This window comes from Ovis aries, chromosome 19, assembly GCF_016772045.2.
Source record: "Ovis aries strain OAR_USU_Benz2616 breed Rambouillet chromosome 19, ARS-UI_Ramb_v3.0, whole genome shotgun sequence".
Classification (NCBI taxonomy): Eukaryota; Metazoa; Chordata; class Mammalia; order Artiodactyla; family Bovidae; genus Ovis; species Ovis aries.
In genome coordinates this window covers 39070924-40182706 of record NC_056072.1, presented here as the reverse complement: position 1 = coordinate 40182706, position 1111783 = coordinate 39070924, and the positions used below count along the sequence as shown (strand labels likewise).

General features: G+C 41.6%; 2 protein-coding genes and 1 non-coding gene across 10 annotated transcripts; 2 read left to right on the top strand and 1 right to left on the bottom strand.

The window, feature by feature from the left end:
* The first annotated feature begins 252169 nt into the window (after positions 1-252169).
* Positions 252170-1026900, top strand: PTPRG (protein tyrosine phosphatase receptor type G). Of its 4 annotated transcripts, none has more exons than XM_027958231.2 (30): positions 252170-252968; positions 453558-453668; positions 692423-692602; positions 708629-708777; positions 788853-788948; positions 847292-847358; positions 869616-869773; positions 883357-883549; positions 910412-910596; positions 913545-913653; positions 918501-918550; positions 920353-921115; positions 934915-935044; positions 945813-945899; positions 963342-963433; positions 977387-977478; positions 986124-986220; positions 992067-992149; positions 992339-992473; positions 994007-994141; positions 996287-996459; positions 998496-998631; positions 999115-999261; positions 1001142-1001235; positions 1002124-1002200; positions 1002687-1002815; positions 1006720-1006866; positions 1007827-1007969; positions 1021649-1021784; positions 1022346-1026900. In XM_027958231.2, the coding sequence occupies exons 1-30, from the start codon at positions 252884-252886 to the stop codon at positions 1022490-1022492; spliced, it is 4326 nt and encodes a 1441-aa protein (XP_027814032.1). In that variant the 5' UTR covers positions 252170-252883; the 3' UTR covers positions 1022493-1026900. The 4 variants fall into 4 exon arrangements, with proteins under 4 accessions (XP_027814032.1, XP_027814031.1, XP_060258256.1 ...); XM_027958230.2 differs by having other exon boundaries at positions 934912-935044; XM_060402273.1 differs by lacking the exon at positions 945813-945899.
* On the bottom strand, positions 565109-565181 carry TRNAE-UUC (transfer RNA glutamic acid (anticodon UUC)). The gene has a single exon. It is a non-coding gene; the product is annotated as a tRNA-Glu (tRNA).
* Positions 1026901-1069999: 43099 nt separating the features above from the next.
* On the top strand, positions 1070000-1084882 carry CEP15 (centrosomal protein 15). 5 transcript variants are annotated; one of them, XM_012099764.4, is made up of 5 exons: positions 1070000-1070044; positions 1071439-1071520; positions 1072875-1072998; positions 1082353-1082427; positions 1084477-1084882. In XM_012099764.4, exons 2-5 carry the CDS (start codon positions 1071468-1071470, stop codon positions 1084609-1084611), a joined length of 387 nt encoding a protein of 128 aa, XP_011955154.2. In that variant the 5' UTR covers positions 1070000-1070044; positions 1071439-1071467; the 3' UTR covers positions 1084612-1084882. The 5 variants fall into 5 exon arrangements, with proteins under 5 accessions (XP_011955154.2, XP_011955152.2, XP_027814030.2 ...); XM_012099762.4 differs by having other exon boundaries at positions 1070000-1070350; XM_027958229.2 differs by having other exon boundaries at positions 1070000-1070350; positions 1071436-1071520.
* Positions 1084883-1111783: the final 26901 nt, after the last annotated feature.

The window sequence follows — 1111783 nt, the reverse complement described above, 5'->3', positions numbered from 1 at the left end:
AATATATATATACATTTTTTTTCTTTCATTTCAAATACCAAATCTCAACTGATCCAGAATGGCAGACTTCTTACTATTTTTGTGCTCTCTGTATGTCTTTCTCTTGTGTTTCACACTCAAGTCAAATTGAGGGAAAAAGTTTGAAATTATATAATTCTTTAAAGTCATAAAATTGAATCTTTTTTCCTTAGAATGTCTTTTTCTCCCTTTCCAGATTTCCCCCTAGTGTTTATCTCCTTGGTATGCTTATGCTTATGAAATGTTGTTTCCTTCTTTTTGGCTGCACTGGATCTTCATTGCTGTGCGTAGGCCTTCTCTAGTTGCGGCCATCAGGGGCTGCTCTCTCTAGTTGTGGTGCTCAGGAGTCTCATTGCAGTGGCTCCCCGTGTTGCAGAGCACAGGCTCTAGAGCTTGGACTCAGTAGTTTGGGACCGTGACCCAGTTGCTCCGCGGCATGTGAGAATCTTCCCAGACCAGAGATCAAACCTGTGTCCCCTTCATTGGCTGGCAGACTCTCAACCTCTGGACCACCAGGGAAGTCCCTGGAATGTTGTTCCTTGATGTCAAAACATTTTGCAGCTTCGATCCTACATATATCACTACCTTTCTTGACCAGCCATAACTGACAGAAAATAAAATAAGACAAGTGCAGATCCAAAAGGCTGGCTTCCCTTTGGGCTACAGTGCGCCCACCCATTTCTACCCCAGGCCCCTTAATCCACACATAACCAGGGAAATCAACCTTCTAATAATAATTCCAGAATACATTTCAAACAAGAAAAGAACTGTGAATTCTCTAAATTTTAATATCTAGGGCCAAATGGGAAAAAAAATGGGGATAATCCAAATACTCTCAGTTGGCACAGCTAATCAATATTTGATTTATATTTCTTTGAGACATTTAAACCATAGATTTTCTTCCCTTCCTTTGAGATTTCTCAACAAACTCTGCAAAACTACCCTATGTGTGACAAATAATCTCAACTATTTCTCCTGGATGGATGGTCTAAGCTTCACTAGTTCTCATTTAACTGTTTTCAGTTTATTTTTTAGATCAATAATTAAGGAATACCTTTCTCATCAAAATTGGCTTATTAATATTTGTGAGTGAATAAATAGCTGATTGATTCTCTAAACTTAAGAGACTGAAAGCTTAGTAGTTTTCACAAATTGAGACTCTAATCCTTACCCTCACCTGATTTCCCTCCTACACTAGAAGTAACTCTTGCCTGCTCTACTAGACTCTCATTGCCCTTTAAACCATATCTCAATTTACACATTAGTTGCATGTCACAATAATAGTAAACTAAGAAAGAAAACATAGAATCAAAGTACGATTTCCATAGTCTGTTGTAGTTTTTAAATATGTTCATAATGTTTCAATTGGGATGGACTTGTGACTCACTTTCAACAAAGAAAATATGCACAGGTGTCTGCGTGTGACTTTCTAGATCAGGTCATGAAAGTCATTGCCACTTCCACCCTGGATTACTTCCTTGGGAAGAGCCCAGTTGCCATGGCATAAAGTCACTCAAGCAGCCATGAAGAGTATTCCAAATGACAAGGAACCAAAGCTTCTTATGAACAGCCATGTAAATGCTCCATCTTGGAAATGAATCTTCCAGCCCCAGTCAAGCTTTCTAATGGCTGCAGCTCTGGCCAGTGCCTGCATTGCACCATAATGAGAGACCGTGAGCCAGAACCACCCAGCAAAGCTGCTCCCTAATTTCTATCCCATAGAAACTATGAGATGATAAATATTTATTGTTTTAAGCTGATAAGTTTTGGGATAATTTGTTGTGCAGCAGTAGATAACTAATATACTGATTATTTCACTGATGCATTACCTCTTCCCTATTTGTTCATACATTCAGTTCAGTTCAGGTCAATTCAGTCGCTCACTCGTGTCCAACTCTTTGCAACCCCATGGACTGCAGTATGCCAGGCCTCCCTGACCATCACCAACTCCCGGAGCTTGCTCAAACTCATGTCCATCGAGTCTGTGATGCCATCCAACCATCTCATCCTCTGTCGTCCCCTTCTCCTGCCTTCAATCTTTCCCAGCATCAGGGTCTTTTCCAATGAGTTAGTTTTTTGCATCAGGTGGCCAAAGTATTGGAGTTTCAGCTTCAGCATCAGTCCTTCCAATGAATATTCAGGACTGATTTCCTTTAGGATGGACTGGCTGGATCTCCTTGCTGTCCAAAGAACTCTCAAGAGTCTTCTCCAACACCACAGTTCAAAAGCATCAATTCTTCAGTGCTTAGCTTTCTTTATCGTCCAACTCTTATATCCGTGCATCTTATACTTACCTTTCTATAAGCTCCTCTAGTCATGACAGTTGACTATGGCACAGAATATCTGTGCAGCATTTAATTGATTCAAAAATATATGAAAATCTGTATATTTGTCAAATTAGAAAAATATCTTTTAAAATATCTATTTGGCTGTGCCAGGTTTTAGTTGTGGCACCCAGGATCTTTGATCTTCCTCGTGGCATGCAGGATCTTTAGTAGTGGCATGCAAACTCTGAGTTGCAGCTTATGGGATCTAGTTCCCCCACCAGAGATTGAACCCAGGCCCCCTGCATTGGGAGTGCAGAGTCTTAGCCAGTGAACCACTAGGGAAGTCCCCTAAAATATTTTTTACTTATCATCTCTCTGATAGAAAATCCTAATAATAATTATTGTTGTTCAGTAGCTCAGACGTGTCCAACTCTTTGCAACCCTATGGACTGTGGCAAGCCAGCTATTGGCTATCAATGTGTCTGAGGCAATTATGTTATATTTATAAATACTATATAATTATACATTAGAAACTACATTATAATTTTATGTTATATGTTATTAAACTGTTATAAAATTATTTCATTTCACACTCATCACAGCCTTTGCAATTGGCGTCTTTATCCACATTTTATAGAGGAGAAAATTAAGTCTCGGAGAAGTTGAGAAACTCAACTGCTTAATAAATGACAAAGTTGGAACTCAAAATCATATCTTGGAAGACCACATTTTGTGCTCTTTTTTATGACCACCTGAAGATTCCTACTTTAAAATCTCCACCTGATGAAAGAGTAACCCATTACATATATGTGATTTTGAATTTAAACACATACCTTATCAGACAAGGTTACTCACAGTCTTACAACAACACAATGATCAAGAGCCTAAATTATTATGTTATTGTCTTCATCCAATTAGATTAGATTTTGCCTCCTTGTTAAAGAGTTTGAAAATATCAAACGAATATAGGAACTGTTCCTCTTAGCTGCCCCCAAATTTACCTCTTGCAGGAAGGAAAATTCTTTTATACTTTAATGAGCTTACTGGTACCACTGTTAACCAATTTCATTTTCTATTATTCTCACATAGACTATAAAAATATTAGCAAGTTGTTGGGAAAAATTAATTCAAACATCTATATCATGAATGGTAAAATAATGTTTCTTTAGAAATCTATCTCAATTTCTGAAATAAGCTATATGGAAATGCACTAGAATATATGGATGTTTTTTCACCATCAAAATGATCCTTCAGTTAATGCTGCTCAAAACAAGAATAAAAGTTGAGATGCTGGTTAGAATATTTTTTTCTCAAACTACTCTATTTTTTTCACATCAAGACTGACAATTAGCAATGATTTCCTACGTTCACCATGTTCACTCGTGAATTGTTTTCTACCATTTCTAAAAGAAGTAACCCCAAATGAAGTATTTCTAGAGAGCTGTATTATTGTGTTTGTTTTTCTAACTTCACATTTTTTAAATTGAATCAAAGACTAAAGGGATTTTTAAATTTTTTAACAATGGATCTCATTGTCTTACATTTTTATTCATGCAGTTCTTCATACTAGCAGATTTTTTTCCTTTCATATTTTCAGTTTGACACTCCAGACTGTTCAATTTGTTGAAAGACAGAAGATTAAGAAACACGTTCATCTGTTTTTCTGAAACTGTGGCGCTCCTATAGTCTCCTTCTAAAATATGCATAATAAAAAGTACATTAGTATTTCTGGGAAATAAAAAAAATTTCCAAGTTTAGCTATTAGAAAGTTTCTTCTGCATTTCTCAGTACAGAAAAAAAAAAAAATTTAGTAACTGGAAGATCAAACTAGGAAAACCCAGTTATTGTACAGTAAATCCCTCTACCATTTTACTTGCAACTGATCATTTAAGGACATGTACCATCTTACATCTTGCTCTGGATTATTTATATAAATGTCTATTTTCTTCTCCAGAACATTATAATCAGTGTATAAGCAGGGCTCTTCTTTCAGAAGTTTGGATTTTCTTTAGCTCCTAACTGATATGTAAAATTAAATATCTCTCAAATTAAAAAGATCTTTTTTAGACATTTAGCCCTGTAGGATTTCAGATGCAATGTTAACCAAAAAAAGAAACGGAATTGGTCTCTATGTGAAACTTTTGAAATTTGTTACTTACTCACCCATTCTTCAAAAGTCTCTATGGTAGATTAAATTATTGGTTCCAGTTCTTCACTCTCCTGTGATAGAATTAACCACATAAGTGTACATTTCTCTTGTGTACATTTCTCTCCCACTGTGAGTGAAGCATGATTCTCTGCCGTGTTGATATTACATTTGGGTCATTGGCATACTTGCTTTTGCCAGCAAAATGTTAGTGGGGGTCATAAATGTGGTCCCATAAAATTGGTTTGCTTCTTGCTATCCATCCATCATGTGAGGAACATTCTAGGGGTAGATTCTGTTTCAGATGAGGAGAAGAGAAATGTGGAGTAAATTTGCACCCAATATGTAGATTGGAACCAAGGTCAGCTAACGCTGACCAAGCACAGCAGAACCTTAGCCAAATGTCAGTCCATGAGCAAAACAAAATTAAATGCTTCTAGTATAATCCCTGAGATTTGGGATTGCTTGTTTCACAGCACTATTATAGCAATAACTGTCTGTTATAGTATCATCCCATTAGTTATACTGTCTTCATTGAAAAGATTAATAAGTTAATACATTTCAAAGCCCTCAGTAAGTATTGTTTGCTGTTATTCTGTCTAGCCCTAATACGAGTATAAGCAGTAAATTAAAAGACACCAAACCCCAAATGTGCAAAAGTATATTGCCTGCTGCGCTGCCCAAGTAGTACTATCCACTCATACTCATAATATGATGTAGTGCATGGCACAGCTAATATCAGAGACAAATGAATTTTATTACAGGAAAATTGAGATGTAGTACAGAAAACAAAAATCTAAGTACAACCTCAACTACTGAGAAGCGACTTTCTTAAAATCACAAGCAAAAACATTTTGTAAGGGAAATAGAGTTAAAAAGTGGACATTGATATGACTTCATCTAAATATCAATTCAGCTTCAACAATCTGTCTACGATAAAGCAAAGAGTTAATTTCTACTCCTGCTGTGCCCAAAGATTTATCTCTATAGTTATCTCAGCATTATTTTAAAAGTGAAAATGTTGGAAACAACATAAATGTACAATAGGAAATTAATTAAATAAATTTTGATATAGATACAGAATGGTATAGTACAAAGCCTATTGTAGAAAAATGTTGCATAATATAGAAGCATACCCATTAATATTGCTTAAGTGAAAAAAAACTATAAAATGTTATTTGTGGTTTGATTCCAAATTTTTAAAAAGCATATACTCAAAATGTGAAAAAAATGCTCAAGTTCATGCCTTTATGAAAAATGCAAATTATAACCAAAGAACAATTTTCACTTATTGGATTTCCAAAGATCCAGCGGTCAATAACATATTATGTAAAAGGTTAAGGGAGATGGTATGTTCATCCATTGCTCATGAGAGCTATAAATTGCTACAGTTTTTATAGAGGATAACTTGGCAATATCTGTAAAAACTACAAGCATACCTAACCTTTGATTGAACTATCTGAATTCTAGAAATTTGTCCCTGAATACACTTTTATTATGTGCAAAGTGATATATACAACAGGTATTATAGGTTGAATTGTGTCCCTCTCAAATTTTTCATATTAAAGTCCTAAATACACTACCTCAGAACATGACCTTATTTGGAGATAGGGTCCTTAGAAGGTAATGAAGTTAAAATGAGATAATTAAGGTGGGTCCTAATTCATTATGGTGCACCCTTGGTGGCTCAGATGGTAAAGAATCTGCCTGCAGTGTGGGAAATTAGGGTTCAATCCCTGGGTTGAAAAGATCTTCTGGAGAAGGGAATGGCTACCCACTCCAGTATTCTTGTCTGGAGAACTACATGGAATAGAGGAGCCTGGCGGACTACAGTTCATGGGGTTGCAAAGAGTCAGACATGATTGAGCGATGAACACTAATCCATTATGACTGGTGCAAAAAGAGGAAATTTGAACACAGAGGCACAAATAGAAGGAGGATGATGTGCAGAGACATAGGGAAAGATGGGTATCTACCAGCCAAGGAGAGAGGCATGGAGCTAGATCCTTCTCTCAGAGCCTTCAGAAGGAACCAATACTGCCAGCACTTCAATTTTAGATTTCGAGTCTCAAAACTCTGAGATAATAGATTTCTATTGATAAGCCACCCAGTTCATGGTGCTTTGACCCAGCAGCCCTAGTAAGCTAATACACAAGATCACTCATTGTAGAATTACAAAAACAGAAGATTGGAAACAAATAACCATTAATAGGGAACTGATTAAATAAATTATATATCTGCATTATATATTGAATCCTATACATTTTAAACAGAAGACATATTGTATTAATATGGAAATATCTCTAAGATAGATTATAAAATGAAAAAAAAACAAGGCACAGGACAATCTGAATATTAAGCTACTATTTGGGTTGGGAAGAAGAAAAATATATACATAAAGTTATTTAAATCTGCTTAAAGTATCTCTGTAAGAAGAAAGAACAGAGAACATTGGAGCCTCCATGGAAAGGAGCTAGAGAACTGAGGTTCTGAAGGAGGAAGATTTTAATTTTCTAACATTTTTATCTTTTGAATTTTGATCCATGAAACTGATTCAGATATAATCCATGTGTATGTGGGCATGTGTATACTAGAGAAATTAATTGAAACATACAAGCATATAATCTTGAGACAGTGAGATACAAAGGTTTTTAAAATTCTTTTTTTAATATGAATTTATTTATTTTAATTGGAGGTTAATTACTTTACAATATTGTATTGGTTTTGCCATACATCAACATGAATCCACCACAGGTATACACGTGTTCCCCAACCTGAACCCCCGTCCCTCCTCCCTCCCCATACCATCCCTCTGGGTTGTCTCAGTGCACCAGCCCCAAGCATCCAGTATCATGCATCGAACCTGGACTGGCTATTTGTTTCATATATGATATTATACATGTTTCAATCCCATTCTCCAAAATTCTTGTCTTCTTTTTACTTAAAGTACTACCCTGGCAATTAGATAAATGACCATATTTTTAAAATACTATGTCACTTAAAAATAGGAACATAGAAACAATAAGAAGAAGACTGTTTTGTTTTGCTTTGCTTTTTAATCAATATGGTAGCTGGAAGTACACTAATATATGTACTTTAGGAAAAAACCTCCCAGCCATATTTTGGCTTGAGAAACAGAAAACAAAAACAAGATTAAATAATTGTCATGGTTATTATAAATTCTACTTGTACTAAATCAAGGAGAATCCTTTTTTTTTCAATAGATACAAATACAACAACATAGCTTAATTCATTTGCTCAAAATACATAAAGCGAAAGTTGCTCAGTTGTATCCAACTCTTTACAACCCCATGGACTATACAGTCCATGGAATTCTCCAGGCCAGAATACTGAAGTGGGTAGCCTTTCCCCTCTTAGGGGATCTTCCCAACCCAGGTCTCCTGCATTGTGGGCAGATTCTTTATCAACTGAGCCACCAGAGAAGCCCAAGAATACTGGAGTGGGTAGCCTATCCCTTCTCCAGCGGATCTTCTCAAGCCTGGAATCAAACTGGGGTCTCCTGCATTGCAAGCAGATAAACCATTATTCATTAGGATGCCACTAAAATAAAGCTGACATGCATATACTCTGTAATTTAGTCTACTTAGCACTACTTTTAACCTAATACTACAAGTGTAGTAGTAGTGAGAGTTGGACTATAAAGAAAGCTGAGTGCTGAAGAATTGATGCTTTTGAACTGTGGTATTGGGAAGACTCTTGAGAGTCCTTTGGACTGCAAGGAGATCCAACCAGTCAATCCTAAAGGAAATCCATCCTAAATATTCATTGGAAGGACTGATGCTGAAGCTGAAAACTCCAATGCTTTGGCCACCTGATGCAAAGAACTGATTAATTGGAAAAGACCCTGATGCTGGGAAAGATTGAAGGCAGGAGGAGAAGGGGACGACAGAGGATGAGTTGGTTGGATGGTGCCACTGACTCGATGGACATGAGTTTGAGCAAGCTCCAGAAGTTGGTGACGGACTGGCGTGCTGGAATCCATGGGGTCACAAAGAGTCAGACACGACTGAGTGACTGAACTGACTGACTACAAGTGTGAAGAAATAGAAGTCTTACCTTATGTAAAATATGTTAACAAACTGTATCATATCTGAAAGATTGTCTCTCAGAAGAAAGAAATAAAATTGAGGGCAGGTAGTTGAGCCCTTATCAGTTCATTAATGAACTAGCAAACTCTTCTGTATAATAGATAACATCACAGGGCCCACAGAGCTAAAGCCAGCAGTGATACTATTGTACATGGAGCAAAACAGCTCCCACAGGCACGCTCTAAGATAAACCATGAAAAAGAAAACTCTGAATAATGTGAATTTTAATGTTGACTTTGAAAAGATTTCATTTTTCTATAGGATAATCTAGGTCAGCAATAGATCTTTACAGTTTTGCTAGTATTAAAGGTCTATAGAAGGAAACTGCTTATAAAAAAAAAAAGACAGCACAATGTGTATTCTCTTGATTTTACAAAGCAGACAACATATCATTCATGGCCTCATATTTATCTTTAATATGCAGCTATTCAAAAATGAGGTAGTCCAAATGGGTTAGAAATAAAATCTTGTCAAACCCAGTAGAGAATTTACGAACACTAGGTAAGATTGGTTTTGCATTACAGGTAGACTTAACATCCCAGTTTCTTGAGGCAGATCCAAATGCTTCTCAGTTCTTCTTGTCCCCCTATAGCAACTGGAATAAAACTTTTGGCTGTGTTTCAAACGAGAAGACACTTTCAGTGCCCTTTGTCATGGTTTTAAAACATGTGTACAACTCTTTTGACACTCTTCCCTTAAGAGATGAGGCTCTGGGTCCCCTCCTCCGAATCTGCACTGCTCTTAGTGATGTTGTACCCACAAGAATCCTGGGGAAATAGTGCTGCACAATTCTGAGGCTAGGTCGAAAAGGCCACACAACTTCTGCTTTGTTTTCTTAGGATGCTCATTCTGGGAAAGTCAAGTGCCTTGTAAGAAATCTGACTACCTCTGAGATCACCATGCAGATGCCATGTGTAGGCAAACAAGGTAGACAAACTTGCTGAGCTCCCAGGCAGTAGTCAACATCAACCGCAGCTGGGTGAATGAACCATCTTGGATGTCCTGCCCAGATATCTCTGTCCCAGCCAACACCTGATGTAATTACATGAGAGATCCCCCAAAAATAGTTGCCCAACTCAACCCTTCCCTATTTCCTGACTCACCCGGTAAATGAGCAAAATAAAATGATTGTTTTACGCTATTCAGTTTGGGGGAAATTTATTACAAGGCTGTAACAGTCAGTACTGCTTTACAAAAACTATGAAAAAAATAGATAATGGTTCAGCCTTTTGGTATATATAAAATCTAGGATCTGTAATCAACCTTCATTCTCTAAAAAGCAGTTGTGTCTTTCCAGCTCTGATACACCTGAGTTCTCAATATTCCATTGGTACTCAAATCTAGAGTTTAGACTGGACTAGAAAGGATTGGGCTGAGATGCCAATAACTTCAAGAACAATTGTTGGTCTCATTTACCAGCCAATAAAATCGATCATTCATGAAAGCTGAACAAATGCTACTTTTGCAAGAAATCAGCACAGAGGAAGCCATCGTTCAGGATATGCTCAAGGGTCTAAGAATATTGACTAGCTACAAATACCTCACTTGAGCAGAGACATTACTCTCATGTCTTTTCTTATCTCTTAACATTTTCCATTCTCTATCTATATTATTCAAGGTCAGAATAAAGTTGGGAGGTTTTTTATTGGCCCCAAAGTATAGCCATTTCGAAGTATACAGGGCACATCTAGAGATGGCAGAGTTCATGATAAAATTTAGGTAATGGCCCATGGTTCATCCATATAACTGATTGTTGAAGGACATTTAAAGCCCCAAACCTAGATTTATCCTGCATAAAAGTGGGATGGTTAGATAGATTCAGTGAGCTTCACTTCTCACTTGATTTGCCAATGAAGCTAAGAACTTCCGGAGATGGGTGAGCATTTTTAAATGATAAATGACAACGCACCTTGGCCACATCCATTTAGATAACCTCTATACAGCGCTAGAATGAACTTGGGCAAAATGGACTGAATTTTACAGTTCTGGGTCCAGTTCACTTATGACATTTGGCTCATCATAATGATAAATTTTCAAGCAGATAAGCAGAGGAGCCAAACCTGTGTCTCGGCTACAAAGCGATTTTAAGAACCTTCCCTGAGTTGTAATATTCTGTATGAATGATGTACTGCTTCAAAGATGTTCTGTTGCAAAGAAAATTCAGATTTCTTCTTTACAGACATGTTAATGATTTTCAATCACATAACCTCTTTTTTAGATCACTTTCTCTACATATAATATGAAATTCAAGGTATTGGTTAAAGAGCTTATTCAAAGTTATTCAAAAAAAGAGGTTAAAATTACAAATCAGTTTGAGTAGTTTCAGTTTAGGAAACTTTCAGATTAAGAGCCCTGTGTGATAGATGCTAAGTCGCTTCAGTTGTGTCTGACTCACTATAGACTGTAGCCCACCAGGCTCCTCTGTCCATGGGTTCTTCCAGGCAAGAATACTGGAGTGGAATACATGCCCTCCTCCAGAGGATCTTCACAACCCAAGGATCAAAACTGTGTTTCTTTCATCTCCTGCATTGGCAGGCAGGTTCTTTAGCACTGAGAGCGCCACCTGAAAAACCAGGTGATGTGATATTTATTACCTGCTTACTGCCCTTAATAACTCATTTATTGATTGCCTATTGGATGTCCTTGATAACTGATGAAAGATGGACATATACTGTGTTTTCCTGACCTGCATTCACCTCTCCTTATACTGGCAACAGAACCCTTATTTTCACTGGGGGAAATTACCCTTTCTTCATCCATATGCCATACATTTTGCATGGCGTAGACCCGGCTCCATCCCCTCCATTTCCACATGTAGACATGTATATGAGCCAAGGCTTGCCAATCAGAATTTTGGGAGTAGTGAGGGTATCACAAGTGGTGAGTGATGAATAAACAGTTCCTTCAGAGGGATAGATGCAGGTGAACACAGGAACTCCATGGAGTCTGGAATTCAGGTGGGGGGTGTGGAAAAAGGTAAAGGATGGTGGCCTTGGCTGTCTGCTGAGGAATTTGGAATATGTTCTGGGAGCCATATGACAGCTTTCGACAGGGAAGATAGGAGATGGTAGATGTGTTTTTGTAAAGTAACTTAGTCTGCATTGTGGAGAATGATTTTTAGGGGCCCAAGATAGAATCAGGGCAACAGTTGGGGAGATAGCTGTAGTTGTCTCAGATGTGATCATTATGTGCTGAACCAAGGTTCTGATAATGGGGAGGAAGAGAAGAAATGTTAAGGCAGGAAGAGCCGGCTGTGATTGACTGAGGAGAGGGGTGAGGGGAGGAAGAAGTACACACAGGCTGCTTAGTTACAAATCTTGAATTTGTTGTCAATCTCTTGGGGTGGGACTCATGTGTGGTTCTTTTCAGTATCTCTCATTAAGGAAGGGCTTGTTTGAATCCAATATAATGGGGTACTTAGGAGCCCAGATTCCCAAGCCAAACAGCCTGTGCTTGAATCCTAGCTCTGCCAGTTACTGACTGTGTGACTTATGCCTTTGATGCTTCAGTTTCCTCATCTGCAAAATGGAGGAGATATCAGTAGCTACTTCACAGAGTAATTGGGCATATTGAAAGAGCTATTCCATGTGTAATACTTAGGACAGTTCTGGAACATAGCAAGTACTCTACGAGTATTACAGTTATTATTAATATAGTGTACTTATAATATGTGACTCAGTGGTAAAGAATCCACCTGCCAAGCAGGAGACATATATTTGATCCCTGGGTTGGGAAGATCCCCTGGAGAAGTAAATGACAAGCTACTTCTGTATTCTTGCCTGGTAAATTCCATGGACAGAGGAGCCTGGTGGAGTATAGTCCATGGGGTCACAGAGTCAGACACGACTTAGTGACTAAACAGCAGCAGCATATTTTCAATAAATATTATAGTAACCAATTGACATTCTCCCCAAACACATATATTCCAGGGGAAAATAAAAAGATGTCTTTTGACATGATGTTTATCTTGGTTATCTGTTTCTTGGTGCTGAAAGTTACAAGTTACTTTCTGCATATATATGTATATATCTATTATTATTATTTTAACAAGAAAAAAATGACAGAATGAAAAAATAGCTGCTAACAGGCCAGAGTCAAATTGGGAAAAGCAAGAAGCCAGAAGGCAAAAGCTGAAGCACAAGCTATTTAATATCTTTATTAATGATCTGAAGCACAAAGTAAATTGTACATTATTCTTATTTGCAGAAAATCATAAACAGTGAAAAATAGATCAACAGTACAGAATAATCTAAAGACCTTGGAGAGGCACACATGTTTAACTGTGATGAGTTCAATTTACAAAAACATAAAACAATACACTTTGGGGAAAATACAATGAAGCACAGACATAAACTGAGAATTCTTCTAAAGAGCAAAAAGGCTTAAGAGGATTTGGGATGAGAGTTGATAACAAATTCACAAGAGCTTACAATGTGCTGCTAGTAGCAGAAGAAAAAGGCAGGGGAGGTAAATAGCAGAGGAACAGTGTGAAATTACTGAAACTGAGAGAACAGAATAATACTATGCAATAATCTAAGTTATTCCAAATCTCCCCATGATTTTCCAATTTCTGGTTTAGAAAAGTTCCTAGCAATATATCCCTCACTATGAAAATGTATGTCTTCATCTCTGTATTCCTGAAATAGCAAGGGAACATAAAAAATAAGCCTGAGCAAATGGAAATAAACAAGACTCTTTTCATAGTGGAAATAGGGCTTCCAGACAGTAATAAAACTTGTCCTTTACTTTAAGGAATTTGGATGAAAAATAATGTAGCACTATTAGAAGCTAGTTAGTGTCTATAAAGATGTAATTATTGCAGACATTGGGTTTTGCCATCATTATCTGTAAGGGAAAAATACATTGCCTTCATTTATTTATGCGGTCAGCAAATTTTATTGAGAAATAATATAAATTATCATGAAGCCAGCTGTTGTACAGTGCACAGAGATCAAAAATGAATGAGATATAGTTCTTCTGCAAGAACCATGCCTTTCAAGCTGTTCATCGTAATCCCATGTGGTGAATCTACTGACAGACATACAGACAGGAATAAAGCTTTCAAACTGCATGGTGGGGACAGCAGCACGAAGCAAAGGTGGGAAATGCTCTAAGCAGCAGCAGGTCTGGGCTGAGAGATGTGAGAAGTCACACTGAAGAACCATCAGGTCCTTAAGGAGTCACCGAAGAGTGTTAAGCCAGGAAGGATAAGAGGCAGTTTGGGGTTTTATGGGGGTCACTCTGCAGCCAGCTCGGAGGCTGAATTTGAGAGAAACAGGTTTGGAGATAAATGACATCTAAGATCCCATGTATCAGGTGTTACAAGTAACATCTGGTGTTTTTACCTGTGCTGTGACCATGAGTCGACACCTTCCTTTGGTAAGAGCTGTTGGATTTCCCTTGGGGAAGATCCTTCCCCAGTGGCTTCAGGCTTGATGAGGAACTGTGGGTGGAAGACTCAGTCTAGGCTGACCATACTCATCCTTTCTCTCCAGAATTTGAATCATGAGGCAAGGGACAAATGAACTGAAAACAAAGGGAATTTCTTTACCCCTACAGCAATGTCCTCACGAAACTGGGTTTTTTTTTTTCCTCCTATTTCCCCTGCACCCCCTTACTGCCTTTCTGTGCCCTTGCTGGCCCCTCCATAGGCCTCAGCTTTTCCCCCCGGATTCTGAGACCCACTTCTTTTAAGCTTTTAGTTTCAGTTAGCCAAATTCCCATTATGTTACCTGCAACTAAAGGAGACAAACTAATAAAGGTGTGAGAAATAGTTAAAATAACCAGGGCACAGGGGCTCCCCTGGGGGCTCAGCGGTGAAGAATTTGCCTGCCAATCTCTGACCTGGGAAGATTCCACGTGCCATGGAGCAAGTAAGCCTGTGTGCCGCAGCTACTGAGCCTGCACTCTGGAGCCTCGCAGCTGCAGCTCCTGGGCCCTTATGCCACAACTGCTGAAGCTCGTGTGCCTAGAGCCTGTGCTCTACAGCAAGAGAAACCGCCGCAACGAGAAGCCTGCACGTGGCAACTAGAGACTAGCCCCTGCTTGCTGCAACTGCAAAAAGCCTGTGAAGCAATGAAGAGCCAGTGTAGGCAAACTTAAATAAACAAATAAAATTATTAAAAAAGGAAAAATAAGCAGGCCATAGTTTCTATGTTTTAAACTATTCTTTATTAAGAAGTATGGCTAGGAATATATATATTGTACATACATAGTTTTATATATATATATACATATATACTGAAGAAGGAAATAGCAATCCACTCCAGTATACTGCCTGGAAAATCCCATGGACAGAGGAGCCTGGAAGGCTACAGTCCATGGGGTCGCAAAGAGTCGGACACGACTGAACGACTTCACTTCACTTCATACATATATATATAGCTATATATAGAGTCTAAAAGAGTATGTACAGTTTCTAAAAGAGTATATATATATATATATATATATATATATTTCTTTTTTTAATTTCTGAAAGAGTATATACCAAATTGCAAACATTACAAAGTTCTACAACTGGCAAAAAAAATAGCAAGCATTCATAAACTATTTCAAATGCATCATTCCAAAAAATTATTTGTGAAATTCCTGTTTTTAAGGCACAAAGTAATTTAACTTTCAAAGATATGGGTTTTCCCAGCTAGCATTGGAAAATGTTTAAAGCTCTACTCCAAATGCCTTAAAAGCATATTGAAGGGACATGTAAAATCAAGTCATGATATTAAAACTATTGAACAGTGGGCTCCCCAAGCATTTTCCCTTAGGAAAAATAGGTAGAGTACTTAAAATTATTTTTTCCATTAGGTATAGAAATGAATGAATTTGAAATTATTGAGTACCCAACATTGCAGCACAGAGGAATAATGTTCCGGAAGTCTTACTTAAATTACTGACATCAGATATTTGAAAATGAATGACTATGAAATCTGCCTACAGGTAAGACACCATGTATGCAATTATTCGTTCAATTTCAACTAGAGAGACGTGCTTTTAAAAGCTTAAAATGAAAAGTTTTTTATATTACATTAGCCATTGTAGGTATAATTGTACAATCATGGACACAGGGCCCTTCTCTTTCTCTAATAATTGGATATTGTAAAGTGAGAATCACCCCCATCCAGGAGTTAAGTACCAGCAAAATATGTAACATCTGGCTATGCTCTTGTTTAAAAATCTTTAAGGATTCTCCATTTCCCTCAGAACTAGTTCACGCTCTTTATATGTAACTTTCAAGGATGTCTGTCAATTGACAAAATCTTTCAAATTTTGAGCTGAGGCATTGACCAAAATGTGCTCAATCCTACTCTACTCTCTTGCCCCAGGATCCCTTTCTTGTGTGCTCTTCCCCCACTGCCACTGTTTCCATCTGTCTGTCTGCATAAAGCCAGTCAGTCCTTTAAAGATCACCTTAGAGTTCATCTCCTCTAAAAAAGATCATTGCAGCCATCAAACCACTCTGATTTATTTTTCTTTAAGCTCTTCTTACCAATCACTGGCATGGATCAAACATCATTTTATGTCACTATTTTTTCTTTTTTTCTTTGATCATATCATGTGACATGTAGGAACTTACTTCCCCCAACCAGGGATCGAACTGCTTTTGAGCACAGCATCTTAACCACTGGACTACCAGGGAAGTCTGCTATCTTTCTTGGTACATGTTCACCTATCACTTCCATGACTAGAGCATTTATTCATTCATCAAATATTGCCTGAATTCCTACTCTGTGCAGACGTGGTCCTTCATACAGAGAATCCAACAGTGAGCAAATGAGATATAGATACATATAATCTGGTTGGGGAGAGAGATGGGAATTGATCTTTTTTATTAAATAACCAAACAGTTGAGAAAGAATTTTATTGTACCCATGAAGATAACTCTAGCTTCAAGTGACAAAATCTTCACCTCAAATTGGCAAAAACAGTTTGGACGTTTGCCACCTCTCAGGGGACATTTGACAGTAGGGTGACTCCACCTGCTTGCAGATGTCTCAGTGCTGCCTGCCTCTTTCTGTGGTCTCCATCCACAAGCTGGCAGGACAGCACGAGAGCAGAAGCTGTTGGAGGCAGCTCATTCTGGTCAGCAGAGGCAGAAAGATACTGTTTCCTCCTGAGTCCTCTCCTTAACAGCAAGAAACACTCCCTGCAGCCACCTGGCACACATCGCTTTCTGTTTCATGGTCCAAAACCTGGCTATGCACCCATTCCTTAACGAATCCTTGTCAAGGAGATTCACTACGAGATGGAAATAAGGTCCTACTCACCTGAGTCACATAGGGAAGGGCAGATAGCTGAACAAAATTCAGGCTTTTTACTAAGGAAAAAGTTTGGTGATTAATGAATGGTGATTAGGCACCTATCTGTGCCTGATGCAACTATCTACCAACCACGACTCGGTGCCATGACAGGAGGAAACACGATGTCATGAGAATAGCACAGGAACAGGACACAGACTGCAGGACTGTGGAGTGAAGTTTCAGATTCGCGAGAGATTCAGGAGGTGAAGTTGACAGGCCTCAGTGAATCGGACACGGTGGTAAGAAGGATAGCAGCTCCAGAGAAGATGACCTCCAGTCTTCCGGCTTGCATCTACCTTGAATAAGTCAGATAGAACTGGGGCCGTTTCCCAAGCTAGAAAACACTAGAAGGAGACCAAGTTTGGAAAATAACTTTATTATTTTGTTGCATGTGTGTGCTTTATTATCCTTTGAGACATCCAGGAAATAATGTTCACGAAGCAGTCGGGTGTATGGGTTTGGAGTTAGGGGAGTGATCAGGCTGAAGAGGTAAATTTGTGAAACATCTGTTTGTAAGAGGTCACTGAAGCTGTGGGCATGAGTAAGATTTTCCAGACAAATAAAGTGAAGAGAGTAAAGGAGGTGACTCAGGACTGAGTGCTGAGGAGCCTCAACATTTAATGTCCAGAAACAAAAACAGCTGAAAGGGGGATAGAGAAGGAACTGCTGGAAGGTAATGCCCTACATACCCTACACAGTACACGTATATCGTATTTCTTGATTGACTATGGTTACTCTTTCCATTTAAACTCAATTAATGATCATCACAATTAGCACCTTTGAAAAGTACTGTTATTCTCAAATTATCTCCAGTGTACAATTTAGCACTTCATTTTCCCGTATGCATTACAACTGTGTAGAACTGCACATCTCCTGCATGCTTCTGTTTATTTCCCAGCCAGACAGTAAGCTCTCCATTGGCAGTGACCAGCTCTTATATTTTATTTCCTTTGCTCTCAAGATCATAACACAATTTTCTTCCCACAGAAGACATTCAACAGATAATTAAATTAATTCTAACACATCCCGTACGTTTATTTTTATTTTATTTTTTTTGGCCATGCTGCACAGCAGGCAGAATCTTAGTTCTCCAACCAGAGATGAAAACTGTGCCCCATGCAGTGGAAGCGTGGGGTCTTAACCACTGGACCACCAGGGAAGTCCCTCTCGTACATTTATAACGTCCTTCATTCTAGGCTATGGAAAAGGCTTACTCTTCTTGTTCTGAGTTTAGTACCAGGCCTACCTGATGGTACAGTATAAAGAACTAAGATAAGGAACCAACCAGTCTATTTCTAATCCATACCCATCACATTCCCAATATCAAGATTATCAAAAGGCATTTTTTTTTACTAACTATGCCTTTGCCATTTAATCTGCAGCTTCTCATTATTTTTCTAATAGAATGGTTAATAATTTACAAAGTACAAAAATGAAGATTGTGACTTCCAAGAAACATGACCCCTCCCTTTTTTAACTAGATAAGAATTGCTAATAACATTCGACTGCTGTCACTATTCTAATTTTATGCTCCTAAAATGCGTTAGAACTCATTTCTTCTCTGTCCCTTCAATGGCCAACTTTTCAAATTAATTTTAGAAACTCGATGCATAATGACTGTAGGCCATCCCACTGTTAAGAAGCTTGGTCTTAAACACAACCTGTGGTCATTCAGTCAACATCTGTCCACTTTGGCATCTCCAGTGGAGATATAACAAAAGCAGTTGTCTCAGGAACCTTGGAATCATTTTAAGTAAAGCAACAGGAAAATCCCTATTCAAATGGGCAACATAAAAACATTAAAATGTCACTGTCTGAAGAGGGAAATTAAGAGGGAAATATTTTCACTCCAATCATCAGGAAAACAGAGGAGACATGGTAAGGTCAGCAGTGAAGAAGAGTTAGTGACCACCGCTAACAGTTTCTTGCCATGAAAATAGCCAAGCCAGAAACTCCAGAAGAGTTCTTCCCAAGTCTGTTGAAATTCCATAGCAATATCTCTGACAGTTTAAAGTAGGGGAAAAAAACAAAACAAAACTGCCCCACATTTTCATCATTTGTAAGGACACAAACACAGAAGTGCAGGGTGTGTTATAGATGCGTTGTTGTTGTTCACTCCCCAAGCCATGTCTCACTTTTGCACCAGGCTACAGCACACCAGGCTCCTCTGACCTTCATTATCTCCCAGAGTTTGCTCAAATTCATGTCCATTGAGTCTGTGATGCCACCCAACCATCTCATCCTCTGCCATCCCCTTCTCCTTTCACCTTCAATCTTTCCCAGCATCAGAGTCTTTCCCAATGAGTCAGCTCTTTGCATTATGTGACCAAAGTATTGGAACTTCAGCATCAGCCCTTCCAATGAATATTCAGGATTGCCTTCCTGAATATAGACTGGTTTGATCTCCTTGCTGTCCAAGGAACTCTCAAGAGTCTTCTCGAGCACTACAATTCAAAAGCATCAATTCTTTGGCACTCAGCCTTCTTTATAGTTCAACTCTCACATCTATACACGACTACTGGAAAAACCATAGCTTTGACTACATCAGCCTTTGGTGGCAAAGTAGTGTCTCTGCTATTTAATACACAAAGTTTGTCATAGCTTTTCTTCCAGGAAGCCAGCGTCTTTTAATTTCATGAATGCTTTGTACCAACCTGTACATTTACCTGCTTCGTATCCTAAAGCTCTGTGCCCAGTAGGCCATCAGTTAGGCTGTCAATCAATCTGCACACCAATATTGAGAGCCTTCTGAAAGTCCATGTGGAGAGGAGGGAGGTGAGGCTGTGGAAGCAAGTTTTCCAATCTGGCGCCTTTCATTAAATTCCAGAGTCACTTGTCTTTGTCTCTGTATTAAAAGAAATGATTTCACGTCCAGTCCCTCCTTGAAAAAGTGACAGAATTCAACTATGCAGTATTCATTAGCTCTTTTTGGCAATCCCATTAAGCTAATGGAAAATCAGGTACATTTATATGCAATTATTAGATATTGAAAAATTAGAAAATGTCCAACGTCTCTTTTTATAGCACACACATATTTCCAGGTTTCCCTCTATGGTTGTGAAATAAACACATGCAGCTGAGACATATCTGTAACCCGCTGTAGAACTGGTAGGTTTTCAGTTTGCTGCATTTACCTGCCATGTGACAAGCAGTCAGTTAGAACTGCTTTTGTTGGTTTAACTTTCCTGTACTTTTTCAAGCAAAGCTATGCAATTACCAACCCCAAATTTACCCAAAGTAGGAGAAGGTTTGAGGGGTCACCTGAAGTGGGAAACTGTGTTCCATTTCTATACTTCTTGTCATGGCCACCAAAAGGGCAGTGATTGAGAGACAGGTCTGCATTAGTGGTTAACAGTGCTCACCCTGGAGACACCTAGGGTCACCCAGGTGACTTAGAGGCATCTGCTTCATGTGTCTGAGCCTCAGCCTCTTTATCTGTAAAATGAAAATAATATTAGTGTGAAAGCCAGGCACATTAGCCTCAGGAACAAAAGTTAAGAGGATGCCCAAAACTCAGACATCAAGGAAAACCACATTTTAATCCAATACTTTAAGAAATCAAATTGAAAATCTACAACCACCTATTTTTTTTTTACTTTATTTATTTTAATAGAAAGATAATCTCTTTACAATATTGTGTACAGCCACCTGTTTTGGTACATAAAGTTTTATTGAAACAAAGGCCAGCATTAGAGTCTAGCAAGTGAGTCAGGGTCATACAAGTCCAGACTCAGTTCTGTCTTTATTTAAAATGTTGACATTTTGTTTAGCATGATTTGTAGACATGGATTATGGGATTTTAAAATACTGTCTTAAAATATGATTTATCTCAGTTACTGTCTTTCGACAGTCACTCACTTGACTGTAGCCCCAGTTGTCACTAGTACCCATAGCCTGGTGTTACTGGAAAGACTGAGTGAGACAGTGCCTCTAGATATTAGCTGTTGGCCGCTCTTGTGACCCCATCATTCTGTCCACCCCCTCACTCCCAGTCCTCTTGGTCCACCCCAGCTACAGTGCACAGGGTTCAGATGTGCTGACAACTCCCCACCTCAGGTGCCCGGTCTCTCTCCTTCTCTATCTGAGGCTTCTCTCCCACAACAGGGGTGCTTACATAGCCTTGAGTGAGACATTCAGAGATGCCAGAAATTTAATGCCTCTGAAGGGAACCCTCAACCAATGAGAACAGTTGGTTGGTGGACAAATAGGCCATGGGGACTTCCCTAACAGTTCAGTGGTTAAGACTCCATCCACATTTCCAATGCAGGGGGTGCTCGCTTGATCCCTGGCCAGGGAGCTAAGATTCCACATGCTGTAAAACATGGCCAAAAACAAAAAAATAGGTCCTTCGTTATACGGAGGTTTCTTCCTACAGGCTGTTGACAAGCAGGACTAGGATGAAACAAGTGAGGCACTCTCTGAGGAGCAAACGTTAAGGGGGTACCCCAAAACTCAGTGTCAGGATAGAGATTTTCTTTTTTTTTATTGTTATAATTGACATATTAGTTTCCGGTATATAAATAATCATTCAGTATTTGTACACATCACAAAGTGATCACCGTAAGTCTAATTAATATCCCTCACCATGCATAGTTACAAAAAATTTTTTTCTTGTGATGAAAAGTTTTAAGACCTACTCTCCTAGCAACTTTCAATATGCCTTGCAGTGTTACTAACTGTACTATGCAGGACATTATATTCTCTGTCTTATGTTATAATTGGAAGTTTGTACCTTTTGACAGCTCTTCACTCTTTTTTCCCATCGCTCACCATCTCTGACAACCAACAATCTGTTCTCTGTGTCTATGAGCTTGATTTTGTTTGTTTGTGGTGGTGGTGGTGGTGGTTTAGATTCTATATAAAAGTGAGATCATATCATATTTGTTTTTCTCTGTCTGACTTATTTCACTTAGCATAATGTCTTCAAGTTTCATCCATTAACACAAATGGTGAGATTTTGTTTTTATGACTGAATAATATTCCATTGTATGAATATACCACAACTTCTTTATCCATTCACCCACTGATGGACCCTTAGATTGTGTTCATGTCTTGGGTACTTGCCAATTATGCAGCAATGAACATGGAAATATATATACCTTTATAAGTTAATGTTTTTGTTTTCTTTGGACAAATGGAAATTGTCCCAGAAATGGAATTGCTGCTTCCCAGGTGGCACTCGTGGTAAAGAACCCAGCTACCAATTCAGGAGACTTAAGAGACACTGGTTCGATCCCTGGGTCGAGAAGCTCCCTTGGTGGGGCAACCCACTCCCTTATTCCTGCCTGGAGAATCCTATGGACAGAAGAGCCTGGAGGGCTACACTCCATGGAGTCGCAAAAAGTTGGACATGACTGAAGCAACTTGCCACGTCCCATGGTAGTTCTATTTTTAACTTTTTGAGGAAACTCCATATTTTCCATAGTGACCGTGAGAATTCACAATCCTACCAATAGTACACAAAGTTTCCCTTTTTTCCACATCCTTGCCAACACTTGGTATTTTCTTTTTGATAATAGCCATTCTAACGGGTGTAAAGTGATATTTCATCATGGTTTTGACTTGCATTTCCCTGATTATTAGTAATGTTGAAAATATTTTCATTACCTATGTGTCTTCTTTGAAGAAGTTTAAAAGATATTTGTTTATTTGGCTGTGCCAGGTCTTACTTGCAACATGCAGGATCTTTAGATGCAGCACACAAAATCTCACTTGGGGCATGTTAGATCTAGTTCCCTGGCCAGGGATCGAACCCAGGCCCCCTGCATTGGCAACTCAGAGTCTTAGACACTGGACCACCAGGAAAGTCCCCTTGAATAGAGTTTAATGCAATATTTTAAAAATAATGAACCATAATATTTAAGAACAGAAACTAAGATTGATTTGAGGTTGGTACAAGTCTTACACTCCACATCCTTTCATCTCAATCCTGAAAGTAGAGCTAGAAATTTAGAGTTTCGGAATTAATATAAGAAAGAAATGGGGAGAAATAATGAGAGAAAAACTAAGCTCCAACATGCCAGGGATTCTCTTCATTTTCCATTCCCAACATCATAACACATTTCCCTAACAACAAACTACTCATTACATATGAAAATTATGACTGCAGTGTTTTTGCAAAGCAGACAATGAGGTGTGATCAAACACATTTGGCCCCAAAAGCAATTTTTCCCTTCAGCCAAAAATCCTTTTTTTTACTTCCTTGATAAGAGAAGAAAACAAATTCACATACGTGAAGCAAATGAAAGGTCTCCATGTGTGTTTTAATTACTTAGTTTCTCCAATTCAACCTAGTTTTTAAAGAGAAGCCAAGTAGAGCCTGTCAAGAGCACGTATGGTTTGCCTAGTTCAGTGGATGTTGAAAGCTAACTCTTTTCTTGTTTATACTCAATGCCTGACAACTTAAGAAAATCTAAACATAAGACTTTCCTCTCCACAATCCTTCACAGTGGCACAGGATTTTAATATTTTTCTTGTTCTCACCAGTTTTACCTCACTCTGACATGGAGCCAAGTGCTTGGGAAAATCAGTGCTTTTGCTGCCAAGGGGCATTGGAAGGGCTGTCTGGAACAGAGATGCATGGGAAATGTAGTTTGTTTTATATTTACCTCTAAGATTTCCATAAAAAAACATGTTATCTTAAATAATCCTAGAGGGCTTGGAATGTAAAACATATGTCTTTGCTCTGTCAGAAGTGCAGCATCTTCGATGTCTTCTTGATCTTGGCACAATTTCCTGGGAGAACCTACATTCATTCATGTAACACCTCACTGAGCTCTTTCTATTCAACCTAAGACATAATCTTGCTTGCTTCTCCACTTGTTTTCCACTGCTGCTGCCTCTATGATTATGTCACAACCAGCCAGCATTTCTTTCAACTCAGGATATTAGCTTCATCCTATTTGCATCTAAAATCTGAAGACGCATTCCTGGGAGAATCCATGCAGAAAGCACTGATGAAAGTCAATAATAAATAAGACTAGCTGTGATGGCCCACTAAATTCAGCAGTCCTCTGGTAAACTTCCTGAAAATAAATGCAGGTTGTAAAGGGGTGGTTTTTTTCCCAAATAAATTTCAAAGTATTTTAGTCAAACACTCAATAAGATATTAAAAGATGAGCAAGATTTGGTTTTCCTTCTTCAGCAAATATCATATCCTATTAAGCTACATTAACTTGGTATAAAATGAATCCTATTTTAATACAAGTTAGATATCAAAAACAAATCTTTTTTTTTTAAGGAACTAGGAAATATGTTAACTAAAGTGCTAACCACACTGTGAAACACTCAAGTAAATGGGTGTCATATTGTCAAAATGCATAAAAGTTCAACACGCTTACCTAAACACAAATGTTGCCTCTGAAGAAAATATTAAACAATTATACACCTTGAAATCTAAGCTATTCTAGTGTAGTTGGAGTCATTTGTGGAGAAAACCAGTTGGAAAATTAGTCTTAAAAGCAAGTGTTAAATTAGTGTTATAAAAGTAAAATCTGAAACTGAAGAAATTGGCTAGATTTTTTTAGAAGATTGAACAAACATGATCATATTGGAAAAACTTGTATTGGTTGCTTAGTTTTTGTCCTGTCAAAATTAGAATTTCCTTTAAACACTCTTGAAGTCTCTTGTGAATATTTTTCAAAATATATTAAGGGTGAATCAATCATATGGCTTCAGGAATGCTATATTCTGGTTAACTTAACCAGAAAATCTTTTTGCTCCAACCCTTACTGTTGAAATTCTTACTGAAACGCCTTTTTAAGGAAAGTGTACTAAGTTTCACCTTCCCTTGAGAATCTATCATCTTGGATGACTAAGCACCACACACAGCTCAGAAAGTAAAGCAAAGATTTGGTTGCACAGGTACAGATATCAGGGTCTATTTGGGGTTGAGGGGTGATGGTATAAGCCACTTATGCCCCCTACTCTCCCTCACCTTATTGAGATTTTAAAAGCCTGCCTGACCTATTTGCAGTCAGATTTTTTAAAGGCGGAAGTGGAGGGAGTACTGTATTAGTCAGGGTTCTCTAGAGAAACAGAACCAATAGAGAATGAACAGATGTAGTCTAAAAAAATTGGCTCCCATGGTTTTGAAGGCTGGCAAGTCCAAAATCTACATGGTAGTTAAGCAGGTTAGAGGCTCAGGGAAGAGCTGAAGTTGAAGCTTGAGTCTGGAGGCAGATTTCTGTCAAGGGAGATCAGTCGATTTTAGGTAGGGCCCTCCCACAGTGCAAAGGGTAACCTGCTTTACTCAGTGTCTACTGGTGTAATTGTTAATCTCATCTAAAAATAACTTCAGGGCAATCTCTAGATTAGGGTTGGACCAAATACACTTGACCCTTGAACAACATAGGTTTGGACTGCATGGGTCCAGTTACATGCAGAAATTTTTTCAGTAAATATGCAGAGTTCTAGATAATCAAAGATTTGTTGAATCTGTGAATAGTATGCAGATTAGCCAAGGGTTTTGTTTTTGTTTTCTTTTAATTAGCTGGTTTAACTATCTCTTTACAAGCCACAAAGCATTATGTGCATGGTGAGTGTTCTAATGTTCCATAGTTTTGCTCTGGAAATTTTGTGAGACATCTGGGAAGTGGTAGAAAGATATCCTGGTGCATAATAATAATTAGTAATAATTGAGTACTAAGATAATGCTGTGAAAGTGCTGCACTCCATATGCCAGCAGATTTGGAAAACTCAGCCATGGCCACAGGACTGGAAAAGGTCAGTTTTCATTCCAATCCCTAAAAAAGGCAATGTCAAAGAATGCTCAAACTACTGCACAATTGCACTCATCTCACACGCTAGTAAGGTAATGCTCAAAATTCTCCAAGCCAGGCTTCAACTGTGCGTGAACCATGAAATTCCAGATGTTCAAGGTGGATTTACAAAAGGCAGAGAAACCAGAGATCAAATTGCCAACATCCGTTGGATCATTGGATCATAGAAAAAGCAGGAGTTCCAGTAAAACATCTACTTCTGCTTTATTGACTATGACAAAGCCTTTGACCGTGTGGATCACAACAAACTGGAAAATTCTTAAAGAGATGGCAATACCAGACCACCTGACCTGCCTCTTGAGAAATCTGTATGCAGGTCAAGAAGCAACAGTTAGAACTGGACATGGAACAACAGACTGGTTCCAAATAGGAAAAGGAGTACGTCAAGGCTGTATATTGTCACCCTGCTTATTTAACTTATACGCGGAGTACATCATGAAAAACGCTGGGCTGGATGAAGCACAAGATGGAATCAAGATTGCTGGGAGAAATATCAATAACCTCAGATATGCAGATGACACCGCCCTTATGGCAGAAAGCGAAGAAGAACTAAAGAGCCTCTTGATGAAAGTGAAAGAGGAGAGTGAAAAAGTTGGCTTAAAGCTCAACATTCAGAAAACTAGGATCATGGCATCCGGTCCCATCAGTTCATGGCAAATAGATGGGGAAACAATGGAAACAGTGACAGACTTTATTTTGGGGGGCTCCGAAATCACTGCAGATAGTGACATTACTTTGCTGACAAAGATCCATCTAGTCAAAGCTATGGTTTTTTCAGTAGTCATGGATGGATGTGAGAGATGGACTATAAAGAAAGCTGAGCACCGAAGAACTGATGCTTCTTAACTGCAGTGTTAGAGAAGACTCTTGAGAGTCCCTTGGACTGCAAGGAGATCCAACCAATCAATCCTAAAGGAAATCAGTACTGAATATTCATTGGAAGGACTGATGCTGAAGCTGAAACTCCAATACTTTAGCCACCTGATGCAAAGAACCGACTCTTTGGAAAAGACCCTGATGCTGGGAAAGATTGAACGTGGGAGGAGAAGGGGATGACAGAGAATGAGATGGTTAGATGGCATCACTGTCTCGATGGACATGAGTTTGAGCAAGCTTCGGGAGTTGGTAATGGGCAGGGAAGCCTGGCGTGCTGCAGTCCATGGGGTCGCAAAGAGTCAGACACGACTGAGTGACTGAACTGAACTGAATTCAGTACCCTAGGCACCTTCTGTGCATTGCCTCATTTTATCTTTCTAACAACTCTCTGAAGTAGATAGTACTATATTTTCATTTCACAGATGAGAAAAGTAAGAACTAGGGAGGGAAAGATACCAGCCCAAGCTCATCCAACAAGGAAGGGGCAGAACAGTGAGTCACAGTCAGGTCCACAGAATAGCAAAGTCCACGTTCTTATATACTGTACTCAATTGCATCTCTGTTTTCCTTCATTAATTCTCAAGTAGGTATCGATGGTGAACTATAAATAAACTGTGTGCTATTTGGACTACAAATAAATAGGAAATGACAAGCTGAGAAGTATTGCTGCTCTGTTCCCTTCCCCTCTCTCTTCTGCTTTCCCACTTAAGAAACCCAGCCAGGCCATCTACTGCATGCCGATTGTGTTGTCACTCCCTCATATATTTCCTTGAATGGTTGCTGGAAAGTAAAATGAAATCATCATTCGGGCACAGAAAGGCAATTTAAGTATAAACAGCCCAAATAGGCAATACTGATCAAGGGAGCTAAATGTAACATGTATAACATGAAATACTGTACATGGGAGGGTTCAAAAGATGAAAAGCCATCATCCAAAGTCTAACTTGCACACAAACGCAAATCATTCTACTCCTTAAGTGTTCATGGAAGAGTGGATCAAGGAAATAATGCATTTATGCTCTCAAGAAGCTCAGACTCTTGTTGGAGAAATAAAAGTCTCCTGGATTAAACTGTTAAGGGAAAAAAAAATCATTCAGTCATAGTTCAGTACCAATAATAAGTGTTTCAGAGGCCTCTGGGTAAGAAAGGAAATGTGGTTAATAATTGGCCTCAGTCTTCTAGTTTCTCCAAGACAACCTTAAGTAAAGCTGGACTCCCACCAAGAGGTGATGGAAATCAGTTTGCTTTCAAAAGTGGCATATCTCTGCCAGAAACTTCAGGTCAATAAAGCACTGAGAACATCCTGCTGTGACTCTCCAAATGGTTGTCTTCTCAAGATTTGCCTCCACAAGTGGCACCCAAGGAAATAAAAGCAACCATGAGTGTCATCAACGTTAAATAATAATATGGCCAGGTTGGTGGTGGCGCTGGCTCTGGTCTCCAGGACCTGTGGGATTTGGACATAGACCAGGGCATCCTGCCACAGCTTCTAGATGGCCCATGAAGGCAGGGTCTGTGTCTGGTGCGCTCCTCTGCCCCCAGTGCCAGAGGCATTGCCTGGCATGCAGGGAGCTCTCAATAAATCAACCAAATGAATGAAGCTACCCAATCCAGTGGAAAACTAAAGACTAGTTTGGGGACAGTATTCACTTCTGTAGATTCTTCCTATGTCTTTATGATTCTCATTTCAAGCAGAGAGCCAGACTTTGGGCTTTCTTGTCTCAGGGGAGATCTGATGGCAGCAGCAATTCCTGTCTTGTGTGGAAACCCAAAGTCACTGAAATGATTATTGTGGGTTTTCTGGAATTGGTGGAGAAGAGAGGGAAGCATTTCTCAGAGAAGATGGGGAACAGGACAAATGTTGGGGATCCTTTGTTTAGTTGGGATATAAAGCCTAACCATGACAGCATTCTGGGAGCACTAAGATCTCAGAGAGTCCTACTCTGAGGTGCTTAAGCAGGCTGGAAGCCAGGTGCCCAGGTTCCACCTCTGCCCCAACTCTGGTGGCTTAGCCTGAGAAGGCCCTGCAGCATAACAGAATGGTACCCCATGCTCTCTTTAAGACCATGGGAGACCTTTGCACAGCATCCTTGGTACAGGGTGGTGGGAGGGAATAGGAGGAAAAAAAGTGTTCTGGTAATAACTGAGGCTGAAATTGGACTAACTATGGCAAGATGAGAAAGCTTAAGCAAAGATTTAAGAAAATCATGAAATGCAATCATTCTTCCACATGTGAGATTGTAGGCGGCAAGTCATGACTGACATAGTCACTTGGTATACAAATTGCAAGCATGTGTAAAGTCCCCAACTGCTGATGTACTTATCACTTGGTGAAGCCTGACAAGTTGATGAATATCACTTAGTAGGAAGCGCATCCATGCAGAACTGTGCTGGGGCGTGGGGATGCCAACGTCAACTCTACTGTGGGACAAGACTGACAGAGGGGCCTGGCTTCAGTCACACAGGGCTCCAGTTTGGAGCCTCAGGGCAGGATACTCCACAGGAGGCCAAATCCAGCAGTTTCTTCAGCCCCTTCTTGCCTGACTACTCAAATTGTACATCAACTCCCAAGGATTTAGATGTTCATTTTGGTGCTGGAATTTATGCTTCAGCATTGCAGCCATTCCACTGCCTAATGATTGGCACCTAATTAATGCTAATAATGAGGCTTCCTAGGCCCCTCAGTGGTAAAGAATCCACCTGCCAATGCAGGAGACACAGATTTGATTCTTGGGTTGGGAAGAGCCCCTGGAGAAGCAAATGGAACCCACTCCAATATTCTTGCCTAGAAAATCCCATGGACAGGGGAGCCTGGCAGGCTACAGTCCATGGGGTCTCAAAGAGTTGGACACGACTTAGCAACTAAACAACAACAATAACAATTAGTGCTAGTAATAGCAACACAACCAACAACAATGATAAAAGTAACAAAAACAATAGTGATAATATTGCTGAATTCATGCTATTGCCAGGGAATGTACTCATCTCTTTACATGATCAGTCAGGTGAAACACAAACAACAAAAACCCCTCTTACATTACCATTTTACAAAGGAGAGGATTAGTTTTATCTCCACTTTGAAGACCAAGAAATGGAGACTTTGAACTGCTTAAACTCCCCCAAGGTCCCAAATTAGCAGATAGTAAAGGCAGGATTATGATCCAGGCAATCTGATTCCAGAGCTCCTGGTTTTAGTTACTACAGAAGATGCCTTTGCTTTAGTATGCAGTAATTAACAAATAAATAAATGCTAATGCTCAGAGATGACCCCAGGTTCAGGGTAACGTACTTTGCAAACTACAAAGATTGACACAGGCCAAACATGTCGTGTCCCCTGATTCCCCAGTTTCCCATGAAATGCTGGCAAGAAGGCAATCACTATCCACCTTATCTCCCTGCCTCCAGGTAAACTTCCTTTTGTCTAAAGGAATACTATTCTCCATCCAGACATACACTGCAGCAACCAAGGGGGCATTCTTCCTCCCATGACCCAGACCACTCAGCTTTAGACATTTCCAAGAGGGGCTGGCGTGTGGGCTTGGGGTAGCTCCCCTGGGAAGATATATCACATCTGCAGGAAGGAGGTAGTTTAAAGTGCAAAATATAACATTTTATATTAAAATATAAAAACTTCAATATTATTTATTTATAAAAATATTTTTTGAAAAGCACAAATCACATACTGTTTTATAACATATCCTATGTGAAAGACCCTATGGAAAAGACTCTAATGCTGGGAAAGATTGAAGGCAAGAGGAGAAAGGGGTGGCAGAGAATAAGATGGTTAAATAATACGTCCATTCAATGGACATGAATTTGAGCAGACTCTGGGAGATAGTGGAGGACAGAGGAGCCTGGTGTGCTGCGCTGCGGTCCATGGGGTCACAAAGTTAGTGACTAAACAACAACAAAAACAACAAGAGCTAACACCTCTGTGAGAGGAGCCCTTATCTTAGTTTGGGTTTCCAAAGTAAGAATTTGTGCGAAAGTAAAGGAAATGGCAACCCAATCCAGTATTCTTTCCTGGGAAATCCCATGGACAGAGGAGCCTGCCGGGACAGAGTCCATGGGGTCACAAACTGAGTCAACTCAGTTGGATGCAACTAAGCAACTAAACAACAAGGGAAGAGGAACCCTTATTTTAATTTGGGTTCCCAAGCTCAGAATTTCTGTGAAAGTGTTAAAGTGTTCCATGACTAGTAGGTGTGGAGAGAGAAATGAGAAAGCAGAGTAGGGAAGGGAAGAAGAGGGAAGAAGATTGCTATATAAGCAAAGCCTCCACTCAAAGAGGTGGTTCACCCCTCAGAGGAGCTCTGGAGATCATGTATGTCAGTGATTATCAAAGCGTGGTCCCCAGACCAGCAGCATCACCCAGAAATTTGTTAGAAGGGCAAATTCTCAGGTCTGCACCCCAGACCTGCTAAATGAGAAACCCTGAGGTAGGACCAGTATGTTGGACTTTACCAAGCCCTCCTGAGATTGTGATGTAGGACACCTCAGAGTTGTCCTGATCAGGCAAGGGAGCCAAGAGTGTTTAGACTCCACAGCTGTCCATAATTAGTTCTGTGCTGGGTGGCCAGAGTGGAGGGAATGTTTAGTGGGAGAGAAAACCCACAAGCAGCAGGTGGCAAGAGATTCCAGAGAGACTCGGGGTGGGGGAGGTCCCTTCTTTTCAAATTGGTCAGTGAGGCAGTGTGACTTGCCCAAGGCCACACAGTTGATCAGTGCCAAAGTCAAGATTCACGTCTACTTCCATCTGACATAAGAACCAGTCTTTTAATCAAAACACCACAGTGCTTTCAGAGGGCATGAATGAAAAAATTGATGGGCAGATACCACCGCATCAGCTCAGGGGCCCCTCCTCTTCTCTCCCCCACTCCACCCCCACCTCTAGCTCTTTTCCTCAAGTAAACACTCTCTATGAATGAATCTGTCACTTAGGTTTAAACTATCAATGAAGTAAGTAAGTAAGAGTATCTACCTGCCTATCAGCAATAAAGCTGCGTTCCTTATTTAGAGTCTGCCATGGTCTGTACCCTAACAAATCGGTGAAGGCAGAAGAATTTTTTTCTTAGTTTGGGAGTGTGAAAAAGACATTCTAAATACAATACCAGAAATAGAAAGGCTTGCCTTCTAGTCCTACCTGTAGTGGGACCTATTTATATCCTGATGAGAGGAAACATGTAAAATGAAGATTATATAAATTGGTTTTGCAAGTAATCCAATATAACTGCTTGGAAACAATCATGATCTGTGGAAGATTTTCTAAATAATAACTTTTATAGTGCTAATGTAGCAACAACCAAGGAAACTGGGAGAAGAGTTACTTCATAAATGTGGATTATTGATTGATTGACAAACTGCCATGTAACATGTACTGCGATTTTTCTCAATTTGGGTTTCATAGGCACCCCAAGAGTTCATAGACTTTACATTGCAGTTCACATGTTACACAAGTATTTTATATTTTCACCTAAATTATGATCTAAATTGCAGTGATATTTCCTAAATGAAAGACAGTTTAATAGAATTAAATTCCAGTTTATTCGTGGTGTTTCTGTAGGCAGCGTCCCAAGATGCCCACCTCTATTTTCTAAACAGAGTCCATATAACACTCAAACATGGGAATCACTGTGTAGTAGCTTAAACAATTGCTTCTCAAACTGTGGTCCCCAGATCATCAGCATTGGCATCTCTAGGGGATGATTAGGTATGTAGAACTCAAGGCTCCCTCCTGCATCCACGAATCAGAATCTGTACTGTGTTCCAACCCAGACAGTGCAGGGGTTAGATCCCAGCTCCAGCACTTTACAAAATTTTATTTAACCTTTTTCAGCCTGAGGCTGTAACTGAAGATAATAATGTAAAACCCTATTTCATAGGTTTGCTATGGGGACTAAATGAAAGAATGAACATAAAAGTGTCACTCATACAGTATAACCCAATACTCTCAATAAATACTAGCTATTGTATTTTCATCAAAACAATAAGAAAGAATAGAAAAATACTTTATCAGAAAAGCGACTTTCTATTTCAGCCAATAAAATGACGCATCTCCAACAATGCTTGTGGCTGACATTGCCTTCAGTGTTCAAAGAAGAAATGCTCACATTTCCTACTAATTTGTTAATGGATGATAGACTCAATATTGATTTGCTTAATGGCAACATGAAACCTAATAGCTTATCAAATTCTTTGTGTAGTGAAAGTAGATTTCCAGAAACAGCATTTAAGCTCTGCTTCATAGAATGCTCTTGTTTGATGGAGAAATGAAGATAGTAAATTGGAAGCTCTCTTACTGGCAAAGTCACATTCACATGAAAACTCAGTCCAGACAATTCGTGTTTACATCTTTGCTTCAAAACCCCTAACCCTAACCTTAAAATAAGATAAAATATTGACTCATTTTAAAATATGACGTCAAGTCGGATTCAGTGTGACTGAAACTGAGCCACACAGACAGCCTCACCATGTCGTTATGGCAACTTCTCACACAACTTGTCCTTGTAGTCATTGAACAATTGCTCATTTCCTTGCTTTGTGAGGAAGCCTGTCTTGCTTTCTCAGAAGGCTCATCCTGGTAACAAAGGAAATTCTGTATGATGGTGATAGAAATGGTCACAATAGTAACTTTTGTAAGAATAGTATTTCATTTTTAGTCACACTTTGCATTTAAATTTATTTTCTTCTTCAGCATGCCATTTGTGTTGGCGTTGGCTTCCAATAGCTCAGCTGACTTCAGCAGTAAAGGGCTTGGTTAGAACTTTGCTTCCTTTTCTAAAACCCAGGGTGATAAGAAAAAAAAAAAAAACATGAGAATATCTCTAACTAAAAAAGGATTTTAGATGAGTCTGTGATTAGAAGCTGAGCATCTTCAAAGCTGAGAGAGAAGCTTTCTCTTCTTTATATCCTTCAATCTAACCACCATGTTTACTGGATGAACAATGGAGAATCAGTGAAATTCTAGGTGCATGGGCTTTCCAGGTGGTGTAGTGGTGAAGAATCTGCCTGCCAATGCAGGAAATTCTAAGTGTATTTTGACATTATTTCCATCTTTTTCAGAGTGCATAACGATTATTTTAATATTTTACTTTTGCAGGGTTCCAGGGGAATAATTCACTAAACAAATTGGAAATGCTGAATGTAAAGGTGAAGATGTTTAACACAAACATCTTTACTCATCAAACACTAAAAAGTCTAAGGGTTTGTTCTAGATTAAAAGAAACCAAAGAGACATGATAACTAAATATACTGTGGGATCTTCAGTTAAATCCTGGATTGGAAAAAAAAAAAAATGGTGGGGGGTGGGGGTTATGACCCAGAAAGGATATGACTGGGACAACTGGACAAATCTGCATATGTGCAAAATACTAGATGGTCTTAAATTAAGGTTAAATGTCCCAAATATATAGTCATTGCATATTGTCCATTATGGAGGAAAATTTCCTTGTTCTCAGAATATGACTGTTAAAGGATTTGTTACAATGTCTGCAGCCAATTCTCAAATGGTTCAGAAAAATTATGTATATATACATATATACCTTACACATACACACATGCACACACATTTACACAAAGATGTATTACAGAAAAACAAAGACAGGAAACGTGGCAAGGTGTTAACAACTGATGAATTTAGGTGAATAGGATAAAGTTGATTGTTCTACTATACTTACAGATTTTCTCTTAGAAACAAAAGGTAAGGGTGGGAAGTCCTTGATGGTGAAAAGCTTCAAATCTGTAGGGAGAGAAATGACCAAAAAAAAAAAAGATCTGGTAATTGGGTAACAGTAGAATATGATGATCTGAAAGTATAAGAAATCATACAAAAAATTTGTGGAGACCAAAAGCATCCATATAAGATGAGTCTCCATAGAGACTACATTAGATCCTAAATATATAGATTTTATTACAGAGATAAAAACACCTTAAAAATAACAGAACTAAAGTGACATAATCTAAGACTTCTTATCGAAGCACCAGAAATAGCCATATAGTCATTAAAGTCAAGAGAGACGAATAGATATCTTGGACTTGTTTTCTTAGATAAGGAGTCCATAGACAGAGGACTGGCAAAGCCTTCAACCACTCATGTCAAGTGACTGACATCAATTGCATAACCTCTTGCAAAAATGCCTGCTGCTGCTGCTGCTGCTGCTGCTAAGTCGCTTCAGTCGTGTCTGACTCTGTGCAACCCCATAGACGGCAGCCCACCAGGCTCCCCCGTCCCCGGGATTCTCCAGGCAAGAACACTGGAGTGGGTTGCCATTTCCTTCTCCAATGCATAAAGGTGAAAAGAGAAAGTGAAGTCGCTCAGTCATGTCTGACTCTTAGCGACCCAATGGACTGCAGCCTACCAGGCTCCTCCATCCATGGGATTTTCCAGGCAAGAGTACTGGAGTGGGGTGCCATTGCCTTCTCCGGCAAAAATGCCTAGTCCCATGCAATCACTAAACTTATGAGCTCATAAGCTTTCTAAACAGAAGATCCAATAAACCAATATCATTTCTCAAATTCATCTTAATAATGGATGTAAATCTGACAAATGCTTCTTCTATACATGTCTGTTCTTGTAAATTGTTTTCAGATTTAAAAAAATGATCAGTCTATTTCTTCTTTCAGTTACATTTTTCAAAAATCATTAATATGTAATATAATAGACTGGTAAAAGGTATGGGCTCTGAAGCCAGGCTATCAGAGGTTGAAATTTACTAGCTATCAGATCTTTTAACCTGAATCTTCACGTCTTCATCTGTAAAATGGGAAAGAGAAATACTTGGAATCTCACAGACTTCCTGTGCTAATTTAAATTGATGCTTTGAGGACTTCTCTGGTGGCCCACTGGTTAAGAATCCACCTGCTAATACAGGAGACATGGGTTCAAACCCTGGTCCAGGAAGGTTCTGCATGCTCCAGGCATCTGAGCCGGGGTGCCACAACTCCTGAGCCTGCACTCTAGAGCCTACAAGCCACAACTACCAAAGCCCAATGGTGTGGACTATAGGCTTTAGGAAGTGTGCTAGCCTCAGCTAGCATTTATAACTCATTTCAGTGTATCTACATTCACATATTTTCTAAACCAAAAGACAGGAATATTTAAGGGCTACACAGGGACCCTGGTGGTCCAGTGGTAAAGAATCTGCCTTCCAGTGCAGGGAACTTGAGTTCGATTCCTGGTCAGGGAACTAAAATCCCACATGCCTCAGGGCAACTAAGCCTGTGCACCACAGCTAGGGAAGCCTACAAGATGCAACAAAGAGCCTGCACATTGCAATGAAGACCTAACAGGGAAAGAAAATAATGCTACGCATAGCAGAATACCTTGCCTGTAGTAAAAAAAGACTAATAAGAATACTAATTCATAATTATCTACCTGGCTGCCATATAGAGTGGGAGAAACTACATAGGCTTTGGAGTTTTAGAAACCTGAGTTTAAATCTCTAATTGCTTCTCTTTAGCTATGTGTTCTCTGGCAACTACTTAAGATCTTTCTGGTTCCATCTCCTCACCTGGAAAATAGGAATAATATCACCTTCCCTATACTGAGATGACAAACTATACATACAATGCCTGTCCCACTGCAGGCAATCAAGAAATAGAAACCATGATCATTCTCATTCTACCAGCCTACTAAGCAGAAAAGCTTATCCAGTAACAAGCATACCAAATTTTAATAATAAAAATATATCAGATAGTCTCAGATATAGTCCATAGCGACTGCAAGTGTTTATTAAAGATTTTAGTAACTGACTTTGTAAACACTGTAATTGTTTTGTTTCGCTTGGGCCGATTTTTTAAGGGTACTCATCACAAGGGTATAGCTTGATCTACTTTTATAGAATGCATACATACACATCCATATACCCAACACCCAGGATCTTCATCCTATAGAAAACATTCAGGATCTTCAGGACCTTTCCACTCATCCCCAGGGGTAACCACTACTCTGACTTCTGTCTCCACAGTTCAGTTTAGCCTATTCTTGAAACACATAAATGTAATGGTACAATGTGTGCACTTTTTTTGTGGTAAACAGTATGTACCCTTTTGAAAAACATATTCGAATTCCCAGCATGTTTCTAATGAGGTATATTCCTGGGCTCTTCTCCTTTGTATTTTTATTTTTTTTTACTCGTAATTGGAAACCCCTTGTCTTTCACTTGCTGTTTACTTTCAGATCAATTTTCTGGACATGCTTTGAAATTAATGGAATGCATCCAACCATCTTTCAGGAACTAAATGATAACTACTTGTGTTGTTCTGTTGAAAGGAACAACATGGGTGTGGGCATTCAAGTACATCCTCTAGAAAAAGAACACACAAGTGGCTGGTGGGTGCTATTATATAACCAACAGGCATATTCTGTTACACAAGGTTTAAAGAATAAATGTTTCCTTTCAGGGAAAGAAAAGCAAAAATTCGGTTGTGTAGAGTTTGGGAAAAAGGATACACAATATGAAGAAGATATAATTCCAGGAGATGGCTGAAAGGAGATGACTTAGAGATGTAAAAGAAGCAAGAAATTATAGCAACGCCTTCTAAATATAAAATAGGATGTTATGCCCAAGAAAAACATAAAAGGCTACTTTTGTGAAACCAAGGTTGAGAGCATATTATGAAAGATGCAAAGAATAGTGAATATGGAACTACTCTCTTGTCTCTGCCTTTAACACAAAGAATGAAGGACGTAGGAGCTCGGCAAGATAAATATTAATGAGTCTCTGGGAGTATCAAGAAACGGAATTAATAAGAGGCAGGTAAAAGAATACTTATACAATTTAAATATTTATAAATCAGCAGAGCTGGATGAGATTCATTTGAACACATTCAACAAACTGGCTAAGGCAGGACATACCTACAGGACTAGTCTTTGTCATGGAGACTTATGTACCAGGGAAATTTAAGCAGGCTGATTTAGTGTTGGAGATAAAGCAGCCAACAGCAGATCCGGGAAAAGGCGGGCTAGTTAACGTATCCAAACTACCAGTCAAAACCTTAAATGAAACCATAAATCAGTCCACGAGCACCTTGAGGAAAATAACATAGTAAGTAATAGCCAGAGAGGTTCATAAAAAATAAAGCCTGCCAAAGCAACTTAATCCAGTTTTGGATATGCTAAGAAATTTGGGGAAGGTAATGGATGTTACAGACGTCGTTTAGGGAGGCCCTGCAGATACCACCAGACCATTCATTTTGGACCCATATCGTTGATGCCATCGCTGTTGTTCTCACACTTCTCAGCAGTGAAAGGCAGTTTTCCTTGCACATTTAATAGGTGGGGATAGGACTGTCATTTATTCCCTGTGACACCCCAGCATGGAATTTAGTTATTGGGTAAATGCAGTCTGTACCTAGAAGTACAAAGTAAATGCTACCTAAATGAGAATGAGAGATAGAGATAATACTGGGACAAAATGGACTGACATCTTTTGGAAGAATTGTGTGTTGGTGGGGAGGAGGGGTGTGGTGTGTGGTGTGTGTCTGCAATTATCAGCATAACTGAGGCAAAACCAAATGTTTTTCTTTGAATTCTCATATCATTATAAAAAATATAAAAGAACTGTGGAGAAAAGGCTCTGTTAAAAAATGTGCAGATCTGATCATTATCAGCAGGTCCTGCTGAAACCAAACACTGACTTCCCATTTCTCTTAGACCAAAATGCTTAGCCTGCCCAAAAGGTCTGCCTAGCTGGCCTGTACTTACCTCTCAGCCTTCCTCATTTCCCACTCCTCCTCCCCATCCTCCTCCTCCTCCTTCTGGGCTAGCCAGTTTCCCTGGCCATCTTTCAGTTCTTCCAAGGCAACATGTTATTCTTGCCTCTGGGTCTTTGCACAGGGTATCCCTTCTTTCATTTACTTATTCATTCTTCAGCTTTCTACCCAAATCTCACTTGGTGGAGTGGGAAACTTTTTTAACCTCTCAGACCATATGGTTCCCATTGTATTTTGCTCTGATAAAATTATATATCCTTCCCAGAAGTGGTGTTTTTTTGGGGAATGTTAATTTAATACTTATTTTCAATAATTAATATAGTCCTTCCCCACTAGACTATAAGCCCCACAAGAGGAGGGACTGACTAGAAGCTTTTTTCAAAATTGTATCCCCAAGACCTAGTATAGTATCAAGCACAGTATCTGTGATCTCATAAAAGAAAAAAAAAAAACTAAAAATATATACACAGAGGAGTTCCCTTCATAAAGAGTTAACTAGAAAGAACATCTCTCCATCCTGAATATTATAATATTCTCCAGTCTTCTTTTCAAGTAGAATAATGGGGTAAAGTCTTTAATGAGGGTCTTGTTGACAGAGGTGTAAAAACACGAGGCCGTGAAAACTCAAATTGTTGAATTCTACATTTGCACATTATATTTCCCTCTGATGTGTTCCAAAATTTCATTTCATGGTGATAATGAATCTGTGGGAAATTAGCATTCTATCGCTCTTCACATAAGAGTGTTAGTGAAGGTTTTCCAAGCCCCGTATCATGCAGGAAACGAAATACTTTTCGGGTAACTAACTTTGTAACACATCCTTGCTGCTTCAACAGTCTTCATCTTTACACCTGGGAGGGATGGAAACCTAGAATTAGAGAGAGCCATCAAGTCGGAGACAACACTTTGTTCTAAAATCAATCACTGATGGGGAATTTTCTCTTTTTAAAATAACGCTTGGATTTGAGATTTTTTAAAAATATGAATTTGTAAGTTCATAAGTAATCAAATGACTGTATGAGGTTTTGATATAGTCAAGGTCGCACAGAAATTAGTGATCCAGAGGAGACTAGAATTCAGCCTTCTAGATTCAGTCTATTGTTCTTTCACGAGTTCCTTCCTTCATTCAGCAAATGAGACCTGAAGGGCTCCCATGAGTCTGGCACTGTGCTAAGCACTGTGGAAACAGAGATGAAGGATCTTTCCTTGTAGAATTCAGTACTCTATGGGAGAAAGCAGGCAAGAAGGAATGATTTCGTACCGACGGCTGTGATAAATGCTGCTTGTAGCTGCATCGGCTGGAGCCCCAGGCTGAATGCTCTCAGGGCTTCTCTGACTTCAGCTGCGACTGTGGTGGACAGCTCCAAGCCTGCTGGTGGCTTCCTGAGCAGGATCTCGCTTAGCAGGGAGGGATGTGACCGCCCTGAAGGGCAGCCCTCAAACAGAGGATGCTGCAAGTTGGTGGATATATGTCCCATCCTTCAGAAGGAAAAATCTGAGAGGCATTCTACGCAGTGCTTCAGAGTCCCCTGGAGACTGAGCCTCAGAGTCCACAGCAATAACCAGTTCAATAATGTGCCTTTTCTGGCTTTTTGTCCATCCGTGGCTTGCTCTCTCCACTCCTGCTTCCCTAGATCACCTTCCAAACAAGCTCCCTGCACCCAAGCCTTTGTTTCAGGCTCTGCTTTTAGAGGAGTGGATACCACCTCATAGTAACAGTGAATGAGCATGTGAACAAGTTAGTGAATGCAGAGGAGTCACTAGGGCCAAGGTTGCAAACTGCAGCGTCTTTTGTTGGCTGTCCACAAGGTCACTGTCCACAGTGCATTGGTGTGTGTGTGTGTGTGTGTGTTTGTGTAAACCTCCTTGAAGATCATGTTGTTTAAGTGTTGGGTGTGGGGATGTACGATTGGAGCATCCAGGTCAGAAGTGAATTGCTCTCCTAAAGAAATAGATACGTATGTGTGGGAGGAAGAAGATTCAGGAGCAAAGAAGGCTAGGCTGGCTCACCAGTGGCCGAGATAGGAAATGGATGGAGACAGAAACAGTGAGCAGAGGAGAGGGTATAAAAGATCTGGGTACTGAGGATTGCTTTTGGTAGCAGTGTTGTGGTATAAAATCCCCTGACCTCTCCCCAGGCATAGACTGGACACTGTGTGCCCCTGAAACTGCTGGGACCAGGCACACAGGACAGGGTTGCAGAGTCACTTCTGTGACTCCACTCTGAGCTTGTGGGAATTACTGTTGCTTACAAGAATCCCTACCAAACAAAGGACACTGAATGAGAAATCAGAGGACAAAGGTGGAATAAAATGTCTGGTGAGGGCTAGCATTCCTTAGGCTTTTTTGTGAAAACTAGTGCTTATTTGCAAGTCATGCCTTACAGGACTGGAATAAAGATTTAGCCTCAGGGAAGTACTCCCAATCAACTGAAACTGGATCTGGTCATTCCCCTATGATGCTTTCTGTCATATTGAGATGCTATCTGCATTGGTGCCCCAGCACCCAGCATAGTACCTGGCACACAGTGGTACTCAATATATATGTTTATGAAACACAACTGGAAGAAAAGGAGGAAGGGAAAGAATCAGTAGTTAAACAATTAATGTATCATAAATCAAAAGATTGATGGAACACTGGTGGAAACTCAGGAAACTCAGGATTGATGCACTGAACCCAGGAAATCAAATCCTCTGAGGACAAAGGCAATAACATAACTAAGGATCTCCTTGAACCCTGCAGTTGGAGATGGCTATGGGGACTGAGGAGTCGGTGGAGGAAACACTGTTCCTGTGAAGAAGGTAGAAAAGGTGATTTTTTTTTTTCATTCAGAAAACATCAGTGGATAAAATGATGCTCTCTTATTGGTAATGAGACATGGGCTTCTTTCCAGAGAGTGACAGAGATCCTTCCAGCAAATCTTGTTGTCTTTGATGTGAGCTCTGCAGAGAAAATACCTTCCGCTGAGCAAGGATGGGAGAGAAATTTGAAGAAGGTGTTTTATGTTCTCCTTGCGTCTTTGATGTACACAAAGGATTTAGTCTTGGAAGATGAAGACTTTATCCATTTTCTTCTTGCTAAGGAGAGCTTTGTTCCATGTTTCCCTGTTAGGTATGATCCTGGTGAGCAGGTGACAGATAATTATAGGATTTTCTCATTATCTAAGGAACCATTACACAAGTCCCCACAGGCAACAGGTTGCATAGAAAAGCAAAAGTTATTGTAACACAAAAATATTTACTAATAAACTTATCATTTATAATAATACCTCTGACTAAAATATGCCCTGTCAATTACAAATATCCATGTCAAACTATAAATTCAAAGCAAATCAACAATGAAGACAATCTCAAACTCTTTTAAAAGATACAGTTTCATAAAGTCAATCAAGTGATCTGGGAGAAGCACTCCAAGTACAGGCAAAGCTTTTGTCAAACAACACATCAGCCTACTTAAACTAGTTACCATCTGGCAGGGGGAGGGGGGCGGGGGGGGGGAATAAAGGGGATGACACAATAGCACTTCAAAAAGAAAATAATTGAACAGCAGAAAACGATACCCTTGGGGAAACTGACAAACCCCAGTATGTACCCAAGATGATCTCCATTATAAACTTATTGCACAACTTAAACATGAAGTGAGAGATGTCATTGAACTGTTTTATAAAATTTGTGTTGAAAATTATGCCCTCTACACTCCTGATTTATTCACCTTAAGCATTAGTTCATACTTGTGATTATAAACTTTAAAATTACTTGACATATTAAAGTGGGTTTTAAAAAATTGTTTATTTATTTATTGGGCTGTGCCAGGTCTTAGTTGCGGCATGTGGGATCTAGTTCCCTGGTCTGGAAACTAGATTCCAGAAACCCCTTCTTCCTCCTGTAATGTGACCTCCTTAATCAAGTCCGCCATTGTTTCTCACTTGGATTATTATTAATACAATCACCTCCTATCGCTCCTGCCTCCTGGCTTGCCCTTCTCCAGTTCTTCCTCCTAGTTGTAGCCGGATGGCGGTTTCTAAAATACAAACATGAGGATGTCTCTCCTCTACTTGCAGTCCTTTTAGGTGGCCCATCTACCCACTGTGTGCATGTGTCTTAGCATATCTTGCAACGCCTTCATCCATCTCTTTCCAGCATCCTCAGCCCTTGTTCCAGTGCTGCTCTGCTCTTCATTTCAGCTTCTCATCATCTCTAATGGACTGCTGTGCCACAGATCTGGCCATTCACAAGCCTAATGCCTACTTGGAGAAGGCAATGGCACCCCACTCCAGTACTCTTGCCTGGAAAATCCCATGGACGGAGGAGCCTGGTAGGCTGCAGTCCATGGGGTTGCTAAAAGTCGGACACGACTGAGTGACTTCACTTTCACTTTTCACTTTCATGCATTGGAGAAGGAAATGGCGACCCACTCCAGTGTTCTCGCCTGGAGAACCCCAGGGATGGGGGAGCCTGGTGGGCTGCCATCTATGGGGTCGCACAGAGTTGGACATGACTGAAGTGACTTAGCAGCAGTAGCAATGCCTACTCAGCTTTCAGTTCTCACCTTAGAGATCAGTTCCTCCAGAAAGCCTTCCCAGATCACTTGGGTCCGATGTGTCTCCCTTGTGGTCAGTCCCACAGCATCCTGCACTAACTGTACCAAAGCTCTTATGAAACAATATTACTGTCAGTAATGGATGAGGGCACTGGAACTGATACTTCAAGAATCTACAGCTCAGCGTCTGGCCCAGAGTACACACCTTAGTCCTTGTGTGTGTGTGTGTGTGTGTGTGTGTGTGTGTGTGTGTGTTGCCCAGTTGTATCCGATTCTTTGTGACCCCATGCACTGGAGCTCACCAGGCTCCTATGTCCATGGAATTCTCCAGGCAAGAATACTGGAATGGGTTGTCATTCTCTTCTCCTGGGGATCTTTCCGAACCAGGAATCAGACTCTGCCACATTGCAAGCAGATTCTTTACCATCTGAGCCACCAGAGAAGCCCACTTTAGTCCTTAGTATATGCTTAATTAAAGGAATCAATGAATAAGTGTAGCACCGAGCAAAGCAAAACCAAATTAACAGTGTCATGAAAGCAGTAAAGCCTTCCAATTAAACTGAGACATTTCCAAGTCTGGTAGGTAAATAATATGAAAGTTAAGACATCAAAACTCTTCCCAGAGGTCATTTCTGGGGAGTGTGACTGAGATAGCGCAAAAAGGGAATTTTGCCTTTTTACTTTATATACCTAACAGTTGATATTGCTATAAGAATGCATTACCAGTATAACAGTTTTTTTAAATAAATGCCCATAACCAAGTATTTACTGTTAGTTATTAAATAGCCTCTGATCTTCTTGTCGGACATGACTTAGAGACTAAACAACAACAACAAAATCTTCTTCTTGTTTTTTTGATTTTATTAGAGCTGATTCACAATGTTGTGTTAATTTCAGGTGTACAGCCAAGTGATTCAGTTATACATATAAATGTATTCGCTCTTTTTCAGATTTTTATTTTCTTGTATGGGTTATCACAGAATATTGAATAGAATTCCCTGTGCTTTACAGTAGGTCCTTGTTGGTTATTTTATATATGATAGTGTGTGTTCATTTATAAGTCTGTTTCTGTTTTTTAAATAAAAATTCATTTGTGTCATTGTTAAATTAGATTCCACATATAAGTGAGATCACAGGACATTTGCCTTTCTCTAACTTACTCCACTTAGTGTGATCATCTCTAGGTCCTTCTGTGTTGCTGCAAATGACTTTCATTTTTTATGGTTGAGTAATATTCCATTGTATATATATATAACACATCTTCTTTATCAATTCCTTATCAATTCCTCCGTCAATGGACATTTAGGCTTCCATGTCTTGGCTATTGTAAAAATAGTGCTGCAATGAACATTGGGGCACACATATCTTTTCAGATTATGGTTTTCTCTAGATATATGTCCAGGAGTGGAATTGATGGATCGTACAGTAGCTTTTAGTGTTTTAGAGAACCTCTCTACTGTTCTTCACAGTGGCTGTACTGATTTGCATTCCCACCACCTGTGTAGTAGGGGTCCCTTTTCTCCATACCCTCTCCAGCATTTATGTTTGTAGACTTTTTGATGATGGCCTCCTCTTCTTAATTTGGATAGTTCCATTTGTTAAGCTTTTTTCTACAAAAAAAAAAAAAAAAAAAAAAAACCTTTAAAATGAAAGCTACCCTAAAGAAATGAAATGTTCTGAACAATTTTAGCTTACCTGTATAAGATGTTTATATAAAATCTTCACAATTTCTGCTTGTCATAGAAAGTTTTAGGATGTTCTGAATAATTATGTGTAATGAGAATATAATCTTGTTTCTTCAAGAGAGTGCAATTGACTTAGGGGGAAGAATATACATTTGGAGGGAAGGAACTTTTACTTTTCACTGTATTATTATTCTGTACCATTATTCATTATTATCATCATTCTCTACTATTCAAAAACTTTCTAAGAAGCTCCTATTACCTTTATAATAAAACAAAAACTAATTAAAAATTTTAAAGTGAAAGCATTTTATGAAGCTTTTAAAAAATACATTAATATTCTTGGCAACTTTGCAAGGTAGATATAATCATCATTTTAAAGATGAAGAAACTGAGACTACAAGAAGGTCTGTGACTTGTTTAAGGTCAAAGTGGTAATAAGGGGCAAACTGAGGACTCAATCCCAAATCTAATTTTAACGCCAAGATATAATTCTTTAAAAATGTAATAGACTCTGTTTTCTTGTTTTATTAAACAAGTAAATAGTAGTTTGCTAGAGGATAAGTGTATTACTTTAGGGATGGAGAGAGATTTATTTCCTTAGTTTAAGGCAGTAGTAACGCTTAGGGATTCAAAATAAATGCTTTCCTTGACCAAGGTACCAAAGAGAAATCATATTAGCTGCCAAATTGAAAACAAATTTCCTCCTAACATTCTTATTAGTATCTTAAACCTTATCATATTTCCTAAATATTCTTTCTCATCTTTACCAATAACAAAGCCTTAGACATAAAGCCTTAAATAGAGGAAGCAATCAATATTGACTTCAAATTTGTTCAAGGATAAATGTGTGTGTTTTTATGCACATATATGTGTGAATGTTTTCATACAAGTGTGTATTTGTATAGTGTAGAAAATACATATACCAGATGTTAACTGTTGTTATACTTGACTATTGAAATCATAAATGTTTTAATTTCTCTGGAATTTCCTGTATCTGTTAATTTGTCTAAAAACGGACAGTTTACTAATTTGTAATAAGAAGGAAAAAGAGTGGGGATTGTTACACAAGATAATGAGATTAATTATAGAGTCATAGTAACCATGTATACTGGCTCAGGAATAGACCAACTGACCAAAGAAACACAATACAAAGTGTAAAAATACACATAGAAATTTGATATATGAGAGGTGATATGGTAGCCATGTGGGATCAAAGGAGGAGGCAAGATCATTCAATACATTGAACTGGAAAAAAAAAAAAAACAGTTATCCATAATAGAAAAATATGATTTTGGATCCCTAACTCAAATCATACTCAAAAGTCAATTACAGATAGAGTAAGGACTTAAACACCAGAGGGAAACAGAAAAGACTGAGAGAAATTCTTAAATTAGATATAAAGAGTGCTAATCATAAAAGAAAAGACTGATAAGCTCAATTCCATTGAAACTAAGAACTTATGCTAAGATACCCTAAAGAAAGTGAAGAGACAAGTTATAAGCAGGGAGAAAATATCTGAAAGGATACAAATACCATATTAGTCAGGGTCCTCCAAGAAAAAGGAGATGTGTGTACATATAAGGAGATTTATGACAGGAATTGGCTCACACGATTATGGCAGCTCAGAAGTCTCACAATCTGCCTTCTGCAAGCTGGAGACTCAGAAAGGCTGGTGATGTAATTCAGTCTGTTCCTGAGGGCCTGAGTACCAGGAACTCAGATGTCTGAGAGCAGGAAATGATGGATGTCCCAACGCAAACAGAGAGCAAATTTTCTCTTTACATTTTTATTCTATCTAGTCCCTCAAAGGATTATGTGATGTTCATCCACCCAAAGAGGGTGATCTTATACTCAGTGTATGCATTCACATGCTAATCTCTTACAAAAACACCCTCACAGACACACCCAGAAATATTTTATCAGCTATCCGTGAATCCTTTGGCCCAGTCAAGTTGACACATAAAATTAACTATTTTAACGACCAACAGATTAGAGTAAAATACATACATATATATATATATACATATATATATATATCAAGTACTTCTCTACAAACCAATAGGAAAAAGCAAACAAATCAATAGAAAAGCAAGAGACATGAACAGACATCTCACAGAAAAGGAGACACTCATGGCCAATTAATACAAAAAGAGGCCATCAACCTTATTAGCAATCAGAAAATACAGATCAAGATCAAAATACTATTTTATACCTAATAGCTTAAGAAAGGGGCTTCCCTGGTGGCTGCAGTGGTAGAGAACCTGCTTGCAATGCAGGAGACCCAGTTTCAATCCCTGGATGGGGAAGATCTCCTGGAGAAGGAAATTGCTTTAAAAAAAAGAAAACAAGAATACCAAGAGTAGGGGAGGATGCAAGTCAACAGGAAAGCTTACACATTCTGGTGGGAGTATACATTATTACAGTCACTTTGGAGAATAATTTCATATTATTTGGTAAAGCTACACATTCATTTATCTCCAATCCAGCATTTCTACTCCTGAGTGTGAACTCCTGAGAGAAAATCCTCTTTATGTGCCCACGAAGATGTGTTTGAGAGGTCCACAAGAGAAGAACTCTTCATAAGAGCAAAAAAAAAAAAAAAAAAGAAAGAAAGAAAGAAAGGAAATGACTAAATTGCACACTGAGAAGAGAACAGGTAAAAGTAAGTATCTAACATAGCCATCTGGCACATAATAAACAATCAACAAATGGTGGCCTTTACCATTAGCCCTGAGTATCAGTTTCATCATGCTAAATACAGCAATAATAATACCTATTTTACAGTAACATATAAAGAATTAAATGAGAAACAGATGTAAATCCTTGGCACACAGATAGCATTTGACAAATGTTACTGCCTCCTTATGGATCTGGGTGAAGTTCGGGAGCTATCAGCTTGGTAATGGAAGAGTGTGTATATGTGATGCTGCCCGGCAAGGCCTCCCCTTAGCAGGCTTCCAAGGCTGGCTGTTTTTGTCTTGAAGAAACATAGAGTATGCCTACTCCATGTCTGGAAAGCACCTTCTGACACGGTATTTTATACTATTGTTTCCATTGCACGGAGCCTTGAGCAGTAAGATGACTTGCCTCAGGTCATCCAGCTCAGAAGCAGATATGGATTTGAACTCACACTATCTGATCCTCAATACCAGCACCCTCTGTGTACTAAGTCACTTCAGCCGTGTCTGACTCTGTGTGACCCTATGGTCTGTAGCCCGCCAGCTGTCCATGAGATTCTCCAGGCAAGACTATTGGAGGGAATTGCCATTTCCTTCTCCAGGGGATCTTCCCAACCCAGGGATTGAACCAAAATCTCTTACTTCTTCTCCTGCATTAGCAGGCAGGTTCTTTACCCCTAGTGCCACCTGGGGAGCCCATCAACACCCTCTACTGCTTTCCAAATGCTACCAGATCTCAACATCACCTCTAACAGAAAGGCAACATAATCTCAACTGGCAGGGATTCCAGAACCCTTCTTCCAGTTCCAGTTCCTGTCTCCACCTGAGGGGGAGAGTGTGTGTGTGTCTGTGTTTGTGTGTCTGTGTGTATGTGTGTGTGTGTGTGTGTGTGTGTGTCTGTCTGTCTGTCTGTCTATCTGTGTTGGGAAAGGGAGAAGACCCAGTCTTGACAACCAATGGGTGACCCTGGAGCAAATGTCAGCTTGGAAGAGCAGAGGCCACAAATGGTTAATGGCATATTCCCCGAAGGGCACCAGAAAGTCAAGTAAACCATTCTTGACCTTTCAGAAGCTATTATGAGGAAAACATAAAGAAACAATTCTGCGGGCTTAATGAAGGGATGCTGTGAAAAGTGTAATGGGCTATTTGTGAACATCTCAAAAGCATCATATAATTTGCCACAATTGGCAGTCTATTCTCCAGCAAGGCCAAGCAGTGTGTTGCTACTTTAGGCCCAAAGTGCCTTGGCAAAGCCAGGACCCCACCTCCATCCCTTCTCTAAAGCCCAGGGTGTCTATGATTTAATTTCCAAGGCTTAAACAGCAGCTGCTGAAATGAAATGTGGCACTGGCTCATTCATTTTCCCCAAGTGCTAAAATATGTTTTTTTGCTTCAAAATATGAGCCCTATTCTGGTTTTGGTATTTTTTTCCCACTACACACGCAGAGTTCTTCTTCTTTTTAAAGTTACATTTTCAAGCAATTAGTTTATTCTATTGACTCAGCTCTTCATGACTTTGGTGGGGGTTGGTAGAAGAGTGAGGTGGTAGAGTACTTCATTATTTTTAAAAATGGTTATTGGCCATGCTTGGCTCTCATATTTCATTTCCAATTTCATAAGGGCATTTAGTATGCAGAGTCTCTGAGTAAGACCATCAGCTGCCACATTAGCACAATGGCTCTTTGGAGTCATAACAGTCTACCACAGAAATGATCCGCGGATTATATAAGCCTATAAGGTCCAATACACTTACAGTTTTTAACCCTTCTCCATTATTTATTCCTCGTTAGGCTTCCCCCTCCCTTTTTTCTGCTCTTAAATACAAATGCAAAATTTACATGCGAAACCAGGAAGAGATACACCCAAAGTATGTTTAACTAGAGCTGCTGCTGCTGCTGCTAAGTCGCTTTAGTCGTGTCCAACTCTGTGCGACCCCATAGACAGCAGCCCACCAGGGTCCCCCGTCCCTGGGATTCTCCAGGCAAGAACACTGGAGTGGGTTGCCATTTCCTTCTCCAATGCATGAAAGTGAAAAGTGAAAGTGAAGTCACTCAGTCGTGCCCGATTCTTCGCAACCCCATGGACTGCAGCCTACCAGGCTCCTCCGTCCATGGGATTTTCCAGGCAAGAGTACTGGAGTGGGGTGCCATTGCCTTCTCCGTAACTAGAGCTAAGAGAAGGCTAAGAAAATGATTCTACAAAAGCAATAATTTTCAGTTAACCCTGACCTTCAGCCTATGTTATGTCCCAGCAGAGTTTCTGTTCACATTTCATATTGCCTCCCAAATAGAGGAATAGGTGACTTTGGATGCCAGGGTTTCTAGCTTTTTGTAGTCTGTTCCACAGTCTGGGGAACTGTTGTGTGACTTCAATAGCGTTCTTAAGTTGACTGTGAAAGATTTGAGTCTATTTCAGATTCCCAGCTGTTCTAAAACTGAGTGATAAAGGTAAGAAGCAAAACTGGTAACTGTGTATTCCGATAACATGGGCATTTGTAATCAACTTACTTAAAAGGTTAAAAATGGTTATTGGCCGTGTTCAGTTTCCAGATAGAAAACTTGGTCTTAAGATGCCAGAGATCAGTGGGCAGAGAGCAAATTGAAATATTCTCAGTGACTCGAGCTGGGCCAGGACTAGAGTCCAGGTTTTCTGAAGCCATAAACAAAGGCAACAAAGCGAATTTAATAACAGAAACATGTCCTGGACAACTGTCACTGCTCATATTTGATTTAGATAATTCTTTACCAGTGGTAAAGCCTTGCCCTTCACTTCTGACACCAGAGAATAGATTGTTTTCTTAGAAACAGAATATTCAAGTGAAAGATATTTTTAGACATCTGTAGAAGTGCATCCACCAGGAACAGAGGGTTGACCATCAGCATTTATCATCTCTCCCTGTCAAAATCCAATAAATGATAGCGAAAGAATGAACCCATAACCAAGACAAGCACAGAAAGGAGGCCATCAATGAATAAGGCACCTGGACAAATTTCTGATGGATGGGTTGAGGGTAGGAGGCTGTCGATGGATGAAGAAGGCACAAGGGAGTCGCTACAGAGTTTGCCGGAAGAGACTCCGGAGAAAGGAGACATGACTTAGGTGAGCGCTAAAGAAAACACAGTCAGGATGGGCTGAGTCAGCAGAGGCTGGGAATGAGAAAGAGGTTGACTAAAAAGGAGATCCAACCAGTCCATTCTGAAGGAGATCAACCCTGGGATTTCTTTGGAAGGAATGATGCTAAAGCTGAAACTCCAGTACTTTGGCCACCTCATGTGAAGAGTTGACTCATTGGAAAAGACTCTGATGCTGGGAGGGATTGGGGGCAGGAAGAGAAGGGGATGACAGAGGATGAGATGGCTGGATGGCATTACGGACTCAATGGACGTGAGTCTGAGTGAACTCCGGGAGATGGTGATGGACAGGGAGGCCTGGCGTGCTGCGATTCATGGGGTCGCAAAGAGTCGGACATGCCTGAGCGACTGAACTGAACTGAAAAGTATTTTTGGAAGGACTGTTCCCATCGGCTCCCTCTCTCACTTTCCCCCTTCCCAATCCTGCTGCAAACAGAGCAGCACTAGGTTGATGGAGCAACTGTGGCTCCCACACTCCCCTCCAAGTCCTCCCGTCCCCAAGCAAGCTCAGTGTTGCCCTCCTGCTGCCACTTTCCAACTGCAGTACTTTGCCCCCAGGCTGAAAAACTAGAGATTCTTATCTAAAGAAGCTGAATAACTGCCTAGAGAGGAAGAGATGCTTGGGCAGATGGAGGTCCTACAGTACAAAAGTTCCCTTTGACATTTGAGAACCTTAATTAGCATCCACGCCCACACTGCTGAATTCACTCTCTCCCTGAAGTGAAATCAGCCCAGCAAGAATCCTTGCCCTTATCCTCAGAGCTTCCAGGAAGCTTGTCCATTCAAAGGCTAACAGTACAGAGACCTACCCAGGCCACAGTCAGTAGTCATCCCTGAGGTCATCATCAGTGTCATCACCACCATCAAACACTTATTCAACACTGACATCACTCTAAGATCAAAGTGTTAGTCACTCAGTCATGTCCGACTCTTCGAAACCCCACGGACTATGGGAGCCCACCAGGTTCCTGCGCATAAGATTCTCCAGGCAAGACTACTGGAGTGGGTTGCCATGCCCTCCTTCAGAGGAATTTCCTGACTCAGGGATCGCACCCAGGTCGCCTGCATTGCAGGCAGATTCTTTACTGCTGAGCCACTGGAGAAGCCCAATAGAACTGTGGCAGTGTTTTTTGTTTTTTTTTTTTTTTAATGTGTGTTCCCTTAAAAAAATTAAACACAGAATTATCAAATGATCCAGCAACTGCACTTCTGAGCATATACCCAAAGGAACTGAAAGGAGGGGCTCGGGCAGATATTGGCACAGCCACGTTCACAGCAGCATTACTCACGATGGCTAAAGAGCAGAAACAATCCAAGTACTCATTGTCTGAAGAATGGAAAAATAGAATATGGTATACACATACAGTGGAATATTACTCAGCCTGAAAAAGGCAGGACATTCTGGCATATGCTACAACCAGGATGAACGTTAAAAACATTACACTAATAACCAGTCACAAAAGGACAAATATTGTATGACTCTACTCCCGTAAGGTACTAGTCAAATTCATATGCGCAAAAGGTAGAATGGTGTTTGGCAGCGGCTGAGGGGTTGGGGGAATAAGGAGTCATTGTTTAATGGGTACGGAGTTTCATCTGGAGAAGATGAAGTTCTGGAGATGGATGGTGGTAATGCTTGAACAGCACTGTGAGTGTATTTAACACTACTGAATCATATAACTAAAAATGGTAAGAATGGCAAATTTTATGTTATATGTATTTTACCAATAAGAAACCTAACAACGAACCTACCCAAAATAATACAATTATTGAAATGTGAACTCGTCTGTTAAATATGAGGTATTGCTTTAAAATCATGTGGTGAGGGGAGAGGCTGAGGAATGTAAGGGAAATAGAGGGTGAGGGGTGGGAAGCTGACACAAGACTCTCCAAATACAAAATCAGTGTTAACTGTGATGGTATATATGGGTGCGTGATATGTGTATACTACTTTGCATATGCTTGAAGTTTTCCATGAAAGGAAAAAACAGTTCATTTCATTTGACACACTGTACGGTTTGCAGGATCGTAAGTTTCCTGATCACAGACTGAATTCACACCTTTGGTAGTTAAAGCTCAGAATTCTAACCACTGGACAACCAGGGAATTCCCTTGAAAAATCTCATCCCAGTAGATAACAGGACAGTAGCTGTCATCGTATTTATTAAACTTTCAAAAAGAGACAGGGCCACGGAAGGAAGCTTTCCTCTCAGCCCATTCCACGATGCTCCTGAGAACATACCCAACTGCTCACCAGTAAGGATTTCACCCTCAGAGTCCCTTAGAGAACTCTCAGAACCTTTACTATCAGCAGCTGCCCACCCAAGGTGATTTCAAGGGTTGGGAGAAATAAAAAGTATTTCCTTCTAGTGAACTACCATGTACAGAAAACTGTTTCATCCTGTAATACAAAAAGGAAAATGTCAGAGAAGGTCCACATCAAGAATCTTACCTAAAAGGTACATCTGCTTCATGTCATGGGACTCATCAATTCAACAACAACAAAAAAACATATTTTAAACTATAAAATAAGGAATCCAGGTCGCTGTGAATGTATTTTTTCTGAGCTTTCTTTCATACACACACACGCACGCCATCTGCCTTGACCAAGCAATCACAATGAGTTGGGAACTGGTCACATAAGCAAATAGTGAACACTCTACTCATTGCTTCCTTTATTCATGTTTTAACAAGTATTTGCTGAGTACCATTGGTAATTAAGGCATAGTATCAATACTGGGTGCTAGATGATGTGTAGACCCACTCAGACCCTCAGAGTTGATATGAAGATCAATTGAACTAAAGACATTTGAGATTGAACAGATCCAGAAAGAAGCCTTCATTTGTTTAGCTGTGCCCAGTCTTAGTTGTGGCATGAGGGATCTTTAGCTGTGGTATGCAAACTCTTGGTTGCAGCATGTAGGATCCAGTTCCCTGACTGGGATAAGACCCAGAGCTTGAAGGTGGTGTCTTAGCCACTAGACAGACCACCAGGCAAGTCCCCAGAAAGAAACCTGTTTTGGAGCCTCACTTACCTGATTAAAGGCAGACACTCCTGGAAATGAGGCTGTCATAAATACCCTTTGGGGCAGCTTCACTCTGAAGAAGGAAACAGAGCAGAATTGCCACAAATCTTCTCTTGGGGTGGTTTTTACTAACTACAAAGAAGTGGGAGGTGAGTACTTGCACCCACGTTAACAAACATAATCACAAATTTTCTATCTCCCATTTTGTTCTCCTAAAAGCCCATCTGTCTTTCCTAAAGAAAACTCATTTGTTCTTCCCATTAAATCTTTTGTCTCCCCTCCCTTTCCCATTATTCAGTAAATATATAAGCCCCTATCTTCGGCTGTTTGTTGAGTCACATTTTTTCTGTTAACTCCCATATCTATAAGTGAATAAAAATCTGTCGCTTCTAATACTAATCTCTGTCAGTTTAATTCACAGGCCCTCAACCACTGAATTTAAGAGGGCAGAGGAAAAGTTTTTCCTCCCTGACAGTGACAAAGAGAAAAATTCTGGCTCTCATGGAAACAGCATTCCATCAGGGAATATACACAGAAAGAGCAAATGCACAAATATTTATTTACATTTTGTCATTATTGCCTGATCAAATAATGGGTCAGTTAAGAGTTGGATTCACCAGTTCTAATGAGGTGGATGAAACTGGAGCCTATTATACAAAGTGAAGTAAGCCAGAAAGAAAAATACCAATAACAGTATACTAACATATATATGTGGAATTTAGAAAGATGGTAACGATAACCCTGTATGCAAGACAGCAAAAGAGACACAGATGTATAGAACAGTCTTTTGGACTCTGTGGGAGAGGGTAAGGGTGAGATGATTTGGGAGAATTACATTGAAACATGTATAATATCATATGTGAAACAAATCGCCAGTCCAGGTTCGATGCATGATACAGAATGCTCGGGGCTGGTACAGTGGGATGACCCAGAGGGATGGGATGGGGAGGGTGTTGGGAGGGGGGTTCATGGTGAGGAACACATGTACACCCGTGGCAGATTCATGTCAATGTATGGCAAAACCAATACAATATTGTAAAGTAAAGATAAAATAAAATAAAAAATGAAATCAGAAAAAAAAAGAGTTGGATGCACCTGGTTAGCCTCAGTACAAGAAAACAATGTTAATACTGGAGTCTCTTCTGATCCGTTGGATATATGTACATCATCACACTAGGTGGTCTAGAAAAGCCTCTCCAAGAAATGATACTTAGACTGAGTCCAAAAGCATGAAGAAAAAACAGTATTAGGAGACGTGAAGGGGAGCATCCCGAACAAAGGGAGGAAGGGAAACATCACACAAGACATGGCAGTGTTTGTGTGTGTGGAGGAGTTCAGAATTTGTGAGGGTTACCACCGAAATCATGATTCTCTGTGATGGATGAGGGATAGAGGGTGGGAGAAACTCACACTTACAGACAAGTAAAGAGAGATTTAAAGTTAAATTGAGAGTAAAGATGACAGAGAATATCCAAGATTAGAAGATCAAGTTAAGTATTAAACAGTAAATTCAACAAAAAAGACCTGATGGTAGCTACAGACATCAATTAGAAAGTAGGGGACTTCCCTGATGGTCCAGTGATTAAGACTCCACGCTTCCAATGCAGGAGTTGTAAATTCGATCCCCTTACACCACCTAAGCGGGGACTAAGATCCCACATGACCTGTGGTGCAGCATAAAAAAAATAGAGGTGGAAGCTATCTCACCCCATAGAAACTAGGGAGGGTTGAGAGTCTAGCAGGCAGGGAAGAGTCCTTATAATTGTTTTGGCCACTTCATCCCAAGGCCTTACAATTTCATCCTATAGTTGGCTTGAATCCTAAGGAGGGGCCAGATGAAGCTGAATCCACAGGCAGAAATATAAAGATCAGGTGCATTTATCAAGCCATGCAATATGGTTCGCAAATATTTCACCCACTGTTGTGTTTCGGTTTTACTTTATAGGAAGAATATAGAAAGGCAGATTCACACATTAACATCAGTACTCTAGAAAAATAATACTAAAAAGTAAAGTTTCATCAAATAAAATCCTGATTTCCCCTGGAGACAGGCCCTAGAACCCTAGACTGTGGGCAGGGCTGCTTTATGCCATATATTTACATGCAGCATTGGAGGAAAGAGTCCACAAGAACACAACTCCATTGTTCCTAAAATCCTGTTTATAGTTGTTCAGTGAAGACCTGGGCTTACTTTTTTCTAAAGGAGAATGAATTTTATGTCATCCTCCAGGAAATGCAATATTTAAAGTTAACCTTATCACAGGAGGAATTCCTGGAAAAATATAATAAAATCCAACAGTTGGTGGATTCAAGCTGGAGGTCACCCTAATTAACACAGTAAAGAGTAAATGGAATGCAAACAATCCTATTTCACACTAAACAATTCAGCGTGGGGAATCATCTTAACATAATGACTCAAGGGTAGATTACATTCCCCCTTGCATAGGTACAGCCCCCATTGCCTACCAGCGAAGACACTGATGCATATCCAGAAACAGTTTGAGACCTAGAGGCTGGTGAAATAAATTGTGTGAATCAATTTTAAATGCAGCCAGATGTTTTTTTTTACTCCAAAAATGAAAAGACAGGGGTGGAATGGGGGTGGGACTCCACAGAGCCCACAAGTCAGAAGACTGTGGAATACCCAGTTTTAAAGTCAGCCATAAATTTGTGAACTTGACCTCTTTTCCTATCTTGCTATCTTTTTATTCTGTTTAAGGAAGAAAGCATACCAATAAACTATTTCATTTTTAAGCATTTTGGGAGGCCTCTTAATTTTAAAGCACTCTGAGGAAAACAGAGATGGACTGACCTGAATGCTGATGTCAAGAAGTTCAAAACTTGGCTAGTAAGTGAAATGATCTGTATGTGTACAAGATTAAACAGGGAAACATTCAGAAAATAGTCACAGATGTGTGAATAAAGTTGCCTACGGGGATTTCATGGAAGCCATTATTGTAGTGAAAAACTACTCAGTAGAGAGTAGTTAAGAGTCATACTTTTTTAATCACTCCCTATTACCTTTTCTTTAGGCTGCACTGCCTGGCATGCAGGATCTTAGTTCCCGAGCCAGGGATTGAACCCTTACATCCGGTAGTGGAAGCACAGAATCTTAGTTGGCAGCTATTATATTAACGTAGGAAAAAACATTTAAGGACTGGAACACTGTTGATGAAATATTAAGTTTAAAAATAACTAACCAAATACTATGTACACTGTACTCCATTTTTTAAAGAAAAAAATATTTTTGTTGACGCAGTCCAAACACAGGTTGGAAAAGAATTTCCAGACGCATAGCATTTCAGAAGGGAGTGAGTTTATTAAAAACAAAGAGCAATGATAAGGTGGGCACTTCGAGCACAGTGGGCCAACTTCCTCACAGACCAGGGAGAGTCGACTGTTTTCGTGAGTTAATAGCCAATTTTTATAGCCTCAAAACAAAGAAAATTCCTCCTGGAAGTGAGGCATTAGGTGATTGGTTAGGGGGCTATAGCATGTTCACTGGAGTGGGCATCTTTGCCTAATTTGGAGTCAGGAAGCTTATTAGGGATGATCAGGGGCTTTTGGCAACAGTTACAAAGGGACTCAGCTTCAGAGGTAACTTTGGTTCTGGGCTCCACTTCTGTGGTCTTGGTACAAGGCTTCACACCTTGGCCTGGGGAAGGACTCAACAATTTTTACATTGATTTCTTTGTACAAGGAAGAAACAAGTATTTATTTAGAGAATATTAACAATGTGTATCTTTTGGTGGTACCACTGAGTAGTTGTTTACTTTCTTTTTACTTTTTCATAAAATCATCTCTATTTTCTGCAATAAAAATACATTATTTTTGATAACCAAAAAAGAAAAATCAGAGTTATAGGGACAGAAATACAACACAGAGGAATTTACAAGAGGGAGAAAATGTCAGTGTGTTTCAACAAGGATCGTCCCTAGTGGAGTTGCTTGAGCCAATAGAACGAGACCTAAGTTCAGTTCAGAAGAAAAGGTAAGTTCCAGTCTTAGATCAAAGAATGAAGAGGGGCGAGCTCTGGTCTAGAGCACACGCAGGTAGGGCTGCTTTATAGAGTTCTTGTTCCTCAGGACGGGGCAAACTTCTTGTGGCTCGGCGCAGAGGAGGACACAGGCAGGCACCGCTGTGCTGCTTGTGGTCCAGGTCCCAGTGCTGGGTGCAGCGTCTCTGCACACAGCCTGCTGCCGCCCTCTTGAATTGAGCGGCCTGTGGCTTCTGCACACAGCCGTCAGCTGAGGGGTCAGCACAGCCATTAAGCGCCAGGAGCTCTGGTCTGAAGTGCTGGGGCAACAAGGCCTCTGCATGTGGCCCCCTATGAGCTAGTGAAACTAGACTAAGCACAAAGGAAAAGTAAGAGGAAAAAATGTCAGATTTTATTTTGTTACCCAGATTCTACTTTTATTCCCCGGAAATTGTTAATAGGCTTTGCCAGTGACACATCCCTCATCTGGCTTTCCTCCTGCTCCTCATTCTTGAGGGGCTCTGAAGGGGAGTGGTCTTCTGTAGCTGCTTCCTGCAGTCAAATTTTCCCTCAAGACTCTGGTATCTAGATCTATAGCATGTCTGCAGAGCACTCTGACGCTATGTTCACTGCCAGGCCCTTTATCTCCTGGTCACATCTCTGCTGTTTTCCAGAAGAGAAGCTTCAGATTAGAGAGAGGTTCGCAGAAGCAGTTAGTCAAGGGTGTCCGTTGTTGCCCAAGGTTCTCTCTCTGGAGTTTGGTGCTTGGTGGTGGGGGGGCAGGCAGGGTTGTCTCTTCACTTAAGTGCTATGTCCCCATGAGCGAACCCCAGCAGCTTCAGGACAGAACGGGTGATGGGATCACAAGTGGAGCCCATTCCATTCAGGAGTGAGCGGGTCTTGCCGGCTGATGGTTTGTCAGATTTTTAGGTCTCAGGCTGGAAGCCATGTGGGGCCAGACTGGTGGGTGCCGGAGCACCTGGTGACCGTATTCCGTGAGAGCTTCCATGGTTTCTTCTACCTGGAGGATATTCCTGAGTTGTTCCATTGCAACGGCTGTTCCTTCTCTTGGGCTTGGGTAATGGGCCTGCCACACAGGAGTTCAGAATATCATCCACCTACTGATCTCTTAGGTCTTTTGCTTAAGCTTCCCCAAAGATAGTGTGGGAATTTTTGAATACTTGAGACAGGACTCTCCAGCAGTAGTTGTTTTCCTGTGTGTCTGACTCTTGCCTTTCAAAGGCCAAAATGTCTTGTCACTCTGGGCTAATGGAATACAGATAAGGTTTTTTTTACTTATTTTCGGCTATGCTGGGTCTTCATGACTGCAAGAGGGCTTTCTCAAATTGTGGGCTTCTCATTGCGGTGGCTTCTCTTGTTGTGTGGCACAGGCTGTAGGCACTTGGTCTTCAGTAGTTGTGGTACGTAGGCTCTGGAGCACAGGTTCAGTAGTTGTGGCACATGGGCTTAGTTGCTCCATAGCGTGTGAGATTTTATCGGATGAGTGAACCCGTGTCCCCTGCATTGATAGGTAGATTCTTAACCACTGGACCACCAAGGAAGCCCACAAAGGCATTTTTAAAATGTAACACAGAATACCAGGCCCCTGTGGACAGCAGAGCACCCTGTAGGGTGTAGATTGGATGTATATCCTCAGTGGCTTTCAGTACCATTCAGTATTCCCCACTGGGTTTCCCTACAGGGAGAATAAGGATATTACAGGCTGAGTGCCATGGTCTGATAAGACCCTAATAGGGGCAGTGCCCAGCAAAGCCTCCTGATGGAGAAGGTACTGTTTTTCATTGGATCATGTATGTACTTCTCCAGTTACACAGATCAGAAGTGGTAAGTGGGATATGTACCTAGGTAAGCCCTCCTTCTTCATTGGGAACCTGCCTCAAAAGGAGGTAGGTCCTTTGTACTTTCCCTGGTGGGTGTTGGACCCTGGCTGGTAATTAGTCCCACTTTGTGTAGTTGATTAACTGGGCTATGGCAGAGGAGACTTGTATGGAGGGAATCCCTGGGGCCTAGGGCCTAGGTTGGGACACAGGAAGGAAGAGGGTAGGAAGGGAAGAGTAGGAGAAGGATTAATGAAGATGTCAAGAAGATTCTCAGGGGGAGGGTCAAGAACCAGTATTATTGCAGTGGAGGAGAGCCCACATCCCTTTGGAATTTTTATTTATTTATTTTTTTTGGTGTGCTGCACAGCATGTGGAATTTTAGTTCCCCAGGCAAGGATTGAACTCACAGCCCTTCCTTGCACTGGAAGTGTGGAGTCCTAATCACTGGGTTACCAGGGATGTCTGAGAAGGCCACTGTTCTAAGGCCATAAAAAAAGACAGACATAGGGAATTTCATCCCATTTTTTGTCTTTGGCATAGCAGATCCAACTGAAAACCGGTGTTTATTAAAGACCCATTAATGGATCAACTTTCTCCATCTCCAAGCCCCATACCAGGGCCAACTGGTAAAACATAGGAAGATAAAATGTTTTAGGATTGAGGATAATACTATAAAAACTTCAGTTCTGCAGGATACACCCCAAGGGGCTATCCTTTGGTATTGTAGACATTTGGTTTCCCATACCTTAGATGTTCTATTTTTGATATGTTTCCAACTACTGGTTGAGAGTGGGGGAAGCAAACATCGTAAGATTTGGCCCAAATAAGAATTCAGGTTTGGGAAATTTGGAACCAGCACCAAACTGTTAATGGATTCCTTGAAAGACCAATATAGGAAGCATCCAAATGTCAGGAACTCTGATGTAACTGGGGTCTTTCTTGAATGTATAATGGCATATGCTTGAGATAGGCAGAATGTCCCACAGGAGGTGAGACAGAACTGCCTCTTGGCCAGAGCAGCTTAGCCACGTTAGTCCCTAATCTACTTGGTCTGTTAGTGGGTGGCACACATGTCAGAAATGGGGGTCTTCTCTTTCCTCCTTTTAGCCAAAAAGGAGGAGTTCATAGACTTCCCTGCGGTGAGAGCTGAAAGTATAAGGAATTCCCATGCAACATTCACCAGATCACTGGGGCAGCTGGTATTCTGTGTTGATAATGGGAGAGGTACCTGGGGAACTTTAACTGATAAAGAAAGGATCATTCCAGATAGGGAGAAGAGGTCAGACGGTGGATGTTTCCTGGTCTTGCCAGCAGCTCACAGTGTTCCTGGATGATGGGGTTCCTGGTCTTGCAACCAGCTCACAGGGCTCCCCAGCTCACTTCAGAGAAACCAACCTGACCAGAAGAGGTCAAGTCACGGGCAAACCTACCTTGGGAACATTTTGCATTCAAGTGTCCCTGGTGCCTTTTCTTCAACTCAAAGCCAGTGTCCTTGTTTTGTCAGGCGGTCTTAATTACCTGGGATTTTCCCAGTCATCTCCTAGCTCACAGGTCTGGCCACTTTCCTTTACCAAACTGAAAGTGACTATGGAGAATGCTATTGTTGGCTCCTGGAGGTCTGCAAGGTGGGCAACAGGCCCTGACATGGCAACTAGTGCCTTGTACAGAGGACAGCACTATTGGTGAGGCAGGAGCAACACTGCCATGGCTCCCTCACATCCATAGGTCCCGTCATCCCCAGATCTTTTATCACTGGAAGGCCAGCCAGAGGCGGCAGGGAGACATGCTCGAGTTTCAGTCTCTGATCCCCAATGATGCCACAGTATGATCATCTCAAGGGAGTGCAGTCGAGATGACTCTGGGGGCTATGCTGTATGAGAACCACCAGGTATCAGGTTGCTGGGCAGAGTTGTTCTGAATTTGGCTAAAGACTGTTGCTGTTCTCACCTGTCAGAGTATACTCAAAGACCAGAGGCAGTCATTCCCAAGTGAACCTTCAAAGCCTACACCATCCATGGACTGGAGCCCTGAGCTCTAATGAGCCCAGAGCTAAGTGAATCGGTACAGATGAAAAAGCCATCTGGGTTGCCAAAAGTTGATCCTTTTGAGTCAGGTCCCAGGGTCCTCCTGCCTGGTGTCATTTGAGCCAATAAAACGAGTCCAAGTTCATTCAGAAGCAAAGCAAACTTTTATTCTTTGATGATCAAATCGAGAAGTGCAAGCTTGGGCTCAAGAGTACATGTTTTTTCCAAACGGCCGTTGGCAGGGCTGCTTCTTGTGCTGCTGCTCATGGCTCTAGATCCAAATGCTAGGTGCAGCACCTCTGCGCTGGTCTGCCATTGCCATCTTAAAGTGCTGTGCACAGCGTTTCTGCACATAGTACCCCAAGTTTAAGTGTCAGGCGCAGCCATTTTGCATGAGGAACTCTGGTCAGAGGTGCTGGGTGCAGGCACCCTGTGAGTTAAGTGAAACTAGCTTAAGCACAAAGGAAAAGAAAGAAAAAAAGGTTAGACTGAATTTGATTTCCCAGATTCTATTTTAATTTCCTGGAAATCATTCAAGACCTTTGCCAGTGACAAGCTGAAATGGAACTGGGAATCAGGGGTGGAATTGAAGGATGTCATGTTGGAGCTGGTCAATGAAGCAGAGACAGAACTGAAGGCAGAATGTCCAAAGTTGATTTCTCTCACCAAATTTCCAGCCACTCCTGTTTTGTGGCCTTACTATAGCAGTAAGTAGGCAGGGCCACCGTGCCACAACCATTAGAGAGCGCCATCTACGCTGAGTCCATGTACATACTCTTCGAGTTGTACAACCTATATAGCCCAGTGGAAAAATTGGCTCCTTTTAGAAGTTACCGTCCTTGCTCTTACATACAAGCAAAAAGCAAAAGAAATCCAGCCAGCCAGCCAGGGAAATTCCAGTCACTTTATTGGTCTAGATCTATAGAGACTAGGAATCCACTAAGATGCCTCATGGGCATCAGGCAGAGACAGGCTTACTGGGTAGAATTCTGGACTAGTCTCCCCCAACCCCACTTCCATAGCCAGCTACATAGGCTGCAGGGTTCTGAGCAAAATGAAATGTGAAATCCCTTCCCTTTCCAAAAAGCAGGGGGGAAATGCAAGTTATTTGAAAAGACTCAGAATCTACCACTGTAGCATAAATATAACTTTGAGCTGCAAACATCTGAGAATCAACAGATGCAGGAAGAGGTTTTGTTTGTGCTCTCATTTTCTGTCTAAAACAGAGGTTTCCAAAAAAACTCAACTGCCAAAAACCCCCCTCCAAGGGACATGTCCTGTATCGGGGCAAACAGTGACTCCTGTCGACTTTAAGGAAAAATGCACGTCGTCGAAGTTGTGAGTTTAACTTTTCTGCAGGGACCTTACTGACAGCTATCACCTGGGAAACAGTCCCCCAGTCGCTCTGCTCCAAAGAGGCAGGGGAACAACCAGCTTACCTATGATTCTGGGCTAGTGAAAACATGCAGTCAAGCATTTTTCTCTGTAAAAGATTATGGCCAGTTACAAAAAACAGACATCTCAAGTTAATGATTTTAGTACTTTTGTACATATGGCAAGATGCACAAATCTGGGTTCATTAAAAATACTTCCTGAGATACACATCTAACTTTGTAAGGGACTGGTCTTCCAAAACACAGAGCACCTCATCCTGTTTTTCATCCTAAATTCCTCTCAAGGGGCATTGTTGGTCAGCAACAGCAGTATATGATAACGTAATCCTGTAGAACTGGGTACAAGCAACCAGAACTCTTTTTTCTTCTTTGGTCTTCTCACCTCCTGTCACCAGGTGAGAAAGATGGCACTGGAGTAAGAAATTGTATAAGTAGGCTTTACAAAAGCAAAGCTTACCTTCTATTAATTTTCCCCCCTCCATATATTTCTCTATGCCTACCATTTACTGTCCGTTGAAATCCTAACCCTTTTCCTTGTAAAGATGGTATATATACCCCAAATTCTAACCATTTCTTCATCATAGTTTTCTGTGCACTGTTGTGTATGTATATGAATAAAGATCTGTCTTTCCTTTTGCTAGGTTAACCTGTCTTTTGTCAGTTTAATTTGCAGGCCTCCAAGCATTGAAGCTAACAGGGAAGATGAAAAGTTTTCCTCCCTCCCAACAATATTAAAATATAAAACTCTTTCTTTCTTCTTTGGCTTCTCTTTTGCTTTGTCAGAGTGTCTTTAGTTGCTATTTAGTGCTACTTTATATAAAGAAATTTAAAATTTAAATTATTAACATAAATTGTACCATTTACCTTTATATTGTACAGTGTAGTTTTAAGTGCAAATATAAGCGCATTTGTGCAAAAATCACTGAAATTATACAATTTATATCTTGTAGCTCATTCATGCATATGTATTTTATTCTTATAAGAACAATGGAAGAGCTGCACAAAACTAACTCAACTGTTTTATATTTTACTTCTTGATTTTACATATTCTATTAATACCAATACTCTCTTCCATGACTTACGGATGACTAAGGCAGGACTGCTAAGAAAAACAACTATGGATTGCTCATCTTTCCCTTTCTTTTTCTGTAATTTTCAGTATAAGTGGTTGGCTGATACAGAGAAGTAACAAGAAAGGATATGTTAGGGTTCCTTGGTCACTTAGGTCTCTTAGAATGCCACAGCCTTCTTTCTCTGTCAGAAGCAAGTTCTGTTTGAATGAAAAATGTGGCTTCAGCCTCTACTTAGTCATAGATGTAAACCACTCACCTTGTAATGGCTTTGAGTCTCACTGAACTCCCACACATCTCTGGTTCCTCAGAATTCTGTGTTCATGTGGCATCGTCTGACATTATATGCAAATGCATGGCAAGAAACTGAGGACCGTATACTGTACCTGTCTCCTCTGCTCATGTGTGCACCGTGCTGTCCCCGTGGACTTCACCTACAAAACATAAATTCAAATGTAAAATTATTAAGAATTTTCAGGGTGATTTCAGGGCCCAAGACATTTAAACCACGGGCCCCTTTTGAACAGGGCACCCTCTATAACTGCACAACTACATGTGGCTAGTAGTTACCGTGTTAGATAGTACAGGTCTACAATACGTAAGGAATTCTTTCAATTCAATAACTCCTATTAGGTTCAATACCTGCGTTGGGAAGATCCTCTAGAGGAGGAAATGGCCACCCACTCCAATGTTCCTGAAGGGATAATCCCATGGACAGAGGAGCCTGACAGGCTACAGTTCATGGGGTTCCAAAGAGTTGGACATGAATGAGTGACTGAGCATGCACACAATGTCAATTCCCATAGGAAAATGTGTAAAGGATATGAATAGGCAATTTACATGAGAGAAAGTACTACTAAGATACAAAAAGATGTTCAAAATTATTACTAAATTCAAAAAATCAAATTAAATCCATGAGCCCAGAAAAACCACAAAGTTGGACAATGCTAAGGGTTGGTGGGGGTACAGGTATAAGGTGTCGTCATTTGCTGGGGGTAGGGGAGGATGGACAAGTGCATACATTATGAACAGTGACTTAGTCAAACTAAATACATGAGAGCAATTAATTCTGCTGCTAGCTATTTATCCTAAAAAACAGATATTTCTTTTTGTGTTGATTGTCTTCTCCACTTGACTGTAAGCTCCACTGAGAGCAGGGACTTTATTTAGGTCATCCAGCTCAAGTGGTAAAGAATATGCCTGCAATACAGGAGACACAGGAGACTAGGGTTCGATCCCTGGGTCAGGAGGATCCCCTGGAGGAGGAAATGCCAACCCACTCCAGTATTCTTGCCTGGGAAATCCCATGGACAGGAGAGCCTGGCAGGCTACAGGCCATGGTGTCACAAAGAGCTGGACATGACTGTGTGATTGAGCACACACACACTGTCAAGTCCAATGTAGAGATTAGGGCTGGCACACAGTAGATGCTCAATAAGTCCTTGCAAAATGAATGAATGAATGCTGTAGTCATTACAGAAACCCAATGAAGCATGTGCTTTACAAATGAAGAAAATGAAGCTCAGAGCTACCGTCATGATTCCAACATCATATGTCCAGTTGGAGGCAGAGCTGGCATTAGCAGAAGGTCCCAAAGGCCTGCTCCCAGGCATCATGCATTCATTATTTCAACATTTCTTACTGCGTTTCTCAGGGAAAATCAGCCTACAAGTAACTGGAGAGAGCAACTGCACAATCACAATTTCAGGGTTTAAATTTGAGCCTATCTCAATATAGAAAGAGTCTACTATGTCAGGCTTCCCTCTAATGCCTTCCTGAGTTCTTGAGTGGTGCCTTTTCCAAGAGTTGCTACTTTTTTAAAAAGAAGAAAAAGGGATACAAGGAAAGGGAAAGATAGAAAGCTATATAATAGACTTAAGGTTTTAATTTTATTGCACATATTCAGCCGTTCAGAAACAAAACAGGCAGTCTCAGACAGAACCAATTCACAGCTTTATGTTACAGCTTTAATGTTAAAAAGGGTTAACATTTACCCACCAGCTTGTTTGCTTTTTGCCTTTCACTTTCTCTCTGTAGTTTTGATGAGTTATCTTTTGAAAATAGTTTGAGTACTTGCTTCAGTTCTCAGCTCTTTTTGGCCATCCTTCCCTTGGCAGGTCGCACCTTATTTGGGTCTAAGTACTCGCTCTACACCTTCTCTCCACCCGCTATTTCATGAATCAAGTGTTAACTAAGTTTGTAGCAAAACAAATCCATCTGGAAATTGGCATTTATACGATGTGTTCCTAAAACTGCCGTTTATTATTCCTGGCGTGTGCGCGTGTGTAAAAAAACTCAGAATAATTTAAAGCAGGAAGCGCTGAAACGGCTGGGTGTGCGTTTAGAAGCTGGAATGCATGCCAGAAGGGGAGGGCATACGCTGACAGCTCTAAAGGTTGAATGACTTCCGTTGGTATCAGGCATGCTAAATATTTGACCATTTTAACTAAACGCTGTTAGTCTGAACATGTTCTATCTTCTCTATTTACTAAAGGATTATTTTCCAATTGCAAAAAGGATTACAGTTATACCAAGTCAAAATACATAGCCTCTTTTCTTCATTAGTTAATTTATTTATACCCAGCCCTGCTTATGGCAAGAGGATTTGAAGTAGCTCAAACATGGTGTGATGGACTGGATTATCTGGGGAAGCATTCTTTTCCTATGCTGATTCCTTCTTCCAAGTGGACAGTAGCAGTAAAATTAATAACAAAATAATGATTCAGAATCACTAATATCTTCTGAGTGCCTATCATGTGCCAGGCTCTTTGCCAAGTACTTCCCATATATTTTCTCATGCAGTCCTCACAATGAACCAGGAGTAGACACTACTTTTGACTTCATTTCATTGATAATAAAATGAGGTTTAGAGAAACAGAGTAAACAACAGCATTTATTATAATGCAAGTGATGAAGATGGGAATGAATGCAAGCCTGTTCCAGGAGGTTTCCTCCTTACCAGCCCTATTCAGTACAGTCCTGGTGGAAGATGTCCTGGCTGGAGGAGAAGTTCATAATCATTCACTTGAATCCGGGGGACCCTTCCTGGCAGGTCAGAGGAAAAGGACAACTAAGGCTGGAGGCACAGAGACAAACTGTGTGGTTACCTCAACTTGCTCATATCCAGCGGGAGGAATGTAACAAGTTCCCCAGGGCACCTCTCTGAGATTTTGAATAGTGAGCCCATCTATTATACTGACCAGTCTATCCCCTGGAACATTTGTGTTCAATAGGTATTTGTTAAATGAATGACTATACCACTGGGTTCACCAACTCAGAAAAGAAACCTTCTTAGGAGGTGAATTAATACCTTCAAGAATTAAAGAATGGAGCAGGAAGACAAGTGAATTTTCCTCTCGTAGACAGCTTCTAAGAATAAATGTTTCATATTTCAGTTTCTGTGGGTCAGAAGCATCCAACTAATGCCTGTATTCCAGACTCACAGAGAGTGTGAAATATGAAACATTTATTGTTTCAAACAGATAGGTTTCAGTATAATTTGTCATGCAGCAAAAAATAACTAACACTTTTCCTGATAACTTCGACAGTAAAGAATCTGCTTGCAGTGTAGGAGACGAGACCCAGGTTCAATCCCTGAGTCAGGAAGATCTGCTGGATATTTGCTGGAGAAGGGAATGGCAACCCACTCCAGTATTCTTGCCTACAGAATCCCATGGATAGAGGAGCCTGGTGGGCTTCCCCAAGCATGGGCTTCCCTGGTGGCTCAGATGATAAAGAGCCTGCCTGCAGTGTGGGAGATCTGGGTTTGGTCCCTGGGTTGGGAAGATCCCTGGGAGAAGGAAATGGCAATCCACTCCAGTATCCTTGCCTGGAAAATTCCATGGATGGAGGAGCCTGGTGTATAGTCATGGAGTCGTAAAGAGTTAGACATGACTGAGCGACTTCACTTTCACTTTCCAATGTAACAGGACTATAAAAAGGAATTGAAGCTATGAAAATGGTATAAGACCATTTATAACTGACCTGTTTATTATTTCCTGGTTGATTTACCCAGAATAATTATCTGTAAACATCCTTACAACAGAAAGGGACAATGTACTTATTTTAAGAGGCAACAAACGGGAGGGGAGGCCTCAGGACCCTCAGTCCCATTCCACAGCCAGTCCTAGGAAGAAAGGACCCTTAAGAAAATGAACATGTCATCATAGCTTTGGAAAAGAAAGAGAGCCAGGCATAGGGAGTATGTCCAAGAGTAACAATTGCTCTATGGAAAAATTCATCCCGGTTTCCAAATACTCTTTAACACTGAAGTTGGGTGACATATCAACTGGATTAGGTTCAGCTATGTAAAACAGAAAGCTCTCAAGTAGCACAGGAAAATGAGCTTGCTTCTCAGTTACCTAGAATTCTCACATAGGACGAGGTCATTTGCAGACTGGTCTAGCAGCTCTGTGATGTCATGCAGGTCCAGTCTCCTCCCACTCATCCCCTGAGGAGGTGCCTAGATGGCAGCCCCACTCTCCCAGTCCAACATGGCTGTTTGATTTTTGTGTGTACACCATTGTTCTTACAACAGGATGGAGGAAAGGGCAAGGAAGAGTATACTCATCCATTTCAACAGACCTCCTAGAGTCCCACATGACTCTTCTGTTTATTTCTTATTGGCCAGAACTTACTCATGTGGACGCAGACAGCTGTAAAGGAGGCAGTGAAATGAGTCCAGATAAACATCAAGATTCTCTTACTAAAAGCAAGGGGAGGCAAGCAGTAACCTTTGCTACAGGTAACAGGACTGTCAGAGCAGCAGATGGCCTGTTACTCTAAGATTTCTAGGATTTGACCCATCTCACATTTTCAGTTCTATCTCTCACCTTTAATTCTATTAAACAAGACTAGACACTACTCTCTTTGCCTTTCCCTCTTCATACTTCTGCCTTTGCTGGTGCTGCTGCTGGAGTCCCAGTCCCCACCATCCATATTCATCCAGCTCCACTGTCACTTCTCCTGTGATTCTTTTCTCAATCCTCTCCTGCTTCTGAAAACTCACAGCACTGATTTGTACTTTTACCCACTTACTAGAGGAAATGAGTATTACCATGTGCTTTTCAACTACTAGATATTCTGTTAGGAATGCAAATATGAATTAGGTAAGGACCCCACCATTGAGAGAATGTCTAATAGTCAATTGATAAATGTTTGCTAAATAACAAATGACTAATCTGCTTTGAAGCCTCATACTAAGACTTGATTATGTATGGTTTTCATAGTCATATGCATTATGAAGGATGAAGTGTGGCCCATGTAGGTCTAATTGAATAGGATTTCTTTAATACCTTCTATGCGTTTGGTACTGTGTTTTGCACGTGACTCATCCACCCTACACTCACATGTTTAATAACAATGTGGCTGACATTGTGCAAGGTGCTTGGCATAAGAAGAAATGCCTGATCCTTTTCCTTTAGAAACTCAGAAAAAAGACGAATAAACAGATTATTACAATCTGCTGCAATAAAGAACTAGGCTGGAGACACCTATGGAGTGATAACAATATGAAACCTAGCCTACAAGGGGCAGAAAGCCCCAATAAGAAAGTGGCATTTAAATCTGAAAGATAACTAGAAAGTGGCCACACTCAGAAGAAAGGGGTTGAGGTTGAACCCTCACTGCAGGGTTGAGGGAGCATCTCCTCCAAAGGCCCGTGGTGAACAACAGAACATGGAGCATTTATGGTACAGTAGCATGGCCCCAAATCAGGATTCCAGGCTGGGAACAATAGGAGATGAAGCTGGAGGTGTGTTAGGTAGACAGCTGTATAAAATCAGTAACGAACTGTATTTGATCTGAATAACAGTCACCCAAAGTGTGTCTTAAACAAAAAACTATATTTTTTCTATTTGATTGTTTACTTTCTCTAGCTTTATTGAGGTATAACTGACAAATAATTCATATTTAAGGTATACAATGTGATGTTTTGATATACATATATTATGTGAAATGTTTACTAAAATCAAGTTAAATAACATATTCAACACCTTACACAGTCACCCTGGTTTTTGTTTTTTCTTTTTGGGGAGAGGAATTAAGATATACAATGCTGGTAAATTTCAAACATACAATAAATACATTATTATCGACTATAATCACTCTGTTGTACATAAGATCCCCAGAACTTACTATCCTGCATATCCGAAGTTTCATATCCTTTGGCCAACTTTAAAAGTTTCGATTTTTTTCCCCCTAGTACAATGACTCCCAGGTTAGGCAGTTTAGGACTGGTTTAGAAGCATAATGGTGCCACAAGGGACTCAGGGCCCTTCTGTCACTCAGCACAGCAACCTTAGGACATACTTGACCCTTGTGGTCACAAGATGGCCATTCCACCTTCAGCATCTCCTCAACCACCAGAAACTAGGCGAGAAGCATGAAGCAATACCCCCTCAGAGCTCCCAGAAGGAACCAAGCTTGCTGACAGCTTGACTTTGGACTTCTAAATTCCTGAAACGTGAGAGAATAAAGTTCTGCTGGCTGGACCACTGAGTTTGCGGTAATCTGTTACAGCAGCTAATACAAGACTTAAAGAAATGTTAAAGAGACTAAATCAATAAGACTGAGCGGGCATGGAAAAAGATTCCCTGCTTTCTGGTTTGGCCAACTAGACAAATGGTGGTGCTTTGCTGAGGTGAGAAACACAAGAGGAAGGTCAGAATCGGAAGCACAAAAAAAGGTTCAGCCATAGACAAGTTGCTTTGGAGATGCCTAAGGGACATGGAGGCGACAGGTCTGGGATGGGGACTAGACGCAGCACACCTGAAGCCATTAGAGCAGATCTTGCCTGCAAGCTGCCTGATACTTTCCCAGAGGGAACAGACTTTCACATGTGAGGTGATTCAGGAGCACCCGAGACAGTGTGTACTAAAATGCCCAAATGTGGAGCATAACCATTTCAGGAGGCCTGAATTAGGGAAAATTAATGTAAGGTGGAAAAAATGGCCCATGATTCTATACTAATGAGCAAGGTTGTTCCATTTTTATTATTAATTGGCACAAACGCACATTAGCCTCTGACCAAACAGGCTGTACTGACTCAAGAGGTTGGTTTTCATCACACGTGTGGATGCTCGCAGAATGTGAGAACCAGAGATGACACATGCTGTTCACCCTCCTCCCCTCACAGATGGAAAAGCAGAGACTCAAGGAAAAGCACGTGCCAAAGTCAGTAAAGAGGATCAGATGAGATCCCAGCACAGGCTTGACCTCCACCCTGAAACTCACTTTAGAAAACGAATCATGAAAAACTTTATCTGAAGGAAAATGATGCATGGTTTGATGTATAAAAGTCGAATGAGGAGGAAAATGAGCAGATGAAAATATTGTCAGGCTCCAGAGCCAAAAAGACCTGGTTTCAAACCCAAATGTAATCAGGGCCTATCTGTAAGAATGCTTTTGGTTTTGTTTGTTTTTTTTTAATCACAAAGATAAGATGATTATTGGTTGGCACAACTAAATAAGCCCAGTGGCAGGGAAGACTTTGAGTGTGGTTTAAGCAGGGCTCCAATTTTGTTTCTGCTGCAAAGTTTTTCTCTGGCCTTTGCAGTTTCACTCTCAGACTAGTTTCCCACTGCAGCTGTACCTGACTGCATCTCACCACCCAGAGCACACAGCAACTGTACAGTGGTACACTGAGAGCAGAGAGCAGGGGTGGTCCACACATTAACTGTAGACAATTTTAAAACAGCAATAAAACCAATGAAATTGGATCTATTATTATCATTACAGTACAGAGGCACTTTAAGACAAGGTCAGTGATGAAATGTTCCTCCCACCTAAGCCAGCTGCAACCACACCCAATGCATGGCACCCCAGTGTATCTGTGCCCCAGAATTTCCAACACAAATCAAGAGAGCCATACTCACCTGTCTAGATTAAACCACCTGCCTACTCCTAAACCCAACCATGGCCAATGAAAGTATGGGATGTGCTGACTGGTCTAGTGTAAGTTATAAGCTGATTCCTGAGATGGAATCAGCTTTCTCAAACTCCTAAAAGTTCCCAGTTGAAACCTGGAATGGGTGAGATAGGGAAAGATGAACAAAGGCTGGTGAAGAAGCCATCAGAAGTTCACTACACCTTGTGACCTTAAGAACGGTTACGAGTCTCAAATATGTGCTAGATACTATCTTGAGAGCTGCACATGTAGGTATCAATACATTCTAACCCAGGAGATAGCTATTCTGATTATCTGCATGTATCAATCAGAAGCCTAACAGAAAGCAAACAACAAGCTTAAGTTAAAGCACTTTGACAAGGGCTTATTTGCAAAGACTATTTACAAAGGTGTAGGCTGCGTGTGATCACGATGGTGTGATCACTCACCTAGAGCCAGACATTCTGGAATGAGAAGTCAAGTGGGCCTAAGGAAGCATCACTACGAACAAAGCTAGTGGAGGGGATGGAATTCCAGTTGAGCTATTTCATATCCTAAAAGATGATGCTGTGAAAGTGCTGCACTCAATATGCCAGCATATCTGGGAAACACTGCAGTGGCCACAGGACTGGAAAAGGTCAGTTTCCATTCCAATCCCAAAGAAAGGCAATGCCAAAGAATGCTCAAACTACTGCAAAATTGCACTCATCTCACATGCTAGCAGAGTAATGCTCAAAATTCTCCAAGCCAGGCTTTAGCAGTACGTGAACCGTGAACTTCCTGATGTTCATGCTGATTTTAGAAAAGGCAGAGGAACCAGAGATCAAATTGCCAACATCTGCTGCATCATGGAAAAAGCAAGCAAGTTCCAGAAAAACATCTACTGATTTATTGACTATGCCAAAGCCTTTGACTGTGTGGATCACAACAAACTGTGGAAAATTCTGAAAGAGATGGGAATACTAAATCACCTGACATGCCTCCAGAGAAATCTGTATGCATGTCAAGAAGCAACAGTTAGAACTGGACATGAAACAATAGACTGGTTCCAAATCGGGAAAGGAGTGCGTCAAGGCTGTATATTGTCACCCTGCTTATTTAAATTATATGCAGAGTACATCATGACAAATGCTGGACTGGATGAAGCACAAGCTGGAATCAAGATTGCTTGGAGAAATATCAGCAACCTCAGATATGCAGATGACACCACCCTTCAGAAAGCAAAGAGGCAGAAAGCAAAGAACTAAAGAGCCTCTTGATGAAAGTGAAAGAGGAGAGTGAAAACGTTGGCTTAAAACATTCAGAAAACTAAGATCACCGCATCCGGTCCCATCACTTCATGGCAAATAGATGGGGAAACAGTGGAAACAGTGACAGGGTTTATTTTGGGGGGCTCCAAAATCACTGCAGATGGTGACTGCAGCCATGAAATTTAAAAGCTGCTTGCTCCTTGGACGAAAAGTTATGCCAACCAAGACAGCATATTAAAAAGCAGAGACATTACTTTGCTGACAAAGGTCTGCCTAGTTAAAGCTATGGTTTTTCCAGGAGTCATGTATGGATGTGAGAGCTGAACTATAAAGAAAGCTGAGTGCTGAAGAATTGATGCTTTTGAACTGAGGTGTTGGAGCAGTCCCTTGGACAGCAAGGAGATCCAACCAGTCCATCCTAAAGGAAGTTAGTTCTGAATGTTCATTGGAAGGACTGATATTGAAGCTGAAACTCCAATACTTTGGCCACCTGATGTGAAGAACTGACTCCTTGAAAAAGACCCTGATGCTTGGAAAGACTGAAGGTGGGAGGAGAAGGGGACGACAGAGGATGAGATGGTTGGATGGATCACCGACTCAATGGACATGAGTCTGAGTAAACTCTGGGAGATGGTGATGGACAGGGAAGCCTAGCGTGCTACAGTCCATGGGGTCGCAAAGAGTCGAACACGGCTGAGCGACTTAACTGAACTGAATTGAGGCTGTGTGTTAGACAAGGAAATGGCAACCCACTCCAGTATTCTTGCCTGGGAGATCCCTAGGACAGAGGAGCCTGGTGGGCTACAATGCATGGAGTCACAAGAGTCAGACATGGTTTAGCGACTAAACAACAAAAACAGCAAGTTGAGTGTAGAAAACTATGAAGGGGCAAGCAGGGACCTAAGAATAGGAGCAACAGAGTTGTCACCACCCTTAGGCCTACAGGAACAAGGGGAGGGAGGAGCTACCGGAAGCTGAAAGAGAGAGTAAGATGTAAAGAGATGGTCTCACAAACTTGACAGAAGCCATGGCATTTGGCTAAGAAGACGGTTAACCCAAGGCAGGTTCACAGCAAGAGAACCTGGGAAAAGAATACGCTCACCTCACTCCTCTTCCTCCCAGCTACGGTGGAGGCTGTGTGCTGGTCAATCTGAGCAGGAAGCATAGGGTGCCACAGCCTGCTGATGACAGCAGACAGTCTCCTGGAGTGGAAATCAGAGTAGAAAGGGTGGAGAGTAGATTTGGAGGGATAGAGGAAAAAACATCCAACCCATTCCATTTTACAAATGAGGAAACTGAGACTGTTTAAGTTACTTTTTGTGGTCCAGAGCATATCCTTTTTTTTTTCTTTTTTCTAGCTTTACTGAGGAATACCTAACAAAGAAGAGCATATTCTTTTAATCACTATGCTACGTAATCTCTCTGAGCAAGTAAAAATCCAGGCAGAGTGCCATATACATAAAACATGCTTCACAGATGTTATTTTTCCACTTCATTTTAGCCTCCACTGGCAAAGAGAAACCACTGATAAAGTCAGAGTGTCCAGATCTTCCGTACGCAGGGTGCTCCCCCCAGCAAACGAACTAAAGCTCCCTCCTAGGGAGTCAGCCCACATCTCGCAGTCCACACAGTCCCAAAGCACCAGGGAGGCCACAATATAAATTTAAAAGACATGCTGCTTTTCGCTCTGCATTTCTAAACTAACTTGAACCACTGGCTGTACCACAAAAATAAATCAAAATGTGAGAGTTTGTGAACAGTTGCCATTCAAGGTGCAATTGATTTGTTACACAATGCACACAGTAACCAGAGGCACACAGACCAAGCAAACAGGGTGTCTGACAATGTGTGCAGACTCTGGCAAGCAGCGCCTGCACAGGCCCTCTCTAAGAAAATCAAAGCACTTGACTGGATTCTTCTTAATCCAATTCATGCTCTTGCTTCACTCTTGTCAGGAAGGTGGGTGGCAGACATTATTTATCATTCCAGTGTCACTAGTGGGCTCAGAGAGTGACATGATTTACCTATCGTCAAAGGAGTTTTCAAAACAGCCTAACTCCATTTGACACATTCTTTTCAGCAAGCGAAATATGCTGTCGGTCCATACCTTGAATGTGTCAGTATTATTTGTAAGTGACACCCACATCCCCATCCCATGTGATAGAGTTAGGTTAGTCACTTGAAAGAGTTGATAGGGAGGTTATTCAGAAAAGAGGAATGCTGGAAAATTTGTACTTTGGGGGCTATGCATCACACGGATGAGAGACTGATAATTATAATGCTGATACGTACAGGAGATGGCTGCAGGCAGGGAACCTCAAGTAAGTGTGTGTACGACCTCACTTAAGGCTCAAAAGCACCACAGGAAGGGTTATTACTGTCTGTATCATTTTACAGAACAGGAACATGAGTCCAGAGAGATTAAGTAACTTGCCTGGAGACAGGGTTGGATTCTTGGAGATGCAACTTTAGAAGGGCTCTACTATAGACATCATGAAATTCCTAATAATTTCTAAACAAGGGGACCTGCATTTTTGTTTTGACCTGCATTGTATTTACCAGGCCCTGCAAATAATGTAGCAGGCTCTGCTTGGAGATATCTATCCTATAAATACCTACAAGTTGTCCCAGGAAGAGGGGAATGACGCGGTGTTCAGGTCCCTGGCCTCACAAAGTTGCCATTCCAGCTTAAGATAACAAAGGAACAGCAAGATAATGACAGACGGTGATGACTGCTAAAAAGAAAGTAAATAGGAGGGTGAGATAAAGTAAACGTTTGGGTAGGTGCTACTTTATATAGGGTGATCACCTTTGAACAGGTAACACTTAATGAGACCTGAGACTGAGAAGGAGCTAGCCTGTCAGGACCCAGAGACAGGCTCAGAACAAGGAAGTGTAAACAAGGGTAAAGGACCAAAGGAGGCAGGAGTGGGACACGTGTGGAGGGGTCCAGGAAGAGTCCTCAGGTACTTCTCTTGTGTGATGGGAGCTGAAGTGTGGATAGGGAGAGGAGAGGTGCAAGCTGAAGTTAAGGATTAGGCAGAAATCATACCACAGGGGGCTTTTTAGGACAAGATTAGGAACTAGGATTTGAAGCTCCTGCATGTGAGGTTAGCAAAGCATATATTAATCAAGGGCATGAGACAAGGTGATGCAATTTTAAGATCACGCAGGCTATTACGTGGAGAACAGATTGGAAGAGGGCAGGAAACACAGGAGTAAATCACAGCTGTAACCCACCACCACACATCATGGCTTCCAACAGAACCAGTCAGAAAGCACGGGAGGATTTCAGCAAGGGCTCCAGAGAATCTACATGAAACTGAGTCACACTTCATGTGCATCTGTGTGTACTTGCTCTCACACATGCACACTTATAAGGCATCTGGAGAGTCCGTGTATAACTGATTCACATTTCATGTGTATAAAGATAAATTTTAAATAAAATGTTAAAAAACCAAAATATACACAAATATATCATATTCCAAATTTACATTCATTAATTTGTGAAGCTGGATTAACTCAAATTTGTATATAAACCTGAGATTTAAAATTCCTTTGCTATCTCTGCTTAGTAGAAGAGTCTCCTAAGATTACATGATGAGATAATTAACACCATCACTATTTAAAAACATTATTAAGTGCTCCCTAATACTGTACAACCAGAACAAAATAAATAGGATTCTGCTGGGACCAACAGAAAATTGTATTTCTTATCCAAAGTTCGCAATTTCACATTTGGTGATCCCGAGCTTATCACTGGCTATTTTTAAAGAAAGGAAGATGCTATGTATTTAAAGGCATATACTTGTTTTGTATTCTTTTTTGTTTGTTTGTTTTATTTTGTGTTCTTAAAGAATGATTTCTCTATTTAATGTTGACATAGCAAATGATAATGAATACTGACTCGTAAGGCAGGTCCATTCCTAAAGTTGTACATATATTCACTCATATAACCCGAAAATAGCGGAAAGATTCTATTATTAGCCCCCTTTTGACAGATGAAGAAATTGAACTATAGAGAACTTAACTCTTCATATTAATAACTGAATACAATGCTGCATGTGTGTGCTCCGTCGCTCAAGTGTATCCAACTCTTTGTGACCCCGTGGACTGTAGCCTGACAGGCTCCTCTGTCCATGGTATGTTCAAGCAAGAATACTGAAGTGGGCTGCCTTTTCCTCCTCCAGGGGATCTTCCCGACCCAAGGATTAAATCTACATCTTCTGTGGCTACGACATTGGCAGGTGGATTCTTTACCACTGAGCCACCTGTGAAGCCCCAAATAACAAGGCTGCACTGCTTATAAGCAGCAGTTTCAGAAGAAACACCCAGGTAGTCCAGTTGTAGAGTTCATGCTGTAAAGTACAGGTTGGAAGATATGGGTGGTAAACTACAGCCCATAGGCCAAATCTGGTCCTCTGTTTTTGTAAATAAAGTCTTATTGGAACAGCCACACTCACTGCTTTACAGGTTGTTCAAGCCTGTTGTAGCAAACCTGATTTCACTACACCAGCAGAGTTGGACTGTCACAGCAAAGATCATATGGTCCAAAAACCCTAAAATATTTACTACCTGGTCCTTTACAAGAAAAGTTTACTGAACCCTGCTCCAAACTACTGCATGTACTACTTGTCAGGCACTGTTCTAGTACCAGGGATGACACGCACATGGAACAAATGAGACTCCTGTTCTCATGGTGCTTATAATTATATAACGGATTTTGTAAGATTGTATGTGTGGGTGTGTGTGCAGGGGAGCAAGAGTCTGCTGCTATAAATTTTGACCATCCAAATACAGATGATCCCTTACATTTTATGCCTTTGTTTTTTTAAAAAAAAATCTCATTTTATGCCTTTGTTTTAAAAAAAAAATCTAGTAGTAGCAGAGCCTTGGGTGTCTTAGAATTGCTTTGAAAGGGAAAACAATTGATATCATTCTAGGGCCTTCTGTCACAGGCAAGTTACAAAGAGCATGGCTCTGACACAGCAGAGTAATTCTCATGTATAAAATACACCTGCCTATTAGAACTGTACAGCTGCCTTGTTCTTGACAAGTATGCCAATAAAAGGCTAATTAATAAAAACAAAGATTGCTAAAACTGATAAATGTTTATAATAACCAAATCTGAGCTTGCAACTGAAAATGAAACCTGGCTAGTACTGTAGGAATGAAAATATTTCTCAATCAAAACTCTACCTGCAATATTTATTTTTTCCTTACACCCTTAGTAGACGCTATTAAGATTTTGTGATTGTCAACATTACCATGGCAACCTGTTTGAGAAGGGATGCAAAAAGATGCACTTAAGGCATCTCTATAGCTGATACTCACCAATAGTGCTCATCTTTGATTAAAACGCTGAAGTACAAATTCTTGATGTAACCAGCATCCTATGCCAAAGAACTTGCTCTTTTTTTTTGGCAGATTATCAGATAATTAAGAAATTCATTGAATTCCTAATACAAGCTGAATCCTGGTAAAATTTCATACTTGTAATCAAAGTGTGGTGAAAATCCATCGTTAAAGAATAGTTTGCTGATCATATTATCATAATTGTTGATTGATAGATGACATTAACAATCTAAACACAGATTTTCTTCTCTCTTTAAAAATGCATTCTTAATTCTAACATGTGGCCTTACCTCATGAATTTTGAAACCACTCATCTAGAATTTGTGATTCAAATTCAATCAGAATGCATTGAGTTCCTACCAGGTGCCTTCACAAGCGTCTTTTATTGAATTCTCTCAGCTACACAACCATTCTTGGAAGTAGACATTATCATATCTATTTTGTAGATGAGTAAATAGAAGCTCAGAGAGGCTAAGTAACGTGCTGAAGGTCACCCAGTGAGAGAAGGACACAGCCAAGAGTCAAATACTACTCTGTTTATGATACTTTCAGGCCCAAGCTAATGTCTATCATTCCTTAGCAATGTTTTCTTAACAGACTGTAGATTATATATAGGACAGAGGAAAGGGCAATTTTAAAATAAGTGAGACAATTATTTTCAAGAATCTCAAGCTCTTTAATATCTAACACCAATATTCAAATCCCTACATGTTTGATGATTATAAATAGTTCTCTTATTAAACCTTGAAACAAACTGCTGAATATTCTCCAGTCATCCCTTCAGACACACCCTCCTTCATTTTCCACCCTATTTCATGCTATGGGAGGCCTTTGTTACCCTCTAGCTTTCTTGTAGGTTCAGTCAATGGACAGCACCACAGAAGAGCAAAGGACAGAAAGCAAGGGGTATTTATTCCCCTACCTTCCTACAAGTAGGCAGTGGCTTCATTCCTTTGATAAATGTCAAGCACCTCCCAGGCCGCTTTATCCTAGAGCTGTAGTTCTCACCAGATTTCAGCAGAAACTGTCTGCTTCTGTGCCTCCAGGCCTACAGGGTGACAGTACTTTCTTACCACTGCTATCCTGGGGTGCTTCACCACACCATCCCTTGTGAGTTTCCTTTAACCCAGCCTTTTATCAATAGTCCCTTCACTGAGTGCTATTCAATCAAGGCTCTTCAGGTGAGACCTTCGATTACTCATTTAAGATCTTTCCTCTTTTCTAAAATAAGCATTAATGCTATAAATTGTCCTCTCAGCACTGCTTTTGCTGTGTCCTACAAATTTGATATGAATTCTTTTATTCAGTTCAATGTTTTATTTCCCTTGAGGCATTCTTTTTCAACCACAGATTATTTTAAAGTGTGGTGGTTTAGTTTAAAATTGTTGGGAGATTTTTCTGTTATCTCTCTGATACTAGTTTTCTGTTCCATTTCTGGTCAAATACATTCCACATGGTTTCGGTGCTTTTAAATTTATTGAGGTTTGTTTCATGGCCCACATATAGTTTGTATTAGTATATGTACCTTGAGCACTCAAAAACAATGTGTATTTTGCTTCATTGGGTAGAGTGTTCTGTGTATGTCAGTTAGATTACTGGTGAGTGGTGATGATGAGTTCTTCATTCTTGCTGATTTTCTGTCAAGTTGCTCTATCAATTTTCAGTTATAATCATGGATTTGTCCATTTCATGTCTCAGCTCTGTCATTTTTGTTTTGCTTATTGTGCAGCTCTGTTGCTCTGGCACCTCATTTATCACCTGGTGAGGATGGGGCTCAGTCCCTCAGTCCATCTTCGTAGGTGGGAATAAGGGTAGGACAGTAATTTTTTTCTGTACAGCAGCTGTTTTCTGAAAGTTTTTTGTCTTGCTAGGCTGCCCTTTTCCAGTCTTTTGGGTAAAGAAAGCAGGCTTTTGTTGGGGTTCATTTTGCCTGGACCCATTGGTCATTTCAAGTTGCCAGTTTCTTTGGCAGCCTGTCTGGGATGTGGGAGACAGAACAAACAAATAGACAAAACCCAGGAGGCTCACTGCCATGTTACTATTTGGGTCCTGAGGGCTCTAGTCAGTCTGGGTTTCACAGTATTCTTATATATTCTTTGTATTTGTAACATAATGCATGAGAATAATGACTATACATATATGTAATTGATAATACATGTAGTTAGTATTTCTATAAATGCTAAATTACATTATTTCTAGGGTTTTTAGTTATACTAAGCAGAAGGAATAGGACAAAATATGTCTATTCCATCTTCCCTGAAGCAGAAGTCTTCAGGTCAGGTAGTTTGAAACAGAAAAGTTAATACAGGAAACTAATTACAAAAGGTTGGATGAACTGAAAAGCTAAACAGTGAATAAGGAGACCACCCAAAGATTTGCAACAGCAGAAAGTGGCTTCTACCCTAGGACTAACAGTACACACACAGTACATGTTGTAATCAGAGCCTAAAAGTTGGAGCTGCCCAATGGGAGACTGGACCACAGATGGGAAGGACTGTCCAACAGAGAGTCTGAAGGAGCTGGAGACTAGTTATGGACTACCCCCAACCTGAGAAAGAGACAGACGGTGAAAAAATACATTGGCTTCTCCCCTGATATCTCTTCCTCAGTCCCCTTCCAGTGCCTCCCAACGGCCAAAACAGCTGGAAGCCCCATGTCAGAGGAAATGTCATTTACAGAAGTTAGAAATCTTGGACACTGAGTAGAGAAGGGTGAGGCAGGGAGCAAATATGGAGGCAATAGATGCCTGGCAAAAAGATGAATAGTTATTTTAGAGCTGCCTTGGATCTGAAGTCAACAATTCTTAAGAGAAGTATGTGCTAATGGCAAGAACATAGTAAATATCTCAGAAGCTACAAGAATGTATTATTGGGTAGCCTGTGTGTGTCTGGAGGAGGAGGAAAACCAGCCTAACATACCCTAAAACAGCCAGATGATTTCCTTAAAATCCATCCACTTTACTCTGGCTATAATGTCGTAGCCTGAAAGATAACCACAAATATTTATTCTTGTGACCATGCTGTCTTTAGACTCTGGTGTTCTGATAACTGGGGAAAAATAAGCACAAAGGTATTGCTGTGCCCACCTCAGTAATTATTCTTTATTGGGCTAGAAGTCTCGTGATGTGTTTTGTTTTTTCCATTCATTAGTGAAACTAACTACCTGCATGGTAGTTTCCATGCACTGAGATGATCTGAGAAGCTGGCTATGTTCCCCTTTCAGATGGATACATGAACTTGAAAAGAGCACTAGAAAATGTTCTGTTTGAACAGGGAAAAGTTTAACAAATAGATGTTCCATGCCTATGAGTAGATCAACCCACAGGGGAGACCAACAGATTTTAGACGGACAACTACCAGTGCATCAGTGGTGTCAATTTGGTGACAATCCATGTGAGATGTCTTGGAAAGGTTCTGGTAGAAAGTTTAATTCAGCACAGCCTATAAAGTTAGCAATGAAGAATGATGAGTGGGAGAACTTAAGCCAAATGTTGTAAAGAATGCATTCGAAGAACCCATTTTAATGAACAACTACTCTATCCATCTAAATTCTTATCCTTTCACTATATTTTGAGAATATATTTCTAAACCTGGAAGACTAAATCAACATTTCTATACAATTATTTTATAGCTCAGACTTGTTATACTCCTCTCAACAGTGTATGTATGTGGAAGGGTTATGTAAAAGAACTTATGTATAGGACAAATAAGCTATCTCTGCTCTCACAAATGAGTAATTGCCTTGACTGTTTTTTCCCAATTAGTATAGCAACCTAGAGCTGACTGTACTGGTGTTAGAAGACCAGTACATAAATTATCCTTCAACTGTCATTCAAAACAAATATCAAGACAGAACTAAATATCAGGCAGGGGGGAAAAAAGCATGGTATGCATGGTTTAATAATAACATACAAGGATAGCCAGCACAGTACTTGAATAAGATGGAGGTGACAAGAGTCAATTAAAATCTTGGGACAGTTTTTGAGATTTGGAATATTAATTAGCAAAAGCAACAACAGAATACCGGCATACACAGGCTCCTATTTTGAAATCTTGTGTGTAGTTCAAGAAGCCATTTTTTAAAGAGCACTTGAGAGACTGAAAAGATGCATCCAGAAAAGAAAGCAATTAAAATAATTCAGAACTGGAAGACTTTAGGTCAGCCTGGCGCACGTAATACAAAAGGATATGGTGGTCAGCAGGGCATGACAGGGAAACTACTAGGACAGCTATTTCTGTGGGACCCTGTAGTGTTTATTTTTTTCTGGCAAAAGCCACTTTAAAAACACAAATGTGAGAAAGTCCGTTACAAGCCTATAGTGTCGTAAACCATTATGAATTGCCTCCTTCAAGCATAAGTGAAAGAAAGGCCATTTCTGCTCTGGTTAAGCAAATCATATTTGTCCACAATAGGATTAGAGATGCCACAGACCGGGTAGTTTGGCTCTATTTCTGTGACAGGATGTCTACCCTGCAAAAATAAAAATAACTAACATCTTTCAAGAGCCTTCTGTATACCAGGAACTACAGTAAGCTTCTAAATGTGTCAGTCCTTCCAAAATGTAAACTACAGGAAGGCAGGGAAACTTGCTTCTTTTAAACATTATTTCACTCTTACAACCAGCACATAGTAGGAACTCAATATATATTTTATCAATGAATGGTGTTTTTTTCAACAGTTAGATTTTTATGTGTTTATCACTTCTTTAATCAGGAAAAAATAAATTGTGGTTTACTACCTCTTGATAGCAGCCATGAAATCAAAAGACACTTACTCCTTGGAAGTTATGACCAACCTAGATAGCATATTCAAAAGCAGAGACTTAATTTTGTCAACAAACGTCCGTCTAGTCAAGGGGCTATGGTTTTTCTTGTGGTCATGTATGGATGTGAGAGTTGGACTGTGAAGAAGGCTGAGCGCCGAAGAATTGATGCTTTTGAACTGTGGTGTTGGAGAAGACTCTTGAGAGTCCCTTGGACTGCAAGGAGATCCAGCCAGTCCATCCTAAAGGAGATCAGTCCTGGGTGTTCATTGGAAGGACTGATGCTGAGGTTGAAACTCCAATACTTTGGCCACCTGATGCAAAGAGTTGACTCATTGGAAAAGACCCTGATGCTGGGAGGGATTGGGGGCAGGAGGAGAAGGGGACGGCAGAGGATGAGATGGCTGGATGGCATCACAGACTCGATGCACGACAGAGGATGAGATGGCTGAATGGCATCACTGACTTGATGCACACGAGTTTGGGTGAACTCCAGGAGTTGGTGATGGACAGGGAGGCCTGGCGTGCTGCGATTCTTGGGGTCGCAAAGAGTCGGACACGACTGAGCGACTGAACTGAACTGACCTCTTGATAGTCATGCCTTTGTGTAAGTCCCTCTCCTTGAGGGTGGGCTGGATCAACTGGCTCACTTTTAACAAGAATACAATGAAAGTAATGGAATGTCACTTCTGAGATTAGCTTAGAAAATGACTCTGATTTCTGTCTTGTCCTTGACTGCTCTTTGACTTGCTTATTCTGATGGAAGCCAGCTGCCATGCTGTGAGTCACCCTACCAAAGGGTCCATGTGACAAGGAGCTGAGGAAGGCCCCGCCAACAGCCAGTGAGAAAATGAGGCCATTAGTCCAGGGGCTCATGAGGAACTGGATTCTGTCACCAATGACATGGGAGAACTTGGAAGTAGACTCTCCAGCCTAAGTTGAGTCTAGAGATGACTGCAATGCTGGCCATGAAATCTTGTGAGACCCTGAGCCACAGTTACCCACCCAATCCATCCCTGAATACCTGAAACACAGAAACTATGAGATAAAAAGCACTTGTTTTGAGCTGATAAGAATGCATTATTTATTACATAGCCATAGACAGCTAATACATAAATCTATAGAAAAACATCTTCTGTCACATTTTTCATCCCCCCTCCCCAAGGCATTGTCATTATCTACTTTCTGCTCTTCATAAAATTACTTTTGTCTCTTAAAAATTAACCTGGCAATGTGATAACAGCTGCTCCTTCCATGACCATGGAGGCTGTATTACAACTGAATGTTTTCTTATTTTAATATGGTACCCTAGCATATTTACAAAGGGAGTTTTAAACAGTTCCTGGAAAATTATAATTAAATCAAAGTTTAGAAGCTACTTTAAAATCCATTAAGTTTATTCATTAAAACACTGTACATATCACAATGATACTAAGTGTTAAAATTGATCTTCAGCCTCCTTCCTATTGAAGTTAAAATGGGTTCTCCCTATCTAGTTCCATCTATGGTATAATGACATCCATCTGTTTTCTTTCTAATAGCCAGACAACAGCTGTACAAAAGAGTCCTAAGGATTCACACCAATTCACCATTCCATTCTAAATATAGTTAACACTCTCTTGTCTGGCCCCCAAATTCCAATAATATGTACACTTTACAGCTTGCTTGTGCATTGGCAATGTATAACCCCTTAAATTCTGTAAGATACATCTAATACTAAAATGAAATCATAGTAATATAACCTTTGAAACTGGAAGGGTCTTATGAGTTGTCATTACGAATAGAAATGAAATGAAATAGTTGCCATTATGAATAGAAATAAAATAGAAATTATTTTATTTCACTAATGTGGGTCTCTTATAATGTAGCTTTATCACAGGACTTTTGCTTATCTCCCCGGACTGTACATATTCTGTTTTATCCCCCAGGGACTACCTGATATACAGTAGAAACTCAGAAATATATGCCTAATGATTTAATACATGAACTCCACCATCATATCTTCATATCTTCATTTCAGCATGGTCTTAGCTCTCAATAATTGACAAGAAAGAGGAGGAAATACACAAATAACAATGATGTACTGAATAAAGCAGTAATAAGAACTGCTTTGGAAAGTATTCAAAATGATATTAGGAATTTATTAAAAACACAGAAATCCCTGGACCCCAGCCTCCAAGTGAATATCTAATTTCATATGTGAGGGAGTTGCAAGCAAATTTTTATTTCCTTTTTTTTTTTCCTAATGTTTATTTATTTGTTTGGCTTCATTGTGGGATCTTCAATCTTTGTTGTGGCATGTGGGCTCAAGTTCTCTGACCAGGGATAAAACCTGGGGCCCCCTGCATTGGGAAGGTGGGGTCTTAGCCACTGGCAAACTTTTTCTATAAAACAGCCATAGAGTAAGTATTTGAGGCCTTGCCAGCCATATATTTCTGCTGCAGCTAATCAACGCTACTACTCTAGCGTGAAAATATCTGTAGACAACAGATAAGGGAACAAACATGGCCAGATTCCAATAAAACATTATATGTAGACACTGAAATCTGAATTTCAGAAATTTTTCACATCATATTGTTCTTTAATTTTTTTTAACCATTAAAAAAATATAATAACCATTCTTTGCTCCCGGACTATACAAAAACAGACAGCTGGCCATATTTGGCCTGCAGGCCGTAGTGGCAAACCCTTGGCACAGATGAAAGAGCACAAACTCTGGAATCTTTGTGACCTAAGTTAGTATTCCAGCTCTGCGCCTTTCTAGCAGAGGACTTGGGCAAGCTACTTCCCCATATGCACTTGTCTCTTCACCTGAGAGATGAGAGACTTTAGTAATATCTACTTCATCCATAGGATGACAAGAAACTTGAAGACCAAAAAAAAAAAAAAGAAAAGAGGCTAAAAGGCCTGTCTGCTAAAACAACAACTGTGCTACTTGAATTATCATAGTAAACATGTTTTCTTTTAACATGCCAATCAGAGAACTAATTTGGACACGGGATTTAATTAAATGCAGTTGGCTGCATCACTAATAAACTCCTCTCTCTTCATCACATTCTATTACACAGTAGTCACTTCTTTCTGGCATTTGTTATTGTAATGTGATGAGACCTCACCATAGCGTGTCATGGAGTGCACCAGGCAGCATCTTTTATTTTTATATGACTAGGTTTTAATGGGATTTTACAATTTAGCTCTAGGATGTCTAGCTTGCCAAATCATTCAGCAAATGCTAAGGAAATTGTCTTAACTAGCATACTGCAAGTAAATGGTTCAATTTAATACATCATAAAAATAATAAAAAGAGGAAAATAAAATGGATAGGAAAAAAAATCATTTTGGAGAAAAGCCTAGTTTCCTACTGAATTAAGATGTTAAGAAACAAAGTTTATCTTTTATTTCTTCCATTTATAGAGGGAAAAGCATTATAGCTACTGTGATCACGATTCCCTGCAAACCCCTCCCCTCCCAAAAGACACGTTCTTAGTATAATCACATTTACTTTACACCAGGCCTGACAAGTAGTCAGTCATCCAGCCTCTTTTCACAATCTTTCCCTGATAAAGAGAAGTCTTAAAGGAATGCTTTAACTCAAGAAAATGAATATCTAAATAACAGAACATTATGCATTAGACTACAAGCAAGTATGCAGTGGTGAGGGTAATGAGACAGTACAGTTACAGTTAGAAAATAAGCCCACCTCTGTTATTTGTGGGACCCAGGGAAGGAGCACAAATGGAGAACACATAGCATGTTGAAATATTTAGAAATTATAAATCAAGCAGCATCTCACCCAAAGTACTAGGCCCAGTATCTAGGACTTGCCCTCCAGCCTGGATGTTAAAAGCCTGCTGGACTGTGTAATAGCATAGATATGCTGGGCAAGACAGGATGGAACCTAGACTTTGGTTCCCACCTTGGACTTCTGAGTGGTAACTGGACTTAAACACCATTAGAACTGATGATCAGGTTCAGCAAGGTCGCAGGATACAAGATCAATGTGTAAAAACCAACGATATTTTGAGACACTAGCAATGAAAAATACAAAGCCAAAATTAAGAAAGCAATTCCATTCACAGTAGCATCAAAGATAAAATACTTAGACATAAACTTAATAAGTATCAAGTGTATACTCTTTAGGAAACATTTTTCAAAGAAATTAAAGAAGACCTAAATAAATGGAAAAGACATTCTATATTCAAGTATTAGTAAAGTAAATACTGTTAACTTGTAAAGTTAACTGTAAAGTAATACTGTCTAACTTGAACAGATTCAATGCTATCCATATCAAAATCTCAGCTGGCCTTTTTGCAGAAATTGACAACTTGGTCCTACATTTCCCATGGAAATGAAAGGAACTCAGAATAGCTAAACCACCTTTGAAAAAAGAAGAGCAAACTTGGAAGACTCAATTCTCAATTTCAAAACTAACTATATAGCTGTAGTAATCAAGACACTGGTAACAGATGGACAGATGTATAAATCAATAAAATAGACTTAAAAATCCACAAGTGTAACCTCAATTGATTTATGGTCAGTTGATTTTTCACAAGAGTACCAAGACAATTCAATGGGGGATATACTTGTCTTCTCAACAAATGGTTTGGGGATAGTCACAAAGTAAAGAGGTTTAATCCCCACGATCTAGAAAATGTGACTCAAAGCAGATCACAGAACTAAATGTAAGAGGTATACTATGAAACTTTTAGAAGAAAATATAGAAGTAAATCTTTATGACTGTGTTAGGCAAAGCCCTCTGAGATATTACATCAAAAGCACAAACAACAGAAGAAAAAAACAGATAAATTGACTTCATAAAAGATTAAGACCATTTGTACTTCAAAGGACACCATCAAGAAAATGATAAAACATGGACTGAGAAAAAAATACTTGCAAATCATATATCTGATAAAGGACTTGTGTTTAGAATATATAAAGAGCACTTACAAATCAATAATTGAAAAGTAACCCAATTTAGAAATGGGCAAAGATTTTGAAGAGAAATTTCTCCCAAGAAAGTATACAAATGGCCGGTAAGCATTTGGAAAAATGCCCAATATCATTATTCATTAGGGAAATACAAATCAAAGCCACAATGAGATACCATTTCACACCCGCTAGAATGGCTATAACCAGAAGACAGAAGAAAGATAATGTTGGAACCCTCAGACATTTCTGGTGTGAATATAAAATAATGCAACCACCATGGAAAATATTTGGCACTTCCTCAAAAAGTTAAACATGGAGTTATCATGTGATGCAGAAATTCTACTCCAAGGAAGCCAAGAGAAGTAAAAATACATGGACACACAAAAACTTGTACATAAACATTCACAGCAACATTATTGTTAATAGCCAAAAGGTGGAAACAACCCACATGTCCATTAACTGAAGAATGGACAATGGAGTATATGCCAATAAAAAGGAGTGACATAGCTGTATGTGCTATGACATGATGAGCCTTGAAAACACTACGTTAAGTGAAAGCAGTCACAAGATACCATATATTGTATGATTCCTGAAATTGGCAAAGCTCTAAGGACAGATACTACACTAGAGACTGTCTACTGCTGAGGTGGTTGGGAGGAAACGGGGAGTGGCTGCTAATAGATACAGGTTTTGTTTTGGTGTGATGAAAATATTCTAAAATCAGTTGTTGTGTTAGAAATTCGTGTTCCGTTGTGTACTTGTATAAAGGAACTCCAAATGGATGAGTTGTATGATATGTGACTATATCTCAAAAAGTTGTTTTAAAAAAGCCCAAAATTATACCACCCGGTTATCTGAGGAACATGGTCCATCTAGATACCTGCTTATTTATGTATTCATTTGATCTTCAGATGTTTATGATTGCCCACTATGTACAAAGTATGAGACTGGGACTTTGTGGGCAGGAAACTCTGGTCTTACTCACCCCTGTCCCTGGTGTCTAGAACTGTGCCCAGTACAGAGACTGTGACTTTCTCCCAGCCCTCACCTCCCACACTTGCAAGATTTCAGTCTTGCATCCTCAAAGGTCATTCTCTTCCTTAGCTTCCATACATTCAACTGTTTACTCAACTTTCTTACAGGAGTGAAAAGAAAAAACAATCTTGGTGCCTGGATATTTGTCATATGTGGGATCATTTAAAATTTGGTTCTTCTCTTGCTTGTGTCTAACAGTGGAAAACCATCAGAAACTTTGGGGATGCCCACTACAGCACATGGGCAAGGCAGTCAAAAAGTTACTGGACACTCAATAAACTTCTCTTTGTTTCTCAGAGAATGTGAAGGACTGGTAATGTCCTCCTCTCATTGGAAGGCTGAGCATCACCAAGTAGATTAGTTCACTTGACCCCCACACTACTCACCCAGGCCCATGAGTCAAGATCTCAGTGTTCTTTAACTTAAATCCAAAGACAATCTAACCGATCTATGGTAGAAACCAGAAAACTTTTTTCTTAAAAGGACAGACATCACATATTTTAATCTTGAGGGACACATATCTAGTCTGGCTGCTTTTCACTACAACATAACCTAAACAAATGGGCATGGCTGTGCTCCAATAAAATTGTATTTATAAAATCAAGCAAAGGCCCTAGAAGCCTAGCTTGCCAATTCTTGGTCTTGGGGAGCTCTGCACTATGTTAAAACCAATAGTTCTAATGTGACAAGGTACACAGGTTCAGAAATCATCTGTAAACCACCATGGTATTTTTCTCCTAACCTCCCTGGAGTGGAGGCAAGGCTTTGTATTTTGGAGAACTCAGGGCTGAAATCTTTGTTTTTAAAAACCTTCATATCACACAGCAATATAATGATGCTTATAATAATAGCTGATATTTACTAAGTGCCAGGCACAATGGAAAGTAATCTTTAAGACAAATTAACTCATCCTCACCACAACCTTACGCAGTAGGATTTATTATCATTTCCATTAGCTAGGAAACTTAGGCTTAGGAAGGTCCAAGGCAAAATAGCTCTGGAAAAAAGTTGACAATTTCAGCCTGGGCAGAGCCTATGATTTTAACTACTACACATACTGGAATGCGAGAACCTCACTGTGGCCCAGACATAGCTTTTCAAAAACTGAAGGGAAGGAAAGTAGCCTGATCCCTTTAGATAGCTGGATCCTCCTAAAATCAGGGAAATGGAAGGGCGCATTAAAGATAAAGATGCCCCATATCCACACAAACCCATGGGTAAGCAAAAGCTTTGATGGGGTGAGTATACAGGACTGAGCATCAAGCTTTATGGTATTGAAAGATGGTATGAGGCTCCAATCGCTAAGTCTGGCGTGGCAAAAGGGGATCTTCAGAGCTACCCTCCCTCAAATGAACCCAGGTTAGGGAAAAGTAGAACAGTCACTACTAACTGGTTTTTCTGGACACTCAAGTGCCTGGGACCATTTTCAATCGCTGCGAAGAGGGCTGAAAACAATGCTGATTAGACATCATGCCAACTAGATTGCTGAGGTCTGAGTTAGACCCAGTGTAGTTGGGCAAACTACAGAAATATGTTTCCTTATAATGAAGGATCACAGAACAAATGCCCACTACCAAGTTTGGGGGTCATGAAGAGGAACAATAAAGAGATGTTATCTTGTGACTGAACAAAAGGTAGAAGGTTTAAGTTTCTTACATGAAGGAGTCGAGTAGGTCACTGGAGGAATTAGCTTTGAGAGATGAGGTAAGGAGGTGATGTGAATAACCTATTTCAATCTTCGTGAATCACACCAAGAAGTAACTCAACACTGTCCTTAGCACTCAGACTAAACTCGATTTCTGCTTCTGTGCTAGACAATATTAGAACCAAACTATAAATAAATCATTTGCTCCAACAAATACCTGCTCCTGGGAGATACGACTCAAGTAACTTACCAAGTCAAACATCGTGCTCATCAACATTTGCTTTAAAATTTCACCTTGTGCCCACCAACCCAAAATAAGTATCCCACAAAACTCAGCCCAATTCCAATCAGTTTCCACCTTGCAAGTCTTGCCTTAAAATCATCCAGAGCTCTATAAAATAGTCTTCTCTGACCTTACCTTTCTAAGAAACTGGTAAGATTCTATGACAGTGTTCTCCCTACTACAGTAATTATAATTACTGTTAGTTAATTTTGCTTGGTCAACAGATATTTCTGGTGGTCTGCTGAATCTTCAGTCAACAATCCAAAATGGATAACTTAAACAGTTGTAGGAAATGAATGTTGTTATATTTAGATATGGCTTCCCTGATAGCTCAATTGGTAAAGACTCTGCCTGCAATAAGAGACACCAGCTCCATTCCTAAGTCAGGAAGATCCACTGCAAAAGGGACAGGCCACCCACTCCAGTATTCCTGGGCCTCCCTTGTGGATCAGGGGTAAAGAATCTGCTTCAAATGTGGGAGACCTTGGTTCAATCCCTGGGCTGGAAGGATCCCCTGGAGAAGGGAAAGGCTACCCACTCCAGTATTCTGGCTTGGAGAATTCCATGGACCATATAGGACATGGGGTCCCAAAGAGTCAGACACAACTGAGAGACTTTCACTTCACTTTCATATTTAGATATATTGAAGTAATCACTTAAAAACAGAAATGGCTAAAAGAGTAGTGAGGAAGAGCAGAGGAGGGGACAACTGCATTTCAAGTTCAGTCTTTGACTTTTGAATTTGTTTCAACACGTGTGCATATTACTCTGATTGCTGTTGTTCAGTCACTTAGTTGTGTCCGACTCTTTACAACCCCATGGACTGCAGCACGCCAGGCTTCCCTATCCTTCACCATCTCCGGAGTTTGCTCAAACTCATGTCTCTTGAGTAGGTGACGTCATCCGAACATCTCGTTCTCTGTCATCCCCTTCTCCTCTTGCCTTCAATCTTTCCCAGCAACAGGGTCTTTTCTGGTGAGTTGGCTCTTCACATCAGATAGCCAAAGTTTTGTAGCTTCAGCTCCAGCATCAGTCCTTCCAATGAATATTCAGGGCTGATTTCCTTTAGGATTGACTGGTTTGATCTCTCTGCAGTCCAAGGGACTCTCAAGAGTCTTCTCCAACACCACATTTCGAAAACATCAATTCCTCAGTGCTCAGCCTTCTTTACGGTCCAACTCTCACATCCATACATGACTACTGGAAAAATCATCGTTTTGATTATATGGACCTTAGGAGGCAAAGTAGTATCTCTTTTTGATAATATGCTGTCTAGGTTGGTTACAGCTTTTCTTCCAAGGAGCAAGCGTCTTTTAATTTCATGGCTGTGACTTTGGAGCACAAGAAAATAAAGTCTGTCACTGTTTCCATTGTTTCCCCATTCTATTCTGGACCAGATGCCATGATCTTCACTCTTTGAATGTTAAATTTTAAGCCAGCTTTTTCACTCTCCTCTTTCACCTTCAACAAGAGGCTCTTTAGTTCCTCTTCACTTTCTGCCATAAGGGTGGTGTCATCTGCATATCTGAGGTTATTGATATTTCTCCCAGCAATCTTGATTACACCTTGAGCTTCATACAGCCTAGCATTTTGCATGAGGTACTCTGCATATACGCTAAATAAGCAGGGTGACAATATACAGCCTTGACACACTCCTTTCCCGATTTGGAACCAGTCCATTGTTCCATGTCCAGGTCTAACTGTTGCTTCAGTTATTGTTGCTCCATACAGGTTTCGCAGGAGGCAGGTAAGGTAGTCTGGTATTCCCATCTCTTGAAGAATTTTCCACAGTGTGTTGTGATCCACAGAGTCAAAGGCTTGCGCATAGTCAGTGAAGCAGTAGTAGATGTTTTTCTGGAATTCTCTTGCTTTTTCTATGATCCAACGGATCTTGGCAATTTGATCTCTCATTCCTCTGCCTTTTCTAAATCTAGCTTATACACCTGTAATTTCTCAGTTCACATACTGTTGAAGCCTAGCTTGAAGGATTCTGAGAATTACCTTGCTATCATTAGCATGTGAATGAGTGCAATTGTGCAGCAGTTTGAACATTCTTTGGCATTGCCCTTCTTTGAGACTGGAATGAAAACTGAACTTTTCTAGTCCTGTGGCCACTGCTGAGTTTTCCAAATTTGCTGGCATATTGAATGAAATCTTTTCACAGCATCATCCTTTAGGATCTGAAATACCTCAGCTGGAGTTCCATCACCTTCACTAGCTTTATTTGTAGTAATGCTTCCTTAAGGCTCACTTGACTTCACACCCCAGGATGTCTGGCTCTAGGTGAGTGATTACACCATCATGGTTGTCAGAGAAACTGTATAGTTTCTCTGTGTATTCTTCCCACCTCTTCTTAATATCATCTGCTTCTGTCAGGTCCATACCATTTCTGTCCTTTATTGTGTCCATCTTTCCATGAAAATTCCCTTGGTATCTCTAATTTTCTTTAAGAGATCTCTAGTCTTTTCCATTCTCTCGTTTTCCTCTATTCTTTACATTGTTCACTTAGGAAGGCTTTCTTATCTCTCCTTGCTATTCTTTGAAACTCTGCGTTCAGATGGGTATATCTTTCCCTTTTTCCTTTGCCTTTCACTTCTTTTCTCAGCTATTTGTAAAGGCTCCTCACACAACCATTTTGCCTCTGCATTTCTTTTTCTTGGGGATGGTTTTGGTCACTGCCTCCTATAAAATGTTACAAATCTCAAGCCATGGTTCTTCAGGCACTCTATGTATCAGATCTAATCCTATGAATCTATTTGTCACTTCCACTGTATAATTATAAGGGATTTGATTTAGATCATACCAGAATGGTCTAGTGGTTTTCCCTACTTTCTTCAATTTAAGTCTGAATTTTGCAATAAGGAGTTCATGATCTGAGCCACAGTCAACTCCCGGTCTTGTTTTTCCTGACTATAGAGTTTCTCCATCTCCAGCTGCAAAGAATATAATCAATGTGATTTCAGTATTGACCGTCTAGTGATGTCCATGTGTAGAGTCTTCTCTTGTGTTGTTGAAAGAGGGTGTTTGCTATGACCGTGTGTTCTCTTGTAAAAATTCTTTTAGTCTTTGTCCTGCTTCATTTTGTACTCCAAGGACAAACTTGCCTGTAACCCCAGGTATCTCTTGACTTCCTACTTTTGCATTCCAGTCCCCTATGAGAAGACATCATTTTGTCAACAAAGGTCCATCTAGTCAAGGCTATGGTTTTTCCTGTGGTCATGTATGGATGTGAGCGTTGGACTGTGAAGAAAGCTGAGTGCCGAAGAATTGATGCTTTTGAACTATGGTGTTGGAGAAGACTCTTGAGAGTCCCTTGGACTGCAAGGAGATCCAACCAATCCATCCTAAAGGAGATCAGTCTTGGGTATTCATTGGAAGGACTGATGTTGAAGCTGAAACTCCAATACTCTGGCCACCTGATGTGAAGAGCTGACTCATTTGAAAAGACCCTATGCTGGGAAGGATTGAGGGCAAGGGGAGAAGGGGACGACAGAGGATGAGATGGTTTGATGGCCAACTCAATGGACATGGGTTTAGATGGACTCCAGGAGTTGGTGATGGACAGGGAGGCCTGATGTGCTGCAGTTCATGGGGTCGCAAAGAGTTGGACATGACTGAGTGGATGAACTGATGATGAAAAGGACATCTTTTTTTTTGGTGTTAGTTCTAGAAGCTCTTGTAGGTCTTCAAAGAATCATCAATTTCCACACTTCAGCATTAGGGGTTGGAGCATAGACTTGGATTACTTTGATATTGAATAGTTTGCCTCAGAAATGAACCAAGATCATTCCGTCATTTTTGAGGTTGCACTCAAGTACTGCATTTGGGACTCTTGTTGACTATGAGGGCTACTCCATTTCTTCTAAGGGATTCTTGCCCATAGTTGTAGATATAATGGTCATCTGAATTAAATTCACCCATTCAAGTCTATCTTGGAGAAGGCAATGGCACCCCACTCCAGTACTCTTGCCTGGAAACTCCTATGGACGGAGGAGCCTGGTAGGCTGCAGTCCATGGGGTCGCTGAGAGTTGGACACAACTCAGTGACTTCACTTTCACTTTTCACTTTCATGCATTGGAGAAGGAAATGGCAACCTACTCCAGTGTTCTTGCCTGGAGAATCCCAGGGATGGCAGAGCCTGGTGGGCTGCCATCTATGGGGTCGCACAAAGTCGGACACAACTGAAGCAACTTAGCAGCAGCAGTAGCAGTAGCAGTCTATCTTAGTTAGCTGATTCCTAAAATGTCAATGTTCACTCTTGCCATCTCCTGTTTGACCACTTCCAATTTACCTTGATTCATTGAGCTAACATTCCAGGTTCCTATGCAATTTTGTTCTTCACAGCATCGGACTTTACCTTCACCACCAGACACATCCACAACTGGGTGTTGTTTCCACTTTGGCTCAGCCTCTTCATTCCTTCTGGAGCTATATCTTTGCTCTTCTCCAACAGCATATTGGGCACCTACCAACCTGGAGAATTCATCTTTCAATGTCATATCTCTTTACCTTCTCATACTGTTCATGGGGTTCTCAAGGCAAGAATGCTGAAATGGTTTGCCATTTCCTTCTCCAGTGGACCACATTTTGTCAGAACTCTCCACTATGACCCATCTGTCTTGGCTGGCCCTACAGGGCATGGCTCACAGTTTCACTGAGTTAGATAAGACTGTGATCCACGTGATCAGTTTGGTTAGTTTTCTGTGATTGCGGTTTTTATTCTGTCTGCCCTCTGATGGATGAGCATCAGAAGCTTGTAGAAACTTCCTGATGGAAAGGACTGGTTGTGGGGAAAACCAGGTCTTGCTCTGGTAGGCAAGGCCATACTCAGTAAATCTTTAATCGAATTTTCTGTTGATTGGGTGGGGCTGTGTTCCCTCCCTGTAGTTTGGCCCTAGCATAAACTATGGTAGGGGTAATTATATATAAAAATATATAAAACCATTTAAAAATATTAGTAAACAGTAAAGCAGTGACTAAGAGGCAATTTCCCTAACTTTTGTATAATATCAGGAGAGCTGGCATTCTTTGTTCTGAATTCAGCCCTGAAAACATAATACTGAGCTAACAAATAAACATTACTAGTTTACACAAACATAAAAGTCAAATAAACATTACCTGTTACACAAACATAAAAGTCACAGTATGATAGGCATGTTTTACAGGCAGAGATGAGGCCAAGAAAATTGAAAAAGATAACTGAAAGAGTCCATATTACTCTTCATCTCTTGCAGTAGGACTTCCTAGGTATTATGTCTTATGAACTGACCTAAACAAGTTTGGGGCTGAGTCCCTCTTTGCCTGCCTGCTCTCAACAAGAAAATATCACAAAGGAAAAAGTCCTTTTTCTTGTAGGACAGACCATTTTCCTGAGCCCCAATTATTTTTTAATCTTAAACCTGAGAGAGGAAATTACCTTTTTAGATTGGAAACTGCAATTTCTGCCTAGCTCCACTTTGAGTTTACATATGAAGTACATACTCTGCTATGAGATGGTATTGGGAAGGCTGATGGGAGAACTGAGAGGGAGTTATGGAAGTCATTTAAGTGATCTCAGCAGACCAAATGCAAATACATTACAGTTCAAAGAATAAATATGTGTGTGAAAAACTTCAAATTCCCTGCTACAAAAAGTCTCAATCTAGTACTTCACACAGAGTGGACACATCATAAATATTTGATGATTAAGTGGATCAACAAAATGTTTTAGAAGTTTAAGTCAAAAGATAATAAAATCACACTTAAGCATTAGAGTTTTCTAATCCTTTTAAAATTTATTTTTAAAGCTGGGAAAATATTCATTTCTGAGAAGTATCATAACACTATCTTAGAGAGATACAAACTCCACACACAATTTTATTTAAATATACACACACACACACATATATATATCTCACTCCATAAGAAGGAAAAATCTCTAATGCAACAATCCAAAATATTAACTGTAATTTCCTTTAGGATTAGACAGTATTGGTTTTTATATTTTTACTTTTCCATCTTTTAATTTTTCTATACTAAGCATACATTCTTTGAATAAGAAGGGAAAACTATTTTAAAAAGAAAAACACTTCTATCATAACTCTTCACTTAGCAATGGAACTAAAACCTGCAGAAACATACTGGATTGACAACTTTGCCTATCACCAATATGCTCAACACCACAAGACAACTTTTTTTCCCTCAAATTTTTTCTCTCCGTGGTGAGGAAGTTCCTAATTCATAGAAAAGGAACTTGCAACTCTTCCTCCTAGAAGAAACCAGAAAAGAAAAAAGCTCCATAGCACAGAATCCAGAAAACAATGAGGAGGTTGTCTAAGGCAGCAGATGCCTGACAGAAGGGAGCTCTTCACACTCACACAGGGTTGACAACACTGTCAAATGATCTCTTGTTATTTTTATTTCATCTGTTCCCTAACTCATGAAACTCATAGTAGTATATTTCATACCCAGTTTCTATAAAAAGAAACTTTCTTGAAAACATAAATGGTAGGTATCACAGAATAAACAGACGAGTGGGGTGCCATTGCCTTCTCCATTAGCAGCAGCAGCAGCAACAGTTACAAGAATAGCTAATGTTTCTGTGTGCCTGCTATGTTCCAGGCACCATGCCATCTACCGTGCACACCATGCATGCATTATTTCATTTAATCCTCGGTGCCATGAAATAGGTACTGTTATCTATCACATCTGGAGATGAGGAAACACACAATGAGGAACTCATGCCAGATCACAATGCTGCATGAAGAGGAGTCTTCAAACCCAGGTCTAAGTCCATCTCATATTCCTAATGATTAAGAGTCTTAGTTATTTACTATTATTTTTCTCTTCTTGTACCACAAAAAAAATTTCAGAACATGATATTAGACATTTCTTTCCAAAAACTGAGAAGAAACACAAGGTTTAAGCATTTAGCAACCTCTGTTGATCCGTTTATCCATGTTTTCTTCATTTTTTTTTTCCAAGAAAGTGATTCTTTGAGGGAAGGAAACATGCTAAAATTATTTTTTTTAATCTGAAAAAGTTAGCTGTAAAATGATACGTGATCATTTCCACATCATTTTTTGTCTTGTATTTTTTAATGAAAAAAATACATGCCTTGGTATTTCCACCATTCTCAAGGCATCCGATATAGAAAACTGTGTAGGCAGAAAAATACTCCTTCTGATGAATTTACTGCTTCAACGTAACATTTAGAATGTAACAGAAAGAATCAATAGGCATATACTCTTCTTGGGAGTCATAAACATTTATTTAAACAAACTCAATGTTCCTTTTGTGTATATTCAACACATAAACAGCTTGAAATTGACTAGAAAAGGAACTATACTCTTAAAAATCTCAGATGAAATACTAGTGAATGGGAGAACGGTATGACAAGAGTAGCGTATATACACTGCAGGAGCATGAGCCTTTTCTATCACCTGATATTTGTACAAATGTGGTAGGTCAGTTTTGGATAAAATGTTAGAGCAAAGAGCAGTAGTTCATAACCTCAGGGCCCTAAAGAAAAATTGAAACTCATTACCTCACATTTCAGGGAGTCTGCCTGCTCTGGCATCTGACAATCTATACTTGACAGGTGTCCCCCGGGATGGGGATGCAGGTGGCACATGATTCATACTTCCAGAAATACTGCTATGAATAAGAGCAAAATAAGAGCGTGGGCTCCAGAGGCAACTGTATCAGTCTGAACCATGGCTCCCCAGTCAGGCACAGAGTGTCCTTAGTCAAGCAGCTTAATCTCTCTAAACCTCAGTTTCTTCATCTGTGAAATGTGAGAACAGCAAGAGTATCTTCCATAGTTGTGAGAATTTTTTAAAAGATTGCACAATATCTTTATGTATCTATCTGTCTTGAGATACACACACACACAAAGAGAGACAGTGAAGGGAAGAAATTTCCCATATTGCACAACAAAAAGTAAATGTTCAAGAACTGTATCGTGTTGATATTAAATTACTGTTTTAAAAGACAAAGCCCCAAAGCTCTAAAACCTCTCTTGTCATGCTCTTTACATTTCTCAATCTCTTCTCAGGGATTCTGAGTCCCCTTCATATTTTCTCTTAGTTAACTCTTCCATGAGTATTTGATTGTGAGGTGCCGGCATTTTGTAAAAGCACCATTAAGCATTTAAACAGTTCTTTCCATATTTCAAAATATTAGAACATCAGGACAATCTATGGCCCAATTTGGCCTTAGTTGGTACAATAATTGCAACTGGTCTCCCTGGATCCAATTATGCTATGAAAGTGAAAAATGAAAGTGAAATGAAGTTGCTCAGTTGTGTCCGACTCTTTGCGACCCCGTGGACTGTAGCCTACCAGGCTCCTCTGTCCATGGGATTTTCCAGGCAATAGTACTGGAGTGGATAGCCATTTCCTTCTCCATGGGACCTTCCAGACCCAGGGATCGAACCCGGGTCTTCTGCATTGTAGACAGATGCTTTACCGTCTGAGCCACCAGGGAAATCCCAATTATGCTATGAATAAAATAAATCCCAGAGCACGGAAAATTGATTAACTAGTTATCAAAGTACTGTGCAGATATTTTCTACCAAGATTATTCTATATATTGTTTGATTTGTAAAGGATACACATATGTGCACAAGAATAGACACTCAACTGTTTCTTTCCATTATCTTTGCATAATACAACAGCTGCACTTTCCATTTCTAAATCTTATAGAATTTTTGCCTAAAACATTTTGTTATAATTTGTATTATTCAGCAGAGAGGGTAAAAATATGTTTTAATTTTTATTGAAATTCAGGTTTCTGGGGGAATTTGTTTTTGACCTTTTTATTGATAATATTCATGCAATTAAATGCACAAATCTTAAGGGCACTGCTCAATGGATTCTAACCAAGTTAACACATTCCTGTAACCACTAGCGAGGCTGAGATTTAGAAAACCAACACTTCAGAAAGCTCCCTCTTACTTCTCTAAATCACTACCTTCCCCACAGTTCAGTTCAGTCGCTCAGTGGTGTCCGACTCTTTGCGACCCCATGGACTGCAGTATGCCAGGCTTCCCTGTCCATCACCAACACCCAGAGCTTGCTCAAACTCATGTCCATCCTGTACCTTCCCCATAGGTAACCACTATTCTGACCTCCATCACCAATGATCAATTTCATTTGCTTTGGAACTTCAAACAAATGGAATCAGAGAGTGTGCATTTCCTCTGCAACATGAAGTCTGTGAAATTCATTCATATTTTTGCTTCTAACAGTAGTTCATATTTTTATCATCAATATCTAGTGGTTCATTGTGTAGCTGTGTCACAAGTTATCTATGGACATTTCTGTGTGGGGCTACTATGAGTAAAGGACTCTGAACATTCCTGTCCATGTTTATTTAGCACACATGTGTACTGAAACTGCTGGGTGGTAAGTTGGCTTACCTGCAGTCCTAGCTTACACTGTCAAAAAAAAGTTTACAATGATGATCTTAACAATTGATACTCCCACTGACAGAATATGAGATTCCATTCACTCAGCCAATTTTGCTATTGTCTGTCCTTTCCATTTTAGTTATGTTGGAGGATGTGTAGTGGTACTGCATTGAGGTTTTAATTTGTATTTTTCTCGTAAGTGATTATATTGATCATCTTTTCTTGTCTGTATTGGACATTTCGATATTAGCTTTTTTTAAGTTCCAAGTTTTTGCTTATGTTTGTACTAAGTTGTCTACCTCTTTTTATTTTTAGTAAGTTTTGGGGCAGTAAGGACAGCTTCAGATTTACAGAAAAGCTGATATGAGAAAGATGGAAAGTTATAGGATATGCAAACACTAACTAAAAGAAAGGTGTTTACCTGTAGCAGTGGTAGACAAAGTTTGATCCAAGAACTACTACCAGAGATAAAAAGGATCATTTCATAATGATTAAGAGACAATTCAAAAGGAGGATATAACAATGTCAAATTTGTTACAGCTAATGTCATAGACTCAAATATACAAAAATGAAAACAGATATAAATAAAAGGAAAAATAGACAAATCCATAGAGAGTTTAATACATTTTTCTCAGAGAATTTAGTAGAGATATAAAATATTTGAGTAATACAATTAACAAACTTGCCTGTGTGTGTATGTGTGTGTTGTATACCATGCACCAAACAAATGCAAATATACACATTCTTTTTCAGGTGTACATGGAGAGGGCAATGGCACCCCACTCCAGTACTCTTGCCTGGAAAATCTCATGGACGGAGGAGCCTGGGAGGCTGCAGTCCATGGGGTTGCTAAGAGTCGGACACGACTGAGCGACTTCACTTTCACTTTTCACTTTCATGCACTGGAGAAGGAAATGGCAACCCACCCCAGTGTTCTTGCCTTGAGAATCCCAGGGATGGGGGAGCCTGGTGAGCTGCCGTCTATGGGGTCGCACAGAGTCGGACACGACTGAAGCAACTTAGCAGTAGCAGCAGCATGGAACATTTATTAAAATAAACCATCCACTAAGTCATAAAGCAAGTATTAACAAATGTCAGATTATTCCTTCTAAGACCCATAATCTCTATCCAATCATAAGGAAATTATCAAACTGAAATTCAGGGACCTTCTACAAAATACCAACAGATACTTCTCAAAACTGTGAAAGTTATAAAACCAAACAAAGAGGACTGAAAAATTGTATGGACCAGGGGAGACTAATGAGACATAATGACTAATTACAGTATGTTAGCCTGGTTTGGATGATGGAAGAGAAAAACAATAGTATAGTTCTTACATTTAAGGCATGTCTCTTGTAAGCAGTATATAGTGTTATTTTTTAAATCCAATCTGACAATCTTTGCTTTTAAAAATGTCTCACTTACTTACAGTTGGCCAAAACGTTCATTTGGGTTCTTCTGTAAACTGAAATGAAGTCGCTCAGTCGTGTCCGACTCTTTGTGACCCCACGGACTGTAGCCTGCCAGGCTCCTCTGTCCATGGGATTTTCCAGGCAATAGTACTGGAGTGGATTGCCATTTCCTTCTCCATGGGATCTTCCTGTCCCAGGGATCGAACCCGGGTCTCCTGCATTGTAGACAGACGCTTTACCGTCTGAGCCACCAGGGAAGTCCGTTCTTCTGTAAGGTGGTACAGAAAATGATAAAAATTTGGGAAAACCCAAACGAACGTTTTGGCCAACTCAATATCTGCATTTAAATCTACTGCCTTACTATTTGCTTTCCATTTGTCCCATCTCTTTTGTGTTCCTTTTTTTCTGCTTTCTTGCGTACTTTCTGATTATGCGAGTAATTTTTATCATTCCATTTTATTTTTTTAATCAGATTGTTATACATTTTTTTTTGTTTATTTAGTATTTACCCTAGATATTGCAACATATATCCAGGACTTATTAATCAACCTTAAATTAGTAACCATACCACTTCCTAGATAATGCAAGAATCTTACAACACTTCAATGACTAATACTCTTCTCCTACCTTTTGTGCTATCGTTGTCATGCATTTTAATTCTGCACATAGTTTAAAGCCAGTGGACCTTATTGTTTTATAAAGTCAACATTTAGACTTTTAAATATGTATTTACTTATTTAGATATATTTATCTTTGCTGTTGCTCTTCATTCCTTACATTTCCATCTGAGATCATTAACTTTCTGCCAAAAAATACCTAGCTTGTAGTGATTATTTTAGTGTGGGTTTTCTAGTAACAATTTCTCTCCATTTTTATTTGAATGAAAATGTCTTTATTTTACCTTCATTTTTGAAGGATATTTTCACTGGGCATAGAATTTTTCTTTGGCAGTTATTTTCTTTCCGTTGTATATATATACATCATTTTTTATCCACCAGCTTTCATCATTTCTTTTGAAAGGTCAATTGTCACTTTACTGTTGCTTTTTTAAAGGGAATTTATCTTAGATTTTCTCTTTATAGGTGTCATTACATTTTGCTATGATACTTTGTATTTATTTTATTTGAGGTTTATAGGGCTTGGTCAATTTGCAGTTTGTTATCTTTTTTTAGTTTTGAAAGATTTTGGCAAGTTTATCTTCAAAGATTTCTTCAGCTCCATTGCCCCTCTCTTTTATTATCCATTCATTTTTATTCTCTGCACTCCTAATTTAGTATTTTCTATTTATTTATTTTCAGCTCACTAATTCTCTATTCTGCTGTGTCTAATCTGCAGTTAAACACATCTTTTGACTTTTAATTATTTCTGCTTTAGAACTTTCATTTGGTAATACTTCCACAGATGCTAATTTTATGGTGGCAGTCTCTATTCTTTATCTACTTTCTTTAACTTAATAATCATATTTATTTCAAAATTTTATTTTTATTAACCACAATATCTGTATTACATATAGGCCTATTTTTCTTGTTATTTCTGTATTGTTTTTGTTTGTTTTTCTTGGCTGTGCCCTTGGCAATGAAAGCACAGAGTTCTAACCACTGGACCACCAGAGAATTCCATAAAAGCCTATTTCTACTGTCAATTTTTTTCTCTTAGCTTTTGTCATTTGGTCTTATTTCCTGGCATAGCTGGTAATTTTTGATTGAATGCTGACATTAAGCATGAGTGATTTCAGAGACTATGGATGATGTTATATTTCTCCAGAGAATATTTTATTTTCTTCTGCCTGACAGGCAGGCAACCTTAATCCAATCAGAAACTGAAATAATTGGAGGTGGTGTTTAAGACTTTGTGAGGCCTCATCTATTAATTTACCTCTATCATCAGCTGTAATACTTCAGAGGGCTGTTTTAAAAGCTTGAGGAATTTACTGGGATATATTCTCCTTGGCAGTTTCTAAATTGTAATGTTTGTCTCTCCTTAGAATTAAAAGCTAAGATGGCCAAAAGTTGTGATTATTTTTCTAGTCCCTAGCAACTACTTTTTGGTGTTTCTTAGCCTCTCACTCCACTTATGCCCAGCTTAGGAATTAGCTAATTCCTTGAAGGGAAATTGCATAGAGAATTCTGGATCACTTCTCTGAAGTTCCCATTTCTTCAGATTTTTGGCTCCTTAAGTCTTGGCTATTTAAATAGCCCTGAAGTTAAGTTTGAGGTTCCCCATTCTAGTAATATTGCTATCTCTGCTTTCCCTATTTTGGTTTCCAAGTCCTGCAAGGCAAATAAACACAGGTTCTAAAGGTAAAACATCAGTATATGTAGGACTCACCTTATGCTTTTCCCTTCTCTTTGAGATAATCACCCTTCAAGTTTTAGGCACCTTTATTGTCTGATGGCTTCAAACAGCTGTTATTTTGAATTTTACTGAGATTTTATCACTGTTCTCAGTGGGAAGGGCAAACTAATGCTAGAGAATTTGGTTTCAGTTTACCTTACAACTAGCTCAACCACTAACAAAACTGAAGCCAACCTTTGAATAGGGTGATATCATATCCCAGTTTGTATGGGATGGTTCTGATTCATGGCTTTTATTCTGGAACAATGATTACTAGTGCCCCCTTTCATGTTCAAAAGTGTCCAGTATGTGCAGTAAACTATATGATCACTTTACCTTCAAAGGTGATTTTTATCCGTTTTCCTGCCTCCATTAAAATAACTATTAATTACTTATAAAAGAATGCCATATGACTAAACAATTAAAAATAGAGATTTCATATGCATTGTTTGTATGTATCTTAGAATTAGCATTTCTTCTATTTACTTGTATGTCTGACACATCATTCTGAAGCCAAACAAACAAACAAAATGAATTTTTATTTTTAAAGATCAAGGAGATTTCCATAGACTGCATAATCAATCCCAATGTCTAAAACCATAACATCATGCATATAAACATAAACATGCATATAAATACAATGTGTTCCTTTGGAAAAATCAACTCTTTTCCTGTATGTATAATTTTCATGGTCTTTCAGGACTAGAAGAAACCTCAAGATGACTGAACTCTGCCATATATTCCTTTTACAGAAAAAGACCCTGAGGTCCCAAAAGTTAGTTTGGGATGACCTAAATGATTTATCCAGCATCACAGGTATATTCTGAACTGTCTTGGCTCCTAATTCAAAGTAGTTCTCTATATATACACTACTTAACCCAGTGTTTGTGTATCAGCAGAATCTTTCTGCTCCTATAACAACCAATACCTCCCGTTCCTATATACTAGTATATAAGGATAAAAGGACTTGGGAATCCTTCCATGTTGGGATATAAAGGGCAATATGTGGACCTTTAATACTAGAATGTAAAGGGCAAAAGCTCTTTCTGTGAATTTTATAAAGTAATCATTTACATTTTATTCACTTAATATTTGCCAGATTACCTACTGAGTAGTCCCCAAGGATTTGGAGTTGCAGATGGTTCATTAGGATTCTTCCTTTATTTCAAATAGAAGAATTCACAGAGTACATGATTTATTAGATAGCTGCAGCAGACACATCTGGTGCCCTGAGTCACATCCACTTAGACTTATGCCTGATTTTAGCCAGGTTGGAGTAGGTAATTCAATGCAAGCTTAGATCTGTTTCCCTGCTAGCATCTCACCTACAGCCAAGACTGAGTATCCTTACTTTCTGTCCTATGACCCTCGTGGATGTTGGTGGGAGTTTTTGTACATGCGTGGAAACAGCAGGGGCAAACTTGACCAATGAACAGGAGTTAGTGAAGACTTAGTAAATAAACACTCCTGCCTGCGAACTATTGTAGACAATTCTGAGACTCATTCTTCTTAGGATGTTCATGTGCTTCCTAGGATGTTTCCGTGGAATTAAGCCCTGTTGCCCAAATATCACCCTAATGTTTCTTTTTTCTTCTCTCCAATCTCATTCTTCCCGCTCCCTCATTCTTGCCCCCCTTCCTCAACATCACCTCTCAAATATGTTCACCCACACGTCTTTGTGTCAAAGCATGCTTTTGAAGGAACCCAAAATACATCATGTTCACACTCTATAAATTCTTCCACTTACAAAATCTCCCAATTTCAAACCCCTCTCAACTTCAGACTCACATGTGAAGACTTCTCCTTAGCTCCTATTGCTATGCCACGTCTTCCTAGACAGTAAAGGATAACTATAATGAATGTGTTCTATTACACTGCCATCTAGTGGCAAGGATGAATCAAAACTCATGGCATCTAAGTGACCATCCTGTAAATATTAGACTTAAACTGGTAAATTCACATTATACAGGAAAGATAGATGTATTAAAGAGCAGGCAATCTTACAGTTCCATTGAAGGTCAAAAAGATAAATGTTTGTGACAGGGTATTAAAAGGTTGGGATAATTTTATGATATGTATATAACACAAGCTAAAACACTGATAAAGATAATCAAATCTCATGCGTGAAAAGGCAAAAGCTAATCGCCAGCAAGGTCAGGTAGAGGTTTACCTCTGTGTTTTGATTTAGCTGAGCACAAAGCCATATTAAACATACAAAGTTGGTTCACACAGCATAGAAATCTGCCCCAACAGGCAGTGCTTAAGAGATCTCAGGACAGAAATGAGAAGTAACGCTAAATAATAATTACAATAATAACAATAAGAACAACAGCTACCATTTACGGAGTACTTACTATGTTCCAGGCCCTATGCGAAACATTTAATCCATGTGGGCTCATTTAATTTTTACAACAGCCCTATAAGGTAGGTACTACTGATACCTTCATTTTTTAGATAAAGAAAAGTAGGCTCAGCAAATTGGTGAAGTTCTCAAGGTCACATACCCAATAAAGAGCAGAAGGAGATTCAAACCTACTTGTGCCTGGCTACAAGGTCTGTTATTTTATCCAGTTCACATTTCACGCTGCGTCAGAAATGGTGACCAATTTTATGCCAAGTACATTGTGAGTGATTGTTATCAGTAACAACCCCCCCATTTTACAGATAGAGTGATGAAACAGTCATGGTTAAATATGTTGCCTTAGGCCACCTGGAAATCAGTGACCTGCCTGAATTAAGATTCTTTGGTCATTAGACTCCAGTCAAAACATATATTCTTTCTCTTGACTGACTTCTGTCAGCAATTAATTTATATCCCTAAGCAAAAGATCTGATTGCTTTATCTTACATTGTGTAACTGAAAATGCTATTATTAGATAAGATACTCTACAGAACTATGGGAAAAAAATCTGTCCTAGAGAATTTAATTGTGTGCCATCTTCTGACAGTGAGTTTCATAGTTCAACTAAATTTTGGTAAATTAGAACTCAGTGGTTACGATTTATGGTCCCAGTAATTCATCCTAACACAAGAATCAGGGATAAGATGGACTTATCATCAAAGGGCATATGGACCTTGATCATGACCGAAAATAGAATCTTCTTAGTTATATAGGCATGACTCACCAAAGAAAGAAGAAATATGCTTTTGGATTCTACTGAACAATCATTAGTAGTACAACCTTGGGTAAGATATTTAACCTTTTGGGGCCTTAGTTTTTCTTCTTTGAAGAAGAAAAATGAAACTAGCTTCACAGAGTAGTGGCGGTGGTAAGGATTCAATCAAGAATAACATATGATACATGGTAAAATTTAAATAGTTTTTCTCTCCATCCTTTCTTTGTTTCATAAGTATGTTTAAGTTGCTTATGAAAATAGTCTCAAAAAATGTTTTCTCTCTTCTTCCTTCCTCTGGTTCAAAGAAGAAAAGTTCTTCCAGCAATCTGAATAGTGTAAGGACCTAATAAATAAATACTTCTGAAATACTTGGACTTGCCAGTGGAGGAAAATTTAGCAATATCTAACAACTTATAAATGCAAATACTATTTGATCTAGCAGTTCTACCTGTAGGAATCTATCCTACACATAAATGGTTTATGTGCAAGGCTATTCACTGAAGCATTAATTTAAACAGCAAAATATTTGTTAAAATCTGAATGTCTATCAACAGAAGATTGCTTACATAAATTATGATACATGGTACATCAATACAGAGTACAGTATGCAACTGGAAAAATATTACAGGATATATTTTTAAGTAAGAAAGCAAGGTATAGAACATTATGCATAATAATTTACTACTGTATAAAAAGAGAAAATAAATACAAATTAGTATTTGTTTGCATGTGCACAAATTCTAAAAACACACCCCAAAAATTGTGGTTTCTAGTAAGCAAGGTGCAAGAAAACTGGATCCAAGTATAGAAAGAAAGATTTCACTGTATTTCACCTTTTTAAATCAGTGGCAAAAATTTAATAAATTAACTACATTTAAAACATGTTTTGTTGGGCTTGTACCCACTTCCAAAAGCTAGTAAGATCTTAAAGTCTGCCTCCTTATCTCACATAGTTTATAATAGACAAATGAATAAACTGAGCCATAAACTACCAGATTTCCCCATAGTTTTTTTAAAAATGAGAATTTAGCAAGATTATAGAACATAAGGTCAATATGTAAAAATTAATTGCATTATTCTATATTAGTGACAATTAAAATTTAAAATACCACTTGTAATAGCATAATAAACATAAACACTTATGAGTTTAAGGGAAAAAAAGTACAACCTATACACTGAAAACAATACAACATTGCTGAGAGAAATTAAAGGCATAAATAAATGAAGAGGCATACCATTTTCATGGATTAGAAGATTCGGTATTACTAAAATGCCAGTTCTCTTTAAATGAATCTAGATGCAACAATCCTGATCAAAATCTTACCAGGATTTCTCTTGTAGAAATAGACAAAGTAATTCTAACATTTATTTGGAATTTCAGAGTTTAGAATACATCTGTAAAAAGACTCAATTTAAGACTCTCATCTGATTTTAAGACTTACTGTAAACCTACTGTCATTAAGACAAAAATAGCAACATAATTCAATGGGGAGAAAAAGGAGTTGTTTCAATCAGCTGTGCTGGATCAAAAGTATACTGTATGCGAAAAAAATGAAACTCGACATCTGCCTCACACTATATACAAAATTTACTTGAATTTACTTGAAATGAAAGATAGACCTAAACATAAAACTAAATGATGATACTTCTAGAAAAAAAATGTAGAATACCTTCACAAATACCTCATCTTTTGTGGTAGGCAAATATTTCTTAGATAAGATAATGGAAAAGCATTAATCATAAAAGAAAATTAGTGAACTAAGCTATAACAAAATTTAAAACATAGCTCTCCAAAAGATCGTGGAGAGAAACTGAAGCGGCAAACCTCAGATTGAGTGAAAATATTTAATAAAGATCTCAAATGAATAATAAAGTTATCAATGAACTGCATACTTTACTAAAATGATAAATTGTATGTTATGAATATTTTAACAATAAAAATGGCAAAACAAGGAGAATATATACAGCACTCTTAAATCGCAATAATAAAAAGATGCTCAACTTTATTAGTGACCAAGAAGATGTACATTAAAAATCACAAAAAAAATGCTATTCTACTCCTCACAGGATGGTTAAAATTAAAAAGATTGACATTACCAAGAGTTGGCAAGGATACAGAACAACTGGTACTTTCATACCTTGTTGCTGGGAATGCAAAATTGTTCAATTTCATTATAAAAGAGTTTAGATGTCTCCTTAAATTTTAAATATATACCTAAACCAAGTTTTCTCAGCCTCAACACTACTGAGATTTTGGGTCAGATGGTTCTTTGCTATGGGAGCTGTCCTGTGCCTTCCAAAATGTTTTGAAGTATTCCTGGCCTCTACTTGTCTGATGCTACTAGCACATCCACATTCATGACAAAAATGTCCCCAAACACTGTCAAATGTCCTCCAGAGTGCAAAATTGTCCCCAGCTGAAAACCATTTAGCTATTCTACGGCCAAGCCACTGAACAACTAGTTACTTACTGAAAAAAAACATACATCCAAAAAGAGACTTGTGCATAAAAATCCATATCATGTTTTCTCTTAATAACTAAAAAAATACAGAAATAATCCAAATGTCCCTTAACAGGTAAATGGATAAGCAAATTGTAATACATTCATTCATACAGTAGACTAATTCATGAATAATGTTGCTATGAACATTGGTATACAAGTATCTGTTTGAGACTGTATTCTTAATTCTTTGGGGTGTGTACTTGGAAGTGGAATTGCTAGGTTACACAGCAATTCTTTAACTTTTTGAGAAGTCTGCAATAATTTTCAAGAGCATAAAGGGATCTGAGATTTTTTAAAAGTTGAGAACTGATGTCTTAGAACATTCCAGCTTTCCCTGAATAATTTCTGCTTGTATATTCAACATAAAGACAGGTATCATTTTCTGTGTTATGAGGCCCTCCTATGTGTAGCTTATGCATACCTTCATCTTGGCTCTTGGTATGCTATATTTTAATCACCTGTTGGCTCCACTTTCCCCTTTCTAAACTATATACTCTTTAAGGCTGAGATTCAGGTCTTTTCTATTTGTGTATATACCCAATGTCTGGAATGTAATAATGCACAAGAAGTATTTGCAACATATTTTGGAAGGAAATTAAAGATAATTATTTGAAATGTTCTATAGAAGAGGATTGATAAAGATTTCACTCATATGTCATCTCTAATTGCCTAGTAATGGCTGCCTGCAGGTCTGTTGAAAAGGATCCTGGGGTCATCTACAGGCTTAGCAGGAAGGAATGCAGAGACTAATTAGCAACGTTACGGAGATGTGGAAAAATTCATACTTACACTAGATGCTAAATCCCCTCTCAGTTCTAACATTCGATGCAGGAAAAGCAATTATTTTTGCCTTCAAATCTCATCCTTATTAATTTAGTCTAAAAATCTGATACCTCTTTTATTAGTAAATTAAATGTGACAATGTTGCAAAATCCACTAGATAAGAAACACAAATATTCCCTCTTCAGTCTGCATCCCTACCCCTGGATCCTGTCAAGATCAAAAGCCCCTTATAGAATTCTTCATAGATTTTTACAAATACATCAACACAATTTTATGATAATATGAGGTTGTTAGATTTGAAATGACTCATACTGCTTTCATCTGGGGACTCATTCCTTACCCAAGTAGCATTTGGAGAAAAATATATACAGCCTACATTTTCATTTTATTTCTAGTTTCATGTCTTTGGTTTTATTTATAAAAAGCTACACATTGCTAGAAAATGAAAATCATTCCACTGTATTATTACATTATTTCTTCAATCTCTTTTTGCAGATGGACAGCTATTTGAGTTAAAGAAATTACTGGCTAAGATTAAAAAAAATAATTATGACTTAGAAAGACTAAGAAGATACATTTGAATGGGGAGTCTGAAATCGTTATGGCCTCCATTTCAGGAAAAAAAGGCGGGGGGAGAAACCTATAAATTAAGTGTGGGTATATTATTATTCACATAGGTGACATGTGGATATATCACGGTATTAATTTAATGACACTGACCCAAAGATGTTACTCCCAGAAAGATCCTTTCATTTGTGCTGTTTAGATTTGTGCAAAGATGACTAGGCCTCAGAGAATGAGCAATGTACTTGTCTTAAACTCACCCTGTATGGTGCAGAAACACTAAATGAGGAATTGAGAATTTCATGACAGTCTAAATGATGCTACCTTCATAAAGGAACAGAAAATTTTCTAGTTTCTTGAGGATAGAGAAAGAGCAGCAGGAATGCTTTTTCCATATGCATATGTGTGCAGAAGAGCTAATAAACTATGACTGTGATACAAAACAATTTTGCAGCCAAGACACAAAACAATACTACCTTGAATTTTACAGCACTTTTTGCTTTTTAAAAACATGCTCACATCCATTCTTTCATTTGATCCTCCCAAGAAACCTGTGAGGTAGGTAAGCCAAGTTTCATTATCTCCTAGATTTATCTAACACTCGTGCCACTACTACTTTATGATAGGGTTCATGCATCCAGAGAGAAGTAGTCCTTGCATTGCAGCCATATTAAGTGACTCAGAAGAATCAGAGAAATTAAGTAACAAGTATGAACATTATAAGGGACAGGGATGCTTTCTTAACTTGGGAGTTGACTTTCCCTTATAAATATTCTGCCAGCAAAAATTAGCAATAAATACATTTGTTCTGGTGTATTGCAGTGGGGATTTCCACGCAAACCACAGGTGACTTGCCAGCACAGCACAGGGTGATAACTATATAAAAAGTAACCCCCCATGACTATATGCAACAAAAGCACTGGCTATTTATTTCTTATCCCCTTTCTCTTTTTTCTTACTTAACCTTCTTTCTGGCCTTTAAAAGATCAAAATCTAAGAGAAGGAGCATTTTAGGTAAGACAATGCGGTGAATAAAAATTGCCATCGTGTAGACAGAGCCCATGATTCTATTTAATGTAAAACTACTATATGTATTATTTAGTCCATGCTTTATTAGAAATACAAATGAACAGCACTTATTTAATGCTAATACTATAGCAGGCAGAGTTAAGAAATTTGCTTATAAAAACACTACCTAAAAGTTTGTTCTTCTATCACAGTGAAGAAAAGCATTTCTTTAGGAGTTGGAATAAAAAGAGATTTTGGTCAGCTGTGCTTATCAATATAGCCCATTCACTTGTTTATCTCCAAAGCATTTCATCTCTGTGTGTAAAGTAGAGGGGGGCCACTGCATCCAGAGGTCTCTGCTCTAGACCCCTAGGCTCTGACCCCACAACTCCCTCTCAGCAAGTTCATATCCGAGATGAACGTGGCTAAGAGACTGTCCTCTATACTGGGTCTTAGAACCAAACTCAGTTTTTCCACTGATGGCTTATATTTTTTGGAGGCAATGAGAATGGTATGCAATCATATTATATAGTAAGACACAAAGTTAAATTTGACAATATTCCAGGAAGCCTTCATGAACTGTTGTTTTTACCTATAGGTGAAAATATCTAGCCAAAAGGTTTTCTGCTCCTCCATTATCTCCATCAGCTCAGGATGGTTAGACAATGCTGTCTGGATACTGCAGCTAGAACTTTGTCCTTGTTGGCAGCAATTCACCCCTAAACAATGAGAGGGGAATGCTACTTTCTGTCCCTTCCTCACCCTGGCTATGCCTGGGATTTGTGTTCCAGCACCTCTCCTTTCTGACTTTAGAAAATAATTTATGTGGGCATGAGTTTCCTGATCTGTAAATGAGGATTCTGAAAGGCCCTGCCTCACAGGGGGTTGTGAAAATAAAATGAGGTCATCCTTAGGGCAGAGTGCCCAGAATGGTGTAAGTGCTCAATGTTAGAAGGGTACATTTACATAGTTTAAAACATAGTTTTTCTCGATCCTGACAGCAGGCAACCCTAGGAGAGGTGAAACTTATTGTTGTTCAGTCACCTAGTCGTGTCCAACTCTTTACGACCCCATGAACTGTAGCATGCCAATCCGCACTGTCCCTCACCATCTCCCACAGTTTGCCCAAGTTCATGTTCATTGCATTGGTGATGCCGTCCAGTCATCTCATCCTCTGCCACCCTCTTCTCCTTCTGCCCTCAATCTTTCCCAGCATCAGGGACTTATTTTCTGACACCTTTTCAGACAGGGCCCAAGGTGGGTATGTATCTATAGTGTTGACTTCTGAAACCATGCTAAAATATAACACTGCTTTTTTACACCTTATGTAATAAATTCTTTCCTATTTCAATTTTCCATTGTACCTCACATTCGCCTATATATCATTCTACATAACTGTCCTGTTCATTATTTTGTCCTATCTCAGAGAATGGGCATGTGAAGAATGGAGATATTTTACTTAATGTTAGTTTCTGCTACTCTACCCCCACAGAAGTTCTTACACTGATTGCCTAAGATTTCCATGGTGCCCATAACCAAAATATTTTTAGTCCTGATTTTTCTGGATCTATTTCTCCATTGTACCCAACCGACTACTTAGGGTTTCTTGAAACCTTCAAGAAGCTACTTTTAGCTAATACTCTTCTTCCCTCCCTCCCTATTTTTTCTCCTCCTTCTCTGCCCAACCACCAAATATTAGTATTACCACTGGGTAGCAGCTTAAAAGGAGGAAGTAGTTCTGTTTGTGCTGATGTAGATAAATTTCTAAAGTATCGCACAAACTTTTAAAAAGAGATATTTTCATTTATCATTAGCTTTCTATGTTTATTTTTATATAACCCAACCATGTATATTAGTTTTGTGGGGCTGTTATGACAAAGAACCATAAATTGGGTGGATCCGCAATACACACATTTATTTTCTCATAGTTCTGGAGGCTGGAAGTCTGAGAGCAAGGTGTCAGCAGAGCTGGTTCCTTTGGGGAGGCTCTGGGGGAGAATCTCTTGCTCGCCATCTTCCTAGCTTCCAGCCTTGCTGTCAGTTCTTAGCATTCTTTGCCTTGTACATCCAACACCCCAGTTTCTGCCTCTGTTGTCACATGGCATTCACCTCTGTGTGTGTCTGTGTCCAAATTTTTCCTTATCTTACAAAGAAACCTGTGACTGTATTAGGATCTTCCCCGTCTGATCCCATATGAATACATCCTAACTTGATTACACCTGCAGAGAACCTATTTCCGATTAAAATCACATTCACAGGTCCTGGGGGTTAGGATTTCAATGTATCTTTCTGAAGAAAACAGTTCAACCCACAACGCTATGCTTAACTTTTAACTGGTTTAAAATGTTAACAGAGGTAATCCAAGCAGTGGGTTTCTACAACTCATTTTCTTTTCTTCTGTGTCTTGTGTATTTTTGTTAATCTAACAAATATTACATATATACACACAAATATTGATACCTACATATGCATGCATATATATTGACATAAAATAATTAGTACCTTGTAACTTTCTATCCTTGGGTCACCTGGGTCTCCATTCTTGGGTCAACTTCCTTTCTTTCTATTCACTCAGCAGTTTCATCCATTCTCATGAATTTAGTTCTGGCCTAAAAGACGCTTACTCCTTGGAAGGAAAGTTATGACCAACCGAGACAGCATATTAAAAAGCAGAGACATTACTTTGTCAACAAAGGTCCGTCTAGTCAGGGCTATGGTTTTTCCTGTGGTCATGTATGGATGTGAGAGCTGGACTGTGAAGAAGGCTGAGCGCCGAAGAATTGATGCTTTTGGACTGTGGTGTTGGAGAAGACTCTTGAGAGTCCCTTGGACTGCAAGGAGATCCAACCAGTCCATCCTAAAGGAGATCAGTCTTGGGTGTTCATTGGAAGGACTGATGTTGAAGCTGAAACTCCAATACTCTGGCCACCTGATGCAAAGAGCTGACTCATTTGAAAAGACCCTGATGCTGGGAAAGATTGAGGGCAGGAGGAGAAGGGGACAACAGGGGATTAGATGGTTGGATGGCATCACTGACTCAATGGACATGGGTTTGCGCAGACTCCGGGAGTTGGTGATGGACAGGGAGTCCTAGCGTGCTGTGGTTCATGGGGTCGCAAAGAGTTGGACATAACTGAGAGACTGAACTGAACTGATGCACTAAAGACTCCCAAATCAATGTCTAGCGTTAAGAGTTTCAAATATGTATCATTTAATATGTCGACAACAAAATTATCACTGGCTTTTCCTTTCCCGTCCTCATTCTGCCCACAGACACCAGTGAGTCCTTCCTGAGGCCTCCTTCTCCCTCAGCTTTCACATCCAATCGAGCACCACTCTGCTGGTCCTTTTTCACTGACATCTCTCAATCCAAGAGATCCTCTCCATCCAACTGCCATTGCCTAAGTCCAGGCGCTCATGATCTCTTACCTGGACTATGAAATAGCTTACTAACTGCTTCCCCTGCATCCAATTTTAACCCTTTAAAGCCATCACTGTCAGGGTAGGCAGAGTTAGCTGTACATGTGTGTATCAGGTGCTCAGTCGTCTGGCTAACTGCAACTCCTTGGTCTGTAGCCTGCCAGTCTCCTCTGTCCATGGGATTCTCCAGGGAAGAATACTGGAGTGGATAGCCATGCCCTTCTCCAGGGACTCTTCCTGACCCAGGGGCTGAACCTGGGTTTCCTGCACTGCAGGCAGATTCTGTACCATTTGAGCTACCCGGGAAGCGCCAGAGTTAGATATTTGAGATGCAACTTAGACTATATTGCTTTGCTGCTTAAAACCTGTGTCCTCTAGTTCCTGAGTCTGCACACAAGACTCTCCATCACTGTCCTACCTATCCCTTCAGTCTTGTCTCTTGCTTCTCCTTGCTTTCAACCCTCACTACTAACATCAGATAGCTTGCTAATTCTGCTTCACACTTCTCCTCTGCTGTGCTAGTCCCTCTGACAATAAAGTCCATTCTTTCTCTTTAGGATGCATTCCAGGTATATCATGTCTTCTGAGAAGCCTCTTTGAAACCCAGGTAAAGGAGTATTCTTAGTATGTATGACCAGACCACCCTGTGACATTGCTCTTTTAACCTTTCCCATATGTATTAAATGCCAAATTTTATGACTGTCTCTCTGACTGTAAGCAGAACAGTAAATGTCAATTATTTTCACCAAGTGTCTACAGTGCCTAGTCCAGTGCCTGGAATGAAGGAGAGGCTAAAGAAATGCTGGTTTAGTGAACAAAGGAAGGCATTTTACTATTCGCGAATTTCCATAAACTTGATTAACAAAGGAATAAATTACCATTTAGTTTTATGTTAATAACATCTCAAAACACTTAATTTATACACAACAGGGTCTCTTAACCTTGGTACTAGTGACATTTGGCTGGATAATACTTTGTTTTAAGAACTGTCCTAAGCATCACAGAATGTTTAGCGGAATCACTGGCCTCTACACACTAGATACCCGTAGCTCCCCAATTCCTAGTTATAACTATTAAAAACTATCCCCTAATATCCCCTGGTGGGAAAGGAGGGACAGAATTACCCCAGCTAAGAAGAACTAGTATAGATTGATATTTAGTATAGATTTTAAATTTTATAACATCTGTGAAGGCAGGATTTCCCATAACATTTTATTTGATCCCAAGGGATATTAATTATTCTTTGTAAGAGGAAATCTGCCATTGTTTATTATATGTTTTAAAAGGCATTAAATCAACTCTATGTAAAACTTGAAAGCACTTTTCCAATATAATTACAATGTAAAAAGATGAGATCATATCACTTATTGTTCTATAAAAATATAGGTTTGCTTTCAAAAAAAACATATATATGTGCTAATTCTCATTTGGAAAGGAAAGATGCTATCCTCTGGCTGTGAGAGAAGGAAGGAGAGAGAGAGAAAATGTATAAGGGAGAAGGTGAGGGAGAGGCTCGTTTTAATTCAAAATTCAGGGTTTTTTTTTTAATGTTAACTCCCAATTTCCTTTGCTCTCTGCATGATTCTAACCCACTGTTATTGACCAGTGTGGTCAACATTAAACAAAGAACAGTGAACTCGATTACACAGCCTAGTCAGGCAAAGGTCAATCCAATATTCCAATTGACAGAGTTTCCAATATTCAGAGTATTCTACTATTCATAAACATGAAAACTGAACATGAAAACTATATGAAAATAGTTTAGAAATTCTTTGAGGCAAGGGGAGCACCTCCTATGCCCAGGAACTATAGATTTTTTTTTAATGAGTCACAGATATGAGCTCTCTTCTCTGAAAGTTTATTGTCTAGTAGGTGGATATAAAAGTTAATGAAACAGTCACAATGATGGGGGTATAATTAGAAACTGAAAAAGTGCTATGAAGGAAAATAATTGAAGAACATGACCTGAACTTAAGGAAGTGACACAAGATCTAAAGAAGGAATCAAAGGAATTAACTAAAAGTGACAGAAGACAACCAGCTGCAGGTGGAGGGGAGAGCATGAGTAGCTGCCCTTGGCAGCAGGGAGCATTTTAGAATGCAAAAGAACAGAGGAGCCCGAGGGAGCTGGGGAGCTGGGCCAGGGCAGCCAGGTAGGGCCTACTGGGCCATGTTGAGGGTAGATAAGATGCAAAGGCCATCAACTGACGTAGATGAAACAAATCATTCTGCTGTGGTGTAGAGAATGTATTGGTAAAGCAGAGCGGAGAGGATGTGTGGAGACTAGCACCAGCATCTTACCAAATCACTATTTCTTAAAAGCTCAGGCAAAAAGAGTTCCAGTTTTACAGCATGGATGAGCCTTGAAAACATGATGCTGGACTTCCTTGGGGGTCCAGTGGATAGGAATCCGCCTGCCAATGCAGGGGCCGCGGGTTCAGTTCCTGGTCTGGGAGGATTCCACATGCCTCAGAGCAGCTAAGCCCACGCACCAAGAGGCTGTGCTCCGCAGCAGGGAAAGCCACCGCAGAGAGAAGCTGACGCTCTGCAACAAAGAGTAGCCCCTGCTGGCCATGAGAGAAAGCCTGCACACAGCAACAGAGACCCAGTGCCAGCAAAAATCAAGAAAACACAATGCTAAGTGAAGAAAGCCAGTCACAAAAGGCCACACGCTGAATGACTCCATCTACACGAAATGTCTGCAATAGGTAAATCCATAGAGACGGAAAGATCAGTGGTTGTCAGGGGCTGGGGTGAGAAGGGACTAGAGCAGAATGCTAGTGGGTACCGAGTTTCTTTATGGGAAGATAAAAAATGTTTTAGAAATAGATAGTAACAATGGCTTCACAACTTTGCTGATATACTGAAAACCAATGAACTGAACATTTCATAAGGGTGAATTTTATGGCATGTGAATTATATCTCAAAGCTGTTACCAAAAATTAAAAAAAAAAAAGCCCCTCTTATTATGTCATGGGAGAAAACAACTTCTATCTAAATCTCTAAGCAAAAACAAGGTAAAGAACTGACTTTTAAAAGTCTTTAATTTTAAAAGCATGTTTTTTAAAATGCTTCTTGCGTTCTAAAATTCAATGAGCCAAAATTTAACAATTATATTGAAAAAGGCATTTAAACAAGAATAGCTGATCAATGATTTAGAGAGAGAGCCCTGTAATTCCCAAATAATAGTTTTTGTTTTTTTAATCTAAAAGCACCAGCCACTGGGAATCAAATCAACTGGAATTTTACTATTTTGTCAATTCAGTCAAATAGTGGATTTTAACTTTTAGCACGATTTTAATTTTCTACCCAGACAGCCACTTAGCAAATATGTGATATCAATCCTGATTTCCAACTTCAGCTTTCTGTATGAATTTAATGGGGGAAATAATTGTGCAAGAATGTGTTTTAAAACACAAATCTCAACTACCCTATTATTACATTTACAGCTGATTACCATGTGAATTGCTTTTATGCTATGCTAGAATATCACTAATACTGTTCTTTTAAGAAGTACAGTATGAATTAAAGATGTATGCAACAGCCTCTAACAACGATGACACTGGCTAACACTTAGTTTTAAATTCACATTTACATTAAAATTATTATCTAGGAAAAAGTAATGTGTGGGGCATTTTCTACATCAGGCCTCTTTTTGGTATATGTGAAAATCCAACTCAAAACAATACAGTGGAAATACAATACACTGCCTTTCTTAACTGCAAAGTTCAGTGGTGATGCTTCCATCACCACCAGCACAGCTGGATTCAGAGCTCCCAGGCTGGTTTTCTGACAGACTGGTTTCATTTTCAGACCCAAAGGTTTTCCCTCCTGATGACAGGATGGGAGCAGCAGCTCCTCCCGACACTCTCTCGCATTTGTAAGAAAAGACTCACTGTGGCTGCCAGGTTCTAACTGAACCCTATCTTCAGTCTTGGACCAACACAGCAGGATGGAGTATGTTGACTGATTCAGGCCTGGGTCACACACACAGCCCTGCAGGACAGACTGACAATAGGGGAAGAATGAATCCTCTGTGGTGGGGCAGGGGAGACAGCAAGTATTGTTGCTAGAAAAAAAGGACAATGGAGATTGGAACAGAAAATAACAAATGTCCCCTTAAAAGATGGGGACATTTCCAGTTAAAGATGGGCCAGCAGATAGGGCATGGGGAGGCAAACTGACAATGAGTTGGGAAGTACAGTGGACCCTTCTGAGGATATCTTCTCATTGGTGTCCCTCTCTGAGAATTTTTCCGTTTGCCTCATGGTTTGAACCAGATTCTTCTATTTGCCCCTCCAGAGCCACGCTGCCTCCTTCAAGCCCTGCTTTCTATTGCAGAAGCTTGAACTGAAAGGATGACAGAAAGAGTTTCTGGACCCTCTCTCTGACTTTTGGTTGGGGTTGGTAAGTGGGGAACACCCGCAAAAGATCTGGAAGGGGTCCTTTCAGTCTTGTTCTAACCTTCAACCAACCATCATAGCTCCTCCCCACCCCTATCTTCACGGAGATATAACTGAAACGCGACACTATGTAAGTTTAAGACGGACATGATGGTATGACACACACATTTATATATCAAAATAATTACAATAAGGTTAGTTAACATATCCCTCACCTGACATAATTACCTTTGTGGTCCTGGTAGTGGTACTGAGAACATTTAAGATCTACTTTCAAGTATACAATATGGTATTATTAAACACTGCCACCTTGCTGTACATTTCATCCCCTTTTATGACTGCCCTCTATACTGAAACTTTTCTTCCTAGATCTGGTAACCACTCCCCAGGTTGTCCTTTTAGGCCTCGACATGATCAGGACTTCTAGAGTACTACATTATTCTTTATGAGTTTTCCTAAACCGTGCCCAAAGCTTTGAAAATTGTCCCATAATTAAACCCTCTTTGAATTATCACATTTGAGTGCACCATCTGTTTCCTGCTGGGACCCTGACAGATAAGTAATAAACATTGCAGCCATATTCTTTAATGCATGACCTCAATTTACATATTATTCTGAATTCTCACATTTGTTCAGTGAAATAGGCATTCTTAATCCTATTTGATCTATAACGGAACAGAGGCTCAGAGAGGTTAAGTACCTTGACCAAGATCCCAAAGCTACTAAGGGACCCAACAGACACTAGTCTAATTTCTCATTCTGTATGTCCAAGATACATCATCTCTGGCCTGGATCATGACTTCCACTCTTTCCTTCTTATAGTCTTTCTCCTCACAGTAGCCAAACACCACCCATTAGATCTGCCAAGGTTGTTATCAAATGTCAATGAAATAACAAGCAATAACAGTAAAGTGCCTTACAGATTTAATAAATTAGCTCACTGAATATATATGTATTTGTGCGGGGGTATATATGTATGAGTGTGTGTGTGTGTGTGTGTGTGTGTGTGTGTGTGTGTGTGAATGAGAGATTGATCCTCCGATCACTTTCAGAATCAGACTCCTTGAAGATGGAGGATGTGGAGGAGACTTTGGAGGAACTGATTCTAGGGATCCAATCCTTCTATACTCAGCTCACCCATCATCTTCTCTTGGAAGTCTTTCTGATACCCCAGGAAGGGTAAGATATCCACTCTATGCTCCCATAGTATTTATCCTACCCCAGCATTTATCCCATGTTAAATAATTATTATTTGTTTTCCTTCTTTTATCCCACATTCTGCTCCATTATAATTGCCCATGTGTTTCTCTCTTTCCAGAGTACAAATTTCTAGAAGGCAAGAGCCATATCTATTATTTCTGTATCCCTAATGTCTGATATATACCTTTAGCTAGGTGCTAAATAGGTATCTGTTAAATGAGTGACAATATACTTCTGAATAAAACCCATGAGAAGGAGTTCCCCAAGATCGTCTGTCAGGGACAATATTGAAGGGATTCCCTCAAGAGGAAGAAGAGAAACTGTGACTGCTGAGATAACATCTAAACTCTAAAATTACATGATTCTGGATAATAGAGCTCCACAAATTACAGGAAACATGTTTCTTTCAAGGGGTAACAGTTAATAATTTTAAAACCACCTCATGCCATTTTTGCTAACATTGATCAAATAACAAAAGATAACTGTAAATAATAAAATCTAGTTTTTCACTGTTGAAGAAAAAGACTATAATGAAAAATCTGATGGAATTTTAATAAGATCTTTAATGTAGTTAACAGTATAACACCAATGTTAATTTCCTGGTTCTGATCACTACATTACAGTTATACAAGGTATTAACATTAAGAGAAGCTGGGTGAGGGATAATGAAAACTTTTTAAAATTTTCTAAAAAAAATTTAATTTATTTTTGACTGCACTAGGTCTTTGTTGCTGCACGTAGGCTTTCTCTAGTTCTGGAAAGCAGGGGCTACTCTCTAGTTGGGGTGCTCAAGCTTCTCACTGTGGTGGCTTCTCTTGCTGCAGAACACAAGCTCTGAGGCATGGATTTCAGTAGTTGCAGTTCAGTGGGCCTAGAGAGTAGGCTCAGTAGTTGAGGCACACGGGCTTCGTTGCCCTGGGGCAGGTGGAATCTTCCCAGACCAGGGATTGAACTATGTCCCTTGCATTGGCAGGCAGATTTTTAACCACCACTGGACCACCAGGGAAGTCCGAAACTTTTTTTGAACTATTCACAAAACTTTTCTCTAAGTCTAAAATAAGTTCAAAATTCAACTGTCTATGGTACATTCTTTCAAAGTCATACTCTAAGAATCTAACAAAGGTGATAAAATTTCACCAAGAAGTACATGGGGGTATAACACCTTAATAGCTTTCTGTGTTACTCAGAATGACAGAATTTTACAGTTTAAAATAAATCTTGGCAGTCCCAGTCCATTATTCTACTCTTGAGGGAACCCCCTCATTACTATCCCTGACAGCCTAAAGCCTTTGCTAAGATGTCTCCAAGGACAGCAGTGTGCCTCTATCCTAAAAATGAGTTACTGGAAGCACAGCTTGAATTGTTAGAAAGAGCCTCCTCCTTTTACCCATCAAGGTGAAATTAGCCTCATGTTGATTCTCTGGACCCCACATGGTGATGACCAGATTCATGAAAACAGTCAGCATCATTCCACCTGTGGTTTTTCTTCTTCAAGTAAAACACCCCCAATCCCTCTCCAGATGATATAATGATGCTTTAACAGGGGCCACTGATGCTTTGATGCAGTCATTTCTAAACTTTTTCCTCAGCCACAGAACTCCTCATCAAAGAAATTCTCAGGTAGAAGTGAAAGTTGCTCAGTCATGTCCAACTCCTTGCAACCCCATGGACTGTAGCCTGCCAGGCTCTTTTGTCCATGGAATTCTCTAAGCAAGCCCCTCATGTAGAAGTCAGTATGTAAAACAGATAAAACTTCTCTGCTGAAGGTAGTAGGTGAGAAGACCAAGGGTTATCTGATCCTCTCACCCCTTCCCTTCCCTAGTGGTCCTTGAAGCACAACTGTTGGAACGTTTAAAACTTCCAGAATACATAACAAACTCTTCCTTAAACCAAAGGCATGAAAGAGCATGGGCACCTCAGAAACCAAGGCAGGTGTGTAGGGAAGATGTTTTGAGTACATGCTTTCTATCGTCTCCAAGTTATACCCTGACTTACCTGTTGGGCCACAAGTGGTAATGATCATGATAATAAGAACTAAAAGTTTATATGTATTAACTGAAGAATCCTATGATGCAGATCTTAGGCATATCCCATGTTATAAATGAGAAAACAAAGGCATGACATAGGTAAACCAACTTACTCAGTAGAAGCGGTAGAACTGGATTTATAACCCATATCTCTCTGACTCTGAACTACGCGCTTAACTGCTGTATTCTCCTGCCTCTCCGGAACAGAAATCTAAAAGGATTATGGGACTCCAGCCTACTCATCTAGCATCCTCACCTATACAGTAGTCACTTTACAACCTGGAAGCATCTTGGAGTGGATTCACTAGGGAATCCATTGTAAACACTCTACTCCTGACACCAAGCCTCTACAATATAATTCGTCTCCCTTGCTTCGGACATATTTCAGTTCTCAATTTAACAATATCACCTTGGAATCTGAGGTCTTGAGGATTAAGCATTTTGGAATGGTCGGTCCATACGTAAGGAAGGGTCATCTATAGATACTCTTAGACTAATGCCCAACAGAGAAATGGTTTGCAAGGAACCCAAGCACCCCGTGTAGTTCTGACCTATGGCTGTTTTATGCTTTTACACAGAGCAGATGCTTGGTGAGCCTCAGTATGCAGCCTTTCCTCCCCAAGTAAGAGCTGGGATGATGTTCATTTGTTGTAAATGCCTTCCTGTGTTTCCTTTCGGTGGAAACCCCCTACCTTAACACTTCAGCATTTGGCGTTTGCATCATCAGACCTCACTTTCCAAGTTCCACCCCAGAGCACATAGTTGCCTGAGCCCAGATAATTAGCATACTAACAGTTCCATGTGATCCTAGCTAGACCAATAAGACTGAATATCAAGATGTGGGAACCATTGGAAAAACATGTCTTTTCCCTAGGACCTCTGAGTGAAGAGACTGCAAATCCAGCAGCCATCTTGTTACTGGGAGACCACCAGCTCAATGTTGAAACCAAAGAGAAGAAAGCAAAGTCAAGATATGAAACAGATTTCAGAAATCTTCACTTCAGACACCACATCCAGCTGTGCTTAGGGATGGACTCATTATACTTATGTGAACTAATAAATGCCCTTTGTAGCATAACCCATTCCAGTTGGAAGTATGACCTTTGAATTCTCTATAAGCCTCTCCTGCTCATCCTTTATAAAATCATAACCTTCACCATACTGTGGTGCTCCCTAAACCCCTTCCTACACTTATCTTTTTTCCTAAGCACTTATCTAATACACTACAAGCTTTACTTATTTGCCTCATATATTTTCTGTCTCCCCAACTAAACTCCATAAAGGCAGAGCTTAGGCCTTCTTGTTCATAGCTTACCTTGAATGGAATGATCCCAGAATATAGCAGGTACTCAATAAATATCAATGTTTGTGAAATGAGTGAGTGAGAGAACTTGGAAATCAGATAGTTCTAAATGGTTTATATGGAAATTCTCTTTGAGCATTATAAAGTCAGGATGGAAGCTTCCTCTGTGACCGAACATGAGGCAATTTCTCTTCTAATTTCAAATATATGTTTAATAAGCACGTACTGAGCACCTATCTAGCTCATCACTGTGCTAAAGTGAAGTCGCTCAGTCGTGTCCAACTCTTTGCGATCCCATGGGCTGTAGCCTATCAGGCTCCTCTGTCCGTGAGATTTTCCAGGCAATAGAACTGGAGTGGATTGCCATTTCCTTCTCCAGGGGATCTTCCCAACCCAGGGATTGAATCCCGGTCTCCCGCAGACAGACGCTTTACCCTCTGAGCCACCAGGGAAGTCCACAAAGATAAATACAGTCCTCGCCCTCCAGTAGCTTTCAAAGTGATGCTACTGTCTTGCACAACAGCCAGCTGGAGAAGCACCAGCTTTCAAGTATGAACATCCTTCCAGGGGAAGGCAAGGTAGTCTCTGGCCTGCTCCTTCTCCCTCTCCTATGTTTATAGGGTGATCTACGAACTCAAAGTGAAGACTCACATATACCCTAGTCTGGAAACTGTGAGACAAGCACAAAAGGCAAAGATACAGCTTAATTAAGGAGAGAAGAGGAGAAATAATAATAATAGAATCTTATCAAGAACAGTGGAACTGACTGTCGCTCCTCGTGAGGACTGAACCGGACTCCTCTGGGATCTAAGACACCTTAGCCATCTGGTTATCTTGTGGTTTCCTCAGCGCCCCCTAGAGTTCTGCTGTTGGCATAACTCAGCCTTTCTTGGTCAGTCTTTGTTTCTCTTGGTTTGCTTGCTCTCACATTCACGCCCTCTTTCCCCTCTTCTTCCCTCCTCTTTTCTTGCCTCATTTGCTTCCTTTCTTCCCTTCCTCCTCCCTCTCACTCTCTTTTTCTTCCTTCCTTCCTTCACTTCACTGAGTTATAACTGACATATTTAAAATTCACTTTGCTGAATTTTTATATATACACACATCTGTGAATTTATCATCACAATTAAAAGTGAACATATCTGTCATTCCCCAAATTTCCTAAATCTTTGCTTAATCCTCTTTGCCTCTCTCTACTTCTTCTCGCCACCCCCATGCAATTGCTCACATGCAGTTTAGGTTGTAGTTTCTGAACTTTCTTATAAAAAGAATCATGCAGTATGTACTCATTTGTCTGGTTTCTTTTACTCAGCATACTTATTCTGAGATTCATCCATGACATTGCCTATAGCAATATTCCATTTTTTTTTCCCTGTGGCCTGACAGTATTCCACTACAGGGACATACCACAGTTTTTTCATCCATTTACCTATTGACAGCTATTTGTATTGTTTTTAGTTATTTGACTAGTAATGAATAAGATTTCTATGAATATTTGTGTACAATCTCTGTAGAACACACATTTTCGTTGTGATTCAGTAAATACCTGGGATTGGTACAGCTGGGTCTCATAGGAAGTGCATATTTAAACTGCTAAGAAACTGCTGCTGAACTCTTTTCCAAAATGGTTGTACCATTTTACATTCCCACCCAATGTATGGGAGTTCTAGTTGTTCCACACCCCCACCAACACTTGTTATGTCAATCTTTTCTTAACTTTAGCCATTCTAATCAGTGCAATGCTCCTTACTTGTGGTTTTAATTTGCATTCTCTAGTGAATAATAATGTTGAGTATCTTTTCATGTGCTTAATTGCCATCTGTACATCTTCATTGCTGAAGTACACATTCAAATCTTTTGCCCACTTTATTAGATTATTTGTTTACTTGCTGTGCTTTGAGAATTCTTTAGTTATTCTGGATATAAATTCTTTCCCATGTATGTGATTAGTTAATATTCTCTCCCACTCTGTGGTTTACTTTCTCATTCCTTTAAAATAGAAAAAAAATCATAATTTGATGAAGTCCAATATATTAATTTTATTATGGTTCATGCTTTTGATGTTATATCTAAAACATACACTGAACTCAAGGTCACAAGGTCCTCCTGCTTTCTCATAGAAATTTTACAGTTTTTGGTTTTACATTTAGATCTGTGGATCATTTTCAGTCAATTTTTTTTAATTTTTATTTTTACTTTATTTTACTTCATATACAGTCAATTTTTGTATGTAGTATGAGGTATGGATTGAGGTTTATTTTGTGGCACATGGATATACAATTGCTCTGCAACAATTTGTTGGAAAAACTGTTCTTTCTCCATTGAACTGCCTTTTGAGGGGCCTTTGTCAGAAAGTCTATTAATCAGATATGCTTGGGTCAATTTCTAGAGTCTGTATTCTACTTCATTAATCTATTTATCTACCTTGGCTTCAATACCATACTGTCTTGATTATTATAGCTTTATAGTAAATCTTACAATCAGGTATGTTAGTTTAATTCTATTTTTTTTTTATTTCTTTTGGCTTTTAAAACAATCTGCTGGAATTTCAAATGGGATTACAAAGACTATAGTTTAATTTGGGGAGAATCAGCACTTTAATAATGAATCTTCCAATTCATGTAATGGATTCTCTCTTCATTTTGTGTATCACCTGTAGTTGCTCTCAGCAATGTTCTATAGTTTTCAGTATACAGATCTGGAACATCTTTTGTCAAATTTATCCCCTAAGTATTTTATTTTTCCAATGCTGTGTAAATAGCATTTTTTTTGTAATTTTAATTTCCAGTTGTTTTTTGCTAGAAGAGTTTCTTTTTGCTTCTTTTCTATTTAAAGCAGATCTTATAAAACCAAGCCATTTCTTAAGGCACTGGCCCAAGTTGTTGTCTGAGATGTGGAATGAACCCAGTCTAGTCAGCTACAGCTAAGAGCGCAGAGTCATATGGTACAGATCAGGTACATATCTTTGCTCACCTCAGGGATGGCCCAGGGTCACTGACCCTCAGCAGGATTGGCCCTTGATGAACCCATTCTATACCCTGTGTTAAATGATCACGAACAAATCAGTAAAATGATGAGATCTAAATGTTAATTCTGTCCTTTTAAATTTTGCACAGGAAACTTATATGGCTGTTTGGGAGGGCCAGCAAAAAAAAAGAATCTTGCATTGGAAGTCAAGTATTTATTTCTGTTGGCAACTCTAAATACAACCATATGGTCCTAGAGGCCAGAATGTTACAAATTCCACCTACTACAGGAAGATCTAAATTCCTAGGAGACCATATGTCTAATGATGTATCCCAGCCCCTTAATTTACACTCTCTTTTACCATAAACTCTGCTTTCACTGGTCTGCTAAGCTTAGAAGGCAGCAGTCCAAGGGATGCCCAGGGTAAATAGCAGGACTTAGAACTTGGTGACCATACGACTGGCCACTAAAAAAGGATATCTTGAGCCAAATACAATTTTAAAGGAAGGCATTTTTAAGCCCAGTTTTCTTAGTGAATTATGTTTTTCAGCACATGCTTATGCCTTTTTTTTTAATTCTCATGCATTCATTCATTTTTTCATTCAGCAGTTGTCCATGTAAAGCTAATGTGGATCTCAATGCTACAGTGGTGGTAGGGGTGGGACGTAACACCAAGATTCATAATGCAGGATTCCTGTTCCTAGGTAGGAAAACACACAGACCAGTACAACATGAATAAAGATACAAAGTGGAATATTTGGCACTGTGATTTGTAAAATATAAGGCAGTATTCCAATGTCTGTTATTTCATAGCTCAGAAGCAAAGACAGCACTGTAGAGAGTTGAGAAAGGCCTTCTAGAGAATGAAGGGAGACATGATCTGGTTTAACAGATGCAGAGGAATTCCTTAACCAGGTGAGAGGAAAATGTCTACCCATTTCTCCAAAAGAGCTCAGTGTATTGTGCTGGAGGAACACTGAGAAGAGAATGTGATAGAGGAATGTGATCAATCACATTTTCCAAAGATGGCCACACTCCTCATCATGAGACAGAATCTAATTCTCTCCTTGAATGTGAGTGGGCTTTTGTGACTGTTTCAACCAGTAGCAAATGGCAGACACAATACTACTTGGAAGATTCAGTCATAAAATTTCACATCTGCCCTTTTCACCAGAACACTCTTCCTAGAGCCCTGAGCTACTGGGGGAGAACTCCCACAGCCCTGAAGGTGCCATGCTATGAGGAGGCCCAGTCTACTTGATCCACAGACTGCATGGAGAAACCCTGAGAAAGAAATGTCTAGCTGGCCCTCAGATGCTCCAGTCCCAGTCATCTCTGACTGCAACTGCATGAAACACTCTAAGCCAAACTGCCTAGCTGGGCCTTTCCCAAAGTACTGACCCCGAGAAACCATGACAAATAAAGAAACAGCTACTCTTGTTTTAAGCCACTAACTTTCAGGGTGATTAGTTACACTCAGTAGTAGATGATCAGAACAAGGAAGTAAGAAATGACGTGGCTGCTTTTATTTTTTCTCCTTTCATATCAGATTTGGGCTGACTGGGACTTGATAACAAGTCTGATTCCATAGTGCAAAAGAGGTAGTTAGAATACACGCAAGAGTAGAAGCAGTATCTAGATAACTGGTCAACAAGATGGTAGAGAAACAGGCTCTACAAAGCTTTGGGGACAAGACAGAACTAACACGGAAGCAGGTTGCTAAACTGAGAACCACAAGAGGGTCTCACGCAGGAGGCAAAGGCAGAGACTCCACTACCCAAACCCATGACAAGATTACATGAAAATAAGCAAGTGAAGCTGGAAGAAGTAGATCTAGTTACCAGTTTCTCCCAGCAAGGGATACAGAATGATCTCAGAGCCTGGAGTGAGATGGGATCTTTGATACCACCTGTGTGGATTAGATGGGAGTCAGATCAGGGGAGGTGCCAATCATCTTATTTTGTTTCCAGTCAGCCCAGTTTAACTGCCTATCCCACTCTACCCTACTTCTCTACTTGGAGAAGGAAATGGCAACCCACCCACTCCAGTATTCTTGCCTGGAGAATCTCCATGGACAAAGGTGTCTGGAGGGTTACAGTCCATGGGGTCACAAAGAGTTGGACATGACTGAGTAACTAAGCATCACTCTACCCATCCTCCAGCAAAAGGAAAAAAAGAGGCCAGAAGACCAAGTAAGAAAGTCAGTCTAAGAAAAAAAAGAAGGTAATATGCAAAAGGGGGAGATATTACGGATGGCATTCTGGTATAGTACATATCCAACAAAAAATCAAATTAGGGAACCTATATTAATTTGGCAACATGCATCAAAACATTTCAGGCAACATGCCTGAAAACATTTTTAAAAGACAGAATAGAATGCAAACATTTAAGTAATTGAAGAATGATCAATTTGATCAAATGTTTACAACAGCTACATTCACACCTAAAAGGGGAACATCCAACAATCTAATTGTCCAAGAGATTAGCTAAATTGCAGAATAGTATGCAGTCTGTTTTGAAAATTATGTTATACAACATGAAAAAACACTACCAAAATATTGTTTAGTGTAAAATTTTTCCTAAATAGCATGTTCTAGGCCTGTTCCTTTAAAGATGCTTGTAAAAATTCCTCATACCAGTTGATACTCAAGAAATATTGGTTCCCTAAATGAATTCTATAATTTTCAGTACTGACCTATTACATGCCAGGCATGGTTTTATGTTCCCTCCACATGTAGATCTCTTTCACCTCCACATAATCCTAGGAAGTAGATACTATCACCAACCCTGTTTTGAATGGGTGAAAACAGTGGCAGAAGATTAAGAAATGTGCCCAGTAAACGGTAACACTGGGGCAGCTAGGGACACACAGTCTGGGTCCAAAATACAGTACTGTCTCTTAAGCTAGACAACTCCTAAAATAAGTGATCTTTGAAAAACTAAAATTTAGTTTTGTCCCCATCAAGACTTTACCCTCAATCATCAAGGAAAAAAAGTAATCATATTCACTAGGTCTCATGATTATTGGCAACAAATCTTTCAGAACTAAGGGCAGAGGGAATGGTAACCAAGATTCCCGCATTAAGAAGGAGAAGGTGGAGGGATCCAAGTATATTCATTATTTACTTTTTTTTTTTTTCATTTTCTTCACTGGCCTGGGGAAATAGAGAAAGCAGAAGGAGGGAGGATAAAAAGGAAAGCAAATCTGTTACTAGGTACTTTGGAACCATTATACGGGAAAGATGTCAGTAAAAACATTTTAAATGCATTATCTTGGGGTCTTCTAGTTGCAGATTCATTTTATCTCCCTACTTATCTGTATGCATTTGTTTCAGCACCGATTACACTGGCGTAGACTGCCATAAATTAATTTCGGTCTGTTCAGGAAATGTTAAAAATCTTACCACCAAGAATTAAGATGAAATGAGAATAAAGAATCAGCTGATCACTGTCCCCTCAAGAGACTATCTCATGCTGTTTCTCAGTTGTTTCTAGACTCAGGTTAAGACCCCCAGCTGGAAAACAGGATTAGTGCTACATGCACATTTGCTGCTTGAAATGGGGATGGCGCCAGCAAGTCGCTATTTCCCTCTCACACCTCCCCATTTCTCTGTCAGCATTGGGAATTGGGACTGACTTGAAGTGTGGGTGGTGGAGTGGGAAGCGTTAACCAAAATTTCCCCTCCCTCAACTTCGGCATGGCACTCACGCATGTATTATGCCACCCTAACGCTCTCCATATTGTCCAAGGCGAGAGCATATGGAGCCTCGCAATATATTTTATTTCATTTCTCCCTTCATTCTCACACTCAGAAAGAAACGGGTAAGGTTAGATAAAATTGCTACTTAATAAGGTGTTACTGAGTGTGTAATTGCTCCCAGAGTGTTTTTAGAGTGATATTCCGCCGGTCGGAGCCAAGCTTGCTATAAAGAATCTCACTAAACTGCCCAACGACTGCAATTCCATTCATTTGGCGTTGAGGAACACACCAAAGATTAAGCAGTATCTTTTACTAAAATACTTTTCCTCCCACCTCATTTCAAACAGGTCAGCAAATTCAGAAGTTCAAGGTTTCAGTCCTTGAGTTGTGAGGGTACAGGTTCTGAAGTTAGTGCTAGAGTGACTTCAGAACCTTCTTGCAAGCAGCAGAAATTTACTAGCAAGCACATGTGATCTTCAACGGGGCTGCAGACAGAATCAAGGCACTCTATAATTTTTTCAGAGGTTAAGAAATCTTAAAGATCATGATTGCGTTCAAGTGCCCTATTTCACAAAGTAGATCACCCAGATGGAAGCGGATGTTAGTTCTGCTGTTAACTTACTCCTCTTCCTATTTTCTCCCCAACAGAGGCACGGCAGACCAGGAACAATGTCGTGGTGGGCCGAGGGATGGGCATAGTCTGACTTGGCAGGTAGGCTTCTGATTAAATTGACACAATTCTCACTCGGTATTAATGTTGCTCTTGATGAAAACCGTGCCAATTTTAGAACCTCAGAAATGTTTTTAGCCCTTCCCCACCCCCACCACCACCCCCTTGTAGCTTTCAAGCCTTGTAGCTTTCAAGGCTTTCCTTCAAAGCTCTGTCTGGAGGGTGCCCGGTGGGGAGTGTTCAGGGCTCCCCATTCTCCTGTTGGACAATCTTGGCGGTAGCGTAGAGCGACCCTAGAATCCATGAGTTTTCGTTTCCTCTTGAATGTGTCTAAATTGCAGAGCTCACATCAAGGCGTTATTTGGAGAAGCACCGCCTGGGAAATGGTGGCTGTTTCCTCACTTCCGGTCATGGGACTTTCACTTCCACAGGAGATAATGTTAGCTATTCACGTCACGTTCACTTGCTTTCCCAGTGTCCTTTTCAGAGTGCTTTGGTCAGGAGTGCAGCAAAAGCAAGGAAACACACTGGTTTACCTGCATGTCCAAGTTACGGAGTCTATGAGAAGCCTCAGCTTTTGTAGACTCCTGTCAATTTCTGGAGAGTCAGCTAGATTTAGAAATGGGGACTACACCCCTGCCCCCCACAATTTTTCCAATCACTCTAAAGTCTTGGAGGAGCTATTTTTTTTCTGCTTTGGGAGTTTTCTCCAGAGCCTCCACTCTGTGGATTTTATTACTTTCATTTAACCTCCTTTGTTCTGTTGCTTTAGGTGAATTATTTTTGCTTATTTTTACAGTGTTACTCCAGGCTATCAGGTCAGTTCAGTTCAGTCGATCAGTCGGATACGACTCTTTGTGACCCCATGAACCGCAGCATGCCAGGCCTCCCTGTCCATCATCTACTCCCGGAGTTCACTCGAACTCCTGTCCATCAAGTAGATGATGCCATCCATCCAGCCATCTCATCTTCTGTCGTCCCCTCCTCCTCCTGCCCCCAATCCCTCCCAGCATCAGAGTCTTTTCCAAAGAGTCAACTCTTCGCATGAGGTGGCCAAAGTATTGGAGTTTCAGGTTTAGCATCAGTCCTTCCAATGAACAACCAGGACTGGTCTCCTTTAGGGTGGACTGGTTGGATCTCCTTGCAGTCCAAGGGACTCTCAAGAGTCTTCTCCAACACCACAGTTCAAAAGCATCCATTCATCAGCACTCGGCTTTCTTCAAAGTCCAACTCTCACATCCATACATGATTACTGGAAAAACCATAGCCTTGACTAGATGGACCTTTGTTGGCAAAGTAATGTCTCTGTTTTTGAATATGCTATATAGGTTGATGATAACTTTCCTTCCAAGGAGTAAGCGTCTTTTAATTTCATGGCTGCAATCACCATCTGCAGTGATTTTGGAGCCCAAAAAATAAAGTCTGACACTGTTTCCACTGTTTCCCCATCTATTTCCCATGAAGTGATGGGACCAGATGCCATGATCTTCGTTTTCTGAATGTTGAGCTTTAAGCGAACTTTTTCACTCTCCTCTTTCACTTTCATCAAGAGGCTTTTTAGTTCCTCTTCACTTTCTGCCATAAGGGTGGTGTCATCTGCATATCTGATATTTCTCCCAGCAATCTTGATTCCAGCTTGTGCTTCTTCCAGCCCAGCGTTTCTTATGATGCACTCTGCATATCAGTTAAATAAGCAGGGTGACAATATACAGCCTTGACGTACTCCTTTTCCTAAAAGAAGCAGAAGATATTAAGAAGAGGTGGCAAGAATACACAGAAGAACTGTACAAAAAAGATCTTCATGACCAAGATAATCACGATGGTATGATCACTCACCTAGAGCCAGACATCCTGGAATGTGAATTCAAGTGGGCCTTAGCATCACTATGAACAAAGCTAGTGGAGGTGATGGAATTCCTATTGAGCTATTTCAAACCCTGAAAGATGATGCTGTGAAAGTGCTGCACTCAATATGCCAGCAAATTTGGAAAACTCAGCTATGGCCACGGGACTGGACAAGGGCAGTTTTCATTCCAATCCCAAAGAAAGGTAATGCCAAAGAATGCTCAAACTACCGCACAATTGCGCTCATCTCACATGCTAGTAAAGTAATGCTCAAAATTCTCCAAGCTAGGCTTCAGCAATACGTGAACTGTGAACTTCCAGATGTTCAAGCTGGTTTTAGAAAGGGCAGAGGAAACAGAGACCAAATTGCCAACATCTGCTGAATCATGGAAAAAGCAAGAGAGTTCCAGAAAAACATCTATTTCTGCTTTATTGACTATGCCAAAGCCTTTGACTGTGTGGATCACAATAAACTGTGGAAAATTCTGAAAGAGATGGGAATACAGACCACCTGACCTGCCTCTTGAGAAACCTATATGCAGGTCAGGAAGCAACAGTTAGAACTGGACATGGAACAACAGACTGGTTCCACATAGGAAAAGGAGTACGTCAAGGCTGTATATTGTCACCCTGCATATTTAACTTATATGCAGAGTACATCATGAGAAATGCTAGACTGGAAGAAGCACAAGCCAGAATCAAGATTGCCGAGAGAAATATCAATAACCTCAGATATGCAGATGACACCACCCTTATGGCAGAAAGTGAAGAGGAACTAAAAAGCCTCTTGATGAAAGTGAAAGAGCAGAGTGAAAAAGTTCGCTTAAAGTTCAACATTCAGAAAACGAAGATCATGGCATCTGGTCCAATCACTTCATGGAAATATATGGGGAAACAGTGGAAACAGTGTCAGACTTTATTTTTTGGGCTCCAAAGTCGCTGCAGATGGTGACTGCAGCCATGAAATTAAAAGACGCTTACTCCTTGGAAGGAAAGTTATGACCAACCTAGATAGTATATTCAAAAGCAGAGACATTACTTTGCCAACAAAGGTCTGTCTAGTCAAGGCTATGGTTTTTCCAGTAATCATGTATGGATGTGAGAGTTGGACTTTGAAGAAAGCCGAGTGCCGATGAATGGATGCTTTTGAACTGTGGTGTTGGAGAAGACTCTTGAGAGTCCCTTGGACTGCAAGGAGATCCAACCAGTCCATTCTGAAGGCGATCAGCCCTGGGTGTTCTTTGGAAGGAATGATGCTAAAGCTGAAACTCCAGTACTTTGGCCACCTCATGTGAAGAGTTGACTCTTTGGAAAAGACTCTGATGCTGGGAGGGATTGGAGGCAGGAGGAGAAGGGGACGACAGAGGATGAGATGGCTGGATGGCATCACCGACTCGATGGACATGACTTTGGGTGAACTCCGGGAGTTGGTGGTGATGGACAGGGAGGCCTGATGTGCTGCAATTCATGGGATCGCAAAGAGTCAGACACGACTGAGCAACTAAATTGAACTGAAGCTTTTTTTAAAATCCATGGAACAAAAATTGGCCATATAGGTTCTGTAAGATAAAGCCCTTTGGGTAATCCTTAATTTTTTTTTTTTCTGTTTTCTGAATGGTCTTACACCCAGTCCTCTGCTGATTTCACATCTTCTTATAGTATAGCTTGTACAGAAAGAATCCTAGCACAATCAGAGTGGACAAACTGGTTTGAGTGGACAAACCATTCATTTCAGGCTGTAAAGAATAATGAAATTGTGTTGAGATAAAATCACCAACTAAAGCTAAGATAGTATTTTTGATTGGAATATAACTGCTTTACAATGTTGTGTTAGTTTCTGGTGTTACAACAAAGTAAATGTGCATACGTATGTCAGCAATGTGCATACGTATATCCCCTCCCTCTTGAACCTTCTTCCACCCACCCACATTGACTGTGGTAGCTTCTTCTTCATCTGCATGGCCCAGATGACCAGTGACATCTTTCCCCACAGTATAAATAATTTATTCATCTGGGGAGGTATTTTACCCACACTGTTATTATAAGGACCATTTCCTTGCTCCACAAAGTAGAACCAGCTGGTCATTTCAAGCATCCATAGAAACTATAATGTAATTGCCTAATACAGAATGCCACATTATTGTATAGAGAATGTACGTTACATTCTTCACTAATATATATCATAATGCTTCTATAATATCTTTAACATAAATAATCTTTCCATGTAGAAGGGGTTAAGCCTGAAAATGACATAAAGATATGAAAGTGAAAGCCACTCAGTTGTGTCCAGCTCTTTGCAACCCCATGGAATATACAATCCATGTAACTCTCCAAGCCAGAATACTGGAGTAGGTAGCCGTTTCCTTCTCCAGGGGATCTTCCCAAAGCAGGGACTGAACCCAGGTCTCCCCCATTGCAAGTGGATTCTTTACCGGCTGAGCCACCAAGGACATAAAGATGTGGAAATAATCAAAATATTAATCAGTCACCACTCATTTCCTGAGTGGTAAAGGAAGATGATGTTGATACTGATTTTAAAAATAGCAATATCACGTCTAGATATTTTATAGATACTTTTATAATTCAATTTTTAAAATTACTCTTATACATTCAGTTGACCATAACTCCAATCTTGCAACTCAAACAGTGCTTGAATACATGATTTGAAAGTAAGGAATTATTCAACTGTTCTATTCTTTCTACCCTTTGCCATGGAGTGTTGTGCTCTAAATTTTTTTTAAGTTTTTTCCAATTTCATGGATAAATCATAAATTATGCCAGGTATGATATAAAGAATATTGACCTTTTTTTTTTTTGGTCACAACACACAGCTTGCTGAATCTTAGTTCCCCTGATCAGGAATTGAACTTGGACCACGGCAGTGAAAATACCAATTCCTAACCACTGAACCATCAGAAAATTCCCTAAAACTGACTTTAAAAGTAAAATATTTTGTGAATGCCCTAAACAAGTTGATTAGTTGGGTTTTAAAAAATTTAATGTATATGTAAGTATGCATATATAAATATGCCTTCAATGTGTATGTTTGTATGGTCTTTACTCAACTGCTCCAGATAGTATGATATGGGTCCCTCTAAGATTTTTCTCTCTGATGATCAAATTGAGCCAGTAAATGTTTGATTAATTCCTATGGTGATCCCCATAAAGGGCAGTCACAGATAGACAGGATAGTTAAGGAGGGAACTGCTAGTTAAGGAGATTTTTTAAGGCTTAGAGTAGAGTCTGGAGTGAAAAAGAAAAGAAAAGGATTAGGATCAAAAGAGAGTGAAAACCCAAAAGTACTGGTCTCAGTCTCTAGACTTGCACAACAAAAATTCCCCCAAAAAACAAAAAAAAAAAACAAGAGTTGAAAATTCTTAAATGCAAAGACAAATAATAAAATGTTTCTTAATTACAGAGTAGCTTGAATATATTATAACTTAGGAAAATAATGAACTTATACGTCATAAATCAAACAGAACATGTTCCTTAAGGCATGATGGATGGAAAACAATGGAATGAACTTATTAAAAAGTTCATTACAAAAACAAAAGTATTTCAATGGTAAACTGATTATACTTCCTGTTTATCACGTGATCTTCCCAAATGAAATAGATCTTGAAACACATTTTTCAAACGCTGAGATACTGATCTTCCTACATTAATGGAAAATGAAAAAAGAAAATATATCAATCAAGCCAAAACATTACATGACTTAATGTCTTAGGGACATAATGGAATTAGAAATAAGTCTGAAATTGAGGTGTCTGTCTTTAAGGGTTAGTATGCAAGATATTTATCTTTATCTTATTGTGTTTAAAAGATACCTGAGTTTAAAATTAAAGAGTTGGAAATAATCACATTTTTTGAAAATGGAAACTGCTTTTAAACAGTTTGGGAATGGAGGAATATGTATTTGAGAGTTTATATACTATAAAATCAGAGAAGGCAATGGCAACCCACTCCAGTACTCTTGCCTGGAAAATCCCGTGGGCGGAGGAGCCTGGTAGGCTGCAGTCCATGGGGTTGCTAGGAGTTGGACACCACTGAGAGACTTCACTTTCACTTTTCACTGTCATGCATTGGAGAAGGAAATGGCAACCCACTCCAATGTTCTTGCCTGGAGAATCCCAGGGATGGGGGAGCCTGGTGGGCTGCCGTCTATGGGGTCTCACGGAGTCGGACGCAACTGAAGCGACTTGGCAGCAGCAGCAGCATACTATAAAATGGCACTAATTTGGATTAATGAGTATAAAGCTGGTCTAAATTAGTAAAATGTAACAGGAAAATATTTGAAAAGAAAATAAATGCTTTTCTAGTACATGCCCTTGAAATGAAAAAAATGGCTAACAAAGTACTGGGCCTGATATTAGAGCTAGTTTAATTGGTATATGAGACATGTTTGTAAATGTGCATTAATTGCTTCTTTTCACCTGTATTAATCAAGTTTTTACTAAGGTCCTTACTCAATGCCCACAAAATGCTGGGAAAGACATCAGTAAAATGTAAGAGAACTTTGTAAATCTGGCTTTCTTAGGGATGATTTATTGAGTAGCCCACCCAATCAGAGGGTCAAGTATTTACAAAATAGTCACAGACCCTCCCCCAATATTAAAAAGAAGCTATTTCATAAGCTAATAAGATAATCATTGGCATTTGTTGCACGTGTACTACCATTCAGTGGGACTTACAAGAACTGTTAAGGAGCAAACAGTCCCTGAAATATTTTCAGTCACTTGATGTCTTGGTGTCTTCTTCAACTACTGCTTGTATGCCTTTAGGAACAACCCTGCTCCATTCTAATTTACTGCTTACACTTTCCATTGTAATGGAAAACTGCATAGTTTCCCATTTTATTTCCATCTGAGTCATTTTCATTACTTTAATCAAATCATGATTTAATTATTTACTGATAAGTTTGTTTTTATTTTATTTATTTTCAAAGTAATAATTATAATGATAACAACAGATATTCCTATATGATGCCAGCCTCTGTGTTAACCTTCTCTGACGAACATCTGACTTTTGTCTACAGGCATCCATTTCCTTTTCTTTTGAAAACAGCATCTAGATTTCACTTTGCTTGATTTAGGTGAGTGGGCTTGTGATACAGGTTGGCCTTCTCAAAATATTCCATTTCCCCGATTATGGTCATTAGTCAGGGCTGAGCCAGATTGATCCAAGAGAATTGCTCCCTGTTTTGATGGAACTTTCTGGAGGGAGATGATCTCCTTCTACTATGATGACTAGCTATAAGAATAATAATGAAAACTGGGAAAGTTCTTTTGAAAGTGAAGCCAACACAGAAGAAAGCAAAAGCTAGATATGGAAAAAGAGGCTGAATCATGACAACATTAAGTCCCCTGGATTCAGCTATACCTGAAATCCACTCCTAGAGTTTTCAGTTATATGAGCCATTATAACCTCCTTTGGGCTTATGCCATTTTGGGTTCTGTTTCTGACTCTTGCAGTTATAAATACCTGCTTAATAGACATTCTCTATTTCATTTGTTCTCTCATTGTCAGGAGAAGATGTTGTATCAATAATTCTCTGTATTTTAGGTGCCTCACAGAGATTAGGAATTTTGCCCAGTGACCCAGCCATTAAGTGATTAGTCATTGCTGCTGCTGCTGCTGCTGCTGCTAAGTTACTTCAATCGTGTCTGACTCTGTGCGACCCCAGAGACGGCAGCCCACCAGGCTCCCCCGTCCCTGGGATTCTCCAGGCAAGAACACTGGAGTGGGTTGCCATTTCCTTCTCCAATGCATGAAAGTGAAAAGTGAAAGTGAAGTCGCTCAATCGTGTCCGACTCTTCGAGACCCCATGGACTACAGTGTACCAGGCTCCTCCGCCCACGGGATTTTCCAGGCAAGAGTACTGGAGTGGGTTGCCATTGCCTTCTCTGGATATAGTCGTTAGACAGACTCAAATTCATGAGTCATTAGGTAGACTCAAATCCATGTCTATCTAACACCAGTGTCCATGCTCTTAACCCCTGCAGCCATCTGCCTTCATGCTTCATTTATCTGTCTCTCCAGCATTTAACACAAGTTCTGACATATACTCAATGTTTTGTCAATGTTTTATAAGCTAGTTGGCATTAGAGGAAAGAGGAACAGACTTTCCTGACTAATGGACAAAGACATATAATAAAATAGCATGAAAGAAGGTAAATTGGAGAGTGGAAGATTTGAAGGAGTGGGAAATGTAAAAAGACAGATTAGACTATAGCAAAAAGTTTGGGAGAATTCCTGGAAACTGGCCCAGTTAAATCCTTAAAAAACAATTGATTCTCAAAAGTGTTTAAACGTTTACCCAAATTAGCTTATTTATCTGACTCATTTACTTTATAACCCCATATTTCATAGATAGTACAAAAACACAATGGTTATATTTGCCCAAATTCCTAACAAGTAAAATCAACATATTCTTCTCCATATTTAAGATAAGCATTCCACTCTGTTACTGTGTTTTGACATAGCTTTTTTTTTTTAACCCACACTAGTTAATGATCTTGAAAGAACTTACTTTTTGCTCATGTTCCAAAGGCTGTGATGCTTATCTGAGAGCAGATCTCTCACAGAGTTGAAAGGGAACTCATCCCTCAGATATGCTCTGTGGAATTGTGTAGCAAGATAAGAACAACCTCTTAAATGAACATGTAGACAGGTCTGTCCTAATTAAATAATACCCCATGTAGCCTCTGGCTTGATCATATCACCAAATGCACCACAAATATCACTTGCCCCAACATCAAGACAGATATTTGAGGACCAGCACTGTGACACGACGGAAGAATGTACAGTGTGAGAATGGCTGCTAAATTATATCCATGTCATGGATCTCTGCCAAGGATGGCTGACAAGCCTCACCTGTCTGGTTCACTCATCCTTTGCAGGTCTGAGTCCATTAGGCAGATGATGGGGGAGTGAGACTAAAGCAAACTGAAGATATTAAGGGTCCATACATCCATGAAAATGGATAATTGCATGGAGATTCCATCCCAAATGATAGCCTGGGAGGCAAAGAACTCTTTGAAAAACCCCATAAATTGTCCTTATTATTTAGCATATGTAAAATATATGAGATCATACTAGTAGTTTCAGCTCACTGAAGCTTGCTGTAGTCAAGCACTTTGCTAAGCATCCTGCATTCCTTATCCCACCCTCATGACTGTCCAAGGGTTTGTTGCTGCTGTTAATCATGCAGATTCCAGAGCTAGGGAGGGTGAGGCTTAGTGAAGTCAGTAACTTATCCAAGGTCACACATTTCATAAGTGACGGGGTTAAGGTTCAATCTTACGGCTGGCTGTCTCTAGAATGAGGATACTTATTCATCGAATTATACAGCTCCTATGAGAGACTGCACAGAACATTGAAGATATCCTCTGGAATGTAATTTGCTTCAGTTGCATTCCTTTTACTTTTTTTTGTTGTGGGTAAAATATATATAACCGATGCCTTATGTGTCTAGAACATGAATCGTCAAACTTAACATTTGAAGGCCAAATCCAGCCCTCTACCTGTTTTTGTATGGCCTATGAGCTAAGTACGGCGTTTGCATTTTTATATGGTTGTAGAAAATTCAAGGGAATACTATTTCATGACACATGAAAATTATATGAAATTTTTATATAGTGTCCATAAATAAAATTTTGCTAGGAAGCAGCCACACTCACTCATTTACATCTTGTCTGTGGCTTCTTTCATGCTTCACCTGGAGAACTGAATAGCTGTGACAGAGACCATCACACACGCAAAGCAGAAAATATTACTGTCTAGTATTTACAGAAAAGTTCACCGATTCCTGCTATAAAGTCAGATCACCGCCAGCCTTGAACTGTTATAGGAGCCCCTCAAATTTAAGCTAATGGGAGTTCGATCTCTATTGCTTTCAACAGTGTTTCCCAAAAAATATCCTCTTGATGTGAAGGATGAGAAATATGTAAGTTAGAAGGACAAAGTGACTGGCTTGGTCATATAGTTGGTGGCAGAACTGAACCTGTACCCTCTTAGCCCACTGCTGTATAGGCTGGCCTCGTGGTATACACCTGTACAGTTGCCCAGGGTCCTCACTCTATCTCGCTGAGACAGTTCTGCACTTGGATTAGTGTGCTGTTATCTTTTTAATTAATTGATTAAATTGGCTGGCTCAGGTCTTAGTTGTTGCATGTGTGACCTTAGTTGCAAAGGATGGGCTTAATTGCCATGCAGCATGTGGGATCTTATTTCCCCCACTAGGGATCAAACCCACGTTCCCTGCACTGGAAGGTGGATTCTTAACCACTAGACTGCAAGATGTCCCCATGTTGTTGTCTTGATCTTGAGGTTCTTAATACATTTCAAATGAGGAGTCTTGCATTTTCACACTTTATACTGGGCCTACAGATCATGTCATAATGCCACCCACACAGCCTTCCAAACCCTACAGATCTTACTATTTCCTAATCCTAGTCTACATCCACAGTATAATTTTCAATCACCTGAGCACATTCAAATTAGAGGAAGTCACAGTGTAATGCCTCTATGTTTTAATGCCAACATAGTTTATATATAGTTGAAAAAGCACATTTTCCTACCTTTATAAACCAAATTATATTTCTCCAGGATTCAAGTAAAATAGCTATACTATGATTTTTCATGTGATTTAGTCATTCTCATCACCATCATTGTTTTGTATTTATTTTTGTATTTCACTTATACTCTGGGAGTGGTATGGCCCAAGAAATGGATTCAGTGATTCTACAAGTTCATAAACTGTAAATACGATTTCAAAAATCATGCCTGTTACAGAAGCATCTGTCTGCAGTGATACTTAAAACATTTATAAAGTGCTTAGATATCTCTGTAGCAGAGCAATGTGTGGGTCAAGGATTTTATAGCACAGGGCAAATCACAATGTTTATTTGCCTAGTCAAACCTAAATCCCTTGTCCAAAACAATTGGGGCCACACACACACACACACACAAAATGAACCTAAGAAATATAAGAGAAAGAACAAGTTAAATTACACAGTACTATATTGTCCTCCATCTTTTCAAACATTGGCCTATTCAGGCTATGTTAGGTTTTTATGTTTCTCTTTCTCTCTCTCTCTCTCCTTTCTTTCTTTTCTTATCACTTTTGCAACTTTTACTTTATCAAAGTAATGTAGGATATTCTTTAAGTAAAGGTAAGGAAAAATAAGAACATAAAACCACCCATGGTCTTACTATCCAGAATAGCCATGGCTAACATCAACTTTTCCATTGCCAATGTTTAGAAGATGTCCTTTCTAATCAACTTTCTATATACACATAAAACTTTAGAAAATGAAATCTCACTGTATACACTATTAAGAATGGGCTTGTGAGCATTTCCCGATGTCTTCATTCTTCTTCTTCATTGCCGTTTTAATGACTACACTGTACATCACTGTGATGGTTAATTTTATGTGTTAGCCTGTCTGGGCTAAGGGGATGCCCAGAGAGCTGGCAAAATATTATTTCTGGGCCGGTCTGTGAGAGTGCTTCTGGAAGAAATTAGCATTTGCGTCAATAGGGTGAGTAAAGATCTGTGCTCTCCAGTGTGGTGGGCAACCATGCAATCTTCGAGGGCTCAGATAGAACAAAAAGATGGAACAAGGGCAGATTTTCTCTTTCTCTTCTGAAGCTGACGCATCCATCGTCCCCTGCCCTCAGACATCAGAGCTCCCGCATCCAGGGCTTTCAGCCTTGGATTGGGAGTTACATCATCCGCTCCCCTGGTTCCCAAACATTCTCCTTCAGACTAAATTATACCACCAGCCTTCCTGATTATGCAGCTTGAGATAACATATCATGGGGCTTCTCAGCCTCCATAACCCTGTGAGGCAAATCTGACAATAAGCTGCCTCTTACATATCCATATATACCCTATTGGTTCTGTTTCCCTGGAGAATCCTATTACAATCACTTATTTAACAAATACCCAATTGATGGGCGTTAGGGTTGTTTCCAATTTTCAGCCATTCGAAACAGGACTGCAGTGTTTAGTACAGCACTAATAGCTATATTGATAACTACACCCATGTTTCCTTTTTCATTTCATTTCATGTGCTGTGCTGTGCTAAGTCGCTTCAGTCGTCTCTGATTCTTTGCGACCCAATGTGCTGTCACTCACCGGGTTTCTCTGTCCATGGGATTCTCCAGGCAAGAATATTGCAGTGTGTTGCCATGCCCTCCTGCAGGAGATCTTCCCAACCTAGAGACCGAATCTGCATCTCTTATGTCTCTAGTGCTACCTGGGAAGCCCCTTTGAAAGGTGAAGTTGCTCAGTTGTGTCCGACTCTGCGACCCCATGGACTGTAGCCTACCAGGCTCCTCTGTCCACCAGGGAAGCCCCTTTGTTTCATACTAAAGGCTGAAAGAAATGATCCTTAATCTATATAATCAAACAAGTTTTATTTTGGCAACACTATTGACAAAGTAGCTTGGATGAAAGTATATATTAATATAATACTAAACAGTTGCATAACATAGTGCCTACCTATAGTATTTGCTCAACAAATGGTGGCTGTTAAGAATACCAAGGTGGAATTTCCTGGTGATCCAGTGGTTTAGGACTCCACCCTTCCACTGCAGGGGCTGAGGAACTGAGATCCTGTTCCCTGGTCTGGGAACTGAGATCCTGTATGCAGTATGGTGCGTCAAAAAAAAAAGCTCCAAAAATGAGTAACGTTTCTGACATCAAACTCAAAGAGCCACTTTCCTCAGCTGTCATATAAACTTTGACATAGCATTTTTTTTAAAGCAATTTGAATGGTTGTGTTAAATCATTCTTCAGGAAACAGGTTCCATTAATTTAGTACTTATATGAAAAAAAGATTTCCTTTGCCCAACCTATATTTCAGTATCCCCCTCCTCCTGGTATTTCAAGATTAAGATGAATTTATTCTTAACTCAAAGTACATATAAAACTTGCAAACTTACGGGGACATATTATATGCAAAACAGAGTTCACTATTGCTTTTCTTTTAAATGGATTGTGATACTTTTAGAAAGAAAAATCCACTCACATCAATAGAAATTAATAAATGAGACTTAGGACTTTCACTTTTAGTGTGAAATATATCTAAAATATTTTATTATAACTAACAGATAACTTTAATTTTTTAATTGGATTAAGTATTGTTAGTAAGAGGGCTAAATGTCTTCCCTATGTGGTTCAATACCTTACAAAGGACTAGTGTCATTTAGACTTTCAAGTAACCAGGCTTTCAACTTGGCAAATCTTCATTTAGATGTCAGCAAAGATTTTCTATAATCACAGGTTTTTGATGAATGTCTAAAATAATCATCACTTTAGGCACAATAAGGACTAGTTTGGAGAGTACTACAGCTTAGTGCTCAGCTTGTGTGTGTGCATGCTAAGTTGCTTTAGTTGTGTTCAGCTCTTTGCAACCCCATGGACTATAGCTCACCAGGCTCCTCTGTCCATGGGATTCTTGAGGCAAGAATACTAGAGTGGGTTGCCATGCCCTCCTCCAGGGGATCTTCCTGACCCAGAGATCAAACCCACGTCCCTTATGTCTCCTGCATTGGCAGGCAGGTTTTTACCACTAGAGCCACCTGGGAAGCCCAGTAGTGCTCAGCTTAGGGCCTGGTATGTAGGTAACAGTTAAATTTTTATTAATGAATGAATGAGTGAGTCTATGTCACCAGGTAATGCCCTTGACCACTAACATCCAGGAAAGTTTTTATTCCTTCTCTTTATTTATCATCACCATTGATTCATAACTTCCCTTGGTTCTCTCATCTATAAAATGGGAATAGTAATAGTGCTTTGCATAAATGTTGTGGGCATTCAGTCATGTCGTACATGTGAAGCACCTGCAGCAAGCTAGGTACTTGATAAGCCCTCAACAAATATTAGCTGTGTTACATTAACAGTAGGACAGTCATCATCATTATCATTAACAGCAGCATCATCATCATTCTGGAATGCAAATGCCATCTGTCCTGCTCTCTCTTCAAGCAGGCTTGAGTCTTATTTTCTCTCTGAGAAGAAGGTTATTAGACTACAGTGGAGCTTCCAATACCTTCCCCACCTAAGGGCATGATGTGGAAGAGAGTCAGAATGTGAGAGCTGAAGGAGAAAGGGAGCCCATTATCTGGGGAAAAGCAACAAGTTCCAGAAAATCTTGGCCTAGTGTATGGGGAAAATGAACTTAGTAATTACAACTGTTATGAAACTTTCTGTTTTATAGAGCTACAGGCTAGAAGTATACAATAAAACAACTCTGAAATATCAAAACATCACTTTGGGTGGACTGCCAAAGGATTATAGACATGACTTTTATATTGAGAGAGATTGTCTGGCATTGAATCGGAAGAACTATATGGTTTGAGCAGCAGGATATCAGTAGCTAGTTTAGGCTTAAATTTTAAAAAAATCGAAAGTGGCAAGTCAGTACAGCGTAAGCAAAACCTAAGAGATTTGTTATGTACAGTGTAAAGTAAGAGAGAGTTCTATAAACATCCAACTCTGGAGGAAAATGCTGGAGATTTTTATTTAAGCTATTTCTTTCAGCACACTGAAACTTTTCAAGGACTTAATTGATTTTTAGGGAGACATTTACCATTACAATCTGTAGGGGAATGTTCATCAAGTTAATTTAGCAGGGAATTTATCATAAAAGCTCATTTTTCTAATTATTGAGGGGAGAGTAAAAAAAGATTGCAGGTTGGAAAGAGACATGGCAGAGCCCAGTTAAAAAAAAAAAAAAAAGAATCTCTGCAGTTTCCTAACACAAAAGGAGAAAGAAAGTGCAGAATTGTTCTTCATTGAAAGCCACACGTGTGAAAATTAATGAGCACATAAAGTTGTTATGTCTGTGAACTACTGATATTTGATAACACCTAGTTCAAAATGGAAATAAAACCATGCACAAGTTTTAGCCCATATTTGGGCAGCTTCCAGAATTTAGCTTGCTGCTCCCTCTCCTCAAGACAGTCTACTAAAAGAAAAAAAAAAAAAAGACAGTCTACTGATCCACTTGCCATTCAAGTTCTAAATTCATATTTGCAGCAACCATGGCCATTTCTTATCCACAAGAATGAAACATATACCAAATATACAGTAGGGTGGCGAAATGGAGTTATGTCTTGGGATTCTTAGAAGCCAAGTGTTTTGTTTTGTCAGGTAAATTATGAAACAAAGGAGGTTATTAGTACTAAAACTGAACACAAACAATCCATCATTTCTCCCTGGAAATTTTCAAAATGGCTTTTGGCAATGAGTTACTCTATTCTAACAAAGAAGAGAGTCCTGGGCCTTGTAAATGATGTTATACCTATATACAGCCATCTTCAAGAAACAGACTTTTATAATATTAGCACATTTGAAATGTTATGATTGGAGCCTAGTCCACCTAGGGTGTTAAAAATAGACAGCTTTTTATGTTACAATCTTGTATACTAAAATGTCCTACAACCAAACCTGTTTGACTGGAGATTCAGACATTGACTTCCCAGTCTTTCCAGAATGTCTGAATGACTGCTTGATTGCAGCTAATTAGCTCAGCTTCAGCCAGTACATATACACGTTTCCAGCCTAGACTCTTCTATCAGTGTTGGGGAGAAAAGAAGAATTCTCTTTTTAAACTCTGACTAATCTTGCTGTCACCAACCTTACCTCCTTGTATCAATCCTACACAGTGCCTTTAGAGATACCTTTCTAAACTATAAATCTGATATTGTCAGGACTCTGTTTTAAAAATCTTTAGCGGCAAACCACTTTCTTACTGGATTAAGTCCAAAATCCTTATAATAACCATTTGTAAAAACCTATATTCTGGGCATTTTATAAACATTTCATTTAATAGCATAACAATTGCTGTATTTTTATAAACTACTAAGCAATGGTTTTTTTTAATTTCTCTTAAATGATGTGCCCTGTGGCTTTTCATCTAATGAGTAAACGGCTTTGGTTTTTCACGAGTGGAGCAGATACAGAGTAGAGCAGTGGTTTTCAACCAGGGATAATTCATCCCCCAGAGAATATGTAATGTTCAGACATTTTTGATCACCACAGCTGGGAAGGGGTGACTCGTCTCTAGTGAGTGGAGACTAAGGATGCTGCTCAATGTGCTACAATGCATAGGACAGCCTCCCACCCCTACCCCAACAAAGTATTGCCCAGTGCAAAATGTGGTTAGTGTTGAGGCTGAGAAACCCTGGGCTAAAACAATAAAATATACTGCTCAGCTATGACCATGAAACTTGGGTTTGGAGTTTCATGCTACAAGGGTGGACCTTAGAGGCTGATGGGTGGATCCCTCTGGGAATTTCCCTTTGCTTCATTCAGCATGACAATGAACACCAAGGAAGGATTTGGGACTATATTGCACCACTACATATGGCACACCTGGTGGGTCAGAATCTCCAGATAAGTCAGGCAGGAAAAGAGGTCAGTGTGCCTGCCTGTTCAGTCCCTCAGATGTGTCTGACTTTTTGCGACCCCATAGACTGTAGCCCACCAGGTTCCTCTGTCCATGGAATTTTTCAGGCAAGAATACTGGAGTGGGATGCTGTTTCCTTCTCCAGGGAAAGAGGTCAGAAGAGTTAGAAAAAATTAGAATGGCAACGGAGCATCTATATGGGGGAGACTCCTCACTTAGCACAGTTAGGAGCATTCATTGCTGTAGGCTCTTATGAAGAACTTGGGGGAACTGAGAAGCCATCCCTCTGAGAGCATGCAGTGACAAATTCTGCTCTAGCTAATGGTCTGCTTCTACATTCTTTGCCATTTAAGATTCTTACATCATCCAACTTCATCTGTTGGTGTTTCCATTAATCACCATCTCTTTAGGACATGACGCACCAGTGAAACAATGATTTTTGTAAGCTAGGCTGAGTTGAGAAGGAAAAGGCAGTTCTAAAATCTCCTTTTAATGTATCAAAGATTAAGCTTTAACATCAGACTACACATTTTTAACACAAGCTATAGGAACCTGGAAATTATGATATGACATAAGGAAATTTCCCAGCAGCCCAGAGAGGCAATGAGAGTATTTTCATAATAGGGGAATCTGGAACTAATGTGGAGAAAGAGGAATGGAGGCCAGTGGTCAGGCACAAGGGTGACTTCCCTTCACGATCAAGAGCTTAGATGGTTTGAGGGAAAGGCTGTAAAAATGCCAGATATGGGGTCGCGAAGAGTCGGACACGACTGAGCGACCTCACTTTCACTTTTCATTTTCATGCATTGGAGAAGGAAATGGCAACCCACTCCAGTGTTCTCGCCTGGAGAATCCCAGGGACAGCGGAGCCTGGTGGGCTGTCGTCTACGGGGTCGCACAGAGTTGGACATGACTGAGGCGACTTAGCAGCAACAGCAGCAGCATTAGGTGGGAGCTGAAAGTTTCAGGGATTTGCAACCCACTTCCGTCTTGTCATTCTGGAAGGAGATCATTTTCAGCATTCTTCTGACGAATGTACACCAGTGGAAGAGAAGAAGAAAAGCATGGCAAGGTGGTGGCAGAGATGGCATGGGAGGAATCCAGATGTGTCGTAGGCACCTGGTGAGGAATACAAAAGGATAACTAGATTATCCCTCCAGGTTGAGACACAGCAGTTCAACGAGAGTTGACTTTATAGAAGAGGCTAGGAGCGGACAACCAGACCAGGCACTCAGATGCAGGATGTTGCTGAGGTTCAGGGGATCTGCATCAAGAAAGCCCACATCAGCATAGGAAGAGAGGAACACACACCAAAGAAAACTAACCAAGAAAATAAGACACAAGTTTTACCATCTCTCAACTTCAATGACGGTTACCAAGTAGGACCAAGGAAATCTTCACAAACCCAACAAAGTCCTGGAAGGACCAGCCTTGTGGATTTGCAATCCAGGAGTCTGTCCATGGCAATGCATGTGATACATATACACAGGCACCAGCTTAGGAGAAAGAGGAAGGAAGGTAACGTTTTGAGAGAATCAGAACTGAAAATCTACCCAAATGTCTAAGCAAAGGTAAGCAAATGGGCACTCAATTTTAGATAAATTATGGGAAATAAAGGAGCTATTTTCTTGGTATATATAAATTATAGTAGTTAAAATGTTGATACTCATTTCAGTAGAAAGCTCTACAGATAGAATCATGAGGAAACTAGAGCACAAAAAAATAACCTAACTTGCCCCAGTTCACAGAACCGGTATGTGGAGGAGCTCTAACTCCAAAACAAAGGATATTTCCACTGTGCCCCCCTTTAACATAGCATCTCAGCAGACCCTTGGCAGTCTGGCCTCATTTACCTCTACAATCTTCATAGCCCCTTTGTTTCAGTCATGGGATTATTTTCCAAAAAATGGCATGCATTTTCCTGCTTCATGCTTTTAAATAAGTTTTCCCTGCTGCTTTAATGGACTTCCAAGCTACCTTTTTTTTTCCTTCCCCCTGTTGATTTTTTCTTCCATACAACTTGACACCTTTTGGTAGGCTTGAACCCTCTTTGTTGGCGAAAGGTGAAAAGTATTGAGAAACCTAGACGGCATATTAAACAGCAGAGACATCACTTTGCCGACAAAGTTCTGTCTAGTCAAAGCTATGGTTTTTCCAGTAGTCATGTGTGGATGTGAGAGTTGAACCATAAAGAAAGATGAGCTCTGAAGAACTGATGCTTTTGAACTGTGATGTTGGAGAAGACTCTTGAGATCAAAGCAGTCAATAAATCATAAAGGAAATCAGTCCTGAATATTCATTGGGAGGACTGATGCTGAAGCTGTGAAGCTGCAAAACTTTGGCCACCTGATGCAAAGAGCTGACTCACTGGAAAAGATCCTGATGCTGGGAAATATTGAAGGCAGGAGGAGAAAGGGAGGACAGAGGATGAAATGGTTGGATGGGATCACCGACTCAGTGGACACGAGTGTGAGCAAGCTCCGGGAGTTGGTGATGGACAGGGAAGCCTGGCGTGCTGCAGTCCATGGGCTCACAAAGAGTCAGACACGACTGAGCGACTGAACTGAACTGATTGAGAAACAAGCTGGCAAAACTTAGTTACCCAAGTCAGTTCCCAGAGAGGGCTGCTGTCTCACCCAGTTCAGTTTCCTCTGGGCAGAGGCTGCCATGTCAGCAGACAAGACCACCCACCTTGTTTTCAGCAGCTTCTGCCATATCAGCAGAGTCTGCAGACCTGGTGAGTTCTCAAGCTCAAAGAGGCGGATCAGTCATCCTGCTTAAAGCCCCACCGTTCCTTTGACATTCATCCTTCTTCTGGATCACATGCCCCCTCAATTTCTCCCCTCCCCAGCTTTCCTTCACCATGAAACCAGCCAGCCCACCAACAATTCCTGTTTATCTGTTTGCACATGGCCTTTCTCCTTACAGTGTCACTACTATGACATGAAAACCCCTCCAATCAGGCAATCAGAAGTGTGTCAGTCAAATCCTCTGCTTTACTTGGTTTATCTCCATCTGGCTTGTCTCACTCTCATGGTCACAAGAATCTAAACACCCCACGACCTCTTCTCCTACTGACCTTCATGAGGTCTTCCTACAGCTACTTTGATCAACTTTTGTTCTGCTAAAGCCAATTAGGTCAGTACAACACTTTCCAATAGAACTTGCTATGGTGATGGAAAATTTTGTGTCTGAACTGTCCAGTATGGGACCCACTAGCCATATGTGGCCACTGAGCCTTTGAAATATGGCTACTGTTATCAGAAAACTTATTTTTTTTTACATTTTAATTAACTAGAAATGTAAATAGCCATCTGCAGCTGATGACTACAAGACTGGACAAACACAAGATTGGAACATTCCTCTTTGACCAATGTAATGTAAAAAATATTTCCCAGCATATATTCAAAGCACTCATGATATATTTACATAGGCACTAACCAAATATATCTTACCTACTTAATACTTAACCTAAAATATTTTCCTTCCTCTGATACAGTAGATTTTCCTTTTCTTCAAAGATAGCTATCAGCTATTCAGTTCAGTTCAGTCGCTCAGTCATGTCCGACTCTTTGTGACCCATGGACTGCAACACGCCAGGCCTCCCTGTCCATCACCAACTCCCGGAGTTTACCCAATCTCATGTCTATCAAGTCAGTGATGCCATCCAACCATCTTATCCTCTGTCGTCCCCTTCTCCTCCCACCTTCAAACTTTCCCAGCATCAGGGTCTTTTCAAATGAGTCAGCTCTTCCCATCAGGGGGCCAAAGTATTGGAGTTTCAGGTTCAACATCAGTCCTTCCGATGAACACCCAGGACTGATCTCCTTTAGGATGGACTGGTTGGATCTCCTTGCAGTCCAAGGGACTCTCAAAAGTCTTCTCCAACACCACAGTTCAAAAGCATCAATTCTTTGGCACTTAGCTTTCTTTCTAATCCAACTCTCACATCCATATGTTCAATTCAGCTCAGTTCAGTTCAGTCGCTCAGTCGTGTCTGACTCTTTGCAACCTCATGAATCGCAGCACGCCAGGCCTCCCTGTCCATCACCAACTCCCGGAGTTCACTCAGACTCGCGTCCATCGAGTCAGTGATGCCATCCAGCCATCTCATCCTCGGTCATCCCCTTCTCCTCCTGCCCCCAATCCCTCCCAGCATCAAAGTCTTTTCCAGTGAGTCAACTCTGCATCAAGTGGCCAAAGCACTGGAGTTTCAGCTTTAGCATCATTCCTTCCAAAGAAATCCCAGAGTCGATCTCCTTCAGAATGGACTGGTTGGATCTCCTTGCAGTCCAAGGGACTCTCAAGAGTCTTCTCCAACACCACAGTTCAAAAGCATCAATTCTTCGGCGCTCAGCCTTCTTCACAGTCCGACTCTCACATCCTTACATGACTACTGGAAAAACCATAGCCTTGACTAGACGGACCTTAGTCGGCAAAGTAATGTTTCTGCTTTTTAATATGCTGTCTAGGTTGGTCATAACTTTCCTTCTAAGGAGTAAGCGTCTTTTAATTTCATGGCTATTATAAATAAGCAAAAATTATCCCCTAAGCAAAGCTTCCCTGTCACCACTATAGAAGCAGTCATCACTCTAATACTCACACATCATTTTATGTGTACATATCTATCACAGAACCCACCACAGTGTGTTAGATCAGTGTTTACATTTTGATTCCCCCCATCTCTAACAGAATGTAAGCAATGACCTAATATGCTGTCCCATCCCTCTTGTTATAGGGCTTCCCTAGTGGTTCAGTGGTAAAGAATCCGATTACTAATGCAGGAAACAATGGATTCGATCCCTGGGTCGGGAAGATCCCCTAGAGAAGGAAATGCCAACCCCCTCCAGTATTCATTCTTGACAGAGGAGCCTGGCGGGCTGCAGTCCATGGAGTCACAAAAGAGTCAGACAAGGCTTAGCAAGCAAACAACTCCTGTTAGAATGTGTTCTCTCAGAAAGAGGGGAGATGCTCTTTTATTCCTCTTGGATACACCAATACCTAGAGCAAGAGTGGACATAGGAAACATAAACCATCTGATGAGTAAATGAATGAAAAATAACTAAAGGCAAGATTGGTAGAAAGGTTACAACTATTTTTTTTGAATGAACACAAGAAGGATAAAATCTTGCTGGGGCAGAGATAATTAAAGTATCATCTGTTTTATGTCTTTTTTTCTTCCACATTTCTTTTTATGGGAGTCACTGTGATCTATTTGAGAGATGATGTAGAATTCTAATTGCCAATGAGAGCTCTGTGGAGGCCAGCATTAAACAGTATTTGAGTTGTCACTTAGCAAATGTTGGTAATAGATGGGAGACAACATGCCTGGTGGAACAGTTCTCACCACAGTTGTCATCTGCTACACACACCAACCCAAGACATTTCTCTGCAGACTTCTGAGTCACAGTTAATATACTGGAGTGTTGCCATCACTCCAGCCCCCTCTAATCCTTTTTTCGACACCACGTCGGTGGTCTTTTAAATGCAAGTGATAGTGGGTCATGTCCGTGGTTAAAATCTACCGCTGCCCAAACTCCTTCACATGAGTTGCAAAACCCTGTGTGATCTGATACCCAACTCAGCTCTCTACCACTCTAGCCTTTTTTAGCCTCTCTTTGCCGAGTTCTTCTGGCCTCAGAGCATGTGATATTTCAGTTCACGTTCCCTAGAATTCTTTTCACTCTCTTTTTTGCCTAGTTATTGTCAGCTCAGACATCACATTCCTTGATGCCTGGACAAGGCTTATCATAAATCACACTTAGCTCTCCATATTAAAAACACTCATCACTGATGGTTTTACATTTATTTGTGAGTATTTGATACAAGTCAGTCTCTACCCCCAAATGCTTAGATCCACAGAGACACGAGTATGTTTACTTTTGTGACCATGTAACTGTCTCTCTCCTAACACTGCCTAGCACAAAGTAGACACTCAGTAAATGTCTGTTTGATGAATTAATGAATGATTGATACAAAAAAACTCCCTCAAGAGCATAAACCCAACAACTAAATATTGTTAAAGATCACGACTCAACTGCCTAAAGATCACAAAGTTAGGTCCCTGATAAAGAAAAATAAATACCAATCGTGGCCTGACTTTTTTCTAGTAAAAGACAGTAATGACTCTCAGGCAAAGGATAAGGTTCCAAGATCACTTAACAGATTCTATCTTATTCCAGGAAGTGACTCACCTGGGTGTGCATGCTAAGTCACTTCATTCGTGTCCGACTTTTTGTGACCCCATGAACTGTAGCCCACCCAGCTCCTCTGTCCATGGAATTTTCCAGGTAAGAATACTGGAGTAGGTTGCCATTTCCTACTCCAGGGGAGCTTCCCCACCCAGGGACTGAACCCGCTTCTCTTCTGTCTCCTTCATTGGCAGACAGGTTCTTTACCACTAGTGACACCTGGAAGCTCTCACCTAGAGGTCACAAAATCAGCACACCACATCACCATCTACAGTGACCAGACAGATGCTTCCAGGGATAACTAGAAGCACTGATGTGAAAATATCCACAAATTTCCATTATGGAATTTACTTCAGGGGTCAAGGATATGGACCTTTTAGCTTAAATGTTTCCTGATCGTTAAAACATGAGAAATGGCAAATCCCACTCTTCACATTTTGCATCTGGTTTTGGATATACTATGAATTTTGTAAACATACAGTAAAACACATTGATTACATACTGACAGTCACTCATTCACTCACTCATCAACTATTCAATGACTCATTAGTATTACCCAGCCGTGGTAGACACATAGGGACACTGTGTCTGGTCTCATGGTGCCTACACTCCAGTGGATGATAACAGCTAACATTTATTGGGCGAATGCTCTCATTCCAAGCACTGTGCTAAGAGCTTTACATGCATTACCTCATCTTAATGTTTCTGCAAATCATGTAAGTTAATATAATAGGCATTTTGTTTGTTTGTTTGTTTGAAGACTGCCTAGAATCCACAGTTCTTAACAGCCACTGTTTCTCTTGAGAAATTATTCTTCCCAGAGACATTCTCTAGTTGGGACCATTAGACAAAGGCGCCACCCGCCTCAGCCAAGTGTCAAAATGTAACCCAGGCAAGTGCTCTAAACCAAGCAAGTGCTCCCTCCCTGGAATCTGAATATTGGGCAGGGAGAGAATGAGATGGAAATGGGCTGCATTCAAACCAGACTTCTCTGATCAAGACATAATTTGGGCTTCCTTCTTCTTAATGTCCTGTGCATGCTGCCTTTAAATCCATGATATCATCATAATTAACTATTTTTTCGTAAGTTAGAGCCAGTTTCTGTTGCTTATAACTCAAGAACATTAGTTATCACTGAAAAGATGACAAGATGGGTTGAGAAATGTATCCAAGGTCACACAGCTGGAAAATGGTGGGGTTAGAAGGCAATGGCACCCCACTCCAGTACTCTTGCCTGGAAAATCCCATGGACGGAGGAGCCTGGTAGGCTGCAGTCCATGGGGTCGCTGAGAGTTGGACATGACCCAGTGACTTCCCTTTCACTTTTCACTCTCATGCATTGGAGAAGGAAATGGCAACCGACTCCAGTGTTCTTGCCTGGAGAATCCCAGGGACGGCAGAGCCTGGTGGGCTGCCATCTCTGGGGTCACACAGAGTCGGACACGACTGAAGCAACTTAGCAGCAGCAGCAGCAGGACAGAAATAGAACGAGAACTCATGCAGACTGATTCTAGACTCATTCTTACTGGAAATGAAGATGCTGTCCATAGGTGCCATGGTTCGTAAGGTAAGTTCCAACAGTTTCTATGCTGTCCTGTCTTGATCGAGGTTTTATGAATGTACCACCATCAGCTCATAGTGAAGTCCCTGCCTCACATCCTTGTTTGAGTGTTTGAAGGGATTTCTAGAGCAGAACATGGAGGTTTCCTCTATGCAGTAGACTGGTGGACATTTGTGAACAGAACTAGCCAGAGTCTCCAAGACACCGACTCCTATCACTTCAAACTGGACCCAGCGGCAGATGAGCTGGCCACTGGCAGTTGGTAGTTTCCTCTGCATAGCACCCAAAGTGACCTTGGAACAGAATCAGCTACAGGTCTAAATGGAGCCTCCCTCTCCTTTCCCCTGTCCCCTAGCCAGAGGTTTATCAAGTTCTAGGGAGGAGAGAAACTCAACTCCAAAAACATGCACCTAAAATCTTTGAGCCAGAAGTCTCTCTCTCTGAGTATTAAAGTCTTTGCTGCAGCTTCCAAAGTGAGTGAGTCAAGCCTGTGGGAAGAAAAAAGCCTTGGAGAACCAGCAAGGAGGCACAGGGGGAGGAATACCACCAAGCCAGGGTTATAATCCTGCCCCATGACCTTAAGGACCTTGTCAACTCATGAGAGGAGGAAACACATATAAATACATTGTTGGAGTCCAGTGAAGAATCCAGGAGAATTTCTTTGGCTGTGTTGGTTGTGATTTCTCATGCATACAATAACAAGTTTCTGGCTTCCCTGGCACATATGCTTGAGCAATGTGTTGCTGTGTCTCTGACAGTTGGTGACATTTCCTTTGCAGTCAGTCAGCAAGATTCGTACAGAGGCTGTGTGTCCAATGAAGAAATCAACATCCTGAGTCCCATATTGGCTGTTAGTCATCATTTATACCTCCATCCAAAACACATTTATTGAACACCTACTGTGTGCTCAGCCTAGGGAAAACAAAGATGGATCTGAAGCAGTTCCTGCTCCCTCACGGAGATGACACATGTACTTAACTATATGACACAGTGATGTTATTAACTAGAAAAACTGCAATTAACATTTAATTGTGCCAAGAACTACTCTAAAATATTTTGCATGCAATATTTCTTTTAACCTTCACAGTAGTTATGCTATTATACCATTTTATAGATGAGAAGTATGGAGACAATGTGTAATTTCCCCAAGATCACACTAGTACAAAAAGAACAGGGGCAAAGTACTTCTGGATTACAGGGCAAAGATGTTAGTCACATAGAAGAGTAACAGGAAGATTTTGTAGTGAAGACAGTGTGTGAACTGGTCCTGAAACTCTATCATCTATTAAGCTGATCTTAAGGAAACATGATCATATTTCTATTGTGATTCTTACCCTCAAGAATCATTGTTAACCTACATTCTGCATCTGAGAATTTCTTTTAAATCTGGTGGTACTGACAACAGACTTAACATGAAGGCTTTAGACTTATATTGATCTCTTTTTCAAAGCTTGAAAAAGTTCATTTTATTGTTCTGCTGTGTTTGAGATCTGAGAAGTCAGTAAATTGATTAAAAAATTAACACAGAGTTAGAGGATCAATTGAAAACCTGATACTTTGATGGATTTATCAGTTGGCCACAAGGCCATTCAATAATGAGAATCTTTCCACCGGGTGAGACTCTGGACATAAACCAATCCATCACTTCCAATTTAAAAATGAAAGAATGAAGACACATAGAAGTAAAAGAGACTTGTCCAAGGGTACACTCAGACTTTGTATAAGAGCCAGAGCTGGCACCCTTGCCTTCTGATTTTTAATCCAGCATTCTTTTTTATTAAAAACAGTAGCTTAATTTACTGAAGTATAATTGAAAGACACAAAATCATATATTTTAAAGTGTACAATTTGATCCATTTTGACATGTGTATAACCTCTGAAACCATCACTAGAACAGACATAAATATTTTCATTGTCTTCAAAATTTTCCTTATGCCTCTTTATCCCTCCCTGTACCTCCATTCCCAGGCAACCACTGATCTACTCTCTATCACTGTAAGTTTTCTTTTTTGGGAATTTTATATACATGGAACTATAAACTATGTACTTTTTTTTTTTGGCTGGCTTCTTTTACATACATGGTTACTCTGAAATCCTTCCACACTGTGTGTGTGTCCATAGCTCATTCCTTTTCAGTGCCGAATAATATTCTATTATGTGACTATAATGCAATTGTTCAGCCATTCACCTGTTAATGTACACTTGGGTTGTTTTTGATTATGAGCTGTTGTAAATAAATTCATGGTAAATATTCCTGTACTTACATTCCTACAAGTGTTTGTACGGACAGATGCAGTTATTTCTCTTGGACAAACACCTAGGAGTACGGTGGTTGAATCGTATGATAGCTGTATGTTTACCTTGTTCAGAAACTACCCAACTGCTTTCCAAAGTTGTACCATTTTACGTCCCCACCAACACTGCATGTGAGTTCTACTTGCTCCCCATCCTCTCCAACATGTAGTACCAATTTTCTCTTCAGTATTATTTTTGCTAGCTGATATTGATTCCCATCACAGCTGATTAGTAAAGTCTTTAATGCTGCTCAAGTAGAGGAATACCTTTCAGTGTCTGAGTTCTGATGTGATTTTCTTACCCCCTCGCCCTTTTCTTTTCTCTCCTCATTGGTTTTGGTAGGATAGCCTTTGCTCAAGATGAGAAAAAAAGAGTAGCTTTTTTTAGAGGAAAGGTCAATGTAAAAAAAAAGAAAGCTCTGACCTTCTTAGAGGTGTTCCCCTTTGGTGAATATGAAAGCTTGCTCACTCAGCACACAGGAAGAACTTTCCATTACCATCAGACTAGAGCTAGGAAAAACTCACTGACCTGAGGCTAGGAGCCTAAAGGGTCCAGTGAAGGGGAAAAAAAAGCAGGGAGACCAATGAGAAAGCTCTCCATATCCCAGTCTGGTAGGATCTTTACAGACCAAAAGGTAACCACCTCTTTCCTTCTGGACGTCTTCTCTTGGTTACCCCCGTAAGAAATCCGTAAATACCTAGCATTAGTTATTAAACCATAATAACTACTACTAAATTAGCAGGGACCTCATGTCAGGAGCTGTACTAAGAATTTCTTTCTCAGAACAACCATGTGAGGTTGGTACTCCAAATCTTATTTGACATACGAGGAAAGTGAAACAGAGATGTTAAGTGACTTGTCCGTGACCGTCAACCTAGTAACTGAATAGAATTTGAACCTAGTTCTGACTGATTTCAGAACCCAAGTGCCTAACCACTCAACCACCTTTTTCAATGACTGAATATGGATGTTGTGAACATAAGTGAATAGTAAATGAGTATGACCCCCCACTTCCAAGTCTAACCCTCAATGAGTTTATTCTGCAGTGTCATGGATTGATTGCAGGCATTGCATGCCAAATATTCAAGGAATTTCTGCAATCCTTAAATGTTTGCCAAGAATAGGTCCTTCATGCTTTCTGAAAAATTCTGGAGGGAAGGGAAAATCCATATTTAGAACTTCGGTGACTAGCGGCATCGATCTTTTCTGCCTACTCATTCAAGCTCATATTTCAGAGATTGCTGTAGTTTTTTCCGCTCTGAGTACCCCTGCCCACAATGTTCAGTGATTCTCCACTTTTTATATACGTGTCTCACCTCGGGAGCTCGTTAGAAACAAAAATGTCAGGGCTTCACATTCTGAGATTCTCATTCCATAAGACAGGTTTTGAACACAGCATCAGTAGTTTCAACAAGCATCCTACCTAAAGAGAGAGGCAATTGTTACTTTGTAGCTGCCATTATCCATTTCCTAACCTAAAATCAACCCAATTTTATTTGCAAGGATTACTTCTATGCTGGGCTTGATCCCAGTGGGAGGGTAAATCCAGGCACTCATTCTCATAGAAGCCAAACCTCTTTTCCCATCGGTTGGTTTTGCTAAGGAATTTTCAGGTAAACTAAGGTTAGCCAATCGTGTGGAGTCTCGCAAGACTTTGCATTTTCAGGGAAGAAAAAAAAAAGGAAGCTCAACAAAGATGTCCTACTCCATCCAAGAGTTTCCTTGGACCCAACTTGTCCTTCATCATACTTGCCCAAATATCTTTTCAACAAATATTTCCTGTTCAAGTTACCCAATCAGTTTCTGATGCTTGCAACTAAAGTGGTACTCTGTTAGTATCACAACTTTCACAATGCAGGTTGTGAAAGAATTCATAGAAATATTGGCAAGAGGAGAAAAGAGAGTTTTTATTCACTTTCCAAGAGAAGAAAGGGACGAGACTCATAGAGTGGCATTTGCGCTGAAAGAGGGGTTTGAGTCTTGTATTGAGCTTCAGAGGGCAAAATGCAGAAAAGGGGGTGGGTTCATTTCTATTTTGGTCCACAGTAGTACTCAACCTTGCTGTGTCTCTATAGCATGTCGTTTTTTGGAGAATAGACTTGCAGTCTTCAGTAATTTTCTAGTCCATGAATGCCTGAAAGAGGCTTGATAGTGACTCTTGTGCTGTTCTATTTTGAACAATGTTAGATGCGTTGACATGTGGTGTTAGTCACTCAGTCTTGTCCAGCTCTTTGCAACCCCATGGACTGCAGCCCTCCAGGCCCGCTCTGTCCATGGGATTTTCCGGGCAAGAATACTGGAGTAGATTGCTGTTTCTTTCTCCAGAGGGTTTTTCTGATCCAGGGATTGAACCCAGGTCTCCTACACTGGATGCAGATTCTTTCCCATTTGAGCCACCAGGGAAGCCCAGGGGTCTGCATATTCCATGATAACTCTGGAAAGGGATCCAAAGACACTTTGAGAAACAGGGCCTTTAATTTTTAGTACTTCTCTACTTGGTCATTTTGGAAAAGGGCCTGTAATCAGTTCTAGCTATCTCTAGCCATCATTCCCACGTGAGTAAACTTGTCAAATCTTTTCAAAAACAAAAGGATACCCGGTGTTCACAATATTTTAATCTTTTTCTTTTGTTGTCTCTGTATATAGTGAGGGTCCTTTTTTTTCCTTTTGTCCTGTTCACTATTAAATAAGAACTCCAACATGCTGTTCTTAGGCTGACAAACTCACAATTACTCTTACTAGCTTTTCTCTGTTTGTGCACATCAGGAGCTGCTATTATCCTATAAGTAGAGAAACCGAGTGGACATCTGACAAGCCACTAATTAGGTGGCTGGTGGTGTGTTGATGTAGGCCATGACCTCTAGGAACTGACTGCAACGTGAAGATCCATAGGAAAGCATGGAAAACCAAAGGAGTCATGTTATTAGCAACTCTTCATGAAATGATGACATTCCAGTGATAACAATAGATGCTAATTGTTCCCCCAAAGGAAGTTTCTATGGTAATGAGCACATGGTCACAGATTTTTGGCTAAAGAGTTAGTCATTGCAGAACAAATTGTAGCTGAAAAGAGTAAGGACTGTGACCCTCATTTCCCCCAGCTAAGGCGATCTTATGTACGTTTGTGTCATGTACTGTTGTTAACAAACTAGTTCCGGATGCCACAGTTATCTTGCTCTTCAGGAGAATGAGCTTCTAGTGGGTTGTGGACCTCTGGGGTTTTAGCGAGGGGCAGGCAGGATGTAATATTTCTTTATTTGGTAGTGCCAGGCCTTAGTTGCAGCACTGGAGATCTTCGATCTTCATTGTGGCATGTGGGATCTTTAGCTGTTAGTTCTGGCATGTGGGATCTAGTTTTCTGTTCAGGGATCTAACCCCCCCCCCAACCCCTGCATTGGGAGCACAGAATCTTAGCCACTGGACCACCAAGAAAGGCCCCTCTGGGGTTTTTGACTGGCCAACATCTTTATTTTTCCCCTTCTCTGAAAGTGACATCCAAATATGCTTCTGGGAGACTACCATTTGCCCATCATAGTCTGTATATGTTCAATGAGGGTAACACCACCTCATCATTTCCAAGAATGGGAATAGAACCTAGGCCTGGCTAGTCAGGGCATTCCATTTCCCTGGCCAGAGTGACTGATCCAAGCTAGACAGTAAGGCACAAGACAGACCATTCCTTTGGGAAATGGTGCTTTCAGCTGAGTTCATTAAGCTAGTTAGACCCAGGCCATTTTTGCCATCAGGAAGGGAGAAGCAATATCAGAATCAAATCAACTCAGAGAAAAGAGGAACCAGGAGACTGAGAAAGACCTATTCCTGGTATCATTGTAGGAATCATTGAATCCAGCCATGACCGAAGTAGCTCTACCACTTGGAGTTTTCAACTATACCAGCCACCAAATTCCTTTTTAATTTTGCTTAAGTTATTTTTTGAATTGGGTTTCTGTCACTTTCAACTACAAAAATCTTGAGTAATTCACATGAGAAACAATATTTTGACGCCGCCCCCCCCCCCCCCCCCCCCCCCCCCCCCCCCCCCCCCCCCCCCCCCCCCCACCGCCCAACTTTCTGAACTACTCTTTGGTCTAGGAGGAAAAGTAGCATAGGCATACGGGAAGGACAGGAAGCTCTTATAATTGAATTCTCCTGCTACAAACACGTTCCCACACATTTCCTAAGCTCTTCAGCAAAATCTTGTTTCCTTGCCTTCCTTCTGCACAATGTTTTCAAATTCAGAACATATGCTGAAACATTCCAAATGAACTTGACTTCTGCTGTTTCTCTCTCTTAATGAAAGCATTTCATTTTGTGTGAATGACTGGCCTCCTCGTCACCTGATGCCTTTCTTCCGCTTGTGTTTTTCCGTAAGAAGCAAGAACAGCTTCCTATGAGGCCAAGGTCATTAAACCCACCATGGCCACCCAATACTTCAGGCAAAGTCTCCATCAGAGTGAGTCACAGAGAGAAGACTCAGAGAACACAGCTCAGGGTCACCTCCTTGTATCCATGCTAATGTGCACACTCCACTTCTTAATGCATTCACACCCTAGTGAGGGACACTAGATCTCTGATATATAATGGCTTTTCTGATGTGATGAGATGAACTAGTGAGTAGTCCAACATGCCTCATTAGTATAAAGTTATAAAGTCAGTTTGCAGCTTATCACCATTCTTGACCCCTCACAAGTAATTTATAGCCAGACCCTGTGATTTCTGTCAAGAAACTTAAAAGAGAAGCTCAGAATGTTTAAATGAAAACACAAGGGGACTTTCCTGGTAGTTGAGCGGCTAAGACTCCTCGGTCCCAATGCAGGGGGACTTGGGTTCAATCCCTGGTCAGGGAACTAGAACCCACCTGCAGCAAAACAAAGATCAAAGATCCTACACCTGCAACTAAGACCCAAATCAGTCAAGTAAAGAGATAAATATTAAAAAGAAAAAAGAAAAGAAAAAGAAAACACAGGGGATTTCCATACCACTGGACCCTAGTTTACTTGGCCCAAAGAGCCTCTGCTTTACATCAGATCAGATCAGATCAGATCAGTCGCTCAGTTGTGTCTGATTCTTTGCAACCCTATGAATCGCACCACACCAGGCCTCCCTGTCCACCACCAACTCCCGGAGTTCACTCAGACTCATGTCCATCAAGTTGGTGATGCCATCCAGCCATCTCATCCTCTGTCGTCCCCTTCTCTTCCTGCCCCCAATCCCTCCCAGCACCAGAGTCTTTTCCAATGAGTCAACTCTTCACATGAGGTGGCCAAAGTACTGGAGTTTCAGCTTTAGCATCATTCCTTCCAAAGAACACCCAGGGCTGATCTCCTTTAGAATGGACTGGTTGGATCTCCTTGCATTCCAACGGACTCTCAAGAGTCCTCTTCAAGACCACAGTTCAACAGCATCAATTCTTCGACTCTCAGCTTTCTTCATAGTCCAACTCTCACATCCATACATGACCACTGCTCTGCATACATAACAAAAATAAAATCTAAAACCTTACGGAGAATGACTACAGATGAAGAAAAGATTGGGGGAATGTGAAAGAAAAAATAGTAAAATCTGGCAAAAACTGGACTGGGAATACAAAGAAAAAGACAAATTAGAAATCGTTCTGGAGTTTGTTGCTTAGGAAGCTAGACATAAAGTAGAAAATAGCCATAAATTAGAGCTCACAAATTTAAAAGTATTGCTTTCATTTCTTTTACAAAAAGAATGCTGTTTAATTGTAGAAATAGAAATTCCCTATAATCACACTGCCCAAAGACAAACACAATTAAAACTTTAGTGCATTTCTTTTTTTTTTTTAATTGGGGTTTAATTACTTTACGATGTTGTATTCGTTTCTGCTGTACAACCATGTGAACCATCCATATGTATACATATATCCCCTCCCTCTGGAACCTCCCTCCCTCACCTCCCTCCATCCTTCCCCTCTAGGTCATCACGCAGCACCGAGCTGAGCTCTCTGTGCTATAGAGCAGCTTCCCACTACTTAACTGTTTTATACATTGGGTAGTACATTTCTTTTATAACCAAACATACACACTGATTTAGAAAGCTATGATTATGTTAGCAGTATTTATTACAACCTGTTTGTTTAAACATAATATTTTATGATCATTATTCCACATCATTAAAAATTCTAAATGCTACTTTTAAATTTTATTTTTTCAGCTAATTATTCAACATCTCAGATATTTGAAGAGGCATAAGGAACAATACCATGAGCACCCTATACCCACTCCCCAGCTTAAGAAATTAATTATTACAGACTCAGTTGAAGCTTTCTGTATAAACTTCTAGAGTAACATTCCTATCTTCTCTCCACTAAGTAGGGAGTTTTTCTGGGTGCATAATGTTCCCTCATAGAAATGTATCATAATCTATACATAATCAATGTATCATAATTAACCGTTATTTTTCTTTAAAAGTTTTTAACTTTTTATTTTGTATTTGGGTATAGCTGATAAACACTGCTGTGATAGATTTAGATGAACAGTGAAGGGACTCAGCCATGTGTACATATTTAGCCATCCTCCCCCAAACTCCCTTCCTATCCAGGCAGCTACATAACCTCGAGCAGAGCGTAATGTGCTGCACAGTAGGTCCTTGTTGATTATCCATTTTAAATATAGCAATGTGTAATGTCCATTCCATGGACGAACCTAGAGATTGTCATATTGAGTGAAGTAAGTCATACAGAAAAGGAGAAATATTGTATGACATCCCTTATATGCAGACTCCAGAAAGAAATGATACAAATGAACTTATAAAACAAAAACAAACCCACAGTCGTAGAGAATGAATTTATGGTTGCTACTGCTAGAGAAAGAATGGGGGTAAGGGACAGTTAGGGAGTTTAGAATTAACCAGTTTTTTTATTGCTGTTTTTCACAATTATGTATATTAGTGCAATGAACATCATTAAATATACATTTTTTACATACACATATCTCGTTATTTCAGAGTTCTCAGGTGGCACTAGTGGTAAAGAACCCACCTGCCGATGTAGGAGACATAAGAGATGCGAGTTCAATCCCTGGGTTAAGAGGATCCCCTGGAAGAGGGCATGGCGACCCACTCCAGTATTCTTGCCTGGAGAACCCCATGGACAGAGGAGCCTGGTGGGCTACAGTCCGTGGGGTCACAGAGTCGAACACGACTGAAGTGACTTAGCACGCACACGAGTGTGATTATTTCCTTAGGAAAAATTTCTAGAAGTAAAATTGCTTTTGCCCAATAGTAAGAACATTTTGCTCCATATTGTTAAGTTGCCACCAAAAAAAGTTCAGACTAAGTACACCCCATCTCACCTGAGCATTGTATGAAAGAGCTTATGAGACAGCTGCACATGGAATATTGAGTAAGCATCATAAATTTTGTTTCTATACCGTCTTTTTACCTGGTCTACAAAGTGTCTGTTTCTGGCCACAGATTCTATATGCAGGACTGGAGATACAGAAGTCAATAAAGGTCTATCCGTTTAGCAGGGAACGGCACTGGAGTGCGAGGCAGTTGTGGATGCTGGAGAGGCAGCCCAGCAAAGTGATTAGAACACTACTTTGGCAGCCAGGCTTCCCACTTGGGCAAGTTATTCAGCTTCTCTGTGTCTCAGTTTACTTATCTATGAAATATAGGGACAACAAATCAAACCTGTCCAGTATAACCCATAAATCTAAGTCTGTAAGTGAAAGGGAGAGTCATTTTGTCGTGTCCGACTCTTGATGATCCCATGGACTATACTATACAGTCCATGGAATTCTCCAGGCCAGAATACTGAAGTGAGTAGCCTTTCCCTTCTCTGGGAATCTTCCCAACCCAGGGATTGAACCCAGATCCCAACATTGCAGGTGGATTCTTTACCAACTAAGCTACAAGGGAAGTCCAAGAATACGGAAGTGGGTAACCTATCCCTTCTCCAGCGGATCTTCCCAACCCGGGAAGATCAACCCGGGAGTCAAACCAGAGTCTCCTGCCTTGCAGGTGGATTCTTTACCAATTGAGCTCTGAGAGAAGCCCCAATCTAAGTTTAGAAAGACACAATGCACAGTACCACTTGATTGAAATGCAGGGTTACTAATTCACGTACGGGGGTTTCCTGGGTGGTGCGGTAGTAGAGAATATGCCTATCAGTGTAGGAGACATGGGTTCTTCCCTGGGTCAGGAAGAGCCCCTGGCGTAGGAAATAGCAACCCACTCCAGTATTCTTGCCTGGAAAATCTATGGACAGAGGAGCCTGGTGGGCTACAGTCCATGGAGTCCCAAAGAATTGGACACGACTGAGTGACTGAGCACACATGTACACAACTCACCTACATGCACAGCATCTTAGGAAAACGTAAGGGATTGAAAGGAAGGGCAGAGAAGCAAGTCAGAAAATAAAAACAAAGGGAAAAACAAGGTTTCTGCCCACGGCACAAAAACTCCCTTACTCTCCTAAGTAAGGGGGCCCAGGAAATGCCCCACAACAGTTCTCCTGGGTCCCTGCCTGTGTGTCACCCCCAAAGCAGATTAGCTAAATGCTTCATGACTGTGATCCACTCTGCCTGCCTGAGGCTTCCTCTGAGCCGTGCAGAGGCAAGTTACTATAAGGGCTTTGGCTGCCATGAAGAGGAGTGTATACTCTGCTGACAAGAAGAAAGGAAAATATGCCCTCTCATTGCACGTCCAGTGTAATCTCCCACATATCATCACATAGAAAGAAAGCATGCTGAAGACAATATGCTGCATGTGATCCCATGTATATACATATGAAACTATTATTCATTTATTCACACAGTAATTCATTCAACAGTCTTTATTGAGGCCTTGTTATGTGCCAGGCCCTGTGCTCCCTGCAGAATATGGCCATTGTTGTAGGGGAGTTTCCATTCCAGTGGCTGAAACTGACATCAATATCTTATATACTTGAGACCACTTGATTTTTTTAAGTAACAATTAGGTATTACTGGACTAATGCAAACAATTTTTTTTTCCACTTTTGGAATATGAATGGTCTGCAGCAGCTATTAAGACAGAGATAGAAGAAACAAAGGAAAGCACAAAACAAAGCAAGAAATAAACCAGATCATGGGGGTGAGAGAGAGGTTCAAGAGGGAGGGGACATTTGTATACCTGTGGCTGATTCGTGTTGACATATGGCAGAAACCAACACAATACTGTAAAACAATTATCCTCCAACTGAAAATAAATAAAAATAACTAAATTTAAATAAATAAATAAACCAGGTCAAAGAATACTAGGAAAAACCCCACAGTTGAAAGGAAAGCAGGCAGTTTAGGAAGGACAGGGAATTAAAATGAATCTGTTGTTCGAAAGAGTCTTGTTTAGTGATCTATTCTAGACCAGCAGTCAGTAAACTTTTTCTTTAAGGGGCTTGATAGTAAATATTTTAAGCTTTTCAGGCTACCCAGTTCTTGCTGAACTATTAATACTGTACTCAACTCTGTCATGGAAGGGTTGAAGCCAGTCAGCAACAATACATTGATGGATTGGCTTGGCTATGTTCCAAAAAATCTTTATGAATGAACATAGTGATTTGAATTTCATATGATTTTCACATGTCCTGAGACATATTTCTTTGAATTTTTTAACCATTTAAAACTACAAAAAATCTTTCTTAATTCCTGAGGCAGATTTGGTCTATGGGCCATAGATTGTCATCTGCTGATTTAAACAATAGCCCATTCCATGGGTACTCCAAAATACTTTGACCAGATCCCCAGCTGGTGACATCTAGATCATTTCCATTTTTTCCCTATTACATGCAGTGCTAGGATGAGCATCCTTATACATGTACCTTTTGCATCCTTGAGTGTGTAAATAACTATCTTCTGTCTCTGAATCCATGCCTGTGTCCCCAGCAGGAGCCCATTTGAAAAAATTATATGGGAGGGGTTCTTAGTAAGAATTAAAGATTTTAAAATTTAAAAAAATAAAATTAAATTAAAAAAAAAAAAAAAAAGACAGTCCTGCTGAGCTCCAAATGCTAAGGCTCATAATGGCTCTTTTATTCACTAACCTAATAATTCCATTTTTAAAGGGCTGTCAAACTGCCCAACATGAGTTATTTCCTGTGAAAACTGCTGCTCGTTTTCAGAAATCCATCGTCCTCAGTGTTTGCAGAATTGTCAAAATGGCCTGCACAGTTTTCTCCAGGAGGCCGTCAGAAACTTCCTATGTCTACTCCCCAGTCCTCTCTGCCTCACTGAGAGACCCTCTGCACCCTCTCTCCCCAGGCTCCTCACCCTGCCTTCGTTTTAAACGTTCAGTCAGTTTGACACGCGATTACCCTCCCACTTGCACTGTGACTCAAACACTTGGATAGGTGTTTGGTACATTTGTAGATTTCCCCCCCCCAACGATCCTCAACTTCTACTTATATATACACAGCAATCTCCATCGTGTCTACACAGTTTTCCATTTTTTTCCCTTTGTTTAAATCACTTCCTTTTTTTTTCCAAAAAGGTATATTTTAAAATTATTTTTGCAAAAGGAATACCAGCTTGTTGTAAGAAAAATAAATGCAAGCTCATTAAACTTCATAAAAGTGTTAGTCGCTCAGTTGTGTCCAACTCTTTGTGACCCCATGGACTGTAGCCCACCAGGTCCATGGAATTCTCTAGGCAAGAGTACTGGAGTGGGTTGCTATTCCCTTCTCCAGGGGATCTTCTGGACACAGGGATTGAACCTGGGTCTCCTGCACTGCAGGCAGATTCTTTACCATTAGAGCCACCAAGGAAGCGCTCACCTTCATAAAATGGAATGTAAAATTTTTCCCTTCTCTGTCCCACCAATAACTCCCAACCCCAGAGGCAGCCATGATTCTCAGACAAACTGGGGCTTTAGCTGCATAACTCCTTAGCTTTGTGAACTCAGACAAGTCACTTAACTTCTCTGAATCTTAAGGTCTTCATTTGTAAAATAGGAGTGATAATTCCTATTAGCACAGATGTGAATCATACTTGTGAAGTTTAACCCATAGCACAGTGCCTGACTATAGAGAATGCTCAGGAAACAGTAGCTATATTAGTATTCTTGATAGTTACAGCCTTACATTATCATTCCTCTGCAAATGTGGTCATAATTTTTCAACAGCATCTGGTTTTTAATGCAGATGGTATCATTCTGTGTGTGTGTTTAAAAAATTGTCAGTTAATTTATCTGGGACATCTATCTTTATTTTGGCTGCATCAGGTCTTAGATGAGGCTCGCGGGATCGTTCTTTGCAATGCCTGAACTCTCTAGTTGTGGCCCGCAGCCTCAGCATTCTCGGTGCTTGGGCTTAGTTGCTCTGCAGCACGTGGGATCTTAGTTTCCCAACCAGGGATCACCCCAGCGTCCCCTGTATTGCAAGGTAGATTCTTAACCACTGGGACCACTAGGGAAGTTCCCTGGGACACCTGTCTTAATCTTTTTAATACATTCTAGAATACCAATGCCTTGATATTCCATTACTTGCTTAATCATTCCATTATTGACAGTTATTTAGGCTTTCAAATTAGGTTCTCAGTGCTGAAAGGAACATTCTTGAACACAGAGGTTTGAGTTTCTATGGGAGTGTTTTCTCAGTGGAATCTCAAAAACGGAATTGTTGTGTCCATTTTGAATTTTAATAGTTATGACCCAAGGCAGTCATCTGTTTCGCTCCCAGAATATTTCCAGCTTTCTGCCTTCCAAGGCCTCATGGGGGCTGCAGCTTCTGGTCCCTTAGCCAGTAGAAAGGCTATGCGACTTGATCAGTAAACTGTGAGTACAAGGGACACGTGTCATCACCATTCTATTGCCAGTCTGAAGCCTTGCAGGCATCCTTTATCTTCTGCCACAGTGACCAGCAATGTTCCAGATAGTGGCTGCTTCACCAGCCTGAGTCCTGTAGTGAGGACAGTGTGAACCAAAGCCTCAGCTCACTCACCAAGAACACACAGGATCAGTGAGGATAAACATGTGTTGTTTCAAACCACCAGCATTTCGACTGTTGGTTACTGTGTCATTATTTGATTGACACACTGCCAAATTTCTCTCTGGAAAAGTTTTTTTTTTCCAATTTACACTCATACATAAAGTAAGTAAAATAGTCTCATTACCATGTACTCCTTGTGCAATTTTTCTTAATTTTGCCAATTTTTTCTTTTTGATTAGTCTTATTAGATATGAACCAAAAAAGGGGGGGGTGGTTAATGCCTTAGGCACTTACCAAAGCTTTATTAATTTCACCCCCTCCTTATTTGTTAGCAAATCCCATTTTTCTTTTCAAAACTACCCTACATGCTAATATGCAGCTAAAATTCCTTTTCGTACACTTTAATTCCCTTTTCCCTCCACATTGCCTAATTTCCTTTCTGTCAGCCTCATCTTACATTTGCTAGCCTTAACAAGTGCATATCCCATCCATATCTCTCCCTCACTACCTTGATTTTCACATGATGTTTTTCCCCCATAGAGAACTGAGGAGTCACTCTGTTTTATATGTGACTGTCTTGAATGGTCCTTTTGAAAAATTCACTCTAACTCCATACCTCTTACCTTTATTCTTCATTAGTTCAGTTCAGTTCAGTTCAGTCGCTTAGTCGTGTCTGACTCTTTGTGACCCCATGAATCGTAGCATACCAGGCCTCCCTGTCCATCACCAACTCCCGGAGTTCACCCAAACTCCTGTCCATCGAGTCGGTGATGCCATCCAGCCATCTCATCCTCTGTCGTCCCGTTCTCCTCCTGCCCCCAATCGCTCCCAGCATCAGAGTCTTTTCCAATGAGTCAACTATGCTTCATAAGGCGGAACAAATGTTAAGTGTGTATCCAGGCCCTGGCCACTCTTTAAGAACCAGCTCAAATGCCACCTACTTCTTTAAGCCTCTTCTCTATCATCCCCAGCTCAAGGCAAGGACTCTCTCCTCGAAACACCCGTGATTTTTCTATATCTCTTTCAGGTCACTCACTTTGTTGAACTGCAATTAGAAAAGTCTGCTGTGCGAACTGACCCTTCCTGTGTCCCTTTTGAAGCACATCATTCACTTACATGTAGCGTATTTTGCTATCACTGCATTACAAAGTGGCTTCATTAAGTAGCAGCTCTCACCGGGAGAGAGGGAAGCAAGTAATCAAGACACAAGTGTGAAGCCAAGGTCTTCCAGAGAGGTATTTGGGAAAAGCCTAAAACTTTAAAATATGAATGCTCTCGCAAACTTCCAGGACGTTCTTGTATTCGTCTCATGGAAATTGTTCTACTGATAAAATCCAGGAAGAGAAGAAACATAGGGTGTATTTTATAACCATTGGTGTCGAGACAAAAGTCTCCTCTGGGATGTGTCTATCTCTGGCTTGGGAGTATATAGTAACGGTGTGAACTTACTCAGGTCAATTTGCTTAAGTACAAACTACTAGGTTTATTTAATAGAATATAAGTTCCAGGAAGGAACATAATAGTTGTTCAGTAAGTGATTTTTTAATTAGAGTATAATTGCTTTACAATAGTGTGTTCGTTTCTGCTGTACAGCAAAGTGAATCAGCTATGAGTATATACATATTTCCTCTTTCTTGTACCTCCCTACCTTGCTATCACACTCCTCTAGGTCTTTGCAGAGCTTTGAGCTGAGCTCCATTTGCTATATAGCAGGTTCCCGCTAGATGCCTGTTTTACACGTGGTAGTGTGCATATGACAATCCCACTCTCCCAATTTACCCTCTCCTTCCTGCACTGTGTCCATGTATCCATTCTTTACGTCTGTATCTCTATTCCTGCCCCGCAAACAGGCTCATCTGTACCATCTTTCTAGATTCCTTACATATGCATTAATATACAATATCTGTTTTTCTCTTCCTGACTTCACTCTGTATGACAGACTCTAGGTCCATCCCCATCACTACAAGTGACCCAATTTCCTTCCTTTTTATGGTGGAGTAACATTCCATAGTATGTGTACCACATCTTCTTTATCTGTCTATCTGTTGGTGGACATTTAGGTTGCTTCAGTATGTCTTTTAATAGTTAGAGGTAGGTAAGTATAAACTGCCTCCCCCAAACCTTGCTGCAACAAAAGTATATCCATTACTATGCTCAATCCCGCAGACATTTGTTAGATAAGTATTTATCAGCAAAGAGGCACAAAACGGTCAAATAATCTCTAACCTTGATAACATCCCTGCTCTCTGTTCTTTAATGTGTTCCAATCATTCTTTGCATGACAAATTATCTTGAGAGAAACACAACGTTCTCGAGGAAAGATTCAGTAAGCTTCCTAGAATCATCAGGCAAGCAGAATCATCTCACTTAGTGGATGGAGATAGGACCACATTAGAGTCAAACCACAGGCATCGTTTTGAAAGTTGGAGGATAAAAGACTCACTAGAGTTGTATGGCTTCTTCATTTAAGATTGAGAAATGTCTCTAAAACATTTTAGCCAATCTACAGATCTTGAGCACCAGTCATTTTACTAGTGAAGACCCACTTCTAACATTGTTATACTAATTAATGAGACCTTTGGTATTGGTCAAGGATAAATATAGTTAAAGCACTTGTGATTAAATTCATCTGGAGTGCGGTCTTATGAAGAAATGAAAACTGGCCATCTCTGGAACACATTCCCAATCAGAGACTGACTGCCCCTAGGATGTAGCTTAAACTAATCAACCACATGCTTAGATCATGCTATTTCAGCTGACATAATGTAAAATCAATTACAGGCACCAAAACACAAGGGGTCACTCATGTCAGATTCTCAAGCACAGAAATTAGAGTGTTTAAACTCAGCTTCTGAAACCAGGAGGAGATGAACAATAGGCTCAGTAGGTACCTCTCTGTTTGTCTCTGGTCATATTAGCTTTTGTAACTGTGAAATAAAAAGGAGAATTTGATACACCAGGAGGACAGTTCTCCTGATAAATTGACTGTATATAATAGAAACAGCTAAGAGTGAGCCTCAGCTCTCCAGATTTCTCAGACTCTATCCCATATGTTTCTTCCCACCCCCACCACCCCATCTCATCGCAAACTCTGGAAGATTCTAACACACAGCTCTAAAACTGGGGATACAGGGCACTAGATGCTTTATTCCATCTTTGTTTTCTGTGAGAAGGATATAAAGGAGAAAAAAACCTTCTCTTGGCCCTTCACCAACCTGCTCCTTCTCACCCATGTGCATCTCCTCTCCCCAGTACAGATGTGAAGTTGATGTGGAAGAAGTGGCTCTGGACAACCCTTACTCTCCTCCTCTCCCCTCATCACCCCTCATAGTGAAGGATATACTCTTTATTTCCATGGTATTTTGTGCAACATCTTACTGTACCCCTAAAATTCCTCCACCAAGCCAAAGCTCAACATTTTAAGGTGCAAATGATTGCACATGGCCTTTTATTTTTCCTTCAGTATTTACATAATGCCTTTTAAGTGTTTTTAAAATGTGTTTTAGGTCAGTGTTAATGGATAATAAAGTGTTGAGTGGTAAGGCTCTGAGCATGTGTCTAGATTTTTTACAATTCTTATGGAAATAATTTCCCATTATAAATCTTTGCACTGTGAGTTGCATTTTTCCCAAGATACAGCCTTGACATGTGATACAAACTCCCTGTCTTCTCAGGCAAGTCTTCTCTCCCCATCAGAGCATAACAAGAGCAGAATCCACACCTCGTTTTAGCTTTGTGTGTCCAGCTTCTAGATCACTGTAGTGTAACACAGTAGGCCTTCAAGATGAATTTCTGGGCTTCCCTGGTGGCTCAGTGGTAAAGAATCCGCCTGCCAATGCAAGAGACTCAGATTCGAACCCTGATCCGGGAAGTTCCCACGGTGCCGTGGGGCAACAAAGCCCGTGCACCACAACCTGTGCTCGGGAACCCAGGAGCTGCAACTGAAGAAGCCTGTGGGCCTAGAGCCCATGCTCTGCAACAAGAGAAGCCGCTGCAACGAGGAGCCCCAGTCCCTGCTCTCCACAAGTAGAGCAAAGCCCATGCAGCAACAAAGATCCAGTACAGCCAAAAATAAATTAATAAAATAGATAAAATTCCAAAAAATATGAATTTCTTGAGTAGGTGGATGGATACTTCCGTGATCATGAGCAATTGAGGGCTGTTTGTGCTTAGCTGGACTGTGATTCTGCGTATAGACTTACCTTTGTTCTGAAATTATTTTCATAGTTCAACATGTTTAACTGTATCCTAAGTGCACATAGAAGTTTAGAAGTGTGGTTTATTTTCTTTTTCTCCAATATTAATTCTACATTTTTATAGAAGTATGATAGGCATTATGCCAACCCTACATTATTTTTGCATAAAATTAATTCAGTGTAGTTGCCATTTTTTAAAAAGACTCCAAACTGTGAGGAGAATTGGTAGCTAAGCAATTTTATAACTAGAGGAAACCTTGGAGATTATTTAGTAATACTGGTTTACATCTATTGTGTACTGACTATAGTAGAAGGCTTTGTGCTAAATACCTTACAAGCAGGGTCTGATTTAATCCTTTTTCTTTTTGCCTCAGACTCCAAAACAGCACTATTACTGATAATATCCTTATTGAAAATGTTCATGATAAACTTTTGCATTACCTTTGGTTTTTAAAATATGGTATTAAACCATTATTTATCTTGACTGCTGAGTGTTTGGCATCCCCTTACATTTTGCACTCTATTCTTGGCAACAGCCTTAGAAGGTGAGGACTATTATTTCTCCCTTTAGAAATGAGAACCCTGGAAATCAGGCTAGTTACACTCGCCCAAGGGTTACAGGTGCCAGTAATCGTGGAACCAAGATTGGAATCCACATGATCGAGACATAACAGCTTTCAGCCACATAATTTCACAGATGGGAAAACTGAGAAGCAGAGAGACATAAGAATGCTTGGAGTCACTTGACAGCTCTGCCGTAGAGCTAAACTAGAGCCCAGAGTTCCTCATCTGTCACTGAAATATAGCATCATGAGCCATTCATTGCGGATGCATTGTACTTATTCTCTAGGCTGCACCAGGCTGTACAATTTATTCTCTCAGTAACTGTTTACTAAGCATCTCCTAGTTGCTGCACACTATTTACATGGTATAATGATGGCTGACTTCCTGGGCAAAGAAGCTAGGAAAAGGAAGTCTTGGAAGGTTTTGCCCATTACTAGGAAAAAGAAGTCTTAGAAGGCATTCATTTATTCATTCACTCTACTGTGTGATATACAGTGGAGTAAGATTCAAAATGGTCATTGACAAAGGACACAGATATACAACTGAAAATTTGGCATAAAGTTTGATGGCATCACCAACTCAACGGACATGACTTTGGGCAAAGTCTCGGAGATAGTGAAGGACAGGGAAGCCTCATGCGCTGCAATCCTGGGGTCGCAGATTCGGACATAACTTAGCAACTCAACAACAACAAAATGATAGGGGCAACCGTGGGAGGGTTCAAAAGTGCAGATTCTGTCCAGAATCTGCAGTTGAATAGCTTTAGTAAGTATCTTCAGAATTTAAAACACTGTGCTAATAAGACTAAGAGATTTACAGTTGACTTGAAGAAAAAGATCATATGTACACGTGTCCTGTATGTACCTGATCTCTAGTTGACACTTCTAAGAATTCTTGTAGTTTATAGCACTTGCCTGTCATGCAGTCATTCTTTCCTTCATTCATTAAGAATGTATAAATTAAAAAAAAAAGAATGTATAGTGTGCCTACCTGTGCCAGCCATTTCTTTAGGTACTGGGGATACAAGCATGAATCAAATGGGCAGAGCCTCTGTTCTCAAGAAGTTTTATAAACAAAGAAACTAGCTTTGTATAACAATGAATACCCAGGGACTACCCTGATGGTCCAGTGGTTTAGAATCCACCTTCCAATGCACGGGACATGGGTTCAATCCCTGGTCTGGGAACTATGATCCCGCACACCACGGGGCCCCTAAGCCCAAGCTTCACAACGAGAGAGCCCTTGCACTGCAACCACTGGACGTGCATGCTCTAGAGCCTGTGTGCCGTAACTAGGGAGAAGCCTCTGCACCGCACTGAAAGATCTTGCACGCCACGACCAAGACCCAGTGCAGCCATATTTAAAAAAAAAAAAAAAAAAGTAATAAATACCTAAAATAAGGCAAAGAGACAGTGTGGTCAAGGAAGTCTTCTCCAGGCGTTGATGATTGAGCTGAGGCCCAAATAATAAGAAAGATGCATTCAGTGGTGATGTGGAGTAAGAGCGGAGGAAGCAGCAGATACAAAGACTAAGTAAGAATGAGCATGGCTATGCTAGCAGGAGGATGTGAGTCGCTTGGTCAAGTGCAAATCTTTGTGACCCCAGGGACTGTGGCCCACCAGGCTCCTCTGTCCAAGGGATTCTCCAGGCAAGAATCCTGGAATGGGTTGCCATTTCCCTCTCCAGCAAATCTTTCCGACCCAGGGATTGAACCCAGGTCTCCTGCATTGCAGGCGGATTCTTTACCGCCTGAGCCACCAAGGAAGCCCTTGGTAAGAGCAAGGAGGAAGGCTGAAGATAAGGTAAAAAGATAGACAAGGACCAGACCACATGAGGCCTCATAGGCCACAGTAAGGACTTAAGATTTTGGTCAAATTTATCCATCTTATAACTATTCAACATCTACCCTCCAAACCAGAAAGTAAGATCCCTGAGGACAGGGCTTTGTTCCTTTTGTTCTCCATGACATTCTCAACACTCAGAGCAAGAAATGGATAGAACTGGTACTCAATGCTTCTTTGGGGACTAAGGGAGAATAAGCAGAAGTAAATCATTTAGAAATTGTGTCATTCTGATTGAAATTGTAGACACATATTCCACCCCCCGACTTCAAATGTTTCTTTTGACTAATTTATTTTTAGCATTTTTTTCTGCCCCTCAAATGCCAACTTGAATCATCATCTGTGTCTCCATGTGCAAAAATGATACAAGATAGATGATAGTAGAGTAAATGTTCTCACTGAAAAGTCTAAGCCTTAGCATTTGACTTAAGTAAGAAGATGTATGGTCTGCTCCAACATGAGGTTTTAAGAATCTAGTAAATATTCAACCCTAGGTATAAAGGCTGGGCTGTTTGAGCCTAATGCAGTATGCGTGATAGTCAATACTCACCTTAGAATTCCCCACCAGGCTGGATGAAAACTGCGTGGGAATCTTCTGCCTTTTACCTGTCCTGAGTCTTCCTCCTTTTTTTCACAGTTTTGATCCCCAGCAAACATCTTGTATGCAAAGCTCTATCTTAGCATCTGCTTCTGGAGAACCCAACTGATGACATATTCCAGATGCTTGGGCCACTTCCTAGTACATGGATCATAAGCATTCAAAAACATTATTATTATTATTGTTATTGGCCCTAATGAAGGCAAGAATAAAACTGCTTGCTTATACTCAATATGATTTTCTACAACTGTACTGAGATTAAATTTTTTCAGTGGCGTTACCAGGAATTTTGAATCTAATTCATCTTCGCTCTCTCTCTTTCTCAGAGTGCATGTGGATTCATTTATTTATTCTAAACCATGACTGACTACTATGGGCCACCCTCTGAGCTATGCCAGAAATGAGAATAATACAACCAGCCTTGCAAAGCATTTTAATTGGCCTCAACTAGACACTAAGGTGAGTGTGGGACTTACTGCCCTCAGTAAGTGATCTTGTAAATGTTGTTTATCCCTGAAACGTGGACCCCAATGAGGAGTGGAAAGGAAGCAGGGGCTCCACAGAATGTGAGAACAGTGAATTTTCTACCTCTGTTGACACAAAGAGGAAAGTTACCGTCAGCCAAGATAGATGCATCTTTTACTACCTCCCTTGGTTTTCTCTCAAGTTTATGCATAGAGGAAGCACATAATTCCCCAAGCAGATGGAAACTCTGGTTTCAACTATGGCCAAACTGATGAAGAATAACATGGAAATAGGCAAGAATATAGAAACACAGTGGGAAAAAAAAAAAAAAAACTCTTCAAAGACAACCAATTATTTCATTCGATCATTTCATAAGCATTTCAAAGGCCAGCTATGATGCTGGGTGTAAGAGGCACAGAAATAAGTAAGACAGCTCTTAGCCTCAAGAAACTCAAGGCTCTTAAGTAGACACTGAGACCTATACAGACTTACACTGTCGAGAATAGAGCATTTCTAATGGGTGTTTGTGTGAGAGCATCACATATGCATGAATATAAGGTAGCTTTTAATTTTCTCAAATGTTTATCCACCAAAATGAAGAGAGTTGACATGTATTTGAGTCCTTATCAAGTCTCTCAATATAGAACATGTGCTCAAATATTTCAATTTGAAGAACAAATTATTAAAACAGAACCAACTTCAACAATGTTGGTTTGGGTTGATTATGGAGGTCACCTGATAATGTTTTTTAAAACAAATTAAAAGAGAAATTTAAGACAGATTTAGAAAGTATTCCTAAGTGTATAACTTCACAAATCCAAGAGTTATATTATTTATAAACAAGTCTTTGAGAGACCATTTTAGAAACTAATTCAGGACTTTGATTTCAGCAGGGCAGACACTAAATAAACAACACTGCTGAATGAAACGAGTAAAAAGCTGGATTAAAAATATAAAAACCATCTGTTTAAGTGCTTCGCTGGACTGGAATGGAAAGACAGATTCTCCAGAGGCCAAGAACAGAAAAGCAGGGTGCCTGGGAGACGTTCTTCTAAGACTATAGACACTGATTTTTGGCAATGAAAACAGTTCAGAGTGAGTTCCTGAGGGGATGGGGCTGGGGGTATAGCGGGGTGCTAATTTGGTGTACCAGGTGAAGGTGTATAAAGTAGAGACCCAAACAGGCTGTACTTTCAGGGCAAGGAGCAAGGAGAGATAAACCTGTGTACTGCAAGGAATACAGAAGAAAACAGCTCTGGGTGAACAGGGAAAAAAGTTCCCCTGAGAATCTGTAACTACAAGCCAGACTTCACCTGGGTTTGCAGTCTGAATTCTACCTGTGTGATCCAACAACACTTTCAGAATAAAATTTAACACAAAATAGGACAGGATAATTTAACAGCTGTGTCTTTTCATCCTTAAAACTACAATAATTTTTTAAAAAACATTCATTTTTATTACACAGGTACACTTAACAATCATATTTTTTAAAACAGAAAATGCAAAAAGAAAAAAAAAACCATATGAACAGTTTTCAGGAAAAGCTATGCATTCATCTGAATGAATAAGAAATCATAGAGAGTTTTAAGGACAGCAGCCAAAGGTAGCTATGACAGCAAAATGTCGAAAAGTAGCTTAACATGAAAAATGACTGAACTATTTTCCTAACTCTCTTTTTTACTTTTTTTTTTTTCCCCTTTCATGTGACAAAAATGAGATAAAACTTTTGGGGATATTTTGGAGCAAAGTGAAATGATGCTTCTTGTTAATTTGCTAAATTAATAAGAGTTCATACTTTTCTTTAATTATATCAATATTCAGGCTCACCAGAAATAATAATAGACTTATCTGGGCACTGGGGAAGCATTTAACACCAGGAATATCTCAAAAGCTTGTATAAGACAAATGAAGAACAGGAAAAGAAGTTAGATCCCTACATGTATTCAGGTCACCAGGGATAATTAGTATAAAGGGAATAATTACCTTGACATATCCGTGTTTTCCTCTGATAATTGCACACTTTCAGATGTTCAAATTTGCTTTATTTGTTCAAAGAGAACCAGTGAAGGCCACAAAGCACATCATTTAAATAATCAGGCCCTGAATTTCATCCAAATGGATTTTTTTTTTTGCCTCTATTACATGTTTTGCCCACCCTTCAACATTTTTTTACAGACATTCCTAATATATATAATTTCAAGTAATTCAGGCATCACCATAAATTTATCTATTGATGGACAATGAAATGAGGCTAATGTTCACCATTGCCTAAGTAATTAGTAGCTCTATTCTGAGGACATAGTTTGGAAGTCTGGATGGAACTGTTTTAAATCCAAAATCAAGAGTCTCAGCATGATTCCATTCAAACTATAAAAACAGGTCTGTGCAGCATTTCATTAAACATAAAGATAGTTCTTTAATGAATTAATATTAATCTTATCTTTCTGATGGATGTCTTCAATAGGAAAAGCTAGAGCCCACCCTCTTAATTGGACTCTTTGTGTGTTTGCTCATTCATGTAGAACTGTTTGCGACCCCATGAGCCCACCAGGCTCCTCTGTTCATGAGATTCTCCAGGCAAGAATACTGGAGTGGATTGGCATTTCCTCTTCCAGGGGATCTTGCCGACCCAGGGATTGAACCCTCGTCTCCTGCATCTCCTGCATTAGCAGGTAGATTCCTTACTATGAGCACCACCTGGGAAGCCCTTTATCTCTAAGGCAGTCTAAAATAGGTTGGTGGATGACTGCTTTCTAACAAAAGCCAGACATCTGACCACACTCACCAAAACTTGCCAAAAGGTGTATTGCACTGCAGTCTAGGGAAGACCATGAAATGAACATGCCTTGAAACAGAGGCAGTTTGGAGAGAACATATTTTGGTTGCCTCATCCACGTACCTTCTAGGCTTTTCTCTTTAAAAACAAAAACAAACCCACAAACTTCTCAGTCATGAGATTTGGCTGGAATTGAACTCTCCTAAGAATCTAAAGACAGGCTGTTCAACCTGTGCTTGCTTCTCCTAGCTGGGGTGACTGTTTGTTTGTTTGTTTGTTTGTTTTTGGAGGAATTCTGAGAAAGAAGTGTCCTCTCTTTTCTGGAGAAGCTACTAAAATAATTTTTTCTCCTCTCTGCTAAAACAGAAGAGTGTGGGCTATATCCCTGCTTCCAGCCTTTTGTGGACATCTTTAAATGAAAAGACTTCCCTGGTGGGCCAGTGGTTAAGACTCTGTACTTCAGTGCAAAGGATCATGGGTTCAATCCCTGGTCTGGGGACTAAGATCCCACATGCCGTGTGTCACGGCCAAGGAAATATGAAAGAAAAAGGGGGGAGCAGAAAGAAAGTGAAGATGGGAAGGACAATATGGAGAAACAAAAAGAAACTAGGCCCCTAGTGACATGAGGGAACTACTAGATCAATCTATACCTGAAGTTTGCACCACTACTTAATTTTTCAGTTAAATAAGCTGGTAAATTCCCTTTATTGTTTAAGCTAATGCAAATTGGGCTTTCTGTTACTTGCAACCAAATAAATGCAAGTAACAGATACTTGTAATTTAGCTAATTATTAACAGAAGCTGAAACCAGATTAGAAGAACCTTAAAAACCCACAGAGTTGAATAAAATTATCCAGATTCAAAGCTTAGACAGTGTAGGGTATTTGACTTAACAAGCAAATGTAGCCTGATTTTTAGAAAAGTTTACTTTATTACAATGAAAAGATTTTAACACTAGCATGTAGAAAAGTCTATTGTTGCTTATAAAATGGCACATTTTGTTAAAACATTTTAGTTCACTGTGAAAAAAAGAGCTGAGGCTAATACCTCAGTCCATCACTATGCACGGGCTGTGAAGAAGAAAAAGAACAAGCGTATAATTTCCTCTATCATCTCCATGGCAATTTGCAGTCTCCTTCATGAAATGTTTAATCCAAGAACACTATTTTGTTTTGTTTTTAAGAAGAAAGATAAGAATTCACAGAGATATTCTTTGAATAACCAAGATAAAACAAAGACTGTTTTGTTTTTTTGGGTTTTTTGTCTGCTTCGTTTTTCCCTTTTCCTATTGAATACCACCAAAAAGTAGCACATTTAAAGGTTTCTTTGACATATCATATACCAGATTGTCTGGCCAACATCTACCACCTGACCCCTTTTCTCTATCCACATGGTTACCACGCTGGATTCCTGGCAGCTGTGGTTAGCCCTGCCCACTCTTGTTCAGTCACTCTGTCACATCCAGCTCTTTGCAACTCCATGCACTGCAGCAAGCCAGGCTTCCCTGTCCTTCCCCATCTCCCGGAGTTTGCTCAAACTCATATCCAGTGAATTGGTGATGCCATCCAACCATCTTCATCCTCTGTTGTCCCCTTGCTCTCCTGCCTTCAATCTTTCCCAGCATCAGGGTCTTTTCCAGTGAGTCAGCTCTTCGCATCAGGTGGCAAAAGTATTGGAGCTTCAGCTTCGTCATAAGTCCTTCCAATGAATAGTCAGGGTTGATTTCCTTTAGGATTGGCTGTTTGATCTCCTTGCAGTCTAAGGGACTCTCAAGAGTCTTCTCCAACACTACAGTTCAAAAGCATCAATTCTTCAGCACTCAGCCTTCTTTATGGTCCAGCTCTCACATCTGTATGTGACTACTGGAGAAACCATAGCTTTCACTATACAAACCTTTGGGTTTAGTTTATTAGGCCTGAAATGCATGTCCATTGCAACAAGTCAAGGGCTTACCTTTAGAAATTTGACTTTGGAACTAAGAGAATGTCAAGTTAATTTCTTCCCTGTGACTAATGAATAAACCTATAAAATCAGTAGGACTGAGTGGTCATTCTTAACTATACAAACTGGAAAGTTAAGAAATCAAGTCTGCAGTCACATGCTGTATTAAGAAGAATTCAAAGAACAAACAGTTGCTGAGTGCTTAGTAAGTAGCAGGCTTTTTGATAAGTCCTTCACGTGCATCACTGCTTACTGCTAAGAATCATCTTTGAGGAAGCTGCTATTATGTCCATTTTGCAGGTGAGCTCACTGACTTAAGTAAACAGTTCAAGATCAGAGCTGTGTCAGAGCAAAGATTCAAACTCAATCTGTCAGAGCATTTCCTTTAAACCACCACATCCCTTCTCTCGTTCCCTTTTGTCCGTTTTGGATGTGTCGCTCTCTTTGCATGCTATAAGAGTCACTCAGTATTTCTGTCATAAACTCTCCTATTTTCTTTAGTTTAACGTGGCTTCTGTTTTATGCAGCCAAAAATGTCTTAAGGAGCACATTAGTGATAATCAGATGTCAAACATTTGTAGTTCCTAAGAAGTTGATAAACAGTGAGTAAACAGATAAATGAGCAAATTAATGTCTTATTACCAGAAATCCCCCTTAGCTGCAGGCTACTGGACGTTGTAATTTGTAACAACTTCAGACTCAGATTCTCTGATCAGAGCTTCTTATTTGTGCCCTGTACAGAACAGATGCTCCATCCCTGGGCATTTTGGTAGTAGGTGGATAATTTCCTGGAATTTAATCAAGTTCTTCATGTTTTTAAGAGGTGGCAGAGATGATGCCCTCCTCTGCAGTCTTGGCATTTTGAAGGACAGATGCAGGATTCAGTCAGTAGTTAGGATCCAGGAGGAAAAGACAGTTAGGTTAAATGTTTTAAAAATAAAACCATATTACTTATGGCAAGGTTAACTCAAAGCTGAGAACTGAGCTTTGGAGGCAAGCAATTCTGATTATGAACTCCCACCATCTCCACCCCTAGGAGCTTTCTGACATTAGATAACTTTCTTAATGTTTCTCTAACTTTTCTGCATTTTTAACTATTGCTTTGGGAATTTAAAAAGTACCCCAAAAAAGAACAAAGAAAGAAATAATAATGAGCAATACTTACCCCAGAACTAATTGCCATTACATCTTGGCTTGGGGCTTCCCAGGTGGTGCTCGTGGTAAAGAACCTGCCTTCTCATCCAGGAGATGCAAGAAATGGGGGTTTGATCCCTGGGTCGAAAAGATCCTCTAGAGTAGGAAATGGCAACCAAGTCCAGTATTCTGGCCTGGAAAATTCCATGGCCAGAGGAGCCTGATGGGCTACAGTCCATAGGGTCGCAGAGAGTCAGACATAACTCAGCACATACACAAACAATCACACACGTCTTGGCTTACTTGCCCCCATTTTCCATGTTTGCTTTCTAGGTTAGTTGGTTGACTCAAGAAAAATCACAAAATGATGTTCACAAAGAATGATATGTGTTCAATATAAAGAATCCAAACAATGCAGGAAAAAAAGAAGAAAGTTTATTTTAATTACACTAAATTTCACCATCTAGAAATCATTATTATTTACATCAGGTGAACAATATTATGGAAATTTTTCTATGTGTGTACACTGAAAGGTTGGCTATATAGATAAATCATTTGAGAAATACTTTATTAAAATCAGATAGTTTCAATAGTTTTTAAATAAAATATTTGATTTTATTTGACTTCAATAGATAAAATAAACTAAGGGGACATTAGAGGAATTATTCTTATAATTTTTAACTTCTAATTTTCTTAGCTTAAAAGCCTCAAATTCCAGCTGATGCTTATGTAAATATCTCTACACTCCCTCACATTTACGTTTCCTAAATTTCAGAAGAAATAAGACCTTCAGATTGTCCCATGGTATTTTTTTTTTAATTATGGCAAACTGTACATACCATTAAACTTACCATTTAAACCACTTTAAAGTATACAATTCAGTGGTATTTAATATAGTCACAATGTTGTACAACCACCACCTCTTTCTAGTTATAAAATATTTTTATTACCTCAAAAAGAAAATCCTACAACCATTAAACATCCACTCCCCACCCACCTCCCTCTAGGAGGAAGGGTAGGCTCTCCGCAAAATATCTCCTCAAAATAGTCATGGACACAGGAAAGTACAGGAGCCCCTTTCCTCAATATTACTGGTTAATAGGTAATTTAATAATTCAATCTGACAAATATTAACTCATTTGCTAAGTGGTCATTGTGAGCCAGGCACTGACTCTGCATTTCACACAGTTCTCCTTGAATCCTCACCGTAACCCTACAGTTCAGTAGGCGCTATTATCATCCCTTTCAGCTTAGAAAACTGAGGCTCAGAATGGGCTTGCTTCTTCTCAGCAGGTGGCATAAGTAGTGTTTAAATACATCCTCAGTCTGATGCCAAACTCATGCTGAACTTCCCGAAAAAGCAAGTTTTCAAACACAATACAAACATGAGTTCAGGAGAAGACGCCTCTGAGAAACTAATTTGAGTGTATTGACAAGGAAGAAGTGAAATGAAATGTCGTTAACCCTGATACACCCAACCCATGAGCTTCACCAGAAGTTAGATGGTGCAGGTCAAATTGCATTATCTCCAAATACATAATACATGACATAACAGTGTTCAATCTCATCTCTTTCCAACATGTTTCAACATAAATAAAAACAGATGTAATCATGCTATCTTTTAATCATTCAAGCCACATTCATGGACCGCTACTCTGTGCCAAGCACTGTGCTGGGCAGGTGACCCTTTTAAATCTGTTGAAAGATGATTTATCCCACATATTTAACTACTAGATATGCAGTAAGTCTCAGGAAGACCAGTTGTAAGGAGGACCACTGAATGTGCTGTAGTCACAGCTTTCTTTTGAGGGGCTTGGTAATTAGATACTAGGAATGAAATTAAAGAGGAATTTGAGTAAGTATTTAAAACTTTTCTCAGTATCTCCATCAATATTATTGTAATTTGATTAATCTTTATCCCTTTTCTAATGCGAAAATTAAATGTCAGCTAAGCCTAAGACTTTCACATAAAAAAAAAAATCAAGTCAATATGGAACAATTCAAGCATGTTATCAGAATGAGACTACACGTACAAGTTCTTACATCCTTGTTGTGGAAGGCAGAATAACAGCTCCCAAAGATGTCCACATGCTAGTCTGTGGAACCTGCATATATGCTATTTTGCATGGCAGAAAGGACTTTGCAAATGCGATTAAGGGTCTTGAAATGGAAAGATTCTCCTGAATTATTCAGGTGGGCCCATAGTAATCACAAGTGTCTTCATTAAGAAGGAGACAGGCAAGTCAAAGAGAAAAGTACATAAGATGAGAAAAAGAGAGTTCCAAGTGATAAAGGGTCATAATTCAAGGAAGCACACAGCCTCTAGAAACTGGAAAAGACAAGGAGGTGGATTCTCCCCTATATTCTCCAGAAGGAAGGTAGCCCTGCCAACACCTGATTTTAGTACGCTGAGACTGACTGTGGATCTCCATATCTGTACTGTTTTAACTCACTTAGTTTGTAGTAGTTTGTTGCAGCACCACTAAAAAACTTGCAGACATACCTTTCTGAATCATATGACGGCTAGCTTTTTGCTGACTGCAGTATAGTTGCTTTACCATGTTGAGTTCATTCCTATTGTACAGTAAAGTAAATCGGCTATGCAAATACGTGTACCCCCTCTTTTTTGGATTTCCTTCCCATCTAGGTCACTACAGAGCACTGAGTAGCGTTCCCTGTGCTATGCAGTAGGTTTTCATTAGTTATCTATTTTAGACGTAATAGTAAGTATGTATGTCAGGCCCAATCTCCCAATTCATCCCAACCCACCTTTGTCTCCCTTTGGTATCCATAAGTTTGTTCTCTATTTTTGCTTTGCAAATAGGTCCTTCTGTACCATTTTTCTAGATTCCGTAACATGCATTAACATATGATATTTGTTTTTCTCTTCGACTTACTTCACTTTGTATGACAATCTGTAGGTCCATCCATGTCTCTGCAAATGGCACAGCTTCATTCCTTTTTGTATATTCCACTCTATATATGTAGGGGTGGTTAGATGTTAAATTACATCTGAATGTAAGATCATCATTTAAATAAAGAAAAAAAGGTGTCTTTTCATACTAGTCTTTTTGAAATCTTGAGAAAATGAAATGTTCCTTTTGTGAAGGCAAAGGGAAGAGGAAGGCAGCATGGCACGAGGGGAAGTCTTACCTTTCAGAGAGCTCAGGACATTGTCTATAAAAATGGGGATACTATGAATTTAAAAGACTGCTATGAGTGTAACTCATACAAAATCTACACAAACCCCTACTATCTGGTCCAGTTTCAACACAGACTCATATTCAAAGAAACACAGATAAAAATCACAATTCAGAGCAACTAAAATCGTGATGCAAATTTTCAAGTAGATTATAAAGGAGAAAATTTATTAATAACTTCTCAAAAATCTATTCAAAAATCTGTAGCAGTGGCTCAAAAAATTCTCCTTTTTCTCTTCTACCCCCTAAAATTGTCCTCATCACCACTCTATCGCCTGGTGACGCTCCCTCTCCCCTCCAGGTCTCAGTCCTTAAACACATACATGTGTATTTCTCAAGTAGGGACTGGGGTGCCACTAAACCCCTATGATGCATAGGACAGCCTCCAAAACAAAGAACTATTTGGCACAAGACATCAAGGTGTCAAGGATGTAGATGAGTCTCTCCATTTCTTGATTTTCTTTTCATTTTGGAACACCTGGACCCTGCACCACAGAGGTAGCTCCCTAACCAATGCAGCAGCCTTCCTCTTTTAGAAACAGGGGAAGGAAATCACCCACAACCTCTTATCATTCAATGTATTTTCTTTATCCCTATCCTGTAAGAATAAATATAAAGTTCCCAGCATGGTTGTTCAAACCATGGATGGTAATGGGTGCTCAAAAATTATTAGTTCCCAACCCTTTTCCAGAAGGGAATGGAGGATCCAATTTATTCTTAATATGGTGTCCCCAACATAATAGCATCTCCCTACTGTGTCCTCCCACCACAAAGTCACCTCAGATTTTTGAATATTTAAATTATAGACACTGTTCATCTGCTAAAAAGGAGTAATACATTCCCCAGGAGAATTATGTTTTAGAAATAAGAACATCAGAAAAACAGCAGAGAAGAGGATTACTGAAATCCGGTGTTCGGCTGCTGAATACCGAAGGCTTCAGTTAATATGTTTCGATATTTAAAATAAACAAAAATTTTATCAAGTTACAGTCAGAATGCATAAGAAGGGAAATGATTTATACCTGTTTTCAAAAATGTCTCATTTTTATTGTGATGACCATGAAGCTCTTAAAATTTGTCTGAATGTATAGAATTTCAATTTGTATAGATTTTTTTACATTGAAATCATATACCATTGTAACTATTTTCCAGTGTACAGTGTAGTGGCATTGTGTGCAATCACATCATTGGGTGAACATCAACATCATCTATGCTCAGAACTTTTTTCATCTTATAAAACTGAAACAATAAATCCCTACTTCCCCTCCCCCAGTCCTGGCAGTTACCATCCCATTTTCTGTCTCTATAAATTTCATTATTCTAGGTACCTCCTATAAATTGAATCATACAGTGTTTGTCCTTTTATGACTGGTTTAATTTCACTTAATGTCCTCAAGTTTTATCTATGTTGTAGCACGTGACAGGATTGCATGTATCTACTACATTTTGTTTACCTATTCATTCATCAGTGGACACTTGGGTTGCTTCCACCTTTTGTCTATTGTGAATTATACTGCTAGGAATATGGCATATTTTTTAAATGCATGTCACAACGATTGTGTTTATATTTATACATGTTTAAGGAAAGTTAAGGAAAGTTATGACCAACCTAGACAGCATAATCAAAAGCAGAGACATTACTTTGCCAACAAAGGTCCGTCTAGTCAAGGCTATGATTCTTCCAGTAGTCATGTATGGATGTGAATATTCAGTCGTGAATATTCAGTCCTGAATATTCATTGGAAGAACTGATGCTGAAGCTGAAACTCCTGATGCGAAGAGCTGACTCATTTGAAAAGATCCTGATGCTTGGAAAGATTGAAGGTAGGAGGAGAAGGGGATGACAGAGGATGAGAGGTTGGATGGCATCACCGACTCAATGGACATGAGTTTGGATGAACTCCGGGAGGTGGTGATGGACAGGGAGGCCTGGCATGCTGCGGTTCATGGGGTCACAAAGAATCGGACACGACTGAGCAACTGAACTGAAACTGAAAACATGAAATTCAAGTTTTACTTTTACTGGCTGGTCAAATATTGCAACGAGTTAAGTTTTTTGAAACAAAATTAAATAAAACAGCGTCAACTAGAGATGACATAAGTACAGTAAAGTCAAGAATATCTGTACAGTATTTTAAGGGTTAAAAGGATGTTGCTCTTTAGTGAGTATGGCCACATACAACTCTGGGTGAGTAACTTCATCTTCCAATAATAGTTTTCACTTTTTATTGAGTAGTTACTAAACAGAAGATTTTTTCCAGAGTTTGTTGTGGTCCACACAATCAAAGGCTTTAGTATAGTCAATAAAGCAGAAGTAGATGTTTTTCTGGAACTCTCTTGCTTTTTTGATGAGCCAACGGATGTTGGCAATTTGATCTCTGCTTCCTCTGCCTTTTCTAAATCCAGCTTGAACATCTGGAAGTTCATGGTTCACGTACAGTTGAAGCCTAACTTGGAGAATTTTGAACATTACTTTACTAGCATGCGAGATGAGTGCAATTGTATGGTAGTTTGAGCGTTCTTTGGCATTGCCTTTCTTTGGGATGGGAATGAAAACTGCCCTTTTCCAGTCCTGTGGCCACTGATGAGTTTTCCGAATTTGCTGGCATATTGAATGCAGCACTTTCACAGCATCAACTTTTAGGATTTAAAATACTCAATTGGAATTCCATCACCTCCACTACTTTAGTTTGTAGTGATGCTTCCTAAGGCCTACTTGACTTCGCATTCCAGAATGTCTTAGCTCTAGGTTGGTGATCATACTATGGTGATTATCTGGGTCGTGAAGGTCTTTTCTGTATAGTTCTGTGTATTCTTGCCACCTCTTCTTAGTATCTTCTGCTTCTGTTAGGTCCATACCATTTCTGTCCTTTACTGCGCCCATCTTTGCATGAAATATTCCCTTGGTTTCTCTAATTTTCTTGAAGAGATCTCTAGACTTTCCCATTCTATTGTTTTCCTTTATTTCTTTGCACGGGTTGCTGAGGAAAGCTTTCTTATCTCTCGTTGATATTCTTTGGAACTCTACATTCAAATGGGTATATCTTTCCTTTTCTCATTTGCCTTTCGCTTCTCTTCAATTTACAGCTATTTGTAAAGCCTTCGCAGACAACCGTTTTGCCTTTTTGCATTTCTTTTTCTTGGGGATGGTCTTGATCCCTGCCTCCTGTACAATGCCATGAACCTCCATACATAGTTGGCTTAAAGCTCAACATTCAGAAAACTAAGATCATGGCATCTGGTCCCATCACTTCATGGCAAATAGATGGGGCAACAGTGGAAACAGTGACAGACTTTATTTTCTGTCTGAAATCACTGCAGATGGTGACTGCAGCCCTGAAATTAAAAGATGGTTGCTTCTTGGAAGAAAAGTTACAACCAACCTAAATAGCATATTAAAAAGCAGAGACATTACTTTGCTAACAAAGCTCTCAAGGCTATTGTTTTTCTAGTAGTCATGTGGATGTGAGAGTTGGACTATAAAGAAATTTGAGCACCAAAGAATTGATGCGTTTGAACTGTGGTGTTGGAGAAGACTCTTGAGAGTCCCTTGGAGTGCAAGGAGATCCAACCAGTCCATCCTAAAGGAAATCAATCCTGAATATTCATTAGAAGGACTGATGCTGAAGCTGAAACTCCAATCCTTTGGCTACCTGATGTGAAAAACTGACTCATTTGAAAAGATCCTGATGCTGGGAAAGATTGAAGGTAGGAGGAGAAGGGGATGACAGAGGATGAGATGGTTGGATGGCATCACTAACTCAATGGACATGAGTTTGAGTAAACTCCAGGAGCTGGTGATGGACAGGGAGGCCTGGCATCCTGCAGTCCATGGGGTCACAAAGAGTCTGACATGACTGAGCGACTGAACTAAACTGAAACAGCAGATGTTGAAATAGACACTGACATGCATTAACTCTTGAAATGATCATAACAGTGCTATGAGAAATACAGCATTATTATCCCCATTGTACTAAGCCTAGCAGTTGAGATAAGTAGAGCCATACTGCCTAGGTCTAAATCATAACTCCTTTACCTACCAGCTATAAAACCCTGGTTAAGGTAATTAACTGTGCACTAACATCCTCAAAGGTAAGATAGAAATGATATTATCTACTTTAATATGCTGTTATAAGGACTGAAACAATGCATGTGAATTCTTGTTTCAGGACCTTGCATATATTTAGTACTCAATATATATCACATGTTAATATTTGCATCTACTCTTCATAGAGTGAATATAGTATTTGCACCCTACTCTTAATTTAGCTTAACCCAAACATAATTAAGAAATTTTGGGATTCTCAAGGTTGATATTTATGTCAAGCATCGGTCATCAAAGCTCTATGAAATTATATTTTTGGAAAGCTCTATACCTTTGGATCTAACCTAACAAGGTTAGGTTTCATCAAACAATATCATGCCCTAATTCCCTCAACCCCATTCAACAGAAAGGAAACATGACCAGTGTATGTGTGCAGTGTTAGTCGCTAAGTCATGTCCAACTCTTTGCAACCCCATGGACTGTAGCCTGCCAGGCTCCTCTGTGCATGTAATTCTCTAGGCAAGAATACTGGAGTGGGTAGCCATTCCCTTCTTCAGAAGACCTTCCTGACCCAGGGATCAGACCCAGGGATCAAACTCAGGTCTCCCACATTGAAGCAGCTTCCTTATTGTCTGAATCAACTGATTGGATACATGTGCAAGATAAAACCTTTTCATAAGGATTATTTTCTGCTGAGTTAGTAAGCTACTCTTTGAAAAATAATTTCCACTCCCTCCAGCAAGAAATCCCTAGACACTTCCCTGGTGGTCCAGTGTCTAAGACTCCATGCTCCCAAAGCAGGGGTACTGGGTTCGATCTCTGGTCAGGTAACTAGATCCAACTTGCCACGACTAAGACCAGGCACAGCCAAATAAATTATTTGATTTTTTTTTTTAAAGAAATCCCTAGATGGCCTCTGTACAGAGATGACTCTTGGTCAAGTGTATCAATGGTCAAATGCTTCCTATCTCTTCACCATTATGAATGAAAGAGCTGGCATATTGAAGTTTTGCTCACCAGAAGAGCATGCACAAAGCCTGCGACAGACGGATTTAACACCCTCTGACTTCCCGAATTCTAGGCCTTTTCATGTGCCATTTCATCCACCAGGCATATCCTTCCTTGCCGTGGAACTACTATCCATCTTTCAAGGCCCAGTTCCAACACCATGTTCCTCCATGAAATCTTCTAAAGCCTAGCAATTTGTAGGGTTCTTTCTCTGTTCAGCTGCAATAGTATTAATTCATGCATATCTATTGATCTTTATCATATACTTCCTTGCTTGATTTGCATATGTCTGTCTAGGAAACTTGCCTTTTTCATCTCCAGAATCCTCCTAGTGCTTAACTCGGCATGGTACAGATGCTCAACAAACATTGACTGGTGGATGCTATCTACAGACCATCTGCAGCTAGGTACTACCTGTGAAATTGAATCTGGTAATTTAATGCGTTTATCCCATTCATATACCCCACAATCACCCTCCGAGTCACCGTTAGATTGATTTATTTTGAACAGATTATTTATTTTGGATTATTTTCACGCTGTTTGAACCTCCTTGGTCAGAAAAATGTGAAAATGAGAAACGCAGAAAATCAGGAGCATCTTTGTTTCCCCAGATGGAAAAATCTTCTCACATTTGATTCAGTGCTATTTTTAATGACTTAAAGAATAGAAAAACAGACATCGACTGGATGACTTCAATAGTATGCTGTGAAGCTTCCTGAAGATAAATAATCAAAAAACAGATGATTTCAAAAGTCATTATGAATAATCTCAGTGGACGCTGAACTGGGCCAGATGTCATTGCAAATAAACAAGTTTGCATAGGAAGACTGGTTGGAGATACTCAAACATGGACCAATACCAATTTGCAACTTCTGTGAAGAGAAAGTGGATGGCCTTTTGGATTTATCAAAGCTATTTATAAAGTCCATGAGGCTATGAATTAAGCATAAAGAATTAGAGAATTGGCAAGATATGAAAATCCATTGGCTGATGCTACCCAGAACTGAGGAGCTCACCTTAAGTGTTGAAAGGTATCCCTCTACTTTACCTTGAAGGACTAAGTGATACATAATACTCAAGGAAGAAAGTCACACACAATCAAAGATGGGAATCATCAGCTTCACTATAAACCAAGATGTCAATTGGCAAGCAATATTTGTCATGAATAATTAAATCTAGAATTGGCTGAAGTCAGATTCCAAGTAATTCCTCAATGTAAAATCAAATTCACTGAATAACCTCCAGGGAACTTCCCCATGTGTTAGATGGAAATCAGAGTCCCAGGGTTTTGGACATGGCTCTTGGAAAGAAAACAAGCTGGCTACATTTCTGATGTTATCACCATAGAGTCCTGCCCACAATCTCAGTGGGTTAGATGCCCAATATTTCTATTTTTCTCAAGTTGAAATCGTATAAGTATCAAATGATCATTGTACTTTAACCAGTTCAGCATATTCTATTAAAGACATTTGTACTGGAACAGCTCATACAACTCAGCAACAACAACAAACAGATAACTGGGTTTCCCTGGTGGTCTAGTGGTTAAGAACCCACCTGCCAATGCATAGGACATGGGCTTGATCCCTAGTCCAGGATTATTCCACGTGCTGCGAGGCAACTAAGCCCAGGCAACTAGTGAGCCTGTGAGCCCCAGCTGCTAGGCCTGCTTGCTGCAACTACTGAAGCCTGTGCACTCTGCAGCCTGTGCGTCACAACAAGAGAAGCCACTGCAATGAGAAGCCTCCCCACTACAACTAGAGAGTAGCCCCCACTTGCCACAATTAGAGAAAGCCTGAACACAGCACGGAAGACCCGGAATAGCCAAAAATAAATAAATAAATACAATTAAAGTGGGCAGATTCTAAAAGAGATTTCTCCAGTACATCCTCATTTAATTTAAATACTATTGTCAATTCCTATTAAAAAGAAGACAAATTTAAACTGGGATCATGTTGAATTTATAGATAGAGTGGTATGAATTGACATCCTAATAATATTTAATGTTACAACCCATGAACATGGTATTTGTATATCCATTTATTTAGGTCTTTAAAATATCAGCAATATTTTCATTGCAAAAGTCTTGGATAGCGTTAGCAGATTTCCAAGAAGTTTGTGTTTAGGAGCACTACTGTACATGGAATTTAAATTTTATTTTTTATTTGCAACCCTGGTGGCTCAGATGGTAAAGAATCTGCCTGCAAAGCAGCAGACCCATATTTGATCCATGAGTTGGGAAGATCCCCTAAAGAAGGAATTGGCTACCCACTCAAGCATTCTTGCCTGGAGAATCCTCATGGACAGAGGAGCCTGGCACAGTCTACTGGGTCGCAAAGAGTTGGATACAACTGAGTGACTAACATTTTCACTTCAGCATATAAATGCCCCATTTGGTCATGATATCTGATCCTTTTTATATTGTTGCATTCAATTTGCTTATTTTTGGATAACAATTTTTGCATCAACACTTCTGAGGGATATTGATCTGTAACTTTTTTTTAGTAATGTCTTTCTCGGGTTTGGGTATTAAGGTTATGCTGACCTCATAAAATGAGTAAGGATGTATTCTCTCCTCTCTTTCTTGAGAGAGATTGTGTAATAGTGGTTTTATATCTTCCCTAAGTGTTTGATACCATTCACCAGTGAAATCATCTGGGCTTAGGGAGTGTTTTATTTGTGGGAAGAACTTTGATAATATATTTCATTTCTCTAAGAGAAATAAAACTATCAAGATTTTCTGTTTTGTCTTGTACTAGTTTAGGTAAATTGTATTTTTCATAAAATTATCAGTTTCATCCAGCCTGTTGAATTTGTTGGCATAAAGTTTTTTATAATATTATATTATCCTTTTATTGCCTGTGGGATCTGTAACAAAAATATCTATTTAAATCCTGATGTTGGTGATTTGTGTTTTGTTTTTCCATTGATCATGCTAGCTAGGGCGTCATCAATTTTGTTGATCAATTTCAAGACTCAACTTCTTGATTGGTTAATTCTCCTTATTCTTTATCTGTTTTTATTTTACTGATCCCTTATCTTTTATTTTCCCCCTTTTGTAGTGTGTGTGTGTGCATGCGTGTGTTAGTCAGTCACGTCCAACTCTTTGTGACCCCATTGTCTGTCCATGGAATTCTCCAGGCAAGAATAATGGAGTGGGTTGCCATTCCCTTCTCCAGGGGATCTTCCTGACCCAGAGATTGAACCCAGATCTCCTGCATTGCAAGAAGATTCGTTACTAACTGAGATACCAAGGAAGATCCCCCTTTTTTCTTTAGTCTAGCTACTTGTAAATATATGATTTTTGGTCACTGATGAAAAGTGAAAGTGAAAGTCATATCCAACTCTGCAACCCCATGAACTGCACAGTCCGTAGAATTATCCACGCCAGAATACTGGAGTGGTAGCTTTTCCCTTCTCCAAGGGATCTTCCCAACCCAGGGATCAAACCTAGGTCTCCCACATCACAGGCAGATTCTTTACCAGCTGAACCACAAGGGAAACACAAGAATGCTGGAATGGGTAGCCTATCCCTTATACAGGGGATCTTCCCAACCCAGGAATCAAACCACGGTCTCCTAAATTGCAGGCAGATTCTTTACCAACTGAGCTATGAGGGAAGCCCTTTGGTCACTGATATAAACATTTAAAGTTTTATCTTTTCACCTAAATGCTGTTTTGGCTTCATCCTACAAATACCTGTTCAGTTCAGTTCAGTCGCTCAGTCATGTTCGACTCTTTGTGACACCATGGACTGCAGCATGCCAGGCTTCCTTGTCCATCACCAACTCCTGGAGCTTACTCAAATTCATGTCCATTGAGTCGGTGATGCCATCCAACCATCTCATCCTCTGTCGTCCCCTTCTCCTCCTACCTTCAATCTTTCCCAGCATCAGGGTCTTTTCCAATGAGTCAGTTCTTTGCATAGGAGGCCGAAGTATTGGAGTTTCAGCTTCAGCATCAGTCCTTTAATGAATATTAAGGACTGATTTCCTTTAGGATGGACTGGTTGGATCTCCTTGCAATCCAAGGGACTTTCAAAAGTCTTCTCCACACCACAGTTCAAAAGTATCAGTTCTTCGGCGCTCAGCTTTCTTTATAGTCCAACTCTCACATCCATACATGACTACTGGAAAAACCATAGCTTTGACTATACAGACCTTGGTCGGCAAAGTAATGTCTCTGCTTTTTAATATGCTGTCTAGGTTGGCCATAGCTTTTCTTTTAAGAAGCAAGCATCTTTTAATTTCAGGGCTGCAGTTACCATCTGCAGTGATTTTGTGCCCAGGAAAATAATGTCTCTCACTGTTTCCATTGTTTCCCCATCTATTTGCCATAAAGTGATGGGACTGGATGCCATGATCTTAGTTTTCTGAATGTTGAGTTTTAAGCCAACTTTTTCACTCTCTTCTTTCACTTTCATCAAGAGGGTCTTTAGTTCTTTGCTTTCTGCCATAAGTGTGGTGTCATCTGCATATCTGAGGTTATTGATATTTCTCCTGGCAATCTTGATTCCAGCTTGTGCTTCATCCAGACAGTAACAAATACCTGTTACATGTTCTTTATCATATAGTTCAAAATATTTTCTACTTTTCTCTGTAATTTCTTCCTTGACTCATGAATTATTTAGAAGTATGCTGTTTAATTTTTGAATATTCAATATTTTCCTGATATTCTATTGTTATTAATTTTAAAATTAATTCCTCTGCAGTCAGAAAACATCTTTGCATGATTTAATTTCCTATACACTTATTGAGACTTGTTTTATGACCTAGCTTATGGTCTATTTTTAAGAAAGTATAGTGAGACCTTGAAAAGAATGTGTACTCAGCATTTCCTTGTATATTCCTATTATTAATCAGACCAAGGTGGTTGGTAGTGTTGTTACTCTACATCTTTATTAAATATTTTGGTCTAGTTTTTGTTTCAATTCTTGTGATAGAGTATTAAAAATTAGACCTATAGCTGTAAAATTATCTTTCTCCCTTTAATTCTGTCCTTGTTTCCTCATGTATTTTGAGGCATAGAAATAAGAAACAGCAGGATATAGTTAGGAAATCTTCATTCAAAGCTGGGTAAGGCTGGGCATGGAGCAATGTTAGAGCTATTAATTTTCATCTTTATTAAATAATGGTTGCATGGGTAGCAATAACAACATTATCATGCTGTTCCCAGCTCAGCCTGTAAAACTTTATTACAATAAAAATAGTGTTATCAGGAGAATCTGCAGGCACTTCTGGAACAAAATAACATTAGATGGAGTTTAAATGAGATTCTTTATAGAAGATTATCTTAAAATGTATAAACACAAGTAGGAGTTATAATCATCATCATCATTATAAAATCATAGTCCTCTTCTATCCAATTCCATCCTAAAAAGGTTATGTTCTATCAAGACTTTAGTATTCTTAAAGTTTATTAGAGCCATTTTTAAAACTCTTTAAAGAGTCATTATGGTGTTAGTCAAGAGGAGTTCTTTTCTATGAAAAAAAAGGGGAGTGGAAGATAAAAATATTCTGAAAATTGCAAAAGGTACATTATATGAATATATTTGATAATAAATTAAATAAGTTTATACATAAGCATATGGAAAGCTGAGTAGGATATACTGGTAAATTTTTAAAAAACAGTTGTAGAACAATACATAATGTTGTTTTCTAAAAATTCATGTCTATAAATGCATATTTATATTTGTATAGGCCTAGATCAAGAATTAGGCTTTCCTGGTAGGTCAGCTGGTAGAGAATCCACCTGCAATGTGGCAGACCTGGGTTCGATCCCTGGGTTGGGAAGATCCCCTGGAGAAGGGAAAGTCTGCCCACTCCAGCATTCTGGAGAATTCCATGGACTGTATAGTTGGACATGACTGACTGACTTGCACAGATCAAAAATTAAGTTATTAATTGTGGGCAGCTCTGTGAAGGGGTCTTTTAGGATGGAAAACTGGCTGGGGTGCAAGGGATGCGAATGAGAGAGGGGCACTTTTCCTTTTAACTTTGTGTCGTTTTATATTATTTGTATTCTTTCTTACAGTGAACATGCATTGTTAAACAATATTTTTTTATTTAAAGATTTGAACAAATCTTTATCCTGTGTCTCTCGCTGACCACTCCATCCAACTAAGTCCTGATTCAATGTTGCTCTGACTAGGGAGCCCCATGTGTCTTCCTCCATTATGCTTCTGTAGAACTTGTGACCCCCCTGAGCCAATTTAATTTAATTAATCTAATAAATGACAGCACAGGAGAAGGTTCTTTTAACAATTTAATTTAAATGGACCTAGGTTCTTTCCATCTTTCTGCTCTGCCATTTCCAGTGTATCAGTGAAAGGTATAAGAAAGCTGCTACAGTAGCAAAAAAGCGACAGTGTCAAAAAGCAGGAAGAAAGATTTCTTTCAATCATTTCTTTCTTCATCCCAGAAACTATCCCCAGAAAAAAATAATTTAATTTAAGCCATTTTTTATTTGCACAAATAACAATTGATCAAAAAGGTGGAAAATATGCAAACATAAGTTAAATTTTCTAATACTAGGACAGAGCAGAATCTTGAATAAAAACAAAGAGGAATTCTTCAGTGAATTTACCTCTAAATTCCAAGGCTAGATAAGATTACTGGAGTATTTTTTTCAGAAGTACATGAAAATAATCTGGTCTGAAATTAATGATAATTATACCTTATAACCTGTTTGTTTTATTGAATTTTTAATCAAACTTAAAAAAAAATAAGCAAACACAGAGCTACCTCCTGAGCATTGCAGCAGAAAAGCAACCTTCTCCTGTGCTGTCATTTATTAGATTAATTAAATTAAATTGGCTCAAGGGGGTCACAAATTCTACAGAAGCATAAAGGAGGACGACACATAGGGCTCCCTAGTCAGAGCAACATTGAATCAGGATTTAGTTGGATGGAGTGGTCAGTGAAAGACACAGGATTTGCTTGCAGACTGTAGCATCTTTAAGCAAATTCATTTTATCCCAATAAGCTATGCCAGCCTGCTCAAGTGTGGTCTATTAAAATGTAAAGTGATTAGATAACAAAAAGTGCAATTACCACTGGGTCAAAAAACAGACAGTTTTAGTTGCCGACCTAACAGCCATTTTCCTACACTCTTTCTTGCCGGCAGAGCCTTCCTGTATTCCAAAGGAAGCTGAAAATCCAGATGTGTAATATCAGAGCCTCCTTGAAGTTAAGGTATATTGTGACTTAGGCCCGTCCAGTAAGACTGAAAGGGCAATATTTTCTGAGATGAGGAAAGAAATGATTGAAATAAATCTTTCTTCCTGCTTTTTGACACTGTCGCTTTTTGCTACTGTAACAGCTTTCTTATACCTTTCACTGATACACTGGAAACGGCAGAGCAGAAAGATGGGAAGAACCTAGGTCCATAAATCAGCTAGAGAACGCCATCTTGAAATCACGTACTTCCATACTTCTATTTTGCTTTGGGAGATAGAGTAGTCTGTGGTCAGATCAGGTGTTGACCAGAAATTGGGGGCAAATAGGAAAGGTCAGGTGTTCTCCACCTCTTTGACACAGCTTAGAAAATGGCTACATTGTTGCAGCAGAGGTATCAGATATGTGAACAGGGAAAGCTCCTGAGTCATCCATTGCAGTCTAGGAAGGTACTGGAGACAAGCCAGCTGGAAATGGCAAATGAAATCCCCACGGGGCAGCCGGCTTCCCATCCCAAGACAGGGTTGCATTTACAAGGAGGAATTGCATCTGTCAGGCCAATCAGGAATGAGATAAAACCTACTTACCTGGTTGTTTAAAGCAGATGCCGGATCCATCCAATCTACCTCTGTGCAAGTCATTCTCTGTGCAGAATTTCTCACTGTTGTCGTCAAGATCACACATCCTCCATGGTTTCACTAAGAATCCTCACAGCCTTCTTCTATGATCCCAAAGAGGTAACTCTGTACCTCACTGTTACTCCAGCTGATGGCTCTAACTCCTGGGCAATAATAATATAATAATGAAATAGCTAGCGTTTATGGAGCACTCATTCCATGCCAGGTGATATTTTAAGTGCTTTACCGTGTGTGTCTGTGTGTGTATGTTCAGTCTCTCAGTCATGTCCGACTCTTTGCGACCCTATGGACCATAGCCCCCCAGGCTTCTCTGTCCCTGGATTTTCCAGGTGAGATCACTGGAGTAGGTTGCCATTTCCTTCTCCAGAGGATCTTCCCAACGCAGGGACTGAACTCGCATCTCTTGCATCTCCTGCATTGGCTGGCGGATTATTTACCAGCTCACAACAATTCAATAAAAAGGATTCTATACAGGTGAGGAAATTAAGGTGCTGAGTAACCTGCCCAGCTCATATGTAAGGGGTAGCAGAGCAGAGCTACAATCCCTGGCAGTTTGGCTCCAATGCCTGCATATCCAGCCCCTACACAAAACTGCCTCATAGAAATAAGCCTGCTTCAGAAGGAAGAGGCGGAAATGAGGAATTAGTCCAAAGAACAGATGTGTAGAAGTGACAGTGTAGGAAGTCAGAGAGGCTCTAAGTGTAAGAAATAACACTGGGAAAAATGACTAACAATGTGAGAGATTTTCCCCGTGTCACCAAATCATTCTAAGCGCAATCCTCCATATTTCCACTTTTTTCTGAAAAAGCAGAGCAGGCACCACTGTAGTCAAAATATCTCCTTCACCAGCCTGCCAAGGTCACCAACCTCTTCTCCCGAAACTCCTACTTTTATGCTGTCCGTTCCTTCATTACTCTTTGTTTAATCATGTATTTATCATCTGATAGACTTCAGGTGTAGGTTGAGGTTTTACTTATTGTTTTTGAGACACTAGACTGTGTCAAGGACTTGGTTTTAGTTTTCTTAAACACAAAGGAGCCACAACAGTGAGAAGATATATAAGAAATGTCCCTTTTTCCTAGTGTTTGTCTCACCTAAGCTCACAGTCAACATAACACTAGTCCCCAAACATTAACTCTCTCCAGCAACACCCACTCACATCCACTTTTCCTGAAGCACCAAAGAGACTATATCAGAAGTGGTTTCAGTAGAACTTCCCTTAAGATAGTGATTGTCAGCACCAAGTACTGTTAGGATCACCTGGGGAGCTTAAAAAAAAAAGGACAAATAGAGTGGATGCCAGTCCCAGGTCAATCACATCAGAATCTTTGGAGGAGGAACCAAATAAAAAGAGAGTCCAGCGATAAATAAGGATAGAATTGAACAAGCCTATACATTTCTAGTCAATTGATTTTTGACAAAGGTGCTGCTGCTGCTACTGCTGCTGCTAAGTCACTTCAGTTGTGTCCGATTCTGTGTGACCCCATAGACGTCAGCCCACCAGGCTCCCCCGTCCCTGGGATTCTCCAGGCAAGAACACTGGAGTGGGCTGCCATTTCCTTCTCCAATGCATGAAAGTGAAAAGCGAAAGGGAAGTTGCTCAGTCATGTCTGACTCTTTGCGACCCCATGGACCGCAGCCTACCAGGCTCCTCTGTCCATGGGATTTTCCAGGCAAGAGTACTGGAGTGGGGTGCCATCGCGTTCTCCAGACAAAGGTGCTAAGACCATTCACTGAAGAAAGAATAGTCTCTTCAAAAATTGATCCTGGTAAAACTGATTACCCACATGCAAAAGAATTAAGTTGGACTTTTGACTCATACCATATACAAAAATGAACTCAAAATGAGTCAAAGACCTAAAGAGCTAAAACTATAAAACCTAGAAGAAAACATAGGAGTAAATCTTGATGACTTTGACAATGTTTTCTTAGATATGACACCAAAAGCACAAGCAACAAAAATAACCAAAAATAAACTGAACTTTATCAAAAGAGTTGAGAAGACAGCCCACAAAATGGGAGAAAATATTTGAAGATCATATATGTGACAGGAGTTTATTTAATGTCCAGAATATATAAAGAATACTTATAAACTCAACAACAGAAGGACAAACAACCCAATTTAAAAATAGCAAAGGACTTGAAAAGATGTCTTCAAAGAAGACATACAAATGGCCAACAAGCACATAAAAAAATGCTCAGTGTCATTAGTCATTAAAGAAATACAAATTAACACCACAATGAGATCACATCCACTAGGTTGGTCACAACCCTTAGAAAAGGAAAATAAATGTTGACAGGAATATGAGGAAATTGGAACACCTGTGCATTGTCACTGGGAATGTAAAATGCTATAGCCACTATGGAAACCAGTTTGGTGCTTCCTCAGAAACTTAAACATAAAATTGCTACATGATCTAGCATTTCCAGTCCAAGGTATATACCCAAAGGAATTAAACACAGATATTCAAACTAATAGGAGAAGGCAATGGCAACCCACTCCAGTACTCTTGCCTGGAAAATCCCATGGACAGAGGAGCCTGGTAGGCTGCAGTCTATGGGGTCTCTAGGAGTTGGACACGACTGAGAGACTTCACTCTCACTTTTCACTTTCATCAGTTGGAGAAGGAAATGGCAACCCACTCCAGTGTTCTTGCCTGGAGAATCCCAGGGACGGGGGAGCCTGGTGGGCTGCCATCTATGGGGTCGTACAGAGTCGGACACGACTGAAGCGACTTAGCAGCAGCAGCATTCAAACTAATACTTGTATGAGAATGATCACAGTACCACTGTTCAATGCAGCCAAAAGGTGGAACGAACCCAATGTTCATCAACAGATGAATGGACAAACAAAATGTGAGCTAAATGTTCAGTGGAATATTACCCAGTTACAGAAAGGCATGAAGTACTGATACATGCTACAACATAGGTAATCTCAAAAACGTACTAAATGAAAGAAGCTAGACACAAAGGAAATATCCAGAGTAAGCAACTCCATAGAGACAGAGAGCAGATCAGTGGTTGACAGGAGCTGGGAATATGGTGGAATGGGGATTAACTGTTTAACGGGTACAGAGTTTCCTTCTGGGGTGATGAAAATGTTCTAGAACTAGATAGAGGAGACTGTTGCACAAGATTCTGAACATACTAAATTTGACTAAATTGCACACTTTAAAATAGTTAATGGTTAACTTTCTGTTGTATAAATTTTACCTCAATTTTTTTTTGCAGAATTGATTAATGTCCAACAAAATTATAAAGTATACCCTTAATGGTCTTCTGTTCTACCAGATAGAGTTTAATTTCATCTGGCTAAATCCTATCAGATAAAAATATACAAAATCTCTGCCTCCTATGAGTGATGAAATGTCCCTGACAGTGTAAAGTCAGTTTAAAACTGAAATAAACAACATTTAGGAACACCTTTCCTATTTCTAAATTTGAGATATTTTTTTGTTGACTTACATGTAGAGTTCATATTATCAGTTCAGACTTCACCTTAATGAGAGTTATTTTCACCTTTGGAAAGGGGTGCCTTTTTTTTTTTTTTTTACTCAACTGGCCTCATTCGGGGCCTCCCCAATCAGTTAGAAATGTTGAACATACTGAAACTTGGAAGGGAAAATATTAGTATCCGGATAATTTTCCTCCCTAATTGCACTCATCTCACACGCCAGTGAAGTAATGCTCAAAATTCTCCAAGCCAGGCTTCAGCAGTACGTGAACCGTGAACTTCCTGATGTTCAAGCTGGTGTTAGAAAAGGCAGAGGAACCAGAGATCAAACTGCCAACATCCACTGAATCATGGAAAAAGCAAGAGTTCCATCTGTAAATAAAAACATCTGTTTCTGCTTTATTGACTATGCCAAAGCCTTTGACTGTGTGGATCACAGTAAACTGTGGAAAATTCTGAAAGAGATGGGAATACAGACCACCTGACCTGCCTCTTGAGAAACCTATATGCAGGTCAGGAAGCAACAGTTAGAACTGGACATGGAACAGAGTAGTTCCAAACAGGAAAAGGAGTACGTCAAGGCTGTATATTGTCACCCTGCTTATTTAACTTATATGCAGAGTACATCATGAGAAACGCTGGGCTGGAAGAAGCACAAGCTGGAATCAAGATCGCCGGGAGAAATATCAATACCCTCAGATATGCAGATGACACCACCGTTATGGCAGAAAGTGAAGAAGAACTAAAGAGCCTCTTGATGAAAGTGAAAGAGGAGAGTGAAAAAGTTAGCTTAAACTTCAACATTCAGGAAACGAAGATCATGACATCTGGTCCCATCACTTCATGGGAAACAGATGGGGAAACAGTGGAAACAGTGTCAGACTTTATTTTGGGGGGCTCCAAAATCACTGCAGATGGTGATTGCAGCCATGAAATTAAAAGACGCTTATTCCTTGGAAGGAAAGTTATGACCAACCTAGATAGTATATTCAAAAGCAGAGACATTCCTTTGCCAACAAAGGTCCGTCTAGTCAAGGCTATGGTTTTTCTTGTGGTCATGTATGGATGTGAGAGTTGGACTGTGAAGAAGGCTGAGCGCTGAAGAATTGATGCTTTTGAACTGTGGTGTTGGAGAAGACTCTTGAGAGTCCCTTGGACTGCAAGGAGATCCAACCAGTCCATTCTGAAGGAGATCAGCCCTGGGATTTCTTTGGAAGGAATGATGCTGAAGCTGAAACTCCAGTACTTTGGCCACCTCATGCGAAAAGTTGAATCATTGGAAAAGACTCTGATGCTGAGAGGGATTGAGGGCAGGAGGAGAAGGGGACAACCGAGGATGAGATGGCTGGATGGCATCACCGACTCAATGGACGTGAGTTTGAGGGAACTCCGGGAGATGGTGATGGACAGGGAGGCCTGGTATGCTGTGGTTCATGGGGTCGCAAAGAGTCAACACGACTGAGCGACTGAACTGAACTGAACTGAACTGAAGGATTTTTTCATCATCTTTGGCTGCAAAGAATATAATCAATCTGATTTCGGTGTTGACCATCTGGTGATGTCCATGTGTAGAGTCTTCTCTTGTGTTGTTGGAAGAGGGTGTTTGCTATGACCAGTGCATTCTCTTGGCAAAACTCTGTTAGCCTTTGACCTGCTTTGTTTTGTACTCCAAGGCCAAATTTGGCTGTTACTTCAGTTATCTCTTGACTTCCTACTTTTGCATTCCAGTCCCCTATAATGAAAAGGACATCTTTTTCTGGTGTTAGTTCTAGAAGGTCTTGCAGGTCTTCCTAGACCTGTTCAATTTCAGCTTCTTCAGCTTTACTGATCGGGGCATAGACTTGAATTACTGTAATATTGAATGGTTTGCCTTGGAAATGAACAGTGATCATTCTATCATTTTTGAAACTGAATCCTAGTACTGCATTTCAGGCTCTCTTCTTGACTATGAGGGCTACTCCATTTCTTCTAAGGGATTTTTGCCCACAGTAGTAGATATAATGGTCATCTGAGTTAAATTCACCCATTCCAGTCCATCTTAGTTCACCGATTCCTAGAATGTCGATGTTCACTCTTGTCAACTCCTGTTTGACCACTTCCAATTTGCCTTGATTCATGGACCTAACATTCCAGGTTCCTATGCAATATTGCTCTTTACAGCATTGAACCTTGGTTCTATCACCAGTCCCATCCGCAACTCCATGTACACATAAACACCAAACTTTGCAGACTTTTTCTAAATTTCAGATGGCTTTATACTTCCAGAAAGGCATCCAGATAAAGAATTCCTCTTTTGGCTGCCCCCAAGCCATCAGGAGTGGCCAAATAACCATTTTTAAATGTTCTGTGTGATCTGCCAAACTCATCTGTGAACAAAACCTTCAATATTTATCTTTCATCTTTTTGCAAAGATCTACAGAATGTATAAAATTGCTCTCTTTATTTGTAGATTCCTGAAATGAGGAAATAAAATTGTGAATGGGCAGGAGGAAGCATGAAAGAGGAAAACTTCATAGACTCACTTTTTGGAGCTGTTTCATTATTTTAACTAATAGCCAACTACTGTTAAAAGACATTTATTTTTAAAAACTTATACATTTTGCTCCACAACATTTATTCGCTCAGTGTCACTCTTATGTACATAGATTACTGGTTAATGGAGTCTGGAACAGCTTTATTCAGCACGCATTTTAGTTTTAAGCTGAAAACTCAGTGAGCTCTCTAGATCAACTTCTAACTGAAATTAATCTTCACTTTTTTCTTAGGTTGAGTACATTTATAGCCTTCTCTTCCCCTCCCACTTACAAACTCATTATTTTCATCTGCTAATTTACTTTTTAATTACTTATTTCTACCATACTATACAATTAGATTGAATGGTCCTTGACTTAGTAAACGTTGGACTATTTCAGGAAAAAAAAAAGTAAGAATGGTATATTTTCTTTTTGAGTCTAAAATTAAAAATAAGATTTACTTTGCATGCACCATTAAAGGTGATAAATTTTCCAGCTTCAGTTAAGAACATAGCGGCATCAAATGTCATAGAAATTCTTTCTTTATGCCACTTATTTCATTTTGAAATTTAAAGTAGAAGTTAAGATCTTTTTAAAAAGGTCATGGAGTTGATGAACATAGCTTCTGGAAAGATAAGGAAAGCTACAAAACCAGGGCTAGTAATCAGCTGCCATGCACCAGTACCCAGTGTGGGGTTTCACATAAGGTATCCCTTCTCTTCGGGCTTCCCAGGTGGCTGAGAGGTAACAAATCTGCCTGCCAACACAGGAGACGAAGGTTCGATCCTGGGTAGGGAAGATCCCCTGGAAAAGGAAACGGCAACTCACTCTGGTATTCTTGCCTGGGTAATTCCATGGACAGAGGAACCTGGCGGGCTATAGTCCGTGGGGTTGTAAAGAGTTGGACATGACTGAAGCAACTGAGCAGGCACACATCCCTTCTCTTTGGGCAGGTGTCCATTCTAATTGATTAGGCATCTCCAGTTTCAATGCTGAAAATCCAACATCCTGGAAACCCTTTTAGTTCTGGGGAAACTGGGACAACTGTCACCCTAATGAACCATTTCAGCAAAACTCAACATTATTAATTTAAAAGCATCTCAAGTCAACATTTTGTTTAAACAATTGACCCTCTTCAGGTTTGTAATACACCCCAGAGATTTCTTTTTTAATACCAAAGACATATTTAAGACAAGAATGGAAATCACATGAGTATCATGTCAGAGAAGCCTGGTAGCAGAAAGACTAATTTGCATTGGCATTTGTAATGGAGAAAATTTACATATTATTTGTGAAATTAAAAATAAAGATTGTTTTCAGAGACAGATTTGGAAATACGCCTAAAAGTTGTTAATCTGTGAGGAGTATAGAATAGAATTTCTTCTGAAGCTGAGATGTGTTATTGTTTTAAAATTTGAATTGTATTGATTGGAGTAGATGTAAATTTACGTAGCACAAAAGTTCAAAGGAACAAACAGAAAATGAGCAATGAAGCATCTTTCCTCCCACCCTTGTTTCCCAGCCATTCCACTGCCTAAACAATTGTTATTAGTGTCTAATAATTGTCCAGAGATATTTTGTGCAAATATAAACAAGGAAATAGAATTTTTAGAGCATAAAATAATTACTGAAGATGAGATCAGAGCAGTGCAGAGATGCTGAGTTTGGAGTTGAAGGATAGGAGTTAGCCAAGCCGAAAAAGGCAAAGAAGAGCAAAAGAACAGCATGTGTGAAGGGATAGAGTATGAAGTATCTTGGAGCACTTAGGGAACTGCAAGCCTTCAGGTGAGAGCTAAGGTGCAAAAACAGGGGCAGCACTGAGAGATTAATCTGGAGAGCCTGCAAAGCTAACACAATTTTTTCATGATGAAAATATCATTTTCATTTTCAATGAATAAGAACCAAAGAAAAGCAGCTTAAGTCTTCAAGGCGGTGAGGGTGAGGGTCTTGATAGGCAGTTCTCCAAGTCCATTTTGTACAAACCTCTGGATGATATTTTAGATAGTTTGGAGGGGAAGGATATCTACGTTCAAGACCAAACTGAGTTTCTTCCGAGGCTGATATCCATCTCTGTTAAGCGAACCACCAGCAAAGCTTTGGCAACGGTAGACATCAGAGGGAATCATTTCAGCAAGGGCCCCTACTTATATGCAGAGTGCCTTGACAAACACTGTATATCCTTAAGAGTGTTGGAAAGTGCTGCTTTATGCAGCTCCCATGAGCCCTGCCTCCCACAATCTTAGCTCAACAGATGTCATAGCTGTGATCTTCTACAAGGTGTTCTCTGTGACTGAAAGTCTCCATTTGAGAAGCTTAGGGGACACTATCCTCACTTGTGCCTTCCCTCTGCATGTCAATAGACTTCTGGCAACTGGAAACATGTTCCCAGTTACTGAGCCAACAAATAGGGACTCCTGTTCTAGAGAGAATGACTGGCACCATTGCATGGTAATTTCTAAGAAAAAAGAGAGTTGCCACAATGCAATGCCGGAATTCCTTAACCTGGCTCTTGAAAGTTAAAAGCACACAACACACAAACCCATAATTCAGAAAATTAAAAACACAACACGCGCAAACCCATAATTCAGGGCACCAACTTTGATGTCAGAATGGAGAATGCGTAGTAAGTGCGTATTTTTAAAAGAGCACCCCAGAGATTATAATGATCAGTCAGATTTGGGAGACTCCATCTATTAATTCAAAATGGGACAGTCCTCAAACACTCTTTTGTTATCTTGGACTCATTCCAAACGAGCCTGATTGCACTGAGGGTGTTGAAAGGTATTTAATCACTTAGATTGTGAGACTTAACTTCTTGGCAATTTGGTAGTCTCCACAGCAGAGGAAATGGCCAGTGGAGAAAAACCCACTGGTGATGGGTCATTGAACTGTATTGGTGTACCTTAATACAGTAAATGTGTTCCAGAAAAAACAGTGTATGAATCAAATTTTTATAAGTGGAATTTTTTTCAAGTGTACCACTACAAGACCTAAAGATTTAAAGGGATCATGTGGGGGCATTTTTCAAGTCAGTATTTTATTTTAAATGTAATACATGCTCATTTAAAATAAAACAAAACAAAACAAAACAAAACAAAAAAACCTCCCACTTACAGGAGAGAGGAAAATAATATGAAAAATAATATCACCCCTTTCTCTTCTTATTCTTCACAGTCAGTTTTAACACTTTCTTGTTTTCTAGCCACTTTTGCTGCATATTTCAGTATGATTTTATAGAATACTTGCTTTTTAAAATTCACCTGTATGTGATAAACCCCACTCCATGTTAAGACATAGAGAACCCCCTCATTCTTTCAACTGCTGAATGGATGTACCATGTACAATCTATGTGAGTATTGCTCTACCTAGGGAAATTTGGGTGATTTTCCCTCTTTCTCCTCTCTCTTTCTCTGTCTTTCTCTCTCTCTCTCTCTCACACACACACACATACACACAGAGCAATGCTCCAATAAATAGCCTTGCCCACATGTGCAAGTATGTCTCTAGGATAATTACCAAGTAAAACTGCTGAGTGAAAGAGCATGTACATTTTACATTTGGTAAATGTTTTCAAAATATATTCTTCAAAAGAATACACTCACTTCCCCTGCCATCAGCAGTGTATGGGTCCCTATGCTCCCCCTTCCTCTCCATTTTATCAAATAGTTTCATCTAGGTCATTTCATTGGTGAAAAATAGTATCTCATTCTTACTTTACTAGTATTTATTTTAGTATGAGGGAAGATGAGTGTTTCTTCCTATTTTTACTGGCCACTTAGATCTCCCCCCAATCTTGGCCCCAGTCTATTGAGAATTCTTTTGCAAAGACTCATTTTTCAAAGTGATCCTTCAAGCACCATGATTTATTTCGTTTTAAGTTTCAGTCATCACAAATCAGCTTGAATAAGTCTTTTCCAATGGATAACTGCACACAGGTCACTCTTATTTTGAAAAAGCCATTATTTGATCCTATTCACATCCCATTTCTCTCCTTTGCTTTGCTACCAAGAGGCTGGTTCTTATGTCCTCTCCATCAGTACCTTCCTCAGTCCCCAAGATCTGGTGGCTCTCCCCACCACTCTATTGAACGAGCTCTCTGGAAGTCACCAAGGGCTTCCTTATTGCTAAACCCACAAACTCTGCTCTATAATCATCCTCCTTCATTTGTAGAGGCATGTGGGTACTTCTCTGCTCCTTAACCTCTCTGGACCTCAAATTCCTCAAGAGATACTGATAATACCCTTTCTGTCTTGGGTTTATTCAGAGGTTGAAATGAAAACATATGAATGTGCTTCATAAGCTATACAAAAACTACATAAATAAAAATTGCCGTTATTGTTTGCCTGTGCCCCTGTGTTTTCCTTCATAGGCTTAGATGTTAAGAGAAGTCAGTCTACTGAGGCCCTCCCCTAGATCCCTCTCCTGTTCCCCTCCTCCCTCTGATAAAGTGACTTTTATTAAGCACCTACTGTGTGCCAGGCAGCATGCAGGGTGCTGTGGAAACAGCACTAACCACTTATGGGAAACGTTCGGTTAAGTATTGACAATGTGCCAGTGCAGTTCTTAGAAGCCCATAGGGATAACAATGCTTAGTCCTTATATTAAGACTCAGAGTCAAGTATTATTTTACCTTTTTAAAAAATTTTTTTAAAGATTTGTATTTCTTTCTTTATTTTTGGCTGTGCAGGATCTTTCTTGCTGCGAGGCCTTTCTCTCGTTGTGGGGAGTGTTGGCTACTCTAGCGGCCGTGCATGGCCTTCTCACTATAGTGCAGGCTCTAGGGAGTGTGTGCTCAGTAGTTGCAGCTGTGTGGACTCTAAAGCTCGTGCTTCAGTAGTTGTGGTGCACGGACTTAACGACACATTGCTCTGTGGGACCTTCCCAGATCAGGGATCGAACACATGTCCCCTGCACTGGCAGGCAGATTTACTGCACCACCAAGGAAGGCTCCTTACCTCTGTTTGAAAGTTAGGAGTCTGAGACCCAGAGAGGTTAAGCAACTTATCTGAAGCTACACAGCTAGTAAGTAGGGAAGTAAGGATTTAAATGCAAATCTCTATGGCTGCTCCGTATAACGGCCATTACCCTGCATCCTATCTTATGTGGCTATAGGTGGGTGAGATCATGTAGGTGTTTAATGAGATGATGTAGATGGGAATGAGATGTTGTTGTTCTTCAGTCATTAAATCGTGTCCAACTCTGTGACCCCATGAACTGCAGCACACCAGGCTCCCCTGTCTCACTATCTCCTGGAGTTTGCTCTAACTCATGTCCATTGAGTTGGTGATGCTATCAAACCATCCCATCTTCTGCTGCCCTCTTCTCCTTTTGCCTTCAATCTTTCCCAGCATAAGGGTCTTTTCAGATAAGTCAGTTCTTCCCATCAGGTGGCCAAAATATTGGAACTTCAGCTTCAGCATCAGTCCTTCCAATGAATATTCAGTGTTGATTTCTTTTAGTATTGTTTGATCTCCTTGCAGTTCAAGGGACTCTCAAGAGTCTTCTTCAGTACCACAATTTGAAAACATCAGTTTTTTGACACTCAGCCTTCTTGATGGTCCAGCTCTTACATCTGTACCTGACGACTGGAAAAACCATAACTTAATTATATGGACCTTCGTTGACAATGTGATGTCTCTACTTTTTAATATGCTGTCTAGGTTTGCCATAGCTTTTCTTCCAAGGAGCAAGCATCTTTTAATTTCGTGGCTGCAGTCGCCATCAGCAGTGGTTTTGGAGCCCAAGAAAACAAAATCTGTCACTACTTCCACTTTTTCCCCATCTGTTAATATTTGCCATGAAATGATGGGACCAGATGCCATTATCTTAGTTTGTTGAATGCTGAGTTTTAAGCCAGCTTTTTCACTTTTCTCTTTCACCCTCATCAAGAGGCTCTTTAGCTCCTCTTCACTTTCTGCCATTAGAGTGGTATCATCTGCCTATCTGAGGTTGTTGATATTTCTCCTGGTAATCTTGATTCCAGCTTGTGATTCATCCAGCCTGGCATTTCACATGATGCACTCTGCATACAAGTTAAATATCAGGGTGACAATATACAGCCTTGTCATATTCCTTTCCCAATTTTGAAACAGTCCGTTGTTCCATGTCTGGTTCTAACTGTTGCTTCTTGACCTGCATACAGATTTCTCAGGAGGCAGGTAAGGTGGTCTGGTATTCCCAGCTCTTTCAGAATTTTCCACAGTTTGTTGTGATCCAACAGTCAAAGGCTTTGTTGTTATTCAGTTGCTCAGTCTCATCCGACTCTTTGCGACCCCATGGACTGCAGCACATCAGGCTTCTCTGTCTGCTTTAGCACAGTCAATGAAGCAGAAGTAGATGTTTTTCTGGTATTCTCTTGCTTTCCCTATAGTCCAACGAATGTTGGCCCTTGATCTCTGGTTCCTCTGCCTATTCTAAACCCAGCTTGTACATCTGGAAGTTCTCAATTCACGTACTGCTGAAGCCTAGCTTGAAGGATTTTGAGCATAACCTTACTAGTATGCAAAATGAGCACAATTGTATGGTAGTTTGAACATTCTTTGGCATGGCCCTTCTTGGGGATTGGAATGAAAACTGACCTTTTCCAGTAGGTGCTAATGAAGGTAGACTCTTCCTAGCAAGAATGTCTACACGGTTAATTCAAGGAAGAGCAGATCCCAGACAAGATTGACAGAGGTGGTGTACAGGCCTGGAGTGGTTGGAGGGGAACTTTGACATTCCAGATGAGCATAGCAGCAGCACTGCATGAAGACCAGCTTGGGCCACAGCCGTCACCTGTTTCCTTCTCTGCCACAGGAGTCCACGGCGATTCTGTCTCGTCCACTCATGTATTGGCCTCTCACTGGAGGGAACAACAAAGGGATCAGATGTCACACCACAGTCCCAAGTCCCAAGACAGGCTTTTGAATTTAGGTGCCGGCAAGCAGAGAGAGCAGCCTGCTTTTTCGGGGGAGAAACTTGAGCACGTTTTGTGTGGATAATATTCTTTTGAAGCAGGCACTCAGAACTAGGGACTCTGGGTCATTCTGCAGACTCATCTGCTAGGTCAAAGAGAGACAAAATTCACTGGCCAGCCTCCACTCCAAACAATGAAAAAACTACCTAGACATTGCTATACGGTTCTACCAAGGATACACAAGTCCTGTGGCACGGTAATCTGGGTGCGATTATGACAGTGACGGCTGTAGCCATTTCTCATTCAACCCTAAAACAGCATGAATTGTACAGCATGCTACTTTTTAATGCACCACCAAGAAAAAGGGCTTCCCAGGAGGCTTAGTGGTAAAGAATCTACCTACCATTGCAGGAGACACAGGAGATGTGAGTTCTATCCTTGGGTCAGGAAGATCCCCTGGAAAAGGAAATGGCAACCTAGTCCAGTATTCTTACCTGGAGAATCCCATGGACAGAGGAGTCTGGTGGGCTGCAGTCCTTGGGGTCCCAAAGAGTTGGATACAACTGAGCATGCATGTCACAACTCAACAACCAAGAAAAAGCACTACTACTTAACCTGTTGTGTGCCACCGATTGTGAGACGCAGCCACATTTCTGAAAAGGTTAAAAATGGGGAAAAAAACAATGTACGTCTAAGAACTGACAAAACTGGTAATAGTAAAAACAGCTAAAATGTTAGCAGGCATTCTGGCTGGGGAGTCTGGCAGGTGCTTTGGATAACTTATGTTATTGAATCTTCAGAAGCTTGTGAGGGAGGCCTTACACTTCCCCTTTCACAGGTGAGGACATCCTGTGAGGCTTGGAAACACCCACTGCACACACACCAGAACACAGCCATGGCGGAACCCAGACCCGTCCACACCCAGGCACTCTTTCCGTTACCTCCCTCTGCCGGTTTGGAAAAGGTCAGTGCGTCCTTTGCAATGCCCAGCGGGCAACGTAGCATCTCTGAGACCAAGTTGGAGAATGAGCGGTGATGGGAACAGTGCCCAGAGCTGCCACCTGCCAAATGAGCCTGGGATGTGTGGCAGACGACACATGTGGCTTCCTGAATAGTTTCCCCAAGGTCGTCTAACACGAGAAAAGTTCCAGATGAGTTCTGCAATGTAGTTTACTAACAGGCCATGATTAATCTCAAGCAGTGACATAGTGAGGGCGACGGCAAGCACTATGGGCGGAAGGGACTCAGCCCCTCCTAATTTCACTTAGTGTAGTTGAATTCTGGAAGGCTAGGAGCATCCACAGACAAGCCGGGCTGGTCAGATAAAAAACAGAAGGAAGCACGCTCCTTTTGAACATGTTCTCTGAGACACTTCGAATGAATACCCTAAAAACAGTTAGCTATAATTGTGTTTGTCTCTATTATTAAATCTCCTACAAACTGATATTTTTGAATTGTGGTGCTGGAAAAGACTCTTGAGAGTCCATCCCTTGGACCACAAGGGGATCAAACCAGTCAATCCTAAAAAAAATCAACCCTGAATATTCACTGGAAAGACTGATACTGAAGCTGAAGCTCCAATAGTTTGGCCACCTGATGTGAAGAACTGACTCATCGAAAAAGACCCTGATGCTGGGAGAGATTGTGAGCAGGAGGAGAAGGGGGCAACAGAGGATGAGATGGTTGGATAGCATCACTGACTCAATGGACATGAGTTTGAGCAAACTCTGGGAGATCGCGGAGGACAGGGAAGCCTGGTGTGCTGCAGTCCATGGGGCTGCAGTCAGTCATGACTTACCGAGTAAACAACAACAACAACATTCTGAGTTCAACCTCTCCACATCCTTGCATGGAGCCCCTCATCCTCACTGTTATAGCTGAGGAAATGGACAAGAACAAAGTCATCTAAATAGCGGTCAATGGGAACTAAAAATCAGTTCCCCGGCTGCCCAGTCCCATTCAAGCCTGTTGGTCTCTAGAGAAAAAAGAAAAAAAAAAAAAAATGGCTGGATATTTTTGCAAGGGAAATCAGTTCCGTGATTAATAAGGGGCAGGAAGGCCCTCAGGCAACTCTCCCAACAGACCTAATCTTAGGGGTCCCCTGGGCAATCTCATTTAAATTGCTGGTGCTTGCACCCTCTCCTCCCCTGTGCTCTAAATCAAATTATCTAAGAATAGATCCAAAATTTGTATTTTTTTTTAAAAAGTGCCCTTGGTGATTCTTCTGAGCTGGATAGGTTGGAAAACCTTGCCCCGAGGGCAGTTCTTGTTTCAATAGTTGGCGGGTCATTGGAGCAGGGTTACCCTGGGTGGGCGAATAGATGGAATGCATACCAGTCCTCTGGACAAATGGAAAATGGGAAGCTGTTGATTCTTTTTTTTTTTCCAGTTTTATTTACTGTTGTATTTTTGGCTGTGCTGGGCCTTTGTGGCTGTGTGTGGCTTTCTCTAGTTGCAGCGAGCAAGGTCTACTGTAGTTGCAGCGCACGGGCTTCTCAGGGCTGTGGGTTCCTTTGTTGCGGAGCACAGGTTCCAGGCACATGGGCTTCAGCTCACGGGCTCTGGAGCGTGGGCTCAGCCGTTGCGGCACACAGGCTTAGTTGCCCCGCACCATGTGGGATCTTCCTAGACCAGGAATTGAACCCATGTCCCCCGCATTGGCAGATGGATTCTTTACCACTAGACCACCAGGGGAAAATCCAGCTTGTTGGTTTTTTACCATTATTTTCTCTTAAAAAAAAGTCTTCCAGCCAATAACCTGGACATGGGTGAGGATGAGTTGTACCCTTAAGTGGCTACAACACAAAAAGAATATTCAAGACTGTGAATCAGGGACTGTTTTACTGGCTACCGTTACTCTTCATGAAAACACTTGGTAGTTGGTATGTTCTGTTATCCTTCCAATTTTACAGATGAGAATTCCAAAGCCCAAAGAGCCTCCTGGTGAGGAGTCAAGTGCGAACGAAGGAAATGGAAGCTGAAGAGACAGGAAGGAGTCTAAGCTTGAAACTGTCATTCAAATAAATCCAGTTTCTGCTTGGAAATCTTATCTCAGGCTTTTTAAAAATCACTGGGCTTTGAGTTAAGAGGCATAAACCCTACTCTAAAGTAAATTAGCGTCCAACATGTCCTGCCATTTTAATTCACTTGAAAAAAAGTGACCAAAGCCCCAACATGACCAAATATTCTAAATTTTCTCCAGGTGTCACCTGATAATTTTTTTAATTCGCCCACTGCCTTATCATCCTTATTAATAAGGATGGAGAAGATATTCATTGCACTTCATCTGTACCCATTTGTGTTTCTAATTGCAAACTTACAAGAAAACACTTCAACTTCCACACAAAGAACTTTAACTTCTATCCAGACAAGACTACTCCATCCTTCTGAGTGTTGTTAAAATAATTCCTTAGTTCTGTTGATTGAAATTCAGTGTGCAGAAGAATCCTTGTGCAGTTTGTCTAAAATGCACATTCCTAGACCCCAGATCCTGCACTTTTAATTCAATAGGTTAGGTTTCCAGTGAAGCCCAGAAATGTAATAATCAACTGCCCAGTTGAATCTCACAGTGAAGTGAAAAGTGAAAGTGTTAGTAACTCAGTGGTAACTGACTCTTTGCAGTTCCATAACTATAGCACACCAGGCTCCTCTGTCCATGGAATTCTCCAGGCAAGAATACTGGGAGTAGGTTGCCATTCCCTTCTCCAGGGGATCTACCTTACCCAGAGATCAAACCTGGGTCTCCGCATTGTGGGCAGACTCTACCATCTGAGCCACCAGGGAAGCCCACAGTGAGGGCCCATTTATGAGAGTCTGTGTTAGTAAAACTTGTTTGTAAGTGCTTTCTACGCTTACTGTTTTCTTTCACTGCAAGGAAGCCTCTTTTTACATTCAACTCACAACATGTCAGAGGTGGCATGAGTTTGAAGAACAGGTGAATCACCAGCAGAGTGATTTATGAAGTGAAATAACTCCCTCATTTAGGCAAATCAGCTCCCCCTTGTGGAATGTGTTCTGTGGAGGTTCAGGCCTCATAAAGGAACCATAGGTCCTGGTTCTGAGTTGATCCATACAATTCAACCACCAATATTCTTATGGTGATCGGACCTGGAATTCTGGGAAAGCCATTTGGTTTCCAGTGTCCTGTTCCAGCAGGACACTGGACTTCTTGCATCTGAGTTGATGCTTAGAGTTCCTGTTTCACTGATGGCATGAATAGAAATGAACTGAATTAGCCAGTCTCCAGTTTTCATTTGCACAGATTCACTTTGAATTTAATTCTGCAATGTCTGCCTTCCTCAGAGCCCTCTCTTTTTAGAGGTATAATCCCTAGATAAACCACCAACAAAAAGGTTTTCCCCTTGGCTATTCCCAAAGATAGATAAGCTAAAAGAATTTCATACAATAGGTTCCATCATTTCTCAAACCAGTATTTTTTTTCTAAAATCTCTTAATTCTATGATAATCTCTTGTAATGTGTGTTTGCTGTATTATTTAAGATTATTCAATTCTGCAATGGAAAGTAAGAGAAGCAAATAGGGAGAAGAGATGAAACTAAACAGAGAAGCAAGTATTTTATGAGCTACATTAGACGTAGATAAACGAAGTAGAGGAATATACATGCTAAACATAGACAGGAAGCGAGAGGAAAAATTGAGAGGCACCAGATATTCCTGCTATACACATAAGGACAAGATTTTTTTTAAGGGTATTGTGTAGGAAATGACACTGATGCAGTTGCCTCCAGGTACATGAATCATGCACTATTCAATCTGTGAGGTCTTAATTGCTTCCTATTAATGACACTCATCCTGGTTCCAGGGTTTCTGTCCCAAAATAGGCTTTCTGCTCATCTGATTTTCTGGAGTACAGATGTTGACCAGGGGTACTTGCAGGCACCTCAGAGCAAGTGTGTGGCTTGTCCCTGGTACCTTTCATTTTAGGGTATTTTATTCAAACCTCACTTCTAGTTCTCATAAACACACCATTGCCAGGAAGACTGCTGTGGCAGAGACAGAGAGAGAAGGAGAGCGAGAGTAAGAGAGAAGGAACACGCAAACGTGGTTTGAAACTTTCAGCTCTTGGGTTCCCTATATTATTATGTTAGTCCGTCCCATCTTGTCCCCCTTGCTTTGCAATGTGTTTTTTTTAATCTTTATTTTTACTTCTTTATTTATTTCGCTGCACTGGGTCTTAGTTGAGGCACAATGGGATCTTCGGTCTTCGCTGCAGCAGGTGGGATCTTTCAGCTGTGGCATGCAAACTCATTAGTTGCGTGTGGTATGCAAACTCTTGGTTGGGGCATGTGGGATCTAGTTCCCTGACAAGGGATCAAACCCAGGCCCCCTCCACTGGGAGCTCGGAATCTTAGCCCCTGGACCACTGGGGGAGACCGTGCAAAGTGTGTTTTAAATTGCTTCAATAAGCCACATGATTTGAACATCTTACTTGGTATATGAGGCTTTTAGTTAAGTACTCTCTGAGTTAGCTTGCCTGGCAGTTTCTTTGGAGACTATCATTGCATCCAGGTAATTTCCCACAAACATCTATTATTTTTATATTGTAACTTGTTTCCAAACATGTCAGTAGAGATATTTAAGAGACATAAAGACAAAGGGGACTTCCCGGTCAGTCCATTGGTTAAGACTTCACCTTCCAATGCAGGAGGTGTGGGTTCAATCCCTGGTGGAGGAACTAAGATCCCACATGACTCAGGGCCAAAAAACCAAAAACATAAAGCAGACACAATACTGTAACAAGTCCAGTAAAGACTTAAAAAAGACAAAAAAGTGTATGTGTTATCTATGTGCATTGCCCAAGGTGTGGTGAATTACCATACAAAGTACAGTAAGCAAGAATCCACACTCACTTGGCAATGAAGGATCTTAATCAGGAAGCAACACACTGGAAAAACCCCTTCACCCAGAGCTTCAAATATCCCTAACTGAATCCACACCAGAAGTTTCATTAATTAACATAGGAGATGTTAAAAATAAGTTCTTGTGTGTGAAATGATGTGAAGTTGGCAGGAAATTTTGTACAGGCAATTCATTCTGGCGTGGATGAGGTATAATTATCTGGTGAGCCCAGAAGCCTACCGCCCCCTGAGTGACACCTGAAGTTTATAACTCAGTTCAGTTTTGTGTCACCCAGACTGACTTTCTGGAGGATTCTTTCATCCAATTCAGCTAGAAGGTTAGTCGATCCTGCCATTGCAACAAAGTCACATTTATCTCGGAATAAACCTTTCACGTGAAATGCTATTAATATCAATGGGCCTAAAATGACAAAGGACGGGGACTTTATTGAGTTCAGAAGGCTCAATGTGTGATTATTTTGTTTCTACTTGTCTCCACCACAGAATTAGATCTGAGGTTAGCCATCGTTTTCTTGTTCAGTCATATTGTCAGAAAGAATTAGAGCCCTCACCTACTCTAATTATTGAAGGTTACCAATATCCATCAAAAAGAACACATGAATTGTGAACAACCAAATTGACTTAGGTTAATTTGAGGCATGTATTAGGGTGGCAGAGGATGAGATGGTTAGGTAGCATCACCAACTTGAATTTGCACACGAATTTGAGCAAACTCTGAGAGAGAGTGGAGGATGGAGGAGTCTGGCTTGCCACAGTCCCTGGCTCGCAGAGAGTCGGACACGTCTTGAACAATTGAACACCAACAAATTAGTTATCTAGTGCTATGTAACAAATTACCTCAAAACTTAGTGGCTTAAGAAAATAAGCCTTTTATATCTTTCCATTTCCACGGGTCAGGAATTCAAGAGTGGCTTAGCTGGGCAGTCTTGGCTCAGAGTCTCTTACTGAGGTTGTTTTCAAGATGTCAGTTAAAACTGCAGTCACCTGGCTGAGTTTGGCAGGTCTGCTTCCAAGGTGGCTCACTCACATGCCTGGAAGGATGGGACTAGACGGTGGCCTCTCTCCGTAGGAATCCTCAAGTGTCCTCAGGATATTGAGGAGGCCTCTCCCAGAGTGGATGAGCCAAAAGACAGCAAGGTGACAATGACAATATCTCATACAATACAGACGTAGGAATCACACATACGGCCACTACCACATTCTGTTCATTAGAAGTAAGTGATTAATGGTGCAGCACAGGGAACTCTACTCAGTGCTCTGTAGAACCTAAATGGGAAAGAAATCCAATAGAGAGGGGATGTATGTACACAGATAGCAGATTCACTTTGATGTACAGTAGAAATGGACACGGCAGTGTAAAGCAACTATTTCCCAATTTAAAAAAGAAGTAAGTCTGTCCCACACTCAAGGGGAGGAGAATTCGTTTCTACCATTTATAGGGAGAAGTGCGAATTAAATTATAGACTTATTTGAAAACCTCCACAAGGCACTTACTTGATCTTCATCTTTGCAAGTCTGATAGTGTTTGTTCTATCCATGTTCATACAATAAATATTTATCAAGCAATTACTGTGTGCCAGGTTTTGCCTTAGAAATTTGGAATACATCTCTAAACAAAACAGATGAGGTAGGAGGTGGAGCAGGGTGGAGGAGACCACAAACCCATGTTTAAGGAAAGGGAGGTGACAAGTATCAGTTCAGTTCAGTTCATTTCAGTCTTTCAGTCGTGTCCGACTCTTTGCAACCCCATGAATCGCAGCACACCAGGCTTCCCTGTCCATCACCAACTCCCGGACTTCACTCAGACTCAGATAAGAATATGTAATAGTTGTTGTTCAGTCACTCAGTCATGTCTGACTTTTGTGACCCCACGGAATGCAGCATGCCAGGCTTCCGTGACCTTCACCATCTCCCGGAGCTTGCTCAGACTCATGTCCCTCAAGTCGGTGATGCCATCCAACCATCTGGTCCTCTATCATCCTCTTCTCCTCCTGCCCTCAATCTTTCCCAGGATCAGGGCCTTTGCAAATGAGTCGGCTCTTCGCATCAGGTGGTTAAATTATTGGAGTTTCAGCTTCAGCATCCATCTTTCCAATGAATATTCAGGATTGATTTCCTTTTGGATTGATTGGCTTGATCTCCTTGCAGTCCAAGGGACTCTTAAGAATCTTCTCCAACACCACAGTTCAAAAGCATCAGGTTTTGGCACTCAGCTTTCTTTATGGTTGAACTCTCACATCCATACCTGACTACTGGATAAACCATAGCTTTGACTATATAGACTTGGCCAGCAAAGTAATATCTCTGCTTTAGTATGCTGACTGGGTTGGTCATAGCTTTTCTTCCAAGGAGCAAGTGTTTTTTAATATCATGGCTGCAGTCACCATCTGCAGTGATTTTGTGCCCAAGAAAATAATGTCTCTCACTGTTTCCATTGTTTCCCCATCTATTTGCCATGAAGTGATAGACTGGATGCCATGATCTCAGTTTTTTAAATGTTGAGTTTTAAGCCAGCTTTTTCACTTTTCTCTTTCACCTCCATCAAGAGGCTCTTTAGTTCCTCTTGATTTTCTGCCATAAGTGTGGTGTCATCTGAATATCCGAGGTTATTGATGTTTCTCCCGGCAATCTTGATTCCAGCTTGTGCTTCATCCAGCCTGGCATTTCACATGATGTACTTTGCATCTAAGTTAAATAAGTAATCAGCATGACAACATATACCCTTGATATATTCCTTTCCCAGTTTTGAACCAGGTGATTGTTCCATGTCTAGTTCTAATGATTGCTTCTTTACTTGCATACAGATTTCTCAGGAGACAGGTAAGGTGGTCTGGTATTCCCATGTCTTTAAGAATTTTCCACAGTTTGTTGTGAGCCACACAGTCAAAGGCTTTAGTATAGTCAGTGAAGCAAAAGTAGATGTTTTTCTGGTATTCTCTTTAATCTGATTCTGCTTTCTCTATGATCCAGTGGGTGTTGGCGATTTGATCTCTGGTTCCTCTGCCTTTTCTCAATCCAGTTTGAACATCTGAAAGTTTTCAGTTTACATACTGTTGAAGCCTAGCTTGAAGGATTTTGAGTATTACTTTGCTAGCAAGTGAAATGAGTGCAATTGTGTGGTAGTTTTAACATTCTTTGGCGTTGCATTTCTTTGGGATTGGAATAAAAGCTGACCTTTTCCAGTCCTGTGACCACTGCTGAGTTTTCCAAATTTGCTCGCATATTGAGTGCAGCACTTTCACAGCATCATCTTTAAAGACTTGAAATAGCTCAGCTAGCATTTCATTGCCCTCACTAGCTTTTTCATAGTGATGCTTCCTAATGCCCACTTGACTTCACACTCCAAGATGTCTGGTTTTAGGTGAGTGATCACACCATCGAGGTTATCTGAGTCATGAAAATCATTTTTGTATAGTTCTTCTGTGTATTCTTGCCACCTCTTCTTGATATCTTCTGCTTCTGTTAGGTCCATACCATTTCTGTCCTTTATTGTGCTCATCTTTGCATGAAATGTTCCCTTGGTATCTCTAATTTTAGTGAAGAGATCTCTAATTTTCGTGAAGAGATCTCTAGGCTTTCCCTTTCTATTGTTTTCCTCTATTTATTTGCATTGTTCACTTAGGAAGTCTTTCTTATCTCTCCTTGCCATTCTTTGGAACTTTGCATTCAGATGGGTATATCTTTTCTTTTCTCCTTTGCCTTTCACTTCTCTTCTCTTCTCTCTTTTCTATTTATAAGGCCTCCTCAGACAACCATTTTGCCTTCTTGTATTTATTTTTCTTGGGGATGGTTTTGATCACTGTCTTCTGTACAATGTTATAAACCTCCATCCATAGTTCTTCAGACACTCTATCAGATCTAATCCTTTGAATCTATTTGTCACTTCCAGTGTATATCGTAAGGGATTTGATTTAGGTCATACCTGAATGGTCTAGTGATTTTTCCCTTTCTTCAGTAAATTCTGAATTTTGCAATAAGGAGTTCATGATCTGAGCCACAGTCAGCTCCTGGTCTTATATTTTGACCATTTAGAGCGTCTCTGTCTTTAGCTGCAAAGAATATAATCAGTCTGATTTTGGTGTCGACCATCTGGTGATGTCCATGTGTAGAGTCATCTTTTGTATTGTTGGAAGAGAGTGTTCACTATGACTAGTGTGTTCTCTTGACAAAACTCTGTTAGCTTTTGCCCTGCTTCATTTTGTACTCCCTGGCCTAACTTGCCTGTAACTCCAGGTATCTCTATTTCTGCATTCCAGTCCCCTATGATGAAAAGGGCATGCTTTTTTGGTGTTAGTTCTAAAAGGTCTTGTAGGTCTTCATAGAACCATTCAACTTCAGCTTCTTCAGCGTTACTGGTTGAGGCATAGACTTGGATTACTCAGATACTGAATGGTTTGCCTTGGAAAAAAACCAAAGTCATCCTGTTGTTTTTGAGATTGCACCCAAGTACTGCATTTTGGACTCTTTTGTTGACTATGAGGGCTACTCCATTTCTTCAAAGGGATTCCTGCCCACAGTAGTAGACATAATGGTCATCTGAATTAAATTTGCCCATTCCCATCCATTTCAGTTCACTGATTCCCAAAATATCGATGTTCAGTCTTGCCATCTCCTGTTTGACCACTTCCAATTGACCTTCATGAACCTAACATTCTAGGTTCCTAATCAATATTGTTCTTTACAGCATCGGACTTTACCTTCTCCACCAGACACATCCACACCTGGGCATTGTTTTCCCTTTGACTCAGCTTCTTCATTCCTTCCATAGCTATTTCTCCACCCTTCTCCAGTAGCACATTAGGCACCTACTGACCTGAGGAGTTCATCTTTCAGTGTCATATCCTTTTCATACTATTCATGGGGTTTCAAGGCAAGGATGCTGAAGTAGCTTGCCATTCCCTTATCCAGTGAATAACATTTTTTCATAACTCTCCACCATGACCCATCTGTCTCGGGTGCCCCTACATGTAGTATAATAATAGGGATGGGTGAAATGGAGAATATGTAACCTATTAACAGAAGGCATTCTCTACCAAGTCACATGGGACAATATGTGCTCAGTCTACCCAGATCTTCTGATTTTTCAAGAAACAGTGCAAAATAAAGACCTGTGTATGAAATTTCCAGAGTTTTAATGTTAGTAAATCGTTCAAATGTTATCAGAACACTCTGAAGGACAAAAGTCAATGGACCTAATTCAACCACAGTTTGCCATTATACAATGTCTAAATGTTTACTAGAAAACAAAATTTCTGGATGACAGGAGCAAAAGTAGGGATATGATACTGTTGCTGTTTAATCACTAAGTCATGTCCAACTGCTTTGTGACTCCATGAACTGCAGCCCACCAGGATCCTCTGTCCATGGGATCTCCCAGGCAAGAATAGTGGAGTGTGTTGTCATTCCTCCTCCAGGGGATCTTCCTAAACCTGGCATATGGTAATTGCTTGATAGATTTTTATTGTATGAATGTGTATAGAACAAGTACCATTAGACTTGCGAACATGAAGATCAAGCAAGAAAGGACATGATAAGCAAGGTCTAAATGATAAAGCAACACTTTAGCTAAGGTGGGGAAAGATGAGATGTTCATATATAAATCTCAGATAGACAGAAGTATTCACAGAAAGCTCTGCTGTCATCTTAGTGTTACTAATGAGCTTGTACACTAATAGATGCCTATATTTTTTAATGTTATAATGTTTTTAAGGCTTGCCACAAAAGTCTTCGAGAAATAGAGTAGAAAAAAATGGTATCTGGAAGAAATTGAAATCTTCTGCATTTCAATAATGTGAATTTACAATCAACTTTGCAATATTCTGGATAATTTTTGCCCTTTCCTTTTATTGAAAATAAAGCAATTATTTTATTTTTTAGAAACAGATGGAAATAGGGACTTCCCTGGTGGTCCAGTGGTTAATTGCTTCCAATGCTGGGGTTGAGGCTTCAGTCCCTCGTTTGGGAACTAAGATCCCTGGTTTGGGAACTATGATCCCATGTGACTTGCAGCATGACCAAAAGTCAACAACAACAATAATAAAATATACCCCATGTATGTCAGCTGGAAGCAAGGACCATATTATACATTTCTCTGGTACTAGTTCTGAGTATAATATGTAGTATTTCAATGAATAATAGATGAACAAGTGAAAACTGCCCTTTAAAAATAGATGAAATTAGAAGTAGATAAAGATATAGAGATACAGATATGTCCTAAACTCAGATTCTTGATTTTGGTGATTTAAATATGAGAGCTACTGGAAATTCTCTGGTGGTCCAGCGGTTAGGACTTAGCTGGGGGGTGGTTCAATCCCTAAGATCCCAGAAGCCACAAGACATGGCTGAAAAAAATAAAAGAAATAAAAATAAGAGCCATTAATACTCTTGCATGATCAATGTCCTTGTCATTCTCTTCATCTCCAAAATTTATTCTGTTCTAAAATGCAGCTTACAATTAAGAAATAGAAATAATGATGTAGGATGTCTTGCTTTAACAATGTGAACTATGGAGCCAGTAAGATTTAATCTACCAGGATTTCAAATTTAAATAAGAAATCATTATGACTGACAGTCTGTAAATGAATCAGAGTGGGTGTGGATATTTGGTTTAGAAGGTGAAAGACATCTGCAGATATAATCACAGGATTAAAATCACGAGGGTATCAGTTAGAATTTGAGTTTTTAGCTGCAGTTTCTTGGTTCAATTTTAACCTTTAGGCAGATTGTTATATCTCTGTAAGTTTTTTATTTTTTAATTTGTAAAATGGAGATAATAAGGTGCACAATTCATCCCATTGGAGAGACAATGAGGTCAAGCAAGTAAAGTTCTGCCCATACTATCAATGTTCAAAAAGTGCTAGCTATGGCTATTGCTGGACTGTTTGTCTTCCAGATGGCCGCCTCCTGGGAAGGAAATCAACCTGCCTTGTATAGCTCTTCCTTACCCTCAAAATCCACAGGATTCATTGTAGGCCTCAATTTGGGCCAACAGCTGCTTTCTTCAAAGGCAGTTTAACATCACCAGGTGGGTGTTTGTTAAGCCCCTGAAAAATTGCCTTAATGGTCCTTGTACAGGTTCAAATCCTTGGAATTCTGTCTGTGACCTCTTCTCTCAGAAAGGGTAAATCACTTAAATTCTCAGCTTGTTTGCCTGGAGAAAAGAATAAAAAGTCACTTCCCCAACTGTGATATTAATTAGTAGAAGTAAAGTGTTTTGGAAATGCAGAATATGGTTAATTTTTAAAGGGTAAAACATAAATGTTAAGTCCAAAGGAATTTTATCATACTGTGGAAGGAATGTAACTGTTTTAACACTTTTTTTTTTTTTTTCAGCAAAACATGGATGGCAATGATAATGCTTTACTTTTGGGAGTCAGGATTCACTTTGAGCAGAGCCAAGAAGAGCTTTGGAAGATGAGGCAAGTTTTTTTTAATTTATTAATTTCTTTGGCTGGGTTGGGTCTTAGTTACTGCACGCAAATGGATCTTCATTGCATCATCTGAGATATTTCCTTGTGGCACATGGACTCTCTAGCTGTGGCCCTCAGGCTTAGTAGCTGTGGCGAATGGGCTTAGTTTCTCCAAGGCATGTGGGATCTCAGTTCCCTGACCAGGGATTGAACTTTTATCCCCTGCATTGCAAGATGGATTCTTAACCGCTGGACCACCAGAGAAGTCTCAGGAGGCAAGTTTTTAAAAATTGGAGGGGAAAAAAAAAAGCACTAGGAATTTTACATGATTGCTTTCTCCATGAGATCCCTTTTGTAAAAGTGATTTTTTTTTTCCAGTTTCCAAAGATTCCCAGTACTGAATACCGCTAGTTTTTAATATGGGCATAATAGCACTCAAATTTCCTCTTTGTCACAAAGAGGCTCTCTGTTGAGTATTAAATTGCTCATTTTACTTGTGGAAGTGAGAGTCCCTGAGTCACCAAGTCAATGTAATATATTTTACGATCTGGTTTAGATTGGTGAGGTGTTCCAGAATAATGAATTGCTTAAAGAACTCTTTAGCCTTTCAAAATGGAGGCATTATCCATTCGACCAATAAAGTGCACAAAGAAATCCCGAATGAGGGAATCGTTGCCACGGCCAATGTAAAATAACTGTTGCTTATGAGCAAGAAAACTCATCTTTTTTATTTTTTATTATACCAGCCTTTAAAAATCCCCTGTGGAATACAGGAGCAATATTGTCCCCATTGACTGGAGGAAATCAGGGCTGTTGGGCCTGGTGACTTTTCCTGAGTCTGTGATGGGAGCTAATGAAAGAGCCAAAATTAGAATCACTAAGTTCCTGCACATTCTCCTTAGGCTGTCTCTCCTGAACCCCCACCACTCCTGGCAAAAGCACTTCACTTTACTGTTTCCTGTTGGGTTTTGGAGGAGTTCAGCCCCTCCCTGTTCTTTCTCCTTTTGTCTGACCTTCCTAAGACAGGAACATTCATCAAAATCCTCTCTCCGAATGATCTGGTTGGCACTAACCACTTTCAGATTTACCATGAAGAACAGGCTGGGGGCACCCCAGTACTTGGTGGATTTGTTTCAGAGGGACAGTGTGCCTCCAAAAAGGGACAGATCATGATGAGAAGGGGTAGGGAATGGGTTCTATGAGAGACGAATGAAATTAGTTGAGGAAAGGAAAATAAAATCTAAAGAAAGCCTGGAAGAGGAAGTATTAAGGAAAAAGAAACATAGTAACTGATGTTCTCTAGGGACTGGGAACAGAGCTGGAAATCAAAAGATTTAAATTGCAGGAAAGAGGTTAAAAGAGTAGGAAATGTTTGCTTTCCTGGCTCAGGGAAGAAAGCTGGATAACTTGAAGACAATAATGCCCTCATTAGGACTCAGAGAATTTGAATGCAATGCTGCCTGGGGCAAGGGGGCAGACTAAGTGGGTCTGTGGGGTTTGGTTAAGCCACAGGGTTTCAGGCAGTGCAAAAAGTTGAAAGACGAAAGTTGAGAGGCAAGCAGAGGCACAAGGATCTTGGTCAAATGCAGAGTCTGGTTTAGTACCCCTGAATGGGGCTTAAGCTTACATTTCTTTTTCTTTTGATTTGTTATTATTTATTTACTCGGCTGTGCCGGGTCTTATTTGTGGCACTGCAAGATCTTCAGTCTTCGTTGTAGCTTGCGGGATCCTTAGTGGCAGCATGTGAACTGTTAGTTTTGGTATGTGGGATCCAGTTCCCAAACCAGAGATCGAAGCCAGAATCCCTGTATTGGGAGTGTAAAGTCTTAACCACTGGACCATCAGGGAAGTCCCCAAGCCCACATTTCTAACAAGCTTCCAGAAGATGCTGTTGCTATGGGTCAGTGGGTCACATTTTGAATAGCAAAGCCCCAGGCTACACTGTTATATGGAAATATAATGGGAACCACGTATGTAATTTATGGTATTCTAGTAGCTATCTTACAAAAATAAAACAAATTAATATATTTTATTTAACCAAATTTATTAAAAATATATTTTAACATGAACTCAATATAAAATTATGACTTTTTTTCTCTATTAAGTCTTTGGAACCTGATATATATTTCACATTGACAGAACATCTCAATTTGGACCAGCCACATATGCTGATGGCTTCTGTTTGGAGCAGTGCGGGTCTAGCCAACCTTAGCAAAAACTTAGCCAGTCCAAAAGCTGAGAAAAACTGTGCTTTCACCACCGGAACCCACTTAAGTAGGATCCAAGAATTCCCAGAGCCTTAATGAATTCCCTGCTATGGAACAGAAGTCCTCAAAATATGATTATTCCACAGGACAAGGTTAAAATACAGATTCTTTGGCTTTACCTCCAATTATTTTTTAAAAATCTTTTTATTATAAAAATGTTAACGGGATTCCCTGGCAGCCCAGTGGTTATCCTGCGCTTCCATTGCAGGGGATATGGGTTGGATCCCTGGTTGGGAGACTAAGATCTCCCATGCCACAGGGTATGGCCAAAAATTTTTTTCTTAAATATGAGCATCTGTACCCTGAAACAGAGAAACTGGAGTATCAGATGTCTTCCGCCTTTGTAATGCCACTGATGTGTCTGTTAGAGAAACTGGGTTGCCACTCCTCCTTGACTTGGAGGGTTGCTTCCCTATGGCGTTATTTCGCTTGTCTTTCTATTACCCTCATTTCCTGAAAGCTGGCTTTCATTGCTGAAGAATTCATGAGATGTAGGTCCCAGAGATTCTAACTGGGGCAGAGGTTCTCACTCCTGGCTCCACATGGGAAACAACACAGAGCTTAAAAAATGTCATGTGCCAGGATCCCTCACCTAGAGCTTCTAATGTAATTGGTATGGGGTATGGTCTGCACATAAGGCTTTTAAAAAGCTTCTGATGGTTTTAGTAGAGAAAGGGTGGAGAACCACTAGATGAGACTAAGTGGCTTGAAAAAGAGTCAAGGGCTCTGTAAAGATCTGGAAACAGGCCTTCTCTCCCTTTTCACTCACCTAAACAGCCTTGCAAGGTTAGCCTCAGAGACTGCTCAATGCTAAGAATTAGAGTCACCTGGGGAACTGAAACTACTCTGAATGTCCAGATTCTATGACCAGAGAATCTGATATAATTGTTCTAGGATGGGCTCTGGTATCTTTCAGGTATCCCTACTTTAATGGTGATTTAATGTATAGCAAGCATTTAATTTAAATATCTCCCAGGATTTAATGGTTTTTCTAATATATAGCAAGGTTTGAGATCTGAGACAGTGCTCCAGTTGTAATGAGCATATCAATCAACTGAGGATTATGTTAAAATACAGATTCTGATTTTGCAAGTTTGGATGGATACCCAGGTTCTTCATTACTATTGAACCCCCAGGTTGTGTTGATGCTGCTGGGACCGGTTTGAGGAGCAAGGGTGTAGATGGAAAATGTCTACTATAGAACCAGAAAAAACTGGCTTTGAACTCTGCTTTTGCAGCTTACTGTCTTGTGTGGCTTTTTAGTACTTCACCTCTGTGAGCCTTTTTCCTCATCTACGAAATAGGGCTCTATAATGATACCTACATTTACCCATCCCGTGCCAGGTGTTCAGGAAACAGGACTCTCTTATACTGGCTGATTGATATCAGTAGCACAGACCCTAGCTGGATGTTGAGTCTTTTTCCAAGCTCCTCTGTCCGTGGGATTCTTCAGGCATGAGTACTGGAGTGGATTGCCATTCCCTTCTCCGGGGGGATCTTCCGACCCAGTGATTGAACCCGGGTCTCCTGAACTGCATGCAGAAGTTCTTTACCATCTGAGCCACCAAGGAAGTTTCATGGACAGAGGAGCCTGGCAGGCTGCAGTCCACGGAGCTGCAACAGGATCTGATATGTCAGAGTGACTGAGCAAAGGGCTCGTATGAGGCCAGCATCCGCATTCCTCTCCTTGTTGCCAGGGTTTCTGCCTGGCAAAGTGGAATTTCAGGTTATCCATCGCCTGTCTCTTCACTTCTAGTCCTCCTTACCTTGGATTGGTTTCCCTCCCACTCTGCTTTCCCCAGCACTCTGGATGAATTGTCTTTATGTCACTATAAATCACAGCCAGCACCACTTATTTCTATGACTATGCTGAAAGAAAACCCCTTTTCTCACCATCTGCCTGACTTGCTCCCACGTTTGAATCTCAGCGGGTTCTTCATGCCACGATTTTCAGGGCTCAGAACACATGCCAAAAGGAAGGCATCTATCCTGAGTTTGAGGGAGAAAGCCTCCTATTAACATCTTATGAACTACGAGTTCAGATCCTCTATTTTTAGCCCCATGGAACAATTTGGAACCCCATTAATGACATGACCATGTAAACTAAAGTAAAACCACCTCTTTCTCACACTTAGAAAAAAGTTTATACTTTTTTTCTGTTTTCTAAAGTTGACAGACCAGAAAATAAAAGTTTGCTGTGGCTTTCTGACTTTACAAATCTGTCTTCCAGAGGCTTTCAACATTGTTCTGAGTGTTAACAGTTCCCAGTGGAAACTGATTAACACCATTAATAGTCTTCCAGTTCAACAGCCCTCTCCTGTCTGAATGACTTTTAATATTTGTTTCTTTCCATGTGCTCCCCACTCAGGAGCCTGACTTCCTCTCAGTTTCAAGTTTTCATTGTGCCTTTTGGGGGATCAAATAAATTAAAAGACTTCTTATTTGTTTCCCAGTAGAGATGTCCTATGCTAAGTAAAGTGACTGAACATGCATTTTCTTTTCAAATTAGAGGGGGAGAAAAAAATACCCTCCCTATCAGTATTTTCAAAGCAAACTATTTATTCACTGATTCAGTAAGCAATTATTGGATGTTTGCTGTGTTAAGAATGCTGTGCTGAGTGCTAGGGAGGGCACCTACAGAGATGAAAATAATGACAATAAAGTCTGTCTTGAAGGACCTGAAAATCTAGGAAGGGAGAGAAATCTACATATATGAGCACCTATAATATGAGCACAAAGTGAAAGATGTTTCTCAAAGCGTTCCGAAGTCCCCTGAGATCTTCCGTGTACACTCTGTTCACAATGTAAATGTTAACCGCTGCGTTAGTTTTGTTTTGGTTTTAAGGGAGCCCTCCTACACTGGGTGTGGGAATGTAAGTTGGTGCAGCCACTATGGAAGAGAGTATGGAAGTTCCTCAGAAAACTAAACATGGAACTACCATATGATCCAGCAATCCCACTCCTGGGCGTATACTTGGACAAAACTATAATTCAGAAAGATACTTGCCTCTCTGTATTAATAGGAGCACTGTTCACAATGGCCAAGACTTGGAAACAAGCTAAATGTCCCCTGGCAGGTGAATGGGAAACCACTGTGATTTAAGCACTTCCCTAACCTATGTCTCGGAGAAGGCAATGGCACCCCACTTGCCTGGAAAATCCCACGAATGGAGGAGCCTGGAAGTCTGCAGTCCAAGGGGTCGCTGAGGGTCGGACACGACTGAGCGACTTCACTTTCACTTTTCACTTGCATGCCTTGGAGAAGGAAATGGCAACCCACTCCAGTGTTCTTGCCTGCAGAATCCCAGGGATGGCGGAGCCTGGTGGGCTGCCATCTATGGAGTCGCACAGAGTCGGACACAACTGAAGCGACTTAGCAGCAGCAGCAGCAACCTATGTCTCCTTGGCAGGGCTGTAAGGACTCTGAGGTCACAAGTCTTATTTCACTACCTCTCTGGTTTAAGCAGATTCTAAGGTGCTGGATGAAAGAACGGGGTGGGGGAGGAGGGGCGGGGAGGAGAGAGCGTGCGCTAATGGCAGAGCGGGGACCTTAAGGGTAAGAAGTTGTTCCTGGGCTCCAGACATTCAAAGCTTCTCTGAAGAGGGAGGTAAAATTGAAGTCAGATTTTCAAGTCTGGGAAGAATAAAACTGGCTAAAAATGAGGGAAAAGACACTCAGGCTTAAGAAATGATATGAGGAGAAGAACGGAGGCAGGAAAGTCAGGACTCATCTGAGGAATAATTCCTGTTTGCTGCTCCTATTAAACTCAAGATAGAGACATTAAGAAATGTTAAGAGAGTGATTAAGAAGCAGAAACCCTCAGTAGCGGAAATGCCAGTGATTGAGCTGGTAAAAAGCCTGGTGGCTATCCCTCTTTCATTCATTAACCCAACATGTTTAATTGTACACATTGAGCCCTAATTATATGCATGTTGTAGTCCATGTTCTGAGGGCTCAGCGGTGATCGATTCAGATTTGTGAGTTTCCTGCCTGCATAGGACTCATGCTCCACTGGAGTAAATAAACCAACAAAACCAGACACATATATCATGCGCTAATTTACTGTGAAAGAGATAGTGTGCAGCTACAGAAAGAGACCAGTTTGATACGGTGGTCAGGGAATGACACTTTAGCAATGCTTAACCTGGACCCCACAGCTGTTGTAAATTATGATTTTGGGTGGATAAAGTATTTCTTTTAATAACTTCAAAAAAACCCAAGTCATTGTTTTTGGTTGCTTTTCCCAGCTCTCTGCTATTCCAATAACAGAGCAAAAAACTCTCTCTTCTGAGAGCTTGAAGAAAAAAATGTCCAAACAATTGGCCCGTTCATTCTGTGGATCAACAAAATTCCTGTAGTGAAGAGGAATCCAGAAAATGGAATCTTGTTTAACCTTGTTTAATCCAGTTCTTCACTCTTCTGTCATGTATCTTTATGGCTCTTTTGCCCACCCAAACTGCTAATGTGGGAAGAAAGACACCTTCATTACTGAGAACTCAGACATGATGGATGATGATGTAATGATTGATTTGCCGTTGCTGGAAAACTGAGCTGTACATGTTAAAACCTCACTGGAGAGAAGCAAGATTAAACAAGAATGTGGCTATTAATGTGGTTCAGAGAAACATGAAATAATGTGCCTTTAGAGGCTTTTAATGCACAAACGTATAGTTTTATAAACATACTCATAAATACTTAGTTATCAGTCGTTCTATCACTCATGTATGCTACAAATACTACTGAGCACCTACTAAGTTGAGAAAAAAATGTGTATGATGTTGGAATATAAAAAGAAAAACAAGACAGTAAGAACTTGGTTTCAAAGAATGCATGGCTTATAACTGAGGTATGGCATAGACCCAGCAGTCCCCAACCTTTTTGGTAGCAGGATCCAGCTTCATGGAAGACAATTTTTCCATGGACCAGTGGGCAGTGTGTGTTGCGGGGGGGAGGGGGGCACGCGTGTTGGGGAAGTGGTTTCCGGATGGCTCAAGTGTATTGCATTTATTGTATACTTTATTTTTATTATTGTTATATCAGTTCCACCTCAGATCATCAGGCATTACATCTTGGAGGCTGGGGACCCCTGACATAGACAACAGTGTATAATATAATCCAAAATTAAAGAAATGCTGGATGGAAGACAGGTATCTAATTTCTGCCTGTCTAGCATATATTCTCTTTCTTTTAGTAACAGCAAGTTGAATTTTCTTCAGAGAGCAACAGCCCCCACATCCTCCGTCCATGTGGACTGGATCAGTTTGGCTCTCACTTATCCTTATGCCCCTCATTATTGTCGTCTCTCATTCTGATAGCAGTAGGCACATGACCTGGCTGAGCCAGTCAGCATATTCCATCTTTTGGCTGAAGGGTGGCTTGGTCCAAAAGTCCGGGAAGACAATGGACTCAAGTTGGTCAAATGCTAGTCACTTCCATCAAAGGGAAGGCCAAGCTTAGAATAAATCCAGCCTAGAATAAGAGAGACAAAAGCTGGAGAGTTCAGTTCAGTTCAGTCGTTCAGTCGTGTCCGACTCTTTGTGACCCCATGAATCGCAGCACGCCAGGCCTCCCTGTCCATCACGGCCTCCCTGTCCATGACTAACTCCCGAAGTCCACCCAAACCCATGTCTGTTGAGTCGGTGATTGACTTTCACTTTCTTTTCTTTGCTTGCATGGGAAATGAACACAGGTGTATGGTAGTTTGAACATTCTTTGGCATTGCCCTTCTTTGGGACTGGAATGAAAACTACTCTTTTCAGTCCTCTGGCCACTGCTGAGTTTTCCAAATTTGCTGACATATTGAGTGCAGCCTTTTAGGATTTTAAATAGCTCACCTGGAATTCCATCATCTCCACTAGCTTTTTCATAGTAATGTTTTCCAAGGCTCACTTGACTTCATATTCTAGGATGTCAGGCTCTAGGTGAGTGACCGCACCATTGTGGTTATCGTGGTCATTACGAACTTTTTTGTATAATTCTTCTGTGTGTTGTAACACCTCCTCTTAATATCTTCTGCTTCTGTTAGGTCCTTACCATTTCTGTCCTTTATTTGGCCCATCTTTGCATGAAATGGTCCCTTAATATCTCTGATTTTTTTTGAAGAGTCCTCTAGTCTTTGCCATTCTGTTGTTTTCATCTACTTCTTTGCATCGTTCATTTAAGAAGGTCTTCTTATCTCTCCTTGCTATTCTCTGAAACTCTTCATTCAGTTGGGTATATCTTTCCCTTTCTCCCTTATTTTCTCTTCTCTTCTTTTCTCACATATTTGTACAGCCCCCTCAGACAACACTTTGCCTTCCTGCATTTCTTTTTCTTGCAGTCGGTTTTGGTCACCATCTCCTATACAATGTTGCGAACCTCTGTCCATTGTTCTTCAGGCACTTTTCTACCAGATCTAATTCTTTGAACCTGTTCATCACCTCCACTGTATAATCATAAGAAATTTGATTTAGGTCATACCTGAACGGCCTAGTGGTTTTCCCAAGTTTCTTCAATTGAAGTCTGAACTTTGCAATTAGGAGCTAATGATCTGAGTCACAGTCAGCTCCAGGTCCTGTTTTTGCTGACTGTATAGAGCTTCTCCATCTTCGGCTGCAAAGAATATAATCAATCTGATTTCGGTATTGATCATCTGGAATGGCAACCCACTCCCATACCGTTGCCCGGAAAATCCCATGGACGGAGGAACCTGGTAGGCTACAGTCCATGGGGTCGCAGAGTCGGGCACTACTGAGCGATTTCACTTTTTCACTATGTGTAGAGTCATCTCTTGTATTATTGGAAGAGCGATTTGCTATGACCAGTGTGTTCTCTTGACAAAACTCTGTTAACTTTTGCCCTGCTTCATTTTTGTACTCCAAGGCCAAATGTGTCTGTGACTCCAGGTATCACTTGACTTTGTACTTTTGCATTCCAGTCCCTACCAGCAACAGATGAGAGTTTCGTACGCCAGGCATCCTACCCACTACTAGGTACTGTCAATCTTTTTTTTCTTAAAGTCATTTTGATAAGTATACAGTGATACCTTATTATAACTTAATTTTCATTTTCATAATGGATTATAGTGTTGAACAGCTTTTCACATGTTTACTTGTCATGTATATATCCTCTTTGGTGAAATGTCTATTCATTTGTTTTGCTCATTTCTGCTTGTTTCCTTGTTGAGTTTTGAGAATTCTTTAAAAATCCTAGATACAAGTGTTTTGTTGGATATGTAATTTGCAAATATTTTCTCAGAATCTTTAGCTTGACTTTTCATCCTCTTAACAGTATCTTTTTTATCTTGATGACAAGTTTTTTATCTTGATAAAGTCTTAGTAACCATTTTTTCCTTTTTATGGACTGTGTTTTGGTGTCTTATTGAAGAACTCTTTGTCTAACTCAAGATGGAAAAGATTCTGACCTCTAAATTTTTTATTATTTTATGTTTTACCTATAGTTTTATAACCCATTTTATTATTTTATTTTTTAATTCAAGTTTAGTTGATTTACAGTGCTGTGTTAATTACTTCTGTAATCAGCAAAGTGATTCAGTTATACATGGATACACTTTTTCTTTTTTTATATGCTTTTCCATTACAGTTTTTCATAGAATATTAAATATAGTTCTCTGTGCTAGGCAGTAGACCTTGTTGTTTATCTATCCTATATTAAAAGCATACATCTACTAACCCCAATCTTCCACTCTAGCCCTCCCCTGATTTCCCCCCTCCCCACAACAACCACCATTCTGTATTTATAAACCATTTTGAGTTAATTGTTGGTTAAGGTGTCAGGTTTAGACTGATGACTTTTTTTTTATGCATATGGTTGTCCAGTAGTTTCATTTCATCTGTTGAAAAAATTGTCTTTACTACTGACATTATAGTCTATGCAGTTCTGTGAAAATCAATTTGCCATGCCGATGTTAGTCTATTTCTGGGATCTCTTTTCTATATATTTTACTCTTCTATGTATATAGACCTCTACTGATATCATATTGCCTTGATTAGTGTAGTTTTATAGTATATCTAACAATCAAGCAATGTGTGAACTTCCAACTTTATTCTTTTTATAGTTACTTGCTTATTCTATTTCATTTTTTCCCCCATAAATTTAGAGCCACCTTGTCTGTATTTACAAAAAGTCCTGCTTGGATTTTGATTGGAGATGCATTAAATTAGTAGTTTGGGATTAAAATATACACACTACTATACATAAAACAGCTAACCAACAATGACCTATTGTATAGCATAGGGAGCTATACTCAGTGTCTTGTAGTAACCTATAATGGAAGAGAATGTAAAAATGAGAATACATATATGTAAAACATAACTGAATCTCTTTGCTGTACACTTGAAACTATCACAGTATTATCAATCAACTATAATTCAATAAAATGTTTTTAAAAATAAAAAATGTTAAAGAAATGCATTAAATTTATAGATTTGTTGAAAATTTGCATCTTAACTGTAATGACTGTTTCAGTCCATGAACATGATGTGTCTCTCATTTATTCAGTTCTACTTTGATATCTTCCATCGTCGGTTATTTTTCAGCATACTAATCTTGCACATTTTGTTAGATTTATACCAAGGTATTTCATTTTCTTAGATGTATTGTAAATAAGTTTTTGAATATCAGTTTTCAGTTATTCACTGCTTATGTGAAAACATAAAAGTTAATTTTGTAGGTTGACCTTGTATCCTAGAACCTTTATAAATTGATTAATTAGCACCAGAAATTTTGTTGTAGACTCCTTGGGCTTCCCAGGTGGTGCCGGTGATAAAGAATCCGCTTGCCAATTCAGGAGACATAAATGACTCAGGTTCGATCCCTGGGTTGGGAAGATCCCCTGGAGGAGGGCGTGGAAACCCACCCCAATACTCTTGCCTGGAGAATCCTGTGGATAGAAGAGCCTGGCAGGCTCAGTCCTTAGGTTCTCAAAGAGCCAGATACGACTGAAGCAAATTAGCACGCACAGGGGACCCCTATATAGACAACTGCTGCTGCTAAGTCGCTTCAGTTGTGTCCGGCTCTGTGCGACCCCATAGACGGCAGCCCACCAGGCTCCCCCATCGCTGGGATTCTCCAGGCAAGAACAAACATGTCATCATCAAAATAGGGGAAGTTTTATTTCTTGCTTTCTCCTTTTTTGCACTGTCTAAGGTGTCTAGGATAATGGTGAATAAGAGCGATGAGAGTGGATATCCTTGCCTTGCTGTGTGCCTTGAGGGCAAAGAATTTAGTCTCTTACAATTTATTCATACAAAGTATGACTTTAGTTGTTGATTTTTTGGTTGATGCTCTTTATCAGATTAAGGAGTTTCCCTTTTTCCCTAGTTTTATAAGAGATTTTTTTTTTTTTTATCATGAATGGTTGTTGAATTTTGTCAAATCCTATTTCTGCTTTAATTAATATCACCATGTAGTCTTCTTTAGTCTGTTAATAAGATGAAATATAATGACTGATTTTTCAAATATTGAATCAGTCTTGTATTCCTGGGATAAATTATACTTGAAAATGGTATATTATTCTTATTATACATTGCTGGACTCAATTTGCCAATAGTTTGAGTAAAGTCCCATTTTTTTGTTTAAGCCAGTTTGAGTTGGGTTTCTGTAACTTATGAGTCCTGACTAGTATTTATAGTTTCAAACAAGTACTGTGACAATTCCTAAGAAAGCACAATAATTTCTGAATGTTGTGAATAAGAAAGCTTACACAAAAGAGAAAAGTTCTCTCCTATTTCACAAGCAGTGAATATAGAAATTATACAGTAAAATTAAATCCCTGTGTAAGTTTCTACAGTTGTTTTAGTAAATATTCCTAGACTTATATCACAGTAGTAAATTGTTTCTAAAGTTTAGAAATAGCTTTATTTTTGAGATTATAGGTGTAGTATATACAAGTTATAAGAAATTTAAACAGCAAAATGTAAAAAATAGTATATATAAATTACTTGCAATATTATTAGTTTATTATATTATCACATAACCACATTAGTAAAATTTTGTATGTACTGTCTATAATGGTATTTATCAAACATTGCTGCAAATTAGAATCACCTAGGAAGTTTTGAAAATATTGACGTCTGTGATCTACCTGTAAAGATCAGGGCTGTTACTTCTGACTCAAGATTTTTGAAAACTCTTTCAGTGACTCTAATATGCAGCCAAGTTTGGCAAACACTGCTCTAGAACTTAGTTCTTATGTGTACCCAGTAACATATGCACGTGCTTGTTACTGTCTAAAAATGGAATCAGATATTCTTTAATGTTTGCAACTTATTTTTTAACAATTAAACATTATTTTCAGATAATTGTATACTGATACATAGTTATAACAAATAACAGAATTCCTCAAAGTATAAAACATAGTTTTACAGTATGACCCAACAATTCCATTCATTAATATATACCCAAGGGAATGAAAACATATGTCCACACAAAAATCTGTGTACAAATGCTCATGATAGCATTATTCATAATAGCTGAAAAGTAGAAATGACCCAAATAGTCATCAACTGATGACTGGATAATCAACCAATGAATGGATACAATATGGTATATCAAGAGAATGAAATAATATTCAGCCATAAAGAGAAACGAAGTACTGATATATGCTATAAGGCAGATGACCCTTAAAAACTTTATGCGAAGTGAAAAAGGCCACACACAAAAGGTCACATAGTGTATGGTTCCATTTATATGAAATAACCACAGCAGACAAATTCACAAGACAGAAAGCCCGTTGGGGCTTGCAAGAAGCTAGAGAAGATAAGGTGATGGGGGATAGGGAGTAAGTGCTTAATAGGTATAGGGTTTCTTCTGAGGTTGATGAAAATCTTCTGGAATTAGATAGGAGTGATGGTTGAACAATCTTGCGAGTATACTAAAAGCCACTGAAGGTGACTTGCACATTTCGAATTTAAAAATTTATGATATGTGAATTATATCTCAATAAAGCTGCTGTTAAAAAGTAAAACAGAAAAATAATAATGTGAGGTCTCAGATACCCTTTACCCAGTTTCTCCCAATGGTAACATCTACTAAAACTATAATAATATAATATTAGAACCAGGATACTGATGGTGATACAGTCAGGATACAGAAAAATTCCATTTGCTATCTCTATATTCTCTTGGGTGAAATGTCTCTTCATTGCTTTTGTTCATTTTCTAATTGGTTTATTTGTTTTTACTCTGGAGTTTTGAGACACCTTTAAATATTTTAGATACTAGAGCTCTGTTGGATATATGGCGTGTAAATATTTTCTCTCACTCTGTACCCATCTTCTCAATCTCGTCTTATGAGTTTTCAGAGAGAAAAAGTTTTAAATTTTTGATGAGGTCAAATTTAATCAACGTCTTTTTTTTTTTTTTTGGGGGGGGATTTGGCTGTTGGTGTTGTTTCTAATAACTCTTTCCTTAGCCCTGAACTCTGAAGGTTTTCTCATTTTTCCTCTAAAATTTTATACTTTTATATTTCACACTTAAATCTATGATCCATTTTAATTAATTAATTTTTGCAAATTGTAAAGCTTAAGCATAGGTTTATTCTTTTTATAGATATATATAATTTTTTAATGGAGGTATAATTGATTCACAATCAGTGTGTGAATCAACTGGTATGTAGCAAAGTGATTCAGTTATACAGTAACTACATTCTTTTTCAATATTGTGTTCCATTATGTTTATCACAGGATATTGAATATAGTTCCCTGGGCTATACAGTAGGATGTTGCTATTCACCCATTCTATATATGTTAGTTTTTATCCACTAACCCCAAACTCCCACTCCACCCCTCCCTACCTCCCCCTTGGTAAACACAAGTCCATTCTCCGTGTCTGCAAGTCTGTGTCTTTGTTACTGGATAAGTTCATTTGTGTCCTACGTTAGTTATATTTACAATTAAATTAAATTTCTTGACTTTAAATTTAATATTATATATATATATATATATATATATATATATATGATTAAACTGTGGATACACAACTGCTCCAGCCTTTTGTTGAAAAGACTGTCCTTCCTCCGTTGAATCACTTCTGCACATTTGTTAAATATATCCTAGTCTAACCCAGTAGAACTTTCTGCAATGATGGAAATGTTCTACATCTGTACTCTACATTACAGTATATTCTATGTGTGTCTTCTAAGTCAATTTGGCTGAAAGAATGGTTCAAGTCTAATATTTCATTGTTGATTTTCTGTGTGGATGATCTGTCCATTGGTGACGGGGTAAATTGAAGTTTCCTACTATTATTGTATTACGTGTTTCTCCCTTGAAATCTGTTAATATTTGCTCAACATATTTAGGTATGCTGATATTGGTTGTGTATATCTTTATGGTGGTTATTTCTCTTAATAAGTTGACCCCTTTGTAACTATATAATGCTCCTCTTTGTCTCTAATTACCATTTTTTTGGCTTAAAGTCTGTGTTGTCTCAGTATAGCTACCTCTGCTTTCTTTTGATTTCCACTTGCATAAAATATCTTTTTCCATCCACTTACTTTGAGCCTATGTGTTTCCTTAAAGCTGCAGTGAGTCTTTTGTAAGTAGTACATAAACAGGTCTGCTTTTTTTTTTTTTTTTAATTCATTAATCCAGTCTTTAGATTGGTGAATCCAATTCATTTACATTTATAGCAATTACTGATAAGTAAGGGTTTCCCTCATAGCTCGGTTGGTAAAGAATCTGCCTGAAATGCAGGAAACCCAGGTTCAATTCCTGGGTCAGGAAGATCCCCTGGAGAAGGAAATGGCAACCCACTCTGGTATTCTTGCCTGGAGAATCCCATGGACAGAGGAGCCTGGCAGGCTATAGTTCATGCGGTCTCAAGAGTTGGACACGACTTAGTGACTAAACCACCATACCAAGGAGTTACTGCTTCCTGGAGAGATCAGCAGGTAAAGAATTAGCCTGCGACACAGGAGATGCAGGATTGACCCCTGGGTCGGGAGGATCCTCTGGAGGAGGGCATGGCAACCCACTCCAGCATTCTTGCCTGGGAAATCCCTTGGACAGAGAAGCCTGGTGGGCTATGCTTCATGGGGTCACAAAGAGTTAGAGGCGACTGAAGCAGCTGAGCATAGCACCTAGTCCTAATACCTAATCCTAGTATAAGGATTCTCTTCTCTTTACTGTTTTTGAATGTATTGCAGATTTTTGCTTTGTATAGTTACTGTGAAGCTTCCATGAAATATCCCATAGCTGTAATATATCTATTACACACTGGTAAGTACTTAATTTCAAACACATACAAAGACTCTACCCTTTTATTCCCTTGCCTTTTATTGTTTTTATTTTTTTGGTTTGGGGGTTAAGTTTATTTCATTTTTATGTCAAAATTTATTTATTTATGTATTGTATATTCATGAAAAAATTATTGTAGCTATGATCATATTTAATACTCTTTTCCTTTAACCTTTATACTAGGACTAATTGGTTAACACTTCAGCAGATTGTAATATGATAGTATTCTGAATTTGACTGTATACTTACCTTTATCAGTATATTGTATATTTTCATGTAACTAATTATCACCTTTCCATTTCAGCTTAAAGAATTTCCTGCAGCATTTCTCTTAAGGCAGATCTAGTGTTCTTGCCTGCAGAATCCCAGGGACGGGGGAGCCTGGTGGGCTGCTGTCTATGGGGTCGCACAGAGTTGGACACGACTGAAGCGACTTAGCAGCAGTGGTGGTGAATTCTCTTAGCTTTAGTTTGTCTAAGAAAATCTTTCTGTCTTCTTTATCTCTGAAGGACAGCTTTGCTCAGTTAAGTACTCTTGGTTGTTTTTTTTTTATTTTTTTCTTTCAAAACTTTAAATATATCAACTCACTCTGTTTCGATGTATAAGATTTATGTTGAGAAATCTGCTGGTAACCTTATGGGGGATCACTTTAAATTACAAGATTTTTTTTCTCTTACTGCTTTAAAGATTCTTTTTAAAAAATATTTTACAGTTTTATTATAATGTGTCTTGGACAAGTTCTCTTCAAATTGATTTTGTTTGGTTTATTTGGTGACTTATGAAGTCCGTGAAGTTAGATATCCAAATCTCTGCCCAGATTTGGAAAACTCTCAGCCATTATTTCTTTAGGTAAGTTTTCTTTCTCCCTTTCCATCTGGAACTTCAATAATTTGCAGTTTGCTTCTTTTGCTAGTATCCCACATGTCATATAGGCGTTCTTCATTCTTTTTCATTTTCCCCTCCTTGCCTCTCAGTGATTGGATAATGTCAACGTTCCTGTCTTCTGCCTCAGAGTCTTTATCCTGGCTTGATCTATTCTGATATTGACGCACTCTGTCACAGTTTGAAGTTTTATTCATTCTATTCTTCAGCCCTGGAATTTCTATTTGATTCTTCTTCTTCTTTTTTTTTTTTTTTTACAATTCCTATCTCTTTACTTCATTATTGTTTTTCTGACTTCAGTGAATTATCTTTCTGTATTTCCTTGTAGCTCACTGAGTTTCTCTAAAATACCTATTTGAATTCTTTATCCAGTACCTTTCTGATCTCCATGTCTATGGCTTTGGTTATAAAAAAGATTATTGTGATTCTTTGAAGATTTCATGTTTCCTTGATCCTTCCAAGTTCCCTAATGTTTTTGTTTCTGTCTTTGCATTTCTAGTGGAAATGGCAACCCACTCCAGTACTCTTGCCTGGAAAAATCCCAGGGATGGAGAAGTCTGGTAGGCTACAGTCCATGGGGTTGCAAAGAGTTGGACATGACTGAGCGAATTCACTTTGGCATTTCTAGCAGGAGACACCTTCTCCAGTCTTTATTAATTACCCATTCCAGTGTGCAGCACATATATATATATATATATATATATATATATATATTTTTTTTTTTTCCTCCAATGGTATGCTGTAATTTCTCCTCTGGAAGCATGAACTCTCATATAGGCTCTGTCATTCATGGGAGATTTTCCAAGTGTTTTCCAGGGGTTCCCAAATGTCACTGAGAGGGGCTGGGGCGTGTTCACAGGCTACTTCAGTCACAGTCAGGATTGAGGCTGGACTATGTATTACCCAGTGCATGGCACCTGCCAGGTGCCTTGGTGTATAGTGCTGGATCCCACAACCCTTTTGTGGATGAATGCCAAATTTTTGTTGTTTCGGGGGACAAAAATGAGGGATATCTTATGTTGCCACTACAAATGTTTCTGTTTTTAAAAAATAAGTTTCTCATAGAAAAGTGCAAATATGTTAGAAATGTAAAGAAGAAAATAAAAATCAGTGGTAATTTTACCAATCTAAGATAAACATTTAAAAGGTTGCAGTGTATTTTCTCCCAATCATTTTATGTATATAAAGTGTCTTTGTAAACATCATTTAAATGGCTGTGCAGTAATCTATAGTAGGTGTTTCAACATACTGTTATATACAGCTTGGATTATAAGTATTTTTGCAAAGGATATCTTTGTAAATATTTTTGAGGCATTTATGGTTATCTCTGATTGTGTGTGTGTGTGTGTGTGTGTGTTTGAGTGTGTGCACTTTGTCACTCAGTCATGTCCAACTCTTTGCAACCCCATGAGCTGTAGCCTTCCAGGTTTCTCTGTCCATGGTATTCTTCAGGCAAGAGTACTGGAACCAGTTGCCATTTCCTACTCTAGGGAATCTTCTCGACCCAAGGATCTAACCAGAATCTCTTGCGTCTCTTGCATTGGCCAGCATCTTCTTTACCACTGAGCCACCTGGGAAACCCTGTCTCTGATTATCTCTGTTTTAAGTGTTAGTTAGTTAGTTGCTCAGTCGTGCCCAACTCTTTGCGACCTGATGGACTGCAGCCCACCAGGGTTGCATGAGATTTGTCCATGAGATTTTCCAGGCAAGGATACTGGAGTGAGTTGCCATTTCCTTCTCCAGGGGATCTTCCCAACCCAGGGATCAAACCTCGGTCTCCTGCACTGCAGGCAGATTCTTTACTGACTGAGCTACCCTTGTAGCTCAGTCTGTTTTAAGTGTACTAAGTTTAATTTGGGGTCAAATAATATGAATGTTTTTGAGGCTTTTGATACACACTGACCATTTGTCTTTCAGAACATCTACAATTTGTCTTCCACTGATATATAGGAGTACCCTTTTCACTGCATCTTAGCAAAATTTAGTATTATTAAGGAATATCTTATTTAAGAGCTCCCCTGGTGGCTCAGCAGTAAAGAATCTGCCAGCAATGCAGGAAATGCAGATTCGATCCCTGGGTCAGAAAGGTCTGCTGGAGGAGGGCATGGCATCCCACTCCAGTATTCTTGCCTGGAGAATCCCATGAACAGAAGAGCCTGGCAGGCTACAGTCCATGGGATAGCAAAGAGTCCTATCCGACTAAATAGACTGAACACGTACACACACACCTTTTTTAGACAAATGTTTGCTTATTTATTTGGCTGCACCAGGCCTTAGTTGCAGCAAGTGGGATCTTGTTGCAGTCTGAGGGATCTAGTTCCCTGATCAGAATTGAACCCAGGTCCCTTGCCTTGGGAACCAGGAGTCTTACACTACTGGACCACTAGGGAAGTCCCAGGAACACTTTATATGTCAATTTTCTTCCTTGTTTGCTTTTTTAAGAAGTTGGGTTGCCAAGACATTTTATAGGTCTGAAAAATCAGCCATTTCAGAAAAAAATAGGGATTCTTCTTCACTAATGGAAAAATATTAAACAGAAAAAACTAAACGCACGGCTTTCCCATTATTTCATATTTTTTTCTGAAATTGTCAACAAGATTATTACAGCTGTATGAAAAATATTTTAGCGTTTAACACTTTCAATGTCAAAGCATTATTGTGAATAGCAGCATAATATTCCACTAAACAGGGAAATAATTATTTAATTGACCCCCCTCCACAGTTGAACATTAATTTTTTTCTACTCTTTACCTGGAAATACTGTGATGAGGCTTCTTGTTCATGAATTGTTATCACCATCTCTGATTACTCTGGATCTATGATGTTTGTGAGTCATGTTATTATGATTTTTGGCTCTGACTCCTTTAGCATTTAGGTCTGGTAACTAGGTTTCAGAACTTATATCTGAGCCTAAGTTACTCCAGTGACCGAACTGCTTTAATCCCCAGCTCCTTGTTAGCCTCACATTAAAGTACCTAACCTCTCAATCCTTTACTTTTCATCTATAATTATTCCCATTGTTCCCTTAAAACAGGGATAATAATCTTTCCAATCTGAAAAGACTGTTGTCAAGAAGTTTCTTTTCTGACTATCCTTCTTTGTTCTTCTAATGTGATGGAAATCAAAAGGGAGCCCTGCCTCCTCCATCACCAGGCTGGTCAAGTCCAGTACTTTGGTCCAGGCAGTTATGGGACCCAAGAGAGAGATATCAAAATATATCCAGGGGAATCAGTATCGACACTGGGGAAGATCCTTTTTTGAGAACAGGAGTCACAGGAACCAGTTAAGGAAATCAAAGTAAGGGAAAGCAGAACCAAGAGATCTTAAGCAGGTGCATGGAGGCATCACTGGAGCCCATGCATCCAGTCTAATCCAAAGTCTTGAGTTTGCAAGCAGTGTCAAATCGATAATTTCCTTTCTTGGCTCCAATTGACTTGTTTTAGGCTTCCTACTAATTAAAAAAAAAAAGAGCCTCATCAGTCATGTTTGCTGTTAGTATGAAACTGACTTCTGAAATAGTGTATTAAACTAGCCCCACTACTCGTTTACTCTGTTTAGGCAGCTGGATATAGAGTTTTATGTAATAATGGATATCATTATTATTAGAGGACTTTGAGGTTTTTCTTTGTCAGGTTTTTCAGAATAAGCAGTTATGCTAAGTCTAAATTTCTTTTCTCCTGAAATAAAACATTACCTCAAAATGCAAAGTCAGAATGACTAGAATAGGTTTTCTGTAGTTTTGCAAACATTCATTTGTGAGGTGGAAAATATGGTCACCACTGTGATTTGTCTACACATGAAAATCATTTAAGGGCTCTGTTTAGAGTTGCTGTAACAAAGCACCACAAATTGGGTTGCTTAAAATAACACAAATGTATTGTCTCAAAGTTCAGGAGGCTTGGAGTCCAATCAAAGTTTCGGCAGGGCCATGCTCCCTCTGAAACATGGAGGGGAAATCTTTCTTACCTCTTCCTAGTTTCTGGTATTTGCCATCAATCCTTGGTGTTCCTCAGCTTGTAGATGCCTCCCTCCAGTCACATGGCCATCTTCTTCCCATGTGTTTGCACATCATTTTCCCTCTGTGCCTATCTGTTGCTGTTGCTCAGTCGTGTGCGACTCTTTGGGACCCCATGGACTGTAGCCCGCCAGGCTCCTCTGGCCATGGGATTTACCAGGCAAGAATACTGGATTGGGTAGTCATTCCCTTCTCCAGGGGATCTTCCCAACTCAGGGGTCGAACCCCCATCTCCTATGTCTCCTGCATTGGCAGGCAGATTCTTGACCACTGTGCCACCTGGGAAGCCTACTCCCCTCAAGGACTAGGGCCTGTTTCCACCTTCCCCTGCATCTGGGCTTTTAGACTTGCTTTAACCAACAAAATGCTCTGGAAGGGACTTCCCTAGTGGTCCAGTGGCTAAGACTCTGCGCTCCCAATGCGGGGAGCCTAGGTTCAATCCCTGGACAGGGAATTAAATTCCTCATACCGCAAGTAAGACCCAGCACAGCCAACTAAATAAATATTTTAAAAAAAAATGCTGTGGAAGTGATGTAATGCCACTGCTAAGTCTAGATCTCAAGATGCCTTGCAGCTTCCACCTTCTGTCCTACTGGCCCGAGAGTTCTGTGTGAATAAGTCTGAGAGAGGTTACTGAAGAAGTAAGTCATTGGCTGAGATCTGAGGGGCCTCAGCCAACAGCCACCACCAGTTGGCAGGCATGTGACTGAGGCTATCTTGTCCTGTGCAGACCTAGTTGAGCCTCTGGAAGCTGGTGCCATAGCTGCATGTGTGACCTCAGACAAAACTAGCAGAGCTGCCTAGCTGAGCTCAGCCCAAATTACTGGCCTACAGAATCAAGAACCAACAGAATGGCTATTGTTTCAAGTGACTAAATTTTGGACTGATTTTTTTACACAAGAAAGACATGATTGCTACTATAGGTTGGGTGTCAGAAGCTCGAGTCTTCTGTTGTTTACTATCTCAATCACCTCAGGTAAATTACTTAATTCTAAGAGCTCCTGCTTCTTTCTTTATTAAAAAAATATAAAATGTGGATATTTCACTAATCTTTCGCCATGACTCCCAGGTTTCAACTTTTTAGTTCCAATTGAATAAAAACCCAAATTAAATAGGTAAAAAGAATAAAATGAATTTAGCAGCTTAAGAAACTGAAAAGTCCAGCATCTGACCTGGGTTTAAGTAAGATTAACCCAAAGACACAAGTGATGATATCAGAGGTTTGTTGGCCCCTAGCACTCCCACACCCCACCCCACTTCCCTCTGTGTGTCAGCTTCACCCCAAGCAGGTTCTTCTCAAGCCTCCTTGCTTCTCGAGGCTGAAGTTCATCCAGCTTGGATAAACCCAGGAGGAAATTTGACTTTCATTGGACCAGGTAGAAACACGTAGCCATATCTAAGTCAGTCAGGCCAGAAGGTTGAGATGGTCTAAACAGTCAAGCTGGGACAGGTGACGTGAGCCAGTGAGGTGGAGAGGCAGCGGGTAGAGATGTGGGGAAGAAGGGGTCAGGCTTCCCAAGACCATATAGGAGATTAGCACAAAGGAAGCTGGAATGCATTTTTTAGAAGAAAAGAAATGGCAGCTGAGCAGGTAAAAAAATAACAAATGTTCACTCCTATTTTTAAAGCTTATTAAGAAGATAACAGTAATAGTTTATGTTTATTAATTGCTTATTAGGAACCTGGCACTGCTCTAATTACTTTGTTCTGTTTAACTCCTTCTAATCTTCTCGATTTAAGTGTAGGTGTAGTTTTTATTCCCTGTTGACACATGAGGAAACTGAGGCACTCAAGTGATGAAAAGTTAAGTGGTTAAGTTGCCCACAGTCAAGCAGATGTGAGCATTAGAACCCAAACAGACTGGCTTGGGAGCTGTTGCCTTTAACTATCAGTCTGTACTCAAAACAGGGGCTTTCCAAGTGCTCCGGTGGTAAAGAATCCAGCTGCCAAGGCAGAAGACACAAGAGATGAGGATTCGATCCCTGGGTCAGGAGGATCGTTTGGAGGAGGAAATGGCAACGCACTCCAGTATGCTTGCCTGGAAAATCCCATGGACAGAGGAGCTTGGAAGGTTACAGTCTGTGGGGTCGCAAAGAGTTGGACACAACTTGGTGACTGAAGATGCAATACTCAAAAGAGATCAACAGCACTATGATAGGGAGAATTCTAAGATGATCCTCAAGATTCTTACCCTTGGTATATAATCATCTTCTTATATGGGTGAGACCTGTGACTGTGAAAGGATAGTCACTCCTTAATTAGGTCACAAAGAGTTTGACAGGAGTAAACAACAGCAACAAATACTAATTCTGTTTTCAATTTTTTAAAGGAACCTCCATACGGTTCTCAGTAGTGGCTGTATCAATTTACATTTTCACCAACAGTGCAAGAGGGTTCCTTTTTCTCCACACCCTTTCCAGCGTTTATTGTTTGTAGATTTTTTAACTAGTTCTGATAGGTGTGAGGTGATACCTCATTGTAGTTTTGATTTCCATTTCTAATGCAAATTGGTTAGTTGAGCATCTTTTGATGTATTTAGTTGGTCATCTTTTCATGCGTTGGTTGGTCATCTGAACATCTTCGAAGAAATGTCTATTTAGGTCTTTCACCCATTTTTTGATTGGGTTGTTTGCTTTTTTGATATTGAGCTGCATGAGCTGTCTGTACATTTTGGAGGTTAATCCTCTATCAGTCGCTTCATTTGCAAATATTTTCTCCCATTATGAGGGTTGTCTTCTCATTTTGTTTATGGTTTCCTTTACTGTACAAAAGCTTTAAAGTTTAATTAGGCCCCATTTGATTATTTTTGTTTTTATTTTAATTTCTCTAGGAGGTGGGTCAAAAAATATTTTGCTGCGATTTATGTCAAAGGGTATCCTGCCTATGTTTTCCTGTAGGAGGTTTATATATAGTGTTTTACATTCCGGTATTTGATCCATTTTATTTTGGGGTTTGGTGTTAGGGAGTGTTCTAATTTCATTCTTTCACATGCAGCTGTCTAGTTTTCCCAGCACCACTTATTAAAGACACTGTCTTTTCTTTATTGTCCTGTTGGTTTTAAACAGGTAAGATATTACATTGTTAGGGGGCCATGTGGCTGGGACCAGAATGCAGCTTCTAGCTGAGACATACTTCTAGCCAATAGCCAGCAAGAAAATAGGGACCTCTAAACAACTCAAGTCATAAAATGAAAGCAAGAAACTGAAATCTGTAAATAATGTGAATGAGTTTCGAAGAGGATCTGAGCTCCAGAAGAGAACCCCTGGCCAACATCTTGATTTTAGCCTAGGGAGACCTGGAACAGAGGCACCCAGTTACGCTGTGGCCCAGCTTCTGATCTACAGAGCTGTGAGAATAATAAATGGATGCTAGATTGTTTTAAGCCACTAAGTTTGGGAATAATTTATTACCCAAACCAGCACCTTCTCTCTTGCAGCCTTATTTTCACATGGGATTGATAAGCACTCCCAGGGCTGTTCACACCTTTGTTGGCACTCACAGGATCCTTCATACCAACCATCCTGGAGTGCTCACTGTGTGATGCAGCCCCTATCATCACCTAGGGGGAGGGGGTCGTAATCAGCAGGTGAGACTATTGTCAGGTCCACTGCCTGTCATTTTGTGCCGCTAACACTTGATAGAATATCTGGTGTGTAGTTGGTTGTAGAATGAATGAAAAGGCTTCTCATGTGGTATGCCTGTAACATTCTATTTTATTATGGAAACTGATGGGGCCTGGGTTGTGGGCTGGTGCTTCCAAGAGCACTTTTTGGTATACTTCATCCTAGGGCCACCATAGGCATCAGCCCTGACCTAATTAAATGTTAATTTTGATTGTGGGCCTTCTATATTGTAACAGTAGTGGTAATTCACTCTCCAAACCCATGGGAAGTTTTCCCTACTCCAGAGTCATTCCTCCTCATCCCACATTTCAGTGTCTTCTCAAACCATCATTTCTTTGCCTTTTCACACCTATGGAGGCAGACAGACCTGAATATCTTAGCTTTGCTTCTCCCTAGCTGAGAAGGCAATGGTGACCCACTCCAGTACTCTTGCCTGGAAAATCCTATGAACTGAGGGGCCTGTTTGTTAGGCTGCAGTCCCTGGGGTCCCTACGAGTCAGACTTGACTGAGTGACTTCACTTTCACTTTTCACTTTCATGCACTGAAGGAAATGGCAACCCACTCCAGTGTTCTTGCCTGGAGAACCCCAGGGACAGGGGAGCCTGGTGGGCTGCCATCTATGGGGTCACACAGCGTCAGACACGACTGAAGCGACTTAGCAGCAGCAGCAGCAGCAGCTGGGGATCTGTTATTTTACTCCCCTGTGCATGGTTCCTTGTCTACAGTGGGGAGAATAATTCTAACTGCTGTAAGAACTGTTGTAGGGTTGTGAGGGAGTGAATCCTTACTTTGGAAGGTCCACACAGGTCATGGACCTCCTCTTTTTGTTCATGGGTGTGTCCCCTTCCCTTCCTCAATAATTGCTCAATGAATTTATAGAATGAACAATTTAGAGAAAGAATTTCGCACAGTAGCTGGTAGATAGTAAGCATTCCACAACCGGCAGTTTTTATTGTTATTTTGCAGAGGAAAGTCACTTGGGTATGTCTATTCAGGTGTTCTGTCCTGATTCAAATTCCAGAGATTTCCCCATTTTATCACTCAGTTTTTAACGAGCTAGTCAGACACCCAGGGGTCCTATGCACCTCTCTGAAAACTCCTACTAACCAGTGGACATCCCTTAAATACACTCCCAAGAAAACTGACCCTCTCCGAGCATTTATGGGGGAGTAGGATTCGAACAAAACCAGGAAGGACCAAATGCCAAAGCAAACAAACGACTGATTCTCCACCCTGGGGGAGAGTGTTCACCCCCGTTTTGCTAAAGATAGAGCGCGGGCCCTCCCCGGGAACTTCCTGGTTTTTATTAGTTCGTAATCCCAAATGCAACTTTTCAAAGGTTTTTCTTCTGGAAGTGTGGGTGTGAAAGTGCTTCCCTAATAACATCTTGGGGGAGGCTCTGGAACATCTGTACATTTGAAAACCGAGCATCCGGCTGGGCTGTTTGGTTGGGTGGGGGACCCTGCGGGGTGGGCTGAAGCAGCAGGGGCAAGTTAAAAACAAGTCTAGATGGCGTTTAAACAGAGGCAAAAAAATTAGGCAAAAATTACAAATGGCTAATTACTTTGGCTCAGTTACACGTTTAATCAAAAGCCCGCCTCCCCCACTTTAGCACCGGCGTTAAGAGGGGAAAATAGGGCGCTTAGAAGTCTAAGCGATAAAGATCTTTCTCTCCACGAACTAAAGGACAAAACTCATTACAGATAAGCCCTGTTCTCCCATTTCCCTCGGACGCCTCTCCACGATTGCTAAAGAGGTTGCCGCTCCCCGCGTAGCTGCCAGGAAATCGGTCCAGCCCCGGGGCGCAGCTTTCACCCAGCGAGGGGTAAGAGGCGCACTTCCTGCGGCCTCCCCGCCACCAGGCTGGAGTGCGGGAACCTTCCCTCCTCCCGTGGAGCGGCGAGTTGGGAAATCTCGGCCACTGATCAGCCGTGCCGTGGGGAAAGGGGGCGTGGGACTCGAAAGGGCTGGATCTTGCAAGCCTAGGATCGGTATTCCTCCCCTCCCCCACCCCTCCCCAGCCGGGAACAAGGCCAATGGAAGCCCGAAAAGGGGGGAAAAAAATTAAATCGCAAAGCGGAGCCGGAGTGCAAAGGCCGCTCGGCTTTGTTTCCTGGCGGGGAATTCATCGGGCTGGGGGCTCGAGCAGGGGACGAGCAGGGCGCGCCCCGCCGTGGCGCTGCCAGTGCGAAGAAACCCAGCATGAAACCTTGCAGCCTTATAAACGCAGCCGGCCGCCCCTTCCTCTCCTCAGACCCGAGCCGGGGTCCCCCCGACTCTCGCCATCCGCGAGCAACGCAGACGGGGGCGGGGGGAGACCGAGCCAAGCCCGCTCAAACAGTGGCGTCTTTAAGAGCTCGAAAGACGGGAAACAGGCAAAGACTCGCCAGCCCGCGAAAGCAGTCGCCCTCCTCCCTCTCTCCGAGACCCGACCAGAGCGGGTCCCCAGTCCCGAAACTGCCCCGGCCGGCTCAGCAGCGCGCGGGGAGAACCTAGCTGTGGGACGCCCGAGGCGGGAGCCCCGCGCTGCAGCTTTAAGAGCTCGCGGCGCGCGCGCCCGCGACCGGCAGCCCGGCTGCGCGTCCCCGCGGTCGCCGCGCGCCCACTGCTCGCGCGCCACCGCCGCCGCCGCGCGTCCCCGGCTCGCTCGCTCGCCGGCTTTAAAGTCTCTGCCAGGATCCATGCTCACATGTTACTTCCTGTATGGAGGCATGGCTAGTTTCCAGCCCCGCGCTCCCCGATCCTCCCCAGCTCGCGCCAGAGCCACAACTTTCAGGAGCATGGACTGAAGGCGCCCTCGCCCTTGCGCCCCTCTGAGAGCCTTTGTGTTTTCCTCGGTTTCCTCCGGCTGTTCTATTTTGGGGGCTCTTCGCTCTCCCCCCGCCTCTACCCTCCCCTTCCCCGCTTGCAAACATGCCTCCTTCCTTCCCTGGGCCCTGGAAGGAGCTGCCTGCCTGAAGCCCGGAGACGCCGCGCCGCGCTCAGCCCCGCCGCCGCCCGCCGGCTCTCGGGCTCCGCTGCCGACTCAAGTTGGGGATCTTCGGCTACTCGCCGCCGCCGCCGGCGGTCTCTGCCTGCCCGGGGCTCCGGGCATCGCCGCCGCCCGCCGACTCCTCGCCCTGCCCGCTCGACTCGCTCCTTTTTGAACATAAAGCAGCTCTTCTCCGCCGAGGATCGTCCCCAGCGTGGCTCCGCGTTCTCGGCCACTTTTTGAGATTTTCTGGGGGGCGCTCGGCGGCTTCCCAGATTCCAGAGGGGGACTCGGGCGGCCGAGCGCGGGGGCCCCGTAAAGCAGGCGAGCAGGCGAAGAGCCGGGGCTTAGCGGAGGCTCACACCGAGGCAAGAACTTATTCAACAAGTTTACCCCCCCCTGCCTTCCTCTTTTCGATGTGCGTTTTCGGACATGCGGAGGTTACTGGAACCGTGTTGGTGGATTTTGTTCCTGAAAATCACCAGTTCCGTGCTCCATTATGTCGTGTGCTTCCCCGGTGAGTGCTGACCGCCGAGGGGACGCGGCCCTGGCCAGCGCGCGAGGGGGAAGCGGAGTTGCCGCCGGGGCATGGAGCTCAGGCGCCCGTCCCAGGGACCCCGGAGAGGGTTAAGTGGGGGTCGAGCACCCGGGGAGGAGAGAGGGATCCGCTCCGCTGACTCTGGCGGCGTAATTTAGGGAGGCTTGTGGTTGGGGAGGGTGGAAGCAAAGAGCTGGCCGGGGAGAGGAACGGGAGCCGCAGGGGTCTATTTCTCGCTCGGCTTTGGGGGCCTGGGGGATCCGGAGTCGGGAGAAGACTCGTTCCGCTGCTCCGCCGCTGTGCAGGAGAGCTAGAGCTCTGAGGCTGTTGGGGACAGTGGGGCTATGGGGAGGATGCCTCTGTGGGTTTGTGGGGGCCCTGGGTGCGTTCCCCGCTCAGGCGAGGATTGAAGGAGCTCAGAAGGGGGGATTGGATTTGTTGCTCCGCGACTCTTTGGAGGGGCTGATGTTCGTGGAGTGGAAGCTCGAGGTTGGCCGTGGAGGATTGGGGATGTCTGGAGCAGCCTGCGTTCGGGTCTCGGGGGTCAGGGACGACCTCAGCTCGGGGCTGGGGCGCGGGCTGCGCTTCGGTGCCGGCGCGAGGGAACCTTCCTGGCTCGGGGACCTGGGCGCGGTGGGAGAGCAGGGAGCAGGAGGTTTAAGGAGATCCGTGACTCCCCCATCCCGGGCCCGCGGCCCCCTTTGCTTGGCTGGGCTGCTCGGGTGGGGGGCGGGCGCGGGTCGGCGGCTGGGTTGCTGTTCGCTCCCGGGCGGATTTTTTTTCTGTCTCGCGCCCTGCCTACCTGCATCTTTGCCTTTTTGCAGGCTGTTAGCAGCTGGCGGACCCACACCCTCACCTTTCTGGTCGGGTTAAGATAGGAACACTGTTGACCACTGATGAAGATAATAAATCACCACACGCAGGGTGTGCGGCTCAGCGATCCTCCGCTTCCAGCCCTCCATCGGCCGACCCGCCGCCTTCTTTCTGCTAGGGGAGGGCAGAGGCCAGCTGCCTCCCTCTTCCCTCTTGCAGCCCCCTTTACACCAGGCTGCAGCCTCGAGCTCCCTTGAATCTGTCCGACCCCCCTCTCCCTGGTGGAGGCTACGTCCCCTCTCCTAGTCGGGGAGAGGGTGGGAAGAAGGGGACCATTCATTTTTAATTCTTTGCTCTCCTAAGGACAAGGAAGCCCCCGTTTTTCTGTCTTTTCATCCACCAGCTCCTGGATATTCAGAGGTGGGGGTTATCCAGGAAAAAGGAACGTGCCCTCCCATGTTTATGCTCCCGCTGGTCACAGCCGCCTGTCCCCTGGTGGCCCGAGCGCAGATTTTGGTGCAGCGGGTCCCCCAGCTGCGTCGTGCGCCCTGGAGCAGGGTGCGGGCGCTCTTGCTTGCTCTCGGGGATTGGCAGCGAGGGTCCCCTTTGCAGGCAAGTGGGTGCCTCGAGGGGTAGAGAGGCAAAGCATGGTCTTGTTTCGGCACCCCGCTTTTCCCTTTGCGCATCCTCCTGTCCCTGGAACCGCACAGAACTCCTGCAACAGTCCTGAATCCCAGCTCGGATGCGGAGCCAGGACGTGTGTCCACACTCGACCCGAGGCCTGGGTTTGTCCACCAGGCTCCTGCCTCCACCGGGGGCTGGAGGCGGTTTTGACATTTACTCCTAAACATTCTCTCCACCACTCCTCAGCATTTGTGTTAACTGTTTGCCCCTTCTAGATTCTTCTTTGCCTTGGACTTGCCGGCAGAGTGGACTCAGGCGCACACACACTGGGGCTTAGCTTTGTAAGGGTCACGCTTAAAGGGGGGCAGTGGGAAGCAGCCGGAGAGCAGCCTAGCAGCCTTGCGAAATACAAGGAATTTCTGATTCCACTTCTGGCGTTTACTTTACACTCGGGTGTACAATCAGTGGGCCAGGCGGGATTTTTCTTTTTCCTGATGTCTGAGGAAGCCTAAAATCCAAAATTGGACCGCCAGTGATGCCGCCTGTTTCGAGCTGGGACAGTTTTCGTCTTCCACATTTCCTATGCCTGCCCTCGCTGCGAGGTAAACAAAGAGCCCATTCCGTAGTCCGGGAGTCAAAGGGTGTCTAAAAGGGAAAGGGCAGCGGTGCCCGGGGAAGGAGGGTTGTGGTTTGGAAGAGTGCCGCCGGAGAGGGTGCAGCGGCAGGCTTTGCAACCAAAGTTAAAATGTCAGAGCCGGAGACGTCGGCTTTGGGGTTTCCGAAAGTGCCGCGACGCCGCTGGACCTCAGGGGGCGCCCCCGAGCCGCTTGTCAGGCTCCCGCCACCTCCGCCCGTCGGACTCGGCCGCCTCGGTGCGGTTGGGGCCGCGGTGGGAATGGGGCTGGGGCGCTCGGCTGGCAGCTGCAGACGCGCCTGGGAGCGGAGACGCGGTCTCAGCTCCGCCCTGCTGCTCCTGGGTGGCTCTAAACCGCCTAGGAGCGGTGGGGACCTGAGTTCGCTTTGGGACGCCCCCCTCAAACCTGGAAAGCGTTTGTCTGGTTGGTACCAGGGATAAAGATGCTTCTGGTTTGAGTTAGGGTCCTCCTTGTGACATGTTAACCAAAATCCCTTGTTATTTTGTGTTCCCTCTCAGAATCGCGCCAACTTTTCTGATAACGTTTTGTTCTCAGCTCCTGTTCAGGATACAGGGTAGCTGTGATTTGAAAAGGTTTTGGAAACATCGTTCTGGCGTGAGTGTTTCTCCAGAAGAGGGGAAACAACGGTGTGGGAGCTGTGGGATCCGCATCACCCTTAGTGTTTCAAGTGATGTTTTCCACTTTGCGGAGCATAAGGGTTATTTACATGATGTAGTGCATAGTATCTTGTTTTCTGACATCTTAAAAAAAATACTGATATGGAAAATTTTATGAAAATGGAGAAACTTAAGGGGCCCCTGAGAATCCTCTGTCCAGCTGTAACAATTACAACTCAATTTTTGCTCTTCCATTACCCACCTCCCCAAAACCCCATTATTTCAAATCTTATCCATAGTTCATATAGGCATTTGGTATATATGTCTAATCATTGGGAATTTAAGTTCATCTTACAGCATATACATTGTTACTTGGAAGGGTTAACATTTTGTGTATTTTATATTCTTAAGCTTTCAAAAGAAGCTTACAAAAAAATTTCTTCTAAATTGATTTTTCTTTCCACCCTCAGAGAGAAATCCTTCTCTATGATTCTGGTATGTTTTGTAGGATAATTACATCTAGGAGGCTGATATTGGAAATGTTTTAGATGGATAAGCTCTGCTGTGCACCTTGGATGTGTCAGAATCAGAGGGCCTGTGATTGATGTCTCTAGAGTCTCCCTCTGAGCTGGCTCTTGGTATATTTGCATGTACATGCTTTGGTCCTGGTGGCCATCCTTCATGACCTTATTAGAAAGACACATAAGTAATATAAGTCAGCAGTCTTACTCTTGAGGGATGGAGTGAGAAGTCACGCACCTCCAACTCCTTTCCTAAAGTGTCTTGTTTGAAAACGAAGGATCTTTGTCTAGTCTTGAAACTGGGTCCCTTTGATGCCGTGATGGAATAAACTCTTTTGTTTGCTTCTAAACCGTGTTCATGTCACAGAGTTGATGAAGTTGGAGGATTAGTACAAATAGACATGACAGAAAGAAGTAGGGAAGTTGCTCTTGGGGGAGGCAGAAGGGTTATTGGGAAGGTTGGCTGAAATGAGAAAAAAAAACTAACCAATTGTGAAGCTCTGGGCAATTCCCCTTAATTATGGACCCATTTTCACAGAATAAAAGATAATGTTGTTTAGATGAGGCAGTACAGGGAATGCTGATATTTTAGCACAGCTAAATAAAACAAAAACCCTTTCTGATTTCATCTTTCTATTTCTGTTCTGAAAAACTCCCAAGTTTATGTGGTATAATCAGTTACATATCAGTGCACTAATTGAAATGAACCTTCTCGCCTCTCATGAAAGAGCATTTAAGATGCCCCAGAGCAATTGCTGTTAGAGATCTCCTCCTACTTCCTTACTTTTCCTCCTCATTTTCCTAGAAACTTCTGGATCACAAGGACAATTTGGACACGTCAGCCAGACCTAGGGTGAGGAAAGAAATTAAATGTTGCTGGTGCTTTGTTGCTTTTCCTATTTTCTTTTATGGTAAAATTAAAAAAGAAAACCTGAATATATAACATTCAACATTTTAGTTATAGCATGCAGGACAAAGCAGTGTCATTTCTAAGCAGGATAAAGTGGTAATAGGGGTGTGCTTTCCGAGTTGCAAAACTGAAAAAAATTGTGATTAACACTTTAATCCTAGGGCATATCTTTCTTAGAGTCACATTTCAAAAATTAGTTTATGTAAGCTCTTGCTATGCTTTGGTTATAGGTTGAGCATTATTAGGTGATGGGTGGTAATGACCTGAAACTTCATTTTTGTTTGTCTGTGTAGAGAATGTGCCCTGCCTGCACTTCTTAGTTCTCTGTCTGAGCTTAATTTAGGCAAAGCTGGTAACTACTCAGGGAGGGCCTCGGCAAAGTGAGACTGTTCTTCTGAGAAGAGCCTGCCCCCAACAGGCAGTGAGAGCTGCTTGTGGAATTCTGCGGCTGTTGCGGAACCAGAATGAGGTTGCCTGGGCACACATTAGGCCCTCAGTAAGTAATCCCAGATGATTAAATGATCTGATACCTTTGTTTGCTTGAGAAATGGGAGTGATTCTCTTGCTTGTTTAAGGTCCAGGCCCAGAACTATGGCAGTGTTCTGTGCCCTCAGATCAGATGCACATGTGAAAACCAGTTACCTGTTACAGACTGTGCTTTGACTCCTGAATGTTTTAGTTTCCATGGAGGTGAGCACACATTCTTCTGCTCCACCGTCTTGAACCACTCTTATTTTTGTGCAGTTGTAACCTAAAAATCACTTGAAAAATGATATATATTTTAAATACCCTGTTTACTTCTCCCTGCTTTTTTCCCTACAATTCCTTTTTAATCTAAAATTTTCAAGACCAAGGATTTGTTTATGTCTTAAAAAAAAAAAAAGAAAAAGGTCTGAAGGTAATGTAGGTGGATTTCATTTTCAAAAGTCTGTGATGACCGAAATATATAACAGGTAAGTTTGTGGGTTTTCTCCTCTGATGAGAAGGGCAGTGAGGTTTATCACCGATGGATGTGCAAGACTGCTTGAGGTAGCTAGACGGCTCCATGTGCAAGTCTCCTCCTGTAAGGACACCTCTAATCGGAAAGGCCATTTCCTTGGTATCATTCATAGCAAAATGTTTGGTGTTTTGACAGAAAAAAATTTTTATGTGAGTTGGCTTGTCGGGCCGTTGCAGGCTCAAAATTTCTTAGGACTACATACAGCACTTGATATGACTACTTTAAAAAACATTGTGAAAAGTGTTTTGAGGGCTGGTTAGGAGAGTGCTAGTGAGCTCACCAGGTTCTAGATGTGCCTGAGTTCTCTTTTCGAAGCCCTCTTAACTGAATTGGGTAGTGTTCCTGCTGTACTGCCCACTCCAGTATTCTTGGGCTTCCCTTGTGGCTGAGCTGGTAAAGAATCCGCCTGCAGTGTGGGAGACCTGGGTTCTATCCCTGGGTTGGGAAAATCCCCTGGAGAAGGGAAAGGCTACCCACTCCAGTATTCTGGCCTGGAGAATTCCATACATAGACTATACAGTCCATGGGATTGCAACAGAGTTAGTCCCAACTGAGTGACTTTCCCTTTCCCTTTCATTTGGCTGCTGTTCTTTGGGTAGACAGTGGGAGGCAAGTTCCACATTGCAGGAGAATCACCGTGCTGTTTTATCTGCTTATGGAAAGGAGAAATCCCAGTTCAGTTGCTTAGTTGTGTCCGACTCTTTGCGAACCCATGGACTGAAGCACGCCAGGCTTCCCTGTCCATCACCCAACTCCTGGATCTTGCTCAAACTCATGTCCATTGAGTTGGTGATGCCATCCAACCATCTCATTCTCTGTCATCCCCTTCTCCTCCTGCCTTCAATTTTTCCCAGCATCAGGATCTTTTCCAGTGAGCTGGCTTGTCATATCAGGTGGTTAAAGTATTGGAGCTTTAGCTTCAGCATCAGTCCTTCCAATGACTATTCAGGACTGATTTTCTTTAGAATGGACTGGTTGGATCTCCTTGCTGTCCAAGGGACTCTCAAGAGTCTTCTCCAACACCACAGTTCAAAAGCATCAATTGTTTGATGCTCAGCTTTCTTTATGGTTCCATTCTCATATCCATACATGACTCCTGGAAAAACCATACCTTTGACCAAACAGACCTTTGTTGGCAAAGTAATGTCTCTGCTTTTTAATATGCTGTCTAGGTTGGTCATAACTTTTCTTCCAGGGAGCAAGCGTCTTTTAATCTCATGGCTGGAGTCACTATCTGCAGTGATTTTGGAGCCCTCCAAAATAAAGTCTGTCACTGTTTCCATTGTTTCCCCATGTATTGGCCATGAAGTGATGGGACCGGATACCATGATCTTAACTTTTTGAATGTTGTTAATACTGTTTCTTTCCTTTCTAAACCAGGTAGCTATGGAAAGTTATTCAAAATACATCAGAATATCATCTCAAGCCAGTTGGTCTGTGCCATTACTGGCTGTACTGCTTTAGATGAGTCACTTAACCTCTGTACCTTGCTTTTCTCCCCCTCTCTTCTCTGCAAAATGGCATCGTGTGAGGACCCTGAATTCCAAGGTCTTCATGAGGCTTGGAATGAGCATGCTTGCCAAAGGACTTAGCTCTGTGCATGGTGAACAGCAAGTGCCCAATAAAGTAACCACGTTTATTTTTTGTGTATCAAAGAGAGTTGAGTAGGAATATAAATAAAGGAGAAAACAACTAAAAAAAACAATGTATGTAAAAACAAAAACATTTTCAAAAATTTATACAAACTTGCATGATAAGTTTTGTGCCTGGATTTGCTCTTGAGGGCAAGCTAGGCTGGCACAGGGACATTTCATGTATAATTAGTAAAATAGTTAATGTTTTGAGGTTTAAAGAAATGAGACCGCCTCTGTGAGGTCTAAGATACCTCCTTACTTCCACCTCAAAGGAGGTCTGTTCTTTGCCTGCTTAAAGATGAGAAATGGTATCTGCAGGCTTAAACTGTACCATGTGAATCTTCCAGGTCCTTGTGTGGTGTTACGCATTGTAGAAAGTGCTGCTCGGTCTTGTACCCTGGAATGCCCATTCCCCCTTTAAGGCCTCTGTGCTGTGTGGTATTTAAGGAGAATGGATCTACCTGTGACTGTCATTTCTGAACTTTAGCTGTGTGCCACTACCGGAAAGCAAGCAGTCGTCTTTGGGTGTTGCTTTTATTTTGTATTTGAATGACACTTGATTCATGCCCTTGTCTCCATATCTTCATGGATTCAGACTTGCACATGCACTGTGTGTGCAAAACTCCTGCCCTCTAATCAGGTTTTTTCAGACAAATCAGCATGATGGTTTTCTGACCAAACAACAGAATACAATTTAAACTACTCAACTTAGCTATTCCAGGGCTGCAGCAAAGTGACACAGTTGGCTGCTGAAATTTAGCAACTAAGAAGGAAGCAATGAAAGCATAGTTCATGGAATATGTAACACTTCCATGTAAGAAAATAGAACAACTGGTCTTATTTTTGGGTCTGTGATACTGTTTTCTTAACGAGGAGGAGGAAACAGGTTGCCAACTGATACTGCAGTGGGTATCCTTTTGAGGAATCCATATGAGCTATTAGATGAATCCAAGAGGTATTTGATTTCTGACACCATTTCAGCCACATGAATTTCACAGTGTACTTAAATCAGATAAACTCATCAGTGTAGAATAATTTGGATAGGAGACATAGCTGTTAGCCATTTACCAAATATAAAAGCATAATCCAGATTAATGAGGAAATGTCATTGGCTTTTCAAGAGTCAAGTTAGTCACGAGTCATCAAAAGGATTTATTTTCAAAGCCATAGTTATTTATAACAAATGAGTTCTGTTCTTTTTCTTTTTTTAAATATCACTTTTCCTGAAGTGTTTTGATTCAACGAATGTGAAGGTTAAGAGCTGGCCATGGCCTTGGCTATGTCACTGGTTAGCTGGCATGTCACTATGCCACTGGGCAAATTCCTCAACATCCTGTTGAAGTGGGGTTGGGTGGTAGTGGGGATGTGTGAGTCCCAGTTATACACACCTCTTCTTCAGGAAACTACACTAGGACCTCAGAGGTCCAGGTTGAAATTCTATGTTAATTCTATGTTATGTTGAGAAAATCGCCTCATTTTTTTTAATCTCTAAAGTGGTGACATTGGTTATAACAGCCCACACTCACCAAGCACTTGCTGCTGTGTGTGAGTTTTTTGTATTCCTTCAATCCCCTCTGGAAGAAACCATGAATATCCTCACTTAAAGATAAGGCAACTGAAACCAAAAGGAAGTTGTCCCTTGTTCAAGGTTACCTTTGTTCTTAGTGAGAGTAGCTAAAATATGTCTCTAATTGTCTCTCAGGATTATTTTGAATCAGAATGGTTTCTGTTCATTTGGAAGATGTTTTTCCTAATTCCACAGGAAGGCAGATTAAAAGACCCAGCCTTTTGTATTTCATGCTACTGCTTTTCCTATAGAAGCCAAGTACCAGAAACACTGGGTGAAATAAAGGTGTCTTCCTGTATTTGCTACAATTAAATAAGGAAGTAATGCAATTAGTATAGGATTTTATTTGGTTACATTGAAGAGATGACCTTTCAGCAAATTACTTTAGCTTCTGAATAAGCTGATAATAACTGTGGATAGAGTGAGTTTGTTGGTGTTTTTTCTGACTCCTCTTCAAAAGGATCTAAATTGGTTTAGTTTATAATTCAAGAACTTTTGTTTGGGGTGTTAAAGATGGTTATGTTATAATAATGGGGTATTATTATTATCATCCCATCTATCATTTAAATGTGGGCTGCAGGCTCAAGTTATGACTTCAGGAAAATGTCTAAGGGAAGTTGTACTTGGCTGGAGAAAGTTTGGGTTCTGGATTTTTCCTCTGGAGTTGAGAACTCACCATGGAAGCCTGCCAAGCCAGCTGTGGAATCTGGGCAAGACCCTAGGTTTCTTTGGGGTCGTCTTCCTCACCCTTAAAGAAACATTCTTCTGGAATTTTAGGGATTGTTGATTCCACACTGGATGGTTTCAGAGGTTGTGACTTCTGTGCTACGCTCAAGTCCAGTGCCCAGTCCATATTATAATGTGATTTGTCAGGGGTCCTTCTGGTTAGTTTTACTCTGACAGTTGGCTTTTTTTAAGGCACTAAGAACCCTTTCATTATTTTTCAAACTCTGCTGCAGAATGTCCTGAGGGAATTAGCAAATGGGATAGTGAGTGGATCTTGGTTAATGAAATGCCTGTAAGCTGTGTTTTTTTTTTTTTTTTTGAACAGGAAACCTCATTTCTCCTGGAGTCCTTGTTTTAAAAAAAAGATCGGAAGTTTGCTCATGCCGATGAAGTTATGCCTGGCTTTTAAAATTTACTGAATGTGATTTAGGATTGGGAGAGTGGTGGCAGGGTTCTTTATCTAAAATGAACCACCCAACCTAGTTCCAGAACGTGCTCTGGAAAAGAGAAGCGGAGAAGGGACAGTCATTCGGGTTATCTGGAGCTCTGGCAGGGGGCATCTGGCATTTTTGGCTGTACTGTGTTAAGAAAAGGTTGAATTAAAAATTGGAGCATTTCTCATTTATGTCATCAACAAGTGTGTCCTGAATACCTGCAGCACACCAGGCACTGGGGAGATAGTGGTGACGAAAACAAATGGAGAGTCCTGCCTTCATCGTGAAAAAATCTAGGTCAGTTCAGTTCAGTCGCTCAGTCGTGTCCGACTCTTTGCGACCCCGTGAATCGCAGCACGCCAGGCCTCCCTGTCTATCACCATCTCCCGGAGTTCACTCAGACTCGCGTCCATCGAGTCAGTGATGCCATCCAGCTATCTCATCCTTGGTCGTCCCCTTCTTCTCCTGTCCCCAATCCCTCCCAGTATCAGTCTTTTTCAATGAGTCAACTCTTCACATGAGGTGGCCAAAGTACTGGAGTTTCAGCTTTAGCATCATTCCTTCCAAAGAAATCCCAGGGTTGATCTCCTTCAGAATGGACTGGTTGGATCTCCTTGCAGTCCAAGGGACTCTCAAGAGTCTTCGCAGTTCAAAACCATCAATTCTTCGGTGCTCAGCCTTCTTCACAGTCCAACTCTCACATCCATACATGACCACTGGAAAAACCGTAGCCTTGACTAGACGGACCTTAGTCGGCAAAGTAATGTCTCTGCTTTTGAATAACGCCTGGAAAATCGGCAAGTATAGCAGCCTAGGGCACGTGTCTTCCTTCGAGACAGTAGTAAGCTGGAATTAAATAGTGGCTGCCCCGTGAGAGAGGGGCACTCACCTGGCCCGCAGTGGTTATTTACAATACTCAAATGATCCCTGGAGGTGTTTGCCACCAGCATGCCTGATTTCTAGATTTCTACCCGAGGGACACTTTTCTTCAAAAAAAATCTTACTGCTGTTGCTTGTTTGGGGTTTTATATTGCCCAGATTGGCTGTGTGTAAATATGTATGTGTGCGCATGTGCTAGCGCGACGGAGCCCATCATTGGCTGAAGCCGTGCGTCATTCCTGTCTGCCTGAAGTTCAGCCGTCCCGGGTCTGTCCTTTTTTGGCTCTGCACGTAGGCTGCTACTTGGATGCTTCATCGTAATGTGGCAGATTTCCTGCTGATCTAAATCGCAGTTGGCTTGTTCAATTTAAAAAAAGTTACTTTTTTTTTTTTTTTAAACAAAAGTTTCACTTTGAAGAACTAGGGCCCTTGATCGCTTTGTTGTGACCAAACTACCCAAGACGGGGATGATATGGGAAGGCCAGTGACCACTACAGTGGAATATGAGTAAAGTAATATTGGAGATGCCCCCTTCCCAAGGAGCTTAATTTTTTCGCATAAAATCCCTGACCCAGTAATATTTTCACGTGTGACACCTATGTATGGATTTCTGATACATGACAGAAATATCAGGAATCTTAATTTTTCCAACAGCAACATAGGAAAACCTAGACTTTGGATGGAGTAGTGTGTGATGCTCTTGATGTGAGCAGTTGGAAGGTTGAGGAGGTGATTTCTTCACCCTAATTCCAGCTCCTTTTGTCATTATAATATGCCATCTATGTGAATTGTTCTCTTATGATTTAGAGCCTGATTAGATTCTACTGTTTGCCCTCTGAGGGCAGGACTGACATCCTTCCTCTATCTACTGAATCCTCAGTGTCTAGCTGGTGGTAGTCATATTTAACTACTGATAAAAAAAAGTGAAAGTGTTAGTCACTCAGTCGTGTTCAACTCTTTGTGATCCCATGGACTGTATGGTCGTCTGACCATGGAATTTTCAAGGCAAGAATCCAGGAGTGGGTAGCACTCCAGGGCATCTTCCCAACCCAGCGACTGAACCTGGTTCTCCTATGTTGTGGGTGGATTCTTTACCATTTGAGCCATCAGGGAAACTGAACAAAATTACAAAAATTAGAAAAATTGCAAAATTACAGGACGGTGTATAAGACAGTGACATCCTTGTATGTGCTTTCTAAAAATGTCACATTGTATCCTCTTAAAAGACACATTACTCAAAGTCAGCATCTTTATTAAGAGAATTCGGAATGTATATAATATATGTTGTCGTGGTGTTTGAAGTCCATCTTTGAAAACAAGCTAAATGTGTGCTTTCTGTTACTCATCACCAAGGTATATTTATTGCTGAAAATGACATATTCTAATTAAAGGTCAAATGTCTTACGTGGCAGCAGGACTAGGTTTTGATGGTCACAGATCTTTGGTTTTCTTCTCTTATGGAATAATTGAGGCCAAATTCTGTGAATCTGGTGTTCGTTTGCATCAGAAATGCCCTTGGCTGTAGGGTTGACCCAGAAGAATTAGGCAGTCTCGTTTCTGCTTGGGTTGTCCTGCAGACAGTGACCCTAGATCTGTGGAGGACAGCAGAGCTTCCCAGAGCTGAGTGTAATCTGTTGCTTGGGAATGGCTTTGGGCAGATTGATCTAGGAGAAGGACCAAACATGACCACTTGGGCTTGCTTGACAGGTACTGCTTGACAATCCTGTCAGTTACCCTTAATTAATCAGATGTTGACTGTGCATCATGTCATTCCAAATATGCTTAGGCAGAAGTTAAGTTTTCTAGAACACATTGCCAGTCGATGCCTGCCTTCTTTCATTCCTCTCCCAACTAGTTGTTTTCTCTTCTAAAACTAGTCATTTTCTCAGCTTACATGTGTGCAAGGGGCCATATGTGGAGGGTGTGGAAAATCACTTGACAGTTTCAGGCATCAGCCCCTCATTTTCTCAATTGGTCAATTTGTGCAGAAGCTGCTGAAATTGTTTTATGTGATGGAGGGTGGCTAAGTCTGGCAGGAGAGTTCTTCCTGAACACTTTTTAGGATGTGCTCTTTAAAAGAAAAACACCTCAGTTACTGCAGTGAATTAACCGACTTGAGGGAGCTGCTGGCTCCGGAGGTTTCTGCCTTCGCTCGAGATGCTGAGCGGAGGGAAAATTGATTTTTGGAGAATCTGGGGGAACTGTAAGCACTCTGACCAGATAAACAAAGCAGTTTGTGGAAATAACTCTCAGATGCCTGGGGACCTTTAATAGGATTTTGAGAAAATGAGACTTGAGATGGGTGGATTCAGATGAAAGAAGCCAGTGGCAAATGCATGTTCTTAGAATTGCACAGATCGGTCAGTCGGGTTAACTGGCTCAAGTTAGTGAATCTTAGTTTCGGCCTGCACTAACTTGGCCCTGAACCTACCTGATTGGTTTTCTCATCTGTAGAATGGGGATAATGAGAGTTTAAGTCTCCCAGAGTCCTTGTGAAGATGGAATGAAATTCTGTATGCAAAGCACCAGGAAAGCATTAAGCACATAGGACAGTGTCAGTGGTACCTTCTTTTAGTAGCTGTTCGTTAAGATTTGTGAAAGAAGGACTTGCATAACTATACTGTCAGTTAACCCCACGCAACCCTGAGAAAAGATAGGAGGGCTGGAGCTCGGGGAGAACAGAGATCCCCAGTTAATGAAGTAGCGCAACAGAATTGAACTTGGCTTTCTGGATGATATCATGTTCCTTCTCTGCTAGCAGAGTACGCAGTGGATGAATTAAGGTACACGTGGCCACTCAGGAGCATTGTCTGTTGACAATCTCTGTTAGCTAGCATCTCTGTTAGCGTAGGCTGTTCACATCCGTGGGTAGGATGTACATACCTTGTGTATCTCTGTTAGTATGAGGCTATTCACATCCCTTGTGTGCATACAGATGGAAACATTCTGTGGCAGTCTGTAATGTACCATGTTTGTTTTTCTCTTTGCTGCCCTTGTGTTATTTTGTAGTTTTTTCTACACAGGGATTGCAAATTGACATGTGAGGCCCTTTATCTTTACTTGTAGCCATGGCAGATACTGCTCATTGATCACAGAACTCTTTTTTGCCTTTGCAAGGTTTGAACTGGAGGAGGACTTTAGTGCCGTCCCTGTGTTATACCGAGACATGTTAGCCAACCTGTGAAAGTAGTATAAGGAAAGGCAGATCTAGGGAGCTTTTACATCCTTGCAAATATGTTTGCTGCTATATAAGCAATTTTAAAGCTATATAGCTGTTTTGAAATTGACCCAAAAGAGCAGGTATTGATAGCAAGTACCTTGTGCAAAGGTTTTCTGATCCATGAAATTGATTTGGGCTTGTATTTGACTCACATTCATTTATTCAGGGGAAAGGAAGTCCAATCTCTAGGCGGTGGTTACATCATATTCTAATGGCAAGCCTTACTAATGGAGATTTGGGGATCTAAAATTAGTTGCTTATTTTTCCTTTCTTCAAACCCAGAGGTTTTGCATCATATTATGGCTTTTGTAGGACTGTTTATATTCCAAAGCAACACCTTTCTGAATTCTTAGTTATTTAAGTAAGTGTTAAGTATGGCTTGGTGACAGCAGCTTTTAAAACTGTGACTGAATAAATGGATCCTTTCCCTCTGTTGTTTATACCTGGTAAAGTGTCTTGTATTTACTGTGAATACATTTATTGTTTCCTTTAGGGTAGCTTGTTTCTCAAAATTTGAGTGGTCCTCTGATCAGTATTGTTTCTGATAAGGAAATTGGAGATTTAGGATAAAAGGCAAAAGGAATTCTTTTGTGAAGCTGACATCAGATAACTTTATGGTGTTCTGAATGCACCAAGTATTAATACTTGGGTGACCCCAGGTGAGCCCGTATTTGTTTCCTGGGTGTGGATCTCCTCCCCAGAGATCCCTTCCAGTATTTAGTTGCACAGTCATGTCCAAGTCTTTTGCCACCCCTTTGGGCTGTAGCCCTCCAGGCTCATCTGTCCATGGGATTATCATTTCCTTCTCCAGGAGATCTTTCAGATGCAGGGATCAAACCTGCATCTCCCGCATTGGCAGATGGATTCTTTACCACTAAACCACTTGGGAAGCCTTCTACTGTTGTACAGCTCAGTTAAGTCATATCCGACTCTTTGTGAGCCCATGGACTGCAGCACGCCAGGCCTCCCTGTCCATCACCAACTCCCAGAGCTCACTCAGACTCATGTCCATCGAGTCGGTGATGCCATCCAACCATCTCAGCTTCTGTCATCCCCTTCTCCTCCTGCCTTCAGTCTTTCCCAGCATCAGGGTCTTTTCCAATGAGTCAGTTCTTTGCATCAGGTGGCCAAAGTATTGGAGCTTCAGCATCAGTCCTGCAAATGAACACTCAGGATTGATTTCCTTTAGGATGGACTGGTTGGATCTCCTTGCAGTCCAAAGGACTCTCAAGAGTCTTCTCCAACACCACAGTTCAAAAGCATCAGTTCTTTGGCGCTCAGCTTTCTTTATAGTGCAACTCTCAACATCCATATAAGACTACTGGAAAAATCATAGCCTTGACTAAATGGACCTTTGTTGGCAAAGTAAAGTCTCTGCCCTTTAATATGCTGTCTAGGTTGGTCATAGCTTTTCTTCCAAGGAGCAAGCATCTTCTAATTTCATGGTCAACATCTGCAGTGATTTGGGAGCCCAGGAAAATAAAGTCTGTCACTGTACCCATTGTTTCCCCATCTATTTGCCATGAAGTGATGGGACCGGATGCCATGATCTTAGTTTTCTGAGTGTTGAGTTTTAAGCCAACTTTTTCACTCTCCTCTTTCACTTTCATGAAGAGGCTCTTCAGTTCTTCTTCGCTTTCTGCCCTAAGGGTGGTGTCATCTGCGTAATCTGAGGTTATTGATAGATCTCCCGGCAATCTTGATTCCAGCTTGCACTTCATCCAGCCCGGCATTTCTCATGATGTACTCTGCATTATAAGTTAAATAAGCAGGGTGACAATATACAGCCTTGATATACTCCTTTCCCGATTTGGAACCAGTCTGTTGTTCCGTGTCCAGTTCTAACTGTTGCTTTTTGACCTGCATACAGATTTCTCAGGAGGCAGGTCAGGTGGTCTGGTATTTCTGTCTCGAAGAATTTTCCACAGTTTGTTGTGATCCACACGGTCAAAAGCTTTGGTGTAGTCAATAAAGCAAAAGTAGACGTTTTTCTGGAACTCTTGCTTTTCGATGATCCAGTGGATGTTGGCAATTTGATCTCTGGTTTCTCTGCCTTTTCTAAATCCAGCTTGAACATCTGGAAGTTCACGGTTCACATACTGTTGAAGCCTGACTTGGAGGATTTTGAACATTACTTTCCTAGCGTGTGAGATGAGTGCAATTGTGCGTTGTACTGTTGATCCTTAGCTAATTTAACAGTCTGTACGATTGAGCCTTCGCTGATTTACTGTGAAATGTCTGTGAAGCTGTGCCGTCCAGTATGGGGACCCCCCCCAGTCACATGTGGCCATCAAGCACTTGAAATGTGACTTGTCCAAATTGAGATGTGCTTTAAGTATAAAATACACCTTGCATTTCAAAGATACATGAAACAAATAGGTGTGTGGTTAGTTGCTCAGTCTTTGTGGGTCACGAAGATCCCCTGGAGAAGGGAACAACAACCCACTCCGATATTCTTGCCTGGAGAATCCCCATGGATGGAGGAGTCTGGCAAGCTGTAGTTTATGTGATCCCATGGATTGTAGCCTGGCAGGCTCGTCTGTCCATGGGATTCTTCAGGCAAGATACTGGAGTGGGTTGTGTTTCCCTTCTCCAGGGGATCTTCCCAACCTAGAAATTGAACCTGGGTCTCCAGCATTGCAGATGGATTTTTTACCATCTGAACCACCAGGGAATCCCTGAAACAAGTATGTGTAATATTAAAATTTTACATTGTCTATTGAATGTTTTAGATATCACTGCCTTTTTATTGTTTCACATGACTATCACAAAATTTAAAATAATATATGTGGCTCCCATTCGTGGCTTGCACTGTGTCTTCATTGGATAGTGCTGGTCTAGGGTGCTCCTTCAGACTTTTCCTGACCTTTCACAAGAGCATTTCATAGCTGTAGTCCCTGTGTGACAGCAGTCACATCTTCTGTTCCTGCCCCTTGAAGCCACAGGACCAAGAGAGACCTTTGTCATTGATAGAGCGTTTCCTTCTGAAAAGCACTGTCACTAGGAAGCACTGGAGCCTGGGTGGTATCAGGATAGAGGGCTGGGGCTTTGTTTGCCTGACTGTGAAAGGGGGTAATAGTCCCTGCTCCGTGAGGTTGTTGGAGTAATTGAGGTAAGTCACGGAATGCATTTAACACAGGCCTAGCAAACACAAAGCACTTGAAAATAATAGCCATTATCGTTTTAGCTCCTGAGTGGGTATTTAGCAGAGCTCCAGACTTCTGTGTCTCCCCTTTCTGGTTTCTAGCTGGTGATGCCCTGAGGGACCTGTGGAGGGTTACAAACAGGCCTGAATGCTTTTAAGATGCCAGCCTCTGCTACGGAGGAAATCTAGGACTGTATAGAGTTGAGCATTCTGATTGCATGCTTGCTCAGCAGTTCAAAAAGCAGAGGGGACCTTAGAGATCTCTGGAGATTGCAGGGGTCTGCAGAAACTCCCTGACAAGACTGCTAATGGGTCATAGTGCCCATTCTCTTCTGCTGGTTGGAGAAGCCATAGAATGCTTCCTCACACAGCCTCCCAGGCTCTTGCATTTACTCTCCTGGGTGTTTGGATTTACTGTGGCCCCAGTTCCCATTTTTAGCCAATCTCGTACCAGATCCAAACACTGAATTCTGCATATTACCAGGGAGCGATCCAAGCTTTAACACAACTGTGGAATTGTTGAGGTGGATTGGGTGGTGTCTCTGCATTAGTACAGTGTAGAGACTTCCTAAACATCCCTAGGGCTTGTTTGATTCCTTCTTCCAACAGACTGTTAAAATGAGAGGCTCATATATGGATATGAGAGATGGACCATAAAAAAGGCTGAGCACCAAAGAATTGATGCTTTTGAGCTGTGGTTCTGGACACGACTCCTGAGAGTCCCTTGGACTGCAAGGAGGTCAAACAAGTCGATCCTAAAGGAAAACAACCTTTAATATTCATTGGAAGGATTGATGGCCGAAGCTGAATTTCCAATATTTTGGCCACCTGATGCCAAGAGCTGACTCATTGGAAAAGACCCTGATGCTGGGAAAGGCTGAGGGCAGCAGGAGAAGAGGATGACAAAGGATGTGATGGTTGGATGGCATAATCGACTCAATGGACATGAGTTTTTGCAAACTTTGGGAGACAGTGAAGGACAGAAGCCTGGTGTGCTGCAGTCCATGGAGTCATAAAGAGTAGGACATGACTGAGCTACTCTGAAGAAAAACAAATTTGCCAACCTACTGCTTTATTTCGATGTGGAAAATAGGGTGAATGCAAGAAACTAACATACTTGTATCAGAAAGCTCAGGTCTGCCTACAACGGTTTCTAGCCAGGGTCCTGCATGTCCCTGCACATCTCCAGGACAAGAATTTGGGCAGGAGATGCTGCTGCTGGGGAGCAGAGCAAGCAGTGAGCTGGCTGGGAAAATCCATCTCCGTTTAACTGTTCTTTCAGGTTGTGGATGGGGCCACTTCCTTCCCAGGGGACAATGGGCATGGTGGACACATACCCTTTGGTACAGCTGATAAGAACCTGGGCTTCAGTTGTAAGTTTGTTTGCGAGGGATAACCAAGGATGTTGAAGTCTTCAAGCTAGGGTATTGAAGGGGTGTCAGTGGCTCCTCGGCCCCCACCCCCACCCCCTGCCCTGAGCTTGCCTTGGAAACCCAGGGGAGAGATGAGAGCAGCTGTATGTACCCACTGGGGAAGTGGAAGACAAGGAGCTCCCTATGGACCTTTTCAGTCTCTTCAGCAGAGCCAGATTTCAGGGTGACTCTTAAAGGCAAATAGCCCTCCAGGCCTTTCTGTCCACAGAGAGCTTTAGTGTTTCCCTTGCTGAATTAAGGCAAGTCCGTCCCTTTTCAGGGATGGTGTGATCGCCCGTGTGTGCTGCTGCTGACAGCTACCCACTTCCTTGTCCTTTCCCTGGGTCTGGGAGTTTTATTCCTGGGTAGTATTTCCTGCTTCAAACCCTGATTTATTTTCTCTCTTTGTTTTTTGGCTGTGCTGGGTCTTTGTTGCTGCGCGGGCTTTTCTCTAGCTGGGGAGAGGGGGGCCACTCTTTGTTGCAGTGCTTGGCTTCTCCTTGCGGTGGCTTCTCTTGTTGCAGAGCATCGGCTCCAGGGCGCGTGGGCTTCAGCAGTTGTGGCCCCGCGGCTCTAGAGCACAGGCTTAACAGTTGTGGTGCACGGGCCTAGGTGGCTCTTCAGCATGCGTGATCTGCCTGGATCAGGGGTTGAACCCATGTCTCTTGCATTGGCAGGTGGATTCTTTACCAGTGATCCCTCAGTCAAGCCCCAGGCCCTGATTTCTAGCATGAACACCCTTGTGCCCAGCCAGTTTTCCAGGAAAGAGGGAGGGTATCTTGAAATTCTGCTATTACTCCTGCAGATGTGTTTACTGTATTGTTGAGGTGCTAAGTAATGTCCGACTCTTTGCATCCCCGTGGGCTGGAGCATACCGGGCTTCCCTGTCCTTCGCCATCTCCTGGAGCTTGCTCAGACTCATGTCCATTGAGTCAGTGATGCTGAGTGTGGTACGGCCATTTATTGGGCAGCTGCTGCCAGCATGGTGAGCATCATGCTGGGGGCTGGACCCATCTAATTTCAAATTCATCCTTGTCCTTCCCAGATGAACACATGGAAGTTTTGCTTAATTAAGAATCTTACCCAGCATCAGATACCTTTGAAAGTGGTGGAACCAGACTTCTGCCTCCAGAGCTAGCGATGTTTTTCCTAACAACCTGTTACTGATACTTAGATGGTAAAGAATCTGCCTGCAGTGTAGGAAATCCAGGTTCGATCTGTGGGTCAGGAAGATCCCTTGGAGAAGGGAAGAGCAACCCACTCCAGTATTCTTGCCTGGAGAATTCCATGGACAGAGGAGGCTGGTGGGCTTCAGACCATGGAGTTGCAAAGAGTCGGATATGATTGAGGGACTAACACTTTCATTTCCACTGTTATTGATACTTTTTCATACATAGAGGAGTACCTCCATGCATATGAATTGCACTTACTGGATTGAACTCTGTAGTTTGAGATGGATATCTGAGTTCTGAAAAGGGGAAAGGCCAGGTGAGTGAGAACTGAAGGTCAAGTTGGACAGATGTCTTCATTCTGTCATTCTTGGCCACTGTATGGAATCCACTCTGTGTGTATTCTCACGGAAGGTGGATGAAATGCTACATGGCATTTTAAACTCAATAAATGATAATGTGTGTTAATAGAAGTAAGGAAAAAAAGCCTTACTGGGTAAGTGTATTTTATTCCTATGGCTAAGAATAAAAAAATAAAAGGACTTAAAGACTGTTCTTTTGGCCGCAGAAACCTTTCAGGAGTTCTTGGTAAGTTACCTTGGGTAACAGGATATAATTATACTTTCCATCTGCGGAGGGCATGTTTGCAAGTTAGTGTGTGATTTGTACTTAGTTTCTGGAGGTTTCTGAGTAGTTAGAAAAGTATTGTCTTTGATGGAGGTAAAGTATTTGTGCTTCCTTCATCGTTGTCTTACCCCAGAGCCTGGCAAACACATGTTCTCATCCTCGATTGCTCCTGGGCTTCAGACTTCTGCTCAAATGTTTTTGTCCAGGATGTTTGGGGCACCATCTGTAGTCAAGGGAACCATCATTTAGGTGGGGATGAAGTCTTAACTTTTGCTTCTTGGCGGTGGGTCCTTTAAAAGACTGAATAGGTGGACTCTGTGAATAATGAACTCGCCTCACTGAGTTTTCTGCCAGTTCTGTCCTAAAGGAGCTGTTGTAAATCTAGGCTCATCAATTCCCTGAGAGAAAGTTGCCAGGGTTTGTTTTTTCCCTGCTTTCTTTCTTGCCACACCTGTTAATTAGTTCCAGACACTAGCTAATCAGCAGGCAAGCGTGAAAGCTCAGGGGTGAGAAGGAAGGTCAGATCAGCTTTGTCTCCTTACCACCAAAGCCCTTGTTTTAATAGAAAGGTTTTTCAGTCTCCTTTTTCCTCTGCTCCTGCCTCGGTGTTTGAGTCATTTCTGAGTGCAGGGCTACAGACAGCTGTGGGGCTTTTTCCGCTGTAATGTAAGATTTGTGCTTAGCAGTTTGGGAGCATGTGGCCACAAGAATGTGAGCGGGAGAGAGCAGTGGCGAAGAATGCAAAGGGTAAATGAGAGCACCCAAAATCGTGTCTTCTATCTTGGCGGTTGCTGTGTGCCTATCTTTTTAACTGGGAATTCTATTGAATATATAAAATACTCAGGTATATTACAATATATGTATGTATGTGTGCGTGCTCAGTCATGTCCGACTCTTTGCGATACCCGCCAGGCTTCACTGTCTATGGAATTCTCTAGGCAAAAATCCTGGAGTAGGTTGCCATTTCCTCCTCCAAGGGATCTTCCTGACCCAGGGATGAAACCTGCATTCCCTGCATCTCCTGCATTGTAGGCAGATGCTTTCACATTGAGCCGCAAGGGAAGCCTATATTATAGTATATCAGTGTTAAAAACCACAAGGGTATCAGTAGATTTAGGCAGAGAGATAAATTTTTTTTCAATACATTCTCTCTCATCGCATTGGAATGACTCTGAGATGGATACTCCTTGTTTTGGAGGTCAGAGAGACAATAAGAGATGGATCCATTTGCCCACGAAGGGAAAATGCAGCCAGGAAGTAGCATAATTTGAACCCAGCCAGCGTTTTCCTATGTTTGACAAGAATGGGATCAGTGTCGAATTAAACCATGTACTCCTGTGTCACTGAGATGCTGAGAAACAGAGGATGACCAGGCTCACTCTTGGGTGAAATCAGTGACTTCTGGACTTTACTGTTTTGAGTCCATAGATAAAAAAACGAAGGCCTGAGCTGTTCAGTGGGGCAGTATGTTTTTTAATTTCAGAAGGGGGGCATCCTCTTGCATGGTATTGCAAGGAAAGTTACAGGTTCAAGTCAAATGTAAATGGAAACTTCACATGTATAGATGTGCTTGGTGTTACGGGGGTTCTAAAAATGTGTGTGCAAATTGGGAAAATAAAGTGAAAGCCGCTGAATCCATATAATAGAGCTCCGGAATACTGATTCAGTCCCTTAGTGTTCAGGAGCAATAGAGTAATGAGAATGATACCTTCCTGGTAGTAGGTACTTGAAAGCTTGGATGCTATTTTATATATATACCAAGGGAACTGGTGAGCAGAGGCAGTAATGAGCTGGTGAAGGTGGTTGACTAGTGGGCAAAGTAACGCAGTTCTGGCACTCGGACTGGTTCTACCTTGTATCTTAGCTACTTCCTTACGGCATAGAACCATTAGTGACTGTCATCTTCATTGTGGACACTGTTGCGATTTGAGAGGCTCTCAATGTTGGATGCATTGACTGGACTTTGAATGCCAGGCTTAGGCATTTGGGCTTGAATTTGGTGGTGCTAGTGCTAACGAATCCACGTGCTAATGCAGGAGACCCAAGAGATGTGGGTTTGTTCCTTGAGTTGGAGAGATCTCCCAGATTAGGAAATGGCAACCTGCTCCAGTATTCTTGCTGTGAAGATTCCATGGACAGAGGAGCCTGGTGGGCTACAGTTTTTGCGGCCACGAAGAGTTGGATACAACTGAGTGACTGAACAAACACCCATTGTTGTCTGGAGACCGTAAGTTAGCACGTGGAACAGCTGAATGACTTTCTACGGTGGTCCTGTGTACTGAGACTGCAGTGTCATCTTGCTTTGTCATGGACTGTCTTTGTGTCCTTTAGCCCCTGTCTCTCCTTCTCCAAGGTAGAATAATGATTGCTGTCTCATAGAGTTGATGTGAAAATTAAATGAGAATATAAGGCTCTGATCCTAGCAAGCACATGACTGTCATTAATTGTTATTTATCTATTTGTTTTTGTAGCGAAACACGTAAAGTATTTATTAGGAAGACAGAGTACATGTGGGTAGACACAAGGGCTGGCTCAGAGAGAGAGAGTCGCTTTATTATTATTGTGCCCTTGTTTTTGCCTGCCCAGTATCCCTTTACCATTTCTTTCCCTCCTCTTTGGTTATTGATTCCTCCTCCATTGTCTTGAGGGGACCTTTTGCACATCAGGGAAATCCTGGATTTCCCTGGTGGCTCAGATAGTAAAGTGTCTGCCTACAATGTGGGAGACCCGGCTTCGATCCCTGGGTCGGGAAGATCCTCTGGAGAAAGAAATGGCAACCCACTCTAGTACTCTTGCCTGGAAAATCCCATGGACAGAGGAGCCTGGTAGGCTACAGTCCATGGGGTCACAAAGAGTCAGATACAACTGAGCGACTTCACTTTTGCACTTCAAGGGGCTCTTTTGAGGTCCAGAAGCCAGGCTAGGCCAGTCATACCTTCTCTTCCTGGAATTGGACCTTGAGGCAAGTGACATGAAGATCTCTCTCTCAGTTCCTCCTGCCTGAATCCCCTGAGCTACTCTGTTCCTTGCCTTTCAGAAGCTGAATTATTTGATGGTTGATTGGATTCTTTGAGATGTCCACTTCAGTTCAGTTCAGTTGCTTAGTCGTGTCCTACTCTTTGCGACCCCATGGATTGCAGCACAGCAGGCTTCCCTGTCCATCACCAACTCCCAGAGCTCACTCAGACTCATGTCTATTGAGTCGGTGATGCCATCCAACCATCTCATCCTCTGTTGTCCCCTTCTCCTGCCTTCAATCCCTCCCAGCATCAGGGTCTTTTCCAATGAGTCAATTCTTCATATCAGGTGGCCAAAGTATTGGAGTTTCAGCCTTAGCGTCAGTCCTTCCAATGAATATTCAGGACTGATTTCCTTTAGGACTGACTGATTTGATCTCCTTGCAGTCCAAGGGACTCTTGAGAGTCTTTTCCAGCACCACAGTTCAAAAGCATCAAATCCAACACCACAGTTCAAAACCATCAATTCTTTGGTGCTCAGCTTTCTTTATAGCCCAACTCTCACATCTGTATGAGACTACTGGAAAAACCATAGCCTTGACTAAATGGACCTTTGTTGGCAAAGTAAAGTCTCTGCCTTTTAATATGCTGTCTAGGTTGGTCATAGCTTTTCTTCCAAGGAGCAAGCATCTTTTAATTTCATGGCTTCAGTCAACATCTGCAGTGATTTGGGAGCCCAGGAAAATAAAGTCTGTCACTGTATCCATTGTTTCCCCATCTATTTGCCATGAAGTGATGGGACCGGATGCCATGATCTTAGTTTTCTGAATGTTGAATTTTAAGCCAACTTTTTCACTTTTCTCTTTGACTTTCACGAAGAGGCTCTTTAGTTCTTCTTTGCTTTCTGGCCTAAGGGTGGTGTCATCTATGTATCTGAGGTTATTGATAGATCTCCCGGCAATCTTGATACCAGCTTGCACTTCATCCAGCCCGGCATTTCTCATGATGTACTCTGCATATAAGTTAAATAAGCAGGGTGACAATATACAGCCTTGATATACTCCTTTCCCGATTTGGAACCAGTCTGTTGTTCCATGTCCAGTTCTAACTGTTGCTTCTTGACCTGCATACAGATTTCTCAGGAGGCAGGTCAGGTGGTCTAGTATTCCCATCTCTTGAAGAATTTTCCACAGTTTATTGTGATCCACACAGTCAAAGGCTTTGGCATAGTCAATAAAGCAGAAGTAGATGTTTTTCTGAAACTGATTTGCTTTTTCGATGATCCAGTGGATATTGGCCAATTGATCTCTGGTTTCTCTGCCTTTTCTAAATCCAGCTTGAACATCTGGAAGTGGACGGTTCATATGTTGCTGAAGCCTGGCTTGGAGAATTTTGAGCATTACTTTCCTAGTGTGTGAGATGAGTGCAATTGTGCGGTAGTTTGAGCATTCTTTGGCATTGCCTTTCTTTGGGATTGGAATGAAAACTGATCTTTTCCAGTCCTGTGGCCACTGCTGAGTTTTCCAAATTTGCTGGCATATTGAGTGCAGCACTTTCACAGCATCATCTTTCAGGATTTGAAAGAGCTAAACTGGAATTCCATCACCTCCGCTAGCTTTGTTTGTAGTGATGCACCTAAGGCCCACCAGACTTCACATTCCAGAATGTCTGGCTCTAGGTGAGTGATCACACCATCGTGGTTATCTGGGTCATGAAGATCTTTTATGTATAGTTTTTCTGTGTATTCTTGCCATCTGTTCTTGATATCTTCTGCTTCTGTTAGGTCCATACCATTTCTGTCCTTTATTGTGCCCATCTTTGCATAAAATGTTCCCTGGTATCTCTAATTTTCTTGAAGAGATCTCTAGTCTTTCCCATTCTGTTTTCCTCTATTTCTTTGCACTGATCACTGAGGAAGGCTTTCTTATCTCTCCTTGCTATTCTCTGGAACTCTGCATTCAGACAGGTATATCTTTCCTTTTCTCCTTTGCCTTTTTCATCTTTTCTTTTCTCAGCTATTTGTAAGGAGATGTCCAAGAATCTTTCCATACATTGTTTTTCTGCTTATGTTAACCAAAGATTAATTTGGGTCATTTTCAATCAAAGAACACCAGGATCAGCTAGAAAGTACATCAAAGGGAAGGTAACTAGGTGCATTGAGAAGGACAGGAACCATCTCCCTTGCCTGCCAAAAATAGTCCTTTCATAATGGCTTCATTTCTCCCTTTGATTTTTCGAGTTCATTCATTTTGAGCTTTTTATCTCCAGGAATAGGAGGACTTTTATTTTGATGCAGAGGACAGCCTCTCTTGAGGAGACACGCTGATAACACTTAGCCTTAACTGCGTCTCTTGATTTTATTTGTAAATGAGAATCCTAAGGATCTGTAAGGAAATGAGTAAAACTTAATTGAACAACATTTAGAGCTGGAATTTAAAAAAATAATAAAAAGAGTCCATAATGGTAAGAGGCCCTGGAGGATGAGATGAATGGAAAACGGTGCATCTGGGTGTCTGTTCTGCCCGCACCTAATCCTGTCCATCACGTTTTAACTACAGCTGACACCGGAGGTCAGCCGAGTATCTGATGGCCTCTAGAGTTTGTCTCCTTTATCATATCTTGTCCTCACTCACGGTTTCCTTTGCTGGCGTTATTGGACAGCAAGTGTTCCAGCCTAAATTAAAATCAATAGGAAGCAATTTCATTTGTTTTTAACTATGGAGACAAGCGCTTCCAGCAGAGTACTGTACTTCCAAGTAAAGTCCAGTTGTGTTTTGGTTTGTTTTTTTTTGCTTCTTTCTGGCTGGAGCCCAAAAGGCATTCCTTTTTCAGTGTGGGCTTTGCTAGTGTTGCCCTGCTTTGATTTAAGGCCTTGTTACCATCATCGTCTCTTTAAAACTGGGATTGTTGGCATCTGAATTACTTTTGTGTTTTATAGAGTCTTGGCAATCAAAGTGCCATTGGGTTTGTCCAGCTATTGCGTGGGAGCTTGTTAGAAATGTCAGTCTTCACCCTCACCCTAGACTAATGGAACTGGAATTTGTCTTTCAGAAAGACCTGCAGGTGACTGGGGAGCACCTTGGAGTTTAAAGACTGCTCTCTGTTTGAATGAGAATGTTATTTTCATCTACTTGGTTTTCATTTTTTTTTTTCTTTAATAGAAATGTAATAAATGTTCATCATAGAAAATAGAGGAATTCGTAAAGGCACGTAGAGAAAAAAAAATCATTTGTAACTTCAACACATTTATTTAGTTGTTGGTCTACAGCCTTTTGGTGGGTTGTTGGTGTCATTTTGTGAAAGATATTAAAACATAATAAATTCAGCATAAAGCTTAATTCTTAGAAAATGAAAGATGAAGGTCCAAGTTCTCCTTTGGTCAAGGACAGGAGATTCTTAGTGAGAAAGAGCTTCTCCCTGCTGCTGCTGGTGCTAAGTCGCATCAGTCGTGTCCGACTCTGTGTGACCCCATAGACGGCGGCCTACCAGGCTCCCCCGTCCCTGGGATTCTCCAGGCAAGAACACTGGAGTGGGTTGCCATTTCCTTCTCCAGTGCAGGAAAGTGAAAAGTGAAAGTGAAGTCGCTAAGTCGTGTCCGACTCTTAGCGACCCCATGGACTGCAGCCTAGCAGGCTCCTCTGCCCACGGGATTTTCCAGGCAAGAGTACTGGAGTGGGGTGTCATTGCCTTCTCCATCTCTCCTCCCTAACCTGTATCATTTGTTAGGGATCTGCTATGTGCCAAATACTGCTACCTGCCTGTGGGACCCATATGTGGGTAGTCAGAGAGTAAGATGACAATTAAGACACTGACTGGGCTTTTGAACCCTATCGTGCATTTTCTGGACAGTTGAGACCAAGGGAATTATTAATAAGGCTTGCTTTTTGCTTCACTTTCCTCCTTTTAATTTTTTTTTGTCTTGTTTTGCTGCTGTGGATTTTGAATTATTTGCCAGTTTAATTGCATTCATTAGGTGATAGATTCCTCTGATTGAGCAGACCTTTCCATCCGAAAATATCTAGGATTTGAAACTTAAGGTCAGGAAGGACAACTTCTCCAACGGGGGAGGGGGAAAAAAAGGGTGGTTGTCTTGGCAGCGGAAGCTTGCTAATTACACTGCCAGTTGTAGTATCTATTTATGATGGAGGCACTGGAGACCCAATTAGCAGGTCATTCTCAGGTGAGGGTTTTGGAATTGAACTCGGTGTATGAAGATGGTATGGCAACCAGTGTGCAACTTCTCAGTGCTGGGGAATTGGGGATGGTTTCAGATCCTGTTGCCTGGGATTGCCGCAGGTCACTGATAGGAAACAGAAGCTCTGCTGTTCCTTCTGTCTCTCTGAACCCACAGGTTCTAAAGTTGGGTTGTCTGCAGGGCCGCTAGTGTGAAAAAGATACTACTCTTGAGAGAGGCTGCCTTCCCGGAAAGGAACTGGCCATGTGATGAGAGGAGGCCAGGAGAGTCGTGAGAATCAACAGACTGGAATTAAAGGAACGGGACCTGCTGGGGGACAGTCCTTCGGACTGGGTTCCCATTTGTCTTGGGTGGGGTGGGGGTGGTAAGGGAAGGAGACTCCCTTCCCTGGAAGGAATCTACCGGGATTCTTTGACTAGTGTTATTAGGTAAATGGCAGGACATCAAGAGACAAGACTGGGTAACCTTTTTCTCTCCTTGTTTATTCCTTTATCATTTATGGGGCTAGGTATCCCCCAGGTAAGTCTGCTAGCTTCCACTCCTCCGCCAACAGGAGGGGTGTAGAAGGAATGAGACTGACCTGGTGGGTGCCCCGGGCACAGCGGTTGTCTCTGATGGCCTCACTGTTAGGGCTTGAGGATATTTTGACTTGTTCTTAGTCTTGTGAAGGGCTTCCCTGATAGCTTTGTTGGTAAAGAATCCGGCTGCAATGCAGGAGATCCTGATTCATTTCCTGGGTTGGGACCATCCCCTGGAGAAAGGAAAGGCTACCCACTCCAGTCTTCTGGCCTGGAGAATTCCATGGACTGTATAGTCCATGGGGTTGCAAAGAGTCGGACACGACTGAGCAACTTTCACTTCACTTCAGTCTTGTGAAGACATGAGACACCGTCTTGATTTTAGCTGACTTATAGTTGTTAGCTGATTTATAGGAGTTGGTGATGGACAGGGAAGCCTGGCGTACTGCAGTCCATGGGGTCGCAAAGAGTCAGACACGACTGAGTGACTGAACTGAACTGATAGCCGTTTTTTGTTGTTGTTTAGTCACTAAGTCATGTCCAACTCTGTGACTCCATGGACTGCAGCATGCCTCGCTTCCCTGTCCTTCACTGTCTCCCGGAGTTTGCTCCAGTTCATGTCCATTGAGTCGGTGATGCTCTCTAACCATTTCATTCTTTGACGTCTTTTTCTCCTTTTGCCTTCAGTCTTTCCCAGCATCAGAGTCTTTTCCAGTGAGTCAGCTTTTTGCATCAAATGGCCAAAGTATTTTTTTACAGTATTTAATAAGTAAAAAAAATTGCAGTATCAATGGCAAATGTCACCTTCCAAAGGCAAGTTTTTGCCTTCTATTTTGTGAAATAGAAACAACAGAAAGCAAGTAAGCATGCTCTTTATATAAGGTCTTTAGACAGAGAACTTGCTGGAATCATTTATTCTTAGTCTTTAGATTTTTAAATTTTGAAATGATTTCAGATTTCCCAAGAAGGTGCAAAAATAGTACAAGGAATTTCTGTATCCCCTCTGCCCAGAGTATCCAAACATTAAATTTACCACATGTACTTTCTCTTTATTTTCTTCTGGACAATTTGAGAGGAAATGGCAGATACATATTTATTTATATATATGTGTATATACACATACATGTATATGCATACATATGTGTCTGTGAATGCTTAGTTGTTCTGTTTTTTTTTTTTTTTCCTTCAAGTAGCCCAGTGCTGGAGACTCCTGCAACATCTAGCAGTTAACAGTCGTTTAGTTGCAAAGTTGTGTCCGACTCTATTGTAACCCCACTGACCATAGCTCATCAGGCTCCTCTGTCCATGGAATTCTCCAGGCAAGAATATTGGAGTGGGTTGCCATTTCCTCCTCTGGGGGATCTTCCCAACCAAGGGATCCAACCCGAGTCTCCTGCGTTGTCAGGCCAGTTCTTTCCTGCTGAGCTGCCAGGGAAGCTAGTTACATCTCTACAGACAGGAAAAACTTGTTACATGATGGGAGTCTCTCTACTTCGTAGGATTTCTTCTAATACAGGAGTCAGCAAACTGTAGACTGGGCCCGAATCACACCTGCTCTTTGTTTTTGCCCAAGCCAGTGTGCTAAGAATGTTATTTTACATTTTTGAACTGTTGAAAAAAATTAAAAAGATAATTTGAGACCTGAAAATACGTCATTCACATTAGAGGTTGGTAATTCATGTTTTATTGCAGCGTAACCACACTTGTGTGCTTACAAGCAGGAGCGTACTGTCTGACCTGCAGGCTTAAACTATTTCATGTGTATAATATATAAACTATGACCCATTAAAGCAAAAGTTTGCCAGCTCCTCCCATAACACCACGTTATTAACGAAACTACCACTTGCTGAATGATATGTTCTGGGTCATGAACTTAGAGCTCTGCAGGTATTAATTTAACCCTCACCACAACCCCATGAGGGAGAGGTCGCCTAAGATACCTCCTTCCAGGATATTATGTCCATCTAAAAATGAGAACCTTGGAGCTTTGAAGAGAGCAAAATTTTCCCCAGTTACATAGTGAGGTGAAGGGGCTGGGGTTTTGAAAGCAGCTGTTCTGCACCTTAGCCATTGGTGGTTCAGGCTCAGTTTGGACTTGGAGAATTTGGGTGATTACTGGGATGGGTTGGGTGTGGATGCAGGTAGCCTGGGCCACTAGACTGGTCTGTGCGGTCAGGATAGTCTTCCCCATTGCTGTGTCTTTGGCATGCTGGGCGTGGGGCAGCTGCTCGGTGTGAAAGGATGGATGAATGGATGGAGAGATGACGCCCAAACACAGTCTGGAAAGCGGAAGTGGAATACGGGGCTATGGTCAGGGTCAAGTCTTTAGACCAGCCAAGAACAGCCACTCTGCGGCGGGCTAGATGAGCGTCTCATAGCCTTAGGACATCTGAGGCAGGAAGTTGAGGAGGTAGTGAGAGATGAGGCTGGAGGCACCCAGGGTGTCAGACCTAAGGTTTCCTGCATATTCGAGTGAGTGGTGACCGAGGACAGCACAGTCCTTTGCTAATGCCTGGGTGTAGTCTCTGTTTCAAGGACTGGTTCTTTCTCAGGATGCTGACATCTTATGTTTCTGATAGAAATAATGGGCCAGGAACATGGAGCATCTACTGTTGGCTGTTGACACCCCTGTCCTTTATTTTTTTCTTAAAAAAAATTGCATATAATAACATGTTCTTTCTTAGAACATTTCAGCCAAATCTAATCTCTTGACTACTTCTTATCCTGCCTTCCCAGAGTGTGAAGCTATTTTAATAGATTTACATATAGTTATAAAAATATATGGGCTTCCCAGGTGGCGCTAGTGGTAAAGAACCCGCCTACCAGTGCAGGAGACATGAGAGACTTGGGTTTGATCCCTGGGTTGGGAAGATCCTCTGGGGGAGGGCATGGCAACCACTCCAGTATTGTTGCCTGGAGAATCCTCTGGACAGAGGAGCTTGGCGGGCTGCAGTCATTTGGGTCACACAGAGTTGGACATGACTGAAATGACTTAGCATGCAGTCACACATGCAAGAATCTGCCTGTGATCCAGGAGAACCAAGTTCAGTCCCTGGGTTGGGAAGATCCCCTGGAGAAGGGAATGACAACCCACTCCAGTTCTCTTGCCTGGAGAATTCCATGGACAGAGGAGCCTGGCAGGCTACAATCCATGGGGTCACAAAGAGTCACACACGACTGAGCAACTAACCCTTTCACACACACTTACAAATATATAGATTCTTTTTACATAAATAATATATTGTATATATCATGCTGCTGCTTTTTGGAGGGATTCAGCAATGATTTAAAAAAAATTTTTCATGGATGATGCCTGATAATTTTAACACCGTCCTGTTACTTGCAGTGTGGGATTCCATTGTTAAGAATGGGCTGCAGAGGTAATGAGGTACTTTCTTGCTGGTGGTCCCTGAAGTCACTTGACACAGAATAGGCTTTATGGATATCTCTTTGTGCACATGTGTCAGTATTGGCTTATGGTCAACACGGAGAATTGGAAGTGCTGGGTCATAGGTTCGTAGAAATGCAAGTCTTGGTAAGTTCGTCCCTCCCCCTGGTCTTGGCCACCCTAGGGTATGATTCTGTTTCTTTTTCTTTGTGGAGGTTGAGAGGGCAGGAAGATAAGCTTGCTGTGGTGTTTGCAGGCCAAGTGCCCCCTGTACTCCGTCATTGGCCTCTTGATGGGTTTTCTTCCCTCGGTTTGTTGTGTTACACAGGTGCGTTACATTTGCCTGGGCGTCCTTGCCTTCATGCCGACCTGTCTTAGCAAGAGGGGCCCAGAGGTGTCCACCTCCACGTCAGTGGTGTGGAAACTAGCTGAAGAGGCAGTTGAAAGAGGGGGAGGCCAGTGAGGGGTGTGGAGGAGCTAGAAAGAAGCTGCAGGGGACAGGTTTTGAACGCATGATCTGTTCCTCTTTAGAAATGCTGTGCCCGCTAAAGCACCAGGATACAATTGTTGGTTGGGAGTGGTATATAGGCTTTGGAAATGGGTATCAGATTTTGTTTGAATCCTTTTTTTATGTTTAACCAGCTAAGGTAGTCATCCTGCTCTGAACCCGAGTTTCTGTGAGGATCCTTGAGAATTATTCCCCGAGGGTGAGATTCCAAAAGATAATGGATGTGAAGGGCCACGCACAGTTGCCTAACATTTACTAAGTGCTAACTGTTAATTCTGTGCTCAGTCCCAGTTACAGAGCTCGGTGCTGAGGTTAGAAAGGGTCACTAAGACTTGGAACTAACGGAGCATATGCGAAGTTTTAAAAAAAATAGTGAAGGTGTTAGTCCCTTAGTTCTATCTGACTGTTTGCGACCCCATGGACTGTAGCCTGCCAGACTTCTCTGTCCATGGGATTCTCCAGGCAAGAATACTGGAGTGGGTAGCCAGTCCCTTCTCAAGGGAATCTTCCTGACCCAGATTGAACCCAGGTCTCCTTCATTGCAGGTGGATTCTTTACTGTCTGACTCACCACAGTGAGCTCAGAAGAGGCAGAGAAACTGCTTGGAGTCCTCTGTTAAGAGGCACTGGAGAGAAAAAACAAAACAAAACATGACTGAATCTTCTCTCTCTCTGCAGCTTAAACTGTGGTAAAGCCAGTGGTTTCTGCAGCATACCAGTTTCTTTTTTTTTTTTTTTAATGTGAAGCTTATACCTAACCAAAATGATTTTAAATTATTTTCTTAGTCATTGTAAGAAACACCCCTCTTGGGGGAAAGGAGATGGATCTGTCCCCTCTTGTGAACTGGGTACACAGGTTGTCTTTGAAAATCGCCTTCTCTCTGTCGGTACACCCCAATAAAGCTTCGGGGGGTGGTGGAGGAAAAGAAACCACCCTCTTACATCTTCTTGAAGTCTGATTGGTTCGCTGTAGTCCCACAGTAGATGCTGGGCAGGCAGAACCAATATAGGATAGTTATTCTAGACAGTTCTAAATCTTAAGAGCCAAAGTGGTTTGGTGGTGTTTGACCAGCACCATCAACATCACCCAGGAACTTGCTAGAAATGCAGATTCTTAACAGTCTCAGCCTCCACTCTGGATCTGTTCTTAGCACAACTGCCCAAGTGATTCCTTAGCACATGGAAAGTTTGGAGAAGACGGGCCACCTGGCCCCCATCTGTATATTCCTTCTCTGCAGCATTTCCCCACATAACCATAGGCGCCTCTGTCCCCCATCAGGACAGACACCCTTGAGATCCTAAAACTGTGTGTGTGTGCCAGGAAAGGCCCAACTGGGCTGAACTACTTTTAGGAAGCCCTGTACTTTCCTTCACTTTCCAAGGTGGCCCAATGGTAAAGAACTCATCTACCAATACAGGAGACGTAGGTTCAATCCTTGGGTTGAGAATGTTCCCTAGAGGAGGAAATGGCAACCCACAGCAGTAATCTTGCTTGGAGAATTTCATGGACAGAGAAGCCTGACAGTGTGTGGCCACAGTCCGTGAGGTCACAAATGAGTCAGACACAACTCAATGACCAAACAACAGCAATACGTTCCTCCAGCCCAGGAATCAGCATTTCCTTTGTCGACTAGATAAAAATAATTAAATTACCAAAAAAGGACAAAAGGTGGTCCTAACTGTTAAAAGAGCTGTAGTGGCATAGGTTGCAATCACTGCTTCAGACTTAAAAGTCTACTCCTTAAAGGTAAGCTGTGTAACTGTGTAACTGTATATATATATACAGTTGTCTTTCTTAGCTAAACAATGAAATGGGATTTTGAAAATTGGGGATAGATGAGTGAGGTCTTTATAATAGTCACTTGCATTTATTTAATCACTTGCATTTACTCTTCAGTTCTTGTTCTTGCTCTCTTTATTTCCTTTCAGATGGAAGCATTTTTAATGAGATAAATTGGAAAAAGGGGGTCAGGGAAATGAAAAGACAGAAAAATTCTGCTGAGCTTGGTAGCTGTTCTCAGTTCTTAAAGTGCTTGAAAAGTAATATTTTGTTGCTACTAAATCTAATTAATAGCTAGCTGGTACTCATCAAGACCTCATTTCTTTCAACCTGGAAGGCAGTTGGAAAGATACACAGATCTGAGTATTATCACAGCAAACGAAGTCTCTCTTTTTCCCTTAATGACTTAGAGCTTCGGCAGCGGATAGACAGCTGAGTTTAAAAAATAGAATGCATCTCAGGGTGTTCACTGTGGCATGTAATAAAATGAGTATTGATAGAATTACTTAAAAAAAAAAAAAAGGTTTCGAAATTGGAATCTAAACTGTGTACCAGGAGCCCTGATTCTCGACTGAGTCTCCAACCTGAATATTTGGATCAACAAGTCTTTGGGAGCCTATTCTCTGCCCAGCGCCGACTAATCAGAATGCTGTGGACCAAAATGGATTTAAACACAAAGAGAGGGTGAAAATGCTCATCCGGGAGAGGGGGGGAAGGCAGGGATTACAGTGCACAGCCCTGCATCTCTACCGGTGTGGGGTGCAGCTGTGGGCTGTTAGTGGCGAGAGCATCTCCTCCATTCTGAGCAGACCAAGTATGAATTTACTGGGTTAGCTGATGTGAGGCTGGCTCAAGTAAAGCAGCTCAGGCCCTAATGGTAGCGGTCAGACATGGGGAGTCCAGGCAGAAGGGAAGGGGCAGCAATTGCAAATGCTGCTTATTTCAAGGGCCAGAGCTGCTTCCGAGGGCTGCCTGAGCACCCTTCTTCATTCACCACCTCCCTCATCCGAATCAATTATTTCTGTTAAAGCACACCCAGGAGTGGATGATGTTTCATATTTGTCAGGTGGAGTGTTCCTCAGTTTGGCAAGTATTTGTTAAGTATCTACTTTGTGCTAGGTCCTTGGTGTAGCAGTTTAAGCCTCAGATCCACCATTTGGTTTGTCACGAGAGCACAGCCAACATCCATCAGCGCTTTGCATGCCTGTAATTTATACTATGGTAATAATCTGGCAGCCCTGCTTTCAAGCCCGACTCTTTATCAATAAAGCATGACAGAGAAATCTGCACAGTGTGTTTGGGGAAATAGCTTACAGGAAGAAACATGATGTTATAGCAAAATTGGCCTGATCCAAGCATAGCTAAGGTCTGACATGGACAGGGAATGGTTACAGTTAATTAAATTTTTTTTTGTCGTTGTTAAATCATTTTTAATCTGTTGTGGGAAAATGGACGTTTTCCTTAATCCAGATGAAAAGTGAGAAAGTCTGTCAGTTTGCAGATGTTTGTCATTTAGTTCAAACACACAGATGATAGTCTGCAGATTTTGGTTTCCATCTGGACATGCTCCGTGTGCCTGAGTGCAGAGCACAGTGGTAACTTCCCACCTCCCTGGACAGAACTGAGCAAGGCGTCGGGTATTTCCTTTGTAGCCTGAACGTGCTTTGCCATCTGTGTTACGGTGGACGTTGGGATCAGCACAGTCATTAACATGTGAAGAATTGTATTCATTGTTTTCTTACCTTTTGCCTATAGGGAGAACAGTCTGATTATACTGTTACTGCTCAAAGAAATTAACTGAGTAAAACCATGGAAACTCTATCATGTCTTTCCTTACAATTGGGAGTGTGGCCTTAAAGTCTGGGTGTTCTCCATGCTAGGTCAACAATGTTGCAGGTCCAGGAAGGGGACCAGAACCTTTGGTAAATGGATATTTCTTATTGCTACTTGAGGGAACGTGTAAGAGAATTTCATTTATAACTTGGTAGTTTGGCCCTAGACCTTGACCCTTCTACTAAATGAAGTAATATCATATTCATAAGCTATTCAGTAGAAGGCAGAGCCCCATTTATATACACATACCAGCTCTGTAGCTCTTGGTGGACCTGTATTTGAAGATTTCTGTATAGAATTAGATCTGAGTTTTAGTCTTGTATCAGTTTTATAGGTTTGGGTAGCTGGCTTATATAATGAATAAGAAGTCTAGTTAATATTCGCCTCAAGGTAAAGGTTAGAAAATTTATTTAGTACCATTATATTCTTTAGCACAATCTGAAAATTAAAATATTTTTTAAAAGAAAGCATCTTTTCTTTTAATTTATGCACCTTCAAGGCAAAACCTAGGCAGGTGGACGATTCGTTTTGAAAACAAATCTGAACACTCTTCATCCGAATTGAGTATCAGCAGGTATGGCAAAAGGTATGATTTTTAGAACAATTTTCAGTAACTCTGGCCAAGAAACATCTCAAGACAAAGTTTTCTTCAAAAGTTAGTGTGAAATGCTTGGGTTAAGGCAAAACTTCATCTCTGGTCTCTTCTTTCTTGAATTCCCCTAAAATTAATTTCAGCTTTGTTTTTTCTCTGTATGTGAAGACACTGGATACCACATTTAGCTTAAAAATAAGCGGAATCTTGAAGTTCACATTACTTGTGTGATTGTGAAACAATATACACATTCATTTCTACAAGTTACTTTTGAAAAAAACTGAACTTACCAGTGGGTTTCCAACTTTTTTTTTAAGCATAGAATGCTTCCTTCAAATCTTATTGTCCTTGTTAAAGCACAGAATGTGAAACGCATAAAATGCCTTATTTATTTGGCTCATTTGGGAGGCTGCTCATGAGACCCTTGCCATCTTAGAGTTTACAATAGGTACTGCTTTTTTTTTTTTTCTTTCTTTTTGACTGCATGGGTTTTCCTTTCTCTAGTTGTGGTGCGTGGGGGCTACTCTTCGTTGTGATATGCAGGCTTAGTTCCTCATGGCATATGAAATCTTCCCAGACCAGGGATCGAACCTGTGTCCCCTACATTGGCAGGTGGGTTCTCATCTACCACCAGGCAAGTCCCAGTATTTGTTTGTTTTTTTTTTTTTTTTTCCAGTATTTGTTTTTGATATAGGCCAGCCCTTCCCTGTGCCCCGCCCCCGCCTTTTTTTTTGACGAGGATAGTGAGGTCTGAGGTGTCCGAGACTCATTCAGATTAGTGAGTGAGTGGTAGAGGTGGGTTTGAACCTCACAGCTCTTAGTTGCTATTCCTGATTATTTCCTCTTTGACAGATAGAAAGGATGATGAACAAAAATGATAATTGGACACATACAATTTCAGAGTCTCAGCTGTTTTTCAGAATTGAATAATTTTCTCAAGGGTTTTATGCCATTTAACTCAACTTTTAGTAACTATATAAGTGATTGATGTAAATGGTATAGAACATTTAATGTCAGTTCTCACTTTTTCCCTGGTCTTTTAGTGGTATGTTATTGCCAACTGCCCACCTTGTCTAAAGCAGCCAAGTTCATTTGTTAAAAGGTTTGATTTACTCTTTTCACCATGTCAAATCTGGTATTAGGTCATTGTCTTGAATTTAGAAAACTTAACAGCCTATGTGTTGTTTGCTTATAGCATGTTTATTTAAAAGTATTAAAATGGACACATTTGCAAGGGCATTGAAGATCCTGTATGTCTTTGATAAATTTGCGAGCCATTTAATTGTTTTATTTTAGCCTTATAGTGATATTTATGTCAACATGCATAGACAGAGTGCTTTGTGTTAGTAATTAGAGTCATTCTCCTAATATGAAACTTATCCCCTTAAAGCCTTTGGAACCATTATCTTGGAATATAAAACATAAAACATTATTCTAGCATGGGAAATCCACTTAACGGGCACAGTTATTGCCATCGTTTGTTTTTCTTTACCAACTAAGATAGGCCTTTGGAACCAAGGGACATTGGCTATGGGAAGGACCACTGGCATGCAGTGAATAGAAATTTTGCACATGCTTGTTTTGAAACTAGGCTACTTCTGTTCAAGGTTGACTGGTCTCAGTGGTAACAAGCTTAAAATGAAATAATGCCTTTTTACCAACACCATCTTGATTCTTCTTGTATGGACTTCTTGAGCCAATGTAACACATAATGTAGAGCAAAACAAGGAATCGATAAAGCCATTAAGCGGCTCACTGTCTGGCCAGGAATGTTGATGAATGGGTTTTCATTTCCCCTTGGGTGTTTTTATTCACCACGGGAAGAAAAGGAGCAGGCCAGCAAAGTAGAGAAATTGAGAATGGCTTTCCTTGCGTGAGGGGCCAGTGCAGCTCGCGTCTCTGTCAGTCCCCTCGGAGACTCCTTTCTCTTACCTGTGAGCCAGGATATGGGTTGCTCGTCGTGTGCTGCCTCCTTCCTGTCCCTGACTTTAAGGTTTATCAGCGGATGATAGACTGGAGTTGTCAGACACACTCCGTAACTCGTGAATCAGTTAAATTGGTAACTCCGCTCAGAGTCATAAGACCAGGGCCCAAGAGCTTGGGTGCAATGGCCTGTCATGGGACCACGGGAGAAAATGTCAGTTCGGTTGTCGTATTCGTTTGCTTGGGCTGTAGTAAACAGTATGGACGGCTTACACAGTAGAAATGTGTTGTCTCATTGGCTCGAAGTCCAAGATCAAAGGGTGGACGGCATTGGCTCATTTTGAGGGCTGTGAGAAGAATCTGTTTCCTGCCTCTCTCCTACCTTCTGGTGGTTTGCTGGCAGTCTGACATTCCTTGGCTTGTAGGAGCATCATCCCTGACCTCTCCCTTCGTGTTCGCATAGTGGTCTCCCTGTGTGGACAGTTCCCCTTTTTTATAAGGGTGATAATTGTATTGGATTAGGGTCCACCTAATGACTTCATATTTTAAAAAAGTTAATTTCTTTATCTTTAATTATTTTTGGTTGTGCTGGGACTTTGTGTCATGGACTTGGTTGCTCCGGCATGTGAGGTGTTCCTGGACCAGGGATTGACCTGGTGTCCCCTGCATTGCAAGGTGAGTTTCTTAACCACTGGATCACCAGGGTAGCGCAATGACTTCATCTTTAATTACTTCTGTGATGACTCTGTTTCTAGCTGAGCCCATATTCTGAGGTACTGGGGAATTCGGTCCTGGGGTTGGAATGTATGAGTTTGGGGAACGCAGTTCAAGTGGTAACATGGCTGGTTTTATGTCTTTAAAATTTCAAGTCAGAGTGGTTTCAGTCAAGCCATCTACAGATTGAAAATGAGTAAGCATACACTGTATTTCATGTTTTTTTCTAGGAAAAAAAAAAAACAGGTTTCACATAACCTGTGTTCCTTACTATAGCAAACAAATATATTCATGCATATGAAGCTAGTACAGACTTCATAATGGAATAGAATTCAGTAAACCCTGTAGATGAGCAGGAACTCTCTAGAATCTTCCCATCTGTTTTTTCTGGGTATCAAAAAGCATAATAGTTTGCATGAAGACTTTGATTTATTCATGCTCAGTAGGGGGGACAAATGTTGGTGTTATGCAATACGTGTACAATATTATAACATGAAAACATGCTCTGCACTTTCTGGGTGATTTCAAGGAAATTGACAAGGATACTTCTGACTCTTGTTGAAACCTTGTACACTGACTTTTGAATGTAACCTCACTACCCTATCTGGTAATCCATGCTAATTAAGTGAAAGTTTGATCATGATGGGTGTTTTTTTGATTGGGGGTGCAAAAAATAGTCTTAAGGTCGAGTGTTTTCAAGTCTGCCATTAGCATTGGAACTTACTTTGCAAATAGGACAGGCAGCTCACTTGCCTGCATAATCCTGTTTGTGTCCCACAGTAGCCTCGTGAGGGTAGATACTGTCATGATTAAGCTGAGGCTTAAGCTGTCCAGGAGTTTCCCTGGTGGCTTAATGGTAAACAATCTGCCAGCAGTGTGGGAGATTCAGGTTCGATCCCTGGGTCAGGAAGATTGCCTGGAAAAGGAAATGGCAACCCACTCCAGTATTCTCCATGGAGAATCCCATGGACAGAGGAGCTTGGCAGGCTACTGTCTGTGGGGTCAAAGAAAGTTGGATACGACTGAGCGCCTAAGCATGCCTGCATGCTGTCCAAGATCAAGGGCCTTGGCAACAATGGTGGGATTCCAGCCAGGGGTGCAAGATGCACCAGGCTCATTGAACCCATGTCCCTCTGTGACTGTGTTAATGGGACATTCTTAGGCCTCTGTTTCAGGCCCCCCTCGCCTTTCGCCAGCCTGTGTGTGCCAGAGGGTCTGAAGCTGTATCCATCTTGCTCACTCATCAGAGCGTGTAGCTCGTAGCTGCTTTGGTGATGGATCACGGTGTTCAGAGCAGGGGAAGACCGGCTTCCTCATGGTGGCTTCAGTCAGGCATGCAGCTGTGTGGTAGAATCCTGGAGCATGCTCGGCTGGGGCTCGCGGCGGCTGCCTCACATACACGGGCTTCTGATTTTCTCTGTGGGTCGAACTAAATAGTCCATTGTTCATCAAGGAGAGGGGAAATTGATTTCGAATTACTCCTGTATTGGTTAAAACCCAAACTGCCATGAATGCTTTATGGGATCAGGGAGAAGATAGGCCCTGGGTTTTAGCGGCACTAAAACCTGCTTAATTAACCGAACACTGTGTATTACCATCCGACAGCAAGTGTGACTACTCTTCTGCAGAAGGGCTTGAATTAGAAGACCGAACTTCCGAGGGCCAGGAGTGGCTGAGGCCTGTGCGGGCGGAGGATTGATGCTTTGTGTGCTTCCCTTCTGCTCTGTGCCTCCTAGGCCTGGCGTCAGGAAGCTGCTTCTGCAACCTGGGGAGAACTGGTGCTGAAGGTCTCGGGAACTTTGTGAGCTCGTTATTAAACACAGTCTTATAAAGCAAAACATTATGTGAAATTTACAACCAAAGCATATTTACGAAGTAAAAAATACTGCTCAATTCATTATTTCAGTTTAAAATTGTATTTATTTATATTTTTTATTTTTGGCCGGGTTGGGTTGCTGTGAGGGTTTTTCCTCCAGCTGTGGAGGGCAGGGGCTACTCTAGCTGCGGTGCATGGGCTTCTCATTGCCATGTCTTCTCTTGTTGTGGAGCGTAGGCTCTAGGACACGAGGGCTTCAGTCGTTGAGGCTGCTGGGCTCTAGAGCACAGGCTCAGTAGTTGTGGTGCAGGGGCTGAGTTTTCCTGTGGCACGCGGCATCTGCCCGGATCAGGAATCGAACCTGAGCCTCCCTCATTGGCAGGCGAATTCTTTACCGCTGAACCGCGCGCGAAGCCCCCTAAGTGTTTGAACGCGTTTTACTGTTGTCTGTGCTCTTGAGCTGCTGCCTGGTGTATCTGTAGGTAGAGATGCTGTCTGATGATTGCTGCTGTAGGTCTCTTTCCTCTTCACATTTAATGCTGCCACGTGAGCAGGGTGAAATGAGCTGTGGCGGGAATGTTTACATGATGGTCATCAGCACATGCTACAGGGAACACTATTGACACTATTGACAGCTGGAAAGGAAAGAAAATTGACACGAAGTAGCTCAAGTGGATAGAAGAACGTATTGATGCCATACTGTAAGGGTATACCAGGTTCAGGCAAGGCTGGGTTCAGGTCCTCCACCCATGTATCAGGTCTCTCTTTTCCTTTTTAAACTACCCTTTTGGGGCAGTTCTTTTGATGTTGATAAATGGCCACCTTCAATCCCCCAACATCCACAGACTTTGTTGACATAGTGCTCCATATTGCTTTTTTTTTTTTTCCCAACGACGACAACAACAAAATTTTGTCCATGCTGCTTGTCATGTGAGATCCTAGTTCCCCAGCCACTGCCCCCTACATTAGAAGCATGGAGTCTTAACTACCGGACCACCAGGGAGATCTCCTCTCTCTCTTTTTTTAAATTAATTAATTTTTTTTATTGACGGATAATTGCTTTATAGACTTTTGTTTTCTGTCAAACTCAACATGAATCAGCCATAGGTATACATGTATCCTCTCCCTTTTGAACTTCCCTCCCATCTCTCTCCCCATCCCACCCCTCTAGGTTGATACAGAGCCCCTGTTTGAGTTTCCTGAGCCATACAGCGAATTCCCTTGGGCTATTTATTTTACATATGGTAAGTAGTCATGTATGGATGTGAGAGTTGGACTGTGAAGAAAGCTGAGCGCTGAAGAATTGATGCTTTTGAACTGTGGTGTTGGAGAAGACTTTTGAGAGACCCTTGGACTGCAGGGAGATCCAACCAGTCCATTCTGAAGGAGATCAGTCCTGGGTGTTCTTTGGAAGGAATGATGCAGAAGCTGAAACTCCAGTACTTGGGCCACCTCATGCGAAGAGTTGACTCACTGGAAAAGACTCTGATGCTGGGAGGGATTGGGGGCAGGAGGAGAAGGGGACGACCCAGGATGAGATGGCTGGATGGCATCACCAACTCGATGGATGTGAGTTTGAGTGAAATCCTGGAGATGGTGATGGACAGGGAGGCCTGGCATGCTGCAGTTCATGGGGTTGCAAAGAGTCGGACACGACTGAGCGACTGAACTGAACTGAACTGAAGTTTCCATGGTACTCTTTCCATGCGTCTCACCCTCTCCTCCCCTCGCCCCATGTCCGTCAGTCTATTCTCTTTTCTTCACTGCTGCCCTGTAAGGGAATTCTTCAGCACCATTTTTCTAGATTCTGTATGTGTTAGAATACTATATTTATTTATCTTTTTCTGACTTACTTCTCTCTGTATAATAGGTTCTAGGTTCATCCGCCTCATTAGAACTGACTGAAAGGTGTTCCTTTTTATGGCTGAGTAATAATCCATTGTGTATAGATACTGCAGCTTCTTTATGCATTTGTCTGTTGATGACCATCTGTGTTGCTTCCGTGTTCTAGCTACTGTAAATAGTGCTGCAGTGAACAATGGATACATGTGTCTTTTTGAATCTTCTCCATATTTTTACAGAGAAGAAATCTTCCTGAGCCTAGATACCATGTCTTACTCTTAATTATCAAGACCTGGGTCACATTTGGCTGGACTAATAACTGGACAGGCTCAGATAATGTCCTCACCACTGTGACTGAGGTAAAAGGTAACGCCCCTACCTTAGCCTGTTGGAATGGGTTTCCCTTAGAAAAGATGGGTCTTTACCAGTGGAAGAGAGAAGGAGCATTGAACAAGTGAAAGTTCTTCTTTGGACCCTGGAGTAACAGACACATCCTGAGTGAATGCCCCTGATAAAATTTCAGGGGTCTGGGCATGGAATTCTTTATCACTCCTTCCTTAGCACCTTTGCCAGTGAAACAGAAATGGTTTGGACAGCTGCCTGTGAAATACAAGCTTTGAGTAACGGGCAGTCCCTGGTAGATTTTTATTTTTGTGTAAATCCTCCATCTACTTGACATGGGCCTCCTTTAAAGACTTATAAACACTGTCCTGAGAAAATGCCACATGAATTCAGAAGTCGGATCAAGCTATGTTCTTTGGGATTCATTAAAGCTGAAATGCCTGGGGCCAAATCCTAGCCAGATGGATCAAACGTTGCACCAAATCTGAGGCTGTACAGAGTGAGGCACACTGACATGCTTGTTTTATAGGACTTTTCTTTGCCATGAAAGGGCAGCTCCACAAACTCTTCAAATCTTACATGACTTTGTTTTCAGGGGGTCTGAGAATGTAGCTGGACATTTTTGATTAGGAACTTCTCTCTCATGCTTCTCCTCAGAATTAAATTCCCCGAGAGTCAGCCTGTCAGTTCAGTCGCTCAGTTGTTTCCAACTCTTTGCAACCCCATGGACTGCAGCACACCAGGCTTCCCTGTCCATCACCAACTCCCAGAGCTTGCTCAAACTCATGTCCATTGAGTTGGTGATGCCATCCAACCATCTCATCCTCTGTCGTCCCATTCTTCTCCTACCTTCAGTCTTTGTCAGCATCAGGGTCTTTTCTGGTGAGTCAGTTCTTTGCATCAGGTGGCCAAAGTATTGGAGTGTCAGTTTCAGCATCAGTCCTTCCAGTGAATATTTAGGACTGATTTCCTTTCAGATGGACTGGTTTGATCTCCTTGCAGTCCAAGGGACTCTGAAGAGTCTTCTCCAACACCACAGTTCCAAAGCATCAATTCTTTGGTGCTCAGGTTTCTTTACAGTCCAGCTCTCAGTCAGTCAGTTAGTTCAGTCACTCAGTCATGTCTGATTCTTTGCGACCCCGTGAACCGCAGGATGTCCAGCTCTCATATCCATATATATCAGCCTAGAGGCGGACATTATTCCCCTTGATGAAGTCACATTTGAGGAGGGCCAACCTGGAAAGGAAGGGAAGAAGCTGGATTCTTGCTGATGTCTTTGAGCTGCTGAATCTACCTGAGGCCTGCCCTTCCAGTGGACTTTATATGACATAATAAATTCTTCATTGTTAAATCAGTGCTGGTCAGGCTGAGAAGTTGACCAGGGAGAGGGCCTTAGTCCATTTGTAGACCCAGTGAACTGATGGTGATAAAGTAGGGCTCTAAGCACCCCCACCATCTTCCATGATGCTGGGCTGCGCTGTCAGTGATGGAGGGTTAGGTGCTAAAAGAATGTCTTATACCTTTACTGTGATCCCTTGTTATTGGTTGCCTGGCTCTGTCTAGTGTTATCGAAATGATACTGCATTCTTTTGTTGAGAAGGATGAACTCTATGGGGAAGGGGGGCTTTGTCAGTTACACCCACCAGGGGGGAAGGAGGTTCAGAGTGAGAAGTGGGGAGCAACACTGTATGTTGGCCATGTGGTCAGATTCAGCCTGAACACGTTACTGAGGTCTTTGGCCTCTGTAGAGGGTTTCATATAGATTAATATAATGAAACTATGACCTTTTCCACTTATGACAATTATTCTTGAGGTTTATAAGCCTTCATGATGGAAAGAGCCTCACTCTTTATGAACCCATGGACTATAGTCCATGTTCTTCAGGCAACAATATTGGAGTGGGTTGCCATTTCCTTCTCCAGGGGATCTTCCTGACCCAAGCATCAAACCTGGGTGTCCTGAATTGCAGGCAGATTCTTTACTGTCTGAGCCACTGCTGCCTCTATACCCAAGGAATGACTGAGTTGTGTTTAATGTAATCTAGAAAGTTTCAGGCTCTTGGAACAGTGCAAAACAGAAAGAGGTCCCTATCTGACCTTTACTGTGAAGGAAAATTGGCTGGAAGCGTCCCCACCATCTCTAAACAGTTCAGATGTTTCTTGTTCCTTTTTCAAATAAATAACATTGCATTTTATTTATTTATTTTTAAAAATACTTATTCATTTATTTGGCTGCACCACGTCCTTGTTGCCGCATGCAAAACCTGGGCTCCCTGCATTGGGAATTCAGAGTCTTAGCCACTGGATTACCAGGAAAGTCCCTAACACTGTGTTTTAGAGAAAATGTTTTCTTATTTTTATCAGTTTATGTAGGTTATTCTCACAGTCTATTTCTAATTAGTTAAAAACTAAAGATAGTCCTTATCCTCGTAATAAAACAGGTACGCCTGGTTATGCGCCGTGGATTTTCACATTTAAATGTTTTGTTCTGACCTGATGTGGAACTGCAGTGAGGTGTCCACTCCCATCTGTACTACCTGGTTTTGAATTCCGGTTCTGCCACCTGCTGGCTGTGGGAGCTTCGCAAATTGCTTAATTTCTTTTTGCCTCAGTTTCCTGATCCGTAAAATAAACGCAATTATAGTGCTGACCTTGTAGGGGTGTGCAGATTAACAGTTTAATACCTGAGCCCATTTAAAGTGCTTGGACCAGTGCCTGGGACACTGTCAGTGCTCTGTGTATTTGGTACTAGCCATCATCACAATGATGATAATAAAATCTGCAAGACTGCTGCTACTGGCTCATCAGGTTTCGTTAAGAGATTTTGAAAGACCTGAATCACTTGGTAGATGTAGTGTCGCTGTTTCTTAGATTACGAGTGATTTATCGCTGGATATAAAACATTGCCCTGGGAAACAAGCATGGGAGAAAGAGTCCCCATAGGGCAGGGATGCTGGTCCACAGCCAGCAGTCCTCATAGCAGATGGATAAAGAGATTATGTACTGTGTTTGCCTAGATGGATTTGGCTGTACTCAGGGTGATGGTAAGTACAGGAACTGATTGTTACTTAAGAGCTCAACACTAAAGCATGCAGCATTTAATAAAACAAACATTTGTCTGTTAAATGGCTGTTCCTTTCAAAGGTAGCTCATTCTCTCATTTTATTCACTTAAATGTTACTTATTCTCTTACCTTCTCATTCATTTTCTCTGGATGGCAAAAGCAGTATGAGTTTTTGAACAGAAATCCTAGTCACCTTGTAATAGTTAAAACGTATGGGGTTGAGAGCTGACAAAACCTGGGTTCCAGGTCTAAAGACACATATTCTGCCATGATCTTGTGAGGACATTAGACAGCCTCTCCTGGGCTCAGTCTCCTCATCTGTAAAATGGGGATAACCTGTCCTCAGAACCTTGATGTGCTCGTCAAATGGAATCCTGTATGTAAAGAGACTAGCACAGTGCCTTCCTTGTTAATTTTTTTTTTTGAGCAAATAATTTTTATTTAATTTTTTTTCCCCAAATACACTGAAGAATCATTCAATGCTGCAGGCATTTGATGGCAATCCTGGGCTACAAGTCTGCCCATTCCTTTTTAACTGGTCCTGTGATGGCAGAACCGGTCATCTCACCTTTATTGTTTACTACGACCTCTGCGTTATCTTCAAAATAAAGGACCACACCGTCTGTCTTTTCTCTAGTCTGACCTCTGTTGTCACATTACCACTGCTGGATGTACCTTCTTTCTGAGCTCTGGTTTGCCTTTCTTGAGCGTGACCATCACCATGTCACCCACACCAGCAGCAGGAAGTCTGTTCAGTGTCCCTTGATCCCCTTCACAGAGATAATACACAGATTCTGGCTTCTGTGTTGTCAGCACAATTGATCATGGCCCCAGCCGGAAGACAGAAAAGTGTTGGTTGCTCAGTTGTGTCCGACTCTTTGTGACACCATGGATGATAGCCCTCCAGGCTCCTCTGTCCATGAGATTTTCCAGGCAAGAATACTGGAGTGGGTAGCCATTCCCTTCTCCAGGAGATCTTCCTGACCCAGAGGTCAAACCCAGGTCTCCTACATTGCAGGAAATTCTTTACCTGCAATGACAAACACTGGTCCACTGTCTCCTTTCTCACTGTCTTCAAGCTAAGAATTATTATATTTTTTTAATGGTTAGGAAAAAGTCAAAAGAATAATATCTTGTAACACAGGACAGGTTTACGTAGTTAAAATTTCAGTGTCTGTAAATAACATCTCATTGGAACCCTGTCATGCCTGATCACTGATGTATCTTCCCTGGTTACTTTCAAGCTACACAGGAATGAGTAGGTACAGTTGCGATGCGCAGCCTAGAGAGTAAAAAATCTCTACGTGGCTCGAGTTTGCAGATGCCTGCCGTCTGAGCCACCAGGAAAGCCCCGAGGAAATTGGGAATTTTGCACCAGAGGACTCACCATCTCCTTGCTTTGACGTCTTGAATGCCAGCAAGGGACAGAAAGTTTCCTTATCATTTAAAAATTTTATCTTTTCTGCCGCTTTATTTCAAACCACTGTCTTGTTACCCAATCAGCAAACTTGAAAGCTTTTCTGGTCATTTTATGTACACTATGCCATATTTTGCTAAGTCTTTTGAGAAGGGAGCCTAGTTAGTGGGTAAAGAGCAGTTTTTCTTTCATATTTTTCTAGTTTGAAGCTGTTTTCCTCAAATCTGTGGGTGAATTACGGCAGGCATCCATAAACTCTGTCAAGAGCCAGGTAGAGGTTTTTGACTTTCTAGGTAGCGCAACGCAACTGTATCCACTCATTTCCTTTGTAGCTTGAAAGTAACCAGGGAAGATACGGATACGTCAGTGATGAGGCATGACAGGGTTCCAATGAGATGTTATTTACAAACACTGAAGTTTGAATTCTGTAAACTTTTCCTGTGTTACAAGATGTTATTCTTTTGACTTTAACCATTAAAAAAATATAAAAACCATTCTTAGCTTGAAGACTATGAGAAAGGAGACAGTGAATCAGTGTTTGTTGACTCTAGCATTAAAGTTTTGATAAATCATTTTATAATGTATGCAGTGATGAGGGCTCTAGAGCTTGTCTGGCCAGCGTCTTGGAATCTGAAGCATCTTTCAGTAACATTCATGGCGATTCTGCAGTTTGATCACTATTTTCTCCGATGGCCTTGGTCCAGAGTGAGGTGCCCGCCTGCTTCTGGTTCAGGGTACATGTGGCCTATTTCCAGTTAGGAAAGTTAGTGCTATGAGCCTGGGTAGCTGCTGGGGATGAATTGCTTGATTGCCTGCCTGAAAAGTTGTTAACTTCTCCACTGCTTTTGAAAGGAACTTCAGCTTTACGCATTCTCCAGCCTGTTTTGTTCCTTGTTTTTTTTTTTTTTTTCCCCCTCCTGTCTTCTCCACATTAAAGGTGCATTAGTGTATTCTCAGTGCAACACTTTAGAATTCTTGGAATGGGCAGTGAGCAGTTATATCCCATAATAGCAGGATAATCAATGGAAAGAGATAGATTGCCAGGTTGTAAATGATGTGAGAGAATTTGATGATATCAGCTTTGGGGGGAATGGGATCTTATTACTTGTTCTGAATTCTCTGGTTCCTGGAATTAATTTTTTTCTTTTTCTTTTGTATCTGTAATCATTTGATGGAACAGCCTTTGCTGTGAACCAGAGAATGACAAAGAACAGGTCAGCTGTCCTGCACGCGCTCTCCTTTTCTCTCTATCTGCGCTTACCCTGTTATAATTTCAGATCTGGAATGTGGAATGCTGTTACTATAGCCATGGTCGGCACTGCAGAGTGGAATAGACTTAGGCTGTCAGAATTGAAAGAACATTTATTCCTCCATATTCAAAAGTGAAGAAAATCACACCCTTCACACTAGGACACTCAAAAAATCTAGCAGCATTCTAGCAAATGCAGTTAACCAGCAATAGAAAGCAAAGGACTTTTTTTTTTTTCCTCTCTCCCCGTTTTTAAGAGCAGTAGACTGTGTCTTTTACTTTTTGACTTAAAGCAGAGAGATAAAAAATGCTAAAGATATATATATTTTAAGGCCTAAACCAGAGGCATTTTGGAGTCTTTTCATCTAGCAAATCCAACTTCCCTCTTTAAAGCAGAGCATCAGGATTGCTTCAATATTTAGGTATTAATATTCCCTTGTGGCTCAGTCAGCTCTTTGAAAATGAATTTCTCGGCAGTGCTGTCACAATTAAGGAAGACATGCTGAGGTGAAAGGGAATTTGTGTGTTTCTTAGATTGGAAGGATGTGTTGAGTCAAATGAACATTCTTTCAAGGTTAAATTATCTATTTAAAACCCTCCCAATTACAGTGCCAGGTATAATCTTTGATGAGATTCAAGCAGAACAGATGACTTAATCTGTGGGAGAGAGATTCTCTTTGTAAGGAAGAAAGCTGTGAAATCATAATGAAGTGGACATTGTTTATGATCAGGGGAAATAGTTGCATAGATTGAGCATGGTGTAGTCTCGGTAAACCATGCGCCATTATTGGATCACTGAAGGCCTCATAATACAAAAGGTGGGATGGGTTCTTTGTCCTGTTTTTTCTTTTTTTTTTTTTCTTTTAAGAATTAGGACATGATCATTGTCAGAAAAGCACCAGCAGTATACTGTGACCTGTATGCACTCTGACCCAAGGAACCAGGATGGTATATACAGTTTTGTTTAGAAGGTGGACTCATAACCTGGCTTTCTAGAACAATTATCCAAGTCCTACTGGCTTTACCTCAAAAATAAGTCTGGCTAGAGCTCTCTGTCTCGCTATGATATTGACTTGGTCTCGGCCACCATCCTGCCTAGGAGTCAGCCTTCTAAGTGGTTGCCCTACTTTAGAAGCATCTTCTGTGACACATGATAAACCCAGATTCTCACCTTTGTTCCTGCTTTCCCTTACATCATCTTGTACTCATCCTCATTCACTCCCTCCCTCCCTTCTTCCAGTTTTGTGGCTAGGATGGTCCCAAAGTTCTGGCTCCTTCCTGTCTCTGCATCTTGGCAGTTAAGTTGCCTGGGGTTGCCTTCATGGTGTAATACTTAAGTATAGACCTTGGAGCCACACTGATAGGTTCAGATCCTGGTTGTGCTACTAACTAACCTAGATGAGTTACTGAAACCTTTGTCACAGCTTCCTCATCTTTAAGTTGGGTGTAACACTAATTCTACTTGAAATACTTAATAAAAATTCTACATAAGGTTGTTGTGAGGAACAAATGAGTTAAAATGTGGAAAGCACTTAGCCCATTGCTTTGCACTCAGTAAGACTGCATAAGAGTTAGATGATGATACCATTTTCTTGTACAGTCAGCGTCATAATTGTCTTCTCTACCCCTACGATTTTTTTTGTGTTTGGTCCTTTCATGTATATCTCAGCACAAATGTCCTTTTTGAGTGACCTTCCCTATTCACTTTCTGAAAGTGCTCATGCCTTCCATAGCCACCTTGCAGTCTACCCATTACAGTTAAAAAATTTTTTTCAACCATAGAAGAAAAGACAACCTATGGGATGGGAGAAAATATTTGCAAACAATGTAACTGTTAAGGGGTTAATTTGCAAAATATACAAACAAGTTACATAACTCAATATGAAAAAGCAAGCAGAGACTTGCCTGTTGGTGCAGTGAGTAAGAATCCGCCTGCCAGTGCAGGGGACATGGGTTCGCTCTTTGGTTCTGAATGATTCCATGTGCCACAGAGCAGCTAAGCCAGTGTGTCATGATTTCTGAGTCCACACTCTGGAGCTCCCGAGCCACAATTGCTGAAGCCCACGTGCTCTAGAGTCTGCTCTGCAACAAGACAAACCACTGCAATGAGAAGCTTGCATACCACAATGAAGAGTAGCCCTCCACTCCTTGTTCCATGTAACCAGAGAAAGCGGGAGCAACAGTGAAGACCCAGCATAGCCAAAAATAAATAAACAATTAAATAAAAAACAGAATTCTAGTTAAAAAGTGGACAGAAGATCTCAGTAGACATTTCTCCGAAGAAGGATTAAAGGTAGTCAAGAGGCAGATGAAAAGATGCTCAACATCACTAATTATTAGAGAAATGCATAGCAACGGTCAGAATGTCTACAAACACTTGTTTATAGAATTTACTGTCTAGAAACAATAAATGCTGGAGAGAGTGTGGACAAAAGGGAACTCTCCTACACTGTTGGTGGGAAAGTAAATTGGTGCAAGCACTATGGAAAACAATGTAAAAGGTCTTTTAAAAACTAAAAAGAGAGCTACCATGTGATCCAGCAATCCAATTCCTGGGCATCTATCTGTAAAAGACAAAAACTCTCATCCAAAAAGATGCATACACCCCAGTGTTCATAGCCACACGGACGACTAAGACTTGGAAGCAACCTAAATGTCCATCAACAGAAGAATGGATACAGAAGAAATGGTACATCTAAACAGTGGACTATTACTCAGCCATTAAAAGAATCAAATCTTGCCATTTGTAGCAGCGTGATGCACCCAGAGAATATCATACTGAGTGGAATGAGTCAGACAAAGACAAATACTGTGTGATAGCATTTAAATGTGGAATTGTAAAATAATACAAATGCATTTACTTACAAAATGAATGGCCTCATAGACATAGAAAACAAACTTAAGGTTACCAAAGGGAAGAGGGAGTCATGGGGGACATAGAGGATTAGTAGATAACACACTCTGTATGAAATAGATAAACAATGAGGATTTACTGTATAGCTCTGGGAACGATATTCAATATGTTATAGTAACTTCAGTTGGAAAATCTGAAACAGTGTATAAATAAGTTTGCTGTACACTTGAAACTAACACAATACTGTAAATTAATTGTGAAGTGAAGTGAAGTTGCTCAGTTGTGTCCCACTCTTTGCGACCCTGTGGACTGTAGCCTATCAGGCTCCTCTGTCCATGGGATTTTCCAGGCAAGAATGCTGGAGTGGGGTGCCATTTCCTTCTCCAGGGGATCTTCCCATCCCAGGAATCGAACCTAGGTCTCCCGCATTGCAGGCAGACGCTTTACCATCTGAGCCACCAGCAAAGTCCCCAAATTAATTATACTATAATTAAAAAAAAAGAAGGGCTTCCCTGGTAGTTCAGTGGTGAAGAGACACGGGTTCAATCTGTGATCCGGGAAGATCCCACGTGCTGTGCAGCAACTTAGCCTGTGAGTTACAGCTATTGAGCCTGTGCTCTCCAGAGCCCAGAAGCTGCAACTACTGAAGCCTGAGTGCCTAGAGCCTTTGCTCTGCAACAAGGGAAGGCACCGCAGTGAGAAGCCCACAGACCACAACTAGAGCGTAGCCCCTGTTCTCCACAACTAGAGAGTAGCCCCCACTCGCTAAAACTAGAGAAAAGGCCTCGCAGCAATGAAGACCTAGCATAGCCAAAAATAAATAAATACAAAATTAAAAAAAAAACAAATTGCAACGAATAAACCAGTTTGAATTTATTGCCAACCTCGTGCCCTGTCATCTCTGAATACTTGTATATATTTCCTAGATACAGGGATACTCTCTTGTAGTGCCACACTATGTCGATCACCACTGAGAAATTAACTTTGATACAGCATTGTCATTTAAATATCGGGCCTCATTCAAATGTGCCCAGATTCTCCCAATTAATAACAGAGCCATTTGAGATCATGTGCCAGCGTCCTTTATTTCTGGAAGATTCCTCAGGCTTTCTTGGACTTTCATGATCACTGTTTTGAAGTTAACAAACCACTAGTTCTGTAGACTGTCCATCAATTTGGGTTTATCTGAGGACTCTTCACCAGTAAATTTGGTTTTATGTGTCAGGGCAGAAATACCACTGAAGTAATGCTGTGTTCCTTTCATCCAATCTTAATCAGGTGGCATGTGATTTCCTTATGTCCCTTTGCTGGTGATGTTGATAAAGACAACATCTTCCAGGCTTCTCTGTTGTAAAGTTACTCCCCCCTGCCTTTAAAGTCTTTTTTAAATTTATTACAGAATTGCTTCTGTTTTACATTTTGGTTCTTTCACTTCGAGGCATGTGGGATCTGAGTTTCCTGACCAGAGAGTGAACCCATACCTCCTGCATTGGAAGGCAAAGCCCCAGCCACTGACCACCAGAGAAGTCTCTTTCCCCCACTTGAAGGCCATTCTCTTTTTAAACTTTCATACTGTTTTTTTTATACATCAGTTGGAAATCATGAATTTCTGTTTCACTTAATGGGTTATAATCTGTTACTATCCTTATTCTGATGCTCACAATCCCCCCACATTTAGGTAGTGGGTGTTGTTCCTAGCCAGTTCCTGTGTCCTTTTGACATGTGTTGCTATCATTATTTCAGTGCTTCCTTACTTTCTGGAACAAGAAGTTCTAGGTTTCTTTTGTTTGGCCAAGGTGTTGAGGAGCCATGGAGCTCTGATTCCTTTTAGAGGAGAATGAAATTGAGAAACCAAGAACTGGGCATTATATGGAAGTTCATTGCTCCTGAAATGTTACAGTTCCCAGACCCTCTTAGTGGACACAAATAGGGATTGTATAAGTCTGTGTATGTGGGGCTTCCCCCTTAGCACTAGTGGTAAAGAACCTCCCTGCCAATGCATCAGACATAAGAGATACGGGTTTGATCCTTGGGTCAGGAAGGGCATGGCAACCCACTCCAGTATTCTTGCCTGGAGAATCCCATGGGCAGAGGAGCCTTGTGGGCTACAGTCCATAGGGTCACAAAGAGTCAGACATGACTGAAGCAATTTAGCATGCATGCACAGTAGTCTTATCCATTCACACACACATTTATATCTATGTATTACTGGGTTTTTTTATGTATTAGGAATCACAAGTTCACTACCTCCAATTCCATTTTGACACCACATGGTTCAATTTAGTTTTCTCCTTTCTGTAACTCCCCTTCTCTGGCAGTGAGAAACTCAGACTAACTTGACTATTGTTAGTTATTCAGTGACTTGCTCCCTCTGTTGGGCCACTGTTCCACACAAACATCCTTTTTAACTCTCAGATATCAATAGCCCATCCAAGTCCTTCACCCTACCACTTTCGCTCACTCCCCTCTATCCTGCAGACCCAGAAGCCGCCTTCACTATACTTGGGCAGCCCTTGTGAACAGATGGTGCTTTTATGGAAAGAAAATGGTAGCTCTATCTCCTGGCAGGGAGCAGCCCTGTGCCGAGGTACTCAGCTTGGCACATGGAGGATGTGGGCTGCGTTTCACTACTCTAAACTGACCTTTGTCTTGTACATCGAGTATCCAAGTTTATGTGGCTCTTGATGAGTCTCCTGCTGGGCTACACTGGATTGATCGATGGTGGGCTCCTAACCCACTGCTGCTATTCTCAGAGATTCGCTGCTGTGTTGAACCAAGGAGATTTGAGTATTGGAGGATGTTGGCTATTTGAGAAAGGAGTTTACTGGTAGCTGACTTCTTGCCTTTGGCCCTGGAAGACAAGAAATTGGTTGGACAGACAAAAAAGAAAGTTGATGCAAAGAGAGAACGTGGAGATGAAGGACTTTTGGAGGCTTCCTAGAGGAACTGAGTGCCTGATCTCGTTTGTGTCTGAGGCTAGCTGCATCCCTGTTTTGGTATTGAGTGACAGCCCCATGTTCTTACACTAAATTCACTCTTGAAGTTAAATTACCTCAATGCAAGTCTTACGTCGAAGCCCCAAGTTAATGGACAGAGAAGTTCTCTGAAACTGCACAGACTGGCAAAGAACCTGGATGCAGGGGTGAACCATCCAGCCCACCATGAAGAGGTCAAATTGTTCGCCAAAGGCTAACCCATTAATAAGTGGCAGAGCTAGGAATCAAATGAGGTCTGTCCAATTAGGACGTTGGCATTTAATCACTTTTGTATTGCTTCTGGATATGAAAGTCAGGGACTTGATTTGCATGTGGGTTTATCAGTGTGTGCAGGCAGTTTAAAAGGGGATTCCTCTCCTTGCTCTCTCCTGCTCTGTTGTTTGTAGGAAGTTTACTTTCAAGAAGATAGCGTTAGTCAGATACAGACCTTCTTCCAAGAACCAGATGGCCTTCATTTCTTTCTTCCTGATTAGCTATAGAAAGCTAATTGTCCAACTGAGAGAGGCTTAATTTTACAGGCTTACATGGGAGGCGTGTTTACCGATTACAGCTTTTCACCCCTCTCTTGCCTTCCTTGCCTGAGGCTCTGCTCCAGCAGGGAAACCTGAAGCTAGTGTTAACGAATTTTGGAAGTTGGATTTTTAGAAAGAATCATCGCATGCTGGATAGATATGAGAGCACTTCTCTTTAATTCTGTGTGTTAAAACCTGGCACGTGTTCTTCTGAGGGTGTCCATTCTGTATCTTCTTTCATTTGTCTCATTTTAAGTGGCTTCGACCGATGGCTGGAGTTTGTGAGGTGGTTTTCAGATAGTGTCTGCATGAATGTTCTGTAGAGAGAAGGTTGATTGTACTGGAGACCATATTAAGGAGTTTTAATATAAAAATTACACCAAATTATAAACATGCAGGGGCACATTATTATAACTAATTGCTAAGCTTACAAAGAGGCCAAGTGGTGCTTGGTAAATCTTATTATTTAGCGTGGTGGAAAAACTTTTCCATCAGTGGAAATATTATACTGAAACATTATGCCTTTTATGCAGAGTAAAGATAGTAGTGGCTGGAATGCAGGATCAGCCATGTGCTGTGTGAAAGATGACAGGCTTAGAAAAACTATTTGTATTTCTGGCAAATTGTCTTAACATAATCCTTATGCCTTTCTAGTTTAAAATATGAAAGTTAAAGTTAATACTGAAGTTAATACATTAAGAAACTGGTAAACAGTTAAGTCTCCCAAGCCTAGAATCTAGTGTGGGGCGTGTGTGTGTGTGTGCGTTGCTCACATAGGTATTGTGAATTCACATTGCATTCCCTTGTAAGGATTTGCCGTTTTTAATTAAGACTAAGACATGATGGGGTATTCTAAATGAGGCTTGATTATAATTGTAGATAGCAATTGAGCTTTTGGAAGCTGGTTTCTTTAACAGTTAAATAAAAATTGTCTTTTTTAGTGTTGGTTTGTAGAAGTTCAGCAGTGGTTGTTTGGGGAGAAAGAAGGCAACACTTTTACAAAACTCTTCATTTCCATTAAACTGAATCTCACAGTATATCCATCTTCTGTTAAGTGGGTTTGACTCTGAAAAAATTTTTCTGAGGGCTTTTCTTGAGAATTGATTAAATAAAAATTTTTGGCCCATAAAACTGTACTTTACGGGGATTTTCTGTTGTTGAATATGAAGAACTGTGACAGATATTTTCCAAGTGTTCTTCTCTGGATAGTTATTGATCCAGTGCAGTAATAAAGTGGCAGGTTTTTTTTTTTTTTTAATTTTAAGATAAAGAGAATCTTTCACTATTTGTTGACCTTTCAGTTCAGTTCAGTTCAGTTCAGTTCAGTCGCTGAATAGTGTCCGACTCTTTGCAACCCCATGAATTGCAGCACGCCAGGCCTCCCTGTCCATCACCGTCTCCCAGAGTTCACTCAAACTCACGTCCATCGAGTTGGTGATGCCATCCAGCCATCTCATCCTCTGTCGTCCCCTTCTCCTCCTGCCCCCAATCCCTCCCAGCATCAGAGTCTTTTCCAGTGAGTCAACTCTTCTCATGAGGTGGCCAAAGTACTGGAGTTTCAGCTTGAGCATCATTCCTTCCAAAGAAATCCCAGGGTTGATCTCCTTCAGAATGGACTAGTTGGATCTCCTTGCAGTAAGTACAAGGGACTCTCAAGAGTCTTCTCCAACACCACAGTTCAAAAGCATCAATTCTTTGGCCCTCAGCCTTCTTCACAGTCCAACTCTCACATCCATACATGACCACAGGAAAAACCATAGCCTTGACTAGACTGACCTTTGTTGGCAAAGTAATGTCTGCTTTTGACTGTGCTATCTAGGTTGGTCATAACTTTCCTTCCAAGGAGTAAGCGTCTTTTAATTTCATGGCTGCAGTCATCATCTGCAGTGATTTTGGAGCCCCCCAAAATAAAGTCTGACACTGTTTCTACTGTTTCCCCATCTATTTCCCATGAAGTGATGGGACCAGATGCCATGATCTTCGTTTTCTGAATGTTGAGTTTTAAGCCAGCCTTTTCACTCTCCACTTTCACTTTCATCAAGAGGCTTTTTAGTTCCTCTTCACTTTCTGCCATAAGGGTGGTGTTATCTGCATATCTGAGGTTATTGATATTTTTTCCCGGCAATCTTGATTCCAGCTTGTGCTTCTTCCAGCCCAGCGTTTCTCATGAGATACTCTGCATAGAAGTTAAATAAGCAGGGTGACAATATACAGCCTTGACGTACTCCTTTTCCTATTTGGAACCAGTCTGTTGTTCCATGTCCAGTTCTAACTGTTGCTTCCTGACCTGCATATAGGTTTCTCAAGAGGCAGGTCAGGTGGTCTGTATTCCCATCTCTTTCAGAATTTTCCACAGTTTATTGTGATCCACACAGTCAAAGGCTTTGGCATAGTCAATAAAGCAAAAGTAGATGTTTTTCTGGAACTCTCTTGCTTTTCCATGATCCAGCGGATGTTGGCAATTTGATCTCTGTTTCCTCTGCCTTTTCTAAAACAAGCTTGAACATCTGGAAGTTCACGGTTCACATAATGCTGAAGCCTGGCTTGGAGAATTTTGAGCATTACTTTACTAGCGTGTGAGATGAGTGCAGTTGTGCGGCAGTTTGAGCATTCTTTGGCATTTCCTTTCTTTGGGATTGGATTGAAAACTGCCCTTTTCCAGTCCTGTGGCCACTGCTGAGTTTTCCAAATGTGCTGGCATATTGAGTGCAGCACTTTCACAGCATCATCTTTCAGGATTTGAAATAGCTCCACTGGAATTCTATCACCTCCACTAGCTTTGTTTGTAGTGATGCTTTTTAAGGCCCACTTGACTTCACATTCCAGGATGTCTGGCTCTCGCTGACCTTTACTGATAAAAATTAGCTTAAGCTTCTTCTATTTGGTAGGCAAACTTGACATTGTTCAGTGTCCCAGAAAGGTTTTATAGTTGTGATAGACATTGCTTGAGTATGTAGTGGATTTTCATTTCTGGTTCCCAGTGTAACCAGGCATTCACAGTTTTGTACCCCCCCCACCCTCCACCTTTTTCAAGGGGACGTTTGGTAATGCCTGGAAACGTTTTCAGTTGTCAGAACTGGGAGGTAGTGATACTGTCTTTTGCTTGGTTGAGGCTCAGGAGCTGCTAAAGGTCCTGCAGTGTACAGGCCGGCCTCCCACAGGGAAGAATTATCTGGTGTAAAATGTTAGTAATGAGCACTAAGCAGAAAACTTATCCTGCCTTTGTTCCCCACTGTCAAAATGGGTATGGATTTTCCATGGACCAGCTTTCCTGGTGGCTCAGATGGTAAAGAAGTTGGCTTCAACCAATGCAGGTGACCCCGGTTCAGTCCCTGGTTTGGCAGGATCCCCTGGAGAAGGGAATGTCAACTCACTCCAGTATTCTTGGCTGGAGAATCCCATGGACAGAGGAGCCTGGGGGGCTGCAGTCCACGGGGTCACAAAGAGTTGGACACGACTGAGACACTCACACACACACTCCATCTTAACCTCCCAGTGCGGTGCCCGTGGGTAGTGCGGTAAAGTAAAGATGAATTGTTAAGAAATAGTATTTTCTGGAAGAATTCAGCGAGGAAGTTGATGGGAGTGATGAACCAGGTATGTGTGGCTTGGAGACAGCCAGAGTTTGTGTAACCAGCCTTGGGGGCAGTGGATTGCTTTTGTCTCCTCTTGGAAGTCTCCCTATATTAAAGTAGATGTCACCCTTAAGTATTAACTTATACATGGTAGATTCATCAAAAGTTGATGATGAAAACATCCTAATAAACAACATTACACAACTGTGTTCCTCCTTCACAATGAATTCTGCCTAATGAAGATTGGCTGTGTACAGCCACCACTGCTTAATTTTGTTACATGTTGTGTACACAGCTCAGAAAATTAAGAGACCAGAGAACTAGTCTTGAGCAGAATAATAACAAGACTTTCTTGAATGGCGGCACTTTTGATGTGTTTTTTTTCCTACCCCTGACATACGTGACTGGAGGAATAAGTGAGGACGATGTCATGGGACTTATAAACAGCTGATAACAACAGGCTTCATTTACATTTTGTAGCTTGCCTAGCCCCCCCCCTGCTCCTTCAAGCACATGTGTAGGGAATTGAAATTGCAGTTTGCCTATTATGTGTTGGCAGTAATCTTTCCAAAAAAATTTTATGTTTCAAAATTAGGCAGCCAACAGCAGTAGCCAGTGATATATGGAGCTATTGATGTGAATTGAGTTTGCAGAGGGAAAATGGGATTTGGTTGCAGTATGAACTCGTAATGAGGGGGCCGCACAGATCTGTAATGGTCAGCCATTGCTTGTGCCCAGAATCAGCTAGGAATCAAATACCTTTCAAAGGAAGACTGAAATAAAACTTGAGTTCTCTCTCTGTCTCTCTTTTTAAAACTAGCTAATGGAGTGGTTCCGAAGTGATGTCACTTAGTTTGGCTCTTGAGGGCACAGGAAGTTAAGAAATTACCCTTTTAATAATAAGCATGTGGACCAGTGGTCTTCAGTGATCTCCTTCATTGTCTTGTAAGAAAAAAAAATTGGACCCTTGCCCTCATTATATGCATATTCATTTTTCTCATTTATGTATATGTGTTGTTGCACTAAAACATTATATAAGTTACAAAATGTGAAACACTATAACACATGAAGTAAAAACATTTATGGGAAAAGGTTGCATTTTTCTTATCCCCGAGGAATCATCTTACGTACCCCTGGGTGGCTGGCGCTGGAAACGAGAAGCGCTGGTATCGCCTTAGGTGGCATTTTCAGTACTGGAGAAGATTGGGCTGCCTTCCTTCCATATTGCAGGCGTCTCGTTAAAATAAGTGACTTAATCTTGAAACTTTACTGTGATTGTGTGGTGTGAACTGCAGATGAAATTGGATTAATATTAAAGATTCAGAAGTGGTTCGCCTCCCCAGTTGCAAAGTGTGGAACAGAAATAGCTAAAGCTGACCTCATGTTTTATCTGAATTTTGTGCCTTAGAAGTTTACCTCCTGATTTATCTCAGTTATTTTCCTTTTTTTTTCCTTTTGGTCCCTACCTCCCTAACTTCTTTCCTTTCTTTCCACCCCCCCCCCTTTTTTTTTTTGGTGCTAGGGGAAACTGGGACACAGTAATTCCAAATATATTTCTTCTCCGAGAATCAATTAGATTTTGTAGGTTAAGAGTAGAGGGTTTGGGACTTCACGGGTGATCCAGTGGTTAAGACTGTGCACTCCACTGCACAGGACGTGGGTTCAACCCCTGGTCAGGGAACTAAGATCCTGGATGCTGTGGATGCGGACAAAAAAAAAAAAAAAGAAATAGGAGATTTCAAGTTAAATAATTACAGCCAATGAATAGTGGATGTAAGAATTAATAGATTTACCCCTTAGTGAAAACTATGTTGCTTCGATGATTTTGGTGGGCAGGCTGGTAAATTCCTCTGATTCTCTGTTTCTTTATCTGTGAAGTGGGGATCACGGCTAACTCCTGTAGTTTTTTGTAGTGTTAAGTGAGGTGTGTGTGAAATAGCCAGCACAGGGCCTGGCATTAAGTAAATGCCCATTTATTTATGGTGTAATTATTCTCAGCAGTTCCTATTCTTTTGGACTTCTTGGAAGTATTTCTCGAACGTCTTCACTCACTCTGACTAACACTGATTTCCCCGACCTCTATCTGAGCTGTTAGACACCAAAATGACTAGTGCTACAGTGTAGCCGGGCACAGTTATCACATCATTCACGGAGGTGTTCTTTTCCTTTCCTTCTCCCCAGGTAAATTCAGTTTCTGGAGGGTGGAGACTAAGTCTTCACTTCACCTTTTCTTGCCTCCCTCCCCAGCACCAGGCTGAGTGAGTGATCTAGGAACTAGGAACTGTTAATTGTGAGGTGAAAAGGCATGTGTGGAGTCAAGAGACCTTGCTTTTGTTTTTATCAGAAGACCTGCTTTGGAATTAGAGAAAGTGAATGAGTTGTGGGGAGCCGAAAGAAGGATTTTGGAAAGGAGATTTTGCTAATTGCAATTAGTGCTGAGCAGAAGTTGGTACACTTCTGTAGTTCCTGTTGTCAATCACTTTGGATGATAAATTTTTTTTTTTTGCTATTATTTTTAAGTGACAGATTGCAGTACATATTTTAGGACCTGCCACCCATTTTGATGTGGAAGATTATGTTGTTAGAATTTTAGACAGTGCAGGTAAAGACCTCATTTTACTAAATAACAGGGACTTGAGAATCTTGTAAATTGCTTTCCTCTTGCCACGGAAAGTGTTTTTCTCTGATTTATTATGCAAATTATGGCAAACCCTAGAACTGAGCAAAGTAAAAACTTTTCATGTCTTTTAGACTCTGTTTTCTGGTTTTGTTTGTTCTGTGACAGTCTTACCTTCATAGGCAAGAAGTATAAACTGTGTGGACTACTGAACAAAGATAAAGGACAGTATATTTTGGTTATGTCCACTTAGCAACCAGCCTCTTAATGAATCAGATTAAGTGCCTCAGTCACTTCCTCTTTTACAAGTTGTCTTTAGGAAGGCGCATTTGTACCCTACGTGGAAGGTGCATTTTTACCCTATGTACAATAAAACCAAATTAGCATTTTGCTACTTTTACGAAAAGTGGTAATATTGTTCCCCTGTTAAAGAATTTCAGGCATCACCCCCCTGAAGCTGAGGAAGAGGCTAATTTTCCATGATGTATCTTAATATCAGGGAAATATCTCACATACATATCAAACTGATAGAAGGAGGTTTTCCTGATTGCCAGTAATGGGATGGATTCTGAAGGACTTAGTCAAAATTTGGCTTTGGAAGGGCACTACGGGTGTATTCTCAGGATGAAGGAAAAATGCAATCACTGACTTGGGAACAGCTGGAACCAGGACAGGGAGCTGATAACCAATGGGTCTTGGAAAGAATCGGCCCCTCCTGTGTCTTGTTTTTAGGGAAGATGCTCTGCTCAAGATTAAGATCCATTTCTCGGAGAGGTTCTGGTTCCCTTGGCTGGGCAGGACAGAATGCCTGCATGGATATTGCAGAGGAAAATTAGGGGATCATGGCAAATAGAAGGGGAAAAAGTAGAAACAATGATGGATTTTATTTTCTTGGGTTCCAAAATCACTGTGGACGGTGCCTGCAGCCATGAAATTATTAGGAAAATTAATAGAAGATAGTTACTCTTTGAAAGGAAAGCTATGACAAACGTAGACAAGCATATTAAAAAGCAGAGACATCACTTTGCTGGCAAAGGTCCATATAATACAGGCTATAGTTTATCCAGTGATCATGTATGGATATGAGAGTTGGATCATAAACAAGGCTGAGTGTTGAACAATTGATGCTTTTGAATTGTGGTGCTGGAGAAGACTCTTGAAGAGTCCCTTGGACTGTAAGGAGATCCAACCAGTCCATCCTAAAGGAAATCAGTCCTGAATATTCGTTGGAAGGACTGATGCTGAAGCTGAAACTCCAGTATTTTGGTCATCTGATGCAAAGAGCTGACTCATTGGGAAAGACCCTGATGTTGGGAAAGCTTGAGGGCAGGAGGAGAAGGGGGCAACAGAGGATGAGAAAGTTAGATAGCATCACTGACTCAATGGACATGAATCTGAGCAGGAGATAGTGAAGGACAGGGGAGCCTGGTGTACTGAACTCCGTGGGGTTGCAAAGAGTCAGACACGTTGAGCTACTGAACAACAGCCTGGACAAGTGAGTGGAAAGGACCATGAGGTTAACTACAGCCTGAGATGTCTTTCTCTTAAGGTTATCCTCACCGTGGCTCCGGTCAGAGTGGATTGATTACCTTTGCATCTAGCGTCAGGCTAAAGAATGTAGTTCCTGAGTAATGTTATCTAACATTGGGGAAGAAAACCTCTTTGAGTTAGCAGAGATTGACAAGGAAAGTGGATGGGATGCCTATAAATGCAAGCCTTCTATGATTGGAAAGGTGCAGTTAAAGAAGATGTGAAGAAAACTTCCAGTTACTGTTTGTAGAAGCCAAGAAGCCAAGTAAAGGACTACCTGCGAAAAGCTTCACCTGTTTGAGGATTATAAATATTACTTGACTAAACAAACATCCAAGGGATTAGTAGCCGGCAGGGTAGGTGTATTCCTAGATTTTACTGCCAAGCACTGAATGAAGCCTCTAGTATCGGGTAGGCCAAAAGTTAACTTGGGTTTTTCCGTAATGCGCGAGCAAACTTTTTTGCCAACCCGGTATTTATGCAGAAAACACTGATGTTTGAGGGCACATCTGAGGGACTCTTGGCCCTACGGCTTTCTTGGATACTCAGGAGTTCTCACTTTACCCAGAAACTCAAAAGGAGAGGTCGCTGTGCTCAGGAGCCACTTCTGGGATCCTCAAGTGACTCTTAACTCTTTCTCAGTTAGGACTACCCTTTCATAAGGTTTTGGGTTTTTGGAGAGTTGCGGTATAGCATGGTGGTTCCAGGGATGGTGCCACTTAATGCTTGTGAACTTGGGCAAATTTCTAAGCTGCTAGGGCCTCTGATAGATTTGCTTAATCAAGATTCATTCTCTCCTTCCTTCTGATGGAATCTTTGTACCATTGGGGAATGCAGCAGACCTAATAAGAACCCTTCATTTCTTACCTTCCCCTGCCAGTAAGGATGGTTGAATTACAAGTGGAAGTTATTTTTTGGGGTTTCCAGGAAAGTTGTTCTGAAGGGATTCATTCATTTGGGAAGTGTGTGCTTTTTGATATTTCATAGTTTGCATTCCTAATGTGAAATACAGATGTGATAGCTTGGAGCTGCAGCATCCGTTTTAAGACCATGAGGGAAAGGCCAAGGGAATTGCAGAGACTGAGATATCTTTCCCTGCAGGCCCCTACCTCCAGACTTGTTATATGAAATGACTCTAGTGGGTCTCTGATAGTAGCATCAGAATATAGTTCCTGCCTACTACACTGTGAGAATGTAAATTGGTGCAGACGCTATGGAAAACTGTATGGAGGTTCCTCCAAAACTAAAAAATAAGAGTAGCTGTATGATCCTGCAGTGCTTTCTGGGCATATATCCAGCGAAAGCTGTATTTTGAAAAGATACATGCACCCCAGTGTTCATTGCAGCACTATTTACATAGCCGAGACATGTAAACAACCTTAATGTCCATTAACATAACAACATGGTACATGTATACAAAGGAATACTATTCAACCATAAAAAGAATGAAATAATGCCATTTGCAGCAATATCTGTGGACCTAGAGATTACCATACTAAGTCAGAAAGAGAAAGACAAATAGCATATGATATCACTTACATGTAGCATCTAAGATACGACACAAATGAGCTTATCTATGAAATAGAAACAGAGTCACAGTTCTCCTTGACTAGGAGATGGCTGTCTTCTCTCTGTATGCATGTCTGTGTACAGATACCCCCCTTTTTTTTTATATAGACACCAGTCATAATGGATTAGGGCACTCTAAAGAACTCATTGTAACTTGATCACCTCTATAAAGATGCTGTCTCCAAATAAGGTCATTTTGTTAGGGACTGAGGATATATCCAGTATATCCTTTGTAGGGTGGGCATAATTCAGCTTATAACAGTACATGTGTAACGTGTTACCAGTGAGGTTTACAGTTTCTCACCCTTTTTCTGATAACAAAAACTCTTCAGCAAAAAAAATCAGATGTTATTTATGAGAAATTAACCCCAAGTGTCCTTTTTTTGCTAATGACTTTAACTTACTTATTTCTAGATCCTGGAATCAGCAAGGGCTTCCAAATTCATTGTCGGTTTTGGGCAGTCGTTTGTTCTTTGGAGAAGGACATGGCACCCCACTCCAGTACTCTTGCCTGGAGAATCCCATGGACAGAGGAGCTTGGTGGGCTACACTCCACGGGTCGCAAAGAATCGGACACGACTGAGCGACTTCACTTTCACTTGTTTGTTCTTACAACTTTCCTGGATTTGGGTGTTCTCTTGGGTAGGTTGCAAGCTCATTACTGAGAAATACAGTAGTCTACTGTGCATCAGTCCAGAGATTTTGGAATTCCTTAGAATATTTAATTTTTAAATGTTTTCTTTCTTTATGTGGCTACACTGTGTCTTTGGTGCTGTGTGCAAGCTTTCTCTAGTTAGAGCCAGGAGGGGCTACTCTTTAGTTGCTGTGCCTGGGCTTCTCATTGTGGTGGCTTCTCTTGTTGCTGAGCTTGGGCTTCAGTAGCTGTGGTGCATGGGCTTAGTTGCCCCGTAGCGTGTGGGATCTTCCCTGACTGGGAATTGAACCCATGTCCCCCTGCACTGGATTCTCAACCACTGGACCACCAGGCAAGTCCTAGAATAGAGTATTGATGGGGCTACAGTCATACACGTGGGCTGTTAGCGCTCTCGGTGAATTCATGTGACTGAGATGTCCCAGAGTGTCACCTACTGTGTTTCAAAGTCTTGATGCCTCAGGCTACAGCATCTGTAACAATGCCCATGAACAACTCAGATTATGGTGAGTTCAGCAACAGAGGACCTGTTTAAATCCCATTTTGAGCATAATTATTTAAAAATGCTGACATTTCCACCACTGGAGAATTTCCTCAACTCTCTTTAAATCTGGAAGTAAGTTAAGCTAGTGTTCTCACAGCTGCTTTCTTTTCCTTTGCAAATATTTTAAGCATTTACCTCTGGAGTGAAGCAGAGTACTTTATGCGTTACATAAATAATTTTCCTGTCCCAACAGGGTTTTTCTTTGAAGCTCACTTTTAGGTGACTTTACGTGTTTGGAGAGGGTTGTCTTCAAATAAAAGGCATAACTGAGCACAGCTGAATAGGAATCTAGAGTGGGATTCAAATATAAGGTAAAATTGATGACATCCATTATTGTTTTATAGATGTTACTTTTACGGTGGCCTAGTTCTTCCTAAGGGCCTCCCAGGTGACTCAATGGTAAAGAGTCCACCTGCCAGTGCAGGAGACGCAGGTTTGATCCCTGGGTCTGGAAGGTCCCCTGGAGAAGGAAATGGCAACCCACTCTAGTATTCCTGCCTGGGAGATCCCATCAACAAAGGAGCCTGGTGGACTACAGTCCATGCGGCTGCAAAGAGTTGGACACATCTTAGCAACTAAACCGCAAGAGCAAAGTTCTCAATAAAGCCTTTTTAAAAAACGCAAAGTGCATTTTTCAATACTCTAATTGTCCATCCTGACAGCAGCCCCAAAGAAGGGCTGCTCTTGTCCCCTTCCTTACCATTTACAGTAGACGTTGCTTATTTCTTGAAAATCTATTTTTGCCTTCTGATTTGCCATTAAAAAGGGATTTTGTAACCTGAATTCCATTTTTAAAAATTTAACATAAAGTGTTACATTTTCCGTATTGGCAGATTGTGGAATAGGTAGGTGACTTGAATGTGGTCTTTTTTTCATTCGGTGTTACTGTTCAAAATCTATGTGTGCAAGGAACTGGGAAGGGTTTACGTGTGAGCAGGAAGGTGATGATACTGGGGTTAGTTCTTGGCATCCCCCCAGTTACCAAGCTTCTCATACTAGGGAGCTCAGCCCGGGGAGGAAGACCGCCCCTCTTCAACTGATGTGCTATGTTTTGCTGCTGGGTGCCAATGTTCCAGCAATGTGAGGAGTAAAGACTTGGTGGAGGGGAGGAAGTCAGATTGACGAGACATTAAATTGTCAGTTTAATTTATATGATCCATCTCACCACTTACGATGTATTTTTGGAAAAAAAAAGAGTAAATGGAATCAGATCAAGCTTCTCCATCAGATGCTGAAGATAGAGCATGATGTAAAAGGGCAGACCTGGCATGCCATCAGCAAAACTCAGAATGAGGGAAATTTTATACTTTAAACCACCCACCTTCGTTCAGCAGATTCTGGGTTGGCCAAAAAGTTCGTTCTGGTTCTCCTGTAAGGTGTTAAAAAAAAAACCTGAACAACCCTTTTATCTAATTCAATATATTGAACAGTTTAGAGAGAACCTTTGGATTAAAAGAGCTTAAAGGGACGTAGCAACCAAATGCAGTCTGTGAACTTTGGAAGTTAGATCCTGACATGATCAAATCAATGTTAAACTTTTTCTTTTTTTGTTTTTTTTAAGATGGGGAAATTTGAATTAGATATTATCCTTATCATTTAGTGATAGATACTGAATTAGTTATGGGGGAAATTATGATATCTGGTACTTTGGCCACCTCATGCGAGGAGTTGACTCATTGGAAAAGACTCTGATGCTGGGAGGGATTGGGGGCAGGAGGAGAAGGGGACGACCGAGGATGAGATGGCTGGATGGCATCACCGACTCGGTGGACGTGAGTCTGAGTGAACTCCGGGAGATGGTGATGGACAGGGAGGCCTGGCGTGCTGCGATTCATGGGGTCGCAAAGAGTCGGACACGACTGAGCGACTGAACTGAACTGAACTGATGATGTCTGGAATTTGCTTCAAGTTTATCCACTTGGAGCAGGGAGTGGATCGAGGTAACAAGAAATAGGATTTTCAATATATGATAATTGTTGAAGGTAGGAGATAGGTATGTGGGGACTCTAATATTTTTGAATGTTTGAAATTTTCATAGCAAATAATTGAATCGTATGAATGACCTACCTGTCTTCTATTCTTCATGATGGCTGTTGACTTGATAAGACCTACTTCTTTTTAAGTTTTCTTGGGATAATGAATATTTTAATATATAACCTTTTCCCTCAAAGTAATCCAGATATAAATATGGTCACTAACTGCGGCAGCCCAGCCTCCAAAAATTGTCAGGTTTTGCTTAATGACCCATTTTCCTTCATTTGAACTCAGCCCTGTGGAATAACAGGAATGTTTTATTCATCAGACTTCACTTTTTATAAATTTTCAGATGGCTTGGTAGGAATTAGCAGGTGTTTAATTATCAATGGGAGGATTCTTTATTTGCTGAATGCAGTGGAAGGTCATTAAAAGAAGTTTGAAATATGGAAGAATCAAATGGGAGAACTTGGTGGGGGTAGGGGCTGAATAAATGTTCTCTTGCGTCCTGGGTTTATTAAGGTCAAATGAGGTGCGGCTTAATGTTTTGCAGCTTCATTGTAAACTGAGCCAAAAGGAAAGTTTTTCTGCCCTTTGGTCCAGCATTCCTGTGTGAAGAGAACAACAGCTGCCATGGAACACTGCCAAAGTTTTTTTTTCCCCCTCGTGTCATACCTTAGACCTTACGTTAAGATGGTTGAGATAAGCTGGGATTTATGTACAGATTTATTCCCTCTCTCAGTGTTGAGGCATTATTTCCATTTTTCCATTTTCTTTCATGCTAAGTGGTTTTTTTTTTGTCGTTGTTGTTGTTGCTCTTTTGTGTGTGTGTGAAGTACCCGCTGTGTAATCAGCTCTGGGCTAGGCACTGAAGAACAAAACAAACTGAAGTTAGAGTTTTTTGCTCTTTTGTCTTAAGTTGGTTGTAAACTGTCTTTTGCGCCTTCTCATCTCTCCCCATTGCCATCGCCCCCATTCTCTTGTCTTTGTTACTTTTCTCTTTTTCTGGCAACATTGCCCCTTCAGTTTGTAATGACTAAGTTTGTAATCCCTTATCTCAGTTTGTAATCCCCAAGGTGATGCTCAATTATTTGGATCTGGGATAAAGGCGTGATTAAGTTGAAGCAGTTTAGAGTTGGGTGGGGAGCTAACATGTATGCGCTCTGACCCTGTAGCAGGTACTGTCCAAAGAAATACCTCCTTTGTGCCATCCCCAAATCCTGCAAGGTTAAGAATCACTTGTTTTACAAGGAAGGAGAGGAAGCCTGAGTGACTTGACCAGTCCTCATGACTCCTGAGTATCTCTGTTGGTTAGTGTGGCCTTGTCCGTGCAAAACGGTGCTTTTAACCAACTCACCGTGTACATTTCCCAGGGTGAAGGTGATGAGGGCAGTTTTTCAGTGAAACCTCAGCCTTTCGTTTTCTCTATGATGTTCCTTCGTATTGATTCCGTATGAGAAGTTGAACGGCAGGGAGAGGGGTCAGGCTTCTGTGCTTTCACTTTGGACACCTGCATGAATTTCAGGTTGGCCTAAATTTGATGTTTAACTGAAATACCTTCTGGACAGAACAGGGGCACAGGAAGGACAGACAGACACCGGTGACTTGGTTACTGTAAAATAGATGGGCTAGCTGCTTGTTTGCAGCACTGCTTTGTCTCAACCAGAGAGTTGAAAGGGTCTCCATAATGAGATCTTTGTGAACATAGATGCTTATGAGCCTTAGGCATCGCAGAATAGCAGTATCTTCTTTTCAAAGAATTTTTAAAAATTATGCACTTTTAAGTTTCTTGGCTGCACCATGTAGCATGTGGGGCCTTAATTCACCAGCCAGGGATCGAATCCATGTCTCCTGCATTCGAAGCACTGAATTTTAACCACTGGACCACCGGGAAAGTCCAACAGTATCTTCTTAAGGCTTGCAACTGGTGATAAATTTTGTGGTCTCTGGTAAGAAGGAGATAAAAAGAGTAAAGCTTCCTGGAGATTGTTTTGAAGGCCTGGGGTGTTGTGAAGTGTAGTAAACAAATTCTAGTTGATCTAGAAGCTTTCTACATTAACCAGTGTTGTGAGTGTGCCATCTTCAACTTTGGGCTCCTTTTGCCTTCAAGACCTCTTCTGTCAGGCTGGTGAGGAGCATCGTGCCAGGAACGAAGCCTGGTGTTGGAGCAGAACGTTTGGAAACAGTTAGATGGAGACCAGCAATTTCAAGTAATGGACACTAAATCATCAAATTGGAGAAGTTACTCTAGCTGGGATGCTGTGCCCGAAGATGCCAAGCACAGGCTGATGACGGAGACGGGCACTTAAGTAGTGTTTCTTGGCCACGGGGCAGCAGGAATTGGTCAGCTGGATGTGTGCTTTAAATGGATGGTGTTATTAAGGAAATAAAATGATGGGGAGAGAACTGGAGGCTTGCTTTCTGGACTTTACTCCAAATCTGTTCGATGGAGTTGTTGGCTGGAGCAGATTTTGAGAAAGTACTCATTTAGATAAAGAGGTTGTCATGCTCCTAGTCTGAAAGAGTTTACTTGAGCTAAGTCACTTAATATGAACAGATTCCACTGTGCTGGTAGTCCACGTTCCTATATGAATTAAAAAGCCACAGAGAAATAAAACTAACCTCTCTTCAGTGTTTTAGGTATTAACCTGCAGGATGTCTCTTTAGGACTATAGTATTCCATGCTTTCCTATGGTAGTGACTTTTTTCCCCAAGTCAAAGATTCTTTGTCTTGTCATCCACCCCCAGTCACAAAAAGAAGTTACTGTCTTGATTTTTTTTTTGGAGAGTTCTTTGCGGGGGGGTTGGTGGGGGGGAGAGTCTTTTAAAAGACCGATTCAGCGGAAGAAATTTTCCAACTCAGTTGACATTTTTTGCAATGTGTTTGTAGTTTGTCATGGTTGAAAATATGTATCCTGTCAAGTTTCTTCAACAACAAGGGTAGAAAGAAATATAGTGTGCTTTCCCCAAAGTGCTCTAGTAATTGTCCACTACTCAAGAAATGTATCTTTAACGTGAGAAGAGGACATCTTGCCATTTGTGATGACATAGATGGGCGGACCTTGAGTGCATTATGCCAAGGGAGATAAGTCAAGCAGAAAGGACAAGGACTGTGTGATATCTACCTGTATGTGGAATCTAAAAAAGCCCAAGTTAAAAAAACAAAGATATCTGTCTAAAGGGAATTCCCTGGTGGTCTAGTGGTCGGGTTCTGTGCTTTCGCCGCTGTGACCCAGGTTCAATCCCTGGAGAGGGAATTGATATCCTGAAAGCCATGTGGTCAAAAAAAAAAAAATCAGTAAAAACTCAAATTCTTTATCTCAGTTAGTAATCCCCTAAAGCAATAGTCTTGTGATATGGAGAAGGAAATGGCAACCCACTCCAGTGTTCTTGCTTGGGAAATCCCACGGACTGAGGAGCCTGGCGTGGGCTACAGTGTGAAAAAGAGACACAACTAAGCGACTAAGCATGCGTACATAGAAGTACCTGTATCTCAACTTACATGCAAGAAACCTAACTCACAGAAATGAAGCAAGTTGCTTGTGGACACAGAAGTACTAATTATACTCAGGTGTTAAGAACCAAGGACACAGAAACTGTTTGTGTCAGTTCTTTCTCTGACTGAAATCTCCAACCACTGTGTTATCCTCCTGTTTGATAGATTCTGGCTTCCTTGTATTGTCTGGTTTCTAGACATTCCCCAGTGTTTCCTTTAGACTGGCTAAGTACTTGACTGTGAAATAAGTTATGAACATCAGATCAGGGACTTTAGCGAAGATTTAAAACATCAGCTGCCACAAACTTTTTGCCTCTTTATAGTCTAAATTCAAATCTAATGATTCTAGTTTTCTCTATCTAGAATGCTTGTTTCACTTGTTTCTTTTGGAAATTTGTTAAAAGTTTTAATTGAAGCATAGCCTCCTCTGTGGATTCTTTTATGCTACCCTAAGATAAACAAGTTCTTATCCCCCATTGCGCATGACTTCACTGAAACATAATTGTTCTAACAATTATTTTCCTGAAGTTTGTAAGTTCTGTGGAGTGTGAGAGGCCCTTTTTAATTTGCATAGCACTGTGGTTCTCAAACTTCAATATGCATCAGAATTATCCGGGATTCTTTAAACACAGATTGCTCACTCCCCCCATTCTCCCCACTCCTCTCCCGCACCCCCGAGATTCTAACTCTGTAGGTCCCAGGTGGGATGGTGTTTCTCATATCACTGTTGTTGTCTCTAGGCTGGTCTGGAATTTGAGAACTGCTCACCTACCAGCAGATACATAAAACCGTGTGAGATGAACACCTGGCTGTAGTGGATATTTATTCCTCATGTTGCCAATAACTTTTCAGTATGAAAAGGATGAGCTATTAATAGTATTGATCAGGCATGAAACTGATTCCTGCCCAGCGAGAAGGGACCTCAGGAGAGACTGTGGACGTTCACTGAGTTTCATCTTCATCTCCAGTCTTCCTGCCCCGCTCTTTCCAACTGAATAGAAAGTGTCCGACTCCTTGCAACCCAATGGACTGTAGCCCATCAGAGTCCTCTGTCCATGGGATTTCCCAGGCAAAAACACTGGAATCGGTTGCCATTTTCTTCTCCAGGGGATCTTCCTGACCCAGAGGTCGAACCTGTGTCTCTTGTGTCTTCTGCATTGACAGGCAGATTCTTTACCACTAGCTCTACCTGGAAAGCCCAAGAAAGCAGAAAGATAGACTCCTAACTTAGAAAAGAGGAGCTTCAGCTTTCTGTGTCTTCTGCTTTGTGTCTGTAGGTACTTTGATGCGTCTGTCTGTTTGCAAAATTTTGGTGGGGTGGATATCACTCAATAGGAACTGGATTTTAAACATTTTTTGGAAATCAGTAGATTTAAAATAATTGTGCCTACATGAAATCAAGTTAATTATTTGGTGTTTTTCAATAAAATAACTTACATTTTGTATTATTAAAAAAATAAGTATAAAAACCAAACTCATAAAAACAGAAGAACAGTGGTTACCAGGAGATGAAGGTGGGGGGATAAGACAGATGTTTAAGTATACAAGCTTACAATAAGTAATAAATAAGCCCTAGGGATCTAATGTACTCTAGTGACTATAGACAGTATTTTGCTTAATCAACAAACTTGCCAAGATACTAGAACTTAATTATTCCTAAGATACTAGAACTTAATTATTCCAGCCACTAAAGAAGAGATAATTATGTAATGTGGTAGAGGTGTTAATTAGCACTGCAATGATAGTCATATTACAACATATGTGTAACAAATTTATGTTTGTTCTACACCTTAAATTCACACAATGTTATATATCAAGTATGTTACAATAAAAAAAGATTATATCTTTAAGGTTAACTGAAATCCAAATCTTGAAACTGGGGGTAAGGCCTATTATTGTCATTGAGGAATCAGAGCTAATGGTTCTTGTTTTACTAACTTGGAATTGAACAGTTATTAAAAAAGGGTAAATGAATAGTCGCTAGCAACTTTTAGTTCTCAGATTTGTTAAGTGAGTATATTATTTTTAAAAAATTATGTTTGCTGTACAGACAGATGTTGCCAAAGTTTTCAAAGTGCCCCCTTGTAAACATTTTTGTTTGGTTGGTTGTGCTGGGTTTTAGTTTCAATATGTGAGATCTAGTTCCCTGAGCAGGGATACAACCCAGGCCTCCTGCATTGGGAGCTCAGGGTCTTAACCTCTGGACCACCAAGGAAACCCTTTGTTTTTATAAACAGATTACTATCAGAGTCTTTATTCTACTAACATGTGACGCTTATTCAATAGAGAAAAGGAATATTGTAGACATATGGAAAGGATACCCTTGGTTTTTCAGTGATATAGTTAGTGGTGGCATAGCTTTGAACAAGACATGAATCTGTCCTTGAAACGATTCATAGTCTGGTGACAAAGAAAGACAGGTAAATAATCAATTGCAATAAAATGATACAGATGCTCTGCTTGTAGTCTAGAGTAGAAGCAGTAGAAATCAGTAATAGGGAGTTATCAATTCTGCCAAAGTGAGATTTGAGTCAACAATCTGACATCTAGAAGAGGTGATAAGATACATAGATAACACTTACAATATTGAAAAAAAGGTGATATGTTAAAAGAGGTAGACGATTAAAGTGCTCTGTGTTTTTCGAGAAAGAAAGTACTTTTGTTTTAGAGTAAGGATGCTTCAGTATGATTAATGATAATTTTGCTGTACTGTGCAGCAAATTTCAGTTGGTACCGAACTTTCAAAGTACTGCATTAGACAAAAAGTTCATTCAGATTTTTCTGTACCATTGTATGGAAAAACCCAAATGAACTGTTTGGGCAATCCAATATATCATCAGCTAGCTCCACAGAAAATCTGGGAGGCAGTTGAGATATATTAGATATTGGCCCAGAGAGGTAGGGTGACATACCGAGGGGTCACACAGCAGGTGATTACACAAGCCTGTGTTTGAGTTTAGCATTTCTGACCTTTATTCCACAAAGAACCAGAGTTAGCACATCATGACTTCCATTGTTCTCCTCTCCCCTCCTTGCCCAGCGCTTCAGCGGATGAAGCTTTCACTCTGGATCTTGGCCTGTAAGGCTCCATATGATGTGCTCCTATTTTCTACTAGGACTAGCCTCGGACAAGTTCCCGAGGCCCTCCCCCTGCCCCTTCCCACCCCGACCCTGTGTTCTGGCTGTTTCAGGAACATACCAGGCTTGTTTCCACCACTGCGTTCTTTTTTATTTATTTATTTTTGGCTGTGCTGGGTCTTCTTGCTGCTAGGGCTTTTTTCTGCTTGCGACACGCAGGGGCAACTTTCTAATTGCATTGGGGCGGGCTTCTCATTGTGGAGCACGGACTCTAGGGTGGGGGGCTTCAGTTCTTGTGTCTCGTAGGCTCAGGAGTTTTTACTCCAGGGCTCTAAGCAGTTGTGGTGCACGGGCTTAGTTGCTCTGCAGCGTGTGGAATCTTCCGGGACCAGGGATGGAACCGACATCTCTTGCATTGTAAGGCAGATCCTTTACCACTGAGCCACTAGGGAAGCCCCACCCCAGCATTCTTACACATGATTTTCTAGTTGCTTTGAAAACCAACTACAACTGCCTTCTTGCTTTGGTTTGTTGTTAAAAAACCTCAGGGAGACTTCCTTGACCTCTGCATTTTAAAGCTCCCCCCAGCTTCTCATCAGCCTCCCTTTCTGTTTTCTGAGCTACTTTTGTGACACTTAGCACTATCAGAAGTTTCAGTTTTCTGTTCATCTGTTGAATGTCTTGTATTCCCAACTGGAATGTAAATTTCACAAAGTAGGGTGGCAGATATTTTTTTGTTTTGTTTTGTTTACTGATGTTTCCCTTGTGGCTGGGATATAGGAAATACTTGGTAAGTGTTTACTGAATAAACAAGTCTTTCACTGCTTAAGGTATGATTGGAATAGTTTTCCAAGAGCCAGAAATGAATAGCACTGAAGTGACTTTATAATTTTCTGGTTATAGATTGGAAATCTGGAGTTTAATCAGGATAAGTTAGATGTGAAACACAAACTTTTAATTTTCGATTGTTCATTACTAATGTATAGAACTGTGATTGATTTTTGCATATTCATCTTGTATCCTCCCACCTTGTGGAACAGTTAGCTCTGCTAGGTTTTTTTTGGTGGATTCCTTAGAATTTTCTGTATGCAGGATCATGACACCTGCAAACAGATAGTTTTGCTTCTTCCTTTCAAGTCTTGAAGCCTTTTTGTTTCTTTCTCTTGCCTAATTGCCCTGCTTAACACCTCCGTTGCAGAAGTGAATCACAGTGGCCCCTGGAATAGAAGTGGTGTGGGAGCAGACACTCTTACCTTGTTAGCACTGGTGGAAAAGCCCACAGTTTTTGGAATATGATGTTCTCCGTGGGTTTTCCATAGACTTCCTGTATCAGTTTGAGGACGTTCCCTTTTATTCCTCTTTTTGCCAAGTGCTTTTATTATGGAAGGGTGTTGGATTTTGTCCTATGATTTTTCTGCAGAGAATTAAACTTTCAGACTACAGCACTTCTTTTTAAAGCACCGCTTGTAAGATGCTTTCTTGACCCCCACTCAGCAGAGGTTTAGGAGTTTTCCACGTTTCCTCCCGTGAGCGCCCTGTCTGGAACATCGTTTGTCACGGGCTGCACTGTCTGAGAATGATGCCTTGTGTTGCCCTCTGGGAGCAGTGCTAGTGATGAGATGTTTCCCTATATGTCTGGGAAACAAACTGCTGGACTGTGATGCCATATCCGATGTGCACACGCTGCCACGTTTGTTTCGCAGGTGTGATACTGTCAAAGCGCTGTTGAGTGAGTGGATTCCGAGCTGTTGATATAGTTCAGACCTTGGCAGTTCTCTAATCTCCTTGAAGCTTTAGTGTTTGATTGTATTCGTTTGCCCTGCAAATAGTCAACGGTGTAAGTGATCTCAGAGAGAGAATATATCTAAAGCCTGTATTTATAATAGACAAGGTTCGACGGAGAGTGCAGACCTTGTAAAACACACAGATGGACTTCCTGAACGAGTAATAAAGACAACTTCTACTTGATAGAGCCTGTCAAACAGCCATATTACAGGCGTGATTGGGTTGCATGAGACTTCAATTCGTGATGGTAAAATAACATCCAGGAAAGTGAGTTGGTGAAAAAAAACGAGCTGTCAAGCCTGAGCAAGAAGGAAAAAGGAGGATATCTGTATAACTGTGTCATGTTAATTTAGTAAGATCAATAGTTTGACATTAGTATTTTTGTTGGGAACATTCTACTGTCCAATATGATACTGTGTCTTCATTGCAGTATTAAGAAAGCACTAATATTTTTTAGAACTTTTGGATATATATTGGAAAAATATGTATATGTTGGGATCTCTGTTTAGGAGAGGGTCCCATCCCTTTTAATTAGTGAATGCTATTGGGTGGTGTTTTTATTTTAGTTAGAAATTGTTATGTAGTTGATGTGGTGGTACTAAAAATATTGAGAGGTTATGGTGATGGCTCATAAGGTTAAAGTTAAGTGAGATGCTCTGGGAAAAGCCTCATCATCATGTTGTTGGTTTTTACCAACTGTCCAGTCTTGATTTATGTTTTTATTGACTCCATTTTTTTCCCCCATGGAAGATATAGTTTCAGCTTGAATCCATTCTTTTAAAAATCAACTTAAAAAAATTTTATATTTTAATTGAAGAAAATCTATTTTATAAAACAAAAAACTGAGTTTTGAGCTGATTGCTTCAGTAAGGTCATACTGTTAAATGGTGGAGTATGGGTGTGATTCCAGGCAGCTCCCTCGTGGCCCAGTGATAAAGAACCCATTTACCAGTGCAGGAGATGCAAGAGACTTGGGTTTGACTCCTGGGTCAAGAAGATTCCTGGAGAAGGAAATGGCAGCCCACTGCAGTGTTCTAAAATCCCATGGACAGAGGAACCTGGAGGGCTGCGTACAGTCCAGGGGGTATCAAAGAGTCAGACGTGACTGAGGGCATGCACACACACACACACACACACACACACACACACACACACACACACACACACACACACAGCTTACCTCCACATTTAGTACTTAAAACAATTGTTTTTGTTGAAATATAGTTGATTTACAATGTTGTGTTAGTTACAGATATACAGCAAAATAACTCAGTTATACATATATAAATATATTTTTAACATTCTCTTTTATTAGAGCTTTTTACAAGATAATGAGTATGGTTCCCTGTGTCATACAGTAGGTTGTTGTTAGTTACCTGTTTTATATATAATAGTGTATGTATTTTAATCTCAAACTCCTCATTTATCTTCTTCCCCTTCCCCTTTGGTAACCATAAGTTTGTTTTCTATATGTGTGGCTCTTATTTCTTTTTTGTAAATAAGTTCATTTGTATCATTTTATCAGTTTTTTCAATTCCACATAAAGGCAAAATCATACTATTTGTCTCTCTGCCTAACTTAGTTAATCAATACGATAATCTCGAGGTCCATCCTTGTTGCCGCAAGTGGTATTCATTTTTTACAGCTGTATATGATATCCCTCTGTGTGTGTGTGTATGCGCGCCCACGTCTTCCTTATCCTTTCATCCACGTGCAAAACTAAACTGAAAATGGATGAAACATTCAAATGTAAAACTGGACGCTATAAAACTCCTGCATGTTTTGTACTTAAACATTCTTAATTCAGTGTCTAATTCTGCAATCACGTAGGTGTCATCCATGACAAATATTAGAATTTTAGTATTGTAGAGACAGTTTCTTCCGGCTTTCAGCCCGCAGTTGAAATAAATACCTTTGGCTGTAGTCGGACTGAAATGTCCAGTAGTCCCTGCTTAAATTCTTTCAGTGCTGAACTCACTACAGCATGTCGGTGATCTTTTTCACTGTTGTGTAAGCTCTTTCTTACTCTGAGCCAATCTGAGGGTCAAGTTAGCTTCCTTAACAATTATAATCTATTGCTGTCTCTAAATTTATAGGCACCTAAATACTCCAGATTTTTGTTTTTTTGGAGAGGGGTGTAGTTCAGCTATATTGACACAGAATTTATATGCCATGAAATTCACCCATCTAAACTGTTTTTCTTATATTTACACAGTTGTGTCACCGCTGTTCCTTTTTTATTTTAGTTGCTCAGTCATGTCTGACTCTTTGTGACCCCGTGGACTGTAGTCTGCCAGGCTCCTCTGTCCATGGAATTTTCCAGGCAAATGTACAGCAAAATGATTCAGGTATACATATATACATATAATCAGAGAAGGCAATGGCACCCCACTCCAGTACTCTTGCCTGGAAAATCCCATGGATGGAGGAGCCTGGTGGGCCGTAGTCCATGGGTCCCTAAGAGTTGGGCACAACTGAGCGACTTCACTTTCACTTTTCACTTTCATGCATTGGAGAAGGAAATGGCAACCCACTCCAGTGTTCTTGCCTGGAGAATCCCAGGGACGGGGGAGCCTGGTGGGCTACCGTCTGTGGGGTCGCACAGAGTCAGACACGACTGAAGTGACTTACCAGCATACATATATAAATATATGTGTATTTTTAACATTCTCTTATATTATAGTTTGTTACAAGGTAATGAGTATAGTTCCCTGTGTCATATAGTAGGTCCTTGTTACTTAGCTATTTTATATATAGTACTGTATAAAATACTACTGTAGCCATTCCATTCTCCAGGGGGTCTTCCTGACCCAGGGATGGAACCTTGGTCTCCCACATGGCTGCCCTGCCAGGGAAGCCACCACTACAAGGTTCAATTTAAGAACATTTTCATCACCCTCAAAAGAAACCTTTCTTTTCATGTTTTCTGTCATCCCATCCTCATTTTCCCTTAATCCCTCCTAGCTCTAGGCAGCTCCTGATCTATTGTATTTTTATAAATTTGCCTATTCCAGACACTTCCTAAAAATGAAATCATAAATATGTGGCCTTTTGTCCCTGACTTTTTTCACATAGTAGAACGCTTTTCAGGGTTCATCTGTCTTGTTGCATGTATCGGAACTTTATTCCTTTCTACGGACAAATAATAGTCCACTCACGAATATACCATGTTATGTTTATCCATTCATCACTTGATGGGCATTTGAGTAGTTTTCACTGTTTGGCTGTTAAGAATCATGCCGGTATTAACGTTTGTTCCAGATGCTTTTTTGACTGAACTGTTCAGTCAAAAGTCTGGTCTCTTTATGTTTCTGGACTGCATTACTTATTGATCAATCTGAATACAGTATTTTATATGGTTAAAATCTCCTATTGTTGGTTTTTAGTCAGGTTCTACTTTGCTGGATTCTTTGACATTTTGGTTCTTTGATTGATTGTGTGATCTGTTCATTTCAACCTTGTATACTGTCTGTTCTTTAAATTTCCAGCCTCTGGCTTCATCCAAATTGTAGATCAAAATACTGTTCAGTGTGGGGTGGCTTCTCAGTCACGTGACTTGTTACTGTGGAGGAGGTAACATCTCCAGCTACTGGTCTGTGTGCAAATAGGAAACAAAAAAAATTATCTAGAAGAGTATTTATTTTTTAGTGGCATTGCACAACACATAGGATCTTACTTTCCCGATCTTTATCGAACCTGGACCCCCTGCTTTGGAAGCATGGAGTCCTGACCACTGGACCACTATGGAAGTTATGGAACTGGTATTCTTTTATGCTAATATGAAGTATTTAAGGCTGTAAAAATATCCTTTTATTTTTTCCAGCACCAAGTTGTTCTGATATGACAGGGTTATCTGTGCCAATTTCTTATATAGAGTTGTTTCCTATTCCAGCTCAGATGAGAATCTGAACCCTGACTCTGGCACCATTTATTATCAGAATGACCTTGGGCAGGTTCCCTGAAGTTTACTTTGGTTTATTTTCTCATCTGGAAAGTGAGGCCAATAGGAGCACTTATTTTACAAGGTTACTGAATAAACTGCATGAAAGGATCCTTACCAGCTGTTCAGTGTGTGGGGGGCACGTTGGTAAGGGCTGTATTTCAGGGAAGAAGATGGAGGGTAGAGAACTTTCTGTGGCTGTCCCAGTGTCAGAGCTGGAGCCACACAGATTAGGCAGGTCCTGTGGCTTGGGAACCTCTTTCCCTTAGGGCTTTGGCTTCTGAAGGAAATGAAGCTGTTGGTGATTGTGGAGCACACACCTGTAGGCCTTCTGATTTCCTGGGAGTTGCTCAGATTCCAAGGCTTCCCAGGTGACTCAGTGGAAAAGAATCAGCCTGCCAATGCAGGAGACATGGGTTTGATCTGTGGGTTGGGGAGTTTCCCCTGGAGGAGGGCATGGCACCCCTCTCCAATATCTTGCCTAGAGGATCCCCATGGACAGAGGCGCCTGGCGGGCTGCAGTCCATGTGGTCACAAAGAGTTGAACATGCATGCACGCAATCCCGGTTTCCAGTGCTGTCCAGCATTTTCGTGTGTGTGTTTATCATTGTTGCCCTTGTGCTGCAAAGACGTCAGTCACATCTGAAACTCAGCTGGTCGCTATGTCCAGAAAAGTCCTGCACTAGAACACAGTCCAGGTTTGACTGAGGATCTTATCTGCTTGTGATGAGGATAAACCAGGATAGCCACTTTATCATTCAAATCTGAAGTTGTTATTTATTCACACTGGAATAATCTTGTTAAGAAAACTGTATATAATCTGTGCATTATAATTGGATTTCAGTTATCACTTGGAGCTCTGACTCAGTCTTGTGAAATTTTAAGGACATAATTTAAAGAAGACATTCCTGGTTGCCTTTTAAAACGCAGTTTCTTGTCCTGAGATTTGTGAAACCTTCAGCTGTAGTTTTGTGGTCCTAAATTACCATTTGTAGGTATTCATGTAGCCTGGTCCTTTGAGGACTTAGAAAAACCAAAAAGCCTGAGGGAAGAGAGGCATCTTTTTACTGATTCTCTTTAGATACTGTCATAGAAATGATTCTGAGTGTTTTTTTTTTTTTTTTTGGTATCGAACATTAAGATTATTTAAATTAATGTCTGTATGTAGATGATTTCTTTCTGTTCAGTGAAATGTCAAAACTGTACAGAGAGTAGTATTTCTCAGATTTATATACAGACCCCTTATCAAAGGGGGAAATACTTTGCAAGAACCCTGTGAATTTATCCAAGCCCCACAAACAGAAGATGCTTGTTTTACGGCATTGAAATGTCTTTTGACTGCCATTTATCAGAGTTCTTGCTTGGTTTGGTGTTCATAAATAGGGTTGCTTGTTTTTTCTTGATTATCGTAGAACTAAAAATCCTTGAACTTGTTTTGAAAATATCCCAGTGGTCTTTTGACCCCATTTTGAGAAACCTTGGCCCAGAGATGTGCCTTTTGATAGAAAATGAGGGATCTGATTGTTTCCGGGAGATTGCAGGCTGTACATCCATGAAACTCTGGTTATAAGATGTATTTTCTGTGATTTTGTAAACCAGAGGTTTTCAAGTTTGCAGGTAATTAAAACATAATTAAATGCATATATGTGTGTGTATAATATAAATAGGTATTTATCAATCTCAAATATCCGTCTTATCCACAACCAGCATCCATGTTTTCTTTGAGTTCAGTTCAGTCGTTCAGTCGTGTCTGACTATTTTTGACCCCATGGACTGCAGCACAACAGGCTTCCCTGTCCATCACCGACTCCCAGAGCTTGCTCAAACTCATATGCATCGAGTCGGTGATACCATCCAACCATCTCATCCTCTGTCATCCCCTTCTCCTGCCTTCAATCTTTCCCAGCTTCAGAGTCTTTTCTTTACATACCTGATGGTCCTGTTGTACCATCCTTGGATTCTTTCCTGGCCCTTTGAGCTGCCCTGTTGCTCTGTTGCTTTCTGACACAGCTCTTTCCTTCGTACTTGCCTGGTTGAACTTGTGACTTTGAGGCTAATTGAGAGGAAAGAAACGGTGACTCAGCTCTGTGACCTTGTGTATTTACCGGTGAATGAGGTAACTGTTTTAGTTTCTTAGGGCACACCTATTCTCTCACAGATCTGGAAATGTGAAGTCAAAAGTCAAGGGGGCGGCAAGGTTCTGCTCTCTCTGAAGGGTCTCGAGGACAGTCTGTTGTTGGCCTCTTTCAGCTGCTGGTGGTTGTTGCATCCCTTGACTTGTTGCTACATCTCTGTCTCTGTGATCCTCCCCTGCCTTGGCTTCACTCTTGCAAGATTACTTGTTAGGGCATTTAGGGCCCACCTGGATAATCTAGGATAAATACCTCTTCTCAAAATCCTTAATCACGTCATTTGCTAAGTAAAGTGATATTTACTCTTTGACCATGTAAGGTGACATTCCCAGGTTCTGGGCGTTACTATGTGGATTTATCTTCTTGGTGGTGGGATAGTACTATTCAGTCCACTTCTGTAAACCTGAAGCATTGGATTGTTTCTAGCTGACAAAAGCCACCACTGGTGTATATAATGAGTAAAGTGAAAGTGAAGTCGCTCAGTCGTGTCCGACTCTTTGCAACCCCATGGACTGTAGCCTACCAGGCTCCTCTGTCCATGGGATTTTCCAGGCAAGAGTACTGGAGTGGATTCCATTGCCTTCTCCAGGGAATCTTCCCGACCCAGGGATTGAACCCACGTCTCCCACATTGCAGGCGGACTCTTTACCCTCTAAGCACCAGGGAAACCCTATATAATGAGTAACCTGAAAGGATATTTTATACAGCAATATAGTCAGTATTTTATAGTAACTATCAATAGTGCAGAAACTTTAAAAATTGTGAATCACTATGCTGTATACCCGTAGCTTACATAATTTTGTACATAAACTATATTGCAATTAAAAAATAAAACAGCAAAAAAAAAAAAAAAGGATCAGTGTACATTACTGGATGCTCAGTGGAAGAATATCACTCACTCTTGAGAGCTGCCACTTTTCTTTCCATGGATCAGGGTGATGTGTTGGTTTCCTGTTGCATCATTTTCTGTTTTTTTGTTCAGTAAAAATAGCATATACCAGGCTCGAGGGTAGGCATGGGGGGATGCCCTTCCAAGCTTTCGAGATGCTATGCCTGTCTTTAATTGGACCTGTATTCCTCTGGAGATGCTCAGTGTGTTGCCTCCTACCACTTGCCAGCCTTCTAGACGTTTCTCTCACCCTGTCTTCCCTCTCAGAGTGTCCTGCCCACAGTCCACGATTGACAGCCTCATTTCCCGGTTGAGCGCTTCACGTGAACATAAAAATTCATAGCAGCCTTAAGGGAGGAAATGAAGCTGAAGCGGTTGGTGGGCAAGGGACAGCCATCACTGTCTTGTCTTTCCCCAGAATGAAAGCTACCCTCTGGAGAAATCAAGAGTTGGACGCGGGGTATATAACCTGGATGTTTCCAGCACTAAACACAGGCCCTCTCCCTAGTGTGTGAGAGAGATGCGCTCGTCGTCTTCATCCTCATTGTCATCTTCCTCATGTTCATTATTCTCTTCCTCCTGCTGAACACAGCTTGCTGAGCATGTGTTGGGGTCAGACTCTGTTCTTTTTGTACAGTTTCGTATTTAATCCTCATATGACCCTGCAAAGGGGCTACTGTTACCCCATTTAACTGAGGAGGCAGACAAGGCTTAGAGGAAAGAAGTCGCCTGTTGATGCTGCTTGTGATGTGTGTGTCTGCATTGTTCGCTTCACAGCCTGAGTTTTATCATTATACAGTCCTCCTTTTTGCTCATTTTGGATTTCAGGTTTTTAGGAAATGAATCTTAACACAGAAATAGGGCCTCCGTCTTTGGAGCTCCTTTCCTCTTCCTTCAGTGCTTTAAGAGGGAAGGTGTTTGCAGGTCAGAGAAGCTGATGGGTTGCATGGTGCCCCTTCGCTGTGGCGGGGGCCTCTGAAGAAGATAGTGTGGAGATTGTCAGGAGATCGGAGGAAAGCTCTGCCAACTTCAGCTGGAGAAGGTCCAGGCAGGTTTTCTGATTTCATGAAAATGAAGACTTATTTGCAGAGAGGACTCTGAAGCTTAGCTCTTTGGCCATCTCCTTGGAGTATCCTGTTAGCTCTGAAATACCCCTGATTCTAGTGAAATGGATAAAATTCCTGTCTCCCTTCTTCATTTCCCTACCTTTTCTCACATATGTAGAGAACACCCACCATAAAGCTTTTATTCCTGCAACTGAGATAGGACAATGAATAGAGGCAGATGGAAACCTTTGCCCCTTTTGAGTGCTTATGTGAACGTGTGTGTATGCTCAGTCCTGTCCAGCTCTTTGCGACCCCCTGGACTGTAGCCTGCCAGGTTTCTCTGTCCATGGGATTTTCCAGGCAAGAAAACTGGAGTGGGTTGCCTTGTCCTACTCCAGGGGATCTCCCTGACCCAGGGATCCAACCTGGGTCTCTTGTGTCTCCTGCATTGGCAGGCTGATTCTTTGCCACTGTGCCACTTGTGAGCTGCCTTTATGTGCATGGTACAAAATGAAAACCTCAGGAGAGCAGGAAGCCACAGCACGTGGCTATCCTGTGGAAGTCAGGTGCGTTGTGAGTGGTTGGTTAGCTAATAATTACGTATATTAATTTGACGAAGAGAGATCTTGCGAATGTTTATTCCTCTTTGCTTTCTTCTGTGCCACCCTTTTTCTTAATTTTTGAAGGAAAAGCACTGAGTTTGTTCTGACTTTCATTTAGGTAAATGTTTCCAGCTCATTTAAGGCTTACCATCGTTTCTGTTTTGACCTGCTCCAGATAGGCTTGTGGTTCTTGTTTAAAAGGATGGTACTTTAGTATTTATATAGAAACTTAATCTGGTTTAGGAGTGTCAGCAGATGCCCCCTGAAATCTGACAGTGATTAAGAAAAAAAACCCATTTCTTTGTTTGGTTTGGGAGGAGTGGAGCCCAAATCTAGAGGCATACTCCTGGGCTATTAGAATTTTGTTGCTTATGCCTCTTAGAAAAATTAAAAGCAGGAAGTAAATTCTGCCTGCTGCAAAGAGCTGGGATTTAGGATGGATGGGTCTAATGTTTTGCATTTATATTTAATGGCTCGGGCCCCTTCCTGTGGGCTGGTGTACATGTAGCTAATGAATGCTTTCTGAGGAGACCTGGTGGACAGTACGGAGGTCATGGCCAGCCTCCCCATGGAAGCCCGAGAGAGGGATCCTGTGGGCTGGCCGCGGAAGCCAAGCTAGGCCTTACCTGTGGTGGTGTTTTCATGCTCCCCACTCGCCTGTATTGTTAGTTTATAGAAATCAAAGGAGCAAGGCAGAAGCCCGTGTGCTGACCCTGAGTTATTAAGTCTGCTCCTCTGGCCATGTTTCACAGCCTTGGAGCTGCCCTGCAGCCGCAGAACCTGACCCAGTGGCGGGGTGTGCATCGTTCTTGCCTCGGGCCCGCCAGCCTCTCGATTTGTAAAGCCGTCGTTAAATTGCGTTGCGACCGTGGATTCCATTTTTCTCATGTACAGTTTGTCACTTCTCTCTGCTCTGTTGCCCTCCTGCGAGGACTTTTCTCTGCTGGCCTCTGGGGATTTTCTGTGAGGTTCGTGATGCTTGTTTCCGATTCGGGGTGTAGCCCAGGGTCCTCTGAGGGTTCTGGCAGAGCCATGGAGGAGTGGGCTGTTTCCCAGAGCTGGACTCAGCTGGGCCCATGTCGGGGAGAGGTGGCCCCCCCATCCCTCGCACACGTCTGCACTGTGCTGCCGGGCACTGCGGAGAGTGAGTTCCATGTGGACTCCATGTGTGTGCCCTAGGCTGCCCTTTGTGCTGTGTGTAACCCTGCAGGACCCGCTGAGGCCGTCCTGGGACAGGCCCTTCCCTCATCCCCTCTGCTTTAGCTCCTCTCTGAAGTTCTTAGATCATAATATCAGGCACACATTTCCTGAGCTGTTTTACAGATGCTAAAACCCCCCCACCAAATGCAAGATATAAACTATTTGATGACCTTGAGCCCCCAGACCTAGTGGAGACAAAGGGTTGATGGCGTTACTACCCCCCTGTGACACCATCCACCAATCAGAGAATTGTGCACTGGCTGATCACAACCCTGGGCCCCTCACTTTGCCTTGAAATATGCTTTCCTGAAACTCACGGGAGAGTTTAGGCTTTTTGAGTATTAGCTGTCAGATTCCTTGTCCTGGTGAAAGTGAAAGTCGCTCAGTCATGTCCAGCTCTTTGTGACCCCATGGACTATACAGTCCAAGGAATTCTCCAGGCCAGAATATTGGAGTGGGTAGCCTTTCTGTTCTCCAGGAGATCTTCCCAACCGAGGGATGAAACCCAGGTCTCCCACATTGCAGGCAGATTCTTTACCGGCTGAGCCACAAGGGAAGCCCAAGAATACTGGAGTGGGTAGCCTATCCCTTCTCCAGGGGATCTCCTGGTACGTTAGAATAAATGCTACACTTTCCTTCTCCACTACCCGGGGTCAGTAGGCTGGCTTTACCGTGCTCAGGCGAGTAGACCCAAGTGACTTAAATTCAGGTGTGTCCATCCTGACCTTTTGGGGAACCCTTTGAACTCCAGATTTGACTTGACAGTAATGAGGCTTTTGGTTGGAGCTTCTGATCGTTCTCGGTGTATTGGAAGCTTAGATATGCATGTATGTATGTATTTTAAAACTTAAGAATAGCTCCTAATATTGAGTAACCGAGTTGTGCTTGAGGGGATGTTTTTCCTATATGAAATTGTTGTAGCTAAAAACGATGAATGATTCAGTAACAAAAATTGAGGATGGCCGTTTTGCATTCTACTTAGGAACTGACGGATCGAGGCATAGAGCATCAACGTGTAATATCACGGAGAGAACAGAATATGAGCCTTTAATAGTGGAACACATTAACCTCTTCAGAAGTACTCTTGCAATGCCCTGCTCCTCCTACCATAAACAAAACACCTTGACCTGTTCAAATGTCCAACTACCAATTTCCAGGAATTAGAGAGGACTGAAAAACATGGTAAATGACACTGCAGGAATACAATAGGCAAATTCCAGACTAGCCAAGGATCTGGATTTTTTTAATGAAAAAATTGCAAGGGCAAATGAAGAGGAAAATCTGTAAAGATTTAAAAAGACATATCAATGACTCTGGATAGACCTTACTTGAATCCTAATTCAAATGAATTAACTAGTAAAAACTAGGCATTAGAAATGGGACAGTATTAGGGAGCTATCTTTAAATTATTAGGGGGTGATTCTGGTGTGTGTGTTTTCAAAAAGCCCTGTCTTTTAAATATTTTTGGATGAAATTATATAATGCAGATTTTTTAGAGAATCTTTGTTGCGTGTGCTCACTTGTGCCCAACTCTTTGTGGCCTCATGAATGGTAGCCCGCCAGGCTCCTCTGTCCATGGAATTTACCAGGCAAGAATACTGGAGTGGATTGCCAATTCCTCCTACAGGGGATCTTCCTGACCCAGGGATCAAACCCACAACTCCTGTGTCTCCTGCTTTGGTAGACAGGTTCTTTACTGCTAGTGCCAACTGGGAAGTGCATAATTCAGGTAGGTTGCAAGTAATACTCAGGAGGGAATATAGGTAGGCATTGTGGAACATGATTGGCTATGGGTTCATGGTCTGTGAGGCTGGGCCTTGAGTATATGGGGCTTCTATTTATCTCAGTGTTGGAAATTTTCCATAGTTGGAAATAAAAAGACAGATATGCTAAGATCTCTCCAAAAAAGCTTTCCCTTGTATGAAAGCCATATGTGTTCATTTTAATAAATGCAGATAAAATAATCTATCTTTGAGTTATTTGCTTTGAATATTTTTATTTGTATCTGTGTATGTGTCTAGGTTTTTCTTTTTTGGGTGAAGGTGAATACTGTTATCCTCCGTTATAACCTGCTCTTTTAAGTGAATTGTTTATTTTCTATATTGTCCTAGGCCATTAAATACTGTTTAAAAACTTTGAAAATTGACTGTCAAGAAGTCTTTAATGCTTGCATTTAATCTTTAATGATGATTTTATGGAACAATTTTTTTATTGTTAAATAAATGGTACTTATGATTTTTGTATTATAATGAATGCTGTAATTAAAATTCTTCTAACTAAAACTGAGCACATATCTTTCTTTCCTTAAACAGATTCCTTGGAAGTGCTAAGGCAATATCCATCCATCCCAGTGTTTCTGATAGCTTTTGCTTACATGCTTTGCATGTGAAGTGTTCTTAATTTTCTTCTGGATAAATTTCTTTTTCCTTCCAGAATAGTAAGCTTCTTGAATTCAGGCCCCATATTTTCAGTATCCTTGTATCTTATAAACTTGTCTAGGTGTCCGTGAATATTCACACAACTACCTTTTCCCCGGATTTTCAAAAGAAACAGTATTCTTATTGGAGCCTGGCAAGGAAGCTGCCATTTCTGTTAGTTACAATTGGCTGTGTAGCACCTATGAAATGTACTGAATATTCAATATTTTCATCCAGCTAAAAGCAATGAGCCCCAGCCTGTGCTCTCATATGTGTTCATCTGAAGGTAAAATTCCCTTTGTAAGAATGGAACTGGGCTGGAAGAAGCACAAGCTGGAATCAAGATTGCCGGGAAAAATATCAATAACCTCAGATATGCAGATGACACCACCCTTATGGCAGAAAGTGAAGAGGAGCTAAAAAGCCTCTTGATGAATGTGAAAGAGGAGAGTGAAAAAGTTGGCTTAACCTCAACATTCAGAAAACGAAGATCATGGCATCTGGTCCCATCACTTCATGGGAAATAGATGGGGATACAGTGGAAAAAGTGTCAGACTTTATTTTTTGGGGCTCCAGACTCACTGCAGATGGTGATTGCAGCCATGAAATTAAAAGACACTTACTCCTTGGAAGGAAAGTTTTGACCAACCTAGATAGCATATTCAAAAGCAGAGACATTACTTTGCCAACAAAGGTCCATCTAGTCAAGGCTATGGTTTTTCCAATAGTCATGTATGGATGTGAGAGTTGGACTGTGAAGAAAGCTGAGCGCCAAAGAATTGATGCTTTTGAACTGTGGTGTTGGAGAAGACTCTTGAGAGTTCCTTGGACTGCAAGGAGATCCAACCATTCCATTCTAAAGGAGATCAGTCCTGGTTGTTCTTTGGAAGCTGACACTCCAATACTTCGGCCACCTCATGTGAAGAGTTGACTCATTGGAAAAGACTGATGCTGGGAGGGATTGGGGGCAGGAGGAGAAGGGGACGACAGAGGATGAGATGGCTGGATGGCATCACCAACTTGATGGACCTGAGTTTGGTTGAACTCTGGAAGATGGTGATGGACAGGGAGGCCTGGCGTGCTGTGATTCATGGGGTCACAAAGAGTCGGATATGACTGAGCGACTAAACTGAACTGAACTGAAGAATGTGTATTAATTGCTCAGTCGTGTCGACTCTTTGCGACCCTATGTACTGTAGCCCACCAGGCTCCTCTGTCCATGGGATTCTCCAGGCAAGAATACTGAAGTGGGTTACCATTTCCTTCTCTAGGGGATCTTCCCAACCCAGGAATCGAACCCATTACAGGCAGATTCTTTACTTTCTGAGCCACCAGGGAAGCCCTAACTGAAGAATGGAACATTGAAAATGAAACTGCAAGATGACTCTCTGGTGCTCATATTTCATGCAGGTTTGGAAAAAGACTCACTGTTTCACATTGCTTTGCCTTGGGCGGCTTGGTTGCAGCCAGCTGCTAGGGTTGTTTAGAGACTTTGTATAAACTTTTAGTTTGTGATGAGAGTTCTGCCCTTTGCATATCTCTGTTCTGTTTTCTCCTTTTCTCACGCTGGTCTGAATGTCACGCTGGTCTGAATGTGGGCCTTGGTCATCCTGAGAAGGATGGATATGACATTGGTTTGTGTTTCCAAATTTCCCCCAAGAGCCTGTCCATTTCTCATCTCTGCAGAAGGGAACTTTAGTAACTGTAGAGTGAGATGTTTGGTTTGGACATGGGAGGGTGTTGAGAGAGGTTTTTTTTTTGTGCCTGTATACAACAGAAACATTATAGGAGGCTCATTTTATTTTTAATTTTTATTTAACAAATATTAAAAAATTGTTTTTGACTGTTCTGGTCTTAGTTGTGGCAATGGGATAGTGATCTTTGTTGCAACTTGCAGTATCTCTTAGTTAAGACATTTGAACTCTCGGGTGCGGCGTGCGCGATCTAGATCCCTGACCAGGGATTGAACCCAGGCCCTCGGCATTGGGATCATGGGGTCTTAGCCACTGGACCACCAAGGAAGTCCCATTTTAAAACATGAAAGGCAGTACTTTCAAGAGATGAAGTCACTCATTTAAAGTCACAGTACTGATGGTGAAAGCATGACCCCCAACCAAGCCTTCTGTGCAGGGAGCCCAGCAAACAGGGGGTCCTCAGGGCCCCTCCTTAGCCTTATAAACCTCTTGTTGTGGGTTCTGTCAAAAGCCTCAGAGGACAGTGGTGAACTCTAGCTTAGTGGTTAAAAGCAAAGGCCGTCGTGTACATAGAACTGAGTTTGGAAACTGGCGTGCCATGTGTAGTTCTGTGATTTTGACAAGATACATGAACCCGTGCCTCAGATTCCTCATATGTAAAATGGTGGATAAGAATTGGGCCCACCTCACAGGGTGCTTCTGAGGAGTAAATGAAATAATAAATGAAATACTGCGTGTGTTTGAAGTGATTAGAGGGATGCCTGGTATGTATTAATGGCTTTATAAATAATTATCGGTAACAGTGGCTTTCTGAGAAGCATTTAAGGCATCTGTTGTAGCACCGGGGACTGTAGTGGGCATATGCATGTTTACATGGTCAGTCTGATTGTATTTTATGATACTTTAGTTTACCTCTTCCAGATCAGCTGGGATACCGATCCTGCCTGAGTTGACCATTTACACCCTGAAGAAGAGATTAGGCTCCCAGTCCTCCCAACCCCCCACCACCCTTGTCTTTCAGGCTCTGTGAAATCAAATCCATCATGTATACAGCACCTACCCTAACAGATAATCACAATCACATGTAAATTATGTTGTGCACCTACAGAGATTCAGCAGATGTGTGAATATTTAGTTATTAATAACTAATTGGGTGCTAATCATGTGCCCTGGAGTTCTTGGAGCTGATAAAGAGGTGTCACCTACTGTGTCAAGCCTCTGCTCAGCTCTGGAAAATCATTTTTGGCAGATGTGCTGAAGTTACCTTTGGGCTTTAAGTTTTGAATGTTGTCTCCCACAACTCTTGGTTTTATCTTTTTTTGGGGTTGTGGTGTCTTCCTTTGAAATTGATGTGGCTTCCCACAAGCAGAAATTCCATGCCCCGTTTCTGAAGAGGAGGGTTGTTGATATGTGACCATAGTTTTTCATCTCTTAAGGAAAGAGAGGGACCCCATGAACTATGAGTCATCCCGGGGAAGAACGAAAAGCTACTGAAGGGAATTCAAGGACAATTCTAAAACCCAGTGGGTGTTGATGTATTTTGGGGAGATGACTATATTTGAAGGGCCTTGATCTTAGATCTTGTAAGATTTGGCTTCAGCACTGAGGATATCCATCTCATATATGCCCCACACCAACCTCATCCCGTCAGTAGTTCCACCTCCATCCCAGCTGGTAATAGTTTGGCCTTCATTAACTGGAAGTTAATGAAATCTTTCAGTTAAGAATCCTAGATGTGGAATATGATCCATGCTATCTTAAGGTTTATGGAACCATATAAAATGAAAGGATGCTGTGAATGAGATAATCTTCGATAACACCACCTTCTCCCCACCCTTTGTCTTTCTTTACTTGCAAGCATTACGGGGCCTTTTTGCCTCCTGCTTTGTACAGACAAGATAGTCGTTTGTCTTAAAGTCAATCCAGGAGAGAAGACGGTGTTGCTTTATGGTTGACAGAACCTGTTTGCTGCTAGGAAGTTGTTAGAACATTAAGTCTGCCTGGTTTGCTCTGTCTTTTAAAATTAGTTTCATAAGCACACACACTTGAAGAGACTCCTGAACTTGGATATTGCCTTTCCTGTCTACCCAACTAACAGCATTTAAAATAATCGAAGCATTTCTAGACTAAGGATAAAAAATGTAAAAGATACAAGGAAAAACTGAAAATGAAAGTACACAAATAGAAACCCAGGCTTAGCAAATATTGACAACAATTAACACCTCTTATTGGTCAAGTTGGCAGTAAACCCAGTGTTTGGGTTGAACTGCAGAAAATAATAACTACCTGGTTGGGTTGTGGTTGATGGTTTTGTCCAAACTCCGCATCCCTGTCCTCTGTTGTGTTTTTGGCTGCTTGCTCTCTGAGATCACTTTCTTGATTGGGCTTTCCCCATTCTCTGAGTTCTGGTGCAGGCATAGTCTGTGTGATGCTCAAGTTTCCAGCCTCCCTTGCAGCTAGGGTGGGGACATGTAACCTGGACTCAACCAATGACATACAGCTGTTCTGGACTTTGGATCTGTTGCTAGTTTTGCAGAGACGAAGTCACCAGTTTTGTCAGTGACTACAACGGTGGTGGCAGTGGAGGGGCCTAACTGACTTCACTGGTTTGGTTCCTGAGCTTGGTTATCTCTCTCTCACTTTTAAAAAATTTTCTTGGCACAGCATGTGGGGTCTCAGTTCTACAGGGATCAAACCTGCACCCCTTGCATTGCAGGTGTGCATTGTAACCACTGGATTGCCAGGGAAGTCCCCGGAGCTTGGTTATTGAGCCTAGGGGTTGGCTTGTGTTTGTTTGTTGTTTTCTATAAAAGGCCTCCTAGTCAATATTTCAGGCTCTGTGGGACATACAGTCTTTGTTACAGCTAATCAGTTCTGCTGTTACAGTATGAAAAGGACTGTAGACCATGTGTGGATTTGGCTGTGGTTTGCTAATCCCGAATCATGCCTGCCTAGTGATCCTGGGAGATGAGCTACCTAATGCTTTCCATAAATTCTTTTTCTTAGATTGGAGTAGATTTATTTTGCTTGCCTCTAGGATATGCATTTTTACTTCCAGATTCCTTAGGTTTAATTTACTGCGTGTAAGGGCTGTAAAATCCTACCTGCTTTACACAGACACAAATAGGACTGTCCTATCTCCAAAGAGATGGCAGCTCTTTGAGAGTAAAATATGGCTCTCTCCTTATTCTCTGCAGTACCTAATTTAAATCTTAATTGGAAGTATTCTCTTTGCTCAAAGCTCTGGAGTTACGTATCCAGAAATGCTTCCATTCAAGCATTTTCCCCTGCAAGGGTCCTGGATACACAGTAGCCAGTCTTCCCTCAATGGTGCATTCTTTGTAACTGTAGAATATCAAAACCAAGAAATGGACATTGTCACATCCACAAACCTTATTCAGACTTCACCAATTTACACGTACCCAGTTGTGTCTGTGGGGTGCGTGTGTATGTGTATGTGTGGTTCTCTGCCTTTTTTTTTTTTTTAATGGCTGCGCTGAGTCTTTTTTGCTGCTCACGGGCTTTCCCTAGTTGTGTTGAGTCAGGGCTGCTCTTCATTGCTGTGGGTGGGCTTTTCATCGCGGTCGCTTCTCTTGGTGTGGAGCATGGGCTGTAGGGGCTTGGGCTTAAGTAGTTGTAGTACTCAGGCTAAGTAGCTGTGAGGCCTGGGCTTTGTTGCTCCGTGGCATGTAGCATCTTCCTGGACCAGGGACTGAACCTGTATCCCCTGTGTTGGCAAGTGGGTTCTTAACTGCTGGACCACCAGGGAAGCCTAGTTCTTTGCATTTTTATCGTATGCATAGAGTCATGTAATCATCACTACAAGTAAGGTATAAGACTGTTCCACCATCACAAAGATTCCTTCTGTTGCCCTTTGCAACCACATGGAGCCCACCCTTGACCCCTGGCTCTCAGTTACCTGTTGTCAGTTCAGTTCAGTTTAGTTCAGTTCAGTCGCTCAGTCGTGTCCGACTCTTTGCGACCCCATGAATAGCAGCACGCCAGGCCTCCCTGTCCATCACCATCTCCCGGAGTTCACTCAGACTCGTGTCCATCGAGTCTGTGATGCTATCCAGCCATCTCATCCTCGGTCATCCCCTTCTCCTCCTGCCGCCAATCCCTCACAGCATCAGAGTCTTTTCCAATGAGTCAACTTTTTGCATGAGGTGTCCGAAGTACTGGAGCTTCAGCTTTAGCATCATTCCTTCCAAAGAAATCTCAGGGTTGATCTCCTTCAGAATGGACTGGTTGGATTTTCTTGCAGGAGTCTTCTCCAACACCACAGTTCAAGCGCATCAATTCTTTGGCACTCAGCCTTCTTCACAGTCCAACTCTCACATCCATACATGACCACAGGAAAAACCATAGCCTTGACTAGACGGACCTTATTCGGCAAAGTAATGTCTATGCTTTTGCATATACTATCTAGGTTGGTCATAATTTTTCTTCCAAGGAATAAGCATCTTTTAATTTCATGGCTGCAATCACCATTTGCAGTGATTTTGGAGCCCAAAAAATAAAGTCTGACACTGTTTCTACTGTTTCCCCATCTATTTCCCATGAAGTGATGGGACCAGATGCCATGAACTTTGTTTTCTGAATGTTGAGCTTTAAGCCAACTTTTTCACTCTCCTCTTTCACTTTCATCAAGAGGCTTTTTAGTTCCTCTTCACTTTCTGCCATAAGGGAGGTGTCATCTGCATATGTGAGGTTATTGATATTTCTCCCGGCAATCACTTCAAGCATATTGGATGGATACAGTCGTATAGTGTGTCACCGTTTGGAGCTGGCTGTTCACTCGGCAGTAATTCATCTGACTGCTAGGTTGCTGGTCCTTTTTCCCCCCCCTCAGTGATAGTCTGTGGTACAGATCGATGTAACTCAGTTTGTCCCATCATTCGTCTGTTGAAGGACATCTGGGTTTTTCTAGAATTGGAATATTGCGAACAAAGCTCCTGTAGACGTAAGTTTACAGTTCTTTGGAGTTCAACCTAGTTGTTTGTTTCTTTGAGATAAATGCCTGAGAGTGCAATTGCTAGGTCAGGTGGTAAATGCATGTTCAGTTTTATACGAAACTGCCAAACTCTTAGAAGCGTGTGATAACTTGAATGGGCAGTTTTTGAAATGTTCTCTCTTTCATTTTCCTCTCTTTCAAGCCATTATCTCAATTAATTTTCCCAAACAGTGATTGCAGTTCTCCTACATCACAGATATCATGCTAAGCACCGTAACTATACTGTCTTATTTAATCCTCATAATAACTCTCCAAAGGAGGGTTGATACCATTACTTCTCTAGAGAGGGAAACTGAATCGGTGTGTGTAATTAACCTGTTCAAGTTCATCCAGGTCATCAAGAGGCAGATCCAGCAGCTCACATTCTGTCTTGGAGTCAGTGTTGATAACTGCCTTGCTAGACTGGCTTCCTACAGTGCACTGGATGCATTGAGATGTTCCCTTGCAAAGTGTCCTGAAGCTCCTTATGGCCTTTGTGGTGCTAAGTTGCTTCAGTTGTCCCCGACTCTTTGTGGCCATATGGACTGTAGCCCGCCAGGCTCCTCTGTCCTTGGGATTCTCCAGGTACGCATACTGGAGTGGGTCGCTGTGCCCTCCTCCAGGGGATCTTCCTGCTCCAGGGGCTGGACCTGCATCTCTGGCATTGCCTCCTGTGTTGCCGGCGGGTTCTGAGGTAAGCCTCGGATGGCTTACCACTGAGCCACTGAGGAAGCCCCGTGGCCTTTTTAGGGGTCCATTATACCCTGCCCACCTACTGACACTCCCTCTCACCTATCCACGAATCCTCTGCCACTTTGGATGTATTTGCCCTTTTGCTTTTGACGTAAATGACGCCCAAGGCATTCCATTAGTTTGCAAGCGGAGGCTTAATGTTTGGCCTAACAGATCCTGCTACGTGGTCATTTGAGAAGGTCTTCACAGTGGAAGTAGTGAAGAATTACTGTTGGATGGTGTAGTCAGGTACAGTGAGAATGAAGACTTTAAGAGATTCAAATAATCCCGATACACTCCTGCAGCTTATAGGTTTGTTTCCCATGTGATCCTGTTTTGTGCCCAAGCCCTCATATCTAGTATCAGTACTTAAGCACAGAAGAGTCCCTGGCTTACCCAAGGAACCCATCTTTTCCTTGAATGCCTTCGTGTGTTTCAGACACAGTTCTAGGCTCCAAGGATCCAGCCAGAAGACACTTAGCCTGCCCCTCTCAGGGTGCACACATTCACTCCAAGAAGGAGGCATGGAAACCGAACAGTAAGAGTATCCAGGGAAAGAAGGAAATGCTCTCAATTGCTTATGGGATAGGAGACATTTTCTTCTGTAATGCACATGTTAAAATACCTAAATTCCTTTATCCTGAGAAAAAAGGCATTTCATTTTGTGCCAACAGCTAAACTCAGTTTTGTTTTGTTTTGTTTTGTTTTTTAAATTGGGATGATCCCAGGCTAATGGACCAAGGGTATGCCTGCATCTCCTCTGCGTTCTGCTGCTCAGCACACACTACTGATCACCCATTTGGCTGCCATCTGGAATACACTGCTTCCAAAGAGAGGGGGTAGAAAATATTCTCTTAGGTTCTATTACACAGTATTGGAAGAAGAATGGCATATTGTCTGACTGTTTCTCCAGAGACTCTCTTCATGTGCTCCTTGTGTATTTCAAACTCCCAAGTAGGAAGAGTTGTGGTGGCCGTGGTGAGTGAGGCTTGGATAGCGCCTCTCCACGTTAAATTCTGGTCTTTGCTGAAGCAATAGACTGTCCTTTCCTTGAAGTTCCACAGCAAGCCCACAAGCTAAGAAATGTGTGCAGGTTTAATATAGTATATATAGTGATGCTAAGGACCAGTCAGATGTGAGTTTACTACCAAAGTTTAAAAAAAAAATCTAGTGGCAACTTTGGTTTCCATTGGAACAAAAACTAGAGATTCCTTGTGCCAAAATGTAACACCAGGTTCTTTGGTTGTATCTTGACTCCTCTCAAGTAGTTTGTCCTGTTTTATAGATTAGCAAAATGACTTAACATTTTAATTTTTCTGCTCAGGATCATATGGCTGGTGACAGGGCTTGTATGAATAACTGGTGGAGCTCTGGCTTGGAGTTTGGACCTTCCTTTGTGATGTCCTTAAGCTTGTTACTTCAACCAGCAGTTGATGTTCTGGCTCATCAAAAGCAGATTATAAATAAAGATCACTGTTTACAAAAAATAGCCCCCAAATCCTAATAAACGTGACACTGGGTTTTACTCCTAAACTTAGTGAGTGGCATCTCTGGTTTCTCATGATGTCTCCTTGTTCTTGATTCTCTCTTTTCTTCTCAAAAGAAAAAAATAAAGCTTTTAAGCACCAAGGGTTACAGTGCTGCTGCTAAGTCGCTTCAGTCGTGTCCCCGACTCTGTGCGACCCCATAGACGGCAGCCCACTAGGCTCCCCCGTCCGTGGGATTCTCCGGGCAAGAACATTGGAGGGGGCTGCCATTTCCTTCTCCAATGCGTGAAAGTGAAAAGTGAAAGTGAAGTTACTCAGTCGTGTCTGACTCTTAGCGACCCTATGGACTGCAGCCTACCAGGCTGGAGTGGGTTGCCATTGCCTTCTCCGTTACAATGCCGAGCAGTTGTGTTTTTCCCAGTAGAAATGTAGTGATGCAGAGTGAAAGTATGAGGGGCAGAGCTGCATGCTGCTGTTGAGAAATGATCTTTTGATGCATCTGAGTCATAAAACCCAATCAAGACAGTTAAGAGTGGAGGCTGCATATACCATAATCCTAAAAACGTTGAATGCCAGTGAAGGATTACGGTGTTGGCCACTGCCACGTCCCCGGGAACATCAGCTGGAATGTGTAACACAAGATTTTTGTCGAAAGAGGCTAATGTTTGAAAAGTGTGGTGGAGAGTTCTGTGCAAAACTGCTGAGAAGCAGCCAGAAAAAAAAAAAAAAAAAAAAAAGGAGCTCATGAATGATTGAGCCATGGCCAGGAGAAGGGGAATTTGGCATCTAATTTAACGGGATGTGATAGGTCTCCAACTGCTAGATGCGTCTGCAGTTTTCATGAGGAACACCGTGGGACCTCAGGGTGATAACTGTGCTAGCAAGAAATTTCGTGTTTGAGCCCATGTGTTTCTAACCGGCAGTGTTCTTTGCTGTGGAATAAATGTTTCCGAGCACTAGTGTGAACATATAATCAAATTAACTAAACATCTCATCATCAAATATGCAGTCAAGTTTTATTTTAAAATTTATTAATGCCATCATTTTTTGCTGCTTTGTGTTGACTCTTGACTTGCAAATGCGCTTCTTTGTCAGATGTGTCCCTTTGCAAGGGACTTTCACCAGTGTTTGCCTTTATAGCTTGCTTTTTTAATTTACTCTGTGCTGTAAACTTAATTTTAACTACCAATAAAAGTTTTAGGAATCCTATTTACATCTGAACAATGATTCAGCAACTTGAACATATATTTTTTGCCGTGGAATTGTCTAGTAAAAAATTTATATGATTCAGCTCACTCTAATGACTTAGATGAGTTATACATTTATCTGTGTGTCTGTTTATATTTCTTTCCTAATTGCCTTATACTTTTAGGACCCTATTCATCAACCTCAATTATACAGGTGTATGTGGACAATCTCTTCCTCTCTTTTTATTTTTAAAGGAAAAACACAGTTTCTGTTTGCTTCCAGATGTGTGTGTTGGCTATAAGATAAAAATCCCAAAATATTTAGCAGACCATCTGGTGTCTTGATGTTGAGTTTTTTGATTAAGTTTTTGATTACTGATTTCTAGTCTTAACAGAGGTAATCTTACCCCCCTTTAGATTTCTACTTTAAAAAAGTTGTTTGTATTTTGTCCTGTTGTTAATCTTTTTTTTAGAACTTTCATTAACAGTTTTGGTGGTAGATAGTACAAGCCTTGTTTATGTGTTGGTGCATTTCCTAGTTGATTGGTGATCGGATGTCTGAAAAGGCCCAATGAGGCTGGAGGATTAAGCTCACGGGACATAACTTTCTCGAGGAGATGGCACCTGGTCTGTATGGGAATCGACTTTCCCTGGATTCATTGGTATGGAGCTTGAAGCTAAGCAGTTTCCATTCACCCACCTGTTGCAAGTTTGGGGGTATGTATGTTGAACTTCGTGGGGCACTTCTTAATGTCGTGGCTCTTGTGTATCTTGGACAGTGTTAAAAGCTTCGTAAACATTACCCGCTGGAAGTCATATAAGAATTAAGTGAATAGTGCTCTGATCCTCATTTTGCAAATACAGAGTGTGTTAGCTGTTGTCAGAGCCGATCTTCAAGTTCCGTGTGCCTGGCTTTGCAGTTGGAATTTTCTCTCCAGTGCAACTCCGTGTTCTCTTGGATGGGGCACGTGCTTAGCCCCAGCTCTGTGCTGTGGACAGTGGTTAAGGGGCCATAAAAGAACAGATGTTTCCCATCTCTGTCCTCGGTAAAACTTACTCTGCTGGTAATGAAGCATTTTAAGGACAGTTAATAGTAATTTTTCTTTTCCTCTTTCTTTTTAGGATAGGCCTTTAGACTCCCAATAGAAAGATTTTCATCCTTAAAGTCTCAGATGGAGTTCCTTAACCTCGGCACCGTTGTTGTTGGCTGTTGTTATTGTTTAGTCACTAAGTCATGTCTGACTCTTTGCAGCTCCATGGGCTATAGTCCGCCAGGCTTTCCTGTCCTTCACCATCTCCCGGAGTTTGCTCAAACTCATGTCCATTGAGTAAGTGATGCCATCCTACCAAGTCAGCCTCTGCCATTCTCTTCTCTTCCTGCCCTCAGTCTTTCCCAGCATCGGGGTCTTTTCTGAAGAGCCGGCTCTCTGCATCAGCACCACTGGGGTCCAGCAATTCTGTGTTGTGTGGAGCTGTCCTGCACCTTGTGGGATTTTCAGCAGCATCTCTGGCCTCTACTCAGTTGATGCCTCTAACACTTCCCCTGCCCCTCAGATGGACACCAAAAGGATCTCCAGGCACTGCCAGGTGTCTCCTGGGGACAAATGCCCCCCATTGGGGAACCACTCTTCTAAAGGAACTGCCAGCTATTTGTCACTGGGTGAAGGGTCAGAAGCCTGTTTTGGCAGCTGCAGAATCTTCCTGTCAAAGAAGGGGAGATTTAACGGCACAACCTCCACATGTCATGGAGGTAGGAATTATGTCAGCCAGCAAATTCGTATTCATGCTAGAACATTTTATAAATATGAGATAGGGGAAAGGCAATTTTTAAAAAGTACTTGTAAGTAAAACACAGAGGAACATTTAAGAAGTCATCTCACCAGCTAGAGACAGTGGTGGCTTGGCATTTTGCTCTTCATCTTGCTAGTGTTCTATCTGTACGTATTATGTCTGAGAAAGACATGGTCTCCAGACAGGCATAGAAGGGATATATTGTCCATGGTGTTTTGCTGTCTACTCTTTCACTTTATGTTGTGAACACTTCTCATTTCTTTTCAGTCTGCTTCTGCAGGAGGGTTTATAATGGATAGTACACCTTCTCAGCTATTGCTCGTCATTTTTAACAGCTGCAATAGTAATCCTCAGTTAATGGAACAATGTCTATCTTTCTGCTGGACATTTAATTTTTTTTTAGGGTTTTTTTTTCCTTGTTCCTAATAATGCTTTGCTTTATTCCCCAAGTGTTCATTTATAATGTTCTAGGTAGCAAGCATTCCTATTTTAGGTACCCAAGAGAGAACAAGTGAACAAAAACAACCTCTGCCATGAAGGTTCTTACAGTACAGCTAGTATCTGCAGCTCGCCATTGTATGTATCTTCCTTTGTTGGGGTTCACTGTGCCCTCTGCTTTCTCCTCTACCTGTCTGTCGTCTCCCACTCCGATTTCCTTTGCTCTTCTGGACAGCAGCTTTGTAGTGTAAAGGCTCAGCCTCAGTGAAAGGAAAGCTGTAGAATCTGCTTGCTTGTGAGATTAGAATTAGCCTTGACTCAGACTGCTCCCGGTTTTCTAGTGAAATCCGCATGAGTCAGAATCTACGGGAAATAGCAAGTGTATGCTTGGTTGACTGGGGGAGCTGTCAGGAAACATGTAATGCTAATTAAGGAATTTAGTCTGTTATTATTACACAGAGAGTGACTGAATGGTGTCTTTCTTGACCTGGTTTTCTTGGCTGGCCTCATGGGAAGCCCCGTGCAGCACGGGAGAGGTCTGAAGAGGGTGTGAGGTTGCATGCCTTTCCTGAGTCTTTGACCTTGGCAAATAACTTAGTCTCTTTGGGCCTCAGTTTACTCTTGTGCCTCTTAGAGTTGTTGCCGGATGTGGATCAGATGTGGGAGTTGCATTTGGAGTGGGGTCTGGGAAGTGGTGATCACTCGAGGAAATGGAGACTGGTCTTGTTCCCATTGGACAGCATTTGGTATCACCCTGTGAGTACCTGCTGTGGACATGCTGTAGAGCAGATATTTGCCATTCCTTCTTCCTTTTTTTTTTTTTAAATGGACCATTTTTTAAGTCTTTATTGAATTTTTTACAATGTTTTGGTTTTTTTTTTGGCCTTGGGGCATGTGAGATCTTACCTCACCAAACGGATTGAACCCACACCCTCTGCATTGGAAGGTGACGTCTTAACCACTGGACCACTAGGAAAGTCCCTTGACATGCATTCTCATAGCAGATCAACATAGGTGGAATTCTGTCCATTTTTGCTTCATATATTTTGAGGCTCAGTTGTTAGTGAATATACATTTGTAACATCTTTCTGGTCTGTTGACCATTCTGTCCACGTGACCTAGGGCTTGGTTGGTTTTAACGTCCAGCTTCTGACAAGGCTTCCTCTCTGCTTTCTTATCCGCTTGTCTAGATGTGAGGCAGAAGGGACCCAGGTTGCCTAGTAATCCTGCAGATGGGATGGTTAAGTCTCTGAGGCCCGGTTGGTCCTGAGTTTCACATGGCGTGTTGCTATAGTTCAGTCACTTAGTTGTGTCTGACTCTTTGTGACGCCGTGGACTGCAGCATGCCAGGCTGCCTTCTCTTTCACCATCTCCCAGAGCTTGCTCAAACTCATGTCTGTTGAGTCAGTGATGCCGTCCAACCATCTCATCCTCTGTCGTCCCCTCTCCTCCTGACTTGAATCCCTCCCACCATCAGGGTCTTTTCCAATCAGTCAGTCTTCGAATCAGGTGGCCAAAGTATTGGCGCTTCAGCATCAGTCCTTCCAATGGATATTCAGGACTGATTTCCTTTAGGATGGACTGGTTGGATCTCCTTGCAGTCCAAGGGACTTTGAAGAGTCTTCTCCAGCCCCACAGTTCAAAATCATCAATTCTTCGACGCATGGCATAGAACTGCCTTAAAGACTATTCTCTTTCTCTCCACTATTTCTCCTTATTTCATCTCTGATGCTCCTCTTACCAGCATTTCACCGCATTTGTAAGTTACATTTTTTCACGTATTTGTTGACCTGTTTATGGATCTTCCTTTATCCTGTGGATTAATATAAGATTGACAGTATCCATTTTGTTCATTTCTATACTGTGTGTTCCTGTAACAGTGCCTGATACCAAGTAGGTGCTTGAAGATGTGATTGAGTGAATGCTATTATTGAAACATCTCAGTCAAGAAGGAATGTCAGTTCAACTCAACTGTTTCTCTTCATGCATGGTGTATTCAAGTTGATATATGCTAATGCCTGGGTACACAGTTTGGTTGTTTCACTATTACTGGTGGATGCCATTTATTTCATCAAAGGGTTTCCATCAGCATCCCACTCCTGATGCAAAAGGTGAGGTGACTCAGAAGTGGTCCAAGTCTTGGGGATTAGGAAATGTAGAATTGAATTGCTTGTTTAACCTCTAGTTTATATATGAATAATTTAAGAGCTGATTGCTCCACAAAATTGGAAACCAGCAAGAATGCATTTTAAGGAACAAATCCTGTGGTAAATGGGTTTCCAGAGCAAAGAGGAGATAAACTAGTGCCAATTACTTTAATGCTGGCCATTCCCCTTTGTTGACATTATTTTTAAAAATTAACTTTTAAGAGTTTCTTCCCCAGGTTCAACCTCGTAATAGTTCACCCAGATTTTGTTTGATGAATCTATTATAATTCAAATTCTTTGTGATTTTGAAACATTAATTTTATTTTTAGATGGATTACCTGGATAGTGCTCAATATTCTTGTGTATTGAAGATATTTTCTTGTTTCTTTACCTTCTAGCCTCACAGACTTTATTTTTTTTCATCATTTTTTTTGCTTTTTGAAGCACTGTTTTTACTTATTCTCCAGATATTATTTACAACCTACTTTATACCAGGCACCCAGGGTAGAACAGTGAACCAAACAGATCCTGCCCTTGTGGTGCGTATATTCTATTTAATAGTACAAGCTCACAGCTAGATCACTGTCTGTATCTTGGGTTTGTTTTCAGAGAATTCATTATGCCCTCTTCTCCCTTGGATGTGCTCTCTCCCTTTCCTCCAGCCTTTTTAGTTTAAAATGAAATCAGTTGGGTAAAAATGAAATGAATATAGGCGCCTTTGACGCAGTTATTCACAATGGTGCATTCGGATTTTCCCTTCTTAGAGAGTGTGGTTCACAGGGCTGCTCACAGTGCTGTGCGGGTCTCCTTGTCCTTAGGCCAATAGTCAGCGGTCAGCAGTAGAGATGCCTGTGCTTTGCTTTCTGAAAAGTGGGCGGCTGAGCAGCTGGGCTTTACTTGGCTCAGCCTTTCTGCTGTTGGTCATATGAGTGTGCACTTCCACAGTGGTTGCTGTGCTGTCCCGGGCACATACACTGGGTACCCACCCTGTGCATATCTCCATGAAGAAGATGTTTGGCAAATACAAAAACTCCAGGCTCTGTAATGGGATGGAAAGAGGACCTAACTTGCAGGGGCTGTGAAAGCTGCCAGTATAGGAATGTTCTATCCTGGACCAAGTAGATTACCAATGCCTGTGTCTTCAGAGCTGGTCTTGCAGTTGGACCTTGTGAGTCCAGATGGCCCCCACAGGAAGGTGTCCCAGGGGAGTGACTACGTGAAGTCTCAGGAACAAGTACAGGGTTATAGGAAGCATTGTGCTATCCTGATCAGGAGCTTGTACTGGCCCTACAGTCAGGTAGGGTTCTGCCATTACTTATTTTCTGTGACCTTGGCAAAGCTGGAGGACACTTTGAGCTCATGTTCTATTTCTCCATCCCTCAATAGGGGTCTAAATGTCTAACTTAGCCACCCTGGTTTCTATTGCCCCCCAACCCACCCCCATCAGTCACACTTGTGATTTCAAGTTTTATTTATCATTTATAGCCAAGATAGGTGTTTCTTGTTGTTCTTATTTATTTCTCCAGCTTGGATATAAATTCTTTGAGAGTCAGGGACTTTATTCACTTTTTTTTTTTTTTCGCTGCTCTATCCCAGCACCCAGCACGTAATAGATAAAATATTTGTAGAGGAAAGGAATGTTTGCTAAAGGCTTGTGGTCATTATGCTGTGTTCCTTGGCCCGTGTTTCTTTGCTGCTTGCAAGAAAGGATCATCTTTAAGTAAGAACTCAGCCCATGTCTGTGTTTTAGACATGGATTCTGCCCATCATGTCCTTGGTGTTTAACTTCTGAGTCTGTCTTCAGACCAAGAATGTAACACTCATTCTCTTGGCCTGCTCTGGAGGGTGTCTTTGGGAGTAGTTGCTGACACTTCTCTGCATGAGTTCTGCTGTCTTTTCTCCTGCCACCGCCTCATCTCTTGTTTCTGTTTTTCTGACATTGCCCCACAGCCTGGCAGGGGCACCCTAGGACTCCTGCAGCTTCAGAGACCTGCTGATCCCTTACTTTTAAGGGTCCTGAGCTGTGACCTGATGAACATCAAAGGCAGAATGCTGGTGGGGTTTTTTTTTTTTTTCAACTCCACAGATGTCAGTTTGATTAGATGTTCTCAGGGCTTCATATAGGCATCAAAAATGTGTATTTTCTTTCATCAACAAAGGCAATGATTGTGCAAGTCCAAACAGTGCCTCTCAGTTGAGTACTTTCTAGTTCAATTTTCGATAGCTCCTGACCGACTGCATTCTGTTCTGTTGGAGAGGAAGATGGTTTGATGGTGCCGAGTAGGTTTCTTAAAGTGAAACAGGCTTCACAGATAGTTTCTCCAGGCAGTGGAGTGTAGAAGAGAGGAGAGTTAGAAAATAAGGGCCTGTGTCCTGATTTTGAGCAGTCGCATTCTCCAACTCCCCACCCTTCCTAAAAAAACCCCTCAAGCAGATAAACATTAAAAAAAAAAAAAACCCACAAAACTTTTAAGTGTTAAATTCTTCCTCTGTCTGAAGAGTGGATAAGATTCTGTATAGTTTGGCTACTCGATTTCATTTTGCATGTCCCTGGTGGTTAACAGGTACAGACTGCCTGGAACATTATGCTGAGAAGGATTCTGAAGTCATATCTGAAGTCATACCTGGATGTCATGTAAAATTTCTTAAAAAAAAAATAAAAAGGACAAAAACCAAGTTCATTTCATTGGAAGAACTGAGTTGGCTTTTTAAATAAGGATAGATGTGAGTTATAAGGGAGCATGTCGATATGGTGGAAACCATGAACAGAGTCTGAGAGAGAATGAAATTCTGGAAACATTAAGTAGATGAATGTTAACTTTCCCGACAGTTTCCTGATTGTTTCGGGGGTTTTAGGACAGGTGGAAGTTTGTGATTTCTAAAAGTACAACTGCGTTCTCAGTCGTGTCTGACTCTTTGTGACCCCATGGACTCATATCCCGCCAGACTCCTCTGTCCATGTGATTCCCCAGGCAAGAATATTGGAGTGAGTTGCCATTTCCTCCTGCGGGGATCTTCCCACCCAGGGATTGAAGCCACATTTTCTGCATTGTCAGGCAGATGCTTTACCACTGAGCCACCTGAGAAGGCCTTTTCTAAAGAGTGGAGAGGCATTGTGTTATGTTCAGTTTCTTTTCTGACTGAGGTTAGATCTCAACTCAAAGCCTACTTAATCACTCTCTAAGAGGCCTTGGCACCCCACTCCAGTACTCTTGCCTGGAAAATCCCATGGACAGAGGAACCTGGTGGGCTGCAGTCCATGGGGTCCCTAAAGAATTGAAAATGACTGAGCGACTTCACTTTGACTTTTCGCTGTCATGCATGGAGAAGGAAATGGCAACCCACCCCATTGTTCTTGCCTGGAGCATCCCAGGGCCGGGGGAGCCTGGTGGGCTGCCGTCTATGGGGTCGCACAGAGTCGGACACGACTGAAGCGACTTAGCAGCAGTAAGAGGCCTTACATACAGAGGCCTGCCATACAGCGGTGAGGAAGAGTGGTCAAAAATGTGCGCTCTGAAGCTGGACTGCCTAATGAATGTTCATGTACCTAGTGAGTGATCAAGTTATTTAACTGCCCTGTGCCTCAGTTTCCGCTTCATGAATATGGACAAAACAGGCATGCCTGCCTAGTGTTCAGTTACAACCAAGTTCAGTTAGCTTGCTAGGCTCCTCTGTCCATGGAATTCTCCAGGCAAGAATACCGGAGTGGGTTGCCATTCTCTTCTCCAGGGGATCTTTCCAACCCAGGTCTCCCGCATTCCAGGCAGATTCTTTACCGTCTGAGCCACCAGGAGAGCCCACATTCGACCTTATGTTGACAATAATGAGGATTATTGGACATAGGAAACTTAGAAGGATTCATTAAGCAGGTTTGAACATTCCCCCCCCCCCCCTTTTAAAAAAGCTAACTTGATTGCTGATACTATTCTGAAGTCTAACATTTTATTTATTTTTTGAAAGTTGGCCTTTTTTGTTTAAAGGAGTTATTTCTGGATGGAGGAGTGCAGATCTTGACTTTGGTGAATATGTTATTTCTCTCCTAGTTTTCATATGCTCTTTCTTGTGCTTGTATATGTCTTATTTATCTGGCTGCCTGAGGCGGTTCAGAATATGTAAGTATTTATGCAGCTGAATATTTCTGAGAATTATGGCATCTTTGGTGAGTAACTCTAGGCTGAGACATTTTATTATGCTATAAATATCAAACACTAGAAATTAAAAAGTAAGTTTATTTCATTTTTGTTTGTAAATCCTACCCCCTTTATTTTGCAGAAAATAAGAGACTTTGTTTGCAAATCACTTAGCTTTTATTGTCCTTTCTATAGAGTGAGTAAAAGGTAGATATCCATTTGTGCATAGATATCAGTATTCTTATGTAAAGAATTCAGTCTCAGACACTTAAAAACCCAGCACCTATGAAATAGTTCTGAAACATGACTGTGGAAAAGAGAATAATGGTTTAGGAGCAATGGTCTGTCATAAAAACCAATCTCTTTCAGTTTCTTTTCAAAACACCAATAATTTAAATTTTAATAAGTTTAGGCCTAAAGCCCCATTAAGGATGAACTTCTTTCCTTGTAATCATACACACCTCGGTGCAGCTAACTTTTAATGAGATCTACTTAGCAGACCAACCAAAAAAACCAATTCTAAACTTCTAGGTCTCAATTTCTGGTTAATAGGCTTGAGTTTTCCTGAAGCTCTAATTTATTCTCATCTTAGACAGGGTTATAAGTTTACAGTCATCTTAAAATATATCCACAAATTCTTTGATATTCCTTGTTTCAGGAGCTGACGTTAATTCTCTTCCTTTTGAGTATGGACTGGACTTAATGACACGGTTCTAAGGAAAAGAATATAGGTGATAGTACCTTTATAGATTCAGTCTCTATAAAGAGACTTGGTTTCCTCAGTCACTCACTCTGGGGGAAGCCATCTGCTCGAGCAGCCCTTAGGCTCATGTGCTGAGAAGCAGGCCTTCTGCTGAGCCATGTGAGTGTGGACGTGTGTCTTCCATTCAAAGTCAGCTACTTACACTACAGCCGGGCTGACACCTCAACTGCAACCTCATGAGAGCTCCTGAGCCAGAGCCACCCCCACCCCTGCCTCAACTAAACTGCCCTGCAATCCATGACCCGTAGAAAGGTGATAGTGTTTGTTGTTAGAAGACATTCTGTTCCGGGATAATTTGTTACACAGCAGTAGATAGCTAATACAAGTTAGTGGTTGGGCCACAAAGATAAGAACAAGCAGTCATCACTGAATCCATAAGCAGATTCCTTTCCTTAGCGTTCTCTTTAAATGGAAGCCAGCAATGGTGGGGACCCTGGGAAGGTCCTTTCTAGAGCTAGAGCTGAGATCGTTTTGGGGTCAGATTTAGTACTTTGCACGCACACTGAAGATCTCTTCCAGTTGCAGTTTTTGATGATCTCCTGTCTAAGAGACGATGGTGGCTTGACACATCTGGCTGTCAGCCTGTAGGTAAACAAGGGAAGGCAGAGCAGGTGCTCTAGATGCAGAATACAAACATTGGCTTCTGGTTTATCTTGAAATCTCCAGTTGCTCCTGAATTGATGCATTTATAGTGTTCAATCTCATTGGAAATAACTAGAATATTGACATTCCACTCAGACTTGAATTGTACTTGCCACCAAGAGCACAGTGTGTCTCTGTCATTAACTTCTGAACGTCTGGTGTCATGGAACATGGAATGGAGATAATCATGTGATTTTGCGCTGGTGATGTAATCTCTTTGAGCCTCCATCTTCTGCTCTGTGTAATGGGCATAACTAATTCCTATCTCACAAGGTTACTACAAGGTCTGGAGACCATGTGTTTAAAGCAGGTCTTGGAATGAATGGCCGACAGGAGGTGGGCATATATTTCTCAAAGTCCTCAGAATTAATTCTGGTTGTGTTGATCTGAGAATGAATGTGAAACTGTTCATGTTGCACTTTCTGCTTTGGCAGAATGAGTCTGGGTATTTTAGTTCCTTGAATTGTCAGTAATGAGCTCAGAAAGTGAATGGAAGGATTTGATTTCATATATGTATCATATTAAGTGGATTATCACCAGGCTTCCACTCTCCAAGTTCCTTTCAGTGGAGCTGATGTCACCCACCCTTCTCATTTCCAAGATTAACATGGCAGCTCTGAGTCATAGTTATCCGCAGGAAGGGACATTCCTGGGTCTCATTTATGGGACGACTGGGAGCTGAGCTTTCAATACTGATGGACCATCTCCTGTTCTTACACTCTTCAGTCCGAGAGGCTGCCCAGATAATTTTTCTTTCACTAATATTGTTTTAATCAAGTGACCTCGTAAAAATCTTGGATAGTCAGTAAAAACAGTTCTCCTTTTTTGCTGTGAATAATACGAATGATAGTTTCAGTTTCAAGGTTAAAAAAAGGAAACGTGGAAAAATAGTAGGAATTGTCTGTCTAAAGGATTATAAGAAGTTTAAGCAATTGGACATACACTATTTTTGTGTTAGTGATGTTTGTTTTGGAACTTCTGGAGAATGACTTTCTGATAATTTTTAACACTACTATTAGTATCACGCCTGTTTGAATGGGGATTGTCAGGGGGATTTGTGTTTAATGTCAGATTTTTTTTCTTAGTATCTGTATATCTTATTGAATTACAGTTGACTTACAATGTTTTGGGTACACAGCAAGGCACCCCAAATTCATTATACATATACACATTATACTATTTTTGAAATTATTTTCCATTGTTCGTCATTGCAAAATATTGACTATAGTTCCCAGTAATCCTTTGTTGCTTGTTGCATGTCTATTTTTTTAAATTAGAAATCTAGCATCCTATTCATATTAAATAAATCAAACAAGTGGAATCAAAATGTCAAATTTTTTAGTTAGAAAAAAATTGGTAAGTTTTCTAAAATATATATATTATACATACTATTCCCTGGTGGCTCATTTGGTAAAGAATCTACCTGCACTGTAGGAGACCCAGCTTCTGTCCCTGGATGGGGAGAATCCCCTGGGGAAGGGTATGGCAACCCACTGCATTATTCTTGCTTGGAGAAGCCCATGGACAGAGGAGCCTAGTGGGCTATAGTCCCTAGGGTTGCAAAGAGTTGAACACGACTGAGCGACTAAGCATACAAATGCATGTATATTATTTATACATGTGTGTACAAAAGCTTTTCTACTATTCTTGATAAAGGCCTGGGAATGCCAGATTTTGTTCTGTGTGTGTGTGTGTGTGTGTGTGTGTGTGTGTGTGGTTTTTTTTTTTTTTTGTATTGCTGGGCAGTGAGGTTAGGGGTGGAATTCTGAGGAAAGGAAATCTTGTGTAGTAGGTGGGGGTCATCTTGATTTGCGAGCTCTTACCTTTGTACTGTTTCGAACTGGAGGACCTAGAAGAGGTAAGAAATGTGGGTCCAAGAAATACATTGTCTGACCTTCCGCAATACTTGCCTTTCTCTGTGTTTTCACTGCCCTCTTCCTGGAAATGTGATTTTCAATCTACTGCAGAAAGCCAGAGAAATAGGTTTGTTTTAGCCAGTGGTTCTTTTATAAAGATGTGTGTACCTTTTCTGGAAGCTCAGTTGCAAGTTTGGTCTGAATTCTGACTTTAAAAGTATAAAGCAAAGACACTGGGTTAAAACACACAAAGACATATTTAAAGGTTTTATTTTTCTAAAAATCAAATGTACAGATGAAGCTCTTTTTACTGGGAATTTTATGTGTGAATTCAAGAAGTCCCCAGAATCACATCAAATAACATTATATTGGAAAGGATTGAAATCTGGTTCTTGAAGTCTCACTTTTCTTTGCGTTAGTGACTAATTACACAGGGAACCAGAGGCAGGTGGCTGTGTATCTTACTTGGTAAATAAAGAATGAGGTTAACCTCTCCACAATGCTGGTGAAGATTGAGTTTGAGCAGAAAATCCTATAAAAGAGAAGGAGCTGCAGAGTGTAATAAACTCGCAGGAGCTCAATAAAACCTCTGTTCGTCTTATGCTGGCTGGTCAAGATCAGGGCACCACTGCTGAGCTGTGGAAGGCTCCTTCCTTGTTCGAAGGTGATGAGTTTTCTCCCCTCCTGCTATCTGTCTGAATTACTTCTGGACCTGATGGAGATGGGGACTTTCTTTTGATAGCAGTTCAGAGACTCTGGATATCTTATTTCTCTGAAGTTAGACCTACCAGTCTTCATTTGCCAAATAATTTCCACTTCTGCGAAGAGTGTGTAGTAAACCTGCCACGGTTGTTTTCAGTTCTCTGCTGTTAGTTGCTTTGGGTCCCTGACTTCTGGAGGAGGCAGACCACCCTCACCCCTCTCTGTGCCATCTTTTCTGATGTCTGCCAGTGGGCTGAAGGGAAACCAACTTTGTAGAGTTGTTACGTAGGTGAAATGAAGTGATAAACACATTGTACTTGATAAGTGATTTCTACCATTATTGGTTTTCTCAAAGACAAAGCAGGGTTTCTCAACCTTAGCACCATCTTCTGCAGGATAATTCTTCGTTGTCGCTGAGTACCATATGTACCATGGGATGCTGAGCAGCCTCGCTGATCTCTTTCCACTAGATTCTGGTTGGAACCTCCGTCCCCCTACTTGTGATACCAAAGATGTTTCCAGACAGATTTGGTTATGATCGCCTATGACAAGGTGCTTTGGAAAGTCTGATGTCAGATTTTCCCCCTTGATCCAAAATGGTATAGAAGTTGGAATGAATGGGTGACTTTCATTTACTATTACCTCCTGTATTTAGTGAAGAAATTCTGTAATGGTAATATGTACTCATTCATTCAATTGATGATTTTATTAATACTTAAGCCAAGCTGTCTGCTACTTCCTCTTGCTTGAGTTCAACTAGCATTAATTGCTTTGGGGTGGACTTTGAAAATAATAGGAGTAATGCTCTCCTGTGACTCCAGATAGTACTAGAAAACTCAAATCCAAAGAGAATCATAAAAATCTTAAGAGTAAGTTGCAAAAGGTAACCTCATTCCCAACAAACTGAAAAAAAAGTTAGTTTTGTTTGCCATTTTAACCTCCATAAATCTGTTTAAAAAATTTGTTTCTCAGAGGGATGAAGAGAAAATTTCCAACTTCTCCTAGAAAGTCTGGCATCTTTAACATAGGCATAGTAGAAATAAAAATATATGTATTTGGTACTGATTCTGGGATAAAGATATTAGTCACATTAAAAATAATGCTTATAGTGAACTTTATGGTACTTAATATGTACCAGCTTCTATTTCTGTATTAATTCTCTTCTGTATTATTCTCTCTTCTCAGAATAATCCTATGAGGTAGGTTCGGTCTTGGTGGCATCTCTCTCTGCATTTTATGGACAAGGAAACCAAAGCCAAAAAAAAAAGTAACTTGCCCACATTTACTTCACTATTAAGTGGCAGCTTATATAACCTCATTTCTATGAATTCTAAGACTTGATTCTCAAGACCTTGGGTTGGCAGATCACAGCCAGTGGGCAGACATCTGGCCCCCTGCTTATTTTTGTTAATAGCATTTTATTAACACAGCTCTACTGTTTGTTGACTTGCTGTCTGTGGCTGTTGTCTTGCTATAGTGGCAAAGTTGAGTGGGTACGACAGAGGCCGTGTGGCCACCATCTGGGTTCTTTACAGAAAAAGTGTGCCCATTCCTGCCCAAGATCAAGACTGTTCTCACCCACTGATGTGGTCCACAAGGGTAGGAAAATGAAAGAAATCATACTTCTGTTAACTTTTAAATAGGAGTTAGCTAACATTCATCTTACACATTGAAGGTCAAAGTATTTGGTGTCATTCTTAGAGTTATGGTGGATGTCAAAGTGTTTATAGGCTGCATCTCTTCTTCAGGGCATTCCCAGCAGTTCTTTCTGGTAGAGGGGAAAGGAATACATAGAGTTAAATATGTGAAAAACGGGAGAGAGCTTGGCAAGACACATAGAGAGACACTTGTCAGTGAGTGTGTAATTAAGGCACTGCAGAAATGGGAATGGGTGTGGACAGAATTGCTTTACAAAATGGGCTTCAACTCCTTGCAAAATTTGAAAATCGCCCTCTTCAGGTTTCCATTCTTCGGGCTTTTCTGCAAGAGCTTCAGAATAGAAACTGATGGCCTTTTTTTTTTTTTTGGAAAGTAAATGGCAGCCTGAAGGGTGGATCTTTATAACACCATGGCTCAAGGTTGGGGGAGGGAGAGACAAGAAATGAGTTTCTTTTGTCAAATCAGAAATTATGCAAATTTTACAAAAAGTATTAGAGGAAATGTGTAAAGCTTTAATTGGTTTTATGGTTTTATCGCTTTCTTTAAAAGGTTACTTTGTGAGCATTACCCTCTGCTGAAAATTGTAGACACTTCCTGAAGTTTAATGAGATCTTTTAGTAAAAGCAAAACAAATGTGACTCTTCAATATTTTCAAGAGACGATATTATTTTGGGCTAAAAGTATGTTACGGGAGGCTTCATTTACCAGGAGGATTCACTCCACCACACAAGCGCTTCTTTATCTGAAATTACTATGAGCTGCAGCAATAAGGCTTTCTGCTCACACCTAATTCACGGAATACTTATTTAGTATATATTAAATCAACGGTGGCCTAATTTTTTTGGCTCCTTTATTACGCTGACTTTTACTTAATGTAGAAATGCTTTATAATTATACTTCTGTCCCTTGGTAAAACTAACACTGTGCATTGCATTCTTATTATTGACAACTCCTCAGTGCTTGTGAGTGAAGGATTCTAGCCACTCTCTTGAATTGGTTATTTGCAGTTTCTATTTATGGTTGAGGGGGGGACTCATCAAAACTGATCTTGTGTAGATCAAAACAGAAATAAAAGTGCAGAAAGGTTTGTTTCAGCAGAGATGTTTTCCTTTGCCTCCCTTCCTCTGGGATTGATGGATGGTGTTTGTAGTTCAGAGCTTGAGATGTTACGGGTCGCTCACTGAGACCCAGAATGGAGTCAGAAGGACCAGTTCCAAACAGAGTGGCGTGCTCGGGTGCTTGTCTCGTTACTGAGAGGCTGGGAGGAAAGCTCATAGTAACGACAGCACAGTGACATCTGCTGCCTGCCCGTGGCTGTCACCGTCTTCAGGAACCTCCAGTCCTGTTCTTCTCACGCCCGTTACAGCCTGACCACCACAGTTAATTGCAGTTCTGTGTCTATTTCAGATAGTCAGTCTATTAAAAAGTTTACTAAGAGACCCCAGTACCTACAGTATACTGTTGAATGTATGAGTGTTTGGACTGTTTCTTCTTTGAATCAAGGAATTTGCTGCTTATAATCAATTACATCGTATAGGTTTATCACACACAACATTTTATAGAACATGTAACTTTTTTGAGGTATGTGCCCTTCATTGCTGCAAAAATTAGACAGACTGGTACAGATTGAGAAGAGACGTGTCATGTCCTGGCATCGCAGGTGACTGGTTGGCAATGAAGAGGTGGCAGGTGGGGCTGGGAGGTCCCATGGGCCAGAAGGTGTTTAGTCTGGGAATGAGTGCAGGGGTGTGCGGCCGCTCCTGCTGGCGAAGGGGCAGCTTGATAAGGTGCTTAAAGCCTTAGTCCTGGAGTCCAGCCGACCTAGACTTCTGTCCCAAACCCAGCTCACTGGCTTGTTTGACCTTGGACAACTTTATTCAACTCCTTTCAGCATTAGTTTCTATTTCAGGCCATTTGGGCTGCTGTAACAAAAATATCATCAACCGAGTGGCTTATGAACAAGTTTATTTCTCACAGTTCCGGAGGCTAGGAAGGCCAGGTTCAAGTTGCTCTGTGGCATATGGAATCTTCCTAGACCAGGGAACAAACCGGTATCCCTTGCAGTTGCAAGGCAGATTCTTAATCACTGGACCATCAGGAAAGCCTTGGGGTCTCAGTTTTAAGGGCACTAATTTCAATCACGAGGGCTTTGCTCTCCTGGCTAAATCCTCCTCCTGGTTGTCCTACTACCATCACTCTGGGGGTTAGGATTTCAATATAAGACTTTGGGGGGGGGACACAAACACTTAGAGCATAGTCTCCTTGTCTCTTTGTTGGGGTTAAATACCTGCCTCATAAAGCATCTTGGGACAGTGTTACTAATGAAAAACTATACGGGGTCTGCTTTGCAGTAAATGCTCTCTAAATGTTAGCTTTTTAAATTTGAAGGATTGGGACTCAAGTCTGTAGGTTTGTGGCGAATCTTCAAATACTTGGGAAGACCCACAAGGGGGTTGACTTATCCTAAAATCAAGTTCTTCTTGAAATTCTTTCAGGCCAGCAAGGTGTCATGTAAGGCTGCTAAAGAATTAACTCATTCTCAGTGGTCTCAAAATGTCACCATGCCTTTCAGATATGCCAAAGTTATTCTTAAGAACACCTTGCTTGGGAGGAGTGCGTTTTGTAATATTTGTTTAAATTATTTTACAGAGCTTTGCGGACTTGTAATCTGTGTTCAAAACAGTATTATCTGCCCCCATATTGATCAGCATCACATCTTTTACTTGCTTATCTCTGCTTGCCATATGGTCAGAATCCAAAGCTAGACCTTGAGGAGACGCACTAACTCATTAACCTCTCTGACGTGAAATATAAACCTTCCTGAAGGGGACTGGCTGTGAGCGACGGAGTATTTAAAATCTCTTTCAGAGTTCCCGAGTCTGCGTGTTCCTGAGTCCCAGTCAGAGGCATTAGCCTTAGTGAAATTCTCATGCAGCAGGCACAAATTTGTGACGGGTGGGTCTGTGCTGCCAGTTAAGAATGGTTGCTTTGTTTTTTTGAGACATAATTAAGTAGAACAGCAGAGAAGACCCTCTCCTTGACGTTTTTTGTTCTCATTGTGGTTGTTGAAATCTCAGCCTTCTCTGGACTCGCCCTTAACCTGGGGGAGATATGAAGGAAAACCCTGGAAAAGTGGAAGAATTGGGCCAGGTTAAGGCCAGTTCAATTGACTCCAGCTGAGAACATGATGGTCTCCAGGCTGAAATGGGATCCTCGAGAGACTTAGATGTTCATGGGAAGCCATTTTTTTCTCAGTGGTTGACTATTGTTTGAGGTCTTAGAGTTTTCCTTCTTGTGGGATGAAAGCTTTGCAGAGAACACTATTTCTTAGAGCACCTCATGGTTTGAAGAATGAAAGTTATCAGTGTGTCTGTGTACGTCACTCAGTTGCCTCCTACTGCATACGTAAAGCAAAAGTTGTCCCTGCTTCTAAAGCCAATTCTTCCTTTCTCAAAGGAACTAAAATTTCTGTGGAGTCATGGCCTCGTCAAGGTTCTTTCTAAAACTCTGAATTTTGGGGTAAATAACCAAGAACCTGAATGATTCCATGGGATAAAAGACTAGATGTGAGACTTTTCAAAGGTGGGATCCCATTGTGATATTTCAGCCTGCTAAATGAGGGCAGTACATGATAAAAATGTTGCTATGTGGGCATGCTCAGTCATGTCAGACTCTTTGCAACCCCATGGACTGTAGCCCGCCATGCGCCTCTGTGCATGGGATTTTCCAGGAAAGAACACTAGAGCAGGTTGCCATTTCCTGCTGTAAGGGATCTTTCAAACCCAGGGACTGAACTGTCATCTCCTGTGTCTTCTACATTGACAGGTGCATTCACTGAGCCATCTGGGATAATTCAGCATTGAGTGCAAACTTGGCTTTAGGTATCAGACTGAGTAGAAAGTAAAACCTCATGAGTGATCATCTTCTTAAATGTGGAACTCTGAAATAGCACTTGACTGGATGGGAAATGTTGACTTGCGTAGAATGATCTGGATACTGATTCCTGTTACCTCCTCTTTCAGTGTTGGGTTTTACTATTACCTTATGTAGCTAAAGCCAGAATTTGTTGTTGTTGTTTCATTGCTAAGTTGCTAAGTCACGTGCAGCTCTTTTCAACTCCATGGACTGTAGTCCACCAGGCTCCTCCATGAATGGAACTTCCCAGGCAAAAATATTGACGCGGGTTGGCATTTCCTTCTCCAGAGGATCTTCCTGATCCTGGAATTGAACCCGAGTCTCCTTCATTGGCAGTAGATTCTTTACTGCTGACCTACCACGAAGTGTAAATGCATACTCTATTTTTCTTTTTTTTTAAATTAATTTTTATTAGAATGTAGTTGTTTTATGATGTTGGATTAGTTTCTGATGTACAGCAGAGTGAATCAATTATACATATACATGTACCCACTGGTTTTTAGATTCTTTTTCCATATAGGTTCATATAGTATTAAGTACAGTTCCCCTGTGCTATACAGTAGGCTCTTATTAGTTACCAATTTTATATACACTAGCGTGTATATATATGTCAGTCCCAATCCCCCAGTTCTCCCCCATCCTTTCCCCTCTGTAACTATAAATTTGTGACTCTCTTTCTGTTGTGTAAATAACATACACTATTTTTATGGAGTAGAGGTAGAAAAGAGTCCTCATTCTTCCAAAAAGTTAGATTGATGTGGTGCTGGTGTCTGTTTATTTAGCGCCTCTTTGTTGCACACCTGTTTGTTGAATTGGTTGCAAATGAATTTAAAATAATTTTATCTTGACCTTTAATTTCCTTTTTGCAGTTTCTCTGTCACCTTGTATGAAGTAGTTGGAGAAGTCCTGGAGTGTCTTTCAAACTCTGAATGGGAATGACTGTTTAGAAGCTGCCAGCTAGTGTCACTAGGTGATAATTCTCTGTGTGTGTGTCATGGTTACAGGCTGCTTTTTTTCCCCCCCTCTAAAAGAACAATTATATTCAAGAAATTTTCTGGCACATTTAAAAACAGCTGGGTGAAAGTCATTTTAAATCCCCAAATCCAACACATTAGTTCTTTTATGCATTTAATTAAGCAGAAGTTAAAATAAATGAGAACAGAAGACATTCAGTGCTGATTGTTGAATCAACAAAGCAAGAAACAGCCTAGCATTACCCTACCACAGATGTCTGTCACTCAGCACTGTTGCCCTATAAATTTGCATCAACTCTTAACATTTTTTGAATAATGATTTCTTTTCTAGTAAAAACTGGCACGTGATGTATAGGAAGCAAGGTTATTTATACAAACTTCATGTCTGCGTTTGCGTTCTTGCCTGCGTACTTGCGGTTTTTTTCCCGCTTATAATACCTTTACATTGCTGGGTCCTTTTTGGGTAGGGGAGGGGGAGACTAACCTAGAATGGTAAGGTTTGGAAGACTTAGCAGATACATAAATAAGATATATCAGTACATTTGGATTATTATTAGTGGAGACGACTGCTGAGATTGTTTCCTTTTTAGTATTAAAATATTCTTAAGGACAGGATGAGTTTGAGTTTGAGTTTATAATGTAAGTACTGTATGATTGGTTCATTTAGGAGTAGTTGATTAAAAACATACCATCTGGAAACTTAGCCCTATATTCTCCTCACCCATAGCTATCAGTGTTACCATTTGGATGACATTTACTTTTTTTTCCTAATATGTATGTACTTTTGACTTTTTAAAATACAAGATTATGCTTTATAGGCAGCCTTAAATTACCTTTTACCTCCATTTAGTAGAGTTTCACAGTTGATATGTTGATATATTGCCTTTCAAATAATTGAGGGGCACCATGAGGGTATGTCTAGTGTTTCTGCTGAAATAAGATTTAGGCTTGATTTTTCAAAAACTTTCTTCAGCTGGGTAATGGGTACATAGAGATTTATTATACTCTTATTTTGCACAAATTTTGAGTTTTCTTTAATAAAATAACTTGTGTGTGTGTGTTAGTCACAAACATCTTCCCAGGTCTACAGATGAACAGTGCCATCATTCATTCATTTGAACCACATGTGATACTGTTAACAGCATGGACCCTAATTTGTAGCATAGTTATAATGTAACCATCACTGACTTGTTAGATCACAGTTTTAGGGTCATTCTTGGAAATGGATGCAAACTTGTTTGGCCATTCTCTTAAGAATTTGTTGGTTAAAATTTTTTTTTTCATTAATCACCAAGGAATCTTAAGTTCTGATAACTATAAAGATGAGCACCAGAAATCTTTATTTAGAAAGGTTAATAAAGTTTATGTTCATTGAAAGGACTGATGCTGAGGCTGAAACTCCAATACTTTGGCCACCTCACGTGTAGAAGTTGACTCATTGGAAAAGACTCTGATACTGGGAGGGATTGGGGGCAGGAGGAGAAGGGGACGACAGAGGATGAGATGGCTGGATGGCATCACCGACTCCATGCACAAGAGTTTGGTTGAACTCTGGGAATTGGTGATGGACAGGGAGGCCTGGCGTGCTGCAATTCATGGGGTCACAAAGAGTTGGACACGACTGAGCGACTAAGCTGAACTGAACTGAACTTGTGTGTACATGGGTGATTGAGAATTCAGAGTGAGGAATATCATGTGTTCCATGAACCTCAAAGTTAATTTGGGTAAGAATATATTGTAGCGACTTTCCTGGTGGCTCAAACTGTGAAGAATCCGCCCCCAATGCAGGAGACCCTGGTTTGATCCCTGGGTCGGGAAGATCCCATAGAGGACATGGCAGTCCACTCTGGTATTCTTGCCTGGGAAATCCCATGGACAGAGGAGCCTGGCAGGCTACCGTCCATGCAGTTGCAAAGAGTCAGACATGACTGAACAACTAAGAATGGCTGGTGGGTTGGTGGGTGAGAAGTCACCTTGCAAAGGATGTGGGTTTGATTCCTGGTCAGGAAGCTAAGACCCTCCCATGCCCCAGGGCAACTAAGGTCACAAGGCACAACTAGAAAGAACCCTGCATGCCACAGCGAAGATTCCACTTGCCACAGCTAAGACCTGACTCAGCCAAAAATAAATATTATAAAAAGAATATTAATTACTACTTCATACATGAGCTTAAATATGGGATAGATTCTGTGCTATATACGGTACTTGTTCATCCAACTGAATCTTCACAGTGGGCTCAGAGGCAGTTTCTAGTCTTCGCGTTTTTCAGATGAGAAAATGAAGCTTAGAGTGGTAAAGCAACCTGCTCAGTGAAGGCAACCCTGCTAAATACAGATGTTTGAACACTATGCGTGCATGCATGCCAAGTCGGTTCAGTTGTGTCTGACTCCGTGGGACGCTGTGGACTGTAGATTGCCAGTGTCCTCTATGCATGGGATTCTCCAGGCAAGAATACTGGGCGGGTTGCCATGCCCTCCTCCTGGGGATCTTTCCGATCCAGGGCTCGAACCTGCATCCCTTATGTCTGCTGCAAGGGCAGGCAGAATCTTTATCACTAGCGCCACCTGGGAAGCATGTAGTCAACCCGTTTAGTAGTCTGAATCAAAATCTCAGTGGATCTGTGGTGAAGGTTTGGTTGATGTGTATTTACTTACTAATTATAATGTATGCAAATAGAGTGCCCTGGATGTTAGCCCTGGGATTACCTGTCTAAAAGTTTCTTTCGTATTCATGCCTCAGTTGCTAAATCTTACCCTCATTCCATTGTCATTCTCTCTTGATTTGGAATAAATCTGACTTCTAAAGTGCAGGGTCCCAGAGTGGTAAAGCGACTTGCTTGTGTGTTAGCAGTTTCCGAAAACTGGCAGCCCCCTTTGATGTGGAAGACCTAGGACAGACATCAGTTATAAACAGTGTTTATGATTACTGGGCCATGCGATGGGAGGGGAAGGGAAGTGACTGGCGGAGTTTTGAAAGGTAGCTTCTGTTCAGCAATTTCTCCGAATTAAAATTTATGAAGGCTGTTTGGGAAATTCAATACCCAGAGGTACAGACACCTTGTTTGGAAACATTGCTAGCAGTGCACAGGGCCTGAGCAGAGCCTCATGTAGGGCAAATGGGATGCTTAATCATCATTAGACATAGGGTGCAGGCCAACTGGTCCACTGGGGCTGTGGCTGGGAGTAGCTGAGTCCTCTTGAGCAGCTTCCAGTCATCGTTATGCCAAAGCCATGACCGCCCCAGAGCTGAACGAACATGGATGATACATGTAAAATACCTGTCTTTTTGAAAACCAGTAGCTGTGAAAACCATTGAAAATACCTGACAGGGTAGCCTGGTGAGTTTTTAAAAATGGATGAAGGGGTAAATAAATGTTCATGTTTGCTCCAGGGAAGAAGTCATCAATGTGTGTTAAAACGATTGCTCAGTAGTCTAGCTCTTTACAAATAAAGTTGTCTGAGCGCACAGAGTGAGAGTCAAGAAAGGGAGGAGCCAGGTGGGATTAGAATTGTCAAGTACAGCCTGATGGGATTTCCCTGCATCCTCATCTTCATTTTGAAAGAAATTATGTCCGTTGTAGCTTTCCCCTTTCTCTTTGGGTCTCTGAGCTTTCTAGCTCAAGGTATCATTCAATAAGAGGGACACCGCCGAAATAAAAAGTTCACTGACTCAGAAACCAAAGTGCATCTCCCATCTGGGCTTCCAAGTTTCTTACTTTGTCATCCCATGTTTTCAGAAAAAAATCTCCTGAGCTATTTTGCAATCCTGTTATAACCACGTGCCACCCCTAAGTTACGGATGCCTCTGAATGTCCACTCTTCAATACAAATCTCTGTATTAGATTTTTGTTTCCTTTTTCTTACTCATATACTTTTCTGGAATAGTGTCCTTCTTTTCTCCCCCTTTAATGAAGACAATCATCGCTAAGTTTAAATGACTAGGAGAAGGAGAGATATTCACAAGGACCCGATACTCACCAGGCTGAGGTGGTTGTACAGTCTGATAGAAACACTGCAAGACTGTGCCATAGTCAAATTGGATACTCTGGAAAGCTTGCTGCCTTAGGGATGGACGTGTATGAAAAGTCCCAAACGGGTACATTAATTGATTTTGATTACATGACTCCAAAGCTTGAGCGTTTCAAACTGTTTTCAAGCTAATGGCTGCCGCATTTGGTAAGGGATCCAACTGTGCATTGAGTTCATTATAAAAGGAGCTCTTGATAACTCATCAGGACGACAGGATGCGTGCTAGGTTTTTTGAGGAGTTGTTTAGTTTCAGTGGAGTTTGCATTGTTTTTCCTTAAAAGATTCTATACACTTTGCACCCCTGCCACCAGCCAAATGAGAGTGACTGTGGTTGGCACTCGAAGAACCTTTAACAGTGTGGTCGCAAAGTTTCCTCGTTCGATTCCAGCTAACCTCTGTAATCAGAGGTTCACTAGGTTTAATCGAATTCGATGGAAAGTTTAGCAAGATCCCCAGGAGAAGTAAAAATCCTTGACACGTTGCCCCCTTCATCTTGTCCCATTTTTCCTCAACTGCCCCACTACTGGAACATGTTCTCAATTTCGATTGTCCCCTCAAGCAATGTACTAATTAGACATTACAATTTCCCAGCCTCTCAATCCCAAAGCAAAACTGATGAACACAGCAAACCAAAGCATTCGGGCTAGAAAAGAACAAAGACGTGCCTGCTGTAGAGATTTGAAGCTGGAGTTAATAGTGGGAACCTGAGTAGGGTGACCATATGTCCCGATAATGCCAGCTTGTCCTGGTGTCATCATTAACAGTCTCTCTTCTTCACACTCAAAGGCATCCTGTTTTAGCTAATTACTTGGTCATCATAGGAAAGGGTGAGGGTGAGTGAATAGGCTGCCGGGGGGTGTATGGATGGGTCCTCATCTTGGGGGGCGGTGTGTGGTGGTGGCTGGCACTCTTATCGACCAGCACTGCCCTGGCTGGTTGTGTGCCCAGGGCTGCCCAGTTGAATCTCAAGAGAAGTCAGAAATCTGGATTTTTAGGCAAAGCTTTTAAAGCTTTTCAACTGTTGGCAATTATTTAGCTTTATAATTAATTTTCATTAATTAAAATTATTCAGCTTTATAAGAAACTGTGGGGCAGGCAAAATATGTGGGTGACCCATTGGCTGCTGTTGAAGAAAGTCCTCTATTTCCTTCAAAAACCGAAAGGAAAACAAAGCAAAACTCAGGAAACCACAGACACAGGTGATGAAGAGGGAAAAAAGACATGGTAGATACCAGCCTCTAATATGGGATTCATCGGTGAGCAGACTTTTCCTTTGCCTATTTCTGATCATTAGCTTCTGGTACAAAAGTGCTGGGTGGCAATGACTAGAGATGCGGGATGCTGTAGAATAATACTGGTACCCGCGTGGCTTTGGTGTCTATGTATAACCTGCTGGGTGGTGGAAATTTGTACATGGCACATGTCTGGGGCATCATGGAATGTGTTTAATGGGAAATAAGAGTGGAATAGAAATCATTATTTTTCAAATGTGGCCATGGCTTGTAGGTCATGAGTTTTTGTTTCTTTCCACAACGTGTTTTAGGTGAACAGCTTTGATTTTGTGTCCGGTTGAGTTAATCGTATATCTTTATGTTCTTAGGAAAAAAAAAAAAGTGTAGTAATGTCCCGGCATCCCTGGAGCCATTTCTGTCTTTGTGAAATAGGCGATTTAAGGTCTATCCCATCCTAAAAGCTTTTAGCCTGTGAAAAGCTTCTTTTCTTGCTTTTAAAACCTGTACTCTATGTTTAGAATAAATGGCATTCCTGGATCTGTTAAATAGGCAGTTAATAATGCCATAGAAGCTGCCCATTGTACAGCCAACCGTAAAACTTGCTCCGAGGGCAGGACATGTATTGGAATATTCTGTAATAATCAAATGCTGAAACATTACAATCAGCCGTGACCCTACAATCTGCATTCTTAATTGCAGTCTTCATTTACAGTGCAGTATTGATCTGCTTTTAGTAGTTTGTCCTGAAGGTTGACTGGATTTCGGTAATCTATTCATGTCAGCGTGCCTGCTAGGACCAGCTTTAATTCAGCTCCTTAGGGGCATCCTTGTCATAGGGATAAGTCTAGGTTTGTTTCACCTTGATGTATTTCCTAATATATGTTTTGTTCTCTGGATAGTTTTTCATTCCCCTTTTATAAAAGGTGGATTGTAAGCACTCACGCCCCGTGTAGTTTTTTTATTCACTTACGGCTGTGCTGAGTCTTCGTTGCTGCGTGAGCTTTTCTCTGCTTGTGGTGAGTGAGCGCCTCTCTCTAGTTGCGCTGCATGGGCTTCTCATTGTGGTGGCTTCTTGCGTTTCGGAGCACAGGCTCCTGGGCGGTGGGCTTCAGGGGTTGCGGCACACAAGCTCAGTAGTTACAGCTCGAGGGCCCCAGAGTGCTCAGACTTCAGTAATTGCCTTGGGCTCTAGCGGGCAAGCTCAGTAGTTTGCACTAAACCTGGTGCACAGGTTTAGTCACTCTGCAGAGTGTGGAACCTTCCCAGGATTGAAGCCCTGTCCCCTGCAGTGGCAGGTGGATTCTTGTCCCCTGTACCACCATGGAAGTCTGAGTTTGTTTTTTTAATGAGGCATAAAAGAACATAATAGGTATCAAATAAATGGTAGCTGTTTTGATTTCTCTTACCCCAGATTTAACTTTCTTTCTTTTTTAAATCTTGAGTTTTGAGTTAATGATTTTGTTGACCAGCGAGGAGAGTTAAAAAAGGATGCTGATTTCATTTTCTTGATTATTGAAATATGAGCTAGTAATGAAAATAAGCAGAACATGTTAAGAAGAGGTGGCAAGAATACACAGAAGAACTGTACAAAAAGATCTTCATGACCCAGATTCCTAGACATCTTGGAATGTGAAGTCAAGCGGGCCTTAGGAAGCATCAACCCCAATAAAGCTAGTGGAGATGATGGAATTCCAGTTGAGCTATTTCCAGTCGTAAAAGATGGTGCTGTTAAAGTGCTGAAATCAATATGCCAGCAAATTTGGAAAACTCAGCAGTGGCCACAGGACTGGAAAAGGTCAGTTTTCATTCCAATCCCAAAGAAAGGCAATGATAAAGAATATTCAACCTACCGCACAATTGCACTCTTCTCACACTCTAGCAAGTAATGCTCAAAATTCTCCAAGCCAGGCTTCAACAGTCCATAAGCTGTGAACTTCCAGATGTTCAAGCTGCATTTAGAAAAGTCAGAGGAACCAGAGATCAAATTGCCAACATTTGCTGGATACACCAAAGCCTTTGACTATATGGATCACAACAAACTTTGAAAAGTTCTTCAAGAGATGGGAATACCAGACCACTTGACCTGCTTCCTGAGAAATCTGTGTGCAGGTCAAGAAGCAACAGTTAAAACTGGATATGGAACAACAGACTGGTTCTAAATCGGGAAAGGAGTACGTCAAGACTGCATATTTGTTACCCTGCTTATTTAACTTACGTGCAGAGTACATCATGTGAAATGTCAGGCTGGATGAAGCGAAAGCTGGAATCAAGATTGCCGGGAGAAATATCAATAACCTCAGATATGCATATGTCATCACCCTTACGGCAGAAAGCAAAGTGGAACTAAGCCTCCTGATGAAAGTGAAAGAGGAGAATGAAAAAATTGGCTTAAAACTCAACATTCATAAGATCTTGGCATCCAGTCTCATCACTTCATGGCAAATAGATGGGAAAACAGTGGAAACAGTGAGAAACTTTATTTTGGGGGGCTTTTGGGCTCCAAAATCACTGCAGATGGTGACTGCAGCCATGAAATTAAAAGACACTTGCTCCTTGGAAGAAAAGCTATGACAACTTAGACAGCGTATTAAAAAGCAGAGACATTACTTTGCCAACAAAGGTCCATCTACTCAGAGCTATGGTTTTTCCAGTAGTCATGTATGGATGTGAGAGTTGGACTGTAAAGAAAGCTGAGCCCCAAAGAACTGATGCTTTTGAACTGTGGTGTTGGAGAAAGCTCTTGAGAGTCCCTTGGACTACAAGGAGATCCAACCAGTCTCTTCTAAAGGAAATTAGTCCAGAATATTCACTGGAAGGACTGATGCTGAAGGTGAAGCTCCAATCCTTTGGCTACCTGATGAGAAGAACCAACTCACTGGAAAATACCCTGATGGTGGGAAAGATTAAAGGTGGGAGGAGAAGGGGACAAAAGAGGATGAGATGGTTGGATGACATCACCAACTTGATGGATGTGAGTTTGAGCAAGCTCTGGGAGTTGATGATGGACAGGAAAGCCTGGTGTGCTGCCATCCATGGGTTCACAATGAGTTGGACATGACTGAGGGACTGAACTGAATTGAATGAAAACAAATGACATGAAATTTAAAGGATGATTGAAATTCAAATATAGACCGTGAATTAAGTTATGGCAATATTTAAATTTCCTGAATTTGATAGTTGTACTATAGTTATGTAAGAGAATGTGCCTATTCTTAAGAAATGTACTGATGTGTTCGGGGTTGAAGGGATATGATGCCTGCAGCTTGCTTTCAGATGGTTGAGGTAAAAAATGTGTATGTAGAGAATATGAAGCAGGTGCCGCTAAATGGTGACAATGATGGGTGTGGGTGAAGAATGTATAGGAGTTGTTTGTTCTATTCAAAGTAAAAATTTTTTTTTTAAACGGTGAGACGGTGAAAAAAACATATAAGTGGGACTTATTCACCAGGTAAACCTACTGGTTCAATTAAGTTCTCTTAGAGCCTCCCATCCGAAAGTGGTTTCTACAGTAAACCCTTGTTTATCTTATATGTGATAGTGTATATCTGCTAATCCCTTACTCCCAATATGTCCCCACTTTCCCCCTTTCTCAGTTGTGTCTGATTCTTTGTGACCCTGTGGACTGTAGTCCACCAGGCTCCTCTTTCCATGGGATTTCCTAGGCAAGCACACTGGAGTGGGTTGCCATGCCCTTCTCCAGCGGATCATCCCGATCCAAGTATTGAACCCGAGGCTCCTACATTGCAGGTGGATTCTTTACTTTCTGAGCTACAGAGGAAGCCCTCGCTTAGTATAATAATCTCTAGATCCATCCATGTTGCAGCAGATGGCATTGTTTCATTCTGTTTGATGGCTGAGTAGTATCCCATTGTGTTTTTATACACACACCCCTCCCCCCATCTTTTTCCACAGCACAGGCAGCTATAGTCAATATCTTATAATAACCTTAATGGAGAAGATTCTGTAAAAGAATGTATATGTATGTGTAACTGAATCAAACATTACTATTAACCAGAAAGTAACACAATATTGTAAATCAATTATACTTCAATAAGAAAAAAAAAAAGTGAGTTCCTTCCTGTTAGAGAGTTTTCTGATCTGCTTTCCTTTCCTACCCTTCAGTTCTTCACTCCCGGGTATGGTTATTTGAAAAGCGGAACTTCTTTGCCCAGTGGTTAATGTTCCTGCTGTTGCATTTCCAACTCCAAATCATAGTCTTTTGTTCCTGACATTATAATCATCACCACAAGTGGCTAATTGTGATGTCACAAACAGGGGATTATGACTCAAATGAGGAAAAAACAGCAGGGGTGGATTAATTTCTAAGCAACGAAGAAGATTCTGTTTGGTGCAAATGCCCCAGGGTAATAAAATTGAAAACCAGAAAAAGGCAAGAGGAAGACAAAGCTGAACATATGTGATCTATTAGCCAAATTGCCTTTGAGTGGAAAGCTTTTTTCCCCCTCTTCCCCTCCTTACTTAATTTTCCATGTGGTGTGAATAGCTCCTCTATGGCAGATAAATGGATTTGTTTTTAGGTCTAACGAAGCTCAAGGTGTCTTGCTGACTAATTACAGGGATGTCACACCTGGGCTGAAAAAGTGAGTCATTACGGAGCCATCGAGGTGTGTTTATTTTCTGTAAAGTGGAGTTGCTCTTTGCAGTCTGCATCGGAAAAGTCGGGCTATAAAGATGAATACAATGGCTTCAGACAGCTGGGCTGAGCATTGACAGCCTCCCCAATCTGGAAGCCCGGGCGCTTATGGCCACAGCAGAATGAGAAGGACACCCGTCGCTCAGGCTCAGGACAGTTTTCTGAATGGGTGACATGTAAATGAAGCGGTGATAACAGCTGTTGCTATGGATTGGCCTAGAATTAGTAGTCAATTCTCCGTGGAACTGTAATTTTCAGTTCCAAGTCAAGGATGTATTTTTTTCCCCTTTTAGGAAATGTGTGGTTCCCATGCTCTTTGGTTAACCAACATCCAAATTCTGCTGCAAATGACAGTTAACAGCTCCTTTATCCCTGGGGTTGTTTGGCTGTCTCAGGAGTACTCTTGAAATTTGCGGCCTTTTTAAAAACCATGGTTTCAGTAGCCAAACTAAACTGGAAATCCCTTTGAATTTTTTTTCTTCCCCCTCATCAGAGGACATCATGTTCCCTTCTCCCGTCTGTTATGGTCCGTTGTGCTCTTGGAGCCCTCTCTCCAGTTAGGACTTAACCCTCTTCTGAATTTTGGAAGCTTTCTTGAAAAACACTGAGGAAAGAGTTGAGGTTCTGGTTTGGCATCAAGTGAGCAAATAAACCCACATTTTAAAAACATGGTAAATTTAGTTACAAGAAAGACTTCCTATTTGAGTCTAGGCATTTAATAATAACCTTGCTGCACAAAGTAGGAATTATGTGATTATTATCTTGGGGCTGTGATTAGAATATGTTGTTATGTTGGTGACGTTTACAAACGTCGTAACTTCATCCGTGGTTTAGGTGAGACTGCTCCGTGGTACCAGCAGACACGGCATGACTTGGTCTTGTCCACACTGTTGTGACGTTCTCCGGGGTAGAACAGCCATCAGGAACCAGGCCTCCACTTGCCACTGTTTTCTCCTGACTTCTGGAGTGATTGGAGATGTTTTCTGGATTTTTCAGAGTAGCTCAAACAGAAAGGTTGCTTTCTGTCTTATGAGGCCATGCCATCTGCCCTGATTCTCACGTGGGTGTGCGGTTGGGGTGTGGGGGCAGGGGTGGTTTTACCTGCTGTTTCCTGATTAGCATACTGTGGTCAGCGTGCGGGGCTGTGTCTGTGTGTGTCCTTCGGGAAGGGCCGGCTGTTCTTTCAAGTGAACCTACGTTTAGTTTTGCCTTGGAGGATTTTGTTTGGAGCATTTAAGGCTCTTCAAAAATACAGTCATTTGAGTGTGGGTTTTCTGTGAGCCAGTAGTTACCCCATTCCAGAGATTTTAGGAAAAACACAGGAAACGTGTCCAAGTCCAGAGGGGCTCTCTCTGCACATGACAGGAGCTTCCAGACCTGGTTCCTATTGTGGGAAGTCTCACACCAAGTACTGCAGGAAATGAAGAGTCACAAAAGTGGTGGCCTCCCATCCGGGAGTGTTCACAGCTCCAAGTGGGAACCCAAACTAGACCATGGGAAGCCTCTGAGAACAGGTTCAAAACCAAGAGTCAGCAAATGTGGATTAGTGTAGATTGCCTGTGAGATTCCAGGGACTTGCGGGTTTCAGTTTTTTTGAGAAGGATTCCTGGAGTAGCTGGGTTTGGGTGAGTGAAAGTGAAGTCGCCCAGTCATGTCTGACTCTTTGCGATCCCATACCAGGCTCCTCCGTCCATGGGATTTTCCAGGCATGAGTACTGGAGTGGGTTGCCATTTCCTTCTCCAGAGGGTCTTCCTGATCCAAGGATCAAACCTAGGTCTCCCACATTGTAGGCAGACCCTTTACCGTCTGAGCCACCAGGGAAGTCCCAGGGTTTGGGTACCAAGTTTTTAAAGATTTTGCAGAAGACAGTGAAGATGGTCACGATCTATGTCACCAGAGGTGTGAGTTCCTTCTCTGCTATTGACTGAGCCTGAGACACAGTATTTAACTTGTCTAGTCTTCTGGAGGTGATTCTCTCTCTCTCTCTCTCTCTCTCTCCCCTCTCTCATTTTGTCTGTTTCCCTGTTTGTACTCCCTCTCGTTCTCTTTCTTGAACGCAAGAGTACCTGCCTCCCCCGTAAGGTGATTTTGATGATTACTTGGGCCATTGCCTGTGATGAGTTGGGCAGAGTGCCTGCACTTATTAATTGAGAATTTGGCAGTATCGGTGGATGCAGAAAGTGGGCAAGATTGGGAAGCTGGCATGTATAAACAGGAGTGCTCATGAAGAAGGCTGAGATTGAGAGCCCTATTTTGGAGGGTGGGTTAGCTCGGTTAGAAAGGAAGATCTGATGAGGAAGGTGAGGAGGGTTTGGTGTAGATGGAGAAGGTACCCTTGATGAACCCAACAGGGTACCCTGTTCATGTCAGTTCAGGGGTATAGACGCTGAGCTCCTGGTGCAAGGAGTTCACAGCAGGAGAGAGGGAGTTACTTTGCAACAGATAAAGGGGCAGGAAGCAAGATTGTTAGGGAGAGCCTCCGAACTCACTGCAGACCTGACACAGTGCCAGCCCTCCCCATGGGAAACTCGGGAGAAAAGCTGGCTCACTGTTTATTACATGAGTACAGCTTTGGGTGGAAATGACCAAGCCCCAGTACCCCCACCCTCTGTAGCCCCTTGTCTTGGCCCCTAAGTTGCTTGGATCTTGAAGGCATCTTGCAGCTGAGTAGCAAGTTTTTCCTTGACAGGGTTTCCAAGTGGCAGGCACCCCTTCCCAATCCTCCCTGCTCACTGTAGCTACTCTACTATCTATACTGGAGTCTCTGTTCTTAGTTTCCATCTTGTTTATCTCCTTCACAGGCTTTTATCATCAACTGTAATAAAAATTGTGTACACGTTATCTCTCCTACCAGAGTGTGGCCCCGTACCTGTCTAACTGGTTGCCGGCACACCTTATGGGCACAGAGTGAGCATTTCTGGGCAGCCGGGCATTGAATGAGGTCAGGTGTCTTACTGCCATGCTCTCTGGGCTTGGAAGGATTACTTACCTGTTGTTGGACGCAGCCATTGGGAACTCTGGCTGAGCTTCAGGGGCCATGCTTTGTGGTTGTCTCGTTTAACCCTCCCTGCATTCCAGCATGGGGAGGGACCAGCTTGTAGTTGTTTAGTAGAAGGATACATGTGTGTGTGACCACTTTATGGAGGAAGAAACTGAGTTTAGAGAACTTAGATATTCAGACTCTCCAGGGTCACTCAGCTTAGGAGTGGCAGAGATGGGACTTCAGCTCTTTGTGCCCGCGAGTACTGTGATCTGCATTGCTCTGCTATCTTGAAGCAGCTGGGATTGGGAGTTAGTGGAAGGAAGTGAAGGAAGTTTTGGTCCACACCAGTCCCCTGAACCTCTCATTGTTCTCTATGCATGCATAGCTTTTTCGGATTGACCTCTGCTGGTGAGACTGTGGGGACTTGGGTAACCTGAGTTGTCACTAGCAGGGATTTGAGATTGGTATGGTTTCTGTGAAAGCGTTAGGCTATATTCATCACCATTAAACATACACATGACCTTTTATCCAGCAACTCTGCCCCCAGGTGCTTTTCCTGCATGTGATCTTCCACAAGTGCAAAATGACTAATTCCAGGGTGATTCATTGTAGCAGTCTTTGGACTTGAAGAGGTTTAGAAACAACCCGATAGCCCATTACTAGGGGCTGTTTTAGAAAATTGTTGTTGTTTACTCTGTCAGTCATGTCTGACTTTTGCGACCCCAGGGACTAGGCCGTGAGGCTCCTCTGTCCATGGGAGATCTCAGGCAAGAATACTGGAGTGGGTTGCCATTTCCTTCTCCAGGAGATGTTCCTGATCCACAGACTGAATGCACGTCTCCTATACTGGCAGACGGATTCTTTACCGCTGTGCCACTGGGGAAGCTCGTTTTATTAAATTGTGGTAAGCTAAATAATGGCATATGTGTCGCTGTTGAAATCAGTTAAGTAGCTCTATATGAATGGATACATATGTTTATCCAAATACCCGTATCTTTATTTCCCTGCATATCTTGTTAATTGGTGCAGGGCTGGGGGATGGAGGGGGGAAGCAAGGTCCATAACAGTACCTGGATTAGGTTACTTTTCCCTAGCATCTTGGTAGTAGGTGTTGCCATGAGGGATGTATTGGAAGGAGGTGAGGGAAGAAGAGAAAGTATCCACTGTCGATTTTGACTTTGACTTTTTAAATATATGTGTGTATGATCCATTCAAAAAACTTCAATTAAGAAATCTGCCCAAACTAACTAACCCAAAATGAATTAGGTATTGACCATTAGGACTAAAAAGAAATCATATAAAGTTGATCAGTTAGACATTGACATAAAAGGAAAGCTCCCTTTATTTCCTGTTGAAGGAAAAGCATCATGGAGATTTTCACCAAATTTGGAGGAAATACTGGGAATAATTCCACTTGAAAATCTTTTTATCTGGCTTGTCTGGAATTTGCTCTGGGAGACCTTCAGTGGCACTCAAACTGGAATGTAGCCATTTGCCAGGGTGCTCACAGACCCAGATTTGCAGTGGAGGGTCATGTGCTGTCTGTGTTAGCTCTGTTCAAGATAACAATGGTTAATTCCGGGCTGGGTGGGGACCATCCAGATGTGTCTCTCAAGACCATAAATAGACTTTGGGGTGGACATTAGGGAACCTGGCCTGACCTGAGTAGAGGTGGCTTTGGGACCCTTGTAGTTTTTTTTTTTTTAAATTTTAAAATTTCTTATTGAAGTATAGTTAATTTATACATATATATGGGGGGGAGCTCATTGGAGGGACTGGTGTTGAAGCTGAAACTGCAATCCTTTGGCCATCTGTTGCGGAGAGCTGACTCATTTGAAAAGACCCTGACGTGGGAAAGATTGAGGGCAGGAGGAGAAGGGGACGACAGAGGATGAGATGGTTGGATGGCATCACCGACACAATGGACATGGGTTTGAGTGGACTCTGGGAGTTGTTGATGGACAGAGAGGTCTGGTGCGCTGTGGTCATGGGGTCGCAAAGAGTCAGACACGACTGAGTGACTGAACTGAACTGAACTGATGGGGCTTCCCTGGGAGTTCAGCTGGTAAAGAATCCTCCTGCAATGCAGGAGACCTCAGTTCAATTCCTAGGTTGGGAAGATCCCTTGGAGCAGGGCATCACAACCCACTCCAGTGTTCTTACCTGGAGAATCTCCATGGACAGAGGAGCCTGGCGGGCTACAGTCCATGGGGTTGGAAAGAGTCGGACACAACTAAATGACTGAGCACAGCACAGCGAAGCATGAAAGTGAAGTGAAGTCACTCAGTCGTGTATACATGAACATACACACACACACACACACACACACACACACTCAAATGTGTGTGCTGCAGTCCATGGGGTTACAAAGAATCAGACATGACTTAGCAGCTGAACAACAACAAAACATACACACACACACACACACACACACACACATTCTTTTAATACTCTTTTCCATTATGGCTTATTATAGAACCTTGACTATATCCTATGTGCTATACAGTAGGAGCTTCTGTGTTCCATCCTATATGTAAAAGCTTACATCTGTTAATCCCAATCTCCCGTGCTATCCCTCTCCCAGCCGCCTCCCCATTGGCATCCACCAGTCTGTACTCTGTGTGGGACCCTTTTGGAAGTTATTGGTTGATGTTACTTTTTCTCCCAAACAAAGTGACTGCAATGAAAAGAAAATGAAATCGTGAACTTTCCTATTTATACAAAAGTATGAAAAAGAATGAGAAGTTAGGAAAGCGTGAATTATTTCTTAAGTAGGACTTCACAGCTTCATTGGTCATAGAAATCTTTTTATTAACACATTAGACAAATTCTTTAGAGGCCAATTTGCATTCACTTAGAGAAACATTTGCGGGGGTGGTGTATACTATGCAGCCATACCTGCTGCTTTTCGGGAAATCAATTTGTTAAATAGCTCTCAAGCTATGACAGCTTTATGGTAGGATTATGACTTTTTTTGTTTCCATGTGTGCTCAAGGGCTAACAGAATAAGACAGTTTAATCACATGCCATTATGTTGATAGGGGTGTGGGAAGCTCAGATGAGCCTCCAGAAGTGAAATTGGGTACCTGGCTTTTGCAATCTGCTTCCTAGCAGGAGTGGTTGAAGTACAGCTCCTTGATAATTACATGGTTTGGGGATGTACCCACTGAGGCCCTTTTTCTAAGGGGGTCTGACCTTACTGAGCTGTGGCTGACATCAGCTTCTCTACCCAGAGCCCATGGAGGTGGTTGTCAGGGATCTTGTATTGCTGATGCCAGAATCTTAGCTTCTGTGTATCTGTGGGCGTGCTTAGTCACTCAGTCGTGTCCGACTCTTTCGTGACCCCATGCACTCCAAGCCAGGCTTCAGCAATACGTGAACCGTGAACTTCAGATGTTCAGGCTGGTTTTAGAAAAGGCAGAGGAACCAGAGATCAAATTTCCAACATCCACTGGATCATCGAAAAAGCAAGAGAGTTCCAGAAAAACATCTATTTCTGCTTTATTGACTATGCCAAAGCGTTTGACTGTGTGGATCACAATAAACCGTGGAAAATTCTGAAAGAGATGGGAATACCAGTCCACCTGACCTGCCTCTTGAGAAATCTGTATGCAGTTCAGGAAGCAACAGTTAGAACTGGACATGGAACAACAGACTGGTTCCAAATAGGAAAAGGAGTATGTCAAGGTTGTATATTGTCACCCTGCTTATTTAACTTATATGCAGAGTAATCCATATTTTCAGCCAGATTTGTATTATTTACTGGGGATTAGGCAAAGACCAAGATTTAGACCAATCTTGCCCTGGAAAAGAGTTACCTGACCTCAGGTCACAAAAGGGCTATGTCCTGACCAACCTAGGAAGCAGGTCCTCAAGTGGCAACCTAGACTCTCTATCCAAGAGTTTGTCATCCCAGCTGGGGATCTTTGAGGAAAGAGAGCAGGTAAAGCATGTGCTCATCTGAGGCCCCGGTTCCTTGGCCGCCTCCGTCTTTCCAGTGACTCAGAGGCTCCCAGCCGTGAAAGTGGTCTTGACCTTTGTCGGTGATTAGCCCTGCAGTGGGGAAGGCCCTTTGTGTTTGCCTCTGGCCCGGGGCTCTTTGATGGATTTGTTATTCAGTTGCTCAGTCATGTCTGACTCTTTGAGATGCTATGGATTGCAGCATGCCAGACTTCGCTGTCTTTCACCATCTCCCAGAGCTTGCTTAAACTCATGTCCATTGAGTCAGTCATGCCATCCAACCATCTCATCCTCTGTCGTCCTGTTCTCCTCCTGCCTCAGTTTTTCCCAGGATCAGGGTCTTTTCCAGTGGATCGGCCCTTTGCCTCAGGTGGCCAAAGTATTGGAGCTTCAGCCTCAGCATCATTGTTGCCATCTGATCTGGCTGCTCACTGAAAGGGATGTGGGCAACTCCAGGTCCAGCCCTCCATTCCTAGTGTTTTCCTTACCAAATGACATAGCTTATTACGTTTGCAGAATTCAGTTGTGAGTGGCCTTGTCAGCTGCTACTTTTAATTCGGTGTCCTTTTCCTTTTTCTGGGTCATAGCCTAGTAAATGGCAACATTGCCATAGCCCAGCTTTCTTTTTCTAGGTGGTTTTGTGTGAGGCTTGTCCATAGCAGAAATCTTAGGATGGGTTGACCTTGACTTTTGCCTGCAGAATTCATGAATTGTCCTACCTCGAATCTCAGCGCATCAGGGGAAATATCCTAACGTGTTTGGTGTAACCTTTCACTTTACTGGGAGGACAAAGGTTGAGGGGGTTTGGCAGTGGACCCTGCCATGGGTTAAGGAGTCCGTGTTGGTACATTAGACCTTCCTCAGCCCTGGGATCCTGAGTCCTGTTAGAGGACTTTTATTATTATAATAATCCATCACTCTGGGCTTTATGTTCTAGGAATGAAAATTATATTTACCATTAGCCTTGGGAAAATATTTTGCAATTCACATTTGAAGCTCCTGTAACAAAGATCCCTAATGCCAGCCAGAAGTGATTTGATGATTGGAATAACCTATTTGGGGGAATGATTAATATAAGTCTATCATCATCATCTATCTACCAATGATAATATAATATAACTCTATCATCATCTGTAATAAAGAGTTGAAACTCTGTATATATTCACACACGTGTGTGTACACACACACACACACACACACACACACCATGACAGTTTGTTTACTCAATCTTAGAAAAACTCTAGAAGGATTTTCAGTAAGACTGCATGCATATTTATGATAGTTTGTGGCATACATGAAGTTCACTGTGGAGGGGCCATTGGGAAAGCACCACCCAATAAATAGATAATCAGCTTCCTCTAGGGCAGCTGGAAGGGAATGAGACTCAGTGGCGATGATGGTGACTGCCCAGCTGGGAAGACTGGATCTCTGTGATGTGATGCTGACACCATAGCATCCTTGGAAATTTAGGCACCAAAGCTGAAGTGTCAAGGGCAAATGTGAATGGCAGGCATTGGTTTTCATTGTATCTCCTCCTTTCAGGGGCATTTCTGTGTCGCATCAGAGATTTTAGGCTTTCTATTTATTGACAGTGAATAATTTTCTCAAGCAATGAAGGCGAACAAGCTAGTAACAATAATCACAGTGATGACAGAATAGAAGTCTGCCTCCTTGTAGAGTGTCCTTATTCCATCATTGAATTATTTGATCAGAGAATTTGAGGATTTAACCAGCTTTTAATTATTTTTACTGGAAGGGTTTTAGGAGGATCAGTTTGTGTTCTGAGAAAAATCCTCCAGCTATGAAGTGGGGTTCGTAGAGTTAGAAATAGCGTTCTCTCAAATGCTTTGGATTGAAAGCACATCAGCAGAAGGATCATGAGCCAGGGAAGGGGCGCGCCTTCTGCTTGCGTGTTTCCTGCCTCCCTCTGGGCACTGTCCAAACCCTCCCCTGGGTTAGGAGATAAGGGAGAACTTTGCCAGGCTTTGTTCTGGCATTAGTCCCAATTGGGCAGTGGACTTCGCTTGTTGTGACAACTTGACCAACCTCTTATTGTTTGCACATGTGGTTTGGGTGGTTGCTGTTACTTTTTGTAAGTGCAGAGGTTCCTTGGTTCTTCCAGGCCACTAAAGCCAAGAAGGGAGACAGAGTGAGATGGCAGAAACCTATGAAGGGGCGGAGTCACATTCCTTTCTTAGTGTTTATTTCAGGGTAGCCCATCAACCTGTTCTGTCCAGGACAAGAGGCAATTGCTTCATCGTCCCTGTGCTTGATGGGTACGCACACCAGGTGTTTCAGGACCTTGTCGTTCTTGTTTTCCATCTCTTGGACATCTGATACATGCAAAGTGGAGGAAATGTGCAAAACAGTGGAAGGTGGGTTGAGCAAACACGAACAAAACCAGGCAGAGCCTGGGACCCCAAAACGACTCAGTGTGTCTTCACTCTTCAGGTCCATGAAATGTTGAACTGATGCTTCCTTCTCCTAATCACCACTCATAAGGCCAGCATTGTGCTGTTTATAGGTTACACGTCTCAAGAGAAAACCATGCACTCACAGTTTGGTAGTTGACTCCAATTCTCTTTGAAATGCCCTTCAAAGCATTTGACCGGAAACAAAGCTCTTTGAGTTAGAACAACCCTCTGTCGGCTTTTTAGCTTGTGTCAGGGTTTTGCTAGGAACTACGTATTTTAAAGGAAATTAATAGACAATACTCAATGCCTGGCAGTTTTAGATTTCAGCACCATCTTCGTCAAAAGCCACGTTAGTATTTTGTTTTTGTTTTTGTTTTGTAACCTCAGATGAAACTGTTTAGAGAATGATTGATTTTTGTAGAGAATTGCTGTTTTTACATTGACAAAATAAAATCACTCTATCTGTCAATATAGGAATGATTAAATAAACTATGACACAACAAAAATGTGGAATATTAGGCACTTTCAGATGATATTAGTCTGTGTATACTGACTTGGAAAAATTATTGTATTGTTGGATGACAAAAGCAACTTGTACAATTTAGAGTATAATCCTATTTGTGTTTTTGAAAGGGTTGTAAAGACCAGCCTATATATGTATATTTCTGTGGGTGTATTTGTGTATGTATTTTAAACATATACAAATTTCTGTGTATATATTTGTGTGTGTATTTGTAAACACTTAGCTGTAAACTAAACTGTGTTCTTTCAGAAACATGAAAGAGCACCGAGTAGAAGGGGACAAACGGTGTCCAGCATACTTAGTTTGGACCTATGTATTGTCCTGATGTTGCGCGGCAAGGATATATTTATTCATCATTGTTGTTGTTCAGTCAATAAATTGTGTCTGACTCTTTGCAACTCTCTGGACTACAGCATGCCAGACTCCTCTGGCCTCCACTATCTCCTGGAGTATGCTCAAATTCATGTCCATTCAGTCTGTGATGCCATCCAACCATCTCATCCTCTGCCACCTTCTTCTCCTTTTGCCTTCATTTTTTTTCCCCCAGCATATGAATCTCTTCATTGTGTCCCTTCTTCGCATCAGGTGGTCAAAGTATTGGAGCTTCAGCTTCAGCATCAGTCCTTCTAATGAATATTCAGGACTGATTTCCTTTAGGATCGACTAGTTTGATCTCTTTGCAGTCCAAAGGATTCTCAAGAGTCTTTTTTCCAACACTGCAGTTCAAAGGCTCCCTGAAAGCTCAGTGATAAAGAATCCTGTCAAACAGGAGAAGTAGATTTGATCCCAGGATCGGGAAGATCCGCTGGAGAAGGAAATGGCGGCCCACTCCAGAATTGTTGCCTGGGAAATCCCATGGACAGAGGAGGCCTGTAGGCCACAATCCATAAGGTTGCAAAGAGTTGGATGCAACTGAACAACAATATGTGTATATACTCAGTTCAGTTCAGTTGCTCAGTTGTGTCTGACTCTTTGTGACCCCGTGGACTGCAACACGCCAGGCTTCTCTGTCCATCACAAACTCCCAGAGTTTACTGAAACTCATGTCCATCGCATTGGTGATGCCATCCAACCATCTCATCCTCTGTCGTCCCCTTCTCCTCCTGCTTTCAATCTTTCCCAGCCTCAGGGTCTTTTCCAATGAGTCAGCTTTTTGCATCAGGTGGCCAAAGGATTGGAGTTTCAGCTTCAGCATCAGTCCTTCCAATAAATATTCAGGACTGATTTCCTTTAGAATGGACTGATTGGATCTCCTTGCAGTCCAAGGGATTCTCAAGAGTCTTCTCCAACACCACAGTTCAAAAGCATCAGTTCTTCAGCTCTCAGGTATCTTTATAGTCCAACTCTCACATCCACACATGACTACTGGAAAAACCATAGCTTTAACTAGACAGACCTTTGCTGGCATATGAATTCTGGAAATTATCCCAACAAGACTGATTCTGTCAGTAGTTTGTCTTTGGTTACCATTTGGGTTCCCACCAAGAACGGAGAGAACACCAAGCATTTTGGGGTAATTTTAATACCCTGAAGGGCAGGTGGGGCTTTGCTAAGAACTGGTAGGCATATTGGAATAATATTAATAAAGAGGAATAATCTTTGAAGCCTGACTCATAATGAATTTACTTGGGGGAATAGAAGTGGCATATTACTTCATGTACAGATTGAAATACTTTTTAGGTTATGAAGACTACATAAGAAAGATAAAGAATGAGCATTCCATTCTGTATTTATAGTTATTTTTCCTTTGGTACATTCCATTGCCAAACTGTGAATAATATATGATAAATAACAAATTTTCTTCTGCTCACATGTAGTATCCTCTCTTTAAGGATTTAGCTGCCCTTCAGTATATATGGTGCTACTTAATGGTTTGATACAGAGGTTTGTGTTGTACCTAAGTCACAAAATAACATTTTTAAAATTTGAAAAGATAGAGAACTGGCAGTTTGTAAGAAACAAGGAGTTGAAATCTGGGTGGTGCTAAAGATCATGCCCTACAGATTTGGACAAGTCATTGGTCAAGTTTCCCTTGTACAACTTGCGCCACATTGTTGTCATAAGGTTTCAGCTGGAGGTTTTCAGCTCTGAGGTGTGATTAAAAAAAAAATCACTTAACTGTATACAGTTGATGTAAGTATTACCTGAAGTAGTGTACAGCATAAGTACAGTTTATGACTTGTTGATAGCTGTTAACCTGCTGTTACTGTGGAAATGATCAGAAGTGAAAAATTCTTGGCAAATGTTAGCTACTTCTGTGTAAGCACATGTAAAACTTAAGAGTATGGTGTACATTTTATTCAGTATCTTCACAGTCCTTTCGTTAATCATTGTTTTTATAGCAATAGGATATGATGTGAGACTAAGAATTTTTATTAATTGATTTCTATTCCTTGGAATCAAAATGAAGAAAAGATTAACACTGAAAGAATATTAAAAATGCAATTTGCTCATTTGTTACATTAGATGATTCAGTTTTATGGAGAGGTAGGCATTGCATTAATGTCCAACTATTTAGCATGATGTATAAATGATTAATATATGAGAAATTCTGAATTTAGCACTTGTCCAAAACTTGTTAGAATAAATGATTTTTATGTTTCCATTAGGTTTTGTGATGGGAAATAATATATTTTATGTTAGAGAATATTCAAATACTCCTGCTTATTACCCATGAGATGTCCTAAAAGTTGGCAGTGTATTCCTTATCTGCTAATATATTCTGAACTCTTATGGTGAAATGCCTAGGTAACGTGTTAGAATTGAATATACATTCATTATCTGTATTGTCTGTTAGCCAGGATCCAGTAGATTAAGCAGGCATTTTCTTTCCATTAAGTGGCTGGATTAGAGTGCTAATGAACCCCAAAAGAAAGTTGATCCTTGTCCTGGAAAGGTGGGCTGAAATATCCCAAGAAAAGAGACAGATGTGTAATCTTCTGCAGAACAAAGATATTAAAAACTGTCTGTGTTGGAGTTGGTGAGGGAGAGGGGGAAGACAACAGTGAAATCTGACTCTGCTCAGGCTCCTGGATGGAGAGGAGGTAAAGGAGGCAAGCTGTTCAAAAGTAAATGCAGTTTGAATTGTGTAGGAAATGACTTGTGCTTGAAAATTCTTTCTGCTATAAGATGAATAAACTGTGAAGACCTATACATGTTTTCTCTCTCTTACAAACACACACACACACACACACACACACACACAAATAACATATGTGAGTTCATGGATGTGTTAATCACCTAGAAGGGGGAGTCCTTTCACAATGTATATGTGTATAAAATCACTATGATGTACACATTAAATATAATTTTACTTGTCAGTAATAGCTCAATAAAGCTGAAATAAAAGAACTGCTAGGTAAATATAATTTTTCATGACCCTTACACCAGCCTTTCCTGATTTGGTAGCTTGTGTTTTCTAGTCTCTTAATTTTTCATGTTCCTGACTCCAACCTTTCTTGGTTTGGTAGCCTGTGTTTTCCAGTCTCTTCCTCTCCAAACTAGATATTTGAAAGGAAGGAGAGTGATTTTCCTTCTTTCCTACTAAAGTTGAATTCTACCATACTGTTTAACCATATATTATACCTTTCAATTCAGTCCAATCACATTAATATCACTTTCAATATTTAATATAAACATTTCTTAGAATGTGTTAAAAACTGGAGAGGAGAAAAAATTAAATAGTAAGAAGATATTTATAGTTTAAGTCAACATCAATCCATTTTATACATATACACAGACATACAGACTTCTGCCTACATCTTTCTGATGACTAATTATACTCATACATTCCAACTCCACTTTTTCTGATTTCACTTTTTCTTTCCTCTTCTGATCCCGAATCGACCAGAGGGTTGTTTTTTTTTTTACTACCTTGGTGTTTGATATTTAGGAAAAAAATTAAAGCTGGTAAGGGATGATACAGGAATGGATTTTCTAAAATTCCCTTACATATTGACGCTCTAGTGAGATAACTTCTTATTGAGTGGCAAAGAACAACATGTTTGATAAAACATCAAATTAGTTAGAGTGTGGATTAAAAGTACAGTTTACCCTTGAACAATGCAGAAGTTAGGGGTACTGACCTCCTCACCTCCACTGAACATGAGCGTATAACTTTGCAGTTGGCCCTGTGTTTACACAGTTCTCTGTATCCACAACTCCTCATTAGTGGACCATCTGTAGGTCCTGTAGCACTGTAGTATTTACTATTGAACAAAATCTACGTATAAGTGGACCCATGCTGTTCAAACCCATGGTTGTTCAGGGGTCAGCTGTATTCTTACTATGTACCTTCACCGGGCCTAGAACAGTGTCAGTGGAAATAGATACTTGGTTCTGTAATCTTTGAAAAACAGTCTGTAAGCTTCCACAGAAAGTGAAAAATACACATATGTGTTTGTATTTCCCACTTGTGGGAATGGTAGGAAATACACATTCCCACTTATGGGAATTTATCCTGTGATAAATAAACTTGCAATCTGTTCCAAGATTTATGTTCATTGATAGTAAATGAAGCCATTTTGGGGATAGCATGAACCTTGAAACAGCCTGAATACACATATTTGGGGTTGTTGCTTGTGACATACTTGTATATGGTGTGTTATATGTAGACATCTTGAAGCAAAGAGGTGACTATGTACGTGTTGGTTTAGAATGATTTCTGATCTAGGTATGGAGTGAAGAAAGGTCATGTGCAGGATTGGTATGATAGTCTAACTTTTTTTTTTTCTCAGTGAAGGTGTAGGAGAGAGGAACATTCTGGTTCTCTTATGTCTCTATCTTCATCTCTTTCTGTTTCTGTCTTCCACACACACAGGGTCTTTGGAAAGATGTGAAATAAATATTGAAGAATGGGGAGGGACTCCTGCTTTTCACTGTCTACTCGTTTGAACTGTTTGGATTTCTGTTACTGTGTACTTTGGTTTTGCAAGTTTAAAGATAAAAATTCTGGGGGGAGAACAAGATGACCGAGAAGTAGGTGGACGTGGAGTACGTCTCCCTCCACGGATACATCAGGAATACACCTTCAGACACAGAAGTGCATGCAGAACACCTGCTGAGAGCAGATAGGAGGACCTGACCAGAAGAGAATATACAGAACCACGCGAAACTCAGTGGGAGGAAGGAACTAGAGGGAAAACCAGGAGTTGTTAGTAGCACTGGACCTTCCCTTGGCGGGTTGGGGAACTGAAGCAGGGGTCCAGTTCCCACATCAGGGCAGTTGTCAGAGTCAGAGGAGAAACATTTAAGGCTGAGAGTGAAGTAGCTGGTCTGTGGCAGGCTAAATGGAATGAGAATCAGACAGTCCTTGCCGCAACCATGCACACCCCAGACAGGGACCCTGGAAGGCACAGCTGCTGGGAAGCTGGAGTTTAGGGATTATGGAGCAATCCCAGGGCTAGGGTTGCTGTTGACTGAGGAGAGACAGATCCAGGGATGTGAGGGAGGAGACTGTGGTGGGAAATGCCTGTGGAGGAAAGCCAGGCAGCCATGGAAGCAAGGTGATACTACTGAGTCACGCATAGGGGGTGGGGCCTCACCGTAGCCCCTCTCTCTCCCCACATGCCAGCATTGGCAGCTGAACAGTAGAGAGGCTGGCCCATTCAATGCCTGATATACTGATCTACAGACCAGAACCCCACCCTGGGTGCTCCTTTAAGTGACTAATGCGCTCATCTATGGTGTAAGACCCCAGCCAGGGGGCCCTTCTATGTGCCTGACACTCTGAACAATAGATAAGGACCCCAGGCAAGGGTGCCCTCTAAATGCCTGAACGGGTAGAGCTACAGAGAAAGACTGGCCAAAGAGGCCTTCAGATTGCCAGCTACAAGAGGTTTGATAAAAGACTCTGATAGGGCCATAACTCCTGCGGCAGAGGCAGTGTGTGTTCCTGCACACTTGGTGCTGCCAGGGTCCCCACAAGCCAAGCAGTGGTGCCACCTTCATGCTCAACTCTCCCTGGGGCAGAGCTGCCACAGGCAAAAACGTCTTTTGTCTATGCATGCAGAGTTGCTTTGATTGTGTCTGATTCCTTGAGACCCTGTAGACTGTGGCCTGCCAGGCTTCTCTGTCAGGGAGAGGAGTTCTCCAGGCAAGAATACGGGAGCGTATTGGCCAGTACTGGTTGCCATACCCTTCTAGAGCACTATATTTTGTGCAGCCCTAGCTGCCAACTCCCCTGAGTGCCTGGTGTTGCCAGAACCCCTGCGACCCAAGCAGCTGCACCACCTCCACACCTGGCCTCACAGGAGCAAACCCTAGTCCTCCAGGGCAGCCTCAGGAGCAAACCCCAGTGGACGACTCACATGCAGAGGTGGAAGTAACACCACAATGGAAACTCAGGGGCAGTGTGACTAAGGAAGAAGATCCAAACATTCCCACCATCTGTATAAGCTAAATCCACATGATCAACTAGGCAGATTCTGTCTGTGGAATAAATAAGAGGTCATTGAGAGCTCCCACAAAAGAAAACTCACTAGTTCTGATAGCTGTGGACACTGGAGGCAAGAACATGCAGGAGTAGGGCCAGATTAGAATCTGAGCTACCCCCATAGCAGGTCTGAAGATCAGCATCGTGTTGGAGGGAATCTTAGGGAGGTGAGATGGATTGTGACTCTCAGAGAGGGAAAGGACTCTGACAGCAGTGACTCAAGAAAAACATTTATTATTCTTATGTTTTGACTTGTTCTGTAGATTCCTTTGTGTTTTTTTCTTTTCCCCCCCCCTTTCCCCCCTCTGTTGTAGTTGTTGATTTTATTGGCACTATGAAATCTAATTAAGCTTTTGAGCTTTTATTTTTTCCCTCAGTCACATTTTTTATTGTTGTTATAAACCTCTGCCTCTATGTTGGGCTTTTGCAGTTCTGGGGAGTGTTCCTTCTTCTTCTTCTTTTTTTTGAATTTTAGTTTTTAATTTTTTAAACCTATTATTACTTTTTCTACATTTATTCCTTTGTTTGCATTTTCTTCTGTTCTTTTCCCTTTGCAGCTACTCTTTATATAAATCTTCCTCTGCCTCGATTTCAGTTTGCATCTCTATTCTTTCTTTCTTTTCCTCTCAACATATTTGTTAGTTTTATTTTCATTGCTTTATTTGTTTTCCAGTTTGTGCTTTAGTCAGTTTTGTTCTGGGAGATATAATTTTTGGTTTCCTTTGTTTGCCAGGTTCATCTATTGTACTTTATTTTTGTTGGACTGTTTTGACTTTACTTAGGGATGTATATGTATATGTGTATATTCAGTCACACTTTTTATTATTATAAACCTCTGTCTCTGTGTTGGGCTTTCACAGTTCTGTGGCGTTTTCCTTTTTTTTTTTTTTTTTTTTCCTTTCTCCTTGTTTTTTTTTTTTTTTCTCTTTTTAAAATTTTAATTCTTTATACCTATCATATTTTTCTACATTTATTCCTTTCTTTGTCTTCCTACTGTTCTTTTCCCCCTTGCAGTTGATCTTTATTTTCTTTTGTTTGCAGTTAATCTTTAATGTATATATAAATCTTCATCTACCTCTAACTTTGCATATATATTCTTTCTTTCTTTTCTTTCCTTTACTTTCCTCTCAACGTATTTGTTAATTTTGTTTTCGTTGCTTTATTCCTCACTTGGCACTTTGCTTTAGTTTTGTTTTCCACTTTGTGCTTTAGTCACTTTTGTTCTTAACTGGTAAATATAATTTTCGATTTCCTTTGCTCACTGGGTCAATCTACCGTACTTTATTTTTGTTGGACTGTTTTGACTTTGCTCATGGGTGTATATGTATATATGTACGTTCCATTATTTTAATTATTATTTGCATGATTTTGTAATTACCATTTTTTGGGGGTTCATGTTTGGTTTTTGTTTTTGGATATTTGTTTTAATCTCACTTAATGCCATAACAAACCACTTGTGGAACCTTCATTCCTGACCGGAGATCAAGCCCTGAGCCTTTGGAGCCGGAGCACTGACTCTAAGACCCTTGACTACCAGAGAACTAACCCTAGGGAGTATCAGATAGTGAGAACTCACACAAAGGAAACCACTTGAATACAAGACGTGGCATCACACAACCTCCAGTAGCACCCTGTGCAGGATGCCTCATCTAAACAACAAAGAAAACAAAAATACGAACCCAGTCTTCAGCAGACAGAATCATCACCTCACTCAGTCTTGCCCATCAGAGGAAAAACAAACAAACAAAAACTCAGCACAAATCTCACCCTATAGGAAGCTTACACAAACCACGGGACCAACCTTAGGAGGGCAGAAACCAAAAAGTTTGAATTCAACCTTGATTCTTGGGAAAAGGAGACCTCAGACACAATAAGTTGAAAAAAAATAATGAAAAGGCAGAGAAATACTACACAAATGAAGGAACAAAGTAGAAACACAGAAGTCCAAATAAATGATGAGGAAACAGGCAAACTACCTGAAAAAGAATTCAGAATAATCATAATAAACATGATCAAAAACCTTGAAAACAAAATGGAGAAAATGCAAGAATCAATTAACAAAGACCTAGAAGAATTAAAGAATAAACATACAGAGACAACATAATTACTGAAATTAAAAATACTCTAGAAGGAATCAGTAGCAGAATATCTGAAGCAGAAGAACGAATCAGGGAGCTGGAAGATAAAATGGTGGAAATAACTTCTGAAGAGCAGAATAAAGTTAAAAGAGTGAAGAGACCTGCGGATAATCTCAGAGACCTCTGGGATAATATCAAACACACCAACATTCGACTGATAGGGGTTCCAGAAGAAGAAGAGAAAAGGAAAGGGTATGAGAAAAATTTTGAAGAGATTATAGTTGAAAATTTCCCCAAAGTGGAAAAGGAAATAGTCAATCAAGTCCAAGAGGCACAAAGAGTCCCATATAGGTTAAACCCAAGGAGATACCAAGACACATACTAATCAAACTAACAAAGACTAAAACACAAAGACTATTAAAAGCAGAAAGGGAGAAGCAACAAGTAACATACATGGAAACCCCATACGCTTAACAGCTGATCTTTCAGCAGAAACTCTGCAGGCCAGAAAGGAATGGCAGGATATATTTAAAGTACTGAAAAGGAAAAATCTACAACCAAGATCACTGTACCTGGCAAGGATCTCATTCAGAATTGATGGAAAAATAAAAAACTTTACAGACAAGCAAAAGTTAAGAGAATTAAGTACCACCAAATCAGCTTTACAACAAATGTTAAAGGGACTTATACAGTCAAGAAATACTAAAGAAGAAAAAAAGATCTACAAAATCAACCCCAAACAATTAAGAAAATGGCAATAGAAACATATATATCAATAATTACTTCAAATGTAAATGGATTTAATGCTCCAACCAAAAGACACAGACTGACTGCATGGATACAAAAATAAGACCCATATATATGCTGTCTACAAGAAACCCATTTCAGACCTAAAGACACATACTGACTGAGAATGAGAGAATGGAAAAATATATTCCATGCAAATGGGAAGCAAAAGACAGCTGGAGTAGCAATCCTCTTATCAGACAAAATAGACCTTAAAGTAAAGAAGATTACAAGAGATAAGGAAGGACACTACATAATGATCAAGGGATCAATCCAAGAGGAAGATATGACAATTGTAAATATCTATGCACCCAGCATAGGAGCACCTCAATACATAAGACAAACACTAACAGACATAAAAGGAGAAATTGACAGTAACACAGTAATAGTAGGAGACTTTAATACCCCACTCACACCAATGGACAGATCATCAAAACAGAAAATTAGTAAGGAAAGACAAGTTTAAATGATTAGATGAGATGGATCTCATTGATATATTCAGGACAGTCCATCCAAATGCAGAAGAATACACCTTCTTCTCAAGTGCACATGGAACATTTCTCCAGGATAGACCACATCTTGGATCACAAATAAAACCTCAGTAAATTTAAGAAAATTAAAATCGTCTCTCTTCTCTAACCACAGTGCTATGAGACTAGATATCAATTACAGGAAAAAAAACCTAAGCAACACAGACACATGGAAATTAAACAACACATTTCTAAATAACCAACAGGTTACTGAAGAAATCAAAAGGGAAATAAAAAAATTTCTAGAAACAAATGACAATGAAAACACAACAACTCAAAACCTATGGGATGCAGGAAAAGCATCTCTAAGAGGGAAGTTTATAGCAATACAACCCTACCTTAAGAAACAAGAAAAACATTGAACAGACAACCTAACTTTACACCTAAAACAACTGGAAAAAGAAGCACAGAAAACCCCCAAAGTTAGTAGAAGGAAAGAAATCATAAAGATCTGAGCAGAAATAAATAAAAAAAGAAATGAAAGAAACAATAGTAAAGATTAATTAAAGTAAAAGCTGGTTCTTTGAGAAGATAAAATTGACAAGCCTTTAGCCAGACTCATCAAGAAAAGAAAAGAGAATTACATCAACAAAATTAGAGATGAAAAAAGAATGGGTTACAACAGATGATGCAGAAATACAAAGGATTATAAGACACTATTATGAACAACTATATGGCAATAAAATGGATAACCTGGAAGAAATGAACAGATTCTTAGAAAAGTTCAATCTTCAAGACTGAAACAGGAAGAAATAGAAATTATGAACAACCCAGTTACAAGCACTGAAATTGAAGCTGTGATCAAAAGTCTCCAAAAAAACAAAATCCCAGGACGAGATGGCTTCACAGGAACATTTAGAGAAGAGCTAATACCTATCCTTCTAAAACTCTTTCAAAAAATTGCAGAGGAAGGAACACTTCCAAACTCATCTACGAGGCCACCATCACTCTGATACCAAAACCAGACAAAGACAACACACAGAAAAGAAACTACAGGCCAGTATCACTGATGAATATAGATGCAAAAATCCACAACAAAATTTTAGCAAACAGAATTCAGCAACACATCAAAAAGCTCATACACAATGATCAAGTTGGGTTTATTACAGGAATGCAAGGATTCTTCAATATATGCAAATAAATCAATGTGATACAGCTTATTAACAAATTGAAAACTAAGAACCATATGATCATCCCCATGGACCTTTGACAAAATTCCTAGATGTCCATCGACCGATGAATAGGTAAAGAAGTAGTGGTACATATACACAATGGAATATTAGCCATAAAAATGAACCAATTTGAGTCAGTGATGAAATGGATGAACTCAGAACCATTATACAGAATGAAATGAGTCAGAAAGAGAAAGATAAGTATCATATTCTAACGCACATATGTGGAATATAGAAAAATGGTACTGAAGATTTTATTTACAGGGTAGCAGTGGAGAAATAGACATAAAGAATAGACTTATTGACATGGGGAGAGGGGAGGAGATGGTGAGATGTATGGAAAGAGTAGCTTGGAAACATATTACCATATATAAGATAGATAGCCGATGGGAATTTGCTGTATGGCTTAGCAAACTCAAACGGGGGCTATATCAGTCTCGAGGGGTGGGATGGGGCAGGAGATGGGAAGGAGGTTCAAAAGAGAATGGATATATGTAAACCTATGGCTGATTCATGTTGAGGTTTGACAGAAAACAAAATTCTGTAAAGCAAATATCCTTCAATACAAAAAAAAAAAAGCCTTAAAAAAAATCCCTGCAATTGGCATGAGGCTTCCTGATGTCTTAAAACTGTTATACTTTGTGGGTTCAGTTATATCCCATGCTCTGCTGCTTAATTTAGTTTCTAGGTCTCAATTTTCTTCCCTTGAGAAGGAGTGCCTCTGACTAAAGGATTTCTTTGTTCCTTTGTCATCTCTGAAATCCTGTGCCTTGTGGGGCCTCATTTACCCTCTGCATTTGAAACATTGCTTTCATATTTCAGATTAATAATACAGTATTATAGTAAATACACACTAAATTTAAGTACACATTAATATATTCCTGGTTCAAAAACGGTAGTGAGAATGAGTGAATGAATATTATTTTGGCAAGAGAGTTGGATATAGGGATTTAAGGAAACATTTTGTGAATGTTCTGTTGCCCCATCAATGTGGTGTTGAGTTGGTTGGAATATGAGCACCGATTATTTTTGATGGAAAACATTCATTCGTTTTGGCTATGCTGGGCTTTGGTTGCTGTGTGCGGACTTTATCTAGCTGGGGCTCCTCTCTAGCTGTGGTGCTCGGGCGTATTGCGGTGGCTTCTCCTAGAGCACGGGCTCTAGGACACGTGAGCTTCAGTAGTTGTGGCTCATGGGCTCAGTCGTTGCAGCTCGCAGACTCTAGAGCACAGGCTAAGTAGTTGTGGTACACAAGTTTAGTCACTCTGCTGCCTGTGGGATCTTCCAGGACCAGGGATCGAACTGGTGCCCCCTGCATTGCCGCTGCTGCTGCTAAGTCGCTTCAGTTGTGTTCAACTCTGTGCAACCCCATAGACGGCAGCCCACCAGGTTCCCCCATCCCTGGGATTCTCCAGGCAAGAACACTGGAGTGGGTTGCCATTTCCTTCTCCACCCTGCATTGCGAGGTGGATTCTAACCACTGGACCACCAGGGAAGTTCAAACACAGAGCTTTTAAATTAAAACTTTGAGGGTCTTTAGAGGACAAGCCCCATCACATGGTTCTACTCATGTTGTAGAGTTTATAACTCCCCTAGTGCTTCTCTGGTTACGGTAAGCATTTTTTGTTATTACTGTAGAGGGCTACACATTGACATCTTACGTGCATAGCCATTAAAAAAATTCAGACCACGTGCTCTATTCTTTTTTTAGCAGTAGAAGGAAATTTTGTTAACCTTGTTAACTGTGTGCTAAGTTGCTTAAGTTGTGTCTGACTCTGCCACCCTGTGACCTGTAGGGCACCAGACTCCTCTGTCCACAGGATTTCCCAGGCAAGAATACTAGAGTTGGTTTCCATGCCCTCCTCCTGGTGATCTTCCAAATCCAAGGATCAAACCCGTGTCTCTCTCCTGCATTGGCGGGTGGGTTCTGTGACCGCTAGTGTCACCTGGGAAGCCGAACCTGGTAAGTAGTCCTTGCCAAATGTGTAGAAACAACATCTTATTCAAGGCCAATATTAAAACTTTCCCTCAGAGGTCAAGAATGGCAAAGGATTCCTATTATCATCACCACTATGACTTCCTCCTTCTCCTAACTTTGTTGTGGTGTAATTGGTATACAAAAAAAACAAAAAGCCCATGGTCATTTCTAATGTGATACTGTTCTTCGTTTTAAAGGCTTTCTCACTGATGGGTTGTGTCGACCAAGAGACGCAGATGGTTGAAAACAAAAGAAGACTTTTATTTCAGGGCATAGAAATTGCAGAGATACAGATTTGGGTAACATAAAAAAGAGTATTCTGGCGAAGAGAGTCACAAAGGCTGTTTTGTCATAAAGTCGAGGAGTTATGAAGGTATTGCCACAACTTTGTTAGAGTTGTCTGGCCATGATTGTGATGGACTTTGACGCAAGAAAGGGACTATTTGTCCTTCAGGCATAGGCTGTCAGGAGTTACTTTAGGGTAAAGGTTCCAATAATTATCTGGAGTTGTAGAACATTGAGAAAATGTTCTGGATGCCTGCGTTACACAGTAGTGTTCAAAGTGTGCATTTCCATTTAGGCTGAGATATGTGTAAATCATGCTTCCTCAGTGACCTGCTGGTTCTGTGTTAGGGAACTCTCTCAGCAGTACTGATTCTCATTTTGATTTTTCTTTCACAAATGCATGGAGCCCCTACCTTGTGTGTGTAGACTGTAGGAAGCATGACTGGCATCCTGTGCTCTCTTCAATGGAAAAATACCTGTTCCTGGCTTTTGCTGGTGTAGGGCGGTGTACAAAAAAAGAGTTATCTGTTTTTTTTTTTTCCTCCCTCAGAGAGTGTTTTGAAAAGCTAGCCTGTTTAGTGTTTTCATGCTTCACTTGTTCATGGTTGATCTTGGAGTCACACCTGGTTTTGAATACTGCCTGCTCCAGTGATACAGTCCTGTGATCTGAAAGTGCCTTCACCTCTGAGCTTTCCGTGTTTCATCTCTCTAGTGGGAGTGTGGCAATCTGCCTTCATGCCTTTGCTGGAAGGGTTGATGGGACCCATGGAAAGTGGTCGTGACACAGTGTCTGGCACATGGGATATGGGCACTTACGATTGATCAGCCATTGCCGCCGTCATTGTTACAGTCTGTGCATGGGTTGGAAAAGCATTTCCAGACATGAGACAGAATGAGAGAGGAATACAGGTTATTAGACTGGGAGATGCTCTTAGAACAGCAAGCCAGCTCAAGGGACCAACCCCTTTCGTAAACTAGTCGCTAATTTTTATAGCCTCAAGACAGGAAGGGTGGCATTAGGTGACTGGTTAGAATGCTCCAGGGTGGGTGATAGCGTGGGTATTTTACCTAATGTGGGGTCAGGGAACAGGATGGTATAGATCCAGAGGCTCACAGCAGCAGTTGTTATGGAGCTCGGTCAGTCCTAGAGATTTTTGTCCTGTGCCCGTGGTTCAGGGCTCCACACCTGTGACCTTGCAGTGCTGCTGCAGAGTCATCGTCATCGTCTTTTTCTGGAAAGGGCCAGGTAGACGGTATTTTAGGCTTTGTGTGCCTTACTATCTCAGCACAACTGCTGAACACTGATACCTCAGTGAATGGGTTACTTTGCTGACAAAGGTCCATCTAGTCAGAGCTATGGTTTTTCCAGTAGTCATGTATGGATATGAGAGTTGGACTATAAAGAAAGCTGAGCACCAAAGAATTGGTGCTTTTGAACTGTGTTGTTGGAGAAGACTCTTGAGAGTCCCTTGGACTGCATGGAGGTCAAACCAGTCAGTCTTAAAGGAAATCAGTCCTGAATATTCATTGGAAGGACTGATGCTGAAGCTGAAGCTCCAATCCTTTGGCCAACTGATGCAAAGAACTGACTCGTTGGCAAAGACCCTGATGCTGGGAAAGACTGAAGGCAGAAGGAGAAGGGGACAACAGAGGATGAGATGGTTGGATGGTATCACCAACTCAATGGACATGAGTCTGAGCAAGCTCCGGGAGTTGGTGATGGACAGGGAAGCCTGGTGTACTGCAGTCCATGGGGTTGCAAAGAGTCAGACGTGACTGAGCGACTGAGCTGAACTCATGTCCTAGTAAAATTTTATTCATTAAGAACATTTATGAAACATTTATAAAAATAGACTGGATTTGGCTCATATTTACTATGTAAACAGACGAAGCTGTTTGTCAGTAACACCTTACATACAAAAGCAGGCAGATTAAATTTGGCCCATGGGATGTGGTCTGCTGATCTTTTGTAGTAGTAGTTCTCAAACCTTTTATACTCAGGAGTCCTTTATAGACTTAAAAATTAAGGAGGACCCCTAAGAGCTTTTGTTGATGTGGGCTGTTCCTGTTGATATTTACTCTATTAACATTTTAAATTGAGCTATTTAAAAGTTATTAAGTCATGAAAATAACACCAATAAAACCATTGCATGTTGACATAATTTTCATGAAAAGCAACTATTTTCCAAAGCAAGAAATCTTACTGGGAAGAGTTTCACTGCTTTACATTTTTACAAATCTCTTTAATGTCTGACTCAATAGAAGACAGCTGGATTTCCGTTACTGCTTTTGAACTCAATCTGTTGTGATGTTCCAAGCCATATAGTTTCTGAGAAACTCACAGTCTATCTCCTGAAAGCATCTTGGGAACCTCAGGGGGCCATTTTGAGACCCCTTTGTTTCTTAAAGGATACTTTGAGAATCATTGTTCTATTGACATTGTTAAGAGGAATTAAATTAGGTATTACCTTATAAGCGCCAGCTGCTTTTACCTGTTATTTCCAAGTTCCTTTGTCATCTTATTCTGAGCTGGAAGTGAAGGCTGCAGTGTTTTCCCCTTCTTCCTGTCACAGAAAGCATATTTAAGTCATGTGGTAAGAGTTTATGAAAGCGGGCTTGCTTTATTTTCTGAAATGATTGTCACCTTAGCTTAAATTGTCTGCTGCTGCAGCACAATGGAATTTTACTACTGTAGAGAAACAAAAGCCTGCAGATAGTCTGAATTCACTGGAGTAAAAAGGAACAAAAGAGAGGAGCTTCAGAACAGGAAAAATGCCTCTGATGACAAAGAAGCCTCCAGGAATTATTTGCATAAAAGTGAAACACTTGAAAAGCTCCAAAAAATTAAGGTTAAATACAAAAGGAGATTCAACCCTAGAATGGCTGCTTTTGAAAGTACTTTTCAGGATTTTCAAGAGCAAATGTTTTAGTACTTTAATGTTGAGAACCCTTGAACTCTAGGGCAAAGACACCTGGAACTGTGGATTCTTTGGGGAAGAGAGTGTGTTTTCGTGGTCTTCTTGGGATTAATCCTTATTTAGTTAACTTGGAAAACCTTGAGAGTGTTCATATCTGTTTTGTCCGTATTCCTCTGTGCAGCCACTACCACTCAAGGGTTTCCATTTGCTTGTAAGATTTGACTTTTGAACTAATTAATAAGTTGACTCATGTGTTGCTAAAACAATTCTGTGAGATGTTAATACAATCCCTTAAATGTGAGATTTTCCTTGTAAAGGTAGAATTACTTTGTCCAGAGTAGTTTTTTTTTTCCCCCCCTTGGATGTTTGGGAATAAAACTACAAATAAGCTGAGAATGTTCAACAGTGAAGATGCTTGTAGCAATGACTAGACCGAAAAGATGATTAAAGTAGTTCTGCACAGGGCTAAAACCTGTACCTAAATTGCCTTTTCCTTATATTTAGCTTAACTTTAAGGGAAATTTATAACTAAATTGGGCTCAATGAATTCCCTGGTTGCCTAATTTTATTACACATCATAACATATTTTTGTTTGACTTACCTCATGTAGGCATTGATACTTGGGTGAGAATAACACTATGTATTCTGGAGATAGTGAATTTGACTGGCTTTGGAGGTTGAACTCTAGGGTGTCTGTTAAAAAAGGGAGGTGGGGCAATGAAACAATCCTCTGTTGTTCCAGAGTGTTCTCATTTTGGGTTTTCTCTTCTCAGTGTGGAAGGGTAAAACACCCTCATTTTCTCAGACTCGTTCAGCTGTATCACTTTCATTCTGTGTAGCCTCCCTTTCCCCATTTGTTGCATCTGTTCCTTGTATTTCCCCTGCCTCTGTGAATGCTACATGGTGTGCTTTTATACTCCACGGGAAATACATGTAAAACACGCTAACAACTCTGGTAGAAACAGCTGCACGTCCCCATTGTTAAAGCTACAGCCGCAAGCTTTGCCTCCAGCTGGGTCAAAAGGCCTTGCCATATAGGGAACACCCAGGGCAAACAGTGCAGGAGGGTAAGGCTCCTGGTGTTCTGGAAACGTGTGCAGTGGCAGATTTAGGCTGCTATCCGCCCCTTGCTATCCCTGCCCTTCTCGTTTGCCCTTCAGTCTGTTTACTGCTGGTTGCAAGTTTCCTCCTGTGTGTTGATGGCGCCCTCCGCCATCAGACCATATGGGCTTTCTCCTCTGGTGATTAATGAGTCTGCTGCTGGGCAGTGTGATCTCTGGGGACTTGTTTCCTCATGGTCTTGTCAGAACATGCAGAATAGCAGCGTGAGACTTCTCACATTTGCACCTACTGCTAACAAGGTATCTGGCAATTCCTCAGCAGCAGCACCTTGATCGTAGGGTAGGAGCTGCAGTTGGAAGAGTCTGGTCTCATTTCAAAATTTCTGGTAGGTCTTAGTTGGAAGCGGCCCTGGTGACATTTTCTTATTTATGGTGTGTCTCTAGTTGCATATAATTATCACAATAGTTTATCTATTCTGTTTTTGCTGAGTTTTGTTGTGAACCAAAAGATAGGGGTTTAAAAAAACCATAGCCATAGCCCACATTCAGTGGCTAGTTCTTACTGCTGCAGTATATTAGTGACCTGAAATAAGTGCAGAAATATCTTTAAGAATTGTTATCTATCATCATAATGATGATAGAATTCATAGCAGCCTGTGTGTGCTGAGGGATCATGGTAAGATTTCACTCATCCTTACCCTGGTCACAGTTTTACCACCCCTTGATAAGAAAGGGAACTCTAAAATGTTATCTCCATTTTTGAGACTGGGAATTTGAGGCCCCGGAAGTTAAAATCTCGCTTTCAGTATCTGAGGTAGTAAGTAATAGCTAGATTTTTTCCTTTGTCCTTTTCTTAAACAATTAAAAGTTAGTTTTGCAATTCAATTAAAACATAGGTTGACATGCAAATCAATTTATATATTTATAGGCAAATTAATGCATTTATATGCAAATATGCATTTGTAAGCAAATTGATTTATAACATGAATTATACTAATCATAATATTAATATTAGCATTATAGACAATATATTATAAATATGCACTGTGCTTAGTTGCTCAGTTGTGTCCCACTCTTTGTAACCCTGGCAGGCTCCTCTCTGTCCATGAGGATTCTCCAGGAAGAATACTGGAGTGGGTTGCCATGCCCTCCTCCAGGGGATCTTCCCAGCCCTGGGATCAAATACAGGTCTTCCGCATTGTAGGTGGATTCTTTTTATCATTTGAGCCAAGTATATAACATATAAAATAAATAAAAATATTAATTAAAGTATTTCTTGTATGTGTGCAGCACATTTGAAGTGTGTGGCTGGAGATATTCATATAGGTGAGTTACTGTTTTCACCTGAGTGATCACCTTCCAGATGAGACCATTTTCAGCTCCCCAGCCACAGCAGTCACTCCTTTTACCCCCAACAGAATACCTGCTGTTACTCACCATAGATAAGATATGATTGTTCTAGAACTGCAGACAAATGGAATCACACAGTATGTCCTCTTTGGTGTCTGCCTTCTTTTGCTCATATAGTGCCTGTGAGTCATTCATGTTGTGTGGGATACTTTGTTTTCTTGTTGTTGTCATTGTTCAGTCATGCCTGACTCTTTGTGACCCTGTGGACCGAAGCACGCCAGGCTTCCCTGTCCTTCACCTTCTCCTGAAGTTTGCTCAAACTCATATCCATTGAGTTGGTGATGCCATCCAACCATCTCATCTTCTGTCACCTCATCTCATCCTGCCCTCAGTCTTGCTCCTGAGTTTTCATTTAATATGTGCATACATCACAGTTGACCTTTCCTGCTGGTAGACCTTTGGGTTCTTTCCAGTTTTTAGGAATCAACTACAAAGAACATTCTTGTAAATGCCCATCGGTGTACATTCATAGGCAATTCCCTTGGGTTCCTACCTTTGGGAATCATATGGTGGGTGCAGAGCTTGAATTTAAACCTTGGTCCTTTATCCTCAGAGGCATGTCAATGTACCACTGCCCTTTGCTGGTGCCCATAGTTTAAAAATCTCCTGAGGTGATGGAGTTCTGGTTGTTCTGGTGAAAGCTTGGTGAACTGATCCTTGGAGATGTGAGAAGATGGTAATCTGTTGATTCCTCTCCCGTCTGCTGTTGCCACAATCTCACAAACTTGCACCAGACATAGGAATTTCTCCCCGCCAAGCAATTAATCCTGTTCTCTGCAGACACTAACTGGCTGTCCTACGATTTAATTCAGTCTGCTTGGAGATGGCATCAGATGCCACAGGATCAACGCTTAGTCCCACAAGCCAGGTCCTCCTTGCTCCACCACACACACACACAGACACACACGTATCAGATGACAGGTGGGCCCCCAGGTTACCCAGAACTTCTGTCCAACTTGGCTACAAGATGGAGCTACTCAAAACCCCTTCCTCTGATTTAATCATTTCCTGTTTGATGCTTTCGAATTGTGGTCTTGAATAAGACTCTTGAGAGTCCATTGTCCAGCAAGGAGACAAACCAGTCAATCCTAAAGAAAATCAACCCTGAATATTCACTGGAGGGACTGATGCTGAAACTCCAATACTTTGGCCACATGATGGGAAGAACCAACTCGTTGGAAAAGACCCTGATGCTGGGAAAGGTTGAAGGCAAGAGGGAAAATGGAAGACAGAGGGTGAGATGGTTTGGAGGGTATCACCGACTCAATGGACATGATGAGTTGGAGCAAACTCCGGGAGATAGTGAAGGACAGGGAAGCCTGGCGTACTGCAATCCATGGGGCTGAAAAGAGCTGGCGTGACTTAGTGACTGAACAACAACAGGAATGGCTCACAGAACTTGGGAAAAGATTTACTTACTAGATTTCTAGTTTATTACAGAGGATGTATTAAAGCTTATAAATGAAGAGTCAGGTCAAGAGATACATAGGGTGTGGAAAGGTCCCAAGAATATGAGCTTCTGTCCCTATTGAGTTTGGAGGCTTGTCACCTTCTTGGTACTTGGTTCCATCCTGGTTCACCAACCTGAAAGCTGTCTGCCTCCTCCTCTGGGGATTTTATTGAGGCTTACTAAAAAGTCGCCTCATTAACATAAGCTCCGGTGTGGTTGAAAGGGGCTGGTTATGAATAGCAAAACACTGCTTTCATCTTTATAGCTTTTATCACTTAGGAAATTCCAAGGGTTTTAGAGCTTAGTGTCAGGAACTGGGACAAAGACCAAACCTCTATTTGTTATTATAGGTCATAACATCACAGATGTTTCTTAGCAACTTGTGTTTGCCCCACTTTTACCAGACCATTAAACTGTTTATCATTTTCAGTTTTTTTTCAACCTGATGCTTTTTTTGTAAAATAAATAAGGAACACGAGAAGACGGCATCTTATCAGTATTGCTTGTTTAAAAAATGGTTTTGAAGTTTCAGTTATAATAATGTCCAACTCCACAAGATTAGAACTATGTAACTGTGTTTAACTAGACAGATGCTTTTTCTATTATGACTTTATTTTATTTAATAGTAAGCCTTGGTACTAAATGTTGAGTGATTCATATTCAGAAAGGAGAAATGATGTTTCTAAGATATTCCCTGATGCTGGCAAAGATTGAGGGGCAGAGGAGAAGGGGTCGTCAGAGGAAGAGATGGTTGGGTGCATCACTGGCTCAATGGTCAGGAGTTTGAGCAAACTCCGGGAGATGGTGAAGAACAGGGAAGCCTGGTGCACTGCAGTCCATGGGGTCACAAGGAATTGGACATGACTGAGCGATGGAACAAAGGCAACAAGACATTCCACGGACTGGGGGACTTGACATCATCTATCGTATGCCCCCTTTTTGCCAGTTGCTTGTGTGGCCTTGTGAAAGCCACTTCCACTTCCTTTTAAAGATAAGATGTATGGAATTCTTCGCTCTGAAGTATTTTTATGCATTTATTGTTGGCAGTGCTGGGTCGCTGTTCCTGCGCCAGCTTTTCTTTAGTTATGGAGGGGACAGTGAATACTCTTGGTTGCAACACATGGGCTTCTCTTTGTGGTAGCTTCTTTTATTGTGGAGCACGGGCTTAGTTGCTCTGAGGCATGTGGAATCTCTCCAATCAGGGTTCGAACCCGTGTCTCCTGCTTTGGCAGGTTAATTCTTTACCACTGACCAACCAGGGAAGCCCCGGATGTATAGAATTCTTCACCTTGCCTTGGTGGTTCAGATCCCTTCGGTAATCTGAAGGGTGACTCTCTCCTTTGAAAACCAAATACGAATTTCTGTTAAATTTCATATGAACTTGTTCATGCATATTTGCTCAGGATTTCTTGATTATAAAGGATATTTCCAATTCTAATATTAGATGGAAGTTCACCTCTCTGCATTTGAAGGAGAAATCTTTTTTTTTTTTTTTTTTTGTATCAGACTTTTTGTCTGGGGGATGCCAGTATATACTGTCATTACCAAAATGAAGATGATATTCCGTAGTCACCCAGTAACCAACGTGAACTGGATGCAATCGTTGGTCCAATGTTAAGAACATCTCTGAGGACTACTACTCCGAGGCAGCCTTGTGCTGGGGTTGTGGAAAAGTAAATAAACCGTACTCCAATCCTGTCTCTCTGAGGATTCCTATTGGAGTGGAAGGACCTGACTTGGTGAATGACTGCCTGGAGGTCAGGCAGTACCATAGCCAAGACCACAGGTTCTGGAGGTAGACACAGGTAGACCAGAATGGCATCTGTGATTTCCACGGGCCAGTCATTTAACCCTCTCTATGCCTCAGTTTGTTAATCTGTTAAAGAGTATAACAACTCTACCCACCCATAAGGATGGTTGAGGCTTTACACGAATCCGTGCCGGGGGACCCACCCATAGTTGTGTGACACTCTGGACCATATCGTTGTTTTGGAGCCACTGTCCTGCATGGTTTAGGATGATTCGCAGCATCGTTGGCCTCTCCTCACTAGGTTCCTTCATGTGTAGCAATCAGAAATGTCTTTAGGCATTGTCAGCTTTCCTGTGGGGGGAGTGCTTCTCCTCAATCCTTCGAGGACCACTGGTCTTCCCTTATAGGCTTCCCAGATGGCTTAGCAGAAAAGAGTCCACCTGTAATAGAGGAGATGCGGGTTCGATCCCTGGGTTGGGAAGATCCCCTGGAGAAGGAAATGGCAACCCACTCCAATATTTTTGCCTGGGAGATCCTATGGACACAGGAGACTAGCAGGCTACAGCCCTTGGGGGTCACAAAGGCTTAGTGTTTAAACAACTTAGTGATTAAACAACAACAACACAAAGTGTTCTGTTAAATTCCGTTTTCTAAATACGTTGGAGAAATTATTAGTGACACTTCCTTTAAAGGAAAAACTCCTTTGAATAAGTCATAATTCCTTCCCTAATGCCCTCTTGATGGGAAATGAAAACAAAATGCTAACAAAGCCCAGTTAACAAAAGTCTGTTTGTAGCCTGCTGACTGAATTGTTGATGTACTCTATGAGATGAACCACATTGATTCAGGTGGGATTAGTACCTACCTGCCTCTTGGAGAACAGTAGTTATCGCCTGGCGCCTGCTCCTGGCTGCTGTGTGTAATGTGATGGTTTCTGCGACCTGCCCGTTTGCAGCTCAGCCTCCTTGGCATCCTGCAGACAGGGTTTGTTCTTGTCCTGGCTCGGAACAGACCTCCTAAGTCACGATAGAGCCAGGCTACTTTGCTGAGAGCACTAACCTGTTGGGGGGTGTGGGCTGTGACAGGCAGCCGGTGAGCTTAGCTGACACACACAGCAAGGACTTGGGGTGACTGAGACACAAGCAGTGTTAACCACCACACACCCCAGAGGTATCAAAGTGTCTGGGCCGCCTGGGGCTTGGAGTTGGTGAGGATGCCCATGAATGGGTGTGAAGAGCAGGTGGAAATAACACCGCTGAGAAAGTGCTTGGAAACTCAGGAGTGAAATAGCAGGTTCTGATGGGTTTTGGTTATTGAGGGGGAGGGAGTCAGATGTTGGAAGATGCATGAGTAGATTCAGACAGATTCTTTCTTTAATCATCCTTTTCTTGTTCAAGGATATTATTTGGTTTCTGGTTTTGGATTTTGTGGACCAGTTTAAGGTAAAATTGGAAGACTGATGTAAAATGACTAGTTTTTAAGATTGTTCAATAAGAATGTTTAAAGGGGAAAAAAAAAAGTTACTATGTATTGTCATCAGCCTTGCACAAAGGAAAAAAATGTTTTGTCACCAAACAAGTATGAGGAACATGACTATAGAATAAAGAGGAGTTGTTTCTGTTTATGTTTATGACCAACCTAGATAGCATATTCAAAAGCAGAGACATTACTTTGCTGACTAAGGTCCGTCTAGTGAAGGCTATGGTTTTTCCTGTGGTCATGTATGGATGTGAGAGTTGGACTGTGAAGAAGGCTGAGTGCCGAAGAATTGATACTTTTGAAGTGTGGTGTTGGAGAAGACTCTTGAGAGTCCCTTGGACTGCAAGGAGATCCAACCAGTCCATTCTGAAGGAGATCAGCCCTGGGATTTCTTTGGAAGGAATGATGCTGAAGCTGAAACTCCAGTACTTTGGCCACCTCAAGCGAAGAGTTGACTCATTGGAAAAGACTGATGCTGGGAGGAATTGGGATTGGGATTGCAGGAGGAGAAGGGGATGACAGAGGATGAGATGGCTGGATGGCATCATGGACTCGATGGACGCGAGTCTGAGTGAACTCTGGGAGATGGTGATGGACAGGGAGGCCTGGCGTGCTGCGGTTCATGGGCTCGCAAAGAGTTGGACACGACTGAGAGACTGAACTGAACTGAACTGTTTATGTTGAACAAATACAGGATTATGGAACGTTGCCAGTGGTCCTAACTTTTTCCTCCTCCACCTCAGCCAGGTAAAGATGTCATCATGGACTGCTCCATTTCTTTTACTGCCTGAAGGGGGGGACTGGTTTATTAATGAACCAGTGTTTTTTATTTGCCAGTCGTGGTGACGACGGGTGGTTGAGCAGAGGCTGTGTGGCGCCCGGTGCATTTGAAGCAGCCTGGGTCAGGGCATTCATCTCTCATTTTCCCTGCCCTCCTCTCTCTGCCCTTGTCTCTGCCCTTTCTGGAGCTGCCCTGGCAAAACTGAAGCAATACACAAGCATCCCTCTGCATCCCAAGATGTGGCAAGTCTCTCTCTGCCTTTCGTTTCCCATTGTTCGTATGCACCCTCCGGGACAGGTGTGTTGCCAAGGAGCGAGTCCCCTGTTGTCCTGCCCACCCAGGTCTGGAGAGGGATGGCTGATTTGAAAGCCTAATACAGTCAGGATTCAGTGCTTGTAGCCTGTTCACATTCTGAAATGCTTTGGGCACTGAGGCTTAAAGGAAAACTTATAGAGTTGGGGGTACCTATGATTTTTAAGAATCCATTAAAAAAATACTTGGGCGAATTACCAAGATGCAGCTGTGCGCTGACCCCTTGAACAAACGTCTAGTAGGAACTACCTCTGCAATCCTAACCAAGGCCCTGACCTGTTTTTTTTTTCAGTCGTAATTAATAATATGTAGTGATGTGGAATCTCTAAGGCTATAAGCAATGGAAGACCCTAATTTCTTGCTTTGGATAATGAACATAGAAACAACATAAACTCAATTTCTTTCCTTTTTTTTTTTTTTTTAGTTATTTGCGTGGCATGTGGGATCTTTGTTTTCAAACCTGGGATTGAACCCTGGCTCCCTGCACTGGGAGGGGATAGAGTCTGAACCACTGGACCCCAGGGAAGTCCCTCTTTCTATTATTTTTATCTTTCTGTTTTTACCAGAGTATTAAAATTTTGATTTTTTTTTTTAGTTAAAAAAGCAATCTCTGAATAGTTCCCAGTTTAAAGAATACTAACAATAGACAAATACACTTGCCCAGCCCCTCCTGATTCCAGACACTTCTGAAAAATAAAAATGAGTTTTGTGCCTACCCTGTGCTTTTACATTCGGAAAATACCTAATTTTCATATTACATAAATCATATACGTGTATTGTTAGACAATCTGTGTGTTTCTTCCACTTAATATATCTTTGAAATTTCAGAGGTCATTCTGTAAATTGTGTCCACATCTTTCTTAACTGCCACATTTTATTCTACAGTATAGCTATTCCATGATTTATAGAGCACATAGCTGTTCAGAGTTGTTTGCTACAAAAAATGGTGCAGTAAAAAGATTGACTTAGTACATGCATCTTTGTGCACCTTTGTATTTTTATCTGTGATTAAACATACAGCAGATGAGCAGTTATTGCTGCTGCTGCTGCTGCTAAGTTGCTTCAGTCGTGTCCGACTCTGTGCGACCCCAGAGACGGCAGCCCACCAGGCTCCCCTGTCCCTGGGATCCTCCAGGCAAGAACACTGGAGTGGGTTGCCATTTCCTTCTCCAGTGCATGAAAATGAAAAGTGAAAGTGAAGTCGCTCAGTTGTGTCCGACTCTTAGCGACCCCATGGACTGCAGCCCACCAGGCTCTTCCATCCATGGGATTCTCCAGGCAAGAGTGCTGGAGTGGGGTGCCATTGCCTTCTCTGGAGCTGTTATTAGGGGTATTTAAAATTTTTTAATGTATATTATACCTCCTCCAAAATGCTATGTCACCGTGTGTTATTTCCATCAGTGATGACTGAGAAGACCATACTCCTTTCTCCATATTCTAGCCAAATGGTGATCAAAGTTTGTTATAAAATATTGAGTCACTGGGGTGTGGTGACTTGAATATTGTTGATCTGTAAGAATGAGGCGAGTGTTGTGGTTAGGTCATCATCACTTGAGCAGTGACCACCCCCCGCCACCTCCAGGAGTGGCTGTGTATCTCCAGTGACACTTTCACACCCTAACAGGTAGACTGTTAATTCACCAAAACCTTGCTTTGTTGGATCTTTCCTAATGAGCTGGCTCTTAATTAAATGGAGCCGTCTGTTAAGTTTAAATCACAACAGAAACCAGTCTGAGTTTCTTAAAATGTTTTGGAAACATACTATTTTCATGTGGTTACTTCTAAATTGCGTTTGAAGGCCTTGCCCTAAGAATAAGAGTCATACTTTGTGATAATTTTAGAAAGTGTCACAAAGTCTGGCCAGTTTGGATTCTAAATCTGTCAGAGAAAATAAACACCCGTGGTGAGACCATAGTGAAAACAAAGTAGAAGGTAGGTTATTTCCTCAATAAGCCAGTGGATGGCTGGGCTGTTCTTGTTTCCATTTAGTGTTTTACTCTTTTCTGCAGCCTGATGGAGTCAGAGCTATCATGTTCCCCACTTTACAGTTTGTAAGGGGTAAGCCAGACAAATGCATGTGATGAAAGTCTGCCTAATTCCAGTTCCTGACCAGGGATCAACAAATGTGACCCACCACCTGCTTTTGCACAGCCCACCAACTAGGAATGGGCTTTATATTTTTAAATGGTTGCATTTTAAGGGATTAAATAAATGCCTACATTGTCTTGATTTTGTCTCTTGTCCCGTAGAGCCTAAGATGTTTAATATTTAGCCCTTTACATGAAAATTTTGCAATTTCTTCTCTTGACTATTAGTCCTTAACTACCTAAGACTAAAAAGAAATACCTTCACTCAAGTGGGGAAGTTGGCTAGGCTAGTGGTTCTCAAATATTAGCATGGGTCAGAAGCACGTGGTGGGTATGGCGTGAGTTCTAACACAGATTTCTGGGCCTATCCCTGAGATCTGCAGTGGGACTGCAGAAATGGCATTCTAACCGTTTCCCAGGGGGGTGGACTCTGCTGGGCCTGGACCACACTAGAAGCAATAAGCAAGGGGGACGGAGTGGAATTAGGGATATCGGCCGTGGAACTGTGAGAGGGTCTCAGCCCAGTTATTTGCAATTGTAGCCCCTCCAAATTAGGGCCCTAGGCTTGTAGACCGACAAAATATACATTCGGCAAAGAAGGCTTCTGTGTTGAGGAGGAAGAAATTTAACCTGTGTTGGCAACAGCTGTCTGAAAGTGGAGATAGAGCTTCAGAACGTCAACTTTTTCATTCATTTAATCGTAAATATTGAAGATATATTTAAACATCTTATTTAAGCTTCAGAACTTCAACCTTTTCATTCCTTTAATCGTAAATAATGAAGATATATTTAAACACCTTATTTAAGTGATAATTGGTATCAATTAACTGATAATTTGCTATTTACTCTGCTCTGTACAGAACTTTTATAATAATCCTATGCAGTTAGAAGATAGTGTCGTCCCTTTAAAAGTAAGGAAGGACTTCCCTGGTGGTCTGCTGGTTAGGACTCTGTGTTTTCACTACTGAAGACGTTGGTTCGAGCACTGGTCAGGGAACTATGATCTCGCAAGCCATGGGGTGCGGCCAATATAAGATGTAAGAAGGAACTTCCTGTCACAGTTGTGTGGCAAGTGGCCACAAATAATTTAGACTCTTGTCTACGATACAGCTTCCTCCCCTGCATTCACCCTCCACCATGGCTACCACATGAGAACCCTATCTCTCTTTTTTAGCTTACAAAAATGTTGTTCTGGAGGGTAAAAGGGCCCATTTGGCAAAATGTTGTTAGTATTATCCTTTTCTTAGAAAAAGCTTCTATGACTACAGTAACTGTCATAATTATTTTTAAAACTTTGAATTATGGAAAACTCTTTACTAAGAGAAAATACACCATTCACTCACAGTTTGCAGATGTGACTATGTTGTCACTGTTTGTATGGTCAGGCCACTCATGATGGCTGTTCTCTTGCTGTCTGTCCATCCATGGCCCACCCAGTGTCTGCTTCACCTCTGTCTTACACACTTGATTGACCTTCCTGGGTACCTGCCACAGACCCCAGCTGGTGATTGTTCTTATCAAAGGGGTGGTGAGCTGCACGCTTCCTTACTGGTTTCCCTGGTAACTAATGAGCCCACCTGAAGTCAATGTCAGTTCCCTTCTAACTGGTAATCCAGCCTCCCCCTCCATCCCTCTGGGAGAGAAGACTGCCTCCATGTTCCTGCCGCTGTCTTGCATGAGGTGAGGTGTCGGTTAGATGTGTAAGCTCCCACATTCATTTAACTCCTTATGTTGCTGTTGCTGACTCTGGGCTCTGTTTTTTGATCTTGAAGCTGGGCTAGCTAGGGCAGGACTTGTAGGCCTGCGGGGTGCAGCCCAACACAGTTGTTTAAAAGATTTTTCTTTTTTAAAGAGTTAACACTAGAGAATTGTTAAATCCCTAAACATCTTTTCTCTTTCCTTTCCTACCCAAAATGATACCTGGTTTTGTGTATGCCTATTTACAGATAACTAGCCCCTCAGTCCGGAGAAGGCAATGGCAACTCACTCCAGTACTTTTACCTGGAAATCCCGTGGACGGAGGAGCCTGGTAGGCTGCAGTCCATGGGGTCGCTAGGAGCAACTTCACTTTCACTTTTCATTTTCATGCATTGGAGAAGGATATGGCAACCCACTCCAGTGTTCTTGCCTGGAGAATCCCAGGGACGGGGGAGCCTGGTGGGCTGCCGTCTGTGGGGTTGGACACGACTGAAGCGAGTTAGCAGCAGCAGCAGCAGCCCCTCAGTCATGTCTGCCTCTTTGCAACCCCTCGGACTGTAGCCCAGGCCGGAATATTAGAGTGGCCCTTTCCATTCTCCAGGGGACCTTCCCAACTCAGGGGTTGAACCCATGTCTTCCTCATTGCAGGCAGATTATGTACTGTCTGAGCCACTAGGGAAGCCCATGCATACTTATATATGTAGCAAAACTAAAATGCAAGGGAAGTCATATGCTTCAGCATACGACTTTAGAGTTGGTTGTGTGTTGACAATTTATTGAGTAAGTACTCTTGAGAAATTAGATGAGTCATGTTTTCTGATGTTCTGGGGATTTGAGGCCAGTGTATTTACAATCTTATACCAACTTCAGGAATTCCTGTCTGGCACCACAGATCCCCCTCTTTCATAATAATATTTTATTGTTTTGATTTTCTGGTGTCTTGCAAAGTCCTAGAATGCATGTCTTTGGTTTTCGGATCTTTAAGTTCTTATCAGAATTTTGATAGATCCTTTGAAGCAGCAAATATTTTGACTCTCTGTGGGTTCCAGGCATTTTGCCAGACTGGGGAGGATATTGGAGAGAGTGAGAGAGATGACTAAACCCTCCCCCATCGAGCCTGTATTCAGGTGTTTACAATTCTCTTCTCTGTTCCTCCAATTTATTGTAGTATGAGTTTTCTAGAAATTGGTAATGAAAATGTATTAGTTGCTCAGTTGTGTCCAACTCTGTAGCCGCTCCAGACTCCTCTGTCCGTAGAATTCCTATAGCCCAGGAATACTGGAGTGCGTAGCCGTTCAGCAGTACTTAACAATCATTTCTGTGTGTGGCAGGCAGTGTCCCAGTTTTTGGTTCATAGAAGGTGGTCACCTTATCTATTATGTGGTAATGAGGCATCTACGCTCTTATTAAATGCCTTGCAAAAGTTATGTGCCCATTTCCCTTTGTTATTAGACATTGTGCTAATTGCATGGGTGATTTAAATGTTAAAAAGGCATTAAAGCATTTGTTGTAATAATTAACAAAGGATTGGTAGGTTACAAATGAATGATAATGCCATATTTTTAAAATACAGCATTATGTATCTCTGGAAAGTGGGATATGTTATGAAACATTAATATTCAAATGAGAGATTTGAACTGAATGCTCTCTAAAATCCTTTCCAGTAAGTTCTTTCTGGTGTTTGAAAGTAAGAGCTCCACATGAATGGTGTCACACTTCTGAAAACCTCAAGGAGAGGCCACAGCCTGCCTTTTGAACCTTGGATAGTGGTCTAGAGATTGCTGATTCTCTTCTTTCTCCGAAAAAGAAACTCTGTTTTTCTCAGGGAACACAAAGCTACATGGACTAAAGACCAGACTTCTGCTGTGGTAATTACATGTGGTTTTAATTTTGCTTTATTTGAATATAAGTGGAAATAACATGCAGTTTCCAGAAAGTTTCCTTAAAGGGAAGGAGGCAAGTCCTCCATATCTTCTTCTTTGCTGTTGGCTGGAATGGGGACATGATGGCTGGATATTGAGCAGTTTCTTAGGACCTTGAGGTTGGTATTTCAGGCAGAGTCACAAGATAGCAGTACAGGCGAGGCTGTATACACAATTCCACAGTGTTCTTGCAGAAGGGCCTCTGGCTGAGAAGTTGATTAAGGGCCTGAAGTTCATCCCAGGCTCTGCTTCTCAAGGAGTGCACATGGGGAAAGGTTGGGCCTTCTCCTTTATACAAAAAGATCATGTGCTTAAAAATCTATGTACCTACAGGACTACTTTCAACTGGAGGGGTACCTTTTTTCTAATTTATTCAGAGGTACCACAGGAGCCCTCTTACTATGGAGCGCCACCTCATCTCCAGACCGCCCTGTATGCCATTAATGGTAGACAGTAGTAACCCTGAGCTTGTTTAGCCTTTCTTGGACCATTGCACGGACATAGGAGCCCAGCGGTCCATGGGTTCGCAAAGAATCGGATACGACTGAGCAGCTGAGCAGCAGCAGCTTGTTCAGCCACTTTGTTTTGACATTTTCATTACTGGTGAAAGTGAAAGTAGCTCAGTTGCGTCTGACTCTTTGTGACTCTGTGGAATTCTCCAGGCCAGAATACTGGAGTGGAGAGCTGTTCCCTTCTCCAGCGGATCTTCCCGACCTGGGAATCGAACCAGAGTCTCCTGCACTGCAGGCAGATTCCTTACCAGCTGAGCTACCAGGGAAGCCCATTAGTGGTAGTTGGACCTCAATCTGGTCAATAGATCACTGACTTTTTCTTTGATTTTTGGGGGGTCTATGTTTTGCTGATTTGTGAACAGAAGACACCACCTCTGGGCAATGTATGTTGATTGAAGTGTTTTGCCTTTTTTTTTTTTAATGGGGATATACTTGCTTTACAATGTTGTGTTAGTTTCTGCTGTGAACATGTGGATCAGCTAAATGTATACGTGCCTCCTCTTCCTCTTGAACCTCCCTCCCATACCTCTAGGCCATCACAGAGCACCAAGCTTAACTCCCTGTGCTCCATCCATCCACAATTCCACAAATGACCCAGTTCCATTCCTTTTTATGGCTGAGTACTATTCCATTGTATATACGTACCGCATCTTTATCCATTCATTTGTCAGTGGGCATTTAGGTGGCTGATTGAAGTGCTTTGCAAGGTTATCAAGAGCCCACAGGATAGAGAGGCAGCTGAAATAATCAACACTGGCTGTGGGCTGGGAGCAAAGAAGTTAGGGGAGGTTAGGAACTGAGTGCTGAAGGTTGGCGCCTGCAGGGCTGGGAGTCTGGTCAGAGGCGCAGCTCCTGTTGTCTGGGACAGTAAAGTACAGCCTGGCCTTTTCTCCTTCAGGAGCTCATTCTTGATTCAGAGCTGCCATGAGAGCAGGGTGTCCATGTGTCAAGATGTGCATCACGTGTCCTGGCTCTTTCCCCCTAGCTCTGTACTGGGCACATGCTCATCTGGGTCAACTATATATATAACTATATACCTACAGTGAAGGGCATGTACTTTCCCCAAAAAGAATTGAAGTTGCTGCTGAGCTGGGGGATGGATGATGAGTATCAAAAAGAAAGAAAAGGCAAAAAGAAGAGAAAGAAGTAAAAGAAGATAGTGACAGTATGTGACCGCACCACCATGCGATCTGTAAAGCAATGGAGTGTACACTGATTTCCCACCAAGGGTCTACTTTTCGGTATTTAATTTCCCACCCTCAGGAAGTGAGTGCTGAGTCTCTTTCTGTGTTCCTGTGTGATTGCCTGCTGTGCACAGCGTGCTGTGTCAGATACGAGGGGGATGTGATGACGTAATAGATGGAGAGGGTCCTCCCTGTGGTGATGTAGCCCTGGGCTCCCTAATATGCATTACGTAATGGCATCACATGGGTGGAGGGAAACTGTTACATGTAGGATGGATAGACAACAGGGTCCTTGCATATTCAGTATCCTGTGATAAACCATAATGGAAAAGAATATTTTAAAAGAATACATATATGTATGATGGAGTTACTTTGCTGTACATAAGAAATTAACACAACATTGTTTTTCTACGATATACAATAAAATGAAAAAGCAGAATCACATGGAAACTGAGGAAATGGCTTTGCTGTCTTTGCTCCACTGCCACCTGCCACTCCCCTTCCCTTTAGAACTCTTTGGGGAATGGTTTGTTTGCTCTTTTCCCAGAAAAGGGGCTTCAGTCTCAACTCGTAAGAATCTAATGTCATCTTGAGCCCTGCGGAGGTATGTTTCTGGCCTCTGAAGTGCTATTTTGTGATAATTTTATGGTTTTTCTTTATGAATAATTTACCCGCAGAGTCCTAATATCTTTGGAAGCCAGTGAATTTTGGTGTTTATCAAGGAAATGTCTCAACCTGAAGAGAGAAATCAATTTCTTATTACAAAGCAAAGCAGAACGTATGAGGTCATCTACCCTATGGGAAAGCAGTATATTTTGTAAGCGTTATTTATTATTATTAAGTCAGGACCTCAAATTTTGTCCCTTCTTATAGAGACATTGTATGTTCATTAATCTCATTTGTGTCCTCACTGTTTACTCTCTATTTAGGATTATGAAGCATTTTATATTCACAGCATTTTAGGGCTGAAAGGCCATCTTGTGCTTAAACCATTTTGTAAAAATATGTGCCTAATCTTTTTATAAAAGTTCCCAAGAATGTTGACTCCATAACCTATCTTGGTGCCTTCTTTGTCTCAAGCTCTTCTAGCCTTTGTTGCAAGAGATAAATGATACTCCTGTCCAATTTTCATAAATGTTTCTTGAAATCACGTGTTGTAAGAAGTTTTTATGCCTCTTAAACAGTCCAGTGTAGCTGTTTTTCTCTTCCTCCTATTATTCATCTCTGAACCCCCAAAGGAAAGTAAAATAGTAGCAGTAGTAATAGTCATGGTTACAATTTACTGTCTCCTAAGCAATGCATAACCCTGACCATGGCCCAGTGAGATATAGTCTGTTGTTATTTCCATTTTATGGATGAGGAAACTAGGACTCAAGTTCCCTGGACCAAAGGTAAGAAGACCCAGAACTTGAGAGACCTCTGCCTCAAAACTAGTTCTCAGTTCAGTTCAGTTCAGTCGCTCAGTCGTGTCCGACTCTTTGCAACCCCATGAATCGCAGCACGCCAGGCCTCCCTGTCCATCACCAACTCCTGGAGTTCACTTAGACTCAGCCCATTGAATCAGTGATGCCATCCAGCCATCTCATCCTCTGTCGTCCCCTTCTCCTTCTGCCCCCAATCCCTCCCAGCATCAGAGTCTTTTCCAATGAGTCAACTCTTCGCTTGAGGTGGCCAAAGTACTGGAGTTTCAGCTTTAGCATCATTCCTTCCCAAGAAATCCCAGGGCTGATCTCCTTCAGAATGGACTGGTTGGATCTCCTTGCAGTCCAAGGGACTCTCGAGTCTTCTCCAACACCACAGTTCAAAACCATCAATTCTTTGTTGCTCAGCCTTCTTCACAGTCCAACTCTCACATCCATACATGACCACTGGAAAAACGATAGCCTTGACTAGACGGACCTTAGTCAGCAGAGTAATGTCTCTGCTTTTGAATATACTATCTAGGTTGCTCATAACCTTTCTTCCAAGGAGTAAGCGTCTTTTAATTTCATGGCTGCAATCACCATCTGCAGTGATTTTGGAGCCCAAAAAGATAAAATCTGACACTGTTTCCACTGTTTCCCATCTATTTCCCATGAAGTGATGGGACTGGATGCCATGATCTTCATTTTTTGAATGTTGAGCTTTAAGCCAACTTTTTCTCTCTCCTCTTTCACTTTCATCAAGAGGCTTTTTAGCTCCTCTTCACTTTCTGCCGTAAGGGTGGTGTCATCTGCATGTCTGAGGTGATTGATATTTCTCCTGGCAATCTTGATTCCAGCTTGTGTTTCTTCCAGTCCAGCGTTTCTCACAATGTACTCTGCATAGAAGTTAAATAAACAGGGTAACAATATACAGCCTTGACGTACTCCTTTTCCTATTTGGAACCAGTCTGTTGTTCCATGTCCAGCTCTAACTGTTGCTTCCTGACCTGCATACAGATTTTTAAGAGGCAGGTCAGATGGTCTGGTATTCCCATCTCCTTCAGAATTTTCCACAGTTTCTTGTGATCCACACAGTCAAAGGCTTTGGCATAGTCAATAAAGCAGAAATAGATGTTTTTCTGGAACCCTCTTGCCTTTTCCATGATCCAGAGGATGTTGGCAATTTGATCTCTGTTTCCTCTGCGTTTTCTAAAACCAGCTTGAACATCTGGAAGTTCACATTTCACGTATTGCTGAAGCCTTGCTTGGAGAATTTTGAGCATTACTTTACTAGCATGTGAGATGAGTGCAATTGTGCGGTAGTTTAAGCATTCTTTGGCATTGCCTTTCTTTGGGATTGGAATGAAAACTGCCCTTTTCCAGTCCTGTGGCCACTGCTGAGTTTTCCAAAGTTGCTGGCATATTGAGTGCAGCACTTTCACAGCATCATCTTTCAGGATTTTAAATAGCTCAACTGGAATTCCATCAAGGTAAATCAAAATCACTCCTCTTTCTCATGAACAGTAAAATTGTTACATACTTTACTTTTATGCTTAAAGGAGAAACATGCCTGTTATTGTAGGAAGTTGTTTGTAATTTTTTATAGGTATTAGAATATATTAAAGCTCTTATTTGAATCAAAACACAATTCATAAAAAAGTAAGGCTCAGAGAACCATAACAGATTGATAAACTTCATTTTCTTACTGTTTGTGTATTACATTCAGGGGAGAGTTTGTTAATGACGTTAGTTATTTTATTAAAAGATTCCTTTTATATTCTTAACTGTGCTTCACTTTAGCCCTCTGCAATGGTGGGTGTAGAAATGAATGGCAAAATGTCATGTAGGTTCTTACTGTGTGCTGGGAAAGGTAGGATTCCACATGTCATATCCACTTTAATGCATTTTTGGTTTTAGTGAGTTAAAATAGTGTGATGTCTTGATACCACCCTTTAGCTTTTAAATCCTGGAGAATTTTATATTTTTTATGAAGATTGAAATGGAAAGCAGGGAAGATGGAAATTTTGCCAGTATCTCTGTTGCTGTGAAAGAAATCAGAAAAATTGGGTGTGTCCTGAATAGGAGCTTGGGGACGAGATTCGTGCTTAGTAGCTTTTCTTTGGCAACTAGAAACCAGGTTCTTCGGAAGACAGAGGGCGATGACGTGGCTCAGAGATTTCTAGGACAGCTTGATGAGCTTGCCTAGGAGAGCTGGATTTTCTTTTTTCTTTTCTTTCTTTTAAAAGGCTGCATGGCCCAGCGTGTAGGATCTTAGTTCCCCCACTGGGGATTGATCGTGCACCCCCTGCAGTGAAAGTGACCAGTTGTAACCACTGGACCCCCAGGGAAGTCCTGAAAGCTGGAGTTTGCAGCAAGGTTTTGATGTCCTTTTGGCCCGCTGCTCTGTCCCTCGCATCCTGGTCCATTTGTAATAGAAACATGGAATTCAATACTTTTGACTGGGAGCAGTTGTTGAATTGTGATGTGTGCAGTTAATTTGAAGCCTGGGTCTTAAGTTGAATGGGGATAAATAATCAGCATTGAATGCTTACCTGTTACAGCTTTATTGGTTTTATAAATTGTCCCTAGTGAGCCCTCCTAAATGGTACAGACAGATACCAGCCATCAACCTGGCTTTACTGAAAATTCTAGAAATCCCTAAGCCTCATTTTAGGCAAAGATCTCTGTTTTAACTCTTGTAAAATCTTTCACAAACGGCATGGATTCCATATATGTACTGTTATGTCGCTTTGCCTGCTGTTCAACCATAAAATCTTACCATGGAGAGAGACCAAGGGCAATTGAGTATGACTCATACTTTGGGAAAAGAATTTCTTTGTTCACTGGTGTTGTATGTGATGCTGGTGTTGTATATGAAAGTATAATCGAGGCAAGACTCTTGAATTAAAAGGAAAAGAGTCCCAGAGTTCTCAAGCATTCATCAAGGGGCCTTGACCTTGGAGTTGTGGGGGTAACTGAGGTATAGAGTCCTTTTCCTACGAAAGCTGCTGGGGAGTGGTGTCCTCAAGAGCTCATGTCCTTTATGCTTCGTGGTTGCTATAGGCTCTTCTAGGTCTGTGTGATCCAGCTGTGGTGCACCCTGAGGTCAGGGCTTTGGTGGCAGGCTTGGTGTAGTGGTCAAGAAAGGGAACCACAAAGAGGTGTAATAAATCTCTACAGTGGTCCGTCTTTCTCCATTTTGTTTCCTTACCCTTTTTATCTTCTTCTCATGCCATTTTCTCTTCAGAGTGGTTGTGTGTTCATCAAGTCTTGTTTCTGAACTGAGTCTGTGTGTGAGGCTTGGGGAAGGTGGAGCTAACAATTGAATTTCTCTGATCATCACTTTTTTAGGAAAAAGAAATTTATTTATGATCATGCTGGATCTTAGTTAAGGCACACAGGATCTTTAGCTGTGGCATATGGTATCTAGTCCCCTAACCAGAGATCGAACCAGACCTCCCGTACTAGGAGCATGGAGGCTTAGCCAGTGGACCACCAGGGAAGACCCTCTCTGATCATCACTTCAATGGATCTTTATTGAATGACGGAAGAGTGTTATGCGGGCAGGGAGAGCAGCAAGTTCTTTTCTTTTTTGCTTCTCTTCTCTCTTGCATTCCTTCAAAAACTCCAAGATGTTTGTTGCTTCCTCATTATTGCAATGCGTCTCCATTGGGGGTGATTTTTGTACTCAGGGTACATTTGATGATGTCTGGAGACATTCTGGGTTGTTGTATCTCAGGGGGAGGGGCATGCTAAATCTAATACTTTAAGGCTATCAATGCTGCTTAACATCCCACAACACCCAGGACAGTCCCCAATGAAATATTAGCCTACCTCAAGTGTTGTAAGTGCCCAAATCGAGAAGCCCTGCTATACTGACACATCTCTCTGGCCAACATATGGACCTGTCTTGCCTGGCACATGTTTCACTTGTTGGTTTATCTGTCTGAAGTATATCAAAATACATCAAACTGGTTTCCTAACCCAGTTTATCATGTTTGTTTTAATTTGGATTGCCAATCCTTTTCCTAGACAAGGCCAAACTAATCATTGCCCCCAAAGAATCACAATTTCTAAATTAGTAGGATCAGAATAAGAGGTCTTACTCCTTGAGAGTCATGCGAATTGTGAATCATCTAGACAAAGATGCTTCAACAATCCACAGTGAACTTCTCCAGCATATTATGGGTTAGTGAGTAAGAGGAGAGATTTGGCGTTTGTAATGCTAGTCCAGCTGGAAGCTGTCATCACTCGGGTTCATCACTTATGTGCCAAGCCATGGACTTTGTTACGTTTCTGGTCTCGCTTGCCCCACACCGTTTGTTCCATTGGCCTTCCCTTGGCTCTTAACTTCCTCCAGGAAGCCTTCTTTTCTTCCTCAAGTTTAGAGTCATGCCTCCTCCCATGCACCTACTCTTTTGGTAACGTGACTCTTGACTCCTTGGATCATGATGGCCTGTTGTCGACTTTGAGGGCCAGCCCCTGCTACCTAATTCCCTCCTGCCTGACACATAGTAGGGCCTCTGTAAATACTTGTGGAATGACTGAACGGAGGAAAACTGAAAGCTAGCAGTTTGCTTGGTTACAAAAAGAAGTGTAGAAGAAAAAAACAAGAAAAACTCAGAACCAGAAAACATGTGCTTTGGTGTTGGTTCTCTGATTCTCACTTATCAGACAAGTGGATAAATAAGTGGGTTGAACAAAATGATTCTGAATGGGGAGGCTTTATGTTTCTCGTGAGCACTCTCTTGTGTCCAGTGCTGTCACAATGAAAGTTGATCTGCATTATTAAAAAGCAAAAGGATGTCTGTGTATCTGGAATCACAGCAAGCAGAGTATGTTTAAACATCAACTCAGATCTTGTCGCTTCTCTGAAGTACACCCCTCTTCCAAGCGACAGTTCTTACCATGTGCGTCACGCGTCTATGCCGTCTGGTCCCCAGCCCCTCTCTGACTCTCCCGCTCCGGCCCTTACCTCTCCACCTCACTCTGCTCCAGCCACACTGGCCTCACTCGCTGATCATCACACGCCCCAAGCACCCTCCTACCTCAGTGTTTTGTAATTGCTTTTCCTTTGGCCTGGAATGATCTTTGCCAGTGAGACCTGCATGGCTTCTTCTGGACTACCTGTGGGTCTTTGTTTGGGTGTCCCATGTTGGGATTGAAGGCAAAAGGAGAAGAAGGCGGCAGAGGATGACATGGTTGGATAGCATCACTGATTCAAGGGACATAAACTTGGGTGAACTCTGGGAGACGGTAAAGAATAGGAAAGCCTGACGTGCTGCAGTCCATGGCGTCAGTTGCAAAGAGTCAGACACGACTCAGCCACTAAACAACAGCAAGCCGTGCTTGGAAGGCCTTCTCTGGCCACTCCATCTCAAATTACAGCCACTCCCCAGTTGTTTTATTTCCTCTCTCTGATGTGCTTTTATCCTCTGAGCTTCTTTTGGCATTCTATCTATTTAACTTATTTCTATCTCTTCCTCTGTCTCCTCCACCTCCAACCTCCTTAGAGTACACGTGTCATGATTCCATTCATTTTATCGAATGGCAGCAGGCAAATGTAAGAGTTTACATATTACAGTGAACTCAACACATGATCACAATCTGAATATACCCATATATATAACTAGCCACCAGTGACTCGGTGATAAAGAACCTGCCTGCCAATACGGGAGACACAGGTTTGATTCTTTGGTTGAGACGATCCCCTGGAGAAGGAAATGGCAGCCCACTCCAGTATTCTTGTCTGGGAAATCCCATGGACAAAGGAGCCTGGCGGGCTTCAGTCTACAGGGTTCTGAAAGAGTTGGACATGACTTAGCCACTAAGCGACAGCAGCAGCACAGAAAGCCCCATTCATTCCTCTTTCTAGTCAGTTCTTTCCATTTTAAGGGCCACTACCATCCTGAATCCCTGGTAGGGACTTTTCACTGCTGTATCCATAGCACATGGTGGGCACAAAGTCAACACTAGTTGGGTTTATTAAAAGCACTGGGAGAGAAACCTGTATGTCTAGATTTCTAATGCTGGTCTCTAATTGTAAATTAATCTCAGTCATTGGAAAATGTAGTTAGAGGCTTTTGAAGTATCTGTTTGCCAGACACTGGCTACTATGACTTAGCCTATTAGATGTGTCACTTGTTTCTGCTGTGTTGGCCTTGATTATTTAAGTATTTTACCTGTGATCTCTGTAAGTTCACTCTTCCTGCTCGTAGTTTTAATTTACTGTCTATTCTGTTTGCTAGGCACTTAATCAGACATCTCTCTGGTGATTGTCTTACAGGATTATTTAACTTCTTCTGGCCTTTCAACTACATTGTAAATTCAGCCAAGCGTAATAAATTTGTACCAAAACTTGCCCTCTGGTCTTGATTCTTCCTAGCTGAAATTATTGCACATTTCTGTTCCTGGTTACTGGCCACTATCTGGGACTCTGGGAGTGTGGGATTCTCTTCCAGTTGGATGCCTGCATTAGGATTGCAGCTACTGTAGGTAGTGTCATCAGATTTGATTATACTGATAACCATTTGAGATGTGATAGTGAGTTTCAGCATGCAGTGGCTTCTGAGAATTTTGCTTAGCGCTTCCTCTAAATGTATATGTGCCTGCAAACTCAAGAATCAGTACGTCACTAATGAGTGAAGTTATTGGGCCTTTATCCCGGCAAATAGCCAGAGAAGTGTCCAGAGTTCCTCATACAAAGCAACGTATCAACTGGCTGTGGGGCTTGACTGTCCACAGGATGGAATATCACGCAGTCATTAAAGATCAGAAAGAAAAGCAATATATTTTAGGACCAATTTTATGTTCTCTTTTTTTAAAACCATGTCCTGTGTACTTGATTCTCTTAATACTTACAGCACACTCCGCCCTCTCTCCGCTGCCAGCCCATAGGGCTGTCCTGTAAGCAAGACCCAAGTATCACTTAGAATGCTCTCAGCTGCAAGTCAGGAGAGACTCAACCCTGAGCAGTGAGAAAATATAGAAAAATGTTACCATTCATACTGTATATCCAGAGGTGGTAGATTTCCAGGTAATCAATGGCCAGCCACTGTTCATTGTGAATGCAAATGGTTTCCATCTTTCTGCTCTGCCATCTGTTTTTTCCCCAGAGGTGTTCTTTTCGAGGTGGCAAAATGGAGCTATAGAAAATCTGCCATCCAAACCCACAGATAGTGATAGGCCCGTTAGGCCCACGTTACCCAGAGTTGAGATACAGGGCAGCCTCTTTGAAGCTCGCAGCTGAGTGGTGGAGGATGGACTCAGGCCAGTGAACCTGGGTTCTGACCTGGAGGAGGAAGAGGGGTGAGGAAGGTGGGGGACACATGGGCCTTCATCCCACTTGCTGGGATGAGAAGTGGGCATTTGGAGCATTTTTTTTGAGTGAACTCAAAAAGTGAAGAGTGAACAACTTCAGAATGAACCTGTTAGTGTGATAGTGTGATTGGGGAATTAATAACAGTAAATTCTTTAATATCTATTTTGGTTAAAATTTAAAACTTAGATGTCTTAAAAAAAGGATTTAGTTTGCTATCTGGCACACAGATTCTTAGTATGTTAAGTGTGTGAAGGTGCTAGCCTGCAGATAGTAGCATTGTTTTAATTTAAATGATCTGGGGGATAGAAATGGGAATTAAAAAATTCGGGGAGAGGGTTCATGGTACATTTTGAGGAGAACAAGAAAAATGAAAACTCTCATGGTCTCATTGGTCCCCAACATACATTTTGCCTGATACGATTTCCTTACTTCCATGTGGAGTTATCAAAATCGGTTGGTTAAAAAGCAAAAAGTGTGGCCATCGCTAGATGATCTGTCAGAAGTGTTCACACGCTAAACACAAAAGCATTCAGTTTTGAAATCACTGCAGGTTTACAGAACAGCGTAAAAACAGTACAGAGAGCTTATGTGTCTTCCTTACCAGGTTTCGTCCATTGGTTCAATCGTACATGATTATAGTTAAGTATCAAAAAGAGGAATTTGACCTTGGTACAAGGTGTGTATCTAGTTCTCTGCTATTTTATCAGTGCAGATTGCTGTAACCACTGCTGGAATAAGATACAGAATGATTTCATCATCACAGAGATCTTCTTTCTATCCATTTATAAGCACACAGTTGTCCTCCCCACCATCCCCAGTCCACTAATCTGCTTTATGTCCAGAAGGCAGCTATGGTCACCGCTATACCACCGATGTCTGTGTTTGTAGTTCTGCGTGGTTTTGTCATTTTGAGAATGTTAACACGTCTGGAATCGTATAGAAGGGACCTTTTGAAATTGGCTTTCGTCACTCAGCATAATGTCCCCGATCACCTTCCAGGTTGTTGTGGGCAGTGATTTTTGAGCCGTATTCCTTCATGTGGATATACCCAAGTTTGTATAAACATTCACCTTTTACAGAAGATTTTTTTTTTTTTGCCTAATTCCTGGTGGCTTCTGCACAAAGTCAATTATTAATAGGTGCATACTGATGTTTTTGGACATGAATTTTCACTTTTCTGGCCTAAATACACAACTACAAATGGTAAATATATTTATTTATATTTTAACAAAACTGGGAAACTGTTTTCTAACAATACCTGGACCATCCCATATCCCCACCTGCTGTGCGTGAGAGGTCTGTGGTTCCTGCATCCCCACCAGCTCTCAGAGTTGTCACTGTTTTTCATTATAGCTTTTCTAGTAGGTATGCAGTGGTATCTCATCATGGCTGTAATTTGCATTTTCCTTATGGCTAATGGCATTGAATATCCTTTCATGCGCTCATTTGCTATCCTCTGGTGAAATATCTCTTTGTGTCCCTTGCTCACTTTCTAATTGGATTTTTTTTTTTTTATCCTATTGGGTCTTGAGTGTCTGTATACATCCTCCAGATACTAGTCCCTTGTTGTATGTGGTTTGCAAAATACTTTTTCTCTGTTACCTGTTCCCTCATCCTTTCCACAAGCCCCTTAGTAGAGCAGATGCTCTTAATTAATATTGAGGAAGGTTAACTTACTCATTTCTTTGAAACCTACTTTTGGTATCATATCTAAGAACTCTTCACTAAGCCCCAGGTCCAGAAGATCATCTCTTATTCTACCCCCTAAAATGTTTTATATTTTTTAATCTAATGTTGAAATTTATGATCTGTTTTGAGTTAATATTTGTACAAAGTATGAAATTTAGGTCAGTGTGATGCTTCTTTTTGTTCCACTTTCTCCTCCCTTTTCTTCCTTTCCTTCCTCCTCCTCCTCAGTTCTTCCGCCTCCTGTTTTCCTTTATCATATGCACATCTAGTTTATTTAATGTTATTTTCTGAAAAAGACTATGCCTCCTATATTGAATTACTTTTGCTCGTTTGTCAAAAACCATTGACTGCACGGTGCTGGTCTCTCTGTGGGTTCTCTTTTCTGTTCCATTGATCTATATGTCTCTCTGTCTACTAATACCTCAGTATTGATTACTATGGCTGTGTAACCAGTCTTAAACTTGAGTGGACAGATTTCTCACACGTTTCTCCCCTCCGATGATTATAGTCTCTTTTGAAGATTTGATTCTCTGTCCTCCACCTTTTGTTGTTGTTGCCTGGATTGATCACTGTGATCAGCGCAGATGACTTCCATGTGTCGGACCCCCCAACCTCCCAGGAAGTCCTGACTTTAACGTGGCATATTTCATCCTGAGGGTTACTTCCAATGGATTAGTGATGTCTGCTTACAGTCTGGGACACTTTGTTCTCTTTCTGGAATCCAGTTGTGCTGTGAAATGTGAGCACTGCCTGCCTTGCGTTTAGGATGGGCTCATGGAAGAGACAACGCTGGGTGTTTGCCTTCTTGGTATCAAATAAGGCACTGTTGGATCTCAGCTGGAGAGGAGCCAAAAGTTTATGACTGTGGCTGAGGTGGGTGGTGGAGGGCAGGCCTTGCCCACACATTTAATCTAACCTAAATATTTCCAGTGAATCATCCTCCTCTATGACCTTGTAACATAAATCTGAGAGGAGCTGTAGTTCTTATCTTCAAACTGCAGCCAAGTTTCATTACTGTGGCTTATGTGTCGTGGCTTTGTCTTCTGGGCATCTGGTTGTCCTTCTGTCTGCTGTTTAAAATCCCTTTCAAGTGAAAGGCTCTCTTGATTTCTGACTTGATGTTTTTACCCCCACCCCCACCATGGGTAGAGGTGTACATGGATTAATGGTTAAAAACCATTCATTGTTAGAGTATAGCAAGAAAAGTTGGATGAGTAATTTTAATGGAATGTACTATCTGATCTCATTTGTGTTAAGGGTTTTTGTATTGCAACTATACAACCATTAAATAGAAAGAACCATCATATTCCTAAGCATGATTGTAAGTAGACAGTTTTCTACTTGGGATGAATAAGATGTTTGTAAGACCATTTTATAATCTATTAAAGGCTAGTGGTTGAATTCTGTTGTCTTTAAATTAGGATTGTTCATATTTATTTGCATGGCTAGAAATCTTCTCTATTAGACAGTCTTATTTTCCTTGAGATTCTGATATGTTAAGGTGTTCGACATACTAAGATTGGGGTATAAAATTTAATTTTAATTTTCTGTGGCATGTTTCTATTTACAGTAGTTTGGAAATGGAAGAGAGGGAAGAGGCACTTGAAGTCCTAGCTACTCAGAAAAGTGGTTTAAGGCATTGCAGTATCGAATTATTCTATTAATTTAAAAAGTTAAAACCATGACTCTTACTCAAACAGAATTAACACATATAAAATTCAAATAGTTAATGAGATAGTAATATGGCCAAGCTGGTTGGAAGGGCATTTGGAAGCAGTATTTGTAGCTTACAGTGAAAATGTGATTGCTAGCTTTGATTCAATAGTAGTCAGTCTCCTACAGAGTTATAAAACCATAACCTGTTTCTCTTTCTTGAAACTGGTTCCTAATCTACAAGTTAATCTGTAACTTCACTGAGCCTGGTCTTTAATTGTAGTGAATAGCAAGTCAAACAATGATACCTTCCTGTAGAAATTGTAAATAATTTTGAGATGACTTTGTTAAATACAACTCCAGTGCCATTGAAAGGACATGCTGTGTTCTCTTTACCTTATTTCCACGTTTGGGATGATTTTTTCTCATCAGCTGTTTGTGAGGCACTGTCACACCATGGAGACGGACAATGCCTGAGTTTTATTTACTTTACTCTAGTGTGGATGGCTAGTCCACCTGTCCTAAAGGTGAAGCCGTTTACAAGGTTGTAGTTGAACTATTTGTGATATTTTCATTACTTTCCCCCTTTTCTGTTGACTTACAGTACTTTCAGTCTTATCCCTATCCTCACTTCCTTCATTCACTCTGTTAGAAAGCATTCATATCTTTCCTATTGACTTAGCTTATTCTTACTCTTAGAAGAATGGGTGATTGGAGAAGATTGAAGTATAGAGTCCTGAACAGTTTACTTACTGTGCTGACCTGGACTTGGGCATGACTTTGTCATGTCCGTTTCACGTATGTTACCTTGAGCGCATCAGTTAACCTCTAAACCTCTGTTTTGGCCATCTAAAATGGGTTGAACAGTGGTGCTTACTTTGTAGGGATATTCTGAGAATTGAAAGATGAAAGGATAAAAATGGTGCTTAGCACAGTAGTATGTGTTTGATTAAGATGATCTCTAAGTTAGCTGTATACAGACATACATATATGTATTTTGGGGAGTATCTTGTTTTATACACTAGATGTTCCCTAGAGGGTTTGCAAACTCACTCGCTTAAAAGCACCGGGGGGGCACACAGTAACTTACTGAAAATAAGACACGGAAGCAGGAACAATTGGCCTCCCAGCTGAGGGAAGATTAGTGATTGGTGGGGACTCTGGTGGAGAGTCCTGAAACTGTGTCTTGGACCAACTGTTGTCATATGGTTCTGTATGACTTGATATTAATGTTTTTAAACAGAGAAGTAGAGCTTGGATTGTCACATGTCCTTTCCCTTTTGTAAATGTTGGAACTGATCGGCATACATGAAACACTGAACATTGTGATCTGGGCTATATGTAGTGGGCCATCAGTTTGCTGTGTTTGCCTTTGGTTGCTTTAGATTATTCCACAAGAAAGGTAAAGTTGTTCACGGTAGACCATGTCACAAATTAAAGTGATCACAGCATTTTCCTAGTCTTCCTGCTTTTTTTTTTTTTATGAGACAGTTGTGTTTGGGTGGAGTCATGTAGCCCATTAGTGGTGGTACTTACAATTTTTATGAAAATAGGCTGTATTTGTCCATGTTCTTCCACTTTAGGGATTATAAGGTTTAACACATACTCATTTTTGAAAGACTCATCACACATTAAAAAAAAAAAGGCACTGATTATTGAAACAGGGGTGGGAAAGAAACCAACATTGTAACAGTGGTTATAGCTATGTTTATTTTCTTTTTTATGGTTTTTAATGTACTCTCTTGTCTGTTTAATGTACTCTGCTCATTAATGTACTTTGCCTAATGTGCTTCTATGACAAATATTTATTGCTTTTATAATCAGAAAAAGCAATAAATGCTATTAAAAAGAGAATATATCATGGGAATGCCTTGACGTGTGATAATATGATTATTGATCAGTTTCATGGCCCCAAGATTGTTGCTAGAAAAGTAATGGTTCATTATTTCATTTGCTCCCTGAAAATGATGGTGCATCTTATTGTGCTATTTAGGTATGCTTAGATGGGTCTTCCTAGGCCTGTGGTGATTTTGTTGCTGGAATGGGTTTGTGGTTACCGTGGGGCATGTAAGTTGCTGGACCTGCTCCTGGGCAGCTGGCCTGCAAGGGGAGACCGTCTGTTTTGGCAGAGCCAAGGGCTGTCCTACTGGGCTGTAGCCCACCAACTGTTGCAGCCATAGTGCCTCAGCTGTTGTGCGTTTTTACACACTGTTATTAGCCGTGCAGACCTTTATGGTTCAAACCAGGCCACATCTGTTGTCAGTCCCATGACCTTCAAAACCCAAAGCGGAAAGAAATGCAGAACACACTTTTTATCTGAAGCCTTTCTGCAGACATGTCAGTTAACAGGGCTTAGTTAAAAATATTTTTCTAAACTTATTTTGTAAAAGATTTTCATTTTCTTTGCCCTCCTTTAGCAGTGGCTTTTAAAATTAATGATGATTTGAGCAAATTAGTACTCCTTACAGTGTGGTCTGTTGATCTCCTATACTTGATCCCACAAGGAGTTGGTTAAAATATTTATTTTGGAGCCTTACTGTAGACCAAGAGAATTGTGATCTTAGGGGTGTATTCCTTCACCAAAACTTTAAACCAGAGATTTGGACTTTTGGCTTCTCTGGTGGCTCAGACGGTAAAGAATCTGCCTGTAATGCGGGAGAATGCCGGATTTGATCCCTGGGTTGCAAAGATCTCCTGGAGAAGGGAATGGCTACCCATTCCAGTATTCTTGCCTGGAGAATTCCATGGATAAGAGGAGGCTGGTGGGCTACAATCCATAGGGTCGCAAAGAGTAAGATACAGCTGAGCGACTGACAGTTTTCACTTTGGGCTTTTAGGGTTGTGTGATCCCCAGGCAGCTCCTATTGTATCGAGGTAGGCATGAAGTTAGAAAGCCAACACCGAGATACAGGCGACTGGGCACCTTCGGGAATACCGAGGCTTCTTAGAAAGTTTGCTTTTGGTTGTAAGATTTTGGGAATGATCCTAAAGGCATGTGCTGTGCTTAGATGCTCACTCATATCCAACTCTTTATGACCCCATGGACTGTAGCCTGCCAGACGCTTCCGTCCATGGGGATTCTCCAGGCAGGAATACTGGAGTGGGTTGCCATGCCCTCCAGGGGATCTTCCCAACCCAGGAATCAAACCCAGGTCTCCCTCATTGAGGGTGAATTCTTTACCAACCGAGCTACCAGGCAAATGCTGATGGTCCTTGCAGAAAGAGCAACTGTATTCCCAGGGTGAACATAGTGATTCATTAGCTACGTTTTCCAGAAATAGTAATGTCTGAATTGAAATTGTTCTCTTCTCTGTATATGCTCTGTGTCCTCTCAGCTTAGGTCTTCTGAGAAACAGAATGGTCCAAATGCCAAATTCTATGATTTTTTCTTTTTTCCTATATTCAGTGCCAAGGCATCAGACCTCCAGGCATATTCATGAGCCCTACATTTGCAAAGCTAGAGCAGTGCAGAAAACAGGGGACCAGATCGCTCTATAAAAATCCATCCTCCACAACGTTCCATTGGGTTAGCTTCTTACCCAATAGAAGAGGGAAAAAAGAAGCAATTGAGTTCCTCTCATTTGTGGGACTGGGGTCGGTAGAGAGAAGGAAAAGGAGGGTTTCACCGAATGAGTCTAGGTCACCTTTTGTCTTAGGGGCAGGAGTGTTAGGAGGAAGTAAGCAACATGTTTCCAACAGTTTAGGTAGAGATTCATTTTATACAGTATATTCAAAATATCATTGTGAAATGTATCCCAAACAAAATACTAATGAGATGCTTTATAATAATTTTTTTCTTACTAAGCATTTGAAATCCTTTTGTGTGTTTTATAGCACAGCAGAGTTCAGGGTTGCCCCAGGTGACTCCTGTATTTGACAGTATAGTTGGAAGGGTTTCTTCTCATCCCCAGTTCTCAGTTCAGATGTGAACATATGCCTTTGTGGAACATCCCATTTTTCTGTTGTAGCAAGAATGAGTTGTTTTCTCAGCAGTTAGTTGGTGTTAGGATAATGCCTTCCTGTGTAGGCTGTAGTGTTAGAATTCTCTTTGCAAGCTCTTGTAATAATTTTCAGGAATTATCACTTTTATCATAGTATTTTTAGTTGCAACTAGAGAGTTTTATAGGAGATTCTTTCAGTGTGAAATCTCTTAAAGGACAATAGAAAATATACCGTTTCTTCTGGGGGACACAGGTTGGGGCAACCTCAGTATCTTGAGGGGTCCTTGGAACAGAATGTGTAATATGAGAATGGACCCCAGGTTCAAAGGTCACTGTAGCAGTCCAAACATGTTCTGTGTTAATGTTTAGGTCTCTAATTTTTTTTTCAAAAAAGAACTAAATATGCACCATCTATTTCCCTGTTACAGGCCCTCAGACTTTGTAGGGAGGTCTCAGTGGAGCTTCATTTTCCCTCTTCTCTCTCTTTAAAGTGTCTGTCTGGGTTTGAATTCCTCTCTCTGTCCTGTATAGTGTAATGTGACTTTGACAAGGTTCTTAACAATTTTGTGCCTTGGGAACTAGAAAGCTGGGAGGATTTACCCCTCAAAGTTCTGGTGAAGATTAAATGAGATCATCCAGCTGAAGAATGTGGTACCTCCCAATACATAGTTAAGTATTAAAGAAATATTAGTTATCTCAGCATCTTTATTAATTATTTTTGTTAATTTTAGAGACACAACAGTGCAGGAGGAATTATAGGAATTTTTTTTTGATGTTGAGATAGAGGTTAAAAAATACTTCTTTCTGAAATATATTAACAACCTTTTTTTTTTTTCTTCCACGGTATCTTTAGCTCCACTCCCCCATTCCATTACTGTTTTGTTCTGGGTTTAGCATTGTTCTACTCTGGGTAAAATGATTTTAATATGAACTCTCTGCTTATAGCATCTCTATTAAAGTCCCTTCTCCCATACTGAGTGAAGGGAAAAGTCCTTAACGTGTTTCACAAAGTCCTTTCTCGGAAACATTGATTCCTGAATAAAACCTGAGAGATCATGTATGATTTCTACATTGCCTAAAATATGCAGCCTTTTTGGTTCCATTGTGGGAAATATCAGAAAAATGGTTTGCCGACTGTGGGGTGGTACCAAAGGAAAACCTGAAGTTTCTGCCAGCTTCTAACCCCATCCATTTTTCTCACATTTTCACTTAATACTCACTCACTGATTATGCAGAAATGATATTTAAGAGTGAATGTGTTTAATAAACCTCTGCAAGCAATATTTAAAGGAGTGTTTATTTTTCAAAATTCACTCAGGATTTCTGTAATCTTCAGGCCTGTAGTTCTGGTACATGGTTTGTACAAATTTGTTTCGTAGTGTTTTATGGCATATTTTTCTCATCTGCTGTCTAAAAATCAAAGGAACAGTTTGTTCCATTCAATTTGCCTGATAGGAGAGCCTCCAAAGATACAAAGTTGCCTTTCGGCATCATTATATTAAAAAAAAAAATAAAGGAAACTCTTTTTATTCCCCCTCCTAACCCCACTTTGACTATATTGCAGAGTCATAAAAGGATTTACATTGAGAATTGAAATTGTCTCCTTGAAATTGATTTTATTCACCCTCTTGTATACAAATAGGAGAGGAGAACAGAACTGAACTTTCAATTTTGAGCTTAACTCTTCTAAAGTCATAAAACTGCTTTTCCATTTGACTCTTCAAATGGATCTTGCAGTATAATTGGTCAGAGTCAGACGTTTTAGAAAAGGCGCAACCAAAAATGAAAACAAGAATAAAATTGCTTATTTAGTAGTTGCCAGTTGTTCATCAGAAACAGACTTTGGGTTAAATACTTCTTTTTCGTAAAAAAGCAAAATGAGTCGTTTTCATACAGTTGGTTGAAGCCGTTGCTTATAGAGCTAGTTAAAGCTGATTTAGGGATAAATGCTTTAGCCATCTTGATGTGATCTGATGAAAATTTCCATGTGGTTAGAGTTTTTAATTAAATCATTTTATTTAAGATTGTAATAGCCCTTTTCAATTATTTTCCTTGAGACTTGCTTTGTGTTATTTGAAGTTAATAACTCCTCTTGAAGCAAAGCAGAATGCACAATATTTCTTCTGATGATTTCTTTCTGCAGTTGAGAACAAAGCAAACCACATTATTGCTGGAAAGGAAGTGAAGCTAATGCTTAATACAAATGGAGATAACAGAAATCACTTGAAGCCCTGGGATATTCCGAGTATCAACATTAAAGTGGTTGCCTGGGCAGTACTACCCTATTGCTTGGGTAATTTTTTTCTCTTAAATTCCAGGGGCAGATCTACCTTAATTAAATCAAGCCTATGGAGAAGGAAATGGCAACCCACTCCAGTATTCTTGCCTGGAGAATCCCATGGACAGAGAGGCTTGGTGGGCTACAGTCCACGGGTTGCAAAGAGTCGGACACGACTGAGTGACTTCACTTTCAGTTCACTATGGAAGGTTTGATTCTCAGTATTTCAGGAAGTAGAAATGGTCCTGTGTATGGACTTAGAATAAAGAAGAGAGAAGTAAGTTGGCAATTTATTGCTCTACCAGTCACAAAGTATATTTGTCCCTGAAAACGTTTTTGTAACTATAGACATTCCTGGATGGTTACTAAGGACAAAATTTCTGTTCTTGTGCAAAGGTGAACTCCTGTAGTTTAATTTATTAATTATTCTTCACTCAGGTTCCTTACTGTTCTGTTGCTCACACTTGTGGAAGAGACAGCGCTTTTTTTGTCATTGTTGTGACAGTGGAGTGTAGCTTTTGATTTTATTAAAGCAGATAACATAATTTATTCATTAAATTGAGGTAAAATTGGTATAGAATGTGAGTTTCAGCTGTAGAACATTATCATCCTGTGTTTGTATATACTTCAAAGTGATCCCCACCATTAGTTGCCATCTATCACCATGAAGTTCACCCCTATACCCCGTCCCTGTCCCTGTGTTTCCTGCTGCTGCTACTGAATTGCTTCAGTCGTGTCCAACTCTGTGTGACCCCATAGACGGCAGCCCACCAGGCTCCTCTGTCCCTGGGATTTTCCAGGCAAGAACACTGGAGTGGGTTGCCATTGCTTTCTCCCCCTGTGCTCCCTACCCTCCTGCTTTTGTATCTGTGATTTTTGTTGTTGTTTTATATTGTTTATTCATTTGTTTTGCTGTTTAGATTTTATATGAGTGAAATCATAGTGTTTATCTTTTTCTACCTTATTTCACTTAGGATGATACCCTCAAAGCCCACCCATTTTGTTGCAAATGGCAAGATTTTCTTTTTTTTATGGCTATGTTGTATTCCATCACCTTCTCAGGTGGTGATAGTGGTACAGAACCTGCCTGGAAATTGAGGAGATGCTGCAGGTTGGATCTTTGGATTGGGAAGATCCCTCTGGTATAGGAAATGGCAGCCTGCTCCAATATTCTTGCCTAGGAAATCCCATGGACGGAGGAGCCTGGTAAGCTGCAGTCCATGGGGTTGCTAAGAGTGGGACACGACTGAGCGACTTCACTTTCACTTTTCACTTTTATGCATTGGAGAAGGAAATGGCAACCCACTCCAGTGTTCTTGCCTGGAGAATCCCAGGGACAGGGGAGCCTGGTGGGCTGCTGTCTGTGGGGTCGCACAGAGTCAGACATGACTGAAGCAACTTAGCAGCAGCAGCAGCAGAGCGACTTAGCACACAGTCTTCCATGGTGTATCTGCTACATCTTCTTATCCTTTTATCTATCAGTGAACACTTAGCTTGTTTCCATACTTTGGCTATTGAAAATAATACTGCAGTGGCCATAGCAGTACATATATCCTTTTGATTAGTGTTGTCTTATTCTTTGGATAAATACCCGGAAGTAGAATAACTGGATCATGTGGTAGTTCTGTTTTTAATTTTTAGAGCAATCTCTGTACTAGTTTCTATAGTGGCTGCAGTTTCCAATTCCATACACAACGTAAGAGTTCCCTTTTCTCTACATCCTTGCTACCATCTGTAATTTGCTGTCTTTTGGACAACAGCATTCTGACAGGTGTGAGATGATACATCATTGTTGTTTTGATTTGCATTTCCCTGTTAGTGATGTTGAACATCTTTCCACCTTTTATCTGCCTCTTGACTATCTGTATGTCTTTGGAAAAAAGTCTCTTTGGCCTCTGCCCATGTTTTAAATTGGGTTCTTTTGTTGTTGTTGAGTTACATGAGTTCTTTATTTCTGATATTAATCTTTATTGAATACATCATTCACAAATATCTTCCCTCATTCAGCTGGTTACCTCTTTGTTTCATGGATGCGTCCTTCACTGTGCATAAGCTGTTTAATTTCATGTAGTCCCATCTGTTTATTTTTGCTTGTGTTTCTCTTGACTTTGGAGTCATATCCCCTCCCTTACCGCCTCCATTCGCTTATAGGAATTGTATAGTTTCAGGTCTAACGTTCAAGTCTGCAATCCAATTTGAGTTCACGGTTGTGTATGGTGTAATATAGTGGCCTGTTTTAATTCTTTTGCATATGGCTGTCCAGTTTTCCCAGCACCATTTTTTTGAAGAGATTGTTCTTTCCCCATTGTATATCCTTGACTCTTTTGTTGTAAGTTAATTGTCCATATCTGTGTGGGTTTTTTCTGGGCTCTCTAGGGTTTCATTGGTCTGTGTGTCTGCCTTTATGCCAATATAGAGGGTGGTTTTTTGTTTTTTGGTTTTTTTTTGAGAATCATTTGGGGAGGCAGAGAGAAGCCAGTTGGGCTCAAAGCCATATGCTTGTCCATGTTTAAATGATGATAAAATTGCTAAAAAAATTCACCCACCTTCAATATCTATAGTAGGGCAGTGTATACCTCTGCAAGCATTATATATAGGCAGTTATATATAATTTTTTCTTATTAAGATACTGAGAATATAGTTATGCACTATTTGGCTCTAAAAGAAAATATAGTGATAATAAGTATTCTTACCTTCTTTCTTTTCCTCCATTGTGTTTGTAAATAGATGTTTCTGATTTGCCTCTAATTAATTATCTTTTTGCTAATTGGACATGTAAAAGCAATTAATTGCTTGATTAGACTAGTGCAAATCCTAATCCAGGTGAAAAGGTGCAAAGGGGAAAATTATAGAAAGTAATAGTAAAATAAAACTGAAAATAAACTAAGTAGGCTTTTGGTCAGGTGTATGTGAATATTAGGCTACTGTTTGTTTTAAGCTTTCTCTCCATGAACAACCCTTTCCCACCACCGCCCCCACCCTTGACACAGGTGCAAATGTACATTTTATGAATGATGTGTCTTCATTCACCCTGGGGGCCTAGGTGATGAGCCACTGTTTTCTGCTCTTGCCAGTATCCCAGCCAGGGCAGGGTCACCTTTTCAAAGCATACATTGAGGAAAATGTTATACAGTTAGATTATGGTAATGGTTGCACAGCTCTGTAAATATACTAAGGCCCATTATGTATCAAGAAAGCTGTTTTAAAGGAAAGCACGTATGAGACATTGATTGCTTACTTGGAGTCCTTCATTGCTTTCCCAGACTGACTCAGAGCTAATCCTGCAGGGTCTTGCATGTGTTCCTCCTCCTCCCCCTCCTCCCCCTCCTCCTCCCCTTCCTCCTCCTCCTCCCCCTCCCTCTCTCCCTCCTCCTCCCCACACCGGCTCACCAAGCTTCAGCCAGGCTGGCCTCCTTACGCCACGGTCTTTCCTGCCTCAGTATCCTCATCCATGCTCCCCCCGCCCCCCATCTTGACCTCTGTCCTCCCATATGGTGCATCAGTGCCTTCAACTAAAGTGATATCTCCTTTATTGATTGATCTTTTTACTTTCCTTCCCTACTAGTATTTTTCCCTATTGCATCATGCTTGTTTCTCTTATTTTTTGTATTTGTTTTACCATGTACACAAATGATAGTTTATTTATGGATCGATTGAACCTGCTAGTGGAAAGAAAGCTTCAAGATGGTGGGGGTAATGTTCAGTTCAGTTCAGTTGCTCAGGCGTGTCCGACTCTTTGCTACCCCATGGACTGCAGCACGCCAGGCTTCCCTATATGGTGTGTGTTGTTGAGTTCCTTGGTGTTGTCGTATTCTGCCTTGGAAAGACCAGGGATACCTGCCTTACCATGTTTGCTAGAAATCTTCCTTTTGGCAAGAAAGGGTTAGGAGGTCGAGTGGGTATTTTGTTGCCTAGCAGTGGAGAACTCTTGAGACATAGGCAGCTGGGGGCCACGGGGTGGCTGGCCAGCTAGGATTTATGTAGTGCCTGTAACGTGGCCCCAGAGGCACTGGCTTCTGGGTTCACTAGGCTAGTCAGGTCTGACCACACTGTGACTGACTGGTGTCTAGGGGAAAGCTGTGTTGTGTCTGGAATGCCTCTGTATGTGACCCCGGAGCCCAGGGCCTGAGGGCTTGTGCCTTCAGTGTGTTTCTACCATCTTCTGTGGTCAGGAATTATCTTAGTGGGTATTTCTGTCACTGTGGAGCTTACTCTCTCCAAATTCTGGAAATGTGCATTATGGCACATTTTGCCAGACTTGATATGATGTGCCATAGTTTTACAGTGGGCACCCAACAATACTTAAGTCGAGTTTTTTTCTTTGCCGGTTTCCTTTTGTTCTATGAAAAATGCCCATCTCATTGAATATTTTTCATTCAATATTTCATAGGGACTATATGTATATATATACCTCAGCTATATAAAAGGCCCAAGTTCTAAAGTTTATTCTTTGTTTCTCGGGGATAAAAAGTTGTCAGGCAGTCCCAGCTATAAATTTTAAACAAAAGAAAATATGAATGAAGGAAATTTATTAATTAGTGTCTCAGTTTGTTTCCCTAACTGAAACTTAACTTTGTATTTCTTTCTGCTTTAATGTAAGAGATTTTCTTTTTACAGACACATTACCAATGTTTGTATAATTATAATTGGATATTTTCCACATCATGTTAGGAAAATCACTCTACTTTTTTCTGGTGGAACTATCAGAACATGATTTTATCTCAGACAATTGGCAGTAGCGGTGGGAGGAGTGGCTTTGACAAATTCTTTCTTTTGAAATTGTTAGGGTTTTAGTTTTCAGAGGCCCATGGAGAAACTGTATCACTTGTGATGCTTATTTAGTTTTGAGCAGGTGGAGTAACTATTAATTCACAGATGTTGTTATGAATCCTAAACCTCAGTTTTGTGAAGAATTGCTGTAGCGTAGGGTCAGTTATGCAGGCTTGAGAGGAATATCTGGTTCAAGGCTATCTGTTCATAACAAAAGTTACATGCCTTTTTTGAATAATTGTACCTAAGCCACAGCATTATTGGAAGAAGTATGTGAGTCACTATGTTGATGGTACTTTTAATAGTGCCTTTTTCATAGACAAAGACTGAGTTAGTAACTAACTTATTACTGAGTTAGGCCATCGGTGGAAAACCCAGGTGCCTATAGAAACTAGATAAGAAATATACATCACCAATGGGACTGGATGGGGTCATGATTCTTCTCTGAAGACCTACTCACTGCTTATATAGCATAGTTTTTTCTGTTTGAGAACAAAGTTCAGATTTCTCATTAATAAATACAGATATTAGAGTTCTTTCTCAGACTTTCATGTTGACAAGTAGTTAAACACATGTATACACATTCAGTGGGTGAAACAAAACGTCTGAGTCCATGCCTGCATTCACCATGGTGGCCACCAGCTGGGATGGCTAAGCTGAATCTGCCAGTTCTGTTGATCACTAAGGATTCAAACAGGTGGCACAGGTGTAAAACGAGAAGTACAGATTTCTGGCAGTTGATACTATTACAATATTATCTATGTATGATCTTCCCAAGAATTTTGTAGAATCTAGAGACTTGATTCTTTGAGAACCAAGCAGTAGTAAAATGGATTGGGAGGGTTGCTTATTTCTGTATGATGTCTGAAGTCAGGAGGCCAGTTCTTTTTTAGGAGGGTGCCTCTGAGCAAGAGTGAACAGAGATATTTCTCAGATTTTCATTACACATGTGATGAGCCCCCATTTAAATCAGTTATTTACGTGTACCTTTTCTCAGATCTACTGTGAAGTGTGTTTTTTTTATTTCTGAAGTTTTAAAAACTGACATAGTTGAGAGCAGATGAATCACTCTAGTTTTTTGGGTCTCTTTTAGCTCTGTCAGATTTAAAAAGAAAAAAATGCTTCCTTTTTTTAATCAGTGTTATTTTAGTGTAAAATGTGGAAGAGAAGTTCATTATTTTGCCTCTCTACCTGTCTGAAGCCATTTTTACAAGCCTGTAAAAATGTTTTCTATTTCCCAGCCCTAGGATACTATATTGCTGTGTGATTTCTTCTTTCTTTGAACTACCTTTGAATTTTAGTAATCTGTTTTACTTAAAAATTTCGTGGCTCTTTATTAGGTATCTCTATCACTTTAGATGATGAAAAATACTTTTTTTGTTATAGTTGGGACAGTAAGTACATTTGTATGTGATAAAATAGGTAATCTACTGTAATAGAGTCTATTGTATTTGAGGTTAGCTCAGTATCACAAACAACTGGAGGGAACATTTGTAATGCAGTAGTTACAAAGGAATGCACTTTTTGATTCTACTTTTTGGGAAGCTCACTAAGTACTTTTCCTGCAATTAATTGAAATACAGTCACAAAAGGAGATGAGAGCCTGATGGAATATTTAATTACTTTAACTATAATTTGATACTTTTGCCCATTGTAGTCACAAAAACGATAAAGATTTATTCATTTTAGACTATTGTGTGGGACTTAATGTTCATAAATGCACTCTAAAATTTAGAGAAAATTATACTTGATAGAGATTTCATCATCCTTGAGGGATCTTTAATTTGTTTGTTGTATGAGCAGTTATAATAGATATAAACAGGCTGCTTAACTGCTTGTCTGCCATTCTGGAAATAGACATTCTGCATTTGAAAATGTGAGTGCTTATTACTAGTATTGTAGTGGGCTTCTTTTTGGCAGTAACTCTTGACAGAGAACTAGGACTCTTAATATGAGAACCATCCATCCATTGTCCTAAGTAATTCTCATCCTGGCACTGGGGAACCAGAATTTCTTTGACGTTTTCATTTTTGGATGGAAGCTAACCAATTCTCCCAGGCTTCTAAGTCCCTTTGGAATTACCTAGAACTGGACATATAGTTAAGTGGAAATATCCTCAAGTGTCACTACACATTTTGTTTTGGATACAAGATATGTGACTGTGTTGTAGATGGAGTTTGGAGCTGTTCTCTTCATAAACAGACTCTGGTTTCCCCTTTACATAACTACCATCACACCCCCATTCCCCTATGTCATAACTTTGCTGTGCTAAAGTGGACATTGTTATTCATTTTGGTAAGATGAAACAGTAACGTGGAGGAAGAGTGTGGTCATTTTGAAAGACTTGGTGGCCACTGTTTTCCTTTCTTTGGAGGCACCTCTGACTTTCTTTCATTTTCACATATATAAATGCATGTGTAAATGGAATCCTTTTGTCAAAAACAGACATTAATTAACAGACTCTGTAATTTGTTTACACATTTGTAATTTTGAAAGAGAACATTATTTATCCATCCGTAACTACTTATTTTTATGTAGCTTCAGTGTTCTTTCTCTCACAGGGAAACCTATGGAAAGACATCTATGTCAGGAACGTTATTTAATATGGTGTTAAATGAGCTGGTCTCTTTGTGTGAGAAATACTCAGCCAGCAAGTTAACATGACTTGAAACTTTCTGTCCCCTCTCAAGTCAACATTTCTGTAAAATACCGAGAGTAAAGAATAGACACCAAATCCTTCTGAAGATATTGTTACGGCAGATGGGATACACAGCTGCCTTTATATTCCCAGAATAAAAACATTTATTGTTACAAACTCTGTCCGGTGGCTCTGGGAAATAAAATCATGCACATAGGAAATCATTTTGTTGATATCTTCTGTGGTAGGTAAGCTCTTAGGATATTTTTGTAGGAAAGGATTGGGCCCTTGGGTCTGGAAACGTTTTTATCTTTTTCGCTTTAGGCTGGAAATGAGGTAGGCTCTGTAAAGTTGTGAGAGGTGATAGAGTTTATGAAGACTCCCTGATGAAAAGACCCGTCACTCAGTCAGCTTTCTGCATAACAACCAACCTAAGATTCCCCCTGCTGAGTGAGACCTGGGAATCATTGGCTAGTTAACGCTATTGGTTTTGAAATCTCTACTTTTATCCTGTCAGCATTGAGAGACACATTCTCCTGGATGATGGGAGTAGCTGGATTTTCCTTTTGTAGAATCGTCTTGTCATATTATTATTATACTATCCAGACTCTTGAAAGCTATCTGAGTTTAATACTCCTCATGTCCAGGTTTGTTATCTCTGTGTGTGTGTGTGTGTTGGTTCAAGTGTCATCAGACACAACCTCTTTGAAGAGGAGTGCATAGCAGTATATAGTGTTGGGCATTCTTTCTGTCTTCTCCACCTGTTATATCACTGTGAACCCAACCACTGCAAGCTCTCCTGAGCTTCTTGCTCTCAAATGACTTCACCTCCATAAACCATAGTGGGCTTGGTGCTGCAGAACTCGGAAGAATATGGAATATATGTTTGCATAATACCAACTCCTCCTTCTTGATAGTCACCTGATAACCATAGGCAGATTTATACTTCCTATCTGTTCTGAGAAGTAGAACTGGATATTTTCATAAGCATGCCCCATTTTTAATTGTGTAATTAAGTTGCTGACATAAGCAAGTAAGCAATTTCACATTAAGGTAAGGATCCGTAAAGGCATGCATTTACATAATTTAATTTTCTGCACAGAAGATATTGAAAATCAATAGCATGATTCATAACCTCACCATATCATTGCCATGCTGCCGTTGGTTGGCTGTTGGAGTTCAGAAGAGTGCAGAGAGTATTAAAATTGATTGAATTTGGTATGCTGAGTCTGTATCTTTACTTGGGAACCACAGATTGTTTCTTTTTGTAAATCTTTGCTCCTTGCCAGTGAGACGTTAGGTTGCTTAATATACTCTGTATACAGTTTTTGACTGCTGTTCAAATAATTTTTTTTTTTCAAATAATTTTTAAAAGTTGCTTTTAGGGAGCACTTTGTCATACGATCAAAATACATTTGAAGAAGGGACTTGAAATTGTGTTTTCAATTATGCGATACAAGTAATACATGATTATGTTATCATGAGGGGGAAAAAATCACACACTACTGACATAGAATAAAAGGAAAAACTAAATATAGTTACCTTTAATGAATAGTTGCTGTGTTAAAAGAAATCTGGTGCTGGGGTGGTAAAGATCTTTGCTACCTGGTTCATTTCTGAGATGCTTCCTAAAAATTGCCTGTTAGATCCTCCAGCTAGTTCCTTCTAGCTTCATGTTTTAGATGTTTGCTCTTTCTGATAGGTGAGCAGTGATTAAAAAGCGAGACACTAGGGAAGAAGACAGTGTTTTTGCTTATGGCTCATGAAAGCGCACATTAACACACACACACACACACACACACACACACATACACACACACACTCTAGACTCTAACATAGGCACCATCGGTTTTTCTGGTGTTTGTGTGTTCATTCAATCACTCCAGTCACTCATTACTGAGTGCATCCCATATATCAAGCTCTGTCGTGTGAGGTAGGTTGAGAGCTCCTTGTCTCAGGGATCTTGGCACTCTTTTACAGCATGTCCTTCCAAAGCAAGTCTCCTGCCCATTCTCACCTTGCTGGGTTCAGCCTATGTCATTCGTCAGTACTTTGGGGTATGTGATGACCAAGTTAACCCACCATCCGTGGGATGGCCTCGCCCTCTGTCACTTCTGGTCTGTTTGTCTTTATACAGCAAAGCCATGCCCCTTACTTTTGGCCCAAGCGAAACAGATGCCTTGCGCTACCTTGGGATGTGTTTGGATGGCTAGGAAAATAACTGCACTTCGGGGAATGGGTTCTGTTACTTCACACAGTCAGGGGAGCATCTTCTGATGTGTACCTCCCTTGTGTCTTGAGTTGGACATACCTTTGTGGACGTGCTTTATCACTAATAGTTTAGTGGGCTTGGAGAGCTGCCGGGTGTGAGACCCTAAAACCTATGGCTTGTATGCAGTCAGTTAAAGAGTGTTGGGATTACTGTCTCCTTCTAAGTACTTGGCTAAAGTACTTACCTGATGAAGCTTTGGACTCCAGCGCCACACTGCCGGCAGGATGGGTAATGCAACTGCTGGTGGGCTTTGTTCTCCTTTGCTGCTCCCTAATATTCTCAAAGGTTCTGGGGCTTCCCAGGTGGCACTAGTGGTTAAGAAACTGCCTGCCAGTGCAGGAAACACAGGAGATATGGGTTGATCCCTGAGTCAGGAAGATCCCTTGGAGGAGGAAATGGCAACCTACTCCAATATTCTTAGGGTTTCCCTGATAATCTCAGTTGGTAAATAATCCATCTGCAATGCAGGAGACCAAGGGAAAGCCTACCCACTCTGGTATTCTTGGGCTTCCCTTGTGGCTCAGCTGGTAAAGAATGCTCCTGCAATGTGTGGGACCTGGGTTCAGTCCCTGGGCTGGGAAGATCCCCTGGAGAAGGGGAAAGCTACCCACTCCAGTATTCTGGCCTGGAGAATTCCATGGATTGTAGAGTCCATGGGGTCACAAAGAGTCAGACACGACTGAGCATCTTCTACTTTTCACTTTCCAAATCCTGTCATGGACAGAGGAGCGTGGTAGGCTACAGTCCATAGGATCACATAGAGTCAGACATAACTGAATCGACTTAGCATGCACTCATGCTTCATGTATGACTGACTGAGAAATAAAACACTTTCTAGCAAAAAAAAAAAAACAACAACAGCTGGGGATACTAGGTATGGAGACTATGATTCTAGTGGGTCTGGTATAAAGTGTATAAATTAATATTCTTGAGGATAACCTCATTCCGTCTTTACTTTTATACCTGGTTCATTTGTTTGTGAGCATAATCTGGCTGGAACTCTGGTTCGGTTCAGATTTGTCTTAACTGCTCAGGGTGACGCCACACTGGTGTGATTCTTGCAGTAGGCTATTCATTTCTTTGGCCAGGTCTTTACTAAAATTAAGATAGGCCTATTTAACCTGGCAAGTTACAGGCTGTGAGCGTGAGTGGACAGTGTCACAATGAACAGGGCCTAACGTCCAGCTCTGCAGGGAGGTTTGTCATTCTTATCGCTGGTTGAAAAATAGAATAGCTTGGAAAATGTTTAGCAACAACAACAACAACAAATACTGCTATTTTGCTTCCACACCTTAGACTAAAGATGAATCTCTGGAGGCAGGGTCCAGTGCATAGGGTCGTTAGTTTTGTACTGTTTTTAAAGCAGCTTGGGTTGAGAGAACTCTAGTCCAGCAATAGCATTTTCTGCATGGAAAAACTGATTATTGGGTATTGTATCCTGTTTGAAGGTCACCAAGGTCATGTTAGTGACATTGGAGGAAAAGTAAGCATTGGTGGGTAATTGGTCATGTAACTATAAGCCTTCCAGGGGTTGATTTCAAATTGGCTTTGTCCTGATCTTCAATTTTTTCAACCGAATTGATCCATAGATTTTGCATTTTCTGGCTTGGTTTCATTTTGAGCACCTTTGCTGATCCTGTGCTCGACCCTCAACCACCCCCATGAGGCTTCAACTTTTGTCATAATACCTTCAGCAAGAGAGAGAAGACTCTGTCTGACTGGCTGGTGTCCCCATTCCCAAACATATATATCACTAAGCTAAACCTACCAACCTCACAAGATTGGTATAAAGGATGACACCAGGTGCTATGAGCAAAGCACATTTTTCAGCTCTGGCATGTGGTGCTTTTTAAATACCTGATAACATAGTCGAAATTTGTTGCAGTGTCTCTGTTTTTGGTAATCTTCATACCCTACTCCACCGGCTAGGTCACAAGTCATGGATGGGACAGCCAGTTCTGTTGCCCTGGCAGCTCCAAAGGTGGGCTTTGTTTGACTTACTCTCCTGAATCACTGTAAACCATGCCCCTGGCCCCAATGGTATGTATGGGAACGGGGGCACGGTTTTTGCTCATTGTCCTCATGCAAAGAGGAAGGATTATTTGGGAGTAATTATTTAGAGTGAATTAGCTCTAAGAACGGAGAAGGCAATGGCACCCCACTCCAGTACTCTTGCCTGGAAAATCTCATGGACGGAGGAGCCTGGAAGGCTGCAGTCCATGGGGTCGCTGAGGGTCGGACACGACTGAGCGACTTCACTTTCACTTTTCACTTTTTGCACTGGAGAAGGAAGTGGCAACCCACTCCAGTGTTCTTGCCTGGAGAATCCCAGGGACGGGGAAGCCTGGTGGGCTGCTGTCTATGGGGTCGCACAGAGTCAGACACGACTGAAGTGACTTGGCAGCAGCTCTAAGAAGTGTAGTAAACAGGTACATAAAATGTCTCCCATATACACAGAAATAAGCTGAACAATTTAGGAAACTTTTTAATGGGTATTTGGCTATGTGGGTGAACCTCAGTTTCCCTATCTGTAAAATAGAGCTAAAAATAGCAACCTCATAGGGTCATTATGAAGACAACACAAGTTACTATGAACAGACCATGAAGTCGACCAACTAATTTGCTTTAGTGGAGGAAAGAAATAGATGAAGAGATGGGAAATTTTGTTTTTGATCCCTGGAAACTTAGAATGATCCACTTCCTGAGATTCTGAATGGCTTACCTGCAAGAGTATAGGATGCATTAGATCATACGTACCTAAACCGTCACCATTCTTATAAAATGGTTAGTACCTTAGGTTTTGACTCTGTCATTCAGGACCAAACAGTGGGCATACATGACGCCCGGTTTACTTTGCTGATGTGTGTTTGGATTTTATAAGATTCTCACTTCCTCCAAAGGGCTTGTATTTGTGGGGTAGCTCTTGTTCAAGCTTTATTTCTTTTAAAGCCAGTCTTGGCAACTGACATACAAGCCTAAAGTATAATACTTATGTATTTCCTGATTTTCCTTCATGACCATCACATTGTGGACAAAATTAATGCCATCATGGTGACATGATTATTATTATCACTACTCTGGCTAATTTGTAATAGAGACTGTATTGTGCTTTCCTGGTGCCTTCAGAGTCTTAAACTGAATATATAGTTCCTCTAACCATTTTCCTTGCTTTTCAAAGGCACACTTGATTTTGTTTGGGTGTATTTAAATATTAACACAGACAGCTGGGATGTATTGTTTGAAGTGTAGTTCCAATTCATTTTGGATTCTGGGCACCTGTGATACTTGTCTTCTGACACATCAGTGCAGTCAGGTGTGGGCTCACCACAGAAATTTGCATCCATGAAGTGGTTGGGAGGGGAGGGCTTTGAACACTGTAGCAGGCAGATGGAAGCTCTTGATAATGGGGTAGAAAATTGGATTCATTTTGAGTTTTCAAAGGAACGCATCATTAAACAGTGCTTCTTTTCTGAGCATTGCTGGCCTTGGAGGGTTTCAAGTTTCATATCTTCAGATATAATAGGTGACTCTCTGGGATCCAGAGTTTGTGGAGGACTGGTTCTTAACCATGGGGTGGCTCCCAGGCCTGACACTGTGCTGTGTTTGGATGGTAGAGGCCCAAGCTTTGTGGCATGCATGCTTATGTTGGATTCCTTGATCTGCTGCATACTCAGTGTCCCTGAGTGTTCCTTCCTCCATCTGTAAAAGAGATGGAATGACTCCTTGCTCAATGAATATTAAATACGGCTGGAAGCATATTGCACCTAGGATATAGGCTTATACACACAGTTGGAGCCAAAACTGCGAGTTCCAGGTCTACTAGCTGTTAAAGTTACTCAGCTACTCTAAGCTTTATTTTGCTTATCCATAGAATGGGCCCGTTACTGAAACACTGCATCTGTTGCGTGGTGGTGTGTTGCAAATTATATAAGATAATGCATGTAAAGGGTTTAGTGCACCTCAGGTTCATGGTACGGAGAAAAGTTTCACTGTAGTTTGGTCAGACGGTGAAGAATCTGCCTGCCAGTGCAGGAGACCAGGATTCAAACCCTGGGTCAAGAAGATCTTGGAGAAGTGAATGGCAGCCCACTCCAGTATTCTTACCTGGAAATGCCCCCGAACAGAGGAGCCTGGCAGGCTACAATCTATGGGATCGCGAAGAGTTGGACATGCCTGAGCGACCTAACACATACACAAGCTATTGTTAGTATTAATGATGGTCCTTGTAATCTCTTGAGGTTCTCCTGTAGTTGCTCTTCTATGAAGTCAGGAAGTTCTATTCAGCTACCACAAGGTCTGTGCTTCCAGGCGGTCACAGGGCTGTGTGCATTTGACACCACTCCCATGTGCAGCAGGGTGACGGCTTTGACTCACTGTGCCTCTCCTGTCTTGCAGCGTTGACGGAGGGCTACGTGGGGACCCTGCACGAGAACAGACAGGGCAGCTCGGTGCAGGCGCAGATCCGCAGGCGCAAGGCTTCCGGCGACCCGTACTGGGCCTACTCGGGTAAGTTGCCTTGTTCCCACTGCGATCATACGGGCCAGTTCACGTCCCATTACACTCAAAGGCACACTTTTAATCAGTTTCACGCCTGATTTCTGTTTGTTCAAACCTTTTGTAGTTCCCTGAAAGTTGAAATATTCAAGCCTGTTTTTCCTCAAGCTGATAAACCTTAATTTATCTCTCCCACCTGTTTCCTCAACCTGCCTTTTCCCCTCAATTTGCATTTATTTCTGAACTTTACTTGTTAATGAGTTATTGTACCAAACTTGTAATTTTCCGAAAGACGTGGCCTTTTCTTGTCTCTTCCCAGAGGCTGTGATTTCAGAGAGCAGAAAATATAAGCTTTGTCTCGAGCTGCTAAATATCTGCTAAATATTGCAAAGCATCACGTATCAAAACGACCTATTATGCTTTAATCTAAGAAATGCAACTTTATTTTCTGATCAGATCTTGCTAGTTTTATATATTTCAGCCCACTGCGATATTTCTGTAGCCTTTTTCAAGTTTTGTTTTCACTTTTCGCCTTCGAGTCAGTGAAGAGAGAGTACATATTGTTACAACTCTGAATACTACTTTGGAAATAATTTTCTTAGATTTTAAGGGGCAGAAAAAAAACTACAAGAATATACAGGCCTTTTCTGGTTTATGCGTCTAACAACTAACAAAAAGAAGACAGGTGGATTGTTATTTCTAAAAGAGATTCTGATGCTCAAAAATATATGGGAAATGTATTTTTAGCTAATTAAGGAGGAATTCTTGAGCAAGATAGACCACTTTGGAAATCACTATAGCACTGAATAATTCAAATTTTTTTATGAAAGTGCTTGGAGGCACAGAGTATTAGTCTCAATAACAAATGTACGCATTTTCTATGTTGTTGCTCATAGAACTGAAAGGTATTATTGTCGTGATTATACCTTGGTCTTAAACCCTGAATTTCCACCTGCAAATCCTGTTAAGTTTATGTCAGTATAAAATTTATAGGCCTGATCTTTAATTACACCTTATCTATTGGCTTTTTGCATCCTTTTGTCTATTGATAAATCTCCTGCCCCTCCAGGGAGAATAGCCTATCTGTTTTGTTTTGCAAGAACAGATAGTGATTCTGAAGTCTTCCATCACACCCCATTCCTTCTGATTAGAATTATCTAATTAGAACTTTTTTGTCACCATTTCTGATAAATGAAGGAAATTGGGAGATGAAGGCTGAAATTACATATATATATATAGCTTCCTGCCAAGAAACCCAAAGAAAATTTATCATTTTGTTCTCTGTGTCTCTGATAGAAGTTAAGAAGAGGCATAAAGTGGCCTAATGTTTATAGTTCATCAATTTTGAAAGTAATGCTGTTGGGAAATTGGAAATTATATGACATCAGCATGTACAGCTGCAGATGGCAGTGACTTTTCCCATTATTTAGTTAAGACTGGGCATAATTAGTAGTGTGGACTTTGGGGTGGAGCAGTGGTTGATCCTCTTAACCCTGGGCTTGATGAATCTCCATTTTGTATTTCTGGAATGCATTGTGTCTGGATTTGAAAACTGCTTCTGTCTGTGGAAAAGCTCATAGTTTATCTTCAGTGGGTCGGCATGCTCTTCATAAGAATCTGGTAGTCTTGGGCTTGGCAGGGCTGCAACCTCCCGTTGCAGCTATTCAGCTCTCGTCGTAGTGCAGAGGCAGCCATAGGTAGCTGGACAAACTACCTGTGTCCTCACAGAAATTTATTTATGACAATGAAATTTGAATTTATTATAATTTTCATGTGTCAGGAAATCTTACATTTTAGTCTTTTTTCCCTCAACCTTTTAAAAATAGAGAAACCATTCTTTCTTTGCAGGCTGTACTAAAATTGGTGGCTGGTTAGATAGGGTCCACAAGCTGTAGTTTGTCAACCCTTGTTTTAGTTGCGCTTTTTTCTGGAGCCAGGATAAGGCAGTTATTTGAAGAATCCCTTAGAAGGGTATAGACTGGCTTAGAAGAACCACTGAAGTAACTTGCTAGGCATGACGGGAAAAACAAAAGTAAAAGGAGAAGAAAAGCATAAGAGAGTTACCAGTTGAGGTTGATAGTCATCTTCTGGAACATTCCATGGTATCAGTGGTTATTTTCAGCAAAGTGGTGAAATACTGGTTTTCACGTCAAGAACTCTTAGGGTGTTCTTTGGCACTTGAACTGCCGAATGAAAGGTCATTATTTGCAGAGGGAAATGGTTTTGAATTGAGCAATAGTGAAGTAGTCCACTTCATGAGAGAGGGGTTTAATGGTCCAGATGTTAACCTTATGACTCTAATTCACAAATTTGTATTAGTTCTTCCTAAGATAAGGCATTGTTATATTTTGGGCGGGGGGTGATGTTGTGTGTGACGATGTGAATTTTCAAGTCACGTATGTAGACTGTGGTTCAGATTAATATCTACCATTAATACCTCTTAATATCTTTATGACGTTGGGAAGGCATTTAACTGCTTGGAGCCTCAGTCTTCCCATCTTTGAAAAAGGAATAATTAATAGCACTTCCCTCATAAAGCTGTTAATGGGAATGAAATGAGATGTGTGGTGAAAAATTTAACAAATTCTGGGCATAAAGTGCCTAATGTTACTTTTTGCTGCTTTTCACACTATTAGTACTTTTGCTACTGGTGATACTGTTGTTATTGGAATTCTCTTTTGGGTGCTATGATTGTTACTGGGGGATCCCTAGGTAATACTTGGAGCTCAGCAAGCTAAATTATATCAGCCGTAATTCATAAGAGTCGCCCATTTGAGATTTGGGAATGAAGGTTCAGCGAACAAACTATCCTCCCGTTCAGGGCTTGGCAGACTACAAACATCCACCTGTATTTGTGTGTAGTTTTATTGGGACACAACCATTTGTTGATGGCTGCTTTCCTGTTAAGACTGCAGAGTTGAGTAGTTACCACACAGAACTTTGACCAAGAAGCCTAGACTATTATCAATTAGCCCTTTACGGAAAAGGTTTGCCAGCTCCTGATCACACTGGTGCAGCCTGGAGTTTTGAGCAGATGTTCAGTTCAGTTCAGTCGCTCAGTCGTGTCTAACTCTTTGCGACCCCATGAATCGCAGCATGCCAGGTCTCTCTGTCCATCACCAACTCCCAGAGTTTACTCAAACTCATGTCCCTCGAGTCGGTGATGCCATCCAGCCATCTCATCCTCTGTCATCCCCTTCTCCTCCTGCCCCCATGAGCAGATGTTAGCCTGACTCAGAAACAAAACTGTGTGGAGATAGGGAACATGTCTCTCTTTTTCTTCTGGCCTTGCATTTCCCTTGAGCTGAAATGTCCCCAGCAAATATTCTAGATAGCATTCTAGTGATCCTTGTGTTCCTGCTTTGGCAAAGTTCTGGGAAGAATACAGATGAGGAAGTGATATGTTTTAGGAGGTGGAACACGGAGAGGAGTCGGTGTTGGTGGGCCTGGGGCCCCTGGGTTCTGGTGTCCTTCATCATTAGGTTGCCTTTGGGTACAGGGTGGGGTTTGGTGAATGATGCTGATCTGGTTATTCTGGTAGCAGCCCACCCAGTCAGCCCACTAATCACTTGAGGAGAGTTACGTAAGTAGTTGAGCTGTGGAGAACTTGTTTTAAGGATGTTGTCGCGATCGTACTTCGTTAATAGTGTGACTTACCACGTTAGACTATCTAAGTGATTTCAATGTCACTGCATCATCTTGGATAATGTCTGCAACCGATTTATATTTGAAAATGATCAACAACCTTACTCATAGGCTTATCATATGATGCCACTGTGAACACCAGCAGCTTTAGGATAGAGGACTGTTTATTGAGGAGCCTGGAGACTGATTAGTCCCATTGTGCCCATCTGAGGATAGACTGTCTCTCGGGTCCTTAGTTATTTCTACTCTAAAAAGGAGTGGTCATAATGTCTGAGTTTAGTGTGAAAACATCATGCATTGGAGAAATGAAACAGAACATAAATGTAAGATTATCATCATTAACTGTTAATGTAACTTCAAGATTGCTTTATATCTTTGGATATATTTTCTTTATACCAAGAACAGGAAAAAGGGGGGAACACCTTTTGGTGTAGTTCATACAGAATTACGCTGAGAAAAACAGTAACAATAATTTGGGTGTCAACTGGAAATATTAAAACACCTGCAATGCAGGAGACCTGGGTTCGATCCCTGGGTTGGGAAGATTCCCCTGGAGAAGGGAATGGCTACCCACTCCAGTATTCTGGCCTGGAGAAATCCATGGACTGTATAGTAGGAGTCTGACACAACTGAGCGACTTTCACGTTTTTTTACTTCTCTTCTGTTGGTTTTCTTGACTAAAATACAGATATTTTTTCTGTGTTATTTGAGGTGATGACAGCTCATGAATTTTGGAGTTCACCCAGAACTTCTGTAAGTATTACCCAAAAAGTAACACATGCTAGGTAGGTCATTGTTGCCGGAAAGAGAAATGAGAAACAAATTTGGAGCAAGTTCAAGTAGAAATTTGAGGCATTTTTATAAAGCTTTCTGTTTCCTCTCCGCCCCCTCAAAGACTTAGGGAAAAACAGGTGGTGGGTTTCTCCTCCCATGCCGTTTTAATTTATCCTCTTCGGTGGTTTTCTTCATTTTTAATAATCTTTATCTTATGTTCTTTTTGTGTAGATAGATTCTGTGAATCAATACAAGGGGGAGCATTTCTCACTTTTAGAGGACTCCCAAATTGAGACATGCCATGACCAAAATTCCTTTGAAAGAAGTGTCTGGTGCTGCACTAGGTGAAGGTCAAGCAGGATTGCTCTAAGAGGCATTCCTTCCTGGCCAGAAAATTGTGGGATGAGATTTCCAAGGGCCTTACTGATTGTCCTGGGGTTTGGTGACTTGCTCAACTGTAAAATGGAGATGACAGGACATACCTTATATGGCTCTGAGAGCTAGCAGTAATATATGTAATCGCCTGCTATGGCTGTTAATCACTTGGCCACCCCACTGCACTATGCATATGAACATCTTGTTTTATACCATGCATGTGTGTGTATGTTTGTGTGTGCGAGAGAGAAGGAAAAAGGAAAGGGGAAGAGGCAGAGAGAGAGAGTTTTCCTGAGCTAAATGTAGAGTTTTTAAGGACAAAGATTATAGCTTATTATTCCTTGTTTTTCCTGCTATGTGCCAGAGTATCTCCTCTTGTATATATTTGGAACATATTTTTCAAGTAGGTGAATGCATGGATGGATAAATGAATTCATACCAGAGTCTGTGCTTGGTTGGGAACTCTCTAAGGGGATCTTGTCATGAAATCCAGATAAGTTAGTGGGTGATTTACAAAAGGTTTCACTCTTGGATCCTTTTAAGTAACGAGCTCCCCTGGTGAACTTAAGACATAATTAAATTCCTAGAATAACATTTCCATGCCTATTTTTAATAACATCTGTACGGGGTAAAGCAAAATACACAAATGCCTGTCCGGGTCTGCTTCTGTCATGAGAAGAATGGAAGGCGCTGTGGAACCTTCCAGTGTACTGTTAATATTGTCATATCGTGTGCCCCCCTCCTGACACCTCCCAGGAAGTCTCCTAAGGGAATCACTTCCCTGGAGACATTCCCTTTGCAGTAGAGACCTTCTGATCTGATGGGTCCACACTGTTGAGATTGATTCTCGTTAAGTCCTGGCTCAAGGGTATGTCTACCTGACCCCACTCTCTTCACTGATCAGTTTCCTCTTTATTTTTGACAGTGAATTTCCCTCTTCTTTACAATTCTCTAGTAGTCTGTTTACAGTTTTGAAGTAGAAGTTATTGTGTGCCAGGTGTTATGGTATAGTGGGAGGGGCCAGAGAAATTCCTCAGAATGGCTCCTGCCAGGTTCCCTTAGAGATGGACAGGTGTTTTCCAGGACTGCAGAAGCCTGGAGGCATAAACAGCCTAGCCTTGACTGGGGAGCTGGAGTAGTACCTCAGTGGGTCTGGGGCGTGTGGTCAAGTGGAACAAGTTGCGGGAATAATGCAGAGTATCGGAAGTAGACCAGGAGGGGTCTAACAGAATTCTCCTAGTGACCTAGAACATCTTGCTGAGGGACTCACTTAAGGATTTTACGGTGAAAATGATCTAAGTTGGTTTTATGTTTGAGTGAGACCTCAGGTTGTAGCATTAAGGATTGGTCAGCAGGGGAAGAGAGCAGAAACGGAGAGAAATGTTGAGGTTGTATCTTCAGGAATTTGAGATATGAAAGAGCCTGCGGGAATTGATTACATTTTGTATATGAAAGAGAAAGCAAATGAATTGTCTGGGATGTTCCCCAGAATGATTGAAGAGGGCATTGCATTTAATTTAAATGAGTATGTGAGGAATGGTGGGTTGGTTGTAAAGATAAATTTGGACTTGAACCTATTAAGACATGGTATGGTCTTTTGTTTATATTTCTTACACCCTTTAAACTTTATGTTCCTTGAGCAGAACCTTTGTCTGTAATTAATCTTTGTATCTCCCTGTTTCTACCTTAATGTTTTGAAATAGAAATAGTTTGTAGGACAAAGTACAAGCTATTTTTTCCTGTAGGTACTTGTTTTTTTTTTTTTTTTTTCTTTTTGCACTTGATCTGTGATTACAAGGATAGATAGAGAAAAAAACACATGTGGTCACACAGTAATCAGGACTTTATGTATAAAAGAGAAAAATGTGGTGCCATATGCCTAAGGTACCTTGAACATTTTTCAGTGAAGACTTTGGCTTTTTTCTCTTCCATCGTTTGAATGAAATTATTCTATTAACTTAGAGATGTGTTCTTTATCTTCTTCTTTTTAACTCTGTTCTAATCTGTGCTACTTGAGTGCGAACATTTCCTAGCATCTTCTTTCTGGAGGTGGTTTCACAAGTGTTTGTAAAGCTAACAGATGTTATTGTATGTTGTAAGAGGACATCAATAAACTCCTTAGGGTCCTTGTGACCCTTGGCAAAAGCGTATTAGAAGATAAAGTTTTATTCAGGGTTGGGTTGGTATCAAGTGCTGTGTAACAGTGATAAAAGTTTCAATTGTTGCTATGATGAGATGTTTAAAACATGGGTAAATGGAAGGCTGAAAGTTCGGGTTTTAAATCGGCCTTGAAGGTAGCAGGTTGATGGAGCCTTTTTTTAAGGACTCTGGCGTAATCTATGAAGATATTGAATGTTGATAGGCTTTGATCTAGCGCCTCTGCTTCTAGGAATTTGTCTTTCAGAAACACTTGTATGTATCCCCAGTGTGCCATTGTGAGTGTAACAGTCTAAATAACCATCAGTGGGGACTTGGGTAGTTTTAGTACATCCTTATCTTGAAATGCTTAGTAAACATGTACCAATATGAATGAGGTTGAGCTACAAGATGTATAAAATAATTTGGGTAATAAGGTCTCATCAATAAATAGAACTGAGAAGTTGAGAGACTATACACAAAGGTTGATTGTGATTATCAGTGAGAAATGATGGATACTGCCTTTTTATATTTATAAGTATATAATATTATAATATAGGGTTATATCTGAAATATTTTATTATGCCAATACATCCATAATATTTCCTAAGATAATTCTTTTATAATAGATGGCTGAGTTTCATCAAATTTGGGCAATTTTCTTTGTAACTATTAATATTTCGAGGGGAGAAGAAGAAGAAAAAACTGCAAAGAAAGCCAGAAGGAAAGGAAAAGCCTTTTTTGTCTCTTTAATTGGCTAGATCTGCATTTTTCAAGTGAAATATTTTCACTGGCATTTCAAATTTTTATAAGATGCTGATATGAGCCATGCAGAAATTAATGCACTGATATTGATGCAGTTTGAACATCAAGATTTATTGTACAAAGTGGTAAATATTGGTGCAGGCAGAGGTAAGGTCAATATTTGCTTTGATATAACATAAATCTTAACATTTAGTAATCTTTACATTCAGTGGGCCTACAGAAGGCATATAGAGAATTATCTATAAGTATGCATTTTGCATACCTGTGATGGATCAAAGTCAGACATCTTCTTCCCTGGTCATAAATTTGAAAGGATGATACTCTCTCCTTTAAAACTGGTATCTTTGGGGCAGGGGCGGGGTGAGTCTGAGTTAATAGAGGAACATGATTAATTTAAAGAGTCAAAGGAATAGCATACCTAGCCTTACACATGCCTAATAATTGGAGAGCCAGTGATTTGCAATGTGCTGTGTGATTTACTTAAAGGCTACTCATTTTCCTTTGTAAGCTAACAAAATGTACTCATTTATTATATACAATTTGGTTCGTAAAACCCGCTTTCTGACTGCATAAAAGAGAGGAATGTTTCTGTCATTCCCTTTGGGTATTGTTAAGTTCTGTTATGTGGAATTTCTTGGCAAATAAAATATTATTCATATATATCTTGCTGAGTAACATTTTATCGGATTTCCCTTACAATCATTAAGATGAACTACACTCTTATTCCTTATCTTGTCTCTTCTCTTGCTGAGGCGAGCCTTACAAAAGTAAGGGAAAGCTTACTGAATTTCATTAGCTTTTGAACTTTTATCAATAGTATTGCCATTACATGGCTGAAATGTCTACTGTGTGCCTAAAGAGGGCTATTCTATTTGTTTACATATAGACAGGAACTTAGTTTAAGCTCAAGTTTAATCTTGTGTTTGAGCAAAAGTGTTAAGTGATACATGGTTGTGTTGTGGTGAGTCCACCGTGAATATTGCTCCTGTCTGATACCCATGCAAAATGCTGTCTTTGGTCTTCAAGAGTTTGTTAAGTGATCCTGAAATTAATCTCACTTCCATCTCTCAGCTGCTAATTTCCCATGACTCTATTTGAGATCAATAGCATTAAACATAGTACATCTTCTTGGTTTTCTTTCTTGCTATTAAAAGTTAACCTTTCCTCCATTTCAGTTATATTAAACTATGTATTTTATCATGTAATTAAGACTTTGTTTAGGTGGAAAAAAAACCCAAATCAGTAGTAGGTGTATCATGTGGAACCTTGCCTTTTTGACAAATGCTTTCTGGTAACTTTAGGAGTCCTTGCTTTTCGTTAATAATACTGCAGTGTGTAATAAATAATGTTTTCCCTGAGTGTAGTATTAAATGTGATTTTTATGTCATGTGAAAAATGACTCTACTGTGTCATATGCTAAAGTACTTGACTTTAGCATAATAAAGTCATTTCTTCTGAAGTTCTCTATCAAGGAGAAACTCACAATTTAGTGCTAATAGGTCTATAATAATTGTCTGTCACTTGCCAATATCACTTTTTGAAAGAAACAGGTCTTGCCCAGGGCCTTCACCTGGAAGGGTATTTTAGAATTTGATCCTGTGACTTTCATTATATCCTAGTATCCCTAATTTATGAAAGGCTGTGCTAGTTTTCTGTTTTGGTGTGTTAAGTTTCCTGTTAATTACATATTTAAGATTTTATAAAAAGTTACCCAGTTTAATAATAAAAGTCAGCAATTGTACAGCTGGGTGTTCCAATGTCACAAAGTAAGTCTTTGCTAGGAGATGTTATCACCATTTTGGAAGGATTGAAAAGCCTCTTACATGCCATACAATCAACATGCATCTCTGCTGAGAAAAAAAATCACGAAGGGTATAGAGATTCTTAAATTGGCTTAAAAATGTAGGAGATTATTTAGTGTCCTAATTTTAAGAAGTATAACTCTTTGTATGTCCTGGCTCTGGTACAGCCATGTAGATGATTAAAAATCCTAAAAACACACTGGCCCAATTCCCCTGAATTACCCCTTCATCTCTGCCTCAACCACTCCTGTTCTGGGACCTTAGGATTGAATACCTGCCCTCTACTATCCATTGTTAGTGTTCATTGCCTCTGATTTGTTAAACATTTTACATTATCATCCCTGCATCCATGATGGAGTGAATTTCAGACAGTGAATGTGTGGACTGTGGGCTGTTATATGTTATCCTCTGCGACCCACTTAATGAATTTTGGTTGCCTTGAGATCTTCACTGAGTTTGGGAAGCCACTGGATCCAAATTTTCTGTTTGTGTTAATCCACATTCTCCCAGTCTGATGGCCATTCCCTGGGAGGAAAACGAGCTTCTTCTTGAAACTGCATGAAAATTTGCTGCTCCCAAAGGTATCATTTAGTTGCTCTGTCCCAATTATTGTTGGCCTCTTTCCTTCCCGGAAACCAGTGTGTCTCTCTGCCACCCTTCCCCCTAGTTCCATGTGTTAGGACAGCACTCTTTGAGCAGGGTGCGCTTGCCATTAGTACATTTGGTATTGATTGGTTGTTGAGAAACTTTAGCAGGAAAATGAAATATGAGCCTGTAGTAACTAGATTCTATGATGAGTGTCTGCAAAGATGAGAGAAGCCATTTGTGGTGTGTTTCTGCTTCTGGGGCTCTCTGTGATAATGGGAGGTATTTTTTCCTCACTGTTGCGAAGTGCACAGTCCACACGCTCCTCTCGGGAAGTGATTTTGACACTTATTGAATGTCCTGTGGCTTTTATATTCTTACACCACCTCCTAATGAGCTATCTTTATAACATCCTTTTTGTGTAAAGTTTGCCCTTTCTCTCACCATTCACTGGGGTGTGAAAAGGACGTTTCAACACTTATGGTCAGTTGGACCATGGATCTGCTGTGCCAGCAAGAACAAGTCAAGATTAGCTTCTTTTGTTCTGAGGATTCCTGGCTGGCGGTATTACCAGGATTTCTCCCCAGTTCATAATGCAGTCATTTCCAGGGGCATGTTTGTGTATAAGGATTTGCTTTTGTATCGCTTACCAGGGTTTAGCATCTGGAAAAGACCTGCGGACTCTCCTGTCTTAATAGTAAGAGCAGTGTATCTCTAAAGTTATGTGTCTAGAGGGCAGAGCACCTTTGTACTCTGCCATCTGTAAGGTACACTCCATGCTGTTTGTTATACCAACCAACCTTAGCTGGTAGAGTTGGTACTTTGAATCCCTTTCCTCCTGGCTGTAATATGACTTCTGCAGTTGCGGAGGTCAAACGCTGAGGTATGACGTCCAGAGAAAGAGAAAGTATCCCTTTCCGATGTCTCTGTTTAAGAGCAAGTAAATTCTGCCTCAGAGCACCCTGCCCTTGGACTATCAACCCTTCCACCTCATTGGTCAGAACTGAATCACGTGTTCAAGATTCATCCAGTCACTGGCAAGAGAAATGGAGTTAGCTTGATTGGCTCAGACCAGTCAGTGTACCTAGAAGAAGCAGGGGGCATGCCTGGCAGTTGGCTGGTTAAGCACTTGGTGCTTGCTACCCTTGTTGTCCTTTCAGGTCTTAAAAGCTAAGTGATCTCACGGAACTTACAGGAAAAGAGTTACAGGGAAGACATTTTTTTCCTTTTGAGCTGAGTTCTTGATTTCAGAAGTCTGAAGTGGTTGTAAATAAAGTAATATGTTTCCATGAATCAGGGAGTCTATAACATTCAGGGTTGTACTGTCTAGTTAATCCTGTTAACACTGGTGATACATGGCTGCTGCTGCTGCTACGTAGCTTCAGTCGTGTCCGACTCTGTGCGACCCCATAGACGGCAGCCCACCAGGCTCCCCAGCCCCCGGATTCTCCAGGCAAGAACACTGGAGTGGGTTGCCATTTCCTTCTCCATGGCTATTTCCATTTAAATTAATTAGAATCAAATGAAAAATCATACTAGTTGAAATTCAAATTCTTGGTAGCCACAAATGGCTAATGGCTACCTTTTTATACTGCTAAAGATACAGAATTTTTCCATCTTTGCACAAAAGACTTCTGGACAGTGCTGTTCAGAGGAGTTATACATTACAGGGAAGGCAGCAGTTAACATTTACTGAGTCTGTCTCAGGCGCTGGGGGGAATTGCTTTGTCTCTGTTGACTTGCTGTTCACACCAGCCCTCTGAGATACACCCTTTTTACAGAAAGGAAAGTCTCTGTGGGGAAGTGGCTTCCCAAGGAGCAAGTTAGAGGCCTCTCCTGAGTAGTGACCCCTGTCTGCCTGTCCCACCCTCCTAATCACTGGAGCTCAGTTTGAAAGTGGGACAGTCTGATACTTACATCCATTCCCCTAAGTGGAAAGCATTAGGTGCAGATGCTTTTTTAAGATCTTCCTGAAAAACTTGCTTATGCTACAAGTGTTCAAGATTCTCAAATTCAGGAATGGACCCATAGACCTTGTTTCACTTTGTCGGTCTTGGGGAGTTCTAGCTCTTAAGCATGAATTTTGCCAAGAATCTGTATCTTTGCCTAAAATAAGAACTGATAGTGATTGACTTGTGTATGTGTGTGTGTGCTCTCTGGAGTTCAGTGTATTGAATTTTTCACTGAAAGGGTGTTGCTCAAAAACTGGCCACAAGGCATGCTTAAGTCCAGGTTCTAGGGTCACAACAGAGAATAAAATACACAAAATTCCATTTTTACCTGGTGGAGACTGACAGTGTTACATGCACAAAATAATATGTAATCTCATCAAATAGTACTATAAAAAATACTCCTAACTCCAGCAAAGGGAAGCGAGGCCTACATGGGGCATTCCTGAATCTGAGAAGCTTGTATATGTCTGAAAAGCGTGCATATGTCTTGGATCATATGCACATTTTTTCAGGAAGCTCTTAATTCTACATCTGTACTTAATGCGTTCCGCTTATGAGAATGGATGCCAGTATCAGGTTGTCCCATTTCCAAACTTGGCTCCAATGACTAGGAGGGTGGGGCCAGCAGACAGGTCATTGCTTGGGAGAGGCCTCTAGCTTGTTCCCCAGGCAGTAAGATAAGGCCAGCAAGATTCATGACCTGGAGAGAGGTGCTGTTTCAGAAGGGGAAGCTGGAGAAGGTCTCTCTGATGAGGTGGTATTAGAGGAGCAACCTTGCATGTGATGACCAAAGCAAGTAGATACTCAAGCCAGGCAATGAAGGCAGAAGCAAAGTGGAGAGAGCACGGATTCTGTTACCTTTAGTTGGGACTTACTCTAGAACTTCCAGTTGCCCAGGGTTCTGCTTAGTGTCTTACGATGCACAGCACAGTCCCCACAAGAAAGAGTTACCTGGCCCCAAATGTCATAGTGTCAAGACTGAGAAACTGCATGTTGGAGGCTCGCCAGAGTTCCTTGCTTTCTTAAAGTCTGTCCCCCACGATGCTGTAAGAAAGAGTTGCCCCTTTCTAGCTAGCAACGGATCCATTTCCTGAACAGAGCAAGTATTCTATGATGAGCTTGTGGCAGGCTGTGTTGTGCAGATTTCCTAAGGTATTACAGGACCAGGTGAGTGGCATGTTGTTCAGCCCTCTCTGAAGACTGGAGAGGAGAAATAGAAAGCTTGACAAATTGACCATTCTGGAAGTCTTTGCATGAAATCATAAAGGAATGCATCACAACTCTGGTTGTGGTGAAAAGCCCACATCTCATATTGTGTGGAGGCAATGAATGATAGCCAGGCTGCAATAAAGAGGTGATGAGATTGCTTTCATTATTACTGTTGTATTTTTGAGGTCCCTGGTGACTATTCCGTGTGCCAATCCTTTGACCTAAGAGGCTGTTATGAAATAATACCTATCTCAGTATTGCTAACCATGAAGGACCCTCCAGAATACCTGATCAAGCTGCTATAGCATCATGAGAAAATTTAGTTAGCTGGTGTGAACCGTGGTAAGTCACTTCAGAGTTGAGCAGGGCATAGCACACTTTCTTGGGCAATCACTTTTAACAAAGGGAGTGGAAAGGAAAATAGAGCTGTGAATGATGACAGACAGGTAATCATAAACCAGCTTTTTGTCAGATATCAGCAGCTAAGTATTTTACTTATGTACCTGTTTTAATAATGACCACAGGTTCCTCCTAGAATGGATTCCTTACCTTCTGTGTATGGCTTAAACAAAAAGTATGCTATATGTGGAGGGGATATAAGAGTGTGTAATGTGTTTGTACATGTCACGGTGCCCTTAACTTTCTATAGAGCACATGGTTATTATCTACTTGCTGTGTTCCAAGCCCTCTTGTTCATGTTTAGATATAAAGACAGATTCGTGTGGTCACTGCCTCTAGGAGGTCAAAGTCTCTCTTCTTCTCTGTTTTGAAAATGAAATCCATTATCAGTTATAGTCAGTGACTCAGAAGGTGGAACATACTGACATTGAATATATTTATCCTGATACTTCTATGTTACTATAGAAGTATTACTCTCTACTGAGAGCTTGAAAAGGTGTAAGGTCATTCATACACCAGGGTGACCCAGAAATACTCTTTCTTTAAATTGGAATGATAACATCTTATGTAAGTATTTACATCTCCATTTAAATTGTGTTCAGACTTGCATTATTGCAGCTCCCTCCATCTCCAATTTAGGATTCAAATCCAGATGCCTATTTATGCTGAAGGTCATGTGAGAAGCACATTTCTCCCCAAAGAAAAGTTGGAATTATCATTGTCTTTTTCCCGCCCTGGATTCTCGCTCATATCCAAGACTGATTCCAAAGGACTTTGTCATTACTGTTGACAGGAGACTTTGTTTTTGGAATATTCTTTTACTTTCAGTTTTTTCTCCTAGATTTTTGAATCTAACAGCTCTGATTGATGCCAACTTTTCCAGGTCTCCATCTATATATAAAAGGGGTAGATTTGGGATTTTCCAACCCTCTGATGGAAATGCAGACTAAATTATAAAAAGATAGTATGCTTCTATTACAAATGTATTATTTAACATCACTATTATATTAAAATGTTTTTTCCAATTAGAAATGTTTAGTATGAAACATCTGTTTATTATTAAAATTTTACTTAAGATAACCATACTCCATTTTTTAAAGTAAGTAGTTTTTTGTAGTAAGAAAGGAACACCATGCTCTTTTACACTATCTTTTTTTGGCTTATTCAGATACATCATGATTTCACTGTAGTAAATTATTTTTCCTAATTTCATCATGCAGATGATGACAAAATGCATAGATTCTCAATTAAGTAATTTGTCTAAAGGTAGCTGCAAGTGAGTGCTGCCCTTTGCAGAATATGTTTTACTGGATCTTAAGAGCATTTAAGATACCTTTTTTCATAGGAATTGCTTGACATTTACGTATTTTAAGTGATTTTCATGAATCAAGTGCAGCTGTAATATAAAAGGTAGAAAATATACACTTTCAGGGTTTAAAGACACTTCAGTGGGTTGTAGAATACAAGTTCAGATGAATATTTGGTATTTGATTTTGAGCTCTCATTACAGAACAAAATAGATTTATGCAGTGAGAGGACAGGAAATATAATAATGAAAAATATATTAATTGATTTCAGATTTCTGTCTGTAAAATCTTGGTCATAAATACAGTTATTAGAATCCATGTTTATGGTCTTGAATTTGATATAGAGAGAGTTATTCATCTGAAAAGCCAGCGGTCCCACCATTTATCACAATGGACTGTGAATTTATATTTCTGGCCTTACAGGTGTGATGTATGTCTCTTTTTGGTCAGGGCATTTACTGCAGGAATTAATTTTAGGCATTGGGAGACTTTTATGACCATTTCAACTGTTAGTTACTTGAAGGTTTAAATAATTTTACTGATTTCTTGGTGTAGCCTTTTCGAGAAGAGTTTCTGTGAACAAAAAGAGTGTCATCAGTATGGAATCGTTTGAGTGTCTCTGTGTTTCCTTCTGAACTGAGTTTCATTGTAAGCAGTCTTTGGCAGAGGGCCAAGTAAAGGTGATTGTTCAGAGAGTTTTACCAAGTCTATGCCACCTGTGTTCAGTAGGTGGTTAAAAGACCTTTTATGGCAGGAAAGTCCTGGTGGCAAGGAAGGTCGGGAATTGCTGAGGTGAACATAGTAGGTATTTTTACTGCAGGATTTGTCATAACCTTTAATAATCCACTCTTACTAAAGAATTGGACACGTCTCCTTCATTGTGTACTTATACACTCCATACGGAAGGGAGGGGAAGACAAAAGATGCAAAGGGGTCTGGGGTGGGGAGTATGTGGGTTGGAGATTGGCTCTCCTGAGCCAGATTATATTGGGAGAAAAAAGGAATAGCAGGTCCTCAGATTGAGATGGTAGAACGCATTTCCATACATTGCCATGAGGAATGAGGCAATGCAGATTCGCTTTTGATTGAGAATCACTGCTGTGCTGTGCTTAGTCACTCAGCCGTGTCCGACTCTTTTCTGCCCTATCGACTGTAGCCCTCCAGGCTCCTCTGTCCATGGGGATTCTCCAGGCAAGAATACTGGAGTGGGTTGCCATGCCCCTCTCCAAGGAATCTTTCCAACCCAAAGATCGAACCCAGGTCTCCCGCATTGCTGGTGGATTCTTTACTGTCTGAGCCACCAGGGAAGCCCAAGCCTTAGCATTAGCAGTAAGTCACTTCAGCCGTGTCCGACTCTTCACAGCCCCATGGACTGCAGCCCACCAGGCTTCTCCGTCCACGGGATTTTCCAGGTAAGAGTACTGGAGTGGGGTGCCATTGCCTTCTCCTAGGGAAGCCCAAAACATGATGATAATAGGTCATAACAGAATAGCATATCATGGAATTTTTAGATGGCAAAATTGACTATGGTGTTTGACCTGACAAGCGTTTTAAAATAATTGTGAAAAGTTTCTTATTGCAAGTGGGTGACTTTAAGTATTTCTTACCTTTTTTTGGGGGTGGGGTAACAAATGTGGCATGGATTTCATTTCCCTTTGATTTCTTCCATGTCAGCCTTGGAAAGCATGAAATTGATTTTAACTCACACTGGAGACGATGAACAATGATTGGTTGCCGAATTAATCCCTGGGTTGGAAAGAGCCCTTGGAGGACAGAGTGGCAACCCATTCTGTCCAGTTTTCTTGCCTGATAATCTCATGGACAGAGGAGCCTGGCTGGGCTGCAGTTCATGGGGTTGCAAAGACATGACTGATCATGCACACACACTTACATGTTCACCCCTGATCTATATAGTTAAAAGATGTTGCCTGAATTCAATCACAAAAGTAGACAAGCCCATACTATTACTTATCTGAGTATGTTGGCCTGCCGCATATGCAACCATGCATACATATACTTTTTGGTGGGTCTGATTGTGGGCCTAATTTTTTGGATGATTTTCTTAACTTTGCATACACTTTTTCCCCCTGCATATAATCTCATTCCATTCAGAACATCTCTAATTTCGGTGGAAATGGCTTCATAAAGAATTTAAAACGAGCTGTGATTTGAGATCTTCTTCTTAAAAAAAAAACAAAAAACCGGAAATTAGATTTATCCAGGTTAGAATTTTATCTAGAATTATAGCTTAATAACTCTTAATATTTTCTAATTCATATGTGAATGAAATTAAAAGTTGGCTTTTTAATTTTGGGAGTGTAAAGGGAGCTTTTTTAACTTTTCTTTTTGCCTGCCACAGCATCTTTTTTCTTGGCATGGACAGGAGTGCCCTCTGTCACACCTTTTTTTTTTTTTTTTTTTTAACCTTTTGCCCTTGGGTCCTGGGCCTTTAAACTCTGTTGGCAGAATGTTCTCCCTTCCACACTTACTTTCCCCTGGACCATGAGGTTATCGTGCTCTCTGACTCTTGTTTCTCTCTTAAGACAGCTGCACCTCAGTATCGGCCGTGGTCCTCTTTACTTCTCCTACTTATGCCTTATATTTGGGGAGGTTGATGCAGGTGGGGAGTCGAGTTCAGTGAAAAGAAAGTGAATTCTTTTCTCTCTTTTACACTGTACAATGCCTTTTTAAAAAAGCAGAACAAAGCGAAAATAAGATACATTATGATGAAACTCTGACACTTGACCATAATTAAGCTTTTAGTTCCCATAATGTTGAGTGGAGGCTGGAAAATCTGCCAAACCTCTTATTCTGTGTTCAGCTTAAGTTTGCTCTGGCACCTCAGAAGGAAGAAAAAAAGGGTTGCAGAAACTGGAGGATTTTATCTTATCCTTTTTTAAAAAAAAAAGCTTTGTATGCTTTGAATGGCATATTAATTTCATATTCTGGTAGTTCTTTGAGTTTTCTTTAAACCATGCAAGCTGATCATGTGTGACTTCTGTCTGTGTGTTAATGCACATTTAAAGATGCTTAAGGTGCTAGGGGTTAGTACTTGAATCCTTCAGTTTCCCTCATAAAGTATTTTGTTTTTGCAGTTTAGTTACCATGGAGATGAGATATAAATCTAATACCAAAAATAATTATTGTACCTACAAAACTCAAATTTGCCACCTTGCCTTAGTGCGTTCTTTGCTACTTCAGTGAACTGTTTTTGGAACAATGTTAAAATGATACCATATTCCTGTTTTCTCTCTTTCTCCATTTCTTTCCTAAAGGATTGGGGTAGCTTGAGCAGATAGAAAAGCTGTGATAACTATTTTAACTTTTGTTCACACACACGTGGTTTTCTTTTTTAGACATTTGATTTTTGGTAACATTCTGTTAATCTAGAATAGATAATTTATCTGGATCAATACATAAAAATTCACATTAAAAAAAAATAACCTGATGGACTTCCCTAGTGGTCCAGTGGTTAAGAATTCACTTGCCAAAGCAGGAGACATGGGTTCATTCCCCGGTCTAGGAAGATCCCACATGCCATGAGGCAGCTAAGGCTGTACGCCACAACTACCAAGCTGGTGTTCTAGAGACTATGCTTTGCAACAAGAAAAGCCACCACAGTTAGAAACCTACGCACTGCAACTGGAGACGTGACCCCTGCTGGCTACAAACAGAGAAAGCCTGTGCATAGCAATGAAGATCCAGCACAGTCAAAAATAAATAAATTTATTTAAAAAAAATCATATCATTCTATCATATAGAGGTAGACAGACTGTAAGTTATCTGAGCATTCCTCATCGATCAGCATTTGCATTGTATCCAGCTCTCTGACACCACCACAGTGCCCTAGTATTCATCCTGACGTGCTGATGCTTTTAGTTTTATGAAAGAGGGTGTCAAAAGTAGGGCTGCTGGATCAAGGAATATAGTATTATTTTTTTCCTGTGCCCTTTGGTACTTGGCTTTTAAGATTTGATTCTTTATCACAAAGAATGGAAGAAATGAGTGGAACAGCTCCATAATACAGAGGCTGAAAACAAATCGATCAACCATGAAAAAATTGCTTTTATTGGCAAACATCAGACGTTGGTTTGCAGAACAGGTGGTTGCTTGTTTTATCAAATATATGTCTTGAGGGCTGGTATAGGATACTGTGGCAGGTATGTTTCTCTGGGGGAACTGAATCTATGCTATAAACTCTTTGAAAGAGTTTCCAGACAAACGTAGTCATGTGGAAACTATTCAGAAAAAAAGTGACAGACTCTTTACAATAACAATTACTTCGAATTAGAGACTTAGGAGAAATTTTATCAGATATGATATTTGAGAAATTGAAGTGATCCAATAGTTTGCTTGCTTTATTGTGTGCTGTTCATAGCTTTGAAACTATTTTTTGCTTGAGCTGAAGTAAAGGAGGGAGAAAGAGGAAAGATTAACCTATTAACCTTTTGATTAGTTGACCGACCTATTGATCAATGATAGCAAAGTAATAAAGAACTCCAGTTTGATAGAAACGGTGGCGAATTCCAGGGTTGCTGTTGATTTGGAAGTTTGATACATGTAGCCAAAATGAGAGCCTTTGGATTGAAGGTGTTTATTGGGAAAATATTAATTTATTGAATATTACTTTTATATATAGGTGTTTCAGGTGAATGATGTCTCTTAATTTCTTCCATAAGTCCGGAGGGGAGGGCATGGTTACTATGGTGACCTTTAGGTTTGAAAATCAAGGAATACAGAGTTAAGTAGCTCGCCCTTTGCCCATGGCTTTATCCTAGAAAAGGGCTTATTAGCACATAGTAAAAATTTGGTCTATGAGTTAAGAAAACTTCAAAGCTTCTACTTGTCTATCCATGCCAGGCTTTGAGAGTGTCTAAGAGATTCCAGTCCTTCCCTAAGGTGGACCACACAGAACACAGCAAAACATGACGCTAAAGGTTTTTTTTCCCTCAAAACCTAGTTAATTTTCCAATGCAGAGTCTGAATGACTTTGACCAAGAGGTCTCCACAGTGTGAGACACTCATGCTAGTCTGGCAAGTACACTGGGACAGGACCAGACAGCATCATTATTCATTTATATGCTTCAGCTAATCCTTTTTGCAGATAACAGTTCAGGTATATATAAATATCTCACCTGGAGTCTGTTTCTGGCACTTGGAAGTTTGGCTCTTTATGTAAGTAATGTGAGAATCGGTGCTGGAGCTCTTGTGTGAGTCTCACCAGAGCAGAGCCAGACTGCACCTGAGGCTCACCGGTTTTGTATTCATTACACTGGGTATGTCTTGACCACTCTCTTGGGAGGTTTCAATGTTAAAATCGTTGTTTCATAATCAGCGTCAATATAATCGACACCCAGAATGTTGCATGGGTTTGTGCAGGCAGCCAGCAGGGAAGGAAGTGTGCCTGCCTGCTTGTGTCTGCTCCATACTTCCTGTCCACAGGTGACTATTGAGCAACTCCTGAGGTTATTGTGAAATCACAGTCCTATAAAGGTTGTTAAAACAAGATTGAAATCAATGCCTCAGTGACCCAGGGTTTGCACTGTATCTGATCTTGTCTTCTAGTGAAGAGTTTATTCTTTCATAATTTAATTGTCCGCCTTGTTCCAAGTTGGACTCCTTTTTGTGCCGTCTGTAGTTCTCAGTTCCCAGCAAGTGTCCTCTCTCCTCACCCCCCATTAATCGTTTTGATCAGCTTGTCATTATGTCTGATGCTTTTATACCTCAAAGAAAATTCTTTCAACTTTTTAACTTGCAAGACTGTAGGAAAGCTTGTGAAACAGCATAGATATGGCTGCCTCATTTCCTGAACGTGTATGTGTCTTCTTAAAAGGAAGGACTTCCCAGTGGTAAAGAATCCACCTGCTAATGCATGAGACGTCGGTTCGATTCCTGGATCGGGAAGATCCCCTGGACAACAAAATGGCAACCCACTCCAATATTCATGCCTGGGAAATCCCATGGACAGAGGCACTTTGCGGGCTATAGTCAGTGGAGTTTGAAAAGACATGACTGAGCAACTCAACAACTTTTTAAAAATACTAAAATAGTGTTGCTAGAGAAATGTTTGGGAAATCTTCCTTTGGATAACTTAGCTGATATAAAAAGATAAGCTCAGTCTTATCAAAGGCTCACCAGCCTTAAAAATAGCTTCACATATCTAGCTCATTTCTGTGTAAAACGAACACTATAAGGTCCTGGCTGAGTTGAAGGTTCTGATTGGAGTGTATTAGTTTGGTCTGGATCCCTACTGGGAGTGATGTGGAGGCCAAGAGATACAATTTGCTAAGGGAAAGTATTAGACAGTACTGCATTAGTATTAGAAAATCAGAAAGAGTATTTTCTAATACTTTTAAACTACTAGAAAATAGTATTAGATGGTACTTCTGTCCTGTCTAAACGTACTTTTACCAGTTTTTTTCCCTTTCGGTGAATGAGAGTCATGAAATTGACTTACATCTTTAAATGGTTAGATGATTTCTGTTAACCCCAAGTTCCCATTATGATTGGAATTTTAAATTTAGTTTTCTAGAGAAGGTTGTTACTGACACAGGTCCTTCCCCTGTTGCCAGAGGAGTAGAAATTCTAGGTATCCCTTGATGGTTATGGGAAGGACCAATTGTGTCTGTTACTTTCTCTTGATCACACTAGCCCCTCAGACTTGAAACTCAGCAGCTACCGTTGAGAGGGAGCCAGGAAGCTACTTTCTGCCCTGAAACGTTACGAAGGGCTGCTCCACATTTTTTCTATGCAACAAATCCTGTCCCTTTAGCTGGATGCTCCAGTTTTTTTGATGTTCTGTGGTTGTGATGATCTGTAGCCTTATATTTTGCCGCTCTTTCTCTATACTTCATACTTCAGCACCAACAGTATTTGCCATTACTAAACTTTCTCTGATTTTTCTCTGCAGCTGAATCTTAATTTACACAGATTTTTGAATCTGGAATGGGTATTTTTATTGTCTCTTAAAATCTTCCCTGTCTTATGTGTTTCAAAAACCACTTCTTTGCCTAAATGTTGCCAGATTTAAAAATTTTGATCCAATTTGACCTAATGACTCCATGCTTCTATAACTTTCCTTATTTATTATTTTTGACTGAATTTTTAGCTAGTTATTGACTGGACTGCTTTGCTTTGCATATTTGTTTGTGAAGTTCTTGAGAGGCAAGCTTCAAGTTTCCTTCCTCTTTGAAAATTTGCTGGGCCTGGCTTGGTACCACACAGAGAGAAGTTCCTAAATAAATATTTCAAGGACTTTATTGAATTAGGGATCTCTGTGGAACTCAGAAATAACATTTCTTCTAATCAATAAATAATAAAATATTTACTTGGCAGCTTTAATTTGTAAAGATACATATCAGTACTGTATAGTAGAATTCTTTTTGATGATGGAAGTATTCTGTCCTGTGCTAACTAACACAGTAGCCAGTAACCAGATGTGGCCATTGAGCATGAGAAATTTGGCTAGTGTAACCCAGAAACAGAATTTTAAACTTAATTTAATTTTAATTAACTTTAAATTTAAATAGCAGCCATTGGCTAGTGGCTACTTATCTTGTACTGCACAGGCAGAGAAATATTTTAATTTGGGTCATTTCCTCTTTCATTTCAGCCATCTTCATTAAACACCTATTAGGTAATGCTTTTTCTAGACCATGAAGATACCAGGTACGTTTATTAATTCCAGGACTCAGGAAGCCCTTGGAATACTGCAGAGAAGCTGACAAGATCCCTTAGTCATTGATACAGGACACAGAGTGTGAAGCTGTCAAGATAGAATTGGGAACATATAGAAGAGGGTGCTATAAATGTATGGATCATTTGTAGCTAAAATCATGAAACTGTGGGCAGTACTGGAGAGGTCAAGGTGGGCATCACAGAGGAGGGTCACTTGAAGTGAGCCTGCCTACTGGGACACCGCAAGAGTGCATTAGCAGTCTGTTTCTAGATGCTTGAAACATGGTAGATGTTCATCAAGCGACTGATTAACTGTATCAGAAGAAGACTGCCATCAAAGTCCTATTACTTCATCCATTTCTTTATCTCTAAGTTGTAGCACTTAAACTTCCAAGGCTTCAGGTACCAGGTGTACTTAGCTTATATAGTTGACCCTTGGACAACCAAAGGTTTATCTGAGTATAATTTATAGTTGGTCCTCTGTGTCAGCAGTTCCTTTGCATGCGAGGATTCAACCAGCCATGGGACCATGTACTTCTGTAGTATTTCTATTGAAAAAATGCTCACCTATAAGTAGACCTGGAACAGTTGAAACCACCATTCTATAGGGCCAACGGTAATTGCATCTTCACTGTCTAACACAATGCCTGTCGTATGGAAGGGGCACAGGAAACTCCTTCCTTCGCTGATTCACTCATTCATCTATATGGCAAACACCTGATGGTCTGCTCCCGTCCAGGTGCTGGGGCCGCACTGGAGAACATGACCCTTTTGGTCCCAGGTTCCATGAGACCCACTTTAGTGAGTTATTTGGGCAATAAATTCCTGAATATCAATAGATAAAACTGCTCTACTGTAGCCATGAAGGAAATGAATGGGCTTGTGATAGACAGAAGCTATAGGTAATCTATTTTACGTAGACAGTGAATGAAAATCTCCTAATCATGTGATGCTTAGGGAGAAAGAATTCCAGGCTGAAAGAGCCAGTCCAACAAAGATCAGGTGGTGGGAGAAAGTGCATGGGTTGCTCTAGCATCGAAGACTGTGACACTCTGAGTAAAGTAAGGGAGATTGGCATCCTCTGAGTTGAGGCCCCAGAAGGAGCGAAGGAGACAGGCAGGAGCCAGATTCTACAAAATCTTCTAGGATGTATTACACAGAATGAATCCTAAGGAATCTGAGAAATCATTAAGGGTGGGCAGTATTTATATTTATTTCAAGAAGATTTACTTACATACATACACACTCAAAAAGATAGAAGTGTGCAGAGCCTTAGTTAATCTTAAAATTTCCTGTACACTTGTCATCACTTGCGTTGCTATTTTGAGGTAGCCTTCTCTTGGCCTTAGATGAAGATCCATTAAGAAACTGCACAGAGTTCTACATTCTCATGGGAGTGCTTGAAGCTAAGCAGACTGGGGGAACATCTGATGAATCCTCGGAGAAACAAAAATGGAGGACATAGTACTGGTCTAATTTTAAGTGTTAGGAGAGGCAGTAATTGGGCAAAAGAGTGTGATTGTCCCTAATTGCCTACCTAATTACACATGCCAGTGTTGGGAGGTGAAGACCTGGTGCTTGTCACTATATGTCCCGGGTGACTTGTCCCTAGAGAGAGAAGACTAAACTATCTCCCAGGGATGAGCCTTTTTTAAGTCCTCCAGGCAGTGGAGATGCTGACAGGGGGAGTTGAGTGATGTACATTATGTAGAAGGCGTTTGCAGGAAGGGAGACATGAGCCAGCTCAGAGAGGACCCATCCGGTCAAACCTCCTAGCTTTAGGAAGATTGATTTCTGAACTTTTCTTATGTAAGCCTTTGTCATAATGAGTAGAGTATGCCAAGAAGTTGAAGTAGCATAGATGCTGTTGCATTCTGTTCATATTTCCTCTTCTCTTTTCCAGACCTCCGTGTTTTGTTTTGTTTGCTTTCCTTTTTTTGCATGCTGGCGTGCATTTTACCTGCTGGCACCTGCAGGTCTTTGCTTGAGGGTTCTCCAGGGCCATAGGAACCTGCACAGGGCATTTGGGGAGGGCTGGGGAAATTCATGCCCTGGAGCCAATGGCTTTCAGCCATTGATCGAGCAGATTTGAATAATACTCCCTGTCACCTCTCAAGTGAAGTACTGCTACTTGAGTCTTGTCTTCAGGGTCTGTTTCTGGGGAATCCTAGGCTAAGAAGATATTAAGAAGAGTTGACACAACAACTTCATGACCACAAAACTTCATTACCAGATAAGGAAGTCACATATGAAACCAAGGTTGCATTTCTCTGAAAAAGACAAAGTCAGGATTATTGTATAAAGTATAATCATGTCATGAGAATTTACTAGAAATGAGTCATTTAATCAGTAGCTCTAGGTAATGCTTTTAAACTGTGGTGTTGAAGACCCTTGAGAGTCCCTTGGACTGCAAGGAGAGCCAACCAGTCTATCCTAAAGGAAATGAGTCCTGGGTGTTCATTGGAAGGATTGATGATGAAGCTGAAACTCCAGTACTTTGGCCACCTGATACAAACAGTTGACTCACTGGAAAAGACCCTGATGCTGGGAAAGATTGAGGGCAGGAGGAGAAGGGGACGACAGAGGATGAGGTGGCTAGATGGCATCACTGACTCGGTGGACATGGGTTTGGGTGGACTCCGGGAGATGGTGATGGACAGCCCTGGTGTGCTGCAGTCCATGGGGTTGCAAAGAGTCGGACATGACTGAGCGACTGAACTGAGCTGAACTGAAGTGCTTTGGAGCTGCTTCTTGGTCCAGCCACTGAGGTGGTCATCACCAGTTGTATAAAGTCCACTTTACGTTGCACATCACTAATCTGATCAATAAATGGTTTGTTATTGTTGCATAGAATGAAAAGACACTTCAAAACAATTAGTTTTTTTTGATTTGCGATCAGTTCGTGTGACACCAGAGAAGGCAATGGCATCCCACTCCAGTACTCTTGCCTGGAAAATCCCATGGACGGAGGAGCCTGGTGGGCTGCAGTCCATGGGGTCGCGAAGAATCGGACACGACTGAGCGACTTCACTTTCACGTTTCACTTTCATGCCTTGGAGAAGGAAATGGCAACCCACTCCAGTGTTCTTGCCTGGAGAATCCCAGGGACGGCGGAGCCTGGTGGGCTGCCGTCTATGGGGTTGCACAGAGTCGGACACGACTGAAGTGACTTAGCAGCAGCTAGGTGATGACAGTCAGACTTTCCTTTGTCATTTTGCAGGAGGACCTTTTTGTAAAGTAAAACTGGAAGATAGAATATTGAGTGGGAGACAGGCAGACATTTAGGCACTTTGTGAAAACTTTGGGAGTGCTCCATGGAAGCTGTTGTTAAGTGTCCTGTGTGACACAAGTCAGAGCCAAACTAGATTCTGCTTCATTTGGTCTACAAATTGTGTGTCTGTCTTTAAACTAGTTTCTACTTTTTATTTAAAATTAAAAAAAATTTTTTTTTTCCTCCACTGTGTGGCATATGGAATCTTAGTTCCCCAACTGGGGATTGTCTATGGCCCTTGCTGTGGAAGCACAGAGTCCTAACTACTGGACTGCCAGGGTATTCCTAGTTTTCCAACTTTTAAAAAATGGGGATTTTCATTTAAAAGGCCACTATTAATGTCTTCCTTCAATGAAAATCACAGTGCACACATTCTAAATGGAACTGTAAAAGTGAGACATTCTGGCCACGTGGAGCCCTCATTCCTACACAGCTATAGTGCTTCTTTCTAGTCCCACCCTGCTGCTCAGCCATTTCTTTCACTGGGCATTTTCCATTATCTGTCTGGTCTATGGAGACAGTTGAATTTGCATCCAGCATCTAAGAATCTGTTTTCAGTTCATTCACTATTTGAAAAACGTAATTCTTAAGTCACTCCTGCAAATTAGCTTTCAATATGAAGATAAAAGATCTGTGAAATTAAAATGCATCTCTGTCCATCCTCTGTTTTAGAAAGCGATCTGCTTAACGGTGTGATACTATGAGTTAATGTTAACGAAAACATTGGTTAGCTCAGAGCTGTCCCAGAACGTGCCTCCAGAAGGAATGGAGAGGGATTTTTGTTATTATATAGCTCTTAGAGTGTCTAACGTGGGTCTCTAGTTAGTTAATTTTAGCTGACTTCAGAGTGTCTGCCAAAAAGTTGAGGGAATGTGTAGATATTAAAAGGATTTGGATAGAAAAGGTTCTGTGATGACCTCTGTAGGGAGAAGGATGCTGTTGCTGTTACATACTGGGAAATTCATCATTGATTTCCTTCTACCTACACTTAAAAAGTTCATAAACCTTTAGGAGTGGAAGAGCCAGTGAAATGGAACCTGCATAGTGGTTCCTATAAAATTGGTTTACTTGTGTGTGCATTTCAGTTAAACCATTGAAGGATGACTGGGTTTATGAGCATTCAAAGTCTTGTTTTTTTCTAGGCATAAATGATAGGAGAAAAAAAAAAAAACCCCTTGTAACTTCAGTTTGAGGACTGTCCTTTGAAAGATCATTGTTTCAAGTCCGTTGTATTTTCTGGAGACTGATGAGGACTATTCTCCGTGGAACAGCAGATTTGGGACCCATGTCATTTCTTCTCCTGTTTTGGTCCCTTCACTGAAGAAAATTTTGTCTGTCATGATGATAGGCTTTTTACCAGCATGGTAACAAGATTTAGTTATAAATATACGCAAAGAGTTGATTTTCAACTGAATTGTGAGGAGTGTTGATTACTTCAGTTAACTGAATTTGTTAATAACTCTTCTTCCCATTTTTCTTAATAAATGTGATTTAAATCTGTCAGGGCTTCTGCTTATCAGCAGTTGACCAGTGGTGCCCCTGAGTGAATATAATTCCCGTTGTGAGCAAAGATGCTTACATCTTTGTAGGTAATTTGTAGAAGTGCTGTGTTAAAAGGGAAACATCCATTCCAGCATGACTTTTTAGGATTTGTACAGCAAGGAGCAAGTTCCTTCATGCTTCCATCTTTCTTTCGCTTTCATTGAAACATTTTTGTAAATATTGTTATTTACTTGGCTGTGCCAGGTCTTGTCTGCGGTACATGGGAGCTTTAGTTGGGGCACATAGGGTCTAGTTCCCTGACCAAGGATCAAATCTAGGCCCCCTGCTCTGGGAGCACAGAGTCTTAGCCACTGGGCCTCCAGGGAAATCCCTAAGACTTGTTTTGCATTTGCTAAGTCAGGCATTGTTTATTTTCCAAACTATTACTAGGCTAATTTGACAAAACTATCAGTGCTAATTCAATGATAGATGATTACAGTGCTTTATGCACCAGTTGAATCATGTGTTAAATCAGTCAATAAATTGAGTGTGAACCATCAGCTAGGCCAGTGAACCCTGCCTTCCCACTCAGGTGGGATGGAAGATAGACATGAGACAAATGATGTCACCACACATTGATTTAGAGGAAGAGTTTGGTGTGTAGTTAAACAAGAGTGTAGGGTGAGCCAGAAACTGTGAAGTGTTAAGGAATAGAGAAAGCAGTGGTGGTAATTGAGGTAGGGTGGTCTAGAGGGACAAGGATCAAAGAGAATGTTTAAGAAGAAGATGTAACCTAGTTGACCTGGGTCATCACAGAGCTCTTGCTTGCCAGTATGATATTTCAGCTCAAGGTTATATCCAGGATGTGCCGTTTCTTCCTAGGGTAACCATTACATGAGTGTCGTTGTTTGTATCATTTTGTAATTCACTTAAAAAAAAAAAAATATATATATATATATCATCCACTTTGTGCTAACCACTGTCCTGGATCCTCAAGGACTTAATGGGTGTTCACTGTAGTTCGGGTGGGAGACACAGAGGACAATTCACATGCTGTTATGTGATAAGTGCAGTACTATGAAAGTGTATATGGAGTTTGGTGCTGGGGTCTACCCTCAGCAGAGTCCAGGGATATCCTCAGAATGGATGACGTTGGCGAATGAAGAAAGATAGAGAAAGAGATAAGGAAAGAACAGCATGGGGTGACCAAGCTTCAGTGAGCGAGGCCCGTTTATTTTCCTCGGGGCTTTTATATCCTGAGTTATACATACAGCAAGGTGAAAAATGCAAAGTCAAGTGAACATTCCATCAGTAATAACTTTTATCAATATCAGGTACCTTCTTATAAGAGTCTTATTTTTTGTACATCTGCTGTCCCGGAGGCCTGTTGATATTCTATGACCTCTTTTTGATAAATGTTGGTCAGCCAGAACAGTCATCTTCCCTTAAAGTGCTTCTTCTTAAATTCCTAGCCTGCGTCACCCTTAAAGTACAGAGTTACATTTTTATGGAGCAACGATTCAGTGGGTTACAGCAAAGAAAGAACTTATTAACTCAACGTCTAATGTTGCTAATGCTAAAGCTACTGCTTGTTATTTCTATACCTTAACTATATGCACTCCCAGAAGTACAATGGATAAGGGATGTGAGAACTTGGCAGGAAGCATATAGGCTCAACAATGTTGCAAGAGTCTGGATAAACCTGCCAAGTAAGCTAGAATGCTAACAGAGGGTTTGAAACACTCCTTTCATGCCCAGGAGATTTATCAACTAGAGCCCTAAGTTAACTCTTTGGTCAGGGACAGCCCCCTGCTAATGTCAGAAGAGCTGGTGAAAGACATAAAATAATAAGACAGATTCTGGTTTGGGGGTAGGTGCTCGAGCAGGTCTGGGGGTCTGTCAAGTCCTGAGGCCTTGCTTATCAGGACTCTTCCGCATGACCTTGTCATGGGTCGGATGGCCCAGGGAGTCCCTCGAGTCCTGCATGACCTTGTCATGGGTGGGATCTCCCGTGCTGGCTCCTGGCAGTTTGGAACTGAGCTAGAAATTGTGCTAAGGTATTAGATGGTGGACAAAGAAAATTTGTGGGTAGGAAGGTGATTCTTGTCCTCAATCACAGGTGATAACTAGAGGTCACCTGGCTGAGAAATATTGGATGAAGTGTGTTGGCGTTTGAGAATGAGATTGTTTTCAGTGGGATAGGACCTGTTTGCAGCATATTTGATGCAGCAGACAAAGTGTGAGAAAGATGTGGAGATCAGAGCTGGCCAGGTTCACACTGAGGAGACGCAGCCATGCCCCAAGCCCTGGAGTGAATTTGAGGGCAGGCAGTGGAGGTCCACGAGCTTGGATTTCCAACCAGGAGCCTTCTTGTTGGGAGCCTTTTGTGCCGTGTCTGGAAATTTGAAATGGAGAACCAAGAACTGAATCTGTGCAGGAGATTGACTGGGTTAATTTGGGGGTGCTAGCAGGGTGTACTATTGGAAAAGTCCAGCAGGCCATTGGCTATTTGAGCCTGAGGTTTGGGGTGCGATGAAGACTTGGGATTAGTTGAAATCATTGAAGGGTACTTTATAGAGGAACATTCCCTTTGAGAAATACTGATTTTTAAGGAGCCATTAATGGGAGAGAGACCTCAAAAGAGAAGGCTAGAGATGGTGAAACATGCATAGTGAGATTGGAGTGTTGGGTGAAGCACAGACTGTTTCAGAAATTTTGAGGAGAAGCCTTCGTTGGTACCACTGGGCCTGACTCACAGGAGTCTGCTTCCTTTACTGAGCACTTGACCTGCACGGCAAAGCTACATGATAGTTGGGGCGATGGTAGGGGTGGTGTTTATTGATCAAGAAGTAGCTGCTGCTGCTGCTGATAAGTTGCTTCAATCATGTCCGACTCTGTGCGACCCCATAGATGGCAGCCCACCAGGCTCCCCCGTCCCTGGGATTCTCCAGGCAAGAACAGTGGAGTGGGTTGCCATTTCCTTCTCCAATGCAGGAAAGTGAAAAGTGAAAGTGAAGTCGCTCAGTTGTGTGTGACTCCTAGCGACCCCATGGACTGCAGCCCACCAGGCTTCTCTGTCCATGGGATTTTACAGGCAAGAAATAGCTATTCTCTAACTAATAGTTTTCCAAATGTGTATCGTCATAGATAAATGTTTTTGATTTTGCAAAGGCATATTTTTAACCTCAGAAATATGTCTCTGTGTGTGTGTGTGTGTAAAAGGTATCATAGGTTATTCCTGGCAAGGGTACCGTAAATAGAGAAACTGAGGCAGACTTACAAGCTGCCATCTGTGTTTTATCATTAGCTTTTATGAGGCACAAAACAGGTGTAAGTTTGTTGATCTTCATAGTTAATCATTTTTAAGTTTCCTGTGTATGGTACTGGGAAATTAGAAGCTTGATAGTATCATCCGGTGATCATGATCTGTTTCTTCTGCCCCACCCCCACCCCTTTTATACATGTAGAAGCAAATACCATTAACAACCAAAATGACCCATTTGCTCTCATTATGAGATACAATTCTTTTCAAGAATTTTAGTATGCATATCCTTGACCTTTTCTTGGAATTAAAAATTATCTTGAAAATTTACCTATCCATCTGTAATTTCTGTGGTGTGCTCAAGAACAGCTTAATAGTCTGAAAACGGATGAATTTAAAATTAGAGAGTTGAAGGTCGTAACCCAGCAGTGATAACTCAGCTAATGAAATATTCATTTCCAACTAGGAAGTGGCACCGTATATCAACATGTTGTCACTGTCTGTCATTGTTACGTAGAGTGCAGGTATATTTATGCATTTATAAATAGCAGAGGGGAAAAAAAAGAGGCTAATTACATGCAAAACTGTGATGGAAATTTTCAGGGCTGTGCTTCTAACAGGCAACTGCAAACCATTTTTCCAGGCCACGTTTATGAATTAAGTATAGGTTCTGCACATTAACCTCTGCTGTATTTGGTTTGCAGAATGATGTAATTAGACAGAGGACAATTCAGGAGATATACATGCTTTTTTAGGTCATATCCACACCAGGGGTTTGTTTATACAAGTGTAAAATGAAGTGCAAAATTTACCACTTACCTCAGAAATTTAAATGAGAAACCCTTTGGGTTGAATAATCTAGAAAATTGTAGAAGATATATATTTATATAATTAGCTTTACCAATTAGGAATGAATTTACTTTAGCAAAAATCAATGTAATTATCCAGATAATTCAAGCTAATTAAAGTCTTTCCCAAATCCTTAGATCTTCATTAGCTGCATATTTCTGGTAAAAGCAGATTTGGGGGTGTTAAATTAGCTTTATAATTTGTGTCAGTCTTGCTCTATTTTGAGGTAGACCTGGCTTCAATTGATAGTGCCCTCTTGAACAACAGATGTTCTTCAGGGACAAGATACAGTGGGAAATATAAAACATTGCCTATCATATCAGAAGCCTGCTCACCCTCATACTGATAAACCTTAGAATACAGCAGCATGTTTATATCAACATATACACAGACAGCAATAAAGAATTCATTAGAAGTCATATAAACAGGAGTGAACACATATGTAGTGTTGTGATAATATCCTAATGAACAGACTGTTTTACACACACACACACGAGCGTTCACTGGAAATGAACTCAACCTCATCGCACCCTTACACACACACACACACACACACACACACACACACACACACGCACACGCATGAGCGTTCACTGGAAATGAACTCAACCTCATCTCACCCCTATAAAACACACACACACACGTTCACTGGAAATGAACTCCACCTCATCTCACCCCTTCACACACGCACACGAGCGTTCACTGGAAATGAACTCCACCTCATCTCACCCCTTCACACACGCACACGAGCGTTCACTGGAAATGAACTCCACCTCATCTCACCCCTACACACACACACACACACACACACACACACACACACACACACACACACACACACACACACACACGAGCATTCACTGGAAATGAACTCAACCTCATCTCGCCCCTATACAAACACACACACGTTCACTGGAAATGAAGTCAACCTCATGTCACCCCTTCACACACACACACACACACACACAAACACACGCACGCACGCACACGAGCGTTCACTGGAAATGAACTCAACCTCATCTCACCCCTACAAACACAGACACACACACACACGAGCGTTCACTGGAAATGAACTCAACCTCATCTCACCCCTACACACACAGACACACACACACACACACGCATGAGCGTTCACTGGAAATGAACTCCACCTCATCTCACCCCTACACACACACACACACACACACACACACGAGCATTCACTGGAAATGAACTCAACCTCATCTCGCCCCTATACAAACACACACACGTTCACTGGAAATGAAGTCAACCTCATGTCACCCCTTCACACACACACACACACACAAACACACACGCACGCACGCACACGAGCGTTCACTGGAAATGAACTCAACCTCATCTCACCCCTACAAACACAGACACACACACACACACGAGCGTTCACTGGAAATGAACTCAACCTCATCTCACCCCTACACACACAGACACACACACACACACGAGCGTTCACTGGAAATGAACTCAACCTCATCTCACCGCTTCTCTTCCTTTGATTTCTGTACTTCCCTTGGCCTGGTGGGAGCCCCCTTTCCCCTCGTTGTAGCTACCCATTCCCCTTTTCCTATAGGCCCCTCTCTAAACTGACAGCGACAGCCAGTACTTAGACTTATAAATAAACGCCACCTTAAATGGGTGTCCTATATAGATTCCCAAGTCGTATGTGCCTCTAGCCTTTTCTTCCCTTCCACGGTGGAATTTCAGAAAACATGCTTTTCCCCGGTTATCTGAGGGAGGTGGAGTAGGTGGTGTCAGATGCTCTCATCATTTTGGTTGCTCAGAAATTAAAAGAGGAAAATTTGCCTTGGGCAGTTGTTACTTTATTTTAGCTTCTGGAAATTTCATTTTGTTCTTTTTCTTCTGTCTCGTTTCCAGCTTCTAACATGAGAAGGGAACACAGCCGGTGGCTTGAGCTCACCTGGTGACCAGGAAGGCATAATACAACCACACTTAGTTTTGTACAATGTTTGGCTGTGGGCTGACCTGATAGCTGAGCCTTAGAAACGGTTTTGTTATCCGCTAGTCATTAGTTACGGTCCTTTCTCTTTGGAGAGCTTTAAGAAAAACTGTAAAATGACCATTTGGGTTTGTCATAATTGTAGGAATTCAAGGGTGATTGGAGAGTCACGGTAGGGGAGCTCTGGTAAAGAGGAAAGGAACGCACCCCATCGAGGGAGTGTTAGGAACAGGCAGGAGTATGATTTTTGGAGGAAAGGGCTGCGTTTCCTTGCATGGTCCTTCTCTTTTTGTATTTGTATCTAATGATTTTTATTTAAACATAAGGAATGACATCTGCCTATCAAGTTTTGGAATTATAATATATTTTAAAGTAATTATTCTCTGTCTTATTATGTCAATTTAGAATATGCTAAATCTGAGGAAAATTAGCATGTTGTCTCTGAAATGTCCCACTGGGAATAGAAGTTGCGCACACTGTACCTGTGCTTAAATGACAGGGAAGAAAGATGTGCTGAGTTCTTCCTGAGTTACCACCGTGGTGATGTTCCATGTCTCACTGCTGGCTTTTCTAAGCAAAGTACAGTTTCAGCTTTTAACATATTTCCCTGAGGGGTAGATAGTAGGTAATCTGATGTGCTCCCCACCCCTGTCTTGCTTCTCCCTCCTTTTCTCTCCCCATAGTAACCACTAGGTTGTTCTCTATTTATATTCCTTATATTTCCTCTTGATGATGAAAGTTAAGGAAAATGACTTTGGAAAGAAGCTAGCAACGAGAAAAACTCTGTACAAGGAATATTGAATTCATGCTGTTACTCCCTTTTCTGCCTTTTTTTCTGAGCGGACCTGATTTGGTCTGCTCAAAACATTTTCTCAGTTTGAGAAAACTTCTCTGTGTTTAGTTTCAGTGGCTCAGTTACCTCCTAGGCGTTTGAAATGGTGGAGGTTCCTAGTGGTATCATTACTGTTTTCATCTGCAGTGATCTGTGGAGTAAAAGGTCCCTGTGAACACAGAAGTGTGTGGACAGTAACCAAGCCACTGGGATCTGCTTTATTAGATGCTTCTGGGGGGCACATAATGACCCCATGGACTGTAAATGTCTGCCTTTGCCTGTTCTGGAGCTTAACCATCATTCCTTATTGGAAGCCTTTCATTTTGATGTGCTGGACCCAACGATATCATAGTGGTTCCTATGGAGTTGTTAAAGTCAATTTGTTCTTTGAAACTTCTTAAAAAGGCCGATTTATTGACTTGATGGGCTGTAAAGCTACTTCCATCTATGACAAGAATTAGCGTTGTAGGCAGGCATTCATGCCCACGATGGCTGTACCTTATTACCCAGTGGAGGCCTGTTAAAGTCTTGAATGTAGGCTGTTGATTCCCCCAAGGACACTGTCTGCACTGTTGTACTTCTTTCTTGAAGATGGTGCCTGGTGTGCGGAAGAGTACCAATAAGTGGGTCTGTCTGAGAAAAATAAAGATCTGTACTGGTTTAGTCGCTCAGTCATGTTCGACTGTTGTGGCCCCATGGACTGTAGCCTGCCAGGCTCCTCTGTCCATGGGATTCTCCTGGCAAGAATATTGGAGTGGGTTGCCATTTCCTTCTCCAGGGGATCTTCCTGATCCATGAATCAAACCCAGGTCTCCTGCATTGCAGGCAGATTCTTTACCAACTGAGCTACAAGAGAAGCCCTAAAGATCTGTAGCAATAATCAAAGCAACTGAAGACAATAGCTCCCAGTTTCAGAGACTCCTGCTGCTTACTTCTTGTGTCTTAAGAATTGGCTTGTTGGCCAACTTCTTCCCTTTCCCAGTTTAACAGCTATTTATTCCCATGGTTCCAACTGTTTATTTTTCAGCATGAGAGGGTACAATCTTAGTATCAAGGCTGGGATTCACATTTCATGCCACTTACATTCATAATCAATATTTTTATTTTTTATTCTTTTTTCATAATCAATATTTTTAACTGCAGAAATAGGAGTATGTAGTGTTTCAGAGGGCACTGCTTGTACTGCGACAATCAAAGTATTACAGTTTGTGATTTGGTAATACATGAACTGTTTTCAGAAATACATTACCTAATAAGATCTCATGTGAAGTAAAAGTTGCTCAGTCGTGTCCGACTCTTTGCAACTCCATGGACTATATAGTCCATGGAATTCTCCAGGCCAGAGTACTGGAGTGGGTAGCCTTTCCCTTCTCCAGAGGATCTTCCCAACCCAGGGATCAAATTCAGGTCTCTTGCATTGCAGGAGGATTCTTTACCAACTGAGTCACAAGGGAAGGGATCAAGACTCCAGGTCATTTCAACCAGCCTGGTACTTTCCAGATCTCATAGGAGGTCTGACAACTATGTTAATGTAGAAGTTGTCATGAATGCACATGACATTTTGAGATTCCTGCAGCAGCTGTCATGTGAATGGTTTCTGATGATATATTCTCAAGTAGGTACTGCTAAAAGTACTGTGGTTTTGCTTAGGTTCGTAAATTGAAAGAAATGCTTAATTCGATGGCCAGTGTAATGTTGTTGAGAATAAAAACAATTGTTTTTTTCCTTCCGAGTTCTTACTGCAGGTTGTTCTAGACCAAGGTCACAGACTTTTCCTATAACGCCAACATGATAAATACTTTGGACTTTGTTGGGTATATAGCCCCTGCCACAGCTACTTAGCTCTGCCTCGTGAAGCAACCAGAGGCAGTGCCTCAATGAGTGATCACGGCTGTGTTCCTGAAGGACTTGATTTAGACACATAGAGGTCTGACCTTTGCCCCTGGCCATTGTTTGCTGCTCCTTTTCTGGAGGAAACTTCTTCTTGCCAAGACTCACTTATACCTTTGATGACAGATCCTCACTTTGGGCCTTAATCACTGATACTGCTGTGTTATGCACGTGACTTTCTTATTGCTGCTGTTTGGGTGCTGTGCCCATCTTACATTTCTTTTGCACTGCATTCACTTTAATGAACATATGCCTCAAGCCCTGCCGTCTCTGGTTTCTTAAAATACAAAAAGATGATTAAGACATACTCTCTGCTCTTACAGAACCTTAAACTAGTTGGGCAAATCAACACCTAAATGGGTAGCTTTAGTGTTCTTATTGCTACAGTAGCTATGCATAAAATGTTACTGGGTCCATCAAGAGGACAAAAATCAGTACCACATTTCTTCTTTAGGTGACTTCTCAGTCCCTTGCACTCAGTCCTTTTTATAGGAAAGAGTTTTATCTTTTCATGGCCTGATGTATTGGAAAATCAATCTATATCTAAATGAATGTTTTATTTAAAAAGAGCAGAGAGTTTAGAAATCACAGGTGTCTAGATTATGGTCATGGAGGATTATTCACAGATAGTGATAACAGATTACTTTGGATATGCTTTGTTTCAGAAGAGTGGGTGTTAATTTTAGGTTTCTCTTTCAAATGAGAAGAGGTAAAGATGACATGTAAAACATAGTCCTCTAATCTGGGGGAGTGAGTTTTGTGTGAAGAGTGCATTTCCACAGCTGGTGTATGCTACCTTGGTTAAGATCCTGTTTATCAGGTTATTCAGAGCTTCGCTTTGAGCAGCTCTTCCCTGTTGCTATCAGGGTCTCTGTGGCCATTGGGTGTTTATCTGCTGGGTTTACTCCAATGGATGGTGTTCACCCGAGTGTGAAGAGTTCACAGGCTACACCTGAGCTCTGTGGGGTAGACGTGCGATCACTTGGTGGGTTCTGTCCTGGGTGGCAGGGGTGGAGGATGACTGCCCTCGCCCTAGCTCACACCTAAAGTGCAGGATGCCTGAGGACTGAGTGTTTTTCCATGGATCGAATAAGTCTTTATCCACTGAGGTTTGGGGATGTACTGCTGCGTGGTGGGCTAGTAGGGTGTGTATGGTCAGGCCACTCACGATGGCTGTTCTCTTGCCCTCTGTCCATCCCCTGCCTGACGAGTGCTTGCTTCACCTGTACTTAGGCATGTGACTGATCTTCCTAGGTACTTGCCCCAGGCCCCAGCTGTGGACTGTTCTTATCAAAGGGGTTGTGTGCTGTGTGCGCCTCCACTGGTTTCCATGGTAGCTAATTTGCCCACCTGAAGTCAATGTCAGTTCCTTTATTACTGGTAATCCACCCTCCCCTTCACACTCCTGCTCTCCGTGTATTGCTCGAGGTAGGGTGTCGCTCCAGGACCTTGCTTCACACCTGTAAGCTCCCACATCCGTTTAACTGTTGATGTCTCTGTTGTTGACTCCAGGTTCTTCTTTGGCCTTTAAACGGTACAGGCACAAAGCGTGTAGACCCGCTGGCTGCAGCCCAACAAGCTGGTTTCTTCCTTGCATTCTTTTTGTCACAAGCCCAGGGTCCATGTGAGAGCTAGCTTGTTCACAGCTATCCTAAGACCTTATTTATCATGAACTTGGAGTTGACTAAAAAGTGCTTTTGTCCAGTGGTTTGGTTTAAAATCACACTTGATGGCAAAACTCAGGCCAGAAGCTATTTTTCTGAAAACAACATTGAGTTTGTTTCAGCTTCAGGAGTTAGAATAAGAACTATTGTGGAGAACAGAATTGCTGCTGATATGTTACTGACCTTCATGGTTAGACTCTGGATCAAATATTTCTTCTAAAGTGGTGAATATATAGTGTCTATACATGTGCGTGCATGCTAAGTCACCTCAGTGATGTCCAACTCTTGGGGACCCTATGAACTGTATCCTGCCGGGCTCCTCTGTCCATGGGGTTCTTCAGGCAAGAATACTGGAGTGGGTTGCCATGCCCTCCTCAGGGGGGTCTTCCCAGTCCAGGTGTTGAATCCATGTCTGTTCTGTCTCCTGCATTGGCAGGCAAGTTCTTTACCACTAGCACCACCTAGGAGGCCCTATATGTTTACATGTACAAGTGACTAAATGCATCTGGAGTACTGGCCCCTTATAGCTACTTACTTTGCCATTGATTTCACAGTTCCTTCACTGAGACAACTTCTCAGCCTCTGAACGCCTTCCATCTCTAAACTGCTCTGGCTTCTCTGATTTTTTTTTTTTTTTTGGCAGTTCTTTTCCTGGAATTCAGTTATTCATGTTGTGATTTAATTATTTTATGTAGGAAAGTATGTCCAAATAAGTCTTTCATCTCTTCCATAAATAGGTGTAATGATTGATTTGTGAAGTCTCTGTATATCAATAAGATGCAGATCAGGTAAAATCTGATCTTTTGATCTGTCATATATTACCAAAGGAATTCTTGGTTGAGATGAATTATAAATCACCACCTCTTTTTTCCTCTTACTGTGTTAAGATAAGTCACGGGTCATCAGTTTAAAATAACAGTCCAGTCAAGTCCAATCAGTTGTTGTAAATTCACCTTGAAACAGGGAAAAGGAGTATGATGTGATGGGATTTTTGTTGTTTGATTTTACTTATGTGCATGTATTTATGCAATTAATCCTAAGCTCTTAGATCTCTAGCTTTGGGGGTGGCTCTGAGGAGCCGGAAACCAACATTTTTTAGTGGGTGGGATGAACAAAGTCAGCATTTACGTGGGATGCTTAGAATGTCTTGTTTCTTAGATTTGTGATTCAGGTTTGCTCCCACAGATATTGGAGATGATTTCCTATCATAAAGAGTTCTTTGAGACCTGTTCCAACCTTTGATTCCACATCATAAAGTAGCTGGAGTAACTAAAACAGTCCTGTTGCATAGATAATCTGCTTGAGGCAGAGATTGGGCAGGTATTGGTAACAGTTTCAGGTTCTCAGGACAGCTTGATTCATAATAAATGTATCTGTATTCAGCGGTCATTCTACAAACTGCAGGTCTGTGTGCTAGCTGGGATGTTAAGGCGTTCTCTCGTATTCAGGGGTAGTTATTACTGAATTTATTTTAATCTTATCCCATTTTTTGGATTTAGTTAATGATTTGCAGAGCTTTAAGAGAAGAAGAAAGCAGGAAAGTACATATTTAAATGCATCTTCATGAATAATAAGCGGGATCCTGAGTTCTAGAGGCTGGAGCGCCTCAGTCATTAGAGCTCATCTTCTGCTTGGGTTGCTGCAGCCTCATGGCACAGAGCTTTGCGGGGCCAGACTGATAGGATCTGTAGCCTTACAGTTGGTGCACTGTCACCAGAAGGGGCCCCAAGGACATGGATGCTGAGCCCTAACCCTGTCCTCAGCCCTTGAGACTTTCTGGTTTCGCTCAGCCTTGAGCCTCCCATTAGTGACCTCCTTTGGGCACACGCCGTGTTTCTCGCAGATCTTGGCCCTTCCCACCAATGAATTCAGGAATTTGCGTTCAGATCTCAGATGTGTTTTAAACATTCTCTTTAACTCTTTTCTCCATGAAACACTTTTCTCTCTGTTTTCTTCTCCCAGCCCACAGCTTACCATTCATTCATTAAATAGCATATTGAAAGAAAGGTGTTGAGTTGAGAATGGCACAAGAAACTAGTGGAGGAAAGCAGGGGGGGGGGGTTGAGTGGGCATCACTGTTGGCAGCATATCAAGATCTGTCTCTCGTGGTCCAGTCTCCCTAGGTCCGTTCCCTAGGTCCCCTCTCCATCCCACCCTCTACGCAGTTCTAGTCTGGCTGTCCATCACATGGTTCAGAACAAGTGTGGGCCACTTAACTAGCCCAGTGGTAGTTGAGAGGTAGTTGAGACATGTTGTTCCAGCCTTTGCTACAACATGATCAGGAGGAGCCTGGTGGGCTGCAGTCCATGGGGTTGCTAGGAGTCGGACACGACTGAGCGACTTCACTTTCACTTTTCACTTTCATGCATTGGAGAAGGAAATGGCAACCCACTCCAGTGTTCTTGCCTGGAGAGTCCCAGGGACGGGGGAGCCTGGCGGGCTGCTGTGTATGGGGTCGCTCAGAGTTGGACACGACTGAAGTGACTTAGCAGCAAGGAGCTAAAATGATTCTATTGCATAGATAATCTGCTTGAGACAGAGATTAGGCAGGTATTTTTAACAGTTTTGGATTCTTGGGACTACTTTATTCATATTAAATGTATTTTGTTCTGGTTGTATATCCCAAGCGAGACTGATAAGTGTCTCACTTTAGTTGGCTGGATGGACTCCTTACAAACAGAGAGTTTATCTTCTTTTCATGTGTTTATTATCCAGAAGAGAGTGTGTTTCAGTTTCGGCTTTCTGAGGTCACCTCCTTGGCCTGAAAATTACAAAGGAAATCTGCAGCCTCTTGAGCCAGCCGTACCTGAAAGCTCATATCTTCAGGTTCCAATTTAAGTCAGTTAATTCCCCTTATCTCCTCTTTATCCACTTATATTCATGTCCCTTTCAATGAAAAGCTACCCAAGTATTATACTAGGGAGAGGGGCACACAGTCACTGATTTAAAACAACAACAACAACAAGCTGGTATTCCCAGCACAGGACTTGAACCTGCAAATTGACAGGGGTCCAGGTTCAACTCTCTGGATGTGGTCTACTTGTCTTTGCTGTGGCAGCCACCATCACCGCCACCCCACCCTTCTTTGCCAGTTTCCTTTTAGCTGAAAGGATCAAAATTAATTCCAAGTTTGGCTAGGTTGTAAAAAAGAAACTGTGAATCATGTGCTCTGTTTCTCCCTGCTGTACAGAAATAAATACCTTTTTTGATTATTCAATTGTAGCCAAACGGATGTTTTCCCATGGCATGTTGAAGTTGTTCCCACCAGATAATGTTTGTGGAGTGAACTGGTGGTCACGGAAGGGGTGACATCCTCCGCAGTAGGTAATGACCCAGTTTCTGTGTAGTTTGCTTAGTCCTGGAGACTCACTTTTGTCTTTCCTTTGCTCAAGGGCCTCATGGCTCTGTGAGCACAGAAGACGATTTTAGTTAAATGCTTTTATCTAAATAAATCCTATCTTTTTTTCTTTTTTCTACGACTTTCTACTGTTTTTTTTTATACTCACCCCCATTTTACTATTTTAAAGAATCAGTAAAATTTATGATGATTAATTATTATGAACATGTCTTTGGGGTATCTTTTTTTAAAGGACATGTGAGATTTATTGTTAATTTTAAAATTTTCCTTGTCTTTATTTTTCTGTTGCCATCTGTCGGTTTAAATTTTCTCAGACTGTTTACAGTTCCAATTTTCCCTCCATACATTCTCTGGCATTTGGCTCTTCTTTCCTGACACAATAGGTCAGGTTTTCAAAAATCTGGCCCCTGTGTAACTTGACTTTGTCCATAGTCAACACACTGCCTATGCGTTCTGAAGTCTTCCATCTCTTAGGTCTTTGAGCAGATGTTAACTGTTTAAATATTTTGTTGTTTGGGTGTAAAAAAATTGAAATGTAAGATGTCAGTGATAGCATGCTTTGCTTATACCCGAGCAGATTGCTGCCTTCAAATTAAACACGCACACGTATTTAAAACATGGAGAATTCCCCTTATGCATTTTAACCATAATCTACAGGTTGTATACTCTGAAACATGAGTTATATCCATCAGGTTATAACGGAGATTTTGTTGCTCCCAGAGGATATCTAAAAAGTGGTTTATTTATTCTCTGAATTGGTTTACAACAATGGGCCTTTCCTGGTGATGAATTCAGACTTCCCCATGGGAATGAGAAAGGAATTTGGGTGTGGTTTATGCTCTGGTTTATGTATTAGTGATGGTATTTGGTCATCACATGAATGGCTAAAATAAAAGAGTAGTAAGTTATTGACGTATAGTCAACTGGGGATGCAGTATTGCCCTTGGTAGTGGTAATGGCTTGAGTAGGATCAGTGACTAGCTTCATGGTCTACTTGATACTGTGCAGGGTCCCATTGAATCCTCCAGACAGCTCGCATGTGTTGATCCCTAGATGGCCCCATTTGAGAGATGAGAGAACTGAGGGTGAGAATGGTTAGCTGGTTTTCCTAGGTCATACAACCAAAAAATGGGGGACCTGGGGCTTTAGCCTGGGAGGTCTGAGTCCAGTCTCTGCATTGTACTTCTGTGTGGTGTAGACTTGAAGAGCACCGGCTGTGAAGGTGAGGAGGACTTGGAGCCTCTCAGTCTTAGGTAAAGTAGATGGAAACAGTAGCTGCCTTCAAACTGAGGTTAAATGACAAAGTACAGATGCCTGACTGGTAAGTGCTCAGTAAATACTACTATTATCATTGTAATTAAGGCTATTGATTAGTATTGTCTATAGAAGTAGATATATATTGTGCCTCCTCCTGCCCTAACCCCACCCCACCAAGATGTAGAGGCCTCAGGATAGTAAAAGTTCATTATAGCTTTGAGTGTAATCATATCTTCAGGTAGATAATGCATCACTACCTCTGTCGTACATGATCTATTAAAATATTGAACAGCAGTAGATTTCTCCTTAACTTTATTCAGATTTCGTCCTTGGCCTGTTCGCCACCAGCCAAAATGAGGAGAAATTTGTAGCTTGGTCCCTCAAGTTGAAGTGGGCATTAATATTAGCAAATTCCCTTTAATAATCATCACATTAAATTTGATGACCAGAGGGGACATCCTTATAGCTTATAACTGAAAATAATGTCTCTGGGAGACGAGGGAGCGTTTCCCAAATGTTCACCACTGAGCAAGATTAAAGAGACCAGAGACTGGGGTGCCCGCTGGCTGGTGTTATTAATCCAGTGGTCCCCACGCAGGTAACTGGCTTTGGGTTTCTTGAGCATCAGTGGTCCTTTAATCTTCACTGCAGAAATAGAAAACAAGGTTGTAGAAACCTGTCTTGGAGCAAAGATTATTGATACTTTTTCCTCTTACATGACTCAAAACAAAAGAGGGCTGTGATAAATAGTGACTCTGATTCTTGGGGTTATTGAAGAGGAATCATTAAATCCAGCAGTTTAGAGAGCTGATAGCTGCCCATTCAAGAGCCTGAATGGGTAGAACCTGGTTCCTTGGGGCAGATGAAGCTCAGAGAGAGTGAAGGCCTGTGTGGCCTCTGGGTGAGAAGTGAATGTTTGGCGAGGTGGCCGAATCCTCTCTCTTTGCAGTGCAAGCAAAGTGTTAGTTGGTCTAATCGGACTCTTTGAGACCCCATGGACTCCTTTGTTGCCCACCAGGCTCCTCTGTCCATGGGGATTCTCCAGGCAAGAAGACTGGAGTGGGTTGCCATGCCGTCCTCCAAGGGATCTTCCCAACCCAGGGGTCAAACCTGCCTCTCCTGTGCAGCAGGCAGATCCTTTACCTCCTGAGCCCCCAGTGCAGCCCAGGTTAAATGTGGATTCTTAAGTGTGGCCCCTCCAGAGCACTCGTACTTCTGTCTGCCACTTTGTGTCGTTGCTATCACCTTGTTTATTGTTTCTGCCTCTTACTAGACACCAGGTAAGGACTTCGTCTCTCCACTGTCTACTCGGAATCACTACAGGGCCTGCTGACACTTTGTTCTCAAAAACGATTTGAATGCTGGCATCAGTGATTGGATTACTTCATGATACCACTGTTTTCTCCCAGTTGGAGGGTTAATTTTTGGCCCCACCTTGATAAGTGTGGAAGATATCAGGGTGAAGGGCCATAGGAAAAGGCAGAAAGCACATCCCTGTTTTCTCAGGTTATTAGAGACCGGGGATCACACACGTGTTCTTGTTATTCTCCATGACTAACATGTCCATCATCAACTCTTTGAGCCTGATTTCCATTTTATCCCTGAATGGCAGAGATGATGTTTAACATGTTGCAGTCTTCCCCTGAGGACTCAAATGATGTCATGGATTTCATTGATGCTGAAGATTTTCCCCCTTCTTCTTCACCTTTTAATATCTCTGAAATCAGGATATAATTTCCATCTAGTAGTGTTAGAAAACTATTGTCTGGGGCTTCTTTTTTTTTTTTTAACATTTGAACATCAGTGGAATTGGGATGGTATTCTCAACTTCATGAAATAAGGTAATTACTGGAGGTGTATAGCTGTTAGACCTATAAATGTTTGTTTCCTTATCTTTGTCCTCAGTAACAAAGGAGACGAGAACATTGGTACAAACATCACTGAGAAAGAAAGGTGCCTTCCTGTGGAAGGAGAAGCACAGGCCTGGGGACTGGGAGGCTGGTTCCTTTGTGAAATCAGCATTAGCTGTAGACGGTAGTCATTCCCTGTCCCTCTGCCCGGTTTTGTCAGGCAAGGATCTGGCTTTATAAAGAGGTTCCCTCTGTAGTGCCGCTGTTTGCCACTGGCTCATTGGAGCTGTTTGTTCGGAGTTGTGAAGCCAAGCCCCAGAACTGTAGGCAGATGTCAGAATTGTTCATTGCTGACTGCCGTGAGCCTGATGTGCAGAAGAGCACTTTAGAGCAGCCAGCATTTCCACTCCTGGGTTTCCTGGTCTTCAGCTTTAATTTGTAATATCACAAAGACAGAAGATGAGTGGGGCCTTGGGGCTTGAAGAAGGAGAAAATGAAGGAAGGGTGAAGGAAGAAAGGAAGGAGAGAAGAGAAAGAAAAGAAAAACAGGCCGTATGGAATTTTTCCAGCATAAAGTACAAGAAGTCAGGAATTTCAGACTGTCTGCTGAATCTAAGCATGGAGTAGTTTGGTTGGGACACTTGGTTACTTACTTTTTTTTTTTTTCTTAAAATATTTCTCTGCATTTTAACGTTGAGATAATTGCATGAACTATTTCTTATAGGAATAAACTTTTATTGTCTTCTTTTTCTCAAATCTTACCCTGCCCAGTTTAGTTTGGGGCTTCTAAAGAGTTCACTGGCTGTGATGAGGGAAAGAAATGTTTCAGGTGATTTGTGAGAAGTAATGAACACAACTGGGAATGTACATTCTAACTCAGCATTCTAGACCCCCTTCTCTCTCATAAATTCCCACCAAAATCCTCTATGTGACAGTAAATGACAACTAGTTAATTTTGGGGGGTAGTTAACAAAGGTTCATTAGGCGTTGAATATAGTGTCAGGCATAAAATTAACTGTGCCAACAAAGGTGCATATAAGTCAAAGCTATAGTTTTTCCAGTAGTCGTATATGCATGTGAGAGTTGGACCATAAAGAAGGCTGAGTGCTGAAGAACTGAAGCTTTTGAACTGTGGTATTGGAGAAGACTCTTGAGAGTCCCTTGGACTGCAAGGAGATCCAACCAGGCCATCCTAAAGGACATCAATCCAGAATATCCATTGGAAGGGCTGATGCTGAAGCTGAAGCTCTGATACTTTGGCCACCAGATGCAAAGAGCTGACTCATTCATTGGAAAAGATCCTGATGATGAGAAAGATTTAGGGCATGAGGAGAAGGGGAGACAGAGGATAAGATGGTTCGACGGTATCACCGACTCAATGGACATGAGTTTGAGCAAACTCCAAGAGATGGTGAAGGACAGGGAGGCCTGTCATGCATGGGGTCACAAAGAGTCAGATATGACTGAGCAGCTAAACAACAACAACCATCAGTGTAGCGCTGGTTGAAATCATTTGCAACTTACTGCCCTTCCTCTGAGGCTTGTGTGCAAAAGCTGGCCCAAGTGGGAGTTAAGAATTTTCAGTCTGCTTGCTTTTTAAAAAGCCTGTTCTTGGCCACCCTCCTTTTGCTTTAAAATTTTTTAATCTGAGTTTTAGCTTTGTATTGGAAAGGTCCCTTAAGGAAGGGTGTTTGTTTTCATTTTTAAATGTGTTCAGTTGATAGTTGGCTCAAAAATAGCCAGTGTGCTAACTCAAGGGTGGGGTCAAAGGACTGACTAGTGACTTAAATTACCAGCTTTTATGAATGAGTGACTAGAGAATGAAGCTGTCAGTAGAACAGCCTGGAAGCGGGATGGGTCTTAGAGTGCCTGTTGATAAGGCAGTGCTGTGCAGTCAGGCCAGCCTCTGCTCCTGAACACAGTTCCCCAGTCCGAGGCCTGGAACTTTGGAGGATTTCTTGACTTGTATATACTTTTCTTCCAAGTTTTAGGGACACTGTTATCAGTCGCTAAGTCATGTCCAGCTCTTTGTAGCCCCATGGACTGTAGCCTACTAGGCTCCTCTTTCCAAGGGCTGTTCCAGGCAAGAATACTGGAGTGGGTTGCCATTTCCTTCTCCCGGGGATCTTCTTGACCCAGGGATTGAATCTATGTCTCCTACACTGGGAAGCTGATTCTTTACCACTGAGCCACCAGGGAAGCCCATTAGAGACATAAACAATTATAAACATGTTATTTTAGAATACTTTTAGGTTTAATGGAAACATTGAGAAAATCTCACAGGGTTCTCATGTACTCCATATCCAGTGTTTGCTGATAATATTGACCTGTTTATTTTATCCTATTTTTGAGCCAAAGTTGATCCATTGTTACTAAACTCTCTACTTACTCACTTTTTACCTAGTGTCCTTTCCTGTTCTAGGGTCTCATCCAGGATATGGCCGTACATTTAGCTGTCAGGTCTCCGGAGCTTCTGCTGGGCTGTGACATTCTCTCAGACTTGCCTTGTTTCTGATGATCTTGACAGTTACTTGTCAAGTACCTCATAGACTGTCCTTCAGTTTGGGTTTGTCTGGTGTTTTCCTCATGACTGGATTGGGGTTGCAGATTTTTGGGTGGTAGGTCACAGACGTAAAGTACCATTTTCATGACTTCATATCAAAAGTGCATGCTATTAACACTGTGATTGTTGATGTTGGTGCTGTTCACTGGCAGTGTTTGTTAGGTTTCTTCATGGTAAATTTATCCTCTACCCCACTACACACACACGCACTATATTCTTCTGAGAGAATTCAGTCATGACTTTAAGGAGCTGGGTGTTTTGCTCTACTTTCTTGAGAGCTCCTTCTCCCCCTCCTGAAAAAATGTGTATTGATTAATAAGGAGTTAATTTGATTCTTAATTTGAGGGGTAGAATATTTCTTAATTTGGGAGGTGGTATCCTATTATAGTTAAGATGATCAAGCCAGACCAGTGGGATGTGAATTTCATCTCTGCTATTTCCTGCCTGTGTAATAGGGGTGCAAGGAGACCCAACCAGTCCATTCTGAAGGAGAGCAGCCCTGGGATTTCTTTGGAAGGAATGATGCTAAAGCTGAAACTCCAGTACTTTAGCCATCTCATGCGAAGAGTTGACTCATTGGAAAAGACTCTGATGCTGGGAGGGATTGGGGGCAGGAGAAGAAGGGGACGACAGAGGATGAGATGGCTGGATGGCATCACGGACTCGATGGACGTGAGTCTGAGTGAACTCCAGGAGTTGGTGATGGACAGGGAGGCCTGGCGTGCTGTGATTCATGAGGTCGCAAAGAGTCGGACGTGACTGAGCGACTGAACTGAACAGAAGTATAGAGACCACGAAATGAAATATTCTATGGTACAGTGCTTAGCCTGCTGCTGCTGCTAAGTCGCTTCAGTCGTGTCTGACTCAGTGCGACCCCATAGACGGCAGCCCACCAGGCTCCCCCGTCCCTGGGATTCTGCAGGCAAGAACACTGGAGTGGGTTGCCATTTCCTTCTCCAGTATATGAAAGTGAAAAGTGAAAGTGAAGTCCTGTCAGTCGTGTCCGACTCTAGTGACCCCATGGACTGCAGCCTGCCAGGTTCCTCCATCCATGGGATTTTCCAGGCAAGAGTACTGTAGTGCAGTGCCATTGCCTTCTCCGTGCTTAGCCTAGGACATGGCAAATTCTTAATATGTATTGCTTAATAAATACCATTGTGATTATATAAACAAACTAGTTTCTACATGTCTATTCTTAAATTGATTTCGATGTGTTTTTTATAAAGGCAATTTTGTAGAAGGTGGTAGGATTTCTAGGTGAGTTGAAGACAGGTGACAGGCTGCTGCAGTCCCAGTTTCAAAGTTGAGAACAATCAAATAAGAAACCGTGGTTTAAAAATATCCTGAGCCCTGGTAGAAACTAGAGTTTTCAAGAGAAGGGGAGTAGGTGTAGAGACTACAGAGACTCTCGGAGATGCGTCTCAGTGCCTTTGCTACTTTAGAGGTTGGTGTTTCTTGATGAGCAAGCCTCCAAAGCCTGAGAGTTCTCTGTGAGGTTGTCCCAGCTCTCTTTCCCATCTCAGCTCTCTTTCCTGTCTCTCAAGATGGGTGTTTCAAGCTGGAGGAAGAAAGTAACATTTCCCGAGGTGTTAGGATGCAGAGAGGACTGACCTGTGCTGTCAACATAACTCTGTAACAGTTCTTTTATGGAAGGAGAAAGATCAGAAGGAAACCAAAACGTGTTCAAAGTTCTATTTGAGGGGTTTCTAGGTGGGAGCCCCCGACCCTGCCCTGCAGGTTACAGTGTCCATCTGGGAAGTGACTTTCTGGTGAGGTACAGAGTGTGTGACGAGCTGTTCCTATAAACAGATGCCTGGCAGCCCATGGAGGTACTTGTGAGGTGGGAAATGGTTCCTGACTGCTTAACATAGCTTCAAGAGCCTGTATATTTTCATGATACTTCCCAGTGGTCTGTACCTGGAGGGTATAAAAGTGTGTGTGCGTGTCCTCAGTCTCTCAGTCTTGTTCAATTCTTTGCGACCCCATGGACTGTAGTTTGCTACAGTCTGGATTTTCCAGGCAAGAATAATTTAGTGGGTTGTCATTTCTTCCCCCGGGGAATCTTCGTCTCCCAAGGATGGAACCTGCGTATTTGTGTCTCCTGCATTGGCAGGTGAACTCTTTACCTCTCAGCCACCTGGGAAGCCCATAAAGACCCATAGACCTTCCAGATACAGATCGCTGGGAAAGAAGGGGAGGAAGAGGAAGGCGTTGGTTTTAGGAATACTCCATTGACAAGTTAAAGCAGAAACTCAACGCAAGTCAGTTTCAACAGTAAAGGAAAAAGATAAACTTTGTTGTCCTCAATTTTCATTGGTTCCAGCTGCTCAGGACTATGGTGAGAGATGCTGTCTATTTCTGTCTCTGGGCTCTGCCACCCACAGTGTCTGCCTCATCCTGATGCAGGCTCCCCACTGTAGTGGCAGTGTTGCTGCCCACAGCAGCTGGTTATCTTAGGCTAAGTGAAGTGCATCTGCAACCTGGAAGGCTGGGTGTAACCTTGCAAATTAATTTTTAAACTATGAAAATGACCAGTAACACACAGAAGTCAAGAGAGTAATGTCCCAGCCCTCATACTCATTATGCAGCTTGGGTGGAATGGTTTTAATCATGAGGTCATGATTTGGATAGGGAAGGTGTGGCCAACCTCGACAAACTCCATCACCCAGACATGTTGAAATTGGTATCAGGAAGATGACCAGAGGGTGTGGAAGCCCACCACTGTGTTCCTTCCACAGACACTGGGTAAGGCCAGCCCCAAGATGTGTCAGGCGGGCTTTGTTTAATAGTCATACATGGCACTGCAGAGGGCATGGCCCCTGCTTTCTCTTCTTGTTCATGCCTGCATGCTGGGGAAAGTTGACCATGTTTTCACTGTAGGCCTAGGTTTCTTTATCAGTAGGAATCAGTATATACTTTCTGATGGAAGTTGACTAATCCAAATTCAATTATTAATTAAACCTCTTTTTCTGCCTCAGAAATGATATGGTTTGGGTGACTAATGATATGAGTCAACTGATGTAGCCCTTGATAGAAACTCCCGGTTTCTGATTCTATGACCATGTGGCTCTTTGGCGTGCCTCTTCCTAGGACATCGCTTTCACAGAGGGAGGCATGCACATGGTCCTGGTATGAGGGAGGCCAGGTAGACTTGGTGAGTGATGGGGGACCATGGGATCGGAAACAGCCAGGCCCAGTCTAAAGATACTCACGTTTAGGTTTGCTCAAGACTCATGCTGGATATAAAAACGTATATGCGACTAAATTCATATCACATGCCCTTGATGTATTCATCTTCCTCTTAATGGGGAACTGTTAACGATCTGGTCCCTGAGAAGGAGGCAAACTGGGGCTCACAGGCCAGATTCATCTGCCTGGTTTGCAAATAAAATGTCACTGGGACACAGCTGTACCCACTTGTTTATATAGTGTCCATGCTGCTTTGGCACCACACACAGAGACAGAGTCTAAAATATTTACTGTTGGGCCCTGACAGTTTGCCGACTCCCATTGTGGAACAGCGCTTCTGTTAGGAATCTCATGGGAACCATAAATTGAGTCACACTTGTAATTTAAATTTTCTAGTGACTTCATCCAGTTCAGTTGCTCAGTCGTGTCCGACTCTTTGCGACCCCATGGACGGCAGTGCGCCAGGCTTCCTTGTCCATCACCAGCTCCCAGAGTTCACCCAAACTCGTGTCCATTGAGTCGGTGATGCCATCCAATCATCTCATCCTCTGTCGTCCCCTTCTCCTCCTGCTCTCTATCTTTCCCAGCATCAGGGTCTTTGCCAGTGAGTTAGCTCTTCGCATGAGGTGGCCAAAGTATTGGAGTTTCAGCTTCAACATCAGTCCTTCCAGTGAACACTTAGGACTGATCTCCTTTAGGATGGACTGGTGGAATCTCCTTGCAGTCCAAGTGACTTCATTAGAAAAATAAAAAAGAAAAAAAGTGCAATTAAGTATAATAGTATATTTCATTCAACCCAGTATTTCCAAAGTACTATCATTTCAACATATGATTGATCAAAAAATTATCAGTGAGATGTTTTACATTCTTTTTCTTGCTAAGTCTTGGAAATCTAGTGTGTATCTAGCATTGTAATGACACCTCAATTTGGACTAAGCCACATTTCAAGTGCCTACGGTGCTCGTGGCCACCGTACTGGATAATGTGGTTCTAGAATGTATGTTGGAAGCCTGTCTCTGAGGGTGCTGCAACTCAACAGTACCTTTTCAATTTATGTTCATGTTTTATTGAATAGTTGACGAGGTGTTTTTCCTGCAAAGGTTTTTCTTATTGCTTCCTGAATATTGCTTTTGTACAAGAACAGTGTGGCAATGTGAACATCCATTGGGTCAGCTTGGCTCTCTTCACTGGTGATAATGATGTCTGGGAGTGGCTTCCTGGTGCTGGTAAGTCATTTCTTCCTCAAGAGGATTCACAATATCTATTTGTCTTAGATCTTCTTGATCTGTTAGAATAATCACCAAGCATTTGGGAAGTTAACAATAGCAACACTAGGGTCTTTTTTACTTCCTCTAGGATGGAACTGCCAGGCATGAAAAATCTGCCATGGCTGGATCCATTTACTGTATTAACCACTACCTTTCCCTTGGAGTTGATTCATGGTTCAGTGGGAAGTTCTGGAAAATGCATTGTGTAACCAAGACCACATTCATTCATGGAGAATTTGGAATACAGGTTTGAAGAATAAGAACAGTGTCCAGGGCCCTTAGGAAAAAGTGTTCGGTCACTTAATTTCCCATGAACTTTCTGTAAGAACCTTGAACCTTGTCCTGTGTATTAGTTCTGTAGCATCTTACACACAAGAGAAGGGGAGTAGTGTTAATTACTCCTGGCCACCTCACTATAAAAGGTATCTTTGGATTACTCCCAGGTTGCCATTGCCCTTAAAATATTTTTTCTAATTTATTTACTTGGTTGCACTGGGTCTTAGTTGTGGCATGATATTTGTTGAGGCAAATGGGATCTTTAGTTGTGCCATGGAAACTCTTAGTTATAACACGTGGAATCTAGTTCCCTGGCCAGGGATTGAACCTGATCCCGCTGCATTGAGAGAACTGAATCTTAGCCACTGGACCACCAGGGAAGTCCCACCATTGTCATTTGAGCTCTGATACATAAAGACTTGCTTCCTAGACTACATTTCTTATTAGGATTCTAACTTTGTGGTGTAGTCTCGGGTTAATGATTAGAACTAGATTAAGCATTCTCTTCATTGGGCTCTGAGTTCTGTCACCTGAATAACTCAGTATGTTGGGCGGAGAGGGTAATCTCATGTCCTAGTTGGATGTGGTTTGCTTTAATATCTCCCAACAGGTATTGCAACCATCTTTATCCCAATGGTACCATGCGGTAGACTGTATTCAGCAACCTCTTCTGGCAAGGGGTTAAAATAAACCTGGTCATCAGTGCCTTTTGGTTGAAGGGTAGTTTAAAAGTGCTGATGGTCAGCTTTACTTTCTTGTATGCTCATTCTTTATTTTTACTGCAGGAGTTACTGACTTTTTTCTGTCTCTCAAAAAAATCTTCATTGATACATCAAAAAGATGAAAAGATGTTGTCAATGTACTTTGACTTTTTCGTTTCTTTGTGGCTTCCCTCTCCCCAACTTTTAAAAATAGGTCTCAAAGCATCAGGCATTTACCAGAGCAGCGGTTTTAAAGCCTAGAATCTCCCTCTTTGCTGATGTATGAAGGCTACGTACCTCTTGGCGTTTGCCTTTTGGGGGGTTTCAGTTTTTTGTTAGCACACATTGTGAAGAGTTTGGCAGATCATTTAGGTAAAGATAGGTCTGTACTTTAGCCTGGAAAATCCCATGGATGGAGGAGCCTGGTGGGCTGCAGTCCATGGAGTCACTAGGACACGACTGAGCGACTTTACTTTGACTTTTCACTTTCATGCATTGGAGAAGGAAATGGCAACCCACTCCAGTGTTCTTGCCTGGAGAATCCCAGGGACGGGGCAGCCTGGTGGGCTGCGGTCTCTGGGGTCGCACAGAGTCGGACACAAGTGAAGTGACTTAGCAACAGCAGCAGCAGCAGCAGTTGCTGCTTTTGGTACCCTGCGTACTTGGTGATGGTGGCGGAGGCATCGGATATCCACAGAGACTGGATGGACCTGCAAATGCTCCTCAGCAATGCTAGGAGTGGCCTAAGTAATGTTAAAAGGGACTATCCCGTTAGCTCTAAAGCCTTGGTTGTCAACTGGGGCCATTTTCTGTCCAGGATGACGTTTGACAATGTCTAGAGACATTTCTGGTTGTTCCAACAGGGCTGGGGCTAACAGCATCTAATGGATCGAGGCCTGAGATCCTATACAACCACATGGTACAGTACAGCCTCCTGCAGCAAAGAAGCATCTGGCTTGAATTGTCCCTGGTGAGGAGGTTGAGAAGCCTGGCTATAAGGATGCTTTCTAGGGTCTAGCTGTGGCCTGTGTGTTTGTTTCTCCTCTGTTTTTCTGTTTCTTAAATATGCTAAAAAGTGAAAAGCCACCAACTATATCCATAATAAATTCCATCTTAAAGGAAATCCCAAGTCTACTTTTCCTGCAAAAAGGAGAGGAAAAAACACACACACACACAAGTGGCCCCATGGTATGAGTTACCCACGGATGATATTAAATCTTTCCCTCTGAGGGCTGTTTTCTGGGTTGGGGTAATTAACAGAGCCCAGAAGGTCATGAAGTCTCTTCTAAAGGGCGTCACAGATTTGGTCCCCAGATGAGCCACCCCACTAGGAAGTGTAATGGTAGAAGCTGCAGTTATACCTCATGATGTATGTGTCTTCTATTTTCTAGAAGCAGTGTTCTCTAGTCATTTGTACTAAAGGAAAACTCATGCTTTTTTCATTTTAATGTGTGCTTTCTTGTGAATGGTAGGTGTTGGATAGCGAAAAGGGGGGGAAATGAATTTACAAATGTTACACTTTGCAAAGTGTGACATGACCTTTTGTTTTTACCTTGTGGAACTGTGTTTTCTATTAAGCCGTCAATCTTATTTTCTCTTTGCCATTTCAGAGGAGACCACAGACGATTTTGCAGATTTTGATGCATAGTGAGACTATTTGGTGGGATGATTGCTAAAGTTCTAGGATAGACTTTTGGACCTACTTTTTTTCTTTGAATGGACAAGTATCAAATGTGCTAAGTATGGTGTTATGTGCCTGCGTGTCTAGTAGGGTTTGCATTCATGGGACAGGGAAAACTTCAATGATACTTCAGCATTACCATTTTGTTCTTTCAGGAGGGAGGGAGGCAAGGAGAGAGAGAGAATCCAATTATAGCAAGAACTCTTGATTGAATAATCTTGGAGTGGACTTTGTGGGCAATAGTGGTGTTGGGTAGAAACAAAGTTGGGTTTCTAAAGTTAGGGAATGTGTCCATCTGTCAGAACAAGTGCATGTGGGCAATCTCCTTCCAGAATAAATCAAAGCCTATTTGCAGCGGATGGGTTTAAGACTTTGTTTCTCCATCCTCCTCTTCCAAGTTCTAAATACATATGCCCTGTCTGTTCTGGGACTCATTTAAGATGCAACGAGTGGAAAATTGAATTTAATGATTAAGTCCCTTTGATTTCTGAGTCGTGGAAATTCTTGTGATTTTTGTGCTTTTGGATTTACAGTGCATCTTAATGAGTATCTCTTTTTTTTTCCTCCTTAAATGATCTTAAAAATATGATTGAATAGTTAGTGGGTTGTGCTGGTTATGTTCATGGCCTAATGAAGGGAGAGGAGGTGAGAAAATAGTTTTCCATGAGCCCTGGCTGAATCAGAGAGTGGTAATTATTCTTTAAATACTAAAATAGAGTTTTACTTATTAGAAGCATAAAACCAGCATCCACCATCTATCTGATTTTTGCTGTTGATGTAATTTTAGGAAATTGAATGAACCGAGATGGAAATTAGGTTTCATCCTCAGCGGCTTGTGTACCTTGAGTTCTATTAGGTTTAACAGGAGTTTTGCAGGTGGAGATATAGCAGGACCACAGCTTTTATCACATCATAAAGAGAGAATACAGGATCATCCCCTTTATCTTGCTTTTAAAAATTCTTCTTTTTCTGCACCCAAGTTATTTATCGCCTGCTTGGAGTGGACAATTCAGGATATTGTATTTTGTAAAAGAAAAAGAGAAGCCATTCAAATTCCTGTTAAAATGAATGGCATGAGCTGTATATCACTTTCTAATTTCTGAGACTCCTTATAAATCACAGAGAGAAAAAGGGCATTCTACCATGGGTCAGTGGGAAAATGGGAAATTTAATAGTTTGTCAAAGATTAATAAGAAAGGATTACTGCTTGGAGAGACCCTGACTTAGTAGTGAGCAAGTTCGTTTTGAAGTTCATCAAGCTCATAAGCAGATGGAGAGTTTAATTAAAGTTACTTGTCGTTACTCACGTTTGCTTCTCCTCAGGCCCTGGGACAGACGTGTGGTAACTGTGCCAGGGTCATTTTCAGAACTTCGGTTTGACCTCTAGAGGTGTGGGTTTTTCTTTTTATCCTCTTTCCATGCTTCTTGTCATGATTTAGGAGGTGGTGACTATCTCTTAATCTTGGTTCCTTCTCTGTCACAGGTGTTAATCAATATAAGACCCGGAGGTTTTAAGTTTATTAATGTATGTTTTAATTTATTTTTATTATTTTATTTTATTTTATTTTAATTTTTATGGAGTATAGTCGCTTTACAGTGCTGTTAGTTTCTGCTATATTGATAACAGACCAGATGTGTGTGTAAATACATGTGCGTGTGTACACGTATGTTTATATGTGTATATTTGAATGCTATTGGGATGATGTTTACTCTTTCAAACTCTGAACCACATATTGAGGCTGTTCATACCGTTCTTGCAAGCAAAGCTCTTTCTGTCTTTCCCTGCAAGCGGCTTAGAGAATGACTGTATCTGTGAGGACGCAGTTTTGATCTTGTGTGGAGCCAGGAGCACTCTGACATATGGTTCAGCAAAGGTGCACGGGCTTAGGTGGTCAGCACTTGCTGTGCTTCTATTAGCACCTGTTTATCAGATTATTGAAAGGCAAGCCTGCCTTCCTCAGAATGTGCTCCCTGAGTTTATGTAATCCTATCGAGGCAGCGTCCTGATATCCAAATACAATCAACTTTCAGCACGTGTTCCCGGAACTCAGAGTAGATTCTTCAGGGTCAGGGCTTTTGTGTGAATGTAACCAAATATGCAGGAGACATGATGACCTCTGTCAGGAGCTTTTCAAAACTGTAGTTGCTGGAGACAAAAGCCAAAAACAATAAGAGAATCCACTGATCTTTTTTTTCTTTTTCCCCCTGCACAGCTATTTTCAAGCAAGTAAGGTACAAAAGTGTTAGTGGTTAAGGTGTAGAGTAGACTAGAATCCAGGAATCTCAAGTCTTGCACCCCTGGGGACCTTTGTAAGCGACACCCCTCCCTTATTCCATAACTATGAAATCTGTCCCCCCCCGCTCACCAAGCATCCCAGAAAATTTGTATGCAGGTGGTCCCTTGGTTTGATTTGGGAATCCCTAATACAGGTTATCAACCTTATCGTAACATTCTCTGGCAGGAATTGATTTCTTTGAATGTAAGTCATTTAAATTCCATAATGCGATATTGGATCTTAGAGCAGATTTAATTATGTAACACAGACTGCTGTTTTTCATGAGACACACAAAGTGAGGCCGACAATCTTTGGAACATACAGAACATTGAATACAGGTTTGTTGGCCTAGATAACACTGAATTAAACTCCACCCTTTCTTGCTCTCCCACACAGAAATTGGCTAAGGTATCCCAGTGAAGGTTATCCTCAAATCCAAGCCTGTTATTCATATCTGGCCATGAAAAAGGCTTTTAAACTTGATTCCTCTCCTAATGGAGCCTTTTGATCCAAGTGGTTTGAGTTAGATCTTTTGTTATCTTAGTTAATGAAAACTGGAGTGTTAATATAATATTAAAGTTATTTCTTATGGAACCTCTTGGGTTTGAATTTTTTATTCCATTAGACATATAACCTTAGACAGGTAACTCTACCTTGCCACACCTTGTTACCTCCCGATAGAGATGAGGGTAATAGAATTTGTAAAGATATCACAGGAATAAATAAAAGAATGTGTCAAGCATTATCTTCTGCATAGGAAAGACTCAATTAATGTCATGTCTTCTTACTATCCTGGGCGGCGGGGAGATTACAGAATGAATGTGTAGCTGATCAGATTGTAGTCAGGAGCTGGCAGCCTGAAATTCCATGTAAGGTATGGGTAAATTACCATAGTACAAGTAAGAAGGACTGAAGGCTATAAAGGGAAAAGAGAAAACTGATTGCATTTTTTGTCAGATTCAGTTCAGTTCAGTCGCTCAGTCATGTCCGACTCTTTGCGACCCCATGAACAACAGCACGCCAGGCCTCCCTGTTCATCACCAACTCCCGGAGTTTATCCAAACTCATGTCCATCGAGTTGGTGATGCCATCCAACCATCTCATCCTCTGTCGTCCCCTCCTACTCCTGCCCTCAATCTTTCCCAGCATCAGGGTCTTTTCCAATGAGTCAGCTCTTCACATCAGGTGGCCAAAGTATTGGAGTTTCAGCTTCAACATCAGTCCTTCCAATGAACACCCAGGACTGATCTCCTTTAGGATGGACTGGTCAGATCTCCTTGCAGTCCAAGGGACTCTCAAGAGTCTTCTCCAACACCATAGTTGAAAAGCATCAATTCTTCAGTGCTCAGCTTTCTTCACAGTCCAACTCTCACATTCATACATGACTATTGGAAAAACCATAGCCTTGACTAGACGGACCTTTGTTGACAAAGTAATGTCTCTGCTTTTTAATATGCTGTCTAGATTGCTCATCAGGTTCTCTTTTTATCAAAGGAAAACACAATTGCTTATGGTTTGGCAACATCTTATGAGAAGAGGTGACTTTTACCTTTGTGATGTGGCTTTTTGAGCTAAGCCCAGAGGGAGTGGTCTAAAGGAGTAGGATCATTAGAAAGATAAACTGGTTGTGGAAAGGATAGGATGTATTAGTGTCTGGCTTTCCTGGTGGCTCAGAGGATAAAGCGTCTGCCTGCAATGCGGGAGACCTGGTTCGATCCCTGGGTTGGGAAGATCTCCTGGAGAAGGAAATGGCAACCCGCTCCAGTATTCTTGCCTGGAGAATCCAATGGACAGAGAAGCCTGGAGGGCTACAGTCCACAGGGTCGCAAAGAGTTGGACACGACAGAGCGACTTCACTTTCTCTTTCACATAGTAGGTACCCAGGAAACAATGGTTGAAAAGTATTGGGCTTTATGGAGAGAAACTTGCATTGAGTTCTTGTCCTGTGATTTGTGTTGTGGGTGTGATAACACTGGCCACCTTGGGTTGTATGGAGTAAGTTAGTGAGTACTGTATGTAGTGTGTTTAGCAGACCGTTTGGTGCATCATAAGCTCTCAGTACCAGTGGTTAGTCATACAATTATTCGCAACTGATGTGAAGGGAAATAGACATCAGCTGGCAAGATGGATGTGCCCTGGATAATGAAGGCATTTTAATACTGACCTCAGGAGTTTAGGTTTTGTTCACTTGACAGTTGGGGACTAGGGAAGCATTTTGATCAAATGCAGAGACTTTGATGGTCTGTCCTCTCATGATTTCAATACAATGCCTGGGAGAATATCAGAAAAAGAAGCTTCTTTCCACAGTTATCTTCCTGTCAGGAAGTCAGACCTTCTCCAGAAACCCCATTGAACATTCCACCTTGGGTCCCTTCTGCTTGAGATTGAATCTCCTGCCCATCTCATGGCTGCAAAAGAGGTTCCTGGAATGTGGTGATGCAGCCAGTGGTATCTGCCCCAAATGGCATGTTGGAGCCCAAAAGTGTGCTCAGTAGGAGATGCAAGAGAAAGGAAGAAAATACCATTTATAAAGAGCATATGGGCAGTGGTAGAGGGTTGTGTAGAGTGCATTCAGGGGGAAAGTAGGCTATCCAGGAAGAAGTGGTCCACAGGCAGGAGAAATTTTGGATTTGAGTGCACAGCTGCAAGTACTGATCAGAAATCATTCACTTGAAAGGTTACAAAGAAATACCAAGATTCCCAAAGAAGGAGAGATGAGAGAGGGATGGATGAAAAACAAATAATAAGCCAAAGGAAGTGATTTCTTTTTAGGCGGCTTCTCAAAGGCAGTGACGTTGCTAAAGGGAATCTTCACTTAATATTTGTAAAGAAAAAAAAAAGATTCCATTAGTCCCGAGTCTCCTTTGAGACACATACCCTCAGTAAGAACAGTGATGTGCTAATTTTACAGTCTGTGCTAGAAGACCAGTTTCTGGGTCTGGGGGCCCATTCCTAGACTCAGCTCTTTGGACAGATTTCTCCTGTCATCACCGTCTAGATAGAAATTCTGTTGTTGCCACTGTGGCCTCTTTACAGACCATACTGGAAAGTGGCAGAGCCGCTGAAACTAATTGGAATGAGTGGGCATTTAATATGATGAATTATAGGGAATTCAAGGACAAAGAAATTTAGTCACCAAGAAGGACTATAAATAGAACAGTTGAAGTTGCTTTTGTGGACTATATTACGTTAGGGTTCTATCACCAAGTGAACATCAGAGAGAGAGAGAGAGAGAGAGAGAGAATGAGGATCTGAATGGCACCTGTCAGCCAATGAATGGATTTTTCCTGCGTCCCATGTCCTCTTAAGCCTATTTCCATGTACCTGTGGTGGAAAATGAGAGGCTGTCAGCAGGAGGGCAAGCTCAGGTGAATTGTGCAGATCTGATTATTGTGTGTGGGCAGAACTGATTGTTGTGCAGACTGGATGCTCCCTTCCTATAACTGCCCTTGCAGCCCCTTGGCTGAGTGACTCTGCTCTGCCTCCAGGTAGGTGGACACTTTTCTGTCCCCTAGAATTTGGACTGGACTTTGTCCTGTGGGATATACTGGAAGCATGTGGGTAGAGGGCTTCCATGTCCTTGCATGATGTTTCTTGGTCTCTCTGCCCTGCCGCCTGCCTTAAGTGGACCATGACCCAGGTTGCTGCTGGTCCCACAATGAGAGATAGAGGGCATCCTGGCCCCGACCTTTAGCTTTACGCATCATGATGTCACCCAGTGTACCTGAACCCCAGTGATCAAGAAAGCAGCCTTTCTGTTGTCCACTGCCATGCTGCTTTTCCTTTTGGGGGAGTCACACAATATTATTAGAACAGAAGTGTGACCTGTTCAACAGCCAAGTTAACTCATAAAGTATCTGTTCTTTGTTCAGAAAACTGAGGAGCGGGCGTGGTGAGCCATGTGGAAAAATGAATCCATCTCTTTCAAGGTCACGTAACCTGCTCTCTGTTTGACCGAAGCTGAATTCCAGTGAAGCCCCCGCGTCAATCACACCTGTTTTCAGTACTGCAAGATGATCTGCTTTTCCCCAAAACACAACTTTAGCTTTCATATTCTGATTAACAAAGGCTGGTATGCATTATTAGACTTAATTTAAAGGTATAATCAGCTGTGTCAGTCAGATAAGAAAAAAAATAGTGCCATGGACCTTTTCCAAATTCCCGCAGGCTTCAGATATAAAAACTCCCTCCAGAGTGCTGCCAACACACCTTGCCTGTTATTACAGCTTGGGTGTTTTTTTGTTCCTCTGCCAGAACCAGAATACCATTAGGTTACAAATCAGATCTAACAGGTTAGATTATTGTTCATCTTGAGCGGTGTGCTTTCTCTCCATTAGTTGTGGCATAACAGAAGTAATTTAATTTATTATTAGGCCATCTTCAAAAGAAGCTTTTATTTCACAGTGTGCTCGAGGACATAGTGGCGAGAACCATGAGTGTTTCCTCAGTGTCTCAAGAGGTAGAAGTGCTAGCATAGAACAGATTTTAAAATGTTTGTGGTTTTGCAGGATGAAGAGATGTGTGTACCCCGATAGAGCACATCCTTGCTGCAAAGAACAGATTTCCTGGCAGCTTCTTTTTGGTGGTTTTAGTTTTTTTTGTTTGTTTTGTTTTTAGTGTCATAGCAATGACATTAGATTTACCGTCCTCGAGCAAGAGCTCCTGCCATTCACTCATTCATTTGCTGTCAGTCCATTTGTTAGCCATTCAACAAATAACAAATATTTATTCTCCACCTTCATTCCAGGGCATGATCAATTTTCCTTTTGTACATAATCATCTGTCGTACAAGGTTGAAGATTATTCAAAATGGATATGGACACTTTACAGTGCAATGAAAACTCACCAGTATTAACTCAGATTTGTTATTAGATTTCCTAAGCTTGCATATATTGCCTTGAAGAGCTGCTTTCTGCAGTAGAGGTTGAGGATTCTTCTACAAATATGTGTCTTTGCTCACCAACTTAAACTCGGATTCAACATTAAATTTCCCAAGTTTTCAGGGAGCTCCTCAATTAGCTGCTTTCCACAGTACAGGGAAGCCTGGAGAGCTGCAGTCCATGGGGTTGCAAAGAGTTGGACATGACTGAGTGACTGAACCACAGCAACGAGAACAACCACAGTGCAGATTCTTACGAGGCATCGTGCATGCTAAGTCACTTCAGTCGTGTCTGAATCTTTGTGACCCCATGGCTTCTCTGTTCATGGGACTCTCCAGGCAAGAATACTGGAGTGGCTTGTCATTTCTTCCTCCAGGGGTTCTTCCTAAACCAGGGATCGAACCCACATCTCTTACTTCTTCTTGGCAGGTAGATTCTTTGCCTCTAGTGCCACCTGGGAAGTCCCTAAGGGGCAGCCTCATCACCTAAATGGCTCTGGGTCTTCAAAGAAGTTCTGTGCCCTTGGGGCTCTGCTGATAATCCACCTTCTGTAGTCCTTCCCAAGTTGGTCAGAGCCTGGAGTTAAATTGGGTGATACAGATGAAAGTGTGGAAGTGTTTGAGGTCATTGAAGCTGATAAAAATGCTGTGAACAACTGTTTTGTTGGTTTGATGAATATTTAATGTGCACCTACTGGTTCAGATGCTGGATTCATTTAAATGTGCATACCTGTCTTATGGTCTTAAATGCCCCATGCCTTATGGAGAAATTTAAATTTTAAATCCAAAGATCAGTATTGTTACACTCACTGAATAATTGCTTAGATTACCTTAAGCAACTTTTCATCCATTATTGTTTAGGAAACACCAGGGTCTTGAGACACTAGGGCACGTTAGTATGGTGTGGGACATAATAAACCTTCTAGAATGAGGTATTGCGTGGGGCTCAACTTAATGGCACAGGATGGGGAACAAGGTTTTAGAAAGAGTGAGGAATAAAAGAACTAAAGTGTGTGTGTGTGTGTGTGTGTGTGTGTGTACATGCTCACTTCTACTGATTTATTTTTCAGCTGTCTTAATTTTGAAGAGTTCTGGATGCCTTTAAAATAACAGTAGTAGTTGTATTTGAAGTGTTAATAGTCGTTTATTGAACTAATACTGTGGTCCTGGCCCAGTGCTGTACACTTTACGTGAACTATTATGTTTGATTTATCCCAACAATCTTGTGATGAAGGGGCAGTTAATATTCTCACATGACAAAGTGTTTCTTTATGTCCCAAACATTTACATAATGTTTTAGTACGTGCCAAGCTTTCTCCTAAGTGCCTTTCAGGTATTACATTAATCCTTACAGAAATCTTCTGAGATATTATTTTTAAAGACAATGAAATTGAAGTGGAGAAAAGCTAAGGCACCACCTGTCCAAAGTCACAGTTAATAAATGATGGAGGAGGATTTGAACTTGGGCCTTCTGGCTGTAGAGTGGGCTCCTCAACCGTGTCCATCATTAACTAACCCAGCATGGACATCGCCCTGGGATTTGTTCTTGGACCATCTTGCAGAGGAGCTTGTATTCGGTGGTTGTTTAGCTGCTAAGTCGTGTTCGACTCTTAGTGACCCCACGGACTGTAGCCCGCCAGGCTCCTCCATCCATGGGCTTTTCCAAGCAAGAATTCTGGAGTGGGTTGCCATTTCCTTCTCCAGAGGATATTCCTGACTCAGGGATTGAACCAGAGTCTCCTGCATTGTGGGTAGATTCTGTAGCCTGGAAAGAATTTGTATTCTGTAGCCATTACAGTATTCCAACTCTTGTATAATAGAACAGATTCAAGGACGGACTTTGCTTGTTTTTTTAACAGAAAGCAAATCTGAAATTCACCAAGAGAACTATGTCTAGTGGTAACTACTTCATTGAGATTTGATCTGTTGTGGTTCAGCTTCGCTTTAGTTGCCCCATATATTTTTTTCACTTGGTTTTTGTTTATCCTTTAAGATCTGCTCTTAAAGTCTACTTAGACCTTAGGGAACTGTGAGTTATGTGGAAGGTTACTTAAAATTCTGTTAAGTTTGGTTTAGCTACCTAGGGTGTATAGTCTTTTATGTATAAGCTAAAGGAAAAAGATGTACATATGTAAAAACTTACATACCCTTGTGGAGTATCTCTCTTCTTTTCTACTTCTGTCTTTTTTTCACACCATCATGTATTTATCTAGGATGATTGGAAGGGAGTCTGGAAGATAAATTTCATTGCATGACTGCTTTGTGCCAAGTATATTGCCAAGTGCTTTGTGTGCCTGATCTCATTACCCCAGGCAGCAACTCTGTGAAGGAGCTACAGTTTTCATCCCAGTTTTCTCTAGATGCTCAGACTTAGGCCAGTAGGGGAGGCAGGATTCAAACTTATATTTGCCCAGCTCCAGATCTAGTATATATTCCCCTCTTGCAAGGCTATTTCAGACTCGAGTTCTGTGACCTGCCTCCTAGTTTGATTGTTAATGGCATTTGGTTTCTCAAATTTAGTTTTATTATTAAAAGAAATCCCATTGCTTCTTTTTACTGGTTGTAATTCCATTTCTACTGCAGGATGGAAATGGGCATTACATTGCAGTGCAGATAACCATTTCCCAGTGCCATCTCTGATTTAAGCTAACAGGAGAATATGAGCTTATATTTTGTTAAGGTTTAGGAATTCAGATGATGGGGCCTCATTGTTTCACTGAGCAAAAAGGAGTTTATCAGTTCCATATTGCCAGAGCTTGTTGAGAACCATATTGCTCTTTTGATCTTGGTCATTACCAGACAAGATGAATGATACTGTGGCTTTTATTAGGTTTGAAGAGGCCAATTCATCCATCCAACAAATACTTATAAAGCTCCTGTTACATGCTGGGCAGTGTTAACAGGCACTGCAGATACAGACGTGAACAAAGCAGATCTCTTTTTTAATTTGCTTCAAAACATGACTAGTGCTTAGAAATTCTAGAATGTACATCTAATTATTTTATTATTTATTTAATTGCAGTTTATTTCATAAGGATAAAGACTTTGCCCACAATGTGGGAGACCCGGGTTTGATCCCAGGGTCGGGAAGATCTCTGGAAAAGGGAATGGCAACCCACTCCAGTATTCTTGCCTGGAGATTTTCTCAGATGGAGGACCCTGGCAGGCTATAGTCCATGGGATCGCAAAGAGTCAGACAGGACTGAGGGACTAACGCTTTCACTTTCACACTTGCTTCATAAACTCAGTGGTTACTGACCATCCTTAACCCCTGAAAATACTAATGCAAATGAAGATCATTCAGTAGCAGAACCCATGCCTTTAGTTTGCTAGTGTTCCTTGCCTGCAGTCAAATAACTTTTTAAAGTTTGTTACGAAATCTATAAAGATGACTTCAAGATTGTCTATTGAAGTTTTTACATTTATCTGGTGAGGAAATTGAGACCCAAGGATGTGGAGCAGAGATAGCAAGGTAGCTTTACTTTAGTTCAGAGGAGAAATTTTGACTTGTTGCTGTTTTGTGTCTTGGTATTCCTGAAAAGAATTCATAGTTCCAGAAAAATGGCAGACTGTTAAGCTGTATCCCATGAAAGGTACAATATTAGCTCTACTGGTTTTTAAGGTTTAGGAAGCCAATTATTCCTTGGACATCTCCCCAGAAAAATACTGTTGTGTGCCAGATCTCATTACCCCAGGCAGCAACTCTATCAGGGAGCAACAGTTATCCTCCCAGTTTTCTAAAGATGCTAAGACTTAGGCCAATGATGGCGATAGAATTGAAACTCATGTTTGCCTAGCTCCAAATCCAGTACGTTTTCCCTCTTGCAAGACTGCTTTAGACTCAGATTCTGTGTGCTCCTTGCTAGTTTGGTTGTGTATTCTATTTGTTTTTATATTATTTTAAAATGGATTGAAGAGGGATATCGATTCAGTTCAGTCCAGTCACTCAGTCGTGTCCGACTCTTTGAGACCCCAGGAATCGCAGTACGCCAGGCCTCCCTGTCCATCACCAACTCCCGGAGATCACTCAGACTCGCGTCCATCGAGTCCGTGATGCCTTCCAGCCATCTCATCCTCTGTCGTCCCCTTCTCCTCCTGCCCCCAATCCCTCCCAGCATCAGAGTCTTTTCCAATGAGTCAATTATTCTCATGAGGTGGCCAAAGTACTGGAGTTTCAGCTTGAGCATCATTCCTTCCAAAGAAATCCCAGGGTTGACCTCCTTCAGAATGGACTGGTTGGCTCTCCTTGCAGTCCAAGGGACTCTCAAGAGTCTTCTCCAACACCACAGTTCAACAGCATCAATTCTTCGGCGCTCAGCCTTCGTCACAGTCCAACTCTCACATCCATACATGACCACAGGAAAAACCATAGCCTTGACTAGATGGACCTTAGTCGGCAAAGTAATGTCTCTGCTTTTGAATATACTATCTAGGTTGCTCATAACCTTTCTTCCAAGGAGTAAGCGTCTTTTAATTTCATGGCTGCAATCACCATCTGCAGTGATGTTGGAGCCCCCCAAAATAAAGTCTGACACTGTTTCCACTGTTTCCCCATCTATTTCCCATGAAGTGATGGGACCAGATGCCATGATCTTCGTTTTCTGAACGTTGAGCTTTAAGCCAACTTTTTCACTCTCCTCTTTCACTTTCATCAAGGGGCTTTTTAGTTCCTCTTCACTTTCTGCCATAAGGGTGGTGTCATCTGCATATCTGAGGTTGTTGATATTTCTCCCAGCAATCTTGATTCCAGCTTGTGTTTTTTCCAGTCCAGCATTTCTCGTGATGTACTCTGCATAGAAGTTAAATAAGCAGGGTGACAATATACAGCCTTGACGTACTCCTTTTCCTATTTGGAACCAGTCTGTTGTTCCATGTCCAGTTCTAACTGTTGCTTCCTGGCCTGCATATAGGTTTCTGAAGAGGCAGGTCAGGTGGTCTGGTATTCCCATCTCTTTCAGAATATTTTACAGTTTATTGTGATCCACACAGAAGAGGGATATAGATGGCTGGTTTTGGTGACTTTGGTGAGAGATGATGAAAGTTTGGTTGAGAATGGCAATGGGATAAAGAGTAAGCAGGTTTGAAGGCTGATGTCTCAATGTGCTGATTAGAACAGTTTCACTTGAAAATGTGTATGGAAATGGATATTTTTTGGTTGGATAATTTGTTCACAACATTAAATTTAATGCTCTAAAGTTTATTGGTAGGTGCATAAGGGTTTCATTAGTTGATTCTCTTGTGTGTTTGTGTATTTCATGATAAATTTACAAAGGGCTAATGATAATCTTAGGAAAACTTATTGCTAAATCTTTTAGGTTTAATCTCTAAAATAATTTTATGTCGAAAAGCAAAAAAATCATGGAAAACATGAGGGGGTGGGGGTCTTTAGTTTAGGGGAAATTGGAATACTTTAATGTACTTTTAGTAGCTATAAGAAATAACTAAAAGTTTAATTGGTTGGCTTTGGACTCATTATAAATTGAGTTTCCAGTGAGTTCTGGGAAGTGATACCAGTGGTAATAGTTTTTAAACCTCAAACTCTTCCATGAAAAAAAATGCAGCAACTAGGAGAGCTAACATAGAAACCCACATACAATATTTGCTATAAAACTAGGATTTAAGGTATCTTCATTAGTCTCAGAGTATGTGTGGATGAGACAAACAGTGATAGCTGTAAGACCTGTGTAGGAGTTGGGCATGGAAGGGAGTGAATGATCCAAAATCCCCCAAGTCAGCTGCAGATCCCAAAGAAAAGTGTGATGAGCCCATAGGAATTATGTAGAAGAGCTGAGAGTTGTAACAGGCTCTCTAGTTCTAGGGCGAGTTCAAGGAGACTGGGAAACAGTAAGGTCTGGTAATCTCTCAGCTCTGTTATTTTATAAGCTAGCATCCTGAATGTCCCTTCCAAGGTAAGAGTCAGCATCAAGGGAGAAGTGCTGGGAGTAGAGCCCAGATTGAATAAAATTGGGCAACGAGGGTCCAAGAGAAAGAGGGTTTCGGTAAATATGTGGGCATTGAAAAGATAGATCTGTAAAAGCAGAAGGTCACAGCTTTTGATTTTCATTGTGACAACACTTCTGTTCATTTGAACGAGAACGCAGCTACAAACCCTTCAAATATTGGGGGATATTTATTTTATAGGAAAAAAAATGGGACTAGGATAATAACTCCATACAAAGTTATAGTTAAACAGAAAATAAGGAACAATACTCACAAGAGCTGAAAACTGTATACCTGATATTTTAAAACGGGACAAAGTATTTGCATGATGGAAGTGTGAAAGGTCATTAGAGAAACAGAAATGGTTTGAAAAGAAAGATGGGAGAGTTCATGAAAAAAGTACAGATGAAACTGATTTTTAGAAATTAAGAGAAAACTAGAAAAATACACAGGAGCAGGTAAACACAACAGTTTATGTTTTGAGAAAAGTAGAAGACGAGATGAAATGTTTTAACAGTTAAACGAAAATATAGTAATGAAAAGAATTTAAGGAAATATTGTATAGAAACTACCTAAAGAAGAACCAAGTATGTATAACAGGAGACCTATAAGATGAGATTGAAATCAAACAGAAAAAAAGTAATATAAAAAACCATTAGAAAACTTTATTGAAGAAAGAGTCCTTGAAGTTGTATATTGAAAGGGCCACTTTGTTCCCCATGAAATCATCTCAAATCATCACTGAGACATAGTATAGTAAAAGTATGGCCTTTAATGCAAGGAAAACATACCTTTGAGCATGCAAGCAAAAAGACTTCATCACTATAAGGAAGAAAATTAGGTTCTCATGAGACTTTTTTTAACAGCAGTGCTTTATGCCAGATAAGCAATAGAACATCATAAATAAGATAATCATGGAAAGAAATGTGAACCATGGAATTTATAACTAACCAAGCAGATCTTCAAGTATAAACCAGCAGACATATTACTGTGACTGTGATAGAAATGAGGGAATATTATTCCCATGAGCTCTTCCTGGAAAGTTAAAGTCTTAGCTTCTTTGTGCTCCTTGGTTCAGACAACCTTAGAGCCTGAAGAAACGCTGATGAAATAAGTATACCCAGGTAACTAAATGGACTTCCTAGGTGGTGCAGTGGTAAAGAATTTGATCCCTGGGTCGGGAAGATCCCCTGGAGGAGGGCATGGCAATCCACTCCAATATTCTTGCCATGGACAGAGGAGCCTGGTGGGCCATAGTCCTTGGGGTCTCAAAAAGTGGGACATGGTTGAGAGACTGAACATGCCCACACCGGTAACCAAATGGTCGGTAAAGAGTCTTTCTCTTTTAGAAGTACTTCAGATAACACATCACACTACTGCCTTTAAGATTACTAGAATTATAGTTTCCAGCGGATTCAGAGAGAATTGTGCCAGTAGTGATATAGTTTTGCCACCCCTGATAAATTTGCAGATGTAGGCAATGATCATTGAGGGCTTCTATCATTATAAATATGGGAACACCTAAACACAACGTACTTCTTGGTAGGTAGTTCAGTTCAGCTCAGTCGCTCAGTCGTGTCCGACTCTTTGCAACTCCATGAATCGCAGCACACCAGGCCTCCCTATCCATCACCAACTCCCAGAGTTCACTCAGACTCATGTCCATCGAGTCAGTGATGCCATCCAGCCATCTCATCCTGGGTTGTCCCCTTCTCCTCCTGCCCCCAATCCTTCCCAGCATCAGAGTCTTTTCCAATGAGTCAATTATTCTCATGAGGTGGCCAAAGTACTGGAGTTTCAGCTTGAGCATCATTCCTTCCAAAGAAATCCCAGGGCTGATGTCCTTCAGAATGGACTGGTTGGATCTCCTTGCAGTCCAAGGGACTCTCAAGAGTCTTCTCCAACACCACAGTTCAAAAGCATCAATTCTTTGGTGCTCAGCTTTCTTCACAGTCTCACATTCATACATGACCACTGGAAAAACCATAGCCTTGACTAGATGGACCTTAGTCGGCAAAGTAATGTCTCTGCTTTTGAATACGCTATATAGGTTGATCATAACTTTTCTTCCAAGGAGTAAGCGTCTTTTAATTTCATGGCTGCAGTCACCAGCTGCAGTGATTTTGGAGCCTAAAAAAATGAAGTCTGACACTGTTTCCACTGTCTCCCCATCTATTTCCCATGAAGTGATGGGACCGGATGGCATGATCTTCTTTTTCTGAATGTTGAGCTTTAAGCCAACTTTTTCGCTCTCCTCTTTCTCTTTCATCAAGAGGCTTTTAGTTCCTCTTCATTTTCTGCCATAAGGGTGGTGTCATCTGCATATCTGAGGTTGTTGATATTTCTCCCAGCAGTCTTGATTCCAGCTTGTGTTTCTTCCAGTCCAGTGTTTCTCATGATGTACTCTGCATAGAAGTTAAATAAGCAGGGTGACAATATACAGCCTTGACGTACTCCTTTTCCTATTTGGAACCAGTCTGTTGTTCCATGTCCAGTTATATAACTGTTGCTTCCTGGTCTGCATACAGATTTCTCAAGAGGCAGGTTAGGTCGTCTGGTATTCCCATCTCTTTCAGAATTTTGCACAGTTTATTGTGATCCACACAGTCAAAGGCTTTGGCATAGTCAATAAAGCAGAAGAAGATGTTTTTCTGGAACTCTCTTGCTTTTCCATGATCCAGCAGATGTTGGCAATTTGATCTCTGGTTCCTCTGCCTTTTCTAAAACCAGCTTGAACATCAGGAAGTTCATGCTTCATGTATTGCTGAAGCCTGGCTTGGAGAATTTTGAGCATTACTTTACTAGCATGTGAGATGAGTGCACTTGCGCGGTAGTTTGAGCATTCTTTGGCATTGCCTTTCTTTGGGATTGGAATGAAAACTGTCCTTTTCCAGTCCTGTGGCCACTGCTGAGTTTTCCAAATGTGCTGGCATATTGAGTGCAGCACTTTCACAGCATCATCTTTTCAGAATTTGAAATAGCTCAATAGGAATTCCATCACCTCCACTAGCTTTGTTTGTAGTGATGCTTTGTAAGGCCCACTTGACTTCACATTCCAAAATGTCTGGCTCTAGATTAGTGATCACATCTTCATGATTATCTGGGTCGTGAAGATCTTTTTTGTACAGTTCTTCCGTGTATTCTTGCCACCTCTTAATATCTTCTGCTTCTGTTAGGTCCATACCATTTCTGTCCTTTATCGAGCCCATCTTTGCATGAAATGTTCCCTTGGCATCTCTAATTTTCTTGAGGAGATCTCTAGTCTTTCCCATTCTGTTGTTTTCCTCTATTTCTTTGCATTGATTGCTGAAGAAGGCTTTCTTATCTCTTCTTGCTATTCTTTGGAACTCTGCATTCAGATACTTATATCTTTCCTTTTCTCCTTTGCTTTTCGCCTGTCTTCTTTTCTCAGCTATTAGTAAGGCCTCCTCAGACGGCCATTTTGCTTTTTTGCGTTTCTTTTCCGTGAGGATGGTCTTGATCCCTTTCTCCTGTACAATGTCACGAACCTCATTGCGTAGTTCATCAGGCACTCTATCTATCAGATCTAGACCCTTAAATCTATTTCTCACTTCCACTGTATAATCATCAGGGATTTGGTTTAGGTCATACCTGAATGGTCTAGCGGTTTTCCCTAGTTTCTTTAATTTGAGTCTGAATTTGGTAATAAGGAGTTCATGATCTGAGCCGCAGTCAGCTCCCTGTCTTGTTTTTGTTGACTGTATAGAGCTTCTCCATCTTTGGCTGCAGAGAATACAATCAATCTGATTTCGGTGTTGACCATCTGGTGATGTCCATGTGTAGAGTCTTCTCTTGTGTTGTTGGAAGAGGGTGTTTGCTATGACCAGTGCATTCTCTTCGCAAAACTCTATTAGTCTTTGCCCTGCTTCATTCCGTATTCCAAGACCAAATTTGTCTGTTACTCCAGGTGTTTCTTGCCTTTCTACTTTAGCGTTCCAAATACAACTGTTATTGGAGTAGTCTTGCCAGAAATGAAGCTTTAGTGTGATCAAGCCTCTACATCTGTCATTTATAGAAAATAAATAGTGGTAACAAGTTAAATGACACCATGGGGATATAATGAGTAATACTTGCAAAATGCAGACCATGGAAACTTTACAAAAGACTTAAGTCTTAAAACACAGTGGGTAAAGGAGATAAAAGGGGAACTTATAGGTTAAAAGAGATTTAGGATTGCCTCAGTTTATATATGGACCTTTTTTGGATCCTGGATCAATCCAACAAATTGTGAAACAGAGAAAAAGATCTATTGAAATTGGGAAAATGTGAATATAGGATTTTGTTTTGAATTGGTCACTCATATTTTTAAATATTTTACTATCTTTTGGCTTTTGTTAGTAGTAGTGAAAAAGAGTAAATTTTGTGGAAAAAGTCTGGGCAACCAGTTAGAGATTATAGGATTTTGGTAGATGTATTAGAGTGAACAGAATCAGTAGGATGCGTTTAAATCAAAGTTAAACCAGATAAATGAAAGTAGAAAGATTTTTTAATATAGGACTGGCTCACATGATTATAGAAGCTGAAATGTCCCATGAGACCCAGCAGAGCCTCTGGTATAAGCTTCATCTGAGTCTGAAGCCTTCAGAAGAGCAAAATCCCAGCTCAGCAGTCAGGAAGAGCTTGATTTCTTGTTCCTTGGCCTTTTTATTCTATTCAGGTCCTCAACAGCTTGGATGATGCTCACCCACATTGAGGAGGGCCATCTGCTTTACTCGGTCTATGGATTTAAATGCTAATCTCATCTAGAAGCACCCTTATGGACACACCCAGAAAAAGTTTTTCACCAAATATCTGGGTAATCAAGTTGAGATAAAACTAAAGCATTTTTATTTCTCATCCCCGTCGCTCCTATTGTCCTTTTGGCTGTAGGTGATCACACAGTAATTCATTGGTGTTGAATCACTGTGGTCCTCAGAAAAGAAAAAGCAGGTTTTGCTATTCAGTAAATTGAGTCTCCTGGTGCCTGGGGATCACTCCAGGAACAGCTCCAGTGTTCATCTTCAGGGGTCCATTTTTTGCACTTCCTCTGTTAAGGGAGTGGGAAATTGAATATGAGTGAAATTTCCTATAGTTTTGTGCACCTTTTGGTGAACTTGATTACTTGTTACCTCTTGCACCTTTATAAGATACGTTTGCTTTGACTCACTGTGGACATTTATGGGCTTACTCCTTTTTGTACACTGAGGATTTCAAATATTATTTTTCTTAGTTTTTTTAATGTTTATTTCTTTATGGAAGTCTAGTTGATTTACATTGTTACGTTAGTTTCTGGTGTGTAACAGTGACTCAGTATTTTAGTTATGCTCCATTTTAAAGTTTTTATGAAATACTGGCTCTAGTGCCTGTGTTGTACAATATATCCTTATAGCTTGTTTATATGTAATAGTTTGTACTTCTTAATCCCCTACTCTGTTTCTTTCCTCTCCACTTCCCTCTCGCCTCTGTCTGTTCTCTGTATTGTGAGTCTGCTTCTTTTCTGTTATATTCGTTCATTGGTTTCATTTTTTAGATTCCGTATATAAGTGATAACATGCGGTATTTGTCTTCTGTGTCTTTCTTAGTCGGAACTTTTAAATGCCATTTTTAATAGACTTTACATTTTGTAGTATTCATCTCAGTGTTGGTTTACTGTAGCTATTGAGGGCTACTTCTTCACCTTAAGAATCTTAAATTCAGAAACAGTAACACTAATAACAAAATCATACTTGTTTCATTTTCATTTGTTCCCCCTAATTTCTAAATTGCTTGCTCTTCTCAGATTGACAGAACACCTGATAAGTTTTACATTTTTGACACTACTTTAAACTCTGGAAGGTCATATTTCTTTCATTTGGAACACCAGAAAACTGGAGATTAAGTGATAAGTGACTTGTTATGAATAAAATCTAAAGGGAGAGAGTTAGGTTGAACCTAGGGCGACTCTAAAGAGGCATGCGAAGAGGGAGAGACAGAAATGTTAAAAAGTGTAAACTTTAAGGAATGGTGAGTTGTGCGCAAGTTGGTGAATGAGGGGCTTCCCAGATGGTGCTCATTGTAAATGGGTTCGATCCGTGGGTGGGGAAGATCGGCTGGAGGAGGGCATGGCAACTCATCCCAGTATTCTTGCATGGAGAATCCCGTTGGCAGAGGAGCCTGGGGGGCTACAGTCCATAGGATTGCCAGGGGTTGGACGCAATGGAAGCGACTTAACACTCATCCTCATGTGAATTAGGAAAGCTATAAGTGCTGACAGTGCTAATGATCATAACGATAGGTAACACTGTCCCCGGAAGGATGCTCAGACCTCCTGGATTTCATAGTACCTCTATCAGATCACCACCATTATTTTCTCCATTTTGCAGATGAGTAAATGGAGGCACTAGGATTTATATAAGTTGCACTGGGTAGGCTTAGCCAAGAGGTATGGGGCCATGACTCAGTAATGTTAATTCCTGTTACACATCCTAGTGACTTTTCCAAATCCTTCTCCCAGGGATTAAGTGCCCCAGACAGGTTAAGCAACTTCCCTAAGCACTTAAGTTTCCATCAATGGCAGAGCCAAGAAAAGCTTGCTTGTTTTCTGACAGGGAAGCATTATTTTGACTTTTCTCAATGAGTTTGCTTGTGGAATAGCTCCTTTAAGGCCACAGTCTTGTGTTCTCAGTACAGTTTCTTTGACTTCCTTGCCAGTTTGTTACTGTTCACCTCTTTACTTTCCATCTGAGTTCCCAAGTATGAAGTAAGTAACAGCTGGGTTTCACACAATAATTGCAAAAAATAAAAGGTAATTGGAAAGTAATCTGGCCTGTTGGGAATGCCGGCTTGACGTTGAAAAACTTTCTTTCTTGTCCCTGACTCGAGGCTTAACTTTCCTGGTAATGAGGAGTAACGTGTTGATGGTGTCCCTGAACTTTATTTGTGAAAACTCACCAATGCGAGCTCTCACAGCCAGCACTGGTGATGAATGTTCACAGCGACCTTCTGTAGAAAAGGAAAGAAGGAAATCTTTTCTGTTCTCACAGGAATCTTTCCTGTTTGGAAAAACCAGAGGGACCAAAAAAAATAAATAAATGAGGCACTTGAAGGAAAGGAGCTTCATTCTTGAGAAAGTTGTGTTTGTGAAAGTGCTAGTAGCCTAGAGATTTTCTTTCCAATTTGAGCACTGAGCAATTTTCCAATGTGAAGTTATTTTTCTTATGGCCAACAGTCGGGTATTTTTGGCACTGTTCATTGGTGCAGCAATCCTTACTCTTCTAGCTGTCCACAGCAGGAGAATTTCCTCTATAACTGTGTCCTCAGACCTTCCCCCCAAAAAGGAGACAAGGAGAAAGGGAGTATTGGTTTTCAACAGATCCTTTCCATGGCTGAGGGTGTGTCTCTTCGGGGAATGAGAACAAGGCTGCAGAGGGCAAGCTTCTGTACAACATTCTTTGTGCTATGTTTCCTGGTCAGGACTTCTCAAGGCATTTTATTATCCTTGGTCGAGTATTTTGTGCCTTATACTTCGTCCCATTTTGTGCACTTTGCTCCTCACAGTTTGGCTGTGTTTGGAGATGGATGGCATTAGAGTTAATGACGAGTTGTGGAAGGGTTATTAATTAATGGAATCTTATTACTCAATGCAAAGGCAAGTAGAGCTTAATGGGCCATGCATTTCTGGTGTGAGAAGTATGTGCAATTAAAATAGAGTAAATTTGAGCTTATGAAAAGTGATGGAAAACTTAAAAGTTGTCATTATTTATAATATTTTTATATTGTAGACAGCAAAACAAATACAGATACAACAAAACAAATTATAACCCCCCCTTTCTGAGAAAAACCCCTGATTATCATGAAGATAAAATTTACATGGATTCAAAATGGAAGTAGAAATTGATGAAGCGGAATGTGTAGAAATATCTTTAGCTCTTAGATTTGTCTGTGCAGCCAATTTACTGATGATATGTATCCGTGGGTTTAAAAAATATTTTTTATTTAATCTTATACTTAAAATTTAAGCTTAAGTGTGGTATAATTGACAAAACTGTAAGATACCAAGTATATGCTATGGCAATTTGATGTAATATATCAGCTTTTTAATGAGTCTAAAACATTGACACTTATGAGATTTGGGTCAGAGGACCATGAATTTTTTCTCAAACCAGACCAAGTATTCCTGTTGAGTACTTTGAAAATATCCCTGGACTTTTTTTGTAGCGAATACTTATTTCTTAAATGAATATGTTCATTCTGTCTGGGAATGGGAAGCGAGTTGACCTTTCATATTTTAGCTTCCTAGGCTGGCAAGATTGTACTTCATAAGACAGCAGGTAGCTTTTACCCGCAAACAATATAGAGCCTTCTACCACGTAGAGCCTTCTACCACCAAGCTGCTCAAGTAGGACAGTTAAGTCAAAGCAAACCAAAATTTACATTGAAGATAGTTCCCTGTGCAGTAGGGAAAACCTGGCTGCAAGTTCGTTCCACCGTGAGAGTTTCCAGCGTCAATGGGATGCTTAAGTAAAATTGTAATTTCTCCACAATCAGTTGTGTAGGAGATCAGCTAAAACTCCTTGATATGTTCATGCTCGTAAGCTATACAGCGTCCAGCTGGCGTACTTAAGACAGAGCCAGGACAGGAGAGGAGATATGCTCTTGGAGGTCTGATTTCATGAAGTATGGCCCAGGGTCTTGTCCTGAGGTATGAACAGTGACAGAATGGCAGACAGATGTCAGCCTTCCAGAGCAGTGATCAGGAGACATTGTCCTCCAGCCCTGGCTCCCCAAGTGTCTGCTCTGAGAATGATGTGTGAGAACAGTCAGAACCCTGAAGATGGACCAGGAGGCTTACTTCCATTGTTTCCATGGTCTGGAGAGATTCTGGGGTGTTTACCCTTCTAAGCGTCTCAGCACTTTTAGAAATCATCAAGTAAGAGAAACCCAATGAGGTTACTATTTTCTCAGATTTTATTTTATAGCCCAGAAAGTTAAATGCTTCAAGTAGAAGGCTAGTCCAATGGAATATAGTATAAATGGGACAACTTCAGAAAAATGCAAATAGATCCTTATGGTCATCTGAGAGGTGGGTTTTCTTCTGTTCATGATCCATAGAAATAGTAAAGACTTGAATATACAGGGAAGCATGGACATTTAAGTATTTCATATATAATTATTTGGTTTTACAATATGGATTAAGAGTTAAAAGTGTTTCTTACATAGGAGACAATATCATGTGGTAGCTAAATTTCACAAAATTTGAGTAAGACCAAGATTTGATCTCATGTCTTCTATTCCTGATTCTATGATCTTGTTAATAAAATGAAGATAAAACCAAGAATTGTGTAAGATTCATAGAAATACTCTGTAAATTGCTTAGTGTGCATGGCGCATAGAGTGCTTAAAATTTCTTGACCACCAGTGTCATTAACAAGCGTCTGTATAGTTTTCAGAGGATAAATAGGTTTCTGAAATTTTTAGAAAAATCTTAATTATTGATGAATGTAGTTTTTGGATGGCAGGGCCTGGAGAAGCTTCTTCGTTTATTTCTTTCTTGAAGATTCAGTTTGTATATGCTAAAAACATTCGTCCCTTTTCTGTCAAAGGAACCTGTCTCCCCAATGATGAGTTGCATATGGTGAATATCAATGTATTGATATTCAAGATTTGAATACATTCAAATCTTGGAGGCACCAGAATATTAACCTGCAGTGATGCTAAGTGGATCTGACATGATCCTGACACGGAGGTCATTGATAATTAATGTAGGTCACAAGGGATCATGGGGAAATGCATTTGTCCTTTCACCCGACCCTCCCACCCCTGCAGATGTTTTTGACAGTAGGTTTGGGGTCACCCAGTGTTATTTGGGCACATCTTCCAGAACTTAAGCATCTGATGTCTTTACTGTTTTCCCCCTTTGCACTATGGATAAATGTTTCATGTTTATGTTAATGTCAGCCTGAACTTAAGTAAGATTCTTTTATGGTGATAAAAAATACTTGTTTTCCTATCACTTGTTTGTTCTCCCACCCTGTATAACCTTTTCTGTAAGCAAAGATGAGTGACTCCGCATACCGTCTATTTAGGTACCCTAGGTCTGAAGTCCCCAAGATACATGCTCAAATATGAAAGTTTCTGAACATGGAAATGGTAAGAAATTGGTCAGTTCAGTTCAGTTGCTCAGTCGTGTCCAACTCTTTGCTACCCCATGGGCTGCAGCATGCCAGGCCTCCCTGTCCATCACGAACTCCTGCAGTTTACTCAAACTCATATCCATTCAGTCGGTGGTATCATCATATGATTGCAAAACCTAACTTGTCCTGAAATTATTTGGTGACTGAAGTAGTAATTACTGTGCTTCAAGAAATATTTTGAGCTCTACACCCCTGGGCAGATGATAGCACTACATGTCCCTGGTCTCTTCTGAGGTGGGTGTGGTCCTGGAACAAGTAGAATTTCAGTAGATAGGAGCCCTGCTGCCTTAGGTGGAAACTTTATTAAGAATGAGTGAGGGAAGTGCAGAGACCTGAATGAGGATGGTGTTGAGCCTGGTCTTCCTCACTGGCATATGTGCAGCAGGAGTGAGAAAGCATTTTGTTGTTTGAAGTTTCTTTTTCGGAGAACTGCTTATTTCTTCAATATAAACTTACTCACCCTGAGAAAAATGGCGTCAAAAATAAGACTTATATTTTTCGTCTTTTTTTTTGGCTATTTTTAATTGTAATATAACTGCTGCATAATTATTACTTAGTCTCTGCTTTGCAACATCATAAATTAGCCATATGTGCACACATAGCTCCCCCCCCCCCGCCCCCCGCCGCCATTATTTTTCGTCTTTAAAACGAGTTTTGATTCCTAGTTCCCGCTGGAACCTTTCTGTGCTTTGTTGCTTCATGGCTCCTCTTCTCCCTCCACATTACATAGCAGGACAGAGGAAGGCAAATGGAATCTGGGTGCTAGTCTTACGGGTCCAGAAGTAGATGTCTTCTTGGTCCCATCTAAGCACTGCAATTTTTTCCCATGGCTTCTTGACATACTGTGACATTCCTGATCTGTCCTTTAGTTCACAGAAATTTTCCTGGCTGTAGGAATAGTTTCTTGACATACATGTATATGTATGTGTGTATGTATATATATATATGCATGTGTATATATGTATGTGTGTGTGTATATATTGATACACATGTGGATAAAATATTTTCATATCTGTCTGTCCAGAAGACTCTACCTTACCTGTCTGTTTCTCAGTATTAGATTACGCAGCTATCAAAATAATATTAATATCAAGTAGATAAAATGCAAAGATTTTGTCTTCTGAAACAATACCTTGTCACTGGTAGTTCTGTCGTTATAGAGCTAGTTTAGGGACCCAAGGAGATACTGTGTACTTAGTAGAATTATTTCAGAAATAGAGTTCATGCTGTGCTCATTTTACAGTACCTTAAAAACATCTTTATTAAGAGATAATAAGTAGTGTATTATCTCAGGTACTACTTGAAGAGAGATGTTGAGCCTTACTTTATTTGAAAGTATTAGGTGTTGTTCTTACCAGTGAACTATGTTTTTCCTTCAGTTGTTTCCTTAAATCAACTCATGATCCTTGGACCAAGTCAGTTATCCTCAAGTGGCTTGTGTTCCACGTACAATAATTAGTTTTGCTTTGCTGTGAATACTGAATCTCTGCTACATTTTTGCCAAGAGTATGTGAATTTACTCTTCTGTGTGCCTTTTCTCTGTGTATCGAGACACATTACATGGATTTTACACTGCAAGCATTTTTATGAAATAAAATAACTGTCATTCATATTTTAAAGGTTTAAAAGCCTAAGATTTCAAACAGGTAAGTCACTTTTCCATATGCAGCAATCAAACCTGGGTGACATGGTAGGAAACATATTTCATATATCCACCTGTCCATCCTTGCCCATAGCCACGTGTTGTGTAACTGTAGGTACCAGGCATAGTCGGTTGCATCTGGGAATACATAGATGAAGAAGATCTCTCTGTTCCATGGGGAGAATTCAGACTAGAGTGAAATGAGGTAGACAAGGTTTGCACAGTGCCTGACAGATAATTTGTACCAAATAGTGACCAAGTGAATTTCAACTCACAACAGCCAGTTGCCACACCCCTGATGTGTGTTTTATTTAGCCTCTCAAGGAGCCACTGTGTGAACCCAGAGGAGGGAGTGACTGTACACACACTCTTGGGGTGAGATGTGTTAGAAAGGCTTTGAGTAGAATGATACTGGAGTTGAGCCAGTCGGAATCGGCTTGGTGAAGGCTTATGGGAGAGAGGGTGAGAAGTCTTGCCTGCAGTGACAGCAGCTTGTGTGAAGGGCCCAGTGGCAAGGATTATGTGGGGGGGGGAAAAAAAAGGTAAACTGTGGTTATCACTTCCCTGAGGAATATCTTTATTTGGGCCAACATCTTTTGTATTTCTTTTGTTCCACTTGGACGTGGGTATAACATAGTTACTTATGTGACTGACTCTTAACTCAGAATAGGTCAAGGCTCAGAATGGACCATTTCTCCAGTCCTGTCAGGATTCTGTTTAGTTAGTATCTGCTTGCATTGACACAGATATACAACCTTAGCGCATGCTTGTGTGTGTGTGTGTGTGTGTGTGTATGCGCGCGCGCGCATGTGCACATTTGATTGAGGAAAAACAGACTTGGTATGCTATACCAGTAAAGAAGACATTTGGTGTTTGTTCAGACCCATTCACCCCAACAAAGGAGAAGATCTGTGGTATCCTGCATAAAACTTGAGGCACTAAATAATATCAAGGGAGCCTTTCTGAGCCCTCCACGAAAAGTACATTAATGTCAAGGAAGTGTCGGGGAATTCCCAGAGAGCATTGTAGTCCAATAATGACCACTATTTATCACAGATGTACACTCTGTTTGTTCACATCGGGTAATGAATGACCTTTCTGTCTCCATGGGTCAGGGCCAACGGGCCTGTGTTGTCTCTGGTGCAGACTGGGGGCCATTCTTCACACTTCACTCAGCCTACCGCTGCCTTGAGCCCTACCACCAGGGAAAATATTCCTCAGGCTTGAAGGATCATTCCAAAACAAAGTCTCTGTGGGTTAATCACTTTAAAGGCCAACACTGCCTGACTCTCCCTACTGCCTCTGTCTCTGTCTTACAAACAGAGACACAGATTTGACTAGAGTTTGAATAAAGTCACTGGATAGTGCTGTCAAGAAGCGAGTCTTATCTCACCCCAAAAGTCTATGTCCAGCATGAATGACCCTTGCAGAGTTTGTTGTTTTATTTTGTATGGCACAGTTGCCTGTAAAGATTTTCTTTTTCTGTTGAAAATTTTTATCCACCTTCAAAGGATAGGGCTGAAGTCCAGAAATTTGCTTAGTTAATTTAATTAGCTGGTTTGTCATGACCCTGAACTTGGAGAAAAAGGCACTTTTGCTTGTGACTTATTTGACTCTGTTGGTTATGCATACAACTAAGGAAGACCATTCCTTTCATTATAGTTTGATAAGTACATGATGGTATGGTTCAGAGAAGACAAAAATCTTTGCATGGGATGGTCATACAGTGCAGTGTGAAGATAGCATCTTTCTTATACAACAGTAATTGTCCCCAAGTGTTAGATTTGCCTCAAAGCCTGGTCAAATTTACTCATTTAAAAATGTATTTAAAAGCTGCTTCTCAGAAATGCTGTGATGTCACCTGGCATAACCCTGGAACACTGCCAATTCTGAGAACCTGAGTAGCAAATCAAAAGTATCGTATTTTTGGAAGCCTCAGATTGCTAGGCTTTGGAATTATATGCTGTGAGCTGTCTTTACTCTCTCTTAGTGAAGGATGCTATCGTCTTTTAGGTTAATAATGTTTAATTTAGTTGTGTGGCTATATTTCAAGTGTAAAACAGAAAAGAAAATGTACATATTAAATATATGTGTCTGTACATTTTTTAAAAATGGAAAGTGGAGAGTCTTCTCTAGTATTGCTGATCCTTGACAGATTTGTTGACAATTTTGCTCTCTTTTTTTGACTGCATCGTTTAAAACTGGTATGGCTCTCCTCATCAGAAGCTAAGAGATAAGCTACATCATGGTTTGTCGAGCCAAAGTGAAATTTTTGCTTTGATTTTGCTTCTTGGCTTCCTTTCTGTTTTAAGATTCAATGAGAGCATTTAACACAAATACTTCTAGTTCAGCCTTTGAAGCCTTACCTTTCTCAGTCTGTTATTCTCAAGTTTTTGAAGCCTGTCAGGAGAGGGGAGGACATTTAGCTATAAAGTATATTTTGTAAATGATATGTATACTTAAAGCTGATGTAATACCATTTGTATATCTATCATATTTTAATGGAGATAATCAAATTCATAATATTTCTAGCTGATGTTATAGACTTTTCCACTGAAATAAATTAATAATATATGTAAAACATTTGCTTTACAAACTTTATGAGATAATAAAATACCCATTTATGATGAAGAGAAAGAATAAGATGATTAAGACATCTAGCAGTTAAATGAACAGTTTAAGTCATAAAACTTGCATAACATAATAGAGAATTTTTACCTATTAATATTGTAAGCCTATCACAAACAGAATGGGCCTTTGGTTGTGCTTTTTATTTCAGGTGACACCTGCTTTTTCTCCATGTCACTTCTCTCCCGTCATGCTCAACCCAGGTGAGAGTGAAGTCAGGCCATTCATTCCTCTTTCATCAGTCTCATTCGTCTGTTATCCTTTTGTGTTGTTAATCCAGTTGCTGCATTTGTCAATGTTTCCTACTTGGAAATATCAGGAATGGGTCAGTTAGGACAATGCCAGTGACCATTTAAACACAGACAAAGCACTACCAAATTTAGGGTGTTTTTTGGACCTATCTTTTATGGGAGATGACAGTTTTGACACTTTTTCCTCATTGAAACAAGGATAGATTTTTAATGGGAATCGTTGATTCTAACAGTGTGTATGTGTACATACAGTTACACACACAGAGACATACATTAACACTGATATGATGGATATTTATGGTGGTAGGATTTTTCTAATTGCTTAGGGTAGGAAAACTAAAAAACATATTTGTTGAAGGAGAAAAGAGGATAAACTCACTTTTAATTATTTATACCTGTTCCAGGTAGAGTTAAAAAAATGTAATATTTAAAAAGATATTTCCAGATGAAGAATTTATCCATTGATTTCTTATAAAATATCCTAGAAAAGTCAATCAAGAAATTATATCTGCCAAAATAAATGTAATCATGGTGTTCAGCCTAACAAGAATTAGGAGGTTCTTTGCATACACAATTCCATGCAAATGAATTCACATTTCCATCTCGTCGTACCGGGCGTATTCTCTTCACAGCTGTGCTTTTAGTTTTGACATGGTGATAGAAGCGCCACTTTGAAAATTATTCGATTTGGAAATAGGGTTTGGAATTTGAATTTCCTGCCTAAAATAATGTCTATTAAATTTTTTTTTTATGTGCCAGGCATTGCTGAAAACCCCACGCCTGTCCTAACTCATGTAAATCTGCTAGCAACCCAGAGGCAGGTACTGTTACAATCTCCTTTTTGGTGAGAGAGTCTTCAGGCTTAGAGAGGGTATACATTTGGTCTGGTGCTCATACAGCTGGTAAGAGACGGGTCTGAGTTTGAACCTAGGCTTTTCTGGCTTTAGAGGTCGCCCTGTAATCTGCTGCCTTCAGGGTTCAGGCCCTTACCTTGCATCATCTCTCCTGGTTCCGCCAGTGCCCTTACAGGTTAGGTGTTGTCTTCATTTTACAGCTAGAACACTGGGACGCAGAGTAATTCCACTGGGTCCAGAGAGTTGGTGGTATTCTTATCTTCTCTATTTTCCTGTTTCTTCTTACGGGATGGGTGGAATAGAATTGGGTGAGGTGTAGGTGGAGTGCCTTGATTGAAAGTTTTTAAGTGAATTCTGCACAAGAGACAAAATATTCTATAGGGCATATACCTTAATAGCCATAGTTTTGCAGGGCAATTTGCTGCATCTATCAAAGTTAGGCACATCCTTTTGGTGTAGCACCTCGAGTTGAAAAATTACAGAAGAAACTGCAAGAGCATTTACTAGCTTTTTACTGATTTAATCCAGTTTTTTCAGAAATTTAGGTTTTATTCTCAGATAGTGTTGGTGATGGTTCTACACTAATGCAGAGACCCTGCGAGGTTTTTTGCAACCCAGGTATGCATCCTCCAGTGTGACTTTTATTCCCAACCCTTCTCTTGCATCCCTGTGTACCTCTTGTCTTTAGCGTGGCAGTGTTTTCCGTGCAACCTCATATATAAAAAGATTGCTTTACCTAAATGTTAGGTATAATTATCCACAAGGTTATGGGTTTTCCTAATTTCTTAACCTCCGTTACTGGTTCAGTTAGTAACTACTTACAACCACCTATGATTAGTGAAGTGAAGGTCAGTTTTAGGACTTCAGAAAGTAAGGAAACATTATAGATAGCTTATTATATCCTTTCTTTTAGCTTCTTTGTCAAAAAACGACATTTGCCTTGAAAGGAAATTATTTGTTATAGCGTCTTCTTTTGACATGCTGCCTCTCTGAAGTCATTTTTTGACCAAAAAAATCTCCTGCAGTTAAAATTGTTTGGATGAGTTTTGATAAAAAATAAAAATTGGTCTTAGTGTCACCTGGAATATTTTTATTGTCAAGTTTGTTCCTGAAGATTTCTTTTTTGGTCTTAAGATTATTTCTTTTAAAAATATTCTCCCTCGTAGGCGGTCAATTTAAAGTAAAGAACTTTCTTTACTATTGAGCTTAATTTATTTAGAAATCTGATTCTGATACATGATGCTGAGTTTGGTTGCTCATCCTGAGAGTTTGAACAGTGGATATATCAGGAATCCAAGGCTGCTGGCTTGGGTGGTTTTATTTCAGCCAGATTGTGATTCCAAGCCTTAATTTGGAGGCTTACATATTTATATTTTGGGCTTTCTTTCCTACTAGCATACCTTTTGCCTGTGTTTTCCATCATTAATTCAATTAAATATCATAGTCCACCATCATGACTATCAGGTCTACTGAAAGATTATTTGCTTTTGTGTTCAGAAGTATCTTGAGAAGTTTGGCAGTTTCCTTATCTCTATCGCGTTGGGTGAGACGCTTTCTGGCATTCAGTAGCCTTGTTGCTGTCATTCCACCTCAGAGTTTTCTTGGAAGAACAGGAGTGAGATTATTCCATCAGCTTCTGGTCAGCCCTTCCTGAATCTGATGTTCTGTGGTGGAGTCAATTTTCTCAGTGAGGCAAGTCACGTCATTGCCACCATCCAACTCCTTGAAGATCAGGCCTCAGTGGAGCTCGAACTCCACCTCAGTGGTTCTCAAAGTGACTTACCATCAGGATAACTTTGAGCATGTGTGAAAAGTACAGATACTCTGGCCCCACAGCAAGCCCTTTGGATGTTTTCAAGCATTGTTCTTAGATCTGTGACTGGAGTCCTTCCTGCCCAGACTTCTCTCCTCTTTTCAAACCTTATTCTCTGTCTGTGACTATGAATCTTGTCTATCTCATCCACTAGCCACTGACCTTTCAGGTCGAGGCACTCCTGACTTCAGTTCAGTTCAGTTCAGTTGCTCAGTCGTGTCCGATTCTTTGCAGCCCCATGAATCGCAGCACGCCAGGCCTCCCTGTCCATCACCAACTCCCGGAGTTCACTCACACTCACATCCATCGGGTCAGTGATGCCATCCAGCCATCTCATCCTCTGTCATCCCTTTCTCCTCCGGCCCCCAATCCCTCCCAGCATCAGAGTCTTTTCCAATGAGTCAACTCTTCTCATGAGGTGGCCAAAGTACTGGAGTTTCAGCTTTAGCATCATTCCTTCCAAAGAAATCCCAGGGTTGATCTCCTTCAGAATGGACTTGTTGCATCTCCTTGCAGTCCAGGGGACTCTCAAGAATCTTCTCCAACACCACAGTTCAAAAGCATCAATTCTTCGGCGCTCAGCTTTCGTCACAGTCCAACTCTCACATCCATACATGACCACTGGAAAAACCATAGCCTTGACTAGATGGAAGTTTGTTGGCAAAGTAATGTCTCTGCTTTTGAATATGCTATCTAGGTTGCTCATAACTTTCCTTCCAAGGAGTAAGCGTCTTTTAATTTCATGGCTGCAATCACCATCTGCAGTGATTTTGGAGCCCCAAAAAATAAAGTCTGACACTGTTTCCCCATCTATTTCCCATGAAGTAATGGGACCAGATGCCATGAACTTTGTTTTCTGAATGTTGAGCTTTAAGCCAACTTTTTCACTCTCCTCTTTCACTTTCATCAAGAGGCTTTTTAGTTCCTCTTCCTCTCCCATAGGGGTGGTGTCATCTGCATATCTGAGGTTATTGATATTTCTCCCGGCAATCTTGATTCCAGCTTGTGCTTCTTCCAGCCCAGCGTTTCTCACGATGTACTCTGCATAGAAGTTAAATAAGCAGGGTGACAATATACAGCCTTGACATACTCCTTTTCCTATTTGGAACCAGTCTGTTGTTCCATGTCCAGTTCTAACTGTTGCTTCCTGACCTGCATATAGGTTTCCCAAGAGGCAGGTCAAGTGGTCTGGTATTCCCTTCTCTTTCAGAATTTTCCACAGTTTATTGTGATCCACACAGTCAAAGGCTTTGGCATAGTCAATAAAGAAGAAATAGATGTTTCTCTGGAACGCTCTTGCTTATTCTCCAAGCCAGGCTTTAGCAATACGTGAACCGTGAACTTTCAGATGTTCAAGCTGGTTTTAGAAAAGGCAGAGGAACCAGAGATCAAATTGCCAACATCTGCTTTATCATTGAAAGAATACCCCTGACTTACCACCTTGTTTTTGACCATGTAGCACACTTGGAAATAAACGGCTGGAGGGAATGCAGATTGAGATTGTAATATTCCGAGTTGTAGGGTTGGTAATCAAGGGTGATAGACTTAATTCCAGAACAAGTCACTAGGTTTTCATCTCTCCTGCTGCTGCTAAGTCACTTCAGTCATGTCCGATTCTGTGTGACCCCAGAGACAGCCACCCACCAGGTCCCCCATCCCTGGGATTCTCCAGGCAAGAACACTGGAGTGGGTTGCCATTTCCTGACTGCCAGCCAACTTCATTAAGGTTAGTGATCCTAAGTAGGCATGTGTGTGCTCAGTCACTCAGTCATGTCTGGCTCTTTGTGACCTCCATGGAATGTAGCCTGCCATGCTCCTCTGTCCATGGGGTTTTCCATGCAAGAATACTGGAGTGGGTTGCCATGCCCTCCTCCAGGGGATCTTCCTTATCCAGGGATTGAACCTGTATCTTTTGCATCTCTTGGGTTGGCAGGCAGATTCTTTACCACTGTGCCACCTAGGAAGCCTGTTGACTAAGTATTCAGTTCAGTTCAGTCACTCAGTCATGTCCGACTCTTTGCGACCCCATGAATCGCAGCATGCCAGGCCTCCCTGTCCATCACCAGCTCCCAGAGTTTACCCAAACTCATGTTCATCTAGTTGGTGATGCCATCCAACCATCTTATCCTCTGTTGTCCCCTTTTCCTCCCACCTTCAATCTTTCCCAGCGTCAGGGTCTTTTCAGATGAGTTAGCTCTTCACATCAGGTGGCCAAAGTATTGGAGTTTCAGCTTTAGCATCAGTCCTTCCAATGAACACCCAGGACTGATCTCCTTTAGGATGGACTTGTTGGATTTCCTTGCTGTCCAAGGGACTCGCAAGAGTCTTCTCCAACACCATAGTTCTAAGTTTAGCAATGACTATTTATGACACTTATATTGTCTTCTAGACACCTTTTTAGTTTCCAATGATGAGTTCTTCAGTTTGGGGGAATCCACAAAAATAGGTGAGGAAACTGAACTCAGGTGCATTGGATGGCCATACCAAAATACCACAGACGAGGTAGCTTAAACAACCGATTTTGTCTTCTCACAGTTTGGGAGGCTGGAGGTCCAGGTTCAAGGTGTGGGTAGGTTTGGTTTCTCCTGAGGCCTTTGTCCTTGGCTCGCTGGCTGCTCTCTGCTCACTCTGTCCCCATACTTCTTTCATCTGTGTGCCTCTTCTCCTTATAGAGACACCAGTCCTGTTGGCTTGGGGCTCCGTTCTGATGACTGCATCCTTAATTACTTCTGTAAAGGCTCTGTCTCCAAACGCTATGATGCGCTGGCTTAGGGCTTCAACTTATCAATGGTGGAAGCTAAGGCTAAGTCACGTCAGTCGTGTCCGACTCTGTGCGACCCCAAAGATGGCAGCCCACCAGGCTCCCCAGTCAATGGTGGAGGGGTGGCCTAATTCAGTCCTTAACCCCAGGGCAGGTTAAATGACTGGCCTGAAATTCCAGATACTGTGAATGAGAGGGAACTGGACCAAGAAGTCAGAAATTTACCAGAAACCTTCTGGGAAATGTACCAGAAGCATTGTCTTCAACTTAGTGCAAAGTAGTTACTGTTGTACTGCTGGGTGGCCTTCCTCCGATCCATTGAAGAGTTTTCTTTGTATTAAATGATTAATTCTAGAGGTTAGAGCTGAGTGTAAATAAGGGCACCAAAACTGCACAGGTGTATATGTGTGTCTGTATTTGGTCTGAAAGGTCCCTTTTTGATTCAATTACAAAATAACATTGTCAGATTTAACCTAGTGAGTTTTAGCATGCCATTGAGCTTTCCATGTTCTTGAATCAGTTAAACTGCTTCTGCAAGCTTGCCTAAAATGGAGTTCAAGTGTGGTATTCTGGCCTGCGTGGTGATTAAAACCAGGCTTTTCCTTTAAAACTCTACATAGGAGTTTATAACTGCAAATCCCTTAAGTAAAGATGATCCTTTAAGTAAAGTAATATACTTAAATATGCTGATATGGACTAAAACTTTTGAGGCAAACCAAGTTAGAAAAACTTTTTAAAAATAGCTGACCAAGTTTTATTTCAATAGCATCATCATATTTTATATCACGTGACTGGTCCAAAAAATGAGAAATTGAGTATTCTTATGATTCTCCCTAAGGTTTTTCTTTTTCATTTGCTTTCTTCTGCTAAAACTGTCATTCGGAATTAGTTTTTGTCTTGTGTTTCTGTAAATAAAATTGATAGCGTGTTATTAGTGTCTTTGTTTCCAGAAATCTGAGCGATTGCATTTAAAAGGGAGCTATAGAAAACCTTAAGCTTTTCATGCTTAATGCTTAATGGGCTGGTCTTTTAAAAGTGAACGATAGTGTGAAGTTAGCACATATTAATTAAAATGTCTGAAAGACTAGTGCTTCATGAATTCAATAAAGACGGAGAGAAGGATGCAGGTTTCTGATTTATGTGTTCCTACCAGAGAATTTTTAATGTAAGCAGATCTAAAACCAAGAAGGTCTATCTCTTGTATAAGATAATAACTTTCATTTACAGGTTTTAAAAAGCTGAATTATGATACAAAACATCATTGTAAAGAGAAATAGGATTTTTTTGTTTCACAGGAAACTGTCCTTTTTATTAATGGCAGGTGAAGCTTACCTGATGTGTTAACTATATTACATAGCTCTTGAGTTGATTATAGCTGAAAAATATTTGCAGTTCAATAGAGCTAAGTTTGGCCTCTATAAAATGAAAGTCAGCCTCTTATTTCAGATGCCTTGGGCATGAGGATATTTTCCAGTTTCTTTAAAAATGTCCAGCTGCTCATGGAAGCCTCAGATCAGCATGGAAGATAAATGCAAAAACAAACTTAAGTAAAACAGTAAATATTCTTCAGCTGCCAGAAAGAGTGGAATTTCTAGGGTGTACCAGCTCCAAGAACTTTGGCCCAAAATGTAAACTGAGCTTGATCGAGTTGGGGCTTGAACTGAAAAAATAGGAATTTGCTTAATACAACTTTATAGAAGCAACATTACTTTTCTCATTTGAAACAACACCTTGAAAATATTTTTGATGACGTTTAAGGTTAGAGGTAATGAGTGCTCAATATAGAGAAGTGGAAAAGAAAGAAATATAGAGAAATAAAAAATGCCGATGAATTTTATTAAGGAAAAGAAATGCTTTTGCCAATTTGTGGATTTTTTTTGCAACAGCTTTTTCCTACCAGGTACTCTTTCAGCTCTCGTCCACCGACTCTTACATTTTCTTCATTATAAAATCACCCTTCTCAAACATTCGGTTTGTTTTGTAGTCCTAATGCGTCTTAGAGTTGTGTGTATTTTATGTGGTGCTATTTCTTTTTTCTCCCCCAAAAAGCTGCTATTAAAACGACTGAATTTCAGAATTCATGGAGTCTTGGAATTTAGGGAACAGAGCACACATATATTTATAGCCACACTTAAAATTTATATGCACGTATATATTTCAATGTGTCCTGCATTTTTATCCCTTGATATTGTGTATGTGCATTCCCTAGTAGTAGTAAGGTCTTACCAACACTTTTAACAGCTCAGCATTATTACTTTGTATGATTGTGCATACAGTGATAAGATTCTGCTTTAGTCATTTAGGTTGCTTTTATAAAAGGTTAGGCTTTTAAATGCAATTATTTCCTTAAGGATGTTCTTTGTGAATTCTCTGTCTAAATATCCATGACCTGTTGCGTTGGCATTTTTCCAGGTACTGAATCTTTAAAGTTTAAAATACTAGAGGTTGTAAACTCGTGCTTCATATTTTAGGGCAACAAAAAATTAGATTTTCATCTCTTAAACTAAGTAATTTAGTAAGTACGTAACGAGGACGGTTGCTTTTTATTATAAATAATGTCAGAATGTGAATTGTGTACCTATTTTTTGCTTTGGTCATGCTGATTTGAACGTAGGATAAAGAATCTTTTATTGAGTAAAGAATTATTAATTGCATAGTGCTGTCCCAGACACTTTGTAGGTGTGAGTGAATGAGAGAGTTATTTATTTTTTTTCATTGCCATTGGAGAAGGGAAGAATGGTATTGAGATAAAGAATATGTTAGTAAACAGATATAGAAGATACAGATAATTTCAGATGGATGTTTCTGTTTTTTTTTTTTAGGATACCTTTTATCTGTCCATTGAGCAGTTCGCTGAGTAAAACAAATAGGAAAATATTAAAAAACATCCACTCATGCATTGCGACTGTTTAGAAGCTAAAACAAAAAACCTTAAAGAGGTATTTTATGTGTCTGTAAGATAATGCCATTATATTAAGGAGACAAAAGGAGAAGAGGGAGGCAGAGGATGAGATGGTTAGGTAGTATCACCAACTCAATGGATATGAACTTGAGCAAACTCTGAGAGAGATTGGAGGACAAGGAGACCTGGCATGCTGCAGTCCATGGGATTGTAAAGAGTTGGACATGACCTAGCAACTGAACAATGACAACAACAACTTTTCTTTGTTTTTGCAAGTCAGCTGCTGGTTGAATGGACATGAGTTAAAATGAAAACTTCCAGTGCATGTTCTGGGAGGATAAATTAAGATAGTTGCTTCCTCTATAGTAATTTTAGTTTAATGGAGTTTCTTTCTTTCAAAAGAAAAAAGAAAAAATCTGTCTTGTAGATGTAAAGCCATTACTGAGACTAATGAGGCGTTGAACTACAGGGTAGACTCTATTTTAAACCTTTTTATTGATTCCTTTTGACTGTCAAGTTAAAGGAGATGTGATTAAACTTAGCCCTCTTCACCACCACCCTCTTGCCCCCAAGATGTGTTTTCATGCTTAGGGAGTGACACCAAGAGAAGAACAGTTGTGTGTTTCCATCCACTGGCAGTTTGCTAAGTGAAATTAAGAGACTGCTGTGGAGTAGTGAAGCTTTTTGGGTACCAGTAACCCCGTAACCAAAGGACCAGCGTGGATGTGTGACATGGGGAAGGGAACTAACTCATTGTGGGTGGGACGCTCACTTTTCTTGCAGCTTCAGTGTGAGATTGACTTAGGAGCCATGGTCTACTTGAAAAGCTACTCTGAGGTCCTGGGGACAGCAGCAGCCAGAGCCCCGGGGAAATTCTAGAGGCATAGTTGCAGTGGGTCAAGTATTTTTTGTAGAATCAAGGAAGGCAAGTGTGGACTGCCAACAGAGTCAAAGCCAAAAAGAGTTTAGCTAGGTGGAGGGGAAGGGGGTGTCAGAGTCCGCAGGAAGGGTAGGACCAACAGTGAGCCTTTTGGGATGCTCAGAAATAGGCTGACTGCTTGCCAGGCTGGTGGTTTAGGAGCCTGGCCTAAGTGTCCAGTGTCAGGGTGGACAGAGGCATCAGTGGAAGACAGGGTAGATTGGGAACCCACATATTGGATTTCTTAAAATTAAAGCTAAAAATTAATGTGTGAATTCTACGTAATCCCAGTGAAAGTACCACCATGACTTTTTATACAGATTGGCAGCCTATTCTAAAATTCATTGGAAACACATGGAATCAGAATAGCCAAAACACATTTGAAAAGGAAGAAGAGTTAGAGGACTCAAACTACTTGATTTCAAAACTCTGTGTACTGATTCAGTGATTAAGGCAGTGAGGCGCACAAAAACCTTATTGAGACTGTTACGCAGTTGGTAAAAACCGGATACATCAACTGGTGAGTAGAAACTTCGTGGTGTATTCATACGGAGAAATTCAGCTCAGCAGTAGAAAGGACCATGCTGTGAACACACGCAACAGCATGAATCTCAGAAACATCACGTGTGTGAAAGGAGCCAGATGTAAAAGACAGTATACTTCATGGTTCCCCTTTATAGAATTCTAGAATAATGGAAATCATTATTATAATGGAAATCATTTGGGTAGTGTGCAGGTGTTAGGGAGAGAATTGACCACAAAGGCATTAGAACAGATTGGGTTATGGAAATGTCTAACTTGATTGTGCTGCTGCTTATACAATTGCCTTTTTTATTAAATAATCAAATTGTACCCTTAAAGGGGTGAATCTTATTTTATGTAAATTATCCTTAAGTTGATATCAAATGAAAACGAGAGGTAGACAGACTTCCAAACTTTCCTCTTTGAATTTATCCCTGAAAGGAGGGTTTGGAAAAATGTTTCTTTGAATAGCTGTAAATTATTGATTTTCTAAACTATCCATGGTATGAACGTAAACTGCAAAGTTGTTGTACTTTTCCTGCGATTTGTGGCCTTTTAGTGCCTGGAATTAATAACTTTGGGAACTTTTTTTTTTTTTTTCCTTCCCTAAGAAACATTCAACGTTTAGGTGATTTTCTGCTTCAGTACCTGGGGTATCAGGTGTTAGCGTCAACTAATAATGTATTTCACTGTAGCTCTGTTAGAGATTTTAGAGTAGTAAAGGCAAAATCGTTTCTAGTCAATGGAATCCTGCCGATGAAAGAAATACTTTTGGTTTGGTAATAAAAAAGAGGAAAATTGCCTTGGGGATAGATCTCATGGATTTGGGGAGGACTGAACAATTTGGGAACTGCCAAAGTTATTAAAATATCTTACATACAAGCACAATCAGCAGTTCAGCTTCTTCACCAAAACATTTCAGTTACTTTTCCCTACTGTAAGTTGTCTCAAAATACTCCCCGAAGGTAAATACTATCTCGTATTCATGTATAATTCTCTCAGTTCCCATTTGTACATGGGGCTGTTCTAGGCCCTGCATGTATGTTTTGTTTATCTATTAGCTATTGCTTTGTCAGTACTAAATATAGACTATACTTTTTATAATGAGATTGCTTCATATTTATTTTCCTTCTTTCAAATTGCTTAATGGTGCATGAGCTGTACATTTAACCTAGCCATTTCCAAACATTGGTGATAATGAAGGAATTGGAGGCTTATCGAAGTTTAAATGGACACATGCTGCCAAATTGAGTTTTCTTTGCAGAATAATTCAACATGAAACTGGTATAAAAGAGACTTTTACTCTAAAATGGAGAAGTGTTCTAAATTGTGCTGGAGGGACAGAGTCATAAGAAAGATTTCTTTAAATTTCATTTCATGGAATATAACTTAGATTTCCATTTGCATTGCAAAAGCTTGAGTATATCTTAATACAGTAGTGGTTCTAACAGGTTGTTCTATCATCCACAGACTAAAATTTGTTTTTAATGCATGCAGAGTTAGTCTTTCAAGTCTTGGTTCTCATGAACACGCCCAGGCTCCTCCTGTCTTGTAGCTCAGCTTCCCCCTCTAGCTTGGAGCATTGTAGAGGCCAGTTCAAGAAGCTGTGCACATCACATTTGCTTTCTATCATGCACATAGGTCAGTACTAATGAAGGAGTTTGGGAAATGCACTCGATTTGGATCCACAGGAAGAAAAGGAAACCAGGTTTATTGTAGCAGTGGATGTCTCTGCAGCATTTAAGTCAGTGCCCAGCACACACTGACATAAATTGGGTTGCTTTAATGAGGACCCTGAGTATATTGCCTCTCTGGCTCTGGAATAAAAGTGACACAGAACGAAGGTAGATTTGGACCGTTTTCCCTTGAGTACATTTCTGGTACCGACAACAGTCAAGCATGAAGATTGAGCCAAGGAATGCTGCTCACCAGGCTGGTGCTAGGAAAGACTGAGGGCAGGAGCAGAAGGGGGTGATGGAGGATGAGATAGTTGGATGGCATCAGTGGCTCAGGGGACATGAATTTGAGCAAATATGGGAGATGATGAAGGTCAGGGAGGCCTGGCATGCTGTAGTCTATGGGGGTCACAGAGTCGGATAGGACTTAGCGATTGAATGACAACAACAGGCTGGTGAGAGAAGGTACAAGTGTATCTGTGTGTATGTTTGCATGTATGTGCTGCAGAGAATCTACTTCCTTGAAGCATGTGGCACTCTCTCTAGAAACAGTAAGAAATTTTACTGCTGGCAAGTGATGAACGCACACAGACTTGATGAACGTTTGGAGGGGCAGGTTGCTAACCTTGACTTATTTGAATTAAATGTGGCATAGAGTGTGATAGCATACTTAAAGACAGGCTTATTTATCTCTTGTCCTGTTCAATAGTACATTGTTTTCTGCGCCACATTTGTCCAGAAAATTTAGAAACCACAATCCCATAAACAAAACATTAAACCTTTCATTGTTGGTTCACCCAGGGAATTCCATTCACAAGCATCACGGGATTGGATGGTGACCCAGGTTCTCTTGTTGTATGCTCCCACCATTTATACTGAGGATTGTTACGTAGTATTTTGCCTAAAATTCTTAACTCTTAGGGCTCTGGTACAAAAATCTATATATTTCCTGTTTGTTTTACATCCTTTTATTGGTTAAATGATGTGTTAGGTTTGCCAGATCCAATGTAGGACATACTTATTGTTGTTGTTTAGTCACTAAGTCATGTTTGAGTTTTGTGATGCTGTGGACTGTAGCCCGCCAGACTCCTCTTTCCATGGGATTTCCCAGGCAAGAATACTGGAGTGGGTTGCCACTTCCTTCCTGGCCCTCGGATTGAACCTTGTCTCTAGTGTTGGCAGGTGGATTCTTTACCACTGAGTCACCTGTAAACCCTAGGACATCACAGAAGAATAAAAATAATCATTTGTCATTTATCAGAAGTTTAAATTTAACTGGTCATGTGTATTTTATTTGCTAAACCTGGCAAACTAGTTTCATCATATGATTTAAAAACAGATTTTAAGTGCTTTGACACTTTGGGGATAACTGAATTAAATATTGCAATACTGACATGTTAAGACTGTATAAACTTGGATAAGCCTGTATCTCATTTGTTTCTTTGTTCCTAATTGTACTGCAATGCCTATCACGTAGTAGGTGCTCAATATCCATTTCTTTTTTTAGAAATCATTTATTTTAATCGGAGGAGGATTACAGTATTGTGGTGGTTTTGTGATCCATCAGCATGACTGATTAAGGAAAAAGTCCTTCATTCGTTTCTTTCTCTGAGGTTTCTAACACCTTCTCTGGTAGCCTGTTTTAATCGCCTTGTGGGTGGAGGTTGTTTCATATTGTTTTTATTTGTTTTCAACTGTATGAGTGATTTGAAAGGCACCTCTGTACATAATGCACAGGGACTGCATGAAAGAAGTTGCCAGTCAAGGGTTTTTAGTGGATGCATAACCACTGAGAGGGGATTTTTTTGGGAGAGCAGCTTGTGATTACCATGTGGAAGTGTAACACAGAGAATGTTAGACTATAGATGTGAACAGAAAACCTAACAGTGAGGACGATTAAACTGCGGGGTGGCCTCACAAGGCAAACTGCGGAGACTGTTGCTTTAGTCAGTTGGAGGCAGCGCCTCCAACTGGGAAGCTGTCTATTGATCTTATTATCTGGGGACTTGAAATAGGGTTTCAATTTTCCCCTTGAAAAGCCATGATGTTGTTTATTTTTTTTTTTTAATCACATGCTTCATCTTTAAACTCTCATGCAAAAACCATTACTTGAGCTAAACCTTTCTTGCTAGAAATATCTTCAAGGAACATACTTGGCATAAGGATGTGTATTATAGAAGGTTAGAAAAAAAAAGTGTTTTGGTGCTCTGTGTTAAATGGCAGGGGCTCTTGGCAAGGCGAATGCCTTTGGAACCTATGAAAAACTTCATATAATATAGTCTTTTTCATTCTTTTTTACTGGTAAATTAGTGTATGTATTAATAGGTTGTATGAAATCATATGGCAGCCTGGTTCAGGGAGAGGGTTTGGGGATCCTAGCAGATGTGAGTTGAGAACTATTCTTTCGTTTTGTAACCTGAAGCAAACCGTTTAACCTTTGAAAGCCTCGGTTTGCTCATCTACTAAAGTAGGGACAATAATAGAAGTTAATGAAATTGAAGGAAGTCTGTATAATGCCGTACTCACTTCAGTGTCGAACATCTGAGAAATGCTGTAAAATTTTCAATTGCCATGTTTTATTTATGCACATACTGTTCAAGAGATAATTATTGTTACATTGTTTAAGACCCAAAACTCCAAAAGCAAATGATTAATCCTTATAATAGCAATTAATATCTGAGTGATGCGTTATCTTCCCATAAGAAACAGCTAGGAATACAGTCCTCAATGTAGCTGTTGTGTGTTCCAGGACAGTTTCAGAAGTTAAAGTGTGATGGAAGCAGCTGCTGTATCAGTGCAAGACATGGGCTTGTGTGAAGTAAGAAAATGCCACGTGTTAAATCAAGTCCTAACTTACAGGATCTGTGTCTTTGGACAAAGTGCACGTATTTACCCTCTGTAAAGTTGAAAGTGAAAGTCGCTTAGTTGGGTCTGACTCTTTGCAACCCCATGGACTGGACAGTCCATGGAATTCTCCAGGCCAGAATACTGGAGTGGGTAGCCTTTCCCTTCTCCAGGGGATCTTTCGAACCCAGGGATCGAATCCAGGTCTCCTGCATTGCAGGTAGATTCTTGCCCAGCTGAACCACAAGGGAAGCCCGACTCTAAAGTTAGGCTTGGGTAACTGGTGGTGACGGTACCTCCTATGCACTGAGCTTCACACAGTGCCTGGAATACAGTAAGCCATGCATGAGGTGAGTACAGTGAAAGAGAGGAAATATTCTGGGCCTATCCTGTCCAATACAGTAGACCTAGTCACAAGTGACACGAATTAGAATGAAATAAAAGTAAGATCTTCAGAAAACCATAATTTGAAAAGACACATATATCCCAGTGTTTATTGCAGCACTATTTACAATAGCCAGTACATGGAAGCAACCTAAATGTCTATCAGCAGAGGAATGGATAAAGAAGATGTTGTACCTATATACAATGAAATATTACTCAGCTGTAAAAAAAAGAAGATAGCGCCAGTTGTAGCAACATGGATGGACCTAGAGATGATCATACTGAGTGAAGTAAATCAGACAGGGAAAGACAAATATCATATGCTATCCCTTATATGTGGAATCTAACACAAAGAGTACAAATTTACAAAACAGAAATAGAGTTACAGATGTGGAAAGCAAACTTACGGTTACCAGGAGGTAAGCAAGGGGGAGGGATAAATTGGGAGATTGGCACTGACATATTACGCATGACTATATATAAAATAGGTAGCTATTATTGATAGTAAGAGCCCACTGTATAGCGCAGGAAACTGTACTCAGTACTCTGAAATGACCTATATGGCAAAAGAATAAAAAACCGAGTGTGTGTATGTATGTGTGATTCACTTTGCTGTCCAGGAGAAACTAACTTTGTAACAACATTGTAAATCAACTATCCTCCAACAAAACTTAAAAAATAAAAAAAGATCCTCAGACTTTTGGTTTGGATTGCATTCTCTCCAGATTTATGTGTTGGGGTCCTACTTAACACCTCGAATGTACTTATTTGCAATAGTCATTGCAGGTGTAATTAGTTAAAATGAGATTATAATAGAACAGGATAGCCCTTAGTACAGTGTGACTAGCTTCCTTATAAAAAAGAGGGGTTTGGACACAAATGGATACATAGCGAGAATGCACGTGAACTTGAAGGCAGAAATTAGGCTGCTGCTTCTACAAGGCAAGCAACACTGAAGATGGCCTACACACCACTGGGAGCTAGGAGAGGTGCCTGGGAGAGCTTCTCCTCACAGACCTCATGAGGAATCCACCCTGTTTGCTCCTTGATTTCAGACTTCTAGCTTCCAGAATCCTGAGGCAGTGAATTTTAGTTTTTTAAGCCAACTACTTTTTGTTGTTGTTGTTGGATCATGATTGCTTTACAGTGTTGCCCTTTGTTTCTGCTGTACAACACAGTGAATCAGCTGTAGGTCTGCATACATGCCTCCTCTCCCAACCCGTTCAAGTCATCGCGGAGGTGGAGGTGAGCTGCCTGTGCTGTATGGCCGCCTCCCGCTCGGCATCTGTTCACAGGTGGTAGTGGATATATGTCACTGCTACTTTTCCATTTTTCCCATGCCCCACTTCTCCCTCTGTGTTCACATGTCCACGGCTTTCTTTCTACCTCTGCATCTCTGTTCCAGCTCTGCAAACAGATTCATCTGTATCATTTTTCTAGAGTCTGTATATATGCTTAATGTGCAGTAAGACCACCTACTTTGTGATACTTTGCTACACTTGTCTCACTTGCCACTTCCAAGCACTGAGTAGGCACATGTGCCTACTGTATTGGATGGTGGAGACACCGAGCATTGCTGTCCTTATTGAAAGCACTCTTGGATAATACTCTTCAGGGGATTCCATGCTGTTCATATTTTAAGCAAAAAAAAAAAAGTATGAAAGGTTGAATGAGTTATATGAAGTATGTTCCTTGTGCTAAAATTCAGGACAAAGCACGTGAGTGATGTAAAAGGTAAAAAAAAAAAATTCTTCTTAAATATGTGCTGGTCAGACAGCCAAGTATTCATGGGGACTTCCTGTTCTGGGGGAGATGGAGAAACCGGCCAAGGCAGCCTTGTCTTCTGTGCAGGATGAATTTCTGATTCTGCTTCCCTGGTTAAACTCTTACATAATTGCATTCTATATATAGAGCTTTCCTTTGTATCCAGCTCTATTTTCCCCCCTTGTTTTCTTCTGCAACTATATAAGTGTTTGCAAGATGCTTTGCATCTCTCTGTCCCCTGTTCCCCCAACCAGTGAACTGTAAATAGGGCTTTCCGTCTCCCTGTCCTCCCCGCTCTCCAATCCTCCCATGAGCTGTAAATAGACAGGACAGATGAGGGTTTGCTGCTCCAGTTTTCTAAGTGCTTCACCATGTGGAAGGGTCACGGAGTCCTTCCTAGTTCCCAGCCATGGCTGGGACATACTGTGAAATGCTCATAGCCCCTTTACTTTGGCTGTAGAGTGAGTGCCTGAGAACCTGTCTGGGGATGGGGCTGGCAGGGAAAAGCCTCCTTGGAGCAGAGGTGAAAACTTCCCTGTGGGTGCTGCCCTTCATCCTGGAGGGGATGTGAATTGGCTGGCAGTGGTTGTGACCTCTGGTGGGGCAGAGTCACCATCCTTTCTGCAGTCCGTGCCCTCTTTTCAGGAGGTTATACCTTGGATGCTGGGAGAGCGCTGAAGGTCCTTGATCCAGGGAAAACAGTTTGTGTACCTGATCTCCCACCTGCTCCTTTCGACCCTGAAATGCCTCCTTTGGGAAACTTGGCCTTCAGTGAGTCAAGTGAGGAAGAGGCTGAGAAATGTTTGCAATTTTTTACCTTTTCAAGTTAAGGAAGGTCTTTTGAAAGTGAGGTGATACTTCAGTGTATTTTTAATATCCCTTTTATAACAACTAATGTCTTGAAAAATTATTTTGTCTTTTCATATTCGATTTGTTATTTCAGACCACTTTTCTCATAAGTTTTGTTAAGTTGAAGTCATTGCTATAATGAATATGGAATGCAAAGTAACACCCTTCCCTAAATAGCTCAGTATTCTCTTTCTTGGGTTGTTTTATACTCAATCTAATATTCTATTTATGGGAAAAAAAGTGTGTGTGTGTGTGTTATAAAACCATCATCATGCCATAGTGTGTGCCAGGCATTCTGCTCAGCTCAAGGCATTCATTTTAACCTTTAGCAATAAATCTTCTAAAGAGGCAGCTGTAATAATTATCTTAAAACCAAGATGAGGAAACTGACATTTAGGGAAGTCTCATAACAGATAATAGGGCTTCCCCAGTGGCTCAGTGGTAAAGAACCCTCCTGCAATACAGGAGATGTGGGTTCGATCCCTGGATCTGAAAGATTCCCCTGGAGGAGGGCATGGTAGCCCACTCCAGTATTCTTGCCTGGAGAACACATGGACAGAGGAACCTGGCGAGCTACAGTTCATAGGGTTGCAAAGAGTTGGACATGAGTGAAGCAAGTGAGCACGCGTATACACATAACAGATCCACCCGCTGGCGATCAGCAGAAAGCTTATCTGACATCACAGCACAGCACCACCGCCACCCACCCCCCACCAGAGAGCTTGTGAACAAGCAACTCCATTAAGTATTGTTCAATTAAAAATTATGTTTGTTCTTGGAGTCTTTGGAGTACATGGGGACCTTTTGCAGTCGGGACAAGCCCATTTCCTTTCTCAGTGGGAAACACTCCAAGTATTCCTCTTGAAACAAAAAACGCCAAGGATTATTTTTGCAGACTTCTGTAGAGTGGTTTTTGGACAACACCCTGGAACAGGAAACCACAGTTTCTCCTAAATTTGTACAGGATGGAAATAGATAACATTCTTTAGAAAACCACTGCCACAATTAGTGCTTTCAAATCAGCATAATGGTGGACGGTTCAGTTTATACATTTCTTACCTGAATAAAGTATTGGAACCTGCTGCATGAGAAATCCATGAATATTTTTCCAGAGCCTTATTTTATTAACTGGAAATGCAGCAAAAAGATAGGGGTAGTTGAGGGAAAGGAGTGTGGTATGATTTAAACTATTTGAAAGCTTTCCCTGGAAAATGGATTTGAAATAGAACAGGACGCTGTAGCATAACTGATGAGAACACAATTTGCTGTGACTTTCCTAATGCCCAGAAGCTGCTTATTGTTATTGAAAAGAATGAATGAACTCGATGCAATAGGAGGCCATGATGTGTGAGGGACATTTACACATTAAGCAAAGAAAAAAACGACTGTGTTTAGACACTGAATTTTTTTTTTTTTAACGAAGATACAGTGGCCAAAACTCTGCATGAAACATATGGTTGGTATACTCAGGCTTCCCTGGTGGCTCAGCAGTAAAGAATACACCTACAATGCAGGTGACATGGTTCGATCCCTGGTTTGGGAAGATCCCCTGAAGGAGGACATGACAATCCGCTCCAGTATTCTTGCCTAGGAAATCCTATGGACAGAGGAGCCTGGTGGCTTATAGTCCACGGGGATCACAGAGTCAGACACACCTTAGCAGCTCAACAGCAACAGCAAGGTATACCCGTGACAACTCCAGAAGTATTGGGGTTACTTAACTATCTAACCCCAAGTCTTCATGCCTAGAGTTATCTTTCCATAGTGGTTGAAACTCCTTTTACATTTTGAGTCTGTTTCTGCAAAGTTCTGATAGCTGAATTGAGCTTTTTCAGATTACTATACTTTTCTGATTATTTTTAATTGTTGTAAGCAACACATGGTTATATACTACTGACAAGAATGGAAATGATTTGCACATACTTCATTGCTTGATTCTTTCCCTAATTCCAGGCCTCCCTTTTTGTCCTTCCTCTGAAAAGCTATCAGTTTTGTAAATACTGCTGTTTTGCTTTTAATGTGTTATTTGAATGTCTTCATATCTCTTTGGGAAATATTTAATATCTTTTTTTCTTTTAGCTGTGGCAGGTGTAATCTGTATGATTCTGTGTATGGTTGTGTAAATATTACGCTTTTAAAATCTTTCCCCCCTGTTTGTGCCTTTCATTTTTGTCCACATTGGTTCATATTTGTTTGCTTCATGTTTTATACTGCTCCATAGGTATTTCCTTACTGTGGCTGTTTCCTCGTGGTTTATTTGCTTATCCATTGCTTGATGTTTACATTGTTTCTATTTTATTGACATTAAGAAAGAAAATTGACTGAACATCTGTCTACCCTTCCCCCTTATACACATGTGCTATTTTTGGGGGGAGGCACATTTAAAATTTAAGTAAACACTGCAAAAACGAGACCACCACCTTTCAGCAATTTGGGGGGACTGTTTGCAAAGTGAAATGTGCCTTTGTGTGAAATAGGATGCATTTAAAAGTGGATCTCGGTTTTGCTTCCCTGTAAGATGCCTGATAATGGAAGCGCCCATGGGTGACTGCCGCTAGGTTTCTTAAGAGTGGACAGCATCTGTGAGCTCAGGTCCATGTTAGGTGGGCTTTTCACAGCGCAGACGGTTCCTCTCGCTCTTTCTGCTGCTCAGTGAGTGCAGTGCCCTGGCTGCTGCCCATCTGCTCCATGCTGCCGCCACTGTGTCCACAGATAACAGAAAATTAACTTGGGCTGCATCGGTCAGTATTGCAAGCAACAGAAGTCTACTCTGGCTAAACTTAAAGATGGGCTTTATTGCAGAAAGGTAGGGGACCTGGTGAAAATTCTGGCAAGGTGAAAAAGTCCCTCAAAAAGTAATTATTTGGGGGGATGAATCTGCTCTAGACTTACTCGCAATGTCTGTGTCTAAAAGACATTGGTTACATGATGGGCCTAGTGTAGGAGGTGTATATCCTGCTTGCATGGTCCATCAAGAGAAGACCTAGCTGGGGGAAAAAAAGTTAAAGCAGAAGGAAATCCATCTACTTTGAGCAAAAGGCAGAGAAGACAGATGCTCGGTGTCCAGAAAACATACTATCTGCTGCCATTGAATACCTTGACAAATATATTTTATAGCTTATGTTATCAAAATTCAGTTTTCACATATAATACTTGTTTACTTGCATAGCTGGGGAACTGCTTGTTTGAAATAAACACTTTCAAAGAATTAGACTAAGATGAAGTGCATGTAACACATTTGAGTTTTTAAATGACTGAGAACTGGCGTTAAGTGGTTTGGAATTATTAGGCTCTTTTTGATGGATCTGTGATTCTTTATTTAAAATGATAGAAAACAAATGTTCTGATTGGGATTCTGGTAGAGCTAGCATGCTCAATTTATTCTTTTCTTTTGTCCTTTGATGGCATAATTTTGAAAGTAAAAATATTAGAAAGTATGGTTAAGAAATAATAATTTTAAATTGGAGCCACTTGATTGTCTCCTATTTTATGATTGTGATTATGTAGATAGGATGACCCTCAGAAATGGTGAGGTAATAAATGTTAGTGCTTTGAAGTTAGGAAGTTTTCAGGTAGTTTGTTAAATAACACTTGGTAGTGAATGTGGTACTGACATAATTGAGGCTATACTCTTGGTTGACGGGAACTTTTCTGATGATTTTGGGACTCGATTTTAGAGAGTTTAACAAAAGCATCTGTGTTAACAGCCTTCTTTCTAAGATTTTTAAAAGAAACTACTAAATATTCTGTTTTCTCTCTCTGCCGCCACCATTTCCTAAAAAATAACCTTTGAAAAGGAGCATTTTACATGTTGTCCACTGTGCTTTTCCAAGAGTTCTGACTTTCTCTTGTTCTGGTCAGTTCCAAAGGACTGTCCTGAGGATTATTTTGACCTTTCTTGAGGGTCAGTCTTGGTGGATTTTCTTCCAAGCATGCTGTACAGAGAGTAGAAGATGGGGCCAGAACCTTGGATAACAGTTTAAAAACTAAATTGCTCTGTGTGTGTGTGTGTGTGTGTGTGTGTGTTTCTTAGTTGCCCTACTAGGAGGACTGTACTAGTGTACTATGTATTATACGTGTGTGTGTGTGCTTATATATGTATACACACAGACATGTATGACATTAACAATGTGTAGGCTTATCAAGAGCTATTCTTAGTGGACAGACATTGGTAAGACATAAACCGGTCTTTTCCTGTATATAAGCATTTCCAGTGGGCAGTACTTACCTGAGGTTTAAACCAGGTGCCAGGTCAGAGTATTACTCTATGGAGAACCACATATCCTAACAGTCTATGATGAGGAATGTGTAGAGAAGGGGAAAAATGTCAGAGCAGTGGAGAGGGACTTGCTATATTTCTGGTTTCCAAGAAGAGCTGAAGGTATATCGGCTTTAGTGGTTAGTTGCTTGTTCATGTCCGAGTCTTTGTGACCCCATGGGCTGTAGCCCATCAGGCTTTTCTGTCCATGGAATTCTCCAGGCAAGGAAACTGGAGAAGGGTTCCCATTCCCTTCTCCAGGCGATCTTCCCAACCCAATGATCAAACCCAGGTCTCCTGCATTCTAAGCAGATTATTTAGCGTCTGAGCCACCAGGGAAGCCCGTATCTACCTTATGTATATCTTACACTTTTAAGATTATAAGATACTCCATTTGTTTTAGTCTTTCCCCATCCTTGCTGCGAATCAAATATTTGCATTAACTTTTCTAGTGAAGCTGGAGAGCTACTGGTTTATAGAGGTATGGGTTTCCTTTTTTAAAGATGGCTATGATTTAGCTTTTTCTTATTTTCATTTCATTGGAAGGAGAGCACCGTTACTGTACGGTTCTCATGTTTGGTAACAAGGCTTTCCTTGTCCATGTTGTGCCCAGACCCATGTTTAGGGCCCTAAAAAGACTGCTAAACTCTCTGGTCCGTACTGACATGAGCACCTAGGGGATGACAGTAGTAAGATGAAAAGCTTTCACCAGTGGACAGCTGGACTGTTTCTATTGTTCTTCTCTGCTGGGTTTTTGTTCCCTCCTCCCCCTGCTCCCCACTGGACTTCTGAGATTCATGGATTTTATGATCATGTTGTTGCAACTTATACACATGAGTCTTTTGAAGTTAACCTCTTCCCTGTTTTCATGGTATAGATGGAGATGCTCTCGTCTTTCTAAAAACAACAGAATCTTGCCCAGGCCTGGTGGTTTTCAGAGTGTATCCTAGAATGCTCTGACTCTTTGGAGTCTTATAGAATTTTACTTCCTTTGTTTTGGTTTTCTATTTACAACTTCAAAACTCAGTTTGAAATAGCTTTAAAAAGTTCGTGTTAAAGTAGACCTGAGAGTTCTGTAATGTTTTACTCAGGGAACTACAGTAATTATGACAGGCGAGACCTTTTAAAAGTAAAGAACATACAGAATTATAATAATTTCTTTTACTTCTCACGTTGTTGGTTTGAATAGTGCTTCAAGCCTCACAAAGGGATCTTGCTGAGGTTAAAAGCCTTGGGTTGTTTGAACAGTGTCTGGCAGGGGGTTCGTAGAGAGCCTGGGGCAGAATTGACAAGTATTAAACCAAAGAAGATTTGGGGGGAGACACTTGCTGGATCTTCGGGTGTTATAGAGCCTGGGATTGGGCTTACTGTGAGTTATAGGTAAGCAAATATCTAAATATCCTTCTGGGCTCACCTGGGTTTCCACCTCTTTCTGCTCCTAGAAGAACTTACAAAGTTCCTTTCCTCCCGTAACTGTTTCCTTGGTTGCTTCAATATCTGCTGGTGGAGGTTCTAGTGACCACAGTCTCTCTACTTCCACAGAACTTGAAGATCAAGAATTTTTAAACTGTGGAAATTCCATTCCTTGATAGTCTAACGGTTAGGACTACATGCTTTTGTTGAGGGTGTAGGTTCAATCCCTGGTCAGGGAACTAAGATTCTGCAAGCTATGTTGTGCACCGCACCTCCCCCCCCCATACACCCCAAATACCTAGAAGAGTTTTTAAATTGAAAAATACATAGAACATAAAATTTACCATTTAAACAATTTAAAATTGTGCAGTTCAGGGGCTTAGTTCGTTCATGGTGTGGTACAGCCAGCACCATTATCTAGTTCCAGAACTTTTTCATTACCACAAATGAAAACTGCTTACCTAGTAAGCATTCATTCTCCATTTCCTCCTCCCCCCAGCTCCTGCCAGCCACTGACTGACTTTTCAAGAATTGTTGAAGGTGATTGAAAATTAAAAACATTCATCTTTTTAAGCTACAGCATAAGAACTGGCCCAAAGAACAAATCTGAAGTGAATCCCACAGTGTGACCCACAATTTCAGATTTCTTTTTACCATTCTTCTTGTGCCGCCCCATTCTCAGTGCTAAACATTTTGGAATGTGTTTTCACAGTGTTTTTTTTTTTTTTTTTTAATAGCCTGCACACACATGTATTCACATATCTTTGATTCATTTCCTTATTGCTTATGAATATGGGATTGTAGTATGCACATTTCTCTGCAGCTATCTTTATATAGGGGCTTCCCTGGTGGTTCAGACAGTAAAGAATCAGCCAGCAACATGGGAGACCTGACTTCGATCCCTGGGTTTGGAAGATCCCCAGGAAGAAGGCATGGCAACCCACTCCGGTTTTCTTGCCTGAAGCACGCCCATGGACAGAGGAGCCTGGCCGCAGTCCATGGGGTCACAAAGAGCCAGACACAACTGAGTGACTGAGCACAGCAGCATATATATATTATGAACATCTCTCCAGTCTGTTGCGAGCAGCTTTAACTCATTCACTTTGCAGTTCTGTAATATTTCATAGTTTGGATCATCCATAAATTACTCAATCATGCTGCTCTTCGTGGCCTTTTGAAGATTCAGTAATTAATTTAAAGAAAGTCTTGTGAGAAGGGCTGGGCAATTGCAATTAGCCCTTTTTGTATATAAAGAGACTAAACCTCAGAGAGAGATTAAATTATTTATCTTAAGTCACAGACATATTACTGCTCTGTGACGTGATTACTCAAAGTAAGGTCTTAAGAATCTAATTCCAGTGAGTTTTCTCCATAATTGCATGCTGTTCCTTTATTTTTTTTGAAGGTAATGCCCCTTTCCATTGGACATTTATTTTCTGGTGAATTCCCATCCTACTCTCCTATTCTTCTGTGTGTCTAATCTTTCTTCTTTATCTGCATAGCCTTAGTCATTTAGTATTTAGCAGTTCTGCAGTTGAAGTGCAAAGTACCTTATTACTCCAGAAATGCTATATTGTAACATCTTATTTAGAATTAGAATTAAAAGATTCTTTAAAGATTCCTTTAGGAATGTTATATAATTGAAGGAAATGGACCCAGAGAGCTTATGTGACTTTGAGTTCATGCAGCTCTTCAGTGACCAAGGTGAGACTTGAACTCAGTCCTCCTGAAATCATATCTCATCATGGATATCTGTAGCATCTCCCACGCCAGTTCCATGGACTGGAGCACCGCATAAGAAAAGTTGAGACTTTGATCAGTTAATGATGCCTGCCATGAAGGGGAGAGGAGACGACCAGCTGTGGTAGACATGCCATACACTGTGCCCCAGCATGCCACACTGACAAGGATGATTCTTAAGTATGGCTTGAGAATTGAGAACCCTTATTACATGTCAAGGGTTCCAAGAGTCATCTTGGGAGACCAATCACAAAGTCAAGTTGAGGTCTTATTCCTTACATGGATTTTGGATCAGTTGGCCAACATGTGCTTTAGTGTGTGTGTGTGTTTTAATGAGTATTTGAATTATAAATTGGTCATGGGTGTTGTTATCATATCTTTCTACTAGTCTTGACAAGAGTAATGTAATTCCCAATATTTTAACCACTGTTAATTACTGTATTGCTGTTGAATGTTGAATTTGTGAAATTGGCTTTTTTATTTTTTGTTCTGCCATCATATATGGCTTTCTTTTGACTTTGAAATTTACTGGTTGTAATTAAATCTGGGTGTCTAAACATCAGTGCTATGGGTATTGAGACTGGGTAATTCTCCCTTGTGAGGGGGTGTCCTGCGCAGTGTAAGATGCTTTACCAGCATCCCCAGCTTCTACCTACTAGAAGCCAGTATCCTCGCACCTCAGTCTTAACAACTGTGTGTATCTCCAGACATTGACAGATTCCTCCGGGAAAAAGATCACCCCTGTATGATAGCCACGGAGTTAAACTGATTCATGCTTGAAGTGGGTTGTAATACATTTTTTAAAAGGTTAGTTTCTCTGTAGCCCATTTGTATTTCAGGTGTGGGAAGTGACAGGAAAGAAGGAAGGAAAATAAAGACTCATTATCTTGAAAAAGACAGTAGGATGCTTTGCTTCCCTGTAGAAAGAAATAGGAAATCTTCAAATACAGAAGCTCGTTTTGTAACAATAGGTGGCACACTACTACCAAAAGCTGCTGCAGAGAGTTCATGGAGAAGATAGGTGAATGAGTAAATATATTTCAGTCCATTTTTATTAGTATCACCAACTCCTTTTATTTCTTTCCAAAGGATATGCAACTTTAGCAGTGCTTCTGCAGCTGAATTTATTCTTGGAAATGAATACAAATTGGCCACTGAGTGGGAAAAGAACAACCTATAATAATATAGTATTTATAATAAAAAGATTCTGTCATCATGGTAGTCAACCAAATTAGCTTTGATACGTCAGGTGTCTTCTCAGTGTGGTATAGAAAAAGACATTTTTTGTCTTCCCTATGAGATTAGGTATTTTGTCCAATTTTTGAAACAGATAAATGAAGTTTTACTCACTTTTAGCACTTTTAGTTAAGCTCACTAATATAATACATGGCTTCTGTTGAAAACATGTCATGAGATGCCAGTTGGGGTTAGCTGAGTTGTGGCAGCCTAATGCCTCTTTTATACTGGTGAAATAGCCTTAACTTTTAATTATGATGCTTTTGTGTGTAATTGGATCCGACTGTAAATTCAATTTTAAAGATAATAACCATGGTACGTACAGTTTGCATGATAGACTAGCTCATTACACACTTCCTTTTAATAAACTGTCCACTAATAAATTTAAGAATAACGACTGTCCTTCTTTGCCTGGTTTAGCAAACATGACTTTCATTGTTTTGTATATGCACGTCATGATGAGAAAATAAGAAAGTAGAGACAAAAAATTTCCTGAACTAATACTGAAATTTTTATGGTTGTGTCTTATGACTCGCTTAAGGGTTGGTTTTTAAAAACTTGAAGTGGAACAGGTTAATCTAATGGAGACTCTTAGAAAGAGCAATAGCTTTCTTCTGCAAAATAATTAAGTATATTTTAACATGAACTTTATAGCTCCTGGGATCTTAGTTCTCTAGGCCCTAAGCAGTGAAAGTGTTGAACCCTAACCACTGAATGGGTAGGGAATTCCCAGTATTAAAGTTTTGAAGATTTAAAGATGCTTGGGACTTGTTGATCATCAGAATTGATCATTTATTATGCACCCACTATGTGCCAGGCATTAAGGCCTTTGGGGCATTGTCTCACTGTAATCCATATAATAATTTTGTAGGAATGTGGAAGTTGAGACACAGGGAAAATTATTAAATACCTCCTGTTACAGTGTTATCTGAATCACAGACCTGAAATTCAAACCAGGTCTGATTTAAAATTACCTTTTATCTTAAATCATGGAATATCACATAAGGAAAAATCAGAATCATCATGAAATAAAATTATACTTCTTCCCATAGCTCTGTCCTATATACATCTGATGTAAGGAGAACTTCTTGCTTGTAGCCCTGGTAAGGAATCCATAGTTTTGGTTGCTAGGAGTTTGCTTGTCAACCAATGAAGTGGTCGCTGGTCAAGACTCTTGTTTTGTTTGTTTGTTTGTTTGTTTGTTTGTTTGTTTTAAATAAGGGGAATAAGTTAAGAATGGGAAGCTGGTGAATGACAGGCACTTGGAAATAGTTGTAAGAACTAATGACCTGAACCCAACAACAGCTTCTTATGTCCTTAGTTTTGATCAATAGAGCACATCATTTGTTAACTAGCATATCATTTTTTTAAAAATGTGAACCATTTTTAAAGTTTTCATTGAATTGTTTTGAATATTATTTTGTTTCTACATTTTGGTTTTTTTTTGGCTGCAAGATATTTGGGATCCTAGTATCCAAAGTAGGGATCAAACTAGCACCCCTTGCATTGGAAGGCAAAGTCTCAATCACTGGATCACCAGGGAAGTCCCATGTTTCCTTTTAAAATTTCATAAACTCTGGAAAGATGCTGAGGTTTCCTAATTTGTACATCAGTCCATAAAATCATGCATGATTGCTTTGTCATGTTGCTAAAGACAGTGAGATAACAGAGGAGGAAACATTCTATGCTTGTTTCTGAATGAAAAGTTGTGCCTCAAGGTGAGGATGCAAAATTGAAATTGTTGATATGAGTGATGTCAACTCATAATGAGTTGATATCAGTGCTAGACTGAGAAGGAAATCCTTTTCTTAAATTTTAACATGTCCCCCAGTCATATTTTATTTTGCTGACAGTTGCTCTTGTCCTTTTCTGCTGCCATAGACTCTTGGATGATTCCTTCTTTGCCTTTAGCAAAGGGTGGGGGAAAGGCTTTTTTTTTTTTTTTTTTTCCCCCTTCTAGGATATAGAGGTACAGCTGATTTTTTAAATAAAAAATTTTGAGGTAACTGATACTTCATGTACAGTTGTCTTTCCAGTTTCTTGCATTGGTGACATTTTGCAGAATTAATGTGTAATTGTACACCCAGGACATTGAAATTGGTAACAATCCACCTGTCAGATTTAGTGCTAAGATTTTCTTGTATTCATTTGTGTGTGTGTGCGTGCATGTATGGGCACAATGTGCATTAATGTGTGTGCGTATTAAAATCTACATGATTCTATCACCTTCGTAGGTTTATGTATACACCACCGCAGTCAACAGTGCCAACCCCGCAAGGATCCCTGGTGTTGCCCTTTTATAACCATACCTACCTTCTTCCTACTCTCCAGTCCCTATCCACCTCTAATACAGCTCCATTTCCAAAGTTTTGAACATTTTCAAAATGTCATGTGAATAGAATCATACAATAAATCACCTTTTGTTTGGTATTGGCTTTTTCTACTTCAGTCTGCCTTTGTAGTGAGTCACCCCAATTGCTGTATATCAATAAGTGGTTTCTTCTTATTGCCAACTGAAGAAAATATGAACTGTTATTTTAAAATGGTCCTTTAGAAAACCAGCTTTTATTATGATAGTTTTGGTGACATAAGGTGTCAAGTACAGACTGTCTGCTGTAATTGTCATTCTCCAGAGTTTCCACTGAGCAGCTTTTATTTAGCCCCCCAAATTGGCACAGACATCACTCTTCAAAGCTTGTGTCAAACTGGGGGCCCGCAAACAAAACCCTGCGAAGATGCTGATCAAAGATACCAGTGTAGGAGTCAGTCCTTGAGGGCAGAAAATGCTGTCTGCCCTTGACTTTCTTGCCACGGTGCTTTTCTTGGAGTCTTGTCCTTTGTCTTCAAAGCTTTGGAGAAATGCTCCACATAAAAGAAAACGATGCAGGGGCCAACAAAGGGGCTTGCCTTTGTTGTTGTTTATGCGGAAGGTATTGTTTTCTGCTATTGGCAAAGTAATTTTCATCTCTAGGTGAGCCCAGGTCAGTTGCAGTGATTTTCACAAGCCTTAAAAGAAGGCACAGACTTAAAAGAAGGCACAGACTGGTGTTAATTAGAGGTGGCCGGAAGCTCCATCACCTTGGCGTTCCTTCTGGAGACTGGGGCACTCTTCAGCAGTCCTGGCAGTTAGTGCCTGCTAATGCCAGTGGGTTTTATCACACTATTTAGGTTTCTGCCATGTACCTTTATGACTGGAATGCACTAATGGTTTTGACATCCTTTGTCTGCATGTACAGTCATGTCTGAGTCTTTGTGACCTCATGGATTGTAGCCTGCCAGGTTCCTCTGTCCATGGAGTTTTCCAGGTAAGAATACTGGAGTGGGTTGCAGTTTCCTCCTGCAGGGGATCTTCCCTATTCAGGGATCAAACCCACATCTCTCACATCTCCTGCCTTGACAGGTTGGATTCTTTACTACTGAGCCACCTGAGAGGCCCAGATCTATTATGTGCTGTCAGATTAGACTGAAAGAATCTTCTAGGGGCAGAATTAAGATAAGACATAAGCAGAGGCTGATGGGGTTTTTATACTTTGTATTATCATATAATAAATGTCATGGAAACTTTTTGACATTGTCACCTAGAAGAATGGTCTTTTTTGAACTTTATCTAAGGAACCCTAATTAGTATTAAAAGGTCGTTGGTAATAATGTGAGTGTTTCCTAGACTCTTATTTTTTGTTGGTTTATTCCTTCATTCATTGACTTTTGGCCACTGCACTGCTTCCAGAATTGTAGTTCTCTGACCAGGAATTGAACCTGGGCCCATGGCAGTGAAAGCGCCAAGTCCTCCCCACTGTACCACCAAGGAATTCCCTCCCAGACTTTTGAAAGAGTACAGTTGCATTTTGCTCGTTAAAACCTGTTGCAAAGCATTTCCCTCCTGTTGGCTTAGTTCTTATCTGCCATCAGGCCAATTTGTATTTTAGGAAATACTCCAGGTATCTTATTGGAGAGTTTTAATTCCCCCGATTATGTGATCCATATGTGATCCTATATGGCATTTAACCTGTTGAAATCTTATTTGCCTCAAGTTTAAAATAAAAGATTAGGTTTCACTGGCTGACCCCTAAATTCCTCTTCAGTTCTAGTAGTGAAAGTAAATCTGTGGGTATAAAGTAGAAGACCTACTGGCTTTCTCTGCATTGAAGGTGATGAGACGATATGGTTGCCTGAAGTTCTCTATGGAAGCCAGTCCCGTCAGGTTGCCGGTGCTCAGGTTCAGACACGGGGTGGACATGTCTGATGATGAGTTCAGAGCGACCTGCTGCTGTGGCTGCACCTTTCTTCACCCCTCTCCTGCCTCACCTGTGCATCTGCCATGGTGATGTCACGGAGAGCTTTGAGGTGGTGGGCATGTAGGTGTCCACTATAAAAGTTCCAGTTTTGTATGTTTGAACATTCTCAAAATAATAGGAAGGGGGAGAAAAACGTAGTGGGAATTTTATTGCTGTAACTTTGGGACCAAAGCAGAGTGTGTATTTAGGCACAGGTCCTAATAGCATAGACTTAATTCCTGGCTGTGGCAGGCTCATCAGGGCTCACCTCTGGAGTGACAGGTGTCTCCAGGGCAAGGATGTGTAGTGGGCGAAGGATGTTTCCACGTTCCCTGTGTCTTCTCTGCCAATCTACTGTGTAAGGCAGCGCATCCCAGTTTCCCATTGTGGGGCTCCAGAACGCCTGTGTTACCTTGAGCAACACGACTGTGAGGCCCCACGATAGGCCTCTGCTCCTGCTTGCTCTTTTCAAGCCTTGGGGTGAGTCCCCCCTGCCCTGGGATGGGAGGGGGGTCATCATTAAATTCTGAACACGTCATTTAAACATTTAAAAGAAAGGTCAGATGTATATAGATAGTGAACCCCAATTCAACTGTTTTCCGCTTTCACTAGAAGAGAGTTCAGTAAGAATATTACCTGGAATGAACCTCGGAGGTGCCTTACATGTTTAGCAGAACTCATTCATCTATACCAGCTCTGAAGAGGTTGTCCAAGGTTATGTGCATGCTGGTTAAGAGAAACAGCAGTAAGATCGAGGTAGCTCCGGGTCCCAACCCTAGGTCATGCTCTCCCTAAGTTAATGGAACTTTAGACAAATCAGTTAACTCCTTTGCATCCCTCATTCTTCTCTGTTGTAAAGTAGGGAGAATAAAATCAGTTACCATGTGGGACTTTTATGAGAACAAAACCAAACAGCCCTCCCTGTGGCACCTGCCATTGATAAGGATCAGTGAATGTTAGCTAGGGTGGTAGAATTCTTCCTGCTGCATAATTACAGCCTATTCTTTCCTATTACTCCTTCGTTGACTCACCCAGGACTTCAGTGCAGTAGCCCAGAAGACGGAAGTGTTCCACTGTCTCACAGCACTGTTGGGACTTGGCCTTGTGATGCTGATCTCTAAAGATGTCCATCTTTGTCTGTCCATCAGTCAGTGGATCTTGCTCCCCCTGACACCTAACTGCCGGGCGTGGAGACCCTCACTCTTTTAATGCCACTTAATTGTAAGCAAATCAGTTACCCTGAGCATCTCGGGGATTCAGGGGGAATTAAGGCAAATCCCAGGGGGATTAGGGAACCAGAGTCATTTGCTTGTCACTTGATTTTGCTCTAAAAAACTATCAAGTTCAACTTAGTGTAGTGAGCTGAGTTTGTTTCAGCTCTTGATTTTTCACCTTGTAGCTGTAATTTGCTGGCTGCCATTGCCCTCTTAAAATCTGGTTCAGCAGTCACCCGGAGTGTTCAATAACCCAAACGTTTTAAGGTTTTCTCTTCAACATCTGTGCTCTGCAAATTGAGAGGAAACGACAGATTCGAAATACACTCTGAAGGAGACTCCAGGATCCAGCTCCTTGTAACACGCAGTGTTGGTTTCCTGATCTTCCTAGATTGCTCCCCGATGTTCCTCTCCATACTATTTCAGTGGTTCTGCAGAAGGTGTCTTGTGAGGTTTCAGTGTCTTGGAAGGGCCATTTGTGTCAGCTTGCCAGTGTCAAATTGTCATTCCCTTGCCGCCCCCCCTGCCGCCACCCCGGCTCTGTCCCCTCCAGTCTACAGGTTCATAGCTGTGTCCAGGTATCCAGAGACCATGGATCATTTTTGCTGATCACTGGGGATGATGATGCTTTTTGTCCTGAAGCAAGCTGGGGAAGTGCACCATGTATATGACCAGTGAATCTGTGGGGTCAAAAACAGTACAGCTTAGAATGCCGTCATTCAGTGTCCGTTCTCAACCCTGTTACACAACCAGCACCGCAACAGTGATGTTAAGAATAGAGCAGCTACCAGTTAGACAGCTTCATTGTTCTCATCTTCTCTAAAAGTCACTTGAGGAGAGTACTCTTCTCTCCTTTTCTAGAATCCCAGGGATGGGAGCCTGGTGGGCTGCCATCTGTGGGGTCACACAGAGTCGGACACAACTGAAGTGACTTCGCAGCAGCAGCAGCAGCTGAAAAAAACTGAGTGTTAGAGGTTTCAGTCTGAAGCACATACCTACTGAGTGGTGAAGCCAAGATGCAAGCTCAGACCACCTCTGCCTAGCGTCAAGTGGGTACTGACTGTGTGCCATCCCGTTACTCTCTGCAGTGGAGTAAGTGGGGCAAGGCTTCTTCCTGCTCCAGATGGCCTCTTACCTGATCATCATAAAATCATCCTGTGTTGGCCTAGGGCACCCCCCTCCCCCGTGCTGGCAGGGTAGGTGGCAACACGCTGCTTGTACTCCATGAGCAAGGCAAAGCGTGTTTGCCTTCTCATTAACTAAGTTCTACTTTGCTGTATCTGCACCATGTGCCACTGGGGCCAGAGCTCTGAGCTGAGTCCATTACCCCAAGGATAAAGTATATCTCCTCTGATGGCCATGTAGCCAGGACAGCCACAGAAGGCTTGGGGTGTTGTGCTGGGGTTAAAGTCGGTGGAGGTCAGTCAGTGCTGATCCAGGCTTCCTTTGCCGGACAGAGGGACTCTGGTTTGTCCATAGGTCTAATCTTCAGTCTTTTACGGCCAGTATAAGAATATGGTGACCTCTGATGGGGCTGCTTGATAAATGAACCAGGGGGTTCATCTATCCCTGCTTCCATGTACAATGGGTAACTCATGCAGCGCCATTCGCCTTACATCCAGGAACAGGCTGAATTTGCTCTGTCCGCTCTTTGGAAACACTGCCTCCTGTTGCTGTCACCGGCTATTAGTTTATTATTTGACTCTTCCTATTAAACATCTGTACTTCCTTTCCCCACTCCTGATACATGTGAAGATGCATTCTTCATTTTGTTCCTGGTCATACACACTTTTTTGGCACTTGACTCTGATTGCTTTCAGTAACTCTCATGTCAGAGAGAGGCAGAAGGTGGTGGTTTAGGAATTGGAAGGCTTTTGACCCATCCTGTCTAGGCTGGTGAGATTGAGATAGGGGCTAAGGACTAGAAGGAAGAAGGGCAAGCACATCCCCATCTTAGAACACCTGGCTGGAAGTTAGCACAGAGAAGTGAGCATTGCTCCTTCCTGTAAAAATAACACTTCACAGGGTTTTCCCCTTTTCGGAACTGGGTGCTGTTTTATCCTACTGGAGACGTGTCTATGGGAAGAGAGACTACAGCAGCACTGGGGCCCAGGTCATATGAGGCTTGGATGTGGGTCATAGGAGGCTTGTTGGCTGGGTGGAACATCAGCCTCCTAGCCAGGCGTCATGCTTTGTCAGATTGCCCAGGATTGGGACAGCAGCCCTACCAGATGGCCTCCTGGCCCCAGAAGTTCCTTCTGGAACCCATCAGGGTGTTCTTGTCACTGTGATTCAGCAGCAGCAGGCTTGATGGTGCCCCCGCCGGGGGCCTGGCATGGCTTCTCCCCGCTGCTGCCCACAGCTCGCCTCCATGGCCAAGGAGTGGCTGCACGTGGAGACATACCAGCGGCCCCCGTTGAGCTGACTTGGTTGCCTGAAGTGAGAATGGTTAAATGCGTAATTGATGGAAGGAAAGCGAGGGGAGGCATGTCCCTGCTGGGCAGCTGGTTCACTGTGAGGGGATGTGTGTATGGAGCAGGCGCAGAAATGGGTGACCTTTGCAGAACGTGAGCCTGTCCCCTTCTCTTCTTTCCCTCCCTTTTGTTTTATAATAATAACTTTCATTCTTCACTGCTTTTTATGAACCATACACTATAGCTCTTTTCATCCATTACTCACTTGATCTTTTCATGACTGATCTTCCTAGTAAAACTAGGGAATCGGGTCATTTTGGGGAGTGACAGAAGTGGGCCTTGGGTGGGTCTAACTCCCTGACAATTCAGGCCATTATGCTGCAGCTCTTCTCCATCTCGCTGTGACCCCTCTCCCCATCCCTTCCTCAGGGGTCTCCCTGGAGCATGCATCCTATATCAGGCTGCTGATGGAGCTCATAGAGATAGGGGAAATAGCCCTTCTGTTAGTGCATGTGTGTGTGTGCTCAGCTGTGTGTGACTCTTGGTGACCCCATGGACTATAGACCACCAGTTTCCTGTGTCCATGGAGTTTTCTAGGCAAGAATATCAGAGCAGATTGCCATTTCCTACTCCAGGGGATCTTCTCAATCCAGGGATCTAACCCTCCCCTCTTGCATCTCCTGCATTGGCAGGTGGATTCTTTACCACTGTGCCACTTGGGAAGCCCTTTTAAAAAAAACTCACAGTTAACTTGTCATAGGACAAACACATGCTTCTGACCCTTTGAAGATGAGACACAGCCCCGGGCTGTGTGGGGCTCATTGATGAGCTCCTGCCTGAGCCTAGGGCCTAGAGGTGGGTTATAAAGTTTGAGCCCAGTGCTCTGTCTTCCACTGAGAGTCTGAGCCCTTGTGGCCTTGCTGGACTGAGCACCTTTTCCCCAGCAGCCTAGAGCATGAGATATAGGAGTGGTTGCCGCCTTCTGTGACTGTCCAGTGGGTGTGGTTTAACAAGTAGGGTTGGCTAGTACACCCCTGTTTTTAAGATCTCCTGTTCTACTTAAGCTTCCTCCTTCTGCCCTACCCCCAAATAGTCCCTTCACCAAGGAGAAGAGAGGGTACATGTCTTGAGACCCAGGTTTGTGCCAGGCTCTGGATTAGACATGCAAATTGTTAGTTATCTCATATGATCCTTACACAAACTCTGTGCAGTGGGTCATGTTCTGTCTTACCTGATGATGAAAGAACCCCAAGATCAGGGATTGTCAGGTATCTTTTATGTAACTTCTTTGCCCACAGTCCTCCTGGGATTCCTTTCCTTTCTTTGAATTGACTCCACAATCCCTAAGTTTTAGAAGAAAAGGCCTTCTGTGGGCTTACCCCTGGTGGGCTTGCTGATTTTGCTTCTTTCTGGTCACCCCCTGCCCCACCAGCCCCCTGCACCCTGGCCTCCCTGCTGTCTTCTTGGCCTCCTGGGCTCCCCCACCCCGGGCCTTGGATTTCACTGCCCCCTCTTGCCTTCCTCTCCCTCTCCTTTCTCCTCTCCTCACCTTCTGGGCTCTCTCACCTCTCCCTGTTACGTTTTTGCTGTGTGAGTTTGATTCTGAAGGTTTTGTTGGGCAAAGTGAACACATTTGGCATGTAGAATTTCCCTGAGGCTAATTTGTAACAAAATTATTAGTAAAGCTATGGGGCTTTTTTGGTGGTTTGAGTAAGCACAAGTAAGGCCAGCGATTCAAGGTCAAGGTCAAATGCTGTGTCTTGCAGTTTTTGAAGTTTCTAGGGCCAGGCTTTCTATATCTCTTGTTATTTTGAATTCCTTTGGGCACTGGTCTTTGTACCTGAAATAGCCTCATATTTAATTCAGCAGGCACATTTATAACAAGGTCTTATTTGATGACTTGCTTAGAATTTTTTTAGATTTTAGCAGGATTGTAGAATCGCTGGCTTTGAAGTTGGTTATCTCTAGGAACATTTTTGGTAAATTAAGCCTATTCTCTCTGTGGCTTCCCTGTTTTGCTTACCCTGAGGAGGGTGGAGTTTGGTAGTCTGATGGCTTTTTCTGCTGTGGGTTTTATTTTTGCTCTGATGTACCTGTTATTGGGCTCCAGTAACTCCTGGGCTCCAAACTCACTGCGGATGGTGACTGCAGCCATGAAATTAAAAGATGCTTGCTCCTTGGAAGAAAAGCTGTGACCAACCTAGACAGCATATACAAAAGCAGAGACATTACTTTGCCAACAAAGGTCCATCTAGTCAAAGCTGTGGTTTTTCCAGTAGTCATGTATGCAGGTGAGAGTTGGATCATAAAGAAAGGTGAGCACCAAAGAACTGATGCTTTTGAACTGTGGTGTTAGAGAAGACTCTTGAGAGTCCCTTGGACAGCAAGGAGATCCAACCAGTCCATCCTAAAGGAAATCAACCCTGAATACTCATTGGAAGGCCTGATGCTGAAGCCGAAGCTCCAGTCCTTTGGCCACATGATGCAAAGAACTGACTCATTGGAAAGGACCCTGATGCTGGGAAAGATTGAAGGCAGGAGAAGAGGAAGACAGAGGATGAGATGGTTGGATGGCATCCCCGACTCAATGGACTTGAGTTTGAGCAAACTCCGGGAGATGGTGAAGGATAGGGAAGCCTAGAGTGCTGCGGTCCATGGGCTCACAAAGAGTCAGATGCAATTGAGCAACTAAACAACAAGAACATGCGTTGTATAAAGTGAACTTACTTCCACTGTTCAGCAATGATACGTGTGCTCAGATGCAGGTTGCAACCACGTGGGTGCAAAGACAGTTCCTGGACCCTCATGAGGATTCCCTTGTACCTCTTCCTTACCTATAAACTCCCCTCTCCCTGAGGGAAGCACTCTTCCCATTTTTGTGGCCATTGATGACTTTTGCCTGTTCTTGATCTTCCTACAGATGGAATCATACCATATGTACTCTGTTTCGGGTGTTCTTTCTTCGTGTCTGTGAGATTTGTCTGCGTTGTTACTTATACTTATGTAGTCTGGTGTCGCATTTCCTTTGTCCTATTTTATTGCATCTTTCTACCACGGTTTACCTATCTGTGCTTCTTGTTGATGGGCACCTGGGCTGTTCCAGTTTATGACTACAATTAATAGATCCGTTGTGAACTTAACTTTGCCTTGGTGAATGTCTGTATTTTTATTTCTCTTGATATGTAAATTAGTATCAGTCTTCTCTGATAGCTCAGTTGGTAAAGAATCTGCCTGCAGTACAGGAGATCCTGGTTCAATGCCTGGGTTGGGAAGATCTGCTGGAGAAGGGATAGGCTACCCACTCCAGTATTCTTGAGCTTCCCTTGGGGATCAGCTGGTAAAGAATCAGCGGAAATAGTTTTATCCAGGTGTGTGCATATTACAACTTTTACAGTTTAAAACACTTAAATATGTAGTTCTAAAAGTTAAATACAAGTAACTTTAAATGAGGGAGTAGACTACATGTTGTATATTATCTTATTTAATTAAAAAAAAAGTTATAATTTAAGATCATCCAAGCAATTGTAGATGTGAAGTACAAAATTCTCGGCATTGTCCTTTATATCATTTTAGGAAAAAAGTGTCTACATATGCTATTGTATAAATACCATTGTTTTCTTGCCTTTTGCTGGAAATACATGATAATAAATAGTTTTAATATACAATATACTTCACTGACTGAGTTTTCCATTGTTAAGTGGGGCAAATGATTCTTACTTCTCAGTTTTGTGACACTGCTGTACAAACTGTAAAGTTAATTGTAAAAATTAACAATGACCAGGTTGTGTGTGCCTTACATTGTGAAATCAATTAATACAATAAGATCCCTTAATGAATATGTCTGTGAAATTCATTTTAAAACATTGCTGTTTAGAAATCAGCAGTTAAGTAAAGTTACAGATGACGTTCAAAGCAGAGGTTTTAGGAAAAGAAGGGAATAGTTTGTTCAGATAGTCAGTCTCTGTGTACGTCAGTTTCCTGGCTTCTAGAATGGAGGGTCGTTAAGTAGAGCATTTTGAAGGTCCCTTCAGGGCTCCAGTTTCCTTCTTGCTTTCTTTTGTTGTTAAAAAGCATAAAATTGCTGACTCTGAACTGGATGCTTGATTCTAGTAGGGAGAATACCATCCTCTGGGCCCAGTTGGATGAAGGGATGGATCATTTGACAGAATCTGTAGTGACTTCCATGAAATGAAGAAAGTTTGACTGCTTAAAAAATATTTGCTCTGTCTCTCTTGCCAGGACTGAGCTGTCATGTTCGGATCTGTTGGGTTCCAGCTAAGTTACCTTGAAAGTGACAGGTTTGCACGGGGGAAAAGGGGAGAGGCCTGTTTCTCTCTGACTTTACGTTTTAGAATTCATCTTGTGTCCCGCTAACCGATCGATTCTGGGGTAGGAGTCGTGGTCATCAGGGCAGTCAGTTCTGGGAATCACCGAGGCCTTTTAGAATCGCAGCTCCCAAGCAGCACCGCTGGCTTGCGGTCCATTTTGAAGGAGATAAATGACTGTCTTTCTCACTTTCCTTTCTGTGTCTCAGCACAGCTGTTTAACTTTAAAGGCCACAGGCATTCAGATTTCAGAGATCTGTATTTTCTACCTGAGTGTTTTCGCCCAGCGTTTCTAATGCCCAGCTCAAAGCTCTCGACAGCTGAAAATACCGCGTCACTCTGTAACCAATAAGCAGACAGTGAATTCTTGGATCATAGAGCTTTCTCCATATATTTCATTTACTGTTGGAACCTCAGTAAGAGAAAAACTGGTCAAAAGGTCTGGCTATGGAGTAGACTGGGCCAAAGAAACACACTTCCTGTGGAAATAGCATGCACTTGGACTAAGTCCAGTCTCTGTACTGAAGTGGGTGTTTGAAACGCAGTGTCATTGATTTGGATGAGTTGCTTTTGTAGTGTTTGGCTCCGTGACTTGCTGGCCTTATGATCTTGGACAAATTACTTATTCATTGTGAGCCCTGATTTCTCCATCTATAAAATGATATCACACTTAGTGTTGAGGCTAGTTTGGTGATTGTATCAGCGCTTGGCTGGTCTGGCCCTTCCTTCGTGCTCACTTAACATATGGCACAATCATCCATGAGGTGTATCATTGTATGTGTGTGGTGGTGGTAATTTAGTCTTTAGATCTTGTCTGACTCTTTGCGACCTCTTGGACGGTAGCCCGCCAAGCTCCTCTGTCCATGGGATTTCTAAGGCAAGAATAATGGACTGGGTAGCATTCCCTTCTCCAGGGAAAGCCCCGTATATGTGTGAAGGGTCACAACAGTTTTTCCTCAGTGAGCTGGGCCAGGGTGTATGTGAGCCTTCTGCACATCTAGACTGTGTGTTCCCAGAGGAATCCAAAGGTCGTGGTGGAAACAGAATACCCAGCTTGGTAAAACAGCTATGTTTGGAAAGAAAGAGCTTTTCCCTGAAATTATGTTTCTCATTTGCAGTTCCATCTTTAGAAAATCTGAGGAATTTGTTTTGAATCAGAACCATCCATCTCTGGAATGACAAAGAGTTAAAGAGGGAAGTAATTGAATTGCCAAATGTGGCTTGGGTTTTCTTCCCCTTTCAAGACAGGCATTGGCTGGGAGCAAATGGATTCCACCATTTGGGGAAGTTCTTCAGTCAAGTTGAAGATTTCTCTGCTTTTTGATCAAAAAATTCCATTTGTAGCTGAGAAAAACTCTTTATAAGTAGCCTGGGTGACATGTCAAATACTCATCACAGCACAATTTGTGATGCAGAAAACTGGCTACAACCTCCAGTGACTTTCACCATGCAATTGGTGAATTCATGTGTTACATTCATACCTTGGGGGACCAGGCAGCTGCTGAAATGAGTAAATAAGACGCATAGGTCAACATGAATAAACTTTTAGCTTTACCTGTAATATTTCATTTCCTTCATGTTAAAGCAAATACTATGGAGAAGGAAGTGGCAACCCAGTCCAGTATTCTTGCCTGGGAAGTCCCATGAACAGAGGAGCCTTGCAAGTTATAGTCCACGGGGGTCCATAAGAGTTGGATACAACTTAACAACAAAACATCAAAAGTAAATATACTGAAACATTGAATCCTGTTTAAATAGTGGTAGCAATGTGGCCATCAGTTATATTTTTTTCTGAACATTAGAAACATTTTTCAACTTTAGGTAGCTGGTAGAAAAAGAAAAGTACTGTAGAATGGCTTATGGGTTGCATTTGGCATTTATTTCATGTTATAAAATATTTCCTTCAGGAAAGTAAATCGGTAATGTGTGGTATAGTGATGAATGTGGGTGTATGTTTATGGGAGCGCCGAAGGAACGTAGGTTTTTCCACCTCATTTCTCTTACTTATCAGGAAGACGTTTTTACCGATTAGCTCTGTAACGTGACTAAGAGTGAATGACATTTCCGAAGGCAGTGTAGATGAGCAGCTAAGTGATCAGGCCACCAAGTCAGCTTTTCTGGGTTCGCGGCCGTTCCCACACCTCCTGACTGTGCGGTGAGAGGAGAGAGCCTCAGTCTCTGCTGCCTCTCTGTCAAACGATGTCCAGGAGAGCGGTGGGTCATGAATGGGATTATTTCTGTTGATTCAAATCCTAGACAGCGTTTGACATAGTAGAAATGTCAGCTGTTTCTGTTACTATGGGTTTTGGTGGGAAAAGGCACTCTACAACCAGTTGTAGACCCCAGCAATGAAAGCTGTGGATCGGACCGTCCCCGCCACAGGAATGCAGAACAGCGCCCTGAGTCTGCGCCTTTTTCTCCATCTGCTCACCTTGGCAGCTCAGGCGCTCCCCGGCCAGTGTCATCAACAAGGGCTGTCCCCCATTTTCCGTTTCAGGCCTTGAGATGTGGGCTTGGCCTGGCAGCCTGTGCTGTTTTCTCTCCACCAACTTTGGGGAGCTTATCTCCTCAAGTTTGACTGGGTCTCATCACAAGTTTTTCTTCCCAGGATGTTATCTACCTTATGCAGACTGGTTTTCAGTGTCCTGATGTGTTCTGTATTTACTATCTCCAGGCTAATTTCACATTTATAGGGACTTCCAGGATGGGGGTGCTTTGGGGGCCAGAGAGGTGAATTGTCTTCCTTTTCACCTAAATATCCACCATACTTTTTTCTTTTTCTCCCTTTCCCTTTTTTCCCTACCTTTTTCTTTGACTATCCCGACTTTAAGAAGTGTAGGAACCAGTAGGAATAAAAAGTCGTTGCCTTTAAAAATTTTCCTTCTTCTTTTCCTTCTGCCACATGCCCTTATCTAAAGAAGGGAGATTCACAGTGGATAACGATCTCACAAAATCTCTTGCTTTGGCTTTTGATCCCTCTTCTGATTTTCTTCCTCTCTTTTCAGTGTGTAGAAATCATATGCCAAAGCACAAGACCGGCTTAGAGTACGGAGTGTTTGTAGAGGCTGCAGCCATCTTCCTCAGCATCCTGTTTCAGCAACTGACACTTGAGTGGTTCCCATTGATACCACGCAGGGACGCGTTTCAGAAGGCCTCTGGGATTGCCTGGGGGTGGTGTCAGGAGTACTTGAGTGCCATCTGTGAGGCAAAAGGCTTTGAGAGAGAGAGGATCCTCCTTTAAAAGAATCATAATGTTTTTAATGATAAGTACACCATCTACTTGGTTAATCAGTAAATGTCTGTCTTTGTAAATGAGGGAAACTGGGAAGTGCTTCAAAGGAAGGTTACCTAGTGTCTCGAAAGAAGTGTTGGCTCCGCATTTGTGTTTTGGTGTTTGGATAGTTAGTGATTCAGACATCTATCAGGTGGAGGGTTCCCTGCTTGGAGGTGTGCCGCAGTGATAAGCACACGTTTCCTAGACTGGCTTTAAGCCTTTGCCAAGGGGCTTTCTATTCTTAAGAGTGCCATCATTCCTTTCTAGGGATGTAACTGGAGAACAAACCTTGCAGAGATGGTTGACTTTTTTTCCACTCCCTCCATGTGCCTAAAATCAGGGTGAAATAGGGCCGGATGCCCCCTTGATACAAAGAACCAACCCAGTGTGAGGGACAGGAGTGGTGATGGGGAAGCTTTACAACTGAAATCCATTTCCTACTTTTTTGAAGTCTTCACCATGATTCACTAAAAGCAGTTTCTCTCTCTCTCAAAAAAGAAAAAAAGGGCATTACAGATAATGCTAATAAATGTGAGCATTCAATACCCAATATCAGTGAAAGATTCTCTTACAATTAGAAACAGTAATCAGGAAGGCTATACTATTAATTCTATGGTATTCTTGCCAAAAATGCATAATGTCACTCCAGTCCTGGGATGCTGTCAGATACCCCAGACTGAGGGACATGCTGTGGATCAAGATTCTTCTGTTGAGATGGTGCGAGATCAGGGAAGACGGAGAAACCGTTAGAGACGGGAGGAGGCTAAGGAGATATTACTGAATGCAGTATGGGATTCTAGAACTGGAAAAGATATGAATGAAAACCTGGAACATTTCATGTAAGGTCTGTCTTTCAGTTCCTTGTGTCTTGCCAATGTTAATTTTCTGGTTTTGATCATTGGAATGTGGTTATATAAGATGACATTTGGGGAAGCTGAGTGAGGGAAATGATACTATTTTTGCAACTTTTCTATAGTTCTAAAATCTGTTCAGTGTAAATTGGTTGCTTTCAAAAGCAGTAATTATTGTCTAGAGTGAAACAAGTTAAATAGTTTCTGTTGTTTGCTCATCCAAATATAGTTTAAATGCCATTTCATATAAATAGTTCACAAATGTGTTAGTTTTATGAATTATAAAACCATGGAAGTATCAGTTCCAAATATTAAATGGCGATTTTTTTTTTTTTTACAGTGGGGTACATAAGGAAACTTTCTGTGTTTAGTACTTGGAATGTAAAAAAAATCATAGAAGTAGCAGGCTTACTGTGAAAAATTAAATAATGAAAAGTAGAAACAAGTGTTCTTAATTCCTTTTTCCACTCTGCCTTACTTACAGCTCACACCTCCCTTTGTTAAAAGTGAGGTACAGATTCAGGATTTGAAGTTCACCAGTGTCTGTCTAGGTAATATGTATTAGACAGAATGTGATCACATTGTCAAAGCCTTTCTATAACTTACCTTCCTCTTTTCCCACCTAACCGTAATTCATGGCTTTCTTCAATACCCGTAATTCTACCTTATGTCATTTATTTTCTGTCAAGTAGTACTTCTTTTGCATTTTTTATATTGATGTGTTTTGTTCAGTCGGTAAGTCATGTCCAACTCTTTGAGACCCCGTGGGCTATAGCATGCCAGACTTGCCTCTCCTCCACTATCTCCTGGAGTTCCTTCAAACTCATGTTCACTGGTTCAGATAATAATGTGTCTGACTACTTATTTATTGGAATTTCAGCTGTCTTCCAGTTATATTCATGAAGTGTTAACATCTCTTCCTCTCTGTGTATTCTGATTTTTTTTAATATTAAGAAAGATAGCTTTTGATTCAGGCCTACATTTTTATATCAGAAAGAATTTTTATATCAGAAAGAAAGTCTGGGTCTTTGCCTTATGCAATCTTTGTATTCCTTTTTTAAACTTCTTTTGTATCGGAAGTGTATCTAAAGTGTAAATTCCTAGACATCAAATGCCTGGATCCAAATATAAGAACATTTTCCATTCAGTCTACCAAGAAGAAAAGGCATATTTAAATTATGTGATTCTTAGCTTTTATGTAATTGTAGTTCAGTGTGGACCCAGAAGCACAGAAGCATGACTTTGTATCTTTATTGCTATTCCCTAAGTATTGAGGTTGTGAATGTTCTGCATCAGTGGATGGGTATTTGACAATGCTAACCTGGCCCTCAGAAGTTAATTTTGTGTTTTTGAACTTTGGTACAAATGCTTAGGTCCCCAGGAGGAGGTTAATATGTAAACTGCAGAGAAACCACACAGGTGCCTAATTTTGGTTGTTTTGTAGTTTATCATTAAGCCAGAAATGAGGAGGAAACAGCTGACCAAACATCTTGCAGACATTTATCACCTTTGAGTGTTTGATAAAAATACACTAAATTAGAATAATGTTCAGTAGTTATGTGTAGGCCTTGGTAGTAAAAGCATTAATTGTTCAATTGCATGTCAGAAACACACTCAGGGGATGTTAATGTGTTTAAATATGGAAACTTCTGATGCAGTGGGATGGAAACAATGAAAATAATGGCAGCTAGGAGGGAGTGTAAAATGAATGCTAGTTGGTGAAATAAAATACCTCTTCGTTTCCAAAATATTTGAACATTGAGCAAGCTGTGTGTTTGTGGAATTCATTGGATTAGCAGTGACAACGTTTAACATGAGGAGGGCCTTATTTTGAATATAGAACACTGGAATAATTACTGAAAGTACAGTAAATGTCCCGCTCATTCTTTCGGTTTAATCTTAACATAATTAGCTCCTTGCACAATAGAGTATTTAATTTGAAACGCTGCCAAGGCTTATTAAGTGAGAGAAGTACTTCCTGAGATCTCTGTTGTTAAATTTGGGACTTTCTATAGGAGATAATTTGCACCCGAAGTGTCAGGGTATCAGAATTGTTGCACATATTCTGGCATTTATCACCAAAACTCACTGAAACACTTAACATTTTCAGTTTTATTGATGGAGCCTTTTATGAATATTGGCGAATTTGCTGCATCTCATGGAAAGAAATTAATTTTGGGAGACCTGACAAGCCTGAGTGATAGATCCCTTTGCCCTGGAGAGCCTTCTTCATTCCGTGACTTGGGTAGTGATGATGAGCCAGTAGAATTTCATTTTTTTTTTCCTGCTTTCGGTTCTCTTTAATGGTTCATTGTAGAGTCAGTCATATTATAGGAAATACAATATGTGAACACCGGTTTTCTTTGATTTGCATTTCTCTTTTTGTTGTTACTTGACATTTTCCCCGGACTTGTAAAGCACAACAGAATTATCCTGCATTTTGAAGTTGGAGTGCAAGACATTTAGTTGCCTTTTCAGTTTGCAGATGTATCCAGTGACATGGTTTCACCAGCAATGCCTGTTATTCTATAAGATCACCAACCTGTGTATCAGAATTCCTTGCTCTTTTCAACTAATGCCATATAGTCTTAGAAAAAAGTCTAATTAGGGTTATAAAAATTGCAAAGTAGCCAATGTAGGTTCACCACGACTAAAGCCTGTGGAATTTACCTCATTTCCTATTTTGATAGCAAACATCTGAAGATTTCTTATGAAAATCATTGGAAAATGTGGTATTTACATGGGCTTCCCTGGCGGCTCAGAGGTTAAAGCGTCTGCCTCCAATGTGGGAGACCTGGGTTCGATCCCTGGGTCGGGAAGGTCCCCTGGAGAAGGAAATGGCAACCCACTCCAGTACTCTTGCTTGGAGAATCCCAGGGAAGGAGGAGCCTGGTAGGCTGCAGTCCACGGGGTCACAAAGAGTCGGACACAACTGAGTGACTTTACTTACTTACTTTACTTACATGGTGAGCAAACCATTTGAACCTTGATTAATAAGGCGATTAAAACCTTAAAGGACAGCTTTCTTTGTAGGCTTCTAGGCTGTCTCTGTGTCTTCAGAATTAGTTCCAATTCAAACACTGGAATAATTTAAAGTCTGATGTGTGAACAGGGGATGCCTGTCATTTTACTTAGGCCTTTAACTGCTTTTTATGATTTCATTGTAGTTTTCAATGCAGTGGTCTTATACTTGAGTAAAATTTATTCTGAGAAGTTTTGTTCTTTTTCCTGTTCTCAATTTCATTTTTGGACTGTTCATTTCCAGGGTATAGTTTTATATATTTATCTTCACTCATTTATTGGCTCTAATCATTTCTGGTGGTTTTCTTTGAAATCATCTATATGTAAGATTGTGTCTTCCGTGACTGGAGGTAGTTTTACTACTTCTTTTATGATCTAGATGACTGTTATTTCTTCTCTTGTATTATTGCCTTGGCTAGAACTTCCGGTACAGCATAGAATAACAGTGGTAAGATTGGCCATCATTGGCTTCCTTAGGTATTTTAAGGTGCGTGTTTTTTTTTTTTTTTTTGCTTCCCAGATTGTTTATATAATCTTATATGGTATTTTTATAATTCTTCATGTTAGAATGAAACAAACTCAAAATAATTTATAGTTGAGGATGTAGAAGACTGAACTGGAGGTTGTTTTCACTGTAGCATACCACCTTTTTCTGGACTTTATCTGTTCTATGTTCACGTAAAAGTTGACCTGGTGATGATTCTGGTGATAGTCTAATTTTTTGTATGTCTTCATTGTATTGTACTGTAAAAAAGGAGCATCACACTCTCTGGCTTTATTAATAGAATGGTCACATCAGGCATACTAATCAGGATTTAAATATTCATTTAGTCAGCAAATGTTTATTGCATGCTTACCAAATCCCAGGCACGATTGATATTCCAGAGAAATAGCAGTTCGTAAGAAACTTAGAGGCTGTTTGCTGGAGGCAGACTGATTAACAAATTGATCGATATAAAATGTGTTTTGTCTGTTTGTCTCCTCCTCACCCGCCACCTTTTCTAGAATTTTTATTTTCAGGTGCCTTCAGGAAAGGCCATATGGCATGGTGAGAAGGTATAAAGTAATGTATTGTGAGGAAGAGCCAACAGCATCAGAAAATGATTGCCTGCTGTTTAGCCAAGAATCTTGGGATATGGGTGAGGAGAGAATGAAGTTACATAATAATGGTTACAAGTATTTGTCCTCTGGATGCAGGAACATACTGATTAGCTTTCAGACTGGTGGCCAATGGGTGGATGTTAAAGTGAGAGAGATGTTAGTCTCTTTAAGGAGATATCCACTGGGTCAGTGTCTCTTTGGCTGCAGCCAGTTAGATGGACAGCCACTGACTGCTTTAGCTAGAGCATGCTTTTTCTCCCCTGCAGTTTTTCCATTCCTTAGTGTCTCCTTTTGGCATGTCTCACTCATTGGATACCTTCTTGGCATCCTTGTCATGTTGTTTTACAGGGAGATTTTTCTAGCTGTTCAAATGATCCATGGGCAGAACAGGGAGGAATTTAGTGGCAGTAAGAGTAATAGCCTCTTTTCAAAAGAATATTTTAGTTACCATTTTTCTTGGAAATATAGAGTTGACTAGATTGATTATTTTAGGTGTGGAGTACTTCACTCAAATACTTACATACAACACCCTTACTCCCCAGTATACATAAGTGGAGAGAGAATTTTAATCCAGATCTGTATCCTCTTGGCTTTCATTTGCTTAGATAGCTCCCAATGGGCCTCTTAAGGACTATGGACACAGAAAGTCACTGGTTCTGATAATCCTTGGAGATCTGCATTCCTCTATAGTAGTCTTCCTCAGCCTCAGCATTATTGAATGTTGCTGGTATTGTTAAGTCGCTCAGTCATGTTGGACTCATTGTGACCCCATGGACTGCAGCACACCAGGCTTCCCTGTCCTTCATCATCTCCTGGAGTTTGCTCAAACTCATGTCCATTGAGTGAGTGATGCCTTCCAGTCATCTCGTCCTCTACTGTCTCCTTCTCCTCCTGCCTTCAATCTTTCCCAGCATCAGGGTCTTTTCTAATGAGTCAGCTCTTTGCATCAGGTGGCCAAAGTATTGGAGCTTCAACTTCAGCATCCGTCTTTCCAATGAATGTTCAGGGTTGATTTCCTTTAGGATTGACTGGTTGGATCTTGTTGCAGTCCAAGGGACTCTCGAGGGTCTTCTCCAGCATCACATTTCAAAAGCATCAATTCTTCATGTTGACATTTGGGTCCATGTAATTCACTGATTGGGCTTCTCTGGTGGCTCAGTGGTAAAGCATCCGCCTGCCAATGCAGGAGATGTGGGTTTGATTCCTGGGTCAAGAAGACCCCCTGGAGAAGGGTATGGCAACCCACTCCAGTATTCTTGCCTGGAAAATTCTCTGGACAGAGGAGCCTGGCAGGCCACCGTCCATCATGTCGCAAAGAATTGGACACTACAGAGCGATTAAGCACACACAGACACAATTCACTGATTGGAGTGGAGGCTGTCCTCTGTACTGTAGGATGTTTAGCATCACTGGTGACCGTTGACTCACTAGATGCCAGTATCTCTTTGCTCCTCAAGTCATGATAATCCGAATGCTTCCAGACATTGCAAGGGTTCCCAGGGGCCAGAGATGGCTGGGATGTCAAAATCGGCCCTGGTGGAGAACCACTGGGTCTATATTAGTGCCGATGTCCAGCCTAAGCAGAGTCCAGGGATATCCTCAGGATGGACGACGTGGGCGAATGAAGAAAGATAGATAAAGAGATAAAGCGACACGGGGTGACCAAGCTTCTTCGAGCGAGGCCCATTACTTTATTCTTCTCGGGGCTTTTATTCCCTGAGTTATACATACAGCAAGGTGAAAAATGCAGAGTCAACTCAACATTCCATCAGTAATAACTTTTGTCAATATCAGGTTCCTTCTTGTAAGAGTCTTATTCTCTGTACATCATCTTCTGTTCGGGAGGCCTGTTGATATTCCATGACCTTGTTTTGATAAAGGTTGGTCAGCCAGAACACCAGAACAATGATTTTCCCTTGAAGTGTTTCTTCTTAAATTCTTAGCCTGCGTCACCCTTAAGTACAGAGTTACATTTTTATGGCGCAAAGATTTAGCAGGTTACAGCAAAGAAAGAACTTATTAACTCAAAGTCTAATGTTGCTAATGCTAAGGCTATTACTTGTCTCTTCTACATCCTGACTATATGCACTCCCAGGAACACAATGGATAAGGGATGTGAGAACTTGGCAGCAAGCATTGCATAGGCTCAACAATGTTGCAAGAGTCTGGACAAAGCTGTCAAGTAAGCTAGAATGCTAACAAGGTTTGAAACACTCCTTTCATGCCCAGGAGATTTAGAAACTAAAGCCCTAAGTTAACTCTTTCCAGAAAAATGTGGTCGAGGAAGCCCCCTGTTAATGTCAGAGGAGTTGATGAAAGGCATAAAATAGTATGACAGATTCTGATTTGGGGTAGATGCTCGAGCAAGTTGAGGGGGTCCCTTGAGTCCTGATCTCGCCTCTGCCCATCAGGCCTCTTCCTCATGACTTTAGCCATGGGTGGGATTCTCCACGCTGGCTCCCGGCATATTAGTTTAGTTACGACTTTGCAGTCTTTAATACCCAGTTGAGGATATTTATAGTTTTTAGTGATGAAGCGTCAACTTTAGTAAAAGACTGATGGTGGGTTTCATTCCTCCATGATTTATTTTTAAAATGGATTTTAGTAATACCTTTCTCATAGGACTCATGAGAGTAAATACAGACAGAGCACATGGTGTAGAACTTGGAAACAGAGAACAAACACTATAATAGATGGTTTTATTAGTGTGTTTATTTCTAATTTGTGTGTGTGTGTATATAAGCAATTTCTAAACATTCTTGTAATTCCTTTGAAAGAAATGTTTATTTCAGGGTTTTAATCTTCATTCGTGCTATCCACTCCTGTGAAATATATTCTTGAAACCTTCTACCTCCACCCACAGTCAACGTGCAGATAACAACAGGCACATACAAAAGAATACTGCTTCCCCCCTGCTGGGAGTCAGGACTTTGTGTGATGGGAAATTCCACATTTGATTGACCCCCAGCTATGTGGCACTGGTACCGATAATGTCCCTCCTTCTCAATGAAGTACATGCCAAATCTTTCATTTCCTGGGAACATAAGCTGGGAGCAATTTTCCGAATGGAAAATTTGTTTGGCATTTTGAAACATAATTAAAGAGCATCTGGGTAACTCATAAATTGTGGGTCAGTCAACTGCATGTATTGTTTCCACAGTGCCAGTGACTGGCTGGCTGGAAAGCTCTTTCCCCTGAACTTAATGGCTTGCTTAGATGGATTTGCTTTCTGCAAGGCTAGGTTTGTTAAATCGCTTTATACCCTTTGGGAGGCCGAAATGTCCTGGAAACTGTGCTGTCCTGATATGACATGCTTTGAAACTACTCGAATGCATTTACTGTGGCGTCCTAATTGAGTTAGGTAGATGAGTCATGGATCTCGTATATAGACGTAGGTTTGACTTGATCCAATCTTGGTGACACAGCATGAAGTGTAAGGGCTTTCAAGCTGTGTGCTACTTGTCTCTCTATTTTTTTTCAAAAGAGTTTACAAGCCCCACGCATTCCCATGGATGGCAAAGTTCATAAATTGTGGATTCATGTGCTTCCCTGGTGGTTCAGCGGTAAAGGAGCCCACCTGCAATTCAGGAGACATGGCAGGAGATGAGGTTTTGATTCCCCTGGGGAATGAAATGGCAGCCTGCTGTGGTATTCTTGCCTGGGAAGTCCCATGGACAGCCCTAGGGGTTGCAAAGAAGTCATACCTGACTTAGCAACTAAACAACAGTAACAAGAATTGTGTGTCTAAATACCTTCCCGCTCACCTGGTTGACATCTTGGTTTTCAGAGCATTTCCTCTCTGGATTCACGGTGCTCTGGGTTTCCCTCTTTTGGAATCCCTGTTAGTGTTGTAATGGCCTGTTCACTTGCTTGTCTTTCCCGTGGTTGTTGGGAATAGTTGTGTTTGCCTGTTTCTGTGTCACGCGTGTGTGCACAGAAGGTGTTTGCTGATTATAGGGATGACCCAGGCTCCTCTGTCTCTCCCTCCTAAATCTGTTCCAGTGGTTGGCCTCTGGCTTCCATTTCATCTGCTGCCATCTCAGGCCTCTGCCTTTGTGGCTGGGCAGCTTCAGGAGATGCTTGATGGTCACCATAAGGCCAGGCTTCCTCTGAGCAGATAAAACTCACTTGATAACTTTCAGCTTTCTGAACTTGTCGTAAAGGCTGTTCATATACACGGGAGGTCACCAGGTCATCCTTGGAAATTCATTGGGACAGAGGTTTTGAGGCTGGACCAACAGTTGTATCCTTCTTGAGGATTAAAAAAAACATTAGAAAAAATTGACTTGTATAAAGTTAATAGAACCTTTTGGGTAAAAAAAAAAAAAAAAAAGGAAGAAAAATGATATGAAACTTACATGCTGAATTATATTTCCTGTTTCCTGTCTTCTAAGCAAGTCACCCCTCAGCTTCTCTCTGTTCTCATTAATGTGTCAGGCTGTCGGCCACCCGTCTCCTGGCAGGGCTTCCTGTGCTCCCAGTTCTTCTTTTAGTAATTCAGCAGTCACCTTGTTTCCAAAAAAAGGAATTAAGGTGGTTTACAGGGTAAGGGTCAATAAACATTTCATAGGGACAAAACCCAATATCTTTGAGGGTTAGTACATAAAATACAGCTAGAGATTATGTCAATATAAAAATACATGTTATAAAGTTTGAGATACCTGTTACAGGTACATATGTATACATAGATACCTGTTACAGGTTACCGGACTTAGCTTGTTATATTCTCAGTAATATTCTTACTGCCTTCAGTTTTTGGTGATTTGCTTTTGGTGATTCATGTGGCAGAAGACAGTGACAGTGCCTGACATCTTCTGGGCACTTGCAGCTCCATCTCTCCTCTTGCCTTCCCTAAGTTGTTTTGGGAGTTGCACGTTGTTTTCTCCTGCCCTCCTCCTCTCATTCCCCTTTTCAAACTGACCTATATGATTGATAAATTGCTATATATGTTGCCCAATCAAATGCTGTAAGAGACAGAATATTGATTTAGTAACTGAGTTAAAATTGGTGTTTTTCACTTGCTACGAAGGCATATGATGCGTCAGCTGCATGTAATCAGCTTTAAGGTTATAAAATGGTGGATCGGCCCTAGAATTGAGTCTAGGGGGCAGACTGCAAAAGGTAAGAAATGAATTAATTAAACGAGGGGTCCCCAACTTCTGGAATCTAATACCTGATGGTCTGAGGTGGAGCTGATGTAATAATAATAGAAATAAAGTGCACGGTAAATATAACATGCTTGAATCATCCCCAAACCATGCTCTCTCACCTCTTAGCGGAAAAGTTGTCTTCCTTGAAATTGGTCCCTATTGCCAAAAAGTTTGGGGCTCTTTGCATTAAATGGTTGGAGATTGTGGTGAGACCTCTGGAGTAAGAGTTCTGAGAGTTGGCCTGTCTTGAATAGAAGTTGTAGAATGTCTTTTCACAATGCATATAAGCTGAACCATGAGGTGGGCGTGTTGTCTCTGGCAGAGAGAGAGAGAGCAGTTTACACAAAGCCCTCGATCCGGCCTGGCAGTAGCTTGATAAGTAAGTTTAAAGAACTGAGGAATGTCTCTGTAATCGGAGTAGTAATTTAAATGTTTTTGGAAAATTCAACATTGTCTTTAAAGAAATGCACTTTTTGTATCTGAGGGCCCTCCTCTCTTTTTGGTTTGAAAAAGCAGGTGCTTGTTTATACAAGGCCGCATAGTGCTTCAAGATTCCCACATGCCACTTCTACTAAACTCTAAGGCCGTGATCTTCAAATTTGATTCCTGACAGATTTTAAATGCCCCTAGCAAAAGAAAACCCGAGGGAAAAGCATGGTTAAAGTTTGGGAAAGAGGGAAGCTCAAGTTTAATCGGAGGACCTGCTCTTCTGCCCAGAGCCGCTTATGAGATCTGTCCTGCATTGGTAGTTGGTAAATAATCTTGACAAGGGTGCTTGCTTTCATTGTCGGCTGGAGCAAAATGTCATTTATTTCCATCTGCCAATTCGAAAACCATGCTCTTTTATGAAAATACAAGCAGATGAGGTGCACAGGTGGGATTTTTGCTATCTTTTCAACTGATTTGTAAATTTCATAGATCACATAACACCATAAACTGTGACAGTTTTGCTTAAAACCAGCAAAAACTTATCCGAAGTTTTGCCTGTAAAATCTCTATCCTACTGTACTGTTTCTAAAAACAGTTGTATGGGTTTCTTTTCAATATGGTAGAATATTTGGAACATACTCCAGCTGTTCAAGAAGGAAAAATGATTACCTGTTCTCCTGCCGCCAAGGGCTGGCCATCATTGGTGTGTTTTTTCCTAGTTTCTTTTTCCGTACATGCATATTTACATGAATTTATGTAAGAACTCATGTGTGTGCAGTCTTATTATCCTTTCTTGTTATCCTTTCACCCAGCTTTGAGATAAAGATCAGGTATCAGATCAAAACTGTTTAATCAAAAGCAATGCTGATAGGATGTCACCATTTGTATCTGCGGGTCACAGTGGAGCATCTCTATACTTCACATTAAGTGCACGTCTTAGGACGATGAGGAGATGAGGCATGCAAGGAAGAGCTAGACAACATTACAGGAACATGTCGCATGTCTCACACCACTTAGAGAAAGAGAATAAAATGAATAAGCTATCCTCAAAGTTAGAGACCCTGTAAAACACTCGACTCTGCCTCCTTGTCAGTATACAAGTTACTTCTCCTTTTGCAGGAGAGTCATTGGTGAGGGGATGTGATGGAGAAATTGCTACTCTTTTATAGGGAAGGAGTGTAAAACTATTTAAGTTCAGTTCAGTTGCTCAGTCGTGTCTGACTCTTTGCGACACCATGGACTGCAGCACACCAGGCCTTCCTGTCCATCACCAACTCCCGGAGTTTGCTCAAACTCCATTGTCCATTGTGTTTGTGATGCCATCCAACCATCTCATCCTCTGTTGTCCCCTTCTCCTCCTACCTTCAATCTATTTAAAGATATACATAAAGGTCCGTCTAGTCAAGGCTATGGTTTTTCCAGTGGTCATGTATGGATGTGAGAGTTGGACTATAAAGAAAGCTGAGCGCCAAAGAATTGATGCTTTAGAATTGTGGTGTTGGAGAAGACTCTTGAGAGTCCCTTGGACTGCAAGGAGAGCCAACCAGTCCATTCTAAAGGAAATCAGTCCTGGGTGTTCATTGGAAGGACTGATGTTGAAGCTGAACCTCCAATACTTTGACCATCTGGTGTGAAGAGCTGACTCATTGGCAAAGACCTTGATGCTGGGAAAGATTGAAGGTGGGAGGAGAAGGGAATGACAGAGGATGAGATGGTTGGATGGCATCATCGACTCAATGGACATGAGTTTGGGTAAACTCTGGGAGTTGGTGATGGATAGGGAAGTCTGGCGTGCTGCAGTTCATGGGGTCACAGAGTTGGACACGACTGAGCGACTGAACTGAATTGATAAAAGTAAGCATTTCCTGACTTTCCTGGTGGTTCAGACTCTTACGTGTTCAGTGCAGGGGGCATGGGTTCAGTCCCTGGTTGGGGAAGTTTCACATGCGGTGCAGTGTGGCAAGAAAAAAAATGAGTAAGCATTTCCTCTTGGAATTTTCCAGTTTTAATGTCATATTTAATGATTGCCTAATAGTTCATTTACTTACTGGCATTTTGACAATACCTTTTCATGTTACTTTTGTTTTATTTATTTATTTATTTGAAATCCAAAGGAAACCATTGCCAAAAAAAAAAACAACACCATTCCCTGGAGTAAAGAGAAGAGTGATCAGAAACACTTACATCTGATGTTGGTTGCTCCACATCTTAGATGCCTGCTAGAGCCCACCTGTAGGTGTTTGGATCCCCAAGAATGAAAGAGGGAAAGGTAGACAGCTTGAATCACATAAACAGAAAGCGTGTAGATTATTTGACAATAAGACATGTGCTTGGGGGAATATTTCCTGGTTAGTCATGAACCACAATCATCTTGAGCTTTATTAACTACCCTTTCTATTTTCTGTTTCTTTTCAGATTTGTGTTTTATAATCTTCTTCCAAATAGAAGGGTTTTATTTTCTGCTTAATTGAGTGTAAGCAATTGATTACATGTTTGCTTCATAGACTCTGAGTGTTGTGGTATTTTTCTGCCATTAGAGAATTGATCAGGAAGAGGACTGGACTTCTCTTTCTTTTTTTTCAAGTGAAGCTTTGATTAGGGATGAAGTCCAGCAGCGCTCAGTGTTCATGGATGATCAAGCAACGCAATGAAGCATCTTTCGTGCTCTGCTAATAATAATAAAGGGAAAAAAAAACAAACACCTCTCCAATTCCACTTTTCTGATTGCCTTCCACTTAAACATTATCTGGAAATACTATTTTTAAAGTATAAATAACCATAGCATCTTATTTTTTGGTGCCATCTTTAATACCCATTTCAGCCTGCTAAGACAAATTCAGCCCTTTCTGAAGGGATGTAAAGAAAGTGAAAACAGATCTGCAGGATGAAACTCTGCTGTGATTTCTAAACTGCTGGCAGTCTTTTCTTCGCCCTAACCAAGAGTCATTAAACCAATTTTAACAAGACATCTAGACACAGCGAAAGACACACGCTAAGAATAAAGAGTCCAGCAAAACTTTAGAAGATTTTCTCACTGAGAGATTTCCCAGTGCATGGTTTACAAACATGTCCCAGTCTTAAAGTGTACTCGGATTTCTTAAGGCAAAGAGAAACTAAAAACACACTCACCAGAAGGGACATTTACTTACCAATTAATGAAATTGTGAGGACTGTGTATGTGAGCTGCTGTTTAACCTTTTGTTGGATTTAGGGGTGGCTTTGAGCTATAATAGCATTACATGGTTGAACTCCTGCTGTTTTGCAAATTGTAAGCCAAGTGTTACCAAGCTTTAATTATGGATGATTGCTTTTAGTAAGCCAAAGAGAGAGAAAAGGGGGAAAAGAGTGAAGAGTTAAATCATCCATGTTTATTTAGGCCAGAAAAAGAGGCCCTCAGAGTATCTTTGCATGTATTTTTCAGTCTTAAACAAAAATTAATATACTACTTATCTAAATATTGCTGAGGTCACATTCCTGGAAATGCAAAGATTTTAAAGGAACATTACTCAATCTAATTTTTCATAGGAACAATGCTGTAGATTGAATTAAAGAGTTCTGTAGATTATCAAAATGGATTGATGTAAAATCAAATCAGGGATATGTGTTAATAAAACAGAACCAAACAGTCAGAGATACAGAAGGTATGTGTCTTGTAACTGGGTAATCATTCGTGTCTTTTTCTGTGCCCTTGAGAGTTTTGGGTGGGGGAGACCTTTTCTTGTTTTTGTTTTTAAATCATTTCAGTCTTCAAAGAAGTTGCAACAACTGTGGAAAACCGTTTTTGTATCTCTGATCCAGATTAACCAGTTTTTTTTTTTTAATCATTTTTCCCTCTGTATGACACTGTGTGTATGTAAGTATTTTATATAACTAACAATATGCCCAATTAGTTACAAATAATTTATTATTTATATCCTAGGAATAAGAATGTTTTCTTACACACCAATAGTAAATTATCTAAATCAGGAAAATTTGGTGTTGCTACGACAGTATTAGGTTCCCTGGTGGCTCAGCGGTAAAGAATCTGCCTGCCAATGCAACCCACGTTTGATCCCTGGATCAGAAAGATCCCCTGGAGGAGGAAATGACAACGCACTCCAATATTCTTGCCTGGGAAATCCCACGGACAGGGGAACCTGGCGGGCTCCAGCCCATGGGGTCACAAAAGAGTCGCGCGCGACTTAGCAACTAAACAGCAAGCATGACACTATTACATAAAGTCACTGTCTGTGGTCAGATTGTACTGTTTGCCCCTATTACGTCCTTTATGACTGTTTGCTCTCCAATACAGAATCATACATTGCCCTTTTTTGTCATGTCCCTTTAGTCTCCTTTAACCTGGAGCAGATGAGGTTGACATCTTGAAGAGCATAGACTAGCTATTTTTCAGAGTATCACTCAAATTAGATTTCCCCCAGTGTTTCCTTTGATTGTATTTAGGTCATGCACCTAAGGCAGGAATTATCTTAGGTTATGCTGTGTTTTTTCAGTGCGTCTCATCACAACACACGGTGATGTGGATTTTCAACATTTAAGATGAAATCTTGTGTCCACCAGATCTCTGAACTTTAAAACTACTTCTTTCCTGAGTTGTTTGTCAAATGATACTTTGCAGCTGTATTAAGATGCTATTTTTCATCAAATGTTTCCTATTAGTTTTACTATCCATTGATAATTGCTGATACTGCTATGAAAATGGCCAAATGGTGGTGGTTTCTAACTCTGCGATTCCTTTGTATTTCTTTCTCTGTGTTAGTTGGCATTCTACTAAAAGGAAGTACTTTCTTCCCCAGTTATTCCCCACTCACTGATGTTTATCATTAGGGCTCATACATTATTTCTTTATTGAATGGGATGTAATCTATTACTGTGATTATTTTGGTGCTGAAATTGATTGTTCCAGATTTGACCAGTGCGATTGCTTTAAGCTGATTCCTGTGTCATTTGTCTGTGTCCATATTGTGTCTGATTTGATTAGGAAAGTTGAAATTTCACGCAGTAGAGGCGTATTTCTATACGATGTGAAGACTTAACCTTTATCGCGTTGTCCTGTTCTACCAGTATTTTGCTTCGTGAGTTCAAAAGGCTGTTATTATTTCTGCTGTGTATGTTGGAGTCGTTAGCTGATTTAGACATTAGCATCTACTTAGAGTTAATTAATGTTGTCTTAAAGTGGAATTTTCCAGTAAGTGGATGATTCTTACGAGGATGGCAACATCCTCTGGCCCAGAAGTCAGTCATGCCCTGCTCAAGTATTTCCATAATGAACTGCAGATGTGACTTTGTGTGTATTTCCTTCTTGTTGTTTTAATATTTAGCTTATTTCCCTCGTCACTTCTGCAGCAGACCCAGATTCATAATCTAGATTTAATTAAAACACAGAGACTTCTAATACAGAGGCATACCTGCAGACAAGTTACAGAAGTGATGTCTGAGAAGCCGAGTTGGGAGGATTCTCTCTGAAACATGTGGCATCATTTCAGCAAGCGAGCTGCTGAGGTGCCGGCAAAGCCTGAGATTTTGCACATAACTATTCTCATGCTTTCTGAAGAAAGATATTTTCAGTTTCTCCCGCTTCAGCTTTTCTGCAGGGTGTGTGGGGCCAGCTGTTGCATTCTTTTTAGTAGCAGAGTATGATTTATTTTGCTGTCTGAAGGTCAGACTTGAAACTCAGTTACTATCCTTGAGGTATTTATTGGATGGGAAATAATCCATAGCTTGATATTTAAGGTTAACCAGATCGCCCAATTTAACCATAGAAACAGCGTAGCGAAGCATGTCGTCATTTCTGTTCTTTTGATTATTCTTTTCTGCCTTTTCAGTGAATACCTGTCTTAGCGTGTTGGATGAGCCAGGCATTCAGCATTTTTCTACCCAGGGTGATGGTTGATGGGGGTATTTATGGGGGTTTGTGGCCTTTTCATTGTAAGGTTTTGTCAATTTTTAAGCCCTAACTCAGTCGCTCTGTAGTCTTTGAGCTAAGACATCTGGAAGCTTTACCAACAGTGAAATTACAGGCATTCCTTGAAATAGTTGTGTTACTCTGCTTCATCCTTTTTTGTTCCAAATGTGCAGAGGGTTGAAATCCAGTCTTCACGAACTCTTGCATTTGAGAAAGGGTATTTGGTATAAAAATGGGCTTTTACTGCTGACTTGGACTCAAACCCTGTTTTAGCCATTGAGTTTCTGACAGAAGACATAGCTAACATCAGCATGAGGAAACACGAGGGTGTTTTTGCAAATTGTGTTTGCACTATCTGTACTTTACATCAGTGTAAAATACCTCTTTGTTTTATAATTAGTTGTGTCCTTTTGCAGAGTTTGACCAGTTTAATATCATGACATTTGTTATTGAAAATTCAATATTTTTATGGATAGAAGCTGTTGACTTCCAGTTTCTGTTCTATCTGTTTTAAAAAATATAAAGGCTAATCTCCCAGTGGCTTTTCTCATCCTTCATTCCACTGTGCATTTGATCTCAGCTGGCTCAGGTCTACCCCCTAAGCAATCTTTTTCTTCTGTTCTGAATGACAGGAGTCTACATGGGTTTTTTAACGTGCAAACAGTTTACTTTTTGTCTTACAGTAGGAAAGGCAGGTCTTCAGGCTAAAGTCTTAGTCATTTTTTGGTTAAGTCAACTTGGCAATGCCCTAATGATGGTGAACAGATACATGATTTAGAGAATGAAGATCTACGTCAAGAAATGTTCGTATGTAGATGTCTATATTCTGGAAAGAGCATGGGGTGACTGAGAGCAGAGGAGAGAACCAGAAGTTGGTTTTAAAGTGGAAAAGGCATATTCATCTGGAATCTTAGAGAGATGGTTCTAGTACAGGCCAGTATGATTTGTAAGCCTACGATTTATACATCTGGTACCTAATGAAACTTTTTTACCTTACTATGCAAAACATTGACTTTTTCACTTTAATGAAAATTGTTGATATAAGATGTTCAGCCATGTAAATGTCAGTCCTTCTGCAAGCTAGCACTTTTTAAAGTACACTTGTGTAACTTCTCTAAAATCATTTTTATGTTTTATTTTTTGGCATAAATGAATTTAGCTGAGTTTTCAAATAATTTCATAGTAGTCTCTATGAAAATAATAATAGCTTTGTTTTACTGGTTGTGAATAATGTGCTCAGCGCTGTGCACACATTTTAAGAGATAAATATATTGAATCTTTCCAATAGCTTTGTGAAGTAGTATTGTTATCTCCATTTTACAGGTGAGAAAATACGTCTCAGAGGGCTCAAGGAACCTTTTCCAATCCGTCCAGTTAGTCAAAGTAGAAGAAATTTTAGATGTCCGTTCATCACCCTGTGTGATTGCAACGCTGACGGAGCTGAACCCTGTTGTTCGTTATCAACATCTACATGCTTCAGTTAGTGGGATAAAACATTAAGCTCTGTTCAGTTTTTAATAAGATGATCTTAAGGATTTAAGCTGGCAAGTAACTAGGAGAAGATATAATACAGAATAAGAATCAGACCTGATGTGTTCACGGCATCCATTCTCAGTTTCTAAGGTAGCAAGGCGGCAGATGTAGTTGCATTTAGACTGTTACTTTGATGGGTGGCACATTGCTATCGCCACCTGCTGATAAAGTGGAGATGCGTCCTGCTGGGAGCTGTATGCTGCAGGGGCATGGGGAGGGAAGTTCTAACTGGAGTGCTCAGAGTGTGGAAAATTTAAGAACTTACTGAGGTTTTAGGAGGTAGCATGTTTTGGGAAAGGGTATGTGTCTACAAGCTGCTGAAAGACGTTCTAGTAGATGCTTGGAAGAATCAAGAGCTATAAAAGGCCAAGGTTGTATGATTCAAATTTCTTTGCTAATAAGCATAATAATAGCATCATTGATTACCAGCTAGTATTCAACTGCATACGTAATAACAAATTTGATCCTCATAAGAACCCCACAAGGTAGGTACTTTGGTTACCTATTTTCAACAGTTGAGTAAATAAGACCCAGAATGGTTAGATTATACCAACTGTACCTGGAAGAACCATAACCTGGCTTTGGTGCTTGAGTTCTTAACCAGGTTTCTGGGTTCAGCCGCCTTGGTGGTTTCATGTTTCTGCTAAGATCCACTTGAAGACTGGGTGGTATTTCCTGTAACAGGAAGGTTTTCCTTCATCCGATTAGCTACCCTGTTGCATTTTTAAGTCTTAAGATAGAAACATTTCTTTTTAAACCTTGAAGGAGCTGTGCCTGTGTGTTCACCATTTTATTCTTAGTATCCAGCGTTGCCAGCCCCTCAGTGGCGTGTGATAAATATTTGTTTGCCAGACTTTGAATTCTGAGCTGAGGCATCTAGTTTGCATCGTTAGGGTCCAAAATAAGCATTTTATTTATATAGACAACTCTTTAGGAATGTAACTGCAAAACTTTTAGTCTCAAGTGTTCTGAACTGCTTTGATCATAGAAAAGGTGTTTGTTTCATAATGTTATCCCTTATATAAGAATATTAGTGAAGTGAGTTACGTGGCTGATAAAGATGCTTAGTGGGGTTTTTCACAGAGAAAGCAAATGGCACTAAGTATATGTAATGAGAAATGGGCAGCTCTTACTGAGTGCTGGAAGAGAGGAAACTAAGCTGAAAAAGTAATCCGATTTATCTTGAAAAAGACGAGGAATCAGAAGTGATTGACATTGTTGGTAGCTAAGAAATAAAAAGATAGTGGGGTGAGAAAGGGAGATAACTCATTAGCAGTAACAAATATGGTTTCTTTGACACCCCATATCTTATTTGTTTCCCTATGAGCTCTTAGAAAGAAGAATATCTATGTTCCTTTCCATGTAATAACTGAGACTTAGCAAACATATTTCGGAGAAGGCATGGCACCTGACTCCAGTACTCTTTCCTGGAAAATCCATGGACAGAGGAGCCTGGTAGGCTGCAGTCCATGGGGTCGCTAAGAGTCGGACACGACTGAGCAACTTCACTTTCACTTTTCACTTTGATGCATTGGAGAAGGAAATGACAACCCACTCCAGTGTTGTTGCCTGGAGAATCCCAGAGATGGGGGAGCCTGGTGGGCTGCCATCTGTGGGTCGCACAGAGTCGGACACGACTGAAGCGATTTAACAGCAGCAGCAGCAAACATATTTATCCAATGTCACTCAGATATTACAGGGCAAACCTGGAATTTCAACTTGGGCTTTGTGGCTTGAGAATCAAATGTTGTTAAAATAATGGTCAAAAAGAGCATCATCTTCTTGGAGTTGAATCAGAAGATGGAGGACTAAGAACCACCTTTGTCCTGGAGGTCACCTCCACTTGATAGCTCTAAGTTATTGGCTATAAATAGCTCTAAATATTTGTCCCCTTATTTTACATTGTATGTGAGTATTCCTCTAGGTAGACCCAGTTCTAGTATCCCTCTATGTCAAGGAGTTTAACCTCAGCACCAGTAACATTTGGCCCCCATTATTCTTGGTTTGTGGGGGCTGCTCTTACCCTGCAGAGCCTGCAGCGCATCCCCGGCTGCCCCTCCCCAGGGCCAGTAGCACAGCCAGCCCCGCCCTGCTCCCCAGCTGTGATGACAGAAATGTCTTCAGACTACTCTCTGAAGGAGAGACCAATAAATTGTAAGCAAGTACTTAAACAGGGTCCTGTGACTTCCATGTGTATAAAGTCACTTGATAGCTTCTTCACTGTGATTTTTTTTTTTTGAGCACTACTGTGATTTAGTTGGTCCGGGCAGGAACTAAGGAAACTGCAGTGATTTATGTGGGTTAGTTCTTGATCCTGTGTTTGGAGGAAGTGCCCCTAAAGAGTTGACTCATGTCCTTTCCTACAAGCCATTTGTGCTTCCAGAGTGTAGTACCTTTCTGGGTATCTAAATGCTTTTCTCCCTGTCCTTTTAATCTTCCTTAGATCTGCCGGCCTGTCTTGCCTCTGATTAAGTTTACAGTTCAGCTAATGATTTGCTTCAAATTCGCCAGCTTATAAAATTGCATGCCGTGCATATAAATGTGTAGGATTTTAACCTTACGAACTGAATAGCAGTTATCGGCATATCTTAAGACAGAGGAGGCCACCTTTTTACTTTGAAAATACCACCAGAAGGACGTTTTATGTTAGGAAGTCAACTTTGGTGTTCTTAAATATCTGTTTGTGGGGCTTTCTTGGTAGCAGTTCACGGCAAAATTTTAGTATGAATAGAGGTTGAGACCATTGATAAAAATGAGACCTGGGATTCAGTGATGTGCTGTGACTCACCTCCTGTGGCTGCAGATAAACAAGAGTTGCTTCTCTGGGTGACTTCTGCTAGTATCTAGTATTCAGTATTCTGCTAGCTAAATCTCAATGGAAAGAATGTTGTATTGGAAGTGATCCTCCGCCTTTAAAGGGAGTCCTTGGCTTTTCAAAAGACACTTTGGGCTTGGCTTTGATGAATTTTAAAGTGATATGCTTCAGGTTTCTCAGTCTATATCTTTTTAAAAAATTTAAGCCTGTATCTTTTTTTTTTTTAATTAAAATTTCTTTTGAGATTGAAGAGTCACATGCCGTTGTACAGAATAATACAGGGACCTCTTCCATCTTTCCGTTTCTTCTCCAAAAGGTAACATTTTACAAAACTGTAGCATATCACAGAGTGTTGACATTTTATCGTGTGTGTGTGTGTTCTGTACAATTTTATTATCTGTTTAGGTTTATGTATCCACCACCATAGTCAAGATGCTGAAGAGTTTCAACACCATTAAGATGTCTGGTGTTTCCCTTTTATCAACCACACCCAGCTCCCTCTTACCTCCTGCCCCAATTGCTGGAAACCACTGATCTGTCCTCCATTTTTAAAAACTTTATCACTTCAAAAGTTATATAATTGGAGTCAGACAGTGTGTAAGCTAGGGATCAGCTTTTTTCACTCAGTAATTTGGTGGGATATACAAGTCGTGTGCATCGGTAGTTTATCTCTTTTTACTGCTGAGTAGTGTTCTTAGATCGGAGAAGGCAGTGGCACCCCACTCCAGTACTCTTGCCTGGAAAATCCATGGACGGAGGAGCCTGGTGGGCTGCAGTCCATGGGGTCGCAAAGAGTCGGACGCAACTGAGCGACTTCACTTCCACTTTTCACTTTCATGCATTGGAGAAGGAAATGGCAACCCGCTCCAGTATTCTTGCCTGGAGAATCCCAGGGACAGGGGAGCCTGGTGGGCTGCCGTCTATGGGGTCGCACAGAGTCGGACACGACTGAAGTGACTTAGCAGCAGCAGCAGCAGCAGCAGCAGTGTTCTTAGATATGGGTGTTCCGGTTTAACCTGTTACTTGGTAGAGCACATCTGGGCGTGTTATAGTTTCTGCTATAAATAAAGCTGCTGTGCTTATTCTTGTACATGTTTTTGTGTGAACCTGTATTTTCATTTTTCTGCGATACATGTTCCACGTCTGCAACTGCTGGCTTGTATGGTCATCACGTGTAGTTTCATAAGGAACTGGTGAATGGTTTTCTAGAGGGACTGCACCATTCTACAGTCTTTACAGCCCCGCACATTCTCTACATTCTTTACTTTATGAGTGATCCAGTTTTTCCTGCGTCCTTGCAAGTTTTGCATTGTCCCTGTGTTTCATCTTATCGTTCTAATAGGTGTGTCGTGATCAGTGTGGTTTTCATTTGCATTTCTCTGATGGAAGATGATGTAGGTCATCATTTGCTGTGCTTGTCTTCCATCCTGGATAGTGTCTTCAGTGCAGTATCTTTTCATGTCTTCTTCCCAATTTCTTTTCTAATTGGCCTTTTTTTTTTTCTTTTTACTTTGAATTTTGAGAGTTCTTTATGTATTCTAAATATTAGTCCTTTGTTAGATTTGTGATTTGTAAATATTTTTCCCAGTCTGTATCTTAGCTTTTTATCCCCTTTGTATGGGTTTTCCTTCATAGAGTGAAAGTTTTTATTAACCTTGATTAGCTCTAGTATATCAGCCTTTTTTTTAAAATGAATCATACTTTTGATTTCAAGTCCAGTAACTCTTTGGTTAGTCCTCGATCCTAAAGATTTTCTTAAAAGTTTTGACATTTTACCTTTAGGCCTGTGATCCATTTTGAATGAAATTTTGTATAAGATGAGGGGTTTCGGTCACTGTGGCCTTTTTTTTTTTTTTTTTTTTTTTGGCCAATAGGTATCTAGCTTCAGCAGATAGTGCATCTGAAAACACCATACTTGCTTAATTCTAAGCCTTTGTTGAAAGGAGTCGAATATCTTCCTGTGGGCCTATTTCTGGGTCCTCTCTTCTGTCCCATTGATGTATGTATCTGTCTTTCCCCAGTGCTACACAGTCTAGATCACTGTGACTATATAGTACGTCTTAATATCAGGCAGAGTGATTCTTCTCTTTTTATTCTTCTTTGCCAAGACTGGTTTAGCTCTTCTAGGGCTTGTGCCTTTCCATATGAATGTTACAATAAGCTTGTTTATGTCTACAGAAACTTTGCTGGGATTTTTATGGGGATTTCATTAGCGCTATAGATCAGTGTGTGGAGAATTGGCAGCTTTACTATGCTGTGTCATACAGTCTGTGAACACAGTGTGTCTCCATTTGGTTAGGGTCTTCTTTGATTTCTTTCAGTGCCATTGGGATTGTCAGCATACAGACCCTGGACATGTTTTGTCCAGAGTGTACCTAAGTATTTTATTTACTTTGGGATAATTGTAAATGGTATTATGTGCGTTTCTGTTTGCTGTGTTAGTATATAGGACTGTGTTGTCTTTTTCTGTGCTATTTTTTTTTTTTTCCTGAAACCTGGCTGAATTCACTTATTTCTAAGATGTCTTCTTTTGTGCAATCTTTGAGCTTTCCTATATGGGTAGTCATCTCATCTTCAAATGGAGGTAGTTTTCTTTCTTCATGTTCTCTCTGTCTTTCCTTCTTTTTTGTGCATTATTTTAGCAGCTAGAACTTGGTACCATGATATTTTAGCAGCTAAAAGTTGCATTACCTTGAGTTGCCTTGGTGTCAGTTTTAGAATAAATATGTTCAGTTCTTCATCCTTACTTCCTTATTTTTTGGTAGATGCTCTGTATTACATTGGGGTAGTTCCCCTCTATTTCTAAGTTCCTGAGTTTTTATCATAAATGCATATTCAATTTTGTCATGCCTTTTCTATGGCAGTGAATATGATCACACGATTTTTTTTTTTTTTGGGTTTAAGTTGATTCCATGGCCTCTCTCTCTCTGTATATATATATATATATATTTTTTTTTGATATTCAGTTTCACACGTATTTTCATGACATCAGGCGTCAGAAAGGAAAGTCACGAAGGCTACATCTTTGTCAGCGTTGCACAGAGATACACTTGCTTTATTGTTTGCCTTTGTGCCTCTTCTGTCTTCATCTTGTTCTGACTTTATCTTTGTTTCTCTTGTCATATTTATTCAAGTTACGCTTCAGATAGTCCAGGCCAGAAAAGTTGAAGGAGGGTACTGTTAGCCTGAGACATCTGAATCATCTGAGTCCGTATTTAAAGCTAGCCTTTCTGATTTGACCCTGAAGATGAGTGCGACAGGTTTCACAGCATTGTTTCTTCCAGCCATTGCACTTCACTCTGTGATTTTCCCGTGGTTTAACAAACAACAACAAAGAAAGAGAAACAGTGGTTGTGTTGTTTCTCGGGTTTGGTTTGAACCTGAAATCTGGAATTGATATTGGTATGTCCTGGGGCAACTTGTTGAGCCTCTTACAATTTTTTGAAATCTGTGAAATGGGCCGTCTCTCACAGGGTAGGTTTAATGGAATGATGGAAGTCACTCTTGCTGCCTGGTGCTGAGGAACCTTGTATGCTCACTTGAAGTGGTGCTGAGTTCTGGTCACAGTGTGTTTGCTGTACGTGGAATTGGTGAATAATTCTAGCAGGGAGGAAGAATGAATAGGGGAGGTGGTCACAGAATGAATGCTGAAATGTTATTGCTCCTTTTATCAGGTCAGAGGCTCCTAAGGGACAATTTTTTCAGGATAAAAGCCAAAATACTTGAAACAGTTGTTTTGAGAGGGAACGTGTTGAAGGCATGTGACTTGAAAGTGATTTCTATTGCCTTTGCTTCTTGAGAGGGAACTGCCAGTTTCTGCTTTGGCAAGGTCTCAAAGTGGAGGTGTGGTGGTGGTGGTAAAGAACCCACCTGCCAGTGCAGGAGATGTAAGAGACACAGGTTCAATTCCTGGGTTGGGAAGAGCCCCTGGAGGAGGGCCTGGAAACCCGCTCCAGTATTTTTACTTGGAAAATCCTATGGACAGAGAAGCCTGGTGGGCGACAGCCCGCAGGGTGGCAAAGAGTCAGACACGACTGAAGTGACTTAGCATGCACGCACAACTTGATTATGATGGTGCTGATGGTTCTCAGCTGCTTTGCAAGATGCAGGGATGAGCCTTCCCAAAGAACCACCAACAGTGGCTCCCAAACTAGGTTGCCCTGCAGACTCATCTGGGGAATACCTGTTCCATGAACAGGTTTTCAGAATCTGCTTGCTGGATTCTTTAGGAAGTAGGTTTGGAGGAGGGCCCAGGATGCTTCATATACTACTTGAGACAAAGATCCTCAGAAATTATGAAAGAAAATTAAAAGAAGGAGGATGAGAACCACTGGGATGACATCATCATTAGACATTTAGCAGTTGTCATAGCTTGGTAAGTTCCATTACCAATTTTGTGTGCAATCCTAGGAAAACCGCTTAACCTTTTTGCATCTTTCTTTTTCTAAATTAATTATTTGGCTTCACTGGTTCTTAGTTTTCAGCACATGAGATCAAATTCCCTGACCAGGGATTGAATTTACGGCCCCTCCATTGGGAGCATGTAGTCTTAGCCACTGAACCACCAGGGAAGTTCCCTTTTGTAACTAGCGTTTTGAAAGAGGAGGCGTGAGGGATAAAAACTTCAATTTACTTTACATGGTTGTTGTAAAGAATGACTTAAAAAAAAACAAACACACAAACTGGAAAGCGCTTTGCAAATAGAAATTGTTCTATACATGCATTTTAAAAGAAATGTAATTTTCTAACACAGTTTTAAACACAGTCTTGTCAAGTGCATCAGCTCAGATTATAAGTATCCAATGACATGGTATCACGGTGGCCAGAACCCAACGTTTAGAGACATCAAGAGAACAGCACAAGGTGGTGATGTCTTCCTTTATTTGTTTTGTTATTAAAAAATAATGCTGATGCCAACCTCTAAAGTTCACATTATCCCTTCTGGCTTGTTTTGTATTTTTAATAGGCCACTCCCACCAATTTGAGAATTTAATTGGAAAAATAAATGACTTCTGTGATTGCTGCTGTGATGTTCATCCTCCCTTCCCCAGTCTCTCAATTAAAGGCTTGCTCCCCCATCACAGACATATCTGTGGTTCTGCTAGACATCTATAAATGGGGACAATGTCTTTGCAGTGTTGGCAGAGACGCTCTTGGTCCGGTCCCCTGATGCAAGTTGTGTTCTCCTGTCGTTCATTCATCCTCGTAGGAGAGCCTGAAAGTGCTCCCCTGCAAATATGCCCCCGCGCTTTCCCCACACCACCCCTTTCTCTGATAGAAAGGCAGTGGAAGCTCATCAGTGCAGAGAAGCAGAAGTTACACCTGGGATTTACAGATTGTAAACTCATTTTCCACCCCCAAAATTGCTGGCAGAGTTGTTGAGGTTACACCCAATGTCAGACGGGTTAGATAGGAATATCCGTAGGAACTCAGAACACATTGTTTTAGACATTTATCTCCATATTCATGTCCTGTAGTTTTAAAAAGAAATGTAGGTGGCAGTATAGAATAGTTGCCTTGAGATTGGACTGGTGAGTCCCAAGAGATTTCACCTCACCAAGCGTCCTTTACCTCCTCTTTAATCTGGGAAGGCTCCCAGTAATTATCTCACAGAAATGTTGTGAAGATCAATGGAAATAAGCATAGAAATTTCTTCTTTGGAGGCTTGGCACGTATTAAGTGTTACCCATTGCCAAGAAGGCCTATTGGCTGATAAATGCAGTGGTCCCTTATAGAAGTACAAAGTACGAGCATGTGGATCTCAGAGGTCGGATTGGTCTGCATTGAAATATATTGTTAAACCCAGGAACCAACAAATGTATCTATGTGTATTTTTTCCATTTTTACAATACTTTCTCTTGAATTATAGTTTGAACATGGGGGATGTGTGTTTGCGGTTGTCAGTACAGATGGAAACCACACAAGAGTGATGCTGTTGTATGGATTTTTTTCACATTATGTTTATAGGCCAGTGAGCATGAAGGTTGGATGGGTAAGTGAAGAGCTGCCTCTTATTTTTGACTTTTCTTGTCAAAAACGTTATCACATGGCTGTCCAATCAATGGATGTCTCTGTCGATAGTTGATGTTAGGAAAGTGTTATCAGTTGCTCCCTTTGGGTGCGATATATATTCAGATCAGGTAGAATTAGAAGGAAGAAAACCTTAGAAAGCAGAGCTTGAGCTCCCTTGCAGAAGGTAAATCTGCAGGGTAGGTGTACAGTCTGTGTGCTCCCCAGTTTCTACTGGAGACCCCTCAACCTGCAGAGACGTGGTCTCCTGTTGCACTGTCCCTTGAGACTGCAGCAAGTGTGAATAGCGGCCCAGAATCTCAGTGCAGGAAGCTTAGAGACTTTTCATACTGCCTTGCAGATAAACCTGTTTGCCCCCTTTTCTCCCACGGTGACCACCTGCTACCATGGTCTAAACCATCCTGTTTTAGACATATTCAGTGTCCACTTTGCTGGAATACCTTCTCTTTCTATTATGTTTTAACATGGATATCATTGCCAGATATTTGCTTCATTAAAAGAGCAAAAAGAATCTACTTAATAAGAAAAATGACATTTAAAAATAATATTGTATCATAGGTATGATCGCCCAGTTTTAATGACTTTCTTTCTCATTGCAGATTTTTCTCCTGTGATGAAACATGACAATAAAGAGCAAATTGAAGGGATAGTTAAGTAGTTTGGATGGTCATGTACACACTACTGTATTTAAAATGGACAGCTAATAAGCAGCTACTGTAGAGCACAGGAAGCTCTGCTCAAGGTTATGTGGCAGCCTGGATGGGAAGGGAGATGGGGGGAGAATTGGGTACCTGTATATGTATAGCTGAGTCCCTTCACTGTGCACCTGGAACCATCACAACATTGTTAATCAGCTATATCCCAATGCAAAATAAAAAGTTAAAAATGTAGAGCAAAGTAGATAACAAGGTACTGTATTCTTCTATCAACTTGGCTTGGGAAAGAGTGAACAGGTTCACGCTGGTTGGTTTGGTTATCACCCAGTATGAGTTGTCCTCGTCTCTCCCACCATGAGGCACACCAGGTGCAGACCTGGGAGCTTGCTCTTGAGGTCTGGGGAGAGCCGCCCTGTGTTTTCTCGTGGGCTGGTGAGAACTGAGAAAGATGGCATGGCAGTCAGGGTAGCTGTGGAGAATCTTTGTGCCTGCTTGGAGGGAAGCATGTGGTCAGAGAATAGACAGAGAAGAGCTTTTCATAGTGTGGCTGTTGACTCATTATTGACTGGGTGAGTTTTGCGCTATGCTTATTTCCATTGTTCTAACACCTGTGGCCTGCAGTGGATGTACGTGAATATTGAGACACTCTGGTGAATAACATTTGGAAAACAGAAAATGTATTAAGATATCTCTGGTCAATAATGTGTTAATACTGCAGTGCTGAGAAGCATAGTGCTGAGTAGCACATGCCTGGACATGTCTAGACCCAAGAGAGCAAAGTTAAATTCATGGAGCCTTAGTTTCTATCACCTGTACCTTGGGATTTACTAATCCTTTTACTGTTTCATCAAATTGGTCATTAACTATACTTATATTTATCCACTTAGGTTTATCCACTGTTTGTAAAACTTAACCACTCTTTTATGTACCACTAAGAAGGAAATCTCACTACTAATTTACCTATTACATATTGCAGTGAGTGGGTTTTCCTGGTAGCTCAGATGGTGAAGAATCCACCTTCAGTGTTGGAGACCGAAGTTCGATCCCTGGGTTGGGAAGATCCCCTGGAGAAGGAAATGGCAACCCACTCCAGTATTCTTGCCTGAAAAATTCCATGTACAGAGGAGCCTGGCAGGCTACAGTCCATGGGTGGCAAAGAGTCAGACACGACTGAGCAACTAAGCACACGTTGCTAAGGATACTGTCAATTCTAGAATCTGTCCTGATTTAAGGGAGATAGGGTGTGAGTTCTCGAATGTGTAAGGAATCATATCACAAATTTGTAAGGACCATAATAGTTAAGACATTGCTCGTACGTTACCAGTATTAACACATAGGGAGCGCTCAGTCATCATTAACTTACTGCTGTGTCCCAGTGGGGTTTTCTTCCTAATCGGTAAATCTTTTTTGAGTGTATAATACCTGTCTCGTGTGTTCTTTGTATTTTGCACATATCAGTGAACAAAGTAGACATATATCTTACTAATGGTGCAGCTTGCAGTCTACCTTGTGGGCAAAAAAGGACCCTCTACCTCCTTAGTAAGCAGCATCGTTGACCCCAAGCTAAGCTCCCCCTTTCCACCAGAAAGAGCTGCTTTTCTTGGCCATAACCTTACGGTTGAATGTGTGTGTCAGTAGCATGTATACATACAACATCTGCCAAGCTCTTTACAGTTTTGTTACCTTCCAGCATCTTCTGTGTACCTCGCCATCTGGACACCTTATCTCTTAAACAAACCAGACCATGCCCCAGCTGTCTCCTTTTCCTCTTGCTCTTTGTCCCTCCATCTTGCCCTTAGCCATGGACATGCAAGTTCCCTAGCATTCCCAGAAGCTACCTCTTCCCCTAAGCCTTTGCTAATCCATCCATCTGAATGCAGTTTATCTTCTTAGACTTTCCCCTGTACTCCTGTGCCCTTGTTTCTGTGATGGTACCCTCTGCATGTAATATAATAGCCACACAGATACAGGTTGCTTAAGGAAGCCCAGTGAAAAACAGTTACACACCAGAGGTACGTGTTTTTGTTAACGCACATTAGCAGGTCACACCGAATTACACCGATGAATATTCTCTGGTTTCCCCAAATGAAGTCCACGGCCTTCCGGTTGGGTCATATGGCAGTCCTGCACGGACTCAATTATTTTTATATTTTATTAACAGGAAGCATGTCATTAAAATCTGAAGGCCCTCTGCCACCGCTTTCCTTTTTATATGTATGTGTTCTGTCTTCTCACATTTCTGGACTAACTTAAACTTGTCATCTGGAAAGATGGATGTCATTCAGGTACTGGCAGCAAGAGTAGCTTCTGTAAATAGTCTTTTTCACATCTGGTGGTTCAGTTTGTCCTGCTGGTGCTGAGAGAATCTGATGAGCTTTGGATATTCCCCGCCCCACCCCCACCCCCACCGGCCCGTACCCAGGACAGATCCAGCCTGGGCTGCTCTCTGCCTCCGCACCAGCAGAACCTCATTCTGTTCTTCCTCGTCTTCAGCACCCAAGTGCAGCTGTGGGACTTCCTCAGCCTCAGACCTGCCAGTCCCCGCCACTTGAAACTAGGCCTTGCTGTGATTTTAAGTCTCCATCCAGAAGGAGCTGAGTAGGTTTTTTTTTTTTTTTTTTTCCTCCTCTACCCCACCCCCTGCCCGCCCCCACCACCACCCTGCAGGATTCAAGAGACTGTGAAAGTCTCATGAAAAGGAAAAATTTTGTGCCAAGAGAAAGAAGTGCAAACACCCTCTGTTTTCTGCCTCTAAAAGCAGGGCCTGTGGTTTCCGCTGTGTGTTTTTTTTTTTAAATGTCGTTTGACTAACCATCTCCCTACAGGCCCAAGCAAATGTGGGCAGTGCTAATGCAGCCTCCCAGGATCCTTTGAGACTTACTGTGATACAGTGTTTTGCCGTTTGCAGCATGACTATAGATTGCCTCTTTTATAGGATTTAAAACCTTCCTGTCAGATGCCCACAGGCCTCTGGCTCATATCTACCTAGTTTTGTGGTCAGCTTTCTAACTCTTACATAATCCCCAAGCATACAGCTGGGGTTTTCACTGCATTTAGATTGTTACTCAGAATTTAATGTAGTCTTTTAAAAAAGCCAAACCCTAGGTGGTTTACAAAGGTGTAAATCCAGTCTGTAAAAGCCAGGATAGGCATATATATGAGTATAGTTGGCATTTAAATGTATATGTATATATAGGCATTTCACATATGTATGTATTTGCAGTTGACAAAAATCAACCTCATAATTTTACACTTGGTTTTCATCTCAGGCAAGTAGATTGTTAAATATTACCAAAGTATAAAGTGATCTTTGATTTTAATCAGAAAGACTTTCTTTTTGATGCTCAAGAGCAAAGTTGTAAATGGGTGGAAAATTGTGCATTTGGTTCCTGCTGTCTACCTTTCCCCGCACTTTGATGAAGGAAGGGCTTTTATCAGCACTAGGAAGACCTCAAAGAAGCTCCCCCCGCCTCTTTTTTTCCTTAAAGGAAAAGACTCCTCCCTGCTCAAAAGGTGCTGTACTATACATAATTGAAAATCAGATGTAATCATTTAAAGAGGATTTGGGTAGTCTGACTGCAATGACCCGTATAGTATATGTTACAGTCATGTATATGTTACTCGATGAGAGCTAAGCTGGGCATGTCTACTTCATTAGGGTCAACTGAGGTTAGAGAAGTATAGGGGCTTGCCTATGATCATAAGGCCGGTACCCTGTGAACCCAGGACTCCAAGATTAATTTCTGCTTCTTTAAATAGTCTTGCCATGTGCTTTCCAGGAGACACATTAGAATCTTCTGTCCAAGCACATGTCTGGTGACTGTTTAGTTCTTTTAGGATCGCTTCCCCTTCTGTCTTCTGATTCTGTTCAGTCCTCAGGATTCTTTGTCTGCCTTCCAAACTTAATTTCCCAGATTGAACGTTCCTCTTCTCAGGATGTAGGTGGTTCTTTTAACATTTGCTTGCCATAGTTTCCTAGTTCATCCATTTCTTTGTCATACACTTAACGTTAATCCCCAGAACTCAAGTGTCTTAAGTGAATCTTGGAGAATCTTTTCCAAGCTTTGGCATTTATCTGAATGAAAGATCTATACTTTCTGAAACGAAACCTACAGAATTCAGATATTTGCCCAATTGTAGTTGATTTCCAGTCTTGCTCTTGTGGGATAAACAGAGGTACTATTAGGGAACTTCCAGTGCTGTCAGTAGAAGTTAAAGAAAGAACCAATAATTCTTTACTCTTTTCAGTGTCCATTTGACTTTCCAAATACTTGTCTACAAGAAGTGAAACATATTTAATATTTGAATACTGGCTTCAGATAGTCTTTGTGTTTTCAGGAAGCAAATCCTCTGTGTTTTGGAGGAAATATGCTCTTCAGAAAGAACCATGTGAATATTAATTTTCTCATTAATGTGTTTAATTTTAGAGAGCCGTAAATGTACTTAGCTTTATTTCTTAAGTTTTCATTTAGCTTCAAGGTTGCATGTGTTATCATTAGAGTTGGAAAGGATTTTTCTTCATCATGGAGAAAGTAAAGTTTTAGAGAAACTAAATCATATTTGAAGAAAACATTTTAGTTCCTGAAATTTTTATATCATGAGATTGTGTTCATAGTAGTCAACCTATTTGAGTTAGGTTTTTAAAGGTCTGACTACTGTTACTTCTGGCTTAAACATTTTTAAGAAAAGTGTTAAGCTTTCTTTTTGGAAAGAGCTCTGTTTTTCTCCCTTAATAGGAAACAGAATTGACTGATCCACTAAGTGATGTGATTGCACGTTTGAGTTGGACAATTGAAAACACACAAAGTTTGAAATTATACAGCATTTTCTTGAGCAGTTGTTTTGGGGGTAGCCTTTTCTGTTTCGCTGTGCTCCTGCCTTCTCAGTTTTCTTCTCTTCTTTCATATGAATGGTCTTCCATAATAAATACTCATTGCAGAATATGCCTGGTTTGTATTGGTGCTGAGAAAAGCTTAAGAGTGGGTCTCAAAGATTCATTTTAAGCCCAGCAATTGGAAAGACTTAATCCTAGATTAATCCTACAAGTATTTCCTTTTTCTCTGTGCTCAAGGAAGTGAAAGTGAAAGTCGCTCAGTCCTGTCTGACTCTTTGCGACCCATGGACGGTATAGTTCATGGGGTTCTCCAGGCCAGAATACTGGAGTGTGTAGCCTATCCCTTCTTCAGCGGATCTTCCCGACCCAGGAATTGAACCGGGGTCTCCTGCATTGCAGGAAGATTCTTTACCAGTGGATCTGTCTTCCTAGCAGAGCCCGATTTACCTTCCTGATTCTTCTCAGCATTGCTCTGCACACTGGCTCCAGGCTGAGATGAAATCTGCATGTCATCTTTGAATCCGTGTATCTTTATTGTAGGTCATTTTATTAGGCAAAACTCTTCCTGAAGGGAAGTGCAAAAAATTACTTTATTCTACAAATGTATATTTCCAGTTTGGATGGCTACTCCAAACACCAGGTAGAACCATAAGCCAAGTGCAAATCAAAGCTCTTGTAATTAGAACACAGATGATCACTCTCCACCTTAGAAAATCCTGAGCTGCTCTGATTTGATCTGAAATCAGACTTGTCTCTGGAACTTCTTTCTCAATTGTAGTAAAAGCTAAAGAACTTGTTTCCTTTCTAAGTGTTCAACAGGGACAGGTTCGAATCCATATTTAAAATCAGTATCCTAGAAATGGAAATCTAGTAATGATACATATGTTCGGGAGGGTCGCAGGGTGCATTTGACCCCAATTCTGGGTATAAACTTTGGAAGGCATGGTTAGAATCGTGAGTAATTTAGGATCAGCAGTTCAATCCTGTATAATTTAGTGACTCAGCACAGTAATAAACCCTGGACCCTTCTGCTTCTGTGTTTCTTCTCTGCAGGAATTAAGGGCAGATAGGAAGAAAGCAAACATGAATTAATTTGATTTTTATGTGCTTAAGCAGACATAATGAGAATCTGTTGGTGAGGCAGAAGTTACCACCAATCTACATAAAAATGAATAATACTGACATTAAAAGACAGAGCATTAATTATGTTGCTGTGGTTGCAGACTTAAATCATTTCAGGGGCTCGTGCTTACACACAAGAGCCCCAAGTCCCTGAATGCTGGACATTGTGTGAAAACTGACAAGGCAGGGGCCCTGAAACATTGCCCTGCAATGTGACACCCCATGAAACGTGACATGGGCTGTTCCTTTCCTTGACTCTCCTTTGCACTTAATACCATCTTTTCTCAGAAACTCTAAAAAGGCTTTTGTGTTTTCGAAGAGTAATGTTGAAATGGCTTTTCCCACCCCTTTTGAATAACCAGGTATTTATAATAGCAAGGCTATTCTTGGCATCAGTCCTTGGCTGATTTTGTGATAATTTTTTGAGCGTGTTGGAGCTCACATACTCTGCGAAAAATCAGAGATCAGTTACCAGATATTTCAGATTTCCTGTTATGAAGTCAAGGAAATGATACAAGTTACGTAAATATTTTCTGGGACCATAAGGGAACTGTTCTCTCAGGCTAAATGTACCCTTTCTAGCAAGCTAATATGAATCTCTGTCAGCTCAGGTTTTTACATTTTTAGTACTGGGCAGTTTAGATGTGAAAGGTAGTACAGTCATTTAAAAAAATCTTGAATCGGTAAGATTTATTAGAAAAATACAGTTGCTAATATTGGTACCATGATATTTATCACTGGAAAATATTAAAGTTAATTTCAAAATAATTTAGAAATTTAACTTGTAAAATTTGGGCTTAAGATTCAGAAGGCATCAAATACTTAATGTTGTGTTATCATATTCAGTTTGTCAAAAGATCCTACATGTTATATTCATTATTTTTCTTCCCCTTCATTCTGATTGCATTTTTTTCTTTTCCAAAGAACCTCACTAGTAATGGTTTTAATTCACCTGCATGTTTTATGTTTAGAACTCAATTTGTTATTGTGCACTTTCAATCAATGCCAGCTTTGAAAATTTCTCTCCACTGTTTTATTTACATCTTACGTGCTCATTGCCTTCGATTGTTGTGTAGTGTTCCATGCATCCATCCACCCCATTCTGCTTACCCATTCCTACAGGAAAAGGCCCCTTGGTCGTCTGTAACTTGTGTTTTTCATTCACAGTGCTCCCATGAGGATCTTTATACCTGTTGCCTTATGGACCTTTTATGTATAAAGATGTGTATGTGTAGAGGTGCATGGCAACACTGACTCGATGGACATGAGTTTGAGCAAACTCCAGGAGTTGATGAAAGACGGGGAAGCCTGGTGTGCTGCAGTCCATGGGGTTGCAAAGAGTCGGACATGACTGAGTGACTGAACGTGTGTGTGTGTGTGTGTGTGTGTGTCTGTCTGTCTGTCTGTCTGTCTGTCTGTCTGTGTGTGTCTGTGTGTACTTCCCTGATGGCTCAGCAGGTAAAGAATCTGCCTCCAATGCAGGAGACATGGGTTTGATCCCTGGATGGGACAGATCCCCTGGAGGAGGGAAATAGCTATATGTGTGTGTGTGTGCATGTTTGTGCATTTGTGTATTCATCCATCCAAAATGGGCTTCTTGAGTTTTACCATTGACTTTGGTTATTACCGAATTTCACCACAATCTACTTGGTCCTTAGCTAAAATGACCACGCTGCTGCTGCTGCTTACTCACTTCAGCTGTGTCTGACTTTGTGTGACCCTGTGGACTGCAGTACACCAGGCTTCTCTGTCCATGGGATTCTTTAGGCATGAGGACTGGAATGGGTTGCCATGCCCGCCTCCAGGGGATCTTCCTGACCCAGGGATTGAACCCGGGTCTCATTCACTGCGGTGGGATTCCTTACTGTCTGAGCCACCAGGGAAGCCCCCAGAATGGTGATATCACTATTATGCTTTCATCCTTTGTATCTGGAATTCAGTGAGTGCACCAGTTATTTGCCTGATTTTCTAATGGTTACCAACCCAGTGGGTATGAAATGGTAACTCATTCTTTTACTTCTACCTTCCTTGCGTTGCTCTTGAGGTTGAACATAATTTTATATCTTTAACCATTGCATTTTCCCCTCTTGGAAATTGCTTGCTTAAATCTATTTCTATTTTGAATGTTGTGTTTCTCTTCCTTTTCTTGGAGTAGTTACTGTATTTTCTTGACTGTGTTGAAGAAGCTGAACATGAACTCATTCCTGCAGGACTTGGGGCTGACTTTGTGACTGCAAGATACCCCTGAGATTAATCCGAGCCTTTCTTTTTGCCTTGAACAACCTCAGGTCTTGCTCCTCCTGTGCACCTGCTCTTTCCATAAGCTACTGCCTCCCTGCAGTGCAGCCCAGCCGAAGTGAGCAAACCCTGTCAGGTCCCTGCTTTGCTGAAAAGCTCCAGTGGCTCCCCTTGGCTTTTAGGGGAAAGGTCTGCATCTTGGCTGGGTCTCAATGTCCCCCCTTGTTTAATCCTTGAGTCTGGTCATCCCCTATGCCTTGTTCGCAGCCCCAAGAGGCTACTTCCTTACCCCTCCAGGGACTTCTCCGGCCCCACCTGCTGTGCCCTGTGCTCTCACTGTTGAGCTGTTGCGCCTTGATAGGGACTCCTTCCTCCCGACTTCTCACTGCATCTCCAGGAAAGCCCTCCTGTATCCTTATACGAGGCGAGGTCTCTCCGAGTTCCCCCATGGCAGCCTCTGCTTCCTTCTTTGAAACTCCTTCTATACCTGTGATATCTAATCCTTTTTCTGCTTGAAGACAACAGGATGAGGACAGAGGCATTTGGGAATTTGATGAGGTCAGTACCTGTGTCTTTGTTCTTTCCTGTTGTTTCCCAAGCATCTAACTTAGCACCTGAGACATGGAAGTGCAATTAATCTTTGTTGATACGGGAATAAAAATGGATGCACATTAAATGCAAATTTCCTGACTCTGGCTTCGTGACTCATTTTCACTAGACATTTGGATGGATTTATCCATTTGAGCCTTCTTTCAAGGCTACTTTTTACATTTACGATATAAAATACCTTTAATTGCATTTTCCTTGCTGATCGAATATGTTTACTTAAATACATTTCTCTCTGTTATTAACACTAGCTATAGGTTTAATTTTCAGTAGGGTTGTGTGTGCAGAGTATTAGCTTAAGTACCATCACATATAGGGTGCTGCTGTGTCGTGGTTTGTATAATTGTTCTGCTATTTTGAAGCATTAGGTTGTCTTCAGTTTCATTACTCTATAATGAAATATAATATTTCTTGGTATAAATTAATGTCTTTTTTCCCCGAGTTATTTCTTTGGAATTACTGCTTTTGAACAGCTCTTATTAAAGGCTGCTCGATCATTAAGAAAGATTGAAGTTGGTTTCATTGCCAGGCAGTGTGTACCTGTTTATCTAGAGCTCCACCAAAATTGAGTCTTATAATTTCATTGTATTTTAATACCTCTGAAGTGTAACTCTAAAGCTGTTTCAATTTACATTTCTTTCTCTCCTGGTAAATCTGTGCGTTTTCCATCAGGATGATTTACACCCTCTCTTTCCTCTATTTAAATTGTTGGTGCGCATCCTTTGATGTCCTCCCAAAGTAATAAAATCTCTCCTTTCTGTGAGTGGCGAAAGGTACAGGTAGTCAGGACCCCATCCTGATTTCTGTGTTTTAGAGTGTTTTTGGAACCTTGCAGGTATATTTCTAGGAATATTCTCTGATACTTTTCAAAAATATGTAACAATATACAGTCAGCTTTGGAATATGCTCCTTCTTTATGAATAATTCCCATTTAAATATAGTCATGGCCCCTTAGCACTGCTAAAACTAAACCCAAACAGTAGGGCTTCTGTTCATTTGGGTGAGAAATTTTCCCCTGAAAAGATCGAAATTCATATATCAGAGAGTGTGTTTTCTTGGTTCCCTTTTAAATGTAAAAATTATTTATGGATTTGCATTCCATAGTATCTCAGCATCATTTAGAATTAGGCTTTGCTTACTGAACTCAAACTGCAAAGTTTCACTTAAGCATGACTCAATTACCCTTTAATGTATCAAGAAAAAAAAAGGCAAAGAAAAAAATCCATCGGAATTTGTCATTATGATTGATTCTGGTGCACAGAAGACTGGCAGTCTTTTCCAAAACTTTCATGGTTGTTTTTTTGATCTTTGCCTTTTTGTTTGATATACTTGAATAATCTGCATAGTTTTGATATTTAATTCCCCTTATTCTTGTCAATTGGGAGCTAGGTTTGGGAGGTTGGCATTTCTTTATTCTCCATGCAGTCAGGGGTTTCTTCTAAAGCATTTAAATTATGCAGAGCCTAGAGTTATTCCAAGAGTGGTTTGCTAGGGTATTTTGGGTTACCGGGAGGAAACGGACTACGTGGATTTGAAACAAGTCATAGCTTGATGGCTAGGTTTGAAGTTATTTTTTTTCCCCCCACCATTTAAAAATATTTCTTTTTCTTCTAGTTTCTTTTCTCTTTACTGATTTCTCTCAGGCTGAAAATAACATGGACTTTTACATGTGAAAGAAGGGCTGCTGTTGACAGCTGGGCAGGATGATGACTGTACAGGAGCAGTGCCCAAGGGCAGATGAGGGCCACATTTCAGAGCAAGGGGCACTTTCCCCTACCTCATACAAATATACTGTGTGAAGGTAGAGCCACCCTACAGATATGTGACTTCAGCAGTTGCTAAGAGTTTTCTGGGTATTTCTATCAGGGTTTCCTTTTCCTTTGTCTTTTTGCAGTCTTGCTTTCATGATCCTCCAAGAAGGGATACCCAGTGGTCTGGACCTTTTTTTTTTTTTTTTTTTTTTTTTCGGTTTATAGCATATTCCTCAATAAGTTAACACCTTGACTAGATTCTTGTTGTCCTGTTCATCTAAGTTCAAATCAGTGTCCTCCATTATGTTACTAACCTTTGAGGGAATGCTCTCAGCTGTCAGTTCTTTCCAGCGCTTTCTCGTCACCACTGGGAATGTCTGGTTTTTTTCAAAGCCATGTAAAATGAGAGGTATGGTCTTATGAGAAAAGCTCAGCTCTCAGAGATTAGCCCAAAAGTTCAGCCCTCAGAGATTAGCCCAAGTCTGATAGAGCGTTTCCTTTTGTGTCTGTGCTATAACAGAAAGAAAACTTCCTCCTTTTCCAGGCTAATTGGGTGTATTTCACAGTGGGAGCACAAAGGCTCCGGTTTATTCCCTCTCTGAATAGAAACGGGAGTGGTGGAGCTGCCTTGCTTCTCATCGGAGGCATTTCAGTCCCCATCTTCAGTGGACCAGATCCCAGGCAGATGGTTCTGTCACACACAGACGTTAGATCAGAAATCGGATGAAGGTCAGGATAAAGATGCCACTGATACCTGGCTTTTAAAGTCCTCTGACCCACTTTTCTTGTGTTGGAAGGAGTTCATTTTACTTGACGTATCATTTCTTTGTGATTTTGCGTTGGAATCAGATATAAGGTTCATTGATGTTCTTGAAGATGAGTCTTTTACTCTAAGACCCAGTTCAAATCAGTGCCTCCAGGGATTTGAGATTTCTGCTCCTTGCTCATTTTATAGGCCCGTGTTGGGGACGCTCGGCTCTGTTCAGCAGTTCGTTGCCATCTGGTTGTCATCATTGTCGAGGTCTCTTTTCCTCTGTAAAGACGACCGCGTAGGAGGGAGGTATCTGCCCATCCCCTTGTTTTCCTATTTAAGCATCTGATAGTATTCTTCCTAAGTCAGAACCAGCTTTATCATCATGAGTAAAGATGTTGTTCTGAAATGACATGAGTGTCTTTTTTCTTTGAAGTGAACTACCTGCCTGATTTTATTAGCTCAATCTTCTTCCTAGCTTAATACCAAGTGAAAGATGGATCCTCAAGAAAAGATGTGTTACCTTAATATTTAAATGAGTTATACAAAGATAGGGCTTCCCTAGTGACTCATACTGTAAAGAATCTGCCTGAAATGTGGGAGGCTTGGGTTCGATCTCTGGGTCGGGAAGATCTTCTGGAGAAGGGAATGGCTTCCCACTCCAATATTGTTGCCTGGAGAATTCCATGGACAGAGGAGCCTTGAGAGCTGCAGTCCATGGGATTGCAAAGATTTGGACATGACTGAGCGACTGACAGTAGAGAGATAAGGAAATGTGTATGTATATGTACACATACAAATACACCCAAAAAATTGCTACCTCTGCCCTGAAGAGGAGGAGGGAAAGGGTGGGGAAGAAGAAGCAGGCTTTATAAGGGATTCATTTTGGTTTCATTAAACATGGCTAAATTAACTCTTTTAAAATGAGAATCTGTTTCTTACAAAATAATTTTTATGTGGGCAGAATTTTAAAATGCATTTTACGATGAAGAGCTCTATAGATGAACCCTGCCTTCCCTGCCCTTGCAGCGTGTTCTGAAGGAAGGCAGTCTTTCTCAACCACTTGGTTTGTTCTGTGTTTACAGATTATTTCAGAATATCTCTCATTTTTCTCTCGTTGGCTGGAGCATGGCAGTGGTGAGGGAGTTGAACTGAAATCCTGATTAATGTATTTACGTTTCTTTACCGTTCTTAGCAAGAGATGGCTTCTACTTGCAGGAAGGCGTTGTTCTGTAAATAGAGCTGCGGAATATATCTTATTTGTCATCATCTTATTATTCCTTGGCCTGTTTCTAGAGATTAGCACAGCAAAGTTTGTGAATCCTTCTTCAGAAGCTATAGATTTGGACTTTGCTGAGTGAGGCTTAATAGGAACTCCCCAACCCCAGCCCCGCAAGTTCAGGGAGTGTTATTTTTCAGATAGGCTGGAAATTGAAATTAATTTTTCAACGAGAGCACTACATCTTAGGAGATGTTATTAGAGTTTACCAAGCTTCATTCATATTATCATTTGATTTAAAGTCAGATACCTGAAACTGAATGTAGCACATGGGAAAGAATCTGCCTGCCGGAGACAAAAGAGGTGGGAGTTCGATTGCTGGGTTGGGAAGATCCCCTGGTGTGGGAAATGGAAACCCACTCCAATATTCTTGCCTGGAAAATTCCATGGACAGGAGCCCGGTAGGCTACAGTCCATGGGATTGCAAACAGTCAGACATGACTAGGCGAGTGCACACAGACACACACACAAATCTGAATAATATAGGAAATGCCACATAGTGACTGAATTTAAAGTGGCTTAGGTTGCTTTCACAGCTCCTAAGAGAACAGCGCAAATAATCACAGCCCATTCTTGAATGAACGTGACTAGGTTTGTGTGACTTAGCACATGTAAGGGGAAAACTGTCAAACTATTCAACTGTTGATTCTTATGAATAGAATATATACAGAAAGCACTGTTCAGTCAGATAGGAATATTATGGCACTTCAGTCCCTCCGCCCAAGTTGAATCAGTTGCATTTGACATGGAAGAGATTTTAATTAACCCTTTAGTCAGGAAACTGAAGGAACGTTCTTCTCTTGAGCCATTAAAAGCTGGCTCTGTATTTTGTTGTTGTTGTTGGCATTTGTAAATTGAGTTTTTACCATGACCTAGACTTCCTTTGGGCTCTGTGTAGAGAGCCATAGTATTTCATGAAAATATAGCTTGATTCAGGACTAGGGAAGTGTTGGAAATCATTTTAGTTACAAGATTATTATAGTTATAAATTGATTTTGAAAATCCTAATTTTAGTGCTAAGTGGCACCCTAGAGACCATCTATTTTGACCTCCCCCTCCAGTGTTTTTTATAAATAAATTCTACAGGAGAAGCCACGGCAGAACTGTGCTGAGAAGAAAATCTCCTGTTCAAATCAGGCACCTTCTTTTGTGTCCTGTAACATGAAATAGTGATCATTTAGGTTCCAGATGGAGTTCTGTAGATGTTGTCTAGTTATTTCTCTTTAAATCTGTTTTGGGAGAAAACTCCCATGTAATTGCTATTATATGTTTCTGTAGATAATATATACATTATACATCTATATCTATACTGTACATTTTACTCACTAGCTTCTGTTAGGCTCCATACATGTGTAGAATCCCTATGTATATTTAAATCTTCATCCTAGTCTGGGGCAGTGTAGACACTTTTATCATGCCCATTTTTTTTAATGAAGAAACTGAAGTATAGAAGTATTAAGTAACTTGCCTTGGCATGTGATAGATCGATTTCCATTCCAAATCTCAAGCTTTTAAACACTAATTTTAAACCTCTAGCCAACACCCTCATGAGTTTAAACATTCTGAAATTTAAAAATTTAAGTCTAAAAATGTTTTAAAATTCTTAAAATGTGATGTGAAAATAACAGAACCCAGAGTGATGGTGAAGGATGTCCTTCCCTGTGGAAAATCTTTCCTTGTGTTCTGAGCCATTCGTTCTCCTTTTAAGCCTTTGACCCGTCTTTGCCCCTGTGACGCTATGGAATCAGCCATCCGGGCTGATGGCAGATGTGTTTGGGGTCAAGGTGGCAGCCGATGCTTTCTGGGTCTCCTGCAGCTGTGCAGACAGTCTGAATCTGCGGTGGAGGTCTGCCAAGTTAGATGCGCGAGGCTCCTCCTTATGCTTCAGGAACTTACGCTTTGTACAAACCTCCTGCCCTGCAGCGGCTCACATCAGTGCATTGCTATGTCAGGCTGAATAATTCGCAGCATTTAGCACTTAAATTGGCTCATTGCAGACAATCCAATTAGAATAAAGTCTATTATCGTTTGGGTACCTTGGAATGAAATGGAGTGTTTAAGGGATGAACATGCCACGTTGCCTGGCAGTCGCTCTGTGCCCAACTCATCTTCTTCGTCTTGCAGGTTCTCTGCGTCTTGCTAGAATGACACCCTGCCTTGGTGTGAGCCATGTATGAAGTCTGGTAACACACTTTCCTCCTACAAACTTTTTCTGGATATGCTAATATTGGGAGGATCCTGAGAGCTCCACAAACACCTCTTCAAATAGCGGTTATGTGTATCTTGCTCACAAGGGCTGTTTAATTAAGGTTGCTTTTCAGATTGAAGTCTAGAACCCAAACAGATATTGATCCAGGAGGTTATCACACCCTGAGAAAAGACATAATGCAGTGTTAGTGATCAGTAAAATTGAGGCAGGAAAATTTTGAGTAATAAGCAGTTTATAGCAGCAGTTCCAACCTTTTTGGCACCAGGGACCGGTTTTGTGGAAGACAGTTTTTCCACACACCAGGCTGGGGGTGGTTTTGGGATGATTCAAGCACTTACATTTAATTGTGCATGTTACTTCTATTAGTATTATATCAACTCCATCTCAGATCATCAGGCATTGTATTCAGGTGGTTGGGGACCCCTGGTTTATAGAACTCCTGTATTTCCCCTCCTATATAGCTTGGCCAGTGATGAATGAGAAGCAGGGAAGGAATGAGTAGAGGCAGCGTGCTGGAGATATGATTCAAGAAAGAAGCTGGACAGAAAGTCTTTGCATTGGGTGCAGAGAGAAGGATGGTTTCTACGTATGCTGGTCGGTTTGTGGGCAGAAATTTTGATGTCAACATCAAAGGGCAGTGCGTTGTTGGGAGACTCACTTGGAAAGAAAAGTTGTTCCTAAATGATGTTGTGAGGACACAGATGTATTTCTACTCATCAGGTTACAAATGAGGAAGAAGTCAATATTTGACTGGAGATAAATATTTTTATTAATGTATTTATATTTAATTACCCTCAGATGCATCATGGTACTCCTAAAACACCTGGATTTGACATTCAGCTCTATCGTTTTTTAGTTGTGTGATATACCAGCTAGAGAGATAGCAGTGACTCTTTCCCAGCTTCATCTAATAAGGAGTATAACATCCCTCTGAACAAAGAATAGAGAAGATAGGAAATAGTATGTAACTGCCATATGCCTTTAGTAAAATCTGCAAATGTCTGTCTGTTTCAGCTGTGAACTCAGAAATTACATGGATAAGGAAGATGTCTGAAATAGAGTCCTCTGCCCCTTTAAGGTTTTGAAAAGGCTGTACTTGAATTAGTCACCATGAATGGATTGGAGGGCAGGAGCGGGAAATGCCCTGCCATCCCCTGAATATGGCTGTGATTTAAACCATCTCTCTCTACCTCTCCTTTCTTTTTGTCTAACATATACTTTATATCGCTGGCCAACTGATTCTCATTGATTTCTTTTATACTGTGAGTCAAAAAGCTACCTCATTTCCTGGGGAAAGCCCAGTTCTCTAAATATCCTTTTATCCTTCTGTAAATGCTGTTAATGACTTCTTGAGGAGAACTCTGTGGCTATGAGAATGGGACTGGGAAATTTTGCAGTCTGCTCCCACACTATAATAGGTGAGTTGGTTTTTCACTTGGTCCCCAGTGGTGGAAATGCTCCCGAAAGGTCAGGGCATTGGTGCTTGTAATTCTTGTGATCCCCTGCTTTTGAAATTACAGACCTGAACCAGAAGGGTGCTGTCCTTGGTAACCAAGGCTTTGGAGCTGCAAAGGGAGTGTTTTTAAAGGAAGTCTGGTTGACAGATAATCACTCCTCTTGCTGCATTCCAGGTGGTGTGTGGAAGGGATTGGAAAGAAATGCAGATGTGACTGGTTGCGTGTGGTCACTTGGGAGAGTACTGTAGGCCTTTCCAAAGGAAGGGATGTAATAGAAATAGCAGGACACCTAGAGAGTGGTTAAATGGTTAGTTTTAGTGTATGCCGCAGCAACTAGAAAGCCAATAAAGAACCAGATCATACCCAAATTTCACTTATTCATGGACCTAGGTAGGGTGAGGTGAAGTCGCTCAGTCGTGTCCGACTGTTTGCGACCCCGTGGACGGTAACCTACTAGGCTTCTCCATCCATGGGATTCTCCAGGCAAGAATACTGGAGTGGATTGCCATTTCCTTCTCCAGGGGATCTTCCCAACCCAGGGATCGAACCCAGGTCTCCCGCATTGGAGGCAGACGCTTTAACCTCTGAGCCACCAGGGAAGCCCCTACTTACCCACTATTTGACTGTCATATTAATTAAAGAGGCCATGAGACTGAAGTGGGGCTGATGCCCTAGTGGCCTGTGTAGCAAACCCAAAGCCAAACCTGCACATGCCTCAGGGTTATGAAATTGACACTTAACACCAACCAATCACAAACAACTTGCTGGGCTTCAGCCAATCAGTAATTTCCTTATTTTGTTTCTACTTTTTCTCTATGAAAGCTCTCCTCAGCTCCTGCCAGTAAATATTGTCCTATATGAGTTGACTTTTGATTAAATAAACTCTTAAAATTTTTGTAATGCTTCAATTTATCTTTGAACACTACCCACTTTATAAGAAGCAACCTTAAAAAAGAAACTGTTTGCCATGCAGCACGTGGGATCTTAGTTCCCTGACCGGGGGTCTAACCTGTACCTCCTGCATTGGCAGAGCTGGATCTTAACTATTGGGCCACCAGGGGAATCCAGGAAAGCAACTTTTTTGAATAAAATGTTGTTATCCTCGGGACTTCCCTGGTGACCCAGTGGCTGAAACTCAGCACTCCCAGTGCAGGGGGCTCAGGTTCGATCCCTGGTCAGGAAACTAGGTCCCACGTGCTGCAGCTGGAGTGAGCGAGTAAGTATGGAGGGAGTAAGTGTGCGTGTTATTGTCCTGGGACCCAAGGAGAACCCTTCTTTGGAACAGACTCACTAGCCTGCTCTTACTCTTTGCTCTCTGGAACATGTTTCCCTCTTCACCCTGTACCCCGACCTTCACCGCAGGGCACGGAACTTATTCTTTCACTCAGTTCTTGTCTCTGTTCAAACTTCACCTTCCCAGGAAGGCCTGCCCATAAGCCCCCATAGGACAGTACTCCTGTCTGCTCTGCGTCATTTTCTGCACTTCCTTTAATTGTCTTCAGAGAAATGATCCCGCCAGCCATTTTTACCATGTTCCACTCTTAGAACTTAACCCTTTGAACCACATTTTCTTAGTGCCTAGAGTTTAGTGGGAACTGATTACATTTATTCGTTACCTAAAGCTGACATATCAGCTCAGTCCATTTCATAAACTTGAGCCCTTTAAGACACTTGCTTTCTTTCCCCTAAACATCACAGTAACATCAAGTAATTTACATTTTACTCTTAACCAGCTTTCAGGTTTCTAGGCATTACTATACCCCTTTCCTTCACAAATTATAAAACTAGTACAATTGTGGGAAATGAATGGGATCCAGTTACGCTGTACTTAAAACCACTTGTATTTCTTTTGCCTAGTATGTGGTTTTTAAACTAGCTAAAAACCCGTAATATTTGTTTTGTCTTCACCTGCCTTCATTTAAAGCCCTGACTCAATTTTGGTGTTGAGAAGGAACAAAATCCAGGCCCATCCCAGTGCTTCTGCCCCTCAGCACCAGGGCCGAGCATGGACCTGGTAAGGAGGGCACAGTGGACATCCACCCAAGACAGGGAAATGACGATTATGAGGAACTATGAGTGTAATACTCTTGCCTGGGAAATCCCATTGGTGGAGGAGCCTGGTAGGCTGCAGTCCGTGGGGTCTCGAAGAGTCGGACACGACTGAGCAACTTCACTTTCACTTTTCACTTTCATGCATTGGAGAAGGAAATGGCAACCCCCTCCAGTGTTCTTGCCTGGAGAATCCCAGGGACGGGGGAGCCTGGTGGGCTGCCATCTATGGGGTCGCACAGAGTCGGACACAACTGAAGTGACTTAGCAGCAAACATCACAAAACTAAGCTTGTGTCTTGAAGGTGCTTAGGTTGTGACTCTGAGCTGTGTAGTGAAAAATAAAGGCTTTAGAGCAGCGCTAGCAGTGGGCTCAAAGATACATGATATTTGCTGTTCCTGGGTATTTCTTTACTTGCTGAGTGAAGCTGCCAACCTTCTCCCCAAAGGAAAGGCCTCATATCGAAATTGTCTATTTCTTATTCACATTTCTTCGAGGAAGAATATTGAGACATAGCCTGGCATAGATTAATGATCCACTATATATTACTGAGACAGGTGGGACAAATTGGGAGAGTAATGTTGACGTATATATACCACCATGTATAAAATAGATAGCTGGTGAGTAGCTCAGGGAGTTCACCTCCATGCTCTGTGGTGATCGTAGAGGGGTGGGACTGGGAGGTGGGAGGGAGGCTCGGGAGGAAGTGGATATATGTATCCTTACAGCTGATTCATGTTGTCCAGTAGAAACAAACAAGACTTGAAAACATCTATACTCCAATTTAAAAAAACCAACTATAACATTTTAGGCACAGGTATATAATACAGGGTAGGGGAGACTCCTTTTTGATAATGTCAACAGTGTGTAGGGAAAGATAGAAGTAAAATTTTTAAAAGATGAAGGATGCTAGGTAATGTATTTCAATGATTTCTATGTGTTCTTTACTTTAAAAATACCAACAATGATATATCGCTACCATCTGTTGAGTATTCACCTCAACAAATGTGTAAGAGAAGTGTTAGTATTATGTCTATTTTTTGGATTAGAAAACTGAGGCCAAATTATTTACCCCCATCCCTAAGCAGCAACTCTAGCCAAGTTCCAGCTCTATACTGCATGGTTTTTTGTTGTCGTTTTTTTCCCTTCTTCATCATTGTGCTGTTAGGCTACAAAAATACAGTAAAAGGAATGTATCCACTGCTAATTCTGTCAAGAAAACTCGTTATCTTCGAAAATAACTAGTAAGCATCCATTTCCATCATAGCATTTTGCCGCAAGATACTTCTGTCATAATGTTCCGAGTTCTCTGTAGGATATCCTCTGGTAGCTCTTTTGCTGTAGGAAGTTGGGCCTTTTATCATCCTGGGGTCTCCCACTTCTTTTTCCTTTTCTTCCTTTATCCAAAATTTATGTTTCCTCTTGGGCTCACAGAAGGCCGTCCACTATTGTGTGTTCTCTCTGCTGTGGACTCAAGTTGGCTGGAGAGCAGGCCGTCCATCCTGCTGTTGGCCGAAGGACTGGCGATCATGCAAATTCTGACCTGGACTTCCAGGCCCCAGGCTGTATTGCTTCTGGATACAGTGAGTCCGGATTTGGCAGCCCCATTCTGTCCTGCCTGTAACCGATCGGAGAGGAAGGAAGTGGTATTTGTGGAGGATGAAAGGCAGGTTATTGCTATTAATAGGAGGTTATATTAAGAACTGTCATTTTTAGCATAGTCTAAACACTGACTATTGAGCCAGAGAAAGGAGCACAAACTTGCAGATATCTTGATTAAAACATTGGAGCTTAATTACAAATTTCACAACTCATTGTGCAGCCCCTATGGGCCTGGTACTGTGCTCAGAACTGGCAGATAGTAGTAAACAAGATAGCTAAGGAGTGTATTGTCCAACAGGGGAGGAGGCTATTGCAGCAGACACGCTGGTGAAATGCAGGATGGCATGAAGCATATGGGGAATTGATTTAACGATCTAGGCCAGGGGTCAGCAAACTTCTTCCGTAGAGGGCCTGGTTATAAACACTTGAGGCTTGGAGAGCCATATGGCCTCTGCTGCAACTTCTCATCTTTGTCACTGAGGCATAAACCTAACCATAAACAGTAGATGGATGGGCATGGTTCTGCTCTAGTAAAACTTTATTTACAAAAACAGATGGCAGTCTGGATTTGGCCTGTGGCTCATAGCTTCGTGACCTTTTATCTTGGGCTCTCATGTTACATTCATTCTGTGGTCTTCTGTACATGCCCTTTCACCTCTGTCCTTGGCCTTCAGATGGTTCCTTCGGCCCCCTGTAGCCCAGACTCACATGGCAGAGGCGGCCGCAGGAGCGAAGCTGGGAGGGAAGTCCAGTTGACTTCCCCATAAAAATCATTGGCTCAAGCTGGACCTTGTGCCTACCCTACACCTGTTTCTATCAGAGCGGACTCCAGTTCCTGGGACTGGGTTGGCTCCAGCCTGACTCAGCCCTCAGGTTAATTAGGTTGCCGCTCTTTGATAAGACAGAGAAGGCTGCCCGTAGGGAGCCCACAGTGTTTCCATAGTTACCGAGCTCCCGGCTATGCACAGCTTGATCTTTGGACCAAGGGCATGGGCATCTCCTGGAAACTTCTTGGAACTGCAAGACTTGGCACCCCACCCAGAATCAGAATAGAAACTGCTTTAAAACAAGAGTCTCAGGTGGTTTGCAGACACTTTCAAGTTGGAGAGGGTCTCAGGGTCATTTTGAGGCCTCAAAAAAGGCCATTTTGAGGATGGTTAAACCAAGAATGGGCGATGGAGTGGAATGAGTGGTTGTGGTTGGTGAATCTCACCTTGGCTCCCGATTAAGCACCTGAATGTGCTCTTATAATTCCAGTTTGTAACGTTATTCTGCATTTAAACTCTTGGTACTTTGTATGGCGTTCAGTGTTCAAAGTGGACTACAGTTACTTAGAGGACCTATCTCATTCCTTCTCCCCAGGAAGTCCTAGCAGTGTTCATGGTGGTATGGGATTGAAAATAAAAACAAAGTGGAGAGAATAAAGCAAGATTTGTAGACATTGTCTTTGCTTCTGTTTTGACCCACGTTATAGTGCACACAGCTGACATGCCGTGTCTAGCTTTTATCTTGAAAATAATTTGCCATCTTTCATGACAGGTGAATTCATATGACCATCAAGTGTCTGGATTCTATTTTTGATGACAGGAAGCTCCACAGTTAAGCAGCCGAATTGCATTTCAGGATTCTATTTTTTGTTCTGTTCGTTTGATCTTTTCCATCGGTAGGCACGTTAGCTTCCCAGGCATGAAGAAAAAAAAATTGATTTTTTTTTTCTAGCTTTCTTCTATTGAAAATGCTGAGAGTTTCCCCAGGAAATTAAAGCCTGCCTAACTGGAAATATGGCTGGCCTCCTGGTACATCTGTCGGATCCGGACAGCAGGTCTGTGCCTGTTGTCATCTTTGTAAGACTTGCCCCACATTTTAAGGCAGAACTCTCAACTGACCCTTGGAATTCCATTAGCCAATGTGTTTTGGGAGCTCAGTGTGGGGAGAGGCCTACTGAAGACTGTCTTTGCCAAGCAGGCAAGTCTCCCACTTGGGTGTTTGGAGAAGGGTTATATCCTGTACCGTTGAAGCAGGATGAACTTGGCTATGAGTGTCAGCCAGAAGCCCTCTATCCCATTTATGCGGCAGTGCTGGCTGGGTTCTGAGAAGTACATGATTTCATTGGGGAACTGGCTGTGGTTTGCTGCTAACCATCTGAGTCTGCAAAATGATGCCTTTTGAGCATGACCGGGACAAAATAACCCTGGGGCTGTATTTGGTGTGGTTTGTCTGTTAGGTTTAAAAGCTCAATATAGGATTTCCTTGCTTTATAAAATTGAGGCCTCCTTTAAAGTTGTGTCATTTCTATGGTTTATAAATCGGATTATCTTCTTCTTGTACTGGCGGTCGTTTACATTTAATAGAAACAGGAGATAAGATTCGTCTATTAAGATCTCAGAATTATTTGGTTAAGTTGGGTGTTTTCACTTCTCAAAGTGCAGTGTACTTGTACTCAAAATGAAGGGGCCTGGGAGGTTGTGGGAGAGGGCTCTTTCAGAAGCCCTCTGTACCTTGGGTGTTCTTTCCCTGTCAGCCACCCATCTGATTCTGATGGAGAGTTTTCCATGTAGTTGTGGAGGAAGATAAATGAGCCGGGTGATAGATTACTAGCCATTCTTCTGCTGCTGTAAGGAGTATGAGGCGAGAGGTTAAGTGACACAGCTCATTTCTCAGTGGAGGACAACGCAGAGGTGCATAGCTCACTCGAATGCCTCCACCCGGCTGCTTATGCTGTTGCCTCTTGACTCTCTTTCCCGCTTCTTTCCCCTGAGAGCATACCCCAGAAACCTTGCAGGCATGCTGACATAGCATGCCTGGTCTCCCCTTCTCTAAGGCAGCTCCGCCATGAGAGCTCAGGAAAACCAGAGGTAGTAACAGGCATGTAGATGTGAACCACACGTTTTGCCTCCTTGTCTCTCTTTTTTTTTTTTTTTATCCCTGACTTTCTATTGGGCAGATTACATTACAGGAATTTATTGAAAGAAAAATCGTAGCAGGTGTCAGACTGCAAGAGGAGGGAATTTCTTTATCTTTCAGAAATATGGGACCAATGTTTCCTAGACCCAGTTACTGAAGTTGATGAGCTTTTACACGATAGGATGTTGTTTGGTGGTCTCCATAAAATGTAAGCTTTTTTTTTTTAATCACCCCTGTGATAATAAGAGTGGGAGAAGACCAAGACACTGGTGGTTTCTTTCTTTCTTTTTTTTTTTTTCATTTTAGTTTTCCCTTCTGTTTAAAAAGTTTAAGATGTGTTTTACAGATTACAAAGATGTTGGAGATAAGGAGGCTGAAAATGCCTTATCTCTTTTCAAGCTTGATATGTTTTTATAAGGGTATCAACTGTATTGTGACAGTCTTCAGATGTAATCAAGTGACATTTAAGTATAAAACAGTATGATTGCAGTAGTGCAGTCTTCTCAGTTAAAGGTGATTTTCTTGTTTCTTTCTTGCCCCGCTGAAGACATTTGGCACTGGTGACATTTGTGGTTATCAGAATAGGGAGGGATGTTGCTGCTGGCACTTAGTGGGTAGAGGCTGGAGATGCTTCCTAAAGTCCTACAGTGCACAGGACAGGACCCCACCCCCCCACCCCCCCACCCCCCCACCCCCCACCCGACACACACACCAGCGAGTTAATGTGGCCAGAAATAAGAATGCTGCTGCTGTTGAGAAATCTTGCGGTGTCATAACCAAAACCGAATGCTCTGTCTCTGAGCTTTCGTTCTTCACATGACATTTGGGACATTACCAAAAGCATGTCCGGAATGCCACACATCACAGGGAAAAAGCATTGCTTTCTAACATACTAAGCATGAGACTTCTGAACCTCATTGTCTCGTAGAGCTTGTTCTCTCTTTAGGGAAGGCAGACTGAGGTTTTTTCCTTTTACGTTATACATTCCTGGTGTATTGTGAAGCCTTATGTTTAAGTTTTTTAAAATAACATTGGTTTACAAAGGTGGACTTTGCAAGAGTTCTTTGGCCATATTCTATTAATTCAGTGATTTTCCAACAAACCCACATATTCTGTTAATTCAGTGATTTTCCAACAAACCCATGCTTAGTTCTAGGGTTCGTTTCTCATACTGGAAGTCAACATTTCATTGTAGAAAGAACACGCTATGCTGGTTCCGTATGCTTTTCATCGTGAGCGTCCTCTGAGAAAAGCCCATTAATTGAGCCAAATTGTTCTCTGGATGTGGGTGTTTCAGTGTGGATCCCTGCCCAAAAGGTGATGAATTAAATTGTTCTGCCCATTGCAGTTGTGACCTGAGATGAACAAAAGTGTGTTTGAAAAATGAGGCACAGGTTGTTGTTCAGGCATTACATGAGCCCCATGTCTTCAGACTCTGTACAGGTATCAAGGCTACTCCAGCCCTTCGGCTGCAGTGTCTGAGGAGAAAGATGGGTGGGTTCTTTGCAAAGTGACGTCCTTTTGACCTTGAACAGCATTGACGTTTTCATACATACAGTTTGAACTGCCTGATTTTTATTTTCTTTCGGTATGTATCCTATGGGAGCAGATTCATGTATCCCAGTTTCTACTCAATAAAAGGGCATTGAGTTATCAGTAATAGAATATCAACTTGTAATTAAAGTTTTGCCCTTTCTTGCTCTGGGTGCACAGATATTGACACATTTATGATAGAATAACAGACAGTGTGGTATTTTTTTTTAACGCCTACAAATTGCTTTTAATTCCCCACGATCTGGTTGACAATTGCCAGTGTAAGTATTTATAGAGAGAGATAAAGACGGAGCTACCTACACTGTATCTATAAATACAGCCGAACACACAAAAAGTGATGGTGACAGCCATCTTGGCTGTATCAGATGTGTGTGTTTTCAAGATTTCAGTGTAGATCTGTATTTATATAAATTAGTTTTCATGTTTTGTATGAGTTTTTACTTTTAAGGGTGACTTTGGAAGAAAATTTGACTTGTGACACCAGAAAATTAGTTCCAACAAATTTCATCTGGAAGAATGCTTGTGATTTTTGGATGATCAAAGTTTTGGCTCTTTCTGTGTGTGTGTATGTGTGTGTGTCTGTCTGTCTGTCTCTCTCTCTCTGTTTCTATCTCCCTCTCTCTTCTCAGGAGTGTCGTGAAGAATGACTAGCCCAAGGATGATTCCTTAATTCACTTTGGGGTATAAGATTGAATGTTACCAGTTACCTTTTACTTTTGACTTACTCCTAACGACTATTTTCCTTGTCAGATGGCTAGAGACAAATTCTAAACAAGACTGGAGGAAGAATGTTGAAGGGTTTTTGAAAATCAAATCACCTCAAAACTCTGAATGGACTGTGGGCTGTGATTCTTTTTGTGTGGGGCTGGACATCATCTCTGGATGTTGCAAAATTTAAGTTAAGTTATAAGGGTCATAGTGCTGTTGAACCACTGCAGATGGGACGTATAAGAGAAGGCGTTCTGTCTTCATGCATTGCTGGGAAAGGATCCGAGGTCTCTGGGTACCCAGTGAATCTTGCCATCTGGCTCCCGCTGTACCCCCTCCCCACCAACTTAGTCTCCCATTACCGGGTCTTTGCTCTCCATCTCTCGAAGTTGCTGCTCCTGGCTCTTGCCAGTTGAATTTCTTCTCACCCTCAGCATCTTCTTTTAAAGGCTCGTTCCTTGTTGTAGCTGTAGTCACGTCAGTATTATTATTATTTTTTACAGTTCTGTATCAGGAATGTAAATTCTGTGAAGGAAGTTATTGTGCTTGCCTGGTCCCATCCTCTATCCCTCCCACTTCATGGAGTGAGCACTCCTTAAAAATCTAGTGAACAGATAGATACAATTTTCCCCCAGATTATTTACATCATAATGATGTTAATGTTTAAAGGAGTACATATCCGGGAATTCCCCGGTGATCCAGCGGTTGGTGCTGTGTGCTTTCATTGCTGAGGTCCTGAGTTCAATCCTGGTTGGGGAAGTAAGAGCCTCTAAGCCATCTAGTGCAGCCAAAACAAACAAACAAAGCGAAAAAAAAAAAAAAAAAGCAGCAGACATCCATTTTTCTGGAGTCTTGCTTGACAGTATTTGATAACTAGACTTTTGTTAAGCACAATTTGGGCTTCCCAGGTGGCTCAGTGGTAAAGAATCAGCCTGCCAAGCAGGAGATGTAGGTTTGATTCTTTGATGGGGAAGATCCCCTGGAGAAGGGAGTGGCTTCCCGCTCCAATATGCTTGCCTGCAGAAGTCCATGGATGGGGGAGCCTGGCAGGCTACAAGTCCATGGGGTCCCAAAGAGTTGGCCACCACCGAGCGACTAAATTACAAAAGCACAAATTCCTGTTTCATCCCATTTAACGCTGGGAGGGGATGGCATGTCCCCAGACACTAGGTTTCTTCCCTACTTAGTTCTGCCCACTGTGCCCTCCACGCTGTTCCTCTGGAGTAACGTTCAGCTCACTAGATCTTTTGGAAAACCTGTGATGTGCCTGGCTCGAGCTGGGTTGTTGCTCCAAGTAGAGGTCCTGCCTCTTCTTAGAGCTGCCTTCCCAGCCACCTCATGACCAGGCTGCGTCCTCATTTCCCTTGGCCCAGGGAGGACAGTATTTAAGTTTATGTTCCCCCTTGATTGCATTTTTTTGGGAGCACCAAAGCAGCGATGGAGTCAGTGCTGTGTACTTTGTAGTATAATCCCCCCTCACCCCGACCAAAAACCAAAACCAAAGACCATGCCAGGAGATTACAGAGAGATGACTGTGATGGGATTTCTCTGATGTTCTGGTGCTTAGGAATCCGCACTTCCACTGTAGGGGGCACAGGATCCACCCCTGGTCAGGAAACTAAGAACTAGCATGCTGTGTGAAGCATCCAAAGAAAAACAAGAGTGATGATCATGTAAATTCTACTCGGTGTTTCGCTCCCTGTAGGTTATTGGGTGAATACCGTAACAACCTCATGGTGTTCTGTTCTTAGCGCCAAAGGGAAACCTTTCAGCCTAACATTTAAAAATTCTTGATCTATGTTGCTGTCCTTTCTTATCAATTGGCAACATTTATTTTATCTTAAATATGGCAATTGTTCTTCATTTGTGTTTTTCATTTTTCACTCTGTGTTTTTGCTATCTGGAACACATTTTTTGTGTGGAAAGCATTTCCTCTGCCGAAACCTGCTTCTTCCTTTTAAATGAATAACATCAGAATTACTCTCCAGGTCAATTAAAGAGCTATAGCTAAGTGGCTGTAAGATGGGGTCTACAGATGTGGGGCTGGCTTGCTCTGTTTTTTATTTTTTTTAATCTGATAGTTTGGTAAAGCTTTGTTGGCCTGGGAACTGCATCTCTGGATTGGATATTGCATAAATTCTTGTTCCACAGCACCGCATGGAATTATCCCAATGTGGGCATTGGTGTTGAACACAGCCGACCATAAAATTCCATTTCGTTTCTGTTGCATAAACATAGGATCACAAATAGTGTGATTATTTCTGGCAGCCTCAGGCATCTTAGCTAGGAGGAGGATGTAGGAAAATATGAATCCTTAAATGTATTATGAGTTTCCCAGCATGAGCTGACCAAGTGCCTTTGGCACTAGCCTTTAAAAGGGTCAAGTAGAAAAACATCTAATCCCCATCATTTGCTGAGTTCTGACCGTGCAAGGCACTGTTTTCATGGTTCATTTGCCTTCTCACAGCTGGTCCTCACCATAGTACTGTGTTAGATTCGTATTTTATAACTGAGGGGATGGCGGCCCAGAGAGGTCAAGAGACTTGCAAAAATTGTATGGAAGGAGAAAGAGGTAGGATTTTAATCCATGTTCTTTGACTCCAGAATTTACAGAGCCACGAGTGTGATGCAGCAGTCTTGATCACAACGTTAGAACTAGTTGACTTGTCTTACCATTTCTTTGATCTTTATTGACTTTCTCTTGGAGATTTCCAGGGGTATCGTGCCCCGTTCTTTTCCTCGTCCCAGTATCTTCTGAGAGGCAGGCGGTCTCTCAGGCCGAGGGGGGAAATCTCATCTTGACCAGATCAGAGTTGGAAGCAACCCCCTCACTTGCTGTCTTTCTTTATGTTTATAGAAGCTAATATACAGGATGGTTATGCCGTCTGTCTGGAGAGCGGACTGCCAATTAGGAAACCCATATGGCTAAGGATTTGTGGTCAGACAAGCAGAAGTGTTTGAGCAGAGCGTCTGCTGCGATTCTATGATTGGGGTTCCAGAAACAAATAAATATCTGCAGGAAGGTCAGTCAAGGATGATAAATACCTCACACAGGGGAGTTAGGAGACAAGAGGTTGATGGAGCCCTAGCCTATATGGTAGGATGAGCGCTCCTTTTAAGTTAATAAAGTAACAAAGACAGAATATTTCAAACACCCTAGCAGATCTGAATGTTGCTAAGATCCAAGCTCATGCTTTCTGCAGAAATAATGTTGGCCTGTGAAGTCAGAGACCTTGTCTTTTTTTAACCTCTTTTGCTCACAGTTAGTAATTGTACACGGTACTCATTAACTCCATTGTGAACTAATTGTAAGCTTTAGTTTCCTCATCTGTCAAATGCCCATCCAGACTAATAGTTTGCAGCGCAGGATTGTTGAGGGGATAAACTGTATGTAGTACACTTTGCTTATCATGTCCTGTGAACGTAAATGATAGCTCAAATATTGGCTTTTAATAGTAGTTGCCACTCATTGATTATTGCTTCCTGCCACATCACTCCTTGCTTTACGTGCTAGCAAATAAACTTGTGGAAGAAGTCATCTGAGTCCATCCATCTAGGATTTCCTTTGACAGTGGTCATTGTCACCCATCTCCTGCTGCTCTTTTAGTCCCATTGTTTCTCTCCATTTTGGAGGGTGTTTTTCAGACTCTGTGTCTCACCCATAGTAGTAAGATAATCTAAAAGATTTCCCTCTTGTCTCAACGATGCCCGTGTTTTTTTTCTCTGGCATTTATATCAAACATGTAATCAGTAGATCAGCTAGTTTGAAAATAGTCTCCACTGTAGAAAATCACCCCTTTAGATATCTGTGCCATCAAGCCCAGGGAAAAGCAAATTTCCTCTCTGCAAGTTAACCACATGTGGGTCAGCCTGGGGTCCCATCTCTCACTCCTGCACCTGTGTTTTCGTGCCTGAATATTTTATGGACTCAAACATGCAGTTATAATTACCTCGCTTGTGAGAACATTTAGCTTGTTCTACTGGGTGTTTTGAGTCTCAGTGATGGGGGAAATGTATGCAAGATACATATCCTCGTTAGAGCTTAAAAAAAAAGGTATCAATCTTAAACACAGCTTTCATCACATTAAGTTCTATATATGTATATATATGTGTGCATGTATATGTATTTATATAAATTAGAATCTCTGACATTATATATTCTGCTGAATATTCTGAATGCCCCTTGAGAGGGATGCTTAGGTAATTTACGGACTAAATTATGTTCTTGCATTTGCTCTGAAACTTGAATTTTCTAGTACTGGTCTGTCATTCACAAAATCACAGTGTCTTTTCTAGGCATCTGTATTTGGATTTTTGTTCATCTGTTATAACAGTAGCCCTAGTAGCAGTGATTTAAACAGTCTAGTGGATTTCATTCTCATGGAATAGTCTGTGTGTGTGCTAAGTCACTTCAGCCGTGTCTGACTGTTTGCAACCCTATGGCCTGTAGCCCACCGGGCTCCTCTGTCCTCGGGATTCTCTAGGCAAGAATACTGGAGTGAGTTGCCATGCCCTCCTCCATGATGGAATAGTCTACACCCAAGCAGTTGAATGTTGATACAGTGAAAGTGACAGAGACCCAGGCTGCACCTATAGTAAGTCTCATGATCTCAGGTGGTTGCCCCAGCTCCTGCCCTGCCATTGTATCTGTCCTCCAGCCAGCTGGAAGGTGTGTAGGGGAAAAGAAGGTCTGAAGTGTACATGCTGCTTTCACTCTAGTCCTGGTGATCATGCTTGCAAATACATTCCTAGCTGCATGGGATGCTGGGAAAGGTAGTCATGAGCTTGGCTGGCCACCTGCCCAGGTAAAACTTAGGAGAACTATTACTCATTTCTTTCAGTTAAGTTGACTTCTCTAAGCTTCTCACTCAGCCTATTGAGTGACATGATTGCTGGCACATCATCCATGCATGTATTGCTTGAATGAATGAATATGATGGAGCCCAGAGCCCATCTCATTTTTGGAACTTCCTGTGTGGATTTCCACGCAAATCTCTTCCATCTCCTTTTTGTCGCTCTTTCTATTCCAGGGTTTTATAGAATGACTCCATCCCCCATCCCACGTATGTGTCTTTACTTGGTTTAAAGACAACTGCCAAGTGCAACTCCCCCCCTCCTCCAGGCCCAGCACCCACATTTCTTTTAGCTGTTACACATTTTTGTAAGCATTTCCTGAGGTCCTTCCGCCATCCTTGTCTCTCACCTCCGAGTACATTCCAGTTTTGCTCATTTCTCATTTAAAAGTGTGATCCACAGAATGGAGCACAGCTTCTCAGCTTTGCAAGTAACAGATGGACAGAAAGCGGTCTGTTTCATGTGCTTTTGATGGACACCCTGTCTTCTCCAAATTCTTGACTGCTGCTTCTTTCCATGTGGCTCAGGGTGGCAAAGATATGTATGTGCGTTCATACCCACCCACATACGCGACCCTGCCAGAAATACACATTACGTAACCTCCATAGCACATGGAGGCAATGAACTTGCTGGACCCTTCTCCAGAAGCTGGAAGAAGCACCATTTAAGCAGTGCAGAGAGTCTGGGCATAAACGCGGCTTGCTCAGTGGTGCTTTCCGTATCACTCTTAGTGTAATCATACTGGTGTAGGGTTTTTGCTGCTGATTTTGTTTCCTTTTTCCTGCCCTCAGTCTTAGATGCTCTCACATTTTCAGTTTCTTAATGTTTTGATTTCTACATATTTGCAGAATGTCTCGATTGTAAAGAGTTGCTCTTTATGTATATCTTAAGATTATATTACTATTTGCCACTCCCACCTAACCCTGAGTAAGACCTGGACTTTTGGTCTAGGCATTTCGTTTGGAATATTTAGTAACCTCCTAGTGGAAGGGGTAGCATTTCCATTCTCTTAAAGGAGACTCAGCCTAAGCAAGGCAAATACCAGCCCAGTTTTTTTTTTTTTTTTTTTTTTTCTTCAGAGATGAGATTCAGTACCAGGAGGTCTGATTCTAGACCTCATGCTTTTGATGATCATTAAGCTCCACTGTATTCACTTGTAGCTTTGGAGCTTCACTTTTACCAGGGCGCCCCATGGCTGGCATACTAGTTCACTGCATATTAAGGAAATGATAAATGAATGCCAGACGACCGTCGCAGCAACCCTTGCTCTTCCCTGGTGAATGTACCTGAGCACATACACACATGCATGTACCCACCAGTGAAAACAGAACTGAGCCTGGTTCACTGGAGATTTGAAGGAGGACCGGACTGCAGAGCTATGTGTTGAAAAGGCCTTATTTCCATGGCAGCTACATTGCTACAACCACATCTCTCTGCTCTTCCTTAACATGTCATTGTGAAATAAGGGTAATCACATTTGACCATTTTTAACACTGTGAGCGAACTAAAATGGACTGGAGTGGGTGAATTTAACTCAGATGACCATTATGTCTACTGCTGCGGGCAGGAGTCCCTTAGAAGAAATGGAGTAGCCATCGTGGTCAACAAAAGAGTCCGAAATGCAGTACTTGGATGCAATCTCAAAAATGACAGAATGATCTCTGTTCATTTCCAAGGCAAACCATTCAATATCACAGTAATCCAAGTCTATGCCCCAATCAGTAATGCTGAAGAAGCTGAAGTTGAATGGTTCTATGAAGACCTATAAGAGCTTTTAGAACTATCACCCCAAAAAGATGTCCTTTTCTTTATAGGGGACTGGAATGCAAAAGTAGGAAGTCAAGAAACACCTGGGATAACGGGCAAATTTGGCCTTGGAATATAGAATGAAGCAGGGCAAAGGCTAATAGAGTTTTGCCAAGAGAACACACTGGTCATCGCAAACACCCTCTTCCAACAACACAAGAGAAGATTCTACACATGGACATCACCAGATGGTCAACACCGAAATCAGATAGATTATATTCTTTGCAGTCAAAGATAGATGGAGAAGCTCTATACAGTCAGCAAAAACAAGACCGGGAGCTGACTGTGGCTCAGATCATGAACTCCTTATTGCCAAATTTAGACTCAAATTGAAGAAAGTAGGAAAAACCACTAGACCATTCAGGTATGACCTGAATCAAATCCCTTATGATTATACAGTGGAAGTGAGAAATAGATTTAAGGGCCTAGATCTGATAGACAGAGTGCCTGATGAACTATGCACAGAGGTTCATGACATTGTGCAGGAGACAGGGATCAAGACCATCCCCATGGAAAAGAAATGCAAAAAAGCAAAATGGCTGTCTGGGGAGGCCTTACAAATAGCTGTGGAAAGAAGAGAGGTGAAAAGCAAAGTAGAAAAGGAAAGATATAAACATCTGAATGCAGAGTTCCAAAGAATAGCAAGAAGAGATAAGAAAGCATTCCTCAGCGATCAATGCGAAGAAACAGAGGAAAACAATAGAATGGGAAAGACGAGAGATCTCTTCAAGAAAATTAGAGATACCAAGGGAACATGTCATGCAAAGATGGGCTCGATAAAGGACAGAAATGATATGGACCTAACAGAAGCAGAAGATATTAAGAAGAGGTGGCAAGAATACAGAAGAACTGTACAAAAAGATCTTCATGACCAAGATAATCACAATGGTGTGACCACTCACCTAGAGCCAGACATCCTGGAATGTGAAGTCAAGTGGGCCTTAGAAAGTATCACTACGAAGAAAGCTAGTGGAGGTGATGGATTCCAGTTGAGCTGTTTCAAATCCTGAAAGATGATGCTGTGAGAGTGCTGCACTCAATATGCCAGCAAATTTGGAAGACTCAGCAGTGGCCACAGAACTGGAAAAGGGCAGTTTTTATCCTAATCCCAAAGAAAGGCAATGCGAAAGAATGCTCAAAACTGCCTCACAGTTGCACTCACCTCACATGCTAGTAAAATAATGCTCAAAATTCTCCAAGCCAGGCTTCAGCAATACGTGAACCGTGAACTCCCTGATGTTCAAGCTGGTTTTAGAAAAGGCAGAGGAACCAGAGATCAAATTGCCAACATCTGCTGGATCATGGAAAAAGCAAGAGAGTTCCAGAAAAACATCTATTTCTGCTTTATGTGGATCACACTAAACTATCAGAAATTCTGAAAGAGATGGGAATACCAGACCACCTGACCTGCCTCTTGAGAAACCTACATGTAGGTCAGGAAGCAACAGTTAGAACTGGACATGGAACAACAGATTGGTTTCAAATAGGAAAAGGAGTACATCAAGCCTTTATATTGTCACCCTGCTTATTTAACTTCTATGCAGAGTACATCATGAGAAATGCTGGGCTGGAAGAAGCACAAGCTGGAATCAAGATTGCCAGGAGAAACATCAATAACCTCAGATATGCAGATGATACCACCCTTATGGCAGAAAGAGAAGAGGAACTGAAAAGCCTCTTGATGAAAGTGAAAGAGGAGAGTGACAAAGTTGGCTTAAAGCTCAACATTCAGAAAACAAAGATCATGGCATCTGGTCCCATCACTTCATGAGAAATAGATGTGGAAACAATGTCAGACTTTATTTTGGGGGCCTTCAAAATCACTGCAGATGGTGACTGCAGCCATGAAATTAAAAGACACTTACTCCTTGGAAGGAAAGTTATGACCAACCTAGATAGCATATTCAAAAGCAGAGACATTACTTTGCCAACAAAGGTCTGTCTAGTCAAGGCTATGGTTTTTCCTGTGGTCATGTATGGATGTGAGAGTTGGACTGTGAAGAAAGCTGAGCGCCGGAGAATTGATGCTTTTGAACTGTGGTGTTGGAGAAGACTCTTGAGAGTCCCTTGGACTGCAAGGAGATCCAACCAGTCCATTCTGAAGGAGATCAGCGCTAGGTGTTCTTTGGAAGGAACGATGCTAAAGCTGAAACTCCAGTACTTTGGCCACCTCATGAGAAGAGTTGACTCATTGGAAAAGACTCTGATGTTGGGAGGGATTGGAGGCAGGAGAAGGGATGACCGAGGATAAGATGGCTGGATGGCATCACTGACTCGATGGACATGAGTTTGGGTGAACTGTGGGAGTTGGTATTGGACAGGGAGGACTGGTGTGCTGTGGTTCATGGATTTGCAAAGAGTCGGACACGACTGAGCCACTGAACTGAACTGAAGCGAACACTGTGATGGCTCTGAGTTATCTCTCAGTGCTCTAAATTCTTAAAGTGGAAGTCATGTAGTTTATAGCCAACATGTGAAGAGTATTACCAAAAGCGATAATGGGGAGGGAGTACCTTCTGTGCTTTTTTGTACCATCTTCTCTAAAGACAGAACATTGTTGCCCCCTGTCACTTTGATGAGATACCAAAGAAAGTGCTCAGCATTTCAGCTGCAAATGTGTTTCCTTGAAAGATGGAGGACTTCTAGTCTATGAAGTTCAGCTCAGTCGTGTCCTTCTCTTTACAACCCCATGGATAACGCATGCCAGGCCTCCCTGTCCATCACCAACCCCTGGAACCTTGTCAAACTCATGTCCAAATCGTCAGTGACGCCATCCAACCATCTCATCTTCTGTCATACCCTTCTCCTCCCACCTTCAATCTTTCCCAGTATCAGAGTCTTTTCCAGTGAGTCAGTTCTTCACATCAGGTGGCCAAAGTATTGGGGTTTCAGTCTTTCCAATGAATATTAGTCTTTCCAATGAATATTCAGGACTGATTTCCTTTAGGGTGGACTGGTTGGATCTCCTTGCAGTCCAAGGGACTCTCGAGTCTTTTCCAGCACCACGTTTCAAAAGCATCAGTTCTTCGGCACTCAGCTTTCTTTACTCTCCAGTCATCCATGCATGGCTACTGTGTATAGCTTTGACTAGATGGGCTTTTGTTGACAAAGTAATGTCTCTGCTTTTTAATATGATGTCTAAGTTGGCCATAGCTTTTCTTCGAAGGAGCTTTTAACCTTATGGCTGCAGTCACCGTCTGCAGTGATTTTGGAGCCCCCGAAAATAAAGTCTGTCACTGTTTCCATTGTTTCCCCGTATATTTGCCTATGAAAGTGACTGCCTTTTTGAGAGTCAGCAAGTGGAGGGATTGAATATGGCTGCAGATTTGGCTTTCCTGCCAGTTCACTTTAAGAAGGAATTGCCATCCATTTCACTTTGACTCTGGTTTCACCAATGTTGCAAACTGTCTTCTGAATACCAAGCGTGCTCCAACAGGGCACGCTGCTTTCTCCCATCACAGACATTTTGCACTGCAGTCCTTATCAACTAAACCCATAGTCTTACCGAAACCACCCTTAGATATTGGTTGTCAGATCCAGAGTCTTCGAAACTATTTGAAATATCCTTCTCCTCACTGAGAATTTAAAGCTGAATGTCGTTCCGTTCTTTCAAACAAATGCTGCTGCTGCTGCTGCTGAGTCGCTTCAGTCGTGTCCGACTCTGTGTGACCCCACAGGGCTCCGCCATCCCTGGGATTCTCCAGGCAAGAACACTGGAGTGGGTTGACATTTCCTTCTCCAATGCATGAAAGTGAAAAGTGAAAGTGAAGTCACTCAGTGGTATCTGACTCAGTGACCCCATGGACTGCAGCCTACCAGGCTCCTCCGCCCGTGGGAGTTTCCAGGCAAGAGTACTGGAATGGGATGCCATTGCTTTCTCCAAAACAAATGCTTAGAACCGTAAACCCAATTTACCTTTGATGAATGTAGCTGAAAAAGCCCCCCTTTATGAGTTCTCTGTTCAGATCTTTGTAACTTGGAAACTTGGAGAAATTTTCACAGCTTTTTGCTTATTTTAGAGGCAAGAAACATGCAGTCAGAGTGATCACATTTTTAGATTCATAACAGGTGACAGCAAACAGAGAGCTGCTGGTGCCACATCCAAGTTCCAACTCCGGGATATTTATTAACATCTTTTGAGCAAAGTCTTAAAATTATCTGTCAGGCACAATTTTTCACCCTTTCTGACAGATTACTGGTGCTGCCAAGTAGCTTTTAAGCTGTAAATGAGAAGAAAAGACAGTCCTGCATTTGATCTTGATTTTGTTTTCTTCCTCTTCTTTGAATTATCTTTGAATAGTCATTGGCTGTGGGTGCTTTTATTGAAATTTAAGACTGTAGTACTATCTTTTACTTCTGTGTGGACTTAAGATTCCCCACTGTTCTAAGGCTGCATTTGAAGTTCTCTGTCTTACCTTGATAAAGGTTTTAAAAGTATTCTTCATTTTAATCTAAATTTCTTTTCTCTGTAGTTAGCCAAGTCTGAGTGGCTCGTGCTAAGAAAGATTGTTTAAATGTTTGTTTGTTTTCTCAGATGTATTTTCCCTCTTTCTAGGTCTCCTTTTTTTTTTTTTTTCTAACTTCCAAAATTTTCTCCATATTTGCTTAGGTAAGCATGTGGTCTGGGTATATAAACTTGTGTGTGTATCCATAAAGCTTGAAAATGGGTTTTAACAAAGTATTTACATAGTCTTATCCTGTGAATTAGAGACTTTCTGATCTAGAAAAGAACTTAGGGTATGTCTCATCTATTTCCCTGGAGTTTTATGTAAATTGAAATTTATTATGAATCAAGTTCTGTTTTAGGTATTCTTAAGGAATCTATAAATGCCAGTAGAGAAGGGAAATTGATTTAGCATTCGGGATGTGATGAATATCATCGTGTTTGAAATGTGTAAGTGCTCTCCTTATATTGGTTATATTTTCCTAATAACCTTTCAGAAGTGCTGGCTAATGAAAGCTGTTGCCAGTTCCTTGTTTAGGGTGCGGTCAGAGTTTAAAATGGAAAATGATAGTTTTTATTATCATGGTCTGTTTTTCTAGAAAAAACAAACAGGTTGATCTTCTGGGATGAGAAGAGATGGTAGCATGGCTTCACGTTTTCATCATTCAATATCTGCGTGTTGCTGGCGTCCAGATTCATGTTTTGGGCACGAAAAGCTTCATGTGTGGCTTTGTGTTCCTACTGTGTTTCTGCGAATGGAAAGTCAATTCAGACATCAACAACAATTACTTTAAGTAGCCCGCTCCAATTCATTGTAGATGTGTCGTTTCGGTTACTACACGTGGAAATTACCAAGACTAGTTGCAAACCAGAAATTGGTACTGCTGCCTTGTGCATGCTCGCCATTTTTGCAGTGGTTTGAATACTGGGCAGACTAGACCAAATTGGGTGTCTCACTGGCAGTGTGTTTTGGATGGGTCCTTTTTGCACAAATTAAGGAAGTTTTAAAAATAAAACCTTGTTTTCTGGTGCAGACACCTTGTAGTTACACGGGGATTGCAGTGCTCTGTGTAATAAGGTGACATCAGACAACTCCAAACAAAACTTAGATAAGCTCCTTTCCTCCAATAAGTCTTACAAGAGGGTGCTTACATAGCACAATTGAGTAAATATGTGCAGAACTCATAAAAAGTCAAACGTGATTGAACCTAAAGAAAAAGCCAATGCTTAATGAAATTGCAGTGTGAAGATATACTGCTTAATCTAGCCTCAGAGCAAAATGCCAGGCAAAATACACAGAAATTTCCTAAGACTTTATATGATTTCTTTGAGTTCTCCGCATGTAAAAGAAGTAAGGCACTTCATTTTAGGGAAAGCAATGCATACTCTTGTTTCTAAAATCACAGTCTTACCGTTTTATTAATAATAAACTAGTAAGTGTTTTGTATTAATAGTTTTTATTAATAAAATGTTTTGAGAGGTTTGTTTAACTTCTCATGCTTTAAGATGAGGGTCCAAGTCTTACTGACTTTTGTTAAGAAATAATAATCGTCTGTTTTGGAATGTTCAATAGCAACCTCCAGCTTGCTGTTTGATGAAGAGTTGGAGTTTCTGCTCCTTGTGCTTCCCTCTGACCACAGTGCATATGGTTGGTGTCCAATGATAGATGTGGAAATAGAACAAAGGAAAATGCTGGAGACATACTGAATTGAATGAAATCTGGACTGGGTCCACATCTTGTCTTCATCACCAACTTGTTTTTAATGTGGTTGTGTTGCTTAATTCCTCTCTACTCCCTATAGCTTTAAAAGAACACGAGTCATTTTATAGGAAAATAGTGCTTACCTAGGTGGCACAGTGGTAAAAACAATCTGTCTGCCAGTATAGAAGATGCAAGAGATGCAGGTTTGATCACTGGTTCGGGAAGATTCCCTGGAAAAGGACATGGCAACCCACTCCAGTACTCTTGCCTGGAGAATCCCATGGACAGAGGCGCCTGGCGGGCTACAGTCCATGGGGTCACAAAGATTTGGACATGATTGAGCACACACAGTGCACTGAGGAGATAAATCATTTAGGTGGTGGTTTGGTAGGGCACCAATTGAAAGGTCACACATGAATGAATGAAGTTTGAATGACATTGGACTTCAGAACTTCTAGTTGCAAAACTTTGAGAATACTTTGAAAGCAGTTCTGAGATTTCGTTCTCATCAGTTGGTGGCTTCTGCCCTAATTGTCACTGTACCTGATTTGGCATTTGCTCATATACATCTTATGAGTCTTTACAGTTTTATTATATTGATAGAATTCTACATTTTTCTCCGGAAGAAACCAAATTTTATTATTATTATTTTTTTACTGCGTTCTCTGGATTGCTAATTGCTGTATATGGTGTGAAACATATGTGGTCCATTGGAAGCAATTTTGCACTTGAGGTTGGACAGATTGGCATCCTAGTCCCAACAGAAGCCTTTGGTGCTACTTGAGCAAATTAATTGACAGCTCGGTACATTCATCATGTATGACACGGGGAAAGAAAAGTCTTCAAAACTGGTGAGTGGGTCAAAGATGACAACCCACTATGACTCTGTAGGAACCGTTTTCTGGTAACTCCCTAACACATCATTCATATAAAGGGCTTAGCCTCATTTCTGAAAAATAAAACTTCATAGTTTTAAAAATAGAAGAAAAAGAGGCTAGTGATTTAGGGGTACCATAAAATAACACTTTGTACTGAAATGATCGCTTAAATTTAGCCAACAATCATTCCCCACTCCCCCACCCACCCTTTTTTTTCTTTTTTTCGAATAGTTTCTAAATTGTCCATCTTGGACATATAGGGCTCTTAGTGTAAATCATACTTTAGTTAATACTTTGTTTTCAAATAAATGTTTGATGTGTTATCCCACAGGTAAAAACAGATTTTACTTTATTTTCTGAAATAATCTTAGTACTTTGCTTGCATCATGAGAAATATTAGAGCCAAGTTGGTACTCTTCTCTTTACCTGGACATGTACTATCATGTTTGATGTGATAACAGGATAGGTCAGGTCCCCATCTTTACCTGCTGAGCTCTGAGTAAGAGGCCACCAACTTAATGGTTATTTGTCACCACACATGTGGTGTTGTTTTCCAGGTAACAGGACTAAGAAGTGAAATACCTGTGTTTTTTATCTCCTGTTTAGTATTTGCCATGACCCTCTTCACTTCATGGTCATTTTCGTCATTTTGATTTTGCAGATGTTATTAGCTGATAAAAATCAGGTTCAACTAATACTTATTGTCTACTTTATGCTACGTATCTCATTCAACCACTCAGTCTTTGAAATACATAATGATTATTATCATTATTTCACTTTAAGAGATTAAGAATTAAGGCTCAGAGAAGATTGTGAATGAGCCTGAATTTACTCAGCTCTAAAATAGAAGAGTCAGACAGTTAATTTTTTGTTTCTGCCGCACCAGAAAAACTCTTCCTGCATCTTGAACCAAAGAAATGGTCATGGAAAACAGTTATTCTCCAATTAAAAATCAGGTTTTAAAAAATGGTCAGTTTTTATTTAAATGTTAAAAATAACCCAGAAAGCATTGCTTCTTTATTAACTTTGTTTTTTAAAAAAACAATCCTTGGTATGGAAATGTGACTTTCTCCATAAAGTCTTTGGGACTTTCTTCCCAAAGCTAAATGAGGATGGGAAATAAATGGTGAAATCTCTTTGTAATAGACATTTCAGATTTTAAAGCTATTGTTTGCTAGTCGAGAGAAGGGCAGTCTTCATCACTGGAAGAAGGAAACTGGTACACAGATTTTTGTCATGTGGCTGAGAGTGGATCTGCTCGCCAGATGCAGAATGTTGTCTTTGCCTTGCAACTAGCTATACCAATGGGTCACATGTGTATAGGTCATTGTGTTTTCTTTTCAAGTTTTCACCCCCCCCTGCCCTGGTGTTAACGTACCAGATGTGCAGAAGAATCCCCATATAAAATGTAGATACCTTAAAAAATAATTATTTGTAGTATGAAGAGAATTGAATTTGGGAATGGGGTTTGGGAGGTTTTGGGCCTAATAACCATATCCTACTTGGGATTTGGGTATATCATTTTATTGTACTAAGCCTGCTTTCTGAACATGATAATAAAAATGTGTAATACTGGGTTGGACAAAAAGTTCTTTTGGGTTTTTCCTAACCAGCTTACAAGACCTGAATGAACATTCTGGCAACCCAAGGTTATAGCCCTTCCCTTGTAGGGTTACAAGGCAATACTAAGGACCACAAAGCAGTACATAATTGTATTTGTTTCTGGCCATACTGGGTCTTTGCTGTGCAGGCTTTTTTCTAGTTGCAGTACTAGAGCTTCTCACTGTGGTGGCTTCTCTTGCTGCAGGGCGTGGGCTCTAGGGCGTGCAGACTTGAGTAACTGCAGCACGTGGGCTCCGTAGTTGTAGCTCCCAGGCTCTAGAGCACAGACAGGCTCAGTAGCTGTGGCACATGACCCCATTGGCTCTGCAGCATGTGGGATCCTCCCAGATCAGGGATGCAAACGTCTCCTTCATTGGCGGATTCTTTACCACTGAGCCACCAGGGAAACCCCAATAGATTCTTAGTAAAACATATTTTCCTCATGTCATTGATTTGCCACCGCCATCGTCACACCCTAAAATATTTCATTGTCTTGATGGGATACTTGGACATTTTTCATACCAGTCACTTTGTGGGTCCTCTTAAACAAAGCCTGAATGAAATGAGAAGACATACACTCTCAGAGGATTGGGTAGCTGCTCTTTAGCTCATTGGGTGGAAATGATCACCAGTCACCAAAAGTGGAAAACAGAAAAAACCAAGAAGTAAGAGTTTTAGGGGCAGTCTCAAAGGTGCGATTATGCATTGTGTTTCCCCCTTGTTCACATTTCATACATTGATCAACGGCTGTATGTCTGGAATACAGCAGCAGACAAAATATCATGTTTCATCGGTAATAGCAAAGTTTCACCTGAGCGTTGCTGACATTTTGTGGCTTCTGTCCTGTGCTTTGTAGGATGTTTCACAACACCCTTGGCCTCTACCCACTTGCCAGTAGTATCACCTCCCAGTTGTGACAGTCACATCTCTCCAGACATTGTCCAGATGTCCCGTGGAGAATAGAAACGCCCCTGCTGGACAGCTGCTGAGTTTCATGATTCACGCTTTTCATGTACTAGTCATCCTGTCATGGGGATGCATCTTAAACAAGTTATGTCCGACCCTCTGTAAGTAGTTGGCAGGGGTGATTCCTCGTGGTGTGTGGATGGAATTGTGTGATGGATGAACCCAGTGCTTCGGCAGCAGCATCTTTTCCTCTCACCCCATTCTCAGAGCTCATGGTCTCCTGGCTGCAGTAGAAGTCTGGAGACTAGACTAGGTGAATTGAAGTTCCTCTCAGTTTGAACTCTGTGACTTTTTCACAGACTGACTCTCCCTTTTCCAAAGGGTCAGACACACAACGATCAATTGTCTGTCCAGCCCTTTGAATTCATCAGGGAAAATGCCTGAGATAGTTGTCAGGCTCTATATTGCCCAAGTATAATCCTGAAAAATTGTTTTTCAGCATATTCCTGTGAAATGTCGTAGTTTGGATCTGGTTTAAGTCCAGTCACAAGTTGGATCCGGTCTAAATATTTTTTTAAGTGCATGATGTTGCATTTATGTGTGTGATTTTAGCTACTGAATGAAAACTTTTGGGGACCCAGATAAGATGGCCAACTGTGATCTCCCCTCCATACCCACTTCTCCCTCCACCCCCTGCTGAAATCCCCATGGTGTTAAAGCTGTTTTGTAAAGTGCTCCCTGAGTTCTGTCCTACAGACAGAAGTGAGTAGACTGAGAAAAAGAGTAATTATGTTTCTTCTCTAATTCACCATTCTCATCTGTGAAACATCCCAGCAGTGGATAACAAAGGGCAGAGCTGACTTTGTGACCCTTAAACAGACTGTCAGTACATGTTTCAAGGCATGCAGTCTTGGCTGACAAATTGTAAGCAAAGTACCAGAAACATTCTAGTTTAGTAGCAACCCCTGTATTCTTTCACAAACATCTGGTGACTTACCTGATCCCGCTGACAGGGAAGGCCCTTGGAAGAAAAACTTCAAATTGAGGCACATCTGGGGAATTGTGGAAACTGACCTGAGCCACAAACGGTTCGTCTACATGTTTCTCTGGGAAACTATGATGGTAGACGATAAGCCTACATTTACTTACTTTCTATGTGTTTATTTATTTGGCTGTGCTGGGTCTTAGTTGCGCCATGTGGAATCTTTATCTTAATTCTAGCACTCGGGACACTCAGTCTTCCTTGTGACATGTGAACTCTTACTTGCAGCTTGTGGGATCTAGGTCCATGACCAGGGATCAAACCTTGGCCACCTGTATTGGGAGTACAGAGTCTTAGCCACTGGACCACCAGGGAAATTCCATTTATTTTCTCTATTCAAGTAGTGTTGCTAAATTCATAAAGTTTGCAAGAGTTATTGTTTGTGGAGCACCTAATGTTTACCCAGACGCTGTCCTGAGAACTCTGAATGTAGAATTAACACTTCCATAAGGCTAGTCTCATCAGTAGGTTGACACGATCCCCAGTTCTGTCTCAGAGATGAGGGATGTGAAACTCAGAAACGTGATGTGGCTTTCCCAAGCTCTATACGTAATAAACATCACCGTTGAAATGGTTTTTGGCCTCTCTTGCCAGGTTTTTTGATGGAGCCATTCACACTGTTTGTACTCTCGTCTCTCCCCTTTGTACCCAACCATAAAGTGTTACTTGGAACATTGGACTTGTGATTCGGTTACTGAATATTCAGACAGCACCAAATTAAGAGCTCATTTCACTGGAAGGTTTTTAAGACACAGGGGAAGATTAGTATTTTGTGTCTGCTTTGTCCAATCCTAAAGTCAGCTCCACCCTCAGTATCAGCAAATGAAATTATATGAGATAACAAGTTTGAGATTGTCTGTCTGTCAGATGTATCAACAAGGCTGTGCTCTGAGTCAGTTCACAACTGGCTGGAGCTGAGAAACAAAATACAGTTTTTCATGTGATAAATAAAAATGTTAATTCCGGCTCTGCCTCAGAGGTTTGGAGTGGGGAATAGAAAAGGATTTCACATAGGGAGCGAGAAAGATTTAATTTAGAAATGATTTCATACAGATCTCGGTTATAATTAAAAAGAATGAAGGGAGAGTGTCAGGCCCTCAAGCCCACACTTTTTGGGGATCTGTTTTACAGGGAGTCTACTTCTCTCTCCAGACATCTCCCTATTGCAGGGATATCTGTGCATTTTCATCCAGAAGGGATATTTATCTGCAACTAAGACAAGTACAGGTATATTCCATTGCTATGCATTTAGCTCTGTCTCAATTTTATAATTGAGAGGCCAAAAATACCTTGCTCAGTAATTAGTATCACTTACTGCATCCGCGTGCTGTTTTGGCACTGCTGTCTTCTGTTGCAGAGACGTGAAGACATCTGTTTACTTTCAACTCTGGAAGACCTTTTCAAGCACAGGAAATATGTAGGACACGAGCTTTCTGAGGTTGAGTGCCTTTCGGTACCTCATCTCTTCTAGAACATTTCTACCAAATTATTGAAAATGAGTGAAAACATTTGAACAAATTTAGACATGGTATGATGAGAAATGACAGCTTCTAATAAAGGAAAGCGTGTTCATCTAAAAATCTCTTTTTGGGGGAGGTGTGATCTGGTTAAGTCAGGCAGGGTTTCAGAGGTTTCCAGCAGAGATTTAGTCCTTTAAAGAAAAGGCTCAGGTTTCTTTTTTAACAAAGTCACCAAAGAGGGCTGACTGGGATGATGGCGCTTTTATTAGCGGTGATAATTAGTCCAGCTTAATTATGTCAGCAATTGGGGTTTTGATCCCCTGCTAATTTGTGGGCCTGTAGAAGGAGATAAACTTTTGCAGACTAAAGGTCAGTTTTGCAGCTGGCCTGTGTAATGAGCATCTCTTCAAAGCATATAGAATGATTGTTTAAAAATCCATAACAATTTCCAAAACTGCCTTACAGCACAGAGTGAACAGTTCTTGATTTGTTCGTGAGGAATTACAGATAAAATGTACAGGATACCAGGGATGGATTGATTTGAGTGGGAGGGTTCTGACCAACAATGCCTGGGTAGTGGAGGATGAGAGATTGAGATCAAGTGCGAAGAGGTTCTTAGTGAAGGAATTTGGGTGATAATTAGAGAATCTGCAGATTTGGGAGGGCCCAAATGAAGGTGAGAGGAGGTACGTGTATCCTTTTGGACTTGTTCAGGACTGTGTAACAGAAAATCCAGGACATACTTCACTGGAGCAAAAATGACATGTATTGGTTAAAGTAACTGGAACGTTCGGGACTGGGTCTGAGTGGATTGAGATTCATTTAGCTCGAATGGGTCTTTATGCCTCTCCTGGCGTGGCTTTCTTTGTGGTGGCCCCTGGCCTCCATAGGCTTAAATCATCCTAATGGCTTGCAATGGCAGTGTCACGAGAACTTGTTTCTCTGCTGTTTCATGCAAAGGTCTCATCCTTGGACTCCTGCGTCTGGAGGGATGTGTCTAATTACTAGCTTTGGATATCTGTCTGCCTACTTTTTCAGAGGACATCAGGCTTTGGTTGCCTTTTTTGAGAAACACTGAGTATGGATTAAGGAGATTGTTGCCCAAAAGGAAAGATGAGTGTGTCATCAGAAGGGGAGGAATTGATGCAGGCTGCATCTGAACACCAGCCATTTTGTAGGGAATCAAAGAAGAAACTGCGGTCTGATCATTCATTCATTCACTCACCCTTTCAACACATACTTATTGGGCACCTATCATGGCCAGGCATCATTCTAGGTGCCCAGAGTCTAGTGATGCACAAAACTCTCCTAAATCCTTTTCTTTGTAGAGCTTATTACATTTTCATGCTGTTGTTGGAAGAGGCAGGAATGGAGTATGTTCTCCAGATATGGAGTGGTGGTTGCTATAGATACAGTAGAGGGCAGAGGGATTGACTGCTTCTAAAGTGGCCAAAATAATCAAGGAAACAGGAGATGGGGTGTATTAGAGACAAGGAAAGAAAGGATGGAGAGATGATTGAATGCTGCCAAAAAGGAGGCTGACATCGGATACCTCGAGTATTTTATACAGCACAGAGGGATTTAGCATAAGTGTGTGAAGAGCCCCTTTGTTAATTGGGAGTGAGAGTTAATGTATTTACCTTTGAGGAGGCAGTCATGATACTGTGTTATTTTAGATACTTTGCCTGCCCTGGAAGAAGCACCAAGTTGATGATCTAATAGCTTGTTACCACAGTTAATGTCTATGATTATCTTTGTCACAGTGGGAATATAGCTGTCAGGAAAAGAGAAAGGCATTTCTTGTTCACTTTCAGTAAGGGAGCTCAACTTGCTAACACTCCAAAGAAGATGCAAAGGTAGTTCCTGAAATACAGAAGCAAAATCATGCCCTGGGGCATTAACATGTGGTGGTTTTTAATGGGAATGCCCAAAGGATCTCACTAATGACCCGATTTTCCCCCCTCAGTGGTCTTTTTTGTTTAAGAGTCTGAAACAAGGACTTAATAGCAGCAACAGAATGAGTGTGATAGGGGGCTTTTTATAACTGAGAAAAGAATCAGATTTAAATGAGCAGGTGGAAGAATAAAAAGAAGACAGTTTTGCTTGTTGATGGTAACAGAATGAGACTTCTGTAGCTATTGATTTTTTGAGAAATGTACAAATATGAAGGGTCTGATACAGGCTGATAAGGATAGGAACATCAGAAATCAAGTCTATGGAGGAGAATTAGGTATGGGTATCTTTGAGGGGGAGAAACCATAGTTCAGGTGAGGCTTTGAGTAACTTGAACCTTGTGCCTCTTGCTTCCCAAGAGTCTGGAGTATCTTACTTTACGCTCAGCTCACCCTGCCTGGAAATCAGTATTTTCCTAATGGTACATTTGAGCTTCCCTGGTGCCTCAGCTGGTAAAGAATCTGCCTGCAATGTGCTGCAAAGACTCTGCATGGGTTCGATCCCTGGGCTGGGAAGAGTCCCCTGGAGAGGGAACAGCTACCCACTCCAGTATTCTGGCCTGGAGAATTCCAAGGACTGTATATTCCATGGGGTTGCAAAGGGTAGAAAACGAGGAATTTGCAGTGGAGAGAGGTTATGGAGCTAAGTTTCCACTGGTGACAAATGGCAGTTCAGACAGAGAAGGTCAGGACATTTCTTCTTCCTAAGCCTTTGGGTTTTAGCCACTGCCCTGAATTTCTGAAAGCATCTGGTAAAGTTTGCAAAGGTGATCAGGTCCCGGCCTCTAAGGATTCCCTGAATGACTTTGCATGGTCAGAAAGATAAAGTCTCAAATTGCTTCACCTGGATGACAGAGTTCTGGCTGAACCTGCTCCATTATGTGGTCCCCACCTCTGCACAAAATCGTCCACTCCTTTCTGACCTCTGTTTTGTCCCACCTCCTTCTATTTCCAAATTATTGCCATCTTGTTTGCTGCTATGCCCTGCACTTTTGCTTTCAGCTCTGTTATGAGAAGGATGCCTCCAGTTGTATTTTTCTGTATTCTTCACTGTGGGAGTTTTAGGGGTATTCCAGTCTTGCAGATGTTGTATCTTGTTATTTTTTTCCACATAGTAGATATTTGATGAAGTGAATCTGGAAAGAAAAGATATATGGTAGATTTGAGAGGGTTTGTAATTGTTGGTATTTCTTTTCAGACTAAAACCCCAAGAAGAATTTTAGGAGCAATAATCTTGCTTTAAATGGTTTTTTTTATTAATATTTTTAAAAAAACATCAACTCTGGGTTATTTTTGTATGTTTGTATCAGGAACCGATTACATTTGCTTTCTTGTGCTCCTAGTAATTGGATGAAAAAATCTTCATTCACCTGAGAAATCTTGATGCGTACCTGAACTGGCTGATTCAATCCTTCCAGTTATTTCACCGTATTTATGCTTGCAGTGAAAATGTGAGATTGGATATTTTTAGGTCCTTATGTTTAAATCGTTAATATTAGGAATCAAACCTGGAAAGAGAGCTCAGGTGATACATGACATGCTATGTTCATAAACATTTTCATGTTGATAAATACCATGTCCTGAGATAAACCATGGGGGCTTAGCAATAATTCTTTGTCTTGTGGTATAAACAAGGAGTTCTGGAATAGGTGAACCCAGGAGTCTCCAAGCCATATCATTTTTCCCTTCCAATGCACTAGTTTTGTGAAACTTGCAGGTACTTCGATCCAGATAAAAACTAATTTTTTCATTAGTAGAAGAGGTCATAGATTGTCCCACTAATCATTGCACACCCATGCAGAATTTAGGAATGTTTTTGTCTTTTTCAGCTAGTTCTCATTTTATCTTTTCTATTAGAAAAGAATTTTCTTTCCTCCCAGTTGAACTCTTTCTCCTAGTTACTAGAATCAGAAGTGCCAAATCACGTCTAATCCAGTCTGTCCACTGTTTTCTATGAGCCCTTTCCTGTCACTATTGAGGAAGGGCAATGCTGTTTCCTAGTGACCAGGAAAGCCCTTCAAGCTGAAGCTTCTCGCGGTTGTGGTTTTGTAATAATCCTAGCTCTTCAAGAGTGGCTTCATATTCCCATTTCTTTAGCCTCTGTCGACCATATCTTTGTGCTGTTTTGGAAATCGATTCTTTCACAGGCTGTTGTAGACTTCACATCAAGGCTGTATTTTTCTTCCGGCAGCCTTTTCAGAAACACTGTTCATCTTCGTGTGGTGGTAGGAATTCTTCACCTGCGTAGATCTGGACCATTGGCAGCAGGATGTATTCCAGTCTACCTTCTTTGATCTTCCAGAGAGGACCCCAAATATTCCTGGGCATATGCAGTGTCTGGCTGTAAGGGAGTCTTCACACCGTGTTCACAGGTGAAGGTGCAAGGATTTCTTCTTGGCAACAGGAGAGTAACTACTGGTTTTGTAGGAAATGCTGAAAGCCGTTACTCTGTTGCCGATGGGATTGTTGATCTGTTCCATGACTCAAGCCCAAATCAAAAATGCCAGAGTTAGAATGCTGCCATTCCTTGGACCTCCGAAGTGGACACAGGTCCTGCTCGGCAGCATTAGGGAGAATGGTAACCCCAGGATCCGCGGAGACCACTACTGACCTCGTGGGCCCACCTTGGCACTTGACCCATCAGCCAGGATTTTAAAGTTTTTGTGACAGTTTTGCTTTGAGCAATACAGGAGGACTCTGCGCAGTTTTATGGCCTGGGAATGCACAGAAATCTGGAGCAGCTGTTAAAGGTGGAACTGTGACCACGCGACTCTTATGTTGACAGCCTTTCAAGTGATTTTTCCTTCAGTCCAAGGATCCATTCCAGCGGTGGCTTTTCTCTGTGACGTCACCCTGCCTGCCTCCCTTGCCATGCATCGGTACACAGTTTCCCCTGGGAGCCCTTCATCACCATCTAAGTCTGCTGGAAGGTCTTTTCCCTCCTTCCAGCCTTGCCTCTCCACTGTCACCTGGTTAGAGTCTAACTCAGCATCAAGGCTCGGCTTAAATTACTTCTCTCACTTCCCGTCAAATCAGAGCATTTTGCTCGTTCTCCCAACACCCTACATTGTTGTTCCACTACTGATGGTCAAGGTTTGCTTGAGAGGGGCAAAAACAGAAGGAAAAGAGATACCGGTATAGGGATTCAGGCCAAAGGGAGGGAAAGGCTTGTCCTTGTTGACTTTGGTCTTTGGTAATTAAAAACCTGGGCTTCACTTGAAAAGGCTATACTATATGATTCCAGCTATGTAACTGTGTGATTCCAGCTATGTAACATTATGGAAAAGACACAGCTACACAAACAGTAAAAAAATAGACCAGGGGTTAGTGGTTGGGGTAGGGATGAATAGTTAGACCACAGAGAATCTTTTAAAATTTGTTTATTTGGCTGTGCCGGGTCTTAGTTGTGGTCTGTGGAATCTTCGGTACTTAGTGGTGGCATGTGAACTCTTAGCTGCCAGATGTGGGATCTAGTTCCATCATCAAGGATAAAACCTGGCTTCCCCTCATTGCGAGCATGGGGTATTAGCCTAGTGGACCACCTCTCCCAGGGCAGAGAGGACTTTTAGGGGAGTGAAAACATTCTGTGTACTACTGTAATGATGGATACGTGTTATTATACATTTGTCCAGTGTGAAATTTGTACACATTTATTTACGGGTGATGGTAGTATGGACAGAGTAGTCCGAACAGGCAAGGATGTGGAATCAATCATAGGGTTCCTGACTCTCAGAACTGGAAAAAGCTATGAATACCATCTGCTCCCATCACCTCGATGTACTGTGTAAGGTGAAATGATAGATAAAAGCAGAGTTGGCTCGTAGAGCTTTTCTATTTAATGAAGTAAGCAATAGGGACCTGTGAGAGATTCATGCGAGAGACATTTCTTACAACCCTGAAAAATGGCACTGTTTGGCAGGCAAGATTGGAGAGGGGAGCCCAGACTCAAGAGAGGCAACGGGGAGAATTTTAAGATGGAAGATTTTTCAGAGGCTGACACTCATAAGATACTTCCCTTTATCCCTTATGAAATCCAAAACTATACCCATTATTCTTTCTTGAGCTCAGATATAGCAGAGGTCCACTGGAAATATTTTGTGGTGAAATGATGGGAATTCTGCTGCGTAAAGTAGAAGGATCAGGGGACGTACAGGGGAGGACATCTCAATGAAGTGTGAGGCCGAGGGCTGAACAAATCAGATGGGGAAGGAGATGCTGAAGAGAAATCAATTCCAGTAAAAAGGGATGCACGTGTCAGACTTTGATTGAACAACACCAACATATCCTGGGAAACTGCCCTAATAATGATCTGATCGAATCATCTTGTGATACACTGCACTGTTATAATCATAGAGTATCACTTCAATTTAATGACCATGCGTAATGATATCTCTCAGCAGTTAATCTAACATTAACCCCCATCCTAGGTCTTAGATATAAGCTGTAGTTTAGGCTGAAAACATGATGGATAAGAATTACTGACTGTTCTGGACCTATGTATATGTATCATATCATTGAACTTTATTGTTATTATTTTTTCTAGTTCCATCTTTTTCAAATCTTTATCACTGAGAGCCAGTCTTTATTATTTGTGACTCAGTAGGCTGTTAGATGTTTTTAACTAGAAAGTGTTAATGACCATTTTTTTAATGAGAAGTAAATGTTGTAGAAATTGAATTTTAATGTTCTCATTGTCCCAGAGGAAGATGAAAACCATTAGCTAATGATATGGTAATGTTCACATTGTTTTTAATTTTAAAATAATATTTATAACCTGTAATACTATGCTGTCTCATTTTGGATTTAGAAAAAATTTATGAACATCTACGTATATGTATGTGAATTAGGCACCAGGAAGAAGATGGCTTAAAAGAATAACTGTAGTTTAAATCTATTTTTATGTATGTTTGGAACTTGAACAATATAGCTCTCTGGCTAGAAGCCTACCTGCTCAATTATGACTAAATGTCAGATTCCCCTACAGTTACCCGTTATTATAAATATCCTGGTCTTAAATTTACTTTGGCAGGGGAATGTACCTGTTAGTTATCATACTGTGTTAGTCTGGGGAATTCAAGATAGGTATTATGTTTCAGTTCCACTGAAATAATAGCATTTGCAGGCACACACATATCTGTGTGTATATACAAATGTGCTTGAGAAAGTTCTTCTTTAACAATAGCTGATGTTAGTATTGTCTGAAGATGAATATGCTTTGCTTCATGTCACTGTGGAATATCCCAGAATTCTTGTTTTTTTCTTCATTCCTAAAATAGGTAACACAATATAATATGTTATGCTCATTAAAGAACAAAATTTCAGTTTCTGAGACAGAGTTGCCAAGTTCATTATTTCTTTGGAAAGGAATAAATACCCTCTCTTAGTTTAACCTGCTGAATGAAAGTATATGAATTTAATGAAATGTATTTATTAAAAAATTGAATTTTCTGCCTTGCAGTTATCTTGTATGTCTTTAGTTCTAACAGACATGTGATGACCATCTGCCCAAAAGTGCCATGAGGAATTATGTTTAATTTTTGTTCAATTAATTATTTACATTGCTTCTATCCTCCTGGCACCCAGCTTTCATACAAGTACACATCAACATTCATGCTCACCATGTGCTCAGACATTTGTTCCAAAGGAAAAGGAAGAAATGGAACAAGAGACAAGGTTTGATACTGATAGTGCAGCTATATGCAGAATGAACTCAGAACCCTTCTTGCTGCAACTTTTGGTTTGACTTAACCATCTGTATCTTTCAATGTCGCTATTTATTGAGGAAATATTTAATGAGGATCCAGTAGATCACAGTCTAGTTAATTTCAAGTGATCTGAAAAGGCTGGTCATTTGCCAGTTTCTGTTCTAAAAATGAGTTGAATATTCAACTCAATGGATGCATCAGGCCCTAAATCTAGAGATGAAATGTAGGAAAATGAAATAACCTAAGGATGATGTAGTGTGGCAAAAAAGACTGTTACTGGTCTGTTAAAATGAAAGAATATTTTAGAAAGACTCCCACATCCATATATTGAGCTTTTTGTCATCATTGAAAGAGGAAGAAGGTTTGCCTTTATCTTCAGAGGCATCTCAGGCAGGACATAGGGACAATTCTGACCAGACTATGTGACACCCAGGCGGGGGTTTTAGTTATCGGCTATTTAGCTGTCTGTCTTTGTCCTGGAATAGTGAGCGAGTGAGTTCTAAGTCGCTTCGGTTGTGTCCGAATCTGCGGCTCCATGGACCGTAGCCCACCAGGCTTTGTGCATGGGATTCTGTAGGCAAGAACACTGGAGTGGGTTGCCGTGTCATTCTCCAGAGGATCTTCCCAGCCCAGGAACTGAACTGTTGTCTCTTGCACCTCCTACATTGGCAGGTGGGTTCTTTACCACCAGTAAGTACCACCTGGGAAGGCCCCCTAGAGTAGTACCTCAGTGCATCTGTCCTTCCTCCTAAACATTGACTAATGAAATTGCTTTGTGTCATTGCCATTTCTATGATTCGCTTCCTTTATTCTGTTAACTTGTTTAAGGTAAATAGGAAGTTGGGTTGGAAACCTGTTAGTATTCCACATTAATATTACCTCCAAGTCTGTCCCTCATATCACTGAATTACTACAAATAAAAACTGGTAGCGTGATGTATGTTGTTTGTCTATAAATATCACCTGAAACAGAGAGCAAATAAAGCCGTGTATGTTTAACTGGGAGGAGTTGAAAATTAATGCGAAATTAAAATATTGTCACACAGATTAGTAGAGGCATCCTCACAGTCAGTCAGTCTCTGATGCCTTTCCCTTTACTGTGAACACTGAATAATAATTATTTTATGAAGGCAGTGCATTGTAAATATTTATAAACAGAAATGTAAAACAGTGAGACCACAGTGAATAAATTATTTTGAAATATTTTAAAATCCAGTTTTTATACGCTTTTTTAGTAAAAATTATTCATGGTGATCAATATTTCTTTCTCACTTGCCATCTGCTCTGCTTCTTTGGCTGTGCAGTTCTAGGTGAATGATGCACTATGCCGTATAATGCACTCCACCAATTTATTGACTTGGATGCTGCATTTTTACGGAGAGCATGCAAACATGTAATTGCTGAACATAAGTCTTCTGGGGTGGGTAATTGCCAATTCTTCCCCATCCCTGGGAACAATTAGGTAATCATTATGTTTGCCATGAAATGCCTGTCTCCTCTCTTAGTGCAGGTGGCAGTCAGTAGCTTCTCTATTAGGAAGGTGGAAGAAATTCACTCCTCATTTTCCTAGAATGCACAGGCATGGTCCAAAAGAATTGTATGTATCGGTGTGTTGCAGGCAATTTTGATATTTTTCCTGTTGCATCTGTTTGTGAAGAGGCCCCATTTTCATGCAATTCCGTTTTCATTGATTTTCAGCAGCCAGTTTTGCACTATTGAAAATCACCCCCACCTGAAAGCCTCAGATAGGGTCTTTGGGTTAGAACAATGGCACTTAGGTGGTTTGGCCACCTCTTAATCTGAAAGCAGATGTCTGTAGCCAGTTTAATAGTGTGTGACTCTTGTTCTTTCCTTTTTTTATCTGAGGATTTGCCTTAATGAGGTTTATGGGTTTTGCTGGATACACTTTCCATTTCCCCAAGCAAACCATTGTAGGCTTTATTATTATTATTTTTATTTCTGCCTGCCATTGGGCTGGCTACTAATTTTTAAGGAATTTTCTTGAATCTGGTAAAATAATAGCAACACAGTGATGTGGGCTGTGTTTTCAGACAGATGAGGGTCAACAATTTTTTATACTTCCTCTCCTGTGAAGCCATCATTGATTCTCTTAGTTTAAATAACTAGCCCTCTTTTGGACCCTTCCATGGTTATGGATTATTTTTTCCCCGTTACCTTCTTCCATGAGCCTGCCCTGCAAAAGTTGCCATATTTATGACCATCTCCCTACTGCATGTCAAAGTTTTCTGAGGCAGGAACTGACTCTCATTCATCTTTGCTTTGCTCTGCAGAACACAGAATACATGCTTGATAATTGCGTGTTAAATTGGAGATGGTCAGATTTTCTAGACTGAATGCCCCCCAAACCCTCATTGTACCAGTCAAGGATCACTGGGTGGGATGAATGAAAACCCACATCCACTGTCTTTGGGCAAAGGCAGGGGTTTATTTGGAGGATTCAGGGGCTTCCCTCAGACACAGGACTGGACAGTAGATTTGGCCAGGACTCAGGATGGAATCCCATGGATAGAGGAGCCGGGAGGGCTACAATCAATGGGGTCACAAGAGTCGGACACGACTTAGCGACTAAACCACCACCACCGCCACCACAGGATGAAACAGAGACCATTTATGGGAAAGCCCGGCCAACTCCATTCTCTATCTGTCTGCGGGTATCTCTTGAACTGGTGGTGTTGCTGTTTCGTGATCTCAGCCTCTATGGAGTTCTATCTCTATAGTTCTTTTTCCCTTCCTGGACCAGTGGAGCCCAGAATAATCTTGCTCTTCTTACAATTTTTAGAGAAATACACAGTTGATAACTCTTAGAGAAATACACAGAGGCGTTACATTGCCAACAAAGGTCCATCTAGTCAAGGCTATGGTTTTCCAGTAATCATGTGTGGATGTGAGAGCTGGACTATAAAGAAAGCCGAGTGCCGAAAAATTGATGCTTTTGAACTGTGGTGTTGGAGAAGACTCTTGAGAGTCCCTTGGACTGCAAGGACATCTAACAAGTCCATCCTAAAGGAAATCAGTCCTGAATACTCACTGGAAGGACTGATGTTGAAGCTGAAATTCAATCCTTTGGCCACCTGATGTGAAGAGCTGACTCATTTGAAAAGACCCTGAGGCCGGGAAAGATCGAAGGCTGGAGGAGAAGGGGACGACAGTGGATGGTATGGTTGGATGGCATCACTGACTCAATGGACATGAGTTTGAGTGAACTCTGGGAGTTGGTGATGGACAGGGAGGCCTGGCTGCAGGCCATGGGGTCGCAAGGAGTCGGACGCGACTGAGCGACCGCACTAACAGTTCCTTCGTTTCACATCTGTTTTCTGCCCATCCCTTCCCTGCTCCCCAGCTCTCCATGCTGCTCTGAGGTTTGTCTTCTGCATCACAGCTTCTGTTGGCACTCTTCCACTTGTCCGGAATACTGCTCCCTCATCTTTTGTATAGAAGATTTGTCTATTTATCCATTTATGGCTGTGCTGGGTCCTCGCCACTGCACACAGGCTTTCTCTCTAGTTGTGGTATGCGGGCTTCTCATTGCAGCAGCTTGTCATACTGTGGAGCGTGGCCCCTGGAGCCTGTGGGCTTCAGTAGTTGTGACTTCCGGGCTCCAGAGCACAGGCTCAGTCATTGTGGTGTACGGGCTCTGTTAATCCCATGGCATGTAGGATCTTCTCGGATCAGGGATCAAACGTGTGTTCCTCTCATTGGCAGGCCAACCCTTCATCACTGAACCACCAGGGAAGCCCCACTTCCTTGTCTTTACTTGTCCATCCAGGCTCAGCTTAAATGTCACCTCCTGAAGAGGCCCTGTGTTATGTAAATTCTCCCCACCCCAAGAGTTTTACTTCACATTCAATAATTTCAGATTCTTTCTCATAAGGTGCATTTACATATGGGTATGCTTGGTTACTTGTCCTATGCCTTTCTCCCCTGCTGGAAAGCAAGCTCTTGAAGGCCTAGGCCATCTCTGCCTTGTGCAGCTTGGGTCCCAGTGTTTGACATGCACTGGGCGCCCCCATAGACGTGGCTTTAACCTGTGCTTGTCTAGCTGTCATCCATCTCTCAGAGGTATGACACAGCCTCTTCTAGAACAACTGAAACTGAACTGTGCATCAGGCCATTGGTATCAGGGTGATAAATTCCCTGTTTGTGTAGTCAGCTGCCCTGCCACAAATACAGCACTCTGTAATGTGCATAATAGAATCATTTAGCTTTTGGGTTTGTTTTTCTGCATCATTTGATAAAGTCATAAACTTAAGTTATGAAGTCAACTCTAGAGACTAAGTCTAAGTAAAACAGATCAATGGGATCTGTCTCAGGAGCCAGAAATTTAATACACTCCACTTGACAGCCAACTAGAGTCATTGTTTTTGCTTCCCAAATGCAGGGCTAATCGTCCAGATATGACAAGGGTGGTTTGTATTTCTGCTGAGCAAAGTAAGCAGTTTCATCTTCCTTGCTTCTGGGTCAGAGGATGAGATGGTTTGGGCCTTCTGGTCTTGCTGGTGAGAAATAACCACTTGGTAGTACCACTTGGGGGGTTTATGAGTCCCTGTGTTTCTGATTCAGGTTGCCAAGTATCCCAGCTTCTGAACTCTTAGAATTAAGGGCAGCTAGTGGTGTGGTTTGCCCACTACAGACTGGGTTCAAATCCCAGCCCCTCCACTAATCAGCTTCGTTATCTGCAGCAAATAATTTAATTTATCAGCCTCCTTTCTTCATTTATAAGACAGGGATAGCAATAACACTGTGCAGGGATCTAGTTACAGATTCAGACGATTGGTACCATCAACACAAAGTTAGCAGCTGAGTGTTGTGTAAGCTTTGACATCACCACCAGCATCATCTCTCAGAGAGATCCTTAAAAGGAGGCACAGATAATACCTGGAAGGAGGCCAGGAGGTACAGGGTGATACTGAAATGGGTGTAAACATTATCTTGGGCAAGATAAGTATTTATAAATAGGAGTTCATTTATTACTCACTGCTTTTAGTTTATCTTCACCTATTGTTTCTGAATGATGCCTTTAGGGGTTGATTGTGGGGACAGACCTGTGCACCATTGTCCCTCAGCTGCAGGGTTCCCTTATGGCTGAGATACACGTGGTCATCTTAAAATCCAACAAGTCCCTTGACTGTGTAGAACAAAAGGAAACCATTTTATGTCACTTTATTACCCACATCAGACTGGGTTCTTTTTCCTTGGGGGAAGTGTGACTTGATGCTTTGTTTTGTCCCCTAAATGTTAATAATCACTTTTAGGCACATCTTTTCTCAAGGGTTAGACACTCTTGGTTGAAGTTTTGTTCTGCGCGCTATTTTAAAGATAAACATTTAATGGGAAAAGTCAGTCTTGCTTGAAAGGTATTAAAGTTTTTCTGGGTCTCCCTCATTTAGTTTCAACAATGGGCTGGAGCTGAATGGAAGCTGGTCTGTTGAGATTGGTCTCAAAGTGTGGTCCCTGGACTAGCATCACTTGGGAACTTGTTTAGGAAAAAGAAAAAAGAGTACATTTCCAGATTCCTGCCCAAGGCTTCTAAGTTTGAAATTCTGAGACTCTTTTCTGTTCTGGTAACATCCATAGAACTAGAGTTTGAGCAGCATTATTTTAGCTTGTGACCTGATATTTTCCACAGTCTTCCGTCTTCTCTGTTATACACCCAGCTTTACTCCCTGCATTAAATGATCTCCCTTGTACCTAGAGGTATTTTTGTCTGGGGACTGGTTTGGCTTGTAGAGTTTGGTTGCCTTGTGGGCTGATTTACATTCAACTTCAAACAGATCCGACACCTTAAGCTTTTCAGTCCCCTGAGCTTCTCTAAGCCTGAGTACGAATTTCATGGTGAGAGGGATTTATCTCTAAGAGTCTGTTTAACGTTGTGGAAGACTGTTGACAGCTGTGTTCACTCTCAAGACAAGATCTGGATAATAGACTGCCTAAAGACAGTATATTAATTTTATTCTTTCAGATAGAAGAGAATCCGTTCTTCCCAAGTACCCTGGAGAGCTGGGGTTTGGATAAGGTACAGTTGGTTGGGAAATTTCGGCTTTGCTCCTTAAATTGCAAGGCTTAAATGAATACTTTAAACGTCTCTGAGCACAGCTTTGCTCATTTGTGAAATGGGTATAATACAATCAATATCAAATGGTGAGAATTCAGTAGTGTGCATACAGGAAATATCTTTAATTCAAGGTTCAATTTTATGTTCACCATCAAGCTCTTTATAGTCAAAATTGGTGAACTTATTTCTCGATTAATCAGTAAGCCATATATTTCATAAATCCTACATGACTCATTTTTGTTGATGTGTTTTGAATGCTTACTTGGTACTGGGCACTGTTCTAGAAGCTAGGATAACACAGGAAACTAACTGTTGAGACAAGATCCATGCATTTATGGTGCTTCCAACTTGGAGATGGAGGGAAAAGACAATAAACAAGCATAAAAATAAATGAATGTTGTGATTTTACTTATGCTCTCAAATAACATTGTTTACAGTGCTTTAGCAACAGTAGCTCGTTCAAAGTATCCAGGAAAGGATAACTTGCCAGGAGTCAACCATGTGGCATCTGCTTCGGAAGGAGCAGACCACAACCGTTACTGTGTGATCTTTTCAGGAATGTAAAACTAAGTTCATGAGACGGAGCAGACACTTTCATTCTGTCATCATAACGTGGGTCGGAGACTTTCCCAACAGTATCGCCAAGATGGCTTCATAAACAGAAACTGTGACTTAGAAAGGGTGAGATTCATCAGTAGTCATCACTGAGGTGTAAAGTGGTGAATGAGGTGGGAAACACCCAGGGGAAGAGTCTTTTTTTGTACATTTCGAGAATTTCTTGAATGGTCCTCCCCATAGTGTCCACTCCTGGGCAACACTGTCCTCTGTATTTATTGTGGGGTTATGAGTTAATGGTCACTGCATGTGCTTAGTTGGAGATCAAAACCCCATGTCCAATGTTGCTAAATTCCAGACATCTGAGCTGCCTTTCACTGTAGGAGAAAATGATAACGACCTCCTGCACATTTCTCCAGGCGCCTCTGCAGCCGATAATTCTCTATTCATGTGTCTCCTCATCTTTATTGCCTCAGCCTCTTTTCTCCACCCTTTATTGTGGTTTCTTTGTCTGTCTTGCTGTCTCATGGCTTTACACACGTGGCCCAGCCTGAGCTTGAGGCTTTATTCTCTCTGCTTTTTTAAAAAAATGTTTTGCTGATTTGCTGGGTAGTTCCAACCCTCACTGTTGTCATTTGATCACCTATGCTTTGATTGCCCTAGACTTCCAGAGGAAAATGCAGTCTGGATTAGTGTCTCACAGAATTATTTGGCCTTTCAAAGAAAAAAAAAATTCAAAATGAGATAACTGTGTAGTTCGTAAGGAATCTAGACCATGCACAATGTTCATTTGACACTCTTCGAAGGGACGTGTCTTGATGAGTAGAGAATGTATGAGTTGTTTGGATGTAGGTTCCGTCTTAAGTATCTGCAGAGAGAAGTTTTACTTTTGCACGGTCATGTTGGGGGCCTGCTGTGTGTTCCATATTGGATATTAATAATGTTCTGGGAAAAGACCCTGATGCTGGGAAAGATTGAAGGCAAGAGGAGAAGGGGATGACAGAGGACAAGATGGTTGGATGGCATCATGGACTCGATGGACATGAGTTTGAGCAGGCTCCGGGAGATGGTGAACGGCAGGGAAGCCGGGCGTGCTGCAGTCCATGGGGTCACAAAGAGTAGGACGCGATTGAGAGATTGAACAATAACAACAGATGCTCAGGGTGCTAATAGTTAATACTTCACATGTCATATGCTCAATGTTTGCAAGGCATCATTTTAAGAATTTTGCTTCATTATAGCACTGTGAGTTAGGTATTGTTACCTCTCCCATTTTACAAATAAGAGAACCAAAGTGCAGAGAACCAAAGTGCAGAGAAGTTAAGTCTCTTGCTCAAGGTCATTTACCTTTCAAGAGGCGAAGTTCAGATTTGGTCTTCTAGCTCTAGAATTCATGATCTTTACCCTTAGGTTATGCATGGCTTCTTTCTTTTTTTTTTTTTTTTTTAGTTTTTTATTTTTTAAATTTTAAAAACTTTAATTCTTACATGCATTCCCAAACATGAACCCCCCTCCCACCTCCCTCCCCATAACATCCTTCTGGGTCATCCCCATGCACCAGCCCCAAGCATGCTGCATCCTGCGTCAGACATAGACTGGCAATTCAATTCACATGATAGTATACATGTTAGAATGTCATTCTCCCAAATCATCCCACCCTCTCCCTCTCCCTCTGAGTCCAAAAGTCTGTTATACACATCTGTGTCTCTTTCCCTGTCTTGCATACAGGGTCGTCATTGCCATCTTCCTAAATTCCATATATATGTGTTAGTATACTGTATTGGTGTTTTTCTTTCTGGCTTACTTCACTCTGTATAATCGGCTCCAGATTCATCCATCTCATCAGAACTGATTCAAATGAATTCTTTTTAACAGCTGAGTAATACTCCATTGTGTATATGTACCACAGCTTTCTTATCCATTCATCTGCTGATGGACATCTAGGTTGTTTCCATGTCCTGGCTATTATAAACAGTGCTGCGATGAACATTGGGGTACATGTGTCTCTTTCAATTCTGGTTTCTTTTTTTTAATAATAACTTTATTTTATTTTTTTAATTAGTTAATTAATTTATTTCACTTTACAATATTGTATTGGTTTTGCCATACATTGACTTGAATCTGCCACGGGTGTACATGTGTTCCCCATCCAGAACCCCCCTCCCACCTCCCTCCCCATCCCATCCCTCTGGGTCATCCCTGTGCACCAGCCCCAAGCACCCTGTATCATGCATCGAACCTGGACTGGTGATTTGTTTCATATATGATAATTTACATGTTTCAGTGCCATTCTTCTATATCATCTCGCCCTCGCCCTCTCCCACAGAGTCCAAAAGACTATTGAACACATCTGTGTCTCTTTTGCTGTCTCACATATGGGTTTATCGTTACCATCTTTCTAAATTCCATATATATGCATTAGTATACTGTATTGGTGTTTTTCTTTCTGGCTTATTTCCCTCTGTATAATAGGCTCCAGTTTCATCCACCTCATTAGAACTGATTCAAATGTATTCTTTTTAATGGCTGAGTAATACTCCATTGTGTATATGTACCATAGCTTTCTTATCCATTCATCTGCTGATGGACATCTAGGTTGTTTCCATGTCCTGACTATTATTGAAGTGTTAATGTTAGTTGCTCAGTCCTGTCTGATTCTTTGTGACCCCATGGACTGTAGCCCTCCAGGCTCTTCTGTCCATAGAATTCTCCAGGCAAGAATACTGAAGTGGGTGGCCATTTCTTTCTCCAGGGGATCTTCCAACCCAGGTATTGAACCCAGGGCTCCTGCATTGCGAGCAGATTCTTTACTCTGAGCGTACAGGAATGTTCTTTCCTTATTGAACTTGTCATCTATTTGAACCTATCCCATACAGTTTTATTTCCAGGACTCTAAGCATACCTTTCTTCCATAACAGAAGCAAGTTGTTGTTCCAGCTCTGCATTGCCATAGGTTCCAGATTAACAGAGTTCAAAGAGATTTAACCATAGTTACCATGCCCCCCCAGCTGACATATGACTTCCGTGTCAACACAGTCTTCCATATTGAGTGACACTTACATGTGATACTTGGTTATCGGGTTTAAGTCAGGAAGCAGCTTGCATGCTTAACTACCTGCTGCTGAATTTTCCAATGCCATAGCATGTATCAGAGCCAGTGGAGCATTGCGAGTTAATTACCTGTATGCACAGCGGGCAGTGCTGCAGATGGGCAGCCCCCAGTGATAGGCAGATGAGAGACATTACTTGAGATAGCCGACACTGGGCTGTTAATGAGTCATCTTGATGAGATGGGGCATGTCAGGAGGGCTAGGTATGCCTTGTTCTGATGCAGTGTTGAGCCTGTGAACCGATGTTTTAAGTAGGTGTGCTGATGTGAGGTTGACTTCTGGTGGCACTCGTACACTTGTATGACCGGTGTTTATAATGCCGCTTGTAATGCCACATCAATTCCATATGAAGAAATGTGTTCCGAGCAATAGAGCTTCCGATTTAGTTCCCACTCATCTATTAGTTTGTTTCTCACTTTATTCAGTCAAGAAGGATTTACTAGGTGCCTGTTATGTGCCAGATGCTTTTACTATCCTCTTGGGAATAATGAGGCAGGTGGCTCTAACTCTAGAATTTTTATATAAGGTTCCCCCATTACAGCCTGGGTGGAAGTTGGAGCTATTGGAGTTTGCCTTGCAGTAATGGTATGGCACGCACTGTGCTTTTATTTAGCTTGTATGTTTGGTTTTTAAACAAACATTTGTTGTTCGTTTGTTTCGCTGTGCTGGATCTTAGTTGCACATAGGCATGAGGAATCTTTAGACTCCTCATAGACTCTTTCAGCTGTGCCATGGGGGAATCTAGTTCCCTGACGAGGGATCAAAGTTGGGTTCCCTATACTGAGAGCACAGAGTCTTAGCCACTGGACCAGCAGGGAAGTCCCAGCTTGTCTGTTTGTTTAGGTGATCTTAGAGAGGTCCACATGCAGAGGTCTCTTGTAGCTATTTGTGAAGGCTGCCGTGACACTTTAACAGTTGGGTTGGTGGGAGGCGGGAGTTGTTATGAATAATATAGGCTTAAATTCTTTTAGGAGAATGAATGAAATTTAAGATTAGTAGTCCCAAAGGAAAGCAATGTGATTTTTCTGCAGTTTATGACCAAGTAAACTGACCTAGAAATGGGGACCAAGGATGAATTCCTTGAATAAAGTCTCTTGAGCTGTAATTTTTACATGCGATCCAGAGGCTAGGCCTGAGCTGGCCACTAGGGCACTGGACACCAGCTCTACCACAGTGTCTTGGCTAACCTGTATCCACATTGCTGGTGGGGAAATGTGCCTGTCATGGGGACTTCTGATTGCCTGTGATTTGATTTCTCACATTGAACTGTTAAAGCTTTTTTAATAGACTAGGCAGAATGGAGTGTTAAAAATCTCTGTGAGAAAAATTTTATTACTACTCATTTTATCAATAAGACCTTCAATTCATCTCAGCTTTTTCAGCTCCCTAATCTTTGCTCTACTTGTCAGAAGTGGTAAGAAATATTAACCCACCATAGGAATGGTCTCAAGCCTTGTTTCAAATGTTAGTAATGCATCAACACCCTAAGCTGCATTTTAGATGTCTAAATTCATTCCCTCATTGGGAAGAGAAAGTAGATCGTTTAAGCACAAAGACAAGCTAATGATAATTGATAATCATGACCTTCTGATCAGACACAGTGCCATTCTCCTGAATTTAGTGCAGGTGAGTGCTGCCAAACACTGACTAAACTTAAATTTCGCTGCTTGAGACAAGTGATTTCCATGTTAATTAAGGGAGCCATGTTTATCTCTGACTAATGTTATAGAAAAATGTTCTTGGAGTTGAGTTCATGGATCAAAGTCAATGGATGTTTTTAAAGATGCTTCTGTAAAAGGGTGCATGTATTTTGTGAATACATAGGTATTTACGTGTATATAAACGGCTTTTAGATTTTCTCTAGTGAGCATGTCAAAGAAGTATTTCAAATAGCAATAAAAATGCTATATGACTAACATTCAATATAATATCGTGGTCTTCTTAGAGAATGTTTATGTTAATGTTTCAAGCGTGCCTTATTGGAAGTTGAATTTGAATGAGGAGAAATTGAGCCACGAAGATACCTTTTTCTTTCATGAAATGACTGTTTCTAGCATAAAGCTAAGTGGTTGATGCCATTTTGATCCTGTGAAAGTACTACATTTAGCTAATAAAATGTCCGGGACCCTTAAATGTAAAGTGTGTTATTTTATCAAAGCTTTGTGGTGGTTTGTAGTCATGATGCATAGTTAATTTCACATTGCTTTTCTGCTTTTCAGTATCATTTCTCTTGCTGAATGGCCTTCCTAGCTATGTTTTAGAGCTATGTTATATTCCACCAAATGATTACAGCCTCTCATTGTTGGGCCAGGAAGTTTGTTCTTCCTTTTAGCAGTACGAATCAGGAGATGAAGCCTATCTGTGCAGATCACCCTCTTCTTTTATTAAACTGGGTTTTCCTGGATTCTAAGATTCCCACATAAAGACCCACTAGATTTAAATGTGAAGGTTGTGAAGGCATTAAATACATATTGTAAGAATTCTGTCCAAAATATATGTGGTGCCCCTGGCATTGTCTGAGGGTACCTCTAGTCTCGTTCTCTTGATTAGCGGTAGCTTTCCTTTGTGAGAAAATCTGTTTGATAAAGGTTCTGACCATGATAAAACCGAGGTGCTACCATTTCTGAGTTGCCTTTGGGCTGTTCACTGAAGCCCTCTTCCCCGTTGAATGGGAAATGAGGAAGGCTATGGTGAAGGATTATGATGTGGCAATGGCACCCCACTCCAGTACTCCTGCCTGGAAAATCCCATGGATGGAGGAGCCTGGTAGGCTGCAGTCCATGGGGTCGCTAAGAGATGGATACAACTGAGCGACTTCACTTTCACGCATTGGAGAAGGAAATGGCAGCCCACTCCAGTGTTCTTGCCTGGAGAATCCCAGGGACAGGGGAGCCTGGTGGGCTGCCATCTGTGGGGTCTCACAGAGTCGGGCACGACTGAAGTGACTTAGCAGTAGCAGTAGCAGTACTTCCTAGGATCAGTGGTGCTCTTTAAGGGGATTATACAAAGTAGATGTGTGGTAACAATTAATCCACCTTAAAGAACATGTGATAAGAGGGCAGCAGGGGATGAGATGGCTAGACAGCATCCTTGACTCAATGGACATGAATTTGATGAAACTCCAGGAGATAATGGAGGACAGAAGAGCCTGGCATGCTAGCATGCAGTCCATGAAGTTGCAAAGAGTTGAACATGACTTAGCAACTGAAAAAGAACAACAGATGAACGTGTGGAGGGTAATTAGTTCCATGCTGCTAAGTCACTTCAGTCATGTCCGACTCTGTGTGACCCCATAGACGGCAGCCCACTAGGCTCCTCTGTCCCTTGTCCCTGGGATTCTCCAGGCAAGAATACTGGAGTGGGTTGCCATTTCCTTCTCCAATTAGTTCCATAGCATACCCTCATTTAAACCCTTAATTTCTTCTGAGACATGGTGTCTGCTCCACACATTTTATCAAAAAGCAGATGTCATGTATGACTGAGTACAAATGAGTCATAGATTCACTGGAATTTGTATTCCTACCCAATGTGACTTGTTCATGCATCAGTTTCCACATCTGTATAATGGAAATGCAGCTATATTTGACACAGGGTGGGGTGAGGAGTAAAATGAAACGTTGCAGGCCGATTGTCTGGTTGAGTGAATGGTTCACTGCTAACAGTAGCCGGGCAGTGGTTGTAGGCGCAAGAATGTGTTTTCTGTTGAGACAGAAAACTTTATCCCTCCACAGAGTTCCAGTATACCTGGATGCAGAGCTCAGTAAAAATGAGCCCTGGGTTGCGGGGGGGAGAAACACCCTTGAATGTGATATTTGCATCAATGAATGCATGATGGGGACAGTAAATGATTATCAATGTGTTATGAGCAAGTTATTCTTCTTGCAGAATTCTAATTATTTCCACAAAACAACAGTTTGGCACACAGGAGTCCAGTACTGAATTGTGTGATTCAAGTTACCTTTCTCAGCAAAAGCCTCAAGGAAGATGAGAAAGGCTTCTTTTAGGGGGGCAGGTCATGGGCAGATTGGTTAGTGAAGGGTATTCAGAAAATACAGTGAGGAGGTGAGATGAGTCTGTGCTTCACAAACTACAGCGCGTAGATTGATCGTCCCACAGATAGGCTGCAGACTCAGTGTCCTTCATTTCCTCCGGCTTGCGTGTGCTTCGGGGACCCTGGTGAGCACATCTGGCCATTCAGGACTGAAATGTGTGGCACTGTCTACCTGCACGGCCAGCCTGGGGAGCTGAGCACCTGGCCCAGCATGCCTCGTGACTCTGATGGGGGTAGAGAAATACCTGGATGATGTTTTTCCCCTTGAAACGCTGCAGTGGGGATATGGAACTCACCCATGTGCCTTCTCTGTGATATGTGCAACATCGATTTATTTACATGAGTGTGCAAATTAATATGAAATCAGGGAGGTTGTTTTTGAGATGTTTCAAAGTAAGCATGGGATAATTGGGAAGCTGTTCTATCTCAAGCCATAGATAGATTCCTGTTGTTTCGTTTTAGCATGGATAATCGTTCATTTGTCTTTAGCCATAAATTTCTTGAGCAGGTTAATGAAGCGCTGAAATGCCACTTTTTTTGGAATTGTGTGAGGTATATCTCCCAGTTGTTCATGTTTATAATGTCAATTCAGGTTACCTTGATTCATTGGAACAGAATATTTGGGTGACGTTTGGGATGGTGTTGAGAAACTACATCTCCCATGAGGAAAAGGAAAGAATGATTTTAATTCCTTTGTAACCTCTGCCTTCTGTCTGTGTTTTAGAGTTGGGGAAAAGACCATTCTCAAGGAATTTTCCTTTCTCCCTTGTGTTAAAAAAGAAAGAAATGCAGCAGACAGGAAGGAACATCTCTGTTTAAAGAGGCCTGAACAAAACAAAGTTGCCTTATCTTCAAAATTGGTTTTACTATTTGCTGCCTTTTTGGAAGCCAATTTAATAGCTTCATCTGCTGTGAATAGTAATACTTGAAAGATGCCCAATGTGTTTTGCTTGTAAATTTTAGTTGTTAATGTGTAACAAATTATCTATAAATATGCAAGGGAAAAAAACACCTTTGGGATTAGAAAGAATTGTTTGAAATAACTAATAATGGTAGATCAGTTTAGTCGCTCAGTCATCTCCAACTCTTTGGGACCCCATGGACTGCAGCATGCCAGGCTTCCCTGCCCATTACCAATTCCTGGAGCATACACAAACTCATGTCCATCGCGTCAGTGATGCCATCCAAACATCTCATCTTTTGTCGTCCCCTTCTCCCACCTTCAGTCTTTCCCAGCATCAGTGTCTTTTCCAAGGAGTCAGTTCTTCCCATCAGAAGGCCAAAGTATTAGAGTTTCAGCTTCAGCATCAGTCCTTCCAGTGAATATTCAGGACTAATTTCCTTTAGGATGGACTGGCAGATCTCCTTGCAGTCCAAGGGACTCTCAAGAGTCTTCTCCAACACCACAGTTTAAAAGCATCAATTCTTAGGTGCTTAGCTATCGTTATAGTCCAGCTCTCACATCTGTGTATGACTGCTGGAAAAACCATAGCTTTGACTGGACAGACCTTTGTTGTCAAAGTACATCTTTGACATTAAAAATGTCTCTGCTTTTTAATATGCTGTCTAGATTGGTCATAGATTTTCTTCCTTTAATTTCATGGCTGCAATCACCATCTGCAGTGATTGTGAGGCCCCCAAAATAGTCTCTCACTGTTTCCATTGTTTCCCCATCTATTTGCCATGAAGTGATGGGACTGGATGCCATGATCTTCATTTCTGAATATTGAGTTTTAAGCCAACTTTTTCATTCTCTTGTTTCACTTTCATCAAGAGGCTCTTTAGTTCTTCTTCACTTTGTGCCATAAAAGTGGTGTCATCTGCATATCTGATGTTCTTGATATTTCTCCCAGCAATCTCGATTCTAGCTTGTGCTTCATCCACCCCAGCATTTTACATGATGTACTCTGCATAAAAGTTAAATAAGCAGGGTGATAATATACAACCTTGATGTACTCCTTTCCCTGTTTGGAACCAGTCTGGTTTTCCATGTCCAGTTCTAACTGTTGCTTCTTGACCTGCTTATAGATTTTTCAGGAGGCAGGTCAGGTGATCTGATATTCCCATCTCTTGAAGAATTTTCCACAGTTGGTTTATGCCCTCTGATGGATAAGGATAAGAGGCCTATAGAATCTTCCTCATGGGAGAGACTAACTGAGGGGGAACTGGGCCATGCTCAGTACATCTTTAATTCAATTTTCTGTTGATGGGTGGAGCTGTGTTCCCTCCCTGTTGTTTGACCTGAGGCCCAACTATGGTGGAGTTAATGAAGATAGTGGCGACCTCCTTCAAAAGTCCCCATGCCCGCACTGCCCTGGACCCTACAGCAGGCCACCATCAACCCACGCCTTCACTGTTGACTCCTGGACACTCGCGGGTAAGTCTGAGTCAGTCTCTTGTGGGTCACTGCTCCTTTCTCCTGGATCCTGGTGCACAAGGTTCTTTTTGTGCCCTCCAAGTGTCTGTTTCCCCAGTTCTGGAATTGAACCGGGGTCTTCTGCATTGCACGCAGATTCTTCAGCAGCTGAGCTACCAGGGAAGCCCAAGGTGGATTAATAGTGGTTTCTTAATTGTAATTTTTTAAGGTGGATGTTCAGTATTTATTTTAAACTCTCCCTGAAAATTCTAGTGTCTTAATCTGGATCTTAAAGTCATATTTATTTCTTGCCGTTGAACTTGATAGGGCTGAAATGGCAGGTTTGGAAGAAAACACAAAGGAAAGGAATTTGATCCAAGTTAGTTCAAATATAAGAACTTCTACTTGCAACTTAGACTGTATAAGAACTTTTACCTCCCACTTAGGCTAAATTTCTTTAAGTATTCAAAGCTCTAAGGTAAAAAGTCCTGTATTGATTAACTTTTTATTTTCTGTCCCTTCATTAGTTCATTAAAGTGTCAAGGTGGCTTGAATGTTAGTGAATAATAGTTTCAAGGAGCACTTGATTTCCAAAAGTATAGGTTGCTAACTATAAACTCCTGATCATGGAAAGTCATAGCTGGGCATATCTGAGCAAAGAATAGTTGAGGAACCGGGTCCCACTGGGAATATATCCAACCATTCAGTGAAGATCTTTTCCCCATTTGATAGAGGTAATGTTAGGAATTCAGTGTTTTTATGGTAATTTCCCATATGTATTACCCATCTTTCTGGTTAAAGAACAGGATTCAAATTCTGCTCATCTTCCATCAATTTCAGTGATCTGGGTACCGTATATGAATGAAAAAGAAATCTGCATTTTGAAACAAAAGGAAATTGTAGATTGATGAGTACCAGTAGTTCATGAACAGCTTACTTCATATTCAGTGTTCCTAGAAGTTTGATTGTGTTGTATAATACAACAAGGGAGATGTCACGGAGGTAGGAACCCAATTAAAACTTCCACTCCAAATCATTCGCTATAATGGAAGTGATGTGAAACTGATTTGTGGTGTTTATTTTAATAAATTTACAGCGTTATGCAACCAATAGTCATTGAACTGTATGCTTGAAATGGTTGAAGTTAAGCATATATGTTATATACCTCCATAAAATTGTTTAAAAACTCTATTGTAAACTAAGACTACATTGTTGTTGATATTTGTCAGGCTATTTCTTGACCTGTGTATATATAGCGAGGCACCTAACATGTTTCCTTGTCCTTGTAGAGTTTGTATTTCAGAGGGGATGGTGACTAGACAACAGACAGTAAATAAATGAAATAAGTATGTTACAATATGAGAAAATAAGTGCTATGGATGAAAAGATAAAAAAGCACATAGGCATGAAGGACGCAGTTTGAGTGGCAGGACTTTGAAAATAATGACACGAGTTATGATCTCAAGAAGGTGAGGGGTTACTTGTTACCTTAGATAGGACAGCAGTGAAATGCTTGACGTGTTCAAGGGACAGCCAGGTGGCCTGTGTGGCTTTCATAGAGTCAGTGCGGAGAGAAGTGGAAGCTGTGATCAGGAAGGTAATTGGGGGCAGGGAGCAGATGTGTGTGGTCTTGCAGACTGTTTTCCAGGTCTCAGGCTATTCCCTCTCAATGTCAAAGGATGCTATTGCAGGATTTTAAGCAACCAAGTCACATGATTGGGCTTATGTTTTAGTAAGATCACTGGCTGCTGGGTTGATACTAGAGCAACGAGACACGGTGGAAGACAGCTATAGCAATCCCTAGGAGAGGTGACAGTGACTTGGACCAGAGTGGGAGCAGGTGGAAATGAGCAGAAGTAGTCAGCTTCTGGATCTCTGAAGGGTAGAGGCTAGCATTTTGCCTCTATTGAATACTATCAAGAAGGAATGAGGAAAGACATCAAGGATTTGCCACGAGCATTGAAGGATGCTTGTAAAATAGTACAGACCGCATTGTGCCAAGTTTAGGATAGAGGAAAGCTCTGGAAACTTAGGTTTATGCTTGTAATACATGAGATGGGTTCAAGACATGGGTTTTGTGATCAGTTGTCCCCAAGGGGCTACAGCTTCTGCTGAGCGTCTCATGAGGGGTTGGAACAGTAGCCATCCCAGCTTGCAGGGCAGTGTTAGGCTGAGGCTAACAGAGATTCCTTTATCCACCCCTACTCTCAGATTTATCCATGCCCATTGGGGTTCAGGACCTTTCACATTATCAAGAACTTCAGGGCAGGAGCAGTGCAGGTATTAGGCTTTACTGCTTATTGGCTTTGATCGTGTGTAAACAGCCAGTGGAGTAGTTATTTGATTTCCCTTGCTATCATGGAATTATTTCTCTTTGGGATCTCACCCAAGGGTGGAAACAGCCCTAATAACACATATTGCAACGCAAATTCAGAATGGAATATTAAGTATAGTACTTTAAGTGATCCTTAGAACCACAGTAGTTTAGGGGTTTGGTCTTATGATCTAGTAAACATGGTTAAGAGATGGCTGCGTAAAGTACTAGTCTTTTCTTTTGGAAAGTTTTTTTCCTTATTTTTCTGATGTAGGTGTTTTTGGAGGAATTTGGAGAGAAAATTTAGTGCTAATAAATGAAAACCACCTCTTTTACCTAGATATTCAAAAGGTCTACATTCCTTCCGTAGAAGGTGGTCCCACAGCTGACTATAAAGCTTGCAAAAAGAATGAAAGCTGATTACAGCACATTCCTCCTCTTTGTCCAACGTCTTCTGAAAATGATAATTTTTTATTAAGTCTGCCTGCATTAGCAACTTTATCTGCAAGAAAGGGACTTCTAAAATGCTAATTAAAGAGCTTGTTTTTCGCAACCAAAAGCCTATTGTTTTGGATATCACTAAAACATTCTCTCTGGAATGTAAGGTCCTGAAGTAAAATATTCCCACTAAATCCATTATGATGGTGGCCAGAACTCCACTTAAGCTTGTATTGTTCATGGTCAGAGTTCTAAAAGTGCAAAAGGAAAAATGTATGTTCTGTCTCCTGCTTAATCCCAAGCTGTGGATCCTAAATTCAGTTTATTAATCATATCTTAGGCATCTTGCCAAATACAATTCTTCATTCAGTTCTCTGAAAAAACAGTTTCTCCTCTCTTTTTCGTTAAGCGTTTTATATGAATAGAAAGTCCCGATGTAACCGTGAAATTGTGCTCTGTCTTCTTAATAATGTACCTCAAATGTAGTCACAAGGAAGTTGTTTTTTTTTTTTCTCATGGTATTACCAGTACTAAATCACCTGTTGAAGAATTACAAGACCAACATGGCACAGCCACACCTTAAGCCAAAGTTTGTTCATTTCATGCACATGTTTAATGCAGTTATTTGCTTTGATACCTTTAAAAGTATCCTCTAAAGTGAACTGATAATGTTTTAAAAAACTTTTATTACCTGAAATTGGGTAGCCCCTCTTTAATATGCAGAGGTATGTGATTTTTCTTTTAGATACTCATGTAATTTGCCCATCCGTTATTCCTTCAGTCTTAATCTTGACGTGTTCATGGCGTTAGTCTTCTCAGGTTTAGTAGGGTGATTCTGGGATGTTAGACCTTTCTGTGACCACGGTTGCTTACTTACTTCATTTCCCTAATCAGCCTGCCTCGCTTTGGGCCCCACCTACAGACACATGGTTTTTACTGAAAAATGTTAGTACTTTGATAATAGAATTTTCTTTGCTGACTATGAAGTACCAAGGTCAAAGCTACTAGCAGGCTATTCAAAATTTGTGGGGCAGATTTTTGGACCTGGACACATAATCTGAGTTGAAGTTGACCTCTAGATTTGGCTAACATCAGAACTGTCTAGAAGTATCCACCTATTCAACTATTACTATAGCAGAATATTTAAAGAGTTGTCTGTGGAGCCATCTAAGTTTGACTTCTGGCTCCCATTACTTACTAAATGGATTGACCTAAATACCAGATAAATAAACCTTTCTAGGTGTAGTATCTTCATCCATAAAATGAAGATAGTATTGTCAGGAGCAAATAAGATAATCCATGGATTCTGACCACTTGTCAGTGGCCTAGAAATGTTAATATATAAAGAATGCATCTGAAATGGGGGTTAAAAGCTGGTTACTAGAGGGATCATTTTGAGCAGATTAGAATACCCTCTGATCTTCCTCATAATATTGGGTTGGCCAAGAAGTTTGTTTGGACTATTTTATAACACCCTACAGAAAAGCCTGAATGAACGCTTTGGGCAACCCAGTATATAATAGGATAATAAGGATAATAGTGAAGTTTATTGCCTACATTTGATTTCAGGAGATGATTCTTGAAAAGCGCAATGTCTTTTGTGACAGTATCAGTTCTTAATACTGTTCCTGGCAATTTTCTGAATTCTCAAAACAGTTTCCTTGATTCCACTCTAGAAGGTGCTGGTATGAGAGCTCAGAAATATCAGTTTTGTTTTATTTTTTAAACTTTTTATTTTATCTTATATACCCGTAGGAATATAGGTTATATCTATTTCTTAAAATTTTTTATTGCAAGATAGTTGCTTTACAGTATTGTGCTGGTTTCTTCCATACATCAGCATGAATCAGCCACAGGTATTCAAGTGAAGTCTATGTATTATTTTTAACAAATTTTTATTTTTAATGAAATTTTCTGGTTATCAAGTCCATCTCTGGGCTTTGGGTCATCATTTTGTAATCACTGTTTCTATCATTCTTGGCCATCAGTGGGCTACCACTCCCTGCTACTTAAATCCTGAAATGAAAGTGTGTTTCACCTGAAGATAAATTCCTTGCTGTTTTTCCTGTACACTTTTGGTTTTCACAGTGACCACTTTCTTTGCTGCCAATATAAATAGATCCCATCTGTCCCTCCTACATTTGTCCCTCCTTGCATTTGTTTCTTCCTCATCACTGATCAGTTTAGTCCCTAAAAGTATAATAAGTAAGTAAGTAAGTGAAGTCACTCAGTCATCTCCGACTCTTTGCGACCCCATGGACTGTAGCCTACAATGCTCCTCCGTCCATGGGATTATCCAGGCAAGAGTACTGGAGTGGGTTGCGATTTCCTTCTCCAGTAGTGATTCCTAAAATTGATGAGATTTTCATCAGGACTCTTACTTTGATCACAAATATCTGGCAGAATGAGTAACAGAGTTGGCCATTTTGTCATCTCACTGATTTGCTCTTTTTGTATATTCCCATTCTGTGCCCCATTTCTGCAACCCTTAGTTATCCGCTGCCTGCTCTTCCTAGGATGGGTCGCAAGGGTGAGGAAATTAAAGTATGTCCTGCCCTCAAAGCACTGTGTGCTGATATTTGCAGGAAAGGTCTTTGTTAGCACCCCTACCTCTTTAAAGCTCTGCTATGTGTTGAACACATTGCTGAATTTTCAAGCACAACCAACACAGGCATCTGTATTTCAGAGAAAAGCCTTGACATCCTATCTCTTGATATTCTTAGAGTTAAGATGGAGAAATGAGGATTCATGGTAGATTGAAAAAATCTTCCCAGGGAATTCTGGATAATACACCACTGTAATGATGGAGAGTTCTATCTTGGGCCCTGGCCTTTTGAGCATTTTTATCATTAACTTGACAAAGGAGATGGATTTATTAAATTTGTGACTGGCATGTTATTGGGAGGCCTACGTCTCAAATTAGATGACAAAATCAGGATCTTCCCAGCTCCTTTGAGGCAGGAATGATGGGTGAAAATTCAGTAGGATGTAGGAGAGAAGCAACAGGCAGTGCAGCCAAAATGAAGAGTTACAGTTGTGCAGCAGCTGCTGCTGCCAAGTCGTCGCTTCAGTCGTGTCTGACTCTGTGCAACCCCATAGATGGCAGCCCACCAGGCTCCCCCGTCCCTGGGATTCTCCAGGCAAGAGTAGTGGAGTAGGGTGCCATTGCCTTCCCCACTTGAGAGTGTACTGCTGCTGCTGTTGCTAAGTCACTTCAGTCATGTCCGACTCTGTGCGACCCCATAGACGGCAGCCCACCAGGCTCCCCCGTCCCTGGGATTCTCCAGGCAAGAACACTGGAATGGGTTGCCATTTCCTTCTCCATAGTTGTGCAGACTTGGGTTCAAATCATAGCCTCAAGTACTTGCACTCCAAGTAAGTGAATCTCAGTTTTCCTTTTGTAATAATGGGTATATTAGTGGTACTATTAGTATATTAGTATTATGATGGAATAATGGAAGATAAACTGGAATAATGGAGGATAAAATGGATTGATAGTAGAATGATGAAAACAATTATTCCAAAATGATGACCGAAAGACCAGTGCTGGACTTGATGACTAGAAAACTTCATTAAAAGTGAAACCCATATTCCTGTAGGTATGCACTGCTATATTTACAGTGGATAATCCTAATATACCATAGGGTTTTCCTATGGGTTAATGACATAAAATTCGGAGAAGGCATTGGCACCCCACTCTAGTACTCTTGCCTGGAAAACCCAATGGACGGAGGAGCCTGGTAGGCTGCAGTCCATGTGGTCGCTAAGAGTTGGACATGACTGAGCGACTTCACTTTCACTTTTCATTTTCATGCATTGGAGAAGGAAATGGCAACCCACTCCAGTGTTCTTGCCTGGAGAATCCCAGGGACGGGGGAGCCTGGTGGGCTGCCGTCTATGGGGTCGCACAGAGTTGGACATAACTGAAGTGACTTAGCAGCAGCAGCAGCAGTAGTGTAAAATTACAATGAGGAGCATATGACTTCTCAGTAGTATTGGCTTTTTAAATAGCTGCCTCGGTTTAAAGTTAAAATAGAAGTTCTACTTTCACATGGATCTGACTCAACAGTCACATGAGAAAGACCTGTGGAGCACTCAAAGCCTTGCTCTAGGACAACCCAGAGGGATGGGATGGGGAGGGAGGTGGGAGAGGGGTTTAGGATGGGGGCACACATGTGGACCCGTGGCTGATCCATGTTGATGTGTGGCAAAAATCCACCACAATATTGCAAAGTAATTATCCTCCAATTAAAATAAATGAATTCATACAAAAAGAAGAAGACTTGAGGATCTGTTTTGCCTACAGAATTCTTCAATCTTTCTGTTCTCAACCTTATTTTCTGTTACTGCCCACTGCCTAATTAGATATTTTTACAAGAGAGTTTTTGTAAAACACACTGTCTTTTGTAGTAGTTAGTACTGTGTCAGCTCATAGTAATGTTTGTGACTTTTTTCATTGTTCTCAGAAAAGCTTCCTTGATCCCACTCTTGAAGGTGCTGCTATGAGAGCTCAGAAAAATGGATTTTATTTTTAATGAGGTTTTAGATATTTTCCCCCTAATCAGCCCTTAACATGTGAAATTTTAACATTATGGATAACATCCCCTTAATCACCTCCATCTGATTACATACATACATACATGCCTGTGCTTTAAAGATGAAAATAGTAGTTTATTTTCCCACAGAAAACAAACTTTTACCCTACTGGGATCCCTGTTAAAATGATACCATCATGTTATAAGACCCCAGGACTTCCTGAGTCCCTCAAGAATATTCTTAGGTCAAAATCTCAGAAGTGTGTCCAAAATTAAAAAAAAAAAAATTTTTGTTGTTGTTAAATAAAGCACTACATGTATCCTCAAAATAAATATCTTTCTAGATCATATTAGCATCTTGTATTCATGTGTAAGTACTTTATTTGATGTTCACTACTTGGGTGTTCATTTCAGCCTTCCACACACATTCATGTACGTGCATCTTTTGATTCCCATCCTGGAGCTAACCACCATTCACAGCTTAGCAAGCTTCTTTGTAATCTTTGTTTTTTGTCTCTGGTTTTAATTTTATTTAACTTTTTTCTGTACATGATCTGATATACTTCTGTAGTATTTGCTCTGTAATATTACCACTGAATGATACCAGGTACTCCTCCATGCAGTTAAATTTCTGTGTGTTCTTAAGTTTAACTTTCAAATAGGTTAGTGAAAAATATCCTGTTCTTATTTCCTCTTCATTTACTAGGATTATGCTTTCTGAAATATGCTTCCAGGGGTATTTTATATAACTACAGTAAGAATATATGTGTATATATATATAGTTATATATATGATTTTCTCATTTTTTAAAACATAAGCCCACCTGGACCCTCTGTCCATGAAATTCTCCAGTAAGAATCCTGGAGTGGATTGCCATGCCCTCCTCCAGGGGTCTTCCTGACCCAGGGATCCAACCTGTGTCTCTTAGGTCTCCTGCTTGTCAAGCAGGTTCTTTACCACTAGCGTCACCTGGGAAGCCCCTAACTAACCTTAACCTTAACTTGTATGAATACAAGTATACCTGAAGAATTAACACTAGGCTCAAAGGAGTGTACATTTTTCCTTTCAGTGTACATGTGTGTACTAAGTTGCTTCAGTCATTTCTGACTCTCTGTGACCTTCTAAACTACAGCCTGCCAGAATCCTCTGTCCATGGGATTCTCCAGGCAAGAATACTGAAGTGGATTGCCGTTTCCTTCTCTGGGGGGAATCTTCCCAACCCAGGTATTGAACTCACATATCTTGCATTTCTTGCATTGGCAGGGGTATTCTTTACCACTGGCACCATTTGGGAAGCCATTTCCTTTAAATACTTGTTATCCAATTTTCTTTTATGAAGGTTGTTTCAGTCTCTCTGTGGCACAAATAAATATACTTATTCGAACACATCAGTGTATATTCAAACATCTTTGTGTTTACAGATTGAGTGAGTAAAAGAATGCATCTATGCAATTTTAATTTGTGTTTCTTAGTATTAGTGTGGCAGAACAGCTTTTCTCGTGTTAAGGGGCCATTTCTGTTTTCCTTTTCTATTTCAACTGTTGATTCATATCTGTTGCCCATTTTTATGTCCGGTTTTGGGTTTATCGGTTTCTAGAATCCCTTGGTGTAATAAAGACATTTTCCTTTTTGTGGTTTGAATTGCAAATGGTTTTGCAGATCATTTGTTTTTAGTTATTTCTTATGGTGCATTCTACTATCAGAAAATTAAATATTTCTTTAATAAATTTGATTTTATTAGTCTTCCTGATGCTTAGGATTTTACATATGTAGAAATACTTTTCCTACTTCAAACTTCCTCACAGCTGCTTCTTGTACTTTTACTTATTTTAAATATTTAACACTTGTAACCATTGGGAATTTGTCTGAGAATAGGATTTGTCTACTTTTGAACTCTTAAATATGAAAGTAGTTTGCTTAGCAAGCCCCTACTGTTGGATATTTACATTATTGCCAGTTTTTTCACTTTGTAAACAAAAGGCTAGATGATAAATATTTTAGAGAGTTTATTTTTTTGTCTCTCTCAAGATTTTAACTCTGGAGTTAGAGTCCGGAAAAAACCATGGTAATACATATGTGAATGGCTGCGGCTGTGTTCCAATAAACCTTTATTTACGAAACCAGGTGGTGGGCTCTATGTGCCGCACATGCCCTGGTTAGCGAACTCTTTGTTTCATAGTACGGATTATTCCCGTGTATCTAAAATTGACTCCATGCGCTGTCCCTATGTGAGGGCATGTTTCCTGGCTTCTGAGCTTCAATTTCTTAACCCAAGAAACAGAAACATATATACTTGAGACAAGTTTTTTAAAGGCTCAAAGAAGATAAACTATAACATGTTTCATCACGATGCCTGGCACAAAGTGACTGTTCTCCAAATGGATTCTCCTTAATGATGTCATTTGATGGCTGTATACTATTAAATATCACTCCCGTCATTTTTAGTCGGGCTGGGACTAGAGTGTCAAAAAAACTCAGTAATCAAGATAAATTATATTTTAATGTAATATTTGCGATTGCTGGTTTTTCCTTTTGCCTCAGACTCCAATAGGATTTTGTATAGGACTTTGTTAATGATAATATCTTTATTTTTTAAAATATTCTGCTCATCATAGTTTTTTTTTTTTTTTTTTGGGCATTCACTTCAAACTTTAAAATACTTCATTGGAATATTTTCTATTTTGATAAGTAAGTTTGGGTGAGTGCTTCACCTTAATACTGGCCCTTTTGATACTTATTTATTGAGTGCCTTCTGTGTACTGCGTGAACCAAGTAGTCAAGTATTTAACATCATGGAGGTTATTTTCTCACGAACTGTATACTCGAAAGAAATGCACGAGGTCAAGGAAATACAGCTTGGATGAGAAGACTATTTTAAATAGCTAGGTTAGCAGAGTGTCCTGTGATTTGATGCACTGAAAGGAGTTAATGTTCTTTTTTTCTCTGTTGCTTCTGCTGATTTCTTCGGGTTTTCCTTATAGATCCCCTTCGCTGGATGTTACCCACACTATACATTGATTGAAATAGAGGAGAGTGTAAGTTGAAGTGAACTATTCACAGTGTGTCACAGAGGCACAGAATCCGTCATGTTGTTTTGGCGTCACCTCATAAATGTGGCACTTTACGTCTAGACATTTCCCCGGATGGCACTCAATAGTTAATACATTTTGGAGCATACATGCCTCCTTTTATAGTTGTTGCAGGAAGGGTGTGAATCATCCTGTCTCTACCCTCTGAAGTGCTTCCCAGACCCACACACCCCCTCCACCCCAGCTCAGCTGTTGAGTGAACACCTCATAAAATGATTTTTAATTCCTTGTTCTTTTCCTCTCAGCCCTTATATCACGGGGTTGGTCTGTACACTCTTAGCCCTTGCAAACACCAAACTCCTAAAATGTGTCTGGAAATGTTTCCCTGTTCCTTCTCATGATGGGGATTTCTCATAAGCTGAAGTAGTTTCTGTTCTACAACACAGTGTGAGACTAGGTACTTACTGTAGAGAGAAATGGTGTGAAAAAGGCCTTCCACTCGAAGTCAGGAAGTTCCAGCATTGTCTGAGCCAGACTGAACTAGATCCTAATTGTCTGTCTTGTTTGCCCCACCCTGAGATGAAATTGTGACCTTTGGGAATCAAGTGTGGTCACCTTGGCAGGTCTTCCCTAGGTAGTGACTTGCGTTGTGTTTTGTCTCTGAGGCTGAGGACTTCAGAGAGAGGCATCTGGTCCCATTAAGTCAGGGATTCCTGTCCCATGACCTCTGTTTTACCCATTGTGAATTTATAGTCAGGGACTTCAGGACCTGTTTCCTCTTCTTTTGTCTAAATGAGATCTTAAAAGCCTTATCCAAATTTATCCTCTCCTCTAGGGAGAGAGGAAAGGAAGGAAGGGGAATCCGGAGATGTTATCCTTATACATTCCATCCAGCCTGCGTTCCTGATTTTTATCTTTATAATTTGACATTTTCTTCCTAGTGATGAATGGGGAAAGCGCTGAGTGATTTAACTGTTGGTATTTTTAAACTAACATTCTGATTATCTCCTATATTTCTTCCGTCACAAATAGCAGAAAGCCTAATCAAGAAGTTTTGACTACAAAGACACTTAAAATTGAAAAGTCTAGAGATCAAATTTGAATCTCAGCATTTGTTTGGTTAGGTCCTACCCCTTCTCCTCACCACCTGCCTTTTTCCCTGTGAGCTTTGGCCTCCACCTCATTCAGTCTTGATTCAAAATCAGTCCATTCCTCGCCTCTTCTCTGCTCCCATTCAAGGAGGAGGTAGGTTGTTCCTTCAGACTCAGAACAAAAATCTGGAGCCTGGTTTTGAATGTTGTTGATCCGTCGCTGAGTCGTGTCTGACTTTTTGTGACCCGATGGACTGCAGCATGCCAGGTTTCCCTGCCCTTCAGTATCTTCTGGAATTTGCTCAGAGTCATGTCCATTGAGTCAGCAATGCTGTCTAACCATTTCATCCTCTGCTGTCCCCTTCTCCTTTTTCTTTCAGTCTCTCCCAGCACCAGGGTCTTTTCCAGTGAGTCAGCTCTTTGTATCAGGTAGCCAGAGTATTGGAGCTTCTGCTTCAGCATCAGTCTTTCCAATGAATCTTCAGAGTTTATTTCTTTTAGGATTAATTGGTTTGGTCTCCTTGCAGTCCAAGGGGAGAGTCTCAAGAGTCTTTTCCAGCACCACACTTCAAAAGCATCAATTATTCATGCTCACCCTTCTTTATGATTTGCCTCTCACATCTGTTTATGACTACTGGAAAAGCCATTGATTTGAATATACAGACCTTTGTCACCAAAGGTTACATTGAATCCTGTCAATTCAGTTCAGTTTAGTCATGTCCAACTCTTTGCAACTCCATGGAATGTAGCACACCAGGCTCCCCTGTCCATCACCAACTCCCAGAGCTTGCTCAAAGTCATGTCCTTTGAGTCAGTGATGCCATCCAGCCATCTCATTTTCTGTCGTCCCCTTCTCCTTCTGCCTTCAATCTTTCTGAGCATCAGGGACTTTTCCAAAGAGTCAGTTCTTCGCATCAGGTGGCCAAAGTATTAGCGTTTCAGCTTCAGCATCAGTCCCGATGAATAGTCAGGACTGATTTTCTTCAGGATTGACTGGTATGATCTCCTTGCAGTCCAAGGGACTCTCAAGAGTCTTCTCTAAACCTCCCACCTCAAACATTTCCTCTGAGCAGGAAAATCCCCTCTCCTCAGTGGTTTAGTCCTGGATTAATACTCCTTCCTGAGTCAGTCTTTTGTCAAGGACAATGGAATTACACTAATGGCCAGATGAGCAATCAGGTGCTATTTTTGGAGCCCTGGAGCAGGGTCACATCATCCAGAATTTAATTTTGGTTGTAGTTTCCAGGTGAAAGTACAGATAATCATGCTTACTGAGCACTATTAGTACGTGCCATGTACTGGTGGATGCACTCTGTAATTATTTGTGTAATCCTCACCAGATCCTGTGGTTACTTTCAGGACTGTATATGGTGAGAGTGAATGGTAGCTAAAATGTCAACAAAATTTAATGGGCCTGTTTGATTCTTTCAGGTGTTACAGGAAGTATTCTTGTGACATTTAGAACTCTTTGGAGTTTTAGAGATGATTTGGAGATCAGCAACATGAATGCTTTTTAGTCCTGTTTCCATTTTTCATGTATACAGTGTTTAACTTATAACACGTAGGTAGCTACCAGGGGTGGAAAATACAGAATAATCATAAGTTAAGTCACATAAACTTTTTAAATTAAAAAATAGAACAGTTTAAATACGTGTTTTAGATTTGGGAGAAAAAACATTAATTATACTGTTAGGTTAAAAAATACATAATTTTTGGATTGTTGCTGTTGGTTAAAAGTAGACACCAAGATGCCTGGATCAAGGTAATGCTTTTAATGTAAATTCCTTGAGGGAGGCATTAATAAGCATATTTGAGTAGTAACAACATATAACATGTATATTAGTTTTGTTTTTAATTAGATTTAGACAGAATTCATTATTTTTAATGGCTTTTCATTAGTGAATAGAAACCATTATTTGGATATGTTATTAGTAAAATAAATTCAAGGTGTGTGCTTATTTTCTGCACAAAATCTCTTATGTATTTAAAGAAACCATTGTTTGGAATAGACATTTGAAATTCTTTGCTTTTAGACACAAGTATGATTTATATGCTCTAAAGATAGCATTTTTGTCTCTTTTTCTCAGCTCAGGTATTACTAGCGAACTATGTTGAAGTGAGATGGTTTGCTTACACTATAGAAAAGTCGTATTGCTAACCAGTTATATTTGCTCCTCTTAGTTGTTCAAGTAAAATTGTTGGAGATGTGGAGGGGGTTGAGATGTGTCTCTCAGATTTTTATTTTTCTTTGAACACATTAGCTTAGTTTGGGTTCAGAATTTATGCATGTCAGCCGAGTTCTTTGAGTTAAATACGCCTTAAAGAAGCAGTGCAGATTAAGCAGGATCTCAGACGTGAACCCAGATTTACAGTATTTGCCATTATTTTCACAACCTAGTTCTTTGAGTTAAATATGCCTTAAAGAAGCAGTGCAGATTAAGCAGGATCTCAGACTGAACCCAGATTTACAGTATTTGCCATTATTTTCACATGGGGAATTGTCTACCTTAAAGAGGCCAGTTGGAATTAATCTCCAGTTGTGTGATTTATTTACCCTCCTGTAGAAATACGTTTTCTTGGTGCTAGTCTACTGCATTGTAAGCATCTCAAAATGAGAAAATAGAGTGACTTGTTAATGGTACACCGTGGAGGTAGAGGTGGGTTCTTTTCATGCACAAATAAGCCATAAATTAAGCTAATAATGTTTTTCCTTAGCTATAATTTGTCCAACTTTTGAAGGTTTTTATGTAACCTTAAATAATGAAATATCCTTTAGGCCACCTCTCTTTTCCTTTGACATTGCTCTGTGCAAATTTCTTTCTTACAAAGAGGGTATGATAGTAAGCACAGCATTATCTGTAAATCAGTATCCATCTCCTTCATCCACTAGGCCATAGAGCTACCCCCAAATATGTAACAGTAAAGTCAGTAAAATCTAGATATTAAAATGTAGCCCACTTAACAACACTTAGGTTTTATTTGCTTTCTGTGAGTTTCATAAATATGTCTTCCTCTTTCTTCCAGCCTTTATTCAGAGCTCATGAGTTTTCTGACTAATTTCCATGTTTGGTTCCATTATTCAGTCTCAAATACCACATTGCAGTTTTGGTCTTGGTTCCTAAATCTTCTTTGTTTTGTGACAGTTTTTTGTTGTCTTTCCTTGCTTGTCATTACCTTAAGGACTATTGGCCATGCGTTATGTAGAATGTTCCGTTCCTCAGTATGGGTGTGTCTGATGTCTTCCTCATCATGGGGGTTATGGATTTTTAAAAAAGAATCCATGATCCAGAGAGATGATATGGAGTGGGAGGTGGGAGGAGGGTTCAGGGTTGGGAACTCATGTACACCTGTGGCAGATTCATGTCAATGTATGGCAAAACCAATACAGTATTGTAAAGTAAAAGTAAAAATTAAAATTAAAAAAATAATAAATAAAAATAAACAGAAATCCAAGAGTGGTTCTGTACCCTTCTTACCACATCCTATCAGGATGTGCATGATAACCCGTGATACCGAAGGTGGGTTTTACCTCCATCACTTGGCTGAGGTGCTCTTTACCAGGCTTCTCCATTGAGAAGTTGCCTTTCCCCCGCTTTTCTGCCTTATTCTTGGGAAGCTAGTCCCTAAATGCAGCAGGTACTAGGATTAAACTTCACCTCCTGAAGGGATCAGCTGTACTTCTGACTCTTGTCCTCTGCCCATGTGGGAAGCACTTCAGTTCAGTTCAGTTGCTCAGTCGTGTCCGACTCTTTGCGACCCCATGAATCGCAGCACGCCAGGCCTCCCTGTCCATCACCAACTCCCGGAGTTCACTCAGACTCACGTCCCTCAAGTCCGTGATGCCATCCAGCCATCTCATCCTCTGTCGTCTCTTCCTCCTCCTGCCTCCAATCCTTCCCAGCGTCAGAGTCTTTTCCAGTGAGTCAACTCTTTGCATGAGGTGGCCAGAGTTACCGGAGTTTCAGCTTCAGCATCACTCCCTCCAAAGAAATCCCAGGGCTGATCTCATTCAGAATGGACTGGATCTCCTTGCAGTCCAAGGGACCTAGTAAATTTCTCTCCACTTCTGATGTAAATTTCTCTCCACTTCTGATGTAAATTTCTCTCCTTCAGGTGTCTCTCCTCTCTCCCTGTGTAGCGCTTAATGCCCGCCTCCACCTACCGTAGTCCTTGCTTGAGTGCACGGTTATTTCCTTCATTATATATGGTCAGGTTCTTGAGGAGGGATTGCTGTGTATTTTATAACACACTAACAGTGTCAATAATCACACCAACCACCATGCACCGAGTTTCTATTGTTTTTTTCTTATACTGAGTATCTTCTGTGGATTATCTCATCTGATCCTCATAATCAGCCTTTGAGGTCTGATCACTGATGTTCCCCGTTTGTTGTACAGATGAGCTGACAGAGGCATCTGTCGTATCTCCACCCCTCAACCACCATTTCTTAGCACTGAACCTGGTACTGAGCATTTGTTGAGTCAGTATTGAAGTGACTTTGTTGATGAAGTAATGAGCAAGACTTGTTTCCTCCTTGATTGACCTTTGATTAGAGAGCTCTGCTAAAGCGTAGGAAAAATGAGCATCTTAAGAATAATCGGTTCCCAAAAGGTTTAGAAAGCAAAGTTTTATTGCATTCCTTTCTTTTAAAAAACCTTAATTGCCGTTGGTGGACTTGTTAAGTTTGCAAATAGATTCTATCCTGCACATCATGTCTTTGCTGATAACACTATATCACTGTTCAGATTAATGTAATGTCTTAATGAAGAAATGAGTGTTTACTTTGAGAGCTGACATCTTGAGTCCAGAAAATGAAGACTTAGGAAGAAATCAGCAGATAGAAGTGTAAAATTAAAACCACAGTAATGACAGACAACATGTCATGAGAAGACAGACCTATGGAAGATTGCTTAATGTCATCTTCCAATTTATGTATTTGCGGTAAAAATATGTATACTAGGAGCTCATTGTCTATACAGTTCTATGTAGACAATAGAATGAAGTCAAACAATGTAGAGAAGGAACCTGTTCTCATAGAGTAATGAGCTGGTGGGGAAGCCAGACAGTAAAGAGTAAATAATTACATTGATGATCAGATGTCCTTAGGAAAACAAGAACCCATTGCCAGGAGAATACAGACCCCTGTGCATTTCTCACGAAAGCCTCCTTGGCAAGGGGATATTTACACTGAGGTCAAAACCTTCAGCCAGGAGTTTCAGATATATGCATTGAATTTATTAAAAGGAAAATACTGGGAATTCCCTGGTAGCCCAGTGACTTAAGACTCCGCACGTCTACTGCATGGGACATGGGTTCAAGCCCTGGTCAGGGAATTAAGATCTCCCTTGTGTCCAGCCAAAAAAAAAAAGAAAATATTTCTCATTCTAGATTGAGGGAAAGTCACTGTTAAATTCCCTTGGTACTAATATGTTGGCAGTATGTCTCAATCAGATCTAATTCATACTAGACTCTTAACAGGTGAACAGGGAGTTGCTCTTGGCAGCCGAGCTACCCTGCGGTTTCTACCTCTGAGCCCCATGCCTCCCCTTTTTTGAGAAGATAGCCTTGCATATTAGATTGTCATGTCGGGGTTGGTCCAGCTGTTAAAATGCAGATATTCTGAGAAAGAATCAATAAGAGGAAACAACAATGCACGTGACTTTTTCTTCTTATTTTAGATGGGTAATCCCAGGCCTGAGAGAGGAAGGTGAAGGTGAAGTCACTTAGTTGTGTCCGACTCTTTGTGACCCCGTGGACTGTAGCCTACCAGGCAAGAATACTAGAGTGGGTTACCTTTTCCCTCTCCAGGGGATCTTCCCGACCCAGGGATCGAACGCAGGTCTCCTGCATTGGAGGCAGATGCTTTAACCTCTGAGCCACCAGGGAAGCCCAAGAGAGGAGGCTTCTTGCTAATTGTTTTCCCTCCTTCAAAACTAGGTTTCAGTTAACCACAGTGGTTTTGTTTTGTTTTGAGTCATGTTTTTAGCTTAAAGGCATTTACTCATAGTTTTGAAAAACAAAGCATTCAATGCTCTGAGACTTGTGCATCTGGAAATGATTAATGATATAATTCTCAGTCCTTTATAAAGTGTCTGAACACTGAAGAGATTTATACAGTGTGGAACGGCAGTGGTGCTTCAGCGTGAGAATAGGTAATCGATACCTGCAAGCTTGGAAAAAGTGTTCTATTTCCTCCACTAATGACATAAGGGGTTTTTGCAAAGCAAGGGTGTCTGGAGCATGAAACACTCCAAAGAAGAATTAATTTAAAATCTGAAGTGGAAGATCAGTTTCAATTAAAATTGCACTTGAGCATATATTGGGTAGAAGTGTGAAAGCAAGCATGGTAGTTGGCTTAAATCTTCAGATTGTTACCAGTGAACAAATGAATCTCACTGATATGAACCCTGATTATATTTTTATAGAGTGCTAACTTATATTTCACCCACGTCTGGCAGGTTATGAGAAATAATGTGAATGGCAAGTATCTATCAGAGATTACAGAGTATTTTTTTTTTTTTATTAGTAGGATAACTACCAGGTGTCAAGGTGTTTTTACAAATGATGGCTTGTGTTCTTAGTTCTTTGGAGTCACGTGTGTTAGAATTGATTTTTTACCATGCATTCTTTTTCCATTGAGTGTAATTTTATTGTAGTAGTGAGTTTCTGAAAGACATTGTATACATACATACACACACAATATTCTAACACTTCAGTTTCCATATTTCCAACATACAGGCCCAGTTGTAGCTTAGCCAGAATTAACATGGTGCTCAGCTATCAAATACATCACCGGCACTTTATTCATAGGAATCTTTTTGGTATGTGGAAGAAAATCTAGAGCAAATAGGATAATTGGAGCCATTCCCGTCCGCTTTCCTCTCCTTTTTCTCTTCAAGTATATTGATGCAAGGTGACACACACGCAAATGCACATTCTGTTCCTTCGTGACTCATCGCACTCAGTCTTAGGGAATTTGACCAAGAGGTGACATGACATGAGGAAACAGCCCTTGACAATTCCTAATGTAGCTGGAATCGTACAGTAAAGCAAGTGGTGATGCTAACTTTTTGCAGAAAGTCTTCTGGCACTTCCAAGTAGTTTTGAAACGTGACCTGCGGTCGCTGAATCTCTGCCCATCAGTGAACATGTTCTTTCTGATAGTCTTTTATCTTAGTCTTTTTGATGTGGATTAGGGAAAAGGACCCAGGAATAGAGTGAGGCTGAGCTCTTTGCCAGACAGCAAGCATTTGAATCATTTGGGGGGCAGCTTTGTCAGTTACTCTTGCAGCCATGAAGCTTCCATTACTATGACTGAAAAGGTTTTTTGTGGTCACCCCTTTGTTCATGGTACCCCTATTTGTATCTGCTGTGAGCTGTATCAGACTTAGCTGCTGCTGCTGCTGCTAAGTTGCTTCAGTCGTGTCCAACTCTGTGCCACCCCATAGACGGCAGCCCACCAGGCTTCCCCGTCCCTGGGATTCTCCAGGCAAGAACACTGGAGTGGGTTGCCTTTTCCTTCTCCAATGCGTGAAAGTGAAGTTGCTCAGTCGTGTCTGACTCTTTGCGACGCCATGGATTGCAGCCCACCAGGCTCCTCTGCCCATGAGATTCTCCAGGCAAGAGTACTGGAGTGGGGTGCCATTGCCTTCTCCAGTATCAGACCAAGGGGAAAGGGGAAATCCATGGTCAGTGAGTGTGTGGTGGGTGTTGGGCACAGGTGTGGACTCTTATTTGGTAGCAGGGAGACCTAAGATGTCCTCCTGTCTTCCATCACGCAAGGCTAAGTATGGAATGAGGCAGAAAGGAATGGGTTCATGGATGAGTGGATCACCTAAAGTCACTTTGGCCATTCATCCTCTTTTGCTTGATATGGGAAGAAATTTAAAGCTAAAAAAATCCTGCTAGGAATACAAGTATGTATATATGTTTGTTTATACACAAACTAAACTGTATTGATTGAGAAGTCTAAGTTTTATCTTCTAATTATTATTCAGTTATTATATGCTGCTATATATAAAACAGAGAATTAAGAAGGACCTATGGTATAGCACTGGAAACTACTCAATATTCTGTAATGACCTCTGTGCAAAAAGAATTTGAGAAAGAATATGTATATATATAATTGAATCAATTTGCAGTATACCTGAAACTAACACAACATTATAAATCAACTGTACTCCAATATAAAATGAAAAATTGGAAAAAGTATACCTTTTAGACCTCTTCTATATCTGGTTTTCAAACAAAAAATGTATCTTAATCTCTCTAGTAAATGATTGTTTTTCTAGTTGACAACTTCTGCTTTGTCATGTCACAAAGCTTGTAAAAATTTCTCTCCTTATATCTGCTTGATCATCAAGGTTATGCATGATAGCTGCATTCTCTCTGTCTATTTCTGTGGCATATGTCCCTCCAAAATCTTTATTTATATGAATGCTGAATCCAGTCCTAAGGTAGTTTTGTATCTCCATCTCCTATGAAAGAGGAGCTGAGAATGAGAAGTGGGTGCCTTAATACATACGTGTTCAAACTGTCTACACTGAAAAATCTCACAATTAGCCAAAGGAAAACCATATCCTATTGACTACATTGTTTGTGGTGACTCTCATCCAGTGTTGTGTTGCTTTTAATTTTTTTTCCAGTTCAGAAATTCCTAGAAACATAACAAAAAGTTGTGTTTCATATAATGTTCACAATAGCAGAACATGTTAAATTGATAAAGGTGTTTTCTTGTGAATAAATGCTCTGTTTATTTTAGGAAAAATATTTTTAAAACAATTATTGTAATGTGAATAACTCTTGACAACCCTTCTGCTCAATTTTCTTAATTGGGTAACAGTAAAAAACGAGCAAATATTTGGTTACAAATCAAGAAGCAAAACTGTCTGAAGTAACATTTTTTGTTTACATTTTCTTGCCCTTCGGAGCAAGTGGCTTGGGCTGATAGCTTTCCAAGGCACTAACATTGTTAGGGTGGGTTTACATAGGAGAATGTATCTTGGCAGATGACGTGCTTGACTTTTGTGTGTCTTATTCATTCCATCTATGTCCTTTGAGCCACAGGAGTTGAAATCTTATTTTCTCTTAACAGGTGCCTACGGTCCTGAGTACTGGGTCACGTCCAGTGTCAGCTGTGGGGGCCATCAGCAGTCGCCTATAGACATTTCAGACCAGCATGCACGTGTCAGTGAAGAGTACCAGGACTTGCAACTCGATGGCTTCGACAACGAGTCTTCTAACAAAACCTGGATGAAAAACACAGGGAAAACAGGTACAGCATCTTCTTTACCTGTCTGTAGGCCAGCATGAAAAGTTTCTGGTGTCTCTGGTCTGTACCTTAACCATGACTTGCTCCTTTAGCTGTGCACGTTCCTGTAAGCGTACAGCTGAGTGAGAGCTCTGGATTTGATCCTCGGTTTAAGAACCGCTGCTTGCTTTACTAGCTGTGTGATTTTGGGCAAACTGCCTAACCACTTTGTGCTTACAGATTTTTTTTTTTTCAGTGTGATAAGGAGGCAATGGCGCCCCACTCCAGTACTCTTGCCTGGAAACTGCCATGGACGGAGGAGCCTGAAAGGCTGCCGTCCATGGGGTCGCTGAGGATCGGACACGGCTGAGCGACTTCACTTTCACTTTTCACTTTCATGCATTTGAGAAGGAAATGGCAACCCACTCCAGTATTCTTGCCTGGAGAATCTCAGGGATGGTGGAGCCTGGTGGGCTGCTGTCTATGGGGTCACACAGGGTCGGACAGGACTGAAGTGACTTAGCAGCAGCAGGGTAAAAATATAAAGATAAAAGTGTATATGGATAATGAAATTGTATCAGTCTCATAGAATTGTAAAGACTTGAGTGGGTCAGTCCAGGTAAATTATATAGAATAAACTTTGAGACCTCTGTTTTAGTATGGGGACCACTAGCCATATGTTAGCTATATTTAAATTTAAATTAATTAAAGCTCAGTAAGATTAAAATTTATTCCATGTATAGTTTTGTTTTTGTTTCCTGCCTTCTTAGGGTGTCTGTCTGCAATGTTGGAAAGCAGAGGAGACTCACGTTCAGATCTTTGTATTTTGGGGGTAGAGATAGGGTTACCTTTATTTTTTTCAGCTTTGTTAAGATACAGGGCTTCTCAGATGGCGCTAGTGGTAAAGAATCCACCTGCCAATGCAGGAAATGCAAGAGACATGTATTAGATCACTGGGTCAGGAAGGTCCCTGGAGTCAGAAATAGCAACCCACTACAGTATTTTTGCCTGGAAAATTCCCTGGACAGGGAAGCCTGGCAGGATGTAATCCATGGGGCTGCAAAGAGTCAGACACAGCTGAGTGCCTGAGCACACATTAAGATATAATTGGCATATAATGTTTTGCCATTTCATTTTATTGGTCGTTTCTTTTGCAGTGCAGAGCTTTTTATTTTGGTGAGTCTCATTTGTTTGGTTTTCTTTTGTCGCTTGTTCTCTTAATGTCATATCCAAATTATCATCGACATGACCAATGTCAAGGAGGACCTATGTTTTCTTGTGGGAGTTTTATAGTTTCAGGTCTTACGTTTACGTCTTTAATCCATTTCAAGTTACTTTTCATGAGGGATGTGAGGTCCAGCTTCATTCTTATATGTGAATGTCTCATTTTTCTAGCACCATTTATTGACGAGGCTATCCTTTTCCCGTTGAGTATTTTTGGCTCTTTTTGTCAATTATGAGCAAATATTCCTATGCGTGGGTTAATTTGTTAGAATCTAGATTTTATTTCATTGGTTGATGTGTTTATTTTTATTCCAGTTCCATACCGTTTTGATTATCATAGCTTTGGAGTATCATTCGAAATCAAGAAATATAATGCCTCCAGCTTTGTTCTTCTTTCTAAGGATTCCTTTTCTTATTCAGGGTCTTTGGTGGTTTCATAGGAATTCTAGGATGGTTTTAACTTTTTCCGTGAAAAACACCATTGGAATTTTGATAGGAATTTCAAAGAACCTATATATCTCTTTGGGCAGTATTATACTAGCCACGTTTCATATGTTCAGTAGCCATGTATAGCTAATGGCTACCATAACAGGCCACACAGTCAGAGAACATTCTGTCATTACAGAAATTTCTACTAGACATCACCATGCCAAATGCACAGATGGAAATGCATTTCTTATCTCCCTTGAGAATTTGATTTGTTAATATTTGTTTTGTATTATAATACAGATGAACTCTATCTTATCCCTTTGTGTATCAGACCAGTAGTTTGATCCTCCGGCTTCATTTTACCTACCTCACCTTTCACTTAGGGTCCATGAGTATGAAATACCACATTTTCAGAATTGCTAATGCAAAATACTTCCCTCTTAATCACTACCATGCAAATAACAATTACAGACTGTTGATGGAAGTAGCAGAGATTGCCTTGCTCTGCCCCACTGTTTGATTTGAAAATAAATGCCTGGGTTTTATATTACATTTGTGCCTAGTGTTAACTGGGATTCTGTGGTGCTAAAGGTATTTTTTATCTCATTTTTCTACTTTTATAACCCACCCCATTAAAACTGACTCACTCTCTCTCTCTCTTTGAAACGATCCCTTTGTAACCAAGGATGTCAGTACAGAGCACTCTTAGCAGTCCCTCCAGGAGCCTTGGCTGCCTGAAGCCCTCATGCGAAGCTAAAATGACTTCATTATCTGTCTTTTGGTCCCATTCATGTTGTGGGTCACTGAGTTGCCTTTAAAAAAAAAAAAAAAATCTAAGTGGCTGCACGTACAACTTTAGGGCTCTATTTTCTTTCTCTGAACCAGCATTTTGCAGAGATTTTTTTGTGGCTGATTGCTTTGGGTTGGTCTGACTTGATCTTAGAATTGTTTTCCACTCAACACAGTGGTTCCTGGCTTCGAGCTCTTTTTCATAATGTCCCCATAAACAGGTCTTCGAGCATTATAGCAGGCTACCTTCTCCTTTACCTCGATTCATCCATTTGAGCATCTGCTCAGGACAAACTTGTATACTGGTGATATTATTTGTACACACCTTTTCACCTGCACCTTTCTACTCCCCGAGTTTAGATGGTGTGTTTATAGTTACAATTCAGATTTTTTCTAACAGTAGCTCTGCTTTGTATTTCAAATGTGAGTATCCTTTGGAGATCTGTGATGGGAATATTACTCTACAGACAGTCTGAATGTGGTAGACAGAGCTTTGCTATGCTGGGGTAATCAGATCTGGGGGTTGAGTGCCACCTTGGTGCCACATTCCGGAAGCCTGCCAAAGGCAATTTGCTGGGCTCTGTGATACGGTTTTCTACTTGACTTGCAACGCTTGACAGCCTTCTGCAAAGATAACATGTTTCAGTGACAGCTTTCAGCTTGGTATCTCCAATGACAGGTTTTAGACAAGTGTAGGGTTCACTCAATGCAAGTTGATTCATGACCTTGGTCTTCTAGAAGCTGATTATCAATCTCTGTCACTCTCTGGGCCTCCAGAGTGACCACAAGTTGTTGCCTGTCTGTGGGCGCATGCGCCTGACTTTAGAGCATAGCCATCTAAATATGAATGCATCTGTCTCTGAAATTCAGAAGCACGGCTTTCTGAGAAGCCGAAATAAATCTTTGTTACTTCTCAAACTGTGCTTATGACTTCAAAATTTATGACATCATGCTAGACAGGCTAATAGCCCATAGATAATCAATCTAGCATGATTCCGCAGAAGTGATTTTTTTTTAAAGTACCAACCATTAAAAAACAATTATTTATTTATTTTAATTGGAGGCTAATCATTTTATAATACTGTGGTGATTTTTGCAATACATTGACATGAATCAGCCACGGGTGTACATGTGACACCCATCCTGAACTCCCCTCCCACCTCCGTCCCCTTCCTATCCCTCTGGGTTGTCCCAGTTCACCAGGTTTGAGTGCCCCATTTCAGACATCAAACTTGAACTGGTCATCTATTTCACATATGGTAATATACATGTTTTAGCGCTCTTCTCTCAAATCATCCCACCCTCATCTTCTCCCACAGAGTCCAAAAGTCTGTTCTTTTTATCTGTGTCTCATTTGCTTTCTTGCGTATAAGGTCGTTGTTACCATCTTTCTAAATTCCATATATATGTGTTAATATACTGTATTGGTGTTTTTCTTTCTGACTTACTTCACTCTGTATAATAGGCTCCAGTTTCATCCACCTCATTAGAGCTGATTCAAATGTCTTCTTTTTAATAGCTGAGTAATATTCTATTGTGAGTATGTATCACAACTTTCTTATCCATTTGTCTGCGGATGGACATCTAGGTTGCTTCCAGGTCCTAGCTATTGTAAACAGTGCTGCAGTGAACATTGAGGTATGCAGTGTTAAATGTAAACATCAAATTGTATCTTCAGTTCTCTTAAAAAAGAGTTTCAATGTATGTTTCTCTAGAAACTTGGGTGCTGGAAAACCTGTCCTGTTTTTTTTGTTTTGTTTTTTTTTAAATATTTATGAACCTAGGAACAGCTTTATTCTCCTGTTCTTAAAATGCCAGATAAGTTCATAAATATTCCAGCATTTTTAGAGAAATGAGGATCTATTTGCTTTGTTTATGTCTGGATCATATAAACTGAGTTGAACACAGTACAAATACAGGGCAGGATGCTGTGTATCTGAATTAACTGTGGGAGTTGATAATACCAGCAGTGAATAGTGTTGATAGGCAAGCTGGATAATATTAGTTTAAAAAAGTACATATCATTGTACTTTAGTTTTAAAAGACTTGACCATTTGGAGAAACTGAATAAAAGGGACACAGGACCTCTCTATTATTTCTTAGAACTACGCATGGATCTACAGTTATCAGGAAGATTGAAAGTTTAATTTTAAAAAAAAGTATATTATAAGCCACATTGTCTTTGTTATCATCATTCATTTTGGACCTAACTTTCTTGCCTAGATGCCAAAAAAACCTTATTTTTCTTCAGTCATTAATTTTTGAGCCCCAAAAGTCTTTTCTTGAAACTTGCACTTCTACAAAATAAATTCAGGAAGAGACACTTATTTTTTCTGTTGGAAATTTACAGGTCACTTATCTGTAAAATAGACTGTCTTTTGGATATTAAAATATGAATACAGAAAGTTAATATTTAAAGCAGCCTGTTACATACAGACAGTAACTTTGCCATAAAACAGTTTTAATGTTCATATCTGTCTTAACCTGTGAATAGGATCATATATCCAATCCAGCATAATCAATAGAGCAATGTGGTTGTCCGTAGTCCACTTCTCGAAAGTTGTCTAAAATATCTTTAGAAGACAGATAGCATCTCTCTGTTTCTTTCTGAACAGCCCTAACTCTCTATTGTGCCAGTTCTCATTTGATTTCATCTAAAGTTATTTCCCTTTCTTTCATTTTTGTAGAATGAAACGATAATGCATTCAATAAGAACATTTCAAGAAAATCTTACTGTTCCTAGCATTAGCTTCTAAATAAACGATTGGAATTTAAGATGTAGATAGTGGTTCTGGTGTATGTTAATAAGCCATGATCTCCTGTGAGTTTTAACTATATGGAAGGTGTTTATTTTTCCACCTCTTTTTCTGTTGCCTTACACTAAGGACAAACAGTAAATACATTTGCCAAAATGCACGTTACTACTATTTTCACACTTCATATTGATTTGCTCTATTTTTTCTTTGCCTACATTCTTTCTTATTTGTCTACGTATACCTGACATAGAAGATTAAAGTAGCTGTTAATAAAAGTAGATCAACAATTGGGAAAGTCTGCGTAGATAAATTGTGGAGGAACCATGTCCTAATATGTTGCTGAGCCCATATAATTCAGACAAAGATCAGGAGACAGTTGCATCTACTCTATTTCACCTAGTCCTTGAAGCTTTTATGATAAAGCAGTTCCATAAAAACCTACAGACTTAAACTAAGTCTCAATGAACAGTCTCACTGCAGCCTGGTAGAAAGAGAAAAATACAATCTTAAAAACAACCTCTGTCATTTCCACATGCTGGTTTCGTGGCTGAGCATGTCACCCCAGCTCAGTACGAGAGGAGCATTTTGATGCTGCTTCTCTTTTTGCTCACCTGGTAAGCCCCACTCCACCCCAGCCAAGTGAGTGTCTGACCAGAAAGGACACTCTATGTTCATTGCAGTTGCTGCTTGATCAACTGCTGCCTCCATGGTGCCCTGAAGAATCAGGGTTTTGAGCAAGGTTGGTGGAGGAACTGACGCCAGCCTTACTGAGAGCCATCATGGGCTCCTTACAGGATTTCCAGTGGTGATTTTCATGATGCTTGATTTCTGTCCAAATTCACGGACTTCTGTGCTCAGCCCTCACTCAGGAGGGAGTTCCATAGTTTCAGCATGACTGTCCAGGTATCACACGCATAGAAAAGCCTTTAACAGCTCTGAGATTGGTGGAATATTCTAGGAATTCTCTGTGTGCTTGTCTTCTTGACTCTCACTGTTTGCGCTTCCTCTTCTGTTGCTACTGTGTACTTCTTTTACTAATCTATTTCTGTCTGTTCATGAGTATATCTCCACATGCTTTCGATTTTTGTGGTTTCGCCCTCTCCCATCTTTTCTCTCACATCTCCCTGAATTTCCCCTCTCCTGTAACAAGACTGGCTCTTGCCTGTTGGTCTGTCTTTACTCCCAGCTCCTAACTTTGTCGCCTTTCTCTCCCTTCTTCCTGTTGTCCTTAATAGCTAGTCGCAGATGAGAACCACGGTTTGAAAAGGGGTTTTGCTTACTCTGTGTATGGAGTAGAGTGTCCAGCATTGATGGTGAAAATCTAAGTGTGTCCTTATTTCAATAAAACCTCTATTCCTGGCATATTGATGTAGGATAGGTTTTTGGAACAAGTGAAAATACACAGTGATCTCCCAAGTCCATGTTCTTAGGGTTTCCAGTTGGGCTTGATAAGAAACCATTACTTATTTTTATTTTATCATCCACAGCCTATTGCAGTGATATTGCATTCACCTTATCTTAGTGATCCTTGATAGGTACTGAAGAGGGACTGGCATTGGAACTTTTCCCCTAGATCACATTTTCTTCTTTAAGCTGTGAGTTTTATTTATGCCATTAATGAATTGGTCATTTTGCTCGCAAAGAGGCTGCCAAGCTTTCTGATTAGAAGCAGAGCATCAGCCAAGTAGACAGATGTTTGAAAGCATCTGGGTGTTCAGCAGCATTGACACTGGGCCTGCCCAACCCTGTCTTTGTAGTACCCTGCAGCACCTCTGATGAGCTCAAGGTTGCCCAAAATAGAAAATTTAAGTGTAATTAAGAAAAAATTTTGTTCTTCTTTGGGGGATGCTAAATGTGCTTTGGCTTTTCATTTTTAAAATTTTCCTATTTGTAATATCCAGATCCCTTATTATTTAGCCATTAAAAAGAGTGAGATAATGCCATTTGCAGCAAGGTGGATGGACCTAGAGATTGTCATACTGAGTGAAGTAAGTCAGAGAGAGAAGGGGAAATATCATATGACATCCTTTATATGTGAAATTTAAAAAGAAATTATACAAAGGAACTTACTTACAAAACAGAAACAGACTCACAGACTTGGAGAATGAACTTATGGTTGCAGGGGAGAGGGATAGTTACGGAGCTGGGGATGCACATGTACACATTGCTATATTTTAAATGGATAACCAGCAGGGACGTACTGTATAACACAGAGAAATCTGCTCAGTGTTATACGGCAGCCTGAATGGGAAGGGAATTTGGGGGAGAACAGATAAATGTGTATGTATGGCTGAGTGCCTTCACTGTTCATCTGAAATTATCCAGTATTGTTAGTTGGCTATACTCCGATACAACATAAAAAGTTTTTAAAAAATCAAATATCCAGATTCTTGGGTTCTTGTCAGCCTGGCAGCTTTCACTCTGAACCCTGAAATTCCAGGTGGAGCTATTTCCCCAGGTCTCTCTTTGCAAGACACACTGCAAGCTCTGTTTCCTGCCTGCCAAGCTCCACATCCTTTCTGTTATTCCCCCAGCCCTAGCCCTCGCTCAGGTAGTAGCAGCTATCTTCTGGGTAAACTGAAGCTTGATTTACCAATTACAGAATGGGCAAACCAGCGCTTTGTTATATAACTAGACTCATGTAGATTTTGAACTTGAAGGATAATTTTTAAAGCCCACTTTGCTGTTTTAGGGCATAGAACCTTCTACTGGGTTGTCATCCAACATATTTTATGATTAAAGGGTCAACTATTCTGCCTTGTCCATCTTGCTTAGTTTCAGTTCAGTCACTCAGTTGTGTCCAACCCTGCAACCCCATGGACTGCAGCACCTCAGGCCTCTCTGCCCATCGCCATCTCCCAGAGTTTTCTCAAACTCATGTCCTTTGAGTCGGTGATGCCATCCAATCATCTCATCCTGTGTCGTTCCCTTCTCCTCCCACCTTCAATCTTTCCCAGCATCAGGGTCTTTTCCAATGGGTCAGTTCTTCGCATCAGGTGCTGGCACCTGTTTTCCCCACCAACTATACACTCTGTGAGGGCGGGAGATAATACCTCATTTAAAATCTTTCCTTTTCTTCCCAGTAGGTACAGGTACATATTAGATAAATTAAATGCTGGTGCTTATAGGGAAGTCAGTAGAAGGTTAGCACTTGAGCTTGTGTGTGTTGATTTCCAGACCAGGGAGTTTCTCTTTTGACCAGGAGCCCTAAAGCATTCCCTGATGCACACTGGAATTGTGGGTGGTTGGAGGTCTCAGCACTAATGATCCAATAATGGTAGTCTTTCCCCATCTTGTAGTGTTGAAAGCTGGTTGACAAGTGGTGGAGGTAAGATACTGAGGGGCTTATTTTCCTTTTCACATCAATTTTTAAAAAACTTTTGGCATCTGTTGCTACTTAGTCAGATTTTAGTGGGAATACTTGCTTTGCTACTGCTGCTGCTAAGTCGCTTCAGTCGTGTCCAACTCTGTGCGACCCCATAGACAGTAGCCCACCAGGCTCCCCTGTCCCTGGGATTCTCCAGGCAAGAACACTGGAGTGGGTTGCCATTTCCTTCTCTAATGCATGAAAGTGAAAATAGGTCAGCATTATTTAGACACATTGAGTATAATTTATTAACCGTTAATGGATGTCCTGCAAAGAATGCAGCGAATGCCTGGTCCTCAGTCACCCCGTCACATTCAGAAAGTAATTCCTTATCCATGGTGTGACTTGTATGTCTCCCCTGCCCCTATGCAGAGCATTTTTGCATTATGGGGAGCCCTGGACACAGGGGGAATCTATGAAAGCTGTGGATCCTCTTCCTGGAAGAACTGTTCTAAACAGTAGTTATACAATGCCATCTATTTTTTAAATATAATCTTGAGGTATACAGTATTATAATCTGACACTGTATACACTACAAGCTGATAAGCACCCCAAGTCTCATTACCATCAGTCACCATACAGTTGATTCCCTCCACACATTTCACCCAGCCCTGGTAACTGCTCCTCTGATCTCTGTATCAATGAGTTTATTTTCATTTTAGTTTGCTCTTTTTTTTTTTTTTTTTTTTTTTAGTTTCCAGATATAACTGAAATAATGCACATGTCTTTATCCTTCTGGCTTATTTCACTTAGGGCAATATCTTCAAAGTCCGTCCATGTTGTTGCAAATGGCAAATGTCTTTCTTTTTCGTGGCTGAGTAGTATTCCATTGTGTCTACATACACCACGTTGTCTTTATCTGTTCGTCTCTCTGTGAGGCCTTAGGTTGTTTCTGTATCATGGCTGTTTTAAACATAGAGGTTCACATACCTTTTCAAATTAGTTTTCATGTGCTTTGGATAAATGCCCCAGTGGAATAAGTAGGTCAAATGACAGTTTTGTTCTTACTTATTCTTACTGTTTTCTATAGTGAAAAAATCCCCACCAGCAGTGCCCAAAGTTTCTCTTTTCTCCACCCCAGTGCCAACACTTACTTCTGGCCTTTTTGGCGCTAGCCATTGTAACAGGTGCCAGGTGATTTGCACTGTGATTTTGTTTTGCGTCTTCCGATTAATTAGTCATGTTGGACATCTTTTCACATGCCTGTTGGCCATCTGTATGTCTTCTCTGGAAAAATGTCTACTTAGATCCTGTACCTAATTTTCAATCGGATTTTCTGTCTTGTGGTCATTGAATTCTATGAGTTCTTTGTATTCACCCCTTAGTGGGTATACACATTGCAAGCACCTTCTCCCCTTTAATAGGTTGCCTTTTCCTTTCTTTTAAATCGTGTTTCCTTTTCTGAAAGATGTGTATTTATTTGTTGTACGGCTGCACTGTGTCTTCATTGCTGTGGAGCACCCTTCTGGAGTTGCAGCTAGTGGGAGCTGCTCTCTCGCTGCGGCGTGGGGGCTTCTCACAGGGGCTTCTCCTGTCGTAGAGCACAGCCTCGAGGCGCAAGGGCTTCAGTAGCTGTGACTGCCGGGGTCTAGGGCACAGTTTCAGTAGTTGTGGCTCTAGGGCACAGTTTCAGTAGTTGCGGGATACAGGGTTAGTTGCTCTGCGGCATGCGGGATCTTCCAAGAATGGGGATTGAACCTGTGCCCCCTGCATTGGCAGGCGGATTCCTAACCAATGAGCCAACCAGGGAAGCCCCTGCCTTTTCATTTTGATGGTGGTTTCTTTCTCTGTGCAGAAGCTTTTCACTTTAATATATTCCCATTTATTTTTGCTTTTGTTTTTCTTGTCTTTATAGTCAGATCCAGAAAAGGAGGAGTAAGACCCATGTCAAAGAGCTGACCACCTATGTTTTCTTCTAGGAAGTTTATGATTTCGGTCTTATATTCAGGTCTTTAATTCATTTTGAGTTAATTTTTGCATATGATATGAAATGGTAATGTTCATCCTTTTGTATGTGACTGCCCAGTTTTCCCAACACCATGTGTTGACAAGTCTATCCTCTCTCCATCATATGTTCTTTGTTCCTTGTAAATTAATTGCCCATATATGTATGGATTTATTTCTGGGCACTTACAATGCCATCTTCACGCCGTAATGTGGTGAATGAATTACTCTTCTGGGCATTCACCCTATGTCAACTATTGTGATCCCACAACAAACTTGTGAAGTTGCTGTCGTATTATTCCAGTTTTAAGAATAGGAACTGAAGCACCCAGAATTTCAGTAACTTTGTCAAAACTGGATAGTGGCAGATCTAGGTCTGAAATCCAGACCCAAGTGGCTCCAGAGTCCAACTCCACTTATGTCCCCATGCTCAGAATTTTACTTCCTATTTTAGGAGGGCCTAGATGCCCACATCTGTGAGTAGCTATTGCTATGGACTTTGGACTCCAGGTTAAGGATTCTGAATTTGAAACCTGTAGCTTCTTCCATGTCCTCCATCATTCTGCTTTGACTTCATCAAAATCCATGTAATCAGTTGAACAGCCAGAGGGACTCGTTCTGTAAAGTCCACTCCTGGGTAACTTACCTGCCTCCTCATCCTCTTCTAGCCCATCTTTCCCCAGTCTTTAGCTGCTGCTTGCTACCTTCTTAAGTGTCGCCTTACCCAGATTCACTTTTTTGTGCTATTGTTTTAAAATTTAAATTAAAATGTACTTGTTTTTTATTATCATAATTTCATTTACCTGTCATACTATATTACTGTTTTTCAGTTGACTCCCTTCATTTTAATTAAAATGAATTGATTTTATAACAAAACATTGTATCAACACCTTAATGCAAAAACCCGTGCTATTTGACATGTGATAGACGTATGTAAAAAATTATGTCTATAAGCTGTGAAAGTAAATCAAAGGTACCAGTGTTATTATGTTCTAGCTTATATACATCTGGTAAAAGGGGGAAATGAATGAGTATCATTTGAAGTGTGGAGTGCATATTAGACATCCAATTGAGATTATCTTTTCCATTGATAAGCCTAAAAGGATAAAAATAATGGAAATATGTTTTTTTACTCGATGCTATAGTAAATTCAAAGGAGCTACTCAACACTTAACATCTCAAGTATTTGGGCCACATCTGCCTTTGCTGTTTGTTGTTTCTGCTCAAGGACACAGTTTTGTTTTGTGGGAAAAACAATATTGCTTTAGAGTGGAACTCTGTCTGAAAGTGAAAGTACAGGTGTGGTCACCCATCTGAGCTGTATATAGTTTGACAGTAACCCACATTGACCGTGCACTTGCTGAATTGCTGGTGCTGTGTTCAGCGCTTGCTGTGTGTGATTTCCTTCAAACATCAAAACAGCCTCACCAGGTAGGCATTGTTAATGTCATTTGAGTAATGATGGAAACCGAGACACAGGGAAGTCAGATAACTTGCCCAAGGTCTCCCAGCTTTTGAGTGGCAGAACAAGATTCTCACCCAGGTCTGTCCGTCCTCTGAGCTCGAGGCTCTTAGCACATTCTGTGCTCCGCAGCAACTACCTTTGGTACGTTTTGTTGTGAAGCAGAGCTGTGTTATATCTGTGGTCGGCAGAAACTTGTTGCATGGTAGCTGGGCAGGTTCTCTCTTCCCAGTGTTCCATGAAAACAAGAATGTCAGCCGTGAGCTGCTTTCGGGAGGTGGGGGCAGTACGTGCTTGTAGCATGCTGTGTTCTCTAGTGAGAGATACTGTAAAATGAAAAATGAGATTAGTGTTTCAGGTTGTACGGTTGCCTAATTATGCCTTTAATTATTCATGTAAAACAAGTAAAATGACCCCTGACAGGGACATAAATGATTTAGGTAAAATCAAATATTTATAAGATGCTGCTGAGTCCCTGGATGTATTGTAACAGATGCACTCCAAATGCTTTGCCTCCGTCCTTTGGATGCAAATTGGTATGTATAGAATCTGTAACCGGCTGAGAGTCATCAACAGTGTTTAGGACACTACTGAGCTAATTCATAGGTATTTTGGCTTTGGCACGCAGGTTCAAAATAATAGTTTGTCTTCTAAAATATATTATATCCTAGAGATCACCCACTCCTGTGTCCTTGCCTGGAGAATCACAAGGACAGGGGAGCTTGGTGGGCTGCCATCTATGGGGTCGCATAGAGTTGGATACGACTGAAGCGACTTAGCAGTAGCAGCAACAAAGATCACCAAATGACAACCCCCTACTGCTTGTTCTTAATGTTTTTTTAATGGTTGAGAAAATTTAAAAAAGAAAAAAGAATATTCCATAACCTGTGAAAATTATATCCAAATTATAGTATGGATAAGTTTTTATTGGAACAAAGCCTCACCTGAGCATTTACTTACTGTGTTTCGCTGCTTCTGTGTTATGAACACTGTTAAGTAATTGAAACAGGAGCTATAAGACCCACCAATCCTTCAGTATGTCTTATCTTAACCTTTTACAGAAGAAGTTGGCCAACCCTTCTAAACCATGATAACAGAAATAAAGGTGGAACAATGCTATAGCATATTCAATCAGCCTAAGAAACACTTTTATTTCATCTTATCCTTTAATCTCCGTTCTACTAATTGAATATTTTTCAGAAGTTGGAGGAAAACTGCCTTTTGAATGCAGTAAAAAGGGATTTACACCAACAGGTTTCCTTCACTTGCTTTTAGTGCTCCTAATATAGAGAAGTGCAGAAACTAATTATACTTGTTTTAGAAATGGGTCATTAGTTTAGTCCCTGTCTTTTATGGAGACCTAATTTTCATGCAGGATTTCTCTCTAAGACTCGAACTGGGATCTCTTTAGGAAGAGCAGATGATGAGGATATGAAAGGTTTTCCCTGCCTTAAAAAAGCTTAGCTTTTGATCACAAACCATTTAATATATTGGTTGGAACTTAATGTGTATTTAGCAGCCAATAAGTGTTTGAATGAATGAATTCAGTTCAAACAACAAGGAAGGGGAAATATGTAACTTACAAAATAAAATCTTTTTTATCCACTTGAGTATTACATTCCTTTTAGAAAAATATTTTTTCTGCTAGTATAAGTCCATGTTTTTTGTTCTTGATTTTTCTTTTCCAGATTTTAAGGAAGAGAGATGTGGTTTTGAAATTTATTATTTGAATTGACTGACCTATTTTCACATGGCCTAAGCAAAAGTTTCTTAGAATTAAAAAAAATAGTAACCTACTAAACTGCAGTTATTTGAGTGACTTAATGAGAATTTTGGCTACACTTTCCTGTACACCATCAATTCAGTTCAGTTCAGTCACTCAGTTGTGTCCGACCATTTGCGACCGCATGAATCGCAGCATGTCAGGCCTCCCTGTCCATCACCAACTCCCAGAGTTCACTCAGACTCAGGTCCATTGAGTCTGTGATGCCATCCAGCCATCTCATCCTCGGTCGCCCCCTTCTCCTCCTGCCCCCAATCCCTCCCAGCATCAGAGTCTTTTCCAATGAGTCAACGCTTTGCATGAGGTGGCCAAAGTACTGGAGTTTCAGCTTTAGCATCAATCCTTCCAAAGAAATCCCAGGGCTGATCTCCTTCAGAATGGACTGGTTGGATCTCCTTGCAGTCCAAGGGACTCTCAAGAGTCTTCTCCAACACCACACTTCAAAAGCATCAATTCTTCGGCACTCTTCAGCCTTCTTCATAGTCCAACTCTCACATCCATACATGACTGTTGGAAAAACCATAGCCTTGACTAGACGGACCTTAGTCAGCAAAGTAATGTCTCTGCTTTTTATGCTATCTAGGTTGGTCATAACCTTTTTTCCAAGGAGTAAGCGTCTTTTAATTTCATGGCTGCAGTCACCATCTGCAGTGATTTTGGAGCCCCCAAAAATAAAGTCTGACACTGTTTCCACTGTTTCTCCATCTATTTCCCATGGAGTGATGGGACCAGATGCCATGATCTTCATTTTCTGAATGTTGAGCTTTAAGCCAACTTTTTCGCTCTCCTCTTTCACTTTCATCAAGAGGCTTTTAGTTCCTCTTCACTTTCTCCCATAAGGGTGGTGTCATCTGCATATCTGAGGTTGTTGGTATTTCTCCCGGCACTCTTGATTCCAGCTTGTGTTTCTTCCAGTCCAGCGTTTCTCATGATGTACTCTGCATAGAAGTTAAATAAGCAGGGTGACAATATACAGCCTTGACGTACTCCTTTTCCTATTTGGAAGCAGTCTGTTGTTCCATGTCCAGTTCTAACTGTTGCTTCCTGACCTGCATACAGATTTCTCAAGAGGCAGGTTACGTGGTCTGTTATTCTCATCTCTTTCAGAATTTTCCACAGTTTATTGTGATCCATACAGTCAAAGGCTTTGGCATAGTCAATAAAGCAGAAATAGATGTTTTTCTGGAACTCTCTTGCTTTTTCCATGTTCCAGCAGATGTTGGCAATTTGATCTCTGGTTCCTCTGCCTTTTCTAAAACCAGCTTGAACATCAGGAAGTTCACGCTTCATGTATTGCTGAAGCCTGGCTTGGAGAATTTTGAGCATTACTTTACTAGCTGGCTGTCTTCCCTTTATTATTGCCTTAATATTGGTTTCTTGTAGTCGCTAAGTCATGTCCAACTCTTTATAATGCAATAGACTGTAGGCCGCCAGGCTTCTCTGTCCGTGGGACTTCCCAGATGAGGATGCTGGAGTGGGTTGCCATTTCTTCATCCAGAGGATCTTCCTGACCCAGGGATTGAACCTGGATCTCCTGCATTGGCAGACGGATTTTTTACCACTGAAAAGCCCACCTTAGTATTTGTAGACCCTGCCAGTTTTATTACCTGATACGTTGCCTAAGTTTTGTGATTGAAGAAACATGTCTTTTGCGTCCGGCTTATGTGTATTTCCCGTCTCATTCCAGAGTGAATCTTTTAGCAGGTGAAAGAAGGGAAAGTGTGAGTCACTCAGTTGTGTCTGATTCTGCGATCCCATGGTCTGTAGCCTGCCAGGCTCCTCTGTCCATGGGATTCTCCTGGCAAGAATACTGCAGTGGTTTGCCATTTCCTTCTCTAGGGGATCTTTCCAACCCAAGGATCGAACCTGGGTCTCCTGCACTGCAGGCAGATTCCTTACCATCTGAGCCACTAGGGAAGCCCTTGAAATCAGTGTTTAAGAAAGAGAAATAATTTTGATCATCAAGCAGATTTAGGAGGCCTGATTCAATGTAACTTACTCTGTCATTGTCTGTGGTTTGTGGGTTTTGTTTTTTTTTTTTCTTTTCCAGCTATGAAATGGATAAATTCTGAGACCATTCCCTGGGAATTTTCAGAAGTTAGAGTCAACTGACTCTTGAGAGCTTTCTTCACCTAGAATGTGCTAATGTATGCAAACTGATGTTTTTGGTTTGCCTTTTACCAGGTACATGAGGAAATAATTCACATCATATAACCATGAGCTTCAGGCACCAGAAGATATCTTTTAAGTTTGGATTAGAAACTCATTGTTCACCTCTGCACCCTATTTTTCACAGTTGCCATCCTGCTGAAAGACGACTATTTTGTCAGCGGTGCTGGCCTGCCTGGCAGATTCAAAGCTGAGAAGGTGGAGTTTCACTGGGGCCACAGCAATGGCTCTGCAGGCTCTGAACACAGTGTCAACGGCAGGCGGTTTCCCGTGGAGGTGAGTGCAACCTGAGATTTCAGGGACAGCCGTGTCTTGGGCCTTGGTGTTAACAGAGTGCTTTGTCTTTACCCCCCAGACATTTTGCCAATGAAACTTGTACCATTCTTTCTTTGTGTCTGGAAATCCTACATATACAGTGTGACAGAGGAATAGCTGTTCTCAAATTTCTCATCTTTGTTTAATGGGCGCAGCATATAGAAGTTACAAACATTGTGGTCTGAGTCGACTTGAACCTTTGGTGGATGATTTCAAACCCTTGGTTTCATTTGACGTGATTTCTTCTCCCTGTCCATTTCTGAAACCCTGCTTTCTAAAAGAGAAATTCTGTCTTCGTTTTGACATTTTACAAAAGCGAAGAGGTAGTTGATATGTGAACGGGAGTCTCAAAACCATCTCTCAACAGGGAAGATGCTTGAAAGGTTTGTGTGCTGCTGAAGAAGATGCTGTGACCCCTGGTCATATGACTCACTGTTACCTTTTTGGGATCGATGGTGTCATTTTGCCTCTTCTGTCTGTTTTCTCAGAGATCCATGCAGACGAAAGGGTGGGTGCAGTAGGTCATGTGTATCCTTTGGGTGAGAGAGGGAAGGAGCAGTTCTCCAAGCTCTTGTTTTAATCTTGGTGGGGACAACGCATCTGCTCTACTGCTAGCCTCATTTTTGTATACCTTTAATCACAGTCAGGATGTAAATATTCCTCCCTTGGGAGAAGCATATTTGTTGATTATTTGGACGCCCACATGGTAAGCTTTACAAATTTGTGAAAGAAGTAGGTAGGCTTGTACCCAGGCCTGTGACTGAACTCAAAACATGGAATGACAACTCTCTTCGTTGTTTTATGACTTCAGTAAGTCATGACCTACTTGGGTCATCTGATGAATACTTTCAGTCCTTCTCCATAGAGAAAAGATATAAATGTGTACACACGTATTTGCACGTAATCTGTAGGGTTTTGTCACTCACCCTCACTCCTCAAGCCCATTCATGGGCCTTTTAGGTAACTTTGAAGCTTAGGTGAAAAATCCCTACAAGAGGTGGAGATGAATAGTATTTCTTTGCTGATACATGTTATGTTCACATACTGATTTGTGTCTTTTCCATGATTGCTGGAGGAACCAGAGATCACCATTCTGAGAAAGTACTGCGTATTTGTTGTTGTTGTTGTTGAGCTGATGAATTCACAGTGTTAAAAATTCTTTCTGCATTAACATTCCTCTATCATGGACTTCCTGTCCTAGTCACATTAATGTTATGCCTTATGAGTAGACTTTCTACTTAATGGGCTCTTTTTCTCCTTTTACGTTGAATGAATCATTTCTTAGAAATCGTAGCTTGATTTGTACTTGGAAAACTTGATTCCTAGAAGCCAAGTTGCATCCGGTTTTGAAGTTTGGGGTTTCTCTTTTGTTCCTGTTGGCCAGTTCGCATTGGCAGTGTAGCTGAAGGGAAAGTTTCTGTCCAGCTAGGTTTGCTCTAAAGCTTCTTTATCTTAGAATCAGCCTGCCATTTGTCTAATTAATGTTGATCTGGACAAAAGACCTGTACTTGAAAGTTTGGGAAACTTAATTTGGCAGCTGGCTTGGAAAAGACAAACTCTGAAAGGAAAAAAAACTGGAAACGCCTGCCTCATGCTGAAATCACATTTCCTAGTGCCTATCTTTTCCTTCTGTTTGATTCTGAAAAGATGAATAGACTAGATACATATTCTTTTGAAAATTTATTGCTTTAAATGAATTTTTTTTAACTCAAAAAGGACCATGAAATTTAGAAACTAATTAGAAATGGCAGCTACAATGCCCAGACTTACTGTTTGACCAAGCTCTTTGAATTTATTTCTTCTCAGTAATGTCAGATGGTAAGCTGCCTATAGTAATTGGGTGCTTCATTGAAACCCATCTGGTTCCTAACTTGTTTTTCTTTTTAATGTGATAAATATGTTAAATTACTTCATGGTTGTAGTTGAAGGAACTTGAATTTCAGAGATCAAAGGTAACGGGATCAAATTTAGTTGTAAAATATGCACAGAAATGTTGCTCAGTTTTGCACAAGAATTAAATTGCTTTGAGCTCTTGATTAACACCAGCTCTTCCTGAGATTTTTACACTGTTTGAACATCTCAGACTTGGTTTATATCTTCCCACATAACTACACTGCTTTTCAAGAGGTTAGAAAGAAAGGGAGAAAATCATGATGTACCACATGGTAATTTATCAGCATTGGGGATATTATTGGTCTTTTATAGAGAGCCAGAGAAGGAAGAGCCATTGTGGGCGATTGGGCTGGGATTGGTCAAATACACTGTTGATTCTCCACTGGAGATAGCATCCTCCCTTGCAGAGGACATTAGGCATTTTCTGGGGACACTTGTGGTTGTCACCGTTGTGGGCAGTGGTGTGCTACGAGCATCTAGTGGGCAGAGGCCAGGGATGATGCTAAACATTCCAATTCATAGGACAGCCCCACTGTCACTATTGGGAGACTCTCAGGAAGAGAAAGCTGTGTGTGTAGTGGAATCCAGCCTTCCTTTACTGGTGTGGCATCATTTTAAGTAGATTTGACTAAAGAAGCTTCATGGCAGAGTTGTTCCATCCTCCTGCAGTTTTTAGAGAGGAAATTGCCTCTCTTGCCTCCTGGGTCAGAGTCTTGCTGGTCCTGGTTCCTTTAGATTCCATCTGGGATAAAGTCATGACCTTGAGTGTTTCCTGTTTCCTCAGTTGCCTCGGCCCCAGCACTGCAGGTTGGATTTTAAGTTTATGCCCCATGAGATTCTGGATCTGCTCCCTCAGCGTAAACTGCTACAAACCCAACCTTGGATGTTTTGGTGCTTCCCAGGAATTCTTTGAGGTCATCTGCAACAACTTTGTACACATTCAGAAATTAAACCTCTCCGTGTTTTCCTGGCTGAAATCCTGGCCTCAGCCTTGTCGTTCCTGTGCTTAAAAACATCCAGCCTAACAGAAGAAATAAATGTCCTTGTTAAAACAAAACAAAAGCCTTTCAATAGTGGCATTCTTTACAGCTCTGTTAAAATTAGAAAAGAAAGTCGAAATCAGATGATGAGGCTAAGAGACTAGACCCACTTTAGGCCCTCAGATGCACTCACCTCCTAGTATTCAGCTTTATCTGTTGTCTAGAAGCAGATTTGTCTGGAGTGCCTTCTGTCATGTGGATGCTGGGTTACAACAAAGAGGCAGAGAGCCCTTTCATTGAGATAATTATACTCGAGTCACGACACAGATATTGACCAAACACTCACATATACGAGTTTGTAATATTGGTTGTGAAACAGTTTCTGAAGGAGAAGGGCATTTTGTCATGAGATGGAAGACATCAGTGGAGACAGGTATTTATTAAGAGGGAAGAGATTAATTGGAGCCTGCCCCAAGAACAGAGGTGTGCAAAGTCCCTGAGACAGGTAATACTTAGTTGCTTACAGGTACCTTTAAGCAATTAAGAGAGATCAAGTTGGGGTTTTGATAGGGTAATACCCTCCCCCCAAACAATGTTCACTCACTAATTTCTGAAACCTGTGAACTTATTTGTTACTTTGTCCAGCAAAAGGGACTTTGCAGATGTGATTAAATATCCTTAAAGTTAGAAGGTTTAAAATATTCTTATGATTAGAACAGGGGTTCTGTTTGAGTTTTTCCATGGTACTCCACTTTATCTGTCCAATTAGTTATCTGTGATGGCCCTGTCTGAATATTCTCCCTACTCCATACTCATTCCCTGTTTTAAATAAAGGTTCATGTAGCACTAATAGGAATTGAATCATGCCGTGTTTTCGCTAATAACTGAAGTTGGAGTTAATGCAAAGAGAAACCTCCAGATGAAACCCTCTGAGAGCTCCATTAAGGTGGAGGTTCATTGCATGCTTATTTTCTGAGGTAATTAAAATCGTGTTTATTACAATAAGAGATCGTGGGAATTGTTGATTCAGACTTATCGGTGCTTTATGAGTTGAAGTCTTCAATAAGCTTAAATGATCCAAATTGATTGTGTGTGCCCTTTCCAGCGAAACTCACAGCTGGTTCACTTCAGTTCAGTTTAGAGCATCTTAGCAAGTGAGTAGAAGCAAAGACATTTTTCCTAATCCATACCGTGCACACACTACCATATGGCGCAGGTCTGCAGTGCCTTAGCTGAATCCCTTGAGGCCAGATGTTTTAGAATTCAGTATCTTTTTTAGAAAGGCATGATGGTGCATATGCCATTTATATTTACAGAAGACACATAGTGGGGTCTGGGACTATACCCCTTGAATGCATTTATATTTCTGCAGCATACAGATGAATATTCACACAAGTAGGAAATATCAAGATTCTAAATAGCTTCACATCTCTCCACCTCTGATTTTACTACCGAACTAGTTTTGTACCAAAATTATAAATATCGATAGTAAGAACAACTTTGATCTTGGAAGCTTTTGAGGTTTCGTAGTCACTGATAAAGGATTTATGGACCCACATTTAAAAAACTGGTCCACATTGTGGCACTGGTTTATGTTCTAAAGAGTGTAGGTTATTTCCACCCATGAGACAAGCACACACTAAATTCCTTGTCTCCCTGATGGGCTGTGTGTGTCTGGGTACCCCTCTCATCCTGCTCCCTCCTCTGCTCGGCCATGATACCATACAACATTCTTAGTCAAAGTTAGGTTTTGTCCAGTGGGCAAGAAAGTGCTAGTGTTAGCCTGACCTTAGTGTGTGATTCAGTCCCATTTTAACGTTCTGTTTTTGCCTGCATTCTCCTCCAGTATCCACGTCTCTGGATGTGTTACCTGGACCTACTGTGTATTCATTCTTGTCTGCCCAACACCTACCTTTGTGCTTAGAGTCAGCCTGATGATTTTCCTTTCAGTTTGTGAAATGAATCTTGCTCTTCTAGTGCTTCTGTCCTATTCTGGTTGGATAGTTGACTTACCTTAAACCCCTAGGTTATGTCCAGGTAACTCACATCTGCCTTCCTTCTCCCAGGTAAGATGCTAAAAGCAACCTCAAGTGATGACAAGAAAAACAGTGACATAATGTACAAGTAAAATGAATCCTAGTTAAGATTTTAGAGACATTGGAACCCAGATTCTCGAGTTCTAACACTGCACTTCAGTCGGGGCACTTAGCATCCCGGAAGCTCAGCCGTGCCATCTGTAAGATGGGTGTGATAAGAGTACATTCGTGCTCTTGTGACACGCACAGAGGCCTCACACTCTGTCACTGTCTCTCCACTCATAGAAGCATGGCAGCTACTGCATAACCCAGATGTGGACCAGTCCAGCTGGGATTCGAACTGCCACATGGAGTCCTAGCTACAAGCATGACATTCTAGAAGAGGACTAAGTGGGCTGAAGGCAATTTGCCCATTACTCTTGTATGAATTTCTTTTTTTATGCTGGAAATAAAGGTTGACATATGAAATGCCTTCTTGAAGACTTATTGTATGCAATGGCATTGCAAAGCCTATTAGAAGTCTTCCATTGAGGAAATGTGTTTGAAAAGTGAAAGTGAAGTCGCTTAGTCGTGTCCAACTCTTTTCGACCCCATGGACTGTAGCCTACCTGGCTCATCTGTCCATGGAGTTTTCTAGGCAAGAGTACTGGCGTCAATTGCCATTTCCTTCTCCAGGGGATCTTCCCGACCCAGGGATCAAACACGGGTCTCCCACATTGCAGGCAGACACTTTACTGCCTGAGCTACCAAGGAAGTGGAAATGTGTTTACCTTTGTTTAAATTGGTATTTTTCTGAACTTAATAACTACCATCTCCCTCCTTTGTTCGTGTAAGTTAGGCATATCACTTTTTCGGAAATGAGGTTCATAACTTTCTCTTCTCCTCCCTCAGTCCATATTCCTTGTAAGAAGTTGAGTCCTCTTCAAATGAATGTTTTCAGAGGACAGATAGGATGATTTGGATTTCTGTCATGTTTAAAACTATAAAACCAGCAAGGTTTGTTCACAGAACAGTTGTTTAGTGTCTTTAAAAAGTTGATGCTATCTTGCTTCGTCATTACAGAAAACTATCATTAGGAGATTGAGACATTTTCTACTAAAAATAATTTTTGCAGTACCATCCTTTTTCTTTGGCCTTGCCTTGTTCTTGACGTAAATTCCTGCAGTTGTTACAGGTTCTTGGAAAAGTTGCTTTGTAGGCAGAGCTTCCTCAGTGGGTGGAGCTCAGGAGAGGGCCTGGTTTTCTCATCTTGCCCCATCCTGGAACATAGAAAGTGTTCAAGAAATTGTTACCTGCTAGTCTAGTGTTGGCTCTTTGGTGACGTGTCCAGTCCTGTTTTTCGTTAGTGGCTTCCATCACATGGCAAGGGAATTGGTTGGACTTTAAGTAATGACTTGATTGAAATAAGGATTCCATGAAATATTTAATTTCCATCTGGCTGGTTTTTTTTTTTTTTGGAATGCGTATGTCCCAAGTTAATTGGGCTTCTTTCCCTGGTGGCTCTGCAGTAAAGAATCTGCCTGCCAGTGCAGGAGATAGAGGTTCGATCCTTTGGTTGGGAAGATCTCCTGGAGAAAGAAATGGCAACTCACCCAGTATCCTTGTCTGGGAAATCCCACAGACAGAGGAGCCTGGTGGGCTAGTCCATGGTGTCGCGGAAGAGTCAGACATGACTGAGTGACTGTGCAGACATGCACACCTGTGTTCATGAAGAAGAACATTGGAGGAGGCCCCAGGACTTAATGCTTATCCCCAAGGACAGAGGAGCCTGGCTGGCTACAGTCCCCGGGGTCGCAAAGAGTCGACACGACTGAGCGATTGAGTACACACGGTACCTAAAGTGTGCTCAGTGGAGAAGCTCCGGCGTGGCTGTGCAGAGCTGGAGAGTGGACTTTGTGAGATGGAAGCAGTCTCGGTCCCCTATGTGAAGGTGTCCGTGGTGCCCAACAGTCCTCACCACGCACTGTCATCGTGAGATCTGAACGTGACTCAGGGCTGCCTGATGCTGTGTCCCTGCCATGTGGGGTCTGGCAGCTGGGTGCCCCGCACTGAAAAGCTCAGACAAGCAGAGGACACTCTGTGAAAAGCACCTTGGTTAAATTGAAAACATTCTCAGTATAGAAGCGTGAAGACTTCGTGATGGGGGTCGGGGAGGGTGGCATGGACAACCAAAAAAAAAAAAGACTTAGGGAGGCCATGATGGTGTCAGACATGGGGCTGCTGTTACCGAGTCAGGTCCCTGGACTCGTGATTCAGTAGAAAGTGATAAGGCCACGGGGGGAATTTAAGCATCGCTTCACTGGAAATTAGTGCTGAGGGAACCTGAGGAGGTTGGGCTGGTTCTGTGAAACGAGTGAAGGTAAGGGCAGATTGGTGGGCCAGGCTGGAGGGTTGGCTTCGGTGGTGGTCTGCCTCGCCCTGGGTGCTGCTGTGCACAGGCACCACACCTTGCTTTTGCTCTTGCCTCTCAGCAATGGCAGTTTGGTGTTTGGCCCTTTGGTATCTTACTGTTGATAATTGTTACAACTGGGACTGCTGCATTCATGCAGTTCTTTTTATTTATTTTTTTAAATTTTTTATTTCTGGCTGCACTGGATCTTCTTGCTGCATGTGGGCTTTCCCTGATTGTGGGGAGCAGGGTCTCGTCTGCTGTGGTGCATGGGCTTCTCATGGCTGCGACTTCGCTTATTGCAGACCTTGGGCTCTAGACCTTGTGGGCTCAGTAGTCGCTGCACACAGGAGTAGTTGCTTTGTAGCACTTGGGGCTGTCCCAGACCAGGGATCAAATCCCTGTCTCCTGCACTGACAGGTGGATTCTTAACCACTGGAGGTCCCTGGCTATTTTTAGACCCTTATAGTTTCTCTGTATTTTGTTGCTTGAGGAGACATTTATCCAGGTGTAAGCACTGAAGCTAAGGGTCCCAGGTTCCAACCTGTCTCACTGGTAGTTATGACTGTGTAACAGCAATACTACGGACACCATTTAATAAGTGTTACTTGTGTCTAGAATGTTTCAGGTGTTTAATTTTCTTATGTGCCTTATGAAGGCAGTGCTCTCATAATAACCATCTTACACATGGCACAACTGACCTTCTGGGACGCTAAATGGCTTAGCTGAGGTTTACTGTTAGTACTCCAAAATCTTGGTTCCAGTAATGACCATTCATTTTACTGGATAAGTTATTTCACTATTTTTCTTATAGTCACTTTAGGTTGTTTTTAATATCACCAGTAGAAATAGTTTTGTTGAGATCATAACCACTGTTTATTATATAACAGGAGAAAAAATAATCAAATAACTTAAAATGTCCAAAGATGATTGAACCAGCAGTAGAACATAGAGTGAAAAAAAAAAGAGAGAAGTGAACAGAAAATGCCATCAGCTCCTTGCCTAGAGATATCTGTAGCAAGCACTACATGTTTTATCTGGCTTTACCACTTTAGTCTATTCTTTATCATGTAGAGAGCGACACTGTCTGATAGAAAGTATAATATCGCCATACATTGTAATTTAAAATTTGGGGGAGCCACTTTAAAAGAGGTAAAAAGTGTTTTAATTTTATTTTAATAATTCATTTTATTTTCTATAGTTTATATAATAATCACTGTTACAATTTTAATTATCTGTTATTTTCACCAAATTATTTAAACATTTTGGGCTTCCCAGGCAACACTAGTGGTCAAGAATCCACTTGCTAATGCAGGAGATGCAGGGTTCAGGAAGATCCCCTGGGAAAGGGATAGGGCTACCCGCTCCAGCATTCTTGCCTGGAGAATTCCACTGACCAAGGAGCCTGGTGGGCTACAGTCCATGGGGCTGCAATGAGTAAACTTTTACTATTTCAACATGTCGTTGTTTTCCAGTTGCTCAATAGTGTCCGATTCTTTGCGACCCTATGGACTGTAGCACACCAGGCTTTTCCTTCACTGTCTCCTGGAGCTTGCTCAAACTCATGTCCATTGAGTTGGTGATACCATCCAACCATCTCATCCTCTGTTGTCCCCTTCTCCCCCTGCCTTCAGTCTTTCCCAGCATCAGAGTCTTTTCCAGTAAGTTGGCTCTTTTCATCAGGTGGCCAGAGTATTGGAGGTTTAGCATCAGTTCTTTGAATGAATATTCAGAGTTGATCTCCTTTAGGATTGACTGGTTTGATCTCATTGCCCTCAAAGGGACTCTCAGGAGTCTTCTCCAATACCACAGTTAGAAAGCATCAATTCTTTGGCACTCAGCCTCCTTTATGGTCCAACTCTCACAGCAGAACATCACTACTGGAAAAACCATAGCTTTGACTATACAGACCTTTGTCGGCCAAATGATGTCTCTGCTTTTTCATATGCAGTCTAGGTTTGTCATAGCTTTTTCTTCCAAGGAGCAAGCATCTTTTAATTTCATGGCTGTAGTCACCATCTGCAGTGATTTTGGAGCCCGAGGAAATAAAGTCTGTCACTGTTTCCAGTGTTACCCCTCCTTTTTGCCATAAAGTGATGGGACTGGGTGCCGTGATCTTCATTTTTGACTGTTGAGTTTTAAGCCAGCTTTTTCACTCTCCTCTTTCACTTGCATCAAGAGGCTCTTTAGTTCTTCTTTGCTTTCTACCATAAGGGTGGTGTCATCTGCATATCTGAGGTTATTGATAGTTCTCCTGGCAATCTTGATTCCAGCTTGTGTTTCATCCAGCCTGGCGTTTCCCATGATATACTCTGCATAGAAGTTAAATAAGCAGGGTGGCAATATACAGCCTTGATGTACTCCTTTCCCAATTTGAAACTAGTCTGTTCCATGTCTGGTTTTTTTTTTTTTTTAAATTTTAGTTTTTTATTTTTTAAATTTTAAAATCTTTAATTCTTACATGCATTCCATGTACCTCCTCCCCATAACAACTTTCTGGGTCATCCCCATGCACCAGCCCCAAGCATGCTGCATCCTGCGTCAGACATAGACTGGCGATTCAATTCACATGATAGTATACATGGAATGTCATTAAATCTATGAACTAATCTTCTCTGTATCGTTCCAATTTTAGTATATGTGCTGCTGAAGCGAGCACCCATGTCTGGTTTTAACTGTTGCTTTTTGACCTGCATACAGATTTCCCAGGAGGCAGGTATGGTGGACTGGTATTCCCATCTCTTGAAGAATTTTCCACAGTTTGTTGTGATCTATACAGTCAAAGGCTTTGGTGTAGTCAGTGGAGCAGAAGTAGATGCTTCTCTGGAATTCTCTGGCTTTTTCTGTGAGCCAGTGATTGTTGGCAATGTGATAGCTGGTTCCTCTGCCTTTTCTAAATCCAGTTTGTATATCTGGAAGTTCTTGGTTCATGTACTGTTGAAGCCTGGCTTGGAGGATTTCAACATGTAATCATGATTAAAAGCTGAGATATTTCACATTCTTTTTTTTTTTTTTTAATCGATGTGTATTTTTCATTTAAGAGATCCTCTCAAGTCAGACTGGTTGCATTTCAGAGGCTCAGTTCAGTTCAGTTCAGTCACTCAGTCGTGTCCGACTCTTTGCGACCCCATGAATCGCAGCATGCCAGGCCTCCCTGTCCATCACCAACTCCTGGAGTTCACTCAGACTCATGATCCACGTATAGCTTGTGGCTGCTGTACCTACAATGTATAAGACTTGATGGCACCAGACCTCGATAGCAAAATTTAGAAAATAAACTGGGGTTTCCCTGGTAGCTCAGCTGGTAAAGAATCCATCCTCCTACAATGCTGGAGACACCGGTTTGATCCCTGGGTTGGGAAGATCCCCTGGAGAAGGGATAGGCTACCCACTCCAGTATTCCTGGGCTTTCCTGGTGGCTCAAATGGTAAAGAATCTGCTTGCAGTGCAGAAGACCTGGGTTTGATCCCTGAGTTAGGAAGATATTCTGGAGAAGGGAATAACTTCCCACTCCACGGTTGTTGCCTGGAGAATCCCACGGACAGAGAAGCCTGGTGGGCTATAATCCATGGGGTCTGAGAGTTGGACAGGAATGAAGCAACTTAAAACAGCACACACAGTTAATAAACTAGCCAAAAGAGTAGCAGGGATTCTTTAAGAGGAATCTTTGTGCTGAATTTCTGGTAATTTTTGCACTTCTGCTCTCCCAACAATAAAACAGACTCTGTAGTTCACTTTTGTGTTGGGATCTGAGTTGGCTGTTGAGAAGCCTTCCCCTGGATGTGATATAGGATTTCTTTTGTTCCTTTATAGACTTTCAGGTCTTTTCCCATTGTTTAATTTTACAACATTCATTCCTGGGGCTATGAGCACTATTCTTCTCAGAATCCATTTCCAGGCTGAGGAAGTCCAATAAAGCTTACTGGGGAGACCTTTGTGCCCTGGGGGCAGGGATGGACCTCAGGCAGCCAGATTGGTTGCATTGTAAGTTCAGGTCAAGCGCGATTTATGGACCTTAGACTCAGAAACACATACCATCACAGACGGACACCACCATCACTTTTTTTTTATCCTGTCAAAATTTGAGCAGGAAGGTTTCAAGTCATCTTAAATCTAAAGCCCTTAGCTAGTTCTTTAGTGTCAGCATCACTCACAAAGGACAGTCGGAAACATTTATAAGGAATAGAAAGAAGTCAGGATTGAAAGAAAGTCTGTTTCCTCCCTCCCCTTCAAATCCCTGGCATAGAATTTCATTGCATCCCTCTTTAATGAGATGGGAGCAGATCCGTACAGCTTCCCGCTCCAATTGCATGGCCTGGCCCCCTGTCTGTGCAGCAGAGATACCAGTCTGGGTACATTTCCTGTGATGTACTGAGGCCAGCTGGGCAAAGTCACCAAAACCCCATTTTAGTTAAAAATGCAAAATTTTATCTCCTGAGTGTTTGAGGATGTCTTAGAAGACTGGGCTGTAAAACTCAGGTTAATACATGAAAGATACTTGGGTTAATAGTAAAATACCTTCTAAATCCCAGCCCTTTCTATTCAGACTGAGCTTCGGTTTTTTAATTTCCCTATTAAAACCTTTACTGCTTCGGTTAATAAAGTTCAACATTCATGGAATCTTCTTAATATATGCCTCGGTGTTGGCCATTCTCTGGTCAAGAAAAGCTCAGGGTGAGAAGAAAAAAAAAAAAACTCATCCTGTGATTTTCTGACATTGCTCATGCTGCCTCTGACTTTAATTTTGCCTGTCTCTATCTCCCTGTCTCTTTCTTTTTTCTTTTCTTGTTTTTCATCCCTTATTTATGTTTATTTTTCTGGCCAATATGGGCTGAAATATCATAAGTATACATAGGCAGTGCCCTTGGGAAAATATGCCCTTGGTCTATTTTCTAGATTGTTATTGTTTCATTGCTAAGTTGTGTCTGACTCTCTGTGACCCCATGGACTGCAGCATGCCAGGCTTCCCTGTCCTTCACCATCTCCCAGAGTTTTCTCAAACTCATATGCATTGAGTTGGTGATGCCATCCAACCACCTCATCCTCTGTCACCCCTTTCCTTCTTGTTAGTGGGTCTAAATGTATAAAAAGTGATCTGTGGTCAGACAGATGTAGGAAATCCTGCTTGATATATCTTCCTCTTATATTAATAGCTTGAGGGTAAGCTAATATGGTAATACTTGAGGAATATTTCAGTAGAGTAGCCTGCTTAATTTTCATCTGACTTGGACTTTCCTGAGCTCAGGTGAGCACAGAACTCCTCTTATTTATGCCTTCTGATGAACTAATAAGGAGGAGAATAAATACTTGGAGACATGCAGTGTCACATAGTTCCAAGGACAGCTCCTTCTGACATCTAGTTGCTAGCTATATAAACGTTTAAATAACTTCCTTTATGTTCTAAATTATCACGAGTATTTGCTTGTTAAGTTAGTGGACAGAGCCTTCTCTACATGGACCAGAAAATGCCCTGGCCTCAAGGAACCTTTATTTTAGCAGGTGCTATGGCCCTGAGACAGAAGCTTGCCTCTCCTGCTTGAGCAAGCAAGGGGGCAGAGTGATAGGAACAAAGTCAGCAAAATAATCAAGGTCTTGATGATATGACCTCTCGTGGACTGTGTGAAGCTACATGGCTTTATCTCTAGGTGAGTAACCAGAGGAGCAACATTATCTGGCTTATATTCGAGAAGGATCTTTGTGGCTGCACTCGAGTGTAGGGAATAGAAGTCAGAAGATGGTTGTAGTATTCCAAGAGAGAGTATCCTAGCATGTGTGTGCCATAGATGGCACCAGTAGGAAGAGACTGAATTTTGTTTGAGGCTGAATTCTATTTGATGGAAGAATATGTTAATCAAGGGAGATAGAATATTGCTGTTATCTCAGGAGAAAAAATTTGTATGTCTTGATTAGGAGAAAAAAAGACAATTTGAGGAGAGAAAAACTGTGGATCAGTCACTAGTCTGTAGGATTTTCTTATATTTAATTTAGCTTTTAAATATACTTTTATATCTTTCTTGAATGTTTTATAGTATTCAAATGGTATTTGCATAATAGGTGTTATATACCAGTTTTGAGTACATACTCTTCAGTTCAGTTCAGTCGCTCAGTTGTGTCCAACTCTTTGTGACCCCATGGACTACAGCATGCCAGGCTTCCCTGTCCATCGCCAAGTGCTGGAGTTTAACCAAACTCATGTCCATTGAGTCAGTGATGCCATCCAACCATCTCATCCTCTCTCGTCCCCTTCTCCTCCTGCCTTCAATCTTTCCCAGCATCAGGGTCTTTTCCAATGAGTCACTTTGCATCAGGTGGCCAAAGTATTGGAGTTTCAGCTTTAGCATCAGTCCTTCCAATGAATATTCAGGACTGATCTTTAGGATTGACGGATTTGATCTCCTTGCAGTCCAGGGGACTCTTAAGTGTCTTCTCCAAGACCACAGTTCAAAAGCATCAATTTTTTGGCACTTAGCTTTCTTTATAGTCCAACTCTCACGTCCATATATGACTACTGAAAAAACCATAACTTTGACGAGATGGACCTTTGTTGGCAAAGTAATGTCCCTGCTTTTTAAAATGCTGTCTAGGTTGATTATAACTTTTCTCCCTTTAATTTCATGGCTGCAACCACCATCTGCAGTGATTTTGGAGCCCCCAAAAATAGTTTCTCACTGTTTCCACCATTATCTCAACTGTTTGCCATGAAGTGATGGGACCGGATGCCATGATCTTCGTTTTCTGAATGTTGAGCTTTAAGCCAACTCTTTCACTCTCCTCTTTAACTTTCATCAAGAGGCTTTTTAGTTCCTCTTCACTTTCTTCCATAAGCGTGGTATCACCTGCATATGTGAGGTTATTGATATTTTCCCCAGAAATCTTGATTCCAGCTTGTGCTTCATCCAGTCCAGCATTTCTCATGATGTATTCTGCGTACAAGTTATATAAGCAGGGTGACAATATACAGCCTTGACGTATTCCTTTCCCTTTTTGGAACCAGTCTGGTTTTCCGGGTCCAGTTCTAACTGTTGTTTCCTGACTTGCATATAGGTTTCTCAAGAGGCAGGTCAGGTGGTCTGGTATTCCCATCTCTTTCAGAATTTTCCACAGTTTGTTGTGATCCACGCAGCCAAAGGCTTTGACATAGTCAACAAAGCAGAAGTAGATGTTTTTCTGGAACTCTCTTGCTTTTTTGATTATCCAGCAGATGTTGGCAATTTGATCTCTGGTTCCTCTGTCTTTTCTAAAACCAGCTTGAACATCTGGAATTTCACGATTCACGTACTGTTGAAGCCTGGCTTGGAAAATTTTGAGCATTACTTTACTAGCTTGTGAGATGAGTGCAACTGTGCGGTAGTCTGAGCATTCTTTGGCATTGCCTTTCTTTGATACTGGGATGAAAACTGACCTTTTCTAGTCCTGTGGCCACTGCTGAGTTTTCTAAATTTGCTGGCGTATTGAGTGTAGCACTTTCACAGTATCATCTTCCAGGATTTGAAATAGCTCAACTGGAATTCCATCACCTCCACTAGCTTTATTTGTAGTGATGCTTCCTAAGTATATTCCTAAGTATATGCTATTCAGTTCAGTTCAGTTCAGTCGCTCAGTCGTGTCCGACTCTTTGTGACCCCATGAATTGCAGCATGCCAGGCCTCTCTGTCCATCACCAACTCCCGGAGTTCACTCAAACTCACGTTCATTGAGTCAGTGATGCCATCCAACCATCTCATCCTCTGTCGTCCCCTTCTCCTCCTGCCCCCAATCCCTCCCAGCATCAGAGTCTTGTTCAGTGAGTCAACTCTGCATGAGGTGACCCAAGTACTGGAGTTTCAGCTTTAGCATTATTCTTTCCAAAGAACACCCAGGACTGATCTCTTTTAGAATTGACTGGTTGATTCTCCTTGCAGTCCAAGGGACTCTTAAGAGTCTTCTCCAAACCACAGTTCAAAAGCATCAATTCTTTGGTGCTCAGCTTTCTTCACAGTCTAACTCTCACATCCATACATGACCACTGGAAAAACCATAGCCTTGACTAGATGGACCTTTGTTGGCAAAGTAATGTGTCTGCTTTTGAATATGCTGTCTAGGTACTATTAGGTATACACTAAGGAAGAACACAGCATAGAGAAATGATTAAAGATGACAAGGATGAAGCAAACCCCATCCTGGAAGGCTGCCTGTGAATTAGTAGATGCGGAGTGCTGCAGCAGAACTGGAACATTCTAAGAGTATGTTCGCTATTCCCCATTCCCCTTATTATGTACAAATCCACTCCTTCTATGTGGCAGCAGATCCTTAATCCATCTGTGTATTGTCTTTGCCACTATTTGCACCCAGGTTTCAGCCATCCCCATCTCTGACTTGGACCATTGCTGTAATTTCTTCTAAGGTCTGTCTTGCCCATCCACCCCTCTCCATAACAATCCACTCCTTATTCAGTACCGACAGTTTTACATCCTTGAATTGCATTATGTTTTTTCTTTAAAATCTTCCAGTGGTTTCTGATCCCGTGTTGAACAAATCCCCAAATCCTGCCTCGCCTTACAGACTCCCACTTCATCTGGCTCCTACCCTCCTGACGCCTCTTCTTTCACTGGCTGCTTCCTCAGTGGAGAATTTTCCCTCCCTGATTATCCCTTTTCCTTGCTCATTCCTTCCCTAATCCTACCCATTACAACTACCATTGCCTCCTTACTCCCCTCCCAACTCAGCCACTTTCTTTCCTATTAACCCAGTTTCATTTTCTTCATAACGCCTATCACTTTTTGAAATTGGTTATTGATTTGTTTACTTGTTTATTAAGTTACCGCCTCCCCCACCCCTGTATGCGGCATGTAAGCTTCTGGAGGAGAGAGGAGTCTGTCTTAGTCACTGCTTCATCTTCACGCCCATGGATATAATGCCATAAAAGGTTGAGCAGAGTACATATTAAGCAACCAACTCCTCATATTGTATCTTCATCTTGTCCTCTCAGTGACTTCAGGGTGAGGAACTCTAATCCCTGAGAATAAAAAGTTACAATTCATTCCTATAAAGGACATACAAAGAAACAAATCCTACCCTCCCCTGTCAGACTACCTCTTGTGTTAAGGATGTGAAAGACCCAACTGAACTCCCCAATAAACACGTGCATTCCATTGCCTCATGCTGCTAGGCTGAGGTCTAGTCGTACAGCTTGGAAAAAATGATCTGTTTAAGGTCTGTTCTGCCAGAGTGGGGCTCTTATATTAACAACCATTACATGTACATATCAAGATAGATTGTTCCAATTAGTCAGTGAGGTCCAGGTTTTTGAGAGCTGTTAATATGTACATGAGCCATTACTGTAGCAGAGTTAAAAATGCATTCCTTTGGGAATTGTAGATTGAGATTATCAGTTTCATTCATGAACTAAAGCAGGACCCCTGAGAATGAAGTGTAGCATTTCTCCACCAACTTATTCGCTAGAAGGTTCTCCTGTATCCACACACAAGGATTATGAGGTTGCCAGTTCCCCTCCTCTGCCTCACTCTCACCCGCATCCTAGACCAGTGCCTTCCTCTGTATTTGTCTATAACTAGACACTGTGTTGAGCATTAGGAGATTTCATGGTGAACAAGATAAACAAGCCCCTTGACTTTAGGCCACCTGAGAGACCAGCAGAGAGAATCTCAACTGGTATTTACATCAAAATCAAGGCAGCATTTTTTAATTTTCCTAAACCAAGTTCAAGTGGCTTCCACTCATTCCTAATTAATGGTAAGTGAAGGAAAAAAAATTAAAAGTGCTTCATTGATTGGTATTTTGACATTGCAGTAAAATGCCGTGTGTTCCTCCTGTGGGTACCATACTCTCCCCTGTGCTGAGATGCTCACGTACTCTGTCTCCTTTGTAGAGTTTACTAGAATCCTGTGATGGAAGCCAGCACTGGATTTGGAGTTTAAAAAAAAAAAAAGAAAATGATTTGTAGATCCTGGGGGTGATACTGCCTCTTTTAAGAAGGCCAGTCTCTTTGAATGATTGTGGATCGCCAAGTTTATCTTAAAGTTTGGTGTCTCAAATTCTTCTGAGTTCAAGTATTGCTGCCTCTTCAAATGCTAATATAAGGGAAGAGCAATATATGTATGACAGTTTTATCTCTTGAACACAGGAAAAGAACTGAACATATCCTGCTTCAGAGGTAGCTCAAAAAGAATAAGAAGCAAAAGAGGGCCTTCCCTGGTGGTCCAGTTGTTAAGACTCCTCGCTTCCAATGCAGGGGAGGCGGGTTTGATTACTGGTCAGGGGACTAAGATCCCACATGCTGCACTGTGCTACCAACATAAAAGATGCAAAGGAAGTCAACTCTGAGTGAGCAAAGGTGGACACGGCTGGATACAGTGGTTCCCGTGGGAGAAGGAACGTTTGGATTGGGTATATGAATGGGGGTGTGGATTGGAGAGAAAGTGAAAGTTGCTCAGTCGTGTCCGACTCTTTGTGATCCGATGGTCTTCTCCAGGCCAGAATACTGGAGTGGGTAGCCTTTCCCTTTTCCAGAGGATCTTTCCAACCCAGGGATCGAACCCAGGTCTCCGGCATTGCAGGCAGATTCTTTACCAGGTGTGCCACCAGGGAAGCCCAAGAATACTGGAGTGGGTAGCCTATCCCTTCTCCAGGGGATCTTCCTGACCCAGGAATTGAACTAGGATCTCCTGCATTACGGAGAAGGCAATGGCAACCTACTCCAGTACTCTTGCCTGGAAAATCCCATGGACGCAGGAGCCTGGTAGGCTGCAGTCCATGGGGTCACTAAGAGTTAGACATGACTAAGCGACTTCCCTTTCACTTTTCACTTTCATGCATTGGAGAAGGAAATGGCAACCCACTCCAGTGTTCTTGCCTGGAGAATCCCAGGGGTGGGGGAGCCTGGTAGGCTGACATCTTTGGGGTCGCACAGAGTCAGACACGACTGAAGCGACTTAGCAGCAGCAGCAGCAGCAGGATTGCAAGTGGGTTATTTACCAGCTGAGCTACCAGGGAAGGATTGGAGAGGGGAGGCCTTCAAACCAGTAGTGATTAGGCCTGGCCGTCAGTGAGCCAGCCGTGCTTGGAGAGCAGATGATCTGACTGAACAGTGGGGTGTGCAGAGTGTAAGAGTGTCTCGATATTTGTGGACGGAGTCTCACTGAGTCTCATTGGGAGCCCAGAATGGAACCAAGACCAATAGAACTGAGCCTACTAAAGAAACTGGTTATAGCTCAGGCACAGCACGCAAGCCAGGAGCAGGTACCTACCATAGCTGCTTCTGTATCACATAATTCAGGGGGGATTTTTTCAACATCTAATTTTCTCAGTCCCTCCAGGGAACTTCTGAGACAGATGTTGAGAAGTAAAAGCTACCGTCCCAAGTTCTGCCATCAAAAACTGCACCTGGGATGGTAAAGATGGTTAACTTTGCAAAAAGTACTCCCTGTGTATACTTAGAGTGTTCTTCACATATTATGTCATTCAGTAATCACTGATGAGGTTAGAGAGGTCCTGAGACACATCTCAGTGTTTCCTGAAGTTGTCTTGGTAGAAATCATCACGAAGGCTAATAGTCTGAGTTAAATGCTGTTTTCTACTGATCACAGAATGATCCCTGTTAACATTTGGATCTGTTTCCTTCCAATATTTAGCAGGAGGGTGAGAAAAGATATAACTATGGTCAGTATGAAAGTGAATACAATCATCACCTGCTTTATTACTTCACATATTGTGAACATTTTCCAGGTTTTGAAATATTTTTCACTCCTTCAAAAATTTTAATTTTCTTACTTGTCATTGCTGCTGTCTACCAATTTTTCATAATTAATATATTTTACTTTAAGATCTAGGGGAAAAAATAAGCAGAACACTGAATCTAATTTAATGTCATTTCTGAGACCTTTTTTTCCTAAGCAGAAACAAGTACAAAGGCGGCATATTGAAAACATAAGAAGTATTTTTTCTTAATATGCAAATAGTTTTGTAGTTTTTTGATTTTCGAAGTAATATATGTTCATTATAAAGTAACCCAAGTAATAGACTAGTTAAGAAGAAAGGGCGTGTTTTTCTGGCAAACACATAGCCCTCTTTAAAAATGCCAATATAATGTGCATAGTTTTATAGGCTCATTTCCCCTTTTAGATGAAAGAAGCTGCCCGTTGACAGTAAGTAGCTTTCTACATCATGCTAGTTAAACGTTGCATAGCTTGGGTTCTGAGGAAGAATATTGGAGTTCAGATCTCATCACTGCCATTTTGTAGCTTTGTGACTTTTGGGAATCTACTTAATCCATTCCTCTATCTGTAAACCAACATTTAGTACTACTATCTATCTGATGAGGATTTTTGGAGAAATTAAAAGTACTATATTTATAAAATACTTGTTTTAGTGTTGCACAGTAGGATGATAGATAAATGTTTGCCTGTCCATGGTGTGAATGTGGCATTAATTAGTTTAGCAATGCTTTGTTGATGGAACTTTTGGCTCTTTCCAGTTTTCCCTGTTAGAACCATCACAACTATTTAAAAGCATGTGTCTGAGATTAACTCAGGTTCTCTAGGGACCAGCTATGTGACATGAACGTGAAAGACTGGAATTGTCCTAAATGCTATTTGGCTTATTGACATTTGAGAATATAAGGCAACATGAGTCAGAACTTTTGGCTTTTTCAAAAGAAGCTGAAAGTCTCTGGTTGAAAAGGCCCAAATCTCTGCATTTATGTGGATGCTACGCTGTTTATGTAAAATGTACTCTCTTGGTCTTCACAACTTACTGGTGGGCTAGAATTGATCAGTTGAATTTCATTTGCAGGATGTTTAATCTCAAAGATCAAGTTCCTTGTGTTACAGCTCACTCTGCCTTTACCTTCATGAAATAAGAATATTTAGGATGTTATAGGAAAAGCTGATTTGTTATTATATCATGTGGCTTTATATACAGTTTCTAAAACTGTCTATAATAATAATAATAATAATTAGTTTCTCTCACGAGAATGCAGTATATGAGTTCCCAATATGGGGCTAATAAACTTCCCGAAATTCCATGTGAAATTTTGTACATTTATGTGACTTTTTTTTTTAAGTCTTTATTGAATTTGTTACAATATTGCTTCTGCTTTATGTTTTGTTTTTTTGGCTGCAAGGCATGTGGGATCTTGGCTCCCTAACCGGGGACTGAACCTGCACCCCCTGCATTGGAAGGCAAAGTCTTAACCACTGGACTGCCAGGGAAGTCCCTATGTGACTTTTTTTAATGGACGGCTTCCTTCAAACTCTAGTATTGTCTTCTGATTCTTTTTCTGACCCTCACCTCTGAAAGAGTGAAGAATTTGGAAAGAAAGCAAGATTTTTTTATAGGACATTTGCTTTTTTGCTTTCTTACATTTAGAATATATAAAACTTGCATAGTTTTATTCATAACCTCATTAGTAGTCTCATGAATTTTCTCAAGTTTTGAATACTCACAGTGAAGGCAGACATGAGTGGCTCTTCTGCCACCATCCGATGAACAAGGACCATCATTTTCTCATTAATTTCTATACTCTCAGCAGCAATCACAGAACACGGGACATCATTGGTGACCTATTTAAATTTTTTGTAAAGTTAAAGAATGGATCCATTGCTCTTTATCTTAGTTAATACATACAAGGAGTCTTCCAGTGCAGGTTCACTAGAACTAGCTCACAAAACCTGTCTTTTAGTCAAAGCTAGCTCTTGATGCACCAGTATCAGTGCCAATCGGGATTGTGTTTTGACATAGTGAGTGGCAGGTACAATGCTTGTCACCTTCTCTTGGCTCAACGAGGATGGAAAGTTGAGCAGGTCATACTCAACCGGCTTTGTTCAGTATAAGTAGATTATAGAGTGAACAATGGAGAAGAGGATGGGCAAAGAGCTGGAATTTGAATAGGAGGTTTTGACATGTCTAATGTTCTTATGAATGGGGATGCAACCTTGGTTTTTGGTGCTAAGTAGAAAGATTGGCTATAGAATTGATAGTCTTGGATACATTCGTAAGTTGATTTTCTAAGAACTAGAATGATATACCTTTTTGGTCTGAAATTCACCTAGCAGCAGCTTAAGATAACAAACCTAGTGTCACTAGTACTTCAGAGGCATTTTGTACATTAGCTATAAGTGGCTTTTCTGTAGAACTATTATTTCTACAGAAATACAGGCTAGTATTTTCCTTAATAAAAATGGGTAATTGATTTCTTGGTGACATATTGCTTATCTGAAGCGCTTTATTTTTCCTGGCTGTTCTTTTTTGAAAATATGTTCTTTAACCTTCTCGTTGCATATTTATTAAAATTATATGATAAATTCAAATGAAAAGGAACTCATTACTTAGTAAAATACTTCACTAATTAATTAAATTTAACCTACAAAGGCTGCAGTTAAATTTTACTGATGCATATGTTTTGGTTAAATTACCTGTTCTAAATAGTTTAATAAAATAGGAAAAAGCAATAGTACCTATTATCTGTTCAGTGAATTAAACCTTTTTATTATATTTAACTGAAGGTAAATATGTAACCCTGAATCAGCCTCAGTAATAAATATATTAATAAGCAGATACTGAGGTTTTTATCTTTATGGTCCTATTGAAATTATCAAGAAATCAGAATTTTCCTTGGCTAGAGATGAGATTGATCAAAAATAGATTTATGATGACATTTATGTCAACTGTCCATTAGCACCAGTACTACAAATATATATTTCCTCAGTGTGTAGCTTTTTGGAAATTTCACCCAAAGCCCTCCCTCTGTCTTTTCCAGTTCTCTGTACATCTTCTTGATAGGATTTCAATAACCATTTTTATTTTAAAGTTATTAGTATGTGGACCATGTGGTTCAGAATATTTCTTATTGCTATGCATTTATCCAAGTATTATTTTAAAATAGGTATTACTTTTCTCTCATCATCCTTGTTTACTTCTGTGTATAAATATATTTTAAAGAAAATAATTTCCAGCCTAGGTTACCTAATATAACTTAATTTTCTGAATTATAGAAGTATCCAAAATCTGCCTTTTTTTCTTTTTGTTTCTTTCTTTTTTTCTGTTACTAATATGGAAACCCAGGGAGGCATAGTGTTTTGAGATCCCAGGAACAACTTTGGCAGTGCCGAGACTTGAATATGAAAAGCTTAAAACATAGGGTCCTAGTTTATGGTAAATTTAAAGAAGGTGCTAGTTTCTATAGTGTTTTAGAATATAGTGAATGCTGAAAAAATAATTGTTTTATAAAATACTAAATTGTGTTATGAATCATATTCCTCATGGGAAATATTTAAATCTTCATTGAAAAGCAGATTTAACTGAGGTCATATCATAATTGCCTTCACAGATATGAAGAGGTTCAAGGAAGTCTAGCTTTGGTCATTACTGGAAAGATGAATGAAATGAGGTTACTTTGAGAGTGTCTGTGCAGTGTTACCAATGCTTTCTAGACACTCACTGTTATCTTTTTCCATGTCTTTTTCATCTTAATTCAGTACACTTGGTTTAGCTCAACCTGGTGGTGACAATGTATTGAGCTTTTTTTAATATCAAGTCACTGCTACTGATTCCCATCTCTTCACTTTTCCATAATGTGATTAATTATGGTAATAGTTATAATAAAAGTTCACTTTATTATCTTTTGGGTATTTTAATACTAGAAAAATGCCAGCTAACATCTAAAAAACATTTGACTCTGTGACTGTCATTACCTGTTTTGTTTTTCCATTCCATCAAACTTAGGAAAACAAGGCTAAAGTCTGAATGAAGCACTAGATTTAAAAAAAGAGAAAAAGACATCTCAATATACTTTTAAGCAGAAATGGAATGAAAAGTAGACCAAATTAGAGTTGATCAGAGTTTCTTCAGCTGCTTATGGATTTTCTAGCTGTTTACTTCGCTGTGGAATCTTTTGACCATTTCATTGCTTGTTACCCTTTATATCAAGTGAGTATTTGAAGAAAGTGAAAAGTTTTGGGTTCAAGTCTTTCCTTTCTAACCCCTAACATGTTCTCTGATAGGTAAAGGTTGATCAGTTAATGAATGGATTTAAACTTCATAGATCTGATAAATGCTTTAGATTTGAATTCATGCTACTGGGTTTAGCATCATAAACAGGGCTTTATTTTGTGTAATTCATTGTGAGATTTTCTTATTTCTCAGTGTCAGATAATGGGAAATTATTTTCCATATTTTCAGTAATAATCTGTTTTTAAAAACAGATTGCTACCTTTGTCATTTAGACCTCACTAGAGCAATATCCTTCTGTCCATTGTTGTTCAGTCGCTAAGTCCTGTCCAAGTCATTGCGACCCATGGACTGCAGCATGCCAGGCTTCCCTATCCTTCATTATCTCCCAGAGTTTGCTCAAACTCATGTCCATTGTGTTGGTGATGCTATCTAACTATCAGATCCTCTGTCGCTCCCTTCTCCTTCCCACAGTCTTGCAGCATCACGGTCTTTTCTAGTAAGTCAGCTGTTTGCATCAGGTGGCCAAAGTATTGGAGCTTCAGCATCAGTCCTTCCAATGAATATTCAATTCAAGGTTGCTTTTCTTTAGAATTGACTGGTTTGATCTTATAGTCCAAAGGACTCTCAAGACTCTTCTCTGGCACTACAACTCAAAATCATCTATTCTTCAATGCTCAGCCTTCTTGTGGTCAAGCTCTCACATCTGTACATGACTGCCGGGAAAACCATAGCTTTGACTGTACAGCAGTCAAAGTGTTTGTCAGCAAAGTGATATCTCTGCTTTTTAATATGGTGAGTTAGTCATAGCTTTTCCCCCCCAAAGGAGCAAGTACCTTAATTTCATGGCTGCAATCACCATCTGCAGTGATTTTGGAGCTGAAGAAAAGAAAATCTGTCACTGCTTCCATTGTTTCCCCTTCTATTTGCCATGAAGTGATGGGGCTGGATGCCATGATCGTAGTTTTTTGAATGTTGAGTTTCAAGTCAGCTCTTATACTCTTTTTTTCACACTCATCAAGAGGCTCTTTAGTTTCTCTTCTTTTTCTGCCATTAGAGTGTTATCATCTGCATATCTGAGGTTGATATTTCTTCCGACAATCTTGATTCCAGCTTGTGAGTCATTAAGCCCAGCATTTTACATGATGTATTCTTGCATGTAAGTTAAAATAGCAAGGTGACAGTATACAGCCTTGACATACTCCTTTCCCAATTTTGAACCAGTCTGTGTTCCATGTCTGATTTTAATTGTTGCTTCTTCTTCTTCTTTCTTTTTTTTTTTTACTTTATTTTACTTTACAATACTGTATTGGTTTTGCTATACATTGACATGAATCCACCATGGGTGTACATGAGTTCCCAATCCTGAACCCCACTTCCACCTCCTTCCCCATACCATCTCTCTGAGTCATCCTAGTGTACCAGCCTCAAGCATCCTGTATCCTGCATCAAACCTAGACTGGCGATTCATTTCTTACATGATATTATACATGTTTCAATGCCATTCTCTCAAATCATCCCACCTTCTCCCTCTCCCACAGAGTCCAAACGTCTGTTCTATACATCTATGTCTCTTTTGCTGTCTCTCATACAGGGTTGTCGTTACCATCTTTCTAAATTCCATATATATATGTGTTAGTATACTGTATTGGTGTTTTTCTTTCTGGCTTACTTCATTCTGTATAATCAGCTCCAGTTTCATCCACCTCATTAGAACTGATTCAAATGTATTCTTTTTAATGGCTGAGTTGCTCTTGACCTGCATTCAGGTTTCTCAGGAGATAGGTAAGCTGGTCTGATATTCCCATCTCTTTAGGAATTTTCCACAGTTTGTTGTGATCCATATACTCAAAGACTTTAGTGTAGTCAATGAAGCAGAAGTAAATGTTTTTCTGGAATTCCCTTGCTTTCTCTATGATCCAGCGGATGTTGGCAATGTGGTCTCTGATTCCTCTGCCTTTTCTAAACCCAGCTCTGGAAGTTCTGGGTTCACTTAGTGCTGAAACCAAGCTTGAAGAATTTTGAGTATAACTTTGCTAGCATGTGAAATGAACACAATTGTAACAGTAGTTTGAACATTCTTTGGCATTCTCCTTCTTTGGCATTGGAAGGAAAACTGACCTTTTCCAGTCCTGTGGCCTTTGCTGAGTTTTCCAAATTTGCTGACATTAAGTATAGCACTTTCACAGCATCATCTTTTAGGATTTTAAGTGGCCCTGCTGAAATTCCATCACCTCCACTATTTTTTAATAGTAATGCTTCCTCTAAGGCCCACCTGTCTTCACACTCCAGGATGTCTGGGTCTAGGTGAGTGACCATTCCATCATGATTATCCAAGTCATTAAGATCTTTTTTTTTATAATTCTGTGTAGTCTTGCCACCTCTTCTTAGTCTCTTCTTCTCTGCTAGGTCCTTACCATATGAGAGTTAGCCTTGTGAAGTATAAAAGCTATGCTTGTGACTCCAGTTAGAAGGGAGACATTTATGTAATAGGTTGGGAGGTAGACCAGAAGGCTTTCAATATGTGGGCAGTGAAGTCAATTAAACACTATAAAAGGGAGCAGGATGAAGCACTAGAAATTTCTAATATGTGATGTCTTAGCTGTCACTCTGCACCTCTGCTTAAGAGAAAAACTTATGATAAAAATATTACAGGTCTGAATGTGTATATATAGCAACAAACATATTGTTAATGCAGATGTACTCTTATTATGGGGAACCTTGTTTTACGTTTCGCTTTGGTGTTTGAAAATTCAGCTTTGCAACCTTGGCAGAAAGACTGGGACTCGGGAATGTTTGGTGTTTGTGTTTTTCTACCTATAACTATTTTTTAGGAATTCTCAATTCAGTACAGTGGAAAATCATTTTTTAGTTCTTTTCATGACTGTTTTTCCTTTGTTTTAGTAACCAAATTTTCATCTGTATTTTTGAGTTGATATGACCTGAGTTTAAGATTTCAAAAGGGATCCAAGGTTTTGTTCTGTTGACAAACATGAAATGTAGCTGTTCTCAAGCAAATTTTTTGCCTTTGAATTCTTTCCAGTTGATGTCAGTTATTCTACTGGGTTTTCTCTTGAGTATCTACCCATCCTTAAAGATCATCCAGTTTCAAAACAGCTCTCTTTTGAACTAATGGAAAAAAAGTATAAATGTTTTAGCATAAAGACACAATAAAAACTAATCTGATTTGAAAAAATTGTTGGATAGGCTATGTGTAGACTTCAATGATAAACTGACTAAATCTGATCAGAGTTGTAAGAGAAAACCTTAAGCAGTGTCCTCATCAATATTGGTGTTTAAAAGGCAAAATCGTTTTTATATTCTTTTTTATATTTTACTGATACATTTCTAAACACAAGTTTTCCAAAAAGTTAATAAAAATTGGAGTGCTTTATTGCCATGATGCTTAAATGATTTCTTTTTCAATAAAGTGTATGTTATTAAAGAGAAAAATGATTTTGTAACCCATGCATTAAGAGATGCAGTGCCATCTGTCTTAAGGCTTGGTAATCAATGATGTAAGTGAGGCTAGTTTATTTTTCATAGATTTACTGGTGTCACTGCATAAATAGCCATAATGGAATTGATCTCTTAGGGCGAAGCAGCGTTTATCACATACAAGGGTTTGATGATAACTGTATTAAACATTGGCCTTTGATTATTAGGCTTCCCTGGTGGCTCAGATGGTAAAGAATCTGTCTGCAGTCTGGGACACCTGGGCTCAATCCCTGGGTTTGAAGATCCCCAGGAGAAGGTAATGGCTACTCATTCCAGTGTTCTTCCCTGGGAAATCCCATGGACACAGGAGCCTGGCGGGATACAGTCCATGGGTTCGCAAAGAATCAGACATGACTTGGCGACTAACACTTTGATTATTCTTAATCTTTCTTGGATACAGAGGTTCCAGAACTTTATGGTTATAGATTGAAAATGCACATTTTTTACATTAACTACTAGTCTTTAATACTACTTCCTAGACACGTCCTTATGTTGCATGTCTCTGGACTTTTCTGTACCTCAGTGAAGTGCTGTGGTTACCCTTACCATGGCCATCTCCATTGTGTTCATTTCAGAGGCACAAAGAATGGGGTGGTGAGCAAGTGTGTAATATTTGAACTCAGACGTGTGTGCCTGGGTTTCAGGAGTGCCTTCATTCCTACTTGTATGACCTGAGCAAGTGACTTGATTTCTGCAAGCCTCTGGTTTCTCATTTTAAAAATGGATATGGCAGTTTCCCTGGTGGTCCAGCGGCTAGGTCTCAGCGCTTTCACTCACGGGACTGAGTTCAAATTATAAGGTGGGGAACTCTGATCTTGTACGCCATGCTGTGCTGTCAGTTAAAAAAAAAAAGATATGAAAATCCTCCTTATAAGATTGTTATACAAAACAAAGCAAATATGTGTTGATCATACTTGGCAGAGTGCCTCACATAGGGACAAAGTGAAAAGTGAAAGTGGCTCAGTTGTGTCCAACTCTTTTCGACCCCATTGACTATACAATCCATAGAATTCTCCAAGCCAGGATACTGGAGTGGGTAGTCATTCCCTTCTCCAGGGGATCGTCCCAACCCAGGGATCTAACCCAGGTCTCCCACATTGCAGGTGGATTCTTTACCAGCTGAGCTACCAGGGAAGCCCCAGAACATAGGGACAAATAAATGGTAAAAATTATTAATATTGTTATTACTACTACTACTATTATTATTATCTGCTCTTATTATTTCTACTACTGAGTCAAAACAAGACTTATCACAGTAATCATTTTGAGGCCACATATGTACTTTATTCTCCTGAGAAAAAAGGAAAAAAAAAGTAACTATTTTATTCCATTTTCCTGTGGTGTAGTGTTTTTTTACCATATGTGGCTATTTAATAGGGTAAATTGGGGATGACTCTCACTGTGTTCATCCAAAATTGTTTCTCTGCAAGAGATTTAAAAAAAAAAAATCACCAGTGGATAAAGCAGAAAAGGCCTCCCTTCTGTGCAGATCTAGGTCTGGAGAACACTGTGAGCGCAAGGGAACCTGTGTTCGTCCACTGCTCCCAGAGCAGTCCTGCCTAAACTGGCCTCCACAGTCTACACTTTATTCTGGTCCTGGAAAGTGACTGACTGACAGCTTCACTCCTGTTTGCTGGCCCCAGTGTGCCTCTTGCCACCCCTACCCCCCTTGCTGCAAAATGTAATTCCTGCCCAGCGAGCTTGTATCTGAGGGCACTGTCTCCTCAGACCCCAATGAGCAGTCAGACTGAACATTGATGTTCAGGATCCTGGCTGAAAGCAAGTGTCTGCTTGAAAATAATCTGTCCCTTACCTGAAAAAGCCTCTATCCCATGCTAAACCTAATTTCTCCAAATATTTTTGAGTGCTGACTCCTATTTTAAGCCAGGCAGCTGACAAAAATTTGCCTGTAGGCTAGCTTCATCAGACTGTAACCTAGTCTGAGGCCCAGCCAAAGAAAGAAACTTCTTTCACAGGAGAGATTTTCAAATCTGTCAAAACGTGTGCCTCAGGTCCTGTGTGAATTTATTTTTTAAAAGGGATTTGCTAAATAATAACCCAGGAAATGTGTGCGTGCGTTTATAGGACAAGGCCAGTGGTTTGAAGAGAGGCACATTTTTGTGTTTCAGTAAGTAATTTTCCTTGTTATAATAAAAAAATCACATCCCTTGTTGGAAATCTGGTCAGTACCCGAATGCTCCAGGCAAGTGTTTTCAACTCGTGATTATTTATTCCCCGGATCTGTTTAGATGTGCTATGTGTGAATCAGCCCAGCCTGCATTTAAGGTTTGAAAAATGTTCTTTAGGATTCCTTGGTATCAAAGCATCCATTAATTACTGAAAGGATAAGCTAGTGGTTTACTGGAAGTCGAAATCTGCGTGGCTCTTTGTTCTGACGGGGAGAAACGGAGTCTTCCAGAGAAAGCAAAACCACTTTTAAAATTATCCTTTTAATATCCTCTTGAAAGAGACGTATTTTTCAGTTATAAAGAATTTTTTCAAAATGATCTTTCTGTAGTGACATCCATGTTATACTGGAAAATATTCCTGTGTTTCTGGCAATGATACACTAATTACTGCCTTTACATTTTTAATGGCATAATTTGTCATATTCTAGGAGGGAAGTGACTCCGACTCCAAACAGGTGAAATACATGACCAAACACGTTATGCAGTATGTGGTTTCATCAAATCCTGTTTTTAATTCAGTGAGAAGAAAATTGTTTAGTTCATCAGAGGAACAGGAGTGCCAAGGTAGTATGATTGCATTTCCAAATACGCACATACCTTACTATCCATTGTCAAATTTTGTCATGATAGTCTAATATACTGCTTGGGAACTTCAGAAAAAGGAAGACCTGTCACAATTTGAAAGGAAAACATTGTCGTAGATGGTAGTTCTGTTAGTACTCATGGGTTGCATAGAACAGAAACCTACTGAAGTCAAGTTAAACATAAAAGGATAGTTTATTTTAAATACATAGGAGTGTCTCATGGAATTCAAGGGCACAGATGTGACCAGAAAGCAGTGGAACTTCTGCTTTGTGTCTCCATGGTTTCTTCTTCTGTATCTTCTGCTCTGAGCAGGTTCTCTGTCTCTGTGACACATTCTGGTTCTTGATACTTCCTGAGTTTGTGGATGATGGGTTGATACTCACCCATAATCCTTTGGGCCTAGCACCAGAGACCCAGAAATGACAACATGATTGGTCCAGTTGGGTCAGGAGGTCCTTACCTTTTCTAAATCTCAAGGGTAGTGGTCTTGCAGTAACTGTGCCTCATCTGAACTCGGTCTAGCAAGCGTGACTGACCTGGGTCTGTGTTAGAGTCAACCAGGAGACACTGCTTATCATTTCATTCTCACAAATCCATCTCCCATCTTCAGAAGCTTCAAGCTAGCCTCCTTAGAAGAGAAAGATATCTATTATTTAAAGACGAACTCATTATCGAAAGGTTACCAGGGATGTCCTAGCTGCAATTCACATTCCTAGCACGCCCTTAAAAACTGCTAAAACATTAGGTATTATTTATGGACGAGTCAGAATAGCAGCATGTCCTCTGAAGGGATGCCTAGGTTATTTATTTATTAATTTATCTGTCTCCGTCTGAAAACTTACCATCTGGATGTTGTCCACATTGAAGAAACACATAAATTAAAATCTAAGGCAAATTGACTACAACATGGGTGACCTTGAAACCCCTCTGATGCCAGCCAGCCATTTCCTGTTCTGATTGCACTGAAAGGAAGGAGCAAAGAGGAGAAATACATATACACAGATTTGTCTGCTCCTGTTTATTTGGTGGGATCAGATCTTCCTTCTTAAGACCTTACGTTTACTTTAAACTTTGTATTATAGATGATGATAAAATGTGAAGTATGAATACCATGCTAAGGTAACACTCTGGCAACAACACAATGCCTCTTCTCTTGCCTGGCCCCCCCCTTCCCCCTTCACAAGGCATTGTCCAATCTGATTTTCCATTCTGCATTTCTGGCTCTGCTTGAATGACTGCATAAATTGCTTTTATGATTATCCTTAAGGTCTGTGAAAGAATACAAGTTTGATGAGTAAATACATTGTTTACAATGCTTCTATCATTTGTGTATTCTGAGCTGCTCTCTTTTAAATTGCATGAGGTTTTTAGGGAAATCATGTGTATCCAAACACAGGTTTTAACTTTCTGTAGCTATGTATGGTACATAGAGAAACAGTTCTTAAATGATGGAAGGGGATGTGCTGCCAGTCCAGTGGTTAAGACTTTGCCTTCCAAAGCAGGGGATGAGGGTTTAGTCCCTGCTGGGGAAGCTAAGAACCCACATACCTCATGGCCAAAAAATCGAAACAAAAGTGATATAGCAACAAATTTATTAAAGGCTTTAAGCATGGCCCACATAAAAAAATAAGAAATAAAATAAAGTGATGAAAGAATTTTCCCTCTGTTTTTAAACTTATGTCACTTTCTTCATTTCTTAAAGTCCATTTAGACATATTATCCCCCCAAAAAAGCTTAGTTTATTAAAAAATGTTTTTGTTGTTACTGATACTAGTATGAGAACTTAATTTCACTCTCAGTGTCAAAATTCTCATCAATTAATTAACTGTAAGAACAGTCTAATTGAAATATTTCTTTAGGAAAATGTTAGGGGTAGGTAAGAGGACAAAATATACATAAAACTAATTAACATTTTCCAATAGATGGTGCATTTCTATAAATCAGAACTTTCAGCCTAGGGATTTATTGTGGAATTGTGGTTAAATGGGGATTAGTCAGCTTGAGCATGTTTCATAATGATGAGTCGAAGGAATTGGGTTTTTACTAGAAATGCCATCATTGATCAATCAGTTGACTTTCAAATTAGTCTTGAGGAGGCATAGGTCTTTGAGTGGTGGTGGGGGGTCAAACATCATAAAATCCAGTTTGGGATACAAGACATCCTGAACAGTTAATGCGTAGCAAACGGGGTGAAATAAAGAATTTTGTCTGCATTGCAGACAAACCCAAGGAAAAGATGTGAGTGTCTGTAGGGGGAGTAATTGTGCAAAAATCTGAACAGGACAAGGAACTGTCATTGACTTCTTTTCAGGTGAAGGCTACTTGACCTGTGGAATGGGGCAGTAATTTAGGCTGATTCCCACTGCCTTGGTGATAGTCAGCGAAGGGGCATGGAGCACTGACTGACCAGGGCAGAGCTAGTACTGGTTGTTGTTCAGTTGCTTGGCCATGTCCAGATTTTTTGTGACCCTCATGGACTGTAGTCTGCCATGCTCCTCTGTCCATGGGATTTTCCAGGCAAGAATACTGGAGTGGACTCCCATCTCCTTCTCTGGGGGAACTTCCAGCCCAGTGACCGAACCTGTGTCTCCTGCGTTGGCAGCCAGTCCTTTGCCACTGAGCCACGAGGGAAGCCCCGGCAGAAGTGGAGTGAGTGAAAGCTACTCATGTCGTGTCCAACTCTTTGCAATCCCGTGGACTATACAGTTCTTGGAATTCTCCAGGCCAGAATACTGGGGAATTTCCAGTAGCCTTTCCCTTCTCCAGGGGAGCTTCCCAACCCAGGGATCGAACCCAGGTCTCCTGCATTGAGGGTGGATTCTTTACCTGCTGAGCCACAAGGGAGGCCCAGTACTGGAATGGGTAGCCTATCTCCTCTCCAGCGGATCTTTCCAACCCAGAAATGGAACTGGGGTCTCCTGCATTGCAGGTGGATTCTGTACCAACCAAGCTGTCAGGGAAGCGCTGGAAGATGTAATACTCATTAATAATTGTACTTACAAAACAACAGGTGACCTATGGTGAAAGAAAATGAGCTGAGTCATCATCTAGCCTAGAAGCTCAGAGACTCTTTCCTGAGAGGACTTACATATTTCCTGAAACCTGAAGAATGTAGAATAATCGGTGAAGGGAACCTGGGGAAAGGGAGGTTGTAGGCAAAGGGAAGAACAAGTGAAGGCTGAGAGTTTAGGGAGAGAATGACATACATGAGGGGAAAAGTCTAGGACAGCTAGTTGAGTGGACAGAGTCACAATGTGTTAAGAAAGAAGCCTAGAGATGCTGACACAGGGATTTGACATTAGTGAATTTGGATTATATCCTAAGGAAAATGGAAATTCTTTAAAGTGCTCTGAAGGAGGAGAGCGGTGTGATCAGAGTTATCTCTTAGGTAGCGACCAGGACTGTGGCATGAATGCTGCACTGCAGAGTGAGGTCCCCTGGGGAGGCTCCGGAATGGAAGAGGCACATGACGGTGGATCTGACTGGAGGCAAAGGCCTGGAAGGAAGTGGGTTGATTGGAGCGCTGTTTGGGAAATGAGGTTGACAAGTCTTGGTGTTGGATGTGGAGAGAAAATAGATGATGTCAGTGTTTAGGTTTGCACGTGTGAGTCCAAGACAGTGCTCTATTGAAACCATGGGCCCTATGGAAGGGGCGGGATGTGTTCTGGTCTAGAGTCACAAGGTGTATTCGACTGGATGTGTCTAAGAAACCAGTTGGTTAGATGGATCTGCCACTCAGGATACAAGTCTGAACCAGAAATAAAGATTCGAGAGGCATTTGCACACATGTGGAAGTGAATGGCTTGGTGCTGATGAGTGTGACAAAGAGGCCATTAGGTTAAATGAAAACCAGTCTTCCCAAGCCACCAGCCTTTAGGACACACCTAAGGGAAGAGGTACCTTCAGAGGAGACAGAGATGTATTGGCCCAAGAAGTCAGCAGAAAACCTGAGCATACAGATATAGCTGGGGACAGACACATTTGTTCTGAGAAATACAGGAGCAGTCCATTGTGTCAGGTGGGAGAAAGAACTGGGATGGAATTCAGTTACAGGAACACTTAGTGGTGACCCCCACCCCGCCCCCAAACAGTTGCTTTAGATGTAATCAATATGGATTTAAACAGAAATATTCAGTGTATCATTTGCTGAACCAACCTGAATAGTGAATACACAATTACAGAAAAGGCTAAGGGTCCCAGTGGCTACAGTGGCAACACCGATGGACCCTTTGTGGCCAAGGAAGGAATGAAGCAACGGGGCTCTTTTGGAGAGTGTTCCAATTTCACAAAAGTATTGAAGGAAGGAGGGAAGCAACAAATCTGATTTAGTGAAGACATTTTCCTTGACAGCAGGATTTACTCCTGGGTTATAAATTTGCCATGATCGAGACTAAAATGCAGTGAAAGTTAAATTTCACCTATATCTCATTCAACGCCTAACGTGATTTAAATGACAAGATTTCAGAAGTGACATGTAGCCTTGGATCTAAATATATTTTTTATGGCTGGAAATCTTAATTTCAGATCAGTGAAAAATCATGACGCCTCTTCATGTGTAAGAGACTTACAGAGTGGAGCATTAGGCCAGTGCAGATGGTTTTGTCAAGCAGAACTATTAATGCTAAGGGGAGTCAGATGGCAGAATTTGCACAGGCTTATCTATAAATTCGCTCCTGCAAGATAATATTGAAATGGTTGAATGACCGACCTAGTTCTAAGATAGAGACACGATGAGTTCATCTTGTTTTAATCTCACATTGGATGTTCAATTTGCCCATGACATGCTGGTGCAGATATCCTATATAAAAAGTATTACGTGTGTGTGACCCCCGTTCCTGCCTCCCAGCCCAGCTGCATCTGGAAATAGTTTTTCTCTTATTATTTCCGCTCCAGTTTCAATGGCCTTTTTCCTTCCAAGGGGTTTGCTTCTTTCTGCCTCAGGACCTTTGGACTTTCTTCTCTTCTGCTTTCCCCTTTAAAAATCTCCATTCACCTTGTCATTCTGGGTGGAAGCCTTTTCTCTCACTTCCTTCCTGAGTTATAAGGTCCCTATTATTTATTAATTTTTATTATTATTATTTTTAACCATGCCACATTGCGTGTGGAATCTTTAGTTCCCCAACCAGGGACTGACCCTGCTTGCCGTACATTGGTAGCACAGAGCCTTAACCACTGGACCGCCAGGGAGATGCGGTGCCTGTTATTTACTCTCATTGTCCCCCGAGCTTTTGTGAGTGGTGGCACATTAGGGAGAGAGGGCACAAGGGAGAAAACTTGGTAACAGCCAACCCTGACTTCTCTTGACATTTTCATGACCCTTTTTGTTAACTAATGATTTTCATAGAGAAGATGATACTATGAGTCGATGTTTATTGGGTGCTCATTGCATGCTGAGCATAGGGATTATCTGAATTTTCACAGGAACCCTTCAGTGTTGGTACTCTCTTCCTGCATGCTATATGGGGAAACTGAGGCACAAAGACGGTGCGTCTCCCAGCTAGTAATAGTACTGAGTGGCATTTCAGACCTTGGCGTGGCTTCCTCAATGAGGTCTGATGGTGGAGTTTTTAAAGGCAGCTACTCTCAGCCGTGTGCTGAGTCACTCAGTAGGATGTCTTTTAAGCCCCTCTCTCTTCTGGTGTTTTGAGCTCTTCAAAGTTACTCTTATTTAGCAGTCGATGTCCATTACAATTCTCTGTCCATTAGACTGCTCTGTTGTGATGGTGACTAACCCAGTCAAGTGACTGAGACAAAGAAATTCCAGCAGTCAGCACCCCCTCCCCTGAAAGAAAGTTTAAAAATATCCATCCCAACAGAAGAAAACTATGAATGATTTTAAAATAAATAAGATCAACACCATGTCTTTGCTGGGTTTTGCAGATGATGGTGTGCGGTGGACTTGTCACTGGAGATGCTGGTTCGATAAATGTAATGGGAGCAATCTCACTCTATTACTTTTAAATTAACTTACCCTGTGTGGTTGTCCTTGTCCGTGGCTCACTCTTGGGGAGTGGGGCGGTACCATATTGATTCGACTGATGGATGAGAATATTAAGCGTTCACAGGCAGTTATGAGGGACCGGCATCGCGGCCTCCACCGTGTACAGACCCCTTGCTTCTGAGTAAGTCAGTGCCGCTGGATAACAGAACAACCCGGGGGTAGACTTAAAGTTGGAAGCTTAACATTAACACTTTGCTTGCACCTTGAAAATGACAATTTTGAGACTCTGCATTTGGGGGCTGTTTTCTGTTTAAGTACAGGTCGAAGCTAGAACAAAGTGACGTGAATTCCTGGTCATCAGGCAAGACTGATATTTCATGATCTTCCCAGCACCTGAAAACAAGAAGATAGTTCCTCCAAACATAAAAGCCAATCAAGACAGTTCGGCTTTCATGCCCAGAGAAATGGCCAGGGTGGGGTGGGTGAGATGGTGTTAAGATTCTTCCAAGACATTGCAGAGTAATTGTAACAGTAACACATTAAAGTGTCAGGAGGGGAGCTGATTAATTGAATTTGCCTTCATTTTTCTCATCTGTTTGCTTTTGGTCCTGTCTTCACTGTCCTCTATTTTGAAAAAATAATCCAAATTGTCCTGCTTTGCCCAGTCCCCAGCATTCTCTCTGAAGTCTTTTATTATTGCAAAGCGACATATGTGAAACCTTGCCACTGACATTCATAGTCTTATAATCCTGCTCCTTCAATTGCTTTATTAATGCCTTGGCTTTTAGCATAGAAGCCAGCACATTGAAAACCACAGAAAATTTCTGATGATGACAGTGACATTTGTCATTCTCTAATGGAGGAGTGGTAGCTTCCAGGTGGAAAGCTGGGGAGTGCATTCAATGCAAAATTCCTCCTTTTAAATGCATTCCTTACTGAGAGTAGCTGTTCTCTCCCACTGGAGTATTCTTAAGCCTCACACAGTTGTAGGTGCATGTCTGACAGATTGGTGGGAGCACTGTTAATAACTTTTAACTGTTGATTTTATGGGTGAAGAATTGATGCCATGTTAACACATTATTGACTGGGGTATTTGTGCAGAAACCAACGCCTATGGCTAGGGATTTGTTACGTAAGTGAATATTGAAACACTGTAGTCAGTAATGTTCAGGGGACAAAAGACATATTAATATGTGTCCGGTCAGTAAGTTGTTAGTTCAGTAATGTATCTAACATATTATAAGTGCTTCCTGTGTGTCAGATACCATTATATACACTTGGGGTATGTCAGTAAACAGATAAAAATTCTTTTGTCCTACGTTCTAGCAAAGGGTAGGCAGACCAAAAACAAACAAAAAAAAACACGAATTATCATATGTTAGAAGGTGTTAAGTATTAAATTTGGGGAGACAATAGAGTAAGTAATGCAAGTTCATTGAGCCAGGGATTTGTTCCTGCTTGGGAGTTACAGCTTAAGAGGCATCATTGAGAAATTGACATTTAGGCAGAGGCCCTGAGCGAAGTGAATCTGATAAGTATCTCAGAACTCTTACAAGGAATTCCAGATTATATGGGCAAAAAATTAAAAAAAATCCACATTGGAAAGTAATATATCCTGGGTCACTAGAACCTGAAAATCTTTTCCCTTTTTTCCTTTTCAATTTGAGTTCTCTTTTCTTCTGTCCAAGCCCTGGCATTATTTGGGGACAGTGGCCCACCCTCTGCCCTCCGCCCCCCGCCCCACTGACAGGAATAGGATGAAATCCTGAGAATTCAGAATGTGACCTTGGTGTGTGACATTCACAGATTGTCAGGAAATCCATTCAAGAGTTAAACAGATGGGAAGGGGTGTTGGCTTCAGGCATGCTTTTGCCTCACTTTTATTGGCGTTTACTGTGATTCACTGACCTGATTCAGTTCTAATGGTTCATTTATACATGCAGCTTATTGGGAAGGAAAAAGATAAAAATGTCCCCAGAGCAGTTTTACTGAGATTTTGGTCCAAAAAAAGAAACAGTGTAAATAAACAGCAAGAAAAGCCTTGTGCTCTGGAACAAGCGAGAGACAAATGCAGGGTAATTTGTACCATCCTCTGATTAAATGGCCATGAGCAAATCCTGGAGCCTCCAGGGCATCTCCTTTTCTCTTGGCTGGGCAGTGAACGGGCTTCCCAGGTGGTGCTCATGGTAAAGAATCTGCCTGCCAATGCAGGAGACTCAGGAGATGCAAGATCTCTGGCTTCAGCAGATCCCCTGGAGGAAGAAATGGCAACCCACTCCAATATTCTTGCCTGGAAAAGTCCGTGGACAGGGGAGCCTAGCAGGCCACAGTCCATGGGATCGCAGAGTCAGAAATGACTGAGAGACTGCGCATACGTGGGCACAGCTCAGCACTGAAATAACTCAGGCTCAGTTGCTACTACTCCCCAGCACCCTTAGTACCATACCCAAGCCAGTTACTATCCTTATCTAATAATCTGAGTGCATTATCTAATCTCTCAGTAATCTCATTAAAGCAGTGCTTTATTTTTTCCCCCCTTTTTTTTATAGCTTTTATTTTATTTTGGTCACAGCTTTATTGAAATATAACTCACATACCATAACAATTCACAAATTTAGAGTGTCTAAACTCAATGATATTTAGTATGTTCAGAGTTGTGCAACCCGTTAAGTATTCGGGCAAAAATGGGTATGACATATGGATACATGCTCTAACATCGATGAACCAGATACTAAGAGAAAGAAGTCAATTGCAAAATACCATGTATTTTGAGATTCTGTTCAGATAAATTGTTCAGAATAGGCGAATCTACAGAGGAATGCATTTTTTTAATCCTCAGTTTATAGATGGAGTTGGTGTGGAAATGCGGACAGCTAGGCACCGTAGGTCAGGCAAGAATACATTCAGTTATATCCAGTTAAATCCTTTGTATTGACATGATGCTAGATAGTAGTGTTCATGGAATTGGTCTCTTGATGTTCTGCTTCTTGATTGGCTGATGTAACTTCTCAAGCCCTCCTCTTCTCTTACCTTTCAGCTACCTCTCCTTGCTGGTGTGTCCTTTTTACACAGATGACCCTCTCCTTCCTCTAAAAGTCTGATGAGTTTAGAGCTCTTTTTTTGGGGGGGTGGAGGGAAGGCTGCCCTGCAGCTTACCGGATCTTATTTCCCCAGCCAGGGAATGAACTCAAGCCCCTGGCAGTGAAAGCACTGAATCCTAACCACTGGGCAACCAAGGAATTCCCATGTAACTCTTTATAATGTTGGTCACCTTTGCCCACTGTAATTTTCTCATAGTGTTTCTGGAAAATCTTAATTCCTTTTGCTGACGAATGTACATGGAGAAACACCAGTACATGCATTTTTTTTTTTCTTTGTAGCTACGGGTAGTGCCTTGCAGAACTCAGTATGTACTTGTTGAATGTACCCAGATCCTCTTTCAGAAGTGTTTGTCCAGGGTCTGTTATGTGTCAGGTAGTGCTTGGGAGCAAGGGCTCTCAATGCAACACCACTGACATTGGGCATGGTGATTCTCTCCCATGAGGGGCCATCCTGTGATCTGAAGGAAGTTAGGTAATGTCCCTGGCCTTAACTCAGTAGGTACCAGTAGCACCTCTTGCAAATTTTGACAATTAAGTGCCCCCAGCTTTGCCATAAGGGCAGAATCACTCCCTAGTTGAGGGACCTGTGGTCTGGATGCTCAGTTTACACAGACCTGCTCTCGTGTGCCAAAATTAAACTTTTCATCTCCAGTCCAACTTTTCATTTGTCTGGAAACTGTTCCAGGTGGAACAGTTGGGGCTGAGTGTCTTAGTCAGTTTGGGCTGTCGTAAACAAATACCAGAGACTGGGTGGCGTAGACAACAGACATTTATTTTTCACAGTTCAGAAGGCTGGGACATCCAAGGGCAAGGTAAGGTTTGTTCTGCAACGTCTTCTCTTGGTTTCTAGGCAGAAGCCATTTCAGTCAGTGCTCATAGGGCCTCTTTATGCGCTCGGGGATAGAGAGAACAAGCTGTCTGGTGTCATCTTACAAGGGCACTAATCTTACTATGAGAGCCCCACCGTCATGTCAGCATTTAATGCTGATTACCTCCCAAAGGCCCGTCTCCAAATGCCCTCATATTAGGAGTTAGGGCATCAACATGTGAATCTGGGGGAGACAGACCTGAGCCTCAGTATGTTGAAAGGATAAAGAAAGAGCATGAAATCAAATAGATAAAAGTTGATTCATGTTCCAGCTTATTTAGAGATGTTATTTAACCTTTCTTAGCCTATTTCCTGACCTGCTATTAATAAATGGGGATAAAATGATTTGCTTCATGGGTTTGTTTTAGAGATTAAATGAAACAATCTAAAGGGTCTCATTTTTACTAGGAAAGAGGTATTTGGTCTGTTCTCTCCTAAAGTCTCCTCATACATGCCCTGGGTGGGTGATGAAGGCCTACTTTCAAATTTCAAAATACATACTAGCTTTTTTTTTTTTTTTTGTAGTTTGTAGCATTTGGTGTAGCCCTTGCATAGCATTTTATTCAGTTCAGTTCAGTTCAGTTGCTCAGTTGTGTCTGGACTCTTTGCGACTCCATGCAAAGTGTATTATAATGTATGCAGTGAAAAATTATGCTGTATTTCTTGGTCACCATAATTGTTACACAAATAAATGGGACAGAGAGAGAGTGATAGAGAAGGAGTGCTTAAATGTATTACTTAAGTAAAATAAAACTTCTGCAAAATTTCTTACCATATCTGTAAGAAACAGTGCTTTAATGCAATAGGGGAAAAATCCATTTTCCTCTAATAAAGCTGTGGAAATAAGATGAGTAATAGAAACGTGACAACATAGGGTGTTTTCCAAATACTCTGGTGTTTGTCCCACATTTTCTTCACTTCAGGCAGATCATGGCCTTGTACACAAATATGAACTTCAGAGCCATTTTTAGTAGATATGAACAGAGTCTGTGTACAGAACTGTTGTTTGCCATCCTGAGGAATTAATTTCATAGACAATGGCTAAACAAATGTGGCTATATGTCAGGCTCAGAATACATTTTGGGCGATCAGCTATGCAGGGACTCCTACAGCTGTTGAGCCTTTAAATGTGCTTTATAACCGTCTCTGTCTGCTGCCAGCACAGCTGTAAACACTTGGCTCCTTTGCTCTATAATAGTTAACGGCACTTGCCTTTTTTTACCCAGCATTAGAACAGGGCTAATCATTAAGTATGTTTAATAAAAAATATCTTCCCAGCCTCCAAGTGACTCTCTGTGTTAAATATTTTAAAAAGTTACTGCACTCAGTGAGACACTCTTGACATTAAATAGATTTAATAAGAAATTGTTGGTTTCTGATGGTTTTCAGTCTTAAGTATTTTTTATAGGTAGTTACTTTTCCAGCTGACAGCCAGCTCCAAGTCTTCAATATTTTAAAAGTTGCTTTTATAGCTGCTTTGGTGCATCTGTGTAGAAAACATAACATGAGCATTGCCTCTGAATTTTGAAAGACTCCTCTTAATGAACATAAGAAGAAAGCATTTTCATTTTCTAAGTATGTTTATATTTCATACACCAAAGGAGATTCCAAGTTGCACAAATTGGAGACAGTTTCCCCCCAAATATCAGTTTTGTGTCTTGTAAGATGCCGCACAAAGCGGCACTCTTGAAGAAATGTATTTATCTAGCGTTGAGTACCTATGGGGAATGTGCTGTGGGTGATGATTAAGGCATATAATTTTGTTTCCCGTGGAAGACATCGCAGATAAGTTAATCTGTCTTCACAGAGTTTATTCCAACTTGCACATGCTTCTCGTGAGTAGATATTTAAGGTGGAACACAGGGCAGTCAAGTATAGGAATTCAGATCTTACTCAATGATTGCAGAGAAAGCTGGGCCCACCCCTTGGTTTCTGTTTTGAGAGCTTCATCCTAGGCCTTTATAGTGTTCAACTCAAAGTTAGGATGAACTCTCTACAGAGCATTGTTGCTAAGTCGCTAAGCCATGTCTGACTCTTCGTGACCCCATGGATTGTAGCCTGCCAGGCTCTTCTGTCCATGGGGTTCTCAGGCAAGAATACTGGAGTGGGTTGCCATTTCTTTCTCCAGGGGATCTTCTTGGATCAGGGATCAAACCTGTGTCTCCTGCATTGTCAGGCAGATTCTTTACCACCGAGCCACCTGGGAAGCCCCATGTTTATAGTAGTTGTCAATAATTTTGTCAGCTTTGAAATGGGTTAGCTGACTTCAGCTAAACCCTGGGGTTGATCTGTTGCAGGAGGCAAGTGTAGAGAGTAGACATAGGGGATGGTGATGGATAGAGTGAGCTTTGGGATCTAAGTGTCCACTTTGCTGAGTGTGTCTGGGTCAAGGCACTTAACCCCTCAGTATGTCAGCCTATTGCTTTGTAATATGTGAATAATGGTATCTGATTCTTGTGGGTTTTATGAGAATTAAATTAGCTGATGCATACTGAGATTTTTCTATTCAGCACTGACAATATATTGTGTTTGTTATTTACTGTTTTATATTGTGTTTTTGCCATTGAATTGCAGAGTTCATTCTTTGCAGCCATGCTTCACAGAAACACTGACCTGCAGACTTAGGAGCCTCTTCAGTGCCAAATATGATCACTCCGGTACACACAACTTTGTCACTTTCCTTATAGGACTTGACAAACATCAGTATATTTTCCCACATGTGAGCAGATTGGTGTCAGAAGTTTAGGATGATACCATGTGTGAATTCTAGGGATATATGGGACGCTCACCCTGAAATTAACAAAGGTCTGAGAATGTCTCTGGACATCTTCCCCATTGTGAAAGTTGCTCAGTTGAGTCCGACTCTTTGCGACCCCATGGGCTATACAATCCATAGAATTCTCCAGGCCAGAATATTGGAGTGGGTAGCTTTTTCCTTCTCCAGGGGCTCTTCCCAACCCAGGAATCAAACCCAGGTCTCCCGCATTAAGGGCGGATTCTTTACCAGCTGAGCCACAAGGGAAGCCTTCCCCTTTGTAACGCAAGGAAATTCTCCAAAGTCTCTTCCCTCCGATGAAACATGTGACCCCTTTTTCTTCATGTTCATATTTCTCCCACTTTGCGTAGAATTGGCCTTTTTGTCATTTTCCCCAACATCTGACACTCTAGGATGTTCTCCTGGATTAATGTGGTGAGCTAAAAAGATCTCCTCATATCTGCCTCCAAAATCTTTCACTGGACCTTTGTGTTCAGTTGTGATGTGGTGAGTATGGAGATGGTACCTCCCTTGTGTTGACAGTTATCATGTGATTGGTACGATGCTAAGTGCTTGAGGTCATAGTCTCTTTCATTCTCTATCATCACCATCCCTCCTGAATGGGCAGGCTTTAGTTTACCCAGGGCTTTAACCCAGGAAGTGGTGAGCTCATATTAGAACACAGACCCTACTTTAGCTCCTGTTGGGGGCGGGGGTGGCGGCAGTCACTAAAAGTCCTTCTGGAGCTCCTAGGATTAGGGGTAAGCTCAAATTTAGGCAAAGTTGACCTGGAACTTCCCCGCCAGCTTTGGAGGTGGAGTCATGAACAAGGTTTCCAGCACTACCGTGGCCTCTCCTAAAGCCGTGTCCAGGGGCCGGCATGGAATAAACCTGGGCTTTGGAGGTGGGATCCCAGAGACCATTTGCCTTCAGAACAAGTCCACGGTGGCTCACCGTTCATATTTTAAAGACCAGTGATTTCTACAGTCTGTCCTTATGCTGAAAACCATGCTGTGTTTAGCCTTTGAGATCATTTAACAATGATTCCAGGTCTTGAGCTCCCGTTCTATATAAATGATCTGTAAACATGATGTTCCTTTGCCCTTGCCCAAAACTTCCTTCCTACTACTCCCCCACCTCACGGAGCCAGTCTTAACTATTGCTTTTCCTCTGGGTCTGGCCTTAATTGCTTCTTATTTACACCTTTTACCTTCAGCTTCCTATCTGGTACCTCTCTTCCCTGGTGTTCTTCTCCTCTCGTGGCCTCCTTCACATTTTGTTGGAAGTGCTCATTTCCTCCTTGTCTTTCTCAGAGATCATGAGCTTCCTGGTGATGCTAAGTCTTGTGGCATCTGTTCATCCCCGTGTGCTTAGCATTTAGCACCTGCCTTGCTGCTGCTGCTAAGTCGCTTCAGTCGTGTCCGACTCTGTGCGACCCCATAGACGGCAGCCCACCAGGCTCCCTCATCCCTGGGATTCTCCAAGCAAGAATACTGGAGTGGGTTGCCATTTCCTTCTCCAGTGCATGAAAGTGAAAAGTGAAAGTGAAGTCGCTCAGTCATGTCCGACTCTTAGCGACCCCATGGACTGCAGCCTACCAGGCTCCTCCATCCATGGGATTTTCCAGGCAAGAGTACTGGAGTGGGGTGCCATTGCCTTCCCCACGCACCTGCCTTGGCTTAGTCAGTATCAGTTGCCTGTTTGAATGAATTCATGTCACATTTGCACCTGAGAACCACTTCAAGGAGCGTGGAATTAAGGAACTGGCATTGTGACTTTTTATCTTTTGACCTGCGTCTTAAAAGGGTCAAATTCTGCAGTAACATACAAGCCATCATAGTGTAGTAAAAATACATTTCTTGTTGGAAGATGCCCTTCAAGGGTACACTTTGTTTCTAAGGAATGTGTGAAGGAAGTCATTGGACTAAATGTAGATACGTTCATCAGTTTGAAATGTTCGCTTTTAAAAGACAGAAGGCATAAGGAAAGGCAAAACTCGTTTTCCTCTTCTATTTAATTTCATCACATAAAAATTATCTCAACAAATACAAGGAAGCCCAATATGTTTTTCCATTAGGCTTCTCTGTTTATTTTGTAGAATCAGCTCTATGGATGTACCTCCGGTGTTTTGTCATCTAGCATGCAATATTGTTTATTTTCGTATCCTATTTTCTCTCTCCAGCAGCACATCAAGACTTTTTAAATCAACATTCAATTATCACCAAATGACTTTTCTGCCTGTTTTGGAATGATTTTAATGTGGCAGTGTTTATTTTATTAAAGAGTTTTTATATCTGCTTTGGGATAATGCAATTAAAATTTTTCCTTTTACACAATCTCTACAGAACCCTTTGCATGAGAGAATAAAGACAATAGAGAAGGAAAATGGTTTTGGTTTCTTTTAAAAGGGCAGTTTAGATGTCCTGTTTTTAAAAGTCTTTTTTTGGCCCTCTGTCTAAAACAGCCTATCAATCAGTGGATTATATCATGCACTTAAGATTTAAAGCATCTTGATGTAGGTATCCAAAAACAAGCTTTAGTCATGGCTCAAGTTCTTTAGTTCTGCCAGCTTTATTATTGGGATCGTGATAGCCTCCTGTGGGTTTCAAAAAAAAGTAAAAGACCCAACCCTTGTCCAAGGGATAGTATAATTTCATTAGAAAGAAACTACATGAAGGAGAAAAAATAGTCTTAGAAATAAAGAAGTTTTGAAATCGCCATCAGAAGCTATTAGAAAACAAGACAGCTTTTCAGAAATCTTAGTGGGCCAGTGCAGATGGGTAACACCCAACAAAGAACTGGAAGCAGCCAGAATAGTTACGATGGACATTGCCAGTTTTCTTGGATAAAGGCACTTGGAGGCTCATTTGCTCCCAGTAAGAATGGAGCTGGGGAATCCCCCTGGTGGTCCTGTGGTTAGGACTCCACACTACCACCGCAGGGGCATGGGTTCCATCCCTGGTTGGGGAACTAAGATCTGGCATAATACAGTCCAAATAAATCAGTAAATATATAATCAATTAATTAAAAATTATCATGGAGCCAGCACCCTCTACTCTGGCACGAGCCCCTCCCATTGTCTTTTCTTCTCTCTCTGAAGCCTTTTTCCCAGAATCTGATTATGAATGCACATCCTCAGCTCTGCTCCTTACTAGCTGGGCACTAATGAGCAAGTCATATAGCTTCTCTGTGCTCAGTTTCCCCGTTTTTAACATCAAGGGAAACAGAGACACTTGAGATCACTGTGGGATCAAATGAACTGTCACATTTAAATCAATTAGTTCAGCATTGGCCACACGGTAAATACTCCCAAAATCTTAGCCATGGCTATTAATAATAAATAAAAATAATCAATGACATATATTATGCAGCCATATTGTCATTGTTGTTAATATCTCTCTAATCTTATATATGTCATTGCTCAGCCCAAATGCCAGCTCATCCATTAAGCTTTCCCTCTTCACCCACTGGAATTAATTATCCTTTTGTATTTTATACTTTTTATGTATGTTTATTATAGTCCTTAATACTTGATGGATTTTGTTAGCAGTGTCCTAGAAACTTGGGACCATTTCTTATGTATCCTTTTAATCAAGCCTAACCATAGTAATTATTTAAAATTAAACAGCATTGTGGTAGAGTGAAGGATAAAAGATTGTGACCTGCATGAGTGTTTTAGATGGTTTTCAGTGCAAGACTAGGGAAGGGATAGTATTGTGAGATGAAGGCAGCTATTTCCTGAAACTCAGAAGAGTTGCTCTGGAGGCTAGCTACCTTCACTGAGCTGTGTGTTTGGATATTTGCTTAGATTTCAGCTGTTGCTTTTCAAATGATGCAAACTCTGTCCTAGGTCGAATATTCATTATGCAATTCAAGAAGAAGTTTCCCCCAGATGGAAAGTCTTGAATTATTGATGCAGTGTTTATCTCTGAGTTTACTTCCCATCACAACCAATTAAGGCTATTTGGTTTCATTAAAAATAGCATTTTCTCATTTGGGGAAACATGTTATCTGAAAGAAATTTAAATTTACCCAGTTGGAAGCTTCAAAGCTAGTGTCAAGTTAGCCATACAGCCGTTAGCCAAGAAACAAAAAAAGGAAACATGCATTTTTCTCTTCACTAGTCTGTTTTTTTTTTTCCTTCCCTAATTCTTTAAGATTTGAATTACATAAATCCAATCTCATTTTGTCCAGTTTTTAGATTTAAATCTCTGCAAATCAGAAATATGTAAATGGCACAGGTAAGTATATTGCATTCACCCTGAAAACTGTTTTCTGTACCATGTCAAGTGCTCTTAATATGAGTTATGATAGTTTAATACATGGAGAATGGTATCAAGTCACTTAGCACTTACCATTCTCCAGTCATTACCTTGAGTAAAATGTGTTTGGTCTTCTCTTCGTAGGTGATGATCTGTTTAACTTGTGATTCTGAGCCCCTCCCTCTCCCAAGATCTTGCAGTATTCCATGAAAAGCCATATTGAAGCTTTAACTTCTATAATTCAGATTTTGCGTTCATTCATAGATAACCATATTTGAGTTATACTTTGGAAGGGCCAAGAGGAGCACAGCAGTAAGGCCCAAAACGTTAGTGACCATTTGGCCAGATCGTCTCCAGGACACTGCTCCAGCTGGGCCACCAGAGGCTCAGATTTTTCATCAGGATGCAGTTGATTCCCACGGCATGCTCTGCTCCCTTGCCCTCTGCTCATGCAGTGGTTACATGAAGCAGCATCTCACCATCATGTTGCCACTGAACGCCCTAACTGTCAGCTGTGGGATGTTCCAGTTAGCTCTCCCGGCTACTCTCTTTGCACTCAACCTTCTGCAGAAGGCCAGTTATTTTAGGTAAGAATGGAAGTAGAGTAAAGCTCAAGTTGGATGATGTTGGTGATTAATATCAGGCTGTCTCCCACAAAGATTATCTAGTGGTGCCCTGTCCTTGAAGGTACACGTGGGATGAACCCTACAGGATTTCTTCAGTTAACCTCACTTCCGTATGACTACCCATTTTCTCTTTCTTTAGGGCGGGTAACAGTAGTATATAAAATGGAGGAATAACAGATACCTTCTTTGTATACCTCTTAAGCCCATGCTAGTCCTCACTAACTGATCCTAGAATTCTTTCCCCTGAGTCTGATAGGATTTCCTAATCTTTATCCAAGATCAGAGCTGAGCCACCACCACCGCCATTGGCATGCTGGGCTAAAACCATTTGCTACCTTCAACTAATTTAAGTCTTTCTCCCCTATGTACAGCTTGGGGGAACTTTCTATTATGTGCTGACTTATTTTGAAATCAGGCTTTCAGAATTCATGTATCACCTCCAATCTGGAATAGTCACATTTTCCCATGCAAAATCATTTTATGATTTCATTCATAGGAAGAATACTAAAAAAAAAACAAAAAACACCTTTTGGGAGGATTATCCTTCAGTTTACTGGTAGATATTTGCTATTTATCTGGTTGTTTTGACTCTTCCTTAAAGGATGTCATATGCATTGGAAAATATGCTAGTAATAACCACTTCCCTTTAGTGGTGCTTACTGAGTACAAGATTTCGTGCTGAGCTAATTACAAATATTATGTCATTTAATTCTTACAAATGAGTGCTGAGTAGGCAGTATTACCGCCCCATTATTACAGATGATATAAATGGGATGTGGACAGGGTAATTTGCCCATGCATATAAACCAGAGCTACAAGTAGTGCACAGAATTAGAACCCATATCTGCTGGATTTGCAAGTTTCATCTCAAAGTTAAATCAGTCTTTCTGTTTAACATGTTCGGTGTGACACAACCCCGTTTACTTCTATGTAGTTGCCCTTTTCTGAATTTGAAAGTAGCTTCTAGAGTGCAGGAGTGATTGTCATTTCTTGGTTCACAACTTCCTGTTGTTTACACAGTATCCCCGGATGTCTTGCTCACGGTTCCAGACTTGCATTAAGTTCAAGTTTTATATAAGACTTCTATAGTCCATTCAGCTGTCACCTTATGTAACATGCATTTGCCCTTGTCTTTAATGGTGGTGTCAGTGCTGAGTTCTTCAGAGATAGTACATGCCTCAGGATGGTAGGACCCCTTCGTCCCAGATGTAAATCATTCCAGCAGAGGCCTTTGAGTTCATAAATGCAGTAAGCTTTTTCTCTTTTCCTACCCTTCCTGCTCCCTCCCCTGCCTTCTTAAAACAGATTTCAGGTTTAGATTTACAGAAATACAAAACGCCAGCATGGTTGTTTAGCACCAGTCTGCAGTTAAAACAGTGGGATGCATAACTAACTTCACTCATATTTTTTTTAGTGTGCATTAGTAACCTGACACTCCATTAATTACTATATTTCATGTTGGGAAGCTAAACTTGCTTTTCATAGAAGCCTGCTGAAAGTAAGACAATTACCTCTGCAAGCCATCTAAGAGTGTTTCATATTTAATATAGCATGTTAAGAAAATCTGCTCCATGGAGAAAGGAGGGTAAATTATATCCTGATAATAAAAAGCCTGCTTTAAAAAGTAAATTTTAAAAGGAAAGAATGTGGAAATGGATGTTGCTCTGTCCCAGGAGGCAGGATCTACACAAGTCAGAAGAAAAGTAGTCTGGTTCAGGTAGGTTGTTGTAACCTGCCTCTTTGGCGATTTGTGGCTTTTCTTCTACTTGGCTTTGACTCAAATGGGGTGAGGATGGCCGGTACCAAAACAGTCTAGAGCACATCCTTATTTCTCCCGAGATACAGACTTTGTGACCTCTCAGCATAGATGAGATAGGTAGAAAGGAAATCCTTTGTCTGTCAATGGAAAACTGCAGAAGGTATTAATCACCTCTTGTAAAGTCGAGATGCTGGAAAACACTGTGATGTTATCATCAGAAAGAGCAACCTTTTATACACATTTACATCTTATTTACCTCCCAGTTTTTCTTAGTCCCTTGATCATATGTAGACTAAAAATGAATGAGACAATGTATTAAAACATTGTGACTGTCTTTAGAAGATGTTTGTGGTCCTTTATTCTTCATCTGGAATCATACAAGTTACCTGCACCACATAACTGCTGTATCATCACATTTTTATTTGCTCTGTAAAGGCGAGCATGTTCTTTTTCCCCCTCCCGCAAGGAGCAAAGTCAGAGAATATGTATAATTCAAAAATTGGTCCAGTGAAGACACATAATTTTCATTTAATTAAGGACTGTGAATAAAGGAAGTTTGAGATAAGGTTGAACAGGTGGCTAGCTGCCTGTTTCTCTCTCTGGCCCTTTCAAAAGGGACACAATGTATAACTGAGGATTTTGTGAACTGAATGAGGAAATATTAGAAAAGGAGAAATGACTTTGTCACAAATTTGAAGATGATAACCTTGAGAAAGAGTGAGTAGGTAAAGATCCTGAAAAGTATTTTCTTAAAACCAGAATCTGGGAAAAGAAAGTATTCCCATTGTTCTCCTTTTGTATCCTTCAACTAAAGCATGACTCAAACTATTTCCTGTCGATTTGAGATCTAGGTAATACAAGCTACGTGTATGCTCTTTTAAGGTTTTAACCCAGATTACGCAAGCCTTCTCTTGCTTTTGAAAACGAGTTGTGGTGTATAGTTTTTCAATTTCCAGATAAATTAATAGATATGTAGCCTTTTGACATACTGAGTAGAGAAAATTTGTTCAGAAATAATTTTGAAAGTCCCAGTTTGGTAAAAATATTTTCCACTGGATGTATTTGCATGGCAGTACACATATAATGGAAGTTTACTCTGAAATGTGCTATCGCTTCCTGTAATCAAATGCGTTTTCACTTTTCGAGTGATGTGTAGGATTTTCATTGTTTCGTGCCCATTAAAATCATCAGCTGGAATGGTACAGCTCGATGAGTTGCAAAAGACGCTGAGAGGTAATTTTTGAACTTGCCTAAGTTTGGAATACCATAACATGTTGATGTGAAAGCTTTCAAGGGAAACGTACATGTAAAACATTTTGAGTTCTGCAAAACTCAGCCTATATGATAAGTCAAAGGGAATTCCAAGCAGGCAAGAAAATTATTTCTGAGCTGTAGAGATAAATTCGGAGGAAAATTAAAATTTGTTGGTTGAAGTAAAGTGGTGTTAAAAAGTAAAAATGACCTCTGGCTCTTACAGTTAAAATAACATGCTTAAAAATATCTTTTAAGAGGGATGATATGGGGAGGGAGGTGGGAGCAGGGTTCAAGATGGGGAACACATGTACACCCATGGCAGATTCATGCTGATGTATGGCAAAACCAATACAATATTGTAAAGTAAGTAGCCTCCAATTAAAATAAATAAATTTATATTAAAAAAATATCTTTTAAACTCCTTAACAATTCATATGTGATTATATTATGAAATCCTGCTGAAGTTTTTCTGGATCATGATGATCTAAAATACTTACAGGTAGATGCAAGTTTTCTTGTTCATGTGTGTACACGCATCTATACATATGAACACAGAGTCAGGTTCTATATGTTATAAACAAAATGTTATTCATGCAGTGTTATGCTTTGATTATTAAATTTACTTGCCTTTATGATGAAAAAAAAAGGAACTTTCATGTGGCTCTCATACACACACACACACACACACACTCTCTCTCTCTCTCTCTCTCTCTCTCTCTCTCTCTCTCTCTCTCTCTCTCTCACGCGCTTGTGTGCCCAGTTGTGTCCGGCTGAACAGATACCGAGAGTGTCTGGCTCTGAGACTCCATGGACTATAACTCGCCAGGTTCCTCTTTCCATGCATTTTACAGGCAAGAATACTGGAGTGGGTTGCCGTGCCCTCCTCCAGGGGATCTTCCTGACCCAGAGATCCAACTCGCAGCTCCTTCCTTGGCAAGTGGACTCTTTCCCATTTGAGCCACCTGTCTGTCTATAAGAGAGAGCAGGCACCACGCTGTGCAGCTTCAGTTCCCTGATCAGGAATCGAACGCACGTCCCCTGCAGTAGGAGCATGGAGTCCTAACCATTCTATCACCATGGAACTCCCTTATGTCACTTTCTATAGAATCTCTCTCACTTCTTTCTCCCAGACCTTGAAAAACATCCAAAAATGGTGTTAAACTGGGGAAATATTAGAAATAATGGAAGACATGACTAAATTGACAGCAAGAAGATTGTTAAAGATGCCTGTGGATTCAAGAGTTAAGCTTGTTGAGCATTTCAGTGGACATCAGTAGTATCAAAAAAGGATAATGACTAAATATGAAAATTGTTAAAGAAAAAAAGAGATTCCTGGCGATTATCATACCAAGTGGAGTGAGTGAGACAGAGGAAAACAAATATATGATATCGCTTATATGTGGCATCTAAAAACATGACTTAGATCAATTTATTCATAAAACAGGAATTGACTCATAGACATAGAAAACAAACTTATGGTTACCAAAGGGGAAGGTGGGGAGGGATAACTTAGGAGTTTGGCTCTAGGTTCATCCACATCATTAGGACCAACTCAAATGCATTCCTTTTTATAGCTGAGTAATATTGCACTGTGTATCTGTACCACAGCTTCTTTAACCGTTCATCTGTTGATGGACATCTAGGTTGCTTCCGTGTCCTAGGTCTTGTAAATAGTGCTGCAGTAAACATTGGGATACAAGTGTCTTTTTCACTTACGGTTTCCTCAGGGTATATGCCCAGTAATGTGACTGCTGAGTCATATGGTAATTTTGTTGCTAGTTTTTTAAGGAACCTGGAGCCTATTATACAAAGTGAAGTAAGTCAGAATGAGAAATACTGTATGTTAACACATATATATGGATACACACACACACACACACACACATATATATATATATATATATATATATATATACACATGCATATATATGGAATCTATAAAGATGATACTGATGAATCGATCTATAGGGCAGCAGTGGAGATAGAGACATAGAGAACAGACTTCGGGGAACAGTGCGGGGAGAGAGAAGGTGGGATGATTTGAGAGAGTAGCAGTGAAACATATCCATTGCCATATGTGGGAATTTGCTGTATGATGCAGGGAAGCCAAAGCTAGAGGGGTGGGATGGGGAGGGAGGTGGGAGGGAGAGGACATATGTATGCCTGTGGCTGATTCATGCTGATATATGGCAGAAACCATCACTATATTGTGAAGTAGTTATCTTCTAATTAGAAATAAAGTAAAAGACTATAAAAAAATTAGGAGTTTGGGATTAAAATTATACACTACTATATATAAAATAATCCACAAATACCTACTGTATAGCTCAGGGAACTCTGCTCAGTATTCTATAATAACTAGGTTATTATAGAATGGGAAAAGAGTGTGAAAAAGAACAGATATATGTATATGTGTAACTGAATCACTTTGCTGTACACCTAACACAACATTGTAAATCAACTATATTTCAATAATTTTTTTGAAATGGAAAAATGGCAAAACAAAGAAACCAAAAAATGGATTAAACAGTTCAGCTTCTAGCCACTCTGAGGCTTTGTGTACTAAAATAAACATATATCCTCAATAGAAAAAAAAAGTTCAACAGGTAAAGTACAATAGAGACATGTAGAAAATAATAGAAACAGACATAGCAGGGGCTTGAGAGACAGCCCAGTGACCTTGTGTTTTTATGAAAATTAAGGGATATTCCTACTAAGTGGTTATCACCATTGTGTTATTATTGCTTTGGTTAGGAACTACAGAATTCATTCCCATTTAGCTTAAGAAAATTATGGGGATTTAATGGCTCACTTCTCGATGGACATGAGTTTGAGTGAACTCCGGGAGTTGGTGATAGACAGGGAGGCCTGACGTGCTGCGATTCATGGGGTTGCAAAGAGTCGGACACGATTGAGCGACTGAACTGAACTGAACTGAACTGAACTGAATGGCTCACTTAACTGAAGAATCCAGAGGTGGGATTGATGTATCGCAGTGAAGACAAATGGCCACCATGAAGCTGTTCTGTGGCCTAGCTCCTCCTTTCAGGCAGGCTGACTCCTGAGGTTGCCTCCTTCAGCTCCAGCATACCCTCCTAGGTTCGCACTGAATGGGAAATCCTCTCTGAGTATTTCCTGGAAAGTTCCTGCCCCCGCTCTGCCACTGATTTTTCCTGCGTCTGAGTGGATCACATTTCCATTCCCCTAGCCTGGGTGTGTTTCTTCTAAAGATAGGGAAGAGGGGTATCCAAAGAAAGTTGGAACTTGGTTACCAGAGGCAAGGGTCACACCTCCCAGCATCTTGAAGGTAGCACTTAGAGCTACCTCCGGGCAGAACTGAGGCTCTCCTCAGGCTCCTGACTGTATCAGACTGCCATTCTTGCCATTGAGACCATTAATCCAAAACATATTTGAGTGTCATACGCAAGCAAGATACAGAAAGTAGCAAGAGTATCATTGCCAAATTGGTTCCAGTTTGGATTGGAGAGGCACTGGGGCACTGATATCCAAAGTTGTTTGCCATGGGGCTTGTCTGGCACAGCTACCCTGGACCTAGGAAATCAGAATCTCTGGCATGGGAGCCTAGAAATGTGCTATTTCAGTGAGCCTCCTGATGACACTGGTAAGCAGCCAGTTTGGAGAACTATTGTGTTAGGAAGAAGTGCTCTAAATATGAATACATGTCTCTCTAAGGGTCATTTGTGGATTCTTTCTGTCATACCTGCAAACCAAGCTGGAGTTTCTCAAAGTTAGGAGTATGGAGTTCCTGATTTGGAATTAGCATGTTAGACTCTTCAGTTTCCAAGGGCCCCTGCCTTCGTGCTCAGCCACTCAGTCATGTCTGACTGCAACCCCATAGACAGTAGCCTCCCAGGCTCCTCTGTCAGTGGGATTTCCCAGGCAAGAATACTAGATTAAGTTGCCATTGCCTTGTCCAGTGGTTCTTCCCAACCCGGGAATCTAACCTGCATCTCCTGCATTGGCAGGTGGATTCTTTATCCCTGAGCCACCTGGCAAGGCCCTTCAAGGACTCCTACTCTACACCTATTGGAATTTCTATTCTTGAGTTCAGGAATCTGTATTTTCTTTAAGCTTCCCTGGGGAATTTGAATACATGATAAAGCTATTCCCCCAAGTGGGTTGTGCAACACTGACCCATTGAGGCTGAGAAAGAGTGTGTGTTATTTTTATTTTTGTCAGTTAAAAGAAAGCTTTACTAATATTTGATATATCCATGGCAGCTGGCACCCTCACGTGGTCTCTGTGCCAGGTGGTCACATGTCTTATGTGGCAGGTATCCAATGGAAAGAATAGGAATGCCAGAATACATGAGCATTCAATTGCTTTCACCATATTGCAATCAGTTGCGTTTTATGTATGCCTGTATAAGTGAATCTATGTGTTAATATTATGTTTGTAACTGAATCCCTACTCCCAAAATAGGCAAATGGCTTAATCAGCATGCTGTCAGCCTTCTTACAGATAAAAATTAAGATCTAATCAGATCTGACATGAAAGGTATAAATTATCAAGACAGTTTGATATCTGCTTTTTTGTCCCTTATCATTAGCCATCAACCTCAGGTGAAATATATTTTGTTAAGTATTACTAAATGGTGTGGTTGTATAATATTTTGAAATAGTGTTTGTTTCACCCTTACTGCATCCATTTTAAAAATTTCTACCTCTGTGTTTTAGAATGAGAGCATCGTGTTTAGTACAGTAATGTAAATATATAAGTTATCAGTAAACAAAAGTATTGGGAGCGCCTGCACACACAAAATTTCTATCAGTGGGCTAGGCACAGGACCTAAAAAATAGAAACCACTGCTTTGTAAAAAAGAAATAGCTAATCTTTAGAGCTCTGGCTCCCGTATCATGGTACATTTGATCAGTCTTTCATTTCCTTATTGCTTGACTTTAAAATAAACCTGCCATTTAGTATTAGATTTAAACCATAAGGAAAATAACTCCTCTGTCTTCACATGTTCATAAATTGCCTTCACTCCGTCGGATTTATTTACATATTTCTTTCCTCTATTGGTAGAACAGAGGGAGATGCCCAGAGTAGCCAGATCAGCTCATATAACACGTTAATTTTTAAAGTGTTCTTTAGATCAGAGTCTCTTAAATTCATCGGATTTTCCAATTGCAGTACCATTTGACAAATGCCGTGTTCATTTGCGTTCCCTCTGGCTTTGAAATTTTTTTTCTAAGGGTGCATCAAACTCTTGACAGATACTTGAGTGTCATTTTTCTGGGTTTAATATAGATGGTATTCATATTTATAAATGTAATTGCTCTCCAAAGGAAATCAGTAATTTGTAGGCGATTATCTGTATTTCAAACTTCACTGCCTTGCTTTTACTACATGGGAAACTTCTGTAACTGGTGCTTAATATTCTGAAGGCACGATTTGTTTGCTGTCAGAAAGATAAGCGTGACTTGAGTTTCACACCTGTGGTGTGCTCAAAAGGATGCAGTGAGCTATATTCAGGGTTCTTCACTGGCTCTCCAGAGAATGGTGTCCATTCTGAGATTTCTTCTCATTTAAATGTAAACAGAAGTCTCAACATCCCTGATACTCTCCCTCAACTGCACACTTTTAAAGGGTCTGGAGGCTCAACCTGGCTGTTAGATAATTTGGCTTCCCAGCTCTGCCAAGAAAGCTGTTCATACGGTGCTGAATTTTAAAATTTTTCTATTGTGCTATAACATACCTGTAGTCAAGCTGTCATGTAATAAGTGTGCAGCTTGGTGGATTTCGCAAAGAGTTGGACATGACTGAGCGACTGAATGAATGAAATAAAATACCCACGTAGGGTTTCCCTGGTGGCTCAGTGGTAAAGAACCTGCCTTCCAATGCAGGAGACGAGGGTTCAATGCCTGGATAGGGAAGATCCCCTGGAGGAGGAAATAGCAACCCACAGAAATCCCGTGGACAGAGGATCCTGGCAGGCTATACACCAGCAGGGTTGTGAAAGAGTCAGATACAACTTAGTGACTAAACAACCATCACCACCAGGTGACTACCATCCACAACAAGATATTAAACTTTTCCATCACTCTTAACATCTGCCGAGTGTCTCTTCCTGGTCAGTAACCTGGTCCTCACCCAGAAGGGCTCTTTCAGGAGGTTCCCTGGTGGCTCAGATGGTAAAAAATCTGCCTGCAATGCAGGAGACCTGAGCTCGATCCCTGGGTCAGAAAGATTCTCTAGAGAAAGGGAATGGCTTCCTGCTCCAGTGATTTTACCTGGAAAATTCCATGGACAGAGGAGTCTGGTGGGCTGTAGTCTATGGAGTCGCAAAGAATCAGATATGACTGAATGACTAACAGTTTAGCTTTCTGCTGACTTTGGGCCTTTCTGTCCCCTTTTTGCCCGTTCGTGACCAAAGTTAATTGCTGCTGATACCCTAGTGCTTGCTGGGTTAGAATAGTATTATTGGTACACTAAACTTCTGTAGTTTCTATAGTGCTGAACCAGGGAAAAGCCCTGTCTGCCTTCAGAATCTTCTCGTGGGCTTTCAGTAGTATGGATGGTGTTCATTATTAGTTAGCTGGTAATTTGAATTGTAATTTTATCTTCTCTCTCCAGTTGTTTCTCAGTGTACATGCCACCAGCTCAGAGTAGCTTGTTAAGATATTAGTGTCTGCAAATTCATTTGTACCAATCAATCAATGTCATGAGCTTGCGGATGGTAGTGGGGGCCTCCAGGTAGAGAGATGTGGGCCAGAAGAATCTGGAAAGTTTGCCGTTCTTCTGGGTGTCTCTTGACTTCACCTGGTTACTCAGGAAGACTAAGGAGGAAGGGGCAAGGTTAAAAGCAGAGATCGAGACAGCTGCCTAGCCACTTATCTCTTTGGGACATCAGAATTTCTTCAGGTTTATGAAAATGGAACCAAAATGGGAATCCCTATTATGTTTGTCCCAGGTGGCTCACTGGTGAAGAACCCTCCTGCAATGCAGGAGATATCAGTTCAATCCCTGAGTCAGGAAGATCCCCTGGAGGAGGAAATGGCAACCCACTGCCGTATTCAAGAGCCTGAGTGAGAAGTCCCGTGGACAGAGGAGCCTAGTGTGCTGCCGTCCAAGGGGTCGCGAAGAGTTGGACAATACTGAGCGTGAGCACACACGCACCCATTATGTTTGTGCCTTTTAAAGTATCACAGTTCCCAGTCTTAACAGAACTGCATTATTTTTTTAATTTTTTAAACATGTGATTACACATGATAGGGGATTCAAAGATGAAAAAGATGCGGTTTCTTACTGTTTGATTCTCAGACTGGAGAGTCATGTATTTTGCCAAATCAGTGTCTAGATGACCTTTCCAGTCTGAATTGGACACAGAAAGTCATCCCTGCCTCTGGAGTTCTGAGGGGAGGCTGGCATATTTTTTAAGATATACTTTACATAGCAGGTAACACTTAATTTGAATCTTGAAAGAGAATGAGTAGAAGTTTTCCAGGTAAAATTACATCTCGAACTTTCCTGATTCTGGTTGTTCTGAATTGATACCCTCACATCATACATTGTTATTATGGTTAATATTGTGATAAAGGCCCAATTATGTTTCAAGGATTAGTGGAATTGAGTCCATGCTTTCACTGCATTGCAGAATTTAAAGCAGTAATTAATGTAGGACTATTATTATAGCATTACACTTGTTTTAAAGATGACATCATACTTCTTTACATTTTGGATTAGAATTACAAAATGAATTGGGGGAAAAAAAAGATGAAGGTGCCATAGAATTGAAGCTTCACCGGTTCCAGTCATTGATGGTGGGCGTTCTAACATGAGAAGAGTTCCTGCCTGTTGAGCGTCTAACATGGGCTGGTCACTGGGCTTTGTTTGTCACATGTGCGTTTCATAGCAGCCTTAAGAACTGGATACTATTAAGTTTAATGCTACTTAACAGATACTGAAAGCTGAGACATATGCAAAGTTCCCTGTATTGGTTTTCTAGGGTTACTTTAACAAAGTATGGGAAGTGGGTGAGCTTTAAAGATAGAGATTTGCTGTTTCTCACTTCTGGAAGCTAAAAGTTTGAGATCAAGGTGTCAGCAGGGTTGGTTCCTTCTGAGCATTTTGAAAGAGAATCCGGTCTGTAGTTCCCTGTTGGCTTCTGCCGACTTGCTGGCCATGTGTGGTATTCTGTGACTTACAAATGCATTACCCCTCTTCCCCTTCACAAGGCATGCTCCCTGTGTGTGTCTTCATGTCCAGATATTTTCCTTTTTATTAGGACACAGTCATACTGGTTTGGAACCCATCCTCATGACTGCATCTTCCCTTGTTTGTGGGCAAAGACCCGTTTTCCAAATAAGGTAACATTCACAGGTAGGATTTAGCATTACAGCATCATTTTTTTAAAGACTGTTATTTACTTGTTCAATGGCTGTGCTGGGTCATTGCAGCACACGGGCTTTCTCCAGTTGCGGCAAGCAGATGATACTCTCTAGTTTTTCGCAGGCTTCTCATTGCAGTGGTGTCTCTCGTTGAGGACTGTGTGTCAGTACTTGTGGTGCATGGGCTTAGTTGCTCTGCGGCATGTGGGATCATGAAACAGTTCCAACATGGAGTCAGAATTGGCTCTTCCTTGCGACAATCTTTGTTCCCTGGCCAGGGATCAAACCCATGTCCCCTGCATTGGAAGGCAGATTCGTAACCACTGGACCCCCAGGGAAGTCCCCACAACATCTTTTCAGCCCATAGCTTTACATGAGTTCACCCAGGTAGAGTGCAGTAGAGACAGTAATCCACCTCGAGTTCACATCAGCTGTGCAGCCCGAGGCTCTGACTGCCTCGTCATCATGCATTAGCCCCAGTGTTTGTACCCAAGAGCATCATGTGCTTCTTAACTCGGCAGTCAGTAGGCAAACAGCATGATGTGAACATCTTGTCCAGACATGACTGATTTGGGAATAGCCAGGGGAAGAAATGTTAGTCCAGTCATCTTGAAATTGGAAATTTTTGATCCATCTTCTATGTATGAGGAGCCTCTGAGCCATTGTCCACTGAGTCTGAATAGAACAGAGAAAGTCAGCCTTATCTTACCGGACATTGTGGGCTGGATAATTCTCTTTCGCCTCATGTGCATTGTGAAGTGCATTCTAAGCCTCTACCTGGGCTTCCCAGGTCATGCAGTGGTGAGGAATCCACCTGCAGTACAGGAGATTCAGGTTCAGTCCCTAGGTTGTAAGATCTTTGGAGGAAGGAGATGGCAAATTGCTCCAGTATTCTGCCTAGGAAATCCCATGGACATTGGAGGCTGGTGGGGCATCGTCCAAGGGATTGCAAAGAGTTGAACACAGCTTAGTGACTCAGCAACAACGCAAGCCTGCACCTATGACAGGTCAGTAGCACCCGAGCCACAGTGTGTCAGTCTGAAATATCTGCAGACATTGCCAAGTGTCCCCGGGAGAGCAGCATCACCCCTATTTGAGAATCAGTGGTCTACAAAGAGAGGAGTAGCATTATGGATAAATGACGCTGGCCTGGCACTTGCTGTGTCGTGCCTAGACTTCATCTTTATTTAAAGTGGTCGCTGGTGGAGAGCGTAGGGAAGCCAGCTGTTTTTGCTCAATTTACTCAATGGTCTGTGCTGTCCATGGACATGAGAAGGAAGACGACAGGCAGGATGGAGAGTTGAAGACCCAGTGCACATTGAACATGCTCACTGAACAATATGATGATTTTTCAAGCAAGCAGGTCATTTTGGAATAAATTTAAGATTAAAAAATAAGGGTCTTTCCTCTGAACACAAGGGGTTATCCACATTTTTAGAAAAATGCAAATGATTCTGATGGCAGGCCTGAAGTTAATGTTTTTTCCTTACTATTTTGGGAGATATTTGCAATTAAGATCAGGGTTTTGATGGGCCTTCTGTCTTAGAGGGAGGGATAGTAAACCCTGGTCATACCTACAAGACAGTTTGTGAGTTTTTTTCTGCATATTTATGGTAAGAAGCCACAGCTGTTCTCAGCTGAACACAGGAGTGTTCTTTGGAAATTCTGACTTAAGGTTCATCTCTTCCTTCACCCTCCCATTTCCTCTGTTTTCTCCTGTTCAAGAAGATGGAGAGGCTTCTCGGGTGGCTCAGCGGTAAGGAGTCTGCCTGCTAGTGCGGGAGGCATGGATTCGTTCTCTGATGTGGGAAGATCCCACATGCCCCACGTGGGGCAAATAAGCCCACGTGCCACAGCTATGGAGCCTGTGCCCTAGAGCCCAGACGCTGCGACTGCTGAAGCCTGCGTGCCCTAGAACACATGGTCTTCAACAAGAGAAGCCACTGCGGTGAAGCCTGCAGACTGGAACGAGAGAGTAGCCCCTGCTCACTGCAACTAGAGAAGGTCCCGCACAGCAGCAAAGACCCAGCATAGCCAATAAATAAATAAAATTATTTTTTAAAAGAAGAGGAAGATGGAGAACTATAACTCTTCTTTTAGGAGAAATGCTTCTTTGTGGGTTGCTTTGCCAGGGTACCCAGAGAACCCTGTTTCCCAAGATGTGTTGGGGTATCTACACCCCAGGGTGTTGCCAGGCCCCCACATCTATCGGTGTGTTTTCTCTCGTCCCCCAACTGTTAACATGGTTGTGTACACTGGTAACAGTTCACAAAACTGGAAAAGGAGCTCAGAGCTTCACTGCCAGGAAAGCCAATTCACAAAGATAACTGTGCCAGAGCAGGGCCCAAAGAGGTTCACAGCTCCGAGAGCCCCCAGTGCTGATGGCCTGGAAGCCCAGTAGAATGGCTCTATAGAAGGCAGAAATGCATCTGCTGTGCAGTTAATGTTCCAAAAAGGTAATGCCCAAGAGCTCCAGATGGGTGTTTACATGCTGTTTAAGACTCAGAAAATTCAGAGAGCTGTATGTTCTACACCATCCTGTGCTCGCAGACTGAGAACAAAAAACGGTATTTCCATGCAGCACAAATAGACAATCATGGGGAGGAATCCGTGGGTAGGAATCATTGAGCCAGCATGTTAAAAATACTTGAGGTGTAGGTGTTTGAAGAAATAACAGAGCCCGATATTCCAACCTTTAGACAAGGACATGTGCTGTATTAAGGTGGAATACAGTGGGCTTCCCACGTGGCGCAGGGGTAAAGAATCCCCCTGCCATTGTAGGTTCGATCCATGTGCTCAGAAGATCCCATGGAGACGGAAATGGCAACCCACTCCAGTATTCTTGCCTGGAGAATCTTCTGGACAGAGGAGCCTGGTGGGAGGTAGTCCATAGGGGTTGCAAAAGTGTCAGACATGACTTACTGACTAAACAACGGTGCTGTGAGTAAAAATATACCCGTCTACCAGTGACCCCTTTAAATATAAAAATGCATGTGTGAATGTATTTCCCTGAGCATGCAAATCCCTATGGACCCAGCCTTTAGAAACAGGATGGAAGATTCTGTTTACCTAGCCATGTTTCTTTAATGTGGGGTGTCTGGTACAACTCCATCCCTAACCTCTACTTAGGAACTGTGGTAGCAAGCTAAGTTACCTTACAGTGAAGAGACCTTGATGACCGATGACATTTGGATGGATGTTCAGTTTATTTGGGTCTGTTCTTGAATTCCGAATCCTACCCCTCTCCCCGATTTTGTTAGTGTCCAGAGTCCTCTGACCGCCGCTGGTTCTTGTTCTTGGCTTATGTGTGTGGCCCTGGGTAGTTTCTGTACCAAGTAGGTGAAGACTGGGCTTGTGCTGGGCTGCAGTGCATGCCTAGCTGCTGATGGTTAGCATGACTCTACTAGGCAGTAAGGACCAGGGTGGATTCAGGGTGCTCAGAGCATCTCACAGATTGGACAGAACTTGAATTGGAAGCAAAGCAGTTGTTGAGACAAAGTACATCCGTGCTCCCTGAAGAAAGAAAATAGAGCCCTGGTGATCAGAGCTGATTCAAGTTGAGATCTTCCAGTGAGGCTTTTTGCTGTTGGGTGTGCTCTGTGCTGTGCCCGTGAGTGGTCATCACACCAGGAAGAGTCAAGGGCTGCAGAGTAGAACCGCCTTTGATGGGCTGAAGTGAATAGTCCTCCAGCATCTGATGGGTCCCATGGGGCACATCCCAGGTGTCTGATCTGTTGGGGAGCAGCAAGGCTGGGTTCCCAACTGCTCACCAGCTGTTCCTGGAAGCAGTTTCTACACTTTTCTGCGTCTCCCCTTTCCTGTCTCTAAAATGAGGACAGCAGCAGCACCTCCCTGTTGGATTTGTCATGACAGAAAAAGTTCCCCAGTTTTTGTAAAGCGCATGGCCCAGTGGCTGTTTCATAAGTGCAGCACACAAAAGTATGGATGATGACTCTGAGATGTGGAGTGTCTCACATCCCTGTTTCTTAGGACTTCCCCCCCATCTACCTCCTAGCAATCATCTTGAAAATAACTCAAAAGGGTGCCTCTAAAGGCTCCAAACACTCTTACAAACCCCCATCATCCATAAAAAAAAAGCCAGGGAACGAGAACTCACTGATCTCCCAGCTGTCACCCTTGTAAGAATGTGGACTGAAGCCTGGTGGCAAAGAGAGGACTTGCTTTAAAGCATCATAGAATCTCTTGTTTAAAATGAGCTGAAAAGCCATCTGGTTAGAAGAATGAATTTCTCTCTGCTAGTGGATGTCAGGAGATGGTTACTCTTGTTTGAGGGTAGTGACCAGATGGAAACACATGGGGCTTCTTGGGTCCAGAAGTGTTGCATGAGTGCTCACTCTGAAACTTCACCAAGGTTACTTACAAGTGCATTTACTCTGGGCAATGTTCTGTATGAATGTCAATACTTGTTAAAATTTGATGCATCTTGTCCTCTCTCTGTTGTTTGATTCTTGTTTAAGTCTTTGTTGTTGCTGTTTTTTGTTTACTAAATACTTACAAAAGAAAGTTTTCTCTTTGAAATGATCTTTAAGCAGTACTGAACATATGAAGTAAAAATGGAATCCATTCTGTCATCCCCATCTCTGCATTTTTAGTTCTCAGAGGTAACCATAGTTGTGCTTCTTATAGATTGTTCCAGTGTTTTCTTCTTCCTCACTGTTGGTATTTCTGTGTTTTTTCCCTTTACTTGAACAATCAGATGATTTTATACATAGTGTTCCGTAACTTCAGTGTTTGACTTAATGGTAAATCCATGGGCATCTTTGCATGTCAGATATAGAATGAGCATCATTCTTTTTAAGAGCTGCATAATATTCCACAGTTTGCTCCCAATTTATTGAGTCCTTTTCTCATGGGTTGACAATGAATGTATCTACATTTTTTAATAGAAGTATAGTTGCTTTACAGGGTTGTGTTTCTGCTATTCAGTGAAGGGAATCGGCTGTATGTACACATGCATCTGCTCCCTTTTGGACCTTCCTCCCTCCCCACCACTCTAGGTCATCGCCGGGCTGAGCTGCCTGTGCTGCAGAGCAGCTTCCCAGTGCCTACTGCACACACGATGGTGACTGTATGTCAGTGCTGACCTCACAGCTCGTCCTCCCTTCCCTTCTCCCCCGTGTCCAACGCCTGTTCTCTATTCCTGCCCTGCAGACATGCTCATCTGTACCATCTTGCTAAATTCCATCCATATGCATTAATATACAGTATTTGTTTTTCCCTCTCTTACTTTCTTTACCTTGTGTGACAGACTCTCAGTCCATCCACATCTCTATGAATGACCCAATTTCATTCTGTTTAAATTGAGTAATATTCTAGTTCAGTTCAGTCACTCATTCATGTCTCACTCTTTGCGACCCCATGAATTGCAGCACACCAGGCCTCCCTGTCCGTCACTAACTCCTGGAGTTCACCCAAACTCATGTCCATCGAGTCGGTGATGCCATCCAGCCATCTCATCCTCTGTCGTCCCCTTCTCCTCCTGCCCCCAACCCATCCCAGCATCAGAGTCTTTTCCGATGAGTCAACTCTTTGCAGGAGGTGGTCAAAGTACTGGAGTTTCAGCCTCAGCATCAGTCCTTCTAATGAACACCCAGGACTGATCTCCTTTAGGATGGACTAGTTGGATCTCCTTGCAGTCCAAGGGACTCTCAAGAGTCTTCTCCAACACCACAGTTCAAAAGCATCAATTCTTCGGCACTCAGCTTTCTTCACAGTCCAACTCTCACACCCATACATGACCACAGGAAAAACCGTAGCCTTGACTAGACGGACCTTTGTTGGCAAAGTAATCTCTCTGCTTTTGAATATGCTATCTAGGTTGGTCATAACTTTCCTTCCAAGAAGTAAGCATCTTTTAATTTCATGGCTGCAACCACCATCTGCAGTGATTTTGGAGCCCCCAAAAATAAAGTCTGACACTGTTTCCACTGTTTCCCATCTATTTCCCATGAAGTGATGGAACCAGATGCCATGATCTTCGTCTTCTGAATATTGAGCTTTAAGCCAACTTTTTCACTCTCCTCTTTCAAGAGGCTTTTTAGTTCCTCTTCACTTTCTGCCATAAGGGTGGTATCATCTGCATATCTGAGGTTATTGATATTTCTCCCAGCAGTCTGGATTCCAGCTTGTGCTTCTTCCAGCCCAGCATTTCTCATGATGTACTCTGCATATAAGTTACATAAGCAGGGTGACAATATACAGCCTTGACATATTCCTTTTCCTATTTGAAACCAGTCTGTTGTTCCATATCCAGTCCTAACTGTTGCTTCCTGACCTGCATATAAGTTTCTCAAGAGGCAGGTCAGGTGGTCTGTATTCCCATCTCTTTCAGAATTTTCCACAGTTTATTGTGATCCACACAGTCAAAGGCTTTGGCATAGTTAATGAAGCAGAAATAGATGGTTTTCTGGAACTCTCTTCCTTTTCCATGATCCAGCAGATTGTTGGCAATTTGATGTCTGGTTTCTCTGCCTTTTCTAAAACCAGCTTGAACATCTGGAAGTTCATGATTCACGTATTGCTGAAGCCTGGCTTGGAGAATTTTGAGCATTACTTTACTAGCGCGTGCTGCTGCTGCTGCTAAGTCACTTCAGTTGTGTCCGATTCTGTGTGACCCCATAGACGGCAGCCCACCAGGCTCCCCCAACTGTCCCTGGGATTCTCCAGGCAAGAACACTGGAGTGGGTTGCCATTCCTTCTCCAGTGTATGAAAGTGAAAAGTGAAAGGGAAGTCACTCAGTCATGTCTGACTCTTCGCAACCCCATGGACCGCAGCCTACCAGGCTCCTCTGTCCATGGGATTTTCCAGGCAAGAGTACTGGAGTGGGGTGCCATCGCCTTCTCTGACTAGTGTGTGAGATGAGTGCAATTGTGCGGTAGTTTGAGCATCCTTTGGCATTGCCTTTCTTTGGGATTGGAATGAAAACTGACCTTTTCCAGTCCTGTGGCCACTGCTGAGTTTTCCAAATTTGGGGGCATATTGAGTGCAGCACTTTCAAGCATCGTCTTTTAGGATTTGAAATAGCTCAACTGGAATTCCATCACCTCCACTAGCTTTGTTCGTAGTGATGCTTTCTAAGGCCCACTTGACTTCACATTCCAGGATGTCTGGCTCTAGGTGAGTGATCACACCGTCGTGATTATCTTGGTCATGAAGATCTTTTTTGTACAGTTCTTCTATGTATTCTTGCCACCTCTTCTTAATATCTTCTGCTTCTGTTAGGTCTGTACCATTTCTGTCCTTTATCGAGCCCATCCTTGCATGAAATGTTCCCTTGGTATGTCTAATTTTCTTGACGAGATCTCTAGTCTTTCCCATTCTGTTGTTTTCCTCTATTTCTTTGCAGTGATTGCTGAGGAAGGCTTTCTTATCTCTCCTTGCTATTCTTTTGGAACTCTGCATTCAGATGCTTATATCTCTCCTTTTCTCCTTTGCTTTTCGCTTCTCTTCTTTTCACAGCTATTTGGCAGGCCTCCCCAGACAGCCATTTTGCTTTTTGCATTTCTTTTCCATGAGGATGGTCTTGATCTCTGTCTCCTGTACAATGTCACGAACCTCAGTCCATAGTTCATCAGGCACTCTATCTATCAGATCTAGTCCCTTAAATCTATTTCTCACTTCCACTGTATATATATGCCCCATATCTTCTTTATCTGTTCATTTGTCAGTGGGCATCTAGGTTACTTCCATGTCCTTGCTCGTATAAATAGTGCGGCAGTGACCACCGGGGTACATGTGTCTGTGTGAATTATGGTTTTCTCAGGGTATACGCCCAGTAGTGGGATTGCCAGGCCATATGACAGTCCCATTTTTAATTTTTTAAGAAACCTCCATACTGTTCTTCATAGCAGTTGTACCAATTTATATACCCACCAACAGTGCAAAGGGCTTCCCTTTTCACTACATCCTCTCCAGCATTCACTGCTTGTAGATTTTTTTGCTGATAATCATTCTTACTGGTGTGAGGTGAAACCTCATTGTAGTTTTGGTTTGCATTTCTTTAATAATGAATGGTGTTGAACATCTTTTCATGTTTTTGTTGGCCATCTTTACGTTGTCTTTGGAGAAATGTCTTATGTCTTATTTGCCACCCATTTTTTTGATTGCCTTGTTTGTTTTTTTGATGTTGAGCTGCATGAGCTGTTTGTATATTTTGGAGATACATATTTTTGTCCATCTCTGTCAATTGCTTTGTTTGCAGATATTTTTTTTCCATTCTGAGGGTTGTCTTTTCTTCTTGTTTATGGTTTCCTTTGCTGTGCAGAAGCTTTTCAATTTAATTGGGTCCCATTTGATTATTTTTGTTTTTATTTTCAGTACTGTAGGAGATGGGTCAAAAAAGATCTTCCTGTGTGTTATGTCAAAGAATGTTTTTCTTATGTTCCCCTCTAAGAGTTTTATAGTGTCCTATCCTAGCTTTAGGTCTTTGATCCAGTTTGAGTTTATTTTTGTGTATGGTATTAGGTAGTATTCTAATTTTTTTCTTTTACATGTAGCTGTCCAGTTTTCCGAGCACCAAGTATTTTGCTGTTATCAATCAGGCTTCGTGAACTCCATGAATCTCCCTAGTAACATACACAACACTGCTTGAATCCCAACTAAGACAGCCAATTTTTAGCTCCTTTTGATTTTAAAGTACCTTCTTCATTAAGATTTTGGGGTGGAATTCTGTGGGGAAGAGTCTCTTTGGTGGCTGAATCTCAGATGTGGAGATAATGAATAAAGCTTCCTGGATAGACTGCTGGGTGTGTTCACTGTTACATTATGTATTATAAATTCAAGACAAGTGAAACAAGCATTGAGGCATGGTTACACTTAATGTATACTGTCTCTGGATGTGTTCTGGTGTTAGCTCATCAGAGTGGGGCCTGAATGGAGCCAATCAATAACATGATTATTGACTGACACTATCTCCTGTAGACTCGTGGCTTCTTCAAGACATAGCTTTGATATTTTGTTGTTTTTGTCCCATCCTTTAAACTCTGTCTTTATTCCAAATTATGAACAGTTCCCTGCAGAGATGTAGCTATCAGAATCTCAAGATGTTCTCATTAATGGGGTTATTAACCCCCTTGCAAACCAGCAAGACATTCCCTGGCTTGGACTCAAAACCTGGAAAACATTGCCTGGCTTTTTCTTAATATTGAGGTAACTAGTTGACTGCCTGAACGTGCTAATTTCTTTTTTCCTTTACAATGCAGTACCTGGTAAAATGTCCGGATAGAGGAACCGATTGTTATTTGATAAAACAAGTTTCTTAGAATATTAATGTTAGCATCTAGTTGGCGATATATAGGTGTTCACAGTAATAGTCTTCGACTTTGCTCTTATGTTTGAAACTTCTTCATAAAAATATATTGGGAGGGGGAAGGAGTATGGAACAGAATGGGAAATGAGAAACTGTAATCAATAGAGGTCTTGGCTCTAAAATCATACAGTCATTGAACTTAGTAATAGCGAGCTGAACAGAGACATGTATTTTTTAAAAGGATTTTCATGTAATAATTATCATAGCCATAGTAATAATGAGGAAGAAGATATTAATATCATCCATAGGTTTTGTGGTATTTAATCCTAACATCAAACCTGTACACTTACCGTCAGTCATCAAACCTCTTTTTAAGTCATCATTGTTGAAATTAATAACATCGTATCAGCTGTTCATATTTAGAAACTGGGATCTAGAGAATATTAAGCGATTTGCCTCCGATTTTAACACAAGACGAGGCAGAGCTTGAACTGGAACTTAGATGTTCTAGTCATATGTGTGTTACTCCATCATATGTTTGCTCTGATTATAAGATTTTGAAATTCAAAATCATACTCTGGGGACTTCGCGGAAAGGAGGATCATTCAGCAAGAATATCATGAATGACGATCAAAGCCCTGTTGGTGGCAGAGCTCTGTCCTCATTACCACTGAGGCCTTCAACCATTTCCTAAAAGCTTCTCCCTAAATCACTGCTCTCAGGTTGTACTCAGTCCATCAGCAGAGCCAGTGCTTTGCCCAGCTTTGGGCAGCCTTGCTTTCCTCCTTAATTTGCTGGTGTTTTCCTGACCAAATACACAGTCTGTGAGCATTAGTACTTTGTGTTTACTAGGTGTGCACACTGTAATTTTATGGCCAGGTAGGTGGGAAACTATTAGTCTAAATAAATATACTTTTCAACAGAGCAGCTGTGTTAAGTGAATTGAATAGTCTTTGTAGGTCAGAAACAGTAGCTCTATCTTTTTTTCCCTCCCCCCCCCCCCCCCTTCCTCCTTTGGAGTGTTACTGAACTTGAATCGTGTTTCACTGCAGGCAGAAATAAATGAAGAGTGGATAGTGTCAGAGTGAAGTCAGGAATAGAGCAGGATCATAGCCTGTGTGACGCTGTGCTCTCTGTCGCTAGGAGCTGATGGATTCATTCCTTTGGAGCTCTTTGCTGATAACGCACATTTTCTGAGTTTGGTCCCCCAAATGAATCCATTAGCTTCACCTTCCCCCTCTGCAGTAGTGATGGGGATTTTGATTTTGTTCTTTTATTTTTCGATTTTTCCCTTTCCTTTCCCTCATTTGAAGGAACCCCTCCTCCCCCCGCAACACAGAGAAAGTATTATATAGAAACAGCAAGTATTTTAAACCATTGGAATAGAGCAAACTACCTTCCTTGGCCCCAAACCAATCCAAGTCCCCTCTCTAGAGAAAACCGCTGTTATTAGTTGGTGTTACTTTCCAGAGCCTTTTCTTTCCTTCCTTTTGTATATCTGTGCAGATGCTTTTTGTTATTGTTCAGTTGCTAAGTTGTGTCAGACTCTTTGTGACCCCGTGGACTACAGCACGCCAGGATTCCCTCGCCTTCACCATCTCCCAGAGCTTGCTCAAACTCACTTCCATTGAGTCAGTGATGCCATCCAACCATCTCATCTTCTGTTGTCCCCTTCTCCTCCTGCCTTCAATCTTTCCCTGCATCAGGGTCTTTTCCTGTGAGTCAGCTCCTCGCATCAAGTATCCAAAGTATTGGAGCTTCAGCATCAGTCCTTCCAGTGAATATTCAGGGTTGATTGCCTTTAGGATTCACTGATGCAGATAGATACACAACAAATATTTTGTTGTGGTTGTTTTTAAAAATCAAATGTGTATATACCCTGCATCTTGACTTTCTTCATTACTAATACATCTTCAAGAAGTTTAAATGTCAGTGCCTACTTGCGAATTTCTTTTCTCCACCCCATTGTTTATCTTATCAGTTCTTCTATTTATAATGCATGTGAATTTTTTTCCCCAGTGTATATGGGACAGATATTTGTACTTGTCTGTCTATCTTTGTATTTGCTACACTTCTGGCAAATCTTAAATTTTCTTAGTCAAGAGCCTCCTCAAATCATAAAAAAGGAAAATCATTAGAAAAAAATGAATTAAGATTCTCATTTTTACTGATTATCAGGAAAATTAAAAAATGAAAACAGGAATGTTCACCCAATGTGTAAAAAAATAAGGATCCACCAATCCAGTGTTACCAGTGGTTTAGGGAGATGGTATTCTTTTCCATTACTGCTAGAATATAAAAGATGTGTACCCTTTTCAGGGGAAAATTTGAACCACTTCTAGGGATCTGTCTTATAGAAAGGATTTTGTGCTCATAGAAGCATATTTACATATTTTTTATCAGTGATTTTTACCCTTTCTGGCTTGTAGAACCTGTGAAGATTTTGATGAAAGCCATTGACCACGTGGCAATCAGGACTGAAAATGTGGTAATAGGTATAACCATAAGAGTTTATCTGATGAAAAGAGGTAGACAGTGTCCGGTGCACACACATACAACCCTTGGCAGTATTCCGAGGGATGTGCAGAACCCCAGTTTATAGCTTCATAAATTGGTGCCCCCGCCACCAGTTATCTACCCAAAGCTGTTGTCTATAAGGGAGACTTAAAAATCAGAAAGAGTTTAAATAGAGCAAGGCAGTGCATGTCCTCCTATGCAAGAAATAACCGCCTTACATTTATTTATTCCACAGTCATTTAATGAGTAACTACTGCGTGCTTGGTCCTGGGGCCAGTACTGCCCAGTGGGAGAGGTCCCAACACATCGGACCTGGGAGAGTCCATTATAAGGACACCTCATGTCCTGTGCTCAGGCGCTCAGTCATGTCTGACTCTTTGTGGCCCCATGGACTGTAGCCTGCCAGGCTCCTCTTGTCCATGGGACTCTCCAGGCAAGAATACTGGAGTGGGTTACCATCCCCTCCTCCAGGGGATCTTCCCAGCCCAGCAATCAAACTCGGGACTCTTAAGTCTCCTGCATTGGCAGATGGATCCTTCACCACTAGCGCCACCCTTCACTAAAATTAAACAGAAGATCTGAGTCGCAGAGAGCTGTTTTAAGGAGCAGATGTTTTAGTTCGATTGACCCAGCTAATCTAAAAGAATGCCTCCTATGGAGATTTCCCTTAGAACATAAGAGGGTGAGGTTTTGATTTATAGAAGTCTAAAAAGCTTTGGAAAGCATTCATATTGTCTCGCATGTCCTTCCTCAGACATGTTTTGCATAAACCTGTTTCTTAGGGAGAGCTTAATTTGGCAACATTTAGCTGCAAAGGGCAAAATGCAGTTTTCTGGGTAAAAGTGCACAGCTTCTCTTTATGTAGAAGCTTTCTGGCAGACTTTTCGCTGGGAGAAAGGGAGGAAAACAACTAACTCTATACCTGTGTTAATGTTATTTACCTTGATTGCAAATTCATGGCGTCATCATTTCCCCAGAACCTATTGGGGGGTAGAAAGTACAATATCAGAAATGAGGACAGAACCGTAATGGGAATTCTGGGTGAGTCAGTAACAAATAAACTGTATTTCAGGTTTCTTGTATTTCAAAATGGGAGACGTATTGCCGATTCCTCGTTGGTTTTGAATGATTTATAACCTTTTATTTGTGGTTGAGTGTTGCAGTCTATGTTGTCATGGAAATTCTATTGAATTTATAGGTCCATTTATCCAAAATGATTTTCCAGACTTCATTTCATGGTGAATCATGTGGCTGTTATTCCCAAGTACAAAGCAATTTCTAAAAAGTTTCACATTACAAAGAGCACAAACACTGAGGTGGTTATTTTCCTGTTTTTGAAATACAAATGAGTTCCAGATGCACCTAGGGCTCCCCACCCCCTCCACTGTGTCCAGGGCGTTAAGCTCCACTGCATTTCAGAACCAGGCTTAGGTACAAAATAGAAAGCAAGGATAGGTTGTTTTAATAGAAAAGAAGGTTATTACAGTCACTGCAGTAAGTGAAAGAGGTCTTAAGTTACTGGTTTATGGGTAAGGGCAAGACCCTGGAAGCTTTGAGCCCCATTACATCAGACTTGTTCCTCCTCCCTGTAAGTTCAGTAGTAGGAAAGACAAAGAAAATCAAAGAGCTTTCCCATAGTCGTTGACTAGACTTCCTGTGGCAGAGGGTGTAGACATGATTTGTGCACATCAGCACCATTGACATTTTAGGCTAGATAATTAGTTGCTTTGGTGAGGGGTATCCTATGCATTGTAGGGTGTTTAGAAACTTCGCTGGCCTCTACCCAGTATATGCCAGCAGTAGCATCTGAACCCAAGTGACACCAACCACAGATGACATTGACAGATGTCCCCGGGGGTCCAGAAATCAGCCTGTTTGAGAATACTACCCTAGAAGCTTTGTACCAAGATCCTAGCAATAGCTAATAGGTCGTGTTCATGGCTTATGGGAATTCTGTCAGGATGATCTACCAAGAGGATTTTTAAAGTTTGGGCTCTGCGTTTGAATCCTGGCTTTATTTCTTCACAGAGAAGACATAATATCTCAGCCTGAATTTCCTTTTGTTAAAAATGGGGAGAATAATACTACTTTCCCTGGTGGCTCAGCTGGTAAAGAATCCACCTGCAATGTTGGAGACATGGGTTCTATCCCAGGGTTGGAAAGAACCCCTGGAGAAAGGAAAGGCTACCCAGTCCAGTATTCTGGCCTGGAGAATTCCATGGACTGTATGTATAGTCCATGGAGTTGCAAAGAGTCAGATATGACTGAGCAACTTTCACTCACTCACTCACCCTCCATATATGCCAAAGATTGAAGGGATGAATTCATGTCAAGTATTGTAAAGAGCTGGATACAATACGTTTAAGTAGCTCTCCGCTGCTGCCTCTTGGCTTCATTCTGCAGCGTCTCCCTCAAGAGGAAGGGTGGAAAGAAGCAGAGCTGGGCCCATGTCACTGTTATTTGGTCCTAGGCAGGTGTGATTCTGCACACACTTCCGGTCATCCACCCTAATTTGCTCTTTGAAGCAAATCAGTTCTCTGCGGCCATACCCTCCTGTTGAAATCAGCCTCTGTTGCATGGAATGGGTACAGAACAGGGAAACAACGTCACCCTGCTCCTTTATTATAGGAGGAGACTATATTTTGTTTATCCCAGTTGGAAAATTACAGCTATTTCACTAATTTTATTTCTTTTTCTTTCTTTAAAATGGACCACTTTTTTGAAATCTTTATTGAATTCATTACAGTATTACTTCTGTTTTATGTTTTTGTTTTTTTGGCCGCAAGGTTTGTGGGATCTTAGCTTCTGAACCAGGGATCAGTCCTGCACCCCCTGCATTGGAAGGTGAAGTCTTAACCACTGGAACCCCCAGGGAGGTCCCTAATTTTATTTCTGTATTATTGAAATATTTATATATAGAGAGAAATTCACAGATGATCAGTGTGCGGCTGAATGAATTTTCACGCTCTTGGAACCAGGCCCCAGATCAAGAAAAAGCACTTTCTCATCGACTTCTCCCCAGGACCCCTCTTCCCGTTACCATCCACCGGGTGTTGGCTTGTAACTGCAAGAGTTTTTCCTGATTTTGTACTTCATTGTAGCAGGATCACAGAGTATATCCTTTCTGTTAAAAGAAAAAAAAAAAATCGGGTTTATTTGTCTCAGCATGGTTTGCATTGGTGAGGTGCGTTCATATTCTTACGTGCCATTGTTGTGTGTTCTATTAGGTAGTCCATTATTGGCTGGCATCTGGGTAATGCCCAATTTGGGGTTATTGAAAACAACCCGTGCACTAACATATTTGGGTTTTTCCTTTTCCTTTTTCCCCCCATTAGCTAATTTTTAAAGACAAACGATTCATTAGGGGGCCTATTATATGTCAGCTATTGTAGGAAGCACTCTACTTACTTTATTTAATCCTCAGTGTAGCCCAGTGACTTGTTTCTGAGCCTCAGTTTCCTGCTAAGCTGCTAAGATTCGGAGAGGGTGACTAACATCATCTGGGTCACACAGCTAGAAAATGGGAGAGCTTCAACTTTCTGGAGTCCATGATAAGATCGGGACCAACTGTAGCCAGATGCTTAACCTCCCTCATTTGTGTCCAAACTTAACGCTGAACTTTTAAGAAATAGCTCAAGAATCACACGTAGTAAATCCTTCGCTGATGGAAGCAAGAGGCTGAGTTTTTCCCTACCAGGAAACAGCTGAAAAAGTTAAATGTTTATTTGACTAATCAGATGCAGAAATTAAAAAAAAAAAAACTAATAAAGACACAACGGCATAAACAAGTTAAACACAGGAGACTTTTGAAAGGGATTCCTTGATACCCAATTGCATAGGAGTCATGCCGCTACGGTACACGTGGGGTTCTTCTCCAAATATTTGGATTCCTGCTGTTCATAGTTGAAGATAATTCCATATAACAGGGCAGGGGGAAAAAGGGAAATAATTACGGATTGGTGCATTCCATGGTTAATGATATTTTATAAAGCAAATGCTTCAGAATGTTTATTTAAATGCTGCCTTGCCTGTAAGGATGTTGAATGCCATCTATTCTTTGGGTCAGGTTTCTTCTAAAAATATTCTTGGAATGAAGGCTGTGTGAAGCCCCCACACAGGTTTCTTTGCTACACCTTGTGGCATGACTCATTGGGATTGTTGGCTGCTCGGTGGAAACAATTTATTTTCACCTTAATTTGCATCTCTTTCCTGGTCTAAAGAAAAGTAATAAAGATACATAGTAATAAAAACTGAGGGCTGTGGAGTTTCTTCTTACTTTTTCCAAGCATGGGAGTAGTGTTTCTCTATGACAACCATCCCATGAGGGAAGTATTACCTCTGTTTGACAGAAGGGGACACTGAGCCTGAGAAACCTCAGGCGTCTTCTGTATACAAATCAGGACTGATTCTGTGGCCCATGTCGTCTGGTCTTCATTTTATATCACCCAGTCGTGTTGCCTGTCAGTTTCACGGATGTTTTTCTGTAGGTTGCAAGAGTGTGAACTGGGTTGTTAACAGGGCCTACATTCTCCAGGGGAGAACCTTGTTAGAAAGAGACGAATGAAGAGGATAAAGCTCAGAGCTCACAGAAACTCAGAAAGGAATGAAGTTACAGAGCAGTTTTATAAGGTGAAGCAGAGAGACATATAGATATGTCCGGATACATTTTGCTTAAGATTAGTAGTAACATTTAGGGTTGCATTAGTGAGAGTTCGCCAGAGAAGTGAGACCAATATGAGAGAGACAGACTGAGCTTTTAAAGAAGTGCTTGTGCCTCAGTTGTGGAGTTGGGCAAGTATGAAATATGCAGAGCAGGCTGGAAATTTCAGCCTTGATGAAGAGTTGTGTTGAAGAGCTGATGTTGCAGGCTGAAGAGTGAAGGCTGGAAACTCAGGCAGAATTTCTCTGTGGCATTCTGGAGGCAGAATTCCTACCTCTTCCTCCAGCTTTCAAATGATTGGATGTGGCTCCCACAGTATGGAGAGTCTGGTGATATAAACAGTAATCACATTTAAAACAATACCTTCAGCCCTGGGATTTCTTTGGAAGGAATGATGCTAAAGCTGAAACTCCAGTCCTTTGGCCACCTCATGCGAAGAGTTGACTCATTGGAAAAGACTCTGAGGCTGGGAGGGATTGAGGGCAGGAGGAGAAGGGGACGACAGAGGATGAGATGGCTGGATGGCATCACTGACTCGATGGACATGAGTCTGAGTGAACTCCGGGAGATGGTGATGGACAGGGAGGCCTGGCGTGCTGTGATTCATGGGGTTGCAAAGAGTCGGACACGACTGAGCGGCTGAACTGAACTGAGCTTCACAGCAACACGTGGACCAAACAAGTGGGCAGCATAGCCAGGGCAAAGTCGACACATTAAAATTAACCCTCACAGGGGATAAAAATAAAATCATGATGCTTTAAAAAAAGTAACTGGGAGTAAAGACTGTTGATTGATGCAAAAGAAAATACCTATATCATAGTTCTGAACTCAGAGTATTCTTTATAAAGTATACATAGTGGGTATTTATAATTTTTCTCCACACTTTAGGTGACTAGATTTTCTTTTGTTGGATCATTAAAATTTCAGGCTAGAGTTGCTTGGGTAGAAAACAGTTTGAAATGCCTTGCAGATTAAAGAGAAAGGAATGTTGCCGGTGTTTAGCAGAACCATACCTGGTTCCACTTAGTCATTTCATAAGGATTTGGGGTTATATCTGCACCTTCTTGAACATTTTCTCCAGCAATTTTAAGTCCATTCATTCTCTTAATATCCTTATCTCTCTTTGCTGCTCATCTCACTGTATAATTTATTCCTGGAAATAACAAGAACCTCAATGTAATGATTGTGACTTTATCATTTGACTGGCCTTGCTTCCAGTCATCCAGAGCCCCCACTCATTTTATTCATTCCACGAATGAGTTCATGGTATTCACAAAAACAGCACTGTTCAAGACAAAGTCTTTAACTAAGCAGGCAGCCTTCCTGCCCTCATCAGTCTTCCTGTCTGATGGCAGTGGCAGAATGAAGGGATTGTTGAATGCATGTGATCTGGCTCTTCAGTTGTTAAGGTACAGCATAATCTAAAAATAAAGTTAGAGTAAGAACTTGTTATCCTAAACTTGGTGACATCATTGTTTGCAAATCATCCAACAAGTAGAACCAGCAGATCATTAACTATGTTTGGATTTTTTCTTTGTCTTTACTACACATTTTTATCCTTGGGTGACATTTTTGTCCACTACTGTGTTCTCAACTGGCTGGCTACATGGTAGCCCCAAACATGATCAGAAAAATACATCTCACCTCTTCAGTCCTGTTATGTACTGCCTCCTCGGTGACTTTTAATTCTGCTGTTGCCCTTTTCATCACCATCTTTATCTCATTGTGTTTACGTCTCATGTGTTCTTTTCCTGAAGCTTTTCCTATGTGTTCTTCTGTTCTATTAAAGATGAACAACAGTATCCTGGAAGTGTCTAATGAATCTACCAGTATGTTGCCTGTCCTCTGGACTGTCTGCATGCCATTTCCTTAATTCATCATGAATTTTTCTTGGTTCATGTACGTGGGAGGGGTGCACATTGGAGAAATATGTGTTCTGAGAGGAAATTAAAATGTAGAGCTTTCTGAATCACCAAGGAAAGTTCTGTTGGGTTTCCCACTCTTGCATTGGGATCATTTCCTCTTGCTGTCATTACAACAGGGATGTGAGAGCTGATTTAAACAAACATTAGAAAATAGGAAGTCTAACTTCAGCAAAATCTCCCCCCCGACCTGGTCCATTCCCTGTATTATTTTATATTCATTTAATATATGCCTCCCATGACCCTGAACCATTTACTATCTTATGCTTTATTGTGGTACATTTACATATGACTCAACTTGAATCTAATGAGAAACTATGAAACTGACCCCATTTCTACTTAGTAACTGGCCTGCATCCTTCAAACTACCAAAAAAAGAAAAAGGCTGAGTAACTGTCCCAAATGAAAGTTGGGGGTCAGAGGGGTCATTATAAAGAGACGTGGCAACTGAATGCAGTTTGGTCCTCTATTAGATTCCTGGACCAAGATATAAATAATGATCTATAATGGACTTTATTTGGGCACTTGCCAAATGTTGAAAATGGACTGTGAATATGATTAATAGTATTATATCAAAGTAAAGCTTGCTAATTTTAATAATTTTACTGTGGATGTATAAAAGAATATTCTTATTCTTAGAAACAGTACACTTAAGTATGTATTGGTAAAGGGGCATATTTTCTCCTGCTTATTATTTAATGATTCAGGGGAGAGAGGAAACATGCAGATAAGGTAAAATATAAATAATTGGTGGTCCGGGCAAAGGCTATAGGGAACACTTAATAGATTTCTTTATTTTCCAGTTTCTCAGATCTTTTCTTCAGCTTCTGTTCACCATGTTTCTTCAGAGGGAGGATTTTTATGCAGTCAGCATCACTTCAGTTCACATGATTGGAAAGAACACCCTTTGGGGAAGGCTGAAGGAATGGTCCGAACACGGCGCTTGCAAACAGATGTACAGAATGGATGGGCTACTCAAAATGCTCAGTAGCTACCATGACCGTTCCCAAAATGTTTTTGTAAAATAAGTTTCCAGACTATGCGGGGATTTGTCTCGTCAACGGTAACAACAAAATAATTTAAAGTCCAATCCCTCAGCAAAAGTCCATCTACTTACTTTCACATTGAAGATATCTTTAAAAGTTAACAAAATTCAGTAGACTACAACTTGAGAAAGATATTGATGGCAAGGGAAATTGATATTTCAGACCTATGGCTGCTGTTCTCTTTATGAGACATTTTATTATCCTGATGGGTGGAGCCATGATTCAAAGACATTTTCTAAAAATGAATTTCCTCACCCAGTTGTAAATGAAAATACCCTTGAAGAGGTTTGAAAGTATTTTGTATCACACACTATTCAGGTGATGCATTAAACAATGCTGCCCCTGCTCCTGGACTGAAGAATAAGGAAACCTTGTGTGAATTTACTTCATCTGAGGGTCTAGGTTTTAAAAGGAAAGTGAAGTGTAATTTTCTGAATATACTTGTGCAGAGTTTCTTTCTTGGTTTAGTCTCATTGTCCCCAGAGCAATTCACCCAGTATTCAACTGTTTTAATCTGCACCTCATTGAACGCATTTTTCTCAGAGTAAATTCATGATGTCTGTAGCTGTCCAGACATAAAGGTAACACATTTGTAAGTGGGTGGTGGTAGCGTCAATGGAAATTCACAGTCTAAGGAGAACAATTCTGCATAAGAAAGAATAATCTCCAAAAGAATCTACCATCCTCCAGTTTACTTGGGTGTCTGACTTTTCCTAGAAAGTGTCCTGATTTGGGCTCCCTGATCACACCCTTCAGGGGGAAAAAATGTCAGCTTGTTCATAACGTGTGGGTGAATTTGGTCACCCGGACTCTTCGTGTTTGACCTGTATTTCAGCTAGTCTGTCTGACTTCCCTTTTCCCACTGGGTAGTTACCATTTAACATCAAGTCTCCATATTCCATCTGGGGTGTGGTTGTTCAGAAAATAGCATCATGTCATTTGGGAAAGTGGAAAAATAAAGGTCGTAGACGAGAACCAATGATAGCAGGATTCTTGATTTTCTGTGAGGAGGAGGAGTGATTCAAGAAGATTCAGTGGAATTATACTGCAGTTAGAAACCTGAAGATGCCTGCCCGGTGTTACTGTGATGGTGATGGGCTTTGTGGACTTGTAAGGTCCAGGCATAGTGCACACACTGGGTACCACACTGACATGTTTAATCCCCACACTCCTCTTACCAAGGGTAAGAATGTGATTCTATACGTAAGGAATGATGTTTAGAAATTAGCTTACTTGCCTGAGATCTCACATGCAAGTAAATGAGGAAGCTGGAGTTAGGGGCCCAGATCTTTTATTCTTATCTCATATGTAGTCTCTCAAGAACACTCTGTGATCTGTTTTTGTTCTCTGAATTGTATTAGATATCAAGGAATGTTCAGGCATTCAAATTGTGTAATGATTTTAAGTTGATTTGCCGTAAAGGATGAGAAGCCCTTGCCAAACGTCAGAGAAGGTATTCAAGGTTGGGATGAGATTACCTGGATTTTGCACTCAACAGTGTTTTTGTCTTAAACAAGTGAGCATCAAGTTTATGAAGCACTTTCTTCATGTGTAACTGAGTGTAGTCCTTTCTGATCAGCCTTCACAGGGATTGTTAGATGGATTAAGTGAGATCAGGAAGGGGATGCCTTTTTGCAAACTGTGAAATCCAGAGTATTATTATCATCATTACCATTGAATTTTTGTGGATTGACTAAAATAGCCCCTATTGGCTATTTCTTAAAGCTGAGAGCCCCTATCAAATTCTTATCATTAAAATGATACTTGTCTATAAAGACGTGTCCATTTAAGCCTTTAAAATTTTAACTTGCGGACTGAATCTCACAGCTTTGGTTTTCTACCTTTGCATGTTTTAACTCCTTTAAAATCTGGCTTCTTAGTAGGGACTGTTCATCATGGCATGAGTATTAGGTAATAATATGTTGGGTGTTATTTTTGTGTGTGACCTAAAGTCATCATAGTTAGGTGAAAAGACATGTGTTTTATTGATATCTACTGAAGTAGGGGTAGAATGATAAAATGTCTAGGGTTTGCTGTCAAATACTTTAGCAAAGAGAAATAGGGATAGATGAGTATATTGGTCAAAATCTTATTATATTGGGGAATCTGAGTACACTGTAGTATTCTCTCTACTTCTGCATAGGTTTTCCTGGTATATTCTCCTAATGTTTTCTATTGTTCTTTTTGCAGATGCAGATTTTCTTTTACAATCCAGATGATTTTGACAGCTTTCAAACCGCCATTTCTGAAAACAGAATCATCGGAGCTATGGCTATATTTTTTCAAGTAAGTTAACAATGGCTCAAGTACTTCAACCAGAGTTCTTTGAGTATTTTTTTTTTTAATTCACCGAATTGTTCCATGTTTAATGAATGCATCTGTTTTCGAGTTCACACCTGTCTAAATGAAAGATATTTCATATTGTCTAATGTGTGATTTAAAATGTAAATAAGTATGTTTAGAAACATAGTGAAAAATTTTGCATGAATTATTCTGATTTTATTGCTACTTGACTGGTGCACAGATTGAAGAACACATTTATCATCTAAGTTACTTCACTCCTGAAGCGTTTTGAACAGGTTCCTTCAGCATATTAAGAAGCTGATGTTTAAAAAAAAGGTGGTTTTCTTTGGAGCAACTTTAAAATTTGACATTACTTGCAAGTAGATTAATAAATCGCATCAGTCATTTCTCTAAAGAGACTTCATTTCTCCCTCCTCGTTCCCCTCCAGAAATCCCCATGGTAACTAAAATTCTTATTGAGACTGTTTGCAAGTTAGTATGTTTATGATCTCCCAGACTCATTTTCTCTTTTTTGTTGTATTTGTATTAAGGAGTTTTCCTGGCTCATGTGTTGGTTCCATATCTAGAAGTGAAACATTGCATCCTTCCATAGATAATGCTGTCCAGGCTTCTTAGTGTTGATCAGTGGGTGTCTTAACCAAGTAGCCTAGAGGAGACCTGGTGCTTTTTTTTGTGTGGGAAGGTAATCTGAGTAGGAGGTGTATGGCTTGTCTTTCAGTATTGCAATTTGCCTAAAGACCACATAACAAGTGTTCCTTTTACCAGTGAGTCATCATGGGGAAATTATGTCTTTCTGACAACTCAGAGGAACATTAAAGACATCAGAACCTTCTTCAATATGTGTCTTTAACCTCCGCCTTTTGAGGCAAGCTTCTTTGTCATTGAGATGGAGCCACTCTTGTGTGGAGTGTGTTAATTTCACTGCCCTTTTTAGTGAGTGACACAGAATGGACAATTCTCTGTACTGTTTGTCTCTCTCTCTTAATACCCCTCTCCCTTTCTTTTCTTGGATAAAGGCTCAAAGGGGATGTGATTTTTGAAAAATTGAAAAGCCTAATATCCTATCCAAACTTCCGAAACAATGAGAGTGGCATTCCACAGCATTGGTTATGACACTAATTTTCATAGTAAGGTTTCTGACCTAGTAGTGCGCCATGAAGTCATTTCAGTGAGTCTTGACCAGCATTTTTAAAATAAATAGAATAATACAGAACAGAAAGTATTCAAGTGTACCACACATAGTAAGGGTAAATAATTTCTTTGAACTTGGTTTTTCATTGCTCATACACAGACATGCAAGCAATTGGGTCATTATATGAAATGTGTTTCTCATTGTGGGTGATACTGAAATATTTTGAAATTTTTTGTTTACACTGTGTTTTATGATAATCTCATTGTTCCTACTGTTTTCCCAGGCATTTCTTCCCCTGATTATTTTCATGAATCACAGTAGAGCCTAGTGTTTTAAAAGCTTATTTGGTGGAGTCAAAAATAACGTGCATTTGAATCTCATCTTTTCCACTTAACTGCATAATGGTGATGTAGTTGTTTAAACTTTTTATTTTTTGACCACACCGTGTGGCTTACAGCATCTTAGTTCTCTGACCAGGGATCAAACCTATGCATTAGGCATTGAAAGCACTGAGGCCTACCCCTGGACCACTAGGGAATTGCTAAACTTTTCAACCACAGCATTGTGATCTGTGAAATGAGGATGGCAACTTGTACAGCATCAAGACTGTAGTGTTTAAATGAAGTCCCTAATGTGGGTTTTGGCACATAGTAGAAATTTGGTAAATGCCAAACAAAATATGTACCCATATCCAGCCACTTCCGTTTCATGAGATGGAGACCCCATGGTGTATGTGTCTTCTCTGCATAAACAGAGGTCTATTCTGGGCACAGCCCTGCTAGCAATTCAGGTGGGTTCTGTCATAACCCCTTCTGCATCTGAACTGTGATAGATTTGTGTCTGGCATTACTGAGGCTACTTGAACTTCTCAGACTGTTTGTATGTGTGAGTGTGCTCTCAGTCATGTTCAGCTCCTTGCAGCCCCTTGAATTGTAGCCCATCAGACTTCTCTGTCCATGGAATTTTCCAGGCTAGAAAACTGGGGTGGGTTGCCATTTCCTCCTCGGGGTCTTCCTGCCCCAGGGGTCAAACCTGTGTCTCTCGCATCTCTTGCATTGGCAGGCAGATTCTTTACACTGTGTCCCCTGGGAAGCCCTTGCCCTTCATAGTTATCCTTCCTTTTCATCACTCTCCTCTTAGCACACTGTTTTTTGTATTGCTGGATCTCTACCCCTGCAGCCCTGCCTTCATACCTACCCTTTCCTCCTCTTCTGTCATGCCCACCCATGCCTCACCCAACCCAGTTCTATTAATACTTTATAGGTCACCTTTTTTTTAGAGGAAAATAAAATTTTAAAATGTTATTTATGAGTACTAGAAAGTCTATTTCACAGCATGCTCTACCCAAAAGGCTTCTATTTTTCCAGCTCTAGAAAGTCTTTTAAATGTAAGACCAATTAGAGTATGGGCAGGAGAGGCACATAGGTTTAAAAACCAGCAAAAGACCTCAGTGTGAAATCTAGGTTTGAATTTTTAAAGTATTTCCAGGACTCAAGTGCTCATTCACATACAAAGAAATATAATGTGTATTTCATCTGGTTAGTCCTCTAAGTTTTGGCTTGCTGTCCTATAGACACAAAATAGAGGACAGATAATAAAAAATAGAATGGTTGTTTTTTTTTTATTTTTAGATAGCAGCTGCGTGGGGCTGCTTTTTTTGTTTTCCTTGTAAGTCCATGTGTACGTTTATACATCTGAGTTCACACTATGTCATTGCAGTGGAAAGATGATATTATTGCTGTTTTAATTTGGCAGTCTTTTTAGAACCTGTGTTTTGAGATCTTTGTGTTTTGAATCTTTCTAATAAGAATGCTTGATTTGAGACTTTGGTATTTCTCCCCCAGGTAAGGAAATCTTGTGTACATTTCCAAATTCAAACCTAGTACCTTCCATTTTGGTCTTAAAGAAGTATTTATCATTCTCTCAGGAATGATTTGATGACATGTATGGTATCACTTACTGTGTTAAATAGATGTGATAAGTGTAGTCGCCTCCTGCCCACTAGAAGTGGATCATAGTCCCATGTGATAATGGCTCGAAAGAGGTGAGAGGAGAAGGTCTCCTACTCATGAATTGGCTGTACTCTGCTCTGGTGCCCATAAATGCAAGGATTCATTGTTGAGAATTTCAGGATATGAATGACCTATAAGTACGTGTCTAGGCAAGGCTAAGTTCTGGGTAGATGCTGTGGCTTTGATGCCAGCTTACTCCACACGCTAGAATAATTTTCCCAACAATTTCAATTTTTCATTATCTGTGTTTCTTTTTTTCCCCCTGACCCTCTGCCTGTTACTCCCAGGAGTTTTGGCTCTCTTACTGCCTTTGCTGTGGTTTGCAAAACACCAAGGCGCACACACACTTAGCAGACACATGGTCGACCAGGGAACATATTGGCTGAGCACAGGTGGTCCTGTTGTAGCTTATGGACATAATGATGGATGCTCCATCGTGCTTACAATTATTTTCTTCAGTTAAACATGGAATATTTCACATAAGATTTCCTGATGATGATGTAACAATTGAGATCTGAGCAGTGACTGTCTCCTTTGGAGGGGGTGTGAATTTCCATGGTAATAACCATTCTCTAAGCAGTTTCCATGACTTCACTGTCAGCATGACCTTGATTTCATGACCCCAGCCTGGGCCCCAGTAATTTTGAATAGTGCCTGACATCCTTTGGTTGCGGACAGAATTGAAGGTCAGTCTCAATGTTGAAATGGAGTGAGGCAGGTTTCCCCTGAGTGCTTTGTGTGAACACCAGTAGAGGAAGGATCGCTTCCAGGGACAGAGCAGAGCAAATCCTGGCAGCCCCACAAGGTTTTGCGCTTTTGGGCCCACACAGTGCTAAAAGGCGCATTCATTTCTTAGATAACTACTGCTGAGTGGAATGGTACAGTTTTCCAGCACATGTTACTAAATGCATCTGGAGAAAGAACACCCCTTTTCCAGTTCACACACCTTTGGGCTAGTGGCCCTCTAGAAGATAAAGGAGAAAGGAAGGGTCAAGTTTGATTTTAAAGGATTTTTTAAATAAAATAGGGTAAAATAAGAAATAGGCGAGGCATGAAGATACTTGTTAAATCACTAAGAGAATAAATAGATGTTTGTTTAGCTAATTTACTAGTACAAAAAATAAGTATTTTCTGTTTAATCTTATCTATTAGCCTGTTTTGAAGTCCTGTAGAAATGTAAAAAGCCAAAAGTCATCAAAATGCTCCTTTAATGTATTCTCATATTTGGATAACACACCGATTGGGTTATCTCTTTAAAGAAGAAGGATGAAAGCCTGTGTTTGTAGGACAGTTGAAATGACAGTGGACTGATTAGGCAATTTGTTGATGATACTGTGTTTTGAAAATAACTCAAAGGTTTAATTAATTTTGATGTAAAGTTACAAATCTTCCTTGACAAGTTGAGGTTTCCTCCTGGTAAACATTGTAAATTTAAAACGTAGCAAGTTGAAAATGCATTTAATACACCTAACTTACTCAACGTCGAACCATCATAGCTTGGCCCAGCCTACTTTAAACATGCTTAGAATACTTACATTAGCCAATGATTGAACCTGTTTATCTTAACACAAAGCCTGTTATTGTTAACCAAAAGTATAGCACAGCATGAAGTTTTCATTGTCTCATGGAATTTACTGAATACTGAAAGGGAAAAAAGGAAGGGTCATCTGATACAGAAAGGTTGTATATGTATTGGTCATTTACCCTGTGATCATGTGACTGACAGGAAGCTGTCTCTCACTGCCTTGCCTATCATCAGAAGACAGTTTATCTTACCATCTCACTAGCCTGGGAAAAGACCAAAATTCAAAATGAGGTGTATCACTTTCACAGCATCATCAAATCAAAATTATAAGTTAGGGACTCTGTATAGAGCAGAGACTACTCAATTCTCAGAGTGACCTTATGTTTAACTTGACCTGTATTGCTTTTTAGATCAAGAATCTTCTATCATTGCCCTTGAAATTGGGTTCTGGTTTGATTTTTCTTTCTTGCAATCTGTTTCTTCATCATTTCTCTGAACTGTTTCCTCCATAATCCCCATGAGCATCAAAATGCCTTTGAACCATGCAACCGTCTTAATGACTTTCAATCTGTTGTTTATAGAAGTTTGGGATTCCCAAGCTTGTAAAATTTTGATTTTATACGTTTGATTTTTGTGGGTTTTTTTTTTTTTCCTTTTGAGGAAGCCCATGATTATCTTTGAATATGTGATGGCTAAGGAGTCTCGTTTGTATTGCTACCCAGTTGCCATTGTTATTTAAATGCCAGAAATTTTATTTGTATTTCCTGATTCTATTGAACTTCAGAATTATAAATGCATGATTCTTTAAAAGCATCTATATTTATATTTAGAAACTTTCCTCAGGTGGTTTTCTTTTCAACTTCTTTGTTAGACCTTGTCGGGTATAATCACTTCTGAATCTTTGCATCAGACACAAAGAAAATTTTTACCGTGTCTTCATCCAGGGGCCCAATCAATAGCATGTTTCTTATACATTTAAGAAATAAGTTGATGTATTTATAGGTTGTCTTATAGTACTTCTTTTTCACAGCCTGTCTTCAGCAACTCCATTGAAGCTTTTTTCATTTAATACTAGCTCCTACTTCTTCCGGGAGCATTGAGCCCCTTTGCACAAGTTGGTTTTTTTTTTTTTTTTTTTTCCTATTCAAATTTCTATCCACAAACTGACTGCTGTCATTGGATTTTCACTAAGTTCTGTTGCTCATGCATTTGGGTCTTCCTCACTCTGTCCTAGGAGAAGGCAATGGCACCCCACTCCAGTACTCTTGCCTGGAAAATCCCATGGACGGAGAAGCCTGGTAGGCTGCAGTCCATGGGGTCGTGAAGAGTCTGACATGACTGAGCGACTTCCCTTTCACTTTTCACTTTCATGCATTGGAGAAGGACATGGCAACCCACTCCAGTGTTCTTGCGCAGTGTTCTTGCCTGGAGAATCCCAGGGATGGTGGAGCCTGGTGGGCTGCCGTCTCTGGGGTTGCACAGAGTCAGACACGACTGAAGCGGCTTAGCAGCAGCAGCAGCAGTCTGTCCTTCCTTCATAGTTGAAAGCAAACTTCAAAACTCAAATGTTTCCAGAGTTGCTAACCCATTCTTTATATCACTCAGTGGTACAGACTGCTTAATTATTTTTCTCCATCTGGAGAGGCTTAGTAATTAAGTGAAATGGCAGCACCTGGGATTATTTATAGATGTGAAGAAGGCGGGAGGAGTTCTTGATGACTCATCCAGGGCTGGCAAGGAAGGCTTTTTCTCCACTTCCCTGGGTCTCCCCCCACCAAAGGAGCTGTGATTTGTCCTTCCTCTGACGCACTGCTTCTCTTACCGCTCCATCTCCCAGTCACGCTCTGATATCAGTCGGCTTCTTCTGACTTTGTACTGTGAATTCACAGAGGACTGGGAGCCTCTGCTTACTCATCAAGTGCACCTCTTGTGGGTGACTCCCATTGTGACTTGGTGGTGCAAGTACTTAGGTGAATTCAGTGCAAACACATTCAGGCTGTCCTGAGTCTTGACTGGAAAGGCACGCGCGATAGCCTGGTAGCGAAGAAGTGATTAGAAACAGGCATTAGGGAGTGTTGTTTGGTTACTCAGTTGTGTCCGATTCTTTTGCAACCCCATGGACTGTAGCCACCAGGCTCCTCTGTCCATGGAATTTTCTGGGCAAGAATATTGGAGTGGGGTGCCTTTTCCTTCTCAGGGGAATCTTTGCTTCTCAGGGATCAAACCCACATCTCCTTCTTGGCAAGTGGATTCTTTACTACTGAGTCACCTGCAAAGCCCATGAGGAAGTGTAAGACCTGAGAATACTGGACTACAGTTTTGGAGGTGGAGGTCCGTGTCTGGTTCCTCTTCTTCCTGTCTCACCATCCGCCTTTCTCTAGCCCTCGCATCAATGTCTTGACCTCACTTGTTGCTCAGGATATTTGTAGTGGATAGGACTAAGTTACAGGAAGCCTTTTAGGATCCCACCACAAGACTGATGATGTGGGTTTTGGAAAAGCATGTGCCTAGGTAACTGCGTAAGCTTCAGCTGAAAAAGGTGATGGTTTTGCAGAAGTGTAAGGCTTTTGAAATGGTGAAGGACGCTGACCATGAGGATTCTCAGACTGCTGATCAATTGAGAAGGCAGTTCTAATCTGAGACTCCACTGGGTCTAACATTGCTCTCAACTGTATCTCTGCTTATGCATGTATTTGGGAAAAGCATCAGGGCTTGAAACTTCTTAAAAGGTACAGTGCATTCAGAGGCCTTAAAGGAGTGTGTTAGTGCCAAGAATATCTGGATATATCTGTGTCTGAAGTTGTTCTTATAAAGTTTCCCACAGGAAATTCCCTGGCAGTTCAGTGATTAGGACTCTACTTCCATAGTAGGCGGGTAGGTAGGTATTCCATTCCGTGGTCGGGGAACTAAGACCCTACAGGTAGTGTCATGGCCAATTAAAAAAATAATAATAATAATAAGTTTCCCACTGAAATGATTTTATCTCAGCAGATGATGGGTGGAGAGAGAGGCTTTCTTGGATTGTTTAGCTCTTTTCCATTCTACCACGACTCTTTTTCTGGCGCATTTCCTTCCTAGGGTTGGTTTCTTTGTATTCCACGTCATCTGTATGTATGTCCTTTTTCTTGCTCTTGCTGTATCTCTGCTGTGCTGACTCATTTTAGTCCTTCTTCAGTATGTTAAGCTCCTTCTTCCTGCCTTTCTTCATTAACATGGCGAAGGTATCCTCAGAACTGTAGCTTGCCCTCGGAGTAGTTAGGTAACTGTAAGCTTTGAAAAGAGGTGGCCTTTGAATCCTTGCTTTACCAGTAGCATCATTGTTTCATTGGGAGGTAGGGGAAGACAGATCAAATTAAGTAGATAAAGTATCGAGAAAAGAGTACAAGAATTATGTCTTTATATATCTGTATAATTTCACAATGATAAATATTTAATTATAAGAGTATGGATTTCCTATTTGTGAGTTTTAGAACTGGAGTTTCCTCCATTTTTCATTTTCCTCCCATTTTTCTACAAAGCACAACACGAGTATAAACCACCCTTTTTTATTTATGGTGACCTAAAGTCACCTTTTCAGTTTATTTTTTTTTTTTACCCATCTTGAGAAATGGTTTTTCTGTTTTAATGAACAGCACATTTTCTATCATGGCTATAGATAATTTTCTTTTTTTTTTTTTCCTTAACGTACGACTGGACCTGTGGGCAAGGTGAAATGAATGCCTCTACTCCATAGAATGAAGGGAGAAGGAAGGGAGCAGAGAAAGAGAAAGAAGGAGAAAAGGAAGGAGTGAGAAGGAAAGGAGGAAAAAAATATTAAACCCACTACCAAACACCCAGCAAAAAAAAAAAAAATCTAAAAACTATTTTTGAGTCAGAGACTGAGTGAATTTGTGTCAGGGACTCGTGATGGATTTTTACAACTTCTTCCTTAGACTGCTTTTGGGAATAATTGAAGGAAACTAATATGATTGCTAATTGATCCCTTTCCAGTTGCTGCTGTTTGAATATCATCCTTCTCACATTTTCCACATCCTTGGTTTTATCCAGCTATAAGTTCAGTTCTTTCACTACATTGCCTAGAAGTGTAATTTCAGAATGTTTTGGGCTAATTAAGAGACTTTTTTTTTTTAATATACACGCAAGAATTAAAATACATATGTTTCAATTAAACTTTTTTAACAGCTAATTGATTTCACAAGACCTACCATTACGTGAAGGCCAGAGTCATCGTTAATGTGCAGGTGCAATCGTGGAATAGATGTGTGGATGTACAACATTGCATTTATGCCCTGTGAGGTGTTTTCAGTACATCTCCTGTCTGCAAATGGCCTGTAATTCAAATTTCCTCTTAGTGGACATTATGGAGAACTATAATTGGCGAAGCATTACATAATTAAGAAACTTTGAAAGAGACCATGTGAAAATCTTCTTTAATTAAATATTGCACTTCAAGGACAGTCACCAAGTTCTTTGCCTCTGTACATCACTAAATGACAGTTTAGATTCTACCATTTACTTTAGAATTTAGATATTTTGACCAGTCACTGAATCTGATTGTCATAGTCTCAGATGAAACACTGGGAACTCTATAGTGATCCCATTAAAATGACAGAAGAGAGACTGGCTTCTGAGAGTGAAGTGGTTGGCCATGGTCCCATAGCTCTTTGAAATCTACTAAGCTAAGAATTCTAGTTTTGTTACTGTGAATCCAGTTGTCTGATTTTTCTTAAGCTCTGATTTCCCTGAAGTAGATGTACATACTTTAACTATTAATAATTAGATCTCTTGGGACCACTCTACACACAAAGTATCTTGCATCCCAAGGTTAGATGTGAGGGACAACTCTCTTCTTTTCCTTCTCTTTCCTCTAGGTAAACTAGTTGAAAAGATGCTTCTAAACAGAATGCAAGCACTTCTAATAAAAGTTAGTGTTTATCACAGACTTAATTCATGTGATCTTTACTGAGACCCCCCCCCAAGGTATTATTGTATCCATTTTACTGATGTACAAGGTGAGGCATGGAACTTTTTTCAGTATAAATTACTCAACATCGTATCAGCCAATAAATGTTGGAGTCAGTATTTCAACAGCAGTAGGGTATCTCCAGGGTCTTGCTCTTTGTGTAAAACTGAATCAGAAAATTTGGCTGTTCTGTTGGAGAGGGTAGAGAAAGAAGTGTATATCATTGGTACCAGTTATTATATATGTATATGTGCTTCGGAGCCTCTCTTAATTTTTCCAGTACCCGAAAGGTATTTTCTCATAACTTAAAATTTTGTCCTTACTCTTTTTGCCCATAATTAAAACCTTTGATCTCATTCTAAATTCCCTTAGACTCTGTGCCTGTAATTAGTTTATAGATTTGATGACAGCTTTCTTTCTTCTGCCTTTTCCCTTTTATGAAAAGGCTATAAAGGGAATTGAATGAATGGTATGGTTAGATAAGGATACTGTGAGTGAACAGGGTTAACATTTGAACAGTCATTTATTAACTTTTTTAATGGCAGTGGTTCTTTGAGGGAAGGGTGCAGGGGGTTTTCCCCCCAGAGGACCTGAAACCATGTCTGGCGACACTTCCGTGTGTCGCATTGGGGTAGTGGTGCTACTGGCATCTAGTGGACAGAAGCCAGGGTTGCTGCTCGGAATTCTGCAGTGCACAAGAGAGCCCTTCACAACACAGTTTGATCTGGCCCAAATGTCAGCGCTCACATTGAGAAACCCAGCTTTGCGTGAGGATACCAGAGGGTTTTGCTCTCAGTAGATGTGGGCTATCCGGGCTGCTTGGGTTATTCTGCTAGCTGATGGCTGTAAGAATAACGAAATCATCCCATGCCTGAGAAGTCCCCTAGGACTCTGGTCAACCAGGGTTTGACTGGATTCTAAGATAAGACTTAAAGGCTTAGATGCCTGTTTGCAGGGAAGGAATGAAAACGCAGATATAGACAACGGGCTTGTGGACACAGTGGTGGAAGGAAAGAGTGGGATGAACGGAGAAAATAGCATCAACATATATACACTACCGTGTGTAAAATGTATAGTGAGTAGTCACTGTATAATGGGGAGCCCAGCCTGGTGCTCTGTGCTGGAATGTGGGGAAGGGAGGGAGGCTCACAAGGGAGGGGATCAGTACAATTATGACTGATTTGTGTTGTTGGTGGGGCAAAAACCAACCCAACACTGTAGAGCAATTTGAATCAACCCTGCTTCTAGGTATTCCAACCTCATCTCAGCCCCTAGAAATTAAAGAACCCAGGGGAAATGTGTTCCCAGGCACTGCAATGATTTGTGAAACAAGCACCGATTTAATAGTACATTCACTTAGACCTAGAAAAGTAGACAAAGGTTAAGAGCATGTGCAAATGCCTTTGAACTAGACTTCAGTGGGAGCTGGTTTGAAAAACTGAGAGATCAAGGAAGCTCCCTTGGTGTAGGCTATAGGAGACTATGTCTCCGTGAATCACAGGATGCTCTTGTTCCCACGGCCCCTGCACTTTCCTAGGGCAGGATTTTAAAGCTGTTAACGCTGGTTTTATTTCAGAGGTCTGTTACGGCTTCTCTCAAAAGGTTTTGACTCTTTGGCCGTCTCGGCATTGTCTCAGAGGAGTGAGGAACCGTCTTGAGCTGGGTGAATCCGATTGTTACTCACCTGTGGTGCTGCTGCATTGAGTTGCCCAAATGAGAAGCTTGCAATTCTGAGTTCAGGGTTTACATGAAAACTGCTGTTGGTTTTCTTTGTCTGTAGGATCTTAATATATATGATACAAGTGCGCTTGTCTGAAGCCCAGAGCTTTTGTTCTCTGTGTGCTCTGGATGAGGCTTACCTGTCTTCTGTTAATATTTTTGGTTCCTGGAATGTGCTGAATCTTCATTGCTGCACAGGCTTTCTCTAGTTGCGGAAGGCAGGGGCTCCTCTCTGGTTGAGGCGCGCTGGCTTGTCTTGTTGTAAAGCATGGGCTTTAGGTGCGAGGACTTCAGTTGTAGCATGTGGGCTCAATAGTGCTTCGTGGGCCTAGTCGCCCCCGGCACGTGAGATCTTCCTGGACTGGGGAACAAACTGGTGTCCTCTGCATTGCAACGCAGATTCTTAATCACTGGAGCACCAGAGGAGCCCTATCTTTTTTTAAAACTTTTAGTATTTATTTGGCTACACTGGGTCTTATTTGCAGTATATGGGATCTTTAGTTGCAGCATGTGGGATCTAGTTCCTTGACTAGGGACTGAACCCGGGCCTCCCCGAATCAGGAAAGTGGAGCCTTAGCCACTGGACCACCAGGGAAATTCTAATATCTGCCTTACTTGACCATACCTTTGACCCATACTCCCAAAGCACTTGCCTGGTACACCACAGGGATTCAATGTAAAGACAAACTGTTTTGCACAGCTCTTCTTAGTTGGTTGAAATTCAGCTATTTTTCCATGATGTGGTAACAAATGAAGAAGAAACTTAAGTTTTATTTATATGAGACTTATCCTCATTTCTGTAGTATCCACTTCTTCCTGTGTCATCTTGATCTTGGTAATACCATCTGGCCAACTGTGATATTTTTCAGGAATGTAGTCCTGTGGTTTGTGAGAGAAACTATTTGGAGAACTTCCATAATACTTTAACCCTCCTATCTTTCACTTGCAACAAGTAAGCACCCAAATATGATATAGTAAAACACACAGTATTTGGGGTGTCTATGATTTTTTTATTGAAGTATAGTTGATTTACAATGTTGTGTTAATTTCTGCTGTACAGCAAAGTGAATCAGTTTTACGTACACATATATCCACTCTTTTTTAGATTCTTTTCCCTGATAGGCCGTTGCAGAGCACTGAGTACAGTTCCCTCTGCTGTATAATAGGTTCTTATTAGTTATCTGTTTTATATACAGTAGTGTGTATGTGTCAATCCCAGTGTCCCCCTTAACTACAGGTAACTGTGATTTTGTTTTCTACATTTGTAACTTATTTCTATTTTGTAGATCACTTCATTTGTATTCTTTTTTTTTTTATTCCACATATAAGCAATATCACATGATACTTGTCTTCGTCTGACTTTCTCACTTAGTGTGACAGTCTCTAGGTCCATCCATGTTGCTGCAAATGGCATTATTTCATTTTTTTTTTAATGGCTGAGTGACATTCCCCTTGTTTCTTTATTAGGACTGCCTAGCTGTCTTTTGCGGAGAAGGCAATGGCACCCCACTCCAGTACTCTTGCCTGGAAAATCCCATGGATGGAGGAGCCTGCTAGGCTGCAGTCCATGGGGTCACTAGGAGTTGGACACGACTGAGCGACTTCACTGTCACTTTTCACGTTCATGCATTGGAGATGGAAATGGCAACCCACTCCAGTGTTCTTGCCTGGAGAATCCCAGGGACGAGGGAGCCTGGTGGGCTGCCGTCTATGGGGTCACACAGAGTCGGACATGACTGAGGTGACTTAGCAGCAACGGCAGCCGCAGCTGTCTTTTGAGAAAGATATTAGCATTGAATTCCTCTGCTTTGGGTTTTGTGGGAGTCCTAAACATACCTATACATTGACTTGCCTGAACACATTTATATAGCAGATTCTATTTTTCTCAGTCCTTTGAGTTCTCTGAATATGTATTAAGTTATATGATTTCTATGTTCATGCAAATTCATAGGTTGCTGCATATAAAATCATAGAGTTAATTAATTTAGATCTCACTTATTTGGCATCTGGATTTGTCCAAAGTTGAGGTAAGCTGAAACTTACTTAAGAAAGCATTAATTAGACACATAACTATTATAGATTGCATTGCAGTGAGAGGAGCTGCTCAATCTGTGTGTATCAACTGAATAATATCTAGCAATTTTATGTAGTATTCATTTGATACCAATCTTTTGGTTCTAACAGAGAACTCTTACATATCATATAAATGGATTTGGTGAGGAGCACTCCTAAAATCACATCAGTGTGAGCCACATATAATGAAATAAAAACCTCTGTCTCTAGAGACCTCTTCATGGACCTCAGCCTTATTGTGGCAAAGGAGCTTGAGCCATAAAAAAGGCGGATAAAGAAGGTGAGCACCAAAGAATTGAGGCTTTCGAATTGTAGTGCTGGAGAAGGCTCTTGAGAGTCCCTTGGGCTGCAAGGAGATCAAAGCAGTCAATCCTAAAAGAAATCAACCCTGAATATTCATTGGAAGGACTGATGCTGAAGCTGAAGCTCCAGTGCTTTGGCCACCTTATGCGTAGAGCCGAGTCATTGGGAAAGACCTTGATGGTGGGAAAGATTGAAGGCAAAAGAAGAAGGGGGCAGCAGAGGATAAGATGGTTAGATAGCATTACCGACTCAATGCCCGTACATTTGAGCAAACTCTGGGAGATACTGGAGGACAGAGGAGCCTAGTGTGTTACAGTTCATGGGGTGGCAAAGAGTCAGACACAACTTAGCGACTGAACAGCAACAATTTCTAAAGTGATACCCAGTTTAGACTCTTAGATAATTCCATTCCGGAGTCTTTTTTATCTGTATCTGTGAGGTCTTACTTGACTTTCTGGAGGGTTTTCCCAAGCAGCTTGGCGTCCTTGAGCACCATTCTGATAAGGTTTCAATGAATTATTTCTGTTTTTAGGCACCTCTCCAATGGTGGCTGCCAGGCACTAGCTCTTTTTTTTTTTTTTTTTGAGTACTGATTATCAGGTTTAGTGCCAGATGTCTCAGAAATGCAAGCAGCTAACACACGGTCAATTACTAGATCGTTCAGGAAAGGAAACGAATGTCTAGGGCCACATCTGAACTTGGCAACCTGGCTACCCTCCTTTTTTTTAAATGGCAGTCAACCTAAAGCTTTGGTTCCTCTCTGTTTTATGTTGTACAGGTGAAAGATGTCCTCATCCCATTAAAGTACTTCGGACGGGTAAAATTCCAAGACTTCTAAAAAAGAATTACAATTTCCAATTCTCTATGAATATAAACAAACAAAAAATAAATGCAGCAGGTGGCAGTTGTGGATCCTGGTCAAGAGACTGTTCTGCCAAGCATTGTGCATACATTATCTCTTGTAATGCTCCTGCCAGTCCTCTGAGAAGGAGCTTCTGATTCCAGAACTTTTCTCCAATGTTTAGATTTCCTTTGATTGTGAAATCAATGTTGAGGAAAAAATTTGTGGTAAGGGTTGGCATTTTGGAATGATAATTCTATCCTGAAATTTAGATTTTCCCCTCACTGGCCTACTCATTTGGACAAAGCTATTCCTTCTCTCGCTGCCTCAATTTCTTTGTCCATAAAATGGAGATAGTGCTATCCTGTTGATTTGTTATGAGCTTCAAATAAAATCGTGTCTAGGAAAGTGCCATGGAGCAGAATTTGAACTGCTCTATAAAATTTGTAATATTTCAATGACTATAAGTAAGTAATCATTTACATGATATTGATAATGAGTAACAGCTGGAGTCCAGATGCTAAAATAAAAGGGAATACTGTGTTCTTTTTTTAAGAAGACTTTTTATTTTGTACTAGGGTGTAGCCAATTAACAATGCTGTGGTAGTTTCAGATGAACAGTGAAGGGACTCAGCTATACATATACATGCATCCATTCTCCCCTCAAGCCCCCCTCCAATCCAAGCTGCCAGATAACATTTAGCAGAGTACCCTGTGCTATACAGTAGGTCCTTTTTGGTTAAGCGTTTTAAATGTAGCAGGGTGTACACGTCTGTCCCAAACTCCCTAACTATCCACTCCCCTCATCCTTCCCTCCCTGCTCCCCAGCAACCATAGATTTGTTTATTCTCTAGTCTGTGAGTCTGTTTCTCTTTTATAAAGTGAGTTCGTTTGTATCATTTCTAAAAGGGAGTACTCTGAATGATTGCTTCCCTGTACCCTGAAGCCTGGCCCAGAATAGATACGTTAAAATAGTCATACTGCTTTGGGCACATCAAGTATATGCATCTTCCCAGGCTCCTTGTGTTTCGTGGAGGGTGCTTGAGCTCTCTGATTACCTCGACTGTGAGACAAGGTTCTGAAGTCTAAGTGTTGTTATTGGTGCTATAATTCAGGAGGAGGTAACCAGATTCAAATTTCTTCAAGGAGCATCTACACATCTCTCTTACTCCTTTAAAGAGGAGCTAAAGTAATTACTCCCAACACCTGGGATGGTGAAATAAATATTAATTTAATTGGAGCAGCTAGTCAGCTGGGGGAGAAACAAGGAATACATTGATATGGGCCCAGATGCCTGCACATGGTGTGTGGGGGGTCCTCTTTGGAAGTCAGAGGACCCCCATCAGCTCTGCCCCCAAGTGACTGCTGAATTCCTAGGCGTGAATTTCACTCCAGTGTCAAAGATGTAAACCAGGTATCCTTTATGTGGCCTTATTTGTACTGGAAATGTATCCTCTCTTTGGAGATCCTTTATTATTGTCTGCTTGGTTAGAGACATTGCCAGCAGTAATGATGTGATTGCTGGAGGCTTCTTAATACTATGGCATGAGAATGATTGTGCTGGCAATCCGTTTCATCCATCCCCATGGTCACTGTGCTCCATTCATTGGGTTGTGAGTGGGAGGTGCTTGTCATCTGCGTTTTGCGGCTCTAACTCTCTGTTCCTCCTTGTCCAGGGGGATGTGATCAGCCCATACGCATGTCCCTCTCTCCTCTCCTGTGGCTGTTCCATTGCCTTCTTTGTTTATTCCCTTTGCAAAGCTGCAGAGTCCACATGGTGTCCCATGTACTGTGGGCAGCATGGTGTCCAGAGAATTGAATAAACTGTGGACCCTGTCACGTGTTATCAAGGACGTGGCTCCGTGCATAGACACATGGATGTGTGTGTGCACGCTCACACACACACACACACACACCTGTAAGCTCTTTAAGACAAGAACCTTACTCTGTTTGCTGTTACAGTCTCACTGCTTACCACAGACGTATTGTGCTGTGCTCACAGTCACTCAGTTGGGTCTGAGTCTTTCTAATACCATAGACTGTGGCTCGCCAGGCTCCTCTGTTCATGGGGTTCTCAGGCAAGAATACTGGAGAGGGTTACCATGCCCTTCTCCAGGGTATCTTCCCCACCCAGGGAGTGAACCCACATCTCTTGGGTCTCCTGCATTGGTGGGCGGATTCTTTACCACCAGTGCCCCCTGGGAAGCCCTCAGAGGTACTGAACACAAGCAGAAGTCACTATTTGAGAGAGTCTGCTTGATGAAGCAAAGAGACTCTGGATTTCGCTGGCTTGATTCAGTCCTAGTCCAGCTCATCAGTAGTTGTAAACTTCAGTCAGTAGTTGTAAATTTCACCTTTCTGCCTCTCTGTTTTCTCATCTGGACAATGGAACAGATGAAAAGAGACCTACATTTCAGGATTGCCGTGAGGACTGTGTTCATGAGAACAGATGGAACGAGCATGTGTGTGGTGCAGAGGAGGTTCTCAGTAAATGTGAGCTTCTGTTGTAATCTAGGCAGTAGCAGGTATCATCATTTATGCAGTAACAAAAACCGGTCACCGAGAGCTGTGGTCATGTGGAAGGAAGAGTAAAGAACCCACATTGTGTGAGAGAGGAAAGGCGTTGTCCCCTGCATTGGGGTCATGACTTCTTATCTGCGGTTTGTTCTTCCTCTTCCTCGCCAAGCTCAGGGACTGGCAGGAGCAAAGAAGCTTGTCCTCCCCAGTGACTGCCCAGTGGGATCACTGAAAGAGCTGTGAATCTCCTGGCATTTGGGGCCCCCTCCTAGAATTTAGATGTCATTGGTCTGGGCGGTGGTCTGAGCAGCAGTCTTTCTCCCCGCCCTCGGCCCTGCCCTTGCTCATGTGTAATTCTTAGATGCAGTGCGCAGCCAGTGACTGGCTCTCGGGACTCCCTTGCGTGCATGCTCCGTCTCTTCAGTCTGACTCTTTGCAATCCTATAGACTGTAGCCCGCCAGTCTCCTCTTGCCACGGAACTCTCTAGGAAGAAATACTGGAGTGGGTTGCCATGCCCTCCTCCAGGGGATCTTCCTGATCAAACCCTCATCTCCAGCTGCTTCTGCAGTGCTGGAGAATTCTTTACTGCTGAGCCACTGGTCAAGTCTCTGGGACTCCCTTGGGTCCCCTGAATTGTCCTCCCTACCACCCACCTCACCCCACCCCCTGCATTCCTGCTTAGGCAGCTAATGATTCATTGGGGCCTTACTTGACAGTCTCCTTAACAGGGCATGTTCCCTGCTGATGACACCCCAACTCTCATATCCCAGGGTAGCACCAGTCCCACATGCATTGTGTTCTCAGTTTATAATGAACAGTTTCAGGAAGTGTTGTTGTCTGTGGGTGACTCCACCTTATCCTATTACCCAGGATGGCAATAATCTCCTAGGTGTAGAGGAGACTAGTCGTCTCTCCTACCTCCTAGTTTGTGCCAGAAGAAATTCAGGTGTAAGAGTTGTTAGCGATGAGGCAGATAGAAGGAGACTGCAACTGAGGATCAGATGAGTCTACAAGCTTCTCCCCACCTGGAGAGGATGAGTAGGCAGAGCAAGGCCAAGCTGATGCATTAACCCAGGCGCAAGGTCTTGGGACTGTTGTCTTGGGCTGGCTGCTCAAAGCTGGAGACCAGAAGCCCAGCCTTCCCCTCTGGCTGGGGTGTAGCTGTGGGAACTGGGAAGACAGTGTAGGAAAAACAGCTGAGCTTGCTTTTCTTCAAATAGTTGTATTTAGGGGAGCTTCCCTGACTTGGGCAGGCTTCCCTGGTAACTCAGACAACAAGGAATCCACCTGCAATGTGGGAGATCCGGATTAGATCCCTAGGTCAGAACGATCCCACGGAGAAGGAAATGGAAACCCACTCCAGTATTCTTGCCTGGAGTATTCCATGGACAGAGGAGCCTGGCAGGCTACAGTCTTAAAAGATCGCAGAGTCGGACATGACTGAGTGACTTAAGACTTTTGCATCTTTCCCTAACTTAGACAGGGGCTTATAGAGGGGAACTAGAAGCAGAGTTCCAAGGAATAGAGAGAGTTGCTCCCCGGGCCCTTCTGGATAAATCCATGTTGGGACAGATCCCCATTTCTGGTGAGCCCGGAGGAAATGGAGAAGCGAATAGAGCTAGGGTGCATTCTGTGTCTTCATCCTCCAGCTTACTGTCTGTTACTGATCACATTAGGGAGGAAAGTCATATGTTTGTCTGGCCAATCCATACCTGTTATTTTCTTTGATGCTCGGACTTGTGCAGTAAGAACTTGCATCACTGACTGACAAATGAGACTAAGGAACAGACAGTTTGTAACTTGCCCTGAGTCACACAAACGTTAATAGGAAACGGTGGGATCAGAACCTATTCTTCCTGCTCTGGAGGCTTTTCCTGTCTTGCCAACCTCAGTTGGATCCGTTCCTACCATCCTGGAAACCCTACCTCCCTGCTATTTCTTCCCAGGAGTGTGGACCTGGGGTGAGGCCAGTTCCTCAAAGTGTTTCTGCTCAGCCCTCGAGGTGGGCTCTGTGGTGATAGCACTCAGGACATCAGCGATGAGAACTTTCAGGAAAAGACTTTATTGGGGAAACTTATATTTTGGAGTCACTGCTGCCAGCAGCTCTCTTAACATTTGGAAGATGCTCAGGCTGGAGAGCTATGTGTTTTCCACTACCTGCTTCCAAAGCACATGATTTTAATTGGCTACCCGTGGAACTTCACTGCGAGCCCATCGACATTGGGTTTTTATGCTTGTTGCCGTGCAGCTTCCCGAGTGTGGTTGCTTCAGTGGAAGATTATGGATGTTCTCTGCTCGGATATCCCAGGCACTGGCAGCACCTGCTCCAGATCTCGGGAGCCGAGCCAGACCTCCCCCGAGCCCAGTGTCCCCACTGAGGCAGTGTGTAGGGCTGATGCTGAGAAGTCAGCTCAGGCTGTGGGCCCAGAAAGGTGTTTGAGTTGGGAGACTTGGGGAGGCTCCAGGAGTTCTCAGTTGCCTGGCGGACCCCTCGGTGCTGCTGAAACTTTCTGGAAGCCCAGAAGCAGCCCTGCTCACATCTGGGCTGTGGTCTGCCAATAGGCTTTTCTTTTTCGACATTTCTGGATCAGAAGGGCTGTGACCTGCTGCAGAGGGGCACTTCCATCCACAGCCTCCCTTAGCCTAGAGGAACGAAAGTCCACCTTCAGTGTGTTCGTCTGCCAGAACAGCCCCACCGTAATCATCTTCTCTCCAGCTTTACACTCGATGAAGTGCTGCACAGCGTTCTTCTGTCGGGAGAATGTGTAAAATCAGCCCAGATTCCCGGCAAAGTACCATTCCTTCAATTACATCCTTGTTATAAAAGCTTCATTTAAAAATTCTTGGGCCGTAAAGCAAAGCGAGAGAGCAGCGTTTACCATCGCAAGTTGCTAAGTAGACAGTCTTGGTGTCAGAGGGTGCTCTGGTAGGCAGCGATGCTATCAGTTCTCGGGCATTTCAAAGCCACACCCTTGGGTGGCCTCCAGTGAGGCAAAGGAAGGATGCTCTACAAAGAGGTTCCTGCAGCTTGTCCTGGATGTCACCTCACCAGCGACTTCCAAGGCTTTTCCAGCTGTAAAAGACAGTATTGGGAGACATCCCTGATGGTTGAGTGGTTAAGAATCTGCCTTCCAATGCAGGGGACTTGGGTTTGACCCCTGGTCTGGGAACTAAGATTTCCCTATACCATGGGGCAACTAAGCCCACGAGCCACGACTAGAGAAACCAGCATGCCGCAAGAGCCTGTGTGCAGCGACTAAGACCCAGCAAGGCCAGAAAAATGTTCTTTAAGGCAGTATTGGAACATTACACCAGTACAGTGGGTCATGTGCTATCCTGAGTTCTCAGTGGAAGAAGCGTGTTAATTGTCTAGACCTTTCCAGCGCGTGTATATAGAATAAGCTGATCTCTTTCAGTGTTCACTAAATATGTCTCGTAGCCCAGCAAGGGCCAGGTGCTCTGCTGGACATCAGGCCTGCCTTAGTTAGGACACACCCATGTGGCTCTGGTCCTTGTGGACATCGCAGTCTGTTAGCAAAATAGATATTAATCACATAAATGTGCTTTGGATGCAGGGTTAAACTTGTGTTGAACTCATTGAAGGAAAGAGACATTCAGTGCTTTGAGAGCGTGTCACGAGGTCCAGGCCCTATCTGGGGGTCAGGAGAGGCTTCCTGAAGAAGATGTGATTGCCTAGAATTTCACTAGGTCAAGAAGCTTCAAGGGAATAGTAGTGCGTGCCATGGCCCCAAGGCAGGAGAACAGAATACCAGTAGACCTGAAGGGAAACCACAAGGCAGGCAGCTGGACCCCACAAAGCCAGAAGGCCGTCTCCTCTGGGGTTTTATCCAGGGGAGCCGTTGAGAAACTGGCTGGGTGGGGAAACTAACTTGTTAGCATTGTGGAGCCAATTAGGAAAGCTGTGTTTGGGGGACAAGCTGGAGAGAAACGCAAGGAGGAGGCACTGTCATCCGTTTGTCACAAAGAAAAGAGATGGCAGTGGCTGGGGCCTGGGGAAAAATGATCCCTTTCTATTACCAAGATTGTAGGAATTTTATGTTCTTATGTAGGAGGAAGAAAATTAGTTTCAGGCTCTGGGAGAGTGCAGTTGAAGCAACTTGATGATGAATGAAAAAGAGTACTTCTGGGGTAGGAAAGCAGGTCAGAGGGGTTTTATGAACGCTGCTCACGATCAAGTTTGTAGTAACATCCTCATTGTTGTTTGGAGGCCGGCAATTTTTCTACATTCGCTTTTCACTGATTGTTGTGTTGGATGTTTTTTCTTCCTGTTGTGTGTATTTCTTGTTTTATGTGCATTGTGCAAGGGTATTGAATGGGCCTTCTGTCTTCATCAGGTTCCATTTTAATTTTGGAGAGCTGGACAAGGGTGTGATTATAATCAGTTTGTGTGTGCATTTCGCCATGCCCTGTCTGCAAATACAGGCTGACTGCTTTCCACTGTGAAAAATGAATTTTGCAGCCATGTTGTTAAACCCGTAAGCCTGTAGATCGAAGTTCCTGGGAATTTCATTAGTGTGTTTCTGCAAGTAGTCTTCGGATGTCTAATATATAAAAATTAGGGATGTCATTCAGAATGTCATGTTAGCTCTTCACCCTCTGTTAAATGATGGATGACCGGACTGAAGCTTCATTATAATTATCAGAATAAAAGAACAAATGAAGTGAATGGTCCCAGGCTACGGTGGTCTTTTAATCCCAATCAGACTTTATACTCTGTTATAGGTTACAGTTCCAAAACCTTCCGTTTTGGTTTTGTCAATAGCACAGAAGGATTTTTAAACAAACACAGTTTACTAGCTCGTTTTAAAAACACAAAGCAAAGAGCTTTCCATCTTAAAAGTGAAATGATAGAGCTGAGCTGGCTGAAGATAACTCCATTAGTAACCCACTGTCAGAAACAGCAGGAAGCCCCCTAAGGAAATCAACCCTGAATATTCATTGGGAGGACTGATGCTGAAGCTCCGCTTTTGGCTACCTGATGCGAAGAGCCAACTCATTGGGAAAGATGCTGGGAAAGATTGAGAGTAGGAGGAGAAGGGGGCGGCAGAGATAAGATGGTTAGTTAGCATCACTGACTCAGTGGACATGAATTTGAGCAAACCCCAGGAGATAGTGAAGGATAGAGGAGCCTGACGTGCTGCAGTCCATGGAATCGCAAAGACTTGGACATGACTCAGTGGCTGAACAACAACAAGAAGCAGAGGGTGAACTCAGATTCTCTTTGAACCTGGTTGCCTTGTTCCACTTAGTCCTGTGAAGGAGATACTGGTTGTAAAACATAATGGTACAGAATTGAGTTACTAAAGGATGGCCTTCCTGGTTCCTTTATAAAGATCTTGCTCATGTCATCTTCCAGCTGAGAAGTGAGAATATGGTTCCTATTAAATGCTGTTCAGGATGTTCTGCCAAAGCGATATTGCTTCAAACCTGGGGCTGGTCCAGCAAATGAAAACCTAAATAAACGCCACAAGAGCACCCAGTGTTCTTTGAAGGACTCCTGGCCTGAGTGTTTCCACATAAATAAATGAACACTGCGTGAGTAATGTTGCGTTTTTGACATGCTCTTGTTATTGATCTATAAGTACAAATTAGAAGGTCATGTTCTTTTAACGGCAAAAGCGAACCCCCTCCACATTCCTTTCCCAAGTTAAAGGTACCATAGCAGAGTAGGATCTGTCTTTTTTATTTTTTTTTGAAGTATAATAAATCTATAATGTTCTGCCAGCCTCTCCTATACAGCAGTGACTCAGTTATGTACATGTAGACATGCTTTTCAAAATATTCTTTTCTGTTGCGCTTTATCCCAGGGTTTGGAATATAGTTTCCTGCTGTATAGTAGGATGTTGTTGTTTATCCATTCTGTATACAACAGTTTACATCTGCTAAGCTCAGAGTCCCAGTTCTTCCCTTAAAAACAAGTTTTCTAGATGATATCGCTTGTATGAAATAAACTGCACTCTGTTTTTGGTACTGTTGGTATCTCGAGTGCTCGGAAAATAGACTTTTCAAGAAACCTAACAGTCCCGTAATTAACTTCACTATATTTTGGGTATTAAATAATAATGAACATCATATTATATCTTCAATAAATAATAAATGTGGACTAATATGGCCAGAAAATATCTAAAAACTAGAAATTCATTTTCCTAGAGGATCTTTTCTATGCAATTTCTATTCTACTATGCACTATTCTAAACCTAAGTTAAAACTACATTCACTCATTTTTAATACAGAGAAGTGGTGTTGATTTTCCTCTTCAGTCTTCTTTTAATTTTTCTGTTATTTTGTTAGGTACAGAAAGTATATTATTTATGTTTTTATAAATATTTAAATGGATGACAGGCATAGCCAAATATTCATCTCATGAAGAACTCTCTAGAAGAGGCATTTGTGATTCTCAAAAGCACTTTTGGTTAAAAAAAGTTTGTTTTTTTTTTTCAGTGTACAATATAAAGCTAGGAAATTAACTTCAGTCATGAAAATAAGCAGTAAACATCTCAGAACAATAATTACTGTCGTCATACCTTTCCAGGTTCAAGTGATCACTATTTGGAGATTTACTAATCCTGATTAGAGATTATCTTCATAAAAGATAATAAGCTTTTGAGAGATTACAGGGCTAATTGATTTAAAAAACCACAACAAATATTTTAGTACCAATTCACCTTTCTACAGAGCATGACAATTTGTCACCAGTCTTTACTTATATTGTTTGGTGGTTCTTAAGTTGGTAGATATGGCGTGGTGGATCCCCTCACACCCTTCATTCTGGCCCCAGCTTTTCCTCTGGTCATTTTCTTAGCAGGTTTTTGGAAAGAAATATAGGAGGTCAAGTGACTTGCCCAAGGTCACAGAGTTAAAACTAGCACCCAGACCTTTGGCTTTTATGCTGTCTCCTTTACTGCCTTCCCGGAAAGCTGATGTTTCTATAACTGTTGGCCTTCTCTTAGGTTCCATGGATGGATAGGTTAAAAGAATATTCTGGAAGCCATGCCAAGTGTCTTTGTATATAGTCTTAGGAAAATAGCAGTCTTTGATAGTTCCTAACCTTCCATGCTTTTATCTCATCCCTAACAAATGGTAGAACTGAACTGGATGCTTCAACTCAAAGGGCTGCAGCCACAGAATGTGTTCTGACTTTAGTAGGGATACCTGAATTAAGATATAAGATATCTTAGAAACAAAAGTGCGCATCTAAATGTCACTGGACAAACAAATCCCAAAATGATGAATTTGTATGCAAAGGTAGAATTTAGACTTGTTTGAGATAGGAGGTAGTTCTGATTGCCACCAGCCTACAAATACAGCTGTGTTTTCTGATTTACTCATAAAATTCCTATGTAATATTCCTAACACATGATGTCACCAGTGCTATAAAATGTGTTCACATGTGCCTGGAAAATTTGGAAGGACGAGTGATGCAGTTTCCAGCACTGGTGACCTGTGTGATGGGAGTTTGTGAGGTTTAGTCCTGGTCTAGTCTTTTCTGTATCTTATAAAGAACTTGCGATATTTTTGTTCTTAGAACATAATGCAGTTTTAAATTTTTTTACTTATTTACTTATTTTTAGCTGTACTGGCTCTTCATGGCTACACTTGGGCTTTTTCTGGTTGCGGTAAGTGAGGCTAGTCTCTAGCTGTGATGCACAGGCTTTAGAACGTGTGGGCTCAGTAACTGAGGCACATGGGCCTAGTTGCTCCACTGGACCAGGACTCGAACCCTTGTCCCCCTGCATTGGCAGGCAGATTCTTAACCTCTGGACCGCCAAGGAAGTCTATAATGCAGTGTTACATAAGTGAGTACATAGAAGCCTTCTTTTTGTCTCCCGGAGTCTCCTTGCCACTGGGTGAAAAGCCATCCTATGCTGTCATATCCATGTGTTCATTTCTGAGCAGTCAAACCACAGAGGTTAGATCTCCTCTACCATGACGTGCACTACCTCAGTCAGAGAGCATGTCTGCCCATATACCAAGCAAGTTTGCCTAGACATTTCTCTGCTTTTCAATCATAAGCAAAAATTCAAGGGGCACTTGGGAATGTCTGATCTGAATACTGGATCTCTCTGTTCCCATCTCATAACTTTTTAGGTGATTTGGCTAAATGCATGGGCATTTTAGCTATGGGATGAATACTAGTGAAGATCTCGTAGAATGAATAATGGGAAGCATTTTTCAGTGGGGCACTATTTCCATTGAGCGATGGACAGATGGGTTGTTTATGCTCTTTCAGATACAGCCTGGTTTTTGTTTTTGTTGTTCTTTTGCTGGTGAAAAGTAGAGCCAGAGTTCTTTTGTTTCTTTGTTTTTTTTGCTCTCTCCGCTAAGCCGTATTTAAATGTTTTCCTCTGTCAACTAATTTGCAGTGATAAAGTAGCACCCCAAATGCTAAAGGAATCTATTAAAAGCGATTTGAAAGAGTCCCGTTCATTTAAGAATACATATGAAAATATTTACCAAGAAAATATGATTGAGGATTTCCTTCAGCATATTTGGAAGAAGATAAGGATGTAAATGAAAAGATCGGTCATGAAGCATAGTGATGAGGACACAGAGGCTCATTAGAGGACTCTATTTTTGTTGATGTTGAAAAATTATCATCATAAAAAAGTGAAGCAGAGTTCACTGCCATCTTAGCAATTCTATTGCATCATGGAAAACAACACATTCAGTTTGAAAGGCAAACGTTCAGGGAAGTCACATAGAACTTTAATCTGTAAGATGCCAAAACAAACCACTGAAATGTGATAAATTCTGACAGTCTATCACACTGTTTGCATACAAGGCTCAACCGTGCCAAAGAATAATTGACTGGTTTTTTTTTCCAGTTCAACTAATCTTATGAGAATAGTTTTAATGAATTTTTATATATGTTCAGGTTGTACTTTTGAACTATAAGCCTTTAGAACCTCTTACTCCTATCTTACCTGTGGACTTTATAAAAGTATCTGAAATGTTCACCTTTTTAAAAGATATTTTTAAAATTATTTTTCATATTGGTGTGTAGGTGATTAACAGTGTTGTGTTAGTTTCAGATGTACAACAGAGTGATTCAGTTGCATGTACATAGACGTGTATCTGTGTTTACTTAGGTTTCAGACTCTCCGCCTCCAAGCCCCTCTGTGTGCTTCTTCTAAAGTAGTAGCACTTGTCCCTTATCATTCTTGTCCAGACCTTGGCAGTGGATCTCTAATTACCTGTGAATAAAATCCAGATGTTCTAGTCTGGCCCAAACTTACCCCTGCAAATGGGCTTTTTTCCTCCTACCAGCCATTTCTTACAAATGGAACCACACAGGCACAAGAGAATAGGCCATTTTAAAACCCGTGAAATTTGTTTCTGAACAATTTCTGAAATATTTGAGTGAAATTGTACTCCCACTGAGTACATAGCAGTGCTCCTGTCACACCATACACACATAAATAGTAAGTATTATTACCTTTCAAAGTACCTTCCTGCAAAATAAATCTTTTTCTTACAATTGTCACTGAAGATGGACCTTTTTCAGATTTTCATTGAGATTCTTTTTTTTCAATTTAATGTGTATTTATGTCCCTATCTATTGTATTATTAATATATTCTATAGTAATATTTTACAGCCAAATAAAGGTTCATTATTTGTTCTCAAAAGTAGATTTTTTGAGAGGTCCTTGTGTCTGACCCATTTCTCATCCTCTGTATCTGGTCTTGAGCTCAATGCCAGGTGGGTACTTAAATATCTGTTTTCCTGGTGGCTCAGACAGTAATGAATCCACTTGTCAATGCCGGAGACCAGAATTCGATCCCTCGGTTGGGAATATCCCCTGGAGAAAAAGGCTTGGTTACCTACTCCATTATTCTTGCTTGGAGAATCCCATGGACAGAGGAGCCTGGTGGGCCACAGTCTATGAGGCCGCAAAGAGTCAGACATGACTGAGCGACTAACACTTTCACTGTCTCTATTCAACTTTCTTCTGGAAGTGAGAAGAATAGAATGGGGTTTATTAGGGGTCTGAATGTCTTTAATACTCCTCGGTAGGAAGTATTTTTTATCAGTGGAGGGGGTCTGAGAGGGCAGTGGCTATAACTCAGGAAGAATTGCCCTTATGATTCTGAGCTTTGCTTCCCATACCAGGAGCCTCGTGTAGGCAAAGGGAGTGTTCTGTGCTGCAGCTTGAACGTTGTTGGATCTCTCGCGCTCATGCCATCACCTAAATCAAAGACTTAGAATGATTGACAAGTTTTGATAAGACTTCTTTAGCTTGATGCTCTAGATTATTTTAGTGACTTTTTAAAACCCGTTTCTCAATGTTGGTGCTAAAAATTAGAAGTCACATCATCATTGTGTCTTATGATCCCATATTTGCTAGTATTCTACTTCCCCTCTGTCCTCTGTGATTTTTAGTCCTATAAAAATTTTTTAATAAGCATTTTCTCATAAATTCTGTTTCTCACCACATTTCCTTTGTTTTGTAATACTAGCTTTGAACACTCAGCCTAAAGACTCTGGTCTTTCTACAGCATGCTTGGACTCTTTTATGACATGGGGAAGCCAGCCTTCTGCATGCTGGCTGTGCTGAATAGATGTTCATTAACTCAAAGTCTTAATGAGACTTTGTAGCCCTCAACTCTCGCCAGCTCCCCGCCAGCTACACTGTTAAGCAGGGTTTTGCCCGTCTCATCCCACACATGTCTACACTGGATTCTTCTAGAGGAATAAAATAAGAGTGATACACTTCAAACACCTGAGATCCCAGTCTCATGTTTAAAAAAATCTTTCATGTTCCCCTGGTCTGAGATGTTCCTAGTCAGGCTAGCCCTAGAAAGGACTATTTAATTACCCCCTAGTTTTTTCCCTCTCCTCAGTTCCCATGAAGAAATTCAAGCCTATAATGTTTTATTCTTTTTTCATTTTGATATCATTTTGTGACAGATGGTGAATAAAAGCAGTGAGCCCAGGCCAGGTGGCAGAGGGTCTGTGTCTGCATTTTGATGACACCTGTCACTGGAGAATCCAGGAACATAGACAGTAATACTGTCTGGGGACAAAAGGCAGTTGAAGTAGGCAGCCTGGGAAGCCCACCAGCTGAAGAGCTGTATTGGGGTCCCAACAGCTTAGGTAATTTTGATGTGATTTTGTAGTCAGATCCAAATTTGTAAACAGCCTGCATGATGCAAGAGTTGCTCATCATTTGAATCATGTTTTCTCATGTAATTTTCTTACAATCAGGTGTAGTATCCTGTTGGAATAAAATCATCAATGAAAGAGAAATGCAGTCAGCTTTGTGCCATTGCTTCTAATGAACCAACGTTGTTACTAGTTCAGGTTCTACAGTGTTGGGTATAATTTTGGTTCTCCAGCCTAGCTTCTCTGAACTATGCTTTGGCAGAGAGTAAGTTGGAATTTTGCCCCTAGACATATCTGTTGTCAAGTCAGCATGTCATTTTCAAGTCAGCTGGACTATCCAACCTAAAAGGTTCCTCTTGCAAAGTTCTGTCCCTCACTTCTTGCCGAGCTAATATTCTGGAAGGTAGCATGGAAACGGAAGAGTTGACGACTTTGAACTCTTGCCATTATACCCTTTTCTAACATAAGGGAGGAAAGGAAGAGGATGCTTAAGTTTTCTCTGTAATCAGCTATGTCTTTTTATCGACCTCCAAGTACTCTGTGATTCCCTGTTCCTCTGTCTCTTTATCTCAAATCATTTTTATGTATGTATAATTTTAGCTACTTAACACTCTCCTGAATGTCACCAACAGTGCATTCTAAGACTCTCAAATTATAACAAAGCTTTTCCAACTTGACCTGGTAAAACGGATTCAGCATGGCTCTGTACTCTGACCATAGTAGGGGAAAGAGTAAGCTGTGCCTGATTTTGAATCTGAAGGAAGTGATGTGACTTACTTGTCTCACAAGAGTTATTTGTATGGTTTCCTCTGCTTCAAAGCACGCATCACACTGGAGCCTACGCTTTCTTTAAAAAATATTTTTTAAAAAAATTCTTGGCTGCACTGAGTCCTTTTGGCTGTGTGCAGGCTTTTTCTAGTTGTAGCTAGTGGGGGCTACTCTCTAGTTGTGGTGCTGTGGTTTCTTATTGTGGACTACAGGCTCCGGGCTTCAGTGGTTGTACTGTGCAGGCTTAGTTGTTCCACTGAAAGTATAATCTTTCTGGACCATGGATCAAACCCATGTTTGCTGCTTTGTAATGTGGATTCTTCACTGAGGGACCACCAGGGAAGCCTAGGACTACGGTTTCTGCTACATAGAAGGGAGCCCTATGTGCTTTACTTCCTATTGAATTACAAAATGCACCTTTATGGCAACAGTACTTTGGAATATTTATATTCCAAATAATTTTTTTTTCATTATTATAAATGGCAGAAGGACATGGCTGTGGTGCCCTGTCACCCAACTCATGGACTCATGGTGAAATGACAGTATGAGAGAGCATGGCTTTCCTTTCATCCTGTGCTACCATGATGTGCAACTTGCTGTCTTCGTTTGCATTTTTGTCTGAACCAAATATGAGATTGAGGCATGAAATCCTACAGTGCTGGAAGTTCCAGAATCACACTCTAATAGCCAGAATTAAAGAATTAAGTTGGAGCTCTACATGCTACTGAGAAGTCCGACCTAAAGGGCTTTCGGTCCTTTGCCTTGTTTTCTGGAAATCGACTTTCCCTGGGTCAATTATCTTGGCTTTCACCAATTGCTGATTCACTCATTCACTTAGTAAATTACGTGAAATGCCTAGTATGCACCAGGCACTGTTAAGATTTTTTCATGACAGTGTCAGTGTTTAGTGGAGAACAAGAGTGCTGGTTGTGTTTATGACATCAAGAACCATTTAAAAAAATTATTTACTTATTATGCTTGTCTGCGTCGAATCTTTGTTGCTGTGCTTGGGCTTTCTCCAGTTGCAGCAAGCAGCAGCTACTCTCCATGGAGTTGCTCCGGCTTCTCCTTGTGGTGGCTTGTCTTGTTATAGGAACGCAGGGTCTAGACCGTGTGGGCTCAGTAGTTGTCTCACTCAGGCTTAGTTGCCCAGTGGCAGGTGGGGTCTCTTCGGACTAGGGATTGAACCCAGGTTCCTTCATTGGCAGGTGGATTCTTAACCCCTGGACCACCAGGGAAGTCCTACAACCATTTATAATGGTGGACGTGAGCACAGTTCTTTGCTTCTTCGTTAGACTTGCTTTTGATGGAGAACAGAATTCACTTAAACACTCCATTGGGAAAAGTCCTTCCAAACAGTTCTTGTGAGAGTGAAATCTAGAACCATTTGCCACGCCACTTGTGATCATGGGTCCAGAATAGTAGAGCATAATGTATTTTTTTTAACCTGGAAAATCTACTGCTAGAAGTTTATCCTAGGGAAATTAACATGGATATGTACCTAGCCATAAAGATGTTCATTCAGACTTAAAAAAATCATAGTAGTGAAAGTTTAAAATAACCCATGTGTCCAGTAGTGGGATGGGTTACATGTGTTATGGTCTGTCTGTGCAGCCACTAAAAGTGATGTTGAAGAATAGTGAAACTTTCTTTTTTTTTTTTTTTCGTATACTTCTCATACATTTGGGAAGCATAGAGGGGGCACCTGGGAATTTAGCTTCACTGTTGATGGTTTGGTGACTATTGGAAAGTGACTTAATATCCGGTATAAGCCTGAATTCTTCTTTATCCTTAAAATGGTAATACTTTATCAGTTAAGTAGTATCATTGTGAAAATTAATGAGATAATTTACCTAAAGTGCTTTTAGCATGGTGCTATGCTGTATTCATTTGATTCAGTCATGTCAGACTCTTTGTGACGCTGTGGATTGTAGCCCACCAGGCTCCTTGGTCTGTGCGGATTCCCCAGGAAAGAATACTGTGTCAAACCCTCCTCCAGGTGATCTTCCCAACCCAGTTATCAAACTCATGTCTCCTGCATTGCAGGCGGATGCTTCGCCCACTGAGCCACCTGGGAAGCCCTGTAGCACAGTACTTAGCATTTAATACACATTAAGAAATAGTTGTTTAACTAGAGTTTTAAGGGAAAACACCTTAATTAAAGAAGTGTGGTCATTTGGGGCTTATGAGTACCTGCATTTTACACCAAAAGATGTGGGAACTTTATTGTTAGTAGAACTGGGAGGATCCAACAATTTCCCACAGATATTTATGGCTGGAGTTTCACTAAGACAAAAGAACATGATTTAGTTGTCATCAGTGGGAAAATTCATTGTATTTCTAGGGCATGTGTATTAGCAGCAGTGGCCGAATAGCTATATTAAATGTTCTGGTGTGTGATTTGGGTTAATTACTGTCATAGTTTTATTAGGCTTTGACATGACTTTTTTCCCCCAGCAAATAAAACATGAGGAAATTCAGGATTGGTGTTAACTGTCTTGCTGCAAATGAATTTCTAATATAGACAACTGAAATCAACAGCTATAAAACCACACTGTCCATGAGGAGGTGAAGATTTCCTACTTTAATGTTGAAAGCCTCTTTTTGATTTTCACTTCCCCTTGAATATGTGTTGGGCTTCCCTGGTGGCTCAGATGGTAAAGAATCTGCCTGCCTGCAGGAGACCCGGGTTCGATCCCTGGGTTGGGAAGATGCCCTGGAGAAGGGAATGGCAACCCACTCCAGTGTTCTTGCCTGGAGAATCCCATGGACAGAGGAGCCTGGCGGGCTGTGGACCACGGGGTCACAAAGAGTTGGATACGACTGAGAGACTAACACTTAAATATGTGTAGTACATTCTGGAGAGAGGTATAGTGAAGTTGCCTCTGAGCGCGTAAGAAAAGAACTAGACTCAGTGCCTTATAATAACCTATAATGGAAAAGAATCTGAAAGATATATAGGTATACGTATATATAAAATCTGAATCATTTTACTGTACACCTTGAACTAACGCAGCATTGTCCTATAATAAAAAAAAATTCTTTAAAGAAAATACCTTCAAGGGGCATAGAGTAGAGCCTCTATCTAGGTGGCTTCAGTATTTCTGATTTGGACAGCTGGTCCTAAAACCTTTGAAGATGACGTGGAACCCTAGACATGTGTTTTGGATCGTCAGGAACTATAGACTTACCTAGTAGCAAGTTGTCTGTTGTTCATTACTGCAGCTTGGATCATGGGCTCTTCTCGGTTTTCTTTCTTGAAACGTTGTGTATTGTCGGCTGCACGCGGTGGGCTCTTCTCGGTTTTCTTTCTCGAAACGTTGTGTATTGTTGGCTGCACGCAGTGTGCTCTTCTCAGTTTTCTTTCTTGAAACGTTCTGTATTGTCGACTGCACGCGGTCTTCGTTGCTGTGCCCAGGCTTTTCTCTAGTCGGGGTGAGCGGGGTTACTCTTCATTGTGGTGCTCTGGCTGTTACTGCAGGGCACAGGTTCTAGGTGCTTGGGCTTCAGTAGTTACCGTCCACTGGCTTAGTTGCCTGGTAGCATGTGGGATCCTCCCGGACCTGGAATCAAACCCATGTTTCCTGCATTGGCAGGCAGATTCGTAACCCCTGGACCACCAGGGAAGTCCCTTCAATTTTCTTCATCTGTTAAGTGAATCCTGTACTATGTAAGTAATTAGGATACAGCAGTGAGCAGGGCAGATGCAATTCTGGCCTTCATGTGAGAATTTCTAGTACAATTAGTTTCTGTAGTAATAGTCACAAATGTCAGGATAATTGCTACCTTTGTTATCAATGTCAAAGTTATATCACAAAAAACTGATCTTTATTATCATATATTTAAAATACAATTCCCAAATTTGCTTTTCATGGTCACCCAACTGAATCTGAGTATTATATAAAATTGTAACAATATATTTTGCCCAGGTAAAATTATATCCTCTATTCCAAAACTGAGAAGGAGTTGATGCAGGCAGATTTTCTACCACTTCTGTGGTTTTGCCATCAAGAACACAGTTGGAATCTAGAGAGGGGAAGGGAGGGTATCCCTGACTCACGGTGGGCATTTTTTTCTTTTTTAACATTAGCTGTACTCGAGCATCAGGGTGAGTTAGCCTGTTGGTGGACTGTCTCGGCAGATACCACACACCAAGCAGGGAAGTACTGAGAAGCCTCACTCAGACAGGAGTCAGATCAGTGTGGGTAGAGCTCCATTAGGGATGCAGTGGCTGATTGTTGTCTTTCTTGGGGTCGTGATTCTCTTCTGATCCTGGTCCTGATTTCATTTGGTCCCCTGTGACTCTGAGAGACCTCACAGATGTCTTTAGTAAAGCCGTGTTTTCTCTAAAAGCAGATCCCTGATCTGCTTCCTGGAATGTAACTCTTTGCAATGTAACCGTTTTGTGTTAAAGAAGATCTTTTTGATTTAGTTCATAGCACTGAATATTTTTGGGTGTACAGCTTATGCCCACTCTCCTTTCTCAGGGTTCATATGGTTTTATGAGAAGAGTATAAAAATTGATAGTCATGTAAGAACTTTATTGAAAAGAAGAATGGTAGCTGTCTGTTTCCTTGATTATCTTCACTAGAAATATCAATGTCAGGCTACTCTCAGCATTAAGAACTTGATTTCCTGTATCGAACCATGATCTCTCTCACCTGTAAATTAGAGGTGTTCAAGATGTTCCCATTAATATTGAGAGCAGGAGAAATGTGAAACAGCCAGTTGTAGAAATGGAAATTACAGGCATATGGTTGGTTATATCTCACTGTTCACAATGGACATGCCTGTGATGGATTATGTCTCAATAAAAATTTTGTCAATAGAATTAGATTATTAAGTGCATCATGGGAGCTTGCTGTTCCAACCATTTGTATGGTAAATTATTTATACCATGTAGCATACTCCCGTAAAATGATTAATCACCTCCAAATTTCAGTTGCAATTTTATGTCCCCCATGTTTTCATAAAAAGGAAACTTCTGGGCCAGAAAAGGTATACTGATATGCCTGCAGCATTAAAAATCTATGTGAAATACTGTTACAATGTATTACTGTGATGATAAAGGCAGCTTTTTATAATTCAACCAAAATGTTTCTCTCAGGCAGTAACCTAATAACTTGAAGAAATGTTTGTTTCAGGTTTATATAACATTATATAAAATGGATTAAGACTTCTCTGGAGATAATTTTCCATGTGAATTGAGTTTTGAGTAATATATGATACATATAGTAAGTTGTCCTACCTTACCCTGTAATGAAGAAAAAATGCAAAATATATTTTCTGTTGTCTGAACACAGATATTTCCTCCAGCAGCTGGTAAACAAACCAGTGTCCTGGTCAAAGATAAAACACTGCGAACATTTATGTGTTTATTTGTTCGTTCACTGATTACAAATTCATTGAGCAGGCACAGGCACTGTACCAAGAGCTTGTGCTCTGCTGAGTCTCTGCCATTGTGTCCAACTCTTTGTGACCCCATGGACTTTTCTGTGACCCACCAGGCTCCTCTGTCCATCAGATGCTCTGGGCAAGAATATAGGAGTGGGCTGCCATGCTCTTCTCCAGGGGATCTTCCCAACCCAGGGATCGAACGTGAATCTCACATCTTCTGCACTGGCAGTCAGATTCTTTACCACTTGTGCCACGTTACTCTTTCCCAATTCTTTTACAGAGAGAGACTTTTTAATCAGCATTTTATAAAATTTTTGGCATCTGCTGATGAATCCATGGAAGTTTCTAGCTTCTCGGTCAAAGTCTTTTAACAGTGAGCCATTTTTCAGCTCTCAGTTATAAATTCACCCTTCTTTGCCTACTGTGATATTTGAGCTAAGCCCTATAAACATTTCTCCTTCAGTAGCTCGTGCAGCGGTGGGTTTTGTCGATAGAGGGAGCCAGGGCCCACCGCAAGGTGTGAGTTTCCCCTCCTGCTGTTGGAGTGCTGGGCAGTTGGGGAGCAAGAGGGCGGCTCTGTGGCTCTTTTCTTAGCAGCTCTCACAGCAGCTCCAGCCCACCCCTTCCAGCGAGTTTCTTCACCACTAGGTGGGCTGCTCCTTAGATCAACCGTAGCCCACTTGATTCCTCAGCAGTGTGTCTGTACTATGCTGTGCTCTTTGGTTCTGCGAGCCACCATCTAACAAACCATTCATCTGGAGGCTGTCCAGCTGACTCTTGCTTCTCTGCTAACCATTGAGCCAGTGTCCTGGACCGTTGCTAGCACACAGTAGCAGGCTACATGCTGTGAGTTCCAGACCATGTTCCTGTGGCATCCACGCCCTCCCCAAGAAGGTCTCAGTGCCAGCCTTCTGAGTTCTTAATTTCCTCCTTGCCCACTCTCTATCTGTCCTAAAGTTAGTGGCTACTTTCTGCATTTGCTTGCCCTGTTCCCTTTAGAGTCCTTTCTCTTCCCCCAACCCTGCCTCCACCCTCCCTCTTTTTGGGAGTTAACCATCTTTTAGTTGACAGCGATTCTTTATATTAAATTTTCCCTATTCAGATTACCAACGTGGTTTCTGTCTCCTGAATGGACCTTGACTGAAAGCAAAGGGACAAGCAAAAAGCCTCCTGCAAAAAGAATTACTTGCTATTAAACTGCCAGCTCGTGACCAGTACTGTAGTTTCTTTGACCTTCTTTGATATTTCTGCTTAATGCCTAATTTTATTTTAGTGTGGCTTACATCAGACATTCCAGAATCAGGTGCTGAATATTCCCACCAGTATCGCGCCTCTGAGTATGAAACCGGTAAATACTCTTTTATGCGTTTATAGTATGAAGGCATTTATCCACTCAGCAGAGATTTATTTAGCAGCGCTGGCATACTTGGCACTGGAGTATGTGCTTGAAAAAGGCATGATACTCAGGCCCTGCCTTGCAAGTTTGTCAGGAAGACAGGACCTGGGTGTGTGAAAAGTTAACCAAAAAAGCAATAGGGTTCGCATTAGCATTTGTATTGCTTCATATTTCTAAACTAAGTAATGTTACAGAACAGCAGTATTCTGTTCTGTACAATCCATTCACATTGCTAAGCGTGTGAGCATTCATTTGTCTTTTCAATTGTTTCCTGTTTTCTCTACATCCACAGGACTTGCTGGGAGGAGTTTTAGGGGTTGCAAATTGGTAGGTCCTCTGTAGCCAATGAAAATAGTTTATGACACTAGATCTTTGAAACGGTGTCTGAATATGCACGCTTTGGGACTTCAGGAAACATTTCTTTTACTGTATAAATTACTGGAAGCCAGCTGTGCAGGATGAGGCAGGAGTGCTGGGTGGGATCTCATTGGTTTGGGGAGTGTGGCGCTCTGTGTGAAGTGATTCTACTTTTGAAGCCTTTATGCAGACAAGATACATGAAGCCAGATTGGTAGTCTGGTATCCTGTCAGAGATGCACACTCTGCAGAGTAATATTTAAGATGTTCCCTTCCCAGAATTGTTCTAGTGAGTCCCTTGAGTGGAATGGTGTGCTCTTCTCTGTGCAGCTCTTGCAGAGAAGTTAAAGCACACAGGCAACACCTTTGCAGTCTGCACCTCTGAACCATTGCTGAAGGTGGTGCTCTGAAATTAACTCAGTCAGCCCTCCCTGGCACACACCCTTCAGAGCACTAGTCTTGGAAGATGCTCGGCGTTGGTTGAAACCTAGGAAATGTTTCCTAGTCTAGAATATCCTCCTCCTCTCAGAGACAGTTCAGTTCTCACATCATAAGCACTCTCTGATAAGTCCAGAAACATTTTCCAACATGGTATTCCTTAAATATTGCTTGCCCTTTTTTTTTTTCTCTTAAATGTCTGATGTCCCACCAAGGTTTTCTTTTCCCTATGTAAATTTGGGAACTTGGCCATTTTTTGCATATCTTTCTTTAAAGAAGCTTTCACCTAGCTCTGTGTGTGTGTGTGTGTACCATATGGCTTTTTAAGAAAATGTTTGCTGATTGATTGACTGATTTTGCTTGATTTCTTTGCCTGCACCAGGACTTAGTAGCGGCACACAGGGTCTGCAGTCTTCATTGTAGCACACAGAATCTTTAGTTGTGGCATATGGAATCTAGTTACCCGAGCAGGGATTGAATCCAGGCCCCCTGCATTGAGAGCACAGAATCCTAGCCAGTGGCCACCAGGGAAGTCCCGTCATCTGGCTTTTTAAGATTTTCCATGGTCCCTACCACCCTTAAGACTTTGAAGGATTGGGTAAATGGCCTTGGGGCTAGAAGGGAAACGTGCATATGGAAAAGAAGAATTACGACAGTGTAGGCAATGCCTTAGGATATACCAGCAAGACCCCTCTACCACCTATTTGTAGGTGTGTGTTGGTAGTCCTGATGTAGTTGCTAAGTTGTGTCTGACATCTGTGTCCCCATGGACTGTGACTTTTGGCCAAAACCAGTTTTTCTCTCCAGGCCTTAGTTTTTGAATCTGTTACATGAGAATGAAGATTTGTTCTTCACAGGGTTGTTGAGAGCAAAGTGAAATAATCACCACAGAGCGCTAGGTGTACTGCGAGATACATTGTAACCTCAGTAGATACTGTTTTTACGTTGAAAAAGAACAGACTGTGGCCAGTATTTGGGAGTGGTTCTCTGCAGATCCTTCCTGGATGTGAGAGAGCCAGTGACCAAAATCATTTTGAACTAGGATGGCAGAGGTTCTGCTGGTAAAATGGAAGAGACTGTAACTGTCACCAGGCTAAGCGAGGTACATTACCGTGTCACTGAGATGGGTGCATCTGTGTGTGGGGGGTGCTGATATCTGTGAAGAGGGACCCTTGAGGAACAAGCAAGAAAAACAGCAGTTCCCACAGCAATTGCTCCTCCAGATGGGCATTGCGTGTCTACACTGGTCCCATCTGCTCGATGGCTCTTCCAGCAGTCAGTTTAGGGTGCATTTGTTTAGGTCTTCCCTGCTTTTCACCGTAAACCATGTCACCTCAAACCCTATCCCAGTTCAGAGAACCACATACATCACAATTCATAGGTGAAAAGTAACGATTCTTCTCCGAGAGCTGATTTCACTCTTGGCCTGCTTGGGGAAACAGCAGCTAATGCTCTGCAAATCATTGTCTTGTTTTCCTTGCCCAGGTCAGGGGGAGGCTGGGCTCGCTTTAGTCCATTGATGTATTCAGGAACGGCATCTTCTGTCCCCAGCCAGGTCCACGTGGGAGGAAAGAGGGATTATAGATGAGAGGTGCAGAAATGTGACCTGTTGTCAGCCACCCAAAAATCATGCTGTGGTTTTACAACCCCTTACCATGTGTCAGAATGACTCCATTTGGTCAGAAAGAACCAAAATGGAATATTGGTTCTATTGGAAACCAAAACAGCACTGCTGCTACCACTTACCCTAGGCTGTCTTTGCCAAAACACTTGCTTGCCATAATATAGGCATATATGAAGTTTTTCATTTATCCTTTATGTACTTGATACAAACACACCAAATTTGAAATGTATGCAAATCAGGATCACAAAATGTACATATCAAGTTTGATGAATATACAAATCTATCAAAGTTGGTATCTACATATATGTCAACATTCAAATACAGTGTTTTTCCAGAATATGAACAGATTTTTTTTTCTAGTTCTAGAAAGAATCATGTTGTACAAATTTCAAGCAGCATGAGGTTCCGTTAATGAGAAGGGGAAAATGGTATGCCCTTGATCCCAAGCTCCAGAGAGAATTGCTGATGTTTGCTCTATCTGCCATCTAAAGTTTTAAGAACATTTGTAAACAAGCGTCTCCCAAAGAGGATGAAATTCTACTGCAAAGTGGTTTTTACCCTAATAATATGTCATAGCCATGTCTTGATGCTGGAAGACACATGTTTTTCTTATCCTTTTTAAGCTTCATAGTGTTACACTGAATGGCAATACCATAATCCATTTAACCAGTTAGCTATTAATGGATTTTTTTAGTTGTTTCCAGTATAATGAACAACATCAAAGTGTTGTATTCATATCTTTCTGCCTTTTCTCCAGGTATTCAAGTTTGTTTTTTTTCCTTAGAAGATTCCCTGGGTCACTGAATGTGCCCAGGATTCATTTTGAAAAGGTGTGACCAGATTATAACACTCCAATAAGCATGCCGTGCTCCTTTGATAAGTTTCTTATCAACATGAGGCATTTTTGATTTGATTTTCCAAGTATATTGTATATATTGTACTATTGTTATACAGAAATAACCAGTGTTGGAGTTACTTACCTAAAGCAAGAATGATTGCATCTGTTTTCATGACAGCAGTGAGAGGTTACTCACAAGGTTGTTGTGCTATTATTGAACTTCATTCTTCCCCCTTTGTATTTGTGTAGCCTAGGTACTTCATATGCCTCAACTATTCAAGTTATATAAGAAAGTCAATAGGAAACTTTTGACTAGAAGTGAAAGAAATGTTGACCTATAAACATACTAATATTAAAAGTAACTTTTTTAAGCCAAAATAAATATTGCAGTTTACTCCGTTGGGCTAGTATTAGTGACCATAGCTTTGCTAAAATGGGATTGAACTGAATGCTTCCATTGTACAGAGGCACAAAGCTTTTGGATTTTCAGGTCATCAAGAAAATGCAGATTTTTCAGCCATCTTGTTTGTCTCCTCTCTTTATCGTCCTACCTCCCAATTATTCCTTACCCCAGTGGTCTAACTTCCAGCCAGGCAGAATTTTTATCTCTCTCTGTCTTCCTAGGAGGTGGTATACATATCTAAAATTCACAGATAAACGTTCTCTTGGTTTATCATCTCAATACTAATGCAATTGACCAAAGATCACAAAGAAAAAATTTCCTTTCCCTCAGGAGATTATAAAGAATGTTTATCTTTGGCACAGACTCTCAACTAAGATTTTGTTTTGTAGTTTTGAATAGCAACAGATTTTCAAAGGGGGGAATCAGAAGCAGGTGGGTTGATGATGGAGCAAAGACTGTGAAACTCATGTCTGCTCTTCACTGAACCCAAGCAAGAGAAATTATTATTTTATTATTATCTCTTTATTATGTAAGAATTTCAACTTAGATTATGGAATGTAATTGTGCCAGGCAAAGTACTCATGGTTCTAGGGCACATTCCTTTAGTGGGAGACAATGTAAGTGAAAGAGTTGTTCAAAAATAAGCTTACTCTGGGACTTTCTTGCAGGGCCAGTGGTTAAGACTCTGAGCTTCCAGTGCAGGGGTAAGGGATTCAATCCCTGGTTGGGAAACTAAGGTCCCACATGCCATATAGCATGGCCAGATATTTTTTTTAAAATTTTGGAATAAGAATGATAAAATATTTTTTAAAAATAATCTTGCTATGATGTTTTTGTCAATCAGTTATACTGAAAACAACTTTTCCAAGTATTGTATATATTGTACTGTTGTTATACAGAAATAACCAGTGTTGGAGTTGCTTCCTTAAAGCATGAATGATTGCATCTGTTTTCATGACAGCAGTAAGAGGTTACTGATGATTCACTTCGAAGTTGAAGGCATTGAGTCTCAAGGTTAAGCACCTGCCCAAGTCAGCCAGGTAGCCTAAACTCCAAAGTTCTACCCAACTCTCGTTGTAGTCCCTGAGCTTGACAGTAATACTCTCCTGACCGCCAAGGTCAAGGCACTGATTGAGAATCTTGACCTAGATACCGTTTGAACAAAGGTCAAAGTCAATGTCATTTCTATGCTCCTTGCTTTCCTGAAATGTTGTACCCTACCCTGATGTGCTTTCTAGACTGAAAACCTTTCCATAGACGGCCTGAAATTGGTGATGGTTTATATGACAGAGAAATAATTGCCCACTGAAACAACAGAGTATTGGATAAGTAAGGAGTGGTATGATTAATATGGTTGAATTCTCTGTAGTAGGGAATAAGAGCAAACTACTGCTCCGTGGAACTTTGGTGAATCTCACAGATACAGCGATGAGTGAAAGCAGGTGAAAGAAGAGACTGGTGTGTAATTCCATTACTGTACATGTGTGATACGGGGCTGCCTGCTGGGAGGCAGTCATAAAAGAGCCCTCTGGGGTACTGGAAATACCTGTCTTCATTTGGACTGAGATGTGTCTCTATGTCTGTGAAAATCCATACAGCTGTGCACTTACGATCTGTGTACTTTACCATTTTATGTTACATCGCAAGTAAATATCAACCTTAAAACGTAAATCACAGCACACATTTCATCCAGGGCGCCAGTGTCTGTGAAGGGTGAATTAATCTCTGGACCTTTGCATCTCAGAGTTGATGCCTAATGAGACCTCTTACTGGCATCCAACTTATGTGTGGATCGGTTATCTGACACCCTTGAGAAGCGTAAAATACTTCTGAAGTTTATGCATCACTCCACCCATATCCTGAAGTGCGTGTATGGCATTCACGAGGGAACTCTCAGGTAGGCCCTCGCTTCTGGTGACACCTGGCAAGGATACAAATACCCTGAGACTCTGGGTTTGTGAGACTTTTGTCACCCGTTTATAATTCCAAAGGACCAGCTTTAATTATAAGACTTACATTTGAAGCAACATGATGGACCTAGAGATTGTCATACTGAGTGAAGTAAGTCAGACAGAGAAGGAGAAATACCATATGACATTTCTGACGTGCAGAATCTAGAAAGAAATGAAACAAATGAACTTACAAAAGGGAAACAGACCCACAGACTTAGAGAACAAACTTGTGATTGCCAGCAGAGGTAGGAGGGGAGCGATAGTTAAGGAGATTGGGATGGACGTGCACACAGTGCTATATTTAAAATGGATTACCAACAGGGACCTACTGCGTAGCATGGGAAACTGCTCAGCGTTCTGCAGCAGCATGGGTAGGAGGGGAGGTTGGGGGAGATCAGATACAGGCATATGTATGGCTGAGTCCCTTCACTGTTCACCAGAATCTATCACAGCATTGTTATTCAGCTGTACACCACCGCAAAATAAAAAATTAACAAAAAAATTTTACTAAGGCTTAGATTGTTTTGGAGAAGGCAGTAGCTTTTACAAAGATTTTATCTGAAGTTGTAAGAAAGTTGGAGTGCCTAAAGGGGACCTCTGCAAGTTCACTGACAGACTGCTTTCCGTGGCTCATTCTCCACGCTGTTCTGCGAACAGAATTACTGCATTGTGCCTCACGTCACAGTGTGGAACTCTGCAGATTTAACGTTCGAAAACAACCCTCACATTTCTAAGTGCACTCGTAGCCTTTGGAATTACTTTAGCAGTGATACCAAGATCTGAGTAACCGCACCTGTGAAACCTGTCTCTAGACTGTGGGTGATTTTCATGTAGTGTTTACAGGTAGACTGAGTTCCTCTACGACGTCAGAAAACTGGGGCAGTTTCACACCATCATTGGAAGCCTTCCTACTTGGAAGCTGCACCTTTTGTAACAGCCATCCATCAGTCAGTCATTCCCCCAAAGACTTTGTAAAGGCTTCCCGATGCAGTGCCTCTTCAAATAAAACAAAAGTCAAAGTCTTGTCAACATAGTCTAATACTGTAGCTGCTAATACTCGTAGCTTATAACTGCCAGGCTGTGAGGACATTACAGATAGATATTTTTCATTCTTTCCTTTCTTTTTGCTTTTGTTCATCTGATAGATGTATCCGCAGTCAAATATATTCTAGCTCAATCATTGGCACTTACCAGATGCTTAGTAAATATTTGTTGAATGTATGCGTTACTGAGCGAATTAATGAATGAGTATAGTTAGATAGTTGAAGGGATGAAGTTTATTGCTTATTTATTATTCAGAATTTATTTAGTTCATATACTTGACACTTTGTGCAGTATTTTATGTAGATTATCTCATTTGACTGTCTCAATAGCTCTGTTAAGAAAACACTGGGTTAGTATCTCCATTTCATAGATCCAGGAAACTGATGCTTAAGGGAAGTTAAATAATTTATTTGTGTAAAGCTGGGCTTCTTTAACTTTCTGTAAAGGGCTAGATAGTAAATATTTTTGGCTTTTCAGGTCATGAAGTATTGTGCCAACTGTTTCTTGCTGTCTTACACTGCAAAAGCAGCCATGGGCAGTATGTAAACTGATGGGCAGGGTTGTGTTACAATAAAACTTTATTTACAAACATGGATTGTGGGAGTGTCCCAATGGCTGTATTTTGCTGATCAGTTGGAGTTTGCTGACCCCTGGCACATCTCATCAGTGATGGCACTTTGATTTGAACCAAAGCAACATGACTCTGAAGACCATGTATAATTAGGAGTAAATTGCAATCTGTTAAAAAAGTGGGAAACTTGCTTTAGCTGTCCTTTACTGATTCTCCTCTCCCTTCCATTATCATTGCTATTGAATTTTGTTTTTTTGATTTTAGCTTTCAAAACCTCCTTCAAAGAAAATAAAATGAAAGCCCTTCTCAGTGAAATGTCTGATTAAGTCACTTAACTTCAGGTCACATAGCCAACATACAACCAGGACTTGAATCAGAAATCCCAGAGTTCTTTCAGCTCTCTAGATACCCTGGCTAAAGTTTCCTTTAAACTCTTTCTCCCTTTTTTCTTTCTCCTTCTAAACCTCTTCAATAGCTACCTATTTTGCTTTTTTTAAAACAGACATTGTTAGTGCCTATTCTATGCAGGCACCAAAATGAAGCTGGTAATAGAAAATCAAATTAAAGAATGCGTTAACCGGATTTTCAGAAACGGGGACCAGATTGAAGTAGAAAGGCATTTATTTGGGGTTTGCTGGGACTGTAGCCTGAGAGACATAGATTTATGGAACACTTGACTTGTGTTCCATTGGGCTAGAAAATGAGGATTTTAAAGGCCAAAAATATCACAAGGTTATAGTTAGTTATATGAGTTGTTAATCAAGAATTATAACTGGAGCTGGCAAGAAGTAAGGGTGCTTGTTAAGCAAGGGTTGGCTAGGGTCTGAAATGGTTCATAGTTAAAAGGAGAGACCTTGAGACCAGCAGGTTGCAGCTGCCAGGTGTTCTGAATAGACCTGGTGATGTCCATTGGTCTGGCACAGTTCAGAGAAAGTTTAAATTCTCAGTGGTGCAGTGATGTGTCTTGAGACCAGATTCTCAAAGAGCCCCGCTCCACTTTTGCATGCCTGAACTGCAGTTATTCCATTATAATCTCAATTTGTCATTGAAAGTATGAACCCTGCCTTCAGGGAGACAGTCGGGAGAACAGTTAGAAAATAGATGTTTAAATAGGTCATTAAAGTAGAAAGTGCTATGAGAGAGCAGGTTTATAGGTGATACCTTGGTCACACATGGAGGGGATGAGGACCTCTGACCTGCTTAAATTTCTTGGACCCTTCATCCTAGGTTGGCTCTGATGCACTGATCACCTGGGCTATACCTTGACCTTCAGGTACTGACAGGCAGAGAGATTGGTGCTTGCAGGGAGCTAAGCAGAGTGATGGTTAATATATATAGGATGGGCCAGTTTGGATGAGCACTCAGGGAAGGTTTCTTGATAAAATCAGACTTAACCAAGGTCTGAAAAGTGAGAACTGTCCTGTATAGAGCTGAATGAGGAACATTCTCAGCCAAGGATCAGTGGGGCAAAGGCCTGGAGGCAGTGAAATATTCAGGGTATTTGAAGAAGAGGAAGGAGGCCAATGAGGCTGGACTGTAGTACACCATGGGAATAAGAATTAAGACTTTGCAGTAAGAATCTATAGGTGGCCTTGACCCAGATCCTGGTGAACTTCCAAGCAGGGCTGTGTTGTCATTGGATTTACTTTTTAAAAGATAATTCAGGGAAATTCCCTGGCAGTCCAGTGGTTAGGACTACATGCTTCCACTGCAGAGGGCACAGGGTCAGTCTCTGTTGAGAGAACTCAGATTGTACAAGACAAACTAAAAATAATAATGAGTAATAGATAATTCTAACTCAGTGACTCTCAGAATCACCTAGTGAGCTTTTAAATACCCAAAAGCTCAGACCGCAGCACAGGTCAATCAGAACAGCTGTTGTTGTCTGTTTCTGTTCTTCTCTGAAGAACTGATTAGAAGTGATCGCAGTAGGCTGCCAGGGGAGAACCATTGGTAGAACTGCTATACAGAGAAGAATTATAACTGGAGCTGGCAAGAAGTAAGGGTGCTTGTTAAGCAAGGGTTGGCTAGGGTCTGAAATGGTTCATAGTTAAAAGGAGAGACCTTGAGACCAGCAGGTTGCAGCTGCCAGGTGTTCTGAATAGGCCTGGTGATGTCCTGCAGGGTGCAGTAAAGAAATCAGGGAAATCAGTCAGTGTTTGTTTAGGTTCAGGGTGCTGGTGGCCTGGACTAGAGTGAGAATGGAGGAGCTGGAGAAAGGTGGACCAACTGAAGTCATTTTTAGGAGATGGAGTTTTCTGGACTTTCTGATGTATCATAATAGGTATGGAAAGAAAGGGAGGAGTCAAAATAATTCCCAGTTTTGGCAATTAGTCTACTGGGTTGAAAGATACCATTTTATTGCAATGGAATTTTGACATGAAAGTGAAAGGGTCATGATCGACTGAATTTAGCTTCAGTTCAGTTCAGTTGCTCAGTCGTGTCCAACTCTTTGCAAACCCATGGACTGCAGCATGCCAGGCTTCCCTGTCCATCACCAACTCCCAGAGCTTACTCAAACTCATGTCTATTGAGTAGGTAATGCCATCCAACCATCTCATCCTCTGCCACCCCCTTCTCCTCCTACCTTCAATCTTTCCCAGCATCAGGGTCTTTTCCAGGGAGTCCGTTCTTCCATCAGGTTGCCAAAGTATTGGAGCTTCAGCATCAGTCCTTCCAGTGAATATTCAGGACTGATTTCCTTTAGGATGGACTGGTTGGATCTCCTTGCAGTCCAAGGGGCTCTCAGGAGTCTTCTCTAACACCACAATTCAAAAGCATCAATTCTTTGATGCTTAGCTTTCTTTATAGTCCAGCTCTCATATCCATACATGACTACTGGAAAAACCATAGCTTTGACTACACAGACTGTTGTTGGCTTTTTAATATGCTGTCTAGGTTGGTCATAGCTTCTCTTCCAAGAAACAAGTGTCTTTTAATTTCATGGTTGCAGCTTCCCTGGTAGCTCAGCTGGTAAAGAATCTGCCTGCAATGCAGGAGACTCCGGTTTGATTCCTGGATTGGAATGATCCATTGCAGAAGGGATATCTACCCACTCCAGTATTCTTGGGCTTCCCTGGTGGCTCAGATGGTGAAGAATCCGCCTGCAATGCAGGAGAGCTGGGTTCTATCCCTTGGTTGGGAAGATCCCCTGGAGAAGGGAATTTAGCTTGGAATTGCCCAAACTGTTGGTCTGTCTGTAACCCAAAGTAGAGTCATATTTGTATCTTTGTGTATGTTTGTGTGTGCCTGGTCATGGTACCTCTTTGGGGGAAAGTGAGGCTATATCTGCTTTTGTAAAGAATGTTGGATATATTAGTCATTGTGCTAAACATTAATTTAATCCCCTTCACCACACTCTGAAGTTATGGGGGAATAGTCTTATTTTACTCATGAGGAAACTGAGGCACAGTGAGGTTATAATTAACTTTCCCACGAGCATGAGTCCCATTGAACAACTAAGCACTTAGTTCAGTTGGTAAAGAGTCTGCTTACAATGCAAGAGACCCGGCCTCAATTCCTGGGTTGGAATGATCCCCTAGAGAAGGAAATGGCGATCTGCTCCAGTATTCTTGCCTGGAGAATCCCGTAGACAAAGGAGCCTGCCAGGCTACAGTCCATGAGGTCGCAAGAGTCGGACGACTTAGCGACTAAACCACCACCACTAGCACCACGAGCATACGGCTATTAAGTGGAAGAGTTAAGTTTGAATCCTGGGTCTACCAACCTAGTTTCCAAAACTCTGTGCTTAGTCACAGCACTAGTCTTAGAAACCCAAGTTGCTGTTTCGGGTAAGTTCATGACATTCAACTACAGGAGACCTATTTGCATTGTTTTTAAGGAGTTTTATTCTCAGGCTATTGTCAACAGCTGTTTGTATAAAATAAGCTTCATCTTGGTTAAATTTTACCTGTACTTACCCCACTGGGGCCATTTTCTTCACCTGAGATGCTGGAGGAATTCAAGAATCCTGAAGTACTGGTGCTTAAATAAGTAGACTACATGCTCTGTGAGGAAGTCATATTATTGTCTCAAAGGAGAGAAAGTTGGCTCAGTGAGGCAATGATTGCTGCAAACAAACTTTCTGGTTTTCCCTTTTGTTCTGCTACAAATGGCACGTTCTATCAATCAAGGCCTGCTGGGAAAGATTTTTGTCTTTCCTTGTTGCAGTTTAATTTTATCCTCTGCTGAACTCAGGTGCATTTTAAATACAAAGCCCGAACTGTTCAGTTACTATTCATCTGTGTCCTCCTTGAGATGGGGCTGGCTTTTGTTGAAGAGGTATCACTTACTTAGAGGGAATTTCTTTAATTTATGGATTTGAAGACGTTCGTCCACTTAAATAATCTTATTGTATCCCCCACCAAAATGTCGTTTAGCGAAGGCTCTTGAATCAGACGCTTGACAGCTTTAACACTGTCTGCTGAACACAGTTTTCATCAGTTTATGGTGGATGAAGTGAGATGTTTAGAACAGTTCAGGGGTTGATTGTAGACGGCCATGACAAGGGGCAGGCGCCTTAGAGCGACAGGCCCCGAAGCCCTCCTGGGGCCATGTGGTTTGGAATAGGAAATGCCCTGTGAAGCATTGCTTGGGAGAGTGGAATGATACTTAATCAATCCTCAGAGACTACACTATAGGAGCGGTCATTTAGTGCTCCAAACAAAGCACAAAGTAGAAATACCCCCTCCAAAAGAAAAAGAGAAGAAACGCATCCGGATGTGTAATTAGCTTGCACTTGGCTTGCTTGCCATGACTTGGAAACAGCAGCTGCGCAGGCCCATGCGTTTCACTGTGCACCTTGCCCAGGAGCAGGTTTCATCAAGAAGGCATTAGTTTTTGTGCTGCCACTTACTGGTTTCTATGTTTGTTTAAACAAAAGAGCTACTGAAAACTGTTGACTCACAATGTGTTATCATTGACTGTTGACACTGTTTAAGAATTGCTGACTATTATTTTTTTTTTAACCACGTTTTCCTGGTTAGAACTTAGATTCTAAACATATTGCGTCCCCTTAAACTCTCAAGCTGTGATGTAACATAGCAGCTTAGGTCTAAAAGGGATAAGGGTTTACTCAGAAGGGTGGAAGCTGCCTTTTAATAGTTGATGCAGGGTGAGGACAGTGGCGAAGTGTGGATTCTTTAAGGAATCCTGGGTGCTTCACCCCATCTATGTGAGTTTGAGCTAGGCTCTCTGCTCTGAAAGGATAAGCTCCATGCTTTGTCCAGAATCATATCCCAGTGCCCTGCTCTTGACATGTCCGTATCTACTGCTGTATCACAAATTACTAGAAGCTCAGAGGCTAAACCAACACACGCTTGCCATCTCAGTTTCTGTGAGCCTTCTGCTTTGTGGTTTCTCAGAAGCCTGCAGTCAGGATGTCAGCCGGGCAGGTATCTCATCTGAAAGTTCAGCTGGGGAAGGATCCATTCCGCCCTCACTGTTGTTGGCAGAATTCAGTTTTTCCAGGGCTGTTTTCCTGAGGACCTCGGTTTCCTGCAGCTGCTTGCCACACCTGCCCCTCTAGCATGGCTGTGTTCTTCACAGCTGAGTAGGGACTGGTAAGAGCCTGCTAGCAAGATGGAGATGAGAATCCCTTGTTGCCTAATCATAGAAGTGACTTCCCTTTGCTTTTGCCTCATTCTACTGTTGTAAAAATATACAGTAAGACCCCCCACAATGTTCAAAAATGAAAACATGCCACTGCATGCCAGCTGTCATACTCTGCTGCTGTCATTTTCAAGGTATAGTACTGTAAGATTGAGGCTTCCCCAGTGGTTCAGTGGTAAAGAATCTGCCTGCTAATATAGGAGATGCAGGTTCGATCCCTGGCTTGAGAAGATCCCCTGGAGAAGGAAATGGCAACCTCCTCTTCTATTCTTACCTGAAGAATCTCATGGATAGAATCCTGACAGGAGCCTAATAGGAGGCTATCCCTGGGGTCACACACACGACTTAGCCACTAAACAACTACAACTGTAAGATTAAAAATATTTTCTTTTGTGTGTGTGTGTGTTTGTTATGTATTGTTTGTAAAGTATTATAAACCTATTACAGTTCGGTACTATATAGCTGATGGTGTTCGTTGGGGACCTAGGCTAACTTTGTTGGACTTATGAACAAATTGGATTTGAAAACATACTCTCGAAACAGAACTAGCTTGTATCTAGGGGACTTCCTGTAGGCCACTAGATCAGCCTGGCCTCAGAGAGCAGAGACTTGCAGGGTCTGAATACCTGGAGTGGGGACCATTGGGAGATTCGTTAGGAGTCAGCCTGTCACAGCATACAGCAGGTGCTCAGTGAGTGTGTGTTGAGTGAATGAGCATAAGAGCTGGGTTCTTAGGATTTGAGCTGAAGAGATCCTGTCATTCCCCGCCCGCCCCCGCCACCCTGCCATTACATATGTAACTCTAAGATGAGCAAGGTTTGTTTTAATAATTTATATATGATACCTATGTGATATTTATATAGTCTTCCCCATCCTTCATAATGCCATTTGGATCTTTGGTTACTGGACTTAAAGTTTATCCAAAATGATGACCTGACCTACTCCTAAGGAGGAATCTCTTCAAGGAAAGGATCATATGCTTTGTCTCCTTAAGTTTTCCTTGCTGCATATGTGGTGGGGATTTAAAACAGTCCCTACCTCCTGCTTCCTGGATTCTGAGGCTCTTGTAAATGGACTGCCCTGAGCAGCTTTTTGCTTCAAGGGAATGGAAAAGCAAGGGTGAGAGTTCACATTTCATGTTTTAGTTGAAGTCACTTACTACATGTGGAAACAGCCCTGCTTTCTCCCCCAAACCTCTGATATTGTTGGAGCTTTTCAGTGCATGGCAGGATTATGAACAAGAGAAAGTCAACATTGTCCAGCATTGTGATACCAAATCAAGAGAAACTTACTGGCAAGGCACTGAACCTGAAATAAGCTTCTCTTGCCCCAGGCTTCTCTCTCTCTCTCTCTCTCTCTTTTTTTTTTTTTTTTTTTTAATTTCAAAGGTCCTGAGAACATCTGTGTGAAACAGTAGCTTAAGACTCTGGGTCATACTTTGCTGGATTGGAATTTCTCTTTTGCTTCTTCCCAGTACAACAGCAGCCTTTACATTGAGAAGACTGGCAGGGGTAGGACAGGCGGGCTCAGGGACCCTGTCTTGAACTGCTGTGAAGCCCTCCCCACTATCTTCTTGGCTTTGAAACGCAATGTGTTAAAAAGACAAAGAAGGACCAAAACCACCATGTGGGCCCCTGTGGAAGTCCCATTTGCCAGGTGCCCCCGTCTGCCCACTCCCTCGCTTTCTTCTGCTTTGGCTTTGAAACTGAGAGTTGAGTGAGTCCACAGCTAGAGGAAATGGCACTGTAGACCGAGCCCAGGGCAGTTTGATTCTCATGAAAATGAGAAATCGCCTATATTGACAGTAGGCATGCTTGCTGCTGGCAAGATCTGCAGTCGTGCAGATTCGCTCCTGGGCCTCCCTGTCACCCTGCCGGGTTGGCTTTTCCAGCAATAGACTCCTCCAAGCCAAGTCTGACAATTAAGTGGTAAACCCTCTGGTGAGCTGGGGAGGTGGGAGCAGAGGGATAGAGAGTGGTCAGTTTAAGCAGACCAAGAGCTTTAACTTTATTTCTTCTGTAGCCTTCTCTGGCCATGCATCTCAGTTCTCTGGAGATGAATAACTTGTGAATTGACTAGTCTCCATGAATATTACGAATTAACAGGAAGTAAGCCCGTGTCCATGCTCAAGGGCCACTGGAAGTGAGGAGGGTGAATTTTATTAGCATTTATGTGTTGCTTTCTCATATTAATCCCTTCCCATGGCTGAGGAGTTAGGAATTTTCTCATCTGCTGATGGAAACCAGTCCCAGGAGTGTGTCCTGTCAAGTACTGGAAAATAGATGATGATACGGGGCCATGACCTTTCTCTCTGACAGGAAGTCTTCTTTCTCTGGTGAGACACCTCTGTGATGTTTTGCGTATCTATTAGATTAGGCTTAACTATGATTCTGGAAATTTTTGATTTGAAGTTAATCCAAGCCTCCTGCTTAGGAATTCATACTTGGTTACTTGCCACTACTTGATCAGGAGACTAAAATCATTCATTTCAGAAGTCCTGCAGCCTTTCAGAGCTCTTCTTCATCAGCCTCGACTCCTTCTGGCTTGTGTCTCTGTTTTCTCCTTGACTTTATTCTGTGGCAGTGTGGGGTGTTAAATGCGCTTGAATACCTCTGATTCCACTTTTTGCAATCCCACGGCATCAGTGGCAGTCCAGAGAGAATCAGAGAGGATAGAAAATGTTATTGTGATGTCAAAAGGGAAAAAGAAATTTCTACCTTAGAAACTGAGAGTATAGGGTGTACAAGAAGAGAAGTCATATTTGTGAGTATTAAAAAGGAGAGTCAACGACCCAATCAAAAAATGGGCCAAAGAACTAAATAGACATTTCTCCAAAGAAGACATATGGATGGCTAACAAACACATGAAAAGATGCTCAACATCACTCATTATTAGAGAAATGCAAATCAAAACCACAATGAGGTACCACTTCACACCAGTCAGAATGTCTGCGATCCAAAAATCTGCAAGCAGTAAATGCTGGAGAGGGTGTGGAGAAAAGGGAACCCCCCTCCTACACTGTTGGTGGGAATGCAAACTAGTACAGCCACTTTGGAGAACAGTGTGGAGATTCCTTAAAAAATTGCAAATAGAACTACCTTATGACCCAGCAATCCCACTGCTGGGCATACACACCGAGGAAACCAGAATTGAAAGAGACACATGTACCCCAATGTTCATCGCAGCACTGTTTATAATAGCCAGGACATGGAAACAACCTAGATGTCCATCAGCAGATGAATGGATAAGAAACCTGTGGTACATATACACAATGGAGTATTACTCAGCCATTAAAAAGAATTCATTTGAATCAGTTCTGATGAGATGGATGAAACTGGAGCCGATTATACAGAGTGAAGTAAGCCAGAAAGAAAAACACCAATGCAGTATACTAACACATATATATGGAATTTAGAAAGATGGCAATGACGACCCTGTATGCAAGACAGGAAAAAAGACACAGATGTGTATAACAGACTTTTGGACTCAGAGGGAGAGGGAGAGGGTGGGATGATTTGGGAGAATGGCATTGAAACATGTATACTATCATGTAAGAATCGAATCGCCAGTCTATGTCTGACGCAGGATACAGCATGCTTGGGGCTGGTGCACGGTGATGACCCAGAGAGATGTTATGGGGAGGGAGGTGGGAGGGGGGTTCATGTTTGGGAATGCATGTACACCCGTGGTGGATTCATGTCAATGTATGGCAAAACCAATACAGTATTGTAAAGTAAAATAAAGTAAAAATAAAAATAAAAAAAGAAAGTATAATCTTGATATGGATTATAACAAACAATTTACTAATAAAAATGAAAATAAACGTTAAAAAAAAGAGTCGATGTGAAGATCAAAAAAAATAAAAATAAAAAGAGTCAAGAAAACAATGATGTTTTCAACATAGATCAGTGTTATATACATCAATATACTTCAATATAGATCAGCATTGTTTGAACAGTGTCAGTAGTTTGATGTTCTTATCTTCTTGAACGTAGATAGATTCTGAAATTATTTTAATTTAATAAGCATTTAATTTATTAATGGCTTCTCTGTTGGCTCAGATGGTCAAGAACCTGCCTGCAGTGTCAGAGACCTGGGTTTGATCCCTAGGTCGGTAAGATCCCCTGGAAAAGGGAATAGTAACTCATTCTAGTATACTTGCCTGGATTATCCCATGGACAGAGGAGCTGGGTGGGCTGCAGTCCATGGGCTTGCAAAAGAGTTGGACACAACTCTTTATTAATAAAGGGATGTGGTCAGTGCTCTGCCTCTGAGGCTTAACTTGGAATGCAGTTTTGTAAAAATAGCCAAGTCATGAATGGTTTTTGTCAGGAACGTCTTGAGAGCAGCTTCAACTAAACCCTGGTGAGTGGTACCCAAGGTGCTGGAGCCAGAATGGAAGAAGCTGCAGCATCCTTGCTGTGTGGTCCTTTAAGTGATAGCTGTGGGTGAAGAGAAGAATCAGATCTGAAATCAGCCTGCCCTTTTCTTGATAAACACTTTAGCTTCTGAGTTCACAGTTACCTGCTAACCATCATTGTGGATGGATCATCATTGCTGCAATTCAGGAAGGATGTGCAGAGCCTCTGGTCCTGCTGTTTGTCACTTTCCCTCATAGTCGTGGTTAATGGGGTAGCCATTCGCCCTCAGCAGGCATAAATCCTTTTTCCCACATGAGGATATTGGCTGGATATGACGTTTATAGGACTAACGGAGCAGCTGGCGATGTCGGATTCAAGGCAACTAGGTTGTCTTGGCCATCCTATTCAGCAGATGGCCAGGACTTGATAGATTGAAGATTATTAGGATCCAAGTCAAGGGCTACATGGCACAGTGGATGGAAAAAGTAAATGGCAGCTCATCTCCAAATGCAGACACACGCAGTCTGGCAGGGCCTGTCTACTTCCATGTCATTTTGCTTCCAGCAGGAATAAATGGATGTCTGCCTGTAGAGCCTAGATTATAGAGAGACATCTCTGGAGATTATCGATAACTTAGTTACTTAATTGACAGCTGGCTGAATCCTTACAGCTATAATTTAGAAAGAAAATTTTATGAAGTTTAGGCGTCATCTGTGTTTATATAAATTTGCCCTTTTACCCAAACCTACATGCCATGGTTTCCTGTATTGCTGATATCCCTATGTCTTCTGATTATATCCAAAGACAACTTAAAAGCTTTAATTCAGAGCCCTCTGTTGCATCAGCGTGCTATCCTTTTGAAGATGACTAATGCCGTGAAAGCTGCTCTGAATTGGAAGTGCCCGAAGCTATGTTATGCAAGTGAGAGCAGGAAAGGACTGCTCTCCGGGAAAGCGGTGTCTATTTCTCCCCGTCCATTCTAGGCTCATTTGTGCAATTGCTGCCTTCTCCATATTACTGCATAACTTCTTTGACTCTAAAGTGGAAGGAAGCAAATTTCAAAAGCCAGGAAAACTCCTCGTGTGGTTTTAGCGGGAGCGGCATATTACAAAATGGAGTGGATGTCAAATAAATTTGCATCTTTTGAAAATTGAACTCAAGGAGCTATTATTGCTTTTAGAGCCAAGTGCATTAAGAAGTCTCAGGGATAAGATGGCTGGTGTTTGACATTCATTTACATTTGAGTGTTTGGGTCAGGTTGTTACCCAGTCCTATGCAGCCCACATGAATTGTTGCATTTGGACTCAGCATTATATCCCAAGCTTCATACATTGATTCTCATAACATGATGAGATTGGGGATTTCCCTGGTGATCTGGTGGCTAAGACTCTGAGCTCCTAATCAGGAGGCCTGGTTCGATCCATGGTCAAGAAACTAGATCCTATGTGTCACAAGTGAAAGATCCTGCCTGCCACAGCTAAGCCCTGGTGCAACCAAATAAATAAATAAAATTGAAAAAAAATTAAATTTATCATTAAAAAAGCCATGAGATTGTATCCCCATGTCACAGATGAAGGCACTGAAGCTCTAAGGTTTCCATCTTCCCCCATCTCTTGGCCTCCTCTATCCTGGGCAGAGATCAGAAGTCACCTTGTACACCTTCTCTGAAGGCATATTTCAGAGCTTCCCAAATTGCTAAGCTAATGTCTCTGAATTTTTTTTTGAGTGGCACATTGCTTGAAGCAGTGAGTGGATGGGATTATTTGTTAGGCTTATGCCTTCTGGAACAAACCCACATATTAATATGCTCTTAGGATTCTAATCCTGATTTTTAAATCCAAGACATGAACTGGAAAGTAGGTTCTATATTATTAGTAAGTTACTTTGACCATCCAATAATCTTCATTTTTCTCCCTCTTTCTGTCAGTCTTCTAAACCTCAACCATATAAACCAGCAATAGAGGCTGTGTAGGTAAATGGACATTGTAGAAGCCTTTTCATTTTCAGCATTGCTTAGAATCTAGGGTCAGGCTCTTGAGCCTGAATGAGACCAGTCTTGAGTAATCAAACACAGAGTTAGTGGAGTCAGAAGCAACCAGAAATTGAAGGTGGATTAGGGTGCCAGATAATTTTCTTTTTTCATGGGCTACAACATTATTGATGGATGTAAGTCACAGGGGATTAGAACACTTCCTTTGAAGTTTCACATCGTCTGATAAGGCTAAATGCATTAAAGGGTTCCCCTGAGTACAGAACATACCCCTATTATTGGGATCAAAAATCAGAGTATCCAGGGGACATTCCTGGTGGTCCAGTGGTTAAGACCCCATGCTTCCAGTGCAGAGGGTGCTGGGTCCATCCCTGGTTAGGGCACCAAGATCCCACATTATGCAGGGTGTGGCCAAAAAATAGAAAAAAAAAAAATCAGAGTATCTGTTAAATGTTGCCACAGTGGAAGAGGGGTAGCACCATTTTGTAGAAGCACAGGAGTTGATCAGGTTGATGGTAAATGTTGTGTCTTGTGATGTGAGATCTCATTGAGAAACCATCCAGACAAGCCATAAATAAGCAAAGTGTATTAATTAAGAAAATGGTTGGTATCATAGCCTACCCCCATCTTCCACCTCTGTACACAGTCATGAAACTCAGGTAAATGTTGCTCTTTAGTAAATGATCCCAATTAGTTAAAACAACAATCATCTTGTTACTTTCTGATTCCCTAGATGAGCTGGTTGGTGCTTCTGGTCAAGGCCAACTTGGCTGGTCTCTGCAGACTGCAGGTGGTCCTTCTAAGGCTGGATGGTCTCAAATAGACTTACTCTGCTGTCTGCCCATTGGGCTCGGTCTAGGATGGCTTCAGCTGAGACTGTGTGTGTCCGTTCCTGTGGTCTCTTGACCTTTCTTGTTTCTAGCCTGGCGTTCTTTACCTGGGGGTTTCCAGATTTCAAAGATTAACAAGACAGTATAAACCCTTGCACCCAAGTGCCTATATAAGCTTCTCTCTGCATCATGCCTGCTGATGTCTTTTTGGCCAAAGCAAATGTGTCAAGCCCAGTTTCAAAGAGTAGAGAAATTGATCTGCGCTCTTGATGAGAGGAGTAGAAAACCACCTTTCCAAGGTGTGTGTGACAGTGAAGGCAGGCGTTGGTGGCCATTTGCCATTTTCCACATGCGTTAGAATAACTTTGAGTAGTTGAACTGGCATTAACATGTCCAGCAGCCTGAACCTGGACAAGGGAGAAGGGGACCATGTTTTCGTCTCTAACTTCAATTTGATACGAGGTGTTTGTCTGGAGTCTTGCTTTATTCTATCACTCTTAAAGTTTGGCCATTCACTGATAGACTCTTATCTTGCGTTCTTGAATTGTGTTTCCATTTTGGTTAAGTTTTTAAAATGTTTGATTAGTCTATGCTGTGGTGCAAATATGGTTTTTTTTTATTTCATTGTGTGGTGTTCCGTGGATGTTTGCCTTTCAGGAATGTTTTGTTCTACGACCAGTGTATTAAACCCCTGGTTTGAGCTTCCTCTCAGGCTATTTTGGAGGTAACACTCATGACAGCTTCTGGAATTCTACCACTGTGCTCTGATACAGTGATCCCCTTTTTTTTTTTTTTTTTAATACTTGTAGTCTTTTTGATGTAGCACCAAATTCTACCTCATTTTATTAGTCTATAAACATAACCCCATACCCAGTGACAACTGTGTTTGAATTTAGTCGTAACTCAGGGCTCCAGACATTAATATGTAATCACTGTTAACTCAGAGCATCCATTCTGCATTTCTGTCTCAACGTAATGCATGGTTGGAATCATGGGCTAGTTAATTCCTTGCATTTTTCTGAATGTTATTGGATGTTTAGAGCAGCCCTGCCTCTACCCCCTTGATGCTCATAGCCCCACCTCCTCTACCCTTACTCATAACAACCAACAGTGTCTGCAGACATGATTACATGGCCCCTGGGTGGGAATGGGGAGATAGGTAAAAATGCCTCCAGTTGAACCACTGCTGAGGCAGAAGAGAGAAAGACATTGCGAAGTATGACTTCTATTAGAGAGCAAACTAGGATCAGCAACCAGACAAGGAGAATTGTAAGGAAGGAAGAGGTGCACTCATTTTTTCGGTCACCTTAAAATTTAACCTATGATGGCCCCGGATTCCCCTGGACTAACCAGGAAACATCAAGTTGGATCTTGCTACATGTTGAAAGGTTCATCAATATCTTAACTTTATTATGTTAGAAGTGGCTTAAATTTGGAGAAACTCAGTTGGAAGAAGTTCAGTATACACAAAAGCAGAGAAAATCATATCATGGCCCTTCTGATTCAAATGCCCTAAGATCCTAAATGTGATTAATGGCCAGTCCTGATGCGTTTGTACCCTGCTTGCTTCCCCTGCTACCCACTGCTGAATTCTTTGGAAGCAAAGATCATTTCATTTGTTGCTATTTGAATATGTGTCTCAAAGAAAGAACTTAAAAACCAAAATTATAACATGCTGGTAAAATTTTAATCTTTTGGAAAAGAGAAGATTGAGAGTTATGCTGAGCAGTATCAGAAGTTAAGGGGAAAGTATGTGAGTCAGGATCAAAGAAGCTTGACATTCGAGGGGATTAAAAACTCCAGGAGGAGGAGAAGGGGTGTCCTGGTGGTTTAATGATTAGGATTGGCGCTTCCACTGCTGTGGCCTGCATTCAGTCCTTGGTCTGGGAACTGAAATATCCGGCAAACTGTGCAACATGGCCAAAATTTTAAAAAGAAAGAAAGGGGAAAAAAAAAAAAAAGAAAGCTCCAGGGGGGAATCAAGGTTGGAGACACTGTCTCTTTGAGCTCCTTTCCTCTCTATATTTGCCCTGCCTGAGTGACTCTTAGAAATGCCTCTTTGAGCATAAGTTAAGGCACATGGGACTGGGATCCTTAAAAAGGAGAGAAGGCTGCAGGGAACAAATCCATTTTCAAAAAAGAAGAGAAAAAAAATCACAAAAAGGTATTGAAATATTCGGTCAGTGATGGATTGGTCTCTGATGACTTTCAATGACTTTTTAGTCGGTTGGGGTCTACTTTTAATAAAACAAAGCAAGGGGAAAGTCTGCATGCTTTTTAAGATCTTGCTGGGACAACAGTGTTTCTCTCCTGTTCTGATGTATTCTGAGAAGTTTCTCTCTTTTGATTTAGCCTTCCTCACTTGATTTTATGATGTCATAAATCTCCTGTGTTCGGTGAGAGGCATGGTGTATGTGAGACCCAAGCAGCTTACTTGATAACATCCCCCTTCCCCCTTCTCTTTAGAAGATTAAACTGAGACTGTTGTGTCTGATGCCAGAACAGATTTAACCAATCATGTTTCCTTTACATATAGGTCAGTCCAAGGGACAATTCTGCACTGGATCCTATTATCCACGGGTTGAAGGGCGTCGTCCATCACGGTAAGGCAGCTGCGTACACTTCCCTTTTTCTGGGGTAGGGAGGGCTAAGGTCTCCACCTGAAGGAGTGGGTTATCTCGCAGAGGACGGAGCGTGACACCTATTCCTCATGCCCTGATGGTGAAGGGCATGAGAGCCATTATTTGATGGGTAAAGAGCACACCCATTTATTACCTGCAAATGGATCTGGGTTAACAGTAAGCCATTTGTTTCTCTTCAGGTACCACTCAGAATGCATATGTTATAAATCAGAACCTCTTAAGAGGTACCATTCATACACACTGAACCTGCCACCTGCCTCATAGCTATCCTAAATTGATTCCCTTTTCAAGTAACTTTTCATTTATGAATTTCTTGATTTGCCTCTGAGATTTTGGGGAATAAGTTTAAGTAACCCTGACAAGTCATTAAACTTTGCTGCATGTGAACAAGTACCATTAGCTACTGGAATGGAAAATGCTGGGCCGTGTTCTGTGCAGCAGACATGTCTTATCCTCAAGCATAAAACTGGGAGAGAAAGTAAGATAGATGGGTTCTGTCTTACCCAACCTTTTTTTATTGGAGGAATTTCCCTGCAACTTTATTATTGGCGATGCATCATTACCTATGACATCAGGATCGTCTAATTTCAAAAGTACCCTGTCACAGGGAGGTGTGGAGTTGAGAAGTAATGTAATGATTTGCAAAGTTTTAATAATCTAATTAGAATTCCAAAGACATTGACAGAAGTAGCATTAGTAACCATAATAAATCTCCCTTTCATCTCCACGGCTGTGATAAAACATCTTCACAGCTTTCTGGGAGGGTGTCTTTCCACATTAGCCAACTCTGCCGAGCTTAACAAACATTTTACCCGCTTTCTCTCAGGGAAACAAAACCAGTTTTCAGTGTTCAGTGGAAGCAAGTAGGATTTGGGATTAATTCTTCTGCTCTTAGACCTGTTCAATCGTACAGCAGGTAACAAGAATAAACCTAGTCAATGTAGAAAAGTAAGATGACTTGAAAACACCCCATTGAGGTTTTCGCTGTTGGAAATTTCCATTGTTTCTCCATTTCCAAAGAAATCCCCTCACGCAAAATTGGGAAGTAGGTGGTACAGACAGTTCCCTTAGGGAGCAAAACGCTTTTGCCAACTCTTAGGCTGTCTGCTCCTTGGTGACGTGATGTTGAGAGCAGCATAGGCAGTGGAGGACAACAATATAGGAGGAGATTTGCGTTGCACTCGGAACAGTTTCAAAAATGCACAGGATGTTGGTGTCATGGGCAGCACGCTGTGTTCTCTGAGCTCTTTCTCAGAGGGTGCCCTAGAAATCTCCTTGATGAAGCAGCTTCTTGAAATTCCAGCCCATTGTGTAGATGATAAGTTTGAGGGGTTCACATGTACTGAATGATGGACAGGCCTTCCTTCCCCCGGCTCTTCTTGTTATAATGCAATCACCCCACAAGGAATTCTAAAATCTTTAAAACAGGTACCTCTTCTCCAGCCTAAGAGGAGATGCTCCATCAGCTGTGGCACTTGAATGTGTCTGTGGCATCTGGCGTTGTTTCCACAGTGATCAGTGAAGGAGATTCCATCTGTTAGAGAGAAGCAGTAGGCGTCCTTTGGTCCCTAAGTCCCCAGATCTCAGCAAACGCACTGCATTGCGATCATTTGGTTCATGAGCTGCATGCTGGCATGATCATGTTATCCTTCTTCATTCTCCATAATTACCCTCTAAGAGGCTGTTATGTGTAGGGATGTGGTACCTGTTCTGGCAGGGATGCCCACGATGTGGTTTCAAGTCTACCTCCTAATTGAAAAGTCAGAGTAGACCTGCGAAAAATAGCTGCAAAGGAAGTTCAGTTCTTCTTTTTTTTTTTTTAATTTTTAGAACTCAGCATTCATGTCAGTGTAACTCAGAAGTCATTATCCCCTGGAGGGGTGGACAGATTTCTTCTTTAACACACAAGGGAATGTGTTTCTTTTGTCTCTTAAAATCTGGAAATGCACCTTTTTTAACTTTTTATTTTGTATTGGGGTATAGCCGATTAACAGTGCTGTGATTGTTTCAGGTGAACAGCTAAAGGACTCAGCCATACATATACATGTATCTGTTCTTCCCCAAATCTGTTTATTAATCGTTGATATTTGATGAAGGCTTGAGCATTCCTATTTGTGAGTATGTTTGGTTCAACTTTAGTCTTCTGGTCAAAGGCTGCTCTTGATTTGGGCACACATGGCTGGCGTAGCCCTAGGGCTCCCTTGAATTATTCATCATGCCCAGTTACAGAACTCAGATCAAGGTTTCTAGTGTCTGGCTTTTATCCTAATTATGCTAAGTAACATATACCACAAAGGGCACCCAGACATGTGCCAAGCTGAGGTGAGGAATTGCAAAGTCACTTCTGTGAACAGAGTGACCTAGCCTGGGAGGGAGTCCCAGCCATTCTGGGAGAGGATGCCTTCCATGTTCCAGCATAGGCCTCATCAGGGCTTTCTCATGGGGGGAGAGTGTGGGCTTTGGAGCCGGACTGGCCTTGGTGGGGATCTCGGCTTTGCCACTCCCTAGCTGGCTCAATAGCTGCCTCTTGAGCCCCTCTGAGAAAGTTCACTTGTTTATTCCACAGGAGTGTTGCACGCCCATTCAGTCTGATTGCTGGACTGATGCACTGGTGAAGACAGACCCAGGCCAGCCCTCAGGGACCCAGGAGGAGATGAATGCCACCCCCTGTCGCCCTAGCCTGCCCAGACTGTCACCCCTTCTAGTCTTTGCATCTGCTGTTTCTGTTTCCTCTGCCAGATAAGTTCAGCTCAGAACCCAGATGTCTTCCTCTAATTATTTCAGGTCTTGGTTCAGATCTTGCTTCCTCAAACAATTCTTCCTTTATCCTCCCCAGCTCCCCACTGGCTCCCCACTCCCTTCATTCCTTGTCATTTCACCTTAGGTTTCTTCCTTTGAAGCTCTTAAAGGTATCTGAACTCATGTTGTGTATTTATTCCTGTGTGAGTGTGTTCAGTCGCTCAGTTGTGTCTGACTCTTTGCAGCCCTGTAGACTGTAGGCCCCCAGGCAGGAATACTGGAGTGGGTTGCCATGCCCTCCTCCAGGGCGTCGTCTTCACCCAGAGGTCGAGCCATCATCTCTTGTACCTCCTGCATTGGCAGGTGGGTTCTTTACCACTGAGCCACCAGGGAAGCCTGTTTACCCGTGTATTACCTCCTAAAGTGTAAGCTTCATGGGAGCAGAACCCATGTGTATTTAACCGCTAATAGATCCTCAGGAATGTTAGCCAAAAGAGTGAATCAAGTAAAGATGCAAATAGGTGAAAAATATAAAATTGGAAAAAGAAGAGGTGGAACTAAAGGCTGCTCAGGCTTTGCTTTCATTGGGAAGAGAAAGAAGTAGGATAATGTCTTGGAAACTTGATTTTGCCCTCTGTTCCTGGGCCATGGTTGACTCTCCTTTTGATAACTCCCATCACTTCTATCATTCTTCCAAAAGAGAAGAAACATCTGAAGTTGGTTAAAAAAAAAAACAAAAAACTGCTCTTGGAACTAGAAGTGTTTTGAGCTGGAGGTCCTATGAGGGATTTGAATGCTCTGTTAATGTGATGAGACATAAATAATCATACGCTTCACAGAGTGTCTGGCTTGGGCACGATGATAGAGAGATGCACCAAGAAGGAATCAATACGGATTTCTGTTCCAGTTCACCATTGTCTTTTATTTCCTCAGCTCTGGGAGTCTTATCTTAGAATATTAATTTCTCATTAAGTGATTTTTTTTCAATAGGAAGAATCTTACATATTCCTCCAGCTGAAATGGCAGTGAGGAATCTGGTTCCACTAGCCAACCATTGGCCTTTGGTCACTCGAGTCCCCTGTGAAGCAGATGAAAGATTGGATTTCAAGGGGAAGAGACTGCCTAGGAAGGATAAAGAGGAGAGGGAGCAGGAGTGGGTGGGGAGAGCATTAGAACCCCAACACAGGTCTGACACCTCCAAAGAGAGGGAAGCTAGGAGGACTGGCTGAAAGCATCTCTAAGGAAGTTTTGGCTGGGCCCTTGGAGAACCCCAGAGACAAGGCTGCCCGTAAGAGGAGTCCTCTATGTGGTCACTGACTAGAGCATCCTAACACGACCGGTCTCCCTGGAGGCACAGAGGCTGACAAGCCTCCTCACAGCAGCTTGTCTCTAGAAGGAAGATCTTAGGGGTTCCCCCGTGACTGATCCAGCCATTCACATTTTCCTTCCAGACACGTTTTCCTGATCACCTTGCCAAAAAGTTGATGACTTGGGCCTCTCACTTTTCAAATGCGCAGAGCTTCTTACAGGCACTGCTTGCTCCTTTTGTGCACAATTATTAAGCACCTAATCTAAGTACACCATGAAGCCATGCGTAGAGAGAGAGCACAGCTGAGTTTATAGACAGTCAGGAGACATATAAGGTTAAATATGGAATTACAGACCTTACTCAGACTTGGGATTACAGAGCAGGCATCTCAGACAAAATGACCCTTGAGACCTAAAGAGTGCGTAAACACTGTCCAGGCCGAGAAGGGAGCCTAAGGTTTCAAGCAGCACCAGCATAGAGGTGGCATGTTTGAGAGCCTGAGCTCCGAAACCTGGCTTCTCTCATGCTGGGGAGAGGTACCTGGAAACCTCTTGGCAGCGGAAAGTGCACTCTCTTAAGGGTTCATTTTTCTATGTAAATTGTGATTTTTACAAACTTGAGAGGCGTGAAGAAATAGAATGAAGAGAGGTGATTTGCCATTGATTTTGATCCTGTCTATCTCTTGAGCCACAGATTGAAGCACTAAACTGTATCTAATCAGAGAACTAATTTACACTACCACTAGAATCTGCTGGAAAGGAAAGAAATTGTGAATCATATTCATAGCACTGACTCAGTCATTCACAATGCTTTTTGTATGTAAGAACCAGGACTTGTGATAGAAATAATTAGTTTCAAAGAATTTAGTCTAATTCTAATTTTTTCAAAACCCATTAAAAAAATAAACTTGTATGTGAATTGGTATAAAAGCCTGAATTAGTATAAAAATATACCAATTCCTGTGTAAGTATTTTGTACCCGATTGACCAGTGCTAAGAAATAGACATTGTATAATCTTGTATAAGTGAAAAGGGATGTATTATTTTTCTTTCAATTTTCAGATTGCCTGCTTTCTATTCTTTTTCATAATATCTACCCAAAGGAAATCCAGCAGACTCTACATACACCTCATCTAGAATGCTGTCGGGCATCAGAAGACAAACCATTCCCTCCTGTCCATCACCCAAGAAAGATTAGAGTTTTGTGAAGGAAATTTGAGAGTAGTGATAGTTTTATTGGTGACCTTTGACTGTTGTCTTTTTTTTTTTTTTTTGACATTCATTTTTATTTACTTATGTGTTTGGCTGTACCGTGTCTTAGTTGAGGCATGCAGCATCTTTTGTTGTGACATGCAGGACCTTGGTTGTGGCGCATGGGATCTGGTTCCCTGACCAGAAACTGAACGTTGCATTGGGAGTGCAGAGTCTTGGCCACTGCACCAGCAGGGAAGTCCTGAGCTTTGACCGTCTGTTTCTCTTTTGTCATCCCCTTGCTCTTTGTGATTTCTTCTTCCACTGAATGTACTACTTTAATGAGCAGGAAAGTATCATCCTCATTTACCCGAAACGTGAGAAAGACAGAAATTGCCTCAAACAAGATGGCTCTTCTCTCAGTCTTCCCTTCCCGCACACTTCTGAGAAAGTTATCACTGAACGTGCGCATACATTATCACCTGACTTTCTATTGGTGTCACACAATGGGCTCCCACAGGCTTTACTTGTTAAAACTCAGCACAGTGGAAGTTGAGTCTATGAAAGATCAAAACTTTCTTTGCAGAACACCTCCCCTAACTGACTAGTTTATTCACTGGGCTCACTTAGAGGGTATTTTTAGCTCGTCTTCTCCCTTGCTCTGGGATACTCATCATCCACTCACCAGGTCTATGGAAAAAGTCCAAGAATAGCTAGACTCAATCTAGGCACCTTGCAGAAAGGGAAGTGATGACATAAATCCTGCAGATCTATGTGACTGCCAGCCTAGGGTTTTCATTCAGTGCTGAGATCTGGTGTGTCTGCATCTGTTCTGTTCTCCATATCCCACCTGCGAGGATTGAAGTGTCCATGATCGACACTAACCCGGAAGAGACTCCAGTCATGAAACAATCTGAATTCCTTCCAAAGAGGTGGGTAGGCTTTGCCTTGTCAACTGCCACTGCCACAGATAGACTATTAAAAAAAAAAAAAAGAAAGAAAACTAGCCCTGAGCACAGCACTGTTGACACTCCAGGAGAGGTACTGTGGGGACTGCAGATGGTGCAGCCTTTCCAAAGGCTGTGTAGCCTTACCCGCTGAGCCAGCAGTTCCACATGTAGGTATATACCCAGGAGAAATGGCCACAGAAGCACTTGTACACAGGAGCTTTGTCTATAATGGCCCCCAAGTGTAAACAGCCCAGATGTCCTAGAGGAGCCTAGATATACAAGGTTTGGTCTGGTCATAATGAGGGAATAGTCTACAGCAATGTAAAATGATGGACTTGATTCACACAAAAATGAAAGAGCATGTGCTGCATGGTTCTGTTTATGTAGAGTAAATAGAAGCTTGGTAGTAAGAGGCAGAATAGTGGGGTAAAGGCGTACATACACTGAATGAGAAAGGACCCAAAGAAATCTCCCGGGCAATAGCAGTATTATAGGTCTGGAAAATGATTAGATGTCATAAGTATAATATAAACATTTACCATACTGTCCCCTTAGACTCGTGCATTTGACTATTTGCAAACTAAAGAATAGCACATGTGTATTATATGTTTATTTCTCAAAGGTTTTAAATTCACAAAGATCAAAAATAATCTGGCAACATGTACCAGGTAGTCAGATATTAAAAATCCTGACCATATCAAGTGTTGGCAAGGATATGAATGCCAGGAATTCTCAGGTCTCCTGGAAATGGTTTGGCAGTGTCTAGTCGAATTGATTGAGTAGTTGCACCGCTGCCTGTGTCCCCTAGAAAAACTCAGATAAAAGCACACCATGAGCTGTGTATGAGAATGTGGCGTTCATTGTTTTTCCTGACTGCCAAAACCCAGAAGTGCCTCTGATGCCTATTGTTAGCAAGCTGGATAAATACGATGAAGTATGGTCATACAACAAAACAATTCACCCCAGTGAAAAACGTGTGGAACCTTGCAGCTCACACCAGCATGGGCACATCTGAAAACCATAAGGTGATGCAGGAGCCTGAAGAAGGCACTGGATGTTTAAAAAAAAAAAAAAGGTGGGGGTGGGGAATCAGAAACCAACACAACATTGTAAAGCAGTTTTCTACCAATTAAAAAACAAAACTTAAAAAAAAAAGAAAGGGAAGACCTGGTGTTTCGGAGTGCACATGTCGGTGGTGAAAGTGTAAGAAAAGGAAATAGTGAATATTTAAAAGCAAAGGGTGGTGGTTACTTTTTGGGGTGGGGAGGGAGAATGAGGAGGACCCCACCCTGGGAGGGGTGGCAGGTCTCTTCATGTTCAGAGTGGTGGTGAGGCCAGGGTTCACTTTAGGATTATTGGTCAGCAGGACATTTATGTCTGTGCACCTGTCTGCATGCGTGCTAAATTTCATCATCAGAGAAGACACTGATGAGCATTAGAAAGTCAGAGATTCAGGCAGTGCTTTATTCAGGGACATATCAAGTACCAAGTGGCCTCACACCAAACAGACAGACAGCGTTTTTGTTTTTATAAACTTTTTATCATAAGTACCCCTGACATGTAGTTTATTCTCTCTACAAATTGATTGCAAGACCCCGGAAAGAACTATGGCTATCTTGGGACTGTATCATTAAGTGATGACTTTGGAAGCCAATAGTTCCTTGTGGAATTTAGAAAAAAAGAAATCAGAAACCAAGGGGATGAGGTGGCAGGTGACAGGTTTGAAAACAGAAACTCCTCACTGCTAATGTGCTGGTACATGCTGGCTCTGCACCAGGTCAGGATGTAATTTGCCCTGCAGCCATCACTAAATCCTCTGGAAACCCTCTGAGATACAACTCTCACGTTCCCCATTACATAGGAAGGCAAGGAAAGCAGACAGTACCTGGGAGACTAGAACCAAGGTCTTCGTGACTTCAGACTGCCTCTTGTTACTCCCAGGCCATCTCCTGCCCTGTTCTTGGCCAGGGTTACCATTTGCTTCTTTTAGTTGATTGAAGCCCATTATATAGACTTGTTGAAGGGGCAAGTGAAGAAATACTTGAGGACCATATTCTCATCATCACTCCAACACTGTTTTGATTATCCTTGAAGCAAAGAGCTTAGCCTGAACTTTCTGTCCAAGACTTAATGGCTGAATCTCCTGAAAATATCTTGCATGGACCTTGGAAGAAGACATCCTAGCACAAGGAACATTGGTAGCAAAGTATACTATTAGTCGGAAATGTCTATCTGTATTATTATAATCCAGCAGCAAGGAAATGGAGGAGAGATGAATTGATGTGATTTGAGGGGGTCTTGCCTGTTTTGTGTAAGTGAACTTTGAACCCCTTTGATCATAGTGTCCATCCATCAAATGCTTAATAAGTGCTAGTTTGAGTGTTGAGGGCAAAATGATCAACTAGATGTCCTCTGCTTTGGGAAAAATTTTAATCTCATGAGGATTTTTTTTTTTTTTTTTTTGGTTCTTACCATTCTTGCTGTGTAAGGTCAAAGAGATTATTATTTGACTGCCGAGTCATCTCATGTGTTCACATGACTATAGTTGGCACTTTGAAAGGAATTTTTATTTAAAAAAAAATTTGCTTATGGGGTAATTTTAGAGGAATGGAATTTTGTTATTTTTCATTTGAAATTTGACTCTTCCAGAACATTACTGAACAAGGATTCTAGACCAAGGCTATAGAGTTCAGGTTGTCATAGATTTGAATGCTGGCTCTGAAGCTTGGGAGCAGTGTGATCCTGTTCAAATCGTTGGTTCTCTTTGTCCCTGAGGTTTCACCTGGGGACATGGTGATTATGAAAGTATCTGCCTCGTATTAATGATAAATGCTTTAAGACAGGGAAAGTACTGAGAAGGAAGGGTGCCTGGCATGTGTCCACTGTCCTTGAAATCAGAGGTCAGGAAATACAATCTGTGGGCCAGATCTGGCCCACTGCCTTGTTTTTGTAAATAAAGTTTTATTGGAACACAGCCACACCCATTCATTTACTTACTGCCTATGACTAGGGCTTCCCTGGTTGCTTAGATGATAAGGAGTCTACCTGCAGTGCAAGAGACCCAGGTTCAATCCCTGGGTCTGGAAGATCCCCTGGAGAAGGGAATAGAAACTCACTCCAGTATTCTTGCCTGGAGAATCCCATGGACAGAGAAGCCTGGTGGGCTACATACAGTTCATGAGGTCACAAAGAGTCTGACACAACCTGAGAAGTAACACTTTCATGACTGTTTTTACACTAGAATGGCAGAGTTTTGTAACAGAGAGACTCTTTGGCCTGCAGAGTGTTAAATATTTACTTACTTGCTGGTTCTTTACAGAAAAAACGTGTGAACCCTGCCTTGTCTAAATGGGAGCTATTCTGGGTCTACTAATAGTGTTGTTTCATGGCAGTGGTATGTGCATTACTTACCATTTGATACACTCTACAGACATGGGCTTCAGTTTAGATTTTGCCCAAATTGCTACATCATCCACATATATTTCAGTGGAATTAAAGGGGGTTCTGTTTTAATGTTAACCTTCCAGAAAGAAATCATTCAAATTTTCTCCCTCTTGAAGGGAAAAACCAGTGCTCTGTTATTTACAGGCCACTGATAGTTTTGAACATCTTAACACGTGACAAAATTTCCCCTTTGAAGTTTATGTTTCCAGCATCTAATTACATGGAACTTTCCTGAAGTGTGCTATAAATACCCAGCACCCTGCTCTGGACTAATTGGCTTACGTCTGTTGCGGATCCGGGAAGGGCAGATGCTTATCTGAACCCGCTTTGATCTCAAAATCTTCTAGAAACAGGCCCACTTCAGCCATTTCCACAGTTTCCTGGACTTAGGTGTGTCAGAACCGCCACCATAGATGTGGGCTACTTCCATGTCTTTTCTTAGCCAAAGCCAGGAAATGGGATGCTGTGGGCTTTTATCACTAGTAACGCTGTTAACAATCATTGAGACAGAAAAGGCCTTCAGAAGTGATTCCTTTTAGGTTAGATTTGAATTTGGAGGCTCCTTCTCATTTAGCCAGCCTTCTTTATCAATATGTCATCATGAGAACAGGACTGTGGGACCCCAGGGAAATGCCCTTTTCCTGGTTGTTTTACTGGTGTGGAGAGCAAAGAGACAGTTTTCAGATGTCTCCACTGTGGCCTGCAGAAGCACTTGGTCAAGTGCCTGGGGCTCTCTGGGGTAACTTTGCTACCCTAGTCTGTGCACATCACCTTGGTGTAGTAGAAGCAAGGTCATGTCATGGCCAAGAGCAGACGCTCTGGGTTTGAGTTTCAGTTCTGCTTTTGGGTAGTTGTACAGCCTGCACAAATCACTTCATCTCTTTGTGTTTAAATGTTCTTAGCCATGTACAGTGGTAATAGTAACACCACTTCCTGGTTTGTCTCGCGGAGCCAGTGACTTACTGTACATACTTGTGCCTGGGACACGGTCAGCATCCAGTGTCAGCGGTTTTCACTGCCCTCCCCCACCCCTAGCGACAAGTTACTGTGGTTACTTGGGTATTTTTTTGTTTTTTAATTAATTTATTTTTAACGTGTCTGCCCTGGGTCCTAGCTGCAGCACTGGGATCTTCAGTCTTCATTGCAGCATGCAGGAAATTTAGTCGCGGCAGGTGAACTCTGAGTTGCGGCACGTGGGACCTAGTTCCCTGACCAGGGACGGAAGCTGGGCCCCCTGCATTGGGAGTCTGGAGTCTTAGCCACTGGGCCAGCGGGGAAGTCCCTGTTGGTACTTGTTGATGTGAGTATGATGGAGGCCATGAGGTGATAGGAAATGATTGTGGATCTCTGAGTTCTGCCCCATCACCACCTGGCTATTGAAATAGAATGTGTGTTGCTTGACTTAGTTGGGTCATTCAAAAATCAAATTAAGTGAGGGAGAAAATGTTCACAAATTTGATTCGGGATAGCCGGTCCCTTCGAGGTGAGGGCTCAGGGGAGTGGACCAGGAACCAGAAAGAGGCTGAAAGGAAGAAAGGGGAGCTTTCTCTGTGCTCTTTTATCTGTTACCTTCTTGCTGTGTGCTGAGCTGTACCTGGATGTTTTAAACATAGAGTGTCATTTAATCTCAACAGGAGCCCAGGGAGATATGAATTCTGAACCCATGGTACAGATGGGTAAACTGAGCCTCATAGAGCTGTCTCATTTGTCCCAGCTCATGGCAGTGAAACAGTGATTTGAACCCATTAGTATTAGACTCAGATTCATTCTGCTGGACCAGTTTTCATTTCCATCCTCGACTGTCTTCCTGATTATTGTCAGAATCACTCAACTCTGGGTTTCTGCCTAGGTTTCTCCTCTGTGAATTAGGTCATTAACTGAATGTCTAAAAGAATATACACACCGTGTCAGTTATGCCACCAGAACCGTGTCAGGGAGAGAGGCAGGCAGTGAAACTGTTCACTGCTAACACTGGGTCTCTGTCACTATATAACTCTGGATAATCTGTGTCGTGTGCCTTCTAATTGTTGATGGGACTCTGTGCTCTTTGGGTAGTTTCTCTTTGGAAATCTTAATGTCAGCATGTGCTTCACTTCAACATCAGTCTTTAAATCAAAATATCACATTTGGCCATCTGAAGCTGCCATTAAACTCAAGGGGGTTAGATGTCTTTGAACCTGCGTAAAGTGGCTGTTAACCTTGGAGGGCCACCCTAGGTCCTTGAATTCAGGAGTCTGATTATCAGGTGAGCACTCTCCTGCTTAAGCCGCCCTTGCTCAGACCCTGCAGTAAGATGCCATCATGGGAGCTTCTCAGGTTTTCTCAGACCACGCCCATGGTGAAGGCCAAGGGGCATGTATTAAATTCTCTGCCCACTGGCAGAGACTTTCAGAGGCAGAAATAAGCTCCACACATCTCTGAGTTACCATTTAGTTTGCTCCATCTACATTTGAATAGGTTGCTTGTCCCCATCCCTTCTAAACACCCTACCCTTCACAAAGGAGCAAGTGTCAGCAAACTTGCTCAGTAAAAGGATTGATGGCAAAATCTTTTAGGTTCTGCCGGCCATCCGTTGTGTGCTGCAACAACTCACCTGCCCAGTTTTAGCCAGAAAGCAGCCATAGGCAATGGCATGGCGGTGCTCCAGTAAAACTTTATTCACAAAAGCAGATTCTAGAGAGGATTTGCCCCGGGGCCCAGTTTCCCTACTTCTGAATGAGAGCTCCTTAGTGACTTGCTTTGATCAATGTTTTCAGCCCTGTGTAGTGGGCTTTTTCTCTCAGGTCCTGTCCTGGGCCCTGGGGATGCAGTAAGGAGCCACAGTCTTGGTGTAATAGAGTTTCTTGTTTGCTTTAAAAAAAAAAAAAAAAAAAAAAGGCTACTGGTAACTAATTACACAGATTGTATAGCTATGACCGTTGTTTAATTAGCAACTTGTTGCCTTTATTAATGACTTTTGAAGTAATGATTCATCTCACGATTGATGGTGACACGGCCATGAAGAAATCTAGGATTTATTGGCCATTTAAAATACACCAGCTGCTCTGTGTGTTCCTTCACTCTCTTGTCACAGTGATTGGGCATCTGCTCTGTTCTGGGCAGTGTTTTAGTTGCTGGGTGTACAGGGTACCCAACAAAGATGCGGTATTTTTCTCTTGTGGAATTATCCAACGCTTGAGAAGAGACCAACAGTAAATAAGTAAACACAGGAAGGAAAAGATCACAGAAAGGTGAGGAAGAAGGTGATGGTCAACAAGGGAGAGGGTGGAGAGAAGTTGGGCTGCAGAGTTAGATCCTGGAGGGCCTCATGGCTGTGACGAGAAGCTTGGATTTTACTGTAAATGAAATGAGAAGCCACTGGAGGATTGTGAGCTGGGCAGCGTCAGGATTAGATTTAGGTCCACCAGGTTAAATGAGTTCTTCAGTCTTCAGGGAGATTTCTTCACCGGATCATGTTTGTATCCGCTGCAGGCAAGGTGCCCAGAGACATGGAATCAGGTAGTAGAGAAGGATACCCAGCCTCCCTCGCACTTCTCTGTGTGATCTTAGGTCAGTTGCTTTCCCTCTCCGGACCTCATTTTCTTTATTTGTACATGGAATACAACTAGCATCCTTTGAAACTCTTCAGAACCCCGCAGTTCTCTGTGGTTCTGGGGTGACTCCTCAGGGATCCCCTTGTTGTAACCTCAGTGTGGTACTTGTTCCTTAAAGTCATCTGTCATGAAGCCTTGCCGAAGCTACACCTTGAAAATGGTCCAGCTCCACTTGGTTGCCCCATCTTTGCCATTTTATCCTCCTTATTTCTTTTTTTTTAATCCTCCTTAGAGATGAGAGATGGCATGTCTGATAGTCACCATAGTCAAATGGAGCAAGCTTCATTTCTTATATTTAGATCATGAAATGAGTTCCTTGAGTCCCTCTGCCACCATCATTAATTACAATGTAATGCTCTCTAACCTCCGTGGGGGCTTCTAGGTGCCAAGCTCCTGAAGTCCTGGAGTTGTGGCCCTCAGGCTCTTTCTCCCCATTATGAGTTCCCATTTTTTGTTTTGTTCGGCAGGCCCTTCTGTCACCAGCTTGTCTGACCCATCGCCCCTCCCAGATCACACAGTCCACATGTGCCTAGTCCAGGCTTCACCCAGAGCTGCTGACTTAAGTTGAGTGTTTTGGCCTCTTCACAATTTTTAGCCATATTCCAGGTTATCCTTAACCAGCAACTGATTTTTTTTTCCCCCCCCTCCTTGAGTTGTCAGATTTGGGCTCTTGAACTTTTCTTCAGTTTTCCTTTTCCTCTGCTTCACTTCACCACACACCAGGCAGAACCACTTTGCAGTGCCCTTTCTCTCTGCCCGGAATGTCCTCCCCAGGTAGGCACATGGCTCATTTCCATCTTCAGGTTTTTCAGTCAGAGGCTTCCATCTCAAGGGGTCTGTGCTTAAAACCCCATTTGCAGGACAATAGTCAGAGAGAGTCACCTGATTGAGAAGTGGGTCATTCAAATATAACTAAGTTGTTGGCAGCTGAATTTGGTCTCAAACCCAGCCATGAATAGAGCAGTGAAAAAAATGTTCCAGGCAGAGTGGAGAGGCAAAGGCCCTGGGGTGATATGATCATAGAGTAGCCAGAGGTCCCTGTGGTTTAGCCTAAGGGTCAGAAAGCAGCAGAGGATGAGACTGCAGAAGGCAGAGGAGCCCACTGACACAGTCCTCATAAAAACTGACTCTCAAGTGTGGTCAGCATTATTAAATATGCAGAATCTTAGTCCCCATTCCCAAGCCTACTGGCTCAGAATCTACAGTATAACAGGCATCCCAGGTGATTTGCATACACATTGGTTTTCAGCAGGCCTATCAGAAATCTTCTCCCATTTAGCGTCACCTAATCCCCAGTTTTTGCCCAGTGTCATTCTCTCCCTGCCTTTCCCTGTATGAAGCAGAAGGCCAGTCCTACCCCAGTGATTATAAGCTTTTAAGGAAAAATTAATAGCTTTTCCTTACAAAAAGTTTTGGAAAACACTGAAGAAACCAGTCCTTGGGCTAAATATCGAAGTTTGGGCTTTCTGTTCTTAGTCTATTTTATATACGTCCCTAAAATTGGTTGAGTTCTTGTTTTGAGGATTTTCTTCCCGTTGACACCATCACATTCTGTCCATACTCTTTATAGCGCAATGCTCTGTTAATTGGGGTGTGTGCATATGTTTTCAGTATAATTCCGTAGGCCTTGATTAGTGCACAGGTCTCCTCTCTGTGTTGATTGTTCATCATATTTTATAAAGGCTTTCTTTTTTCCTATATAACCAAAGCATTGAAAATATTAGGTTATTAACACACTGAAAAATGCAATCAATCAGATGATTATCATCTAATGTTTTAATGATCACATTTTTAATCCAATTATGCATGTTTGAATCTTTCAAATTTTCTTTAATTAAAGATTGCCTCCTGGCACTGCTATCAGAAATAAGAAATTGAACAGAATTGAGCCAGATATAATTTAATGTTGAAAGGAAACTGCAAGGATAACTGGGCCTCTCTGCATTTAATGGTTGACCATGACTTTAAAGCCCTCATACAAAATTTTCTAATTGATAAGAAAAATTTAATCATCTCTGGATACACTCCGTTTGCATTCAAATAAGGTATTTCTTTTTCTAAATAAACCTCCCCTAACTGATTATTCATATTGTCGTTCAAAATGCTTAAAAATGAAAAAGACAGAGTTGGGTGAAATGTAGACTACTTAATACAGTGTGTATTTAATAAAAAAGTCATACATTATTCATTTTTGCAATTTGAATAACTTTGAATTTAGCATCCCTGTTCCTCATCTTTTTCTTTGATGAACAATTAATTATTAAAATATAATATTGTCTGCATACAGCACTGGGATCCTTGAAAGTGGAATATGAGATTCATTCCTTTTCAATTCTTTTATCTAGTAATGCACAGTACCTGCTTATTATGGTATAATGGAATGAATGGTGGGATAAGCAGAGTGTTTCAAATATTTTTCTCAACTAGTTAAGTGTCTGGGACAGCAATGTTTCAAATTCAAATTACTAATTAGGATAAAAGTTGGAGGCAGAGTGTCCTGATCTGGATGGCTTTAGAGTCAAACTGCCCTTTATAATCGGATTCATTTTAACAAGTACTTATCTCTGCTTATTCTGTGCTTTCCTACGCCCTTAGCTAATGTTGATTCTGGTGGCTCAGATGGTAAAGCATCTGTCTATAATGCTGGATACCCGGATTCGATCCTTGGATCAGGAAGATTCCCTGGAGAAGGAAATGGCAACCCACTCCAGTACTGTTGCCTGGAAAACCCCATGGACAGAGGAGCCTGGTAGGCTACAGTCCATGGGGTCGCAAAGAGTCCACTGAGCAACTCCTTTCACTAATGTTGATTCATGTAATACTCTCCTGATAAGATAAGCCTTCAGATGAGTCACTGTTATAAACCCATTTTACAGATGAGGAAACAGTTGCAGAAAGATTAAAGTAACTTGTCCTAGGCAGGCCTTAAGGTAGATTGGGCTTCCGTGGTGGCTCAGAGGTTAAAGTATCTGCCTGCAATGCGGGAGACCTGGGTTTGATCCCTGGATGGGGAAGATTCCCTGGAGAAGGAAATGACAACCCCCTCCAGTATTCTTGCCTAGAGAATCCCATGGACAGAGGGGCCTGGTGGGCTACAGTCCACGGGTCGCAAAGAGCCGGACATGACTGAGACTCTAGGTAGGTATTAGGTAGACTAATTAGGTTTCAATTCCAGAGGCCTGGCTCTAGCAGTCCATCCATTTATAAGATGTATATTTATTAAGATTGTCTTAGTGAGGGAGTGTAAATTTTTAGATGAAAAGTGCATTCTTCTTTATTTCCAATGGCTATACTCAGGAACTCTCGATCTTGGGTCCAGCCAGTTAAGTGTCTTGTGGCCTGTGAGGGCTTTCTGGGCAGTGCCAGAAATATTGGGTACCGTTTCTAAAGTTGTTTCTGACAATTAAGCATTATGAGTGCCCCCATCTTGCCAGTGGAGCACTCCTGTGGAACTGAGCGGAAAATGGAATTTTCAGAAATAGCAGTAATAATTAATGTTCGAGTTGAACTTAGAAAACTCAAGGGAAAAAGAAAACAACTTGAGAGTTAATTCTGTAATGTATGTTCATAGAAGAAATCCTCGTTAATGATGGAGGCCCCTGAAAAGATGCATGGCACACCCCTGCTTCTTGCTGTGGCTCTAGGATGACTTTCTAACACAACCCCCCTCCACCCTCCAATGCTTGGCTTGAAATTGGGAGTGGGCACAGTGTGGCCCAAGGACCAAATCCGTGTCACTGTTTTTGTGTGGCTCCTGAGCTAAGAATTGTTCTCATAGGTGAACCCTAATTAAGCAAAATCTTATTCCTGCCTTCTCCCCAGTCCTAAAGAATTCCATTCTTCCCATTAGTAGATGTATATTTTTTAAACCATCATCAGTTGTTATTAGCATTTTGAACATCATTAATAAAGTTGTGGAAATGTGTTTGTTATATAGCTACCTATGTAACATCTTTGGTTTTGCCTCTTGGCCTGCAATACCTAAAATATTGCTCTCTGGCACTTTCTAGGAAACATTTGCTAGTCCCTGGCTTAAAACACAAACTAATCTCGGCTGCAAGCCACTGTGCTAATAAGAACGTCATATTTATTAGTCTGATTAATTGTCACTCCTGAGGGGTAAATAGCCTCAGTTTTTCCATTTTACAGATAAGGGAAGTAGCTCAGAGAGGTTAAGAGCCTTTCCTAAGGTCACACAGCTATTGAATATTAGTTGATTCTGAAGCTCATGCTAGAGCTTTGGCAAAGAAAATTGTAACCTACAGTGTTCAGACTGATGGAGACTATATCAGACATGCTGTGCCTTTAAGGCACTAGTAATTCTGTTTAAAAAAAAAAACAAAACACATACAGAAACATTCAAGGAAGTACATGGCTAAGTATAGGCTTAGTAGTTTACAGGAATAATAATAATAGTAATAATACAAGTAGTAAGAATTAGAGTGAGAATCATATCTGTCGTTTATGAGATGTTTAGTCTGTTCCCAGCTCTTTCTGAACTCCATTCTCATACTGATTTATTTAATCTTCACAGCAGCCTGGGAAGGTTTAGTAACTAAGATCACACAGTTCACAGGTGGAAGAGTTGGGATCTGAACCCAGTAGAATGAGAATCTGCTTGTTTCACCAGTTTCTATAGGAATGGAGAAATGAAGGTACTGATGAAGTTTTCAGCGTTTGGTGATATTTCCTACTCACAGACTTAACTTTCTGATTCTCAGTGGTATCTTTGAAGAAAGAGTCCAGTCCCAGCCTCTGTGTTCTCCTTAAGTTTTTGACCTTGGGTTCATTAATCCTCTTTGGTCTCCTATTTTCCCAGCTGTAAAGTTAAAGAATTGGACTAGATGGGTGGTTTTCAAAGCGTCCGTGGGGTTTCCAGCTCAGCTTCCACCTTGGTGGCTGCACTCTGGCAATTGACTTGCCTGGCTCCTGTGTAAGATGGGGTTTGCAGAAAGGGTTCTTGGGTTCCCGAAACCAGTGACCGAGGGAGGTCTAAGAGTAGTGACAGTGTGGTAACAATAAGTACTGAAGCCCCTCCCTTTTTTGTCCCCATCACTAGGTCTAACTGTCCCACCACTCATATTACTGCACCTTTTTTTAAAAAAACTAAATTTTAGGTGCTTTGCAATGTTTTGTTAGTTTTTGTTGTACAGCAAAGTGAATCGTCTAAAGTGAAGTGAAGTTGCTCAGTCGTATCCGACTCTTTGCGACCCCATGGACGGTAGCCTACCAGGCTCCTCTGTCCATGGGATTTTCCAGGCAATAGTCCTGGAGTGGATTGCCATTTCCTTCTCCAGGGGATCTTCCCAACCCAGGGATCGAACCCAGGTCTCACCCATTGTAGACAGACACTTTACTGTCTGAGCCTCCAGGGAAGTCCGAACTGTCTATGTATATGCCTATATCCCCTCTTTTTTGGATTTCCTTCCCATTTAGGTCACCACAGAGCACTGAGTTCCCTGAGCTGTAGGGTAGGTTCTCTTCTAATGAATTAAACTGGAAGCTGTGTCTGAAGCCCTTCAGTTGGCTTAGGACAGAGAAACACTGCTGTATTTGTAGCAGTGGTCCTGCCTACAGTTCCCATCAGTCCTTGCCGAATTTAAGAGCCCATACAGGAATGTATATGAGAGTCCCGATTCCCGTGAAACAGTGTTCCCTTTTGAAGTTCACCCACCTCTGATTGGCACGGCAGGTTTTTCTGACTTACCTGTCTATATTCTTTAAAGCCACAGCCTCTTCCCAGAGTGGGTACTTTGGATGAAGGCTTTGCTACCCTGGGCTTACAGGGATTGTCCTGTCACTACCTGTCTGCATCCAGCATGCTTAACTGCAACCCTAATGTTAGGTCAGGCCCCTCGGGGAAAACTCGGAAGATTTTCCTGTCCTTCAGTTTAGAGCCCTTGATCCTCAGGCAGGTTGGTGTGATGCCAGGTTTACCTACAACACTGTGGAAGAATGAAGGTGGCAGTTTTTGATGCCAGACTCTGTGCACAGTGTATTGCATGGGGCTTTGTATTGACTATTTGCACAGCCCAGGAAGTCCAGAAGCAGCAAGCAGAGGCCCAGAGGGTCTTTCTTCCCAGCCAAGCCAGTCCTGGCCAAGCACACTAACAGAATTTCCCCTATCATTAGGTGGCTGGTAACCAGGTTAAATTAAAGCCTAGACTTGCCAGCGGGTAGAGGGGTGACTCTGTTATTTCCGGCCTTTTATCCCACAGAAGTTGCTTTTGTCGGTTTGATTATAGCACCCTATGATGCATTTGTTAGTTAACATTTAATTTTCCCCTTTAAAAAATGAACTGAAAACCTCTGCAGAATCAGCCAAAGTTTCTGAGCCTCATGAATAACTGCTGGTGCTTTAGTCTTCACTAGTGACCCGGGGCTTATTGATTTAACCTCTCTGTGCCTTAAGTTCTACATCTGGAAAATTGGAATATTAAAAGTACATACTCTAAAGGTTTCTAAAGGGAAAGGGCATGGTGGTGGCCTAAGACTAATGAAAGCCTGAATTCCAAACCCTGCTACATGGGTGTACACGACAGCACTGGAGATGGTAATAATAATCCCGTGATGTCATGCTTCATGGGACTGTCTTTAAGTATTAAATAAATCAGTCTTTGCAAAACTCTTAGAACAGGGCCTGGCACATACAGTAAGTGTTGTTTAAATGTCTGTGGTGTGCTGTGCTAAGTCACTTCAGTTGTGTCCAATTCTGTGCAACCCTATGGACCCACCAGGCTCCTTTGTCCATGTGATTCTCCAGGCAAGAATACGGAAGTGGATTGCCGTGCTCTCCTCCAGAGCATCTTCCCAATCCAGAAATCGAACTCTCCATCTCTTACGTCTCCTGTATTGAAAGGCAGGTTCTTTACCACTAGCGCCACCTGGGAAGCCAGTTTAAATGTCTGCAACATATAAATACTCAGAAGAGTGCTTGGTATATAGTAAAAGTGAAATAAATACTAGGTTTTGTTCAACAAATCTCTACCAAAAGGAAATTTTCATTTTCATTAGTTGATTTCTGTTGGTTTTTTGACTTAACCCTCAGTTACATAGACCTCTTGAGTCTAAGGATAACACATTGGCCCAAATACCTGTGTACCGGTTGTTCTAAAGGAAAAGGAGGGAGAAGGTGTGAGCACAGCTGGAAAGAATGTTCCTATAAGTCAGGAGTGTCCATGCAGTTACCTGGAGCCTTGCAGTTCCCAAGAAGTGTACAGGGGCGCTTGTGGAGGAGGCCATCAAGGAGCTAAGGCAACCTGTTAGCAGGACTGGGCTTCCCAGGTGGCTCAGTGGTAAAGATCCGCCTGCCAGTGCAGGAGACACAGGTGATGAGGGTTTGATCCCTGGGGTGGGAAGGTCACCTGGAGAAGAAATGGCAACTAAGTCCAGTATTCTTGCCTGTAAAATCCCATGGACAGAGGATCCTGGCGGGCCACAGTCCATAGGGTCACAAAAGAGTCAGACATGATTTAGTGACTAGACAACAGTAACCGCAGTACAGCCCTAAAAGGATTGAGGAATTCCTAAAAGGAATTCCAGAGTAGTCGTTTGAATAGCCAGGTGGAGATCACAACCTTCTCTGACTTACGAGAAGCTAGTTGATCTACTGTGTCTAATGAGGAGAGTTATAATATAGTCCCCTAATCTCTTGTATTGTTCCTTCCGGCCTCAGGACCTTTGCACCTGCTGTTCACGCAGCTTAAAATGCTCTTCTTTTCCTGTTCAGTATTCACCTAGTTAACTTTAGCTTCTTTAGCTGAATCAGAATTGTGCAAGCTCTGGTGTCAAGGTGCCTGGGCTCATATCCCAGCTCTGCAACACAGGAACTGAGCTCTTCTCTCGCTTGTTTTCCTCATAGTTATTGTGCAATATCAGTGCTGGGTCTCAACTTAAATGGCATTTCCACTACCTAAGAGAACACCCCTCCACTTTTGTAAAAAGAAGAAGCCTATTTTCTGGGCCATCATTTTATAAATTCAGGGCCGTACCTTGGTTTGATTTCACTTTGATTTGAGTAAGCCTTGGATGAAGCCATACTGAAACTATTATCAACTTTGGAGTTGCAGTTTATTGCTGCCGTGGTTTCCTTTTCCTACTTCATCTCATGGGTGTCCTAGAGTTTGTTCACCTGATTATTAGTTCATAAGTATTAGATGGAAAAGGGGTCTATGATGCAACAAGGGTGGGTATAACTGAATCACTTTGCTGTACCCCTGCAATTAACGCAACGTTGTAAATCAACTATATTTCAATAAATAATTAAAAAATTAAAACAGACATTAAAAATGGACTTAGCACAACTCTGCTATATTTAAAATGGGTAACCAACAAGGACCTACTGTATAGCACAGGGAACTCTGCTCAGTGTTATGTGGCAGCCTGGATGGGAAGGGCGTTTGGGGGAGAAAGGATACATGTATATGTATGGCTGAGCCCCTTTGCTGTTCACCTGAAACTCACAACACTGTTAAATCAGCTGCACCCCCCAATGTAAAATAAAAAGTTAAATAGAAAGACTTAGTTAAAAAAATATAAAATATCTCATTAATAATTTTAACTGTGATTAAATATTGAAATAATATTTAAAATACAGTGGATTAATTAAAATTTATGAAAGCTTAAAAAAAGTTGGAAAGGAATGAGGTAAACAAAACCACGTCTGTTTCTTTTCTGCTGGGCTCAGTGGCGCGGCTGTGCTAATGTTTTGTCTGTTTCCTGGGGAAAGAGAGAGGGTTGCATGTTGCCCGGTGCTGTTCACCATGGAACCTGTTTTTCATGAAACACAGTGCTGTGCGAAGTCTCAGAACACACCCTGGGAGATGCTGCTTTATTTTCCATGGCTCTCCCACCACCAAATGCTAGTGCTTCTCAGGATGTAAACAAACACAAGACTCGTGACGCGGCACCAGATGCCAAGGGTTTTGACTGTGTGTCTGCCGTGTAGCAGGACTTAACCACTGTGCTTTTCTTTTCCCTCTTCTCCCAAACAGAGAAAGAGACCTTTCTGGATCCTTTCATCCTCCGGGACCTCCTGCCTGCATCCCTGGGGAGCTATTACAGGTACACAGGTTCTCTGACGACCCCACCGTGTAGCGAGATTGTGGAGTGGATAGTGTTCCGGAGACCCGTCCCCATCTCTTACCACCAGGTAGCTATTGAGCCCCCAGAGGGCTTCCATACTTAACTTGTTTTGTGTTGACTTAACCTGATGATGTTGCTAGAGTATAACCAGGATAACGATTTTGTTTTTTGGTATCCTTTGCTTCTCACTGATTCTTTACATATTTTTGCACCCGAGAATTGTAAAATATAAGACATGCTTGCTCAGCCACAAATGAACTTAGTTGGAGAGAATAGCAGGCATGAAAGTGGATATCTTGTAAGTATTCAGTCTTGAGCAGATAAAAGCCACCGTCTGTGATGATGAGACCTTATGCCAGGAACTGTTGAGCTCTTTATATGCGTTAACTCATTTAGTCTTCATGAGCAGTCTTAGGAGGTAGGTGCTGTTCGTACCTTCATTTTGCAGAAGAGACACAACAGAAGTGAAGTGATCTGCCAAGGTCACACAGCCAGCTGCGAGGCCAGGATGTCTGACCCCAAGGTCATGCTCTGAGCTACTAAACCTCCCCAAAGTTCAGAAAAGAGAAATTGGTATACATGAAGAAATGAAAGAAAAAAATGCCACCAATGGAGCTCTTTCTGTGTGATAGGCATTTAACATGCAATCAATTTTGTTGCAAAACAACATTGAAGGTTAGGTATATTGCACACAGGTGTACAGATAAGGAAAACATGGAGAGGTTGGATAACATGCTCAGGGGTTCATGGTCAATGAAGGTTGCAGCCAGAAAAACAAGCTTGAGTTTGTCAAATTGCAAACCCGTGTTGGCAACCCCTACATTGAACTGTGTCTCTCTGAGTGTGACCTGGCAGATGTCATAGTCTGGTGGGCTAAGGCTGAACTCTTTTTTTTTTTTTTTTTTTTAATTTATTTATTTTTTTATTTTTTTTTAATTTTAAAATCTTTAATTCTTACATGCGTTCCCAAACATGACCCCCCCTCCCACCTCCCTCCCCACAACATCTCTCTGGGTCATCCCCATGCACCAGCCCCAAGCATGCTGCACCCTACATCAGACATGGACTGGCGATTCAATTCTTACATGATAGTATACATGTTAGAATTCCCATTCTCCCAAATCATCCCACCCTCTCCCTCTCCCTCTGAGACCAAAAGTCCGTTATACACATCTGTGTCTTTTTTCCTGACTTGCATACAGGGTCGTCATTGCCATCTTCCTAAATTCCATATATATGTGTTAGTATACTGTATTGGTGTTTTTCTTTCTGGCTTACTTCACTCTGTATAATCGGCTCCAGTTTCATCCATCTCATCAGAACTGATTCAAATGAATTCTTTTTAACGGCTGAGTAATACTCCATTGTGTATATGTACCACAGCTTTCTTATCCATTCATCTGCTGATGGACATCTAGGTTGTTTCCATGTCCTGGCTATTATAAACAGTGCTGCGATGAACATTGGGGTACATGTGTCTCTTTCAATTCTGGTTTCCTCGGTGTGTATGTATGCCCAGAAGTGGGATTGCTGGGTCATAAGGGAGTTCTATTTGCAATTTTTTAAGGAATCTCCACACTGTTCTCCATAGTGGCTGTACTAGTTTGCATTCCCACCAACAGTGTAGGAGGGTTCCCTTTTCTCCACACCCTCGCCAGCATTTATTGCTTGCAGATTTTTGGATCGCAGCCATTCTGACTGGTGTGAAGTGGTACCTCATTGTGGTTTTGATTTGCATTTCTCTAATAATGAGTGATGTTGAGCATCTTTTCATGTGTTTGTTAGCCATCCGTATGTCTTCTTTGGAGAAATGTCTATTTAGTTCTTTGGCCCATTTTTTGATTGGGTCGTTTATTTTTCTGGAGTTGAGCTGCATAAGTTGCTTGTATATTTTTGAGATTAGTTGTTTGTCAGTTGTTTCATTTGCTATTATTTTCTCCCATTCCGAAGGCTGTCTTTTCACCTTGCTTATATTTTCCTTTGTTGTGCAGAAGCTTTTAATTTTAATTAGATCCCATTTGTTTATTTTTGCTTTTATTTCCAGAATTCTGGGAGGTGGATCATAGAGGATCCTGCTGTGATTTATTTCTGAGAGTGTTTTTAAGGCTGAACTCTTAACTGTGGGTAGGAATTTGGTGAAATGGGGATGAGATTGGGGGGAAATATCAGAGAAAGAGGAGCCACCAGAGGGTGAGAGGTCTTGACATCACCTCACCCCATGAAGATTAATAGATGGAAGGGGAAAAGAGAGGGGAAATATTGTTTTTGATGAAAAATGCAATGTGTATGGCAACCCATTCCAGTGTTCTTGCCTGGAGAATCCCAGGGACGAGGGAGCCTGGTGGGCTGCCATCTGTGGGGTCGCACAGAGTCGGACACGACTGAAGTGACTTAGCAGCAGCAGCAGCAATGTGTATTGCAGTAAAAGAAGAGTAGATTTCTACTCCATGATTTCATAAAATAGGACCAAGAACGATTGGTAGGATTTGTAAGACCATGCGTGGATTTGAGCCGTTGACTCAGGACTGTTTGAAAAATGGAACATTAATATCAGAGACATCCATACAAATGCATCCTTAAAGTTGGTCAGCTCAGGTTGAAGCTAATGTAGATGAAGGGGGATGTTTTCAAATTACATGATAAATTAATATAACAGAAGAAGACACAGGAAACAAGATTAAGAACCTGGCTGGCATGGGAATTTCATGCCCAGAGATTTTCATAACAAGGGCAGAGAGTACAGAAAAGGGAGTGGGAGAAATAGAATTGGATGGTGTCCTGGTCAGAGCTGTTTGGGGTATCAGAAACAGTAACTCACTTCAGTAGAGGGAATATTTGAAGGAAACCAGAGTAGGGACATCCTGAGATGAAGACATCATGACCAGGACTGTTTCTAGCAAGTGAGGCACAAGAGTTTTACTCTCTTTTAGGGGCCAGCTCTTACATCTTAAGAGTTTCTGCCACAGCTTTGTGATTCTGTCCTTTTGCGAAACTCTGGTGCCATCTCTCTCTCCCAGTTCGAGTATGGTTTTCTTTGGAGGGGATTGGAGCCCGATATGGTTTGTTGTTCATTTGCTAAGTTGTGTCCAGCTCTTTGCAACCCCATGAACAGCAACACACCAGGCTTCCCTGTCCTTCACAGTCTTCCGGAGTTTGCTTAAACTCATGTCCATTGAGTTGGTGATGCCATCCAATCATCTTATCCTCTGTTGCCCCCTCCTCCTTCTCCCCTCAGTCTTTGTCAGCATCAGGGTCTTTTTCGAGTTGACTGTTCACATCAACTGCCAAAGTATTGGAGCTTCAGCTTCAGCATCAGCCCTTTCAATGAACATTCAGGGTTGGTTTCCTTTAGGATTGACTGGTTTGTTTTCCTGCCATCTAAGCAACTCTGAGGAGTCTTCTCCAGCACCACCGAGCTGCCAGCTGTTAGTGGTCTGGGTCTTGTGTCAAGTATTTGGGAAGATAGATCTGAGTAGAAGTTGGCCAACAGCAAGTTGGATGGCCTTGATCTTGTGTCCATTTCTTCATAAATCAGCAGAGGTGCTGGTTGTGTCCTGAGACATCAGTGTTTGTTGCCATTCTGGGCAGGGAGGGAGGTGGGAAGGGAGCAGATTATCTAGAAGGACCTATGTGAAGGAGAGAGATCCTGCTAGAAACAGTAGGTGCTGTGTGACCAGGGGAAACAGGTTAATTTGGCCTTACTACAGTTGGCAGACCTTTTACTTTCAGATTTTTCTTTTTTTGCTTTTAATTCCATTGTCATGAAAAAAGAAGGACTAGCAATTTGGTTGCTGAACAGGATCTGCTAGCTTTAAGGAGATAATGAAATATAAAACAAATTTTCTTCCTCATGGTGAGGCCAGCATTGTTTTATTAAAATGTAAGAAAACTGCAGTCCAAATATTTATATCCTCAAGGTTCGGGGCGGGGGCCAGAGCTTTGAAAAGGGACCCTTTTTGTCGATTAAGATAAATGCTTTTGTCTTCAAAGATATAAAGGCTTGAGATAATGAGGTTAGAAAATTCAAGTTTGGCTTTTTTTGTTTTTTTGGTTTTTTTTTGGAGAGTGCCGTGTGAGAGGGAGGCATAGAGGGGTAATTGTTTGGCTGAGGTGAAATAGACCTTTAACACATACTGGGTTTTATTGCAGTTTGGTGAATCTTAAACAAAAGACAGAGTTTTAGGCTTGGATGTCTTGTCAAGTATTTGTCAATAAGAAGCATTTTGACATTTGGGAACTGGGTATCTTAAAAAGTGCTTTGTTAACATCTTTTTATGCTTCTGCTCTGCTAACTCATATTCTCAAAGAGAAATAATGAAAGAGTTTTTTTTTCCCCCTGAGATTTTTCAGTATATGACCTCTCTGTAGGTACTATTGTTTCGAGAGAATAGTGATGAAATAAAGCAGTCATACTGGCTCCCCAGTTTCTTGCCTCTGAGCCGCCTTTAGATAATGCTTCACTTGCATCAAGCACAGCTTCATATATCCTTTCCTGTTTCCCAAGGGAGGAAGCAACTCATTTTCATGTGGCCGCACTGGTTCCTTGCTGGAGAGCTGAGTGGAGGTCACCGCTGTGTCAGTCCTCAGACAGGAAAGTGTTAGCCATCCAAGTATTATCGTTTCAGCCCTTCCCACCTTGAGCCTGCCAACATTCTTTCTGTAGTTAGCACAGAATGTTCATTTCAGAAAGGCAAATGGCCAATTCAGAGAAGACAAGTAGACAGAATTCCATGTCTGCTTCTGTCAGGGGGAAAAAAAAAAGCTTTCCTAGTCATTCATCCTTCCTTTTCTCCAAAGGCTCTTCTCTTCTACAGGGTGGGGACCTGTCAGCAGTGAAAAGGAGAGCAGGTTCACGCTAAAATAGAGTGCTGAGCCCTCCTGTTGACTTGTATGATGTGGATGTCTTTCTGAGTAAATATGAGCCTCTTTTGTGGGTTTCCTTGGGCATTCAAACCAACCCTATAGCCAGTGAGCTCTAACACTGGCTTCTGTGATAATCTAGATTTGAATGTGGTGTAGGTAATGGAATCACGTTGGTTGGCTTGGTTGATCAGCAGTCAGCATGGCTTTGTGGCTCCACTCAGGTCGACTGTAAATATCAGGCAAAAATCCAACCATGATTTTGTCACCCAAACAAAACGGTGGTACCCTCAGTCTGGCGTAGGAGGCCAAAGGAACAGGGACTAGGACATTGAGATGGGTCCCTGCCTCGTATTCATGATCAGTCAGGGAACATGATGATTTTTAGTCTGCTGTCTAGGATATGTTTTATTCTCGAACAGTGGCTGTCAGATGGTGATACTTTGACTGTCCCAACCTTCACTTTCCAAGGCTGTTGGCTTCTATAGTTTGAAGTATGACACTGCATATAATCTCTCCGAGCATCAGTTTTGTTGAAGTGCTTCTTGGAGGTTCTATCAAAAAGACTAGTTTATTTATTTGCATGACTTCTAAAAAATTGAAGTTAGTTGATTTTTCATTGGAGTTCATAGTTGATTTACAATATTGTGCTAGTTTCAGATGTACAGCAAAGTGCTTCAGTTTTATATATATATATATATATATATATATATATTTCAGATTATTTTCCATTATAGGTTATTACAAGAGGTCCAGTATCGTTCTCTATGTTACATAGTAAATCCTGTTACGTGCCTGGTTATGTACAATAGTTTGTTAATCCTATACTCTAATTTATCCTTCTATGCCACTTTTCTCTTTGGTAACCATAAGTTCGTTGTCTATGTCTATAAGTCTATTTCTGCTTTGTATATATATTCATTTGTATTATTTTTTATATTCCACATATAAGTCATATCATCTAATGTTTGTGACTTACTTCACTTAGCATGATATTCTCTAGGTCCATCTATACCATTGCAAATGGCAATATTTCATTCTTTTATATGGCTGAGTAATACTCCATTGTGTGTATGTGAAGGGGGGCACAGCTTAAACTGGTCATCTATTAATGGGCATTTGGGTTGCTTCCATGACTTGGTTATTGTAAATAGTGTTACTGTGAACATTGCGGTGCATGTGTCTTTTCAAATTCGTTTTTGTCTTTTCCAGATATATTCCCAAGAGTGGGAATGCTAGATCATATAGTAGCTCTAGTTTTAGTATTTTGAGGAACCTCCATGCTATTTTCCACAGTGGCTGTACCAATTTGCACCAATAGTGTAAGAAGGTTCCCTTTTCTCCACACCCTCTTCAGCATTTATTATTTGTAGACATTTTGATAATAGCTATTCTTAGCAGTGTGAAGTGATACTTCATTGTAGTTTAAATTTGCATGTCTATAATAAGTAACAATATTGAGCATCTTTCAAGTCTTCATTGGAGAAATGTCTGTTTAGGTCTTCTACTCATTTTTTGATTGGGTCATTTGTTTTTTTGTCGTTGAGTTGTATATTTTGGAAATTAACCCTTTGTCAGGCACATTGTTTCCAAATATTTTCTCCCATTTCATAGGTTGTGCTTTTGTGTCATTGATGGTTTCCTTTGCTATGCAAAAGCTTTTAAGTTTAATTAGGTTCCATTTGTTTACTTTTGCTTTTATTTATTTTGCTTTGGGAAAGTGACCTAAGAAAACATTGCTACAATTAATGTCCAAAAATGTTTTGCCTCTTTTCTCTTCCAGGAATTTTATGGTGTTATGTCTTATATTTAAGTCTTTAAGCCTTTTGAGTTTATTTTTGTGCATTGTGTGAGGGTGTGTCTTAACTTCACTGATTTACATGCAGCTGTTCAGCTTTTCCCAACACTAGTTGCTGAAGAGATTTTCTTCTCCCCTTTATTTATTTCTGCTTCCTTTGTTGTAGATTAATTGACCATTGACATATGGGTTTACTTTTGGGCTCTCTCATCTGTTCTGTTGATCCATACATCTGTTTTTATCCCAATAGCATGCTGTTTTGATTATTGTAGCTTTGTAATATTGTCTTAAGTCTGGGAGGATAATGCTTCCAGCTTTGATTTCTTACCCCCACCCCTCCAGGATTATTTTAACAATATAGGGTCTTATGTAGTTCCATATAAACTTTAGGAATATTTGTTCTAGTTCTGTGAAAATGTCATGGGTTATTTGATAGGGATCATGTTAAATCTATAGATTGCTCTGGGTAATCTGGCCATTTAAACATTACTTCTTCCAGTCCATAAGCAAGGGATATCTTTCTATTTCTTTGGGTCTTCAGTTTCCCTTGTCTGTGTCTTATAGTTCTCAGCATATAGGTCTTTCACCTAACGATTAGGTTTATTCCTAGATGTTTTGTTTTCTGATGCAGTTTTAAAATGGATTTTTTTTTTAACTTTCTGGCATTTCACTGTTAGTGTAAACAAATACAACAGATTTCTGAATATTAATCTTGTATCCTTGTACTTTGCTGAATTCGTGTATTAGTTTTAATAGTGTGTATGTAGGGTCTTTAAGTGACATGACTTTTTAAAATTGCAACCAATATTGTCCCTGTCATAGAGTAGAGCAACTCTTTTGAATTAAGACCATGTTCCATATGGAGCCAAACTGTTGCCTTTTTGGCTATATTCTTCATCCAAGTTAATCAATTACCCTACTAACTCTGCCTCAACTTTCATCTGTAAAATGGAAATAATAATAATACCTACTTTATGGAGTCATTATAGACATTCATTGATGGAGGGCATGTAGGATATGCTCAAGACTAGTGCCTGGCACCACAGGAAGTACTTGGAGATATTAGGTGGGTTGCTTTGTTGCCTTTTTTTTTTTAAATTGCTGAAACCACTCAGACAGCACTGTCCAGCGGCAACAAACAAGCCACATATATCATTTTAAATTTTCTGATAGCCACACTAAAATATTTAAAGATAAACAGGTGAAATTAATGTTAATAATATGTTTTATTTAACCTCGTGTATCCAAAATACTATCATTTCAATATGTAGGACTAGCCACATTTCCAGCGGAATGGCTATGTGTGACTGCTGATGGTTGGGCCTCTCATATTTATCTCAAGGCCGTAACAACTGAGGAATCACGTAATTCAAAAAGTTTCTATCCAACACTACGCAACGTGCAGTGATTTGAATAAAGACTTTCCTTTAATAGTGAGTGAAGATGCTACTTTAGCCCATAACAGGTAGGTTTCATTGTTAAATTATGGTTAAATCTTCTTTCTGTAGAAGGCCCTTCTATAATCACCTTCACCCAAAACTGTCCATAGCTGCAGGGAGAGAGCACAGCCTGCAGACATGGAACATTCTCAGATTTTAGTTTTATAGCCATGGTTCAATAAGTAAAACTGTGAATGCTCCAGGCTACTGGGAATTTCATATTCCCTCATTATTATCTTATTTACTCATGCGGCAGCCAAGCCATACATACCTCTTAAATGTATGACAAAACTCACGTCCCCATGACCTTAGGTGCAACATTATAGATCACAATGTTTACCCTGGAGTTTATTATTATTCTTATAAGAATAATTATTATTAGACAAAGCCAGAGTCGTCTGGCTTTCTCTAATTGCCATTCTATATACAGCCTATAAAATATCGTGCACATCAGCCTTTCCATGGGCAGTAATTACATTACTTTTGATTTTCTCTCATTTGCCCCCTTCAACCATGATAGTCCTCTCCCACATCTTATGGACCAGATCTTACAAACAGTATGAATAGTTTTCAAATTTCCTTTGACTCAAACTGACAGATTAAAAACTAATTATTCTTTGTAATATTTTTACAATAAAAACTTAAGTTGAATTGATTTATATACACTTCCAGCCAGCACATTTGCAATTCAAGGTTAAAATTGTTCTTGAAACAGCACCAGTTAAAATGCAATTACAACTCCCCAAGCAGGGATAAAAGAAGGAAATGTTTTACATGTTCACTTCAAAAGTTAAAAAGTCAATTTAATATTACAGAAATAAAAACTTTCATTTATTTTCCCTAAATGATAAAGAGTTTGTTAATTATATTCAAGGTAAATCCAAGTGTGTTTATTACGTGCCTCTGGAAAAGAATAAGGGAAAGAAAAGTTCAGGCTCTGTGAGGTGAATTCTCTTTTCTCTTTGCACCTCCTGTCTTGTTCATAGTTCCTGATTCTTCCTGTGTTGGGTTGTAGACTCTGTCTTTCCAGAGTGCAGAAAAATGTGAATAGATGTATATTGCCAGTAGTGAAATGGCAGTAGTGGGTGTGCTGCATGGTAGGGTCTTTGGAGGGCAGCTAAAAGGAATGGTTTAGGGTCGTCTGTACTAACATCAAATTCTATTTGTCCACTACAGTATTTCTCTTTCAGTGAATAATACTGAAGCCCTGTTACTCATGTGGCACAAAGTAAGTGAAAGTGTGAAAACCAGAGTCACATAGACCCAGGCTTCTAATCCTCACTTCACCTCTCACTTTCTGTGTGATTCTGAGCAAGAGACTTAATGTCTCTAAGCCCAAGTTCCTGCTCAGACAAAACAATATAATACAAAACAATAAAAAACAATAATACCGCCAACAGTACTGGATTTACATGAGGATTAAGTAGGAGAAAGCAGATAACGTTCTTAGCACATTGTGCCTAATCAATACTCAGTAAGTATTAGTTTCTAGTGTTAGTGATATCATAATAATATTATGAATAATGTCACTGTAATGGTGTTATTTTGAGCCAAGACAAAGTTAGCAAAACAGTGTTTATGAAGTGCTTGACAAAGGTACCTGGCACATAATAAGTTTGATAAGATGCAAATATTCATGATACATATACATAGACACATTATAATGACATTATACACGTAACTACGTATGTATTGTTTACTATATATGTATAACGTACATTGTTGATATATATGTCTATATATACTATGAGAAAGAAAAGGAAAAAGAAGCTGCCGAGAACTTCTTATGGTTGTTGTAAGCGTAGCACACAATCATAGTTACTACATTCTTCACAAAATAATAATAGTCATGACAGGTGGCACAGGGGTAAAGAATCCACCTGCCAGTGCAGGAGACGCAGAGGACTTGGGTTTGATCCCTGGGTTGTGAAGATCCCCTGAAGGAGGAAATGGCAACCCACTCCAGTATTCTTGCCTGAAGAATCCTATGCACAGAGGATCCTGGTGAGCTACAGCCCCTGGTGTCGCAGAAGAGCCAGACACAACTTATGCACTGATGCGTGCACGAATGACAGTAATATTTACTGAGTACCTTTTCTGTGTCAGGAGTTATTCCAGGCAGGAAAATGCTTACCGATAATACCTGTCTAAAGGTGTTGGACCAAGGTACATTTGAGAAGGATCTTGTGTACCTTTTAGAAGGATCCCTGTGTACCTTTTAGAAGGATCCCTGTGTTAGCTAGATCTAGAAGAATGTAGTTAACTAGATCTAGAAGAACTGAACAGTTTACACACCAAATGTGTGGACCAATCAGAGGCCGGAGAGACGCAGCTTTGCAGTTTGTTCTATGCCTGGCGCTTTACATAGGGCTTCCTTGTTGCCCAACTCTTTGAGGCACCTTCCTATCACCGCCTGCGCTGTGAATAGCGTCCCATGGAATCCAGCAAAGTCAGGGTCCTGGTGGTGGCCAGGGTTACCTTTAGCAACTGTGGGTTTCAAGGCAAGGATAAGGACTGAGGGACAACACTCAGCAGCTGTGTGATGAGCTGCAGAAGTTGTCTGGTCCAGATGACCGCTGACCTCCTGCCCAAGTGAAAAATTTAGGTTCCCCTTGCCAGTCTGGAGACCATGGACGCTTCCACTCAATGGCCAAGCATGCCCGTCACCAGCAGGAGAGGCCACTGACAGTTTTTATCCAGCTGAGAGGAGTGACAGGGTTTTAGTAAACGCTGCCAATACCGAAGGACATTTGATGAGCCTGCTAAGCTTGTCCTCCTTTTTTCCTCTTCTATGCGACTGTCAAGAGAAGCTATGATCCAGGTGACAATATAATATCACCCAGGTCATCAGTTCACTCTCAGAACCATCACATCCTTCCTTTGAAATCTTCAGGCAAGTTGAGTTAATGACAAGGATGTGGCTGAGCTTTTAAGCCATTGCATGTCATTAAACTATAAGAGCAATTTGAGCAAAATCACTGCTGTGTTGAAATCAGAACCTGCCTCTTTTTACAGTTATATGACTAATTCTTTCCTGAGGCATCAGAAATAAACTTTTCAGGAGTACTAAAAGAGAGCTGTGAAAGAAGCAAGTATTTGAGAAAATAAACAAACCTTGGAGTCACATTGCTGAGGGTCTCCCAGGCCATCCTTTCCTGGCATCCCAGAGATAAAAGTATTTGATGACAGATGGCTGTCCCTTCTAAAAAATTTCTGGTCTAACTTGCTATGTATGACAGCCCACTCTTCTTTAAAAAAAAAAAAAAAAAATCACCCTGAAGTTAAGGAATTCCTTCCTCTATTCAGCTCACGTCTCTTAAGGCTTTAATGCAAACCAATTTTCTCTTATTTGGCCTTCTCTGGACGTGGATAAGGGCTGGTCATCATCTTTCACATACAAGGCCTTTAATCAAATTACTCCTTACTCGCCTTTTCTTCAGGCGAAACAATTCCTCTTCCTTTAACCTTTCCGCACGGGAGTGTGCGCCTTCCCTTTCATCATGTTGGTTGGTCTTTCCCTTGACTGCCTCCAGAAGGTCTTTGTTAATTCCTTTCATGTAATTTTTAGGAGTTATTTTCTCTGAGAAAATCCTGAAAGCTCCTCTCACTTTGAGACGCTTGCAGTTCTGATCTTGGTAGTCTCTACCAAGTGTGTGCACCTTGCTAGGTGGAGCTGATTTTTCCCTTTCTGCACCTCCAATTATTTTCATCTGAATAGGCCACCTGTGGACAGCGTAAACAGTCCAGTTTTCTTAATTATTCTGCTTTTATGGCCTTTGTCCCTTCGTGATACATAAACAGGGACCATCACAAGGAAGAATGGAAGAAAGACAAATTCTAAATAGCAACCACGTGAGTTGTTAGAAGTTCTATAAATTGTAGAGAACTAGAATAAGAGGGGAATAACAGGCTACTTTTGCGTGAAAGATCACCCTGTTTCTATTCCCTTGAGGAAAAAGCAGAAAAGGTTTCATGGTTTATTATCACTTTCCATGTGCAGGAGAATTGGGAGAGGAGGTGGAATGATGAGTGAATCTGTATACTTAAATGATTTTTCTTGACGGTGTAAATTCAGTACCTTTTCATGCAAACAGAGGAGTTTCAGACTGTAAGCCAGTCATTTTCTGTCATTCTGTGAGGCTGTTAGAGAAACACTGGGGTTTGTCCCAAGCTTCAAGACGTCCATCCAGAAATCCCGGTCCTAATTCTCTTATTATCCATTGGCTTAACCACCTCCTGGTCCTGTTAAGTTTAGGGAAGCCACTCCATCTCATCTTGGGAAGTGGCTTTCTATTTTCCCTTGTAATCCTCTCCACTTAGGTCACCACAGAGCATTGAGTACAGTTCCCTGTGGAGATGCTCGTTAGTTGCCTGTTTTATACACAGTAGTATATATATGTCTCCCAATTTCCCAGTTCATCCCACTGCCACCCTCTACCCATGGCTGTACGTACATGTGTTCTCTACCTGTGTCTCTATTTCTGCTTCCCAAATAGGTTCATCTGTACTATTTTTGTAGATTCCATACGACCTTTTTTATGCTATGCAGAATGTTGAGGGCCATAAAGAATCCTTTTTGATAGTATAAATAGGATCCTGGAGTCCTGAATTTTTCTTTAATTTCCCCTGAAAGTGTAGACAGCAGTCTTGAGGAAAATGTTTCCTAGTAATATTAATAATAATGACACCTAATCTTTACGACGGGCTTACTGGCTGCTTCATAGATTTTAATCTTTTTAACAACCTTAAGAAAGGCAGTACTAGTATCGTATCCATTTTATAGATGAGGAAACCTGTGTTACAGAAAGCTTGAATAATTTGCCTATGATTACCCATCTGATAAATGTTGAACTTCAGTAGTTTAACCTGCACATCATGGGCTTGTCAACTTTGTAACACAGTAACTGCTGAACTGTATCCCTAGTATATAAGAAGGTACTTAGTAAGAATTTTTGATAAATTGCGAATATTTCTAAAGTTCTTCTGTTCTTGGAACTGTTTTAATGACCACGCATGGATAATCTCATTTACTGCTGACGCAAACCCAATCCGGTCGATGTTGCAGTAATTCTCACCATTTTACCAAGGAAGATTTGAAGCTCAAGAGAAGTTAAACAACTTTCTCAGGGTCACAGAGTGGTTGAGCCATGGAGCTAGAATTCCCACCCAGGAAGTCTGAGTCTCAAACTTACCAGTTTCACTATGTAACTCTGTGCTGCTTCCTGTAATATGGAAATTCTTGCCAGGCGTTGGGGTAGGGATGGCTAGGGGGTTGCTGCAGAAAGACCCGGCCTCTTGTCTGAGACACGAGCTGCAAGAGTCCTAAGCACCTTCCAATGAAGTGTTTTCCTTTTCAGTTGACAGAAAAGAATCCGCAGCTGGATAAGCCCACTGGCAGTGATTCCAGCCGGCAGCCTGTGTCTGGCTGAGTCTGTCCCACTCAACTTCGGGCACCTCCCAGCACCTTTTGTTCCCATCACCCCTCCTGGGTTTGGACCATGTAGCCTTCTAACCAAATTTCTTTTTTCTCCTTTTCTCTGGTTCTATGTTCAGCTCGAGGCTTTTTATTCCATCTTCACCACGGAGCAGCAAGACCACGTCAAGTCGGTGGAGTATCTGAGAAATAACTTCCGGCCACAGCAGGGCCTGAATAACAGGGTGGTGTACAAGTCTGCCGTTCGTGACGCCTGGAACCATGACATGACAGACTTCTTAGAAAACCCACTGGGGACGGAAGCCTCTAAAGGTACATTTGGATTCAGTGCCCTTGCCCAGAGGAAGATTTCCTTATCATAAATTACTTTAAGTGAAAAGGAGTTCGGAACCAGCCAAGAATTGGAACTTGGCATTAAAAGCATGTTTCTCTGCTAAAAGAGACTTGTCTGGGTGATAAATAGAAGCATTTGTGGGAATAACTTCAGTTAAATAGATATGTTCGGAATTGCCCTTTTGACTAGCGAAATATCAGTCCTTCTCTCTGTAATTTGACCTTGTAGTGTCAGCACTAAACTCGTTGATGTGTTAAAGCTTTTTGGTGTCTTACTTTTTAACTGTTTCCCTGCTGCAATCAGGTGTTTGTCTCTGAGCTCAAACATCAGGACCTCAGACTTGCTTTCAACACCCCAGTCTTCAGCTTTCTTACTAACTTCCATGCTAAGCAAGAAGTACCCCTCCAGCTCTCCACCTCCACCAGACATCATGTAACCTTTTAGATCTATTGTTTAACAGTTCAACTCCCAGATCTGAAAAACATAAGTTTCATAACTTGCTTGTGTCCTAATCTTTTTCCATTTCTCCTTTCTTTCTCATGGGAAATGGTCATGAATTTCTCTCCCAGGAAATTGGAAAGTCTGATTCTACCCTCAGCCCAACCTTCAAGCTCTGTGATTTGTCATAAAAACACAGAGCTCAGGAAACTCTTGGAGGAATAAGGTTTGTCAAAGACCCAGTATTTGGAAGGGAGGAAGGAAAAAGAAGGTATTTCCTTTGGGTTTGAAGAGATGGGTCTTTCCCAAATCAGTTCTCTCCTTTGAAATAGTGAGCTTGGGTGATGTGGGAAGCATTTGTCATTTATTGACGTTGACAGTAGACTGTGGTATTTTTAGCGTCGTGAGTTATATGCAAGGGCTTTATTTCAGGAGTGTACATACCCCTCCCTCCAATAAAAGGGACCAGTTTACTGGCATATGACCTTTATAGGAACAAGAGGAGTGAGTTGATATTCCAGAAATAACTGCATTGATGTGCCCTTTGATGATAAGAATGAGCCCATTTTCCAGGCTCATGTATCTGTAAAGGAGCTAAAAGAAGAGGAAAGGGAGTTTTAACAATGTGATCATCTCCTTCCTGTTGGTGTAGTTCTGTCAGAGGATGGTGCGAAGAAGCTAGTCTGGCCAGGTTCCATCAAGACATAATTGAGAATCAACTAATTTGGGGCTGACACTTTGTCAAGGGCATCATTTATCAACTGGGAACAGCAGGAAGGTTGAGAAGCACGCAAACCTGTAAAATATCTTGGATTGGACTGGCATGAAGAACCTCATTTGGCCAATTTTTTTTTTTTCAATCCAAGTTAAAAATAAAGCAAACGGCCAAACTGTAAAGCTTTCTCCCAAGAGAACATGCTTAGGGAAAGGAGGACTTTTAGGGCTGACTATGTTGCAAGAGGTGGGACATTTGCAGGATGGGGAATTTATATCACAAGTGAGTATAGGATCTGGTAGCTTGGAAATGCTGACGTTATGACAGTTACAAAGTTCTTTCCTAATAAATGGGCTTGACCATCTGATATACCAGCTGTGCAGAGAGGGTGTATAGTCCTTCTTACCCAAGGAAATTAGAGAGCAACTGGTTTCCATTGTGTTAAATTGTCAGAGTGGGCGGTGTCCTCCACCGAATGGGCTTTCTTTGATTTTGAGCAGAACCAAGGACCCATCCTTACGTAGAGGGAATCAGTTCTTCATCTTCCAAGGTTACAGTGATCATGGTGTGCATCCGTTGCTGACTCTTGAGATGTTTGAATATTAAAATGTTTTGTGATCTTTCTAGAGACAGAGGTGTAGACACAGTCTTCTTTTTTATTTTTTATCGTAGTGTTGGAGTATAAGCTACAGAAAAGTGCACACACAGCACGCATACAACTTGATAACTTTTCAGAAACTGAATATATTTGAGTGACACACACCCAGATCCAGAAACTAACATCACATCAGCTTCCCAAAGCACGTTGCTCTCCCCATTCCTAGTCACTGCCCATTCCCAAGGATAACCATGATCATAGTCTTGCCTCCTATCAATTTCATATAAATAGAATCTGTTCACCAAGTTCTTGTGTGTGTCTTGCTTCGGTTGCTTTACACTGCTTTGAAGAGTCACCTGTGCTATTTCACGTAGTTGTAATTTGTTCTTATGGCCGAATTTCAGTGTGTGACTGTACCTGAATTTACCCATTTTAATATAAATGAAGTTGTAGATTTATTTTCACGTTTTGGTAATTATGAAAGTTTTTTTTTTTTTTTCTAATGATTTGTTTGGCTGTGCTGGGTCTTGGCTGCTAAACACGGAATCTTTTTAGTTATGGCCTGGGAACCCTTAACTGAAGCATGTTGGGACCTAGTTCCCTGACCAGGGATCAAACCCGGGTCTCCTACATTGGAAGCGTGGAGTGTTAGCCATCAGGGAAGTTCTTGAACATGCCTTTTAACCAACATGTGGACACGTCTCTGTTGGTTATGCACCCTGTCGTAAAATGACTACAGCCTAAAGGATACATGTATGTTTGGATCTGATTAGATACTGACCAGTTTCCCAGAATGACTGTATGTACCACTTTACAGTTCTGTCAGTGATGTAAGAAAGTGTTCTTTTTTTTTTTTTAAGGTTTTTTCAAGGCCTAATTTACATATCATAAAGTTCAGATGTAGTGAATGTGCAATTCAGTGATTTTTATCAAACTTACAGTTGTGCAGGCATCACCACATCCTCTCTCAGAGCATTCTCTTCACCCCAGCGAGTTCCTTCATGCCTGTTCGCAGTCAGTTCTTTCTCCTAACCTCAACTCTGCTTTTGACTTTAGGGTTTTAGGATTTATCCATGTTGTAGATCAGTAGCTCATTTCTTTTTACTGCTGAATAGTATCCCTGTTTGAGTTTTTAAAATAACAGCTTTATTGAGATTTAATTCGCATGCCGTATGGTTTATTCTTTTACAGTGTACCCTTCAGTGGTATTCTGTATTCACAAAGCTATGTGATCATCACAAGTATCTACTTTAGGACTTTTTGTCACCCCCAAAAGAAATTCCATCCCTCTTAGCAGTCACTCCTTTTTCTCCCATGCCTGCTTCCTGCCCAGGCCCAGGAAACCAGTAATGTGCTTTTTGTCTGCATGGAGTTTCCTGTTAGGGAGATTGCACATAAATGGAATCCTCCAATACTTGACTTTTTCGTCTGTGGCTTCTTTGACTTAGCATCATATTTTCAAGATTTATCCATATTTGCACATGTGTCAGAATTTCATTTCATTTTATGAACAAACTATACATCATTGTATGGATATACCACATTTGCTTATCCATTTGTCAATTGATAGATCCTGCTTTTGGCTCATTATGAATATCGCTGCTTTGAACATTCATGTTCACATTTTTGTGTGGGTGAATGTCATCATTTCTCTTGGACATAAGCCTAGGAGTAGAATTGCTGCGTCATAGGGCAACTCTATGTTTTCCTTTTTCTTAAGAACTGCCAAACAGTTTTCCCAAAGCAGCTGTACCAGTCTCCATGCCTGTCAGCATCGTGTGAAGGTTCGGATTTCTCCACATCTTCACCAGCACTTGTTATATATCTTTTTTGTTGTAGTCATCCTAATGGATATGAAATAGTATCTCTTTCTAGTTTTGATTTGCACTTTCCTGATGACTAGTGATGTGTCTGGTCTTTTTTTAATATTTATGTGTTTATTTACTTGGCTGTGCCGGGTCTTGGTTGCGGCACACTGGATGTTTTTAGTTGCAACATGTGGAACCTGGAGTTGTTGGATGCAAGTTCTTTTAGTTGCAGCGTGTGAGCTCTTTAACTGCAATGTATGGGACCTAGTTCCCCAACCAGGGATCGAACCCAGGCCCCTTACATTGGGAGCGCAGAGTCAGCCACTGGACCACCAGGGAACTTTCTTCCCTACTGCATTTAAATGATGTTTCTATTTGTTTTAAATATCATACAACCATGGTCCACATGACGAAATGCTCCTCCTTGTATCCCCCACAAGAAAACTCAGATATTTCCATGGCACCAAAAGCTGAAAGCCAGCCACCAGTGCTCGCAATTATCAGGAAGCCTGGAGGACTTGGATTATCGAGCTTAGTGACCTGAGTGGAGAAGAGCGGATACAAAGGAAGATCCCGTTATTTATTTATCTTTGGCTGTGCCAGGTCTTCATCGCTGTGTGGGCTTTCTTCCAGTTGTGGCAAGTGGGGGCTGCTCGGTAGCTGCAGTGTATGGGATTCTCATTGCAGTGGCTTCTTTAGAGAGAAGTGGGAGCAAAATCTCTAGGGCATGTGGGCTTCTATAGTTGCAGCTCCAGGGGTTTAGAGTGTACACTCAATAGTTGTGACCTTGGACTTAGTTGCTCTGTGGAATGTAGAATCTTCTTGAGTTAGGGATCGAACCCATGTCTCTTACACTTGCAGGTGGATTCTTTACCACTGAGTCACCAGGGAAACCCAGTAAGCTTTTTGAATCTAGGACCAGATATTGGGCCATGTGATCTCTTGTTGCAACTACTCAGCTCTGCCTCTGTAGCATCAAGGCAGCTGTAGACAGCACATAAATGAGTAGGTGTAGAAAATGTCTTCTAATAAAACTTTATTTGTAGTAAGAGGCGGCAGTCCAGATTTAGCCACGGAACGGTAGTTTACATACCCCTGCCCTCGGGGATGGCTCAGACTTAGATGGAGAAATCCAGTCTTAGGCATGTTTGAAGGTATTTTCATGGTGGCTATGACTGTGAAAGTGTCCATGGCTTGGTTCTGCCTTTCCAAGACACTGCAAGAGGTTTATTAGCTTGGTAACCATTTACTGACCAGTCCACCCTAAGATCTACTCATCTGCCACTCCAGATGTATAAGCAGAGCCTCAGGAGACTGAGCCCCACCTCCCTCTTTCGCTGGCTGTGATCATCAACTGGTGTTCACTGAGCAGCACCGTGGAGGCTGCCTGAGTTAAGGTGCCCCCATCCTGCCCTTCTGTCAGGATGATCCGACATACTGGAACAGAAAAAGCAGAATCAAGCTTTCAGACCCGAGCAGGAGATGCATGGCCGCACGTGACACCCAAAGAGGGGGAAAAGTCATCTAATCTTCTATTGATGCCTGAGATAGACTTAGAATGGATATCATCTGTAAAAAAATATAAAGCTCTAGTTTCCAGGAAATGGAAACAATATTTAGGCTCAGTGATTATTCACGGGACATTCAAGTCACCACTCTGCCCTTTGTCAGTAAATAACTTGGATAGACTTTCAGATTTAATGGGCTGTCATTTTAGTTCCTCTTAACACATCCCGAGCTCGCGGAAGAGCACGTCGGTGATTAAGTGCTGAACACTGTCTATTGTGAAGACTTTTGGAACAGCGAACAGAGAAAAATAACTTTCCTTCCAACAACATGAAACATATGGTTTATTAATGTAATGAAACCTGTTCAAAGCACAGTGGGATCAAAACCACTTGATCTGATAATGTGATTTGATGGCTTAATTAAAGTGACATTGTATAATGTAATGAAAGCAAAGGAAGAGGACAGTGAGCTGCCAGGGTGCCACCCAGTCTCCTAAAGCCACTGCCACGGTTTTTGGAGAATGATTTTTGCTTTGTTTTTGCTGATGGAGGAATCTCTTTGTTAGCTATATTTTTAGTGCTGAAGATTGCTTCCTATCTTGGTTAAAAGGCAGTTTTTAAGGACATATACCAACGTGAGAATGCCTAAGTAACTAGCCTATTTTAAATCAGAACACACTGAGAAAGAGCATCCCGTTTTCCACCCAAATTAGCAAACAACGAAGTAAATCCATGGTTGCTTTTCAAAAGAGTTTGACATTGAAATCATGGTTTTCTGCTATTTTGGGAGAAAATATTAATGTTGTTCTATTTTCAGTTTAATCATTTTCACTCACCAGATTAATGAGCTTGAATCAGTTTATCTTCATAAAAGAAATTCTGATATGAGCACTTAATTCCTTTGTAGGCAGCTGCGCTCCTAGAAACTCTTCCCAAAAGTTACCTTAGTACTTCTAGAAAGTTTCAGCATAGAGAAGTATAAGGAAAATAACATTTAAATGCAGCCCCTTAGAAGATTGTTACCTGTCTTCTTTAAAAAGTAGCTTCCCTGGTAACTCAGGTGATAACTGCCTGCAATGCAGGAGACCCCAGTTCATGTCCTTTGTTGGGAAGATCCACTGGAGAAGAGATAGGTTACCCACTCCAGCATTCTTGGGCTTCCTTGGTAGCTCAGCTGGGAAAGAATCTGCCTGCAATGTGGGAGACCTGGGTTCAGTCCCTGGGTTGGGAAGATTGGAGAAGGGAATACACTCCAGTATTCTGCCATGCAGAATTCCGTGGATGTATATAGTCCATGGGGTCACAAAGAGTTGGACATGACTGAGCAACTTTCACTTTCACTTTTCTTTAAAAAGTAACTATTACTAGCTGTTACTTTTTATTCTTGGAAGTGATTAAGAAAGAAGTAAAAAGAAAAAAAAAATAAGGCTGTTTTTTTAAGACTCTCCAGCATCCTGGGTTCTCATACTTTTTTTTTTCTTTTTGTTTAATTGGAGGGAAATTCCTATTCTGTTGTTTTCAGTGGCTCAGTTGTGTCTGACTCTTTGTGACCCCATGGACCGTAGCCCACCAGGCTTCTCTGTCCATGGGGATTCTCCAGGCAAGAATGCTAGAGTAGGTTGCCATGCCCATCTTGAAAGTGATTAAGAAAGAAGTTAAAAAAAAAAAAAATACAGCTGGTTTTTTAAGACTGTCCAACATCCTGGCTTCTCATACTTTTTTTCTTTTCTTTTTAATTGGAGGATAATTACTTTACAATATTACAGTTTTTGCCATACATCAACATGAATCAGCCATAGATCTACACGTGTCCCCTCCCTCTTGATCTCCCCTCCCACCGGCCTGCCCATGCCACCCCTCTAGGTTGTCCCAGAGCACTGGCTTGGGTTCCCTGTGTCATATATCAAACAACCACTGGATGTCTACTTTACATATGGTAATGTATATGTTTCAATGCTGTTCTCTCAGATTCTGGGTTCTCATGCTATTGAAGGTCATATCATGTTCTATCAAACACTTTTTCATGCTCAGATATCCCATGATGATTAATTTTATGTGAATAGGTAGAGTTGGTAAAAGTTTCCTTTGATTGGTTGGCATAAAGTTGACACTTGACATTTACCATAGCTTTAACTACTTTGGGCTCATGTTTGTAGGCAGTGAATTTCTTTTCATGTCTCGGGCAACTTCATCTACAATGAAGAGCTTTCTCTAGGAGCTGTGCCTGCTGCACCTATGGTTACATAGAGGTTTTCATGGACCAGATTCTATACTGGCCTTTTCCATTCATATTTGTTTTATTTAATCCTCAAAACAGCCTTTGTCAAGATTCACATTCATTTGTCAAATATTTGTTGAGCATCTACTATGAACAAGTATTAGGTACGAGACATAAGGCTGAACAAGGGAGAAGAGTCTCTTATGGAGCTTAAGTTTTAAGGGGAAGAAAGAAACGAACAGGTCAACCAATGATAAAGCTCTGGTATTCTTCTGCAGATCAAATTGGGTGTTTTGCTAGGAGTGGCAGAGTGTAGTGAGGCCGTGGGGAAGCAAGCTTCCCTTGATAGAGTGGTTGTTCCATCGCTCAGTTGTATCTAACTCTGTGACTCCATGGACTGCACCACTCCAGGCTTCCTGGTCCTTCACTGTCTCCCACAGTTTGCATGTCCATTGAGTCGGTGATGGCATCCAACCATCTCATCCTCTGTCATCCCCTTCTCCTCCTGCCCTTCAGTCTTTCCCAGCATCATGGTCTTTTCCAACGAGTCGGCTCTTTGCATCAGGAGGCCAAAATATTACAACTTCATCTTCAGCATCAGTCCTTCCAATGAATGTTCAGGGTTGATTTTCTTTAGAATTGACTGGTTTGATCTCCTTGCAGTCCAAGGGACTCTCAAGAGTCTTCTCTAGCACCACAGTTTGAAAGCATCAATTCTTCAGCACTCAGCCTTCTCTATGGTCCAACTGGTGGGCTAGTCTACAAAGTTCTGAGAGAGAAAAGTCCTTTGCAAAGGCCCTGCCTGAGGCATAGGAACCAGTGAAGGCAAGATCTTGAAAGACCTTCCTTGGTAAGGGAAGACTTAAGACTGTGTTCCTATAACCATGGGATGCCTTTGAAGGGTGCTAAGCAGGGCTGTGGAACCATCTGACCAGGTTTTTAAACCCATCATTGACTGTTAGGTGAGAAATGTTTGCAGAGGACATGGGGTGAAATTGGCAAGACAGCTGGAGGCTGATAGAAATACTCCTCCTGGCAGGATGACATTGCTTGGATGAGGACAATCCGGATAAAGGTAAAAGTTGTCTGTTAGGGTTGCATTTTGTTGTAGAGTCTCTAATATTTACTAACACTTTGGATGGAGGGTTGGTGGGGGCAAGCAAAGAGAGAAATGCAGTGTTACTGTTTAACAGATGAGGTATCTGAGATTCCGAGAGAACAGGTGGTCATCCAGAGCCTCCCAGCAAAGGCAGTAGAACTGAGGCGTGAACCCAGATCCCTTTGTGTTCAGATACAGTGTTCTTTATATTTCACGAGGGACTGCCAGCTCCCCTATGGATCCGCAAGCAGTGGCCTCTGTTTTTAAATGTCATCAGGTGGCTTGAGCAGCACAGTTTATTACTCTTTCTCTGAATGAAGGAGCTTTAAAACTAAACGTCCTTGCGGCAAGCAGATACCCTTCCTAAAGATCAAGTTTATCTTCCTGAAAGGCATCACTGGACTCTCTTTATCTGCTTGGCTTACTTTTGACAGGTTATCTTAAGTCCTCAAGGCAGGGGCTGCTGAGGCCTTGATCACAGGGTTGCTCCCAGGGAGGGTCAGTGAACCCACTTGATGGGGATGGTAGAGCCTCCTAGACTGCGGATTTTGTGCATCTTTGAATCAACAGGACCTGACAGTTCCTAAACATAAGCAAACAGTTACTGTTCGTTGAATGAATGAATGGGGAGACAATATAAGGCCGGTGGGTAAGAATGTAGATTTTGAAGTCAAGCACATCTGGACTCAAATTCCAGACCAGTCGTTTACTCCTACATGTCTTTGCTCTGGTAAATATCTAAGCCTCCGTTTCCTTTCTGTAGCATGGAGCTGATAATCGCATTTCCTTCCCTGACTTTTACGTGAGACAGTGTGCCTCGGCCCAGATACTGTCAAGGCATTGGTACTCTTTTGTAGCACTTCTCAACATCGAAATTTTACATTCACTTGTGTGTTTTTTTCCCCTAATACCTAGCTCTCCCACTACCTTACAAGCTCCATAAGTGGTAAAATTGTTCTTTTGTTTTGTGTTGCTTTTTCTTTGTTAGAGAGTGGGTACAGTGCTCACTGTTAGCTCCACAGGAAATGCTGGAATGGATGGATGGAGCAAATCTGTACATGCCAGGTGGCCAGGAGTAAAAGAATGCTTGCTACAAGAATTGGCACAATTGAGACATTTATAATCTAGCCCAGACTAGGTGCTGTAATGGGTGGAGCTAGGCCAGGCACTTGGAGTAGCGTTCTGCACCTCTCCCAGGCTTCCCCAGTGCTTCCATGATAAAGAATCCGCCTGCAGTGCAGGAGACACAGGAGACGTGTGTTCAGATCCCTGGGTCAGGAAGATCCCCTGAAGGAGGAAATAACAACTCACTCCAGTATTCTTGCCTGGAGAATCCCACAGACCGAGGAACCTGGCAGGCTGTAGTCCATCAGATCACGTAGAGTCGGACACAACTTAGCCAGTGAGCACTTCACACCGTTCCCGGGACCTGAAATCAGAAAAGCCTCTAAGATTTGGAAAGGCATGACAACACCATGTAAAGAAGGCTTTCCTCTCAGTCCCAAGGAACAACCATGCTACTCAACTCCTCCACCACTGCCAAAAGCAGAGGGAAGGAGGCCCCAAATGAGTCAGACGCTGGTGTCAGGGTGCTCCCTGGCAGATCCGCTTTATGGCTTGGGAGCTGCTGAGCTGATACTGGTACCAGATGCCAGCGGCCGTCTGTCATTTTCACACTTTATCGATAGCCGCTAATTACTGAATCCTCTGTCTCCAGGCAGGTAGGCATAGTTTCACCTTCAGGGCCGACATAATCACCCTCTTACAGCTTCAGCTTTTCCCTGCCCTCTAGAAAAAACCTTCCGTGACATTGGGTTTGTCTGTGTGGCGCTATGGTGCTTGCGAACCACAGCCTGGAAGTTAATAAAGGCCACCAGCGTCCTTCCTTCCAGAGCGACATAGTTCCCCTTTCTGTCGCTAACTAGCGGTTCACAGCCCAAGAAGCAGGAGGCACCGAGATGCCTGCGTGCGTCCCCGCGGAGTCACGCAAGGAGGGTAGCTGGGAGACGGATGATTTATCTGCTCCATTCTTCATTCATTCTTCCGTGAGCAAACACAGGCTCCTTGAGGTTGATTTTTCTTTGGGTACAAGGAACGCGGCCAAAACCCTTGGCTTTCTGAGGGCGTAAGCAGCGCTGTCACACCCCAGCGCCTGAGACTGTGTGTAAAGGCACAGGGCGGGAGCCCATGATGAGGCCTCTGGAATCATTTTTTTTTCTCTCTCTTAAAAAGAAAAAAAAAAAAAGTACCTATTTATTTGGCTGCACTAGGTCTTAGGTGCCACCCGGGGATGTTTTAGTTGTGGCATGTGGCATCTAGTCCCCTGACCAGGGATCCAGCCTGGGCTCCCTGTATTGGGAATGCAGAGTCTTAGTCACCAGGCCACCAGGGAAGTCCCCATCTTTTCCTCTTTCTTTCCAAGCACAGCCAGGTGTCGTCACAGTTCCTGGCTTCACTCCTGGGTCCTCTCGGGACTGGTTTTGTGATTCCAGAGCACTGGTTTGGACCCACACGAGCGTCTTGGACCATGTCATGTGTATGACTGTGGTAGAGAAGGTGCTGTCTGCCCATTGATACTGAGTGCTAACAGGTGTTGTCTATCAAGTGCACAGAGCCCCATGGTTTCCATGCAAAAAACGGCTTCTGAGAAGAGAGGAGCCTTCTCCACAAGGAGTATACTGAGCATCTCAAACTGTTGGTTTTCGCCATTCAGCTAGAAGCCCAGCTCCTTGGAGCATATGGATCTGTGTGCCCAGGGGTGGGGAGGGGGTAGCTAGGAGGCAGAAGTGGGGCTGTTGTTCCCAAATGCTGTGCAGGTGAGTTCCCCCCTGGGGCCCACTAGGAACACTGCTTGATCACATCCTGGTCTCTCCCATGTAAGTGCCATTTCTGATCTCTTGGGTCCTCCTACCCAAGGCCAGGAGGGTCTGCTTGAGGCCAGTCCTCAGTGGAAGACCCTGGACCAGACCAGAGAGGGCCATCCTTACCAAATGACCTGTTGGTACAGGTGCCACATCTCGGGATTGAAACAAGGTTGGAATTCAACCAGTGGAGCACATCCAGTGGCTTCCTTGAGGCAAAACAAGTAAGAAACGCAGGTGGCCAGAAATCAGATTCAGAGCTAGTAGCGTGAATGTGAGGTGAGAGCCAGAACACTCCTTTTAGATATAGTCGGTACCTGAGTGATCCCTAATTCTAAGCAGAAAAGTACTTTAAGGACCAAGTTCAAGCAAAGGAGTAAAGCACTGTGACTTGCAGAGTCATAGTCATCTAGAATCAAAGATTTAAATAAAAGCCTGGCTAAGCACATCAGTGTGGCTCACTAGTTGATCTGTTGACATGGCCATTGGGATCACTTAAAAAAGATAGCTCATGGGATCTTAGATCGTGAGTGGTGTTTAGAAAAGTCTCCCAATACTGAGGACAGCTTTTGTTGTTCAGTTGCTAAGTTCTGTCTGCCTCTTTGCGACCCCATGGACTGCAGCACAACAGGCTTTCCTCTTCTTCACCATCTCCCAGAGTTTGTGCAAACTCATGTCCATTGAGTCGGTGATGCTGTCCAACCATCTCATCCTCTGTTGCCTGCTTCTCCTCTTGCCCTCAGTTTTTCTCAGCATCAGCATCTTTTCCAATGAGTCCACTGTTTCTTCATGATAAACGAGACCGTAACATCATGTCAGCCGTGGAAACTAGGAGACTAGTCAAGAGAAGGCCCAGCTTCAGTCTCAGGGCACTGGGCATTTGCCCACTTCAGGCCTGCACCCTGCTTTCTGGTACCGACCCTCCGTTGCAACCCATAACTTAGAGCAAGACTGCAGGTGAAGTTAAGAGGTATCATGGAGAAACGATGCTTGTGCTCAGTTAATGTGGGATAGGTCCACTGTGCCCTTTTGGCCGACAAGCACAGCATGTTAATGTTGGGATGGAGGGAAGGGCTCTCGGGCACATGGAATCCAGCCTTGCACCCAGGGTCTGAGAGGCAGCTCTTCTTAGGCAGGACTGGGATGATGCGTCACTCTGAACTTGGCCACCTCCCTTAGCGGCAGGCTGAACACTGCTATTTCCTGCACAGGACAGAGGTACCTCCCCTGGCCTTTAGCTCTGAGAGGAAGACGGATATCATGCAGACACAAAGACTCCAAGGAAGAGGGAGAGGTCCGGATGAGCAGAATGTGGGAAAGTCAAACCCGAGTGTTTGGAGGACTGTGGCTGCTGCTGCTGCGGCTGCTGCTATGTGTGTGTGTGTGTGTGTGTGTGTGTTTAATATTTGTTTATTCGTTTACTTAGCTGTGCCAGGTCTTAGCTATAGTGCATGGAATCTTCAGTCTTTCTTGTGGCATGCAGGATCTTTTTTTATTTGTGGCGTGTGGAATTTTTAATTGAGGCATGTGGAATCTCATTCCCTGACGAGGACTCAAACCTGGGCCCCCTCCATTGGTCACTTGGAGTCTTGGCCACTGAACCACCAGGGAAGTCCCCTGATGTGTTTGGAGCCTATGACTCCATCATATGCACCATGGAGACATCCGATGAGATGAGAAAGCTTTCCGGTTTTCTGTCTTCCATGGTATTTGGTCGGACAAGACTGAGTGACTGAACTGAACTGAACTGATGGTATTTGGCACACAGCTTCTGGTACTCAATTGTTGACCGAAAAACAGAATTGTATTAATGCACCAAAGCTTGTTCATGGGAATAGAGAGAATGTCATTGGGTGACGTAGAAAAGAACCCCAAGGGTGTGTCAGGAAAACTGAGTTCTCCCTCCAGGGTAGGTTCTCCACCTCCTGGGTGTTTCTCCTTTACCTTTTAGGTAGAATCCTTCATTCCTGGTCACCAAATGTAGGGGCAGGGGTTTCCCTACAACAAGTAATTCTCTGCAGTACCAGCTGAGTGTCCTACCATGTAACCCAGCTCTCACACTGCCTGGCCTCTGGCCCACAAGACCACTCCCACCCCACTTCAGATGCCAGCCACCAGGGAGCAGATTCCCAAATTACCCATAACTGCTGTCTGATTTGGTTACAAACTGGAGGTTTGCATAGTTTTCTCCTCTGCTTTGATGAATTTGCTAGAGAGGCTCACAGAACTGAGGGAGGTATGTCTGCCAGTTTTTTGAAAGGTGTGACGAAGGTGACAGATGGACAGAGGTGAAGGGACACATGGGGTGAGGTCTGAGCAGGTCCCCAGCACAGGACCTTCCATCACTGCTTTTGGGTCTGTTCACCCTCCCAGGGTATGGCTGTGTTTTCCTCTATGTTTGAAGAAAACAAAACCGCTAACTTGAAAAAGATAAATCCACACTTGTGTTCATTGGATTATTTACAAATACCCAAGATATGGAGACAACCTAAGTGACCATTGATTGTTGCTGTTCAGCAACGAAAAGTCGTGTCCAACTGTGACTTCATGGATTGTAGCACACTAGGCCCTTCTTTCCTCCACCATCTCCCAGAGTTTGCTCAAACTCATGTCCATTGAGTCGGTGATAATATCCAACCATCTCATCCTCTGTTGCCCGCTTCTCCTCCTGCCTTCAATTTTTCCCAGCATCAGGGTCTTTTCCAATCAGTTGGCTCTTCACATGAGGTGGCTAAAGTATTGGAGCTTCAGCTTCAGCATCAGTCCTTTCCGTGAATATTCAGGGTCGATTTCCTTTAGGATAGACTTGTTTGATCTCCTTGCTATCCAAGGGACTCACAAGAGTCTTCTCTAGCACCCCAATTCAAGATGAATGGATAAAGAAAATGTGGTGTGTGCGCACATATATATCTATATCTATATCTATCTCTGTCTATATATAGATAGAGATAGATATAGATATAAAATAATGGAATAGTATTCTACTGTATCAGGACTGGAAAAGGTCAGTTTTTATTCAAATCCAAGAGAAAGGCAATGCCAAAGAATGCTCAAACTACTGCACAATTGCACTCATCTCACACGCTAGTAAAGTAATGCTCAAAATTCTCCAAGCCAGGCTTCAGCAATACGTGAACCGTGAACTCCCTAATGTTCAAGCTGGTTTTAGAAAAGGCAGAGGAACCAGAGATCCAATTGCAAACATCTGCTGGATCATGGAAAAGGAAGAGAGTTCCAGAAAACATCTCTTTCTGCTTTATTGACTATGCCAAAGCCTTTGACTGTGGATCATAACAAACTGTGGAAAATTCTGAAAGAGATGGGAATGCCAGACCACCTGACCTGCCTCTTGAGAAACCTATATACAGGTCAGGAAGCAACAGTTAGGACTGGACATGGAACAACAGACTGGTTCCAAATAGGAAAAGGAGTACGTCAAGGCTGTATATTGTCACCCTGCTTATGTAACTTATATGCAGAGTACATCATGAGAAACGGTGGGCTGGAGGAAGCACAAGCTGGAATCAAGATTGCCAGGAGAAATATCAATAACCTCATATATGCAGATGACACCACCCTTATGGCAGAAAGTAAGGAAGACCTAAAGAGCCTCTTGATGAAAGTGAAAGAGGAGAGTGAAAAAGTTGGCTTAAAGCTCAACATTCAGAAAACGAAGATCATGGCATTTGGTCCCGTCACTTCATGGCAAATAGATGAGGAAAGAATGGACACAGTGGCTGACTTTATTTTCCTGGGCTACAAAATCACTGCAGATGGTGACTGCAGCCATGAAATTAAAAGACACTTACTCCTTGGAAGGAAAGTTATGACCAACCTAGACAGCATATTAAAAAGCAGAGACATTACTTTGCCAACAAAGGTCCATCTAGTCAAGGCTATGGTTTTTCCAGTGGTCATGTATGGATGTGAGAGTTGGACTACAAAGAAGGCTGAGTGCTGAAGAATTGATGCTTTTGAACTATGGTGTTGGAGAAGACTCTTGAGAGTCCCTTGGACTGCAAGGAGATCCAACCAGTCCATCCTAAAGGAGATCAGTCCTGGCTGTTCATTGGAGGGACTGATGTTAAAGCTGAAACTCCAATACTTTGGCCACCTGATGAGAAGAGCTAACTCTTCTGAAAAGACCTTGATGCTGGGAAGGATTGAGGGCAGGAGGAGAAAGGGACGAAAGAGGATGAGATGGTTGGATGGCATCACCGAGTAGATGAACATGGGTTTAGGTGGACTCCGGGAGTTGGTGATGGACAGGGAGGCCTGGTGTGCTGTGGTTCATGGGGTCACAAAGAGTCAGACACGACTGAGCGACTGAACTGAACTGAAGTGATTCTGCTGTAGAAAAGAAGGAAATGTTGCCAGTTGCAACAGCAAGGGTGAACTTTCAAGGGCTTCCCAGATGGCGCTAATGGTTAGAAAACCCACCTGCCAATGCAGGAGATGTAAGTTAGCTGGGTTCTATCCCTGGGTCTGGAAGATCCCCTGGAGGAGAGTATGGCAACCCACTGCAGTATTCTTACCTGGAGAATCTCGTGGACAGAGGAGCATAGTGGGCTTTGGACCATAGGGTCACAAAAAGTCGGACACGACTAAAGCGACTTAGCACAGAGGCAGGAGTGGACTTTGAAGGTATTATGCTATGAGAAATAAGTCAGACAAAGATAAATACCATATGATCTCATTTATATGTGAAAACAAAAACTAAGGACATAGATACAGGGAACTGACAGGGGTAAGGTTTAGGGGTGGGGAAAAGAAGTGAGCTAGTTTTTGTTTGTTTTGTTTTTTGGTTTGAATAAATTGAATGATTTTGAAAGGAAATTTTTGAAAAGAGTAAGAGATGTTTCTAGTATCACTTGGGAAATGACAAATTTTTAGGAGCTGTGTGCCAGGAACCCATGGCAAAGACCAATACATATATTTTCTATTGTAACAGGTTAGAGTTTGCATGATTTAAGACAGCATAGATTTAAAACTTGAAAACAGAGTTGTCCTCATGCTTGGGGAAACTTGGAGTCTCCCACATCTTGAGAAAGTGGTCCTTGAGTCAGAGCTGCCAAGGATGGACTCAGCTTTACACACTTTCTTCCTTTGAGACCTGGGTCTCCACCATCCTCCTCCTCATTCTCTGCTTGCCAAGTCATGCTAGTATTCTTCCCAATTTTCCCACCTCAGGGACTTTGGACAAACTCTTTTTCTGTCTTCCATATGTAAGTTTCCTTCCTTCCTGCTCATATTATAAACACCTAATCATTGTTCAGATTTCAGTTCAAGTATCACTGTGCTCGGTAAGCGTTCCCTAACCAGTCTCTCAAATCTAGGTCAGAGTTCTTTATTAAACCATTTTACAGAGTGGCTATGACATTTTCCTTAAAAGCATGTAATCACATACTCCTTACTGCTGGGAGTATTTAACCTTTTTGATGCCATGGACTCTAAGCCATCGGGTGAATCCCATAGACTTCTCATTACTGATGGTTTTCGATCGATTACTGAAGAAGCCAATTTTCTTCAGATAATATGAAAGTAATTTTTAATTGTAATATAATAATTGATCTGTTTCTTGATGAAGACATTCAATTATAAAACCTAGCAGCAGATCTGATAACCATTATAATTTCAAAATAATAATGAACATAAAGGAAAATTTGAAGTATTAGCAGTAACTGCAATCAAATAGGAATATATCTGATTTCTCTTGGTGATGTCACACAGTTTCTGCTGACTACTGCAGTTTCCAACATTTGAAATATAAGGAAACGCTAAATTGTAGTTAGAGATTAGCAAAAATAAAAGTGTATTTTTTTCCGATCCAAGTTAACACATTCCTATGGATTCTATCCAGAGCCCCTAAGGAACCCCAAATTAAGAAGCCAGTTTTAACTGGGGTAAAGCAGTTAATGTCAGTTTCCCCTCTGGGCTGTAATCTCTAGATGATCAGAGACCATGTCATCTTGTATTCACATTTATCCCTAGTTCCTTGCCGTACAGTAGGTGCTTAAAAAATATTTAACAGTTGCCAGGTCTTAGAGCATCCTTCCAACACAGCAGCCAGTGTGTGCTTGCGCGTTTCATAGATTTATTCCTGATGCTTCCACTTAAGCTTTATCCCAACTCCACTTGGTGTGTCCAGAACCGAAGGAGTCTGACTCCACAGTGACAAAGTGAGTGAATGACCTTCTTGAATCTCAGACTCTAAAATAGAGGTAATGATGGAACCAGCAGCCCCACAGAATGACCTGAGGATGTGCTGATGTAATTTGTGAAATGCACAAACTCAGCCCAGAACCAGGCTCCTCTGATAGGACTCGTGACTGTTGCAATGTTGTCACAGAACAGTGCAAGCAAAGGCCCTGGGGTGGGCACCCTGCTCTACCACTCCTGTTTCCAGCCTCCACATGGTAGCTTGAGGGGATCACAAGCTTAGTTTGTATTTCTGATGGAGGGGAACTGTACTTGGGCTGTGCCCAGTCTTAGAAGGCCTTGAAGGAGTTGGAGGCTATGCTGGAAATTGTCAAGAGATGCACACTCTTATCTGTCATTGAGAACAAAGAAAACCAGAAAGAACAGGTGGGAAGAAAGCGTTTTGCATAGAGTATTGTTAACCAGGAGGCTTTCCACTTAGCTCAGTGGCAAAGAATCCGCCTGCCAGTGCAGGAGACACAAGTTCAGTCCCTAGGTTGGGAAGATCCCCTGGAGAAGAAAATGGCAGTCCGCTCCAGTATTCCTGCCTGGGAAATACCATGGACAGAGGAGCCTGGCGGGCTACAGTCCATGGAGTCAGACACGACTTAGCAACTAAACAACGATAACCAGGGAGGAGGCACAGACCTGAGGCTGGAGCAGGGATGTATTATGTCTTTTGTATGGGACGTTTTCCACCTTTCAAGCCCTTTGAATGACCCTCCTGACCTCTTCAGTAGCGTCTTGCAGATGGGAGAACAGACATGGGAGGTGTTTATGGATAGAGTGTGTATGATAACTGCACCTATCTCCTTGGTATGAAATACGGCAGGCTGGGGCCAGTTCTGAGTCTTCCTCCCACCCAGGGTGCACAGCCCAACCCAGTGGCTTGATCTCTCTGAATGCCAGTGTCTTCATTCATCTTGCGGGGAGAGGGTGGCCCTGTGGACCGTCTGCGAGGAAGGCACGGTGCCTGACCCCTGGCAGGTGCTTGGCAGCTCCATCTAGGTAAGAGTTCGGATGTTGTCCTTTCCCCCCAATGCCAGGGCTGGGACCCTGCTTTGACCCAGTTCTGGCACTTCTCGCATGCGGTTTCCCTTTCAGGAGCTCTTAGGCAGTGTTGGGGGAGGTGACACTCCCCTCACCCAGAGTACCACGATGCCAGGTTTGAAGTCCTACACTATCAGCTTTGGGGGACTTTGTGTTTACCCAGACCTTTTTGATACAGCCCTTCAGAAACAGAAATCCTTCCCCGAGGCCATATCTTTGGAAATTTTTCCTAAAGCACTCCACATTCGAAGGTTCTTGAGCTAGGCCAGGCGAGAAAGCAGTGACAGGCATTAGGCGGTCTGAGGCCAGGCTGGTGCTGAGAAGTTCCCACCTGCTCACGAGGACCCGCTGCCTCCCCCACGGTCCTCCGCTGGGTCCATGTGATATCATCCCCGCCCGGTCCCCACTTCACAGGAGACAGCAGTCTCTTGTCCATTGACAAGCTCTGGGAGAGAGTGGATGGCCCCAATCACTGTGTTAGAGCTGTGCTGTTCATTTGACGCCAGATCAATAATTGCCCGTTGCCTCAGGTGCAAAACTCGAAGGGTCTGGTGGCGGGTGGAGGCCCCCAGGGATGATTTCAAATCCAAATCATGTAAGGCACTTGGAACTTACACTGGCTTTCACATTGAAAGCCTGCTATTAGTTTATCTCTAAGGCCCCAAATGAAGAGGAGGGAGGGGGAATCTCTCATATATTTGTGGAACCACCAAGAAAATATCCCTGACATTGATTGAGAATCAGAGGACCTTGGGTGCTCGGCTAGAAGCCTCTTCATTATGTAATGAGGGCTGGGATCATAATTAAAGGTGGTTTAGAAGGAAGGCAGGGATTCTCGGAGCCAGCGCCCAGCATCAGCCAAGATGCCTGTGAAATGCAATCAGACTCCAGTGGGAAAGTAATCAGGCCCCCACAAGGGGAGGCTGATGTCAGGAGCACCTCATGGGGGATGTTCGTTCAGAGAGCTGGGTGTGGTGCCTCCCACCTGGTTAAAAGGCTTTGATTTTGCGCAAAAGGATGTATCGGGATTGGCCGACGCCCTGTGGTGGGTGTAGTTGTGATGGTCATCGTCAAGGGCATTGGACAACCTGCTTCCTGCCTAGGGCGAGGCAGCTGTGAGTGAAGGCCAAGGAGGGCGGTGGGAACTACGGCAAATACGAGGGCACAGCCCCATCTGAAGGTGGGGCTCTGGGAAACCACTGCAGTGTGTGGATGCAGACCCAACTGAAAAGCCGGCTTTACATGTAAATTATACCAGTTTTTAACAACTTACTGACCAGAGATGTATTAATGCATCTCTTGTAACCCAAATGTTATTGGCCAGAGCGTTTCAATATTCGCTTACATAACAAATCACCAGCCACAGGTGTGGCTGCTGCTACTGCTAAGTCGCTTCAGTCGCGTCAGACTCTGTGCAGCCGCATAGACAGCAGCCCACCAGGCTCCCCCGTCCCTGGGATTCTCCAGGCAAGAACACTGGAGTGGGTTGCCATTTCCTTCTCCAATGCATGAAAGTGAAGAGTGAAAGTGAAGTCTCTCAGTCGTGTCCGACTCTTAGCGACCCCATGGACTGCAGCCTACCAGGCTCCTGTGTCCATGGGATTTTCCAGGCAAGAGTACTGGAGTGGGGTGCCATGTTAGTTTCTGCAAAAATCCCCTGCTCAGTAATCCCCATGTGGGCCTGGTGGTTTGTCCTTGCATGTGCTGCTGGGCCTCGGGCCCTCAGGTTTTGGCTGAGCCACAGTGTCCTCTGTGATCTTTACCCCCAACCCTGTGAGGAGGGTAATGCCAGGTACCAGCCACCCATTTCGCAGATGAGAACACAGGGGTCTCTATGAGTCTGGCTCCTGAGTCCACGCTTTCTTCATTATACCAGCTCTTCTAAGCTGTCCCTTCTGTGATGTACCTCAGTGCAACTTTTATCTGATTAATAGTTGGAATTTTGATGGAGGTGTTGTAGGAAGGAAGGGTGTGCGTTCCTGAACAGGCCAGCAAAGTGTGGAAGCACAGGGCCAGAGCGTCAGGGAGACTGGGTGGAGCTGGCCTGAGAGGAGCCCACGAGGAGGACGTGAAGGTGGTGAGGCTGGAGACATCGGAGTGGCCACGTCACAGGGGACCTGTGGGCCAGGGCGAAACCAGGGAATCAAATCCATCCATGCCGCTCATTCAGCCCACATTTACAGGGAGTCCACTGGGTGCCAGGCTCGGATCTAGTACCGAGGAAAGTGCAGTGAACAGGACAGAAGCGTGCAGCCTCCTCGTGGAGCTCACATTCTAGCAGTGAAGTGTCATTACTCATTGCAGGCAGTCCACGAGGTCAGTGGTACCAAGCACAGGAGGATCTCAGCTCTGGGCTGGGTAAGGGGCAGAATGCAGTGCAGAGAACACAGTTGCAGTCAGTATGGTTGGATGGCATCACCAACTCAACGGACATGAGTTTGAGCACACTCCAGGAGATAGTGAAGGACATGGAAGCCTGGTGTGCTTCAGCCCATGGGGTTGCAAAGAGTTGGACACGACTTGGCCACGGAATCACAAAACGTGTTTCAAACAAAGATTAGGCCTCCCTTTAGCTTCTGTGTGTGGCATCAACAAACCATTGATCCACAGGCCAAAACTCTTCCCACCAGCACCTTTTGTGCACCCAGGAATTGAGAGTGGTGTTTATATGTTAAACAGTTGAAGAAAATCAGGAAAGATTTCATGGCACATGAAAATGGTATGAAATGGAAATGCAGGGTCCATAACCAGTTTCACTGGAGCACGTACATGCCCGTCACGTACAGATGAGCTGGGCTGCTTCTGTGCTTCAAAGGCGGAGCTGCGTAGTCGTGACAGAGACCACGTGGCTGGGGAAGTCATGCCCACTTACTGTCCTGCCCTTCACGGGGCAAGTGTGCCCACTCCTGTCCTAAGTCCTCCCCATGATCTGCAAGTGCTTCCTCCCAGTCTGGCCCAGAACATCCACCGTCTCAGGGAGGAGGAGAGCAGAAGGGAAATTCCTGCCCCCACCTGTTCTTCCCTTAGGCTTAGCTGGGGGTCCTCAGCCTGCAGGCCCCTGACCTTCTGCTTCCATGTATAACCTTTGACAAGCATGCATCTCTGGAGGCCCCTTCAGCTACGGCTCAGATCATAAAAAATCCATCTGCAATGCAGGAAACCAGGGTTCAATCCACGGGTCAGGGAGATCCCCTGTAGAAGGGAATGGCAACCCACTCCAGTATTCTTGCCTAGAAAATTTGATAGAGGAGCCTGGAGGGCTGTAGTCCATGGGATCACAAAGAGTTGGACACGAGTGAGCACCTAACATTTTTTTCATTTACTGAATTCTCCCCATGGCAGGTGGTCCCATTAGAGTGAGGCTAGACCTGCCTGTTTTGTGAACTTAAAGCAATATTTTCTAGCCCTTTAAGACAGTGGAATTCTATACTGTCATCAAAACAGTCATACCAAATTCTTTTTTAAATATATATATATATATATATATATTTATTTATTTATTTGCCTATGCTGGTCTTAGTTACAGCATTCAAATTCTTAGTTGTGGCATGTGTTATCTAGTTCCCTGAGCAGGTATCAAACCCAGGCCTCCTGATTGGGAGTGTAGATCTTAGCCACTGGGTCACCAGGGAAGTCCCCCACGTTCTTCTTTATAAGACAATATTTCTATGTCTTAAAACAACAAGAAACTCACTCATAGAGCCACAATGCATTATATCCCATTTATGTCAAATTGTATGTATGTGTTTTTGCAAATGTACAAAGATGTTGGATCCCCAGAAAGTTAACAGTTATCTCTGGATACTGAGATTATGGGTGATATTTTTAAAACTTTCTTCTTACTTTTTTGGATGACTTTGGTTGCTTTTTAAAAACATTAGCATGAATCATCTTAATCAGTAAAGAAAAAGCCAGCTATTTTAATTTCAAAGAACAAATAAGAAGAATGGTTGCATCCGCCTGTGGGTGATAGAATTATTTATGTGGTTGTGATGTAACTGGTAGAGACACATGCATTCCCATACGGCTCATCCCTAATTGGATCTTCAGAATAAAGGAGATAAGTAAGAACATGGGAGAAAGTGAGGAAAGATCTAGAAGTCAGAAAATCTGACATGGTCGTCATTGGAGGGGACTCAGTCTTAATATATAAATGTCCTTGGTTCGTTATTGGTATTTGGATAGATCGGAAAGTAGATCTTTTCCTGGTTCGCCCCTGCCCGTCCCCCAACCTTGACACTCTCTAGAGAAACTAAGCCACTTAGGGTATTTTTTTTAAATGATGTGTTGGCGCCACCTAGTGTCAGCACCCTGTCATCTCACCCCCTTGTCTCCGGAGGAGCCGACCATCACATTCATTGTTTGATGTCTCTGCTCTGGTGGCATTTGTGCAGCAGGCAGCGAAATGCCTCCCGGGGTTCTTCAGGGCATTGGGGATGCCTCATTAATTTATCCCTTCCTTCCTGTCTCAGTTGCACAAAACGAATCTGTCCAACTGAAGCGGGGTTTGGCAGTTGAAGAGCAAAAAAGGATGCCTCCTTGTCAAAACCAATCTCCACTTTTCTCTAGCAGCTGGCTCCTTAAAGCCGTCCCTGCTTTTCTGGCAGGAAAGCCATCTTCCCCAAGGCCGCCTTGGGCTTGGGGCTCTCGTGTGACAAATAGAGGACTCTGGCTCGTGTGGGCTGCTTGGCTTGTAGTTGGCCTCCCGGGAGAAACCAACACCAAGCTCCAGCCCTCCAGGGCTGCCTTCCTCCTGCTTGCCACTGCGCAGCGTTGTCCTCCCTCGCCCCCTCGCCCCCATGACCCTCCTTGTCCAGCACGTCATCGCCTTTGCCTATTTGCTCTAGAACCCGATCCTGTCCTCCTTTTCTCTCCCAGCTCGACAAGCACCCCCACTGTCTGCGGCACCTCCTCCCAGGCCTCTCTTCTCCTCCCTTAGCTCAGCTGAAGCTCCAGGGACCTTTGTGAAGTGCCCACCTGCCTGTGTGGTTCTGTGGTTCAGATCTTTGCCGTGGCTTCTGAGTGCTGTAGGGTAAAGGCTGGAATTTCCCTCTGGGCATGTGAGGCCTCCTGCCTTGTTTCCTGTACCCCGAGCCAGCAGCCTGTCTTTGATTCCCCCAGGTCTTCTGCCTCCTGAGGTCCCTTGGCCCACCCTCCCCTCCTCCCCTGACTCCCACACAGTGAGTGTCCACGCAGTCCTCAGTTGGATGTGTCTTCTTCAAATGGGGCCTTCCCTGGACTGCTTAGCATGAGTCAAATCTCCTGAGAAAGTGCTTGGAAAATGCAGCACAGCCCTCCTCCCCTTACCCACCCCATCCCAGGGTAACAGTAACTCCATACATGTCATTCTTTGGTGAATCGCTGCCTCCCCCCTTTAGACCAGCAGTTCTCAGCCAGGGATGGTTCGCCACCCTGGGGACGTTTGGCAATATTTGGGGACATTTATGCTTGTTTTAACTTGGCAGGAGGGATACTGGCATCAAGTGGGTAGGGGCCAGGATGCTGCTAAACATCATACAGGGCACATGGCAGCCCCCAGAAGCAGAGAATCGTCTGGCCCAAGAAGCCAGTGGATTACTCAACTATAAAAAGGAAGGCATTTGAGTCAGTTCTAACGAGGTAGATGAGCCTAGGGCCTATAATACGGAAGGAAATAGGCCAGAAAGAGGAAGACAAATATTACATATTGACGAATACATGTGGAATCTAGAAAGATACGACGTCGATCCTATGTGCAGGACAGCAAGGAGACGCAGATGTGAAAAACAGATCCTTGGACTCGGGGAGAAGAAGGTGGGATGATTTGAGAGAATAGCAGTGAAACTTGTGCTGCCCTGGTGGCTCAGACAGTAAAGAATCTGACTGGCATGCCGGAGACCTGAGTTTGATCTCTGGGTTAAGAAGATCCCCTGGGGGAGGGCATGGCAACCCACTCCAGTATTCTTGCCTAGAGAATCCCTATGGACAGAAGAGCCTGGTGGGCTGCAGTCCATGGGGTCACAGAGTCGGACACAAGTGAGCAACCAAGCACAGCACAGCACATTCATGTTACCATATGTAAAATAAATAGCCAGGGCGAGTTTGATGCATGACGCAGGGCTCTGTGACAGCCTGGAGGAGCGGGCTGGGGAGGGAGGGGGAGAGGGGCTCAGGATGGAGGGGACACATATATGCCTAAGGCCTGTTCATACTGATGTATGGCAAAAGCCATCCCAATATTATAAAGTAGTTTTCTTCCAATTAAAATAAATAATAAACTCAAAAATGTCTTTTGAGAAAAAGAAAAACCGTGCCTCAGAGTGGAAGCCCCACGGAGGCAGGAACCATGGCCACTGGGAAGGAGGTCATCTGGAGAGCCAAAATGCCATTTAAAGGCTGACTCAGCACTCTCAGCCTTTAAATGGGCTTGTCTGTAGACAGGTACAGAACTACCGCATCCCTTCAGAACTACCAGCCAGAAGGAATAAGTGGGAGGATTAGCCTGACTTTTCCTTGTGCTCTACCTACATCAGAATAGTTATACAGAGTCCCCCTGCTCCTAAGAGAGTCATCCTGACCTTTTGTGCATTTGCTTTAAAAATGATTTGAAGTCCTATTTTTAATTGTATTTGTTTACACTCTGGTCTATTTACAGTAAAATTTAATCTACTATTTTTAGTTGAGACATTCCACAAGTCAAACAGCCTTGGTTTCTAACAAAAATTTTGTTGTGGAAGCAAAGGCCAGATGACTAGGCAAGATTAAAAGAGGTTAATGCATCATAACAGCTGAGCCTAAACTGTGATGTTGGGGGATAGGGTTGTAGACAACCTTTTGGAGACAAGTGGGGAAATTGGAATGTGCACGCTATGTCAGATAATATCAAGTTAGTGTTTATTTTCTAAGGTACGAGAGTAGTCAGCATGGGCTGCTATATCACACACCATAGCCTGGGTGTCTTAAAACAGCAGAAGTTTATTTCTCACAGTTCTGGGGGCTGGGGGTCTGACATCAAGGTGCGGGAGTCACTCTCTGGTGAGGACTTGCTTCCTGATGCACAGGCGGCCATCTTCTCGCTGTGTTGTCATGTGGGGAAGGGGTGAGGGAGCTCCCTGGGGTCTTATCAGGACCTTCATCCCACACTTAGAGGCTCCACCCTCAAGATCTACTTGTCTCCCCACGCTCGACCTCCTATTACCATCTCGTTGGACATTAGGTTTCAGCACATGAATTTAGGGGCACACAGGTACTCGGATCCTCATCATTGCAGGATGTCCTCATTCTTGGGAGATACAGACCCAAGTATTAAGGAGTGAAGTTCAGAATGTATATGACTTGTTTTCAGGGATAAAGCAGGAAAGTGTTGTGTTGTGTGTGTGGTGTGTGTCTGTGTGTGGTGTGTGTGTTGTGTGTATGCTGTGTGTCTGTGTGTGGTGTGTGCCTGTGTGGTGTGTATGTGGTGTCTGTGTGTGTGGTATGTGTCTGTGTGTGGTGTGTCTGTGTGTGCTGTGTGTGTGTGTGGTATGTGTCGTGTGTGGGGTGTGTCTGTGTGGTGTGTATTGTGTGTCTGTGTGTGGTATGTGTCTGTGTGTAGAGTATGTGTTGTGTGTCTGTGTGTGGGGTGTGTGTGTTGTGTGTCTGTGTGTGGGGTGTGTGGTGTGTCTGTGTGTGGTGTGTGTGTGTGTCTGTGTCTGTGTGGTGCCTGTGTGGTGTGTGTCTGTGTGTGGTGTGTCTGTGATGTGTGTCTCTGTGGTGTGTCTCTGTGTTGTGTGTCTGTGTGTGGTGTGTGTGTGTGTGTGGTATGTGTCTGTGTGTGTGGTATGTGTCTGTGTGTGGTGTGTCTGTGTGGTGTGTCTGTGTGTGGTGTGTGTCTTGTGTCTGTGTGGGCTGTGTCTGTGGTGTGTCTGTGTGTGTTGTGTGTCTGTGTGTGGGGGGTGTGTGTAGTGTGTCTGCGTGTGGGGTGTGTGTGTTGTGTGTCTGTGTGTGGGGTGTGTGGTGTGTCTGTGTGTGGGGTGTGTGTGTGTCTGGTGCGTGTGTGTTGTGTGTCTGTGTGTGGCGTGTGTTGTGTGTCTGTGTGGCGTGTCTCTGTGGTGTGTCTGTGTTGTGTGTTTGTGTGTGGTGTGTGTCTGTGTGTAGTGTGTGTGTGTTGTGTGTCTTTGTGTGGTATGTGTGTGTACAGAAGGAGGAGGAGAGAGGGAAAACAGGGAAATGTTAGCAGGGAAAATGTTGGCAGGGGGAGGCTCTAAGTGGCGGGAGTGTGGGCACTCTCCGTCCTCCCGCGCCGGCGTTTCGCGGCTGTGGCCTTCAGGAGCGCGGGGCATGGGGCCCGGGGTGCCGCCAGGCGCTGAGCTCGGCCGTGTGTGTCCAGTCTGCAGCTCCCCGCCCGTCCACATGAAAGTGCAGCCGCTGAACCAGACCGCGCTGCAGGTGTCCTGGAGTCAGCCGGAGACCATCTACCACCCGCCCATCATGAACTACATGGTGTCCTACAGCTGGACCAAGAACGAGGACGAGAAGGAGAAGACGTTCACCAAGGACAGCGACAAGGACTTGGTAAGACTGCCTTGTTCTGAGTCGGGGCATCCAGGGCAATGAGGGGGGCCCCGTGCATCTCCGGGGGTGCTTCCTGTGCGACATTCCAGCCCCATGCCGCCTTCCTGGTGAAGCAGGTACTGCCGTGGACAGCGCTGCAGCGCCTGCTTGGGCTCCATCCCACCCTTAAACTTGCCAGCCACACTGCCAGGAAGAGTTAATCTGTTCGTAGTTAAGCCCTTCAAAACTGACTGCTTTTTCTTTCATTATTTAAAAAGAGACGTCAGAAAGCCTCCACGAAGCGCTCATCATGTGATAGCGTTAGCATAAATGCTAAGTGCGTTACACAGTTAACCGTACAGCGGGGCCGGGCACAGTGTGAGCACTCTCAGTGCTCGCTGTTACCATTACTGCAGTTATTCCCCCTCTGCCTTCCTCCTTCCCACCCCTCCTCCCCTCACCCCCACCAGGCAACCCTCTGCAGTCCCCACCGCTCCCTTCTGTCACATTTCATCTGCCTCACGCCTTCTACCTGCGAGACCTCGGCGACCACACCATTTTTAACCACAGTTCTCAGGCTCTCAGAGCCTGTAATACCTGACTTCACTTTTGAGCTACACATGCCCAGTTCCGTGTTTCATCTTAGATGTGCATAAATATTTAGTGGCCAGCCCCCAACAAGGCCCTTGAGAACAGATGTTTGCAGAAGCCAAGTCTTCTTCCCCTAGAAAAGCAATCACTCCAACAAGCGCTGGTCTTTACATCTTTGCCCGGAAACTCAAAGCGACACATTTGGGTTTGAAAGCCTGGCGTTTATTGTTAATCAAAAGAAGTCTTTGGGATAATGAAGCCCATCATTGTATATGTACATGAAAAATGTAATAGCACCGAGTGGGATTCTTAATGACTGTTACTGCTTTTTTTCTTCCCAATACAGAGTCCCCAGGGCCCGTTCAATCACTTACAGAGTAATACTTTCCGTATTGCTTCAGATGACGATTCTTTTACTTCATTTCCATTTATACTTTCAATTTCCCCACTAGATGTTGTTATCTGGGTCACATTAGGGAATGATGAGCTTCAAGAAATCAGAGAGGAATCTGTTGAAAGGCACCCAAGGTTGTGATGTGTTTTAACCTTTTCTCTTGTCAGGACCTGAAGTCCGGGAGGGAGGTTTCTCTTTCTGAGCTGAAGGGGCTTGCATTAATCAGCAGAAACTAGCTAGGCGCTTATTCGGTTTCTTATACTAAGTGGGAGATAATTAAACATGCAAAGATGAATAGATACCAGCTCAGAGTGAATTCTAATAAATCCCTGCTTAGAGGAAGCGAAGATTTTTGCTCTGCACAGAAGACGAGGTCACAGGTTTAGAGACTGAGGCATAAATGAGTTTCAGAGAAAGAGAGAGATGTAGAGAAAAACATGCTTTGACAGCAAGTTTTTTATAAGGATTTCTAGGGGTGGTTCTTTTCTTTGGGGACACACAAAATTAATTTTCTTAATTCCTCAAGAAGTTGAGAGTGCTGACTTAGTGGCAGCAAAGCTTTTCTCCAATTTAGGTTTCTGTGGCCCAGAAACATTCCCCAAGCATTTTCCTGGCTTTTGCCAGCATCCCCCTGACACACGCACCCTCACTGCCAGCCTGGGGAACAGGTGTTGTTGCCTGCCTTTTCCAAAAGGTAGGCTGAAAGTGAAATAATGGGACCCTAACCTCCCGCTCTACCCAGGAATACATTTGCTAGGCAGCAGGCAGCAGGCATGGCCACAGTAACTTGTTAATGCCTCTGCAGAGGTTTTCAATAGCTACCTTGGGGGAAACCCACTCAGTGGTTAAGCTTCCAGAGCTGCTTTCTGGACCTGGCCCAGAATTCAGTGACGAGACATTTCAACATCAGGGAGTCTTTAAAAATCAGTTGCTTTTGCTATTTGTTTCTTTGGGTAAGCAAGCCCTGCCAACTTTTTAGGCACTTTCCATTTTCTGATTTTTAAAAGTCTCTTGGAGTAAAGCTTTGCGGGATGGGGATCTGGATTTGGCTCCTGACCTGGGACCAGGGATTGGAAAACTTTTCTCTTGAAAGAGTCAGAGAGTTAAGATATTAGGTTTTAAGGCATCTGTGGGCAACTACTCAACTCTGCCACTGAAGGGTGAAAGCTGCCACAGCAACAGGGAAATGAATGTGTATGGCCGTGTGCCAATAAAACTTTATTTACAGAAAACAAACAGCGGGCCAGACTGGGGCTGTGGGCTGTCACTTGCCAACCCCTGTGTTAGACCAGGGGCGTGGTTTCTATTGTGTGGTGAGGACTACCAATCAAGGCTTGCTTGACCTGTGTTGTATGACAATCACAAGAACCCTGCGAGGGAAATCTTACTCTCTCCGCTTAACAGCTGGAGGGAGCAGAGGCCAAAAGACATTGAGCAGCTGACTCAGAATCACAGAGCTGGTGAGTGGCATGACACAGGTAGATCTCTTGTCCTCTGACTTCCGGTCGGGTATTCTTCCAGCTTCATGCCTTGTGTTATCCAAGGTCAAGGTACAACAGTGCCTTTAAACTGCAAAGAAACAGTAACACAGAGACTTCGTTGTGGCTTCTCTAAACTCTGCATGGCCCCGGAAATTCAGTACACTTGATGATTCTAGATGGTAAATCATTATCGTTTACAAGGTAGAGCAGTTTCGATAGAAGTCCCAGCCTCATGGGTACAAACAGGGCTGAAGGCACACTCCAAGACGGAGTCCAGCATCTATGTCGAGGCTGGTGTCCCTTCTCTGACTCTACATATTTTTGTGTTGAGAACATACTCCCAGGTGAGGTTGCTTCTGAATGCTTGTTCCTTTCAGAGTGAGCCTTTGGTCAGTGAGGAAGCACCGTGTTTGCTGGGCTTTGCATGGCACCCAGAAACCTACATGTGATGCTTAACAGTCTTTTATATTCGGCTTTACTCCTGTCCTTTCCTCACCCTGCAGAAAGCCACCATTAGCCACGTCTCACCCGACAGCCTTTACCTGTTCCGGGTCCAGGCCGTGTGTCGCAACGACATGAGGAGTGACTTCAGCCAGACCATGCTCTTCCAAGGTGAGGAGCTGGCCTTCTCGTCTGCCCTGAGCCCTTCTCCTTTGGGCTTTGTCTTTTTTCCTGTTCCAGTACGTACACATGAGACTACAAACCTGACCTCTAAACATCAGTGTGGGTTTTTGCAGTCACACCTGAAAAGCCTGGGCCATTTTGGCCTGTCTTTTAGGTAGGAGGTTTCACAGGCAAGAGGAGGGGAAGAAGGGTGAAGTGATTATTTTTAAAAATTAACGTTATTTTCCAACCGTGCATGTGTCTGCTACTGTATCAGATCATAGAATTGTCTCCTAGCCACAGGGAGGAGTGCTGTCTTTGGATTTTGAGCATGATCTAGTTAGCTGATTTAGGGTCTAGTGGAATGTTTCAGCTCAGCTTTGGGGCATGGCAAGAGGAGAATGCACTTTGGTGAAGAATTTAAAGGAGCTCTTAAAAACTTTGTCATCAAGATGTCATTAAAGATGTCATCTTTAAATGGAATATTTTTTAAACCAAAATCAGTGTAAAATACCCATGAACAGCAGCAAAAAATCAAAACTTTGCGTGAAGACAGGATATTCTCTGTCTTACTTGCCCCACGATCATCTCAGTCCTGGTTCCAGTAAAACTTGATTGACAAAAATTGGCAGCTGGCCTGTGGGCTGTAGTTGGCAGACCTAGTTTTGTGAAGCGAACTAAGACCAGTGTGGAGGGAGCGACCAGGGCATCAGGCTTTGCTCTCCCTGTCTGAACCTCCCTGGGAAGGTTCTTTACTTCCTGGATCCTCAGTTTCAGAGGCACAAACCAGGCCAATGCGTCTTCACATTTGTAAGTTATGTATCTGGGTTGAAGACTTTGGACATTTTCCCTAGAAAATGCCAGAAGTTTGCACATCACAGCTTCCAGGGTCTTTACAGAAACCTGTAAACCATAGATCCGGCTTCACTGTCTGGAATCCTGTGAAGAATGCACATTCACTGGCCCCTCCCAGACTAATCATCTCGGAATCTCAGAGGATGAAGCCCAGGAATCTGAATTTGAACCAGATGGCTCAGGTACCAGGCATGCAATGAGAGATGGAGAAGTTGCTGACTCAGAGCCGGGGCCTGACATGAGGGCCCCACGTTGAATCTTGGCTGCCACGTGATCTTTCTGTGACTCTGAAAATGTTGACTAATGTATCTAAGCTGCAATTTCACAGTCTGAAGGTGGTAGTTAGGAGAGTACTGCCCTCATGGGGCCCTTGTCAAGTGACAGGGTGATTCATGTTACGTAATTAGCACAGAGCCTAGAACCAATGCTCAATATCCCCTTAGTGTGAGGCTTAGTGTAAAAGATAGTATGTGATGAACCCAGAGTAGGAACCCCTGCAGCTGAGATTCCCTCCAAGGATCCCTTCTAGCTTTGCAGGTTTGCCTCTAGTATGGAAAGAGCCTTTGCTGACATTCACTCAGCTCATCCTTCCGTTTAAACTACTTGAAATTAACATGGCTGTATTTTTTTCACAAGTAAATCGCTCTCACCGTGTGTCCACCTGAATGCATGGGCCCATCTGCTTGTGTTGAGGAGAGTCCACAGGCCAAGGCCAGGTCTGTCTGGGCCAGCCCATGGGAGACAGGAGGGGAAGCCAGGCGCACGCTTGCTGAGGCCAGAGCCCGGCAACTTGGGCACATAAATCATGATTAGGCCGCCCATGCGCTCTAACTAGGAACCTGGAATCTGCAAAACCGCCTTTCCTGATTAATAGGCCCCTGAGCTCACTGGCTTCTGCACAGACTTTGAAAAATGAAATGTTTGTAATATAATGCAGTTCCCAAAAGCCTCGTCAGCTGTAAATTCTGAGCACGGAATAGTTAAAATGTCTGATCACGGTGACTCCTTAAAGATGGCAGTGCCTCCTCTGCCTGAAGACTTCCCTTGCTCGGGGGTGGACATGCATTCACTCGTCCTCTGTATCAGTGTTTGTCCCTGCATGTTGACCAAGGGACGTACAGTGGCCTTGGGATCTTCCCTGCGTCTTCCAGTGGGCAGTGGAAAAATCAACTCTGCAGGTCATCTAGCACCTTTTCTGGTGAACCAGCTAGGAGCCTGTGAGCAGTAGAGGCCAAAGTTCAAGACAGATCAACTTAAGAGTTCAGTGTTAAAAGGGAAAGAAGTGAACTTAGGGAATTTCATGGGCACTTTGTTAAGAATAATTAGGTTTCCCCTTGATAAAGTTTGCCTCTGACTTGGCAGCATGAGAAAGACATGTGGAATATTTTCATTATTACAATAAATAACATGGGTTTCCCCGGTGGCTCAGTGGTGAAGAATCCACCTGCAGTGCAGGAGATGCAGGACACGCAGGTTTCATCCCTGGGTTGGGAAGATTCCCTGAAAGAGGAAGCGGCAACCCACTCCAGTGTTCTTGCCTGGAACATCCCATGGACACAGGAGCCAAGGGCTCACAAAGTCGGACACAACTGAAGCGACAAAGCACAGCACAGCACGTAGTAAATAACACGATATTTATGTCCTGTATAACATCATAAATAAGTTATGCTTACCTTACTGTAGTAAGTATGATGATAATAATGGTGATCATTGTGTTTGGAGCAGCTCCTAGTTACAGACCCTTTGGCCATAAGTCATCTCATCTGACCTCGTGGCAGCTTGTAATGCAGACTATATATTCTAGAGGGAGAAACGATGTTCTGAGCAATTGAGTAACTTGCCCCCCACCAAAAAAAATCATTTGATTACAAAGCAGAGTCCAGTTTCTTATTCCAAAGCCTAGTCATTTATACACAATGACAAACCACCCCTAAAGCATAAATATTATTCTGTATCCTGGGTCTTCAACAAACAGCTCAAAAGATTGATTGCCAAGTATTCAAAAGTTTTTTTGCAGGTCTCAACAGTTATGCAAAATAAGGGCTTGTAAGCCTTCTCTTTGAGCCACAGACCTATCAGGCAGCCTGGCCAACCCATCAGATCCTCTCTCAGAATGGTTTATAATAAATAATTAAAATACATAGGAAAGGAAACCAATTACACTTAGATACAGTTGTCAAAATATTTTAAACACGCAAATCGGCAACGTAGTCATTGCTGCACTTCTTTTATGAAAGTATTCAATGACAGTGGTGGGTCTGTTAGCGATGGTGATTTCTGAGTAGCAATGAACATAAATGATACTTCAAAATAGCTCCAGCAACTGTAAGGCAGCAGGAAAATACCCCATTTCAATCATAGACAGAGACACAGGATGGTCCTGCTAAAGAGAGCTGAGATTCCAAGCTTCTGCTCCTCTTGCAAGAAGAAGCTACATCTCCCTGACAGCTCAGTGGAGACATGTCTCTCTTTCTCCCCCTATCCCTGAATTCCACCAGGCCGATGGACTGGTGATCTGAAAGGCCCTATAGAAGCTTCCTAGTCGTCACAACTAGCACTGACCCCAGTGCGAATTGTTCAAGATCAATGAAAACAGCCACAGTGATGGAGTGGCCACTGAGTTTGTTGGCCTTAAATTAAGGCCTTTGTAAAGGGCAGGAAAAGCAGATCTCTTAGGAAGCTTTCTTCCTGTGTTAACAAAGGGAGGTGTGTATACCTGTCTGAGGCAGCACAGTATTGATCCTGAAGCAGCTCACTGATGGTGGGAGGTTATATTTAGTGCCAGGCAAGGACTGTTTGCTTCCTGGGCTGCCTCATCTGACCTGGTTGTATTGATGTGTAGATCAGTCTATTCCCCACAGTTGTCTCTTTACACGTTTCACTTTCCAGCTGAGCAAAGTGAATATATCGTTAAGTTGGGGGTTGCAAATGTAGACATCCTGTGGCCCAGCAGGGAACCACATACAAATGAGGCGGGACCATCATGGAAAACTGGAGAGGTGCTGTTTGAAAGGGGGTGATGGACACTTAGCCCCTGCCAAATGTGCCCTGCAGGAAGGTGAACTTAGTTTTGCCAAAAATTGCGTTTTTTTTCAGGATGAGCAGAAAATTGGGATTTTCAGGTTAAAGCTGCTGTTTAAAATGTTGACAATGAATTCTTTTTTTTTTCCAAAAAGCTTGCAGGGCAAATAAAAAATAGTTCCAGTACTTGCCCCACTTCTAATTTAGGTAAAAACTCCAGCAGATACAATGTTATTTATTTGGGAATTTAGTGGGTTTTTTGCACCTTTTTCAATGCCATGTATGTATGGGAAGCAAATGTTTATTTTATACAGGACTATTGTTTTTGAGATCAGCACAAAAAGTGAGTCTGACAAATAGATTACAGTTCTTACATTTTTTAAGGAAGAGATAAAAAGTACTAGTTTAAGGTAAACTGTAATAAGTTTAGAATGCATATTATAGTCCCTGAAAGGATAATATAAGACATTATCACCAAAAAAAAAGACGAGTAACAATGGAATAATATGAAGTTCAGAAATAGACAGAATGTTGACAAAGGTCAGAGCGGTCGTGAGAACACCTCTGTGGAGGCATGTACAAACCTGCTGGGGTGCTGGAGAATGTCTGTATTTTAATATGAGGGTGAGTTATACAGCAGTAAAGATTAATTTGACTCTACACTGAAGATTTGTACATTTTGCTGTTATGTAAGTTTTATCTCAACTAAGAAAATGATGACAATTTTGTAAAGTTTTAAACTAAGAGCTTAAGACAAGAGTCGGAAACTATGACCCACAGATATGGCCAGATACGACCATTTGTGTTTTTTGATGACTCACAAACTGAGATGGGTTTCACATTTTTTGATGGGGGCGGGGGGAAATAAAGAATTTATAACATGTAAAAATTATGTTTTTCAGATTTGTGTAGGTAAGTACAGTTTTGTTGGAACAACAAGAAAGTTCTGCTGTTTACAGTATAATTTCTTTGCTTCTCAGCTAATACCACTCGAATATTCCAAGGGACCAGAATTGTCAAAACAGGAGTGGTAAGTAGAGAATATAATTGCTTTGTCATGGCTGGTTGGTAATTTGCATGCATTTAGAACTGTCACCACAAGGTGGCAGTATGATGTTGTCAAACTGCTCAATGAGACCTAGTTAAAAGACTGAATAAATTATACACTCCGTATAATTCAGTACAATGCATTATTTTAAAAAGCCTTGCAACAGAGTTAAGCCAGCAGTGTTATACTGTATTGTTTTTGTCAAGATAAAAATTTTTAATGGTTTATAATTTGTGAGATCATAGGATGTAAGAATGCAAAGGAGTGGGGACAGGCTAAGATTGAAAGGTTGTTATTTGACCAAAGTTATATGAATTTGCCCATGCTGGAGCCTCAGTATCTATGTTTTCTCCTTTCTAGTACAACTAATAATTGTAATAATAATTGCAGTGTTCGTAATAACAAATCCTACAATATATAGAGTTTTTCCTGGGTTTCAGGCACAGGGTATTAGTTTATTTACCCCTCACAGCATCCCACAAGTTTGGTATTACTATGACTCCCATTTTATGGATGAGGAAGCTGAGGCTCCGTGAGTTAATGTGCCCAGCATCTCCCAGAGAGCAAGTGAGGCATCAAGCTCAAGCCAGACTGTCTGCTCTGTCTCCAGTGCCTTATCATGGGTGGCACCTGGCATTTCATTCACCAACTTCAAAACTCAGCGTTTGCTAACTTGATCATCATTTAAACTACAGACTTTTCAAACTGAAACTTGATGAGACAGTGGTGAAATCTAAGTGGTTCTGGCTGTATTACTTTTAACTACCTAAATGATGGGATGGAATTCTGGATTCTGCATGTGAGGTTCCAAGGACTAAAAATAAATGTCAGAGCAGCACTTATTTTTGTAAGATACTGTGTGCAAATACAGTCCCTCCATGAAGCCTCATTTAGTAGGATGGGAAGAATGAGCTGAGACTCGTAGCTAGTCAGCTGCACCTCTGCCCCTTAACCTCTTTGTGCCCCATTTTCCTCACCTCTAAAGTAGAGTGATGTTCACATGTGTCCCCGGGAAAGCCTGGGATGCCCAGGCACACAGTTGGAGCTTTTTAAATGGGACTCTTACTGTCATCTTTACAAGCATGTATTTCGCTATGATTAAATCTGGAGGGTCTGAAATCAGATATGGCTGGTGTACAGCACCTGACCCAGAGATGCGGGTGTAAACCGGCTCCCAAGGCCTGCAGCGTAGAGCGCAGCCCGACTTCTGACCCGGCCACTGCAGACATGTACCGGCCACTGTCCTCTGTCCATCCACTTCCTCGCTTTCAGATGTGCAGCCACGTCCTGGAGAGCTACTGTAGACCTCAGGGCTGCGAGTTGTCCACAAGGGACACAGTGAATGCAAAAGCTCCTGCCCCCTCCAGCGTCACCCCAGCAGCACGTGACGGTCCGGTGTTGCCCCTGTATTGCTTATTTGACGTTTGCCTTTCAGACAGAGTTTCCCAGGTGGGTAGAGAACCCAACAGGAAGAATGCTGCTTGCTTTTTTGCCACTTAGCCTCCTCCTCCTGAGCAATATCAGTGAAAAGTTGAAGTTGGGTTTGATATGTAGATTACAAATTTTAAGTAATTATAAAAATATGAAGAGCGGTGACAGTCAGCCACGGAGGGCCTGTTGTCACTTTTGGCACCAGCCTTTGGGAGACCCTGAGAATAAAGGTGAAGATGAGTGGAAGCCCTTGGAGGGTCGCATCCAGGGCCTGGTTCCCAATCCCAGTGACTGACACTCTGCTTTCTCTTCCTCCCTCCCTTCCCCCCACCTCCCTGGGCAACCCCTTCAAGCCCACAGCATCGCCGGCCTCTTCGGCGGACATGGCCCCCATCAGCTCAGGCTCTTCCACCTGGACATCCTCCGGCATCCCCTTCTCCTTTGTCTCCATGGCGACTGGGATGGGCCCATCGTCCAGCGGCAGCCAGGCGACCGTGGCCTCGGTGGTCACCAGCACGCTCCTGGCCGGCCTGGGCTTCAGCGGCGGCGGCATCTCCTCCTTCCCCAGCACCGTGTGGCCCACGCGCCTGCCCACGGCCGCCTCTGCCAGCAAGCAGGCCGGCAGACCCGTCCTGGCCACGACCGAGGCCTTGGCCAGCCCGGGCGCCGACGGCGATTCGGCGCCCAGCAAGGACGGCGAGGGCGCGGAGGAGAGCGAAAAGGACGAGAAGAGCGAGAGCGAGGACGGCGAGCGCGAGCACGAGGAGGAAGGCGAGAAGGACTCCGAGAAGAAGGAGCGGAGCGGGGTGACCCACGCCCCGCGGGCGCGCAACCACACCCAGCCCAGCGCCGCGCCCTCGGCCCCCGGCACCGCTGCCCAGGAGGGCGCGCATCAGACTACATCCGGGCGCGAGCGGGCCCGCACTGCCGTCCCCACCGCCCGACCCCAGGACGCCCTGGACCCCCACTCGGTCACCCCCACCCAAGTGCCCCCCACAGTCACAGAGGAGCAGGACGAAGACAGTGATCCCGCGAGGCCCGAGGTGCCATCCAGGAAGCCTGTGCCCCCAGGGGACCGGTTTCCTGAGGATAGCAGGTTCATCACTGTTAACCCAGGTAAGCGGCCGGCCCTCCCCTGAGCCCTCAAGCTGATGTGAACAGTTACCCTTGAAGAAATATTTGAGGGTAGAGAGTGAAGATCCAGAGAGTGCTTAGTATTCCTGGAATTGTGTGCGTGTGTGTATCTCTTTCTATTTTCTTCTGATAAAAATCACCTCTTCTATTAAAGTGGCTGGACTAAGTCTTGCCTTCATACTTGCTTCCCAGTAAAGTCAACTTGCCTCAGAGTAACTCCAGGCACTTCAGCCATACTATGAAGTACATGATGGAAAAAGGCATCCGTCTTAAGAAATGTATTCTTTCAGATTTGTTTGCTTAGGCTCTTCCCCAGCCCCTGTGTTTCTGGGCTGCCTGATTGGTGCCAGTCGCTGGCCGGGGTGCTGACTGAGGTGAGCTTGTTGCTGCAGCTTGAAGCTCACAGGGTAAAAGAGGAGCCCGAAGCAGGGAAGTTAGGAAACAGAGAGGTTGGAAAGCAAGCAAGCAAATCCATGGGCAAGCCAGAAATGTAGCTAACGGTTGTTGGCGACTGTGAATGGTCATAGTAAAGGAAAAAAATAGGGTGATATCAAAGAAAATAATCAGGAAGAGGGCAGGGAGCTATTTTAACCACCAAGGGCCACTCGGGGGAAGTAACTTTATATTAAAACTACAAGGGTGAGAAGCTCCAGCGTGGGGAGAACTGGGATTCGCTCATCCCAGCCTATGAAATAGTGCCCCATTTGCTCTGAATTGTGCTTTTTATGGATGATGACTCCAGGGCACAGCTGGTCTACCCTCCACGAGGAGGACATGATGGCCATCTTCCTAGCCAGGGGTGATTTTGTGGTTCTGTCCTATGCTCATATCTTATTGAAACATCCTGTTAGTTTTTACAAGGGAGTCCTGAACATGAGGGGTTGTTATTGTTGTGGGGGTTTTCTTAATAAGAAAGTCTCTCTTTTGCCAGACTACAAGATGTTTAGTAACAATTTTTTTTCTTTCTTTTTTTTTTTTTTTTCGTCTAAGCTGTTGTGGAGTTATAAGAGTGCAAAAAAAAAAGCAACTGGTAAATATTTATTTGCTTTTGCACTTGTAAACATTAAAATTCATCTAAAGCTGAGACCTCGTATGTTAAGATACAACTTAGAATAAATTTTCATGTTTTGAATTACATTCCTCCTTAAAGATGGTATGGACTCATGTTTTGAAGTGTGGGTCTACTGTGGGTGCTGCTCACTTTGTCCCAGTTTTAGGGGAAAGTGCAGAGTAGCCCTCTAAGAATTGAGTAAAGGAAGTATCAAGCCACTTGGGAAGCTGTTTGCAACTCTTCCTGCAGGAGCAGTGACATTCCCTACAAGAATTGATGTGAAAAAGCTGGATTTCTTGGATTTGGAGATATTAAAAGAGATATTTTTGGAGTAACCACTGAATCCCAGGCGCTGGACTAGGCGTTGGGAATAGACTCTAGAGCTAGTCAGGCTTGTGTTCTCCTGAGGTTTATGTTCTAATGGAAAAGCTTGAGAGTGTTCCAGTAAATAGATGCATTAACATCAAGTGCTGGAGTTGGGGTCAGGGACGGTTTTCATTCAGTGGTCAAGGAAGGACATTTGAGTGGAGACCCCGGTGGTGGAAGGAGCTAGCTAGGCAGTGATTCATGGAAGAACATTCTGGGCTGTAAGAGCAGCAGGTCCAGAGACCCTAAAGTGGGGGCTAACTTGGATCAGTCAGGGAGCCATCAGAGGGCCAGTGTGTCTGGACCCCCGAGATCAGGGATCCAGAATGAGTTAGAGCAGAGCTCAGTTCAGAAAGGGGCTTGTCAGCCATGCTGAGGCTTGAGTTCTAAGCACTGTGGAAAACCAGCAGTGGATTTCCCCAGCAGAGTTACTCATCTGATGAACTTTTTCAGAAGGTCATTTCCACCTCTTTGTGGACATTTAGGGAGGCAGGAATGGACACAGGCAGTTGAGTTAGGAGGTGATGACTGAGGCAGCTTGGACCAGTGTAGTTTCTCCACAGACGAGCAGTGGACCTGGAATTGATTTTCAGGCTTGAACAGTTTCGCTTGCAGACTAGGGGCTCTGGCAAAGTAGCCTTCCCAGCTGGCTCCTCTTAAACACTTCTTTGTCCACACTCCTGAAAAGCTCTCCAAGCGAAGAGCTTGAAGCTTTGGCAGTTTGAGAGACTGGTGAGGGTGGGGGCCCAGGATTCAGTCCAGGTGAGCGGAAATGAGTCCTTGCAGTGGCAGTCAAGTTGCTGATTCCAGGGAGAGGGGAGCAGAAACACTTGGTAAATCCTGTGGAGACTTCTGCCTTCGGGTGCAGGACCTGTGAGTCTCCAGCTTCAACCCTGCACGCATCTGAGTGTCCACGATCTTGGCACAGTAGCTTGTGGAGTCAGATCCTTCTAGGAGGCTCTGCCCTTTATTCTCACAGGGTCCTCAGGCCAGTCTTTCCACTCAGCATCATCACCTGTAAGGTGGGCATAACTAGAGCCCTTAGTGCTGAAGGAGGTGCAGATAAACAGAGTCACCCTTCTTGTCAGTGACACGGGAAGAGGAGCTTCACGCAGCCTGAGGTCCACAGGACAGCAAGAGCGACTATGAGGCAGCCCCTTGCAGCTCTCCAGCAGTCATCCTGGGACTTTGAAGAGCAGGCGGAGACTGTGGTCCCCAATGATCTGGCACTAGAAACACTCTCCAGAAACTCCAGTCTGTCCGCAACACTGGTAAAGCAGAGTTTCTGCCTTTCCACCTTCATCTCAATGGGAGCGTCCACTTCTTCCCAAAGTCAGAGGGATCTTCCTTTAGAATTTCAGGTAGTTCCAATTTGAGAGTGGTGGTGGGGCTTGGTTAATACAGAGACGAACAAACGTTTTCTGCAAACAGCCAAAGAGTGGACATTTCCAGCTTTGTGGACTGTAAGTCTTTGTTGCAACTGTACCTCTTTGCAAGGGGGCATGTAAGCAGCCTGAAACACCCCACAAATGGGCGAACGTGATTTGAGTTCTGGTAAAACTCAGTTTTCAAAAACAGGCAGTGGGCCTGATTTGATCAGCAGGCTATCATTTGCTGACCCCTGTGGCTTTACACAGAAATGTGTATGTGTGTTGCTCAGTCGTGTCTGACTCTTTGTGACCCAGTGGACTGGAGCACACCAGGCCTCCCTGTCCCTCACTGTCTCCCGGAATTAGCCCATTGCCCGTTTGCCCATCATGCCGATTGAGTCAGTGATGCTGTCCAGCCACCTCATCCTCTACCACCCTCTTCTCCTTGTGCCTTCAGATGCTTTGGCCACCTAATGGCCAGCTGACTCACTTGAAAAGACCCTGATGCTAGGCAAGATTGAAGGCAAATGTATGTGTGCCCGTTGGTTAATAAAAGATATAAGTAACTTGAGGGTAAAACCCCGCATTGTGCATGACCCCCAAGGTCTCACTTTGCCTCGATCCATCTTCCTTTTCTCCATCTGCCTCCTCCAGCTTGGTGTTTATTTTTTTAAACGAAATCCCCATCGTTTTAATGTTAGTGGCGACTTCTTTTAAAGACTCTGGATGTACATTTGTGTAAATCTGTTCCACATTTATTTTTTCTTCGTGTTAAAAACAATTCTTCCAGTCGATATTTAGTCTCTTCAAAAAAAGCGTCAACGTTAAACAAATTGTGTTATTTTTTTACCAGCATCTCCAAAAGGCTTATTTAAATCTCCTTGATGTTTGATAACATCTTTTCAAAAAATCCTATGACTAGTATCTTCAGTATTAACTTGCAGGGAAGAAGAGAGAACGATTCTCTAGAAGAAAGGGGCCAGTTCAGACACATGCAGAAATCAGGCAGGTAACGGCCAGGGTCCCTCCCTTAGCAGCCACGGCCCAGATGTGGTGAAGACACCCCCAGAGGCCAGTTGATGCAATACAGTGTTCTTGGGGTACGCAGCATGCTCCAGCAGTAGCATCTCAGGGTGGGCACAGTCTACAAACTCATCATTTAATGCTGAGGTTTTTCCCTTTTTCTTTCCTTATATCTGGGAAACTCCTTTTTCAGACTGCATCTTGCTCAGAACCCCATTATGTAAACACTCATTCACTGAAAGCTGGCTGAGTGCCTCCTCCAGTTCAGGGGTCGGGAGAGTAGAGTCTCCAGACCAGATCTTGCCTTTGACTGACCTTGGGCCTAACCCTGAGCTAGAAATGGGCTTCCCAGTTGGTCCAGTGGTAAAGAATCCGCCTGTAATGCAGGAGACTGAGGTTTGATCCATGGATTGGGAAGATTCCCTGGAGGAGGGCATGGCAACCCATTCCAGTATTCTTGCTTGGAGAATTCCATGGACAGAGGGACCTGGCAGGCTACAGTCCATGGGATCACAAAGAATCAAAAGGACATGACTGAAGCAGCTGAGCACGCTCATAAATCTGCAGTACACTCAGTTGGTCAGAGACTTGGGGCTGCTCTTCTGCTCTGACTCAGAGTCGAGGGTGCTAAGCTCCAGTCACCTCTCTGCTTTGGGCAAACCTTGAGTACCTCTTGGGAACACTTAGGCTCTAAGGAAGCCCAGCTTGAAAATCTTTACTTCTAGAAACAGTTGCATCACTGCTTAATATTTATTCCATGCTGGTGATGTGGGTACTAAAAGCCAAAATGTGATGTCGCTTATCCTACATAACCCCAGGCGGCCTCTGCTGTCTTTGTGGCCCTTAAACCAGTGGGGAAACGAGGCGTGCATGCTAAGTCGCTTCGGTCGTATCCAACTCTTTGCAACCGTATAGACTGTACCCCACTAGGCTTCTCTGTCCATTCTCTAGGCAAGAAGACCGGAGTGAATTGCCATTTCCTCCCCTAAGGGATCTTCCCAACCCAGGGATTGAACTGCTGGTGTCTCTTAAATCTCCTGCATTGGCAGGCAGCTTCTCTACCACTAGCATCACCTGGGAGGCCTGGGGAAACCAAGGCTCAAAGGTTAAGGAATTTGCCTGAGCAAGACGTGGCGAGACGGGGCATCAGACACAGGCCCAGAACCCACCTGGTGCTGCTGGCTTCCTGCCCTTGAGGCTTATTTTCCAAGTGGGCAAATAATTCAAATGAATTATTAATTATTAAGTGAATATTTGAATGTGTCCTTGTAAAAAGAAACCATTTTTTCACTTTTGACACAGACTCTCAAGGTCACCTAGAGATGAGCTTGTTCCTTTCCTCACAGGGCAATATCTGGAAATGTTTTCGGTTATCATGACTGAGGCAGGGCCTGCTCCTAACGTGTAATGGGAAGAGATCAAGGATGCTGCTGAACATCCTCCAAGGCACAGACCAGTCCCACAACAAAGAATTTCTTAGTCCAAAATGTCCATAGTGCCATGGTGGAGAAACTTCAGATTTATAGGTTAACATAAAGTTCCTTTTCAAAGATGTTTACTTGGGAGGAAACAATAGGAGGTAATTTAAGGTCAGAAATAAGTAGCAATACAGGCTCATGAATATAGAGCAGATGTTATGACTGTGAAATTCAGCCGGGGTTTATGGAGCGGGGGAGAGGCTCCATGCTTTGGTTGGTTGGTTGGTTGGTGTTTTGGCTCTGCTGGGTCTTAGTTGCAGTGTGTGGGATCTGCAGCCTTCCTTGTGGCGTGCAGAACATTTAGTGGTGGCATGCAAACGCTTAGTTGTGGCATGTGGGATATAGTTCCCTGACCAGAGGCTCGAACCTGGGCCCCTTGCACTGGGTGCACAGAGTCCTAGCCACTGGACCCCCAGGGAGGTCCCTGCATGCTTTAGTTAAAGTAAATCAGACCAGGATTTTGTATGGACTGTCATCGCAGTTTTCAGCCTTCCTGCTTTGGTTGCTCAGGCTCCTGTTGTGGGGATAACTTTTCTGCGTCATATGGCTTGCCCTGGCTCTTGACTGTGATTTTACTGCAAGTGTTGAGAAGAACTAGCTTGGGTGCCCTGAAGGCAGCAGTGTGGTTTAGTTTCCTCCTAGAAAGTGTCTGGGTCCTTGGAAGTTTCTGTCCCTCACTGAGTGATCTTGAAATAGGACAGATTGTATACCTCTGGATGTAGGAAACCAGACCTCACCGAGAACAAGCAAATTTCCAGAGAGGCTGGAGCAAAGGATTCCGGTTGTAAGGGGCTGTGTGTCTGGCATGAGTCCTGATTAACGGCAGAGACACATGATGTTCTAGTGAAGCATCTATGGTGGTGATTTCCAGTAGGTCGGGACCCAGGACCTGCCATGTTTATGGAACTTGAAATAAATTGGGATTTATCAAGTGCCTTCATTGTTCCAATGCCTTATTGAAATACAGGTGACGCTTGCATTGATTTGAGTCTGAGTTCTGTGAGAAATGGTAAGGGGGCTTATTGAGGACAACTCCTAGTGGTGATGTAAATGGAAAGACAGGATGCATGCTCTAAATCAAGCTCAGACGTGGTCATGGGAACATGAAACCCGTGTCCCGTTGCAGGAGAATATATGTATTTGTGACTCACAGTCATGTCTCTTTTCAACAGCAGTTTAGCTAATACCAGGGCTTCAGAAAATAAAGACAAGTTTTGTGGCCCTATAAAAAAGCAGCTTTCTTTTTACTTCACAGCTGCTAGGGATGCTAGCGCAAGACTCAAAAAACAAAATAGAAAACAACAAGTGTTGTTGAGGATGTGGCAAAATGAAGACTCTTGTGCCCTGTTGAGGGGAATGTGAAATGGTGCAGCCACTTAGGAAACAGTATGGAAGTTCTTAATAGAATTAAAAATAGAATTGCCGTATGATCCAGGAATCCTGTTCCTGGGTATTTACCCAAAAGGATTGAAAGTTGGGTCTTGAAGAGAGATTTGAACTGTCATGTTCATAGCAGTGTTATTTATACTGGCCAAGTTTCCAAGGAATGGAAGCAAGCCACGTGTCCAGTGACTGATGAACAGATAAACAAAATGTGGTATATACCCAGAGTGGAATGCCATTCAGCTTTAGAAGGGAAGGAAACTCTGTCACAGGGCTATAGCATAGATGAACCTTGAGCCAGTCACCACACACACACACACACACACACACACACATACATACATGTGCACACGTGCACAAGCACACACGCACATGCACACACACGCGCGAGTCCACTCACATGAGTTACCTAGAGTAGTCAGGTCATACAGAAAGTTGAATGGTGGTTGCCAGGGGCTGGGGCTGATGGGAATTGTCCTTTCATCAGTACAGAGTTGCAATTTTATAAATGAGAAACAGATTCTTTGAAATCAGTTGAGCAACACTGTGATGTGCTTAACTCTACTGAACTGTACTCCTGGAGATGGTAAAGATGGTAACTTTTATGTGTGTTTTACCACTATTTTTTTTTAAGTCGCACCTTAATTCATAGCTGCAGCTGGTTTTGAAGGAGTAGCGTTATCCAAACTTACACAGTCTAGTTTTTTGTGACTTAAACCCAGCTATAGATTTTGAGTGTGCAGGTTGTCCTGCTCTCAATCTCCCTTGAAATGTGACCAAATCCACCTTTGCCCAGCCCCTGAGAGTGGCCTGTCAGGATCCAAGCCCCTTTCAGTATTGACCATGTAGAGGTTCTTGTCCCGAAGCAGAAGTTGAGCCCTTCCTGCAGGGTAGGAGGCGTCTTCTACGGGTCCATCTGATATTTCCCTGCCTGTAGCATTTATAGTACATTGTACTCCGTTTTTATTTGCTTCTACTGGGATGAGAGCCAAGCCAGTAAAAGGCAAACAGCATTAATTCAGTGATGACATATGCCACTGAAAACTGTTTTTCTTTTCTTTCTTTTTTCTTTTTTTTTTTTTGAGAAAGCAGAATGGAGGCAGTTTACTCAGATTCTTGTGGATGCTGAAATAGAAGAGGAAGATGATCTGTGGGGAGGTCATTCACCTTCCCCCACCCTCTGCACACAAATGCTCAAAGAAGATTATGTATTAGTATTTTGCTCTACATTTCCACTGGAAGATGTTTCTGAAACTGGATCATTCTCTGAGTCCCAGGCCTGCCTGGCTTGACATCTTCTGACCCTCCTAGCGGCCCCTCGTGCACATCACATCCATGGGAGGAGAAGGGGCATAAGTCGATACCCCCTCCCATTTTTATCCTTTTACACAGAACAGCAAGATGCAGCCCTGGAACGAGTATGAACAGGTTCTAGGTTCACAAAGGGGAATGGCCCATGCTGTAAAGATGGAGCAGCAATCTGAGTCACTTCTCATTGGTTGAAAACTAAAATCACTTTCAGGATAAAAGCTGAATTGGAAAAGCTGCCTGGTACAGCCTCTCTCTTGAGTCGTTAGTGTTTTCAGAATCCTGGTCAGGAGTTCTGTTAAACCATGATTCTTGCTTTTGATGATAAGGCTTTTGTAAAAGCCCCAGGTGTGTGTGCGTGTGTGTGTGTTCCAGCTGCTTCCTTGGGTCAGAGTGCCATACTACAGATTGAAATTCGACTGGCCAGAGGGAGCTGGCCGCTGCACTCAGGGATAAAGAAAGCAGGTCTTATGTTGCGTCTAGGGGGCAGTGAGGACTGTGGCAAGCCAGGGAGCCATAGCTTGTCTTAGAGTGTATGCTCCTTGCTTCCAGCTGATGTGTGCCATCTGGGAATTCAGAACTGTGATATGGGAGATTTTGGGTAGTTGTTTTCTTTTTAATTTATTTTTGATTTTGATTTTTTGCTGAACTCTATTGTTTATGAAATCTTGGCACCTACCTCACAATTTAACTAATAATTCCCAGGGGAAGGGTACCAACCCACACGTCTGTGGGCTGCCAGTTCACATTGCCCATGGCAGGCTGGAATGGCCGGGCTGGTCCTGCTAGTAAAACCATACCAACTGGACAGATCAGAGATGGAGGCAAGAAGGTGCTTTGTTAACCCAGCGGTCCTGCACTTGTCTTGGTGTCAAGGTTCGGGCAAACTCTCCTGGAGCTGGGCAGCCTGGCTCTGCTGGACCATTCAGGAGGTAGCTGGGTTACAAGTGAAGCTCTAAGGACAAGTAAGCTGCTCCTAACCGTTCTGTTGTTCAGTTACTGAGTCATGTCTGACTCTTTGCAACTTCACCGACTACAGCATGCCAGACCTCCCTCTCCTTCGCTGTCTCCCAGAGTTTGCTTAAATTCATGTCCATCCAACCATCTCATCTTCTCTCGTTCCCTTCTCCTCCTACCTTTGATCTTTCCCAGCATCAGGGTGTTTTCTACTCCTAACAGTTGGGAGCATCTAGGTTTATCACAGTCAGTGGTGTCGCCTGGTTGAAAGGAAGAGAAGAATGGATGTCCCCTGGACGCAGGTACTGGGCTGAATGCTTGACTGCTCAGGGCCAGCTTTCTGGGGATGCGACCTTTGCAGTTACACAGCCCTGTGCTCAGGAGGCCCTGTGTTTGCATTTATGTTCTGCATCAGCTCTTGAAACTCTTCAGTAATTTTTGAAAAAGAGGCCCCATGATTTCCTTCTGCATCTAGCATAGTCTGCTCTGCGTAGGTTATCTGATTCCCCTACGTCCCTCGAGAGGTGAGCATTGTCATCTGTTTCCCCTTGATAGAGGAGCGACCAGAGAGGCTCAGAGACAGTCACTTACCCCAAGTCACAGGGTGAAAAAGGCATGAGGCAGGATGTGTAGTCAGAATTTGCTATCCTGGAGGGCAGGATCTTGGTTTCTCTGAAAAGTCAGTAGTATGTTCTGGTGTTTGGGGCCTTGGCATGGGGAAGATTGTTGGGAGAACAAGGGCAGGGGAGGAAGAGTGTAGACCTAGCTCAGGTGGCAGGCTACGTGTTCCTAGTTAGTTTCTAGTAGTTGACTGTTTGATGGCACTTTCTCCTTTGAGGGCCCGCTGGGCCATACCTCGAGTCAGGCACCAGGACAAGTGTTTCTTCCTAAAGCACGGCAAGAAGCTCTAGTCTTAGGACAGACTTTGAGGTTCTGGCTCTTCACTGGTGGTCACCTCACAGGCTGCCCCCACTGCCGATGCCCCCAGAACCCACCTGCGGTTCTGTGTGATTGCCACGCGAGCCCTCGTATATTACAGGGGGATTCAGATTTTTCAGACACCTGACGAGTGCTCTCCATCTGCCTGGTGCTATGCTAGGGTGCTGAAGAGGCAGAGGATGGTGGTGGTGATGATGGTCATCACAGTTGATAATGTTAAGTAGGTGCTTATGGGTGCCAGGCAACACGCTAAGGGTTTTATCGAATTAACTCATGTAATCGTCACACCCCCCCTCCCACCCCACTGTAGTGGGAAGTATCATTATTTCCATTTACAGATGGCAAAACTCATGCCCAAAGAGCTTAAGTAACTCCCCAAGTGTCACGTGACTAGGAAGAGACAGAGCTTTATTACTGTTCTATACGGAGACCATCAGCCTACTCTGGGGGACCTTACAGTAAGTAATAAGAGAGCACCTGAAATTACATGTGCTGTAAGGAAAGTGCATGATGACAACCACCGTGGCGAGGATTAGAGGATTTATTTAGTTTTTGCTCAATGCCAGGCACACCTCTAAGCATTCTGCTTGTGTCTTGAGTTTTCCCACCACATCAGGGGAAAAAGTTCTTGTCTCCCCATTTTATAAGTAAAGAACTCCAGGCCCCAAGTGATGCAAGTTATCAGTTAGAGGTCATGTAGAAAGTGGCAGAGTCAGGGTTCAAACCTGTAATCTCTACTGCACCTTCCAGAGAGCACAGTCTGAGGGTCTGGGGAGACTTTACAGAGAAGGTGATCCCTGCGCCTGAGCCAGGACTGAGGGATCAGGACCTTCCGGGGACAGTATGGAGCAGTGTTCCCGGGCAGTGAGCTCAGCAGGGTCAGAGGTTGAGAGGTGGGATCATGGCCCAGCTGGTCACTGGATGGGTGGATGTGGCTGGAACCCATTGCAGCGGAGGCGGGTAGCAGGAGAGGATGGGGTGGGGAGGCCCACTCAGGGAGGACCTTGCTGTCCCCAGGGGCAGGACGGAATTCCTCAGGAGAGGATGCACGTGACTGTGTGGCCATGGAGTGGAATTCCAGGCTCCTGGTACCGTGAAGACAAAGGGGGACTCTTGAGTTTTAACATGCAGTCAGCTTTGTTGTGCCCAAGTGGAAATCCAGCAGCACTCCTATTTTTGCCTGGCTTTTACGTAAATGACCTAGGCAGATCCCGGTGCCTGTCATTAGTCCAGGCGAAGACCAAACTGCTGTCAAAATAATCCTTAGATTTTTGTCTCTCACTGCCAGCTGTTGCTGGTCTGAGTTTTCTTCCACAAATGCCGCCATTCAAGGGGCTGTCTTGAGAGGGACTTGAGATATGTTTACTCCCTCAACCTCTCAAAAAAAAAAGTGCTCACACAGGCATGATGAAATGTTAGAAACAGCTCCATTGTGAAATCTGAGGGAGTTTCGGGCGAGGGTCGTTCTCAGTGATTTGAGGACGAGCAGGACGTGGACTTTGCCTTCTGCCTCCTCCCCACCCCTGCCTAACCATGCAGTAGCCCAGACAGGAAGACTCTTCGGTGAGAAGGAAAGGAGAGAAATAAAACATTGGGTATGCCTGGGCTTCCCAGGGTGGAAAGTGAGTTTGCTGGTTGTAAGGCGTTTATGTCAGCCCTCCTGCCATATTTTCTATTAAGGGCACCATCCTGGCTGAGATTCCCCACCACCAGCCACATAATCACCTGACTGGGCTGCCCCCTGCTGGAGCCCTGCAAAATTTTCATTTGCAGCTTGGATTCTTTCTGCGGCTGGTGACCAGAGCTTGTGATGAAAGCATGATATTGAGGGAGAGATTGTACATCTGACACTTGTCTGTCTCTGCTTACAGTCTTGCAGGACATGTCCTGTGGCCTAAAACCGGTTCCCTTAATCCAGCCTACAAACCCTGGCTGATGGGGCCTCCAGCTCTCCATTTTGGAACCCCCCTTCATCCTCATACCCCCTCTACTTCAGTCTTCTCTCTCCAGAACACATCCATGCTTGCTCTTGACCTGGTTAACTCATCTTCATCCATCCTTCAGCTGCCATCTGAACATCAGGAAGCCCCCCCCCCCCAAATCCCTAGGCTGAGACCACTGTTCCCCTGGACCCCGTGTGCTGCCTGTGGCATCACTTTCATTTATTCCAATTGCTTGTTCATGCGTCTGCTCCTCTCCCTTCAAATTCCCACCCCACAGACACAGAGTTGTTCCTGTCTGATGTCTTCTTGCCTCCGCATCCCGTCTCACCATGCCTGGCATGCAGTCAGGACTTGTCAGATAGATGCCTAACGTAACGGAAGCCTCTGGGGCATGCTATCACAAGAAATGGGCTAGCATGGTTAGGGATGCTCTTTATAAACCTCCGTTTGCCCTGCTGAAGTTTTTCATCAGAGTATGCGTGCCTCTGTCTTGTCACATGTGAGCTGGGCATACATCTGGTCCCGCCTGTGCATGAAACAAAGGAGGAGATCAGGGTCAACTACATTTGAGGAAACCCAGTAAAAAGGCTGTAGCCCATTTCTTCCTCACTCCAAGTCTTGCCTCTTTAATAATCTGCTCCCAGGGATAATTATCTCTTTCCTGCTCAGCCCACCTCCTCTCTCCTGGAAACCCAGCCTGATTAGCCCTTCACGTAGTCCATCCAGCTCAGGGGTGCTCGGGGCTGGCTGAATGCTGGCCTCATTTCTGCAGAGCAGGAGGAATCCTCGCTGAGCCCTGCAGCCAGCGGTGGAGGTGTCTGTGGGCTTCTCCCTGCGATCAGGGAACCTTTGCTTTCTCACACGTGTGTCTCCTGACCGTCTCTGTGCTCCTGGGCTCTTCCCAACCCCACACCACCCTCTGAGCTTCCTGTGGACCACCTGGAGATTTCCAGGCATCAACCCCACTGTTTGTAGACTAGATTCTGACCTGAGTCCACTGGGAACTTGTGAAGATCCTTGGGACCTGAGAGAGAGGAGGAGGAGCTGCTGGGGTAAGAGGTGCTAGCCGACCCGAGAGAATCCTCTACTATTCCGCAAGCTTCCCCTCTTAACGCCCCCCTTCCCCCCGCCAAGGCTGGCTACTGTTGAGTGGCTGGTGTGTGCTGGCAGCAGAGAGAGATGTGGCTGCCTCTCTGAGAGCCTTTAGAAGGATGGGGTAAGGGGGCAGGTGGGAAATGGGATCAAAGGAAAAGCTTTCGAACCAGATTTGAGGGAAAACGGGTTCTTGGGGGATCTGGGTGGTGGGAGCTGATGGGCGGGAGGAACCTGGGTGCTTCTGCAGGGGTGTGCTTGAGTCCTGCTCCTTCCCCTTGGCCGGGAGACTGAGGGATCCACTCTTGGACAGTTGTCTCACCAGGACTGTTAGGGAGGGTGGTTTCCCACAGCAGGACTAGAGGAGGGGGTAATGGATGCTAAGCAAAGAAATATACACCCGATCAGTCACAGAAGGTTGTCTTAGTAAAACCCATCTTTCCCTCCCTCCGTCCCTCCCTGGCAAACCTACCAGGCTCCCCTGTCCATTTTCCAGAAGTGGGCTCAGTGCTCCTTTCAGACCCGAGCATATTTCTTCAGTATATCCAGAGGCCACTCAGGGTCAGTAGCGTTCTCAGAGCGAGGCTGGGTCTCTGGCATCGGCTCAAGTCTTTTCAAAAACATTTTGACTCTTATCTATAAACCGATCCCACTGGTGACTATGGGGTGCAGCCTGCAGAACAGGCCCTGCTTGGCTTGGGCCTCCCCAGGAAACGGCGAGGACAGTGGTTTGCCGCTCATCACCGGGCAGCCCCGTTCTCCAGAAACCACCCAGAAGTGGAGCAGAGCTCTCCGGCACAGTCGGGCTCCCCTAGCTCCTGCGCTCGGCTCACCTCTGCCCTCTGACTGGCACGGTTTCTCTTTGCAGCAGAGAAGAACACCTCTGGGATGATAAGCCGGCCTTCCCCTGGGAGGATGGAGTGGATCATCCCTCTGATTGTGGTATCAGCCTTGACCTTCGTGTGCCTCATCCTTCTCATTGCTGTGCTCGTTTACTGGAGGTGAGTCGCCAGGCAGCCCTGGTGTGGGGCTCGGGTTCCGCTGTCAGCATGTGCCCATAAGAGGGGTTTAACCAAGGGGAGGGGACACCCACGGCCTCTTCACTTAGAAAGGTAAGGTGGCTGCGGTGCTTCTTGTGTTACCACCTGGGAGACCTGCTTTATCTGCAAGAAACTGGCGATACAGAGCCGCTGTTGAGATTAAGGCACCCATGATGAGCTCCTAGAATTTAGTGCCAAAGAGGCTTTTGCTCAAAAATCAGGGAGATGCGAGTTCAAATACCAGCCCTGCTACTTGCTGGCTACAAATCCCATTTCTCACTTTGAGCTTTAGTTTCTGAACCTGCAAAATGAGTTAATAAGTTTCCGAGCTTTCCCAGTTTCTCTGAGACCATGCTCCACTTTGTCATAACCACATAATAGCTCCTCTTGACCTTAAAATTTTTTTCATAGCCTTTTACTGAAAATTCAGTGATGGAACATATATCATATTCTCTGGCATTTAATACTCATAAAGATGGCTGATGGTAAGTCATCCTTGTACTAGCATCATCCTTGAACTGGTTCTCACTGCTTCCCGAGGGAAGCCTATTTGAAGCTTCTATTTAAAAGTTGTCTGTTTTTTCAGCTCCACACTGTCAGCCAGTTTTAACTGAGTGAGATAGGCTGGCCCACTTGGTTGCCCTGGCAGGCTTCACCTCTCAAACTGATGTAGGAAGCTTCTACCCTTTAACAAGCTTCATCAGTAATGGACAGGCATCATGTTTCCCTCCCTTCTTTCCATTCATTCAATGAATTTTGAGCCCCTGTTGTGTGCCAGACAGTCTTCTCTCATGGAGCTGAGGAGACGGGATAAATAAAGCAAACAAGATGATGTTAAGTGTACAATGAGAAAAGTCAGTCTGGAAGGTGCAGGGGGATGCTGAGGCTTTAGGGTGAATGGTCAGAGTGGTGGTGGTGGTGGTGGTTGCTTGGTTGCTAGGTCATCTCTGACTCTCTGCGAGCCCATGACTGTAACCCTCCAGGCGCCTCTGTCCATGGGATTTCCAAGGCAAGAATACTGGAGTGGGTTGTAATTTCCTTCTCCAGGGGATCTTCCCAACCCAGGGATCAAACCTTCATCTCCTCTTGGCAGGCAGGTTCTTTACCACTGAGCCACCTAGGAAGCCCTCAGCGTGGTTAAAGAAGGCCTACCTGGTAAGGGGTATTTGTCCAAAGGAGTCAAACGGGCTCCATCTAGGGCAGGTTCCAAGCAGAGGAAATTGCATGTGTAAAGGCCTTGAGGCAGGAATGTGCCTGCTATGTTCCAGGAAGAGCCAAGAGCTGTGGCTGGAGCAGATGAGTGGGGGGAGAGAGTGTAGGACAGGGTATCAGGAAGAAACAGGATAAAGGGGAGTTGGTCATGGACAGCTTTGTGAACACTCTAGACCGCTGGAACACATTGCCTTTTAATGACAGAAGGACTGTTTGGTAGAGAAGTCTTGTGATTCAGGATCCCTTGGCTGTGTTGCAAAGACCACTGAAAAGGAGCCGGGGCAGAGGCAGAGAGGCCAGCTAGGGGACTACGGACTTGTCCAAGAAGGAGTGATGTCGGCTCGGCTGAGGGCAGCCACGCAGGTTGTGAACTGACGGACTGTAGACACATCCTGAAGGTGGGATCAACAGAATCTGTGAACAGATGGTGTCCCTGGGTCTGTTCTCAATCGGAAAGGTCAAGGGAATAAGGAAGGGTTCATCTGAGGGCTTCCGCTGCCGTCTAAGGGTAACTGTGGTGCTGTTTGCGCTACAGTCCAGCTAGGTGATAGCGGACGTTGTGTTTCAGGGTGATCTAGGAACACTAGACTCACGTCCCTGTCACCCTTTCTCTGAGACATGATGGTTTGCAAACAGATACTCTCTGGAGCCCACTGATTGGTACATCGGAGGCTGCCTCACATGGGTTAAACTGAGCGCCTAGAGGTAACAAAAGGTCTGCTGCACGCCCTCCTCTTGTCTCTGCTTGGTGCTGTGTGGTTTTAGTTGCAGACTCTCCGCAGGAAGGAGCAGAGAGGACCCACCGCCGCCCCAGGCTTGGTAACCTTAGCAGCTCTAGTGTGAAAAAGTTCCTGTTCCCAGTAGTTCTAGCACAAACCTCAGTGTTATTTCTGCTTGGCCCACCTTGGTTCTCTGCCTGCCTGATAAGGGTCATGCTGGCCACTGAGGACCCTGGCTATCTGGTCAAGCAGATGTGGATTCCAGGCTGACCAGACAGACATGCTGATGGCAAGGTGCTTACAGGAAGGGGCTGTGCAATGTCGTCAAGAGAGCTTTTAAGGTCCTTCCATTCAAGATGTATTTCCCCATGAGAAATTCATACTGTGTATACTTTTGAAAAATTCAGTGAGTCTGAATTGCACATACGTATTGAATAATATATTATTATTTCATGTGTAAAATATGTTTATAATGTTTTGTACATGTTATTTACATGTTAGTTAGTTACTATTAGTTGCTCAGTCGCATCCAACTCTCTGTGACCCCATGGACTATAGCCTGCCAGTTTCCTCTCTCCATGGGATTCTCCAGGCAAGACTATTGAAGACAGTTGTCATTCCCTTCCTCAGGGGATCTTCCTGGCCCAGGGATCAAACCCAGGTCTTCTGCATTGCAGGCAGATTCTTTATCATCTGAGCCAGTAGAGAAGCTGATATACATATTACATGTGTGTATTCAAAGCTTGCTTTAAAGTAACGAGAGGTTTAAACCTCCTTCAGTAGATACTGCCTATGAGTTGAGGTGTTTTCTGTTGTTTTGGAGGGGGGTTTTTTGTTTGTTGTTGTTAACAATTTTATTTATTTACTTTTGGCTGTGCTGGGTCTTTGCTGCTGTGCAGGCATTTCTTTTGTTGCAGCTACTGGGGGTCACGCTCTAGCTGCAGTTCAGAGGCTTCTCATTGCTGTGGCTTCCCTTACCGTGGAGCACAAGCTCTAAGCACGCAGGCTTCAGTGGCTGCACATGGACTCAGTGGTGGCTCTAGAGCGCCGGCTCAGTAGCTGTGGTGCACGGGCTTAGTTGCTCCGCAGCATGTGGGATCTTCCCAGATCAGGGATCAGACCTGTTGTCCTGCACTAACAGGCAGATTCTTTACCACTGAGCCACCAGGAAAGTCCTGCCTGTGAGTTTTTTCCAAACTCCTAACATGCCAATACACAGGACTGAGTGCAAAGGAGAAACTTCTTTCAGAACAAGCAAAGTGAAATTGAATTAGCATCAGGACAGATGAGGTGGCCAAACATGAGAACAGCCTACAGGGAACAAGGATCTTTTTTTTTCTCTTTTTTCAGATTTTTTTTTTCTTTATTATAATAGAACATGAAAGAGAGATGTGTTGGGAGAGTACACAGAGAAAATGCATACATGCTGAAGGGATGGGTGTTCCCCTCCAGCGATGTGGTTTTGAAGCTAAAACAACAGTACACCTCTCCTGCCTTTGAGGCACCGTGAGAGCAGATGGTTGGCAAGCAGGCTTGACAGAAGTAGAGCAGAGAGGCAGATCAGAACGTCCTGGAGTGTTCCCTCAGGTGGCAGGCCTGACGCTGAGGTTTCAAACCAACTCGCCATGGTGGCGGTTTCCATAACGGAGGACTGAGTCTTCGCAGCTATTGCTGTGGTTTCTGCGTGTTCACTGAGGCTGAACTGCATGGCCCAGAAGTGTAACCCTTCACTCCCATTGGCCAGACATGGTCACGCAGCCCCAGGAACACGGGAGAAGTGGGAGAGTATGCGGGTATTCATGGAGCACCATCAGAAGTGTCCTCAAATGTTGGCATTATTGGGTTGAGTATGTTTCTTGAAAAGGACACCTTTGGAGGCCAAATACTAGTTTTGTTACTTTGGCCAAAACTGAAAAATACAGGGTGGGAAGCCCAGGTGGCTCAGTGGTAAAGAACCCGTGTGCAGCGCAGGAGACATGGGAGACATCAGTTCCATCCCTGGGTTGGGAAGATCCCCTAGAGAAGGAAGGAAATGGCTCCCCACTCTAGTATTCTTGCCTAGGAAATCCCATGGACAGAGGAACCTGGTGGGCATGGAGTCTCAAAGAGTCAGACCGCAACTTAGTGACTAAACCAGCAAAAAGTATAGGTGGAGACCTCATGTATTTTTGTTCCACTGGAAGGTGTACAGAGGTCCATTGGGGACCATCTGAGCAGTATTTTTACAGTTATCAACATGGGTTTGTGGGAGAAATTTGTTTTGAAACTTAGTTGGCTGAGATGTTACTAGTAGCTCTCTCTCAAATTCCCCTTGTCAGGGTCTGCCTTGAAGAGATGTAATCAAATCCCTAACAATGCAAAAGTTGCTGAAAAGCTAGAAATAAACATGCAGAGCATTTGGGGACAAGGGACAGAGTGGTGGGGCGGCTAATAAGGATAAACTCGAGGAAAACCTTGTCTCATTTTACAAGTAGTGCCCTGTGTGTGCCTTTTAAATAGTGCAGCCCATGTCAGCATGCGACGGTGCAGAGCTGTAGTCGTTGGTGTTGAAATGAAGGAGGAGAAATCAATTCCATACTTTTTAAACTGTGCCATTTTGGCCCTGTTCCTCCAGACAGTAACAAAATGCACCTTTTGAGTGACTACAGTCACAAAGTACATTGCAAGAGCTCTAGCCCCCATCTCACCAAGACAAGCTGTTTATATGGCACTAATGTGCTGGCGTTCCTGAAAAGATTGGAGCAGCCAGCTGCTGCCACTCAGAAACAAGAGGAAATTTTGGAGAAGGTTTCTTTGCAATTTGCATCACTTAAGGCTGATGCTGGGGAAAGAGCTGTATACAGGACCTCCAGACCATATGCTAGGGCACACATCTTGTTCGTTTATTATCTTGTTCCATGGAATAGCTTAATACTGTGTAAGTAAGACATTAGTGTCCCCTTAGAATTGTCAGGATTGGAAAAATATTTTTAATTTTTTTTTCCTGTAACCTTGAAGGAAATTGCTTTGAAGGTAGCTGTTCTCTCTCTGATGAGCAAAGAAAGTCTTACCCCTGAAATGGCTTCATACATCTTAAGGTCTAAACAGCCTAGAGTCTTTTACTGAGTATTCAGCAAATCACACATGTGCTACATGGATTGCATTGCTACTTTCAAATCCTAGGAATTATTACATCCATTTTGCAGATCAGAAAACTGAGGCTTGGTAAAATCATAAGTGAGAGCATTCATCTCTAGTGGCTCCTGGATTTGAACCCCGCAAATGTGACTTCAGGTGGCACAGTGATAAAGAATCTGCCTGCCAACGCAGGAGATGCAAGAGATACAGGTTCAATCCCTAGTCGGGAAGATCCCCAGGAGTAGGAAGTGGCAACCCACTTCCGTATTCTTGCCTGGAGAATCCCACAGACAGAGGAGGCTGGAGGGCTACAGTCCATGGGATCGCAAAGAGTCGGACACGACTAAGCAACTGAGAACACACAGCATAATGTGACTTCATTGCCCACTCTGTGAATCGTTACATTATTTTGCCTAGATGAGGAGTAGCTTGTCTGGAGGCATTCTCTTTCTTCCAGAGTCTGTTTTCATAGCTCATTTGCTTGTTGAAAAGATCTGAAAAGATCTTATGATTCGGATTTGCCAAAGTCGCAAAGGAGAAAACTTGAGGACCTGCCCTATTTTCAGGTGTTTAAGAAGCAGACTAGATTTTGATGCTGAGTAATCCTACCTACCTGTCCTATTGTTAGTCCCAGCTAGTCAGTGCTATCTTACCTGATGACAAATTGAGCATCTCATTGACCATAACTGTAGCTTGGGAGAGAACTTTCCAGAAGTGTAAAAACAGCTTTACTTCTCAGATGCAGAGAGAGCTGAGCTAAGTACAGAGACTCCGGAGCAGCAAACCGAAAAGCCTTAAGTGGGAAATGTAAAAAGTAACCCCCGTTGGTTGAAGTTTGGTGGTAGAAGGATTTCACTCTCTGGTCTGAGAAATCCACATCCCTCTTGAGCACACAACTGAGCCGTCTGTAAATTCCATGGTACATCAGTCCACACCAGTTTAGCTTCATAGGCAGGTGGAGAAAGGTCTCTGTTTTTACTCTCATCTTTAGACTCCCAGAAATTTTGCCCTCTGTCGGTGCCTCCACATTTAGAATGCTGTTCGTGAAAGCAAGTGTGTTTTGTTGACACGCGATTTTTCTCTCTCCTGGATGTTCAGGGGGAGACAGTGTAATAAATAGGAAGGGACATAAACCGCAAATGTGTGCGGGGTTTGAGCTGGCATAGCAGAGGCTCTCGCAAACAGACAGATGCCCGTGAGGTCAAGTGTGGGCATGTGCCGCATCTTCTTGCTGGAGGGACGGTTGACCACGTGTGCCCATAAGAGCTCGGGTCCCTCCTGGATTCCACAGTAGCAGCAGTGACACTCAGAGCACTGTGAGCCGTGTGCAGGCTCTCCGCCCATCTGCTGTAGCAGCGGGTGCTTCCAAGCCTGCTCGCCAATCACCAGATTTGGTTTAGACATTTGTCTCCCACCCCCATCCCAGGAAGGTCACAAAGGAGCTGGGGCAATAGCAATGATTCCTCCCGTGCGTGACTGTGAACAAGCTAGTGAGGAGGAAGCATGACAATAATAAGTCACGATAATAATAATATTATTATTAAATAATAATAATAAGCACAATAATAATAAGTCACAGCAGCCAATAGTGGTGAATTAGCACAAAGCAAACGTGACATGACTTAATCCTCCCAGCAGCCACGGGTGTTGGCCATAGTGTTGGGGACTGTTCCTTCCTTCCCGTTGGAGGAAACAGTGTCCACAGAGGGCACAGAGGGAATGGACTTGCCCAGGATCACAAGCTAGTACCTTTGAGAAGTGCAATTGACTTTTTTTTTTTTTGGCTGTGCCATGCAGCATGTGAATTCTTAGTTCCCTGACCAGGGATTGAACCCATGCTCCCTGAGGGGGAAGTGTGGCTGGAGTCTTAACCATTGGACCACGAGGGAAGTCCCTACAGTTGACCTTTGAACAACGCAGGTTTGAACTGCAAGGATCGACTTATACTTGGAGTTTTTTCTAGTAGTCAGCACTGCAGGAGTATGCAGTCTGGTGTTTGGTTGAATCCATGGAATCACAGATGTCGAGGAACTGTGGATACAGAGGGCCAAGGACATTGCATGCAGATTTTTGACTGCAGAATGTTGGCACCCTTATCTCCATGTTCAAGGGTCAGCTGTACTCAAACCTAGGCCTTTGTTTTGTTTTGTTCACCTAAAAGACCCTTTACAGGTGGCTCATGTATTCCTTCCTTCCTTTCGTTTATTCAAAGACATTTCTTAAGCATCTAGTTTGTGTCAGGCACTGGAGATATGGCGAGAAGATAGAGGTCCTGCATCAAGGAGTGTGTAAGGGGTCTTCCCTGGTGGCTCTGTGGTAAGGAATCCGCCTGCCAATGCGGGAGACACAAGTTTGATCCCCAGTCGAAGATCCCACATGCCTTGGAGCAACTAAGCTGATGCACCACAGTTATTAAGCCTGTGCTCAATAAATAAAGTTATTGAGCCCAGGAACCCCAGCAACTCCATGTCTTGCAGCTACTGAGGCCCACATGCCCTGGGGCCCTTGCTCTGAAGCAGGAGAAGCCACTGCAATAGGAAGCCTGCACACCCCAGCTAGAACCTAGCTCCAGCTTGCTGCAACTAAAGAAAAAGCCCGCGTAGCAACAGAGACCCAGCACAGCCAAAAATAAATAAATAATTGCATTTTTTTTTTTTAAGTGCATAGATTAACAGAATAGACGAGCAGGTAGAAAAAGGTTGTCCCAAGCAGAGGTTACAAACTGGTGCCCTGTTGTACTGGTTTTGTGTAGCTGACCTCTTTTTTTCAGAAACGAGAATTTCTTTGAAAATGGGAAGATTTTGCTTAAAACTCCTACTGTCTGGATTCTCGTGAGATCACTGTTCTCATACTCTGTCATGGCACTGGTGGGCTGCACAGACCTGACCGTGGTCCCCTGCTCACCGGTCTGCCCATCTCTGCCCTGCCCTCGTATGTGCATTCCCAAGGTCAGCGGTGATGAAGGGAAGCTGTGCTCCCGGAGGTACTTGACCATCGCCAGAGCTGGGCAGAAGGGAGTCAGGGAAGGCTTCCTGGAGGAGATGGTTGGCTCTGATTTTCATAGAACTGAGAAGGATAGATGTTCAGGGTAGAGGAAACTGTGTGAGCTGATAGAGCAGCATGTGTTCTTGTTGTGTTTGATAATCCTCGAGGAAAAACACACTTCCTCTTTGCAAAATAAAGTCCACTTTCACAGGCAGCCTCAGATTCTCTTTAAGGGAATCTGGGGCATGCACAAAGGCCCTGGATCAGTCTGAGCTGCTCTTCTGCATCTCATGTGAGGGAGGGAATGAGGATCAAAAGACAGGTTTACGTGCAACTTTTCTCAAGTCTGGAAAAAGCCAAGCTTCCAAGTCGTAATTTTTGGTGGCTTTGTGCAATCACCTTTATCATTTTGGAAATAAACTGCCCTCAGGGCCACCTGTATTCCAAGCATCATTTTTTTTCTTTTTTAATCCAGTAACTGCTCATGTCACTCATCTCTGTCCAAAACATGGACTTGTAGCCATAGTTCAAGAAGGTTTTAATGTAATCATTAGGAATAATTGTTGCAATCCAGCTCTTCAAAGCCTGACAGTGTGTGGAGCCAGTGGGGAGAAGAAAGCGCATTTCCTGATGCTGAAACATGGCTTGCCTCTGAGGATTTTTTTCTAATGATTTGCTGGTGTCTTGCTCTGAGATGCTAAAAGGCATGGGGGTGGGGAGCCTTTAGAGACCCCAGCTGTTCGTGAAGATGGTCACCTATTTTTTTTCTTTCTTTCTTTTCTCTGGACAGCTGTGTGCAGGGGAATCTGGGTCACGTGGCAGATCCCAGGCAACTTTTTGCTCAATAACTGTTTCCCAAGTGGCTACTCAGGGCCCTTTCAGAATTCAGGAGACCCATCCGTTGTTATAGTAACCAGCCCCCCTGCTGTCGAGTTGGCCCTGAGATGCCAGCCGAAGCTCTTGGAACCAGGGAACACGTAGTCACTTAGACAAAAGCAGGGAGAGACTCACCATTAAAGACTGCCATTTATGCACTGTGATCCTTAAGAGACAGGACTGATTCTGTGAAGAAGTGAATGGATCTGTTTTTCAACCACGCTTGCTTTGCAGGAAAGGGAAACTCCTAGACATATTCAGTGTCTGTTACATCCTCGGTGCCTTTCTTTGGATTTCTCAGAATGAAGAGTCCTGTCTCCCAGGGTTGATGAGGTCTGCCTTGTCGGGTTTCTCAGGTAGCCCCCTCAATTATTTGGGATATTAGTTTTGTAGCATTTGCTTCTCAGCGGAGTGTTGTCAGTTTACAGGGTGGGAGTTTGAAGCGCCTGCGATTGTGTGTGAGGAGAAACTGCGGAGATAGCCGGCTCGGCTCCAAAATTCCTGAAAGAGTGAGTCTGGCAGAATTCAGAGTAGGGCTAAGGGTTGAGAAGAAGTCTAAATATTTTAGGAAGCTGCAAATTTCAAGTTCTTATGAAAATTTGCAAAAACACTCCCAACACACTCGTGATTCCCTGGGATTGATGTTGGTAGCCGCGCTGCATGTGAGAGAGAGGTTTTGAGGACAGTTGTTGCAATTCCACAATGTGCTCAGTAGAGGGAGACAAGAAGTTCTGATTTATAGCACCTTACCCCCTCCACTACTTCTTAATCATTTTCCTAAGTTTTGACTTAGCCCTCATTTGGTTTCGGCACCAAGCCCTTTTACCCACCATCGAGGCTATTAATTATCAACATAAAGGAAATCTTGTGTTGATGGAGAAGAAAAAACTAACAGCTATGCATTAGAGAAAGTCCATTCTGAGAAGACGACAATCAGAAGTTCACAAGTGTTCTTTGAAATCACGTCCTGAATGCAGAGTTCTGCATGAGATTAAGAAGAACTTCCAGAAAGGAGAACGTTTCCATATCCGTGTTAGTCTCTACTGTCCTACAGAGTTGAGAAAGAAAATCCTTTCGATGTGAAATCCTATAGCCCAGGTGGTTTGGGGGTTGCATATAATTAAAGCAACGCTTCTCAGGGTGGCCACAGTGCCTCTTTTCAAATGCTAGAGCCAAGTCTCCAATGCTCTGCTTATTTAAGTATTAAGAGGAAATTCAACGTCAGACCCAGTGTATTCCAGTCACCTGCCCACTGCTGCCCCAGCCGCCCATGTCTGAGCTGCCCTCGTGTGATCCCACCCCCTGCACTGGGAATCAAAGCGTCTTTCCAGAGAGGAGTGACATGCATGGGGAAAAGACCAAGCCCCAGACCAGTCTCACAGCACCAGTTTCAGAGAAATCTGTGGCAGAGCTGAGGTTCAAATGGTACCCAACCTGTTCCTGCCAAATTGTGTTTATCCCAGTGGTGTTTTAAGCCACCCTGTTTGCCAGGGGAGCTTGTCAAAGATGGGAGGCTCATCAGAAACTGTTACTGGGTCGGTGGTATCCTCCTTACCTTCTGATCACACTGGGGGTGATAACATATTTCTAGTATATTAAAGACAGCTTTTAAGAGCAGAATTTCCCTTTTTGCATTTCTTACCTCAGTTTTGAAAAAACCTTAAGAAGCCCAGTTATCTTTGTGGGTAAAGCCTTCTCTTTGGAGCATGCCCCCTGCAAGGTCCAGTGGTGGGGTTGGTGTGTGCGAAACGGGAGGGAGGGGTGGCCAATTGAAAGTACTGTCTTCTACACCTGTTCTCTTCTGTTTTTTGTCCATTTAGAGGGTGTAACAAAATAAAGTCCAAGGGCTTTCCCAGACGTTTCCGTGAAGTGCCTTCTTCTGGGGAGAGAGGAGAGAAGGGGAGCAGGTGAGGGGCAGTCAAGCTGAAGGTGGGGAGGGGGTCTCTTTGGCCGGGACTGGCTTGCCGGATTTTTGTTCTGTTGCCATGGGGAGTCAAGCCCTCCGGACAGCACAGCGCTGAAACTCACCTGTTCTACCCCAGCTCCCAAAAGGATGGCTTGCAAACATCAGTGTGGCTGGCGGGTAGCTGGTAGCAATGCCAGTATGTCCCGCGTGTGCTTGCTTTGCTTGATTTTGCCATTGGAGGGGGATGTTTTTTATTTCTAGGATGGGGATATTTTATGTTTATATGTTGGTATGTCTGCTGCATCCCTTTTCTTTCTGAAATTTCAGATGTTTGCATGTTGGAGAGCTGTAAAAACACTTGATGCATGCATTTAGCCTTGTGAGTGAAAGGTGTCTTATAGAAACCTAAATTTGTCAATGAGTTAAAGGAGAAGGGCTGGAAGAAAAGAGAGAAATAAATGGGGTTACAGCATTTTTTTTTCCATAAGAAGGCTAAAATTCAAATGAATATAAGAGTTTTTGATGGCTTGAGTACTTAAAAAAATTATTGTCCTGGAGAGATTTATAATAAACCTTTAGCAGTCAGGATTATATAACCTTAATCACCACACGTAAGCCCTTGATACTTTCTGTAAGGCTTATCTAGGCAAATTCTACTTAAGATGGTAATTAATGCTTTAATATTAAATGGCCTCTTAGAATAATTCACTAATCAACGTTTCATTGTTAGTAGCCCCTTGTTCCTTTTCAACAAACCAGTTTATTGAATTGATATTTGACTTTTTGCATGAACTTATTTGTCTCCATTGGTTGTGGGTAAAGCAGATGATGAGATGAAATTGTAGCTGATGCGCCCACTATAGTTGGGGATAGCGGTGAGATCTAGGAAGGTATAGTATAAGAATTGTGGAAGATCAATGACAGATTCTATGATCTATCTTCTTTTAAGCTGAACGGTGCAATTTTGGGCTTTTAGAGAAAGGCAGTAACTGCTAACTGGTAATGCAATGATTCTTTCTATCATCTCTTTTTCCTTATTGAAGTCTTTAATTTTGAATCCCATTTTCAACACTTCAAGAGTAAAAACTGAAATGGAAACCCTTCTGTAGATTCAAAGATCTAGTCTTAAGAGAAAGACCTTGGACCTCACTTAAATGACCAACTTTCATGCCCAGTTCATTATAAATATAATGTAGTTTTGACTCTTAACACTTTAAAAAGCCATCATTACCTTGTGAATGGCACAAAGATAAATGCCCATCCAGTTTCTAAGTCCTTTCCAGACACAATGCCACAGCCAGGTGGACTGTTACTAGCTCTGATTTTTGTACTTGGCCCCAAATGAGGAAGTGGGCTCATTAGAGAGGCTATGTTTTGTTATAAAGCACTCAGTCCCTCTGGTATCTTCTCTACCTCTGAGTGCCAGAAGCTTGGGGGAAGAACAGTTTTATGTAGGTCTAGAAGTTTCCCGAGGACTATCTTGGGAAACTGCAAGTATTTATAGAATTCACCTACTTGTGAATCATAGTTTTGACTTTACTTTTTTTTTTTTAATAGTGTAGCAGCTAAGACAGACCTTGGCTCAGGGAATAGTAGCTTCTAACTGCAGCTCTGCCTCTTTGTGACTCTGTGACCTTGAGTTACTTACCTAAGCTCTCTGAACCTCAATGGACTCCTCCAGAAAATGGGTCTGTGATGGTTCCTTGTAGTGGAGTTGTGAGGAGTAAATGTAATATGTATAAAATACTGACTGTGTGAGATCTATTATACCGTTAGAAGACAAGGAGATCGAGGCTCTGAGAAGTTATTTGTTAGGGCCACGCTGCTCAGGCGACCCAGTGGGGACGGCCCTCTCTGTTGTCTGAGTCCTGAGGGATGACCTTTCTCACACCCCCACGTGCTGTGCTGACCACTCCCTGGTGAAAACCTGGGCCCCATACTGACCTGATCTGCAAGTTTCTGCTCTTCCTCCCTGTGGCTACCCCACCATACTCTCTCTCTCCCAGGCTGCTGCAAGAAGCTGCCCTTCCATCGGCCCCTCTGGTTCTCACCTTGTCTCCCTTGATAACCTCACTGGCCTTAACACTCGTCCTCCTCATTTGTGGGTGAGAGGGCCCCGGGCAGTCCCAGAGTGGACACCATTGCTAATGCAGGACCAAGGCTGTTAGAAGTCATTGTTGATGATACCCTATAGAAAGGAGAAGAAAAAGCAGTAAAAATCAGATCCAAGTATTTCCTTTTTCAAACAAATTGTAGGTTTAAATTTGGAATAGGTAATAATTGACATGGTTCAGAAAGCAAAACGTATAAAATTATATTTACCCTGAGATCACTGTCTCTTCACCCAAACACCCACCTGTTTCCTGCCCCGTTGTAGACAGGTAACCATTCACTTCAGTTCAGTTTAGTCGCTCAGTCGTGTCCTAATCTTTGTGACCCCAGGACTGCAGCACGCCAGGCTTCCCTGTCCATCACCAACTCCCAGAGTTTGCTTGAACTCATGTCCATCATGTCCATCAGTGATGCCATCCAACCGTCTCATCCTCTGTCACCCCCTTCTCCTCCTGCCTTCAACCTTTCCCAGCATCAGGGTCTTTTCTAGTGAGTCAGTTCTTCACATTAGGTGACCAAAGTATTGGTGGAAAAGCCATAGCTTTGACTGCCTGGACCTTTGTCAGTAAAGTAATATCTCTGCTTTTTAATATGCTGTCTAGGTTGGGGTCATAGCTTTTCTTCCAAGGAATAAGTGTCTTTTACTTTCATGGCTGTAGTCACCATCTGCAGACATTTTCGAACCCAGGAAAATAGTCTCTCACTGTTATTGTTTCCCCATCTATTTGTCCATGAAGGGGTGGGACTAGATGCCACGACCTTAGTCTTCAGCTTTTTCATCTCCTTTTTCACTTTCATCAAGAGGCTCTTTAGATCCTCTTCACTTTCTGATATAACGGTGGTGTCATCTGCATATCTGAGGTTATTGATATTTCTCCCGGCAATCTTGATTCCAGCTTGTTCTTCATGCAGCCCAGCATTTCGCATGATGTACTCTGCATATAAGTTAAATAAGCAGGGTGACAACATACAGCTTTGACATATTCCTTTCCTGGTTTAGAATGAGTCCATTGTTCCATGTCCGGTTCTAACTGTTGGTTCTTGACCTGTATACAGATTTCTCAGGAGGCAGGTGAGGTGGTCCGATATTCCTATCTCTTGAAGAATTTCCCACAGTTTGTTGTGATCCACACAGTCAAAGGCTTTGGCATAGTCAATAAAGCAGAAGTAGATGTTTATTTGGAACTCTCTTGCTTTTTCTATTATCTAACAGATGTTGGCAATTTGATCTCTGGTTCCTTTGCGTTTTCTAAATCCAGATTGAACATCTGGAAGTTCTCGGCTCACATACTGTTGAAACCTGGCTTGGGGAATTTTGAGCATTACTTTGCTAGCGTGTGAAAAGAGTGCGGTTGTGCAGTAGTTTGAACATTAATTTGTGCAGTAGTTCGGCATTGCCTTTCTTTGGGTTTGGAGTGAAAACTGACCTTTTCCAGTCCTGTGGTCACTGCTGAGTTTTCCAAACTTGCTGGCATATTGAGTGTAGCACTTTAACAGCATCATCTCTCAGGGTCTGAAATAGTTCAATTGGAATTCCATCACTTCCACTAGCTTTGTTCGTTTCGGTGCTTCCTAAGGCCCACTTGACTTCGCAATCCAGGATGCCTGGCTCTAGGTGAGTGATTACACCATCGCGGTTATATGGGTCATTAAGATCTTTGTTGTATAGTTCTTCTGTGTATTCTTGCCACCTCTTTTTAATATTGTCTGCTTCTGTTAGGTCCATACCATTTCTGTCCTTTATCGAGCCCATCTTTGCATGAAATGTTCCCTTGGTATCTCTCATTTTCTTGAAGAGATCTCTAGTCTTTCCCATTCTATTGTTTTCCTCTATTCTTTGCATTGATCACTGAAGAAGGCTTTCTCATCTCTCCTTGCTATTCTCTGGAACACTGCTTTCAGATGGGTATATCTTTCATTTTCTCCTTTGTCTTTAGCTTCTCTTCTTTTCTCAGCTATTCGTAAGGCCATCTCAGACAATTACTTGGCCTTTTTGCATTTATTTTTCCTGGGGATGGTCTTGATTGCTGAAGCTCTGTCCATAGTTCTTCAGGTACTCTATCAGATCTAATCCCTTGAATCTCTTTGTCACTTCTACTATATAATCATAAGGGATTTCATTTAGGTCATACCTGAATGGTCTAGTGGTTTTGCCTACTTTCTTCAATTTAAGTCTGAATTTGGCAATAAGGAGTTCATGATCTGAGCCACAGTCAGCTCCCAGCCTTGTTTTTGCTGACTGTGTAGAGCTTCTCCATCTTCAGCTACAAAGAATATAATCAATCTGATTTCGGTGTTGACCATCTGGTGATAACCATGTGTAGATTCTTCTCTTGTGTTGTTGGAAGAGTGTGTTTGCTATGACCAGTGTATTCTCTTGGCAGAACTCTGTTAGCCTTTGCCCTGCCTCATTTTGTACTCCAAGGCCAAACTTGACCATTACTCCAGGTATCTCTTGACATCCTACTTTTGCGTTCCAGTCCCCTATGATGAAAAGGACATCTTTTGGGGGTGTTACTTTTAAAAGGTCTTGTAGGTCATCATAGAACCGTTCAGCTTCTTTGGCATTATTGACTGGGGCATAGACTTGGATTACTGTGATATTGAATGGTTTGCCTTGGAAACAAACAGAAATCATTCTGTCGTTTTTGAGATTGCACCCAAGTACTGCATTTTTTACTCTCTTGTTGACTTTGAGGGCTACTCTGTTTCTTCTAAGGGATTCTTGCCCACAGTAGTAGATATAATGGTCATCTGAATTAAATTCTCCCATTCCAGTCCACTTTAGTTCGTTAATTCCTATAATGTCGATGTTGACTCTTGCCCTCTTCTCTTTGACCACTTCCAATTTACCTTGATTCATGGACCTAATATTCCAGGTTCCTATGCAGTATTGCTCTTTACAGCATTGGACTTTACTTCCATCACCTGTCGCATCCATAACTGGGTGTTGGTTTTGTTTGGGCTCCATCTCTTCATTCTTTCTGGAGTTATTTCTCCACTCTTCTCCAGTATCATATTGGACACCTACTGACCTGGTGAGTTCATCTTTCAGTGTCCTATCTTTTCGCCTTTTCATACTGTTCATGGTTACCATTAGTACTAGTTGGTTGTCTGCTCTCAGAGATGGTTATATATGTGTGTGCGTGTGTTTCTGTGTGTGTGGATATATATGAATTTATTGAGTATATTCCTTTATCTCCTTTTACAGAGCAGAATACTGCATATGCTATCAGCAACCTTTGTTTCACATAACATGATTTTTTTCTCTATGCATATGTAGTTCTCATTCCTTTTTACAGAAGCACAATATTTTCTCTTTTTTTTGGTATAGTTGTGTTGTGATTTATTGTACCATTCCCCTGTGGCTGTCATTTTGGTTGCTTCCAAGTCTTATTATGACTGACAGTAGTGTGATGAATAACTTGATATGTTCTTTTGCAAGTTGATAGGTCTATTTCTAGTATAAATTCAAGAAATTGGCTATATTCTGAGCTACATGCATTCATAACTTTGATAGTGCCCGTTTGCCCTCCCCAGGGGACATCAAGGTGGGCTTCTACCAGCAATGTGTGAGCCTGCCTGTTTACCTACAGCTTCTCCAGCACAGCGTGTTGTCAGACTTTGGTATTTTTGCTAACTTCACAGGTGGAAAGGAAAAAATGTGTCTTAGTGTGTTTTATAAAAAGGTTACATATCTTTCCTATGGCTCTGCCACTTGTATTTTTTTTACTATACATTGTTGATCTTTTGCTCATTCTTTCTTTGCATTGTTGGTCTTTTTCTAATCAAGAGAGAGACCTCTTGTCAGCAATACAGGTTGCAAATGTATTTTCCCAGTCTGTACATTGCCTTTTAACTGTGTTTATGCTCCTTCTTTGATGTTGATATAATCAGATTTATCCATAAAGTATTTTTTTGGTGTCTGAGTTTTGAATTCTCATTAGAAAGTCTTTCCCCCAGCTGAGGTTACTTTTTTTTTTTTTAAGGTACTTTTATGGCTTCAAATGTTAATGTGGAATTCTTAAATCACTTGGAATGAAACCTGACTGATAGTGTGATGTCTGAATCGTTTTTTTCCCCCAGATGGTCCCAAATATTTTAAAAGTACTACAATCTGGGGCTGTTTAGTGGAGAGGCACATAACACCTCAGTCGATCCTTAAAATAGCTCTTACAGCAAAAACCTGACGGACTTAGTTCCGTCACTATGTTCGTGAAATAAGTACTTGGCAAAGGTTTTTACCGGGCCACTTTATGATATAGATACTCAGTCGTACGTGCAATAAATGAAATGACAATTTGCATTTACTAGCTCCTGCCTGAAATAAGTTGGACTGTCCTGTCCCTGTTAACCCTTCCAGTCCGTAGGGTATTGTGTCAGTCTGTTGCAACAGTGGGAAAGATAAGGTGAAGAGTTCCTGAAGCCTCAGTTCAGAAATTGGGAACATGCAGACCAGGCACTGACTGAGCAGGAGTGGACTTGAGGCCCTCTTTCTGAGTTGACAGCCAGGAGTGTGGCGAGGACTGTCTAGTGCTCACTGTCTTAAAACCAACTGGAATGTACACATTGCCCTGTTCAGGTTCTGGTCTTGTCAAAATATGGTTCGTGAAATTATCTTTTCCTCTCATATCTCCCAGAAAGCGTTACTAGTACTCAAGGGTGTCTGCAGGGGTCTCCGAGAAAACTTAATGTCTAGCCTGGAAGTTTGCTCCTGCTTCTCTGCGTATTATTTGTTAATTTTCTCCCACTTTCCTAAGATGTTAATTGCAGGCAGTTTGTATCCTCCAATGAAATTATCACTGCAGAAATCAGAGTCTTGTCCCTTCCAGCCGTAACCAGAGTTAGATGGGACATCTCTCCTATCCATGTGAGATCCAATCTATTTCCAAACATTTTCTCCTTATTTAATATGTTTGCCCTGTCACCCTGCCCACCCATCATTTCCAAAACAATTTTGTTCGCTTTTTCTCTTCCTTTCTCCCATCATCTCCTCCTCACAGCAGACAAGCCCCACTGATCCAGGGTATGACAATCATGTGTCCTGGGATGCCTGGGAGCACCCTCGTGTGGATTATGCCATTAGATTATGCCCACAAGGATATTAGTATTTATCAGATCTCAGCGTCCCTTTAAAGGTTTAAAGAATATGCAAATAAGAAGCGCAGGTCTGAATTCCTTTTTTTCTAGAAGATGCCTTCCTGAAGAGATACTCTGAGTATAAACTGAATTTTCCAGTGTGATTTCAGATGCAATAAAGGGAACTGAACATGAGTGAGTGGTTGCACATGAAAGCATCTCAGCTGAGAACTGACACGGGACTGCTTTCCAAGCGGGACCCCTGCATTACTTCTAGCAGACCCTCCTCTTGGAGGAAAAAGCCCATCAACTCCCACAGCCTTTCCCTTCTGTTATTGTCTTTGTCAATTCGATTTCTTAAGAAATCGAATTTTGCCATAATAAATCAATCCGTGTCTTTTTAACATAGCCCTCAATCATCTTCCTCGAAGGCACGTGAACATGTTCCCACTTTCTGTTTATAAGTGACTCTTATTCATACACAGTTTACTACAGCAGTTCCATTTACAAAAGTAAATATTAACATGATTTCTGTGCTTGACAGCATGAGAATAAATGAGAGTATTAGCAAGCATGCCACTGTGATGTTAGGCGAGGGCAGTATACAGATCGGTTAAGATTACTTAATTAATATTCAACAGCATCTCAGCCACCCGCCTGTTCTAGCCTCCAATTAGCATTTTGAGCTGCACACCATAGACAAACTCCTTGTCACTACAGTGTGATTACAGAGCCATTGAACTGAATTTGAAGACAGTGACTTGGTTCCTAATCCCTGTGTATCAGTATTTGGTTCCCTGTGTATCAGTATTTGGTAGTTTCATAATCGTGGGCTTCCCTGATAGCTCAGTTGGTAAAGAGTCTGCCTGCAATGCAGGAGACATTGGTTCAATTCCTGGGTCGGGAAGATCCCCTGGAGAAGGGATAGGCTACCCACTCCAGTATTCTGGCCTTGAGAATTCCATGGACTGTATAGTCCAGGGGGTTGAAAGAGTCAGACACAACTGAGCGGCTTCCACTTTAACTTCCATAATCCCAGGTTTCCACAGGAGTCTGCATATTGTCCTTCGGCCCTACTGTCACCCATGCCCCATCAGTTACAGTGATGCTGAGGGAAGTGTTACTATAAGCCAAGGACCCTGGATGAGAACAGGGTCTCATCTCAAGCTCGCCAGAGATGTCCAGTTTGACCCAGGTGTCTAGAGGCTTCAGAAAGTCTCCTGTAAGCAGATCCAGATGCCTGCCGTTGGCAACAGTGAGCAGTGGAGTTCCAGACAGCTACAAGATAGAGTCTTCCTGGACTGGAGGTCAGCACTTAGCTTTTGAAAAGTATCTTGCATCTAAATTATTCTCAGCTTCCTGTTAGACGGGCAGAAAGAGATCTGAGTAAGGAAATTGTGAGGATGTGTCAGAGGCTTATACCCAGGAAAACAGGAGGAGCAGAAAGGAAAGCCTATCTGCAGAAGACTGGTCCTTCTGGGTGATTCTTACAAAGAAATGAGAGGCCAGGAGGGAGAACCTGGAGGGCCCCTGCTTATCTCTGTACTTGGCTACGTTTTGTTTGAATAGGAAGCCTCTAGCTTGAGTCTATTTATTAACAGCGGGCACCACTAGAGCAGCTGGGTGTGTGTGTGGGTTGGGGGTTTTCATTGTCAAGAGGGCCAATTAAACATCCCGGTCTGTCCTGTGCTGGCAGCATGCGTGTTCCCATGGGGAGCTCTGGGGACTGGTGTTGATGGCTTCCGCATCTCAGTCCATATCTGCTACAGCTTGACTGGAAGATGTCCTGGGTACATAGGCTGTGCTGTCTCAAGAGTAGGATTTTTGATTTCTGAAAAAGTCTCCCTGCAAAGTATCTGCCTGACTTGAAAGAATGGAAAATTGTTTTTAGAAATTTTAGTCTAACACCCATTGTTCGTGACTGTAAGCTGAAAACACCTATGGGTTTTTAAAAGCCCGGCTGATCCATACATACATACCCAGTCCTGCCACGAGGCCTTCAGACCCTGGATGGGTTCTGGGCCCCAGGCAGTGGGGTGTGGTCTTGAAACCAAGGAGCTTCTAGCCAGGATCCATGTGCATCTGATCACGTGGAGAGGAATGTTGGGCATCATCCTCTTGACTTCTAGTCAAAGCTTGCTTATACTCTTAAAACACAGGAGCCCATGTTGGTTTTCTCAGAAGAGATGAATGAATGGAGAATAGTACAGAAAGCCTGTTTCCACTTAGCTACCTAGAGCTTCCTGTAAGATGCACATAGTGGACCACCTTTGGTCAAGAAAGGAGGCGGTTGGCTTGTATTCAGGGACTGTGTTGTATGAGATGTGCGTACCTTTCCGTGTCAGACTTCAAGGTGAGAGAAAAGGTGAGAGATGCTTACTCTGTGAGAGGCTTAGGGAAAGTGGGACCCACAGACTCACTTCTTCCGTTTCATTTTCATTCTGATCAGCTCCCACTTGAGTTGAACTGAGGAAAAGTCTCTCCTGCCAACTTGGAATGCCTCTTCATTGCGTCCATCTGGGAGCATTCAGTGAACGTGTGGTGGAACTCTTTATTGTGGTACTTGCTTCCTAGGGGTGGGTTTTAGAAAGCCCTCTAACTCGACTGGTTTTCATTGTTCAAGTGGCAGGACGCTTGGAATTGAGGACGTCAGAACATCATGAACTACTTGACAGTCAAGTTCGTATCTATAACTGGAATTCCTGCATGGAAACTAAAATTTATTTTGCTGGCAGACAAGCAGAGCCAGAAAGCCACAAAGGTGGCTTAAAAGGTAGCGGTAGGAGGAACAACTTTCATTTGAGAAATCTGACTTTTTTCTGTGCTCTGAAGCTTGTTTTACACACAGTGGCAGCACGCTTGGTCTCTCTTAGAGAATTCCATCCTATGTCTGGGAACTTAGGTTCTCACCGAAACAAAGCAGAAGACCTTCCGTGGTTTTGTTCAAGCTTTGTGCAATCCAGGTTTTCTTTCCGTGTTTGAGATGAGTTATGTTAACACCCTTGAATTCTTACTCCAGTTTCATTTTCTCATACAGGACCCTTTAAATTCTAGAGTCTTCACTGGGCATTTTTAAGGTGCCTGCCACCCAGGATTGTTTTATTTCTTTAGGGCTTTCTTAGGGCCTAGAGACTCTCGGGAACCATTTTCTCTCTTGCAGTGGTCCTTCACCAGAGACAATCACACCCGAATTTGGGGATAATTTTTGCAGAAGACACAGATCTGTGTACCCACCCTGGGCCTGCCCACCTAGAATCGCCAGGAATGGGGCTCATCCAACACGGGATTTTAAAAGCTGCCCAAGGCAAAGAGCAACGGGCTGCTGAGTGATAACCACTACTTGATTGAAACTTCGGTGGGGAGTGTTCTTATATGTGTGAGAGAGAGATAGAGAGAGGGGCTGATTGACTTCAGGACCCTCCAAAACTAAGGTGAACTTAAAAATTCGTAAATTGAATGTAAAATAGATAGCCAACAACAGTTTCCTGCTGTATGGCTCAGGAAACTCAAGCAGGGGCTCTGTATCAATCTAGAGGGGTGGGATGGCGCAGGAAATGGGAGGGAGGTTCAAAAGGGAAGGGATATGTATATACCTATGGCTGATTCATGTTGAAGTTTGACAGAAAACAGCAAAATTCTATAAAGCAATTATCCTTCAATAAAAAATTACAAAAGAAAAAAAAGAGTAGTAGAAAGTAAGGTTAAACCAAGTAATTTTATTTGCCTTTTTTGTTTGTTTTTGCTCTTACTAATTTGAGTTGTGAAGTGAGCCTTTTCTCCTCTTCTTTTGCTTAGCTGGTTTCCGCATCTGAAAATGACTTAGCTAGTTCAGCATGGGAGTAAATACTATATTTGTAATCTTAAAGAAATAAAGAGATTATTAGGGAAAAAACAGATTCCTAAATTGGGAAGCACAGAGTGTCAGGAAAATACCTGCTGAAAGGTGGATTAGAGGAAGTAAAAGATAACTAATTTAGATCATTACTGAGCCAGTCAGGGTTAGTGGGGGGAAAAAAAAGATCTGTTTTCAAGTTCTTAAACCAGACATGATGGGAGGGGCAGAGAAAAAGGAAAGTAAGAAAAGGGGGGAAGAGGCAAATACAAAATTTATGGTGAGTATCCAGGAGACTGTAATTTGTAGTTAAACTTAAAAATGTTTTTTTAATTTTTATTTTCCTATTCCAAACACAATTGACTATTTCCCTGCTGGAGATACTGACAGAAACAAATGCTCAGTGTGAAGAAATAAGGTTATAGGATGGCTCTTGATCCAAAGAATCTGTTTCCTTCAAGGAGAGATGTTAGAATCAGTAACTTGAAGGAGAATTGAACCTAAATAGAACTTTGAAATTGCACACTTGGTGACACACTGAGGCATCTTCAGAAATTTTATCTCTGTTTTCCTGAGTTCAGAATTAGAGACAATACTGCCTCTTGGAACACATTACAATTTAGATATTTAGAGGCATTAAAACTCAACACTTTCTTTTCATCTTCTCCAAAATCTCTTGCCTTTACTTTTTTAATTCCTGGATACTACTGAAGGTTTAAAGAAAAAAAAGAAGCAAAAAAAACCCCAAAACATCTCATGAGCCTTCTCTGAGCTGAGCGAGTCAAATAAAATGTCGTGTGGTGATGACTCTGAACCAGCCACTTTTCTTAGCTATTAAACCCACAGTGTAGAATTTGTACCCAGAGAAGATTCATCTCCACGTGGTCAATGGTAGTGGAAAGGAGGCCACAACCCAGCAAAATTACCAGTCTCTTGACTTCCCTAGTGGCTCAGATGGTAAAGTAAGTGTCTACAGTGTGAGAGACCCAGGTTCAATCCCTGCATTGGGAAGATCCCCTGGAGAAGGAAATGGCAATCTGCTGGGAGCCAGCGTGGAGAATCCCACCCATGGCAAAGGTCATGAGGAAGAGGCCTGACGGGCAAAGGCGAGATCAAGACTCAAGGGACCCCCTCAACTTGCTCGAGCATCTACCCCCGAACCAGAATCTGTCTGTCTTATTTTATTTTACGTCTTTCACCAGCTCTTCTGACATTAGCAGGGGTCTGTCCCTGACCAAAAGAGTTAACATTGGGCTTTAGTTTCTAAATCTCCTGGGCATGAAAGGAGTGTTTCAAACCCTCTGTTAGCATTCTAGCTTGCAATGCTTGCTGCCAAGTTCTCACATCCCTTATCCATTGTGTTCCTGGGAGTGCATATAGTCAGGATGTAGAAGAAGCAAGTAATAGCCTTAGCATTAGCAACATTAGACTTTGAGTTAATAAGTTCTTTCTTTGCTGTCACCTGCTGAATCTTTGCTCCATAAGAATGTAACTCTGTACTTTAAGGGTGATGCAGGCTAAGAATTTAAGAAGAAACACTTTAAGGGAAAATCATTGTTCTGATGTCCCGGCTGACCAACCTTTATCAAAAGGAGGTCATGGAATATCAACAGGCCTCCGGAATAAAAGATGATATACAAAAAATAAGACTTTTGCAGGAAGGAACCTGATATCGATAAAAGTTATTACTGATGGAATATTGAGTTGACTCTGCATTTTTTCACCTTACTGTATGTATAACTCAGGGTATAAAAGCCCCGAGAAGAATAATGTAAATGGGCCTCGCTCAAAGAAGCTTGGTCACCCCGTGTCTCTTTCTTTCGCCCTGAACAGGGCGCCACTTGCCGAGGTCCAGCCTCAGCAGAGTCCAGGGATATCCTCAGGATGGACGACATCGGCGAATGAAGAAAGATAGATAAAGAGATAAAGAAAGAGACACGGGGTGACCAAGCTTCTTTGAGCGAGGCCCATTTACATTATTCTTCTCGGGGCTTTTATACCCTGAGTTATACATACAGCAAGGTGAAAAAATGCAGAGTCAACTCAACATTCCATCAGTAATAACTTTTATCGATATCCGGTTCCTTCCTGCAAAAGTATTATTTTTTGTACAGCATCTTTTATTCCGGAGACCTGTTGATATTCCATGACCTCCTTTTGATAAAGGTTGGTCAGCCGGGACATCAGAACAATGATTTTCCCTTAAAGTGTTTCTTCTTAAATTCTTAGCCTGCATCACCCTTAAAGTACAGAGTTACATTCTTATGGAGCAAAGATTCAGCAGGTGACAGCAAAGAAAGAACTTATTAACTCAAAGTCTAATGTTGCTAATGCTAAGGCTATTACTTGCTTCTTCTACATCCTGACTATATGCACTCCCAGGAACACAATGGATAAGGGATGTGAGAACTTGGCAGCAAGCATTGCATAGGCTCAACAATGTTGCAAGAGTCTGGATAAAGCTGCCATGTAAGCTAGAATGCTAACAGAGGGTTTGAAACACTCCTTTCATGCCCAGGAGATTTAGAAACTAAAGCCCAATGTTAACTCTTTTGGTCAGGGACAGACCCCTGCTAATGTCAGAAGAGCTGGTGAAAGACGTAAAATAAAATAAGACAGACAGATTCTGGTTCGGGGGTAGATGCTCGAGCAAGTTGAGGGGGTCCCTTGAGTCCTGATCTCGCCTTTGCCCGTCAGGCCTCTTCCTCATGACCTTTGCCATGGGTGGGATTCTCCACGCTGGCTCCCAGCAGCAATCCACTGCAGTATATTGCCTGGAAAATCCCATGGACAGAGGAGCCTGGAAGGCTACAGTCTATGGGGTCGCAAAGAGTTGGATACGACTGAGCAACTTCACTTCACTTAACCAAAGTAGACTCCCCCATCAACGGTTATTCAAGAAATAAGAAGTTAAATATCTAACAGTGTAGTGTGTCCATAAAGTAGAGAAGTAAGCAGACTGAGGATGTCAGTTCATATTTGTTATCAAGGAGATATGTATAACATGATCTCCTTTTGTTGAAACTGTCTGCCTGTCGGTGTGTGGATGAGATTACAGTGGTAGCGCCTGATGGCGCTCCTTGCTCCATCCTTGCTGCCCTGTACTCCATTCGTCATGTAGCAGCCAGAGCACCTGCTTTGAAGGGATGAGTGAGAATGTTCCAGTCTGTGGATTAAAGCCTTCTGTGGGCTTTTCATTGCTCACAGATGCTAACAAAGTGTATGGCCTTGGATCTGGCATGACCTGCCTCTTGCCCACCTCTCTGGGTCTCCTTCTTTCCCTGCTCTTAAGTCTGCCTTCCTTTCAGTTCCAGCAGTGGATAAGCTCACTCTGTGCTAAGGCTCTTTAACCAGCTCCTGGATCTGCCTGGAATGGTCTTCCCTGCACCTTCCCATGACCCTTCCTCCTCAATCACGTGTCAGCTCTGAGGCCACCTCCTCAGGGAGGACCCCTCCCTCACCTCCCCCCTCAGTTAGCACCACCTCATCCTGTTGTATTTTGTTCATAGCTCTTGACGATTTGAAACTGTTTGTTTACTTGTTTGTGGTTGATTTCCCCGAAAGAACGTAAGCACCACTAGGGCGAGACCTTCTCTGTCTTTTGTTTATTGTTCTGCTCCCAGTTTGTCATTGTCAATGATCAAAGGACAGTCACTAGATGAGGGAAAGTGCAATGAGACACCCCGAAATAGCACTAGTGACGATTACTAAGAGAAGGATGAGGGTAACTTGGGTTCTTTTTCTCCTGTTTTTCATTTGTATCAATAGTTCCTAATTTTTAATTACTCAAATGCTTAGCCAGGCTTAAGGAGGTGTTTTTAAAGCTCCCAGAAAGAGAATGTGTTCTCTGCATGCACCATACTAAGCAGTGAGTGCTGAATAAATGTTCACCGGGTCCACTGAAACCTTTTTTCCGAGGGAAGACGTTTGCCACCGAGTTCTGTAGTTGGGTGCCCACCCGAGTCCGTGTGACCTGCCTCAGGGTGTGGATGTAGCAACCTCGGTCCCCGAGTTTCTGACCTTCTTCCCCAGGGTGTGCTCTTCTCTGGCAATCCCAGAGTCCTTTGCTCCAGGGAAAATCCCATTATAAACAGCCACATTTGGAACATGTGATATGCTTCAGTCCATGCTACTTTTTCCAAAGAGGATATGGAGCCTCTGGCCTCACGTGTAACTGAGGGTCTGGGTGAACCGTCTGCCTGTTTTCTTCCAGGAAAAGAACCTGCCATGTCAATTCATGCTTTCCAAGTCGTTTGATGTTAAGAGTTACTTGGCCAATGCTGATTGTTTTGACTAATACTTTATATTTTAGAAACCTTATCAGGTAGCGTAATTATGGTCTTAGTGTTAATTCTTTGTTGTGTGGTATCTTTTTTGCACTTTTTCCCCCCTTTGTGCATAGTTCAAATCTGAGCTGGTAAACTGGGCCATTCGTTTCACTATCATACAGTACTTTTTTGGGCTACTAAATACTTCAGTGGTCCAGTATCTTAAGAAAAATAGATACTCCTCACCTATGACAGTGGGTGGTTACAGTTTTAGGTGGTTGGCAAAGTCTCCATCCTCTGTGTTTTAACTCTAAGGTTACATTCTGGAAATCTGTGTAAATTGGGGACGGGGACATGGGAGGTGGCAGGGATAGAGAAATAGAAAATTTGATGAAGCGCTTGGAAACAAAGAAACTATTAAGTGAAATCACAAAATCATGATTTTTTTCTTTTCACATGTATCTGCTTTATTTCACATGCAGTAGAAGATCCTGTCACTACTGAAGCCCTAAAATACTTTGTACGTTTCATGTCCTTGTAGCTTAAGTCAGACTGACTGTTCCTTCCAAATTTAGGGGTAGACAGCTAGACGGTGAGTGGTGAAAACGTGTTCTATTATTTATACTACAAATGCCAGGCAGTTCATAGGAAAAAACTATTGTTCAGTGCTCTGCAAGAGCAGTCCCGTGAGATGTGTGCCAGGAGAGGGAGTGATTTATGTTTCGGAGCCCCTCATGGCAGGGAGCAGCCCTCCAGACTGCTTCCATAGCCGTGCCTGGGCGTGCAATTGGTTAGAACTACTTCCTGTCTGAACACAGGCGCCACTGAAAGGAAAACACTTCCCACTGGGATGTGTGATCCTTCTTGATTGTGTGTAGTTACAACAGCTCCGTGCAAACCTACAGTTCCAATAATCTGCAGAACTCAGAGGCTTCCTTACTCCCACCAAGATCTCCTGTACTCTCTGAGGTTCCCTGGTATTTTCTCTTCCCCTCAAACCCCTCTGCTTTGGCTTCGTAGAAACAGGAAACACCCAACAGAATCATCACAAGAGTACTTGCGATCAGGTGAGCCAAGACAACTCCAAAGAAAAGTTGACTTACTCGTGGTAGGGATACCCATCGCCTACCCCTGAAAAAGTGGAGCTCTAATTGGGTGTACCCAGGGCTCTTGGGAGACGCCAGAGGAGTGGCCTGGGTCCCCGGGACCCCAAGCACCAGAAGGCTGCCGCCTGCTTGTCTCAAAGACCCAGCAGTGGGGCCAGCTATTGTGAAGCCCCTCTGCCAGATGAACAGGGACCCGTCTCTGGTCACAATAGCCATTCACGCTGAGCAGCCTCATTAAATATTCAGCCGGTGCTTCCGGCAGCTCATTAGGGCCGCAGTGAGCAGTGACGTGGCTGCGGGAACACCGAGGGCCGGCCGGCGGCAGCAGGCAGAGGCTGAGCGAGCCGCCGATGGCTTTTCTGCTCCCGGCCTGTCCAGTGATGACCAGTGTCTGCTCCCTGCTTTGTCTCAAGTCCAGGTAAAAATCAAACAGGACCCCTGACATACAGACGACACTCGACAGCGTTGGGTGCTGGTCTCTGACATGATCTGGCTAGGGTGCTTGCCCCTGGAAGCCCTCTGACCCCCTTCAGGAGCTCTCTGGGGCTCGGGGTGGGGCCTCCGTTGAGCGCTAACAGTGAGGTGCTGTTGTGTGCTTGGGCCGTTCCATGACTGCATTTGGGAGGGTTCGAGGTATCGTTTGAACTTGGTGCTGAGAGTTTACAATAGCGAATAATTCTTCCTCTGGAGCAGGTTGAATTGGGGAAGATTGTGAGCTAATCCTTGCAGTTTATACAGCAAGTTTCCTCAGTTCATGCCAACTTTTCATGTGTCTGAGTGGCTCATGACTAAGTCGTGTCCCTTTTATCTCTCAGGATGGGTATGGTGTAAAAAAAAAGTGGATATTCTTCAGCAGGGGGGGAGGGGGGGTCCTTCCAGTCGGCTGGACATTGTCCTCTTGTATCTTGTTCCTTTCCCGTGGGTGTGTACTCAGTGCTAGGTGAAATAGAAAGCTGGGAGAGTCTGAAAGAAGAATTGAAAGATGGTGAACTCAGACAAAGTGTATTTCTCTTCTCTCACTGTTTGCTTTTCTCTTTCCTGCACAGAAAATGTTTTCAGACAGCTCATTTCTATGTGGAAGATAGCAGTTCACCTCGGGTGGTCCCCAATGAAAGTATTCCAATCATTCCTATTCCGGGTAAGTAAGACACGACTCCTGTTTCCAGTGGGCTGATGGTTTTTCTTTTTTTGTTCTCAGTGTTATGTGACAGCCATGACCAGATATAATTTTTATAGTCTTTTCCAGCTCGCCCAGTCTAAGAGAGCCTTAACTAAGGGTAATTTAATGAGATCTTTGCTCCTTTACATCTCTTCCATGTAATGAAATCATCTTTCAGAGAACAGATGACTATGAGTTCACATAATGTAGAGTCTCATGAAGAAAGGGGGGAAAGAGTAGAAAAAAGGGGGGAACATACTTAGGTACTTGCAGTCTACTTGGACTCGATTTTGTTATGACAGGCAATGTGTGCTTGCTTTTAAAAAAAATTGAAATACTGTTATATATTTTAAAGTTTTATCCTAAGATTCCTTACTCTGAAAATAATTACATGATGGTTGAAAGTTTTCGTACTCAGGCCCTTTGTATGGGGGTCTAGAGCGATGTTCTTGGTCTGGTATCTGTTTCATTTGTCCTTGATACAAGTAGGAAATGCTCAGGTGCTGTTGGGGTAGGGATTGGTGAAAAGCGTTAGTCACTCAGTCATGTCCGACTCTTTATGAAATCATGGCCCATAGCCTGCCAGGCTCCTCTGTCCTTGGAATTCTCCAGGCAAGAATACTGCAGTGGGTAGCCATCCCCTTCTCTGGGGATGTTCCCGACCCAGGGATCAAACCCAGGTCTCCTGCATTGCAGGCAGGACTCTGGTAAATCATAGCTGATGCCACAGATGTGAGAAGTTCATTAGTAGCTTAGCTCTGGTAGATAGTGTGAGTGATTTGAAGGTGGCCCCCATCGTTTTTTGGGTTTCTCTGGTGGCTCAGATGGTAAAGAATCTGCCTGCAATGTGGGAGACCCAAGTTTGATCCCTGGGTCAGGAAGATGCTTGGAGAAGGGAATGGCTACGCACCTCCAGTATTCTTGCCTGGAGAATTCCATGGACAGAAGAACCTGGTGGGCTACAGTCCATGGGGTTGCAAAGAGTCAGACACAACTGAGCCACTAACACTCACTTCTTTACTTTTCCATCGTTTTTATTTGGTGTCCCCTTCCTGTTGTGCCAGAATCAAACGTTCTTCCTCTGGGTTGCATTCTGCACTTGGAAACACGTATTTTCAGATATCTTATACATTCATCCTTTTGTATTTTATAATGGAGTAGTATAGCCTATTAACAATGTTGTCACGGTTTCAGGTATACGATAAAGCGATTCAGCCAGACATAGTACATGTCTCCATTCTCCCCTAAACTCCCCTCCCACCCAGGCTGCCAGGTAACACTGAGCAGAGTTCCCTGAGCTATACAGTAGGTTCTTGCTGGTGATCTGTTTTATTTAAATATTTATTTTACTCATTAGTCTGCACTGGGTTTTAGTTGTTGGATCTTTAGTTGACATATGGGATCTAGTTCCCTGACCAGGAGTTGAACCCGGGCCTCCTGCATTGGGGGCATAAAGTCTTAACCAGTGGACCACCAGGGAAGTCCCAGTTATCCATTTTACTTATAGCAATGTGTACATGGATCCTCTTGACATCATTCTTTTGTAAGCAGAGGTGCCATCTCCTACTCCCCTGCAGACCTGGATCCCAGCTGTCTGCCTCATTCTTTAGAATGGTTTTCTTCACCATCTAGTACACCATACATTTCACTTGGTTTGTGGTCTCCCCCAACTACAATGAGAGCTTCCTAAAGGCAAATGGATGTCGTCTTAGTGCAAGAATAAATACCTGGCACATGGTAGGGATTCTCGAACTCTCTGGATGAATGATGAATATGAGCAAAGCTTCCTTACAGTTCTTTTAAGACCTTTGCTATGAGGCTCGGAGATGCAGTACTTTTCTGAGTCCCCGGAAGGAATGCTACTGCTGTCTACACGTTCTCTCTAGATATGGTTGTGGTTGGGGACTGCTTTGGCCCTGTATGTCTCTCTATGTTAAGACATTAGATATTGCTGGAATTGGCCATGTTCTCGCCATTCTGTGAGCTTCTCTCATTAAAGCTTGTCACACAGCAAAGAGAGGGTAGCAGAAAAGTCTCTGCGTAAGTCCCCCACTGGGTCATTCTGTGGCTGCCAAACAATTCCCATACAGATGGGTAGGTTTTGTGTTACGTTTGTTCTTCTCCACTAACCCTCACCCTTTATTACATTCTTTGCCTTTTGAGAGGAGGCAGACAGGAACCAGCCCCCCATCCCCATGGAATAAGTTTTGTTGACTCTACCACATTTGTGCAGCAGTGCGTGTATAATCATTTTCCTCTCGCATCACCTAGAATATGTGTTGACCTCTGGAAAATGCCTGGGGCCTCTCCCCTCTGAATTGATTCAGCCAACAAACACAGCTGTTGGGTAGCTGTGCAATTGAAATCCATTTTAAAAGGTTAAGTGGTGAGAGATACTTCTTGCACTGTCTTTGCATTTTCAGTTTCTTTCCCCCTGGATGGGGAATCAGAAAGCCAAGGATCTCACCGTGCCTCCACCATGAAACCTAGGTCAATGACTTGACCTCTCTGAGCCTAGTTTCCAGAATCTGCAAAGTGAGCAGGAAATTAAAGATCGCATGAAGTGGTATGTGTCAGGGCAGTTTGGAAAGATTCATGGAAGCCAGAGTGGTCAGCTGTGGATATCTCCTTCCCAAATCGTGGTATCCTTCTTCCCAGCATCTGTAGACAGCAAGCATTTGCATAATCCCCAGGTTAAAACTGTCCCAAACACGGATCCACATACACTGGGTGCAGCCAGCTTCACCGCGTTCTTGGGCTTGGATTTTAGAACTTGTAGTTTCCTGGGATCCTCAGAAAATGCCATCAGTCGGGGCTGCTTTGCCACACCTCTGAGTAGGTGTCTTAGACCAGAAATGCTCTTTGAATGTTCTCTGCTTCATTTCCCAGCAACAAATAAAAAACTCACAGCCCAACAACATACCTATTTAAATGTGAGATTCTCACTCACTGAAGGTAGAAATACGTGGAAGGAACAATTCCATGGCGTAAGATTCTCCACTAACTGAGGAATGCATGGAATCCAGTTGAATCTTCCTTGGTGTAGTAGATGCATCCTTTTTTTGAAATAAGATATTTAATATAGGTCCCTGTGCTATATAGTAAATCTTTGTTGCTTACCTAGTTGATTAATGTTTTGGCCATGCCGCAAGGCATGTGGGGTCTTAGTTCCCCAACCAGGGATCGAACCCTTGCCCTGTGCATTGCAAGTGAAGTGTCCTAACCGTTGGACTGCTAGGAAATCCTAGTAGACACATCCCCTCGATGAGTTGTGACACATTTGTGAGAATGAATGACTTGACATGCTGTAGTGTTAGAAGGCCTTAGCTGGTGAAACCAAAAGAGAGGCTGCTCTTCTAGTGTTTCCTGAGGTTTTTATAGATAGCAGTAGCCTTCTGTGGGGGTGTGCCTAGACAGAAACCTTATTTCACCCTTCACTGAGAAGTTACCTTATATGACCTTTCTTTGAAAATCTTTCAACCAGATCACAATCCCTTGTTTTTCTTAAAACTACAGAGTCCTATTTACTAAATTTGTAGCATAGTTTATAATTTCATTGTAACGATCCATGATTGTATTTATTCTTAAGGTTTCTTCCAGTTATTACAGGATGGTTGTCTTGCATAAGAAAAGGCAATGTAAGCAAAACATGAATTTCTGAAATATCACCTGTTTTTTTAAACTCTATTAAGTTTCAGCACAAGTTTTCTTTAACTGAGACCTCCTTAGTATCCTTCTAAATGATTTACCTTAGGACTTATCTAATTTTTATAATTTTTTTAATGTGGACCAGTTTTGCAGTCTTCATTGAATTTGTTACAGCACTACTTCTGTTTTATGTCTTGGTTTTTTGGCCGTGAGGCATATGGGATCTTAAGTCCCCAAACAGGGATCAAACCTGTACGTCTTGCATTGGAAGGTGAAATCTTAACCATTGGACTGCCAGGGAAGTTCCTCTAATTGTTTTTATGTCTAAAAACAGTAGGATATTTATTGAACTAATATGGAATACTTACCCTGCCCACTGGATTTCACTCATTCTTTGTCCATATTCGAAACCTAAGAGGAAGACTTCTAGGCCCTAGATGTATCAACTTCAGTTATTTCATCATTTGAACCCCTCACTTTCTATCACTGATTTTTCAAAAAAGATATTTCCAGACAATGACCAGTAAACTGAACCATTACACAGTTTTGAAGTGTGGGCAACAGAGTGAGACTGAAAATTCAGCTACTGAACTGTTGTAGAGTCCCTAAGTCATCATTATAACAGGTGTAACATACTCTGATCCAAGAACTTACTTTGCACTTAGCCTTCCTCAGAAAATATCATCATCATCTGATATTTATTGAGCATTTATTGATCAAAATTATGTGGTTTATTATTTTTTTTCCAACATCAATTTTAGGGAAAGTGGTGCAATCCATACCCCCATTTCACAGATGAAGAAACCGAGGCTGAGAGACATCCTTTAATTTGCCTGAGGTTGCATGGATAAATGGTGGGCTAGCATTGGAATTCTATGTGTGACTTCAAAGCACAGATGCTTAGAAATGGCTCTGCCACCTCTTGGCATGTTCCTCTGACAGTTCTGATATCAGGATTTCAGTCTCATTTGGATTTTGCTTCCTTAAATCAAGGCTTGTATCTTCAAATACATTTGACTATTCTCTTAAAATTTTTTTCTGGATATTCTTCTTTGAGTAGCACTGACCACTTGCTTTTCCACTAAATTCCCCTTCATCCTCCATGAGAGCATTTCGTCATTCTTCTGTTGAAGTTTCTTCCATATCCCAAAAAAAAAAAAAAAAACCCAAACCAAAACTCTCCTCTTTGTTTCCTAGTCATCTTTATTCTTTTCTTTCCTAAGAAGAAGACTCTCCCCACCACCACCAATATCGCCATTCCCTGTACCAAGTAGGAATTTGAGATTGATTGATTGATTGATTTTATGCTCCAGGCCTTTGTTGCCACACATGGGGTCTTCGCTCCTTGTTGGGGCATACTGACTCTTCTGATTGTGGCATGCAAGCTCTTAGTTTCGGCATGTGGAGTCTAATTCCCTGACCAGGAATTGAACCTGCGCCCCCTGCATTGGGACCGCAGAGTCTTAACCACGGGGCTGCTAGGGAAATCCCGGGACTCTATGATTTAAATGACTTGGAGAACAGCTCAAAAACATGTTGAATTTTGAATAAATTTAGACTCTAAATCACCAATTTTGGGGTGATTCTGCTGTGGTTCAAATTCACGGATAAACAGCTCTGATCTTGAAATCCCAAAGCGTAAGTAGAACCAGCAAGTTACACTGGCTCTTAAAAAAATATTATAAAATAGACGAAAGGTTAAGGAAAGCTTTGCTAACCTTTTGATACTCCTCTCTTGGAGATAGATGATTACAGGAACCTTTGAGGAAATTTGAGTTATCAGATTTACTAGCTCTAACTGAAATTTAGCAATTTAGACTCTTCATAGTGTCCTGGTTTAATTGGCAAAGATAGTGCTGTAAGAAGGAAGGCTTTTTTTTTCACCTAAATCCTGTACAGTGTGGAAATTGTAAACCCAATATGGCAGCGAAGGTTGGTTAGCCAAGCATATGAGAGAGAACTCCTTATGCAAACATTTTACCAGACAGTTCCAATCACTAGAGAAGAGATGTCAATTCTTTTATTAGGAATTTTTTATTTTAATTCATTCATTTCTTTGGCTGTGCTGGGTCTTAGTTGCGGCATGTGGGATCTTGAGTTACAAAATCCAGGATCTTTAGTTGTGGCATACAGACTCTAGTTCCCTAACCAAGGATTGAACCCGGGTCCCCTGCACTGGGAGCAAAGAATCTTAGCCACTGGACCACCAGGATAGTCCCTATCAGGAAATTTTTTAAATTGTGAAATCTACTATGTGTATAATGCTTGAGAAAAGTATGCAGTCTTCTTCCAGATAAGTTAAATTGTGACTTCTTCAGGAGAATGAAAGGGGCTTTGACTCTTCATACATCCCACTAATCACTTTTCAAAATCAAATGTTCCATGCTCACTGGTCTCCCATTGTTACTCTGGGAAGATAAAGCACAATTGAATGTAATGACCTAGCTATCAGCCCCGTTCTGGTAGTCTGTCTTCTAAGATATTGAAGTAGTCACAAACTTCTGTCCTTTAAGACCACCATCATCATCATTATTTTGGCCACGCTGTGCAGCTTGCAAGATTTTAGTTCCCGAACCAGGGATTGAACCCATGCCATGACAGTTGATCCATATTATTATTAAATTGATATTATTATTATTAATATCTGCAAGTATTTTTTAAAAATCTACTGTTTCCGTCTTTGGGGTAATCTTTTGAAACACCAAGCTTGCGTTATATTTTCACTGCAGTTATTAATGAATTACATTTTCACTCTAATTTTTAATGAAACATTATATATAATATGTCATCTGCAAATTGTATTCAGTGTATTATGCTACTTATTCTTTTAGACTTTCATCATATGTAGCTTTTTAAAATTAAAACTCAGCTCATTGAATTAGCCTGTTTATAGAGCATGTTGAAAGGGCTTTTCCAAATGTGCCTACTGTCAAACACAAATGTCCTTATAAATGTTTTTCTCTGGAAACTAGAAACTCTAACTTTCTAACAAGAACATTACAAAACAAAATGTTGCTGCTAACCAGTAGTTTAGAAATCCAGAAATGATTCGTGCCTTTCCCGCAGTTAAAACACATCTTAATAATTTGAAGGTCACTGGCTTCAGCAGGGTGTCAGCACATAAAGGGGTTTTAAACATGCAGTTTAAAACCCTTGGGATTAAACCAACCTTGTTGGCATATTTTATTTATACAGAGATTATCTCCAAAGGAGATTCATTGGTCTTTTGACTATAATGAAGCCCTTTCTTTATTGACTTCATTGTGTCATAAATGAAAAGAGATTTCTTTTTTATGGCAGGAAATAAAATGTCCTCATCTCCACAGCACTCCTTGCATCCTAAGAGTCTGATTTAGATAAAAATCTATTGTGTCCTAAATCAGGAGCTAAAACATCTCAGTAATCGTATTTGCTATTTGCTTTATCTTCTTAAGTTGACACAGGTATTACCAAGCACAGAGAGAGGCCTGAACTTGGCTTCTGAGATGAGAGGCTGATCCCTCCTCAGAAAGGAAGGAGACTGTTCTCAACATTAAGGTCTGTCCACTACAGGGCTGGTTAGCAGTCCCTGAAAACAGCCCAGTCATGGGGCTTGGGGTCAGGAAGATGCCTGAGTATGACTGAACTGGACCCAAGTACTAGGCTTTCCCTACCCTCATATCGATTTGGTTGGGATTTGGAACAGGGTTGAAGGAAATGCTAAGTGTTAAATGAAGTTTGCACAGATTGGCCTCAGTAAGTGACTGAAGGCCTTCTGGAATCTTCATGGTAAATTTATATGTATATCCACAGCCTGCCAGAGTAAACAAGCAGCGATAATTTTCTGAAAACAGACCTTAGGCCAGTCAACCCCACAGCTAAGCTTCTTGGAAGGCAGGAAGGTAAATACCATGGTGTTTTATTTACCTGGCATCTTCAGGGTGATCAGAATATCAGCGTGAATTTTCCAGGTAAACCAGAGTTTACCTATGAAGCCAAAATGATTCATTTCAGCCCATTTTTGTTGGAGAACTTCTTTAACACGTATTATATGCTTTTCTGCCCTCTCACTGTATATGTTCAGTTTAAGACCTAGAGAGGTCACATTAAGGCCCAAGAAGCCAGCTTTGGGGTCAGCCTGGCCCAGCCAATGCATGGCAGTGGACCCTGGCCAGGTTTTTTGTTTGTCCTAGCCCCCAGATCATAGGATCTCGCATGCATAGCGATTCTCACCTCATAGTAAATCACAGCTTTACTATGATTTACTATGGCACTTACTAAATGCCAAGCTCTCTGGTAAGTACTTATGTTTTCTGGTTTGTTCTGCATAGCTCTCTGAATTAGCTGATTCTGATTTCCAATTAGATGAGGAACTGCAGTCACAGAGAGGTAAGGTCCTGTATCACCAGGCTGACTGATTCTGGCTTTTTCCATTTACTCCACTATCTCTGGGTACCTGATGCACTGGAAGCATTCTGGCCGCAGTGGCAGGTGAGAATAAGGGCTACACAGTTACCCTGAGTTGCAGTCTAAAGACCCTACCACCCTGCAGCGTGCTAGGCGAGGCCCTCTGCAGCGCCCCCCTGTGGTGGATGTTCAGGGACCGCCTCAGGTGCTGATTTTTTTTCTTTGCAATTTCAAAGGAAAAATTGCTGAGTTTTTCCTTTTGGTTTATCTGTTGTTCCTTAATACTAAGAGTCTGCAAATTTAGCATAGGTGAGTTCTCTCTAACGGAATGAGTCTGAGCATGCAAGCACAACAGAGAGATAACCACAGATTTTAGAAGCAACTTTTCTTTTTTCTCTTTCTGTTTTTATTGAAGTATAGTTGATTCACAGTGTTGAGCTAGTTTCTGGTGTACAGCAAAGTGATTCAGTCATATAGACACAGCCATGTATATGTATTCATTTTCATGTTCTTTTCCGTTATAGCTTATTGCAAGATATTGAATATAGTTCCTTGTGCTATCTAGTAGGACCTTACTGTTTATCCCTTCCATATATAGTAGTGTATATATGTCAGTCCCAAACTCCTGATTTATCCCTCCTCCGTTCACGTCCCCCTTTGGTAACTGCATGTTTGTTTTCTGTCTTGCGACTCTGTGTCCATTTTATAAATAAATTTGTTTGTATCACATTTTAGATTCTACGTGTAAATAAGATCATATGGTGTTTGTCTTTTTCTTTCTGACTTCCTTCACTCAGTATGACAGTCTCTAGGTCCATCCATGTTGCTGCCGATGACAAAATTTTATTATTTGTTATGGTTAAGCTGTATTCCCATTGTGTGTGTGTGTGTGTGTGTGTGTGTGTGTGTGTGTGTGTATTACCGTTATCTTCTTCATTCATTTGTCAATGGACACTTAGTTTGTAAAAGCAACTTTTCTTTGTGTTCACATGCATTTTTCTCTATTTTTTGCAGCTTTGCATTTGAGGTCAACATTACCCAGCTCTTTCCTCCCTCTTGGAATTTCTCACGTTCATACTTTGTTTTCAGTAGAGGTTTAGCCTCTTAAAATGCTCTGCTTTTGATCCATATGAACCAGAAACTATTTTCAGGCTTCATCAGAAGTGGTACATAAGGATGTTTTGTTGTGGACTGACCAAAATAAAGGACCTCTTATGTGCTGGATTTAATTCCAACCACAAAAGGCTAAAATCTTGGAACAAAGTATAAATAATGTTATTTAAGATCAACAAGCCCACTTTTCCTGATCCTCAACTAACTGTATCAAATATTTTGTAACAGGGTAATGTAGTGGTGATAGTACTTATCCCATTTTTGCCTTATTTAAACCTTTGGTATCTGAAAGCTCTATACTTAAAAATACTGGCACAAAATTATACTGTGTAGAAACATTTTATCAGATTAACAGACACGCTCTGCCTAATTGCTTGCTTTCCCTTGCAACTGTGTTCCGAGAATGAAGGCGGTGCGTCCCATCACATGGGAGCGCAGGCTTTGGGCTTAATACACCAGGATTCGAATGTCAGCTCTGCTGCTTAGTAATGGCGTCGCTTTGGACAAGTTGCCTCAGGTTCCTTACGTGTAAATTGAAGACAGCGGCATCCTCTGTGCCTAGTCCTTGTGAAGATAAGTGTATGCAAAAGGCTGAGCATAATCCCTGGCAGTCAGGAAGGGCTTCCTTCACATTTCTTTCAACTCTGTCATTAGACATTTCACTGTATCATAGTAATCCAATGTCTAACCTGTGGTCAGTGAAACCATCCTTGTTTTTGTTTAAATCGTTTATTTATTTGTCTGTGCCAGCTCTTAATTACGGCACGTAGGATCTTCATTTGTGGCATGGGAACTCTTAGCTGTGGCATATGGGATCTAGCTCCCTGACTCGCCCAGGGATGGAACCTGGACCCTCTGCATTGGGGGACGCCGAGTCTTAGCCACTGGACCACCAAGGAAGTCCCAAGGCATCTTTACTTTGATTCCAGCTCTTTTCCTCTTCTTCATGTCCCTCCCTGTTCACCAAGTTATCAAACCCATCCGTTTTAAGACACTGGCAGTCTTCACCTTGTCATTTCACATGGTCCTTGCTCTCACTTTCTTATGTTCAGCAGAACACATGTTGCCCTTGAGCAGACACCATCTCGCTAATATCTGGCTGAGTCCTAGGTGCTCACTAAACACCTCTTCCAATGGTTTCCCCTTCACTGTGACCTAGACGACAGCCACTCTCTCCCACCAGAAGCACTCTTTGCCTGGCTCTCCAGCCAGCCGCCACCGCCATGCTCCAGGCTTCAGTCCATCTTTCCAAGCTTGTGTTTTCAACTCTGAAGATGAGTATTGAAAACAGTGCCTATCTCTTAGGGATGTTGGGAGGAATGAGTGCTTGTAAACACATGTAAAGGGCACAGAAGGTGCCTGGTCCATAGTGCTGCTGATAGTTGTGACATTTGTTAATGAAACTCGGCTGTATAGGTGGAAATAACATCTCACAGATGGGTATCTTCTTGTAACACAGGCTTTCTGCAGATTTAAACTGAGCAGATCAGGTCTACAGTGCTGTCCTAATTGCTTGGCCTTCTGGCTAGTTAGAGTAATTTTATAATTATCGGGCTCATGTTGAGAGAAATTTAATAGGAAACCAGTGTAAGAGGAAAACTATTAGGACTTCTAATTAGCTTCAGCCTTATATTTATCTTAATATCGAAGGGAAAAAGATTTACGACCCTTCAGTTTCATTTATGTTGATTGAAAGACAAAAATGTGTTATCTGGGTGGTCACTATACCATGCGTGTTTGTGTGTGTGTATGTATCTTTCTGTTTGGTTGTTTGGTAGTTTTGTGACGTTACTGGTGGTGCTTGGAAACCTAGAGGATTGTGATTAGACTTCTTTGGATAAAGAACCAAATTTGAGAGACTAGTGAGTCGTGTATTTCCATATGCAGTTCTCGAACTGAGTTCTGCTGGGTCTTGCTGCTTCTAACCGTGGGAGGAATGGACCGACTGATTTATAGGCATGTGTAGTGTTAGCTTAGATAGTGTAGTTGAGCATTTTGTAGGAAAAAATAATAAATTGTTAACCTTAAAGTGATTTTTTTTTAAGTGACTCAAGCAGGACTCTGCCCTTTAAAACACTGTGGTATGTACCTTGGAGTAAAATAACTCTGAAGCTGAACTACAGTCTTATTTTGAACTAGAGTCCATGTACTTAATCATGGCATGCGTGCCTGCTAAGTCGCTTCAGTTGTGTCTGACTCTTTGTGACCCCATGGACTGTAGCCTGCCAGGCTTATCTGTCCATGAGATTCTCCAGGCAAGAATACTAGAGTGGGTTGCCATACCCTCCTCCAGGGAATCTTTCCGACCCAGATTTGGAACCCACATCTCTTGATATCTTCTGCATTGGCAGGAGGGTTCTTAACCACTAATGCTACCTGGGAGTCCATGTACTTAATCATGGCACCTGAAGTTTATTGGGGATTTCCAGTTCTAAACTATCATTACAGAATAAATGTTGCCCTCAACCTATTACACTATTTTTTTTTAACCTTATTTTGTACTGGGGTATAGGTAAAGAATTCACCTGCAGTGCAGGAGACGCAAGTTCCATCCCTGGGCGGGAAGATCCCCTGGAGGAGGAAATGGCAACCCACTCCAGTATTCTTGCCTGGAAAATCCCATGGATGGAGGGGCCTGCTGGGTTACAGTCCATGGGGTCTCAAAGAGTCAGACATGACTGAAGTGACTGGACACAAGTGCACATAGCCGATGAACAGTTTCGTGATAGTTTCAGGTAGGTGCAAGGGGACTCAGGCACACAACCTATAAACTATTAACCATGTCACTCCACTCTTGGAAACAGTGCCTTTCATGAAATGTCTTTCATTTCAAAATAGGAGAAAAGTGTTGCCTGCAGTCTGTAGGCTGGAGTGTTTGTGGGGCCAGGTTGTGTCCCATCTTATTTATGTCGCCTCTTGTTCAAAGATGAGTTTATTCTTGGGTTAACCTCTTAGATACACTCTAGTTTTGTACACATTAGCCTTTTCTCTACTTAAGATCTTTTCTTTGCCACTTGATCTTTATTATAGAATTTGCTTACTTCTAAACATTTTAAGTGAAGTGATCAGATAATTTGGGAAATTTTTCTTGAACTGTGCATTCTGCTAAATATTCCGGGGAAACATTTTGGCTCAGCTCACTTTGTTAATGCCGGTTACATCATTATGGGCGCTATAGATTTCTTGGGCGTGCAAAATGATTGCATATTCATGAACATCTTCAATCCTGAAATATTTGTAAATAACTTGGCAATTTTTTTTTTCATAAGGAGGCCTGTTAAAATGATTAGGTCTTTAATGGTTCACACAGAAAGAATTGGTACTTACAAAGCACCCCCTATTTGATAAGTCACATTTCTTCGCTAGGCAGTTTGGATTGTGAACGTTTATAAGTCACCTTCCTTAAAGTATATGAGAGACGCTTCTTTTCCTCTTAGGAATGATTCAAGTTTGAAAATGTCAATAGATGCAAAAAGCCACCCTTAGAGCTTTGCTCTCTCGAAAGAAAGTCGAGAAGGAATGACATAGTCAATGTTAGCTGTCACCAGATGAAGAGAAATCAGATTGTCAAGCCTGGATCTCTAACACTCTTGCCAAAGTAGGACCTCATTTACACATACAGATCTTCATACCCTTTGCTAAGAAAAGCATCTGTGGCAGTTTAGATGTTTGTGCGTTTGCCAAAGATCTTTCACTCTGAATAAAGTAAATGTCATGTCTGTTGTTTATCTCAAATTCAGCAGAGTATTTTTAAAAGGAAATATTTGTGGGGGAGGGGCGAGGGAAGGAGAGAAGGGGGAGGTCGGGCAGCTCCAGTGGGTGGGGTGTGGCCGTCCTCAAGGTGCAGAGCAGAGCTGGGTAAATCAGCGTAAAACGCGCACAAGGCTCACGAACTGAAAACGTCCTTTTGAAGTGACAGCATTACAAATAAATTGGAATGTGGAGTCTTCCCGAATTTGTACCTAGTTCTGTCAACACCAAAAGAAAATCCAGTTAATTCCATCAAACTGGTTGTTTGGCATTGTGTAGACACAGCTGTCTCGCACGAAAATTGTGAACACGTAAACGTAGATGGCAGTGTACCCAAAGCCAGCTGGTTCAATGGCACCTGTCTGGGACTGTCTGTGATTGTGTATAAAGATTGCATAGACTTCAAAGATCAGAAACAGAACTGAGTTGTTCCAACTTCAAGCTGGACCCCACTGAACAGCAAATTCTTGAAAAACCTGGGTCGTGATAACATTTCTTAACAAACAAGTACACTTGGTAAATTCAATTTTAGTTAAAAGTATGATGTGGTGCTTTAAATATGTAAATTCCCTTGAATATGAAAACTAAAGGTAATTCTTTATAGACCATTTTAAAAACCATACTTAGCTGTTCAGTTCAGTTCAGTTCAGTTGCTCAGTCGACTCTTTGCAACCCCATGAATTGCAGCACGCTAGGCCTCCCTGTCCATCACCTACTCCTGGAGTTTACTCAAACTCATGTCCATCGAGTCAGTGATGCCATCCAGCCATCTCATCGTCTCTCGTCTCCTTCTCCTCCTGCCCTCAATCCCTCCCAGCATCAGAGTGTTTTCCAACAAGCATTCAAAAATCATAATGAGACCCTAATGTCAAGTAAATCCAGAGAAGGCATTTTCCTGAAAGATGTCTATTTCCGGTAATACAATTATATCACTCTTTGTAGAAATCAAACACCTGTCTTCAGGAATTCCCTTATTGGTGTCATTTGTTTCTGAAAGAAATCTATGTGACTCTGAATATTATTTTATTCCTACAGATGACATGGAAGCCATTCCTGTCAAACAGTTTGTTAAACACATCGGTGAGCTCTATTCTAATAACCAGCACGGGTTCTCCGAGGATTTTGAGGTATGCTTTAAAACTGGACGTTCCTTTCCAGAAAGCTAACTCTTCTTTTACAGGGATTTGTTTGTAAACTTGAAATGAATGTATCTCGAGCATCACAAAAGCAGTCACTGAAGAAAGTGGGGACTGGCTGTCTTTTCCTTACACTGAGAGTTCTCACGGGCCTTCCTTTCCCAGTACAAGTGAGTAAAGAGAGTTGGCTGCACAGTTCCTGAACGTGCACTTCTGTGAGAGAACAGACTCAGTGGCAGGAAAGAGGCAGACTCGGATTCTGCCTCCTGCATTCTCACTGGGACAGCGGTCATCGTGCAGAGGACAGGCTCCTAACTCCACATCCGTTCTGGGAGGCACACGGTGCAGGGGAGACCACAGGTTGTCAGTCTGAGGAGTCAGATGCCGGCTCCACCAGGCATGATCGTTCTGGAGTCAGTCATTTCACCTCTGATCCCCAGTTTCCTCATTTTTTATTATTTTCTTTATTTATGTGGCTGTGCTGGGTCTTTGCAGCTTCACAGGCTTTCTCTCACTATGGGGAGCAGGGGTCCCTTTCTAGTTGCGATACATCGGCTTCTTATTGTGACAACTTCTGGTTTTGCAGAGAACAAGCTCTAGGGTGTGTGGGCTTCGGTCGGTGCGGCTCCCAGGCGCTGAAGCACAGGCTCAGTAGCTGTGGCACACGGCTTTAGCTATTCCACGGCACGGGGGACCTTCCCAGACCAGGGATCGAGCCCGTGTCTTCTACACTGGCAGGCGGATTCTTCACCACCCAGCCACCAGGGAATCCCCCCCTACGCCCTTCATTTTTGAAAATGGCAGCAACATCCTACCCCAACCATGTTGGCAGAAATGAATGATGAACATCCAGGAGAGCGCTAGGTTAACAGTTGCTGCTGCTAAGGCACTTCAGTTGTGTCTGACTCTGCATGACCCCATGGACCGCAACCCACCAGGCTCCTCCGTCCATGAGATTTTCCAGGCAAGAGTACTGGAGTGGGCTGCCATTGCCTTCTCTGTTAACAGTTAAGCCCGTGCAGAAGTGGATTGTTCTTGTTTTCGCAATTCTTAAGCCCTGGAGAGGAGACATGGGTGAGCAGAGCCTCCTGATTTTGAGAGCTGGTGTGTAGGGAACAAGGAAGGTAGAGAGCAGCGCGCACCGCCCTGCCAGCTCCGGGTCCCGCGCCAGCTCGGCAGTGACAGGGTGTCAATGAGGAGCTATTAAACAGACTGCCCTTTTCTTCACTGAGGCGCTTCACTGAGGCACATCTCTGGCAGCACGAGTGGTGCTGAGGGGGCCAAGTTTTCGTGGCAGCTCAGCTGTCTTCTAGCTTTGTGGGTAAGTCAGTTCCTTTCTGTCTCATTTCTCCTTTAAAATGGAAATGACGCCGAGGGTGCTAACCTGCCCACCTCTTTTCACAAAATTGGTCCGGGGGCTCACTTGGAATAATGGAAGGGAAGCCCTTGGAGATCACCTAGGAGCCATACGGCTGGGAGGCTCAATTATTTTCGCACAGAGGAAGAGAGAGAAAAAAGAAGACCAGAAGCCCTGTTTCTATGCAAATTGGGGAGTCCCTGAAGGCCATCCTAAAGGCAATTATATTGACAACTTGTTTTAAACGAAGTCCCTCTCCTAGCTTTTTGGTTCTTTGTTTTATTTCTGGAGCAGAAGCAGAGCAAAGGTGGTAGAGAGAAGGACCCCTCTGATGTATTCTGCAGAGTCATATGTTTCCTGGAAAAAGCAAAAACACATGTCCAGTGCTTAATGCGGCTATTAGATGCTGACCCAAAAAAAGGTGCCTGTCCAAGTACAGAGCACATGGTGTGAAGTCAGACATTTTGCATTCATGAGGACAGCACATGTGTGGGGTGTTGGAGTGATTTAGTTCAATTGACTGTTGGCTGGATGACTGAGCAAGAATATTGAGGCATTTAACAATGTTGATGGTATTCCGGACAAACATTCATCCTCTCGAGACGAGAATTTGATCAGGATGATCAAATGCAGCTCCAGTTTCTCAATTATTTATGATTTGAGACCCCAGTGCTATTCATCACAGCTGGTTTTGACACCATTTAATTATTCAAAATAATCAGCTACACCTCTGTAAACTGGCTCTGACTTAAAATGGGCTTCACTGCATCAAAATCACGCCTCTTAACAAATCCTGGGCATCTGCACCCTATTTCTGTCCTAAAAAAAAAAAAAAATTACTGCAGCTGTAGCTTTTGTCACCTATATTGAAGTCTGTAGCTTATCACCTGGTATGTTTGGGACTGGAACAGGGAGGGCACGAGAAGGGTGGCTTTGTTCTATCATTGTTATTTCACAGTCTGTGCTGGTTTGAAAGGTTTCAAGTCAGGGCTCTTCACCCTAGCAAGAACATTCTTTCTTCCAAAAAGAATAGTTAGACACTCATGCAGAGAAGGGAATGAGACAGTAGGAAAGCCTACTACTATACTGTCAGTCTTCTAATTTAGGAGAAATTTGAAGTATTTTAAAACAGTAGTGCTCCTTTTGCATAGCTCTGCTAAAAAGGACAACGGTAATAGTATCTTTAACAAACTATCAAGGCTGGGTTTTTTGGCTGTACCACGCAGCTTGATCTCTGTTCCCTGACCAGGGACTGAACCCAAGTGCTCAGCAGTCCTGAACAGTGGACCACGAGGAGATTCCCTTATCAAGGCTGTTTTATAGCCAAGAGATAGTCATAGACTGTAAAAAAATAATAATGATAATAAGGTCAGGACAAGAGATTTTGTGTTAATTCAACAAGAATAAAACAAAGCCCTCATCCTGTTAAGAGAGTAGAAACCTCAACTCTAGATTTCTGGGTCCTTTTATGTGGAATAATTACAGCTGGTATCTGCTTGGCACCATTGCTCAGATTATTTCACTCATTCCTCAGAAATAACCCCTGTGAGCTGTGAGCTGTTTTGTCCCCATTTTGCAGATGAGGAAGACTGAGGCATTGGTTAGTTCAGTAATGAAGTGGCAGCAGTAGGACCACTTTCTGATCAGTAAGACCAAAGCTTTCTGATTGAAGCCCACATGTTTAACCCTAAGGCCATCCAGACTCTTCATTTAACTAAGTAGTGTCCTATAGTGAGGAGAATTAACCAAGATGATCAGTGATTGTCTAAAACTGATCATGCAGCTGACGGACCAGTAAATTCCTTGGCAAAAAAAGTAGGAGAGGGAGGTTAGAATAAAGGAGCTCCCCCACCCCCCACCCCATCCCACAGCTAAGAAAACTAGGAGCCCAGTACATGATCTTCATGGTCTAGATCCTTCCCAAAGGGCTGAGAATCTGACTTACAAAAATCTTACGTAACTTCCGAATAGAGGCCTGAAGTTAGTCCAAGAACGAATGTTAAGATTATAGAGAAAACCACTTAACAGTTAATATTTGCCCATGTTGTTATTCAGTTGCTCAGTCATGTCTGACTCTGTGCCCCCATGGACTGCAGCATACCAGGCTTCCCTGTCCTTCACTGTCTCCCAGAGATTGCTCAGATTCATGTCTGTTGAGCCCATGATGCCATCCAACTATCTCATTCTTTGTCGTCCCCTTCTCCTCTTGCCCTCAATCTTTCCCAGCATCAGGGTCTTTTCCAATTTGCCCATGAAAAGGCTTTGAAGCCAGTCATTCTACAGTTACTGAGTACCTGCTATTCTCTGGATGTTTTATAAGGCACAAAGATGGACTGGACAGAGAACTTGCCCTCAGAGAGTTCATTCTGGTTGGGGGAGACCAGAGTGAACACAGCTAATGCAGAAAGAGGTCAAAGCAAAAGAAGTGCCAATCCAGGAATGAAGTTCTGCCAGGGAAGCAGAGGAGAAAGGCTGCTAGGAATTTTGATTGGGTTTTTCTGCGAAACTTCTATTATTTGCCCCATTTTGTTTTCAGATCATGGAGGGAAATAGGAAAAAAAAAAAGGTGAATACCTGTCATATGTTCAGAACTTTGCTGCTTAAGGAGAATGAGAAATGATCTGCTGGTAATTTTGAGTCTTTGTCTAGAGGTGATGCTGAATGCAAGCTTTTTGTCCTTGTCAGATAAATTTTGGAGGCTGTTAAAAAGCTGGAGACATTATACCTCTAGCAGATTTTGCAGTCCCTGGAAATAGCATCAATCCTGGTGTCAGGATAGTGTTCAGTCCCTATTCCCTTGACTACCTTAGCTGACTTCAGCCTCACTCTTCCCCCGCCTCCCAGGTCATAATCAAGGAGTCTTCCAGAGGCTCGGTGCTAGCAAATAATCTTTCAAAATCAGTGGAGCTTCAAGGCCCTGTGGGTCAGCAGAATTAATAGGCAGAGGTCAGGAGCATCACAGGCTTAAAAGTGGAGTGTAGAGATGAGGCCAGAGGTCCAATACCCCCTTGATAAGATCCTTTGGGGGATCAAGTCTGTTAAAATGAACTCCAGCTCAGCTGAATTTGGGCCCATTGCTCATCTTACATCAAGAGAACATAGCTTTGTCCACCCGAGCCCAGGCACCAAGGGGCCAGTGGCCACAATGGCCTTAGGTAAGATGCAGAGTTCCCTTGTTGCTGATGACACATACTAGGGAGTTCCTGACAGAGGCAGAAAACTGCAGAAAGAAGGCTGCCTGCAGGTTGGCAGTTTCCTCAGCCTCAGTGACAAAATGCCATTGTGGGTCTTATATGACCCAAAGGAAAACTTTGTAAACCCTTATCATGAAAGAAATCCTAGGTGATGAAGCTGAGGTTTTTAAGTTGAGGCTCTTAAGAAGAGTGAGGGAAAAAGTACGGTAGCCAAGTTGTACAGGGAAAAATAATTCTGTTTTATAGACCAGCTGCAGGATGATAGACACTGGGATAGTTTCTTCAGAGATGGGTTGATTTTCTGGAGGGTAAGGCAGACACTTGAGATAAGGACGTGGATTTAGAGGGGCATGAAGAGCAGCACAGGCTTTCCTGAATAAGGAAAATTGCGGTGAAGCAGAGAGAGTAGGAGGTCATACAGGCTGTTCAAAGGGCACCGAGTTAAAACTGTCCGGCGTTGGAAAGGAAGAGGTACATAGGTGGGGGCCCTGAAAGCCTGACTCGGGGATTTGGAATCTCTCCAAGAGATGCCTGAACAAGAAAAGAACATAGGTAAGCAAGCTTTGAAGAAAACCAGTGTGGCCGTAGTGGTCCCCTGAGCGGAGGGAAGGAGAGGCCGGAAGATGGTGTGACCAGTACCTGGTGAGGGCCAGCTCTGTGTCCAAATTCAGCAAGCACTGCGCTGTTGGTCCTGACTTATTCTCATGCGGGACAGGCCCCTGAACATAGATGGGGGTGGCCTGAGCTCAGATACTAAGGCTGTTACACACGCTCAGCCTAACCCTTGGTCACCAGGTCCAAAATATTTCCTTCTCAGCTTGCTTCACTGTGAAGCTGAGTAACCTGAAAGATTTCTAGATCTGTTTTGGCTTTTTTTTTTTTTTTTTTCCAATTAAGCTTCTGAATGGGAGGACAGGAAGTCAGCATGTGCCTATGGACAGCCTCTTCCATCTACAGCTCCAGGCAGCAGATGATACAGCCCATATCATCTCCGAAGGATTCTGTATCTGTCAACTTGTACTTTTCTTTTTTTTCTCTTTTGGTTCATTTTTTGAAGTTATGCTTTGTTGTAGATCCCTTGTTTTCAGTTGGCTCTTCTTGGTGGTGGTGTGTCCTGGTTATTCGCATAGTATTCATTTTGAGAATTCCGGCTCTGTTATAGAGACAGTAAAGTGCAAATAAGCTTAAATCTTCAACTTTTTATTTGGGTATTGACTAAGTAACTGCACTATACACATTCTATTGGCCAGTGTCACTTCAAAGGGTCTTAACACCTATTAAAATCACATAAACTTTGAAATGCCAGTGCAGCTGGAGAAAAAGCACTCCAGGATCGGATGATATTATCAGCATCTAAATGAACCAGGCGGTACTGCAAGGAATTACAGATGACATTATTACCCACAAGACAAAATCAGAAGGCCGTAGGCCAACCCCTTGGGTTCTCGTAAAATCAGATGTAGCATTATTTATGGCCATTCTTTGTTTTCTGTCATTCACATAATTGGAAAAGTGAAATAGAGGCGACAGATCAGACTAAGGGTTTTAGATAGCGCAGAGTTTGATTGGCCATATTGAATGGCCGCTTTAAACAGTGCAGACAGCTGCTCCCACACAGGCTTAACCAATTGCATTAGACTGTAACAGAGGCCCCACCTCAGTCCAGTGAGTGTGGTCAGAGTCACACAATGGGAAAAAAAATATCAATAAGGCAATCTCCAACTAAAGTACTCAAAGCTGAAATCTCAGCACAAGATGTCTGAACAGCTCAGCCCAGAAGAAGTACATGCCAAAGGTATGACCTTCAGAACCCAGGAACCAAAGCATGTCAGCTTATTTCACAGATTTGTGTACAGGCTGAAGTAATGTCTTCCGGAATACAAATCCATTTTCAAAGGTTTTCTGCCCCTGAAACTGTTCAGAAGAGTACGCCTTCGGCTTTCAAGGCAATCCTGAATGGCAGATATTCTGAGTACAGCTACCATTGCTCCTGTTCCTAGAGATGTTAAAACAGCAGACTCATTAAATTATGCTCACATTTTATGTCTGTTTCAGAGAAAACAGCCGAAGGCACCCTTCAGGCCTTTTTAAACCAGCATTCAGCAAGCTGTAGGTTATAAACCATTTTAGATAGAACAGCAGGTTTCAGAGTTTATCACATTTAGTAAAAGTAAAAAAAGCTAACGCACGGTCATGAAATACACACTTTGTCCAGAGACATGTGTTGAACTAATGGATGTGGCTTTTCTCTCTCTCTCTTTCCTTCCTTCCTTCTCTCTCTTCCTTTTTTTTTTTTAATATGTAATTTTGTGCATTTATTTTTGGCTATGTTAGGTCTTCATTGCTGCGCGGGCTTTTCTGCAGTTGCGGTGAGCCAGGGCTTCGCTGCAGTGCTCTTGCTTCTCTTGGTGTGGTTGCTGGGCTCTAGAGCCCGGTAGGCGTGTGCACGGGCTTAGTGGCTCCGTGGCACCTGGGATCCTCCCAGACCAGGGATCAAAGCCATGTCTCCTGCATTGGCAGGCAGATTCTTTACCACAGAGCCATCTGGGAAGCCCCCTGTTTTTCTTCCTTTTGTTCTTTCTCATTCTTCCTTCCCCCGGGAATGTCTCCAATTCTGAAAAATTGTGTGTACATCCTCCAGGAATCAGGTGTCTGTGAGTATGGTTCTGAATATTTAGTGACCTATTGTTTTTTGCCTTGGTTTTTTGATCATGGTGAGCCTCTCCTAAGTACTTTGTGAATATAAAAGACACCTGGTTCCTGATAGGTTTCATTGTGCATGATGAACATGCTGTGGACGTCATCTGTACTTGCTGTGCAGCTCCTTTGTGCAGAAAAGTCTGCACACTCATAAACTCAGTTACATCTATCACATGTGAAAGGTTTTTCCTGATCCCCTCATGTCCCTTTGCCCTGCTCTTTGTCACAGCTGTGCACTCCAAATGACTTCCTTTATTAGTTAGCACCAATGGTTTCTTGGGATTTGAAGCATATGGTGTCGAAAAATTTGGCTTTTTTAACAATCTTTTATTAGGCTAATGGATAATGTTTCTATCCATGGCAAAGGTAATAGAAGAGGAGATTTGCTTCTCCCGTGGCTGTTTTTATAAAGAAGGATCATGTAAGTAAAATTAGAATTAAAAATTTGTGCATCAGAGCCATATATGGGTAAGTCAGATATGACAGTTTTTAGGTTCTAAGGGGAGCCTGATGGGCCGCCGTCTACGGGGTCGCGCAGAGTCAGACACAACTGAAGCGACTTAGCAGCAGCAGCAGCAGTGTCATTTCAGGGCTTCCCAGGTATCGCTGGTGATAAAGAACCTGCTTGCCAGTTCAGGAGACATAAGAGATGTGGGTTCGATCCATGGGTCAGAAAGATCCCCTGGAGGAGAGCATGGCAACCCTTTCCAGTATTCTTGGCATGGGGAATCCCACAGACAGAGGAGCCTGGTGGGCTACAATCCATGGGGTCACAGAGAGATACGACTGAGGCAACTTAGCACACACACACTGTCATTTCAGGGCTGAGGATAGTCACTTGGTAGTCTGTTATAAAACAAGGCTGTGAGGACCATAATATAAGCATATTGCAAATCATGGTGGAGATGATTCTTCTGTCTGGAATATTCCTGTTCATCTTTTTAAGACCCAGGTGAATTATCTCCCATCTAAACCTTCCTCTGTGTTCCTATCCATTTCTTCAGGCCTCTCTTCTCCTAATCATACTTGACTATTATTATGTTTTTTATGTTTTTCTCACCCGTTTGACTGCAGCATATTCAAAAAGAGACACTTATTTCTGTAATCCCCATGCCTAGGTCAGATCTGGAATAAAATGGATGGTTGATGAATTAGTAAAGCATGAAATCCTTTTATTTTGTTTTCATCCTTCATACATCTGTTATGAATATGTTAGTATTCATTTCTGAAGTTGAGTTTGGGGAGGTGATGGTGGCCAGTGACTGGGGAGTGAGTAAAGGCTCTGGGCTTTTGGATGTTTGTAGTTTCTTGCTTTCAGCTGTTGTTCAGCGTCTAAAAGCATGTCTAAAAATCTTGGTAACCTCCCTGTATATTTCCTTCTCTAGGAAGTCCAGCGCTGCACGGCTGATATGAACATCACTGCAGAACATTCCAATCATCCAGATAACAAGCACAAAAACAGATACATCAATATTTTAGCATGTGAGTAATAAACTTTAAACTATCTTCAACTGCAAGGAAATGAAATCTTCCTGCTGGGTATGAGCTGAAATGCAAGCAGTTGAAATCAGGATGCCAAGAGGACATTACACTTGCAAGTTAACCTCTCATTGGCCCGTCTTCAACAATGTGTAAGAAGTGGGGACATGCTCTGCCCCCTTAGTGTTTCATGAAGCTGCCAGATCTTTGTTGTCATAATCAGGCGATCAAAGGAAATGTTCTGAGCTTTACTGTTTTTACATGAAGTAATTTCATATCCAGTGTTGGGAACCAAAGTTTGTCACGTGGCTAGCCTAACATTGTTTTCAACCAGTGAAAGCCAAGCCTTTTAATGCAAATGGGGAAATACTGAGAGCTGAATCAAGGAAGCTGAATTTCAGAGCAGTCTTTCAAAGAGTAGGTAATTGGTTTATTCCAGTCCTTGTGGCCTATGTGTTTAGTCCTGTCCAAAACATTTCCAGGGCCATGAGTACCGTGGAAGTTTAGGAGCAAATAAATAAGAGTTCTTCTTACAGAGCCTCAAGGCTGCTAGGAGGACAGGCCACTTTTCACAGACACTGAGACTTGACTCACTGGCTGAAAATATTCACTTCGATATTAAGGGCAGGAGCACAGATGTTTTTGGTTAACGTACAGTTTCATGTAATAGTGTTTAAAGTTACACACTGCTGTAGACAGATTTTTAATAATACTTCAGTGACATATAATTTATATAACATACAAAATTCACCCATTTTAAAGATAATTTGATTTTAAATTTAATTTGAGTGGTTTTTTATAGTCAAAGAGTTGTACAACCGTCACCACTGTCTAATTTTAGAATATTTTAATCACCTCAACATGAAACCCCTTATCCATGAGCAGTCACTTCTAATTCTTCCTGCTCCCAAGTCCCTAAAAACCACATATTTACTTTCTTTCTCTGTGTATTTGCCTATTCTGAGTATTTCATCTAAATGGAATCATACTATACGTGCCCTTTGTGTCTGGATGCTTCTACTCAGCATGATGTTGTTAAAAGGTACACGTGGCATTGTTTTTATGCCTGAAGAATACTTCACAGTATAGATATGCCGTATTTTGTCTATTCATTTCTCATTTGGTGGACAGTTGTTTCTACTTTCTGTCATTAATAATGCTGCTATGAACATTTGTGTATAAGGTTTTATATAGACATCTATTTTCAGTTCCCTGGGGGTATATACTTAGGAATAGAATACCTAGGTCATATGGTAACTTTATGTTTAATATTTTGAGGAACTGCCCAACTGTCTACCAAAGTGGCTGCACCATTTTACATTCTCAGCAGCAATATATGCAGGTTCTAAGGTTTCCACATCCTTGCCAACACTTGTTACTTTTTTTTTCCTGATGATAGCCATCATAAGGAGCCTAAAGTGGTGTCTCACTGTAGTTTCACTTTTGATTGGCATTTCCCAGTGATTAGTGATGTTGAACATTTTTTTCATGTGTCTATTGTCCACCTTTCTGTCCTTTTTAGAGAAATGTCTGTTTAGATCCTTTGCTCATTTTTATATTTGTTTACTCATCTTTCTATTGTTGAATTCTGTATACATTACAGATACAAATATCTTACATATATAATTTGCAAATATTTTCTTACATTCGCTGTGGCATCTTTTCACTTCCTTGATAATGTCCTTTGAGGTACCAACTTTTAAAACTTCGGTGAAACCTGTTTTTTTTTTTTGTTTGTTTGCTGTGCTCTTGTTGTCATATGTAATGAACCAATGCCTAATCCAAGATCATAAATATATACCTGTTTGTTTTTTTTTTTGTCAGCATCTTCTGGTCTTAGCTCTTACATCTAGGTCTTTGACCCGTTTGCGTTAATTTTTGTATACAGTGTGAGATAGGGGTCCAGCTTCATTCTTCTGTATGTTAATATCCAGTGGTCTTAGCACCATTTTTGAAAAGTTTCTTCTTTCTCCCCGTAATGAATTGTCTTAAGCACTCCACAGAAAGTCAGCTGACTGTAAGTGTGAGGGTTTATTTCCATGCTTTCATTTCTTTTCTGCTGATCTGTGTGTCTGTATGTCAGTGCCACACTGTCTTGATAACTGATTGACCATGGCTTTGTAACAAGTTTTGAAATTAGAAACTGTGAATGCTTCAACTTTGGTCTTCTTTGTCAAGATTCTTTTGGCTATTTTGGATCCTTTGTTTTTCATATGAATTTCAGGATCTCCCTATTACTACAAAAAGTACAGCTGGAATTTTAATAGAGATTATGTTCATTCTGTAGACTGATACGGGGAACACTGCCATATTAACAGAATTAGGTCTGCCAATTTATGAAGATAGGGCATCTCTGCATTTATGTAGGTCATCTTTTATTTCTTTCAGCAATGTCTTATGATCTGTATGTTACAAGTATTAAGCTTTTGTTAAATATATTTCTAAGTATATTACTCTTTTGCATGGAATTGTTTACTTGGTGTTTTCAGACTGTGGATAGAAATGTGATTGATTTTTGTATGCTGACCTTATATCTTACCAACTGGACTGAACTTATTTATTAGTTCTAACAGTTGTTTAACACTTATTTCTTATCTTTTTGGTCATAGCCATTCTAACAGGTGTGAGATGCACATTTCCCTGAAGATTGGTGGTGGTTGAGCTCCTTTTCATGTGCCCATTGGCCATCTATATATCTGCTTTGGGAACATTTATATTTAGGTCCTCTGCCTGTGTTTTAATTGATTGCTGATTTTGCTAGCTGTTGATTTGTATGAGTTGTTTTTATATTTTGGTTATCAACCCCTTATCAGATATATGATTTATAAGTACTTTCTCCCATTCAGTAAAGCTTCCTTTTTCTTTTGTTGATGCTTTCTTTTGCCATACAGAAGCTTTTTAGTTTGATGTGGTCCCACATGTTTATTTTTGCTTTTGTTGCTTTTGGTGTCAGAATGAAAAAAAATCACTGCCAAGACCAATGTCAAGGAGCTTTCTTCTCTGTTTTCTCCCAGGAGTTTTATGATTTCAGGCCTTAAATTCAGTTTCAATCCATTTTGACTTAATTTTTATGTATGTTGTAATATAGTAATCTAGTTTCATTGTTGTGCATATGACTGCCCATTTTTCCCAGCCCCACTTATTGAAGAGACTGTCCTTTCCCCATCATGTGTCCTTGGCTTGTTTGTCACAAATAAATTGATTGTATATGTGTGGGTTTATTTCTGGACTCTCTAATCTGTTTCATTGATATCTGTGTCTGTCTTTATGCAAGTACTTTTCAAATTATTATAGCTTTATAATATAATTTGAAACCAGGGGTGTGATACCTCCAGCCTTGTCCTTCTTTCTCAAGATTGCTTTGGCTGTTTGAGTTCTTTTATGGTTCCATACACATTTTAGGATTGTGCTATCTCTGTGGAAAGTAGCATTGGAATTTTGATAGGGATTGCACTGAATCTGTAGATTGATTTGGGTAATACGGACATGTTAACAATAGTAATTCTTCTAGTCCATCCATGAGCATAGCATATCTTTCCATTTATTCGTGTCTTCAGCTTCTTTTTCAGTGTTTTACAGTTTTCAACATACAGGTCTTTCACCTCCGTAGATAAGTTTATTCCTAGGTATTTTCTTCTTTTGGAGACAATAATAAATGGGACTGTTTTCTCAATTTATCCTTCTGATAATTCATTCTTAGTTTATAGAAATTCAGTAGGTTTCTGTATTTTGACTTTGTATGTTACAACTTTACCAAATTCATTTATTAGTTCTAACAGTTTTTTCATGGAGTCTTTCACGGTTTTCTACATACAATGTCATGTCATCTGCAAATGGTGACAGTTTTACTTCTTCCTTTCAGTCTGGATGTTTTTCATTTCTTTTTCTTGCCTAAATGCTCTGGCTAGGACTTCCAGTACCGTGACAAATAAAAATGGCAAGAATAGACATCCTTGTCTTGTTCCCAATCTTAGAGGGAAAACTTTCAGCTTTTCATCATTGAGTATAATGTTAGCTGTGGATTTGTCTTATATGACCTTAGGGTACAACCTCATGTCATCTGTGAGTGTAGTTTTACTTCTAGAAAAAGTTTTAAAAGAACTAAAAGTCATTTTTTAGTAAGAGTATTTGTTTCAGTTATCTGAGAGAAGGAAAAAAGGAGAACAAGGAAGAAGAGTCAAACTTTTCTCACCAGTCTTTGGATGGATTACTCGGGCAGCGTTTGTTGACCAACTCAGTCAAGGCTCACCTTCCTGAGACTGTGAGGAATTGTCCATCTACAGACCTCATTTCTGATCATAGAAGTCAGGCAGAGATATACACACATATATGCCTTACATATGTCCACATCACTCTCCACCATGGTAACCTCTACTTCTAGTGACCTCACTGCCTTAGCTAAAAGTATGTGGCAAAGAGGAAGTCAGAGCAACTCTGTGTGATGTGCTCAAGGGTCATCATATTTTGCCAGAAAATCACCATTTCTGGTTGGATGTGTTTATACTTTCACAAGTTTACTTGAGGTATAATGTTCACAAATTCAAATTAGGTGTTTTATTTTCGCAGTTCAGAGAGTTAGGTTTTGGTACTATCTCGGCTACCTGGTCAGATTCTGGGCACATCACCCATCACTTTGGTCTTCCCTTATATCAGTGCTTTCATATAGCAGAGAATAGCATGGAAGTGTCATGGAACAAGTAGAATTAGTCCATGAATGTGCTGGATACACAATATAGGAAGAGCCTTTTCTCATGGAACCATCACAGCTTTCAAAGCAGACGTGTATGCCACCTCCGGTATTTATCTTTTTTAGCCAGTCTTTTACCTTTTTGATTGACTATGAAGGACGCAGCTTGAGTGTGTGTTCTTATTTGTCAGTCTGTGAAATAACAATATAATGCTACAAAGAGTTTGAATCCAGATGCCTTAAGAGAATATTTTCATGTGGGGCCCCTGTTTAGATTCAGCAGGCAGCCCCTGTTTAGATTCACTGCGTCTGTGCGTTTCTCAGCACAAAAGCAGTTCAGAGTTCAAGAATGTGGAGGGCTTTCCAGAAGTGCATGATGTAGTCTGAGGTCAGTAATGTCCACGCTAATCCACTCATTGGACTTCTTTCGAACTAGCCTTTTATGATCATGATTATAAATAGAAATGTAAATCAGCTTTTGCCCATTCTCTTTCTAGCTAGGGGGAAAAAAAAGTATGACCTCAGCTTTCTTCTGTTTGTTACCTTATAAATACAAACTCCTTCTGTTGGACAACCAGAGGCACATATCAGCACTCACCCTTTGTTCATAGGCAAAGGTTAAGTGGGTCTTGAATCTGATCATGGACTTCAGATGCCTGTATTGAGATTACTCTGAGAAGCAAGCTTCCGTTCTCTCAGTTACTCGGGGTCTGCTGGGGTGGTGGGGAGTCCAGCTGAGTGGCATCTCCTAAAAATTGATGTTCTGGACTTGAGATAATAATCACCTTTTTATATCTGTATCAGTGGAGAGGGGGTGGAACAGAGGTAATCAAAGATCTTGGAAACTTGTTTTAAAATGTAGGATAAGGGAATTTCAGAGGGTTGCATCTTGAATCGTTTTACACGAACTAATAAGGACCACTATTTGCATTTCTTATCAGCACTCACAGCTCAGAGCGTGTGGTAGAAGTGTCCCCGTGATATGGAGAGGGGTCCCAATGCTGAAGCTTTGGTGTTTTAGTGGTTTGTCTGCCAGAAGCTTTTCCAGGGCCCTCTGGGAGATGCCACATTGCCTCTCTGCTTTGTTGTGTGCTTCAGAATGCTGCTAGTTTTTGAATCATACATTTTGTTTTTGCTTTTTTTGCTTTCTTACCCTCTATAGATGATCACAGTAGAGTGAAGTTAAGACCTTTACCAGGAAAAGACTCTAAGCACAGCGACTACATTAACGCAAACTACGTCGATGTAAGTCAGAAATGTTTTCCTAAACTTGTTTCTGATAAATGAAGAGTGCTGCTGAGACGGTTGAATGTGTTTCCGTACTGCACAGAGCTTTCATGAAAAACACAGCCTACTCAGTATGGAAGGCGCTTGAATTATTAACCGGTCTGTGGCACTGCTTTCATCTCACTGTGTGCTGTGTCATCTTTGAAGGGTTACAACAAAGCAAAAGCCTACATCGCCACCCAGGGACCGTTAAAGTCCACGTTTGAAGATTTCTGGAGGATGATTTGGGAACAAAACACTGGAATCATTGTCATGATTACGAACCTTGTGGAAAAAGGAAGAGTAAGAACTTTTACTCATGTACCTGCATTCAAAAACTTATTTGTGGAGTGTCTGCTGTAGGGCAGAAACTTGATAAGGCCAGACGAGTTAGAGAAATGAGAAATGTCCACCATGCCAGGAAAGTGGTCACTTACCAGAGTGGATTCAACATGATGATCAAGGTGAACAGGGTATCTCTAGGTGTTAATCTGTCTTTCTCAAATAGATTAACAATACATTTATAAAAGTCTTTAAAAAAATGATGAATAAGGTATTAATTAGGAGGATGCTGCAAAATGCGTGGACATATTCTATAGTTCAGATAACTTTTTAAAGAGCTAATGTTTGAGGTGAGATTTAAGCAATGAAAGAGAAGGCAGAAGAGTCACACAGATGTGGAAAGAGAAGGAAGGACATTCTAAGTACAGTGGGAAGAAAGACAAAAGTAGGGACAGTGGAAGAAATGCAGTATATAGTCAAAGAGCTACTAGTAGTTCAAATCCAGGGGAGTAAAGACTGCTTAAACACCTCGACCATCTCTAAGAGAATCTTTTTTTAAGATGGTGAGTCATACTTTAACTTTACTGGATTTTGAACTTACATTGCTGCTAAGTCGCTTCAGTCGTGTCTGACTCTGTGCAACCCCATAGACGGCAGCCCACTAGGCTCCTCCGTCCCTGAGGTTCTCCAGGCAAGAATACTGGAGTGGGTTGCCATTTCCTCCTCCAATGCATGAAAGTGAAAAGTAAAGTGAAGTCGCTCAGTCGTGTCTGACTCTTAGTGATCCCATGGACTAAGGATCCCACCAGGCTCCTCCATCCAAGGGATTTTCCAGGCAAGAGTACTGGAGTGGGTTGCCATTGCCTTCTCCTTGAACTTACATTAGATATTAATTAATTAATGGAATGGAATAGAATAAGGTTCCAGGCTGTAGTCCCTTACTCAGAATCACTACTGCCTCACTTTGTGGAGTCAAAATTGGTGACCAGTTTTTAACACACAGGCTCTCACAGTTAGAAGAGACTTTCCTTTTTTTCTCCCCTTCATGTATTTAGCCACATATGGTATGGCATATCGGATCTTAGTTCCCCAATGAGGGATCCTACCTGCACCCCTGCATTGCAAGTGCAGAGTTTTAACCACTAGTCCACCAGGGAAGTCCCGCAAGAGACTTTCTTTTACCTGTGAATGCAGGCCAACCTCCCAAGTGATACTCAGACTTCCTTGGTAACATATCCTACCCACATTCCGTATGGGTCAAATATACAGGGCTTTTCTTAGACCCCCTTTAAAGTACATCATGAGATGCAGGATGGTCACAAATACTAGGCCCAGTCCTCAAATTATCTAGCCCAAACGTGTCCCAAGATTAACCTCTGCAGGGGTTGCAGCTGCCTGCAAGGACTTCAGCCCATTCATTCCTGATTGAGTCAGCCACATGGTGAGAGTACCTGTGTTTCAACAGTGCTATTTGAAACCGCATTACCAACAGTGGCATTGTGGTATCGATTGTAGTTATAGTTTACAACTTTTTTTATTTATGTTTTTTTGCAGCGAAAATGTGATCAGTATTGGCCCACAGAGAACAGTGAGGAGTATGGAAACATTATTGTCACCCTGAAGAGCACAAAAGTACATGCCTGCTATACTGTTCGTCGTTTCTCAGTCAGAAATACAAAAGTGAAAAAGGTATTGAAGGGGTTGGGTGGGCTGCCAGGGCGTCTCTTTTTAAACTAGTATGAAAATCACTGTGCTACCAAGGCCAACTCTCATAACCAACTTGTTTTTTTTTTTTTTTTAAAGTATTTTTGAAACGTTTTTTCACAACTCTTTTGATTGACATCAATGTATGGTGTGAAAGATATTGGCAAAGCACATAATAGAACTTAACTGGCCTGACTGAGTTCTTTAATCTCCTCATGAAAGAGGCTTCATTTGGAGTGGGGGGAGGGACAAAAGGTCCTCTGAGGTTTTGGTAGCCAGCAAATATGGCAGCATCTGTTTGGTAATTTAGCTTTTTAAATATAATTTTCTGACAGCTTTAGAGCATTGTTTCCTAAAGTGTGTCCCAAGGAATACTAGCCCTGCAGTATGCTTGCAAAACTCAAAGTGCGCAAAATGAGTGCTGAATGAGCCTGAATTCCCCCTTAAAAATTTACAAGGAAAACAAGTACCCAGAGTGCCAGGGTTAGGAAACCAATGTAGCTCTGTCGTGTTTCCTAATGTGATTTAACAGTAAAGAACTCTTACCATCCTGAGAATCGCCCTTGTGGAAATGGCACGTTCTGGTTTTCTCAGTTTCTCTTGTTGAAAATCCACTGTCCCATTGAGACTCACAGATCACTCTAGCAGTCCTAGGAACTCAGGACAGATGCTCATTAGGACAGTGTGGAGTGTTACTCACTCTCTGGAGGCTTAGGTAGGCAGCTGTTGGTAGCACTGGCTCCTCATTTATTTTTCTAGGCTTGGACATCTTTGGGAATGTGATAAAACTGTCTGCCTCTTGCCCCAGAAGAATTCACGTTTACTCAGGTTTTTGTACACCATTTCAGTGGCTCTGAAGCCCATTCATGGTCCAAGGTTAACAGTCCTTTCCATGTGTAGCTTTCTTCTCAAGAACGGCAGAAGTATTATATATAAAGATTAGTAGCACTGTCTTTATCTATGTTCTCTACACCAGAGCTGTTACTTGGTTCAAGCTAACCAATAACCAGTTTATATTCATGAAGCATAACGTCCATTAGGCATGGAAACACCTCAGGTATTTAAATGTGGCCCACTTACTCTTATTTTAGAAATGGCTTAAGTCAGAGGAGGATGTCAAATAGGAATGTCTGGCGTTTTGCACACTGACAGTAGGAACTGAAAATGAGGAGGGAAAAGGAGAGGTAACTGGAGAAGTAATAATCAAGGACATCCAAGCACGGGGCCAAGCACCCTACAGTGTTCAGTGTCAACAGATTAATGATCCTGAATCACGAAAAACATTTGTAAATTTTACAAGTATTGGTAATAATAATAATAAAGAACACAGCTCAGAAACTGATCTATCTGAAGAAGATCGTCAACCAAAGTGGTTGAAATGTAAAAAGTTCAGCCACTTGAAGGAAAACAACTCTAAAAAATTCATTTTGAAAGGGACAGATAAATTGACTGTTGCCTTGGACTCTGGAGGTTCAGAAGGATCTTCCCCACACTTCCTGGAGGTTGCACAGCACACGCCTTGCAGCCCCTAAAGGATCAACCTGGACAGTGGAGAAGGAATGGGAGTCCTGGCGCACAGTCAGAGGAGCTGGGGCAGGAAGTCAGGAAATGGAAGTTGTTGTTTGTGTAGTTGCTAAGTAGTTGCTAAGTTATGTCTGATTCTTTTTTCAACCCCCATGGACTGCAGCCTGCCAGGCTCCTCTGTCCATGGGGTTTCCCAGGCAAGGATACTGGAGCGGGTTGCCATTCCCTTCTCCAGGGGATCTTCCTGACCCAGAGATAGAACCTCGTGTCTCCTGCACTGGCAGGTGGATTCTTCACTGCTGAGCCATCAGGGAAGCACCTAGGAAATAGAAATCTTGTAGGCAAATTACTGAGCTCTTTGGATAGCAGATCCAGAAAAATGAAATATGAAACATTCATTCTTGGTGCAGAAGGTAACCATATTCTCTTCTATGAAGTATCTGCGCCTTCTCATCCAGCTGGGTCATGTCCTCATTTGTGGCCAGAGAGGATATCAGCAGTTAGGGCGAATGAGAACAGAGGTTGGGATTCCTGCTGTCCTTACAGCATCTTCATCTAGAATGCCCACTGTTGGCTTAAAGACATGCTTTCTTGCCTTTCTCTTAGGGGCAGAAGGGAAACCCCAAGGGGCGGCAGAATGAACGTGTAGTGATCCAGTACCACTACACGCAATGGCCCGACATGGGGGTTCCGGAGTACGCCCTCCCAGTGCTGACCTTCGTGAGGAGGTCCTCGGCAGCCCGCACGCCGGAGATGGGCCCTGTGCTGGTGCACTGCAGGTGAGGACCCACCCAGCTGGGGAGGGCAGGGGCTGCGGGCCTGCCGCTGCCTTGTTTGACAGCGAACTAGAGTCTTCCACCCCAAACTGGGACCACTGAGACTTGTGGAGTTACAGGAGGTCACTGTAGTCCTTCTAACAGTAAGAAAGCAGCTGCTGCTTGTGAGGGTGAAACAGAATGAACTCTTAGAGGATGAGTCTCTAGTTTTTATAACACCATCTCATTATTGATAAAATCCAATGTTATTTTGTAAGGCAATTGTTGGTAGCTCCTAATATATAAAAACCTTAAACATAAGTTTAGAACTTCCCACACTAGAAACTTTGAGGGTTTTTTTTTTTTTTTTGGTTTGGTTTTTAATTTTTATTTAAGTATAGTTGCTTTAAAGGGTTTGTTAGTTTTTGCTGTACAGCAGAGTAAATCAGTTATATGTATACATACATCCCTTGTTTTTTGAATTTCCTTTCCATTTAGGTCACCACAGAGCAGAGGAGCTTGTGAGTTTTTGAATATGGCTTTTCTGTAGGGTTTCTCCAAAAATTAGTATTTATTTTCTGGGTGAAAGGCTTTGCGCTTAAAGGTACTATATAAAATACCTTTGTAAAGCACATAAAAAGCCTGTTTTCCCTTCTAAACTACCGTAAACAACCTTAGTAAATAGTAACATTAATGCTCAGTTGTGTCCAGCTCTACGACCCCATACCCTCTGGGCTCCTGTGCCCATGGGGTTTCTCAAGCAAGAATACTAGAGCTGGGTTGCCATTTCCTTCTCCAGGGGAATCTCCCCGACCCAGGGATCGAACCCAGGTCTCTTGTGTCTCCTGCATTGGCAGGCAGATCCTTTACACTGAGCCACCTGGAAATCAACCTCAGCTGGTTGTTTAAAAATGCCTTTACTGTATTTATTTATTTATTGAAGGATAATTGCTTTGTAGAATTTTGTTGTTTTCTGTGAAACCTCAACATGAGTCAGCCATAGGTATACATATATCCCCTCCCTTTTGAACTTCCCTCCCATCTCCCACCCGATCCCACCCCTCTAGGCTGATACAGAGCCCCTGTTCAGGTTTCCTGAGCCATACTGGATTGCTTGGCTTTGGCGTTCAGACAGATGTTGCTGCTTCTGTGATGTATCTTACACGGCTGCACAGCTTCCTTGGCTCTTGTTTGGGGCGGCTCCCCTAATAGGTGCCTACAGAGCAGCAGGAGTTGGAGCCTGTCTTCTGTTTAGAGTGCCTCGAGAACTCTCCATTTTTGCTAATCCATTTACAATCACTAAAATAGAAGAGAGTCTACCAGAGAGCTTGTGTATCAGCAGAGTTGTGTCAGACGGGAAACCTTCTAGGGGGGTGGGAGCAGAGATTCTGCCAAAAAGAAGTTTGTTGTTCAATATGGCAGAACTTGGGTCTCCCTAGGATGCTTTGTTTCTCTGAAATGACAGTTAGGATGTGGGATTAAAGAGGCTGGCTTTTCCAGGTGCGCTCTTCCTAGTCCACCTCTGGATTATGAAAGAAAAGTATCCTTTTCAACAGGGACTTTTCCAGTACTGAGCCCACCAGGCTCAAAGCAGAAAGGTGGGCAGAAAGCCCGTATGTTGAAAGGCCGATGGGCTCCCCCACGATCGCTGCGGGAGCAGGAGAGCCAGGTGATGCCTCTGCGGGAGTGGTTCTGGTGTGGGCATGGGGCTGCCAGGAGGGATGCCTTGGGCTCCCTGGCATCATGGACTTAGATCCTTTTGCTTGAGCTACAAGGAAGGCCAAGAAAGCTCGTATGTAGCTTATATATATTTTATTTAAGTATACATAGTCTGTATTTTCATACAAGGAATGAAGTAGTCTTCCCTCCTCATGAAGACTCAAGAGGGAGGAAGGATCCTCTTGTCGTTTGTGGATGCTCTCCATTCATCATAACCTGCGCCAGGTCCCTCGAACAGCAGGGTTATTTCTCAGGGCCGTAGAGATGCGGAGGGTGGTTTCTGCAGTTTGTGCCAGGGCCAAGCAGCAGGGGTGCTCACTGAGCGTCTGCCTTTCTTCCAGCGCTGGTGTGGGCAGGACAGGCACCTACATCGTCATTGACAGCATGCTGCAACAGATAAAAGACAAAAGCACAGTCAACGTCCTGGGATTCCTGAAGCATATTAGGACTCAGCGCAACTACCTCGTCCAGACTGAGGTGAGGAGAGACTGTGCGGCCCCCATGGGGTCTCCGTGCGCTGGAACGGAAGGGTGAGGAGCGTCAGCAGACAGGGCTGGGAGGAAGCTACAGGGGTTTGGATGGGAAGGTGTCCTGACGAGGCTATCTGGTTGTTCCCCACTTTTGTGTGGATGTGAAATGAAGCTGGGACACTGTACCTAATGCTGTGTATTCGTTGATCTGGGAGTTAAACATTGTCTGTCCCGAGAGGATGGTTGTAAAGCCCTCCAGTGAACATGCGTTTCCCCACTGCGTGTTCGGAGCATGGTGTGGCGTACAGAACCGAAGTCAGTGCAGTCCCTGCCCTCAAGCCGCTTCTGGCGCGTTAGGAAGTGAGTGCTGAGGGAATCATGGAGAGGTCCCTGCCAGGGGAAGAGCGCCTTGAAGGTAGATTTCCTGCAGGAAACAGGTGGTATCCCGTCACAGCTCACCTCGGTGACCGTCATGTCCTCTGCCTTTTAGGAGCAGTACATTTTCATCCATGATGCCTTGTTGGAAGCCATTCTTGGAAAGGAGACAGAAGTGTCTTCCAGTCAGCTGCACAGTTACGTTAACAGCATCCTCATACCAGGAGTAGGAGGCAAGACGCGACTGGAAAAACAGTTCAAGGTACTGCTTTGAATACATTTCTTTGGGCAAAAAGCAAGGAGGTAAAGAAATGCCTTGAGTTTAGGGCTCCATGTCCTTTGTGCATGAATGTTTAGACTGAGATGGATTACTTTGTGTACTCCTGAGATGTAATACATGGGAAAATCAAGCTGTGACTTGTTTGTAAGTGTCTTGAGTAGAGAGTGCTGTGCTATATTTTCTTCTGTGCAGTTTACAACTTTATTTGAACATAAACACTTGCCCCTGGCCACAATGATGTAATATGTTGTTCGTTGTTCCAATCAAAAAAAAAAAAAAAATCCCCTGTATTCTTTCTGACCTAATTTATCTTACCCTTATGAAGAACGGCAATTTGTTGACATTATCTTGAAAGCTGAGCTCTTTGAAAGACTATCCCAGCAGATGATTTAGAAACTAAAAAAGACTTACTAAGCAATACTAGAAAAAAGGTTAATTTTTCCTAAATGGGGTTTTCTTTCTCTTTGATAGGGGCACAAGGTGTGAAGACAGTTAGGGTTATATGGAATTGAGTGAAATAAGGTGAAAAGAGAGACTATAAGAACTATTAAAGTAATTAAGGTCAGAGCAGCTTAGCCATCTCAAAAGTACTGAATGCCTCCTATTTAGCAGTCTCTCATTAGACTTTAAAAATCTGTCTTTTTTGCACATTGTTCTATTTCTCATTTTGTGTCAAGATAAAAAGAATGAGATGAATCGCTGCCGTTTTCATTTTCATGGTAAAACTTTCCATAGACACTGAAACCTTCCTTTGAATCTCAGCTGAAGAAATGAGACTGTCAAGCAAATGATAACAAGTGATATGAAATGAAAAATAGATTAATTTCACCAGGTTCAGTCATAACAACTTTATATTTCCAGGTCTCCTTTTATAATGTCCTACCCACTCTAAAAACCATTAAGTTAATTAATAGTGAGGACATAGTGTCTTATTTTGAATGCTGAAAATGAATTCTTTAAAAATTAATATTTCTTATATTAAAAAAATTATTTTTTACTGGGGCATAGCCAGTTAACAATGTTGTGATAGTTTAAGGTGGACAGCAAAGGGACTCAGCCATATACAGACATGTATCCGTTCTCCCCCCAAACTCCCCTCCCATCGAGGCTGCCACATAGCATTGAGCAGAGTTCCCTGTGCTCTACAGCACCTCCTTGTTGGTTATCCATTTTAAATATAGCAGTGTGGAGTACCAGTATTTTTAAAATTCTGCCGTTTGTTCCTGAAACATTTGTTTATACCTTGTTTTAAAAAATTCATCAAAGGAGACCGGGTTGTTTGTTCTTTTACAGGTATAGAACTTACCTAGAAAGAAAACACAAGAAACAGAAACTCAGGCTGCCTCCAGGGCCCTGGACAGTGTAGCCGTAAAGCCGGTAGAGCAGGAGAGCATTCCCATACATTCTAGTAGAGAGTGCATGGGAAAGTCCACATTAATTCAGTAAATCCAAAGAAGTCATTCCGTAAATCCACATTATTCAATAAATATTGCTTACATAGAGCCTGCCGTCAAGAAACCTAAGGCCTAAAAGTAAGTGAAACAAGACGCACTCCACCGAGACAGTTGAGAAAAGTACCACCAGTCAGACACAAAGTGCTCTTAGGGTGCAAAAATGTTCAAAAGTCATCAGTTATCTGATTATTGGCATTTTTGCCAGATCTTCAAGCAGATGCTCTCAGTTGTAGCTTTGTTTTTGTTCTGTTGTCTTTCCAAGCTTTATTGAGATAGAATTCTAAGTTCAGGGGACACAAGGTATGATTTGATGTTTATGTGCATACTGGAAAATGTTTGCCACAGTAAGTTAACACATGCACAAATATAGTCCTTTGAGTGAGGACGAAAATGTTGCTTTTCTTTCAGCTGGTCACACAGTGCAATGCAAAATATGTGGAATGCTTCAGTGCTCAGAAGGAGTGCAACAAAGAAAAGAACCGAAACTCTTCAGTCGTGCCATGTAAGATCTTAACAGCTGTTCGACTTGACTGTGTTTTTCTTTCCTTGAGATTTTGTGTGTTCAGTAAAGAGGCAACCACCACCACGGGGAAAAGTTATGCTTAGGACAAATAGAACAGATGGGAGGGGCAGCTATCAGCACCAGGAAGTTGCTGTGTCTATGGGACAAGAAATCTAGCTTCAAGTTCACCTCGAGATTGAAGAGTGAGGCTATTTCCACCATGTCTTAGCTTAAAACCCTAAAAAGAAAGGTAAAGTCTTTGTCACTGTGGCATGTATGCTCTCTTAAAATAGAAAGTCCTGGTTTAATCTGTCCAACTGGAACTACAATTATAAAGTATCCTGTCAACTGAGACCAGGACACTTGATAGGTGGTGACCATCGTGTAAGTAACTTGGGACTCAGCAGAGGATATTGTGTGTATGCTGTAGAAACAGACATAGGGAATCAGTGGAGAGATTCTCTTGATTGAAAAAGGCCAAGATTTTCTAAGTGCTTCCTGAACAGAAAGATAGAGATAAGGGGATGCAGAAGAGCAGAGTGCAATATGTTGGTCTAATTATAGGAACATCAAACTGGGGTCAACAGTGACCTCAACTCCTCTTTCGTCTCTAGCTTCTTCGTGACCTGCTGAGAAAGTGTCTCCCACAGTTGCATGCTATTCGCATAATGCCTGCGTCCCTCTGGGCACGTGCAGATGGACGTGTAAAGTTTCCTTTTACATTCAGTCTTAGCTGATAATGCTTTATCTTGGTTAACAGCATAGGTAAGTCTTAAAAAGAAACAGGAGCCAAGGGACTCTGTGGCTCATCAGGTAACTCTGAGAAGGTGCTGTTGATGGTGTGTGGGTAACCAAGGCAAATGTGTTTTTTTTTTTTTTTTGTCATAGCTGAACGTGCTCGAGTGGGTCTTGCACCATTGCCTGGAATGAAAGGAACAGACTACATTAATGCTTCTTATATCATGGTGAGAGTCAACAGTTACTTATATGTAAAGTCGATTACACTAAATGGTGCTAAAGAGCAGACACCACCTATGTGGCTACTCAAATACTTTCTCAATGTGTAATATCAAAATTTGAGAGATTTCTGCATCTGGAAACCTTTAACAAAGAATACCTAATCCATGAGGACACAAAAATACTTAAGAAACAAGCTTGTTAAGGAAGTGATCCTCTTAGTGATTTCACCCGTCTAGTCTTGGAATAAATGTTGAAATGACTGTTAAGTAAAAACAGCAGGGGGAATGAGAAGTGAATAGGACACAGAGAGAAAACTGTCTCTACGTGTTAGCAGAAGTACATCTAAAAGTTAGCCGAGTGCACTGAAAGCCTCTTTGGATTGTTTCAGTGAGGCTAGCACCATGCTGGTCTTATTTCATGAATGTGTTTTACTACCGTGGAGTTACAATAAGGCACTCATAATCGATGGTTCTTCATCTTCCTAACTAAAGGGCTATTACAGGAGCAATGAGTTTATTATAACCCAGCACCCTCTGCCGCACACCACCAAGGATTTCTGGAGGATGATTTGGGACCACAATGCACAGATCATTGTCATGCTGCCGGACAACCAGAGCTTGGTGAGTGAGGCACGCCTGCTCTGCATTCACGGGCCTGTGAGGCCGCACGCATTCATGACCTTGCAGTAGGGCTGTAGTGTCTGCACGCGCTGGGGAGGGAATGTAGACTGCTCATTTCATAGGTCTGCTCCAGTCCTTGATTTCTGATTCCTAGTGGTAGAACCCCTCAACTCTACTGTACACGGTAGGTGACAGAAGGTTTTGAAAAAAACTTCTGTTTCCAACCTCACTAGTGTATGAAGACACTGATCTCTTAGTTGCTACATGTCACTGTTGAAAACCACATGAGCAGTGGTCAACATGTATTGATTATATGACCTTGTTTTTACATGTATTAGCTCATTAAATCATTTCTACAACTTGATGACGTAGGTACTGTCTTCACCTCCTTTAGAAGCTGAGAAAACTGAGGGACCTAGTTTGCCCAGGGGCATATACAAATAATTATGGCCATGATTTGAGTCACTTGTCTTATTTTGTTATTGTCTATGTCCAACCCCACATTACAGAAATGTTTCCCAGCCAAAAAAAAAAAAATCAGTATCAAAAGTACTAATAATGTATCATCATTTACCCCTCATTCCATAGGCAAGCCAGATCTGTTACAGGGAAGGAGAAAAGGAGAGGCTTTTTTGTTGGAAATTAACGGTGCTTTTTAAAGAGCTCGACTAAGCTACTAATTCTTTCTCCTCCCTTTAGTCCTTCCCTGTTGAGGTCTCCAGACTTCCCAGGTGGATCAGAGGTAAAGAATCCACCTGCCAATGCAGGAGACCTGGGTTGGGAAGATCCCCTGGAGAAGGAAATGGCAACCCACTCCAGTATTCTTGCCTGGGAAATCCCATGCACAGAGGAGCCTGGCGGGCTACAGTCCAGGGGGTCACAAAGAATCAGACAGGACTTAGCAACTAAACAACAACTGAGGTCTGTAAGACCCTAGAGGAGAAGGGTGAGCACGTTTATGAAAACAAGTTTAAGTGTTACCGCTGCACTTTGATTGCCTGAAGTTTTCAATCAATTGGGTCTTCGGAAGTTACTATGAGGACATGGAAGCACACAGACTAAAAACAAAAACAAAAATGATCTGCTTCCTTGAGTGTCAAGAGTAGTGAGTTTTTTAATCAGGAAAGAACAGCATGTGATTGAACCCCTAGTCTTGATGACATGCGTTTGACTGTGTGCCCAGTCAGTAGGAACTTCACTTTGTCACTTTCTGCTCCAGCTTCAGAATACCAAGACTGCTTCTGTGTGATAGAATGGCAACAGAGTTGAGAATCTTAAGCTAAAAACTGGAGTGTAAATTTTCAAATTAGCTGGCAATAGGGGTCTATTCTGTTTGGCATATGGAAATTGGAGGCATTTAGGGTTGTTAAAACGTGCATTTGTTGGATGAGTCAGTGTTTTGTTATCCTCACTGAACAGAGGACAGCCACTGAAAGCAGCTCTACCCACAAGCTCATTTGCATGGGCAGGCGCGTGGGAGCCTGGATCCAGTGAGTCTGCTGTGCGGACAGTGAGGGCTGCAGGGCCAGGCCTGCCACTTCCTGGTCTCTCTCGGGCCGCGGAGGCGATGCTGGAATCCTGCACGTCCGCGCTCATAGCTCAGAGGTGGAAAGTCAGATGTAGTGTTTCCTAAGGGCTTTCCTGCTGGCTGAGTCGATAAAGAATCTGCCTGCAATCCAGAAGACCTGGGTTCGATCCCTGGGTCAGGAAGATCCCCTGGAGGAGCAAATGGCAACCCACTCCAGTATTCTTGCCTGGAGAATCCCATGGACAGAGGAGCCTGGTGGGCTACAGCCCATGGGGTCGCAAGGAGTCAGACATGATGATGTCTCTGCATTTTTTGTTTGCTTTGTTGTTTATCACTACTGTAACTCTACAAGACCATGATTCTGTAGATGGCCCAAAAGTCACTGTGGCCAAGGCATCTTTGCCTTTTCCATCAGCAAAATACCCATGAGACCAGAGCTCCTACTGAAGTCAGTAGCATTGTTTCTTTGTGTCTGTCAAGTTGAGGCATTATTCCCTAGTTTACTGTCTTGTGTTCAAAACTATTTTTCTGCCTTTCTTCCACCATTTTGTTAGTTGCTCAGCTGTGGGGTTTGTGACCCTGTGGACTATAGCCCACCAGGCTACTCTGTCCATGGGGTTCTCCAGGCAAGAAGACCTGAGTGGGTTGCCATTACTAACTCCTTTTGGCAGTTGGTAGGCCAGTTAGAGAATTTCTAATTCATATTATCATCATAATAGTTATTTGGGGTATATAGTTTTATTATTCCCACTTTTCCAACATGGAAATTAAGGCCTAGTCAGATTATTCAGGGTCATATCCCGTCCTATGCTTAATCTGTGTATTTGGTCAAATTTAGAGGCCTTGTTCATCATTATGTCTTTGCTGCTGTTTTAGTTGCTCAGTGGTGTCTGACTTTGTAACCCTATGGACTGTAGCCAGCCAGGCTCCTCTGTGCAGGGGATTTCTCAGGCAAGAACACTGGAGTGGGTTGCCATTCCCTTCTCCAGGGGATCTTCCCAAACCAGGGATCAAACCCACGTTTCCTGCATTGCAAGTGTCTTCTTTACCACTCATCCACCAGGATACCTGTTAAAAGGGTCCTAATTCCATATCCTAGGGCACAGTGTATTAAAATCCAAGACAGTTACAGACTTCTTTTGTATAGACTAAACCCGATTGCTAATCTGTTTCCCCTTATGCTGAGCTTTAAAAATAAAAATGTACTTGGCAATAAGCTATATTGAAACTTGAAAGGGTGATAAGTCTTATTGGACTGTTGGCTCATTTCTAATGCAACAATGTAAGATTAAACAAAACCTTGCTTTGAACATTATTCAGAATTATTTCTGACTTCACTAGTATAGTGTCTAGGCTTTTTCAGGAAAATGCCCATGGAAATCTATATATTACATGCAAACTGTAATTTGCCATTTGAACTGATGAGAAAAAGGAGATGAGGCTCATCATAATGATTGGATTTCTCAGCCTCCAACCTAGGCAACGGTTATCTTTTTCTTAGGCCTTCATAGTTTTCAGGGAAAGAATTCAAGTATCAAGCCTGAATATTGTATTAGTTTCAGATGTACAGCTTAGCGATTCAGTTATTTCTTCTGATTCTTTTCCATTACAGGTTATTACAAGATATTTGAATATTGCTCTCTGAGCTGTAAATTGTTATTGCTTGTCTATTTTATGTACTGTAGTTTCTGTTACTGAATATTTATGTTTAATCTTAAAATAGATAAACATTTAAAGCTTGCCTGATTCAAGACTGAAAGACCTGAAGTCTTAACATTGACAATTTAACTTCCCTTTTACAAAGCACCTTATACTTATAGCCAGCATGCTTATTTATGGACCTGTCTGAGCTTTGTAGATGAAAACTGCCTTCCCTCACTGGTATATTAAGAAAAGTACATAAGATAATGTTTACAAAAAGTCTTTTGGAAAATGCTAGTCAACTGTAGAACTCTTAATAACATAATCCATAGAACAACAATTAGCATATCTTAATTGCACTAAGCCACTGTGAAATAATAAAATGGATAGGATAGGAGATCGTATCTTCTTTTTTATTCTCACACTTACCATCACACAGCATTTCTCAGCTAGGTAAGGTTAGACATCCCCTACAGAAGGAGCCTTTTTGGTTGGTAGAGTAACATAGATGAGAGGTGCCAAAACATAGTGATTGTGTTTTACAATAAAATACAATAACCACTGACCTCAGCATGATGCAATATGCGTATATCAATAATTCTGTGAACCCAACTTAAAAGATGATCTGGGAATCATGGGAAATTGCAAACATAAGAAATTGGTAAGAAAATTCAAGAACGAATGGTTGACAGCCCTGCAGAAGAATTTTTTTCTTTTTTTCTTTGGTGCCTGTAGGCTGAAGATGAGTTTGTGTACTGGCCCAGTCGAGAAGAATCCATGAACTGTGAGGCCTTTACCGTCACCCTTATCAGTAAAGACAGACTGTGCCTCTCTAATGAAGAGCAAATTATCATCCATGATTTTATCCTTGAAGCTACACAGGTAACTTCAACCTCAGGTCCTTGGTAACAGCTGTACCTAGGTCCTGGGTGATTCTAAGTCACAATGAAGTAATCTACCACCCTGAGGACAGGCCCAGGCAGGCGTCTTGAGTATGACCTAATTTTAAATGTGCACACTTCCTTTTTTGCTGCCTTCAAGTATTTGCTTTTTCCAGGTGCAAGGATGAAATGTAGCAGTTCCTCGGATTGAGCATGCATACAAATAGGCTTGTTGACCTGATTATAAGAACAATATACTAGAGCTCTATAGTTACTTTGCCATCAGAAATGTAAGCCTTAGAATATAATATGTTGCAGGGGTGATAATATTAAGACTATACATTTAAAAAAATACACATTTTGATGAGTAATTAACTATCTTCCTATGGAGTGGTTAAGAGGGGAGTTATCTTATTTAGTAAATTAAATACTGATGTCCTTTCCCCTTCCTTGTTTTTATTTTTATAGATAAGATAGAATAGGATATAAAGTCTCTTACAGTTTGTTGTCCCTTAAAATGTTTGCCTAAACAGGATTCTGTTTCACTGTGATAACCTCATTTGTTGCTTCCCTGGTGGCCTAGCAGTAAAGAATCTGCCTGCAGGGCAGGAGACACAGATTCAATCACTGGGACAGGAAGCTCCCCTGGAGAAGGAAATGGCAACCCACTCCAGTGTCCTTGCCTGGGAAATCCCATGGATAGAGGAGCAGGACTATAGTTCATGGCATCAGAAAGGATTCGGACACAACTGTAGCAACTACAGTACCACACCACCAACCTCATTTGTTAACTGTCAGGCAGAGACCTCCCTAGTACTTTCCTCCTTAGAGCAGCTTGGGTCTCCTGGCAATCATGGCGTTCTTCAGTGGTCTGTACTATGTGCTAGCAAGTCCCAGTTGTTAAGACTGTAGATGGGGTGAAGTGAAGGGTGACCTGTGACTCGTGTCATGCTGGTTGCAGGATGACTATGTCCTCGAAGTCCGACATTTCCAGTGCCCCAAGTGGCCCAACCCGGACGCCCCCATCAGCAGTACTTTTGAGCTCATCAACGTCATCAAGGAAGAGGCCTTGACAAGGGACGGCCCCACCATTGTGCATGATGAGTATGTACCAGGTTTTTTCCATTTTCCTGTTGCACTGTAATAGGAGGAGGGAGGAGGGAGAGACTCACAAGCCCTATCTCTGCGTGCGACAATTCCAGGGTATTTCTAATGTGCACGTCGTGGTTTCTGCTGGGTACATGTGGTTTCTAGTGTGCACTGGTGTAAAATGTTGTGCATTTTAGTTTGTCAGAGGCTTCAGGTTCTGCTATAGGGTTCGTCTTTCTAGATAGTACTGTGTATTAGCCTACCGCAATATATCTGCATGCTTTCCTAGGTTTTCTGTTTCAGTAATGCAGACTAGACAGTAATGTACATGTTTACATTTATATTAATTTACATGTCATAGTTTATATTATCTTTAAACCCTTACACTGAATTTCAACAAACACTAGGTAGAAAACCTTTTAAAATATGTTTAGTTGATTAGTAATCATAAAGTTAACTCTTAATAATATTTATAGTTTACACTGTGTTTTGAAGTTTACCGTCTCTGGTGGTTTAAAGGTAAAGCATGATTTGCTTCTAGCTCAAAGCTGCTAGGTGTCTGAGTGGAGTTCAGACCCCGCACACTCTCACTTTAATGAGAGGGACAGGGTCCTAGATATGCCTAATGGTGTGTGAATATCTGGAGTCAGACTTCATAGCTGGGACTTGACCTGCCAGACAGTGGCAGACGGTTTCAAATCTCACAAGCCTCTAGCCCAGGTTCCACGGTAGGCAGCTTCCTTAGTCAGCACGTTGTTAGGCATTTACTATTAAATTACCACCCCCTCTGCTAGAGTAGATATTAATACATTTCACAGTGACGCTTATAAAATAAGCCTTTGCTTTGACCTGTTGCTGTCAGAGGAAATGAGACTTCTGGCGGAGGTCAGTACTGTCACCAGTTTGAAGCAAGCCACATGACTGGCTCCTTCCAAGGAGTCTGATGGTCTTTTTAAAATAGTGACTATTTCAGAATGTTAGCCTGCCTCTTAATTAGATTAAGAAGAACTAAGAGGCTACAGTCTATGGTGTCCCAAGAGTTGGACACAAGTTAGCAACTAAACCACCACCAGTAAGTAAGATCCCTGGAAATGTGACAACCAGCAGTAGTGTTTAAATGACACAGACAGCTTCAGAATAACTAGATACTTGCTCCTAGTCTAAGCAACTGTAGGATATGCAGTGATAGCAGAAAGTGAGGACTGCTTCTAGAGTCTCCCTCCTCCCCACTAATCTGGGTTAGCTTTTCAAATACCTTCTGGATTTTACCAGCTTTTAGCAATTCAGACTAAATTCTGATGTTGCTGCCCGGTTTTGTTTTGGATTTTGCGGTACTAGTAGTACTCCAAGGATCTGCCCTTAACTCAGGAATGCAGCTGATCTTATATTAGAGAACGGAGAAAGGGAGGGAAAAAGTACAATTTTAACAGAACTGTTTGATTCATTCATCTATAGACAGCTTTGGGGTGGATTGTCTTATGTAGAGATTTTCATTTTACACTACATGCTGCATATGTTACCTCTGGACTTAATCAGATACAGCTTGTTCTTAGGTCTAAATAAGAAAAGAGCAAGTTAATCCTACACAAGTGCATCTTCACATGTTACGTAGGTGAGCTGGATGAAAAGCCCCCAATGATCAAGTGTTCATTCGTTTACCCACCGTCTTTAAGAGAGAAGTGAGTGCATTAAAATTATTTTTCTACATTACTTGAGCAAATTTGAAGTTTTTAAGTAGTTGCTAGCTCTCGTACAGCACTCTGAATGCCAGTTACCTTTCAGTTTCCATCTTACCTTTTGCACCTCTAAATATCCCTTCCTGCTAGCCTACAGACACCTCAAGTCTAGTATCTGTAGGTCCAAACTCAGCCTCCCGTCCTGCTCCCATCCACTTAGTCGTACAAACCAGAAAGACATCAAAGTCCTTTGTGCCTCCTCACCTCCATGTATCATCGGCCCCCAGAGCTTGCAGATGCTCCGCAGGCTTTCAGTACACTTTCCAGATCCTTCTGCAGCCTGGTTGAAGTCTACTCTGCCCCAGCTATCATCCCAGTCCTCCTGTCTTCTCATTCAACACACACCTCAAAAGGCACTCTCTTTGAAACTGTCTCTAATTCATCCCAGAGGTGACCATTCACAGACAACACATCTTTACCAGTGCCATTCCTGTTTATGAGATCCGCTTCTCAGTGCTTGTTTACATGACTGTCAGCCCCACACTGCAGAGACCAGCAGTGTGAACTCATTTGTCCCATTCTCCATAGAGTGAAATCCCATGCCTGACACACAGTGGGTAGTAGATAAATACTGATATGCGTTGGTACCGTGTTTCAAGTTAGGATGACTTACCCATTATTCAGGATATGTGCTTATATATGAACTTTGCCCGGAGAGCCTTGTTTTTGTTTTGGTTATTGTTATTTTATCTGCTTACATGTATCTGTGGACTATAAAGCCAATTTACAAAGTTTTTAAAGCCCTGTCAAAAAATAGGTGGGGGGAGGCTTGGAAAGGCCTGGGTGCTTTCCACTGACCGAGAGTTAAACTTCCAGTGCACGAACTCTGTGCTGTCTGCCTGGTCCTCACAGCTGTGTGCCAGGTGAGTGGAGTTTCTAGATAAAACGATCTCTAAGGGTAAAACTTCCTCAACGAAAAGTACACTCATTCAGTTTGAGCACAGGCATAGGTTAAAGGCAAACCGCTTTGTTCTCAGCTTCCTATGTTTGTCTGCTCAAGACAGTCCTATCCAGAGGCTGATCTGTATCATTACTGTCAAATGGCAAACACAGAGCCTATTTTCCTCAGAAGAGTGTGGAACACAGTCATGGTTCTTACACCGTTTTATGAGACAGTAGTAGCTTAGACCTTCACTTACAGAACCAAAAGGCTGGTTTCTTGTGTGAATCTACCACCCTGTTTCATGCCAGAGTGGGCTGATTTCATTCAGCAGTTCTCAGAGTGGGATCTGAGGGTCCCCGATTGGGAAGGGCGGCGGGATGGTCTCTTGGATCACCTTCTAGGTAATCCAGGCAGACGCAACAGTTTTCAGAATAATACAAAGATACTGGTAGCCTTGTTCACTCTTATTCTGTCTTGAGTGTACAGAGGAGTTTCTCAGAGTGACCTGACCCAGGTGACATCCCCACTCTGACAGCGAAGGGAATGTGTGCTTGCATGGTGGTGTGTTTCAATGTTTTCTCAGCTCTAATGTCTGATACAGTAAAGACTGATAGCTAACAGCCAAATAAGAAAAAGCTCTTTTAGGGGGTTTTCAATAATTGTTAATTTTGACCTGAGATGGTCTATAGCAAATGCTTCTGAAATATATGGACTGCTTTCTGAACCACCTGTTGTAAAGACACCCCCCTCAAGTTAGAACTAATTGAGTCCTTCTTTTAATCCTCAAAATCACCCCATGAGGGGAGTAATTTTAGGATCCGCTCTTCCTGTGTGAGGAAATGAGGGCTGCAAAGGTAAGTCCTAGGGCCTGTGTGCACATGTATCTGATTAGCAAGGATCAGAGCCAGCACCAGCTACTAATGTGCATAGGACCCCCTTGCTCAAAAATTATTACCAGTAAAGCATTTCCAGTTAAAGAAACAATCCTGTTTACCATCAAATCAAAAAGAATAAAATACCTAGGAATAAACCTACCTAAGGAGGCAAATTTAAGTGACTAGATGTGATAGAGTGCCTGATGAACTATGGAATGAGGTTTGTGACATTGTACAGGAGACAGGGATCAAGACCATCCCCATGGAAATGAAATGCAAAAAAGCAAAATGGCTGTCTGGGGAGGACTTACAAACAGCTGTGAAAAGACGAGAAGCGAAAAGCAGAGGACAAAAGGAAAGATATACCCATTTGAATGCAGAGTTCCAAAGAATAGCAAGGAGAGATAAGAAAGCCTTCCTCAGCGATCAATACAAGGAAATAGAGGAAAACAACAGAATGGGGAAGACTGGAGATCTCTTCAAGAAAGTTAGAGATACCAAGGGAACATTTCATGCAAACATGGGCTCAATAAAAGACAGAAATGGTATGGACCTAATGGAAGCAGAAGATATTAAGAAGAGGTGGCAAGAATACACAGCAGAACTGTACGGAAAAGATCTTCATGACCAAGATAATCACAATGGTGTTATCACTCATCTAGAGCCAGACATCCTGGAATGTGAAGTCAAGTGGGCCTTAGAAAGCATCACTACAAACAAAGCCAGTGAGGTGATGGAATTCCAGTTGAGCTGTTTCCAGTCCTGAAAGATGATGCTTGAAAGTGCTGCACTCAATATGCCTGCAAATTCGGAAAACTCAGCAGTGGCCACAGGGCTGGAAAAGGTCAGTTTTCATTCCAATCCCAAAGAAAGGCAATGCCAAAGGATGTTCAAACTACCACACAACTGCACTCATCTCTCACACCAGTAAAGTAATGCTCAAAATTCTCCAAGCCAGACTTCAGCAATACCTGAACCGTGAACTTCCAGATGTTCAAGCTGGTTTTAGAAGACACAGAGGAACCAGAGATCAAATTGCCAAAATCCGCTGGATCATCGAAAAAGCAAGAGAGTTCCAGAAAAACATCTATTTCTGCTTTATTGACTATGCCAAAGCCTTCGACTTTGTGTGTGGATCACAATAAACTTGGAAAAGTCTGAAAGAGATGGGAATACCAGACCACCTGACCTGCCTCTTGAGAAACCTATATGTAGGTCAGGAAGCAACAATTAGAACTGGACGTGGAACAACAGACTGGTTCCAAATAGGAAAAGGAGTACATCAAGGCTGTATATTGTCACCCTGCTTATGTAACTTCTATGCAGAGTACATCCTGAGAAACGGTGGGCTGCAGGAAGCACAAGCTGGAATCAAGATTGCCAGGAGAAATATCAATAACCTCAGATATGCAGATGACACTACCCTTATGGCAGAAAGTGAAGGGGAACTAAAAAGCCTCTTGATGAAAGTGAAAGAGGAGAGTGAAAAAGTTGGCTTAAAGCTCAACATTCAGAAAACGAAGATCATGGCATCTGGTCCCATCACTTCATGGGAAATAGATAGGGAAACAGTGTCAGACTTTATTTTTTTGGGGCTCCAAAATCACTGCAGATGGTGACTGTAGCCATGAAATTAAAAGACACTTACTCCTTGGGGTGGCTCAGAGGATAAACATCTGCTTGCATTGCGGGAGACCTGGGTTCAATCCCAGGGTCGGGAAGATCCCGTGGAGAAGGAAATGGCAACCCACTCCAGTATTCTTGCCTGGAAAAATCTCATGGATGGAGGAGCCTGGTAGGCTCCAGTCCATGGGGTCACAAAGAGTCAGACACGACTGAGCAAATTCACTTTCACTCACTCCTTGGAAGGAAAGTTATGACCAACCTACATAGCATATTGAAAAGCAGAGACATTACTTTGCCAACAAATGTCCATCTAGTCAAGGCTATGGTTTTCCAGTGGTCATGTATGGATGTGAGAGTTGGTCCATGAAGAAAGCTGAGTGCCGAAGAATTGATGCCTTTGAACTGTGGCATTGGAGAATACTCTTGAGAGTCCCTTGGACTGCAAGTAGGTCCAACCAGTCCATCCTAAAGGAGATCAGTCCTGGGTGTTCATTGGAAGGACTGATGCTAAAGCTGAAATTCCAATACTTTGGACACCTCATGCAAAGAGTTGACTCATTGGAAAAGATCCTGATGCTGGGAGGGATTGGGGGCAGGAGGAGAAGGGGACGACAGAGGATGAGATGGCTGGATGGCATCACTGACTCGATGGACATGAGATTGGGTGAACTCTGGGAGTTGGTGATGGACAGGGAGGCCTGGTGTGCTGCAATTCATGGGGTCGCTAAGAGTCAGACACGACTGAGCAACTGAACTGAAGGAGGCAAAAGGCCTGCACTCTGAAAACTGTTAAGAAAGAACTTAAAGACAACACCAACAATATCGATGCTTCCAATCCAAGAACATGTTAAAATATACCACACAGATTCGGTGAATCCCTATCAGATTACTAATGGCATTTTCATAGAACTAGAACAAGAGAGTTTTTAATTTGTATGGAAACACAGAAGATTCCAAATAACCAAAGCAAGCCTGAGAAAGAAAAAAGAAGCTGGAGGAATCAGGCTTCCTGACTTCAGACTATACTACAAGCTACAGAAATATAGACCAATGGAACAGGATACAAAGTCCAGAAATAAACCCATGCACTTAAGGTCAGTTAACCTACAACAAAGGAGGCAAGAATATACAATGGAGCGAAAACAGTCTCTTCACTAAGTGGTGCTGGGAAAACTGGACACCTACATTTGAAAGAATGAAATCAGAACATTCTCTAACACCATACACACAGACATCACCAAATGGTCAGTACCAGAATCAGACTGATTATATTCTTTGCAGCAAAAGATGGAGAAACTATACAGTCAGCAAAAACAAGACTGGGAACTGACTGTGGCTCAGATTATGAACTCCTTATTGCCAAATTCAGACTCAAATTGAAGAACATAGGGAAAACCACTAAGCCATTCAGGTCTGACCTAAATCAAATCTCTTAAGATTAGACATTGAAAAAGTGAAAGTTGCTCAGTCATGTCGAACTTCGCAACTCCATGAACTGTACAGTCTGTGGAATTCTCCAGGCCAGAATACTGGAGTGGGTAGCCTATCCCTTCTCCAGGGGATCTTCCTGACCCAGGGATCAAACTCGGGGCTCCTGCATTGCAGGTGGATTCTTTACAGGTGAGCTACCAGGGAAACCCATTGATTATACAGTGGAAGTGACAAATAGAATCAAGCGATTAGATCTGACAGATTGCCAGAAGAACCATGGACAGAGGTTCGTAACATTGTACAGGAGGTAGTGATCAAAACCTTTCCCAAGAAAAAGAAATGCAAAAAGGCAAAATGGTTGTCTGAGGAGGTTTACAAATAGCTGAGAAAAGAAACAGTCATGTGTAAATGTGAGAGCTGGACCATAAAGAAGGCTGAGCGCCAAAGTAGTGATGCTTTTGAACTGTGGTTTTGAAGTAGAGTCTCGAGAGTCCCTTTCACTACAAGATCAAACCAGTCAATCCTAAAGGTAATCAACCCTGAATATTCTTTGGAAGGACTGATGCTGAAGCTCCAATACTTTGGCCACCTGATGCAAAGAGCCAACTCACTTGAAAAGACCCTGGTGCTGAGAACGATTGAAGGCAGGAGAAGGAGGGAACGACAGAGGACGAGGTGGTTGGATGGCATCACCAACTCGATGGACACGAGTCTGAACAAACTCTGGGAGACAGTGAAGGACAGGGAAGCCTGGCTGCTCCAGCCCATGGGTCACAAAGAGTCGGACATGACTGAGCAGCTGAACAACAGCTAACACCATACACAAAAATAACTCTGAACAAATTAAAAACCTAAAGGCAAGACCAGACTCTGTGAAGTTCTTAGAAGAAAACATAGAACAACACTCATAGAACAACAGTGACGTAAGTCACAGCAGTATCTGTTTTGATCCATCTCCTATATAATGGAAATAAGAAACACATGAGACCTAATTAAACTCAAAAGCTTTTCCACGAACAAAGGAAACCACAGACAACAAAAAGACAGCCCCCAGAATGGGAGAAAATACTTGCCAACTCTGTAACCAGCTAGGAATTAGTCTTCAAAATATACACACAGCTCATGCAGCTCAACATCCTAAAACAAACAACCCAGACAAAAAGTGGGAGAAGACCTAAATAGACATTTCTCAAAGGAGACATACAGATGACCAGCAGACACATGAAAAGATGCTCAGCACCGCTCATTATTAGAGAAATGCAAATCAAAGGCACAGTTAGGCAGATCTCACACCAGTCAGAATAACTTGCCTTTATTTTCTCATCCATTTCCAAAAGTCTTACAGGCTTGAGTTGCCATTATTCCAGGATTAATGTATATTCAAGCTTTAACTCTGTTTTCCTTCCTGCCGTAATGATTTTGAAAGGAAGCTTCACTTCCTTCATAGTGACAGGGTTTTTACCCCTGCATTGCCATCTCGGTTATGATTTTTAAAACATCGCATAAGCAAAACAACAATAATGGTAATTATACGAAGTAGTTGCTTTCAGCAATAATTATATGAAGTAGTAAAAAGTGTAATTAAGTGGCAAAAGGCCATAGGTATTATACATACTGATGATAGAAGGAACCCCAGTGTCTCTTCAAATGAATATAGACAGAGCCACTTAAAAATATTACTGTGTATTGGGAAATTGCTTTCAATTGTTTGAAGCATTGACAGAGGAAGATGAGAATACATTGTAACAGCTAAGAGTTAAAGCACTGTTACTCTCAAGGGGGCCCTTTAAGAAAGTGGCAAACTACCAAACCAGTGAATTTATATACTATTCTTGTATTAGCTAAGTTATAAATTACCTGTGTCGCTTTTCCACCAAGTCTCTGTAATGTGAAGTGCAAATGCATGAGACTTGACAAACCTCCTCTAATCCTGCTGAATTCCTAAACTTCTAAAAGAGAATGGCCTTTTTCAGTCTTTCAAGACTGATACTTCAAAGTATCTGTGCATTTGATTTGGTTTGACCTAGTTTCTAGTCATGTTTAAAGTCTTATTTTGTAGGACTTTCCTTTTATTTAGATACTTATCTAAGAGTGGCTAAGTATTAAGGAAAGACAACCCAGGCAAAGGGCAGAGTAATCCCACATGGAGCGCGCACTGCATAATAAAGCACGTACTACCTGACTTTCCTAACTAATGGCTGAGGTTAGCTCGAAAGGGAGAAGGAAAAAAGATCCTAACAGTTTCACCAGAACAAATTAAGCAGAGATTAAAAGGTTAAACGTTGAAAAACATTAATACAAATGATTGGGGTGGAGGAGGTGGGAAATCCTAGCTATGCTACACTGAGAAGGTAAACTCAGTTCATTTTAGAATCTGAAGAAAGACAACATAATGAACAAGAAAAAATAATACAGTGAATTAGAGTTAAAAGAGCAGTCATCATTCTAAAGATATAATGAAATGAATCAGAAACACTGATTATGAAATTGGAACAAATTAGAGGCTAATAAATGGAAAGGATAAGAGACGGGCTAGTAGTAGAATGGACAAAACTGCAATTAGACTCAGATATGGAAGTCAGATACAGAAGTTCTGACATCGATCTAAGGGATGATCTATGGAGAGATAGATGAACGAGGAAGAAAAAAAGCTGAAAAAAAATCATGGCCTGAAGATTCTGTAATAACTGAATAAAGGGATGAGATATTAAAATGAATTATCAGGATACAAGGATACAAAGAATAGTAACATTCAGAGAAAAGATCTGAAAACCACAGTTAACAAGGCTGGTCCAGTAGTGGCCTATAACGGCATGTGCCCCCATCAACAGAGGAATGGATAAAGTGGGACACATCCACAGTGGAATACTACGCCTGCATTGAAAAGAGTGAAACAGTGTCATTGCAGCAAGATGGATGGACCTAGAGAACATCATACTAAGTGAAGTAAGTCAGAGAAAGACAGATACCATATGGCATCACTTATCTGTGGGATTTAAAATACGGCGCAGATGCACCTACCTGCAAAGCAGAAGCAGACTCACACATACAGAGGTCAGACGTGTGCCCGCGAAGCGGGAGAAGGGGCGTGGGGGGGTAGATGGGGAGCTTGGGGTCTGTGGATGCAACCTATTATACAGAGGACAGATAAACAACATGGTCCTATTGCATATTCCAAAGGGGACTTTCTGGGATAAACTCTCATCGAAAAGAGTAGAAAAAACAGAGTGTATACATGTGTTGAACGGAGTCACGCTGCTATACAGCAGAGATTGTCACATTACAAGTCAACTATATTTCTAAAGTTCTATTTTTTTTATGTAAACATTTCTGAATTAAATACGTAAATGTTGAAGTCTGTACCCAAGAGAAGGACATTCCAAGTATAGGGGCGAGAAAGACAAAAGCAGGGACAGTGGAAGAAATGCCGCATATAGTCGAGGAGCTACTAGTAGTTCAGACTAGGGGGAGTAAAGACTGCTTAAACACCTCGACCATCACTGAGAATCTCTTCAGATGATGAGTCACATTTAAACTTCATTGGATTTTGAACTTACAGTAGTTGTCACTTTAAGCTGGAATAAGGATCCAGGCTACGGTCCATTACTCAGACTCAGTACTGCCCAACGTTGACCATGGAGTCAAACTGATGACCAATTTTTAACACAGAGGCTCTGATAGTTACTTTCAAAACCTAACAGGATACACACTCAAAGGGGGAAAAAAATGTATGTATCTATATATTCATATATAGATCCATATATTAGAGAAAATATTAAAAAAAGAACAACTAAGCTTTCAACTGGAGAACCCAGAAAAAGAACTAAATAAATCCACAAAATGTACTAAGAAGAGCAAATAGTAATGAAATGGAGGCAAGGATGAAAGTGAAAGTGAAGTCATGTCCAACTCTCTGCAGCCCCATGGACTGTAGCCCACCAGACTTCTCCATCCATGGAATTTTCCAGGCAAGAGTACTGGAGTGGGTTGCCATTTCCTTCTCCAGGGGATCTTCCTGACCTAGGGATAGAACCTGGGTCTCCCACAATGCAGGCAGATGCTTTACCATCTGAGCCACCCAGGAAGCAGATCAACTTTATTGCTTAAATTTTATTAACAAGACATACAACTCTGGAAAATGGTGAAAAAAGCAGAGAAGGCATAATTTACCATGGGGGAAGGAAAAAAAGTCTCCCACTTAACCTGCAGTCCTCAAATGTTTTAAAAATTGTTAATTGTGATAAGATGATGTTTATTTTTAAAGTCCTTATCTTTTGGAATTTTACACTGATTTATTAATGGATGAAAAATCTGGGGTTTGCTTCAAAACACGTGTGGCGGAAATAGGCACGAAACGCGAGCAGCTGCAAGCTGATGATTGTTGTAGTTTAGTGACAGAGCCATGAGGGTTACTATACTTTGTATTTTGCTAACAGGTTAAAAATCGTATAAATGTTTTAAAAGAAATGAAATAAACATTTTAAACTATTTATAGTGCTATACCAATAAATTGTTAAGCCTACCTAATCGTAATAAACGATACTTAGGGAACATATGGTACTTACCAGTCTCTGATCTGAGCCCCCAATGTGTATCAGCCGCAGCAAAAAAAATCTCGTCTCCCAAGCTATGACCCCAGTTACTTACCTGGATGTACATTGTTTATTCAACCTCAAAATGGGGATGTTAATAGTACCTGGATTTTTCTGAGGATTAAAATCATTGGCACATGTAAAATACTTACAAGCCTGGTATTTACAGTTTTCAACCTGTCTAGACCCACTGCGTTTTGACCAGGCTACACTTGTAGCACACAGAGAAAACATGTAATGTCACCTTGATTAAGAAAACAGACAAAGCTAACACCAGAATGGAAGGGAACAGTGTAAGCCATTGTTACTTACTTGAATACGGGTACAAAGATCTGAAGAAAATGCTGTCGAATAAAACCCAGTGTGTTATATTGAAAGAATTACATACATCATTTCAAAAGATTTCTCCCAGAAATACAGAGCTAGTTAAATGGTACCAAAAAACTATTCTCAGTGAGTTCAGGACTTTAGGAACTTTTTTATAGATGTTTGAAAACATACAATAAAATGACACGCATTCATTATCCCCATCCCCAAAAGAAAACACTCTTAAGCAAACTTAAAGTCAAAAGCATTCTCTTTAACTTGTTAAATGTTATTTCTCAGATGCCTATAGAAATACTTTTATTTAATATTAAGAAAGTAGATGCTTTACCATAACACAATATGGTAATTCTTTACAGTGTCAAAATGGAAGACTATTGATATCCTATCCAATGCAGTAAAAGCAAAAGATGTAAGAGGTATAAAAGAAAGACATAATTGGCGTTATTGGCGGATGATGGTATAGCCAACTAACCTAGAGAATCCACAGATTGTTAGAACTTAAAAAAAGTTCTAGAATCTACAGATTATTAGAACTTAAAAAAATGTTCTACGTGGCTGAATACAAGTTCACCATGTGAAAAATCAATAACTTCCCTATATATAGCCACTGAAGAGAGGCCATTCTTTGGAATAACAGAAACTACCTAGGAATCACCCTAAAATGACATTGGGGAAGACTATACAGAAAACTGGACTTTCCTGGTGGCTCAGTGGTAAAGAACCTGCCTGCCAGTGTAGGCAACACCAGAGACGGGGGTTTGATCGCTGGGTCAGAAAGATCCCCTGAAGAAGGAAATGGCAATATTCTTGCCTGGAGAATCCCACGGATGGAAGAGCCTGGTCAACTATAATCCATGGAGTCCCAAAAGAGTCAGACACGACTTAGCAACTAAACAACAATATGCAGAAAACTGTAAAATCTAATTGAAAACTATAAAAGACCTGAGCAAATGGAAAGAAAGATATCTTCATGAACAGAAAAGCTCAAAAAGAGGTTTATTTCCTCAGATCTACTTGAGATATTCAGTGCAGCCTAACCAAAATCCCAACAACTATTTATATTCCTTGACAGTCCAGTATCAGTTAATATAAGGTAGAATGGGATGAGGTAGGAGGGTCGAAGTGGAAATGAGTGTACAAGTGAAAAATGCAAATACGTATGTCTGAAGCCCTGAAAGTGAAACAGCAACTGTACTGCTAGCAGCCAAGACTATTGTATAAACCTGCTTCATCAAGTGTCAGAACTACTAAAAACCTAAGGGAATTTAAGCAACTGTGGGGAAATACAGTATCAAAAAACAGACAAGCAGATTAAAGGGCCAAACCAGAGAGTTCAGAAATAGGCCTGTATATGAGAATTTGGCAAATTATTAAAAAGGCAGCCTAAATCAATGAGGAAAGAGGAGGCTGTTCACTATAACACGCTGGCACCAGTGGTTATCTGTTGGAAAAATGACTAAAATGAGACCCCTGCCTTACATCAGAGGAAGAATAAGATTCCAATGAATTAAACAATTAAATGCAATGAGGTAGAAAATTGTAGGAGAATATTTCTTAAATACCGGGATCAAGAAAGCATTTTGAAATGGCCTGATGAAAATACCTGGTACCCTTGCTACGCCTTTTTCGTGCCTGTGTGTGAAGCAAACAGAAACATATTTTTCCAAGAATTTTATAGAAGGTGGTCATACTTGGAAAGTTCCACTTCCATGCCAGAAATAATTACTAAATATGAAACTCACTGTGAAAATTTTCTGACTGCCTTTTGGGCCATAGATTTCCATTTTTATTCGGATTCTGAAAGTTCAGTTTAGCCATTTGGAATTTAAAAAATAATTTTTTTTCCAGAGCTTTTTGCCTCTTCCTACTTATCTCATAGCCTCCAGTTAAAATCCTCATATTATTTTTCCTATCATATCACCCAACTCCTCCCTCACATCAAATCTTATTGCCCTTGCAAGTCTAATTTTGAACTTTTCAAATTAGACATCAAGTGAAACAACTGATAAACCAGTCTCAAAAGAGGCCACGTTATGAACAAGTATCACCTTCATGCTAACCTTAAAATCTCTTCCCTTGTCAGCATTTCATTCATTTTTGTGTTCTAGAATAGGTATCAATTCAGGCTCCCTAGCGTCTACAAAAATACGTGATGGTGACTTCATTCCAGTATATTCAGTCTTTTAGTGATCCTGCAATAGGTTTTTCTTTTGTTGCCCCCAAGGTATGGCGCGGTTTCAGCAGGAATGCTGTGTGCTCTTACCACCTTGTCCCAGCAACTGGAGAATGAAAATGCCGTGGATGTTTTCCAGGTTGCAAAAATGATCAATCTGATGAGGCCTGGAGTATTTACAGACATTGTAAGTACTGTGCTTATTTGCAAAACCTGTACAACATCAGCTGAAACTCAGCCTCACCCTGTACAACAGTAGTTCTCAATGGGGGTGAGGGTGGAGTAATTTTGCCCCCTAGGGGATGTTGGGCAATGTCGGAGACCCTTTTTATGATCACTGCTGGGGATGGGGTTAAGTGAGTGGAGCCCAGGGACACTGCTAAACATACCACAACACCTGAGATGGCCCTCTGCAATAAAGGATTCTCTGGCCCACATGTCAGAAGTGCTGAGCAAACAAACTCTGCTTTCTAGAGTATGTCGTGTTTTCTGAAGATAAAGTACAGATTTCTTATTATCTTAGTGGACCATTCCAAGGTAAGAGATGCAAAGGACACAAAGCAGGTGTCGGTTTTGATCATAACGGATTCCACAGATGATTTTGTAAGTTTCTTCGGGAGCATAGACATATATTCCCATGTCTCTAGTGTATTTTTCACAGTTAGATTTTTAATCAGTACTTTTACCTGCGATGAAATGAGATGAAGCTGTTCTTCAGCTCCAAAACCATCTTCCTCTCGTTTTCCAGGAACAGTACCAGTTTGTCTACAAAGCGATGCTCAGCTTGGTCAGCACTAAAGAGAATGGAAATGGCCCCATGACAGTGGACAGAAACGGCGCCGCTCTCACCGCGGACGAGTCGGACCCTGCCGAGAGCATGGAGTCGCTGGTGTGACTGGAATCGTGAAAGAGTGCTTCATTTGTAAACCTTCTGAAGACTGAGAACTTTCTTGAGGCCTTTTTTTTGCCAGACTCTAGGTCTAGGTTATATGATAACCCAGTTACTTTTTTACACTGATAAAAGTTTTGATATTTATTTTTTGCCATTTTATGTCTTAATGGTATCCTACTGAGCATTTGCACCTCTGTTCATTTCCCACAGTGAAACGCGGTTTTACCTAGTTTGCACTATCTGATCAGTGTTACTGCCTATAATCTGATACTACAGCAAACCCTGACGTGACATTCCACGACACCATACATGCTACTTTTTAATTCAGTATAGTGAAGGTCTTTGTTATGACAGTGACTCTTGATTTTTTTTTTTTAATTATTACTCTTGCTAAAGCAGCTGCATCCTCCTAGCAGGCAATGCTGTCCTCTTCCTCAGTCCTCTCCTATTTTTTAAGGCACTGCTCAGTACTTCTGTATGCCTTCTGTGTTTTAATGGAGTGGATGAGCCCTGTTTTCTTTTAAAGAATAGTGGCGGCGGGGGGGCTCCTCTGAAGGCCTGTCCATGTCATGGCCTTGAGAGAGTCCCATTTGTGATGGTAAAGGTGTCCATTAAGAAACAAGAAGGTTGAAGAGTCATCTGATGTGAACATCACTTCCTAGTTTCAAAGTTATATTCCTAGCTTTAAAAAATGCCCAACTGTGTCGAAATAAAGGATATCTCTGTATTACAGTTTTCACAGTAGCTATGTGGACAGTGTGTGTTATTTCCATTTGACTCTCTGAAATAGTTACATCCCTGCCCCCCAAATCAGGGCCATCTTTTACAAAAGAGAGATGGCAATATTTTACGTAACTCCAGTTATGAAATCCTTTAGTGAGTCTTCATTAATGCCTCATGGTTTATAATTTCATACCTCTTGGCAGGTGGAATAATGCAAATCTTGGCAGGTGTATAATTTTGAAAGTAGTCCTAATATTCCTATTACTCATATAGCAATCTAATAAAAACTACCTATAGAGTTAACATTCTTACATTCTTTTCTTTCCTTTCTTTTTGGCCAAATATTTCATGATAAAGCTCGTTAACTACATGTATTCTTCTACTTAAACTGAAAATATTATATTAATTAATTAGCAAAAAGTCTTGGGACTATCTAGGTTCCTCCACATGGAGAAATCTGACGTGGAGAGAGAGAATTAGAATCTTGAGTGAAAGGTAACAGTGACATTTTCAAAGAGGAGACAGCTTTGTATGCTTTTGTCTATTTTAGCCTCAAAAACAGGTTCACTTCAGTAAAAGAGACTGCTCATAGGGACACAGAGCCCAAGGAGGCAATTTCCCAGAGCCACATTCACCCTGCCATCCATCATGGGGAAATCAGGAGCATTCACAAGAAATTTCAGTTCAGCAAGTTAGAAAGATAAGCTACTTACTGAGATCTGTTTCTTCTGGTGCGTCAGAAGTTAAGCCATCACCAGGACTGAGCCTGGGAAGAGGAAAAGGGTTTTGGTTAATTTTTTTATGTCAATAAACATCAACCAACAGGTCACACTGGCTGTGACCATACTTTCTGGCTAGGCATTAAAACGTCCGTGATAAGCAGCACGGAGACTCTGTTTGTCCTGAGTTGATTTTCTATGAAGTTTGTCAGAGCAGAGCTCAAAGGACCAAAGCTGCTGAGGCCTCCTGGCCCAGGATTTCTAACACACGGGCCAGGTCAACCAAGTTTTCACAAACAACATAACTTGCCAGGATTCATCTCATCTTCTCATCGCGCAGATTCAGCCACACAGGGTAGTCCACTATTCACAGACTGTGAGCGCTTGCTTGAGAAAATGTGAACAAGAGAGCCCAACCATGAGTGGTGGAGGACACAGACTCGTTCACCGTCCCTCCGCTCCCATCAGAGGTGACGTGCGGAGCCTCTGCCTAACACTTGAGGGAGAATCCTGACCTCACCAACACTACCACCACGGGCTGGCTGAGGGAGACCAGGAAGGGGAAGCTTTCAGCACGGATTCACCTCCGCATGGCAAGAGCTAGGTCACTAGTCCATTACGGAGCTCACTTTAGCTGTAGAGTGTTGACATGAGCTGACTCTCCTCAGTGGATGGCACAGTGGACCTGACTTTCAGAAGCAACATGCAGGTTGGGGCTTGTGGTCCCTCTAATTTTTTCAGGACACGTGGCAAGTATTCCCTTCTGTGCTATTGTTGAGTCACTCGGTCGTGTCCGACACTTCGCAACCCCATAGAATGCAGCCCGCCAGGCTTCCCTGTCCTTCACTATCTGTGCTATTACAGAGGGCCCAATTCATGGACATTCATACCCTCCAATTCTGTGACCGTCTCTTCCATGGGTATCAGAATCATGATAAAAGAGAGAAATAGGTTGGAGATAAAACAGAAACGTCACAAGGATGGCTTAGAAGTTCTCTGTGAGCATTCGAGTGTCTGTAGTGGGCCTGAACCAGTCTACAAACCCTAACCCACTGAACCACAAGCAACTGCGGTTTGCCCATCTTGCCAAACTGGTCCAAACACACTTCGTGGAGGATAGTGATAGTCAGCAGTTCCTCCCTTTGACTATAGAGTGTATCCTATTATTATTCATATGGCATTGGCAAATATACGCTTGTATCTTTGCAGAGGCAAAGAGTTTCAAAGATGGTGTTTTCTTTGAGACAGAAGCACATTGCTTAACTAAATAACAAGGTTATTAGCCCATGCACTCAGGAGGAAAGGAAATAGCTACTGCAAATTACTGTGTGCTGTTATAAAAATAAGCTTTTAGATTGCATGAGTTCTAGGTAAGCAGAAGGCACACATTCAAAATGAACTGCAAAGATCAGGACACGTGGCCATGCTGGACATCAGAGAAAACACACCTCACTGTGCCAAGAACTTTCCTGCATCTGAAAGTCACAATACTTTGATACTTTAAAAAAAAGTTTCCTTCTGAAATTCAAGATGATTAAGATGAGGTGAATCGCTTTTCCTAATTTTTATGCCTTGGAGCTTTCAGAGTCAATTTCACGTTGAAAAGTCCAGCAAGGTCAGAGATGTTTATGGCATTTAGGGTCTCATGGCTGTAGGTTTTAGCCCGGAGTGACATATCGAAATCAACAGATAACCTTAATTATTTTATAATGACAGCACAACTGCCTTGTTATGAATTTTATTAAACGCATATATACTGTATTTAAAACTTAAAATATAGATACCAATTTACCAAAGACACATACTAATTGTAAGCAAAAAAATGTTAAAGAAACCCAAACTCATCATAATTTAGGAAATAATAATCAAAAACATAGTTTGTCTTAAGAATCTAGCAAGTTATACTGGAAAATACATTTCCAACTCCAAGTCCTAAAGTTTATGTTCAAATGGTGCCAGTGAATTTTTATATGAAGGGAAAATGCCTGCTTTTTTTTTTTTGAAACAGTTGTAATCTCACTTGCCCCTTTGCGCTTGCCCATAGCTGCCATCTAACATACGATTTTGGCTTCACTTATCTCTAGAAAGAAGGCATGCGACAAACCGGAAGGAGTTGTAAGAATGGTATTTGGCCTCTACTTTGTCTTAGCTGTTAAACTGTTTTTAGTATTTTTGTTAAATATTTGCAAAGGGAAGCATTTTCTACAGAGGATAATTAATTTCAAGAAAAATAATCTTGAGTTTTAAGAAATAAAACATCTCCAGAAAAGGAGACAAACGATTTTATAAAATGTCGCAACTCTCCAACATTTGGGGTAGTGACTCCTTTTTTGTTAGGACATTTGAAACTAGCAAGTAGCCATCGTTTCTTAAAAAAAGAAAAAAAAATTCAGCCTTTGTGTGGATTCATGTTTCTTTCACTTCATTTTGAAATAGCGAAAATCATTAAAACTGTAAATATTTTGTTGCTTGGATAAGCATCTTCTGGGAACTTTGTATCTATGGTATATAATCATAGAATTTTATATTTTCATATAAAGCTAATTTTTTTCTAGTTTCAATTCTGTCATAGTTTTTTTTTTTTTTTCCCTTTGTGGTGGATATGTGAATTCAACTTTCTGTGTATTGAAGTAGCGAGAACCATCTTTGCATTCCAAAAGAATCCAACATGTGTTATTTCTTTGAGGCAGTGATTGTGACAGTTGGGTTTTCTTTTTTAATTTCATTGACCATTTGTGCAATAGGAATTAGACATAATTAGTCACACTGAATACATTTGTTGCATTGACCCATTTGGATAAAGTGCTGTTTTTGTTTTTTTTTTAATTTGTTCGGGGGGAGGGGTTTTGTAACCTGAAATTTTTCCCTTTTTTCTTCTGTTTAAAAGTATATCAAATCATTCTATTATAGTGTTATTTAATATGTAAATTGTATTGCTATACATAAAATAAAGTATGGTTTTTGATGTATTCATTAGTGCTGAGCATTTCTAAGAAAATACCTACATCCAATAATATCAGATTACTCGTTTCTTTTAATGGGTCACGTTTATACACACAGACCCTTGGTCTTAGTTTTCATGGTAGTAAATCATTATTAGGAGTCATCTTCACACAGGCAGAAAACCACAGAAATGTCTTTTCTGAGTTCTTCCTCCTTTAAAGAGTAATATTTCACCGGCATGTCAGATGAAACTGTGCTCACTTTATGAACCTCCTGCTAAATTATAAGTAGAATTATTGTCTTATCCAGTGTATCAAATAGATTTGGAGCAACTCCTCCCTCTAAATATTTACTTTGTAGAATGAGAGACATTTGTTGGCAAGACTTTGGGAGGATCTATGAAATACATACATAAGATCCTGTAACTCCTACTGAGTGACATTTTGCCATCTGCAAACACAAGTCGCCAACTGGGAAGCTTGGGTCCACCATTCTCTGAACTTTAAGCAGCACTACAGGCATTCAACTCATCACTGTGGCTCCAATTTTTCTTTCCAGCAAGATAAAGAACTGATAGTTCACTCTCCAAAAGTAACTGGGAATTTGACAAACAGCATATTAATCCTTCTTGTGGTACCTACATCAACCCCTCAGTACAAAAGAATGGAACTCTACTGATGTAACCCTTTGTCTGTGTGCTCAGTTGCCCCTTCATGTCTGACTCTGTGACCCTATGGACCTGCAGCCTGCCAGTCCATGGGATTCTCCAGGCAAGGACACCAAAGTGGGTTGCCATTTCCTTCTCCAGGGGATCTTCCCGGCCAAGGGATCAAACCCCCATCTCCTGCATCTCCAGCACTGGCAGGTGGATTCTTTCCCACTAGCGCCACCTGGGAAGCCTGGTCTTCCTCAAACACCCACAGGGACTCAATCCTCTCTATCACAGAGTACGTGAGTGGTCACAAATTGTTGACCTGTAGATCATATTAACTCCACATATTGAGGCCATCATCTTTATCACAGTTATTAGTTTCTAACATCTAAAAAGTGAAAACTTTTACAGTAAGATTCAGATTTCAAGCTCTTTTGGAAAAAGTGCATTGTTGAAACCCGAGGCTCCTGTTCTCACTTGGGCGTCAAGACCCGCAGAGGAGGAGCTGTCGCCCCTTCAGGTGAGGCGTGTTCTCTCCAGTTCACCACAGTCTCCGCCTGTCCCACCACATCGGCCTGCCCATCACCAGTCTACCTTGCCTGGATCCTCCGAGTAGATGCCCACGAATTTTCAGACCATCATCTGCCTCAGGCTGGTAAACCATCAACCAAAAGGAGCAGCAGATGGATTTATACTGGTCTTCCATCATTAAAACACTAGGAAGCCAGCAAGGGGCAAAGAGGCAGGAGGTATGACTGTTCAAAATAATTAACAAATCTATTCTCTACTCCATGGCTTTCAAAGGAAATAAACCAAGACAAGAAAACTTCATTTTTGTTACAAAGAATGGGGCAAAGAAACGAGTGCAAAAGCCACTGGTCCAAAACCCCATTTTCAAACAGGTTAGACTGTTGAGCACATGAAGATTTAGAAATGAGTCACTACTAACCAAGCCTGGATTCACAGAATTAAAAGCACTGTTTTTACATTTCTGCCTGTTTTGGTGAAATAACATAAAGGTACTAGAAAATGATAGGAACTAGAAATCAAGAACCAACAAGGTAAAACTGACTTTTGGGATCATGAAGTTTGGCCACAGTTTATTAGGATCTAACAACTGTATTTGAACTGGCATGTTGGAGAAGACTCTTGAGAGTCCCTTGGACTGCAAGGAGATCCAACCAGTCCATCCTAAAGGAAGTCAGTCCTGAATATTCATTGGAAGGACTGAGGCTGAAGCTGAAACTCCAATACTTTGGCCACCTGATGCGAAGAGCTGACCCATTTGAAAAGACCCTGATGCTGAGAAAGATTGAAGACAGGAGGAGAAGGGAACGACAGAGGATGAGATGGTTGGATGGCATCACCAACTTGATGGACATGAGTTTAAGCTCCGGGAGTTGGTGATGGACAGGGAAGCCTGGCGTGCTGTAGTCCATGGGGTTGCAAAGACTCAGACACGACTGAGCGACTGAACTGAACTGAAAAAGAGAAACAGATGTTTTCCTCACAGGACTGCTACAAGGAGTGAATGAGAAGTTCTTGAGAAAGTCAGTGAATACTAACTTACATACCTAGCCTATAAGTTTGCTTTATTTTAAAAAATTGCTTAGCAGACCTTTCTTCAACCATGAAATACAAAGTCAACTACCTTTGCTTACCCAACTAACAGTAGTGGTGAGGAATTACCTTCACTGGTAAGGAAGCTGAGCACTTCAAACCAGATCCAAGAGGGATAATGGGGACAGAACTGGACAGTGAGCATGACCCACACAGCCTACGTCCAGAATCGGGAGGGGCAGAACAGATAGATGGTCACGATGCCCAAGCCTGAGTGTCTCAGCCTCTAATGGCTGAAATCTCCATTCCAAGGAAGTTTATTGTTTTCTTAGGAACAAGCTTTGTAATTTCAGAAGAGTGACGCCAAAAGCTTCGTATTTGTTAACCTCCAGCACCAAGGGCAGATTACTGTGTGGTACTATTTAAAAGATGAATGCTGTCTCCACCTCTGGTGACACTGCCCTCCCTCAACCCTCAGGCCTACACACGAGTATACTCAGTGGTAATTCCTTTTTTATCTTCTTTACTCCCCATTGCTTTCAGTTTATCACTGTCATCATCAACCATCATGTCTCCTCACCCCAGACCTATGCAGCCTCTGACGATCCTACTGTGAAGGAGTGACCACAGATCAGAGGCCTTTCCTTTCTCTTTACCAGATTCTTAAAGCCTATAAACCACAGTATTCCAGAGTATCTGATTATATATACAAGATAATCTGTCCCTCTGCCAAAGCTCTACTGAATAAATAGGAATAAATAATTAGAATACATAATGAGTGTATTTGACCTCTTGGCATATTTCACTATAATTGTTTTAAAAGTACAACTTTATCTGTTTCTGTTCACATGTATACATATATATATGTCATTAATATATATAGACACACAAACACATATATGAATAAAAACTGGAATTGTTACTATCTGATAATTCAGAGAAGCTGATAGGGTAGATTTTTTAATCTCTGTATTTTTCTGCAACTTTAGAACTTCACGAAAAGGTTATCAGAGAAAAAAATATTACTTTCTATCTCACTGAAGAGAATATCTCATACTGTTCAACCTAAGTTCTCTTATATGAATATATCCTCCTGGAGGGAAGTCTGGGAAATAAATCTAAGAAATTAAAAAAATACTGATGCCTCATGCTTTAATTTTAAAAGTCTTGAGAGTTTATAATTTTATTCACATTTTAAATCTGATTTCAGTATTAAATACACTTGAATTCCATGAAAAAACTGAATTAAAAACACATATCCTAATAATATTTTCATGATTCATGAATCCTGTAAATGTCTCAAAATTGAACTTCTAAAAATAATATGAGATGAGCTGTTACAATAGGATATTGGGTATGAAACACCATTTTTCATAGAAAGATGCATAATAACCATGCAAAATTAAAATGAACTTAGTAGTAGGATTGATTATTTCTCATGACACCTTTTGGTGGGACAAAACTCTCAACAGTGCTTAAGAATATTTGAACTATATTAAAAAATACATATTTGAACTGTATTTTTTGTTGGGCTACTGCAACAAGTTGCATAGGACTCTTTACTTCTAAGTTTTAACCACACCAGTAATCAACTGTTCCGACTAGAAAAAGCATGTGCTATCGGCAGTTTTACTCTTGCTTTTTCAATACTTTCTGTGGGTGCGGACATGAGAGCACCAGGCCATGCTTTTCTAAAACCATCCCCTGACTTTCAAGAATTATCCCAGGAATTTTAATGGACAAAAGATCTTTTTTTAAACACACCTCCCACAGTAAAGAAAATAAACAAACGGGACCTAAGGAAACTTAAAACCTGCTGCACCGCAAAGGAAACCATCATCAGGACAAAAAGACAAGCCTCAGAATAAGAGAAATTATTTGCAAACAAGCAATGAAAATGGGGTTAATCTTGAAAATTCATGAAGAGATCATACAGCTCAACACCAAAAAAAACAGTCCCCCCAAAAATACAGGCAGAAGACCCAAACACATTCATCCAGAGAAGACATAACGGCCAAGAAGCACATGAGAAAACGCTCAGTATCACTGATTACTACAAACACACGCATGAAACTGCACTGATGTACTCACCCAACAAGGATCAGAATGGCCATCATCAGAAATTCTATGAACAATAAATGCTACAGAAAGTTTGGAGGAAGAAACGGATCCTACAAAGTCTTAACATAAATTGGGAACAGCCAAAACACAGAACACTATGGATGTTCCTTTTAAAAATTGCAAACTGACCTATCACATGACTCTATCATACCACCTGGGGGCAGATATTCGAAGAAAACCATACTTACAAAAAAATACATGCTGCCTGCTAGTCTCTTCAGTCATATCCGGCTCCTTGTGACGCCATGGACTGCAGCCCGCCAGGCCCCTCTGTCCGTGGGATTCTCCAGGCAGGAGTACTGGAGTGGACTGCCATGCCCTCCTCCGGGGGATCTTCCTGACCAGGGATCACACCCACATCTTTTATGTCTCCTGCACGGGCAGGCAGGTTCTTCACCACGAGCACCACCTGGGAAGCCCCCACACACGAAAATACATGTACCACCAAGTTTCCCTGCAGCACTGTTCACAATAGCCAGGATGCTGAAGCTAAACAAAGCACCAACAAAAGGATGCGTGAAGAGGTGGGGCACATACACACCGCAGAGCATGCCGCAGAAAAGAGAAGGGCCTGCGGTGAAACAGATGTAAACTATGGACAGAGGTTCGTGACACCGTACAGGAGACAGGGAGCAAGACCATCCTGAGAAAAAGAAATGCAAAAAAGCAAAATGGCTGTCTGGGGAGGCCTTACAAATAGCTGTGAAAAGAAGGGAAGTGAAAAGCAAAGGAGAAAAGGAAAGATACACCCATTTGAATGCAGAGCTCCAAAGAATAGCAAGGAGAGATAAGAAAGCCTTCCTCAGTGATCAATACAAAGAAATAGAGGAAAACAATAGAATGGGAAAGACGAGAGATCTCTTCAAGAAAATTAGAGATACCAAGGGAACATTTCATGCAAAGATGGGCTCGATAAAGGACAGAAATGGGATGGACCTAACAGAAGCAGAAGATATTAAGAAGAGGTGGCAAGAATACACAGAAGAACTGTATAGAAAAGAGCTTCACGACCAAGATAATCACGATGGTGTGATCACTCACCTAGAGCCAGACATCCTGGAATGTGAAGTCCAGTGGGCCTTAGGAAGCATCACTACAAACAAAGCTAGTGGAGGTGATGAAATTCCAGTTGAGCTCTTTCAAATCCTGAAAGATGATGCTGTGAAAGTGCTGCACTCAATATGCCAGCAAATTTGGAAAACAGCAGTGGCCACAGGACTGGAAAAGGTCAGTTTACATTCCAGTCCCAAAGAAAGGCAACGTCAAAGAATGCTCAAACTACCACACAATTGCACTCATCTCACATGCTAGTAAAGTAATGCTCAAAATTCTCCAAGCCAGGCTTCAGCAATACATGAACCGTGAACTTCCAGATGTTCAAGCTGGTTTTAGAAAAGGCAAAGGAACCAGATATCCAATTGCCAACATCTGCTGGATCATCGAAAAAGCAAGAGAGTTCCAGAAAAACATCTACTTCTGCTTTACTGACTATGCCAAAGCCTTCAACTGTGTGGATCACAATAAACTGTGGAAAATTCTGAAAGAGATGGGAATACCAGACCACCTGACCTGCCTCTTCAGAAACCTGTATGCAGGTCAGGAAGCAATAGTTAGAACTGGACACAGAACAACAGACTGGTTCCAAATAGGAAAAGGAGTACGTCAAGTCTGTATATTGTCACCCTGCTTATTTAACTTCTATGCAGAGTACATCAAGAGAAACGCTGGGCTGCAGGAAGCACAAGCTGGAATCAAGATTGCCAGGAGAAATATCAATAACCTCAGATATGCACCACCCTTAGCACTACCCTTATGGCAGAAAGTGAAGAGGAACTAAAGAGTCTCTTGATGAAAGTGAAAGAGGAGAGTGAAAAAGTTGGCTTAAAGCTCAACATTCAGAAAACTAAGATCATGGCATCTGGTCCCATCACTTCATGGGAAATAGATGGGGAAACAGTGGAAACAGCGGCTGACTTTATTTTTCTGGGCTCCAAAACCACTGAAAATGGTGACTGCAGCCTCAAAAAAGACGCTTGCTCCTTGGAAGTAAAGTTATGACCAACCTAGACAGCATATTAAAAAGCTGAGACATTACTTTGCCAACAAAGGTCCATCTAGTCAAGGCTATGGTTTTCCAGTAGTCATGTACGGATATGAGAGTTGGACTGTGAAGAAAGCTGAGCGCCAAAGAATTGATGCTTTTGAACTGTGGTGTTGGAGAAGACTCTTGAGAGTCCCTTGGACTGCAAGGAGATCCAACCAGTCCATCCTAACGGAGATCAGTCCTGGGTGTTCTTTGGAAGGACTGATGCTAAAGCTGAAACTCCAATACTTTAGTGACCTCATGCGAGGAGTTGACTCATTGGAAAAGATTCTGATGCTGGGAGGGATTGGGGGCAGGAGGAGAAGGGGACGACAGAGGATGAGATGGCTGGATGGCATCACGGACTCGATGGACGTGAATCTGAGTGAACTCCAGGAGTTGGTGGTGGACAGGGAGGCCTGGCGTGCTGTGAGTCATGGGGTCGCAAAGAGTCGGACACGACTGAGCAACTGAACTGAACAATTTTTAAAGGCCAGCAGTATTCTCCTCAGGCTGGGTGACCTGGACTGCTTGCACACCCCTGGATCCTGAGCAGCCTCGGGCCTCAGGGCGGTGCTGGGCTGGCCTGAGGGAGCTGCAGAGGACGTGCCAGCAAAGGAGACCCCTTGGGTCTGGAGTGACTGGTTCCTCTGACGGGACCCCAATCTTTAGATTCTGGTGAGCCCTCCAGGAGCACATCCATGCCTAGGGCACTTTAAAAAATGATGGACCCCATGGGCAGGAAGAGCTCTGAAATGACACCTGGTCTCCAAGTCTCCCCAGCCCTGGCATATTCCACTCTCATCTACAGCTCTGCACGGAGACTTTCTCAAGGGCTCCAGTTGCATGAGGAACCCAAGCGGGGCATGAAGAAGTGCTGCCGCCCTGTGGACATTTCATGTAACTACAACTTGAATACAGCAGCTTGTGGGCAATTCAAACTCACAAGGCCTGTGGGACTGGAAAGGACACCCGCCCTCAGGCAATAGCCTGGGTTTGCTAACCAGAAAGCAACTCAAAACAGGGTAAGACTTAAGAGACCAATCTCAAGGGGTCAACTGTAACACACCCTGTCTTTGTCTCCATTACCCCTGTGTCCCTCTCTCTCTTTGAAAAACAAACAAAAAACCCAGAGGAGAGGATGCTCTAACTTCTAATTATTAAAGAATGGCAAATCAGAACTAACATGAGGTTATCAACTCCCACTGCTCAGAATGGGCATCCTCGGAATGTCTACAGGCAGTAAAAGTGGGAGAAGGAATGGAGAAACTGAACCCTCCTAACCTATTTTTAGGAACGTAAAGTGGTAACAGCCAGGAAAAAGGACACTATGGAGGTTCCTTAAAATACTTTAAATTGGGCGATCTCAGGCCCTGGCATTCTCACTCCTGGGCCTCCACTTGATGAGAAACCGTAATATGAATGGACACGTGCTCCCTGTGGTTCACTGTAGCACTGTTTACCCTGCATGAGACACGGAAGAGTCAAGCCATTCACCAGCAGACTGATGGATACAGGATGTGCGGCACATGGATACGTACACTGTGGAATACGCCGCAGCCACAGGAAAGAGTGAAAGAATACACCATGGGAGGATCGCACTAAGCGAAAGAAGCCAGAAAGAAAATGCCAGGAGGCCTATGATATCACTTTTGGTAGAATCTAAAAATTGATACCAAACAATGCATTTACAGAGAAACAGCCTCAGAGTCATAGAAAACAAACCTCTGGTTAGCAAAGGTGAGAGCTGGTGTAGAGGGGGACATCTTACGGGGTGAGGATGACCATATGCGCAGAAATATACATACAGAACACAGTCAACAAGACCTCCTATAGAGCACGGGGAACTCAAGACTTTGTGATTACGCATTGATATGGAAACCAAAGAAGGACACATGTATGCATATGCCTGACTGAATCAGGGGTTTTCTAGGATACTGTAAATCCAATGGGTTCCAGTATACAATAAAAATTAACATGGAAAATTTTTAAATTACCAGCAGTATTCTCGCGCCTGGGTGACATGAGCTGCACACACATCCCTGGAAGCCTAAGCAGCCTCCAATCCCAAGGTGGGTCTGGGTTGGCCCGAGGGAGCTGGGGAGGATGTTCCAGCAAAGAAGCTCCTCTTGGACCCGGACTGATTGGTCCCTGGTGGATGTGACCCCAATCTTCAGATTCAGGTGGGCCTTCCAGGAGCACATTCATGCGTAGGGCACCGATAAAAAAGATGTATCCACTGGGAAGCAAGAGCTTTGAAATGTCACCTGGTCTCCAAGTCTCCCCAGCCCTGGCACTCTCCACTCTAATCCACGACCTCGCAAGGGGACTTTCTCTAGGGCTCCAGTAGCAGCAGGAATTCAAGTGGGGCATGAAGAAGTGCTGTCGCCTTGTGGACATTTCCTGTACCTACAAGTTGAATACAGGTGCCCGTTAATACAAACTCAGAAGGCCTGTGGGGCTGGAAAGGACAGCAGCCTTCAGTCAATGTCCTGGGTTTGCTTTACAAAATAAATAAATAAAGCAACTCAAACGAGAAACCAGGACAACCTTAAGAGATCAATCTCAAGCGATCAACTTTAACACACGCTGATTTTTGCCTCCTCCTCTCCTGTCCTCTCTTTCTCTTTAAAAGAAGAAAAAATACCAAATCAGCAGAAGAAAGGAGCTCTACATTGCTCATTATTAGAGAATGGCAAATCAAAATTATCACGAGGTATCCCCTCTCACTGGTCAGAATGGTTATGCTCGAAAGACTATGATAATAATCGTGGGAGAGCGCTTGAAGAAAACAAAAGGCTCCTACCCTGTTTTGGGAAATGTAAATTGGTAATTTACACGTCCCAGATAAAGGACACTGTGGAGGTTCCTTACAATACTTTAAATTGGGCTGTACTTATTCAGGCACTCAGTCCTGTCTGACTCTCTGACGCCCTGGACCGCAGCACAGGACCTGGCATTCTCACTGCTGGGCCCCCACTCAGATAGTAAACATAATACAACCCAACACATGCTCCCCGAGGCTCAAGCAGAACTATGTGACTGCGCAAGACAGGTGAGCAAGCAAATGCCCACTGACAGACTGTGGCTTCAGCAGACACGGTGCATATATGCATTCACACCAGGACTTCCCAGGCGCTGCTAGTGGTAAAGAACCCAACTGCTCGTGCAGGAAACAGAAGAGCTCAACCCCTGGGTGGGGAGAACCCCTGGAGAAAGTCATGGTGACCCACTCCAGTATTCTTGCCCGGGAAATCCCACAGAGGAGCCTGGCGGGCTACAGGCCATGGCGTCACAAAGAGTCAGAGGCGAATGAAGTGACTCAGCATAGCACATGTCAGCCATAGGAAAGTATTGAAAGAATGCCTTTTGAAGCAACAGGGATACACCCACCGGGTCATGATCATACTAAGGAAGCCAGAGAGAGAAGTCCGGGTAGCCTATGATATCACTTTTGGTACAATCTAAAAATAGATCACAAACAACTCATTTACAAAACAGACACAGCCTCACAGTACTCGAAAACAACCCTCTGGTTACCAAAGAAGAAAGGGGAGGTGAGAGGGAGGCATATCTCAGCGGGAGAAGATGAGCATATGCAGCAACATACATACAGAACATGATCCTCAAGACCTGCTTCAGAGCACAGGGAACTCTGCTCGACACTCTGTGAGGATCTGTATTGGAAAGGAAACCAAAGAATGCACAGTTAATTTGCATACCTGAATCAGGGGTTTCACAGGACACTGGGTTTCATTACACAATAAAAATTAATATGAACTATTTTAAAAATGTCAGGAGTATATTCCTCAGGCCTGGGTGACCTGAGAGGCGGTCACATCCCTGGATCCTGAGCAGCCTTGGGTCTCAAGGCAGGACTGGGTTGGCCTGAGGGAGCTGGGACGTGCCAGCAAAGGAGGCCCCACTGGACCTGGAGTGATTGGCCCTCTGGGGATGGGAGTCCGATCTCCAGATCCAGACAGGCCCTCCTAGATCTTACCCGCTTCTAGAGAACCTAAAAAAATGATGGACCTGATGGGCACGAAGAGCTTTGCAGCACCACCTGGTCTCCAAGTCTCCCGGTGGTGGAGTTCCCACCAGCAGCCTCCTCCTACAGAGTCTCCCCACCTAAGTGCCACAGCACTCTCAGTGGCAGTTGGGGAGGGCTTGGAATTTCTCTGAGTGCTGCAGCAGAAGGGGAGAAAGTCATGAGACACGTGCCCTGGCACATTCCACCCTTAGGTACAACCCTGCCTCAGGACTTTCTCTGGGGCTCCTGTTGCCTAAGGAACCCAAGGCGGGGTAGGAAGAAGTGCTGCCACCTTGGGGACATTTCCTGGAACTGCAACCAGAATCCTGGGGCAGGGGCGTTTCAAATCCACAGGGCTTGCTGGGCTGGGAAGGACACCTGCCCTCAGACAATGTCCTGCGGTTGCTAATGAAACAACAACTCAAAATAGGGCTAGCCTTAAGAGATTAATCACACGGGATCAACATTACCACACACTGATTTTTGTCTCTGTCCTTCCTGCCCTCTTTCTTTCTCTTTCTTTCTCTCTCTCTCAAAAAAGGTGGGGGCTGGGCAATCAACACAGGAAAGGATGCTTTACATCACTCATTATCGGAGAACAAAAAACCAAAATCATCATGAGGTATCACCTCTCCCTGGTCAGAATGGCCACCCTCAAGGGACTACAGACAGTGAAAGCGGGAGAGGGCGTGAAGAAGGTGGAAGGCGCCTACCCTGCTTCGGGGAATGTAAATTGGTAACAGCCAGGATAAAGGACACTACAGAGGTTCATTATCACCGACGCGATGGACGTGAGTCTGAGTGAACTCCGGGAGTTGGTGATGGACCGGGAGGCCTGGCGTGCTGAGGTTCATGGGGTCACAAAGAGTCAGACACGACTGAGCGACTCAACTGAACTGAAATACTTTACACGGGGCTACCACGGGACCCGGCATTCTCACTCCTCGGACTCCGCTCAGAGAGTAAATATAATATGAATTGACGCTTGCTCCCCAAGTTTCAAGCAGAAGTGTCTACACTGAACGAGATAGGTGAGCAACCAAAACGTCCACCGACAGGCTGATGGATACAGAAGCTGTGGCGCATGAATATGTACGCCACGGAAAATGCCTCTCCCGTTGAGAAGAATGAAAGAACGCCTTTTGCAGCAACGTGGACATACCACGTGATGATCATACTATGTGAAGGAAGCCAGAGAGAAAAGGGTGGGTAGCATAGGATATCACTTTTAGGTAGAATCTAAAAATCGAAACCAAACAACTCCTTTATGGACCAGAAACAGGCGCACAGTCTTAGAAAACTATCCTCTGATTACCGAAAGGGAAAGGTGGGGCAGAGCGAGGCATACTTTAGGGGGTGAAGATGAACACGTACACAGTCACACACAGAGAGAACAGAATCGACGAGACCTACTGGAGAGCACAGGGAACTCTGCTCAACATCCTGCGATAATCTACACAGACTGGGAATATGAAGGAGAATACATATATGCTTATGTAAACTGAATCAGCGGTTTTCCAGGGCACTGAAAAAACCACTGGATTCCATTATAAAATAAAAAATAACATGCAAGGATTTTAAAGTACCAGTGGTATTCCCCTCAGGCCTGGGTGATGTGCGGAGATCCCAGGAGCCTGAGCAGCCTTGGGTCTCAAGGCAGGACTGGGTTGGACTGGGGGAGCTGGGAGGTTGTGCCAGCAAAGGAGCCCACGCCTGGACCTGGAGTGACTGACCCCTTGTGGATGGGACCCCAATCTCCAGACCTAGGCAGGCCCTCCAAGAGCTCATCCATGGCTCGCAACTCCATGGACTGTAGCCCGCCAGGTTCCTCTGTCCATGGGATTCTCCAGGCAAAAACACTGGAGTACTTTGCCATTCCCTTCCTCAGGGGATCTTCCTGAGCCAGGGATTAAACCCAGGTCTCCCGCATTGCAGGCAAATTCTTTACTGTCTGATCCACCAGGGGAACCCCAACCCCTCCCAGGCCAAGAAACGGTGGTCCCGCTGGGCAGGAAGAACTTTGACAGGCCATCTGGTCTTCAAGCTTCCTGGTGGCGGGGCTCCCGCCTGTAGCCTCCTTCCCCACGGTCACCCCACGTAAGTGCCACAGCACCTTCTGCAGGGCAGTGTGGGGAGCGCTTGGGATTTCTCTGAGCAGTGCAAGGAAGACGGGTGAAGTCACGAGATGGAAGCCCTGGCAAACTGCGCGCTCGTCCACAACCTGCAATGGGACTTGAAGTGGGGCATGAAGAAGTGCTGCCGCCTTGTGGAAGTCTCCTGTAACTACAACTTGAATATTTCCAGTGGTCACGTATGGATGTGAGAGTTGGACTGTGAAGAAAGCTGAGCGCCGAAGAATTGATGCTTTTGAACTGTGGTGTTGGAGATCAGCCCTGGGATTTCTTTGGAGGGAATGATGCTGAAGCTGAAACTCCAGTACTTTGGCCACCTCATGCGAAGCGTTGACTCACTGGAAAAGATTCTGATGCTGAGAGGGATTGGGGGCAGGAGGAGAAGGGGACGACAGAGGATGAGATGGCTGGATGGCATCACAGACTCAATGGACGTGAGTCTGAGTGAACCTCAGGAGTTGGTGATGGACAGGGAGGCCTGGCGTGCTGCGAGTCATGGGGTCACAAAGAGTTGGACACGACTGAGTGACTGAACTGAAATGAAGGGCAATTCAATATGCCAGTGAATTTTGAAAACTCAGCAGAGGCCAGAGAACTGGAAAATGTCAGCTTTCATTCCAATCCCAAAAAAGGGCAGTGTCAAAGAATGTCCAAACTATCACACAATTGTACTCATTTCACACACTAGCAAGGTAATGCTCAAAATCCTCCAAGCCAGTCTTCAACAGTACATGAACTGAGAACTTCCAGAGGTTAAAGCTAGATTCATAAAAGGCAGAGGAACCAGAGATCAAATTGCCAACATCCGTTGGATCATGGAAAAAGCAAGCAAATTCCAGAAAACACATCTACTTCTGCTTCATTGACTATGCTAAATCTTTGACTGTGTGGATCACAACAAACTGTGTAAAATCCTGAAAGAGATGGCAATACCAGACCACCTTACCTGCCTTCTGAGAAATCTGCATGCAGGTCAGAAAGCAACAGTTAGAGCCAGACATGGAACAATGGAGTGGTTCCAAATTGGGAAAGGAATATGTCAAGGCTATATATTGTCACCTGCTTATTTAACTTATAAGCATAGTATATCATGCGAAATGCTAGGTGGATGAAGCTCAAGCTGGAATCAAGACTGCTGGGAGAAATATCAACAACCTCAGATACGCAGATGATACCACCCTTATAGAAGAAAGCGAGAGGAACTGAAGAGCCTCTCGATGACAGTGAAAGAGGAGAGTGAAAAGCTGGCTTAAAGCTCAACATTCAGAAAACTATGATCATGGCATCCGGTCCCATCACTTCAGGGCAAATAGATGGGGAAACAATGGAAACAGTGACAGACTATTTTATTGGGCTCCAAAATTACTGTGGACAGTGCAGCCACTGAAATTAAATTTAGTGGTACAACCATGAAATTAAAAGACACTTGTCCCTTGAGGGAAAAGTATGGCAAACCTAGAGAGTATATTAAAAAGCAGAGATTTTACTTTGCCAACAAAGGTCTGTATAGTCAAAGCTACGGTTTTTCCAGTAGTTATGTACAGATGTGAGAGTTGGATCATAAAGAAGGCTGAGTGCCAAAGAACTGATGCTTTTGAACTGTGGTGTTGGAGCAGACTCTTGAGAGTCCCTTGGACAGCAATGAGATCAAAGCAGCCCATCCTAAAGGAAAGTATCCCTGAATAGTCATTGGAAGGATTGATGCTGAAGCTGAAACTCCAATACTTTGGCTATCTGATGTGAAGAGCTGACTCACTGGAAAAGACCCTGATTCTGGGAAAAACTGAAGGCAGGAGGGGAAGGGGACGAAAGAAGACGAGATGGTTGGATGGCATCACCGACTCAACGGACATGAGTTTGAGCCAACTCTGGGAAATGGTGAAGGACAGGGAAGTTTAGCATGCTGCGGTCCACGGGGTTGCAAAGAGTCAGACACGATGGAGGGACTGAACAACAGGCAATTCCAATTAACAAGGTATGAGGGGCTGGAAAGGACACTTGCCCTCAGGTAATGCCCTGGCATTATTAACAAAGAGCCAAGTCACACCAGGGCAACCTTAAGAGCCTGATCAGAAGCGGTCAACTTTAACACACACTGGTTTTTGTCTCAGTTCTTCCTGCCCTCTATTTCTTAAAAAAAAAAAAAAAAGAAAGAAATCAACACAAGAAAGAATGTTCTACATCGCTCACTATTAGAGAATGGCAAATCAAAATTACCATGAGGTATCATCTCACTATTCAGAATGGCCATTCTCAAAATGACTTTGGACAGGAAGAGTGGGAGAAGGCTTGAGGAAGATGGAAGGCTCCTACACTGTTTTGGGGATTGTAAATTGTTAACAGCCAGGATAAAGAACACTATTGTTGCTGTTCAATCACTCAGTTGTGTCTGATTCTTTAAGACCCCATAGACTGCAGCACACCCGGCTTCCCTATCCTTCACCATCTCCCAGAGCTTGCTCAAACTCATGTCCATTGAGTTGGTGACGCCATTCAACCATCTCATCCTCTGTCGTCCCCTTCTCCTCCTGCCTTCAGTCTCTACAAATAAAGGGACTTTTCCAATGAGTCAGCTCTGCACATCAGGTGGCCAAAGTATTGGAGCTTCAGCATTAGTCTTTCCAATGACTATTCAGGGTTACTTTCCTTTAGGACGGACTGGTTTGATCTCCTTGCAGTCCAAGGGACTCTCAAGAGTCTTCTCCAACACCACAGTTCCAAAGCATCAGTTCTTCGGCACTCAGCCTTCTTTATGATCCAACTCTCACATCCATATGTAACTACGAAGAACCATAGCTTTCACTAGATGGACCTTTGTTAGTAAAGTAATGTCTCTTCTTTTTAATATGCTGTCTAGGTTGGTCATAGCTTTTCCCCCAAGGAACAAGCATATTTCAATTTCATGGCTGCAGTCACCATCTGCAATGATTTTGGAGCCCAAAAATATAGTCTCTGTTCCCTGGTGGCTCTGACGGTAAGGCGTCTGCCTACAATGCGGGAGACCCGGGTTCAATCGCTGGATTAGGAAGATCTCCTGGAGAAGGAAATGGCAGCCCATCTACTACTCTTGCCTGGAAAATCCCATGGACAGAGGAGCCTAGTAGGCTACAGCCCATGGGGTCGCAAAGAGTCGGACACCACTGAGCAACTTCAATGTCAATGTCCCTTGTTTCCCCATCTATTTGCCACGAAGTGATGGGACCAGATGCCATGATCTTAGTTTTTGGAACGTTGAGTTTTAAGCCAGCTTTTTCACTCTCCTCTTTCACCTTCATCAAGAGGCTTAGTTCCAATTTGCTTTCTGCCATAAGGGTGGTATCACTGCATATCTGAGGTTATTGATATTTCTCCCTGCAACCGAGTCCAGCTTGTGCTTCATTCAGCCCAGCATTTCACATGATGTACTCTGCATATAAGTTAAATAAGCAGGGTGGCAATATACAGCCTTGATGTACTCCTTTTCCAATTCTGACCTAGTAGGTTGTTCCATGTCCGGTTCTAACTGTAGCTTCTGGACCTGCATAAACGTTTCACTGGAGGCAAGTAAGGTGGTCTGGTATTCTCATCTCTTTAAAAATTTTCCAGTTTGTTGTGATTCACACAGTCAAAGGCTGTAGCATAATCAATGAAGCAGTGGATATGGTTGTTTTTTTTTTTTAATTCCCTTGCTTTTTCTGTGATCCAACACATGTTGGCAATTTGATCTCTGGATCCTCTGCCTTTCCTGAATCCAGGCTGAAAATCTGCAAGTTCTCAGTTCATGTACTGTTGAAGCCTAGCTTGGAGAATTTTAAGCATTACTTTGCTAGCAGGTGAAATGAGTGCAACTGTGCGGTAGTTTGAACATTCTTTGCATTGCCCTTTGTTGGGATTGGAATGAACACTGACCTTTTCCAGGCCTGTGGCCACTGCTGAGTTTTCCAAGTTTGCTGGCATATTGAGTGCAGCACTTTCACAGCATCATCTTTCAGGATTTGAAATAGCTCAACTGGAATTCCACCACCTCCACTAGCTTTGTTCATAGTGATGCTTCCTAAGGCCCACTTGACTTTGCTTTCCAGGATGTCTGGCTCTAGGTGAGTGATCACACCATCGTGATTATCTGGGTCGTGAAGATCTTTTTTCTGTAGATCTTCTGTGTATTCTTGCCACCTCTTCTTAATATCTTCTGCTTCTATTAGGTCCATCCCATTTCTGTCCTTTATTGTGCTCATCTTTGCATGAAATGTTCCCCTGGTATCTCTAACTGGAGATTCCTTAAAATACTTTACCTTGGGCTACCACAGGACCTGGCATTCTCATTCCGTGGCCACCCCTCGGATAGTAAACATAATATGAATTGACACACGCTCCACAAGGTTCAGGTAGGAGTATTTCCAACGGATGAGACAGGTGAGCAGCCAGAACATCCACTGGGAGACGGATGGATGCAGAAGACATGGCAGAGACATATACTATATGTGCCATGGAGTATGACTCAGCCACTGAAAAGAACGCAAGAATGCCTTTTGCAGCAACTTGGATTCACCGGGTGATGATCTCAAAGAGTGAAGGAAGCCAGAGAGAAAAGGCTGGGTAGCCAGTGATGGCACTTCTGGGTAGAATCTAAAAGTCAATGCCAACCACTCATTTATGGACCAGAAACAGCCTCCTAGTCCTAGAAAGCAATGCTCTGATTACCAAAGGGGAGAGGAGGGGCAGAGGCAGGCATATCTTAGGGGAAGATGACCATATACACATGAACATGCGTAAAGAACACAATGAACAAGACCTACCGGAGAGCACAGGGAACTCTACACGCTGTGATAGCCTGCATGGGACCCGAAACCAAAGAATCACACACACAGGAATACACATAACTGAATCAGGGGTTCTGCAAGATACTCTAAATCCACAGGATGCCATTATACGATAGAAATTAACACGCAACATTTAAGAAATCGGCAATGGTATTCCTCTCAGGCCTGAGTGACCTGGGCTGCGTGCACATCCCTGGAGCCTGAGCAGCCTCAGGTCCCAAGATGGGAGTGGGTTGGCCGGAGGTAGCTCAGGAGGATGTACCAGGAAAGGAGCCCCTCCTCGGCCCCCGAGTGACTGGTCCCTGTGGATGGGACCCCAACCTCCAGATCCAGTCGGGCCCTCCTAGAGCTCATCCACACCTAGAAAACCTAAAAAACGGTGAATTACTACTAACTGCCAATGGTATACCCCTGAAACCTCGGTGACCTGGCCTCTTGCACATCCCTCGACCCTGAGCAGCGGTGGGTCCCTAGGCTGGACGGCACTGAATCAGAGGGTGTTAGGGAGGACAGGTCAGCAAAGGAGCTGCCCTTTGGAGGAGGAGTCCCTTGTGGCCTGTGGATGAGACCCCAATCTCCAGATCTAGGTGGGCCCTCCTAGAGTTCATCCATGCCTGCTACTGCTGCTGCTAAGTTGCTTCAGTCGTGTCCGACTCTGTGCGACCCCTTAGACGGCAGCCCACCAGGCTCCCCCATCCCTGGGATTCTCTAGGCAAGAATACTGGAGTGGGTTGCCATGTCCTTCTCCAATGCATGAAAGTGAAAAGTGAAAGTGAAGTTGCTCAGTCGTGTCCGACTCTTAGCGACCCCATGGACTGCAGCCTACCAGGTTCCTCCATCCACGAGATTTCCAGGGAAGTGCACTGGAGTGGGGTGTCATTGCCTTCTTCATCATCCATGCCTAGGGCACCCCCCAAAACGGTGGATCCGTGGGGCAAAAAGAACTTTCAAATGGCACCTGGTCTCCAAGCCTCCCAGTGGGAGGTTCCCACCAGCAGCTTCCTTCCTTGGAGTTGCCCCACCTAAGTACCACTGCACCCTCTGACAGAGACTTCACGGAGACCTTGCAATTTCTCTGGGGGGAGGGGGACGGAGAAGAAGTCATGAAACACCAGCCTTGGCACAGATTCTTTACCAGTTGAGCTACCAGGGAAGCCCAAGCCTCGGCACATTCCACTCCAACTTACAACCTTGCAATGGGGACATTCTCTAGGGCCACCTCGTTACCCTAGTGGGACAGGAAAAGGTGCTGCCACCTTGTGGACGTTTCCCATAAGTACAACTTAAATAACACCGCCTGCAGGCAATTCAAATTCACAAGGTGGGCCCTCAGGCAGAGTCCTGGGTATGTTAACAAAGTGAAGTCGCTCAGTCATGCCCGACTCTTTGTGACCCAAGGTCTGTAGCCATCCATGGGATTCTCCAGGCAAGAATACTGGAGTGGGTTGCCATTTCCTTCTGCAGGGGATCTTCCCAACCCAGGGATCAAACCCGCGTCTCCCACATTGCAGGCAGATGCTAACAAAAAGGCAAAACAGGGCGAGCCTTAAGAGACCAATCTCAAGGAGAAAACTTTAATGCACACTGTCTTTTGCCTCCATTTCCCTTGCCCTCTCTTTCTCTCTGAAAAATAAAAATAAATAAATAAATTGACACAGGAAAGGATGCTCTAGATTGTTAATTATTAGAGGACGGCAAATCAAAACCACCATGAGTTATCACTTGCTACTGCTCAGAATGGGCATCCTCAAAATGCCTGCAGGCAGCCAAAGTGGGAGAAGGCATAGGAAATAGAACCCTCCTCACTTCATCAGTTGCTCAGTCGTGTCCGACTCTTTGCAACTGCATGGACTGCAGCACGCCAGGCTTGTTGTTGTCCACCACCAACCCCCCAGAGCTTGCTCAAACTAATGTCCATTGAGTCGGTGATGCCATCCAACTATCGCACCCTCAGTCGTCCCCTTCTCCTCCTGCCTTCAATCTTTCCCAGCATCAGGGCCTTTTCCAAGGAGAACCCTCCTACCCTGCTTCTAAGAATGTAAATTGGTAACAGCCAGGGAAAAGGACACTATGGAGGTTCCTTAAAGTACTTCATAATGGGCTACCTCAGGACCTGGCATTCTCACTCGTGGGCCTCCACTTGATGAGAAACCATAATATGAATCAACACGTGTTCCACACGGTTCATTGTAGCACTATTTATCCTGCATGAGACGTGGAAGAATCCAACTGCTCACCAACAGACTGAAGGATACGGAAGATGTGGCGCATACATGTAATGTATATGACATGGAATAAGCCATCGAACAGAAAGAAAGAACGTCTCCTGCAGCATCATGAATACACCTGGTGATGAGCATACTAAATGAAGGAAGACAAAAAAAAAAAAAAAAGAAGGCCAGGTAGCCCACGATATCACTAAACGAGTAGGATCGAAAAGTCAATACCAAACAACTCATTTATACCAGAAACAGCCTCACAATCTTAGAAAACAAACCTCTGGTTACCAAAGGGGACGGTGGGGCAGAGGGAGGCATACCTTGTGGGGTGAAGATGAACGCATACACAGGGACATACACACAGATCAGAAGCGACAGGACCTCCTGTGGAGCACAGGGAACTCTGCTCAACCCTGTGACCTCCTACATGGCGAAGAAACAGAAGGGGACGCATACGCGCACCTGCATACCTCAGCCAGGGGCTTGAGTCCACTATACAGCAGAAAACTAACATGCAGATGTTTAGAAAATGCCAGCGGCACCCCTCTCAGGCCTTGGGGACCTGGACTTTTTCCTGGAGCCTGAGCGGCCTTGAGTCCCAAGCACCCCAAGAGTGGGTTGGCCTGAGGGAGCTGGGGAGGGTGTGCCCGCAAAGAAGCTCCTCTTGGACCTGGAGGGATTGGTCCCCTGTGGATGGGACCCCAACCTTCAGATTCAGGTGGGCCTTCCAGGAGCACACTCACGCGTAGGGCACTGAAAAAAACATGTGTCCGCTGGGAAGGAAGAGCTTTGAAATGTCACCTGGTCTCCAAGTCTCAGCCCTGGCACTTTCCACTCTAACCTGCCATTCAGCAAGGGGACTTTCTCCAGGGCTCAGTTGCAGGAGGAATTCAGGCAGGGGGCATGAAGAAGTGCTGCCGCCTTGTGTTCATTTCCTGTAACTACACCTTGAACATAGGTGCCTGTGGGAAATACAAACTCACATGGCCTGTGGGGCTGGAAAGGTCACTGCTCTCAGGCAATGTCCTGGGTTTGCTTAAAAAAGAAAAAAAAAAAAAGGCGATTCAAATCAGGGCAACCTTAAGAGATCAATCTCAAGGGGTCAACTTTAACACAGACTGATCTTTGCCTCTGTCCCCCTGCCCTCTTTCTCTCTAAAAGAGGAAAAAACCCAAGTCAACAAAGGAAAGGATGCTCTACATTCCTCATTATTGAGCTTCCCTGGTGGCTCAGGTGGTAAAGCGTCTGCCTGCAATCCGGAAGACCGGGGTTCGATCCCTGGGTTGGGAAGATCTCCTGGAGAAGAAAATGGCAACCCATTCTGAATGGCAAATCAAAACTATCACGAAGTACCATCTCTCACTGGTCAGAACAGTCACCTTCAAAACGACCAGGACAATCGGGGGGAGAGGGCTTGAAAAAGAGGGAAGGCCCCTACCCTGTTTGGGGGAATGTAAACTGGTGACAGCCCAGATAAAGGGGAGGCTCCTTAAAATACTCTAAACTGGGCGACCACAGGACCTGGCACTCTCACTCCTCGGCCACCGCTTGGATGGTAAACATAAACATGATATGAATCCACACCCGCTCCACAAGGTTCACGCTGAAGTATTTACACTAGATGAGTAGGTAAGCAGCCAAAAATGCCCACTGATAGACTGATGGATGCAGAAGGCATGGCACATGCTACTATATATAACATGCAATATGCCTCGGCCATAGTAAAGAAGGAAACAGTGCCTTTTTCAGCAAGACGGGGATACAGCAGGTGATGATCATACTAAGTGAAGAAAGAGAGAGAGGAGGCTGGGTGGCCTATGACATCACGTCCGGGTAGAATCTAAAAATCAGTACCGAACAACTCATTTATGGACCAGAAATAGCCTCAGAGTCATAGAAAAGAAACCTCTGGTTACCTAAAAGGCACGGTGGGGTGGAGGGAGCATAGCTTAGGGGGTGAAGATGACCATGTCCACGTAACAGAAACAGAAAACATAATCAACAAGCTCTACTCAACCCTCTGTGATAACCTATATGAGAAAGGAAACCGAAGAAGAATGCACACACGCCTAAGTGTGACTGAACCTCGGGTTTCACAGGACACTGTAAATCCACTGGATTCCATTAAACAATAAAAATTAACATGAAAAATTTAAAAAAATATCAACAGCATTTCCCTCAGGCCTGGGTAACCTGGGATGCGGTCACATCCTTGGAGCCTAAGCAGCCTCGTCCCAAGGATCCCAGGGCTGGGTTGAACTGAAGGAGCTGGGGAGGATGTGCCAAGGAAAGTAACCCCACCCCCTGCCTTGGACCTGGACTGACTGGTCCCTGTGGATGGGACACCAATCTGCAGATCCAGGCAAGCCCTCTTAGAGCTCCCCCGCGCTTAGGGCACCCAAAAAACGCTGGACCTGCTGGGCATGGAGAGCTCTGCAATGTCACCTGGTCTCCAAGTCTCCCGGCAGCCTCCTTCCAGAGTCACCCCACCTAAGTACCACAGCAACTCAGGAGCAGAGTTCAGGGAGACCTGGGTATTTCTCTGGGAGGCGGGGAGGGGGAATGGGGAAGAGTCATGAGACACCAGCCTTGGGACATTACACTCTAATGACAACCTTGCAAGGGGAACTTTCTCCAGGGTTGCCCTAGGAACCCTGGTGGGGCATCAAGAGGTGCTGCCACCTTGTGGGTGTTTCCCATAACTACAACTTCAACACCAGTGCCTGCGGGCTATTCAAATTTACAAGGCCTGTGGGGCTGGACAGGACGCCTGCCCTCAGGAAGTGTCCTGGGTTTACTAACAAAAATGCAACTCAAAACAGGGCGAGCATTAAGAGACCAATCTCAAGAGGTCAACTTTAACACTACAGTCTTTTCCCCCTGACAGCTCTTTCTCTCTCTTTAAAAAATGAAGAAAAAAAAAATCAACACAGGAAAGGACGCTGTACACTGCTAATTATTAGAGAATGGCAAATCAACACTACCATGAGCTATCACTTCCCACTGCTCAGAATGGTCATCACAGAACGCCTACAAGCAGTACAAGTGGGAAAGAGTGCGGAGAAAATGGAACTCTACCACCCTGATTTTAGGAATGTAAATGGTTGGCAACCAGGATAAAGGACACTATAAGAGAAAGTCGCCCAGTCGTGTCCGACTATGTGTGACCCCATGGCCTATAAAGTCCATGGAATTCTCCAGGCCAGAATACTGGAGTGGGTGGCCTTTCCCTTCTCCAGGAGATCTTCCCAACTCAGGGATCAAACCCAGGTCTTCCCCATTGCAGGCGGATTCTTTACCAGCTGAGCCACAAGGGAAGCCCAAAGGACATTATGGAGGTTCCTTAAAATACTTTAAATTGGGCTACCACAGGACCTGACATGCTCACTCCTGGGCCTCAACTCGATGAGAGAACATAAGAATCAACACACGCTCCACAAGTTTCAAGTACAAGTATTTACACTGAACGAGATCAGTGCGTAACCAAAATGTCCACCGACAGACTGGCGGACACAGAAGATGTGGCATATGGCTGTGTGCACGAGGGACTATGCCTCAGCCACAGAGAAGAATGGACGATGCCTTCTGCAGTGACATGGATACACCAGGTGATGATCACACTGTGTGAAGGAAGCCAGAGAGAAAAGGCTGGAAGCCTATGATAGTACTTCTGGGTAAAATCTAAAAACCAATACCAAACAACTCATTTACGTACGAGAAACAGGCTCAGAATTATAGAAAACAAACCTCTGGTTACTAAAGGGGAAAGCTGGGGGCAAGCGAGGCATACTTTACGGGGTGAAGATGACCGTACGCACAGTAGCGTACTTCAGCACATAATAAGATCTCCTGTAGAGCACAGGGAACTCACACTTTGTAATCATCTACATGGAAAGGAAACCAAAGAATATATATGTGCATATTTATAACTGAATCGGGGGGTTTAAAAGACACTGTGAATCCACTGAATTCCCCTGTACAATAAAAATTAACATACAAAATGTTTAAAGTGTCAACAGTTATTTCCCTCATTCTGGGTGAGCTAGGATCCAGTCACATCCCTGGAGCCTGAGCAGCTTTGGGTCCCAAGGTGGGAGTGGGTTGGTCTGAGGGAGCTGGGCAGGATCTGCCAACCTTGGACCTGGAGTGACTGGTCCCCTGTGGATGGGACCCCAATCTCCAGATCCAGGTAGGCCCTCCAGGAGCTCATCTATGCCTCAGTTCAGTTCAGTCCAGTCACTCAGTCGTGTCCGACTCTGCGACCCCATGAATTGCAGCACGCCAGGCCTCCCTGTCCATCACCAACTCCCGGAGTTCACTCAGACTCACATCCATCGAGTCGGTGATGCCATCCAGCCATCTCATCCTCTGTCGTCCCCTTCTCTTCCTGCCCCCAATCCCTCCCAGTATCAGAGTCTTTTCCAATGAGTCAACTCTTCTCATGAAGTGACCAAAGTACTGGAGTTTCAACTTTAGCATCATTCCTTCCAAAGAAATCCCAGGGCTGATCTCCTTCAGAATGGTCTGGTTGGATCTCCTTGCACTCCAAGGGACTCTCAAGAGTCTTCTCCAACACCACAGTTCAAAAGCATCAATTCTTCCACACTCAGCCTTCTTCACAGTCCAACTCTCACATCCATACATGACCACAGGAAAAACCACAGCCTTGACTAGACGGACCTTAGTCAGCAAAGTAATCTCTCTGCTTTTGAATATGCTATCTAGGTTGGTCATAACTTTTCTTCCAAGAAGTAAGCGTCTTTTAATTTCATGGCTGCAATCACCATCTGCAGTGATTTTGGAGCCCCAAAAAATAAAGTTAGCCAATGTTTCCACTGTTTCTCCATCTATTTCCCATGAAGTGATGGGACCAGATGCCATGATCTTTGTTTTCTGAATGTTGGCTTTAAGCCAACTTTTTCACTGTCCACTTTCACTTTCATCAAGAGGCTTTTTAGCTCTTCACTTTCTACCATAAGGGTGGTGTCATCTGTATATCTGAGGTTATTGATATTTCTCCCAGCAGTCTTGATTCCAGCTTGTGTTTCTTCCAGCGTTTCTCATGATGTACTCTGCATGTAAGTTAAATAAGCAGGGTGACAATATACAGCCTTGACGTACTCCTTTTCCTATTTGGAACCAGTCTGTTGTTCCATGTCCAGTTCTAACTGTTGCTTCCTGACCTGCACACAGATTTCTCAAGAGGCAGGTATGCCTAGGAGCACCTAAAAAATGGTGGACCTAAGGGCATGAAGAGCTATGAAACGGGACCTGGTCTCCAAACCTCCCAGTGGCGGGGTTCCCACCAGCAGCCTCCTTCCACTGAGTCATCCCATCTAAGCTCACAGCAACCTCAGGAGCACAGTGTGGATAGACCTTGGGATTTCTCTAGGGATTGCAGGGGAAGGGGAAGAAGTCATCAGACATGAGGCCTGTGACATTCCGTCTAATCTACAGGCCTGCTAGGGGAGTTTCTCTCTAGGGCTCCAGCTGCCTGAGGAACTCAAGGGGGGCATGAAGAAGTGTGCCGCCTATGAACAGTTCCCATAATGACAGCTTAAATACCAGGCTGCAGCTGTTCAGTCACTTAAGTCATGGCTGTCTGCAACCCCATGGACTGCAGCACTCCAGGCTTCCCTGTCCTTCACTATCTCCCAGAGTTTGCTCACACTCATGTCCACTGAGTCGATGATGCCATCCAACCATCTCATCCTCTGGGCAATTCAAATTCATAAGACCGGGGGGGCTGGAAAGGACACCTACCCTCAGGCAATGTCCCAGGTTTGCAACAAACAAGCAACTGAAAACAGGGCTAGCCCTAAGAGACCATCTCAAGGAGTCAACTTTAACACACCAATTTTTGTCTCTGTACTTCCGGGACCTTGGTTCCAAAGCTAAATCTTCTTTGGAGATCAAGAATCCAACATTGTTCACCGTAAGCTATCATCTGTGTGTGTGTATACATATAGGTGTGTATGCGTATACATATCTATATATAAACATATATTTATATGCACACACACATACAGCTTGAGATGTGACTCAGTCATGAAAAAAATGACAGAATGTCTCTCCCAGTAACATAGCTGGACCCAGAGGTTATCATACTAACTGATGTAAGTCAGAGAACGGCAAGTATCTTATGACATCAGTCATACGTGATTTCTAAGTTAAAAAAAATGATACAAATGAACTAACGTACAGAACAGAGGGATTCACACATATGGAAAACAAACTTCTGGTTCTGAAGGGGAAATGGTTTTGGAGGCACGGTGTGGGTGGGTGTGGGGATAAATTAAGAGCTTGGGATCAAGATCCTCTCACTAGTCAATATGTGCTAGATAATCACCAAGGACCTCCTTCTGCAGCAGCAGGAGATCTACTGAATATTCTTCAATCACCTATAAGCATAAGGCTATCAGAAAGATAGGGATCTGTATGTGTATAACTGAATCACTCCACTGTATACCTGAAAGAAATACAACATTATAAATCAACTATATGTCAGTGTTTTCTCAAGTTAAAAGTAATAAAAAGAAAACAAAAATAAAGCCAAGAAAGACCATGAAACAACCTTTTTTCTGTTTGTTTTTTTGCAGTGCCATGGGGTGTGTGAGATCTCAGGTCCCTGACCAGGGATGGAATAGATAAATCCTGTAATGGAGGCACCAAGTCTGAAGCGCTGGGCCACCAGGGAAGTCCCAGAACAGAGTATTTTTCTTAGTCAAGTCAGTTTTCTCCACATTTTTTTTTTTTCAGGAAAACATCCCTCTTTTGAAAGACAGGATTTTCCTGAACATCTCCGGATAAGGCTCACTCTGCTTAAAACTGTCCCTAGGAATGATTTCAAAATTTAAATACGAATACTTGTTCAGTCGCTAGGTCATGTCAGACTCTTTGCAGCCCCATGCCAGGCTTTCCTGTCCTACACTTTCTCCCTCTTTTAAACAGTTAAGCCAGAAATAAGTGAATTTCTTTTCAGCCATCTAGGGATTAAAAAGTGTTATACTTTTGCGCTTCCAAGCAATACCTCAAACTCCAATAGACTTGTTAATTCTACTCTCTTGGAAATCTTTACAATGTGCATTTAAAAACTCTTTAAAATTAAGTTTAGATTATTCACTTTATCAGTCACTTTTGAGAATTAAATTTGGTAAGTTTCAGAATGAAAGTGGATACTCGGTTCTTTTGAGTCTAAAAAGCATGAGAAAATCAGTTCACAAAACCTAATAAAAAGCTCAGGATACTATTTAAAGATTTATTGTAAAAACTGTACCTTTATTTGCATGTTTAATAAATATATATCTCCCCCCGCCCCCCACATAGTGGTTTATCCATCTTTTCAGGTCATTATTTCAGAGATGAGAGAAAATACTATCTTTGAAAAGATGTGAACCGGAAATTCAAAGAATAAATCAGAACTAAAATATACCTGTGCCTTACATGTGGTAATTAAAACATACCACAGCCTTGCTGTGAAGGAAACTTTAGTCCATGAGATCGAACTATGTTCTAAATTACCCAAATTCTGTTTATTTTTTTACCACATGGAACAAGACTATGAGTGATACAGTGTAATAAAATAGATCTACTTTAGCACGACCCCCACTCAGAAAAGAAGCCTTGCATGCCGCAGTGGCGCTCAACTCTGAAAGCATGTTCATATGCATTTTTCCACTGGGCCCTCACAAGCATCCGCTGACGCTGAGAGAGATGGCGATGTTTCCTCTGCCTGGTCAGTGAAGAAACCGAGTTCTTAAGCGGGAAATCTGGAGCTAGAAGCCCTGTTTTCTGACTCGGCGACCTGGCTGTTTTACCACGCTGCCTCTGTGGCAAATATCAGGGCCCGGTTCCTCAATAGTTCTGTTGTGAAGGTCAGACTCTTTACTTTTATTCACAACATAAACTGGGTTAACATTTGTAGGTCTGCAGTAGGAAAACGAACTATTTTTACACCTCTTCTTCTGTGTGTGTCATGTTTAAGGCTGACCTACTATTAGTCAAGGTAGAAATGTTATAAGGATATAATTCTGTACAGCAACGTTGGCACAGGAATAAATGAATATAAATTACATTTTTTTTTCTTCACAGAACTTTCTGTAAAGTCTCATAAGTACTATCAACAGACTATGTTTAAACCATCAATGAAAATAAAATGATGGGCTTAAAAAAACTGAAAAACATTCCCAGATGTCAGAAAAAAACTTGTCTTACACCAACAGATTAAGAAATTCACAGGGAAAACTAGATTACAGCAAAAACTACAAGAATATCTTGATTTCAGCAATGCTGAAATACTTTAACAATTTAACGTATCTTCTGTGGTATGTCTACTGAGAATTTCTCTACCAAGAACTTATATACTGATATGTGAAACAAAAAAATTATATAAATAAGTATTTACTCTTATTTCCCTAAATCCTTAATTATTTGACCTCAATGCAAAGTATTACTATGAAACATCTCCAGGATTTTCTTGTGAACATCAAATATTAACATGAGAATATAACTTTAGAAAGGATAACTTTCTAATAGATTTTATATCATAACAGTATTCCACATATAAAATCACACCACGAATTTAATAAGTCACTTAGGAGAGTGTAGTTGTGCAAAGCATGTTTAACATATCATTTTAAAATTCTAGCATATAATACAAATTAAAAGAAAAACCTTTGGGGTCAGTGGCTACAATGATGGGCAACTACATCGAATATACAGCACCAAGGCCCTTGAGTCAGAACTTTGCTTCTGCACCCCTTTGCAAACTTGAGGCCTCTCTCCTATCACTATCAACGTTGCTGCCTAGATCTTCTTTATTCATTTATTTGACAATACTGTTATGCCACGTAGGGCTAGCGGCTGTTCTATGTATTGAGGAATCAGCAGTCAGTAAGACAAACTTCCTGCTCTCATCAAATTTATATTCTAGTGGGCAAGACAGACAATAAACAAATCAGTCAATATAGCAGCTATATATGTATATGTCTACATATTAACACACATACGTCCGCAAATATACATCAGGGAGAGGTAAGTGCTATAAAAATAATAGGACAGAAGATGATGGTGACGGGATTATTTTTAACAAGGTGGGCAAGAAGGGACTCTCTCAGGGAGCGACATGTGAAGGACATGAAAAACTCTGTGGAAGATGTTCCTGGCAGTGAGAACTCTTGAGTGCAAAGGTTCCTGAGGTAGGATTGGGTTGGCTGGCATCAGCAAGGTCACAGTAAATGAGGGGCGATCTGGTCAAAGATCAGAACACAGGTAACCAGGCCTGACCAAGCAGGGCCGTGGGAAGGAGCATGGATCATCCTTGAAGGGCCATGAAAGATCACCTCGGGGTTTGAGGATGAGAATTACAAGTTCTGAAATTACAAGTTTTGAAAAAGAAAAAAAAAAATCCCACTGTGACTGGAGAGAAGATTGCAGAAAGGAAAAAAAGTAGAAAAAAAAATTAACGAGGAGGTTTTCATGCACTAGTCTTTAGTACTTGCATATCTGGATCCTATGTGGGTGGCATGTGCTACCTGCAACAAATTACTTCTGAAACCTAATTAAAGGTTATTCTCTGAAAGTGAAATTAGGAAGAATCAAACTGCAAAGGATGGGATATCTGTAGCTATTACTCAAGAGAATGATAGTGAACATGAAATTGAAGACTTTTAGAAAGATCCCCAAACCTAATTTTAAGAGAACTAAAGAGCAACCTCAAGAAAGTATGATAAGATGACAACCATAACTAAAAGATACAACATTTTATTTTAAAAATAAAATAAACTTAGCTTGTAAAATAGCTTACAAAGTGAGAGTGGTACATACTGAACCATCAGACCACTGGTATGTGGGTGCATGTGTGTGTGTGTGTGTGTTTTGTTTTTTATTTGAATTAGTTGCTAACGCTGAAATATTGGAAAATTTCACATTAAAATTCAATTTCTGTCTTCACTTAAAAAAAATTAGAAGCTTCGCTAATTTATATTCAAGCAAGGAAACATGAGCAGCAACTGCATCAATCATTATAAAATTCTAACAGAAACTTCTGTATAATAAATGGATAAAGTTTTGGGGGTAACATAGGACTGTTTTTATGTTGCTTAAAAAGAGGAAAAGAAACAAAGCATTTATCATGCTGCCAAGTTATATTCAACAAGCATTCATCAAGAAACTATTATAAACCAACACCTGTTATTAGGAGTTTGCAGTCTGGGGAAATAACTCCAGCGGCACTGGGGACTCTCTAGCGTGGGATCACATCTCTTATTACAAAGTCTGCTTCACACGTATTCTACCAACTCAGATGCTCATGTTCACGCTCAGGTGCTTCAGTCGTATCTGAATTTTTTCAACGCTCTGGACTGTAGCACTCCAGGCTCCTCTGTCCATGGGATTCTCTTGGCAAAGTGCTAATTCCAGGACCTGAGATATTTGAGGCTACTTTGAACCTCTGTATCTTCGTGTCTGGGGCTTGCCAGGTGGTGCTAGCGGTGAAGTACCCTCCTGCCAATGCAGGAGGCATAAGAGACACTCAGAGGGCGGTTCCTGTTTTGCTCTAAAGGAGTCACGGTTCGCCAGAGAGTTGATTGTTTTTTCTCCCTTGACCTTTGTGCTGCCAAGGGATTGTCTCAGTAGAGCTGTGCTGTTTCAGGGGGCAAAGTAAGCAATTCTGAGTTTACGCTTTCCTTATGTTTTACGAAAATCAGATTTTTTCAAAGCCAGTATTTCATCTCTCTCTTAATTAAGCAGCTGACAATTTCTCTTTCACTGTTTATTCCTGAATACTAGCATACAGCACAGTCAAACCCCCTTTCCCTTCAAGGGTGAGCATCACTGTAAGATTGTCTTGTCACTGCTAACTCTGCTGCAGACAGCCTTAGGGCCCATTGGGGCTGCCAGTGAAAGGGAAGATTCACTTTTCACCAGTTTGATAGAAATTTCATACCAAATTCAGTGATATACCTGACCTATGTTTGTTTAGAAGTCCTTTCTATGAATCTTCTTGAAGATTAAGCACTTTTGCAAACCATCAGCTTAACTGTCTGCTGCTGCTGCTGCTAGGTCGCTTCAGTCATGTCCAACTCTGTGCGACCTCATAGCAGCCCACCAGGCTCCCCCGTCCCTGGGATTCTCCAGGCAAGAACACTGGAGTGGGTTGCCACTTCCTTCTGCAACGCATGAAAGTGAAAAGTGAAAGTGAAATCGCTCAGTCATGTCCGACTCTTTGCGACCCCATGGACTACAGCCTACCAGGCTCCTCCGTCCATGGGATTTTCCAGGCAAGAGTACTGGAGGCTTAACTGTCTATTAAAGACGTAAAATACAAGATTAACGATCTCATCACGTGTTAACAAAGTTCAATCAAGTTGCTGTGATACCACCAGAATTATGGCTGACAGATTATACCAGGACATATAGTAACATTTACCCATAGAGTATAATCTTAGAAGGCTTTGAAAAACACTTTGAAAACACTTCCCATGTAACTCAACATACCGAATAAAATTAATTATATTCTCCTCCTTGAGGTGCCTTGAAGGACCCCTGGTAGTGGTGATAGTTTAGTCGCTAAGTCAGGTCTGACTCTTGCGATCCCATGGACTGTAGCCTGCCAAGCTCCTCTGTCTGTGGGATTCTCCAGGCAAGAATACTGGAGTGGGTTGCCTTCTCCAGGGGATCTTCCCGACCCAGGGATCGAACCCAGGTCTTCTGCATTGCAGGCAGACTCTTTACCAACTGAGTGACAAGGGAAGATAAAAAGGACCCCTAATGAACCTCAAAGTTAGCTGGAAGTCAAAAGAAATTTAATTAAAATTTGATATTTGGGATGTTTGTCAAAAGTTTCAAAATACTTGGTCAAATAAGATCACTGGTCACTGTAAGACAATATAGTCTAAAGTTTATGTACACTATGGCGCAAGATCTGGTACTCAATTAATACTTAATAAATGGATGACTAAAGGATAAATAAATGTGGTGAGATTAGTTAATACTGCTATCACGTACCTATGTCTTCACTAGCAATCTTGTAAAATTTGATGTTGCTGTTCTGTCACTAAGCCAGGTCTGACTCTTTGCAACCCCATGGACAGCAGCACGCCAGGCTTCCCTGTCCTTCACTGTCTCCCAAAGTTTGCTCAAACTCATATCCATTGAGTCAATGATGCCATCCAACCATCTCATCCTCTATTGCCCTCTTCTCCTCTGGCCCTCAATCTTCCCCAGCATCCGAGTCAGCTCTTTGCATCAGGTGGCCCAAGTATTGGAGCTTCAGCACCAGTCCTTTCAATGAATTTTCAGCACTGATTTCCTTTAGGATTGACTGGTTTGATCTCCGTGCTGTCCAAGGGACTCTTATAAAATAATGGGGCCCAAATTTCTCCAAGTTGCTCCTCCCAATGTGGATCTTTGCTTAGTGGTTGAAGATTTTGGAGGAAACCTGAAATGCTCATAACTATAGGTTCAAAGGAACCTCCTCCGAAAATACATATTGATATTATCTCCTCTTGGGAGACTAAACCTCCTTCAAGTTATAGCATTTTAGTGCAGTGCTGGAACTGACAAACAACTAATCTCAAAAATATACAAGCAACTTATGCAGCTCAACTCCAGAAAAATAAACGACCCAATCAAAAAATGGGCCAAAGAACTAAATAGACATTTCTCCAAAGAAGACATACGGATGGCTAACAAACACATGAAAAGATGCTCAACATCACTCATTATTAGAGAAATGCAAATCAAAACCACAATGAGGTACCACTTCACACCAGTCAGAATGGCTGCGATCCAAAAATCTGCAAGCAATAAATGCTGGAGAGGGTGTGGAGAAAGGGAACCCTCCTACACTGTTGGTGGGAATGCAAACTAGTACAGCCACTATGGAGAACAGTGTGGAGATTCCTTAAAAAATTGCAAATAGAACTACCATATGACCCAGCAATCCCACTTCTGGGCATACACACCGAGGAAACCAGAATTGAAAGAGACACATGTACCCCAATGTTCATCGCAGCACTGTTTATAATAGCCAGGACATGGAAACAACCTAGATGTCCATCAGCAGATGAATGGATAAGAAAGCTGTGGTACATATACACAATGGAGTATTACTCAGCCGTTAAAAAGAATTCATTTGAATCAGTTCTGATGAGATGGATGAAACTGGAGCCGATTATACAGAGTGAAGTAAGCCAGAAAGAAAAACACCAATACAGTATACTAACACATATATATGGAATTTAGGAAGATGGCAATGACGACCCTGTATGCAAGACAGGGAAAGAGACACAGATCTGTATAACGGACTTTTGGACTCAGAGGGAGAGGGAGAGGGTGGGATGATTTGGGAGAATGACATTCTAACATGTATACTATCATGTGAATTGAATCGCCAGTCTATGTCTGACGCAGGATGCAGCATGCTTGGGGCTGGTGCATGGGGATGACCCAGAAAGATGTTATGGGGAGGGAGGTGGGAGGGGGGTTCATGTTTGGGAATGCATGTAAGAATTAAAGATTTTAAAATTTAAAAAATAAAAAACTAATAAAAAAAATTTATAATGGAAAAGAATCTGAAAAAAAAAAAAAATGCAGTGCTGGTTGCATGGAAACTTCCCAGAAGTTAAAGTTTCTGAAGCAGTTCTTATGCTGGCAACAAAGGAGAAATCCTTAATTGGTAGAACATAGACAACTATTTTCTGACAAGGAGGCACATTTCAAATCTGTATGTCAGGAGGACATTACTGAACTGGAATGCTAAAGCTGATGGTGATTTCCTTCGGCAATTGGTCTCAGCCTTAAGAATGACTGCCCTTTTGAAGTAAAAAGACCAACATCTGACATCATTTGCAATCCCAACATCCCATGCTATGAGTCATTACAAGATTGATTCCTAATCCAATGTTTGCCTTTTTTTCTATTATAAATTTTATAAATGCAGAAAACTTGAAAGAAGAAAACAAAATAATTCACCATTCAAAGAAAGTCAGCATTAAAATCTGGAGTATTTCTCTCCTGTCATTTTTCTATGTGTATTTTAGCATAATTATGTTTGTGTATTACATGGAAAGATTTTACATTCTGATTTTTTTCCAATTTAATGTAATGATATAGCATTTCTTCATATTTTCTGAAAATTATCCACATATATTAGCAAAATCAATTTATCTAATTTTAACCTAATCTCAGCCTGACCTACATAAAACTCCTTTTTACTCAACACGTATATCCTACATTCCTACTATATACTGAAAACTTTCCCCTTTCTTTTTAGTAGCTTTAACTACACATTTAGCTTAGAATCCTCAACTCTAAAACATCTTAATTTTTAGTGAAAACCAAGAAGCAAATGATTGTGAATTGTCTGTCATACCAGCATTTTCTGATTGGAAACTTATGCTTTAGTTTTCCTCTCCTAAGAAGGCAAAGGTTAGTATGCTTAGATTCGCCCAGTAAACAATGTTCTAATATTTTATCCTATTTGAAATGACCCAGATAGTCAATGAATTCTTGCCACTTAACTTAATTCAGTTTCAATGTACCAAAATCTGGAGAGGCTATTTTTGATAGACTTAAAGTGTCATTATATCTAGTTACTGATATTTTCTTGCTGACAAGTTTGCAACAGATATAAGGTCTTGATCTCCAACAAACCTAGGTACAACAGTACTGTTACATTTAGCAAAACCACAAAGTCAAGCTAGCTTCAATATGAGATTATTGATTCAGTACTCAATATTTCCCACATCATGAGGATTTGAAATTCATTTTGGCCTATTTTCTAAATATTATCAAGTATTTAACTTGAAAGTTCTTACTTTTAAGTCAGTTAATAGAGCTCTTTTGCAAACTTAACTCAGAAGTATTATAACCAAAAATGATCCATTTCTTGAATGCACCTCAAGGGACTACATTCAGGAAACAAATGTGAGTTTCCATAGCATGCACACTAACACACAAGACAGATACAAACACACAAAGAACCAAATCTAATTCCTGCAGGACAAAAACAAAAGGGTAAAGATCAACAACTTCCTCCATTTTTTCAAAGATTCCTCTTAGTAATAATAAATGACGTGCAAATGGAAAGACAGCAAATCATGACCACGTGCCATGGCGATTCACCTGACAAACACAAAACCAGAAATAACAGCTGGAATAAGTTACATTTACTGAGTTAATGTCATGCTTTCTTCTAGAAGTATTTTTATTTTCTCAGTATCAGAATTCTGAAAAAAAGCATTTCATCAAGCCACCCTTCTCAAACTGCATATGCAAAAAGAGCCAGTTTTGGAATTTCAGAAGTTTCATCTTAACCAATGTCCATCTCCCCTCCTCCAGAGCCACACAGTGTAAAGAAATCTTTTTTCTTATAGCCTAAGGGAACTATAAGATGAAACAGAGCTCTGATTATCACAGCAGGTATTATCAAATAACAACAACAACAACAACAACAACAACAAAAAGGCAAGACAAAATGGTCTCCATGAGAGCTCAGTTGGTCAAGAATCCACCTGCAATGCAGGAGACCTGGGTTCGATTCCTGGGTTGGGAAGATCAGCTGGAGAAGAGACAGGCTACCCACTCCAGTATTCTTGGGCTTCCCTGGTGACTCACCTGGTAAAGAATCCCATCTGCAATCTGAAGACCTAGGCCCAATCCCTGGGTTGAGATGATCCCCTGGAGAAGGGAAAGGCTACCCACTCCAGTATTCTGGCCTGGAGAATTCCATGGACTGTATAGTCCACGGGCTCACAAAGAGTCGGACATGACAGAGTAACTTTCACCAAAACAGTCTCTCAGGATCACAGTTCCCTAGAACCAGAAAGGGAGATACTCACACACTGCAAAGGGAAAATGCCAATCAATGTTCCACCACAGACAAAACCCAATGGAGTAGGGAAGGATACCTGGTGTCGTCACATGCAAGCTCCATTATTCAAAGACATCTCAGTTGGCCAGCGCAAATACTGATTCACACACATACAACAAACAAATAACAAACATGGTCCCCCACACAAAAGGACAAACTGGAGGGCTTACTCCAAAGCAACACACACACATACACCAACAACATATAACCTACAGTCATAGAGACAGAAAATCACAGAAGGTATAGTTTAAAACTCCACTTCCACTCCTAGACAGAGGCCTCCAAGCAGAGAGGCCAGCTCTCAAAAGAGTGAACCTGAAGCGGCTCACTTCCTGCAAGGGGAGCAGCCCAAATGGAGCTGACGGAATTCCTAGCCTGCACAAGCCTGACTGACACCAAATATGGACCACAGCTCTGGACCTTTCCCTGCTCCAAATAGCCTTGTGCCTTGGGGTGGCCGGCACTTGTCAGGGAGAGTCCTTCCTGGTCCCCTGGAGCAAAATGAACTCTGGCAGCTGCTGGGAATTTGGGAATGGGCAGCCCCTGGCTGGCATCAGCTTGCTATGGACACAGATCTCCTGGCTAGCTCGCCCGCTCTGTTACATTACCATTGTGAATTAAATACTAACATGTGAAAAAGCCTGTTTTCAAAGACAAGGCAAAAGCAAAAATGATCCCAAATGAACACGCTGGAATATCTGTGCCAGGTTTTGGAGTGGACTTTTACGGAACACCTTGTTTATGAAAATAAGCTTTGCTTGTATTAAAAATTTTCAAGACGTTAAATATGTAACAGTTTTCCCAGTGGCAGATGGCTTGAATTGATATTGGTAAATAACTGTACATAAACTAAAACTACACTGAATTAAACGTCAGCACAAATGGCAAAATAAAATACAGGCAATACACTACTGCACAGGTGTATGCCATATTACCAGCTGAAAAAAAAATCTTGCAATTACAGGCCTCCACTATTTATTTCATTTGTGTGCAATTACATTTTATATGTGTTTGTTTAGTAATATCGATCCAAGACATCATTTTGAGAAATATAATTAACTGGACGGTAGAACAGAATGTGTGTGTGTTTTACTGTTTTTGTATTTCTGTATTTCAAAAACAAGTTGGTCTTTGTTAGTTGTGTTTAACTGCCATCTAGAGTTAAAATGAATCCATTTCCTTTCCCCTCTACTACTCTTCAAAATTTTAGGCATATGAGCCAACATGTTTAACCCCTTCTTTCCTTCAAACAACAAAACTGTAAAAGGATGACTATCCAACTTTTCAAAGCACTTGTAAATTTCTACCAGCTGCAAATATTTTAAGTAAAAAGTGAGGCTCACATTTAATCTAGTTAAAACATTATTTCTGAATGTATAAACAAATCAATGGGCAACTAATACACATTTAGACTTGGGGAAATACAATAACAACTTAAAACTAACTTTCTATTTCTATATACACAGCCTATTTGTATTTTTTTCAGAGTCTGAAAAAAGCACTCATATATAAAGATATTATAGAATTATTCCATTTTTATATCTGAAAAAGTTGATTATGAAAATCAGCCAAATTCCAAGTGTATATTTAACTAATTAACATTTTTAATATTCTTATGTTAAAAGTGGCACCCAGGGACTTCCTGGTGGTCCAGTGGTTAAGACTTCTCACTTCCAAGGCAGGGGTGTAGATTTGATCCCTGGTCAGGGAACTAAGATCCCACAGGCTGCATAACACAGCCAAAAAAAAAAAAAAATTTAAAAATGGCATTTGTATTCAAATTGAGGAGAAGGTTTATAAAAGAATAAATTGTCAGTAAATTGCTCAGCTTTCAGCTTAAGAAAAACATGACTGAAAAGCAGTACCATCTAACCTGACACCTAAGCAAGAAAGAAGAACAAACAAAACTCAAACTTGGTAGAATGAAAGAAATCATGAAGATCAGAGTAGAAATCAATGAAAGAGAAATGAAGGAAAAAACGGAAAAGACCAATAAAACTAAAAGCTGGTTCTCTGCAAAGATAAGAATTGATAAACCTTTAGCCGAACTCAGCAGGAAAAAAAGGGAGAGGGCTCAAATCAATAAAATTAGAAATGAAAAAGAAGTTGCAACTGATGCCACAGAAATACAAAGGATCATAAGAGACCACTTCCAGCAACCACATGCCAATAAACTGGACAACCTGGAAGAAATGAACCGGTTCTTAGAAAAGTACAATCTTCCAAGACTGAACTAGGAAGAAATAGAAACTGTGAACAGACCAATCTCAAGTACTCAAATTGAAACTAGTTTAAAAACTTCCAACCAACAGAAGTCTAGGACCAGCAGGCTTCGCAGAAGAATCCTACTGAACATTTAAGGAAGAGTTAACACCTATCCTTCTGAAAGTCTTCTATAACTTGCAGAGGAAGGAACCTCCCAAGCTCATTCTATGAGGCCACTGTCACCCTGACACCAAAACCAGACAAAGATATCACACACAAAAGAAGAAAATTACAGGCCAATATCACTGATGAACATAGATGCAAAATCCTCAACAAACACTAGCAAACCAAATCCAACAATATATTAAAAGGATCATATACCATGATCAAGTGGGATTTATCCCAAGGATGTAAGGATTCTTCAATATATGCAAATCAATGTGATATGGGTGTTTTCTTTTTTTAAATCTGTACCAAACACATTAAATCACAACAACTTCTTTGACAATATCTTTACAAATCATTAGGTCCTGAAACTAAGAAGTTGCAATGCAGTGAAAATGCCAGTTTTGTTCTTTCAAAAGGAAAGTACATAAAGTTTTCAAGTAGATACATATACCAAACAATAATGATGAAAAACCAGATGGAGCAAATAGCCTTGAATGGTCTGGATTAACACAATGGCGCTGCATTATAAAAAGATGGACTACCTTACCAAGTAGTCAAGCATACGTTTAAGAAAGTTTTCAATTGCTTAATCAATAGTGGACTAATGATAAAGCTGTTACAGAATTTATAAGAGCAAAATGGAAGGAGGTGGAGATGGAGAAAATAACAGGCAGAAAGGCTCTGAAAGAGAAAATTCTTACTTCAAGAAAAACCCGAGCTAAACAGTTATAGTGAAACATGTGAATGAATTAAAAGCCACTGCGAAATCAAGGAGACAGGACTGAAGTGAGGTGATAAAAAGGCCTTCATAAGTTATACAGCTATGAGCACATTGCTTTAAGGCAGAAGGATCACATGAGCTTTGAGTTACTAAAACTTGGGAAGTAACAAGTATATATTTCTATGTATACAATACACAAATAATTTCCTATGAATTATCATGTGTGCTGTCAACTTTAAAATTCTAATACTTCCTCAAGTGCATTTTTGAACTAGTGAGGTTTTTTAATTTGACACCCCCCAACCCACTCCAGTATTCTTGACTAAAGAATCCCATGGACAGAGAAGCCTGGCGGGCTACAGTCCATGGGGTCAAAAGAGTTGGACACGAATGAGCGACTAACACTGATATACAGAATAAACCCAAATGAAATCTAAAAAGATGGCCTTTGTACAAACCATAACAGGATTTACTGTTAGTAACTTGGAGTCTTTGAAATTGTCAAGGATTCCGCAATTCTTTCAATAATTTCTTACTCTACAGCATGCCCTTCCTTTCTCATCATCACGCCTCTCCTCTTTTCTATTTTCCACTTACTAGTCTCATCTACAAAAGCACTCCTTCTCTTTCTTACTGTCAATCCTCTATTTTCATATTCTCTGGTACCAGAAATGAAACCTTTACAATTGGGGGGAAAGAGAGGAAAACACCCTTCTCAATGCTTCCTTTCTATTGGCCCTCATTCGAGGTGTGTTCTCAAGCACACACTTCTGTGCCCAGCCCACTCACCCTGTACACCCAATCACAAAAACAGACCTCCAAACTCCGTCCACTTGCAAAGTCTCCAAATCCCACCCCCTTTTCAAACTCCACCTCAGTCTCCCAAAATGCCATCTAGACTATCCCAAGTCAGACTCATCTCTCCTGACTTTTCGAGCTCTCTCAATATCTGAATGATATATTTTAACTACACAGTCTCAAGACAATAAACATAACTACTTAGAATACTAATATCAAACAAGCTGGAGTCCATTTCCTAGCAGTGGGCTCTTAAGTCATTTGAGTTAGTCAAAACTAAGTCTCGGTTTTCTCAGCTATGAACACGGGGATAGTAAGAGTTTGGCACTGTTGCTCATGGGTTAGAAGAGTAATTCATGCCAAGAGCCTCCCACAGAACGTGCAGTCAATAGGTATTTTATACTGCCAGTCGTCATCCTGTAGCTTCGAATATGCCTTCACAGCCCAGCCAGACTCTAGGCCCTTGAGGGCAGAGACTGCATCTGAATAAATACATCTTTATAACTAAATCACGTGTTAGTCACTCAGCTGTGTGCAACTCTTTCCGGCCCTATGGACTGTAAACCTGCCAGGCTCCTCTCTCCATGGAATTCCCCATGGGCATGAAAGGCTAAGGGGATAATTATGGTATCCTAATGCACAGGACTAGTCTAGGGTTAGGAAGCAACAACCACCACATATTTAGAGAAGGCCTCATTATGGACCAACTGATACTTAGTAGGTTACCATAATTTTCATGGTATGCCATGAATACCTCACTCCAGAAAGTACCTAAACTTACATAGCGAATACAGAAGCTATATGTTAATAGCTAGCCTGTGAATTGCCAGAGATTCTTCTCCCCAGCCAGGTATCGTATAGGATCAACCATGGATTACATCAGGAGGTGGGGGCCTATCATAGCACATCTTTAGGCAGAGAGTAAATACTGGAAAATAAATGATCTCTAAGTGTCTGTGAGGTAGCCCTACTTACATTCTCTTAAAAATTGCAAGAAAATTTCCAAAGCATTCCATAGTTCACTGCCAAGGCAGGAAATGACTGAAAGAAACTGGGTTCAAAGGTCAAAGACTTGGATTTGACCCAGTTGTGTCACTATGCAAGTTTACATAAAGAAGAGAGGTGTGAAGCTTGTTTTAAACAGCATACCAATGCTTTAATGTGCTGTCTCCCAGCTCTCTACTTCATGCAACGCATTACCAATTTAAGAAAAATCCTTATTTGTTAACGTCAATAAAAGATAAACAAGAATGCCTTGTCACCATGCAATAACTCCATTCTATTTCTACAACACAAGACCAGTTAGAGGTCTATTTTTTAATCTTTACTAAGTAAGACTAAAGGTGTATACTGTCATCCTGCTTATTTAACTTATATGCAGAGTGCATCATGCGAAATGCTGGACTGGATGAAACATAGGTTGGAATACAGATTTCTGGGAGAAATATCATTAACCTCAGATATGCAGATGACACCACCCTTATGGCAGAAAGTAAAGAAGAACTAAAGAGCCTCTTGATGAAAGTGAAAGAGGAGCGTGAAAAAGCTGGCTTAAAACTCAACATTCAAAAAACTAAGATCACGGTATCCAGTCCCATCATTTCAAGGCAAATAGATGGGAAAACAATGGAAGCATTGACAGACTATTTTCTTGGGCTCCAAAATCACTGCAGATGGCAACTGCAGCCATGAAATTAAAAGACGCTTCCTCCTTGGAATAAAAGCTATCACCAATCTAGACAGCATATTAAAAAGCAGAGGCATTACTTTGCCGATAAAGATCTGTCTAGTCAAAGCCATGGCTTTTCCGGCAGTCATGTATGAATGTGAGAGTTGGATCATAAAGAAGGTGAGTGCAAAAGAATTGATACTTATGAACTGTGATGTTGGAGAAGACTCTTGAGAGTCCCTTGGACTGCAAGGAGATCAAACCAGTCCATTCTAAAGGAAATCAATCTTGAATATTCATTGGAAGGACTAATACTGAAGCTCCAATACTTTGGCCACCTGATGTGAAGAGCTGACTCATTAGAAAAGACCCTGATGCTGGGAAAGATTGGAGGCAGGAGGAGAAGGGGACGACAGAGGATGAGATGGTTGGATGGCATCACCAACTTGATGGACGTGAGTTTGAGCAAGCTCCATGAGTTGGTGATGGACAGGAAAGCCTGGCATGCTGCAGTCCATGGAGTCCCAAAGAGTCAAACATGAGTGAGAGACTTAACTGAACTGAAGTAAAGCTTAAGTCCTAGCAACTGAAGACACAGCTCTCCTACATTATGATGAAATTTCAACAGGGGAAGTTATTTAACCCATTCATTCAAAAATATTTACTGAACAACTATAGTCAGGCAGTTTCAATAGCTCAGCAAATAAAGAGAGATAATTAAAAGGAAGTTCAAATCCTAATTGGAGGTGCCTCCTAAACAAATGAACAAGTGATTAGAAAATACGTGGAATGATACTGTGTTCTGGAGAGAAGTAAAGCAGGAGAAGGAGCATGAAGGGTGAAGAGACAGACTTGAGATCCTCTACTGGAGGTTCAGGGACTAGTTCACTGAGGAAGCAGCACTGAAAGATAAGAACTGAATCTATGTCAATATCTGGGGAAAGGCCTTTCCAAGCGAAGAAAACACAGAAGTGCAGTAGTCCTCAAGCAGGAGATATTCTGGAAGAAAAAAACATAATTTAAACACCTAGAATGGAGTCCTAGCTCTTTGCCCTTTACCAACTCAGTAACCTTCAGAAAGAAAACATTATCCCACCTGAACCTCAATATTTTACTCTGTAATTAAGGATACTACCATGTAACTTACAAAGTTCTTTCAATGGGAATGTTTAAGAATGTAAAACACCGAAGTATTTTTCTCAAATGATTTTGTCCAGAGGGCTGTGGGAAATTTAATGGAGGCTCTGATGGCTTCCAGCTACCACTTAAATCAATGATCAAGTTTGTTTCCTTGTCTGTCAAATGAGAAGAATGGCATCTATCTCAGCAGGCCTTGTGGGGATTCAGAATGAGATCATCCACAGAAATACAGGGACTGATACGCGTATTTCTCAACAAGTGAAAAATCAGCATTATTATCCCTATGGGGGCTGCCCTACAAGCAGGAAGAGCTCTGCTGTCCGGCTGGGCATCAGACGCCCAGGGTGAAGCCCTCTGAAGCTGTTCCCTGGGCATTTGTGGACCTGACTGTGCTTACGTGATTAATCACTTCAGTCGAGTCTGACTCTTTTCGATCCCACAGACTGTAGCCCACCAGGCTCCTCTGTCCATGGGATCCTCCAGGCAAGAATACTGGAGTGGGCCACCATTTCCATCTCCAGGGGATCTTCCCAACCCATGAATCAAACCGCCTCTCCTAGTCTCCTGCTTTGGCAGGCGAGTTCTTACCACTAGCGCCACCTGGGAAGCCCTGATTGTAAAGTCTGTTTTAAACACTTTGCAGGACTCTTAAGTGTTTTTCCCCCCTCCACATTCTACTGTGATGTTCTGGCTTGTAGAAACCATTTTCACTCTCTAAAGTATTTTCAATACATGCAAGTACGCTTAAAAGAGGCTTGAACTTAAGCTACCACCAAAGTGATTTTCCACTCAGTTTGCAACGACTTCACAGTCCTTCGGTGCCGCCTTACTTCACTACCGTTTTGGTGCGAGACGCGCTCCTTTTATAAGTACGTGATGACATCACTTCGCGTTGCGCTTGCGCAGCTTTGTGGCGTGGCCACGCCCACGCCTGCGCGGAGACCTAACGTCCGCACAGTCTGTGGCGCGCCTTCCCGGAAGAAGTCAATACCGGGCTCGGTGAGTGAGGTCCAACAGTAGGACGGCCGGTGGGTGAGTGCCCCGAGTGTCCGAAGGACAGCTGTGCGCTGGTGGCGAGGATGCTGTTAAAGGGGAAGAGGTAGGGTGATGAGGAAAGTTCCCGAGTCCTTCCAGAGTAAGCGAGAGTTGCAGTGGTTGGTGAGCTGATGACTCCGAAAAGCTGCGGATCTTCGTCTCTGAAGGCAGACTTTTTCTAAGTGCTGATGCTGGTCGACACAGAAAAGAAGTTACCATGGACTCACTTCCAGCGATTTCCTTGACACCGCATTCAAAACTGGGAGAAAGGTCTGCAGTGATTTCGTCGGAAATCTGTAATTCGACCCCTTCCGGGCTAGCCTGCGCGCGATTGCTGTCCGCGGTGCTGAAAACAGAGCGGTATCTTCAGGAAGAAACCCGTTGAGGGCAGGGCGGTATTTCCATTTTCCTCGGCTTTGCTCAGAGTCTCTCTGTGTGTGCTGAAGGAAGGGCTCATTATTATTATTATTATTTTTAAATAAGCGCTGGACACGCAGGCGACGAGCAGACAACCAGTATTTGTTTCATAAAATTTAGGAAAGCCAGTGCTTCATTCTAAGACTGAATTTTCATTTTTTTAAAAAAAATATATTATTTCGGTTTAGTTGCATTCTTCCTTTGTGCAGTCAGGACACTTCAGTCCTTGCACCCAACCAGATGATTTGCCTTCAGACTCACAGCCATCCAAGTAGTTCGCTAGACCTCTGTCTGTATTGGCCCAGGCACTTCTACCAAGGTGAGCTTGCTTATGGCGTACAGTGTGTTGTGAAAATGGGTTTTCCCAGACTCCCCTAATGAAGAGTCCAGAGCAGCCAGGGTAAGGTGAAACCACTTTAATGTGCTTTTCTTCACTGTTAGGCATGAAAAATACTTCCCCATTTGGAAGAGAGATAGTAGAACTGGGCAGTCTTCCAAAAAAAGGAAAGACCATGAGTTTCCAGTTGGTTTTCATACTTGTTTATCTCTCTGTGTGTCTGAGGGATGGTGTTTCTCTGAATTATACACTGTGGATTTTTTTTTTCTTTTTTGTTGATTCAGTAAAATGTTTACTAGTCTTGGTACCAGCTGCTTGTTTGTTTTGAATTCTGATTAAGGTTAAAGTGTGTGTGTGGTTGGGGCGGGGGAGACAGGGGAAGTATGCTGTGTTTACCTGCGTCAGTGTTCTGGGATGCATATGGCACCTGGGAAACTATGCATTGTGAGTAAACATGTAAAATGAAAGAATGCATTTAAAAACATCAGTACAGCCCAAGCTGTATTCTTCCCTTCTGAGACAGAACCAATAGATTGAGGTGCTGAATGATCAAAGCTAAGGCCATGGGGTAGAAATAACTTTAAATGTCCTTACTGTTTAGCAGAAAGCTTATCGAGGCAGCTTTGATTAAAGATGACATCTCTGCTCACTCAAGAAATTCACCTTTCTATAAGACATGAAGAAATGTAAGTTGTTGTTGTTGTTTTAAAAAGGCTAATCTCAGTGTATACACTGTACTGGCTTTATTAGTGACACTGTACGCACAGGAAAACTTCAAAATCTGTGTGTCATTTTTTGTGATACTTGAGAGATTTTGGTTTTAAGGAATGTCATTACCCCTCAAGAAAAACACAGATTAAAAGGTCTAATTATGTTTTATGTCTTTTAACTTCTTGTTACTAATACCTACATAAATTCACTCTCCCTCTTAGCCGCTCTATGCTCTACACTGCTATTCAATGAACTTCTCTAAGCCTTTTACCAAGGCCAGCTTTCATGAGAATGTGACCTTTATAGTCACAGGCCCTGCACTAGATTTAGTCTAGGAGCAAAATTTTCATTTGCACTGGGCTCTGCAAATTATATGGCCAGTCCTGCACTTTTATTTAGTATTAACCCTTCTCTAGCCTCTGTTTGTGGGCTCTCGTGTTTTGCTTTTCTTTAATTAATTACCAGCCTCTCTGCCATGGCCTTCTAAGGTATTTTTCTTATGAAAATGACTTTTCAAAGACCTAGGTTTTTATTTCTACTCTCAAGAACAACCCTGTGCAACAGACTGTTTTCTGAGAATCTCAACTCTTTGAGAAATAGTTAGACTGTTACTGTACAGTAACACCAGTAACTGGTGTATTTTTTTCTGATTTGATCACTTAATAAGACTAAACACTTATAAAAGGAATATTTAACCATGGAGAAACTTTTGAAGTCCATTATATATAACAAAGTTAGTTTGATAATTTATTTGCAACTTTCTACATCTTCGATTAGTTTTACCATGTTGTGAGTATGCATGTGTACACACAGCCTCTCACTCATATATGGAACCATCATCTTTCTCTTGGAAAAAGAGGAAAAAAATATTTTTATTGCTTCTTCAAACATATGGAAGTTTAGCACAATTCTAAATGTGTAACATAAGATTCAGGGGTACTGAAGTGTTAAGCAGAAGGTTTTGTATAGCAAGTCATACCAATGTATGTGTGGGGAGGTATATATAAGTATGTGTACAAAGGGATATGGATTACAGTTTGCATTTTCACTAAATATTTTCCAACACTTTAAAATACATTCAAGACTAGAGAGGTTAAAAAAACACAAGTGTGTACTTACAGTGTAAATATGAAAATAAAAATAATTTCACTGAGACTGAAGACTTACTGAACTCCCTAAGTTTTCCACTGTCTTATTAACTGACATATAGTAACTGGCTTTCAAAGTAGGTTGAACTGGGAGTGAGGTGCAATTAAGCAATGATTTATATTGGCCAAGCAATAAAATGTTTCTTTTAAAAATCTTTACGTAATCTTCATTTTTTTGTAGACTATCACAAAGATTAATGTTACTTCAACGAATGGAGAATAAACCTGAAGATCAAAACAAGGGAAGGGCCTCTCAGACACAAGCAGCTAAGGCTGCTTTACAAAGGAATGTTAGTCTTTTAAAGGTAAGATTCTCTGAATTAAACCTGTTTTCCCCACTTTTGCAAAAAGGTTTTAATTCAATTTCATTACTTTGATTTATGTAATTCCTTTAAGTAACAAATAGAATTAATGATACACTGCTATTTAAATTCATGTTAACTGGACAAGAAGCATGGATTCTCACTTATTAAAATGAAAGCCTTGATGTTTGCTTAGGCTAATGAAAAATCAATCACTATAAAAAGAACTTTAAAGTCACCTTTGTGCGAGAAGTAATAAATAGAAGACATAGCTTCTGGGGACTTGCCTGGCAGTCCAGTGGTTAAGAATCCGTCTTCTGATGCAGGGGATGTGAGTTGGATCCGTGGTCAGGGAACTAAGATTCTTCATGCCCATATCGCAACTAAGACCTAACACAACCAAAAAAAAAAAAAAAGACATAGCTTCTATCTTCCATCTTCTTTTATTTGTAGGGAGATTCTGAAACATGATAAAGTACCTATAATATGCTCTAAATAATTTGATTTTGCCCTCCTGGGGCCACAGTCAATATACAGATTTCGTATCTAAGGTAACAGATTTCCCAGGATCTTCTTTGATGGTGATGGAGGAGGTGGTCAAAGTATGTGACTGCGCAGGGCCTCACCATTTGGCCAGTGTGCCCATTTGGAGTAAAATCATATGTGTAACATTTTTGGCTGCTTGCTGTACTTTGCTTCCAGAATTGTATGGCTTCATCCATAATTAAAACCCTAAAGTTTGCTTCCATTCGAGCTTCCAAGAGATCCTATGACTAAAACATTTGGTAGTAAGGCTATATTATTTAAGTTATAAAGCAGTGTTTTCAGTTTTTTATTGTTAAATATTTTCATCGATAGGCATGATGTAGTTCTCTTCTGTCCTCACTAGAGGATAAAGGAAGAGGAAAATTCAGTTATCTTCTCAGCTTCTGGCAGTTTGATCCACAGTAATTTAAGTCACAGCCATAGTGCTACCAAAGCATTCTATATTGCCATATGTCTTACTTGCCCAATGGTATTTGCAATATTTATTTTTAAATGGAAATATATAGGGTAATCTAGAAGTTGCTCTGAAAAGTCAGAAAATCCAAATTGGAAGTCTTCACGGCTTGCTTGCTACTTGTTACGACGAGTGCAGGTAATATCGGCGAGTGCAGGTAATATTGTCTTCCTTTTAATGCCCAAGTATTTGAGGAATGCCCAGCTCTTTACTCTTGAGCTAGTTCTGAGCAGAAAGTGAGGGTAACAAAGTAACTACAAGCTAGGTCCTTTACATCAAGTAGCTTACAGGTTCTGTTCATGACCTAAAATATACACAAAATAGAGACCCTGTATGATCAAACACTAATTACATGCTGTGGAATACTCAGGACTTTGCTGTGCGCTCAGTTGCTCAGCTGTGTCCGACTCTTTGCGACCCCATCGACTGCAGCCTGCCAATCTCCTCTGTCCATGGTGATTTTCCAGGCAAGAATACTGGAGTGGGTTGCCACGCCCTCCTCCAGGGTACTCAGCACTTTAGGCGTGTTAAAGTACTTAGCACTTTAGAAGTGTTAAAAACTCTTGGAGAGCTAGAATATTCCATGAGGTCTCAGAGAAGATGCTAAGCTAAGCGGGAAGACATTCCATTGAGTTCTCAAGGAAGAGCCAAGACCAGAAGAAGAATGAATGGCCTATTAATGTTCATGGGATCCTAAGCTAACTGGCTTGGAGAGCCCCAGGAAACAGGCTGAATATATATTGTGAGACAAAATGAAGTTGAGACTTGGTATGTAGAGATAATATAGTGTTGTGAGCAAAAAAATAAAAAAAAACAGCCAGACTTAAACATATGAAAGAGTTTTAAAGAAAGATTCATTTGCTATTTAGCAAAGTAATTTCAAAAATGGAGAGTTTTAAGGAGGTAGCTAAGAAATCACTGTCATATCTAGAGGGAAGGTAATGAACCTAGTGTCATAGTCTTGAGAAACCAGTTTGGTATGGTGTTTTTTTCCCTTAATTACCAAAAATAATACACTCTCATTATAAAAAAACTTGAAAGAGCAAAGATGGAAAACCTTCTGTATCATCTGCCTATCTAGAAATTAGTATATTTTTCTATATTTCCTTTCAGCTTTTTATAAACAAGTTTTATAAACATTTTTTAATCCCAGGTAAAGTTAGAGATACAATTTCCCCCTATTTTTTAACATGTGTGCTTAGTCGCTTTGAATAATTGGATATGCAACCTTTTTTTTGTCCTTCTTTCCCTCATATAATTTTTATATACAAGGGATATAATTTTAGTGGCTCTCCCACAGAAGTTATTGTTAAGATAAATAGGACATGATTACAGAATTTGAGCTGGAAAAGACTGTAAAAAGCATATAGCTTTAGATTCTTATCTAAAGTCTTTTTTGTTTTGTTTTTTAGCATAAAAACTTTTCCCACAGATGTAAAATAAAGGTCTTCCCCTATGCTTAGTGGTAAACAACCCACGTGCCAATGCAGGAGATGCAAGTTCAACCCCTGGGTTGGGAAGATCCCCTGCAGGAGGAAATGGCAACCTACTCCAGTATTCTCACCTGGGAAATACTATGGACGGAGGAGCCTGGTGGGCAACAGTCCAAAGGGTCACAAAGATTCAGACATGAGGGAGCACACACAGTAGATAAAAGTGGTCCTACTTTGGCCCAAAGTCCTACAATCCCTTCCTTGACTATACTGCCGTGGCTCTAGAGAACTGGGAAAACCACTCATCTGGGCTAATCCCTTAATTTATAGAGATGAGAAAACCATCATGTATCACTCCTAACATCCCTTTGCAAGAACAGATTAAATAGGATTTCCTGGGCAGTTCAGTGGTTAAGACTCTGTGCTCCCAATGCAGGGGGCACAGATTTGATCTGCAGTCAAGGAATAAGATACCCCTGAACACACACACACAGACTTACACAAAGAGATTAAGTTATAGCAGGATAGCTACTGAAGTACTGAGTGCAATTGAAAATGGTACCCTTAAAACCAGGTGGCACTCCTATAATATAGTAAACAAAATAAGGATGACTATACACTGTCCATTATCTGACCTTATTCCCTGTTCTGAACAGTATCATGAACACTAAAAGGGCATGAGCTTTAAGAAAGAAAGATAAAACACTAGTATCTTTCAATGACATGTCTTTATACTTAAGAAAAGCCAAAGTTGTTTCACAACTAGTATGAGTTGAGTAAAATTAATGGGTAAACCACGAACGTATAAAAATCAATAGCAATCCTATGTATGCTACTGCTGCTAAGTCGCTTCAGTCATGTCCGACTCTGTGGGACCCCATAGACGGCGGCACACCAGGCTCCCCCATCCCTGGGATTCTCCAGGCAAGAATACTGGAATGGGTTGCCATTTCATGAAAATGAAAATAAGTGAAAAGTGAAAAGTGAAAGTGAAGTCACTCAGTTGTGTCCGACTCTTAGCGACCCCATGGACTGCAGCCTACCAGGCTCATCCATCCGTGGGATTTTCCAGGCAAGAGAACGGGAGTGAGGTGCCATTGCCTTCTTCGAATCCTATGTATACAGGTGGAAGATAGAGATCACATTCACATTAGCAATAAAATTATAAAATACATACTTGGGAATGCTCTTAACAAAGGATCTGCATGACTGCTATGAAGATAATTATTACACTTCAGTGGCAGTTTTAAGGGAAAACTTAAATGAAGACATAAGCCTTAATCCTGACTGGGGAAACTATTATTTTTTCTAAGTCATCTGTCACAAAATTATTTTTAGATTTAGTAAAATCCCAAGGAAAATGTTCTTTAGTTGCATTTAAATAAATAAATTAGCACAAATATCAAAGACTGATTTTAAAGGGGGAATAAGAGTAATCCCATCAAAGATTCAAACTTAGTAAAAACTGTATATGAATGTAAGTAGTGAAGAAAATTCACAGTGAGGGTTTAGTCAGTAAATATCATAGAAGACAGTGGATTTTGAACACTAGCTCAGTGATTTTTATTTTCTGTTACCGTTAATACAATGAACTCTATCTGCCTTTTAAAATCAAACATAAATGGACTTAGAAGCCAGAAAATATTTTATTTCTGCAAATATTTCCATGATATAAACCGCCCTCTTTCCCACCTTTCCCTCCACAAAATTTAGTTTAAACCCCAAAAGATGCCTTTTTGGTAACAGACATCCTCTTGTGAGATGGACCAACAGGACAGAGTGAGGAAGAATGAGAGTGTCCTCCAGCAGATTAGACATACAGCCGGTGCTTTCCTTCAGGGACATCCTGGAAGCCTCCATGGGGCAGCTGGCAGTCAGAACTGCCACCCAGGGTGGCCAGTACTTGCCGGCCCATGTGCTCCTCTTTCCTCTCACATTTCTCACTTTCCCCAGTGCATATGTTTAACACATGTCTCTGCATTCTTTGTACCAATGACCCTTGCACTTCATGTCTTTAATATCTTATTTTTTGTATCCCAGAAATTGCCCCTCCAGCAGCTTAAAAGATTAAACCCAGGCCAGCCACAGCTTGATGAGGAGGGATGGATGTATGCAGGGAGGAGGAAAGACAGATCTTGGTATATGATGCTTTATGCTCCTTCCTTTTCCTATTCAGGAGTCAACTTGTTTATACAGGCTCCCGAGTCATGCCGTAGAGTAACAGTTACACCGTCATCCACTGGAAGCTTGTTTTTTAATTGCTATGAAAAATCTCACAACTATGCCAAAGAAGGGATAAAAGAATGTTTCCATGCACTTATCACCCACATTGAATCATTGTCAGAACACAGCCAGCTTGTTTTGTCTATACTCTTCACCTCTACCCCTCATATCACTTTGAAGCTAACCTCAGACCCTGCATTGTTTCACCTGTAAATATTTCAGTGTATCCCTCTATTTCAGTGTCTGTCACTAAAATATAAGGACTGTTTTAACCAAAATCAAAATATCAGTGTCAGCCTAAGAAATTAACAATGAACCCTCAAATAGCTAATCAGGTTCCAAATAAAAGTCAACTTGTAATTGAGAGGTTTCCTAAATTTCTCACAGTACTCCCTGCTCTTTTATCCCCCCTTTTAATACATCTGTTAAAGAAACTGGGTCATTTGTCCTGTTGAGCTTCTGGGTGTTGCTGCTTCCATCACTGAGGTTCTCATTTAACATGTTCCTCTGTTCCCCCTCATTCCTTTTAATATAATTGACAGATCTAAGTTGTGTTGTGCAACAGAAGTGTGGTGCAAGCCACATATGTAATTTTAAATTTCCAAGGAACTAATTTTAATAATGTCAACCTAAACAGATTAAATAAAATGTTAAGATTTCAAACATATTTCAAATGTGCTCTTAAAAGTTAGTAAATATTTTATATTCTATTTTCTTACTAGACCTTCAAAATTCAGTGTGTATTGTACATCACAACACATCTTAATTCAGACTTGTATATTTTGAGTGCTCAGCAGCTACTTGAGGCTAAGAAATATTCCATTATCAGTGCAGATTAGAGAGGCCTGAGTAGATTCAGATTCTGTGTTTTTGGGAAGAACACTTCCATAATGCCAGCTGTCTCTCTATTTTTGGAATGTTAGGCATTGATGATCACTGCCTAAGTATACTCATTAGGGGTTATGAAAAGCAGTATTCAAATTCTTTTATTCCTTCTCATTCAACTGCTGATTAGTTATATTAAGAGACACTTGTCCTCATCAATTATTTAATTACACTGACGTATATTTCATAGAGGAAAAAGCATGATGAATGCTTGATTCTATTTAGTTTTCAAAATAATAGGTTGGCTCTCTACTGTCCTACAAAAGTGACCAATTAGGTGTTGTTGGTTTTGGTTGTTTTTTTTATATTGTTTTGTGTTTTGTTGCTGTTGTTTTTTGAGGTGTCCTGGATTGGAAATGTTTCAATACATTTCAACATTTATTCCCATTTATTCTCAACTTGTCCCATTTTTAACAAGTGGGAACTTCTTCAGATTAGCTCCTGAATGCCTCTGCTGAAATCTTAGCAGCATGACAGTTTCCTTTCTGTTCTGATGAGACATTCCAGGCTCATCATGTGCAATTGTTGCTGAGACCTGGAACAGCCACTGTTCCAAGGAGCCCTGGATCCTCTTGGTAGAAAATATGTTCAGAGCCCTCTATCTGGGCAATGGTGGTGTTTATTGTGCCCTTTTTTTCTTTTTTTTTTTTTAAGATAAGAGATCCTATCAGAAATTCCAGGATTCCAGTTTGCAAGGCTTTTAACTTAAAATCATAGATTTCATACCTCTGACTTCTTTTTCTCAAATCCAAAATCTGTTCCCAAAGAAGTTTCCAACACCAGCACAACTACTTCTGTACCTTATATCCTATGATCCAGACAGCACTGTCACCATCCATGTGATTATAAAGAATGGTTTTCGGTAAGATGCTTTTACTAAGATTCTTTCTGTCCTTAGGGTATATCTCACTAGGGGTGCTCACTCAAAACATTGTGTTCTAAGGTCATTTGATATATTTATTCTCTGTGTGGTTATGCCACCAACTAGATAGCAGTTAGATCTGTTTATTTTCAATTTGTAGGGACTGGTTTTTCAGTTGTTTTCTAACTGCATACAATTTTAAATGGTCTAGTGACAAGTCTATACAGCAGGATAATAAGATAGTCAGGTAAAGCTGGCCAGCAAGCCCCTGTTCTCCTCTTTCTTCCTTTTCTTCCCCTACCTCCTTGGGTACTTTTTTTCCCTTAAGTTTCTGATTTATACTCAGGATTCTTTGACCCTTCAGCCTGTATTTACTTAATGAATATTTCAGTACCTAGTACATACCCTCTTGTTAGATTCTCAGATACTTAAAGGTTATAAGAGACAGTCTTTTCCTTTGGGCAGCATATAGTGAGAAAGAAGGTTCTTATGTTGAAGGATTAAGATACAACTTGCTACAGAAGGCTGCCGTCAAATTGCTGAGATTCTGAGTCAGGCTAAGGAATGCCTGCTTGATCCTCTGTGTTGTGGGTACCAATTATTATTTTTTTTTAATCTAGGGGAGGACATATTTAAAGTAGTTTTTAGCAGAGCTAATCAATTCCAAGTTATGTATGTATTAAAGTATGATATGGTCCAGGCATGAGTACAAGTAAGCATTAAGTATTTGTTGAATGAATAAGTGTAATTAGAAGGCCACAGCATTAAGAATCACATGAAAAGACCAGAGGAGACATCCTGAAAGAACAATATAGGGAGCGCTGAATTTTTAAATGGCAGGAATAAGAAGATTTGGAATTACACGATATAGCATAGGTATCTGAATGGATAGAATTCCCACTAGTATACGTTTAATACATTCAGTGGAAAAAGATGAGTTTAGTTTTATCAGGTTGAGAATTAAGGGCCAGGAAAGAAACTAGCCATCCTTCTACGATAATAATTGATACTACATCAGAGATAATCTTGGAGGGAGGAAAAGTGAAAAGATGGGGCCAGATGTCTCAAATCTTAAGAAAGCCCACACTGAGGATTAATGAGAGAAAAAAAACAGCCAGCCAAGGAGAGGAGGAGGAGGAGGAGTCCGAGAGGTAGCGAAACATCGAAGGAAGTGAAATATGACTTGAGCTAAGGAAGAAGTTCTCTCGAGGGGTGATAATCCCTTGTCCAAATGCTGCAGAGATGGCAGCCGGGTTCAGCGGACTTGGGCCTGCTTTTCCAGGCCATGCGTCCCTCTCCACCTGTCTGCTCTTCCCATTGCAAATCTGCTCTTCTCTACAAGATACTTGGTTTTCTTATTTTCTGATCTTTAAGAAAAATGTTTAATCTTGCCTATAGGTGCTAGTAGCACCTCGATCTCCCAGTTCAGGCAACTTTGTAATTGTTCGTAGAATAATGGTAACATTGGGGTTGTGAGTTTTTGTTTGATTCCTAGATGTATAAAGTGGTTTTCCAGAGCCTTGTTGAATCTTGGTGTAAGCAGAAGAGCTGGTATCCCCTGTCTGCTGTATCACTGACATCAAAAGCCCTCTGAGCCTGCGTGTTGGTTGTGAACTGCTGGTATGGGATAGACATGCTAATAGATGGGCTTTTTATCCCTAAATCATTTTCTTTCCCCTTCAAATCACCTTCCTCCAGACAGCAGGTGCACTAATGGTTGTGCAACTTTGGGGAGTCCCTTTAGGGAATTTCCTGTTTTTCCCTTTTCCATTTCACACCCATTCCTTGCTCCCGCCGCTGCCATCTGCTATCTCTTTTCTCCTGTTCAGCGTTGGCTTCTTCACACCCCACTCCCACGCCCTTTTCCATCGCTCTCCTTCTGTCCAACAGCCCTGTACTCAGATCGCTCCTGTGCTTCTACATGGAGCAGAGAACTTTTTCTTTTCTATCAACTTATTAAGCTGAGAGACAGAATTTACACAGCCTTCCCACCAGTGGCCCTGTGAACTTGACAAACCTAAGCAAGCACAAGACAGCAGAGGTGCTGATTTGGGGAGAATTTACCACACAGGGCTTGAGTATCTCTGTAACGACTTGTAAAGTCTTATGTTTCTGGGCATGAACTTTATGTCTAGATCTAGATAAAATCGTTCCTGAAGTATGAATCAAGCTTAAATACTCTTGTGTTTCTACATCCGTAAGAGAAAACATAAATATCTACATGTTGAAGTACTTAGTAACACACAGTGCTTGAATGCCATGAGCTGAAGGATACACTACCTTGCAATAAAATTTACCTTTGAGATTAGCTTAGAAACCTGGTACTAAAAGTCTAAACAGCGTAGTGAAAGGTTCTTGTTGCCTGAGTACTCAGGTACCTCATGGACCTTTTAAATATAGGGAATATTTGCCTATGTATAAAATTCAAATATGGAGTCCCGCATAAATGAAAGGTGTGTCATTAATATACCATGTGCATGATTTCGACAGACTAGAACTCTCTACTTTGAAGGTTAGCCTAGCGTGGGTCTGAGGATCTGATTGTTTTTAGTATCGGAATATTTGACTATTTTATCCATCTGGCTGTTTTTAAAGGATTTTAAAGCTAAGTTAGTCCTCTGAGCAGTTTTAGAGGAAGTTCTTTTTCCAAGAATTATTGGCATTTACTAACTACTTAAAATGAAAGAGGCAGAACTTAGATGTACCACCCCCATCCCCTGCCTTTTATTTTAAAACAAGAAACGCTTCCTTCTCTATTTGCAACTGGTTAATTAAGCAGTGATCAGTTCTCTGTCAGCATCATCTCGAGTTTAAACTGTGTATGCAGAGGAGAGATGAAGCAAGAGATTAGAAATATATAGATACTGCTATTACAGGTGCTGTGTGTGTGTGTGTGTGTGTGTGTGTGTGTGTGTGTGTGTGAATGTTTTGAAAAATGCTTCTATCTGTTTCAGGATATAGAAGCGGCAGAGAAGTCTCTACAGACCCGGATTCATCCAGTTCTACCACCTGAGGTGGCTGCTCTTGAGGTGAGAATCTTAAGGACCAAATGTCCAACAAGAGACCCTATTCTGTCATTAGTGCATTTTAAGTGGCTCTGTGTATTTCCCAGCTTTCTGCGTTCAATAAAATACACCAAATGTATCTGATTGATCTGTGTCCACAGTGCCATACCTTGTACATTGTAGTAATCTGTAAGTATTTTGGTTTTAAAAAAATGTTTACGTCAAGTGAAAATTTTGTGAAGACTTTGTGTCTTTTCACCGAGTCACTTAGAAACTACTTTCTTGTTAAATCCTAACAGACAATATGCACTAAATCTTAAGATGACAGCCTCACCAAAATGCTTTTCCTGTTGGCTGATGTTACAAGTAGCAGCTCAGTCTCTTCACCGAAAAATGCAACCAACGCTATTTAAATGCATATTATCATGCAGTACAGCGTGGCTTTTGTCTGTTTGATTTTGCTCTGTTCAAGAACAGATTGAGAAGATGGCTGGCAAAAATAAACCATAGTTGGTATATGCATGTATGTGTGCTGAAAGGGAATTTGCTACATATAAAATAGTTTGACTGTATTTTTAATGACCTTTTTCTAAGTGCAGTTTTGCTTACTGCCTAACCAAGGAGGTGAACAGACTCAAAAATGGAAGGCTGAGAATTTGCCCCGCAATCTTCTGTGTCATCTAGGGTAATAAGAAAAGGCAGTGATCAAGGACAGAAAAAACTCCCGTTCAAAGTTGTGCCTTGGGCATGTCTTTTTCTTTGTTGCATTTTCCAATACCTTACCCTGGCCTGCACAGGGCTCACACAATAGGGGTTAATCCAGCCGTGAATGGCAGAGAAACACCCAACCACAGGCCCTGGCTGGTATTTTTCTTAGCTAGTCTCGCACAGCAGGATGGCCCCTGTTTTAAGTATGTCAGGCTACTTCTCAGACCACATGCATAGATGCATAGATAAGTGGAGTCCCTTTTTCAGCTTTCAGGACTCCCGTTATCTTTTTTTTTTTTTAATGACAGTATTTTATTTTTTTGGTCATGCAGCACATGGGATCTTAGTTCTCTGACCACAGGTTGAGCCCAAGCCCCCTGCTGTAGAAGCGCCACACCCTAACCACTGGACCACTGGGAAGTTCCTCCCACCCCATACCTTTTTATTGCTCAGAGTGTGTCCCCATTGCTATCTAACTCTTTGACTGAATTTCCCAAGATGAGACCGGTAGTGACGATCTCATATAAAATGCCCTCCTACGACACAGAGGTTTTGGCAGCTTACTTAGGACAGTGAACCAAGAAACCACCCAGCTGATGGACAGCGATCCAGTGACGCAGTTGGAGCTTCTGAGCTGGGACTGCTCCAGCCAAGACAGAAACACAGCACCTCAATTTCCAAGTTATTTGAATTAAAAAGAGCTAGGTGATGTTGGTATTATTTTGTCATTATCCAAAAGAGTGTGGGAAGAAACTACAGTTTGTCCCAATGTGCTCTTCGAATAGATAGAGTGGATACATATTTTAAATGTTTTTCCCTCATACAATTAAGGGGTTAATTCACCCGAATCCTGTTATCATCCTCTTTATATTTCAGTTCCTGATCTCATCCCAGGTCACTTCTTTTTCTGTTAATTCTAAAGCAGTTGTTCACAGTGAATCATTTCATTGTGATAATTACAGTATGAGGAGTCATTTGGTATGGGATTAGAAACATTAAGCAAGAACTTTTAATGATTTGGGGGCCATAAATGATACTACTTGGAATAATCACATGATTGGCCACAAGAGGGCGTGTAAAATCACAATAAAATTGTAAAACCTGTAATTCTGCCAGGCTCTGGTTTTACTGAGAAATTTGAAAATTAACACTAGTAAGTAGCCAGATTTTTTTTTTCTAAAATTAACATAAAATATTCTGCAGAGGAAGTGCATTCTCCGTATATGTGTGAGTGTGTGTGAGTGTGTGTGTACACGCACGCACACACACTTAAGGGAATAAACATTTAGACTATTATGAAGCGCCAAGTTCAATTGCCTGATATGCTTTTTCACTTTTGGATGTTGTCCCCCCCTCCCCCGCCAGACTCTTTACTGGGCATCAGTAGAAGAATATATTCCCAAATGGGAGCAGTTTCTTTTAGGAAGAGCGCCGTATCCTGCTAGTAGTGAAAATGGAAATGAAGCAGAAGATACCATTCCAAAGAGGGCACAGCAATAGCTTCTCCACATAGTATTTCAGAAACCTGTCGAGTAAAGCTGTACATTAAAGAGCATTCAGGTCGCTGCGGGGACTTCAGGACTCAGAGAGACTGCCTCATCACCTCCTCTGCGGCAATGAAGGGTTGAGAATCTACCGGCAGCTTTCAGGTTCTCACTGGAAGATCCACTGCTATTTCAGTGTCATAAATTTGTTTTCTACCAAACCCATGGAAGTGTGTTAAAAGCTGATATTGGAAAATGGACTGTTGAGTAAATAAGTTGCTAACTGAGTGTTGTGTGCTTTTTTTTTTTTAATCTAATCATATACCATGCTTCTCATCTAAACAGTGAATACCAGATTAGACATTTTCTAGAATCTTTACTTTTCAATTATTTTATTAAGAGGATAAGGCGCAGGATCCAAGAGGTTTGCTTACATTTTAGTTTTTTAACAGGTGAAAAGACAATGACAACTGCTTTAGTATAGTAACAGAGATTAGGAAATAGAGTCATAGGATGTTGTCCCTCATAGATAACTGATCCTGTACAAATTCTGGAAGAAAGAAGTGAACTGTTAAGCATTCAATAAGCAGCTAGTTTCAGGAGGGCTCAGACTGGGTTCTGAGAAAAGAACTGGTAGAGCTGTGAATGGTCACTGGATTTTGAGTTGATTATTTAAAGATTGCCAACCTGTGAATACAAGTAACTCCTCTCCTATCTTTTCATCTTTAAATCTGCCCTTCCCTCTCCCTTCTATTTTTGTTAGTTCTCAAACAACTGTCAGTCAGAAAGCTTTGGGTCACAACCCTGAACAGCTCTGAGACTGTTCAATCCACCACTGCTCTAGAGACCTCAAAAAAAAAAAAAAATCTAATTTTTCTAATTATAAAAGCAGCTCCTGTAAGGGAGTCCACATCACAGTGAAAGACTTTCAATTTCAAACCGGTTTGTGGTTTTATAAGATGACAATAGGACAAGCTGGAAAAAAAAAAAATCCATTGTGCTGATAAGTTCCTTTAAACTACCATCTTGGAAATATCCTGTTGAGTGGGTGTTGGTGTGGGTAACAATAATGTTGTTTTCATAATATGTGCTGGCAGATGAGCACACTTCTCTACAGTGTTAACAGTTGTAATTAAGGAATAAACAGCACAGAGTGTCAGTCCGATGACAATTTCATCTATAGTGTCACAATACAAAATGTCACAAAATATTAGAACTGTTACATAACTATAAAAAGGATCGGCTTAAAAACCGAAAGCCCTTTAAAAAGCAAGACAGAGAAAGGAAGAAAAAAGAAAACTGGCATAGAGACCAGAACAATTTTATACCTTCTCAAGAATGTTCTGTCACGAAAATAAATTGATATATATTTTTTTTCCTGTTACATTACAGTTTGGTTTCTAGCCATCCAGTTGATTTAGCAGGAGAATGCAGGGCTTTTTAGCAGCTTCAAATTGGTAAACAGATTTAGATGTAGTAGGGAGAACATGAGGAAGTTTTTTTTTTTTCTTAACATCCAATCTTTCCCAGCATATGCACATAAGAAGGTGAATGAAGCAATGTGAAACTTATTTCTCTGTAGTCAAGTGAAAAAAAAAAGGCTAAACATTTGTTGAGATGGTAAAATATTGTGTCAAGCAAGTAGGCACATTCCAAAATTAAACAGTGGTTGATACGTGATCGTCCTCAAATATTTGAGCATTATGCTTCCTTTGAGTTCTGTAAATTAAATCACCAGTAGGTTAGATTAAAATACAAAATGAATAGCAATGTAACCATCTCAGAAAAGGTTCAGGTTTTTTCTCCCTCAAATTGATTAACTTGCTAAATCATGTTTTTAAAAAGCCTAAGTTTAATGTTCCCTGGGTTATGATTTAGGGCAGAGGGGAAGGGATTTCTGGGCTTTGACTGTTCCATTTCCCCCACTTCTAGTTACTACCTCAACAACTCCCAGAGAGGACTTTATTCCTGGCCCCCATAGAGCTTTTCCCCAGTCCCCTCCTTGTAGACTGGAACAGATTGCACCACATGGTGTATGTTATAAAAAAAAAAAAATTCCCAAAGGGACCTGGATACCCCCATTAAAGGGCGTTATATTCCTCATGTCAAATTAGCTTTAGATAGGAATTTCCAAATTTTTTTTTCTGTAAGGAGGGGAGAAATACCGTATCTACTACAGATTTTGTACATAATTAGTAGGAAAAAGACAAGGAAAAAGAAATGTCATCCATTGAGTCTTTTCCCTCTTATTCAGTGCCCTTACATATACTATATTGTATATCCACTAGTCTTTATGAAAACTATGAGTTTCTTTTTTTTCCTTCAGAATAATGGGGTTTTCTAAATAAAGCTTGTTCCAAGAATTTTTCATAGCCTTTCTTGGGTTGCTGCAAATGCATAAATATTCAAAGCTCATTTTCTGCTGAAACACTTCTAGTGTATGATATTATTAAGCTACAAAATGCTAAAGATCAGAAGGAGCTGCAGTTTTTCTCTGAAATATTAATTTTACTAAAGTACTCAGGAATAAGCCTAATACTCTGGAAACCAGACATCTGCTCTTTCTCATGTGTAGGGAGCAGTGTGAATGAAAGTGATGTCAAAAGGACAGTTTTTCTCTGCCTTCTGTACAAGGTGTTTTAACTTGCTAGCTTAAGATTTAGATAAGAATTAAAATAATCTTTAACAGTCTTTACCATTTTGTGTTCTCTGCTTCATTCTTTTTCTATTAAGAAACAAGGTGTGTGGGTATATTCATTTTTTGATTCAAAATTAATTTGGAGGTTATGTTGTCACTTTTGAGGCAACTGGAGACAGATTAAGGGTAGAGTAAGGGAACGTTTATGTGAAAAACCAGGGTGCCCAATCAGCATTAATTTTAGATAGGAGGAAGATATTAGCATTAAAACCACACTATGGTGGGTTATATTGTGTAAAATTTAATGCACAAGGCCATGAATTTGTCTTATCTACAAAATACATTCTTTTCCTTCCTAAGTCTATTGTCTTTTTACTCTAAGCCAATTCACATCCTTTTATTTATTTATTTTTTTAAAGAAATCCTCTTGTTTAGAACAAAAAGTTCTAAAGCCCCCTGAAGAGTTTTCCCCCGCTTTTCAAGAATTGCCCAAACATAATACCTATATAACTTAAAACATTCTTCATTTCAGAGGTCTATTTTGACTCTTCCACTTTAATTAGGATAGTAAGTTTGTTTTTAAGAGTTGCTGACCAAAATCTCCTCTTCAGAGAAGGTAGTAACTAGATGGTGAATTCAAACAGTAAAAGTAAGTCTGTGGAAAATATGGAGAAGGTGAAAAGGGAGAGAAATTACTTTGAGAAAGCTTCAAACTGAAACAAGAAAGTGTGTCTGTGCGTCTGTTTGCTGGTGTTTTTGTTTGTTTCTAATTTAGAAGTCAATTTGTCTATATAGGAAATTTAATTCCCTACTGCTAATAAGAGAACAGTTAGAGTTTCCTGGGACAAACATGGGACATGTCAAACTTCAGCAATTATGGAGAGGACTGATTTGTGAATTTGACACCTGGCATTGTGATCTCCCTTTCTAACTGGGGCTGGGATTATATCCTTACTAAAATCCAAGACAAGGAAAACCAGTCCAACAAAAAAGAGGCTAGAAAATGCTTCCGGACATCATCTTACCTCTCAGAATCAAGTTTCCTTGCTTACAAGAGAAAGGACTGGGTTTCCAACACTGTAATAATGTTTTAAAGTTCTTCCTATTTTAAAAACTCTAATTTGTGTCTCAGGCAGAGTGTGAGACTGTCAAAGGAGTAGCCTGATCACAGTGCAAATCAAGAAAAAGTTGCAGAGAGGAAACAATAAAGGGCTCTTATTTTAGAAAGCAGGAAAGATAGTTGTTCTCATCTTGACAACTATGATCCAACTGGATCATTTAACCTCCACCCTTACAGTCAAAGGTTGGTTTTATTTTTACTCTTTAATAAGTCTAAGCTATCAATGTTGAAAAGTTTCTGATGTTTTACATAATACCACTTTGGAGACAATACTATGAAATCAGAAGGAAGCAAACTTCCACTTGTTTTGTCTAGTCTATCTCTGGCTTCTTTCATCTCCCAATAATTATTTTTTATACCTGTCTCTTTATACATTTACAAGGTCTATAATACTGACAAACATATTTTTGTACTAGCATGTTTTACTCCAGGAAACCAAATACTGAGTTATTCAAAAGAAGCCAAATCTAGAGCCTTTTAAAATGATGTCCAGTAAACACAACGGTGGATAACACTTGAGCATCATTCATCCACTCCCTAGATCTTACTGCCTGCCTACTGTGTAGTCGGCACAGTTCTGAGCACCAAGAATATAGCAATAAACAATACAGTCAAAAAACAACAAACCTGTCATGGAATTTACATTCTGGAGTGGGCAACGGGTGGAAGGAGTTGAAGATAGTGAAACAAAAAAGAACACATGATCTCAGATGATGATAATGTCTAATAATGTATGAACTTCTAAAATGTCTTCTCTATGGAAAAAAAAGAAAGCAAATGTCATAGTTTCACAGAAAATATGACTGGAATAGAGACTCCCCGCACCCCCATTCATAGATCTTGAGTTAGGGTTGTCCAGTGAAGCACCATTCCCACTGCTACTAATTTGGAAGCAATGTAATCTTAATGGATAGGGAGATGGTTGTTGAAACATACAATCTGCTGCTGCTGCTGCTGCTAAGTCGCTTCAGTCATGTCCGACTCTGTGCGACCCCATAGATGGCAGCCCACCAGGCTCCGCCATCCCTGGGTTTCTCCAGGCAAGAACACTGGAGGGGGTTGCCATTTCCTTCTCCAAGGCATGAAAGTGAAAAGTGAAAGTGAAGTCATTGAGTCGTGTCCAGCTCTCAGCGACCCCATGGACTGTAGCCTACCAGGCTCCTCCGTCCATGGGAGTTTCCAGGCAAGAGTACTGGAGTGGGGTGCCATTGCCTTCTCCGATACAATCTACCAGGACGCAATCTTGAATAGAAAACCTGAACAAACCAATAATAAGGAAATTGATCAGTAATCAAAAACCTCCCAACACAGAAAAAAGCCCAGGACCAGATGGCTCCACTGGTGAATTCCACCATGTATTTAAATAAGAATTAAGGTCAATCCCTCTCAAATTCTCAAAAAAAAATATATATATATGTATATATATATATATATATGTATATATATATATATATATATTAGCAGAAGAAACACTCCAAAACTCCTTTTACAAGGCCAGTATTATGCTGATATCAAAGCCAGATAAGGACACTACAAGAAAAAAACAAAACAAAAACTTATACCAATATCCCTGATGAACACAGAGACAAAAATTTTCAATGAAATATTAGCACACTGAATTTACCAACACATGAAAGGGAGCATACACCCTGACCAAGTGGGATTTATCCCTGTGACACAAGGATAGTTCAACAAAAACATCAAAACTGTGATCTTGTATTGATGCTCAGTTACTCAGTCATTCCCAGCTCTTTGCAAACCTGTGGACTGTAGCCCATCAGATTCCTGTATCCATGGAATTTCCCAGGCAAGAATGCTGGAGTAGGTTGCCATTTCCTACTCCAGGGGATCCTCCTGAATCAGGAATTGAACCTACGTCTCTTGCGTTTCCTGCACTGGCAGGCAGATTCTTTACCACTACACCACCTGGAAAGCCCCCAATAAAATATAATACGTCACATTAACAGACTGAAAGATAAATATATATGTATATATATATGATCATGACAACAGATGCAGCAAAAGTACTTTACAAAACCCTTTCGTGATTAAAAATCCTCAACAACCTGGGTAGAAACCACAACATAATAAAGGCCGTATATGATAAACTGACAGCTAACATCAAACTCAATGGTGGGAGACTGAAAGCTTTTCATCTAAGACCAGGAACAAGAAAAGAATGCCCACTCTCACCACTCTATTTAAACATGGTGCTGAAACTCCTAGCTAGAGCAATGAGGCAAGACTAAAGAAAAAAGGCATCCAAATCATAAAGGAATAAGTAAAACTGTCCTTATTTGTACATGATACGCTCTATATATGTATATACATGTATTTGTGTATATGTATATATATATATATATGGGCTTCCCTGGTGGCTCAGAGGTTAAAGCGTCTGCCTCCAATGCGGGAGACCCGGGTTCGATCCCGGGTCGGGAAGATCCCCTGGAGAAGGAAATGGCAACCCACTCCAGTATTCTTGCCTGGAGAATCCCATGGACGGAGGAGCCTGGTGGGCTGCAGTCCATGGGGTCACAAAGAGTTGGACACGACTGAGTGACTTTACTACTACTATGTATATATATATGTATATACATATATATACAAACACAATTCCTAAAGACTCAACCAAAAAAGTGTTAGAACTAGTTCATGAATTCAGTAATCAGTAAATGCAGGATATAAAAATAAACATACAGAAATTAATTGCATTTCTATGCATGAACAGCATAATATCTGAAAAATTAAATAAAAATTATACAATTTGCAACAGCATCAAAAATAATAAAATACTCAGAAATAAATTTAACCAAGGAAGTAAAAGATTGAACAATGAAAAGTATAAGATTTTGGTGGAAGAAACTTAAGAAAACACAAATAAATGGAGAGCTATCCTATGTTCGTGCATCAGAAAACTTATTTAAAAGGTCCATACCACCCAAATTGCATAAATTTGATGCAATCCCTATCAAAATTCAAATGGCATTTTTCACAGAACTAGAGAAAACAACCCTAAAGTTTTTATGGATCCACAGTTCAGTTCAGTTTCTCAGTCGTGTCCAACTCTTTGCAATCTCATGAACTGCAGCATGCCAGGCCTCACTATTCATCACCAACTCCCAGAGTTTACTCAAACTCATGTCCATTAAGTTGGTGAGGCCATTCAACCATCTCATCCTCTGTCATCCCCTTCTCCTCCTGCCTTCAATCTTTCCCAGCATCAGGGTCTTTTCAAATGAGTCAGTTCTTCTCATCAGGTGGCCAAAGTATTGGAGTTTCAGCTTCAGTATCAGTCCTTCCAATGAACACCCAGGACTGATTTCCTTTAGGATGGACTGCTTGGATCTCCTTGCTGACCAAGGGACTCTCAAGACTCTTCTCCAACACCATAGTTCAAAAGCATCAATTCTTTGGCACTCAGCTTTCTTTATAGTCCAACTCTCACATCCATACATGACCACTGGAAAAACCATAGCCTTGACTAGACAGGCCTTTGTTGGCAAAGTAATGTCTCTGCTTTTTAATATCCTCTCCAGGTTGGTCATAACTTTTTTCCCCAAGGAGCAAGCATCTTTTAATTTCATGGCTGCAGTCATCATCTGCAGTGATTTTGGAGCCCCAAAATATAAAGTCTCTCACTGCTTCCACTGTTTCCTCATCTATTTGCCATGAAGTAATGGGACTAGATGCCATGATCTTAGTTTTCTGAATGTTGAGTTTTAAGCCAACTTTTTCACTCTTCTCTTTCACTTTCTTCAAGAAACTCTTAAGTTCTTTGCTTTCTGCCATAAGGGTGGTATCATCTGCATATCTGAAGTTGCTGATATTTCTCCCAGCAATCTTGATTCCAGCTTGTGCTTCATTCAGCCCAGCATTTCTCATGATGTACTCTGCATATACGTTAAATAAGCAGGGTGACAATATACTGCCTTGACGAACTCCTTTTCCAATTTGGAACCAGTCTGTTTGTTCCATGTCCAGTCTAACTGTTGCTTCTTGACCTGCACACAGATTTCTCAGGAGGCAGGTCAGGTGGTCTGGTATGCTCATTGCTTCCAGAATTTTCCACAGTTTATTGTGATCCACACAGTCAAAGGCTTTGGCATAGTTAATAAAGCAGAAGTAGATGTTTTTCTGGAACTCTCTTGCTTTTTCAATGATCCAACAGATGTTGGCAATTTGATCTCTGGTTCCTCTGCCTTTTCTAAATCCAGAGTGAACATCTGGAAGTTCATGGTTCACGGTTCATGGCTGAAGCCTGGCTTGGAGAATTTTGAGCATTACTTTACTAGCATGTGAGATGAGTGCAATTGTGCGGTAGTTTGAGCATTCTTTGGCATTACCTTTCTTAGGGACTGCAATGTAAACTGACATTTCCCAGTCCTGTGGCCACTGCTGAGTTTTCCAAATGCGCTGGCATATTGAGTGCAGCACTTTCACAGCATCATCTTTTAGGATTGGAAATAGCTCAACTGGAATTCCATCACTTCCACTAGTTTTTTTTGTAGTGATGCTTCCTAAGGCCCACTTGACTTCACATTCCAGGATGTCTGGCTCTCGGTCAGTGACCAGACTATTGCGATTATCTGGGTCATGAAGATCTTTTTTGGATAGTTCTTCTGTGTCTTCTTGCCACCTCTTCTTAATATCTTCTGCTTCTGTTAGGTCCATCCCATTTCTGTCCTTTATCGAGCCCATCTTTGCATGAAATGTTCCCTTGGTATCTCTAATTTTCTTGCAGAGATCTCTAGTCTTGCCCATTCTATTGTTTTCCTCTATCTGTTTGCACTGATCACTGAGGAAGGCTTTCTTATCTCTTCTTGCTATTCTTTGGAACTCTGCATTCAAATGGGTGTATGTTTCCTTTTTTCTTTTGCTTTTCACTTCTCTTCTTTTCACAGCTATTTGTAAGGCCTCCTCAGACAACCATTTTGCCTTTTTGCATTTCTTTTTCTTGGGGATGGTCTTGATCCCTGCCTCCTGTACCATGTCACCACGAACCTCTGTCCATAATTCTTTAGGCACTCTGTCTATTTATTTTTGTTGTTGTTGATTCAACAGGTATTTTGATTTTTTTTTAATTTTACAATATTGTATTGGTTTCGCCACTCTGTCTATCAGATCTGATCTGAATTTGGCAATAAGGAGTTCATGATCTGAGCCACAGTCAGCTCCCAGTCTTGTTTTTGCTGACTGTATACAGCTTCTCCATCTTTGGCTGCAAAGAATATAATCAATCTGATTTCAGTATTGACCATCTGGTGATGTCCATGTGTAGACTCTTCTCTTGTGTTGTTGGAAGAGGCTGTTTGCTATGACCAGTGCGTTCTCTTGGCAAAACTCTATTAGCCTTTTCCCTGCTTCATTATGTACTCCAAGGCCAAATTTGCCTGTTACTCCAGGTATTTCTTGACTTCGTACTTTCGTGTTCGAGTCCCCTATAATGGAAAGGACATCTTTTTGGGGTGTTAGTTCTAGAAGGTCTTGTAGTCTCCACAGAACCGTTCAGCTTCAGCTTCTTCAGCATTACTGGTCGGGGCATAGGCTAGGATTACTTGATATTGAATGGTTTGCCTTGGAAATGAACGGAGATTATTGTGTTTTTTTGATATTACATCCAAGTACTGCATTTTGGAGTTCTATAGTAATTAAGACAGTATAGTAAAAAAAATGAAAATAATAACAGATACAGGGACCAAAGAAACAGAAATAAGAGTTCAGAAGTAAACCCTCACATATACAGTCAGCTAATATTTCATAGAGGAGCCACGAACACTCATGGGAAAGGATAGGCTTTTCGACATATGGTAAGAAAACTATATAACCACATGACAAAAAATGAAATTGGACTTTAACACCACTCACAAAAATTAACTCTAAATGGGTTAAAGACCTAAACATAAGACCTGATAAAACAAAACTCCTTGACATTGGTCTCGGCGATGATTTTTGGATACAACACCAAAAAGCAGAAGCTGTAAAAGCAAAACAAACCAACAAGCAGGACTATATCAAACTAAAAAATCCTCACAGAAAAACAAATAATAAGCAAAATGATGAGGCAAACTATGGGAGAACATATTTTCAGACCATATAATGAATAAGTGGTTAATATCCAAAATATATACAGAATTCACACAACTCAATAATACCACCACCAATAATAAGTAATGCTATTTTTTTAAAAAAAGAGGAACTTAAGACATTTTCCCAAAGAAAGTATCTAAATGGACAAGAAGTATATGAAAAAGCACTCAACACCACTAATCATCAGAGAATCTAAATCAAAAATGAGGTATCTGTTAGAAGGGCTACTACCAAGAAAAAACAAACACACACACACAAAAGCAAATGTTAAGGAGAATATGGAGAAAAGGGAACACTTGTAGACCAATGGAAGGAATGTAAATTGGTTCAGCCCCTATGAAAAATAGTCTGGAGGTTCCTCAAATTAAAAATACAATCACCATAGGATCCAGAAATGCCGCTTCGGGTACATAGCCAAAGGAAGTGAAAATAGAATATCAAAAAGACATCCACATTATTCAGTGCAGCATTATTCACAATAATCAGGATAGGAAACAAGCTAAGTGCCCATCAAGAGATGAACACATAAAGAAAACATGGTATGAGAAACATGTATAACTGACTCACTTTTCTGTATACCTGAAACTGGTGAAACATTGTAAATCACCTATATACCAAAAAAAAAAAAAAAGTTACCAATAGGGACCTACTGTGTAGCACAAACAACTCTACTCAATACTTTGTAACAACCTAAATCGGAAAAGAATCTGAAAAAGAATAAATACATGTTTATGTATAACTCATTCATTTTGCTGTACATCTGAAACTAACATAACACTGTTAACCAACTCTATTCCAATATACAATAAAAATTTTAAAAAAAGAAAATGTGGTATACACTGGAATATTATTCGGTCATAAGAAGGAAGGAAATCCTGTCATTATTGACAACATGAATGGACCTTGAGGGTGTTATTCCAAGGGAGATAAGTTAGACATAGACAGACAAAGACAAATATTATATGGTATCATTTCTATTCAGGATCTTTAAAAAGCCAAACTCATAGAAACAGACAGCAAAATATGATGGCTGGGGCTTGGGGGAGTTGGAAAGATGCGTAAGATGAATGAGTTCTGGAGATCTAATGCACAGCATATTGATTACAGTCTGTAATATAGTACTCAATACTTCAAAACTAGTGAGAGTCTAGATCTCAAATGTTCTCATCACACACAAAAAGAAGCAATAGTTATATGACTCGAACCAGTTGTTAGCTAAAGCTACAGAGGCACTTACAAGACAATAAATAAATGTATCAATTCAACATGTACATCTTAAATGTATACCATGTTACAGGTCAATTATATCCTAACTTTGAAATGTGGCTTATCCATAAAATAGAATATTATTTGGGAAGGAAATTCTGACACATTCTACAACATGGAGGAACCCTGAGGAAGTTAATTGAATCAAGCCAGACAGGAAAGGACACATCTTGTATGATTCCACTTATGTGAGACACCTAGAGTAACCAAACTCAGAGCCAGAGTGGCTCCCAGCAGTGGTTTTGTGTCTATGAAACTCCTTATAAACAACATTCTAGCCCCAAGTCTGCCACTCACTGCCACTCCATTTCCTCAGTGGTTTGAATTAGAGCTGTGCGGTGCAACAGAGCTTTCTGCGATGGTTGAAATGTCCTGTGTCTGTGTAGTCCAACGTGACAGCCACTAACCACACGCGGCTATGAGTATTTAAAGTGGAGCTAATGCTCCTGAGAAGCTAAATTTCTATTTAAGTTTAAATTTGTAGAAAAAAAAAAAACTTTAAATACGTCTGTAATAACTTTTAACTGTTTTATGAAATCTAAATAGAAATCAAGTATTTCCAATGAAAATTTCATATCCAAGTGCAGATGTGCTCTCAGTGTAAAATATACACTAGATTTCAAAGACAGTATGAACAAAGCAATGTTTTTATCTTGTTAATTTTTGTGTTGATGACATATTGAGATACTTTCAATACAATGGGTTAAATGTATTACTAAAATTAATTTCACTTATTTCTTTTAATTTTTTCTAAAGTAACTGCTAGAAAGTTCAAAGTTCCATATGGGCCTTGCAATATATTTTACTGAAGAGTATTAAACTAGACAATTTCTCAGAGCCACAGCAATTCCCTGAATCAGGAGCTTTATAAACATTTCCTAAAATCCACTCTAATATTTAAGAACAAAGACAATAATTACTGAATTTGGGGGAAAACTTAAATAGTTAATGGACATTTCATACTTCCAAAACTTCACAAGGTAAGTGAAAGTTTTTTAACAGCAGAGGAGAATATGGTTTTATCTTCATAGTTGTATTTAGACGCATTCACGTGTAGAATCTTGAGTCCAAGTACAATGCCTAAGAAATACAGATGTTCAATAAATACATTACATCAATAGTAAAATGAGGACTTTCATTTTCACCAAACTCTTAATTAAGGTACATTTGATGAGATTATTATTATGAAAGATCAAATGGCACGAAGCCTCAACCCAGATAAAATAATTTTGCATTGGTTTTCCTATGGTACAAGCTAAAAAGAAGTTGGCTACTGAAATCAAAGCTCTGTTTTTCCTCAGAACAACTTAGTAATCATTGGAAGCAATATTAATACTTGGTGATAACAGCATCTTTTATAGGAAAAGTACATTACTGACAACTACTATTAATCATCAACTTGCAGATGGTGAAATGGAAGGACTGTCACTTAATGTCACATTAAGTCACAGTCTTAAGTCACATCAGGGGTTCTCTTGTTATACCTGTGTACTCAGAACTGTTAGTTTCTCTTTCCCATATCCCCATTCCCACACCTACAGGTTCTCCAGAGGAACCATAGAGAAGCAGTTACCAGTTAAAATTAAGTGGAAAGGAAACACTTTTCACAAAGCACATGTTTCAACCTCATAAACTAACAAATAGTCTGAGTTCAAAATGGAATTAACATCATTGTCACTCACTAGTGTAAGGCTCTGACCATGAACTTCAAGGTTCTTGAACTGTCTTACTCAGCTGGTACGGCAATACCAATGTCAGGAGGTATGGTGCTGTTTTTATATCAACTCTGTAACTGCCTGCTCATCTAATGGAACATATTTTCTTCATCCACTCCCTACAATGCTCATCCAATTCAGACTCTTCTCTAACTAGAACAAAGCCTCCTTTATCTCATCTCCCCTTTTAAAATGGAATTCGGAGTGAAATTCAATTCAAGAAATAATTATTACTGAGACCCAGAATGGCCTAAGATTACGGAAAGAGATCGACCACACGGCTGTCCCAGAGCCTCTTGTCTTTAGGGGAGTCACCTGGACAGAGATAAAGTGGAGAGTGATAAGACCAAGGTGGGACTTCCAGTGCAGTCTGAGGAATGGCAGGGGGTGGGGTGGGGGGAGATAGGCGTGGGAGCTATGGAAGCTGGGAGAAAGAAGAAACCAGCGCTACATTCTAAGCATCTCTGAGCAGAAGAGCAGAAACTGGCCAAGGCACTTCCAGCCTTCAGACAGCAGAGAAGCAAAGGCCACAGCTCTTTCACTGTACCCAAACTTTATAAACGTGGGGATCTCCACTTCATCAAGTGATCTCTTCCCCAGCTCTCTCCACTGAGACTTCTCAAGTAAAGTCACCACTGCCCTCTGTCTCACCAAGTCAAACGTGTGTCCTAAGCATGCATCTTCCTCAGTCTTTTCACAGCATACGATACGTTCCCTCTCTCATTCCTGAACTCCTTCTCTTGGTTTCCAGAGCCCTGGCAATCCTGTCTACTGTCTTCTCCTTCCGAGTCTCTGCCTCCAGATTTGGAGCAGCCTCAGCTCTTTCTCTGACCCTGTTCTTCTCTCTATTCCTCCAGTGATAACATCCAGTCTGTTGTATTAAGCATGCTCCCTTAAGGCTAGCGCTAGTGTTAGTCACTTAGTCATGTCCGACTCTTTGCGATACCATGGACTGTAGCCCACCAGGCGCCTCTGTTCATGGAATTCTTCAGGCAAGAAAACTGGAGTGGGTAGCCATTTCCTTCTCCAGAGCATCTTCCCAATCCAGGAATCAAACCAGGTCTCCTACATCACAGGCAGATTCTTTACCATCTGAGCCACCAGGAAAGCCCATTAAGGGGACTACTCTCAAATATATAGTCCCAGTTTTGATTTTTTTTTTTAAGTTTAATACCAGCTCAACACCTACAGCTATAAGTTGTTGCAAAAGTAAATGCAGCGTTTGCATTGTTGAAATTTGCCTTTGAAATTGCAATAATTCTTAAATAAATGTGGTCATGTTACACATCATTTAATGCACATTTCTTGCTTTATGGGTTTTTTTTTGGCTGATGACTTATTACTTGCTATTTATATTTATTTTAGACTATGGAAATGATGTTAGACAGAAAGCAAATTCTAGCAATTTTCTTGAGTTCAAAATGGGTTGCAAAGCAGCAGAGACAATGCATTTGGCCCAGGAACTGCTAATGAACGGACAGTGCAGTGGTAGTTGAAGAAGTTTTGCAAAGGAGATGAGACCCTTGAAGATGAGGAGCATAGTGGAAGTTGACAATAACCACCTGAGAGCCACCATCGAAGCTGATCCTCTTACAACTACATGAAAGTTGCCAAAGAATTCAGCATCGACCATTCTACAGTCATTCAGCATTTGAAGCAAATTGGTAAGGTGAAAAAGCTCAACAAGTGGGTGCCTCATGAGCTGACTATGGTGGATTCATGTTGATGTATGGTGAAACCAATACAATATTGTAAAGCAAAAAAAATGTAATAAAATAATAATAATAAAATAAAATAAAAAACAAACAAACAAAAATATCATTGCTTTGAAGTGTCATCTTCTATTATTCTATGCAACAACAATGAACCATGTATCTACCAAATTGTGTCATGTGATGAAAAGCGGATTTTATACAACAACCATCAATGACCAGCTCAGTGGTTGGACTAAGAAGAAGCTCCAAAGCAGTTCCCAAAGCCAAGCTTGCACCAAAAAAGGTCATCATCACTGATTGGTGGTTGCCTGCCTGTCTGATCCACTAAGCTTTCTGAATCCTGGCAAAACCATTACATCTGAAAAGTATGCTCAGCAAATCGATGAGATGCATTGAAAACGGCAACACCTGCCCCCGACACTGGGCAACAGAAAGGGCCCAATTTTTCCCCATGACAACGCCTGACCACCCATCATCACACCACTAACACTTCAAAAGTTGAACGAATTGGGCTACAAAGTTTTGCCTCATCTGCCATATTCACGTGACCTCTCGCCAACTGACTACCACTTCTTTAAGCATCTGGACAATTTTTTGCAGGGAAAAACACTTCTACAACCAACAGGGTGCAGAAAATGCTTTCCGAGAGTTCATCAAATCCCCAAGCACAGATTTTTACACTACAGTAATAAAATTATTTCTTGTTGGCAAATATGTGTTGATTGTAATGGTTCCTATTTTGATTAATGAACATGTGTTTGAGCATAGTTATAATGATTTAAAATTCATGGTCCAAAACTGCAATTACATTGGTACCAACCTCATAGTAGGCATGTCAAATGTAATATTCCCTAGAGCTCTAGATTCGTCCCCTCAAGCCTGCTCCCCTCGCAAGTCTTCTCTACATTCTAAGTGTCATCAGTATCCTCGAGTAGCTCACATCACTCTTGGAGTCACCCTCATCTCTTCTTTTTCCCCCTCGTACCATACATACACATGTATCATCCACCATCGGCCACACATGCCAGCTCCACCTACAAAATACATCCTGTATCTCACTCTTCCTCACGACCTCCAATGCCACGATCCCAGACCCGCTTGCCCGGGCGTCTGCAATACTTGCTGCAATACGCACGTGACTGTTCTCCATGCTGCCACACTTGTCCCTCTTTCCACCACCAGAGTCGTGGGAAGAGGGACACCGTTCCAGCCGCAAACCTCCATACCCTGGAAATACAAGCACCTTTATCGTGGACCTCCATGTCCTTCATGATTCGGATCCCGCTTCCTCTGTGACATCATTTCCTGCAGTCTGCCCCTTGGCCTCTGGGCTCCAGCCACACCATTATCCCTCCGAACTCTCACTTTCACCTCAGTGCTTCTACACTTGCTGATGCATCTCCTGGGATGGCTCTTCTTTCCCTCACTGCATTCAGGTCTTTGCTCAGACCACGCCTCTTAATAAAGGTCTTCCTGGCCACCTTCTCCCTGCCTTACGCCCATAACCTCCATCACTTTGTTCGCCTCATCTTCACAGGACATGACATTGAGCCACACACCCTTAATATGTTGCCCCTTTCTCCCACTGAAATGCAAACTCAGGGTGCCAGAGGCTCTTGTATTGTCACCACTCTGTTGTAGTGCCTGGCACCTAGCAGGCACTGGAGGAATATTATTTTAAATAAATTTGAAGATAAAGAAGTTAATACCAAAAAAAAAAAAAAAAGAAGTTAATACCTTCCTTCTACTTCAAGTTATACTTAAGCAGAGTATAACTCTGGAGGAAAAAATCAGCAAAGAGCCAGAAACAGAGAGAGAGCAGAGAAGCTACAGGAGAGAACCACGGTGCAAACAGGCAGGAGCCAGCCTGGAGAACCAGAGGCAAGAGAGGTGCAGAGAGAAAAGCAAAACTGCCATCCAAGGTAGCAAATGATTCCGAGTCTTGAGAATAATCCTGGACACATGAGCTACACCAAGACACCATTTCTCACTCATCAGATGGGAGCAAGTAACACAGTATGGTATCAGTAAGTGGTAAAAAAAACATGGGGAAAACATCCTCTCGGACGCTGCTGGTATGAATGTAAAGAGGAGCCGTACAGCCAATTTGCAGGGCAGCTTTGCAGTCTATAAAATCCCCAAATTCACACAGCTTATCATCCGATATTTCCATTTATAGTCTAGAGAAACATTCACACAGCTGGACAATGAGGCATACACAGGAATGCTGCCTGGAGCTTGGTTTGTAGAATTTAAAAGGTTAGGAACAAGCTGGACATCCTCGGTAGGAAAATGGAGACAAGCATGCTATCTACTCATATAATGGGATAATATACAGTCGTTAAAAGGCACAAGCTTGATCTACACATCACAACATGCGTACCACTCTGAGACACACTCCTAAGTGGAAAAGGGAATATGCAGCCATTATTCACTATATAATTTCTATTAAAAATCTGTACATACAATTGATGAACAGATTTGCAGACCAGCAACAGAGACACAGACATAGAGAACAGGCTTATGGACACAGCTGTGGGGGAGGAAGGAGAGGGTGGGATGTAGACAGAGTAACATGGAAACACATATTACCACATGTAAAATAGATAGCCAATGGGAATTTGCTGTATGACTCAGAGAATTCAAACCGGAGCTCAGTAACAACCTAGAGGGGTGGGATGGGGAGGGACGTGGGAGGAATATTCAAGTGCAAGGGGACAGTTAAACCTATGGTTAATTCATGCTGATGTTTGGTAGAAACCAGCATAATACTGTAAAGCTGCTGCTAAGTCACTTCAGTCGTGTGCGACTCTGTACGACCCCATAGACGGCAGCCTACCAGGCTCCCCCGTCCCTGGGATTCTCCAGGCAAGAACACTGGAGTGGATTGCCGTTTCATTCTCCAATGCATGAAAGTGAAAAGTGAAAGTGACGTCACTCAGTCATGTCCGACCCTCAGCAACCCCATGGACTGCAGCCTACCAGGCTCCTCCATCCATGGGATTTTCCAGGCAGGAATACTGGAGTGGGGTGCCTTATCCCTCAATTAAAAATAAGCAAATAAAAAATAAAAAAGCCTTGCTGGTAAGAATCTAAAGTTAAAATATTTGTTTGTAATGTTTGTAAAGACACTAAATTATATGAGACACGCTTGCAATATAATAGTAAATGATAAAAACAGAATTTCAAATCCTATCTACATATCATATTGTTTAACATTTTAAAAATGAAACACTGAATAATGGATTTAAGAGGCACACTGAAAAAAAATTTAGAACTAACACCCAAAAGAGATGTCCTTTTCATTATGGGGGACTGGAATGCAAAAGTAGGAAGTCAAGAAACACCTGGAGTAACAGGAAAATTTGGCCTTGGAATGCAGAATGAAGCAGGGCAAAGACTAATAGAGTTTTGCCAAGAAAATGCACTGGTCATAGCAAATACCCTCTTTCAACAACACAAGAGAAGACTCTACACATGGACATCACCAGATGGTCAACACTGAAATCAGATTGATTATATTCTTTGCAGCCAAAGATGGAGAAGCTCTATACAGTGAAAAAAAACAAGACCAGGAGCTGACTGTGGCTCAGATCATGAACTTCTTATTGCCAAATTGAGACTCAAATTGAAGAAAGTAGGGAAAACCGCTAGACCATTCAGGTATGACCTAAATCAAATCCCTTATGATTATACAGTGGAAGTGAGAAATAGATTTAAGGGCCTAGATCTGATAGATAGAATGCCTGATGAACTATGGAATGAGGTTCGTGACATTGTACAGGAGACAGGGAGCAAGACCATCCCCATGGAAAAGAAATGCAAAAAAGCAAAATGGCTGTCTGGGGAGGCCTTACAAATAGCTGTGAAAAGAAGAGAGGCGAAAAGCAAAGGAGAAAAGGAAAGATATAAACATCTGAATGCAGAGTTCCAGAGAATAGCAAGAAGAGATAAGAAAGCCTTCTTCAGCGATCAATGCAAAGAAATAGAGGAAAACAACAGAATGGGCAAGACTAGAGATCTCTTCAAGAAAATTAAAGACACCGAGGGAACATTTCATGCTAAGATGGGCTCGATAAAGGACAGAAATGGTATGGACCTAACAGAAGCAGAAGATATTAAGAAGAGGTGGCAAGAACACACGGAAGAACTGTATAGAAAAGAGCTTCATGACACAGATAATCGTGATGATGTGATCACTAATCTAGAGCCAGACATCTTGGAGTGTGAAGTCAAGTGGGCCTTAGAAAGCATCACTACGAACAAAGCTAGTGGAGGTGATGGAATTCCAGTTGAGCTGTTTCCAAATCCTGAAAGATGATGCTGTGAAAGTGCTGCACTCAATATTGCCAGCACATTTGGAAAACTCAGCAGTGGCCACAGGACTGGAAAAGGTCAGTTTTCATTCCAATTCCAAAGAAAGGCAATGCCAAAGAGTGCTCAAACTACCGCACAATTGCACTCATCTCACATGCTAGTAAAGGAATGCTCAAAATTCTCCAAGCCAGGCTTCAGCAATACGTGAACTGTGAACTCCCTAATGTTCAAGCTGGTTTTAGAAAAGGAAGAGGAACCAGAGATCCAATTGCCAACATCCGCTGGATCATGGAAAAGCAAGAGAGTTCCAGAAAAACATCTATTTCTGCTTTATTGACTATGCCAAAGCCTTTGACTGTGTGGATCACAATAAACTGTGGAAAATTCTGAAAGAGATGGGAATACAGACCACCTGACCTGCCTCTTGAGAAATCTGTATGCAGGTCAGGAAGCAACAGTTAGAACTGGACACGGAACAACAGACTGGTTCCAAATGGGAAAAGGAGTACGTCAAGGCTGTATATTGTCACCCTGCTTATTTAACTTACATGCAGAGTACATCATGAGAAACGCTAGACTGGAAGAAACACAAGCTGGAATCAAGATTGCCAGGAGAAATATCAATAACCTCAGATATGCAGATGATACCATCCTTATGGCAGAAAGTGAAGAGGAGCTAAAAAGCCTCTTGATGAAAGTGAAAGAGGAGAGCGAAAAAGTTGGCTTAGAGCTCAACATTCAGAAAAAGAAGATCATGGCACCTGGTCCCATCACTTCATGGGAAATAGATGGGGAAACAGTGTCAGACTTTATTTTTTTGGGCTCCAAAATCACTGCAGATGGTGACTGCAGCCATGAAATTAAAAGACGCTTACTCCTTGGAAGAAAATTATGACCAACCTAGATAGTATATTCAAAAGCAGAGACATTACTTTGCCGACTAAGGTCCGTCTAGTCAAGGCTGTGGTTTTTCCTGTGGTCATGTACGGATGTGAGAGTTGGACTGTGAACAAGGCTGAGCACTGAAGAATTGATGCTTCTGAACTGCGGTGTTGGAGAAGACTCTTGAGAGTCCCTTGGACTGCAAGGAGATCCAACCAGCCCATTCTGAAGGAGATCAACCCTGGGATTTCTTTGGAAGGACTGATGCTAAAGCTGAAGCTCCAGTACTTTGGCCACTTCATGCGAAGAGTTGACTCATTGGAAAAGACTCTGATGCTGGGAGGGATTGGGAGCAGGAGAAGAAGGGGACAACTGAGGATGAGATGTCTGGATGGCATCACGGACTCAATGGATGTGAGTCTGAGTGAACTTTGGGAGATGGTGATGGACAAGGAGGCCTGGCGTGCTGTGATTCACGGGGTCGCAAAGAGTCGGACACGACTGAGCGACTGAACTGAAGTGAAGACACAAGATTACTACACATCTCACAAGGATATAGTGTTTTTTGTATGTTGGAGGACACAAAATCAAGTAAATTGTTCAAGGGGAGCTCATCTTTATATGTAACACCTTAATATTTCACAGGTAATTTACAGAGAGAACTGTTGTTGTTGTTTAGTTGCTAAGACGTGTCTGACTCTTCTGCAACTCTATGGACTGCAGCCCCCAGGCTTCTCTATCCACGAAGTGGGTTGCCATTTCCTTCTGTAGGGAATCTTCCTGACCCAGGGATTGATCCAGCGTCTCTTATATCTTCTGCACTGGCAGGCAGATTCTTTACCACTGAGCCACTAGGAATGCCCACAAGTACATTATATTATTTTAAGAACATATATGGGCTTCCCTGGTGGCTCAGAGAGTAAAGAATCTTCATGCAATGAGGGAGACCTGGGTTCGATCCCTGGGTTGGGAAGATCCTCTGGAGAAGGGCATGGCAACCCACTCCAGTATTCTTGCCTGGAGAATCCCCATGGACAGAGGAGCCTGGTGGGCTACAGTCCGTGGGGTCACAAAGAATCAGACATGACTGAGCAACCAAGCACAGAATAATACATAGGTATATACTCCTGGAGCAGTAAGATCGAGGCAAATAGTGGCAGTAATTGAGACTAGGGAGGCTGCCTGGGGCAAGCAGTGAATAGGCTAGTAGTGTACCAGGCTAAGTCTTGTGGACTTTATTCAGTGATTCTACACCATTCATCCATTTCTCCAGTTTAATTTGTAGCTTTGAGAACCAAGAGAAATCTCTCAATAATTAGGACTGACCCTATACATTTTTAAAATGTATTTGAAATCATTACATTCTCTTGCAGACTTGCACAACCTTCACACTGATAAGCCCCTTTTATGATGTACAAAAGTTGCCCTGCTAAAAGCATTATATTCTTTTGGACGTCATTTAAAAAAAAAAAAAAAAAAACCCCAACCAGAGGCTGAATATGGCACCTATTAAATTACCCTGCCCTATCTCTTTGAAATTCCAGGAAAAAACTTGAAGTTCAAAGAAAAATGAGGATGCTTAATTATAAAGATGTTTTGAGCCTGCATAATTAACTGCTTTATGGTGACAGCATTCAGTCTATTAGCCAGCATATCATTCACCCAAACTTGTGTTGAGCTCAATGGTATTAGGTATTCAGACTACACTGATGAGCAAGGACAATCCCCACTCTCGTGGAATTTACAGACTAGGAAGGGAAAGGTATTAGATATATTACTGCAACAAAGAATGTAAAACTGCAACAGGAGCTGACTGTGGCTCAGATCATGAACTCCTTATTGCAAAATTCAGACTGAAAATTCAGACTGAAATTCAAACCACTAAGCCATTCAGGTATGACCTAAATCAAATCCATTATGATTATACAGTGGAAGGGACAAATAGATTCAAGGGATTAGATCTGATAGAGTGCCTGAAGAACTACGGATGGAGGTTCATAACACTGTACAGGAGGTGGTGATCAAAACCATCACAAGAAAAAGAGATGCAAGAAGGGAAAATGGTTGTCTGAGGAGGCCTTCCAAATAGCTAAGAAAAGAAGAGGAGCAAAAGGCAAAGGCAAAAAGGAAAGATATACCCATCTGAATACAGAGTTCCAAAGAATAGCAAGGAGAGATAAGAAAGCCTCCCTCAGTGATCAATGCAAATAAATAGAGGAAAACAACAGATTGGGAAAGACTAGCGATCTCTTCAAGAAAATTAAGAGATACCAAGGGAACATTTCATGCACAGATGGCACAATAAAGGACAGAAACAGTATGGACCTAACAGAAGCAGAAGATATTAAGAAGAGGTGGCAAGAATATACAGAAAAACTATACAAAAAAGGTTTCCATGACCTGGATAACCATGATGGTGTGATCACTCACCTAGAGTCAGACATCCTGGACTGTGAAGTCAAGCGGGCTTAGGAAGCATTACTACGAACAAAGCTAGTGGAGGTGATGGAATTCCAGTTGAGCTCTTTCCAGTCCTAAAAGATGATGCTGTGAAAGTGCTGCATTCAGTATACCAGCAAATTTGGAAAATTCAGTAGTGGCCACAGGGTTGGAAAAGGTCAGTTTTCTTTTCAGTCCCAAAGAAGGGCAATGCTAAAGAATGTTCAAACTATCATGCAATTGCATTCATTTTCCATGCTAGCAAGGTAATGCTCAAAATCCTCCAAGCTAGGCTTCAACAATAATGTGAACTGAGAACTTCCTGATGTACAAGCTGAATTGAGAAAAGGCAGAGGAACCAGAGATCAAATTGCCAACATGTGTTAGATCATAGAAAAAACAAGAGAATTCCAGAAAATCATCTACTTCTGCTTTATTGACTATGCCAAAGCCTTTGACTATGTGGATCACAACAAACTGTGGAAAATTCTGAAACAGATGGGAATACCAGACCACCTTACCTGCCTCCTAAGAAACTTGTATGCAAGTCAAAAAGCAACAATTAGAACCGGACATGGAACAACAGACTGGCTTCAAATTGGGAAAAGAGTATGTCAAGGCTGCATATTGTCACCCTGCTCATTTAACTTAAATGCAGAGTACATCATGGGAAATGCCAGACTGGATGAAGCACAAGCTGGAATCAAGATTGCTGGGAGAAATATTAATAACCTCAGATATGCAGATGACACCACCCTTCTGGCAAAAAACTATGAGGAACTGAAGAGCCTCTTGATGAAGGTGAAAGAGGAGAGTGAAAAAGCTGTGTTAAAACTCAACATTCAAAAATGAAGATCATGGCATCCAGTCCCCTCACTTCATGGCAAATAAATGGGGAAGCACTGGAAACAGTAACAGACTTTATTTTCTTGTGCTCCAAAGTTACTGCAGACCATGACAGCAGCCATGAAACTAAAATTCACTTGCTCCTTGGAAGAAAAGCTATGACAAATCTAGACAGTGTATTGAAAAGGCAGAAACATCACTTTCCAACAAAGGTCTGCATGGTTATAGCTACAGTTTTTCCAGTAGTCATGTATGGATGTGAGAGTTGGACCATAAAGCAGGCTGAGCGCCAAAGAATTGATGCTTTAGAACTGTGGTGCTGCAGAAGACTCTTGAGAGTCCCTTGGACTGCAAGGAGATCAAACCAGTCAATCCTAAAGGAAATCAACCCTGAATATTCATTTAAGGACAGATGCTGAAGCTCTAAGACTTTGGCCACCTGATGCAAAGAGCCAACTCATTGGAAAAGACTCTGATGCTGGGAAAGACTGAAGGCAAGAGAAGAAGGGGACAACAAAGGATTAAATGGTTGGATGGCATCACCAATTCAATGCACATGAGTTTGAGCAAACTCTGGGAGATGATGAAGGACAGGGAAGCCTGGTGTGCTGCAGTTCATGGGGTCCCAAAGAGTCAGACAGAACTGAGCGACTGAACGACAAAAACAATAAATAAGTTCTACAAAAGAATGGCCCGTGGTGTTTTAAGCACATAATGGGAGAATATGACTTAAGAAGGTCACGGAAAGTTTTTTCTAGAGAGGTAGAGACTGAGATTTAAAGGAAGAAAAGAAAAAAAAAAATTATGTTCTGCAGCAGTGGATAAGGCAGTTAACTCCTCTTGACAAACGGAACAGCGTAGGTAAACATCCTGTGGCCCCAAACGCAGAATGCAAAGATTTCAAAGGGCCTTTGAGGACACAATAGCTGAAAAAAAAAATGGTTTTGTTTTTTGCTGTTTGCTGATTTCTTTACCTGGAGAAAAATGATGAGAATATAAAGTTGATATATCATGTAACTAAACACTTGACCTTGCCATCTTACTGTGAATCATGCTTTTTTTTTTTAAAAAAAAAAAAAAAGAAGAAGTCCCAAACAAGGCTTTAAATCCACTGCTTGAGAATGAGACTACAAATCTGAGGCTGCAGCATCTTCTCTGGTCTGAGTTACTTAATCAAACTCCACAAATTGTCAAATCAGTAACCTCTTAGAATGAGTAGCCTGTATGTACATAATATAAGAAAAATTTTTATACCTCATGGCAGGGGCAGGTGGGTGAAGAGCCAAAGCATTTCTATAGCTCCATATAAATGACACAAGCAATTGACAGCTAAAATTTTAACTTTGGGCTACCTCCTGGCACGTACAGAAACTGGCTGTCTACAGGAAGAGAAGTTTGTTCTTGAGTTCCCAACAAGCATCGGTCAATACCCTCAGGAATAACTTTCCAGAATGTTCTTGACTACAACCCATATTAAGAAAGCTATCTCTCATTGTGACTTACCACAGATATATAGACACATAAATAAAAGTTTCATGTTTCAAATAAACCAACTATAAAAAGATTTTTTAAAAAGAGTTCACTGGGGCCTATGGTCAACTAATCTATGACAAAGGAGGCAGGAACATACAGTGGAGTAAAGACAGTCTCTTCAATAAGTGAAGCTGGATGGAGATGCAGATAGAGAACAAACTTACGGACACAGCAGGCGTGGAGGGGTAGGAAGGAGAGCGTGGGATGAATGGAGAGAGTAGCCTGGAAATATATACACTGACATATAAACTAGAGGGCCAGTGGGAATTTGTTGTATGACTCAGGGAACTCAAACCAGGGCTCTGTGACAACCTAGAAGGGTGGGATGAGGTAGGAGGGAACTGATGTATGTATACTTACGGCTGATCCATGTTGATGCATGGTAGAAACCAACACAATATTGTAATTATTCTTCCATTAAAAATAAATTTTAAAAAGATAAGTGGTGCTGGGAAAACTGGAGAGCCACATGTAAAAGAATGAAATTAGAATACCCTCTAATACCACACACAAAAATAAACTTGAAATGGATTAAAGACCTAAACGCAAGGCCGGATACTTTATAAAACTTTTAGAGGAAAATATAGGAAGAACACACTCTCTGACATAAATCATAGCAAGATCTTTCTGGATCCACCTCCTAGAGTCATAAAAATAAAAACAAAAACAAACAGAAGAGAACCTACAGAATGGAAGAACATATTTGCAAACCAAGCAACTGACAAGGGATTAACATCCAAAAGAAATAAAGAGCAACTCAGTATCAATAAAACAAACAACCTAATCAAAAATGGGTAGATCTAAATAGATATTTCTCCAAAGATGACATACAGATAACCAAAAAGTACATGAAATGATATTCAATATCTAATCAACACTAATTATAAGAGAATGCAAATCAAAACTATAAGGAGGTTATCACCTCATACTGGTCAAAATGGTCATCATCAAAAAAAAAAAAAATCTACAAGCAGGAGTTCCCTGGTGGCACAGTGGGTAAGAATCTGCCTGCCAATGTAGGGGACATGGGTTCAATCCCTGATCGGGAAGATTCCACATGCCTTGGAGCAGCTGAGCCCATGTGCCATAATTACTGAAGCCTGAGCACTCTAGGGCACTTGAACCACAAGCAGTGAGCCCCTGGGCCACAACTACTGGAGCCCGTGCACCATAGAGTCCAAGCTCCACAACAAGAGAAGCCACCTCAATGAGAAGCCTGTGCACCACAACTAGAGAGGGCCTGCGTGAAGCAATGAAGACCCAGAGCAGCCAAAAACAAACACATAATAAATAAATGCGGTAGTGTGCACATGTCCAAAATATATATTTTAAAAAAAGTATACAAACAATAAGGGTTGGAAAGGGTGTGGTGAAAAGGGAACCCTCCTGTTCTATTTGCGGGAATATAAATTGGTGCAGCCATTATGGAGGACAGTACAGAGGTGACTTTAAAAGCTAAAAACAGGGCTACCATATGATCCAGCAATCTCACTCTTGGGCATATTTTGGAGAAAATCCTAACTTGAAAAGATACACGCATCCCAATGTTCACTGCAGCACTGTTTACAATAGCCAAGACTTGGAAGCAACCTAGATGTCCACTGGCAGAGGAATGGATAAAGAAGATGTGGTACCTATATACAACGGAATGTTATAAACATTCAAACAGAACAAAATAGTGCCTTTTGCAGCAACATGGATGGACCTAGACACTGTCATACTGCGTGAAGTAAATCAGAGAAAGACAAATATGATGACTGCTTATATGTGGAATCTAGGGGAAAAATGGTACAAGTGAACTCACAAAACAGAAACAGTCTCACAGATGCAGAAAACTAACTTACTGTTACCTGGGAGAAAGTGGGGCGGGTAATTCGGGAGGTAGGGATTGACATATACACACACACCTATATATAAAACAAATAACTAATAAGGACCTACTGAGGGCTTCCCAGGTGGTGCAACTGGTAAAGAATCCACCTGTCAATACAGGAGATGCAAGAGGCGTGGGTTCAATCCCTGCGTCAGGAAGATTCCCCTGAGCAGGAAGTGGCTCCCCCCACCACCCCAGCTATGCCTGTCTGGAAAATTTCATGGGCTACTGTCTACTGGGCCACAAAGATTCAGATGTGACTGAGCACACACAAGGACCTACTGTATAGCTCAGGGAACTCAGTACTCAGTAATAACCTATATGGGAAAAGAATCTAAAAAAGAGGAGATATATGTAAATGCATAACTGATTCACTCTATACCTGAAACTAACACAAACTGTAAATGTTCAGATTCTGTGCTTCCACCACAGAGAGCAGGGGTTCGACCCCTGGCTGGGGAACTAAGATTCCCGCATGCTATATGATCTGGTCAAAAATAAATAAAGTTTAAAAAATAAAGCTTTGTATGGATGATGTCTCAAATGTATTAAATAACATTATTTTAATAAACATTATAAATTAATTATACTCCAATAAATTGTTTTTAAAAAAGAGTTCACTGGGGAAATGAGAATATTTGAATATTTTAGAGATTGGTTATTACATGATATTAACTGTTAATTTTATTAGGTTTGGTAACAATTACATTGTGGTTTTGTAAGAAAATGCACACACTTAAAAATATATATACATCCT

What these genes read in the sequence shown, in the direction of transcription:
- PTPRG (XM_027958230.2), top strand. Translation starts at nt 252,884, where the DNA reads ATGCGGAGGTTACTGGAACCGTGTTGGTGGATTTTGTTCCTGAAAATC. An exon ending in CCCGTACTGGGCCTACTCGG is followed by an intron (nt 453,669 to 692,422) that starts GTAAGTTGCCTT and finishes TTCTCTTAACAG; the next exon opens with GTGCCTACGGTCCTGAGTAC. An exon ending in TGCCGGACAACCAGAGCTTG is followed by an intron (nt 1,002,816 to 1,006,719) that starts GTGAGTGAGGCA and finishes TGGTGCCTGTAG; the next exon opens with GCTGAAGATGAGTTTGTGTA.
- CEP15 (XM_012099764.4), top strand. Translation starts at nt 1,071,468, where the DNA reads ATGACATCTCTGCTCACTCAAGAAATTCACCTTTCTATAAGACATGAA. An exon ending in TCTATAAGACATGAAGAAAT is followed by an intron (nt 1,071,521 to 1,072,874) that starts GTAAGTTGTTGT and finishes ATTTTTTTGTAG; the next exon opens with ACTATCACAAAGATTAATGT. An exon ending in GGAATGTTAGTCTTTTAAAG is followed by an intron (nt 1,072,999 to 1,082,352) that starts GTAAGATTCTCT and finishes TATCTGTTTCAG; the next exon opens with GATATAGAAGCGGCAGAGAA.